We start from the raw sequence: 1,153,433 nt of genomic DNA on the forward strand, positions 1-1,153,433 counted from the left end.
AAAACTATTATTAGAGATGTCCGCTGCTCGTGGTCTCGTGGTAGCGTTCTCGCTTCCCGAGCATGGGGTCCCGGGTTCGATTCCCGGCGGGGTCAGGGATTTTTCCTGCCTCGAGATGACTGGGTGTTGTGTCGTCTTCATCATCATCATTCATCCTCATTACGGTCGGAGGAAGGCAATGGCAAACCACCTCCACCAGGACCTTGCCTAGTACGGCGGTGCGGGTCTCCCGCATCGTTCCTCTACGCTCCGTCACGGAGTATGGGACTTCATCATCATCATCATCATTATTAGAGATACTTGCCCGAAACCGAACACCCATCCCCTTTATCTTCCTGATTTAAAAATGCAAAAACTAGAAAGGAATTATATTTTAAAAGCATTTTATGTTTAATTTCCGATGTTACTTGCAATTTACATTTAGTCTTCGAACGTATAATTAAAAGTTATTGTAAAGAAATTACACTACTGGCCATTAAAATTGCTACACCACGAAGATGACGTGCTACAGACGCGAAATTTAACCGACAGGAAGAAGATGCTGTGATATGCAAACGATTAGCTTTTCAGAGCATTCACACAAGGTTGACGCCGGTGACGACACCTATAACGTGTTGATATGAGGAAAGTTTCCAGCCGATTTCTCACACACTAACCGCAGTTGACCGGCGTTGCTTGGTGAAACGTTGTTGTGATGCTTCGTGTAAGGAGGAGAAATGCGTACCATGACGTTTCCGACTTTGATAAAGGTCGGATTGTAGCCTATCGCGATTGCGGTTTATCGTATCGCGATATTGCTGCTCGCGTTGGTCGAGATCCAATGACTGTTAGCAGAATATGGAATCGGTGGGTTCAGGAGGGTAATACGGAACGCCGTGCTGGATCCCAACGGCCTCGTATCACTAGCAGTCGAGATGATAGGCATCTTATCCGTATAGCTGTTATGGATCGTGCAGCCACGTACTGCCACAACATCAGTGACAAAGGACATACTTCCCCGAGCATGAGAGGAATTTGAGTATCGATGTGATATTGTTCGAGTCGCTGATGCAGAACATATTGAACATCTGTAATCTGAACTGGAGAGGTTCGGAAATATATGTGTAAAGTTTCATATTCGTATGTTTTTAAAGCTTAATAAATATATGCATTCGAAATACGTATATTCTTTTTGATACGCCCTGTACTGTGACTCAAAGGTTTTTGCTACCTCTGTACAGATGTAGTTGTTGCTGATCGTAAATCCTATACTGTCTAAATCCAAAAATAAATAGACAAATAATTTTCTTAAGAAAAAAGTCAGTGGAAGTGTGTACGGCCGTGAGAAATGGGACACACACACACACACACACACACACACACACACACACACACACACGATTGCAGTTTCACCGCATGGAGGCTACTGGTGCCAGCCAAGACAATGGAATCCTGTATTCATCACCGTAGCTGATTTTGAGGGGCTGTTTATCTCAATTGCTTCCCCCGCTTTCCTTCTGAAGGTAATTGGATGTTTTGCTGGTACCGGTGCCTAAATTTTGCAGCAAAGATGCCTTGTCGAGATCTCTAGAACGTATGCCCGGCACAATAGTAGTGAGGAACGGAATGTGTGTGTTCGGCTACCCCTTCTTGGCCGATATGCCAGAGCGTGCCTGTCCGGAACCGTGAATGGATATTGTGGATCAGCCGACGTCACTCCAGGCTGTCGGTGAAACTGGGTCGCTGGCTTTAATGCGTCTGCAGGTCGCGGTGGGTGGCATGAGCGGCCTCTGAGGTGGCGAACAGAGGTCGGCCAGCAGCTGTGCACAGCTAAATAAGGCTGCTCTCTGTTTCTCTAGAAGTGCGGAGCTGCAGTCGACAGGCATACCGGCCGTTGCGTCGTTTCAGCTACAGAGGTGGGAGCGAGTCTGATTGTTCGGCCGAGGTCCGGTCGTTCACCAAATGTATCGTTTTGTGTTGTATTACGATTGCATCTCAGATCGCTGAGGCATAATAAGTGACTGAGAGAACATTGTGGTGGCAATAGGGGACTTTGTGTGACGTTACGTTTCGGGCGTCGCAGGAAAAGAAATTAACATGTAGTTGCAGTAGCATAGGCGACGAAAAACAAATGGAGAACAACAACATGCAACGGTATGCACAGGAGCGGATGCGACTGCGGCAGGAGGTGGGGGGGGGGGGCAGTCGAGGATGGAAAGAATTATTACTGAGGGCTTAATTATGCTCCACTTGGAGCTGTGCCGACTAAGTTAAAAAATGTTCAAATGTGTGTGAAACCTTATGGGACTTAACTGCTAAGGTCATCAGTCCCTAAGCTTACACACTACTTAACCTAGATTATCCTAAGGACAGACACACACACACCCATGCCCGAGGGAGGATTCGAACCTCCACCGGCCGACTAAGTAAAGACACATCTAATACAAAGGATGGTGCAAATTGGATTGAGTAAACGTGAATATAATGCATGAAAGCAAAATGAGGTGTATCTGTAATAGTTGCACTTACATAATTTACAAGGGCACCGCGCCAACTCGTCATCACCGATTTCGTCCAAATTTATGGTACATGCAGTTCCTCACCAGAAATTAATGTGACGGACGTGGGAGCTCTAGAGGACCTAGAATTTAGAAACGACAGCATTTTTTGCTAAGGTCCGGCGAGGCATGAGCCACTAATGTTAGCGCAGTTTCCAGGCAGCTGTTGGCTCAGCAGAAAGAATACAGAATGGTAACGCGAGGTGCGTGAGGTCGAGTCTCAGTGTTTACTCCCTTTATTTTCAGTTTTTACGTTACTTACACTGCAGGTAAACGGAAATAGAACTTAATATTAATATTGTCACAGAAGAAATTGGGGTTCCAAATAAATTTCCACGAAGGGTTTGTAAGGCTTACACAAGAACATTGTAAATAAAATTACGGCCTGCCGCGGTGGCCGAGCGGTTCTAGGCGCTTCCGTCAGGAACCGCGCGACTGCTACGGTCGCACGTTCGAATCCTGTCTCGGACATGGATGTGTGTGATGTCCTTAGGTTAGTTAGGTATAAGTAGTTCTAGGTTCTAGGGGACTGATGACCTCAAATGTTGAGTCCCATAGTGCTCAAAGCCATTTGAGCCGTATAAAATTAGGTACTTTTAGTGTCATTTTATAGTTGATGATTTACACATGTCGTAATTTTCATCGTAAAAAAGGGAGGGAGCAATAACTTCTTCGGCATCTTGCACACGCTAAAGCGCCAAATTTCCAGAGGTAAATCGTTGTTTTAAAGTTGCTATATAAAATCAAACTTTGTTTACATTCATAAAAAGTATCGTTTACTCAAATATTGGCGAGGATGGCTGATGATGTACATTGGAATCTACGCTGCCTGAATAACCACCTTTTGCAGCTTAGACCGTTGAGAGAGGTAGAGGAAGAGAGTCAGTGAGGTTCTGGAAGGCACCGGCAGGGAAGCGGAGCCACGCCGACTCTTGCGACGCGGCCATCTTCGCTAGGTTTCTCGATTGAGGATCCACGTCACGAACAGCCCGATCGAGGTCTTCCCACAGATTCTCGATTGGGGTTATATACGGGGAGTTTGGTTGTAAGGGGAATACCGTAAACCCATCCTGGTGCTCTTCAAACCACGCACGACACTGCGGGCCGTGACATGTGGCATTGTCCTGCTGGTAGACGCCTTCGTGCGAGGAAAAACAATCTGTATGTAGGGGTCGACATAGTTCCCATGGATAGGTTCATACAGGTGCTGATCCATTGTGACCTCCAGAATAACGACGTTACCCAAGAAAGGTCACGAAAACATTTCCAAGACCGTAACGTTCTCTCCTCTGCACTGGACCCTTCCGAAGGTTGTTGCAGGGTGTTTGCTTTCTGACGTTTCATGCCCTAAACGCCAAAAGATATGTGTCCTGAAAGGACCGCATATCGTCACTCAGTGGATTTCCAGTTGCATTATTACCATGCAAATTCCAGACTTCGTAGCTGTTGAACAAAAGTTAGCAGGTGCAATGAAGCAAGCGCCTGCTGCACAGGCACATACGCAGCAACCTTCGCTGAACGCTCGTTAGGAGACACAGCTGGTAGGCCCTCGGTGCATCTGGGCCGTCAGTTTCTCAACAGTTGCACGCTGATCTGCCGGTACATATCTCTGCAGCCGTCTTACACACCTGTTATCTATGGGCCGTTGTGCATAACAGTTGCTTCGGCGCCATTTTGCCAAGCGCGGTATAGTTCAACTGCAGCAGAACTCGGAACAGTTCACAAAATTAGCCATTTCGCAAATGTTTCCACCCTTGGCCCGAAATCGAATCACCATGCCATTTTGGACGGCAGATAAAAAATCACTCCGTTTCCGTATTAGGAAAACGACTACAATTTTTCTGCCCCCCCCCCCCTCCCAACAACACACACACACCACGACAATGTTTCTATACCCTCCAGTGCAAGTGCTGCCAACTACCCTCTGTAACAGGTTATTGTATTTTGCTGTCGAACGTAGGCGATGGTCACATTAATGTCATTAGACTGTGTATTCTGATGCACTCTTTTCGGGATGTGATTTATTTTTATTTCTCGACGAGGTAAGAGCAGTTTTGAAGGTTTTTGATCAAACTTTTTAGTTGGCTGTAAAATTAGACATCGCTAGGTTGCACTAGCGGAGTGCATTTGAAAGGGTGGGATAGCAATCCTTCTTCATCCTGCAAAACACTTAGTGTAACTGAGGATTTGTTTGTCCTTCCCACGTGTCAGTCAACAGAGGAAGTTTGTTCTCCTTCACATACGGTTCAATCACAGCCAATAAAATAGGCCAATATTGAACATATCGGTTAATTTGCAGTGTAAGTATTGTAAAAATTGAAAATTAATAAAGGAATCTTCGCCCACCCAGGCCAAAAATGTTATATTTTCTAAACACTTCACCGTTTTGAGCTCCCGCTTCTGTCACTTTCATTTATGACCATAAATACCGCAGATTTGTACTAATCGCTTACGGCGATTAAGAGCGGTCTTGTTAGTTAAAAGTTTGTCTGGGTCACAAATATTTTATTAATTCCCTGATGATATAGTAAGTGGAGTGTAATATCTCATCAATGATGTTGGTGCAGATCAAAAGCACAAACTACGTAATGGGGCCCCTTAGGGATATGGCGGCTAAGGAGGGGAAGAAATCCAGTGTGCACTTCATGTGCATTCCGGGAGGAGTCATTCCGGATGTGGAAAGGGTCCTTCCGGATGCCATGAAGAACACAGGGTGCAGCCAGCTGCAGGTCGTGGCACATGTCGGCACTAATGACGTGTCTCGCTTTGGATCTGAGGAAATTCTCTCTGGATTCCAGCGGCTGTCTGATTTGGTGAAGGCTGCCGGTCTTGCTTACGAGATGAAGGCAGAGCTCACCATCTGCGGCATCGTTGACAGAACCGACTGCGGACCTTTGGTGCAGAGCCGGGTGGAAGGTCTCAATCAGAGGCTCAGACGGTTTTGCGACCGTGTTGGCTGCAGATTCCTTGACTTGCGCCATAGGGTGGTGGGGTTTCGGGTTCCGCTGAATAGGTAAGGAGTTCACTACACTCAGCTGGCGGCTACACGGGTAGCGGAGGCTGTGTGGCGTGGACTGGGCGGTTTTTTAGGTTAGAAGGCCTCGGGAAAGTACGGGGTGGGCTGCAATCTCAAAGGGTGCATGGCAAATACAGGGCGTGCTTGGATAAAGGAACAGTCGGAATTGTGGTTGTAAATTGTTATAGTTGTGCTGGGAAAGTCCTTGAGCTTCAAGCGCTAATAGAAAGCACAGAAGCTGAAATCGTTATAGGTACAGAAAGCTGGCTAAAGCCTGAAATAAGTTCTGCAGAAATTTTTACGAAGTCTCAGACGGTGTTCAGGAAAGATAGATTAGGCAGAATTGGTGGTGGAGTGTTTGTATCTGTCAGTAGTGGTTTATCTTGTAGTGAAGTCGATACTCCGTGCGAATTGGTATGGGTGGAGGTTATACTTAACAGCCGAACTAAGTTAATAATTGGCTCCTTCTACCGACCTCCAGACTCCGATGATATAGTTGCTGAACAGTTCAGAGAAAATTTGAGTCTCGTAACAAATAAATACCCCACTCATACGCTTATAGTTGGTGGGGACTTCAATCTTCCCTTGATATGTTGGCAAAAATACTTGTTCAAAACCGGTGGTAGGCAGAAAACATCTTCCGAGATTGTCCTAAATGCTTTCTCCGCAAATTATTTCACGCAGTTAGTCCACGAACCCACGCGAATTGTAAATGGTTGCGAAAACACACTTGACCTCTTAGCCACAAACAATCCAGAGCTGATAGAGAGCATCATGACTGATACAGGGATTAGTGATCACAAGGTCGTTGTAGCTAGGCTCAATACCGTTTCTTCCAAATCCACCAGAAACAAACGCAAAATAATTTTATTTAAAAAAGCGGATAAAGTGTCGCTAGAAGCCTTCCTAAGAGACAATCTCCATTCCTTCCAATCTGACTATGCAAATGTAGACGAGATGTGGCTCAAATTCAAAGATATAGTAGCAACAGCAATTGAGAGATTCATACCTCATAAATTGGTAAGATATGGAACTCATCCCCCATGGTACACAAAACAGGTCCGAACGCTGTTGCAGAGGCAACGGAAAAAGCATGCGAAGTTCAGAAGAACGCGAAATCCCGAAGATTGGCTAAAATTTACAGACGTGCGAAATTTGGCACGGACTTCAATGCGAGATGCCTTTAATAGGTTCTACAGCGAAACATTGTCTCGAAATTTGGTAAGAAATCCGAAGAAATTCTGGTCGTATGTAAAGTACACAAGCGGCAAGACGCAGTTAATACCTTCGCTGCGCAGTGCCGATGGTGCTGTTACCGACGACTGTGCCGCTAAAGCGGAGTTATTGAACGCAGTTTTCCGAAATTCCTTCACCAGGGAAGGCGAATTGAATATTCCAGAATTTGAAACACGAACAGCTGCTAGCATGGGTTTCTTAGAAGTAGATACCTTAGGGGTTGCGAAGCTTGATACGGGAAAGTCTTCAGGTCCAGATTGTATACCGATTAGGTTCCTTTCAGATTACGCTGATACAATAGCTCCTTACTTAGCATTCATATACAACCGCTCGCTCACCGATAGATCTGTACCTACTGATTGGAAAATTGCGCAGGTCGCACCAGTGTTTAAGAAGGGTATTAGGAGTAATCCATCGAACTACAGACCTATATCATTGACGTCGGTTTGCAGTAGGGTTTTGGAGCATATACTGTATTCAAACATTATGAATCACCTCGAAGGGAACGATCTATTTATACGTAATCAGCATGGTTTCAGAAAACATCGTTCTTGTGCAACGCAGCTAGCTATTTATTCGTACGAAGTAATGGCCGCTATCGACAGGGGATCTCAAGTTGATTACGTATTTCTAGATTTCCGGAAGGCTTTTGACACCGTTCCTCACAAGCGACTTCTAATCAAGCTGCGCGCCTATGGGGTATCGTCTCAGTTGTGCGCCTGGATTCGTGATTTCCTGTCAGGAAGGTCGCAGTTCGTAGTAATAGACGGCAAATCATCGAGTAAAACTGAAGTGATATCAGATGTTCCCCAGGGAAGCGTCCTGGGACCTCTGCTGTTCCTGATGTATATAAATGACCTGGGTGACAATCTGAGCAGTTCTCTTAGGTTGTTCGCAGATGATGCTGTAATTTACCGTCTAGTAAGGTCGTCCGGAGACCAGTATCAGTTGCAAAGCGATTTAGAAAAGATTGCTGTATGGTTTGGCAGGTGGCAATTGACGATAAATAACGAAAAGTGTGAGGTGATCCACATGAGTTCCAAAAGAAATCCGTTAGAATTCGATTACTCGATAAATAGTACAATTCTCAAGGCTGTCAATTCAACTAAGTACCTGGGTGTTAAAATTACGAACAACTTCATTTGGAAAGACCACGTAGATAATAATGTGGGGAAGGCGAGCCAAAGGTTGCGTTTCATTGGCAGGACACTTAGAAGATGCAACAAGTCCACTAAAGAGACAGCTTACACTACACTCGTTCGTCCTCTGTTAGAATATTGCTGCGCGGTGTGGGATCCTTACTAGGTTGGACTGACGGAGGATATCGAAAGGGTGCAAAAAAGGCAGCTCGTTTTGTATTATCACGTAATAGGGGAGAGAGTGTGGCAGATATGATACGCGAGTTGGGATGGAAGTCATTAAAGCAAAGACGTTTCTCGTCGCGGCGAGATCTATTTACGAAATTTCAGTCGCCAACTTTCTCTTCCGAATGCGAAAATATTTTGTTGAGCCCAACCAACATAGGTTGGAATGATCATCAAAATAAAATAAGAGAAATCGGAGCTCGAACAGAAAGGTTTAGGTGTTAGTTTTTCCCGCGCGCTGTTTGGGAGTGGAATGGTAGAGAGATAGTATGATTGTGGTTCGATGAACCCTCTGCCAAGCACTTAAATGTGAATTGCAGAGTAGTCATGTAGATGTACGTGTGAAAAGTATAAAACTAAGCCTGTGGTTCGACTTACCACAGACTCTAGAGAAAATTGAATTTACCAAAAATGGAAACGTCGGAACATAATAATGTACTGGGTATATGTTGGAAAAAGCTATCTTGTAACTAGCAACAAACTAGTGCCCCAAAGGCATCATATCAATGTAATAAAATGGAATTAACGGTCTGCAGCTCCGTTGGGATGCAAAGCGTAGCATGTAGCCTACACTGTATGACCGGACATCAGTTGCTGCTCCATCCTAAGACACTAGTCATATTAGATGGTACATATATGTATCACATTGTTCAGTTTTCCTCTGTGAGAAAATTCTCTTTTGGAAAGATTTATGTTTATTCGTCAAGTGTTATTTCCTTCAAAATAGCATCCATTAGATATTATACACTTACACCATCGCGTTTGCCATTCCTAGAAACCCTTCTGAATCTCTATCTTTAGGACTGTTTTAGGTCTCTTGACAATCTGGTTTTTAATCTCATCTGCACTTCTAAAGTGTCAGTCCTTCAATTATTTCTTTATTTTTTGGAACTGAAAAAATTCACACTTGGCCATTTATGGTGAGTATGGAGGCTGGGATACCATTTGAGTATCTTTTTTCTCTTTTTTTCCAAAAATTCACGAAGAAGCTGTGAAGTCTGAGCAGGTGAATTATCGCGATATCAAAGCCATGCACTGTTCTGTCGCAGAATCTTGTCATCTGTTTTCGAATCACTTCACTGAGACGAAGTTGGATATATAAGAAGGAATCAGTACGCATTGAACTTGTCACTGGAACTCATGGTGTCGTGAGGATAACCTTCGTATTTGATCGCATTTTTATAGGTTTTTGGGACTTGGCGATCCGCTATCCTTCCACTAAAACGATTGCCTCTTACTTTCGTCATATCCAAAAAACCCACTTTGCGTCACTTGTTATGACAGGTTTCAGTTGTTCTGCATCGTTGTTGACTTCGTCTAACGACCACTTAACAATTCCCATTCGCCGCTCTCTTTATTCGAAACTGAACAATTTTGGAATAAATTTTGCTGTCACTCGTTTCATATTCAAAGCAACGGAGACAGTTTCACAGTATGGGGCAACCGATATACAACATCATCAGCGAGTCCGAAGAGAATGCGTTTTGGGCTCGTAAGGAAACAACAGTCATTCATCATCATCACTTCTCTGATTGCGATACGGTAACCGTTCATCATAAGTTATTTCCCTATTTCCACGATTTCATCTTGTGCTGAGGCGTCCAGTACCCTCGTCAATGGCTTCACCTGCTTCGGAACGCTTATACCCGTCGATTCACGAAACGCAATATTTAACTTCTCGATATTTTTCTGCACATTACTCTGTTCCTGTAACAAAATTTAATACAAATTTTCTGATATTTTTGTATTAAATGAATAATCACCTATACCATCAAGACATGTAATCTTTTCGAAAGCTGATTATCCGGTATCGGTAACAATGCAAAAATACTTTTCAGCCGTGTTTACCAGCGTAACAACGATATAATAGAGCGAATCAAATTCAACAAGTGAAACCACTATTCCCGTTACTTTTTGAATGCACTTAGTACTCGTGGTAACTGAAGCATTCGATATCACCTGGACTAGCTACAGCGTAAAAATGCGAGACATAAATGACGCATTCAAATATTATGTGCCTAATATACGTACCAACGGAATGGACAGTGTCTTGAAATGAAGGTATAAGATGAACATCAACAGAAGCAAAACGAGGATAGTGGAATGTAGTCGAATTAAGTCGGGTGAAGCTGAGTGAATTAGATTAGGAAATGAGACAATTAAAGTAGTAAAGGAGTTTTGCTATTTGGGGAGCAAAACAATTGATGATGGTCGAAGTAGAGAGGGTATAAAATGTAGACTGGCAATGGGAAGGAAATCGTTTCTGAAGAGGAAAAATTTGTTAACATCGAGTATAGATTTAAATGTCAGGAAGTCGTTTGTGAAACTATTTGTATGGAGTGTAGCCATGTATGGAAGTGAAACGTGGACGATAAATAGTTTAGACAAGAAGAGAATAGAAGCTTTCGAAATGTGGTGCTACAGAAGAATGCTGAAGATTAGATGGGTAGATCACATAACTAATGAGGAGGTATTGAATAGAATTCGGGAGAAGAGGAACTTGTGGCACAACTTGACTAGAAGAAGCGATCGGTTGGTAGGACATGTTCTGAGACATCGAGGGATCACCAATTTAGTATTGGAGGGCTGCGTGGAGGGTAAAAATCGTAGAGGGAGACCAAGAGATGAATACACTAAGCAGATTCAGAAGGATGTAGGCTGCAGTAGGTACTGGGAAACGAAGAAGCTTGCACAGGATAGAGTAGCATGGAGAGCTGCATCAAACCAGTCTCAGGACTGGAGACCACAACAACAACAACAACAACAATATACGTACCATAGCACGAATTTAAGTTATTCACATGGCATCGTATTAGTTAGCTTCGCCACCTCTCAACCGAATTTTCCTCTTTCAAACCTGATCTAGGCGACGGGTTACGCTCCAGATCCGACGGTCACCACTCCCCACATTTCAAAAATACGACGTAAATCGTAGTTAGTATCCTGATTTTCTTCTGTTTGCGCAAGTATGACGTCACACGCCATATGGGTCAAAGGTGAGGTCCGGTATCGGTAAGTTCAATTGACCCTTTATGTTCCTTCGACCTGTGAAGGAAGAGCAAAGTGATCATCGTGGGGATGGATAGTACCTTTGGCTTCACGACTGAGACAGTGCATCAGTACTGAGGAGCAGCAGGGCTGTATTTCCCGTCCATCAGTCCTCTTTAACGTTCTTCGTGGTTTGCTTAGATTAAATTGCCCCAGCACCAGGTTGACAACTTTACCGAGGCCAGGGCTGAATTCCTGTGCGCCCCTGTCCAGCTAGAACTCCGTACCAGCTGACCTAAAGTGGCCGCGCACTCGGTTGCTCTCCTCGCAAGTGCAGGCGTTGCGCCGGAACACGGGCTGGCTGGGTAGCGAGGCGTTCAGACCGGAGCGTCGGTGACGTAGCCGCCGCCCACGGCGCTGCCGCCGCCGTCGCCGCACCGCGCCGGTAATCAGATTCAGTTGACACGGAGGCAGCTAAGGCAGGCGGCTTGATTAACGGCTGGAGGCTGGGGGCTGCGCCACTGTGGTGGGCCGCCGAGTGCTGTCTCCTCAACGCTCGCCTGTGTGTCTGCCATTAAAGCTCTGCATTGGTTGCTCTTCTAGTTTGCTCAGCATCATTGTGGGGGACTCTCCTAAAAACACCATACAAAAAAAAAATACACAAGCCACGTGTAATATCAGCGGCTGAATCGCAGAGTGTCTTGCGTCGAAGTGGTGGGTACCCGACTTAACTTCTGCTACCTACATACTGAAAACGAGTTGCCGTTATACAATCAGCAGTAGCGTAGATTAGGTTGTTGATATTAATGTACATCTTTCCGACTAAATAAAAGACTTACTGATTTCTGTTTTGTGGTGATTTGGCTGTGTTGTGGCCTAAGAAATGTTCCGTCTACTGAAGCTGGAGACATCCTCAGATTCTATGAGCACGTAGTTAATTCAAAAAAAACTATGCTTCGAAACATGCCGTACACCGTGGCCTAACGCCCATAAAACATAAATCAACGAAGGACGTAAATGACATTGCATACATAAAAGAATGATAAAAGGCTGTTTAGTCATCAGGACAAACCGATACGCAGTAATTAGATCAGGAGATGACGTATGGCAAGGCTGAAAGCTGCTAATACGGATAAACAAAATCAAAAAAGTGAGCCTGGATATGTTTGTCCATTTTGTTACATTAGTGGTAATGGTGCAGAAGGCGCTGTGTCCCCATATTCATCTTGTGGCTGAAGCTCATTCTTTGCACGTGTTTTCTTCGTAATGTACCCCTATAATTATGGAAAGTGCGGTTCTGTCTTGAACAGACTCAAATTCTTCCTCTTTAATATCCAAAAATGTTTCGGTAGAGTTACTCCGTTGTCAGTGTGTTCATTTATTTTCTGTCAAACTACAATTAAACATATTTTGGACGATAATTTGTACAATTTAGAGATTAAGGCAATTTCATTAGCCTGTTAATAATGTCATCATGTAAATACTATAAGCTCTTAACTGCGAAAGATAATCAGGCAAAATTTATTTACACATTCCTTGATAGAAAATATGTGAACCTACTGCCAATGATGAAACTTTACTGAAACAATTTTGAGCTTTAATCAACAATAATTTGTTTTTATTTAAGGCAGAACTGCATTTTTCTTAGTTATATGTTAAGTATCCGGTTGTGAAATGATTCTTTCATTGCCACATCCGTCTGACTTGATTCACCTTCGAAGCATGGTCAGTGAGTGCTAATGCACAGTTTGCGTCTTACTACATGTGTATAAAATGTACGTGATAAAATACTTCTGAATATGTTTATTTATTGCAACTTTCGGCTCGCCCTATTAAACACTGTTGAAACGAAAAGTATAAAGTGCATGAAAATGTTAATAATAGGACGTACTAGACTAACTGGATAGCAAATTGCAGTTTCATTAAAGAACATATGATTGTGTGAAAACCATAACGGTATAAGTGACATTTTTTGCAAAACTGAGTTAAGTGCACTCTTGACCACGAACCAAGAGATACTTGTCAGTGGCATAAAGATCTAGCTGCCTACTGTTAACGTCTGCCATCTATCGACATGTAGTATAACTACATTTATCGAATCACAATGGATAGGCAGTGTCAGGACGGTACAAGCAACAACACGGAAGACTCTCCAACGAATCGTGATTTAGGCTCTCAATTACTGAGGAAATCTCGATCAGAAATGAGTAGTTCTACATTTCAAGATATTCAGTGTCATTCAGAAACAACTGATGAAGATTTATCAGATGATGATTCAATTGCAGACAAAGATTATGTTTCTGTTCAACGTAATTAAAGTTCAAGCATTTTGTGTAACATTTTAGTGACTACGTAAGGTTTGTTTGAAATTTTCAATTACTTCTGTGGCCATTAGAAGTGTCTTAAATTACTTTTAGTATATAAAGACACATCAAACTTGCATAACAACTTCTCCTTACTGTCAGTATAAATTACGTTCCACGTGAAAAATACTGTCACGAAAATATTGTACTTGGTTCAAATGGCTCTGAGCACTATGGGACTTAACATCTGTGGTCATCAGTCCCCTATAACTTAGAACTAATTAAACCTAACTAACCTAAGGACATCACACACATCCATGCCCGAGGCAGCATTCGAACCTGCGACCGTAGCAGTCACGCGGTTCCGGACTGCGCGCCTAGAACCGCTAGACCACCGCGGCCGGCTATTGTACTTGTACCGGTATGTTGCCGAAATGCTTAACATCTTTGAGGTACGTTATCATTCCTTTGACACAATTACATTCACCAAAACGACGAGATTATTCTGGGAATTTTATGTATGAAACTGATTTTTATATAGATATTTGTTTCATATCGATGTTTGAATAGTATATTGTTTTTCTGTACAGATGAATCATCTTCCGATGTAAACGAAGATCATAGCAAGCCAGAAAAAAACGCTAACAAGAAAAAACTTCATAACAGAGTTGAAAAGTCATGCGTAGAAGCCCCTCATGAAGAAATTCAAGAAAACGTTGTTTAAAAAAAGGAAAGGAACGTGGAGTCATGAAGAATGATTGAAAGAAAACGCCTAAGAAACTTGGGACAAGAATATATATCTACAGCAGGAAAAATTATGCATGCAAGGGCCATCCAGCCATTGCAACGTATTTGCAGAAATGAATGCAGGACGTTTACAGAAGAAAAATGAAGAACTATCCACGAAGAGTTTTGGAAAACTGGTTCTTGGCAATAACAAATGTCTTTCATAGTAAAATGTGTTTCAACTGCCAAACCAAGAGGCTCAAAAGTCTGTAAGAAATGAAAAACACATAGTACTGTCATTATCCTGTATGGTAATCAAGTGTGTTAGGAGTTCTTCCTGAAGACATTAACTGTAAGCAATCGCCGGTTTACCACAGCTGCATTATACAAACTAAGGGTGGAAGGCCTATCTCCGGTTCAGCAACGTGGTAAACACGTATAGTGAGAAGGGCACAACGAGAGATATGTAATATGATTAAATTGCTGTATTATTTTATAGACTTTTTTGATATTTGAATAGTTTATAAATGTGTAGTCGTACTAACGTTTGTCAAAATTGTTACAGGAATGACACAAAAGACTGGTATGAATGTTGTTCCACATATAGGTTCGTGACGACACATGTATAATTTGATTTTCAAAAGTGTACATTACTCCTAACAATATAGTGCGGTATGAACGTCATACCATATGTAGGCATTGCTATGCACCTCATGGCACAGAACCAATTACGACCTCGCTATATTTACTTTTTTTATTTCATTTTACAAGTCTAGTTCGTTAGGACCAAATTGAGAAGCAAATCTCCGTGGACAAGTTACGTGTCAGTACATGAAATTACAGTAGAAAACTAATGATAGATAAAAAAAAACCTTATGAATCCTAATAGGATGACAAGGTATCAGTTTAAATGAACGTAGTCAACACCGTAACACAGGAATCAGCTTCATTTTTCCAGGAACTCCTCGACGGAAGAAGTGACCCATGAGGAAACTCTACAGTTTAGAGTTCACAGCGGGAGTTTTACTGCAAAGATTTTTGAATTCATGTGGTAGCTTATTGAAAATGGATGCAGCAGAATACCACACGCCTTTCTGTAAAAGAGTCAAGTACGTGCGTTACAAACGCTGATTGGATTTCTGCCTAGTATTAACAGAGTGCTAATTCTTGGGAATAATCAGATATTTTTAGGAAAAAAACTACTTCTAAGAAAATATTGAGAGGCGAATGTCAGAATACCTCGACTAATGAACAGGGGTCGAAAGAGAGTCCCGTACTTACACGAATTACAGCCCGAAACGCTCGTTCCTGAGCCAAAAATATCCTTTGGGAAGTACCCAAAATATAATTCCATACGTCACAAGCGAATGAAAATAAGCCAAGTAGACACTTTTCGTGTCGACATATCACGTACTTTAGATACTGTTCCATATACTAAATATGGCTGCATTAAGTCTTCGAACAAGAACCTGAACATGGGCTTTCCACGACAGTTTACTATCTGTGAACACCTAGAAATTCTGCCGATAACTCTTCTACATGATTCAGTCGAGAGTCCACGAGGCAACACCAGTGTTAGCTGGAGTACTATAAGGAAAATACTTCACATCAGTGGTAGTCCAGCCATTGCTGATGAGGGACACTTCTTACCAACATCTGAGAATTTTCATTCTTTCCATTTGCTTACTGATTGAGGAAAATATGACACTTACTACGCCTTTGTTAGTGCCCTTGTCATATTTTAGTGATCCTTAAGTTAGATGTACAGTACAGGTAGCATAATGGCGTTACTCTCTTCTAGGAATAAGTGTTTTCTTATAATTTCCAACAAAGTTTCACGAGAATTACGACGCCTACCTTTCAAGGATTCCCATTAAAGTTAACCTAGTATTTCTGGTAGAATTTCGTATGAGCTACACCGACCAGTTATCATCCTAACATCACGTCTCTGATTTAGTCTGAAGACTGCTGTCAAAGGCTGCAAGAACAGGTTCGGAAGCACTAGCCTCTTGTATGTAGCTCTTTACCAGAACTCTTCCTACCAATATGTCTTCCATTCGCCTTCCCTGATCCTGATTTTACGTATTTGTCTCATTTCATACTACTTCCTGGAATTATCATAAAGTTGACTCGTTTTTAATAGGTCGCTTTCTTGCCTGTCTGTTCGGTACATTTTTTGCAGTTCCTTTTAAATTAACTTCCCGATGAGCTAGGAAATTGAAATTTTAAACATAGTTCAGAATGGCAGTGCAATATTAAGTCACTTTCTTTGTCGGTCTGTTCAGTGGGCGTGAGGAAGTTTGGTAGCACCTGACATCTCCGCTGTTATGCAGGATGAGCATGTGCTTCAGGTAGTTACAAAATGCATTCCAGGCTGTATACGAGCAGATGGGCATAGCTGAGCAACGAGAGGTGGGAAGTGAGACAGAGAAGGGGAGGAGGAGATGTTGTCAATGTATGTGATGTACACATACTCGAACAAAGCCGTGTTTCAAAAGCTAGTATACATATGTATATATATATATATATATATACATACTGGGAAATTTCACACATCGAAGTCTAAAAAGCAGAAAATAAGATAATTATTTCAATAAAAATAAATTTTCAACATAAATCATTTTTAAATTCGACTAAAACGTATAAAATAATTTCTCCTAGCCCCACACAGATTCCTAATTCTGTACACATAGTCCTTAAAATTCATGCTTGTGAATTTTTAATACATAATACAATAGTTGCAATATTTACAACGAAAAACATGGGATGCATCCAGTTCATAATGTATGCGTAAATAATTCCCTCCTAACTACTATCTGTTGTGGACATACCATGTGTTTAGTTATATATCTTACAAGTATTATCACAGCTATTAAAAATTCAGAAGCACAAATTTTCAGAACTGTCCTTATGGGATCAGGTATCTGTATGGGGCTAGGAGAAATTATTTTATTCGTTTTAGTTAAATTTAAACATGTGCTCCATTAAAAATTTATTTTGCTTTCAGTTATTGTAACTATATGATGTGAAGTGCTTAAGATGTCCATCACTTACTTTATGATCGGATTGTGAAGTATTAGATGTGTGACATGGCTGAGGAATTCAGGTTTCATTACTAGCCTTCTCTATTGGTGAAGGCATAAATTGTTCACATTAGTTTTATCTGAAGTGTTGTACTGCGGAGAAGAGTTTTGTTCTCTGCCTCAGTAAGCAGTACTACACATTGTGCAATAAAACTGCTGGCAGCGATTGTCAGAAGAAAAGGAATGGTGATTAATAAAGTTATCTTCATGCTCCGTAAGCCAACGAGATATTCAATCTGTCATCGAAGCTTTCTATTTCCGCTGTATTAGCTGATTCTTGGTGGTCTCATTATCAGATACGCTGGGCATCGTAATCGATGAAGCAAATTTTAATTACTTATCTTTCACAAAAATTAATCCAGATTTCCCATTCAGTGTCTCTGCATATAAATTTATTTCTATAACCCCTCTTCCTTTTAAGACAGCTGAAATTCTTTGAAGCCAGTAAGCTGTTCCAACTTGCCTATAGAACGGAAGTACGCTGGAGTTCGCCTTTCAAAATTGTTAATGAAATACCAATTCCGGAAATGAAAGTACTTTTGCTTTCTATCATGGCAGAGATCCTTCTGGAAGACATGACCGGGAAAAGAAACAGCTCCTGGGCGTATTTCATGAGGTCATATTATAAGACTTCTGCAGGAGTGTGGATGACGTTTGTAGATGAATAATACTTGAAATTTAAATCATTCTACATTGACGAAATCAGACGAATCACCACCGGCCATTACGTTATGAAGACTGTCATAACGGTCACTTATCTCAAGGTAGGTGCACAGACTGTAAGTATTGTTAGTACGGTCAAGGGTGCAAAAATAATGGGTATAGAGTCATATACATTTCATTTGTTGGCTGTTTGGCCCACCATGTTTTCTTAGTTGTTGGCATATAATCGTGTTGTTTCATATAATCGCGAACCGTGCTTTGTGTGTGTGTGTGTGTGTGTGTGTGTGTGTGTGTGTGTGTGTGCGTGTGTGTGCTTGTAAGAGGAGAGAACTTCAGTATTGTAATTACACCTAGAAAGAAAGAAATGTTGTATTTAGACTCTTGAAGCATGTATAGCAGAAGGGTGCTGTTACTGGCCAGTACTATCTCTGTCTCTGTAACAAATTTTCCCCCATACGAGCATAGGTATTACTTTCATACTTTGCCAGAGACCTACATCTATTGAAATATTGCTACGGTCGCAGGTTCGAATCCTGCCTCGGGCATGGATGTGTGTGATGTCCTTAGGTTAGTTAGGTTTAAATAGTTCTAAGTTCTAGGGGACTGATGACCACAGATGTTAAGTCCCATAGTGCTCAGAGCCATTTTTATTGAAATATACTCTGTTAAACACTGTGCAGTACATGGCGTCGGCTACTTTTCACTAATATTGTATCTCTTCTATTCCATTCTTATACTGACCATAGGGAAATGACTATACATATACATAAAATCTTCTAGGTCTAGTCACGTTGGTGGGAGTGGGTGCTTACGCCGCATCTGATGTAATTTGACGTACATCCTACCTCTGTGACCTGGCACGAGACTCATTCGCGTTTCTGCGACTGTTCGACTGACAAGGGCATCATGATTGACGCGTTTTTAGAATAAAACGACAACAAAGTAATGGCACAGCTGTTCGCCGCCTTTATGCAGATTGTTATCCACACCGTCCGACTCCATCGAATACCCATTTCGCCACAATTACGCAACGGCTTCGAGAAACGGTAACTTCACCGTCAGCAGGCGTAGTTTTGGTGCTCTAAGGAGAAAGCCCACAGCCGGATTGAAAGTGGTCGTACTGTATTACTTCAACTCTACTGTCGATTTCGGTGTCAGTGGCTTGGCGCATTCCCTCCAACTAGGCAGCTACAATACAATAATGCGTCGAATTTAGCGGAGCGTACTTCTGAGGCTCACCGGTACCTTCACACTACACCTATCCAGTGATTACTCGTGACTCTCAGGATATGCCCGATGGATATCTTGTACGTTACAGGGCAGCGCCGTATTGGTTGGGGAGTGGACAATATGATCGTGTGTTCGAGATCACAAGAATTCGTATTACTCACAAAAGACACGTGCGAGCCTGGAAGTTAGGTGAATGGTAGTCTGACTTTCGCACTAGAAGCTCTGCAAGGCGGGGTTATAATATATTTCCAAGCATAAGTAACAGGCCCAGACTTCGCGATATTGCCCCTACTCGAGATATGATGCACCTGTTAACAGGGTCACGATCCACATTCAAATGGCTCTGAGCACTATGGGACTTAACTTCTGAGGTCATCAGTCCCCTAGAATTTAGAACTACTTAAACCTAACTAACCTAATGACATCACACACATCCATGTCCGAGGCAGGATTCGAACCTGCGACTGTAGTGTTCGCGCGGTTCCAGACTGTAGCGCCTAGAACCGCTCTCCCACTCCGGCCGGCTGATCCCCTTTCCAGACACTTTCATCGAGTGGGAAGTAGTAACACATGGTCTGTGAGTGTGGAGAGGAAAGTTCCGCTGATCGTGTCGTTTTCAGTTGCAGCCTTTTTCAGGTAGAGAGAGACTGCAAACAATTCGAGTGTGATCTGCAAACAACTGTAAGTGACCAAAATTTGTATACTACAGTTAACACGATTACACACAGAATATGTAAAAAGCAAGTTCTTAACTTTCAGTCTGTGAGATCAAGAGGACGTTCTGGATATTAAAAGAAGCAAGAAGAGTTTCTTCTATTATACACATTGGCAGACTCATGTAGATTTAATTAAGACAAACTTTAATGCATATATGAAACATTTACAAGAAAGGAAAGAAAGAATGCTATGGAGTAACGTATCTAGTAATGTAAGCTGGAAGTTTCTCGCTTGGAACTTGAGTTTTCTTTTAGCACTGCATGTCACCGTGATTATTGAGTGTGCACACACGACCTGTTTAGAGTTCTGTGGCAATAAATTGAAATTGAATTGAACTGAAATTAACTGCATCACTTTGAAGAAACCCTGTCAACAAGCACACGAGCAATTGCGTGTGCAGTGACTGTTACTCCCAGCACCGTTTGGTGTGTTCTGCATGACCAACAACAACATCCATACTACCTACAAGAGATACAGTCACTAATGACAGCCGATTTTGTACCATACGTTGAGGCTGTACGCAATTCCTGCGCCACTGCATCAACGAGACCCTAATATTCCAAGGCGCATTCCCTTCACGGGTGACCGTCAGTTTTCAAGGAATTGTGATCTCAATTCTCTAAACAGCCATGTCTGGGCAGACAAAACCCACGTGACATGCACGTCAAGGGTTTCCAACACAGATGTGGTGTCAATGTGTGGGCAGATATTCTAGATGGTGTTGTGAGTGGATCGTACACGCTTCTATCAAGCTCACGGATCCCGTACACTCGACCTTGCTATAAGAAGTATTGGGCGTGTTGTTGGATGTAGTGCCACTGAACGTCCGTCAAGATATCTGGTTTCAGAATTACAGCGCACCCGCTCAATTCTCACCTCTTGTTCGGGAACATTTGGACCAGTGATTCGGACACATATGGATTGGCTGAGGGGATCCAATCGTATGGCCTTCACGATGTGATTTCGTTGCACTTTTTCCTCTGGGATCGAATGGACAGACTACTGTAGAGACAGAAGAAAATCTGGTGACACGAGCTGTGGTCGTGCAGGACAGACTGCTGACAACACCAAGTGTGATAGAGCGTGTGTACCCAAAACATCATTCGTAGCTACAATATATGCGTCGAACTTCGTAATCACCACAGCGAACCTTACTTGTAGTGGATCATAATGCTAAAGTTGCTTTGAAAAGAACAAAAGCGGTTTAAGTTTAACTGTAAACAACAGTGTTCGCGAAAGGTGATTAAACTTCATTTTTGTTTATTTGATTATTAATGAGAGGAATTTTAAAGTAAGTGGTGTACTGGGTCACGCCTAATAGATTACTTGTAAATGTGGTTTACGTTGCCAACTTATTCCCAAAAGGCTATATAGCACACAAATGTTACATTTCTTGACATGGGTTCAAGATCTTATCTACTCTGCCTCCTCCACAAGAACTAGAACGGTATTCAGAAGAGATGGTCAGTATTCAGGGATATGAAGGGAATTATTCGAAACAAAATGTAAAGTAAACATGGGCTCTGAAATGCGTGTCTTACGAGCTTTGAGTAATTCTTGATCTTCGATACCGTGAACCAAATGTTTACTGGATATTTTTATCTTGTATTTGTCCATATTATCACTTAACAAATTATGAAAAGCAAAGAGGTTGCAGTATAAGAGATTTCTTTCACAGAATAGGAGATCAAGAATTGCTCATAGCTCTTAAGGTGTGCGATTTAGAGCCCTTGTTTACTTGACTTTTTTCTTTCGAATGATCATTTCTGACATGTCCCTGAATACTGACCATCACTTCTGAAACACCCTAAATATTCTTGTGTAGTCCTGATGTCCTCTAATGCGTGTAATATCAGTGCATGTTCACAAGGATCAAGGTACCGTAATATTGCCAGAAAGTGTTTAATGAGAATTAGATCATCTTTCTGTCGAGGATTAGCGTTTATAATACCCAAATAAACCTTAGTTTGGGCTAAACCGACCTGTTAGCATCACCTCTCAGAATCCGTTCTATGTCTGCTGTGATTCTTTCTTGATATGTGAACCAAGCTCTGGAACAATACTCTAGAACTGGTCGTAATAATTTCCTACAACAAATGGGCATCCGAAGCCAGAATCCCACTGCGAGTGGAACGAGAATAGGGAGTGGTGGTGGAAGAGAAAGGCATACATGGAAGAGGAATATAATGATCTTATATTTCAACATTTACCTCTTATTGATATTTTGACTCAGAATCCGTGAGCCATTCAGAAGATTTGTCGGTGACTTTCTAGCCGGCCGCTGGGGCCATGCGGTTCTAGGCGCTTCAGTCCGGAACCGTGCGACTGATACCGTCGCAGGTTGGAATCATGCCATGGGCATGGATGTGTGTGATGTCCTTAGGCTAGTTATATTTAAGTAGTTCTAAGTTCTAGAGGACTGATGACGTCAGATGTTAAGTACCGCAGTGCTCAGAGCCATTTGAAGCATTCGGTGACTTTCTGACCGCGGTCAGAATACTAGCCTCTTTTTTCCCCCTGAAATGACACAGCTGTACTTCGAGTTCAGTAGGCACACGTAATGGATGAAATACTTGACATAAAAGCGCCAATAACAGAAAAATAACTCGCAGACAAAATGTGGGAAGTGCAGATGGTAAATGCATAACGTAGACAAACTGATAAGTCATAGACATCTTACTGCTCGTGACGCAGCAGATTCGTCATTACTATGGGCTAGATGGGATGTAAGACACGAACAAAGATTTTATTGTCACTTATTTCTTAAATTTAAATAGTTAAGTCATAGATAAACGTATGATTTCGAACTTTCTTATGATGGAAACGACTTCTATTTTCAGCGCGACCGCTACTGTCGCAGGTTCGAATCCTGCCTCGGGCATGGACGTGTGTGATGTCCTCAGGTTAGGTAGGTTTAAGTAGTTCTAAGTACTAGGGGACTGATGACCTCAGATGTTAAGTCCATAGTGCTCAGAGCCATTTGAACCATTTCGACTTCCATTTTTTCCTGAGGTCAGACGCAGCTAACTTTCTTGTACTTTTGTTCGCAGTGGAACCGGCAGCGGTGATGGGTAACGACCTGAACAGCGCCACCGAGCTGCCCTCGTTCATCACGTCCGGCAGGAACTTCCGCATCGTCACCAGCGACACCGTCGTATTACCCTGTGAGGTGACCAACCCAGGTAGGAGTTTGCAATCGAAAAAAACACCTCAAGTTCCTCTTACATCCTCAGATATGTTTTAAGATTCTATTCCGCTTGTAGCAGTACACAGAAGTTACAAAGCAACTAGTCCGTGAATAACTGCTCTCCGATAGAATGTACTGTATAATGAAGGTTTTGATATAAGAACATCGATATTTTGGATCATGAATGCTATTTTATTTCTTTTTTTTTTTTTGGATTCCGGTTCCCAAATATTTACAAATATAGTGGCATAATAGGATAGTACACTGAAGCGCCAAAGGAACTGGCATAGACGTAAGTATTGAAATACAGAGTTACGTAAACAGGCAGAATACGGAGCTGCGGTCGGCAAAGCCTATATAAGACAAAAAATGTCTGGCGCAGTTTTTAGATCGGTTACTGCTGCTACAATGACAGGTTATCAAGATTTAAGTCAGTCTGAACATGGTGTTACAGTCGGTGCACGAGCGATGAGACACAGCATCTCCGATGTAGCGATGAAGTGGGGATTTTCCCGCACGATAATTACACGAGTGTACTGTGAATATCAGGAATCCGGTAAAATATCAAATCTCCGACATCGCTGCGGCCGGAAAAAAATCCTGCAAGAACGGGACCAACGACGATTGAGGAGAATCGTTCAACGTGACAGAAGTGCAGCCCTTCCGTAAATTGCTGCATATTTCAATGCTGGGGCATCAACAAGTGTCAGCGTCCGAACCTTCAACGAAACATAATCGATATGGGGTTCCGGAGCTAAGGCCTACTCGTATACCCTTGATGATTGCACGACGCAAAGATTTACGCCTCGACTGGACCCGTCAACACCGACAATGGACTGTAGATGACTGAAAACATGTTGCCTCGTCGGACGAGTCTCGTTTCAAATTGTATCTATCGGATGGACGTGTATGGGTATGGAGACAACCTCGTAAATCCATGGACCCTGCACGTCCACAGGGGACTGTTCAAGCTGTTGGGGCGTGTGCAGTAGGAGTGACATGGGACCCCCGATACGTCCAGATACGACTGTGACAGGTGACACGTACGTCAGCATCCTGTATGATCACTTGCATCCATTCATGTCCATTGTGCGTTCCGACGGACTTGGGAAATACCAGCAGGACAATGTGCCTTTCTTTAAGCGGCATGTTACAGTCCTGTGTTGCAAGTATTTAAATGTTACCAGTACTGCAGACATGTACCGGTAAAACGTTAATTACGTAACTTTATTTTCTTCGCCTTCGGGCTAACAGCTAGTAGAAGTGAGATAGCTGCAGAGCCGTCGTTCAATAAATAATGCCCCTCAGTTTTCATCTACATCTACATCTACATTTATACTCCGCAAGCCACCCAACGGTGTGTGGCGGAGGGCACTTTACGTGCCACTGTCATTACCTCCCTTTCCTGTTCCAGTCGCGTGTGGTTCGCGGGAAGAACGACTGTCTGAAAGCCTCCGTGCGCGCTCCAATCACTCTAATTTTACATTCGTGATCTCCTCGGGAGGTATAAGTAGGGGGAAGCAATATATTCGATACCTCATCCAGAAAAGCACCCTCTCGAAACCTGGCGAGCAAGCTACACCGCGATGCAGAGCGCCTCTCTTGCAGAGTCTGCCACTTGAGTTTATTAAACATCTCCGTAACGCTATCACGGTTACCAAATAACCCTGTGACGAAACGCGCCGCTCTTCTTTGGATCTTCTCTATCTCCTCCGTCAAACCGATCTGGTACGGATCCCACACTGATGAGCAATACTCAAGTACAGGTCGAACGAGTGTTTTATAAGCCACCTCCTTTGTTGATGGACTACACTTTCTAAGCACTCTCCCAATGAATCTCAACCTGGTACCCGCCTTACCAACAATTAATTTGATATGATCATTCCACTTCAAATCGTTCCGCACGCATACTCCCAGATATTTTACAGAAGTAACTGCTACCAGTGTTTGTTCCGCTATCATATAATCATACAATAAAGGATCCTTTAAGAGGCCCAAACTATCATGTCTGTGCCAGAGGGTGGATGTCCAAACCAATTTGGCAGTGTGTTCCGGGGTTCTGGTGTGCATTTTCTCAGGATAATTTATTTCTAAGATTCAGAATTTGGTGACAATATCGGTCAACACTTCTCTCAGATGATCCACTTTCCTGAATAATCTCCATCACTGTGATCTTACGCCAGCATTGAGTAACACCATATGTTATCTGTTGATAAAAGCTCTTGTCCATGTTTTTTGATGCATGAATTACTCTCTCATCAGCTTTGAAGTGTGTCTTTCGTGCAGGGTCTTTAAGAGGCCCAAACTATCATGTCTGTGCCAGAGGGTGGATGTCCAAACCAATTTGGCAGTGTGTTCCGGGGTTCTGGTGTGCATTGTCATATTGGAGCAAGTGTTCTTTTGGATTCTCGTCAGACCAAACATATCCGCAACGCTTTTTGAGTTTATTCAGAGTCCTTAGTGTGCCCCTTATTTAGAGATTGACACTTTTGACAACACATCCAAGAGAATAGCACCTCTACCCCAATTATCACGAATTTGCCAGCAGAGGGGGCTGCTTTGATTTTCTTCTTTCTTGTGGTGGTGCCACTACTGCGATTGACTTTTCGTTTACAGTTGAAAGTGATGCATCTGAATTTCGTCACCGGTAACGATCAGAGACAGAAAGGCTTCTTCATTGACCTCAAACTGCTCCAGCAGTTCAGAAACAATGGCTTTTCTTTAAATCTTCTGATCAGTTGTGAGCATTGGTGGAAGGACGCCTTTGAATATCCAAGAGTCTCACTGAAGACGCACCTCTAGTGCTGACAGAGATAGCTTAGAGCCAATTATCGAGCTGTGGTGCGTTGATCTGCGAGAATAAAGGCATACGAGGGAATCAGCACATCGGGAGTAGTGGCTGCGACGGGATTACCGAACATGGCCGATCATGGCTCTCAGTTTCCGCACTTTCTGACACTTTAACACTCTTCGGCCATCGCCCAACACTATTCTTATCGACTACATCTCGTCTGTAAACTGCACGCAAATGTTTATGGATGACCACCAAAGTTTCTAGTTCCGCAACCAAAACTTCTATTAAGGCACGCTGCTTGTAAAGAGTGTCTTCCGTAGACAGGGAAACGACGAACTGGGGACAGGAGTTGCCAGCCAAGAAAACATCATTCTACAAAAAAAAAAAAAAAATTTTGTTTGCTCAGGCCAACAATGATTAACCAAACAAGAATCATTACACTTACACTAAAAAGAGCGTATCGTACCAAGAAGGCACCAAAATACTTTTACAAAAGTTTGAACAATCCATACAACCAAAAGCAGGCTTGAATCACCTGTACTGGACATACACTCTTCCCAATGTATTTGCTATGTTCCCGCAGTAACTGGCCGTACGATAACATTCAAAAAACAATTCATTAAAACCTAGGCAAAACAGTTTTACGCAAAATAAACAGGACGAACACCTTCAAGACTTCTTAAGCCCCACAAGTATTTAAAAACTCATTGAAATTGCTAAACTGTCAAAGTTGCACACGGGTTTGTTTTTATTTAAATGGCGACCAGGTTCCGACTTCAGTCCATTATAAAGATAATAACTTATCACATTAACTTTTTTCCATAAAATGTGATTCCCACTCTATCAATTCTTGCGTCGTTTGCTAATAGGAACGCAAACCAAAATTAATCTTTATAGTTCCTCACGGTCTTAATAGGTATGGAAAAGCGCCAACGCAGACATATGCTTTAAACGAAAAACCTTTATTCAAAAACTGACTTTTCCTTTTCATTTAGAAAATGGCATGTACGCTTTCCTTTTTGCCATAAATGACACATATTTCATCTATTTTGATCTACAGAATTCTTCTTAGGCTCCAAACCAGACACAGTTACATACATATATAAAGTATTTGCACCTTGAATATTGATAATGGACTAGAGTCGGAAACTGGTCACCTTGTACGTAAAGACGGGATCTGAGCAACTTCGACGGTTTTGTATTTTCATTTAAGCATAGTAAGCTGCTGCCTAGTGCCATCTAATATGCTTGACGTGAGTATCTAAGAATTACTAAAAAAATTACTAAACAGTAAAAAACTGCGATATCTTAATTAATATAATCCATAGGGTGATTGACTCACGTGAAACACCTCGTAGATTTAAACAGATTACAATCTTGAGCTTTGAAAAAGACGCAAAACTAATTTGACCAGCTTGTTAAAAACACACAGAAACATTAATAAAGTAACTATATACGACGGTAGTATCTGTTCCCGAAAGAACAGTTACCGTCGATGACCATGCAGGAGATCCTCGGTTCGAGTCCCGGCCGGGGCACACATTTTCAACATGTCCTCAATGAAGTACATCAACGCCTGTTTGCAGCTAGGGTGTCCATTTAATTGTAATTTCAATAAAATAACTGTTTGGAACTTAAGGAAAAGAACAGATCTCAGTTAATCCAAGTTTACAGGGTTATCCTATAACCAAAAGCCAGGCAATACCAGACACCTAATACAGTGTCTGAAGCAGTAGTTGTTGCCATTGACGACGCTTGACAGCCCGGAGAAAAATGACCAGAATGAAGAGTCAACAGGCACTGTTTGTGAAACGCAGCAGCGTCGAAAGCAGATGCACAGAAACGAGCTCATCAGTTTGAACTCCATTAGTAATACCAGCCAACGTGTGCGGCTGAGTCGGCAGTACAAGTTCCTCAGTCCGTTCAGCCTCTGCCTACCAGTGATCGGTGCCCTCGGAGTATCACACATACTCGCAGAACACAGTCCTGCCAGCACCTCCTCCGTCCGCAGCTGGTGGTGTAGTGGCTAGCGTTGCTACCTCTGGATCACAGTGTCTCGGGTTCGATTGCCGGCCGGGTTGGTGATTTTCTTTGCCCGAGAACTGGACGTTTGTGCTGTCGTCATCATTTCATCGTAATCACCACCATCCGCGCCAGTGGCTAGATTTAACTGAGTAAATTGGACTGTGAAGAAAATGGGGAGTTTGTACGGATGCTGATGAAAGTGCAGTTGAGTACGCCACAAACCAAAACATCATCAGCAGCTTCTCCTCTTCTTGCGAGCCGGCCGCGGTGGTCTAGCGGTTCTAGGCGCGCAGTCCGGAACCGCGCGGCTGCTACGGTCGCAGGTTCGAACCCTGCCTCGGGCATGGATGTGTGTGATGTCTTTAGGTTAGTTAGGTTTAAGTAGTTCTAAGTTCTAGGGGACTGATGACCACAGATGTTAAGTCCCATAGTGCTCAGAGCCATTTGAACCAGCCATTTCTTCTTGCGAGTACCAGCTCGAGACCCTCACCAAGCGCTGGCTTGCCCATCCACTCCAGTCCGAACGCCAATACAGAATGACATCAGCCTGTGCGGCGAGCCCTTAAAAGTATCACAGGCGGAGAGTTCGCGCTCTCTCGAGGGACGAGGTCGAACCCGTTGCTGATCAACTGTCACAGATAGTGCTGCACAACCACTATCGATACGAGCTGTTAGGGAATTGTTCCCAGCTTCACACATTTGCAGAAGTAACATCAAATTTGAAAACCCAATAGTTTTCCTATAAACAGTCAGTTGACGAAAGTCATATGGCAGCGACATGCACATATACATATGGCGGTGGTATCGCATACAGAAGGTATAAATGGGCAGTGCATTAGCGGATCTGTCATTCGTAGGCAGATGATTCAGCTGAATAGATGTCCGACGTAATTACCCTCTTACGACCGGAATTAACAGACTTTGGTAGTTGGACCTAGACGCATGGAACATTCCATTTCGGAAATCATTAGATGATACAGTATTACGAGCTCCACAGTGTCAACAGTGAGACGAGAATACAAAATTTCAGTTATTACCTGTCACTACGGACAACACAGTGACCGACGGCCTTCACTAAACGACAGAGCGAAGCAGTGTTTGCGTAGAGCACTCAGTGTTAACAGACCAGCAACACTGCGTGAAATAACCTCAGAAATTAATGTGGGATGTACGAGGGACGTAACCGTTAGGTCAATGCGGTGAAATTTGGTATTAATAGGCTATAGCTGCAGACAAACGATACGAGTACTTTTGCTAAAAGCACGAATTCGCCTATAGAGCCTCTCCTGCGCTCGTTAGTCCGTTGACGAATGTAAAACCTTGGCCTGGTCAGATGAGTCCCTATTTCAAATGGTAAGTGGTGATGGTAGGATCAAAATGGGGAGCAGACCCTACGAAGCCAGGGACCCAAGTTGTCAACAAGGGACCGTGCGAGCTGGTGGTGGCTCCATAACGATGTGGGCTGTGTTTACATGGAGCGGACCAACTGAACCGGTCATTGACAAGTAATGGTAATGTTCGGCTACGGCTACGTGGAGACCATTTGCAGCCATTCACAGACTTCATATACCCAACAGCTATGGAATTTTTATGGATGATAACACGCCTTGTCAGCAGGCTCAATTGTTCGCGATTTGTTTGAAAAACATTCTGGACAATTCGAGCGAATGATTTCATGAACAAAATCGCCCGACATGGTACATAATCTAGAGGTCCGCACCGGCAACACTTTTCGCAGTTATGGACAGCTATTGAAGCAGCGTGGCTCACTATTTCTACAGGGGCTTCCAACGAATTGTTGACTCCACACATCTAGTTGTACTACGCCGAGCAAAAGGAGGTCAGACACGGATTTAGGAAGTGTAGCATAACTTTTGTCAACCCAGTGTATGTTATCGGCTGTAAAAGGCATCGGGTCATTATTTATTAACGCTTATCGTATAAATACGTTCGTGGATTGCTATGAAGAACATGCAATCGGCATGAGAGATATTAGGTGCTCTACAGCTGTCGGAGAATGCATGTATAGGTTTAGACGTATGTGTCGAGTTCTGCGCAGCCATCTGCAAACCGACGAGATCACAATGATACTGGCTCTGCCCCCGTGTCAAAAGCACGCTGTTCCCGCGGCTCCCTGCGTGCAAAGTGTTTACAGGCTGCAATGCCTTCCGCAGAACGCCGTGCGCCGGCCTTCGCTTTGGCAGCGGCGCAATCAACGCGGCGGTCAGCTTGCGCCGCAGGGCAGCAATAAATCGCCGCCGCCACCGCCGCCGCTACCGCTGGTTGCTATTCAACAGGTAACGCTATTAAATTACCTGTCGCTGATTGGTCCATCGTGATTGCGTTTTCACAATCAGCCTACCGGCGAACCGTGCCTGCGACTCGACGCAGCGTTCCGCGCTGATTTCCAGAAATTTCGGTCCGTCTCCCCGTTGCGGCTAAACGTAGCTGCCGATTTCCGTCAGGCCACGAGACGAGAAGAGTCAGAGTATTGGGATTTCCGTGCCTAACTTCTTCGGTCCCGCAACCTTTTGTTTGTAGTGCGTGCGCGTACACGTACACACACACACACACACACACACACACACACACAAGCGCGCCCGCGCGCACACTCACACACACACACACCACTGCTCTACCTGTCTCTTCCGTCCACTATGATCCTCCACAGCGCACTCTTGTTTTCGAGTTAACCGGTGTTGAAACTGAATTGCATCTTTACGGTATTATTTTCAATGTCGAACAGAAAATACACTACTGGCCATTAAAATTGCTACACCACGAAGGTGACGTGCTACAGACGCGAAATTTAACCGACAGGTCGAAGATGCTGTGATATGCAATTGATTAGCTTTTCCGAGCATTCACACAAGGTTGGCGCCGGTGGCGACACCTACAACGTGCTGACATGAGGAAAGTTTCCAACCGATTTCTCATACACAAACAGCAGTTGAGCGGCATTGCCTGGTGACACGTTGTTGTGATGCCTCATGTAAGGATGAGAAATGCGTACCATCACGTTTCCGACTTTGATAAAGGTCGGATTGTAGCCTGCTGCGATTGCGGTTTATCGTATCGCGACATTGCTGCTCGCGTTGGTCGAGATCCAATGACTGTTAGCAGAATATGGAATCGGTGGGTTCAGGAGGGTAATACGGAACGCCGTGCTGGATCCCAACGGCCTCGTATCACTAGCAGTGCAGATGACAGGCATCTTATCCGCATGGCTGTAACGGATCGTGCAGCCGCGGCTCGATCCCTGAGTCAACAGATGGGGACTTTTTCAAGACAACAACTATCTCCACGAACAGTTCGACGACGTTTGCAGCAGCATGTACTATCAGCTCGGAGACCATGGCTGCGGTTACCCTTGACGCTGCATCACAGACAGGAGCGCCTGCGATGGTGTACTCAACGACGAACCTGGGTGCTCGAATGGCAAAACGTCGGTTTTTTCGGATGAATCCAGGCTCTGTTTACAGCGTCATGATGGTCGCATCCGTGTTTGGTGACATCACGGTGAAAGCACATTGGAAGCGTGTATTCGTCATTGCCATACTGACTTATCACCCGGCGCGGCGGTATGGGGTGCCATTGGTTACACGTCTCGGTCACCTCTTGTTCGCATTGACGGCACTTTGAACAGTGGACGTTACATTTCAGATATATTACGACCCGCGCCTCTAGCCTTCATTCGATCCCTGCGAAATCCTATATTTCAGCAGGAAAATGGACGACCGCATGTTGCAGGTCCTGTACGGGCCTTTCTGGATACAGCAAATGTTCGAATGCCGCCCTGGACAGCTCATTCTCCAGATCTCTCACCAATTGAAAACGTCTGGTTAATGGTGGCCGAACAACTGGATCGTCACAATACCCCAGTCTCTACTCTTGATGAACTGTGGTATCGTGTTGAAACTGCATCGGCAGCTGTACGTGTACGCGCTATTCAAGCTCTGTTTGACTCAATGCCCAGACGTATCAGGGAAGTTATTACTGCCAGAGGTGGTTGTTCTGGGTACTGATTTTTCAGGTTCTATGCACCCTAACTGTGTGAAAACGTAATCACATGTCAGTTCTCGTATAATATATTTGTCCGATGAATACCCGTTTATCATCTGCATTTCTTCTTGGTGTAGCAATTTTAATGTCCAGTAGTGTACTTAATATTTGTCAAAGACTGCGGCGATCATTCGTTACGGATAGGAATGCTGCATTTCGTCCTAATGAAATCTGGAATTTTGAGGCCTATTGTATTTTGTGTTTGTAAACTGAAGTGCGAGCAATGCTAATAGTGTCAGAAATGATGTTCCCCTCTAGTTGTGCATTTGACTTAAATTTGTGTCGGTTTCTTACGTTAGAAATATTTCGTAGGCGATTTTGAATAGCTTTAATAAGGATTACGAAATGCATCTTCCAATATATAGCTGCACATTTTTATTTTGAGAAACGAAATTAGTCAAAATCTGACGATTCTCGCACCATCTCTAGGACAGAACATCATACAGGATGCAAATGATGACAGTTTACAACGTACCGCAGTGGTGTTGGTGAAGGAGAGAGGAACAAACTGATATCGGAAACTTGGGATCTATCAAGCCCAAAAACAGTCTGGTTCTGGCCTACAGAAGACACCTACGCTAGAGCACGTGCGTGTAGTGCGAGATTTTCGTTAAAATCATCCTTGGATATTAAAACTATCTGTTCCTGTCTTTTAAATATTGTGAAATTGACATTGATGTCATTTTTTGTCTCATAATATTGTGAATTTTAAGAGCGTAAGATTAAGATTATCTGTCATGTTACGTACACAAACTGGTAATGCTGTTGTCCTTGTGCTACTCTTGTACTTAGGTTTCTGAAGGTGGAAATAATTCCCAAACACATCCTTCATACTGTGTAATCAATAAAGACGTTATTCAGCTACCCTGCGACTTTTTATGTGACATAGCCAGCTTAACTACAAATCTACCCATATTTACTAGAATTGTCGGAAGCCTCCTACATGACCTTAGGTCACACCTTGAAAAAATTATCATTCAAATAGTTTTGTTTATCTCGAGTCCTTAATACTGCTGCACTTACATAGGTGAATGTTACTTAAAATCCGTCTTGATTACAATTTTTTTTTTATTGTTCATATGACCGGTTTCGGTTCATTCAGAACCATCTTCAGATCTGATATTTCAGTTACAGAAGTAACCCGTCCAAATCCAGCAACTTTCACATGCTACGTCACATGTAGCATGTGAAAGTTGCTGGATTGGACGGGTTACTTCTGTAACTGAAATATCAGATCTGAAGATGGTTCTGAATTAACCGAAACCGGTCATATGAATAACAAAAAAAATTGCAATCAAGACGGATTTTAAGTAACATTATAAAATCACTGATTGCTGTTATCCCATAAGACAATATGTCTGTTTTTGCTTACATAGGTTAACTTGAGACTGGATTTTAAAGGTAAATGGTTTTTGCATAACATTTGCAAAAGCCTATTTTTTCTTTCATTACCGTCACGGGAAAGTTTAAATTAATAACGTTGAAATAGCCGACTGATCCCGCGGCGTGTGAGAGCGAGGCTATACTGAAAATCTCGCGCGACACGTTTGTCTGGTATTTTAGTTGTCTTTCGTAGGCCTGCCTTGATAGACCACAAGTGTGCTATTTCAAATTTATCGTCTCGACTTTCACTACACCATTGTGGTTCTTTGTGAACACTTATCGCATTTTACTGTGCGTTAGATAATTGTAATAATTAGGCAATATCTAGAAATGCTCCATTATGGTATGACTTCTGATGTATTTATTCATGTACTTGTGTAGGCACTAGGCTTGCCCCAAGAGAATTGATAGTTTGCGTTAGAACTATGTACCGACTTAAGAAAGACTTATACGTCCATTGCACGCTGAGACGTTTACACAACACGGATGGCGTACGTCATCCGTCTTCCTGCAGGCACTGTTCTGCTGCGGTACGGATAACAAGCGCTTCACAAAGTGTGACTGAAATCGTACGGCAAATGGAAACGAAATCCATACTTGAAGTACGACTCTTCGTTGGCAAAACGTCTAAATTACACACAGATTTGCAATCCTATCTACATTTACGTCTACCTACATACTTCACAAGCCACCGTCCGATTGCGCCGCTGAAGGTATCCTGTACCAACACTTGTCTTTTCCTTTCTTGATTTATTCGCAGATAAAGCGAGGGAAAAACGCCTGTCTTTATGCCATTGCATGAGCCTTAATTTCTCGTATCTTACGTACGTGGTCATTACACTAAATGTGTGTTGGCAGCAGCAGGATCGTTCTGCAGTCAGCTTCAAATGGCGGTTCTTAAAATGTTCTAAATGTTCTTCGTCTAAAAGAACGTCGACTTGCCTTCAGGGCTTCCCATTTGAGTTCCCGAAGCATGTCCATAACATTTGCCTGTTGTTCGAACTTACCGGCAATGAATCTAGCAGCCCACATCTGAATTGCTTCGATGTCTTCCTTTAATTCGACCTGGCGCAAATCCCAAGCACTCGAGCAGAACTCAAGAATAGTTTGCACTGGCGTCCTATATGCGGTCTCTGATGGACCACACTTTCCTAAAAATCTCCCAATAAACCGATGTCGACCGGTCCCCTTCCTTACCACAATCCTCAAACGCTCGTTCCATTTCATTTCGCTTCTCAAAGCTGTGCCCACATATTTAAACGATGTGGCTGTGTCAAACAGGATATTCATAATGCTGTATCTGAACATTACGGATTTGTTTTTCGCGACTCATCCGTTTTAAGTTATATTTTTCTGCATTTAGAGCCAGCTCATCACTCCAACTACATATTTTATCTAAGTCGTCTTGCACTATCGAACAGTCGTTCGCCTTCGACATTTTCCCATACACCACAGCATTATCAGCAAACAACCGCAGATTGTTGCTCGTTCTGTTCTCCATATCATTTATTTATATATAAAGTAATAACGGTCCACTCACGCTACCCAGGGGCGCATCTGACGATACACTCGTCTCTAACGAACACTTGCCGTCAAGGACAAAATACTGGTTTCTATTACCTAAGTAGTCTTCGAGCCACTCACATATATAGGAGCCTATTCTGTATGCTCGTATCTTCGTTAATAGTCTGCAGCCAGATACATTTCCCAAATCTAGAGAGATGGAGTCTGCCGGTTCCCCTTCATCCACAGTTCGCAGTACATCATGTTAGAAAATAGCAAGCTGAGTTTCACACGAACAGTACTTTGTAAATCCGTGCTGATTAGTGAACATAAGCTTTTCGGTCTCTAGAAAATACTCTGGCGGCATATCGACCAGCTGCAGCGTCGTTTCTGTTCGTAGTGAAACTGTGCCAGCAATTTGCCCACGGTCGCACAGATGTGGATAGTTCTGATCGTAAAGTCCAGTTCTTGTACCATGTGATTTCCATCCTTTTGAGAACCTGGAAGCTCGTCTAGGGTGAGTGAGATCTTCCAATGATGTTGACGGTCACACAGCAGTATTCGAATGGCTCTGTGACCAATGAGCGGATCTCTGTCGACGAGGAAGTGAATGATTGAACGTTCCTAGTTGATGACTATATTGAGAAAATAGAGTCATGCATCTCCTACTTTCAAGTGTGGTGCAGCTGTCAACAAACGTTGCTTGACCTGCCATAACAATCTGTATATTACTGTTTGATGACCTTTCGTACAAGATCAGGTATACGACAGTTATACCAAAATGGAGCTGTGACCAGCTGCACTGTTCAGTTTATGACCTTGTCTTGCTGTGGCCTAGTTCGCACTATATTATTGTTATTGTTATTATTATTATTAGTTTTTCGATAATACCTATGCTAGTTTTGTTTATATATCTTGACGATGTGAAAAAAATGGTTCAACTGTGCACTATGGGACTTAATTTCTGAGGCCATCAGTCCCCTAGAACTCAGAACTACTTAAACCTAACTACCCTAAGGACATCACACACATGCATGGCCCAGGCAGGATTAGAAGCTGCGACCGTAGCGGTTGCGCGGTTCCAGACTGTAGCGCCTAGAACCGCTAGGCCACTCAGGCGGGCTACAGACTCTATTCGAAAGGCTACGAATAGCATCGCCGCGTATCGGAACTTCACGAAAGTAAGGGCTGAAATGGGAATATTGCACGATGTGACCCAACAAATTCCACGTTTTACATCTGATACTAACCGAGACAAAAATTTTGCTGCATTATCTATTGAACGCTCCTCCTATTTCGCAATGCATATTTTGTAAAGTATATCTGATCAGTTAACCACTGACTATTTCGGTCAGATGAAAATGTATATCGAATCAGCCTCAGAACAAAACTTTTTAACACAACGAAGTAATGCAATTTTGTCATATGTTGACATGATGGAGACCGTGGCTGTCGTTTGAAGACAAATGTTGATGGAGTTGGGACAGCAACCAGCCACAAATTTACTTTCAGTTCCTTTATTCAAAGGGTACCGTTACCGGTTTCGAATAGTTGAGATTCTTCCTCAGACGGTTTACATGCTTTCTTTATGACGTGTTGTGTTTTTTTTTTTACGGATTAATTGCCGTGATACGTCGGTTTTGAGTGTTTGTTTTCATAACATTCGTCCAACAGATGTAACTGCAGTGCCACTGTATTCTTATTGTTGCACAAGTGAACACTTTCTCAGTGAGAACAATTTACGTGTGCAACAATAAGAATATAGTGGGAATGCGCCGGCCGCGGTGGCCATGCGGTTCTAAGCGCTGTAGTCCGGAACCGCGTGACTGCTACGGTCGCAGGTTCGAATCCTGCCTCGGGCATGGATGTGTGTGATGTCTTTAGGTTAGTTAGGTTTAAGTGGTTCTAAGTTCTAGGGGACTGATGACCTCAGATGTTAAGTCCCATAGTGCTCAGGGCCATTTGAACCAATTAATCTGTAAAAAAAAAACAAAAAAACCACCACATGTCATAAAGAAAGCATGTAAACCGTCTGAGGAAGAATCTCAATGTTTCGAAACCGGTAACGGTACCCTTTGAATAAAGGAACTGAAAGTAAATTTGTGGCTGGTTGCTGTCCTAACACCATCAACACCGAAGAAACTCAGTGAATTTCGGTCAAAGTGTAGGAACGTAACCTGTTAATTTCATTTCTCTTGTGATGTAGTCAAAAGAGAATTCTGTTCAGATTCTGGCCAAGTTATCTTACAATATATGTTATTCTTTGAAGACAGGTAGATGTTCAATGATTCGAGGGCAGCATTAGCTACATACTAAATCCAGTCTCGCACGCGTGATTGGAAATTTACTGTGGCGTCTATCCGAGCGTAACAGAGTGCCGGAGCGGCTCGTAGCGGCGGCGGCAGGGGAAAGCAGCGAGCCCGGAGCCCACAAAGAGCAATTCCGGCCGACAGTACAATACAGCGGGGGCGGCGGGAACAAATCACGGCCGCGGCCGGTCGGTTTTTATTTGGACGGGGGCGGCGCCGCTGCCGGCGCCAGTGGGGGTGGAAGTGCGGGGGAGGAAGTGGGCTGGCGCCGGGGGCGCGAGTTATGACCAGCTGACGCCAGGCGGCCGGGCATCCCAGCCACTGTGCGTGCGCAAGGTGCGGCCGAGGTGCCAACGCGAAATCGAAGCCGAGAGCGCCGCGCGCGGATGCCGAGGGGAGCCAGCCGGCCGTGTCCGGAGGCGGCGCAGTAAATCCCCGGGGAAGTCAGACAGCCAGCAAGTTACCGCCGGAGGAGCCACCAACTTCTCTCGCAAACACCTTCCACGCACTTGCTACCTATAACACTTTGTCTGCAGAACCACTCGCGTTAACCGCTCTATGATAAATTTTCTGCAGAAGGTGCTACACAGCTTTTAAATGGTTGTAAAAAAAAATAAAAAATAAGAGCACGACCGCTCAGGTGCTGCAGTATGACTTTATTCATTCATTTACTAGTTTCCGTAGTATTATCTTAATGAAGTCACACTGAAAAATAATTATTTAGGCCACGAAATGATAGACAACGTGCAGTACTGTTCTCACATATACAGATGCAAGGTAATTCTAAAATAGTTGGACGAACAATGGGGCTTGGACTCCAACACGCAAAACAAGGGAAAAGTGTCATGTGAACATACCGTGAGGCACCAAGTATTGTAAGAAGTTTCTGTAAGTGCCTAATGCTTCGGACGGTGGCTGCTCCCAACATGACATAAATTTAGTGCTGATGCTGACCCAACAGCTCATAAATATTTGAAAAAAAAGTCATATTCATGAAAGGTCTAGAACTTTCAATTCTTATTTACTTATTATTTTTCGCAAGGTGGATCTCCTAGTTTTAGCACTAATAATGAGACATATGTTTACGCACGCCAAAAGCTGCTGTATAAATATTACTGAACGTGCTACCACACTAGTTTCGCTCTTTGCAAATCATCTTCAGGGATTAGAAAAATCGTCGTTCGAATGTTCACGTGTTTCTTTTCAGTGCACGAAACTCTGTTCCCTTAATATTGACAGAAATGTGTAAACATCCGTCTTTTGACGACATGGAATATAAATGCTGGTGTTTGCCTGTTAAGACAGTGTTAAATGAACTGTGTTTAACATATCAGAAAGCAGTGTGCTAGAATGAATACTTGCCTAGTGGCGGAAGATGGTGTACATACACCCAAACTAGAAACACATTTCAATAAACCTTATACAGTAGCTGAGATGTGTATAACCATGTCTTCTGTAAATAATTTTATGATACCTCAAGATGATCTGATGATCGAAAGGCATTGTTAATGAAGACCTGCTTATCAATAGGTCTTGGCGGTTCTAAAATATAATGTTTTTCAGATACATGCGAATTATGAAGTACCTCGCGCATAAAATATATCAACTCATGCCATCTTGCGATGGGCAGTTACTGTTACGAAGCGCTGAGCATTTAACAACATTCGCACAATACTTCAAGCTTCATGGTGTGCCCACAGGTCACTTCCCTTGTTTAGTTCATAGGTTCACTCTTTGGCCAAGCACTTTAGAATCACGTTGCATGTGTGTGTTAAAATAGTTTCAGGTGTTTTCTACCGTTTCATATTGAAACGACTGCTTCACGCAGCTCACTGGCACCTGCGAACTCGTAACTGGCTGCAGCAGCCATCAGCAACTGTACTGAAATGGACAGGCAGTCAGCAGCTCACGATCTATCCTGGGCATCACAGTGCCATTCCTTGCAACTGTGACATGAGATTTACAGATTCCTGAAATATTAACCAGTAACTGCCTTAAAAGGTTAGTAAATTAAGCACTGCGAAAAAAAAAATTGCCATCTCCATTAGACATGGGCCAATACCGGGTAACATCGCCTGTAGCTTTTGTAATCGTCTCATTTCGGCGAGCAAGATAGCCCATACTGATTAATGGAAACTATCACAGCTGCATTATTACACGTTTATTGCGTTGCAGTTGCTTCCGTTCGTTGAACATCTTCAGGTTAGCGATATGACGAACAACGAACGGAGCCGGTCGAAGCACAACAAATGTATAATAATACAGCTGAGGCAACTTTTATTAATTGTTAACATTGTCAGCTGGGGTGCTGATCATGATGATGATAGCCATATCTTCAGATATGCCATAGCTAGTTGAAGCCACTTTGCTAATTAGATTTCGTGAGGTTACGAAGTGACGGGGATATCAATTGCTACGTCTATCTCGGTGTTCAGTACAGTCCTAAATATTTTCTGTGGGATTAAGCTCGAGTAATTTATTGGTCCAGTCGAGATTAGATTGGCTTTATACGTCTTTGTCAAACTAGGGAAGATATGAAACTTCCTGGCAGATTAAAACTGTGTGCCCGACCGAGACTCGAACTCGGGACCTTTGCCTTTCGCGGGCAAGTGCTCTACCAACTGAGCTACCGAAGCACGACTCACGCCCGGTACTCACAACTTTACTTCTGCCAGTATCTCGTCGTCAGGAAGTTTCATATCAGCGCACACTCCGCTGCAGAGTGAAAATCTCATTCTAGGGAAGGTATGCTTGCAGAACTGAGAACGCGGCTGTTGTTATTTTATAGCACATCAGAGTCTACAGTTTACGCAGCACGAAGATGTGGAAGAAAACGTAAGTCTCAGTCATCGAGAACGTTAATGTAAATATGCTTGGTCAAGTGCTACTTCATGTTTTTAAGGCTCAATGACTGCTGAATTAAGTTTAGGGTGTGCAGCCGCATAAATTCAACTTTTTCTTCTGATACTTCGGCTGTGTACCATTCAGCCATCCTCGGTGTGAGCCGAGTAACTGACGCTCCAGTACTTGCTCCGTCCTTTTAAACTCTCAGACCGCGCCACTGCACGTCCCACCACATATACAGAAAACGACAGAGACGCTTTTTGAACGTACTATCGATGTCACCAAGGGCAGCCTCTTTTCGTACTCAGTGGCCAATTTTTTATGGAGGATTTCGAGGAGAAGGCGCTGCAATCTACTGGCTTAAAGCTCACAGTATTTTGTAAGTATATTGACGACATGTTTATTGTGTGTCCCCGCGGTGAAGATAAATTACAAGAATTTTTAAACCATCAAAGCCAGTTTGTAACGGAAATCGTAAAAGAGGGATCCCTTCCATTTTTCGGATGTTTTGGTACGACGCTAACGTGATGGCATTTTGGAACATGCAGTGTGCATAAGGATTTATATTTACGTGCAAACAGCTGCCACGATCTTTCTTCCCAGATGAAAAGTGTTCTCAGAACTCCGTTACATAGAGCACACATCATTGCTGATTGGAACAGTCTGGAAGACGAGCTCCTTTACTTGAAGAAATTTTTTGAAGCCAAAGGGGTATTCTTCACTGCAGAATGTAAGGCACTACTATGATACGAACAGTGGTCATAAGGAGTGCAGACGAAGGGGCGGAGGATTTTAAATCTATGACTTTCCTGCCATATGTGGAAAGCATATCGTCAAAAACAGGACGGATCCTCAGCATACACAAAGTAAAAGTGATTTTTCGTCCTCCGCCAAAGACTGCAGGATTCCTGCGTCCCAGTAAAGGTAATTTGATGCTCCGGAAGCCTGGGTTTTTCTAGATCCTGTGGACAGGCAACACGTACAATCCATGAAAGACGCATAGAACAACACTGGTACAGCCGGCTCTTACAGTCTAACAAATCGGCGGCGACAGAGCTCTGTTTGTTACTATGCAGTCTGAGGTGAATGGAAAAGTCGAAAATTTAGCCTCGACATCATTTTTCTGGGATTCAGCAATGAAAGAAGCAATTGAAACTCTGTTGGCGATGAATTTAATTAACAGACATACCGGCTTCAGCTTGGATAAATCGAGGAATACGGCAGTTTCTGCAATCAATCTACAAAGGTGTCATCACAGTAAAGCTAGCAGTGATACATCGATATCCCATCGTGGATCGATCACGCAGCCACAGATCTCTTTGCCACCGATCAACGTCTCTGGCACCTTGTGTATTTGTGGCCGCACACACAGTGGCGCTGTCCGCGGGTTTAAAGGGAAGGAGCGAGTGATGAAGCATCAGTCAATCGATTCATTCTGAAAATGGATGAAGGGTACACAGGCTAAATATCAGAAGAAGAAGTGGAATTTATGCGGCTGGACACCCGAAATTTAATGGAACACCCTTGTTCATGTTCACCTTTACCTGAATAAATGGACCCAAGTGATGGTATGTCGTATGATATGGCTGTGAGTGGTAAACAATTACTTCAAGAAGCGTTAGGCAGTACCCATTGATAGGCCAACAAATCGGACAACTTTGTTCACTGTCTGATGATGGGCAGGTCTAAACACGATACCTCCTTTCTGCCAACATGCCACGTCTCTAGTTCAACCCATCGTATTTGGCTGATTCCCAACAACTGACCGGAACACACCACCTATTACCTGTATCCCAGGTCCTTTGTTATTTGCTGGATCTGTTCCACTTTCTGTCTTAACCTGCAGTTTTTGGCCTCTATAGCTTCCTCTAGTACCACGGACGCTATTGCATGATGTCTCAACACATGCTTTTTCAGTCCATATAATTTTCGACATTCTTCTGTAGCACTTCAAATGCTTCGATTCTCTTCTGTTCCGTGCTTCAGAGTGACCAGTGTCGTCTTTTCAAGAGGCTATATATGGAAAAATAGCACGTGACTTCACACTGCGTACACACGTTAGTTTCTGGCACAGTTCTCTCGGCTAAGGCTCAGTGGCACCAGGTGTTGTACTCCACTCCCGTCGGACGCAGCTACAGGCACGCTAACTTGGACGAAACTAGCTCGGTCAGCCGCAGGCGGCTCCGACTTAACTGCTTTCCAACTCCATTATAAACTGTGTTTACTAGTCTCGGTTACATAATAGTCTAATCTCCACCGTCCATCCCGCGACAGTGCCTCCAGTCACGCTATTCTGAGACTCGCGAATCTAACGTCACTGTACCCCATTCTCAAGATTGGCTATCCATCTCGTCACCATTTCCAACCCCAGGATCACTTATTTCTTCTGTATCAAAGAAAGTCTTGAGAAACACAAAAAAATATTTATCCCTCGAAGAGAAATTATTGAAATGCTTAATGATTCCATATGCGTCGCTAAGTAGGTTGTGAAACTGAATAACCGAAAAATATTCAGTTGTTTCATACTGTTCGACGGTCTTTGTGAATTAGTTAGTCGCAATAAGTAGAGGTACATTGAGGAGCTAAAACGTTATCACCACCGCCCAACACCAGACTGAATGCCTCGTATTGGCGTTGCAGGCACATAACGCTATGAAGGAGATATACACCGGGTTACAACACGAGACCGACAAACTTAGAAAGGTTTTAGAGAGAGTCTCGTGGAACAACCTGGGGATAGGAAGCCATCCTCGGAAACGTCATCCAACGCCGCTACAGAGCGGCGAAGTTACAGGCGCCGGCTCCAGTTGCATAAGGCAGCAAATGACTGTGCTCCTTCGGACCGAAGGTGGAACGTGTCGCAATATTTTTTTGTTATTCAGTGATTGCTACCGATTGCCGCGATCGCCAGTGGAGAAGATAGAACTTGCTGCTGCGTGTATAGGCCCTGACTGCTATGAACGTGATGCTTTGTTGCCTCAATAGATGACGGGTTTGGACATGGGTTCCCATCCACAGCTAATTTTTCTCGTGGAACCCTCTAGAATCTATAATGTTTCTCGGTAAACAGAAGAAAAATAAACTGCGGATGGAAATCTATGTCCGAAACAGTCATCAACCGATGAAGCTGAGCTTGCATTCAAGGGAGAAAAGACTTGTCTACGCAGCATCTAGCTTTATATGTACACTGGCAGTCGAAGCAATCATTCGCGATCACTGAATAAGAACAACATTGCGAGACATACAAAGTGGCGTTTTCTACCGATGGCGTGTCCTAACTGCAAGCACCGGCGCCTATACCTTCGACGCTCTGTAACGTCGTTGGATGACGTGTCCGGACACGGCTTCCTATCCTCAATTTGTTGCTCTAGACACCTTCTACAACCCCTCCAAGTTTGTAAATATTTTATTGTAACACCTTGTATTTGCGGAGCAAAGGCGAATAGACAATCATGTTAGTGACGATACGAGCAGCAAATGGGGAAACCTACTCACATAAGCTACCTTGACAACATTCAGAACGTGTACTTTTTACGCCCTGGGCGCCTCTCAAGGCCTATACAGTGTCGTGGATTCTTCAGTGTCGTGTTGCTATTACATGTACTGAAATACGTATAGCTGTGCCATTTGCGTCCTTAATTTAGTTTTCTAGTTTTCTATTATCCTCTGCATTCTCTTACCTTGCAAAATGTAGGACATTATTCTTAAGATGGTGTGTGATCACCACGGACAGCAGTTCATGTTCCACGACGTGCTCCCCTGCTGCGCACAACATACTCTTGTAATATGGCCTTCCGTTCCTCCACCATCGGGGTTAATAACTATTGGATGGCCGTTGAGGAAGTAGGATATACTTAAATACGACTCACCAACTCGTCCTGCACGTGCTCGAAGGGAGTTAAGTTGGAGGAACAGGTAGGCCAGTCCATTCGCCAAATATGCTCTACTTCCAAGAGTTCCTCCACCTGTGCTGTTCGATGCGATCGAGCGCTGTCCTCCACAAAAATGAGGTCAGGACCGGATGTACCCCTGAACAGAAGCAAACAAGAAAAATTGCATTGTAATAAAGACCTTGACCTGCGAGTGAACGGCGTTAAAAAGATTTTCAGTCAATACGCCCATGGAATATTATACCTTACATCACCATAACACCTGAACCACCAAAACGATCATCTTCGAGAATTTTCGTGGGTGCAGAACATGTCCCATCTCTCACCACATGAGGGTACTCAAGGATTGACGAAGAAAAAAATGGTTCAAATGGCTCGACGCACTCTGGGACATATGAGGTCATCAGTCCCCTAGACTTGATCTACTTAAACCTAAGGATATCACACACATCCATGCCCGAGGCAGGATTCTACATCTACATCTACATCTACATCCATACTCCGCAAGCCACCTGACGGTGTGTGGTGGAGGGTACTTTGAGTACCTCTATCAGTTCTCCCTTCTATTCCAGTCTCGTATTGTTCGTGTAAAGAAAGATTGCCGGTATGCCTTTGTGTGGGCTCTAATCTCTTGATTTTATTTTCATGGTCTCTTCGCGAGATATACGTAGGAGGGAGCAATATACTGCTTGACTCCTCGGTGAAGATATCTTCTTGAAACTTCAACGAAAGCCCGTATCGAGCTACTGAGCGTCTCTCATGCAGAGTCTTCCACTGGAGTTTATCTATCATCTCCGTAACGCTTTCGCGATTACTAAATGATCCTGTAACGAAGCTATCTGGTACGGATCCCACACTGGTGAGCAATACTCAAGCAGTGGATGAACAAGTGTACTGTAACCTACTTCCTTTGTTTTCGGATTGCATTTCCTTGGGATTCTTCGAATGAATCTCAGTCTGGCATCTGCTTTACCGATGATCAACTAGCCGGCCGAAGTGGCCGTGCGGTTAAAGGCGCTGCAGTCTGGAACCGCAAGACCGCTACGGTCGCAGGTTCGAATCCTGCCTCGGGCATGGATGTTTGTGATGTCCTTAGGTTAGTTAGGTTTAACTAGTTCTAAGTTCTAGGGGACTAATGACCCCAGCAGTTGAGTCCCATAGTGCTCAGAGCCATTTGAACCATTTGATGATCAACTTTATGTGATCATTCCATTTAAATCACTCCTAATGCTTACTCCCAGATAATTTATGGAATTAACTGCTTCCAGTTGCTGACCTGCTATATTGTAGCTAAATGATAAAGGATATTTCTTTCTATGTATTCGCAGCACTTTACACTTGTCTACATTGAGATTCAGTTGCCATTCCCTGCACCAAGCGTCAATTCGCTGCAGATCCTCCTGCATTTCAGTACAATTTTCCATTGTTATAACCTCTCATATACTACAGCATCATCCGCAAAAAACTTAAGTGAACTTCCGATGTTATCCAAAAGGTCATGTATATTGTGAATAGCAACGGTCCTACGCACTCCCCTGTGGCACACCTGAAATCACTCTTACTTCGGAAGACTTCTCTCCATTGAGAATGACATGCTGCGTTCTTTTATCTAGGAACTCTTCAATCCAATCACACAAATGGTTTGACAGTCCATATGTCGAACCTGCGACCGCAGCAGCAGTGCGGTTCCGGACTGAAGCTCCTAGAACCGCTCGGCCGTAGGGGCCGGAGATTGACGAACATGATCACCTTGTAACACAGGTGTTATCGTGTGAGGAGGTATTATGTTGCATGGGCGTACTAACCTCCAAATCTTTAACACAGTACAATCCTCGGTCAACTTCATTCTGACACTTCATTTTCGTGGATGACAATGCGCAATAGCGTCGAACAGTGATGGTGGAGTAACTCTTTGAACGAGATAATATTTGGCGAATGGGGTGGCCTGTCGTTTACCCTTCTTGAATACTGTAGAAAAAGTGCGTTCGTCGGGAAGAAGTAATGCAGCAACATCCACATGCACCAATGACCATCCAGCGGTAGTCAGCTGTCCTGGTGGAGGAATGGAACGCCTATTACAAGAACTTACCGACTTGTGGTCAGCATCGGACCGTGTCGCAGAGCATGCATTGAAGCTATGCTATCAAAAGTATCCGGACACCCCCCAAAACATACGTTTTTCATATTAGGTGCATTGTGCTGCCACCTACACAAGGTACTCTATATCAGCGACCTCAGTGGTCATTAGACATCGCGAGAGAACTGAATGGGGCGGTCCGCGGATCTGACGGACTTCGAACGTGGTCATGTGATTGGGTGTCACTTGTGTCATACGTCAGTATGCGAGATTTCCTCACTCCTAAACATCCCTACGTCCATTGTTTCCGATATGATAGTGAAGTGGAAATGTGAAGGGACACGTATAGCACAAAAGCGTACTGGCCAGCCTCGTATGTTGACTGACAGAGACGGCCGACAGTTGAAGAGGGTCGTAATGTGTAATAGGCAGACATCTATCCAGACCATCACACAGGAATTTGAAACTACTTCAGAATCCATCTACAAGTACTATGACAGTCAGGCGCGAGATGAGAAAACTTGGATTTTATGGTCGAGCTGCTGCTCATAAGCCACACATCACACCGGTAAATGCTAAATGACGCCTCGCTTGGTGTAAGAAGCGTAAACATTGTACGACTGATCAGTGGAAAAACGTTGTGTGGAGTGACGAGTCACGGTACACAGTACACAATGTGGCGATTCGATGGCAGCTTGTGGGTATGGCGAATGCCCGGTGAACGTCATCTGCAAGCGTGTGTAGTACCATCAGTAAAATTCGGAGGCGGTGGTGATATGGTGTGGTCGTGTTTTTCATAGCGGGGGCTTGCACCCCTTGTTGTTTTGCGTGGTACTACTGAAGCAGCAGGCCTACATTTATGTTTTAAGCACATTCTTACTTCCCACTGTTGAAGAGCAAGTCGGGGATGGCGATTACATCTTTCAACACGATCGAGCACCAGTTCATAATGCGCAGCCTGTGGCGGAGTGGTTACACGACAGGAAAATCCCTGTAACGGACTGTCCTGCACAGAGTCCTGACCTGAATATTATAGAACACCTTTGAGATGTTTTGGAGCGACGACTTAGTGACAGGCCCCACTGCCCACGTCGATATCTCTCCTCAGTTCAGCACTCCGTGAAGAGCGGGCTGCCATTTCCCAAGAAAGCACTCAGCACCTGATTGAACGTATGCCTGCGAGAGTGGAAGCTGTCATCAAGGCTAAGGATGGGCCAACACCGTATTGAATTCCAGCGTTTCCCACGGTGGGCGCCACGATCTTGTAAGTCGTTTTCAGCCAGGTGTCCCGATTCTTTTAATCACATGGTGTATACAGTGTCAAGAACCGTGTCCTGCCTTTAGTAAAATCCTGGGTCCATTATGGATTGCGGTGGGTTCAGTGTAATTATTGTCTTAGAATAAAAGTGTCATTTCTGTTCGCTTTATTATGTATTTGTTTCAGTCAGATGCTGCACTCAACTGCAGCATATCTTTCTAGGTATTGTCCAAGGCTTTCATCGAGCTGTGTTACTTGGCACTGACCAATGAGAAAGTTATTTTCGTCCTTATGTTTTGCACACTGGTGTATAATAAAACAATTTACAGTAGGGTCCCTTTGTTTGGCTGCACGGTCGACGCACTAAAATGTATACCCTTTTAGAAAACTGACCAAGTCGAGCAGAAATTTGCTACCGTGGTTACCGATCTTGAATATAGGCTCGGCTGTAGCATTAAAATGAGACGAACTCTCCAGCGCTTCGCATTTGTGCGTCCATCAGCTCACTGTGCCGCGTAGAAAAAAGCGAGACTTGGCGGCTCGACAGTCTTTACGGTGGGAGCGCCAATATTCGCGAGCTCGCCGCACTCGGAAGAGAGCGGCTGGTTCCGCGGCGCACGTGAAATATCGGAGCAATAACAGAGGCGAGCAGCGAGTAGCGAGCAGCGAGTAGCGGGACGGCTGTCTATTGTTTCGGCGCGCAGACATCGCGCTGAGTAACAGCTTCCGGCGCGCCGGGCTGAGTGATCACTAAATCTTGCCGGCGCGGCTCTTCCCCGCCGCCGATGAGCTTCATATCCCGGCGCCTGAGAAATGTATTGGGTTATTATGCGGAATGCGTGGGAGCGGGCTCCGGAGTTACGTACGCCTCGCTGCCAGCCTCCCGGCGGTATCCGCGCCACGCTAGCATCGCACGTGCCTTTTATTGGCCGACTCCTCGCTCGGCACGAGGAAGAGATGAGGAAAGACTGCCGCAGCGTCAGGGATACTTGTTCTGTCGCTGCTGACGCTTACCTTACAGGACAGTGTCTGAATTTCTTCTCGAGTAGTGAGGGGACAATTCCTCTCCCAGTATCTCACACTCAAGATAAAAACTATCCCCAAAGGACCATTACTATTCAGTATACGTACAGAACAAGAGACGAAGTGAAGGAATGAAAACGCATGACGAACGAAACAAAAGAAAGAGCGACTCGTCTAGCCATGTTGGCTGCAATACACCAGTGGGTAGGTTTAGGCGCGTAGTCGGAAAGAGTTTTATTCCAACGCACGCAGAGGTCTGTTTCCTATGGGATGTATGACATTGTCACGAAGTGATGCTCCACATCTCGTACACATGTAATTTTTCCTCCTATCTATGTAATTATGTAGTTACGTATTTCTCAATTCGTTCGAGCAGTCAATCATTCATAATAGGAAACACAGTCACAGCTCAGTCACTCAAAATGATTCAGAAATTTTACTTGTTAGAATGAAATCAGGCGATGATTGTTCTCCTCTGCAGGCTCGTGCTTTGCGGCAGTCTGCTAATCTGTACAAATAAAATGCCTCGTAATTTTGGGAGCGTTGTATAATCAGTCGGGAAACCTCAGATCAAGTGGATATTTGGCTTTGATGAAGTTTAACCTTCCGAAGAATATCACTAATTCTCAAATGTCAAATACACACCTTTTGTATGAAGGAGCAATGTATATATATATATATATATATATATATATATATATATATATATAATTTCCCTTTTTAATCGTAAACTTCGTATCAGTTATCTTCTGTCATAAATCTCAATAATCAGATTACAATTCTTCAAACAAAGCTCAGGCTAATCGGCACGAAGACAATCTCGGAAGCTTTTTTCTAAAAACCACCAGAGAGAGTACTACAAAGAATAATTACGCGCTCATGGCATAGCTACTGTATGAAACTACTTTGCGCATGGATTCTGCGAGTATGAAGATAGAAAATTAGTAAACGTCATTCAAGGGTAGAATTCTATCAGAATAATTCATCGAATATAAAGAGATATTGCAGACATTTGAAAAATGTCATGATTACCACCTCTAACTGCAGATAACATCTTTATTCAGACAGACAATCGACTGGCCATCATCGGGTTCATAAACTCATTTACAACATCATGTTAGGCAAGTATAAAATCATTGACGTTAGGTATTAAAAATATGAACTTGTCAGTGTGTTACATCGTAATATAAATTTCATCGCCTCACTATAACGGTTGTCCCATAAATGTTCGACAAACTTCGAGCAGTTGTAGAGTGTGTCTTGAGGAACAAACTACGAAGAGAAACCCCTACCCGGAACAGTCTTCCAACTACGCTGCAGAACGTCGAAGTTACAGTCACCAGCGTCTGTCGTTAGGCCACCCCTACGGCAGCGAACGTAACTTTGTACGCTGACGGACCGGAGACGGAAAGTCTCGTAATATGTTTCTTACTCAGTGATCACGAGTGATTGCCACGATCGCCGTTGGATACAGATATAGAAACGCCTTGTCTGCTATGAAAGTGATACTCTATTGCCCAGTGAATGACGGTTTTATACATAGGTTTCCATCCGGACTATACTTTTCTTCTGGAACCCTTTAAAATCTCCTATACTTTTCGGTATAAAGGAGGAAAAGAAACAGTGGGACGAAATCTGTGTCCGAAACCGTTGTCCACCGAGGAAATAGAGCATCATTTTCATATCACGTAAGGCCTTTGAATGCAACAGCTAGTTCCATCTTCTGCAGTGGTCATCGTGGCAGTCAATCGTGACCTCTGAATAACTAAAAGCAATGCGAAACTTCCCGCGTACGGCCCATCGGCGTACGAAGTCACGTTTAGTATTTTATTCATCTTTAGCGACAGCACTCGTTATTGTTGTTGTTGTTGTTGTTGTTGTTGTTGTTGTGATCTTCAGTCCTGAGACTGGTTTGATTCAGCTCTCCATGCTAGTCTATCCTGTGCAAGCTGCTTCATCTCCCAGTACCTATTGCAACTTACATCCTTCTGAATCTGCTTAGCGTATTCATCTCTTGGCTCCCTCTACGATTTTTACCCTCCACGCTGCCCTCCAATACTAAATTGGTGATCCCTTGATCCCTCAGAATATGTCCTACCAACCGATCCCTTCTTCTAGTCAAGTTGTGCCACAAACTTCTCTTCTCCCCAATCCTATTCAATACCTCCTCATTAGTTACGTGATCTACCCATCTAATCTTCAGCATTCTTTTGTAACACCACATTTGGGAAGCTTCTATCCTCTTCTTGTCCAAAATATTTATCGCCCACGTTTCACTTCCATACATGGCCACACTCCATACAAATACTTTCAGAAACGACTTCTGACGCTTAAATGTATACTCGATGTTAACAGATTTCTCTTCTTCACAAACGCTTTCTTTGCCATTGGCAGTCTATATTTTATATCCTCTCTACTTCGACCGTCATCAGTTATTTTGCTCTCCAAATAGCAAAACTCCTTTACTACTTTAAGCGTCTCATTTCCTAATCTAATACCCTCATCATCACCCGATTTAATTCGACTACATTCCATTATCCTCGTTTTGCTTTTGTTGATGTTCATGTTATATCCTCCTTTCAAGACACTGTCCATTCCATTCACCTGCTCTTCCCGGTCCTTTGCAGCCTCTGACAGAATTACAATGTCATCGGCGAACCTCAAAGTTTTTATTTCTTCTCCATGGATTTTAATTCCTACTCTGAATTTTTTTTGTTTCCTTTACTGCTTGCTCAATATACAGATTGAATAACATCGGGTATAGGCTACAACCCTGTCTCACTCCCTTCCCAACCACTGCTTCCCTTTCATGTCCCTCGACTCTTATAACTGCCATCTGGTTTCTGTACAAATTGTAAATAGCCTCTCGCTCCCTGTATTTTACCCCCTGCCAGCTTCAGAATTTGAGAGTATTCCAGTCAACATTGTCAAAAGCTTTCTCTAAGTCTACAAACGCTAGAAATGTAGTTTGCCTATCCTTAATCTATTTTCTAAGATAATTCGTAGGGTCAGTATTGCCTCACGCGTTCCAACGTTTCTACGGAGTCCATCACTCTCATATAACGAAATAATAAGCAGCCTGCCCAGAAAAGAAATTTAATTTCTTTACCGTTTTCCGACGGTTGGTCCCATTCTTCAGAAGGTTATACCTATATCATTATTTGCGATTGTCAATAACGATATGCATATAGCTAAATGTCACGGTCCTAAAAGATATAAAGCAGCAGTTAGTAAAACAATACTGAATCCATTAATACAATAAGAGCTCGTCACGTTTGCTGCCCAAGATGTGGCATAGTTCAAATGTTCAATTGTGTGTGAAATCTTATGGGACTTAACTGCTAAGGTCATCAGTCCCTAAGCTTACACACTACTTAACCTAAATTATCCTAAGGACAAACACACACACCCATGCCCGAGGGAGGACTCGAACCTCTGCCAGGACCAGCCGCACAGTCCGTGACTGCAGCGCCCCCGACCGCTCGGCTAACCCCCTCGCGGCTGGTGTGGCATATTGGCAGGCGATGGTGCCTATAACTTCGACGCTCTTTACGCATTGTTGGATGACGTTTCCGGACTTGTTTTCCTACCCCCGATCTGTTCCTCTAGACACACCCATAGCCGCTCGAAGTTTGTCACAACGTTTCTGAGACACCCCGTATAAAGTGTGCATTACCTAGCACTGACGACCAAATTAATCTGCAGCTCAAGGTGACAATCTTCATATATTTCAAACATGAAATTTCTTGAGTGTAAATCAGTGTAATGAATGCAAGTATTTTGTGATGTCCATATTATATGACGATGAAGAGAGCAGGGACTGTTGATAACCGTTTGCAAGTACTACGACAATTAGGCGGGCGGTGAGAATACTTGGATTTCATGTTCGAGCGGCTGCTCATAAGCCACGTTACACCGGTAAATGCTAAACGATGCCTCGCTTGGTATAAGGAGCGTAAACATTGGACGACTGAATAGTGCAAAAACGTTGTGTGGATTGACGAATCACGGTACACAATGTGTCGTCATTTTGTGTACCTCTCGGGTAACGCCAAGGGCACCCGTGGCTTAACGTTCACATCAGACCCACTAATCGCTGTCAACAGCGTCACATACCCCCTCTTCAAGAAGCGCTGCTGAGAGATACGTAATTTAAAGCAGGATATTGACGCAATGCTGGTTATAAGGAATTTTACGCTATATTGCCGGTCAAATACCGGCTGTGAAAATTTCTTTCCTCACCATATTCGAACCACCTTACTTCCCGATTCCCAGCTATTTGTTGTAAATTGACCAGTCTCCGCCTTCCCTCCTTACAACACTTCTTGTCAGTGTTTAACATACGTTTTCTTCCTGCAAAACTCCCCACCCTCTTCTCATTTCTTTTTATTCTTTATCGTTCCACGGAATTGTCAATCCTTTTACTGCTACGCTTGTCAAACTCTTCGATTTCCCTACCTTATCAAAGCTTTTTTCCTGAATTAAGGACAATGTTAGACTCTATTATAGTTCTTCTGACCAGAATTGCAAATCAGCTTTTTGCATCCTCCTTCATTTGCCGTCATAAGTTATTTTGTTTTCAAGGTCGCAGAATTCCTTCAGTCAGTCTACTCCATGGTCTAATATTTTGACATTAATGTTAAAACTAATATCGTTTCTGCTACTCTTCATTAATCTGATCTTTCTTCAGTTTACTCTGTCGCTTAGCAGATAGTTCATTTCATTCTGTATGTCCTGTATTTCCTCCTCGCTGTCACCGAGAATAACAACGTCATCAGCGAATCGTTAATAATCTTTCACCCATAATATTAATTTCATTCCTAAAAATTTTATTTCCATGATTGCTTCTTCCATATGACCTTGCCGCAGTGGTAACAACGGTTCCGGTCAGTTCACCGAAGTTAAGCGCTTGGATGGGTGACCATCCGGTCTGCCGAGCGCTGTTGGCAAGCAGGTTGCCCTCAGACCCTGTCAGGCAAACTGAGGAGCTACTTGATTGGGAAGTAGCGGCTGCGGTCTCGTAAACGGACATACGGCCGGGAGAGCGGTGTGCTGACCACTGGCTCCTCCATAACCGCATCCAGTGACGCTCGTGAGTTGAGGAAGATACGGCGGCCGGTTGGTACCGTTGGGCTTCATGGCATGTTCGGTCGGAGTTTAGCTTATTGCTTCTTCCGTGTACATACCAAACAGTTATGAGGAACGGTATTTGAGAGCAAACAGTACTTAATATATCCGTGTGTGTGTTGTTAAATGCAAGAAGAATCGAAGAGTAAAAACTTGGAGATATTTGAGAATGCACACTAGCCCAGATCCTCATTTGAGCATGGAATGGGAACAAAATAGGGGGACATCTAGATGGGATTAACAATATTAAACAATAAAGCACAAATTTAACTTCCTATCGATTCAGATAATTTGCAGAATAGTGCTGTAAGACCTTTTGCCGTAAGTCAGTTAAAACAAGTTTACTTCTAAAGATTTGCGAAGCAGAATCTTACAGCAGTACGCATGAAGTCTCAGCTAGCTGCTTTCAAAATGCCAATCTCGAAAGAGTAATGCACGGGTCATTGCTAACAATAGAAATTTTAGCGATCGGCAGAAACCCGAGGTCTAGAGGGCTGCTGAATACAAATTTATTTAAGGGAAAATATTTAAACTATGTTATCTGACGTAACAAGATGAACGGTGTCCTCTTCTGGTAGTTCCCGAGGATAGCTTCACCTGCCTCTAGGACTACGTTGGACCACTCCACGGAGCCCGTGTTCCGGAGTTGTTTGGACCGCAGCCTAAATAAGCGCTGAGCCCCCACAGGGATAGCGCCTGTGAGCACAGCAAACCACTGAGCTCCGCGGCGTTGCGGCGCAGCCGCAAGTAACTTCGAGGGGCTTGCGTCGCAATCGTGCCCATGGGCCCCGTATTGCTCGCCAACGACTCTAATTATCCCACGTGTCGCGTCCTCGGCTCCAGAGTCACCACGTGTCCTCTGGAAACAAGGATCTTGGGAGACAGGATATCTTTTTGCGATGTTGCGAAATAAAGGTACATCTGCACTTATGCTCCAGTATAGTGAGTAACGGAGACTACATCGTACACATGTTATTGATATTCCATGAACTAAGGAAAATAGTAAGTGCCCTAATGTCTCTTAACTTACTCTCACAATCCGTAAGTGGGATACAAGCCAGCATAATTGACACACACACTTCGGAGACTGAGTCCATAAATCTAACGAGAACCACGTCGTTTTTCTGTCAAGAATTTCCTCATTCCCTGATCCTTCCCATCAAGCTTTCGACCTGTTACGACGTGTTATTATCCAGATAGCGCGTCTCTGAACTCGTTCGCTGTACGTTGCCATGTAAATTTGATAAGGATCCCGAACATTGCATCGTACAACAGCGTCTTGTAAGCGACTTCCTTTGTATATGCAATGCATTTTCGCGAACACTTATAACAAACATGTCTTTCATGCCACTTCCTTAATACTGATGCGATCGTCCCATTTCGTATCGCTTCTTAATTTTTCGCTTAATTAAATACACAATATGATATTCTCAGGATGCTTGCCACTAATTTGGTAATCAGATACCATGAAGTATTTGCTGTTAATCGCAGACATTATTTTACGTTCATCTGCAATTAAAGCGAGCTTCCATTCATCACAAAGTGGAGATTTTGCCCGTCTTTCTACATTGTTGTTGTGGTCTTCAGTCCTGAGACTGGTTTGATGCATCTCTCCATGCTACTCTATCCTGTGCAAGCCTCTTCATCTCCCAGTACCTACTGCAACCTACATTCTTCTGAATCTGTTTAGTGTATCCATCTCTTGGTCTCCCTCTACGATTTTTACCCTCCACGTTGCCCTCCAATGCTAATTTTGTGATCTCTTGATGCCTCAGAACATGTCCTACCAACCGATCCCTTCTTCTAGTCAAGTTGTGCCACAAACTTCTCTTCTCCCCAATCCTATTCAATACCTCCTCATTAGTTACGTGATCTACCCACCTAATCTTCAACATTCTTCTGTAGCACCACATTTCGAAAGCTTCTATTCTCTTCTTGTCCAAACTATTAATCGTCCATTTTTCACTTCCATACGTGGCTACACTCCATACAAATACTTTCAGAAACGACTTCCTGACACTTAAATCTATATTCGATCTTAACAAATTTCTCTTATTCAGAAACGCTTTCCTTGCCATTGCCAGTCTACATTTTATATCCTCTCTACTTCGACCATCATCAGTTATTTTGCTACCCAAATAGCAAAACTCCTTTACTACTTCAAGTGTCTCATTTCCTAATCTAATACCCTCAGCATTACCCGACTTAATTCGACTACATTCCATTATCCTCGTTTTGCTTTTGTTGATGTTCATCTTATATCCTCCTTTCAAGACACTGTCCATTCCGTTCAACTGCTCCTCCAAGTCCTTTGCCGTCTCTGACAGAATTACAATGTCATCGGCGAACCTCAAAGTTTTAATTTCTTCTCCATGGATTTTAATACCTACTCCAAATTTTTCTTTTGTTTCCTTTACTGTTTGCTCAATATACAGATTGAATAACATCGGGGAGAGGCTACAACCCTGTCTCACTCCCTCCCCAACCACTGCATCCTTTTCATGCCCCTCGACTCTTATAACTGCCATTTGGTTTCTGTACAAATTGTAAATAGCCTTTCGCTCCCTGCATTTTACCCCTGCCACCTTTAAAATTTGAAAGAGGGTATTCCAGTCAACATTGTCAAAAGCTTTCTCTAAGTCTACAAATCCTAGAAACGTAGGTTTGCCTTTCCTTAATCTTTCTTCTAAGATAAGTCGTAGGGTCAGTATTGCCTTACGTGTTCCAACATTTCTACGGAATCCATACTGGTCTTCCCCGAGGTCGGCTTCTACACGTTTTTCCAGTCGTCTGTAAAGAATTCGCGTTAGTATTTTGCAGCTGTGACTTATTAAACTGATAGTTCTGTAATTTTCACATTTGTCAACACCTGCTTTCTTTGGGATTGGAATTATTATATTCTTCTTGAAGTCTGACGGTATTTTGCCTGTCTCATACATTTTGCTCACCAGATGGCAGAGTTTTGTCAGGACTGGCTCTCCCAAGGCCGTCAATAGTTCTAATGGAATGTTGTCTACTCCTGGAGCCTTATTTCGACTCAGGTCTTTCAGTGCTCTGTCAAACTCTTCACGCAGTATCTTATCTCCCATTTCATCTTCATCTACATCCTCTTCCATTTCCATAATATTGTCCTCAAGTACATCGCCCTTGTATAGACCCTCTATATACTCCTTCCACCTTTGTGCTTTCCCTTCTTTGCTTAGAACTGGGTTTCCATCTGAGCTCTTGATATTCATACAATTGGCTTTCTTTTCTCCAAAGGTCATTTTAATTTTCCTGTAGGCAGTATCTATCTTACCCCTAGTGAGATAAGCCTCTACATCCTTACATTTGTCCTCTAGCCGTGCCTGCTTAGCTATTTTGTACTTCCTGTCGATCTCATTTTTTAGACGTTTGTATTCCTTTTCGCCTGCTTCATTTACTGCATTTTTATATTTTCTCCTTTCATCAATTAAATTCAATATTTCTTCTGTTACCCAAGGAGTTCTACTAGCCCTCGTCTTTTTACCTACTTGATCCTCTGCTGCCTTCACTACTTCATCCCTCAGAGCTACACATTCTTCTTCTGCTGTATTTCTTTGCCCCATTCCTGTCAATTGTTCCCTTATGCTCTCCCTGAAATTCTGTACAACCTCTGGTTTAGTCTGATTATCCAGGTCCCATCTCCTTAAATTCCCAACTTTTTGCATTTTCTTCAGTTTTAATCTACAGTTCATGACCAATAGATTGTGGTCAGAGTCCACATCTGCCCCTGGAAATGTCTTACAATTTAAAACCTGGTTCCTAAATCTCTGTCTTACCATTATATAATCTATCTGATACCTTTTAGTATCTCCAGGATTCTTCCATGTATACAACCTTCATTTATGATTCTTGAACCAAGTGTTCGCTATGATTAAGTTGTGCTCTGTGCAAAATTCTACCAGACGGCTTCCTCTTTCATTTCTTACCCCCATCCCATATTCACCTACCATGTTTCCTTCTCTCCCTTTTCCTACGCTCGAATTCCAGTCACCCATGACTATTAAATTTTCGTCTCCCTTCACTACCTGAAATAATTTCTTTCATCTCATCATACATTTCTTCAATTTCTTCGTCATCTGCAGAGCTAGTTGGCATATAAACTTGTACTACTGTAGTAGGCATGGGCTTCGTGTCTATCTTGGCCACAATAATACGTTCACTATGCTGTTTGTAGTAGCTTACCCGCACTCCTATTTTTTTATTCATTACTAAACCTACTCCTGCATTAGCCCTATTTGATTTTGTATTTATAACCCTGTATTCACCTGACCAGAAGTCTTGTTCCTCCTGCCACCGAACTTCACTAATTCCCACTATATCTAGCTTTAACCTATCCATTTCCCTTTTTAAATTTTCTAACCTACCTGCCCGATTAAGGGATCTGACATTCCACGCTGCGATCCGTAGAACGCCAGTTTATCTTTCTCCTGATAACGACGTCATCTTGAGTAGTCCCCGCCCGGAGATCCGAATGGGGGACTATTTTACCTCCGGAATATTTTACCCAAGAGGACGCCATCATCATTTAACCATACAGTAAAGCTGCATGCCCTCGGGAAAAATTACGGCTGTAGTTTCCCCTTGCTTTCAGCCGTTCGCAGTACCAGCACAGCAAGGCCGTTTTGGTTAGTGTTACAAGGCCAGATCAGTCAATCATCCAGACTGTTGCCCAAGCAACTACTGAAAAGGCTGCTGCCCCTCTTAAGGAACCATACCTTTGTCTGGCCTCTCAACAGATACCCCTCCGTTGTGGTTGCACCTACGGTACGGCTATCTGTATCGTTGAGGCACGCAAGCCTCCTCACCAACGGCAAGGTCCATGGTTCATGGGGGGATCTTTCTACATTACCATGGTTCAATGGCGATGCTTTCCTGCGCATCATCAGCAAACCATATTAAAGCGATGCTATGTATAGTGAAAATACACACATCAAATAAAGTTTTGCATCTTCCTGGTTCCCAGAACTCCTGAAGATAGACGTTGACTGTGGATATTGTATCACAGACACAGTCCCTTTGATTGTTCAGAGATGTCGTTAAACCCGCCCAAAGATGTAAACAACCATGCATGAGGAGCGCCTATTAAACGCAGGGGGTCCGACAGCCGATCAGTTGCAGTCATACCACCAGAAAGCAAGAACACAGCTCCAACCATGCATAGACGGTCAATACCGTGGTTCGATCGCGTCCGCATTGTTACTTTGTGCCAGGAAGGGCTCTCAACAAGGGAAGTGTCCAGACGTCTTGGAATGAAGCAAAGCGATGTTGTTCGGACATGGAGGAGATACAGAGAGACAGGAACTGTCGATGACATGCCTCGCTCAGGTCGCCCAAGGGCTAATACTCAGTGTATGACCACTACTTACGGATTACGGCTCTTGACCGCCTCCTAGATCATTTTAATTCCCTGCATCCTAGCATCAAGTTTACCATGGAGGTGGAAAGTGATGGGAAGCTTCCCTTTCTGGATGTTCTGGTGTACAGAAAGGATGATGGGACACTGGGACACAGTGTTTATCGAAAGCCTACGCTCACGGACCGTTACCTGCATGCTTCTAGCTGTCATCCATCGTTCCAGCGTACGGGGGTCCTGCGGACGTTGGCGAGAAGAGCTTATGCCATTTCAGATGGAGAAAGCTTGACACAAGAATTGGACCATCTTAAGGTTGTGTTCAAGCAGAATGGCTATACAGATAAACAGATCCGTCGCGCTTTCCAGTATGGACCTTCGCCTGAACCACCAGAAGATACCTGCAAATCGGTGGCCTTTCTGCCTTTTGCTGGGAGCATTTCCTCGAAGATAGGAAGAATTCTGAAAATAAACCATATCAAAAGTATTTTTCGTCCGCCAGCCAAGATTAGAGCGCTCCTTTGCTCTGTAAAGGATGACTTGTGTTTGAGGAAGCCCGGTTTGTACAAGATCCCTTGCCACTGTGGGAAGGCTTATATTGGGCAGACAATCCGGACCATTCAGGACCGGTGTGTTGAGCATCAGCGGCACACACGGCTGCTTCAACCTGAGAAATCTGCAGTGGCGGAGCACTCACCGAAGGACACAGAATGCTCTATGACAAGACACAAATGGTTGCCCCTGCATCTCGCTATTGGGACTGTGTTTTAACAGAATCCATAGAGATTCGTTTATCTGACAATCTTCTTAATAGAGACAAGGGCTATCTTTTAAGTAAGACTTGGGACCCGGTGTTATCTGACATCAAAATACAACGGTCTGTGTTTCGATCGTCGGAATAAAAAATTTTTTTATCTCGATTTCGCCTATTTCCACCACTGGCGGCGCGGTATGTTTACTGCGCTAGAGGGCAGTTACGGCACCTTCTCGCGCACGCGTTGTGGGTCTTCTGCTGGCCTATATAGGGGCCGCAGCTTGCGCTAGGAAGTCAGTTCCGGCGAGTTCGTGCACCAGCACCCTTACCTGAAGATGGCGGCCAGATGGACCGCGGAAATATTGTGTCATGAAGACGTTATGATCCGGCTGCATACCCGAGAAGAATATTATAAATGTACTGTTAGCTGCAATGTTCATAACTTTGGTAATAAGATGTATAATCTTTCCTTTCCCCTTGGCCCCTCTTTTTCTTTATTCTCTCTGTGATAACTTTCTTTCTATCGGATTTTTGTGATGTATCTTTTTAATGTAGTTTTGTGTTCAGTATTTATGACATTAATATTTCTGGGCAGTAAATATTAATGCTAGAATGCCTTTAATAATTTCCTTTTATTCAACAATTGCGAGGATGCATTTCTGTTTTCACTCGATGGCTAGTGTACGCTTAGTACTGTAAGCAGTTTATTCTCTGCTCTGACTTGTATTCTTTGCATGCTTATGACCTCACTTAGGACCAACGAAGTTCACGTTCGGTAGGGGATTATTGATGTAAAAATAACAATTAAGCTTACGGTTCTGTTCCTCCAGTGTATTGGAATTTTTTATGTACAATTTCTTCGTTAGTAGGGAGAGTTGTGTACAGACAGACTGCATGATATGTATCATTTAACAACATCACCTATTTATATATTAACAGCTAATCTTTTAGAGGTACAAAAATGCGGCATCCTGCTCTGTGTACAAAATTGGAACTCATGTATCGTCACGCCACGTGTGTTTCGTGAAATAATGACAGATCACGTTGCGACATGAAACTTACTACAGCTGCAGAATGACATCGAATATAGTATTTTCCGAATTACAAAACTTGGACAGTTTCTGTTGTTACAGTGAATGAATCGAGATGTAAAAATTAAGATTTAAGTGGCAGGGATGAATAGATCTTTTAAGCATTTTATCTGATGAGATATCGAAGAAACTATGGTTTATTAATGTAATTTGAAGCGTCACTTCGGAAATTATGCGAATACGTACACTTAATACTTTTTGAAGTTTGTACTTTAGTAATGCTTCGTAAAAAAGACGGAAGGTGTATTACTGATGGAGGTAATGTTGCAGGTTCGGTGCAGTTTGCCCTTCGTAATACGAAGTTTACGTGGACTTTGAGAAGATTCTTTTGGCTTCCACAGTCGGAAGGTGTCTGTCCTTTTGGCGCGAAAAATGTCTTGTTGAATCTATTAATCTGAGACCGTATTCCATCGCTCCTCCAACAATCAATTTTATCTGTATCGGTTAGCTACGCTCATTTTAATATTACACCTTTGTGGCTGCCGACGATGTACTATTCACCAAAAATCAACAACTTTTTCCGCTTGTAATTATTTTGGGAGCAACGCAGGATACTTTCGAACGGTAGGATAATATGTTCTCGCTTCAACTTGTGCAGAACAATTTTCGTGTAGTTCCATCGAAATAGTTTTAAAAAGCACTTTAAACTGCATTTAAAGTCCATTTTTGTGACTAATATTTCTATAAAAATTTGGTCAATGTATATCTGCGACTCTCACATGAGATAACCAAGTTGTTAAAGCTGTTCTGCGAAAATATCAGGTGTTATTTGTCTGCAGCCGCACAACTCGTGCTTCATTACATAAAAAAAAACTGACGAAGAAACAAAATTCGGAGAATGGGTCGGAACGGGTATGAACTCTCGCATTTGTCAGTGTCAGGGCAGAAAATTAAATATCATATTTTCAACTACCCTTGCGGATGTCTCTTGCACGGGCATAGCATTTACTTTACACCGACGCCTGGACGTGTTTCGTTTTTGACGTGCAAATTAACAGGTATTATTCGAAATGTTTTGAAATTTTTCTGTCAGTAGCCGTGGAGGCGAATGTAACTGTTTGCATTATAAGCGGATAGAGGGAACAACTACACAAATTTTGCTACATCTGTTCTGTATGCCTAAAAGGAGTCGAAATAATTTATTATGATAAATCGACGTAGTATTCGCACCAAATTAATCCTAAAATGGATCGAGACGGCCTTTTGTTTGGCAGTCGACCTCACCTGATGGTCTCATCAAAAGCTACGCTTTGTTTTTAAAAATTACAAGCAAAGTTTACATGCTTATAATCAAGAAGTTTCCCCACAGTATGGAATGAAATCCGTAGTTTCCGCTGTGGTCCTCTTTTGGGACAAGAGGACACCTTCATTTCTTCACGTATCTCATTCCATGTACCCGCTGACAATGACTGATGATAGTTACTTGCCTCTGATACTGCGGAACTAATCCAAAGTGTAAGATTTATATATTGTTTGTAAAGTCATCAGACCCATCGGCGATTTGGTGCTGGGCTCCGTCCGTTCTTCTACCTGTTTCCCTCTGCATACTGATGGTCTGCTTGATGAATGAAAATCAGCGTCTGCAGCTAAACCATTCTGTTCTATTCTCTCCATTGTCAATGTAGTTATTCAGAGAAGCCTTAGCACATTATTCACTAACGCTTCGCCTGATCTAGTAATGGTAGGTCATAATCTTTTTATCTCGATAAATGGCTACGAAAGTCAGACATTTCACACCTTCTCATTCAGCATACCTTTCTTCATTCTTACAATGATTCACGTTTCATAACAGTTTCTTCTATTCCGCTTTCTCACATTGCACGTTCTGCATTTATGTTCAGACATATCAAGCCGTGCATCAGTAGGACTGCGCTTGTGGATTCCACGTTGATATTTGATACCAGCTGGACTCCTTCCTTTAACAGAGCTCTGTTTGAGTTCTTTTAGTTACCATTTTCCTACCAACTTGGGCAATCTTATTTTATAGGCGGTAGAATTCTATCTCTTTATTTTCTAGAAGAGTGTGTTCCCAAATCATTTAGCAATCGTGTTTTCACATTCCCACTTAGCAACCTAACAGTTTCTTTTTAAGTTGGCAACTTTCTTGTATTACGATTGACAGTTGCGTTATAGGGAAGCTGTTGGCATACCATGAAATCAGTTTTTCATTTCTGTTATTTGAAATTTCTGTCTCAAAACTCATTAACATTACAGTACTCCATGTGACAAACACATTCCTTCCACGTAAGTGGTAGCTTCGTCAGGTGAGACTCTCTCATTAAGGGGAATAGGCTGCCTCAGCTGTCTGCTTGTAAAAGTGTACCATAGGCCTACATGACGCCAGAAATTCGGGAGAATAATCTGGAGTCTGAATATCTACAGAGTATTGTGCATGTCACCAATTTCATGATGGCATCGTCACGTGACTTCAGTACAGCACTGTTTGTATACTTTTACACGAAGTTCTATATTGTTGCTCCTGAGCTAACGAGAGACGTTAACACGGCTCGCCTGGAAGGCAAGGCAGGTGCAATCCGGCTACGCGCTCTTTCAGGAGAGGGCTTCATGCGTTCATGCGGCCTATGCTGGCACAGTAAGAGCTGTACTTAGTGCAAGCATTTCTGCTGCTAGTCATTCTCTCTGGGCACACACTAGTGCTGAAAGCTGCTACGGCATATGTTCTGGTATGTCCTGCACTGCCAAGGAGGCCACATGGCAACTGAATTTTCATAGCTTTTTTATATTTGTGTGAAACGTCCCCTTTGAACAATTATACACAACAGTCCTTAACCTGACACACAATTTTTTAGCGCAACGCAATCTGACTTTCAAAAATCCCTGCAAAAGAATGGCCCTGACTAACATTACCCTATACCTTTCACAAATCACTTACCTCACAAAAATCTTCGCTGCTCAAGCTACTGCAATACAGCGAGCGCCACTACTGCCAGCTAAATAAAAAATTCAAACTACGGAAGGCACTAACTACTAATAGGGATAGTTAGCAAATGAAAGATATTAATAGAGAACAAACAATGTATTTACCTTGATATCATCATATATAAATATAGCAGTTCATGACAAATTTCAAAACTCCGCCATCTCTCTCCCCACATCCACCACTGCTGGCAGCTCACCTCCAACTGCGCAACGCTACGCGCTGTTCACATCCAGCTGCCGCTGCCCAACACTACAATGGCGAGTATTACAACAATGCAAAGCAGCCACAGACTGCACACAGCACAGCCAGTGATTTTCATACAGAGGTGGCGTTACCAATAAAAAAACCTAAACAGCCTACTTACATAGACCCCATGCTCCCCACAAAAAATTTTACAAATTGGATTGGGCAGTGGCCAATACAGATTTGAAAAAAATTTTTCATAATTACAATAACAAAGAAATCAGAAAGATTCCAGGTTCGGATCCTGGCAGGGTCGCCATATGAAACGTCCCCTTTGAACAATTATACACGACAGTCCTTAACCTGACACACAATTTTTTAGCGCAACGCAATCTGACTTTCAAAAATCCCTGCAATAGAATGGCCCTGACTAACATTAACCTATACCTTTCACAAATCACTTACCTCACAAAAATCTTCGCTGCTCAAGCTACTGCAATACAGCGAGCGCCACTACTGCCAGCTAAATAAAAGATTCAAACTATGGAAGGCACTAACTACTGATAGGGATAGTTAGCAAATGAAAGATATTAATAGAGAACAAACAATGTATTTACCTTGATATCATCATATATAAATATAGCAGTTCATGACAAATTTCAAAACTTCGCCATCTCTCTCCCCACATCCACCACTGCTGGCGGCTCACCTCCAACTGCGCAACGCTACGCGCTATTCACATCCAGCTGCCGCTGCCCAACACTACAATGGCGAGTATTACAACAATGCAAAGCAGCCACAGACTGCACACAGCACAGCCAGTGATTTTCATACAGAGGTGGCGTTACCAATAAAAAAACCTAAACAGCCTACTTACAGTGATACATGAACTTCAGAATGTAAATATCGTTTTCCCAAAGGAGTTCGGTGCAACTCTCAGAAATTCTTCAGAATATCGACTGAACTTTTCCGACCGTCTTTAATAGTCTACCATAAAGTCAGATCGAAATTTCTTCTACAACTAGTGTTTCTTTGTGGTAGTGTATTCACCTACCATTTGGAGGTCCCGGGTCCTAGGTAAATTTTTAAACAAAGCCGAATGTTCTACAGTTATTTTCATGAATCTTACAACATATAAAGACGCATAAAATTAGTAGCGCTCGAGACAGATGATTGATGGATCGCTGCTTTGAGTCTCTTTTCGGTCCTTACTTTCTTCTTTCTTTTTCCCACTCAGTTTGAACACCTAAGCTTGTGCAATCGAAATGCAAAATTTACTTAATAATTAGGGTGTTCCAAAACCATTTTTCACATTAACACAGGCGCAGATAAGGAACGTGTGGTTCTCTGAAGTTAAATTGTACTGTTAGGGAACATTTTGTTAGTGGTGCTCACATAACATCTGATATCACTTATCTGTATTACTTCCTCTGCTAGCATATGAAGCAATTCGTGTATGGAACAGTTATGGAAACAGAAGAAGACCTCGTCGCTAGAACTGCTGTCGCTGCTGCTACCACTGCTGATATGCCAGAAATCTTTTTTTAGGTGACCCATGGATTTTCACACAAGGAGGGTGAAATAAGACGTCAACGTGGCAGTAGATTTGTTTAATTAACTTCTTTATTCTAGCCCTCGACCGTAATCCTTCAGTAACCGCTTAGTAGAGGCGTCCAGTTGCTTCACATGTGAAAGAGCAGAAGTTCGGCATTGCTGACACCGCAAAGAGCGCGGCCGAGTGTGGGATCACTCGAGTGCTACCGTCAGCGACGTCTCTGGCTGCGACTGTACTGGGAGCGTTGCAGCGACGCTGGAGATATCACTGAGGCAGCATTGACCTCCCTCCAGCGAGAAGACGGCTGTCTGCTCCGGTGGCAGCTGGCCTCGTGACTCAGTACAGACTGACCGTCCCGTGGTCGAAGAGCGCACGCTGCACTGTATTCCAGGATGTTGCTCCATGAATCAGAGGCAACTGGCGTAGACCCGCATCTCGTGGTCGTGCGGTAGCGTTCTCGCTTCCCACGCACGGGTTCCCGGGTTCGATTCCCGGCGGGGTCAGGGATTTTCTCTGAGTCGTGATGGCTGGGTGTTGTGTGCTGTCCTTAGGTTAGTTAGGTTTAAGTAGTTCTAAGTTCTAGGGGACTGATGACCATAGATGTTAAGTCCCATAGTGCTCAGACCCATTTGAACCAACTGGCGTAGGCTGCGGTACTGAGACGAGAATACTTTAGTACACGAATGACTGAGTACTTACCGTCCAGAACATGTTCGTTCAGGGCTCAAGGCCTCTAAACACTTCCATGGTGGAAAGTGAGGAATGGCTTCCGTCCTTATGCTAGCGTGTTGCAGCTTCACCTGTTGCTATACCATGCCGAGATGGCTCTGCTTCGCAACCGCTGACGGCTGTGTTTTGCTTCGCAGTGCATAGCACTCTTGCCTACTTGCGACTGGGTCTATTGCAATTCATTTCCGCTCTAGCGCACTTTTTGACCAAATACAGTAGATATGCTACACCTCGAATGGCCTCAAGAATCAACGGTCCGATATTGAGAGAACATAGGCCAATGGACGCGCATTCGAGCAGTTCCTCTAAACGCCACTGCTATAATAACCACTCAAAGCTACATTCTGCGTAAATCTCCCTAACATCAGATATTACCGTCAGGGACCGTATGTACCATAACTAAATATATTTGTATTGATGTTTCGTACCTCCAGTATCAATTTCAACGACTAGTTTTGGAAGACTCTGTATTCTAACACCACACACACACACGCAAACAGATATGTTATTTTTATGAAAAATGCACGTTTTCTTATGTGTAATCAACACAGCAGTCAAAAACCTTGCTTTCATTGCAAATATATATTCTTAATCACCGATGTTTTAGAAAATATTGTTACTAAAGAGTGCTTAAATTTAAAAAAATTAAGCGTATGTTTTCATCCCTACGGTTTTTCCTCCTCAGAGAAATGCTCATGGAATATGAATATTTTTGTAAAAATTCGCTGTGGCCAGGAATCGAACCCATGTTAGGCGAGTAATCTACCATAACGCCATGTAGCCCATCGAAAGAACTATGTTGGTTTAGGGTATTAAAGCCACTTGGAAGAACTTCCAAGAGCCAATTTTCTCGAGAAGTTTTGAGAGATACATCGGTATGCTTTGGTAAATTGATATTTGAGTTCTGATTTCAAAATGGCTCTGAGCACTATGGGACTTAACATCTGTGGTCATCAGTCCCCTACAACTTAGAACTACTTAAACATAACTAACCATGCCCGAGGCAGGATTCGAACCTGCGACCGTAGCGGTCACGCGGTTCCAGACTGAAGCGCCTAGAATCGCACGGCCACACCGGCCAGCAGTTCTGGATATCATGTACCATAAATACATTGCGCAAAAGGATAAAAAACACCTAAGGGGTTTGAAGGAGTTGCCTGCCTTCAGATGCTAGAGCACGTGCTAAGCATCACTCAGCTGTACAGGTACTAAAGTTTCTGGCAGGTACAGTTTTAACATGGTTAACAAAGGTAGCACCGAGAATATTTCCGAACTGGAGCGGGCGGTGAGGGGGGAGGGGTGGGGAGGGGGGGGGCGGGGGGGGGGGAGCAGCGTCTGAGAGCGACCCTTTTGCCGTTTTATTCATGCACATGTCAATGTTACACCCTTCCATGATAATGCGACAAGAGAGCCCGAAGCAGGAGGGCTAAAAAAGCATAAATACACTTTTATGCTGCAGATCACGTTCACATTTCGGCGAATCAATTTCAACATTTCGTAGTGGTATCACCATACATCCCAGAGGAAAAATTGCCGTCGCACTACACTCCAAATCGAACAGATCTTTTTCAGTGCGGTTGCAGGCCCACAATGTCCTCAGAACACAGCTGGATCGTCAGGGGCGGGGGGAAGGGGCGATGGGGTGTAAGCAGTGTCGAATGTTTGTCAAGAATGTCATCCGCGAAATATTTCAGAATCAGTTCGCTAAGGAAAGCGGTGGTTTCTTTGACGCCTTTTATGCGTGAGGTCTTTTCGTGTCGATTATGAAAAACGGTGTTGCAGTCATGGACTGCGCGGTTGGTCCCGGCGGAGGTTCGAGTCCTCCCTCGGGCATGGGTCTGTGTGTTTGTCCTTAGGATAATTTAGGTTAAGTAGTGTGTAAGCTTAGGGACTGATGACCTTAGCAGTTAATTCCCATAAGATTTCACACACATTTGAACATTTTTGAAAAACGGTGTGTCTGAAGTGTTTGCCTTGGCCATCCATAAGAAAACCGCTTGATTCCAACGCTTGGTGAAGCGGTTCTCACCTCAATCGCAGAAGCGTCAAAATAAGGGATGAAGTGTGGCTAAGAGGGTACGTGACGAACTTCTGGTCCGTCAATGCGTTGAGCAAAGTTTCGGTGAAATTTGGTGCCCATGTGACACTATTTACCCACCATACACTTCATATGAACGTCTGAGCTGTGGCCTGTGTTTCGCACGGTTCAACACCTTTCTGTGTGAAGCGTCTCCATATTTCAAACTTCTGCGTCACATTGGGAGACAGTTACATGATTTCGAAAAAGTGATCCTTTAATTGTGTTGAGTCGTGTACGTTTCTAATATTCAACAGTATGTAGTATCACATTTACAAATTCGTTATGCTTTACTTGTCTGTATCGTTTATCGCCCATGTTTCACATGAAATCAAATAACGGTAATAAAAAAACCTCATCGTCGCAGCAGAGGTTTTTAGGAAGTGTCATCAAAGAACCCATCCTCATTCCCACTGCTGATAGTACTGTTAATATGAACATTGGATATCACCTCAGAAAGGCTGTCCATTCTGAGTTATTGCCCTCCTGGAATACTTTCCCGACAGTGAACATCAGTGCCTGTAGATGTGGGACAGATATTTCCTCGAAAAATACTGAGTATAGAGTCATTAACCAATGAAATATCTGGAAGTCTATCCCAAGTGCACTTAACAGAAACGTAATCGATGACAACGTAAACTCACTACGAAAGCGTGAAGTGAGGAGATCAGACTCATCTGTATCTTTGTCAGAAGCTTTTTAGCAGGGATAACTGAAATTTCTAGTCTCTTGGACATCACCTACTGATAATACATTCTCCGTTTTGATAGAAATTTCTCCAACACTTTATCTACAAACAGGCGAAGTGTCCCTAATGAAACAGAAGCATCTTCGTTCGTTAGCGAAGAGCCAGAGGCTCTAATTTGAGTTATACGGTCGGTACTTTTTCATTTTATTTTTTACTGAAATATAATCTATGTCTTTGCGCAGACGCCGAAGTTTAAATAATTAGCGGGAAACTTTTAATTACGAACCCCGGCGCGGCTGGCGACACGCTCCTTTGCTTGCAGCGCTGCGTCTTTTCTCACCAGTTTTCTGGCGAGTTCTCTCCCCTTCCCGGTCCATTATAAGACGCGGGACAGAAAAGCAGCATTAAAAGTAATAGACAGGGCCAGAGAGGAGGGGTCCGGTTCAGACTCCGCCTGAGGCATGCCGACACCCCTTCTGCTGGCTCAACCGAGAGCTAGAAAAATATTTCTTAACGCCTTGCAATATACGTCGATGACATCTGTCCCGTTGTAGTTCGCCTTGGATGAGGTCTTCCTAGAAAGCAGGACTACTAACAATACTTTACAGAGCTTGAGATTTAAGAAAGGAAAAATACAAAAGAGTTGACTCATACCTCTAACGGAAAAGAAACTGAAAGGCAATGCCGATGTAGTGTAAGAGGGATCGACAAAAAGTTTTAATTACCACCAAGAACAAAAGGAACTTTATTAATATTTCTTTTGTTACTGATATTTGTCCACAGTCGTCGTACTCACAGAAACCGTTCCATTACATTCGTCAGTGCGCCGCTGGAGGAGACAATGATAAAGATGAGTTTGGCTGCGCCATTTTGTTCTGGTGGCAAAACGACATTAGCGTCTCTTGGAATGACAATTTAGTTTTGTGTTGTCTTTATATTAGGGCCACTAGGCACACTTCACCATCAAACCCCGTGACATAAGGGCTGTCAACGTACTACTGACTAGAATATCTGCGTCTTAGTGAAATGGAGGAAGATTATCGACCTGACAAAATCAGTTCAATGAAGCATTGAAACATATTTTAAGCAGTAAAAAGGATAACTACAGCGAAGAAAAAACACGAATAGAGATTTAAGTACAAAATAACCTTTACTGCATGTCCACTTAGCAATATAAATATTTCATTTCACCAGGGTTACAAAGGCTGCCCCAGCACTAGAACATACTTTAGCTCTAGTGAGTCTATCTACTATCTAAGAGTGAAGACTATTCAGTGCTCTATTACTATAACCCTTCCCAAGTAATAATACCTCTGAATTCTCAACCTATTGTCATTCCTCTAATACACAATAATTTCAACTTTAATGTCAGTCGATTGGCTGCCCACTGCCTAAACCTGCATAACTTGTCCAGTATCCTCCGTCTCTCGTCACTGACACACACGTCAACTACCACTATTCAGACACTGTCTCTCTTCTTCCGGTACTTTCCCCCTCCACGGACAATCACTTGGTTCTCACTCCCTACCGTAAATCCATTGGATATCTCAGAACCTTTAATAATCAAAGTTTAGGTCTGGTGTACCTGTTCAATTTATCTGCAAACATATTAAACCCTGAGATCATGCTCCGATCAATCCCTAGTTTTGGCGCTTCCATCAGTGAAACTTTCAAAGTGTTGAGGAAATTCTTATCCTTTGCTCGCCAGACAAAAGAGTTGCCTGTCTCTTACCACGTTAAAGCTCGCTTGACTCTAAGCCGTTAAATAAACAGTGCCAATACGCAGAATATGACCCTACCATGCTCTTCCTGAGGATACTTTCTTCCGATTTCCCGACGCGCGATATGCTTAGTCCTTCGTATGGTTAATTTACAATTCATCATCGGAACTGGGTCACGAACCCGGTACTTTACCTTCTGTCGGCAAACCCCTTATGTATTGACGTATACAGAGACCACTCATGACCCACCCTCACAGCTTTATTTCCACCAGTATCTCTCTAGAATCCTCTCTCTCCCACATAGGAGAAAAGTAGTGGCGGGAAAAGCTTGGAGGGCTTCTAGTCATTCGTTCCTGGATAGCTCCGTTGGTTATTCTCTCGAGTAGTCCAGAATGTTCTTCAAACCAACCGTGAACATTTGTGGCCCGGTGATATGGCGCATTTTCATCCATACCATGAAGACCACGAACGGCTGCAGAGCGTCTCCAAGTAGTCGAACATAACATTTCCAGTCAACGATCGGCTCAGTTGGACCATAGGGCCCAGTTCATTCCTTGTAAACACAGCCCATGCCATTATGGTTCCAGTGCCAACTTGCGCGGTGCCTTGCTGACAACTTGGGTCTAAGGTTTCGTGGGATCTACGCAGCACTCGAACCCTACCATCAGATCTTACCAACTGATGACGCCAAAGTTTTCCGTTGTGTAGGAAGCAATCGATATGGTCACGAGCCCAGGAGAGATGCTGCAGTCGATGTCGTGCCGTTAGCGAGGGCACTCCTGTAGGCCATCTGCTGCCATGGCCCATTAACCTCAAATCAAGCCACACTGTCCTAACGGATGCATTCGTCGTACGTCCCACACTGATTTCTGCAGTTATTTTATGCAGTGTTGCTTGTCTGTTGGTGATAACAATTCTATGCAAACGCCGCTGCTCTCGGTCATTAAGTGAAAGCCGTCGGCTCTGTGTTTTCTGTGGTGATGTCCGAAATCTGGAAATCTCGGCCTACTCTTACCATTGTGGGCGTCTAGATATTTACTTCCCTAAGGATTTCCGAAATGGAACGTCCCATGCGTCTAGTTCCAACTACCATTCAGCATTCAAAGTTTGTCAATGCCCGTTATGAGGCCACAAGCCCGTCGGAAAACTTATCAAATTAATCATCTGAGTACAAATGAAATCTCTGCCAATGCACTGCCCTTTTGTACCTTGTGTACGCGGTACGCTCATCTGTATATGTGCACATCGCTGTCCCGTGACTTTTGCACTTCAGTGTAGGCAGGATGGAGAGCTACCTGCAGTAAGCCTTCGGGCTCATGACCCCAACAACAACAACAACAACAACAACCCAGTACCTCCAGAACATGGCCGCGGCTGGTGCGGTGCCCCCGCGGCCATCCGCTGTCTAATGATGTTTGGCAGCTAATTGGAGCCCGGTTCGTATACAGTTGGGATCGACGAGAGGCCCTAGGCAAAGCCTGCGTCGGTATCTGCGCAAGCCTGGCGGCGGGCGTGCTCGAGCCGTGCGTGATCACGCATGTAGCGCGTGTCGCATCCCAGGCTGGCGCTGCGTGGAGCAGCACACGCACAGCTTAGAGGAACACGCGCCGCCGTGTGTAACGTGCGGATTACACGTGTCGGCGAGCCCCCGCCGGCCGGGCGCCCACCCCTTTAAGCATGTCGGCAACTCCACGTGGCGCACCGCGCTGCGCTGACAACCAGCGGGAGGGAGGGCGAGGTACAGTGTTCTGGCGGAAAGAAACACTAATCACGAAAATGTACACCAGCTAACCTGAAAGTGAAGCGCACAGGAGGGGCAGAGGTAACGAAACTTCACGGTTAGAGAGGGTTGCTCTATGTGACGTTCATTTGGGGATTGCAATATCAGGTGAAATATATAAAAAATGGTTGAAATGGGTCTGGGCAATATGGGACAACATCTGAGGTCATCAGTCCTCTAGAACTTAGAACTACTTAAACCTAACTAACCTAAGTACATCACACACATCTATGCCCGAGGCAGGATTCGAACCTGCGACCGTAGCGGCCGCGCGGATCCAGACTGAAGTGCCTCGAATTTAGAAAGAACGTGTCAGTATGAGCCCACTTATCACTACGATTTGGCACCCTTCCGACACCCACCCCCACCTGCCCCCCCCCCCCCCCTTCTGGCCTGCATGCAAGCACTGATTCGGTTGGTAAGTGTACCACAAAGCTGTTGTATCCTCTCTTGAGTCTAGCTGGCGCACAACTGAGCTAACTGGTCGTTGATATCATGGAATCTAGCACTGGGACTTAACTGATGTCCAAGCTGGCCCCACCCATGTTCTTCGAAGAAATATCTGAGGATCTTCTGGCCAGACACTCCATAACACGAGCATTGGTCCTGTCTAAAAATGGCATCACGATAGCATCACGATACTGTTACATGGACGGTAACACACAAGGCGACAGTATGTACGTGGCGTATCGTTGTGCTCAATCACTGCCACCACTGAAGTCACACCTCATGACTCCCCGCACTATGATGTCAGCAGTAGCACCTCTGTGCCTCTCCAAAACTCTGGAACAGGCCTCTCCTTAAGTCGCCACCACCGTCGCCGTCGATGGTCATCCGAGATTGTGCAGAACTCCAGTTCATCGCTGAACGCAATGCGTAGCCGTTCATCAGCAGTCCATGACTCCCAGTGATGACAACATTCCAAACGCAGATGTTTGCGTTGTGGCATTAGCAGCAGCCTACGCATGGAACAATAATTCCCTAGTTTGGCAATTGCAAGTATTCGACCAGTGGTGGATAATGACAGAGAATGTTGCAGGGAGTCCATTACCTGTTTCCGAATAGTAGATGTGAAGAGATTACGATGTGCTTGACGCATAATACGACGATCCTTGTGGTGGTCAGGCGTCGCTTATCGGAGCTTCATATTCCCATCCGACTTCGGGTCACTGTGACACCCCAGTGCAAATTTGCAGTCTGCAATGATGTATGCGCTTTTTTGAAACCCCTTGGCAAGATAAAATTATGTGCCGAACCGAGACTCGAACCATGAACTTCCATTAACTCCTTGACTTCCTTACAGATTTGAAATCCATACACCCCAACATCAAATTCACTTCGGAGACCGAAGAGGAAGGAAGATTACCATTCCTGGACGTTATAGTCAAGGGAAGAGCTAATGACACCTTGGGTACAGCGTGTATCGGAAGAAAACGTACACCTACTTTATTTGCTTGCAGACAACTGTCATTGCCCTTCTTAGAGGAATAGGAAGTTAAAAACATTAGTATACAGACCGTGCACCATTTTACACGGAGAGAGCCTGCGGCAGCAAGTGAAACATTTCAAAACTGTATTCCGAAAAGATGGGTACCCGGAATTACAGTTCAGGCACGCTGTCCACCCCACCGCAACAGTACAACATGTAGGGACGGAAGAAATGACGGACGAAGAGGCGTCACTGCCATCGAGAAAAATCGGACTCATATTGAAGAAGCACAGAGAGAAAACTGTCTTTTGCCCGCCCAGCATTATTGGGAAGTGTCAAAGATGATCTCTGTTTGCCGAAGGCTGGCGTATACCAGATTCTATGTCAATATCGGAAGACATGCATTGTACTTACAGTGCGCACAGTCGAATATCTTTGCCAAGAACACCAGAGGCACACTCGACTCATCTATCCCGACAAGTCAGTGGTCGCAGAGCACTGTTTGTCCGAGAACCACGCGATGAAGTACGAACTTCCCAGGAGCTTGGTACAAAGCACAGACTTCCAGATACTGGAACAGCGTCGTTAGAGAGGCCACCGAAATTCGTAGACGAGATGATCTCCTCAGGCGAGATTGCGGCTATAATCTTAGCAAAGCTGAGTTTAATTAAGAAGACTCTCAGCAAACAAAACAATCTGGCGACCAGGGCGAACATCATCACAAGCACCCACTCTAGCTTCTCCTTGACCGGCGACGGGCTGGCTCGCGGCAGCAGGGAATGTTAGTCGGCCGCGCACCTTCAGCTCGGTTCATCAGCGCACCTGACGATGGCGATATGTTTGATCGCCACAATTTTGTGCCTGTTGGACACTATGAGCAAGTAGTACAGCCCTGGACTGCGCTATCGAAAAATTCGACGGGAGAAAATGGGAAAAACATCAGAAGTTCTTTTTTGTGGTGCAAAACTGTCGATCCTATAGCTCGCGTTGCACTATTTGCGCAGCATCATCCTGTTATCACATCACGGAAGCAGCGTACATGCAAGGTCCCGTATTTATGGATGTTGTTTTTGTAGTAGTTTCGCTGATGCCTTCGTCCCACAGTTGCGCAGGGTCGGCATGCTTAGAATCGGATTTGGCAACATCATTAATTGTAAGGGGTGGCTGGATGCCCTTCCTGCCCATACCCTCCCCGCCCCCCTCCCCCCGGTACCGAATTAGTGTACCCCAGCTGTCTGCGTCTTGTGTCTACTGTAATCCATGGAAGATGCGAACGTGTTCAAATGTCTGTGAGTAGTGTAACTGAGGCTGAACGTGGGGACAAGCCCAATATTCTCCTAGCAGGATGCGGAAAACCGCCTAAAAACCACATCCAGGCTGGCCGGCACACCGGCTGACGTCGGTAATCCGCCGGGCGGATTCGACCCGGGGCCGACGCGCCTGCCCGAGTCCAGGAAGCAACGCATTAGCACTCACGGCCAACCTGGCGAGTTCCTGTATTTATGGATAATTAGTTTTAATAAGTTTACCATTTCGCCCTTACCTTTATCGTACCTTCCACTGCATAGTGTATTAACCGCCTTATAATGATACACCTGTGTTTTGAAGCTCACGAATACCTTGAATGAAAGTATAAAGCAATAATTGATGCAATATGTCCGCAGATGAAACAGTGTAGCATTACATCCCTCATTATGTGCCATAATCTCCTAGAAAACACGATACTTCATCTTCAGCAATTCCGGAAATATTGAGGGCAGCATGACCAGTTAAAGTGATGAACATACATGAAGTCATCTGCGGAAGTCCATGAGTCCATACATTAAAGTAGGTTAATCTTTTTACAATATGCTTCAAATGTATTACTCTAAAGCAATGCGTTCAGGATTAGGAATTGCCATTTTTGTCCTTTTTCATAGTTTGTAGCTGTTTTAAGATTTATCGGTAGCAAGAATCAAATGTGCAGCTTGTCAGTGTTTGAAAGATCTGTGTCGACACTCAGTACGCGAATCCGTAGAACCAGCAGAAGAAATCATTTTCGAGGAAAATTCTTCAGCTTACTCTGTATAGCTGATACAATCCACTGTAAAATAATTAATTAATTTGGAAGACGTATTGTACTGGCACATATAGCTTCTGGAAACGTGGAAGGGATTAGCATCAAACGTTATTTCATGGTTAAAATTATAAACTATTCATAAGACAGCTATGTGGTTTTTTAGACGAGTAATGATGTAAAATAAATGGCAACCAATCACAGTTCGTTAACGAACTATTTTGTCGATACAGATTTGGGATAGTGTCAATTTTCCTTTCATGAGAAATACAAAGTAAATCTTCCTGTGTCGGGGAACTACAGCTCAGGTCCGAAACCAGTAAACAAGAAGCAAATTGATAATTCGACTTAATTGCGGCTCTGCAGTTGTGTTCATCACTACAAGAGATAAAAAGTTTCAAATTTGCCTGTAGAGACTGCTGTCATCATTATTTCATGTAACAACGAAGCCGTCGCAATAGCAGAACGTAGAATGCCAGAGCGTTGTCTATCGAAGATCACTGAAGGAAGGTTAATTTTTATTAATAGTAAAAAATCTCCGTAATTGTCCAATGCGAACGTAATATTTACACTCCGTGATGTGTTCCGCAGTTAATAGACTAGATTATTTTACCTTACGTAGTATTTTACTTTCTTACATTATCCTTATCTGTAAATGGTGGCTGTCTGAATCTCTTGAAAAAGCCAGTGATCATACATGTTGTTTGTGTAGACAAATGAATAACCAAAACCATCTGGTTTATATGATATACTTCTAACTTATGTGTGAAATCTGCGCAATAACCTGAAGGTTTCTGACGCCCATACCGGGAGAACTGATTTAGAACGTTGTTGATCGTAATTACTGGAAGTGCTTGTTATTCAAAATCAGCCAGGACGTGCGACAGTGTACGCTGGAACTCGTAAACATCAGCGGCTACATTATAAGTATTAATGTAGCTTAACCTAAATAGCAACGGTCGGTAAATTACTTTTTTATCAGTGAACTTCTGGAACTGGATGCTTGACGGTGACCCATACCTCCTGCATACGTCCTCTGGAAACTGAAACGGTGATGTTCCATCGACGACTGGAGGTGTCAAAACTGAATTGCCAATAAGCGAGAAAACAGAAACGGCGTATTCTTGAACTTTTTTCCAAAGAAATGCGGAAAACGTTTATTAAACATTACTCCTCTCCACGCTTCATGTGCCAGATTTTGTACTTACAGTCAGCTCCACGTAGTAGAAATATATTTGGCCCATCTGTAGCTTGCAGTTTATACAAACCACCTCAGCTACTTCTGGATATAAAGCCAGAAGCATAAACAATTCATCGCGCTTAACAGACTGAGAAAAGTGTCTATGTAATAATGAGTATTTGATTCGTGCTCTTCCACCCCTCGTCCCACCCCACCCCACCTCAACCCTAGCTAGTCTATGTGGTAGGAGGTAGTGAGAATAATATAATTCCTTCATCTCTTCCGAGAATTATTGTATCAGGTGATCAGTTTCAAAGATGTAAGTTCGACTCTCAGTTACATATGAAGCTTACTTATTATTGCCATTGAATTTTCAAAAATGTTCCAATGTTCGTGAATTCCTAAGGGACTAAAGTGATGAGGACACCGGTCCTTAGACTTACACACTACTTAAACTAACTTATGCCAAGAACAACACACACAGCCATGCCCGAGGAAAGACTCGAACTTCCGGCGGGAGGGGTCGCGCAATCCGTGAGATGGAACCTTAAACCGCGTGGCCACTCCGAGCGGCCATTGCATTCTGCCTAGTATTTATTCTTCGTTATAGAAACACATCTGACTCTAAATTACGGAATGATTTGTGGTTCATCGTGGTTTTTCTGTTCTATCCGGAGATACGTAGAAGCACAGTGATTGATTATTACCGTTTCAAGATCGTAAAATCTGCATGACTCTCATAAGAATTATTTTTTATTGTTTTTTCAGTATTACTCCCAAATATAGTTCATGGATTTCAGTTCCTTTCACTTCTACAATGCATTTAAAAATTGCTTAGGTTTCTTCACGCATACTGGTTCTTATGAATGTGAGTGCTACCTAATTTGCACAGCACAGCACGTAGAGCAGGCAGACGTTAGTGACTCAGATCAGAAATTTGATGAGAATCTGCGCACTGCCTTTTCTCCAGGGAAGGATCAGGACGCAATCAGATGTTTTGCCTGTTTATTACAATACTAAATGATTCCCTGCTGTCTTCGAACACGGCAATTTGTATATTAAAAATCATTGTTTAACTATAGCTCTCTTCTGATTTCCCCACGACTCAGTGAGTGCGTAATCAGATGATTTCAGTTCGGTGTTCAAACAAAGGACAAAGATTTATATGCAGCCTCGCAGAAACTTTATTAGTCTTTTTTGTTGGATTTATGTACGGAATATGGCTCGGTTCTGGGGACAGAGTTTTGAAAGAATTTCATTATGTTACTATCGATTCGTGCTGGTGGTGAAATTCTCTCTCAGCCCTACCTCGTTGTTCAGACTGTCGATTGTTAAGTAGTTTGTCTTCATAACGCATTTATAAAATGATGACCAATTTCAATTGCTCGAGAAATCATCTTCACGTCACTAAAATATCGTTACAGTAACTCGCCATATGTAGTACAAACTTACTAACGAAACAAATACTCTTAAAAATATTCCGGTTTTCTGTCCGCACTCTCTTTAAGAATTTCATTGTTGATAGTAGGGGCTGTTCTTTGAATTGTCTTTAAAAACTATCTTCAGATTAAACAAGTGTCAGTTTTTCAGTTTTTAACCTCTACACCTCTCTGGTACAATAAAAGTTATTCCCTGATATCTTAACACGTTTTCTCGTCTTGTACCTTCTTCTTGTCGACGTTTTCCTGGCCGTTCCATCGTGTAATGAGCAGTGGGGACAATTAATGCATCCAGGAACGTTGTCGAACGTGACCGTTTTCGTGGTCCAGGTGTTACGGTATGGGGTGGCATAAAGTCGCACGGGCGTACTGACCTCCAAATCTTTGAAACCGGTACACTCAGCCGTGAAAGTTATTCTGACACTATACACCTTCCCAATGTGCATCGTCTTAGGGGTTCATTGGGCCCTGATTTCTTTTGATGGATGTAAATGAGCGACCGCGTCGAACCGTGCAGCTGCAGGAGCTCTTGGAACAAAAGGATATTCGGCGAGTCGACTGCCCTGCCTGACAGCGTCCTCGCCGTCCCCCATACAAAAATCCCATCGAGTACCTGAGGAGTGCGTTGTGGATACGCACACCAACTGCCATCCAGCAATTGTCAGCTGTGCTGGTGGAGGACTGGAGATCGGTACCACTTAAACTCCTTACTCATCTCGTGGCCAGTTCAAACGTTCAAATGTGTGTGAATTCCTAGACTTACACACTACTTAAACTAACTTATACTAAGAACAACACACACACACCCATGCCCGAGGGAGGACTCGAACCTCCGGCGGAAGAGGCCGCGCAATCCGTTCAAAATGGTTGGTTCAAATGGCTCTGAGCACTATGGGACTTAACATCTATGGTCATCAGTCCCCTAGAACATAGAACTACTTAAACCTAACTAGCCTAAGGACATCACACACAACACCCAGCCATCACGAGGCAGAGAAAATCCCTGCCCCTGCCGGGAATCGAACCCGGGAACCCGGGCGTGGGAAGCGAGAACGCTACCGCACGACCACGAGATGCGGGCCGCAATCCGTCACATGGCGCCTCAAACCGTGCGACTTGTGGCCAGTACGGAAACAAATTGCGGAACATGCACTCCTGCCTCTGGTGATCACACACGCTATTAAGAACCGTGTCCCGCCTTCTCCAATGTCCAGCGGACAAACATGAATAGCGATGACTTCACTGTAACATTGTCTCTGAATTAAAGTTTCAGCTCTATTCATCTCAATGCGTATTTCTTCCTGTTACCTCCTGTGTGAATGAAAGCTGTTCATGTGTATCTCACCAGTGTATTATTTAATGTTAATAATATTACTGAATTAACATTAGATCCCCGCCATCTGCTGGATGAGTATCAAGTTGTGATGGAAGACGTTCATTTACATCGTGACGATGCCTGATAAATTTATACTGACTATCCGAAACCGTAGTCAGCATTCGTCCACGATCTGAATGGTTATTCTATGACAGTACCACGTCGGAAGGGAGATAATGTCTAACATCCATCAAACATGAATATTCTATAAGCCAACGCATCGGTTATGACCCCTTTCTGTTACAGACCAACATGGGTCCCTCAAACGTATCCATCATTCGTATCTTGTCTTGTTCCTGACAGAAATGCGTGCGCGTTAAGAAGATAACGGTAGATGGAATACGGATGAGGAAACTTCGGCACAAGCTGTGGTCAGAATGTCACACCTCCCTCACATGCAAACATCGCACTCAATTTCCAGCAAAGCAGACAAGAATTTACTACTTCTCTTGCTGTCCTTGCCTGAAACTTCTCTGCGCTGTTTGATATCCTTTTTTCACGAGAGGGCTTTAATAGTGATGTCTCACTGAAAAGGAAACTGGTTCCATTAGTGATGGGAGGACCCGTCATGATTCCCCCTTTCCCCGAAGACTACAAAAGTATCCCCACAAACTTGACTGTACACATTTTGAATTTTTATTGTGTATTCGTTGAGCGTCATCGTTCTCTTTATTTCACTCTAAATACCAACCTACACAATACGAAGGAAACGGTCAGTAGTGTATTTCTAATTGAAACGTCCCCTTTGAACAATTTATACATGACTGAGCTTAAACTGACATACAATATTTTTAGCGCAACGCAATCTGACTTTCAAAAATCCCCACAAAGGAATGGCCCTGACTAACATTAAACTATACCTTTCAGAAATCACTTACCTCACAAAAATCTTCATTACTCGAACTACTGCAGTACAGCAAGCGCCACTACTGCCAGCTAAATAAAAAATTCAAACTACGGAAGGCACTAACTACTGATAGGGATAGTTAGCAAATGAAAGATATTAATAGAGAACAAACAATGTGTTTACCTTGATAGTCATAATATATATATAGCAGTTCATGACAAATTACAAAACTCCGCCATCTCTCTCCCCACATCCACCACTGCTGGCGGCTCACCTCCAACTGCGCAACGCTACGCGCTGTTCACATCCAGCTGCCGCTGCCCAACACTACAATGGCAGACAACAATGCAAAACTAGACACAGACTGCACACAGCACAGCCAGTGATTTTTATACAGAGGTGGCGTTACCAATAAAAAAACCTAAACAGCCTACTTACATAATCATGCAACGATGTCTTTCAAAAATGTTCAAATGTGTGTGAAATCTAATGGGACTTAACTGCTAAGGTCGTCAGTCCCTAAGCTTACACACCACTTAAGCTAAAGTATCCTATGGACAAACACACACATCCATGCCCGAGGGAGGGCTCGAACCTCTGCCGGGACCAGCCGGACAGTCCATGACTGCAGCGCACTAGACCGCTCGGCTAGTCCCACGGGGCAACGATGTCTTTCACGAACGGATGTCATAGATAACGACCAGTCTTGGGGGCAGAATGGCCGTGGTCGAAGAAACTTTTCGATTCCTGACGTTTCGATCAGAGCTGCTCCGGGTATCTTCCGAGGTGTTCCTGTTCACTTTTATTTACATTCATATTCTTTAGTAATTTTGAGTTTTAAACTTAAGAGTGCCTGACTGAGGTAACTGAGTGAAGCAGTCACACAGCATAACCTCTCACAAAATCGATATCGTCACAACTGCAAATCTTTAATTTAATTTTTTCCTGTACTCAGTGGAACTAATTTGTCATATCCGCTTCCGTATGCACAAGTGGAAGACCCCGAAGTTCTCACAATGCTATTTTATCCCCCTCCTTCATTTAACTTTGTAGTTTTAAACCAGCAAGATCCTTTCTCAGTAGGCTTACTCCTATTCACTAACGAAAAATCATAGCACTAAGAACAGAAAATTATTTCGAACAGCCATCTTTATACAGTTATCAGCAGGCAAATCAAAATTACGCCATCGTAATATATTTGAAGACACGATGAGTGTTCAAAATAAATTTATTATATGTTGATCACAATTTTATAGCTTCACACGACCGTAATGACAGTACACAGTCAATCAGATATTCTCTCACTGCATAAAGTATAAAAATAGATTGTTGCTTATCGGCCTTCTGTAATCACCTCCATACCATTGTTAAAGGAATCGAAAGAGGCTTCCACCTACGATATTACTTCACTCACTCTCTTAGCCTCATACAAAAAGTGAAATTCATAACCGCAGTTCTCGCGAAACCGCTTATTAAACTGATATTCAGTCAGTATTGTTCCTCATTGGTGTGTATCTTTAATGAAAACGACGAATACGAAATAGCAGTGTCTGTGTTACTAAGAAGTACGATGCAATGTTAATTCGGAGATGCATACATAGCCGAAGGAACAAGCACTGCAACTACTACAGACGTCAAGAAATATAGGAAATGAATTCGCAATTGCTAGTATAAACCACATAAACCACAGTCGCCTGTGTAATGGAATGGCGCCAATGAAAATTTGTGCCAGACTCGAACCCGAATTTCCCGCTTTACGAGAAAGATAGCCTTAGGCGCTTCGGCTATCCGTACACGAATCACGGCCAGGTCCAAACTTACATACTTTGTCGTCCACGTGTCACAGCCTGCCCTCGTACGTTACGGATATTCCCATCCAGGAACGACAGATTTATTGAGAGTCACGGATCTGCTATTAGGGAATAAATACGAAATAGCAGTGCCCGTGTTATTAAGTAGTACGATGCAATGTTACTTTGGACGAGCATGCATATCACCGTCAGGCAACGCACCATTCGTAAGACGTTGACATGGAGTAACTGCTTTTTTTGTGTTAATGCTCTGTCTGTTTGGAAATTTTCTTGGAAGGGGAGGAGGTGTCTGTCTTTACTGATTCAACTGAATTAGTGGCGGACACTACACGGTTCGCACGTTTTACCAGCACATTTTTTAAAAACAACAAATAACTGGGCGTGAAATATGGATAAACATCCAAAAGAATGAAGTATCACTCACAAACTATGCAAATACATATTTTTGTGTTAGCAAAAGATAAAGAAATCTTCAAATGGAAAATTTTGTATCATTGCAGTGGAATATCTAACAAGTGTAATTGCCAAAAAATGGAGCAATGTTAAAACTTAAATATTCACAAATATATACGTTGCTATGAAGAAGTAGTCAGTAAAAGAAATTAGTTTCAGCTTTTATCTTTTGAAATTATTGAAATAATGATTTAAAATATCTGAGAGTTAAGCTACGTGAGAAGTGATAAACGTAACTTCATCAAAAAGTCTTTTTTGAAATGGATTGCTGACCCCAGAATCCTAACAGTCTTAATGTTGGACGGAGAAATGCTTACATGTGGGAAATGGTACGTCGCTACCCCCGAAGATCGTGGGCTGTAAACAACACTTATCCTTACTAACAACTGGCACTGTACTCCTAATTTACTGAGCTGATATAATTATTCTCGTTGCTACTACCAAAATGCGTGTTTCTTTTTCACCAGACGCGTTTCGCTTTATCGACGTAAAGCATCATCAGTCATCTGTAATTAAGTTATTTACACTTTGATTTACTTTAATACCGAAAACCACTCCACAATATGTTAGTTTTTACTTACGGTAATTTCCGCTTGATTTCTCGACTACATCGGGAAATGCCTTCTGCTAGCACATCGTTGCTGTTTTTCTTCCTTAAACACAGATGGTTGTAGTCTCATTTTTAGTTATTATAAAGAACTATGCTTTTTTATATTTTACACGGCAAATGTTGAATGGTTTGTGCAGTATTTAAATGCTGTGATGTGTTCTTTATATCTTGTGTCGAATGATCCGCTAGTCAATCCAGTGTACATCTTTTCACAGTCTCCGCCACTGAGCTGATAGATACCAGATAATTGGCATCTGGTTTTGATTTCAGCTTTTTAGGGGAGGGATAAGCCGTGATGAGGGGACGTACGTGTGCAGTAGTGGATGGAGTGCTAGTTGGAAGAGGAGGAGAGGAGCAAAAAGTGAAATAAAATTGGAAGGGAAGGGGGCAGTGTTTCGTGGAAGATTGGCAGAGGGCGACGGATGGAAAAGGCTCTTTTATTTTGCATGTAATTTCATCAACCATTTTATGTAGAATCTGACTGGAAAATCGTGACCTGCTCGATGAGTCCCGATTTCGGTTGGTTATAGCTTATGGTGGGGCTTGAGTGTGGCGCAGAACCCACGAAATCATGGACCCAAGCCTTCGAAAAGTCAGTGTGCAAGCTGATGGTGACTCCATAATAGTGTGGGTTGTGTTTACATGGAACGAAATGGGTTCTCTGGTGCAACTGAACCGATCATTGACTTGAAACGGTTATTTCTCGTACATGGTGACCGTTTGCAGCCGTTCATGCACTTTATGTTCCCAAATAACTATGGAATTTTTATGGATCACAATGCGCCATGTCATCGGGCCACAGTTGTTCCTGGTTGGGTTCAAGAACACTCTGAACAACTGGAGCGAATGATTTGGCCACCAAGATCGTCCAACATCAATTCGATCGAACATTTATGGGCCATAATCGAGAAGTCATTTCGTGTGCAGTATCCACCACCGGCAGCACTTGGGCTAGGCAGGTGCGGGTAGCCATGGAGGCAGCATGCCCCACTGTTTCTGCAGTGGACTTCTGACAACTTGTTGGGTCTATGAAACGTCGAGATGCTGCGCTACGGGGGTTTAAAGGAGGTCCGACACGATATTAGGAGGTATCCCGTAACTTTTGTCACCTCAGCGTGCAGCGATCAACTTCTCTAATGTTACGTACAACCGCCATATTACTCCCCAGAGGCATTCAAGTACTGAGTGTAACGCTAAGAACTTTTCTCAACACGGCTAGTGGTATCCTGTAAACGGGGATGAAGGGCAACAACGAATGTTTCGGGGGCCTAGAGAGTTAACAAATTTCGAGAGACTAGACGGTACCAGCCGAGAGGAAGTCGCCATGATGTATTTAGAAGCAGCCGTTGGGTAGCGCTGTCTGTTACGGAAAGCCGCACAGCGGCCGATCGCGTGAGTGACTGAGCACGCACTACCACATGTCGCTAAGAAATTTTCTGAACATGGCTTAAGTTTCGCTATATACGGAGACGAGGAACAAAATCGCGTTGCTGGGCTGGAGGGCTTACGAATTTCCATTTAACCGTCGAGAGTCTTGACGGCAGCGGGCGAGAGGAGGCAGCCATCTTTTGTTATTTAGAAACACCTATTAGGTAGCGCTGTCTGTTACGAAAAGCCGCGGAGCGGGCGGCGACGGTAACAATAACACTTGTTGTTGCGCGCACAATGGCGGCGGGGCCCTTTGTTTTCTTCCGCGGACGCCGTAGCCTCCGCCACTTGGCGACGCCGCCGACGCCGTCGCCGCTGCCTTCGCCGCCTTTGTTCGCCCGGGAGACTGCCGCAGGCGACTTCGTCGTCGGCTGAGAGGGTGGGCCTCGAATTTGAAGGCTACGCCCAGTCGGCGGTCCTCTCGCCCCGAAAGCTGCCCCCACCCACCCCCTCTTCCTTGTGCTCGGGCACATTGTAAACACGCAACTGATGGCCTCTCTCCGTGTCCCGGCCTGAATATCACGAGGGAAAAGGAGATAGAAGCGGCCCTCGCCGTCACCGCGACAACGGCCGTGAAGCGTTGTGCAAGAGTTCGTCACCTAATTTTCTCAAACAAGGGCGTCAAAGGCACTCCCCTCGTTAATGCCCCTTTGGAGAGATAACAAATTATCGTTGCCAGCTTCACTGACTCTTTGAAATCTATAATTAGATTAACACTTGCAGCTTTTAACGTTGTTTGTTTTCACAAATCCCCCTTCACTTTTGTAGTAGAAAAATCAAATAAGCGTCTTTTCTGTCAGTCCGTATGATTTCTCAGAAAGACTGCGAACGTCTTTAGATTAAATGTGAGTAGCCATAATCGCCACTGACTGTCGAAAACATTTATGTAATGTTCATACAATTAGTACTTTATTTAACACCAGGGATGGTCACCAAGATTTAAATATCGCCTTGAAAAAGTAAAAGCTGCGACTATGAAACTTGTTTTAATTCCTTCTCTACACGAGTAGAGAGCTTAGGGACTGATGACCTTAGCAGTTAAGTCCCAGAAGATGTCACTCACTTCCGAACATTTTTTTGGGAAAGCATGGAGAATTCACTGGTTGGTATCTCAGGAGAATGTGGGGCTGAGATAAAGTGTGGCAGCCCAAAGAAGTGACATTTGTGTCTGTGAGCTGTTCACAATGAGCCGGGGTGTTGTCGTGGAACAAATCTCACCGTGCGCAGGTTTCTCTCTAGTATGCTCCTGTGACGTTTTATCTCCCTTGAGCATAACCTGTTAGTACCACTGATTTCCCTTTTAAGGGGCTCCGGAACGCCCTATACTTGCAATGTTAAAATAACGCTTATAAATTACATCTTTCCTCACAAAGTATTTGAGGTAGGAAGTTGAACTTTTTACAGATTATTTATTGGAATATGGGCTACAACTTAACACAGGGATTTTACAAAATTTTAGTTCAGTTATTAAAGATGATTTTTTTAAATTGTAATGAAAATTCACAACATTTTTTTGCAATTTTTTATTTATATATTAAAAAATATATAGTTTTTTGGAAAAAGGCTGAGTTAAATTATGCAGAAGGTACTGTGTAACATTTACTGAAAGTTTGAAACAAATATGTTTGGAAGATCCTTAGAAAACATGTAATTAGTATGAGAAAATAAAAGTTTTGGGAATCGAGCGACAAAGATTGGATTAACTTTTTAGTGCATTCCAGGTCCATAGGATGGATTATCTTCATCCTCTGCAAACTCCTCCTCCAGCTTCCTCTTTTTCCTCCTCCTGTTTACTCTTGCTTGTATTTCTAGACTCTTTACAGCCCTGTCTGCAGCCCGAAGGCGTTCCTTGTCTAAAGCAAGCATCGCTCGTACCATGTTAGAACCTATCTTCATTCCCATATTTCTAAATACCTTGCACCTTACAATGTTGCCATCATTGAAAGTCGCAACAGCATCATACACACCAAAGCGAAGTGTTTCTATTCCAACAAATACAGTCTTGGGGATTCTTGACCATATAACACTATTTACACTTTCATTGGGGTTTTGAGTTTTTCCGTGAATACACTTTTTCAACAGTTCAGGTGCTGCTAAGTCTCTGAAAATAGGTTTTATCACCTCCATTATTGCATGAGGCAGACTATGCTTATGAGTGTATACTTCACCAGTTAGCAATCCTTTGTTATATTTACACCAACTGTCTTCTTCTTTGGGACACAAGCTATGTTGGGGATTTTCATCGGTTCAAGAAGTATGAAAAAAAAAAAGAGCCCAAACAGCCTTCTTCATTTCGTCGACACTTTGTGTATTTTGCCTAATAGCCATTCCATAATAGTTCTGTAATTTGTCAATTACACTGTCAGTTAACCTTCCCTTCCCATCCAACCCTTTACCATCACTGAGTTTTTGTTTTTTGTACGAAGCTTTCAGTCGCCGAAGTCTTGTTCCCATTCGCTTCTGTACGTGCCCAATACACTCAAATTTCTGCACTACAACATCATCACCATAGGGCTTCAGTCCTTGACCATGTTTGAAACTTCTAGAATCACCGTCACCAAGGTAATTAACATATCGCACTTTATCACACGCCTCAGAACGCTGGAATATACTGGCAACACCAGCCACTTCCATTCCTCCACTACTGCCACTATAGTTAGCTTTGCAATTATTTTCATGTGTACCTTTATATTTTTGTGGACATCTACAATACTTTGATATTACTGCTACATCTAAAACTTTCCCTGTATACATACTGGTGGCAGATACTACACCATGAAGAGATGTGTGTCCCTGTTTATGCCAGGTACCTTCGAACGCTGCAGTCAAATCTCTGTTACCATTATTTTCCATTACTGCCTCTTCCACAGCGTTCTTCATAGATTCTATACAGACATCTTCTACTTTAGACCCCATTAATTTACTATAGGTCGTAAACTTGGTTGGGGGATTTGGAAGATTCATGATGCACCTGCAGTAGCACCCTTACCAACTGAACACAAGGAATAAACAAATCTAATGTTGTGTTCGTAGATTTTGCTACCGTTTTCTTCAGTAGCAGTTACTGCAACACTGTTCCAAAAGGTGGTCATGTATGAACACTTATCACATTTCAGTTGTATTTCACTAGCAAGTCCTACGTGCTTTATTATGGAGAGTTCCAGACCAACTTCACTACAATGAATACATCTTACACAGTTTGAAAAAATTCCTTTGAGAACCGACATATCAAATATTTCATTCACATCCGATTCGCCCATAAAACATTCATAGTTTTCACTCATTGAACCAAGCTTCTTCTGTGAAGTATTTTCTTTCCCACTTTGACTGCTATGGGCAGGTGTACTTGAGAGGTTAGGTTCACTCACTTGGTTATCGTCTTTATTGTTTACAGTAATAACACATACCTTTGGCTTTCCAACATTTCTCCTTTTCTTAAAAGCCTTCAGAGGATTTCTAATAACTTTACTTTTACTCATTATTATACTTCAACAAAACAGAGACTCAAGAAACAGAATTAATTACGAATATTTTCGAGATAACGACAGAGTAAATAAACATGAAACAATCGACAATCACACCAGCGATATATATTGAACCATCACAGGTTAGCCACAACACATACTTTATCTCACATCACTAAAATGTACCTGATGAACACGGACGTTAATAATAACACCATTTGACAGCAGTTTAACAGCGCCACAGTGGGTCACGCCCATGTAGAACACATTTCAAAAAAAATTTAAAAATAGTTGTAGTCTTCGGAATTGAATAAATTATATATCTATTAAAAGATAATAGTCTGCAGATTCAGAAAACGCAAAAAAGTAAAAATCGAACTTTTCATGATTTTGAACCTTTCCGGAAAAAGTGAAACATCAAATCCGAGAGATGTGATTACAATGAAATGTATTCCACCGGATGGGGTCAGGACACTACACGACATTACAGACCCGTACACGCACTTTGACTGTGGAGATTTAGTTCGGAGAAGCGCCACCACGCACTACAATCGCAGCCGCTGTACGTCGTGGTGTGGAATCAAAAAGTGGCTGTATATACAGCTGCGGAATTACCGGGCACGCGGTTTGTAGATGCGTCCACACAGCATCAACTGTGGATGTTCGGCATCCCGAAGACCAGTCATCCTGCCCCGTTCGAACGCACTTACATGCCAATATTCCACCTTGTGATGTCGGGGAGGCATAGTAGCACTTGGTTACACTTTTCCACTTTGTATGAAGGCTCCGCACCGACTGAGCGTTGCGTAACGCCGTGCAGTCCGATGACACAAAACGAGGGCGCTACTGGGCCTACTTGTATATCAACTGTCTGCCACTTAAATCGCTTATTGTGGTTCCGCTGTTCTACACGTCTTCTAGTCGTGCGTGTTGCAGACCATCAGTTCAGAATGTTAAAATTTGAACAGTTTAAAGTAATTTACCTGAAACTAATCAATGTCCAGAGGAATGTCATAACATATTTGTTAATGTCACCGAGCACCATAACGGTTATCACTTGGAAAATAAGGAATAATAGTTTAATTTCGATGTACAATCGACTATAAACTTTGTACCCCATTCTGCCTAAAAGCTCTGTTAGGTCACAGCCGTATCTGATGAGCTACATGCTGTCGTCGTAGACGATGATTACAGAGTGTGGGTGAATAGCACTGGGCTCTAACTTAAGCGACGTTACGACGACGTCTTTCATTTGTTGCTGCGTCTGACAGAGACTCTCTTCAGCCTGTGGTGCTGTTGTGAGGTTCAACTATACCCTAGGACCACACACTTCGGATATCACAACTTCACTTTGTCGAGGTCATAATCAATTTATTATATATGTTTTGCATTGTGTCAACTGTTGTGGGCTATGTGAATCCTTATATTATTCCTAGAAAATCAGGTTCGCCACAGTCGCTTGTAAATCCTTTTATTGATTATTCGACAGATCTGTGCTGTCTTCTTCGGATCAGGAAGTTTAATAAACAAAAATTGTAAGTCAAGGTAGCTAATACATATATGATTTCATATAAATACTGTATAGTTAACTGAAGCATTAGAACGTACCTTGTAACAAATGAACAGAAGTTCATGACCTTTACAGACGTGGAAGCTACATGGTGATGTTATGTTTACGTTTATTATGAAGTGACGTAACATCACTGTGTGGCTTGCAAGTTTGTGAAGGTCAAGGCACAAAGCACGCTCTAATGCTTCTGTTACGTATACGGTGTATATATTAAATCATATATGTATTATTCACCTTAATTTGGAACAGTTATTAAACTTCAGTTCCGATGACGGCAGCTTATATCCGTCGAAACCAGTAATCAACGAATAGATATACAGGCGATCTTAGAGAACTTGATATTAGGAATGACGTAATTAATTTATTTCTACGTCTCGTGAATAGCATACACCAAATTATCCACCTCTGATTTCAATATTATCCACTAAAAGTCGTAGAAGTACTTCCTTTCTGTAATATCTTCAACACAAATACGTCAGTACCGGCAATACAGATAATATCATATTGGTACGTAATTTCTAGGTTCTATAAAAAAAAGTAAAATGCCAATCGTTTTCTTCATGTGGGTTCCACAGCCGTACGTTTCTAACGGCCATATTGAAGCCTTCCACTGCGGATGTTTTCACAAATAATTTATTCAGTTTATTACATATTGCATGATTCTCCTATTTCGGCCTTATAGAGCATTTTCAAGCGCTGTAGGTATCGATGTGATGTACCATTATTCTGTTAATAAACGGCGCCATCGCAGACCTGATCTGTAGAAACTGATTTTCTTAAACATTAGGGAATATGACGACTCTATTAAACCGACTCACCTTTTTCTGGGCGTTTTCTTATGGGGGCATACTGCTAAGATATGTCAAAAGATAGTATTACTAACTCGTTAACCATCAATAAACTTATGTCGCACATACTTAACAAATTTTTAAGTAACCAGAAGTTCCATATAACCGTATTGTTCAAACAGACTATTCACTTGTGATTTATGAGAAAGGTGAACTAAAACTACTCAGAGGTATTTATTCCAGTGCAGGAAATTCTGTGCTCATAAAATCGGAATATAAAATTATTTTTCTATCGTCAAATGAGATAAATTCTGTATTATCTCTCCGTCTGTTCTACACAACCACAGCTGCAACACATGATAGACACCCGTATATTTACTAGGAAAAATATTGGTATCATACAACTGTGCCACGTACAGACAGAGAAATCAATTAATTTTTAGTACTCATGCAGTCAGTCATTGGGTTTAGACCGTTGTATATATAGTATCCCAGAGGTTGTGTTGTAGATCCACTAGCTGTACGTGTACAAATCCACCCATAAACTACCAGTAACGATAGACATAGCTGTTGGACTCGAAATTATCAATGAATTACTAGTTTGTACTAAACAATTTCCAGTAACAGCCTACAGCTATAATCCCTTTATTTTCTGCGAAATTTTTACGCTATTACATCCATCCTATAGCCTGTACCAATAGTAGCTCAACTGGCTTCTAGCATTATATACGTAAACGTATACTCGTACACATTAGATGTATTTATAAGAAGCAGTAATATAATTTTGGTAATAGATGTTTTGTGACACAGGGCGGCGGCTGCTGTAGCTGATTGATTTTCTTCTGCCATCTACATGGTTCATCGACGATTCTCTTCTGGACTACAAATAAATGCTTGTTCTCCTTCAGGATATCGTAGTTCCATCCCGTTACGCTACACAGTATGGAGGTCCGAAATCAGAGGACCTAGGATGAAGAATCGAACTGAATGTGATAGATTACATTCACTATTACTTACCTCTATTTTATCTGAGGCAGATCGACAAACAAGTATAGCAAATCACTCATATTCACATAATATTTTTTCTTTACTTTTCTTACAGAAGATGAACATTTTTACGAGCACTGGTTCCACTCAGATAGAAACCTAAACAGCTGTAGAGCTTACAGAAATGCACTTGATATTTTACGAATGTGAAAGCATCAAGTTAATGGTGAAAAAGTAATTTGAAACTTATGTTACCGTTTGTTACGCGCGCGATGTAGCGTCTGAAGTCAATATCTGGCTGAAGAGTCATTAGCATAGCCATTACACTGCCCACGCCCAGCCCGCAGTTTCATTAAAAGAATAAATGGCCGTTCTCTCTTCACATGCTGATTTCAAATAAAAGAGCTTCGTTAAAGAACGAGTGTTCATTAAAGGAGGATTGACTGTTCTATCTCCACCCGTCTATTTTACTGCAACAACGTTGTAGCAGCAGAACGGACTTTCGAGATAATGGCTGGAGTTGGTGAATAACATTCAATTGAACTTTCTTCCATGGTGACTGTATGATGTCAAACAGGATTTAACAGATTTATTTGTCTACTTTTAACAAGACATTTAAATCGTTAAGATCTATCAATAACTTCTTTCTATTCAGCATCCAAGGTATTGATTGAAAATGCCCATATTGCCTGGTAGATTGTATGTAATCCGTTTACAAAATGCAAAACCGAGGTGCTTTGGTTATACTGCTACCACTTGCTAACAGAAGGTGGACAGAAGAAAATGAATGCGTATACGCATGCCTCCCTGTCTCATCGAGAATTATCCAGGGAGCAGCAAGGTATCGTAGATTCTCCCTTTAACTACAGTGTTGAGAAATTGAAGGTGGAATGACCTATGTGCAATAAAGGCCAGGGTAATGATAAAAGTTTACGGGTGGCCTTTGGTAGGTCGATGTGTTGTGTTTCAGAAGTTCTTACAGTTTTAAAAGCTGGTATGTTATTGGTGTTTGAACCTTTAAAACTCATTTTGGTAGATTGCAAAGTACAATCAATTTCAGCACACCAATCCCTGGGATACATCGTGGTATTTCTAGCGGGAAGATTTGTGCTCTTGAAACACTCTGCTGCACTCTCTCACCTATATACACACATTGCCATTATTAATTTTATTTCATACGTACATCCAGATCAGGATATAAATACACGTTTCTATGAATGAATGGGTAGCTATTGGGGGACAGAGAGAATTGAGCAATTGTGCTGACATTTCAAAAATTATACATAGTTTATTTTTCTGTCTCAGGTGCACTCTCAGGACACTCAATGATCATCAGATCTATGCAGTTGCGTAAGCAATCCATCGTATCTGTATCGGAACAGTATTCTGATGCCACAGTTTGTTATGTTTCATAGAGAGGTGTCCTATCAGGTACCGTTGGAATTTTGAGCCATCTTCGGCCCTGATACACCTTCCGTGTTGCTGGGGGGGGGGGGGGGGGGGGTTCTGTATTGTTTACCTTTTGTGTTATGTGGGATTAAGTTTCCTAGTGAATATGTATGCTGCGGTATCAGCTCTTCTTATATGAGATTATGCGGAGAGCGCCGGCCGGAGTGGCCGTGCGGCTCTAGGCGCTACAGTCTGGAGCTGAGCGACCGCTACGGTCGCAGGTTCGAATCCTGCCTCGGGCATGGATGTGTGTGATGTCCTTAGGTTAGTTAGGTTTAATTAGTTCTAAGTTCTAGGCGACTGATGACCTCAGAAGTTAAGTCGCATAGTCCTCAGAGCCATTATGCGGAGAGCAGATTACAAACAAGTTTATTATTGCTATTATTGTCACAGGCAACGTCTGCACCCTTCATTTAACTAATAATAACCTGTTCCAAGCGCTAAGTATGGTTTTAATCCGAAGCGGGCATGTAATTTACTAATAAATTTCGGGTGGAACCAAATAGTACTTTCTGCTGCCTCGAAAATTTGTAGACGTTCGTGACTTTGAGCAATCAGAATAGTTGATACTTCAAATGCAAGTCCGATCATTTTAGCGGTACTGGAATTAAATGAGGCAATTGCTCTTATAACTGATGACCCCAGTTTTAAGTTTCCAAACGCAGTAGTTATATGCTATGTAGGAAAGGAAAGTGAATTATGAGTCAGTCATGAAGTGTTTCAAAATGAAAAAAGCTTGTAAATACGCATGATTAATTTCAGAGTGTATCTCTTCCACAAGAATGCCAGTACAAACTGTACGTAGTGCGAGTAATCAGATCGAAGTGTTTCGCTTAAATGACACAGCCATTTGAAATTCCCTTGAGTACACAGGCAGAGCTCAAACTCTGCAAGCTGTTTGGTTTAAAATGGTTATTTAAGCCTCTGTGCATCGGTGAAAGACCTTACGAGCTCCAGTACTGCGTAAATTTTGATTTCCCATTCCCCACTGTCCGCCGGGCTCCAATTACGCTTCCCACAGCGCTTTGCACGCTCTCGTGTTTTCCGTTTGCCACTGCGCAGCATTACGACGTACATTTAAACCCATTTCTTTCAGCCCTTATTTCCTTTTCTCTACATCGCTCGTAGTTTTTCATAGAAGCTTTTGCCCCACTTCCCATGTGGGTTAACTGGAACATGACATGACGATGTACTCCATGTTAACAGAAAAGAATACAGCTATGAACCCGTATTTGGTCGCTATATTGTAGAAATTTTTTCACATGACTTTAATATTCCCAAACAATACTTCCTAATCTGTGACTATAAATAGATACAACGAACTGTTGAGAACATGACGGGCGGAACTAGGTACCATTACTTGCACATCGCCCTTTACTGTTCCAGTCGTGAATGGAGCACATTAAACGTTATTGTCCCCAGTCCTCCGTACGCCCTACAATGTTCCTCATTCTTATGGTCCTTTCGCAAGTTTTATAGTAGATGTACCGCAACTGCTTTACATTACTATTTAAACATAAAGTGTTTACAAACGTAGCTGTCCCCTGTTATAATGAACGAACAATATGCGGCAGCAAGTTGCGTATTATTTGATTGGTTTTACTTCATTGTACGGGAGCACTTGATGGTGGTGCCGAGTTTTACTTTCAGCCGCTAGTGGGTTGCTGTCAGGGTATAAATGTAATGTTCTCCCCTGGGGAGCAAAACTAATTTAATAAGTCAAATACGCGTCCTGTGGCAGGTTTAGCTCTACGTTAATAGACTCTTTAAATGGATTCAGCAGCTTTTTCCCAATGAATCCAATCACTGAAGTTTCCCATGTGCCATGCTGTGCATCTCAATAGCTCACGTTGCGGCAGCAAACTGACCGTTTACAAATCTATTAACACGCTTCCGACCCTTTACAAATCTATTAAAACGCTTCCGAATCCTTCGTTTCCAGGGATGTACAAAGCCAATGTGAAGGTGTTGGAATGCAAAGGACGATTTTGAGTAACATGAATGTTACGGAAGACGTAGTAATGAAAGTATTTCACTTCCCAGGAGGCAAGATGACCTAGGATGTTCGAACAAGGGAAAGAAGAGAAACCCCCTTGTCGTACAGTGACGTAAGAGATTGTACAGAGCCAACAGGCACGGGAAAGCAGTAACTAGCGGGAGCTGCCACACACCAAGATACCACAGTACAGTGCTACAAGTATGTATAGCGGTTTAGAGCCAGATATACTGCGTGTTTCAGGCAAATTCACGTTTTTGTGTTCTGACAATACAAATAAAAAAAAGTGTGGCTCAATGACTCGGTGTTATGGCTTTCAACTGGACACCAATTTGGTGATTTAAGTGTCTCTAGCTGAACTCAGTTATCCAAACGGGAAACGGGGACCTACAGTGGAACGTAGAATCGTAACAACGTTTCGCTGCTGGCGAATCGTTACATCGTTCAGGGATGACGATTGGCTTAAAGGTAGACTGAAAATTTTTGTAGTGCGGTCAGTATTCAATCATGAGTACTTTCTCAATTTCCAGGCTTGCATTTTACGGCGAGACCACCAGTCCAGTAACACATCGCCGATCCACATGCGGTGATGATTGTAAGGGCCCCGTGCGGTGAGCTTTTGCTAGTATCCCAACACAATACTCCTGAATCATCTGAAATACATGTATCAGTATTTCAGTAACCGTTTTAGGTAATTGGCGGATCTGAATACAAACCATATGGAGGGAGATTCTCAACAAACATATCTAAGTAGTCATCTATTCGTCTCTGACACCACTACACTTGTACATGGATGAATTCTCAAAAGTCGTCGAACCATCTGCATATATTGGTTTTCACTAATTCAGATCTCGAATCACAAAAGGCGTCACACTGAAGCACGTGGACATAAATAAAATAGTTTTCACCGACATAAAAATTTGGTTGTAAAGTACATATACAGTATTACAAATTAAATGGAGGCAAATGTAAACAAGAAAGAGGGGCTAAATCGACTAGGCGAGTAAAGAAGAAAGTGAAATGTTATTGGAAGCATAAGGGACACCTTAGTGGGACATATGCTATTGGATTCATTGCAGTTGTTTTGATGCTCACGAGAGAAGTCAAAATAATATGACGGGGGTATTCAATGATTTGAGCGCAGAAGAAAGACATATTTAACGACCACCAAGAGCAGTTCGAATCCTGCCTCGGGCATGGATGTTTGTGATGTCCTTAGGTTAGTTAGGTTTAACTAGTTCTAAGTTCTAGGGGACTAATGACCTCAGCAGTTGAGTCCCATAGTGCTCAGAGCCATTTGAACCATTTGAACCAAGAGCAGTTCAAGGAAAAAACCTTTAAGAGGTGTAGTCACAAAGTTCATTTTATAACTACAAAAATAATTTTTTTTGTAGGTATATGCCCATAGTTCTGATACACAAAGAAATACCAGCACCACAGTTTCTAGCAGGCTAAACGGGCCAAAACAAAGTGGTTTACCCTGTCGTCAAGTGGAGATTGGCTGTGACATTGTGCACTGTTGTACTACATCATTCCCCGACTTCGGACCTGAAACTACAAACAAACAGCACATTAATTACATAGCTCTATTTTTCAAGGCCATGATTAAAACTTTGTGACTGCCCTCGTATCCATTGTTAGATTCTGTCAACCTAACAGTATCTGGTAACATAAAATTATTTAGATCAGACAGTATTAGACCATTATTAGCAGAATGATGTCTGCCATTAGGCAGATGAGATCCACAGAAACAATAAACTCTTTCCCTACACATCATACACCTCTGTCACCGCTGCAGGTGATACTTCCCATGTCTATGATGTAGACCCCTTTCATTAAAACAGCAAATCAGCACTATATGAGGGTATTTCCAAGTTCTTCTGCCATTGAGTAGGCGTGATAGATCACGTCTAGGGGAACCTACTTATGTTAGTGACAAGAAGTTCGCTAACTCTTCCTTGCAGCTCTAGCCGTCTTTTATTATTGGTTATGCCACTGAAAGGTGGCAAGGCGTAGAAAATTTGCGGCGTGTGTATACAATGTGTGCTGCCTGCTATCCAGTCATCGGCTGTATGTGAAGGAAGTAGGACAATCAATGTTAAGTTTCTGGTTCGCTTCTAAACTATTTTTATCCAGTGAGAGATTTTCTTAAGGTATCCTTGTTGAAAATGAATCAGTTTGCTGAACCCTAATACCCCGGTGAAATCTCTTTGTCTTGTTGTTGTTGTTGTTGTGGTCTTCAGTCCTGAGACTGGTCTGATGCAGCTCTCCATGCTACTCTATCTTGTGCAAGCTTCTCCATCTCCCAGTACCTATCGCAATCTACATCCTTCTGAATCTGTTTGGTGTATTCATCTCTTGGTCTCCCTCTACGATTTTTACCCTCCATGCTGCCCTCCAATACTAAATTGGTGATGATGCCTCAGAACATGTCCTACCAACCGATCCCTTCTTCTAGTCAAGTTGTGCCACAAACTTCTCTTCTCCCCTATCCTATTCAACACCTCCTCATTAGTTATGTGATCTACCCATCTAATCTTCATCATTCTTCTGTAGCACCACATTTCGAAAGCTTCTATTCTCTTCTTGTCTAAACTATTTATCGTCCATGTTTCACTTCCATACATGGCTACACACCATACAAATACTTTCAGAGACGACTTCCTGACACTTAAATCTATACTCGATGTTAACAAACTTCTCTTCTTCAGAAGCGCTTTCCTTCCCATTGGCAGTCTACATTTTATATCATTTCTACTTCAACTACCATCAGTTATTTTGCTCCCCAAATAGCAAAAATCCTTTACTACTTTAAGTGTCTCATTTCCTAATCTAATACCCTCAGCACCACCCGACTTAATTCGACTAAATTTCATTATCCTCGTTTTGCTTTTGTTGATGTTCATCTCATATCCTCCTTTCAAGACACTATCCATTCCGTTCAACTGCTCTTCCAAGTCCTTTGCTGTCTCCGACAGAATTACGATGACATCCGCGAACCTCAAAGTTTTTATAACTTCTCCATGTATTTTAATACCTACTCCGACTTTTTCTTTTGTTTCCTTTACTGCTTGCTCAATATACAGATTGAATAACATCGGGGAGAGGCTACAACCCTGTCTCACTCCCTTCCAAATCACTTCTTCCCTTTCATGCCCCTCAACCGTTATAACCGCCATTTGGTTTCTATGCAAATTGTAAATAGCCTTTCGCTCCCTATATTTTACCCCTGCCACCTTCAGAATCTGAAAGAGAGTATTCCAGTGAACATTGTCAAAAGCTTTCTCTAAGTCTACAAATGCTAGAAACGTAGGTTTGCCTTTCCTTAATCTAGCTTCTAAGATAAGTCGTAGGGTCAGTATTGCCTCACTTGTTCCAATATTTCTACGGAATCCAAACTGATCTTCCCCTAGGTCGGCTTCTACTAGTTTTTCTATTCGTCTGTAAAGAATTCACATTAGTATTTTGCAGCCGTGACTTATTAAACATAGTTCGGTAATTTTCACATCTGTCAACGCCTGCTTTCTTTGGGATTGGAATTATTATATTCTTCTTGAAGTCTGAGGGTATTTCGCCTGTCTCATACATCTTGCTCACCAGATGGTAGAGTTTTGTCAGGTCTGGCTCTCCCAAGGCCGTAAGTAGTTCTTATGGAATATTGTCTACTCCGGGGGCCTTGTTTCGACTCAGGTCTTTCAGTGCTCTGTCAAACTCTTCACGCAGTATCATATCTCCCATTTCATCTTCATCTACATCCTCTTCCATTTCCATAATATTGTCCTCAAGTACATCGTCCTTGTATAGACCCTCCATATACTCCTTCCACCTTTTTGCTTTCCCTTCTTTGCTTAGAACTGGGTTTCCATCTGAGCTCTTAATATTCATACAAGTGGTTCTCTTTTCTCCAAAGGTCTCTTTAATTTTCCTGTAGGCAGTATCTATCTTACCCATAGTGAGATAAGCCTCTACATCTTTACATTTGTCCTCTAGCCATCCCTGCTTAGCCATTTTGCACTTCCTGTCGATCTCATTTTTGAGACGTTTGTATTCCTTTTTGCCTGCTTCATTTACTGCATTTTTATATTTTCTCCTTTAATCAATTAAATTCAATATTTCTTCTGTTACCCAATGATTTCTACTAACCCTCGTCTTTTTACCTACTTGATCCTCTGCTGCCTTCACTACTTCATCCCTCAAAGCTACCCATTCTTCTTCTACTGTATTTCTTTCCCCCATTCTTGTCAATTGTTCCCTTATGCTCTCCCTGAAACTCTGTACAACCTCTGGTTTAGTCAGCTTATCCAGGTCCCATCTCCTTAAATTCCCACCTTTTTGCAGTTTCTTCAGTTTTAATCTACAGTTCATAACCAATAGATTGTGGTCAGAGTCCACATCTGCCCCTGGAAATGTCTTACAATTTAAAACCTGGTTCCTAAATCTCTGCCTTACCATTATATAATCTATCTGAAATCTGTCAGTATCTCCAGGCTTCTTCCATGTATACAACATTCTTTTATGATTCTTGAACCAAGTGATAGCTATGATTAAGTTGTGCTCTGTGCAAAATTCTACCAGGCGGCTTCCTCTTTCATTTCTTAGCCCCAATCTATATTCACCTACTACGTTTCCTTCTCTCCCTTTTCTTACTACCGAATTCCAGTCACCCATGACAAATTTTCGTCTCCCTTCACTATCTGAATAATTTCTTTTATTTCGTCATACATTTCTTCAATTTCTTCGTCATCTGCAGAGCTAGTTGGCATATAAACTTGTACTACTGTAGTAGGCGTGGGCTTCGTGTCTATCTTGGCCACAATAATGCGTTCACTATTCTGTTTGTAGTAGCTTACCCGCATTTCTATTTTTTTACTCATTATTAAACCTACTCCAGCATTACTTCTATTTGACTTTGTATTTATAACCCTGTATTCGCCTGACCAAATGTCTTGTTCCTCCTGCCACCGAACTTCACTAATTCCCACTATATCTAACTTTAACCTATCCATTTCCCTTTTTAAATTTTCTAACCTACCTGCCCGATTAAAGGATCTGACATTCCACGCTCCGATCCGTAGAACCCCAGTTTTCTTTCTCCTGATAACGACGTCCTCTTGAGTAGTCCCCGCCCGGAGATCCGAATGGGGGACTATTTTACCTCCGGAATATTTTACCCAAGAGGACGCCATCATCATTAATCATACAGTAAAGCTGCATGCCCTCGGAAATAATTACGGCTGTAGTTTCCCCTTGCTTTCAACCTTTCGCAGTACAAGCACAGCAAGGCTGTTTTGGTTAGTGTTACAAGGCCAGATCAGTCAATCATCCAGACTGTTGCCCCTGCAACTACTGAAAAGGCTGCTGCCCCTCTTCAGGAACCATGCGTTTGTCTGGCCTCTCAACAGATACCCCTCCGTTGTGGTTGCACCTACGGTACGGCTATCTGTATCGCTGAAGCACGCAAGCCTTCCCCACCAACGGCAAGGTCCATGGTTCAGGGGGGGGGGGGGGGGGGCGGGGCGGCTCGTTGTCTTAGGGCCGAAAAATTTAATAAAGGAAGCCTAGAGACGCTGGGAAGCGTCACGGAACATTTTGTCTTTAAAAAAAGTGGTTCGCCATGACGTGATCAATCACCCGTAGACGTTTAATGCGAAGACTTTGAAACATCCTGTATAGTATCACAACTTCAGCCTATATCAACACTTTTTAACTTGTTGAAACGCTTGTTGCCTCAAGACGTGATTATGATAATTCTTTTCTACTTCGTAAACTCTATTAGAAATCGCGTAGGATGGAGGTCACTTTACTGTCTAGCTGCAAGAAGGTAGTATTTCGGCGCAGGTGATGCAGAAAGTCTGATTTAAGAATCCCCAAGACCAGCTGATAATGTAAATGTTTTTTTTTACTAACCACTTCGATGGTCTAGTTATTGTATGGTTACATAACACCGCCGGCCGCGGTGGTCTAGCGGTTCTAGGCGCTCAGTCCGGAACGGCGGGACTGCTACGGTCGCAGGTTCGAATCCTGCCTCGGGCATGGATGTGTGTGATGTCCTTAGGTTAGTTAGGTTTAAGTAGTTCTAAGTTCTAGGGGACTGATGACCACAGAAGTTAAGTCCCATAGCGCTCAGAGCCATTTGAACAGATTGACAGAGTGATAATTTTCAGTAACTGAATCATATCTGTGTACATGTTTGTTGTGCCAGCGGCAAGGAACAATATGAAACTTCCTGGTAGGTTAAAACTGTATTGCGGACCGTGACTCGAACTCGGGAACTTTGCCTTTCGCGGAAAAGTGCTCTTTCATCTGAACTACCGATACACAACTCATCACCCGTTCTCACACCTTACTTTCGCCAGTATTTCGTCTCCTATACATATATTTAGTTGAAAAAACATGGCATATGGTCTTTATACTAAAAGGAATAGGCTACTTTTCAAATTTTGTAAGAGATGCTGTGCTGTGAAAATAGTCTATTTTTAATGCAAGTTGATAAATTAATTTATCGAAATTCGTAAAGCAAAATATAAATATATTGGGAACTGACGACTGAATTTCATTCCGAAATACACACACCGAAAAAAGTTATGCATCACTTCGGTTCCGAGAGTTCCGAAACCTCCACAGAAAATTGGAATAGTGATCAATGCCACAAATTGCATGTTGTATCACCATAGAGCGAGATCTTCAGAGGTGGTGGTCCTGATTGCTGTACACACCGGTACCACTAATACCGAGTAGCACGACCTCTTGCATTGATGCATGCCTGTATTCGTCGTGGCATACTATCCACAAGTTCATCAAGGTAGTGTTGGTCGAGATTGCCCCACTCCTGAACAGTGATTCGGCGTAGATCAATCAGTGTAGTTGATGGGTCACGTCGTCCATAAACAGCCCTGTTCAAACTATCCCAGGCATGTCCAATATGGTTCATGTCTGGAGAAAATGCTGGTCATTCTGGTCGAGCGATGTCGTTATCCTGAAGGCAGTCATTCAAAAGATCTGCACCATGGGGGCGCGAATTGTCGTCCATGAAGACGAATGTATCGCCAATATGCTGCCGTTATGCTTGCACTATCGGTCGGAGGATGGCATTCACGTATCGTACAGCCCTTACGTCGCCTTTCATGACCACCAGCGGCGTACGTCGGCTCCACCAATGCCACCCCGAAACAGCAGGGAACCTCCACCTTGCTGCACTCGCTGGACAGGGTGTCTAAGGCGTTCATCCGGACCGGGTTACTTCCAAACATGTCTCCGACAGTTGTCTGGTTTGAAGGCATATGCGACACTCATCAGTGAAGAGAACGTGTTGCCAATCCTGAGCGGTCCATCTGTACCGCGCTGCTTGGTGCCTTGGTTATAAAGATGGACCTCACCATGGTCGTCGGGAGTGAAGTCACGCATCATGCAGCCTATTGCGCACAGTTTGAGTCATAACACGACATCCTGTGGCTGCATGGAAAGCATTATTCAACACGATGACGCTGCTGTCAGGATTCCTCCGTGCCATAATCCGTAGGTAGCGGTCATCCACTGCAGTAGTAGCCCTTGGACGGTCTGAGCGAGGCATATCATCGACAGTTCCTGTCTCTCTGTATCTCCTCCATGTCCAAACAACATCGCTTTGGTTCGCTCGGAGACGTCTGGACACTTTCCTTGTTGAGAGGCCTTTCTGGCACAAAGTAACAATTCATACGCGATTGTCCGTCTAGGCATGGGTGAACTACAGACAGCAGAAACTGTGTACCTCCTTCCTTGTGGAATGACTGAAACTGATCGGCCGACGGACCCCCCCCCCCCCCCCCCTCTAATAGGCGCTACTCATGCATGATTGTTTACGTCTTTGGCCGGATTTAGTGACATCTCTGAACATCCAAAGGGACTGTGTGATATAATATCCGCAGCCAACATATACCTTCAGTAGTTCTGGGAACTGGGACGATGCAGAACTCCCCCCGCCCCCCTCTCCCCCTTCGTCTGAATGCTGAATGGGCCTCGGAAGGCTCAGTGGTACCGATCAGAAGCTGTATCATCTTTAGCCTATAGGCATCACTAGATGCGGATATGGAGGGGGGTGTGGTCAGCACACCGCTCTCCCAGCCACTGTCAGCTTTTGTGGCCGAAACCGCTGATTCTTGATCAAATATCTCGTCAGTTGACCTCACAAGGGCTGAGTGCACTCCGAGCTCTAACAGCACCCGGCAGACCAGAACGATCGCCCAACCATCTCCTAGCCAAGCCTCACAGCAGCTGACTGAAGCATGGCAGCTGGTTGAAATAAATACTAAAGATACTGAAAAATAATATCTATGAATGAAATATCATGCTGAGTTGTCTACCATGTGTGAGTAAGTTCATATTCCTTCACTTACTTCAGGATACAATGAAGTTATTTTTAAATTTCAAGGCCTTCAGTGATGACGCAGATCCTGATAACTGTTATTTCTTACTGACAACATTCCATACAGACTTAGATGTGAGGTTAATGCATCCAGAAATCCTTCCTTGCCTTAAGCACAAGGTGGTGATGGTTCAATGCTTATTAGATGTAGGTACTGTGAAAACCGACCATGCTCGAACTTCAGTTGCGCTTTTGCAGCTTCAAATTAGCGTGAACACTTCAGACGGTGGTACCAAAGCAGTACTATTGTTATATGTGCATAGAATTTGTCGGGATATTTTATTTGTGCTTGCAATCGTGCCATTCTTTCTCCCACTCATTCCAAATCTTCTTCCTATAAATCGGTAATAGATCCTCCGCTTGTACGTGCGTATAGTCATCTGCACGTGAGGTTACCACTCCCTTAGCAAGAACACCAACGATCTCGTTACCCAACAGATTCGTATGCGCTTTAATCCAGCGCCAGCATGAGTGGCCGTGCGGTTCTAGGCGATACAGTCTGGAGCCGGGCGACCGCTACGGTCGCAGGTTCGAATCCTGCCTCGGGCATGGATGTGTTTGGTGTCCTTAGGTTAGTTAGGTTTAATTAGTTCTAAGTTCTAGGCGATGATGACCGCAGAAGTTAAGTCGCATAGTGCTCAGAGCCATTTGAGCCATTTAATCCAGCACATGATGGCCCTGCAGCCACTCCTTTCAAGCTTGTTTCCGTGCGCTATTATCTCGTGGGCGACGGGGTGGTTTTTAGGCCCTCGATGAAAATATTTAAGGAGAGTGAACACAGATTTAGTGTCCGAATAAATTACAGTATTTAAGGGCTTCATAGATCGTTATGACTGCCATTTCCTTTGGAATCCCAAAATGCGGATCCTGTTTCGTCCTAGTTCTTTGAGTCCTCTGTGGCTATTTGGTTCAGACATCGCAAAATATATGGTTCGGTACATTTGATGAAACTGTCCGAACAAATCTCACATCAGGTTCAACAACAGCTCATGAGTAACATTGACCAAACTTGTTGGTGTGCAGAGATGCTTAATCGAATGTGATCAAACGTATCCGGACACCTGGCTGAAAATGACTTACGAGTTCGTGGCGCCCTCTCGTCGGTAATGCTGGAATACAGTATGGCGTTGGCCCACCCTTAGCCTTGATGACAGCTTCCACTCTCGCAGGCATACGTTCAATCAGGTGCTGGCGGGTTTCTTGGGGAATGTCAGCCCATTCTTCACGGAGTGCTGCACTAAGGAGAGGTATCGATGTCGGGCGGTGAGGCCTGGCACTCGGTCGTGGTTCCAAAACATCCCAAAGGTGTTCTATAACATTCAGGTCAGGACTCTGTACAGGCCACTCCATTACATGTATGTTATTGTCGTGTAACTGCTCCGCCACAGTCCGTGCATAATGAACAGGTGCTCGATCGTGTTGAAAGATGCACTCGTCGTCCCCGAATAGCCCTTCAAGAGTGGGAATCAGGAAGGTGCTTAAAACATCAATGTAGGCCGATGCTGTGATAGTGCCACGCAAAACAAGGGGTGCAAGCCCCCTCCATGTAAAACACGACCACACGATAACACCACCACCTCCGAATTTTACTGTTGTCACTACACGCGCTGGCAGATGTTCACTGGGCATTCGCCATACCCGCACCCTGCCACCGGATCGCCACATTGTGTACCGTGATTCGCCACTCCACACAACGTTATTCTACTCTTCAGTCGTCCAATGTTTACGCTCCTTACACCTAGCGAGGCATCGTTTGGCATTTACCGGCTTATGAGCAGCCGCTCGACCATGAAATCCAAGTTTTCTCACCTCCCGCCTAACTCTCATGCAGTTTAGAATTCCTGTGTGATGGTCTGGATAGATGTCTGCCTATCATACATTAGACCCTTTCCAACTGTTGGCGGTCTCTGTCAGTCAACAGACGAGGTCGTCCAGTACGCTTTTGTGCTGTGCGTGTCCCTTCACGTTTCCGCTTCACTATCACATCGGAAACAGTGGACCTAGGGATGTTTAGGAGTGTGGAAATCTCGGGTACAGACGTATGACACAAGTGACACCCAATCACCTGACCACGTTAAATGTCCGAGAGTTCCGCGGAGCACGCCCCTCTGCTCTCTCACAATGTCTAATGAATACTGAGGACCCTCATATGGAGTACCTGGGAGTAGGTGGCAGCACAATGCACCTAATATGAAAAACGAATATTTTTGTGAGTGTCCGGATACTTTTGATCTCATAGTGTGTTTGTACCATAGGTGTAGAGTTGGTTCGTCGTTTCCCACAAAAAATGGATTTGTTGGGGTTGACTTCATGGTACCTAGACATTTAACTGTTTTCAGTGTGTCGTACAAATTTTTTGTGGGAGGATGTCTGCCGCTGATCTCTGTAGTCCAGACGTGACCATAGTGGTCCTCGATACGCGTTCTTGCATGTGGGGGTATATTGGCATATGTATAAATACCTAACATTGCTCAATAGCATACGTTCAGCTATGTGGTGACAAATGGAAACATTTATAAGAGCACAAGACCAGTCGAGACACATTCCACGAGAAAAAATGTAACTTCTTACTATGACTGGTAGTTACAGTCCCTTGGGTACACGATGTAGCTGCTAGCTTTTCGTGCAGTGACCTGTGCTTGCCCCAGGGGGTGCGACCATAGCCTGGGGAGGAAGACAGGTGGCTCCGCTGGTGGGGCGTAATAAACGCGAGGATCCGTGTCGCAGGCCTAATTGTGGCCGCACCGGCGTCCCCCGACGACCCTGGCCAGCGCAGTGGCGAGGCTGCAGCCACGGTATAGGTAGGACACGCGTCGCCTCTCACGCGGGCCTTGTCGCCTCGGCCGCGGTCGCCCGCCCGCGCCTTCTCCCCGTATCATACACGGCTCCTTACTTAGCGCAGACACTCTGCGCGGCGAGCTGCGCGCCGCACGACACGGGGCGACCACCTGCTGTTTCTGCTTTCAACACACAGCTCCTGCTGTCTAAAAAATTCCAACCCACTTCCTCGACAAAATTCACTTTCGGGAAAGAGCACTGCCAAACCTTCTTCTTTCAGAATGAGATTTTCACTCCGCAGCGGATATGAAACTTCCTGGCAGATTAAAGCCGTGTGCCGGACCGAGACTCGAACTCGGGAGGTCCCGAGTTCGAGTCCCAGTCCGGCTCACCGTTTTAATCTGCCAGGAAGCTTCTTCTTTCAGTGTGGTCAGAAGGAGTCTGAAAATCTTGTAAGGGTTTTTCAGTGTAGGTTGTGCTGGGAAAAGTGGCCGATCGGTTCTAGTCGCTACAGTCTGGAACCGCGCGACAGCTACGGTCGCAGGTTCGATTCCTGCCTCGGGCATGGATGTGTGTGATGTCCTTAGGTTAGTTAGGTTTAAATAGTTCTAAGTTCTAGGGGACTGATGACCTCAGAAGTTACGTCCCATAGTGCTCAGAGCCATTTGCACCATTTTTGTGCTGGGAAATAATTGTTAAGAAACAAATTCGATATATTGCTCCGTATGTAAGTTAATTACCATCGAAGTTAGCCAATCAGGTCATTATGTGCAGAAACAGAATGCCAGAGCAGGTTTTGGTAAATGTGTTCTTGGTTTGGTTTCCTAAAACAGACCAAGAGAGTGATTCAAAGACTGGACACGACACGGGTTGGTAATAAGAATCGAATCCAAGCCAAATGCTCATGTGCTACCATCTGTACTATGAGAACACTTGTAACTGGTGGGATGCCTGATTTTGAATACAAAATGGCCTGATTCGATAACTTCAATGCTAATTAACTTGGAAATATCACAATATATTGTAACATTATTTCTCAGCACAACCTACCCTGCAACACCCTTGTGTATTGTGTATTAACCGGGGACATAGAAATGACGGAGAGGCTTCGTCCGCCCGCCCCTCCTTCCCCCCCCCCCCCCCCCCCCCCGTAGCCCACAGTGGTTCACGAACCCACAATAGGCCACAGCAGCACACCCACTCCACCGCCGTCCCACACCAAACACAGGATTATTGCGCGTTGGCCTGCCGCTGTGGCCTAGCAGTTCTACGAGCTTCAGTCCGGAACACCGCTGCTGCTATGGTCACAGATTCGAATCCTGCTTTTCTCAATGATGTGTGTTTATGTCCTTAGGTTAATTAGGTTTAAGTGGTTCTAAGTCTTAGGGGACTGATGACCTCAGATGTTAAGTCCGATAGTGCTCAGAGCCATTTCTTTGTTATTGCACTTTGCGGCCTTCAGTGGATCCCCCAGGAACGTCTCATACCAAACGAGTGTAGCCCTAAATTTTTGAATGGTGAAGTAATTATGGTGTATGCGTATGTGGAAATAGTGTTTCGCCAACATAGTGCATAGTGCATAGTGTCTATGTATGGGACCTCCTCCCAGTCCCCTCAATTGATTTCAACAAAATTTGGCTCAGATACAGCAGGCCTCACGACTGTCAGCGATGTGGGGGTGGAGGGAGGCTTATACCCTCCTAGCTCCAATAGGAGCGGTCATATGGGCAAAAACGTTTTTCCAACTCTGGCCTTATAGCCCGTCCTGTGCGGGTGGCGTGTTGAATGGGAACAATATCAGCCTGCCAAATCAACTTGTTTTATAAACAAGCCTACGAGTCAGTGGCAAGAAACGGTTTCCCAGCCCCTGACATGTCGACTGCCCTGCAAAACCGGCATGTTGTGTTATAGTAGTATTGGCCTGCTTTATCGGCCTGCTTTTTACAGCAGTCCTTATGTGAGGGGAAACTGAATAATTTTCAAGCCCTGATGTATAGGCTGCCCTACAGGACAGGTACATTGTGGGAATACTATGTGGCTGCTTTATTGAACTGTATTGCAAGGCTACACGTGCTGACGACGATGGGTAGGGCAGGTGAGATTAGAGGAGAGGATGGACACAGTGAGAGGGAGGAGGAAATGGACAGAGAGAGAGCAGGATGGGCAGATACATGAGGCAAACGAGGTGGACAGAGGGAGGAATAGGTGGACACAGAGAGGAGGAGGACGAGTGTTCAATGTGTGTGTCGAACACATGAGAAGGTGGAGTCGCCGAAAAGGCTAGTGAATAATGATTCAGGCTCCAGGAGGATGTTCCCGCGGATAAGAGGAAAAGAAGAGATTGCATAAACAACCAGCCAAAAAAAAACCTTTTGATATCCAAGTTACTACCATTATATATATATATATGAAGATGGTATCATGTCCGAAAGAACAGATACCATCTTCATATATAGATATAATTAATTCTCACCTGCCATTTGACCATCTTTTTCTGTGCAGATGCACAAACAGTCCCCGAACTCTTATGGGAATCGGCAAAACCTCTCGAGTAATGAGTATAATGGGCAGGGGCACTATGAATATAGTGTGGGACAATAAGTTGGGAATGTGGGTCTCACGGGAGGCGTGCCAGAGATAAGTCCCTGCACTCGCACGATCCTCTGTGACTCAGATGGATAGAGCGTCTGCCATGTAAGCAGGAGATCCCGAGTTCAGGTCCCGGTCGGGGCACACATTTTCAACTGTCCCCGTTGACTTATATCAAAGCCTGTATGCAGCTTGTGGTATTCATTTTATTGTAACTACCATTACTTGGTTCTGAATCTCTAGCAGCATTCGTGTTTGCAGGATAAATAATGTGAATTCACGTCCCCCTATTGTGTAAACAGCTGCTGTTTGTAACTACCCGTATACGCTGTCCAATCAATAGTATCTGGATACCACCATGTAATGCGGAATTGACCACTAGATCTCACAACAGTCGGACTCTCCAGCTATAAAGGAGAGTCTTGTCAGTAGAGAAGCTGTGACAGAAGAATGGGTTTGTGATGAGAGCTCACTGTGTGGCACGTAAGTATCAAAACAATCAGAAACATTTTAACACTTCTAAAGCTCCCCAAGTTGACTGTTCGTGATTTGATTGGGAAGTGGAAAAGTGAAGGAACCTTTTGGGCTAACTCAAAACCCAGCAGACCTCATCCACTGAGGGACATTGACCGTCGAAATCTTCCGAGGTTGGTAAAAAAAAATCACATGCAATCAGCAAGAGGGATCACTCGTGAGTTCCAAAGTACTACCAGTAGCCAAGCAAGCACAGTGACTGTGCATGGGGAATTTAATCAACTACGCATTTCTGTACTCAGTTCTAAGCGACACTTCAAGTTGTGTAAAGAGAGGCGAAGGAGTTGCTTAACGATGTAGAGGTGTTTTCGATGGTAAGGGTGTGGCCTCATTATTGCACTAAAAAGCGCTAAATACAGAGGAATATGAATAGCATTGTGTACTGTGGACAGTGGATCTGTTCTGGTAAATGGGCAATGAACAATGTGTGGTAGTATTCTGAGTGAATTGGTAGTCAATCACATTCTGCTCCACTTTCTAGGAACTTTGACTGCTCCTCCGCCTTCTTGGTATTCCTCTTTAAATCTAGTGATTATGTAGGATAATGTCCAAGAGACAGTAGATGTGATGCTGTAGCTATAGCTAGCTGCGTGGGATGATGAGCTTCACACTGATGTGACAAAAGTCATGGGATGCCTCCTAGTCCCCTGTCATACCACCTTTCGCCCAGCGTAGTGTAGTAACTCGACCTGGCGTGAACTCAACAAATCTCCCCTGTATATATATTGGACCATGCTGCACCGGCCGGTGTGGCCGAGCAGTTCTAGGCGCTTTAGTCTGGAACCGCGCGACTGCTACGGTATGTTTTGTTTTTGTTCTAATAAAACCCCACGTCATTCCAAGCATGTGTGTCAATTTTTACGTCTCTATCTACATAATTCCGTGGTTTATTAAGTTTTCAAATTTATACTGACTTTTTGATCGCCCTGTATTTCCTAATAGGTAATTTTCCCTTAATTTGCGACTCTTGTGTTTCTCCAAACGTTTATGGCCCGTTCATTAACTTAATAAAAAAGAAGTGGACCGTTATTTACAGAAGCCAATCAGACACTCATCTAGAGCGTCTGTTAATGAGCAGCCATGGTACATTAGTGCCGAACAAGTAGTCAGTAACCATTCTGGAAACATCCCCCAGGCTGTGGCTAAGCCATGTCTCCGCTATATCCTTTCTTTCGGGATACTAGTTCTGCAAGGTTCGCAGGAGAGCTTCTGTAAAGTTTGGAAGGTAGGAGACTAGATACTGGCAGAAGTAAAGCTCTGAGTACCGGGCGTGAGTCGTGCTTCGGTAGCTCAGATGGTAGAGCACTTGCCCGCGAAAGGCAAAGGTCCCGAGTTCGAGTCTCGGTCGGGCACACAGTTTTAATCTGCCAGGAAGTTTCAAAAAATGGTTCAAATGGCTCTGAGCACTATGGGACTCAACTGCTGAGGTCATTAGTCCCCTAGAACTTAGAACTAGTTAAACCTAACTAACCTAAGGACATCACAAACATCCATGCCCGAGGCAGGATTCGAACCTGCGACCGTAGTGGTCTTGCGGTTCCAGACTGCAGCGCCTTTAACCGCACGGCCACTTCGGCCGGCAGGAAGTTTCAAGTAGTCAGTAAGCTGAATCTGTGGAAGGCATTACAAGACGCCGAATAACATATAAGTAATAGCACATAGTCGTAATGCGGTTATCCGTTAGTAGATATTTTTTAGGTAATGTTTCAAGTATATTTCTGAATCGCTGGGAGAACTCTTGTGGGCAAACAGTATTCAAAAATACGTGTTATTGGTATTACGGGAGTGCTGGATCGATAGAGAATTTAATGATGGCATCGTGCTCAACATTTCACAGCATAGGCACCAGTCTCCAACAAACTTGTGAAAGTCTTGCCAATTTAATTAACTTTTTATCTGAAGTGGAAGTGCTGTAAAAATTCTCCGAACTGTATTCTTTGCATTGCTTTCGAGAGGAAGGTTACATTATTATGCTAAAACTCACCGACAGCCGTTATTATTTTGAACTGCAAACTTTCTTTTATTACTCTTAGCTGTAATGCCGTTTATGGCAACTTTTTGAAATTAAACTCTATAGGCCTGAGCCTTAACAAACTTGGTGCAAAGTAAGCCACTAGGCTGAGAAATTTCAGCGACCGCAGCGACTTTTTTTATTTTTACTTTCTCCACTTTATTTCATTATCATATATCCTCTGTGGCAAAGTTTCTCAATACGAGTTGGCTGATACGAAGAGACGTAATGGGCGTCGTGGGTGAGACGTCTCATACCGTCGTCTTCTTAAATCATACGTTGCCTTGGGAAAGAAACGGATAAGGGACGAAAAGGAGGAGACAAATTTTACATCAGCCACTAACCCGGAACGATACTGGGAAGTTAGGAGTCAGTTAGAGCCGAGGGAGTAATTTGTAAGTTTCGGCGACTCGTCGCTGAAATATTCAAAGTGTTTCTCCTAGTTGTTTTTTTTTCCTTTTCTTTCTTTTTTTCCTTTTTCTCTTTTTTCGCTGGCTCTAGCGCTTCTGGTCCACGGCTACGGAGTTTATGCCCGAGATACCGACGGAGAGCCAATTAAGAGATAGCTCCCTGGCCGGTCGTGTCCAAGCCGCGATAAACCGAGCCGACGACCTGGCAAGGCCGCATACACACACACACACACACACACGCCACCTGACTCCACAGAGTGTACCTCCTCTACGCAGCGGGCCGACCTCAGAAGGTTCCACCGAACCGAGTGTACCGTACACACTCCGAGTGATTCTCATCCATTCCAGCGTCAATTTAAAGTACTCCAGGCTACGCTCATAGTGTAAACTCGTTTCCGTGGACAACAGTCTGTGCTGCCCTCATTGCATGTGTGTGTGTGTGTGTGTGTGTGTGTGTGTGTGTGTGTGTGTTTGCGAGCCGCGCAAGCGCTAGCGTTCCCTAGGAAGAGACCGTAGTATTGCCCTCATTACCCCTAAAGCTCGTTTGTCCTAAATAAGAGTGTAATCGTTGCAGAGAACGGCTATGAGGCTTCAGACGTGTTGCTGCTTATGAGCTGTGCCGGGACGGCGTATTAGCTTCAGAGATGGAGGAGCGAGGCGAAACCTGTTTATTTTTCACCCACTGCAATATTTTCGACGTGTTAAGGTTTTCATTTGTGTTTATTCCCGACAAACTTCTTTATAAGCGAGGGAGTCTAATTAGAGTTTCATTTGTCAGTCTCCCAAGGATGGTAAGAGGTTACGCCGATTTGTCGCAGTTACTGCCTACGTGAGGTGTTTTTATTCAGGGTGACACAGCTGACCCTAATTAGGGGTTTATGTAATCCACAATGCTTTCAATTACTACATGCGAGATTTCTACATGCTCTCACACGCCACGTGGAAACTGTCAGTTCTACAGAAAAATGAACAGAACCTAATTGTAGAAAATTTAATGTAGTTAAAACTTTTAGTGAAATACGTTTTTTACTAGAGGTAATATATTTCTAAGTATTCAGGTACAACTTACGAAAAAAACCTTGGAATGCGTTTTTCTTGAATAACTAGTAGACTGCGGCCCCCAGCGAAAACTTGTCCCAAAACAAAATTTCAGTACATTAAATTTCCAACAAGAAAAGTAATGTTCATTTATTCTGTAGGATTAATAGTTGGCGCGTAGAGAGGGAGAGAATTTGAAATTATTGGCACTGTTGTTTGAAGGTGTTGTGGGGTTGCATAAAGCCTATCGATAGGGGCAACTGAATCATTCTCTGTATGAAGAGTGGACATGGAAAACGTTCAAAGTGACGTTTCTTTACAAAAACCGTTTTCAGTTCGGTTATGTTCTTGGCACTCTGTCCAATGTCCACAGACTTGTCCAAGCGCCATTACAGATAGCTCTTTCCCTTTGTGCCAAAGAGTGTGTCATAGTCTACTCCATTCACGCTTTGATGGTTTGAAGAGATAAAAGGTAAAACCTCGAGCTATCGACTATCACCTCTATTGTCTTCGTCAGGAACTCCCAGTTTGGTACAACGTAAGTCGAATGGACGTTTCAGCCAATCAGTTAGCCGCAAGCACACATGTATTGATTTATATATTAGGGTCCAGGTTTTCATCATCCACCGCGGAGGAGAGCAGGTTTAAATACATTGGCACGAAGACCACCAACATTCCGAAGTTAATCATCTGAAGTACGGGTTCCGAAAGAACAGCTATGGCTCTCGTATTATGAAGTAAGCCTTTTCCAAGAAAGCGATACGTGTAAATATTGAAAACCCACATGATGAGCTACCGCCTGCATTCCGTCCTTGCTGTAGCGCTACATCCAGCAAAATAGGCAGAGTCCTGAGCAGATGAGGTATAAGATCTGTTTTTCAGACAGAACATAAAGGAGATGCTAAGTATGTGCCTCAGGATTCCTGGCATTTATAATATCCGTACTGAGTGTGGATGCAATTACTTCGGTCAGTTCATCCGTACCGATTCCGACTGCTGCGCGGAATATCAACGGCACAATAAAAAGTCGAGGACTGGAGAAATCCGCAGTTGCTAAGCACGGCCTCACAAACAAACATAAAATATTGTTTAACGAAACATAAGTTTCATCCCAGGCTGCTAAATAGGAGAATTCTGTAATTGAAATGAATGTAGAATGAGAGTGTGTGAAAAGAACTCTAACCGTGACAGCGGATATAATCTTAGCGCTGCATGGAAGCGAGTTCTCGATGCAGCGAAAAGGCAGAGATTTTCGTCGCAATGTTTGCACTACTAAGGCAGCAGTGCAACCACCAGCGCAGATGTTGACACCATCTCTGACAGCATTATGTACTACTGACCAATCAGAAGCCGCGTATGGGTCACGTATGATCACAAAAGCAATGCTTTTGACAGCCAGTTTCTCCAAACGAAGGCTGTGGAGGTACTCGCCGAGAGCTCGCGGCTTTACCCTGAACTGACCCAGCAAGAACTCCGAAAATGTTTTATACGACAGTTTTGCCGCCAAAGACTTTGTTCTCAAATACGACACAAGATTTTGGAGAGTGGGCACAGCATTTAGATATGTGACATATATTTTGCAGTCATGGCGAAACGAAGATAGATGAGCTAGGCCTTTGTACCGCATAATTAACCAAAGATTGTTGAGTCAGGTACATTTATGAAGTCCAGGTAACTCCAATCCATACAACTGACTACATCGATTTTAGAAGTGCTGCTGAAACACTGTTGTCAATGCATGCGCGTATCTCTAAATGCACTGTGATGGTGTCTCATACTCACCAGTCTCAAATACCTATTAAAAAACTCTGACGTTGAAACAGAAGAAGGGAAAAGTGTCCATCGTACCCAAAAGAGGAAAGACCATGTATGATGTTTGCCATATCGTACTTCATCCGAAAGACCACCGATTTCATCAGCTGACGATTATGCCATTTCTTTTGCGGCTGCATAGGGAGTTTTGCAGTAAACTTTAAGTCTTATCCAAAGCTAGAGCAATGTAGGAAACAAAAGTCGATATTGAGCGATTATTTTTTTCAATTTAAATTTGAGTACAATACTAAAAGTCGAAAGAAACTTTAACACTATATGCCACGGCCAGGTATCATAGTTCGACCTAACTAGGGTAATACATCACACATACAATGAACTGAAAGAAATGGATGGATAGAAATAACAATTTTATTCAAAGGCGAGAATTATAGTGACCACCGTGATTAGGCACATTACAGAAGGCAGGCCGTGGTTCTTAATACGGGATTTGATTAACAAGGACGGCAACCCGGGATCCAAAAAGTGCTTCCATGCTATCCCCAAGACTGGTAAAGAGTTCTTGTGACACGGCGTTCCATTTCCACACAGCATGGTTTACAACTACTGGATGGTCATTGGTACATGTGGGCGCTCCTGAAGTATGTATCTCCAATGCATCATACACTATTCGATTGGATTTTGTAGGAGAACGGCCAGACCAGTCTATTCACCGAATATTCTTTCGTTACAAGAACTCCTCCATCTGCGCTTTGTATGAATTCGCGCATTGTCATCCGTAAAAATAAAGTCACATATGGGAAGTAGTAATGTGTCACAATAACGTTGACTGGTGAGTCTACGGGAGGTCAGGAGGCCCACACAAATTTGTGCTTCCCCACAACGTAACAAGTAGACCACCAAAACGGTCATCTCTGACAACGCTGGATGGAGCCCCAGGATGAGAAGTGGGAACACATAGCGCACCCCGAAACATTGACAAAAATTATGGTTTTGGTGACCCGGTGATTTGATTGGTGTTACAAAAGGCAGGTCCATATGAAATTTTTTTCCCATTTTGTTAAAAAGCTGTTCGTGACAATCAATACGCACCGTCCAAGAACGGTGCATCGAACACAAGCGACACAAGCCAAGAAAATCTGCAGTGGCTGAACATTATACAAGTAACGATTAACAAGTTTCATAAATTTTTATTTGTGGGGCATCCAAAACTATTCTGCTACGTATTCATGGTAAGAAAAACATCCACCACAGTTGTAAAATACTTTTATTGTCCGAAGTGTAAAACGACAAAGTCGCTATACGCTACCACGGTTTCGGGGTCTTAACCTCATTATCAGGTGTATTTTCTGTCTAAAGTAAAACAACAAGTGTTGCTTTGTTGCACTTGTTCTTTTATTAGTCATGCTCATTTTTCTTATTTGCATGTTAAGGCGAACATGTCTCGTATTGGACTGCCGTCACTTTCGGTAATTTCCTACATTTCTCCTACATTTTTTTCGGCATTCGCACGTGCTTAGAACCTTATTTCTTCTCCATCCCTTGTTATGCGGCCTCTTCAAGCTGTTTACCACGAATACGATCCCCTGCGTTAGTGCTCAGTCCGCTTCCCACTGCCACTACGGTCACACAGAGGCTCCGTATCAGTGTTCGGTAGTTGTTAGCCCCGAATCTAAGTGTTACTCTGTGGCTGTTGCCGACATCAGGTTGAAAGCTCATCTGCGCTTTCTGCAGCGCAGGGTCGTACTTAGTTTAACTTTGGCCTAACGCGTGACTACCACCTAATATTGTATCGTAGCTGTAATGTTATCGATTTCATTGATTCCCAGAGGCAATTTTGGAACAACAGGCGTTTTGCCAGGGCGCGACTTCTTTGCTGCCACACTTTGGAATGTTATTTGACGGTTCATCTACGGCCGATGTTTGCCTACTAGTTCTTTGAGCAGAGACATGACGTCCTACTATTGCTAGGCACGCTACTTTTTAATCATTTCATCCGTTCTTATCGTTTCTAAATCTTAATCTTGAATTTATATACTTATTAATTATGTAAAGGAATACGTCGCAACTTTTGGTTTAATTCAGATTTGAGATACACCTTATGAGGGAGCTAAGACCCAAAAAGTTGTGGTAGTACACAGTGATTTCGGTCAATGAAAATATTCAAAGACATTGGCGGGTTTGTTTACCGTGACCAAAAAGTTTCCATTTGATGTTGCTGCTGCAGCGTATATGGAACCCAGCGTGACTCCGATGCAGCTATATAGGCCGACATGTACGCAAGCGATCAGTGGGGCCTTCGATCTGAAACTTTTTGATCGGCCCTTATATCTCCAATGGTTATCCCATGCATCACTGGAAAGTTAAGATACTGTTTGGATGCAGTTATCAAGAAAGCTGTGGAAATACAACTGGCAGAAAAACTGCTCGACAGATTGTGAAAACAACACATATCATGTCTGCGCTAGCGGAACTTCGCCACCTGGTATTGCAAGAAATGTCATCCAATTCCATAACTAAACACATAACTCGTAAGCTCTGTGGATTTGTTGACTGAGCACGTGCTAAGTTTTTCCTTAGACGCTTTTGTGCGGACTGTGTTAACCTTGACGCACGCGCAAGTACTCTTCAACGTATCGTTGTGCCACGTGGTTTCAATTAACTCAACGACTCGCCATAAAGGTGGCTGTACGATTTAAAGCCTAAATATCGGAAGATGAAGTATTGTTGTCCCAGATGCACTGCCTAAGGGTGGCGGAAGGTATGTTTCGGGTTATTGGCCTACTGTCTGACGAAAGGAACACAGATATAGTTGTGCATAATAAAAGCACTCCGTCTTCAGGCCGCGAGTGACCTACCGGGACCATCCGACCGCCGTGGCATCCTCAGTGGAGGATGCGGATAGGAGGGGCGTGGGGTCAGCTCACCGCTCTCCCGGCCGTTATGATGGTATTCTTGACCGAAGCCGCTACTATTCCGTCGAGTAGCTCCTCAATTGGCATCACGAGGCTGAGTGCACCCCGAAAAATGGCAGCGCTTAACTTCGGTGATCTCAGGGGAACCGGTGTGTCCACTGCGGCAAGGGCGTTTCCCTGTGCATAATAGCAGAATCATAAACTAATAATACACAATCATCGAAGACGTTTGTGTCTCTCTCGGTGGTGAAATATTTCACCAGGACATCTATCTCATCAACTGTGTATTGCGTCTATATGAATAAGATTTGCTTTACTCTTATAGCATCATAAAAACCTTCGCTATGCTCTCGAGCCTCCTTACCTCTCCCCCGACCCCATTTTACTATGGTCGTGCTTATGTAATGTTACCACCATATTGCCCAGTGGTAACACTGGTTAAGCACTGTCGGGCTTGAGTATCACTTGAATGGGTGACCGTCCAGGTCTGCCTAGCGCTGTTGGCAAACAGGGAGTTACTTAATTGAGAAGCTGAGACTCTGGTCGCGAAGATTGACAATAGCCGGAATAGCGGTGTGCTGAGCCCTGGCCCTCCATATCCACATCCAGTAAAGCCTCTGCGTTGAGGGTGACATGGCGGTCGGTCGGTCCCGTTGGCCACTCCGAGGCCTGTTCGGACGGAGTTTTGTATCTTCTCACTCGTTTTATCACACGACATAGGCTACTCGGTGTGCTCGGGTATCAGGCGCCGGTTAATACTACCATTTCAGAAGCGTCATGTGATAGTTATTATGAAAGGGAAGTACTGATTCCAATGCAGATTTGTCTTAGCATCATGTATTGAAATGCAGTCATCTTGTGCCCACTGTCTAATTATTTTATTTGAGATTGTGTCCAGAGTTAGAAAAGTTAATATGTTCGAATGTACAAACTGAAACGTTACGAAGCGTTCGCCAGGGCTTGTTAGAGTGCAGACAAACACCTGGACGAAGGCGGCACTGCGGACTGCACCATCGCACGTGGCGGCAACCGGCCGCTGTCTGTTGGCTGCTGGCTGCCACGTGAAATGTCAGCTCTCGCCGCTACAGTGTGACATTACGGCGACGACAAATGCCAGCCGCTCGCTACTCTCGCGCCACCGGCTCACCCACATCCGCTACGTTTCCCAGCAACACGCCAACAGCAGTTGGCCTTTACGCTCGCTCCTTCCTCTAGGCAAGCACAAAGATTTTGTTTTGTTTCAGGTGATGGGTATAGATGATGCTCGTTAGTCCAACCATGTTTCCAATTTTCACAGTTTCTGCAATCACACTTTAGCTTTCACAGTTCATCAAGCAGCTCTCAATTATTAATATCGCCGGATTACCCCTTACCGTTACTGTCCAGCACTTTTCTTAACAGTTTCTTAAGAGCCTTGTTTTTCTAAAATACTTGTCCAGGTTGCCTCCTCTCTCATTAATCTGTGATGTCAAGCAACAACCATTACCTATCGAGGATATTGCTGCGTTGCTCTTCTCCAGTTTCACATCTCTGCTGTTCCACTAATTCTTTCTCTGATTGTACGAAAGCGTCCAAAATTCACAGAGGCAAGTTGGAAAGCTTGAACGAAGTATTTCATCAAATGTATATACGATGACTTTTCGGTATGTATGAAATTTCAAAAAATTGATGCTGGAAGGATAAAAAGTATCAGGACACCTGCTAGTGGACATTAATACGGTGTGTTTCCACCCTTCGCCTTTATGACGGCTTGATCTCTGCTGGACACAGCATCAGTGAGTTGTCGGAACGTCTGTGGAGGACTGGTAGGCCATTCTTCCTCGAGAACCGAAATCAGAGAAGGTAGTGGTGCTGGACGCTAGTGGCTGGAGTGAGTTCGTGATTCTCATTCATCCTAAACGTGTTCCACTAGGTTCAGGCCGGGACTCTGGGCAGGCCAATCCATTTCAGGAATGTCCACAAATCACTGCCTCACTGATGCTGCTGTATGACAGTATGCGTTGTCATGTTGATTCAACCAGGCATCGTCTCTGAACTGTCCCTCCGCTGTACGCAGTAAAAATGTCTGCATTTAAGTTTTCTTAAGTGCCTTAAGGGACGACGCCGTAACTACGAAAATACGCCGTACCGTAACATCGGTACTTCACTGTTAACACTACTCATGACGGCAGGTAACGTTCTCCGGGCATTCACCAAACAGAAACCCTTCCATCGAATTGTCTCAAGGCTTAGCGTTATTCATCACTCCAGTTACCCGTTTCCATTCATTCACTGTTCAGTGGAGTCGCTCTTTACACCACTTTAAGCGCTGCTTAGCATTGACTACAAAATTATGTGGCTTACGAGTAGTTGCTCGACCCTTGCATCCCTTTCTGCTCAACCCTCCACGCACAGTGACTGTGGTAGCTGGACTGCTGGGAGCACTTTGAAACTTGCGACTGATTCCTTGCTATCATACGTAATTTTTAACAACCACCATCGCAATACTTGGAGGTCCTCCATTCTCTTCGCTTAGCAGCAGTTGTTTCGTTGCGTTTACAATTGACTATCACATCACAAATATTCGACATGAGCAGCTTTAGAAGCATGATGGTTTCTTTAGTCGGATGACAGAGCATGACTAGTCCACGCGCACAGTCACTGAGCACACTTAACCGATCCAATCTGTTGTTACTATTTCTGTGCTGACAATACAATACTCCCCAACCCGTTTTATTCTACGTGTCCGCCTCCCTGTCGTCTGGTGGTCATTCCCGCATTAAAGAGGAGTGTTCTTATACTTTTATCAGATAGTGTGCATGCCATTTTTCATGCTAAACATATTTATGAAACTATTGCGATTTATCTGTAACTCAGAAATGACATGTAACAACAACATTAAACCAGGTAATACACATGTCAAATAATACATTATGAGCCCGCATCTCGTGGTCGTGCGGTAGCGTTCTCGCTTCCCACGCCCGGGTTCCCGGGTTCGATTCCCGGCGGGGTCAGGGATTTTCTCTGCCTCGTGATGGCTGGGTGTTGTGTGCTGTCCTTAGGTTAGTTAGGTTTAAGTAGTTCTAAGTTCTAGGGGACTGATGACCATAGATGTTAAGTCCCATAGTGCTCAGAGCCATTTGAACCATTTTTTGAATACATTATGAAGATTTCATGGACATGCTCTAAAACAAATCCCTTTCAAAAATGTTCAAATGTGTGTGAAATCTTATGGGACTTAACTGCTAAGGTCATTAGTCCCTAAGCTTACACACTATTTTACCTAAATTATCCTAAGGACAAACACACACACCCATGTCCGTGGGAGGACTCAAACCTCCACCGGGACCAGCCGCACAGTCCACAAATCCCTTTGGTCACAGCACTTCCTATGTAGTAAACGAAGAGAGAGAGTATCCTAACTTCAGGAACACTGTGCTTCCTCCATGCTTGGTTGTCATAGTTATTTGGCAAGTCTCATCGAGCTAATATGGCAAAATTTTCTCTGTACGTATGCGATTTCTTGTTCTGATATACACCCTCGGTGGCAGTCAATATACACTCCTGTAAATTAAAAATGTTGTCAGAAGCCTACACCATGAAGAGGACCACTGCAAAGACAGTCGTAGCGTCGTATTTAACAATGGTTTTTTTTTTCAAAGTTACGTAGCCTAATGCACAAAAAGGTTTCATTCAAAACTTGGTATCCATGCTAAATTATTAAAGTTGCTAGGTATCCTGTGCAGTTCTCTATTGATATTAATCAAATAAATTAACCATCCAAAATTTGGTGACCACTACTAGTAGAAACGTCGTATTACTTAAGAATGTGATTAAAACATATTAGGTTGATACCTCTAACAATAATCAGTATTTACCTTATCATAAATGGTAGTTGTTCTACTTTCTTGATTTCTGCTGACAGTTTTTCTTCCTCACAATAATTGTGTACAACTCTGTGCGTATTATTTTAAGATCTCTCCCTCAGTTTTAATAACTCAGCAAGTGTATTGTCTATTCCTGTCATTTTTGCATTGTGTAGGTGTTTAAAGCAGAGTGAAATTACTGCTAATTCCTCCTCACTTCTACTGTATTTATTCGAAGAACTAAAACCAGTCAACAGTAATCTGTTACCTGCTTAATTGCTTGTTGGCCCGTCTTTGGAGCGAAATACATCACTGATTCTGCATAGCAGGGACCCGAAAGTTTGTTGGTATGTTCGTGGAGCTCCGAGGCATTAGATGTCTAATTGCAGCTCATGTAATTATCTTAAGTAACGGTCCGCTGATTTGCAAACGAGTTGATAACACCAGCTAGCGATCCAGATGGGTTCCACAGGATTTACATCAGGAAAATTTGGCCGCCGAGAAATCAACGTGAGTTCATCACTGTAGCATGGTTCTGACCTCGAGACACAGACAATTATAATGCTGAAAGATGACATCGCTGTCGGGGAAGACATCAGGGACGCAGGTGATTCACAGCTGTCTTCAATAAGTACCACAGGTTCCATACAAGCGCAGGAGAAAATCTCCCATAGTATAATACTGCCCCCACCAGCCTCCATCTGTGGCGTGCTGCGCGTTTCGAGCCGCCGTTCACCTCGACAACGGCGTTTGTGACGACGATCAGCGGCTAGTGTAGCTAAATTGTGGACCACCCGAAGAGCTGACACCTTTCCATTGGTCGACAATCGAATCTCGATGATTCTGTCCCCACTGCAGACGTATCTGGCAATGTTGTCGGGTCAGTATGTGAACACGTAGGAGTGGTGTGCTGCGGAGCTCCATGTTCCACAATGTACGACGAGCGGTGTGCTCCGAAACATTTATGCGTGCATCGGCATTGTTATCTTTCGACGGAGCAAGCAAGCCTCCGAACACCAAATTCTGTCCAACCATTTAGCGCGTAGTGGTAGTTTCTTTGTCCTTCTACCACTTAATGTAGATGTTCCCTACAGTAACTCGTGAACATTCGATTAGCTACGCTGTTTTCGAGATGCTCTTTCACAGTCTCTGCGTAACAATAATCTTCCATTTCCAGAATGAGTTTTTCACTGTGTAGCGGAGTGTGCGCTGATATGAAACTTCCTGGCAGATTAAAACTGTGTGCTGACCGAGACTCGAACTCGGGACCTTTGTCATTCGCGAGCAAAGATTGGGAGGAAGGAGACGGGGTACTGGCAGAAGTAAAGCTGTGAGGACGGGGCGTGAGTCGTGCTTGGGTAGCTCAGTTGGTACAGCACTTGCCCGCGGAAGGCAAAGGTCCCGAGTTCGAGTCTCGGTCCGGCACACAGGTTTAATCTGCCAGGAAGTTTCAATCTTCCGTTTATCGAAGTCGCTTATCTCAACGGATTTCCCGATTTGCAGCCCATGTATTCGAAAGGGTGATCCCTCGTCTGTGTCTGCACCTTTTACAAACTTTTGTTACCGCATCACTTGCCCGCAAATCTACCAGACGGCATCCAACATCACGGTGGGCAGTGGTCATCATGTTTTGGCGCATCAGCGTATACTTTTTGACATGTGGATGCAGCCTGCAGCTTCCATGGTTGTATTTGTTAAGACCAGATAATTTTGTGTTTTACGGTGATGGCCTCTTCTAATTTTCATCATACATGGATTTAAGGTGTGAGCATGACAAGCTAGCGTGCTTTGGTGTAATATTAGATTATATGATTTTCGGATCTAAGGATATGCACTTTCTGACCAACGTTAACTAATACCAATCGATTTTTTGTTACGTGGACAAGGATCAATATCGCTCAAGTCATCCGTGAATGTAGATCATGTGTCACGTTACTTATCCACTCGTTTAATATTATTACGGGGATCTGATGTTCGAAGGGGTTCGAATTGTTGTGTTTTATGATGATTCGCAGTGCTGCATTCTAAATGGTTTCTTGTACGATATACGAACATTGTTACTTAAATTTGGTGCTTCATTACTGAACAACATGTGGAAGAAATAGAATAACAATTACTTACTTTTCGTCTTGAAACCATTTATAATTCATCACATTTTTCATGATCAGTTCCATTGTAGTCACTTATCATTTATCTAAGTTCGTATTTGACTACATCCTGCTTTCAAGGGAGTCGTTATTCTGATAAACTGCCATAGGGAGACAGTATATTTATTTCTTTCAATTCGTATTACAGTGACTATAAGGTACGTCTGAACTACTAAGAACTTTGACATACGTGGTGATCCTAAATACGTTGCTTTCTGCGAACTGGTGTTATATTGTTCTACATCTCCGCAGCATACCTTTTCTCTACAAGTGAGGATGCATGACGCTTTCAGATTGTGTTAGAAGGATTGAAAGTCTGGGTCGTAATTTTACATTAATTAAATTCATGTTCGCGATCCCTTCATGTTCACCATTGTGCTCTGAAAATTCTGCTTGCTTCCGAAAATTTCATCACTTGGAGTCAGAACGCGTTATTATGCATTCACGGATCAAAAGTTTGTATGGAAAGGAACTATTTCTAGCACTAAGACTTAACTTAAATTGTACATAGGTGGTCTTAAAAAGTTATGCATGTTCCAGTGGATAGCGTTTCCTCTTTCTCTGATCCATACATCTTTTCAGGATGATGCAAAAAGTGTTCAGGTAAAGCAGAAAACACATTCTAAACAAACCGCTCTGGTATTATTATGTGGCAGCTTATCCCTAAACTCTCAAGCAACACATTTCATTATGTTATATGCCCGTCCTCATGGTCAATGTAGTCGACTCTTTTACGCTGTGACATAACTGCTGGCAGTATTCAGTACTACCAGTGACTGGCCAGCTAACTACTTCTTCTCTTCATTTCCATTTTTCGCGGCCTAACTGTCTAGGGCGACATAGCATTTTATCGAAAAGCACCACGAGGTGCTGTGAACGCGTTCACAGATAGACAGCGTGGGGCCATATCAAACCAGTCAGAAAACGGATGACTAAAAAAAAAAGTTTTGTAAACTGGTTGTGTGTGAAAAATTTGTGTTCAGTGTATATAACTGGAAAATCGCTGCCAGCTCGTCCTATGCAGCGACTTGAAGAAATTTTTCATGTGATTTTCTATATTCCTGAGTCTGACAATTTATCTTTTTAATTGGTTAACGAGTGCACTAACTTCTGTTGTAATGTTTGCTAGTTTATGAGAATTGTTTACTACGTAAGAAATTTAAACTTCGTAATTAGTTTCTTAATCTACCCATCTATTCCCTTGCGTTCTTCTGCGGTATCATATTTCAAAAGCTTTCATTTTCTTATAGCCTCAGCCCTTAATCACTGTCAATTCAGCTACAGCTCATGTAGTGACATGCCTGAGAAACCGCACCTTCCAAATCAGAACGGAAAGCTCTATTAAAACACAACAGGATGTCACCTAAACAAAAAACTACTTATACAAATTTAATATAAAATTCTGACAGAAGTCTAGGTGTTCGCCTAGGAAAACGAAGTTAATAGATGACAGGACTTAAAGACTACTCCGTCGAAGTTTCCCACTGTAAGGAAGAAGAGTGTACTTGGCAGTAGATGACCGAAATTACTTCTCTGAGGCCACGAGGGACGTGTCCGAAGTACCGTTGCAGTGGATCTAACCGGACTCTCATTTAAGGGATAGTGTTAGCCGGCACATGAGTTGCCCCGGAGCATCGGCGGAGAACTTCCGATGAGGTTTTTTTTTTTGTGTGTGTGTGTGTGTGTGTGTGTGTGTGTGTGTGTGTGTGTTGCTGAAGTCTGATCAACTTCGTTGATTTTTACTTCTGTAGGGAATGGGAGGGGTAAAAATTTTCTCTTTATTTTTTTATTCTTCTTTCAGCTTTAGTTTGGGCACACAGAAGGGTCCTTTAACTCGCTGCTTTTGGTATGTGTTTGAAAACATGTGTGTAGAAGTGCTAAAGGACGATATGTCCTTAAATTATGGAGAATTACGTAGGGATATCATTTACGGAGGCTCAAATACTATCGCCTTCGGTACTTTATATTTGTGGTTGCGTAAGGGTTCTACAGTACCTACTGTGGTGAGTTGTGGTGTACTGTCACGTATCATGTCCAACTTCCGAAATAAAGTTCGTGCCTTCTCCTTGACCTTGTCTGAGAGGTACGATTCGCTTAAGGCTCGATGAATGTCATGATTTCGGATCCACCATTGGGCTCCTGTGATCCATCGTAGGCATCTGCTTTGTACAACCTGTAACTTCTTGCAGTTAGTGGCACACGTAGTACCCAAAGAGGTCGATCCATACAAAATAGATGGTTCGACTGTGGCATGGTACAACTGGAGTTTCGTGCGTTGGCTGAGGTATGAGCTCTTCAGAAAGGGGAGGAGAGCTCCCAGCATTTTGAGGCCAGACGTCTTCTTCTCCATAATGTGATGACTATACAACAGTTTGGCGTCTAGATGCACTCCCAGGTATTTTACAGTTGTTGCCCAGGGGAGTGGCTGGTCTGATATCAGCAGGCGGTCATTGACGATGGGTCTCCGACGTGTGAAGACAATAGCTTTGGTTTTTTCCGCATTGACCGTTATTTTGTTCATGTGGGTCCAGTGGTCCACTATATCTAGTTGGCGCTGCATCCGTGTGACGAGGTGGTCCATTCTGGTGCCTGCAGTCAGGAGCGCTGTGTCGTCGGCATAGAAACTGGCAGTAACATGTGGCACCGTCGGGAGGTCGTTAATATATAAATTAAACAGCAGTGGAGAGATGACCGATCCTTGTGGAAGTCCTTCAAGGACAGGCCGTGTTGTTGAATTCTTGTCATCAATGCGAACATATAATCTGCGATCCTGAAGAAAATTGTCGAGAAGTTTTAAATAGCAGTCTTTTAGGGGAGTGGTACGTCGGAGCTAGACGATCAAGTTGCGTCGCCATACTTTATCGTAAGCCTTCTCTATATCGAGAAAGACTCCAATAGTATGTGGTTTCTTGTTGAAATTGTCTTGGATAGATTCCGTGATGCGCAGTAGTTGTAACTCAGCCGATAGCTTCGCCTGGAAGCCAAACTGCTCCGGTCGGATGATGTTGTGTGCCACAAGGATGTCCAGCATGCGTTTCAGTAGGACACGTTCCAGTACCTTTCCCAGCGTCGGCAGTAAACTTATGGGCCTGTAGCTGTCAGGGTGTGAGAGATCCTTGCCCGGTTTTGGTATTGGCACTATTCTGGCAATCTTCCATGCCTCTGGGAAGTATCCAGTCCTGAGGCAGCCGTTCACTATCCGGGTGAGAAGCACAACAGGCTTTCGCGGGAGGTGTTTCAATTCCATGTTGCTGATTCTATCTGGTCCAGGTGAGGTGTGTTTGCTATACTTGATAATCCTCCGAATTTCCTCCGGCGTTGTCAGCCGGGGCATAGTGTTAGTCGGGGCGTCCCGAATAGCTTCCCATTCCGCCGCTGTGGCCTCCTCTGCACGGTGGAGTGCATCATCTCCATCCCCCGCGGGGGGCGTAGTCATCTGTTGTTGGTATGTATCCGCATACAGCTCCGCCTGCGCCAGTGAGTCGTACAAGAGGCCATGGGGTCCTCGAATTGCCCTTTTGGGGGGCCGTTGCTGTCTGAGACTTTTAACTATTCGCCATTCATCTTTGGTGCGTAATAGAAAGTTGTCCATTTTGAGTTCCCACGTGTGTTGCTTCCAGTCCTGAACCTTCCGCCGGAGTTCTCGGGTTAGTCTGTGAGTTTCCCGTCTATCGTCCGGATGGCGGTAACGGACCCATCGTTTCCGACAGCGATTGCGCCTTGTCTTAAGCTCCTGCAGTGGTGGTGGAAACTCGTCATAATTGACTTCTGGTTGCAGGTGCTCCGGGAGTGCTCGTTGTTTCGCACTGGTAATCTTCTTCGTGAGTACTGCGACTGCCACATCAATCGCTTCTCTGGTAGTAACAACCTGGGTTGGTCGCACATTGTTGTTGAGGTACGCTTGGAACTGCTGCCAGTCGTAAGTTCTTGTCGTCGGCGTTGGGAGTTGCAAAGTAGCCCTCTCTATGAGTCCTAACACCTGTCTGTGGTCCGACGAAAGATCATCCAGCGTCCGCAGATGGAGATTCGGGTTGATGTCCTTGATTATGGCGATGTCTAGAACATCAGCGTCTTGTGTCTGGACGTAAGGTATCCTCGTCGGTTCCCGTGGTCCATGGACGGAAACATGTAAATTCTCAGCCAGTGCAAACAACATATGTCCTTTTGGGTTAGTCTTACGGGAATTCCAGGCAACATGTTTACTATTAAGATCCCCTCCAAGGAGGATCTTGTCGTAACCCTCTGTAACGGAGTAAAGATCTTCTGGATGGAGAGGCTTCTTTGGGCTAAGGTAAGCCGCAATACAGGTAATGTTTCCGAGCGTCGTGTGGATTGTTACTGCCGTGGCCTCTAAAGTCTGGAGTTGGGGTAAACGTTCTTGGTGGTGACGAATACATTTTTTGATCAGAACTGCGGTCCCTCCACCCCGTTGGTCCCGTCTGTCCGTCCGGTAGATGTGTATGTTCCTCAAGCGGAGGTCGGTTGACTCGCGGAGATGTGTTTCGGAGACAAATGCTACGTCTATCTTGTGGCGATGTAAAAAGTCCGTGAATTCTATTTTCTTCAGTTTCAGGCCGTTGGCATTCCAAATGCAGAAGTTAAGATTCCTCGCGTGATGCCGTCTATCCATTTAGGGTGTTTGAAAAGCTGTCAGTACGCTTTCTACAAGCGAGAGGATAGTCGTCAGCTTCTGCTGGAGGGAGGTGAGTAGTTGAAGAATATCTGTTAACGCTGGTGTAAAGGTGGTCGACCAGGCAGATGGCGTCTCCGCTGGTGTTGGAGTCGGCGGATGGGCATGTAGGGCTTCGGAGTACGAGCGCTGTTGTCTTGTCTGTCGTAGAGTCACTCTGGGTGCCGGCTGTGGTCGAGAGGCGATTGTTTCCACAGGGAGAGGTGCCACTTGTTGTTGGGTGGCCGGAATCGCTGCCATGGCCGAGTTCGTAAAAATTATAGGCCATTGTGGGGTCGACTTCTTTGGTGTTCTTCTAGTATATTTCCGTAGGAGTTCTTGAAATTTGGGGCAGCCACGGAAGGTCGCTGGATGTTCTTGTTCACAATTGGCGCACTTTGGGGGCGCCGTCCTAGGATGGGTACAATTCGATGATTTATGGGATCCACCGCAGCGGACGCAGCGTGCTGGCATGCTGCAGTAGTTCGCTGTATGCTCCAAACGTTGGCAATGTCGGCACTGGACTGGTCCTTCTTTATTATTATAGGTTTCGATTATCACTCGTGTGTAGAGCAGGTATTTGACATCATATATCTTGTCACTGTCTTTTCCGGATGGGAGGGTGACTCGGTACACAGGTTGCGGTATCAATTGTTTCGTCTTCTCGTCGCGTTCCTTAAATTGGTAGACTTGTAGCACTTTGAAGCCTTTTTCCTTGAGGGCATAGTAAAGTTGTTCTTCGGTAACTTCCGCCGGAAGGCGTTTGGCAACTACTTTCAGTTCCCTGTCGTCTGGTGCTTGATGTGTAAAATAGGAGAAGTTGTGGTTCGTGAAGAATTTTATTGCACGCCTTTGGTCTTCGAAGGACTCAAAGTGGTATTTGATGCGGTCCTTTTGGTATATAGCTTTAAGGTTGCCCTCTAGAAGTCCGTTGAGCGTTTCATTGAGGTGAACGTAATCCTTTGTGTAATAAATTGTGACTGGGGCACTTTGCGAAGCACATTCTTGTCTCTGTCCACGGCTTCTGCGGCATTAGAAGTTTGTGCCTGCGGCTTGTTGGTGGTTGATGGAGGCGCAGCTTGAGGTGTCAGTGGGGCGAATCGGTTCGTTGTCGGGATGGTCTCGGTTCGTCTCTTAGCCCGGTTGGCTAAGTCCTTGGCTAATGCGTTGCTTCTGCGCCGTTTGTTGTGTACGAGCGTAAAGTCCCCCTCTGCGTGTAGGGAGTCGTTGTCGTTGTCTGCTGGAAAGGCCGCTGCCATCTCCGCGTCGTTGACCGTTTGGTGGGAGTGCTGTGATTCGACATCTGAGTCCAAAGATGCGTTTCCCGTGAATAGCGGATAAGGCGTTGTATGTCCTTCAACGTTTCTTTGTCCTCCTCCCGACTTATATCGAGCCTTCTGGCGTAGTCCTGGCGGTCGTCTTCATTGCTCCGTCCGTCGTGATGTGATGTATGGCCGACGTCCGAATACGGTTTCGTCGTGTGGTGTGTAGTTTTCTGCTGTCGAATAGCGCCTGTCGATCGTCGTTCTATCCTGTCATGAACCGGTGCCGTAGCCTGGGTCGTCAACCTGGGATCCGTCCTGTGTGGAGCGGCCGCTGGAGCGTCCGGCGGGCCAGGCCCAACCGACCGACCAGCGGCCGACTCCAGCGCGTCCGAGGCGGCTGCCCCGGCCGCGCGCGCATCGTCCTCGCTCGTCGGCATCGCGAACTCAACCTGTCCTTCCGATGAGTGCAGCTGCGCCGCTATAAATAGCCAGTGCGCGGAGGTATACTTCTGGATTTCCTTCAGCACACGTGATTGGGCGGAGGGAAGTAGATTTCCAGACCGCTAATTGCGCTTGCCCCGCCATCTATCGTGGCACTCGCCGGCGCCCGAAGATCTGGGAGGTAACGCCTTGGATTTATGCATGTCTGCAGGGTTGCCGCACTGACAGGCGTATTGCTGGTGTTTGACAACTTCCATATAAGGCTACACACGCAACTAATTCCGTGAAAGCTTCCTCAGAGAAAAATTTTCATTCAACCTGGATAACAACGTAGGTTATTTATATTCGATTGTCAAGTATTTTTCGTTTTCTAGGATTTTTTTTCTGCCTTGTCTACGTTTGATATCCTGTGTACTTCTGTCGTCAGTTGTGTGGCCGTTTAATAGCAAACTCACCCACTAGTTTCAACACTCACTTCCTGATGGAATTTCATCAACGTTATCTGACTTCATTCGACTACATTCCATCGGCCTTTTTTAAGGTCCCGTGCCTCAACCTGTAAAAACAGAACCCATACAGGATCGCATTGTTGTCCGAGCGGCCGTCTGTCTTCTTGTCTGTCTGACCGACTGTTTATAACACTTTTTCTCAGGAACGAGTTGTTAAGAGTGACCTCACATATTAAAGTCTATGGTCCGTTGTCGGTACAAAAGTTTTAAGCTTCAAAGTCAGTGCAGTCAAAACATAAGATCATTTATTTCACTTGTTTTGGTCTTCGAAAACTCGCTCATCGAAACCTACAGGGTGCTTCTCGTTAACCTAGAATAACGAAATGTAGCAAGAAACAATGTTTTACAGTAAAAGTACAGGAAAAAGACGGAAAATATTTAATTTGTAATCACATAAGACGATAATTTTTTTTTTTCATTTCTTATTCGTCTATCTGTTTGTCTGTCGGTTAAGAACCTTTTTCTCGGGAACAGGTTGGCGTATCAAGTTGAAATTTATGTCACGTACCGAAGTCTACATTTTCCTGGCTGTGGGTAAATTTAACATTGTGACGTCAATGCAACGAATAGATTTGACCAATTATGTTACGTATTTTGAATCTCGCAAACACACTCATCAACACCTGTAGGATACTTCCCGTAGACCTACAATCGTGAAATTTGGCAAGAAACAATGTTTACACACTACAAATAAGGTAAAAGATTTGAAACATGTTAAATTGTAGTTACATCACATAAAGATATATTTTTGCCCTTTGAACGTACATTCATCATCCGTCAAAAGCAAAATATACCAGCATTACTGCCCAAACATAAAATGTTAGGTGTAGTTATGTTCTAGTAAGTTTTTACATGTATAAACTTAAGTCCCCTGAGGATCTACACTGGAGAATTTGATACGGCCTTGGAACTCCTGGGACCAATATCTCAATATCTTGCCTATATCGATCTCGATATCTGGCGAAAATCGTTGCGATCCTCGATTACCAGGATGGATGAACTACGTATAAATTTGTACGAAACCCTCACTGCTGAGTCCTACAAGCATTTGCCCAATTTTTATGTCTCTCTTCATTCTTTCAATTACACTATGTATTCAACTGATGGTCTAAGCCCTTTGCCGTCTCATACGGGAATGGAGTGCCATCAGCAAACTTTAAATGTTTGTTTACTGCCCCTGAGGTGAAATTATTATGGATCATCTGCGCTACTCCACAAGAGATGACACGGGATTGGCAGGGATTTGTCGGAGTTACCGCGAGCAGAGAGCGCCTGGGAGCACCTGCGCGGCTCGTGCGTCAGCAGCGGCCGCTCGGGGTCAGCGCCTAGCCGTATTTCACCTGCTGATACAAGCGGCTGATTAGGGATTAGCTCACGACAGCGCGCGCCTCCCATAAACTGTGTGACGTCTCTGGGTCATTAGCCGCGCCGGCCTATCTGACGTCAGCGAGCCTCGGTCCGCCCTGCGCGCGCACGCACCCCACACTCATACCCCCCCCCCCCCCCCCCCTTTCAACTCTTCTGCTCTCTGCACTAGCAACTTCCATCACCGACGGCGGCCTTATCGCGCCTTTTAGTTCCAGATAATGAAGTTCCTCCGACACTGAAAAATAGCGCACCCCCGCTCGCCTCCGCACGCCACCACCCAGCCAGAGAACTCACCGTGTCCGCCCCCTGCCCCTACCCCCACCACTCCACTCCCACTGCGCGGCCCTCTTTTAACAAATGCCGGCCCGTCACGTGAACATGTGTATCTGAAAGCCTGCGGCGTGTGCCTGTGCCCCGCAAACACGTAGCGCAGAACGGCCAGATAACGTTGTTTTAATAACCAGCGTGTTACTGTCGGCGCTGACGTTTCTGGTAACAGCCAAGCGGTGAACCAGCCTCCGCCCCTTCAATGCTCGTTCTAAGCCTTCAATAAGCGCCCACTTGTTGACTCCAAAGACCAGGTGCATAAGGAACAGCATCACCGGACATCGTGTTTAAGCTCCCCCAAGGAGGTAATTACGTTCTGATTGTGTGGTTATGTATTATAAGCTGTAACATAATTATTAATTAATGAAGACAAAATGGTTCAAATGGCTCTGAGCACTATGGGACTTAACTGCTGAGGTCATCAGTCCCCTAGAACTTAGAATTACTTAAACATGACTAACCTAAGGACGTCACACACATCCATGCCCGAGGCAGGATTCGAACCTGCGACCGCAGCGGTCACGCGGTTCCAGACTGTAGCGCCTAGAACCGCTCGGCCACCCCGGCCGGCTTAATGAAGACAGTTAGGTTTTTATTACTAATGTTATCAAGTTTTACTTTACGCGGGAATAAAAGTTAACGGTTAAATCGCAATTTGTCTTTTGTCTGTTGGTGCTTAGCGTCATCTGATCACAGATAGTTACCTAGATCACCTGGGAAATCAGTGCTGAGAGCTGTTGTGTTCTGCGAAAGATAGGAATATTTATGAGAGGTGCAACACATATTCCTCGCTTGACATAAGGTATTTGAGTTACTTTCGGGGAATGAGAGATATCTTTGCTTACCTGATGCTCTTCGCATTGGAAACAAAAAAAAAACAGTCGTGTGTAAATCTCATGAGTGAGACTACAATTAACAGGAATATTATGAAGTGTTTGTATGCTCTGAGGTGTCCAATGAGCTGTTAAACATACCCCTAAGATGCTATGAATCCAATCTCTGGTGCTCTACAAAGGAGGGAAGCTCCCCTTAACACCATGAAAATTCAAGAAGGAAAACAATTCCACACAATAGAAACGCCTTATTGAAGACAACTAATACGCGTTGCCCAGCATGCATGGAAAGAAAACGCACAACACATGCGCATATTAATGAAGGCGCTCATCTCTCTACAAGAGAAACAAGCGATCACTGTAACAGTTTGGTTTATTACTATGAAAGACACTGAGAAAGCATGTGAACATTTACTAAATGGGAAAGGGATTGTAATTATGAAAGCTAGCCTTGGTTTGGATGGGTGAACACAATAAACGTACAAAAATGAGAATAAATCTCTGAAATGGCCAATGACAGCAAAAGTGGTTAATGGTTTAAAGAAAGAACTCAGAAAAATAAGTACGAACACCAGTAGAATCACCTAAGTGCGTGATGGAAGCAACTACGCAAATAAACACTGATGAAAATTAACTAGCACACGGCCCTTCTAGTCGGTGTTTCCATCACCGGATACTTCTTATTACTCCTATATGTTGTGTATGTGGAAGATGGCAGCCGGAATGGTTGGAAATTCTGAATCCAGCTCACTTTTCACACTCAGTACTAATGTGGAAACAACATATTCTATGATATGTCGGCAGCAAGACTTTCCTTATTGCTCTCCCAGCAGCAAACGTCGCCTCTTCGATCATCTACCCACGAGTGTCCTCTGACTTAACTATACTGCCAGTGAAGGGATCTTGCCGGCTAATATGTTAAGCAAACTCATATTCTTGCAGATTTTGGTCCTTATTAACCAATAAAGGCCTGGTATGTGGAGGAAGGCAGATAATCTCTCCCTGGCCTGTCGAATTGGGTACATGGAGGCACTCGTGGTAAATAATGCATTCTATAGAAACAGTTATCGTAAGTCAGTCAGAGAGCCGGCTGCTAGGATTTTAAACTAATGTTCTTTCTTGCTGAGACCGCAGAGTAATGGTGGATTCCCACTCTCTTCCCGTTCTGGCGTCTGCACCTGTTTACATACGTTAATCTCTAAAAGAACTTTTTTAGGTGCTGTGCAATGGAGTTTTATGAAAGACAGGCCGGCCCTTAGGCCAACCGGTATCCAAAGATGGGCGGAAGCAAATTCTGTGCTGTCTACCTGCCCTGAAGCACCAGTCTCAGCTCTGAACGCGTTTACAGCACCTCCTGGTGCTTTTCAACAAAATGCTATGTCGCCGTAGACAGTTAGGAAACATTAAAGGCTGCGAAAACTGGAAATGAAGACAAAATCTCTTCTGTGAAGTTTGAAAGGTAGGAGACGAGGTACTGGCGGAATTGAAGTTGTGAGGACGGGTCGTGAGTTGTGCTTGGGTAGCTCAGATGATAGAGCCCTTGCCCGTAAAAGGCAAAGGTTCCGAATTCGAGTCTCGGTCCGGCACACAGTTTCAATCTGCCAGGAACTTTCATATCAGTGCACATTCTGCTGCAGAAATCTCATCCATTGCCAAAATATTTCAAAAGGAGAGCAGTCGGCATAAGCAAGTCTGTTATCACGTGTCGCTATCTATGGGGCTATTTTTCTTCCGACTTACGATTGGTCTTGAAATGGAAACCACAGCGAAAATCAAAAATGTTTTATTTGCAACATTTAGCTACACTTTTCAGCTACTTCTCTACATAGTCGCCGTTACAACTTAAAAATTTACACAACTTCCACTTTTCATTACAATAGTGTGATTTTCAGAAATTCCTTGCGATGGGGTGCACCTCGTTATGTGTGTCAAAATTCTGCCATAGCCAGCGGTTCATGTGAGCACAGAGATGAAAATCAGAGGGAGGAGTGTGGAATATATGGTGGATGATTGAACACTTCTCATAGAAAGAGGGAGACACTATTTTCTATGATGCATCTTGACGTGCGCACTGTATGCTCGGAATTGAAAAGTGCAACATGATGCAATAGACACTGCGCAGCACATATAAACAAATCTTCAGCCGATTTTCACTGTGATTTTAATTTATCGACTGATAGGTTAGGAAAAAAATAGCCCTTAGGAAAAAAATAGTCCTCATAGACTGCAGTTTAACGTACAGTGACGTTACTGCTTCTCGTGCTGTTAAGCAAATATTGTATGGATATGGATGCGTTTAGGGGAGCCAGGTTGAGCGCTGTGCAAGGTCTCAATGGTCCCACACGGCTATTGCTAAAGAGGAAAGCGATTTTGCTCACTCTATCCCCAAGGATCATATAGTCACGTCATGTGCCCTGAGTTAGGAAATGCGACATATTAGCAGCTAGACAGTTTCTCACACAGACAGTGCGATGACATCTGATGGACTGCAGATTCACAGCATGGCGACCATTATTGTTGCTTGCCTTGATGTGGCGACAGATGAAGAGAAGTGTGCTGACAGCGGAGCATCCCGTGACAGCGCTGGGCACGCAGTTGTATAACATCGTCTGTTCTGAAATTTCCCAGATCTGGGTTCACCATCACAGTGGATGTATTAGTGATCTGTGTTTGCAGGTTCTGAGGAGAATGAATGTTGCCAGATTCCACTCATCATCGTGATACAGACTCAACACCTCCAGTGTTGGCATGGGGTGCCGGTTGCTACACAAAAGGGTCACCTCTCATTCGCATAGCCGGTATTTTTTGACAGCAACCGCTATACATCTGATAAGTTACAGAGAGTGCGACTTATCTCGAAGGTCTTCATGACATTACCTTTCAACAGGATAACGCAAGACGTCCTGTGTTGGTAGGGGGTGCCGGTGGCTACACGAAAGGATCACCTCTCATTCGCATAGCCGGTATTTTCAGACAGCAACCGCTATACATCTGATAAGTTACAGAGGGTGCGACTTATCTCGAAGCCGGCCGAAGTGGCCGTGCGGTTAAAGGCGCTGCAGTCTGGAACCGCAAGGCCGCTACGGTCGCAGGTTCGCATCCTGCCTCGGGCATGGATGTTTGTGATGTCCTTAGGTTAGTTAGGTTTAACTAGTTCTAAGTTCTAGGGGACTAATGACCTCAGCGGTTGAGTCCCATAGTGCTCAGAGCCATTTGAACTTATCTCGAAGGTCTTCATGACGTTACCTTTCAACAGGATAACGCAAGACCTCCTGTGTTGTTAGGGGATGCCGGTGGCTACACAAATGGATCACCTCTCATTCGCATAGCCGGTATTTTTAGACAGCAACCGCTATACATCTGATAAGTTACAGAGGGTTCGACTTATCTTCAAGGTCTTCGTGACGTTACCTTTCAACAGGATAACGCAAGACCGCATACTATCCGTTGGTGTGCTGACGGACGTCGGTATAGAAGGTGTTTGACTACTGCCCTGGCCAGAATGTTCTCTAGATTGCAAATATCCGGTCGTAGATTGCAGAGACCGACAAGACACCTCTCACCAGCTCAAGTAGTGAACTCGTAACATACGAGCAGAGTGGAGGTAGTGTGTAACTATCATGGAAGCTCTATAGGATTCAATTCCCCAGTTGGATGGGAGGTGTATGACTTTGAACACTATGGTGAGGAGAGGTGGCGTACAGACTGATGCAGCGACTGTCGTCGTAAGAAAGGTTGACATGAGCAGAAACGATTAGTGAACAAGTTAACCAAATAAACAGAAGATTTATTTAATTTGTATTTATGAAAGCGATGAGAGACACATTGCAAATAACACAGCATGGAGTCCAGCTACTACAAAACAACAAGGATGAGGCTCTCTGAGCCAAAGCACGAACAATGATGCAGAACTTGTGACAAAGCAGCGTCTGCATTGCGTCACATAATGAGGTGGCTCCAAGTGTGCGAGGTCATCTCGCTGCTACTGGCCAGCCTCTTGGTACAAAGCAGCTGGAGGTGTGACTCAGTGGGCGAACACTATGGGGTCCGCAGGATCCCGAGCAACTGCAATCGTCGTGCGGCGGAATCTTGTATCTCCATAGCCAACTTGGAGGCCCATGGGGTGGTATGGAGACGTAATACAAGACAAACATAGTTCTTCAGATGTGTCAGCTCTGTACACCAAATTACGCATTCTTGTTTACCTGTAATTCACCTGTAAAGCTGTTCATGTATTCTTCCTACTGTGCTGGTTTCTTGGTGGCGCATTTGTGACGTAGAGCAGTGTAGATAAGCAGATAGAAAGGTAGAAGAAAATGAGAGAAAGAGCGAACAAAAAAAGGAGCGCTGATGAGGGACGCTGTTGAGCCAGAAGGGCCTTGGAAAGCAGGGATGAGCGAGGTTGGAGGGTGGCGCACAATGGGCGACAGTGGGACGCGGCTTAACGGCGGCTGCGGTTTCTCCCTGGACAGCGGCGCCACCTCTTTCATCCCACACGCACCTGCCAGGCGGCTTACACGAACGGGAAAGCCAGCGAGAGGACGGGCGCCAGAGCGTGCCACTACATACATTCGCGGCTCACTTTTAATGGCGCACCGTTGGCATCCGATGGCCATGTTCTACATCCATCAGCAGTTCCCGAGTGCTGTCAAAATTCTCCGAAAAAAATGTTAAGCTGATTGACATTTAACATAGTCAAATTAAAGCACGCGATCTATATGAAATACACACTTCGATTCACTAACGTCTTGTTTGCAGCGGATACACCTAGTACAGTTAGCGTCTCATCAGGAGGCAGCTAGTACTGTGTTGTCAGTATAGAAACAGTAACAGCAGGAGTGTGGTTGGTCAGGAGATCTCAGCGACTTCGAACGAGTGGTCTTTGGATGTCACCTGATTAAAAAATCAGTCAGGGACATTTCAGCCTTCTTACACCAGCCAAAGTCAACTGCTGCTGAAGTGATTGTGAAATGGAAACGCCAAGAAACAGCCACAGATAAACAAACACCAGGCAGACTTCGAGTACTGACGGACAGGAACCGTCCAACATTGCAAAAATTGGTTCCCAAAATTCGCATAAAATCGGTGGAAAGAATCACTCGTAATTTTTCAAAGCGCTACCAGCAGTCTAGTTAGTACAGTGACTGTGCGTATGGAGTCAAAAAGAACAGAGTACAGTTGCGGAGCATCTGCTATTAAGCCAAACGTTTCTGAAGCTTGAGATAGCGCCAAGAGCGACGCCACAGGACAGTGGAATCGAGTCATTTGGAGTGATTAAACGCGCTAGAAGCTGGAACAATGGAACGGTTTTGGTTTGGCGAATGCGTGGAGAACGTGACGGGTCCTCATGTGTAGCGTTAGCAGTGCAACACGGAGGAGGTGGCGTTGTGGTACGGGACGTTGCCTGTGGTCAGAATACGTTAATTCAGATGAATATGAACTCATCTCACAACACTGTGCACTGTGCACAGTAGGGGAACACTTCAGAGAGGGTGACTGTCATCCTGACAGTGCACTCTCTCGTAAAGCTGTGTCTGTAAGGCAATGGCTTACGGACAATAACATTTCTGAAATGGGCTGGCCTGTCCCGAATCCCACTGAACCAGTGGAAAACTTCTGGAATGTGTTAGATTGTCCACTATGATCCACACCCCAGCCTCCAATGTCAATACCTTACCGGGCTGCGCCTCTTGAGAAAAACTGGCCTGCAATTACTCCAGAGACATCCACTCACCTCAGAGTTTAATGGACGACGGGTGGACACAACCCACATTGAAGATGGTAGGGCACTTGCCCGCGAAAGGCAAAGGTCCCTAGTTCGAGTATCGGTTCGGCACACAGTTTTAATCTGCCAGGAAGTTTCATATCAGCGCACACTCCACTGCAGGGTGAAAATCTCATTCTGGAAGCAACCCACATTTTCGTCCACTAATAGATGTCAGGAGAGTTTTATGACATAGTGACCCTTCCAATCGAGATTATTTGTGAGTAACACTGTTGCATTAGGCCTGAGCTCTATACCCATAAGTCATTCTGAGACAGATGTTCATCTGTACAAGGGATCATTAGCTACAAAGTGCTTTTGGAAAGGTCATGATGAATATAATATATTGGAGTTCTTGGCATTTCGGATTAAATTCATTAACTAGATATTTTGTGAAGTTTACCGCAGTCTTTTAAAAATAGATTCTTTCGTACATGCAACAATCCTAGACAACAGTTCAATAGGTTTGACTCCTGGACAAGGTCAAGTGCAAGCTATAACTTATGTAGAATATTAGTTCAATTTCAGTGCAAAGTTTTAATACAGAATCCTTAACTTGGATGAAATCCGTGTCCATATGAGAGACGATATATATAATTCATGCAATCGCAGGGCGCGGTGATAACTGTTTATTGCAATTAACAATATTGTAATGTCACAACTGTCGTTATACATGCGCTGAACGATAGCCAAACATCACAAATGGAACACATTTCTTACTAGTGAAACTGGCTCGCTGTCGGATCTGAAGTATGATGATGCTGTTACCATAGTGGGCTACCGAGGAGTGGGGTGTCCGCAGCTCGTGGTGTAGTGACTACCGTTGCTACCTCTGGACCACGGGGCACCGGGTTCGATTACCGGCAGGGTTGGAGATTTTCTCTGCGCGGGGACCGCATGTTTGTGTTTTCCTCATTATTTCATCATCATCCTCATCATCATCAGATTGGACTGTATATAACTTGGACTGTGTAAAAACAGGAACTTTGTGCGGGTCCTGATGACTGTGCAGTTGAGCGCCGTACAAACAAAACACCTTCCTAAAGGAGTGGGGTGAGTGGAGCTGCTCTCTGATGTAGGTGAACTTCTAGCAGTGGCGGCGTACCGATCCTTGCGATGGTGTGCCGTCATTGACATCTCTCGTTCTTGGCTGCTTCTGGCAGAAACTGTCCTTAGCTTGTTGTTCCGTCGTAAGGGACCAACTGTAACATCGGACCTCACTCTTCGGACGACTCCATAGGTTTGTAAAGCAAATTTAATTCTTGTACACAGGGTTCCAACTAGATTTATTCCTTTCAAGGAACTATTTCTTCCACAAGAATAGGGAAGAAAAGTTAAGGCGACATTTAACTTACGCGTCGGATGTAAAAATTTACCTTGGCGCAATTTGTAGTTGGTATTTCACATGGTCGCCAGTTGGAATCTCCGTGGTGCAGTTAGCTGACTCACTCACTCACTCACTCAGTCACTCATATGTCGATCTGGAATGTTAATAACACAGCGACAAAAGGCGTTTTTCTTTCTCCGCTGCAACACGTGTAATTGTGTTGTAGTTATAGCTTGTGATATTTGTCAGAAATACTGCATTGGACGTCCAACAGTGTAACGGGCGTACAGATCTCACATTGGACTCGAGGGCTACGTAATCTCACGGTACGTCATTTTTTCGTGGGAATTTATGAAAAGGCTCCATCTACGTGTCACAACTTCCAATGATTTTGAGTGAACTGCGACACTCCGCATAGCTCCTACGGTGAATATACTACCTCATGACATGATGCTCGCTAAACTGTGATGAGTTTGCCACCCGTCAAGATGTTTGTCGTTTGTTGGAGAGTACACTGAACATTTGTGAAAGGTAAATGAAGACTTTTAACCTAGGCGCAATTGCAAAACCGATCATAATATTTTAGGCCTAAATATACGAGTGTGAAAGATGTACCCTGAGGATATGGTTGGTTCTTTTGAAAACAAGAGCTTTTAGGCCCTGCTTAAGTTAAGAAATCTATTTCAGTTTTCTGTCTTCATTCGGCTTGGGATATTCTATACCCTGTATATATGGTGAAAAATAGATGGTAATTGCATGAGAAAGGTCACGCTGCAGAGGGAACCATATAGATTGTCGCATATGGAATTGTGTTGCTAAGAGTAGCATAGAGGAATGATAGAATAAGGAAGTACTTCCATTATTTCTAAAATGAGGCCATTTATTTACACCTATCTCACTGAAACAATCGCAAGTACCCCAAACGTTCCAAGTTCGTTGAAGTTACTAACGACAACGTTTATATCTGTCTTCGTGCTCTGTTGTAGTATTTCACTGAAACAAAGACTGAAGTAAATCTACTTGTTAATGTCAGTTTAGAGGATTAGGCAATACGATACTTCGACTACTAAATTCTCACCGAAATCAGTACAGCCTTATGAATAAACGAGAAAATTGGTGTTAACCGTGCACGTTTTTGCCACCCGAAGCTGTATAATAGGAAAGACGCAGCATGTATAGAATGTGTTACGTTGTACGAGGCATATTAATGCTGGCGCGATGCAGAGTCCGCCACATCGATCCCGTAACCGGTGATATCGCTAGTTCACGGTGCGCGTTTTTTGCTCTATTGCCGCTAATTAGTACGTCGCACGCGTTCACTGAATTTTTGGCTGAAAATGCGGGCTGTTTTATTAGCTTCCACAGACATCTTCATCACGGTGACGCGCTGCAATTAAATAACTGCAGCTGGACTTTGAACGGATAGGTGGACGCTACAGCGGCAGACTGTGTTGTTAGTGCCGATAAAAACACGGATAAATCATTTCACGCGTAGGCCATTCACTGCACATAAAGAAAACCATTGAAATTCATCTTTATTTTAACGGCGTTGGTAACAGATTACTCCATGCAGCCGTGATACTTACGTTTTCATTTCTATTAGTCATCCAAAGAACATGATACGCAACATAGGGCGTGTTGTACTCTTTAGTTCCTTCACTCTATCCTGATTCTGTGTTCTTTATTTCTAGAATATGATACCATTTGGGAATTAAAAGTCCACATATAGCATATTTCGGCTCTGAGAGACGATTCGGCTTATATATCAATAGAGCGGTTTAGTATTCCCATTTCAATAGTTAGTGAAGCCGACCGGTGGTATAAAAAAGAACGCCTACGCATGTTACAACATATCCTAAAGAGCTCTCTATTTCTCATTGGAGAATACCACTCCATATAGCATCGATCCGTTTCGTAAGGAATTGAAGGCTGTTCAAAAATCGCAGGCTTTTCCGCGAGCAAATGTGTCTGAGGTATATGTTCAGTAGCTGACAGATGTAATGAAAGGGAGGCAGGAAAAGAAAACTCACTCCTTTCTGCATTATATGGATCACATTTTTCTTCGGTGCACAGCTTCAGAAATTCCATACAGATTTACTGATATAGCGGTGGGCACTGTATCCCCATGATACTTAATGAAACATCAAGACACTGCATCACATTTCTGACCGTCATAATATTGGGAATTGGGATGCGAGAGAGTGTTGTAGCTAGAGGATATTGTACGTAGGAACTTACGATGTTTTCCGGTCCATTCTTCAGTCTAGTGATACATTTCAGTAACACTTGAAGCAATGCGCACTAGAGACCGCCATAAGCCATTTCCGCCATTATCAACAGTTTTTGTTTGCTGTTAGACATGTGGCCGTGTTTTACTAGCATTTGTAAATATTTCACGATCTACAAATTTGCGTTCTGTACGTATTAAAGATATTTGAAATATACTACTAACTATTCAGACACAAAATTTTATGGGGAGTAATATACTCTACGTTTTTGAACTATTTGTATAAAATGTGGACAGTTAAGCCATACTCCATACTTCTTCGGTGGTGCACCATATTGTACCATGAATCAGAAGAATGTGTCTTTGCCATAGCACATATGATACTTTCCAATAAACAGAGTACAGTCTGGAACCGAGCGACCGCTACGGTCGCAGGTTCGAATCGTGCCTCTGGCATGGACGTGTGTGATGTCTTTAGGTTAGTTAGGTTTAATTAGTTCTTAATTCTAGGCGACTGATGACCTCAGAAGTCGCATAGTGCTCACAGGCATCTGAGCCAGTAAACTGAGTTTCTTAATGTCTTAACAACTTTACTTGTCTTGAAAATGGAAAAATGTGTTAGTTTCCAGTAGCTTCTGTTTCAAAAGTTATTTAACATGTAACTGGTTCTTGACAATACATTTGCTTAGTTTGATTTGACTTGATGATTCATTATTTATGTGTAGCAGAGCAACAATGTAACAAATAGACTATTAAATACAGTACTAACAAGAGTGATCTCGATTGCAGCCCTTTCTAATAGCCGTACCGTAGGTGCAACCACAACGGAGGGGTATCTGTTGAGAGGCCAGACAAACGTATGGTTCCTGAAGAGGGGCAGCAGCCCTTTCAGTAGTTGCAGGGGCAACAGTCTGGATGATTGACTGATCTGGCCTTGTAACACTAACCAAAACGGCCTTGTTGTGCTGGTACTGAGAACGGCTGAAAGCAAGGGGAAACTACAGCCGTAATTTTTCCCGTCTGCATGCAGCTTTATTGTATGGTTAAATGATGATGGCGTCCTCTTGGCTAAAATATTCCGGAGGTAAAATAGTCTCCCATTCGGATTTCCGGGCGAAGACTACTCAAGAGGACGTCGTTTTCAGCAGAAATAAATCTGGCGTTCTACGGATCGGAGCGTGGAATGTCAGATCCCTTAATCGGGCAGGTAGGTTAGAAAGTTTAAAAAGAGAAATGGACAGGTTAAAGTCAGATGTAGTGGGAATTAGCGAAGTTCGGTGGTAGCAAGAACAAGATTTTTGGTCAGGTGAATACAGGGTTATAAATACAAAATCAAATTGGGGTAATGCAGGAGTAGGTTTTATAATGAATAAAAAATAGGAGTTCGGGTAAGCTACTACAAACAACATTGTGAACGCATTATTGTGGCCAAGATAGACACAAAGCCCACGCCTACAACAGTAGTACAAGTTTATATGTCAACTAGCTCTGCAGATGACGAAGGAATTGAAGAAATGTATGATGAGATAAAAGAAATTATTCAGATAGTGAAGGGAGATGAAAATTTAATGGTCATGGGTGACTGGAATTCGATAGTAGGAAAAGGAAGAGAAGGTGAATATGGATTGGGGGTAAGACATGAAAGAGAAAGCCTCCTGGTAGAATTTTGCACAGAGCACAACTTAATCATAGCTAACACTTGGATCAAGAATCATAGAAGAAGGTTGTATACATGGAGGAAGCCTGGAGATACTGACAGGTTTCAGATAGATTATATAATGGTAAGACAGAGATTTAGGAACCAGGTTTTAAATTGTAAGACATTTACAGGGGCGGATGTGGACTCTGACCACAATCTATTGGTTATGAACTGTAGATTAAAACTGAAGAAACTGCAAAAAGGTGGAAATTTAAGGAGATGGGACCTGGATAAACTGACTAAACCAGAGGTTGTACAGAGTTTCAGGGAGAGCATAAGGGAACAATTGACAAGAATGGGGGAAAGAAATACAGTAGAAGAAGAATGGGTAGCTTTGAGGGATGAAGTAGTGAAGGCAGCAGAGGATCAAGTAGGTAAAAAGACGAGGGCTAGTAGAAATCCTTGGGTGACAGAAGAAATATTGAATTTAATTGATGAAAGGAGAAAATATAAATAAGCAGTAAATGAAGCAGGCAAAAAGGAATACAAAAGTCTCAAAAATGAGATCGCCAGGAAGTGCAAAATGGCTAAGCAGGGATGGCTAGAGGACAAATGTAAGGATGTAGAGGCTTATCTCACTATGGGTAAGATAGATACTGCCTACAGGAAAACTAATGAGACCTTTGGAGAAAAGAGAACCACTTGTATGAATATCAAGGGCTCAGATGGAAACCCAGTTCTAAGCAAAGAAGGGAAAGCAGAAAGGTAGAAGGAGTATATAGAGGGACTACACAATGGCGATGTACTTGAGGGCAATGTTATAGAAAGAGAAGAGGATGTAGATGAAGATGAAATGGGAGATATGATTCTGCGTGAAGAGTTTCATAGACCACCGAACGACCTAAGTCGAAACAAAGCCCCGGGTGTAGACAACATTCCATTACATCTACTGACAGCCTTGGGAGAGCCAGTCCTGACAAAACTCTACCACCTGGTGAGCAAGATGTATGAGACAGGCGAAATACCCTCAGACTTCAAGAAGAATATAATAATTCCAATCCCAAAGAAAGCAGGCGTTGACAGATGTGAAAATTACCGAACTATCAGTTTAATAAGTCACGGCTGCAAAATACTAACGCGAATTCTTTACAGACGAATGGAAAAACTTGTAGAAGCTGACCTCGGGGAAGATCAGTTTGGATTCCGTAGAAATATGGGAACACGTGAGGCAATACTGACCCTACGAGTTATCTTAGAAGGTAGATTAAGAAAAGGCAAACCTACGTTTCTAGCATTTGTGGACTTGGAGAAAGCTTTTGACAATGTTGACTGGAATACTCTCTTTCAAATTCTGAAGGTGGCAGGGGTAAAATACAGGGAGCGAAAGACTATTTACAATTTGTACAGAAACCAGATGGAGTTGATGAAAGGGAAGAAGTGGTTGGGAAGGGAGTGAGACAGGGTTGTAGCCTCTCCCTGATGTTATTCAATCAGTATATTGAGAAAGCAGTGAATGAAACAAAAGAAAAATTCGGTGTGGGTATTAAAATCCATAGAGAAGAAATAAGAACTTTGAGGTTCGCGGATGACATTGTAATTCTGTCAGAGACAGCAAAGGACTTGGAAGAGCAGTTGAACGGAATGGACAGTGTCTTGAAAGGGGGATATAAGATGAACATCAACAAAAGGAAAACTAGGATAATGGAATGAAGTCGAATTAAGTCGTTCGTGGCTGAGGGAATTAGATTAGGAAATGAGACACTTAAAGTAGTAAAGGAGTTTTCCTATTTGGGGAGCAAAATGACTGATGATTGTCCAAGTACAGTGGATATAAAATGTAGACTGGCAATGGCAAGGAAAGCATCTCTGAAGAAGAGAAATTTGTTAACATCGAGTACAGATTTAAGTGTCAAGAAGACGTTTCTGACAGTATTTGTATGGAGTGTAGCCATGTATGGAAGTGAAACATGGACGATAAATACTTTGGACAAGAAGAGAATAGAACCTTTTGAAGTGACGCGCTACATAGGAATGCTGAAGATTAAAAGGGGTGATCAAATAACTAATGATAAGATATTGAATAGAATTGGGGAGAAGAGGAGTTTGTGGCACAACTTGACTAGAAGAAGGGACCGGTTGGTAAGACATGTTCTGAGGCATCAAGGGATCACAAATTTAGCATTGGAGGGCAGCGTGGAGGGTAAAACTCGGAGACCAAGAGATGAATGCACTAAGCAGATTCAGAAAGGCTGTAGGTTGCGGTAAGTACTGGGAGATGAAGAAACTTGCACAGGATAGGGTAGCATGGAGAGCTGCATCAAACCAGTCTCAGGACAGAAGACCACAACAACAACAACATTTGCTCCTAGGTACATAACAGTGTTGTAACTTGGAGTAAAATTTTTGTTTTCGGAAAAAGACTGCACCACATAAAAATGGACACCATAATTTAGAACCATAATAAGAAAATACCTTAATCTTCTATCAAAGGGCAGCCTAGAGGCGAAAGTCTGAGAAGTTTATAGACGTATAACGCTCTCCAATATAGTGTGGTAATACCTCTTGTCTTCATGGCGTTCATCGTTGTGCTAGCTGAAGACAGACTATTTCGAGGTGACTTTTTATAGACTATTGAGCGCCTTTTCATCGAAGTGATATTCATAGCTATAAGAAAAGCTTCTGACAGTGCCGCAAGGGAAGAGATATGGCAAGGTAATGGAAATGAACCTAACAAAAAGTTAAATAATGAAAACGAGCAGGAAAAATGAAAAAATGAAGGATATAAGTTGTAATGGGAAAATTATTAAAGAAGAAAATGCTTTCAAGTATCTATGAAGTCAATTTATCAAGAAAGGAAACATCAGCGATAGAATTTCGGAGAGAAAGAAAACCTTTCGAAATTTTGCTGTTGTAAATCGGACATAATTAAAATTTAGAAAAATCTGTCAAAACAAAGGTCATGATACACAACTCATATTATCTGCCAGTTTTGATCTATGGATCCGAATGCTGGATTTGGACAAAGAAAGATCTGAGCAGAATACAAGCAACAGAGCTGCGCTTTCTACGAGGGATCCTGATTAAGACGATAAGGGGGAGGATAAGGAATGAAACAATTCGAATCAAACTAAAGATGAAGTCCCTAATAGAAACTAAGGAGAGAAATAGGCTCAAATGTATTGGGCACATTGAAAGAATGGGACCAGAAAGAACTCCAAGAAGAGCCCTAGAATAGAATCTGGACGAAGAGCAGTTGGAAGATCATGAAGAACATGGGGAGGCCAGATGAAGGATGTTTTGAGCTCAAGAGGCCTTCAAAGCGAGGAGCTGCTGAATGACAGACTGTGTGAGAAAACAGAAATTTGGTAGAGGCTCTGTGGACGACCTGTATGAGCAAAGACGTTTCGGGAAGAGAAGAAAAGGTATAGAGCTCTCCAGCATTCCAGAGGAAAATTTTCGTAGCACGAAAATGTTTGTCGTGAAACATAGAAGTAGATACACAAACTACAAGGACCCATAGCTTCGTGACATGAATCAAACTAGTCAGAATCATTATTGCTTGCAACAAAGTACCTCCTAAAAAGATGGAATAGTTACAGCACACCATAGCTGAGTGAGACTCAGTCCCTGTTACTGAGTATGGGCCTCATCAGGTCCACTAAACGAAGAGAAAGTATTCAAAACACAATAATTTCCTACAGCTCAGTGTTCTAGCAGTAGTGGACACTGTAATATCCTGATGAAGAGGCAGCAGAGGGATAGAAACGTCGATTATTTTAGAGGAAATGAGACGCGGCCTAATAACCGAGAAGATTTTTAGCTTCAGTTTCCTACATCTTTAAATTACTACTTTTAAATTTTATTGAAGAACTTTTACACATAGATTAATACATAAATGATAAGAATAAAGGTCGTATGTGAATTCTTCTCATAATGAGCCGTATGGTTGTGAGTGAATGGTGGTGATGAAAGAAATTTCTCACTAGTTACTGTACACTCCGTAAGGAAAACACGTACAGCTCCTGTTCGCCATATTTTGCAGCAATTTCCTGGGTTAAATTCGTAACGATTTTGGTTTTTAGGGCTCCGTACCTGAACAGGTAAACAACCGAGCCCTTATAAGATCAGTTTTTTGTCCCTATGTCTCTCTATCAGACTGACAGACAGTTAAAACCATTTTTCTCAGGAATTAGTAGACATACCCAGGCCTCCCCGTCCCATATATACATGCACCACTCCGTCCTCCTCGAAACCTCCCCACATGTAGTGGTTCTGAGAAATCTGCCATACAAGAGACCAATTTTTCCACTCCTTCCATGGTTCGTTGTTGAAGGTCATTCTGAATGCCCCGACACGCTCTTCTGCACACAATTACCACAGGTACGTACACACGTGATGTGCGAACTGTTCCTCTGAGACACACACAACAGCTCAAGCTTATTCGTTCGTGTACGTTATTTACGCCAGGGATTGTTACCCACCGTGCGTGACTGGAGATCTGCCGATCTCGACTATCGGCTAGGCCACCCCTAGTGCATGCATGTCGTCCGAACGGGCTCGTTCAATATTCAAGTGTCCGCAAAGTCCGCACCGGACAGCTAGCGCTTGCTGTGTCACAGCGAACCGGCGAATTATGTATGCGCTGATGATCAGCGTCATTGACGGCCGGACGGTACGTCCTGCACGGTTCTCATAACTGTTGCTGCTCCCTGTGGCTTCGTACAGCCGGTGGTCGAGCAGCATCGTCCAGTTTGCACAGAGGATCGAAAGGCGCCAAGATTATCGATGACTAGCCGGGCGACAGCCACTAGTGATGTGAAGAACCTCTTTCTCTTCCATTATTCCTGGACCTTGGGAGTTTTCCGAATGACGATGTTGTCATGTTTTGTCTTTAACTACTTGGGCGTACAAAAGGAAATTCCAAATTCGAAACTTGTTTTGGAGCTATGATGATTCTGTGCCTGTCGTAACTGCAGCTTTTATGGTCCATATGTTTCAGAATGGGCCGTGAACAAAATAATTTCAAAATACTGATTTTCACAGTCTGTAGAAGAAAGAAATGGAAATGTTTGACTTGTGGTACTACTGAAGAATGTTGAAAATTAAGTGGACGGAGTAGTACGACAGTGTGTGACATCTCCCGTTATGTGCATACCCTTAATTCCTAAGACATTTACACTTGTGTCGACGTATTCGCCGCCAGAGACATCTGTGACTACTACTAGTCACAAGGGAAAGTATGCGCAGTTTAGAGGGAAAAATAAACGCACTGCCAACAAAGATGCAATTTTAATCGATATCCGCAGCAACGGTTTCTATTCTTTGGCAATAGTGATGTTGGCCTCCTGACATCGTAAGATTACAATTGACGAGAGAAACTTATTGTAGGAGAAGTGCTGACAAAACCTTTGTAGGTACTGGAATAACCCAACCTGAAAAAATTTTCAATTTGTTGTATTAATGAAAGTATTTCCTCGGACCCAAATAATGTTCAACTTCTCTCCCTCCGCCCATTCCTCCCTCCGTCTCACTCTCTCTCTCTCTCTCTCTCTCTCTCTCTCTCTCTCTCTCTCTGTGTGTGTGTGTGTGTGTGTGTGTGTGTGTGTGTGTGTGTGTGTAGAGGCACAACACAAAAAGAAGCCTTTACCACAAGAAGGGACGGTGTACAGATCTGCCTCGGCATCGAGGAACGGTGAACTTGCTGCAGGAAGGAGTAGTATGCGGAAAAATGGTTAGAACGGCACAGGAATACGCAAAACAGTTTGCGAAAGCTGTTGCATATGACACTTACGTAGAAATAAATAGATTAGGGAGGATGATTAAAGTTTAGAGATTAATTTAAGGCAGGAAATTATGGTAAGCTGATTAGTTAAAAGAAAAAAATGCTTCACGGATTATTGATCGGACAAACACAGTTTGTCGTAAGTACATAAACAAAGTTTCAAAATACCGATTAATTCGGGAAGAAATTTTGTACAAAATTATTAACTTTATTCAGCTATGGTGTGTGGTGAAGGTAAAGAATGATGCCCTAAACCCGAAGTTCTTTTTCAACACCACAATGTTTTACTGAGTGCGGTATTATCGGATGTGATGTCACCTTGCCTTCTTCCGACTTTGACATGAATTCCCCAGTGTTATTGAGGCAATATGTTGGCTTAAGGTGAACGGGAAACTTGTCCGAACATTCATTCTATGATTTCCTACACGTAATACTGTGAGTGTGTGTGTGTGCGTGCATGCGTGTTTGTTTATGTGTGTGTGTGTGTGTGTGTGTGTGTGTGTGTGTGTGTGTGTGGCGTGCGCGCCGTGGACTGTTGTCGCCAATTGCTCATCGCTTGGAGCCTTGTTGGCTGCTAGATAATGCCGCTTACAAAGGCTGAGCGATGAGCATCAACAAAAGTAGAACAAGTCTAAAGGAATGTAGTCGAATTAAACCAGGTGATTCTAGTAGAATTAGACTGGGAAACCAGACGCCAGAAGTAGTCTATGAGTTTTGCTCTTTGGATAGCAAACTGCCTTACCATGGATGAATCAGAGACGATAGAAAGCAAGAAAAGCGATTGTGAGGAACAGGAAATTTTTTAATATGTAATATAAATTAAAGTTGTACCAATTTTTTTCAGAAGGTATTTTCCTGTAATGTAGCCTTGCACTGGTGTGAAACGAGGACGATAATCAGTTCAAACATAAAAAGAATAGAAGCTACTGAAATGTTGTGCTAAAAAGGACTATTGAAAATTAGACGACGTATAGAATAACTAATTGGAAGGTACTGAATCGAATTGGGAAAAAATTATCTATGGCAAAAATAAGATGTAATCGGTTGATCTCACACATAATGAGGCACCAAAGAATTGTCAGTTTACAAATGAAAAAATGCAATGATCAGTCGTGATTAATTAGAATTTATTGCTTATCGGTCTAGACGTTAGAATAACTGTCATTAGCGGATACGTCATCAAGTATAAAACGTTTCCTTGAATACATATTTATTTTAAATTTCTGTACATAGTCACACCTATAGACAAACTGCGAAGAGAAGCAGCATATCTGACGGAATACAAACATGAACAGCTCAGATTTGAAACAAGTTTGATGTGACCATATTTGGTGATGAAACTTCCTGGAAGATTAAAACTGTGTGCCGGACCGAGACTCGAACTCGGGACCTTTGCACAACAGTTTCTGTGAAGTTTGGAAGGTAGGAGACGAGGTACTGGAGGAATTGAAGCTGTGGGGACGGGTCCTGAGTCGTGCTTGGGTAGCTCAGATGGTAGACCACTTGCCCGCGAAAGGCAAAGGTCCCGAGTTCGAGTCTCTTTCCGGCACACAGTTTTAATCTGCCAGGAAGTTTCATATCAGAGCACACTCCGCTGCAGAGTGAAAATCTCATATTCGGTGATGTGTGCAATGATGATGGCTACTACGAGAGTATAGTCGAAATCGAACTGCAATAACTTCAGATTACTCCCGAAGGAACTCTGCATTCAGTAATTAAAACTTCCGGACTAAGAGGCCGTGGTCCATTAGTAGAAATGCTTCTCCCTGACGTTTCGTTGCTAGCCCGGAAGTTTTAATTACTGAAGACGCCGGCCGTGAAAGCCTACACGCTATGATTAGAACTCTGCATTCTTCAATTCTTTTATGCAACGGTCACCGCACACGGGAGTCTTGTGGAGTCCCACATAAATCGTCGGTTTGGTAAAGGGAGAAATTGGGGGAGTCCAAGGCTTGAATACAGTAAGCAGGTTGAAATGAACGGAAGCTGCAGTAGTTCGGCAGAGATGAAGAGACTTGCACACGATAATGAAATGTGGGGAGCTGCAAAAAACCAGTTTTGGAAATGGAGACAAAACAGCAACTAAAATATAGTGGCGCAGAGTGAAGGTTGCATAAGTTACTACATTCCTTCCTTGATGAGAGTCTAATTCGCTTATTTTTACTCCGAAGAGTCTCCTTTCGTTCTGTGCTGACAACGGTTTCTACGAAACAATTCGGTCGCCGAAATACATTCAGTTAGTGCAATGAATATTCGTGGTTGCTCCCCATGACGTATTATCTCTCGCTGCTACGGGTGGGGAAGGAAGGGGGGGACACAAAAACACGGGTAAACAGCATGAAATACGTTCTTGAACACAAACGCATTTGCTAGCAAAGCCTGCAAGTTGCAGTGTTGTTTCCGACCACGAACGTCATCTGTGCAATGTACTCAGTACGTTGCAAGAATCAGTTGCGAATGCACTAAGTCGGAGCTCAGTGCATTCGAACGTGGGCAAATTTTTTTCTTTTTGGGACTTTGTGGTAAGGACTATGGGACCAAACTGCTGAGGTCAACGGTCCCTAGGCTTACGCATTACTTCATCTAAGTTAAACTAAATTATGCTAAGAACAGCACTCACACCCATGCCCGAGGGAGGGAGCCGCGCAAGCCGTGACAAAACGCCCCCGACCGCACGGTTAGCCCGCGCGGCGATGGGAAATTGTTGGCGCTCTTATGATGGGTGCTTTCGTAACCAAGGTAGCCGAAGTGTTTGGTGTTTCAAGAAGCATCGTATGGAAGATTTATGCCGAATACAGGGAAAGCGGTAAAAAGTCATTCGATAATGAGGACGAGAGTGTGTGTTGAGTATGGACGATCACTCTGGAGGATTGTGACAAAAAATAAAAGGACGACAGTTACCAAAGTCATTGCAGTACTGAATGTCGCATTCGCGAACCCTGATACCGCCAAAACAACACGAAAGGAACTCCGTAAGCAGGGAATTGCAGAGAAAGTTGGAACCGCAAAGCTAGTCATCAGTGATGCAAGTGGCCATTACAGGGAAACCGGGTACTGAAGCCATAAAACCTGGACTATGGAGCAATGGAGGAAAGTAATTTGGTCGGATAGTCTTGTTTCACAATGTTTCCAATTTTTGGCCGACTTTCCATCCCAAGAGCGAAACATAGCGCAGGTGCGGTAATAATTTGGGCAGCCACATCGTGGTATTCTACCGACCTGTTTGCTACTCTGGAGGGTTCCACTAATACCAAGGATTGTGAGACCATTTTGGGTGATCGGGTAATTCCCATGGTACAGTAATCTCCAATGGTTATGCTGTGTTCCAGTACGACACGACTCCTGTCCACACACTTCCCGTCTTTTGTGAGCTCGAGGATGAGTTGTCGTGCTTCCCTTAGCCATCACAGTCACCATATTTTTGAGCCTTAGTGATCGCTCTACTATGGACAGAGGGGTGTCTGATCGCAATCCACCTCCAAAATCGTTACCTGAACTTGTCACTATTTTGCAGTAAAATGGTATAACATTCCCTTGAAAGCAGTACGGGCCTGTGTTTATCCATTCTGAGACGACTGGAAGCTGTTTTGAATCCCAATGGTCTCTCTGCACCGCATTATACGTGGTAATGTGTTTCGGGATCTTTCCCCACGCAATCTGTCTACGCGCTATGTAGCGGACCGGTGAATGTTAAGTATACTGAGCCAGTACGCTTTCTGCAGTACAACTGTACTCTCCCACTACAAGTTAACCCATAATTTGTTTTCCATTAGCCAGAGCGGCAGATCACCGTAATACTATCGGTGCTTCGATAAAAATATAACTTTCAGTATTTTCAGCAAAAAATAAATTGGTTTAGCGTTATCTGTCTGACTCGCGAATATCGTAATAAAATGTCCCATTACATCCAATAGCATTGCTCGTTTGAAGGTCCGTTCGCCTTATTTCTGTTCCAATACTGAAGCATCAATTTAAACAGCAAATATAATTTAAGAAGCAATTTTTGCTGCTTTTGACTCTCGTTCGAAATGCAGTTAACCAAGTAATTCGTGGTGCTTTGAAAAATACATTCAAAATGTTTACTCGTCGCTGGAAGTTTTTGATGAATAGCGCAGATAAACTGATGCGATTACGCTTTTAATTATAGGAAAGGCCATATGACGTAAGGGCCACGTTTGTGGCGTGACCGGCAACGTGGCGGGCGCAGGTCGTTTGTGTATTAAACCCGTGCTTAACACACTCTTACCACGCCACCGCTGTATAACAAGTGTGTTTCTACTTTTTCATCTCAGCATGTATGCGCGATTTATGGTTCATAGATGAGGCGAATATGAGTGGGATTATGCAACGATCAACGTCACTGAAGAACAGCAACGGTTCGCGAAGAAAATCTGAAGACAATGCGTCTACTATCGCGTGAGTGTTAGTTTTTTGATAAAGAATGACTCAGTACGCTGGAAGATTCCAGCTATTATTGAAGTGTGACGCCACGGAATACAGATATACATAGCAGACATACGATTGTGATAAGTTTTCAATGTTATTTTATCAATGTTGGATCTTGTTGAACTCAGTGGCTGTTATTAAGTACTGTTGATGGACAGTTATTGAGTTACGTACTGTTGACGGACAACGCAACTAGACACAAATAACGCCCATCCCCAGATGGATGTGTAACAGAGATCATAAATGTGCTGTGTGCATTTACCCATAGCACGTCAACAGGTTCTTATGACGTTATTTCCGAACATACAGTCTCCGTATGCTCAGGAGACTCGACTCACCAGATTCTGATGCCGCTCTTTTAACTGAAAAGTCACGAGTCTCTTGTGGGGTACAAGTGATATATACCAATGCAGAAATGTGAACGAGTACATGAATTCTCAGCTATAACTGCGGACTCGTGGCAATGGCGCTTCAAATGCAGCCGTTGTACAATTTTTACAATCCAATACAGTGGCTGATCGATTAGCAGTGAATACTGTTATTTATACACACACACCTATTCTTGAATTATGTACATAGGTACGTATGTACACATATATGAATGTGTTTGTATGTAAGTATATGTGTAAAACCTTTTTTGAAAACCACTGTAAATTTATTTTAATATTTAATTTCTGTCCAGTTTCATTAGAGGCCATCTTATTCCGAAAAACGGTGATACTACCGACGCAACCCACGACTAGCCTTTCACTCCTGTACGCATCAGTGAGAGAGAAGTAATCAGTTATTTGTGGGTATCTGCGTTGTCCATCAACACTACTGACTCCTTGATACCTTGATGATTTATCTTTTTAGTCATATTTACTCCAAATTTGCACATCAGTCCCCAGAAACCTGACATTTGATGCTTAAATAGAATCACGAAAACCGCTATTCTTCTAATCTCGGGATGACTCAGAGTAGCTCAATACGAACTGCCTCGGTGCCTCTGAGCTATGATCAGCAATGACTTCATACGGTGATATTCAATACTTTCAATACAGTCATCTAGGTGGAAGACAAACCTAACTGCTTTCATTGTTAAAAACCATTGTCGTGGCTTCTTAGTGCGGCTAGGTGTTAGGCTTTGAACTTTGTCCTGACTCAGTGGCAAGTTTCTCAAAAATTTATGAAGTCTACGTATCAATAGACGGGAACTTTAATGCAATGTATTGTAATGCACTCACAGTAAATGTTGTATGCGACATCTATCACAAAAGAATGCAGATTTATTTGTGTACTTAGCAAATATATTCAATCACAGGTGGTCATCTTCAACAGAGATTCATTTAAGTTTGCAATCATTTTGTCCTTAACACAGGAAATAAAAAGACTTTCACCTATCTTTTTCTTGCTCTCCAAGTCACTTTATTTCCTTCGTTATCTTAAAGCTTGTCACAGCGTAAATAGACAAATCTAGGAGGAAATGCAGTCACGTGATTATACATTACGTTGAATAAGGCGACGCTGTTCTGTGATCAGTATGGCTTTTTCTTACACCACGTATTTCACGTTAAGGAGAACAAGTCATCAAGTCATCGAAGTGTTGCTAACTTTAGAGTTTCATCGCACATTGGGCTGCTTCTGCATCAGTCTTCAAATCCACCTTTTACCCACTGCCCGCATCTGGATTTCACAGTAGCGGTTCATCGATTTCGTACAACAAATATCGGTTAATTAATTCTCAGTTTTCGTAAATACAACATACACGTCTTTATGTGCAAAACACGAGTGCTTCATTCAGCAATGGTCAGCTCGGTGTTGCTTATAGTGAAACATATTCATTTTACTCCCATTTAATGCTCTACATCCGTCGCTACACCGAGTTGCAAAAGAAGTGTGCGGCTTACGTCATACAGGAATGTCCCATAACTTCAGATGTGGTCAACAGAACGCTACAGAATACCCCCACATCGAAACTTTGTCACGTTATGAAATGAGCGCTGTCCCTTTACGTAACCTAAAGCTTGTAACAGACGAGCTTATGTAACGACGTTCGTGCAATACACGTTGCGCTCGGCCCCTGTATTCAGCGTGTAATCGATGTGGTCATCTGATGTGAGATCGTAAATCATTCAGCGGCTTGTTTCCTTTAAATTTTATGTGTTGAAATAACACATATAGGACTGGAATTGCTACCCTCAACAGGTACCTAACTTTTTTTTTTAAAAGTAATTCGTGTTTTAGTATCGGTCTTTTGCTACGCAACGAAATGGATGTTGCTGTGAAATTCTTGACAGATTAAAATTGCACGCTGAAGCTGAGCTCGAACGAGTTTTAATCTAACTTCACGGCAGCGCACACTCCTCTGTCGACTGAAGGATTTGTTCTCTAAACAATACTGCGGGTCAGACAGCTCAGTGGACAGTCACTGCAAGACTCCTTGCACAATTTCAAAAAAAGGCCAAATGGCGACCCCTAGGAATACGGTACATGCTTCCAGTCAGTTACTGTCCTGTTTGTTTGGCCCACTGAAGACGAGGAGATTCAATAGCTGTAGTGAGGAGTGGGGAATGGCCAGGTATCGACAGCATACAGAGTCCTTCGCAATGTTCGCTAGGAAATCGAAGAAGATGGAACTGCATTCACTTACCGTGCATTTCATATCGTTAAGCGTCATTTGTCCGTTTGATACCAGTTACATACAATCAGCGCTCCAAAATGATCAGAGCTCTGTTACAGTGTGCGTACAAAAAAATTATACTACGTGGTTATAATTAAAATGCGGCTATTCACAAAGGTCCTGTGTGGGCCGTAATTATCTTACGGCAGCGAAACTTCGTACATACTCTAATGAGTTAATGCGGAATAGATCTACGCTGGGAAAAGTGCGTACCTGGCGCGTGTATACAGGAATGGCATGTGGAAACGTTTCTATATGTAATGAGTTGGGAACGGAACGTGGGAAGAAAAGCTGAAACAAGTGGGAAGAACGTAATACTGTTTTTATTATAAGCTGACGCTTACACAGTTTGTTCAGTATGAGCACCCGAGACGCCGACGAGATGCAGTTTCCGTAAAACTACATGATCAACAGCTGCTCGCAGAAGTCCCTGTGGAAAATGAGCTGTATACAGCCCTTTATGTAAGGCAGAGGCCGTATGTGTCCCTGGTAACTGAGTTCTTTCCGATAAAGCTAGGGCAAAAAGTCACATGGATTCAGATCAGGTGGTCATGCAGGCTTGATCTTGAAAACCTCTTGAGATAACACGTTCGTGGAAATTCGCATTAAGCAGATCATTCACTGCGGGAGCGACGTAAGGCTTGTCCCATCTCCCATGAAAACGGTGGTTTCGACACAGTTACGCTCTTCCAAAGCAGGAAATACGTGCTACACAAAGAGGTCTCGATAACGTACAGACATTTTTGTACATCTCTCAGTCCTCTGGGTGTATTCTCTGCTAAGAAAAATCGACCGAGAATAAACATGCTTGAGAATCCATACAACACATAGGGTGAATGCAGTGGCTCTTAGTGCACAAAATGCGGTTTAATAGTACCATAAATTCGGCAGTTCTGTTTATTCATTGCATCCTGCAATATAAAATGTGACTCGTAACTCCATAGAATATGCCCGGCCACATGTCATGAACTTCGATCATTGCAAGAAACCGAAGAGCAAATTCAGAACGTTGCTCTGGATCATTAGGTTTCAGTTGTTGCACCGTCAGCATCTTGTATCAATACCAGTGTAAAATAGAAAAAAATGGTTCAAATGGCTCTGAGCACTATGGGACTTAACATCTGAGGTCATCAGTCCCCTAGAACTTAGAACTACTTAAACCTAACTAACCTAAGGATATCACACACATCCATGCCCGAGGCAGGATTCGAACCTGCGACCGTAGCGGTCACGCGGTTCCAGACTGAAGCGCCTAGAACCGCACGGATATGTAAAATAGACAAACTTTCCGTATTGTTGATGATGGGACGGACAATTCTCGTGCGCTGCACGAACACTAGCACCACCCGGGGCTCGCACTGTATGGTCAGTTACAGCAACAAGAGTCTCGTCAGTACCTTCCACTGTGATCGGACGCCTTCGTCTACCAAATGGCATTTCAAGATTACCCGTGTTTTCGGAATACATTACCATCTTCTTTAAACCATTTAATGAGTTGGCGCCTCTCTTCAGACGTATCAATCACGGATACTCTCTCAATGTAGCACTGTAGTTGCTGCTATTCACATAAAACGATTTCACCAACAGCGCACGGTCTTCCTTCTCTATAGCCACACTGTTCCCAAATCTTAAGGCTTTTTAAGTGACAGTGTGGATGTCGTACCAGTTGTCGTACCATCAGACAACCTGTTGGTTACAAACGGAACTAATTTGTTTTTCAGCGTTAGTCAGTTCCACATTAACGCTTTAGGACAACTTCCAAGTTTCGGTGTCATACGATAATATTATGGCCCGCACTGGACCTCCACGAGCACCTGAACTTTAATTATAACCACCTGGTCTTAATGATTTTTAGGCTAGCATTATGTGCTACAGTTAGGCAATTAGGCGATATTTTTTTGTCGAATGTGTCTCATCCCAAATTATAAAGGCATAATCAGATCTGTGAAATACATATTCTTCTTCATTTGCATCATAACTTTCAACTTGCATATTTTGCTATTGTACTTGTATGTTAGTCCTGACTTACGAAAGCTTTCTTCAGTATGTAGGGTGTTTCACAATTCCTAGGGATTGTAGAACGGACTTAGCAGGCAACGTTATCTTTGGACATGTACACTTCAGATATAAAATAAATTTTAGGATCAGATCCCATTTAAATTTCCCGCTTCACCGTACGCAAGCAAACTGAGAATAAGGCGCCATCGTCAGTCCCTGTTGTCATTACACCACATACGATTTTCGTGCTACTGCAAACGTTGTGACGGTGGTGCTCCGCTGACGCACTGCACTGTCCACTTAGAAGAGGGCATCCTCCGCGAGGCAGAAGAAATCCCGCCAACAAGTATTTGGAACGTTTTCCAGGCCATTGGCTTCTGTAGAGCACAACGGTCAGAGTTGTGTGCGTAGGCTTACTGTAGAGCTGGGTATTTGAAAATGATCTGATTTTCAAACTAATTTTACATCCAAGTGATCCATTTCCAGATGTGATCACCTCATCGAAACCTTATCTCTTTAGTGCCCTTTACAGTCCCTGGGAGCTTCTAATAGGAATTGAGGAGCACCTTGTATATTTTATCAACTGCTGTCGATAATGTTTGACATCTGTTGTGTAGAGATGACGAAGCTGTTTTTCTGCCTGTTGCACTAAGCACGGTTTGCAGACGAGGACACGACGCACACACACACACACACACACACACACACACACACACACACACACTCTCTCTTCCATAATGTTGACTTGTTTATATTACGAAGTGTTGTCAGTTGTGGGATATGATCAAAGGCTACACAGAGTGATTCAGCTGCCCCTACCGATTCGTTTTATGCAACCTCCTATGACAGAACAATGTCGTTGGCCAGATTGATCTGGAGATGTGAAGCACATCGTCAAAATGTTGCAGAATGAATGGTGAACTATACGAAGCTATTGTACAAATTTTCCTTATGGAACTACTTTATCTCATCAATGCCTGTCATATACAAATCTTTTCACTGGGTTATAAACTGGAAAAATTGTTACTTCCACACTTCCCATTCAGCTGTCTCAAGTTAATTTCGTTGTTTCTTACGGTGACACACACATTACAAGGCAAAGTTTCTGAATCATTTAGGAAAGATTAAGTACTAAACAGAATAAACTTACAGAGACATCACAAATTATATGACTTCACTGCTAATTACACAAAGAAAGATGGAAGATTCTTTGGTAAGTACGGCAGAAGTACGGTATATCTTGGACCACAAATACCGTGTAACTCATGGCCAACCCCGACTTCGTTTGCTAACATTTACCCAAAACACTTGAGAGGTAACTTATAACGATTACATGGCTGTCACCAGTCTGGATGCCATTCCTAACAAAGACGTAGTATGGGTTGCACAAAACGTCATCAGTGGGGCAGCTCAAACTCCCTGTGTGTGTGTGTGTGTGTGTGTGTGTGTGTGTGTGTGTGTGTGAGAGAGAGAGAGAGAGAGAGAGAGAGAGAGAGAGAGAGATCATGAGATAGAGAGAGAGAGAGAGAGAGAGTACTTCTTGTTTCTTCAGATCACTGCATGACTAGGAGAGGACGTTTAGCATTGTCCTGGGGAAACAATCAATACATAACATAGTCTAAGTGGATTTCCTTTTGTCCACAGGAAATTACGTGTTGGTATGGAAACGTGGCATCGCCGTGTTGACGGCGGGAGCAACCAAAGTGTCTCCGGACGAGCGAATCCGCCTGGTGGACGGCTACAACCTGGAGATACGCGACGTACAGACGCAGGACGCGGGGGACTACGTGTGTCAGATCGGCACGCTCGAGCCTCGCGAAATCACGCACACTGTAGAGATACTTGGTGAGTACCTCCCTAGAGCGGGATACAGCTCTCTGATCCCTTCAGTTGTCACTCTGTGCAAACAAGTGTTAGTTGATTACATTCCTTGGGCAAAGACAGATTACCCTTCTTGAGGTCATCCCGTTAATTCGATACTCTTGTTTGTCGTAGCAGTCGCAGGCATCGACTTCAGGGGACACAGCGACCGTTGTAATTAACGTTCAGGAAAACCGCCACAGTTTGTGTGTTGTTTGATTTAACTGACTAGTTTCATTCGTCAAAGGTGTGCATCATCGGGTGGCATCCCCTAGTTGTAACACGGGGATTGACTGTTGAATCAACTCGTGAAGAGCAATGTTCTGTGCGACGTATAATGGGTTGTATGTCTTCGCTCGTAAGTCACTAAGGCAGGAAGGTCATTTTTAATCGTTGACGATTATGGGATGTTTTTCTCACTTGTCTAGTACGAAAGTGTTTAAATATTTAAATGACAGACGCACATTTGTACCCACACAGGACGACGGATTAAAATTACTATAGAAGTAGCGCTTGAAAATTGCGCGTCGTCGAAACGAGCTGGTAGTGTAGTACATTGCCTGACTAAAGTGAAGCACCCAGAAGACATGGTCGTTTGTCAGCGAAGCTTCTTACGGATACACATCATCGGCGGGTACGTGAATGATGACCGTCGCAGTTCTCTGCGACAGATAGAAAGGCCGTCATAGTGCATTACTGTTGTTTGGATTTAGTTTTTTCACTGGGCTTGTTAGTGTATATACGAGGCTTGAACGTCGTCAGAAGTCGATTGACCTCTGTGAAGGACAAGGAGATGCGTACCAGTGTGAAACAGTGTTATCAACGCCTGACAGAAATTCGATTGGACCTTATTGTCGCGTTCCGGTCGACCACTTCTGACCACCGCAAGGGCGGAGCATCGTATTGAGCACGAGTTACATCCTAACCCCTTCACAAGTACGCCTACCAAATGAGTACAAATAACGGGCTCCCAATAACATTTTTTGTCATCTTGCCCCATAGGCCGGAGATTAACAGCAGCCCTACCGTCCGATGCCTAGGCTACCGTTATCAGCACAGCACTAGCGACGGTCGAGGAGTGATGCAGCGAATGGGAAGCATTGACTGTCGATTAACAGCACCGCATTCAGAGAAGAATCGCGATTTTACATTACTGCGCATGACCAGTGTCGGCGATAAGACGGCCACACTGAGAGATGTCTCATTCTTCCATTTTTGGAGAGGCGCAACGGCGTCATGGTGTGGAGAGACATCGGGTATCACTTGAGGGCACGGCGGATAGTATTGAGGGAGATCTGAAGGCAAAGCGGTACGTCACGCACATCGTGCGCTCTCATGTGTTTCCTCTTATGTGACAGTCTCGTGGTGCCACTTTTCAGCAGAACAACGCTTGTCATCACATGGCACGTGTCTCTGTGAATTGTCAGCGTGATGTCAAGGTACTCCATTAGCCAACTATATCCTCAGATCTGCCACCAATAGAGCATTTTCGGGATCAACTCAAAAGTCAACCCTGTCCTAGTACCTCTACCCAAGATACCAACGACCAGTTAAAAATGTTGATGGCTAACTGTAGCCGGCCGCGGTGGTCTAGCGGTTCTGGCGCTGCAGTCCGGAACCGCAGGACTGCTACGGTCACAGGTTCGAATCCTGCCTCGGGCATGGGTGTGTGTGATGTCCTTAGGTTAGTTAGGTTTAAGTAGTTCTAAGTTCTAGGGGACTTATGACCTAAGATGTTGAGTCCCATAGTGCTCAGAGCCATTTGAACCATTTTTTTGCCTTCGACATCTTGTCGTAAGGGTCTTAAATAATCGCACAGGGAATCCATCAAAATTTGGTGAATAATGAACTCGATTCCAGTTTATCAATAATAAGACAACCGATACCGGAATAAATAGTCTAGAACATTTCAGTACATAAATAACAGGTATTTTGTGTTACTTCTGAGTAATAATACGCTTACTGCAATCAAGAGGAAGCAGGAAGCACGATGTCTGCTACTAAACTAAATATTGAAACCCATCAGTGAACCAACGCAACTGACAGCACTTGCACATGTTTGTCGAACGATGAAAGATGTGTGTAATTGTGCTCAACTTTTAGTTTACCACGCAGATGTCCCGCTTCTTCTTTGCTGCTAGTATCTAGTAGCATGTAATGTAACATACTTATATCTAGAGGTGCTCTCAGTTGTTTCATATCAAGATATTTTGGCCAAAACGTTAGGCATGCAATGAGTAGCAACGAGGGTGGTTCCCGTTTGGTTATAGAGGAGCAATGAAAACGTCGACTAAATGTTTCCAAGTAACTCCTAGAACCCTTAGCAAAAAGACGATGACGAAATATCTGGGCAAAAGATCATCTCAGAAGACGTTGGGGTTTCAGCGACGGGGTTGAGTAAGCTTTTATCTACGTGAAGTTGAGTTGTCTATGGAACTGTTAATAAGGCAACAGCAGTGAGGAATCGTTCTTCAGTTTTATTTCTGAGACATCGGATCCAGGTCTTCAAGAGAAAATTCTCAATACAAGCACTACAGAATTGTATTAAAGATGGTCGAAGGAAACAACGGTGAACGAAATGGATGAATAAGGAGTAATGCAGGAAAAGCCGTAGGAGTACCACTAAAGAAAAAAATTAGCTTGCAAAACTGAATTATAACGGAGAAACTCTAATTAAATAGTGCGTTTGGAGCATTGAACAAAGAGAAACTGCAGTGCAGACTCTAGAGTTTCAAAATATCTGCCAATACTTCCTATCTAATTTTCGGAGTGTATGCTGTATGACATACATAATGTGAAAGAGAACCGAGGTTAAATATACTAGACCGTGTCGAATAGTTTCTCGCTCTTTTCATTTCTTCTACTGTTCATTACTTTCGTCTTCCTTAATTTTAATCTCAGTCCTTATTATGTATCCATTAGGCTGTTCATTCCATTCAGCAGATCATACAATTTTTCTTGATCTTCACTCAGGATAGCGATGTCATCAGCGGATCGTATCATTGATATTCTTTCACCTTGAATTCTAATTGCATTCTTGAACCTTTCTTTTATTTCCATCATTGCTACTTTGATGTACAGATTGAACAGTAGGGGCGAAAGACTACATCCCTGTCTTACACCGTTTTTAATCCGATCACATCGTTCATGGTCGGCCGCTCTTATTATTCTCTCTTGGCTCTTGTACATATTGAATATGATAGATCTTTCCCTATAGCTTACTCCTGTTTTCCTCAGCATCTCGAACATCTTGCACCATGTTACACTGTCGAATGCTTTTTCCAGGCCGACAAAGCCTATAAAGGTGCCTTGGTTTTTCTTTAGTCTTGCTTCCGTTATCAACCTCAACGTCAGAATTGCCTTTCTGGTGACTTTACCTTTGCTTAGCAGAATTGTAGAGCTTAATAGCAGCAGCAATATGTACCACAGATGATTAAGGATGTAAGGTAGAGCATCTATTTAAGGGGTAAAATTGGAAGAAATCGCATAGAAAGAAGTGTCAGCTAGCAGAAATAAATTGTTGTAAAGTATAACAGTAAATCATGGCATGTCCATTGCTGAACGAGGCTGGTAGCCTGATAGCTTCCTGTGCATTCCGGTCTGCGTTGTATACTGATGGAATTGCTGTGTTACCGCTAATATATCGGCAATATGGAAACGGGAAATGATTTGTATTTCCTATATCTGCAACTGATAGGTTTTATCCGCCCTTTATCATTCTCGAAAATTAGATATAAATCGAGCACCACTCCCTTGTGGAAAATAGTAATGAATTTATTATCAAGTCCCGTCACAATTTGTGGTCGTTTTCTCGTTTAACGCACTGAAGTAGTTATTGAAACATAACTGAAAACGACGGTTGGATGGGACAGATATATGAATTCGACAGACCTGCCGCCGACTACTTCAGCAGTCATTACTCTTTTCCTCCGATGCTGCGTTTAATATAAATATGATATTTCGTACTGTAAATGGGATCAATATTGTCAGGGATTCTATACACGAGATTGACTGTGGAAACATAAATTGGCGAAGATATGCGTATATATGAACCGCGACTGCGTATTAAATTCAGCTCATCTAATGACCGTACAGAAACCCTCATCAACAGTGGCTCCTAATAAAGTAAAAAAGAAAAAAATAAATGTACCACAGCTTTGTGAAATTACATTATTACATATACCACCAAAAGAAAACTGCTATAAAATGTTATTTTGCTACAACTGGTTTCGAACGTTGCATCGTAATCTGGATACAATTTTTTCTGAAGAAAAAACAGATTTTGTACTACGATCGTGTAATATCGCTAAGTACTTATTTTAAATTTCTGTGTACCGCACATTCAGAATTAAGAAATCTTAACTATATTTAATCGGTGAAACCTGGTTGTAACAATATTCAAAGGACCTTGAAAATTGTGTTGTTATAAACGAGTGTCGTTTTGATCGAGATTCGCATTTTCAGTCTATTGTGGTGGCAAACGGAAAAGAACAAATTTATTTAGCCTTGTTTTGTTTTACGTACAGTACTCACTATAAGCTTAAGTGAATGCAGTATATACAGCAGTATGTCGAGTACTCACCAGACGTCCTTACTTAGGAGTGAAGTAATCAGTCGTTTTCCTCTGCTGACTGTTTTCCCAATAGACACTTTCTAAATTGCATTCTGTGTTCATTATTTCATTTGCGATATCACTGCTCCCTCCCCCGCTTCATAGAACATGTTCACAATTCTAATAACTTCAAAAGCGTCTCTCACGCTAGCGTTAGGCACTTTATTTCTTTATTCTTCCTCTTCATCTCCCTCGCTCACATCATGATCGCTGTGGCTCTGATTCTTCACTTAATTTTCAACTTCGTCTTCACTTTTCGCTTCGGTTGTAACAAGGTCATCATCTATTGTTACATACGTTTCAAAGTCGCACTGACTGAGAATATCACAGTTGATTTCTGGAAGCAGCAGGTCATCCAGTGTCATCTTATAGATCTTCAGTTTCGGCGGTATTTATTCCTTCAACTGTTATTGATGGTTTGGGCTGTGACCCGGTTCCAAGCTTTCGTAATGTATCTGATCTCATCCATCAGTGTAATGGAATAACCCTTCTCTTTCTCTGTGAATGATATCATTTTCAGTAATATCCGCTTACGATAGTGGAATTTCAGACTCCTAATTACTCTTTGGTCTATGGGCTGCAACAGGCTTGTCGTATTTGAACAAGAAATACAAGCTTATTATTCTGCAGACCAGAGAATGTAGGATGTGCTGGACAGTTGTCAACAAGAACCACTATCTTCCTTTTCTGACGCCTAATTTCTCTTCTCCCAACGCCTTTCTTCATCTTCAAAGTGTTTGGAGGTCATCCAAACTTTTTGTTAGCATAGTAATGCACTGGTAGATTTTTTACACGCTTAAAAAACCTAGGATTTATTTATTTACCTATCGGGAGAAATTTCTTCTTCTCATTTACATCTGCTTCAGCACAAACAAGAACTATTTTCGTTCTTTAGATAACTTGCCACCAACACATTTTTCTGCATTAAAGGTGCTACGGTCTGTAGATCATTCACGAATTGTAAGGCACACCGTAGTGAGCCATTGTTAGTTTATTTAATTACTTATGCTGTTAGCTTCATCGCTCACTTTACCAAAAGTGATGCTGTGACGTTGCTGGAACCTGTCGATCCAGCCAATGCTGCACACAAATTCCACATCTTCTAAGTTCTTCACGCATTCCTCTCCTTTCACCATACGGAGAGGTCCAATAATGGGTACATTGATGCTTCTCTATTCTTTAAACAACTTAAGTAGCGCTTCATCCACGTCGCACCGTTCCGTTTTTGTAACCACTTAATTTTAGATCCATTTTACTCAAACGCAGTAACAAATTTATCCCTGTTCTACAAAGTCGTTTGGACTGTGGAATTTACTAGGCCAAATTGACGACAAATGTCATACTTTTTAGTTACATTCTGGATGTCTTAAATCGCTTTCATTTTCCCTTCCACTGTTTAAACTTCTCTTTTACTGGCATGCTGTTCCACAACATCTGCACTTCGTAACAAATTGTTTTGGAAACTGACATGACCAATATTGTTGACGAGTTCTGTGATTGTCACCACTACTGCAGTATAAATGCTGTAGTGTAACAATGAGGTGAACAGTCTGTACTACACTTATTTTTGAAGGAAAGCAGAGAAAAGAACATACTAGGTTTCCATATTACAAACAGATTTCCTTCTACAGTACATTGATTCTTGGAAAATCTTGCTGCTATCTGAGGCTAAAACTGACGTTATGTACGAGGTACACACATATACATTTGTCAAATCAAGCATGGATGAGAAGTATATACCCTACCAGGAATATGGCCGTACCACAAAGATCACAACGTTAGAGTCCGCATTGTAAACGATGTCGTTACAAGAAAGTTCAACTGTATACATAACACGTTTTGTAGTAATGAAAGTGAAGGTATTTACGATTTTAAACTTTAATGGAACGCGACAGTGATGTAACATATTTACTGCCGGCCGAAGTGGCCATGCGGTTCTAGGCGCTGCAGTCTGGAACCGCGAGACCGCTACGGTCGCATGTTAGAATCCTGCCTCGGGCATGGATGTGTGTGATGTCCTTAGGTTAGTTAGGTTTAACTAGTTCTAAGTTATAGGGGACTAATGACCTCAGAAGTTGAGTCCCATAGTGCTCAGAGCCATTTGAACCATTTGAACACATTTACTTTCTTTCACCAGGACGAATAGCAAATATTCATATTTTATTTATTCTGTGTACGCAGTATAGTAGACGACGACTTGATTAAACTTGACAGCGATTTGTGGGAAATTAGTTATTTATGTACGAAGTTCAGTAGACAGAGCTGCCATCTCATGCAGCAACCTATCGCTCCATCCTATGGGCATCGAATAGAAAGCTTGGACGCAGATATGTCATTCCATGTATGTAGTTAATTATTTTTCGTAGCAGACAGACGTGTGATGGTATGTCCATAAGGTTATATACTGGTGTGAAAAACATAAGGATGAAAGTAACTTTCGTGTGATGTGTTACTGTCAGTAATATAGTTCGATTAACCTTGGATCAACAATGTTCCTGGTTGCATTACGTGTTCCCATCATTCGCCGTATGAGCGTTCGTCCAGCACTGTCGAACATGATCGTTTCCATGGTGCCGGTGTTTTGGAGTGGAGAAGCATTACAATGCATGTGCTTACCGAACTCCAAATTTATGAACTCTGTACAGTCACACGTCAACGTTATCGTGACACTATAGTACGAGCGTCTTTTTAAGAGCGCTATCGGTACAGACTTCAGTTTTATAGATGACAAGAAAGGATGGTCTCCCGTTCCCCGCCTTAAAAGCCAATGAGAACATGTGGCATGCGTTGGGGAGACAGACTGCAGCAGATGCGCATTAATCAAAAACCATCCGACAGTTGCCAATCGCTCTGATGGAGGGCTGGAACGCTCTATCATTAGAGTTCCTTACCGAGCATGTGGTCAGCAGGAGAGCACGTTGCAGAGAACGTATTACCGCCCATGGTGAACACACGCCTTATTACGAACCACTTCCCGCCTTTCTTAATGTCCACGGAACCATCATAAATGGCAATGACTTCAGCGCAGTTATTGTCTTTCAATAATGTGCCGTTTCTCTTCATTTCATCGCGGATGTACTGTACTGTACTGCAATGCACTATACTATAACAGTTCTTTCTACGTATGGTCCACGTTTCATCCATCTACTGTGTGTTATTAGGCAGTGACACAGAATTCGAAAGTTATTTTCGTCCTTAAGTTATGCACACCAGTGTATTTTCAGCGGCTGAGATATCTGTGTTATGTGTTGGCCACGGCAACAGTCCTGCATCCTTTGTATCGAGATAGGTAAGGACAGCAAGGGTAACATGCGATGTTGCCCCATCTTGTTGAAAAGTAACGAAACAGAGACGTTAAGATAGCGCAGTGTCGCAGTCTTTAACAAGTTAGAAACGTAACGCCTGCTGTCCAAGTAATAGGCTACACGAGCTAGAGATGATCACGATGAGTACCGTATGACTGGCCATGTATAACGCCAAGTGCTGGACCAGTATCGACGAATGGTGTATGACATTCTACGTAATGCCGTATGCGGTCATAAGGCCAGTGTTGTCATTGGGGGCGCCGTTATCGGTGGACCTCTTTTTCTTTTTTGTTTGTTTCAGTGACAACAGAACCGGCAACAGTATTCTCCCTGCTGACGGTGGTCATCTAAATTTTGTCGCACCGTCCATATTGTTACTTGCAATGCGCTAAACAAGTGCATATCCTCTTTCAAGGTAGTTGAAGTGAACGTAGGATCATGCACTACGATCCGAATCAAATTTCAGTCTTCTTGGGCGCTAGTCTCGTCGGGCAGTTGATAACCTTCGTAGTGCAGAGTACGGTTACCCTGAACGCGTTGATTGCCGGCCGCTGGTGGCCGAGTGGTTCTGGCGCTACAGTCTGGAACCGCGTGACCGCTACGGTCGCAGGTTCGAATCCTGCCTCGGGCATGGATGTGTGTGTTGTCCTTAGGTTAGTTAGGTTTAAGTAGTTCTAAGTTCTAGGGGACTTATGACCTTAGCAGTTGAGTCCCATAGTGCTCAGAGCCATTTTAACCATTTGAACGCGTTGATTCCTTATTTTCTTAAGAGTTGTGGGCCGTCCAACGCGAGATGCAATATTGTGGAGTGACAAACCACAATCTAGATACTACAGGATCCTGCCAATACTGAACTACTTTACGTGCTGGTAGAAGTTTCCGCTTCTTAGACAAGACAAAACACGATCGTCTCCCGTACGATAAATATTCTGAGATGCACAATGTGTAATGCTGTGGAAACTTTTCTAAGACGTCGTTTCTCCTACGTACTTTCTGGGCGTAGCGCTAATCTGCCAATCATTTATTTATCCATGTATATAATGCAAAGGGTGTTCAGTGAGTAATGCAAAACATTTTTGTCTGGGTGGTTGGTTTTGTTCAGGATTGCAATATACCATGTTATTCCCCATCTTTTTGGCTACAAAGCCCTATTTTTCAACATAATCTCCGTTCAATGCGACGGCCTTACGCCACCTTACTAGATGGGCGTGTGGCCCACATGGTTCCACTCTACTGTTCGGAGTCGGACCAGTGGCTTGCTGCATCTGTAATCTCCCCATCATTCACGCAGTGCTTTCCGTAGAGTGCAGCCTTCATTGGCCCAAACAGGCTAGGACTGTATGGTAAACAAGGAAGAACGGTCCACCCATTGTGGGTGTCAACACGTGTGTGAGACCTTGTATTGTCATGGAGAAGGAGATGTTCGTTTGTATTTTGATGACAACGAACGCACTGAAGTCGTTTCTTCAATTTTCTGAAGGTAGCGCAGTAGACTCCAGAGCTGACTGTTGCACCGTCAGGGAGAACATCAAATAGAACAACCCCTTCGGAATCCCAGGAGCCTTCACTGTCTCAGGGTGCGGTCCTGAACGTCTTCTTCGGAGGTGATGTAGTGTGCCACCAGTCGATGCACAGCCGTGTTGTTTCCTGTTGAAAATGATGAACCCCTGTTTTATCACCTGTGACGATGCTCGACAAATAATTGTCACAATCAGCCTATTGTCGTGCAAGCAACTTTGCACAGATGGTCCTTCGTTGTCTTTATGGTCTTCTATTGGGCGCCGTGGTACGTTGTGGGCTCACACCAGCTTGTGGATGTGTGTGTCAGCGCTGTCAATGGAGCCATTCAGCAGTACAGCGTGATACGTCGATCATCTCGAATGAGAGTGTCCGCACGTTCCAATACTGCAGTTGTGTGCAGTAGGCCGGCACTCGGCAGTTGGACTAGTTGCGCGACCTTATTGCGATGATGACAGACACCCAGAGGCCTCACTTCACGACACACTATGCTTTTGTTCACAGCCAGGTCCCCTCAGATGTTCTGCAAGTGGCTATGCATAACTGCAATGCTCTGGTTTTGCGCCAATAGAAACTCAGTGACAGGTCTCTGCCCGCAACTCACCCCTGCTACAGATGACATTTTGAAGGCTACGTATAGCCCTTCCACAAATCTGAATTTCATGAAGCTATAGGCACTGAAGCGTTCCACAACGAATTCCACATTTTTTCATCCAAAATCCGCCTGAAATAGTGTTGCATTACTTATTGAACGTCCCTAGTACATTTTATGCTTATTTGAAATTTATTGCAGCAAGCTGTTGCCATGACAAGCAGCGTGTCTTGCTTTTAAGCGGTACGTTGTTCGTGCAAGATATAAATCGTAACGTTGCCATCTTCTGCCAAAACATAAAATTTTGACTACCACGTCTGAGGTAAACCAGTATTGTGCAGTTGACAATTAGTGGAAATACGTCGAAGAACAAGCGCATTGTTCAACTTTACCTATGTCTCCTGCATAAGAAGCAGAATCTGCAGCGAAGTTTCCTGTTGGTGTACCTTATTTTTTACACGTAACGTTTATGTAGCTGACATTTTCCTACGTCGCCCATGTGGCAGAGAATGCTGTACTCAGTAATCGGTCCCAGTTACCCAAGCGAGTAAATTTGGCTGAAGTTAAGCAACGTCGTGAACCTTACCACTCGTGGATCAGGGCAGTACGGATACTTGTGGGGAGGTCGCCGCTTTCATCCGCTAGGCGGCTTGCAATGACAATCAGGTGCTGCGTGCGAGCACTGCATACCGATGACGCGGCCGGCACCCACGCGCCCGGCCATTAACTATTCAATGTGCCTGCACCAGCCTTCGACCCAGATGAGGGCTCCGAACTCGCATTCATAATGCCCGACCACGCTCCCAACTGCTTCCCCAAGTTTCTTTCGCGTGGGCAGCAGTCCGAACGAAATCAATATACTTGTTACAGTTTTTCCTACCCAGTGGTTACTGGCGCCGCCCAATAATTCCACAGAGAAAATCGTTAGCTGTGTGTAACTCCGGCAAAGACAACTCTTGGTAGACTCTCATATTTTGTCCACACCGCTTTCGATGTCAGTATTTGTCCCTAGTAAAATGATACAAACCAGAATAATCGCAACGTATTTCATACAAACATACAACATGAGAAAGGGTCTATCGCTTCACTGAAAATATCTTATTCTCCTTGACCATTTGATTCCATGGGCTGAAAATGTGTTTTCACAGACTATTACACAAGTGATAAAGACATCAAGAGTATTTATTTCAAACGGAACTTTACCGTTCTCTGTGGTCAGAACAGTTGATATCAATGAGAAAGAAATTGAGAGACACAAATACGTGGTAGATGTTGTAGCAGAATCCAGTGTCACCTTGTTATATTGTTATAACTATTCAGCGTATGACCGTGTACCAAAAATAAAATTTTTCTACCTCCAGCACAGCTTTATACCCATTTTTAACCTCTTGGGGTTCTCTGTTTTTGTTGCAACACTTGTTTTATTGTATTTCTTGGTCACTATTTTAATTTTCAAACATTTTCAATTTTTATCCTAGGTGCTTTAATGTATTTTAGTTAAGGTGCTATCTTTGCCCGTAGCCGCTTCTTCCTGTAGTCTTCCGCCTACATTAGTTTAAGTCTCGCCGACACTAGCGCCTTGTTTTGGCGTATTGCTCTACTGGAGCCGGCAATACGATGTCTCCCTCCATTCTAGTTTCAATGTGGCCGTCTATTAAACTGTTTAGTCACCTTATATCCAGCTTATTCGACGTGCGTCTGGCTCTGGGCTGCGTTTCAGCCTTGCAGCTCTGACTGTTTTAAGCTATTTTCAGCTACTTTACTTGTTTGTGCTCCTTTTTCCCCTTTATGTTTTCCTTCATACATTTATCCCCGGTTTTTATCCTTTTAAGTTTATACACTTGGTTTTGTTTCATTCTATTTTGTTCGATGGTTCTTCTTTTAGTTGGTTTGTTACCGTCGTTCTGGCTAATCGCCCTACCAACCGGTGATATGTCATGCTTTGATAGCCTTTTTGGAGTTTTAATTAGTTTTTCTTTAAATTTTTAAAGATTTAGCCCATTTATAACCATGCCCCGTAACACGTAATTTTGTATAATTACATTCTTGCTTTTTCTTTTCCTGTACAGAATGTGAGGAGGCCTTAACCAGGCGGAACGTGTTATTTGTAACATAAATTACTTTCCAAAGTCTCTTTATATAACTGAACATTAAAGTCATCGTTTTTAAAACTGAAAAACCAGATACCCTACCAACGGTTTACTATAGACTTCTTTCATCCAATTATAAGTTCGGTAAAACAAACTAAGCTTTAGAAAAGGAAAATAAAATACTTTAGTTTTATATAAAACACCTCCACTTTTATGTTGAATCCTACTCACGTTACCTTAAATGCCATGGATGATCACCCGCTGACTCCAAACGTCTAATACACGAAAGTTCCATGTTTAAAAAAACAATGCCGTTTAATTCAAATATTCCGCTGTCAGTGAACGTCCAATAACAACAAACGCTGCTGCGCTTTTACTGGCTGAAGACAACCGAAATAATAAGGAACACTAACGTGTATCTTTCACACGATCGCAAAGTTGTGACACACAGATTTTGAGATAAATGATCTTATACATCCGCTACACAAAAGACCATGTCCATGAACACTAGAAATTTACATACGCGGAGAGTTGAAGACAACATTCATCGAACATTGTGTACAGTTCGAAAAAATATGAAGAAAACATATGAACTTTGTAAAACTAACAACGCGCATTGAGTATATACAGATAAATCCACATATACCATGCTTGCTAGGATACTGATTTACAGGCACAGAAAGCATTTCAATGAGACAAACACTTTTCTGCTCAGTGACACTAATGAGCACTTTAACATCTATTTAAAAGAATCACAGGTCTTAACTTAAATGTTATGATGATATAATGCGGAAGAGGAGGCTTCTAACCGTTTAAAAGGTCGTAGTCATTTAGCTGGAGCAGGTGTTTGCTAGATTCTCATAAAAAACCAAGATGTTGCTTACCCTGTATGCGGATTTAATGAACTCCGACTCTTGAAATAAGCACGTTTATCTTGACAGCTGAGTAACATACAGTATATTAATAAAGATAAACGGTAGTTTCCTCAACACTGAGGGAAGCAGAGTTTCTGTGAAAAGTTAATAGCGCGTGATACCGACTATCACTTTGCATTTGCTATATATAGCATGTGAAACTCAGAGATCATGAATCTTAATCTTTCGAAATCTCTTTGCCGTGACTGACTGAAACATCGATACCGTGAATGTTTTCATTCTCCCGTGCAAGTTAGATACCACTTTACAAGTATCTAACAGAATTTAAGAAATGAATATTTTCGAACAAAAGCACGAAAATTTAGAAAAATTAACAAAAAGTGTAATAATACAAGGAGGTCTCTCAAAATCGTACGATTTTATTGGCCAACCATAAAAGTCCAGAAACAATAATATGAACTGCATTTGTGACGGACTAATACAACGAATACCGGTTACAAACGTTATCTTTACAGTCTTCCAAGGAAATAAGTATAAAATATTAAATTTTTGTTCTTCTTATAGACTGAATGGGGCATTACACTGCTATTTATACCTCTTGTAAAATTCTCCACAGGATATAAAATTCCGCGTCCAGCGGTACAGTCTCAAAAGTGGATTTCGTCTAAGCTTTCTAGCAGCTTCTTTAATCTTATATATAACACTCGATTTAACAGCTTTGGCTTTGGAAATCACCATACATATCACTGACTGCATCCTATGTATGTCATTTCTCCAACATGGATACTATAGTTAATAATCTTATTTTAAGTTTAATTTTGCAGTGTTACCTATAGTGAGCAGACCGCAATGAATTTGAATCTATTGTTAGTTCTTGCGGAAAATTTTATTTTCCTTCCATGTAGCATGTAGCCTGTAGCATGTAGCATGAAGCATGTAGCCGTAAAATTTCTTCCGCTGCTGTCCTAGTTAATGTATGTGTTTTGTAGTTTCGATCACGGGCAGAGATTTCTGCTGAAAATACGGTGGCAACAGCGATAAGACGTGAATTACAGCATGCGTGTGTAGCACGTCAGAATTGTCCCGAGAATTAGCGGGTACGCTGCGGCCAGTAAATCAAGCCGTAGGTAGCGTTTCCTACGCCTGTTTGCTGTCAGTATGGGGATCACTGCCGGAGGACTGATCAGGCTGTGACTAATGGTGACTTCAAACACGTACTTTGTTCGTCAGGTTTCAAGACTTCATGTGTGAATAAAGTGAGCTGTGGACGGCCAAATCGAGCTAACTACACTGAGAAAATATGTCGCAACTGTTTCTTAAAAGATGCCAGTTCTTTATAGCGTTGCTTCTGTAGCGCAAAAAGAACAGCTGTTCCTGGTTTCAAACTATATAATGGGGAAAACTACCATACGTTTAAACTTTAAATAAAGAGAGGCATCATTGCGGAATACAGTTTTTAAGCTAGTGTTTGACAGTCACATTTCGTACTATGCTTTCATCATGGACCGCGACCTGCTCGTTTAATGGTAATATTAAATTTTTCTCCAGCTTTAATACTTCTCACTTGCGTATGTAATGCAAGGACCGAATTGTCTGCCATCTTGTGTGGCTGAATTCTAACGGTCAGATGCGCAGGTAAATGAAGAATACACACATTAAAACTGTAACCCCAAGAAGCATGGGAAAAACAAAAGTGTGTTTATTTTGTGTATGCACTGTAATAATAGCGTATAAGAAAGTTTGTAGGTTATTTGGGAGTATACAGAGTGCGAAATTTAGTATGCAGAGCTGTAACCTCTGATGAGAGCAGCTCTGACAATACAGAGATCGTCGGGTCGAACTGAGCTTACATAACAGACATGGGCACGTCAGTATTGTTTCCGTGCCAGAGCTCATCAACCTTAGTGGCTGATGAGTGATGGCGCGCCAGTAACTCATCAATCTATGACTAGATGTTTTGAGCGGGTGCAGAATCGGGAAAACGTGCTGGACGCCACAACAGTCCAACACCTTCGGCATTGGTGTATATCAGGACAGCATGCGAAACATGCTGTATTATTATTTTAAAAGATAATGCGAAGGAGATCTCAAAGATATGGCACAGCCACATGCCTTAACATGTCAGCAATGTAAGAGCTCCTGTCCAAACCAGTGGTTCGGTGAATAAAAGGACATCGTGTAGTTTACCTTATCACACGCCATGGCTTAACAACAGGTGCTGGGGCCGTTCTTGATGGTAAGTCCACACTTGGATGGTCTGTGCCGGAGAGAACAATATCACCGTCCTCTCAAGTGCCAGTCATGTGCAGCGGCTGACGTCCTACAACGCGTAGAGTATGGCTCAATGTAATCTCATTATACATAGGTAAGTTAATATGTTCTAGTAATCAAAGAAAGAGCTGTAGTACCTGCGACAGGGACAACTTTGCCACATTATTTCCTTCTTCCGACTACTGAGTTATCTTATGTGTAAGAAAATGCTTCAGAATCACAGTAAACCGTCAGTTCTCATCTCTACTTTCACGATATGTAAAACTTGTCAAATCAAGGAAAAATTGATACCTTCAATACTAAAACACCGTGATGGGAAAGTTAGCTTGAAAACGGGCAGAGTCAACAAAAATTGTGAGATAAAAGATTCACTTCATAAGTAATTGTAAACTCTGCCACAAAATATAGCGTAAATAGAGAAACGATGGTGACGTGTTTCAATGTTAATAACTTGGGGCTCTGGAAATCTGAATTAATGAAGTAGATCAACTCCCTGCTGCTTAGACTGAGAAAGTTCGTTAAGAAACGTGGCGACGACCGTCACGTCACCAAACCGACTACTTACGAAAGACCTAAATGGTTGAAATCGTACAAAAGAGGTTAACAGTTAGTAGAGAAGAGTACAATGATCGTACTAATAAAGAAAACTGAAAAGAAATAGCTCTAAATATCAGAGATATTGACAGAATAATATAGAACCGTCTCCTCAACACCTCCATTCGATAGAGTCAACAAGCAGGCAAGAGTTGAAACAAGTTGAACATCAGCTTTTTAAACAAATGATCCGCCAAATCGAAAGAGATAGTGATATAATCTCGGCAAAATGATTACTTCTTTGGCTTTCAGTTATGTTATAATCATGTCTTACACAATCTACCACTTCTGTTTGGCATCACACTTTCGCAGTTATCCTTCATTTGTCAATGCAGAATGGTTTTAAATTCGTGTTATACGGTTAGACAGCCTGTAGTGACAACATGGTAGTATTATTGACAACAGGTTAGGTTAATATATTTTTTCTGATTCACGTTTGCTGAGTGGAAGCGGGATAGTACCGCAATTCAAGATTACTCTTTTTATTAGTTGTTTAGTAAACACCTAAATAGTGTGGTGAGGACGCCCAATGGTAACCCCCCTTTGTTAGTGTCTAACAGAACGTCGAGTCTCAGAGAAAGAAGACATGCACTGCATATAACGTGTGGAAAACGGAAACCGCGTGTATCGTTTATCTCCTTGTTCCTGGCAGAGACCCCGCTCTAGTTAATTGCTTAAAAATATACAATAATCACAAACATATTATGAAAATTGTGTAGCTCTTTTACTTCGTAGGTATAAGATTGTTTGTTGCCAGGCTGTATTTATTTAGGAATGCATTGATAAATTTTGATTTCGAAGATTCCGTTCTATATACTTAATTTTATGGTTGAGGAACATAAAAACAAGTTTCTCCAACTACAAGTCTGCTAGGGCTTGAAGGACAGACTGCTGAAGTATAGCGTTCTGCTAGGATCCCTCCATGGAGCGGCAGGGGAAGCTACCTTGGCAGAATAATGCTGTTTTCTCAGCGCCTCCCACTTCTATCTTGTGCTGCCGAGGCGAAAGCTGTTACCTTCACCCTCGACACCACTTTGTAGAGGGTAAAGTGTATTGATTCCAGGAATATGCTTCTCTAGAACTCTCGATAGAAAAAGCACTTCTGCTCTCCTTCTAGTTGCTGTCTAAAGAGCTTCCTTACAAGAGATATGCAGGTAGACTGGAAGACAGACAAGTCCCTATATTGGATATTGCCATATTTATTTTTGTCTGCGATATGAAAAGATCAAGATTTGAAAAAATGTGTTCTAAAGTGTGTTGCCGCTCCTACGAATATAAGGTTGCATTTTTAATACTTACTCCAAGTGATACTCCTGATTGCCTAAAAGCAGTTTTTTTTAGATTGTTCGCAAACAGTGTCAGTAAGGCAACCAGGAGTCAATGTAAAACAGTCTACTAGTGTGCACTTCATGATTCTGACTGTGGCTATGGTGCAAAAGACGGGATAATTGATCACACGATGCTGTTTTTCTCCAAAATAGATCTGTTAACAGTATATTACAATAGCTTACAAAATAATTACATATTATTCCCTTCTGCGTATATTTGTATTGTTACTGGAAAAAAAAATGGTTCAAGTGGCTCTGAGCACTATGGGACTCAACATCTTAGGTCATAAGTCCCCTAGAACTTAGAACTACTTAAACCTAACTAACCTAAGGACATCACACACACCCATGCCCGAGGCAGGATTCGAACCTGCGACCGTAGCAGTCTCGCGGTTCCGGACTGCAGCGCCAGAACCGCTAGACTACCGCGGCCGGCCATGTTACTGGAAAAATTCACAGTGTATCCGTTGGGATGTCCGCACTCTTGAATGAAAATGAGAAACCGTAGCAGACTTACATCAAAGTCGCAAAATTTTCTTAGAAATTACTGCAGACATTGGAATGAAGTAGAAGGTGGTAAAAATTTTTCCTTACACCACCACACATCTCTAACTTAAAAGGTTATTTTATCACTTCCGAGTTGCCACGCACAGTTGGTAATCTCCGTCACATTCACTAAATGGAATTCACATTCTATATTTCTGTTTAATTAAAAATGGATGGGGATAATAAGAAAACGAAGCTAATTTTTTACTGTGATAATGTAGGAAAACGTATGACAAACATTTTGCTTGAAAGGTATTTATAGACCTTCGACCATCATCCTTTCATTCCACCTTCATTGATTCGTCTTTTCTCTTTTCTTAATCTCTTGACAGAAGCGTCCTGCTTGGTGTTCTCTATAATCTCCCAGATGTGTACGAAATAATGAATATGTGGGTGTAAGGAGTGCACTTTAACCTCATGCTACAACCCAAAGTTTTGAATTATAGGATGTTCTTTACGTTCTTTACACCCTAAAAAGTTTTCAGTAAAAGACCTCATGCTATTTTATGAATTTTTTTTCTTCATCATTCATTGTATCTTCAAATACTTCATACTCCATCAGTTAAGAAATTTGAGAAGCAATAAAATTTGCGGGTTTCAGTTTTTCTTCATTAAAGATGGAAAATTTCGCAGAGGGATACTTAATACAGTATCTGCCTTGTCGGAGATCCCTTTCAAAGTGCTCGGTCAATCCCAGTTTGCAAAGTGCTAGTTCGGACTGTAGTTTTGTTCTGCTCATGGGGTCTAGCGGTTCTAGGAGCGCAGTCCGGAACCGCGCGACTGCTACGGTCGCAGGTTCGAATCCTGCCTCGGGCGTGGATGTGTGGTGTCCTTAGGTTAGTTAGGTTTAAGTACTTCTAAGTTTAGGGGACTGAAGACCTCAGTTGACAAGTCCCATAGTGCTCAGAGCCATTTGAACCATTCAAGAAATTGTTTTTCGCCGGCCGGTGTGGCCGTGCGGTTCTAGGCGCTCCAGTCTGGAACCGCGTGACCGCTACGGTCGCAGGTTCGAATCCTGCCTCGGGTATGTATGTGTGTGATGTCATTAGGTTAGTTAGGTTTAAGTAGTTCTAAGTTCTAGGGGACTGATGACCACAGATTTTGAGTCCCATAGTGCCCAGAGCCATTTTTTTGAAATTGTTTTGTCATGATCCATACTGAATGGAACAGGACAAAGCTCTAATAATTACAGTGATTTGCCCGGTGTATATATAAATGTTCTAGTGGAATTTATATTTTTGTGATCTAAAAGCGTCTCATGCAACATGTTTCTTAGCTTCAGGCGCAAAAGTCTGATTTAGCCAGACCTTTAAGATAAACTTTATTCCATTGTGGTAAAACTGCACGTGAAGCAAGAAAACTAAGAACAATTTGGAAATCAGCTAAGAAAGTTATTTAAGAACCCATATTTATTTTCAGTCACCTTATACCATGCAGTCAAGACTTATTCCACTTTGACACAAATACATTACATTCACCTTATCGCTGCGTCCACTTAATGTTCTGTAGAAAAATCAGGTAAAAGGTGAGAAAGGGAAGGAATGTTGGAGTGGGTGACCTTAGCTGTTGGTGACAGCTCCTGAGACGGCGTTTTCTGCCGTCTCCACGGCGCAGGAATGCCGCTGGCGGAAACGACATTAGCCGCAACAAACAGCGAGCAGCCAAGTCGAGAGCGGAGGCGGCTGAAATATTCGTCAGCAATGAGCTGTCACGGCGCTAGATGGGAGCCAGCTGATGCGGGAGAAATACGGCCGCATGCGAGCAGCCGCGCTGTGAGACGCAGGGCTGCCTAGCCCACAGGGGCGCTCGCGAATAAATCGTCCCCCGCTGCCGGCTTGTCTCGTACATCCCGCCGCCGCCATATATCTGCGCGGCATGGCCCGCTGCTCGCACAGACCGCCGCCGCCGTCAAATTATAATAAACGGCGCCCGCATGCAGAAACGGAGAATTTGTTAAGGATCGCCAGTGCCAAAGGGGTCGGTTAATATTTGGCGGTGCTCGATGTGAATTATTTGCAGATGCTTTGTCCGTGATATACAACGTTTTATGTGTCTGACTGCTATGTTGCTGACTACCGATGCTAAAAGTCACGTCATAAGCTTAAAGAACAGTTTTCGTTCATTTCATGGATGCTGACGTTATCAAATAGGTTTTTTTGGATCATTATTCTTGTGATTTATTCGTTGCTACCCGCCATTTATCTTAAGGGTCTTCCATTTTTTGTTATATTAATTCCAAACTACGTCTTCCCCTACTGTCTTTACCTTCGACAGCATGGTAGTTGTTCTTGACGTCCTTTCGTTTCTTCTTATCGATATTTTTCACATACTCCTCTCGCCTATTATGAAGGAACCTTAAAGTTCTCCTAATTTTCAAAATTCTTCTGTAACATCACATCTCAGTCGCTTCGATTCTGGTTTTCCCACAGTCCATGAGTTCCCTCCATACAATGCTGTGATCCAAACATATATTCTCTGAATTTTTTTCCGATTTTTGATACTAGCAGATTTATTTTGGGCAGAAACGCCGTCTTTGTTGATGCTAATCTGTTTTATGTGTCTGACTTGCTTCGTTCTAGACGTGTTATTTAGCCTCGAAGGTAACTGAATTCCTTCACTTCGTCTACGTCGTGATCCCCAGTGTTGATATTAATCCTATACTTAATCTCATTTCTGCTGTTCCTATTTACTTTCGCCTAAGCTTGGTTTACTCTCAGTCCACATTATGTATTCGCGTGGACTTTTCATTCCATTCAACATGTCTTGCAGTTGTTCCTCACATTCATTGATTTTACCAGTATTGTCAGCGATTCTTACTATTTACATGTTTTAACCCTTAACAAAAGCCTACTCCTAAACCTTTCCTTTATTGCCTCTTTGATGTATAGACTGAACAGTAGAAGCGATACCATATACACCATACATAATCATTGCACTTCGGCCTTAGTCGCCCACTTTTATTTTTGTCTTCCGGTTGGTACTTGATATTTCCTATAACAGACACATATTTACCTGATAATTACGAGCCTATTTTTATGTTGATAAGTCCCGTGTACTTACTATGTTTCTAGATATATAGATTTTGACGTTGATACTTACATCAGAATATTTTGTGATCTGGAGATGCCAGTCACCGAAAGCGGTAATTGTGAACTGTCCAGTTTATATTATCAAGACGGACCTTTACAAGTAAAGTGCTACACATGATCGCGGACTCAGTTACATATCAGATATGTAACTGATAAATTCCGCGACTGTACCTTAATTTTTCTTAAATCTTGATTCCACTGCCAAGCGCAACGTCAGAACTGCGTCCCAAACGACCAAACTGATCTTCAACTAAGAGAGACTCAGTTTTCTTTCCCATTCCCTCCGTACGTTATTCCTCCATAAAGCGTTAAACTTATTGTGCGATAGTTCACAGATTTATCTTCTTTTGCTATCTTCGGGATTATGTGGTTGATGGTTTGTAGACAGTACGCATCTGGAGACTCATCATCTTCCACTGTCGTGTATGGTTTTTTTTATTCAATTTGTTTTATGGGAGTAAAATATTATAGAAAGGAAGGGTACATTATATTGGCGATAAGGAAAGAAAATATGTAATCATAAAATTGACAAGAATGTATTAGCTTTGTTACCCTTTTCTTGCTGAAAAAGGTGAGTTTTATTCTTATTAGTTTACTCCATTATCATGCCAGAATTAGCTTCAGGCCAAGCAGTCGTCGTTGGAAAGCAGACACGACACGGTGTTATTGCCAATTTTTAATGATAAGAGTTACCTTAGCACTCGGACTTGGTTTAAAACATAGACTGCAGGTTTGTTGCAATGGGAAAACGATAGCGCGCTTACTACGCGCGATGGTCCCGCCATTGAAATGTCCACTTCCAGCTAATTAATAACAGGCCAAAAGTTATACAAAATTAACTTCACTTGCACGGGAACTAAGTGTTTCGTACTTTACCACCAATAAAGAGGAAATAATTCAAACGGCATTGCTTTTTAACACAGAATGCTCGTTACAGGAATGATACAGCTTTGTATCACCGATGGCCGAAGGAGAAGAAGGATCACCAGTTCTATTAGTTCAACAAAACAGAACTGAAAAAGTTTTTCACAGATAATTCATAAACAAAGATGAAGCTTTTCTGAGACATAATTTTATCTCTGATATTGAAATGTCAAGTTCAGTCAGGGTGGTTGCTTGAAATGAAATGTGCTGGTACAGTTGCCACATACCCATAAGCAGAAAAAATTACGAGTCATAGGAGGAGAAAAAGCAGTCATTATAACCTAAAGAAAACAAATGTACGTTATTAATTTGTTTGCAAGCACATACCTATGCTCATGGTACATTCCGAAATGCCCGTGCTGTTTCGGCAGCACTGAAAATAGTGCAACTGTGTGAGACCAATCCAAATGGCTCAAGAAGTCTAATACGAGTATATTCTCCGATGTGGAGCATGACAGCACATTAAGCTTCGTTATCTGCGTGGCTTTCTAAGATATCATGTTCCTTATATTGTCCATATACGCGTGTTACAGGTACATAAGCGTTCGAAGGAAAAATAAACGCGGTATTACATTCTACGTGTGTACTGTGCTAAAGATTAAACTACATAGCCTCGTGTAAACAGACGCCAGGTTTGCATTTACGAGGAATGCAAGCTGCGCAATGAAATGAGAGCAGTTACCCGGGCCGCCGCGATCTTCACTTGGTATTCCTGGACAGCGCACAGTGGCGGTCTTGCTGTTGTGTTGTTTGTTATTCAGCACCCAGCACCACGCCGCGATAGCTGCGGTCGTGACGCCCTATCGCGCCACCGCGTCCCTCAGTAAACTATCCTCCCTGTGGTCAGCCGCCCCCAGCGACTGCTACACGGCACGCTGGCCACAGTAACCGGGTTACTTTATGAGGCCGAGAAAATTATACGCGAGGACGGAAAAGATCCGACGCTAGGCCTAGATATTCCGATGTTTTCGTGTCTATCTTACAGCAATAACTGATACGTGACTGTTCTAACAGCCCAGTTCTTCATTGTCTTATAAACTGCTTGTTATCAATCGATAGACTTTTTATGATCTTTGGACATCTCCTGGTAGCTAATACGTTTCCGATTCTCATTACACTTGTGACTAATGGTATGGTTGGTCACTAAGCAGCTGTTGTTTTATTTTCATTCAATAGAACACTTTCAGCAAGACCATGCCACAATGGAAAATGTTAGTACATAATGTTTATCTAAATTATACACAAAATAATGATAAAATGATTCTGTAATGGATGAACTTACTATTATTATTAAATGAGAAAAGTAGCAGCCATCACCTGTCATACGCATATCTAATGTTTCGTTCCAAATGGTGGGGATGGAGGGGGGGGGGGGGAATCACAGCTTTTTGTTATTCCCTTCCCCTTGGTCAGCCCCCCCCCCCCTCCCTTACCATAATCTGCCGTTACCCCCGCTTTTCACGCTCCACAGATGCTTAGGACATTAATAGCAATAACAAAAATTGTATAAAGTGATTTAATAAATAATTTAATAATTTGTTTGCCTCTTCTTCGTACGAGAACATGCTGGAAAGCAATGATCCGAATTTTTTATGTGAATTGCTTATGAGAAAACTCTTAAGGCTTTTTAAATAAAACAAACTATATGAAGTAAGTTTCCTTTAATTTACGTCTATGGCCACACACTTTTTGTTAACAGATTACCGGTTTCGGTCTTTAATGACCATCATCAGATCTGTTTTATAAAAACAAAGTCCTAATGTACCACTGTCCTAATGTCCTACTGACAACATGACTCGTGCATGTGATGTTATTTATATGTATTTGACGATGCTGGTGCTGATTCCGCATTTAACATTTGACGATGCCACTGTGGCTGCAGTACATTAGGACTTTGTTTTTATGAAACAGATCTGATGATGGTCATTAAAGACTGAAACCGGTAAAATGTTAACGAAAAGCTTGTGACCATAGACGTAAGTTAAAGGAAACTTATTACATATACGGGTCACTGTGTTTTTTCGCGACGATGTCGCAGCTTGTGAAACTGTATGAACATTCTACATCTTTATTCTTCATGTCTACATATTTAATTTCAGCGTAGGCACCCTCGTGACGAACACATTTCTCCCAACGAGAGACCAGTTAATTGATACTGTGACTGTAGAATATTTCATTTTGTTGATGGAGCCACTGCGTCAGCTCTACTTGTGCCACCTCGTCACTATTAAAGTGGAGTCATCGAAGGTTTTGGAAACAGGTGAACTTCTGAATGGGCCAAGTTGGGTTGAAGGGGGAGGGGGCGCAGCGGGTGCCCTTTTTGTCTTGCATTAATTCAACTTTCTGTAGTTTTCCGCTCTTACCTGTCACCCCCACGAACCGGTCAGTTTCGTTGTTGACAGCAGGCACAATCACCCTGTGAATTGACCCATTTACGTGGCTGGGAAATTCTCTGCAGGCAGTCAGGCCGCAAGCCCATCCAAGTATGCATACTGTTACGCAAACGACCGAAAAATATCCTCTGTTAAATACTGATTCTGTAATTCCTTGCCCTTTTCGATACTTTTTAGTTTTCGTACTACTTCACCCTAAGAATGTTAGGAGAAAAATTTGGAAATTCGCAAATGTAAAAATATACGCTTTTACGAAATGACTAGTTTTGTCTAACAGTTTAACTAACTATCCGTGATCGCCTCTGGGTCCACGCCTGTGTTCTGTTGTTTGAAATCCCCTCGCACGTTGCCTGCAATGAATTTGTAAAACAATGGAAAATCTAAATGTAGATTGTTAGAAGAGACAACAGTCCTGACTTATTACTTTTTCCTAATTTTAATTCACTTTAAAGATAATTTTCCAAGAAAAAAGCCATCAAATGTATATCACTTTGTGCGTCAGTTCCTGCGGAATTCAGTTGGCAAGGAGTGATCGTCAATCAAGAATTCTCTCTCTGGCGGAGAATTTGCTGATCAAAATAAGGGACAATATCCTTGGCAGAGCTCGAATTGGTTGGCTATCATAAATGTTTCCTCGAATAGTGCCAGTTGTAGGAATATGTTTGTAAGTGACGTAAACAGTTTTGTATTTCATGACATCGTTGCATCTCTGCATAAGAAAACTTTTCAAAGGGTTTTTTTTCACCGCACATTCTACCACATACTTTGTAACAATTTTTACTTCTGTAAATTTGCCTGCATTTCATCATTAAAACAGCACATCTGTATGTTCCACCTCATGCATTAGTATTGTTTACAATAGTCTTAGGTTCACGCTATAAGAGAGATAGCACACATTCGTACTATTAAACTTAAATTCATTTCTATACCGTACATGTAAATCTGTACAATAATTAAGTCGACCACACACATGTGTGGCTGCAGTGTGCATTTGGAATGCATTTCAAATACGAAGACATTGCTTGTTACAGCTGAGCTACAGGCGATGCAGGCAGTATTAGTTTCCCCCTGACAAGTACTATGTCCTCTTAGGCGAACTATATACTGCTTCACTCCAACATGGGATTGATTCAGTGAGATTATTGATGAGCTCACCACACCTCACAAGCACACATCCACAGTTCTGTGACAGTCGTCAGAAATTCTAGTCTGGCGGCTTACTTCATCCAAGAGGATATTGAAAATTTTATTGGGGGGAATGAATCCTTCCAATATCCTATCGCTCATGTTCTTTGAGATATATTCATACCAAAATTTACAAATTTTACTTAGTTCCGAGTGTTCCATGGTATTGTGCCATGTGTTGTGCAGGCATGAGGTGGCATATGTATATCCCTCATAGAGGACGAGCATGGTAGGGTTCCTTTATTAACACCCCCGCGTGCTCAGACCAGTCATATAATATTCATCTTTATGGAAACAGAGACATTGCATGGAGGATAACAATCCATTCGCCATCATGTTCGCCTAACTGCAAGCTAACACAATTTAGGCACTGTGTATATTCATTGTATGTTAAAGGATCTACAAACTGATTATTGGAGACAGTATATCTGAGGTTGCATTTCGAAATGAGTTCCTGTCCTGGTTGTATCATCTTGCCTAACGCACGTTCCTAGAGGATTTGTTCCGGTTTGTCAATTGTTCCACATTCACTAGTGTCCGTGGTGCACTGCGGTATTTTTAATACGTAGCTGCGACATGGACCATGTCCCGACAAATAGTCTGTAGCTTCCTTGGACGGCAGAAACTATGTCATTCTTGTTGCAAGATATATTATGCTGAAAAATAACTGTCAAGAAAAGATTTCGATATGTTGCGCAGTTTCCGAGTTAAATATCACCAAAACTAGCGAATCAAGGCGTTGGGCGCGCAAATTGAAGCGGTGCGCCACATAACAGTTAGTGTCAGTTGTTCTCATAGGGTAGCTGATAGCGCACGCGTCTGCTCAGCCTTTGGCTCGGGGTACGATCGTTATTACCGTCACAAGTCCAGTTTTCGTATCGCTCTATTGTTCGATTTTAGGAAACCAAGCGGAGAACACGTTTGGGACACCGGCTGTGGTGGCCCGCTTGAATTTGCTAGCGCGATGACCTGATTAGTTAACTTTAGTTCTAAATAGCTCGGAAACGGTACAACATCTCTAATTTTATTCTTAACAATTATTTATCAGCACAACCTACCACGCAGCACACTTACAGGGTTTCCAGACCGTTTCTGACCACCCTCTATATGGAATCGTTTCGCAGGTGCTGATACATGATTGGGTACACTGAGGTCGACACCCACAAAAGAAGCAAAGCACTGTACTACCGGCAGGTGTAAAGAAGTTATTACGCTTATACAAAAAAAATTAAGTGGGGTAGGACGGGCCGAAGTGGCCGTGCGGTTAAAGGCGCTGCAGTCTGGAACCGCAAGACCGCTACGGTCGCAGGTTCGAATCCTGCCTCGGGCATGGATGTTTGTGATGTCCTTAGGTTAGTTAGGTTTAACTAGTTCTGAGTTCTAGGGGACTAATGACCTCAGCAGTTGAGTCCCATAGTGCTCAGAGCCATTTGAACCATATTTTTTTTTTTTTTTTTTTTTTTTTTTTTTTTTTTTTTTTTTTTTTTGGGGTAGGACGTCAAACGGGCCGACTTGGAGCACGAGAGGCACCACAGGACATTTCAATTTCCACTGTCTATACTTTTACAAATAAATTTATAAAATTTTGTCAGCATGACCAGTAAGGATTCAGAATTCTCACTAGCAGTGGAAGTTGTAAAACATAACGAAATAAATTTTTTTACATGTGAAATTGCATCATTTTTTTCACTTGCTAATGGCAGCATTTGTTGCTATACGTACACTTTTCTTCATAAGTAAGATAGATTCTTCGATGAATTTTTCATAGCATACAAACCATACTTAAAGGTGTATGGAACTCTAGAATTTTCCAAATCTATTAAAAACTGTGGTAAAAATTGAGGTAATTAACTAAAAAATTTGTGTTTGTTTCTAAACACGAAGCTTAAAATACAACAGCTCATTCGTTTTTTCATAAATTAAATAATTTATAGAGTTTCATACACCTGTAAGTATTGTATGTATGCTGTGCAAAATTCATCGAAGAATCTCTCTAACTTATGAAGAAAAGTGTACCTATAGCAATAATTGCACCCTTTAGTAAGTAAAAAAATGATGAAATTTCACACGTAAAAAAATTGTATTTGGTTATGTTTTCGAACTTCCACTGCAATGAGTGTGAATCCTGAATCCTTCCTGGTAATGCTCACAAAGTTTTATGAATTTATTTGTAGAAGTACCGGGTGATCAAAAAGTCAGTATAAATTTGAAAACTTAATAAACCACGGAATAATGTAAATAGAAAGGTAAAAATTGACACGAATGCTTGGAATGACATGAGGTTTTATTAGAACAAAATAAATATAGTTCACAAAATGTCAGACAGATGCGCGTCTTTTGGTGATGATCGTATGCTCAGCCGCCACTTTCGTCATGCTTGGCCTCCCAGGTACCCATACCTCAGTCCGTGCGATTATTGGCTTTGGGGTTACCTGAAGTGACAAGTGTATCGTGATCGACCGACATCTCTAGGGATGCTGAAAGACAACATCTGACGCCAATGCCTCACCATAATTCCGGAAATGCTTTACAGTGCTGTTCACAACATTATTCCTCGACTACAGCTATTGTAGAGGAATGATGGTGGACATATTGAGCATTTCCTGTAAAGAACATCATCTTTGCTTTGTCTTACTTTGTTACGCTAATTATTGATATTCTGATCAGATGAAGTGCTATCTGTCGGACATTTTTTGAACTTTTGTATTTTTTTGGTTCTAATAAAACCCCATGTCATTCCAAGCATGTGTGTCAATTTGTACCTCGCTATCTACATTATTCCGTGATTTATTCAGTTTTCAAATTTATACTGACTTTTTGATCACCCAGTATAGACACTGGAAATTAAAATCTCCTGTGGTGCCTCTCCTGTTCCAAGTCGGCCCGTTTGACGTCCTCCCCACCTTAATGTGATTAGTTTTTATCATTATTTGTATGACTGCGACCAAGAACAGAGCTCTGGATCTGCAGTTGTCACATCGTGCCTGTTTTTATCACCACGTATAGACATTTTTAACGCTTGAGCATAAAATTGCTTCAGAGTGATGACATTCAATAATTCTCAACTAATACAGGGTCTTACAAAAAGGTACGGCCAAACTTTCAGGAAACACTCCTAACACACAAATAAAGAAAAGATGTTATGTGGACATGTGTCCGGAAACACTTAATTTCCATGTTAGAGCTCATTTTAGTTTCGTCAGTATGTACTGTACTTCCTCGATTCACCGCCAGTTGGCCCAACTGAAGGAAGGTAATGTTGACTTCGGTGCTTGTGTTGACATGCGACTCATTGCTCTACAGTACTAGCATCAAGCACATCAGTACGTCACATCAACTGGTTAGTGTTCATAATGAACGTGGTTTTGCAGTCAGTGCAATGTTTACAAATGCGGAGTTGGCAGATGCCCATTTGATGTATGGATTAGCACGGGGCAATAGCCGTGGCGCGGTACGTTTGTATCGAAACAGATTTCCAGAACGAAGGTGTCCCGACAGGAAGACGTTCGAAGCAACTGATCGGCGTCTTACGGAGCACGGAACATTCCAGCCTATGACTCGCGACTGGGGAAGACCTAGAACGACGCGGACTCCTGCAATGGACGAGGTAATTCTTCGTGTAGTTGACGATATCCCTAATGTCAGCGTCAGAGAAGTTGCTGCTGTACAAGGTAACGTTGACCACGTCACTGTATGGAGAGTGCTACGGGGGAACCAGTTGTTTCCGTACCATGTACAGCGTGTGCAGGCACTATCAGCAGCTAGCTGATTGGCCTCCACGGGTACACTTCTGCGAATTGTTCATCCAACAATGTGTCAATCCTCATTTGAGTGCAAATGTTCTCTTTACGGATGAGGCTTCATTCCAACGTGATCAGATTGTAAATTTTCACAATCAACATGTGTGGGCTGACGAGAATCCGCACGCAATTGTGCAATCACGTCATCAACACAGATTTTGTGTGAACGTTTGGGCAGGCATTGTTGGTGATGTCTTGATTGGGCCCCATGTTCTTCCACCTACGCTCAATGGAGCACGTTATCATGATTTCATACGAGATACTCTACCTGTGCTGCTAGAACATGTGCCTTTACAAGTACGACACAACATGTGGTTCATGCGCGATGGAGCTCCTGCACATTTCAGTCGAAGTGTTCGTACGCTTCTCAACAACAGATTCGGTGACCGATGGGTTGGTAGAGGCGGATCAATTCCATGGCCTCCACGCTCTCATGACCTCAACGCTTTTGACTTTCATTTATGGGGGCATTTGAAAGCTCTTGTCTACGCAACCCCGGTACCAAATGTAGAGACTCTTCGTGCTCGTATTGTGGACGGCTGTGATACAATACGCCATTCTCCAGGGCTGCATCAGCGCATCAGGGATTCCGTGCGACGGAGGGTGGACGCATGTATCCTCGCCAACGGAGGACATTTTGAACATTTCCTGTAACAAAGTGTTTGAAGTCACGCTGGTACGTTCTGTTGCTGTGTGTTTCCATTTCATGATTAATGTGATTTGAAGAGAAGTAATAAAATGAGCTCTAACATGGAAAGTAAGCGTTTCTGGACACATGTCCACATAACATATTTTCTTTCTTTGTGTGTGAGGAAGGTTTCCTGAAAGTTTGGTCGAACCTTTTTGTAACACCCTGTATAGTTTTCAGGTCTGTAACGACGTGACATTTTATCCTCCCGAATTCGTGAAGAGGAGAAGAATCTGGACAGGTCGTCATTTTTGCCGGATCCGCCGGCTTATTTTGCGCCACCGCAGACACCGGCTGGTAGCAGAGCGACAGCAGCGTTAAAGCTGCGAGCCGCCGCCGCCACCTGTCCGCACCCGACCGCAGGAAGCAATTATGGCCCCAGCGCTGTCAGTCCGCGATAGCCGCGCAATAGCGGCCGCCAGACCCCCCGCCGCGCCGCGCCGAGCCGCGATCCGGGTGCGGCCCGGCCGGAAGCGGCCTACCGACGCCGGAAAACAGTTATTTCGTATTTTTCCGCCCAAAGCTTGTAATCGCGCTGTTAGAATAGGAAAAAAGCGCTGCGACCCCTCGCCGTACCGCGGCCGTTCTTCCAGTTTTGCTGATGACGTGTTTTCCTGCATTGGCATCCGCAATTTTGCGGTCTGGTAACCACAGTGCCCACCCGGCACGCTCGTTCGTTCGTACCTTTCACGTCGCCGCCCCGTCATCCTGTCACGCTGTTGTAATGTTTACAGCTGGGAAGTTGACTGCCTACTACTAAATCACAACGACCCTGCCACTCTCAACGTGGGAACGATGGCCAGCGGTGTGGTGGCTGCAAAACCACCAAGTTTTTTCTACGTTGCTTCAGTCATACAAATATTTCCGTTGTACTGGCTGTTTGTATTAGTTATAACAACTAAATTCCGATCTGAATTCCGTCAGAATTATCAGCAATAATTGGCAGGAATATTTTGCTGATCTAAAGGATCCATGTTGTAAACAATAATCACTCCGTACTTGGTAGATGCATGACTTCACTTTGTTGTACGTGCTACATGGAATGACAATATATATAAATGACCTAGGAGATAGTGTCGGAAGTTCCATGCGGCTTTTCGCGGATGATGCTGTAGTATGCCGGCCGGTGTGGCCGAGCGGTTCTAGGCGCTTCAGTCTGAAACCGCGTGACCGCTACGGTCGCAGGTTCGAATACTGCCTCGGGCATGGATGTGTGTGATCTCCTTAGGTTTGTTAGGTTTAAGTAGTTCTAAGTTCTAGTGGACTGATGACCTCAAGTCCCATAGTGCTCAGAGCAATTTTTTGCTGTAGTATACAGAGGCAGCATTAGAAAATTGCAGCGAAGTGCTGGAACATCTGCAGCGGATAGGCACTGGGTGCAGGGAGTGGCAACTGACCCTCAACATAGACAAATGTAATGTATTGCGAATACATAGAAAGAAAGATCCTTTATTGTATGATTATATGACAGCGGAACAAACACTGGTAGCAGTTACTTCTGTAAAATATCTGGGAATGTGCGTACGGAACGATTTCAAGTGGAATGATCATATAAAATTAATTGCTGGTAAGGCGGGTGCCAGGTTGAGATTCATTGGGAGAGTCCTTAGAAAATGTAGTCCATCAACAAAGGAGTTGGCTTACAGAACACTCGTTCGCCCTATACTTGAGTATTGCTCATCAGTGTGGGATCCGTACCAGGTCGGGTTGACAGAAGAGATAGAGAAGATCCAAAGAAGAGCGGCGCGTTTAGTCTCAGGGTTATCTGGTAAGCGAGATAGCGTAACGGAGATGTTTAGCAAACTCAAGTGGCAGACTGTGCAAGAGAGGCGCTCTGCATCGCGGTGTAGCTTGCTGGATGAGGTATCGAATATATTGCTTCTCCCGAGGAGATCACGAATGTAAAATTAGAGAGATTCGAGCGCGCACGGAGGGTTTCCGGCAGTCGTTCTTCCCGTGAACCATACGCGACTGGAATAGGAAAGGGAGGTAATGACAATGGCACGTAAAGTGCCCTCCGCCACACACTGTTGGGTGACTTCCGGAGTATAAAAGTAGATGTAGATGTAGACTACGCCAACGGAATGAGGATTACTACATACCAAGCAGAATTCTATTTTATAGGCCACCTATGTGGGTCTGAGCACATTAATATGTGCTTCTGTGTAGTGTTTTGATTAAATAGAGCTAATATTTACATCGAGCATTCTAGTATTAGCAGAGACAGTAACCACTCACAGGGAGGCACTCTGATTAAATTTCGTCCTCCTAATGTTTTGGGTGACTTTCAATCTCTTTATGTAAATTGAAGGTGGAGGGGGAGAAAGGAAAGGAAATGAAAGGAACTAGTGACGTCAGGCGCACTGGGACTTTTTGCAGGATCAGCCGCGACGAGTGAAAATGTCTGGCAGACCGGGACTCGAACCCGCGATCTCCTGCTTACTAAGGCAATTGTGTTAACCGCTGCGACATCCGGACATAGTGTTTATCGCAACGCCGCCGACTATCTCGGCACGCCTCTAGGCCGACGCAAGGTCCCAACAAACGGCGCCTATCGGCAGTCCCCGTCCGTGTCCTCAATGCTCGCATCCTTGAGATTCCCACAGCAGGTCGCGTGATTGTGCATCCGCACTGAAGGTGATGGATTAATTGCCCGTCGAGGCGAATCAGTTGTATGAACGCGTGGTGTCTGTTCTTAAGGACATGTCCTCTGCACTTCTTCTCTCGTCAGCCACTGAGTGAACCGTACGTATTTTGACACCAGGGCTCGACTAGCTCACTTATACACTCATGCTCATAAATTAACGATAATGCTGATAAACGGTGAAAAAACGCTCTGGTGGGCGGTTTGCGGGTTTAAATCACCTCGGGGTATGACCATGCAGAGAATTTGACCGGTGGTCGTCGCACGGTGGCGCTGGCAGCAGTCCACATACGCAGAGGTGTGTTGGTGCATGACAGAGTACGGTGCAACGAGTAAGTGTGCAGACGTTTTCAGACGTTCTAATGGTGACTGTGTGTTGAAAATGGCTCAAAGAGCACATATTGATGACGTTATGAGGGGTGGAATACTAGGGCGACTGGAGGCTGGTCAAACACAGTAGATCGTAGCACGGGCCCTCCGTGTGCCACCAAGTGTGATCTCATAATTATGGCAACGATTCTAGCAGACAGGAAACGTGTCCAGGCGCTACAGCAGCGAACGTCCACAGCGTACAACACCACAAGGAGACCGATATCTCACCACCAGTGCCCGCAGACGGCCACGAAGTACTTCAGGTTTGCCTTGCTCGGGACCGTCCCGCAGCCACTGCAACAGTTGTTTTCAGACTTGTCTTCGTGTACTAAACGAATTATTAACTAATATTTTCTGCCACTGACAGTTCCTAACTGCTTGCATGTGGAGGATAGGCAGGAGTGACACCTCGCTAAAAATCGGGATTCTCTTGGCTGGTCGTGATAGCAATTTGTAAAATCTCCTCTCTAGACCAAGACATTAAGCATAGATATATCTGTGGCAGACTAAAACAACAACATCAGCTGCAGAGAAGATGAAAGATTCTATATCCTCGATGATGTGGGCACTTGCAGTAGTATCAATACAATGCATAAGAGAATGCGGGACAATTTCTATCGTGGTGACCATGAAAAGTAATGGCCATATAACACACCCAAAACTCCTTTTAAGTCAGAATATTTCTCTCCGTTAACAAATACAGCTGGCTTCATATTCTGCACCTTCGTATTTTGTTCATTAGGTGCTTCATAAAAGTCAGGGAAAACAACGTCAACCAGTGCACCGGTGTCTACTGCTTTCTGGGTCTCGGGGGCGGAAAGAGCGATGGTTGTTTGCCGAATACACGGTAATTCCTACAGACAAGACTCTCGGCCTCCAGGAATTTAAGTTCAAACTGAGAAAGATAAACTGTGATAATGTGTAGATTGGAAGTTCACGAGTGCACACAGTCAGTGGGGATCCCAGAAAAATGCGCCTGTGGAACAGCACTTTTAATATGTAAGTACTGTAGTCGAACTGAACGTTCATGTGTCATAATGGAAACCATGAATAATTCAGACCAACTGATATTGCGTCACAGCATTGACGCTTGTCAGAGCGGTGGCTACGTATTACGTTCTTGGGACAAGGTGGTCGCCACGAACTTCAGGTGCTGCTGCGCCTCTCAGATTGAATGCAGAAGCAGGTGTTCCGTAATTACACGCCACCTGGCGCTGGGACACCTGACGGCCGCGCGATCGATAGCACGTCAGATTTCAGATGATTGCGACCCGCTTGCACCCGTGGGGCTACAGCAGGAAACGTATTCCCCAGCAACGCACGAAGGTGTAGACAGGGGACCCGTGGAAACGAAGGCTCAACTCGAGAAAAATCCCTCTAATGAAATAAACCGCTTTCTTAGGTTTGTTTTAACGCTTTGTGTGCTCTCTTCTGTGCGCTTATTTATTTTCTTACTGAAAATTTTTATCACATTTCAACATCTTGTGGGAGTTATATCAATTTAGGCTTAGAGATATTTACGAGGGCAATTTTTTCATCGTCTGATGGGTCGTGAAATTAAAACCGCAGTGAAAATACGATTAAGCTTTATGCAGACATGTTGCGCAGCTAGTGTGCCCGTCGATCGCGTAACGTCGCGCTTTTCTCTTCTGAGCGCGCAATCAGCGTATAAAGATGTTTAGAACCCTATTCTCTCACCATTAGTAAAATGCCTGCTGAAGACTTCAGCTTGATACCATACATAACATAACTGTCATGCTTTTCCTTCTTCATGTCAATTTTCAGCCGCACACTGCGGGGCAACGACAACGCTCCTGCAGCGTTTTCCATGGGAGGTGTTTGATCACCCACCATTCAGCGTAATGCCTAGGAATTACAATTACGAACAACTTAAATGGGAAGGCACACATAGAACATGTTGCGGGGAAGGTCACTTAGAAAATGTGACAGCTCTACTACGGAGGCTACTAACACTACGCTTCTCCGTTCTCTTTCAGAATACTGCATCGCTGTGTGGGACCCTTACCAGATAGGATTGACGGAGTACACAGAAAAAGTTCAAACAAGGGCAGCACGTTTTGTATTATCGCGAAATATGGGAGAGAGTGTCACTGAAATGATACAGGATTTGGGGTGGACATCATTAAAACAAAGGCGTTTTTCGTTGCGGCGGAATTTTCTCACGAAAGACCAATCACCAGATTTCTCCTCCGAATGCGAAAATATTTTGATGTCACTGACCCACATAGGGAGAAACGATCACCATGATAAAAAAAGGGGAAATCAGAGCTCATACGGAAAGATATAGGTGTTCGTTCTTTCCGCGTGATATACGAGATTTGAACGATAGAGAATAGTGAAGGTGGTTCTATGAACTCTCTGTAAGGCACTTAAATGTCATTTGCATAGTATCCACGTAGATGTAGACACAACCCGGACTTGGCTCCTCTGACTCTCATCTGTTTGCTCACAAGAACCGTTGGATATGAGGTAAGCATTTTGGCAAAGAAAGCGAACTGCACACCAGCCTAAGTAGTTGTCGCAAGTCACAGGCGTCTTCCTTGTATGACGAGAGTCTTAAAAGGTTGGTAACTCGCTAAGACAAATGTCTAAGTCTGGCCGGGGTCTATGTAGAGAAATAGCTGGAAGGTGTAAGCAAATGTTGCAAATAAAACATTTTTGATTTACATTCTGGCTTCCATTTTGTGACCGATCGGAGGTTGAAAAGGAAATAGCTCTCCTAAATGTACAAGGGCGCGATAACTAATAGTCGAATTTCACGTTGGTTTACTTATACAGTTAAAATCACGTGTCACGATGTTGTTATAATTGTATGCGGAAATACTTAAAATTGGCCGTATGAACTGATCTGAAAATAAGATAATTATACTGTCCTCCGCATACCTCGCGTAACAAGGTCAGTTAGGTGAGTTGTGTGTTTTGCAGTTTTATAACTACCGTGGGTGCTACAGCTCGTTATTTACAAACAACGTTTAGTTTTTTTTATTGCAATCCGAAAGTATCGCGTTAGTAACACTAAAAACATCGCAATGTAATACAGTGATTTTCAATCTAAATTGGATGAAAAACAGAAATTTTCAGCATGTCCTTGTAAAACATTGGACTGATTTCAACCAACTTGGCACACATATGAATTACTATGTGGGCAGAAACACTGTGGTTGTAAGAATCAATTACCTTTCATACGAGTGGAGGTGTTTGTGGAAACTCACTCAAAAACATCTGGAGCAATTTCAACCAAATTTTGTATATACATGACTCGTTACTCACATATTTGTGTAATTACTTGTATAAAATAATGTGTAATAAAATATCCATACGACCTCTGAGGTTGAGGGTGGACATCAGGTTTGATATACGAAATTATTTAATAAAAACAGATATTAGTATCATATCCACAGTTTTCAGTGTCAAAAGTCACACTGGTGACAGTTCTGATGACGTTTCACCACTTGGTTTTGGGGGGACGAGGGTGGTATTGCAATGGCAGTAACATTCATGACGGCTGCTACAACCACGAATTTATCAATGGAAAAACTATTATTTATATGACAGACGCACATTTTTAAACATCTACAGAGGATGGCGGGTAAAATTACACAGCACGTGAAAACGATACGTCGCCAAATTCACCTGATTTATAATAAAAATGTCAGTGGATTTATGGGAACCTAGGTGGAAAATTCAATTGTCTTATACCAGACTTGGCACACGTATCGCTATCTGTACATAACTACTGTGACTATGAAGGCCTCTAGCATCCGGGAGCTGCGGGTGGGACTGAAAAAAAAACTGACATAAAAGAGTAACTCAGGAACGCATAGAGCAGTTTCAACAAATCTAATGTACACGTGGCTCATCACTTGTATAAACCACATCGGCAGTTAATTTCTCCGAATTATTATCTGAAAACTCTGAAAGATTTTTAAATAATACAAACGGTATTAACATTCTACACCTTTATTCTCCGTATTTGCAGCCCTCTATCGCTAGAGAACTGCCAATTGTAGCGTGTAATGTGTTGCTATGTAACGTAACTATGTCGCTTGAGTTAGGTGCGTGCTGTAATAAAATTTTGTATTCGTAGAGTTCGCCCACATATGGACACCCTTTCCTTCAGCATGAAAATGCCAGAACAAATACAAGCACTGCGTTTTCGTCAATAATCTTAAGCCTTGGATTCGCTGTCATCCTCCATCCAGTAACGACTGAGCCCCATCCAATTTTCATCTGTTTCCAAAACAAAGAACACGTACATAACATGGACTGTGGGAAAAGCGGGACAGAAGAGAATCGTGGACGTTTGAGATGTTGTGCTACAGAAAAATATTGAAAATTAAGTGGACTGATAAGGTAAGGAATGAGGAGGTTCTGCGCAGAATCCGAGAGGAAAGGAATATGTGGAAAACACTCACAAGGAGAAGGGATAGGATGATAGGACATTTGTTAAGACACAAGGGTATTACTTCCATGGTACTAGAGGGAGATGAAGAGAGCAAAAACTGTAGAGGAAGGCTGAGATTGGAATACAGACTGATGAGTCAAAAAAAAGAAAAAGAAAGAACACCTTCGAGGGCTTCAGTTCGATAGTGATGAAGCGGTGCAAGCAGAGATGTGGTTGTGGCTCCTTCAACAGTCTCAAACATTCTGCAGTGATGATATCAAGAAACTGGTCTCTCGTTGAGAGTAATGTGTTCATCACCAAGGCGACTATGTTGAGAAATAAATATGTAAACATGAAGAATAAAAATGTAGAGTGTTAATAACAGTCCGCAGCTCGTGGTCGTGCGGTAGCGTTCTCGCTTCCCGCACCCGGGTTCCCGGGTTTGATTCCCGGCGGGGTCAGGGATTTTCTCTGCCTCGTGATGATGGGTGTTGTGTGATGTCCTTAGGTTAGTTAGGTTTAAGTAGTTCTAAGTTCTAGGGGACTGATGACCATAGATGTTAAGTCCCATAGTGGTCAGATCCATTTGAACCATTTTTTTCTTAATAACATTTGCCTTAATCAAAGAGCGTTAAGAATTTTCACATAAAAGAATTTGGAGGCTTTACTTTTCAGCAAGGCCTCGTAGGTACCCTAACACCTCTGGCGTACACGTAAGTATGATTTATGTTAAATATATGTGACACAAAATTTAAAAAAAACTTGGAAAATCTCCAGGGAGATGAAATAAAAACTTGAGCTTTGCCTCTGCAGTTCTGTCTGAGACAGAAAAGGACTTGGAAGAGCAGTTGAAAAGAATGGACAGTGTTGGTTGGTTAATTGATTCGGGGGTGGGGGAGGGGACCAAAGAGCGAGGTCATCAGTCGCATTTGATTAGAGAAGGATGTTGAAGGAACCCAGCCCTGCCTTTTCACCATCCTGTCGTTGATCTGAAGCTATTTAGGAAAATTATGGGAACCCTAAATTGCGATAGCCGGACGAGAATTTGAACCGAATGGACAGTGTCTTGAGGGTGTAAGATAAACATCAATGAAACCAAAAGAAGAACAATGGAATGTAGTCCAACTTAATCAGGTAATGTTGAGTGAATTAGATTTGGAAACGAGAAACTTAAAGTAGGAGATAAGTTTTACTATTTGGGCACAAAATAACCTATGATGGACGAGGTAGTGAGGATGTAAAATGCAAACTGGCAATGACAAAAAATCGATGATGGATGAGGTAGAGATGACGGAAAATGGAAACTGGCAATGGCAAGAAAAGCGTTTCTGAGGAAGAGAAATTTGTTAACATTGAATATAGAAGTGTCACACTGTCTTTTCTGGAACTATTTGTACGGATTGTAGCCATGTATGGAAGTGAAACACAGACGATAAAAGGTTTAGACAAGACGAGAACACAAGCTTCTGAAATGTGATGCTGCAGATGAATGTTGAAGCTTAAATGGATACATCACTCAAGTAATGAGAAAGCACTGAATAGAAGCGGGGAGAAAAGAAATTTGTGTGGATGAACCTGACTGGAAAAAGGGGTCACCAGTTCGGTAGTGGAGGGAAGTGTGTGTTTGGGGGGATGGGTTGAAAAAATCGCTGACGGAGACCATGAGATGAATACAGTTCAGAAAGATGTAGGATGCGGTAAGTGTTCGGATATGAACACTGGATAAAGTAGCATGGAGAGCTTCACCTACCCAGTCTTAGAACCGAAGGCCACAACAACGACACATGTGAAATATAGATATGTGTGAAATATAGTCTACTGCCCATTAAAATTGCTACACCAAGTCGAAATGCAGATGAAAAACGTGTATTCATTGGACAAATGTATTACACTAGAACCGACATGTGATTACATTTTCACGCAATTTGGGTGAATAGATCCTGAGAAATTAGTACCCATAATAATGGCCTTGATACGCCTGGGCATTGAGTCAAACAGAGCTTGGATGGCGCGTACAGGTAGCCTACAGCTGCCAATACAGCTTCAAACACGATCCACAGTTCATCAAGAGTAGTGACTGGCGTATTGTGTCCACCATTGACCAGGCGTTTTCAACTGGTGAGAGATCTGGAGAATGTGCTGGCCAGGGCAGCAGTCGAACATTTTCTGTATCCAGAAAGGCCCGTACAGGACCTGCAACATGCGGTTGTGCATTATCCTGCTGAAATGTAGGGTTTCGCAGGGATCGAATGAAGGGTATAGCCACGTGTCGTAACACATCTGAAATGTAACGTCCACTGTTCAAAGTGCCGTCAATGAGAACCAGAGGTGACCGAGACGTGTAACCAATGGCACCCGATACCACCACACCGGGTGATATGCCAGTATCGCGATGACGAATACACGCTTTCAATGTGCGTTCACCGCGATATCGCCAAACACGGATGCGACCATCATGATGCTGTAAACAGAACCTGGATTTATCCGAAAAAATGACGTTTTGCCATTCGTGCACCCAGGTTCGTCGTTGAGTACATCATTGCAGGCACTCCTGTCTGTGATGCAGCGTCATGGGTAGCCGTAAGTCTCCGAGACGATAGTCCACGCTGCTGCAAACGTCGTCGAAGTGTTCGTGCAGATGGTTGTTGTCTTGCAAACGTCCCCATCTGTTGACTCAGGGATCGAGATGTGGCTGCACAATCCGTTACAGCCATGCGGATAAGATGCCTGTCATCTCGACTGCTAGTGATACGAGGCCGTTGGGATCTAGCATGGGGTTCCGTATTACCCTCCTGAACCCATCGATTCCATATTCTGCTAACAGTCATTGGATCTCGACCAATGCGAGCAGCAATGTCACGATACGATAGTCTACAATCCTACCTTTATCAAAGTCGGAAACGTGATGGTACGTATTTCTCCTCCTTACAAGAGGCATCACAACAACGTTTCACCAGGCAACGTTGGTCAGCTGCTGTTTGTGTATGAGAAATCGGTTGGGAACTTTCCTCATGTCAGCACGTTGTAGGTGTCGCCACCGGCGCCAACCTTGTGTGAATGCTCTGAAAAGCTAATCATTGGCACATCACAGCATCTTCTTCCTGTTGGTTAAATTTCGCGTCTGTAGCACGTCCGTGATGTAGCAATTTTAATGGCCAGTAGTGTACATGACAGATACTGGCGAGGGCGGAACTGCGGGAAGGAACTAATTTATTTATAAACGTTAACGTGACATTTGTAGCTGCATTGGTTCTGTATCCCGCTTGGCGTTTAGACCATGAAAGAAATTCTGCCTCTTTTTTTGAGGGAGAGAGGTGGGGAGAGAGAGAGAGAGAGAGATTGATACAGAGTCGCGAGCGCCGGATCACAGGGGAGCGACGCTGAATGGCCACCTTTAGGCGGACGGCACTTCGGAAAGAAGAAACTCCGTGCGTGGTGGAAAAGCAACTTGGGAGCGCGGTCCGCGGAGCGAACTAAGGAGGTAGTAAGGGAAGTCCAAATTGCCGTTTGGTAAACTTGAATCCGCGTGCTTTGCAATCAAATGGCGATTTAACGACGGCCGGGTATTCTGCGCGGGCAGCCGCCGGATATTTACTGCCGCAGCCCGGGCCGCCGCTCGGCCGCTCGTTCTCCTTCGATTCAGGGCAGGCGGCTGCGGTAGGCCGCCTACGGCCGGGATGCGACGCGTATTTAAAGCTGCTTCCTGCCAAGTGGCACGGCGGCGGCGAGAGATTTCCGTGCCTGCTGCCGGCAGCATGCTTCGCTCCGCTAAAGAGGCGGGGGAAGGTGGGATATCCTGTTTTCACCAAACCGTGGTTACGAATAGAAAGTTGCAGCTTAGAGAGTTTTAATGTACATAAGGCATCACACTAAATATTTGCGAGAAAAAAAAAGTATAGTGAATAAGATTTATGTGTATTTTCCTGAAGCCTTAGCTGAGTCGCCTGCGCAGCTGACTCTCAAACGGAAGCCCTAGTTTAATTCCCGATAGCGCCAGATTTTTCTCTTGGAGAGAGGAGTGAAACGGAGTGTTCTTGGCCTCGTGAGGACAGTTGAGGAGCTACTTGAACGAGCAGTGGGGTTCCCAATGTGGCGCTACTACCAGTCTTACAGAATTTTTCTCCTTGTAAAGAGAAATAATTATTAAATGACAGCGTCTAGTTTGCTTAAGTGAAATAATATTTAGTTTTACTCCGACTATCATCTGTGCGATGAATCGACGCATGAGCTATGTAACTGTTACCAAGATAAAAAATACCTCAAAATAATAACGTTAAAGTACTACACTGAAGCGCCAAAGAAACTGGTATAGGCATGTGTATTCAAATACAGAGATACGTAAACAAGCAGAATACGGCGCTGCGGTTGGTAACGTCTATATAAGACAACAAGTGTCTGGAACAGTTGCTATATCGATTACTGCAGCTACAATGGCAGGTAATCAAGCTTGAAGTGAGTTTCAACGCAGTGTTATAGCCGGCGTACGAGCATTTGCGACGTAGCGATGAAGTAGGGACTTTCCCGTATGACCATTCCAGAAGTGTACCTTCGCAGAGGCAACTCAGTATTAAGAAATTTACGTACAATAGCAGTACGTTGGTGCTCATCGTCTTTAAAATTTTTGAAGTTTTCCGCACGTTTCGGCAGTTGAAGAAAAAAATGACATCAACAAATCCAGGTAAGTGTTATTTCTGTTGATATTTCTGTCTTCAAGTATCTGTCACAAGGACCAAATAAATTTTCTTCTACAGTAACTCTTACATTGCAATAAGACCTCACTTGTTTCGAAATTTTTCCTTCTGATATTCTGTTTAACGAGTTCAGATAACAAATAAGTAATACGGCTGGCACCTGCGATATAAGCTGGGGCAAATGTTTAAGCCTTGTGTCCCAAAAGGGAGCTACCATTCAGAATATTTATGTTCTCTGACCACATATTGGCAGTTTTTTTGTTCACAATATTGAAGAAATTAATTTTTGCCGGCCGCTGTGACCGAGCACCTCTAGGCGCTTCAGTCCGGAACTGCGCTGCTTCTACGGTCGCAGGTTTGAATCCTGCCTCGGGCATGGATGAGTGTGATGTCCTTAGGTTAGTTAGGCTTAAGTAGTCCTAAGTCTGTGGGACTGATGACCACAAATGTTAAGTCCCATTGTGCTTAGAGCCGCTTCAACAATTTGAAATTAATTTTTATCAGGCTAAGCTTTTGCAGTCGTACAGTAACTTTAGATTTGAACCCTCACTTCCACTATAAATGATATATTTATCAATAGGACCAGTACATCTACTCTTGCTTATTACTCCACAACCTATTAACTCCCTGTACAGTCCATCGTGAAGTAAACATCTCACTAGTTATATCTATTTTGTTTACTGTTCCATTCACGCGTTGTGATGAAAAACATGACTGTTTGTTTCTAATCTCACTTTTTCCCACTATCCCTACACGAGATATATGATGGTAACAGGTTCTCAGTGTTTCTCGATTCCAGTTATTAGAGTTTCACGAGAACTATGGCCTCATTCTTCCATGCACTCCCTTTTAAGCTCTCTTACTATATCTGCCACACTTTCTTATAAGCTATGACCACCTGTTAAATGATAGCAGCACACCTCTGAATTTGTTCGAAGCCTGCTGACCTGCGTATTCGAAGATTTGCAATCAGTTATCTTAATTACTGGAGAAGGGTGTACAATTTTTATTGATATCACTTTTCAGTATAGTCATTCTACTATACAAGGCACCTGGTCCATCATTGCATGAGCTTTCCGACAAACTCTGAAAAAAGGGTTTTTGGAAGCATATCTGTTGATTGGGTCTGAATCAATTGTATCTTAAAGCATCTGTAAGTGGACCAAACAGAGGGTAATCCGACGGGGTGAGATCGGCACAGTACGAGGAACGCCCTCACACATCGAAGCAGATCGTCTGAAGAGTTCGAGCACTGGACGTGGCGGTACTTCTAGTCTAAAGAGTTCGAGCGGTGGGCGTGGCAGTATGTCGACGTGCATTGTCGTGGTACGTAAGAACGTCTTCCGACGAACACTCTTTGCTTTTACTGCAAATTACAGGCTTCATCTTATTTAACAGAATATCAGTGTGACGTTCGCTGTTTACTGTTGACCTCTTTCCCATGTAAAGGTCACGGATAGGCCCTTGGATGTCTAAAAGAACTGTGGGCATCAGTTTTCGTGCGGAACATTGATTCTAGAATTTCTCCTCGACTTCACATTCTGTGTGCTCTCATTTCATGCTCTGGCGTTTGTTCTCTGGTTCGAAGTGATTAGTTAGTCTATGTTTCATCTCGTTCAGAAAGGTTTCGCCTTTCTTACCATGGCTGTGTAGTGGGTGCGGAAAGATTTTCACACGGTTATGTTCGTACTCTTCATGGAGTTGATCTGGAGTCCATCTTGCACAGACTTTTTGAAACTGAAACTGTTATGTAGGATCTCATATGTAGAAATATGAATAACTTGTGTATGGGTTGCCACATCATCGAAAGTCACTCTTTTGTTATGCAGATTCAAGGCACGGGCTTGTTCATCATTCAAATCAGTTGGGGCTTTAGCTGGAAGCCCAACTCTTTTCTCAGCCTTCAAGATCGTTGGATCACTTTCGAACTGTTCAGTTCACAGGTCAGCACCTCTGTGTTCAATATCCGACGGTAATTCGAGCTCCCCGCCTAAACTGAGTATCGATGGGGAGAACACGTCAGAGATACTCAGGTTGCATACGAGACCAGCAGCTTGCGTCTACAGAAGATGCCGCAGCCGTGGAAAGCACGTCAGGTCAGTTCACGTATGTATGCCGCTAAATACCGTTACCCGACTTGCCCCAGTAAGTCTCTTGCTCATGTCTGAAGCCTTTAGTTACACGCCATTGAATATTCGAGACTGGATCTTGTTTTTTACGTTTGTGACTTGCTCTTTACTCGTTTTGGTTATCCATTCACTTCGCGATCGCCACTGTCATTGACCTCAGGAACCACCTGTTTCGATCCACCAGTCTCTACGTTACAACTAGGGTGAGTGACCATTAACTGTGTTCTACCTAAGCAGAGTAGAGTAGATAACATTTTCCATGTATTGTTCTGCCAGCCGGGGTGGCCGAGCGGTTCTAGGCGCTTCAGTCTGAAACCGCGCGACCGCTACGGTCGCAGGTTCGAATCCTGCCTTGGGCTTGGATGTGTGTGATGTCCGTACGTTAGTTAGGTCTAAGTAGTTCTAAGTTCTAGGGGACTGATGACCTCAGATGTTAAGTCCCATAGTGGTCAGAGCCATGTGAACCATTTTTTTTGTATTGTTTTGAAAGCCTTCTACGTATTATGGTTCCTAATACACCTTCAGACTGCAAAAATATTGCAGAAAGCTATTCTTCTATAGTGCTAACAGAGAGTGGCACGGCCATCATTACGTTGCAACAGCCCGAAACGGGCAAGACACATTGCCAACTAGTGCCTTGTAAGCAAACAAAGCTGTAGAGCCAGCCTTAAGTCTGTTGTATATTACTTCGTATATAATGGTAATGGGAGGTAAGGGATGGTGCGGCAACTGTTGTCATAGGGATGTTAGACAGGAGCAGAAATGATTAGCGAATAAGTTGACACTGGAAACAGACTATTTCTTAACTTGTTAGGTCAGACAGACCAGGATGAGGCTTGCCGTAGTAAGTGCATATGATGGTTTCGTAGCAAACGCTCCAAGCACAAGTGGGCTGAGTGGTTGCTGCTGCTGTCCAGTATCGCGGAGGCATTGGGTGCATCTAGTCCAAAGCTGCTGGAGGCGTTGCTCAGCGGGCACACACCAGTGGGTCTGCCAGATCCCCCACGATCGCTATCAGCGTCATTTGGAAACTTGGATTTCCGCTGACAATTGTGATACGCCGGCAGGGTAGCATCGGTGCCTCATACCGCCAAGACGGTTACAGCGAAACTGCTGATTGTTATTGACATGCCGTCGTTCAAAGGCACCAACATCACTGGCATCCATGGTTTGCAAGACGTGTTTTTCCTGCGTTATTAGCAGTCCCATTGGGTAAGAAGTCGCTTTCTCTCGAGCTTCACGCTTAACACTTAGTGCTCTCGTATTGGACAACACAGCAGCACGCTGCGCTGTAGAGAGCCTCGGGCGACGCATCTCGCACGTCTTGCCGGCTGCCTCTGCGTAACCACATTAAGAGCTCACGCGGCGGGAGGCGCGGTATTAATTTGACATCGGTGGCGGTGGCAGCCCGCCGCACCGCGCCACGCCAGCCCGCTGGCGCCAGCAACCGGCGGGTAATTGGATGGCGCGCCGCCGCATTGTCACGCGCGGCACACTCCAGCGCGCCCTGCTAATTGCAGGTGTCACGGGGAAGCCCCGTCTCGCCGCCCGCAAGTGGGCGCACTCCGCCTACCTCCGGCTTGGGCGGCTGTAAGAAGATACAGAGGTGGATCGAAAACCGACACACATGTTTTAACGGTTACACTCACGAGAATTGGCACTCAAGTAGTCCAAACATCACAGGATAAATCTCATGGCTTTAGGCAGCCGCCTTTCACTGATTTTAGTAGGGGCCGATGTCAGTTCACACTATCTGATCAAATCTCAAATTCATGTGGATTGTATCCAGTCCCCGGGAGTAGACAACATTCCATTAGAACTACTGACAGCCTTGGGATTACCAGGCCTAATAAAACTCTACCATCTGGTAAGCCATATGGGTGAGACAGGCGAAATACCCTCTGACTTCAAGAAGAATATAATAATTCCAATCCCAAAGAAAGCCAGTGTTGACAGATGTGAAAATTACCGAACTATCAGTTTAATAAGCCACGGATCCAAAATACTAACACAAATTCTTTACAGACGAATGGAAAAACTGGTAGAAGCCAACCTCTGGGATGATCAGTTTGGATTTCGTAGAAATGTTGGAACACGTGAGGCAATACTGACCCTACGACTTATCTTAGAAAATAGATTCAGGAAAGGCAAACCTACGTTTCTAGCATTTGTAGACTTAGAGAGAGCTTTTGACGATGTTGACTGGAACACCCTCTTTCAAATTCTTGGGATTACCAGGCCTAATAAAACTCTACCATCTGGTAAGCCATATGGGTGAGACAGGCGAAATACCCTCTGACTTCAAGAAGAATATAATAATTCCAATCCCAAAGAAAGCCAGTGTTGACAGATGTGAAAATTACCGAACTATCAGTTTAATAAGCCACGGATCCAAAATACTAACACAAATTCTTTACAGACGAATGGAAAAACTGGTAGAAGCCAACCTCTGGGATGATCAGTTTGGATTTCGTAGAAATGTTGGAACACGTGAGGCAATACTGACCCTACGACTTATCTTAGAAAATAGATTCAGGAAAGGCAAACCTACGTTTCTAGCATTTGTAGACTTAGAGAGAGCTTTTGACGATGTTGACTGGAACACCCTCTTTCAAATTCTGAAGGTGGCAGGGGTAAAATACAGGGAGCGAAAGGCTATTTACAATTTGTACAGAAACCAGATGGCAGTTATAAGAGTCGAGGGGCATGAAAGGGAAGCAGTGGTTGGGAAGGGAGTGAGACAGGGTTGTAGCCTCTCCCCGATGTTATTCAATCTGTATATTGAGCAAGCAGTGAAGGAAACAAAAGAAAAATTCGGTGTAGGTATTAAACTCCATGGAGGAGAAATAAGAACTTTAAGGTTCGCCGATGACATTGTAATTCTGTCAGAGACACCAAAGGACCTGGAAGAGCAGTTGAACGGAATGGACAGTGTTTTGAAAGGCGGATGTAATATGAACTTCAACAAAAGCAAAATGAGAATAATGGAATGTAGTCGAATTAATTCGGGTGATGCTGCAAGAATTAGATTAGGAAATGAGACACTTAAAGTAGTAAAGGAGTTTTGCTATTTGGGGAGCAAAATAACTGATGATGGTCGAAGTAGAGAGGGTATAAAATGTAGACTGGCAATGACAAGGAAAGCGTTTCTGAAGAAGAGAAATTTGTTAAAATCGTGTATAGAGCTAAGTGTCAGGAAGTCGTTTCTGAAAGTATTTGTGTGGAGTGTAGCCATGTATGGAAGTGAAACGTGGACGATAAATATTTTGGACAAGAAGAGAATAGAAGCTTTCGAAATATGGTGCTACAGAAGAATGCTGAAGATTAGATGGGTAGATCACATAACTAATGAGCAGGTATTGAATAGAACTGGAGAGAAGAGAAATTTATGGCACAACCTGACTAGAAGAAGGGACATATTCTGAGGGCAGCGTGGAGGGTAAAAATCGTAGAGGGAGACCAAGAGATGAATACACTAAGCAGATTCAGAAGGATGTAGGTTGCAGTAGGTACTGGGAGATGAAGAAGCTTGCACAGGATAGAGTAGCATGGAGAGCTGCATCAAAACAGTCTCTGGACTGAAGACCACAACAACGACAACTACGTATCCAGTAGCCTTTACGTCGTTTTGAACCAGTGTTCCTATCCTCTGCCATACACTATACGGTGGATAGCCTAGTATGTGTGTGGGAGAAGGTATGAACTCTGCTGGGGACATTTTCTCTGAGGTGTCTTGAATGTCTGTGGATGAATGAGAGCCCTTTCTTCTTCCAGAGATGAAACCAGAGCCGGTAGTGATGCCAGACACTGGGGTCAGAATCGAAATCGATGTCCTAACTTATCCCAAAGATGTTCCATTGGGCTCTGATCGGTCTTTGAGCAGGAGTGTTATACAACCAGGAACGCTATTGTCGAGAAACCAGTGCCTCACAGATGCTGCTTTACCATACAGTGAAGTGACAATACTCATGACATAGGGACATGCACATACACAGGTGGCGGTACTATCGGGTATACAAAGTATAAAAAGGCATTTCATTGACGGATCCGTCACTTACAGTCAGATGATTCATGTGAAAAGCTTTCCGACGGGAATTAACAGGCTTTGAGCGTTGGTTGGTAGTTGGAGCTAGAGGCATTCGAGATTCAGTCTCGGAAATTGCTAGGAAATTCGATGTTCCTAGATCCACAATGTCAACAGTATGCCGAGAGTAAAGGATTTCAGGCATTACTTCTCACCACGAACAACACTGTGGCTGATGGCTTTCAGTTAACTACGAAGAACAATGGCATTTGGGTAGAGTTGTCAGTGCAAACAGACAACCAACACTGCGTGAAATAATCGCAGAAATCAGTATAGGACGTACGGCGAACGTATCCGTTAGAACAGTGCGACGAAATTTGGCGTTAATGGGCTATGGCAGCAGACGACCCTCGCGAATGCCTTTTGCAAACAGTACGACATCGCCTGCAGCTCCTCTCCTGGGCTTATGATCAGTTCTGTTGGACCTTAGACGTCTGGAAAACCGTAACGTTGTCACATGAGTCCTAATTTCAATTGGTAAGAGCTGATTGTAGTGTTAGAGTGTGGCGCAGACCAGACTAAGCCATCGACCTAAGACGTCAACAAGGCATGGTTCATGCTGGTGGTAGCTCCATAATGATGTGAGCTATTTTACACGGTCTATACGGGGTCCTTTGGTCCAAATATACTGATCAGTGACTAGAAATGGTTATCTTAGGCTACTTCGAGACCATTTGCAGCCGTTCGTGGACTTCAAACTATGATGAAATTTTTATGGATGATAATGCGCCATGTCAGAACATTATGGAAAACTCATGCGAGTGATTTATCCATCCAGATCGCCCACCATGAATCCCATCAAACATTTAGGGACATAATTGAGGGATCAGGTCGTGCACAAAATCCTGCACTGGCAACACTTTTGCACGTATAAACAGTTATAGAGGCGGCATGGATTAACATTTCTGCTGGGGCTTCCAACGACTAGCTGGGTCCATGCCAGATGGAGTTTCTGCACTACCACGGCCAAAAGAAAGTCCGACACGATATTAGGGGGGATCCCATTACTCTTGTCGCCTTATTTTAAGATGCGCTGCCATTCCCCCAGTCATCGTCTCTGAACGGTTCCAGAGTATACAGTTCTGTAATATGTATTCATATCTTCCCTCAATCATCTGTTTTCCAATGTTATTTCTAATCCGCCTTGATTGCAAAAAATGTTTATTCACATGACCGGTTTCGGATCCTCTAGACCCATCTTCAGATCTGCAATTTCGGTTACAGGAGTAACCCGTCCAGACACAGCAACCTTCACATGCTGCGATGTGACACAGTTAAACTGATAAAAAGGCACTCAACAAGTGTCCGATATCTTCAAATCTCCAAACAGAATTTTATGTCCGAACACTGTCCTCCAAATCGTATATACAGGACGAAAATCGAAGAGGAGCAGTCTGCAACGTCCTCTCTTCAGCCTAACTTCTTTAAGTAGACAAGAGAGACAAGGTTTAATACACGCAAAAGATATGATAATTACTATTCATACATTAATTTTTCATTTTGTAACCCTATGATGCGCCTGCGTGCAATGTCACCCAACTGTTGAAACTGCAGCGTGCAGTTCTCTCGCTTCTTGTGTTTCTCTGCCAAGCCAGCCCTTCATTCACGCAGCGTTTCGAAGAAGTTTAACGATGCTCCGAAGGCATCTTGCTGTGGTGAGAGGAGGAGGAGGAGGAGGAAAGAAAGGCCCGCCGAGGAGAAATAAATGTTCCCCGAGCGGCGGAGGCAGTGGTGTGTAAGATTTGTCCCGGCCTGGCAAGGCGCGGCACTGGGGCCACAGCAGACGTACGGCCCCCAGTTGCCCCTTCCAGCCTTCCAGAGGTGGCTGTGGCAGCAGTCACTGCTCATATCGCATATCTCGTCAACCGTGAGCGCGGGCGGCTCTCTGCCTCCAAGTTAAAGGCACAGAACACAGCTCGTTCCATCCCCAAACCTCACTCCCACCGTAGCCGTGTGTGTGTGTGTGTGTGTGTGTGTGTGTGTGTGTGTGTGTGTGCGTGTGCGTGCGCACAGTACCATGGCTCTCTGCGAAGACTTAACCATAGGGTACAAGGAATGCTAATGACTTTCCTCAATTTTGATCGATTTTATGTGACCGTGTAATTTTTTCCTTTTTCTTTTTTTAATGAATATTCTTCAGAGTGGTTTAATGCGGCCCACGGCGAATTACTGTCGGAGTTGAAGAGCACTCCCCTCACCTCAGTCTAGCACTGAACATCCTCGCCTGATCTTCCATATGTTTCACTCTTTCTTCCCTCTGGTGTCGTTGAAGTTGTTCATTGGTGTCTTAACACATGAGGTGTCATCCTGTCCTTTTAATGTTTTTCACCTGTTTTTCTCCTCCCCGATTTTGTGGATGACATTCTTTCTTATCAGTCAGCCTTACTTTTAACATCCTTGTACAGCACCACATCGCAATTGGCTCGATTCTCTTTCTCTGCAGTTTTCCGCAGTTTATGATACAAATAATCTACCACACAAATAGTCATTATCAGAAATTTCTTCCTCAAATTAAGACCGATGTTTGATAACAGATATTCCTTGTTCAGGAATGCCTCCTCCACTGGGCTAATCTGCTTTTGTATTCTCCTTACTTCATCCACATGTTTTATTTTATTTCCAAAATAGCAAAACTCCTTCGTTCACATCGGGATCTCATTTCTACTGCTCTTCATTACTTTCGCCTTTCTCTAGTTGACTTCCTGTCAAAAGTATACACTACTTAGACTGTTCATTGAACAGGTACAGCAATTCTTCCTCAAATTATCGATAGCAATGTTATCATCGAACCTTATCACTCATGTCCTTACAATCTGAGCCATAAACCGAGTGTTGAACCTTTATTTTAGTCATTTCTTCTTCGATGAATAGATTGAACAGCAGGGGCGAAAGACTACGTCATAAATCCCTTCAGAGCCTCACCTCTACTTCCACAGCTTCATTGCTACTAAAAGAATATCCTCAAAGGCGTTCGTTAATTTTTGGAAACAGACGAAAATCGGATGAGGCCACGTCGGGGCTGAGTAAACTCCAGGTGTGGGATTGTTGCAAATGACTCAGCCCTCATGTATTGTACATGGAGCACCATGTACCATACGGGGAATTAATCACGGCACAGATGAGATAGCCCTTCCCAAGGCTTCTGTTGACTGAGCAATATTCTCTCCTCAACGAAGTTATTTGTTTCGATCTTCAAATTGTATAGCGGAATCATAAGATTGCACCTTCGGGATGTAAATGACGTTCTGTGTAATACAGAACCCACGCCTGGAATGCACAGTCGCTAATAGCATTCCCTATGAAAGGGAAAGTTCCAGGTTCGATTCTCGGTTGATTAACTAGTTTTAATCTGTTAGGAAATTTTAAAACAATTCATGTTTTAACAAATTAAAAATAAGTTGTCTGGTATACAAAAGTTTTATTTATGATGTCGCGCATAACACGGCAGAAGTATGAACAACAATACCTACGAACATTTTTATTTCAACCAAAGAATGCTTGTGGTGGTGATGGAGGTGGTGGTGGTAGTTGTATCACTGACTAGCTATTTTATCGGTATTATGTTTTAGCTGCTGTTTGTCCTCTAATGTTTCTCAAAACTGCGACTTACAGAAGCAATAAAATCGCTCCAGTCCATGACTTCCACAGTGACACTGGTACAGCAGGTACAGATTAAATAACCCTATGTTGTGGAATCAAGACTGGTTTTCTGTTCCACAGACGTAATAGTCTGAAACATTTCAAAATAGGTGGATCTGTGTGTTAGTGCATCCGTCACAAATAATTAAAATTGTGCAGAGATGACGTGTGCGTAGGCTCTAGAAAGTACCATATGCATTATCGGCCCAAAAGGTTCAGGATGAGCATGTGATTTCGAATGGAACAGAATGGTTGGTGTCCGGGAGATGGTACAGTCGTGCCGTAGAGGGCACGCTGCTACGACAATGATGCGTGTGGGGTAGAGGAGGGTCGCACACAGCGACGGCCGGTTGCTGGACCACAGAGTGTGACCACAGCCCGGGGTGACCATCAAATAGCCAGCATGGCCGTAACCGATAGAAGAGCATCGTCCAAAGTGACGTGTCGACATTGTAACACAGCAACGGGCGTGGACATATCTGCGTCTACGGTTTCGTCCTCTTCCGAGGCGTGGAATGATGGCATGCTTGTCACTGCGTTGACTTCCATTGATCAGAAAGCATCAACACCTCAGATAGCAATAGGCACGTTACTGGCGTGCAGATTGTTATGGACACAATCAGGCAGACTGTATTGTTGAGCGCTGTAGCTGAGAAGCATCACGTGTGATGTGCAGTGGCGATGACATCGTCAGGTATGTTTGTTGGTTTTATCTGTATGCAACAGCTCTCATTGCTACAATAACCACTGTCAGGCCTTCCTACGTCTTTGGACCTAAGGATGGTGTACTGAAACAGCTAAATCGGTTTCATATGAATAAAGCCAAAACATACAGATGTGGTGTTATAGTTGCTTCACATAACAACTGTTGCTCCAGTACCCATCAGAAGATAGTTTTAAGGACTAAGTCTGATGCTTTGGGGCGCAATTCTCTATAATCTCTCTCTCTCTCTCTCTCTCTCTCTTTCTCTGTTCCTACGTACTGGTGCAGACAGTAATCACTAACCCTCTTGGAGGCAGCCCCAGTGCCATATTTCACAAGCAAATGCACGGTCTACAAACAGAGAGAAAAGTGCAAGTCTTCAAAGAGCGACTTGTACTGCTGCTTTCCTGGCCTGCACGTTATCCTGACACGTCGCCCTAAAACACGTCTGGGGTATATTCGGTCAGTGACTTGTTCGTTTAGGCACTCCTGTAACCACTGTCGAAGCTACGCGTGCCTGCAAACCGTGTAACAGACTGCTTCTTCGCAGCATATCCGAGCCCTTTTTGTTTCTGTGCCACGACGTATAGAGCCACGAGGCAGCTTCACACCATAAAAAATGCTTAAGGTCGACGTGTGGGTTTAGTTGCGTAAGTTTGATAATTTATGTATTGTTTTTGACCCTAATCAGTGGAATAAACTTCAATGTACTCAGACGTTTCCTTTTTGCAATTTACACAAGCAGTACGATCCGTCTCTTTTGTCTTTCGTCTTCATTATTCTCCGTTGACGGATAAATCCGAACAGTGTACCTACAAACAGATATCCATCAGGAACAGCATGAGACCCAAGGTAGGAGGTACGGCGGCATAAGTCGGTAATTCCAAATATGTTTATTGCAGAATGATTTCAGTATGAGCTGTGGTGGATATACTACATCTACATTTATACTCCGCAAGCCAACCAACGGTGTGTGGCGGAGGGATGTGGAGGAGGGTATCGATCGATTGCCGTGTACGTGCTATTTTCGGTAGGTGCAATGGCATTGCTAGATGAGCATCGTGTGTATTTTGTGCAGAAATATATTTGTAATGGTGGTTCTGTGATTACTATGCAGCGAGCATTTAGTGTTCTGGTTAATCTTGGCGGACAGTTTCTGTTCGTGATAGAATAGCTATTCGAGTTTCGATATTAAACTTTAAGACATTCACGTACTGCACTGAAAAGAAAGTCTACTAGCCGATCTTGAACTACAGCAACGCTAGAAAACGTGGTGCGTGTGAGAGCGTCCCTCCATGAGACTGTCTGATAGGAGTGTAAGTAGAATCTTGCATTGAGATCTGCACATCCATCCATACAAAATGACGGTTACCTTAGAATAGTGTTAGAGAGATTTTGGAACTCCTAGGGCTGTGCGTGAGGAAATTCTTCAGGACATTCTCCCTGACGCTGTTTTGACTTCTTCCGTTGAATCCCAGTTCCACTTGTGAAGTAATGTAAATAATCAAAATTTACGCTACTCGGCAAACGGAAACCCTCAAGAACTACACCAACGAGCACTTCAAGCCATTGTGTGGCAGGGACCACGTTCCTGGCTTCAACAAGACGGAACCATAGCTCACACGTCTCGGCGTTCTCTAGAAATTTTGAGATAATTGTTGGCGAGATGTCGTCTCTTTCTGCGAGGAGACAGGTTTTGGCCTCCAAGGTCGCCCCATTTATCACCTTGTGATTGTTTTATTTCGTGACAAAGGATCAATTGTACAAATATCGCGGCGGAGACCTGGAAGCACTTGGGAGACAATCACTCAGAAAGTGGCTGCCATTCCATCGGAAATGCACGAAGAACTATGGACAACTTCCGGGAAAGGTTTTGTCGATGTGTCAACAATGGAGGATCCCATTTAGTGGACGTAAGTTTTAAAACCATCTAATGTAAAATTACGTAGTATTTGTTGTTCACAAATAAAAGTATTTTCTCCGTGTATTTCTTTGTAACTATCTTTTGAAATACGGGAGGTCTTTTTATCGGTCCCTGCGTAATAGTACATGTTACAGATAACAAACATCGGTTAACTGACGTTCGTTACCTCTTACGCCAATTGGTGCCATGTGCGATCATACACTGATAGAAAAAGAATCACAACACTAAGATGGAGTTGTGCAAGATAAACAAAGGATGGTAGGCGTGTTTCTAGGTTTATTCAGATTTCAAGGCAGTCGCTTAAGGGAGGCGCTAGTAGCACCACCATGAGGACGCTGCTCAAGTTTGCTTTAAACATGCGCTGTAACGATCGTGACCATTAGTTGCCTTTGAAATACGATGTGATGCTTTTATGTAGTCGAGAATGCCTTTAAGGCGACAAAGACGTCGTTATTAACGTCTCACTGATTTTGAACGAGATCGTGCAATAGGGCTACGAGAAACTGTATGTTCCTTCTGTGATGCTCCAGAAATGCAGGAATGTTGCCACTGTACATTATTGCTGGTAGCGGTGGTTGGGGGAAGGTACGGCCGCAAGACGACCGGGCTCCGGACAGCCGTATGACACCATTGAGAGAGAAGAACGTCACGTTGTGCGTAAGGTAGTGGCGCATTAAACTGCGTCTGCAGCAGCAATCCGAACAGCAGCTGGCGTCACAGAGACACAGCGAACTCTTATATATCGGTGACGTCACGTATAGCTTCGAGCCAGACGCCATGTAGTGTACATCCCATCGATCCCAAACCACTGCCGTATGCGACTTCAGTGGTGTCAAGATAGAGCTCTTGGAGGGCGAAGTGGCGTTCTGTTGCGTTTTCTGACGAAAGCCGGTTCTGTTTCGGTGCCAATGATGGCCGTGTGTAGATTAGTGGGAGGCCAGATGAGCACCAGCAACCAACTTGTCTGCAGCCTAGTCTCACTGGATCTACACGTGGAGCTATGGTCGGGAGTGCTGTTATAACAGCAGGAGCACTGTCGTGGTTATCCAGACACCTCGACTGCAAATTTGTAGGTTAGTGTGGTGATTCGACGTGTTGTGCTGCCATTTATGGACCGTATTCCAGGGGGTGTTTTCCAACAAGATAACGCTCTCCCACATACCGACGTTGTAACCCAACATGCTCTACAGAATGTTGCCTTTGCCAGCTCTGCCACTAGACCTGTCTCCAATCGAGCACACATGGGACACTATCAGACAACTATAGCGTCATCTACAAAGAGTGTTAACCGTACTTGCGTTCACCGACCAAGTACTACAGTCATGGAATTCCATCCTACAGACTTAAATTTGGCACCTATACAACACAATGCACTCACGTTTGCATGCTTGCATTCGACATTCTAGTGGTTACACTAGTTATTAATGTACCAGCATTTCACTCTTGCAATGGATTTTCTCATGCTTACGTTAACCTGAAAACTTGCAAACTAAATTATTTAAATATGTTATCTAGTCAAATGTATTCCCAAAATTTCATTACTAATTAACTGCCTCTTGGTGTTGCAATATTTTTTCCATAAGTGTATTTACGGTGGGTGATCGGGACATAGATATATTTGCTGTGAAGACGGCTACACAGTAGCTGAAATCGACATGCAATAGACAGATTAAAAATTTTCTGACCGATGCTACCCTTCCTCCTATATTGGTACAAATAGATGTGCTCCGTCTGAAGAGCGACCTTTGGTTCTTCGGAGGAGAGCCGTCTCTCTCAGACGGCGGGTGCGACCTGGACGCTAGCGCTTATCGGCTTGCCTTCCGCCACCCTACGGGCGGTGAGCTCCCGCTGAATGCGCCGCGCAGCATCGGCCGGCGCACGCGTCCACTGTAGCTGATGTTTAAATCAATCACTACTGTCAGGACGCAGTCGTGTGTCCGTCACGGCTGCCACGGCCAGTACGGCGCTGTTCGCTCGCAGATGCCAGTTGCGAGTTCACCGATTTTTCGAACTCCGCTCCCGTTATGAGTTCTCTACAACCCGCGTCTCCGTTGCTACTCCGTTCCATAAAAGGTACCAAATCACAGGGCGTGCACGAAAATTTTTATACAAGTTGAATCAGCTGCCCCTAGCTATTGGTTTATGCAACCCACAACGCCTTCAAATACCATCATGCAAAATTTTCATATTCTCTCACTCGCTTTGCGCCAACTACTAGGGCTTTTTTTTTTTTTTTTTTAGAAATTTTGTGTAGTAAAATATTTTTCTGGGATACGTTATCGCTAGAGGCCATAGTTTTCAAATAATTCAAGAAAAACTTACGAAAATGATCTTCAGACACAGTTTCTTGAATAACTCAAAAACCATGGCCTCCAGCGAAACCTTACCCCAGCATAAAATTTCCCAGAAGAGGTCCAGTTCATTTTCACTGTAGGCCTAATACTTTAAGCGTAGCGACCGATAGAGTATGAAAATGTGTGTTGTTTTTGAAGGCTTGCGGATTGCATGAAACCCAAAGGTAGGGGCAACTGAGGTGCCCCGTATGTGCGTAGCTTGAAGATGAGTTGGTGTTCGAAACGACTTACAGATCTGTATCGGTGTACTACTCGTCACAGATGACTAATCAGCATCACATCAGTTCTTCCCGAGTTGACGTAAATACTTCGTAGTCATACATCCTCTCTTCTTTAGCCCGGAATTATTGTTGGTATGTCTCCACGAGAGTAGAACTTGCCAAATTTTGAGGCCATGATCATTATGTGACATGAAATTGTGAGGAAATAATGAATTTCTTCACTTATCGTTGTAACTTAAGCTTTTCAATTTTCGTTAGTGAGATTTTAATTACAATTTCCTCTCTACAGTGTCGCCCACAAGAAGAGCTTCAGCATTATGTCTTGATTATAAATAGCTGGTTAAGTTCTTAATCTTGAAGGTTCTGAGATTATTCCTAAAACTACGCTGACTAGTCGTACTGGGTTACGAAAACACTGTTACCAGTATGTAATCATTGTACATTTCAGCTTCAGGTCACGAAAATGGTTTGGTAGTCTGTTTAAACTCATGTATCGTAACCTGTTTGAAAAGAGAGAGTAATAAGGTAAGAAACTAAATTGCAAATAAAATATATATACATGACAACGTCCATCAATACGTTACACAGTAATTCAAGTGAACAGGCCTGTAGGGTCGCTTACAGCGTAAACGTACCTCCACTCTAAATACTGGAACTGAGATCTACAGTTAACTACATGGTAATGCAAATCTTATGTATCGAGTACAAAATTAAAAAATGTTCACATTTCAAACTAACTATGAGGGAAAGCACTCTTAAAGTCGACCCTAGAACAGTGAAGACGGAAAATGTTACAGTGCTGCTAAACCAGCGTAAAGTTTACTACTCACCATTTTATTCAAAATAAGTCATAATTTATAGATTATGCATTACTTAATTACTGTTATTAGCTCTCCAAAGATATGTTACATACGAAATTATGTACAAAACGTCCTATTTTATACCATACGGTAGTCATAAATTTTCGGAGCGTTTACAAAGTTAAAACTAGTAAAATGTAGTTAACTGCTGTTGTAGATAAGCTAGACAGATGCTAGAAACAGGATATATGTCACCCGCCTTAAGAGGTGATACGCAGGGAGAAAATGGTTTGCCGGTTTTCGCAAGTGCACACTAAACAGACAGTGCTAACTATTGATCACTGTGTTATTATTATTATTATTATTATTATACAAATGCGAGCCCGTAGATGTGTTAAATTCTCAGAGAAATAGATATACGCTACCCAGGGAAACAACATAATATGCAATGTGTACAAGCAGCCAACAGTGACTTACAAGACTGGAAGACTAAGAGAGAATTGTTTGAGTTAGAACGATATTAAATTAAATGTTATATGGCGTTGCTGACTGGCAAGTACGTGCATCTCTCTCTTTCTCTCTCCCTCTCTCTCTCTCTCTCTCTCTCTCTCTCTCTCTCTCTTTCTCTCCGCCCCCCCCCTCCCCCCCCCCCTTCCTCGTCTCTGCCAAAAACTGGCAGTAAAACTTCCATCCACCACCAAGATTCGAACCAAATTATTTCAGAATCGAGAGTCACTACAAAGTCGTGCGTTAGCGACTTTCTTTTTTATCTTTTTTATCTCTTTTGTTTGTTATTGTTCGATCTCTTTGTTCGGTGGGGACATCCCACGGCGCTTTTTCAAGTTCATCATTGATCCATTACCTCAGATTTTTTATTACAGACCCTCTGACCGAACAAATGGTTCAATGGGACTTATCATCTGAGGTCATCAGTTCCCTAGACCTAGAACTACTTAAACTTAACTTACCTAAGGACATCACACACATCTATGTCCGAGGCAGGATTCGAACCTGCGACCGTAGCAGCAGTGCGGTTCCGGACTGAAGCGCCTGGAACCGCTCGGTCACAGCGGCCGGCTCTGACCGAACATGCTGAGCTACCGTGCCGGCGACTTCGGCTACGGAGGTGAGTATCGGATTAGAATAGGCCGTAAGAGAGCAATTGAAAGTCTGATCTTTTCATTATAGTTGCAACAGAGGAGTATCAAGTGCCATTAAAATTCTGCTTGAAAGGCCGTCAATTACAGAATTTTCTGGTATAACTATTATTGTGAGAATGAGAGAGAATTACAGAACCTGTTCGACGACGTAAACAGATTACTTAACAGAACATCTATCGAAAGCATATCATAGGCAAGAGAACATTCTTTGACGAAGAATTACATTAGCACAAAAATTTGCCTAAATTTGATACATAAATTTACTCGAATGTACGTTGGATTACAGTATTGTATGGAAGTGAATTATGAACTGTGGGGGAAACCGAAACATAAGATAATCGTAATGCTGGAAATGTGATGTTACAAAAGATTGCTGAATAGTAATATGGTTCAAATGGCTTAAATGATGAGACATCAGAAGACGGCTTTCATGGTGTTAGGAGAAGCCTTACAGTGTAGAAATAATGATTAGAATATATGGAACAGACGTTTTGAGACGCTGAGTGAAACTGCTGCTCTAAAATGTAGAGGTGGGGAAATCGTGCCAGACCGCATCAGAATACTGACAAAAAGTCTTCATCAAATGTGCTTAATACAATCACAAAATTATTTCAATCAAGGACCCTCTCTGACATGTGTGAAAAGAAACACTAAACCTGTAATTGCAGTGAGGTTGGAAATAATGCTCATACCTCTAGATATCGTCGGTATACGCCGACCCAGAACAGTGTAGATGAATCATACCCCTAAACATTAAAGCAGATCTAGATTTTTCTCATGTAGACAGTCTGTATAAGGATACTCTGCTCTTCCCGGATACGTTGTAATTCTTTTGTAAAACTCCTTTCCGTTCTATAGAATATATGGGGTCACAGCACACATTATGCCGTCTCTAGCGAATGTCACCGACTCACTGGCCGTGAGCAAAAGCCGTGAACCTCGAAAGGCGTTCGTTTCTGAAATTAGAGATCCACATTCCGAGTGTTAGACTATATTTCCGCTGTTATCCACTTTTTACGCCTCTTTCTCTCCTCGGAATGCTTTTGGCTTTTCCTACACATAGGAATGCCTCCCGACAGCCTTTGAGAGTATTGCCTCAGATCGAGACTGACTAAATCTGCCATGTGGAGGCACAATGGGCGTGCGCTAAGCGAAGGATAAAGGCCCGCATCGCGCCAGATGGGCTCCTTCAAACGATTTCTCTTTATTGCTCGTTTCTGACACTGCATGCTGGTCGCAGTATAGTGTGTTGAAAGCGGCCGCCTACTGGAACTGAAATGCCGACAGAGGTCTTTCATTCAGAGAGAACGCGTCTACATTAGGTTTCTCATTTCCCCCTTCCTCATCCTAACGTCACCATTGTCGTTTCACTTTTTAGTTTTTTCCTGTTCTCCGCGACGTGGAAACTAAATAGAAACGATTTTGTTAGGCACATTTATAAAATGACCATGTATAAGTTTAGGAAACCTGCATGAATTTCTTCACATAAAACAATAGTCGTCTTCCACCGATGAATAATATGTCAGCTTCCCTCAGTCGTCTTCCACTATAAGTAATATGTCAGCTTATTCCATTTCAAAAATCACTCTATTACTGTATTTATTTATTTTTCTTGGCAATGGGTCATACCGCCTTCTCTTACATCATACAACTCATTCTTCATATTTTACCTTACACTCATTACGAAATATTTAGTCACGGATGTTGCAACTACTTTTGAATCCACCACTTAGAAATAGTTGTGTTATAAAGAACAAAAGCGTTGCTCCCTTGGCGCATGATTGCCCATTTCGTGTAAGCGAAAACATTATTAACAACAACGGAATATAAGTTTATATTTTTGTGTGTAAGAAATACAGTAGCAAAATTAAATTATGGGACAGATTAACAGGGTGCAGTGTCTAACGAACCTCATCAGTATCATCTATACAATGATTCCTCCTCTGAAGGGAATTTTGTCACTATTCTGACAAAATTTCCAGTTACGAACATGGTCACTACACTAAAATATAGCTTTTTACATATCTTGACGTCTTGCAGTTGAAATTGTGGTCTCCTTGTCAGGAGTACGACTTCGGCCACAGGTCGTGATTATGTGAACAATGTATACTGATTAGTTGAGTACCCGGCGTTGCCCAGGTACATACTTATTCCGATTCTATCAGCGCATCTTCTCCTACCTCCGCTGTCCATATCCTCTCCCTGTACATCTGTCCATCTCCTCTCCTCTCTCTCTCTGTACATCTCCTGCTGCCCTCTGTTCATCTGTGTGCACGTTCACCCTCTTTCTGTGCGCCTCCTCCTCTTCACTCCTCATCCATCTGCTCCTATTGCTGCTATCTCTTCTTCACATTCTCTAAACACGTCATTTCCATCCTCTCTCCGTGTCTTTGTACCTCCTCTCTCACTCCCTCTCCTACCCCCCCCCCTGTCGTTTTTGATGTCTGCTCCTGTCTCTCCTCCACCACCTCTCGATGTATCACATCCTCTTTCTTTTCTCCAACTTCTCCTACTCCTCCTCATCGCCTCCACCTCCTCCTCCTACTCCTTTCTATGCCCTCCTTCCCTCTCTCTCTGTCCAGCTCCCCCTTTCACTCTCCATCTCCTCCTCTTTCTCTGTCCATATTCCCATCTTTCAGACCACCACTCCCACCCCCTCCACTTCCCTCTCTCTGTTCATATCCTCCTGTCCCTTTCTCCATCCATCTGCCTTCTCTTTCTGTCTGTTCGCTCTGTCCAGCTGCTCCTTCCCTACTTTCCATCTCCTCCCATACCCACTTTCTTTTCCTCTACCCTCCAGGTCCAACTTCTCCTTTCCCTTTCTCTGTCCATCTTCTCCCTCCTCTTTCTCTATCTATATATTGCTGTTGTTCTCTCTGTCCATCTCTCACTTTCTTTGTCCGTCTCGTCTCCCATCTGTCTGCCCAACTCCTCCTCTTCTCTCTTTGTCCATCACCTCCTTCCATTTCTCCACCTCTCTTCTTCTCCCTTCTCTCCACTTCCTCCTCTTTTTATTACAGCCCATTTCCTCTGCACACTCTATCCAGTTCCACTTTCTGTGTCCACCTTCCCCCCCTCCCTTCTCTCTTCATCTCCTGCTCTTTCCTTTATCTGTCCATCTTCTTCTGCCCTCTCTCTCGATCCCCTTCCCTTCTCTCTATCTCCTCCTCCCCCAAGATTATTTATATTCATATCCTCCCTCCTTCTCTCTGTCTCTTCGTCTCTTCCTCCTCTCAATCTCCGCATCCCAATGGTATGTTGCTGGTTTTTACCAGATATTGAGCAATATGTGTACTTCGTTTGGTTGAAGTCGATTCATGGGTTTAGATGGCCTTGCCCACATAATCGTCTGTCATATATAGTTCACAAATATTTAACACATTTCACACGTATTTGTACATAATTTACGTGTATTTATAGCGAAATTCACACTGTATTAGCCTTTTCACGCAGCTGAATGTTCATGATGTCATATCTTCCGAACTACGTGTCGTATAATGAAATAATTTTGCAGGTTCATTCAGTGGTATATGTGCACAGTGGCTGCAAAATGCATTGCGAATTGAGTTATTAGTAACATAGTAATAAATAAAAAGGTCGTCCCTGATGCGTCAGCTTTACTGCATGAACAGCGAAAAGTAGTAAGCGATAGATCTTTTCCGCTTTCATCTTTTTTTTGGGGGGGCGGGGGGGAGGGGGTCAGTGTCAGTCTATGTCAATAGTTTGTTACAGGTCAATAAGAGCTCGTGTTCTCAGTTACTGCATGAAGATAGATAGACTATATGCGCTTTGTGAGTTACGTTTGTTTTTCACCCACACTCCCACGACTTGGGTGGTAAGTGGTAGGTGGTTTTTCTTTCTAGAAAATGATTGACATGTATACGAAGTTTGGTTGAAATCGATCCTTTGGCTTGGGAAGAGACATCCACTTTTGCAGTATGTATGGATTCAAGGGCTGTCAATGTCCGAAATAAAATAAAAGGCCTATATTTTAACTCTTGTATTTACATCTCTTGAAATATCAGAGTGGACGCATTTAACGTCTATTCGCGTCCGTCAGCCACTAATCCCTGCTAAGCACGTCTGCTTTCTAGAGCATCGCGAAACGTGACTCCATTACATACCAGTTTCCCGCTAAATCCCAACAAGCAGTGCAAAGACAAAATTTCATGCAAAGAAGTTTAATTGATTACATCGTTGTCAAAAGAGATGTTGTTTCGATCAACTCATACATTACGTAGCAAAACCTAGTAATAATAAATCTACAGATTTTGATGTTAAGGCTTCAAAAATATCATTGCATAAAATATAAATGAAACGAGCTTGGGCCTTCTGCCACATTCCCACAGCGGATCACACAACTGCACATATTACCCTGGCCTGCCTTCCTCCATCTCAGTACGTTATGAAATATGACATTTTTCAAATATTTACTGTGTAAATAGATTATTGCATGCATGATCAGGGACGACGAGTCAAAATGTGTGCCAGACCAGGTTGTGAATCCGGGATCTTCTGCTTCCTAGGCAGTTACATTAACCACTGCGCCACCTGGACATAGTCTTTACCCCAAATGCGCCGACTGTAGCGGTACGTTCCCTGGCAGACTCACATTCCTACTTAGCCCCACCTACCTGCAGTCCCAATCCGTGTCCCCCATGTTCTATAATTTTAGATTCCTGCTGTAAGTCGAATGTGAATGGGCATCCTCGCTGAAGATTGTGGATACATTGCCCACCGAGACGAAACTATCAAGCACTTCTACAATTAATTCGCCTTGGAGGGTAATGCATCCTCAACTTTCATTGCAGATACAGTGGCTATATAAAATTAGCAAGCATGTAGGCCACGGACGTGGACTGCTGGTAGGTGGGACCAGGTAGGAAAGTGAGTTGGCTGCGGAACGTTTGGGATAAACAGTTGGTCCAGGTGGCGAGAGGCTAACACAACTGATTAGTAAATATGGGACCCCGGGTTCGAATCCAGTCCAGTAAGGATGTTCACCCGTCTCCCGTGATTCCACATAAAATCTCGATGAAGCTGATATCATTAATTTACATCCTTTCACTTCTTTTCGCCTCCCACCACCTTCAGTTTACACAATAAACAACACAGCTGCAGATTTAGAAAGAACAGACACCACGTACTCATATAAAGATGACAGACTGTTGGTCCAATATCGTTGGTCTTTCCCCGGTTCGGCGTGGGGTTCAGCTGGTCTCTTACTACATGGCCGCGGCACGCCACGTCACGTGGTAGAGCGGGTCCTCCATGTCTTGGGGGCAACCGCCGAGCGAACCGTGGCGTCGCGAGTGGCGCCGTAAATCAGCCGCGCACTGTCTGGGAGCGCTGCTAAACACGTTTAACAGTTGGCAACCGTGGTCGCCGGAAGGAGTCGCGACGCTCCCAGAAGATTTAGCGCCGCCACCAACGCCGCTATGACACCCGACGCCGACGCCGTCGGTGGCGACCGCGGGGATTAAACTCGGTCCGCCGTCCGGTAACTTAAGAATGGATGCTGAAACTTGGTGGCGCCGCGCCGCCCAACACATGTTCCTAGCGCTAAGCTGCGAAAACCATGTCGGCTGCTACATGCCAAAGTTCACAATGTGTCTTTACTCGCTGTTAAGTAATGGACCGTTATAAATAAATTGTAGCAGCTCACGGAAGTCCAGAGTGGGCTGTAATTATTGTTTGCAGCGAAACTTGTTAGATATGCGGAACCTATTTGCATTGTAAAAAAATAGTCCCAGTTTTGGCCACCAGGTGACAATTTGGTGCTGGTCACTGTATGACTGTATGGCATCCACGCTGTCCTTTGACGATTCATAACGTAGGTGAGCAGTGTGGCTACCGAGAAGAAGACTGTGCACTGTTGGTGAAACTGTTTTAGGTGAACGCCAGCAATTACAGTGTTGCATTGCTAGAGTATCGCCGACTTAAAGGTCTGAGGAGTGTCTCGATGCCATTAAACTGTTTAATGAAGGTGATAATGACATTCCGAATAAAAGGTGAGCTTGAATTGGCACCTGTAAGAGAAAGGCGCCCTATATAGGTGGAAGTTAGTGACGAGGTTGCTGTTGCTGTAACTGAACATGCAGCACTTCCACCGTGTAGTTATAGTCCTCGTACAGCGTCACGAGAATTGTCTTCCCCATTGCTAACTTCACAAAAAGTTTTGCAGTCTATCTTACACTGGTTTGTATGCAAGACCCAGACGATGCACCGACCGAAACCCCATGATCCGCAACAACGTCATAGATTTGCTCTCGGTTTCTGGCACACATCGAAGCTGATGAATTGTGGCTAGGCAATATTCTGCGGAGTGACGATCCACATTTTACACTACAGTGCGTCATAAGACCACAGAACTACCAAATACGAGCTACCGCTAAAATGCGTGTTGCTCACGAAGAGCTATTGCACTTCTATGTGACTGCGTGGTGTGGATTCACAAGCACCCTTATTCTCGGCCCGTTCTTCTTTTAAGACAATACACTCAGCCTTTCGGGTGTATCGTGACGTCTGCATGTTATCGAGGCCTCCTTACACAGCATCTGATTCGCGGAATGGAAGAGTGCAACTGTGTGGAACCACAATTTTTATGCAAGATAGGGCAACACCTCATGTTGGTCGCACAATAAAAGATCTACTTAATGTAACCTTCCATGTACGTGTTATCTCCTGAGGTTTTCAGGTGGCTCGTAAGATCACCTGATCCGAATCAGTGAGACTTTTGGCTCTGGGAATATCTAAAAGAACACGTTTACCAGGATGTCTACCTGATACGAAGGCCAGTATGCAGGACACGTCGCTTAAATTCCATCGCAACTGCTGCGAGCAACTTTTGATTACGTCTTTTACGGATGCAGCACACCGTTGACGTATCCGGTGCTCACATTAAACAAATTGTGTAAGCGGCGGTTAATGATAAATTCAACAATACGCCTTTCTCACTTGTTTAAACCTCTCTGCCCACACCCAGTTCCTAATCCATTACGTATAGGAACATTATACGTCTTTCTTGCATTTACAGCGCCAGATTTGCACCTGTTGGCCAACATTGAAACTAAGTTTTCTCCAGAGTTAATAGGTTTCGCATTAATGCATTGGTATAACTATTAAGTGACGCTGGCATGCAGTAATTACAGGCCATACTGGGCCTTCGTCAATAGCAGCACTTTAATTATATCTTACCCAGTACCATATCTGTCTCAGGAGCCAATGCTGCTAAAACACTCAGGTTTGCTGACAGACTCTAATTTCCAAGTTTAATGTCCATAAAGGGTGATTCGGCTTGGTTGGTCTCTTTTCATAGCTATATTGACCACAGAGACACCGGTTTCGTTTTTTCAAGAGGAAAAGTAGTAACAGCTGCTGCTAATACTGTAGGTCTAAAAGAAACAAATTCAAGGTTGTTTCACTCTTTAAATTCCAGTTAGTAGTTTTTGCGAAATTACTATATTTATAAGAGATGATTTATCTGCTTTGAACATTTCGTTATGTCATACTGAAATAAGAAAATATGTCAGGACGAATAGCGAAGTAACTGTCTGTTGTACTACAGCGATACCGGTATAAAAGGAGCACATAGTAAATGCAGCTATCAATCTGTCTGTGTCATTCAGGCGTGTGTCGAGGACTGGTTAGTTTGAATAAATAAAAGTTTTTCATGAACCAAGAGAAATTAGACTTTTTTTGTTACTCTTTCTGATGCAAAGTAAGTATGTATCTTGACATTACTCCCATGAGCTAAGTTATTATTTAAAGCTTGTACACCTCAATTACGTCTTTTAAAAATCCATTCTGTTTTTGGCTGGTCCCTTTTTCCATGGGCCTGGTAAAGTAGAACTACAGGGTGGCGCACGAAATGTATTACTATTTTGTGTTTGAATATAAACTTTAGCTTGAAGAATAAGTCTTCTGAGCTCCATTAAATTCCAAAGCTTCTTGCTACTGCCTTGCACTTCAACACGCAGTGGTTCATGCAAGATGGAGCAAGGCCACATACTGCAAACACTGTGTTGGAGTTTTTACACTAGCATTTCGACATGATGATCATTTCACTCAGGTTTCCAGGTCGCTTCGATGACGGACAAAATTGGCCTCCCAATAGTCCAGACCTCAATCCATTTGACTTTTTTTCTTTGGGGGTACCTAAAGGAAAAAACTTTCCCGAAACGTCCACGTGATTTAATGGAGCTCAGAAGACTTATTCTTCAAGCTTGCAGTGATATTACGGCAGACATGTCCCGTAGGGTAGTCACTAACTTCAGTGTTCGTTTGAAGGAAGTTAGGAAACGAAATGGTGGACATATTGAGCATGTGCTGAGTTAAAACAAATCTCCATGGACGGCTCTTCATTGTAGTATATGTTCCTTTCAGATTGTGTTGACAATAAAGTTTATATTCAAAAACAAAATGGTAACACATTTCGTGCGCCACCCTGTATTACCATAGTCAACTCGTGAATCGTATTTCGGTGCCACGTCCTTTGCCTTCCACTCGTGGCGGCACAAACACATGAAGCCAATTGTGGTTGATATTAACTATAAACTAAACTTTTCTCCGTTATTCCGCTTTTGTAAGTAATAAGTGTTAGCTGCGCCAAGCTGGAGCATCCCCCATCAGCCCGCTGAGATATTTGCCTGTAACAGTAATCGGTTTCTTGTTCGAAACAGATAAATCTTGAGTTATAAATATTGTAATTCCTCCTGAATAACGGCGTTTTGAAGAGTGAAACGCACTGAATATGTCTCTTTTAGAAGTTCGATACCATCAGTAAAATTTATTAAAATTTTTTCAATGCCAAGTTCTACATTCTACATTTATACTCCGCAAGCCACCCAACGGTGTGTGGCGGAGGGCACTTTACGTGCCACTGTCATTACTTCCCTTTCCTGTTCCAGTCGCGTATGGTTCGCGGGAAGAACGACTGTCTGAAAGCCTCCGTGCGCGCTCTAATCTCTCTAATTTTACATTCGTGATCTCCTCGGGAGGTATAAGTAGGGGGAAGCAATATATTCGATACCTCATCCAGAAACGCACCCTCTCGAAACCTGGCGAGCAAGCTACAGGTTGAGATTCATTGGGAGAGTGCTTAGAAAATGTAGTCCATTAACAAAGGAGGTGGCTTACAAAACACTTGTTCGACCTATACTTGAGTATTGCTCATCAGTGTGGGATCCGTACCAGATCGCTCTGACGGAGGAGATAGAGAAGATCCAAAGAAGAGCGGCGCGTTTCGTCACAGGGTTATTTGGTAACCGTGATAGCGTTACGGAGATGTTTAATAAACTCAAGTGCCAGACTCTGCAAGAGAGGCGCTCTGCATCGCGGTGTAGCTTGCTCGCCAGGTTTCGAGAGGGTGCGTTTCTGGATGAGGTATCGAATATAGTGCTTCCCCCTACTTATACCTCCCGAGGAGATCACGAATGTAATATTAGAGAGATTAGAGCGCGCACGGAGGCTTTCAGACAGTCGTTCTTCCCGCGAACCATACGCGACTGGAACAGGAAAGGGAGGTAATGACAGTGGCACGTAAAGTGCCCTCCGCCACACACCGTTGGGTGGCTTGCGGAGTATCAATGTAGATGTAGATGTAGATGCAGAGCGCCTCTCTTGCAGAGTCTGCCACTTGAGTTTGTTAAACATCTCCGTAACGCTATCACGGTTACCAAATAACCCTGTGACGAAACGCGCCGCTCTTCTTTGGATCTTCTCTATCTCCTCCATCAACCCGATTTGGTACGGATCCCACACTGATGAGCAGTTCTCAAGTATACCTGTAGGTCGAACGAGTGTTTTGTAAGCCACCTCCTTTGTTCATGGACTACATTTTCTAAGGACTCTCCCAATGAATCTCAACCTGGTACCCGCCTTACCAACAATTAATTTTATATGATCATTCCACTACCTGTGCTCTTTTCCAATCATTTGGAACCTCCCGTTCCTCTAGAGACTTGCGGTACACGGCTGTTAGAAGGGGGGCAAGTTCTTTCGCGTACTCTGTGTAGAATCGAATTGGTATCCCGTCAGGTCCAGTGGACTTTCCTCTGTTGAGTGATTCCAGTTGCTTTTCTATTCCTTGGGCACTTATTTCGATGTCAGCCATTTTTTCGTTTGTGCGAGGATTTAGAGAAGGAACTGCAGTGCGGTCTTCCTCTGTGAAACAGCTTTGGAAAAAGGTGTTTAGTATTTCAGCTTTACGCGTGTCATCCTCTGTTTCAATGCCATCATCATCCCGGAGTGTCTGGATATGCTGTTTCGAGCCACTTACTGATTTAACGTAAGACCAGAACTTCCTAGGATTTTCTGTCAAGTCGGTACATAGAATTTTACTTTCGAATTCACTGAACGCTTCACGCATAGCCCTCCTTACGCTAACTTTGGCATCGTTTAGCTTCTGTTTGTCTGAGAGGTTTTGGCTGCGTTTAAACTTGGAGTGAAGCTCTCTTTGCTTTCGCAGTAGTTTCCTAACTTTGTTGTTGTACCACGGCGGGTTTTTCCCGTCCCTCACAGTTTTACTCGGCACATACCTGTCTAAAACGCATTTTACGATTGCCTTGAACTTTTTCCATAAACACTCAACATTGTCAGTGTCCGAACAGAAATTTTCGTTTTGATCTGTCAGGTAGTCTGAAATCTGCCTTCTATTACTCTTGCTAAACAGATAAACCTTCCTCCCTTTTTTTATATTCCTATTAACTTCTACACTCCTGGAAATGGAAAAAAGAACACATTGACACCGGTGTGTCAGACCCACCATACTTGCTCCGGACACTGCGAGAGGGCTGTACAAGCAATGATCACACGCACGGCACAGCGGACACACCAGGAACCGCGGTGTTGGCCGTCGAATGGCGCTAGCTGCGCAGCATTTGTGCACCGCCGCCGTCAGTGTCAGCCAGTTTGCCGTGGCATACGGAGCTCCATCGCAGTCTTTAACACTGGTAGCATGCCGCGACAGCGTGGACGTGAACCGTATGTGCAGTTGACGGACTTTGAGCGAGGGCGTATAGTGGGCATGCGGGAGGCCGGGTGGACGTACCGCCGAATTGCTCGACACGTGGGGCGTGAGGACTCCACAGTACATAGATGTTGTCGCCAGTGGTCGGCGGAAGGTGCACGTGCCCGTCGACCTGGGACCGGACCGCAGCGACGCACGGATGCACGCCAAGACCGTAGGATCCTACGCAGTGCCGTAGGGGACCGCACCGCCACTTCCCAGCAAATTAGGGACACTGTTGCTCCTGGGGTATCGGCGAGGACCATTCGCAACCGTCTCCATGAAGCTGGGCTACGGTCCCGCACACCGTTAGGCCGTCTTCCGCTCACGCCCCAACATCGTGCAGCCCGCCTCCAGTGGTGTCGCGACAGGCGTGAATGGAGGGACGAATGGAGACGTGTCGTCTTCAGCGATGACAGTCGCTTCTGCCTTGTTGCCAATGATGGTCGTATGCGTGTTTGGCGCCGTGCAGGTGAGCGCCACAATCAGGACTGCATACGACCGAGGCACACAGGGCCAACACCCGGCATCATGGTGTGGGGAGCGATCTCCTACACTGGCCGTACACCACTGGTGATCGTCGAGGGGACACTGAATAGTGCACGGTACATCCAAACCGTCATCGAACCCATCGTTCTACCATTCCTAGACCGGCAAGGGAACTTGCTGTTCCAACAGGACAATGCACGTCCGCATGTATCCCGTGCCACCCAACGTGCTCTAGAAGGTGTAAGTCAACTACCCTGGCCAGCAAGATCTCCGGATCTGTCCCCCATTGAGCATGTTTGGGACTGGATGAAGCGTCGTCTCACGCGGTCTACACGTCCAGCACGAACGCTGATCCAACTGAGGCGCCAGGTGGAAATGGCATGGCAAGCCGTTCCACAGGACTACTTCCAGCATCTCTACGATCGTCTCCATGGGAGAATAGCAGCCTGCATTGCTGCGAAAGGTGGATATACACTGTACTAGTGCCGACATTGTGCATGCTCTGTTGCCTGTGTCTATGTGCCTGTGGTTCTGTCAGTGTGATCATGTGATGTATCTGACCCCATGAATGTGTCAATAAAGTTTCCCCTTCCTGGGACAATGAATTCACGGTGTTCTTATTTCAATTTCCAGGAGTGTATATTCAGGGATGCTGCAACGGCCTTATGATCACTGATTCCCTGTTCTGCACATACAGAGTCGAAAAGTTCGGGTCTGTTTGTTATCAATAGGTCCAAGATGTTATCTCCACGAGTCGGTTCTCCGTTTAATTGCTCGAGGTAATTTTCGGATAGTGCACTCAGTATAATGTCACTCGATGCTCTGTCCCTACCACCCGTCCTAAACATCTGAGTGTCCCAGTCTATATCTGGTAAATTGAAATCTCCGCCTAATACTATAACATGCTGAGAAAATTTATGTGAAATGTATTCCAAATTTTCTCTCAGTTGTTCTGCCACTAATACTGCTGAGTCGGGAGGTCGGTAAAAGGAGCAAATTATTAACCTAGCTCGGTTGTAGGGTGTAACCTCCACCCATAATAATTCACAGGAACTATCCACTTCTACTTCACTACAGGATAAACTACTACTAACAGCGACGAACACTCCACCACCGGTTGCATGCAATCTATCCTTTCTAAACACCGTCTGTACCTTTGTAAAAATTTCGGCAGAATTTATCTCTGGCTTCAGCCAGCTTTCTGTACCTATAACTATTTCAGCTTCGGTGCTTTCTATCAGCACTTGAAGTACCGGTACTTTACCAACGCAGCTTCGACAGTTTACAATTACAATACCGATTGCTGCTTGGTCCCCGCATGTCCTGACTTTGCCCCGCACCCGTTGAGGCTGTTGCCCTTTCTGTACTTGCCCAAGGCCATCTGACCTAAAAAAACCGCCCAGCCCACGCCACACAACCCCTGCTACCCGTGTAGCCTCTTGTTGCGTGTGGTGGACTCCTGACCTATCCAGCGGAACCCGAAACCCCACCACCCTATGGCGCAAGTGGAGGAATCTGCAGCCCACACGGTCGCAGAACCGTATCAGCCTCTGATTCAGACCCTCGACTCGGCTCTGTACCAAAGGTCCGCAGTCAGCCCTGTCGACGATGCTGCAGATGGTGAGCTCTGCTTTCTTCCCGCTAGCGAGACTGGCAGTCTTCACCAAATCAGATAGCCGCCGGAAGCCAGAGAGGATTTCCTCCGATCCATAGCGACACACATCATTGGTGTCAACATGAGCGACCACCTGCATATGGGTGCACCCTGTACCCTTCATGGCATCCGGAAGGACCCTTTCCACATCTGGAATGACTCCCCCCGGTATGCACACGGAGTGCACATTGGTTTTCTTCCCCTCTCTTGCTGCCATATCCCTAAGGGGCCCCATTACGCGCCTGACGTTGGAGCTCCCAACTACCAGTAAGCCCACTCTCTGCGACCGCCCGGATCTTGCAGACTAAGGGGCAACCTCTGGAACAGGACAAGCAGCCATGCCAGGCCGAAGATCAGTATCAGCCTGAGACAAGGCCTGAAACCAGTTCGTCAGACAAACTGGAGAGGCCTTCCGTTCAGCCCTCCATAATGTCTTTCGCCCCCTGCCACACCTTGAGACGACCTCCCACTCTACCACAGGTGAGGGATCAGCCTCAATGCGGGCAGTATCCCGGGCAACCACAGTCGTAGTCCGATCGGGGGATGCGTGGGACGAGCTGGCCGTCCCCGACAAACCCCCATCCGGACCCCTACAGTGATGCCCATTGGCAACAGCCTCAAGCTGTGTGACCGAAGCCAACACTGCCTGAAGTTGGGAGCGAAGGGATGCCAACTCAGCCTGCATCCGAACACAGCAGTTGCAGTCCCTATCCATGCTAAAAACTTTTGCGCAAAGAACGTCTGAACTAATCTACAGAGAGCGCAAACAAATCGACACAAAATTTAAACGGTTATTAAAATACAAGATTGCCTAGTAAACGCAGTAATGCTGCTACTTGCGCAGTGCTGACACACTGCTCGGCGGCGGAAGGAGACTACGCGATGTTACACTATTCAGGTACTAAAACGGTATACGTAAGTTGATAACGATACCTCCGTAATTGATATAGGTGTTAAAAGTGTAGTTTGTTTAGTAAAGATTTCCTTATAATTCATCTGTGCGGAAACAGAATTATGATACTCTTAACTTCAGGAAATATCTGAGGTAAATACCTTGAATCCTGCCGTGTAGCTTCCATTTCATCATCCTCATTTTAGAAATGTTTGCCCCGTTTTTTGACTTGTTAATCGTACATACGAATTTTATAAAAATTTTCCGTGTTATGTAGTGTGCTATATTACACTGATGAGCTAAAACATTATAATCACTGTCCAACGCGACGTTGGATGCCACCTGGTGTCGTTGTGGAAGCGTGACGCGGTAATAGATGTATGTAGGCGGAGCAGACACGATCGAGGGATCACCCTAGCAAAACATGGGTTGAAAAGGGGGGAAAATCCACTGTGATATGCGAATCCGGCAAAGGGCAGATTATTATTACCACAACCTGAGGAGTATCTGGAAAACGGCGAATGTGGTCGAATTTTCACTTGCTACTGCCATGAACGTATACGGAAAGAGGTAGAAGAACAGTGAAACTACCACTAGGCTCTAAATGGTTGGATGTCAACGGCTCTTCGTACAACGTGGGACTCGGAGGCTTGTCGGCTCTGAAAAGTGTGCCGAATGAGCACAATGATGGTGCACGCACACGTGTTTTGGAGTACACCTTCCGTCCTACTATGTTGAACATGGAGATCTGCAGCAGATCTCCCCAAAGTATTCACATGTTCACACAACGACACCGTCAATTCAGATTGCAGTGGGCACGAGGCCATCGGCATTCGACCATCGATCTGTACGAACGTGTCGGCTCTTCGGGTGAATCACATTTTTGCTGCACTAGGTCGATTATCGTCATCGAGATGAACGGCGGATCGAAAACTACAGCGCGCCGCAGACGCAGGCTATTTGGAGCAGTATTATTACGTGGGAGACCTGTGATAGCAATCGAAGACACGCTAACAGCTGCGAACCACCTGTACCCCTTCATGCTTGAAGTATTCTTCAACGGCGATGTCATCTTTCAGCAATATAATTGTCCATGTCTCGGAGACAGAATCGTGCTACCGTGGTTCGAATAGCATTATAAGGAACTCACATTAATGTCTAGGCGACCAAATTCACTTGTTGTAAATCCTATGGAATCCGTCTGGGTCGCTATCCGACACCATAACCACGTACACAAATCAGTGTCTTGCTATTAACGCGAATTACATGACCTATGCATAGACATTTAATGCCACATACCTCCACAGAACTACCAACAAACTGTTGGATCCCTGATACGCAGAATCAGTCATGTATTTCTTTCCAAAGACCGACAAACAAGCTGTTAAGCGGTGTTCATAATGTTTTAGTTCATTAGTGTACATTTCTCTTTAGTAATAGTTAGTCACTAAATTTTATCAACTGCTGACTGGATATTACTAAGTTTTCACTTGAAAATGGTTTCTCGTTTGCAGAAAACAGCGTGATCTGCGTAGAGAGTGATATTACAACTAACATTATTAGTTTATTATTTAAGCCCTACTTCTGCTTTTACGAGTCCAGATTTTTCAATCCAGTCCTCTTAAGCTAAAAGCCCGCATCTCGTGGTCGTGCGGTAGCGTTCTCGCTTCCCACGCCCGGGTTCCCGAGTTCGATTCCCGGCGGGGTCAGAGATTTTCTCTGCTTCGTGATGGCTGGGTGTTGTGTGCTGTCCTTAGGTTAGTTAGGTTTAAGTAGTTCTAAGTTCTAGGGGACTTATGACCACAGCAGTTGAGTCCCATAGTGCTCAGAGCCATTTGAACCATTTATTTCTTAAGCTAAAAACAAAGCCTTTTTATATTAGGCACCGATATAGCACCGAAGCAAACAAGCAAACACTTTTCGGAAGCCCACATATCCTACATTCTCTTGTTCATTCCTATCTATGGCTATTTACATGAGTTGCTTACATTTCTAATTGCTTAGTGCTGAAACAAAAATAAGTTGTGGTTATAACTCATCCTTAAGGGAAAGACTAGTTATTGAACACTTATCGCGACAAACTTTACAAACGCATACCATACCTTCCTTTGCCGTCATAAGACATGAAAATGAAGCCACATTTACATAGTAAATTAAATACACACCGGTTCATTTTCTGGTATCACCAGTGATGCTAGTATATTTATGAATAATGTTTACGTATTGTTGCTGGTTATGTATCATGTATGATATAACATTTTGCTAACACGACACAACTGCAAAACTGTTGTTAGCCTAATACAAACTTGTATTCGTAGTATAAAATCCATATGGTTGTTGAATGTTTACCATTGTTGCTTGTTATTGAGACTAAAAATGTTAACGAACATTCTAAAACTCAATAATTTAGATAAAATAACGTAATGTAACACAGATAATATTTTACGAAGTATTAAATTTGTTGGTAATTTTTTTTCTGAAACAACCCCTACGTTCAAAACATTTCATATCTGTCACACTTATTCCCATGTATATTAGTCAGCAGCCATTTCTGCCAACAAAAATAGCTTTATGTTTTTTGGCGAGTAGTAGTAGTAGCAGTAATAATATTAATAGTAGTCGTAGTAGTAGTGACTGAGTAATATGCTCTTCTTTTGTCCTCTTTTCAACACATTCTCCTTCCTACGTTTTTGGATTTACTGTAAACGCATTTCCTCTTTCAGGAGGAAAGGAAATATTGTTCAAAATACAAGTGATCAGAATGAAAAGATATCGTAGTTGTGCGAAATGTAATCACAAAGATACAGTGTTTCAAATATGTTGCATCTAAGAAACACTTTATTTTCGTACATGAAAATGCAATGAGGGAACAGTTAACATTTTAGCTCTGCTTTAGAAGGAAATAAACATAGTGAATAATACTTACCCATCTCTTAAAGCTACGTTAGAGTAATCTGAAACTATTGTTACTGTTTTCTCCTGACACCGATTAAGTTGTTCTCAGTTTGACGAAAGTATAAAACGATCAGCCTCCATATTATATCGAATAAACTATTGTCAAGATCCATTCGAAAAGCAGAACATTTAATGAATAAACTTAATTCGGGGAGATGAACCATACGTTTTACAAGGGGTCGATAGAGACTATAGTGTTAAGCATTTATTTCACAAACCGAGAAAGAACCAAGGAGAATATGTTTTTCATTTCAAAAAAAGAAGTACACAGAAGCGTATTTTCGTGAAGCCTTGCCCCTTGAGGGTATGCAGCCAGAGGCGCAACCCGAGTACCACATCTCCTGTGGGCTGGCAGCAAGCAGCAGGCAGCAGGCACTTCGCCCGCACGCTGCCACTGTCGGGTCCCAGTGGCTCGACCACGGCCTCCCTCGGGAGATCTGATAAACAAAACCTCCTGCCCGCGCAGAAGCTTGTAATGAAATAATATTTTAGCCGGGTAATGGCTTGTAATATCCGTAAGGCTGTTGCAGGGCGTCCGCTGTTCCGTCCACGGAATATATTCTTTGCGGGCCGCGGGCGTCGCAGAAAAAACTTCTTTAACCACACTCTCGTTTTTCGTGCTGCCTGTCCCTTTCCGTACTAATACACGTTTACGTAATGAACGTCTCTCATTCGTGCCCTCGCTTTCTCGAGCTCGGATTGAGGTCACATATTCACACACCTCTAATCTACCCATGTGACATTCGCAGTAGTTTGAAACAATGTAAGGCTTACCACCGCAATTCTGTTATTTTTTTACAGCTGTTTTACAGATTTGTCTGGTGATATAATGCTCCGCACACACTGTGGCTGTTGTTGTATAGCGATCTTCAATCTCCAGGATATTTTTACGAGTTGTCTTAACAAGAAGCTGCGTGAGGAAATTTTGTTGTTCATACTAAAGAACATAAAAGTAAAACCTCGCTGTCGCTAAAAATTAAATCCGAAGTTGCGTTTTTACGACCGCTGTTTTCGCCAAATTTCTCTGCTCTCTGCTACTCTACTCTTCCTCAGTAATTGAGCATTCTTACTAACACCTGCAAAGAATACTACGTTTGATTCCTTTTCATCTGTGTCAAATTGCTTTGTGCTTTTAGAATTACGTATTATCATCTTACATCTACGTACTTTGTCATAAAACGTAATCACTAAAAACACTATCTTCCTGTTCTCAGAAAATGATGCAACCTTCTACAGTTCTTTGTGCTAGACACTTACTTCTCCTTCTTCTAAAAGATTTCTTGAAATGAAAGTTTAGTACATTCACTACAGCTGAATTTTAGTAGTATGTATGTGTAAAACCTCTGCCTGTTTCTGATTTCATTTTTCTTTTCAATTTCATTCTGTTTCAGTAATTCCATGTATTACATAAAGCTTCAGTTACTGCCGTTTTTCCTACTGTAGTCGTTACTGCAATTTCACATGTTCCGTTGCCTTTGTAGAACAGTCATTCACATCTATTTCTTGTATTTAGTAATTTACCCTGATCTAATTACTGTATTTAATTTTCATTTCTTTTCGACTGCTACAATAGGCAGAAGTTGTTATATGAAGTCGAACAATACTTGTGATGAACTAATTATTCTCTCTGACGTTTTTGGATATAAAATTCCAAACAAATTTTGTTCTGTAAGTGGGACATCCTAGTGCCAGGAAACTGACATATCGGTGAATAGTGTTTCATTTATTGACACGTCACAGTGTTTGTTTAATACAGGGTGTCTCACAAGGAACGCTACAACTCCAATGTGTTACAGCACTCAAACTGATTAAGATATTCACACATTGTTTGGCTTATGTGAAAGGCAAGCCTACAAACGCTTTTTTGTGTGTATTCCAAACTATCGTGAGTGAAGCATAGTGAGAAGGTTGTGTGGAATGGTTTATTCAGAACAAATTTGACACACAATGTCTTAGAAATTTAAAACACGGTGTAGGAAGCAACTCTCTTCAGGACGTCGACACGGCTGTGAAATAGGAATGTTACGCAGACAGTACGGCTTGATGTGAAACGTCACACTGGACGAATGGAATAAGTGAAGCAGACGGAACGTATTCGGTTGGCTTTCCTATGGGAGTACTTAATGGACAAAGTCTACCAAGCGCCTGTCAACCACGTCAATGATATACAAAACTGAATCGTTGCTATCTTTGGTACAGCTCATGTGGATATTTTGCGCCTAATATGTATAGAGGTTGAATGCAGACTGGATGCTATGCGCACCACCAAAGGCGCAAATTTTGGAACTGATTGGAGTAAAAATTTTGTGGTATAGTGTGTCACATAAGCTAAACGTGGTATCAATATATTAATTAGTTTGGATGCTATAACTGTTTATAAGTTGTACTGTATCTTCCGAGACACCCTGTGTATTATATACAAACTGTGGCTTTGATATCAAATATGATTACACTTGACTCACTCTGCACATTTAATCCTCCAGGGATCATGGAAATTGTGTGTTGACCTAAGTCGTGCAAATCTAGATATTTAGTTCTTTACCTAAAAGTTAATTCAAAACCTTGCAAGCTGACTTCAGGATTGCACCCTCGGAATGCATTGAGCACAGGTTTCAATTATTATTATTGTCAGAACTTTGCACGTAGTAGGAAAGCTAGAAAATCTAAAAATGGGAAATACGAAAGCTCAATCTGAAAAAAGCAGTGAAGTGAAACAGACAGTCTGGTCGGACGAATTTAGGGTAGCACCAACAGCAGCAGAAAATTGTGTGGTGGGAGTAAGATTCGATATTAATATGAAAGTAGGGCAGAGAGTGACCTACTGCGAACAGTTCAATGATATACACTCCTGGAAATGGAAAAAAGAACACATTGACACCGGTGTGTCAGACCCACCATACTTGCTCCGGACACTGCGAGAGGGCTGTACAAGCAATGATCACACGCACGGCACAGCGGACACACCAGGAACCGCGGTGTTGGCCGTCGAATGGCGCTAGCTGCGCAGCATTTGTGCACCGCCGCCGTCAGTGTCAGCCAGTTTGCCGTGGCATACGGAGCTCCATCGCAGTCTTTAACACTGGTAGCATGCCGCGACAGCGTGGACGTGAACCGTATGTGCAGTTGACGGACTTTGAGCGAGGGCGTATAGTGGGCATGCGGGAGGCCGGGTGGACGTACCGCCGAATTGCTCAACACGTGGGGCGTGAGGTCTCCACAGTACATCGATGTTGTCGCCAGTGGTCGGCGGAAGGTGCACGTGCCCGTCGACCTGGGACCGGACCGCAGCGACGCACGGATGCACGCCAAGACCGTAGGATCCTACGCAGTGCCGTAGGGGACCGCACCGCCACTTCCCAGCAAATTAGGGACACTGTTGCTCCTGGGGTATCGGCGAGGACCATTCGCAACCGTCTCCATGAAGCTGGGCTACGGTCCCGCACACCGTTCGGCTGTCTTCCGCTCACGCCCCAACATCGTGCAGCCCGCCTCCAGTGGTGTCGCGACAGGCGTGAATGGAGGGACGAATGGAGACGTGTCGTCTTCAGCGATGAGAGTCGCTTCTGCCTTGGTGCCAATGATGGTCGTACGCGTGTTTGGCGCCGTGCAGGTGAGCGCCACAATCAGGACTGCATACGACCGAGGCACACAGGGCCAACACCCGGCATCATGGTGTGGGGAGCGATCTCCTACACTGGCCGTACACCACTGGTGATCGTCGAGGGGACGCTGAATAGTGCACGGTACATCCAAACCGTCATCGGACCCATCGTTCTACCATTCCTAGACCAGCAAGGGAACTTGCTGTTCCAACAGGACAATGCACGTCCGCATGTATCCCGTGCCACCCAACGTGCTCTAGAAGGTGTAAGTCAACTACCCTGGCCAGCAAGATCTCCGGATCTGTCCCCCATTGAGCATGTTTGGGACTGGATGAAGCGTCGTCTCACGCGGTCTGCGCGTCCAGCACGAACGCTGGTCCAACTGAGTCGCCAGGTGGAAATGGCATGGCATGCCGTTCCACAGGACTACATCCAGCATCTCTACGATCGTCTCCATGGGAGAATAGCAGCCTGCATTGCTGCGAAAGGTGGATATACACTGTACTAGTGCCGACATTGTGCATGCTCTGTTGCCTGTGTCTATGTGCCTGTGGTTCTGTCAGTGTGATCATGTGATGTATCTGACCCCAGGAATGTGTCAATAAAGTTTCCCCTTCCTGGGACAATGAATTCACGGTGTTCTTATTTCAATTTCCAGGAGTGTAGATTGTTCTCGTCGGACTCGACAGCAAAGAGATGGCGACAACGGTAGTTCACTTTATAGGAGCTAACGTCACAAGCCGAAGATAAAGGGATAGAGTAAGTGTATAAGGATACTGAACGGGTAATTAAGTATGTAAAGGGAGATGCAAATTTAATAATCATGGGGGATTGGAACATGGTTGTAGGGGAAGGAATAGAAGAAAGGGTTACAGGAGAATACTGGCTTGGCAGAAGAAATGAGAGAGGAGAAGGACTAATAAATATGAGATGGTAATAGGGATTACTGTGTTCAGGAATCACAAGAGGAGGACGTAAATTTGGAAAATATCCTAAGAAATGGGAAGATTCCAGATGAGTTACCTTGGTGCCAGATACTGGATTGTAGGACGACCCATCTGCAGATACAGACTCAGATCGCAATTTATTAATAAAGAGAAGTCGTATAATATTCAAGAGAATCGTCGGGGAGAATCATTGTGAGAGAAAATGTGATTCTGAAGAACTGAGGAAAAATGAAAGACGTTTGAAGTTGCGAAGGATGTGGATACTACGACAAAGAATATAGAGCATGCAGTTCAGTTGAAGGGGAGTGGACATAGGGAAATAGCAGATGCTGGTCACACAAACGTAGGTAAATGGACGATAAATGCGACGGAATCTTGGTAGCGGAAAAAATACATCAACTAATCGACGAAAGTAGAAAGTACAGAAACGTTCAGTACAAGACAGAATTACAGCAATATAAATCAATTATAAATTAAATAAACAGTAGGTGCAGGGCAGCCAAGGTGAAATAGTCGTGGGAAGAATCTTAAGGTGTCGAAAGTGATATGATTTTCGGTGGGATTGTCTCAGCATACAGAAAAAAAATTAAAGTAACGTTTGGTGAAATTAAAGGCAACGTTGGCAACATTGAAGTGCAATGGTAATTCCATTGTTAAACGCAGAGACGAGAGTGGAGAGTTGGAAAGAATATATTGAAAGCCACTATGATTGGGAGCACTTGTCTGATATACTTGACAGGAGAAGAAAATGTGCGGCTGGTCCCGGCGGAGGTTCGAGTCCTCCCTCGGGCATGGGTGTGTGTCTGTCCTTAGGATAATTTAGGTTAAGTAGTGTGTAAGCTTAGGGACTGATGACCTTCGGAGTTAAGTCCCATAAGATTTCACACACTTTTTTAGGAGAAGAAACTGGAGTCGATAAGGAAGAAGGTGGGGATCGAGTATTAGAGCCAGAATTCAAAAGAACTCTGGAAGACTTGAAATAAAATAAAGCAAAAATGCAGATAAACATTCCATCGAAATTTCTAATATCGTTGGCAATGGCAACCAAACGATTACTTAAGTGGGTGTGCAGAATCTACGAGACTGACGACGTACCGCCAGAGGGTAAAAACTGCAGGGGGAGATTGAGATTGTAATAGATCCAACAAGTAATTTGAGGCGCAAGGTGTAAATGCTGCTCTGGAATGAAGAAGTTAGATCAGGAAAGGAATTGGCGGCGGGCTGCATCGAACCAGCGAGAATGCTCATGACTGAAAAAACTTGCTTTTTATCTTCAAACATTTGTTTATGTATTGGCGTTCTGTGGATCAAATATCTGGCTGTCAGTTTTCCTATTATATTTATCAAATTAATGCTCATGCGTCCACATCTGTATGGTTTATCATTCCTATTCTGTACTTCACGTATATTTATTCGTCTATTAAAAATTTGTGATTAGAGAATTCTGTTGCTGGGAAACCTCACTGGAGGCGAAACATGTTAATTATTGCCCTCAGCCGGATATCTAATAATGTAACTTGGCAGGAGATTCGAAACAATATAGGCTATTTGCTTGTCATTCACTTTAACCTTTTGTATATAATCTAAAACAGATTTCAGCTATCTAAACTAATGCATTATATTTATTGACAGATTTAAGATTTACAAATTACAGTGGATAACAAACAAAATGCTTCGTTGTAACACTGACTGAATAAAAGAACTTATTTTCGAGTATATACGAAGAAACATTTCATTTCTTTCAGTTATATCTCTGCACAAAAAAAAAAAAAAAAAAAAAATCATGTCGTGATGAAAGCAGTGTCTAGGTAATAGGAAACTGTACCAATGTCTAATCACTGCAAGGCATCACAATGTTGCTATAATACATTTATAAATGTATAGAGGAAAACACTCTTTCGTAAGGAAACTCATTTCTCACGAAAGAGAGTAAAATCAGCTCCTTCGAATGAGCATTAACAATAAGACTTGCTACTTCAGAATGCAATGTCAGGTACATAGCACTTCTTTGTTACTGACATAATAAGATGGCTAACTCTTCATGGATCGTACTGTGTGATCTGTGTTCTCCTTCCTCTCGACATAATTTAACATCCCTTTGTGAATTAATCAGTTGCGTTTACTGTTTTTACAATGGTTAATCTGTTTAAACTGAAGTATTTTACCGTTTGGGACCCAGAGATTCATCTCTACTACTTTGTACATTGCTGTCTCTCACTTCCGCTGGAAATGTTTCTTCACTTTTTTTGTATTTGTCTTTTTTCGTTTTTCGTTTTCAAATAGCCTGAAGATTTCACATCTATAACTCATCATTTGCAGTCCTAACAGTGTTGTGTTTGTGAACTTATGCTGTAGTGTTTGGTATATTATAACACACAAGTAATGAAGACTCTCTTTGACACCCATTGTGCCTAGGGGGCACCAATGCTGTTCTTTGTTTTAACTAAACATTTTTATGTCAAGACATCACACCTAGTTTTGAAATGTACGAGTTGTAATTGCTTCATATACTAGAGTCAGCTGGATGAAGTTACTTTTGTAAGTGAGACTCTTATCATATTGTAAACTCAGGTGGTTTTATATTTTTCATGGTCTAATTTGCTGTCCTGTCTAACGCGCCAGCCGCTGAGGGTGCTGTGGGTGCCTGGTTTAACAGTCCACGTTACTTCGGGATAGTTGACAATTGCAAGTTGTGGTCCTAACATGAACATACCACGCATCGATTTATTTGCATATGGGGCTAGGAGCCTTGAAAAAGGTCATGTTTTAATAAAATTGAAGACGATTTAGTCACTATCTGGGGAAAATTCATTTTTATCTCAATTATTGGTATGGCTATGTTCCGAGTGTTTCTGCCGACGATGGATATTTTATACATTCACTTAATTAATTACTGTCAATAGTTCTTTCCTGTGCAACTGATGGTCGCCTTTTCAAAACACATGCGTACCCTGTTTGTCTACGTTAAACTTACTTCATACAACATAATTCTCGACCTCCACTATCGAGTGGAGAATTGTAGGGCTCCCCTTCAATTGTCAGGCGAGCACTACACGTAGGAATCGGCCACTAGGGTAGCACAGTATATATGGTGTGCACATGGTGATGTTTTACATCAGAGGAACCCGTCTTCAGATCAGAGGAAAATTTTCAAATAACTTCCGGGAATTCAGCCAGGTAATACTTACAGCGTGCGCCGATATTTCGGCGGGAGAACACCCCGCCATTTTCAAGGCAAACTGCAACGGACAGTTTGCCTTGAAAATGGCGTGGTGTTCTACCGCCGAAATATCGGCGGTCGCTGAAAGTGTTACCTGGTTGAATTCCCGGAAGTTGTTTGAAAGTTGTATACGCCAGGAGAAACTCAAGTCTCACAGAGGTAAATTGCCTGGCGAAATCGAAGATCTGTCACATTATTCTCAGGAAACGCTCGTCCCCATAGGTCGGAAACAGAAAGGGTTAAAAGGATACTGATTTGAATGTGAATTTATCTGGGTAAAGACCAACTTCGTCTGAGGCCGTAGTGGCAGCGCTTCAGAAAGAATTTGGAGAATTTCATGATTAACTTTCCTGATCATGCTGTTGTAAAAGTGAGTAATAGTTGTTTCTCTGTCTGTCGAACAGAGTGACAGGATTCAAATTGTAGAATATCTGAGTAATCAACGGCAAATATTCACTTCTGGGGACGAAGGTGTGGAGCAGAATTGGAAAAAATTCTGAAGTAGCGTTCACCATTTCTTAAACAAGCATTTTACGAGCAACGTCTTAAGGGATGGGAAAGACCGATGGTAGTTCAACAGCCGTTTTAGAAAATTGTCACGTAAACAAGAAGACATTCGTCGCAAATCCAAGAAGTCAAAACCCAGCTGACAAACAACACCTGAACGAAGCGAAAATGAGAGTAAGAGGAGCAATGAGAGATGCGTTCAATCAATCTGAAGTTAAATTTTGTCAACCGATCTGACAAGAAACCCTAGGAGGTTTTGGACTAACGTAAAATCTGTCTATGGTTCGAAATCATCTCTTCAGCTGAGTGACCATAATGGAACCGAAAAAGGAAATGAGAGGAAAATCGAAATGCTGAATTCGATCTTCCGAAATTATTTTACTGTGGATGATCGTAGTAAGGTCCCTTCCTTCAATTATAGCACGAACGTTGAAATGACACATACTGAGATAACCCATCATGGAATAGAAAAGCAACTCTAATCGCTTAGCGGTGGAAAAACATCAGGACCAGATGAGATACCTGGAAGGTTGTACACAGATTATGCTGAAGAGCTTATTCCCGTTCTAGCAGCAGATTATCGTATGTCGCCGGAGCAACGGAAGGTACGTAGCGACTGGCCACAAGAGCAGATCATTCCGTTTTCAAGAAAGATCGTAGGACAGAAGCACATAATTATAGGCTTGTATCGTTGACGTTAGTCTTGTGTAAAATTAGGGAAGATGTTTTCTGCACGTTATGACCATTTCTAAGAACTAAAATCTTCTCTATAAAAACATAATAGCTTCCGCAAATAGAAATCTTGCAAAACCCAGCTCGCTCTTTTCCTCGATTAGATCAGATCCATAGCATAGACTCGGCGCCCAGATGGATGCCATGTTCGTCGTCTTCAGGGAGCATTTGACACTGTTCCTTACTGCCGCTTAGTGAAAAAAAAAATTAGTTTATTGATTATTGGTCCAGATGTGCAACTGGATTCAAGACTTCCTTGCAGATAGAACTCATCACGTCGCTGCTAACTAAACAAAATCGCCAGTCGTTACAATGAAGATAAATGAAATAGAAGAACTTTTGCCAGCTCTTTAAGGCTGTTCGCAGATGATGCCCTAACAATAAGAAAGTAGCAACGCCAGAAGGCAGTAATGATCTGCAAACGGGCCAACAGAGGATTAACGAATGGTACTGGGCTAGCAGCCGATCTTGACCATAAATAAACGTAACACATTTCGCATACATAGGAAAATAAATCCGCTACTGTACAACTAGAAAACTGATGGCAATTTGCTGGAAACAGTAACCACGGTAGCATATCTAGGAGTAAGTATCGGAACGACCTTCAGTGAAATGACCACATAAAACAAACAGTAAGAAGAGCAGCTGCCAGACTGTGATTCATAGGAAGAATCTGAAGGAAATGTGATACAGATTTTTGTGTGTTGTTCCTCCTACGCCGCATTCGCGAATGGAAAAGGGAAGGGGCGAGCAGTTAGTAGTACTAGAAGTGCCCTCCGCAACACACAATCAGATGGCTCGCGGAGTATTAATGTAGATGTAGAAACATAGTTATAAAGGCTCTTTGAACTTACTCTATCTTTCTACACTTTAGTTCGACAGAAAACGTTACTAGCAGAGGATTATCATTTTCTGCAACCATTGAATTCACAGACAAGAAAAAGACTGAGTACAGTGTTAAGTGAGACAATACTCGATATCTGTGCTGCCTATGTTATTTGCACTCGTAACCTCGTATAGGACGCTCGAAATGCAACGCGTCATCGAATAGTGCCACCATCCGCCTCCGCTAATTTCGGGGCATCTTCTCGTTTAAGGAGCTTATACAGTGGCTCCCAGATTTCTCTCCCGTACTGAATCTCTGTTCGCTCTGATTCTCAGTTTCCCTTTCAACAAACGGCATCCCGGCGCTAGATCCCCTTTCTGCGGCGCCGATTCTGACGTCGACGCCGGTCCCGAATACTCCAAGAACACTGCCCCTTCCCTTCCCCCCTACGTCTCCACCGCTGTCGCGTCCCTCTTGTTTCTATGCCCTCCCCTCTTCCCTCCGCCAGACCCCATACCTCTATCCTTGCAGCCCCGGGCTACCCGTCCGTCCTTCTCCATGAGAAAACTTCGGATCGTTTATTTTTATCTGCGACGCTGCGGAGGAAAATAATTTACCTTCTTAAAGAAACTTCCTCTAAGCCGGGAGGAATTTTCTCTGCATTGAGCTTTCATCGCCAAGACCGCCGTGAACTGTTTTAGCCGAAAAGAGTGGTGGCCGTTTCGGGTGCACAATTGTAGCGAGTGAATTTCGAGGTGCTCCTTGCCACCAGGGACTATTAAGAGACGTCGCGAAAGCACGTTGTGATATAATACAACGCTAACAGTGATTACACTTAAAGGAAGATGGAAAGAACTTTACTTCGGCGTTTAGAGAGAGTGTTCATTGACTCGCCGTCACGTCAGGCACACTCAGTTTTTCCAAAAATATGTAGAAAAAAAATCAATGAAATTATACATTCATGTTACATGCAAAAATACCGAAGTATATATTTCCAAAATGTGTTAGTCATTTGCCTTCAAGCATTACAGAACTTGTGGGGGGGGGGGGGGGGGGGAGGCCACATGGAAATCAGTGCAAGTATTTTCCTGATGCCTGGCAGAGAAAACTGCACCCAGTTACTTGTGGATTAATTTTAATGAACCAAAAACTAAACTAAACTCCTCCTGAACATATCATGAAGGCCCAACGGTACTGACCGACCACCGTGTCATCCTCAATCACAGGCGTCACTGGATGCGGATATGGAGGGGCATGTGGTCAGCACACCGCACTCCCGGCCGTTTGTCAGTTTACTAGACCGGAGCAGCTACTTCGCAATCAAGTAGCTCCTCAGTTTGTCTCACAAGGGCTGAGTGCACCCCGCTTGCCAACAGCGCTCGGCAGACGGGACGGTCACCTATCCAAGTGCTAGCCCAGCCCGACAGCGCTTAACTTGGGTTATCTGACGGGAACCGATGTTACCACTGCGGCAACGCCGTTAGCAATTTTAATGAACAATGTTGTAATTAATAGATACCATAGCTACAATAAATGAGAGTGATTATGTCTTCTTACTCATACTATTCATTAAACCTAACTAACCTAAGGACATCACACACATCCATGCCCGAGGCAGGATTCGAACCTGCGACCATAGCGGTCACGTTCCAGACTGTAGCGCCTAGAACCGCACGGCCACACCGGCCGGCGTTCTGCTTTGTATCAACACCACTAAGACAGCAGCTCTGTTGTGAGTTACTAGTCGACTAAGAATTTCAACAATGCTCTGTAGCATGATGTTGTGCTCACCACTGGATACCTCCAGTATCGACCCCTTAAAAAAATATTGTGGCTGCATGGTAGACAACATATGGGGTGTTGAATGCCGTAAACATCATTGGCCATTTGCTACCCCACACTCAAGAACTTCGTTGTTAGTGATTTAGCGGCAAGGAAATAGGTGGTATTGACCTAGTAATTAGCAACACTTGTAACCGATTCTGTTCCTACATATTTCTACTAATGTAGAAAGACAGAGCATGGCATCCTTTCTTTCTATATAATATAGCCCTTCGTTGAAATAAGTTCGTTTCCACTAGGAAGGTATGCACTTTGTTGAAATAAAGAAGAAAGAAGGAAAACTCCGCCATTCAGGCCTCAGATGAGCGAGTCCGAACCGATCAACCACCGTGTCACCCTTTTCGCCGTCAGTTAGTGGATGTGGTATGGAGTGTCGCTGGTTCAACGTATTACTTCACAGCTGTTGTCGACTTTGTGGACTGGAGTCGCTACTTCTCATTCAGGTAGTTTCTCAGTTGTCATCATAGGGCCCAGCCCCGTTCCAGTCCTCCCACCACGGAAAAACCACTGGCAGTACCGAGAATCGAACCCAGAACCTCCACATGGCAGTAAGTGAGTGACTGTTGCTTCATGATGGTGTGGGCGAGCAGTTCTCTGTTGGCGGTGGCAGATGGTGCAGACGATGTAGGCAGCCAATCTGTTGCTAAAACTCTGCAATAATAATCAAACAACAATGTAGAGCAGTGTATCTGCTGCAGGCAGACAGTAGACGGTGGGCAGCGACAAGTCATGCGGTTGCCAGCGTTAGCCAGGCAGGCCCAGCAGAAATACCCAGGTGAACTGCAGGCTTGAGAGGGGGAGTTGGAGAGCGGAGGCGGGCGGTTGTCGTCGCGGAGCTGACTGGAACTCATTGTGGGGTCCATTCCATGCAGGAGGCGGCAGATGGCTGACGGCCAGCGCTCAAGTAGTCAGACGCTGGTCGCTGCTTCACGTCCCGGGAGCGGCAAACGTAGCTGTGTCATAAGTATAGTCTGTACGTCATAGTATGGCCCAATTATGCAGATGATGATTGGACTGGACCTAGAGGTTTAAATACCAGTGCTCAGAGATGCGTTTACGGAAGAGCAGTGTTTCTGTGTCGCTTTGAGACTCTGACACAGAGGTCGATGATTGGGATCCACATGTGCAGTCGGTGAAATTTCTGAAGCTTCCTGAAGGCCTTTCCACTCGTAGGTCGCCTGCATGCGGGAACAGTGGTACCTGTGTGGAGATGTCTGCTGAATTGTTGCACCGGCAGGAACGTTGTACAGGTGGCTGTCTTGTAGCTCTGGCTTGGTTACAGTTCTTGGCTGCAGTCCACACCACTAAAGTTCTACGCCACTACACTGTAAAATAGTCAACGCCATAATCAGCTTCATACCATTCACATCAATTTAATAACATCATCCACACTCATACTGCATAATGTAAATACATAAGTAAGCTACTGTCTAGTCAGCTATGCTGAAATATTGAAGGAAGCCCGCTGACGTTAATAACGAATGGACGAGCATCTTTGTCCAATAAAACAGTTGCCAACAAACTTACATAACATTGCCGTAATCCGGTTTTTTGAAGTTATCTCTTAAGCACACACTTCATCGATACCTCTGGCATCATCAGCAGCACCCTATCAAGAACAAGGAAATCGGTAATCATTGCCGGCCAGAGTGGCCGAGCTGTTCTAGGCGCTACAGTCTGGAACCGCACGACCGCTACGGTCGCAGGTTCGAATCCTGCCTCTGGCATGGATGTGTGTGATGTCCTTAGGTTAATTAGGTTTAAGTAGTTCTATGTTCTACGGGACTGATGACCTCAGATGTTAAGTCCCATATTGCTCAGAGCCATTTGAACCGGTAATCGTTCGCCATCACATAATCTTACCTTCTAAGTGAATCGCCGCATAAAAGCAATAATGGTTTCATTATTTAACCATGTTTTCCACCATTTTAAATTTTCTTGGCCTTTTTTTTACATTTCTCCACTATAAAGGCTTCCTTCCAAAGAACTAATGTGTTCTTAATCATCAGAGTCTCCACAAAGTTTCCTGCATGGAATCCAAAGCCTCATGAAATGACAGACCATGTTACGATCTTGGGCGGCTGTCATCTTCTGTGTGTGGAAGAGGCTTCATATTGTCTCTGCCTAGCGTTGCTTCCTCGGGCATAACAGCGTCCAGAAGAACTAATTCACAAGCATTCATCACAGTCAGACAGCAGGTACAGAAAAACAATTGACAATTCATTAACAAGCAGAAGGAAAACAATGGGAAGTTGCTAGTCACGTTGTATAGGATAAGAAATCGCTGTTCTGCCTCCGTCGCCACCGTTCGTTGAATAGAATAAGACAGTTTCTGCCTTTGAGTTTAACGGGACAGAAAATACCGTTGAAAATACTCGGATTTGCGTCCCCAGTAGATGACGTGGAGTAACCAGCCAAACTGCGAATCGCAGTAAAGAGAAGCGTAGGGCACAGAAAAAAATAAGAAGCAAACGGTGATTAACAAACAGCGCCTCGAGCTAAACCTCCGGTTTGCCTGTGTAACACGTCCGCACGATTTCGTAATGAAAAAAGTTGCAACGGCTTTGTCGTACGTGCAGTGCAGCGATTGTCTCTGTTTCAAAGGTACGCTGCGCGGGAAGTCAGGCCTCTTTCGCGATCGATAACCAATTAATGGTCCTGTACGGCGCAAGCGGATAGCAGGAGAACAAACGATCCGATCTCTGCACGCACAGCGGGCGAGCAAGGGCCATGTGAAGACGCGGGGGACGCCGTGGAACACAGATGTTGGTCGGCGTGAGAAACCTGGCCGGCGCAGTTGGTTTTCCGTCGCTTTATTCGCGAGTGCAACAGGAAAGGAAACGACTATTAGCAGTAGAAGATACCCTCCGCCAAGTACCATACAGTGGCTATCAGGGTATATATGTAGATGTAGACCTGCCAGATCAGTCACCGAGCGATCCAGAGGCAACAAAGTGTCGCTCAGTTAGTAAATGTGTAACGAATAGGGTAAACGCAAACATTCCTAAAATAAAAGATTATAAGTCTCACATTAATATGCAAAAAAGAGTGTGGTGAGGCAGTGCATTTGAAAATGAGCAAGCGGTTGCGTTGTGATGAAATAAACAAGTTTTATGTGTACAGCTTAAGGTGTCTTTCATTAAATTCATGAAGATTATTAGAGACTGATATCATGAAACCTCTGTTATATCAGGTACTTTCAGGGTCAGAGATCCAAACTTACATTTTCATATACAGGATGGTTCATCTGCCCCTACCACTCGGTTTCGAGCATCCTGCAACGCCTTCAATTACCATGCACTAGATTTTTATTTCTCTCGATTGCTATGTGCAAACTATTACTCTTGCAGAAATAATGAATGGAAGCCTTTTGTAGTAAATTTAATATATTCTCAATTTTGTTCTGGAATACGTTTTCGCTAGAGGATGTAGTTTTCTAAATATTCAAGGAAAATGTACAAAAGTGACCTTCGAACGCGTTTTTCTTGAACAGCTCAAAAACTGTGGCCACCTGTGTAAACATACTCAGCATGGAATTTAACTACATAAAGATCTTGTTCATTTTTGCTGAAGGATTAACAGCGAGCGAGAGAATAAGAAAATCTAGCACTCGGTTTTTGAAAGCACTGCATGTTGCATAAAAACGATATGAAGGGGCAGCTGAATCACTCAGTGAACTGGAAATCCCACCTGACACGGCATGGCAGAGGGTACCTCTCGGTATCAGTCAGCGATTTTTTTGTCTATTACATTAAGGCACTGAACGGGGAAAAGTGACTACCTAATCTCTCCAATAATTTTTTCATATCCTTACGAGAGATTTTACGAAGGTGGCTGCAGAACTATATTCGTCAAACACAGGACCTGAAACTTTATCTAACATGGTCTTTCAAGTAATGCATAGACTTTCTTCCAGGGATACCCATTTAAAAATGAGTTTCAATCACGTTTATTTAATATTAATGTTGATAGCACTTTCAGCCAGTAGACCATCATCAGACAATATTTAATACAATCCCGATGTAGGATTCGAGGTAATGCCGAAAGTAATCAGTTACATGTTCAGCAGTGGACTAGACCTCTCTTTTTTATTCAGCCAGACAAAGCAATAGAAGCGGTTCCATAGAACTTACGTCTAAAATTATTATTCTCATTGAAGCTACACGACTATGTCTGTTACACTTTCATATGAAGTGCAGCTCTGAATTCTTTCAGTGTCTGTGGTCACAACACGATGAGGACTCCAAAAACTTTAACATTATGGTAGGTAGATCCAGGGTCCTGTATTCCACTTTTTTATAGATGTCCTCCAGTTTCTTAAAACACTTCCTACAAACTAAGTTTTCTCGGCCGTAACAGTAATTTTATGTGTTCGTCAGTCAAACCAACATCAGGGACAACAAAACCTACATTGGAATATCCTGGGAAAGGATAATGTAAGTGAAACTACCTGGCAGATTAAAACTGTGTGCCGGACCGAGACTCGAACTCGGGACCTTTGCCTTTCGTGGGCAAGTGTTGTACCAGGCAAAGGTCTCGAGTTCGAGTCTCCGTCCGGCACACAGTTTTAATCTGCCAGGAAGTTTCATATCAGCGTACACTCCACTGCAGAGTGAAAATCTCATTCTGGATAATGTAAGTATTCGTTGCGTAAGCGCTAGCACTAGTTGTAGAAAATTCAATAGATGATAATACTGATAAGACTTTTTGTAGTAATTTTGTAATAGAAGCTTCTTTGTTTTGTACAATATAATTCACACAGAAAGAATGAATGAATAAATGAATGAATAAATCCACCACGGGCTCGGACTTTCTAAAGCAGAATTAGAGAAAAAGAAAGTGACTGGATAAACAGCTCATATTTAGAATACAAATCTCTATTAAAAATCGAACAAATTGCATGATTGCTGGTGGTAGCCATGACGGCTGTAAACATTAATTAACTGCCATCTGAAGAGGTTAGACTGACCATTCATGTAGCAGCTGAGTAAAAATGAAACGTTTGCTGATACTGAACAGCCGGCCGAAGTGGCCGCGCGGTTCTGGCGCTGCAGTCTGGAGCCGCGAGACCGCTACGGTCGCAGGTTCGAATCCTGCCTCGGGCATGGATGTGTGTGATGTCCTTAGGTTAGTTAGGTTTAACTAGTTCTAAGTTCTAGGGGACTAATGACCTCAGCAGTTGAGTCCCATAGTGCTCAGAGCCATTTGAACCATTTTTTGATACTGAACAGTTTAATTTCTTGAATTCTACAGCTCCGCAGTCAAGATCTATTAGGGTGTCATGCAGATTTTGTGGTAGTATTTACTACAGTACTGTTAGGTCAGTCAAATGTGATCATAGATGTGGAATGAAACCCCAGCCATCTTTTTAAGGTAATCATCTATGAATATTTTGAATGAACATCATACCACGGTAACAGCTGACCGCACTTTGAATGTACACTTCTGTATACAAGAATGCACATGTACAGAGATTCTGCCTGGCATGGATTCAAGAAGTCTTGCAGCTTTCCGTAGATATGTGGCACTACATCTCCATCACAAATAGCAAAATTCCTGTAAATTAGAGGGCGGTGGTTTGTGCATGCGTAGAGCTGCTGCGTAATAATGTCTAAACTGTGTTCCCTCTCGTTGATATGTGGCGAAATTTTTGACGTAGACACCAACGCAAGTTAACTGTCGTGGTCTACAAATCATAGTAGGATGATTCTTGTCTTGTGATACCAGCAGTTATCTGGCTAGCGGTAACATCGCCCTCGGGAAACACATAAAGCATGAAGACATGCTCGCAGTCAGCGGTAATGTTCATGAAATCTACAAGTATGATGATGATGATGATGATGATGATGATGGGGCTACCACTGCCCCCAGAAAACCTAGCAGAATGACTGGCCTTAGCGAAGTACGCACCTCGCCGGCCTTCGTCCGCTGGGCTGTGCAAATTTCCGGCAGCCATTAGCCTAGATGACGGCAACAAGTTTTCACTGATCCACAGGTCTCGATGTTCCCACTACAGTGGTAATCGACAATGACATTGGGTCAACACTGGAACGCTTGAGGTCGTCCACTGCAGAACACCATGTTCTACGATGTGCACTCTCCAGTGTGTTCCGAAACACCTGTGCGTACACCAGAATTGAACTCTGTCGTCATGTCTGCCACACAAAGCCGCCTACACATAGCGGGCAGAACTACGTTCTCTTATGAGGCGTGAACGTCCAGCCTACTTGTGATTTTGTTGCCCTTCAACCACTTTCGACAGATACTCAAGACAGTAGTCTCCGGGCTGTCACAATCTGCTGTTTGTCAAAGCCTCTTATGTCAGACAATATCCTCACTTGGGTCTAGGGCTGTTGAAACACATATATCTATATATTCTCCGGAAAATATTAGATGCCGATGTTTTTATTTTATATTGTACTGTTTTCGCAATTATCGGTAAATATTTGAAAATATTCTTTTGAAATTTTAGTGGAACATAATTTTACTTTCACTGTGTGAAGCTTTCATCACGTCCAGTCTTTCTCTTTGTGTGAAGCAATTATAGGTGACACAAAGAAGAAGTCCGATTACACTTGGGGGGGGGGGGGGGAGTGGGGAGGTGTAATGAAAGAAAATTAACGCAACTAGTACGCTATTTCTTCACAGCAGCATTCCTCAAAAACCGTTGCTGAAAATTATAAACAAACATCTAAATGACAATGTTGTTCTTTGCGGTGGGCGGAGACGTGTGAGGGGAAATGCTGACGTAATCGGTGCTCAGCGCTACCATCATAAACTGCAAGATTTATCTTCCCACGCTATTGTGACACTACAGCTGCTAGGCCACTGGCGTTGGCAGAAAGGGAAAAAGCAGGAAGTCGACATGAAGTTTTCCGGACAAATCCTGTACGTGACGAGACCGAACGATGGATACCTTTTGTCGTGCCACTTATATGCAGTTACCACTGTCAGCAAAGTGGTTACCGCCAAGCGTGAACGTGCACCGTTTTCCTTTCAGTTCTTGCTCGAAAGTGGATAGGCAGGCTGCTCTCTTGTTCATGTAGAGAATATCTAATAATAAATCCATACTTAAATACTGGCACTGTATTTTCAATGAGCAGACAATATTTTTATAGGCTGGTACGTCGACGTTTCCTCTGTCGATATATTGATATACCTATACTTTTCAACCTATATCGAGGACAAAAACGGTATCTTACTAAATATCGATACATGGATTCCCGATGTTTTTCAAAATATCAACAATCCTATTTGTGACCTGCATCGTCGCTAGAATTAGTCTTCAATAGTCTTTGTCCCGCTTATATACAAGGTGATTATACATAAAGTTCCAGTTTCAAAACGTTCTAAACAAAGAAACAGAGCTCAGAATGACCTCGGTTTTTTGTGTGCGCTACTTTTTACGGTTTTTACCTCCATTTTACAGTCACCCCCTTTTTGTCTATTGTCTTCCATAAAGTTCCCCCCTTTTTAATATCTTTGTACACCATATTTTCTCCTTTATGTTATTTTTAGATATCTTCTATTGTATGTTCTATGTCTTTCGGCTGAAGAGCAGTGCATATGTTGCTGCCAGCCCGCCCCGATGGGCAACTGAAATGCAACAAAGAAAAAAAAACTGCATAAAAAGCGACAACGGAATCGTTTTCTAATTGTTCTGAGGCTATAGAAAGCAACAGTAAAATCGATTTTCAACCCTCGTAAGACTTCCGCAGGACTTGTTCAATATGCTGTCCATCGAAAGTTGAAATCGAGAAACACCATGTTCCACAAAGGATCGGAATGCCTCAGGGGCCACGTTCAGAAAGCTTTGCGCAATGCTTGTCATCAATTAAGCTATCAGCTACGTTTGAAAGCATTGAACACAGCGCCTTTCAGATAAATCCACAGCCATCAGCCACACGAATTAAGATCAAGTGATCCGCGCGGTTTACGGAGTCCTGTCACGGGCTGCGTGGCCACTCCCGCCAGAGGTTCGACTCCTCCCTCGTGCATGGGTGTGTGTGGTGTTCTTAGAATAAGTTAGTTTAACTTAGGTTTAGAAGTGTGTAAGTCTAGGGACCGACGACCTATGCAGTTTGGTCCATTAGGAATTTACACACATTTGAACATAAGATCAAGTGCACACCCGAGCTATAAGAAAATGACGGCTGATAGTCCTCGCATTTCCCAAATGCTTCTGCAGTATCTGATTAACTGGCTATATAGTTCGTGGAAGAGTTCCATCTTGCATAAAAATTATCTACGCTGCTGAACGGTTGGAAGGACGCTCGTGCGCGAAACCTCTGCTAGCTTTTGCAGAATGAAGAGGTACCGGATTATGCCGCTATATTTTGCAATTCTGTGTACTGACATGCCCTTGGCGATAGAAATGGGCTACGTCTGTCCACAGAACGCACGGTGTCCATCCATTGTCCAATTCCACTAGAACAAGGTATTCTAGAGTAGACGTTTGCTTTACTGACAGGTCAGCACGAAGAGAATCCTGAACATGGGTAGTTTCGTGTACACAGCAATGTAGGATGCTTTGTCGAATTTTATGCAACGTGCTGACAGGCATACCAAAACTTTGGGCAATTACCCTTGCACTGCATTTCTGCACACTACCACTCGACCCCTCCTGCCCTCCTGCCTGCCCTCTTCAACTGACGTCGGATCAGTAGTTTTCCCCACTGTGGCACACTGTACTTCAGAAGAATCTCTCTTTTTCGAATTTCCTAGTCACTTCCTCCAGACTCTTGGTAGACATCGGACCAACATCTTTTTCATACGCTTAAACTACTGCAGAGCTAGTGGTGCACAGTTACTTTTCCTGTAAAAAAGATTTAGGAACAGCATGCGATCCTCACTGAGATAGTCATGCCGAGCAACCTGAGGAACAGCGGTGTATCTTGCGTCTTTTACCTTGCATATTCTGACGCTTAAAGCACCATCTATGTGAAATTTTAATTTTCGTAACATATCCCGCTTCTTCGATAATATTCCGTTCAAATCTGACGTCATTCTCAATAGTTGTAATAGTTGTTCCATTTTATAGCGTTTTGAAACTTTAAATATAATCACCCGGTACTTTCCTTGCTGATTCGCTTCACAAAATACCATTGGGCAGCATTCAGTATCGCGTCTGTGGTCTTAATGTTGTAGCCCATCAGAGGGAGAGAGAGAGAGAGAGAGAGAGAGAGAGAGAGGGAGGGAGATAGAGTGTGTGTTTGTGTGTGTGTGTGTGTGTGTGTGTGTGTGTGTGTGTGTGTGTGTGTGTTTGTCTCACTTACACTTTTTCCCTCTCCCTCTCTTTAATGAACTTCGGAATGTGCACTCTTGACACTGGACGTTTACTAAAGACTGCCTAGGCATTCAGTGAGAACGCTGGTGAGGAAAACAGTCTCTGAGCGGTCCGGCCAAGCAGAGTGGAGTGTCAAGGCGTACTGGGCACTTTGCAAGAACCAGGGCAGCGGCCAATAAGCACAGGCGGTACAGCGGCCCGGAGCGCCAGCCTGAGCAGCCGCTCGCCGGAGCCTGCGAGGATTTTTAATTAAGCTCCAAGACGCTGTTTCATTTAGAGCGGGCCGTCCTCTTCTCCTCCTTGTTCCTCTTCTTCTTCACCACCGCCGCCGCCGCCGCCACCGCCTACTAGCCCCGTTGCACCGCGGCAGTCTTCCTCGCTGAAAAAGCCAGCCGGTGCCTGTTCTTCTTTCACAGCCGCTTCTAAGCTCACATCATTGCATTCTTCCTCCTCCCCCGCGCAGCCCTTTCTCTGTCTTTTCGCCTTGCACCGGGTCGGAGCTCCTGGATTGCCGCTGAAGACCTGATTAATCATTTAGCCGCCGGGAATCTTGAGAACAGCGCGCGACCGCCGATTTCCCACATCCCCCTGGCTCCCGGTTTTGAATTTTCTATGAATTCTGCCCTCCGTCGAGAGTGGTTGCCGAGCAGGCTCGGAAATCCTCAGCCGACGAGACAGGGAACTTCTTAATAAGTAGCCGCTCTCCATCCACAAAGTGTGTCGCACTTTCCACTGAATATAGTGACGATGCACCAGCGCAGCGAATAATAATAGTCCACTGTATGTGCAAACTGTCTCACGTACGTCAGCTCTAACTAATACCTTATACCTTTATTGTAGCTTTATTTTCCGAAAAGGTACAGATTCGGCAAACATTACGTCTTGTTCAACTTATTCATCGAATAAGCTATCGAGAAAGTGTAACAAATTTCCGAAGAGGAGTAAAACTTCAAGGGGAAAGGTTACCCGTTACGTTCACCAAATAAGTTAGGCGCCCACCATAAAGGTGGCAGAAAGAGGATTACCTACGACAGAAATCAGCTGCTTTATTAATGTAGCGAGCTGGCACGCTGCAGCTATCTGATTACGGGGCACTAGTATAACTGTAGCATAAGTAATATTCTCTGACACCTTGGGGAAATTTCTTTGGCCACGTGGACTGCAATGTACCTCGAGCGTCATTCAAAAAAATGGTTCAAATGGCTCTGAGCACTATGGGACTTAACATCTGAGGTCATCAGTCCCCTAGAACTTAGAACTACTTAAACCTAACTAACCTAAGGACGGCACACACACCCATGCCCGAGGCAGGATTCGAACCTGCGAGCGTAGCGGTCGCGCGGTTCCAGACTGTAACGCCTAGAACCGCTCGGCCACTCCGGCGGTGACCGTCATTGCCCTCCACATCTTACTAGACGTGTGATGGAACATCTCAATCACACTTGCCTTAATCGCTGGATTGGTCGTGGTGGCACTATTAATTGGCCAACAAGATCGCTTCGGCTTACGCTACTAAATTTTTTGTCTACGAATGGAAGGTGTACGAATGGAAGGTGTTTACGCAGGATGAACTGCTTGTTCACATAATCGACGCTGCTGACCTCATTAGGGAACGTGCAGAAGCATTCAGACAAACAACAAAACTGTTCCCCCAAGAGTGCACAAATGCACTGAAGCTGACGTTTATTGTGTACTGTGCTGCAGTTGCAGTATGTCGTTTACGATGTTGCTTGGAGGTGAATGTGCTAAAAAATAAGTATTTTGCGATCAATACTTTTTAAAATGCTTCTTGCGTTATTTACTAACTAGAGTACATGTGTACATGTGTAAACCAGACAATGTAGTGAATGTTGTTGTTGTTGTGGTCTTCAGTCCTGAGACTGGTTTGGTGCAGCTCTCCATGCTACTCTATCCTGTGCAAGCTGCTTCATCTCCCAGTACGTACTGCAGCCTACATCCTTCTGAATCTGCTTATTGTATTCATCTCTTGGTCTCGCTCTACAATTTTTACCCTCCACCCTGCCCTCCAATACTAAAGTGGTGATCCTTTGATGCCTCGGAACATGTCCTACCAACCCATCCCTTCTTCTAGTCAAGTTGTGCCACAAACTCCTCCCCAATTCTATTCAATACCTCCTCATTAGTTATGTAATCTACCCATCTAATCTTCAGCATTCTTCTGTAGCACCACATTTCGAAATCTTCTATTCTCTTCTTGTCCGAACTATTTATCGTCCATGTTTCACTTCCATACATGGGTACACTCCATACAAATACTCTCAGAAACGACTTCCTGACAGTTAAATCTATACTCGATGTTAACAAATTTCTCTTCTTCAGAAACGCTTTGCTTGCCATTGACAGTCTACATTTTATATCCTCTCTACTTCGACCATCAAGAGCTATTTTGCTCCCTAAATAGCAAAACTCCTTTATTACTTTAAGTGTCTCACTCCCTGACCTAATTCCCTCACCGTCACCCGAGTTAACTCGACTACATTCCATTATCCTCGTTTTGCTTTTGTTGATGTTCATCTTATATCCTCCTTTCAGAACACTGTCCATTCCGTTCAACAGCTCTTCGAAGTCCTTTGCTGTCTCTGTAGTGAGTAGTACAGGAAATATACAACAATATACATGACATTTGTTCTGTCTGGGAAACCATTTGGAATAGGGCGTACATTCATATGAAATTTTTTGCTTAAAATTATCGTATTTGTCGTGTCCCAGACTACTGATCATTCCTCTCGGAACACTCTGTATACATGTTGCAATGAAGTCAACTTGGATAAGAGAGTTGAAATTCTGCGGAGTTTTTTTTTAAATTGTTTCGTCGTTCAGTACTACAGAATACTTCTGAAGCTGTTTATAGTGTTAAATGACGTCGTTTATAATGACTTGCTTTCATTACCAAGTGTGACATCAAAATTAGTGTTTTTGTGTCGTCGTTCCTTCCAAGGCAAACAGTATTCCTTTAAAACTCGGGACCTTTGCCTTTCACGGGCAAGTGCTCTACCAACTGAGCTACCCAAGCACGACTCACGCCCCGTCCTCACAGCTTTAATTCCGCCAGTACCTCGTCTCCTATCTTCCAAACTTCACAGAAGCTCTCCTGCGAACCTACCAGAACTAACACTCCTGGAAGAAAAGATATTACGGAGACATGGCTTAGCCACAGTTTGGGGGATGTTTATAGAATGAAATTTTCACTCTACAGCGGAGTGTGCGCTGAGAGAGCTTCTGCGAAGTTTGGAAGGTAGGAGACGAGGTACTGGCGGAATGAAAAGCTGTGAGGACGGGGCGTGAGTCGTGCTTGGGTAGCTCAGTTGGTAGAGCACTTGCCTGCGAAAGGCAAAGGTCCCGAGTTCGAGTCTCGGTCCGGCACACAGTTTTAATCTGCCAGGAAGTTTCATATCAGCGCACACTCCGCTGTAGAGTGAAAATTTTATTCTAGTATTCCTTTACTTTGTATGCTGCCTACTTCCAAGCGCTGGACTGTTCCTCGTGATACAAGTGACTTATTAGTAACACTGAGCTACTTAGTACATCGCTTCCACGCTCGCGCCGTGCCTTGCTGCAGATCGCGTAGCCTAGTTTAGTCGGGCGGCAGCAGTAGGCCAGCCGCGCCACGCGCTACTCCCGCCTACCGTCCCCCCCAGGCGGGGGCGGCCCGGCTGCCCGCGTGGCACACCTTCCAGCTCCAGTTCTAGTTCCAGCAGCGGCGCGGCTGGCGCCTGGCGGGTGATCGATACGCCCTCCTCCACGCCCTTATCCCGCCTCCGGCGCCGCCGCTGCTGTTACTGCCAGCACCGCCAGCAGCAACCTCTGCTGTTAAAGAGGATGTCGCCAGCTCCCCGCACACCACACCATACCACACCACACCTCACCACGCAAAGTCCTGCCCTGCACCGTTACTCATTCGCGTGTCTCTTTCGAAGTTCCCTGCCCAAGTGAAATCCACCTTATCGACAGTTCGTCCACATAGGTCAAATGCAGCTGTCTCAGTGAAGGCCCATATCTGAAAACATCCATAACTGAATAATGAAAATTGAAAACAACAGCTGTGGCTGGCTCTGAGCACTATGGGACTCAACTGCTGAGGTCATTAGTCCCCTAGAACTTAGAACTAGTTAAACCTAACTAACCTAAGGACATCACAAACATCCATGCCCGAGGCAGGATTCGAACCTGCGACCGTAGCGGTCTTTGCGGTTCCAGACTGCAGCGCCTTTAACCGCACGGCCACTTCGGCCGGCTACGCCTGAATCCGCAACGAAGAAAGTTGAGTGCAGCGGAACCAAAATCAACTGGATTTCGTTTCTTCCAGTAACGTGCGCAACAATAGTGAGACGACAACTGAAACTCCACGGGACATGGAGGCAAGCCAAAGATGAGAAGCAGATAGTTGTCGTCTGACCGTTGGTGGGCTACATACTGGAAGTTACGGAATCCAGTTGATTTTGCCTCCATTGCATTCGACTATGTTGGTTGCATATGCTGGGAAACATGCTTAATAAGTTGTACTGTTTTCACTGAAGACTTGGATGGTCACTGTCATTGATGGCAGATTACGCTTGGGGCCTGAAGATGACGCTTTCTTGAGTCGAAACTGGTAGCACGTTTTGAATAAACGGTGTTCGAATTAAAATACAGATGCTGGTTTCAATTTTCATTGTTCTAATACCCCACGTCCGGGTGCTGTTCCACGTCGTCCATGGATTACCAGAGTCACAGGTAAAGAGTTCAGAAAGTGCACTGCCGTGTTGCGGCCACCATCTTCATCTTTAGAAGATGCAAATTAAAATTAAACAGAGAAAGCGACGTTGTTTAGAGAATAATGAGACTGTTGTTGCTGTTCTTGTTGTTGTGCTCTTCAGTCCGAAACCTTGTTTGATGCAGCTCTCCTTGGTAGTTTATCCTGTGCATGATACGTCATGTTCGCAAAATGCAAACCACATTCACTTCAACCTTTTTGCCACAGTCAAGTCTTCCTCAAACATTTCTACCTCTCACGCTACGCTGCATTTTCATTGTGCTTTCTATATGTTCTTACACCCCGTCCCTCCTTTCAGTCAAGTTGTGGCACACATTTCTTTTTCCCATACTCCAATACAGTATCTCATTAGTTACTCGATCTACCCACCTAATCATTAACATTCTTCTGTGCCACCACATTTCAAAAGATACTGCTCTCTTCTCGTCTGAACCGTTTCGTTTGCGATCCACTTACGTACAGGACTACACTCCAGACAAACACGTTTAGAAAAGGCTGTTACTTGTTAACAAATCTCGTTTTTCCAGTGACGGCTCACTTACTATTGCAGGTCTCTACTTTGGCCATCCTCTATCAGTCTGTGGTGCTGGTAGCAAAAATCTGCTACATTTAGTGACTAATTCCCTATACCAGTTTCCTAACCATCAACTGATTTACTTCTACTACATACGTTTGTTTTAATTCTGTTCATTTTACACCATTTCTTCAAGACGCTAGCTATCCTACACAGCTGATCTTCCAAGTCCTATTTTCTCTGACAGAACTGCAGCATCTTCGGAAAACCTCAAAGCTTTTATTTCTTTCTATTGAATTTTAATTTCCTTGCTAAATTTTTCGCAGGTTTATTTCACAGCTTCTGCTACGGTCGCAGGTTCGAATCCTGCCTCGGGCATGGATGTGTGTGATGTCCTTAGGTTAGTTAGGTTTAAGTAGTTCTAAGTTATAGGGGACTAATGACCACAGCAGTTGAGTCCCATAGTGCTCAGAGCCATTTGAACCAACCATTATTTCACAGCTTGCTCAATATACGGACTGAACAACATAGAAGATAGGCTACGACCCCACCCAGTCCATTCTCAACCAGTGCTTCCCTCTCATGTCCTTCGATTCTTATAGCAGCAGTCTGGTTTCAGCACAAGTTTTAGATAAGCTTTCATTCCCTATATTTTGTCCCCACTGCCCTCTGAATATCAAAGAGAATATCGCAATCAACACTGTCAAAAACTTTCTCTGAATTATAGCACAGACATAGGTTTGCCTATCTTTTAAGATAAGCCGTGCTGCCTCATTTCTCCGGGCCCAGTGTGGTCCTACCGAGACCGGCTTCTAAAAGCTGTTCTGTTCTTCTCCAGACGATCCGTGTAATAATTTTGCAACCATGATTTATTAATATATTGTGGTTCTGTAATATTCGCACCCGTTTCCTTTTGAACTGAAACTATTACGTTCTCCTCTGTGTCTGAAGGTTTTTATGGCCACTTCGTATATTACGCTTAACCGGTGGAACAGTTTGTAGCAACAGTTTGGGCAAATAATTGGGGAATTAACTGGCGGAAGATGTTGTGATAGTATAGAATCTGAAATATGTACAAAGGGCACCACGGCAATAAATAAACTCACAAGTACGTCAGCTTTATTTTAACAGTACCTCTTTGAGAGGAGATCATCATAACATTTCTGCTTGGTTTGCAACTTCATTAAAAAATATCTAAACGTCACAATTTCTCTCTGCATCTGTATAATGAAATTATTTAGATTGTATTCTTTAGTTGAATTTTATATTACTGAAGAATGGCTAGCAATTATAGTTCACAGGAATTACACAAGTGGACGTTTATCGTACTTTCGTAGGTTTCATTTTATGTACTACTTGTGTTTCTCCCCTTTTTTAATTTATCTGGGGCCAAAATTATTCAGTCAGACGTTTTCTAGGACTATAACGTTGTAACGACCATCCCAAATAATCATCATTAAGTAAGCTACTTCCATAAAAGTATCAAACCGTCGATCAGTAGCAACATGATTACGCACTCTCCCAAGAAATCTTCACTGAAAATGATTCCGCTCGCAGAAGCCTACGCATACATATAATGACTGTTGGATGCTAGTGACTGAGAGAGAAGGGGTCTGTCTGTCAACACCATGCTGATTTACGCTCCAGTTGACGACTTTGTTTGCATAATTGAACTACGTACAACAGGCTTTGAGGTATTATCCCTATTCTGCAGTGTCTTTTATTGCATTTCAACATCACCTGTTAACATGTGCTCTACCCGAGCTGCCGTTTCGTTCACTAACCGGTGCAGTCAGTGAGGAGGAGATGTTCATAAATACTGCAATATACAGAATATGCAGTTGCTTCGTCGATTACTCTTCACGTTGTCTATATTTGAACTGTGTTATGTTGTCGTTCCTGAAAGTTAGCGATGTAGGAAGGCGACAGGATCGGATTATGTCAACAAAAGGAGAGTCTTTTGAGCAGTTAATGTAAAATATCGCCGGAATCATTGATTATACAAAGCTGGATTTTGGAAAAATAACGGATGTAAAGAAACTGGAACTGTACTGTATTATAAATGCTTCCAACATGTTTATGCATCGAGAAACTGAGGTAGTTGTCCATATTAATTCCCCGTCACGCTTTGGTTAATGAGTTTATATTTAATGTCAAACACAGGCACACTGCATCTCGTTCCAGTGACATGCGTTCATTAAAGATTATTGGGTGGCAACCGATGATAGCCTAACAAACCGAAACCAGTTCTTAATAAAGGAATCTTAGTGGAACAGAACGCAGTTTTTAAATATGCCTACCGTAAATACGAAGTAGCTGTTCTTCCTGTCTTGTATATTTCTTATGTTTTAATTGGGGATATATATATTATGAAATTTTGAGGCCGCTCCTCGTATGTATCTCAACGAAAGTTTTTGGTTGGCTCTGAGCACTATGGGACTCAACTGCTGAGGTCATTAGTCCCCTAGAACTTAGGACTAGTTAAACCTAACTAACCTAAGGACATCACAAACATCCATGCCCGAGGCAGGATTCGAACCTGCGACCGTAGCGGTCTTGCGGTTCCAGACTGCAGCGCCTTTAACCGCACGGCCACTTCGGCTGGCAACGAAAGTTTTTGATAAGACATAAACGTTCAGATCGCTGGTACAGTGAAGTTTCACTTTTTTGAGGACAACGAGATTTTTATTGAAAGGAAAAGTCTTAATTACTCAGATCCTGGATTCCAGTAAGTTGATAAAGGTGTGTGCCATCATTTATTACTGTTTGAAATTGTACGCAGGACTGGTAAGAGTACCACAGCCGTTTTAGTGGATATAAAATGGTGAATTTTGTTGTAAGCTAAAATTGTGTGTTGGACCCGAATTCGAACTAGACTTTCTACAGTTGTTGGTTGCAAAGATACAATACCGACTTGGGTAGTGAAATAATTTCAGACGTCTCATTTGCTAGTGCGTTATCTGCGAAAGTTGGTTATCAGTGTTCGATGTCTCTTTTTTGAGACTGTTATTTTAAAAATACGCAGGGTGATTCATATTCGAAATCTTCTTACGAAATTTTCTTGCTCTCTCGCTTACTACATGCGGGGGATTAGTCCTGCAGAAAGAATGAACAGGACCTTTTGTACGAAACTTGATGTAGGTCAGTTTCGTACTGGGATGGGCATCTGCTGGGTGCCGCAGTTTAACACGTTTATAGGCTACGGTTGTCTTGAATAACTCGACAACCGTAACCTCCATCGAAAACGTATCCCAGTACAAAACATAACTATATTAAATTTCCTACAAAAAGGTCTCGTTCATGTTTTCTGTAGCACTAATAGTTTTCTCATAGCAAGCGAGTGAATATGACAATCTCGCGTGTGGTTTTTGAAGACGTTCCGGGTTGGAGAAAACACATACTATGGGGCAGCTGAAAAACCCTGGATGTAATGTGTTGAATGCAGTCGTCATTGACGACCATGCCACGTATAGCCGTACATGGTATTAGATTTCTGTTTCATACGATTTGCGAGGATGCTGTGTTCGCGTCAATTACGCAGTAGAGCATGAGCACACGTTCCAAACAAGATAGTACTGTTTAATAAAGTACTAATTCTAAATAACATATTGCAGGAAACAATAGCGCAGTTCAAATTCATCTAGGATGTGGTGTCCACTCATAAGAAGTCAATCAAGCACTTTCCAAATTTTAAAAATGTTCATCGCAACGTGTACTTATCAGTAGGTTTAAGGGCTGCAGTCATCTCCTTGATGCATTTAACTTCCAGTTAAAGAACGAGGTGAATGTGCTCTAAACAAAAGAAATAAGCATGTAAACGGGGGTAATGCATACATGGGAAGTTCCAGTGCGATTTCCAGTGGAATTCATGATGATTTAGAACACATAAAAGAAGATTACTACGGCTTATACAGCAGTTAGTTGTTCTCGGATATTATCTTCTTTTGTGGCCCTGGTGATGATACGACCCACATGGGCAGCCAAGTGTTACGGAAGTTCCCTGTGAAGTATAATTCACGATAGGTGCCCAGCCATTGTCACCTCTGCTTCCAACTTGTGCTGAAGCGCTGAATTTGGAGATCATATTTCCTACAGTCCGGACGAAAGGAAAGTAATTTTTTTTTTCTGTTTCCTGCGAGAAGCGGCTATCGGCCGGTGCGGAGGACAGGCGCTCTTTTTGTCGAGGAACGAACAATTTCATAAGTCGCCGCCCCCTTTTCAGCGCTTTCGCTTCCGTTATCGCCATTTTTCGGGCAGTGCGGGAGGGGGGTGCCGATATATAAACTGCGTTCGGTTGGCTGCCTTCCGATCGGATTGCCATTTCATCTCTGGGTCCTCGCAGGCGGCGCGGCGTGCTGCGGGCGGCACAGCTTTCATAATATCACGGCCGGGTGCGCGTCAAAGGCTGCCGGCCGGTCGTGGTCGCCGGCGGCGGGGGCGGAGCGGGGGCGGGAGCGGGGTCCGGGGGTGGGACGGCCATCAGCCTCGGGGGCAGGCATCCGGCCACCGGCCGGCCGCTCGTCTTCCGCAGATTCTCCGCAGGCGAGAAGCGGCACGTGCGACGGTAAACTTCTTTATGAATATCTCGAACGCCTGTGCTCTCAGGAACGGAACTCCTTTGCTACTCTAAATTTCAACAGAGATGTGGCTAGCAACATAGCATTCTGCTAGAAGCGCGAGAGTCTGCTGTGTAACTTAGGCGTACTCGAACTGCAGCCCGATTAAAATAACTTGAGAGTTAACGTCTGTTTCTTGCCGCTACAGTGTTGTGGTGTTGTGACATCCGCTCTCGGCTACCGCCCCGTAATACACGACACATAAACACGGCAGGCTACTTTACAAATGCTATTAATGTGTAACGCAGAGCAATGTTGGAAGCGGCCGCCGTGAGGAATAGTAGAAATGTCGATAGCTGATTGTAAGTAAGGAATGACTGAACTGCTGCATATGACGCGTTTTGTAAAACTGAATTGAAACTCATGGCCGGCCGGTGTGGCCGAGTGGTTCTAGGCGCTTCAGTCTGGAACCGCGCTTCCGCTACGGTCGCAGGTTCGAATCCTGCCTCGGGCATGGATGTGTGTGATGTCCTTAGGTTAGTTAGGTTTAGGTAGTTCCAGGGGACTGATGACCTCAGATGTTCAGTCTCATAGTGCTCAGAGCCATTTGAAACATTTTTGAAACTCATGTCCTAAGCTAACCACAACCTCGTGATGTGCACTGTACCCGACAAAACGGTGATCAGCAGTCCGCAGCAGATCTAGAATCACACTACGTTTAAAGCTAACCTCTACGAGCAAATTCAAGACAGAAAAATTTCACATTCAGCGGTAAAAGCAAATTGTAATTTCTGTCTACCACTGGTTACATGGAATTGCACACACTGGCTTTACCAACCCATGAGCGGCCCTGGTTTGCACTCGGTTGCAGATTATGGGCGACATTATTAGTATCAAATGATTCAAAAAGCTCTGAGCACTATGGGACTTAACATCTGTGGTCATCAGTCCCCTAGAACATAGAACTACTTAAACCTAACTAACCTAAGGACATCACACACATCCATGCCCGAGGCAGGATTCGATCCTACGACCGTAGCGGTCACGCAGTTCCAGACTGTAGCGTCTAGAACCGCACGGCCACACCGGCATCAGTATCCAAACCAAAAATGAAGAAAACTAACATCAAATAAAAAAGTCACTACGATGTTGAAAATGATGCGGAAAAGTATTGGAAATAAAAAATTACTTTTAAATGAGTGGATAAAAATAAAAATCGAAGCATTTTGTTTAGACGTAGAAAAAAAAACTTCGCTGCAGTTGAGGAGATTCGGGCCTACAACCTTCCATACCCCAAGTTTATACGCTGTCCATTCCGCTACGCCACTACTCTTCAGATAGTTGCTATATTTGTGACCGTGGTTACCCAGTCGCAGCGATTGCTGCCTTAAAAAATTCAGCTTTATGCAATGTCACGCGAGGCTTATTTAGTATGATGCGAACTCTGTCATTACAATAGCTCTATGTGCGACGCAGATTTGTGTCCAGTAGTGTTTGGTTAGTGGTATGTACGAAACGATTGTATTTCGCTATCATCGCTTTGTGTGTGGAGGGGGTGGTGGAGATTGTTATCAAGTGTGATGAAATACCCAGCTTTCGGGATGGAAACACACCAAGAAAGAAAGCTGGACAAGCAACCGGAAGTCAACTGACTATTTCTTGTGGCAGTTTGGAAACGATGAACGATTCGTGTGTGACGTTGAGCGCTCTGATTGGAGGAAACACGCTAAAGTGCGTGAGGTATCAATTATCAAGTAATTTCAATCGGATTATAGAATGAATGCCACTTTGACTGTACATGTGCAGACGATGCACACGGCTGAAAGATTAAAACTGTGCCCCAGTCTGTGCCTCTGGGGGGTGGGGAGACACCCACCAAAGGGGTCACCAAGTTTACCAGTGGAAGCCACAAACATATGAAACTGATTCGAGAAGATCCATACAGTCTAGAGACCATTAATTAACAGAAATGAAGCAACATTTAGATGATGTAGGTAACAAATATTAGAGCTATATGCATAAAATTATTGCACATCTACAAGACCTAGTATTCGTCAAAACTACGAAGTACGTTCAATATGAAGTACAATACTTCTTTTTTTTCTCGGCGAATTTCGTTTAAAAAAGTTTACGGAATTTGTTGTGGAACATCATGGAATATTCATGCCTCAGACCTATAGTTTCATGAAGTGCCAGTAGACGTCGACGCTATATGTTGCATTCACAATGTCTATAACGGATGTGCGTTCCATGAAGTTCCCGTAGATGTCGACGCTATACACAGCATTCAAAATGTCTGTAACGGTTGTGCATTCCATTAAGTTCCGGTAGATGTCGACGCTTTATGTAGCATTCAAAATGTCTGTAAGGAATGTGCGTTCCATGAAGTTCCGGTAGATGTCGACGTTTAGTGTAGCATTCAAAATGTCTGTAACGGATTTGAGTTCCATGGAGTTCTGGTAGATGTCGACGCCATATGTAGCATTCAAGTAGCATTCAAACTGTCTGTAACGGATGTGGATTTCATAAAATTCCGGTAGACGGCGACACTATACGTAGCATTCAAAATGTCTGTAACGGACGTGCGTTTCATGAAGTGGCGGTAGACGTCGGCGCTATAGGTAGCATTCATAATGTCTGTAATGGATGTGCGTTTCATGAAGTTCCGGTCGACGTCGACGCTATACGTAGCACTCAAAATGTCTGTAACGGATGTGAGTTCCATGAAGTTCCGGAAGATGTCGACGCTATACGTAGCATTCATAATGTCTCTAACGGATGTGCGTTGCAAGCAGAGAGCTGTCACTGAGTAACGCATACAGGCGTTTCCCGAATGTCTACAGAGACTTGGCAGTGAACAAAAGCATGACGATTAGTTGGGTGACGTGTCTGTCATCATCTGAACAAGGTCGCGGGAACCTGTCCCATCTCTTGAGTGCTGGCCAGTCACAAACACTTGTGATTCCTGCAGTGGTAAAGCCTGCGGATACTCTCATTAGAGGTGATCGGCGGAACATAGACACCTCGCTGCGTAATTGGACGTTCCTGTTGGCAGTTCTGAAAGACTCGTACCCTAGCTGGGGGCTCAAAGGTGTGTGCCGGTTGGTTTCCTCACTTCCCATCAGAAGCCCAGAAAGAGCAATAAATTACCATGTGTCCATAATTGCTTCCGCAATAAGGGGCTGAGTGTCACAATTTTATGTCGCCACAGTCGATGAAGCATGGGTTCATCACTTTGAACCAGAAGCAAAACGGCAATCAATGGAGTGGCGCTACACCATTCTCCTCCGAAGAAAAAATTCGAAGCTGCTCCTGCAACCGGTAAAATCATGCCGATGGTCTTCTGGGATTTCTCCTTCTTCATGACAACACAAAATTTCACACAAGTCTGCGCATCCGAGAGGAGCTCACAAATCGTGGATGATGAAGAGGTTACTGATGCAGCAAGACGATGGCTCTTAAGTCGACCAGGAGACTGCTACCGTGAGGATATATATATGGGTCTTCCACGTAACGTGTCGTGGGGCCATCGCATTGAACGGATATTATGTTGCAGCAAAAATAGCGGAAAATAAAATTATGTATTGGAATCCTGAATAAAATGAACTTGCTTTCAGGAAAATAAATATGTAGCACTACTTACTGAATGTTGCTTGCAGAAGAAGCCAATATCTGTTGAGATACGGGCCAATTTGTCCGCTTATTCCCAACCGTCACGTAGTCTTAGACACGCATACTGACACTTCCTGGCCGGCCGAAGTGGCCCTGCGGTTAAAGGCGCTGCAGTCTGGAACCGCAAGACCGCTACGGTCGCAGGTTCGAATCCTGCCTCGGGCATGGATGTTTGTGATGTCCTTAGGTTAGTTAGGTTTAACTAGTTCTAAGTTCTAGGGGACTAATGATCTCAGCAGTTGAGTCCCAAAGTGCTCAGAGCCATTTGATTTGACACTTCCTCCAGTCATTATTTACAATGAATCACGCAGACTTTCTCCATTCCTGCATAACTTGCATTAGCCAAAGGCTCCTGTAACGACTACAAATTGCCGATGGGCTAAACGTACACCGATGCGTTCAACTGTTCTCATACGTGGATATCCAATGGCTTCAGTTCCGGTGAACGGGGAGACCATTTACCAAGCTTCCTGAACATATCCATCGCTCATTATACATTGCAGTCAGGTACTGTGGCACATCCGTAGAAAACGGGCTGGAGCCCCATCCTGCATAAAACTCATTCGTTGTCTTCCCGCAAGGGTAACGTTCTCCAGCAGCGCTTGTAAATCATCACGTAGAAATCGGTGGTAGGCAACATACGTTAATATTTTTGGTATAGTGTATGGACTCATGAGTCTGTCACCGACAACTTCAGCCCATACACCGATACTGAAGCGAATCTGATTATTCACTAAAAGGCCATACAGCACTTCTTAAATGCAAAAACCTCGAATTGTATCCTTCAATCCAACCAGGTGTAAGGGCGCTTGTACCACTTCCCAGTCGATACATATCGTACTAATATGAGAAGTGCGACTGATCTTTGATGTCTGCATACTCGTTCAAGTACTTACTCACTGCCGAATACTCACTAACATTTCCTTTACGAAACATTTTTTACGCGAAAGGACCTCTCGATTACGCCTCATAAATGTTCAATAAGATTCATGGTTGGGGGTCTGGATGGCCAAGTCATTCTCTCGAATTGTCCAGAATGTTCTGCAAACCATTCGCAAACAACTGTGACCCGGTGTCATAAAACGTAGTTTGGGAATGTGAGTTCCATGAATCGCTGCAGTTGTCTCCAATTATCCGCAAATAATCATTCCCCCTTAAGGGGCTCCGGAAAGGCTCAAAATCATGAAAAGTTCAATTTTTACTTTTTTGCGTTTTCTGAATCTGCAGACTATTACCTTTTAATAGATATATAATTTATTCAATTCCGAAGACTACAACTATTTTTAAATTTTTTTTGAAATGTGTTCTACATGTGCGTGACCCACTGTGGCGCTGTTAAACTGCTGTCAAATGGTGTTATTAACGTCCGTGTTCATCAGGTACATTTTAGTGATGTGAGATAAAGTATGTGTTGTGGCTAACCTGTGATGGATCAATATATATCGCTGGTGTGATTGTCGATTGTTTCATGTTTATTTACTCTGTCGTTATCTCGAAAATATTCGTAATTAATTCTGTTTCTTGAGTCTCTGTTCTGTTGAAGTATAATAATGAGTAAAAGTAAAGTTATTAGAAATCCTCTGAAGGCTTTTAAGAAAAGGAGAAATGTTGGAAAGCCAAAGGTATGTGTTATTACTGTAAACAATAAAGACGATAACCAAGTGAGTGAACCTAACCTCTCAAGTACACCTGCCCATAGCAGTCAAAGTGGGAAAGAAAATACTTCACAGAAGAAGCTTGGTTCAATGAGTGAAAACTATGAATGTTTTATGGGCGAATCGGATGTGAATGAAATATTTGATATGTCGGTTCTCAAAGGAATTCTTTCAAACTGTGTAAGATGTATTCATTGTAGTGAAGTTGGTCTGGAACTCTCCATAATAAAGCACGTAGGACCTGCTAGTGAAATACAACTGAAATGTGATAAGTGTTCATACATGACCACCTTTTGGAACAGTGTTGCAGTAACTGCAACTGAAGAAAATGGTAGCAAAATCTACGAATACAACAACGAGCGATGCTTGCTTTAGACAAGGAACGCCTTCGGGCTGCAGACAGGGCTGTAAAGAGTCTAGAAATACAAGCAAGAGTAAACAGGAGGAGGAACAAGAGGAAGCTGGAGGAGGAGTTTGCAGAGGATGAAGATAATCCATCCTATGGACCTCGAATGCACTAAAAAGTTAATCCAATCTTTGTCGCTCGATTCCCAAAACTTTTATTTTCTCATACTAATTACATGTTTTCTAAGGATCTTCCAAACATATTTGTTTCAAACTATCAGTAAATGTTACACAGTACCTTCTGCATAATTTAACACAGCCTTTTTCCAAAAAAAACTGTATATTTTTGAATATATAAATAAAAAATTGCAAAAAAATGTTGTGAATTTTCATTACAATTGAAAAAAAATCATCTTTAATAACTGAACTAAAATTTTGTAAAATCCCTGTGTTAAGTTGTAGCCCATATTCCAATAAATAATCTGTAAAAAGTTCAACTTCCTACCTCAAATACTTTGTGAGGAAAGATGTAATTTATAAGCGTTATTTTATCATTGCAAGTATAGGGCGTTCCGGAGCCCCTTAAGTTACACCAGAGGACCCAGTCAATTCCATGTAATCACAACCGACACACCGTTCTACAGCCACCACCAGCTTGCAAAGTGCTTTGCTGACAAGTTGGGTCAAAGACATCGTGGGGTCTGCGCCACACTCTAACCCTATCATCAGTTCTTACCAACTGAAATCGGGACTTATTAACGAAGCCACGGTTTTCCAATCGTCTACGGTCCAACAGATACGGTCACAAGGCCAGGCGTGTCGGGCTGTTAACAGAGGCATTAGGGTTGGTTGTCTGCTACCATAGCAGAGTGATGCCAGATTTCGCCGCGCTGTTCTAACGTACGTCCCACAATGATTTCTACGGTTATTTCACGCAGTTTTCTTTGTCTGATAGCACTGACAACTATACGCAAAAGCCGCCGCTCTCGTTCATTAAGCGAAGACCATCGGCTAATGCGTTGCCTGTAGTGAGAGGTAACTCATGAAATTTGACATTCTCAGCACACTCTTGATACTGTAGATCTCAGAATACAGAATTGCCCAACGATTTCTGAAAAGAAAAGTCCCATGGAACTAGATTCGTATCTGTTGACTGCCGTCGTGCCTCACGATTATCAAGTCGCAAACCCTTCCACATGAATAACTTGAGCGCCAATGACGGCTCCGCCAATACCGCCATTTTATGACTTGTGTACGCTATACTACCGCCAACCGTATATGTGCATATCTTTATCCCATGACTTTTGTCACTTCACTGTACTTATAAAATCTCACTGATAAAAAGTACTCACGCCTCTGTCATACTCCTAGTATAGGGCGTGAGTTCAACCGTTCGAGCAGTTTATTACTTTCAGTATCTAAAAGAGGGACTATTTGTGTACTTGTCTTTGTTCACTCTGTGTGTAAGTCTTTCGTTTTACTCTTTTCTCCCAAGTTAGAGCTAGTACCACTTCGATATGCCCGTGATACCATCACCGCCGTTTCATAACACCACCATTGAAAAGCTTTTACTTTCTGAATATCTTTTCAATTTCTGGCGCACATTTTACTTACACGTGTGGACACAGTCCAAACAAATACTTACGAAAATACTTTATACCAATTTTATAGTCTACATTACCAATTTCTCGTTTCCAGGAAAGCTTTCCTTGCTAAAGCATGTCTAAATTTTATAACCTACATTCTCTTGCGCTAAGTATTTTGCTCCCCACATAGTAAAACCCATGTACTTCCGCCACTCTTTCACATTCTCGTTGGCCTAAACAAAGTCTGAGATAATTTTACCACACTTTATTACATGTGTATGACCCCTCAGCCATACGCTTAAGAGGGAACTGCAGAATAGTCATGTCGATGTACATGTGGATGACATACAATTACGTTGATGTAACACTGGTGAACGCCCTTACTTCTTTCACATGCATTGGATACACGCGCGCGCGAACGAGCGTTTGTGTGTGTCTCTCTCTCTCTCTCTCTCTCTCTCTCTCTCTCTCTGTGTGTGTGTGTGTGTGTGTGTGTGTGTGTGTGTGTGTGTATTTCGAAGCGTAAATCTTCAAATCCTTATTACCGTCGCTTCGAAATACGGACGGCGTGTGTGGAATTTGTGCGGTTTCCCCCGCAGCGCGTCCCCAGTACCTAGTGGCTCGCGTCAGGCAAATAAAGTGTTGGCGTACAGTCACCCTGTGTTTTTCCTGTCACAGGGCCGTCTGCCTAATCCGGTCCGCAATTAGAGTCTCCCGCTGCGCGTGAACCGGCGTGGATTTCGTCGCCGCGGCGCCGGCGGCGTTCAATTAGAGACCACGCAATCGCAGCGGCGCGCTCGGCAGTGATCGGCAGGACTCGGGAACCTCCGCGCCTGCTCGCTCTGGGTTGGTAGCGCAACGGCCGCGCCGATGGCCAGCGATGAGGAATGCCGCTGCAGAATTACCATGTGATTAAATTCTTGTCCCTCCTTCCCTGCGCCGCCGCTGCCGGGCCGATCGCAGGCGGCCAATATTACCCGAGGGCGGAGGTGGTGGAGCCGTTCTACCGGGGAAATAGTGATACACAGGTAGCTGGCTTGCTGAAAGCTGCAGGACACCTTAGATCCTCAAAGAAGGCTGCACTGGTGTAATCTATTCGGCTACTCTTCCTTGCATAGCCAGGAAACCAGTCTTCAGCACATCGAACTACGGTTTGACTTGTTTCATACGACGGTATGATCAGCTGTAGCGTAAGCTGTGGAGTGGAAGTGGATGATTGTTGCCGCGGTCTCCACAATTAGAGTTTCAATTCCAAAATGCTGTAGACAGAGAAACACTGCTCGGAATGACATCGAATTTGAATAGCGTATTATTGACTCAGGGCGGTGGGTTGGGTTGGGGGGGAGGAGGCTCCCGAAAAAAAAAATTATAGCCAAACTTTGACCAATAGATGGAGCTGTAAGCGTCAGAACAAGCAACCAACAGATGCGCGGCACACTGCTGTTCATGAGTTTGCGTCCGAGACTCCCAACATCACTTTTTCCATGAGCTATATAGCGCGCTGTTGGTAAAACAAGAACGGTAACTGCGCGCCAGTAGCCCTGCAGAAGTTCCGCACATTCAAGGGTATGAAGAAAGGCACTGCTCCGATACCTGCTAAGAGTCTACAGCAAATGATTAAAGCTTCGAAATTACAGGTTCTTTAGAAGAACAGTGTGGCAGAGGAAGGAAAGCAGCTGATACGACGTCAGTAGAAGACGCGGTCACAATATTACAGGAGGGGTCAAGCAGTCGTGAGCAAACTAGCAGTGAACGGGAAATCGCCTGCGAGCATGGTGCATAAAATCCAACGATACATCCTACGTTGCTGTCCATACAAAATCACCTGTACTCAGGAGTTGGTTTCTGATGACGTGCCAACAATGTGGAATGTCTCGTTTGCATGGAAGATGACAATAAACTGCCATGGAACACTATGTGGACAAACGAAGTCCATATCCATCTCCAAGGACATGTCAGTACACACAGTTATACAATATGTGCAACGGAAAATCTGCGAAGATGAGGGTGATGCGTGTTAACGGCATCCTTTATCGTATGGCCTTAGTTTCGTAGGAAATGAGACCCGCGGGTCCTGTTACCTGTACCATCACTGGCAAACGCTTTGAGAGTCTTTTGCGCACCAATGTCATCCCAGCTCTCGAACAGCCTGGATGCGTGGGTAGGATCATTTTTATGCAAGACAGCGCTCCTCCCCATGTTGCACAGCCAGTGAGGCCGTCCAGACCACATAATCTTGATCCGTGCGACTTCTGGCTGTGGGGTTATCCGAAAAAGGTTGTGTTCAGTATCCAGTTACCAACGTAGCTGAACTGAAGGCTCGCACTGCTCAACGCATTCTGAACATGACCCCGCGGCAATCCGAACTCTTCTGGAATATGCGCTTTCTCGAATTCAAATCGTCGCAGAAAGTGTTGGACAGCATATTGAATAGTTAAACCATGCCTAGACGGTCAATAACTTGGTTCGATCGTGTCCGCATTGTTACTTTGTGCCAAGAAGGGCTCTCAACCAGGGAAGTGTCCAGGCGTCTCGGAGTGAACCAAATCGATGTGGTTCGGACGGAGGAGATACAGAGAGACAGGAACTGTCGATGAAATGCCTCGCTCAGGCCGCCCAAGGGCTACTACTGCAGTGAATGACCGCTACCTACGGATTATGGCTCGGAGGAACCCTGATAGCAGCACCACCATGTTGAACAATGCTTCTCGGGCAGCCACAGGACGTCGTGTAACAAATGATACTTTGCGCAATAGGCTAAATGATGAGCAACTTTACTCCCGATTCCCATGGTGAGCTCCATCTTTGCAACCACGACACTATTCAGCGCGGTACAGAGGGGCCCAGCAACGTGCCGAATGGACCGCTCAGGATTGGCGTAACATTCTCTTCACCGATGAGTGCCGGTTATGTCTTCAACCAGACAATTGTCGGAGACGTGTTTGGAGGCAACCCGGTCAGGCATATTTGCGAGGGATTTCGTCTTCATGGACTAGAATTCGCGCCGCCATCGTGCACGTCTTGTGAATCTTTCATGATAGCGACATCGCTCAACTAGAGTGGCCATCACATTCTCCATACATGAACCGTATCGAACTTACCTGGCATAGATTGAAAAGGGCTGTTTATGGACGACGTGACCCACCAACCACTCTGAGAGATCTACGCCGAATCGCCGTTGAGTAGTGGGACGATCTGGGCCAACAGTGTCTCGATGAACTTGTGGATAGTATGCCGCGACGAATACAGGCATGCATCGGTGCAAGAGGACATGCTACTGGGTATTAGAGGTACCGGTGTGTGCAGCAATCTGGACCACCACCTCTGAAGTTCTCGCTGTATGTTGGTACAACATGCAATGTGTGGTTTTCATGAGCAATAAAAAGGGCGGAAACGATATTTATTTTGATTTCTATTCAGTTTTCTGTGCAGGTACAGGAGCTCTCGGAACCGAGGTGATGCCATATCCTTTTTTTGATGTATGTATCGGAAACACTAATAATGAGGAAAGCTTTTAAAAATGGTTCAAATGGCTCTGAGCACTATGGAACTTAACATCTGAGGTCACCAGTCCCCTATAACTTAGAACTACTTAAACCTAACTAACCTAAGGACATGACACACATCCATGCCCGAGGCAGGATTCGAACCCGCGACCGTAGCAGTCGCGCGGTTCCGGACTGAAGCGCCTAGAACCGCTTGGCCACCGCGGCTGGCGAAAGCTTTTACTTCTAGTTGTGCTACAAACAATTACAACTTTCTCCGAAATAATTTGATGATTCTGTATAGATCCTGTCCATGAAGTTTCTTGTTCGTTTTATTTACATGGGCTGTCAGGTCGACAAAGCATGACTACTTTGACGGCCAGGTAGGATATGATAGCTATGGATCAGTGAGAGGAACATCTGTTTCATTTCGGAGCTCTTAAAAATGGAGAAGGACTTTACCGCAGCTGAGCTATTTCACCGCTATCTGGTAAGGCAAGAATCAGTTTCTTCAAGAACAACGGGGAACTGACGGTGATTAAGTGCATAAACCCACTTAAATGTCACACCAGAAACGACTGGTTTCAATGCAGAACAAATATCCAGGTGTTTCCCACAGAGTACTTGCTAATCTATGACGCAGTGTATGAACTGCCCTGATAACTGAACATAGGAAATTCAGGGTACATAGCAGCCAGGAAGTTTCCGCACGTTTGCTGAACTAGTATTATCAACATATTTAAATTTAAACTTCATCAGAACGTCTCATGTTCCATACGTTTTACGAAGCAAATTCAAATAGCACCGGCAGGGAGTGTGAAAGGACGTCACGGGCCTGGTCTGTACTCCTGTTTCTTAGTCAAGTTAGCTCGTTGAGTAGCACACTGAAGAAGAGAATGTGAAATGTTGACAGTTGTATCGACTGCGTTCTCTGTCGTCCGTGACAAGTGTCTCAGCTTTGTGTTGCAGGAGCCAATCGCCCTCGCCTTCTCCTCTAGCTTGGCCTGTACGCAGTCGACTATGGCAACGTCCAGGCGAGTGCAAACAGGGTGGTGCTGCAAGCGTCGACCAGCGTTATCCCCGTAAATAGGTGTGTCCGGGTCGTGAACAAGAATTAACGCGGCTCATAAACGGAATTACCAATATGTGAGAGGGGTGGGGCGGAGGGAGAGCGGGGCGGCTTTGCCGTGCGACTGACTGGCGCAGTTCAAACGCTGCGTGTCCGCTGATGTGTGAGCGCGGTGCGTCGGCCGCGCTGCAAAGCAAAGCAAACGGCTAATTGCGACGCGAGATCGGCAGCTGTAGGCACTAATGGCAGCCCCCCGCCTCTGCCACAGGCTACTGAACTTCTGCGCATTATACTGCTACTTGTTTGTCAGATCACGCAACATGGAATGCTCTTTAGAACAGGTAGAATGAAGCTATCACTAGTATGGCAGTGCAGAGGGTTTCATAGAGATATATCCGATATCAGTAAATCTCCTACATTAATGAGAATAGAAATTTGGGGTGGATTTTAAGTTACTGCGAATTCCGTCCATTGGTCCTGGCGGGCCACGGTACCGACCGACTGCCGTGTCATCCTTCGCCTATGGTGCTATGGCATGCGGTATGGAGAGGCATGCGGTTAACACTAGAGATCAGAAACGGAGCGAGGACGAGTATAAGGTTGCGAGTTGCATACTTCACAAACCAAGGCGCCACTGTTACAACAGTGGCCGTGGGCTTCCTTCGTTCTAGCTGTAGTACCTCGAATATGACGAGTCTGAAAACTGTGGCCCTACCTGCCGGGGTGGCCGAGCGGTTCTAGGCGCTACAGTCTGGAACCGCGCGACCGCTACGGTCGCGGCATCGAATCCTACCTTGGACATGCATGTGTGTGACGTCCTTAGGTTAGTTAGGTTTACGTAGTTCTAAGTTCTATGGGACTGATGACCTCAGAAGTTAAGTCCCATAGTGCTCAGAGCCATTTGAACCATTTTTGAACTGTGGTGGTCGCTTCGTACTCGTCGACTCGATCTCTCTTCCTGAAGGCTAGTCATGAAATTTTTAGTACTGTTAGGTAGCACTGACAAGGTGAAATCACCGCTGTCCGGGGTCACATGGCCTTCAATGAAGCTGTGTTCTGTGAGGCTGAACAGTGTCTAAGACAAAAATTAATAGATGCAAAGTCCACAATTACAAATGTGCTCCATTAAAGGAGGAGGCAAACTTCGAATAATTTTCAAACTATAGTCCACGCTTCAAATGAAAAACAAATTTCGTGTAACACAAACAAACTGATTGTATTCTTGTTTATTCCACCGCCACCATGAGAAAACAAATGCGCTGTATCAAACGAAAGCTTGGCACAGAGAAATGTCACTCTTATGGCTCTGCGAGAAAATGCGCGCTATTTCTGTATTCATTTGGTATGGTAACGTGCGTCATGGGCTAACAGCTGGTTGCGTAGCTTACCATTCATTTCTGTGAGTTAATAATTAATCATCATTCAGTGAATGTATTTCATCCTCACGTCATTTTTTCTGGTACTGGCAGTACAGACTCAGTAGAAGGCCTCGAAAGTGTATGTATGTCATAGACATTATCTGAACAGATGTTAGATATTAAAATAAATATACAACAATCTTCGAAAAGTTTTATCTACATAAATGTATGTATCAAAAGAAGAATATTCACTGCAAATCGATTAGTCTTCACATGGGTTAAAATAGTCCTGATGCCTAATGGTTGCTTTCGTTTCATAGGCAGGTCGGACAGTCTGTGACATCTCCACTTGTAGTTGAGAAAGCCGACAGAGCCAAAACCATGTTTATGTGAAATAAATTAATAGTTATTTACAGTTTAATAGCGAATATTTCTTTAGGAAAATGTTCAGATGCGTGTGAAATCTTATTGGACTTAACTACTAAGGTCATCAGTCCCTAAGCTTACACACTACTTAACCTAAATTATCGTAGGGACAAACACGCACACCCTTGCCCGAGGGAGGACTCGAACCTCCGCCGGGACCAGCGGCACAGCCCATGACTGCAGCGCCTTAGACCGCTCGGCTAATCCCGCGCGAATATTTCTTCCAAAACAGTTGTATATGTAGCGGGAATGCGGCGGTCACACTTGCTAACTCGGATAATCGCTCTTCTTTTTGACAGAGTCGCGTTCACTTGCATTCAACAACAGACTCAAATGGGGAATGGGCAAAGGGGGACATTCACGAGTCGAGTCTGTAGGCGCATGCAGATAGCATGGACTTGCTGGCAATCTTATAGCGGGTACACCAGTTCAAATGTTTCTCCAGTCAGTTGGCAGTTGATGGTTGGAGTGCTGACACCAAAATTTACAGTCTGCATAACCAGTTATGTTGGCCACGATGCGGTATATATAGGGATCATGTCAAACTCTTCTGCATTAACTACAGCTTGAAGATGTCGCATTGAAGTGCCGAAACTGTTAGCTACAAAATAAATAAGATCATAAGGACGGCTGTAGGTGTTTCATTTTCTTACAATAGTAAACGTCCGTGGTCTCCAAGACCTCCAGTCAAAATGATGGACAAACAAAAACTTGTGGTTAGTTTTCGTGGCCCCTTAGCGCCACGCGTTTCACTCCTCCTATCAAGGAAAACTCGCTGTCAGTACTTGGAATCGAATCCAGGACCTGTGCATGGTGGTCAGTCACGCTGATCACTCAGTGGCGGAGGCGTACGATTTAAACTTACACATCGAAACTGAATGTTCAGCTTGGCACCAGTTGCACGTTTGCAGTTATCGTGGTTGCCGCTAGGGGCGCATGAAGTCAGTTTGCCCATCGACTACCCAACTTAAGTGGAAGCGGCGATGACACAGCAAAAGAGGCATTTTGTCCTCTTCGTTTCAACAGCTACTTTTTGCTGTAGAGATAATATCACGTAACATAGTAAGCAGCTATTTTATTTTTCATTTAATGTGCGACGGTTTCTGATCAGAGAACTTTGCCTGCCACCTGTTCTACAAAAGTCATATAGACAGGAACTCTTTATGTGAATACGATGATTCAGAATTTTAGTAACAATAGAAGTAGTAGTTACAGTTTTTATTATTAACAGCAGGAGTGACATATAGGCTCCAAAAAGACGTCATAAATGTTATATTCTTAAATGATACAGTACTTAGTAGCGCAGAGGTAGATTCGTGGTGTAACAACCATCGATAACTTTCCAAAGAACACAAAACAAAAAGGCAAAGAATCCGGAGCAACCGTTAGCGTAAAATTTAGGTTACCTGTAAATGCTGTTGACTCAATCAATTGACTTCCACGACTAGTATTATGTTTGTAACAAGTTATCCCAAAAACTTCCAGTACTTGTCTTTCCTTCCAGTCAGATATGTTTGTCCAAAATAGAATTTGATTTTTTAGCACAACAAAATTCTACGAAGTCCATATGACTCTTTCTCTCTACTTTAGGTAAAATAATAACATTATATTCAGTTTTATCCGAGCTTGTTTTCTCCTGAATGCGTACCAGATGTCTACGGATTGCTTTGTTGGTGTTACAGCTGTGAAGCGTGATTTTCGTCCATAATACGGCGCTGTACCTCTTACAGTTCAAAACTTTGACTGTGGCACTATACGTTAAACGACACTGCTTATTTATAGAAGGAGAAATCAACAGGTCCTCCACGTATGTTCGTTCAATGCGTAGGCACACAGAACAGACTTTTGCAAATGGTCTACAGACCGCTACTCGCCGTGCTACCCGAGACTTGTTCCTCATTCGTCTTTTTAACGTATTGCGCAGTGACATTACAGAATTCAGTTGCTATAAGCCCGTAAAGATGGTGGTGAATAATATATAATATTTGGTTGACTCATTTTTGGCTTGGAGATAGATGATAACTTCCTTTCACGTTTAGCGCTCAATGATGAGACTACGTGAGACTATGGGGAACAGAACAGCCATGAGAATACGTGGGACACAATAGCCACATACAGCCACATATCATAGTCAGGTACGAGAGACACATTTCAAACCTTCTTAAGTTCTTACGTTCTGTGCCACATACTTGTATGTGCTCCAGATCTGGCTTTTTCCAGAATTTCGAGAATGCTTCAAAAATTTCATTCTTCAGCAGGATGAAGCACCAGCGCATTGGTATCTGCAGGTTAGAGCATTTCTGAACAATGAGCTGCCATATCGATATATCGAAAATAACAAGCGTACTGATCTCACGTCGCAACATTGTCTTCCAACGTCGCCTGATTTCACCGTCTTATTATTATTGTTGTTGTTATGGAGGGGAGGAGGGGGTTTAGAGGGAAGTTGGAGGAATCTCTGGTTGCGAGAGACTCCGTCTATGCATCTCCCCTTCCAACAACACTCGATGAAATGCAACGAAACATTGCAACAAATGTAGTAAATTCAGACACGGAAGAAGTATGGGAACAGTCTAACTATCTCCTGCATGTTTCTAGTTGCTCTGTATAAGGTAAATGAAAACTTTGACCCAAAATGTAATTCTAAAAAGTACCCAAGAGTGTATGTGCATGCGTGTCAGGTACGTACCCTCGCCAAAATCGATTTCTTAAAAATGAAATTCGTGTAGCTAACAGATTTTTGGATCAAGTTTAGACAACACTATAAGTAAACTGTTACCGTAAACGATCATTAATGCCCTGCTGAAACTAGACTTTACAAATACTTAATTGAGGAAGAATCATATATTGGTTGTGGATTTTGTCAGCTTTGTTTACATGATCGACGACTCTCCATCGCAGATTTACGTACGACGACACAGAATATCGGTATTCTTCTAACAGAATGAACAGTCATTCCCCTACATGTTTCAACAGGCTACGGAGATGTATACCTACTGCAGTCGCAATTGTACCATTTGCATTTAATTGTGCAAATTTCACGTAGCTGCTGACAAATTTCTATAGGACTGTCGAACCACTGGGATCTTTAGACTTTATGTCGCAACAGCACCGACGAGGCATCTGTTCTGTTGAGTGGAATACCGACTCACCAACACTAATAGTCCCACGTATTCTCATGGCTGTTCTGTAGCGCCACGGCCTTTTGCAAGTCTGTCACTGCATCTATGTGACAACAAAACACTTGTAAAGAGCTTTTCATAGGAGTTGTCTACAGCTGATAGATAATCCTAAAAAAGCATATTTGCTGTACAGTTGTGTGTTTGCTCTCTACTGGTTTCGGTTGATAAATCATCCTCACAGGAAAATAAACAGAGTACATCAGTGAATCAAATATACATTTGAACTAAATGTAGGAAATGTATAATTGTCATAGTAGTTTGTCTTAATAATGTCCATGTAAACGCTATATGCCTTGGCGCACTTACAGCAGTGCAGACGTGGTCGTAAAGCCACTCTTAATTATAATGACAATGTAGGTTTTCTACATGTGGTTTGCTCATATTTGACGGAAATGCGCGATAGATCCATTGACGTACACTGTTTTCCTCCGGTGAAGATGATTCTAATAACCCAAATCGATGGAGAATAAACATACATTTGTAAAGCTGATGTCACAAATATCTTTTTTTCAATTAAACAATTACAGCTATAGGATCGGGTTTACAGCCTTCTATTTTTATTCAGTCTGTTTGTAACATGTAGATTAAGAACGTCGATGTAGAACACAAAGAAAAGTGTTTGTTCTTTGTGTATTTTATTTCATTTTTGCGATTTTTATCAAATATTCCTCTGTGTAGTGACTGCTCGCAATGTTCCGGTGAACTTGTACAACGTATCACTTGCAGGGCCGGCGCTTGACTTGTTCAGATTAAATTTTCTCTTGGTGGGTTTGTCACGCGATATTTCAACTTGTCACTTTGACTGACAGTGGCAGTCGCTCTCTCTCTCTCCCTCTCTCCCTCTCTCTATCTATCTATCTTTCTCTTTCTATTTGAACGTCAAAGGGGAAACCTTACGCTTGGGGCCGTGGTAACTCCAAATATGTGCAGGCATTGGTAAGCCAACTTCTACGCTGCGTGTAATTTTCTACAAAACAGTGAAAAAAATATCTTAAAAGATCCAGTGCCGTCAAATTAACTGTGAGGTATGTTTGGAAGCATATTTTCGTTCTGTGTTAGTTCACAGAATCCCTGCAGCCACTGTGAAAAAGGAAGTGTGTGTTTACGTAAAATCCCTACACACAATACTACGTATCAGAGTAAACTGACGCTAGACAATAAAATTTTGCTATGTGAGGTTTTTGTATTCCACCTGGAAGGCGGCGCGTGGGTCTGCGCCTGAAAACTGAAAGGCTGGCCGAATGTAGAAAGCTAGGAGGAGCAGTTGAGGTAGAACACCTCGGTACTGCGTGTAAAATTATAGATGTTTACTACAGGCAAAAACCAAGTTAATAAATGGTTACATATCTTTGCAATGATGATCCTCGAGCTGCAAAATCTTAGACCCGTCGTAAGTAGTGCAAAGTCTTTATGTGAAGCGAAGCTGAAGCGAAGTCTCCCGGTCGTCTGCTCTTGAACAAATGTGGAGAATCAGCAGCGGTGCTCATAGAGCTGAAAACGTCTGCTAGATGGCGCTGTCGTCGGTGTCGGTGTCGTAGTGCCAACCTATGAACTTGCACCTACGTCGTGGCATCGTAGCTATCGATACCAAATGAGGAATCTTATAACACAAGTTTAGGAGTAAAAAATGGTAAATTCGCTCTCATACAGTAATAAAAAGTGCTCTTATCTTGTCCCGTAACGCGAGAGAAATCAAATTTCTCGTTCTGTGTGAATAATAGTCAGGTGTATCTTGTATCACCTCTATAAGTTGGGTAACTACAATAGCTGCCACAGTGACAACTTATGGAAATATTGGAAGTAGCTAGGAAACAAAGGTGTGGTCAAGTAGGACCAGCATTAACTAAATCCTTAGGTCGACCTCGTAGAAACAGCCGAATATTCAATACAATTAGGCATCATTAATAGAACTGAAAACTACTCTAAACTGAAATTTACAGACATATTTTTCAGAGGTCGCTACCAGTAATCATTTTTTTTATATTTGCTTACATTATTAAGTATTGCATGATTTTTCGAGCTGTAACCTAATCTTTGGGCAAAAATGGCAAAACAAAAAGATAATTACACTAAGATCTTGACGAATTTATGTTTTGCCTTGCCGAGTACATTGGCCTGCCTGCTGAAAAAGAGAAGTATAACCCCTAAGAGAGAGCATTTGCTTCGTTTATAGTTACCCTTATCCGCAGCCAGGTGATACAACATTCGAAGACAGAATGTAACTGATTCAGGTCCTCCAGTTGTGAGAGTGGGAGGGGAGCTACTTGTCTCATGACATGTTAGATGAATAAATTGCAGTCGATAGGGATAACATAGAGGATCTAGTATTTAAGATATAGCTTAAGAGAAGTCTAGACGACTTGAGATCAAATAAGACAAAAGAGATAGACAGCATCCATGGGAATTTTTAAAGTCACCGTGGGAAATGGCAACAACGATTATTCAACTTGATGAGGAGAATATATAAGACTGGCGAAGTACCGTCAGATTATCGGAGAAACATCATCCACACAATTCGGAAGATGGCAAGGGCAGATATATGCGAAAACTATAGCGCAGTCAGCTCGTGCATTAGAGCTACTGACAGGAATAATATACAGAGAAAGGGAAAAGAAAATTGAGACTCAGTTATATGAATATTAGTTTGGGTTTAGAAAAGGTAAAGGCATCAGAGAAGCAATTCTGACACTGCGGTTGATGATGGAAGCAAGACTGAAGAAACCTCAATACAAACCCGTATCATTTGTCGGCCTAGAAAAGCGTTCAAAGTTTAAAATGGTACGATATGTTTGAAGTTATGAGAAAAACAGGAGAAAAAGTAGGGAAAGATAGATAATCAATATATGTTGTATATGTTATACAACGTGCGTAGCGCTAAAGCAAAAGAAAGGTTCAAGACTGGGATTAAAATTCGTGTGAAAGAATTTTAACGATATACTCGATGTCGAAATTGCTATCGCAACAAAGGGACGAATAATTACAACTCTCTTCAGTGAAATGAATGATGATATTGCTACACACCGTAAACGTGAGGAAGAATAACATGAACTGCTGGATAAAATGAACAATCTAATTAGTGTAGAGTGTGGATAGAAAGCAAACCGGAGAAAGGTGAAGGTAATGAGATGTTGCAGAAATAGGGATAGTCAGAAAATTAACATCGAAATTGGTGATCACGAAGCAGACGAAGTTAAGGAATTATGCTACCTTGGAAGAAAATTTACCTATGACGGCCGAAGCAAGGAGGACAGAAAAAGCAGACTATCATGTTCAAAGAGGGAATTCTTGAATAAGAGGAGTCTATTGGTGTCAATCATTGGCCTTAATATGTGGAAAAAAATTCTGAGAAAATACATTTTGAGCACAGCATTGTATGGTTGTGAATCACTGAGAATCGGAACAGACGAAAATCGTATCGTTTTTGATGTGGTTCTATAGAAGAATGTTGAAAATCAGGTGGACTGATACGGAACGAAAGTACGGAGTACACTGACAAGAAGAAGGCGCAAGTTTATTGGACATGTGTTAAGGCATCAGGACAAAACCCCCATGGTACTAGATGGAAATGTGGAGGGTAAAACATCTAGGGGAAGACAGAGATTTTAATGCATGAACAAGTAACTGCGAACATATGGTGCAAGTACTACTCTGAGATGATGAGGTTAGTGCAGTAGAGGAATTCGTGGCGGGCCGCACCAAACCAGACAGAAGACTGGTGACTCAAAAAAATACTGTATGTACTTAAGTCAAATGTTTTGTTCCACATAATGAGCCTTAAACCTCAAAACATATTTCAATGTAAAAGTAAATGAAGCAAGTTAACAATGAATTGTGACTGCTAATTGTCTCTGAAAAACAAGTTCATAAGTTTTAACAAACTATCACGATGAAAAGAGCGCCGGTGTGGTTTCAATTACTCTACGTTTTGCGTAAGGGATAAACTTATAGACTACCGTTTATATAAATTTTGCATTTGAACATGGTCACTCAAATTACTTACGGCTATAGCCACATTGTGTTCAGTACTGCTAATGTTGTGCTATGAGTGGGCTACTGGACACACCTTTGAAATATATTCATAATATGCACCGCTGACAGTTTGTAAGCAAATTTTTTTCAAAAAAAAATGTTTTCGTAGGTTTTTAATGTTGTTCGCTCAATACAGTGGAGTAATAGTTGGAAACACTCTAGTACTGTTCAAAATATCAGCTATGTTTAAATTTGGTGTTGTTTGTTGTATCTCCACGGACGAAACGAGTATCGTTACTACTGCATACTACAGAAATTGCTTCAGACTTCGATCTACTATACGTTTCCTTGAATGCAAGGCAAAGCATCCATATTCATTAAAACATGAAGAAGTAGTTCTTAAATATCACCGTGACGCCTGTTCTGAAAAAGCATTATTTTGCTATGGATGAGAGTAATCTGTTTGTACATTCCATTCACTAACTTCCTTTTCAATACTGGCCACAACAACAGTATTTCGATTTATTTCGTAAATCAATTTACATATCTGTTTCCGAAAATCATGGATCGCCTTTTCTGGTGATGTTATTACGAAATGAGCATTGCACGCGATCGCGCGTGTGCGCGCGCGCGCACACACACACACACACACACACACACACACACACACACACACACACACACACACACACAGACACGCACCTACTCGCACACACAGCAAACACTCACCCACACGCTTCTCGATAAGCTCTATGAATAGCAAAACGCATGAAACCCAATTGCTTTTGCACGTATGAGCGTGTAATTAACATTGCTCCGACATGCAGTACGCATATCAGTTCGTCAACACATCATCACGCGGAATGATGTGTTTAACACTTTCACGCGTCACGTTTCAGGATGATAGCTGGCTGGTCTGATTAAAGAGGGGCCGACTCAAACGCTTTACGGGCTCGACTACCACGCCATTCCTTGCGGCTGCCGTCTGTAGCAAAATTGCTACTCCAATATTGGCTCGACCCAGCGGGGCGTGTAGTTTTCTTTCCCTCTTCTTTCTATCTTCTTACAGAAGTCCACGTGGAACGTGTATGATTCCGAGCAAGAGCTCAAACAAACAATGCGCTGGTCAGTGACTTGCAGGAATCTTTTTGAGAGGTTCGAAGAAATTTAAATAAAGCAAGAACAAAGAAAACGGAAGTAATATTTGAAGCGAAATGCAAAAGGAATTTTGTTTCCCCCAAACGGAAAAGGGAGCCTATCTATAGAAACAATTTTAAGGAGTACCGTGCAGGACAGGCATGGGAGTTCCTATTGGAGCCTTGTGTTTGTCCCGGCCTGAAGAATATTTCACAGAGGGCTCACATTCATCTGTGTTTGCGTTAGAGTAAAACATGGAATGTGATTTATACTGAACTGTCAAACATTTTACGTGTTAGGTAAGGTAACAATGTGTTATCTTTTGTTTTAGACTTAGTTGGCTCAAATGGCTCTGAGCACTATGGGACTTCACTGCTGTGGTCATCAGTCCCCTAGAACTACTTAAACCTAACTAACCTAAGGACATCACACTCATCCATGCCCGAGGCAGGATTCGAACCTGCGACCGGAGAGGTCACGCGGTTCCAAACTGTAGCGCCTAGAATCGCTTGGCTACTCCGGCCGGCTTTAGACTTAGTTCCTCCAATGCTAATTAGCCCTCCGGGCAACAAACTACATCCAGCGAACTCTATCAGCTGCCACGTTTTCAGCTTCCTCCCAGATCACGCTCATGCATTTTAGATCCTTTGAAAAAGCTTCTTTCCAAGGCGTAGGAGGTCTTCTTCCATTTCTGCATCCGTCCGTTGGTTTCCGCAACAGTGATAATTTGGAGATTCCATCATCTTCCAAGCGTCTAACAGACCGTGCGATCTTCAGTCTTGTTTCAGCAACGGTTTTGTGTAAGCTACTTAAGCCACTTCCTCTCAGAACATCTGAAACTCGATCGTGATAACCGATTTTCAAAATTTGCTTCAAGCATCGTTGATGAATAGCATTGAGATTTTGTGCTGATTTTACTGGCATTTTCCAGGTCTCACATGCTTATACAGCCATCGGTAGATGGTAGATTAGTAGATCCGAAGCTTTGTGGACATACTAACAGTCTAATTTTCATATGAACCGCATTCGTTGCTAAACTGGAAAAGCTTTCCCAGATCTGCTGCGAATGTCTACATCTATGTCCGCACTATTTTAGGCAAGCCTTCCGATGTATAGAAATTGGTCAACATCTCATATTACCTTCTGCTCCACCATAATTTCTGAACATACATTTCCATTTTTGGTACATTGCGTTTTTCTTATCATTATTTATTTTTAGCCCTATGGAACTGTCTCATTCGGGAGGACATGGTTCAAACACGTCTCCGGCCATCCTGATTTAGGTTTTCCGTGATTTCCCTAAATCGTTTCAGGCAAATGCCGGGATGGTTCGTTTGAAAGGGCACGGCCGATTTCCTTCCTAACCCTTCCCTACTCCGAGCTTGTGTTCCGTCTCTAATGACCTCGTTGTCGACGGGACGTTAAACACTACTCTGCTCCCTATGGAACTGACCATTCCATCCAATACTTTAGTCATCATTCGTAAACAATGCGATGTTTTTGCCAGAAGATCGATGTAATCAGCGCATCAGCACAGGTCTACTACATTTTATATTATTATTTGTGACGTTAAGTATATGTTTCTAGGTTACGAATTTCAAGCACACAACTTTATCCATTCTCTTCAACAACACTCTCTGCAGGACTTATCATCGTAGAGTTCTACGGTTTCACTTGTATCTCTTCGGCGATTTTATGTAGAATCAGATGCTTGTGTGGGCGTGCTCCCCGAGTCTCTACGTACATAAGCACGTAATGTGTCGATACGTAGTGACTGTATGTGCCACTCCGTACCTATTCCATTTAGTCTGGAGCGAGATATATTAAATAGGCCAGTGTTTGTGTGCCGGTACATCCTAACCATTATTGTGTAAAATGCATGGAGGTGACGTCACAATTGTCAGACTACAACACCGGTTCTCAGGTAAACTCGCTAAACTTGCGACAGTGATGTCACCTTCCTTTCAACGATTCTTATTCATGCACACATCTGACCTGCTTCCGTGCCAGTAGCATGCCTGTAATATTCTCTAAGACCGCAACACTGGAGCAGTACTTTGAGATACATCGTCCTACGGTCTTGCATGAGGCATGGCTAACAAGTATCCCGCAGTTTCCCATTGTCCTACCTTTGAATCTGACTCAATTTAGTTTTCCTCAGTACTCCTGTAAGTTCTCTATCATATTTCCCGTATTTAAACGACGAGACGGCAGCAAAACATTTGCCAATAATGCTGTTATAATGTACAATTCCACCTTTTTTCTTATTTATATGCGTCGTATGGAAACGACACATTTCTTTGAAGAAACGCTGCGCTAACAAACGCTTGATGATAAAAAGGAAAAAAATATATCGGGGCAATAGCTGTTTGGTAGAAATAATTACAGTAATCGAACATCGATGCTATACTGCCAATATATCGAAAATATTGATATTTTCCGCGATATATCGGTCATTCATAATTCCATTTTCTATCAAAGGTATTTAAAAAAAGTGTGTCCCTTATATGTCTTCACATTACTGAAAAAACTAGGAAAAAGCCTATGCAGTAATAAATTTTTGTTGAGATATGGGCCATTTTGCTTGCGTCAAGAATGATCACAATCCCGGTGATGTCTGTCTTCCTGTTGCAGTCCTTGTCGCTTTTTTTTTTATTGGGTGTGTTTGACTTTGATGCTGTCGCGGGAAATAGCGTAAGCCATTCCTTATAAATAATAGATCCTTTATCTTGTGCTGCAATGTTCGATCGTAAGAAATATTCCTCCAGGCGTCAATGACAGGATGTGTCCCTTGGTGATAAGTGAAACAAGTGTACCCATCATTCTGTTTCAGTAAAGTCATATTTCAGTGTTGGGATTTCTTTCCCAGGGGAGCGGTTGTTTTCATACGCTGAGTACAACATCACCGAGAAGAGAAATGTTCAGTATGGCAACGTCTTACGGAAGATTTTTTTTGTTGAACTTCAAAAACCATAGGAATCCATTCTATTTATTGTATTTAACCTGTTTGTGAAAAATAATGATACACGCAAGAAAATATATTGTTAAAGTGATTATTTTTGCAATGGAGAAAAACTGACCTTCCTTAGAAACAAGGAATAAAACTCTCTCTCCAGTTTTAAAACGGGTATCCCCATATTATACATTATATAAAATATGGCTATTTTACCATAAATACATCGTAGCAACCATATCCCAGATGATTTATCGAATGGTATTATTAGTTCAGGACTTCAGAAAACGTTGAAATCTGTATCTTCTTAACAATTCGAGAAATTTCTTATTTGTATATTAACTTATGTCCCTGGTGATGCTTCGCGTCTGTTGAATATCTGCCGTCTACCCTAACATTCAAGCTTCTACCAATCAAATAATTTTTTACACAATCATATACTTTATAACGAACTTCGTATGACTTAACTTCACTACCAGTGGGAAGTGCGCTACAGTGAATAACTACTTTCGTGAATGATCTCATCCGTGACAGAAATACATTTATTAAAAAATACATCTACCGAGAGGGGCTACGACACTGGACTCAAAGTCGAATACGGTAATTATCCCGTTTAAAAAGGTCACGTCCAATTTTCTTTCCCATTCATCTGCATCAGCTTGTCATCTACAGGATGTTGAATCGCACTATTCCCTCTTTCCTCATTTCCTCCGTGATTTTCATTGCATTAGAGCCTTGTTTGTGTAAATTATTCCCAATGTATACTGTGCACTGAAAATTGTGTGGGATGCTTAACATGTGTGAGACTCTGCACAAATAGACTATAAGAAAACTGTAAGTACAATTTCTTCCAAATTTCGCCACTAACTACAAATAAAACCTGAAAAATAATTAAAAATTGCACTTTTTTATAAATTGCAGTAAAGTAAAAAGAAAGCAGAATTTCAACATCGAAAACATTATGTAAAAATGGCAAAGTGCAAAGAAGAAACTCACTTAGAAATGGGAATCATTCCCAGAAACGCATTGTGTAAAATATGAATGAAATAAAATCGTAATTGGTTGCAGAAAAGTTATTTATGAGCAAACACATTGTTTTCGCAGACACAGGCTTAAAAAAATGTTAGAGCAAATCAGATAACAGCCTAGTTAACGCAATCTAACTGCGAAGTAACGGCGCGAGACAAAATCTTTGTTTTCTCAATTTGCTTCGTAAGCTGGTAGTCAACTTTTATTCAAGTCAGCGTGCAAACTGTGTGGGCAACGTCATGTGGTGAAGTTGGTCTACTTGCTCTGCGGGAACGTCGGCTCATTCCGTGATGTCACAATGTTCGAAGCACGTCGCTCGCCGCTGAGGCCACAACGTTCGTGACCCCATTAACGCGAGCCTTAAAATATTAAACTAAATTCCCGCCGTCGAGATAAGCCATAATGCGTGTAGCCAACTAATCTAAATTGCGCCCTTCTCGGTTATGTTATTAGGCGGCCGGACGCACTGTTGCCAAGTGGCGACATCATGCACAAAAATGCAAAGCTGCCAGTGAGTTGGGGTTGGTGGGAGGGGTGGGGGGGGGGGGGGGGAAGGAAGAAGGAAAGAGGAGGAGAAATAAGAACGAATCTACAAGTCATATTGCCGCCGACAAACTTTCCTGTCCTAGCAGTTTCCATTTTTATTGGTGGCGAACTTCCCACTCAGGGCGTACCTTTAAGTGGACGTTGAATAATGTAAACAGTTTTTCGAACGGCGGGGCGACAGAACCTCAGCGACAGACTGGCATCTTAACATGAGTCGTTGAAGCCGATAAAAATCTGGTGCTTCGTGGATTATTTTATTCCAAGTAGTGATATCCCAGTGAATGTACACGAGAGACGAATAGCAGATTTTAAGGATCATTCTGTAAATGCCTCGACAGACCTGTGCAGTGTACTGTATGGCATGGATAGTACGTCTCAGAAAAGTTGCATGAGTATCCGTCTGCTGCAACACATTACTACTTATGTCAGTTTGGTCACTTTTATGTACCATATGTCACACATTTTGTATCCATGCATTTCCTCTGTTCACATTTCATCTAATGAAGCTAAGCGGATACTATTCTATCATTGGCCTGAAGCAGTCGGATCCGATTGGAGGGCCCATAAGATCTCACAATATTTGCCACTGAAAGGCGCACAATAAGTTATCTAAATCTGTCTCATTTTTGAGTCTAGGGTCCTGCATTACAATTTCCAGCTGTTTAGCTGACTTTGAATTCAAAAAAAGAACTGATTTTGCAAGACAGGTAATATCTGAAGTGATCGCTGTCTCAAAAATCTACAGATACCAGACACTAAATGCTGGCCCCTGTTTTGTCTGGAGCGGAGGTGGAAATCTTCCCACATGTCGGTCAGGGGGCTTGTAGATGTCGGCTGTAACGTGTTTTGATTTGGCATTCTGTCCTGAATACTCAAGGTCCCGCAACCACCCGTAAAAAGACGGACATACAAAGATTTTTCATTAGGGTCAATTGGTTCGTCCTATAAATACATGACAGTACGCAGTCACGTTCGAAAAAAATAGAAAAAAAGAAGAGATGAGTATATAATAATAAAGAAGGGTTCCTGACGTTTCTTGCGTCCCTTCTTAAACCATTTTGCCGTGGGCTAGTGAGAGGAAAGCTCAATAAAAACAGAGGATTCTTACCGTTGTTAGAAAGACAATTGACTCATTCGGTTGTACAGGGTTATTAGAAATGATTGAAGCGATTTCACAGCTCTACAATAACTGTATTATTTGAGATATTTTCACAATGCTTTGCACACACATACAAAAACTCAAAAAGTATTTTTAGGCATTCACAAATGTTCGATATGTGCCCCTTCAGTGATTCGGCAGACATCAAGCCGATAATCAAGTTCCTCCCACACTCGGTGCAGCGTGTCCCCATCAATGAGTTCGAAAGCATCGTTGATGTGAGCTCTCAGTTCTGGCACGTTTCTTGGTAGAGGAGGTTTAAACACTGAATCTTTCACATAACCCCACAGAAAGAAATCGCATGGGATTAAGTCGGGAGAGCGTGGAGGCCATGACATGAATTGCTGATCATGATCTCCACCACGACCGATCCATCGGTTTTCCAATCTCCTGTTTAAGAAATGCCGAACATCATGATGGAAGTGCGGTGGAGCACCATCCTGCTGAAAGATGAAGTCGGCGCTGTCGGTCTCCAGCTGTGGCATGAGCCAATTTTCCAGCATGTCCAGATACACGTGTCCTGTAACGTTTTTTTCACAGAAGAAAAAGGAGCCGTAAACTTTAAACAGCGAGATTGCACAAAACACGTTAACTTTTGGTGAATTGCGAATTTGCTGCACGAATGCGTGAGGATTCTCTACCGCCCAGATTCGCACATTGTGTCTGTTCACTTCACCATTAAGAAAAAATGTTGCTTCATCACTGAAAACAAGTTTCACACTGAACGCATCCTCTTCCATGAGCTGTTGCAACCGCGCCGAAAATTCAAAGCGTTTGACTTTGTCATCGGGTGTCAGGGCTTGTAGCAATTGTAAACGGTAAGGCTTCTGCTTTAGCCTTTTCCGTAAGATTTTCCAAACCGTCGGCTGTGGTACGTTTAGCTCCCTGCTTGCTTTATTCGTCGACTTCCGCGGGCTACGCGTGAAACTTGCCCGCACGCGGTCAACCGTTTCTTCACTCATGCAGGCCGACTCGTTGATTTCCCCTTACAGAGGCATCCAGAAGCTTTAAACTGCGCATACCATCGCCGAAAGGAGTTAGAAGTTGGTGGATCTTTGTTGAACTTCGTCCTGAAATGTCGTTGCACTGTTATGACTGACTGATGTGAGTGCATTTCAAGTACGACATACGCTTTCTCGGCTCCTGTCGCCATTTTGTCCTACTGCGCTCTCGAGCGCTCTGGCGGCAGAAACCTGAAGTGCGGCTTCAGCCGAACAAAACTTCATGAGTTTTTCTACGTATTTGTAGTGTGTCGTGACCATATGTCAATGAATGGAGCTACAGTGAATTTATGAAATCGCTTTAATCATTTGTAATAGTCTTGTAGTTTTAGGTATCGATTGAATTATTCAGTCACACATTTGAGTGAAGCCATTATATGGGAGCCACCGAATTAAAACAATCTATTGACTCAGTTGCGGCTTTATGTAGCAGTTGGCCTATTCATTCATTTTTATGAGTGAAACCAGCCTGTAGAAGCAACAGAATGGAAACGGTCGGCGCTTTCAATACTAAGCGAAAACATTCATTCGTTGTACCAGTGTTAAATCATACTCATGACTGCACTCTGTCATCACCTGTCGTCACAGCTGTTGCCTTCCCTATATTTCCTCTTTATGAACGCCAACAAGTAGTTTTCCGTCCATGTTCAGAGTAGGAATTTTCCCAGTAGCAAACCGGATCATAATGCTTAAATACTCAGTGGTGTGGTAATAGAATAAATCATATGACAGGATAAAAAGTGATCCTCAAGATAAATTCAATGGGATAAATGGTAGCTGCAAGAATGGTTCATACTATGAATATTAATCAAATAAATTAATAGAAAGTTAAAACAAGGATGACAAATATTTCTTGCACAAAATTGCTTCCGACAAGTGACAGTATTTTCTGAGAAAGCAAGTGAGTAAGACACCAGGCAATTTAAAAAAATGTGTGCCGTCCGAGGTGGCCGAGCGGTTCTAGGCACTACAGTCTGGAACCGCGAGACCGCTACGATCCCAGGTTCGAATCCTGCCTCGGGCATGGATGTGTGTGATGTCCTTATGTTGGTGAGGTTTAAGTAGTTCTAAGTTCTAGGGGACTAATGACCTCTGAAGTTAAGTCCCATAGTGCTCAGAGCCATTTGAACCATTTATTTAAAAAAAATATATCTTATATGGTTTCTGTTCAAGTCATTTCAACATTTTTCGAAATGGAATCATCGGTGAAGGGTCTGAGATAGAGACACAGCTTCGATAAATTTAAATTACAAGTATTTGTTCATTTGTTTAGTCAAATTATTGATGTAGAACTAGTTATCAATACTTTGAAACGAACAAAAAGTCAATATTTAATGTCAGAAGTACGAAAAATTCGTATTTAAGTAAATAAATGCATTGATTTTGAAAATACTTCGTTTTATTTATTCACCTCTCCGTAAAATAAGATACGTCATTTGCCGGTAAAAGATAAGTCACTGTTCGTGTGTAACAGAAAAATTTGGCGAATTAATTAATTAAATTACTCAAACCCAGAAACTGAGCGAAAGCGGTTCATATGACTCCCGTAACTGTGGAAGACTTGGGTCAGATGTGAGTGTGTTGTCTTTCGGCATATGATCTGTATGCCGAGGTTTTAAAATTCCTCACACAGTATATACTCTCATTGCATCAGCGCCTTGAAAATCACAGGCTGTGCACCTTCCGAACTATCAGCAGCTGTCGAAGACGTCACCCGGCAGCATTTGTGTGAATTGCTGATGTGACGACTCTCGAATAGCGTGATGGTTTACGCCATATTTGAGCTTAATTAGACGGGAACTGAAGCGAGAAGCTTACATTTCAAATACATCTATACCCACGGGGACAAAATTTCATAATGAAATCTTGGGCAGGCCTTACATACATTCACAACTGTCTCGTTAAAGACTCCTTTTCATACTCGTTTTGGCCCCTGTTTACAAGAAAGTTTTTATTTCTGTTATCGTATTCTTTAGTCTGTGTTAGGTTATACACTCTGTAATACACCCTTTGTTGCGATAAAGGTATGCAGCCTGCTGCCTTCCGCTTCACGTTACTTACATAGACGTTATCTGGTGGTAAATATTGGCACATCTGATTCTTGTTGTAAACAATGCTGGCCGAATTTTTTACTTCCTTTACATGGATCGCCGTACAATAAGTACAGCAGACATAAGAAAAAATATCCCTCTTGTGAATTCCTCGCTTACCTGCCTGTCTTTAATGACCACCTCGTACACGGACAGCAGCCGCCAGCAGAATTGCCGTGAAGAGCAAGCCCTTATATTTGCCATTACGGAGAGCTTAGCGAGGTGCGACTAATGAATACAAATAGCCCGTTATGCCCTTATTTGTAACGCGGGTGGCGTCCTCTCTCTCTGAGCACAGTCCACTAACCCACGGCCACAGAGGGACCTAAAGAGACCTTCATCTACACCAGAATGAGTAAACGTAACCAGCATTTCAAGCACTCGTATTTACGTGTGCTGTCGTTGTTTGTTCTATATTGCAGAGACTGAACTTCGCCGTTAAAGTAAATAACCATTTTTCTTTCGAAATGACTACATATCCTCTCGGAAACTGTGGAGCACCAACATTGTTATTATCATAAAAAGTTGTCCCCCTGAGCGAGTTATTACGTCTGCAAAGCTGAAGTCACTTCCGCAATAATACACTGCTTTTATTCCACGACGGAGTATTGTCCGCTCCAAGCGCAGTTCACCCCGAATTATGTAAGGGAACCTGCTTGTAGACGAAAAATAAATACAACTAAACAAGTGAAAGAATAAAAGCTTCTTTACTGTTAGGCAACGTTATTCTTCAATTTTTACATATGACAACTATTTATATACTACTATGCAGTGCAGAAGAGATGAAATGGACTCACGATTCTGATACTGAAATCAAACAATTATAGGCATCAGAAAATGGGAGTATAGTCTGGAATCTGCTCAATAAACAAAGATTCTTCAAAGTTTTTGTGGCTGATTGCGTTTTCCGACAACAATCCTTAACTGAATAACTGTCACGAAGTTCAACAGGATCCAGAGTGGATAATTCTTGCTGCTTTCTAATCTTTTACATTTGTTACCTGTATTGGCTTCGTTTAACAGAACTGTCTTCTTCAGTCATGAAAGAAGATTGCTTCTGAGGAACATGTTAGCTGTAGCGTGGAGACGTTGAGCCGACGTTACAATTCAGAAAATTTTGTGTTAAATGAACTGGTAACGAGAAACAGAGTATAGGTAGTATCTCTAACGATTTAGTTCCAATGAATGGTTGGCACTTACAAGTGCGATTTATACGACGTTCAATTTTAAAACTAGTAACATTTCTCATAGTTCTAGGAAACTGTTTGTAATGACATGTTATTTCGCAATATTTTTCGACCACGGAGACCTTATGCCGTGACAAGTTTCACTCAAGTCATTGTTAAAGAATGGGCTGCGTACTACATATGTGTTACTATGGTCCAGAGGAAAACGTCGTGTACAAAGTTTCACACAAATGAAATGAGACTGATGGTGCCTCAGCCTATTATTACTATTTCTGTGCATTTAGTAGAAGGTGCAATGAAGCTACACTCCTAGGCTTTAAAAATGCAACACCAGGAAGGATGGCAAATAATAAACCATTGCTTAATGTGCTTATACAAAACCAGTAAACCCCCGAATATTTATAAAATCTAACTCTTGTTTTTAAACAACCTTAAAAATCTGATTACTTTACAAACAAGTTAATAAGTAAATATTTAGCTTTAAGCATGTAACCGAGAAAACGGTGAAGAAAAATTTGTACCTATGCTTGATGTTTGATGGATGGCGCTAAGTGCTCTTATTCTAGATTCTGAAAAACTGGACGAATAAAATATAGGTATTTGCGCGCCGATAGTTCCGCTGCCTCTAAATATAATAGTCGTCTCATTGGGTTAAACTTCCGACAAAAGATTGTACCTCATAGCGAGTAGATTAAGATAGAATTTAAAATTTTTAATTTCGGTCAATAATCACGCGAAATGTATTAAAAATCAAATTGTTATCGTGCGTGGAAGCCGTTAGATGGGCAACTTGCGACAAGTACTGGGTTCCTGGTTCATGTTGTTGTGTTCCGAGATACTCGCTTTGTAATACAGGTAAAAAAGCAGATGAGACAGGTGGCAAGACGTCATGGGAGGCAATTCTGAAGTTGAGAGTGATAATAAAAGCCAAACTAAAGAAAAGTTGACGCGGTCTTAGGATTTGTCAATCTGAAAAAAGCATCGACAGTATCAAATAGCGCAAGATGTTCGAAATTCTGAGAAAAAATAGGGATAAAATGTAGGTGCAGACGGGTAATATACAATAAGTACAACAGCCGGTTGGGAATAGTAAGAGTGGATGACTATGAACGAAGTGCTCGGATTAAAAAGGGTGTCAGACAGGGATGTAGTCTCTCTCCCCTACTGTTCAACCTGTACTTAGAAGAAGCAGTGGCGGAAATAAAAGCTCAAGAGTGGAATTAAAATTCAAGGTGAAATATATCAATGATATGATTCCCTGATGACACTGCCATTCTGAGTGGAAGTGGAGAATAATTACGGGATCTGTTTAACCGAATGAACAGTCTAATGAGTACAGAATATGGATTGAGAGATAATTGAAGAAAGAAAAAAGTAATTAAGAGTAGCAGAAATCAGAACAGCGAGAAACGTAACATCAAGACTGGTGATCACGAAGTAGATTAAGTTAAGGAAATCTACTACCTAGGCAGTAAAATAACCTATAACGGGCAGAGAAAGGAGGACATAAGAAGCAGACTAGCACTGGAAAAATGCAATTTCCTGACCTAGAGAGGTGTACTAGTGTCAAACATCGGCCTTAATTTCTAAGAATGTTCGTTTGGTCCACAGTAGTAGTGAAACATGGGCTGTGGGAAAACCAGAAGAGAAGAGAATTGAAGCATGTTAGATGTGGTGCTACAGAAAATTGTTGAAAATGAGATGGACTGATAAGGTATGGAATGAGGAATTTCTCCGGAGAATCGTCAAGGTAAGAAGTATACCGAATACAGCGACAAGAAGAACGGACTGGATGGTAGGACATCACTTAAGACGTCAGGGAATAACTGCCATGGTACTAGAGGGAGCTGTAGAGAGTATAAACTGTAGAGGATGACAGATATTGGGGTACATCCAGAAAATAATTGACGACGTCGGTTGCATTTGCTACTCTGAGATAAAGAGATTTGCACAGGACAGCAAGTTAGGGCGGGCCGCATCAAACCGGTCAGAAGAAAATGACAAAAAATATAGATAGCGGGATGAGTGTACGATTAAATTTATAGCTGCCTTGAGGTTATAAACGGTGCAACATAAGGCACCTTCACCAGCAGCAATGATTCGAACCCAACTGGCTGTCGAGTGAAACAGAGGTTAGATGACGGGTACCGGTAGTTAGGCTTATGTAGATTACCCCGTAGTAGTTAAAGTGTGGGGCCAACACACTATCTCGGCATCTATGGTCAGATTTTCAGTTATTAAGGAATCTGGAGGACGCGCTACGCAATGCAACACCCTCTGTATCTGTACATCGCCATTGGTTGTAAGCAGAATGGATGATGGCAATACTCTACGTACTTCGTGCCACTGCATTGAAATGTTAATGCTGGCCGGAGTGGCCGAACGGTTCTAGGCGCTACAGTCTGGACCACGCGACCGCTACGGTCGCAGGTTCGAATCCTGCCTCGGGCATGGATGTGTGTGATGTCCATAGGTTAGTTAGGTTTAAGTAGTTCTAAGTTCTAGGGGACTGATGACCTCAGAAGTTAAGTCCCATAGTGCTCACAGCCACTGGAACTATTTGAAATGTTAATATGTTATCGTCGTATCCCAGTATGTAATCCACTTCATGCTAATCTGACGTCAGTTGCATCCTGCTTTCATGGTCAGTGATGTACGAGCCATTTGAGTCCCCAGAAGTCTAACTTCGCTCTTTCCACTGATCGAAAAATGTTTGTTCGTTGCATTTCGAGAGGCTTCACAAGAATTGCCCTACACTAAGCTAGACTACAATAACGAGTTTGTAGTTGTTGGTTGTCGACTGTCACTGAGCAGATTTTGAGGCAGCTTGTGACAGCAGAAGGAAATACTTTGCCGTCGAAAGATTATACGATCTCTTTTCCATCTTCGATACTGTGAACCACATCTATTCTGTTACAAATTCTTTGGTTTCCATATTTTTGGTGCAGTTAGTATCGACCAAAACAATAAAAACTGTCCAGTAAGTATGAGCTCTAAAATGCATAACGAGAAAGCTATGGGCACTTATTCAGTAGGAGAAATGTGTTTCACACTAGCGAAGATAAACGAGTGACAATAGCACTTAGGTATCCAGTTTACAGCCCTAGTTTCTTGGAATTTTTTCTTGGTCTGGTACGTACTACCAGCTCTGAACGTTGTCTGCCGTGTACTCTTAGCAACAACAGTACCGGAACAATTATTCCTGTGTCAGGGTCATTAGATGGATGTTTGCTTATAATTTTCGGCTCGGTCGTTTTCGGAGCAGCATCCCTTAGCTCCGATATACTTTAACATTCTCCAACGTCTCAGAAAGTTTGTAACGTCATCGCGGAATCACCCACCAAGTTACTAAGCGCTGTGGTACAACATAGTGCGTTTATGTCAATCCCTAACAGAAATTTTGTCAAGTCCACTCATTAAAAAGCGAGGTTAACGTTATCACGGGATCATCCTCCGTATCACTAAGTGACGTGGTACAAGATGCTGTGTTTCTCTCAACACCTTCGTTAACAGGCATTTTGTCAGACCCACTCACTGAAATGAGAGGTGCCGGAATCATCCTCCACATTATTAAGTTGTACAGTACATCACGGTGTGTTCGTGTCAACCAGTTTGTTAACAGCAAATAAGTCAAGCCAACCCGTGAAATTCAGCAAGTCTCCGTTTGATTGACGGACTGTACGAAATGTAACGCGAAAAATATTTCGGACTGTGAGAGCGCGCTAGATGTTCAAACTCAATTTTTTTTCACAAATAATGCCGATTAAAGTTTTTTTTTTGTCATCAGTCTACTGACTGGTTTGATGCGGCCCGCCACGAATTCCTTTCCTCAGAGTAGCACTTGCAACCTACGTCCTCAATTATTTGCTTGACGTATTCCAATCTCTGTCTTCCTCTAAAGTTTTTGCCCTCTACAGCTCCATCTAGTACCATGGAAGTCATTCCCTCATGTCTTAGCAGATGTCCTATCATCCTGTCCCTTCTCCTTATCAGTGTTTTCCACATATTCCTTTCCTCTCCGATTCTGCGTAGAACCTCCTCATTCCTTACCTTATCAGTCCACCAAATTTTCAACATTCGTCTATAGCACCACATCTCAAATGCTTCGATTCTCTTCTGTTCCGGTTTTCCCACAGTCCATGTTTCACTACCACACAATGCTGTACTCCAGACGTACATCCTCAGAAATTTCTTCCTCAAATTAAGGCCGGTATTTGATATTAGTAGACTTCTCTTGGCCAGAAATACCTTTTTTGCCATAGCGAGTCTGCTTTTGATGTCCTCCTTGCTCCGTCCGTCGTTGGTTATTTTACTGTCTAGGTAGCAGAATTCCTTAACTTCATTGACTTCGTGACCATAAATCCCGATGTTAAGTTCTCGCTGTTCTCATTTCTACTACTTCTCATTACCTTCGTCTTTCTCCGATTTACTCTCAAACCATACTGTTTACTCATTAGACTGTTCATTCCGTTCAGCAGATCATTTATTCTTCTTCACTTTCACTCAAGACAGCAATGTCATCAGCGAATCGTACCATTGATATCCTTTCACCTTGTATTTTAATTCCACTCCTGAACCTTTCTTTTATTTCCATCATTGCTTCCTCGATGTACAGATTGAAGAGTAGGGGCGAAAGGCTACAGCCTTGTCTTACACCCTTCTTAATACGAGCACATATTGTATATGACCCGTCTCTCCCTATAGCTTATCCCTACTTTTTTCAGAATCTCGAACAGCTTGCACCATTTTATATTGTCGAACGCTTTTTCCAGGTCGACAAACCCTATGAAAGTGTCTTGATTTTTCTTTAGCCTTGCTTCCATTATTAGCCGTAACGTCAGAATTGCCTCTCTCGTCCCTTTACTTTTCCTAAACCCAAACTGATCGTCACCTAGCGCATTCTCAATTTTCTTTTCCATTCTTCTATATATTATTCTTGTAAGCAGCTTCGATGCATGAGCTGTTAAGTTGATTGTGCGATAATTCTCGCACTTGTCAGCTCTTGCCGTCTTCGGAATTGTGTGGGTGATGCTTTTCCGAAAGTCAGATGGTATATCGCCAGACTCATATATTCTACACACCAACGTGAATAGTCGTTTTGTTGCCACTTCCCTTGCCACTTCCCCCAATGATTTTAGAAATTCGGATGGAATGTTATCTACCCCTTCTGCCTTATTTGACCGTAAGTCCTCCAAAGCTCTTTTAAATTCCGTTTCTAATAATGGATCCCCTATCTCTTCTAAATCGACTCCCGTTTCTTCTTCTATCACATCAGACAAATCTTCACCCTCATAGAGGCTTTCAATGTATTCTTTCCACCTATCTGCTGTCTCCTCTGCATTTAACAGTGGAATTCCCGTTGCACTCTTAATGTTACCACCGTTGCTTTTAATGTCACCAAAGGTTGTTTTGACTTTCCTGTATGCTGAGTCCGTCCTTCCGACAATCATATCTTTTTCGATGTCTTCACATTTTTCCTGCAGCCATTTCGTCTTAGCTTCCCTGCTCTTCCTATTTATTTCATTCCTCAGCGACTTGTGTTTCTGTATTCCTGATTTTCCCGAAACATGTTTGTACTTCCTCCTTTCATCAATCAGCTGAAGTATTTCTTCTGTTACCCATGGTTTCTTCGCAGCTACCTTCTTTGTACCTATGTTTTCCTTCCCAACTTCTGTGATGGCCCTTTTTAGAGATGTCCATTCCTCTTCAACTGTACTGCCTACTGCGCTATTCCTTATTGCTGTATCTATAGCGTTAGAGAACTTCAAACGTATCTCGTCATTCCTTAGTAGTTCCGTATCCCACTTCTTTGCGTATTGATTCTTCCTGACTAATGTCTTGAACTTCAGCCTACTCTTCATCACTACTATATTGTGATCTGAGTCTATCTGCTCCTGGGTACGCCTTACAATCCAGTATCTCATTTCGGAATCTCTGTCTGACCATGATGTAATCTAATTGAAATCTTCCCGTATCTCCCGGCCTCTTCCAAGTATACCTCCTCCTCTTGTGATTCTTGAACAGGGTATTCGCTATTACTAGCTGAAACTTGTTACAGAACTCAATTAGTCTTTCTCCTCTTTCATTCCTTGTCCCAAGCCCATATTCTCCCGTAACCTTTTCTTCTACTCCTTCCCCTACAACTGCATTCCAGTCGCCCATGACTATTAGATTTTCGTCCCCCTTTACATACCGCATTACCCTTTCAAGATTCTCATACACTTTCTCTATCTGTTCATCTTCAGCTTGCGACGTCGGCATGTATACCTGAACTATCGTTGTCGGTGTTGGTCTGCTGTCTATTCTGATTAGAACAACCCGGTCACTGAACTGTTCACAGTAACACACCCTGTGCTCTACCTTCCTATTCATAACGAATACTACACCTGTTACACCATTTTCTGCTGCTGTTGATATTACCCGATACTCATCTGACCAGAAATCCTTGTCTCCCTTCCACTTCACTTTACTGACCCCTACTATATCTAGATTGAGCCTTTGCATTTCCCTTTTCAGATTTTCTAGTTTCCCTACCACGTTCAAGCTTCTGACATTACACGCCCCGACTCTTAGAACGTTATCCTTTCATTGAGTATTCAATCTTTTTCCCATGGTAACCTCCCCTTTGGCAGTCCCCTCCCGGAGATCCGAATGGAGGACTATTCCGGAATCTTTTGCCAATGGAGAGATCATCATGACACTTCTTCAAATACAGGCCACATGTCCTGTGGATACACGTTACGTGTCTTTAATGCAGTGGTTTCCATTGCCTTCTGCATCCTCATGTCTTTGATCATTGCTGAGTCTTCCGCCTTTAGGGGCAATTTCCCACCCCTAGGACAACAGAGTGCCCTGAACCTCTATCCGCTCCTCCGCCCTCTTTGACAAGGCCGTTGGCAGAATTAGGCTGACTTCTTATGCCGCCAATGCTGATTATTTATCAAAATTTAGGCACTGGCGGGGATCGAACCCGGGACCGAAGACGTTTATGATTATGAAGTAAAGACGCTACCCCTTTTTTTTTTTTTTTTTTTTTTTTTTTTTTTTTTTTTTTTAAAAATCTCATTTTGTTCGTATTTGTTCGTTGAATCTGATCGGGGCGGACGTCGTAAGACACCCTTTTAAGTTCGTTGTTGATCTATTAACCCAGTTTTTTTTGTTACAGAAGGCAGCTAACCCTCTGACCGAACACGCTGAGCTACCGTGTCGGCGCCCCTAGACCACGGGGCCTATATTAGTGTTACATCGATTTAAAGGAGTGTAACATTTTCAAAATAATTGCTCATCGAAAGTTTAATCTACATAGAATTTTTATTTATCCAAAAGTGAGTGACATGAATGTGCAATTTGAATGTTGTCATAAGATTTTCGGATATTGATTTCTGGATGTTTCCCGGCAAGTCTGCAAGCACCGTCACTTCATTGGAAGAATTAAAAACCAGAGGGTATTTTGTGGAAATTTGCGTGTCAGACTAGGGCACATGAATAAATGGTTCAAATGGCTCTGAGCACTATGCGACTTAACTTCTGAGGTCATCAGTCGCCTAGAACTTAGAACTAATTACACCTAACTAACCTAAGAACACCACACACATCCGTGCCCGAGGCAGGATTCGAACCTGCGACCGGAGCGGTCGCTCGGTTCCAGACTGTAGCGCCTAGATACGCACGGCCAATCCGGCCGGCTCATGAATAAATTAAGCACTGTAATTGCACTAGCACAGGTTCCGGAGATAGTATGTGTGAGAGTGAATAGAATATCTAGTTTCAGGTGATCGTATATTATGTAGTGGAATTGCATCTAATCGGTGAGATCTTCTCAGATCTGTGCAGCGACATCTGGAAATTCTCTGAAATTTTGCGGGATATTCAAAATCAATTGAACTCAACTCATTAGCAACTAACTGAATGAACAACATCTAAATAATAGGAGAACTAAGTAGAGAAGTGCTTGCATGTGACAAACTATTCATAATGGTGATAATAACAACTGAACAGAAGTATTTTTTTAAAAAAACTTAAAGACAACCAGTGAAGTGACGTAATTAATAATTTAAAAGCTAATTTGGAGCAAAATCCCATGCAGTCTGCCTAACAGAATCAAGGGACAACAAAAATTTGATTTACGATATTTCATACAGTTACTGCCGAGTTTAAAAATTCCAAATGCTGTCATAATCTACTCATTACGAGGTATAGTCTTATGTTGAAGGTTCAACACAGTAAGCCAAGAATTAAAGTTAGAAACTCTGTAAATGTCTCGAGGCAGCGAACCTCAAGGCGCGTAAATTGCGCAGTCTATATTCGTCCGGTATTTGAGAATGAGAGTACTTAGCGACTTCCAACAAACTTCACCCACAATTTGAAACGTTTTTGTACACTTTCCTCACTTACGTCTTTAATTTGAGATATTTAACACATTAACTCAGTTTTATAGTAATGTAATGTGTAAAGCTGTTTTATGCTTTAAACAATCTGCGGTAAGGGTTTTAATGGGAGTGTTGAATGAGGTGATTCCTTGCGGGTGTGTTGCGTACGATCTACTCAGACACTAAGGGACAACTATTTCGAGCAAAATACTGTGCAAATTGAATGAGAGGGGGACAAGCCGATTCAAACCATCTCTCAAAAGAGTCCAAACAGTTTAATATATTCGCTTTATATACAAAGTATAACAATCCTCAGAGTACAGTTATGGATCTAGTTCTGTACCTACTTCAGTTTGTAGTAATCTTCTTGGTTATTAAGACTGATATCTGAGCAAAGAAGAAACGTTTGTATTAAGTACAATGATTAATGAAAACAACCTCATCTGTATTTTTCACATTTACTGCGTTACGACCGGTGTCGTTTCTTTGAACATCTTCGTGTTGACGAGTTGTGCTGAAGTATAAAGAAAAAAAAATCCTCATCGGCACGGCTCAAAAACGTGAAGATGTTCTAAGAAACGTAACCGATCGTAACACAGTAAATGTATAAAAATACAGTTGAAGTGGTCGTCATCATTCATTAACATAAATGTTAGCTGTGAGTGCAACATATAAAAATGTTATATTACGCAGTACTGGTTTTAGAAACGTAAAGTAATTTTGGAGTATTTTAAGTTTTTGTTACAGATGGTCACTATTCTTCGATAAATTCTAACGTATCAAGTTATTGAGAAACAAAGGCCTTTATTCTTCAAAGAATGTCATTCACTATCGCAAAACTAGTGTTAAAGAAGTAAAACAAATTTGTACCACGAGTGTGTCAAAACACTGGTTCTTGTCAAATTACCTTGTTCTCTCATCGGGCAGTTTTCCTGGAGTCTATACGTGCCATCGGTATATTCAGTTTCTCAGTATCTACATCTACATCTACATCCATACTCCGCAAGCCACCTGGCGGTGTGTGGCGGGGGGTACTCTGAGTACCTCTATCGGTTCTCCCTTCTATTCCAGTCTCGTATTGTTCGTGGAAAGAAAGATTGGCGGTAGGCCTCTGTGTGGGCTCTAATCTCTCTGATTTTATCCTCGTGGTCTCTTCGCAAGATATACGTAGGAGGGAGAAATATACTGCTTGACTCCTCGGTGAAGGCATGTTCTCGAAACTTTAACAAAAGTCCGTACCGAGCTACTGAGCGTCTCTCCTGCAAAGTCATCCACTGCAGTTTATCTATCATCTCCGCAACGCTTTCGCGTTTACCAAATAATCCTGTAGCGAAGCGCGCTGCTCTCCGTTGGATCTTCTCTATCTCCTCTATCAACCCTATCTGGTACGGATCCCATACTGGTGAGCAATATTCAAGCAGTGGGCGAACAAGTGTACTGTAACCAACTTCCTTTGTTTTCGGATTGCATTTCCTTAGGACTCTTCCAATGAATCTCAGTCTGGCATCTGCTTTTACCGACGATCAACTTCATATGATCATTCCATTTTAAATCACTCCTAATGCCTACTCCCAGATAATTTATGGAATTAACTGCTTCCAGTTGCTGACCTGCTATATTGTAGCTAAATGATAAAGGATATTTCTTTCTATGTATTCGCAGCACATTACACTTGTCTACATTGAGATTCAATTGCCATTCCCTGCACCAAGCGTCAATACGTTGCAGATCCTCCTGCATTTCAGTACAATTCTCCATTGTTACAACCTCTCGATATACCACAGCATCATCCGCAAAAAGCATCAGTGAACTTCCGATGTTATCCACAAGGTCATTTATGTATATTGTGAATAGCAACGGTCCTACGACACTCCCCTGCGGCACACCTGAAATCATTCTTACTTCGGAGGACTTCTCTCCATTGAGAATGACATGCTGCGTTCTGTTATCTAGGAACTCTTCAATCCAATCACACAATTGATCTGATAGTCCATATGCTCTTACTTTGCTCATTAAACGACTGTGGGGAACTGTATCGAACGCCTTGCGGAAGTCAAGAAACACGGCATCTACTTGGGAACCCGTTTCTATGGCCCTCTGAGTCTCGTGGACGAATAGCGCGAGCTGGGTTTCACACGACCGTCTTTTTCGAAACCCATGCTGATTCCTACAGAGTAGATTTCTAGTCTCCAGAGAAGTCATTATATTCGAACATAATACGTGTTCCAAAATTCTACAACTGATCGACATTAAAGATATAGGTCTATAGTTCTGCACATCTGTTCGACGTCCCTTCTTGAAAACGGGGATGACCTGTGCCCTTTTCCAATCCATTGGAACGCTACGCTCTTCTAGAGACCTACGGTACACCGCTGCAAGAAGTGGGTCAAGTTCCTTCGCGTGCTCTGTGTAAAATCGAACTGGTATCCCATCAGGTCCAGCGGCCTTTCCTCTTTTGAGCGATTTTAATTGTTTCTCTGTCCCCTGAGGTCTATTTCGATATCTACCATTTTGTCATCTGTGCGACAATCTAGAGAGGGAACTACAGTGCAGTCTTCCTCTGTGAAATAGCTTCGGAAAAAGACATTTAGTATTTCGGCCTTCAATCTGTCATCCTCTGTTTCAGTACCATGTTGGTCACAGAGTGTCTGGACATTTTGTTTTGATCCACCTACCGCTTTGACATAAGACCAAAATTTCTTACGATTTTCTGCCAAGTCAGTACACAGAACTTTACTTTCGAATTCATTGAACGCCTCTCGCATAGTCCTCCTCACATTACATTTCGCTTCGCGTAATTTTTGTTTGTCTGCAGGGCTTTGGCTATGTTTATGTTTGCTGTGAAGTTTGCATCCGCAGCAGTTTTCTAACTCGGTTATTGTACCACGGGGGGTATTGAGGGGGTACCTAGGAATCGGTCACGACTAATTCACTGGTACTCTCGGAAATGAATAAGACCATGCAGCACAGTGCAGCGTTATTATGGTGCCCGGTTCCGACAGCCTTCCGCTTCCGACTGCGCAGGAAGAGGCTTCGAGCTCATTCGCGCCACGGCAGGCGCCTTCCCCCCCCCCCCCCCCCCCTCCCCCTCCTTCTGCCGCCGTTCCTCCTCGCCGCCCCCTTCCTTTCCTCTGAACCTCTCTCTCCAGCAGGCTCCGCCATCGCCGCCGCTGCTGCTGTGACTGTATCTCCATAATAAATGAGGCACGCCCGACAGGCGCTAATACGGGATTATTTAGCGTCGGAAGGGGTGGCTGTTCGCCGCTCGCTGGCAGCGCAGATGTGTTACTCGTCGCCTCCTGCTGACAGGGCGTGTTTTTGCAGCCAAGTGCGGGAGGCAGCTCCGCGCCAGTGGTGAAGGATACAGAGTCTGTTGGCACATCAGATATCTCTCCGTGCCTAGTCACCGAGACAGCCGGCGGGATCCCTCCCTGCCCCTTCCGCCGCACCCCACCCTGCTCTATACCTCGAGGCCTTCCCGCTGAAAAGGGTTCGTGCGGCTTGCCCTTCGTGGTCTTGGAGGAGCACCGGCGCCTTTAGACCGCACCCAGTGTGCCGGAATGGAGTGTGACGTAATCAAGTGACGGCACTAGGGCAACGACGCTAATGCCGGGCTCGCTATGATGGAAGACCTCTTCACGCGCTGTTGAGCCAACATCATGTCTTCTAGTACCCTCTCAGTGTCGCGTTAAAAGAGCTTCATACATCAGCTGGTACATGTATACTGGTGGCCATTAAAACTGCAACACGTCTGGCAGCAGTAACAGCTCTACCCACTCCGATCTTTGATGACAGACTCTGGTACGCCATTCACTGCTGCTTCTATTCCATGCCAGAGATCTTCACACCTATTGGTTAACGAATTGTGACGTGACAGTCTCTCGGCAACCCGTGACCGTGACTGAGAATCTGCAAAAGTTTCTTGCGTCGAACGCCTTCTGTACCGAGACTCGTCCGAACAGCATGGGAAACATACGATCTTGCGTTATCTTGCTGGAAGTTAACTTCCAGGAGACCTCCAACATACAACACAGTCGACTCTCCTAAAACGTCATAATTAGGGACGACGCAGGTGCCCGCTGTGGACGAGCTGTTCTAGGCGCTTCAGTCCGAAGCCGCTCTGCTGCTATGGTCGCAGGTTCGAATCCTGCCTCGGGCATGGATGTGTGTGATGCCTTTAGGTTAGTTAGATTTAAGTAGTTCTAAGTATATGGGACTGATGACCCCAGATGTTAAGTCCCATAGTGCTTGGAGCCATTTGAATTTTAGGGGACGACGCAACAATGTTCACAGTGCCGGCAGTGCCTCGTACTGCAAACGTCTTCCCAATGTTCTTGTGGATATTGATCGTGCTGCAAACAAGCACACTTGTTGACTGACATTATGAATGATTGTGAGACAAGAATACGTATGTTCTCTCGGGCGCTAGTCACCTGCAGCAGTTGAGGTCTTGCAAGGTGCTGAGTACGCCCTTCTAAACCCAACGGTTTCATGCTTGCGTAACAGTCTTGCGATCCCGACCAACTCGAGCAGCAAATCGCGGAACAATAAACTGCAGTTTCGATAGCCCTCGATTACAATACTGTCAAATTCCGCCATGTGCTGACTGACATTTCTCCTTTGCAACACAAACTTCCGTCGAGGATGCAATACTCAAATGCAATTTTTTAATTGTGAAACCAGTTGCCTAATTTAGCCTGCTCATACATAGACTGCAAATGACATTGATACTACATAGGGCAAGATCGCTATCGGTGGGACGGCTCTTTTGATGGGCTGACTCGACATCTCTGTGGATAGAATGAAATTTTCACTCTACAGCGGAGTGTGCGCTGATATGAAACTTTCTGGCAGATTAAAACTGTGTGCCATACCGAGACTCGAACTCAGGACCTTTGCCTTTCGCGGGCAAGTGCTCTACCGACTGAGCTATCCAAGCACGACTCACGCCCATTCCTCACAGCTTTAATTCCGCCAGTACCTCGTCTTCTACCTTCCAAACTTCACAGAAGCTCTCCTGCGAACCTTCCAGAACAATCACTCCTGGAAGAAAGGATGTAAACTAGCGGAATTAAAGCTGTGAGGACGGGGCGTGAGTCGTGCTTGGTTAGCTCAGTCGCTGGAGACCTTGCCCGCGAAAGGCAAAGGTCCCGAGTTCGAGTCTCTGTCCGGCACACAGTTTTAATCTACCAGGAAGTTTCATCTCTGTGGATGTTGCCAATAAGTGCATAGTACCGGTCATTATGTGTGCCTGTGTTGCCAAAGATTCGCCATCTTAGTCGTGAGCTGTTCCGCGAAGGCACAAACTGACGATGAAAAAAGATAGGATTTGCAATACCTTCTTGAAACTGACTGCTATTAACCATTAGAACGTCGTATTGATATGGTAATAGTGATCAAATTTCTGCTGCCAACATTGGAAAGTACGAGTAGTTAACACAATTTTGGCATACTCACAGTATAAAGTTACGTGCTGTGGTCGGAAACTAGGTACTGTTAAGAGATGTAGTGCAAGCTGCCTTGATGTAAACTGCCTGGCCCAGTAAAGGTAATCAGTCACCTTGATTGGGTCGATAACTCGTTTTTATGTTTTAAATGTTTCATTAACAGTTAATACTTATGAATCTCTGACTACTATAATAAAATGCAAAGATAAGGTTCAAGTTACACTGAAAACAAAATATTTATTACAGTATCTGAGGATTTTATCACACATTTTCTTTAAGCGGCCAGTTTCTGCAGTCGCACTGAAACCATAATCATTTTCATATCTAAATATAGACTTAATGCAAATTCCACAACTGTTGGATGTTGCCTTCACGATGTTGCAGTTCTTAATGTCCAGCAGTGAACATGGATATATATTTGAAATAATTTTTCGTGATTGACTCCACGTCATGAGATGCATGGTCGTCTTTGTACTAATAAAATGAAAAAGCAGCGTCAGGACCAAAATGTGTTATATTGACAGCTACCTGCTTCTATCCGTTTGTCAACAGTGGTGGGAATCGTACCACTGTTGACAAGCTGTACTTTGCGCCGCCAGACCTGAAAATGATTGCAGGTCAGATGGAAAACGGTAGTCGTCAATAAAAGACGCTGTAATCGAGACTGTGTTTTTTCGTTTGTTAACGCAATAATTTTCCTTCTGCCGCAGAATGATGACGAGAGAATAAAAGTGATATCACACAGCCGGTGAAAGAAACCCGAGACAAAACAGATTCAAGAGCTGGGCAACAACTGCTGACATTAATCGATTAATTGAAGGATTCCGCGGCTCGTGGTCTTGCGGTAACGTTCTTACTTCCCGCGCACGGGGTCCCGGGTTCGATATCCGGCGGGGTCAGGGATTATCTCTGCCTCGAGATGACTGGGTGTTGTGTGTCTTTCATCATCATTTCATCCTCATTCACCCGCAAGGCGCCGTCGTGGCGTTAAAGAACTTGTGGAGCGGCGGCCGAACCGCACCGCGATGGGTCTCCCGGCCACTAATGCCATTCGCTCAGTCTCCAACTCGGGACCTTTGCCTTTCGCGGGCAAGTGCTCTACCAACTGAGCTACCCAAGCAGGACTCACGCCCCGTCCTCACAGCTTTATTTCTGCCAGTACCTCGTCTCCTACCTCCCAAACTTTACAGAAGCTCTCCTGCGAAACTTGCAGAACTAGCACTCCTGAAAGAAAGGATATTGCGGAGACATAGCTTAGCCACAGCCTGGGGGATGTTTGCAGAATGAGATTTTCACTCTGCACCGGAATGTGCGCTGATATGAAACTTCCTGGTAGATTAAAACTGTGTGGCGGACCGAGACTCAACTCGGTACCCGTGTTCGAGTCTCGGTCCGGCACACAGTTTTAATCTGCCAGGAAGTTTCATATCAGCGCACACTCCGCTGCAGAGTGAATATCTCATTCTGGCCATACGTTCATTATCATTAACTGAAGGAGATCTGTAGGTATTTGTGGGCTAATGGGACCAGATAAGAGCATTCCATACTAGTTCAAAATGAGCTTCCGTCTTCCATAGTGACAGCAGACGGACGGCCTCGTAGTCACCAAAGAAATCGTAAGCAAGAAGTAGCCTATGCACAGCTTTGTGATATTTTTGTGTACTAAGTAAATGACAGCTATGCGATGCGTCAAGTTTTTATTCGATATGTTCAGCGTCAACGCAAAAACCGCCAAAAGAGCTTTGGGGTCTTTCAGGGATACTTATGAGTGTTTAGGTGAAGGGGACCGGTAGTCTAACACGGCTCGTTATGGAGTAATAATATGATGATATATTCGGTTCTTTATTCACTAGATTCTATGGAAATAAGTTCCCAACGGTCAAACGAGCTGTAGTATTCAAATGGTAAAATGTACACAAAAAATAGAGTAATGTTATAAACCTCGAACAAATACAGATGCTCTGCGACGTGGTTTCTGGTGCTGCGCGAAAAGCTCAGTATGGTAGCGTTGTGCCGCTCGATGCAGTGAATCCATACGCAAGATGCATATCGGATAATTCTTCATTAGTAAATCAATCCATAATGGTGTGTGTCACTCTTAACGTCCAAGTACCACTGCCAGAAAAGCAAAACCGGGACAGGACCGATCAGTACAAAAAAACTGGGCATTGCTGTTGTCAGCAGCAGGACCGTAAATGAAAGGGAAAAATTTGTTGCAAAACAAGACATACAGTTTGTACTGTCAACATTGGAAAATATTTTTAGTGTAATACAAAGACGAATGGGGCAAGAATTCAAACGAAATGCAACTACGCTGTAACGAGCCACTAAAGACCACCGTCTACTTACACCAAAACACTCTGAAAGTATCCGTGAACTGGTTAAAAAATTTCGCTGTGGAATTAGTTTCAAGCTGTATATGTTTTAATCTACTTCCTTGGGTGCATATATAAAAATGAGGACGCCTATGTCACTTAAAAACGGTTTCTAAGGCCGAAACTAGTCTAAGTAACATAACATAATTCAAAGTTTTGAAGAAACGTTACGGACTTGGTAGAAACATTATGTTATCCTCCTACAAGAACATTCTGGTTTTGATAACCAAAAATAGACGATTAAGTCAAAGTTCACTAAACAAAGGTGATACAATCGGTACTGATGACATGTACAGAAAGTCTGAATAAGAATGTCGTACAATTCCATCAGTTATTGAAACACTATTTTTAGCGATTGCAATAAGAAGAGTGATGTTTACTGTTGTCGCATATGTGCAAATACTTTGAATTCTCTAGGAAAACATTAAATACTAGAATGTTCAATATACTGCAATTTAGTTTCATCGAGTTTTAACGCCGCGCGGGACTAGCCGAGTGGTCTTGGGCTCTGCTGTCATGAACTGTGCGGCTGGTCCCGGCGGAGGTTCGAGTCCTCCCTCGGGCATGGTTGTATGTTTGCCCTTAGGATAATTTAGGTTAAGTAGTGTGTAAGATTAGGGACTGATGACCTTAGCAGTTAAGTTCCTTACGATTTCACACACACGAGTTTTAACGTCCATGGCGCTTAAGAAAACAGTTGTTATGCCTGTCGTTGTTTCAGTTTACGCCTATCGCGATTCCATAATAAAATATTAAATTTTACCACATAACTAATCGGTCCTTAAGGAAATAAACTCATTGAAATATGTTGTTGAAGTACAGAGTGATTCCTGAGTTTCTCTTGGCGTATACAACTTTCAAATAACTTCCGGGAATTCAGCCAGGTAACACTTTCAGCGACCGCCGATATTTCGGCGGGAGAACACCCCGCCATTTTCAAGGCAAACTGCAACGGACAGGCGACGTACATGCAAATTTAATACCTCGGTTCTCGGACCCAAGCAGGAAAGATAACACACGCACACTGAACACTAGTGCCACCAAAGATGGCCAAAGTCAGAGCTATCGATAGTGAGACTATGAATTCGCAGGTGAGGTAGCATTGAGTCTGTCCCTCTGTTTCTTGACAAGGGAGAGAGCCGGATTCCAAACAGAGTTTAAACAGAAACCTCCATCCCTGTTAACAAGGTTGCTCGCTAATTTAATCTCAACTGCCTCCCGAATCACACTGTCCCAATAGCTGGACGTGCATGCCAATATCTCGGTGTTATTATATAACATGGAGTGACCAGTATCGAAGCAATGTTCGGCAATAGCAGATCTATTTGGCTGCTGTAATCGTGTGTGCCGTTTATGCTCAGTACATCTGTCCTCCACGGTCCTGATAGTTTGACCAATATATGCCATGCCGCAGCTACAAGGGACACGATATACACCCGCCTTACGCAGTCCAAGATCATCCTTAACGGAACTCAAAAGTGCTCTAATTTTAGAAGGAGGTCGGAAAACACATTTCACATCGTATTTCCGTAAAATACGACCGATCTTATTGGACGTGTTTCCTACGTAAGGCAAGAAGGCAGTAGACCTAGGTGTTGACTCAGAATTATCATCAATCACCTGATGTACAGTTGGTCGATAGAGCAACGCACGTTCAATCTGTCTATCACTGTAACCATTTTGACGAAATGTAACTTCAAGATGGGACAGCTCAGCTGGCAAAGTCTCAGCGTCAGAAACGATATGTGCCCTGTGTACCAAGGTACGAAGTACCCCTTCACGCTGAGCCGAATGGTGACAACTATTAGCTTGTAAGTACAAGTCGGTGTGAGTACGTTTCCTGTAGACTGCATGTCCCAATGATCCATCATCCTTCCTCCTAACCAACACGTCGAGAAAGGGAAGGCAACCATCCTTTTCCACCTCCATCGTAAAACGAATGTCCGGGTGGATCGAGTTCAGATGTTCTAGAAAGACATTCAAATTCTCCCTACCGTGAGGCCAAACAACGAAGGTATCGTCAACGTATCTATAGAAACAGAGGGACAGACTCAATGCTACCTCACCTGCGAATTCATAGTCTCACTATCGATAGCTCTGACTTTGGCCATCTTTGGTGGCACTAGTGTTCAGTGTGTGTGTGTTATCTTTCCTGCTTGGGTCCGAGAACCGAGGTATTAAATTTGCATGTACGTCGCCTGTCCGTTGCAGTTTGCCTTGAAAATGGCGGGGTGTTCTCCCGCCGAAATATCGGCGGTCGCTGAAAGTGTTACCTGGCTGAATTCCCGGAAGTTATTTGAAAGTTGTATACGCCAGGAGAAACTCAGGTCTCACATTGTTTACCTCTACGGGGAGGAAATGTATCGGTGTTTACGTAAATTGGATAAACTTCGTAGCTGTCGAGTTAGACTGCAATGTGCTTTGTCGTTTTTATTGAGGTGTCGTGATGAAAATCACGTTCCAACATTTGCTAAGGTTGTGCACCATATTAATTCTCCTGCCGCCAACCGAATTAAGCAACGTGCTGGCTTGGCACTTGTTCGCGAAAGGATTCGTTTTACTCGTCGACGTTTGGATTCTGTTTCCAAAGAATTGTATCGTTTTCATTTAATGGTTGCATCTGAAGTGTCTGATTTCACTTGGGATTGGTTGGACGGTGCCTCATGGACCCAAGCTGACTGGGAGTACAACTCCGTTACTGCACGGCATTTAGCAAAGTTTGAACGTTTTCATCGCGCGGAGTCGGATGTTATATCTCGACGTTCTGTGATAAATCTCACAGAGAAATCTTTTGACGACGCAACCTTATCCGTGCTAGGGAAAGGATTAAATTTTGCACCCACTCCGAAGAATTTGCCGGTAGTTGATTTTATTAGTTCAATTGCACAGGCAGTTTGCAAACTACCTCCTGACGCTGCAGAGGAAGTTAGGAGGGAGGCATGCCGTGTTTTGACTAGGGCTCGTCCACCCAAGAGTAATGTAACAGCAGCAGAGAGGGCTGCTTTACGCTCTCTCAAGGTTGATCCCAGTATTGTTATTTTACCTGCTGACAAGGGCAATGCCACCGTTGTTTTAAATAAACATCATTATGTACAAAAGATGCAACGTTTACTATCTGATTCAACGTATCGCAGAATCGATGCTGACCCCACGAAAAGTGTTGAGAGAAAGACCAACAGCCTCCTGAAGAAAAGTGGTTTGTCGCAGGACACAATCAAGAGGCTTAACACCTATAGTGCGGCTCCCCCTAGGTTATATGGCCTTCCAAAGGTTCATAAGGAAGGGGTTCCTTTCCGTCCTATAGTGAGTAACATCGGCGCCCCGACATATCGTGTATCCAAGCATCTTGCATCGCTGTTGAGTCCACACGTAGGACGGTGTGAACATCATATCAGGAACTCAGCTGATTTTTTACGTCGTTTGGAGGGACTGAGGCTGAATGACTCTGATATTTTAGTGAGTTTCGATGTGGTCTCTCTCTTCACTCGTGTTCCTCTGTCTGATTCGTTGCGGTTAATTGAAGCCAGGTTTGGTGCTGATTTAACTAATCTCTTTAGGCATGTGTTGACATCCACTTACTTTTTATTTAATGACCAGTATTACGAGCAGACAGATGGAGTTGCGATGGGTAGTCCGTTGTCTCCTATGATCGCAAATTTGTTTATGGAAGACTTCGAGGAACGTGCATTGGAGTCGGCGCCTTTAAAACCCGCCTGTTTCTATAGATACGTTGACGATACCTTCGTTGTTTGGCCTCACGGTAGGGAGAATTTGAATGTCTTTCTAGAACATCTGAACTCGATCCACCCGGACATTCGTTTTACGATGGAGGTGGAAAAGGATGGTTGCCTTCCCTTTCTCGACGTGTTGGTTAGGAGGAAGGATGATGGATCATTGGGACATGCAGTCTACAGGAAACGTACTCACACCGACTTGTACTTACAAGCTAATAGTTGTCACCATTCGGCTCAGCGTGAAGGGGTACTTCGTACCTTGGTACACAGGGCACATATCGTTTCTGACGCTGAGACTTTGCCAGCTGAGCTGTCCCATCTTGAAGTTACATTTCGTCAAAATGGTTACAGTGATAGACAGATTGAACGTGCGTTGCTCTATCGACCAACTGTACATCAGGTGATTGATGATAATTCTGAGTCAACACCTAGGTCTACTGCCTTCTTGCCTTACGTAGGAAACACGTCCAATAAGATCGGTCGTATTTTACGGAAATACGATGTGAAATGTGTTTTCCGACCTCCTTCTAAAATTAGAGCACTTTTGAGTTCCGTTAAGGATGATCTTGGACTGCGTAAGGCGGGTGTATATCGTGTCCCTTGTAGCTGCGGCATGGCATATATTGGTCAAACTATCAGGACCGTGGAGGACAGATGTACTGAGCATAAACGGCACACACGATTACAGCAGCCAAATAGATCTGCTATTGCCGAACATTGCTTCGATACTGGTCACTCCATGTTATATAATAACACCGAGATATTGGCATGCACGTCCAGCTATTGGGACAGTGTGATTCGGGAGGCAGTTGAGATTAAATTAGCGAGCAACCTTGTTAACAGGGATGGAGGTTTCTGTTTAAACTCTGTTTGGAATCCGGCTCTCTCCCTTGTCAAGAAACAGAGGGACAGACTCAATGCTACCTCACCTGCGAATTCATAGTCTCACTATCGATAGCTCTGACTTTGGCCATCTTTGGTGGCACTAGTGTTCAGTGTGTGTGTGTTATCTTTCCTGCTTGGGTCCGAGAACCGAGGTATTAAATTTGCATGTACGTCGCCTGTCCGTTGCAGTTTGTCTTGAAAATGGCGGGGTGTTCTCCCGCCGAAATATCGGCGGTCGCTGAAAGTGTTACCTGGCTGAATTCCCGGAAGTTATTTGAAATACAGAGTGATTGACGGCCGCAGTGGCCGAGCGGTTCTAGACGCTACAGTCTGGAACCGCGCGACCGCTACGGTCGCAGGTTCGAATCCTGCCTCGGGCATGGGTGTGTGTGACGTCCTTAGGTTAGTTAGGTTTAAGTAGTTCTAAGTTGTAGGGGACTGATGACCTCAGAAGATAAGTCCCATAGTGCTCAGAGCCATTTGAACCATACAGCGTGATTCCTTGATGTTACAAATTCTCAGGGCTGGAGGAGAAGGGCAAATGTATCAGTGTGGGGTAAGAGACCCTGGAAACTACCAGGTAGACAGTTATAAGCGAAAATCGTTCCCATAGCTCTGACAGTGGAGTATATGTAGCAGTACTGTTGTTTCTGAATGTGTGGGACACAGAACATTCACAGTTGATAGTAAACTGTGGGCCAAAGCAAAATGATGTCTGAGAAGCATGGGTCCTAAAATGCATACATCAAGAGGTATGGGCGATCTCTCGGTAGAAGAGATGTTTCGCAGTAGCGAAGATCAGCACATGCTTATAGCTCTTTAGGTACGCATTCTAAAAGCCATGTTTACTAGCCTCCTTTTCGTGTACTATCGCCTCTGAAAGATGACTACCGTACAATCTTAGCAACAACATTACCGGCACATGCATGTGTATTCCAATGCTAGAAGTATCAGAATGATTTTCGCTTATGACTTTCGACACGGTAATTTCCGTACCGGGGTCCCTAACCAGTACTGATACATTTACCTTTTTCATTATCCCTGATAGTTTACAACATCAGCACGCTATCACCCTGATCTTTGAGGTTGATAATGATTATGGAATCACTAAGAAACGAAGAGTACACGTAATATCCCTCCTCCTTCCAGTTTATAATTTCCTTAAAATGTTATTATTAATAAGAAAATAACCGATAATCATTAAAACATTTTAATGATTTTTGGTTATAACTTTTAGTTATTGTTCAGCTTTTTAGGACTGCCATAGTTAAAGATCACTGACAGTAATTGCGACTGATTTATTTTCGTTGGGTTCGAGTCCATATACAAACCGTGTTTTTCACTAACTTGCCATAAGATTATTTCACTGTAACTTGTAATGAACTTTTGCAATTAATAATAGTTTCTGCCTTATCTAGCATAAAACAGGGACTAAGACACATCTGTCGCTAGTCCTAACACATTGCTCGTAGGCAGACGTTATAAGATAAGATTACGTGTGAAAACTCTCAGTAAGATTAGTTAACAAACAATCCTCTTTTACTTCCTCTCATACTATTTAAATGAGAAAATAATTGTAATGGCTCCTGGTTACACGTAGCCAAGCCAGCAACACAAAAAAACTATATAAAGTCCATCCACTTGGAAAAAGCAGTAAAATGTTGGCTACGCCCCGTCCGCCAAGTCCTGTGAAAGCAAGTATTAGTATCTGTGGCGCTGATATGAGCACTGCTGGAAGGAAAAACGTTTAAAAATGTTCAAATGTGTGTGAAATCTTATGGGACTTTACTGCTAAGGTCAACAGTCACTAAGCTTACACACTACTTAACCTAAATTATCCTAAGGACAAACACACACACCCATGCCCGAGGGAGGACCCGAACCTCCGCCAGAACCAGCCGCACAGTCCATGACTGCAGCGCCTAAGACCGCTCGGCTAATCCCGCGCGGCGAAAAATGTTTAAATTCAATTGTCTCTCTAAATGGTGGCGCTGTGGTCGATCAAGCACTGCTCGATTGTTTTGCCGTCGACCTGCTATGAATGCTGAAATAATGCAGATATTTCATACAGGGCACACAAACATACTGAATAATGGCACGAAATATGTTGTGCCTGCGCAATCTTGTAATGTGTTGTGGTTCCTGGCTGGCTGAGGAGAGGATGGTGTAATAGGTAAGTGGTCGGTTTCCTCTCACTACAACACAAATGCACACGTAATTAAAATACACTTTATTACGAGAACCAACTGAGTACTTAACTTCAATTATGTCCAATCTGAAATTCTTTGGTTAACAGTAATCAACTAACATGCCCTAATTGTTGAATCTTTTCCGTGTCCGTATCGCAACTATATACAACGACTAACGTGCGAGGAGACGATCATCATTGTGGAAGACCAGGCCACAATGAGACGTATTGAGGTGCTGAGATTGCGAGACAGACAGTTCGGTCGGCGGCGGCGACCTATATGCACGCTGCCCAGGGGGCTTAATCGGCGCGTGCCTGGGGGTATGTCTTGGTCTCCTCTTGTCATAAGCGCGCCTAATTCAGCGCCTGCTATACATTGTTCCCTAGAGCCGACCGGTGTGCTGGCGAAGGTGTACGCCAGCATAAAATAACCAGTTTTAAACAATTACCGATTTTAATAGTTAATTTATTGCATATACAGTTACAGACTTGATTTGGGAACGTAAGTTATTTTCACATCAGCGACTACAAGAGAAGCGAGGTGATGGGTTGGGTTGCGTTGTTTGGAGGAGAAGACCAGACAGCGAGGTCATTGGTCTCATGGGATTAGGGAAGATCGGGGAAGGAAATCGGCCGTGCTCTTTCAAAGGAAGCGTCCCGGCATTTGCCTGGAGCGATTTAGGGAAATCACGGAAAACCTAAATCGGGATGGCCTGACGCGGGATTGGACCGTCGTCCTCCCGAATGCGAGTACAGTGTGCTAGCCACTGCGCCACCGAGGTGATGAACAAGAGAAGGGAAACGTACATTGTCCCCTTTTAGAAAAATCATAGATAATAATTCTCATTAATGTAGTTACCATAATATGTCTATATGACTCATATAGATCCGGTATCTTAATAAGTTTTGCAGAATTAATTATTTTTGATAACAGGTTTCTCCATACGTCCACATGACGTGTTCTGCTAATTTCATACAGTCTCATATATCTTTCGTCGAACTGCACTTCTTGAGAACATATGAAGACGCCGTAGATCGATCGTTTTGCATCCCATAGTCCTACTGGTGACTTAATTGTAGGAAGTTTCATTTTCACTTCTGTCTAAAGGAACTTCAGGTCTTCAGTCCGTTAATTTATTTCTTCCATTACACTCTCTCCGAAATTGGCCATCTATACCTGTAATATTCTTAGTATTTTCTAAACGTGTTAACATCGTTATAATCAGAGTCTGTAATTTTATTGAGAGTGTATACAGCACTAGCAAAGTTTTCAAGGCAGCCCATTTTTAAAATTAGATTGGGCGGAGTTTTTGTCGCAATGACAAGCGGTTTGTATTTGTTCTAGCCGTCCCTATCCGTTCTCTACAGAGTGCGTGAAGGACACAGGAGATGCACGCACTACACGCATAAAAGAAAGGAACAGCAGAGACCAGAGCTTGTAACGGTTCCCAAATTAATGTCAATGTGACACCTACGTTTTCTCTCAATGACGTTTGAAATCGCGAATGGAATTTTGCATGTAGCGATAAACTTACGATTTTATTAGACTCTGATGGTCATCACTGATTTCAGGAATGCTTGATGAGACGTGAGGAAAGTATTTGTGATTCTGAGAGCGTCGTTCACTTATAATAGTGGCACTCATGTAGTGCAAAGTAATGTCATAGGATATTCAGCGTAACTGTCTTGCTACCAGGCTACCGCTCACAGCGGAATAAACACCTCGGAACACAAGGCCGGCGGCCTTCTCACGCGCAGACTGCGATGAAAGAGTGGTGACAGTTCATTTTATCTGTATGGCTTGTGTGTTTAATTGTACCCTACTGAAGCTTTAAACTAATTAAAATTACGCGATTTCCATACGGACCTGCATTGCCTTTGATGCGTTTGCGTCCGCGTTTTAAGAGCTACCGACAAAACCGCCGGAGGTCGGATTAACAAGAGAGGGCTGTGGCGAGGCTGATAATATTTCAACTGTCTTTTGCACGTCTGCCTACCCCTGTTCCAGTTTCTGAACAGAGGCTTTGTTATCGCGTGTCTCTGTCGTGCGCCAATGTTTTGCGAACGGACACGTTAAACCTTTCATGAAATATTACATTTAGTGTTTCGGTACCATTGTTCAGAAAGAACGCAACAACAGGGAAACAGCTGATGTTTGTAGCTGAATGATATTCTGAAGATAAATGAGAGGAGTTAATTCCAGGTGGTACCCGAACTGTGCCTCACTACTTTCGTAATACATAATTAAAGTAGTATTCTACGTAAAGGTAAAACTGCGACCTGTTTACAGAACTCTTATGGTCACATTTTGCGTTGTTGTTATCGGTATTTTGCACCGTTACTACCAGAAGCAACCAGGTCAGCTCAGTCCAGTTGGTGCAAAGATACACGCCGAAAGAAACGGCAGTAATTAAATCACAGATAATCACAAATACGTTGGGGTATATACACTATGTGATCAAAAGTACCCGGATACCCCCAAATAATACGTTTCTCATATCGGCATAATCCACATCAACGACCTCAGTAGCCATTAGACATCGTGAGAGAGCACATTGGGGCTCTCCGCGGGATTAACGGACTTCTAACGTGGTCTGGTGATTGGGTGTCACTTGTGCCATACGTCTGTACGCGAGATTTCTACACTCCTAAACTTCCCTACGTCCATTGTTTCCGATGTGATAGTGAAGTGGAAACGTGAAGGGACACGTACAGCACAAAAGCGCACAGGCCGACCTCGTCTGCTGACTGATAGAGACCGCCGACAGTTGAAGAGGGTCGTAATGTGTAATAGGCAGGCATCTCTATCCAGACCATCACACAGGAATTCCCAATTGCATCAGGATCCACTGCAAGTACTATGAGTTAGGCGGGAGGTGAGAAAACCGGCATTTCATGGTAGACCTGCTACTCATACGCCACACATCACACCGGTAAATGCCAAACGACGCCTCGCTTGATGTAAGGAGCGTAAACTTTGGACGATTGAACAGTAAAAAACGCTGTGTGGAGTGACGAATCACGGTACACAATGTGGCGATCCAATGGCTGGTTGTGGGTATGGCCAATGACCTGTGAACGTCATCTGCCAGCGTGTGTAGTGCCAACAGCAAACTTCGGAGGCGGTGGTGTTATGGTGTGGTCGTGTTTTTCATGGAGGTGGCTTGCACCCGTTGTAGTTCTGCGTGGCACTATCACAGCACAGGCCTACATTAATGTTTTAAGCACCTTCTTGCTTCCTACTGTTAAAGAGCAATTCGAGGATGGCGATTGCATCTCTCAACACGATTGAGCATCTGTTCACAACGTACGGCCTGTGGCGGAGCGGTTACACGACAATGCCATCCCTGTAATATACTGGCCTGCACAAATCCAGACCTGAATAAAATAGAACAGCTTTGGGATGTTTCGGAACGCCGACTTCGTGCCAGGCCTCACCAACCGACATCGATACCTCATCTCAGTGCAGTACTCCGTGAAGAATATGCCGCCGTTCCCCTAGAAACCTACCTAAACACCTGATTCAACGTATGCCTGCGAGAGTGGAAGCTGTCATCAAGGCTAAGAGTGGGCCAACACCATACTGAATTCCAGCATTACCGATCGAGGGCACCATGAAGTTGTAAGTCATTTTCAGCCAGGTGTACGGATACTTTTGATCAAATAGTGTAGATATGTTCCACAAACTTGTTTCAGTGACTCAAAAGCGAAAAATGTTCCTATGAAAATTTTTGTTCCTTGCTGTGGTGCAAGGAACCACTCGCTATAAACTGTCCAAATATTTTTAATGCGTTCTCTATAAAATGATCTACGAATGAGTCACTTTTCGTATGTTTCGCTTTTTCATGTGGCCCAAGGTTTACGCATCAAATAGTTATTTCATGATCTGACTATGTCTTCTTTTTTTTCCACTTTGTTGAGCAAGGTCCTCGGCAAATCTATGTTTCAACCCCAAGGCATGCACTATATCTCCTGCGATGGTCGTTTCTAAAACTTAGTTCCTGCTAACGAATTTAACATCACCTTAAAATATATAGTGCTCTTTCTGTAACTGTTGTATGGAACGCGTATTACCATATAGGCCTTTCACTACATTTTATAAATGATAGCTGAACCGCAAAAAACGCAGTCTGCCTCGTCGATGTCTTTAATAGAGTCTACTGTGGATGTAGACAGCAGAGACAAGCTAAAATGTTAACTGCACCACTATGCACAACATTTATTGGTGGCCTAACAGGTCTTGGCCAAAACTGTTTGATTGTCTACTAGAAGCAAAGTCAATGGCACACAAAACAAAAACAAGTTCCTCTCCAAATATTTGCATATGGTATTTGAATACTTTACAGATAAGTCATCAACCGTCCAATGTTGGTGCTGACGGAGCTAGACGAGGCGTAAAGCTGTGTGTCGTGCGGTCATCTAGGGTATACGGTGGGCCTTTGGCTCCGAAAGTCCATATTGATGAATAGTTGGCATGCTGACACTTGTTGATGGGCCAGCATTGAATTCTGCAGCAGTTTTCAGAAGGGTTGCACTTCTGTCTCGTTGAGCGATTCTCTTCAGTGGTCGTTGGTCTCTTTCCCGGCCGCAACGATGTCGGAGATTTTATGTTTTACTCGATGCCTTATATTCACGGTACACTCGTGAAATGATCGTATGGGAAAATCCCCACTTCGTCGCTACCTAGGAGACGATGTGTTCCATCGCTCGTGTGCTGACTATAAAATCATGTTCAAACTCATCTCTTCATAACCTGCCGTTGTAGCGGCAGTAACCAATGTAACAATTGCGCCAGACAGTTGTTATCTTATTTAGGCGTTGCCGACCGCAGTTCCGTATTCTGCCTATTTTCACATTTCTGTATTTGAATATCCATGCCTATACCAGTTTCTTTGGTGCTTCAGTTATAACTTATACAATTACATGCACACGGTCGCTTCCCGCACACAGCAGTCAAGAACATATAAGTGGGACAGGTAAAGAATAAAATCATTTGTGTACCCGCTGCGTCAATACTATCGCGCTCATCTGACTAAATGTATGACTGTATACATTTTATATATAGTGGCAAGCCGGCCGGTGTGGCCGAGTGGTTCTAGGCGCTTCAGTCTGGAACCGCGAGACCGCTACGGTCGCAGGTTCGAATCCTGCCTCAGGCATGGATGTGTGTGATGTCCTTAGGTTAGTTAGGTTTAAGTAGTTCTAAGTTCTAGGGGACTGATGACCTCAGATGTTAAGTCCCATAGTGCTCAGAGCCATTTGAACCATACAGTGGCAAACATTTCCTATTCCATTTAACTGAAACTCATTGTTTTGATCTGTGTTGTAGCAGAAGTTTGCAGCACTACATGCACAAAATACGCAGACGTATGTTTAATGAGAGGAACGTAAATAATCGCTAGTGGTGCAAACACGGATTTGAAATTTCCGAAGCACAGATAAAATAAACTTCAATGCAACCAATATTGTGAACAGGGTAATAGTCTAAATCTTCCTCGTGGATTAAAGCTGTGTTTAGTAATCTGAGGACAGCTATGCAAGCACGTGTTCAAAAAATGGAATCCTAGTACAACTCGTTAAAGAGTTCGACCCTGTAGAATCGTTAAACAGTTCGATGCACACTGCAAAGAAAACTCTTCTTCACCGACCACGTGCAACTGAAACAAGGGAGCTTCTCAGAAAGAGAGAGAGACAGAACGAAAGGAACGTATTCTGGAGAAAAAGCTGGGAACGGAAAAAAAATTTCGCAAACATTTAACATAGTTTTAAAATTTTAATTACCTCTGCGTGCTTCAGAAGCCACATAAATTAAGAAGCAAAACTAATTAACTCGCGGGGGAGGCATCTTATCTGCAGCTCAACAGTTGCACATCTTAGCATTAATTAGGCGCGGCCTGTACTCGCTCTGGGAGTCTAGGCCTGCCCGCCTCTTCTCTCCCCGTCCGCGCTGCTGGGCCACCGTGTGTCGCGCGGAGCGCAGCGCCTGCCGGACTGACGCCCTTCCGGGCTGTCAATGATTTAAATTACATTCCTGGCCCGTTATCTGCGGCCCGCAGCCCTACCTCACTTCCACCTCAGCTACCCCCTCCCCCCCTCCCCCTGCCGCCCCACAGCTCGCGGCCTTCCCGCTTTTCCGTCGCTCCTTCCTTCAGCCCCCGACACCGCCCGCTCGATGGCGTCACACGGAATTAAAGCCCTCCTCCCGGAATGGTGGCAGCGGCTCCTGCGGCTTATTAAAAGGATCCTCGTCATCCCCCCCCCTCTCCTACCACCCCCACCCTCACTACTACCTTCCTACCGCACCTTTCCTTCTTTCTTTTCCTTCCACCCGCTCGGAACGGATCGGCCGCAATCCCTCTGGATTCCGGTGGACTCGATTCCTGGACGAACCGCCTGCCGGCTGGGAAGAAATACCTGTGCCGACTGCGGTGCCTGCCGGCTGAAGCGTTCACTTGGCTCTTCGGCGAAGACGAACCCGCACCGGTGACAGCTGCCGAGAGAGTGGAACGGCGGGGAAGGCTAGATGAAATTCGACCCGCTGGGATTTTTCCCGTTTCAGCCATTTGGCGAACTCGGCAACATAACTCCGTGTACGAAAGGAACCGAGACAGTAAAAATGTGCCAGTGATTTATGGTTAGAGGCTCGTAGCTCATATCACAACATACTGAAAAAGTTTATGTTTTACTCTTTAGTCGCAATTCATTTGCTTTGCCTATTAGCTACAGGTTTCAGTAATAAGTATGAGGCGTATTCGGAAAGTAAGGTCCCATTAGGCGCGAAATGGAAACCACTGTTATTTGGCAATGTCTTTAATGTGCTTGTCGATCGGTTCACATCGTTCTTTCCAGTTCAGGGCGCAAAGTGATCACACAGAAATGCCTAAAACAACAGTGTCTCTCACCAAATATATGGATGTAGGGAGAGATTTCGCTGAAGCTATGCAGCCCACATAACATAAATGTCATGCATTTCTTTCTTCAAGACAATTTTCAGCCGACCCTGCAGGGCCAATGAAGACCCATCTGCAGCGTTTTCGATGGGAAGTGTTTGATCACACACAATACAGACTTTAATTGGCTCCATCCGTTATTCATCTCTGTCCACATGAGCCACCGGCTACGAAGACAATATTTTGTCACAAACAACGGAAGGCAGACCAGCGTAGAAAATTGGCGGAAAGCGCATGCGGCTGCTTTTTGTAAATGGGGTACTGGAAAGTTGCACTAAAGCAGAACCAGAAGTAGGACAGCCATAGCAGCAGGAAGTCAAGAAGAAAAAAGAATCTGAGCTCTCTTGGTTATGGCTGCTAAAACAATTAATGTAGTAATAAGATTTATTTCAACAGAACCAGAAATAAAATCAAAACAATATATATAATTTCAACCACAAAATTTTACATTCAAGCAATAGAAATTAAAATTGCAACATCACCAATCCGATTAGAAAGAGCAGTTAATACAGCAGCATTATAAGATTTTACATTTTGGTAATAAATAACTAAACAATAAGAAACCAAACCTAAACAATCGCCACGACAAACGTCTAAGTCGAAGCGGTGACTTAGAAAGGTAGCGGCAGCCGTGGCTAACATCATCATCATCATCATCATTTAAGACTGATTATGCCTTTTAGCGTTCAGTCTGGAGCATAGCCCCCTTATAAAATTCCTCTATGATCCCCTATTCAGTGCTAACATTGGTGCCTCTTCTGATGTTAAGCCTAATACTTCAAAATCATTCTTAACCGAATCCAGGTACCTTCTCCTTGGTCTGCCCCGACTCCTCTTACCCTCTACTGCTGAACCCATGAGTCTCTTGGGTAACCTTGCTTCTCCCATGCGTGTAACATGACCCCACCATCTAAGCCTGTTCGCCCTGACTGGTACATCTATAGAGTTCATTCCCAGTTTTTCTTTGATTTGCTCATTGTGGACACCCTCCTGCCATTGTTCCCATCTACTAGTACCTGCAATCATCCTAGCTACTTTCATATCCGTAACCTCAACCTTATTGATAAGGTAACCTGAATCCACCCAGCTTTCGCTCCCATACAACAAAGTTGGTCGAAAGATTGAACGGTGCACAGATAGCTTAGTGTTGGTACTGACTTCCTTCTTGCAGAAGAGAGTAGGTCGTAGCTGAGCGCTCACTGCATTCGCTTTGCTACACCTCGCTTCCAGTTCTTTCAATATGTTGCCATCCTGTGAGAATATGCATCCTAAGTACTTGAAACCGTCCACCTGTTCTAACTTTGTTCCTCCTATTTGGCACTCAATCCGTTTATATTTCTTTCCCACTGACATTACTTTCGTTTTGGAGATGCTAATCTTCATACCATAGTCCTTACATTTCTAATCTAGCTCTGAAATATTACTTTGCAAACTTTCAATCGAATCTGCCATCACAACTAAGTCATCCGCATATGCAGCCAGTCTATTGTTTTCAACAAATGATCCATAAATAATATGAACAACAGTGGAGACAGGTTGCAGCCTTGTCTTACCTCTGAAAATACTCTGAACCATGAACTCAATTTACCGTCAACTCTAACTGCTGCCTGACTATCCATGGAAAGACCTTTAATTGCTTGCAAAAGTTTGCCTCCTATTCCATAATCTCGTAGGACAATAACTTCCTCCTAGGAACCCGGTCATATGCCTATTCTAGATCTATAAAGCATAGATACAATTCCCTGTTCCACTCATAACACTTCTCCACTATTTGCCGCAAGCTAAAGATCTGGTCCTAACAACCTCTAAGAGGCCTAAACCCACACTGATTTTCTTCCAATTGGTCCTCAACTAATACTCGCACTTTCCTTTCAACAATACCTGAGAAGATTTTACCCACAACGCTGATTAAAGAGATACCTCTGTAGTTGTTACAATCTTTTCTGTTTCCATGTTTAAAGATTGGTGTGATTACTGCTTTTGTCCAGTCTGATGGAACCTGTCCCGACTCCCAGGCCATTTCAATTATCGTGTGTAGCCATTTAAGACCTGACATTCCACTGTATTTGATGAGTTCCGACTTAATTTCATCCACCCCAGCTGCTTTATTGCACTGCAATCTATTGAGCATTTTCTCCACTTCCTCAAATGTGATCCTATTTCCATCATCATTCCTATCCCATTCTACCTCGAAATCTGAAACATTACTGATCGTATTTTCACCTACATTGAGCAACTGTTCAAAATATTCCCTCCATCTGCCCAAGGCATCCACAGGATTCACCAGCAGTTTTCCTGACCTGTCCAAAATACTTGTCATTTCCTTCTTACCTCCCTTTCGAAGACTGCTAATTACACTCCAGAATGGTTTTCCAGCGGTTTGACCCATAGTCTCCGTTTCCAAAGTCTTCCCAAGATTTCTTCTTGGATGCTGCAATTATCTGTTTGGCTTTGTTTCTTTCTTCAACATAACTTTCTCTGTCTACCTGAGTTCTAGTATGTAGCCACTTTTGATACGCCTTCTTTTTCCTTTTACAGGCTCCCTTGACTGTGTCATTCCACCAAGCCTTTTGCTTCATCCTACTTTTACACACTACTGTTCCAAGACATTCTTTAACCACTTCTAGTACTGTGTCCCTGTACCTTGTCCATTCCTTTTCCAATGACTGTAATTGACTACATTCAACTAACTGGTACCTTTCTGAGATCGCTGTTATGTACTTGTGCCTGATTTCCTTATCCTGAAGTTTCTCCACTCTTATCCTCCTACATATGGACCTGACCTCCTGCACTTTTGGCCTCACAATCCCCATTTCACTGCAGATTAAATAATGATCAGAGTCATCAAAGAATCCCCTGAATACATGTGTGTCCCTCACAGCCTTCCTGAATTCCTGATCTATTATAATATAGTCAATGACAGATCTGGTTCCCCTGCCTTCCCAAGTACACCGGTGAAAGTTCTTAAGTTTAAAAAAGTAATTTGGGATTACTAATCCCATACTGGCACAGAAATCCAAGAGTTGTTTCCCGTTCCTGTTGGCATCCATATCCTCTCCAAATTTACCCATAACCTTTTCATACCCTTCTGTTCGATTTCCAATCCTTGCATTAAAATCACCCATGAGGAGAACACTGTCCTTGTCCTTTACTCTAACAACTACATCACTGAGTGCCTCATAAAACTATGCATCTTATCTTGATCTGTCCCTTCACAATGCGAATATACTGACACAATTCTAATTTTCTTGCTGGACACTGTCAAATCTATCCACCTCAGTCGTTCGTTTACATACCTTATTGCAACTACACTGGGTTCCATTTCTTTCCTGATGTAAAGCCCTACACCCCATTGTGCTATTGCTGCTTTGACTCCTGACAGGTAGACCTTGTATTCTCCCACTTCCTCTTCTTTGTCACCCCTTACCCGAATGTCACTAACAGTTAAAACGTCCAGCCCCATCTTGCTTGCAGGCTCTGCCAGCTCTACCTTCTTCCCAGAGTAGCCCCCATTGTTATTAATAGCTCCCCATCTCATTACCATTTGTTTGCCAAGTCGTATCTTAGGAGTCCCTGGTTTGTCAGTTAGAGGATGGATTCCGTCACCTCCAAAGTTCCGAGGCATTTTGCTCTGATTGTTGCCAGCATCATATTTAAAGTTCCAGGGAAGAAGGTTGCTAGCCTTACTTGACCCGAGTCCCATTGAGTTTTACCCCTAACGGTTGAGGGACTAACCGGTGGATTTGGTAGTCTTTGCCGTATGAGCACAAAGGTGACCACGACTCAGAATATGTCCGAGATGCCCAGCCTTATTCCAAAGTAACTGGTATCCCGACTGTCGGGACCACTTACTTGGCCACTCATACGTTGCCCGTGGTTCATGAACTAGGACATGACTACAGGAACGCACACCATGATCCACCGTGGCTAACTTTTCGAATAAAAAATTTTTGATTTTCACTGTGTTTTTCATTTCGCCGCCTATCGGACCTTACTTTCCGAACAGCCCTCGTACCTCCTCAGGCCATCCTATGATAAAAGAACTCGATAGCAGACCATCAATGCAAGAATACTTTACAAAATATTATCGTCTATGACGGCAAACATATGGTATACAGAGCACCTTAAAATATATAAGTAGTCTCTTATCTCTGATACGCATTCATCCAGTTCGATTCCCAACTAGGTACGTCAGATACTAAAAGAAAATGTCAATATTGAGCACTGATAAGAGTGCCGCCTATTTTAGGGTTTTCTTTTACCCCTTACAAAAGTCACAGTGTAAGATGTCTAAAAATAACATAAAATTTAAAATTAAGAAATTACGTTATAAAATAGTCTCAGTTGTACTGAAAAATTAATATGAAAATAGCAGATCGGTTTAGCCAAGTTTATAATTATACTCAGTTTATACCACTACAAAACTACCATCAGGCTGTGAATCTCTAAATTCACCGAGTGTTGCCGTCATAATAGCATTATGTATTAAAAATGGGGAATTTTATTTATTGAAAAGAAAACAATCAGAGGGAATACTGGTACAAACTTTTCATAACGATAAAATGTAAACTTGGCTGAATATATTTGCTATTTTGCTCTTAATGTTTCATTACAGTGGGGTCGATTTTGTCATGTAATTTCTTAATTTTAAATTTTATGCAATCGCGTATTTTAACATTACGATCTGTTTAAGAGCTGAAAATAAGCTCAGTAAATAGGGGGAGCCGCAATTTACATCGATTTATAGCTTAATATTGACCTTTTCTTTTAGTATCTGGCACATTTGCTTGGGAAGGGAACGTGACGACTGCGTGCCAGGGGCAAGAGGCTGTCTACATATTTTAAAGTGCGCTGTATACCAACGTTTGCTGCCACAGAGGATAATATTTTGTAACCTACACTTACATATTTTTTTAAATTTTGTATATGGCTTGAACAGAAACCGTAGGATGAAATCTTCTTGCAGAAATAGTAAACAGCAAATCATTTCCATAGTGGAAGGTTTATTAAAACCCCTTTACTCTGGTTTCAACGATTATAAAAACGTCTTATTCGGAAGAAAATATTGGCAACTGGATTACATGTTGCAGAGGTACGGCTATATTTTAACGTACCTCTGTTTGGCTGTTTTCTATTCCTAAAGAAGAAAAATCTTTCGTTTTTGTTCTAAGTTATTGAAGTTTTTGATCATAGGATGGCAATTTCATATAGGATGGCATTGTGTACCGAAACCGTTAGCCAGAAGACAAACTAAATAAACTGCGACTACAGAGTAAAACAAACCTTTTCAGTAACATCAGCATCACGCGCTGCGTGGATTATTCTCACCGAGTTGAAGTGGTGCAACTTGTTGAGTTGAACTCGCTTTCAGGAGGGTGCTGGTTCAAATCACCGTGTCGCATCGGCATTTAACGGGTGCACACATAGCTGTTTACATCGCACCACGGTCGTGTAGAGGAAGTCCACGAGCAATTTCATACAGGATACCTCTGGTCTATCCATTAGGTAAACGACCTGAAATCGGCCTAAACATCCAGCTAAGCTGCAGCACATGTGCGCCCCTTGAGATGTTGAATATTCTCTCTCTTTCTTAGGCAGCGGGCTTACTCGGTCCTATTTTTAATTTTTGTTATTTCGTTAACATCAGTAATTTCAAGTTCCCGTGCGGGAAATGAAAAACAAAAGACTCTTACAAACGTTATGCAAAAACTAATTACGTTTAAAATGCAGCCTAAACTTGAACCTTACAAGCAAGTAGCCTCGTAATAAGAATATAAGAGAAGCAAAGCAATTTATTTGGTACGTTTACGCTGTTAAAATTCACAAAAGTTAGAGGTAAAGTTTACACAAACGTCAAATTTTAATATTTTATGTCGATATACCGTGTGTGTTTAATATTAAAGGTAAGGGTTTCCTTGATAACTGGCACTCAGTAAGTTCAGAAAGCATTTTTATGGAAAATAAAACAGCAATCTTACTGGAATATTTTAAAATTAAAATTCAAACCATCTTGATAACTATAGAACATTAAATAAAACATGGCAACCGGTTTCGGTCCAACAGCGACAATCAACTGAATGTGCATCCGCGATACCACCTCCTCTCATCGCCATCGCCTCCCATCTTTATGCATGTGGTCTGAAGAAGGTCGCTTTTTCACCGAAACCGATTGCCATGTTTTAAAAAATGATCTGTTACGATCAAAACTGTTTTAATTTTAATTTTAAAACAGACATTCAAGATGTAGCATGTTTTCCCAAGCAATCAGGGACTCGCTCACATAGACGTAAGTAATTTTCTCATAGGTGATAGACGTAGAATTCCACATCAGGGGTGCCAGAAGCGTATTATTTTCTAAGCTCCAAGGTTACGCAGTGGTTAAAATCACTACGCCGCCAGGTTTTATGATAGGTGACCTACAAATGTAGTGACATGCTTTGATGGTTTAGTGGGGGCTTTGCTTTTTCATTTTATATCTAATTTGACTAGTTATTGTAAATGCTCAAATTATGTTACAGGTCAGGAGGCGAATGTTTAATTACAGTTGCATACAACTTCCTGTAGTTGTGTGGAAATACGATCTGCATTAGATTGTAGATGACGAGTGTCGAGATTGTAACGAGTCATAAATAAATAAAAATGTATAGCATATTCAAGAACGAGGTCATCAGCTTTCTTAAGAAACTAATTCGCGTTCACACTTTCACACAAAGGCACGAAATGCCTCAGACTCAGCTTTTTGTAAAATACTTTATTAAAATATACAGAACTACACAATAGTTAAAAATAACTGTGACTGGCTGAATACTGCGAAAAAACAGGATGAACCAGGCACCACAAAATAGATTAAAAATTCTGCCTAGCATTCTATGTATAAAGCTATAAGTTACACACAATCTATAAACGCGAACTACATTTACTTTTGAATACACTATGGGAGTGACAGTGATCAATGTGTTACAAATATTTACTATTAAAAACAGTCTTTATCACGATTTATTTATTAAGGTGACCGGTTTCGACCACTACCGTGGTCATCTTCAGACCATTGAGTAGGAACGTCTTTCTGCTGGAGAATCACTAGTAGACTGTTTTTAATAGTAAATATTACGAACTACATTTGTTTCATCTTATGCTAAAACAGAGAGCAGATAAGCCTTCTTCCTCGATACCAATTTTCACTCTCACCCCATCCTACTTTAAATTCCTCCTTACATCCAAACAGAATTGCCGTGGCTCTCCATGTTCTGGAATATCTCCTCATCATCGAACGTAAATGGGGGCTCAATTCTGAAGCCCAGGTGTAGATTCTTTTGACGTTTTTGATGCGATCCGCCATTAATTCCTCTCTTGCTCCATCCTCTTCATCTCAGAGTCTCACTTGCACCCAACGTCCTCCATATTAAGAAGGTAGTCCAAAACAAGTCATAAATATTTGAAGAACGTCATGATTTATAGTCAAGAACTGATGGTTAAGTTTCTTTAGTGAACAACCGATTTTGGTGCACTGATAATCATAAGTTCTTGAAAACATTTTAACCACATTACGCGATAAAATAAAAGTCGTTAAATAACAAAGTCTAAGAATTCGTCACTGTTGTTGACTAATAAATTGTCAGTCACAAAAATGTGAAAAACACTGCAACGATTCACGTTGTATTAACAGTCAGCTAACTGACGAACAGTGCATTGATACATGTTATATGAACATTCTGTTATATGAACATTCTGTTATATGAACACACTAAGAGGGAGAGGAAAAAACGACGCATCACGAAGGAATTATCAGAGTGCGATGGAAATCGGTAGATGCGGTAACCATGTACAGACCGAAAAATGATTACAATTTCAGAAAAGATGATGATTTATTCAAGAGATAGAGCTCCACAAACTAGGCAAATCATTAACCCGCTGACCCACCTCTAGCCCTTGTGTAAGCAGTTATTCGGCTTGACTCTGATTGATAGGCGTGCTAGGTGTCGTCCAGAGGGATACCGTGTCAAATTCTGTCCAACTGGCGCGTTAGATTGTCATAATCCTAAAGTGCTTGCAGGGCCCTGCCCAGAAAGCTCCAAACGTTCTCGACTGGGTAGGGATCCGGCGACCTGGGTGGGCAAGACAGGCATTGGCAAGCACGAAGAAAATCAGTAGAAACTCTCTTCGTATGCGGCCGGGCATTATCTTGCTGAAGTGTAGGCTCAGGATGGCTTACCATGAAGGGAACAAAATGTGGCGCAGGATATCGCTGATGTACCACTGTGCTGCAAGGATGCCGCAATTGACAACCAAACAAATGGCACCCCAGACCATCACTCCTGGAGGTCGGGTGTTAAGGCGGTCGGCGGTCAGGTTGGTACACTACCGCTCTGGGGGGCGTCTGCAGACACGTGTTAGCAAGTCATCGGTGGTTTGAAGTGGGACTCGTCACTGAAGACAGTTCTACGCCAATGAAAAGCATTCGAGATCGAAACCGTGTCTGGACACGCGGTGAGGTACCCACCATACCTGCCGCCCACCATACGGTCAGACAGCTTGGAGTGATGGTCTAGGCTGCTATTTCTTGTCAATGCAGGACTTCATTTGTTGTTATCCGTGACATCCTTACTGCACAGCGGTACGTCTACGATATGCTACGCCACGTTTAGTTGCCCATCACCGCCTAGCAAAGTTATGCCCGCCCGCACATGACGTGAGTTTCCACTGCTTTTCTTCGTGTTTGCCAAATCCAACCATCGCCATAATGGTTTCCGAATCTGTCCGCAACTGAGAACTCCTGTAGAATTAGTGACAGTGATTCTGACGACCGAACTCCCCAATTGGACAGAATTTGCCTCGGTATCCCTGAGGAGGGCATCCAACAACTCCGTCAATCAATGCCAAGCCGAATAACCGGTTGCGTAAGATCCAGAGCTGGACCAACAAGTTATTGACTTAGTCAGTGTGTAAAAGTCCTTCTATAGATTAAACCATCCGATTTTTCTGATATTTTAATCATTTGTTTGTCTGTAAATGTACGTCACATCTACCGATTTCCGTCCCATGCGGACAATTCCTTCGTAGAGCGTCGTTTCTCTCTCTCTCTCTCTCTCTCTCTCTCTCTCTCAGAGTGGATAAGTGTTACTGACTGCTCTGTTTTGCACGTTTTTATGATTTACAACTTAATTTTCTACCGTTTAACTACAGTGACGAATTCATGAATTTTATTATTTCACAAATTTGATTTTATCACCCAGTGCGATGTTGCAAACAAGGCTTCGAGGGAGATTAAAACTGTGTGCCGGACTGAGACTCGAAATCGTCCCCTCTGACATCTCGGCCAAGTGCTCTACCGACTGCTATCCAAGCTCGATTCACGAGCCATCTTCACAGCTTTACTTCCACCAGAACCTCGTCTCCTGCATTTCAAACTTCACAGAAGTTATGCATTGAAGCCTAATACTCCTGGAAGAAAGACTGTTGCGGAGGCGTGGCTTCAGCCCCAGCCTGTGGCCTAGTTCCAGACGGAAATTTTCACTCTGCAGCGGACACTGATCTGTATGTTCCTGAAAGATTAAAACCCTGTGTCGGACCGGGACTCGAACTCGCGATCTTTGCGTTCCGCCGGCAAATGCTCTACCGTCTAAATTATCCTAGCACGATTCACGAACTCTCCTCACAGCCGCACTTCATGAACCTGATGGTGGTCTGTGGACCGGAACTTCTTGTTCAACAAAGAAATTTTATCAGCAGCTCTTGGCTGTAGTTCAGGAAGCTCTTTCCTCAATTGTTTGCTGGATATGTCCCATTATCTGTCTTCCCCATACAGTTTTTACCCCTACAGCGCTCTTAAGTACATTGTATGTCATTCTTGGATGTCTTAACAGGCTTTTTCATTCTTTCTCATCTTCTTATGAATGTTTTTCACATTTTCTTCACCTGGTCTGTTTCAAAAGAGCCAACTCGTTTCTTATCACACCACATAGTTTTCAGTAGTCTTCTATAACACTACGTCTCAGACGATTGGATTATTTCCTTCTACGGTTTTCCACAGTTCATGATTCACTCCCAGACCTTATGAATACCATTTGTAACTGACGATATGAGGTTCAGTGTGCTCTAGTCCCGACCGGAAGAAGGTACATCGTGTCGAAACGATATTCATAAGAAGTAGGCCTGATGCAGCTATGTTTTGAAATCAGTCAGATCCGCTGGCCGAATCGACAGCTAAAGGTATTCGGGGGGTGCGCCCGCCCGCTTATTCCCGCAGAAGGGATAAACAGCTGGCAGAGGACTCCAGCGCTCATTTGTCACGGCGCTCGGCCTTTCTGCCTTCGCCACCGCCCGCCCGGTTCCCCGTGCGGCCCTCGGCTCGTTACGCTGTGTCGCTCTGACGTCATTAGCGGCGGAATTATTTCCATTCTGGCGACGCCTGGAGGAGGTAATCCGTCAACTTGTTGACGCAAGACTGCTGAAGGGCGTCCCCACCTCCTGTCGACGCCTCCTCGCCGCCACCGATAACAAGCCATGATTTACGGATCGGGATTACCGCGACACGCGACAGCTGCCCTTCCGAATCCAGCACAACATGCTTTTCTTAATCTTTTCCAGACTTGTTTCGTTCACCATGTTTACTTCGATCTCTGTCCTAAGGCCACTGTGTATTGCGAATCTACGCAGAACTGTCAGGACAAAAATAGTTTAACACCCCCTTTATTATGTAGCGCGTACGAAATTGATGAGGTCGATGAGGAGCAGAATTACATAGGACAGTTAATTATATCTATTACTACTTAGCTATCGGAATATAAAGAGAGATTTTAGCTGCAGGTCTTTTGTCTCCTCCCACGGCAGCAATGGTGGTTCTATCTACAGCAGGTGTTTCTACCAGAAAAGGGTCCTGTTCATTTTCTCTGTAGGACAAATAGTTTCAGAGTAGCGAGGGAGAAAGTATGAAAATCACGAGCATAGTTTTTTAAGGTGTCGTGGGTTGCATGAGACATATCGGTAAGGGTAGCTGAATCATACTGTATAATAATGGGCAGGGGGGAAGGCCACAAACACGTAACAGACAAGCAGTAAATCAATGGAATAATTATATGCTGACCGTTTAAAAAATGCATTTGAATGTGAGGTAACCTTGTTACAGCATGAAACCACGATCCGGATCACTCAACAGCTAGCTGGTCCTCCACTGACTTAAAAGTAACAAGAGGAAAACCATCAAATAAGAAATAAAAGTGTCTCAAGCAATTACAGAAGCGCCCCTAGTGATGTGTGATATCACGTTAAGAAACATACTGGCGATAGTGTTGTAAACCATGAGGTACAAGATACTCGTGTACAAAGGGTGTTAAACGACGGAAATCTTATATGATCAGCGTCAGTGAGTCGTGTACAGGCAGCTGCAAAGAATGTTTTAAGAACGTATAATTACAGAAGTAATTCCTACTTGTATGATTTCACACGTAGCTGATCATAAAGTAATGGAAGTTATCATAACGTGTAGGCTCTCACGCCCAGCGTCTCCACTAAAAACTTCCGGGCTGACAGGCCATGGTCGATCTATAAAACTACTTCTTCCTGACGTTTTGTTGGCAACTGCGGGCAACTTCTTTCGAGGTGAGTCAATGACTGGCTGCCAGGCCGTGGAGGTTCCGTTTATATAGATCGCATAGAAGGCACTGCCATACATCACGTGGGTCCGAGTATATGTCTATCGCTGAGTAACGTCATTATTGTCGATTGAAGGTAATCGATTCTCACATCGTTAGTGCAAAGTCGACCGTCATATCTTATCTAACTTAAATTTTAACTAATAATGGAAGTTAGTTCTAGTTAATTAAAGATAGTGGTGACTTATGCACTAACGATTTACTAATATCGATGTGAACCTGTTTCTCAGTGGGCTCCACTTGAAATCGACGACCGAAATGTTTGGAGAGCAGGCCTCAGTGGTTTTATTGTCACAGAGAAAACACAGTGGAGTACCTAATCCTAAAAAAAAAGTAGGTTTTCTTCACGTGGGGCGCCACATCCTTTTGTTGCAGAACATTTTGAAGTATTCTAGTTTGGCGTTTTTTTTTCAAAAGTATTCAATTTACTATACCTTGCACTATTGGCCAATTTAGGTCTTACAGGCCACGTTCAAGTGCAGTAGGTGTCATTGTGTTACACAATAATTGTTCCGTTAATAAACGACGAAGCAGCCAATCTGGAAGCGAATACATAACGGAATCAAAACTGGAAAGCTTACTACATGAAGAAATAGCCATCTTTATAACTAATTTCATGTTATAGGTCACTATACGTGCTGTTGTTTTTCGATAAGCCGACTTCCGAAAGGGCATCATAGTCAGCTTTCATCTGCGGAGATACCTGCGGGCGAGTAGACGCTCAGCTGTTGAGCAGCTGACAGCCCAGATTGAAGCAAGGGGCTACCACCAATGTCACCTCGACGACCTACTGCGAATATTGTTGCGTACAGATCTCCATAACAGGCCCTCTGTACTTATTCCCGTGCTGACTGTTCTGCATCGGCGACGGAGGCAGGAATTTGCACCCCAACACCGCAACAGGACCTGCAGTAAGTGGCGATAAATGGTCGTCTCAGATGAATCACGTTTTATGCTCCACCTGGCAGATGGTAGTTGCTGTGTACGGCGTGAAACGTATGAAAGTGAAAACCATGCATGCGTGCTGGCCTGGGGAATGTCTTGGTGGCATTCCCTGAGCGATCTCGTCATTCCGTGACGCACAGTGGATCAACACAAATATGCTCTTATCTTTTGGTACAACGTTCAACCCTATATGTAGCATTACTCGTGCCAAGGATCCTCAATCCAACGCAGCTGACCACGGGATGCCTCCACATCCATCTCGGTACCTTCCAGAACAGCACTGCCTCAATTGTCGCCACAGCCAGCTTTGTAAAAAGTACGCTTCTGACAAGGGGTCTCATTTATATGGATGGACAGTGTATAACGGCGTGCACAGACGCGTTTAATAAGAAATTATTACTAAGCTTCTCCAGACACGAACTTGCGTCGTATAATGACAAATAGTTTGCAGAGTACAGACGTACTTGTAAATGTGTACGCAGATGTAGATGTGAGAGTACATTTACGGCCGGCCGGAGTGGCCGAGCGGTTCTAGGCGCTACAGTCTGGAACCGCGCGACCGCTACGTTCGCAGGTTCGAATCCTGCCTCGGGCATGGATATGTGTGATGTCCTTAGGCTTAATGGCTCTGAGCACTATGGGACTCAACTGCTGAGGTCATTAGTCCCCTAGAACTTAGAACTAGTTAAACCTAACTAACCTAACGACATCACAAACATCCATGCCCGAGGCAGGATTCGAACCTGCGACCGTAGCGGTCTTGCGGTTCCAGACTGCAGCGCCTTTAACCGCACGGCCACTTCGGCCGGCCATGTCCTTAGGTTAGTTAGGTTTAAGTAGTTCTACGTTCTAGAGAACTGATGACCTCAGAAGTTAAGTCCCATAGTGCTCAGAGCCATTTTACATTTACGACAATCGTCACACTTAAAAAACGGCTACAAATCCATCCCTGTTGGTTCAACGAAACTGACAAAGATACGAAAATCGCAGGAACGGATAACAGAAAACTTTTTGGGACGCAACATAAAAGGCAGGATTTCCGGAAAGAAAGATATACAAACGCCAGAAAGTGGACCCAGGAAGGAAATGAACGACACTCTCGAAGGAGAAAGTAACTCAGGAAGCAACGGAAATTAAATACAAAGAAGGAAAACCAAGTTGATTCATCGTGCTCTCCAAAAGAGTTATTCTAATAAATAAAAATAAATAATTAACGTTGTGCCGAAGTGTCTGATCACTAACGAATTATCAACCTTTTCTATGTCGTTAGGTCACTAATGAGTACAACGCCACCTTCACATTTGTTCTTTCAAAATTCAAATGGTTCAAATGGCTCTGAGCACTATGCGACTTAACTTCTCAGGTCATCAGTCGCCTAGAACTTAGAACTAATTAAACCTATCTAACCTAAGGACATCATGCCCGAGGCAGGATTCGAAACTGCGACCGTAGTGGTCGCTCTTTGTTCTTTCAGAATTGGGCGATAAATTTCAGCCTGAAACATTTGTTCAATAATTTTTGTCACAGAACACAGAATTTAAATCGTTTTAAGTAACTTCGCTTATTATTCATGGAATTTATTAGTTAAAGCCTACTGAGAAAACTGCACAAAATCCACAAAAAGAGACGTTTTGAATGTCAGTTCTTCAAGAGGCGGTAATAAAGGATTTTCGGCCTCTCAGTGCCGACTATAGCTTCTTTCAAACTTGCAAAGTGTTTTTTGCAGCGCAGAGACTTCAATAAAAACTTTTTTCGTCCCATTCGGAGACATTACTGCCATAAAGTATGGAGACTGCGAGTTCCTGTTTAGTTTCATTGCACGGGACGTAGGAAGTGTTTCGATTTATAGCACTGTTGCAGAGGAGTGGAAGCTGTTCGAGGCAATGAATTACGAAGAGGGCTACGGAGTTTTTTTTAAGAACCATCGGAAGTACGCTGCAAGGAGTTGTAAAACGCAAAAACTCTAGCAGTGCTTTCGCTTCGGTTTATTACAATAAAAAGAGAAAGAGGTATCTTCAGTAAGGATTAGAACGAAGTAACACAGCAATGTTCGGAGCCAAACTTCCATCCTGCTCTTCTTTTGCTGATAGTAGTGCACTAGCGGAACTGCTAATCGTAATTCTCACTCTGTGGCTACGGCCGCCCCGACTGATTAATACTGAAGGTATCACAGAAGCACCCTACTACCACAATTGTCCATCTTATCAGCTAAATTCTTTATGCTGACTGGAAGCGCTTATTAGAAATTTTATCTCGACACAGTTGTCTTGATAGGTCTGCTCTTGTATTTGCAAACTCTTCTTGAGGCGCATGTTGACATATTGGCCGTGGGTCAAAGTGCAAAAGCTGGCGTGGTGCATTTAACAACTGTTGTAAACAGCGTTCTTCCTTGATCCATCAACTGCTCTCCGTTTACAGCTCAAACTTCGCATGACACAAGGAACTACACTTTGTTACTGTGGACAACGTGTAGTTCAAAATTCTTATACGACTGTTCGTAGTCCTCCCTCGAGCATGGGTGTGTGTGTGTTTGTGTGTGTGCGAAATCTTATGGGACTTAACTGCTAAGGTCATGAGTCCCTAAGCTTACACACTACTTAACCTAAATTATCCTACGGACAAACACACACACCCATGCCCGAGCGAGGACTCGAACCTCCGCTGGGACCAGCCGCACAGTCCGTAACTGCAGCGCCTAGACCGCTCGGCTAATCCCGCACGGCAAGTGTGTTTGTCCTTAGAATAATTTAGGTTAAGTAGTGTCTAAGCTTAGGGACTGATGACCTTAGCAGTTAAGTCTCATAAGATTTCACACACATTTTTTTGAACTGTTCGTACTCTACGAGAAAACTTTAACCTTCCCTGTATCTTGCCAGAGCTGTATGATTCAAATAAGGGCTTCGGTGTTTCATATGACACACCTGCGAGAGAATACCGTTATTAGTATGTTTGCTTCTAAAAGTCTTGTGCCGTATACTGGAATTCATGACATGCTCTAGAAATGACAAGTGAAGAGGGCCTGTGACTGAAACCAGGCGATATTTGGGGTTTAAAGAAAAAAAAAAGCAGCTGATGGTCAAACATGCATTTTGTACATTACTTGACGGCTGTTGATAGTCACGTTGCAAAAGGGTACAGGTTGAGGTTCTTCAGTGTCTCGTTAAACGGCAAATATTTCCTTTCTTTAAAAAAAAAAAAAAATGGTTCAAATAGCTCTGAGCACTATGCGACTTAACTTCTGAGGTCATCAGTCACCTAGTACTTAGAACTAATTAAACCTAACTAACCTAAAGACATCACACACATCCATGCCCGAGGCAGGATTAGAACCTGCGACCGTAGCGGTCGCTCGGCTCCAGACTGTAGCGCTTAGAACCGCACGGTCACTCCGGCCGGCTTTCTTAATTTTGTTAACAGTAAGACCAGGGGAATAAAAAATAGCAACGGTGCACTAGTTGTGCATAACAACATGCAATCACCGAAATACTTTCCCTAGCCGGCCGGTGTGGCCGAGCGGTTCTAGGCGCTACAGTCTGGAACTGCGCGACCGCTACGGTCGCAGGTTCGAATCCTGCCTCGGACATGGATGTGTGTGATGTCCTTAGGTTAGTTAGGTTTAAGTAGTTCTAAGTTCTAGGGGACTGATGACCTCAGAAGTTAAGTCCCATAGTCTCAGAGCCATTTGAACCATACTTTCCCTCAGTTGTGGCCCACCATGTTTGCGGCCAATTGCATTCGGCTCTTTCGTAATGGCGGGAATGCCTCCTTCGGATGGCACGGCGAATTTCTTCCCCTTCTTCCTCCACTCCGAACTTGTTCACCATCTCTTATCGCCTTGCCATCGCCGCGACGTTAAACACTGAACTTTCTTCATTTTTTATTGTTTTCAATCTCTTATTTCATGGCCGGAAATGGCTACGATGTTGCGATTCAGCAGATAACTGAAACAATATACAATGTAACACAGAAACTCATTTGGAATTAATCGACCAACGGAAAACTGGTAGTGTTAACAGAGTACATGAAGATACCTTATCAGCCGCGCGGAGTGGCCGCGCGGTTTGAGGCGTCATGTGACGGATTGCGCAGCCCCTCCAGGCGGAGGTTCAAGTCCTCCCTCGGGCAGGGTGTGTGTGTTGTTCTTATTGTAAGTTGGCTTAAGTTAGTTTAAGTAGTGTGTAAGTCTACGGACCGATGACCTCAGCAGTTTGGTTCCTTAGGAATTATCACACATTTCAACATTTTGAATATTCCTTACCAGCACTGGTCGACTCGTATTGCATGTATACATTCTATTGTTCAACAGAATTCTCCACTCAAACAAAACACAGAGAAAATGTAAAGATTTGGGGTTAGATAAAGGAGTGAAACGTAGAAAGTAAAGCAGCTCATGCTAAAGACCACTTTGGATCTAGTTAACACCATGAATAGTATTATTTTAGAAGTGAGGCACTATGTTACGTAACTGGCGAATATGATATCATTATTATCATGGGTCAACCAATATCTCGTTAGCTGTTGTGGGTTAGGTTAAGTTGTACGTTAGCGAAGTCGTCGAATGCTTCGTGACAATCTTGTTTTCATCCATACAATATCGAGAGGGGGTATAGTAAAGTTCTAGTTATTACCTTTTAGAAAACGATAGAGAGTTCATGTTGACTGTCTGATGTTAATTTTTCTGTAAGTGGTCACCATCCAGATTTATTCCCAGTGTTGCAGAACCTTCCGAAAGCTGTGGTTGTAGAAGTCTGCACGTTGTACCTTAAAATAGTCTTTCACTTCATTGATGACGTCAAATACCCAACAACGCAAAGGGTTCTTCATATCTGGGATCAAGAAAAGTCACTTGGTGGATGATTGGGAGCATAAGGCTGGTGCTGAAAGATCTAAAACCAGCAATCCTCTGTTTTGTCGACAGCGACTTGAGATAAACGAACTGTTGCAGTATTAGCCTCCGGAGAGCATACCGCGGCGTTTATTAATCAGGGATTCACCTTAAGTTATCAGAAAATGACTGTAGTACCTGCCAGTGATGATTTGATCCTTGGCTAAGTAGTATGTTAGGATGACTTGAATACAGGTACAAAAAACTGAAAGCGTTGCCTTCCCGGCTATCACATGGCTCGTCTGTCAGTTTGGAAATTCCTTTCCCACATCACAATAGTGTCACAAAATGGACATTCATTTCCAAAAACAGCACACATCACGTATTTCTCAAGCACTTTTACCCTTCAGTGCAGGAACTCACACTAAGAGCCTAAATTTTTTCCATCTTTCAGCTCAAAAAAAAAAGGGTCACAGTGAACTGGAATTTTGAACATCATGTGGTGAGAGACCAACTACAAAAAATTTCATCAATTTGGCGTAATAATTTCCAGATCGTACTTTGAACATTATGGTATCCCCTCATAAATGAAGTCCCATGCATCTTTACAGAGCGTAGGGGAACGATGCGGGAGACCCGCAACGCCATACTAGGCAAGGTCCTAATGGAGGTGGTTTGCCGTTGCTTTCCTCCGACCGTAATGGGGATGAATGATGATGATGATGGCGACACAACAACACCCAGTCATCTCGAGGCAGGTGAAAATCTCAGACCCCGCCGGGACTCCAACCCAGGACCCCGTGCTCGGGAAGCGAGAACGCTACCGCGAGACCACGAGTGTCGGACATCCCCTCATAAGTCCGTAGCAAAATGCCTTTTTCCGATGCGATTTGATATTTTCAACCTTTTTATACAGAGTGATTTAGCTCCAAAACCTATGTGTTGTGTTCAATCCACAACACCGTCCAACAGCACGAGCAAGATTTTAAAATTCTCTCTCTCAGTAGTTGCAAACTGTTAATCCTACAAAAATATTAGTACGACCTTCTTAGGTAATTTAATGTAGTTAAAATAGTACTGGAGTAGTTTTCCCAGGAGACAGTAGTCTTCGAATTATTCAAGAAACACGTACGAAAGTGACATTCAAATGTGTTTTTCTTGAATATCTCGAAACTCTTGGGCTCCAGCGGAAACGCATCCCAGTACAAGATTTAATTACACTAAATTTCCTATAAAAGGGTCCTGTCCATTTTTTCTGTAGTCTTATAAGTCTGCGTGTAGCAATATATTAAAATAAATCTCGCGTCTGGTTTTTGAAGGCGTTGCGGGTTGCGTAAAACTCATAAGTACGGGCAGCTGACTCACCCAGTAAATCTGAAGCCTTTAACATTAACAAAATTCCCATCAAGAAACCCTATTATCGTAGAAATTTCCTGAGTTCCTTGCACCTTATTTTTCTAAGGACGTTGTCTATTGATCGTTCCTTGATGCTCCTACCTCCACCGTGTTAATGGCATCATCGGTCTGTCGGCGCGATATCACGTTGTTTACTATCCCCGGCAGTTCCTCTAACTGCGGTATATTCGATATTATCCCGAGATTTCCCCAACTGCCCTCTGCTTGTTGACCGGTACGAGGATCGCTCACGGTAATCGACTAATCCGCTAGGAGAGCGGAGTACGCGCCCTGGGCGGAGCCGGCTAACTCGCCTAATGGAGCGTCTCTATGAATTGCTAGCGAGCTCTCCGCCGCTATGCAATAAGCACGGGCCGACTGCAGGCCGCATACCTAGCGAGCCACCGCCGCAGGGGCCGCATAGGTCGGACGCCTCGGCGGCGAGCAGCCGGCTCCTCTGCCCGTGACGTCTGGTTGCCGCAGAGCGTGCAAAAGGCCGGCCGCAATTCCTCTACGCGCACACCAGTTCGGCTTGCTGCGTTTTAATTAGTGGCAAAGGCTTCGAGGAAATGGCATGGGAACTTGAGGAGAAGAGCTCCACACCACAGTTCGCGCTCTATCTGAGCTATCCGCAATTCACTGATGTCTTCCGTTCACCCCTTTGTGTTAGAAAACCTCTGAAATTGCTCTGAATAGCATACCACCGTTTGAGTCTCGTACAGATCCCGTATGGAGGACATAGTGATAGACATCCCTGGGGTTGTGAAGCAGCTGAATGGGTTGAAAATAAATAAATCGCCAGGTCCTGATAGGATTCCAATGCAGTTTTACAGAGAGTACTCTATTGCATTGGCTCCTTACTTAGCTTGCATTTATCGCGTATCTATTGGCCAACGTAAAGTCCCGAGCGACTGGAAAAAAGCGCAGATGACGCCTATATATAAGAAGGGTAAAAGAGCGTATCCTCAAAATTACAGACCAATACCCTTAACATCGGTTTGTTGCAGGATTCTCGAACATATTCTCGGTTCGAATATAATGAGTTTCAATGAGACAGAGAAGTTGCTGTCCATGCATCAGCACGGTTTTAGAAAGAATCGCTCCTGCGAAACGTAACTGGCCCTTTTTTCACATAATATCTAGCGAACCACGGATGAAGGGTATCAGACGGATGCCATATTCCTTGACTTCCGGAAAGCGTTCGACTCGGCGCCCCACTGCAGACTCCTAACTAAGGTACGAGCATATGGAATTGGTTCCCAAGTATGTGAGTGGCTCGAAGACTTCTCAAGTAATAGAACCCAGTTAGTTGTCCTCGATGGTGAGTGTTCATCGAAGGTGAGAGTATCATCTGGAGTGCCCCAGGGAAGTGTGGTAGGTCTGCTGTTGTTTTCTATCTACATAAATGATCTTTTGGATAGGGTGAATAGCAATGTGCAGCTGTTTGCTGATGATGCTGTGGTGTACGGGAAGGTGTCGTCGTTCAGTGACTGTAGGAGGATACAAGATGACTTGGACAGGATTTGTGATTGGTGTAAAGAATGGCAGCTACATATAGATAAATGTAAATTAATGCAGATGAATAGGAAAATGAATTCTGTAATGTTTGAATACTCCATTAGTAGTGTAGCGCTTGAGACAGTCACATCGATTAAATATTTGGGCGTAACATTGCAGAGCGATATGAAGTGGAACAAGCAGGTAATGGCAGTTGTGGGGAAGGCGGATAGTCGTCTTCGGTTGATTGGTAGAATTTCGGGAAGATGTGGTTTATCTGTAAAGGAGAACGCTTATAAAACACTAATACGACCTATTCTTGAGTACTGCTCGAGCGTTTGGGATCCCCATCAGGTCGGATTGAGGGAGGACATAGAAGCAATTCAGAGGCGGGCTGCTAGATTTGTTACTGGTAGGTTTGATCATCACGCGAGTGTTACGGAAATGCTTCAGGAACTCGGGTGGGAGTCTCTGGAGGAAAGGAGGCGTTCTTTTCGTGAATCGCTACTGAGGAAATGTAGAGAACCAGAATTTTAGGCTGACTGCAGTACAATTTTACTGCCGCCAACTTACATTTCGTGGAAAGACCACAAAGATAAGATAAGAGAGATTAGGGCTCGTACAGAGGCATATAGGCAGTCATTTTTCCCTCGTTCTGTTTGGGAGTGGAACAGGGAGAGAAGATGCTAGTTGAGGTACGAGGTACTCTCGACCACGCACCGAATGGAGGATTGCGGAGTATGTATGTAGATGTAGATGTAGATGTGGGATAGTTTGATTGTCTACGATCGTGGTGTGCTTATCTACCATCACAATTCACTTGACACACTCTCAAAGCAGATAATCTGTTATCGTCCAGCCGATATATGTGTCCTCACTACATCAGTTCTCCATTTTCAAATAGAACGCTCTGTATAATATTAATTTGTATTCAACGTAACTATTACTTTCAGGTCGCGGTATTTTCTTTAGAATTCATCTTTTCCAGATTTTCGAGAATCCAAAATCTAGTTAAGTGTTTCTCCTGCATACGGTGTTCCAGGCCTTACCACTGTTTGGTAGTGGTTTAGTTTTGTGTTACAGGACAAAGTTCCTTGTTATATATGATTTTTGTGATTTGAAATTCCCTTTCCATTTTATTAACTCTATTTTCTACGACTATATTTTCTTTAGTGATGATTGTTATCCATTCTCCTAGGTACTTAAAACCGTTTGTTTTAGATATTGTGTTCTTATGGATTTTAAGATTTGGAGGGGCATAATTGATATTTAGCATTAAAACGTGCTTTTTTAAAATGATTTTTTTACTAATATTTTGTCGGCTTGTTTCTGTAGTTCTGTGATTTGTTATTTGCTACTATCCAGTGAGTCATTAATTAATGCCGTATCATCTTCAAAAGCTAGACAATCTATTGTCTTAGCTGAATACCCTTAGTATTGGATTTTCTCCATTCTCTCACTACTCTAACGCGCAGTTAAAAAGCAGGGGCGATAAACCATCTCCCTATCTCACACCTGATTTTATTTCAAAATATTTTGGCAGTTCACTCATAAGTTTTACTTTTGATATTGTGTTTGTTAAAGTACCATAATTATTTATGTTGTTTTATTGTCGAGTCCGAATTCCTTTATAATGCTGATTAGTGTATCTCTAGCAATTGGGGTAATTGGTTCAAATGGCTCTGAGCACTATGGGATGTAACTTATTACGTCATCAGTCCCCTAGAACTTAGAACTACCTAAGCCTAACTAACCTAAGGACATCACACACATCCATGCCCGAGGCAGGAATCGAACCTACGACGGTAGGGGTCGCGCGGTTCCAATTGAGTCACTTCCCTTTTTAAAATCTACAGCGTTAATATTATAAGGAATTATGGACAATCTATACTTGTTTCTGAGCCAAAACACTGAAAAGAGTATGTTTCTTCTCCCCAGAAACATTTCGTTCCACCTACGTTTCTGAAGCAGAAACTTGATTGCGATTGTACAGCATTGGTTGCCAATTATTTACAGTAGATGTCATCGCACACTGGGAGACAAGAAAAGAATTGTGATGTTAGTGAGTCATCAGAACTGTGTAATGTATCTGGAGTCGAACCCGAGCACCTTCATGTCGTCAGCAGCTCTCTGCAGCTGAAGCCAAATAAACATGCTACGCAGACCGACTAAATTCATTTTAACAGTCAAACTGTATTCCGGATAATACAAAATGCGCATAACCCGCGGGACAAGTGAATGCAAGTAAAGGAATAGCAGAAAGACATTGCGATGTCCAGAAAGACCGGCCGTTGATCAGTGACTGCTGCAAATACTGTGGTAGCTTGAAATGCCCTCTCTGTTTATTGATTGGATAGCCACTGAATTGCTATTTATTTATTTAATGGGATAATAATAATTATTAAAAGGTGGCAATTTTATTTAAGCACTGTTTTTACTCTTTCGATTGTTGCGAGTCAGCGATAGTGCAATGCTGCTCGCTTTGGAGAATACATATTTTATAAGAATTATTTGGTCCTGGAAACAATTTTGCGATCACGGTTGCGATTTAGACGGTATTCACGTAATTGTACTGATTAAAGGTTATCGTTTCCGAAAGACGCAGGTTCGATTAAAGCTGCGTGCACTTTTGCGCGTATAATGAAAATATTCATAACACGTCGCGTAACAAAAAGAAACATGCGAATCACAACCGTGATCAAACGAAGAAAATATATGATAACATAAATGTTCTTCGCTGTTATTCAGGACAGGCTCAGATTAGACCTTGCAATTTTTAGTTATAGGAAATGACAAAACGTTACACTTAGGAGATATTTGTTTTGAATAACTTGTATTTACCTTCTCTCTCTCTCCTTTTTACAGCCTTTATACCTTCACATCGATTAAGGAACTTTTCCTTCTCTACCGACCAGTACGAGAACAAAATTCGGACTCAACCAAATGTCTTACATCGAATTATTACATGCTTAACCCTTAACAATCATATATAGTTTCGTAGTACAAACAATGCTAATTTATTCAGTGCACTAGACAGTCTTTGATACACTGAGCACAAAAATGAAAATAATAAAATTATAATTACATTTTTAATATCATGAATACTTCTTTGAATCATGAAAATAAGGTTTGACATCGTCGTAATATTAATTTTCATCGTTGTAGCACTACAAGCTGAACTTCAGTTATCACATAAATGTCGAAACAATAGGTGTACGTCGACGAGAAGGCCCTGATATGGTTTGGTAGAGTGTCGCTATAATCAGTTACAAAAGCTGAGCTACCTAACGGTGTATATTGACAGGAATTTAAAGTGTAACAACCTTATACACTCATTTTTGGAGAAAACTAAGACTTATTGTATTAATTGTATGGAAACGTAATTTTCTTCAAGGTGAAAATAGGTAACAAAACTCATATTTCAGTGAACCTTCTTATTCGTTAATATATTTGGAACTTTTGCCGAGGTGAATTAACGTCATTGGTTTGTTTGGTTAACTTGAAGGTGCCATGGAAACGGCCAATAAACTTCAGTGGGGGATCTGTTAGGAAGATGCTGTACACCATGGCATAAGCTACCCTTAATCAGAGATTGGACATTCAGACTCATGTGTTACTTTCTTCCACATATATTGCGTGTTTACGTGGCAAATTAAGGACCTTCGAGCTTTTTCACAGAAATCTTCTACTCGCGTGTCACTCACAATTACAACAGCACAAGAAGAATATGGGACTGGTACATTATACACCCGCCGTAAGGCGTAATGCGGTAGTTTGCTGAGCTGAGTGCAGCGCGGGGTAGCCGCGCGGTCTTAGGCGTCTTGTCGTGCCCCCCCCCCCCCCCGCCCCCCCTCCCCGTTGGAGGTTTGAGTTCTCCCTCGGGCATGGGTGGGTGTGTCGTCCTTATCGTAAGTTAGTTTAAGTTAGATTAAGTAGTGCGAAAGCTTAGGGTCCGATGACCTCAGCAGTTTGGTGTGTGTGAAATCTTATGGGATTTAACTGCTAAAGTCATCAGTCCCTAAGCTTACACACTACTTAAACTAAATTATCCTAAGGACAACCCGGCCGGTGTGGCCGTGCGGTTCTAGGCGCTTCAGTCTGGAACCGAACGACCGCTACGGTCGCATGTTCTAATACTGCCTTGGGCATGGGTGTGCTGTGCTAAGGTTAGTTAGGTTTAAGTAGTTCTAAGTTCTAGGGGACTGATGACCTCATATGTTAAGTCCCATAGTGCTCAGAGTCATTTGAACCTAAGGACAAACATACACACCCATGCCCGAGGGAGGACTTGAACCTCCGCCGGGACCAGCCGCACAGTCCATGACTGCAGCACCTTAGACCGCTCGGCTAATCCCGCGCGGTTCCAATTTGCTGAGCTCAGTGGTACACACACGTCAGTTCCTTTCTTAAGTTGGTAGCTGATACGCAACAGCGTATCAAATCAGAAACTCATGGAAATCTTGAGCCTCGATTAACAACAGGTACAGAGTCACTAAGGAACCTATAGTCCCTGACAAAAATGCTCTCCGTCATAAACTCCGTTCCTTTTATCACAGTGTCATTATTTACATCACAGTATCGTCATTTAGATTAAAACTAAACTAAACTCTGCCCGAACAGGCCATGAAGGCCCAACAGGACCGTCCGACCGCCGTGTCATCCTCAGCTTATATGTGTCACTGGATGTTGATATGAAGGGGCATGTGGTCAGCATACCGCTCTTCCGGCCGTATGTCAGTTTACGAGGCAGGAAACCGCTACTTTTGAATCAAGTGGCTCCTTAGTTTGCCTCACAAGGACTGAGGACTGAGTACACCCCACTTGCTAACAGCGCTCGGCAGTGCGGACGGTTACCCACCCAAGTGCTATCCCAGATCGACCTCGCTTAACTTCGGTGATCTGATGGGAACCGGTGTTACCACTGCGGCAAAGCCTTTGGTACGTTATTTATATTGGTGAGTATAAATGTTTTTGCTGTATTTTCGCATACTACCACCGGTCAGTGAGTGCTATTAACAATAATTCACCCTTTAGTAGTAGGTACACATGTGTCCGCAAAATCGCAGTGTACAAAATAAGTCCAAGTTATAATGCAGTTAATTAATAGAGCCCAAGTGCAGTGCGGCTAAACCGTGGAACAAAGTTTTGTTTGTCATTGTGAACCGTCGTCACTCCGAAGCATACATCAGATTACGTTAACCATTTGGTTAAGTACAATTTCTTTATGCAAATGCTAAGTTTTACGCAAGTATCGGAAAGGTCTTTTCACGCGCTGTAGAATGGGAATGATTATTAACGAATAGAAATCCTATTCTACAGAAATTCTTTCACTAAACCAATTTCAGGCTGATACAGAAACCACGAATAACAAGTCCAAATCGTAACGTGTGGTATTTGAATACATTAATTTTCAAATAATCCTTTTACTGAGATTTCTTAGCATAAAACTGCTACACAATAACAGCGTTGCATATGCAAAACCAACACACACATAAATTGCTTGGTCAAGAAACAATTCCAGAACCAGCTTTACAAGAGTACATGATTTTCTCAGAACTCGTAGTCGTCACACATGAAAATCCATAAAATATATTTGCTTAATAACATTAAAAGGTGATCTGTGCGTTTACGTGACTGGATTATATCATACCTGAAGGAGGTAAAATGCTATGTCGAGTAGAAAGACGTCTGTTGTTCCCTTCATGTACCCCCTTTCCCTTAACGGTTCACTCTTGGCAAACTGAACCAATAGCACAACGCTGTCCTTAATGGTGCAGCATCTGTAATAGACCCACTAAACAGTATCACCCGATGTAATTCAGTCCACATATTTTAACAAGCTGAGTAATTTGTACCCTTACGCTGGCATGTCTAAGAACAGATTCGTTGCTAGATCCTGTCCAAGGGTGTGTGGTGGTGGCGCACACACATCTACGGAGATCATTCCCATATTTATTGGCGATTCCATAGAGTACTGTGTGCACAACGATCATATACGTGAAATTAGAAGGAGGTCAGCGTTGGCCGTCATACATCGAAGTCAACATATCCTAATCAAGCCTCAGCAATATTTATAAAGGGTTCACATATCCCAACGGGACGAATGAGATGTGTGTATCATCATCACGTCGTTAAATACGATAAAAAATTGTTAGTCTGCACCCTAAAATATTTTTATAACACGTAATGTGTTTCATGACATTTTGACCTGATATATCGTGACATGTATTAGTTTATGTTTTTCTACTTTGAGACGTAACTGCCATTCGTCTCACCAATTTAAATTTAACCTAAGTTATCTTCTATCCTCCTACAGTCACGCAACGACGAGAGTTTCCCGTACATCACAGCATCATCAGCAACCAAACGCAGATTTGCTGCCCAGACCGCCAGATAATTTCTGTACATATTGATGGTTTATTGACAGCATAATCGATTTTCAATCACATAGTGATCATCTTTAGTGCTGTAATGTACAAATTAAACTCGTAGGCACTGGTGTCAAGTTATTTTCAGTAACCAAAGCTATGAAACGATCACAAATCGGTTTTCAATCACATAGTGATCATCTTCAGTGCTGGAAGTTAAAAATTTCACATAGTGATCAGTGAATAAGAAACAAAAGACCACAAATACACCTGAGTATAAACCAACTGTTGGAAAGAACATACCTGTAGTGTACAAATAAACTCATAGGCACTGGTGTCAAGTTATTATCAGTAACCACAGCTATGAAACGATCACAATAACTGAACCCGCTGTTTACATTCACCTATACAGCAGACCTCGGTGTGACAGGGTCTTGGAACGCCCTCTATGTGACGTGTGCCACGTGAAGGCTTAACAATAGTTTATTTGGCAAGAGATTACCACAAAATACCAAAGTACACTTGCAAATCATTAATTGAGTATTTAAAATTTAAAATTGTACATCTTGCCAACATATACTGGCGTGTTATTTTCAAACAACTTAGAAAACATGCAAGAATAAAAATCAACAGGTAAAATTATATGGTGTCAGATTACAGGACTAGTAAAGAAGAAAAATATACAAATAATATGACATCAAATATAACAGAATTTGTTACAGCACAGTAACTTATGTGAGGTGTTGGACCATAAACCCCTTAGTAAGATTTAGTCTATTTATTCGGACTTGCTACTTCAAAGCTAATTGCCGGTACATATAAGAAACAAGTACAAAGCAATCACTTGTTCTTGATTAGCACTGAAATCTCTCTAAGTAATTGAGATAAAGACTGACAGCCTCTGTTTAACACTATTCCAATGAAACTCTAAAAATCCTACTTGACCTGCAGTTCCTAAGTGTCCACCAGAGTCTATCACCGTCTTATCGTAGATGAAGTCTTTATCAGCTGCATCGGCTGTTATGGGCCTACTCGGCCCTGCTGGCGTCTCGCTGCGGAATCTCCAAACTGCCGGCACTGGCTCTGAATCTGCATCTGAATCTCTGCTTATAGCTATTCCGCTGCCTGGCCTTTTATTTCGTTTCTCATGTACTTGAGTGCACACGAGTTAATTTGTTTCACATGACCCTTTCATTTCTAAGTGATCGGATTGCACAAGAATGCCTATGGTTCCACACGACACTCTCGTTTATAATTGGTCGGCTTGCGCAAGAATGCCTTCGGTTCCACACGATACTTTCGTTTCTAGCTGCACACAACTTAATTTGATTCCACATGAGTCTTTTCCGCACGTGACTAATACTCTCTCTTGCTGTATTATCGCCCTGGTGTTTGCATCTTCCATTGCACAAGTTTGATTCACGCTAATAGATAATATTCTTCTCGGGTGTGCAGCCGGATCATAACGTCTCCATGACACAATACTTCCGCGGGCCAACTGGCCGCCATCTTCAGGTGAGAGTGCTGGTACACGATCTCGCCGGAACTGACTTCTCAGCGCAAGCGGCGGCCCCTACACAGGGTGTTACAAAAAGGTACTGCCAAACTTTCAGGAAACATTCCTCACACACAAAGAACGAAAATATGTTATGTGGACATGTGTCCGGAAACGCTTACTTTCAGTGTTAGAGCTCATTTTATTACTTCTCTTCAAATCACATTAATCATGGAATAGAAACACACAGCAACACAACGTACCAGCGTGACTTCAAACACTTTGTTAAAGGAAATGTTCAAAATGTCCTCCGTTAGCGAGGATACATGCATCCACCCTCCGTCGCATGGAATCTCTGATGCGCTGATGCAGCCCTGGAGAATGGCGTATCGTATCACAGCCGTCCACAATACGACCACGAAGAGTCTCTACATTTGGTACCGGGGTTGCGTAGACAAGAGCTTTCAAGTGCCCCCATAAATGAAAGTCAAGAGGGTTGAGGTCATGAGAGCGTGGAGGCCATGGAATTGGTCCGCCTCTACCAATCCATCGGTGACCGAATCTGTTATTGAGAAGCGTACGAACACTTCGACTGAAATGTGCAGGAGCTCCATCGTGCATGAACCACATGTTGTGTCGTACTTGTAAAGGCACATGTTCTAGCAGCACAGGTAGAGTATCCCGTATGAAATCATGATAACGTACTCCATTGAGCGTAGGTGGATGAAACTAAAATGAGCTCTAACATGGAAATTGAGCGTTTCCGGACACACGTCCACATAACATCTTTTCTTTATTTGTGTATGAGGAATGTTTCCTGAAGGTTTGGCCGTACCTTTTTGTAACACCCTGTATAGGCCGCATAAGGCCCACAACGCGTGCACGAAAAGGTGCCGTAACTGCCCTCTAGCGCAAGTAAACATACCGCGCCGCCAGTGGTGGAAACAGGCGAAATCGAGATATCGCTATCAAAAATTAAAAATTTAAAAATTTTATTCCGACGATCGAAACACAGACCGTTGTTTTTTAATGTCTGATAACACCGGGTTCCAAGGCTTACTTAAAAGATAACCCTTGTCTTTTTAAATTTTTAATTTTTGATAGCGATATCTCGATTTCGCCTGTTTCCACCACTGGCGGCGCGGTATGTTTACTTCGCTAGAGGGCAGTTACGGCACCTTCTCGCGCACGCGTTGTGGGCCTTCTGCGGCCTATATAGGGGCCGCCGCTTGCGCTGAGTAGTCAGTTCCGGCGAGATCGTGTACCAGCGCTTTCACCTGAAGATGGCGGCCAGTTGGACCGCGGAAATATTGTGTCATGAAGACGTTATGATCCGGCTGCACATCCGAGAAGAATATTATCAATTATTACGCCGAGAAAGCATTCGTAGCTGATTCATGTTGCTTCCTCTGGCAGGAAGTCAAACACTAAGTTATTTGATAACGTACTCCTGGTGGACTATTTCTTAATGTCGGCTGTCTGTTTGCCTATGGAGCCTGGACTCTTAATTTGGTCACAAAAGCAAGAATAGAAATTGAAATTTTCTACGGTCAGAACACTCCCTCTAGTAGCTAAACAGTTTTTATTTCGCCGCTGAAAAAAAAAAAAATGTTATTCGAGGTGGTCAAGGTAAATGGAACACTTTCTCTTTAACTATCACTTATCACGATTTGTCGTATTTTGGACTCTGTCCCCCCCCCCTCCCCTCCAACAGTTTTTGGAATGGCTCTGAGCACTATGGGACTCAACTGCTGCGGTCATTAGTCCCCTAGAACTTAGAACTAGTTAAACCTAACTAACCTAAGGACATCACAAACATCTATGCCCGAGGCAGGATTAGAACCTGCGACCGTAGCGGTCTTGCGGTTCCAGACTGCAGCGCCTTTAACCGCACGGCCACTTCGGCCGGCCTCCAACAGTTCTTAAGGATGTATGACCAATATAACCACATGTAGAGAGGGACAGTGGTGTTCAAAATGGCAGCTTCGTTTATGACCGCATTACACTTTCTTTTTTTCTTTTTTTTTTTTTTTGTCATCAGTCTACTGACTGGTTCGATGCGGCCCGCCACGAATTCCTTTCCTGTGCTAACCTCTTCATCTCAGAGTAGCACTTGCAACCTACGTCCTCAATTACACATTACTCATGGCGAAAGGCAGGCGTTCCCGTTGGCAATGAGACGAACAGCGAGCGGAAGCGCCGTTAATGAGGCGCATGGCAATCAGGAATCGATGCGGAGGCGCCTGTTCCTAGATGGGCGGTCGTCAGCAGTTACTGTCGAACTGGGAGGCCACAAATCAGGTGCCGGCAGAGGCAGGCAGGGGCTCGTAAACTGGGAGTAATCACGGCTGCGGAGGAGTCGGGCCCGCAGCCGCCGTGCGCCAGCAGGTGAGAGCTACCAGCAGCCGTCCGTCAGAGCGCGGCGCGGCGCCGCGCCGCGGCGACGTGTGCGCCGCCCAGCGCGCCAAGGAGACGGCGTGATGCACGACCTCCGCATCTGGATGTTTGCCAAACGAGACAGGCGGCGAGCAGCTGTCCCCTCCACGGCTGATGAATGAGGCTGCAATTTGCACCCTGCTCCCTTACTGGACCACGATCCAGTTCAGCCCGCAAGAGGACTGACTAACGGAAATCCAGTCCTAGTAGCGACACTGCACGGTCGACCTCACTTCCTCTATTTCAACCTCGTTCACTCTGTACAATTGTATTTGAACTGCAATGATTATCATCAATGTAATTAAAATTCTGTAGCCATTCGCGAGCTCCAACTCATAGGCTTACTTAATACAATTTACCTTCCGTCCCTCCATTGGTAGAAAAACTTCATAATTATAAATGCAAAGCACCAAAAAGTGTAGCTCCTCTACAGTATTATTTTATTTCGTTCCCTGTTTACAACGCAATCGTCTAGCTATAACTGACTATCGTCGCTAAAAAGGATACAGTACTGTTGAATAACTTCTAAAAATGTATGTCTCATATAGAGAGAGGTGCAGACACCCATAAATAACATCTTTGACAGTGCAAGGGAGAGGGTAACATGAGCAAAGTAATATATTAAACAGTATAGACATGTATATATTGTATAACCACCTAAGAGCCATACAGCAATTTAAATTAAAGTAAAACCCTTATTAAAGTGAAATTAATGCATGAATTTCTTTATTCAGATTTTGTCCTCGGTGTCTTGTCGGAGATTGTTGGTTTAGTTTAAACGGTTTTATAAGCTATTCTGTTACGCCTAATACTTTTCTCACGTTACTAATGCTCTGTCGACGATGATATTTACTCTCATCCTGCACCTTACTCTCCATGTGTGTTATTTTTTTCAGTCTTGGCCACAAGTTCTTTAGTGATGATAGCCGATTACAGTCTGTCGATGCCCTCCTCTGCCAGAAACCAGTTAACTAAAAAAACTGATAACGTAGAATGTCCGCAGTTTTGTGGGTTTCATTAATAATTTAGCACTTTTCCTGCTGTTCTTCTTTAATTTTGTAAAGTTTGTTACAAATGTGTATTGTTACGAGTGAAGAATACCAGCTTCGACAAAAGATTTCTCCTGGCATCATGTACTAACGTAGGAAGATGAAAAAGTTCCCAAGAGTATACATATGGCAAACATCATACTGATGTGAAACCTGCACTCAGGAGAGAACGGAAAATAAGATTATCAATGCAAGTACAGTAGAAAAAGGTCAAAAATAAAAAGCGATAATTATATGAAATGTAGTGATATTAAAAAGAAAAGGTTGATTTCTTCTCTATGTGTTAACCTTAACAGAAATAGGGAGAATTTAGTTGGTATCTGCTACAAAATCTGAAACGAGTTGAAAGACAAATACGCAAGTTAGGCAAAGATTAAATAATGTAACGTCGACTGTTGATACTAAAGTAAGTAGACATGTAAAGTTTATCCCAAGTTATAAATACGTATTTTCTTTCCTTTCCGTCGGTAAATAGCAGTTAATAAAGCAACTGTCGATTACTTCGTCATTCCTCTTACAAAAATGCCTCCGTTTTATAAAAGTTACTCCACGTATTTTATCCATCAAGGCTAAATGACACGGGATAGGTACATTTTATATATCCTCTGCAGGTAACAGGTTGTTGGCAACAGTCTAAACTACAAATGAAACTGATTTTAAAGATATATCCTACTTGTGTACAATTGTTTGTAATTCAATGGGTGTTAAATTTCCCAGTAACCCTAGAGCAGAATATTTTAAAATACATTTATAACAAAAATATTCTGAAGTATTTTGATATTGGTTGCATCGTACGCATTTTCCAAATTCAGGCAGTAATTTGCATGCTCTTGTTCTACACATACTAAAAACGGTTTCTGCACTTTCTACATGTGTACTTGGCTGGATTTTTCTTTTGCTCTTCTCATACATACTCTAGCAATTATTAGAAAGGAAATTAAAGCCTTTTGGTCTGAGGTATTCTTGCAGTGCTGCTCTTGTCTCTACAGCGAGATACGGATTCTTTCAGACAGTCTCTTGATCATATCGTAAATTTTGACAACACTAAATTCGCTGCTTCAGTTCTTCAACCTTATCAACGGAAGTGCTGTAAGATTCTGTTTTGAGATGACCACAAACAATTAGATGGGGACTTAATCAAAAAGCTTACATATCAAATAAGTTAGTGTTTAATCGAAATTTTTTTCTGGTATCGTATACTTTCATGCACCTAAGTTTTCACTATTAATTATGATACATCCTGAATACATCTTACTGGAGGGAAATTCGGTACAGCTTAACAACACGATCATGGTGGAAATTCGAAAAACGCTTACAACATGATTAGAATGACAATAGTTACACTCGCGACAAAATTAGCTGCAGGGTTACTACGGATTCTTATGATAACTATCTTCCATAGGTTTCTTTCCTCGCCTGTTCATTTCCGTAATGCCCGACAGCATATTTGGATACAAAATTAGCTCATCTTATTAAAGTACTCTGACAGAAATATTCGTACTGTGACCCCGTTTCTTTTTCTGCAGTGCCACCCCGCATCCACCACGTTTCGTCTGGTGGTAACATGGAGGTGAAGAAGGGCGCATCCGTGACGTTGGAATGCCGCGCGTCTGGGAACCCCGTGCCGACGATAACCTGGACGAGAAAGGTAAGAGCAGCAGCTGCCGACCACTGTAGAGGAAAGCACACAGACTTCTAAGTCCTTTAAAATTCTTATCCAGCAAATTAAAATAACGACAAAAAACATTTCAAGAAGACGCAAAGTCTTCCTTCCAGCATATTGCTGATGATATGCCATCATTAACAATGGAAACTTATGGACTGGCTCTAGTCCATGTTCTTCTTGCTTTAGGATATTTGAAAGCAGTTACCGGACTCCAACTGTAGGACAGTACGACGCAACGCAGATCTCAATATTCATGTAAATAAAAATAAATTTTTAATATAGCACATTTTTAAAACAGACTAAAGAGTATATTATTATTTTAAATTGCAGGCAACCGCACCCAGATTCGTGCGTTTTGAATGAAACGATCCATACTGGCTCCAAAATACAGGCTGTATAGAAAAGAATCATCCTATTTGTCCCGTCTATATTCCTGAAACTAACAAAAATATAAAATGAATTTTGTTTTTTGATGAACTGGAAACTCCAAAAAAATTTTTTTCGTACCTTTTCAAAGGTGTTCAATCTGCCCCCTTTGAGGTGAACGGCGTAAATCAATGTGATATTCAAACTATTCCCACACTGTAGCGAGCATGTCTTGAGTTCAAAAATGGTTCAAATGGCTCTGAGCACTATGGGACTCAACTGCTGAGGTCATTAGTCCCCTAGAACTTAGAACTAGTTAAACCTAACTAACCTAAGGACATCACAAACATCCATGCCCGAGGCAGGATTCGAACCTGCGACCGTAGCGGTCCTGCGGTTCAAGACTGCAGCGCCTTCAACCGCACGGCCACTTCGGCCGGCTGTCTTGAGTTCAGTTTCCACGCTTGCTGTTATGCGATGTCTCCGTTCATCCATTGTTGTTAGTAACGAAGGTACATGAACAGAGCCTTTTACAAACCCACACCATAAATAATCGCATACAGTCAGGTCCGGTGACCGTGGAGGCCAGTAATGTAAGGCCGAACCATTTGGACCGGTGCGATCGATCCATCGTTCAGTATTCATTCGATTTAAAGATTCCCGCAGTTTCCGATTCCAATGTGGCGATGCCCCATTCCGTTGGTAAATGAAGTCGTTCGAATCAGTCTCCAGCTGTGGGGAAAAGAAAGTTCTCAAGCATATGGAGATACGTGCTTTCTGTAACAGCGTTCTCGCAAAGAAAAGTGGACCATAAATCTTTTCCCGTGAAACTACGCAAAACATATTAAATTTTAGACAGTCTCATGTCTTACAACTTCATTTTGTTGCTCCGTACCCCATATTCTTACATTATGACGGTTCACCTTTCCATTTAAGTGGAATGTTTCCTCATCACTAAATACTAAGCGTGGAAGAAAGCTGTCATCCTCCATGTTGCCAAGAACGAAATTACATAACTCCACACGTTGTTGTTTGTCACCTTCACGAAGAAGAGCTTGCAGTAGCTGAATTTTGCATTATTTCATGTGTAAACTTCGACCCAACACACGAATGACGGAAATCGGGGGCATATTGAGCAGTCGAGCTGCATGGCAAACGGATTTCTGCGGTCTACTTGTCTGTGTGTCACGCAGTCGGGGACGGCCCAGCAATTTGCCTTTACACAACCTGTTTCTGGGAATTGCTCATGCCATCGTCTAATTCTGTGTGCTGTAGGAGAATTCAGAGCATACCTAGTACGAAAATCACAGTGAACAGTTATTACTGACCCGCACTGCGCCAAACATAGAACATAAAACACTTTCTGTTGTCCCGACACCATTTTTACTAGAACTGAAGTGGGCGCACACTGTTGCTACCTATCGGGAACGATGTAAAGCTTCAAAATTGTCTCTTTCCAACAGTACGTTGTTGACGCACATATATCAAATAACATAATAGTTATTTTTTTTAAATCGGATGATTCTTTTTGATACATTTTGTACTTTTATTAAAAGTCACGACCAGTTTCGCGTCAGTTGTAGACGCATCTTCAGGTGACAGAGATTCTTTCAGAGTAAAAACAGTCTTTGTCGCCAAGTAATAACCGTCTTTACTCATAAATAATTCTAAAAAAATTTCTATAGCACTCTACCACAGTGGAATAGAAACATTTTTCGGTAGGCATTGTATTTAACAACTCATATCAGAATGGTAACTGCATGAGGACCTGAAGACCACTCCCCATCATCCGCGTCTATTTTCTGCACTACACAACGGTTAGTAATGCCTTTCCACCCCCCCGCCGCTCAACCATCTTCCTGCTCGCAGCACGGTTCTATGCCGTCCGCTTCATTTTAACTACGAACTACCGAGCTACCAGTTTCAGCGCACTTTTGTTTTTATAACTGGGCATGAATGATGGCGAATGGCTCTAAAGTAGTTACCATTCCAATATGAGTCATTATCCATATTCACTGTCATCTGAGGATGCGTCTTCAATTGACGCGCAACCGGTCGTAGGTTTCAATAGAAGTATTGTACAGCCATCCAGGTGCCGTCAACAGCGGTTAGCCGAGTGTTAACTGGAGCACAAGAGACAAGGGAAAACGGAGAGCAGACACGGCATGTCAGAATAACAAAGTTCAAACAATAGCCAGCCGGGGTGGCCGAGCGGTTCTAGGCGCTACAGTCTGGAACCGCGCGACCGCTACGGTCGCAGGTTCGAATCCTGCCTCGGGCATGGATGTCTGTGATGTCCTTAGGTTAGTTAGGTTTAAGTTGTTCTAAGTTCTGGGGGACTGATGACCTCAGAAGTTAAATCCCATAGTGCTCACAGCCATTTGAACCATTCAAACAATAAATCCAAGACAGAAAATCCAAGGCGTAACGAAATCTGAGACCAAACCAATGGTATGTCACGAGAACAGCACGAGAGCACAGTGAATACGCATTTGAAGGCAGAGCCACAATGCATCTAATTTTATAGTCTGCACACAAGCACTAATTGGCTGGCAAGGTGGGCGTGACCCTGCAGCATGTGAGATCACTATTGCTGCAGAAGCGATATAGTGCTTGCGAATACAACAGAGCCACGTAGCAGCCGTCATAGAGTTCCAGACATATCTCCTGAAACGCATTTTCATGCTACCTACACAGTATGTAACGTTTTGATCACTAGCCCCCAAATCTTATTAAAGCTATATAGATCAGATTCTCTGTCACCTGAGGATGCGACTTCAATTGACGCGAAACCGTGTAGTGGTATCAAGATTTTGATTCATTACCACGCAGATGTGCTAACTGAGCGAAGTCGTATATTTGTATATACTGTTTTAAAGCATTCAGTAACGTGAAAGAGGAGGATAACATGGCGTACGTTAGCCTACATTTGGCAATTATCTCCGTGCCATAGAGATACTGCAGAATGGATGGTTCTTGGGACAGAATGTGAGAGGAAGTTAATTACGGAGATTCTCTACCGACAACCGCCGTCTCTTCTACACGGCAGTGTTATGGAGGTGACGTGTCGTACAACCATCCCGAGTCGTCACCGGATTCAACGTACCGCTGAGGTCACTTTGACTACAGAAATCCTTGTTGCAGTGTATAGATAAACTACCCGAACGTACCACGGAATTTCGTGCGTTTTCTACCATTATTGATTGTGCACTGAAATCAATTACAAATATATACCTTTTCATCAGGATGTCCTTTCGCATGACGTGCCATGAATTGGATGGTGTGTTGCTGCTATCGCCACTCATCGTGCACGTTTGGAATCTATCCATGGTCTCATTATACTGTCCAACCCTACAAGCAGAATCGAACTGAAGCCCTTTGATCCACGGCACTTCTGTAACTAACGTTTCGATTAATGTGAGCAATTATTCTTTCAGGGGACTCGATAAACCTGGGGGACTGCTTTTTATTTATGAATTTTTTCTAGCCGTATGGGCATAGCCGATCCGAACAATGAATGATCGATGGACAATTAATTAATCTCAGGCGTAGGTTAACGGGAAGTAACACCGCGGTGTATATCTACAAACTATTATTTTAGCCCCGTTCACTGTATTCATTTCAGTTGTTTCAATTTCTTCCTTACCGAAGCAGTTTTCCTGACTTTTCGTTGATGGATTTAGTAGCTGAAAATGATGTAGCCTACACAGTGGGAACAATTAGAGACCGGACGTCTTCAATATAAATACGGAAATATTGCTGTCCACAACGCGACGACTTCTCTGTCGTATTTCGAAGACAGATCTCAAGGATCTGACCGACTTGTCTTCTTAAAGTCTCGGGAAAAACTGACTTACCCTTTGTTATGATCCGGAGCGTGAGATTAATTCTCCTAACAAATATCATGCTCCAAGAAGTAAGCCAATTCCCTCGTAAAGAGAGTCATCGTTATGCGTGCCTTTTCAGAGGTTTGGCTCTTCACGAACTGAATTTCGTCCCATCTTTGCTGCATTTTTTAACTTAAAAGTCGTGACGCTCAAGCTTCACCTACGTCTGTGATTGTGTTATTGAACATGTTCTTAGATATTTATGAACAGACATTACTTTTAACTTGTCTCAGACGGGATGTCTTGCTTAGTAGACAAATCTATTTTTATTTTCGTATACTTCAATGAAATTTCATTATATCTTAAAGGCTCTATTACGACAAAACTGACAATAAATGGGTTAGGTGTCTAGCATCCAAAAGCTTTCCTTTCTATTAATATAATCATCACTGAGTGCTTTCAGCTTGACATTGCATACACGAGGACACTCTTCTTTGCTGAACTGAGGCCGTGTTACACAGTATTACTGTGATGCTACCTCATTTCGACCAACGAAACTATAAGATACTATTATACTGTAAAAAGAAACCCGAACATAGGTGACTCTTCCTCAGTTATATCCGTAACCAACTATCCAACTTAGGCATAAATAACGAGAGATCTTGCTCAAAAGAATCTGCAGACACCGTCGCAGAAATATCTTGTCTTTTTCGAAATACAGTAAGGATAGGGCAGTGTGTCTCAACAATTAAAGTTATTGCTGTTTCCGTTTTGAAATGTTATAAATTTTGGCTAATAGATACTAACTATAAACTCGGTGCCTCGGGTATTATCCGTCGTATGTAATGCTCCTAAATGTAAGGTTAAAATAGCCAGAGTTGCACCAGGCTCTTCAAAGAACTTCCAAAAGATTCATTTACCACAGCCAGAAAGGGAAAACAAGAAAAGAACTGGTTATTTGCTTTGCGGTCGCCCACTGTTGATACTCCTCGTTTTGGGTCACGACACACTGATGTTTATGAAGCTTAACGAGGTGGTTTTGCGAGCAGTACAGCGTGGGTAAATTTGTTAAGGAAACCCTAATTATTTCCACGCCTGACGTGCTAGAGTGGCCCGTTATTAAGTTCAGTTCGAGCCTCAATAACTACGAATGAGGGAACCGAAATACTCTGGCCGCTAATTTTCTGGCGTTTTTTCACTTCCGCTGCTGCAGAAAAATTCAGCAGCAAGACGCCCTGTTACTTTCAGTTTGAAGCTCACAGTTTTACGGCAGATTGCAAGACTGTGATTGTCAATTTGCAGGCTTCATTAGTTCGCTTTATCTGCTGTATACTGTTCAAACAACTACAAAGGGCATGCTGTTAAAAAATAAGTAGTAAAAACTAATTGTAGCGTTTCTGTGTGCGAGGTGCCAGTAGTGCAATATTTACCACATTCTTTTAAAGGACAGAGTAGAATGAAGAATATTCACAGTGAAGACTATTGCCGAAAATTTCCTGAATGGGTTTCCGCAACATTTCTGTTCCTTTTTGTCCTCTGTCGAGAGAGCCACTCGGATAACCCTTCTCAAGAAGAATTTTTTGTTTGCGCTCAGTTTACTCTTCTATTCGTAGGGGATACGGATCCCACAATTCTTAGCTGTCTGCTCCCCAACTTTCATCCATACAATAAATCGCATCACCTACAGTTTAGCTATGCGACCGTTTCTCTCCTTATCGCCAGACGATTTTATGGCGTTGTCTCACTAGAATTGTGCCTCATTTTCCGTGCACTCAGAGAATACTAAATTTCCACAAAGTGAATCAGTCTTCGTAAAGCGCCATTCAACTCAGCCAGCAATAGTCCCATGAGCGTTAAAACTTGTGTTATAAGGATTTTCACGAACAAGAATATTTCTTAAAATCAACTTTGTTAAGTACAGGCTCTGAAAAATGCTCCCAGGAATAAACTAAGAAACATATCAAGTTATCACCAAATATTTGCAAGATGTACTGTCGAAATACTAAATTCGTTGCCAATGGGAAGAGAACACCTTTTCTCGCAGCCAGAAGTATTCTTCAGTCTTACCTGCTGCCGATGGCTACAGTGGTTAACTGATAAGAAATAGAATTCATTCAGCTATTTCTCTGGTACGTCACGTGTGTTATTTAATAACTGCCTATTTGAATCAATGAATACAGCCTGTAAGCTGTATTGAGTTAGTCAAGAGATAAAACATCTCAAATGCTTCGATTCTCTTCTGTTCCGGTTTTCCCACAGTCCATGTCTCACAACCATACAATACTGTGTTCCAAACGTAAATTCTCAGAAATTTCTTCCTCAATATAAGGCCTATGTTTAATACTAGTAGACTTGCCTTGGCCAGGAATGCCCTTGCTTTTGATGTCCTCCTTCCTCCATCCGTAACTGGTTATTTTACTGCCAAAGTTGTAGAATCCCTTAACTTCATCTACTTCGTAACAATCAGTTCTTGTGTTAAGTTTCTGGTATTGCTCATTACTTTCGTCTTTCTTTGATTTACTCTCAGTCCATATTCTTTATGCATTAGGATGTTCATTCCATTTAGCTGATCATGTCATTCTTCTTCACTTTCACTCAGATAGCAATGTCATCAGCGAATCGTATCATTGATATGCTTTCACCTTAAATTTTAATTCCACTCCTGAACCTTTCTTTTATTTCCATCATTGCTTCTTCGATATACAGATTGAACTGTAGAGGCGAAAGATTACATCCCTCTCTTGCATTCTTTTTAATCCGAGCACTTCTGTTTTGGTCTTATTATTTCCGCTAAATCACGCAGGGGTAACACGTAATTAGGGTTGTAGAAAGGGCCAAGGGAGTCGGATTCACTTCACAATTGTAATTTATTATCCTTTGGTTCACAAATACACTTTTAAAAGAATTAAATTTGCTTTGCGGCTGAAGGCCTCTAAACAGATGCAATTTTGAAAATACATGACACACAGTTAAATTTACGAATAAGATGCGGAGCGGCTGAAGGCCACCGGATTAAATCTCCCAAATTCCAAATATACTATGGTGATTACTGAAGGCAGAGGGCCACTATGTTTTAAGATGCTAAAAGGGCTGATGGCCCGCAAGGTGCACAGAAAGAGATAAAAAACGCAATAAGATGGCTGAAGGCCGCAAAGTTAAATTCTGAAAATTAAGGAAATATATATATTTCAAAAATCGGTAAAACAATACATTAACTTTACAAATGTCCTTTTGCAACACCAACGGTGGAAGGCCCACAATAACTTGTAAAATCTTTCAGAGGAAATTACAATAATATTTCAAGAGCAGAAGGCAATAATGTTTGGACTTGAAGGAAACTCTGAGAATATGTTTTCAGGGCTGAAGGTCCTCAATTAACTTTGCTCAATTGAAAATATAAAATACAGTAAAGCCCCAAAAAAACCTTTTGAAATAAATTACAAGAACATTAACACTGCCAAAGAATAATTAAGGGAACAGCACTCAGGAGCCTCCTAGGGATCTGTCTGCACCCCTTCACTTAGGCGAGACAGGCGGTGAGGCCAACTACACTAGATTCGTCCGAACCCTATCAAGGGACAGTCAGGGACCGACCGACCAACACCTTGCTTGCCAGGACGGAGTATGCGAGAATTCAAGGCCCCAAAAAGTTACCAGGACGGAGTATGCGAGAATTCAAGGCCCCAAAAAGTTACAAGTATCACTATCCCCAAACAAACGTGTATGTGGACTGAGCTGCCAAAACTACACACCGTGTTGGGCAGCAACAACCGGTGAGGAAAAGACACTGCCTAAAAATTACGTTAGCGGCCAGGGCAGCTAACCAGAACACTAACGGCCACAAGGCAGAAAATTCCACTGGTTCACTTCACTACGAAATACGGTTAACTTCACCCAAAATTAACACTGCCTGAATTTACGTTAGCGGCCAGGCCAGGTAACCATAACACTAACAGCCACAAGGCAGAAAATTCCGCTGGTGCACTTACCTATGGATAAATTAATTTAATCAATTCCATCTGACGGCGGCTATCTCGAACACTCCACTCGTTGTTGCTCACAGGAAAACCTCCACAACAGTAACGCTGGAACCAACAACGTAATGCTCAAAACCACTTAACCTTCACGTCCTGGGTCGGCGAGCGACGATGCTCGTACCGATCGGACAGCTCCAGACAGACTCCCAACACTGCGCAGAGACCGCCAGCGGCACAGTCGAGTACTCGCACACGGAGATGTCCTTGGACCAACCGACCGACCAAAAATCCACCAAAGGTCAGGCCCGACTTAAGTGATGCGTGGCGGCAACGGTCGGGCGGGCGATGTCCACGCAGGGCTCACTGCTGCTGCAAGCCGGCGAGTGGATGGCCCGGTCTGCGCTCCAGACGCGTTGCAACTCCCTGGCAGAGCCCAATTCACGACCCGAATTGCCGCCGTGAACCCTCCTACTCGCACGTTCCGACTCATTCCACGACAGATGACAACCGGGAAGTTATAGCAGCCGAGCAAAGATCCTATCACAGGGGATATATCAATGACTGTGAGGCTACTGGCTATGACATTCGAAGTTAAGAAGGAAATTGGTTGGTTGGTTGTTTGGGGAAGGAGACAAGACAGCGTGGTCATCGGTCTCATCGGTTTAGGGAAGGAAGTCGGCCGTGCCCTTTCAGAGGAACCATCCCGGCATTTGCCTGGAGTGATTTAGGAAAATCACGGAAAACCTAAATCAGGATGGCCGGACGCGGGATTGAACCGTCGTCCTCCCGAATGCGAGTCCAGTGTCTAACCACTGCGCCACCTCGCTCGGTATATATCAATACGCGCTACGGTGACGGTTAGGCAAAACAGCAACTCAGTAACGCCAGTAATTTAAATCAAAGTGGTGACATGGAAATACGCTAAAACAGGGTGTAAAATACCAAATGTGGGATGGCGAGCCATGTACGGCTCATACATGTTGTACATTACCCGTTTCTCTCTATAGCTTAGCCCTATTTTTCTTAGAATTTCGAACATCTTCCATATTTTACACTGTCGAACGCTTTTTCCGGGTCGACAAATCCTATGAATGTGTCTTGATTTTTCTTTAGTCCTGCTTCCATTATCAGCCGCCACGTCAGAATCGCCTCTCTGGTACCGTTTGCTTTCCTGAAGCCACCTAACAAAACCTCAATTTTCTTTTCCATTATCCTATATATTATTCTTGTCAGAAACTTGGATGCGTAAGCCGTTAAGCTATGCGGTAATTCATGCACTTGTCAGCTCTTGCAATCTTCGGAATTGTGTGGAGATGTTTTTCCGAAAGACAGATGCTATACCTGCAGATTCATACATTCTACACACCAACGTGAATGACAGGTAATGTATTGTTTTGTTATACAGGGTGTTACAAAAAGATACGGCCAAACTTTCAGGAAACATTCCTCACACACAAAGAAAGAAAATATGTTATGTGGACATGTGTCCGGAAACGCTTACTTTCCATGTTTGAGCTCATTTTATTACTTCTCTTCAAATCACATTAATCATGGAATGGAAACACACTGCAACAGGACGTATCAGCGTGACTTCAAACACTTTGTTGCAGGAAATGTTCAAAATGTCCTCCGTTAGCGAGGATACATGCATCCACCCTCCGTCGCATGGAATCCCTGATGCGCTGATGCAGCCCTGGAGAATGGCGTATTGTATCACAGCCGTCCACAATACGAGCACGAAGAGTCTCTACATTTGGTACCGGGGTTGCGTAGACAAGAGCTTTCAAATGCCCCCATAAATGAAAGTCAAGAGGGTTGAGGTCAGGAGAGCCTGGAGGCCGTGGGATTGGTCCGCCTCTACCAATCAATCGGTCACCGAATCTGTAGTTGAGAAGCGTACGAACACTTCGACTGAAATGTGGAGGAACTCCATCGTGCATGAACCACATGTTGTGTCGTACTTGTAAAGGCACATGTTCTAGCAGCACAGGTAGAGTATCCCGTATGAAATCATGGGGGTGGATCGAGGAAGTACAGTACATACTGATGAAACTAAAATGAGCTCTAACATGGAAATTAAACCTTTCCGGACACATGTGCACATAACATCTTTTCTTTATTTGTGTGTGAGGAATGTTTCCTGAAAGTTTGGCCGTACTTTTTTGTAACACCCTGCAGAAGTATGCGATAACGAATTCAGACCAAATGATACACACATATGTCACAGTTAAGCGTGCCCTTCCTTCCCTCCCCCCCCCCCCCCCCCCCTCTCCTCTGGCAGCGACACAGGTGCCAATGATGTCTTGCGACTGACTGCCCCAAGCGACTTTCCCCTTTTGCGGCAGTTCGCCAATGCTTCTTGCGGGCGCTGGAGAGCGACTAACTGGCCCCTAGAGAGTGGCTAAGTTCACGCTTCGTCAAAGTGATAGTCTAGTTATAGCTTCGTCTAGTTATAGTGGGAGTGACCCTTATGTCCCGTAGCCTGTGGTTTTCGTCCTTGACTTGTAACCAAAACGTCCTCGGTCCTGAGTCCGCAGGTTAGATTTCCAATAAAAATCATCAGCTGGGGCAGCCGAAGACCTCCGGCTTAAGAAGTAACCCTTCATTCAGCCAACGTCCTTGTAAAAGAGGACAGCGGAGCGGCCAGTGTTTCCGAGCACACTCTTGGCCTAGGGGTGGGAACCTGTCCCTAAAGGCGGAAGAATCAACAATCATCAACGGCATGGTGGTACAGAAGGCAATGGATTCCACTGCATTAAAGACACATGATGCTGCACCCGTGATTCATAATCAAAACGTCTTCGGTCTCGGGTTCGAATACCGCCTCCGCTTAAATTTTGATTAATAATCAGCATTGGCGGCCGAAGCCTTCCGGCATAAGAAGTCGTCCTCATTCTGCCAACGGCCTTGTAAAAGAGGGCGAAGGAGCGGACAGTGTTTCACGGAACTCTATTGTCCTAGTCGTGGGAAACTTCCCCTAAAGACGGAAGAATCAAAAGTGATCCACGGCATGAGCATGCAGAAGACAATGGAAACCACTGCATTAAAGACACGTAACGTGTATCCACAGGACATGAGCCATGATGATCTCTCCAATTTCAAAAGATTCCGAAATAGCCCCCATTCGTATGTCTGGGAGGAGACTGCCAAGGGGAGGTTACCGTGAGAAAAAGATTGAATATTAAACTAAAGGATAACATTCTACGAGTCTGGGCGTGGAATTTCAGAAGCTTGAACTTCGTGTAGAAGCTATAAAATCTGAAAAGGGAAGTGCTAAGGCTCATTCTAGTTATAGTGGGTTGTCAGTGAAGTGAAATGGAAAGATGTCAACGATTTCTCGTCAGATGAGTGTAGGGTAACTTCAAGAACAGCAGAAAATGGTATAAAAGGAATAGGGTTTGTCATGAATAGGAAGGTTGGGCAGAAAGTAAGTTACTGTAAACAGTGCAGTGATAGGATTGTCCTTATCAGAATCAACATCAAACGAATACCGGCAACGATAGTTCAGGCATACATGCCGTCGTCGCAAGCCGAGGGTGAAAAAGACATTATATGGGGAGACGGGACATAAACTGAGGTGAAAATCTAATTGTCATCAGGGACTGGAATACTGTTGTAGGGGAGGAAGTAGAAGAGAGGCTTATAGAGATTGTGGCCTTGGTACTAGGAATGTGAAAGATTAATTGAGATCTGCAATAAATTTCAGCTAATAACACCTCTGTTCAGGAATCACAGGAGATGAAGGTATCATTGGAAAACTATGCGATCTCCCAGCTGCACACGACTGTCACTCCTGGTATCTTGGAACGTATGGACACTCTCATTCGAGGTGATCGACAGACCACAGTCACACACCTCACTGCGCAAGTGGGTCACTGTGCTGGTAGTGCCGACACACTCGTCTACCAGTTGGGTACTCAAAAGTGGCTTCCCATTGGGTTCCTCGCCGCCTAACAGAAGACCATAATGAGCAAGGACCATCTGTGCGGAACTGCCTTGGCATTACGAGACTAATAGTGGCAATTTCTTGTCGAACATTGCCGCAGGCGATGAAACGATCGTCAATCAGTTCGGACCAGAAAGTAACGGCAATCCATGGAGTGGATTTCCACTGAGAAAACGGTTCAGAGCTGCACTCTCAACCGGTAAAGTCATGACGACGTTTCTCGGCCTCTCAAGCGCTGTTTGATGTCCTCGTTCGTGGTGCAACGATCAACTCTGAAGTCTATTGTGCTAGGTTCAAGAAAATGAAGAATCGATCTCAGCGTGTTCGTCGCCACAAAAATGCAAACGAACTTCTCCTTCTCCATGAGAACGCAAAGCGTCACTCAAGTCTGCACACCCGCTAGGAGCTGACAAAACAACTGCAGTTCCTCCTCATCCACCCTACAGCGCGATTCCAGTGTGTCTCGCTCAAGAAGGATGAACTTCACGGGAAGGAGTATGTGGATGATGGGGAGGTCACTGTTGCAGCAAGACGTTTGATCCGACGTCGATTAGTTGAGTGATAACATGCGGGTGTACAGGCCTTCCCAGTGAGGTGGCATAAGGCCGTAACATTGGAGATTATTCCGAAAAATAGGGTTTTGTAACCAAAAGCGTGAGAATAATATGGTATATTGGAATCCTGAAAACAACAAACCTGCATTCAGAAAAGAAATGTGTTGCATTAGCTATTGAACGCCACTCACATTCGGAGGATGGCAGCTAACTCTGAATATAGATAAATATAAATTAATGCAGATGAATAGGAAAAAGAATCCCGTAATGTTTGAATACTCCATTAGTAGTGTAGCGCTTGACACAGTCACGTCGATTAAATATTTGGGGGGGGAGGGGGGGGGGGGAACATTGCAGAGCGATATGAAGTGCGACAAGCATGTAATGGCAGTTGTGGGAAAGCGGATAGTCGTCTTCGGTTCATTGGTGGAATTTTGGGAAGATGTGGTTCATCTCTAAAGGAGACCGCTCATAAAACACTAGTACGACCTATTCTTGAGTACTGCTCCAGCGTTTGGGATCCCTATCAGGTCGGATTGAGGGAGGACATAGAAGCAATTCAGAGGCGGGCTGCTAGATTTGTTACTGGTAGGTTGAAGCAACACGCGAGTGTTACGGAAATGCTTCACGAACTCGGGTGGGAGTCTCTACAGGAAAGGAGGCGTTCTTTTCGCGAATCGCTACTGAGGAAATTTAGAGAACCAGCATTTGAGGCTGACTGCAGTACAATTTTACTGCCGCCAACTTACATTTCGCGGAAAGACCGCAAAGATAAGAGAGATTAGGGCTCGTACAGAGGCATATAGGCAGTCATTTTTCCCTCGTTCTGTTTGCTAGTGGAACAGGGAGAGAAGATGCTAGTTGTGGTACGAGGTACCCTCCGCCACGCACCGATGGTGGATTGCGGAGTATGTATGTAGATGTAGATGTAGACGTAGATGTGGATGTATATGTGGATGTAGATGTAGGGTAGAATTATATTTTGCCGTACTCGAGGTCCGTCATGTGTTATACGATGCGAGTCACAATACACACGTCTTGTTCTAGCGGAAAGGAACATCGGCAAGTTCCTCGGGCGCTGTTAACTTTCGGAACGAATTTTAGACACGGGGACTGTATTCCGAAGGCGTCGCAACATTCCCCTTCGCGCGCCGCACATATCCCTATAAATTGACTTGCCCCAGTTTGGCGGAGCCACATCCTCTCGCATCCTTTCGCTCAGTGTTTGCGAGCTCCGCGCTCTGTTTACCCTGCGGTTTGTCATCTCAGAAAAACTTTTACGCACCCCGTGTCGAGGGGAGGGCGGCGTCCAGAGGCGGCGCTGCGAGAGTTCTGCTACTCCATCTCCAGCGCCCCGTCTCTGTTTCTAGGGGCCCCTCCCTCCCTCCCTTCCATTCAGAGCTCTCCTCACGCCGCAGCCGCCACCTCCGACATTGGAATATCGATTGGGAGTTCGGCGGAGGACGGAGAACCTAAGGAAATATGGACCCACGGCTCCGGAAGTATGGATGCGGGACTGGCGGAAGGCTTAAAAGTTCAGGCGGTGCGTCGAGGTGGCGCGCGGTGTCTGTAGTCAACGCGAGGACGCCTAATGAGGCGCGAAAGAAGCACCTGATGCACGATGGAGCGCACGTGATTTACGCCCGAACCACCATGATATAAGAGTTACCTTTTTTTTAAACAGACTAGCCATTCCATTAATCTGATGCCATCTTACATTTCTCCTTAAGGTTTCCCAGCTGAAATTTTGAAAAATTTGGCTGGAATTTTTTTTTCTTTTCATATTTTCCAGCAAAGAAACAAACAACCCTGACACAAATCCAGTGGAGTATTTTTTCGATGATTCACTTAGGCATAAACGGAAGTCCACATGTGTGGACCTTATCGTAAAAACATACTACTCTTTGCTTTATATTTTCTTTCCCCTTCTTCGATAAAAATATTTTATCCAGTAATTATACAGCGCGAGTCAAAAGTCCTTGGACACCTTCATAATTTCCAATATTAAAGACAAAATTGAAATGTAATGATGGGAACATAGGTTTGATGTGGGGCCGCAACTCTTGGAGTGGATGTCATTCATGGCCGCCATCTTGAAAGCCGCCATTTTCGATTCATGTCATTTTTTTTTATGTGAAGGGGGTGTATGACACATCAAATAACACTCGTTTGAGCTATGGAATTTAGTGCTGTAATTTGTTTTTATCTATCTTGTAGAGTATGGAGGTTATTAATGTACAAAGTTGGGAAATTACCTTCATACCGACTGCAACAACACATGTTCTACGTGTTGACCATCCCGTGCAATGCACTACTCTAGTCGCCGCTACCAAATTAATAACTTCTAAACTTTACAGGATAGACAAAAACAAATTACACCACTCAATTCCAGAGCTCAAGCGAGTGTTATCTGATGTGTCATACATCCCCCTTCCGATTTAAAAAAAAAGACTTGAATCCAAAATGGTGAATTTCAAGATGGCGGCCATGAATGACATTCAATTCAAAAGTTGTGGCCCCACGTCAAACCTATGTTCCCATCATCACATTTCAATTTTCCCTTTAGTCTTCCAACTTATGAAGGTGTCCAAGGACTTTTTACTCACCCTGTATATTTAATTTTAAAGAGCAAACCACATTTCGTAATGCACACAGAGAACAGGATACGTGAAATTAATATTTTTGAAATGTGTGATCACGAATACAGATCATTGTTGATGCTCTAAGAAAATCATAAACGAAAGTAAATAATAACAATGCAATGATTTCTAGCACGTAATAATTTGCTGCTGCCAGTAAATATACTAGTCAGATAGAACACAGTGACCACCGACCCACTATCGATATAAACCGGTACAGGCGATAGCAGCGCCACCTGGTGGGGAATAACTGCTAGTCAGACACACGCATGGTGCATGCAGTATCAGTCAGAGTGCTGTCCTTGTGTAGAATGAGGAAGGAGCGCGATCTATCCGAATTTGACCTAGGGCAGATTATGATGACCCGGAAGCTCGGGACGAGCATTTCGGAAACAGCACTTCTTGGGTGTTCCAAGAGTGCTGTGATGAGTGTCTTCAATGCGTGGTGAAATCAAGGTGAAACCACGTCCAGGCGACATGGGGTTGGACGGACGCCCCTCATTACGGAACTTGGACGTCGTAGGCTAGGCAGACAGGCGAACTGTGGCGGAATTAGCATCAGACTCCTAACGATGGGCTTCCGCAGCTGACGACCAATGCATGTGCCAATATTAACACCATGAAGTCGGCAGCTACAACTGAAATGCGTTGGTGACCATCGGCATTTGACTTCGGCGCGGTGCCAATTCAAGTCTTAGTTCTGTCGGTGCCTTATTGGGTAACTTGCGGCCGATGATGAAGATGAAATGATGATGAGGACAATACAACACCCAGTCCACGAGCGGAGAAAATCTCCAACCCGGCCGGGAATCGAACCCGTATTAAACAAGGACGTATTCTTCCCCTAGCTACTACCACGACAGTCTCTAATATTCTTATTATTTACCACCAAGTTTGATCAAGCGCAGCAGACCAATCGCAGACAAAAACTAAAATTCGTTACTTTCCGAACCAGATAATTCCACATTGCTGTCACTAAGAAGAGGTTATAATCGCTCATGCATTGCTACTCAGTGTAAAAATAACAGTTATTTCAATATTCCAATATCGTAGGCCAAACTTAAATTAGCAACAACGTACGAGGACCTTCAGAAAATATTTTGGATAAAGGTAAGGAACAAAATTAGTGTACATCTGAACTAATTCTCAACATCTACAATAGTTAGCTAACGATAGGTAAACAATACAGAATTAGTGTCTAATGTTTAGCTATAATAATAATTTACTTACGTTCTCGATTTGTAGAAGAAACCGTATTCTGCGTACGACCAGCTGTTAACTAACACATGATTCTTTCCAAGCTTGTTGCTGCACTCAGGTGTTAAAACCAAGATCTAGGAGATCCACACTCGTAGACCATTGATCTGTAAGCGGAAATATATGCATGTTCACGAAGAAAAAAATAATGAATGAAGTACCACATTTATGGACCAAGGAAACGGAGAGGTTAACGTTACATGTTCTAGGGATGTAAACTGACATCACAATTTTCTAATTGTTCGTGACCAGGTTTCACGCTTATATAATAATATTGTGGTCTCAATTTCCTGTAAAAAAGCGATTTATTTATGAAATCCACTTTTGCAGTTGGATGGTTATGAAGTGTAGTACAGCGAAAATTATCCTTCATCATATACGTAAATTTTAGAAAAAATATCTAGCATGTACATTATTCTATTGTGAATAATTGCACTACAGACAGATATTTCGTGGCACCACAACTCATGAGCAGCCCTTACAGACTTACGCCCGTACCTCTCCCCTAGCTGCCAAACTTCACAGTACTTCCTCTGCATAATTTGTGGGATTTCCTTTCTTTAAACGAAGTTTAATATCAGCAAGTACTCCTCTGCAGAATGAAAACACATTCTGTAGATTAAGTTGAATATTTAACGTTGTTGCCACTTTTTGCATAAGTAACATTAAACCACAACATACGTTCACTGTATTTAATGGAAGTGGAGGCTGTAGGTGGAAAAAACGTCAGTGGTCCAATTATAGTGGCCACAGGCCCGAATCTGAAATTGGAGATTTGATAAATAAATAAGTTTCACAGCCAGAAGCCACTAAATCATACACATCCTTGTGTGTCCGTGAATCTCTCTCCTGCTCTGCCATCCTGTCCAGTTATAACTGCTCCCAGACAAGTTAGAAGATGTCTCAAATATCCCCCCCTCAACCTTTCCTAGTCATTTTTTCCGTTTTCTGTCGTTCACGGTGTATGTTCCGTCTTTGCGACTAAACAAATTCCAGTTTGTTTCTCACCATAAGCGTGTCGCTTCTTTTATTTACGAACCATCATCATATCCATACTTAGCTAGATTCAGTACTGGTGTTCGAAGGATCTGATCCCGAATGTCACGAAGTAGAAGCGACATAGAAGAAAGATGAAAAATTAATTTGTCGAAAATGAAAAGCCGTAAAAAAAGTTACACTGATCAGTCAGAACGTCATGACCATCTACCTAATAGCTGGTACGTCCACCTTTGGCACGGATAACATCGGTGACGCGTCATGGCATTGAAGCAATGAGGAATGGTAGATCGCTGTATTCCTTGGCCGTCATGGCGCCTTGCACTTGACCCATGGATGTCCACGTGAATGTCCACCGAGCGTAACGGAGCCACCGCCAGCTTGTATCCATCCCGCACAGGTGTCAAGGAACTGTTCCTCTTGAAACCGACGGATTCGTTCCCTCCCTTCGGCATGAAGAGGAAGGTACAGACCATGCAATTCTCTACAATTGCCCCAAAGTCCAATGCCCTACAATCGTAGTTGCAGATGTCGTGGCGTTAACATTGGCACATACATGAGTGGTCAGCTGCGGAAACCCATCGATAGGGTTGTTGGAGGCACAGTGGGTTCACACATTTGTAGTCTGCCCAGAATTAAAGTCTGATGTTAGTTCCGAAACTGCATTTTGAATTCGCAGCTTACGATTGATTTTTATTCGAAATATAAAATCGGTTTCCTGTGAACCAATGAGGATGACTAGTGTCAGTGACAGTAACTGTCGTTAACGTTAGACAGCCACTTCAGCCCAGGCTGTAAAAACAAAAATAATCAATCAACACGTTCACGCTATGTTGGCTACTGCGCTGGTAGCCAGTGCTGGCCGATCAGCAACTGGTATCAACACTGATATAAGATTCTCATCATAATCTGCCTGCCATAGGTAAGTTTATCTCAGAGTAACAATAACTGAAACTTAGGAACAACTATTAGGATAGATTTCTTTAATATAATTTTTTATTTTAATTTTAGTTATGGATCAATGATAATGATTAGATATCTGGGTTTTTTAAAGGTTAATTGGTTGGTCGAAGAAGGAAAAAGGTTGGAAATAAAATGAAGTAATATAATCTGTTGACGTTAGCTTCTGTTACTGAACACTCTGGCGCAGTTCCATTTCAGACCAGAAATACCGGTGCCTCCAGACGAGTTCTACTGTGACTTAACTAAAACTTTGGCTAAATTCAGTGGTGTGTAAGGCCACGCCACTATGAACATCACTTCTGTTTTTCCTGACGCGCCCAGGTGAGAGCTACGCCCCGTCCGACGGGGAGCTTTTAGCAGGCTGTGGGGTTGGGAGGGGCGCCCGCCGCCTGCAGCAACAACCGAGACGAGGGGGAGAAAAAGCCGCTACCCGCAGCACGCGAGTGGCAGGGGGGGCAGCCGGCGCTGTAGGCGTGGTAAAGCCGGGGAAACAGCAGGTGAAGAAGTCGTATACCAACAAGTGTCAGGGGGCGGCAGCTGGAGCCGCGTAAATCCTGACGCTGCGCTGTGGTGTCCGCTGCAGTGGGGAGGGGGGGGGGGGGAGGGGGGTGATTGTGGGGGTGGGGGAGGCGCGGCCGACCTTGGCTTTGTTCCAGCGCTACACGTGTCGCGGTCTGGCCACAGGGATACCGCTGGTAATGAGTCCTGCCCGCCTCCTGACTCCCCTCTTTCACCCTATGTCTTTGTCTTTTTTAACTTTGTGATACCTGCTTGTAATTTTCCTCCAACAGCCACCATCACAGGTACACCCTTAGTTCACGTGCTCTGTCCGTCAAAGCTTTCTATGTCGCTGCGCCACGACCCTCACGTTGTTTTTTCTGGTAAATCTCTCCATTTTTCTTTATTACACTCCTTTCGCACAAAAGCCTCCCTTGACTTTTCCAGCTACAGCTCTCACCAGTCCCTGGTTGAAGACGTTCCCTCATTGTTCTTATATCACTGTTACGACTTTCTACCGCCAGTTTGGAAATACATGGACAATTTGTCAGACTTCTGGACTTCGTGTAGTCCCTTAACAAACTACAAAGGGAGAAAGTGAGTCTCCACTCACCTTATCCAGCTGCGACACAATATATATAAACAGACAGCTTTACACATTCATTACAGTAGCACTCCTGCAGTACAAGTGTCACTTTTTTCGCGACGGAGACTGAGAAGTGTTTGTCCCTCATTACATGCGTTAACAGCATGTGAAATACTGTATATGTTTGACTTATTTCAAATTACGACATTTGTATGGATGCATTAATTTTGAGATGTCCAGTTAATCGTTTACTGCATTCATTAATCATAACATAATGCGATTTGAGAAAGTCACTTATTCTTGCTTTAAGAAGTAAAGGGAGTAAGCGCATCAGATGCAGGAATGTAAATAGAGTACTATACAATCGGTTCATTTGTTCTGTGTGGATTGCTAGTTAGAATTACCACTTGCAAAACAAAACTGCAAAAAAATGACATCTTTCCATTAGAACAACAAAAATAAATTAAAATTTTACATTAAGAAAGATCCTCAAGGTCGTCTGCCCTACGTGTTACTTTGAGGCAAACGCAATACTGGCAGGTGCTGTATCGCAGGACCCTCAGGTGCATCCAGTGGGCAAATTAAACTTGGTCGATGGCAGTAGAGTTTGCTGTGCCTGTCAGTCAGTAGGTAGCTCGTTTGGATGGAGGGTTTGAAAACAGTTACAGCTATTCTGTAATTATACCCAAGGCCTGATTAGATATCCAGCGTTGGTGGCAGTGAATCTGACTGAGCAATCTCATGAGCAAAAGCTTCTCTGACTTAGGAACAATATTTCAAGTCCCTTGTATCACGCTCTAGAGTCTCTGCTGAATCTTGCTATCGAAGTGCCCCAGTAGAGAAAAAAATTGAACACTAGAATGACTTCTGGCCTTATCAAGTTCACTGCAACTTAGGATATTTAAATAGAAACCCTGTAATCTTCCTTTTCATAAAACTGTCTTTTTACTCTAGGCACTACAATTTTTCGACTATTAAACTCTGTCTTAATTATGCTGTTGTCAGATTCAATAATATAACACTGGAGGTTGTCAAAACCAAGAGTTATTGACGACGGAAATGCGCACTCTACGCATTTAGCTGACAATCCAATTTGCCACTACCACAGGTGTCACAGACGCTCGTGCATAAATCTCTCCGCCCCTGGCAACTGGTTGGGCTGCTACGATCATTATTTTCACTCGTTACTGCCCTCCTCCACTTAACGACTTGTAGTCATAGCGCAGGAAACTGATTCGTCACAAAGTAAAACCTACTACATTCGTATCACTACTCCACATTAACGTGGAAATAACGCTTTGACCAACAACGCTGAAAAGCGACGTAACTTCATAGAAAAGCTGAGAACAAATTAATTTTTCTTACTAGTGTTACTACTGTGCCGTAATTAATAAAATAGTTATTAAGTATCGGTGTTCCAACAGCAGGTTGCAATAGTGACGGAGTTAATTAAGTTATTTGGGAAGTCAATTTTATTATTTCAAATCATATTGGTCGCAGTTGTAATCTACTCCTTCCTTCCTCTTCCGTCTATTGTCCACATTTAAGTCTTTTCATAAAGATCTGAGAGGAGCGAAGATTACAATAAACTTTCTAGAGTAATTAGCTCGTCATCTTGAGTTGGCTCCAGTTCTTCTTGTCTAAGCGTCTGATTCTTGAATATGAAAAATGTCACATCAGGTCCTCACGGTTGGTTTGAACTAAATAAATGTGAAGATTGTTGTTGCAACATTTTTTAAATAAATATATTATCTCACATTTTAGTATATCACACAGTATTTTGATTTTCCACATTCACAAAGCCGAAATTACATTGTTCGCCCAAATATACGTCCGATCACATCAGAGGCATTCTTATGACTCTTTCACTCTGTGGAAATAACAATATTCCAAAGGTTTTACAATTTTTGTTAACAAATCAATTTCTACTACCCTTAATTTCGATTATAATTTCATACATGAATCCCGAAATAAACATAGTAAACAGTACAGGATTGCGCAGTTAATAATAGAAATTTTAAGTGTGAAAATATTTCGTTATTTCAAACATTTCAAAAAATAATAATTTTAACTGTACATTCAGAACAAGTACTTACCGATTATAACATCGAAACTGAAATATTTTATAAAATGATTTCTTTTCATAAATTTTAGCTCGAAACATAACGTACTGTGTATAAAATTATATTAAAGTTTTCAGAAAAGCAGCTGAGATAATACTGTACTCCGTCTTCAGGCCACAAGTGGCCCATCGGGACCATCCGACCGCCGTGTCGTCCTCAGATGAGGATGCGGATAGGAGGGGCGTGTGGTCAGCACACCGCTCTCCTGGCCTTTATGATGGTTTACGTAGACCGGAGCCGCTACTATACGGTCGAGTAGCTCCTCAATTGACATCACGAGGCCGAGTGTGCACTGACCTGCCTACAATTCGAATACTGGTATCGACAACTACTGTTGAGGAAAAGTAATGCTACAGGAGGATGTCCCGTTACTCAGTTAAGTGTAGGTGGAAAGATATCTTACTCGAGACGTCATCCTAGCATTACGCTCGTCAAGATATTGCCAGGCATCTCCCTACTGGTGTAATACAGTTCGCTGTTACATTTTCCAGAAAAAAAAGTTTAAACTGGGACGAGATGAGTAATTTATTATCACTTACGTAGCTAATAACTCAAAGGTTCTAATATTGTTATGTTTCTAGCAAACATAGTGACTTACATAAATAAGTACATAAAAGAACCATCGCTACAGCACTGAAATCAGTGGATAAGGTATCCCTTCCAGCAAGTTTTTCAAGCCACAGAAATCATTTTACAAGTCCGTGATTCTGAATGGCGCCTCCACGACGGAAGCATATGCGTTGTCTGCGGTGGCAGCGTCAAATGGAACCGCGCCTATGACCCGCTGCTAGCTGCCACAATTGTTTTTTGTCCGCACGCAGTGGCGAGCTGCTCACAATAGCAAACATCTGACTGCTTCTGTGACAAAGAACTCACTGTCTGTCTGTTCTGCCACTCTGATACCGCCACCAAGAAACGTTCTCACTTGTTGTCCTTCACCCTGCTTTGTTATGTTAATACATTAAATCCTTGTGTGCTTCAGAACAGTACAGCTATTCTCCCATATAAAATAAAGTATTGAAATCTTATTTACTAACAAATACACTGCCTGACATAAATAAAAGTGAGGTACAGAGAAGGGTTAATAGAGATTTTATGTTATTTCAGTGATTACAAGATCGAGACAGGTTTGCAAAATACTTGAGAAGATGAGCCCTCATGGTACCGTGAAGTCGTTGTGTCCTCTACTGATGCAAGCTGGTCGACTACTGTTCTAAGTGGTCTTTGATGTCCTGGATACTGGTTCTGGGATGCGGTTCACATCTAAGCTGGTCCTACACACTCCAGTGGAGAACAGATCTGACGACCTTGCTGGCCACTGGAATATCTCGTCATCACGCAGACAGTTCATAGAGACTCGTATCGTGTGTAGACGAGCATTGTACTGCTAAAACATGGCTCTATGCTACTTTAACATGAGAGGTAACACATGAGCACGTAAGATGGTACCGTAATGATCCAATGAGAAAGCAGTATTCTGTAAGTTTATACTGAACGTTACTCCGACGTATCACAACAAACAACGACACGCCCTGGGCGAAGCCAAACCTGCCTTGTCATATCTTATCTGACTAAAAGGCTTTTGCAAGGAAATTAGATGTTTTTTCCGACAGAGGAATGTGCTGGAGCAAAGAGAAGGCCAGCCCCGCTACCTGCGACCGTGCGCCTGCCCAGAGTGCAAAAGTTTTATGGTAGCAAATTCCTCTTGAAAGCAATTTCATCTAGCGCATCCTACTTATGGTCTTTCAGGTCTTCGAAACGTCCACCAGATACATAAAGAAGACAGAAAAATAATAGTGAAGTGAAAGCAGTCACTGGCAATGTACACCAAGATCTGCAATTACAGAATAGTGTAATTCCTGGTCGAAGGAGTTTGCATATCTATCTCTGAAATATATTAGTGAACAGTTTCAGAGAAAAACGGTCACGTTACTGTTCTGCTGCAGGATTACTCTTTAGCCATCAGGATCAGTTCTCGCTGTTCATTTCGCCTTTTCCACTTGATTCAAAGGTAATAGAACAAGAAAACGCAGAAATATAAAAGGTTACAATATCTACACAAAGAACATGATTATTCTCAACGGTTATACTTTGACCAACATTTTATTTGAATTTTTAATAATGCTATAAATTACAATGTGTTGTATATCGACTGTGAGGAGGTATTTTAGATCTGTTCTGATGTACGAAAGGCACGGTATTTCACTACCACTGATGTTCACAAAATTGTTCTATACTTGTCTCCAGTGGATATCAGAAACCTGGCACCGCCCCACATATACTCGTACTGAAGAGTGCTTCTTTTACGACTGTTTTCCTTTCTGTATGAATCATCCTCAGATCCGATTCTGCAAGTTACAAGATTAACGCATCAAAAATTTACATGTTACGACACAGCATAAAATAGAGTATAAATTTTGTTCATAGATTGTGTGGGTTACCCATGCAACCGATGCAGATCTGAGGATCGATCATATGGAACAGAAAACTATCATTAAAAATTAAAAATAAACTTCGAGCAGTCCAGACAGAAAAAAAGGACTGTTACTCGAGTAAAAGCGAAGTTTTTGGAAAGAATATGTCATGTTCTGCGAAGATGAAATTGGTATTTTTACTCTTCTGTCACGATCTAACGAACACAGGTCAACTAAGGTCACAAATATTTGGAGTCGATCCAAGGTTATATTCACTAAAGATGGAGAAACTAATATGTTGTGATAATGTGAAGGGATCTTCAATGCATTCGTTTTATTGGGAAACCAGAGAAATCATAGCCAAGATGGCCAGATAAGTGTGTTAACCAGTGCTCCTCCCACCTTCTTACGTCACGAGACAGGAGGGAACGTAGATCTGATAGACTTGCTCTTTAACTTTCGCCAAGATCATGATAATTCTTCACAGCGTTATCACGTACATTATACTGTTTCATTCCTACACTTTCCATTCCCGTTGCTCTAAACTGGTGCTCACAGCAAACTCGTATTTATGATACAAACGGAATATTTAAAGACGCAACGTCTCGTCATTACCACATATTGAAGGATTATTTGTACATCAACGTTTTCGTGCTGAAAGCCCATAGACATGATTCTCGAGCTTCCTTAGAGTCGTAAGAAGTTTGTCTTTTGCCGCTTCGGGTGACATACGTAATCCAGAAAGACGTTATGAGCAGTATCTACATCATTCACATACATGCCAAAATCTTTACACTCCTCGTTGAACTATTGTTGATTTTCTAACGAAAATGTTTGAGTAGATACACTCCTGGAAATTGAAATAAGAACACCGTGAATTCATTGTCCCAGGAAGGGGAAACTTTATTGACACATTCCTGGGGTCAGATACATCACATGATCACACTGACAGAACCACAGGCACATAGACACAGGCAACAGAGCATGCACAATGTCGGCACTAGTACAGTGTATATCCACCTTTCGCAGCAATGCAGGCTGCTATTCTCCCATGGAGACGATCGTAGAGATGCTGGATGTAGTCCTGTGGAACGGCTTGCTATGCCATTTCCACCTGGCGCCTCAGTTGGACCAGCGATCGTGCTGGACGTGCAGACCGCGTGAGACGACGCTTCATCCAGTCCCAAACATGCTCAATGGGTGACAGATCCGGAGATCTTGCTGGCCAGGGTAGTTGACTTACACCTTCTAGAGCACGTTGGGTGGCACGGGATACATGCGGACGTGCATTGTCGTGTTGGAACAGCAAGTTCCCTTGCCGGTCTAGGAATGGTAGAACGATGGGTTCGATGACGGTTTGGATGTACCGTGCACTATTCAGTGTCCCCTCGACGATCACCAGTGGTGTACGGCCAGTGTAGGAGATCGCTCCCCACACCATGATGCCGGGTGTTGGCCCTGTGTGCCTCGGTCGTATGCAGTCCTGATTGTGGCGCTCACCTGCACGGCACCAAACACGCATACGACCATCATTGGCACCAAGGCAGAAGCGACTCTCATCGCTGAAGACGACGCGTCTCCATTCGTCCCTCCATTCACGCCTGTCGCGACACCACTGGAGGCGGGCTGCACGATGTTGGGGCGTGAGCGGAAGACGGCCTAACGGTGTGCGGGACCGTAGCCCAGCTTCATGGAGACGGTTGCGAATGGTCCTCGCCGATACCCCAGGAGCAACAGTGTCCCTAATTTGCTGGGAAGTGGCGGTGCGGTCCCCTACGGCACTGCGTAGGATCCTACGGTCTTGGCGTGCATCCGTGCGTCGCTGCGGACCGGTCCCAGGTCGACGGGCACGTGCACCTTCCGCCGACCACTGGCGACAACATCGATGTACTGTGGAGACCTCACGCCCCACGTGTTGAGCAATTCGGCGGTACGTCCACCCGGCCTCCCGCATGCCCACTATACGCCCTCGCTCAAAGTCCGTCAACTGCACATACGGTTCACGTCCACGCTGTCGCGGCATGCTACCAGTGTTAAAGACTGCGATGGAGCTCCGTATGCCACGGCAAACTGGCTGACACTGACGGCGGCGGTGCACAAATGCTGCGCAGCTAGCGCCATTCGACGGCCAACACCGCGGTTCCTGGTGTGTCCGCTGTGCCGTGCGTGTGATCATTGCTTGTACAGCCCTCTCGCAGTGTCCGGAGCAAATATGGTGGGTCTGACACACCGGTGTCAATGTGTTCTTTTTTCCATTTCCAGGAGTGTATTTGTAAATGGTGTCTTAATGATTTTCTCTGCCGCAGAACTTCATATAGACTAAATTGCCCGTCAGTTCGACAAACTATGTGTTTCTAACCTACCTCAGTAGTCCTGCAGGGAGGGCAGGACACACAGTTACACTTGGAATCAATATTACGTGTCGTTCTTGATGAATCTTCACGCCATTCACAGGTGAATGTTATGTTGAACGCGGCCTGAAATATTGTGTGGCTGACCGCATTAAATCCCTCGTCCTTTCCGTTTCCAAGAACATATTTCCAAACTAGACCATCAGGCTCAACAATATACGTGAATGATGAACTAATATGCGTGGCTGATTTCGTTGTGCCATCCTGCTATTCTTGGCATACGCTAGGGGTAATTAAACTCACTCAGATTTCGAGGGTCGTTTAGTATTTGATAATCTGAAGTCGGTTTTACACGGATTCAACATAAAAATAAATTGTAATATAGCTTAATGGGCCTGCCGGCATTATTACTAGAGTAAGTTAAATAACTACCTACAAAGGATACCCAAAAAAAAGCACATGTAATTTCTCAGTGGAGTGTTCTTCTGTTAGAAATATCTTGCCTATCCGTGAGTGACTAAATGGAAAGTTACTTGAAAACCACACACAATTTTTACAGCTTCATTTATAGTAAGTCAGGTTTCGGGTGTTTACTAGTCTTAAGTTGGTGTAATACTTTTATATCTTCATCGAAGCGATTTTATTGATGCAGACAAAAATGTATTGTGCTAATTGAAGCCGGCCGGAGTGGCCGTGCTGTTCTAGGCGCTACAGTCCGGAACCGCGCGACCGCTACGGTCGCAGGTTCGAATCCTGCCTCGGGCACGGATGTGTGTGATGTCCTTAGGTTAGTTAGGTTTAAGAGTTCTAAGTTCTAGGCGACTGATGACCTCATAAGTTATGTCCCATAGTGCTCAGAGTCATTTTTTTGCTGATTGAAGATGTGTGATAGCTGTACTCCATACGCCTAACACTCATCAAAACATGCTCCATCTTCTGACCATAAGCATGTGAACGTGTCCCCTAATGGGATATTCGTATGAAAACGACATGCAGTAACTGGTACACATAGATAGAGTGCAGCATGCATATACCAGCATACATACGGATGTAAAAATAATCGCAGCACCAAGAAGGAGTTGTGCAACATAAACGAAAGTTGGTAGTCGCTTTTCTGCATCGAAAAGATGATGTCCCAGTGGCATAGGAGTGGTGCTAGTTGCACCGCTATAAGGATGGAAATCAGGCTTGCTTTAAATACACGCTGTAGCGGTCGTTAGCGTTAGTTACCATTAAGATTGGACGTGGTGAGTTGATGCTGGCCAAAAATGTCTTTAACGCGACAAAGACGCCTTTATCAACGCTTCGCTTTGAACGAGAGAGAGTAATAAAGCTACGAGGAGCCAGATGTTACTTCTGCGATATTACAGAAAGACTTCGCAGAAATGTGGTCACTCTACCTGATTGCTGGCGGCAACGCTCGTGAGAAGGTACGGTCGCAAGAAGACCGGTCAGGTTCAGTAACTTGAGCATACTGAGAGTTTGCCACATGAAAAGTTCGGTACGGGTATCTCTCATACTGCTGCTCCTGAGATAATGCGTCAAATATACTCAAAAAAATATTTTTTGGAAACTGAGTTAAAAAGTATCCTGTTCTTGATCATCTTGCAACCCTTTATACTTCCTTCTTTTCTGGCCTCTTGCATGTTTATTATCTTCTTCTGCTGCAAGTTGGGTTTTCATGATTCTAAACCGATCCGTTCTCAGGAAGGTTTGAAGCGTGTTGGTTTCTGAAGTGCTATCAAGTTTCTCTATAGCGTTCTTACATTTTTTCGGTATGCGGTCCCAATGACGTTACTGAAAGGCTCATTCTACCATGGAGACATTTGGATAGAAGATCAGGATGAGATAACTCTCTATACAATGGTTTAATTGCCTCCATCACACCAAATGGCGAACTCTTTCTGTGCCTAAATGGTTCCTCTATACCTGCTGCTTGAGCTCTGCAGTACTTGCACTGTCAATCAACGGCCACGAGACAAAGGTCACGTATGTCATCAGTTGATGATTTGTGGAAGACTATAGCCCACACTGCCCCTTTCATTTCTCGTAGGTCATACGGGTTGTATCTGATTGTCACTCGACGTCAATGCAGGAGTTCATAAGTGTGTTCAGCTGTTAGTCTTTGTTAACTATTTAGCTTTTATTATCTTCAAATTCAACACTTTCAAAGCACTAAATGCAGTGTGGTATTCCGCTACTTCTGGTTACACAGTGCATCCAATTTCTCATCAACATGAGATCAAGGAACAATACCCGAAAGTCGCATCCTGTTAGGCTGAATACTTCCAGAAATCGAGGTAGCTATGTAAGTCAGTGCAGAACGAATAGATTTTTTTATGTTTGCGCTATTAACTTTGAAATGATAAAAAGTATACTTCTAGTCGGAGTTATTTGACAAATAATGCATCAAATTGCTTAGGAGCTACGCCAAATATTATTAAGAGGTAATAATTGGAAAATAATTTCAGACCAGTTGCACCACACTAACCCTCCTTAAGATGGATGTCCCATACGAAAAGAGCTGTCTGGCTTCATTCACTGTACTTAATCGGGATGTGGTGCAGCAGTTGAGTACCTGTATCATACAGTTCTGTGCATACGTTGTTACTTTGCTTTGTTTAAAATACTTTTGTGGGTCCTTTACAGCTTCTGAAGAAGACAATTTTAAAATTGTCGAAACCTAGGTCAAGAGTTGTAATAAAACTCTATTTTCAACTGGTTGGCTAATTCGTTTCAATAAGTTTACTGCCGTACAGTTGCTGATGTTACCGCCATGTTTACGATTTTTGCAGGCAAACTTTTTAAATGGTCAAGGTACTCTGGTAACTCAAACGGAAAGTTAAAAAAAGGACTGCAAAAATTACGGAAATAAAATGATACGCTTTAATTCAGTTTCGGGACAGAATCAGACGGTATTAATTAGTATCACTGCGTGTGGTCGGTTTTTTTTCTTTTTAAGGACACCCCTGCTGCGGCGCCATCGTACCCGATTGCACTCCATCAGAGGCCGGGCGCGCGCTCTAGCAGCGGCCAGAGATTCGCCGCGATCACCGCGGCAAGCGCAACAAACCGGTTAGATCTGACGGCGCGCACGAGCGGGGCAATTAATTCCCTTTGTTGATTCCAATTAGCGCGACCGAGCGACTCTTCTCCATATCGCGATGTGATGCGGCCCTGGGAGGGCGGTGGCGGCAGCGGAGCGCCCTGTCAAAAGTGAAACGCGCTGACCCACCGCAGCGCAGCGTTCCGGGCGTCAACCTTGTCGCAAATTGCAAATCCGGCGAGCACAAAGCGGTATCGCGCGCCACGCCCGCTCGCTGACGGGTTCGCTGACAGCGCCCTTGCCGCTGGAGTGTCTGCTGGATGGGGCCTCTTGAAAAAACTGCCCGCACCCTCTACCAACCTTTCCGAACAACATTGTATGGTGTATTTCATTTTCGTACGATGATGCAGGAGGCACAGCTTAAAACTTAATGACGAGACATATTCATAATTTTCTCTGTCGCGTTTGGTTAACTGATTTCGACTCTATCGTCTCATCGTCAAGAACCAGTATTTTCCTTTTCATTTTTACGAAAGTGACGCGACTGTTCAAAGTCATCGTCAGAACCTGTTGTTGTTACCAAAGTAACACGTGGTAATGTCAGTTAACTGGCTTCAACTCTGACTCATTCGAACAAGTACCTTGTCAGGAAAGTAACACATAGTCATAGCAGGCGACTGGTTTCGTCTCTAATTACGAGGTTAATCCCAAAATTAAGGTCTCCTATTTTTTTATGAGTACATAGACCTGTTTATTTCTACAATGGTTTACTTAAGTTGACAGCTTGAACATTTACCTATTTTTTGACATAATCACCATTTCTGTAAATGCGTTTTTGTAGACGCTGTGGCAGTTTTTTGTATGCCCATGGGCCGGCCGGCGTGGCCGAGCGGTTCTAGGCGCCTCAGTCTGGAACCGCGCGACCGCTACGGTCGCAGGTTCGAATCCTGCCTCGGGCATGGATGTGTGTGATGTCCTTAGGTTTGTTAGGTTTGAGTAGTTCTAAGTACTAGGGGACTTATGACCTTAGATGTTATGTCCCGTAGTGCTCAGAGCCATTTGAACCATTTTTTTTTGTATGCCCATGTCATACCAGCTCGCCGCCATGCTGTTCAGAAAGTTATGAATCTCTTCTTTCACCTCGTCGTCGGGGCTGAATCGCTGGGACCACAATTAACGCTGACAGGTACTGTGAGACTCTGAAAAAACTCAAACGGGAAATTCAGAACCGTAGAAGACGAATGTTGAGCAAGGGCGTACGCACTCTCCATGACAACACTCGCCCACACATCGCTCGGCAAACCGTTGCTCTCCTGCAACAGTTTCAGTGGAACATAATCACCCACCCACCCTATAGTCCTGACTTGGCCCCCGGTTCCCTAGGTTAAAAGAACATTCGGCGGAAAGCGATTCAGCTCGGACGCCGAGGTGAAAGAAGAGGTTCATAACTCTCTGAACAGTATGGCGGCGAGCTGGTATGACATGGGCATACAAAAATTGCCACAGCGTCTACAAAAATGCATCGACGGAAATGGAGATCATGTCGAAAAATAGCTAAAATGGTTCATTGGCTCAGATCACTATGGGACTTAACATCTGAGGTCATCAGTCCTCTAGAACTTAGAACTACTTAAACCTAACTAACCCAAGGACATCACACACATCCACGTCCGAGGCAGGATTCGAACCTGCGACCGCAGCGGTCGAGCGGTTCCAGACTGAAGCGCCTAGAACCGTTCGGCCACAACGGCCGGCGAAAAATGGCTAAAAGTTCAAACTGTAAACTGATGTAAACCATTGTAGGAATAAACAGATCTATGTACTTATAAAAAATAGGAAACCTTACTTTAGGGATTATACTCGTAGTTAACCTCTGAATAAGTATTTTGTTGTGAAATTAACACGTGCTCCTGATAATTAACTGACTTCTATACTAACAGGCAGCTTATTCCATCTGATTGTTAAGCGGTTTCCATTGTAATGTGTCATCATTAGAACAAGTATTTTGTTATGAAAGTATAACCAATTTTGACTCTAATGAGTCGTTGTGATAACGAATATCTGATGTCGGAAGTAACAAATGGCTTTCATCGCTAACCAGTTTCGATTCTAATGTCGTCAGAATAAGTATTCATCAGAACGAAAATATCAGATTGTCACAACAGATAACCAGTTTCACTGCACCATTGTTACTTCACCCACTCGCACACACAGACACACACACACAGACACACACACACACACACACACACACACACACACACACACACACACACACAAACACAATCTAACCCGCGCAAACACACACAATTCACCTACATCTCCACAACCTACATTATGGTGGATGATACTTTTGACACGCGAATGGTACATTCTAAAAACGAGGACCGATAAGTGACGTAGTACTTTCTGTTCCTCTGATTTTCCCTAGTCTGTTCGCAAGATGTTTGTGGTAGCAGCTAATAACTTACTCCTCTTAGGAAGTACGCTTCCGAAATTTTAACAGTAAAGCTATCCGTTATTCCAGCTATGGAAGGCAGTGTGCTCGGAAGGAAATGTCTGAACGTAAATACCTTGCAAACGATGTTTGATGGGCTAAATTCAGTGCAGTCACGTATCACAGTTACATAAATACGAACGTGACATCAAACATTATTTTGAATTTTATAGGATTATCAACTTCCCAGCAGAGATAATGAGGCACGACTATGACTGGACAGTACAAGCTTTTATTGTGATGGAGAGTCCTGTATTCATCTTTTCAAGCGGATGTGTGTTGATATTTGTGAATTAATGTACTTTCCGAGAAGTGACATTTAGGTTATCACAAGTTCAGAATGCGTAATAAAGTAAAAAACAGAAATGATGTGCGTTAAAAGTTAATCAAACTTGGTAACAGGGTGTTTTCACATTTCACGTCTCTCCGGAATTGTAGGGGCAGTACTATTCGGTGGAAACATATCCCTGGTACATTTCATGACCTTGTAATCAGAACAGTGGGAGATTTCAACTCTGTCGTCTAATGAATAAAAACTTAACGAAATATTCGACCATCATTATGATGAACTTCCTAGCAGGATGGATTTACATCTTCAAAGCGGGAGGCTTTGAGAGAAAATATCTTAGGAACTATCTCAACACTTTATACAAATTATAAGGTACATACTGTAAGAAACTTCGTAAGGCCGTTTACGAATGTTAATGATCGAAAAAAAGTTGCAAATGCAGAAAATTATACCGAAATGCAGGAAGTTCTACAGTGGATTGGCGTTTTGTGCAAGGATTGCAAGTTTATGTTTAAATGTACATGATTTAACGTATTGGACATAAGCGGGCGGAAAGACACACTACTGTCAGATTGCATAAGTGGCGACCTGTAACTGAAAATAGTAATGACCGATATCCGTCTGGAGCGACGGCAGTGAAACGATCACACAAAAGCAGTAGTAGGAACAGCATACTTTAAAAGCCTATGTACATCGTAAGAATGGTGTGGCAATACATAATTCACCGTCGGAACTAGTGGCTTCTGAAATACACGTTCCACCGACTCGTCAGTATTCCTCGTCATGTGGTAACCTTTAACTCGTGAAATAGCAGTCAAAGGCGTGTGTCTATATATATGTGTGTGTGTGTGTGTTTGAAGAAGCAGCATAGACTACTCTATAGATAGTGACAAATAACCCGCTGGCCGGAGTGGACGAGCGGTTCTAGGCGCTTCAGTCTGGAACCGCGCGACCGCTACGGTCGCAGGTTCGAATCCTGCCTCGGGCATGGATGTGTGTGATCTCCTTAGGTTACTTAGGTTTAAGTAGCTCTAAGTTCTAGGGGACTGATGACCTCAGGTGTTAAGTCCCATAGTGCTCAGAGCCATTTGAACCATTTTTGATCAAGTTCATTCCATGTAAACATAGCTCCACCACCAGCTTGCACAGTGCCTTGTTGATAACTTGGGTCCATGGTCAGACCAGCGTTAGCACTGTTGTGCATATGTGACAGATGTAAACAGGTCCACTTTTGTGTTTAAGGGGCGTCGTCTCCATACGACAATATTTTATGCTTTTGACAGAATCTCTATTTTTGAAAAGTCGCTTTTCATCTTAGCATATGAGAGTTCTCCTTTATTGGCTTGTGGTGTGTCATCATACTACTGTAAACCTTCACAAGGTACAAATTGCGACCATCGGCGTTGTTCCGCGTTTTAGTGTTATAATGCACTTGGCCCATTCTTGCCTTGATGTAATTTTATGCGTTTTAGTCCTCATGTCATGAGATGACTATTTACCCATAGTTCGATTGTCTGAAGATGCCTTTCAATGCAGACGAAACGCGTCGCAAATGAAGATCTAATAAAACGATCATACAATATAGGCTTTCACAGCCGGTGTTGTCTTCAGCTAAAACTTCCGGGCTGAGAGTCCGTGGTGGATGTATAAAATTTCCACCTCAGAAGATGTCTCCGGCAGAAGGAGACGAAACGTTAGGTGGAAATTTTATACATCGACCACGGCCTCTCACCCCGGAAGCTTTAACTGAAGAAAACGATCTTTATTGCAACCAGGACTGAATTCTCTTTACATCATCACTGCGGTTACGGTACCGGTGCCACAGAGTTTGAGAATGGATTGGAAGGACTTCTGACTTATGCTAGTGTATGTTGATGCACATGTAGGAAGGGATCGGTTGATACTGGGTTGCGGGAGTGATGCTGTCACAGACTAGCGTGGAGAACTGAATCAAATCAGTCTTTAAACTGAATACCACAGTAACAGCTTCCAGAAGACTGTTAGGTACACTGACAACGACTGCCGAAGCTGATGGTAACACAGATGGAATCTGTCGCAGCAGGTTTACGTTTGCTGCGGACCAGACCTCACGCGGCACTCCCCACCTGGCACCCAATTGGGCCGCGGTGCCGCTCACCCGTGCACGTGGCAATTACCCTTCAAGTGGCGCTTGTCAGCTGACGCCCATCAAACGCAGCCACCCGCGTCAGGCCACCCTCGCCCCCATCGCCCCCGCCCCTCCCTCGCGACCCACCAGAGGTCAGTCCGGCAGTAAACAGCGGCAGCCAACGCCCCCGCCTTCGGCACGGTGTCGGGCCACTAATTAGCGTGCAAAACGCCGGGTTTACACGGGTGCTAACGAGTAGGCCAACACCGACCAGGAGGTCAGGAGCCGACCGCCCCGGCTGAGCTCGCGTCGCCGCAGCGCAAACGGCACTGCGCACACGCCGTCAGCCGCCAGCCGCCAGCCGCCTCGCAGCCGGCGCGCAATCACTGTGCGCTCGCACGTACACACCCGCAGATTCGGACAACAGCGGTTAATTCGCCGCTCCTACGGGTGTTCGCCTGTTTGCTGTGCAAAGTGATACCAGTCACACGCCAGACAAGGCAATCAGGCGGGTGCGATTAGAGGCCTTTGAGATCGCCTGTCGAGTCTCCATCTCGTACGTCGTGGTTTTGGCTTCTGGGCATCTGACCTGACTGAGAGATTGTTACACCTCACCCTGGGTAGCCACCGAAGACAAACTCGTCACTGTATGCCACAGCGATGATGGTGGGGCCTGTCAGCATCATCATCATTGCACATGAAGTACACTACCTGATCAAAAGTGTCCGGACGCCCCTACGTAATGAAGAATTTACCAGTAGATGACACACGAGGCGGACCCGCTAGTATAAAAACAGGAGGGGAGTGTTTTGTGTTCTGAGTGGAGAAGCCGTATCAGCAGAATGGGTCGGTCAGGAGAGCTCAGTCACTTTGAATGTGGATCAGCGTTTGGATCTCACCTAACAAATCCCTTAGGAACATTTCAGACCCTCCTAAGGCTGCCCAAATCGACTGTTGGTGATGTGGTCGTGAGCAGAAGCGCGAAGGAACAGCCACAGCTAAACCAAAAACAGGCAGAGCCCATGTTCTGATAGGACCGTTAACCACTGCGGACTGTGGACTTGAGTTCCAAGGACTATCAGCACACCAGCTAATACAATGACTGTGCGTAGGAAGTTAAAAGGAATGGGATACGTAGGTTGAGCAGCTCATGAATCACACATTTCTGTAGTCGGTGGAATGCTACATTTGAGCTGATGTAAAGGGCGTAATCAGAATAATTATTTATTTTATATCATTACTAACGACAAGAGAGCTATAAGCTTATTAAAAATCTTATTCTGATAAATAATATGTAAAACGTGACTTTCTATTTACTTTATGAAGCAGTGTAGGCCAAAGCCATTATTTGAGAATAGCCATACTCAGAAGCGAAATCTCTAGTTATTTCTTATTAATAAACTGCAAATTGGCAACTGAAATCAAGTTACTCGGAGTAAGGGTTCCGCCCGTAGAAATCGTATCGTGAACGTAATTGCATCGTGTTGCTGCACTTCTAAAAAACCCTACCAGCGATGTTAATTACAAAATTGCCAAAATTAACCTTTTCTATTTGAACTACCTTAAGTTTCTATCGTAGTACTGAAAGAATAAAAGATCCAACATTTAATAGACACATTTTAAATTAATCCACCTACAGACCTTTTTACGTAATGCCCTTCGATCAGCTCAGAACAATGCCAAAGGCAGACTCGAAGTGAAAAAAAACTAAAGAACACCAAAAAATTGAAGGATGCCAAAAGGTAATTTTTATTGTGTTTTAAGATAGTCTCCATTGTTTACAAAACATTGCTTTTGCTTGCACATTTTTTCTTATAAGGTCATGGGAAACGTCTGAGTATATTTTATTTACGTAGATTCTTAAGCCATATTTACGTTACTCACGATTTCTCTTCAAACATAACGCTACAAGTGAAAGACTGGAAACGAATGATCTGGAGTGATGAATGACGCCGTATCCTGTCTCATTCCGACGAAAGGTTTGGGTTTTTTGAATGCCTAGGGAAGGTCACGCGCAGTGCCAACAGTAAAATACGTAGGAGGCGGTGTTACGGTATAAGAGTTATTCTATAGTTGTTGTGTCGTCCCCTTTTTGCGCTTAAGACAACAGTTAATGCGGAAGGATATGAACACATTTTACAGCATCGTAATCTGCGTACGCTAGAGGAACACTTCGGAGACGAAGATTGTATCAGCGAGGCAATGCATCTGTGAAGCAATGGTCTGTGGACGATAACATTCCTCAAATGGCGTAGCCTGTCGACAACCTCGACAGGAACCCAGTAGAATACCTTTGAGATGACGCAGAACGTCGATGTCGCTCTAGAATCGAGCTGGTTTCGGCTCCTGGGAAAGAATGGGCTGTCATTCCTGCATAGACATTCACAAACCTCACTGAAAGTGTCCCCAGCAGACTTCAACTCGTCGAAAAGGTGAAGAGTGGACACACCGCCTTTTAATGTTGACTAATGTGAGTCTCGATACTTCTGATCAGTTAGTGACTATTATTTTGAACACGCATTAGAGACGAAGAAGCATTTAAGTGAACCCAGGAAGTATTGTTGTGGAGTTATTTGTGAAGAAAGGCAAGTTTATCGCCAGTCACAGCCTGGGTAAGTGATACATTTGTGTAAATGTGTCTGCCACCAAAGTACGTAGTAAATTATATCTTTTATAAGCGACCATGTTTCAGTGTCATGTATCTGAAGAAGTCATGAACTGTTTTGTGTGGTCGGCCGTTGTGGCCAGCGGTTCTAGGCGCTTCAGTCCGGAAAGCGCTGCTGCTACGGTAACAGGTTCGAATCCTGCCTCAGGCATGGATGTGTGTGACGTGCTTAGGTTAGTTAGGTTTAAGTAGTTATAAGTCTAGGGGACTGATGACATCAGATGTTAAGTCCCATAGTGCTTGGAGCCATTTTTTTGTTTTGTGTGAAGTAACACAATAATTAATTTTCATAATGCGAAACTGATCTATAGGGTTTAAAGGCGAATGTGACTTGAACAGAATGTGACAATTTATTGCCCATTGCTCTACCCAGCTGAAATTAGCAGTATAGTTAATTTTGTTAATAATAACAAATAGTTCACAGGTTGGTAGAAGGCACATGGGGTTATAAGGCTGATACCTGTGTATGGTACGGTGTTACAAACGCCTTCATTTGTTCTATTGGAAAAAAAAACATAGGTACAAAGAAGGTAACTGCGCAGAAATAAGGGTAACAGAAGAAATATTTCAGTTGATCGATGAAAGAAGGAAATACAAAAATGTTCAAGGAATTTTAGGAATACAGAAACACAAGTCGCTGAGGAATGAAATAGATAGGAACCCCAGGGAAGCTAAGACGAAACGGCTGCATGAAAAATGTGAATATATCCAAAAAGGAATCATTATCGGAAGGACTGACTCAGCATGTTGGGAAGTCAAAACAACCTCCGTGAAATTAAAAGCAAGGATCGTAACTTCAAGAGTGCTACGGGAACACCACTGTTAAACGCAGAGGAGAGTACATCGAAGGCCCCTATCAGAGGCAATATTTGTCTGATGTGATAGAAGAACAAACAGGAGTCGATTTAGATGAGATAAGGGATCCAGTAATTAGAATTAGAAGTGAGCTTTGGAGGTTCTGAGCACTATGGGACTAAACTTCTGTGGTCATCAGTCCCCTAGAACTTAGAACTACTTAAACCTAACTAACCTAAGGGCATCACACGCATCCATGCCCGAGGCAGGATTCGAACCTGCGACCGTAGCAGTCGTGCGGTTCCGGACTGCGCGGACTGCGGACTGCGGCCGGCTTTGGAGGACTTAAGATCAAATTCGATAGAAGGTATGGATAACATCCCATTAGAATTTCTAAAACCTTATGGGAAGTGGCAACAAAACGATTAATCACGTTATTGTGTAGAATGTATGGGTCTAGCGATATACCATGTGACTTGGTGTAAGACATGTATATAGTCTTTCGCCACTATTGTTCAGTCTGTACATCGAAGAAGCAATGATGGAAATAAAAGAAAGTTTCAGGAGTGTAATTAAAATTCAGTGTGGAAGGATATCAATGATACGATTCGCTAATGACATTGCTATCCCTAGTGAAAGTGAAGAAGAATTAAATGATCTGCTGAATGGAATAAATAGTCTAATGAGTACAGTATATGGACTGAGAGTAAATCGACGAAAGACGAAAGTAATGAGAAGTAGCAGAAATGAGAACAGCGAGAAAGCTAACCTCAGGATTGATGGTCACGAGGTAGATGAAGTTAAAGAATTCTACTACTTAGGTAGCATAACAGCCAGTGACGGACGGAGCAAATGAGGACATCAAAAGCAGACTAGCAATGGCAAAAAGGGCGTTCCTGACCAAGAGAAGTCTACTAGTATCAAACATAGTCCTTAATTTGAGGAATAAATTTTTGAGAATGCCCATTTGGAGCACAGAATTGCATGGTATTGAAACATGGTTTGTGGAAGAACTGGAACTGAAGAGAATCGAAGCATTTGAGATATGGTGCTACGGACGGATGTTGAAAATTAGCTGCAGTGATAAGGTAAGGAATGGGGAGGTTCTTCGCAGAATCGGAGAGGAAAGGAATATGACAAGGTGTAGGGATAAGATGATAGGACGTTTTTCAAGACATCAGGGAATAACTTATATGATACTAAAGGGAGCTATAGATTGCAGAAAGATGCTGCTCTGAGATGAAGTGGTTCGCACATTCGCACAGGTGAAGAATTCGTGATGGGACGCATCAGACCACTCAAAAGACTGGTGGGGGAAAAAAAAACTCGCACCACGCGAAGAAGACGCCTTGGTTGGTCGTCGAAATATTGTACCTTTAGTGAAAACATGAAAACAATTCATGACACCTGGAAACACACTTTTAATCAATCGACCTGCGAAAACCTGAGAGATTACTTAAAGAAGTTACTCAGTACCACATTTTGAATGAATCACAGGACGTCCTTCTACCGTACGGCTACGAGGTTCTGGAGGCAGTAATTTACCACCCCAGTGGAGAGAAGCAGCCTGCAATGTGTTACTCGTACACAGGTTTTCGATATCAGTATCCATTTCCTCACAGAGTTTCTCACGGGGCCTGTGATTAGAGCACCTGTTGTCAACTGGTGCTCCTTTTGTAATTATCTGTAGGTGAACCACTTCACCGTCACTGGTCCTGTAGTTATAAAAAGGAACAGCAAGCTTGGCAGTCATTATTGTTCGACATTCTGTTTTCATTTTCATTTGTAGAATTAGAATTCTTGAGACATTTTTATCAGTTGCTGTACCTAATGCTTCCTCGACACCAAGTAACTGTGGCTCAGCCCTATTTTACACCAATAATTCGGCAAGATGATTTGAGAAATGGTTCGAAAGATCTGAAAGAAGAAAACCTAAAACGAAATATGGATAAAATTATGAGCAGTGAAGGGTTAGGGCCCTCATTATTCCTTTTTTGAGGTCACTGACTAGTCAATCAACCAGCCATCTGTGACACGAGAAGGCTGTCAAGGTGACAGACATACTGTCTACCTTGGGTAAGTAATACTTTACGAGGTTTATAGTCTTACTTTTATGGATTTTACCGATTTTGACGGTCTTGGTGCGCTCCTTTGCGTTATCCTATGCTGCTCCTTTCTACATGGAATGAAACTAAACTAGAGCGTAGCTCATTAAAAATTATAACAAATTTTAAAAAGTGCCAAAGTGTTAACAAATCTAATCGCACGTAAGCCAGATGGAGATTCATTTAAAGGATCATTATTTCCGTTGCTGAAGTAGCTTGGGCTTATGAACTTCTGCATGTTATGAGAAATCAGAGAGATTTTGAAACGACAATCTGCTTTGCGGTGCAGCTGCTGTAGCGTTACCATGCGAAACTACCAGGGGCCCGTCATATCGCTTGCAGACCTGCGGATTTGCCGTCGTCCACAGCGGTTTGCGTGCTCACGTGTCGTGCCGCACGCCCTGCGCCCACGGTGGCCCTATAATTAGCGAGCAGGCCAAACTACGGCGTTGGTGGTTAACGAGTAGCCCAGCGGGAGGTGGGCGGTACGAGGGGTGACACGGGGAGGGGGAGGGAATGGGGGAGGTTTGGGGGGGCGCAGAGTCAGCCAGCCCGCGTCTCACAAAAGACACTTTGCGCGGACGACAAGCCTCGTTTGGCCGCATTAACGACAGCTAATTAGGGAACGAACATTAGGATTTCGCTGCGTAGCAGTTTCTGCGACGGAAATTGAGCCTGGAACGAAAATAGAATTGAACCGGCGTCCAGGCACGAAACATGCTTCTGTGACAGACTACAGCTGAAAGATTAAGAGCTTCCCGTTTGATCAAAGGCAAACTGCATGAAACTGAGCGCTGTATGTAGCTCGAAGAAAGAATCTGGCGTAGCAGCAGAGGAGATCCTCACAGCGTTGCTCTCGACCGGACTGGTTTGGTAGCTCACAAGTACATTCAATGGGCTGTAAGGTTTGGTACCTTTTTGATCCTATAAAACATCATATCTGAGATAGGCAACACTAAACCTCTCATACATCTCATTCCCTAGTTAATTATTTACAATGTAAGCTTCATACATTACTAGTAAATACTACTATTGTACTAATGTTTCACAAAATTCTTACCACAAAGCTATATTTGGTTCTTTTATTGTACTACCGGTTTCAGTTACAAACCATCACCTGGTACGAAACACGAACAAAAACTTTATACAGGGTGGTCCATAGATCGTGACTGGGCCAAATATCTCACGAAATAAGCGTCAAACGAAAGAACTACAAAGAACGAAACTTGTCTAGCTTGAAGGGGGATACCAGATGGCGCTATGGTTGGCCCGCTAGATGGCGCTGCCATAGGTCAAACGGACATCAACTGCGTTTTTTTTAAATATAAACCCCCATTTTTATTACATATTCGTGTAGTACGTAAAGAAATATGAGTGTTTTAGTTGTACTACTTTCTTTCGCTTTGTGATAGATGGCTCTGTAATAGTCACAAACATATGGCTCACAATTTTAGACGAAGAGTTGGTAACAGGTACTTTTTTCAACTTAAAATATGGAACGTAGGTACGTTTCAACATTTTATTTCGGTTGTTCCAATGTGATACATGTACCTTTGTGAACTTATCATTTCTGAGAACGCATGTGTTGCAGCGTGATTACCTGTAAATACCACATCAATGCAATAAATTCTATGATGTCCGTCAACCTCAATGCATTTGGCAATACGTGTAACGACATTCCTCTCAACAGTGAGTAGTTTGCCTTCCGTAATGTTCGCACATGCGTTGACAATGCGCTGACCCATGTTGTCAGGCGTTATCGCTGGATCACGATAGCAAAGATCCTTCAACTTTCCCCACAGATAGAAAACCGGGGACGTCAGATCCAGTGAACTTGCGGGCCATGGTATGGTGCTTCGACGACCAATCCACCTGTCACGAAATATGCTATTCAATACCGCTTCAACCGCACGCGTCCGCAGCTCGTGGTCGTGCGGTAGCGTTCTCGCTTCCCACGCCCGGGTTCCCGGGTTCGATTCCCGGGGGGTCAGAGATTTTCTCTGCCTCGTGATGACTGGGTGTTGTGTGATGTCCTTAGGTTAGTTAGGTTTAAGTAGTTCTAAGTTCTAGGGGAATGATGACCATGGCTGTTAAGTCCCATAGTGCTCAGAGCCATTTGAACCATCAACCGCACGCGAGCTATGTGCCGGACATTCATCATGTTGGAAGTACATCGCCATTCTGTCATGCAGTGAAACCTCTTGTAGTAACATCGGTAGAACATTATGTAGGTAATCAGCATACATTGCACCACTTAGATTCCCATCGATAAAATGGGGGCCAATTATCCTTCCTCCCATATGCCGCACCACGCATTAACCCGCCAAGCTCGCTGATGTTCCACTTGTCGCAGTCATCGTGGATTTTCCGTTGCCCGATAGTGCATATTATGCCGGCTTACGTTACCGCTGTTGGTGAATGACGCTTCGTTGCTAAATAGAACGCGTGCAAAAAATCGGTCATCGTCCCGTAATGTCTCTTGTGCCCAGTGGCAGAAGTGTACACGACGTTCAGAGTTGTAGCCATGCAATTCCTGGTACACAAATATATGGTACGGGTGCAATCGATGTTGATGTAGCATTCTCAACACCGACGTTTTTGAGATTCCCGATTCTCGCGCAGTTTGTCTGCTACTGAATTGCGGATTAGCCGCCATAGCAGCTAAAACACCTACTTGGGCATCATCATTTGTTGCAGGTCGTGGTTGACGTTTCGCCCGCGGCTGAACGCTTCCTGTTTCCTTATACAACGTAACTATCCGGCGAACGGACCGGACACTTAGATGATGTCGTCCAGGGTACCGAGCAGCATACGTGGCACACGACCGTTGGGCATTTTGATCACAATAGCCATACATCAACAGGATACCGACCTTTTCCGCAATTGTTAAACAGTCCATTTTAACACGGGTAATGTACGAGTATCACGAAGCTAATACCGTCCGCACTGGCGGAATGTTGCGTGATACCACGTACTTACACGTTTGTGAATATTACAGCGCCATCTATCACAAAGCGAAAAAAGTGGTCCAACTAAAACAATCATATTTCTTTACGTACTACACGAATATGTAATAAAAAATGGGGGTTCCTACCTGTAAAAACGCAGTTGATTTCCGTTTGACCTACGGCAGCGCCATCTACCGGGCCAACCATAGCGCCATCTGGTTTCCCCCTTTAAGCTAGACGAGTATCGTTATTTGTAGTTTTTTCGTTTCATGCTTATTTCGTGAGATATTTGGCCCGGTCACTATCAATGGACCACCCTGTATATGAGCAAAATGGAAACATAGGAATGCAGGTATATGGGACATTTATTTCTTTGCGGTTCGTACCAGGTCATGGCTTGTAACCGAAACAGGTACGACAACAAAAGAACCAAATGCGACTTTCTGCTATGTATTTTTTTAAACACATTTGCGGTGTTGACAACTGTCTGAAAAAATTGTCCTCACGTTGAAAGCCGGACAAAGACGCAAAAACTCTATAATAACATACGCAGAGGATAACATTTCTTTGTATTATTTTGTATTAATTGGACTGATTTTGAGAGTCCTGCGACTGACAGACAGGGTTCAGGTTCGGAAAAGTACTCATTTGTTTACGCGAGTCAGAAATGTATGCGTAGGACTACGCAAATTTACAATTTTAGCAAAGGAAATAGAGGGAATTCGTACACTTACGCACAGAACTGTATGTACGTTGAAGAACTCCTCCTCGTTGGAAGAAACATGTCGACATTAACACTGACACAGATGTCTCGCTGACTTTACTTCTCCACGTCGACATGGTATTGGCCCTTGTAAGTACCCTCTTTTCATTAGGGTGTCTTTAGATTTACCATCCTCCGTTCGAAACCTGCTCACTGGTCTCCATGTGATCCAACCTACGTTGTGTCTGGCTGATAAGCATTGTGCTGGGTTTAACCCTGCAAGGAGATTATTTATTTTGGCTGCTTCCAATTTTTTTCTCTGGCTTTCTTGGCTGATGTATTTAGAGCAGATGTTGACTGTAGAAAGATATTCACAGAACTCAGGTGTTTGAGGAGTTTGTCCATGCAGTGGAATCATTTTCTTCGATTGTCTTCCTTTTGGCATTTGCGGCTACTTTCTGGCATACGTCAAGAGGAGCACAGCACGCCGTGCAGTACAGTTTACCAACGGAAGTGGTTTCAGACACCCAGCAATTAGAATTAAATTTTCGCTCTGTAGCGGAGTGTACGCTGGTATGAAACTACCTGACAGATTAAAATTGTATACCGAACCGGAACTTGAACCAGTAATTAGCCTTGCAGTTTCACTCAGAGCATCGTCTACTTTTTTGTACGGACGAATTTATGCCACACTGCAGACATACGAGTGTTGTGGTGATCATGAATTTTTATCCTAAAGTTTTTTTAAACGAGCGTCTTAGAACATGTTGCAGGATATGAACTTATACGTCTCGATGTAATTTCCGTCAAAGGAGACACAATGTGTGATGGCAAATGTTTTCGCAGCTCCCAACCTGCCTAATCTGAATATGCTTCAGGTTCGAGAGAAAGACTACCAACTCTATCGTGATATGCACAGATATAAAAAAAAAAAGCTCTGGGCGAGAACGTTGTCCACACAACAACGGTGACGAACAAAAGAATACCAGATAGGAAATCGACAGATTGCAACAACCAGCGCGCTTCCGCAGTGGATTGTTAAATGTCTTCGCAGGGTTGGTGCCCAGTCTGCTTCGACAGCAGTCGCAAGATCCAGGATACACTAGGCTCCACAAAGGACAAGCCAGATGCTACGCACACTGCAGACGTGTGCAAGTGGAATGTGGGTGTCCAAATGTATACATCAATGGGACCGGCGGCCAAATGCAACGAGCGTACGGGAGCACAAGCGCTGTGTTCTACTTGGGCGGCATAACAAATCTGCAGTGGTCGAACTCTAGAGAGACTGCAGCCGAGGATGGTGAAATGCATTATCGGAGAAGCCATAGGAACATTAAAACGACATGAGCTGAGAGGATGGACGCACGCTTCACCGATCCTGCGTGAGTCATGGGAGTCCAAGAGACCGCATCAACAAGACGTGACGCGAGCGCTACCGGTAACTGCCGCCGCGCGGCCTTCGTGCAGCAGGAGCAAAACAGGAGCCCATGCCTCATGCGCCAATGATCGCCAATCACAACAAACAATGCAAGAAGCAACAGACGACAGCTGATCCCCATTTCCTCCACTACAGTGTACGATGACAATAAGGTTCCCACTGCTTCTCTCTCGTGTGTTCAATTATATCTATTTCTTTTTAGTTATACCGTAAGGTCTTGCTGAGCGAGGAGCCGCTACAAAATATGACTGACTCTGGACATGAAAAAACTTACCAGTGGACCCAGCAGGAGGCCTCTGTCATCGTGGCCGAAACGTTGGATTAACTGATAACACATTTTTTATACAAAATGAAAAAAAAATTATATGTTTCATAGTCTTTGTTTCTTGAGATTAGAGTTTGAGCAGCACAGGCAGTTATTTATTTCTCAGATATTTGTCTTTATACTTTGGCGAACCATGCGGCAATTTTTGATTTTAAACTACCGGAATACTGGGAAAGGATATTTAGAAAGATTGCAGATTCAAATCACATTCGTGAAATACTCTGAAATTCTAAACATCGTACGTCTGCACGGGTTTTGTGACGACGGACTGTAGATCTGGGACGGCGCTAGGTTTCTCGAGCCACAGGTAAGCTTCCTCAGGCCCCTACCACTTTTTTTTAAATTTTAAACTCTTTTTCTGGATGAAAGAATATTTTGATGCAAAATATGAAAGAACGCCTTTTCAAGAAACTTTTTTAATACTCGCACATAAATTTAATACGTTACAAACTTATACTTTCTTTCTTTTAGTTCAGATACGAACTCTTTTATAGTCATGCCATAATCTAATGAAGGGGCTAACGCTGACTGTATTGCTATCATACCTAACTGAACAAGCTGCTCGTGCACCATTGTAGTTCTTAACTTTTGAAAGTACCCTGAATTAACACTCTGCGTTTGCAATAATAACATACGAAGTGCAGACAATACATTAGGCTACCATTATATTTAGATATTTGTTATTAAAATCGTACTTATGAAGAGCATTGTGAAGGCGAAGAGGGAGGCGCATGACTCTTTTCTATGGACAATGTACAAAATTTCTCCTTTCAAATCCTTCTTATTAACGTCTACGCTGTACACAGATGACTTGTTTTCTACTCGTTCTGATAGTGTAGAATCCTCTAGGCTCTACGCTTTGGTATAAGTGCCTTGTTCCCTACGCTCTCTGACAGTGTAGAATCGTCTGGGCTTAAGCAGTTTCATGAGAAACCAGATGTGTCCATCGTGTTGTCTATGGCAGCATACTTTATACACTATCTGATCAAAAGTATCCAGATACTTGGCGGAAAATGACTTACAAGTTCGTGGCACACTCTATCGGTAATTCTAGAATTCAATAAGGTGTTGGCCCACCCCTAGCGTTGATGATAGCTTGCACTCTCGCAGGCATACTTTCAGTCAGGTGCTAGAAGGTTTCTTGGGGAATGGCAGCCCAATTGTTCACGGAGTGCTGCATTGACGAGAGGTATCGATGTCAGTCGGTGAGTCCTGACACGAAGTCACCGTTCGAAAATACTCCTAAGGTCTTCGATAGGATTCAGGTCAGGACTCTGTGCAGGCCAGTCCATTACAGGGATGTTATTGTCGTGTAACGACTCTGCCAGAGGCCATGCATTATGAACAGGTGCTCGATCGTGTTAAGAGATGCTATCACCATCCCTGAATTTCTCTTGTGGGAAGCAGTAAGGTGCTTAAAACATCAATGTGGGCCTGTGCTGTGATAGTGCCACGCAAAACATCAAGGAGTGCGAGCCCCTCCATGAAAATCACGACCACACCATTAACACCACCGCCTCCGAATTTTAATATTGGCACTACACTCGCTGGCAGATGACGTTCACCGGGCATTCGTCAAACTCACATCCTGCCATCGGATCACCACATTCTGTACCGTGATTCGTCAATCCACACAACGTTTTTCCACTTTTCGTTTGTCCAATGTTTACGATCCTTACACCAAGCGAAGCGTCATTTGGCATTTATCGGCGTGATGTGTGGCTTATGAGCAGCCGTTCGACCATGAAATCCAAGTTTTCTCACCTCTCGCCTGTCATAGTACTTGCAGTGGGTCCTGATGCAGATTGGAATTCCTGTGTCATGGTCTGGATAGATGTCTGCCTATTACACATTATTACCCTATTCAACTGTCGGCTGTCTCTGTCAATCAACAGACGAGGTCGGCCTGTACACTTTTGTGTTGTACGTGTCCTTTCACATTCCCACTCCACTAACAAAGTGGATTTAGGGATGTTTCGGAGTGTGGAAATCTCGCGTACAGACGTATGACACACGTGACACCCAATCACCCGACCACGTTCGAAGTCCGTGAAATCCGCGGAGCGTCCCGTTCTACACACTCACAATGGCTAATGACTACTGAGGTCGCTGATGTATACCTGGCAGCATGTGGCAGCACAATGCACCTAATATGAAAAACATATGTTTTTGGGGTGTCCAGATACTTTTGATCACACTGCAGTTAAGTTCCCTACAACTGTACCCAGAGTAACATAGAAAATTTTTATTTTAAATTGTCCTCGGGGCTTATCTTCAAATTTCTCCTAATGTTTCATTCGAATAGCTTTTACGTTTATCTTTTTCTTAGTGCAGTAAATCGTTACATTCCAATATTTTCTGCTACGCAACTTTCTGCGTAACTAGTATCCAAACTATATCGCAGTTTATTTAATTCTTCCTTTGGACTATATAGACTAGACTTCGACATATATTCTGTCTTCCTTAGCTTGAAGCACAACATTACGTATGTTTATCGCAGTTAATAATTGGTGCCACACGAAGGCTTCGAGAGACACTAAAATGATCTCAGTTACTTCAGAATGCCACTTATTTCTGTGCGTGCATCCTGAGTCAAATTAAAATTAAAATCAAATTGAACTGCCCTTTGTAATCCTGGCAAATGCTTAGCAAATGGACGCACAGCATCTAATCACACAGACATATCGTTTCCGATAGCCTGTGACCGAACGATCCAATATTTTCTTTCAAAACTTACCATCTCGGGACTAGAATAAAAAATTATATTTTTTCCAAACAATTCCGGAAAAATTGACTACACCAACGCAGCTCTTCTAATGATCTAAAAAGCGAAAATCGTTTTGAAATGATGAAAAAAGGAAAGTATCATACATAAAATATGTAAATGTGAATTCAACTTTTTATGTGTCTATCTTTTATCTGGGGAATAAATTAGAAGCAACACTATACAAAAATAGTTTTAAGAAACTTAACTCTTTTACTGATGAATATGCTTTAAATACTTATTATTATCGTCTACAATCAAAAAAAGTTCTAAAATTCTCAAAACAAGCACCGCGACTCGTGTAGTACGCAAAATCAGAACTTGACGGGGGACGTGAACTACATGCATACCCGCAAATATTATGCTACATACATGTTCGATATGGCTAGAAATAAACTTATTTTATAATTAAAATATTGTCCTCACTTTGATTAAAATTTTTGTGTTATAGGGAAGAGGGTTGTACCTTGATTATACGTAACAGACAAACTATTAAACATAGTATTGACAAAATTTCCTCCCCTGCAACACTTTTAAACCATAGTGGAATTTTTCTCACTTCGAAAAACGTTACTTCTCTGGAGTAATTTTTATAATTTCCCAAGAAGACTGAAGCGCATAAAAAGTGAACCCCATAGTTTAAAAATGGAGTAAGAAAACATACTAAATCTCTATTACAGAGCTGGCTAGAGGCGAAAGTGGGAAACGTGTCCTAAAGTACACTTACCCCGTCTATACGTATTTCTCGGATTCTATACATTGTAGATGTAGTGTCTAGGAATCCTTCATACTTGGTTCGCTAGACAAACAATCAAACAACTCCTACCAATGAGTTTTATTACTATTAATCAAATACAATACATAACTTTGGCAATTACACAGATGTGTCGCAAGCAAAGGGCGACATACGAAATAATCAGTCTTTCCAGTGACTGCTGCTCTCTAACTGAATAAAGTCTGTCCTGAACTGCTATCGAAGTGGCTAATCTTGAAGCTGCTATCCAAGTGTTTAAACTACTCTTCAACTGGGGCGCGAGCAGTCAGTCGCGACGCTTATGTCCTCTTCACGTAGAAGCCGCTGCTGTCACGTTTTCATCCTGGAAGGGAGATTGGTCAGCGTGCGATTGGCTGACTTCTTCTCACAGCCTTGTCTTCCCTGTGGTTCCCGACTGGCGTGCCGGCGCTCGACTTTACGCCGTAACAGTAGACAAACGTCGTCGGCGATTTTCTTAAGCGCGAAATTCTCTATTCACACATTACAGTATTATTTTTGTCAATTCTGCTATACATTCAGTATAGAAAAATCGGTAATTTTAAGTGTTTTCTGGAAATTTTTCGCAACTTTTCATCACTTTATCTAATTCGTGAACAATATGTCACATCACTCTCTACAGCCTTCATTACTTTTACACCATACTGCGAAGGCTTAGTAAAAATACCCTTCAACAGAGTGTTCACGACGCCTGTGACGCTTTGCGGAGAGAGACCGGTACATGTAAAAGAGCGTGGCCATTGATGATACTACGTGTGAACGCGTGCATTGCATACCATGGGAGTCACTTTGATCATTTGTTGTGACGTGGATGCGGTTCAGCTCTGTCTTGTGTTTCGGGACGATTTATTGTCGTTGCACACGCACCGTCCATTTACGGTCATATGTTCATAAGACATTTTTTCTTCTATTTCCAGTCAGGAATCTGTCCCTGCAGTTTGTCGGTTTTATTAATGTTCAACGTGCATACTAATTTGAGGTGTGTACTTAATTATCATGTACACAATACCATTTAGACAGTTTTTGTTTTACCAACAGTGTTACTGCCTTCGCTTCACATGTCTTGTAAATGCTTGATCTCGATGGCAGCGTATTTTGGAGCTACATAGTGAGAGAAGCATTGGTTTTTACACACATATCTTGGTTACGAATCGTCTGTAAATCACGATTAACGTTGTTGGGTGTCATTCCCAAACAATTGTAATTGATTCAAAGTTGAGTTCTCGGTGGCACATTTTTTATTTGTGCCTTCTTACGGCTTAGGTTCCGGGATGCAAATGCATTTTCCAGTACACAACTGATTCCAAAGCACCAAATCAAAAATGAACCAGCGTAACTCCGTAACTACCGCTTCTCGACTAAAGCAATGGAAGTGATGTATGTTAACTATTTTAATTATGAAATAGTTACATCTGTACTGCACAGCCTTATTTATGCCATTGGTTAACATGACAGCGTTTCTTTTTTTTTTTTAGTATGTGGACCATCAAACTCCCTTTTTTACGAGTCAATCCACTCCTGCATCCAAGGGTTAAAAAGTTACAACTGATTTTGTCCACCGACGTGTAGCGATGTATGGTACAGGAATCTGTCACTATATCCCAGGAAGAAATCACCAATGACAGCAATTTAAAAATAGAAAAATGAGAGAGAGAAGTCTAGTGTTTAATGCTTAACAGACAAAGTAGGAAACAACACTGTGGTTGTAGTCAGAGTCTTTATTCAAAAGTAATCACCTTAGGCCTCAGCATGGCTAATTCGTTGTATCACGAGCCGAAGGATTCTCTCTTACCAAAATTCCTGTGGCTGTGACAGAAGCCAGCCGTCCATTGTGTTCTTCAGTTCGTCGTTCGAGTTCAAGCACTATTTTTTTCCTTTTCAAGCGGAGCTAACGTATGAAAGTCACAGGGCGACCGGTCTGTACAGGTGATACTCAAGCTTCTCCCATGGCCCCATTACGCTCTTTCTGACCTTCGAGGCGTGTGGACACGCGTTATCGTGAGCAGCCCAGGCTGTTTGTTCTTGCGGAGTAACAATTAATGGTTTTCAGCGATCGAGGAATTCGTTGAGTATCGGACCTCGGACGTCGAAAAAGACGATGAGAAGTTGCCTGCTGAGGACACAGCTTTGATTTTATTAGGGGGAGATGATGCATGCGCAAAATGACGCCGGGCAGTAGAATCGTGTCCCTACATATCTCACTACGTCATCCCAAAACGCCATACGCAGATTTGAACTGGTTCGGTTGTTACGACGTTTTATAACTTTTCATTTGAACAATTTTTGCACAATAGCCGTAGGTAATCAGAAAGAAGAGTCATGAAAATGAATATATTAGGAAAAAATCACGAAGTTCTAAACATCTGAAGACATTCTTTAATTTTCTTGGATCCGATTTGAGTTACGCCGTCTTGTGACCAGAATGTTATTTCGATTGCAGCACATTCAGAAATGAACCAATAGTGCCCCGTACTGGGCACTAGCCACCAGTCTAAATGAAATAGCTTGTTACATAGCCTACGCTGCTACCACTGTACCGTTTTGTTGAAGATGGCGTCAGTGAAACCGGTTGCCAGAAGAAAGACAATTCAAAAGCAAATGCCACTGTGTCCAGATTAGAGTTTCAGTATCAAACGCTGAAGTTACTAGAACTTGAGTCTAAAATTAAAAAGACAAAAGACCTTTGGCAACGACAAAACTGAAAGTTTTTGTGGTACAAAATTGACGCCTTTTATGGAGAAAAGTCGCATTCAGTGATTGCAACGTCCCTCTAAATTGCATATTTTTCTAAAATTGAGACCGGTTTCTATTCCGCCTGTCTGCAAATCTACGTATGTGGCTTAGAAAAAAATGGTTCAAATGGCTCTGAGCACTATGGGACTCAACATCTTAGGTCATAAGTCCCCTAGAACTTAGAACTACTTAAACCTAAGGACATCACATACACCCATGCCCGAGGCAGGATTCGAACCTGCGACCGTAGCAGTCGCTTAGAAAATCAAAAAGTTTAGAAACTGTGTTATACACTCCTGGAAATGGAAAAAAGAACACATTGACACCGGTGTGTCAGACCCACCATACTTGCTCCGGACACTGCGAGAGGGCTGTACAAGCAATGATCACACGCACGGCACAGCGGACACACCAGGAACCGCGGTGTTGGCCGTCGAATGGCGCTAGCTGCGCAGCATTTGTGCACCGCCGCCGTCAGTGTCAGCCAGTTTGCCGTGGCATACGGAGCTCCATCGCAGTCTTTAACACTGGTAGCATGCCGCGACAACGTGGACGTGAACCGTATGTGCAGTCGACGGACTTTGAGCGAGGGCGTATAGTGGGCATGCGGGAGGCCGGGTGGACGTACCGCCGAATTGCTCAACACGTGGGGCGTGAGGTCTCCACAGTACATCGATGTTGTCGCCAGTGGTCGGCGGAAGGTGCACGTGCCCGTCGACCTGTGACCGGACCGCAGCGACGCACGGATGCACGCCAAGACCGTAGGATCCTACGCAGTGCCGTAGGGGACCGCACCGCCACTTCCCAGCAAATTAGGGACACTGTTGCTCCTGGGGTATCGGCGAGGACCATTCGCAACCGTCTCCATGAAGCTGGGCTACGGTCCCGCACACCGTTAGGCCGTCTTCCGCTCACGCCCCAACATCGTGCAGCCCGCCTCCAGTGGTGTCGCGACAGGCGTGAATGGAGGGACGAATGGAGACGTGTCGTCTTCAGCGATGAGAGTCGCTTCTGCCTTGGTGCCAATGATGGTCGTATGCGTGTTTGGCGCCGTGCAGGTGAGCGTCACAATCAGGACTGCATACGACCGAGGCACACAGGGCCAACACCCGGCATCATGGTGTGGGGAGCGATCTCCTACACTGGCCGTACACCACTGGTGATCGTCGAGGGGACACTGCATAGTGCACGGTACATCCAAACCGTCATCGAACCCATCGTTCTACCATTCCTAGACCGGCAAGGGAACTTGCTGTTCCAACAGGACAATGCACGTCCGCATGTATCCCGTGCCACCCAACGTGCTGTAGAAGGTGTAAGTCAACTACCCTGGCCAGCAAGATCTCCGGATCTGTCGCCCATTGAGCATGTTTGGGACTGGATGAAGCGTCGTCTCACGCGGTCTGCACGTCCAGCACGAACGCTGGTCCAACTGAGGCGCCAGGTTGAAATGGCATGGCAAGCCGTTCCACAGGACTACATCCAGCATCTCTACGATCGTCTCCATGGGAGAATAGCAGCCTGCATTGCTGCGAAAGGTGGATATACACTGTACTAGTGCCGACATTGTGCATGCTCTGTTTCCTGTGTCTATGTGCCTGTGGTTCTGTCAGTGTGATCATGTGATGTATCTGACCCCAGGAAAGTGTCAATAAAGTTTCCCCTTCCTGGGACAATGAATTCACGGTGTTCTTATTTCAATTTCCAGGAGTGTAGAACAATATTCATCGTTATCATGCAATTTCTCTTACACAATTTGAAGATTTACCTTTCCAGTCAACTTTTACAGGTCTGAAGATGATTCTAAGAAGCCGAAACCGGTCACAGTTTTCAAAAAATTTGCGGTCTAGTTGGACAGTAAAACATTTTGAAGAAACAGAATCGGACGTCTCAGTGCCATCAAATCGCTTAGCCTATGTTAAAAAATGGCTTTAAACCATTTTGAGTAGAATGATGACATTATATTAGGTGTGGTTTGCGAGTAATTGAGTAATCCTATTTCAAGAGTTTAGACATTTATTACATTGGTTTAAAATGTGAACTACGTTACAAAGTGCACTTTTGGGCCAAAAATAACAAGTCTTTCCAACTCCCCGGGAAGGGGACCCGCGCTACTGTGACAGGCAAGAACACGGGACTTGGGCCGAGCGCGGTGTCTGGGAGGGGGGCAGGCCATCTGCAGTTAAGTGGCCCCCATAAATCGGCTCGCCGCCTCATATATGTTCAGCACAGCACAGCGCCGCGCCGGGCTGCCTCCATTACAACTTAACTGCCCTGCACAGAACGGACGCCAGGGAGCCGTGTCACGTGTCATACGCGAGGGACTCCGCTGTGCCTGTAAATGTAGTGCCCCCCACCCCTCCTGCACCTCTCACAGCACCAGCAGGTCCCCTACCCCCACCCACTCTCGCCCTCTCCCACTCCACACATGCACACTGAAGAAAACTGAGAACGGATTTATGAAGAGCTGAAACAGGTAACAAAGTAGCGGGAAGCATTATGGGAAAATGTGAACGAAAAAGTACAAAGTGACAGGTTCGGAAAGAGGCTGTGGATGGTAAATACTTTAGACAAAAAAATGGCGCATCACGAAGCAATTATCCATGGGGTCGGAAAGCGGTAGATGTGATGTAAACGTACAAGCAAACGAGTGGTTACAATTTCAGAAAAATCGGAATATTTATTCAAGATAGCTTCACAGATTTAGGAAGTCAGTACACGTTGATCCACCTCTGGCCTTTAAGGAAGCAGTTATTCACCTTGGCATTAATTGACAGAATTGCTGGATGTTTTTCTGCTCGATATCGTTCCATACTGTGTCCAATTGGCACTTTAGATCGTCAAATTCTCCAGATGTTCTCAATTGGGGATGGTCCGGTGAACTTTCTGGCCAAGGTAGGATTTGGCAAGCACGAAGACAAGCAGTATAAACTCTCGTCGTGTGTGGGCGGGCTTTATCTTGTTGATATGTAAGCGCAGGATGGCTTACTAGTAAGGGCAACAAAACGGGACGTCGAATATCATCAATGTGATACTCTGCTGTAAGGATGCTGCGGATGCCAAACAAAGACGCCCTGCAATGACATGAATTGGCACGGCAGACCTTCATTCCTGGTCGTCCGGTCGTTTGGTGGGCGACATGCGGGTTGCTATTCCACCGTTGTTCGGGGCATCTTCAGGCATGTCTTCTGCCTGGACCCTCACTGACTGGAGTAAATCTGTAGATCTTCAGCGATAAGTCCCATTTCGAACTGTGCCAGGTGACCCGCGAGTCTTGAGACTCCATACACACGAACTACATCCTTAAAATTTCAGATTCAATTATTTTACACCTTCCAATTGCGCAACCCAAACCGGTGGGATACCAACCTGACTGCCACCTGCCATAAGGCCCGACAACCAGGACTGATGATCTATGGTGTCATTGCATTTCATACTAGGACCCCTTCGTCTATCATCTGCGGTACCCTGACAGCACAGAGGAACGTCGACGACATTCTACGCTCACTTTGTTGTCATCCTGGACTTACATTTCAGCAAGATAATGCCCGCCCGCACACGACGAGAGTTTCTGCTGCTTGTCTTTGTGCTTGCCAAACCCTATCTTGTTCGGCAAGGCCGCCGAGTCACTCCCTAACTGACAATGTTTGGAGCATTTTGGGCAGGGCTCTCCAACCAACTCGGGATTTTGACGATCTAAGGTGAGAGTGGACAGAATTTGGCACGATATCCCTCAGAAGAACATCTAGCAATTCTGTGAATCAATGTAAAGCCGAACTGCTGCTTGGATAAGGGCCAGCGGTGGACCAACCCGTTACTGACTCGATCAACTTGTGAAGCTCTTTCTCTTGAATAAATCTTCCGTTTATTCTGATATTGTACTCATATGTTTGCCTGTACGTGTACATCACATTTATTGATTTTCGTCCTATTCGGATAATTGGTTCGTGGTGCGTCTTTTTTCTTGTCTTAGAGTGTTTTTTAATACAACATATTCAGTAAAATAAAATGAAATTAGTATAAGCCCATCCCCAACCAAAAAAGAAAGAAACCTAAATCCTATCTATATACTACAATATCGGTTGAACGTTTCATGGCTGTTTGTTGTCGTGCACCTAACTTAAGTCAGTTCGTTCTATCGAATCGACTCCGGCTCTACTCGAGGCTTCGTAAGTTGGTGCGTGTTACTGCCGCTGCATACTGGTAACTTTCAAGTTACCCCGTACTAGAGAAATAAAACATTATGAGCACCGCTCCCCCGCCTCTGATTGCTCCTGCTGACGTTGCTGGCACCTTAGGCTCTAAGGAAAACATATAATCGAAGCAGGAACGAAAGAGGATTCATTACAGCGACGATGTATGGTAAATGGGGAAATACAAAAAGCGACTCTTTTGTCGAAGTGTACATTGCTACAGACCGGTGCCTGGGGACGAGCATCTCGGAAACGTCAAAGGTGGTCACCTGTTCGGTGCTACTGGCGTGAGTACCTGCGGGAAGTGGTTGAAGTATGGTGAATCCACGACTGGGAGACAAGATTTTGGACATCCACGCACGACAGAAGTTGGAGATCGGAGGCTTGCTCGCTCTTTAAGGCAGGGTAAGCGCCGACCCGTGACAAAGAACACAATTCATCGCTCACTGTTGAACACGGAGGTCCGCAGTATACGACCCGAACCATTTCCCAGATTGACCCAACGATTTCGTTAGTTAAAAATTGCAATGGGCTTGTATCATCGATATTGAACGATAAATCAATGAAAAGTTATCGCCTGGTCGATGGTCGTGCTCGGATAAGCTTTTATCTGGGCGAACGGCTGCTCCAAACATGCGCTGCTCCACGGAGGGGGGGTGGTGGTGTGGCACCATTATATGGGCGACATTCATATGGGCTTCAATGGTACCTGTGGTTATAATCGAAGGCACTGTGCAAGCTGTGGACTACAAGAGCATTATTTTGAATCACGTGTATCCTTTCATGCTTGATGTCTTCTCTGATGCTCTCTTCCCGGAGGAGAACTGTCGGCGTCTAAGGGCGAATTCGTGGTACTGTGGTCTGAGGGGAATAATTGTGGACATTGAGGTATTTATGGCCAAATTCGTGTAATCTGAACGCTATGGAAGACATATGATACGCTATTGTGCGTCAGCTCTGCGCCTTCAAACCATGGATCAATAACTTATGGAAATTGAGTGACTTGTGCTTGGATGGACAGTAACACAATGTAGCACTTCAGTTCTAACACAACAGATACCGTCCTCTCTTTGAAAAGTTATTCCTTGAATATCGAAATTACTCGGCCAATTAAATGTGCTATCTGTAAATTGCCGGAGCAGCTAGTTAACCTACTGAAGCCTCCCTTACTTCTACTATCGTCATATGAGATGTGTTATCAACATAAAATTGAATTTGAGTTAAAAAAACAATAAGAACGAGAAACCTGCTTAGGGAATCTCAGGGCACCCACTTCAGCCGTTGGGCGGAGGATTACTGTACAGTCCCGATAGCATGGCACCGAGGGCCGCGCCTGTCTTCATTACTGCTTCGCCACGTTTTTCCAACTGTAAGAGACGCTCACCATTGCAGTGGACTACGGAAGAGTCAGAGAGGTCCATTCAGGTTACCCCACTTGTGTTCGTACCTGAAGCCAAGTGGTGAGGGGGATCTTGCTGAACAGAAAATTAGAGCTACGAATTTATAAAACAACCATCATCCTGTTGTTGTCTTTCACTTTTGCTCAGTTTTTCGCAATTCTTATTTGTGTTACCTGACCAACAACGGTGTGCCTCTGACGACCGTGAGGTGACATGTGAACAGCTTCCCTGAGGCGAGTCGTCCCGTCATTACTCCCCTTTGGGGCATACTGCAACATTTCCATTCGGGGTACGCCCTAGAATGACTAGTTCAGTAAAGCAGTGCTCTGTAACTAGGTTTGTTCTACAATATGTGTGTGCGCTCGCAGTTTTGGAGTTTTTCATTCAGTTTAAGAGTAACCTATGCGTACCGCTAGGTGCTAATCTAAATCTAAGGAACACGGTTCGTATAGTCCAACGATGCACTCTGTGCGAAACTCCTTAATAAACTTGGAGCACTTCTATTTTTAATACCCAGTTTACATTGTTATCCTGTACAGTAACTGAGACAGGAATGAATTACCTTATTACTTGATACGGCCGCTATCAGTGAAATTAAGGGACACTAACATCTCCTACAAATAGGAAAAGAAATCCGCATTGTCCATGCAAAAAATATGTTGTTTGATGACAGTAGTTGCGTGTGAGTCAATTTAATTTCCATGACAGCATCTTCATCGCTTACTACTACCACTTCATGGATTCCTATGCCCATCCCCCCTCTACAGCAACCGACATACGAAAGCCTACCAATGATTGTGGGATCCATGCCGTGCTGCGTCACTGCGGCACTGCGTTACAAATATGGACCAACTCTTTACTAATCCTGTGGTCGGGATATTTTGGTTCATCAGTGTATTCCACTGGAAAGAGATCAAGCATGAAAGTTAAGTAAGTACCTCTACTTTTTAAACTCTTTGTGCCGTTCTGTGCACCGATGAAAATAGATCTCCCTTAGAAGGTTATACTATCCTTCACAAGGGACGTCCTGTAGCCTTAAGGTTGCAATCGATGTCCCCTTAGCCGGCCGGGGTGGCCGAGCGGTTCTAGGCGTTACAGTCTGGAACCGCGAGACAGCTACGGTCGCAAGTTCGAATCCTGCCTCGGGCATGGATGTGTGTGATGTCTTTAGTTAGGTTTAAGTAGTTCTAAGTTCTAGGGGACTGATGACCTCAGATGTTGTCCCATAGTGCTTAGAGCCATTTGATGTCCCCTTCAGGCTTTCTTATTCAGCAGGTGGTGTAAAGATGAATTATAGGATTATGGATTTTGGTGTAAGTTCCGTACCGTAAATGATAAAACTAAAGATCATAATGTGTAAATACATGCCAAGCACACAATAAGTAACAATCGCTCTTAATAACGCTTCTTGGTAACTGGCACAAATACAGATTAATTAGCCTATTGCCGAGTTGTAGGTAAACAGTAATTTATTTCGAAGTTGTAGTTCTGTATACTCTTCTGGTCACACGATAACATCCGCTCGCCAAATATTAAACTATGCCTTGATGTAACACTGTCTTCAAGCAGTCCATGGAATGTTACAGAAGCTTTCCATGTGTGTTTGCTATCGTCGCTGTCAAAATTACGGCCGCTTATTACGCCTGTGGTTATTTTGTAAGTTGTGGCTTCTGATACTAGCCTGAAATTAGGATTTCAGTTCGATTAGTTTCCTGAAAAAAGAAAATAGCTGTTGATTATGCCACTCATACGAAAAACAATACGTGATTTAAAACAACTGCTGGCCTTTTGTTCTACCGACCATTGTGAGGATGTCGCAGTGGCTGGTTCAAATGGCTCTGAGCACTATGGGACTTAACTTCTGAGGTCATCAGTCGCCTAGAACTTAGAACTACTTAAACCTAACTAACCTAAGGACATCACACACATCCATGCCCCTAGGCAGGATTCGAACCTGCGACCGTTACAGTCGCGCACTTCCAAACAGTAGCGCCTAGAACCGCTTGGCCACTCCGGCCGGCGATGTCGCAGTGATGTGCATAAGTTTTCGCTTTATCGATATCCGGAAAGCATGTTACTGTCAGTCATTTTGCAGATCTAGTTGGCAGGTTGAATGCACTGTTATTCATTTATTTCGTAGATACACTGTCACTTTCAGTATTCAAATAATTCCATAATATGGAAGAATTTAGGATATTGGCAATTCATTTCGAAGATACTCTAATGTGAATTTAGTGTCCAAACGTATTCAATGGTAGGGAAGACATAAAACATTGTTATTTGTTTTAATTGAAAAACAGACCACCTCACCAATCTTAATTAAGTCAACGAGTGGCACTAATTTATGATCGCTATCGTCGCTGTCAAAATTACGGCCGCTTAAGACGCCTTGCGTAGTTTTAAAGGCTGTCTTTTGTATTGTTTCTTCATACAATCAATAAGTGCTGATAGTATATTGTGGAACAAAATTTAGAAACTAAAAACTCATCAATGTCTCGAATATACCACACACTTAAAAGTTAATGTTGTAATGATTCGTGGTGACGAACGAAGTCGACATTGTAAAGGATCGATTTTTCCAATCGATAAGAATTATTCGTCTTGTTCAATAACCATTCAGAAATGCAACAATAAATTTACACTAACCCCTTTCGACTAGTCTTTAGCTACACATGGACATGAAAGAACTGCTTGAAGAAAATTGTTCACGTCAGTAAGACGCTTTGCAGTCAAAGAAAAGGAAGAAGTAGGACTATAGCGGCAAGGCATTCTCACAGCAGCCGTCGTCCGCTTGCCTGTTTACAGGGCAGACAAACTAATCTCCAGCAGAGCGGTTCAAATAAAGTCTGTTTAACTGCCTCTCAACATCGATTACAAAGCATTTATTTCGGCATTTGTGGGTAAAGGCGGAGAGTGCCAACCATAAAACGCAAACGATAAGGAACGGGCAGGCAATAAAACATTAGATGACCTTTAACCTATCCCGTAAAAGTATATCTTTCCGTTTCCTTGCTGAGGGAAGCAACCCAGAAAACACGAAACGTCAGAAAATATAAAGGTTCATAATTTGTAAAAGAAAAGCAGTTACGAAAACAATATCTTACATTTTACGAGTTTTACGAAGAGACTTAGTATTTAAGAATTTTTTTCCGCAGAAAGAGTTGTAGTTATTTCACTGAATCGAGAGCCATACTACCTATGAATCAAGCGCGTCAAGGATTATTTTGCTACCAGGAGCAGCCGATAATTAATGTCGTAACTATGATGGCGCATCCTCAGTTACACAAAATGGCACACCACTAAATATGTCAAACTTCACATACTTATAAGTCGTACGCGGAAATAAGTTTTCGTTATGTGCATCATCAATATTCATACACTGTAGGTACCGCTGGACGATTTGTTAGCGGAACATCCTAGCGTGATTATCACAACAGAAATGACGAGCTACAGCAGGTATTTGTTTTTCTAAACTTCTGTCGTGCACGATTTTGCCGGCCGGGGTGGCCGAGAGGTTCTAGGCGCTACAGTCTGGAACCGCGCAACCGTTACGGTCGTAGGTTCGAATCCTGCCTCGGGCATGGATGTGTGTGATATCCTTGGGTTAGTTAGGTTTAAGTGGTTCTAAGTTCTAGGAAACTGAGGACCTCAGCAGTTAAGTCCCTTAGTGCTCAGAGCCGTTTGAACCATTTTTTTTTTTTTTTTTTTGCACGATTTTGTCTGCGACACCACCAGACGAGTTCTAGATGCGTTGCAGTGGAATTGGCAAGTTTAATTCATATCACTTCCCTCCGTCTCTATGAATATATGTTCTTAGTAACGTTTTCCCATCCTTGTTGAAAAATAAATACTTTAACTTTGTTCTTAACTTCATTCAACGAAAACAAACGTCAAAGCATCAGAATACTTTCGTGAAAAAATTTGACTGGTAAGTTTTTGGGTAACATCGGGGATAACATTATCCCAATGACATGTTCGAACATACTGCGTTGCCGTCGTTTACTGTGTTTCGGCAGTTTATGCCCCTCTCAAAGTTCGGTTGTTAAATTCCCAACAGGTTTTATCACTCTGCAATGTTTAAAATGTCACCATCAGTTATTGTGTTCGAATATTTTTCTTTTCAAGTAATAAATTTGATGGTAACTGCTACAACTCGTTTCTTTTTATTTCTACGTTGCTTGGATATTCGTAAATACTTCTTGTTTCAGGATGAAAACATTGATCATCGGCCGGCCGGAGTGGCCGAGCGGTTCTAGGCGCTACAGTCTGGAACCGCGCGACCGCTGCGGTCGCAGGTTCGAATCCTGCCTTGGGCATGGATGTGTGTGATGTCCTTAGGTTAGTTAGGTTTAAGTAGTTCCAAGTTCTAGGGGACTGATGAACTCAGAAGTTGAGTCCCATAGTGCTCAGAGCCATTTGAACCATTTGAACCTTGATCATCGGGGAGTTTTGGTAATATTATAACAACACATCTTAAGTAAGGAATGACTTATGTGTGGTCATATTACCTTGGTGGGTTTTAGGGACCGCTGTATCTCTAAGTATTCGGTTTTCAATTGATTTTTTACTTCCTTCACTGTAACTGAACTAATTTCGAGAGTTCATCAGCATCATACCATTTACCGTATAGATCGTCACCAACTGTAAAATAGATGCTATCTAGTCTTATATTTTAACAAAAACTCAAATTTATCAGAATCACCCGCGATTAACGCCAGACCGTCTGGAAACGTAAATGAGTAGAGCGACATGAGTCGTTTGTTTACAAACTCCGTGAACGCTATTTCCGTATCTAGCTCCAAAACCCTCTATGAACTGTTTCCATATTCTAAGCTTTGACCACAATTCCTCCACCATATTTGTCTATGCAGTGCCATGACCATATGTGGGATGTTAGATAAAAGTCTAAGGCGCTGTGTGGCAATACATATTTGGGTGAAATATTAAATAATGTCAGGAAAATTCCGACACTGAAGGGAATGCTAAATAAAGTTTATGGCAACATATAATTGGGTGAAACACTAAACAACGACGGGAAAATTTCTATACTGAATGGAATGCCAAGTAAATTTACATTACTTAAGCTAGGACATGTGCAAAGCTCCGACGTTAAAGTAACTCGTCATTAAAGTCACCGAGCAGAAATCGAAAAAAAGCTAATGAAAAAACATGAGGCTGCTGTGAGCCTGACCAATATTCGGATAGATATTGTATGACGCTATTCCACAGCTACAGAATACTACCTTTGCGAGCATTACTTAACATCAGAAACGTATGGATGGTGTTCACATGAACTATACTAACCTCAGAAATAGTTCGTATAAGAAAATTCCGTAGTATTTCAAATCTGAAGGCGTCACTGCAAACGATGTTAAGCAGTTGTTAGCGCAGCCGACTAGTTTTCTGGTGGCTGTTATGACAGGCAGTTGTAACAGATTCATCCGCAGACAAGGTGTGACAATGAGTTGCACCCTCGGCTGTCGGCGGCGCGTCATTACCATTGCAAATGGAGCTTCGCGGCGCCGTGGCCAGACGTCTGCCGATGCCGCTGCGGGCAGAACCAGTGTGCGGGACCCCAGCAGGGCGGGTACCGCTGCGCGGCCTACATTCAGGGGCAGTGTCGCTCGTATTGATTGAGCAATGCCTGACGACACATAGTCGTGTGGGAGCGCCTGCCGCCCTGCCCGCTCTGCGTTACGTTTTGTGCTGCAGACGCCGACGCAGGTAACGGTTGAGCAGTATAGAGCTCGAACATGACAGAAATTGAAATAAACTGATCTACCAAAGCAGTCGCAGCATGCCGAGAGTGTAGCACACGAAACGATTGATTCGCTTCACTGGCACATTCTACAATATGTACAAAATACTATTACACATTTCGAACGTAACACATCGTGGGAATATTTTGAATAACTTTGTTACACTTACACGTCGAATTTTAAGTAATATTACAATGTGTTTTCAGCTTGGTATCGCGATCTTGATATAACATGTAAAATGCTAACACTTGCTCAAACTTCCGCGGCCAGTTATCAACGGTTTATGAGACCCAGAGAAAGGCTACTGCAATCGTAGCCGAAATGTCAGTTTTATTTAATAACAGTTATCCTCGAAAATGAATTGGTACGATACCCAGAAAACTTATATGTTAATTTTTATACTGTTTCTGACAAATTTCTCATCATCACAATCCGTATTAGGGGGAACGTGTTATATGACAGATAAAAACGTACAATCTACTCAGAGAAGCAACCATCTTCAGTCGAAATCGTTAGCCTTGTACGTTGACCGCAATATCGCCACCACGCCCCTCTCTCCCACCATCCTCCAGTCCTTATTCACAATGAAATTTGTATTTTAAGTAAGACAACAGTAAACAAATGTAGTGATACCATTCTCATACCGTCGACTGTAAAATCTTTTTATTTCCATAGTGAGGGAAACTGAGGACGTTAGCTGTGAAATATTATGTTATAGGGAATAAAGGCTAGTCTATTACTAATTTTTCTCCACTTAGCTGTGTTTATTGCCTTAATTTATTCACTATCGATAGCATTTATTCTCCACAGCTAAACGTGTAACGTTCGTTGCATTAAGTGCAGTTCCAAGACACTGCGTGGAAACTGATTTTTCGAAAACAGACATTAAGACAGATGGCTACCGCTCCAGCCGGTAACTTCTTCTCTCTCCCAGAACATATGCAACGGATCTACCCCTTTTCATCGATTTCTTGAAGAGTCAAATGTTGCAGGCCCAGAATATATGCAAGGATCTACCCCTTCTCATCGATTTCTTGAAGAGTCAAATGTTGCAGGCCTAATACGTAAAAAAATTTCCTTATGACGATTCCAGCAGGTCCGTAGCGAATCAGGAAACATGGTATTCGACCTAAGGTTTATTTGAAAACGGGCTGGTAGTGAATAAACACTTTCACCCGCCAGGGTAGCTGAGCGCGCTAACGCGCTGCTTCCTGGACTCGGGTAGGCGCACCGGCCTCGGATCGAATCCGCCCGGCGGATTAACGACGAGGGCTGGTGTGCCGGCCAGCCTGGATGTGGTTTCTAGGCGGTTTTCCACATCCCGCTAGGTAAATACCGCGCTGGTCCCCACGTTCCGCCTCAGTTACACGCGTCGCAGACATTTGAAACACGTCCGTGCTATTTCCAGATTTACACTAGACGCAGACAGTTGGGGTACACTGATTCCATCCTGGGGGGTACGGGATGGCGGCAGAAAGGTCACCCGGCCATCCCTAACACTAACATGGCCAAATCCGTTGTAACCACGCCGACCCTGCGATCGCTGCGGGACTATGGTGTAAGCGAAAGAAAGAAAGAAAGAACGTGAATAAACACTTTCACAGAACTTACTTTCGGGTGGCTCCCGATTACTAGGCCGAATCGCCTCAAAATCTGTGTCACAAGGTCTGGCTTGTCCTTCTAAGATATATTCTCCATACACCGATTTGGTTTGAAAAGGAGTCTTCTTGTAGAAAGGATACAAGAGTGTGTTATCCACTGTTCAATCTGTGCATCGAAGAAGCACTGACGGAAGTAAAAGGAAGGTTCAGGAGTGGGTTTAAATTTCACTGTCGAAGGATATTAATGATAATACGCTAATGGCATTGCTATAATCAGATTCTCGCAGAATCTTCGTAAGAGAGGAGGGCATGAAAAAACACTAAGAGGAAGAAAGAGGAGATGATACGACACGAATTAAAACATCAAGGAGTAACTGCCATGGACTATAGGCAGCGGCAGAGGATAAAAACTGTAGAGGAAGACAGAGATTGGAACGTATCGAACAAATAGTTGAGGACGTTGGATGCAAGAGCTACCCTGTGATGAAGAGGCTGGCACAGGAGAGGAATTCTTGTCGGAGCGCATCAAACCAGTCAGAAGTGTGATGACCCAAACAGAAACTTCAGTGAACGTGCGGATTAATTGCAGAACCTCTTGGACTTAATTAACAGTTTAAAGAGTACATATTAGGGATTCAAAATAAAACAAAAAAAGACGAAAGTGATGGAAGCACCGTATAAATTTCATATCAAAATTGGGGACCACGAACTAGAAGAAGTGAAGGAATTCTGAAACCTTGGATGCAAAATAATAGGAGAAGTGCCGAGCAAGGAAGACAGGCAAAGAGAACATTCTTGGGAGAAGAATTCTACTAGTATAATACATCGGCCATAATTTCTAAAGGGAATTATTGATCATGTACGTTTGGAGCATAGCTTTGTGTAGTAATGATTCGTTTGAGAGAAACAGTAAATAAAAATAAATAAATAAATAATAATTCCCACAAAAGATTTCCCCTTCCCATCCCTGATTCCTTGACGGACGAGGGGGACACTGCGACCAGGCCTCGGGTTACCACCCCTGATCGCTCTGCCTTCCCCGCCCTCCCCCACCTCCTTTAAAAAAAAAAAAAAAAAAAAAAGGCACGTTGCCACGGCTCGCGCGGCTTCCCTCCTCGAAGTTTCGAGTCCACCCTCGGGCAAGGGTGCGTGTTTAGTCCTCAGCGTAAGTTAGTTTAAGTTAGATTACGTAGTGTGTAAGTCTATGGACCGATGACCTCAGCAGTTTGGTCCCATAGCAACTTACAACAAATTTCCAATTGTACCCTGCTTTTCAGCTGGTAAATACTCCAGTTGTTACTGTTCCCCTCATTTGGTTTGTCGTTTTTATTTCACACTCATCTAGTCAAAAGAAATTTTGTTCATTACATTCTACTACATTAAAGTTAGATACAGTGGGAATTAGTGAAATTCAGTGGCAGGAGGGACATGACTTATGGCCAGGTGAATACAGAGTTATAAATACAAAGAAAAGAGGCGCTGCTTTTGGATGAAAATTAGGTAGACTGATAAAACGACAAATGAGAAGGTGTCACATAGAACTGGCTAGTAGAATAACATGTGGAGATATAAAAGAAGCAACGACATGGTGATAGACCTTGAGTTAAGACATTAAGGAATAATTTCCATTGTATTTGAGGGAGCTGTAGATGGTTAAGCCCGTAGGAGAAGACAGAGGTTGGAATACGTAAATAATCTGAAGATATCTGATGCAAGTGTTACTCTGGGATAAAGACGTTGACACAGGAGAGTAATTCGTGGAAGTTTGCATCAAAGCAGTTTGCAAACTGATGAGGAAAAAAAAGGAATTCCTCTCTTTTAGCCTTTCTGTAGTCATACTGACGATGTTCTGTCTGCCATCACTTCCCCTAAATGCTCTTGATACTAATGTGTATTGCCCTCACAGATGTCACATGGTGTCAATTTACTTGGTTCCCACGGCGTACGTCAGCATCAATGTTCATGCTTAACGGAAGAACACATAAATCTCTCACCGTCTATCTTGACTGTAGGATATCACACTGAAACGATCTAGCGAGTAAGGTACTTTTGTGACATGCTACCATACTCTAGTATACCTTCAGGGAAAAATTTGAGACTTGAACAAAAAAATATAACAGCCAATCACACTCTGAGCGTCATATGGATTATTTGGGTCTCGAATCAGATCTCATTGACTTTTGAAAAAGAAGTGGACGCAGACTGTTTGATAGGATAAACTTTGGCTGGAAACGATAGTGAAAGACCTACATATATTGCCAGCAGTCGATTGTAGAAGCGCCCTGTATAGTTTCCTCTCAGAATAATGCGAGACAGTTCGACGGCGGTATGTTCTCCACGTTTCTGATATTAACGGTCTTGAAATGGTGCTACCTGCACATGCAAATTTCACACTGATCTATGTGACACATTGAACCAGAAAATGGAATCTCCTACTGCGGGGAAGACTTGCCCTGTAATACGATTCTCCATCAGAGGCTGACGCATTGCTACCTGCTTACCTGTCACTGACAGTTCTAATAATTGTATTGTTTGGTGAATCTTTACTTTTTACAGTCATCAAAGTCACAGCAGCATTCTCTTCACCTCAGTCTTTAGAGGCAGCACACCAGTCTTGTAATTTATTCAAAACTGAATATATTCGTCACTGACCATTTGATTTATTACTAGCGAATTCTGTATTTTCGTTTTATTTTCAGTACATAGGTGAGAAAGACGTGTAATATAAGCATATTTAAGAATCACGAGGTGACAATAAGGACTGGACAGAAGTACGCCGATTAAAAGAAGCCGAATGGAGGATGTAGTATTTCTCCTCTACTGTTCAACCGGTATATACAGAAATCAATGAAGAAAATAAAGCAAAGTGTGAGAAGTGAGGTTGAAATTTTCTGTAGATTAATTCAATGATTACATTCACTGATGATATTGCTACCCTTAGTCAATATTAGGAAAAATTACAGGAGCTGGGTTATTGGATGGGCTAATGAAAAAGGATTGATGATTGACGGCACGCCAGAAATGAGAACTGGAACAAATCCTACATCAAATTTTGTGACCCCGTAGTAAACAAACTGAACGAATTCTCTTCTTGGAAGCCGAATAAAGCATAACAGATGAAGAAACAGGGATATCAGAATCAGATTATCGCAGGCAAATAGAGCATTTCTAGCTACAAAAGCATAGACTATAATGTAAATCAAAAATTTCTGGGATGTACTCCTGGAGCAAAGGATTGTATGGAAATATGAATTGCACTAAAACGGCAAAAAAGTAAAAGCAAAGCTTTTGAAAGTGGTGTTACGAAGATGATTCAGAACTGAATAAGGAATGAGGAAGTTCTCTGTACACTCGGCGAGAAAATGAAAATATGGAAAACCCTAACTAGAAGAGCGTACAGGAAGATCGCACTTGCGTGAAGAAATCAGGAAACAACTTCAGTGATGCTAGAGGGAGCTATAGAGGACGGAACCAGATTATGTTGCCGGCCGGTGTGGCCGATCGGCTCTAGGCGCTACAGTCTGGAACCGCGCGACCTCTACGGTTGCAGGTTCGAATCCTGCCTCGGGCATGGATGTGTGTGATGTCCTTAGGTTGGTTAGGTTTAAGTAGTTCTAAGTTCTAGGGAACTGATGACCTCAGAAGTTAAGTCCCATAGTGCTCAGAGCCACTTGAACCATTTTAGATTATGTTACTGTGTGTACAAGGTATATGTTTCGAGTATATGTGGGTATGTGCGTTCATTCAGGAATGGGGAGGGTGGGAAAGGTGGAAGAAATCTGTAAAATACACTAAAAGCAGATATAAAACCCATTCGACCTCGCGTCCTCTCTACAAAGTATCATCGCCTTACCCAGGGGCTATAATTTTGATGTAAATGAAACAATAGGCTATTACATTCAGTGTATGTTTATATGGATTCAAAATAGATTTCTGAACTTCGTCTTTTACTTCCCGAGGCACAAACTGCATATAACAATTTTGCAAAGCTTTTAACTCTGCCCTTTATATGATGCTGGTAAAATGAATTTCAGGCTGACATATTAGCTTTAACATGATGTGCAGAAATGTAGTCGCGAGGGCTGCAATCGGCCGACAGCAATCTACACGAACTCGGAAATGGACGACACAATTCCGCTACACGCGTTCATTATTGTACGAGATATAATTGTGTCACGGCTGTACAAATGGCACGGCACTTAGGCCACGGTATCAAAGGCACGTAAGTATAATTGCAGCGACCGAAAACGCTGAAATTCTGTTCGATTGGATAGCGGCGATTGACGCAGTTTAGGCTGAGAACCGTATTTCAACCGGGCGCAGGCCACAGGGCCCATCGACGGTAGCGCGCGGGGAGCGACCAATCCCTTCCCTTCCCTCGGCCGATATACTGCAAATTGTTTCGCAGCCTCTGCGACCCGCTGTTTTAAATGCAGCCAGCACTCTGTTGACTACATCCAGGGGAGGGCGTTACTGGCTGAATGCCGTTTGGGTGGGGACAGTGGCAGAAGAGTGGGGGGGGGGGGGGGGAGGAGGATGGGGGAGAGGCTGTGTGTTTTGTAGGGGTGGGTGTCGGGGGATGGGGGAGGGGTTGGAGGTGGCTAGTTGGCGTGGTTGTTTGGTAAGAGTGGAGGAGGGAGTGGGAGGCAAAAGGTTCGAGAATGCCTGGTGCGAAACAGGATTTGCAAGGCAGCCGAGAGCAGGCGCGCAGTTTTAATCACATGCCGGCGGGACTGGCAGCGCTGGTTTCATTTTAATGGCGAGCGGCGGCTAACTAGGCAGGTCCGGCCGTGGCGCGGCCATCGAGCCGTGAGCGCACGACGTGCAGGCGCGACTCGCCTGAAATGCTAATAATAAACAACACAAACAGGGCCTCGTCCGGCCCGGGCGGACACTGCCCGCCAGAGATACTGATGCAAGCGCGCTCCCCTCTCTGGTGCACTGTCCGGCACTAATTGGTGCTTCGCTGCCACTACAACGATTAGCGTTGCCGCTGCTGCCAAATGCCACTGCAGCCTCATTGGCGTGTAAGAATAAATAACGACGAACTCGCGCCGTGAGTGTCCCCCCCACGGCTCAGTTTCCCCGCCACTTCAATTGCAGTGGCTGACGTAACGGGGTGCCACGCCCACTTCGGCGGCGGGTAGACACGGAAGTGCTTGTCGAACTGATAGAATTCTGGCTCTTCGAACACATCCCATTGTCCTTTCGATTTACAGTTGCACGACGATTCTGTTACGAGCACCACACACGACCTTTAGCGGTATTCGTATTGAGTAGGCGGAGACTATGACGTCATTAATCACGTATATCGGGTATTGTGATTTATGGAATCAGAGAGACCTGTAGAGATAACCTTGCCCCGTTCTGCTGCCATTTTGTGTGTGTGTGTGTGTGTGTGTGTGTGTGTGTGTGTGTGTGTGTGGGCGCGCGCACGCTCGTATGTGTGTGTGTTCCCTTCCTGACAGCTTACACCACCATCCCTGCCATCGACACAAACTTAAAACTGTTTAAATATGTTTTTGTGTATGAAAACTGGTTTCCTATTCCGTAACTTTAGTGTATGGCTATGTTGTAATGTGAATCTGAAAAACGCAAGTTGTGTGCTTACGTAAACGCTGTCTGATGAATCAGTTTTCAACTCCAATAGAATGGCTATAACTGTGTTGCTATTAGCTTTACGCCGGCCGGGGTGACCGAGCGATTGTAGGTGCTACAATCTGGAACCGCGCGACCGCTACGGTCGCAGGTTCGAGTCCTGCCTCGGGCATGGGTGTGTGTGATGTCCATAGGTTAGTTAGGTTTAAGTAGTTCTAAGTTCTAGGGAACTGATGACCTCAGAAGTTAAGTCCCATAGTGCTCAGAGCCATTTGAACCATTTTATTAGCTTTACCAAAAATAAGTATAAAACGTAAAGTTGTATCCTAAATAAGCTGTCCTCTGAAATTCTTTATTGCACAGTGCAGTGAACAGTGCTACAGTGTGTGGTGTCATAGTACGTGTCTTGCAATTATAACACACGAAAGTAAAAGAGTAAGAATTCTGCGCAGAATTACAGGTTGAACTTTGAGAGAATAACTGTTCAAAGTCGTTATATTCAAATGCGTTGTAAATTTACGTATACAAACTGTACAAATAAAACTTCAAACTTTAATCAACACACACATGATTGTAACATTGCACTGTGAGAATAAGAATACCTGTCAAAGAACTGAAGTTTATCTGACCTGAACCTGATAATTTTATAATCCAATGTTTAACTGTGAATTGTTTTTATGTGCCCTGAGTGTGCCATTAAACTGGCGCAGCGGCAGCGGGAACTCGGTACTGCTCGAAAGTGATGAATATGCGGCGCAACAGCAAACCTGCTAAAGAAAATAATCCCTGTCCAAGTGCAACGAGAGGAAATTCCACTATACTAATCACGTCATGCTTTGCATGACTGTGTTCCACTAAGTGCAGTACGGTGACACACGGTTACAAAACAAATTTTTGTGGAGAGATTGTGTAAGTAATTGAACTTACTGAATGAAGTAGAAGGGACTAGTATTCAAAAACTGTATTGTGAAATTCTGGCTCCTGAACAATTACAACAATTTTCACGAAATTCATTTTGTATTAAGAAAAACTCTCTTTGCCATACAATATGTTACTGAAATGGGAACGAGTGATGAAACTATAGCTCCGAGAGCAAGCCATGTTCGTAGATAATTTTGCTTAATCTCGTTTCGACATTAAAACTAACTAGCCCGATCTTCCAAAGAAAAATCATGCTAAAAATTTAGCTGTTTCAAACTCATTATAAATTACTCAAGAACAAGCAATGCAGCGACAATATTACCTGAATATCATCACACTTATCAAATCAATCTCTAAGAAACCATATTTCCAAAAAGCGACACCCTGTGCGTTTACATCTATGTGTTGTGGTAGTTACTTCCAGAACACTGAACCAAGTGACCATCTCTCCACACCGCACTGAACACTACACTGGCTACGAGAAAGCTACTGACAACCAAAGATAATGTCGCTTGTACTCAGTACCTCTGTGGTGTAACGTACTGACTGTCAAAAAATTGAAAAATATCCTGTGTACAAATATGTAATACGACACGTCGAATAAAAAGAGAACTCACATCATTTTACTGAACACTGTCCGCTCCCGGTAGCTGAGTGGTCAGCGCGACAGAATGTCAATCCTAAGGGCCCGGGTTCGATTCCCGGCTGGGTCGGAGATTTTCTCCGCTCTGGGACTGGGTATTGTGTTGTCATGATCATCATCATTTCATCCCCATCGACGCGCAAGTCGCCGAAGTGGTGTGAAATCGAAAGACTTGCACCCGGCGAACGATGTACCGAATGGGAGGCCCTAGTCACACGAGTGAATACTAAAAATAAGCTAGAAACCGTACAAACTTTCTCAGAGCGCACATTCGCTGTTAGCTTACTGTGATTTCGCTGCTAGCCACTCGTTCTCCGCCACAAAACGGAGCAATTCGAGGAGAACACACAGCTTGGCACATCCCGAGGCCTTCTCGAAATACTAAAGTATGGAGTCAATTTGAAATCTCCTTTCGATAGCACTCGTTACTTCATATGAATAAAGAGCTCGTTATGTTTAACAAGAATGATTTTTTCTGAATCCATGTTGGCTGTTTGTGAAGAAATCGTTATCATCGAGATAATTCATAGTGATCGAAAACAGCACATGTTCGAAAATCCTACTGCAAATTAACGTTAGTGATATGAGTCAGTAATTCGGCGGATTACTCTTATTTCCTTTCTTGAGTATTGGCGTGGCCTATGCAACTATGTCGTATTTTGGTAGGGATCTTCCGTTGAACGAGTGGTCGTTTACGGGTACGACTGCTGAATGTAGAGCTATTGTCTCATAATATTCTGAAAGGCACCTGACTTGTATACTATCTCGACCGGATACTTTGTCTTTACTAAGTAACTTAATCTGCTTCATTCCACTGAGGATATCTACTTCTAAGTTGCTCATGTCAGCAACCCTTCTTGATACGAATTTTGAAATATTTACTTCATCTTCGTTGGTGAAGGAATTTCGGAAAACCCTGTGAACGAAACAGCGCTGCGTCGCGTGGTAGCTGCCACAGAATGAGGAACATAAATGAGAAAGAGAGGACTGGAACTTAAGCTTGCGCTTTGCAGATTAAGTTCCCGCCTTTCTACTGTAGAACGGTAGCATTCCTTCCATCCCTAGAAAGAACAATTCTTATAAATCATACAGCTAAATGCTCTTAAACTGTTTAATCATGGAGTCATACGACGCATGTTCTGAAACTAAGTACCGTTTTCGAAAAAGCTCGTAAAACCCTTTTTAAAACCAACAGTTATTTTTGCAAGAATGAGCATTTCTTAAACTATTTTTCTACACAGTTGCCACAACTGTTCAGACATATGGAGAAACCGTCTTTTCTATGCCCTCTTCATAGAAAGATGCCGCCAACGGAAACAGCCACTACCGAACACCGTTTTTTGCGCCGTCATCGCTATCAAAGCACCTTTCTCCAAACTGAAGTTTCAAGTGCGTGACCAAGTGGTACTCAGAAAGTGCGAGGTCATGGCTCTATGGCGAGTGATCGAACCGAACTTGTTGATTAAAGTTTTGAGTGAGACCAGCCGTATGAGGAGGTCCGTTGTCATGAAGCAAAACAATGTCTTAACTGAGCATTCCACGCCTTTTGTTTTGAATTGCTCGCCGAACTTTTCTCAGGCTTTCACAGTATCGCACTGCATTGACGTTTCCGCCTCTGGGAAGAAACTCAAAAAGCAGATAACGACGCTCAAACCGGTGTTTAGCTGTTGCTGTCTTAATTGGATGCATCTGTCTATGAAGAGCTACTAGAAAAGCTAATTTCACGCCGTGGCAGATGTCTGAGCAGTGGTGGCTGCTATGTACTGAAAGAAAGACACGAAGGAATTAATATTTAGCTACTAGTGGACAATGGTTAACGTCAATGGGAAAAGTTGAAAATTTGTGCCAGACCGGGATTAGAACCCTAGTCTCCTACTCACTCCGCGGATGCTCTGACCACTACGCCGTCCGGACACAAGAGATCATCGCAGCTGCACGAACTATCCCGGCACGCCTCCCGTCAAACACAAATTCTCAACTTACCAGGCATAGTGGACTACCCATTGTCCTCATTAATCACGGCGTTCGGACAGACACAACAGACGCAACATACGTATAGAAAAATAGTTTACGTAATGCTCTTTCCTGTAAAAATAAATTTTGATTTGAAAAAACTATTTTTGTACGAGTTTTCTGACAGGTTTTATGCACGCCTCTACAAATTCCTCTCCCGTGCCAGCCTCTTCATTTCAGAGTAGGAACTTACGTCCTACATTATTTATTAGATCTACTCCATTCTCTCTCTTCCCCATTATTTAGTCTCTACTATTTTCTCAACTACTATAGAAATTATTCCTAGATGTCTTAACACAAATTCTGTCATGCAGTAGCTTGTTCCGATCACTATTTTGCGTATGTTCCTCTCTTTACCGATTCTGGAAAGAACCTCCTCATTTCTTATCTCATCAGTCCACCTGATTTTCACAATTCTTCTGTAGCACCACACCTGAAACCTATCGGTTCTCTTCTTTTCCTCTTTCCTCTCGGTACATGATACACTTCCAGACAATTGCTTCAAACGTCTCAGAAATTTCTTCCTCGACATAAGGCACATATTCTACACTAGTACGCGTCTTTTGGGCTAGAACTCACTCTATGCTTCTGCTAGTCTTATTTTTATTTTTTACGCTTCGTTCGTCATGTGTTACTTCATTACCAAGGTAGCAAATTTCTTTTACTTCGTATATTTCGTGGTCTTCAGTTACAGTGTTGAACTTGTACCACCCATACTAAGTTTCCGCCTTTCTGTCCGCCCCCGGTAGCTGAGTGGTCAGCACGACAGACTGTCAATCCAAAGGGCCCGGGTTCCATTCCCGGCTGGGGCGGAGTTTTTCTCCGCTCAGAGACTGGGTGTTGTGTTGTCCTAATCATCATCATTTCATCCCCATCGGCGCGCAAGTCGCCGAAGTGGCGTCAAACCGAAAGACTTTCACCAGGCGAGCGGTCTACCCGACGGGAGGCCGTTACACGACATTTCATTTCCGCCTTTCTACTGCCGGATGGTAGTATTCCTTCTACTTCAATTGCCAAATACTTTCGTTTTCAGGGTTCTGTACCTCAGTCAGTAAAAACGGGACCCATATAGGATCACTTTGTAGTTCGTCTTTCTGTCTCTCCGACTGTTCAGAACCCTTTTCCTCTGGAACGGGTAGACGTGTCAGGTTGAAATTTATCTCACATATTAATATCTACGGTCCGAAGGAGACGTAAAAAAATGAAGTTTCTAAAGACAATGTAAATAGAAAATATACGGTCATATAGGTCACATATTTTCATACTAGCAAACGTACTCACGAACGTACTCATTCAAACTCGTAGGTTACTTCCGTAGGATACTTAACGTAGAATCATTAAATTTGGCAAGAAGAAAATTTTCACAGTAAAGGTAAAGGGAATATATGAGAAAATCGTTAATCTGTAATTATGTCACACGATAAATATATTTCGTTTTCCATTTGTTATCCGACTTAAAACTTGAAATTAAAACATTCCCGGAGGGCTCGAAATCCCTGGGACCGATATCTTGCCAGTTTCAATGTCGATAACAAGAAAAATGTCGTCGACATCCTCGATTTCCTGAATGAATGCGCTGTCTACATACATAATGCTCTGAATAACCGGACATCACCGATTGGTATTTTTTGTGATCTCTCAAAGGCCTTTGATTGTGTACATCATGGAATTCTTTTAGATAAGCTAAATCATTATGGTTTGAGGGGGGCAGAGCACAAATGATTTAATTCAACTTAACTGGAAGAATGCAGAAAGTTGAAATAAGAGGTTCATGTAATGTTAAAACAACAGCTGATTCCTCAAACTGGGGGGCTATCAAGTACGGGGTCCCACAGGGTTCAGTCTTAGGTCCTTTACTGTTCTTGATATACATTCATGACTTACCATTCCACATTGATGAACATGCAAAGTTAGTTCTTTTTGCTGATGACACAAGTATAGTAATAACATCCAAAAACCAAGAACTTAGTGATGTAATTGTAAATGATGTTTTTCACAAAATTATTAAGTGGTTCTCAGCAAACGGACTCTCTTTAAATTTTGATAAAACATAGTATATACAGTTCCGTACAGTAAATGGCACAACTCCAACAATAAATATAGACTTTGAACAGAAGTCTGTAGCTAAGGTAGAATTTCCAAAATTTTTAGGTGTGTCCATTGATGAGAGGTTAAACTGGAAGCAACACATTGATGGTCTGCTGAAACGTCTGAGTTCAGCTACGTTTGCTATTAGGGTTATTGCAAATTTTGGTGATAAGAATCTCAGTAAATTAGCTCACTATGCCTACTTCCATTCACTGCTTTCGTATGGCATCATATTCTGGGGTAATTCATCGTTGAGTAGAAAAGTATTCATTGCTCAAAAACGTGTAATCAGAATAATTGCTGGAGCCCACACATGGTCATCCTACAGACATCTATTTAAGGAACTAGGGATCCTCACAGTAACCTCACAGTATATATATTCACTTATGAAATTTGTTGTTGATAACCCAACCCAGTTCAAAAGTAATAGCAGTGTGCATAGCTATAACACCAGGAGAAAGGATGATCTTCACTATGCGGGGTTAAATCTGGCTTTGGCACAGAAAGGGGTAAATTATGCTGCCACAAAAGTCTTTGGTCACCTACCAAAGAGCATCAAAAGCCTGACAGATAGCCAATCAACATTTAAAAATAAATTAAAAGAATTTCTAGATGACAACTCCTTCTACTCACTGGCTGAATTTTTAGATATAAATTAAGGGATGGGAGGGAAAAAAATATATTTTGTGTAATGTAATTTGTTGTACAGACATCTTTTATTAACCTGACACGTTCCACTTCATTACGAAGTGTCGTATTCATGATCTATGGAACAAGTATTAATCTAATCTAATCTAATCTAAGTTCGTACGGAGCCCCCAGCGCGAGAGTCCTACTCTCTACCAGGTCAAGTTTACTCATAGTCACACGTATCACTTAATAATTTGTAAATAATTTATAAGATTTTCACAGGTTTCAGCTTTAACTACTTGATATTGTGTTTATAAATCTTTTCGTGTATTTTGTCTTGCTGGTTACAGAAAACGGAAGTCTAAATATCGAACTGAACGTGAATGATTTTAGCAGATATTTTTCCCGCTTTGATTGACTTTGCACTGGTTCAATAAGGCGTGGTAGAGAAAAATTTCTAAGCAAATAATGTTAAAGAAACATTCTAAATATTAAAATGTCTTAGAAAGGAAATTACGTGCAAATAGCATGTCTGCACTCTTACGACGACTCTTTGAATCACAAGAGTAGACACTGATATTTTCTGAGCGGGGAGCTCTATAGCGTTCAAAGCTTGAAATGTATGCAAGGGAAGAGCACTTTTCAAAACATTCAGAGCGTCCTTGATGTCTGCTTTGTGGCAGAAGCAGGGTAGCAGTACTTTATATCTGAAGTGCATATGTGAGTAGCAGTGGCTTAATATGCGACGTCTTTGAAAACTGTCTTTATTTCCAAATGCTCCGTAAAACTTTATAAAGGGAAACAATGTTTCTTTAGATAAATGATGCATTTGTCATTATTATAACTATTATTATTGTTGTTATCATTATTTCACTGCACTCTCCATTGGACGACTGTGAATTTCTTGCACTCCTTCCGACTCGTTCGATAACTGAAATTTGTATGTCAGTATTCTTCAGACGTGTAGATAGTAGCAAAATCGTCAATGAACTACTCAAAAAAGTTTTAACCCGCCCTCATTACTTGAATAGTTTGCGTTTTTTGATCAGAAACCTGTTTCTGAATTCTGCTTCTACGTACATTTGCACGGTACGTAACAGTTAAGCAAGCTGTGTCACAAATCACGAACGAAAAAGTTCTGTTTTCGTACAGTACTGAGTCTGTAAACAAGTTTCAAAGAGTTATTTCAAGATATTTACAGGAAGAAAGGTCTTCAATACTGGAAGTCGCCTATCACGTTGGTTTATTCAAAAAATGGTTCAAATGGCTCTGAGCACTATGGTACTTAACATCTGAGGTAATCAGTCCCCTAGAACGTAGAACTACTTAAACCTAACCAACCTAATGACATCACACACATCCATGCCCTACGCAGGATTCGAACCTGCTACCGTAGCGCCTAGAACCGCTCGGCCACAGCTACCCCATTCGAACATTCAGACGTTATTCTGAGACAAAAATGTTAGGAAGTTTTCCCTTATAGTGATCATCCATGGTCAACACCAGCTGGTAACAGCTACCCACATATTATGGCTCGTAGGTGTCCCGAGGAGAATGACGCGTTGCTACGCTCCACCTTCGTGGAAAGACTGGGAGAACTGTACGCTCAGTTTGTAATCATCCCCGCACGATTGATTGAAGCTCTGGGTGCGAATTACATAGTACAGTGTCTACCTTTCCTAAAAAAAATATATATTTGAGTACAGATCGTGGAATTACTTTTTTAATGCAGAAAAATAAAATAAATATCAAATTAGAGTATATATTGAAAGTTCTCTGCGTCTTCTTGATCTATATACTCTAAATAATAATAGAATACCGATGGATATTTAAAGTTTTCTGAACGAAATTTTAAACTTGAAAAATATCCAGTCAAATCTTTTGTGAAATGACTGATGTCAAAGTGAAAAATGAAATGGATTAGAGAAACATTTGCCTTGCCTTTGAATGATTCTCGAGATCATGTACACTAAATGTGGTGCGCCAAATGTTTCTCTAATCCATTTCATTCTTAACTTTTAGACAAATCGTTTCACAATAGATTTGACTGCTTATTTTTCAATTTTCAATGTCCGTTCAGCAAACATGAAATAATTTTTTTTAATATTATACTGTTACTAATATTTTTAGTATTCTACTATTACTAAGTATATATAGATCAAGAAAAAGCAGAGAACTGTCAATTTATGCTTTAATATGAGATTTTTAACATAAAAAGTAATTCCACAGTTTCTACACTAACCTAACTTATAAAGTTGTATAACTGTAGAGACTAACTTTTTGATACACAGGATCTGTTCGTGAAATACCAGAGGCATTCAATATGTAATGCAGGTTTGACACAGGATTTCAATACACCAATGTTTTGGCTACAAAAACCCTGTTTCTCAACGTAATATCCGTTCAATGCGACGGCCTTAGGACACCTTACTGGTGCTTGCATGGTACCACTCTACTGGTTCACGACGGAGTCACCGTCATGATGCATCCGTATCCTCCAAAACGTCTACGAACTGCTTCTCGCGGAGTGCATTCTTCATTGAGCCAAACAGATGGAAGTCCGAAGGTGCGAGATCCACGACTGTGGGGTGGATGAGTAAGAACAGTCCAATGAAGTTCTGTGAACTCCTCTCGGGCGCACAGACTTGTGTGACGCCTTCCGCTCTCATGGAGAAGTAGAAGTTCGTTTGCATTTTTGTGACGACGATCACGCTGAAGTCGTTTCCTCAGTTTCCTAAGGGTAGTGCAATACATTTCAGAATTCATCGTTGCACCGTGGGGAAGGACATCAAACAGAAATACCCATTCAGTGTCCCAGAAGAACGTCTCCATGAACTTGCCTGCTCAGCATGCGGCTTTGAACCTTTACCTCGGAGGAGACGTGGTGTGGCGCCACTCCATGAACTGCCATTTTGTTTCCGGTTCGAAGTGATGAACCCACGTTTCATAGCCCGTGAAGACGTTCGGCGAAGAATTGTCACGACTAGCCTCGTAAAGCGCTAGTAATTCCGCACAGATGGTCCTTCGTTGCTCTCTATGGTCTTCTTTCAGGTGGCGCGAAATCCAGCAGGCTTTTGTTCATTGATAGGCCTCCGTAGACATTCTGCAAAGCGCCTTGAGTATCTTCACTGTCCTGGTTTTCCGACAAAAGAAACTGAAGGACAGCTCTCTGTTAGAACGCACTTCCGTTACACACGCCATTTTGAAGGCTACGTATAGCGCCATCACCTGTCGGAACTTCATGAAACTATAGGGGCTGAAGTGGGAATACTCCACGATGTCCAGCGACAAAGTCCACACTTTTTCAAATGAAATTCGCGGAGTAAAAAATGTATAGCATTACCTACTGAACTCCCCTCGAATTTGAATTTTCCCTCAAATCACTAATTATCCTGATGACATTCAAAAATTTGTCCATTTCCCACTCATCTGTTAGATATGAAAATTCTGACCAAAATTTTTACTTTTAAGATTAATAAAGTTTTTTAACTACCCTGATTACTCTCAAACAATCAGATCTTTCTTCACAAAACTAGACCTCATAATGGTCAATTTGATAACCTAGTTGTCCGTTTTCCAGCGTTTGGCTGAGAAAATTCGCACAAAAATGCATCTAGGCAGCCTTGTTTTCGCTCTACTTAAATATATTACCAACAACTACGATGGAAATTCGACACGAAAACTTATAGAATATTACTTCAGCAATTATCATTATACTGAAAAAACTGTTGGAATTTCTAGAACTGAACGTCATACTTCATGCAATCACGTTACTGAAGACTTATGAAGCATATTAAATATGATTTATGATGCAGATTAAGTAAATGTTGCCAATCTGTTTCTGCTGCTAAATCACAGAAGATATTTCAAACAACTCGAAAACTGACTACTTTCATATTAAGTTCAGATTTCCTACGGGAAATGCTTGGCACACCAGCACCAGAACGAATTACGTGGCTGGTGTACTGTCAGCGAAAAATTGCGTATCGTAACAGGTGTAGTTCGTAAACGTAGATTACTTTTACTGTGTAGATTACTTTTACTGTGGTTTCCGCATCGCAACTGGAAACTATGTAGCCGCCCAGCAGGCGTATTTATTCCCATAAATCACGACTCTTACGTATAGGGTATCCACTTTACGCTGCAGCATTAAGAAATTACTAATTCATCACTCCCCGGCGGAATATTTGCGTGATTTGAGGCCATTCACATCTGCGGTTGTCCGACATAACAAATCGATATCACTTTATCTATTGAAGAGTGGGAGGAGTTAGCACGCAAAGCCGTGGTAATCCAGCACAGGAGTCGATCCAAAGAAAAGGATGTGCATTAGACAATAGAAGATTCAGAATAATCCTTCTTGAAATTAGCATCCCGTGAGCAAGATGTGCGATAAATAATGTCTTCGGTTTGACGACGATTTCCACCGACATGAAATCAAACTGATTCTTTCATTCTAACAATTGTCGTTTCAGTAGCGTAATATGAAATGTATCTAGTGTTAGCTAGAGTTATTGTAAAACAGTACATCTGAGTACAGACCATTCTCATAAAATCGAGAAAAGGAATTGGCTGGAATAGGAAAATAACTTTCGAGATCATTTTGTGTTTTGTTATGCGTTTCAGTAGAACTGACTTCTTCAAGTATTTCCCGTCAACTGAAAGAATGTGCATGTTTCTCATATCAAACAAGGCACTAGATAATTTGATGACCTTTTTCGTCCAAAGACATATTTTTGGATGCATGTTTTCAAATATGATACAAACTCTGCATTCTGAAATAATGTCTATGCCTTTGTACCATAGTTGTATGTGATTGAAAGAAATGTTATGTACTTGAATCACATGTCATACTTAAAGCTACTTTATATGGATCTTAATTGTTAATCAGGTGCAGTTCTCCTCCTCCTCAAACAACTTTAAACATATGTAGCTTCGTAATGAAACTAAACTTATTTTCATAATGTAACCTGTACAGATCCAAAGAACTGGAGGGGAAGAGTGAAATAAGCTGTTAGGAAAATATTTACAAGATGACTTGCAGTGTGTTATAAAATTTGGCAACAATTATAAAGATTTGACGCCTCACGCTTTGACTGGTGATTGCTTATTGATGTGCCATTAAAGTTTTACATAAAATATCAACAGCTACCTGGTATCCATGTCACTTTTCACTCTTCTGACAGTTTTATTTCGACACATACTGGAATATGGTTCTCCAGCATGAAGAATGATTAAAAGTTCTTTCAAGACTGGGACAGTTATCCACCGATGGCAGTTGTGGTATAATATAGGGTGATTATACGAGGCGCGTTTTTTAAGTTAGGTCCGTTTGAACATAAGTACACATCGAAAGGTTATTTCAAAAAAGCAAATTTATTTTCAGAAAGTACCTACTTCACTCTATTTTTCGACATAGTTGCCAAGTTTGTTGAAACACGTATCATACCTCTCAACCAATTTTAAAATACCCTCTTCATAAAAACTTGAAGCCTGCTCCGACAACCAAGAGTTCACTGCCGTTTTCACGTCGTCGTCGTCATTGTAAGGGTTGCCACTGAGGTGTTATTTGAGGTGGAGGAACAGATGGTACTAATCGCTCGGCGCTAGATCAGGACTGTGGAGTGGGCGGTCTATAACTTCCCAGCCCTGTCCAATAAATCGCGGGTCTGACCTGCACTGTGCGGTCTTGCATTGTCATGGAGAAGGACAATGCCCTTTGTCAGCATGCCGTGTCTTTTGTTTTGAATCGCTCTGCGTATCTTTCTCAGGGTTTGGCAGTATGCTTTTGCATTGATAGTGGTTCCTCGTTTCATGAAGTCGACCAAGAAAACACCGCGCCTATCCCAAAACACCTACGCCACGATTTTGCGCTGGGACCGAGTCTGTTTGGCCTTCACCTTTACAGGAGAGAGAGTGTGTGTCTCCATTCCATGCTCTGTTGCTTCGATTCGGGCATGATATGCGAAAACCTTGTTTCGTTTCCAGTTACGATCTGACTCAAGAAGCCGTCACATTCTTCGTGATAACAGGTCAAGAACTTCATCACACACTCAAATCTTTGGTTTTTGTGGTCCTCGGTTAGGAGTTTCTGGACCCAACGGGAGCACAGTTTCCTAGACTTTAGGTGTTCACTGATCTCGACACATCAGGAAATTCATTTGAGAGACGTATTATTGTGAAGCGCCTGTTCTCACGAATCCTCGCTTCAACTGAAGCTACCAAATCGTCTGTAATCAAAGAAGGGCGACCGGAGCGGTCCTCATAACGGACGTTGTCACGGCCACATTTGAGTTCTCGTACACACTTAACCCACTTCGCTTTCACTCATAACAGTATCACCGTACACTTCCTAAATCTGTAGATGAATTTCTGCAGCAGACAGGTTCCTTGCTGACAAAAACAGTATCACTGAGCGAACCTCATACGCGGCAGGTGAGTTGATAGTCCTAAACATTTTGAAAGCATAGAACAGAACGGTACAGGTTAGCTACAGAGCTGAAACTGAGCACAGTTGTTCCCAAGGCATGACGGTACACGAAGCACGCGCTCGTTGCGGTATGCGCACGAACTACTAGTGACTACAACAAAACGGACCTTACTTAAAAAACACTCCTCGTAAATTAAATTTCTCTTCTTCGGTCAGTGTTGATCGGATACTATTTGCAGTATGGATCCTAACTTTTTGGGAATGATGTTGAGACTGTGTCCTTCACAATTTCCTTGTTAGTCGTGATTTGCCGTTAGGTGCTGGCACTGGTTCGAGACGTAGTGTTGAAACGCAAGCATCAGGGTATATTACAGTTGCAGACAGTCAATGTGCGTCTGGACAAGATATAGAGCAGGGCTTTACTCATCAAGCTGTTTTGCAATAGTTTTTGAATGAAGGTACACTTTAGGCTGTTAAAATATTATTTATTTCGATTGTAATTTCGACAGCTGGTCATTATCAAGCATTCTTAAACCAAACAGTCTATTACCCATTACTTTGCTGGGCATTGGGTAATAATGCTGCTGCACTTCACGGGTATCGACACATTAAAGGAATACAAAGAAGTCCTCTTTGCACATAGGGGTTGAAGAATATGATTCGGAAGTTCGAATTAATTGGCGATTTGGGAATTGCTCCTGGGAGAGGCCGGCGGTCAGTTGCACCAAAAAATTTGAAAAAGCTAGCGTTGCCATGGCTGAGAATGCTGGACGCAATGTGCCACCTTCGAGCAGTGCACGAACTGTGTCGCGTCAGCTATACATTTCATGGCCCACTGTTCTAAAAGTGCTGCCCACAATTGTTTTTCCAGGCTGTCGTGGACGCAGGTGGTCGTCACATTGCGCAACGTTTCTAACGTGGAACGTAAGCATGCTACACAGTTAACGAATATTATCCTCTCACGTGGAAATTAAAATGTAATTCTTAAATGGTTTATTCGTTATTTCTTTTCCGCATGTCACTAGAGATATTTCCAATATGTTTTATTGTCCTATGATCGCTCCTTTTCCACGGGTACCTTCTCAGATAGCGAAAGTTTAATTATAACCATCTTGTAACATATACAAGCGAACTTGATACAGAACAGACGGTGCATCAGTTCCACTTCCTATTTCTCAAGCTTGCTGTGAAATCGTCCACATGCCTTCAGAATCATGTCCCACAGATCTAAATTTAGTGGTTTTCCGTCAACTTTCTATGAACTGTAGTGCCATTATCTTCCTAAGAATTCGAAACGTTCGTACGTAGATTCATGCCGACCAACAGCTTGTTATTAAAACAACATTGCAGTTATTTCGTATAGTTTTACCTCATAAATATACAACGAGGTGACAAAAGTCATAGGATATCCCCTAATATCGTGGTCGATCTCCTTTTGCCCGGCGTAGTGCAGCAACTCCACGCGACCTGGCTTCAACAAAAATGGCTCTGAGCAAATGGTTCAAATAGCTCTGAGCACTATGCGACTCAACTTCTGAGGTCATCAGTCCCCTATAACTTAGAACTACTTAAACCTAACTAACTTAACGACATCACACACATCCATGCTCGAGGCAGGATTCGAACCTGCGACCGTAGCGGTCACGCGGTTCCAGACTGAAGCGCCTAGAACCGCGCGGCCACACCGGCCGGCTGGCTTCAACAAGTCGTTGGAAGTACCTGCGGAAATACTGAGCCAAGCTGCCTCTATAGTTTTCCATAATGCGAAAGTGGCGCCGGTGCAGCATTCTGTGCAAGAAATGACCAGTTGATAGTCCCATGTCGGGAGATCTGCATTGCCAAATCATTCGCTCGAACCGTCCAGAACGTTCTTCAAACCAATCACGGTGACATGAAATCGTTGTTTGAGAACATGTATTCCATGAATGGGCGTAAGTAATCATACGCAGTCAATGATCGGTTTAGTTGGACCAGAGGACCCTGTCCATTCCATGTAAGCACAGCCCACAACACTATGGAGCCACCACTGCCTTGCACAGTGCCTTGTTGGCAATTAGGCTCCATGGCCTCGTGGGGTCTGCATCACACTCGAACCCTACCATCATCTCTTACCAACTGAAATCGGCACTCAGCTGTCCAGACCACGGTTTTCCAGTCGTCTAGCGTCCAACCGATATGCTCACAATCCCAGGAGAGGCGCTGCAAGTGAATTTGTGCTATTAGCAAATGCGTTCTCGTCGGTCGTCTGCTGCCACAGTCAATAAATGCCAACTTTCGGCACACTGTCCTGAAGGATACTTTCATCGTGCGTCCCACATTGACTTCTGCTGTTATTCCACGCAGTGTTGCTGGTCTGTTAACACTAACAGCTCTAGGCAAACGCCGCTTCTCTCGGTTGTTCACTGAAAGCTGTCGGCCACTGCGTTGTCCGTGGTGGGAGACAATGCCTGAATTTTGCTATTCTCCGCAAGCTCTTGAAACTGTGGGTCACGGAGTATTGAATTCCCTGACGATTTCTAAAACGGAATGTCCCATGCGTCTGACCCCAATTACTATGGCCGGCCGAAGTGGCCGTGCGGTTCTAGGCGCTGCAGTCTGGAACCGCGAGACCGCTACGGTCGCATGTTCGAATCCTGCCTCGGGAATGGATGTGTGTGATGTCCTTAGGTTAGTTAGGTTTAACTAGTTCTAAGTTCTAGGGGCCTAATGACCTCAGAAGTTGAGTCCCATAGTGCTCAGAGCCATTTTTTAACCAGTTACTATTCAACGTTCAAAGTCCGTCGGGTGGTCATAACACGTCGGAAACCTTTTCACATGAATCAGTTGAGTAGAATTGGCACCTCCGTCAATGCACTGCCCTTGTATACCTTATGTACGCTTTGCTACCACAGTCTGTACATGTGCACATCGCTTGCCGATGATTTCTTGTCACCACGGTGTACGCCTTTGTTACGGATATACAAAACTAGAATCATGTGCATCATGACGAAAGTCACCTTACAAATTAAATAATTTCTTGAAAGCGCCTCAGACGAGTACGTGGACTGCTATGTTGCAAACATATTTTCGTAGAATAAGATTAGAAACAGAGTAACGTCGCTAAGCAAGATGGAGAGCTTCGTAAAACGTGGCGGAGCGGTATGGAAATAGCGGATTTTAGGTAAGGCAGACGACGTGTTCGGAATGGGTAATAGAAGCCGGCTGGCGGAAGCCACGTAGTGCCAAGCTAGCAGCAGGGCGCGCCGGTGAAATAATTTGCCCTGCGGCTGCTGCAAATTTAGCGCCCATTATCCTCACGTGTTGCCTTCCTTATATGCACGCGAGCAGCGGGCCCTCCGCGGATTTCTCGCTGCTGCCTGCGGAACTTCTTCTTCGCCTCCTTCTCAATCTCCACTTCCGTTCTCCCGGTTGCTCCTTCGGGAAATGAGGAAGTTGAGACCGCACACAGCGCAATAGGGGATTGGGGTGGTGAGGGGGGGGGGGGGGGGCAGGGAATGCAGAAAGGAACACGACGACACAGGCAACGGGAAGCTTGAAAGGTGAAGAATAAAGGCAGGGATTGTACCGAGAAGAACACACACACAATAAGACACGTCCAACAGAGAGAGGTAGGGAGGAGGAGACTTACTTCTTGGCGAACAGGCTAATACTGCAGAGGAGCTCTCGTCTTACTCGGCGTCTATTCCCACTACTATGCACTTTTCTGTCGTGCTGCACAACAGGAATTGGTCAAAAATGCGTGCATCTAATCAGATTTCACTGATGACGTTGCCAGTTACTTAGTTGTAGGCCAGCCATTGTGTGGGAACTCAGGGAAATCTCGTGCACAGCTGACTGGATTTTCGCTTCACACTTGAAATTTATGTCGTAGATAACCAAGCTATTTCCTGACGAATGTAAAATTGCAAATTTTTCAATCAGAGAAGTATTTATGGCCATTTTCATATAAATAGACTATTCGTCCTATATTTGTAGGTTTGTATTTTTGATGTAATACTTTCTTCGCACTCGGAACAATGTATATGATGGAAAAACTTTATACTCAATCTTAGGACGATGTTGTCCCTTTTGTTAGAACTTTATGTTCAGATGTTCAAATGGGTGTGAAATCTTATGGGACTTAACTGCTAAGGTCATCAGTCCCTAGGCTTATACACTACTTAACCTAAATTATCCTAAGGACAAATATACACACCCATGCCCGAGGGAGGACTCGAACCTCCGCCGGGATCAGCCGTGAACTTTATACTATAGTAATTCGAATTTATTAGTTTTCTGTCATGTTCTTTCAAGAAACATCAATTCGGCTTAAGTACCCAGTCGTTACTACAAATGAAACACTGTAATTGGGCATACCAGAGTTTAACCACTCACAAAGATTCGATTAGAGAGTTGATAACATCGCAGTCTACAATGAACGCGCAAAACTGTGCAAATAGACTCACAGATCACACAGATCTGATAAAAATTGTGACGAAAAATGACGTCTATATAGACCGAAGGTTTATTTATTTTTGCATGAACAATCTAATTATTATGTTGATGCCGATGGCATACATTTAGGGTATGTTAAAAAGAAACAACGTTGCGTGTAATAAGCCAAATAGGAATGACCACATTGCCTCTGAGCACTATGGGACTTAACTGCTAAGGTCATCAGTCCCCTAGAACTTAGAACTACTTAAACCTAACTAACCTAAGGACATCACACACATCCATGCCCAAGGCAGGATTCGAACCTGCGACCGTAGCGGTTGCGCGGTTCCAAACTGTAGCGCCTAGAACTGCTCGGTCACTCCGGCCGGCAACGTGCACATTATAATTTCAAAAATGCCAGAGTGGTCCTAAATTAAGAATAGATCTCCAGAAATTAAAATTGACGTCGCAACCTAAGAGCTGTGATATGTTCGAATAAAAATATTTAAGAGAGCAATTGTACTAGCAAAGGAGGTCACAAACCTAGCCTAATTTTATACTTCAAGTTCGTAACTTGAAAACAGTCATCATCGTCAATAAGGTACTATATTGTTTACCGTTACTACTTCGTCTTCATCCTTAAATACCATTTTGGCTCGTATGTATCGATTACAGAAAGATGTGTATAAACTACATCAGTTAGGGAAAAGAGGACTTAACCTTCGTATATTAATAACGAAATCCAAAAAGCGTGGCTCATCGTGGGAAATATCCCACTCGCTCAAAAATAACAGTAGATAATACCGCCTTTGGGCATATCTGCACCTTTAATTTTTTAGGATGTGATGTAAGCCATGATACGGATAAGGAGTCAGAAAATACGATCAACAGATATTAGTCAATATGCAGAATGATAAGACATTCCAAAACAAAAAAGGAAAGAAATGAAATTAAGATCTTACAAAACCATGGCTGCTGCTGTATTGCCACATTGCCATCCGTCAACAACCTGATAAAAGTAAACAACAAGTAGCAGAGGTGTCACCGGCGAAGATCGTGTAAGAAGTGCGGATGTTAGTAATCTACTAAATGTTTATAACATTAACGAGAAGACTGAAGAAAATAAAACATTGCGGAGACAGCACCTTAAAAGGGTGTAGAGGGAACCTCCCCTGTCAGTCCATGTTTATCAACCAAGAGGAAAAAATGACGTAGGAAGTCCCAGAACGAGGTGACAGTGAAAAATGACGGCGGAACAGGCACAAGTGCCTAACTCTCTAAATTCAGATGAAGATGTATTGATAAGTGATATCGATGAACTCTGTTACCTCTCAGGATATCCACACATGAATTGGGAATCTTTGCCCATCTCACTGAAACTTTTTGGTATTTCTGTTATGTGGAAGAGTCACTGACGTATTACGTACTTTACCGAAGGATTTCTATTGTATTTTCATACATTTCTAGCTTTAGAGGGTGACTTAAAGGTTTGGTCTCTATACTAGAGCATCATGTGGTGCGTGCAGTTGGTCTAGACGAGGCACCTTGTTTCTCCATTAATGCTGTTTGTGTTCTTTCTTACATTTTCGTCTTGTCTTCTCTGTGCTAGTCTGTATCTGTGGAGTCAAAGTCCACAGTTGTTTTTCAGTACAATTTACTCTTCCCGTGTATGACTTACCACCTGTCTTCAATTAGCCAAATTACGTCTGTTTTTATTGTTTTCCGATATTCCTCTTTACTGGGAAAGAAATGTAGCTGTGTGTCTATGTATCTATCGAAAAAACGCAGAATACCTCATTTGTAACTGAGTAATACAACCCAATACCTGAAGTGGAGCTCTGTTGTTGCATTTGTTGCATCTTAAGATGAACCGATGCTGGTATTTTAAGGAAGCTGTGCCACTTTGCTTCGTCTAATAACTTACTGAGGCTACAATGTGAATAGAGAGAGAGAGAGTGTGTGTGTGTGTGTGTGTGTGTGAGAGAGAGAGAGAGTGATGTAGCCACTATTTATTGAGGTGACAAGCTGACCAACCGCGCTGCCACGTAATTAATTTCCCACTAAACCGCATGAGTCCATCATAATTTTCGACACAATTTTTGTCGATTCCGTATTTTTAGTCCGAAACGTTCTCGGAAAGTAAACGTAATGATGTAATTAACAGAGAGTGATTAGCCAAACAAAACGGAAGTGGATAATTGGAACATATGATTAAGTCTAATTAATCGGTCCCTACTCGTGAATATTCACCCTGTTATCAGTTGCCTCGCAGGAGATCCGCCTAATGAGGCGCAGCATGCAATACGACACCGAGTGGAATTAAGTGAAGTTTGTATTCATTTAGACACTGTTGCTTTAACTTTCTTTCGACAGATTCTTGAAAAAATTGTTGACCAAAATCATTCTTTTGCATATGCAGCTGTAAATGTTAGATGAGACAATTTTTAAGAAATTTTTACACAACACACTATAGATTCCAAACTCTCTGAGTACTTAGGACTGTCATTCATGATATACCTCGCATAATGACCTGGTTAACAGCATAAAGTTGGATATGATGGTGATCAGGATTGGTAGGCAAATCATTGCTGAAGTTTTATCCTTGTTTCTGTTGTTCTGTTCACAAAAATTCTGACTTTGGTACTTAGACAAGTCATTCCCGCATTACTCGGGTTCGCTGAAGATTTCTGCAGAAACTTACATACAACAGCTTACGTCAGAAGAGCGATTTAATAAAGATTTATGCTTTCCACACTTTCTTGAAAATATCCCAATTTTTTAAAACAAAACTCACAACTAACTTAAATTTAAGGGTGTCTTATTTAAAAATATTGTAGCTAGTATAATTTCATTATATTTCACTTTTATTGAAATCAGTTTAGTACTAAACGTCTGACTTAGTACTTAATGGGAATCTGCGCTTTCACAGCTGCTGATTAACCAACTCATTAAGCGTTAGTACTTTTTGCACGAGATTAATTTCGTCTGTGTACACTGCACACACATCAGCTGCTGTAGTTGTTTGCACTGGCATGTTAGTTGTTTGTAAAACAAACATTTTGTGGATAAACGGAGACGGAGATGCGCATTTTATGTAGCTGTTGCAAATTTTCGTGACGAAGTAACACTGGCTACGCGTTTCAGGTGCTATTTTAGAACCTGCTACCCTCTGTTGATTATTTTATACGTTAGTCAGTGAGATGTTATTAAATCATATACTTGATCTAGTAATCTGCTGAGTAACTATGAAGTACAAGGTGATGCAAAAGTCCGAATGCATCCCTATAAAAGTCGAACGGTGTGAGGAATCGTAATGGCGTTTGGTATGGGGTGTGTATAGGTGCGGGCGCAACTTACAGGAGCTGTGGCGACAGTGGCGGCCATCCAGGAATCTGCCATATTGGATTTGGGTTACATGTTTCAGAAGGGAAGGGAATCATGTGGCACATGATTTCAATAAAACTGCCTATTTATCAGGAATGCATATTTGAAACCTATTTCAAGATTTCTTTATTTCTGGAGGACTTACGACCTTTTGTGTTTAGGACATATGTCACAGTCGGCACTCCAGAATATGCTCAAAATGACCTCCATATCGCTAGACAAACAATCTGAGTCTTTCTGGCCAGTCTTGCTACACCACGTCAACAGAGGCATACGCCTCCTCAAAACGCCGACAAAGAAGGGCTACATTCTTGACTTTTATCTCGTACACAATTGATTCCCCATAGATAAGAGTCAAGACGTTTAAGATCAGGGGACCGTTGTGGTCATTCGATAGGACATCTCCCACCTATTCAGTGACCTCCAAACTGTTCATCCAGAAACTGACCGCAGTAGAAATGTGGAAAAGTTCACCGTCTTGTTGGAGGAAGGTTGGGCAATCACTCTGCGGATTCAACAGCATTGGAAACATATAATCGCGGAGCGTGTTAAGATACCTCTCCCAGTTCAAGGTTCCATCAGTAAACGGTGGACCCACGATTCTTGTGTCCCAAATATCACACCAAACCATCACTTTTTCATCACCAGTACCTTTAAGGGATCCACCGACGAGGGGTTTGCATCTGACCAGTAACGATGATTTTGTTTGTTTGCTTCTCCTTGCAAATAAAAATTAGCTTCGTCGCTGAACAACACCTGTCGTATGAAGTTTTGATTCCTGTTACGCTGTTCCAGGAAACAGTCTACAAACTTTATCCCCAAATCGGGTCATCCTCCGAGTGATGATGTTGCAACTGTAGCTCGTAAAGGTGCCATTGGTGTGTGTGTGTGTGTGTGTGTGTGTGTGTGTGTGTGTGTAACAGACACAGGATTGAACGTTGATTGACACCTGTTATTGCTGCTGACTGACCCGTACTGTGATGTGGAATTGTCACAAACGATACCACTACTGCTGTTGCAGTCTCATTGTCGGTGGCTGTTCGTTTACTCCAGTGCGTGGCTTGTCCACCACAGAAAATGTTGCACGAAATTTGTCCAATAACTTGGATACGGTCATAAGTGAAATGTCATTTCTCTGAGTATGCTGGGCACTGAAATCAGCAGCAATCATTCTGGTACTTCCTCCATAATTTCAGCGCGTGCCTGCTGTGTACGATAAATGATACTGTAGATCACCTGCAACAATAAACAGAATTGATTACCTCATTGCAGTTTCCAACTATAAGAGATCACAACACAAATAAAGATATCTTCAAACAGATTTCACTTGTCTGTTGCCGAGAAAGAGGCAGTTCAAAACTATGTAACACATGACGCCCTTCCCATTTGAAACACGTAACGAAAATACAAGATGGCGAATTTCAAGACGGTCGCCACTGTCACTATAGCTTCTATAAGTTGCGCACCTACAAACACCCAATAGCAGACGCCATTCTTATTCCTCACAACGTTCGACTTTCATACAGGTGTATTCCGTCTTTCGCTTCACCGTGTGCGTTAGCAACATTGTATTGTTATCTTCGTAACAGTGTTGTTCATTATAAAAATTGCCAGTATTATGGGAACAAAAATTAATTTCATTTCCATTCATAGGCTATATTTATATTATCATCCGATAGCTCATGCCTGCTTTAATGAAAACCTTTTGTCTGTGAAGCCATGAAAAAGTACTTGAATTTCCACATGGTGTGTAACAATTGTAGTACTTTGTATATATTTTCGGGAGAATTACTAGGTTGAAGATACCACCCACAGTGATAAATGATACATGGACAAGTACACGCAGTAGCATTTACACTAGCAAGAGGTTATGGCACCATTATCCCATGCATGCACCGTTTTTCCCTTCAGGTCGAATGGAATTATACTAAAAGACATATATATTCTATGAACCGTGACAGTTACCAAGTCAGCTTCAACCATTGAAGAGTTATCATTCTTAAAGAGGCAGTAAAATCAGATTTTGTACTAGAGTCAGTTACATCAAATAATCGTAAACGTACTTTCGTTCGTGATACTGAGCTACTGCTTTACTGAATTTTTATTATCAGTCCATATAGTTCCGCTCCTCCTCATTTCAGAGAATCGAACACCACATACAACGGTAAAAAACATTCTGAGTTTGCATTTGATAACTCTTTTTGTATGGACATCGCAAGTATAAACAGACACTGACACACTCAAGCTCGTATACATCAACAAGGCAAACAGAACATAAAGTAAACAGTAATGAACAGCAATAATAATAGTAATAATAAGAATTAAGTAAGTAGTCGATGGAATATATCTCAAATAAAAGCGATGGCCATGTTTGCTACAATTAGCTTTCCATCTATTCTGTAACTAATTTCAAATGAATGTTTCATATTCCTATCGTGATCACGAAACATTGAAATGTAAGTGACTGCTGTACGATAATACAAATGTAACGAGTGTGAAGTAATGTTTGAGTAATAAGGTTTTCTTTCTCTTTAAATCTTTCATGCCACCTCTGAAGCAGATGGTAGGCTGTAGGGGGGCATAACCTTTTCAGCCAATAGCAGGAGTTTGTGATGTTGTGACATCATTTACTCAAGACGGTTGGATGCTTATGTACTAATGGTGGTTTACAATATATAAAGAACTGTACACCACCACCAACACCACCGTTAACAGCAGCAGCTGCAGCAGCAGATGATGTCACACTGGTGGGTCCCGTTCCATATACAGCGACAGAAACAGAAACAGATGACATTGGGAGGGAAATTGTGCTTGATAATCCAACAAACTGTTAAAATGAATGACTCAGAAATTTAGACTGGACATTTCTATGCTGAAGCGATACAAATGTAACAGGAAGTTAAATTGCGTGTTGTCCGAACTGCAAAGTTCTCTTGAAACTGGCTATTAGCGTTAAAATGTTCTATAGTTCACGATCTCATTTCAGTAAATTTCTTTTCTCTATTCAGCTATTTCTACAGCTTCAAAAAGTTTTCAATATTTTTTGACGTACTTGCTCGACGTAAATACTTCTAAGGCAGCTGCCATTAAAGATGTACTGTATACCAGAGATTCACCTATTTCTAGCTGGTGGCTGTCCTCTAAGAGCTGTAAGAAGTTCTCTGGGCCTAGCTGCTGTTGCTGAGGCGCTAAATGCTTATATGTCTGCGTATCTGTTTCCTATTTAACAAAAATTAGCTGAAAACTGAAACAGCAGAGTCCACTCCCACAACAGCTTGGTGTACGTTGAAGGTCACGTAGAACACACGGAAGAATCCAGGTTTGATTTCAACAAGATGTTTTTTAAAACCCAAACACCAATGGCAACCATGTACATCCTCAATATTAGGTGTGTTTGGTTGGAGGGAGACACGTTTATTCAAATACTTCTCTTTCCGTAAATCATGTACAGCGTTCCCCCTCTGTCATGCACTTCGCTGTGGTTTGCATAGTATGTAGATGTAAAATAGCCAAAGAGTTTTAAATTTTCCATCCAATATCCAAGTTCACGCGAAAGTAACTTCTTCGTAAATTCAATTCTTTGCCACAGACCGTCTGCACGACACAGGCTACGTACACATTCCACTTTGCTGAAAAATAAAATTTTACTTTTGACTCCACCCGCTGTGGACTCTTGTCACCTCTCCTGCCCACATGTCTTCAGTAAGAATCAAAACATTTAATAGTCTTCAACCTGATGTAGTTAACGTCTTCCATCAAACAACTCTTCTCTTCTCCATCACGAATCGTAATCATAAAATTAATTCCGTTTCTTCTTCGATGTCCCAGTCAGCTTCTGTTCTTTCTTGATGCCCCCACTACAGTCTTTGAATGATTTATTTCTACATACATCTATCAGCATATGGTTCGTCCATCCGTACTAACACGGTACCATTTCCGTCGTAGACAACCACATTCATCTAGTCTGAAATTTCTCAAAATGGTTTCACTTAAACTTTTTCTGGTTGCTGCACTTCTATCCTTGAGAGGCACCCACATGCTTTGCTCATACTGTGGCATCAAGCAGTCAGGCCTGCAAGATGAGTGGTCTGCCAAGCGAGTGGATTCATTCTTATTTATCGAGTAACATGAACTCTAGCACTCTCACAATTAAGTCACTAGTCAACCTCCTGTATGAATAATACGCAACGGAAACACGCATCTGACTATCAGTAATTTACAGAACTCTGACTGTACACTACGCACTGGCAATACAACATTTTCTTTTTGTCTTTTATTTAACGGCTTTTGTCAACACGTGGCCACCGCACTGAATATGAATGGCGCACACATTATAAATTCGGGACATTTTGACAACATACAATTCGATGGAAAAGTCCACCAATCATTTTCTTTTCACTATCTTATTTATTCCGATAAATTCTCTAACCCTAACACACAAATTCTACAACCTACAACAATAACACATGAGAAATTCCGCCCAGTGGGCATGGCTTTACAATGGTGAATCTCTATATTATGGTCTTGTAATTATTTTTAACGCTACAGTGCACTTTCTGGATAGGATGGTGGATCTTTTATTATACCTCACACTTCGACTCTCACAATCATCATCACTAAACTTTCCTCCAGACCGAGCGGTACTGAAGGAACAAGCATAACCCACTAATCTTTTGAAGCTACTTCACTACTCTCCCATGCAAACCACACATACCCAAATTACATGACATACACCACACTACAACATGAAATACTACACAGAGAATAGTCACAACATTATCACTTTCAGCTTTTCCACTTCAATTGATATTTATCCCAGTTTCACACGACACTGCCCCACTTCATAATTCCACTTTCCTACTGTGAACTCTGGAGATATTTGCACGTCTTCCTGTGCAATGCAAGCCAAGTGGCGTTGCTGGATAGACGGCCGACTCACCTTGCTTCTCTCTCAGAGTTTAAATCTAGCGTCACACGGAATCATATCGCGCAAAGTGACATTAAGAACATATTCATCACACACGCGAGTCCTCAACTGATACCATGGACGAGTACTTCTCTTTATCCTTTGTCTCATACACAGATTGAGACTCACATAGTACTCACCACGTGGAAGTACTCGTCTCTAATTTCAAGTCCTGCACACGCCATTTCTTAAATATTTCAACTTGTGGTACACACGCTATTTCTTAAATATTTCAGCTTATTGTACACACGCTAGTAATTCAGCTTAACTTAAGCACACGGAAGTATTTCAGCTTATTGCTACACGTGGTTTCATTGTGACCGTTGGTCACTTCTGAAGATTACTACAATCCCATTAATATTACCTGCCTGACATTTAATTCTCCCCACAAAAGTTCCTGAAATAGAGAAATTATTATTTCAAACTACTCTTAAATATTCCACATGCATACCATGTCTCCACTCTTTCATCATTACGAAGCACAACTAAAACAGGTCTTAACAGCACAAGATCCAGCGGCAGAGTGCTGAAACATGGCCGTTCTCGAGGTCCTCTCCACCTCTGCTGAAGTGGGGGGGAGCACCTTTCTACCGCATTGGTCAGCCACATTTCAGGCGCTCAAAGCTCAGGCAAATTTCATCTCTTTGGTCCCACCAAAGGTGGCCAAAGGATCGACTCAAAGATGATCATATATTCACATTCACTATCTGCGGTTAGCAGACGACCATACATTCATTCATTTCACAGATCTCACCAAACTGGATGTAGGGATTTACTTTGTGGGAGTGTACATGTGATCAATTAAATAAATAAATTGTCATTCTTTCCCACACTGGTATCCGGCTTCGCTGTATTAATTGAAATTGAGTTATTTTACAAAAAAAATGTGTTCTTCTGACAAAAATAATGAAGTATGTTGTACCTATTTTCAATGTCGGGCGGTACTGTACCCTTTCATCCTAATACACTCTTCCCGCACATCACTGCCTAAACACTGCCATTTAACGTTCACTATTTCGTAAACTATTCCTGCGCTAAGGCACGTCACTCACCTCACGCCCCTTTCCACTGTCAGCTCACTTCCAACTGTCTTTCTCCTCATTTACGTAAAAACGTAAATATGTCTCACAGATTAGGCCTGTTCCGACTGATCGATTGCTGTCTATAAGGTGGCACAAGGAGCTCCCGATGACTGTGGGGCATGTGACCAGTGTGTCACCAGTCCCTCCAGCGGCTGCTTCTTTATTGAAGAATCTCCGCATTTGGCCTCCCAAGGGCTAAGTGGACCCTGTATCATACCGCCCTACCGCAGAGATATCTGAAGAGGTATCAGGAATCGAACTTGGGTCCTTTGCACCAAAGGCACTGATACTAACCATTCGACTAACGACTTACAGAACACAGTCAATAATTATGACCAAACGGGAACATCACTTTCCTACATAGATTCGATATATTAACATTGCGCTAAAGTACAATAAAAGGAATACATTTACAAACAAAGTGTCATACATTCGAATACATTGATTCACATATGTTATTCGCATTAAATAAAAATCGGCAAATTCACCAGCAATCATTCTACAATCGAACTAAAGTCAATTAATGAACCTGAGACTACTATCGAATTACGAAATTTTCCGTCACGTCTCACTTTTATCTTTTGTTGAAGCGGGTACAGATTTGTGACCAAAGCAAGAGTATTCATGAGCCTTATTGTCCTAGCTCAACTACAAGGCGTATAAGAAAAGTAAGTACCGTATACTTGCATTTAAATGTTGGCAGCTCTGATCAGACCTGTAGGAAAGAAGCCCCTCCTTTGACTGTTTACGAAATCTTAGAAGTAATTGTTTTCCGTCAGTAGTCATTTGGCTGTGAGGTAAAAGCAAATAACAACGTCGTTTAAAATCATTGCACCCTCATTCCTAAGGCTACGTAGGAGGAGGAGGAGATTAGTGTTTAACGTCCCGTCGACAACGAGGTCATTAGAGACGGAGCGCAAGATCGGGTGAGGGAAGGATGGGGAAGGAAATCGGCCGTGCCCTTTCAAAGGAACCATCCCGGCATTTGCCTGAAGCGATTTTAGGGAAATCACAGAAAACCTAAATCAGGATGGCCGGAGACGGGATTGAACCGTCGTCCTCCCGAATGCGAGTCCAGTGTAAGGCTACGTAATGTCAGATATTGGTTGACTACTATTTTAAATTTGACTGCCTCTGTTGTAGCTGTATTCTACTGAACGAACACCATTACTTCCACTAGTCGTATCTAGTGTACCTAAAGTGTACGGTCAAAACTTTCTTGTACGTTGTAACTTTAGCCCGTAACTCACCTTCAAAAGTATAAGAAAATTTAATGATGTTTCTTTCGTTTCCTTCCCATGTGTTCTGTGAAACAATATGTGTTCTGTTTCTCTTAGTGTGCTATTCTGTATATAACTAACTTCTCCATAATCGTACGACCGAAATAGTCTTCCCATTATATTTGCTACTTTTTATACTTCTTTTCAAAAATGTTCAAATGTGTGTGAAATCTTATGGGACTTAGCTGCTAAGGTCATCAGTCCCTAAGCTTACACACTACGTAACATAAATTACCCTAAGGACAAACACACACACACATACACACACACCCATGCCCGAGGGAGGACTCGAACCTCCGCCGGGACCAGCCGCACAGTATACTTCTTTTTGTGGCAACCCATTGCACCCCCGTATTTTTCTTCCCGTTCTCTCGAGTATTGACTCGTGTCTTCAAACATTTTCAAGAAAGGAACTGGAGTAAACTATATTCTACATTTTCCTACAATCATTAATAATAAAACGGCAATAATTATCAAGCCTTATGTTTATCGCTTGGAATGATCACGGCCCATGTTTTGTGTCGCCAAGATATAAATTTGCTAAAAGTGGTGGAATGTAGTTCTGTGCTCATGTCCCTTGTTTCTTGCCTAAACTTCGTAGTTTGTAGCGTTTGGTATAAATGCGTGTCAATTCCTACAGGACCAAACTGCTAAGGTCATCGGTTCCTAGACTTACACACTACTTAAACTAGCTTATGCTAAGAACAACACTCACACTCGCACCCATGCCCGAGGGAGGACTCAAACCTCCGGCGGGCGGGACCGCGTTGGGTATAAATGTATCGTCTACGCTACATGAAGAGCGCAGAGTGTATTGTTCGGCTTCTACTTTTATGGACACGTCAGGCGAGTGAAAGTGGCACATATCCCTTGACATCCATAATATCCGGACCGTTTTGCTCTCTACGGAGCTTTACGAGTAGGCCAAGTGGACCCCAGGGAGCCATCTGCGGTTATGGATGGACGGCAAAAATTTATTTCTTCTCGCAAAATGCAGATTGCTCGCAGACGCTTTGCAGTGTTTAGTTGCTGCCTCAATTTCCGTATATCGCTACAATACCTTGGGCTTTCAGTTCATCTAGCAGCGGCACTAGTTTATTGGCCTTCTAAGAGCGCGGCATGTCCTTATTACGATAAAAAAGTTTTTAGTAGAAAGGGCACTGGCAGGCAGCATATACGCTGTAAGACTGTAATGCTGGAATAGCTCGACACACCTCTTTCAAATTCAGTAAAGTACTATTTCTCAAAGCAAGGCCGAGCGAGGTAGCGCAGAGGTTAACACACTGGACTTGCATTGGGGAGGACGGCGGTTCAAACCTGCGTCCAGCCATCCTCATTTAAGTTTTCCGTAATTTCCCTGAATCATGTTAGGCAAATACCTGGACGGTTCCTTTGATTGGGCACGGCCGATTTCCTTTCCCAGCCTTCCATAATCCGAGCTTGTCTCCGTCTCTAATGAGCTAGTAGCTGACGGGACACTAATCTCCCCTTCCTCCTCAATGCAAGGAGGAAGTATGAATAGCTGTTTATCAACCGTAAAAAGCTCGTTTATTCTACTTTGCTATGCGACGCTCTATTCCTTTATAATCTACTGATAAAATGAATCTAGTACGAGTACTTACGAATCCTTACGTTCATTTGAGCAATGTAATGCTTAACTAGATTCTTGATCAAGTGGAAATGTTACGTCGTTGGATTCTATAACAATGAGAGTAACCTCCAGCAAGTTAAACTAATACAAATCAGGGAAAAAGTAGTTACTAAGCTGTACATTTGAATAATGCTAGAATGATTTGTAAAACAAATTAAATAAAATTTTAAAAATGAAATCGTAAGGTATCAAGGGAAATTTCTCATTCGATAGATTTTATATCATTATTAAGAATAGTTTCACACTCAGGAATTTGCAACACAAAGGATAAGGGGTTGCGTACTTCTGTTGACCAAGTTCCCGACGCAGTTCTGAATTACTCAATCGTAGCAAGTGCATTGTCAAATTCCTTTTCTGGCTGCCAGAATGGTTTTTATTTTGTATAGTGTCGGTTGTGATTTTCATGTTTCACGGGGTGGTAGAACATTAACAAATTGACTTATAGTTGAGATTAATCTTGCGATCGATTTTTTTAAGTCTCCCATTGATAGTATGTATTTTTTAGAATTTCACAGATCGATAGCACACTGCTTACTGTAGAGGGAACTGAAGGAATAAGTGTCGCTATCATTTTATAGTTAAAAGAACAAGCATTAGTTGTGGATAACTTTTCCAAACGATCATTTCGTCTTCTGCTTGTGATCTAAGATAGCCAATTTTATCCTTTTTTCCATTCTATGGCACTCAAGCGGAGTGATTAACTGGGAATAAATATTATTCATGGCAATACCTGGATTATTAGACGCAGAGAAAATCGACAGTTGCCTCCGTGAATGATAAGCCCATTACTCGGATGAAGCAGTTTATGGAAATCATGAGAAGACCTAAATCATAATGGCCATACCGCAGTTTTGTTGCAGAAGTGTAATATACAGTTAAGTAACTGTCTGTCTGCGGAAATGTTAAATAATACCACAGTCGCGAGAGACGTAAAGAATAATTCAGATTCCAGCTATAATTTGAAACTTTGTCGTACAAATTTCATGAAAATTCCTTTTGGAGCTAGACCTTTCTAAAGCTGAAAAACTTATATCTATCCCACCATGCCGTCCTATGAACTTCTCGTTAGTGGGATTAAAACTTTTGTTTTTTTCTTGTAATTTTATTTCCTTCATACAATCTTGACTTAGACTGAGTTGTAGTCGTATAGGTTCCCAGTGGAAGAAAACAGCCTATGTGTCGAGTAAATCCATGGTCTCTAGGTGATATGACTGAATAAAATCTCGGGCTTCTACGAGCGTCAAGTGATTGTATATCCACGAACTTACGATCGAGTGATGTTTTGCCATTGTCAGTTACGGCTTGACAATTACCGAAGGGCATCCACTCGAAAGCTCGTGTACGCACAGAGTGCCCAAGGGAAGTAGAACATTTTCATCCGGTTATTATGAAGTTTAGCGAATAATTATTTACATGGGTAACAGAAGAAATACTTCAGTTGATCGATGAAAAAAGAAAGTACAAAAATGTTCAGCGAAGTTCAGAAATACAGAACACAAATCACTCAAGAATGAAATAAATAGGAACTTCAGGCAAGCTAAGACGAATTGGCTGCATGAAAAATTTGAAGAAATTGAAAAAGAAATTACTGTCGGAAGTACTGACTCAGTACATAAGGAAATCAAAATCATCTTCGGTGACATTAAGAGCAAGGGTGGTAACATTAAGAGTGCAACGGGAATTCCGCTGTTAAATGTCGAGAAGAGAGCTGATAGGTGGAAAGAATACACTGGAGGCCTCTAAGAGGAGGAAGACTTGTCCGATGACGTGATAGGAGAAGAAACAGATGTCGATTTAGGAGACGTAGAGGACTCAGTATTGGCATCCGAATTTAAGAGAGTTTCGGCGAACTTAAGATCAAATAAGGCAGAAGGGATAGATAACATTCCAACAGAATTTCTAAAATCGTTGGGGGAAATGACAACAAAACGACTATCCATGTTTGTGTGTAGAGTGGATGAGTCTGGCGACATGCCATCTGACTTCCGGAAAAATATCATCCACACAATTCCGGAGATGGAAATAGGAACAAGTACGACAATTATCGCACAGCTCTTGCTGACAAGAATAAAATACAGACAAATGGGAATGAAAGACGAGGATATGTTAGATGACGATCAGTTTGGCTTTAGCAGAGATAAAGGCATGACAGAGACAAGTCTCACCTTACGCTTGATATTGAAAGCAATACCACAGAAAAATCAAGACACGTTAATAGGATTTGTCGACCTGGAAAAAGCGTTCGACAATGTAAAATGGTGCAACATGTTCGAAATTCTGAGCAAAATAGGCGTCAGCTATTGACAGAGATGGGTAATATATAACATGTACAAGAGCCGAGAGGGAATAATAAGAGTGGATGAACAAGAACGAAGTGCTCGGATTAAAAATGGTGAAAGAGAGGGATGTAGTCTTTCGCCCCTACTGTTCAACCGGTACATTGAAGAAGCAATGACAGAAATAAAAGAAAAGGTCAAGACTGGGATTGAAATTCAAAGTGAAAGGAACATGACTTTGCTGTCCTGAGTGAAAGCGAAGAAGGATTACAAGATCTGCTGAATGGAACGAACAGCGTAATGAGTACATAATATGGACTGAGAGTAAATGGAAGAAAGGCGAAAGTAATGAGAAATAGTAGAGATGAGAACAGCGAGGAACTTAACATCAGGGCACGAAGCAGATAAAGGTACTCTAGGCAGGAAAATAACCTATGGTGGACGGAGCAAGGACGACTCCAAGAGCGGACTAGCACTGGAAAAAAGGCATTCCTGTCTACTAGTATGAAACATTGGCTTTAATTTGAGAAAGACATTTCTGAGAATGAACGTTGGTGTAGAGCGTTGTATGGACTCTGGGAAAACAGGAACAGAACAGAATCGAAACATTTGAGATATGGTGCTGCATATGAGTTTTGAAAATTCGGTGGACTGATAGTATAAGGAATGAGGAGGTTCTGCTCAGAATCGAAGAGGAAAGGATTATGTGGAAAACACTGACAACGAGAAGGGACAAGATGATAGGACATTTGTTCAGACATCGGGAACTGACTTTCATGGTACTAGACTGAGCTGTAGAGGGCAAAAACTGTAGAGGAAGGCAGAGATTGGAATACATCCAGCAAATAAGTGAGGACGTAGGTTGCAAGTGATACTCTGGGATGAAGAGGTTGGCACAGGAAAGTAATTCATGGCGGATGGCATCGAACCAGTCAGGGACTGACGACCGGGCCCGTTATTCTTCACACTGGTTACAGAATCCGTCTCACACCATTGGTTATTCCATTACGATATTGTCCTGTAACACATAAACTGCGGTCTCTTCCACGGGGCATTGCACGTTGGACAGCCATGAAGCTCTCCACACCTCATAACGCCGCTGCCTCATTACCCACCTGCTCTGGCCCTTGTTCCATCTTGAAATAAATGACATACAATGTGGGACCAATTAGATCAGGTATCTGGCGCGATAACATATACACCTTTACAATGTGGCCAATTGAAAGTGTGCTATCTTCCGCTTGTCGCATCTGAATTCCTATCAGCTTTTACCCTTGAAATTTTACTTCAGACTGTATGATTCAAAGGTTTTTCGTGATTTTATAGAAAACATTGATTAGTGACTTTCGTGGGTTACTTTGGGACAGAAATTTTGTAGATCGGTAGAATCATTTTGGTGTAACATCTGTGGATTTGCTGAGTAGTTGCACGTGCTCTGGATTTAATGGGGACAGTGTCATGTAAGCGCAGAATATTACCATATTTAAAGGGAGTAAACATAAGAGTGATTGCGGTCATGTTTGAAAGAAGCAGAAGAATTTACATACATTCCCATTGACTATTCTTTGCTGGATCACAGTAAAAGATAAGAAATTAGCACGTAGTGTCTAATGGTGCGCTGTGGTTTTGCAGAACAACCTGCTGCCTTCCGGCGACCAGTCGGTGGAGGGCATCAGCATCACCATCGAGAACACGAACCGCCACCACGCGGGCGTCTACCAGTGCACGGCCAGCAACGGCGTCGGCGAGCCCGTCACCCAGGAGATCGCTCTGCACGTCCTCTGTGAGTACCTTCCATCGTTATCACCAGTTTCTCGGTTCGTGGTGTACTATAAATGAGGCGTGCAGCTTTAGACTTAATCCTTAAATGTGGGGCTTGCAAATTCGTACGACATGCAACATTCGAACTTTTTATGGTTCTGCGCTTCCAACTAGCTTCAATCTTACCTTCGATGCAGAAAAAAACACAGAAGATATTTCTTTTGTTTTGAGTAAGAACTTTTCCGTCAGTACTTGATAGTGCACTTTATTAACCAGAAAACAAAAACTTCTTTTGTAAGTTCCTCAAAAAAAGTTTCAACTACAGATAAAATGAGCAGAGAATACATGTAGACTGTAAGAAGGCTGTAAACCGCCGGCTGGTGAAATAGATGCTGATATCTCTCCTGCGTTCCGTTCTGCTGAAAGTGGGAACCTGTCTCACAGCTTGCGATCCTGACCTTGACGTTATAACGATTACGAATGTTATTTAACCGTCGTCTAACACTGCTCTGAACGATAAATACTGTTGTATCATTATGAATGTATGAAGCGTGAACGGTCGGTCAGTGGTCTTAACCAAAATGTCATCCGTCTACTGGCTACAGTACCGCTGCGTACGGGAAGTATCACAATTGACATTGGTCTCACCTCTAAGTGATATTTAGAGGTGAGACCAATGTCGGTTTTGATAGTTGCCGTACCAAACAACAGATGCCAACAATTATCTCTTAAGATTTCACATTTGAGGGTTAGCCCGTCTTTCCGCGCGTGTCTTCAATTACAGGAGGGGATATTTACAACGCTTCTTCGATGACTGTCGTACGTAGGCTCCAATGAAACGGATATATCACGATCTTTAAAACTTCATTCGAATAAAGTACACTGTTTGAAAGGTACTACAACTATTGAAATAGGTGACAAAGAATGCGCAGATCAATGAATGTGAATAAATGAAAAATCTGGTAGTCATTAAGAGGATAAATTTTTAGTGAAAGCTTCAGATAATGAGGTTAGCGAGAGAGAGGAAGAGAGATCTTCAAGTAAAGATACGTCAGTAGAAATGAGCGGCAGCATGACAGATGATCTCATTACTCGACAGCAGCTTTGTGGCACTAATATGAAATCTGCCAGTGAGCTATTTTGGATCATAGAAATATTGCTCATTGAACCAGTAGTCTTCCCTAAGCTTCTGAGGCTTCAGTGCTCAGGAAAGCTTGTACGAACATTTAGATTTGGGACACACAGCCTATTTTCGTACAAATTTTTATCTCTGCGTTGTTTGTGTTTACTTTATATGCAATCGATTTCAAGGTCATCTATAGGCATTTAGACACAGTTGTGAAAATGAAATACAGCAGCAAGTATATCTTGCTTCTATACGACAACATTAAATACAACTCCAATATTCACTATTTTAAAAGACACTGTGGTACAGAAACAAGATATACTTGCAAGTGTATTTCACTTCTATAACGGCACCTAAGAGTCTGAATATGAAGATTGGAAATCTGTTGTAAACAAAGTAAAAAACAACAAGATGAGTGCAAAATTAATACAATAATAATACCCTGTGTGCTCCAAAAAAAAAAAAAAAACTTACAGCTGAAGTTTCAATTATCCAGTGTAATTGAAGCAACAAGATTCTATCGACATGGCTCACAAATAGCTGGTCGATTTGGTCTCGCGACTGACTATATCGATCGCCAAAGTCGTTTTTTCCTTCCAAGTCCAACTGTAAGGGGCAGTCAAGTGAATACGAGACAGATGAAGAAAAAGTAAGTACACCCTTTATTATCTCAAAATTTGTCGGTGTAACTGCTAATACATCTATCTCACTGTGAGACAAGTTGGTTTATGATTTCGCGGGCCGGCCGAGGTGGCCGAGCGGTTCTAGGCGCTACAGTCTGGAACCGCGCGACCGCTACGGTTCTTAGGTTAGTTAGGTTTAAGTAGTTCTAAGTTCTAGGGGACTAATGACCTCGGAAGTTAAGTCCCGTAGTGCTCAGAGCCATTTTTGATTTCGCGGGAAAATGTTTGTGGTTGCCTACGGAGTCATGATTCCAGATATGAGCGAACCTCTTCCTGCGAAGTAAATCCATGGCCACGAATGTCTTTCCAAAAATATTGGAATTGCTTTTGGAGAGATCTGGACTGTCTTGAGGATGAGTAGGAGCTTTCCAGCGCAGCCTCTTGCAGTGTAGCCGAAACAACCTGCCAGCAAAACGCCCACCCACATGTTTCCAAGACTGTTTCGAGTACGTTGCAGAAGTTTCGCTGGAAAGTCCTCACACATCCTCCATACGGTTTCGACCTCTCGCCAAGCGATTTCCGTATTTTTAGAGCTCTAGAGAAAGGGATTCGTGGCTGTAGACTTTCTTTGGACGAAGAGGTGTACGCCTAAGTACAATCGTGGATCCTAGGCAACCGCAAACATTTTTTCCATGAAGACATTCACCATCTTGTCTAACAGTGAGATATATGGAGCAACAGCTATGGCGATTACTTTTGAAATAACACAGTGTGTACTTGCTTTTTTCCGCACCTTGTAAAATGTGGGCGTGCCTTTTCTCCCTGGGTCCTATTTACAAACTCAGAAAAACAGTTGACAGGCTAGAATGGCAGTACTTTATGTGATCAACCAAACTGCCTCGTTTTGCAACATGCTTTGAAGGAATCACTCTGGGATGAGATGTTTCCATACTGTGGTGACATCTTCCGCCACTTTCACCTTCTGTGGATATGTGTGTGAAGTTGGTTTCTTACATACAGAGCTATGTTATAAAGGAAATCGCTATTGCTAACTTTCTGATGCTCTTACCCATTGCTCCTTTACCGCAAAGTCTCTTGATCTCGTTAGTGACATACTGAAAATTAATACTCAGATGGTACTTGGTAATTAATAAAGAATTTATTGCCTGCACAGTAGGTTCACCATTCGTAGAAGGTGTGGTATTACAATATCATATTGTGATAGTGTGTCTGGTAATGTGAAACAGAAAGTTTATATTGTACACAAATCAGATATAAATCGATATTTCTACAGGCGAAAATGGGAAGAGAAGCTATCGTATAGTTGTACGCTACGATTTCGCTCCGATTTACTATTCTCTGTACACGTAAGGCATCTAAAAACATCGAGGAAACAGGTTCCTACGAGTCCAATCTAAGTTTTTGCCAGTAACGAATTTTCACGTAAGACACAAATCAAGCATTTACTACTATATTATCAGGTTTCTTTGATAAAATGTGCCAGTTTTTGTTTGTATAAAACGGCATGTAAGATTCGCTATCTATTGTCTTTCTTTTGTTTGTTATAACGTGGTTACGCAAATCAACGGTCGACCGATTGTCACCCAAGCAGTTGGAATACGGTTCCTTGTGAAATAAAAATTATTTCAGAACACCAAGAAGAAATACTTTTTTCTTTAATTCATAGTAGCTCAGAAATTTAATTTACTGTGGGGCCCACGACGTCTCAGGTTCCGCGGGAGTACGTCAACATTCCTCGAACAGTAATATTGTACTGCGGCGTGCATTAAGTTTCAGGTTCCGAAAGTGTTCATCAACATTCCTCGAATAGCAATATCGTACCTGTGCTAGAGTCTTAGATAGTTGCCCCTTACCTTCAAGGATTCATCCACGTAACCTGCTCCTTGTAATACCCTAATAACGCTCGTCCAACTCAGATTCCAAGTTCCGGCAGCCGGTCGTATGCGGCCTACAACTTGTGTTTCAGCACAGGGGTTCTAAGAAAGCGTGAGTGTCGTCTGTGAAGAGTCCTCGTTGCATAGGCTCTGTAGCGAAGCGAACAGCTGTGGTTGGCCATAAAAGTCAATATTTACCTGAAGACCTAAAGTAATCTGGGATTACACCCATACACTGAGAATTGCATGGGAAAGCGTATTCCCTCATTCTGTCATACTAGATGTTCTTTGGTATTTATTTGTATAAGGAGGGCGGGAAGAACGACTGTTCGAATGCCTCGCTCTTCGTTCTAATCTGGTCTTAATGGTTCCTTAGGGAACGATATGTAGAGGCATATAATATATCCTACACTCTTCGTCTAATACTGGCTTTTCAAACTTTGCAAATAATCTTTCGCGTGATAGTTGACTTCTGTCTTGAAGCGTTTACCACTTCCGGTTTTTCAGCATTTCCGTAAAGCTCTACCGAGAGCCAATGAATCTGTTATCATTCGTGCCGCTCTTCTTTGTATGCGATTAATGTCCCCCTTGTATTCCCACACACTTTAGCAACATTCTGGAATGGATCCAATGAATGTTTTTGTAACCAATCTCCTTGGTGAACCGTCAACGAAGAGTGTAAATGGTGAAGCTGTTGACGAAAACAGAAGCAACTAGCTGATGAAGACATAACGAGAACGGCACTGATGTATTGCTTATTAAATGTTATCCTTTTTCGGATCAACCGAGATTACAAGCTTTTACCAACAATATAACTGGTTTCTTTAGCATTCAGAATCTGAATTTCATTTCGCTCTAGTTATTAAATTATATAATAGGATCAGCTCTTTGAGAGCTTATTCTGCAACTAAGACATCTTCAACAGATACTCAGTAACCAGAAACAAAGGTACTACTACTACTACTACTACTACTACTACTTCTTCTACTGCTACTACTAGTACTATTTCTTCTACTACTACTACTACTAGTAGTAGAAGTAATAATAATAATAATAATAATAATAATAATAGTAATGTATACTACTACCAACAATAATTATAATAATAATAATTATTATTATTTATATTATTATTATTATTAGTAGTAGTAGTAGTAGTAGTAGTAGTAGTAGCAGTAGCAGTAGGGCTAGCTCTGTTTCAGTTTGTTGAGTATGTACTGGAGATAACTTACGTGCAGCAGAATCGCTGAAACAGCTGCTCCTGTTATCACGTAGTATCTTGATCGAAATGAAACTCTCTAGTTACATATTATTATTGTTATTATTATTATATTATTTAGACAGTTGTGTTCGCTAAGTTATTAGTAACCAAAGAGTGTGTGGTGAACATACGAGTGCTTGTAAGAATAATGGAAGCCTACACGGACAAAGGATGTAATGAACGTAGCACTGAATGCTGTTTCCTTACACAATGATATTGCTAAGTGTATTTTTTAGTTGTATACGAAGAAGTGTTGTTATAAGTGAGGACTATGGACACAAAAAACTAGAACAAATGTTTAGGAAAACATATACAGGGTTCAGAGAGAAGAATAATCACACGATAATACAAGATATGTAACATTTGTATTTTGTATTATTTTATTCAGTTTTACAAATTATAGGCGGTATTTGTGAGCGCATTCCGCTAAAGATGTCATGAGATATTGTGTTTCTCCTGCTTGTCTTCCGTGTAGGGGATCAAATTTATAAAACCGATAAGATGAAGTCTCTACACTTCTTTATTTCATTTCTGTAATAACACTACCGCTACAAATCTGTATTCATTCTGTCCATACCTATGTGTATGGATTCTTTTCATGTTTGGTACTTGTTGTTAACTAATTTATATTTCTACGACGCACTGCGCAGAGCACATAAGAAAACGTCTTATGGTGCACTTAAACACTGCTTTTCGACGTGTACACTTCTCAACGAAATCCATTTCTCCACAGCGCCTCCAGGATTAGATTTCGCGCTAAGGGAAGGTTAGTGTCTCCATTCAGACAGCGACTTAATTTATACTCCGTATTAATGCAACGACAGTTATCGTAAAACACGTACGGTAATGGTGCTGTAATGAAATATACGATCGAGTTTTACCCTCGCAGGCTACGGAGAGCATTTATTAACAGAATTTTTGACAAGGGGAAAGGAAAAGTTAATTAATTCGACGTTCATCCTCCCCCCCCCCCCGCTTCCTCCCCCTCTCCAGCCCGTTTTTTATCTTCTCGCCGGGGATACCTTTTTTTTATAGTAAAAAAGCTATCGGATTTTCGATCGCTGAAAAAGAGGACGTCGCAGAGCAGCGGTACACGGAAGTCGTCGTGTTGTGCGTTCGTACGTACGTACGTAAAGGTCTCCCAACGAGATCGCGGCTAGGCGTGTGTTGTTTGGAATTGCCCGATATTAAAAGTTAAAAGTTGCTTTAAATTGCAGCGGTGGGAGGTAAAAACGCGGGTTATTAGGACTGCTGCCGGTACATTTGTCCGACCGCAATCCCCGAATTAATTCGCGGCAGTGTCGGCTGCGCGGGCCGTTAGGCTGCCTTCATTAACGCGGCAGGGTCGTCCGGCCGACCCCCCAGCACAGCAGGGCACAGCGCACCCCACTACACCACACCACGGCACACCTAACGGGCGTGGTCTCTCGCTTTGTTTTTCGCCGCAGCCCCGGTCCCGCCGTGTCGTGCACTGCTCGTGACCAGTAATCACACGGTGTTCGCTGGTTATCGGAGATCTCAAGCAGTACCAACACAGTCTATTATTTATTTTCTACCGGTCCCGGTCGTATTGACCATCTCGGCAGGAAGACTATATCAACAAAAACGAAAAATGTACACACAGTATAAAACAAGTAAGTTGCCAAGTTGGTCAAGGTAAACATGTGGAAGTACTTACTCACCTGTGCTCTCTTACATTAGTTAACTGAACGTGACATTCTAACCATTTCTGCACGTAAAGTTTTCTGCAGGCAGTAGTTATCAATACATGCTACTTGATTTGCTTCTACGGCTACTTCATTCTGTGCTATAGGCGAATGTTCTCTTTTGGCCTGTATCTCCGCAAGGTAATTACATTTAAGGGGTGATCTTTTGTAGACATTTTTCATTGCATCGTTTCTCGTGGCAACTAAACTCACTAAACTGAAGCGCCAGAGAATCTCGACTAGGCAAGAGTATTCAAATATAGAGATACGTAAACAGGCAGAATACGACGCTGCGGTTGGCAACGCCTATGTAAGACAACAAGTGTCTGGCGCAGTTGTTGGATGGGTTACTCCTGCTACAATGGTAGATTACCTAGATTCAAGTCAGTTTGAACGTGGTGTTATAGTCGGCGCACGAGCGATTGGACACAGCATCTCCCAGGTACCGATGAACTGGGGATTTTCCCGTACGACTATTTCACGAGTGTACCGTGAAAATCAGGAATACGGCAAAATATCGTATCTCCGAGATCAATGCGACTGGACAAAGTCCTGCAAGGACGGGACCAACGGCGACTGAAGAGAATCCTTCATCGTGACAGAAGTGCAGTCCTTCCGCAAATTGCAACAGATTTCAGTACTGCGCCATCAACAAGTGTCAGCGTGCGAACCATTCAACGAAACATCATCGATATGGGCTGTCGGAGTCGAAGGCCAACTCGTGTACCCTCGATGACTGCACGACGCAAAACTTTACGCCTCGTCTGGGCCCGTAAACACCGACATTGGACTGTTGATGACTGGAAACATGTTGCCTGGTCGGACGAGTCTCGTTTCAAATTGTATCGAGCTGATGGATGTGTACGGGTATGGAAACAAACCTCATGAATCCATGGACCCTGAATGTAAAACAGGGAACCGTTTAAGCTCGTGGAGGCTGTGTAATGGTGTGGGGCCTGTGCAATTGGAGCGATATGGGACCTCAGATACGTCTACATACGACTCTGACAGGTGACACGCACGTAAGCATCCTGTCTGATCATCTGCATCCATTCATGCCCATTGTGCATTCAGGAGGGCTTGGACAATTCCAGCAGGAATTGCTACAGAGTGGCTCCAGGAACACTCTCATGAGTTTAAACACTTCCGGTGGCCACCAAAGGCCCCAGATATGAACATTATTGAGCATATCTGGGATGCCCTGCAACGTGCTGTTCAGATCTCCACTCCCTCGTACTCTTACGGATTTATCGACAGCCCTGCAGCATTCATGGTGTCAATTCACCGCAGCACTACTTCGGATATAAGTCGAGTCCATGCCACGTCGTGTTGCGGTACTTCTGAGTGTTCGCAGGGGCCCTACACGATATTAGGCAGGGGTACCCGTTTCTTGTCTCTTCAGTGAATATGTCTCCAACTCTGTTAACAACATAGACGTAATGTAAAAATTATATTCTTTCAGAGACCTTCATAGTCTGCCTTTCGTTGATGGTTGACAATATATATGTTTGTATACATTGTTACTAAAATACTATCTTTGCATTGCGAGTTACACAGTTTTTCTCATTCATTCCTAAGATATTTGATGTGCTCGTATGAGTTCAGGTCCGTTCTTGTAATACCACCTTCATGACCATTCTTTTCAATCATAGTTTAGTCACTTTGGCGCTAGTATAGAAATCATGGCCTGTTATGTGTGTTTCTGTAGACATTTTAGGCCTCTGATGTTTTACTGTTTGTCCAATTGAAAGCTGAATAGCATATCGATCTAACGTACAGTCTTTTTGTAAGTTCTTTCATATGTTGACATATATATCGTACGGAATTCTTCTCAGTCTTGCTTTATATCATTTTTATGCCACTTGGTGTTTCTTTTGTCTCCAGTTTTATCGCAGCACCACACCTGCACGCACAGTTTATGAACTGATGCGAACATTTTATTCATTTTATTGAAATAAGTCAGAGACAGCCTAGTTGCTGTTGAGGAATCAGGATTAAGAACACATAATCCATACATCAGAATAAACAATGAAAATAGGCTTCTGTTCGTCTGAACAGGTAATATAAACAAAGCAGTGATATATATAGCTAGGAAGATAGAAAACTCTCCTAAATGAAATGATTCACAAAATTTAAAAGACATTTGGAATAACAAATATTTAGAGAAAATGTGCATTTCAAGAAATGCAAAAATTATGCATTATAACGCATTAGCCAAATCAGAACGTCAACCACTCAAATATAAAAGAGACAAAGCAGAGATATTAGAAGGAAGAACCATGAGGGAAATTTTAGGTCCCATAATCAGCACAGATGCCTGGACATTAAGGCACAGGGATGAAATAAAATGTAGAACAAGATGAATGACAGTAATCTGCAAGCATACATCTTTAAGTTTCTCTTGGAAAAGAAACTAACAACAAATTGAGCAGAGAAATTGAAAAAGATTTACAGATACACTGCACAAAAACAAAAGACGCAGCAAAGAGAGGAATTTTCAGAAGTACAGTGTTAAATTCAGAAGAATTCGAAGGCAGGAACAGAAAGAAGCAATAGATACGGTGAGAAGCTGAAACTATATTGAAGAAAAATGGAAAAGGAAACTGAAAAGGAATTGAATTTGTCACGTGTTGTATAGTTGCCCAAATGGAAGTCGGAGAAAAGAGTTGGAATGAAGACTACCTGTGGCCTTGGTGAAATGTAAGTGGTGATAGTTAGGCAAGAAAAGTAAAGCGGAATAGGACTCTTTACTGGTGACGCAAACTTCATAATGAACCCCAACAGGGGTGCAACAACAGATGGTGCAGTAAGAGAAATAATCGAAATATTATCAATTGGTCCATGGTTAATGATATATTACTTATTTTTAGAAAAAAGATATCGTTTAATTCTGTACAAGGCAGATTATATCATCATCAGTAACTAAGCAGCAACAGGGAAATAAAACACTTAATACTGATTGTTCAAGATTCATAAGTCTGCATCTAGATGCGAACTTTTAATATAAATCACATATAAGCTGAAACTCGTATTATAGATATCTCAAATGCTTGAATTAAACAACTTTTATTCTACCTGCAATTGCTGCCTTTGGTAATGGAAGCATTATAAAATTCACTAATTTCGCATGCATTTATTCATTCATGCCATATGGTATTATTTTCTTGGCCAATTTCACACATGGACACATTCGTTGGACACAGTGTTGTAACGATAATACCTGCTGGTCATCGTCGAACTTCATATAGGCAGACTTTTTGTTAAAACAAAATTGCATATAAACAAAAGCCAAGTAACACATTTATTGTCTTATGATGTTTCCTGTGAAGAAGTCACAATTTGATTATAATAGTAATTATCATTAATATAGAACTAGGAACAAAAAAGATCTCCCAGTACACACGAAGCACAGAGGAATGAAAGTAAGTGACCACATGCATCTACATCTACATCTATATCTACATCTACGTGACTACTCTACTATTCACAAGAAACGCTGAGGGTTCAACGATCCACCTTCAAGCTTTCTCTCTACCGTTCCATTCTCGAACGACGCGCGGGAAAAACGAGCACTTAAATTTTTTTGTGCGAGTCCTGATTTCTCTTATTTCATCGTGATGATCATTTCTTACTATGTAGGTGAGTACCAGCAGAATGCCTTCGCAATCGGAGGAGAAAACTAGTGATAGAAATTTCATGAGAAGATCCGGTCGCAACGAAAAACGCCTTTGCTTTAATGATTGCCACTCCAGTTCACGTATCATGTCTGTGCCACCACCTCCCCTATTTAGAGATAATACAAAACGAACTGCTCTTCTTTGAACTTTTTCGATGTCATCCGTCAGTCCCACCTGATGCGCATCCCACGCCGCACAGAAGTACTCCAGAATAGGGCGGACAAGATTGGTGTAAGCAGTCCCTTTAGTTGACCTGTCGCACTTTCTAAGAGTTCTGCCAATGAATCAGAGTCTTTGGTTTGCTCTAATCACAACATTATCTATGTGAGCGTTCCAATTTAGGTTATTTGTAATTGTAGTCCCTAAATATTTCGTTGAATTTACAGCCTTCAGATTTGTGTGACTTATCGTGTTATCGAAAGTTAGCGGATTTATTTTTGTACTCATGTGAATAACTTCACACTTTTCTTTATTCAGGATCAATTGTAACTTTTCGCAGCATAGAGATATCTTATCTAAATCATTTTGCAATTCGTTTTGGTTATCTGATGACTTTACAAGACGGTAAACGACAGCATCGTCTGCAAACAATCTAAGAGGGCTATTCAGGTTGTCTCCTATGTGGTAAATATAGATCATGAACAACAAAGCGCTTATAACATTTCCTTGGGGAACGCCGGGTATTTCTTCTGTTTTACTCGATGACTCTCCGTGTGTTACTACGAACTGTGCTTTTCTGAGAAGAAATCACACATCCAGTCGCACAACTGAGGCGATATTCCATAGGCACGCACTGTGAATTGTAAGTACTGGCCTATAATAGTAATCTGCTCGAGAAATGATTTTAATCCATGGGTGGATTTTTGGTCCAATGGTATGTGTGTGGTTGCGTTAAATTTAACAAAAATTGTTGAAGTTCCGTAAATGACCAGCACGTAGCCATGTTTTCACAGAGAAGACGTGTCTTACCTGTAAACTTACTGATAGGTTCGAAATATTTGCGAGTTATTACCAGTATGATTCACGAAACAAACAAGACTAAACTAAACGAAATGAGCACATGGTGCGGCTGTGACGATTTTGAATTACGGCGACGCAGAGACAATAATCTTCTGAGGTGTTGACGGCGGCTTGTTGGTTTAGTGCTCACACCGTCGTAGCAATCCCATCCTTGCAGTTTGATGACTGTGCGGGATATAATTCTTAATGAGCGCCTTCAGTTATGTATGAAGTAACTGAAGAATCTGGTTGGACACTCGTCCTCATCGAATTACAGCCAGTACAAAGACTAAATATCTGGAAGTGATGCCTCGTGTTGGGTGAGCTTACGATTCAGTGGATACCACAGATTATCCGCCAGCCGCAGTGGCCGAGCGGTTCTAGGCGCTACAGTCTGGAACCGCGCGACCGCTACGGTCGCATGTTCGAATCCGGCCTCGGGCATGGATGTGTGTGATGTCCTTAGGTTAGTTAGGTTTAAGTAGTTCTAAGTTCTAGGGGACTGATGCCACAGCAGTTAAGTCCCATAGTGCTCAGAGCCATTTGAAGCATTTGAACATATTATCCAATCGCTGCAATATTCATGGCGTCGAAATGACAGTCTGCAGTTCTGTACACATTGCAGACAGGATTTGAATGTTGGATGTTTCTTGGGCAATGTAAATAAAAGGCTTTATGGCCAAAGTGAAGTCACCACACGTCACCCTCCATCTATTGCTCAAGAAAGAAACGGCCTCGTCAAGATGTTGTAATGAGCCTTTCCTTAAGTGTATATTGTAATGTACACAGTCAACAACAACGAATCACCGTACATTTTGTGGTCAGACAAATGCAAAACTAGTCAAGGCAAGGATACGTTTTCAAACAGCAATGGAGCCAGAAGTTCAATCATAAAAATCCGGTACTGGCAGTAAACGTGTGGAAAAAATGCATCAGCTCGTACGTAATTGGCAACACACCATTCACTTCCAACTCACTGGCTCAGTTAATTTATTTTAAATTAATTACTCCTTTGTTTGCGTGACTGCTTTTGAATTTTCATTACAATGTGATATTTACACATACGTTTAAACCTTACAGTCAGATGTTGTTTGTTATATGAGGAACATACAAGGAACATAATTACATTATTTTTCCTGATTGTTTAAAGCGAGTGCCTATGAAGTGTCAGTTTGGAAACTAGATCAGGTGAGATGTGCCACGCTTATTTGAAATTACACTCCGCTAATTTGAAATTACACTTCGCTTTTGACCAAGAGAGACCGCTACTTTTATCAAATGTCCTGATCTTTCTCAGTACTGTAGTTAAAGCTCGCTGCCCTCAGAATGTGCAGAATTCCTTCAGGTTCATTTTTGGCCTGTAATCACGGAATCAAAATGACAAAAACCACTCAGACTGAACATTGACGGCTTGTCATGTTATCTGGGAAACAAGCTTTAGACCTAAAAATTTCAGTCACTTTCCAGAAAGTTTTGAAGATTTTGAAGATTATTTTAGAGAATTTTTGGATATTTCTTTACAGTAGAAATGATGAGAGCTGCGAGGTACAGCAATGATTGGTCCATGCACCTTAAGGGCCAGTTCTGCGCTAGCTATGGCCACTTTCAGCTAAATATCTGATACCGTCTCAATCACAGATCGTAAAGGAAGTCGACAGTAGCTCGTACCGACCTCCTGGCATTATATATATATATATATATATATATATATATATATATATATATATATATATGTGTGTGTGTGTGTGTGTGTGTGTGTGTGTGTGTGGTATCTGTTTTTTCGGAAAGTGCAGACATCTCTCTCTCTCTCTCTCTCTCTCTCTCTCTCACACACACATACACACACACACACACACACACACACTCTGAAATGGTGGACTATTGGACTATATACTCGCTGTCACGAACCCGCAGGTAGGTATGCAACAGAGTAGTCATGAAAGGGGGTGCTTCCGTCTGATCGGCTGATGTCATTTGACGTCTGTCTTACCTCTGTGACCCGGTTCTGTCCTCACTGGCGTGTCTGTGCATGTTAGAGCAGCATGGCTGAGTACACGTTAGCAGAATACACCGATCCTTGGGTATGGAGAAGACCACGGTAGTGGAAGAACTACTAGTCGCCTTTATTAAGATCGTTATCAATAACTCCACTATATACCCTATTCGCCACAACTAAGCAATGGCTTCGATAAAGGGGTACGTTCACTGTCAGCAGACGCGACTGTGGTGCTCCTTGGTGACGCCGCACGCCCGAATTGGAAGGGACTGTACTGCATCATACTAAAGAGCACATAATCATTTGTATGCATAATGTGTACACTGAACTAGGTGGTCGCCATATCGAATCTTTGTTGTAGCGGATGGGAAAGCTAACCCTCATCTCAAAAGGGTAAAAAAGGTTTAAGTCTAAATGTAAACAACAGTGATGTGTGAAACTCTACTAACTTTCCTCTTTGTTTTCTATTCATTTGGTTATTGATGAGTGTAACTGCAAAACAAGTGATGTACTGGGCCACGCCTCATAAAATACTTGTAAAAGTGGTCCCATCTAGAGGTCCTAGAAGCCTGTAAGGGGAATTTTATAGCACCCTGTACGTGTGGATGATTGTAAGCAAATCTCCATTCAGTACTAATAGGTAACTGCCTCGTTTTCACGAAATATGTATAAATTTCAGACACAAACCTTCCTCAGGAATCAGACTACCTTTTAGCAAAACCCATATTAATATTAAAATTTCTTCTGTAGTCCCTTTGATTAGGTCAAACACATAGACAAAAACATGGGGGAGGAAGTTCAACGTATACTGGCCATCCGAAACCTTTCGTTAAAATTAATCCAGGAAGTAGAGACTATCAAAACAAATATATTTAGCTATGGTACATGTCATCGCTGATGGCATTTTCTGATGCTAGGTACGATTTACACAGAAGGTGATACCTCACAACAAGGGCTGGGATAATTTTAAGCAAAAACACATGAAAAGTAGCCCAACATATTTCGCCATTTGTTGTGTCATGGAATACACTTTATTACTTAACAACAAATATTATGATTACAAATTAAAAAACCATATCAGAAAATGAGTAACAATGCTCACACTAATTTAAAGAACTTGAACAGGGTCAAATAATTAATAAAAAAGTTTAACAATTTATACCATTAAGAACAGGGCTTAAAACCAGGAATATACGCAAGTCCCCAAGTACAAGTAAGAAGTCACACCAACTGCGTGTGACAGCAAGCTGTTACAAGTGAAATGAATTACAAATGACTCCCCCAAAAAGTACTAACCATTCCCAAGCATGGATAAAACTTTAAATAGACAGACAACGCCCACCCAAAATAGAGAAAGAATGACAAGTCACGCAACAGATTGTGGCTGTTGGAAATCCCTTAACAGTTTATAAACCTTCATAAAATTCCATAAACAATAAAATACACAAAACCCCAAAATACAAGAAAAGTAGGGAAGGCATAATAATTAACGAGACTCTCAGCTGGTACACACCAGCAGAAACATTAATAACAACCCTCAGACAAATACACAATACTCCAAACTACGTGAAAAGCTGGGAAGGCATACGACTTAAATGTGAAAAACAAATGTTCTAATGTGTGTGAAATCTTATGGGACTTAACTGCTAAGGTCATCAGTCCATAAGCTTACACACTACTTAACCTAAATTATCCTAAGGGCAAACACACACACCAATGCCCGAGGAAGGACTCGAACCTCCGCCGGGACCAGTCGCACAGACCATGACTGCAGCGCCCTGGACCGCTCGGCTAATCCCGCGCGGCGATTTAAATGTGACTCCCAACTGGTACACACCAAGAGAAACAATAATGACCCTTAATTAAACGTACAGTCCCTGAAAATACAAGGAAGCCAACAAGTTACAGCAACCAGTTAGCACGGCAAACTGGCAACAACCACGCATGTTTGACAATGAAATGAGTTGGCTAATGGCTGCGGATAAAACACTCAGCGGGATGTACCACAATCAAAAGCCTTTGAAACTTAACGCGTTCCAGATCTAGCAAATACGGCCTGCAAGATTTAAGTAAGTTGTTTAAGGGCAAATACAGTCACAAGGAATTTCAGACTTGCAGAACACCCCTAAAGGCTTGTGTGCTTGCTAAACTCTCAATATTTGAATAGATCAAGTGTTTCGGAATTAACTGGGCGACACTCCACCGTGGCACGTACAAAAACGATGAAATTTACATAACTTGAACTTACATAAGGCAACTGACAGAGGCGCCTGCTGCGGGCAAACCTAAACGTTGTGAAGCGGCGGTAGTGTCGCCGCAGCAGTAAAAAAGCACTTGAATATTTGAATGTCATTACACATTCCTAGTCAACGATACCGACACAACAGTTTACGCTGCACCATTAACCAAATGTTTCCTTACATCCTCTCAGTTGTGTGACTGGATTCGTGATTTCCTCTCAAAGAGGTCACAGTTCGTGGTGATAGACGGTAAATCATCGAGCAGAGCAGAAGTGATTTCTGGCGTCCTGTAAGGTGGTGTCATAGGCCCTCTGCTTTTCCTGATTTACATAAAAGCTCTAGGTGACAATCTGAGCAGTCCCCTTAGATTGTTTGCAGATTATGCTGTAATTTACCATCTAGTAAAATCATCAGACGATCAATTCCAATTACAAAATGATGTAGAGAAAATTTCTATATGGTGTGAAAAGTGGCAACTGGCACTAAACAAAGTGGGAGGTCATCCAATGGGTACTAAAAGAAATCCGATAAATTTTGGGTATATAATAAATCGCACAAATCTAAGGGCATTCAATTCGACTTAATACCTAGGAATCACGATTACGAACAACTTAAACTGGAAAGATCACATTGATAATATTGTGGAGATGGCGAAACAAAGGCTCCGCTTTGTTGGCAGAACATTTAGGAAATGCGACGAAAACCCACTAAAGAGACAGCCTACATTACACTTGTCCGTCCTCTCCTGGGATATTGCTGTGTGGGATCCTTACCAGGTAGGATTGACGGAGGACATCGAAAAAGTGCAGAGAAGGACAGCTCGTTTCGTGTTATCGCGCAATAGGGGTGAGAGTGTCGTTGATACGACGCGCGAATTGCAGTGGCAGTCATTGAAACAAAGGCGGTTTTCTTTGCGGCGAGATCTATTTATGAAATTTTAATCACCAGCTTTCTCTTCCGAATGTGAAAATATTTTGTTGACACCTACATACATAGGAAGAAATTATCATCATAATAAAGTAAATCAGATCTCGAACGGAAAGATTTAGGTGTTCCTTTTTCCCACACGCCATCCGAGAGTGAATGGTAGAGAAGTAGTATGAAAATGGTTCGATGGAAACTTTGCTAGGCACTTAACTGTGAATTGCAGAGTAACCATGTAGATGAAGCTGTACATTACAAGTTTATTTCAGAAACCCTATGTTCCTTAACTGAATATATGTGTTTTGGTATTCTCTACCTCCGGTATTAATTTGAACGAACAGCTTCGAAACACACCGTATACAGGTTGATCCGAAATTCCCGTTACAGAGTTCTAGGACCTGTAAAGAGGAGTGAGTAGATAATATTTTGAACTAGAACCCATGTCTGGAAACGTACCGCTTCCCCGGTATAGCCATTTGAAAACATGTTGGTAACGCGGTCAGTTTTGCAAGTAACTGATCAGGATTGATCTATTACATCACTTGGTTTACAATTCCACTCATTAATAGCCAAATAAATTGCTCGTGTACTCGTTGATGTGTTCTCTTCAACGTGATACAGTACGGCCTCTTCCTATTCGGGCGTGCGGTGCCTCCTTGGAATGCCACAGTCACAACTATGTGTATCTAAAGTACCCTTTCTCGAAGCTGTTGCTTAATTGTGGCATAAAGGGCATTGGGTTGGAGTGGAACGTTTTGAAGAACGAGCTTGACAAAGGCGACGAGCAGCTCTTCCACTACCGTGGGCTTCGCCATTCAGAAGGATCACGTCAGGGTATTCTGCTAAGGTGTACTCTACCATGTTCCTCTAACGCTCACAGACACTTTAACGAGGCTCGAACCAGATCAGAGTGGTAGGATGGACGTCAAATGACATCAGTCTATCCAACGTAACTACACCCACCATGACTATCATATTGCATATCTACCTAGCAAATACGTTTTCAAATGACTATAGGGAGGAACGGTATTTTTCCTGATATAGGTTCCTGTTCAGAATATTACGTACACACTTCCCTAGTCCTTGAATTTTGTAACAGGTACTTCCGAACAACCGTTATACGTGGCAGAAAATAAATGTTAAAATGCGCGTGAAATCTTATGGGACTTAACTGCTAAGGTCATCAGCCCCTAAGCTGATACACTACTTAACCTAAACTATCCTAAGGGCAAACACACACACCCATGCCCGAGGGAGGATTCAAACCTCCGCCGGCACCAGCAGAAAATAGATGGAAGAAAAAGAAACAGGTTGGTAAATAGAAGATCAAATTAAACACTTTTCAATCGTCTAGCTTCCAAACTTATTTTATTTGGCTACCAGTTTCGGCGATTCACTACACCATCTTCAGGCCGCTAACCAGCGTGTAGGAAGATTTCACCTCTGTTCTGATTAAAACAGCGGCCACCAATACTGGTATTAGTAGAGTTACGCTTGCTACATCTACATCAACATACATACTCCGCAATCCACCATACGGTTGCGTGGCGGAGGGTACCTCGTACCACAACTAGCATCTTCTCTCCCTGTTCCACTCCGAAACAGAACGAGGGAAAAATGACTGCCTATATGTCTCTGTACGAGCCCTAATCTCTCTTATCTTATCTTTGTGGTCTTTCCGCGAAATGTAAGTTGGCGGCAGTAAAATTGTACTGCAGTCAGACTCAAATTCTGGTTCTCTAAATTTCCTCAGTAGCGATTCACGAAAAGAACGCCTCCTTTCCTCTAGAGACTCCCACCCGAGTTCCTGAAGCATTTCCGTAACACTCGCGTGATGATCGAACCTACCAGTAACAAATCTAGCAGCCCACCTCTGAATCGCTTCTATGTCCTCCCTCAATCCGACCTGATAGGGATCCCAAACGCTCGAGCAGTACTCAAGAATAGGTCGTATTAGTGTTTTATAAGCGGTCTCCTTTACAGATGAACCACATCTTCCGAAAATTCTACCAATGAACCGAAGATGACTACCCGCCTTCCCCACAACCACCATTACATACTTGTCGCACTTCATATCGCTCTGCAATGTTACGCCCAAGTATTTAATCGACGTGACTGTGTCAAGCGCTACACTACTAATGGAGTATTCAAACATTACAGGATTCTTTTTCCTATTCATCTGCATTAATTTACATTTATCTACATTTAGAGTTAGCTGCCATTCTTTACACCAGTCACAAATCCTGTCCAAGTCATCTTGTATCCTCCTACAGTCACTCAACGACGACACCTTCCCGTACACCACAGCATCATCAGCAAACAGCCGCACATTGCTATCCACCCTATCCAAAAGATCATTTATGTAGATAGAAAACAACAGCGGACCTACCACACTTCCCTGGGGCATTCCAGATGATACCCTCACCTCCGATGAACACTCACCATCGAGGACAACGTACTGGGTTCTATTACTTAAGAAGTCTTCAAGCCACTCAGATACTTGGGAACCAATCCCATATGCTCGTACCTTAGTTAGGAGTCTGCAGTGGGGCACCGAGTCAAACGCTTTCTGGAAATCAAAGAATATGGTATCCGTCTGATACCCTTCATCCATGGTTCGCAAAATATACTTAGGTAAATAGGTAGGTACTGCATGAAATCACGGTCTTTTCAACTACCATCTGAAAATGACAACAACAACAAGACAGATAGGTAAATAGGTTGGTACTGTATGAATTCACGGCCTTTTAAACTACCAGCTGAAAATGGCGTAACAGCCGAAATGAGCTAATAGCAGAAAATTATTTAAGACTACAGACGAAACCGAAAAACGTCATTTCATACGACTGTAGTACCAACAAAAGGAAAGTATTTGATTTTGAAAGCTGGGGCACGGTACTAGAGACCTATTAGACAGCGCTGAACGCGTGTAACCCGCTCTGACAGGCACTCCGGTGCGGATCCTCCGTGGAGAGGCCTGTGTGATTGAGGACGTGGATGAGGCAGGACGGGGAAGCCCCGCCCAGGACGACAGGCTGCGGCGCTGTAGCAACGCGACACCGCAGCTCAAACAATAACCTGCCGCCGCGAGAGCAAGCAGTATCGACTATCGACATCCGATCTCCTTCGCGGCGGCGGCGGCGGCGGTGCGGCGGCGAACGGCTGGGCGGGTCTCTTTGTGGCAAAGCGCTCCAAATTATGTTGATTCCGCCTCCCTCTGCACGGACCCGACTCCTGCCCCACGGAAGGCGCATAGTGCCGTGCAAACTGTTCCATCTGTAGCGTCTGCTACTCTATTGTTGTTCACAGACGAGCTGCGCTTATTTCATCTGACGCATCGAGGTTATTCATTCTGCTGATGAAACCTATTAAGGTACACCCTTGAAATATGACACTATTTCAGCTCACTGTCGTTGCACATTTGGCCAAAATGTTTCTCCACGATAGAGTTGGGGCTGTGGTATTACACTCGCCTCGAATTCGGCAGGTCGGCCCCATAAAACTCAAGTCCAGTTACCCGCAATTAATTTTTCCTGCTGCGCGGGATTAGCCGAGTGGTCTAAGGCGCTGCAGTCATGGACTGTGCGGCTGGTCCCGGCGGAGGTTCGAGTCCTCCCTCGGGCATGGGTGTGTGTGTTTGTCCTTAGGATAATTTAGGTTAAGTAGTTTGTAAGCTTAGGGACTGATGACCTTAGCAGTTAAGCCCCATAAGATTTCAGAGACATTTGAACATTTTTTTAAAAATTTTCGTAAGTTCCCAAAACTCGCTGCAGCCAGAGACCAGGATGGTTCCTCAGGCAGCCGAATAGGTCGGTTTTATTGTCCACTCGTTCCGAGTCCGTCTCTGACGTCCTAGCACACGGTGCACGAAATCGTAATTGTCCTTTTCTTAAAGAAGCTTCTCGAAATTACGAAATATCCAACAAAAGTGAAAGTAAGGAACCCTGCGTTAGTTCGCGATAGGACTAGCCTCTACAGTGTTTTCCAAAAATCTTTTCGTCTTAAATACGTTTTGGTAAAGACACTGCTGATCTCCTTAGACGACAAAGCATTTGCCTCGTTGAATATACGCTATGTCGTCGATTCCATACGGCTTTACTTTTATTTCCTTAGACCTTGACGTGTAGTCAACTCGAGTCAACAAAACAGTATAGCGATTCAACTCTGGTTTTACAAATTGGATTATGTTGTTTTTCCGTGCAGAATAACAGACTCTGATCAGGGAAATTTCCTGATACAGATATTTTATGGAGTTGAAAAAGAGTTATGAAATAAAACCGCACTTATATTAACGGTACGTTGTACACTCCGCTATGTACAGTACAATGAATTGTGGAATATATATGTAGCTTTTGAATTTGCGTACTTACGTTGCTTTTGTACTTGTTAGAAGGACGTTCCACAAAAAACGATTGTGCAATATTGCTTGTAAAATCCCCATGAAGCGACAAACAAAATAATACACAGAGTGCACCTTGTTTCTGAAAAGATGTGTTACACAGTAGTGCTTTAATGATAAAATGTCCATTTTACCTATCGAGGCTGTGATTTGAGAACTGTAAATCTAATGTTTTGACACCTGGTCAGTATTCTTCGTAAGTTCACTGCTGCACGCCATATTTCAAACTAAGTCACTCTGCTGGAATATTGTAACAGCTATACGAAATGTACAGCGTGGTTACATTTTACTGGATGTACTTTCATTTTTTATTTTTTGAGTCGTCAGTCTTATGACTAGTTTGATGCGACCGGAGATGAATCCTCCTGTGCTAAACTCTTCATCTGAGAGTAGTACTTGCAACTTGCGTCCTCACTTATTTGCTGCATGTATTCCAATCTCTGTTTTGCTCTATAGTTTTTCCTCTCTACAACTCCACCTAGTAACATGGAAATCATTCCCTGATGTCTTAACAGGTGTTCTGTCATCATGTCCCTTCTTCTTGTAAGGGTTTTTTAAATATTCCTTTGCTCTCCGATTCTGCACAGAACCTACTCGTTTCTTAGTCCTTTTATAAGTCCACCTAATTTTCAACATTCGTCTGTAGCACCACATCTGAAATGCTTCGATTATTTTCTGTTCTATTTTTCATTACCATACAATTCTGTGCGCCAGACGTACATTCTCAGAAATGTCTTCCTCAAATTAAGACCTATATTTGATTCTAGGAGACGCCTCTCGGCCAAGAATGCCCTTTTTCTAGTACTAGTCTGCTTTTGATGTCCTCTTTGCTCTGTCGGTCATTAGTTATTTTCCTGCCTAGGAAGCAGAATTTCTTAACATTATCTACTTCGTGACCATCAGTTCTGATGTTTAGTTTCACGTTATTCTCATTTCTACTACTTCTCATTACTTTCTTCTTTCTTTGATTTACTCTCAGTCCATGTCCTATACTCATTAGACCGGTCATTCGATTCAGCAGATCATGTAATTCTTTTACATTTTCACTCAGGATAGCAATGTCACCAGCGAATCGTATCATTGATATTCTTTCACTTTGAATTTTGATTCCACTCCTGGACCTTTCTTTCATTTTCATCATTGCTTTTTCGAAGTACGGATTGAACAGTAGAGGTGAAAGACCACATCCCTGCCTGACACCCTTTTCAATACCAGTACTTCGTTCTTGGGTGTCCACCCTTATTATCATGTTGTACATTACACGTCTCTGCCTTTAGCTTACCCCTACTTCCCTCAGAATTTCGAACATGTTGCACCATTTTACATTGTCGAACGCTTTTTCCAGGTCCACAAATCCTATGAACATTGCTTCCATTGTCAAGATCAAAATTGCCTCTCTGGCACCTTTACCTTTCGTAAAAGCAAGCTGATCGTCATCTAACGAATCCTCAATTTTCTTTGTAGTTATATTTTCAGTAAAACAGATCCTCAGAGCTGCTTTTACCAATGTGGTAAAAGTAAAGTAGTATGGCATGAATGGTTGGGAAACCCCAATACGGCAATTTCAGACGCCGAATTGGGAAGATTTTTCCTATCCTTTGCGCCCTCAGGCACCTTTCCTTCGATAATCTTAGACGACTGTATGTGTGTGATGTGTGTGTGTTTAGTGTAGTTTCATGTTCGTGCTAGAGATGATGAGATGAGGGGGAGTGTGTGAAACCCGGTGTGGCATATGTCCTGCTCCTCATGAACATTACCAAGTGGACCACCAGTCGACGGACGGATCGCCGTCAACAGTGTCGCTTGCCTTTACTTCACAAAACTCTGCGGAGGTTTGGAATTTAGTCGAGGGACTGGCGCAAAGAATGGTGATCATAGACCTTATGTCATCACCACTCCTACCCCCTCTGCAGCAAAGGGGAAATTGTCAACAGCACGTGGCATACCCAAGAACTGGCCCCACCCAATTGTGCTTAACCTCGGTGATCGGACGAGAGCCGGTTTACCCACCTCGGCAAGGCCCTAGATTCCTCTTTGGTAACATACTGCCTATTGTGAATGAATCCATACTTCTCCTAGAGCACTGTGAGTTGTATTGCTACCTACGTTACACCTTCTCTACATGCAGGTGTCGAATCTGATTACCTTGGCGAAGGAAGGTGGATGGAACACTCGTGGTAACGGGTGAAGATAGATTTGCGCTGCCACGGTGGCTTTCATAGGAATTTCCTTATTTACCATTCTTCCTTAAAATGTCCCTTCACTTGTAATGATATACTCTAGCCTTCATCAGTATTCATTGGTTACAAAATGTCAGCTCCTCTGACAGTATCGTTAAGCCGAGGGAATGTATCTACTCCAGAGTGTAAGCAATTCTGTGTGGATGGAAGACAACTGCTTACTACTCTTGTAGCTTAAGATGCTGCCTGGCTCGGCGCTATCATTGGGCTCTGTAGACCGTAGTTCATACGTTTTCCTCTCACGTGGATTTCCATCATTTACTGGCGATAATATGAATTTACAAAATCATCGAGTAATTTGTGATCTTCCACTAAAGTTTTTATTTTTTTTCACTCGTAAATTGCTATTCTTAGGTTTCCAGGAAATTTATGAAGAACCTGAAAACCTTCAATAACAAAATCCAAATTACAAGTATTATTAAGTGCAACCATTTTTAATTCGTAAGTGCAGTCTGACCTTTCCGTCCAGTAACAAAGAACTATAGAATGACTACTTTCGACAACGGGCCCCCTTCCCTTCGCGGTAAACTCCCGAGCCTTCACCAAGCACCCACGAAAAAATAAGCAGCGCGGAAATGCTTAACGTCTGAGGTGAGACGTGGCGTGAACGCGGAGAATATTAAAGTATGGGAGCACAAACATTGTTCTGCGTTGATTTCCAGCATTTTGGTTCCGCAGTTCTCATAACGACCAACAGGTGTTCCGGAAGAGCTCGGTGGTACGCCGCCTCCACCGCGCCTAGCCCTCGCCGCTACGTTATGCTTCTCACGTTTAATTACGAGAAAGTCGGCCCACAGTAGGCGACCTCAGCTAGCATGCGCGAAAACAAGGATTTGCGAAATTAAAATTTTCCGCCGCAAACCGTTTCTTCCCTGTGTTTTCCGCTGTTCCTCCAGCGGCGGTCCAGCACGTTGCGGAAGAACTGATTAAAATGTTTCCCAGATTGCCTTTTAATGAATAAACAATTTAATTTGGGATCTCGCAGCTGTGGTTCGAGACTGTGCTGCAGGTGAGGTCTCGGGTGTGCTGCGAGCACTAGCGAGTGGTTGGAGTGAGTGCTGCATTGAACACCGCTGGGTGTCGCGCTATACTGAGAAGGCATATGATACCCCGTGTCACGTACGTGTACAAGATAGCCAAAGTAAGAGAGACAGAGCAGCGTTGGCCAAAATATAGGTTGCACATAGAATTACAGACCAATATGGCTGACTCTGATAAAGGTTCCAAGATTACATACATGGGGTGGACAAAAATATGGAAACAAAAAAAAAGAAAACACAGAAAAAAAACATTACCGAACTATCAGTTTAATAAGTCACAGCTGCAAAATACTAACGCGAATTCTATACAGACGAATGGAAAACTGATAGAAGCCGACCTCGGGGAAGATCAGTTTGGATTCCGTAGAAATGTTGGAACACGTGAGGCAATACTGACCCTACGACTTATCTTAGAAGAAAGATTAAGGAAAGGCAAACCTACGTTTCTAGCATTTGTAGACTTAGAGAAAGCTTTTGACAATATCGATTGGAATACTCTCTTTCAAATTCTGAAGGTGGCAGGGGTAAAATACAGGGGGCGAAAGGCTATTTACAATTTGTACAGAAAGCAGATGGCAGAGTCGAGGGGTGTGAAAGCAGTGGTTGGGAAGGGAGTGAGACAGGGTTGTAGCCTATCCCCGATGTTATTCAATCTATGTATTGAGCAAGCAACAAAGGAAACAAAAGAAAAGTTCGGAGTAGGTATTAAAATCCATGGAGAAGAAATAAAAACTTTGAGGTTCGCCGTCAGAGACAGCAAAGGACTTGGAAGAGCAGTTGAACGGAATGGACAGTGTCTTGAAAGGAGGGTATACGATGAACATGAACAAAAGCAAAACGAGGATAATGGAATGTAGTCGAGTTAACTCGGGTGATGCCGAGGGAATTAGATTAGGAAATGAGACACTTAAAGTAGTAAAGGAGTTTTGCTATTTGGGGAGCAAAATAACTGATGATGGTCGAAGTAGAGAGGATATAAAATGTAGACTGGCAATGGCAAGGAAAGCGTTTCTGAAAAAGAAAAATTTGTTAACATCGAGTATAGCTTTAAATGTCAGGAAGTCGTTTCTGAAAGTATTTGTATGGAGTGTAGCCATGTATGGAAGTGAAACGTGGACGATAAATAGTTTAGACAAGAAGAGAATAGAAGCTTTCGAAATGTGGTGCTACAGAAGAATGCTGAAGATTAGATCGGTAGATCACATAACTAATGAGGAGGTATTGAATAGAATTGGGGAGATTAGGAGCTTGTGGCACCACTTGACTAGAAGAAGGGATTGGTTGGTAGGACATGTTCTGAGACATCGAGGGATCACCAATTTAGTACTGGAGGGCAGCGTGGAGGGTAAAAATCGTAGAGGGATACCAAGAGATGAATACACTAAGCAGGTTCAGAAGGATGTAGGCTGCAATAGGTACTGGGAGATGAAGAAGCTTACACAGGATAGAGTAGCATGGAGAGCTGCATCAATCCAGTCTCAGGACTGAGGACCACAACAACAACAAAATATCTAAAGTGGTGTAGGAAAATAGTTGGCGTTCATAGCAGCTTCCAGTAGTCTTGGATGGATAAATACAGGTCCTTTTCGGCTTTCAAGCGAATGTTATATCATTATTTCTGCAAAATAGTCATCAGTTAAGGTAACGATGATGGAGGTGGATAGTGATCACGTACGTTTCTCTCCAACGTAGACCACAAAGGCTCAATGCTCAGTAGTACTGAGTTCTGGTGGCAGCGGTGCTCATTAAACCAGTCCTGGACTATGCGAGCTGTATGTACAAGAGCCACCACTGCAGAATAAACATTTTACAATGGGATGGACCTTATCAACCAAAATGGGCACATATTCCTTGACAGTAATGAAACTTTGGAGAGTAAGCACGGGGTCCATGGAATGCCACAATATGGCTGGCCAAATAGTCACCGAACACGCACTGTGTACTCTTGAGACATAAATTCGACGAGAAGTCAGAAACAGTGTGAAAGAAGACTCATCTGACCACGTGGCTTTCTTCCAGCCGAACAGTGCGGTTTATACGGCTTCAGCAGCAGGTTTTCCTGTTAAGGGAATTTGCATCACTGATAGGTGGTTTTGGAAATCCAGCTCGTTCTTCAGTTCCCAGCCTCGGGTTGCTTTGGTGCTGACACTCTACACTCACTTTCGTCCGCATTGTGATTTAGCGGACGATGTTGGTCCGCTTTTCCCGCACGTGGTTTAAATCTCCGAAACACTTGAGCTACCTTGGTTACGGAAATACCCACGTACGAGTACCAACAAACTGCCCTTGTTCGAATTACCTTAACTCTGACCAAATGCACTCACAACACAAAGAACACTATTCTGACCACGACTCATACTTGGAACGTATTGAGAACACTGCACAGGTGCCGTTTTTAGTCAAATACAACTGCGCAATCTGCAACCTTAGCTAGCATCTGCATTTATGTTAGAGATGTATTTTTCACTATGTTTCCATATTTTTGTCCATCCCCTGTATGAAGCTAAACAAATGCAGTTCCTGGATGAGTGAATTAGTATGGATTCAGATGAAACGGAACTAAATAGACAAATGTAAAGGTATATACGGAGTACCACAGGGAAGTGTGATAGGACCATTCCTGTTTACAATATATATAAATGAACTAGTAGAAAGCATCGGATGCTCTTTAAGGTTGTTCGCAGATGATGCAGTTGTTTATACCAAAGTAACAACGCCATAAAATAGTAAGAATTAGCAGAACGACCCGCAGAGAACTGATGAATGATGAAGGCTCTGGCAGTTGACCCTGAACGAAAATAAACATAACATATGCCGCATACATAGGAAAAGAAATCCACTACTATAAAGCTACACTGTTAACGACAAACAGCTGAAGACAGCATCTGCTGTAAAATATTTAGGCGTAACTATCCAGAGCGACCTTAAGTGGAATGATTACATACAACAGATAGTGGGAAAAGCAGACACCAGACGCAGACTCATCGGAAGAATCTTAAGGAAATACAACTCATCTACGAAAGAAGTGGCTTATAAGGCGCTTGTTCGCCGATTCTTGAGTATTGTTCATCTATCTGGGATCCCTATCAGGTAGGACTGATAGCAGAGATAGAGAAGAACCAATGAAGAGCGGCGCCCTTCGTCACGGGATCGTTTAGCTGGCGAGAGAGCATTACGGAGATGCTAAACAAACTCCACTGGCAGACGTTACAAGAGAGACGTTGAGCATCACGGAGAGATTTACAACTGAAATTTCGGGACAGAACTTTTCAGGAGTCGGAGAACATATTACTTCCCCCCACATACATCTCGCCTTTGACCACGAGGAGAAAAATTCGAGAAATTGGAGCCAATACAGAATCCTACCGATAATCATTCTTCCCACGCACTATTCTCCAGTGGAACAGAGTTGGAGGGATCAGATAGTGGTATCGAAAGTACCTTCCGCCACACACCATTGTGGCTTGCGGAGTATGATGTAGGATGCAGATGAAACAACTCAGTTCGAACAGAGCTTCCTTTATTCAGACATCACATTTTGCAAACACACGCCAGTGAGCAGATAGATTCCTTCTTCATAGATTTCCAAAAAGCCTTTCATAGTGCGCCATACCTTCGACTACTAAGCGAAATTTGAAGTTACGCTCTTCACAGCTATGTTGTTAGTTCGAGTAATATTTGACTAACAGAATCCAGTAGCAAATGATTATAATATGGCAATGCCTTAGCATAAAAGTATGGTAGAGACATTCCACGATACGGAGCTTTTAAGAGCAAAAATTGTAATTCACAATAAACCCCTCGAACAAACAAATACTACTAAATACGTGGGATATGACGTCTCATATATTGCATCCAGTGATCAAGAATTCAAAGCGCAAAATTTCAGAAGCTAGCAGAGAGAGTAAATCGCGCTCTCTTCAAAAAAAGTTTTTAAAGAGACAACACTAAAATTTTATGTGTATTTGCAGTATTAGTTCTATCGTGTGGGACAGAGACTTGGACTCTAACCGCCAGTCGAAAGAGTGGGACTGAACCTGCAGAGATGACATTCATAAGCCCACAGGCTGGTTATAAATCCATCTGCACAACGGCACCTGGTACTGCTGAATCCATCCGCATTTACCGAAGGCCCAATGGTAGGCTGAAAAGAGGGCTCTGAACTGCAACTTACCTGGAATACGCATGGCGAGACGTTATGTGAGGATCATTACCAGAATGAAATTCTACACCTACCACCGACAACACCTTTATATGCTCCTCCACCTATCGGCACCACACTGCGACTGTGGCGATCTCCAGGACATTCGTCTTTCCTCGATACAGAAGGGCCTCCGACTGGGTGATTACGGAGCTGAATTGTATCCATAGTGGATGCTGTTGAATTCCGTGACTGCTCACTTACAGGGTGTAGAAAAATTTCCGCTACCACTCACGGAAATTTTTCTACACTCTATTACGAAGCTGGTCTACGTGCATCAACCATTTCCTTCTCATTTGTTTAATACTCCCATTCGTGGTCCGCCCCGTTAGCAGGACGGTCAGCGCGTTGGTATACCACGCACGGGGGTCCGGGTTCGATTCCCGGCTGGGGTGGAGATTTTCTCCCATCAGGGACGGGTGTTGATCTGTTCTCATCATCATCATCTCATCCCCATTGTCGACGCGCAAGTCGGCCAATGTTTAGTTGCACTCAGTAAGACTTGCTCTTGGCGGCCGGGCTTCACGTCTGGGAACTCGCGGCCACTGATACCATACGCTCATTTCCATATTTCGTATTCGTGAAGAATTTTGATCTTTATAAATTATTAGTGGCAATCGTTTTAAGATTTGGAATTAAATTGTAACTGCTAAGGATGAGGCGGTGTTGTGAGAAGACGTGCGCACTTGCGTCCGCGTGTGCGTGGGCTTGCGTAAAGGTGCTCCTTCTCACGGTTTGAAACATGTTTGTTAAGGGGCCGAAGTATTTACTTCAGTGTTGTTCTAAGAGCTTGTATGTTTGGTTTTTGTATTATTCACTACGTAACTGAAGTTGTTCTTTCCTTTAAAAAAAGCTTGTAAGGCGTTGTAAGTTTGGACTAGCTGTGTGGGTGCAACCGAAGGCCACGAAACACAAAAAACATGAAAGTTCGGGAAAAGAATAGTGAAATTAGAAACGAGCTGGGCCTAAAAACCGTATTTCAGAAAGTAGAGAGATACAGAGCGAAATGATATGAGTGCATTCAAGGCAAGTCAGGTAACGGATGCCTAAATTAATACACAGATATACACCTCAAGACATGGAAATATCAGTTGCCGTCTGTCTGAAAGTGGAACAGGCAAAGATGCCTGAACCAAACTTGGATATGGGGTTGAAGAGAATCCGGTACTTTATAGGGAACAGCGAATATTACGCAGAAACGAAAGTAATGTCGGGAGTGAATGCCAAGGAACCGTAATAGGATGTTCTAAATATGTATGAATGAGTTAATTATTAATCGTTGTAAGAAGTTGTATGGAATGGTACGATCACGTAAAATAAGAGAGAATAAGAGTCGAGGACTTAGATTTCTTGGAAGGATTCTGGCGAAAAACAGTCCAACTGTAAACGAAACCAAGTCCTCAAATAGTCACGCCAACAGGCATCGAACAAATTCAGAGGCGCACTGTTGGGATCGTAACAAAAAGGGTACAAACCTTACGAAAGTTCCTTTAAAATGCTCGACGAACTTAAATGTGAATGCTTGGAGGAAAGCATTCGCCAAACACTTTCTTGAAAAACTAGAATATCTGTATGCGAAGGAGACTGTGCGAGCATTATGCTGAGCCAACGTTTTATTTTGCGTAGCGATCTGGAGAATAACAGAGATTCTGCCATGTACAGGGCCATTTGGACAGGTATCACGAATGGAATATAAACGAAAATCTATAGTACTTGTTCGATATACCCTACAACATGCGTCGCACAGTGGCTTGCGGAGTATATACACTTGTGTCCAAAATTAAAGCAACAAACCCCTATATACCATTCCTGTGTCCAATTCACGATATAATCATACAAACTGTCAACTGATATCCGCACGGTCATGCTCTGCCCGGAAGATAGCACTCCGGTCAACGGTCAACCGCGACAACAATGATATAAGCGCACCTATCAAACGGTTTCTTGGGTAGTCCCACATCCACAATCGCTGTGTACACAGACGGTGCAGTATGGCACAGAGAAGACGCCTGTCTTCCTATGGAGGCCATAGGAAGAATGAAAGCAAGACAGTCGCAAACTGAGGTGGCCAGATGGCTTAATGTGAATCGTTGTGTTGTGTTTCGGGTGTGGCGACAGTTTATAGAGACCGAAACTGTATCGCGAAGGCCAGAGCAGGACCGATCACGTGTGACATCAGAACGAGAAGGCCATTATTTGGCTGCAGAGGCACGACGGTACCACCACAGTACTGCATCCGACCTCGCGTCATCCACGGGAAGTGTTGTATCGAGGCAAACGGTGTGCAGAAGGCTTCGGCAGAGTGGCCTTTACTATCGGAGACTTGCTGTATGGCGCCTCTAACGTGTCTTCACAGAATGGAACATCTAGAGCGGAATCGCCAACCTGCCACCTCGACGATAGGACAATGTTCTTTTCACAGATGAGCCAGAGTTTGGTCTGGAGAGAGACTCTCGATGGAATCACATCTGAAGGGAACGTGGAACACTATTTCTGGACCAAACATTGTGGAAAAAGACCAACATTGAGGAAGATCCCTAAAAGTGCTTTCGGGTATCGTGATGAGATCTTGGGACCTCATGCGTGGTTGTTGGGAGTTGATGTGGGCCAAGACTTCGTACTGATGGACGATAATGTTCGACCCCATAGACCACACGTGATTGAAGTTTTCTTGCCGGCCGCGGTGGCCGTGCGGTTCTAGGCGCTCCAGTCCGGAGCCGCGCTGCTGCTACGGTCGCAGGTTCGAATCCTGCCTTGGGCATGGGTGTGTGTGATGTCCTTAGGTTAGTTAGGTTTAAGTAGTTCTAAGTTCTAGGGGACTGATGACCACAGCAGTTGAGTCCCATAGTGCTCAGAGCCATTTTTGAAGTTTTCTTGGAGACAGAAGACATTGCACGTAAGGCGTGACCTACTGGCTCTCCCAATTTGAATCCCAAAGAAGCGGTAGAGAGACGGGTTGCATCACGTCGGCATCCACCAACCAATCTCCAAGATTTCCAAGCAACTCTGCAGGAAGATTGACATCATTCATAGCTTACCCCGTCGTTGTCAGGCCTATATTGCTGCCAGAGGTGGTTACACCTCATACTGAGCGTATTAACCAGTTGTCAGAACGCGTGTGCAAATCCGCTAAGTTGAAAGAAAAACGTACATTTTTGTCTACCCTTACGAATGTTGCAGTTGTTTGCGTTATGTATTCTTTACATTGGTTCTACTTTACCATGACTTGCTTATACTGTTTGTGGCAAAAAAAAAACGCAACCTTGCAAAGTTTTCGTTTTTTGCTTTAATTTTTGTCACAAGTATACGTGTATGTAGAAATACGCTTTGCCTAATTGACTCTACTAATGTCATCTTTTACATGGATTCGAGCAACAGTTTATAAGATTGAGTATCTGGTGAATAGCGTCTGTTAGGAATTTCAACGTGGATCACGAGAAAGTGAAGCGATCGAAGTTTTCCATAGTGACGTTAAAGAATGAGGTGGAAAGTGAAGCATGAAATGATGCAAGAAAGAATTAATGAAAGTTAATGGCATATCTTTTGTCAAGAGGATGAAAAGGCCCTTTCTTCTAAGTAGTTGCCCATATAATCCTCCATGGCTACCAAATAAATTTTATTTGTGAACTTTGATCATCTTTTTTCCTTACAATATATGGCAAATTGTTCCTGTAGCGATGCATACTCTCTCTTGATTACAAAATAGTTTAATTTCTTTCTCTTGATTACATACTGAAAAAACAAGAAACGAGCGAGATGGTGCATTGGCTAGGCACTGGACTCGTGTATTAGGGCGATAGTGGTTCAGATCGCCAGATTTAGCTTTCCAGTGATTTCCCCAAATGGGTGGATGGTACCTTTGAATGTTCAGTACCGATTTCCTTTCCCGGTATTCCCCCAGTTTCAACATGAGCTCCAACTCGTTACGGATCATGAAATAGCAATGTTCTTTCCTCTTAGTGGATCGTTAAACAGTTCCGTCTTTTGAATAAACAAGAGGCGGGCTATAAAAGGGGTCTATGTATATCTGAAACAGCTTCGAACACAGTGAAAACGAGTGTGCAGCTTGTAGGGACCACCCGCTGGCATGTCACGTTACTATCAAATGACTGTCGTAGGCGGCACTGTTGTATTACAGAGGTGTGGAATTCGGAAACAGCCGTCTTCAACCATACCATCCAGATTTAACTCAGTGGAACGAGCACCGTGGGTGAGGCGGGCTATTAAGTTATTCAGTCAAACCGTCCCCACGTTGCCCTGGTCCTACAGTAACAGTAGGAGACCTATCGGGATTATCGAACAGGGCTGGACGAGTATGCTCCTCTACGGATCTCTATTGTGGCTCTCTAATTCGGATCATACACAAGTGGTTCACATTTAGCGGATACTGACGTAACAAAGACGATGAGACTGCGATGCACGGCGACGTTCTTATTTAACCTTCACTACATTGTGGGTAATGGTTCAAATGGCTCTGAGCACTATGGGACTTAACAGCTGAGGTCGTCAGTCCCCTAGAACTTAGAGCTACTTAAACCTAACTAACCTAAGGACGTCACACACATCCATGCCCGAGGCAGGATTCGAACCTGCGACCGTAGCGGACGCGCGGTTCCAGACTGAAGCGCCTAGAACCGCTCGGCCCCATTATGGGAAACATTTCATTTTTGTTATAACGTTATAGTCGAACTATTGTCGTTTTCGTCCTCAGTCTGAAGACTGATTTGATGCAGCTTTCCATGCAGCTCTATGCTGAGCAATCCTCTTCATTTCCGACTTACTACTTCGAACTACATCCTTCTGGATCTGCTTACCGTATTCATCCCTTGTTCTCTCTTCGCGATTTTTACCCTCCACGCTTCACTCCAGTATTAAATTGGTGATCTCTTGACGTCTCAGAAGCCAGCCAGCGTGGCTGAGCGGTTCTAGGCGCTTCAGTCTGGAACCGCGCGACCGCTACGGTCGCAGATTCGAATCTTGACTCGGGCATGGATGTGTGTGATGTCCTTGGGTTAGTTATGTTTAAGTAGTTCTAAGTATAGGGGACTGATGACCTCAGATGTTGAGTCCCATAGTGCTCAGAGCCATTTGAACGTCTCAGAATGTGTCTTACCAACCGATTACAATCCAGTCAGGTTATGCCACAAATTTCTTTTCTCTCCAATTCTATTCGGTACTTCCTCATTAGTTACGTGACCTACCCATCCAATCTTCCGCATTCTTCTGTAGCACCACATTTGAAAAGATTCTATTCCTTTATTGTTCAAAAAGTTTATCATCTGTTTCACTTCCAAAAATGCCATCAATTCATACAAAAACTTTCAGAAAAGACTTCCTGACATTTAAATCTATACCCGATGTTAACAAATTTCTCTTCTTCAGAAAAGCTTCTTTTTCCATTGCCTGTCTATATTTTACATCCTCTCTACTTCGGCCATCATCAGTTACTTTGCTGCCATAATAGCAAAATTCATCTATTACTTTAAGTGTCTGATTTCCTAATGTAATTCCCTAAGCATCGCCTGATTTAATTCGACTATATTCCATTATGCTTATTTTGCTTTTGTTGATATTCATCTTATATCCTCCTTTCAAGACACTGTCCATTCTGTTCAGCTGCTCTCCCAAGACCTTTGCTGGCTCTGACAGAACAGAAGTACAATGTCATCGGTAAATCTCAAAGTTTTTACTTCTTCTGCTTCAACTTTGTTACTCCAAATTGTTCTTCCGTTTCGCTTGCTCAGTGTATAGAGCGAGTAATACCGGGGATAGACTACGAACCTGTCACATTCCCTTCTCAACCACTGCTTCCCTTTCATGCCCCTCGACTCTTACAACTGCCATCTGCTTTCCGTACAAATTGTAAATAGCCTTTCGCTCCCTGTATTTTACCCCTGCCATCTTTAGAATTTGAAAGAGAGTATTCCAGTCAACATTGTCAAAAGCTTTATCTAGGTCTACAAATGCGATAAACGTAAGTTTGCCTTTCCTTGCCTATCTTCTATGAGAAACCGTAGGATCAGTATTACCTCACGTGTTCCTACATTTCTCCGAAATCCAAATTGACCTTCACCTCGATCGGCTTCTGCCAGTTTTCCCATTCTTCTGTAAAGGATTCGTGTTAGTATTTTGCAACCGTAACTTATTAGTTCCGAAAATATCACACTTATCAGCACCTTCTTTCTTTGAAATTGGATTATTATATTCTTCTTGAGTCTGAGGGAATTTCGCCTGTCTGACACATCTTGCTCGCCAGATAGAGAAGTTTTGTCTTGGCTGGCTCTCTCAAGGCTATCAATAGCTCTAATGGAATGTGTTCTACTATTGTTGCCTTGTCTCGATTTAGATTTTTCAGTATTCTGCAAAATTCTTCACGCAGTATCTCATCCCCTAACTCATCTTCATTTCCGTCCTCTTCCATTTCTATAATATTTCCCTCAAGTATATCTCTCTTGTACAGCCTCTCTATATATTCGTTCCACCTTTCAGCTCTTCATTCTATTCTTAGAACTTGTTTTCCATCAAAGCTCTTGATATTAGTGCGGTTGGTTCTCTTTTCTACCAAGGTCTCTTTAATTTTCCTGCACGTAGTATCCATCTTCCCCCTAGTGATGTATGCTTGTAAGTCCTTACATTTGTCTTCTATCCACTCCTGCTTAGCCGTTTTGCACCTCCTGTCAATCTCAATTTTTAGACGTTTGTATTCCCATTCTCCTGCTTCATTTTCTGCGTTTTTATATATTTTTTTCTTTTCATCAATTAAATTCATTATCTCTTGTGTAACCCACGGATTTATACTATCCCTCGTCTTTTTACCTTCTTGATCCTCTGCTGCCTTCACTATTTCGTCTTTCAAAGCTACCCATCAGTCGTTCCCTAATGCTCCCTCTGAAACTCAACAACCTCTGGTTCTTTCAGTTTATCCAGCTCCTATCTCCTTAAAGCTCTACCTTTTTACAATTTATTCAGTTTTAATCCACGGTTCCTTACGAATACATTGTGGTCACGGTCCACACCTGCCGCTGGAAATGTCTCACAATCTAAAATCTGGTTTCGGAATCCCTGTCTTACCATTATATAATCAGTCTGAAACCTTCTAATGTCTGCAACCTCTTTCATGTATGCAGCCTTCTGTCATGATTCTTAAACCAAGTGTTAACGATGAATAAATTAAGTTGTGTGCAAAATTCTACCAGGTAGCTTCCTCCTTCTTCCCTTTCCTCCAGTCTATATTCATCTACTATTTTACCTTTTCTTCCTTTTCCTACTATCGAATTCCAGTTCCATATGACTATTAAATTTACGGTCCCTTAAATATCTGAATAACTTCTTTTATCTCATAATACATTTCTTCAATCTGTTTATCATCTGCGGAGTGTCATGTTCATACGGTTATAAGAAAGTTGATTGAATAGAGAAATGGGGTAATCTCATTTTCTTCGGAATAGGTAATTGCCTATTTTGCGAATCTACATTTCCCGGTATCTTTGTTCCTCCAGTTGAACATTATATATGGAGGTACTCAACCTGCACATGTTCGGAGGAGGCGGTCGTGTATTGACATCACTGGAAGAAACGCACCAAAAAATATAAATGATGGTAGTATATCGTAGTAGTTCCTTTTTCAAGACTCGCATTCGGGAGGACGACGGTTCAATCCCGCGTCCACCCATCCTGATTCAGGTTTTCCGTGGCTTCCGTAAATCGCTCCAGGCAAATGCCGGGATGGTTCCTTTGAAAGGGCAAGGCCAATATCCTTCCCCAGCCCGATGAGACCGGTGACCTCGCTGTCTGGTCTCCTTCCCCAAACAACCCAACCCAACCCTTTTTCTAGAGATCTGGTTTACTAGAAGTATCCAGAAGTAAACCATCGTAAATAAATACAGAAACAATGTACAAGCACTTCACGATTACAAATGAAGTGCGTTTCCCATTTGAAAGATTGCAGTAACTGCCTTCTTCTTTCAGTGAAACAATGAGATATAAGATGTTGCATAAAATGACAACGTTCCGTGCTGTACTACTGTTCACTAAAATTTTACTGTGCCTCAGTAAGTCTAATAGAAATTGTAATTCGAGGTTGAAGTGGTGGTATTCTTTAAATCATCGTAATTTTTCCTCTATGCTGTTCCATAATTAGTTAGCTCAGAATAACATGAGTAAGTGGGTATGAAAGCTCGTCAATATACTGTGATATCAAGATAGTATGGATTTGTAGAAACCTTCATTTCTACGTAATTAGTAAGAACTTCTTTTCCCAGCCTTCATGCGAAGGACGTGTTAATTGTGAAAATCATTGTTTGCTAAAGCCTCTTGAAAAAATCTGTTGGAACAGGAGCACTTTTCTTGACATCAACGCTCTCAGTGCGAAAACGTGAATAACTTTTGTGTAACTTTATACCTGCAAATGGAGGAGAATTTTCAGCTCTAAATCAGTTTCAGTGGTTGGAGAGAGGAGCGTTGCCTGTCGGTAGGGGAACTGTCCACAAATAAACAGAAATTTATCTAATTAGTTCGTTGTTTAGTTTGTGTTTGCGTTAAATAACAGGTGGACGCAGCGTTTATTTGACCTCATGCTGTGCAATCAGTGGCTGTTATTCTATTAAGATGTAATTATAAGTAAGCTAATTGAGTCGAATGTCTCTTCAGCAGAGCAAACATTTTGTGGATGTATCGTTGCTTTCCGACTGGGAAAAGTTAGATAACTACAGAGAAACGAAATTTAAAAAAAAAGGCGAATCAGTGGAATGAAGTTTCTCCTGCTTTTAAAATAATGTTCTCCTTTTTCCAGAACATTCCTTGACGCTCTTTCCACAGACCAAGCCGTTCTTATTTTCAGACGTTCTATGAGTTATTGACTCCTGTTTCTTTTAATGAACAGTGATATGAAATTTAGCATATTACAGCCACATGTCTCACTCTAAAACATGTTGTTACTCGGTTCGTGGGTTACGTTTTCAAGTTGACTCTAACCGCAAATAACTAGAATATTGCGTGAATAACGCTTATACAAAACATTTATTGAAACATCACACATTAAATGCTGTGGGTCTAAACAACACCTTTTTTCCATTCTTGTATTGCTCTATCACTTGCGACAGGGATTACTTCAGCAGTGCCGGCCGCGGTGGTCTAGCGGTTCACGCGCTCAGTCCGGAACCGCGCGACTGCTACGGTCGCAGGTTCGAATCCTGCCTCGGGCATGGATGTGTGTGACGTCCTTAGGTTAGTTCTAAGTTCTAGGGGACTGATGAACACAGAAGTTAAGTCCCATAGTGCTCAGAGCCAGCCACATCAGCAGAAACATCTTCATTCAAGACAAGAATTCAGTATTTAGCTACTTGTTACTCTCTAATTTACTTCGAAACTTTGTCAACTGACTGTTAGAATAAAAAGTTTCTGCCTTATAGTACAGATAAAAATATTAAAAAAATAAACATATTTGTTTCCTTTAGACAAATACAGTAACATATTTATTTAATGCCCACAAAAATAATTTGGACTCAGTCAAAGAATAATACGGATAGGTATAGCAATCGGCTCGTGGTGCTGTTAAAAATAACGGTTGATAACTTCAGGCGTGTCATATTCCAAGGATAGTGGAAAGTGGATAGGCAACGTTAGTAAAATCTGTAATCAAGACGAGAGAACTAATTATACATTGTGTTTCAGGTATGATGATACATGCTTTCACATTTACAAATGAAAAGACTGGAGACAGAAGGTTGGCCTGGATACCAACAAACGAAAGCTACGAAATCAAACGTGTTCTGACATGTTCTTGAACTGCACTGCCCCTTGAATAGGAGACACTAGAAATCATTGTTTGTAGGACGTCATGAATTGACTTATTACATACCTAGTTATTAACAAGGCAGGGCAATGAGGGCATCCCACGTTCGGGTTGAGAACAGGAAACTCCACTAGTGCACTAAATATGGTGTGACGCCTACACAGTTCATGACAAAAATTGTAGTGTTCAGTCCTAGTGAAATGGCAGATGTATTTAATCATGGAACAATCAAGCTAATACTGTAGGAAACCTGACAGGCAGCATCGGGCTATGGATTCAAGTAGGAGATGTCCGGCAAACAATATTAGTACAGGACTGCTGATGATTTTCACGGGTTTGAAGCCGGATTCCACCGTCCTGACGGACAACCCGATATTTCGACGGACCATCTGGCCGCCATCTTCAGGTGAGACTGAGTGCACAATCAAGCCGGAACTGAAGAGACCTCATTTTTTTTTTTTTTTTTCTTTATTGTAATTTGGACACCCCATACAAGGTGGGCTGGCAGCGGAACAGTGTACTCCGCTCTTCAGCCATAAGCAGTACAAGAAAAAAGAAAGGGAGACAGACAAGTAACAGAATGGAGGTTTAAAAAACAGGAGATACAATAGTTAAAAAACATGAAGCCGTTCACACTTGACGAAACAAACAAGAAAAACCGTCGGCACTGGGCACAAACACTGACGAAGTAGATGACACACGTGAACGAAGGAGCGTGGACGGCGAAAAACACTGAGGCACAGACACGACGGCACAGACACTAAACCGAGGGCGATGATCTCCGGCGCGCGAAAGTTCACGATGCGTGTGCGAGTCCGGGGACCTGCCAAGAGAGAAGGAGGAGGAGGAGGAGGAGGAGGAGGAGGGGGAGAGGGAAAGCGAGAGGGGATAGCAGGGACGCCACGGGCAGGGGAAAGAGGGGGGAGAGAGGAAGGGGGAGGGGAAGCCCGGAAGAAGAGGGGTGGAGGGAGGGGATGGGGGAAAAGGAGAGAGAAGGGAAGGGAAGAGAAAGGAGGGAGGGTGCCGAAGGGAAAGGACACCAGGAGGGAGGGGGGCAGGGTCAAAGTTGATAGGAGGGGTAGATGGAGGGGACGAGGACATCATCAGGGAGAGGGAGCTGGCGGAAACCACCTTGGGAGAGGGTAAGGAGGGTGGAGAGATGGAGACCGGGTGGGACATGGGAGTACAGGCGCGGCAGCGGGCGGGGGTGGGAGAGGATCGGGGAGACGAGCGGGTGAGGAGGATCGAGTTTACGGGAGGTGTATAGGATTCGTATCCTTTCGAGGAAGAGGAGGAGGTGGGGGAAGGGGATAAGGTCATACAGGATCCGCGTGGGGGAAGGGAGACGGATGCGATAGGCAAGGCGGAGAGCATGGCGTTCAAGGATTTGGAGGGATTTATAAAAGGAAGGGGGGGCGGAGATCCAGGCTGGATGGGGGTAACAGAGGAAAGAGACCTCAGATTCGACGGCTCCTTTATACCGCGGGTACTGGACGTTGCACGTGCGCGAGCAACGGAAGAGCTGCCCTCTGTGAGGCGAACAATTGCAGCGGCGCCAGCGGTGAAAACTGTCAACAGCGAGGAATCGCAAAATTAAAATGCAGCCGGTCGGAAACCAGACCGTTGTTGTTTTATCTGTGATAAAATAGGATTCCACGTCTTGCTTAAAGGAAAACCTTTATCTCTGTTAATCATATCATCAGACAGACGTATTTCAATTGATTCTTTCAATACACAATCCCAGTAACGGGAAGCCGAGGCACTAATATGCGTCTCTTTGAAGGACATATTGTGCCCTTCATTAAGACAGTGTTCAGCAACGGCTGATTTTTCCGGCTGCAGCAGACGTGTATGCCGTTGGTGTTCCACACATCGATCTTGAACTGTACGAATAGTCTGTCCAATGTAGGCCTTGCCGCAGTGACAGGGAATCTTGTATAACCCAGGCTTCCTCAGTCCAAGTCATCTTTAACCGATCCAAGAAGGGATCTAGTTTTGGCCAAAGGCATAAGGACGCTTTTAATATCATATTTCCTGAGGATTCTTGAAATTTTCGAAGAAATACTTCCCACGAAGGGTAAAAAAGCAACAGATTTGGAAGTGTCCACCGTTGGTTCTCGTGGGGGTCCAAATTGAAAAGCACGAGTAATGTGGTGATCAGAATACCCATTCTACCTGAAAACAACCTTAAGGTGATCCAACTCCTGTTTCAAATGGTTCAAATGCCTCTGAGCACTATGGGACTTAACATCTGTGGTCATCAGTCCCCTAGAACTTAGAACTACTTAAAACTAACCAACCTAAGGACATCACACACATCCATGCCCGAGGCAGGATTCGAACCTGCGACCGTAGCGGTCGCGCGGTTCCGGACTGAGCGCCTAGAACCACTAGACCACCGCGGCCGGCTCCTGTTTCAAGTTATCGGAATCCGAAACAGCATAAGCCCTCTTGACCAGTGTGCGTAAAACTCCCAAGCGTTGATGTTGTGGATGACAACTTGTGGCATGGAGGTAGCGGTCCGTATGCGTAGGTTTTCGGTATACACTGTGGCCCAAAGTCCCATTTTCTTTCCTATGTACTAAGACATCCAAAAAAGGTAATTTGCCATCATTTTCAATTTCAATCGTAAATTTGATTCGTGGATGAAGGCAGTTAAAATGATCTAAAAATCGATGAAGAGATTCCATTCCATGTGGCCAAACGATGAAAATATCATCCACGTATCTCAAAAAACATGTTGGTTTAAGAGAAGATGTCCTAAGTGCCATATGCTCAAAATCTTCCATAAAGAGATTGGCGACAATAGGGGAAAGATGACTCCCCATAGCCACACCGTCAGTTTGTTCAAAAATTGCTTCATTAAATAAAAAATACGTCGATGTCAATACATGGCGGCACAGCTCACTAGTTTTGTCATCCAAGAGCTGACCAATTAGCAATAAAGACTCCTCCAAAGGTATCTGAGTAAAGAGTGAAACAACATCGAAGCTCACCAGAAGGTCAGATGTTCCAGGGCGTGGAGACGTCAGGCGTTGAATAAAATTGGACGAGTTGGATATGTGGTGTTCACACTTCCCAAGTGTGGGCTCAGAACAGAAGCAAGATATTTGGCCAAATTATAAGTAGGGGCGCCCAGATTACTAACGATCGGACGAGGAGGTGCCCCAGGTTTATGTACCTTGGGTACATAGTACAGGACTGTTCCAACATTTAACGAAACATTCTCCACATCTTTTACCAGTGAAGTTTCATCCGTCTCCCTATCCCAGATAATGAACTAAGTCCCTGCAGTTACCAATGCTACCCACAATAAATCTACACCAACCATCAAGGTTCCTTTCCTTCCGATCTTTCACTACCCCTTTCCCTCCTTCGCATTATAAATTTACCAATTCTCTCCGCTAGTCCTCCCTTTCTCTCTACCCAACATCTATTCCATCTTCTTTGGTAATACCAATTAGTTTTCCATAGTCCGCAGCTCGTGGTCGTGCGGTAGCGTTCTCGCTTCCCACGCCCGGGTTCCCGGGTTCGATTCCCGGCGGGGTCAGGGATTTTCTCTGCCTCGTGATGACTGGGTGTTGTGTGCTGTCCTTGGGTTAGTTAGGTTTAAGTAGTTCTAAGTCCTAGGGGACTGATGACCATAGATGTTAGGTCCCATAGTGCTCAGAGCCAGTTTTCCATAATTATACACACAACATTCTACCCTCCTACGCACCTATCCTGTATCTCTCCAATAAACACCTTTCGTTCCAGGGCAGCTTTTTAACTTTTAGTCATAGTGCAGTACTCCATTTTTAAGATCAGTTCCTATATCATATCTTAATCATTTTAGTAATGTATTGGTCTTGTTCTCGCTTTACCTTCTAGTTTTCCTGTTTTAAATTTTAAAAATGAGGAAAATCAAGTTTCTTTTGTATAAAATCTTGATTGTATTCATCCTTACAAATTTTAAAGTGATTTGTAAATATCTCGTATTTTAATTTATTGTTCATAGTTCAAAAAAGTTCAAATGCGTGTGAATTCCTAAGGGACCCAACTGCTGAGGTCATCGGTCGCTAGACTTCTGCACCACTTAAACTAACTTAACACACACCCATGCCCGAGGGAGGACTCGAACTTCCGGCGGGAGGGGCGCGCTACCCTGACATGGCGCCTCAAACCGCGCGGCATTGCTTATAGTCTTTCTGTATGTTACACACCCTTTGGTTGAAGAGCAGGGTGATTCTACCACTGAGAGCGCAGCCCTCCTCTCCTCCCCCCTTCCGCCCCTCCCCGCCCCCTCCCCCGTCCATATGGGTTCAGGGAGACGAAATAACAATGAAAGAAATTACAGAAAAAACAGCAATATTTTCACTTTAGCTGGCGCTGTGGAGCAGTGTATTTATGAAATGAAAACATTTTCGGCAGACGACGTTCGGTGGTATGATGTTCAATTTACTCCGCTGTCGATTTCGGCTTGCAGCTATTTTAAAGTGGTGCTGAAGCATCTTAGAGCATGTCAGAGACGAATACGGAACTACCGATGTGTCAGATATTCAGTAGTGTCAATACTCATTATCTGCATTATGTTCCTGCACTATGAGTGCTGATCATGTAAAGTATTTGGCACGTTGTTTGTTCTGTTTTTATGCGCTAAAGCGTTTAAAAATACTCCAGTATGGCTGTAGGTCTAAACTGACTGTAGAATAAATTAGATATCGCACCAGAGACAACCGTGTGGCGAAATTTTCTCATTTCATGAAAACAGTGTTGTCGTACCAAAATACAACGACAGAGGAGTTCAGCGAACTGTATAAGCTACCGACGTGGAAGAAGCAGTGCTTGTCTGTTAGGATAAGACGCCTTCAAACGACGAAGATCGATTGCACGAAAACAAATTTCGCCGACACTGCTGTGTCTAAGTAATGTGGCAACAACAGACAGGCCTATACTATTCACGTAAGATGCTGACTTCGGGCCTCGCGTCATGTAGGACCAATTGGTGCTGGGGTGATGTCTGCTGATGCTTTACTTTCTTTTCTACGTGCTTTTCTAGGTTGAAGCCTGTCTCGTCAGAAGCCAAATGCTCAGTAGTCTCAATGGCTGTATAAGGGACATCGAGAATGCAACATTTGTGAAGAGCCACCAGCACTGATTTGGACAAACTGTCATAAACATGAATGTGCTGACAGCTGAGCTAACCTAAAAATTATCCTTGTAGTGTATTAAATTTTCCTCATAACTGCCCTCCGGAGAAACAAAGTGGATAATTATTAGGTGCGCGGGCTTCACCTGCAGTATACTTCCTGGGGGCCATTTACTGGACTCAGACGCACATCGTTGAGCAAACACCAGTGTCCGTCGATAGCTGAGACCGTTACGCAAAGCAAATGCAGGGTGGTTTGTGCGTCAGTCACAACATGCCCCTAATAAACAAACACGGCTGTATGCGCACGCACTAAATTTCCTTATTTGTACAGCCGCCCACAGAGTTTCGCTTATGACTAATATGTCGTTTGACGCCCATTGTTGGTTTTTCTTGAATCAGATGTTTGTTCGTACAGTTTGGTTTACACATGTGCCTAATTAGTTTGAGAGAAAGGGTACTGCCAAACTGGTATATGGCAGAACGTGCGAGACAGTGCTCTTTGACTTCCTTCGAGTGAGTGTGGCGTGTGGTCACACTCACTCACACACACACACACACACACACACACACACACACACACACACACACACACGCACGCACACGAAGACACACACACACACTAGAGAGAGAGAGAGACTATGCCGCATGGCAGGTCGATGGAACCACATAAAAAGCGCTGCTTGAAACTGGAGTCCTACAACACATATGGAGAAAGTACACCGGAAATTTAATTCGGCAGAAAGGAAGACGACAGTGAATGACTGGCAGAAATATTACAATTTCGCTAAGAAATACAAAATCCTTTAATGACAATTGGCATTGCTGTAACTGTAGGACGATAACATAACAACAAGTATTCGATATATGAATTTCTGTCTTTCATTAATACATCGTTAATACTGTTTTGCATAAGCGGTATTATCATGAAAATTTATTTCCGATAGCTTTTCCGTACAGAGGAAGCTTGTATATCAATATGTGAACAGCGATTTGCTCACACACCATACTGTGCAGAAAATGGAATACTCCACAAATAAAAAATGTTTGCCTGACCAACCAAGAGACTTAAGGAAAGAAGTCGTAAGGGCATAGAACTACGAAGCAGGAGACTCGGAAAGGAACAGCAAGCAAGATGTGACTGAAATCTTCCTGTATCTCCCCGCCTTTTCCAACGAGAACCCCTACTCTTGTGATTCTTGAACAGAGTATTCTTTGTTACCAGCTGAAAATTCCTACTATCAAATCCACATTCTCCCATACCCATTTCTCCTACGCTTTCCCCTCAACCGCATTCCAGTTCTCCATGACTATCAGGTTTTGTCTACCTTTACGTACTGACCTAATCGTTCAATTTCGTCATATACTTTCTTTGTCTCTTCATCTTCAGCTTGTGACGTTGGCATGTATACTTCAGCTATAGTTATCGGTGTTGGTTTGTCGTCGATTCTGATGAGAACAACCCTGTCTCTGAACTATTCGCAGTAATTCACTCTTTGTCCGTTCCTCCGCTCTCTTCGACAAGGCCGTTGGCTGAAACCGCCACTACTGAAAATTTTCATTCTAAATTTAAGCTTTGGGGGGGGGGGGGGGGGGTGGGTTCGAGCAGGGGACGGAAGACGGCTTCATTACTAGTCAAAAACGCCACCCCTTTACCCTGCCTGGTCACTGCGAATCCTAATTTCTCTTTTTTTATCTTCATGTTCCTGGTGCGAAATGGATGTTAGCGGTAGTAGAATCATTGTGCAGGTCAGCTTCAAAGACCAAATCATAGCAGTAGTATATCACGAAAGTGGCGTCTCCCCTCCAGAGATTCCCATTTGAATTCACGAAGCATCTCCGTAATACCAGTCGGTGTGGCCGAGCGGTTCTAGGCGCTTCAGTCTGGAACCGCGCGACCGCTACGGTAGCAGGTTCTAATCCTGCCTCGGGCATGGATGTGTGTGATGTCTTTCGGTTAGTTACGTTTAAGTAGTTCTAAGTTCTAGGGGACTGAAGACCTCAGATGTTAAGTCCCATAGTGCTCAGAGCCATTTGAACCATCTCCGTAACACTTGCGTTTTGATTGATTCTACCGGTAACAAACATAGCAGCAAGCCTCTGATTTTCTTCCATGTCTTCCTTTAATCACACCTGGTCGGGATCCTAAGAACTCGAGCAGTAGTCAAGAATGGGTCATACTAGTGTCTTTCCCGCAGTCTCCTTTACAAAAGAACCATACTTTCCTAAAATTCTCCCTATAAACACAAATGGACCTTTTGCCTTTCCTACTACAAACCTTACATGCTCGTTCCATTAAATGCCACTTTGTAACGTTACGCTTAGGTATTTAATCAACTTGCCTGTCAAGCACAAAGCCACTAATGCAGTATTCGAATGTACTAGGACTATTTTCCCACTCATCTGCATAACTGAGATTCGTCACACCCTCTAGAAAGACTCTCTAAATCATCCTGTATTCTTCTACAAACGACAGTATTTCCGCCATTACTACATCATCATAAGAAATCAGTCGCATATTAATACTCACCTTATCCCTTAGATCATTTATGTGTATGTAGAAGAAGAGCGGCCTTATCCCACTTCCCTGTGGGAACACCTGATGGTACCCTTGCCGCTGATGAACACCCACCTTCGATGACAACGTACTGGATTCTGTTACTTAAGAGTCGTCGATCCACTCACATATTTGGGGACATATTCAGTGTGATGTTAACTGATACTTCTGTCGCTTCTCGGTAGAACAACACCATTGTACATGAAAAACATAGAATTGTGTATGTTTTTCAGGATTATTTTATTAACTGGTTTTCTGCTAGTTTTTCAATACCATTATCAGCTAGCGTCGTCAAAGAAGTTACAATGTTTGTTAACAACATTGCAAAAGATGTTACTCGTGTAGACGGAAGCAGAACACAGTAAATGCCATATTTGGAAGCGCAATGGTAATGCATTTCCTGGTTTCTTTATGTACTATGCAGCTTTTTATCTTTCTAGCCGCAGTTTTGCCGCACTGTCAGAGATTGTATTTACTGCGAATTCATGCTACATTATAGACGAGTAATATCTTTACCAATATTATATACAAACATTGTAAATTCTTTGACTGCGATAGTCAGTTCAAGTCTGATGATAGCCTTGCAAACCGAAAACCGGTTAAATAAATAAATTAATCCTGTAGAACACACACACAGTAGTGTGTTTTTCAGATATAAAGTTTTATGGAAACTGCGCTATTGTATCGAACCGTCAATAACCACGGGCGAGATTTTCGTATTCTGTCGTAAGCTACGCCCCAGATATTTGCTCTACAGAAAAAAAATTGACGTTTTCGCTAGATTCCCCCCCCCCCCCCTCCCCCCTCCTCCGGCCACAACACTTCATCCCCATCGGTCACGATTATTTCTGGTATGTTGTTCATGGCATTCCCCCCTACCACTGTACAAAAACCTGCGACATCACGAATTATTTCCCACATTCGACCTTCTTTGGTCTTCTTTGACTGGCGATATTACGCCACCGGCCTAGACGAGATCTTACAAATTGTAAAACTGATGTCTGCATAAATTTTACCTAACAGTTTTGTGAATTTTAATGGCATAAAATAGATAATTACATGGTTGCATTCGTCAGACCTTCTGATAACGAAACTAAAATGGTTCAAATGGGTCTGAGCACTATGGGACTTAACTGCTGTGGTCATCAGTCCCCTAGAACCTATAACTACTTAAACCTAAATAACCTAAGGACATCACACACATCCATGCCCGAGGCAGAATTCGAACCTGCGACCGTAGCGGTCGCGCGGTTCCAGACTGTAGCGCCTAGAACCGCTCGGCCACTCCGGCCGGCATAACGAAACTACTGTGCTTGTAATGGCTAAGTTTGGAGTGAACCGTCAACTTAGGTAGTTTACAGAAGTCCTTTTTATTTCATTACACTCAGGGGCACGTTCAAATTACTAGTGTTATCGAAATAGCCGAATATGATGGTGGCGTAAAAGCCCAATCAATAGAACCCAAAAAAGATCGAATATCGGGAATATCTCTTGTAGTCAGAAATTTTTGTACAGTGGTAGGAGGGAGTGCCACGAATAACAGAAGTCCTGACTGATGGGAGGTCAGTGAGGAAATGGAAGAGCATTTCGAGGTCACTTTTATACGTTTTTCTTGAAGAATTCAAGAAGTACGGCCTCTAGCGAAAACTTATCCCAGAACAAAATTTAATTACATTAAATATCCTTTTAAAAAGGCCTGTTCATTTCTTCGGTAGGACTAATTGTTTGAGTGTAGCGAACGAGAGAATATGACAATCTCTCGCGTAGTTTTTGAGGGCCAGATATTACATTGCGTGTTGCATAAAACAACATCGTTAGGGGCAGATGAATTACCCTGTGTAATATTCTCTGTGTTTGGACCTTCTTTAATAATCTGCAGTGGGGTACCGTATCAAATGGTTTGAAGAAAATTTGGCAGTATTTATTTTGCGAAGACACTGCGTAGATTTTAGTGACTGTGACAGTGATAGCGACAGTATAAAAACGACAGTGACAATGTTATGACGTAGTGGACAGACATTACGAAGGGTCAATGAATTCAATTTTAGTACGGAGGCCCTATCTGGAGGTCTCCGTCACCGTGATCAGTGTAAGGCACGCTGAAGGCGGCTGGGTAGAGCTGCAGTGAGGTCTTTGTCGGCGACGCACGTGTGCGGGCAATTTCCTGAGCTACTACTGACCGGCCGCGCTGCGCTGTGTCCAACAGGTCTGGCGGTCGGGTGTTACCGATGGCGGCGCGGCGCCGGCGGCAGCAGGCGGCGATAACACTTTGGCCGCCCGGCGCGGCTGCAGCCCCTGCTGCTGCCGCTTTATGGCTGCGGCCATTCAGATTTCATAAGCCGCCCTCACTGCGCCCTGCACTTAACCTTATGGCGGCCAGGCACCCGGTTCCGACACATTCCGAACGCCGTTGTTTTTACGCACTGTTATATTTTTTGATGGCGGCCGGTAGGGGGTGGAACTGTTACACTGGAAAAGAGGAAAGCGCAAGAAGGAGATAGGTAGGGGACGAAAGAGAGAGAGAAAGAGAAAGGCTATTCCCGAACGTCATTAAACCTCGAGGCTGTGGTAGAAATCGAAAAGTGGGTCAGCGAAATTAGAGTTACTGTTTTGGAAGGCAGACTCTGTGCAATGTCGAACGCCACATTTATTCCTATTCCTATTATTCCCGTTACGTGCTGAAGCCAAAGGGGGGTTAATAAGAATCCATATTTCTAAACGGGTGAAATGGTCAGCCGGTCACCCAATACCATTTGCAGCTTGCCTATGTAACGACTTACAGGGGTAACAGAAATTTCACTGTCAGAATCTCATTATTGATTGAATTTAAGAAATTTAAAATCATGCTATAATTTCCTCATTAAGAGGTATAATGTTACACTAAAAGGATAACATAATAAGTATTAAAAATGTATAGTCTTGTCACAAAGGAAAAAGTAATTGACTGGATGCGAGCTGACTTTATTACTACAAATGGTTCCAATGACTCTAAGCACTATGGGACTCAACATCTGAGGACATCAGTCCCATAGACTTAGAACTACTTAAACCTAACTAACCTAAGGACATCACACACATCCATGCCCGATGCAGGATTCGAACCTGCGACCGTAGCAGCAGCGTGGTTCCAGACTGAAGCGCCTAGAACCACTCGACCACAACGGTCAGCTTTATTATTACAATATTACACGTTTTGAGTATTGGTTCAAATGGCTCTGAGCACTATGGGACTTAACATCTTAGGTCATTAGTCCCCTAGAACTTAGAACTAGTTAAACCTAACTAACCTAAGGACATCACACACATCCATGTCCGAGGCAGGATTCGAACCTGCGACCGTAGCAGTCCCGCGGTTCCGGACTGCAGCGCCTAGAACCGCACGGCCACCGCGGCCGGCGTTTCGAGTATTGCTATCATCATAAATCTGCCGCGCGTGATTAGCCGAGCGGTCTAAAGCGCTACAGTCATGGACTGTGCGGCTAGTCCTGACGGAGGTTCGAGTCCTCCCTCGGGCATGGGTGTGTGTATTTGTCCTTAGGATAATTTAGGTTAAGTAGTGTGTAAGCTTAGGGACTGATGACCTTGACAGTTAAGTCCCATAAGATTTCACACGCATTTGAACATTTCGAACATCATATGTCTGGAACATCATTGATACAAACGTAGCAGTAACGATAATAAACATAGTCTGCTTACGATCGTTACTACTAAGAGTGGTTTCAAGGGGGAGGGGGATGTGGCACGTGCCCCCACAAACCTGAGAAAAGGGAAAAGAAAGAGAGAGATAGAGGGGGGGGGGAGGGAGGGAGGGAGGGAGGGAGGAAGAGAGAGAGAGAGAGAGAGAGAGAGAGAGAGAGAGAGAGAGAGAGAGAGACAATCGCAATTTTTACTTACGGGCAGCATTGTGAGTTTAACAAACGCAGAGAGCCTGGAATTAACGGAACGTTAGAGATACTTGTGTTATGTCTTCATTTATTTGCTTCTTATTTCTTTTATTGTGAGAACTTACGATACAGGTACAATAAAACATGACGACGTTCATCGTTTCGTGATGACATAACACGTAAATGAGCTATCGTGTCTTTTTTACTCACTATGCGATTAAAATTAAATCTTTTAGTTTGTGAAAAACTTGTCAATTTAGAAGGCTGTGTTCAGTCTCACACATTCAGTTACTTTCGGTAAATATTTGATGTCTCTTGCTTCCTTTCCTGAACAGTAAGAAACAGCACTGCCAACAGTTACTATTAACAGCTATGTATGAAACAACAAGTTCCGATTTTCCACCATGGTCAGGCTTCTTACAGTCAGTACATTTGTTGTTCTCTGCGCCTTGACATTTTGCTAAAGTCCTCTTGCCGGTAGGTAGTGCCTTCTGTTCTGTTTGGTGTTTTTATCTGGAACCAGCATATTTCATTCATGAAACAGTGCTTCACGTCTTGTAGAGAGGCACAGTGAAGTAATCCATGGGTACCAATACTACAAATGTGAAAGTAACCTTGGCTGTCACTTTTTAAAAGCTGAACTAGTCAATCCAATTTGATGAAGTTTGGTCTGGAGATAGGTTGAACCCTGAGGAAGAACTACGTTACTTAACATAGTCAAATCAGTTGGAAGAGGCGATAATAGTCGATAATAGTGTATAAGGGTAGCAATAGTTTGCTGGCAATGCACTCTTTTGCAATGCTTTGTGCAGGCGATAAAGAGCTCCGTCGAACTAGAAAGTACTAAATTGCTGATTTCAAAAAGATCTACACACAATTCCACGAGAGCATATACTTATCTTTTACGATTCACCCATAATCAATATTTATGTCTTGTGATAGCGCGTGGAGCAGCGAATCCGAAAGACAAACACGGTTACTGGGGGTGAACCATGGAAGATAAATACATGTTCTCGCTCACTTTTTGTTGAAATTTTTGAGATCTATATTTCAGTATGACATCCAGTTACGTACCATATATCGATCAGGCAGTGTGTTGCTGCCCTCAACCTGTGCCTAGCTAGGCACACGTGGCAATGGTTGTAGCGTTTTATTTCACTTTTGAATTGAACATAGCTTCTTTGAATTTTGACCATTTCCTAACAGTGTAATTTTACGATATATCAAAATTTCGTTCAAATGAAGACACCCTTAGTAGGTGTCGAAACCTAGGTCAATGTGCCTAACAGTTATTTGCACCCGGCTAGCTGAGTAACAGCCATGTTCAAAACTGGAAAACATTTCTATCGATTGCTGAGGTACACAGGCAAGTGAGATTTTGTCTATTAATGGGGGATGGCGTGAATTCATGATATCTGGTGTTGTTGAAGTAGGCTTGGGCACTTCTAGTCAATTTGGGAAACAAATCTTGGTTGTGAGAGCTTCATACTGTCAACTGAGCCACCAAAGTTTCTTTCACTGACTCGATCGTTACATCCGAGTGACGATAATCGTTTCTGACATCTCTAATGTAGTAAACTCACATGTCTGTCAAATAATGATCTTTTAATGTAAATGAGTAGTTACCATTCTCAAGGGTTTTGCAATGTAGAAATAGCCATTTAATAGTTAACTACATTAATTGTTAAAAAGAAGGCGTGACTCAAATGGAAAGTTGCTACAATCACAGGTTCTACGGCAAAAGGAGACGGTCACATATACTATAACCCTCTCGAAAAGATTAAGAAGAAAGCTTCTAATTTCGTACGCCAGTCGTATCAGCTACAAAAGGAAGGACCGAGTTACTAATGATCTTGCTGTTCATCCCATTTTAAGTTCCAAACACAGTAAACGTTTTGCGTCAGGAATTTGGAAAGAGAAGGATAGCGAACTTACAGGCAGCTAATTGGCACTGCATGCCAACAGTAACAAGCGCAGATCGATGAAGGCAACGTAATAACAAAGTAGCGCAGCAACAAGGCACAAACATCTCCGTGCTAAACTCGGGAGAACCAATTTACTGTGCTGTAATCTTGTAGAGGGTGCATCTCACAGCTTTGTAATTGATTATAATCAATACAAACAATTATTTCGATTTTAGAATTCAATTACGTTTTAATTTTAATGACATGAAGTTTTCAACTAATAGCTGTGTATACGTCAAGGTACACTTTCGGTCATTACGTTGTAGGTACGTCGCGATTGCTCTAAACCAATTGCTAGGACGGACACTTCTCATCGATCACGACTAATATATTACGTGGTGTCACCGCCAGACACCACACTTGCTAGGTGGTAGCCTTTTAAATCGGCCGCGGTCCGCTAGTATACGTCGGACCCGCGTGTCGCCACTACCAGTGATTGCAGACCGAGCGCCGCCACTCGCCAGGTCTAGAGAGACTTACTAGCACTCGCCCCAGTTGTAAAGACGACTTAGCTAGCGATGCAACCCTGACGAAGCCTCGTTTATTTGCAGAGAAGATAGTTAGCCTTCAGCTAAGTCAATGGCTACGACCTAGCAAGGCGCCATAGCAATTGATAGTTATCGTATGAAGCATGTCTCATCAAGACCGATGTATACAAATGATGGATGAAAGTTAAGTATTAAAGAAGCTACGTACTTTTCTTTATAGCATTCATTACGTATCCTGTTTCAGACCTCACGCCATCCTGCGTGAGCTTATAGCGTGCATTTCGGCCTTCTCTAGCAATATAACATATTATGTCGAAGCACACCTTTCGAGGATTAGAACCTTAATTAACAGATCCAGAGCTCTCGGTGCCTGAGCTAGAGTTGCTTAAAATTCATTTGCCTCAAATCCTGCGTCCTGTTTGTGATTTATCTATAAATTAAAACTTAAATGTCCGCTTTGGGAGTTCTTTTTCTCATTCATGTTTACCAGTTTCATACCGTCGTTTTATCTAATGGTAATTTTTCTACCTACAAACACGTGTTATGCCCTACATCCTCGGCTCTACAAGAGAAATTTAATGTAAATACCTACTGAAATGTGACATCTGAATTACGCCGTGTGAGGGGACGGCGCCCTGTAATTGTGAGGCATTTCTTAAAAAGTGCTTACCAAGAAGACTGTTCCTCATTTCTGCTGGAGACTAAGTGGACTGAGCGAACTGCATTTGTAGTAAGCCGTCTTAGCAAGCTGCAGCATTGTTCGAAATCGTTTCCAATCGCTAACCTTTAGTCAGTATGTGTAACAACAGACCAAGTCATTGCGACCACAGCCCACCGTCCATCGCGAAACTGTATGACTCCTGCTGCCGTTGTGGTCACGCAACGCAGTGAGGAGAACTTATACGTGGAACACCGAACAGGTAGTTTCTCTAGTGGCGACACGGGCCACAAAAGAAGAAACCTGCCGACATTAGTGAGTTTGACAGAGGACAGACTTTTATGGACCGACGACTGGAAACATCTCAGAAACGGCAAAACATTTGGCTGTTCGCGTGCTGCTGTTCACAGCATCTATGGAAAGTGGTGGTGAAATGACAAGTAGGCGGCAAGGTGTTAGACAGTCACACCTCATCACCGAAGTAGGATAGGCGGCGATCTGTAACATCTGACAACAGAATGGCTTCAAATGGCTTTGAGCACTATGGGACTTAACTTCTGAGGTCATCAGTCCCCTAGAACTTAGAACTACTTAAACCTAACTAACCTAAGGACATGACACACAGCCATGCCCGAGGCAGGATTCGAACCTGCGACCGTAGCGGTAGCGCGGTTCCAGACTGTAGCGCCTAGAACCGCTCGGCTGACAACAGAGTGCAATGCTTGTGTAGGCACAAGTGTTTCGGAGCACTCCGCCAGCGCACATTGTCGAACATTGTACTCCACGGCAGATGACACGTTCTCATGTTGTCCCAACGATACTGTCAATAACGACTGCAGTTGGCACGGGATCACCCAGATTGCACTGTGGATCAACGGAAAATGTGTCACGTGGTCAGATGAATCGCGTTCCTTCCTACGCCAATTCGATGGTAGTGCCTGGATACGCAGTCATATAGGCGAACTGTTGCCAGAAGCATACGACATGCCGAAGGTTTAGGCTAGGGGAAGGGAGGGGGGGGGGGGGCGGCGGCGAGAGTAGGGGCGGGGGAGAGAGAGGAGCTTATTATACTATGGAGTACATTCAGCTGAGTTTCCACGGGACCTTTGGTAGTAATCGAGCGTCATGATAGCTGTGACCCTGAAACGTCCCCTTAGAAAAATTTATGAATGACTGTGCTGATAAACCTCTTACATTATTTGCTTTTCAAACAGCTGAGCAGAACTGAACGTACTCAGACATTTCGCTCTTTACTTACTCTGATCAACACTAAACTGACACCCAATATGTTTAGCGCAACGCAATCTGACTTCCAAAAATCCCTACAAAAGAATAGCCCTGGCTAACAATAACCTATACCTTCCATGAATCACTTACCTCACAAAAATCTTCGTTACTCGAACTACTGCAATACAGCGAGCGCCACTACTGCCAGCTAAATGAAAGATTCAAACTACTGAAGGCACTAACTACTGATAGGCATACTAAGCAAATGAAAGATTTTGATAGAGAACAAACAATGTATTTACCTTAATAGTGTTCAAAAATCGTAATATATATCAGTTCATGACATCCAGTCTTACAAATTTACTGTCTCTGATGGACACACGTCCAGATCATCCACTCTCAAAACTCCGCCGTCTCTCTCCCCACATCCACCACTGCTGGCGGCTCACCTCCAACTGCGCAACGCTACGCGCTGTTCACAGCCGACTGCCCAACACTACGATAGCAAATTCCAACAATGCAAACCAGCCACAGACCACACACAGCACAGCCAGTGATTTCCATACAGAGCGCTACGTGGCGTTACCAATATAAAAACCTAAACAGCCTACTTAAAACCTTTGTGAACATTATTTCGGACAACCTCGATTCCTTCATGCTTGGTGGCTTCCTTTAAGCCAATGGTGTCTTCCAGAAGGATTACTGCTAGTGTCAAAAGACCAGAATCGTGCTCCAGTGATCTGAGGTGCGTCATAGTGAACTCATGTTCATGTCTTGGCCACCAAATTCCCGTAATCTGAACCGGATGTCACACACGTGGGGCCTTCTGGAACGCCAGCTCCACATCCGCAGTCCACTTTCCTGTCGGGTGCTGCGTGCCTCTGAAAATTTATATTTCGAATTCACACCACTCAAACCGCTGCTGTATTGCTTTCCAAGTTTTAACAACACACTGTTAAGCTGGTCGTCTAAATTTTTTGGCTCATCAGTATATACAAGGTGTTAGAGATATAGATACGAAAAATGTTATAGCTCGTACATTTATATATACTCTCTTCGGTGGGTTAGTTGTTTCTTCTCTGTGTTTAACAGTCTTCCAGCAAACACATCACATAACCTACTACGTGATGTTTTCTGCACAGTCATAACTGCGGCATGAGGTGGAGTAAATCTGTTATTACAGACTTTCCAATTTGCATCCATGTGTCCACCCTTCATAACCTCACCTGCTTCCCAGCGAAAAATTCTTTTTCCGGGTTGACATATCCTATGAACGTGTCTTGATTTTTCATTAGTCTTGCTTCTATCATCAACCGCAACGTCAGAGTTGCTTCTCTGGTGCTTTTACATTTCCCACCGCCAAATGATCGTCATCTATGACATCCTGAATTTTCTTTTGCATTCTTCTGTAGGTTATTCTTGTCAGCAACTTGGATGCATGAGCTTTTAAGCTGACTGTGCGATGATTTACGCACTTGTCGGCTCTTGCAATATTCGGAATTGTGTGAAAGTTGGTTTTCCAAAAGTCAGATGATGTATCGCCAGACTCATACGTTCTACACTCGAACGTGAATGGTCGTTTTGTTGCCAATTCCCCCAACGGAATGTTATGTATGGATTTTGTCTTATTCGCTGATAAGTCTTCCAAAGAATTTTGCTTCTAATACTAGGTCCCTTATCTCTTCTACATTGACTGCTGTTCTTCTATCTTGTCTTCAGAGAAGTTTTCCACCTCATAGAGGCCCTCAATGTGCTGTTTCCACCCATCCGCTCTGTCCTTTGCGTTGAACTCTTAATGTTGCCACCCTTGCTTGTAATTTCATCGAAGATTGCATTTACTTTCCTCTGTGCTGTGGCAGTACTTCCGACAATCAGTTCTTTCTCGATGCAACTATTTTACCCTAGCTTCCCTGTACTTCCTGTTTACTTTATTCCTAAGCGATTTGTGTTTCTGTATTCCTGAATTACCCGGAACATTTTTGTACTTCTCTCTTTTGCCTATGAAGTATTTCATCTGTTTTTCATGGTTTCTTCGCAGTCTGTTTTTCTTTCCAACTTCTGTGATTGTTCTTATTAGTGATGTCCATTCTTCATTAACTGAAGTACCTACAGAGCTATTCCTTACCGCAGTAGCTACAGCCTTAGGGAATTGTAAGTGTATGTCATTATTCATTAGTATTTCGGATTCCCACTTCTTCGCGCGTTGATTCTTCCTGACTAGTTTCTTTAACAGCAGCCTGTTCTTCACTATTGCACTATTACGAAACTGAGTCTGTATATACTCGTGACTACGCCCTGCAATCGAATTTCGGAATCTCTTCCTGACAATGATGAAATCTGACATCTTCTCCGGCTAGGGCTTCACATTATTATACCCGCATGTATAGAGAACCTATAGAGATCTACAAGCACGAAAATAATTTTAATAAAAAAGAAGAAGGATTAAAAGTAGACAAGATATGGCGGTCGACTCTGCACCAACGAAGTGACTATCGATTACCTATAATCGAGAGAGATGGCACTAGCCAGAGATAGTTTTAAAGTCGAAAGCACGTGATGAGTGGTGGCGCCATCTAAGCGCTCTATATAAGCGGGACCTCCAGCGCCTAGCAGCCAGTCGCCGACTCACCTCAGAAGATGTTGCCCGCAGTAGGCAACGAAACGTCGGGAAGGAGAAGCAGTTTTATACAGGGTGTTACAAAAAGGTACGGCCAAACTTTCAGGAAACATTCCTCACACACAAATAAGGAAAAGCTGTTATGTGGACATGTGTCCGAAAACGCTTAATTTCTATCTTAGAGCTCATTTTAGTTTCTTCAGTATGTACTGTACTTCCTCGATTTACCACCAGTTGGCCCAATTGAAGGAAGGTAATGTTGACTTCGGTGCTTGTGTTGAAATGCGACTCATTGCTCTACAGTACTAGCATCAAGCACATCAGTACGTAGCATCAACACGTTGGTGTTCATCAGGAACGTGGTTTTGTAGTCAGTGCAATGTTCACAAATGCGGAGTTGGCAGATGCCCATTTGATGTATGGATTAGCACGGGGCAATAGCCTTGGCGCGGTACGTTTGTATCGAGACAGATTTCCTGAACGAAGGTGTCCCGACAGGAAGACCCTCGAAGCAATTGATCGGCGTCTTAGGGAGCACGGAACATTCCAGCCTATGACTCGCAATTGGGGAAGACCTAGAACGACGAGGACACCTGCAATGGACGAGGCAATTCTTCGTGCAGTTGACGATATCCCTTATGTCAGCGTCAGAGAAGTTGCTGCTGTACAAGGTAACGTTGACCACTTCACTGTATGGAGAGTGCTACGGGAGAACCAGTTGTTTCCGTACCATGTACAGCGTGTGCAGGCACTATCAGCAGCTGATTGGCCTCCACGGGTACACTTCTGCGAATGGTTCATCCAGAAATGTGTCAATCCTCATTTCAGTGCAAATGTTCTCATTACGGATGGGGCTTCATTCCAACGTGATCAAATTGTAAATTTTCACAATCAACATGTGTGGGCTGACGAGAATCAGCACGCAATTGTGCAATCACGACATCAACACAGATTTTCTGTGAACGTTTGGGCAGGCATTGTTGGTGATGTCTTGATTGGGCCCCATGTTCTTCCACCTACGCTCAATGGAGCACGTTATCATGATTTCGTACGGGATACTCTACCTGTGCTGCTAGAGCATGCGCCTTTACAAGTACGACACAACATGTGGTTCATGCACGGTGGAGCTCCTGGACATTTCAGTTGAAGTATTCGTACGCTTCTCAACAACAGTTTCGGTGACCGATGGATTGGTAGAGGCGGACCAATTCCATGGCCTCCACGCTCTCCTGACCTCAACCCTCTTGACTTTCATTTATGGGGGCATTTGAAACGTCTTATCTACGCAACCCCGGTACCAAATGTAGAGACTCTTCGTGCTCGTATTGTGGACGGCTGTGATACAATACGCCATTCTCCAGGGCTGCATCAGCGCGTCAGGGATTCCATGGGACGGAGGGTGGATGCATGTATCCTCGCTAACGGAGGACATTTTGAACATTTCCTGTAACAAAGTGAAGTCACGCTGGTACGTTCTGTTGCTGTGTGTTTCCATTCCATGATTAATGTGATTTGAAGAGAAGTAATAAAATGAGCTCAAACATGGAAAGTAAGCGTTTCCGGACACATGTCCACATAACATATTTTCTTTCTTTGTGTGTGAGGAATGTTTCCTGAAAGTTTGGCCGTACCTTTTTGTAACACTCTGTATATGGACCACGGCAATTTAGCCCGGAAGTTTTAATTAATGAAGACGCCGGCCGTGAAAGTTTACATGTTATGATAATATGGGTTTGTTTATTTTTATGTATTTGCATTCAGATTTCACATTCTCGAGTTTTCCCATAGTTCTGTTCGGCGCCGGCGGCGGCAGACAGTAGCCCAGGAGTGACTAGTGCACGCCCCCCGTTCCACTTCGCGTGCTGGTAGACGGTAGCGGCTCTCCGAACTCCGCCGCCTCCGGGGCGAGCGCACTCTCGGCCACGCAGATTTATTCTCCACTTAGCGGCCCGGCCGGCCACCGGCCACCGGCCAGTGCTAAGGGCCCGCTATAAATCGGCGCCGGTAACGAGCACCTGTTCGGGCCGGTCAGCCGCTCGGCGGCACTCGCCGGCCGCTACCTCACAAACGCCACGTCATCACGCCTTATTATGGGGCCGCCGCCTAAATCACTGCGCCGCCCCCACCACCGCTCATTAGCCGTTATCAAAACCTAACCCCGGCGCCGCCGTTCCCCGTGAATAGTAAAATGTGCCATATATCTCGGGATTACTGGAGTTCCGTGTGTACGTGTGGCTGGACGGGTGTGAATGTGTGTGCTTTCGGCTGTTAGCACCGGGGCGCTCCTGTGGGCGAGATTATCGCTGTTAAGCGAGTTGCCGGCCAGGGCAGATGCCACGCTGAAATTACCGTCCCCTACCACGGCTCTGTTACAACCGGCTTTGCGTCATGAGCTCTTTCATTAACGGAGCCTTATGACTTGTTCTTCCAGCTGTGTCGAGAACAGAATGAGCTCAGCCGGCTAAAGGTCTCACGCGAACAGAATGCTGTGCGTCATTGATGCTCCAACAGGCATCATTAGATTTCAACCAGTATCAAAAGTGCTCCTTCGTGTACTCACAGCGAAAGAACGACATTTTATAAGCCACTATAAGACCCTACAGTCCTCTAATACAATTCAGCTTGTGAAACATTGCTTACTGTTGTCCACTGGTTTAGTACACCTGTCCACGCTACTCTATCCTGTGCAGTGGTCTTCACCTCTACATGGCCGTTTTACACACGTACACTGCCTTCCATTAACATATTCAACCCCTGATTGTCAAGAACTGTCTACCTAGTTAACCCCTCTATCCGAACCATAAATTGTTTTCCTCCCAATTCCATTGAGCGGTCTAAGGCTCTGCAGTCATGGACTGTGCGGCTGGTCCCGGCGGAAGTTCGAGTCCTCCCTGGGCATGTCTGTGTGTGTTTGTCCTTAGGATAATTTAGGTTAAGTAGCGTGTAAGCTTAGGGACTGATGACATAAGCAGTTAAGTCCCATAAGATTTCACATACATTTGAACATTTTGAACATCTCAATTCCATTCAATAGCTCCTCATTAGTTATTCAATCTATCTAATCTTCAGCATTTTTATCTAGCGTTACATTTTAAAAGCTTCTGGTCTGAACTGTTAAAAGTACACGTTTCACTTCCATGCAAGCCTGCACTTCACAAAAAATCCCTTCAGAAAAGATCTTAATACATTTTTATGTTTGTTTCTCTTTTCCAGAAATGCATTTGTTACTGTTGTCAGTCTGCATTTTGTATCTTACTCACTTCGAGCATTGCTACTTCTTTTTCCCACTCAAACTATAATATTCAGTTACTAATTTGAGTGTATAATTTCCTAAACTAATTTTTTCATCATCGCCTTATATAATTCATTTCCATTCCATCACATTTATTTACTTTTGTTAATGTTCTTCTTAGAACCACTTTTCAAGACTTCATCCATCCGACAGAATTACAGTATGATAGGCAAGCTTCAATTTTTTTTCTTTGCCTCCCTGCATTTTCATCCCCTTTCCAAACTTCCAATTTCTTTCCTTTAATTCTTAGTCAACGTACAGAATGGATAATATCGGGTTTGGGTACAACCGTGTCTAATTCCCTTCCTAACCACTGCTCTCCTCTCATGTTATTTTATCACTGCTGCCGTCTTTATGTAAAAGCTGCATTTTAACATTGTTATCTTTGTAATTTCGAACATTGTAGTCCAGTCAACATTGATAAAACTTTTCTCTAAATCTACAAATTCTATAAACATAGCTACACATTTCTTCAACCTCTGTTATAAGATAACTCATAGGGGCAATATTGCCTCCCATGTTACTGCGTTTCTCCAGAACCCAAACTGGTCTTCCCTAAGGTCCGTTTGTACCAGTCTCTTCAATCTTCTGTAAATAATTCTGTCACTGTTTTGCGACCAAGCATTATTAGATTGACAGTTCGTATATATCTCGGACACCAAGTATAATAGTTCTCTCATTGCTCGCTCTCCCGAGGACCTCACTAAATCATGGGGAGCGTCCTCTACTCTAGGGCCTTGTTTCAACTTAGATATTTCAGTATTCTGTCAGTTTCTACTCATACTGTTGCATCTCCCATCTCATCTTCATCTACTTTTTCCATTTCTACCATATAATCTTCGTTTCCCCTGTAAACAAATAAACTTTCTGAAGTAACAGGATTTCCGACAAACCATAGCATAAAACATTGCTAGTGAGTGTTTTGCCGCTATTAACTACGAAGGGCCTTCAATAAGTAATGCAACGCAGTTCTTCTGAAATCATGTTGGTTTTACACAGTATTTCAATACACTACATTATTCCCCAATCTTCTGGCTGAAAAACTCTTTTTTTCCAACATAATCTCCGTTCAGTACGACTGCCTTACGTTATCTTACTGAGCATGCATGTACGCCCGCATGCTACCCTACCGGTCGACGTCGGAACCAGTGCTGCGTGGATATCCTCTCCATCATCCACGTATTGCATCCTGTGGAGTGATCCTTCATTTGGCCAAACAGTTGAGTCGGAAGGTGCGAGATCCGGGCTGTAGGGTTGATGAGGAAGAACAGTCTAGTGAAGTTTTGTGAGCTTCTCTGCGATGCGAAGACGTCTGTGCGGCCTCGCGCTGACACGGTAAAGGAGAAATTCATTCGAATTTCATGGTGACAAACACGCTGAAGTTGATTCTTCAGTTTCCTGAGCTAGCAGAATACACTTCAGAGTTGATCACTGTAGCATAAACAAGGGCATCAAGCAGAATAACCTCTTCAGAGTCCAAGAAGACCGTCTCCATGACCTTATAGGCTGAGGCTATGAATTTTTTCTTCGGAGGAGAGGTGCCACTCCATGGACTGCTGTTTTGTTTCCGGTTCGAATTGATGAACCCATGAAACTTCCTGATAGATTAAAACTGTGTGCCGGACCAAGACTCGAACTCGGGTCCCTGAAGCCGTGAGGACGGGTCGTGAGTCGTGCTTGGGTAGCTCAGTTAGTAGAGCACTTGCCCACGAAAGGCAAAGGTCCCGAGTTCGAATCTCGATCCGGCACACAGTTTTTATCTGTCAGGAAGTTTCATATCAGCGCACACTCCGCTGCAAAGTGAAAATCTCATTCTGATGTACCGATATTGCAGCGCCTGAACGACGTTAGAAAAGAAACTGTCGCTGGCAGCGCCAGAATACTCAATAAACTGCACACAGATAGCCCTTCGTCGCTCTTCATGGTCTTCTGTCAGGCGGCGAGGAACCCAGCGCGGGCACACACCTTTGAGTACGCCAAATGGAGGATAAGTGTGTCAGCACTACCAACAGCACAGCGAGGTGTTGACTGTGATCTGTCAATAACTTCGAAAGAGAGTGTCCGCACGTGCAAACACAGTTTTATGCCAGCTGACACGCGGGTGATCGGACCTCGCTGCGATGATGACAGACGCTTCGCCCAACGCTGATCGCCCATGCTTTTGTGCACTGTCAGGTCTTCGTAGACATTCTGCAAGCGCTTATTAGTAGCGGTGATGCTCCGTTTTTCCACCAAAAGAGACTCAAGCTCTCTGCTTGGAAATGACCTCTGTTGCAGACGCAATATTGAAGGCTACAATAGCGCCGCCACATATAGGAATTTCATGGAACCACAAGGACTGAAGTGGGAATATTCCACGATATCCTATAACAAATTCTGTATTTTTTTCAACGGAAATTGGACGAGATAAAAGTGTGTTGGGTTACTAATTGGATGATCCTAGTACAAAAAAATCGCTAATGATTACTTTGCCGCTAGTAACTATTTTATTAATTGAAATATTGAAGAATGTAGTATTTATTTCATTAAATAGTACAAAAAGGAAAGTTATAGCAATCTTAACGGCAGTCGAGAGCTGCGGCTCAGCGTTAGTTAAGACTGTCAATGAAACTTTCTAACAAAGTTGATTTAAGACAGACGGTCAAGACGTTAGTCCAGTCCTAGCTGCACGACGTTTTTCTGCTGTTAGTAGAGGTGACAGTTCCCTACAACACCTACTTCACTTCCTCTCATTCGGCATTTTTCTGCTTACTGAAAAATTATTGTTAATTAATAGGTGTTTCAACATCTTTTGGATCTCGCTGAACGAGGAACTTCGTTGCACTAAAAACAAAACCGTCTGGAAAAAGCCATATGTGCACGAGTATTTCAATATACAGTATTGGTGAAGAGGTAAACCTGTGCAGCATGTTACTGAATTCCCTTTACAAACTTTGAGGATAGGTTGATTACACCAAAATAAGAAAAAACTACTAAACATGTGCTCTAAAATGCTTACGTTAAGAGCTATGATCCCTTGCTCTTCTTCGCTACTGTAAAATACAAACAGTCTATTGAACTAGTGCTCATAGCTCTATGTGTTTTAGAGCTCATGTTTACTAGACTTTTTTTCTTGTTATGATCCATACTACTTCCTCCTGAAACATGGAAAATTAAGAGCGCACAGTAGAAGAGGTGAGTTTTATAGTATAGAAGATGAGCAAGTACTAGTCGTTGTTAAGGTACCACTTTGCAACCCGTGTTTACCTTGCATTTTTTCTTGTTTTAGCGTAAGGAACATGTTCCCAAAGTCTGTAAAGGGAATTCAGTTACACTCTGTAAGTCTTAAGGAGAGCAATATATGGAATTGAATCATGGAGTGCGAAAGTACTGAAAAGAAAGTAACGGAAAGTTTCTGAAAATTAAGCAGACTGGTAAGAAAAGAGAATGTTCTCCATAGAACTGGTTAGAAGAAGGTATGGGATGATATTAGCGTCTTAAGACGTAATGGAGTATATTCTTGGTACTGAAAGGCCCCATAGATGGAAAAAATTTACAGGGGACTACAGATGTTGGAAAATATACGTTGAGAGTAAGCGCCACTCTGAAATAAAGAGAGTGGCGTTGGCAACGAATACAGGTTACAGACATTTTGTGGAGCAGCATAGTCATAGATTAGCTACATGATGTAATAAATGTCGGTTTGCTATCAACTATTTCACTTGAATGTGGCACATCTTAGAAAGTTCATTTAAAGTAAAAATGGACACCGGCCTTCTTTCGACAAAGCACTTACTCCGGTACTCAAACGACGAGACGCTCCTTTTTGGAACACTACTGACACTCATACGATGGTAGCGCGATGTTGGCGAGAAAACATTGGACAAAATCATTGCACTCATGGATTGCTCAGTTTTTTCAAGAAGTAGTGCATTTGCTTTAAACTAATAAAGTTCTTTACCAGTCAACAAATTCGAACGAACGAACCCGGTTGTGTGGCACGCGCTTTCGTACAATTCTTTTTTCGCCATTTGGGCGGAGCTTGTATGCGTAGATGTCCTTTGGTGGTCATTGTAATTAATGTATGTGTAGAGTAGTGTTTGTTTTGCTGGCAATGAGTAAATGGAGGATCTGACGTCTTGAACCGGCACGTAGAGTTCTACTATCGATTAACTCCAAGGGGACTGTTGAGCTTAACTTCCCAATCTGAAGAACGGCATACCATCAACAGTATCACGTCCACACTCAAGAAAATACTGCGCTGAAGGTTGGAAAGCATTGGTGAAACTTTTGAAAACCGAGGACTGTACGGCATCACCTATCCTTACCGCCGAAATATTGATCTCCTCCACCACCTAGATTAGAATCGGTTACGTCTGTGAAGCGGAATGCCATGGTGAACTTGTTGTTATTTTAACTGATTTTCACCATCCTACGTATTTCTGATCTCATCGTTCAGCGCCCTGCCTGTGACATTACTGTCGCTATGCTACACTATATCATTTTCTGTGGCTATTTTACATTATACTAAAGCAGTGCCACGGTGGGTTGTGTGCCGCCGGAAGTATTTTTATAGCCTCCTTTACCAGCAGAAAGACAGCCACTGAATTTCTTTAGGTCGAGGGGACGTACTTGGGGAGAACAGATCGCGGAAGCCTTCCAATGAAGCGGTCCGCGGCTATTTAAAGCCGAGGTGGGGCCTGCACCACTGGGGTCAGTGTACCCCACGGCCGCCGCAGAGTTCCCGGAAAATAACTGAGCTCGACATCCTTGTTTTCACGTGATTTCAGAGATTCAGGTGTCGCAGTACCATCTCGCTAGCGCGTAGAGATTGTTGCGTTCTCTCTGAAAATTTGGTTCATCCAGTACTATTGCATCGCTTTGGAAAGAGTTCTTGGGGCGAAAAGTTGACCAGTCATGAAGACACCGCTTCGGCTGAGTGCCGACCTCGTGTTCAAAAATGTGTATCTCATCCGCAAAAGGAGATAAGTTACCTGCGCTTTCCCCTGCTTTTTAAGGAACTTTGTAACTATTTTCGCCTGTCGCTACGTCAAAAGCATCCCCCTCCATACAGAGTTTCTACAGCGTAGAGGGCCATATACTTGGGTTCTGGGCTTTCTGGTCTGCGTCATCATGGGGAGAGCACTCTGCTTAGGGCGATTATGGTCAGGGCGTCATCTCTAGCTCTATTTGGTGTCGGTCGGTGTACGCTAGTTGTGTAGTAGCTCAATCGCGGTAGCGTGATCCATATTCTTTGCATCTTGTTCTTGCTTGCTTTTTCACACAACTCGTGTTGCTTATTTTAGGTATTTTTGTAGCTTCTTGTTATAATGTTGACTTGATTACGTAAGCTGCCAGGATAAGCAGATCTTGTTGCGCCACCTCCAAACTGTCTTTCACAGTATTTTGTACGTCCCACTATGTTAACACCTTTTGTAATTTTATTTGAACTATAAAGAACTTTGCTCACTGTTAATCTCATTTTGATTTGTGCCGTTTATTAGATCAAATAAATAATTGTAAACCTCAGTCTTGACTTAAGATTTCAAGATTCGTCAACTTGTGCTACATCTTATCCTGGTTAGGCGAACCACCAAAACTATATATAACCGATTGTATAAATAAGTGGTTCACTTCACCATGTCAGCGTTGTCCTTGTGCAAAACGACCCACTACAAGGATAACTTACCACGTATCATTTTGTCAAAAATAGCTCGCTCTTTTCAACCTCTTTTTGCTCACATTAATATGAATACCTGCCAAAAGCCTGAATACTCATTTTTTGCAGCGCGAACCTCTACAAGGACATGCAAGAAGACAGTCGATGAGGTTCTGGAAGGTATGGAAGGCATAAGATTCTGGAAGGCATGTGGAACAACTTTGACTGCAGTGCCATTGCCAGGTGCGCTAGGTTTCTCGGTTGACGATCCATGGCGCGTACAGCCTGATCGATGATGTTTGATGATATTTGGTTTGTGAGGTGCTCAACTGCGCTGTCATCAGCGCCCGTACAAAGTCCCAATTCTTACACAGTCCATTTGTTTCACAATCTAATCTAGACGCTGTCACAATTGATGAAGGTGGTGATGATAAAGACAACACAAACACCCAGCCCCCGGCAGAGAAAATCCCCAACCCGCCCGCGAATCGAACCCGGGACCTCATGATCCAGAGGCAGCAACGCTAGCCACTAGACCACCAGCTCAGTCTGATCAAGGTTGTTCCACAGACTTGGTGGCCACGAGAATACAGTAAGGTTGTCTTGGTGCTCTTTGAACCGCGCACATACACTGCGATACGTTGTATAGTCCTGCTGGTAGATGCCACAGTGCCGAGAAAAAACAAACAGCATGTAAGGGACGACATGGTTTCGAGGATAGATGCATACTTGTATTGATCCATTCTGCCTTGCAAAATGACGAGATCGCCCAGGGAATTCGCATAAACTTTCCCCAGACCGTAATTCTGGATACTCTGACGATTGTTACAGGGTGTCTGTTTTCAGATGTTTCGCGTCTCACAGGCCAGCGGCCACCTGTCCGATGGAGCATGAAACACGATTCCTCTAAACATGACTGGTGCGGTACTGGTGTGCGAATTGGAGTCGTCGTCATCGATGAATAAAAAGAAACAAAATGTCGTGTGGATAGGGCCTCCCATCGGGTAGACCGGTCGCCTGGTGCAAGTCTTTTTTAGTTGACGCCACATCGGTGACTTGCATATCGATGAGGATGAAATGATGATTAAGACATACCCAGTCCCTGAGCAGAGAAAATCTCCGACCCACCCGGTAATAGAACCCGGGCCACTTTGCATGGCGTTACGTCGCGCTGACTATTCACTTATCAAAGCGCACACCAATGAACAGCAGTCAGCATGGGTGCATGAACCAGGCACCTGCTACGAAGATCCATATTCAGATATGTTGGCTAAATGGTTGAGGACACACTGTTATAGCCCTTTGGTTCATCTGGGTGATCAGTTGGTCTACAGTAGCACATTTATTCACCAGTACATCTTGGCTACCGTCGTTCACCCCTTTCATTTTCAGCCAATGGTGCACCACAGTTTTGCCGGCCGTGGTGGCCGATCGGTTCTAGGCGCTACAGTCTGGATCCCCGCGACCGCTACGGTCGCAGGTTCGAATCCTGCCTCGGGCATGGATGTGTGTGATGTCCTTAGGTTAGTTAGGTTTAAGTAGTTCTAAGTTCTAGGGGACTGATGACCTCAGTAGTTAAGTCCCATAGCCTCAGAGCCATTTCAACCATTTTTTGCACCACAGTTGCCTCGGTGCTGATATTGGATTGCGCCATTTTGCGAAGCACGGTATACTTTAATCACGGCGGCAAGTGAATAGTTTTAAAACGTAGCCGTTGCATGGGGGCTTAATTAAATGTTATGCAAATAATTTTTTTAAAAATTTTAGTCGCTGTATGTCCGATTACGCTGTTTCGTAAAAGGTTGGCCCTGACTAGTATTTGTACGCAATCTGACTGCATAGAATAACAACAAAGAATGAAAGAAAATTTCCGTTACACAATTAATTAATCAAGTCCCCAGCAACTATAAAACGTACGAAACCAAAGCACAAGTGTAGTTGTTCTGTGTGTGGGAGTGTGATTCAACGTACACATCTGGCACGGTTCTTCTTCAACAAGACAAGAAATTTTAAATACCATTTATACTAAAGTAATTAAAAGAAAATAGAAATACTATAATTGCGCAAGAAAACCAGAATTACACTCTAATACAAGAACACAAGCCAGATGCCTTGTTGACTGAACCTGTAATGACGCATTATTTACGACATTAAAATAATAAGAAAAAAAAGCGAGTTTTGTTACCTTCATATATATTGATGCAAAGCACTCTAATCATTACAATATCTCCATTACAACAACATCTGCTGTCTAGCCCATCAAACAACTGTATAAAACATGGAACTAGCACTCTCCATTACGACTTCTCGACAAGAACTTTTCACTACGACATTTCAGCAAGCACTCTCTACTACGAGTTCTCGACAAGCACTGCCAGTGGAGGCGGCGGAATAATACTCTTTAGCGCAATCTCTGGCGCTGTGGCTCAGTGTAGCCACCTTTCATATGCCCTTCCTCCACGGGCCAGAATTTGATAGTATTTTTGCCAGCATTGGTGGTGAAAATACCACCAAATTCGTCCACAAAAATACAGACAAAAATAAAATATAATATTAGTACGTAAATATCACATAATTAGATAAAATTTTGGCTTTGCACTTACCTTTCAATAATCTAATATATAAAATACAGTAAGCAATACAAATTCCTTCATACATATGACTTTACATAATAGTTTACACAATACACAAAAAATCAGTTTATACAAATGTTCACATAAAATGCTTTCAATGATTAGTTCCAGCAGTAGCACCCAGCAATGGTCAACAGGTGCAGACACCAACAAGTGACATCATTCAGCAGAAGCAGTTCCATTAGGGCACTCAGCAATGTTGAGCAAGTACAGACACCAACAGGTGACATCTTTTCAGTAGAAGCAGTCCATCAGTGGCACCCAGCATTGTTGAACAGGTGCAGACACCAACAAGTGACATTATCTCAGTAGAAGCAGTCCGTCAGTGGCACCCAGCAATGTTGAACAGGTGCAGACACCAACAAGTGACATTATCTCAGTAGAAGCAGTCCGTCAGTGGCACCCAGCAATGTTGAACAGGTGCAGACACCAACAAGTGACATTATTTCAGTAAAAGCAGTCCATCAGCAATGTTGAACAGGTGCAGACACCAACAAGTGATATTATCTCAGTAGAAGCAGTCCATCAGTGGCACCCAGTAATGTTGAACAAGTGCAGACACCAACAAGTGATATCATTTCAGTAGAAGCAGTTCCATTAGTGGCACCCAGCAATGTTGAACAGGTGCAGACACCAACAAGTGACATTATTTCAGTAAAAGCAGTCCATCAGTGGCACCCAGCAATGTTGAACTGGTGCAGACACCAACAAGTGACATTATCTCAGTAGAAGCAGTCCATCAGTGGCACCCAGCAATGTTGAACAGGTCCAGACAGCAGTCCATAATATTCACTATCGCTAATCACACTGTTCATCAGAGTTTATAAGCAGAAATTAAACATGTCCTAGTAGCACCAATCATGTAGAAAAAGCGCAAGTAACAGTCCATAATATTCACTATCCTAATCACACAGTTCATCAGCAGAAATTAATCATTTCTAAGTGGCACCCATTATGTTGAACAAGTGCAGGTAACAGTCCATAATATTCACTATCACTATTTAGACAGTTCATCAGCAGAAATTAAACATTTCTAAGTGTCACCCATCATTTTGAACAAGTGCAGGTAACAGTCCATAATATTCCCTATCACTAATCATACAGTTCATCAGCAGAAATTAAACATTTCTAAGTGTCACACATCAATGTTGAACAGGTGCAGGTGTGAACAACAGTTTGAATCCACACACAATTGATTTTACAAAATTATTATCAATGCTCTTACACTAAACATACAAATTATAAGAAACGCACAAATGATATCAGATAATTGTCATATTAACTATTACAAATGCACAAATATCAGTAAACCTATAATATTTATGAGTGTCAGTGCAAGCCATTACAAACAAGTAAGATAATATTTAGGAGATAGGTCGGTACCAATTTGGGATTGGGAAAGGAAAACACACAAAACACACTCACTCATCTTTCGTCCACATTAGTGCTACTATGTAATTGAACAGTGTTAACTGAGTAAATACAATTCTGTCAAAGATTTGATGTTCAACTTGTGTATCAAGTAGTAGTGGCACAGTGTATAACAGTCAATAATAGTTAGTCAACGTCATAGTCATCATGTCAAGACCAATGTTTGCCAAGCCAGATCAAAATGTACAGTTGCTGAACAACTGTCAGTGTGACAAGATATGCAAATACTTCCTCTCTCCAAAAAAAAGTATATACTGCTTAGTGATTTAACAAAGTGTGTGTAGACTATTTTCCTTCTACTTGAGTGTTCTAGTCTGCCAACTTCATCTTCCTTGTTCCATATAAACCAACAAAAAAAATATGCTCCTCACTTACTTTGCCTCTTATCCATCAAAACTCCAATAATCATCAGCATCACATAATCTCAATACTTCAATAATACCTCTTACGTCGATACATATAAATCTTATCATCAATATCATTTACCTTACCTCTTGTCCACCAAAACTCCAATAATCATCAACTTCACATAATCTCAATACCTCAATAATACCTCTTCAATACATCGATACATATAAACCTTATCGCTAATATAATTTCACTTCCATAACAACTCTTTCCTCTAGTCAGTCTCCTCGAACAAGTACAGATAAAATTCCAGTGCAAACTTCAATTCATCATCCCATACAATCCGAAGACACAATGTCCACACACAACCTCTGTGTAGTCCACCTGACCCATATCTTCTACTCATTATGAATCATAAAATACATTTTGGTTACCTTGTCCATCATTAAATAAAAGAAATGCATACATGACCTCTAACAGACTTTAGTTCGAATAACTCTCAGTAATTAAGTACGATTACGGAGTGTGAATGATCATAAAATTTCACATTGTGTACACCACTTCTAGAATCATGGCAGAAGCAAACATGTGGAGTATTTTTTGTGTCAAGTATCACTTACTATTTCAATTGCTCACGAAGAATGCAGTGTAATAACTGTCAATGGTCTAAACCTAATGTTGGTATGTCATGTCGTTAGCTTCCTTCCTAGTAACATAAATTTATACAGCTTCCATAAAACCTCCAGCTCATGTGACTTCTATCAAGTTTCTTGTATTAATGTCGTTCGTCGAATTATAGCAGTTCATTTTCTTATCTTAAAATATAAGGCACTGAGCGTAAGCAAAACATGCAATAGCGAGTAAATATACCAGTAGAGAAAAGAATGTCAACAAGTGGATGCAGCACAATTCCTACAACGAGGCTCTGCCAAGCGAACAATCTATAATTAATACCATGGTGTGACCTAAACTCCATGTTCACACACAGTATGTGAGCATTTCTATATATCTAATTAAAGAGTAATTATGACAACAAACAGAAATGTGTAAATATGCAATCCATACGCAAAGCAGCAAATATATATCTCACATAATAAACAGGCCATTAGCATCATATCAGCATAAGCAAATAAATGTTCATATGTAATCTTAATAAGTAAACATGAAGGCGCAAGCAGATAAATCACAAAGTATAACTTACACACATAACCATAGTCAGCACAATTAATCAGGTGACAATTATAATTTAAATAAATAAGCACAGCAGGCACATAAAAAAATAATGTGACGTCAGTGAAAAAGCAGTGCAGCCAAGCGATGCATAATATATACAAATAACAACCCTGTTCATTAATCAATCATTGTCAAAATCAGTTAATGTACGCAAGCACGTCGCTTCACACGTAAATTCATAGAACATAAAATTAGCACAAAGTATAAATCACGTAATCGCGAGCAGCAAATTACGTCTAAAGTACGTACCTAAGTAGAAATATGTTACCTGAAAAATAAACTCAATTAATAGTTACCCTTTTTAGTTTATTAGTTTCTTCTTCGAAATTACATTCTTCCTGAAAATTTCTCGATAGCAAGTCCTCTTAACGTAGGACACACACAGAATTTACCTGCAGGTCTTAAATATTTTATACAACCGTATCCTGAAAAATACTGAACGTTAATAACATAATTCATCAAGTCACTACAGCTTTATACTGAATTTAATCGGAGAAATTAGACTGTGTATTTGTTAACGGCTGTCAGTGCATTCGCACTGAGCGCTCGATCAGCTGTAGGCGCGTGAAGTAGGAAGTAATTGTTTGCGGTCAACGACTGCCTTGTGCGGCGCGCAGACTTGACTGTTGCTTTGAGTATGTGCCGCCGCCAAAACACAGCGCGGTATCCTTGTATTCTCTGCATGTTTACGTATAACTGTTGGTTTCTCGAAAGTATGTCATTCCACAAAAATTTTAACGTTCGATATATGATGTATTCCCTTAGAGCGTCGAGATTTAAGAGTTTCTACTTCGACAGTGTTATCATGAATAATTTTGCGAACTCTATATGGACCGTTATAAAGCAGAAAAAATTTGCGACACAAGCCTTTTCCTTTGTGAGACAAACGATGAGACTTAATTAACACCTTTTGGCCAACTGAAAAAGTTTTTAAACGACCAGGACGCTTAGCTGATTTCTCTCTTCTAGCAGCCGCAGATGCAATATTTTGTAGAGCCAGGTTGACAACTTCAGAATGCCGCAGTTTCCGTGTAGGCGGAAAGGGAACAATTTCAGAAATGCGACTTGTCGGTACTTTATTTTTTAACATCAGTATAGGCGGTAAAGAAGTTGAGTCATTAGGAAGTTCATTCAGAATGTTTTGAAAAATATGAAGATACTGATCCCAAGTTCTGTGATTCTGATGACAATAAAGACGACACAATTTATTGATCTCCTTCATCCATCTCTCTGAAGCGTTAGATTGAAGGTGAAAAAGTGAAATGAAAATTGGTTTAATTTTACGACGCCGTAGAGTACGAAGCCAAATTTTAGAGCGAAACTGTGATCCATTATCTGATATAACCTTATCAACATGACCCACTTCTTTAAGAAAATGTTTGATGAAAGCGTTAGATACTGATCGAGTTGTTGCTTTGCATAAAGGTGTAAAACACACATATTTTGATGTCAATTCCACTGCTACTAAAATGTACGCCAAACCATTAGTAGAACGAACCACTGGACCGAACAAATCGACTGCAGCCATGTCCTTTAATTTCGCTGGAATGATAGGAAACAACGGTGCTCTGTGAGAAATAGTTGGCGGCTTAGCCTTTTGACATAATTTGCATTTGGCCAGAACAGATCGAATACGTTTTTCCATATTACTGAAGTAGCAATTTTCTTGTAATTTATGAAAGCATTTTCTGGGACCAAAGTGTGCATAACTGAAATGTGTGTACCAATCAATTTATTGATCCACTCATCAGGAATACAAACTAACCAAACAGAGTTGTCGACCGATTTTCGTTAAAAAAGAACTTTCCAAATAGATCGCAAAAACGAGGTGTGGCCAAATCGTCCAATCTAACAAAGCGTCTAAGAAAATTACAGACACCAAGGAAACTACGAACATCACGTTTTGTGGTAGGAACAGCATAATTACGAATAGCGTCTAATTTCTCTGGATCAGGAAGAATACCTTCTGTAGAAATAATGTGACCGAGAAATTTCACCTGAGAACGACCAAATTCAGATTTTTCTAAGTTCACAGTAATGCCAACTCTTGCAAAGATACGTAATAATGAATCCACAATTTTGTTATGTTCACTCCAAGAACGTTTAGCAATAAGAATATCGTCAACATATGAAGTAATATTGTCACGAAGATAAACAGGTAAGATTTCGTTTAAACTACGAATGAATGCTGCAGAAGATACAGTAAGTCCAAACGGTAATTTCCGAAATCACTTTTGGGTAAAATAGTCATATCCGGTTATTCTTTAACGATTCTCTAGATAGACTGATAGTAGAAGAGTTGTTTTTGACAGATGCAAAGAATAGTAAAAGAGTAGGCAGCGGTACAGAAAACTAAAAGGGAAATAGCACCACTACAGCTCGGGGCCCTATGCACGCTACGGCACATATTCACTTAGTGTAGTGAATCCCCTGAGGACATTAATAGCCGCACATAATTTCCAGTTTGTGACTTAGTGGCCAATTTGGTGGAAGTGCGTACATAAATTGATCTAACCATGCACATGGATGTATGTCATTCTTAGAATTATGAAAGATCTTAAATTTCCGAACAGTCAAAAAGTGATTATAGACAAAGTTTTCGCCTCGTGGCGACAAAGACCTACCGCGTCTGTCCCAGTCCGAATGTCGATTATTGTCAAGTTCGCCCGCCTGGCGCTCTCTTGTTGCATCCCGTAAATGAAATAAATTATTTTCTTCAAAGCCCTCTGCTATCTGTGATTCTAAATTTCTTCTGCTTTCTTTTCCTACGATTTCGCCTTCAATTTGTTTGACTTGCTTTCGTAATGCCTCAACTTCCCTTTTAACGCGTTCATTAAATTTTCCCTGATTTTCAACATGTTTATTTATGTTCTGGTACTCTTTGGTTTCTGCAAATGGCAATGGTGCTGTATCATCTGAATCTCTGTCCCCATTTAAACTAAGACTTGTCAATTTATCTGAAATCTCCTCAACTCTTTCCGATAAGTCACCTATTTTTTCTTTCGGTTTATTTATGTCTTCCGTAAGTGCCGCGACTCGGGTTTCAGTATTAACACATTTGGTAGTTAACTGTTCATATTGTTGTGTTAGATTATTTATTCTGTCATTTGGTACGGATTCCTCGATTCTCTCAAATATTTCTTCCTTATCGTGTACATGTTGTAAATTTAACTCTGAAAATTTCTGTACTATCACGCGATCTCTTTCCTCCTGTTCTCTATCCTGTTCCCTTTGTCTAATCTCTACTGCAATTAATCTATTATTGTGAGCATTCAAAATCGGTTGTACTTCTTCTCTAATTTCTTTCTTTAATTCATCTTTCATGTTTTTGAAACATGTCCCTATTCGTGAATCTAACCGTGTTTCCATTGTTTCCATCTCTGTTTTAATTGTTCCTATTTGTGATCCCACTGAGTCTAACTGTGTTGCCAAAGTTCCCATCTCTGTTTTAAATTCAGATCCTAACCGTGTTTCCATTGTTCCCATTTGTGAGTCTAACCGAGATCCCAAATTTAATATTGCACCCATCAACTGCTCCATATTAAATGGTTCAAAATTCTTTTCGCCCCTAACATTTCCCGCAAAACTAACTTCCATCTGCATAGCCATAAAGCTATACTATTCCAGAATCTTCTGTCGTTAATCTCGGATTCTGTGAATTTTCTGGTTGAGAAAAATTTTGAAATGGTTCCGGACTATTTTCCCGACTTATTAAATTGTTTTCCACTTCATTATTCAACATACTGTGCTCCTGTGTTGGCGAGTTCGCCATGTCAACAATTTCGTCATTCTGACTATCCATCATTTTTGCCTTTTTCATCGATCGCGTAATCATTTCCAAAACATGCAAAACTCGTCACTGTACGAAAATTACACACAATGACTCTTTATCTCCAACAATACCATTTACACGAAATGTTTCCTTCAAACACGATTAACAAACAATTGAAATAATTGCACTAAATTGTCAAACCCGTAGACAAGACAACAAAAATTAAATTTTGAAAAATATCATTAGAAGAATGCCAATTACCAAATCTACACATGCAATATAGACTACAATTACTAAACTACAAATTACTACAACAATACTACTGTCTACTATTTTTACAATCAGAAGAATTCCAAGGGACGATCCGAAGCAGCGGTCGCCACGTGCATGGGGGCTTATTTATTTAAATGAAAATAATTTTTATTTTTCGTAGCTGTATGTCCGATTACGCTGTTTCGTAAACGGTTGGCCCTGACTAGTATTTGTACGCAATCTGACTGCATAGAATAACAACAAAGAATGAAAGAAAATTTCCGTTACACAATTAATTAATTAAGTCCCCAGCAACTATAAAACGTACGACACCAAAGCACAAGTGTAGTTGTTCTGTGTGTTTGGCTCTGAGCACTATGGGACTTAACATCTATGGTCATCAGTCCCCTAGAACTTAGAACTACTTAAACCTAACTAACCTAAGGACATCACACAACACCCAGTCATCACGAGGCAGAGAAAATCCCTGACCCCGCTGGGAATCGAACCCGGGAACCCGGGCGTGGGAAGCGAGAACGCTACCGCACGACCACGAGCTGCGGACTTCTGTGTGTGGGAGTGTGATTCAACGTACACATCTGGCACGGTTCTTCTTCAACAAGACAAGAAATTTTAAATACCATTTATACTGAAGTAATTAAAAGAAAATATAAATACTATAATTGCGCAAGAAAACCAGAATTACACTCTAATACAAGAACACAAACCAGATGCCTTGTTGACTGAACCTGTAATGACGCATTATTTACGACATTAAAATAATAAGAAAAAAAAGCGAGTTTTGTTTCCTTCATATATATTGATGCAAAGCACTCTAATCATTACAATATCTCCATTAGAACAACATCTGCTGTCTAGCCCATCAAACAACTACATAAAACATGGAACAAGCACTCTCCACTACGACTTCTCGACAAGAACTTTTCACTACGACATCTCAGCAAGCACTCTCTACTACGAGTTCTCGACAAGCACTGCCAGTGGAGGCGGCGGAATAACACTCTTTAGCGCAATCTCTGGCGCTGTGGGTCAGTGTAGCCACCTTTCACCGTTTCGGAAATGTTTCCATCCTTGACCCGAAAGGCGATGATCATGTCCTTTTCGACATCATATAAGACGCTTCGTCTCCTCATTACGACGAGGATCGCATTGTATTCCCTCCACTGCTAGTGTTGCCACCTGCCGTGTGTGAGTGGTTTTGCACCGTAACGTCGAACACTGGTGGTTGTCACATTAATCTGACTGGACTGTGTTCCATTAGAACATAGTATGTTCAGATAATACTGTTTCAAAGCAAGGAGCATTGTACACGTTCGTCCTTCCATCACCACACACAGGATGGAATGGTTCAAAGGCACTAATCATTTGGAAGTGATAAATAGCTACAGACGGCCTCCACACACTCACAACTATATACAGGGCGGTCAGAAAAAGTGTGAAATGCTTGTAGGGATATTACAGGGCAGGTTGTACTGAGACATAAATGTTAAGAAAAAAATTCGATACGTTGCTCCGTTTCCGAGTTATTTAGCGTAGCATTTAGCCAATCGGGGCGTCGCACGCTCACACTTAAGCGGCCTGCCAGGGGCGGTGTTGCCCACGAGTGCTTTGTCTCGTTAGCTGAAATTTAAATTTACGCGCGTGACTATCTGACTGGCTAACCTCAATGCTAAATAACCCTGAAACGGCGCTACGTACCGCATTTTTTTCTTAACATTTATGTCTCAGTACAATCTGCCCTACAACATCACGACAAGCGTTTCAGACATTTTCTGACCACCCTGTATATCACAGGGATAGGGTTCAAATGGTTCAAATGGCTCTGAGCACTATGGGGCTTAACTTCTATCAGTCCCCTAGAACTTGTTGTTGTTGTTGTGGTCTTCAGTCCTGAGATTGGTTTGATGCAGCTCTCCATGCTTCTCTACCCTGTGCAAGCTTCTTCATCTCTCAATACGTACTGCAGCCTACATCCTTCTGATTCTGTTTAGTGTATTCATCTCTTGGCCTCCCTCTACGATTTTTACCCTCCATGCTGCCCTCCAATACTAAATTGGTGATCCCTTGATGTCTCAGAACATGTCCTACCAACCGATACCTTCTTCTTGTCAAGTTGTGCCACGAACACCTCTTCTCTCCAACGCTATTCAATACTTCATCATTAGTTACGTGATCTACCCATCTAATCTTCAGCATTCTTCTGTAGCACCACATTTCAAAGGCTTCTATTCTCTTCTTGTGCAAACTATTTATCGTTCATGTTTCACTTCCATACATGGCTACACTCCATACAAATACTTTCAGAAACGACTTCCTGACATTTAAATCTATATTCGATGTTAACAAATTTCTCTTCTTCAGAAACGCTTTCCTTGCCATTGCCAGTCTACATTTTATATCCTCTCTACTTCGACCATCATCAGTTACTTTGCTCCCCAAATAGCAAAACTCCTTTACTACTTTAAGTGTCTCATTTCCTAATGTAATTCCTTCAGCATCGCCCGACATAATTCGACTACATTCCATTATTCTCGTTTTGCTTTTGTTGATGTTCATCTTATATACTCCCTTCAAGACACTGCCCATTCCGTTCAACTGCTCTTCCAAGTCCTTTGAACTACTTAAACCTAACTAACCTAAGGACATCACACACACCCATGCCCGAGGCAGGATTCGAACCTGCCACCGCAGCGGTCGCGCGGTTCCAGACTGTAGCGCCTAGAACCGCTCGGCCACCCCGGCAGGCCTGGGATAGGGAAGCGATTGTGTGATATGACAAGAGATTCAGTTCGTGTAGATAGCAGAACAATTGCCCCATTTGTTCCAGTAAGTGTATGCAGATACGTTTCCATCCTTTACCCTAAGAGAATATAATTTCTGAACCATCTTTTTTTCTGGAAGATTCTGATTTTCAGAATATGAATTTGTTTGTTGTTATGTCACTTAGTTCTCCTCAATCGACATCCAGTTTCGGAGCTGCCTTTCCACAGAAAACCTATCGACGCGGAACCAATCGGAAACTCGTTTCACCGCCGTCGGAGCGGGCCTGAGTAGGGTGGAGCCCCCGGAGAATTGCGCCTTAATATACTAATGCATGTAATTGAGTCGGGCCGGTAAGAAACGGTAAGAAGGGATGCCGGGAGGCTCGCCTGCGCGCCACGCACTGGCGTAGCCGGTGACGGGGAGCGAACGCAAACAAAATTTCCATTTGGCTGATGGGCGCGGCGCCTCCAAAGGAACTAAGTTTGCCGCTCGCTCTGCCGGTGAGCTGTGAGTGGGTCCTCCTGTTCTGTAGCCGCCGGCGGCAAACTTCAACTATCAGACGCACCTGCTGCGCCAGCCATCGTGCCCAGCAATCTGCATACCGCACGCACCACGCATCACGCACCGCACACTGCGTGTCTCGCGCCACGGCGCCCACTCACGTCTTGCCGTCACCTGACGTGTACGGCGCACTCCGTGGAAACGTCTCTTCCTGACCGTCCACAAAGATTTATTACGTGGCAGAACGTTTGTTAGGCTTCAGACAATAATTCAGTGGTGAATTTGGTCTCGGTGTTTGCTGGCGATGCTATACATACAGAGCGTCGATTATCCGAAGTAATTGGGGGACATGGGTGTTCGGAAAACTGGTTTGTTCGAATAATCGAACTGTACATGTTTATTTGCCAAAAAGAAGTACTGTACACGCCTCAACTCTAAGCTGGCGCAGCTGTTGCTGTGAACAGCTTTGATACTGCCGCTACTTCTACTGCCAGTGCCAAGCCGACAGCCGCTTGGCCGGTCAGCAGCGCCTTGTGAAGGCCCCATTAGAAGCAATGTTCCGCCAGCGATGGTCCAGTGCGGCGACTACTGTGGGAAACTTGGTTTGGGAGTTGGTTGGTTGGTTGGTTGTTTTGGGGAAGGAGACCAGACAGCGAGGTCATCGGTCTCATCGGATGAGGGAAGGACGGGGAAGGAAGTCGGCCGTGCCCTTTGAAAGGAACCATCCCGGCATTTGCCTGGAGCGATTTAGGGAAATCACGGAAAACCTAAATCAGGATGGCCGGACGCGGGAGTGAACCGTCGTCCTCCCGAATGCGAGTCCAGTGTCTAACCACTGCGCCACCTCGCTCGGTGGTTTGGGAGTGAGGGGGATGATGGACAGTAGGGTGGGAGAGTAACAGGTGCGAGCGAGTACACAGTTCGGTTAAGCGGTTGACCGACGTTCGGATAATCGACGCTCTACAGTCGTTCGGTTGACCGACGTTCGGATAATCGACGCTCTACAGTCGTTCAGTTGGCCGACGTGCGGATAATCGACGCTCTACGGTCGTTTGGTTGACTGACGTTCGGATAATCGACGCTCTACGGTCGTTCGGTTGACCGACGTTCGGATAATCGACGCTCTACGGTCGTTCGGTTGACCGACGTGCGGATAATCGACGCTCTACGGTCGTTTGGTTGACTGACGTTCGGATAATCGACGCTCTACGGTCGTTCGGTTGACAGACGTTCGGATAATCGACGCTCTACGGTCGTTTGGTTGACAGACGTTCGGATAATCGACGCTCTACGGTCGTTCGGTTGACCGACGTGCGGATAATCGACGCTCTACGGTCGTTCGGTTGACCGACGTGCGGATAATCGACGCTCTACGGTCGTTCGGTTGACCGACGTGCGGATAATCGACGCTCTACTGTATCTGGAAACGTAGAAGGGGCATGTCAAACTCATGCCACCCGTAATTGCTGTGTTTTGTTTCCTGGGTAGTGCAAAACATTAACAGATGGTCACTCCTAGGGATATGACAAGAATGATCATTCAGATCGAAAAATTTTAGTGAGTATGAGCTCCAAAGTGCGTCCCTTAAGAACTATAAACACTTTCTCATCTGTGATACTGTGAAACAAGTCTTTGGAGGAGCAAACAGTGACTTAAAGAAGAAAAAACCGTCAGTAAGCATGGGCTCTAAAATGCATATCCCTAAGTTCTACGAGCACTTGTTCAGTATAAGAGAACAGGTGCTCATAGCTGCTACGGTATGCACTTCAGAGTTCATGTCTGTTGGACATTTTTTTCTTGTTTAGCAACGAGCTAAATAATTATGCCCCCCTCCTTGCCTTAATATGTCGATCCGCCTTCGTAACGCAGTACACCATCGATTCTGCCTGGCACGCACATCCCTTGTACGAGTGCTATTCGGAAAATAAGATCCTATCGGTCGCGAAACCAACCCACAGTGAAAATAAAAACAATGTTTTATTTGCAACAGTTAGCCACATCTTCCAGCTACTTCTCTACATAGTCGTCGAGCCGACTGACATATTTTTCATAGCATTGCACCAAATTTCCGATATTCTTGTCATATGAGGCAGCTGCATGTGCTTTCTGCCAATTTTCTACGCTGATCTGCAGCTTGTTGTTTGTGCCAAAATGTTGTCGTCATAGCCAACGGTTCAAGCGATCAGAAGTGAAAATCATAGGAAGCCAAGTTCGGTCTGTATGGTGCGTGATCACTTTCCATAGAAAACGCTGCAGGAGCATCCCCAATGTTCCTGAAGTGTGTGATCGAGAATTGTCATGAAGAAGGAAAGCATGACAGTTGCATTGTGTGGGCTGCATGAACTCAGGCGAAATCTCTCACAGGCACTCATACTTGGCGGGAGACACTTTTTTCTAGGCTTTACACTAGGAAAAGAGCGATGTGCCGCGATCGACGGACGTACAAGAGACACTGCCCAACAGAACTATGCAAAGCTTCATCGGATTTTCACTGTCGTTTTTATTTCGCGATCGATCGGTCTTTACTTTCCCAACCGCCCTCTACCTCCTAGTTAAGTATTCCTTGACACCATAGGAAAGTCCAACGTTTTCACAAAAAAAGATTTCTTTCTCATCTATCCCCTTTCGTAGACGTCCATTTTCTATGTCATCCTCCCACTTGCTTTCTAACATACGTCTATGTAATCACATTTCAGATATTCTCGGCATTTCCAAAGATCCACGTTTCACTTGCTGTGCTCCAGACATTCTCTTTTAGAACCATGTCAGTATCTGACGCGAGAACAGCATGTGTTATACCTTCTTTCTTTCTCATTCATTAGTCTACTGACTCGTTTGATTTGACCCTCCACGAATTCCTCTCCTACACTAACATCATCTCAAAATAGCACTTGCACCAAACGTCCACAATTATTTGTTGGAAAAGTTCCAGTCTCTGTCTTACCGTATACAGCTCTCTCTGTTCCCGGATGTCTTAACACATGTCCCATCATCCGGCACTTCTTCTTGTAAGTGTTCGCCAATTCTGCGAATAACCTCCTCATTCCACAATTTATCGGTCCACTCTGTATTCAATGGACTTCTGTAACACCACATTTCAAATTCTTCGACTCCCTTCTTTTCAGTTTTTCCTACAGTTCGAGATTCACTTGGGTAAACTTCTATGCTCCAAATGTACATTCTCATAATTTTCTTTCTCAATTTATGGCCTATGTTTAATGCTAATAGGCTCCTTTTGGCCAAGAATGAGCTGCTTGTCAGTGATAATCTGCTTTATATGTCCTCCTTGCTTCGCTCACTTCCAGTCTAGCCGAATTCGTTGACCAGGTATACTTCCTGTCATCAAGTCTGATGTTACGTCTACTACAGCCAATCTCATTTCTGCCGCTGCTCATTACTTACGTTTTCCTGACGGTAGATCGTAAATCTCCCTAGACTAAATAGGAATGGAAAATGAAAGCAGAGATTTTATCAAACTCAGCTTGCTTGGTTCCTTCTTGAAATTGTAAATGGAGTAGATAGTAGCAAACAAGTGATTTCCGCAGAGTTACATACAGTCGGTCACTAGTGAAGGGCGTGAACAGCGACAGATGTTGAGTGACCACTGGGAAGGGCACGGAGTTACCAAGTTCTCATGTAAAGCAGCGTTATCAGCATGTCACAATTCGAAAGTGGCCTTCCTGTGGCACCCAATTTGACCAGCTGGTCGAATTGTGCAGTGCCCAGAATTGTGCGGCATTCGGATGTCACACTGGCCCGCCGGTGGACTGCACGGGAAAATCAGTGCAGGAATACTCGTCGTCAAGTTTCAAGTTTCCTGTCGACAGCGTCTGATCATTAAAACTGAGTTTCTCCGTACTGTGCGCCAAGCTCTTTCACATAGACGCCTCCGCTCGATGAACAAGTACACGACCGCCAGCATTGTTGGAAGACTGGTCACAGCACGACAGAAACAGTTGCCTTTAGAGTGATGACGTGACTGGGAACCATGGACTGCTGATGAATGGCGTCACATCGCGTTCAGCGATGAATCACGCTACTGCAGTCCCCCCCCCCCCCCTCTCTCTCTCTCTCTCTCTCTCTCTCTCTCACTCTGTATGATTATTGTCTATTGTCAGTGAGTATGGTGGCGACATGAGGAGATTTCCATTCTCTTCCGTATGACGAGTCATCGGGTATGAATTCCAACCGCAGCTACTAGTGACTGAGGAAACTCTGACAGCGAAATAGTACATCACGGACAACATGAGTCATCATGTATTACCTCACATGCGACAGTATCGCCATGCATTTTTGAGAAGGACAATGCTGCCACGGCACGTGTCTCTGTGAACTGTATGCGTGATTTGGATGTACTACTGTGGATAGTACGATCCCCAGAACTGTCACCGATAGAAATGTGCGGAACTAGCTCGGACATAAACTCCGTCGCAGTGTCTTTACCCAGGACATCAAGAATCAGTTACAAAAGTTATCGATTTCCTTGCCTTGCCTTATAAGAGCGCGGCTGCCTTATGACATCCTTCCCCGCGAAGTTTTATTTCATTTCCTCCTCCCTGCATGGGGGCTTCACTTATTTTGTGAGGCATTCAATTTGTCTACACAATTACAATATTAACTTCGTTCAAGCTGTTGTCAATGTACAGCAGGGACATTATTTAGGCAAGCTACCACGTTGCACCATCAGGCGTGCTAACGAACTGCCTGATTATGAACTTCACGTCTCTCCGACCTGGCGTTCTGTAAGCAGTCAGCACGCAGGCGTGGACGTACCTTCAGCACCCCCTCTTGCCCGGCCCCAACCCCTCTTCCCAACGTCAAGACGCTCCGCCCGAGGTTTGCGCCTTTCAGACACCTCAGGTGAAGACTGTAACGAAACTCGAGGGCCTTCCGTAGTTGTGAAGACCTCAAAGAGGCACATAGTTCTCACACGCACGTTTGTGTGTGTGCGTGTGTGTGTGTGGATGGGTGGGTGGATGTGAGAGAGAGAGAGAGAGAGGTGGTGGTTGTTACCTACGGGGCGGGAAAGGATTGAGTTTGCGTGCGTCAGTGCGCGTTCGAGTGTGTTTGTGTACACACGCACCTCCCTTCTCGCTGTCTCGCCATTTCCTCTCGTGCAGCCTTAAGAACGCATTACCTTAAGTGCTCCGGTGACGTTGTGAGCAGCCGTCATTTCCGTAATACGAGCGCCGCCGGGGTGTGGCGACAGCTTAAAGTGCGCGAAGCGCGCGACCAAAATATCCAGCCGAGCGACAACGCATCGCCGCCGCTGTACATCTCCTGATGAGCAGACGTGCTCTTGCAGAAGAATCGCCTTTCTATACTTCCTTTCCCGCTAAAACATTATGCAGCTTTGCAGAGCGAAGTGCACTTAGCCTGCAAACGCTCCGAAAGGCAGGTGAATAGCTCATCGTGCAACGTTTGCCGACACATTTTCTGATTAACATTACTCTTAAAAGAGCTCGAAAACAAGCCATTCTTCGTATCTGGGCTTTCAAGTGGTGCTTTCCGCTATAAATGCCGAGTATTCGTAATTACGACATACAGTGTTTCGTTAATACCACTGAGAGATTTAGAGTAGAAGACGAACAGATGAGGGAAAAAAGTTTTTCTGTATGTCACCTCTGAACATGCCACCTGACTTCCGTTTGGCACTGAAATTTCAGGAGAATATCAATTAACCAATTACTCATCTGACTACATTAGAACTTTTGGGCAATTACTTTTGTTCAAATTTCTTTACATATTTTTCTGTCCTGGTTAGGCTTTCCATCCCCTTATATACTGCATTGGGAATAACAGCTGGTTAATATGTTTAGATGAAACGCAGACCTCTTGCCATTCTAGAAATTGAAAATTTGTGGTATGGTCTTATGGGACCAAACTGCTGAGGTCATCGGTCCCTAAGCTTACACACTATTTAATCTAACTTAAACTAACTTACCATAAGGGCGACACACACCATGCCCGTGGGACGACTCGAACCTCCGACGGGGGGAGCCGCGAGGACTATTCCAAGATGACTACTACTTATATGGTATCACTATCAGGTAAGATTGTGGTGCAAACGGGAATCTGCATTGGTAAGAATGACTGCTGTTGTTGAGCCGGCCGAAGTGGCCGTGCGGTTAAAGGCGCTGCAGTCTGGAACCGCAAGACCTCTACGGTCGCAGGTTCGAATCCTGCCTCGGGCAGGGATGTTTGTGATGTCCTTAGGTTAGTTGGGTTTAACTAGTTCTATGTTCGAGGGGACTAATGACCTCAGCAGTTGAGTCCCATAGTGCTCAGAGCCATTTTTTGCTGTTGTTGTTGTTGTGGTCTTCAGTCCTGAGACTGGTTTGATGCAGCTCTCCATGCTACTTTATCCTGTGCAACGTTCTTCATCTCCCAGTACCTCCTGCACCCTACATCCTTCTGAATCTGCTTAGTGTATTCATCTATTGGCCTCCCTCTACGATTTTTACCCTCCACGCTGCCCTCCAATACTAAATTGGTGATCCCTTGATGCCTCAGAACATGTCCTACCAACCGATCCCTTCTTCTGGTCAAGTTGTGCCACAAACTTCTCTTGTCCCCAATCCTATTCAATACTTCCTCATTAGTTATGTGATCTACCCATCTAATCATCAGCATTCTTCTGTAGCATCACATTTCGAAAGCTTCTATTCTCTTCTTGTCCAAACTATTTATCGTCCATGTTTCACTTGCATACATGGCTACACTCCATACAAATACTTTCAGAAAAGACTTCCTGACACTTAAATCTATACTCGATGTTAACAAATTTCTCTTCTTCAGAAACGCTTTCCTTGCCATTGCCAGTCTACATTTTACATCCTCTCTACTTCGACCATCATCAGTTATTTTGCTCCACAAATAGCAAAACTCCTTTACTACTTTAAGTGTCTCATTTCCTAATCTAATTTCCTCAGCATCACCCAACTTAATTCTACTACATTCCATTATCCTCGTTTTGCTTTTGTTGATGTTCATCTTATATACTCCTCTCAAGACACTGTCCATTCCATTCAACTGCTCTTCCAAGTCCTTTGCTGTCTCTGACAGAATTACAATTTCATCGGCGAACCTCAAAGGTTTTATTTCTTCTCCAAGGATTTTAATACCTACTCCGAATTTTTTCTTTTGTTTCCTTTACTGCTTGCTCAATATACAGATTGAATAACATCGGGGAGAGGCTACAACCCTGTCTTACTCCCTTCCCAACCACTGCTTCCCTTTCTCGCCCATCGACTCTTATAACTGCCATCTGGTTTCTGTACAAACTGTAAATAGCCTTTCGCTCCCTGTATTTTACCCCTGCCACCTTTAGAATTTGAAAGAGGGTATTCCAGTCAACATTGTCAAAAGCTTTCTCTAAGTCTACAAATGCTAGAAACGTAGGTTTGCCTTTCCTTAATCTTTCTTCTAAGATAAGTCGTAAGGTCAGTATTGCCTCACGTGTTCCAGTATTTCTACGAAATTCAAACTGATCTTCCCCGAGCTCGGCTTCTCCTAGTTTTTCCATTCGTCTGTAAAGAATATTTCTTGTGTTACCCAAGGATTTCTACTAGCCCTCGTCTTTTTACCTACTTGATCCTCTGCTGCCTTCACTACTTCATCCCTCAGAGCTACCCATTCTTCTTCTACTGTATTTCTTTCCCCCATTCCTGTCAATTGTTCCCTTATGCTCTCCCTGAAACTCTGTACACCCTCTGGTTCTTTCAGTTTATCCAGGTCCCATCTCCTTAAATTCCCACCTTTTTGCAGTTTCTTCAGTTTTAATCTACAGGTCATAACCAATAGATTGTGGTCAGAGTCCACATCTGTCCCTGGAAATGTCTTACAATTTAAAACCTGGTTCCTAAATCTCTGTCTTAGCATTATATAATCTATCTGATACCCTTTAGTATCTCCAGGATTCTTCCATGTATACAACCTTCTTTCATGATTCTTAAACCAAGTGTTAGCTATGATTAAGTTGTGCTCTGTGCAAAATTCTACCAGGCGGCTTCCTCTTTCATTTCTTAGCCCCAATCCAGTTTCCCCTACTACGTTTCCTTCTCTCCCTTTTCCTACGACCGAATTCCAGTCACCCATGACTATTAAATTTTCGTCTCCCTTCACTATCTGAATAATTTCTTTTATTTCATCATACATTTCTTCAATTTCTTCGTCATCTGCAGAGCTAGTTGGCATATAAACTTGTACTACTGTGGTAGGCGTGGGCTTCGTATCTATCATGGCCACAATAATGCGTTCACTATGCTGTTTGTAGTAGCTTACCCGCATTCCTATTTTCCTATTCATTATCAAAGCTACTCCTGCATTACCCCTATTTGATTTTGTGTTTATAACCCTGTAGTCACCTGACCAGAAGTTTTGTTCCTCCTGCCACCGAACTTCACTAATTCCCACTATATCTAACTTTAACCTATCCATTTCCCTTTTTAAATTTTCTAACCTACCTGCCCGATTAAGGGATCTGACATTCCACGCTCCGATCCGTAGAAAGCCAGTTTTCATTCTCCTGATAACGACATCCTCTTGAGTAGTCCCCGCCCGGAGATCCGAATGGGGGACTATTTGTCGAAATTAATGAAAGCCTGCGTAAACTGACCATGAGATGGAAAAAAAAAAGAATTTATCACACGAGAGACATTTCATAAATAACGCACAAGTTGGTATTATAGTGGGTTGTCTGATGCAACAACAATGAAAAGTACGTTGCAAGTCGTTCGGAACTTGAGGGGGAAGCACCCGTTTTCGAAACGGGCCCTACAGGAGTCTCGGATACTGCGACTGTTGAACACCAGAGGTAGTACATCAAGATCGAAACTTAACATGGCAAAAACCTGACTGAAACCCACAGTGCATTAAGTGAAGTTTGCCGTGAGTTTACAGTGGACCACAGTGCAGTTTCACGTTGGTGCAATCGTTTTCGTGGTGATCGTATGAGCATCCAAATCCCCGAAGGATAAAAAAGTGAACAGATGAACGAAATGTGAAACTTGTGGCAGATGCTCTTGAAGAAGATCGCAGTACGACTTGTGAGGAACTCTCTGAAGCCACGGATATTCTCCTGGCATCAGTATTCCTTATTCTGACAAATCATTAGATGAAGGGAAAATTTACTACGTGATGGGTCCCATACCGTCTGACTGCTGAAGAGAAACAGAAACGACTGGCCATTGTAACCTTGCTCAAACAACGATTCGACCGTGTAGTTCAAGGATTGTCCCTATTGATAAAAAGTGGATCAGAGACTTTTAAGCGGAGTAAATCACAGTCCACTGAGTGGGGAGCTTTAGATTCTCCATGTGCAAAAAAAAAAATTCTACGCACGCAGTCACCGCTCAAGCAAAGGATGATTCTCGCATATGATCACCAAGCAATAACCAAGACAGAGTGAGTGCTATGTGCAACAGCAGGGTATGAAGTTACGACTTCATGCAAAACCTGCTCAGTGAAATGCACAAAATCTGACCCGAGTTGCTCGAGGCAGGGCCACTCATTCTCCATGACAGTGCTCACCCGCATATCGACAGTATTGTAGCCCAAAAACTGCGCGAATACGGACAGGAAATGTTGCCGCAAGCTCCCTACGGTCAGGACATGAGTCCGCCAGACTTGTTTCAGAAGTTGAAAAAAACCTATGCGTGGGCGTCGTTATCTTTCTCTGGAAGAGCTTCCCACCACCGTTTTCAAGCCATTTGGCAGATGAAGAGAAATGGTGTCCTGGATGGAATAATAGAGCTTCCTAGACGTCGGTAAACATAAAGAAACACTGGGACTCTACTGAAGGTCGGTAAAGCTATATTGAAAAAAAATTAACATGTAAGGAAAAAAATTAGTGTGCATCACTTCTGAAATGTCCCTCGTAAATCTACACTTGTGCTTTTTTACCCGAGTTAATTATACGTAAGCTGCAGGGAGGTGAACGAAGAGACGATGCCACATCTTCGCCAGCTCTGAGTTAGTGTGAACTCTTGCGTAAAAACTCCAAGCAAAATTGAGCCACCGCAATCAAGTACCGAAATTCTGAGTTGTTTTTAGATCTACAGAAGAAATATTCTATTTATTTTAGTGTCTGGAGAGATGATGATACCATTTCTTGTTAGGAAGCATGTGCCGGATTAACTGGTCACTGCAGTGCACTGCATCTGCATAGCGGACTGGTCATGGAAAAAGACCACCAAATCCAGTCTCTCAGTGTCCAGGCTGTACTGAAGGTGAACCCAAATACTAAGTCGGTTGATGCATTTTCAGTTTGACTATGGAAGACTATGAATTTTCTACTGTGGAACTTATAATCCAGATTAATATTATAAGTACGAAAATAACTCTGCGTGTTGCATTTTCAAGACTACAGCGTTGAATTAGTTTCGATGAAATTTGGTATGGCGAAGGCTTCATCGCTGAGGAAGAACATAGGCTACTTTAGAAAGTCTGTAGCACAAGTTATTTTTAATTTGAAGAGTATTATGCGAGTTAGGCAAAAATATTTACTCTTTGAAAAAGATATTTACTGTTTGATATTTCTGTGAAAATGCTTCTATTGGTTGATACGTTCTGCATAATAGGATTTAATGTGTTGAATACGATGCTTGTACAATCCTGAAAATCTGTAATCTACACTGCCACACTACTATTATTAAATGCGAAAGTAACTTTGTAACTTTTCATCGCTAAACTGCTGATCCGATCTCAGTGAAATTTGGTATGGCAATAGCTTGAAAAAGAACATAGGCAACTTAAGAGAGTAAAAAGAAAGAAAAAAACAATAAACTCTTAAGACGGTGATGTATAGAACACCTTCTGTCTTTAAATTGGTGAAAGTAAACTACGTTAAAAAAACATTAAATTTTTTGCACAGTGCAGACGTTGTACACGTACAGCTACTTCAGTACCGCGGTGCAGAATGCGACCACGATCCTCGAACCAATTGGCAGCGATATTGTTAAAGTATATCTTCGTCATGCGTTGCGGCAGATGGCGGAAGGGGCTAGGGGCCTTCCTTATACAGGTAGTTTCTCATATAGAAGACTTCAGAAGTGTCCGGCTTGACTGACTCAGTTTCGTTAAGCAATACGAGGCACTGAAACGATTGCTTTCTTACTTGGAGCTATTCAACTAAAATTCATACACAAACTCTCAAAGTTTACTTCCACACAGCGTTCCGATATTATGAGACTTCCGTATTTCAGTATTACACAGTCATAGCTTAGTAATTTTCTTACGGATTACAACAGATGTATCAAATCTGCAAAGGAGAAGTGTAGCAATAGAAATTTTCGGAATCGTCGGGTTATAAATTACACTATGGATTTCGTAGCAAATAAGGAAGAAGAAATTCTTTAGGTGTTATAAGGGACGATCGAAATGTTTCCGTTCGAAGACTATACCGTGCAGAATCGGTATGCCAATTAGACAAAATCGCACCTGGTTGAAGATAGCCGTTTCGTAGGGAACCGCGTACCGCTGCGTCAAGAAGTCCATAAAATACCTGCCGCACATTCTCGTTCGACAGGAATCTTCGACCCTTCAGCCTTTTTTAAGGAAGCGAAGGCGCGATAATCGCACGGGGAGAGAGGAGGACTGTACGGCGGGTGTTTGAGTCTCCCTTACCTGAGTTAGTGTAACTTTCTTTTAACCATGTTACTTATAATCCGTCTTCTAGAGGAACCGGTTTCGGTTCCTCTAGAACCATCTTCAGATCTGATATCTCGGTTACAGGAGTAAACCGTCCACACACATCAACCTTAACATGCTGCGTCACATATGTTTATGTGACGCAGCATGTGAAGGTTGAGGAATCGAAACCGGTCATATGAATAAACATTTTGCAATCAAGACGGATTATAAGCAACATTGAAAAACCACTGATCGCGGTTATCCCTTCAGACATTAAGTCTGTTTTTGCAAATTTCTCTTAATCTCCCAGATCGACTGGCGTCTTGTGGGCCGAATCGCGACCGGCACGGAATTTGGCGCACCATTTCACAATGGTAAAATGTCAGATCATAAACATCGTCAGCCGTCTATATTTCCAATTTTATTTTATTTTTTATAATATTTTATAATATTTCCCACCTCTTGTGCAACGCGATCACTTCATTCATCAACTGTCGAGTCTGCAATTGACGAACGAAGCCATCGTGTTATTAAATGGAAGTCTACAGATATTAGGGATTCGTCCTATATGTCGGTCAGGGGTCCTGAAACTGGCTAGTGTAGCGCCGAAACTGGTAGCAAAATCAAAATAAAATTGGAAATAATAGAACGCTCTAGCTGTTTTGATTTGACATTTTATAGTGAACGGCCGAGGTACCATGACCACCCTGTATAAAGATGAACCTAAGAGATTCCACAATGCTGGTTTCCGACAGACACGGTGCCCAACACATTTTTCAACCTCAGATGGATGTCTACCGGTGTTTGTCTTTTGTCACTGAAGAAAAGAATAACAGCACGTTGGTCCGGTTTGGACGCAACTGGTAGTCACGTCGCCACAGTGTCGTCGGAAAGACACGAACGCCACACTAATCCTTTGCTACATGTCGGTGCTTATATACCGGCATCAGAGTCGCGCTAAGCTGCACTACGCTGCAGCGCTGCCCTTAAATGGAAACTTTCTGATCTCACCTTATAAAACTGAAGTCGACACAGTGAAAAGAGGCTGGAGCTCTGGTTTGCAGATAACACTTCGACATAAAATGGCAATTTAACATTAGATACAGATTAAAAAATGAGACTGACTTGTATGAATCTGCCAGTTAAGATCACGGGGTTAATTAAAAGTGAATTAAAGAATTTCAGCGTAACTGGAGGAGTTGAAAGTGTAATCAGTATTACAACAGATTGTGGGAATCACGAAATAAAGAAATATCAAGGAGAATATGTGTAAAAAAGAATTTGTGAAAAATACTTAGTGGGATGCAAGAGAAGTGGTGCGTTATTTTCGAGAGCATTTAAGTGTATTATTTTGCAATGGCTTAAGTTACGGACGTAATATTAAGACATCACGTTAGAGAATGTGTAAACACGAAAAACACCTTCGAACGACAGAAAACCTTGTAACAAATTACGTACGGAGTAAGATGCTGATCTAGTCTACAAATTGATGACTTAATAATGTGACATTTGGCGTTCACTTGTAAGATAGGAGCTCTGGTGTTTTGTGGAACTAATATGCAATAATATGCATTCATTCCTTAGTTTCTGCCATCACATGTGTACGTCCATGTACAGTCGTAGTTAACGAACATCACGATCCTTGGGAACTCTACAAAGTTTTCAAAGTACAGTTACTGAAAATTCTACTACAATTCAGAATTTTTCAGGTCTCTCTTACATTTTAGTCGATTACTAGCCAATTAGTGTAATTTACCAATACAACCCAACCGAAAATCAGTGCAGAACTGAAACAAAATGGTTTCTTTCTGTGGTTTAACCACAACAAAACAGTAACAGAAACAGTATCGCCTACCTTCATATCAAATAGAAGAACAAGTAATTCTTCAGGAATATTGTACAACAGTGGTCTGCTTATTAGATCGAAGCTGTAGATTTTTAGTGCTGTGTCTGGCTCAATACACTATTTATTACAGATGAGTAAAGCGGTATGCAGACCTCTACAGATCGCAAAATTTACTTCAATTGCATTTAGCGATATAATTCTAAAGACGCAGAATTCCGAGCGCTCATTCGTGCCGTCCTCAACTTGCCGCTCTGTGACGGGATGAGTTGGCACTTTTCCGTCGTTTAGTTCTTGACGGCGGCCTGACCGTCGGTTTCCTTTTGTCCCAGCGACGAAAGAGTTGGTCGGAACTCGGCAGTACAAAGGCAGTGTAGCGGCCGGGCTCCTGTCCAAACGCAGATCAAAGCTCGGAGCTTTCGACACGGCCACATAGCATTACGTCTTTGAGTGATGCGCACGAAAGCGTTTTCGGGCCGCTTCTGGCGAAATTCGTGACAGAGACGGCTGTGCCACAAACGGAATATGGATTACCAGCAGAAATCGCGCGACGGAGTTTCACGATTCAGTCTTTTAAGAGAACTCTGCGAGGGAAATTGTTGGCTCATCCGCTACATGTATCTCTACTTAACGAGAAGATACAAGTCAGTTTGGAAATAATTATTTTTTCTATTGTTCGCATTAAAAACCATACATGTTTCTGTGAAGTCAACAATAAATAATGAATATATTGTGAGCTTAAAAAACGCACCAATATGCACAAAAGTTGCCACTCGACTCCCCTGCTTCCCTCTCCCCCACCTCCGCCACACGTTTTCATGTTAATCGAAAAGTCAGATCACTACTTTAAATTTTTTAGTTGCTACGGAGCCCACAACCGAAATAAATTTTTTGAATAACAATAGTCTGACAAACTGGCTGCAAACTTGGATTAGAATATTTTTTCTTTTTCCTTTTTAACGTGCACAGTTTCTACTGCGTAGCCGTTTTCGAGTGCTTGGTATAGCCTGTGAAACGGACGTATCTATGTTACAGTCAAAACATGTTGATCGTAGACTGTTTAGATGCCGTTGGGTAATGTGCTTTAATCCCCTATCTGATTCCAGTGTTAATATTTGGGATATGCCGGGACATCTGTCGCGTGGGACACCTACCCCAAGCCGACCGATGTGGCCGAGCGGTTCTAGGCGCTTCAGTCTGGCACCGCGCGACCGCTACAGTCGCAGGTTCGAATCCTGCCTCGGGCATGGATGTGTGTGATGTCCTTAGGTTAGTTAGGTTTAACTAGTTCTAAGTTCTAGGGGACTGATGACCTCAGATGTTAAGTCCCATAGTGCTCAGAGCCATTTGAACCATTTTGAACCTACCCCGATAATTGAACTCTCAGCTGGTTTGTCTTACATGCTGAGTATGTTTTTGCAATTCCAAGAGCTACTAAAGTAATCCAGCAATGCAGAATGACAGCTAAAACCCTGTAATGATATCCAAAAATTGGTTTCAATGACCTTTTTTGAAGCTGGTTCCACACTTCCCATGGATTTAACGACACCATGCGACTTCAGCAATTGAATATTAATTCATTTGTTCACTGTTGCACAATTTCTGACTCATGCCATCTACAAGTCCCACTTACTGCCTGTTTGGCCTCGAAAGTTCAGTGATGACTAATACTCTCGTACTGGTGAGATGAAGGTATTGTACTAGAAGCACGCCGCTTAGTCTAACATAGTTTAGGGTAAAAGTCGTGTAATTATGTTTAAAACACTGTCACTAGTACCATTGGTTTGGTATCATGTCATTAGGTTAAAATCACATGTATGGGAAACACTGTTTTTATGGCATGTTTTTAGAGGGACAATATCATATCAGGGTTGAATAAAACGGGTATTTTTCCTCCGACTTCTGAAGCGATTCCTAATAAATGTCTCACAACAGCTCCAAAACGTCTCATTTCCTGTGTGGGGAAGCATGTAGGTCTATTCATAATGAGACTGAACCGTGCATATCAGCATCAAATTCCCACATTGTCTACTGATATTCTTTTAACAGTGCCAAACTTAATTTTATCTGTGAAGATAACACTCGCTTGAGGCGGTAAACAGAAAAAAGACAATAAGGCCAAAAGGCATTTTCCTGCTGAGAGCGGAACATCCGTCACATAACAAGCCACATTCCTGCATGTTGCACAAGCCAGGAAATCCACTTAACATTTTACTATTGTGAACTCGATATTAGAGGAGAAGCAGAAGAACATTAAGAATGACGAAATCTGCGAAAGGAGTAACTAGAGCTATAGTTGTGGAAAGAATAAAAGTGGCTGGAATCAATGTTATTTCTTTCTGTGCGTTAAATGAACTGTACCACAGTAAAGTGATCTCAGAACTAAGCACATTATCACAAACGTAATTATATAGCTACACGGAATTAGCTATGCTTTAACGAAAGTAGATAGTGTACCCACTCCTTTCATTTCGTTTTGTAACTTCAACAGTTTTCACCACGCTCCTTGCTAGCAGTACCTCGACAATACCACATAGACAAAACTCATTACTCCAATAACAACACAAGACATTCAACAAATACTACATAACAAACACAGCACTGTTCCCGGTCACGACTGCATACTTCACAGTTATTCTCCTGCATATCTCGCGGGAAGAAACGTCATATATGCTTTGCTGTACTAGGTCGCCTTTCTTTCAGGCGTGTTAGTCTGCCAAGACTTCAACGGTTTTCCGTTTTTTGAACGTTCTGCATCAAAAACGAGAAAACCATTCTCTTACAGTACCTTATGCAATGGCATTTAACCCCACACAAGGAGAAATTCTTTCAGGCTCCTACGCTGCTGTCAGACCCCTACTGAATCAAGCAGAAGAATATGTAGGAAATGTTCCCATTTCTTCACTTGGTACTTGATTTTCTAGCGCCCACAGCTCCACTCACTATCTCCAAACAGCGAGATGACAATATGTAGACTGAAACAGCAACAGAGAACTACAACTAAAAAATGACAATCGATGAATGAACCCATAGCAATCGGAATACCAATATGCAAAGAAGCTACGAACTTATGCACCAACCTAATAGTTTCAGCAGAAGATGCAGTTTTTTTAACTACAAAATATGCAACAGACCAATACGGCTGTATTTATGTAGTCACAATTTATGAATGGCCAAAGAGCCAAAGGGTGGAAGTTGAAACAGAGCTAAGGCCGAAATTGTGCATCAGTGCGCGTGTAAAATAAAGTTCTACAACTGAAGCCATTGGAGTGTGACTTAACTTTCGTTGTAGAGTGCAACGAAAGACATTGGGTAATAACACGGTGTGCACAGACGCTGTATGATCCAAAGACTCTCCTGTCATTATTATATGTCCCGCAAACTGGTATATTCACAGTCGACGGGACTGACGCATGCCATTAGATCGTTCCTACATTTCTTACCACCGGAAACTTCTGGACTGCAAGATCCAGTCTAGATGCTAGTAATGTCAGCGACTCTCCCCCGTAGTGCCAGCTTCAGAGCATTAAGAGTAGCAACTAGTCTTATTCTCCCCGGTGTTACCTCTGCTGCAGCCGGCGGTTGGTTGCTGAGACGGCGAGCTCCGCCGCAGCTTGCAAGTTGGCAACTCTGCGAACTCGGTGGCGCAGATGCGGGCTTCACTTAGCGTTTCAGGCACGCCGGCAGTGCGTTGTTGTGTCGCCGCTAGCGAAAGAGAAGGGAACTTTGTAAATCTGTTCTACTTATCACTCTCGTTCCGTGAGTCGGACGCCGGCAGCCAAGTTTCTCCCGACTTCCCACTGCGCATCTGTGATTTCGCATGTTGAATATCTCTAGAGTTCTCTGGCGTACAGTCGGTTGGAAATATGCCTGTTCGCTACTTCGTGCGTACACTACTCTGCTTCTGACAAATTACTATAATTCCATAAATCTGAGCAGAGACCATCCGGAACATATGTTTCCTATCTGTTATGAGTATCTTAGAAGAAACAGTTGAAAATTACTTCGGCGTCTCTAACTCGGAAACCTGCAGTAACTCGTTGCGGAATCTATGGGAAAAATAAACAAAAACATGACACTAGAATTTCTGAAAGAGAAGAGGAAACACGCTGCCTACAACGGTAACTTTTGTTTATAACTCTGAACTGTTATGCAATTATTTTGTTACTTTTTACCTTCTCCGTCATAACAATTTACCCATCATCACAGAAAAATCCTAAACAAACACGATGCACATCACGAAAATCTTAGCACCGTCTTGTAGCAACACATGTGGAAAGTGCAAGGCGAGGTCAGAAAATTGAGCATTAAAACCCAGAACTCAAGGCACTTTTCTGGTGCTTCTTGATGGGTTTGAGAGATCACAGGTCTTTGTAGCAAACATCTAGTGTCTCAGGATATTTGAGAGAGACAAAGCTAGGGGTCTTTTTATTGAATTTTCTGGCCGTGGGACGACGGTATTTCACCGAACTATATCTATTAACCAGGTGCGCAGTATCAGAGGTACTGCCTACCCAAAAAATTAAAAGATGCTTGAATAAGGAATCAGCAGCATCGCCAGGATTTATCTAATAGCAACACGGCTGGAGTGATTAGTGACATGCTCGTCACACCGCACGATCATAGATCACTCCTCGAAATTGGCCTGAGCCTTATCAGCCTCGTCCCACTATTGTATCGATCTCACAGTCGATGTTTAGCAAGTCACTGTCCTCCTTCTGACTCTCATCTCCTTCGCCTTTCCGATGTTCACGCAAAGTACTGAGACTGTTCGTGGTATATTGTAACTCTCCCATACACAAGGTCAGGAGGACGTACACTTAAAAAAAGAATGTGACATCGTACCTAAGTAGCTGCTACTCAGCGTAACCGTGGATTGCATCTGCATTCCTTTAACTATTCATACAGCACACAGGTGTTAAGTGATTCACCCTCTCTGTTGACTTAGGAGAGACAGTGATTACGAAATGGTATAATGTTTGCATCGCCTTTGCAGAACGTCTTTTCTCTGTAGCCTCCTATAAATTACAGGAGCACGCGCGACAATCCAATGCTGAAATTTTGGCAGGATTTTCCAAAGTTTGTGTACTGTGTGATTTCTGACTTTCAGCAACCGTACAGTATATGTAACACTTTCAGCTGCGAAGAGTGACGCTATGCTTCACAAGCTTTTCTAGAGTGTAATAGAAATTGCTCTTATTGTTACTGTTACTGTTCAGGTTGTTTTCTATAGTGGACGACGAACGCAGCAATCTGAAATCAACCGATCTGATGTGATAACAAACAATAATTTAATTGCAATAGAGCTGCTTTAGTGTTACACGAGATGGTGCCGTGTATAAATGCACAGTAGTCTAAAATAATTTCCGTTAATTTCGGGAGAAAAGACGCCGGAAGACCGTACGGGGGTTCGAATCCAGCCGCTTCCGACCAGTAATACCGCGTCCTAAAAACAGCACTCGTCTCCATCTCTCCCATGTGTATGTCCCAGTTTACGAAACGAGTACCGTCTCTCTGTAAAAGGTGCCGCCGTTAGTGGTGCATCTCAACGACGATGAACTAGCTCAGGATGACGTATTTTGGAGGAGAGTGATTGGACCTCCGTCCATGAAACACTGTTCAAATTCTTCGTCGCTTCCGTAAACCAACGCCAGGAAAGTTGCTATGAAAATAGTGTCCTCCCAAATGCTTTGAACTTTTTCTTCCTCTTTATTCATCTCGTCGTCGATAGCATGTTAAATCTATGCCCTTCATATCCGTTTTCGTAGGTGAAAAGACCCGGTGCCGTTTGATAACTCTGTTGGTGATAAACCACTGGAAACAGGAGTCAGCGTTCGGAGAGTGCCCGCCCGGTTAGCCGAGCGGTCTAACGCACGGCTTTCCGGAGCGGGAACGAGCGCTTGGTCCCCGGCACGAATCAGCCCGGCGGACTTGTGTCGAGGTCCGGTGAGCCGGCCAATCTGTGATTGGTTTTTAGGCGGTTTTCCATCTGCCTCGGCGAATGCGGGCTGGTTCCCCTTCTCCGCCTCAGCTACACTATGTCGGCGATTGTGCGCAAACAAGTACTCTTACGCGTACACCACCATTACTCTACCACGCAAGCACAGGGGTTACATTCGTCTGGAGTGAGACGCTCCTTGGGGGGGAGGGGGGGGGGGGTTCCACCGGGGGCCGAACCGCACAATAACCCTGGGTTCGGTGTGGGGCGGCGGAGGGGTGAAGTGGACTGCGGTAGTCGTCGCGAGGTTGCGGACCACTGCGGCTGCGGCGGGGACGGAGCCTCTCCGTCGTTTCTAGGTCCCCGGTTAACATACAACAAACATACATACATACAAGAGTCCGGAGCGGCCTAAAGTGAAAAGAGAAGTAATTTCTGTAAATCATTGGAAGGATCATGATAATTTAATTCATCCGCTACAGAAGTTGCTTATCGAAGACTGATTTGTTCTCAGAATATGGGACCTCCATACAAGGAGCATTAATACAAGACATAGGCTTCCTTCTGATAAATAGTGTGGTATCATATGTCGATACCGCCACACAGCCAGCCGTCGCGAAGTTGGCTGTGAAATTGCAAGTTTCCGTCAAACGCGAACAGCGGTCTCACGGGATTTGGCAGACTCTACGGTGCGCGCCCACTTATTGTTAGTCACGCCTCCAATGGCCCTGTACTGTGGGCGTCCTCTACCGCCGCGATATAGGACTCCGCAGCAACTCGCGCACTCGCACTTGAGGCCTCTTGCCGAGAACATCGTTGCTCGTGATTATTTTAGGTAGCCTTAACCTTGTGATAGTGGGACTCTGTTTCTCTCTGCATTATTTGTAATGAGTCGTCATACGCTTGCAGAAATACAACTTAAGTAAATCTGCCGGCCGGAGTGCCCGTGTGGTTCTAGGCGCTACAGTCTGAAACCGAGCGACCGCTACGGTCGCAAGTTCGAATCCTGCCTCGGGCATGGATGTGTGTGATGTCCTTAGGTTAGTTCTAAGTTCTAGGCGACTGATGACCTCAGAAGTTAAGTCGCATAGTGCTCAGAGCCATTTGAACCAAGTAAATCTGTTTACTGTTTTAACTTGTTCGCTAATCATTTCTGCTCTAGTTCATTGCGTACGAAGTCGTACACAGCACACAGTAAGCCGTTCTCCCCATAGATATATGAAACATCACTACACCAATCCAAAAACACTTGACCTGTAATCCCGAGATATGACTCAGTACAAAATCGCGCCTTTGCGAGATGTTTTTTGGAACATGTGCATTGTCGTGAGTGGATCGATGTCACTAAGGCCCTTCAAGCCCTTGCTTTCCTTCTATTCGGCTCCCACGAACATCTCGTCTTTCGAGAACTTGGACATCACGAAATGTGCGTGTAAAGCTGTTGAACTAAGGCCAGTTCATCAAGAACTTGCCTACTGACCCAGCTCAAATCACAAAGGAGTGCCAGGGCACGCATTACGTTATAGATTTAATTCGAAGGGAAAGCTGGAGGTAGGCCGTACGCAGGGGCGGACTAAAGCGAGGTGCTGCGCAGTGGGAAGCCGGGCCATCAAATATTGAGTCAGAGTGCGGTCGACAGCGGCCATCAATGTTGCAGGCAGTCAGGCCGCCGCCACCGCCGCCGCCGCCTCCTCCTCCGGCACCGACGCAGCACGCGAGTCCACTGGGCGTGGCGACGCTGCCTGTGTGGCGGAACAAGTATTCCCAGGAACACGACTTTCCCTGCAGGGTCACCGGCCGCGCAGCAGTGGCAGCTGCCCGCAGTACAAGCTGACGTCCTTCAACTTTAGCACGCTGTTCACATTGCCCCCAAACTTACCGGTTGGTTATACCGTATTGCCCCGATAATCAGCCGCCAACGCTTATAAGCCTCACCCCTAAGTATCGAGGAAGAAATTAAAAAAAAGAAAATGTTCGAAAATTAGCCACACCCTGGCTGAAACGACAAAAATTGTGTACGTGTGCACCTACACATTCGTTCTAACTTATGTTTTAACAGATTGGCGCCTAACATACGGACACTACACATCGTCGAATCACTCTCATCATTAACAATACTGCCGACCGCGGTGGCCACGCGGTTCTAGGCGCTGCAGTCCGGAACCGCGCGACTGCTACGGTCGCAGGTTCGAATCCTGCCTCGGGCATGGATGTGTGTGATGTCCTTAGGTTAGTTAGGTTTAAGTAGTTCTGAGTTCTAGGGGACTGATGACCTCAGATGTTAAGTCCCATAGTGCTCAGAGCCATTAACAATACTGGTGTTCACTTCATCATTGTCACTTCTAACAATTTCTTCAACTCCCAACATTTTGATTAAAATTCTTCTTGGGTATTATGCCGCGTCATTGCTAAAAACTAATAACAATAATAAACTAAAACCGACGTTTCGGCCGAATTGCAACGGCCTTCCTCAGGTCACGACTGGTTTTGCATGGGGATAGTTGCTTATATTTGTTACAAACTATCGATGTCTGACGTTACTCTTGTAAAACTTGTTATTGACTCTCTAATATGATTGGCTAGTCACGGCGTAAGGTAAGATGGAAGAAGGAGGCTACTCGTGACTGTCAATGTCGTCAACGATTGGTAGCTGTCCGCCAATCAGCGTTCGGCTTCTGGTCGGCAAGTTTTCCTCCTGTGTGCGCGAAAGTGGACTGACAGTTGCTCTACAGCTATTTGTGCAGATACGTCCGTGTCCCGTGTAGCTTCTGCCCCGCGACCGCTCCCGGCCCGTTGGACTGGGATGGCCGGCAGCCAGGACGCCGGAAGTTTCTAGCCATCTTCTCTGTTGACGTTGTCAGGCTGCTTAATAATTTCGATCGCCTCCCTTATTTTGCGTTTCACGCATCCACGATTCTTTCTCCAGTACTCGGGCTTCCTGGAACCTGATAGGTTGTCCACAGTCACGATGGTGTTCCGCTATCGCCGATTTAATATGTTGTTGTAATTGTACATAGCGTTCGTGTTCTGCTACTCGTAAGCTTAGAGGTCTCCCTGTTGCTCCTATGTAGGCAGCTCCGCACTCAAAGCGTAGTTCGTACACACCTGCAGTGTTAAGATTGTTGACTACATCCTTGGTGGAACCTATCATTTCGTGGATCCTGTGACTCCTTCGAAAAATCGGTCTGAAACCTCGTCGGCGGAGGACGTTGCCTAGCCGTTCACTGACGCCTTTTACATATGGTAAGTGACCAGTGGAAGCTTCTCTTCTTTGCCTTCTTCTCGTGTTCTGCTCCCTTTGGTTTTAGCTACCTTTCTTGTGAGGTTGTCTTCATAGCCGTTGGCACGAAACGTGTATTGTAGATCCTTTAATTCTTCTTTGATGTTATTTTCATCCAGTCGTGCTCTGAGAAAGGCCATTTCAATTCGGCCGAAACGTCGGTTTTAGTTTATTATTGTTGTTAGTTTTTAGCAATGACGCGGCACAAGCCCCATAAGAATTTTAATCACTATGACATCGGCTGCTGAAGGCTATGTTCTTATATCCCAACACTTTCTCCGTTATCTTTAGTACATCATCCTCACTACCATCCATCTGATTCGGTATGCAGTAATTCTTGAAGCCCTTGATCGTGGACTCTGATAATATGGAGGACCATGAAGCAAGAATCCTATCGCATTCAATAGCGACTGGCCGCTTTTTAAACTTACCTGACGGTGTGATGGCATGGTCTTCTTCCAGGCGCCAATGTGAATGCATTTCTCGCAGGTTGTCCTTGGACGGCTTGTTTACAGCCACATCTAGCACTCGTAGATGTGATGTCATTCCTTCGGGTTTTAATAAAAGCCCTGTCTTTTGTGCAGCAGGTTTATCTTTTACTTCATCAGTTTGTTTTCCCTAAAAGCACCCAAAACTAACATGCCTCTCGTAGCAAGCAGTGCCCAAGATCTGTGATTCCAAACAGTAGACAGCCAGTTAACAACCAGCCCTTTTCTTGGCAGCGAATCTCGAAACCCGTAGTACAGTTTTCCGTTTATGGCATGAAGGACAAACTTTCCCCCATCAGCTGTAACAGTTAACATAACATTCATTTCTTTTCATGTCCGCCCCCGGTAGCTGAGTGGTCAGCACGACAGAATGTCAATCACAAGTGTCCGGGTTTTATTCCCGGTTGGGTTAGAGATTTTCCCCGTTCAGGGACTGGGTGTTGTGTTGTCCTCACCATCATCATTTCATCCCCATCGACACGCAAGTCGCCCAAATGGCGTCAAATCGAAAGACTTGCACCAGGCGAACGGTCTGCCCGATGGGAGGCCCTAGTCACAGGACATTTACATTTTTTTTATTTCTTTCCATTCCCGATTCCTGTTAATGGATCACTTTTTGCCCTTTTTCCGTCTTCTATCGTATCGCTCGGCTTGTCAAAAAGTTCTCGCGTTCCTTCAACAGTGCCAATCTGATGAAAAGTGTATGAATGACACTTTCACAACTGGATGACGCACCACCCGAGTTAACCAGTCTCTTCTCGAAATATGCTGGCATTAGCTGTGCTGGTGTAGTACTTCACAGGAGAGCACGGCCATTTCTCCATACCAACCAATGCTGGAATGGAATTCTCCGTGTCGTACGTTAAGACATGCGACTTCCACGGTCTTCGGCAGCATTATTTCCCGTGAGACAGGCATCCTATCTTTCTTCTTATCTTGCCCATAGGAAAGAATCTTACCCTGAGTTCCAGATATTTGCCAGAAACCGCCTTCTTAAGTTTTTCTTTTCAAGCAACCCAGCGTCACACATTAGATTCATCTAGTCCATACTATCTCTTAGCCTCTCTGTGTTGTAGTTTTGGCGTAAAATGCGTCGAATTCCGTCGCTTGATGCTTTTCGCTCTAAACTGTCGTCCGTGTCGGCGTAAATCAGATTCTCTTACTGCGAGTCAGCTGAAGCTGGCTTATAAGCTAACGAGACAATATTACAGACAATGTTAATGTCAAACAAGTACAAATAAAAGTTTCCATTATTGCCCAGTAAAATGCCTTGCAGCCAGTTTCGATTACATACGGTTGTTGCATTGTTGCAAATGAGCACATGTTTGTACCTCAGTGGTATGTAAGAAGACATAGTGGCGGATATAAGCCGCACCCTAACTTTTCCGAGGATGAATTTTCTGTAAAATGTGGAGCGTATTTTCCGGCCATTACGGTAAATAACTAACGGTATTATGAGTGCTGCAGTGCAGGCTGTATACATCGAAGGACGTTGAAACACCGTAGGTATGTGCATTAATCGGTGCGCTCGTGGTGTATGCTGAAAAAAATTGTAATTTCACTTGTGTTTCCATGTGAAAATCTGACGCTGTAAGCAGTCAGTGTGTGGTGTAAGTGCAGGAAAGGAGCAGAAGCAATTAAACACATTATAATGGTCGTTGTGTTACGTTAATTAGTACATGTTCACAAGTTGCTACGTGTGTTCAACATGATCTCTCGACTCGGCAACATGCTGCATCCGTAACACAGCAGATCTGCTCGCAGCAGCCGGCCGTTGTGGCCGAACTGTTCTAGGCGCTTCAGTCCGGAACCGCGCTGCTGCTGCGGTCGCAGGTTCGAATGCTGCCTCGGGCATGGATGTATGGGATGTCCTTAGGTTAGTTAGGTTTAAGTTGTTCTAAGTCTATGGGACGGTCCACTACCTTTCTCCCACTTACAACTGTTGACTAGTTTTCTGGTACGCCTTACGGGACTGTCTAGCAGGAAGAATATTCGCAGAGATAAAACTCTGAAGACTGGGCTGGACAGGCCAACATCACCAACTCTTTCTGCATGAAATTATTGCAGTAGTAGGTAATGAACTGGAAACGCAAATTTTTTTCTGTGCCAAAATAAAAGGCAGAATTTTTTTGACCTGACAACACTTCAATCATCCGGTCATGACTGTGCTTTCTCTGATTTCTCTTGCTTGATCGGAATTTTAGCATATTAAATATTAGTTCACCTTACTTCAAGAACGATACAAAGATTTACTTGACTTTATATAATCCATAGCCACTGTCTTTGAGTATTAAAGCATAACCTGATGCCCACATTTACAAAACCCATCTCTCGATAAACTAAGTTCACAAGATTCATAATGACAGTACATCACACGACATGAGGCACTCTTGTGTCGTAAGCAGTAGATGTTGTCTGCTGGATCGGCGGTCGCGAACTGGGGTGAGCAATTCCATGACGGGCTATATCTGTATATCGGCCAACGTGCGGTGGCGTTGCGGCGTTGGGAGCGAGGGTATGGCTCGTCCAGAGCCTCCCATTCGTCAGTGCGAACTGCACTGAGACATCGCAAACTGCCCTGGCATCGATGAGAGCTGCCGACTATGGTATGTCACCGCGAACTTTCGACGTTCTTACAGAAATAAAGTTATTGAAAGTCTGTTAGTAATTATTACGGTCGGCCGGAACGTTCTAGGCGTTACAGTCTGGAACCGCGCGACCGCTACGGTCACAGGTTCGAATCCTGCCTTGGGCATGGATGTGTGTGATGTCCTTAGGTTAGTTACGTTTAAGTAGTTTTAAGTTCTAGGGGACTGATGACCTCAGAAGTTAAGTCCCATAGTGCTCAGAGCCAATTATTACGATTTATTTAGACAGAGATAGGAAACCAGAATGAGATACGTTATTTATACATCTGTTCCGTGTCTTCATTGAAGCAAGTAAAGAATAGCACACTTCGAGTCTCGGTCCGGCACACAGTTTTAGTCTGCCAGGAAGTTTCATTTCAGCGCACACTCCGCTGCAGAGTGAAAATCTCGTTCTGGAAACATGTCTAAGCCATGTCTCCGCAAAATCCTTTCTTTAAGGAGTGCTAGTTCTGCAAGGTTCGCAGGAGAGCTCCTGTAAGCATGGTAGAGCACTTGCCCGCGAAAGCCAAAGGTCCCGAGTTCGAGTGTCGGTCCGGCACACAGTTTAAGTCTGCCAGGAAGTTTCATATCATCGCACACTCCGCTGCAGAATGAAAATCTCATTTTCTTTCACACTATTTCCAACTTCTGGCTGAGTTTAAGTCGCAAAAGTGAAACATGGCATGGCATTCCATAGACACAATAGTTACTCCACAATCTCACACTACTGCCGGCGATTACATGAACATTTCACCTGGTTATGCGGACCACTGTTCACAGACTTCGCATCGTGCAAGACTACTTTTCTACGCACAGCGATGTAGTGTTGCTTCTTCCCTGGTCACCAGTCACAAAATCTCAATACTACTGAGCCTTTGTGGTCTACTTTGGAGAGAAGTGTACATGATTGCTATCCGCCTTCATCATCTTCACATTAACTTCCCGCTATTTTTTAGGACCAAGGGTGTAACAATCCCTTGAAAAAACCTGTAGGACCTGTGTTTCTCAATTCCGATACGATTGGTTGCCATCTATACGACTACTGAATATCGACTTGGAGCTGAAATATTAAGAGTTCCCTCATGAGTGAGATGCTTCGAACAAAGATGCGTTTTAGTTGTACTGATATTCTGATCAGCTCGTACAGTGTTTTTAGCCAATTACTGTTGTACACGCGTTGAAAGTATTTCACATCTTCAGTAGCAAAAACGGCGGTCCGTATCTTCTTTAATTACGGTTTTTGTCAGAAGAGTAGAAATTAACACGAGTTTACGCTATTTAGAGCTGCTCCATTGATACAAATTTATCGTGATAGGAGTTATGTCGAATCACGTATAAACTACACTGAGGGAAAAATTCGCAACAACGAGGAGGAGTTGTGCGACGTAAAGTTGATAGGCGTGTTTCTACATCTGAAAGATGACGTCTGTTCAGATTTCATAAGACTGGCGCTAGTAGCGCCGTTATGAGGATGCAAACCAGGATCGCTTTAGAAACACGCTGTAACGGTCGTGAGTGTTAATTACTTTTGAAATTAGACGTGGTGAACTGCTGTTAGTCAAGAATGTCTCTAAGGCGACAAAGAAGTCATTTTGAATACCACACTGAGTTTGAACGAGGTTTTGTAATAGTGCTACGAAAAGCTGGATATTCTTTCTGCGATACTGCAGAATGAATGTATCCACCGTACGTGGCTGCTGGCAGCGGTGGTCACGAGATGTACCGTTTCAAGAAGTCTGTATTCCGGACAGCCACGTAGAGCTTTCATGAGATAAGACCATCGTGTTCGGCGTGTGGCATTGACACATCGTACTGAATACACAGCAGCAACTTGAGCATCGGTTGGCACGGCAGTGACAAATCGAAGTGTTACAAAACGGCTACTTCAAGGACAGTTCCGAGCCAGATGCCCTGTAGCGGGCATTCCAAAGATCCCAAACCACCGTCATTTGCGACTTCAGTGGTGTCAAGTGAGAGCTCACTGGAGGGCAGAGTGGAGTTCTGTTGTGTTTTCTGGTGAAAGTTGGTTCTGCATCGGTACCAGCGATGGTCGTGTTTCGCTTAGAAAGAGGCCAGTTGAGGCCTGGAACCAACCTGTCTGCGTGCTACATACAGTGGACCTATACGTGGAATTGGTATCTGAGTTTCGATTTCGTATGACGGCAGGAAGCACTCTCGAGGTGATCCCACGCATCCTGATTGCAAATATGTACGTCAGTCTGATAATTCGATCTGTTGTGCTGCCATTCATGAGCAGCATTTCAGGGGGTGTTTTCCAACAGGATAACGCTCTCCCACGCCGTTGTAGCCCGACATTCTCATATGTTGCCTTGGCCTGCGCTATCACCAGATCTGCCTCCAATCGAGCACATATGGGACATCATTCGCAAACAACATTAACCGTTCCTTTATTGACTGACCAAGTGCAACAAGCACACAACTCCTTCCCATAGAGGCAGCTGTTCAACACAATGCATGCACGTTTTGGCATGCTTGCAATCAACATTCTGACGATTACACAGGTTGTTGACGTACCACACTTCACATTTGCAATGCGTTTTCTCGCGCTTGCTTTAACCTGCGATCTCGCAAAATGTTACCTAGACAAATGTACTCCTGAAATTTCATTATTCTACAATGATTATTTTTTGGCGTTGCGATGTTTTTGTGTCAGAGTATATCAATAATTAAATGATTGTTTGTCACTGCCTTAAACTTAAGGCAGTGCCAACGACAGCAGAATCGACAGACTCGCACGCGGGTGGCGAAATTGCACCTACCTACCAGCCTTTTCCTTCCACAGAGCGAATTCCAACAGGTGTTTCGGCGCGCGGCCTCCTCTGGAAAGGGAGAGGTCACGCATCGGAATTCATGTCACACCAACCAAATTTCCTCTTCTTAACACTTTCAAACTTTTAAACAAGATGTTGGCTTTTCAATTTTCTACATCCCTCCCTCGGAGAAACGCACCCTTTCCGTTGTGCGTGCCTCTTCCTACACGACCGTTCGTCCCTTCTGCAAGGGACTGGTTCAGGCGCTTCACCACTTCCCGCAGTTTCTCCTCCACTCTTGCAGCAAACTTGTCTTCTGTGTCACTTCAATGTATAAAACACTCATATTTTCTCCTTTATTTATTTTCTCACTTACGTAGCTAAAAACATGAATGACCCTCCTGCGTCTCCTACTCTCTTGTTATTTTACACCTCATGAACACTAAAATTATTCAAGAGAAACGAGCCAGACAAATAAATGGAAACAAAGAAAGCGCTAATGAAGTATCACCGAACAATACAGTAGCTATGGAAATGCGAAGTACAGTTGTGTCATTCCACATTAACGCGTAGAATGAAACTTTATGGCCGGCCGGTGTGGCCGTGCGGTTCTAAGCGCTTCAGTTTGGAACCGTGTGACTGCTACAGTCGCAGGTTCGAATCCTGCCTCGGGCATGGATGTTTGTGATGTCCTTAGGTTAGTTAGGTTTAAGTAGTTCTAAGTTCTAGGGGACTGATGACCTCCGAAGTTAAGTCCCATAGTGCTCAGAGCCATTTGAACCATTTTTTGAAACTTTATGTTCAATATTTACAAGTAGTTAATGAATCAGGTTATGGTCAAGTATTTCTGACCGTAACCTAGATTAAGCTACTTAGTAAGTCACGAGATATAGTCTGTGAATTATTTGGAAAGTAGTACTGAAGAACTCGTCAAATAAATCTGTTGCGTATTCTTTCTGTCTGGAGTCCTCTGTTTGTTAATATTTACATGGCTACACTGACAGTTGTTACAGAATGACCATTATCATTTTTTATTAGAATGTAAGTACATTTTCCTAGTTCTTCATATGTATCTTAATTTTGCTGGTCTTACATCCGGAATGGTTTCGAAGCAGTTCTTTGTATATGACATATCCTCTCCCCTTTCTTAATTTCCATGTAGGATTTTCCATTTTTTCTAACATCCAGTCAAGTGTATTACTCCAGTATGCGATTAGAGACATTGAGCTAACTTTAATGAGTTCTGTAGCATTTATTCGGTTTCCTCAAGAGCTTTTACGTTTCGCAACACTTTCCTTGGGAACATTGTGAAACTCAGCCGGAACGCTCAATTGTGGGCTCAGAAAGTGCTATACATAGAGTCTGAGCGTGAACTGTATTTACGAGGATAAGAGTATTCTATCACACAAGCAGTGTGCAAAAGACTTGTTTGAAGTTCTCGTCAGCCGTATGGCATCTGATACGCCATCGCATCCCGCAGAAGGCGGCTGATATCATCAGTTCGTTAGAGCAGAACGTACTCAACCACGCAACAAAGGTATACTTAACCACGCAACACAGGTAAACGTCAACTTGTAAAAGATGGAGTTCATTATGCATGCACTCAGATTTCGTGTTCTCTTCCTTTCTTCGTTTTCAGCGCTTGAAAATGTCTAGTATGTACGCGTAGGTAAAGAGCCTTCAGAAGTAGCGAAAATAATAATCAAGAAAATTTCCTTTCCTTTGAGACCAAACTGGAACAAAATTCTGGCTAAAGTTTCCAGTGCTGGTTCGAAGAATCCTGCAGAACAGAATATCCTAAACTCTGTTTAGTGAAACAGAGCTGATCCTTGGGAAATGAATATGTTCTCCGCAAAAGATTATTAACATCATGGTGTTTTTTCTTCGACGTTTTGACTATAATAGCTTTTTAATTTTATCATGGTTTCTGTGTTATTAGTTATGATTTAAAATTGAATTAATAACTGAATAGATAGAGTTATTGTCACTTTTTAAAATTTTATTAACAATCGTAACAAACAATGTTTTCCATCAGTGGATCAGGAATCTCAAAGTTTTCCATCGGGAGAAAGGTTTGAGAACTTCTGCAGTAGAGTGAATAATTGGAATTTTCGAATAGGCTGCAAAATATACATACCTCCTTCACATTGCAGAGGTTGATAAGAAAAACGTCTGCTTCATAAACCAACAATTGCTCGGCTGCTGCTGTGTGAGCGAATTAAAAACCTGTCTCAATATAGCGACAGTTTCGTGGCAGAAACGGAATGAGAATCTTGAAGAGTATGATAAACAACGGTCATTGTAGTCTGTAATGGCATTTGGAAGGAATTGCTTTTCTGGGCTAAGAATGCATCTTACTGTATCTGATGGGAATGCTGTTGAAAGAAAAAAGGTACGCGTTAAACGACATGTTGACCCGACATTATTAGAATCATTACTTTCCTGTATGGTCGGATCTGGATTTGTACTCCAGTTCTCCTCGTCGAATTTTGACTAAAGCTTCTGTTAAAGTTTTTTTTTTGGAATGTTTGATCTGTTGAGTGTGTGTGCGCGCGCGCATGTGTGTGTGTGTGTGTGTGTGTGTGTGTGTGTGTGTGTGTGAGAGAGAGAGAGAGAGAGAGAGAGAGAGAGAGAGAGAGAGAGAGAGAGAGACTGTATGTGTGCGTGTGGGAGAGATAGAGAGAGAGAGAGAGAGAGAGAGAACGAAAAAGAGAGATAGAGAGAGAGAGAAAAGGGAGAGATGGGGGCGGAAGAAGGAGAGAGGCTGAATACCGGAGATAGAGAGGGACGGTGTTTGGGAGAAAACTGGTGCGAGAGTTTTAGGGGTGGCGGGGAGAGTAGGAGAGGGTTGGAGTGGCTGTCGATTCCAATTGGCTGGTCCCTGAGTGACGTGAACGGCGGCAAAACAATCAAGGTAAATTAGGTTTCATGCCCGCCAGCAAACGCTCCCTGGTTTATTGTCATTTAAACATTAATTACAAAACCAAGTTAAAAATTAATTCAAAATGCGATTATACCTGCATTACGTTCAAACAGCGGGAAATTTTTGTGGACGGCCTTGCGTCGAGGTCAGCTGTGGCGGTGAAGAGAGGTACTCAGCTAGAGATAGGGGAATACATTCGAGGTTTTTGTAGCGTCCAGTACGTAGTTAGGGAGTTACTTATTTACAAGGCTGTGTTGTACTTCTAGCTAGACAAGCTCTGGCTTCGGTTATGCACTGATGAAAAATCTGCGTACGTCTTAATCAAAAGCTTGATGAAGTAATTACGAAGGAGTTATTGAAGCAAGAACAATGGAGTGTGATCTACACATTTCGCAAATGGTACCACGTAGCGAAAATAACGTATTGACAATATGGTTATATATTTACTGCTGGCGATTTAATCACTATTAAGTAGGTGAACTAGGATCTGATGTACGACGAATATGATGCAAAGGCATTTATCGAAAATGCTCCTATTATCATTATTAATAGACAGGGAGTAGAAGAAGAAAAGTTAACCCATCACCTATTTCTTCGTCTCGTTCCTTAAAGCATAAAATTAATCATCTTGCTGTACAGAAATATGTCTGTATTTAAAATTTCATTGAAATGTCAACACAGTTAACTAATGAGGTAAAATCTAATACACAGGAAAATTATTTGTATCTCTTAGTCTGCCAATTAGTTTCGTTTTTATGTTTTAATTTTTTTTTAACAACGCCCGAAGTCACATTAGCATTCATAATTCAGAATGTGGAAACTGCAGTTGAAGGATTAAGAACTCTCTTAATCCTTTAATTGCAATTTTAAAACATTAATGCAGAGGAGAAAGATGCTGAAATTTGCAAGAAAACCATTATTAAGAACTGGGACAGTCTCCGACAAGCTTCTGTAGAATTTCTCTTTTCATACAGTTATAGCAGCGACACTTTAATAATATAAAATTCATGTATAAAACGCATGTTTGACGATCAGCTGCTTTTAAGTTAAACCCAAATATCGACCAGTTGCAGTCACGGACCATCTTCACAGATAAAGGTTAAAGTGGTTTAAGTCATACTTAAACCATACTTAAATAATGACAGAGCATTTCATGAATATCAGTATACGACACAGGACTTTTAGAAACAAAGATACTAACACGAAGTGTACACAGAGCAATACTGAAGAGAAGATCAGGACTATAAGTATTACATTATTTAAGTAATGCCAAATGATATGTTGTGGCTTAACCTATTTTAGCCCTTATCCATGAGGATGGTCCATGACTGAAACCGGTCGAAATTTGGGTTTAAAATAAAAGCAGCTGATGGTCAAACATGCATTTTATAAATTATTGACGGCTGTTGATAGTCACCTTCCAGTAATGGTTCAAATGGCTCTGTACACTATGGGACTTAACTGCTGAGGTCATCAGTCCCCTAGAACGTAGAACTACTTAAACCTAACTAACCTAAGAACACCACACACATCCATGCCCGAGGCAGGATTCTAACCTGCGACCGTAGCGGTCGCGCGGTTCCAGACTGTAGCGCCTAGAACCGCTCGGCCACTCCGGCCGGCCTTCCAGTAGTGTTTAATATAAAATTCGCTGCAGTTCTTGTGTAAACTGGCTATAACATATACAGTCATAACCTTGTACGTCTTCTCTTGGACTACTTAATTCATCGAAATCTTTCATTACGGTGCTCTTCAGGTGTTAGTGTCCGATAACTTGCTGTCCCATCAGTGTATATATCTCAGAAACAAGAGACTACTATAAATTCCAAAATTGTTCATCGAAGTCGACGAGCTATTGAACCCTAATCTCTCTTACTTTCTTCTTTTCTGTATTTCCTCCTTTCTCTGTGGAATCTGCTGAATGATACCAAAAGAGATTCTTAATAATAGGTTCACACTTGTAGTCGACAATCGTCTCTTTCAGTAATTTCATCGACATTTTGTGTTGTACCTCCTCAGTAATTCTCCTCGTGCTCTATTCAACAAGTGAAGACAACACAATACGCATTGTGAATGCTGAAATGTTATCTGAATCTAGAAAATAACTTCTGTAGTATTTCTGGACAAAGTGAATCTAAGGAGCAGTTTCTGCGTGATTTCGGAAATACAGAAAAATAGAAGGCAAAAATTTTGTTTCGCAGAATACGACTTCAAGGCTAGCAAGGTAACTCTGAGGAAAATTTGTATGTCAGGGATTGGGTAGACAGAATAAACTGTTCGCCATTTGTCCGGACAAGACGACGTAGTACCAAAAATGGCATACCAAATTAACTTTTCAGGTAATAATTAAACATCAGAATTAAGGCGGCCAATTGTTCATTCAGATGAAACGTGAATTAGTATACATTACACTGGCAATAAATGTACGAGTGCGAGGAGTATCTAAAACGAAAGAGCAGATTAATTAATGTGCTATACATGGGGCACTGGTGTACACACGTGTCGTAAGAGATAGTGCTCTCCTTGTAAAAGTACTGGAGAGTACCCCGTTACAACTTCTCCTCGCTGTTTTTCGGACGTAAGTACGACGCTGGCGCAACCCTTACCGTGTCTTCAGTTCGTTTTATCGAGTAATGCCACGAGAATTTTTTCTTTGAAACAACTATGACACGTACAATCCGGAAGCTACTACACGGCGTGTAGCGAAGGGTATTTCAGGAGCACAATGTTTGCCCCTATCCTTTTCCATTTAAGAATGAGCCATGAGAAAATGATTGAGAGAAAATCTCTGTTTGAATAATTACTCTTATTTCACGAGACGTGCGTGAGAAGAAATAATTAGTCCCCTGATTCATCTTGGAATGTGAGCTCTCGAAATTTCAGCAATAGAACTCCCCGTGACGCACAAAGCCTCTCTTGTAAGGCCTGCCACTGGAGTTCGTTGATCATCTCCGCAGCGTTCTCGCGCAAAGTAAATGATCACTTGGCAAAAGGTGTCGGTTCTCACACTGCTCTACAGGGCTATTACAAATTTTTGAAGCGATTTCATAAATTCACTGTAGCTCCATTCATTGAGATATGGTCACGACACACTACAGATACGTAGAAAAACTCATAAAGTTTTGTTCGGCTGAAGCCGCACTTCAGGTTTCTGCCGCCAGAGCGCTCGAGAGCGCAGTGAGACAAAATGGCGACAGGAGCCGAGAAAGCGTATGTCGTGCTTGAAATGCACTCATATCAGTCAGTCATAGCAGTGCAACGACACTTCAGGACGAAGTTCAACAAAGATCCACCAACTGCTAACTCCATTCGGCGATGGTATGCGCAGTTTAAAGCTTCTGGATGCCTCTGTAAGGGGAAATCAACGGGTCGGCCTGCAGTGAGCGAAGAAACGGTTGAACGCGTGCGGGCAAGTTTCACGCGTAGCACGCGGAAGTCGACGAATAAAGCAAGCAGGGAGCTAAACGTACCACAGCCGACGGTTTGGAAAATCTTACAGAAACGGCTAAAGCAGAAGCCTTACCGTTTACAATTGCTACAACCCCTGACACCCGATGACAAAGTCAAACGCTTTGAATTTTCGGCGCGGTTGCAACAGCTCATGGAAAAGGATGCGTTCAGTGCGAAACTTGTTTTCAGTGATGAAGCAACATTTTTTCTTAATAGTGAAGTGAACAGACACAATGTGCGAATCTGGGCGGTAGAGAATCCTCACGCATTCGTGCAGCAAATTCGCAATTCACCAAAAGTTAACGTGTTTTGTGCAATCTCACGGTTTAAAAATTTACGGCCCCTTTTTCTTCTGCGAAAAAAACGTTACAGGACACGTGTATCTGGACAAGCTGGAAAATTGGCTCATGCCACAACTGGAGACCGACAGCGCAGACTTCATCTTTCAACAGGATGGTGCTCCACCGCACTTTCATCATGATGTTCGGCATGTCTTAAAGAGGAGATTGGAAAACCGATGGATCGGTCGTGGTGGGGATCATGATCAGCAATTCGTGTCGTGGCCTCCACGCTCTCCCGACGTAACCCCATGCGATTTCTTTCTGTGGGGTTATGTGAAAGATTCAGTGTTTAAACCTCCTCTACCAAGAAACGTGCCAGAACTGCGAGCTCGCATCAACGATGCTTTCGAACTCATTGATGGGGACATGCTGCGCCGAGTGTGGGAGGAACTTGATTATCGGCTTGATGTCTGCCGAATCACTAAAGGGGCACATATCGAACATTTGTGAATGCCTAAAAAAACTTTTTGAGTTTTTGTATGTGTGTGCAAAGCATTGTGAAAATATCCCAAATAATAAAGTTATTGTAGAGCTGTGAAATCGCTTCAGTCATTTGTGTTAACCCTGTACTAATCTTACTCGATAAGACCCTACAATACTGAATAATAGTCAAGGGTCATCCGGACAAGTGTTCTGCAAGCTTCTTATTTCGTGGATGAATTATACTTCCTTAAGTGTCTGCCAATTAATCACTGCCTGGCATCTGCTTTTCTTTTGCGTGTAGTTATCCTATTTTATGTCGCTCCATATGGTTACATCTAGGCATGTTGCGGTACTTACTGTTGCCTTTGACTTGTCGCCAATAGTAGAAACGAACAGTTTCGGATGTCTTCGTATGTTCAAGAGCAATACGTTATACTTATTCACGTTAGGTACTAACTGCCAGTCCCTCCTCCAAATGCTATTACTTTTGCATCTTCTGTAGATATTTTCAAATTAAAACTTGACTCACCAGTTGCGACATAGTCGCTTATACGAACAGTGATCCAATACTGTCAAATGCTTTTTATTCCAGTCTTTGATCACAATGTCAATTCTTTTGACGATGACCGGTTTCAGTCCGTAATGATTATCCAAGGTGTAGAAAAGATTTGGGGATGGTCATTACGGACTGAAACCAGTCATCGTCAAAAGAATTGATATTGAGATCAAAGACTGGAATAAAAAGCATTTAACATTTTAAAACTTGACTGGTTATTATAGTCGATCGTCAGCATACATTAACGTATTTATATAATGGTCCTTAAATAGTTATATTCTCTCGTTATTTTCTTCATTTCATTTTTAATCAAATCATTTATATGGAAACTGAATGAAATTGGAGGAAGCCTGCAACCTTGTTTAGTTCCTGCGTTAGTTATAATGCCATTCTTATTTTGGTCCTTGTTTTGTTTTCTTGTAATACTGCATAAAATGAAATGCCACGTTAGTTGAGACCTTATACAACGAAACTAAATTTGAAATAAAAACAGTGAATAAAATAGGGAAGAATGACATTAGAACTAACCAAAGAGATAAACAACGTAGCAGAATTTCTCCGATTTTATTCAGTTTCGTATTTGTCATAAAAATGGACTGAAGAAATAAAAAACAACAAAGCAATAAAACTAGATAAGAACCATTATATAAAAAACTTTAAAGGTATGTTGATGGCCAGACTATTGTAGCTTCACAAGAAGAATTACAAAGAAGTATTTTTAAATTAAACCGAGCTGACCAAATTTATAATTTCAAAACATCTATAGAAAAGGCAGAAATAATGACATTCTGAGGACATCAGGTGCACTCAAAAACAGCGGTAGACAAGAAAATCATCGAATAAGTAGACTATTTTAATTACCTGGACCGCTATATTTCTCTTGATTCTGATAAAGATAGTGAATGAAAGAGCAATATTTCAAGGTGTCTATGGAACGATAAAAATGACATTAAATAAGACAACTATAGAAATGCTACTGAAATTCTGTATATCACTTGCTGTTCCCGGTGTTACTGCACGGTCTCAGGTTTGGATAACAAACAAGGCAGGCATATGTCGAAAGCTGACGTCAGAAACGAAATTTCTCGAATCATTTAAAGGATATAAACTTAATGATAGAAAATGCTGCGAAGGTGTCATAAATGAGCGTAAAATATTTAGATAACAGAAAAAAATGTACACATATAAGGAAAAATCGGAATAAGATGTAGATGGTTCAAATGGCCCTGAGCACTATGGGACTCAACTTCTGAGGTCATTAGTCCCCTAGAACTTAGAATTAGTTAAACCTAACTAACCTAAGGACATCACAAACATCCATGCCCGAGGCAGGATTCGAACCTGCGACCGTAGCGGTCTTGCGGTTCCAGACTGCAGCGCCTTTAACCGCACGGCCACTTCGGCCGGCTAAGATGTAGACAGAAGACAACAAGCCAGATATCAGTAACAGCAATTCCAATATGTTTCCAAATGAGTAAAGGATGTAATAAGCGATGGAGCTAAGACACTGAAGCCTGAACAGCTTTCTAGAACCTAATACACAAATGTAGGTGATTATGATGATGATGATGACCAACTAGCGAGTCTCTTCACCAGTCACAGATTCTTTGTAGATCTTCCTACATTTCGCTACAGTATTTTGGAGTTGCAAGCTTTCTATAGAGAGCTGCATTGACTACGAATAGCCTCACAGATCCTACGACGTCTCCGCTAGATCATCAATATAGATTTAAAGAATCATTAATATAAATTGTAAAGAATAAGGGTCCCCCATTACTCCATTTTGGTACTCCCGAGATTACCTTGAGAGCTGTCGATTTTGTGCCGCTAAGAAGGACATGCTGCAATGCCGAATTACGGAGAAACGTCGCAGGTACACCCATGTATTGTGCTTTTTGAAAGTGACGGTAGCGAGTATTACTACGAGTTGGTCGGATACCAGGATTTTCGCTGCCGCGGCTCTCGGTGGGCGACGACCCGGTCCAGTGGCAGCTGGGCGGTGCGTTGGCGTTGCCACGTGTGTTGACAACTTGCGGTCTCGCTGCGTAACGATGTTTGCCTAGCCGGTCAGAAGGGGTGGCAGACGCCTACACGCCGAGCCAACAAATTCAATCGCGGCGCCTTAGCTGCCACACCACACACCTCCCACTCCCGTCGCCATCCGGCTTCATCCCTCAGCTCAGCTGCAACTTCCTCTCGTCCCAGCCTTGGGACTGGCCACCCGCTGGTGGCTAACAAGACTGTAGTAGAATCACAAAGATCGCTTATTCACGGCCTTACCAATACTAGTACTTACTCGCTCTGCGGCCCTTTGATGCAATTAGAGAGGAGTAGCAGACTTCCATTTTGACGCAATCCCTTCATTTCATCCACAGTAATCTTATTACTAAAAGGCTAACACAGTTCATGGTTAATTTTTCGTGGCGCACTGTAACACTTGCCAGTTGCCTATCTAACGGCTTCCAGGGCCAACAAAAATTTTTATTTCTATATTTCTGACAATTGTTGACGAATTTAAAAATGCAGATTTAACACAGTAAGGCCAATACTACCGTTGGAAACTGCGTATATATTATTTAAATGGATTCACAGGCAAGTTAACTTGAGATATTAAGGTTTCTGTTTTTCATCTTAAATCAATACTTAGAGTTTTTTAACAAAATGGGGTTAAAAGAATTGAACTGGACATCTGGAAGTTGCTTAAAATATCAATTTAAAGATCTCTTGGTATGTGTCCACACACGTTTCCGCTGTTTCCACACATCGATGTCATAAGACTCCCGTTCGAGAAACATATACTATACAACTGTTTTTACCGAGCGAGGTGGCGCAGTGGTTAGCACACTGGACTCGCATTCGGGAGGACGACGGTTCAATCCCGTCTCCGGCCATCCTGATTTAGGTTTTCCGTGATTTCCCTAAATCGCTTCAGGCAAATGCCGGGATGGTTCCTTTGAAAGGGCACGGCCGATTTCCTTCCCCATCCTTCCCTCACCCGAGCTTGCGCTCCGTCTCTAATGACCTCGTTGTCGACGGGACGTTAAGCACTAATCTCCTCCTCCTCCTCCACAACTGTTTTTCAGGTTTACAGCCGTTTTCAAGATACGCTTTGCTATGCTCTTATGGTTCACTTGCATATCTTTGTTTTCCGAGCGTTGTTTTCCGCAAAAAACGTTTCTGTAGTTTGAGTTATCGCTATTTTGCCATTCTAGAAAGTTAATATGCCAGTAATATTTTTAAAATGCGGAGCGGTTATCAAGTGTGAAGTTCTAGAGTTGCTAGAAATATATGCTGGGTTTAATAAGAAGCAAACCTTATTGGCAATTGATTCCACGACAGTGGCGGAAGCTTGAAAGTGGGTCATTGAAGCAACTAAAGACTCCAGAACAACAAGGAGTAACAAGAAAAGGAAGAGAGAAGATGAGGAACATGTAGATCAAGAAGATTATGCAGATATAACTGTGAATTAGAGTTTCCCGAGAGTTAAATTTTCTGACATGTTTACTTTATGCACAAGAAATCTATTTGAACTAGAGGTCTGAAATTTTTTGGGAGGAACGTAGACTGCAGACACTAACGTGTTATTAACAGGGAAACAAGTACATACAAATTAATTCTAAAAAGTAACCGTAATTTTGATTATCAGCCGCTACGGTCGCAGGTTCGAATCATGCCTCGGCCATGGATGTGTGTGATGTCCTTAAGTTAGTTAGGTTTACGTAGTTCTAAGTTCTAGGGGACTGATGACCTCAGAAGTTAAGTCCCATAGTGTTCAGAGCCATTTGAACCACTTTTTTGTTTATCAGATGTAAATATTTCTAGGGTGCAAACTTGTCGCTGAAATGACATAATTGTAGGCTACTATTTAGATAGAAATGTTGTTAATGTGTACTTAAAATTTCAAGAATCTAAATGAGATAGTCAGTGCATTGATTACAAGTATGGATCGGCATATTAAAATGTATTTTACTGATATTTATTAAAAAAATTAAATAAGGTCAATGTGTGAACTGATGCGTTCAATTGTATATCAAAATGCTCAGCAAGTATCACTCCCATTGTGTAATAACTTTAATGCTACAAACATTTCATGTTTTTTTCTTTTTAGTTAGAGCCGTTTAAAATTTATGAAAATTGTTAGTATTTCCCCATGTATTCACCAGCAGTTTATCTTAAGGTAGTGTAACTCAAGACACGCGAATTACCCAGAGTATATTCATCCAGTATCTTAGAACAGCAACTTCTAATGTACCTTACACACAATTTCAAAACTACTACTGCAAAATTATATCGCTGCACGACACATAGCTGATGAGATAAAACGTCACGAACATTGGGTCACGCGAAAAATTAGCCTTTGCTTAGAACAAAACGCAAATTACCCGGACTGTACTCCTCCTTGTTCGATAATGTGAGCACTTATCGACATTCGACAAAATTTAAACATAATTTCTAACCTTCCCTTAAACTTTTCTGCTTAAATGCTTAACGTCACAGTTTTCACGCGTTATCTCATGTGGAAAGTAGTATAATCAGACATTTTAAAGTGTTTTATTCATGGCAATCCGATTCCTTAAAGCAGCGGTGTTTACAGGCAAAGTACTAAACAGCACCAACACATATTTCAATCACCTACATCATAGACGGTAGAGACGCACACCTGACACTTCGTAACAGCAAAGTCAAAAGCCCACTTTCTCAAGAATGGCTTCCTCGAAGACGACACTGTCAGAACACCGAACCTATTCCCACATTTGTTCATAGAACTGACTATCTTCTCGGATACCTTGCCGCTGTACGGAGTTAACAATCCGCTTATTGTTCCCATACTATGTGAACCTATGTCAACATTAATTATCCGGCAACCATATTAGTTGCAATATTGTGACAGGAAAACAAAGAAACGAAACGTGAAAGGTGGGAAGGAAACAGGAAATGAAGAAGGAAGAGGAAGAGAAAATCGAAGGAGGAAAGAGAGACGCAAGAGAGAAGATGTCACTTGCGTGAGCTAGGAATATAGTAATATATGGTGAACTTCCTATTGTACAATATGTCAACTAATCGATGAACCAGCAGTTGAAGAGAGCAATGATTAAATTGCATGTTAATACGCATGTTCCTTCTTTAGTCATATCTTTTACTAAAGCTTCTCCGTTAAGGTACGTTTATAAATTTTTCTTTGTGGTAGTAATGCCACTTGATATTGTGATTTGCCAACCGAACTGATATTTTGTGTAGCACCTTCCCATAGAATGCATCTCTATCTTCAATTTTTTCTTATCTTGTTTGCCAGTTTAATGCGTTTCAGTTCTATCTTACACATAGCCCATTTCAAAAACTCTTTCGGCTGCAGTAGTGATGGCCAAAATTTATTTACTTTTAATTAATCTTCTTCGCCTTTGTCCGTCTGGTCTTTATGCCGCCTGTCCTTCGCCTACCTATTTCAGTTAAGAATAATTCTTACATATGTTCACATTTTACTACATTTGTCATCTGATAGTCACCAGTGCATTAATCTTTCCACGTATTCCAAACTATGCAGCAAATACCCCCGTTTCTCCTTACACTCACCCAAGCAAGGCAAATTGATCTGCGAAAATTTTGCGGTTTTTCTCTTGTGAATATTTTCCTTATCTCTTTTTTTACTCTTCGGTGTGCTAGTTAAATAGTCGCAGCGTCAAGCTACAATCATGTCTTAAATTTCTGAGTAGGAAGCATCATGTTTTAACGTTCTATTTTTATTTCATCTATATAGCAATGGATAAGTTGCCAATTAGTCTATTTTTTAACCTCATTCTCCTTAGAATTCAGAAGTTCGTATTCGAATTTACACTGTAAATGACATTATTTAGCTCCGTAAATAAAACGAAAGTATCCCGAGACTCTTAGATGTTCTCTAAACTACACACATCAAAATGGTTTTGGATCACCCCGGTTCCTGCAGGTAGACGTCCACTATGGATATTGTATCACAGACACAGTCCTTTAGGCTGTTCAGTGATGTCACTAAAGCCGCCCAAAGTTGTAAACAACAATGCATGAGCAGCGCCTATTAGACGGAGGGGGTCCTACAGCCGATCAGTTCCAGTCATTCCACCAGGAAGGAGGAACACGGCTCGTGTTGTCATGCCTAGACGCTCAATACCGCGGTTCGATCACGTCCGCACTATCACTTTGTGCTAGGAAGGGCTCTCATCAAAAGGAGTATCCACGCGTCTCAGAGTGAACAAAGCGATGTTGTTCGGACATGGAGGAGACACAGAGAGATAGGAACTGTAGATAACATGCCTCGCTCAGGCCGCTCAAGGGCTACTACTGCAGTGGATGACCGCTACCTATGGATTATGGCTAGGAGGAACCCTGACAGCAACGCCAACATGTTGAATAATGCTTTTAGTGCAGCCACAGGTCGTCGTGCTACGACTCAAACTGTGCGCGATAGGCTGCATGATGAGCAACTTCACTCCCGGCGACCATGGCGAGGTCCATCTTCGCAATCACGACACCATGCAGCGCGGTATAGATGGGCCCAACAACATGCCGAATGGACTGCTCAGGATTGTCATCACGTTCTCTTCACCGATGAGTGTCGCATATGTCTTCAACCAGACAATCGTCGGAGACGTGTTTGGAGGCAACGCGGTCAGGCTGAACGCCTTAGACACACTGTCCAGCGAGTGCAGCAAGGTGGAGTTTCCCTGCTGTTTTGGGGTGGCGTTATGTGGGGCCGGCGTACGCCGCTGGTGGTCATGGAAGGCGCCGTAACGACTGTACGATACGTGAATGCCATCCTCCGACCGATAGTGCAACCATATCGGCAGCATACTGGCGAGGCATTGGTCTTCATGGATGACAATCCCGCGTCCCCATCGTGCAAACCTTGTGAATGACTTTCTTCAGGATAACGACATCGTTCGACTATTGTGGCCAGCATGTTCTCCAGACATTAACCCTATCGAACATGCCTGGGATAGATAGAAAAGGGCTGTTAAGGACGACGTGACCCACCAACCACTCTGAGGGATCTATGCCGAATCGCCGTTGAGGAGTGGAACAATCTGGTCCAACAGCGCCTTGATGAACTTGTGGATAGTATGCCACGACGAATACAGGCAGGTATAATGCAAGAGGACGGTGCTATTGGGTTGTATAGCAGTCTGGACCACCACCTCTGAAGGTCTCGCTGTATGGTGGTACAACATGCACTGTGTGGTTTTCATGAGCAATGAAAAGGTCGGAAGTGATGTTTATATTGATCTCTATTCCAATGTTCTGTACAGGTTCCGGAACTCTCGGAACCGGGTTGATGCAAAACTTTTTGATGTGTGTATTTCCATTCACAAGACTGCAGTTTCTTCATAGTAGCTCCTTAGTATTTTTGTATTCTCATGTATATTTTACAGTTTCGAAGGACAATATGGCAGATTGGGTGCATGGCTGTTTCTGTAGTCATATGCAATTCCTTTTTTCCCGTAGTATTATGATAAATTTTTCCTGGGATTCCGGTAATGAGTCTTGCTTCATAAATCTCTAAACCCTTTAGCCAGCTGTTAATCGTTACTAGGAAACGATGTTAATATCTTGTCAGAACACGGGCATAATTTTGTAAGTCTGACATTGAATCGTGCTGTTTCATGATGCTCGCAGAATAATTTACATGTTTAATTCAACGAAAATGTGATATAACATTGCTTTTAAATTCTATACGGGAATCTGGTCACACAGAGCAGTCCGCTTAAATTCGAATTGCTGCAAATTTTCGTGTCCAGTTCTGTGTACGTATTTATGAAACTCGCTTTTGATAACTGCGAAATTCGTTGCGGTCGGCTAAACGCTACGAAAGGACCAAAACAATAGCCACATTCTGCTCTGACTGCATCAGCTTCACTTTAAAATACTGAAAATAATTAATTTTTACGCCTGAATGTTGTTTTACTATAGCATCACAAAATACTACTGGTAGAAATGCCGAACAAATTACGTGATATCCATGAGAGCATGACGGGGCTGCAAATTATTGTCTGTAATGTTTCTATCGTAAAATCTTTTCCATTGACTTTCTGTACTTAGAACATTTGCGTTTGACAACTAAGATGAATTCACTGATCTATAACCAGACAGTGTCCAAAAATAAAAATAAACTTTCTGATATCATCATTCACATCACATTTCGTCTTTTTTTAGCTGTTTTTAACTAAATGAGAAGAACGTAACTTCACTCCTTTGTACGATCTTATCCTTGCCTATTCGCATGAGCTTTTGTTTCCTTCCACCAACACTACCGGAGTATGCACTAGTTCGTCTGTAGAGTTTTGAAGCCAGGAAACAAAAAGGGTATGAATTCTGGTTCCACTGTGGCTTAAAATTGTTATATGTCAATTTTAAACGCGATTCGTGAATTGATTTGTATCTCATAGTAATATACCCAATTTACGTTGCCTGCCATACGTGCTAGCATTATAATGTATAGGAAGGAGCAACCTGTTTATCTTCAACCTAAGATTTCGTAGTTAAAGACTTCCTCTACAACTACTCCTGAAATCATGATAATTTTTGCATTTTATTTGTTTACAAAACTATACATTTAGTCGACATTAACATTGTAAATAGAAAATCTAATAAAAACAGTATCAAGCTTCGTATTCAATTATTTCTGGTAACATGTAGAGTAAAATAATATGAATGACAGAGTTGGTGAAGTATGACAAACAATTAGAAGTTCCCAATCCACCAACTGTGTACCAAAAGAATAACGGTATCTTCTTCGAATACTTCAACAAAATTTCAAAGCAGCACAAACAGGGACCAAGGAAAGGAAAACTGTAATGTCACTGTAATGCAACCTTCCTCTGTCGTCAGTCCACTGCTGCACTGTAATTTCAATCATCATTTTTTTAATACGTTTCGTTCTTGTTGTGACCAGGCGAAACTAGTTTCGTCCAGCCACAACTGTTGGTTCTTTAATTTTTCTGGAATAAGATTCATCAAACCAGAACACATGAAATATCAGTCCACTTTACTATATGAATGAATAAAAAAAGATTTACTTAAGTTCGACACAATCCGTTGCCACCTAACAAAGCACTGCTTGATAGACTTTGTAACAAAATGTTCTCCTGAGGTTCAGTGATAAACATCAGTCTCTCATCTCTCAGAATCTTTAACAGTCTGTCCTATTCACTGATGTTGACTCCTTCCACTGAGGTCACAAACTGGTGAAGAGCTTTTCCTAGCTCGGTCCTATACTGACCTCAGTACGATGGCCTTCTGCGCTGCTATGCTGAGTGGAGAGACGTGGTATTCAGAAGCGCCTCCCATATGTTGCTGCGGATTGCAGCGGGCTCTCACTAACGTCTGTGGTATCGATTCGCTTTGTCACGACTGAGTGAGCCAATTGTTCCTAATCAAATATACGACGACGAGGTGATTGTAGAGCACAGGACTGCAATAGGGAATTCCTCTGAAAGGATTTCTAATTGCAGCACTTGCGTTACACCCAAAGTGTATCTTACGATAATGTTGGTCGTAATGGGTGTACAGCAGCTTCTTTTTATTTGTTTCTGGAAAAAATGTGCTTTGAGTTAATATTTATCTTGATAAGGGAGTAAAGTTGGTGACTTTGATTCACATGTGCAGTGTACCTTACCGAAATACCTTCGCTTGTATCACCTAGCATTAAACTTGAGATCAGTACCATCAAAGGACACACACACACACACACACACGCACGCACACACACACACACACACACACACACACACACACACACAAGTAGAATACTGCATTAAACTTGCATGTAGCATAGATTTGTATCAGAGTGTTTAGATATACACCTACCGTTTTGCGAAACAGTAGCTGGTATAACAACATCCAAAAACCAAAACAAAGAATCCACGTCATGTGCTGTTTAGAAATGAAGAATATGCTTCCACGAAAGAGATAACGATGCGGAAATGACGTGGAAATCCTGCACTGCTTGGACAAGAGCCATGCCACATAAGGAACCTTGAGCATGAAATGTGTTAATGCACATAGACTTTTCCCTCTCTTGTTCTTTGTGATCATGACCATTCCTAAGTAAACATATATGTAATACTGGATTGTTAGATTTAAAGAATTTTAGTGGATTGTAATTTACAATAGTTTTTCGTGTAACTGATTGGAAACAAAAATGTGCAACCGATCAGCACACTATTCTTCCTATTGCATAGCGCTCGACATCCCGGGCGATGCGGGGCACATCCAGGCCTCTGAAGCCAACGGACAATGCATTAAGCTTTCCATTTTAGCTTACGGCGAAAGCGACCGACAGAGGTGACTTAACCACTGCGTGACTGTCGCTTCAGATATTGCGTTAGCACACCAACTATCAAACTGCAACAGTCTCTGACAGGTAGAAACTCCTTGCGCTTCACTTCGTGCGTGATGACAGGACGTGTGCGATGTTGAGAGGCATGAAGATCAAATAGACTCAATTCATCCCAAATGCGTTTCAGGCTATATACAGATATGCATAGCTCAACTTGCAATGCTCTCCACATTCAAGCCACGGGAGAATCCGGAAAGAAACTATACCAAAGCGAATATCTATCAACGATTAATCCACAGCTCCTGTCGTGTGCTACGCTTTGAGTACACCTCCTCTGCTATCGTTTGCTTTAATTTTCGGACGTCTGTCGTGTCGATAATTATCAAGAGAGGTCGGTTGGTTTCATCTGCCAGTTTCTTGACTATGGGCAATGAAGCAACCGGCTCTTTGTAAAACTTCACCAGAGTTCCATGCAGAGAAAGAGTATACAACAATTTTTTTGTCAGGCACAACATTTCAGCTTTTACATTTTCCTACGACTCTTTGAAAAAGTCACTTGAAAACAACTCTTCCGTGGTTCAAGTTATGGATGATTCAATATGAAGAAAACATAATTTCGTTGATATCAGCGTGAATTTTGTACCACCCAGGCACATGTTCACCTAGCACTCTAAGTTAGAATTTAAGGAAAGGCAGGAAAAACAGCAATATCCAACATCGGCCACCCTTTGCTGTTCTTCACACCAAAGTACTAAGCCAAATTAGGACTCACAAGTAGAGTTGTACAACTACCGTAGACTGTCGCAAGTAAGCATAGATTGCGGAACTTTTCCGGGTATCTTTTCTAAGCTAAGATTGTAACCACGTTACCGAAATGTTAGGTGTTTTACATACGTACTGCGCTGTACGTAATTTCTATCATTTTGTTTGTGTAACCGATTAGTGTATTACTAAATTCCCCTACAAACCGGAAGCGGTCAACCGTCTAAAAGCTGAGGCCATATAAAATGCCCCTGCAGCTATGGAACACTTTTGTTACGCATAATTATCCTCCTACCTGTTACTTAGAAATAAACAATAACTATAGCAGTATTGAAATTGCCAGTATTTCATTCAGGTTCTTTTCGAAAATTGTTGATTTGTAACATGAAACACAGACATGTTTTAATAAAAAACATTAAATAAAAAGATGGAGATTTATCATAAAGCGCTAGAAAAAAGGAGTTCCTCAAAACAGTTAAAAAAAGGCAAAACAAAAAAAGACATCGAATATTGCTCAGATGTTCGTGGAGCTCATACAAAACAAATTTCTGTTATTCATAAACAAGTTTCGGACTTACCAATAACAACATGAAGCAATTGCCTCTCATCATGATGAAGAACGTCCTAGTGAGTAGAAAAACAGCAACAGTAGTATAGATTTTTTAATGTTTGTGCATCAAAAGTAATTCCTTTGGTTACGTAAGACTGCAGAAGTAACGTGATCGATCAATTTTTATGAATTATAAAGAGACATTCATATTTTGTAAGGATATAGAATACACAACGGACTAACACTGGACTTTGTGCGATTCTAATTATGTTCAAACCAAGCAAAAAACAAAGAAAAATCGTCGGCTCCCAGTTTCTCTCTCACACACACTCATTTACACTACTGGCCATTACAAATGCTACACCAAGAAGAAATGCAGATGATAAACCGGTATTCATTGCACAAATATATTATAAAAATAGAACTGACATGTGATTACATTTTCACGCAATTGGGTGCATAGATCCTGAGAAATCAGTACCCAGAACAACCACCTCTGGCCGTAATACCGGCCTTGATACGCATGGGCATTGAGTCAAACAGAGCTTGGATGGCATGTACAGGTACAGCTGCCCATGCAGCTTCAATACGATACCACAGTTGATCAAGTGTAGTGAGTGGCGTATTGTGACGGGCCAGTTGCTCGGCCACCATTGATCACACGTTTTCAATTGGTGAGAGATCTGGAGAATGTGCTGGCCAGGGCAGCAGTCGAACATTTTCTGTATCCAGAAAGGCCCGCACAGGACCTGTAACACGCGGTCGTGCATTATCCTGCTGAAATGTAGGATTTCCCATGGATCGAATGAAGGATAGAGCCACGGGTCGTAACGCATCTGAAATGTAACGTCCACTGTTCAAATTGCCGACAATGCGAACAAGAGGTGACCGAGACGTGTAACCAATGGCACCCTATACCATCACGCCGGGTGATGCGCTAGTATGGCGATGACGAATGCACGCTTCCAATGTGCGTTCACCGCGATGTTGCCAAACACGGATGCGACCATCATGATGCTGTAAACAGAACCTGGATTCATCCGAAAAAATGACGTTTTGCCATTCGTGCACCCGGGTTCGTCGTTGAGTACACCATCGCAGGCGCTCCTGTCTGTGACGCAGCGTCAAGGGTAACCGGTCCCATGGTATCCGAGCTGATAGTCCATGCTGCTGAAAATGTCGTCGAACTGTTCGTGCAGATGGTTGTTGTCTTGCAAACGTCCCCATTTGTTGACTCAGGGTTCGAGACGTGGCTGCACGATCCGTTACAGCCATGCGGATAAGATGCCTGTCATCTCGACTGCTAGTGATACGAGGCCGTTGGGATCCGGCACGGCGTTCCGTATTAACCTCCTGAACCCACCGATTCCATATTCTGCTAACAGTCATTGGATCTGGACCAACGCGAGCAGCAATGTCACGGAACGATAAACCGCAATCGCGATAGGCTACAATCAGACCTTTATCAAAGTCGTAAACGTGATGGTACGCATTTCTCCTCTTTAGACGAGGCATCACAACGACGTTTCACCAGGCAACGCCGGTCAACTGCTGTTTCTGTATGAGAAATCGGTTGGAAACGTTCCTCATGTCAGCACGTTGTAGGTGTCGCCACCGGCGCCAACCTTGTGTGAATGCTCTGAAAAGCTATCATTTGCGTATCACAGCATCTTCTTCCTGTGTGTTAAATTTCGCGTCCGTAGCACGTCATCTTCGTGGTGTAGCAACCTTTATGGCCAGAAGTGTATATTTCTTTCCCTACCAATACTACCAATAATCTTACCATTTACTACGTCATTTATGTATTATACCAAAACGACGGAACCGTAGTTTTGGTAGAGGGCAACTATACTCATGGTGTACGTGTCTGAGGCCGTTGCGCTAACGAGCCACGGTGCTCGAATTGCAGCCGAGTTTCTGTCGCGGACCTTGCGAAGAGTCCGGAATTCTGTGGCGGCTGCTGTCTTCCAGTCACGCAAGGCGGCCATCCCAGGCATAAAGCACCGGCCGAGCAGCGGTGCCGCTTCCGACAAACTGATTTTCTCCCCAGCACGCGCGCGCGCGCACGTTGTTTGGCGTTCCCCACGGCGTCGCGTGCTTAGAGCCCTGCGGCAGTCCGTCTACCGCTGAACAGGTAACTCGCGGGCAAATACGATTAGCCCGCCGCTGCCGCTCGCGCATACTACAATGCCTGTCGTCCCGTAATGAGCCTGCAAACAGTGGCCAGACCGCGCTCGTTTGCATGACGGCTCTACAATACACCAAGCACAGGAAAGGAAAAAAAAGCCTGGTTTCTCTCTAGGGTCTGAAGCCGGACGTGTACAAGTGGCAGCGTCTTCGTCCCACGGGGTTGGCAGACCCCCAGCCAAGGAGAGCTTCATTTATTAGTCACTCCACTGCCGGTGCGCCAGCAGCTGTACATGTTCTCCGCAGCATGAAGAAACTTTTCTCTATCCCTTGCTACACTGTGACAACAACCACAATGAGAGCAAAACCATTAATAAAAAAACTCATTCTGTACAGCATTTTTACGAACATGAATTGAAGCCTATTTTCTATAGAAGTTGCAATTATTTTAAACTGCGTGACATGTAGTTGTTCGGCTTTGATTGTAACTACCGGTACAGGCGTCATCATTTTACCTTTTATACCATGGTGATGGTGTAGCCGGCTGGAGTGGCCGAGCAGTTCTAGGCCCTTCAAACTGGAACCGCGCGACCGCTACGGTCGCAGGTTCGAATCCAGCCTCGGGCATGGATGTGTGTGATGTCATTAGGTTGGTTAGGTTTAAGTAGTTCTATGTTCTAGGGGACTGATGACCTCAGATGCTAAGTCCCACAGTGCTCAGAGCCATTTGAATCATTTGAACCTTCCATCGGATTGCCGCATTGAACCATTTTATTTGTGATGGTGTAAACCAAAACAGGTAGTTGTAATAAAAGATAATCAAAGTAATCATTTTGTGCTTTGAAATAATTCCACAGAATCGCAACGCACACACACACACACACGCACACACACACACACACACACACACACACACACACACACACACACACACACACACATGCCATTAAAAATGCCACAGCACGAAGATGACGTGCTACAGACGAGACATTTAAGCGACAGGAAGAAGATGCTGTGATATGCAAATAATTAGCTTTTCAGAGCATTCTCACAAGGTTGGTGCCGGTGGTGTCACCTACAACGTGCTGACATGAGGGAAGTTTCCAACCGATGCACAAACAGCAGTTGACCGGCGTTGCCTGGTGAAACGTTGTTGTGATGCCTCGTTTAAGGAGGAGAAATGCGTACTATCACGTTTCTGACTTTGATAAAGCTTATCGCGATTGCTGTTTATCGTATCGCGACATTGCTGATCGCGATGGTCGAGATCCAATGACTGTTAGCAGAATAGGGAATTGGTGGTTTCAGGTGGGTAATACGGAACGCCGTTTTGGATCCCAACGGCCTCGTATCACTTGCAGTCGAGATGACAGGCATCTTATCCGCATGGCTGTAACGGATCGTGCAGCCACGTCTCGATCCCGGAGTCAACAGAAGGGGACGTTTTCAAGACAACAACCATCTGCACGAACAGTTCGACGACGTTTGCAGCAGCATGGACTATTGGCTCAGAGGCCATGGCTGCGGTTACCCTTGACGCTGCATCACAGACAGGAGCGCCTTTGATGGTGTACTCAACGACGAAACTCAGTGCACGAATGGCAAAACGTCATTTTCTCGGATGAATCCAGGTTCTGTTTATAGCATCATGATAGCCGCATCCGTGTTTGGCGACATCGCGGTGAACGCACATTGGAAGCGTGTATTCGTCATCGCCATACTGGCGTATCACACGGCGTGATGGGATGGGATGCCATTGTTTACATGTCTCGGTCACCTCTTGTTCGCATTGACCGCACTTTGAACAGTGGGCGTTACAGTTCAGATGTGTTACGACATGTGGCTCTACCCTTCATTCTATCCCTGCGAAACCATACATTTCAGCAGGATAATGCACGACCGCATGTTGCAGGTCCTGCATACAGAATGTGTTCGACTGCTGCCCTGGCCAGCACATTCTCCAGATCTCTCACCAACTGAAAACGTCTGGTCAATGGTGGCCGAGCAACTGGCCCGTCACAATACTCGAGTCACTACTCTTGATGAACTGTGGTATCGTGTTGAACCTGCATGGGCAGCTGTACCTGTACATTCCATCCAAGCTCTGTTGGACTCAATGCCCAGATGTATCAAGTCCGTTATTACGGCCAGAGGTGGTTGTTCTGTGTACTGATTTCTCAGGATCTATGCACCCAAATTGCGTGAAAATGTAATCACATGTCAGTTCTAGTATAATATATTCGTCCAATGAATACCCGTTTATCATCTGCATTTCTTCTTGGTGTAGCAATTTTAATGGTCAGCAGTGTATATAGTTAAGTACTTTTTCAAACTGTGTGAATAAGAAGCACTGTAAATTATCGATCGTAGACGGAAAATGTGAGTGAAAATTATCTGTGAGTGCTTTGGAACAGGTCCAAAGGAATTCACTTTTCATTTCACGAAAATCGTTTCATATTCGCCCATTTTCCACAAATGTGCTATGAGGAGAAAATACGCGATAACTTTTGGTGTGGAGGTGGGAAATATACGTTAAAAACCATTTAGCGCTTGGAAACATTTCGATAATATCCCATCTATTGCTTTTTCCTTTCATGTACATCGATTAATATTCATCCGTTCTGGAACAGTCAGACTCGAGAAATGGAACGATAAACTTTCGTGTGTTGTTGGAAAATACATGTTCAAATAACGATGTGTTAAATATTCTTCAATTCTGACACATACTATGTAAAGGAAATGCACTATAAATCATCATGTTTACATAAAAAGACGCATTTAAGGAAAATAATGATTGATGTTGTGAAGAAAATTTATGTTCTCTTTGTTCGCGGTTAATTTTCCTTTATGAAAGGAAAATAAGGCACCAGGGAAGTTACTCTGACTTTTCTAATGGAGGTAGATGATTTATGAGACCTTTATAGGATTTCTAGACCTAGCAAAAGCATTTGATAACGTTAAACGGTTCAAAATCTTTGAAATTCTCAGGAAGGTAGTTATAAGCTATAGAGTAAGACGGGTAATATACCGTAGGTACGAGAGAACGTAGGAGGGAAGAATTAAAATAGAAGACAAGAGGGGAGTGTTCAGAAAAAAAAGGGATAAAGCAGTCTTTCTCCTGTCTGTTCAACATTTGCATCTAAGAACAATGACAGGAGAGAAGGCATCAGCAGTTGGATTAAAACTGAGAGTGAAAAGATTTCAAAAGCATGTAATTATTACGGGAAGTACAGAATTAGAGGACCGGTACACTAGTATGAACTGTTTAACGAGCACAGAATATGGACTGAAATGAAACAAAGACGAAAGGAGTGAGCAGCAGCAGAAAGATAAACTTATCATTAAATATGGGGCCACATAGCAGATGAAGTGAAAGAATTTTATCCTTGAGGCAAAGTAAAGCATGACAGATGAAACATGGATGATAAAAGCAACAGACTAGCACAGGCGAGAGGGGGCATTCATCACTTTTTAAGTCAACTAGCATCACTGAGTGTAATTTGAGGAAGAGATTTCTGAGTATGTACGTACGGAGTACAAAAATGATGAAGTGAATCATATTCAGTGAGGAAATCGGAGATAAAGAGGTTAGAAGCATTTGAGGTGCTGAAGACTAAGTGAACTGGTAACAGCATAAATGAAAGGTTTACGTGGAAAACACTGGTTAGGAGAAAGGGCATGATGGTAGAGTATGTGTTAAGACGTCATGTAATAATTACCGTGTCACAGTCGTGGAAGGGAAATTGACTAATGACCCAAATAAAAAACAATAAATAAATAAATACCACGCAAGAACCTGACTGTTCGGAACTGCAACGTATTCTGGAAGCGTGTACCTATTTGGTAACTTAGTCTGTAGTATTGTCTGTGAAATACTCATTTGTGACGACAGTTTTAAAAGTGTGATATGTGATAATTTCTGCCTCGCTGTGGTTACTAATAAATTAGGAAGACAGTGAAAACTTGTTATTTTCCTGAGTTCTGCATTCAAGCTTTGGTCACGTAATGCGCCTGCCTGGCGATGCTGTTCTTACCCAGTTGGTGTAGCTTTCTGAGGGAAATGCCCAGCGACTCCTGACCACGTTTGCGTGAACACCTCCCAAGAGCCCGATTTCTGCTGGGCAGTCGCTCCCAAATGCATAACCCATATCGGTTTCCGCTTAAAGTGGACCGTTTTATGGCCAGCAGACGATCTGCTGCCGTGTGCTGGTCAGATGCTGACACGGTTAAAGAGAGAGAGGCTGTCGGACAGATAGCTCCTACCAAGAAAACCCATTATTGTCTACCCAACCGGCAGTGAACACCTTCTTGCACAAGACACAAAAGAATTACTTATGATTAGGACTATCAGGAACCTATTCGGCGCTATATACGATATTGCAGTACCTGTGTATTCCGAATTGCAGTTCCTTTGGACATATATGTCCAGAGGGAAGAGGCACTGCGGCAACTACAGTCGTTATGTAATACATGAAATATATTCCCAGTTTTATATGGTCAACCATCACCTGTATAATGGAATGATGACAACGAAACTGGTATATGTAAGTGCAGGCTTTCTCGGCGAATTTCATATATCTTCAGGCGACGATGATGGAGACGCATTCCATCGAAACGTTACTATGAGACGACGACGCTACTCGGCTGATAACCCGTGAAGACTTCATAATCGAAAACTGGTGCTTGACCGGGATTCGAACCCGAGTTTCCCGCTTATCGCGAGCAGTTGCCTTAGCGCTAGGCTGTTCGAGTACGACGCACGACGCATATGTCGTCAACCATGTGTCCACAACATGTACTCGTACATTCATTATGTACATTCCCGTGAAGGCAAGACATTTTACTTGAAAGTCGATTGCTCGGTATCGGCGGATAAATACGATATTGAAGTGCCTGTGTTATTCCGAATTACGATGCAATGTTCCTGGTCCGAGTCCCGGGCCGACACAAATTTTCGTTGTCGTTATTCCGTTATACAGCTGATGGTTGTCCACATTCGCAAGTGCAAATACATATCACGTATTCGGTGCTAGACAGCCTAACCTTATAGTTTTCAGCGATACCAATGGAAGAGATTTCGCCATGTTTGAGACACTGAACTCTTACGGACAAGGTTTCAAATTCCCGCCGGACATTCAGTATTACTTTATTGTGTTTTACCTTTAACACGTATGGCAAGTGGAGAAAACCAATGATATGGACATAGTCAACTTCAGGTCCCATTACCTCTCTTTACAAGATGTTGCTCTCTGTTTAATGACTTCTTCGATGATATGATGTAACGGCCACAGCGATACTAACGCGGGCTTCACAGTAAGAACTGTGACTATTAATTGTTTATTACAGTCATTTACACTTATCAAATAAAACCATATATACTGCACATGTGGTGGCAACTGCTTTTAACACAACCGCGTCCTTAAAACCACTGTTTCCTTAAGAGGAGGAAGGTATTAACAACGTAATTTTCAATGCTTAGTAAAGATTTCACCCATATTATTGTTAAATTCCGTTTAGGACTAAGAAGACCACGTAGTTCTTAATTCTGGTGAGCTTTCCTATTAGCCCAGTACTCTGTCGTTCTGACGATATGTGTGTTTTACCGCCTCTATCTCCATTTCACTACAGTTCCCGAATGAACTTCTGCTGCTGTTAGTAACAAGAGAGAATGTGATGTTCCGATAAACATTCTGTACTGAGCTCTGTCGTGAATTTCATGTGGTTAATTTCTAGTAACTTAAAGACATACCTAACTAATTTCGTCCACTCGCTCTAGAGACTGTCCTTTAGAGCGTAGAATTGTCCCCCCTATCAGATGACCGTAGATGGTCCTCCTCTTTCACATTCCTCTTGTAACGCGCACTGGATGTTGGTAGAGCTGTTTGCTATTTGGTGTGTGTGTACGCCATCATCTTACACAGGGTCCATGATTTTCCTCAGTCTTACTGTTCATTGCTTATAACAACGGCATTATTGAAAAGTGAAAAACTGGAAAAAGTCTCGAATTAATCTACGCTCGGATAATTTATATAAGCTACAACTGATTACAATCACAGACGCTTGGTGTACATACGTCTCCTGCGGACTCTTCTGTAGCTAGAAACTGGTACGCTAGCCTAACTTAAGAGCTGATAGAGCGCCAAAGAGGTACTAGTATGTGTGAGTTAATTCAGCGTTTCTCGTTTTGTTTTGTCTCGCGTAGTGTATGAAGTGTGTGTGTGTGTGTGTGTGTGTGTGTGTGTGTGTGTGTGTGTGTGTGTGTGTGCGTTCTTCGTTGCTGGCTGCAGCGATGGTAAACGCGTCATTGCATTCATTTCAATTTTATAGGAACTGCTAAGGCCTCAGACGTAAGATAAATTGTGAACGCTGTCACTGGAGTTATGAAGTGCGAATGGTTGGTGGGTTACATACAGTTCTCAAACAGATTCGCAGGGAAGCTTCAGCTAGGCCAGACTCGATAACTTTTTAATCATTAATTTACATGTTCAGTGATTTTTATTTCTCCACTTGTGAGTCCCCAAGACTTTTACCTCTTCTTTAATTTTCTTCCTAAGGTAACAAGAAAACTGGTTAGCCAGAACCAGTGAGTGAAAGGAGTACGTAATGATCATGTTTTGTATCGGCCAGAACTTTCTTGATATAGCTGTTAGGAGAGTAGTGCAGATAATGAGAAGCAAGCACTCGTAATTTATTACCAGGTGGACCGTATTTTCCGATCTGATGCAGTCGCTTTATCACTTGAAACGGGACACAGTTCAGTCGCATCAGTAGATGTATTATCACTGTTGAATAACATTAACTAAAACAGGCACACTGAGTACAAGGACGCTTCCGCACGTTTAACTGTTGTCAACTGATTCTCCAGTCCAGTAGCAACAAAGAAATTCTTGTTAAATACGTCATCCCTTCGTACATGAAGTGCGAATACTACAACGGCGTTAATCGTTGTGTAAATATTGCTATGCAGAGGGTAATATGTAGTGATGTTTCGTTCCTCGCGGGACTCCGATATCAAGAGCGAGATGGACGTACCTGCGTTGGCCATCTGGAGTTGAATTGTTCGCTTTTGCGTCCGCTTAGCGGACTCCATGCACGTCACGTCATTTGGCAAGGCCATGTGGTGGAATAAACTTGGAAAAATGTGTGGGCGTGGTCTTCGTGCAGTTGTATTGATGTTTCAGAAGCTTTCCGATCACCGAACTTGCTATCGCAACAGTTACTCCACTGCTCTTGGATTTTCTCTCAGCGAATTTATTTGTACGCTGTTGATGATTCTTGGCTTTCACGGTCTGGAATAGTTCCGTTTTGTCCTGTCGAATTTGTCTACCGTTTTCGCCGTCGGTTGCTTGGTCCTTCCGGCCACTTGCCATTTCCTCGGTGTGCGACACGTTGCCCTCTCACGCCTGTATTGTGCGTCGCAAAATGATGCATAAAAGATCTGGACTGTATCATTGTACAAGGTGGAGTGGAACTCCATCATTTCGAAGATTGTACAGATATATTTTGCAAGTATTTTGGTGCAAATGACCCGTGATCTAGCGGTTGATAGTTACAGAGTAATAATGCACTTACGATATACTCGGTTTGGTACCCCAATTTTTTTATCTTTGAAAAAATTTTCACAACAGTCAAAAAGTCTACAGTGTACAATCGCCAAAACAAGCAACACTAACGGCACAGAGATGCAACACCTCTCAGATACACAAGTACTGTGATGTGACTGCCGTCACTGCGAGATCAGCTGAGCGTTGCATTGCATCCAGCGAACTCACACGTGGGGTTCATACCGGCTACCTCTGTGTATCACCCCTAATGCATAACTAACGCTACCGCAAAAACAAAACCGATCAGAACTAAATGCAGACATGAGAGAGAAGAGTAAATTGGGCATAATTTTCTTCAGCAGCAAGTCGCATGGATGAACAGAACACAAATCAAACCGTCGACATTCGCTCTATTAACAGTAATTTCTGTATGATACTCAGATCAACATGTGAAGAAATATAGAATCTAAACAGAAATTTATCTGTTGTTCAGACAGTTACCGAAATGGAAGCAACCTTCTATAAAGATATATGTCATGTATGTATCCATATATAATGTGAGCAGAAATTCATCTTTTCCTTCGTGGGGGACCACAGTCATACAGAATTTCTTGAAAGAAATTTCCGCCATTTGACTGTTATTTGTTCATTTATTCTACATAACCGTAATTTCAGCTTTATAGCCGCTTTCATGTACATGTTGAACTGAAAATTAATAAACTGTACATACCATGCAATGCACGGCATGGAAACAAGAAGTTATTTCGTATCTGGAAACATTACTTACATGCTACAATTCGTCTGATCTGTCTGCGACATGCCATCGTCGAAAAAAATATATCTGGTCTTATAAACCAGTTGTCGTATTACAGGATATAAGTACGTATTGTAAATACACTCCTGGAAATTGAAATAAGAACACCGTGAATTCATTGTCCCAGGAAGGGGAAACTTTATTGACACATTCCTGGGGTCAGATACATCACATGATCGCACTGACAGAACCACAGGCACATAGACACAGGCAACAGAGCATGCACAATGTCGGCACTAGTACAGTGTATCTCCCATGGAGACGATCGTAGAGATGCTGGATGTAGTCCTGTGGAACGGCTTGCCATGCCATTTCCACCTGGCGCCTCAGTTGGACCAGCGTTCGTGCTGGACGTGCAGACCGCGTGAGACGACGCTTCATCCAGTCCCAAACATGCTCAATGGGGGACAGATCCGGAGATCTTGCTGGCCAGGGTAGTTGACTTACACCTTCTAGAGCACGTTTGGTGGCACGGGATACATGCGGACGTGCATTGTCCTGTTGGAACAGCAAGTTCCCTTGCCGGTCTAGGAATGGTAGAACGATGGGTTCGATGACGGTTTGGATGTACCGTGAACTATTGAGTGTCCCCTCGACGATCACCAGTGGTGTACGGCCAGTGTGGGAGATCGCTCCCCACACCATGATGCCGGGTGTTGGCCCTGTGTGCCTCGGTCGTATGCAGTCCTGATTGTGCCGCTCACCTGCACGGCGCCAAACACGCATACGACCATCATTGGCACCAAGGCAGAAGCGACTCTCATCGCTGAAGACGACACGTCTCCATTCGTCCCTCCATTCACGCCTGTCGCGACACCACTGGAGGCGGGCTGCACGATGTTGGGGCGTGAGCGGAAGACGGCCTAACGGTGTGCGGGACCGTAGCCCAGCTTCATGGAGACGGCTGCGAATGGTCCTCGCCGATACCCCAGGAGCAACAGTGTCCCTAATTTGCTGGGAAGTGGCGGTGCGGTCCTCTACGGCACTGCGTAGGATCCTACGGTCTTGGCGTGCATCCGTGCGTCGCTGCGGTCCGGTCCCAGGTCGACGGGCACGTGCACCTTCCGCCGACCACTGGCGACAACATCGATGTACTGTGGAGACCTCACGCCCCACGTGTTGAGCAATTCGGCGGTACGTCCACCCGGCCTCCCGCATGCCCACTATACGCCCTCGCTCAAAGTCCGTCAACTGCACATACGGTTCACGTCCACGCTGTCGCGGCATGCTACCAGTGTTAAAGACTGCGATGGAGCTCCGTATGCCACGGCAAACTGGCTGACACTGACGGCGGCGGTGCACAAATGCTGCGCAGCTAGCGCCATTCGACGGCCAACACCGCGGTTCCTGGTGTGTCCGCTGTGCCGTGCGTGTGATCATTGCTTGTACAGCCCTCTCGCAGTGTCCGGAGCAAGTATGGTGGGTCTGACACACCGGTGTCACTGTGTTCTTTTTTCTATTTCCAGGAGTGTAGATAAAATGGCTGACATTGAGTACAGGGAAAAAACCGTTAACACACAGTATGGCGTATTTAACAGCCTATATACCCTGTGACCTGCATTCATAGCATCTGTTCATCAACTGACATTAACATACGTCGAAACAGTGGCAGGAATCATAACAGAGTGGCATCACTGTGTAAGCCACGTGATCCTTGCATTACCAGATTACCAGAGGTATTACCGGGGAAGTAGAAGGTGGATATTTGTTTAGCTAAATACTTAACACGTCTTTGTAATACACGTTAGCAAAAGTCTCTTGCAGGAATACATTGTAGTAGTCCAACCCAGATGTAAATTTAACCGTTGTAGATGCACAATAAAATTCTGATCTCAAAACGAGCGCGTGACTCACACAGTGGTGCTGCTTTGTTACGATCTCTGCCATTATTTTGACATGTCTGAAATCCGTTGATGATCAGAAGTGAGTAATGCACTCCAAAGGAATATCATGACTGCTACATACGCCGTACCTTGTGTTAATGACTTTTACCTGTGCACAGTGTCAGCCATATTTCGTATCTCCGATATGTACTCATGTCCTGTAATATGACAATTGTTCTACAAGACCAGATATGTGTTTTATCGACGATGACGTGTCACAGCCAGGCCAGAGATATTTTAACATGCAAGTAATGTTTCTAGGCACGTAATAACTTCTTCTTCCTGTGCTATGCACTGTATGGCACGCACGCTTTGTTAATTTTCAGTTCAACTTGCACTTGAGAATAGCTATAAAGCCGAAATCATGACTGTGTAAAATAAACAAACAATTGTCAAATGGCGCAAATTTCTTTGAAGATATTATCCATTGTTTAGACAGTTACCGAAATAGAAACATCCTGCCACAAAGATATGTGTCATGTATGTCATAATCTTGATCATACTGAGCTTCACATCAAATTAATACTGTATGATGTAAATGCAAATAGAAACCACCAGGACTGCATTTCAGGTACATTTACTACGCCACAATTGGATTCGTACTAAATAAATATCTTCTGGTTACACAGTAAGTTCTTCAACAATCTTCGTGACCAACTTTCACGAACGTCAGAAATGTGACGGTGTCATAACTCAAAAATGTCTAATATGCCTTTTCTTAGCGTTATTCATGGCGACTGGAAATTATTCAGTTACAACACCGGAACATATCTGCCAATTTGTGAGAACTAGTCGCGAAGCCTGTTGGTGAATTCTTTGTGCCCCCTTTAATGGTACTTGCCCGCATCTCGTGGTCGTGCGGTAGCGTTCTCGCTTCCCACGCCCGGGTTCCCGGGTTCGATTCCCGGCGGGGTCAGGGATTTTCTCTGCCTCGTGATGGCTGGGTGTTGTGTGCTGTCCTTAGGTTAGTTAGGTTTAAGTAGTTCTAAGTTCTAGGGGACTGATGACCATAGCTGTTAAGTCCCATAGTGCTCAGAGCCATTTGAACCATTTTTTAATGGTACTTGAATTACGTAACCATTACGACACCTCACCTCAACCTCTCGATACCAGCAATATTCTACTGTGTTTCTGTAAAATAGTTTACATATTTCTGTGACAACATTCAGATTTGATTTCATTAATGTAGAGGTACTTTGATACATCGATATGTTTATATTGCAATGATATTATTCTTATGTGTATTCTTTCTTTTGTCACTATGATCTTTGACGTACTTGTAACTCTGAATTTTGGGCGCGTAAGCGGTTATTAGAGAGTCAAGTCTTGGTCGTCTTGTTGAAAAGACGCAAATTGTTATCAGTTTATGAGCTGTGAACATTAACAGTGAGGAAGATATTTTCAAGTATGTTTTATATTGTGAAGTGATGTTGCAACAAAAGTAATAAAAAAGAAGTGGAACTTAAATTCGGAGTGCTGATTACTTTTTTACATTACCATTGTGCTAACTTGCAAAAGTTTAATCTTCAAGAATGGTTTATGAAACACGTCTATAAAACTTTTGAATATCGCAGAATAACACATAGGCCTCTTTGCATCCGAGCTTGGAATCATCACTACCTAGATTTTCGACGATTGAGCCATGAGTTCACAACGAGACCAGCGTGGGAAACACGGAAAGATGAGTGCCAGTTTATCCATTATTTCATGAAATGACTTTATTAACTGTGCTCCAATGACACCTGCCACATAATATAACTTTGTTGTTGCCCGAAAATGCAATATTTAGCAGCGTGGGCAACACTACAATCATAATTAGTTTTTGACCTTTGTTGTGGTAGGGTTTTAGAACCTGAAGTAGTTCATTTAGATTGAAACCGATTGTCGAGTAATAACCGCACTTGAAGAAAAGCTTAGTGGCTTTCTATTTATACTTTCATACATGTCATTTGCAGTTAATTAAAAGTAATTTAAAGAAAAACACGAAATTATTGTTTCACTCGAAACGGAGTTACAGCAACATGAAATTTTCTGGTTAGCATACTAACATAGAGCATTACCAACTGTCTCGTACATAGTTTCTTTAATTTGTTTCAACTGAATACATCCGCAACAACGAAAACACTTTGAATTTTAAATCAGTGCACTTGCGGCGTCAAATTAACGACTATGGCCCTGCTTTACGGTCTCGATGGAGGAAACATAAAACATTGCGGACGTAACTACCGCAACAGAATGGACGTAGTACAGTGGCGATTTGGGTCCGATGAAAGCGTAGATAAGTGTAATGCGCAAAACGAGAATACTTTTCGTTATGCGGTGCCGTAAATGTCAGCTGCCAGTCGGGCGCAGCAGAATAAAGCGAATAGGGTCGACAACTCTTACGTAACTCTGGCTCTCTGGAAAAGCTTGCATATGGACGGCGCGTATTTTGGAAATGAAATTCACCTCCGTAATTCTCCTTCTTCTCCCATCATTCCTGCCTCCCCCCCCCCCCTCCCCATCCCCCCTGCACCTACCAATCCTGAGGTCACAGCACCCAACCTCCTTGTCTGTTATATAAATTACATTTTTCCTGCTTTGTGTTTTCGTGTCGCAGTGAAGGGTCGTGTTTACCGGTGAGTAATACCTGTTGATCACGAACAGGGGCCCCGCCAGCGAGGTGAGGGGCGGGTTCCGTTAAATATGGGCAACCTGTGCCGCATTACCCCAGGGAGATGTCGGCCGGATAGCTGCCACGCGACTGCGCATTAGCATCGGGTCTGAGAGCGGATGCAAGCACGTGCCCTGCGCCGACGTCTTTGCAATGCGGCTGTGGTATCCAACCACGAATGATTCCTCGTTTATTCTAGAGCCCCATTCATAAAAATTACGGTCTTCACTCCACCATCATCCAAACATGTACGAGTCATAGGAGTAAAATACAATGAACGTTCAATAAGTAATGCAACACATTTTTCCCCTGAAAGCAGATTGGTTTAATTCACTGCTCCTATTCACCGTATTATTGCCCATACTTTTGGCTACAAAACACTACTTCTCCACATAATCTTCATTCAATTCGATGGCGTTACGCCACCTTACTGTGACGGCCTGTATGCCCGCATGGTGTCACTCTCCTGCATTTATAACCTCCTCATCACTCACGTACTGTTCCCCGCGGAACGCGTTGTTCATTGGTCCAAACAGATGGAAGTCGGAAGATGCGAGATTCGGGCTGTAGGGTGGATGAGAAAGAATGGTTCAGTGAAGTTTTGTGAGCTCCTCTCGGGTGCGCAGACGTGTGTGAGGCCTTGCATTGTCATAGAGAAGAAGTTCGTTTCCATCAGTCCATCACCTCGAACGAGAGTGTCCACACGTTCCTAGACGTCGCAGTAGTCACAGTTGTGTGCGGCTGACCGGCATGCTGGAGATCAAATTTGCGTGACCTTGTTGTGAGGACTGCAGACGTCTCGTCCACCGACTTGCCACGCATTTGTTCACCGACAGACCTCCGCAAAATTCTTGCAAGCGCTTGTGAATATCCGTGACGCTCTGGTTTCCTTCTAAAGAAACTAAGTGACAGTTCTTTGCTTAGAACGCACCTCCGTTACAGGCGCCATTTTGAATCCCATGTATAGCACTGCCATCTGTCGTAACTTTGTGAAACTATAGAGGCTGATGCGGAAATATTCCATGATGTCCCACAAGAACCGAAATTGGTTCAGAAAAAAATATTGAACGCCCCTCGCATCTTCTTTTTCTTATGCCTTCGTCCCGCATCTGCGCGTGGATGAGATGGTTATTAACAATTTGGTATGGTTAGTTTAAGGGGTGGCAGATGCCTGTCGCCACCCCGTTACCACTCGGGACGAAATGTGTGTACCTAGCGTGACCAACTTCTTTAAAAGAAAATAAGGGACATACTTATATCTTTGACAAAAAATAAGGGAGATTAGGAGAACGGTGGAATTTCACCAAAAATAAAAGCAGTATTTCTAAAATATTTCTATTTAATTGAAAATACTTACACATATTTTGCTAAAGATTTTGCTTCAGTCAGTAGTTTTATATGATTGTTAGCAAATTCTGTGTGAATAACGAAAATTCATGGCAACTAGCAGCTCAGATTTAAGTAGGTTTGTACTACTTCTATTCCTTACATGTGTTCAATTATTATTCACAAGGGAAAATACTCTCTCTGTGTGATCATTACTTCCTGGTATACTCATAATCTACCAGCTTACCCAAGTTTTCAAAATTTTTGATTTCAAAGTTTTTAAAACTTTTATCCGTTTCTGGCTAACGCTAGCCTCTAAAGAGACAGCACATTTAATTGCGTCATTATAACTACAAAATTCCTCATATAATTCATTTTCATTCACACAATCCAGCTTGATGCATTCCACAATTTCATGCATGTCACTGAATGTTATTTCCCTTTCTAGACATAGCAAAAACTTTAAGCTAACATAAAGTTTGTTAACTACGTAAGAATGTAAGGGCTTACGATTTATGAACACCAATACCAAAAAGTCTATCTTCCTTTCACCTTTTAACATTATTAATTAGTAACTATACAGCTTCATGAGATTCGATAATGCTAAGATCGGAATTCTCGAAATACTTTGCTTCTTGAATAAAAAAAATTCCAATACTCACAAGGTAGCACATATAAGGTAACAGAATCCTGACCAGTTGTGTCCACTTCTGTATTTTCATTGCAAAAATACTTTTTCAAAACTTTAGGACAGTCGGAAGTATACACCCTTTTCAAATAGCTTTTTATAGGCTCCCCGTTTTTTAAAACCCTTTCTACAGCAGGTTTGAGGGATAACGATCTAGTAGACACATGTCAGAGGATTTCAGCCTATTCAACATCAGCAAATTCACAAGATGATTTCAACGTTTCTCTTCGTTTGGCAGAACAGGAAAAGTGACTACATATTTTAATACTAGCACTTCAACATCTACATATCGTAAACAATTGCATGCACGTTTCATGGCATTATGAAGCATATGGTTAGAACAGCTGGCTTTGAGGATTTTTTCATTCTCGTTACTTAATAGTTTTGTGATGAATGGTGCTTCCCATAATTTATACTGGCACCATCGGCTCAGTATTGTGATACATTCCTGACTTTCAAATTATTTGTCTTGAGTGAATTTTTTAACAACCTATGGACATCCTTTGCAGTTTTACCTGCCTGTTCTATGAAATCCAACAATTTGTTTTGAACTCCACTAAAGGAGTCAAAATATCGTATTACAACTCGAAACATTTTCCTGTTTATGTAACTGGAAGCATCTGTTGCTACAGAAAATAACTTTTTGGGGTCATTTAAAACTTCCAAAAAATCTTTCACACTTCATGGGGCCAATACGTGCATTACGATCACTTCAGCTTTAGTTCGCTCGCAAGATATTTTCTTAGACATATTAGATTCACTAAAAACGTTTTTTGAAAGTTTGGTCGCACAGACCAATTTCCTGTAGTTTAGACTATGTTGTACTGTGTGGTAGACTAATGAAAATTTACTAGCATTGGTCATCATTGTTCATATGAAATGGCTGTCTTCTTGTGGACTGTTAAGCCTGAAGGTGAAGTTTATACCTCGAAGCAATTTGCATTATTAAATAATTAAAGTAAGTCAACAAATAAAGTGAGTTGAAGCGGGCTCTGTACCATTTTCTTATTTTGGAAACAAAAAAAAAAAAAAACCAAGCAAAGTTTGTATAAATGAACAAGCTTTCGTAACGAATGTCAAAGTAACCATCAACATTTTTTTAAAAATATGTGGACCACCAAAACATTCATTTAAATAAATATCACATCACCTATCAAGCTTCACAGCTCATAGTAGTAGACACTGATTCTCCAAGCCGACCGAAGTGGCCGTGCGGTTAAAGGCGCTGCAGTCTGGAACCGCAAGACCGCTACGGTCGCAGGTTCGAATCCTGCCTCGGGCATGGATGTTTGTGATGTCCTTAGGTTAGTTAGGTTTAACTAGTACTAAGTTCTAGGGGACTGATGACCTCAGGAGTTGAGTCCCATAGTGCTCAGAGCCATTTGAACCATTTTTGATTCTCCAAAATAAACAGCCCAGTCACATTAATATGACCACCATCTGTGACCGACGTCAACGTGCAGTAACTACTCACAGACGGCAGGCGGTGGCGCTAGCAGTAGCTATATAAAGTGTGCCGGAGGGGCGCGGAGAACAATGTAGTCGCTGTCATAATGCGGAAAAGGAGAGATATATGACGTCCAAAAGTGCATGACCACTGGATTTCGGGGCAAAGGGTGGACGCATTTCCTAAACAGCTAAGTCCGATGCTGTTCGTGCGCCACCGTTGTTAAAGCACATAGTGCATGACAAAATGGCACCATCCAAAACAGGCGTCGGTGCAACTGTGGAGCACCACGAACTAGTGGTGAACGATGGCTGCAGGGATGTGTGCGGGTGAATAGACGTGCACATGATGAGCAACCCAAGTATGCAGCTGTCCTTGGGGCCCATGTCCACCCTTACATGCAGTTTGTTTTTCCTCGGCACGATGGCATCTATCAGCAAAGCAATCCAACGTATCACACAGCTCGCAGTTTACGAGCGTAATTCTAAGAGCACCGGAGTGACTTTACCCTTATCCGACGGCCACCAAAACTCCCCGATGTAAACCCAGTCATGAAACTGTGGGTCCACCACGATACGGCTGTCGTGCCTTGGGTCCTCACGAGAGAAACCTGGCGCAGCGGGCCATGGCACCCGAGTCCCTGTCCGTACTTTCCAGAATCTCATTGACTCTCTTCCTGCATGACCAAGTGTGTTTCATCTCGAATCACAAGTATGAGCACTACATTTAATTGAACAACACAGCAGAATTACATATTTTACGTTATTACATCAGAGGTGCTAAATGGTAGTTTACCAGTGTTGGGAAACAAAAAGACTCCATGTTGTGACGATTTAATTTTTGATGTGTATAATGCCAGTATTAAGTGAGGCGTGGCGTATTACATTGTCAGTAGAGAAACAATACCGGAAGGTTCGACAGAGGAGCTGACTGGCTTCGAACGTGGACTAAACATTGGATGTCAGCTGAGTAGCAACCCCACGAGTAGCATTTCAGTCCCTCTAAGGCTACTCGCGCCGACTATCGGTGATATGATTCTGAACTGAAAACATGAAGAAGCAACTACAGAGGAAACAATACCAGGAAGACGTCATGCACTGACGAACAGGATCCGTCGAGTAATGCGGAAGGCGATGTAAAAAGTAGCATGAAATCAGAATAAGGAATCAGTAACGATTTCCAGAGAGCTCGCAGGTATAGTGGTCGAGCTGCCCTTATAAGACACACATTTCTGTAGTCAACTTTAATGTTCGATTGTGGTGGTACAAGGATCGACGCCACTCGTCGCTGGATGACTGGGAGGGAGTGATTCGGAGCAATGAATCACGCTATACCGCGTGGCAATCCGATGACTGGGCTTGGCGAATGCTTGGAGGACGTTACCTACAGTCAGTCGTGATGCCAACAGTGAACTATGGAGGAGGTTGTCTTAGGATATGGCATTGTTTTTCGTGGTCAGGTTGTGCTCCCCTAACTGCGCTTAAGAAAACGCTAAACGCAGAGGTGAACGAACACATTATACAACATTGTGTACTGCTTACAGTAGAAGAACAGTTCGGGGATGATTGCTTGTAACTCCACGACAGTACACTCTGTCTTACAGCAACATTTGTGAGAGCCATGGTTTTTGGACAACAACAGTCCTGAAATCGACTGGCCTACCCAGAATCCCGGCCTTTGGGATGAGTCAAACCGTCTACTTCACCCCAGATCACAACTTCCAATATCACTACTTACTCTGGTTTGGGTTCTTCACGAAGAATGGGCTGCCATTCCTTCTCAGGCATTCAGACTATTCATTGAAAGCGTCCCCAGCAGAGTTGGGACACACCGCATACCATTGTCCACAAATAGGTGTCCTGATACTTGCGAGCAGATAGTGAACTCGAGATTTCTGCAATGGAACATTCTGTCAGATTAAAAGTATGCCGGACTGCGACTTGAACGTGGTACAATGTGTGGACAGAATTTCTGTGCAGTGTGCAAAGTAGAAGAGAGCTGACGGCAGAAGTGAAGCTGTGAATCGACCGTGCATACGTCAGTCGGGAAGAATACCGAAATCTGAATACTCTCCAAGCAAGCAGTTCACTCCCGAGTGAAACGGCCGTTCGTTCTCCCATCACTCTCAGTGTCCTGCCGGCATCACTGTATCCTGTCTGAAAGAGCTCAAAGTTCTACAACATACATGAAGTTTTTCAACGTCGATTCCGGGTTATGTAGAAGCTTTCAGTATTGATGCACTGGCCACTTGGTGACTGTGTGTCTGACGCGATCAAATAAACAGATCGCCACCACCATCAATCCGTTCTACTACTGTCACTTCTTAAGATAGCAGGTAGCGGTTTGAAGCATTATCCACAATACTAGCTAGTATAATCTAATTAAAAAACTGACGCTACAGTTTCTCCTCCTCTTGCTAACGAAATCAGAGTGATAGTGCTGTTTCTACCATGCTTCGAAGAAAGATCTTTGTAGTAAAAACCCTTTAGTGATGGAATTCTTGCTTTCATCGAACATGCATACTCCTCCCGCTCAGTTACTCATGAGCGTACAAATACAATTCATTAGGGTCTGAATACGTTACGATGCGAACCAATGAATCAACAACAAAAACGTTTTCTATTAAGTACCAATATTGCGCTTCAAATTGCAATTGCCGAACGTTCTGTTCTTTAAAACAAACATTCCACATGAGTATTCAGATTACCGTAGGAAGTGGATCATCTATACTAAACAGAAAATGAAAGTTTAAACAGAAGTTTTATCACCAAATGGTGATGAGAGAAAAACAGTACCGATAAAATGTCGGCATTGTTTATTTGCTTAACAGTAATCGAAAACGAATGACGTGTTTCGCACTAGAAGGAACGGTTTTGAAACTTGTAATTTTGTCTTTGATCTTACGATGAAATTTAATTCGGTTCAGAATTATTTCGACAGCGGCATAATGTAGCCAATGAAGCAGATTACTGTGTCATTAAATGCGCGAGAAACTGAAAAATGTGGATACGATGAACTGGTATTGCGTCTTAGAAAAGCGTACGTTGAGACTGACATTATTCATCCACGGCACGTCTGTAGCCAAAACCAGATATTTTTGAGAAGTGTAATATGTATCATCTAGTGGTGGCATTATCTTTGTTGAAATTATGAAATATATGATGTTCAACTTCATGAGTAATTTCGTAGGTAGTTTATTTTGAATAAAAATAAGATTTCTTATATTTGTGTTGGGTGCCAAAGAGACCTCTTCAATCAGCCAATAACGTCGTCTTCCAGGTCCATATTTCTTAAATTTTTCGTGGTAGTTGTGTTATGAATGCTCTTTTACTAGCGCACGTATGTTACCATCTCACAAAGCACCTCACGCAGAGTTCCTGTCAGATTACAACTGTGTGCCGGACCGGAACTCAAACCTGGAACGTTTGCACACTCCCCTGCAGACTGAAAGTTTGTTCTGGAAACAGCTCGCGCCCAGTTACAGAAGTAAAAAATTTCCGTGCTATTTGTTAAATTAAAAGAGCTTCAATTACTGAATACAACGCTGTCAGGTTGGTTTCTTATGAATCTACACAGCACACGAAATGTACAAGAAGAAGATTTTTGTGGCAGAGTAAAGCAAACTGACAAGTGCACGTTTTCTTCAAAGAAAAGTTCATCCACCGGAACCTTCCAGTCATAAGCATTCCTTCTTCGTCCTTTTCCCACTCCGTTTGATAACTTCTTACCTGATCATTATCCAGCCAGCGAGCTAGTTTCCTGTCTCCAGACAATTTATTCACACCCGAGGATGTGATCCGCAATGACTGGTTGCGATGCGATGTCTGACATCGTTTCATTGTCGACTCATCGTTGTTTTTCTCCTAAAATAATTTTGAATAGTCAGTGGAGTCAGTTGGTGAAACGTTACTAACTAATGTACCTGGTGCAATCAGTACTTCACCTCTAACACCGGCAGTTAGAAAATTAGCTGCAGTACTTGACTTTCAATTACTTACTTTAAATACAGAACATTTATTGGTATCGTAAAACAGGAAATGGAGAAGGAGATAAATTTTAATATTCAGTAAATGCTGCGAAAGGGAGAAAGTAACTCAAATTTTCTTTAAATTTTTGTCAATGGCCAGAAACTTAAAGTAAAGCTTAATGTAATAGCTCCATACCTTTAGAGTTAAATTTCTGAGCAATGCTGTAGATTCTTTTTGGCTGTTTCTTGTTGTGTTAAATGAATAACGAGCAACGTGAATAGTTTATGAGTGGATCGTGTAAATTACAGTGTAAGTAACCGTCCACCTGTTTGTAATACTTGTTGCAAGAAGATTTCCAATATTGGCAAATTTACTCAGTTTCCATAATTACGGTGAAGCCAGTAAGGCATGCCCCCAGCGGATATAGCAGTTTAATCGAAGCCAGTTTTACAGCTGAAATTTTGTAGAACAACAAATAAACATTCATGAGACATACAGTTTTAAATTACGTTTCTGTTTTGCAAGAAAACCATACATTTTGCATAGACAGAATACAACAAAACATTCATAAAATTTTTCGTCTCACTATGCTGTTCAGGAAATGAATCGTGGAAACCCTTGCTGAGGAAAATAGCGTAGAACTGCGGAACAGTTGTAACGGAAAAGGATGTCTTTTAATCGAGAATTACACTCCAGATCGATCAGTTCCATGTGCACGCGCAAACAGGGAATTTAAACTAAATCGACAAATGGTGTCAAAAATAACTAAAAAAAAAAACAGATGGAAAATTGTCAGTGTTCTCAAACCGCGGTGTTTGGAAAGCTATCCATGTCATTGTTTCAACGCCACAACGAATTCATTATAATTCAGTTTTTCATTAACACCAGTGAGCTTCCGGAAATGGACAGTGTTTTTGTCAGAGTTTGTCCCTTCCACCGTACGATGTCAGAAACAAGTTGTATCTCACGTTGCAGCATCTTAATATGTGCTGTATGCAGACAAGTCGACTTACAACGAGAATTCTGCAATCCATTTTTGTTATAATTATCGTTGCTGCTTTTTATCCTTCACAAATTTAAAAATACCAGCTTTCAGTTCGAAAAATCGTTCCACGTATGCCCCTTGGCTTAACTAACGTGCTTTGCAGTAATATATTCGTCCAGTTTCACCAAAAACTGACGCAACTGACAGGGTGGCAATGCTTGGTTCGCATGCGTGCACCACATCATGCACGCATATAGTTTTGAGCACAGTGGCCGATCCTGGTTCAGAATGTGCATTAAGTTGTGCATTCGAGACCATGGGAGCTCGTTCGAAATTCTAACTTAAATGAACATTCCGCTCTCAGAACATCCAGCGGACCACAGTCTGTTACACTAATGAGCCAAAGCATTATGACCACTGCCCACCGCAGGTTGAATGCCTCCTGGGGCGGCCGCTGTGGCCGAGTGGTTCTGGCACTTCAGTCTGGAACCGCGCGTCCGCTACGGTCGCAGGTTCGAATCCTGCCCCGGGCATGGATGTGTGTGATGTCCTTAGGTTAGTTAGGTTTAAGTAGTTCTAGGAGACTGATGACCTCAGATGTTAAGTCCCCAAGTGCTCAGAGCCGTTCGAACCATTTGAATGTCTCCTGGTTGTGTTGCCGGCACCTGACGCAGTAAGGAAAGAATGTAAGCGGAAGAGAGACAATAGGAAGTGCTTATAGCGAACGTACGGGACGCAAATCCGCAAATCCACTGATATAAGCGGTTTTGCCAAAGGGCACAACGTTGAGGCGCTGCGGCTGTAAACGGGAATCACCGAAACGGCGAAGATGGTGGCCCGTTGGTGTACTACTGTAGTGAGCACCCATGGAAAGCGGTTAAACGCTGGCGAAGTAGCGAGCAGGCTGTATGGTATTGGACGACCACGTCTCATCACAAAACGTAGAGCTCGGAGGATACCCCAGTGTGTAGTCCAGGAAAGGCACCGATGTCTGGGAGATCTGACAACAGAGTACAATGTTTGTGCTGGGAGTGGTGTTGCGGAGCACACCCTTCAAAGGCCATTGCTGAACGTGAAGCTCCACATCACAGAGCCCTACGTGTTCATGTGTTGACCCAACAACATCGTCAGCTATGATTGCAGTGGGCACAGCACTCCTGAGTTTTCACCATCGATAGAAAATTGTCGTCTTTCGAATAAATCTCATTTCTTGTTGCACCAGGTCGATGTCTGGGTCTTTACACGCTGTCATCCAGGTGAATGGCAGCACGAAACATGAACTGCGCCACAGATGCGCGTGAGTAAAGACAGAACTACGCTACGAGGTACATTGAGCTGGGCTTCCTTGGGAACTGTGGTGGTAACTGATGGCATCACGACAGCAGTAAAGTAGGTGAACATTATTGCGGACCCCAAGCATCCCTTCATCCCTGAAGTGTCCCACTACGGGGATGACATCTTCCAGCAGGATAATTGTCCGTGTTGCAACGTCAGAATGGCGCTACCGTGGTTTGAGGGGCATTGCAGAGAACTCACAATGAGGTTTTGGTCGGCAAATGCGCCTTATCTGTATCCATTGGGAAACATATATGGCACCAGCCGCGTACCCATATACCACCACCCCGTAATTTGCGAGAATTGTTTGACCTGTGCTTAGACATCTGGTGCCACATATTTCTGGTATCCTGTCAAAGACTTGTAGAATCCATACCAAGCAGAATCTCTCTTGTAAGTGGAAGGACACACAATTGAATAGGTGGTCATAATGTTTTGGCTCATCGGTATATGTACAGGAAGTTGTATTCTCTCTTAGAACTATGACTATTTCTAGCTCTCTCATTAAAACATATATAAACTGGATTTAAATTAATTAGTACAGCCTTGGTTTAAGTGCATTAGCTATGTGACAGAAACATATATTCAAAGAAATAAAATACCTTACTGCAACTCTATGGAAACTAACTAAATAAAGGATGCTCGTAACTCCACAGTCTAAACGCATATTCCATTCCCTTATTATTTTATAAGCTGCAGAGATAGACGCCTTACCTATATCATTACAGAGAAAGATGCCTTACCTATAACACTATGTGCATAATATTGTATCTAATGTTCTGTTTCTCAGTAGTTAAGCGGGCAGTTCTATACTGCCTTCCATTTCATCAGATTAATGGGTTAACCACACAACAGTCTAGGTAAATATGCTCCTCTATGCGATCGCTTGCCGCTTAGAAAAAAGACCAAGGGTTAGCATTATTCTTGAACAAGAAAAACTTGCAAATACTGGTATAAAACTGTTTGGTATTCATACATATAAAAACAATATGATTAGACAAGAATGAATCACTCACTCTACAAGAGAGTGTGTGCTTATCCTTAATCTCCTGGAGGATTAAAATATTCTGCCTGACCGGGACTCGAACCCGGAACGCTACCGTTCGAGGGAAATGATCTTACCAATGGAGATAACTAAGTACATGTAACGACCCACCCCCACCTATACACTTCCGCCAATACATCTCTCACACTTTTCAAGTTTCACTGAGAACCGTTCACTCTGAAGCGGGTTGTGCACTTTTCCGAAGTCTCCCGACTGATTGCAACCCGGTAGCTGAAGAACTGCTTCCAGGAAAATCGAGATACAGTCACGGTACAGATCTACATGTTGCTTTTGCTCAAAACGTATGGAAAACCAAATGCAGGGATGTATGTGGGTACTGCAGATTAGACGCTAGCGGGGCGAACAACGGTTGCACATGTACACACGGGCGTTAACAATGCGAGCATCCGCGCGTCGCTCGCTGCACGCCCAGTTTTGTTTGATCCCCGTATTTTCTGCGTGTAATTAACTGGCTGTTAAATATTTGCCCTCAGTAGTAAACGACCAGGTGAGTCAACAACGACTGCTTCTCTGCCGGATATAAAGCAGTCTATTTGTTTACGTGTCAATAAGCACGGAATTCTGACATTGTCCGGTAGAAAGAACGTCTGCTCAATAATTTCAAATTACTCATATATAATGTTACAGGAGATATTAAAACGCGGCTGTGTGGCAGCTTAATAGCGCATCTCATTTAATTTATCCAACTTGCGTGTAATAACGTTTTTTGCCTTTTTCGTCGAACTGAAATCTGTATTCATAGTGTAGACATGCTATTCGCTGCACTTATACACGTTCGCGATATTAATTTGGGCAAACATTCGAAACGATCTTTACGGCATATTTGTTAACTACGATTTCATTAAAACAAAACTAAACATGAAATGTCCTGATGCTAATTTTGGTTTCAGGCATTACTATTCAGATACAACGTTGCAGGGATACATACACCATTGTCGATGCGACTCAGTTTTCTTTTCAATAAATATCATGACGTATTCCTAATAAATAACATTGGAGTACAAAAAATTAATAAACGTAGAAATTATTCGCATGGGATGGAAATCAGTATACAGACAAAGACATAATTACAATTTCATAAAAATTTTACATTTGTTCAAGAGAAAGAGTTTCACAAAATGAGCAAGTGTTGGTCCACCGCTGTTCCTTATGCAAACAGTTATTCGGCTTGGCATTGATTGATAGAATTGTTGGATATCCTCCCGAGCAAAATCATGCCAAATTCTGCCCTACTCGTGCATTTGGTCGTCAAAATTCCGAGACGAAAGCAGGTCCATGCCCACAATGCTTAAAACGTTCTCGTTCTCAGTTCGTGGGAGACGCGGCGATCTTACTGGTCAAGGTAGGATTTGGCAAGCACGAAGACAGGCAGTAGTAACTCTTACCATGTACGGACGGGCATTATCTTGCTTATTATGAAGGGCAACAAAACGGGACGTACGATATCATCGACGTATCGCTGTGCTGTAAGTGTGCCGCAGCTGAAAATCAAACGGAGTTTTGCTCCCAAAAGATATGGCAGGCCAGACCTTCTCTCCTGGTTGTGGTGCTCAGTTGTACTGCATTCAATGAGATTCCAGGACAAGACGTATCTAGAGACGCCCCGGACAGTGGTGTGATACCAAATACCAACCTGACTGTCCCCACCATATGGCCCGACAGCCAGGAGTGGTGGTCTAGGGTCCCATTTCTTTTCACAGCAGGAACCCACATGTTGTGATCCGCGGCACCCTAACAGTTCAGCGGTACGTGGACGACGCTCTTGTGCCTAGTTTTGCTGCCCTTCATGGCAAGCCATCGTGGGCTTATATTTCAGTAGACAATGTCCGCCCGCAAACAGCGACAGTTTCTACTGCTTGTCTTCGTTCTTACCAAACCCTGCCTTGGCCAGCAAGATCGCCGAATCTTTAGCTAACTGAAAACTTTTGGAGCATTATGGGCAGGCTTCTCCTACCAACTTTGGAGTTTAACAGTCTAACGTGGCAATTGGACAGAATTGGCACTATATCCCTCAGCAGAACATCCAACAACTCTATCAATCAGTGCGGAGTTGAATAACTGCTTACAAAAGGCCCATAAAAGGACCAACAACTTATTGACTTGCTCAATTTGTGAAGCTCTTTCTCTTGAATAATTCATCCAATTTTCCTGAAACTGTAATAATGTGTTTGTCAGTGCATGTATCTCACATCTACACATTCCCGTCCCATTTGGAAAATTCTTTCGTGGTGTGTCGTTTTTTTTTATTTTTTGTCTTGGGATGTATATCACTTTTAGTATAACTGAACTCTCCCTGTAGGTTGCAGTTTCACATATGTCTGTTACGTACGAAAGAAATGTTAGTCTACCCCTTAAGAAAGACTCGCAGATTACTTTAGAACGCTGTGGATTGTTCATAACTGGTACTAGGTGACCATGTGACCCTCTGCCACTGACGTAAGTCATGGCAATAAAGAGGTGTGTATGTACCAGACGAACGTATGGAATCACCGCAGTAATTTGGGTAACAGAATGACAGAGAGGAGCTATCGTGTTTGAACGTACCAACGACCACACCGTGAATGAAATCGCCCGATGGTGTAGCAATACAGACTGTGCAACCTTCTACAAGGAATGGTGCGCCACACGTTTCCAAGTATACACATTAAGAATAGTGGTCGTAAATAGATTATAAACGATCGGCACCGGAGCCGCTGCTCGTCGGTGGCAATCGCATTCAAACCTGACAGGAGATATTCCTGTCAGAGATTGCAGTTCCGTCTCTACAAGTGTCTGAACGTACACTGCGAAGGGAACTGCATGCAATGGACATTTACTGTTGGTACCCCGCTAAACGTCATGTCCATCCATGAGGTGCATATGGGGCCTGAATATACTGAATTGCCGAAACTAGTCGTCCAAAGAAAATAAAGTATCTTTTCAAATCGCACGGCTGTTTGGCGATTTTCCTCGTTAAACGTAACGAATCGTTCAGTCTCGTCCGATGTCTTGTGGCTTCTGTAGCGTCTGGCGAAGTCCACTTAAGGCCGTAGGTAGAGTCCACAAATTCTTAGCACCCTGCAGTTGCGCAAGACAATTCAAGAGATGTATTGCTCCGTAGACTCCCTCCGAAACGTTTGTTTGCGAGCCTGGATGATTCTTAGGCCCTGAACCATCAAGCTAAATCAGGCTCGTCACCCTCACTTACACATGGGAGACAAGGCTAAATTAGTCTGCACCACTAAACCACTACTCCATGCCCTGCAACAATCTCACTACTCTCAAAAGACTACCGAGTTCGGCCAGTGGACTGGACAACAAAGACAGCAATCAGTCTCTGCACCATCACCGGCCGGTTCCTACAATCTCGTTTGTAACCCGCACAGGATCATAGTCTAGAGAGGATAATGACATACACGAGAGCTCCATAGTTCCAATTTCCATTGAATCAAAGCGTAGTTTATTCTCTTCTAATACTCCTCGCCAAGCACGCCTCCAGCTAGCCCGTTGCTCCACTTTGTCATTCTGGCTCTTCCTAAACATTCCGTTTAATCTAAAGAGCAATATCCACCTCGAAAACTAGCAAGAGAAATTTTTAAGAAATCAATCAATTGCATAAAAAAATGACCAAAACCCTTTTGATAAAGATTTAAAAATTAAAAAATTTTGAAGCATCTGATAAGATTGGACCTACAACCTTCTCCATGCCATCCTCATATTCTAACCACTACTCTACAACGCCTCTGTTTTAAGGCTCTAAAAAATCACTCAAAATCACGAAACTTCTTTCCATCTGTTATTTGCAAACGAGGGCTCACTAGGTTGAATGGCTGCACGGTCAGAGATACCTGTGACCCTACCACATATTACTGTACAGATGGTTTCAAAATCTCGATCCTACTACTTGCGAGCTCTCTTTGTCTGAGAAGATTGGAGCTATGTTGAGCAGCGGTTGAAATATAGCGACTAACATCCCAGCAAGTTGGAAGTTCTACGTGATCTGATCATCGTAAGTGGCTTCAACTGAATATCGTATATCTGTAGAAGTATGTGGTCTCCTTTCCTTACCGTGCTGAAGCCATTGTCAAGGCCAGACGCGCTGGTATACGGTATTATCGTGTCGTCATCTGGGAGTGACTAATTTTTCGTCTTTGTTTATGTAATGAGTCAATGGTAATGTCACATGTGTCGCTTAAGACAGGGGAAAGTGTTGTACCTTGAGGATAGTGTAGCTAGGAAAACATGATGTTTCCGGGACGCTTTTCAATCTGGTGACTGGATTTAGAATCATAAGAAGAAATCTGCACTAGACTGTAGTTTCCGGGCAGTTTCGGGCGTTTTCTACTGTTTTTGTTGTTGTGAGACAGAGGCTGTGTTTCGTGCATTATATGTGAATATTTAGAGTTCTGCACATTAACTGCTGCATAATATATTAAAGCTATTTGGAAGACATTTTTAATTGTAGCGTTACAGCATTTTATGTTGGGTAAAATTCTGCATATTTTAAAACCAGTTATAAGACCTGTGGACTGTTACGTCATACTTCGTCGGTCTTCTACAATGGAACATGTGATAATTGCAATTAAACTGAGAGTCTTCAATGTCTTAATAAATTTACTAGTCTTCAAAATGGAAATTTGTGATGGTTTGCAGTGGCTTCTCTTGTTTAATATTTGCCACCTGTGAGTGATATTTGATTATACTAATCCTTAATGTGGTTTCCCTTGCCGAGTATTGGCGTGTAGCAGAGTAATCGTATAACTGAATACAGTATTTACAAAATTTTCTCGACTGCGACACGCTTAAATTTCAGAAGAATACACATTGTATTACAGGTATATGTGCAGATATTTCTACTGATGACTGAGGGCAGTGTACTGAACAAAATTACGTCCGTATTAGCCCATCTGCAGACTAATAATTACAGCTTTTGTGAGTAGCATGCTTTTAGGTTGCTTAGTACCTCCAAGTACAATTGGTACGAGCAAGCCATCAATGGTTTTCTTCTGGGCAACTGGTTAGGTATAGAAGTGTGGACACGCGGGAGCAAAACAGTTAGTTTATACCGACAGGCGTAATCCACAGTTACGACCGTGCAGGAAACGTCAGGTAGTAAATTACGTGATGCGTTTGAGGGACGAGCGTTAGACACAGAAAAAAAAACAACTGACACACAGAAGTAGGTACATATTAAGCTCCCAATCAACACAATATCTGTCTCTTTACTCCTGACACCTCGTATATTCCCATGCACATGAGCATGATTCACCGTGAAACATTGCTTTACATTTGCTAAAAACTACACGTTTACTGAATAATATTTGTAGTGTCAGAAAACGAATGCAGCACACAGAATGTGAAAGCTATGATTCAATAACATACTCAGAATGTGTATTAAACCTCCATTATTGAGGTAGCTAGAGATGAAAGTCTGGAAAGTGATCCACAGTACAACATTCTGTTGAGTATTAAATTAAGCAGCAGCATATGTTGCGATATAAATTAATGTAAACTGGACTGTTTCAGATATGAAAACCATTACGTGGAAACGAATAATAGGTAATATTCCACGACAGCTTTGGAGGGTGTCTTTTTAAAAAGCCGTAACGCGTCTAGTTGTATAAATATCAATTCATGTGCTACACGCGAAAATTGTTTTTCTTGCTAACTTCTATAACTTGCAACCGCTGCAAAAAATGACCATCGCAAAATTCTTGACGTAGATTTTCTTTGAAATACTGTTTGTCACAAAACGAAGTGGAAATGTTGATCTTTATGTGTTTGATACGTAAACCCAACGTTCAATCAGAAACATTAGTTGTGTAGCGACCACTCTCTGCTGACTAGAAATCCTCCAGTTCGTCAAGTTGCAATTCGAGGACCTGTCTGGTGTCGTAAGACGTAGTAAATCAACTTCCGAAATTATTATATTTATTGCTGAAAGTGCAAAGTTGCTGCTTCTTCTGTTCCTACTGACGGCAATGCAATCCTGACAATAATCCACGGAATCCAATGGAGGCCTCACTGCAGCCGAGGACACTGTGTCAGCTTAGAGTGGAAACTGAAGACTTCCGGATGCGGCGGTTGTGACGTCCGCTGGCGAGAAAAGCACCCTCCTTCGGTAGCTCTGCTTTCGGAGCTTTCTGAGATGGCGGTGAACAAGAAGTGTGGGTTCTGATCCACATGTCGTTTTGGAGAGTTCTCGATCCCTCCCAGATCACTGTCCACTCAGATGGACATGTCAGATGCTGCATAGTCGTGCTAAATGCAGAGCCTGGCCCACCAGTACGTTAGGCCTCTAGATCTGTGCGACACTGGACATCTTGAACTTTGCACCCTCAACCTATGCATCAGCGCTGGCAGTTGTGCTTCATCAGTAATGGATGTAAGTCGCGGCCTCGGTTCGCTTATCGTCTCGTAGGGCAGAAAGTGCAAGATCGACACTAGAGCAATCTCACACGAAATGTTACCATACCACAATCAGAGAATCGAGGCCGAACGACGTGAACGCCATCGATCCTACAGATTGAGCCGGCCGTTGTGACCGAGCGGTTCTAGGCGCTTCAGTCCCGAGCCGCGCTGCTGCTACGGTCGAAAGTTCGAATCCTGCATCGGGCATGAATGTGTGTGTCAAGTCCTTAGGTTAGTTAGGTTTAGGTAGTTCTAAGTCTAGGGGACTGATGACCTCACATGTTGTAAGTCCCATAGTGCTTAGAGCTATTTCAGCCTACAGATTGAGAGCCAAAAGCTGGTGGGTGGGAAAGGGGGGGGGGGGGGAGCGGGTGCAGTGATAATGTCGCCGGGAAGAGGCTTTGTTCTACAACCTCATTCATGATGATCAAACACATTCTGTTCTTCCCGAGTCGTCAGCGGCCTTCAGATCCATGACATTTTCTTAATGAATTTGTTGCATGGTCTTTACTGCTTGGTAAACCCGTGTTAGTCGTTTTTGAGTCCTACCTAGTGTCTCTTGTGTAACATTACGGAAGTAACGAAGCGGCTTTGTCTGCACTGTTCTAACCATTTTCCGCTGATTTGCTCGCAGTCTAAGTTTGGCTAGGTGATTGTCCTGCCTGACCCAGTAACAGTGCTGAAATGTTGATGTTATTCGGTTGGCAGCTGGTGACACTTCGGCGTGGTTGAGTAACACTGGTTGTTTTGAACTAATAAGAATTTTTACTCAATCCCTTACTGCTTATGTCGCCTAACAGTTGTCCTTTTTTTGCTGTAACTGGACAGAGTTACGGTGCTCGTAACATTTGATGCAGAAATCCTAACACATCCTGCTGTACCGCGAGTACGTCTTCTGACACCAGCGTCCGCCTGGAGCACATACAACCAGTGCGGCGGCGTCGTCTTTGACAGCAGCAGCAGTAGGAGCAGCAGCAGTAGGAGCGGTGTCGCATCTATTAATGCAGGAATTATACGGCCGCCCCCGGCGGCGGTCCGTGCCGACAAGGGCTCACGCCGCGTGCCGGCCCATTGTTCCGGCGGACAATGGGAAGTATTGCCGCTGCTCGCGCGCTCCATTTGCCGCTGTACCAAACTTCGTAAATCAGTCGCCGCCCGCTGGCAGCCGACCAGGTTCCCGTCTGGGGCCAGGCCGCCGCGCGACGGCGCTGTGTCGCAGCGCCGCCCCTGGCGAGACACCACCCGCTGGTGCCGTGTGTGTGTGTAATACGGCGAGTCTGTCCGCCCCTGCCCCATGCCACCTCCTACTTCATCCGCGCAGCTGAAAATTTAATAGCGCCCACAGGCAGTCTGCACTCCTAGTAGAGAAAGTTGTAAGACCAAACTGCCTTTTTTCAAAAAAGAAAAAGTCATATTTTTCACGCCTTGACATAATTATAATTTCGCTATCTACAGTGATTTACACACGTTTCTCAAGAACCGCCCCCCCCCCCCCCGCTCCCCGTCGTGCTAAACCTCCAGAAACGTCTCAGTTTAGCTGGTGAGTCCGTAGATGGCAGAATGAGCGTGGTACAGTATCAATGACCATGCTTTCCCACCCGAGATCTGCGATAATTAAGCCAGTCTGCCCTTGAACTGACTTACTTAGATAACACCTGCATAGGAATTATTCCTCTCTGTCATTTGTGGATGCTCACGTAGTTTTACACCCCCTTGCCGAACCGTACCAACACCCTTAGATTCTGAAAGTGCAGTACTACTGTCTACGTTTTGGGTAAACAAACGGATTCAAAATGGCTCTGAGCACTATAGGACTTAACGTCTGAGGTCACCAGTCCCGTAGAACGTAGACCAACTTAAACCTAACTAACCTAAGGACATGACACACATCCATGCCCGAGGCAGGATACGAACCTGCGACCGTAGCGGTCACGCGGTTCCAGACTGAAGCGCCTAGAACCGCTCTAAACAACCGAGAATAAGCTTTCTGTGCAAGTAATTTTCCCATGGGATACCATCATGGTGCGTTAATTTAAGAAACACCATAAAATTGACTTATTCACGCTGATTATAATGGTACGAGAGCATGGTCTTCCACACGAGTAGCCGGCCGGGTGTGGCTGTGCGGTTCTAAGGCGCTTCAGTCTGGAACCGCTTGACCGCTACGGTCGCAGGTTCGAATCCTGCCTCGGGCATGGATGTATGTGATGTCCTTACTTAGGTTTAAGTAGTTCTAAGTTCTAGGTGACTGATGACCACAGATGTTAAGTCCCATAGTGCTCAAAGCCATTTGAACCACATGAGTAAATCGAAAGACATCCTATCGACGACTGCCGACTATGGCGTAACGTGAGTGACAATCGAAATAGTTCACTTAAGATCGCACATAGTGTTTAAAATTCTTCTGGGTATTATGCCGCGTCATTGCTAAAAACCAATAACAATAATAAACTAAAACCGACGTTACGGCAGAATTGCAACGGCATTCCTCTGGGCACGACTGGTTTTGCGTGGGGATAGGTGCTTCAATTTATTACAGACTATCGATGTCTGACGTCACTGTTGTAAAACTTTAAATTGGCCCTCTAATATAACTGGATAGTCATGACGTAAGAGATGATGGGAAGAAAGAAGCTATTCGTGGATGTCCAAGTCGTCAACGATTGGTAGCTATCCGCCAATCAGCGTTCGGTTTCTGATCGGCAAGTTTTCCTCCTGGTGTGCGCGGAAGTCGACTGACAGTTGCTCTACAGCTGTTTGTGCAGATACGACCGTGTCCCGTGTAGCTTCTGCCCCGCGACCGCTCGCGGCCCGTTGGACTGGGATGGCCGGCAGCCACGACGCCGGAAGTTTGTAGCCATCTTCTCTGTTGATGTTGTAAGGCTAATTTCGATCGCCTCCCGTATTCTGCGTTCTCGCATCCACGATTCTTTCGCCAGTACTCGGGCTTCCTGGAACCTGATAGGTTGTCCACAGTCATGGTGGTGTTCCGCTATCGCCGATTTATAATGTTATTGTAATCGTACATAGCGTTCGTGTTCTGCTACTCGTAAGCTGACAGGTCTCCCTATTTCTCTTATGTAGGCAGCTCCGCATTCACACCGTAGTTCGTAAACACCTGCAGTGTTAAAAATGGCTCTGCGCACTTAACATCTGAGGTCATCAGTCCCCTAGAACTTTGAACTACTTAAACCTAACTAACCTATGGACATCACACACATCCATGCCCGAGGCAGGATTCGAACCTGCGACCGTAGCAGTCTCGCGGTTCCGGACGGAAGCGCCTAGAACCGCACGGCCACCTCGGCCGGCTGCAGTGTAAAGATTAATGACTACATCCTTGGTGGAACCTGTCATTTCGTGGATCCTGTGACTGCTTCGAAAAATCCACGGTTTTCGTTTATTATTGTATTTAGTTTTTAGCAATGACGCGATATAGTGCGCAGAAGAATTTTAATGACTATGGTTCAAATGGCTCTGAGCACTATGCGACTTAACTTCTGAGGTCATCAGTCGCCTAGAACTTAGAACTAATTAAACCTAACTAACCTAAGGACATCACACACATCCTTGCTCGAGGCAGGATTCGAACCTGCGACCGTAGCGGTCGTTCGGTTCCAGACTGTAGCGCCTAGAACCGCACGGCCACTCCGGCCTACGTTCTTAAGATCGCACATCTTTGGCTATGCCAGAGTCAAACCTCTATTTATTAATATCAACGCCTTCTGGTATTCTAAAATTACTGAAAGATAGTATTTATGACCTTTAGACTCCTCCTAATGTCTGAGTGGCAAACGGCAACTTTTGTTAGTGAACATTTATTGATAACAATTACTTGATTCACGCCAGAATAAATGTACTACTCCCTACTTATCTCTTTGCTGACGTCATGAGCAATTTCTGCGTCAACACCTCATTCCAGTTGCTCTGAAAGCGTCAAATGGCCAACCGCCTCTGTTGCCCAGCGTGGTAACCTACCGCTCGCTCCTCACGCCGCACATACTGCAGCTCTGATACGCTCACTACACGTACGTGAAATAGGAAACTGAGAGTAAAGTAAAATGCGCTCTTACCTGCAAATAAGTGGTACCTTACAGTTTGAGTGTCAAGAAGTGCCGTAGTCAAGCTTTCTTTCTACGTGTTACAGCCCGTGTTCTTTTCTCTGAAGTGAGTGTCGAAAGGTGCCTGTTTCGGTGACCTTGGTCTCTTTTAACTCTCAACCGTCGGTAACACTGCAAATTTTGAACATACGTGAACATATAAGCTCACTTCCTGTGTGCAAAACGTACTTTGCATCTCATATAAACTTCGCGTACTTATCATCTGAATTGTCCATCAAAAATGTATAACTTGTATAAAGTAAAATATCTTGCTACAAATACAAAGTACAAATTTTTAAACACAGATTTAAAACAAAATTTTAACCTAAAGATCGGAACTCCACAAATGCCATCTGTTACTTTTGTGAAGATAAGAAGGTTCAGATATGCACTCCTCATTTACAGGATACTGCAAAAAGATTGGCGACTGCACAATTAAAGGGACACATGAGGTTAGCTAAATACCTCACAGCTGCTCTTAATGAAACAACTAAAATGGGTAAACAAAATGAAAACATCTTAGGCCCTGTATTTCATTATACCTTAAATGTAAGTTTACCGGAGATTCCTATCCAGGAAATGTAATACTTAAGAGAACTCACAGTGAACATTTTTTGCATTTTCAGCACTAAGGTAGATTTAGCCCGTTACTACATCTACCATGAAGGTCAGACCCGCGAAGGACCCGATGAAGCTGAAACATCCCCTTTGAAAAATTAATGAATTACTGTGCTGATCAACCTCTTACGTTATTTGATTTTCAAACACCTGAGCAAAACTGAACGTACTCAGGCATTTCTCTCTTTACTTATTCTGACCATCACTAAACTGGCACACAATATTTTTAGCGCAATGCAATCTGACTTTCAAAAATCCCTACAAAAGAATGGCCCTGATTAACAATAACCTATACCTTTCACGAATCACTTACCTCACAAAAATCTTCGTTACTCGAACTACTGCAATACAGCGAGCGCCACTACTGCCAGCTAAATAAAAGATTCTAACTACTGAAGGCACTAACTACAGATAGGCATAGTCAAAAAATGAAAGATTTTGATAGAGAACTAACAATGTATTTACCTAAATAATGTTCAAAAGTCATAATATATATATATCAGTTCATGATATCCAGTATTACAAATTTACTGTGTCTGGCGGACACACGTCCAGATCGTCCGCTCTAAAAAATTCTGCCATCTCTCTCCCCACATCCACCACTGCTGGCGTCTCACCTCCAACTGCGCAACTCTACGCGCTGTTCACATCCAACTGCCCAACACTACAATAGCGAATTCCAACAATGCAAACCAGCCACAGACTGCACACAGCACAGTCAGTGATTTTCATACAGAGCGCTACGTGGCGTTACCAACATAAAAACCTAAGCAGCCTCCTTACAAAGCTACTGTATTCCTGTTTGACTATAGTAAAAACCATGTACCCGAGAAAGTTACTAAATTACACTTGTTTTTAGATAATAGCCCCTGGCAAGACAAGAACCATTCATTGTCAAATGAAGATTTAAAACAATTAACAATTTTTTTTACATGTACATTCATATAATCCATGTGACCGAAAATTCAGTGTAATAATAAGGCCTATTAGGAAATGTGACCATATCAAGACTCCATGTGAAGGGACAATCATGCCGGTCGAGACCGATATGACATTGGGTGTTTTAATTGGTACCCAACTTACTATAATAAGTCGTCAGTCTCACTTGAAATTAGACACCTTCCAAGAAATGAAAGACCGCATTTTATTATTTCCAGATATCGTCATTCTGAGTAGTCTCATGAACACGAAGTTTTTGTAAAAACAATTGAGTACATATGATCAGGTGGTTTTCAGAGCCCGAATACTTTTATCGTCAAGAACACCAATGAAGTATCTTTATCTAGCCAAAAAGCTTATCCACTGTGAAAGATATCTATCAAAAATTGCAGAACGGAAGGCTTGAAGAAAGTTATGCCGTCTATTGCAGAAAAACACAATTGCCTTTACTATTAACTTTCACCGTGGGTAGTAGCTTCTGTTTCTATCATTGACAATGGATAAGGTTGAGAAAAACGAGTCTTTCTAGTGGAATAATATTCATCAACTATTAAAGCTGTATTTCCGATATGAGCTAACAGATATTATTCATTATTTAATAAAAGCCTGCATTATTTGAAGTAAGGCCATACTATACATTTTATTGAGTATTGCAAGGTATGTAAGTCAACAAGATAAACTAATGTTTTTCTTGTTTCCTATTAGGTTCAAAATGTACATAATTGTAGGTCTATGTACATATTTAACATGTAATTTTACCAATGCACTACTTAGTAACACACACAAGAAAAAATAACTATGAAAAAGTGACTTAGGTGCTTTTTAACAATAATCGATTCAAGTTATTTTCTTCGTTAATCCAGCGACATGAAACAGTCATACACTGTGATACTTTTTTATTCTAAATTACTTATTCTCATTAAGACACTTACTAACTTCACTGTCAGTGTTCATCATTTGGACTTGCTACTCTTGTATTTCTCACGTTTATAATTAAAATTGTCGGATAAAGATCCACCTGTTACGAAAAACACTGTCTTTCCATGTGACCCAAATATGTTTCAGCACCACTGTGCAATCATCAGTGGATTTTGTTTATTGAGTTCTGTGAAATGTGAACTAACTGATGTAATAGCTAATCTACGAACATTAGACTTACACAACAGTTTTTGTTTTGTCAGTACCTGAATTTTAAATTAGATGCTTATTTAGGACTATTTCTACATTATCATTTACTGGTAGCTTGTCAGGTGCACCCAAACGACGTTAATGTGAATTTGGTTTGCGTGTTAACACATGACTTTACGTTTAAATGTAATTTTGTTGTGTCAGGATATTTCGTACATATATTTGCTATTACTTACGTTTTGGTTTGACAGATTCCTTTCCTTTCGCGCTCTTATGAGTTACTGAGAGGCATGCACAAATACTACAATATTTTGTAGATTTTTGTTCGTAAGAAACACTTTTCATTTCACAAAAACACGGTGTAAACGTTGTCATTGTGTGTCCTAACCCCAAGTCTGCCTTCACTTGTTCTCTGCTTAGTCCACAATGATCTCACAATTACAGTTTGAACAGATTTAAAAATACTATAATCCACCCACAGCGTATGTTATAAATTTACGACCGAGGTAAACTTCCAGATTCAGAAAGCCAGAAAGCAATAGCAGAAGGAAAACCGGTGAAATGAATGCACTGCAGAGAGACAAAGAGAGAGAGAGAGAGAGAGAGAGAGAGAGAGAGAGAGAGAGAGAGGTGGGAAGGAGTGAGGGAGACAGAATAAACAAAATTCGAATATGACGCCAAACTTATTGGATGACAACTGAATGCCGTATTGATATAGGACACACAGTAACAAAGTTTACACTGTGTTAATTTGGTGAAGAGAATTGTGTCCTTTATAAATAAAATTCTACTGCATACGTGCAGTGTTATTGTGTGCCTCTCAATAAATCGTAAGAAAGGAAAAGGAAAAATATTTGCCAAAATAAAACAATATATATATATATGCCGAAGTATACCGACACGACAAAATTACTCTTAAATGTAAAGTGATGTGTTAACTCACAAATCAAATTCATATTAGCATCATCTGGTTGCCGATGACAAGCTACCAGTGCATGATCCAGTGCATGATAATGTACTATAGGTCCTACATAAGCGTGTAATGTAAAATTAAGATACTGACAGATACAAATAATGACAAACACAAACAAAAACTGCTGCTTGGGCCTAATTATGGTGATCATATAGCACTTAAAATATTTTACAGTTCACAGATTTCAATAAAGAAAATCCACTGATGATTTCTCAGAGATGCTTAAAACGTGTTTGGGTCACATGAAAAACCTGTTTCACAAAACAAGCGATCTTATATCCAATAATTGCCACAGTCATTGTTGGCGCTCCTACTACCGACATTGTTTCTGGGAAACATATTTTCAGTTTACCAGGTTCCACAGCAGTTACATATTGTTTGAATAATATTATAATTTTTTGCATAGTGTAGCTTTACAAGGTTGTTCAATATTAGGTCGACTGATATAATAAGAAACGAAGTTTTCCGCAGAATCAGCGGAGAAAGGAATTTTGGAAAATATTGAAATGGAGGACAGGATAGTAGGACATACGTTAAGACATCAAGAAATAGTTCGCGTGGTAATGGGAGTAGCTGAAGAGCATAAAAACTGTGGGAGAGACAGAGAATGTTATACAGGGTGCCCATAAACTGCGCTACCATTCCGAAGAGTCCTACCTTGGAAACTGTTAGTGGTAGGGAACTGCGGTTTGTTTTACAACGTTTGATAGCGCTCTAAGTATTTTTTTGCTGTGTCCTCTGTTGCAGATATGACTTGGTGTGCCTCTAAATAGCAAGGGATCAGGAGAAAGTGCATAGTGTTATCCGGTTTCAAAATTTCTGACTATACTGGTGCCCATAAATTGCGCTACCATTTCAAAGTGGTAATGGGAGTAGCTGAAGAGCATAAAAACTGTGGGGGAGACAGAGAATGTTATACAGGGTGCCCATAAACTGCGCTACCATTCCGAAGAGTCCTACCTTGGAAACTGTTAGAGGTAGAGAACTGCGGTTTGTTGTACAACGTTTGATAGCTCTCAAAGTATTTTTTTGCTATGTCCTCTGTTGCAGACTTGGTGTGCCTCTAAATGGCAAGGGATCAGGAGAAGGTGCAGTGTGTCATCCGGTATCAACATTTCTGACAATGGTACTACGTAATTCTTGCCGCCAGTATGGGAGGGCACCAACGGCAAAAACGGGCATAATGAGGTAGTTCAAAATCGTTAAACAGACAGACATTGCCAAATATGTTCCTCCAAGTTGCGATGAAAAAGTGTTTGCGCACTGTCAACACATCACAGTATGATTGTCCACAACGGCATCCAACTTTGAACGTGCGGAATGTGCTGAATGACATTTTTCCTGAGAGGTGGATGGGTCGTGGTGGTTCCATCTCATGGTCCCTGCGCTTTCCCGACGTCAAAGTACCAGACTTCTTTTTGTCGGATTACAAGGAACGTATATGCACAAAAACACTCAATAACATTGACACCCTGTAAGCACGAGTCATTGAAGCAATAATAACAGTGACGCTGCAACACTGACCCGTACATGGACAGAATTCGAATATTTCCTTGATGTTCTACTGGCATAACAGAAACAAACTTCGAAATCTGTCAAACGTTTTACGAGAAAGTATGACGTTCTGTCTCAAGTTCATAAGTTCTGATTTCCTGAAACGGTAGTGGAGCCTTATGGACACCCTTTATATGCAACAATTAACTGAGCGCGTTGGATGCAACAGCCATTCTGTGATGGACAGTTTGGCATAGGAGAGCAGTTCGTGGCCGCACCGCATCAAACTAGTCAGAAGACTGACCTTCCTATTACTTTATATGCTCGCAACAAAAAATTGAAGAAATATTTCCACTTATGTAAGACACAGTAGGTTTATTTTTGCTTTACCTTCACATGTATCATCATGTGCATGTATCAGCACTTTTTTACAGGTGTTTCTGTACATGTCTTAGAAGTAGGGCTCTAAATTCCGAATATGATGTGACATAATATCCAACAACAAAAGATCGCATTTACCCTTTCTTCGCGATCTATTTCCCCCACTCGTCCCAATACGGGGTTCCCGAATATCAGTTAGTTTACATAAATGCATGTCGGGCCGGCCGTTGTGGCCGAGTGGCCGCGCAGTTGCGATAAACACTATGTCTGGATGACGCAGGGGTTCACGCAGCTGCCCAGTAAGCAGGAGATCCCGGATTCGAGTCACGGTCCGGCACGCATTTTCAGTCGTTGCCGCTGATTCCGAGTAAAGTTCTGATGCAGCTGCTATCGTTTTCCTTCTCTTTCGTTTTCTTTCTTCACCGCCGTGTCTTCGTGTAGCAGGTGCTGAATCTTTAGCAACACGGGGTACACTTAATTACTGCTAGAATGCGCCTAGGTGTCAGTATCCACAGAGAAATCGAGGCGGCCCATTTATGGAGCCAACCCATCGATAGCAATATTCCCCTATTTAGAAAAATGTTTTCGAGATCGGTACTCATTTTGTTTTATGAATTAGAGTACTGATATCATCGGGATTATCGAAAAGCGTAACGGCGTTTTCCGGCTGTATTTGCTTTTCGTAAGCTATCTGCCTGTTTCCATACACCCTTATGGTACTGATTCGTCAGACCCGTGTTCTGTGATAGTGCTGCATGTCCCCCTATTCGCCACCCAGAAATGGGCACCGTACTGTTATCAAATATGGAATCGTAGGGTGCGAGCATCAGATTCGCGCCGGCGCAGCTGACGCCGACACCGGAGGCCGCATTTTGTGCAGTGGCGAACGGCGGCCTCACCTTTATCACATTACACCGCTTCCATTTCAGTCGCCAGGAGCGTGCGGGCTTTTATGATTCGCGCACGGCCCCACCCCACGTCCCCGCGCCGCCCCCACACACGTACACTCACACACGCACACACACACAGAGGGGCGCGGCCGGCGGATCAATGGCCCAGGGACAGCCAGCGGCCGGCCGGCCGCCTCTATACGAAATGTATCGACCCCGTCTGACATTTCCCATTCGGGAAAGAGCGATCGAGACAGAGAGGGTCCTGCCGGAGCCAGCCAGTACACTGAGTGCTTTCCTGGCGGGCCTGCGCGCACAAAGCAATTATTTCCTTGACTTTCTTCCTGTGCTATTCCGGCACTGAAAACTTCTTTTTTTACTTTTTTTCGCTCTTTTTTGACGAATGCATTTAAATTACATTCAGGGGAATCCGTATTTGGAGTGTTATCCGTGATGAGCTCTAACTTCATAACTCTAAATCGGCTTTCCCGTGACGCGGTGCGGCGCAGGCATTTGCATAGCCAGCTAGCAATTAAAACAGGATTCGTGCAGCAGCGGCGGGCGAGCGGCCCTCTGGCGCCCATTTGAATGCTGATACGTGAGATCCCAATCTGACGCTGGCCGGCGCAACCTCTTATCGCTGTCCGATATGCATAAGACAGCCAGCAGCGCCAGATACGCTCTGATTTACTTTCGTCGATCTTTGTTGTTGTTGCTGTTGCTTCGTTCGTGATGCGGTTTTCCATTCCTGTTGCGGGGATACTTCTATGGTTTGCTTACTTAATCTGATAAATAGAATCGAATGTTTGTCTGCTTGGTTGGTTGGTGGCTCGTCTTCTATGCGTCCCTGTACCGTTCATCTGATTGAGATGAAACTTTGGAGAATTTTGTGCGTCCAGCGGAAGGTCTTTGTGGGGGTAAGAACCTCCTACCGCGAATACGGATGGGGATGAAAAGAAAGCTGCTCAGAGAGTTCACCCAGGAACGAAACAAGCGATTTCAATCGTATATACACTACTGGCCGTTAAAATTGCTACACCAAGAAGAAATGCAGATGATAAATGGGTATTCCTTAGACAAATATACTCTACTAGAACTGACATGTGATTACATTTTCACGCAATTTGGGTCCATAGATCCTGAGAAATCAGTACCTAGAACAACCACCTCTGGCCGTAATACCGGCATTGAGTCAAACAGAGCTTGGATGGCGTGTACAGGTACACCTGCCCAAGCAGCTTCAACACGATACCACAGTTCATCAAGAGTAGTGACTGGCGTATTGTGACGAGCCAGTTGCTCGGCCACCATAGACCAGACGTTTTCAATTGGTGAGAAATCTGGATAATGTGCTGGCCAGGGCAGCAGTCGAACACATTCTGTACGCAGGAAAGCCCGTACAGGACCTGCAACATGTGGTCGTGCATTATCCTGCTGAAATGTAGGGTTTTGCAGGCATCGAACAAAGGGTAGAGCAACGGGTTGTAGCACATCTGAAATGTAACGTCCACTGTTCAAAGTTCCGTCAATGGGAACAAGAAGTGAGCGAGACGTGTAACCAATGGCACCCCATACCATCACGCCGGGTGATACGCCAGTATGGCAATGACGAGTATACGCTTCTAATGTGCGTTCACCGCGATGTCGCCAAACACGGATGCGACCATCACGATGCAGTAAACAGAACCTGGATTCATCCGAAAAAATGACGTTTTGCCATTCGTGCACCCAGGTTGGTCGTTGAGTACACCATCGCAGGCGCTCCTGTCTGTGACGCAGCGTCAAGGGTAACCGCTCCCATGGTATCCGAGTTGATAGTCCATGCTGCTGCAAACGTCGTCGAACTGCTCGTGCAGATGGTTGTTGTCTTGCATACGTCCCCATCTGTTTACTCAGGAATCGAGACGTGGCTGCATGATCCATTACAGCCATGCGGATAAGATGACTGTCATCTCGACTGCTAGTGATACGAGGCCGTTGGGATCCAGCACGGCGTTCCATATAACCATCCTGAACCCACCGATTCCATATTCTGCTAACAGTCATTGGATCCCGACAAACGCGAGCAGCAATGTCGCGAAACGATAAACCGCAATCGCGATAGGCTAGAATCCGACCTTTTTCAAAGTCGGAAAGGTGATGGTACACATTTCTCCTCGTTAGACGAGGCATCACATCAACGTTTCACCAGGCAACGCAGGTCAAGTGCTGTTTGTGTGTGAGAAATCGGTTGGAAACTTTTCTCGTGTCAGCACGTTGTAGGTGTCGCCACCGGCGCCAACCTTGTCTGAATGCTCTGAAAACCTAATCATTTACATATCACAGCATCTTCTTCCTGTCGGTTAAATTTTGCGTCTGTAGATTGATTGGTTCTTTGCTACGAATTATATTCGCGAGACATTCTACTGCCACTACCCACAAATGTATCTAAATGCACCTACAAAATTACATTCTGTTACCACATACTGTTAAAGAGATATGAAATCACAAGCACTGAGGTGCGTGAAAAAGATGCCGCAACATTCATAGAGTTTTAATACATTTGTTCCTTCCTACTAAGACACTGCCTACATTCCAGTCAACTTAAGGAAATCCCTGATACCCGGCAACGATTTTCAGAAATATCAAATGCGAAGCGCAAACAGCTGTAGGCGAAAACAATAGTCATCTATTGAGATGAGAAGAGATGTTGCCTTGGAGATGTTCACAAAATCGCGGTGTAGACACGCGAAGCAGTTGCGCCCAGCATACAGAAACTGTTCGGCATATTATACTACAAACACCATCTTTTGTTTTCTTTCTTAATGTAAAACAGGCGAAGTGAACACCCGGGCAATGCCGTGTTTGTCACCTGGTTTCTTTTTAGAAAAATATTGTAGATCTAATACACCCCAACCACCCCTAGGGTTTGTAGTGGCTATGAGAAGATTTCAGATGTAAAGATATTCGATAATGACCAATATCAGTATCAAATCTTAGGTTTCGGTGTGATTACTTATTGCTAACAGTCTCAATGACGTTTCATCTCTGGATTGGCGGTTACCAGGGGGATTGGGGACGGGGGTGCAAAGCCAGTGACCTACCAGCGCACCCCCGTAATGCGTGAAGGAATTTCTACCAAACTGGACACGGCATCAGTTGTTATCTGGAAAAAAAATGTACTGTGACTGTTAAACAATCTCTAGCAACCGGGATTTGAGGTGAAAAGGTAGCAATGCTCATTAAACCCGGGAGCAATTGGAACTAAATTTGGTGTGTACATGACTCATTATTCGTACAAATGTGCTATTGCAATAAGATTCCTTACTACCGTTAGGGGTACGGTTGCCAATGAAAGGGTTTTAATGTAGAAACGTCCGGTAACGACATGTTCGTATTTTTTCCTCTAATTAGCGGTCTTGGAATGCATTAAAAATATGAAGCGCAGTCTGTCTCTCGTTTATTACGCCAACCACGACGTGGGAATGAGTATTGCATCCAGGCAATAATGCTGCCACGGTGTTTGGGGGCCAAAGATGATAATGACACCTCGCTCAGTGCCACAGAATCATGTGTTGTATAACAGCGTAGATTCAGTGCCCATGACTCTCCTTTTCCTCGAAACTACAGTGAGTTACTGGCAAAATTACAAGTTTCCTCAGAATTGCGACAAAATTACCAGACGACATTCGCTAGATACACGAATGAAACATGTGTACAGATTTGTGTGATACATGTTAAATGTATGAAAGATGTATATTTATGTGAAATATATGTGACATACGCGTACACGGGCAATTTCCAAGGGCGAAAAAGCTAGTTTATTATAATCTGTATCTTGAAATCTCTTAGTTTGTTTACAACTTCCCGTAAACGTGCGATGTATGCTGCATAGCTTATGACAAGGGCATAGGAAGAAACGACGAAACACTCATAGTTCCATATCTGCAGTGAACTTCTTGAACGTGATGTGGATAATAAAGTAGGACTGTTGTGGGAAACGTGGTTTATGTATTCTTGTAGAAAATGCACAAATTCTTACTCGGAATAGCGCAAAACAAAATCTAAGAAGAAAAACCGGGAACATCGAATCAGCTGAATGGGAAACAATTAAAGTTCATAAGAAAAATGTTTCAAGTCAATATGACTACTGAAAATCAAAGTCCAACACATCCTTAAAAGTTGGTCGGCACTGTTAGTGCCGTAAAATTTCTCTATAGTCTCCTCGATGCAACTTTCCGGAAACAGAGTCCGTAACTCAGCCTCGTAACAAACACTCAAAGGGCAATTTTGTCACCTTCCCCTCCCCGACTCGTTCTCGTGGTCTCGATCCTGTACCTTACGTACAGCACGTAACTGAAGCGGACAGCCTTCAAAACACGTGTTGATTTTCAGACTAACTCGGGCCTTGTGATGGCTGAGCCTGATGAAGCATTATTCGCTTCCCACTACCCAGTGCTGAGATCTATAAACTTACAAAATTTTGCCTTAAGCAAAGAACTTGCTTTCTCCTTGGTGCAAAGCATGTCTCACTACCTATAAAACTGTGCCCGTACGAATTTTACTGACAAAATTAGTTTTTTGCGACTTCATGAGGTGTCAGCTGTCCGGACACCCACAAACTTGGCACAAATTACTCATTTGAACACTCTTACACAATATCTTTAATAATATTGACTCCATACCAAAACTGGTACTACATAATCTACAACCACACAATCAAAATCTGCTTCCACCAGAGATTATGTTGGTGCCAACGATGAAACGTCGTTTGTAGCGTCTTCTTTTCATCACGACTTCTTTTCATTCGGACATACTGAAATGCATTTAGAATAAGAATGAAAAGTGCAGTAATAACAACCACAATAATAATAATAATAATAATAGTAATAATATGCAGTAACTGACCTCTGTTCGGCTTTATTCTGTACATTGATAAATAAATAGTTTCACTTACACGAAGTTATCATTTTTGTGTGTGACGTATCGCCACAGAATTAAACGTACGCGGTCAGTCTAAAATTTTATGAGACTTGGTTAATGAAAAACAGAGAAAATTTAAGATGGTGGTTGTTACGCTTCAGACGTTGTCTCCACTCACCTGAGTACAACACTCAGGACGTTCGTACAATCACGTGAAACTGTCCTGCTGTTGCGCTTTGCTTGAATGTCGGTTAGCGCATCAAAGCGTTGATTCTTCATGTGAATTTCCGTACTTTACTGTTTTCTGGTAGGTTCTTACTGGTAACACCAAGTCTCGTCACCAGTAATGAGTTTTCGCAGGAAACAATTGTCTGCGTTTTCAATTTCAAACCAGTTGAGACAAGTGTCCACGAGGTATGATGTGAAAACGTGCAGGACAAGCTCTGCACGTATTTTTCACTTCTTCAAAACATTCCGGACAGTGTCTTGAATACTTGATTTAGAGATGTGGCTCCATTACAATATACAGATATGGCGCGTTAACACACTACGGCCGCATGTCCACTAGTTGACACTGCCTGCTCACAACTGACTGGACGAATACACATCTCTTATTGGCACTGATTAGTCCAAGCTGCCACCCTTTTTACTATGCTGCTGTCACTTAGACGCCAGGAACGAAATCAGTCTCAGAAATTTTTTACAGACGGTGTAGTTCCCGTCGCCCGGTTCTGACAAAAATTTTCGGGAGTTTTCTCTGAGTGGAAAAGCAGATGTCAAAAGTGTACATCCCGTCCCAAACTTTCACGGTTGGGACTCTCTCTGGGCCATTAACTGTTCTCGTGGTATTTGGCTGGAAAGTCTACAATTTCATATTGGTCTTTACTCGAACTGTCTGGTCTTAATAGAAAATGTTCAAATGTGTGTGAATTCCTAAGGGACCAAACTCCTAAGGTCATCGGTCCTTATACTTACACACTAAAACTAACTTACGGTAAGAACAGCACACACACCCCATGCCCGAGGGAGGACTCGAATCTCCGGCGGGAGGGGCCGCGCAATCCTTGAAATGGTGCCCTAAACAGCGCTGCCACACCGCTCGGCTCTTGATAGAGAATTAACGTTATTAAATAACGAAAAAGTACAGTCTTCCGACGTGAAGTCCCAGCTTCAACACGCTGGTTAGCGCAGTCACAAATCATGGTGTCTGCTGTCGATAGCTCAAATTTTCATTAGGAATTAACTAGAGGACACCAGTATCAGTTTATACACTGTAGTCAGAATGAAGCTGGCCCGAAAAAGTTTCATTGTCCTTCAGACAGGCAATCCAAATTAGATGATCAGCACCTAAGTGATTATGGAAGTCGAGTTGCCTATATTAAGATGCATGATATATTTTCTGGGCCAGTTTTATGTTTCCCACACTGTACAACTAACTCAAATGTTGTTGTTGTTGTTGTTGTCTTCAGTCCAGAGACTGGTTTGAAGGAGCTATCCGTGCTACTCTATCCTGTGCAAGCTTCTTCATTTCCAAGTACCTACCGCAACCTACATCCTTCTGAATCTGCTTAGTGTATTCATCTCCTGGTCTGCCTCTACAATTTTTACCCTCCAGCTGCCCTCCAATACTAAATTAGTGATCCCTTGATACCTCAGGACGTATCGTACCTATCGGTCCCTTCTTCTAGTCAAGTTGTTCCACAAATTTTTCTTCTCACAAATTCTGTTCAGTACCTCCTCATTAGTTACGTGATGCACCCATCTAATCCTCAGCATTTTTCTGTAACACCACATTTCGGAAGCTTCTATTCTCTTCTTGTCTAAACTATTTATCGTCCCTGTTTCACTTGCATACATGGCTACACTCCATACAAATACTTTCAGAAATGACTTCCTGACACTTAAATCTACACCCAATGTTAACAAATTTCCTTTCTTCAGAAACACTTTCCTTGCCATTGCCAGTCTACATTTTATATCTTCTCTACTTCGACCATCTTCAGTGTTTTTGCTCCTCATATAGCAAAACTCATCTACTAATTTAAGTGTCTCGTTTCCTAATCTAATTCCCTCAGCATCACCCGATTTAATTCGATTACATTCCATTATCCTCGTTTTGCTTTTGTTGATGTTAATCTTATATCCTCCTTTCAAGACTTTGTCCATTCCGTTCAACTGTTCTTCCAGGTCCAATGCTGTACCTGACAGTATTACAATGCCATCGACAAACCTCAAAGTTTTTATTCCTACTCCGAATTTTTCTTTTGTTTCCTTTACTGCTTGCTCAATATACAGATTGAATAACATCGGGGGCAGGCTTCAAACCTGTCTCACTCCCTTCCAAACCACTGTTTCCCCTCGACTCTTATAATTGCCATTTGGTTTTTATACAAACTGTAAACAGCCTTTCGCTCCCTGTATTTGAGCCCTGCCACCTTCAGAATGTGAGAGTATTGTTGTCAACATTGTCAAAAGCTTTCTCTAAGTCTACAAAAGCTAGAAACGTAGGTTTGCCAACCTTGTGATTACTGTGGCTTACAAAATGATGCCATTCACCAACTTTTGGGTTATGTAATTGGATTGATAACTTTATTTTGGCTGGAGCCACACTCACTGTAAATTTTATGAACGGTGCTGCTTTACTTTGACTGTAATAACTTTTATTTTATTGTTATACTATCCAATGCCAGCCTTAGACCATTTAGATGTCAAAAGACATTAGATTGGTACGAAATACAAGTCCTTGTCAAGAAAGCGTATCTGGTCATACAGGCCAGATGCGTCATTAGCAAAAGTGAAAACATCTCTAAAACCCTTAAAGATATTGCAGACTCATTTCTGGACCCTGTAGCACAGCTGTTATATGAAACCGTTAACCACTATTGTGTGTGAACAACAACCGATGTGGACTCAATCCTTTTATACAACAGCTGTGCTATAGCGTGCAGAAATGAAAGTCTGCAGTAAGTTATTTTAGGCATTTTAGAGATGTTCTCACTTTCACTAATGACAAAAATGGTTCAAATGGCTCTGAGCACTATGCGACTTAACTTCTGAGGTCATCAGTAGCCTAGAACTTAGAACTAATTAAACCTAACTAACCTAAGGACATCACACACATCCATGCCCGGGGCAGGATTCGAACCTGCGACCGTAGCGGTCGCTCGGTTCCAGACTGTAGCGCCTAGAACCGCACGGCCACTCCGGCCGGCTTCACTAATGACAGATCTGACAAGGACTCGTATTTCATTCGAATTTGATGTCTTTTGGTATATAAATAAGTTTTTGTACTTTAAAATGGCCTAAGGGTGAAATGTGAATCGTATAACATTAAAATAAAAATTATTACAGTCAAATGGCGGCAGCATCATTCAAAAAAGTATTTGGTTGATTCTACTTATGATACTGTTTCAGTTGCCACGAAATAACCTTTTGGTTTTATGAGACGACCTTTCACTCTGTGTCTAAACTAGATAAATGATTTTATGTGGCAGTAAAATTGTTATTTCGAAATTGAGGCGATACCAGCTGGTTAATGATTTTAAAGTACTTACAGGTGTTTCTTAATGAACAAAGAAACAGGAGACAACTGTCATAGGGAAGTGTGGTGCGGCTGAAAAATTAAATGTGACACACGCGTGTTATGAGGTTCCTTACGGCGCAACAGTTACGTGAAGAGGACTGTAGATTTGAGCTGAAACCAGTAATTGTACTAGCAAACCAGCGATTTTCGTCCTCCAAATAATAGAATAAAGGTTCTTTCTCTTCAGTCATTTATGTCTTGCTTTCGTGACGGCAAGCGTGCTTTGAGCTTGCATTCCTGCACCACTTGTTTCTGATTAGGGACTTGTCGAACAGCGGTTTGTCTTTAAGAATGGAACAGTTTTTCTCTTCCCACAAGACAGATAGGTCGATAAACGTCAGAAGTGGTGCGCGGCGGAAGGAATTGTTCAGTAGTTCTGCGAACACAATCCGACAGGCGCGTAATATTGCGCGAACAATAGCGGCTTTGCTTCGTGTATTATGTTCGGAAAGCGTGGGTCGACAACACTGCAATTATTTCCATTTCCGATAATTTCTCACAATACATTCATTCAGACCCGTAATGCGAAATCGTTTCTCTGTCTGTCGACAATGGGGGACGCAGGTGGATCGACGGGAATGACATTCTCTCTCTCTCTCTCCCTCTCTCCTCTCTCCTCTCTCTCTCTCTCTCTCTCTCTCTCTCTCTCTCTCCTCTACGTGGACTTTCTCTTTCTATGGTTGCCATTCTCCTTTCGATCTTGGTGACGCAGCCTACCTCAGTAGCAGGTAGCAGGTGGTAGGGGGCAGGAACGTGTGAAAGGAAGCGTGCTCGCGGAAGACGAGGCAAGCCGGGCAGCTCGCCGGGCGAAGCACTCGCGCCGGATCTGCAACGGTGCGCGCTAGAGCCGTACATCTGGAAGCGGCTTACTGGCAGAGCGCGGGAAAAGGCCTGGCGCTGGCAGGCGGCTCTTCAGAGCGGAGCGGGCCCGCCCGCGCACTAATTACATTCTGAGCGTAATGAAGTGCCGCCAGCAGATAAGAGCATCCGCCCGGCTGGGCACTGCCGACCATTGATTAATTTTCGCTTGACTCCTCGGGCCTAGTGTGAAAGCACCTTCTAGTATGAGCGAGTGTGCGTGTGCCTGCCTCCGTGTGTGTGTGTGTGTGTGTGTGTGTGTGTGTGTGTGTGTGTGTGTGTGTGTGTAGGGGGGATGTAGCGGCGGGAGTGTGAGTAGAAGAGAGTGAGGCAGGCGAAGGATCAGGGTACAGGATAAAAGGAGGGGGGGGGGGTGAGAAGGTGGGCGAATGGAACGAGATAGGGCTCCATGTGACAGACGGATGCATGCTGCCATGGCAACCTCTGATGTCGTATCCGCCCCTTTGGGAGCTGTATGTTGAGTGCTTGAACCTTGCGACAGGGTTGGACTTGGTGTCGATAGCGTATACGAAGGCTAGAGCACTGCAGTAATATTGCCAAATGAATGAGAAGCAAATTATGCTGAAGAATTAAAATTTTCAGGAAGGAGCTGTTCGTCTGTTGAACTGGGATAGTGCATGCAGCGTTGAAAAGGAAAATAATTGGTGGCAGTGAGATTGGTAACTCAGTTTTCCTCTCCCTCCACCCCCACGATCTCCTCACATACCTCTCAGCCCTTCTGCTGTAAAAATGAAACAATTTTTGGAAAATCAGTCATATGTCGTAAAATTAGACATGTGGGCCAGTCTGGTTCTCATACAAAGATACTGGTTTTTGCAACTGTGCGCTGCTGATTATCCTTTCTCAATGTAGCAACTGATGTGTAGATGATGAGTGACATGAATTAACTAGGGATATCACTCCCTGTCTGCGGTTATATATCAGGCCTGGCTGGCCAGAGTGGCCGAGCGGTTCTAGGCACTACAGTCTGGAACCGCGCGACCGCTACGGTCCTAGGTTCGAATCCTACCTCGGGCATGGATGTGTGTGATGCCCTTAGGTTAGTTAGGTTTAAGTAGTTCTAAGTTCTAGGGGACTGATGACCTCAGATGTTAAGTCCCATAGTGCTCAGAGCCATTTGAACCATTTTATCAGGCCTGGAGTAGCACTAGCCCGCTAACCTGCTGTCCCCAGACTGTGGAGACTTCTTCACTTGGCAGGTAATTCATCGGCTAATTGCTTAGTTTAAAGAAAAAGGGCCAAGGGGAAAACTTCAGAACAGTAATAGCCACTAAAAGAGATTAAATTTGAACATATACATTCCAGGAAGACAGACATATGTGTGGTAGCTTGTCACAGTGTTTTAAAGAATGTATCCAAGATGTCGCCTTCTGTAGGACAAGGAATAAGAGAGCAAAAACACATCAAATACAGCGACATTCTAAACGTGAATAGGCCTTGTCCAGAGATGGCTGAGTATGTTTAACTGAAACAAGACGACGAGTGTCGTTAGCAGTGAGTTACATACTACGAGTACAGAGCAAGAGGCAGGAAAAAAAAATGTGTGTGATAGCTTATGGGACTTAACTGCTAAGGTCATCAGTCCCTAAGCTTACACACTACTTAACCTAAATTATCCTAAGGACAAACACACACACCTATGCCCGAGGGAGGACTCGAACCGCCGCGACCAACCACACAGTCCATCACTGCAGCGCCCTAGACTGCTCGGGGCAGGGGCAGAACAACACAACTTAACCACACTGCTATCAGTGCAGTCGCGTTGCAGAGTTATCGTGGGGGAAAACGGTGTGATCGCACGAAAGCAACCACCATAACAGGTGCTTGTTTGCTAACGATAAATAAGCCGACCAAAGAGAACCATCTTACACAAGGCTGCTCCCTGAGTGGTGGAAGGCAACAGTTGTGTACCAAAACGGCAGTAAGTGCCGCATGCGTATTGTCTGCGATGTATACTTGTCCAAGATCTGCAACCGAAGGACCTCTCCGTGCTAGTTTTACATCTGGACGCCGTAGAGTGTGTCCGAAGTTAACATGTAGGTGCGCACAGCCAATGTGAGAGGGGAAGCAAGCGAAACGTTGGTACAGCCTCGCCGCGCCGTGTGTCTCGTTCTCTTTGACTCATTTGACTCACAGTTTGGGACTCCAGTTTGGGCGCGAATTGGAGCGAATTCCCGGAATGAGGGAGAAACCGGTACACCTCTGCGTCGCTTCATGTTAAATTCAAATGCAAAGGGTACAAAGGGATCTCGACCATTTTCTACATTAACGAAATGGTGACTACGAAAACTACTTTGCCCTCCATTCCATGTAGGCCATCTAACGGTGGCACTCATTGGCTGGGTAAATTAATTCAACTCCATAAAGTTTTACGACATTTTCAGTTAATGATACACACAGCCTGAGATTATTATCAAAAAGCTCGAAATTTTGTATACAACCTGAATCTGTGTTTGGAATTATCAAAATAATTTTATTTGGCTCTCTTTCTTTTTGATAATGTCTGGCTTGCTCAGCCGTTATGGCAGCGCCATGCATGTTTGAAGCGCGCAAAAAGTCCCCACATCATGGCCTTCATCACGCAGTAGGAAGCATAAAAATATGTCTGTGAGGAGCGGAAAGCAGTCCTTTCCAACCCGCGGTTGCCCACGGTCTGTGTTATTGAACATCTGAAACATCTCGTCGTACTACTGGATTTCACTGACAGCCTCGTTTTGTTTCATTTTTCCCAGTTTATTAAAAAAAAATGGGTCAAATGGCTCTGAGCACTATGGGACTTAACATCTGAGGTCATCAGTCCCCTAGAATTTAGAACTACTTAAACCTAACTAACCTAAGGACATCACACACATCCATGCCCGAGGCAGGATTCGAACCTGCGACCGTAGCAGGTGCGCGGCTCCGGACTGAGCGCCTAGAACCGCGAGACCACCGCGGCCGGCCCCAGTTTATTACTTTTTCTGTTTATATACAATGTGCAGCATCTGTGAGAAAGGGGAAAGCCTAGCGAAACGTGCATACTGATATCACAATCACATAGAAACAAGAAACAGACGAGAAAGCCCTACCATTGATGGTGTTTTAACTTAATAAAGCAAAACTTGTTTCATGACGACAAATTCCCATTTCAGTCGTTGTATGCACAGTATCTACTGGCATCAATAGCTGACTGGTACAGCGGTTACTGATGCCATGATACGTAGATGGAGATATCAATCGCTTATTTCGGAACTATTAGTATACTGAAGAAGTGAGACAGTTTAATATATTTACGTTCCGCGGATCTCTTGATTTCTCACAGATTGTTAACGTAACAGCATTCATTAAAATGGTTTTAGAATTGCACGTAGTATTGTCTCTACAGCACATAACCCGACTATTAGCCGCTTTCCTGACGAGCGCTTTCTTTTCAACTGTGAACAGGACACTCTCGCAGCCATTCCTTCCACAAGCGTAACATGTAATCAACTTCATGTTTATTCCTCCAACAAGTAAAGGAAATAGATCACGTTATTGTGATTGTCAGAGACGGTTCGTTACTAATTACGTTAGCCAAGCATTTCTGACAGACCGAAACTAACGTAAGTTTCATTTTTATACATCCTTGTAGCTATTCATTCCAGAGCTGTCAAATACGATCAAGGCAGCATATACTCCTCAAAAAAGGAGAAATAATGTGTCCCAATAACCCCCACAATCAGCCATAACTTTTCTCTCTGCATTAGCTAGAATAAAACTCATCTCTTCCTCACCGTGCCAAATATTTGTCGTAAGCTTTATTATTTCTTCGTTTCCATTTCACATTGTTTTACTCTGGCCCCAAGATTTCCCTGATTATTTTCCTTTCAATCTTTCCTACTTTACCTAACCGTTTAGCCGTGTTTCACGACCGGTATTCTGTAGCGTAAAGTCATCCTGACCTAATGACACTGTCGAGTGCGGGAGTTTATGGAGAACGATTTCTTGTTATCCAGGTTTTGTGTTAATTAACACATTAATTGCCCTTGCTAAATACTCTTCTTTGTCCATAGCATTTGCTTGTATTATTTCACCCACGTATTTAATTCTTTTAGTCTTTCCAAACAACTTATGGGCATTCAGCCAGGTATTTTCAGCGACCGCCGATATTTCGGCGGGATTACACCCTGCCATTTTCATGGCAAACTGCAACGCACAAGCTATGTGCTGGGAAATTTAAAACCTCGGTTCTCAGACTGATGCAGAAAGGATAACACACATTGAACACTAAAGATGACCAAAGTCAGAGATCGGTAGTGAGACTACGAACTAATAGCTGAGGTAAGATTCACTCTATCCCTCTGTTTTTTGACAAGGGAGAGAGCAGAATTCCAAATAGAGTTTAAACAAAAACCTCCATCCCGGTTTACAAGGTTGCTCGTAAATTTAATCTCAACTGCCTCCTTAATAACACTGTCCCAATATCCGGACGTGCATGCCAATATTTCGGTGCTATATAGCATGGGGTGACCAGTATCCAAGCAATGTTGGGCAATAGCAGATCTGCTTTGCTGCTGTAACCGTGTGTGCCGTTCATGCTAAGTACATCGGTCCTCCACGGTCCTGATAGTTTGACCAATACATGCCATGCCGCAGATACAAGGAATGCGATATACACATCTCCGAAATATCCTTTCTTCCAGGACTGCTGGTCACGCAAGTTTGGGAGGTGAACTTCTGCGGTGTTTGGAAGGTAGGAGACGAGGTAATGCGGAAGTAAAGGTGTGGGGAAGGTTCAAATGGTTCAAATGGCTCTGAGCACTATGGAACTTAACTGCTGAGGTCATCAGTCCCCTAGAACTTAGAACTACTTAAACCTAACTAACCTAAGGACATCACACACATCCATGCCCGAGGCAGGATTCGAACCTGCGACCGTAGCGGTCGCGCGGTTCCAGACTGTAGCGCCTAGAACCGCTCGGCCACTCCGGCCGGCGGTGTGGGGAAGAATTGTGTGTCGTGCTCGGGTAGTTCAGTTGGTAGAACACTTTTCCGCTAAAGGTAAATGTCCCAGGTTCCCGTCCCTTGTCTATTGCCGGCCGGTGTGGCCAAACGGTTCTAGGCGCTTCAGTCTGGAACAGCGGGACCGCTACGGTCGCAGGTTCGAATCCTGCCTCGGGCATGGATGTGTGTGATGTCCTTAGGTCAGTTCGGTTTAAGTAGGTCTATGGATCAAAAAATGGATCAAATGGCTCTCAGCACTATGGGACTCAACTTCTGAGGTCATTAGTCCCCTAGAACTTAGAACTAGTTGAACCTAACTAACCTAAGGACATCACAAACATGTGATGTCCTTAGGTCAGTTCGGTTTAAGTAGGTCTATGGATCAAAAAATGGATCAAATGGCTCTCAGCACTATGGGACTCAACTTCTGAGGTCATTAGTCCCCTAGAACTTAGAACTAGTTGAACCTAACTAACCTAAGGACATCACAAACATCCATGCCCGAGGCAGGATTCGAACCTGCGACCGTAGCGGTCTTGCGGTTCCAGACTGCAGCGCCTTTAACCGCACGGCCACTTCGGCCGGCTAAGTAGGTCTATGTTCTAGGGGACTGATGATCTCAGATGTTAAGTCCCATAGTGCTCAGAGCCATTTGAACCAACCCGTCCTTGTCCCGCACACACATTTAATATGCCAGATACTTTAATATCAACGCACACATCGCTGCAGAAGGAAAATTCATTTTGTAATTTCCAGATTATCCGCTTTTCTCCCAACTACAATTTTTTTGAATTTCTTCTTCTTCTGTTCTTTGTCTGAATCCCCTGATAACTTTTCTAGTGCACAAACGAGCAGACCAGTTATGATCTCCTTGGGGATTTCAGCTAAAAATTTAATTCGGCATTTATTTGTTTTAATGATGCCGAGTGCATCGACGGCCCACTGAGGGGTTTAACACGCATTGTGTGGATCTGGTGCTTTTGTGTTTTAGAGGTTCTTTTTCTGCTGTCAGCTAGGCCCATTCTTTCTGGTTACCATGAAAACGACTCATTTGCTTATTTCTACACTATCGGTGGCAAAGGGTCACCGTTTCTTAAACATCTTCATGGTGAGTATGTTGTAGACACCCTCATCTTCCAAGATGACCAGATGACTGACTGCATGCTCAAGTCCCCGGTTTGACCAACAATCAGGCAATTCGACCGACCCGTTACATCACCCGATTCTAATTCCATAAAAAATGTCTAGGATTATGTGAAAGCCTACCGTTGTGGCCAAGCGGTTCTAGGGGCTTCAGTCTGGAACCGCGAGACCGCTACGGCCGCGGGGCGCGAATCCTGCCTCGGGCATGGATGTGTGTGATGTCCTTAGGTTAGTTAGTTTTAATTAGTTCTAATTTCTTTGGGAATGATGACCTGAGATGTTAAGTCCCACAGTGCTCAGAGCCATTTAAACCACTTTGATTATGTAAATCTGCAGCTTTCGTGGCCGTTGTCATTGAAGATAAAATCTTCTGGGTTATTAGGCCGCGTTGATTCTTCTAAAATGATGCTAGCAATAGTGAACACCAGAAGATCCTGAGGAAGATCCCAGCAGAGGAATCGAAACGTCGATCATTTTAGAAGAAACATGACGCGGCCTAATGACCCAGAAGATTTTAACTTCAATGTCTAGGATTATTTGGAATAACGTTCCAGAGTGGGTAACTAATATTTAGTCTTGTTAGCTTAGTTATGCAAAAGTCTTTAAGCATGTCAGTGAGGATGTCTTTAAGCTGAGGCACGCAGCGTTGCAGGCCGAAGACAACAACACGGAGGCTGGGGGCTAGCAACCGGCGTTCGCCATCGCCATCGGCAGTGAGTCGGCATTGACACGGCTCCCGGCGCGGACCAAAGCCTGCCCCTATCGCCGACAGAGGCCCTTGTGCTAGTGGCAGTGGGCGGGGCGGTTCCGGTCACACAGAGGCCGACAGCCACCGGCGCCCTCCAGTGCGCGAGCGATTTAACTAATGAAACTGCAGCGGTCATGCCGGCGCCGGCCCAGCAGCGCACAAAGGCCCATTGTTTGTGACGTATGGCGCCGCTCAAGTGCACCGCTGTCCACGTGAATTGAGAGAGCGTCAGCAGGTATTCGCGCTCTCCCTCCCCCCCCCCCCCCCCTTCTCACTCATCGCATAGATCCAAGGCTATCGCTCGCGCTCTCTGAGCGACCTGTGAGGTGCGCGACAAAGTACGGTACAGACGAAAGCGATACAGCGGGAAAGGCCTACCAGGGGTTTGGACGTTGGCGTGTTAATAGCAGCTGACTTACTCATACGCCGGACTCCATACATCTTTCTCTGTAAAGGTCATAAATTATGGAGTCCGGCAACAGGCCGGAAGGTGAGGTGCTGAAACAGTCCTATACGCCAACGACGGTTTTGATCGCTATCAGGCCATAACCTTGCCCCAACTGCGTTCACTGCGCTGGTCTCATTTGTATTGGAGCTGCATTCGGAAAAGGGGGGGGGGGGAGGGGGGTCGCAGTTGGATGTTAACGCATTCGAAAGCATTTCAAAGTTTTGCAAATTGTTCTGACCTGGCGTCTTTGCGCAGCAGAAGGCGAGGCGTCGAATCTCGGCTGTAATGGATTGCTGCTATGTCTGTCGGATATTAGAGCTAAGACACACTGTTGAGTGGTAAACTGAACTTAAATAAAACAGAAGACAGCTGTTAATTGATTAGTTATTGCTGCTTTAAACTAGCATCTTCAGGTAGTAAGCAGTGTCACTTAGATTAGCATACGGAGACGCCCGAAACGTTTCGAACCAGACTCCAACCCCATGAATAGGGAAAGCAGTCAACAAATAACAACCGGCAGTGCCTTGGGACGGATAGTTCTACATCCACACCTACATGGATACTCTGCAAATCACATTTAAGTGCCTGGCAGAGGGTTCATCGAAACACCTTCACAATTCTCTATTATTCCAACCTCGTATAGCGCGCGGAAAGAACGAACACCTACATCTTTCCGTACGAGCTCTGATTTCCCTTATTTTATCGTGGTGATCGTTTCTCCCTATGTAGGTCGGTGTCAACAAAATATTTTCGCATTCTGAGGAGAAAGTTGGTGATTGGAATTTCGTGAGAAGATTCCGTCGCAACGAAAACCGCCTTTTTTTAATGATGTCCAGCCCATATCCTGTATCATTTCTGTGACACTCTCTCCCATATTTCGCGATTATACAAAGCGTGCTGACCTTCTTTGAACTTTTTCGATGTACTCCGTCAGTCCTATCTGGTAAGGATCCCACACCGCGCAGCAGCATTCTAAAAGAGGACGGACAAGCGTAGTGCAGGCAGTCTTCTTAGTAGATCTGTTACATTTTCTAAGTGCCCTGCCAATAAAACGCAGTCTTTGGTTAGCCTTCCCCACAACATTTTCTATGTGTTCATTCCAATTTAAGTGGTTCGTAATTGTAATGCCTACCTATTTACCTGTATTTACGGCATTTAGATTAGACTGATTTTTCATGTAACCGAAGTTTAAAGAATTCCTTTTAGGACTCATGTGGATGACCTCAAACGTTTCATTATTTAGGGTCAACTGCCAATTTTCGCACCATTCAGATATCTTTTCTAAATCGTTTTGCAGTTTGTTTTCATCTTCTGATGACTTTATTAGTCGATAAACGACAGCGTCATCTGCAAACAACCGAAGACTGCTGCTCAGATTGTCTCCCAAATCGTTTATATAGATAAGGAACAGCAAAGGGCCTATAACACTACCTTGGGGAACGCCAAAAATCACTTCTGTTTTACTCGATGACTTTCCGTCAATTAGTGCGAACGGTGACCTCTCTGACAGGAAATCACAAATCCAGTCACATAACTGAGACTATATTACATAAGCACGCAATTTCACTTCGACCCGCTTGTGTGGTACAGTGTCAAAAGCCTTCCGGAAATGCAGAAATACGGAATCGGTCTGAAATCCCTTGTCAATAGCACTCAACACTGCATGTGAATAAAGAACTCATTGTGTTTCACGGGAACGATGTTTTCTAAACCCATGTTGACTGTGTGTCAATAGACCGTGTTCTTCGAGGTAATTCATGTTCAGGGGATGAGGCAAAATAACAAATCTAGTGGGAGCGCAGAATAAACATATCAGATTGTAGGAGACCCCCCCCCCCCCCCTCTTATAAGGGCAAATCCTATAGTTGATTGTCGCGAGAGTGCTCCAGGAATGCTAAGTGCTTTATCCTCGTGACAACCAACTACAGGGTTTGACCTTATAAATGGAATCTCCTACAATCTGATATGTTGATTCTCGGTTCTCAATAGTTTGTTAATTTCCCTCGTTCCCTGCACTATTCGTCGCTTTGCACTCCCAGCTATTATTTGTTGACAACTTCCCTGTTCATGAGGCTGGATTCTGTGAGTACCAGCGTTAGTGGCGTCTCCTTTCGCTAACCTATATGAGTCTACTTATCACGAGGCGATGTTACTTTAAAGCAGCGAAACCGGTCATGTAAATATGTAATCAGTTAATAGTTGTTTGCAATTTTACTCGAGTTCAGTTTAGCATGAATTTCAATGGCTGTGGCTCCCCATTTTATAAAGTTGTGCGAGACTGTTAAGTGAGTAGTCGAAATTTCAAAAGGGGGCCATGTTGTTTTGTTAACGATGTTAGTGGCGGTTAAAATAAAAAAAAAAAAAGCGCAGCCGATAAGCGATCTTCAAATCCACACGCTAAAAACCGACAGATGTAATGAAAAGAATTTTCGCGGATAAATGCACAATAAATACAACTTTCCTAATTTGTAACTAGTCTACAGTGTTCACAGTCCCGCGGCACGAAATACACAGCCTGACGAAAATAGTGACACACCCAGAAGGGAAGGAGGAAGCGAAATGATACTTCAGCCGTTTATAAAATTTCAATGATTAAAAAATCCAGTTAAATTTACAAACAAAAAAAAACTTGGCAATATGTGCTCAATTATGAGTATGACATTACACTCTCTCTGGCCATTATGCATACACTTATTTGCGTGGGAAGCGTGTCCTAAAGCCATTCCTGAGGTAAGCTGGCCAACAACTGTTGTAACTGGCCCTTGATGCCACACACGTTCTGTTGGGAACAAATCTGGGGATGTTGTTGGTCACGCACACCCTACTTCCGCAATAATGCCAGATGGAACAGCAACCAACACAATCATAAAAAAGTATTTCTTTTCGTTTATAGTCGCAGATTTCTTAGAGCCACTGCCATGTGTGCACAGGCATTGTCTTGTTGAAAAATAGTAAAACGTCTCGCGTCCGTCGGCAGTCGTAATTTAATATATTATTATTGTTATTATTATTTTTTGATTGTTGCCGACTTACGTGGTGGGCCTTAATAAAAATGATATTTCATTTAATTTTTATTTACGATTAAATGCTGTCCTGAAGTTCTCCTTTTTAATAATATTAATCTCAAATTATTTATTACGTTAATGAATGTTAGACTCGCTGAATTTTAAAACATGAGTATATAAGCTGAACAATGTAATAAACTTTTCATATTAATTTCCTCGGCTAGTCAGCTCACTTTAAAGCAAAAGATCTTTAGCTATTAATTACAACTGCGGCCCACACACGCGCGAGAGTATTTTTTCTTACCTCTGTTAACCATTGCCACGTAATCGGAATCCTGGCTCTGGCTGTCGGCTATGCTACTGAAAATTAGAATCTTAAAGCTACGTATTTCTGCAACTTCGTGCGGCTGTGAAGAAAAATTAATATTATGTTAATAGCGGGCGAGTATTTCGCTTCCGCTAATTTTTCATAAGTTAATATCGCCACGTAATGGCGTCGTTGGCTGCATCGGCCGCTGCGATTGTTGAACTGTAAATTACTTGAATGCAGGTTAATTCAAGGAAGGCGGACATGAAATCGGGATCACCTCTTACAAATTAAAAGTCCACAATAATATTAAATCAATATATTATCTGTTTAACTCATACAAATATGCTTACATTTGCCAGCACTCGCAAGATGTCCGCCTACACGCAATCAAGACAAGAGAAGAAGTGAAGACGACTAAAAAATTGACAAAAGAGCGTATCTTGTCACCTCTTTAGATCATTTTGTCATAAATTATTTCTTTGCAATCGAAACTTACATAGAGAAATTATTATTTTACGGCTACATGATAAAAATATATTGTTCAATTTTTAAATGTCTCTTCTTTATAAATACTATTTTTTAAGTCTTCTCGTAATATAACACTGGGGACGCTATAAACGCTATGTGTTGATAGGCATTATCTTGCTGAAAAATGGTACAGCGTTGCTGTTGCATGATAACACACAATGACGCAGGACATCCGTAATGTACCGTTGTGCCGTTAGAGTACCCTCAGTCACTGCCAGACATTTCAAGTAATACCTGATGCCTCCTCACTCCATAACACCAGGGATAATACGACTGTCTCTCTCCAAAACATTGTGAGGATGGGACCTCTCGCCAGGTCGACGCTGAACTCGCAGACGATGGTCATCTACATCTACAACTGTCCATGCTTTGTAGTCACGGTACCACCCTAAATGCAGCCGTTTGTGGTGTAGTGTTAACTGCATCCTACCTATAGGACTGTGATTACTTCGACTGCTGCTAGTTTTTGAGCGACGGTGCGGGATGACACAGAATGTGGCAGAAGTCCTTTACATGTTCTCGGATGGCAGATGCAGATGCGAAGGGATTACGGTGAGCTTGCTGCGCAAAACGGTGATTTTTACTTCTGGTGCTCAGAGTGCTCGACTGGGACCTGGACCCCGAGAATGCCTGCCCTTACGATCGCATGTAGTCCAACATCGGGCCACTGTCACAAGCCATCCAAATGGAGACCCACAATGAGTTTTATTTGCTGCTAACGCTGTCTCACACGATTAAGCAGTATCTCCCTGGTAGTCGACATTAAAGTTTTCTGAATATGGTACCGCGTCATAATGTATAAAACTACTAGGAAAAAAAACAGACGAAGGCCGCTGCAACCGTGGCCGAAACGTTGGTTTTTCTCCAGCAGCAGTAGTTTTATACATTGTGACGCGGTACCATGCCCAGAAAACTTTTATGTCGACTGACTCTGACCGCGGAAGCCTACGCAATTATATCTGCATGGTATTCCTGTTGCCACGCCGTTCATGTCTTTTATCCACCCCAGTAGGCCTGGTAACAACGCAAAACACGAAATGCTCTTACTCTCTGGTGGTCGCTGTACCTGTTATAGAGGATTACAACTTCAGGCACTTACATACCCACCAATGGTGACTGCGTTTACGAAATAGTATTGACATCCGACCACGTCTTCTGCGTGCATAACAATTTTTGAACACGGTAGTTTGAAAGTGCCCATGTCGGCGTAACCGACTAAAATAACAACCTCTGCAGCACATCAACTCCCCTTAACACATTGCTCAATGTACAAGTTGGCTACATATTGGAATCTATAGTTTCAGTGTTGTTAAGGTATAACTTTGATCATGTTTGGGCATATGTCCTACAATTATTTTCCATGCCTTAGGATTTTTTTTTAACACAGAAACTGGTAGTCTTAGTAGAGCGCTGTATGGCTATACAGTTGTTCGTGCAAAGTCATGATTTTTGAAACATATTGTAGGCTGAACAATACCACCTCCTTAAACTAAGCAAACACCTTACTCGAGTGTCAGTGGATTCCTTACAATTCGTTGTCTTATAAGGGGCGGAGGCCGGACAGTCTGGAAACGGTACGCCAATCAGGCAAAATCGCAGTGAACACTGAAGCAATCATCCTATCCACGCAACGGGCTGAAGATACCCGTTGGGTAAAACGGCGTGTCCTGCTGCGTGAGCAAGTTCGTAACTGCCTTCTGCACGGGCAGTGGCTGGAATGTCTGCAACTTGTCCGTAATGGATGAGACTTGCATCCCAGATTGAACGGCGCCTTGTGTCGAACCGCGACCAGCGCGGAACTTCATGTACAATTAGACAACAGTGATTTCGAGATACAAGTTGCCCCATATACCTTATTCATTCTCTGATGGATGTCTACCGGTGTCCTTCAGTAGCCAAGAAAACAATAACAGCGCGTTGATCCCGTTTGAATGCGTTTTGTAACATCATCGTCATAGTTCATGTGTTCACATTCATTGCACCCATGTCGGAAGGACACAAATGCAGAGCTGACCCGTTGCCTACTGGTCGGTGCTTATATATCCGCATCGGAGTCATGCTGCGTTGCGTATACGCTACAGCAACGGCCTCAAACGGAAACTTTTAGATCATCCTTGTAGTTTAGCCGTTTTAATGAAGCTTTTATTAACCACAAAATGCAGGCTTTCGAAGCAAGAGTATGTAATATACTTTGCAGATGCGGTCAAGTATACATGGGAACTATAAAAAGAAGGGTTAACACAAGAGCAAGTGTCGTCTGGAAAACACAGGTCGGGAGTAGCAGGGACCCACTACAGTAGTTTCTCCGATAGTTTGGCTTCATCAAGGTCCAGTCGTTACTACTCTAGGATGTACAGAGAAGCGATAGAAATCCACAAGCACAAAAACAACTTTGCCAGAAGAGCAGAAGGATTGAAATTATGTTGCAGAACTTGGCGTTAAATGCACTGAAGTGTCAGAGGTCGTGGGACACCTCCTGACACCGTATCGGACTTCCTTGTGCCCGGCATAGTGAAGCAACTCAACGCGGCAAGGACTCAACAAGTTTTTGGAAATCATCTGTAGAAATATAGAGTAACGCTGCCTCTATAGCCGTTCATAGTTGCGAAAGTGTTGCCGGCGTAGTATTTTGTAAACGGACCGGCCTCTCGATTACCTCTCATAAATGTTCGATAGGATTTACGTCGGGTAATCTGGGTGACCAGATCATTCCCTCGAATTGTCCAGAATGTTCTTCAAACCAGTCACGAACCACTTGTGTGACTCGATGACATGGCGCATTGTCATCCATGGAAGGCTGCACATGGTCTCCAAGTAGCAGAATTTCCAGCCAATGATCGGTTCGGTTGGACCAGAGGGCCCAGTCCATTCAATGTACACACAGCCCACACGATTATGGAGCCACAGGCAGCTTTGTACTGTGACTTGTTGACAGCTTGCGTCCATGCATTCGTGGGGTGTGCGCCTCAATTGAAACCTACCATCGGCTCTTCCCAACTGATGTTTGGACTCATCTGACCAGGCCACTGTTTTCCAGTCTTATAGGGTCCAACCGATAAGATCAGGAGCACAGCAGAGGCGATGCAGGCGATGTCTTGCTGTTAGCAGAGGCACTCATGTCGGTCGTCTGCTTCCAAAACCCATTAACGCCAAATTTAGCTGCTCTGTCTTAACGGATATGTTCGTCGTGCACCCCACATTGATTCTGCAATTATTTCACGCAACGTAGTGCTGCTTTCGATTGTTAAGCGAAGGCCGTTGGCCATTGAGTTGTACGTGGTGAGATGTAACGCCTGAAATGTGGTACTGTCGGCACACTCTTGACCCTGTGGATATCGGAATATTGATTTCCGAAATAGAATGTTCCATGCCTCTAGCTCCAACCACCATTCAGCGTTCAAAATCTGTTAATTCCCATCACGCGGTAACAATCACGTCGAAAACCATTTTGCATGAATCACCTGAGTACAAATGACATCTCCGCCAATACATTTCGCTTTTATACCTTGTGTACACTTATTACTCGTGGAAGACATTCTTGCCAAGTACGGTAAGAATTCGGGGAATATGTGTGTATTCGCACAGAAGAAGAAGGTCATGGCCGGTGTTGCCAGAACTATATATTTATATGGATATGGTGTCTGTTCTTTCGGACAAATAAGGATTGGATCTTGATAAAATCAAACTATCGGAGAAACTAATGTAGCCGGTCGTGGTGGCCAAGCGGTTAAAGGCGCTACAGTCTGGAACCGCGCGGCCGCTACGGTCGCAGGTTCGAATCCTGCCTCGGGCATGGATGTGTGTGATGTCCTTAGGTTAGTTAGGTTTAAGTAGTTCTAAGTTCTAGGGGACTGATGACCTTAGAAGTTAAGTCCCATAGTGCTCAGAGCCATTTGAACCATTTGAAACTGATGTAGCGGGTCCCTGCTACTCCCGACCTGTGCTTTCCAGACGACACTTGCTCTTGTGTTAACTCTTCTTTTTATAGTTCCCATGTACACTTGACAGCATGTGCAAAGTATATTACAAACTCTTCCTTCAAAAGCCTGCATTTTGTGGTTAATAAAAGCTTCATTAAAACGGCTAAACTACAAGGATGATCTAAAAGTTTCCGTTTGAGGGCGTTGCTGTAGCGTATACGCAACGCAGCGCGACTCCGATGCGGATATATAAGCATCGACCAGTAGGCAACGGGTCAGCTCGGCATTTTTGTCTTTCCGACATAGGTGTAATGAATGTGAACACGTGAGCTATGACGATGATGTTACAAAACGCACCCAAACGGGATCAACGCTCTGTTATATGGGGCAACTTGTCACTCGAAACCACCGGTGTCTAATCGTGCATCAAGTTCCGCGCTGGTTCGACACAAGGCGTCGTTCAATCGGGGGTGTACGTTTCATCCATTACGGACAAGTTGCAAACATTCCAGCCACTGCCCGTGCAGCAGTCAGTTACGGACTTGTTCACGCAGCAGGACACTTTGTTTTACCCAACGGGTGTCAAGACCGCTACGGTCGCAGGTTCGAATCCTGCCTCGGGCATGGATGTTTGTGATGTCCTTAGGTTAGTTAGGTTTAACTAGTTCTAAGTTCTAGGGGACTAATGACCTCAGCAGTTGAGTCCCATAGTGCTCAGAGCCATTTGAACCATTTGAACCAACGGGTGTCTTCAGCCCGGTGAGTGGGTAGGATGATTGCCTCAGTGCTCACGGCGATTTTGCCCGATTGGCGTACCGCTTCCAGACTGTACGGCCTCCGCCCCTTATACCACAACGAAGTTGCTAGGAATCCACTGACACTCGAGTAACGTGTCAAAAAAGGTGGGTTTGCTTAGTTTAAGGAGGTGGTATTGTTCAACCTACAATATGTTTCAAAAATCTCTCTGTGTGTATATCGCTGTCCTACTGTTTTTGTCATCTCAAAGTAAGACCAAACGCGAACTCTTTCCCACTATACACTTCATAACACACTGGGAGCGACTCCGCCATCTTATGGGCAGCCGTATAATAACGCCACGGATCTACTTGCAGAATTTGTTTGAGATTGCAACTGCTTTCGTAGTTGTTCTAACATCTGATGTCTCCAGCTTTGGGAGACAAAACGCTGGGCAGAGAAATAAGCCTAAGGCCACGACCCATAAAACAGAAATTACCATGGACGCTTTTATTAAAGTTGTTACTCAAATTCCTTATCATGCAGAGGTCTACGTCAGGTGCGGAGTGCGTTATTTCCGCCCAGTTTCAGATCTCAAGCAGGTGTGCAAATCTGTCGCCTGCCCCATGTCGAAACAGTGCCGTGCAGCTGACACAGCTCGTAATACAGCCTACTGACGGCTTTCCACGGGGCGTGGCGGTGCCAGGCAGACAGCGAGCGGTGTGTGGGGGAGGGCAGGGCGCAGCGGCTGTCACGCGGCCGTCACTCGACACGTGTCCGGCTCAGATGCGTTTCAGCGCGCGGATCGCTGTCGTTTAATGCCGCTTGATTGGTTTCCCAGCACGATAATCGCAGCCAGCTTGGCCGAGAGTGTATGTCCGTCGATCCTGCTCGATTACGCCACAACACAGGCCGAGCCATTATTCCCCGTTGGCTCCTACGACAGTTCTGTCGATAAATGTGTCCGTCCCGAAAGCGGTGCGACATCTGTCACTGTTACTTGCTTTATGTAAAATCGGAAACTATCGATTCTTCTACGGCAACTGACACATCAGTACCACGAGGAAACTGCACTTTTTAGAAGTTCCGTAATTTTCCGCCACTGCGACGCGGAAGGGTGATATTTGGCTCAAAGATGCCTAAAACCTCGGTTTGCAATGGTGGAGAAGAGTGGGGTGCTGAGACGTCACGGTGGGGCTCCGCTGCCCTTCAGACAGCAAAAAAAAGGGATAGCTCAGAGGTGAGCCATTGGCAACAAATTCTTCCTATCGCCACTGTGGGCGCATCACACGTTGGGAAGGTCGTCCGCGCTTCCCCCGCCGCTTATCCATATCTCCCCCCTCCTCTCGACGCCTCTGCGATGGGGTTAGAACCGCGGCGAGCAGTGTTAAAATCACGCGGTTTTCTTACAGGTGGCCGGGGAAAATATTTCAGACACACTGCCGCTTAGAATCGACCAGAAAAGGCATCAGTAAGTGGCGTAAATGCGCGAATTAAAGCATTCCTTCTCTTGGAGCATTGATCTACAGTGCGATGTGCAACACATCTACGACATTGACACTCCAGTCACTTCCTCTAGCCCCCCCCCCCCCCTTTTCCCTGCGTCCTCGGACGACACAAACACTCTCTAAGGACATTGTGGGACTGCCACCCACTTAGATCGTAGCGTGACCGTAATTTTTCTCCGATGTACAGCGCGGAACTACTAGGGACCATTCAAAACTTTTCTAACACACAAATATGGCTGTATGTCACGTTTACGTTTTGACATACAACAGCATTATTGTGTTGGTGCTACATGAGGTACGTAACGCATGACCTATGTACATGGATGATTTTGATAATACATTAGCCTCCCGAAACTAGTCATCAGTGAATAAACAAACTCACTAAACTTAGGACGGTTTCTTTAACATTTATCGTGACTACACAAATAGTTGTACACCTGTTCAATCCCAGCATTTTGGAGATACAGATTGAGGCAATAGTACTCTGTGAGACCCAGAGGGGCTGCATTTATCTTTGGACTGTATTGCTTCCGCGTCAGCAGGTGCTTTTGGTTTCACTTTTCGGTTTCTCCAACGTTAACACTAGCTGATGTCGTAGACTACAACATTAGTAAGTACATTAAATTGCGAGTATTACAATAATTAAAATATAGTACGAGGATTCTACGGCTCCTGCTGCATCCTGCATTCAGCCTATATAATAGCCTATTTTGTGTGTGTTCAACGGTCAGATTTCTATACGTCAAACTCTCTTATGTCCCTTGAATCTATCTCAGTAGCGGTCTTCCTCCGCGCCTTCCGTCAGTTCTGGGTATTCTTTCTCGTCCCATTCTCATTAAGTGTCCAAACACAAAAAATTTGTGTTCTTTCTATTTCATACATTATATTATCTTTCTTGTGTGTACATGCCTATTTGTTCTATGCTCCAATCGGGAAGTCCCTAATATCGTCTTAGAAAGTAGAACGTCAACTTGTGCCGCTTAGATCTTCTTGCTTTCTTCACCGAAATCATCCAGCATTCCGAACAAAGATGGGAATTGGCTTCGTAGTGGATATATATGTGTGTTTTTGTTGTCAATCCGATATTTATGTACTACAAAAGGCAGTTCGCATTGCTCTCCTTCCTTAGCTCAATCTGTTTCTCAGGTGACAGGTCATCTTCACATGTTCTGTCATAATTATACTCCCAAAATACTTACATCTCTCAGTTACCAATCGTTACATTGTCCGATATTACAAGATCAACCAATTGCTTTCGCGTGTTTAAGTATTGTGTCCTCTTGATGTTCAACTTCAGTCTCCATTTGCTGTATTCTTCTATCAATTTTTTCAGCATATAAAGATGTCTTCTTCGACGGTCGCAATTACCACCTGGTCATCTGCAAATAAACAAAATATTTTATTGATTCTAGAGATTAAATAGTACTACTGATCAATATATTTTTTCATTAAAAATAAGGCTTCAAACATTTCTGTGTCAAATGGATATTTATATGTCCATTATTAAACTAAAAACGTAACATTTTAATTAAAAAATATTGGCCAGAACTTGTTAATTAGCAATACCATTCGTTAACAAATATTGAATGCAAAAAAATAATAAAAATGTTGCCATTGCTGAGATTCGAGCCATCTATTTCGCGATTTGAAGACTTTTGCGCAACACGTTCACCTACAGATAACTATTTTAATATAGAACTAGCGTTCAGTCCTTAGAACTGCCAGGAAATATAATCTTCAAATGCGATTTTTTTGACTGGTGAAAGAGCACTCTTCTGCATGCCAACTTTGGTCTCTTTTCAGCCAAAGCAAGTTTCGGACGACGTAACAGTGAAGCATAAAAGGGCCCAGTTATGACTCTTGCTTTTCCCATGTAATCTATGAAGATTATTCCTTTGGAATTCCAAAAAACAGTGGCCATCAGCTGACAAAATGGTCTCTATCTTCTTCGGTGGATTTTGATGAGCTTTTTGTTCATTGTTTTGACTGCTAATTTGACTCTAGTGTGTAATGATGGATCCAGGTTTCACCAACTCTCACAAATCTGCGCATAAAGTCTTGCGGATTGCCATTAAATATCGCCAGACATTTTGCTGAAATATTATGCTGGATGCCTTTTGGTCGACTAAGAGCAATAGCGGCACCCACCTCGCATACAGCTTCTCCGTAACCAATTCTCCCTGCGTTCGCTCAGCTGAAATGCCTCAAGTCTCAGCAGCCTCAGGAAATTTTATTCGGTGGTCTTGCATTACCATATCACGAATTTTGTCAGTGGTTTCACGTTTTGTGACCTCAGCCGGACGGCCAGATCGCGTTTCGTCTTCTGTGCTTCTCCAACAGCATTTTAATTCACTACTCCAAAATTAAATGGTCATCGGTGATGGTGCAGAGTCCGCGTGGACTTCATCCAGTTCTGTTTTGATTTGTGTGGCAGACAAACCCTTCAAATTAAAATGTTTAATAACAGCACGAAACTCTGTTTTCTCCATTTTTCAATCGCAGTCGATACACAGACTATTTCAGACGGCTGTCAACAGTAAACTGAACGCTGTACGTTGTTGAAATGCTTTACATGGTCCTTGGAATAATCAAGCATACCAACCGTGAGGACGCAACAAAAATGTCAATTTCTTTCATGGAGACTTCCTAGACTTATCAAACCACTCTGGTATGCGCACTATAGATAAACTTTTCTCATTTGCTATCATGCCAACCGGTTAGACGAATACTGGTTTCTCAGAAATTCCCGTTACAAACTTCTAGGACTTCTAGAGGGGAGTCACTACATAACATTCTGAATAGGAACCAATGTCCGGAAACGTACTGTTTCCGTTCTACGCCGGTTTCATTTCGAATGTGTAGCGCGTCCGCGTCTGATGAGGGAAAGAGAAAAGCCTCAGAGCTGTTTGTCCTGGTATGCAATAGGGCACACAGGATGACGTGTACTACGTCAGACGGTCACCTGTTGTCACTTAGAACCGCAAGACCGCTACGGTCGCAGGTTCGAATCCTGCCTCGAGCATGGATGTTTGTGATGTCCTTAGGTTAGTTAGGTTTAACTAGTTCTAAGTTCTAGGGGACTAATGACCTCAGCAGTTGAGTCCCATAGTGCTCAGAGCCATTTGAACCATTTGTTGTCACTTAACGTGTGACTTGTTGCGAGACCTCTTCAGTGCCTGTGCGTCTCCGATACGGTAAATATCGTTCGGTACACGTTTTCGGAATACATAGGCATGCTCCTTGTGTATGGCGAGGCCCGTGGTAACCGAAGAGCTGCTTGCCGGCTGTATCATGAATGTCTTCCGCAGCGTAGCACGCCATCGCACAAACTTGTTGCCCAGATTAAGCAGTGACTCCCAGTACCTTCACCGTGAGGAGGCAGTGTTGTGGTGCTCCACTGCAACACCGCATGCCCTTAATTGAAGAAGACGTATGGCATCGTGTTGAAGAGAATTCGTCAACGAGTACTCGAATAATTGCGCGTGCGATGGGTGTTAGTCACAGTATTGCCTGGGACGTTTTAGTTAAGCAGATGTTACATCCGTAACACATACAAACGGTATACGCTATGAGTCCAGCCGATTTTCCACAACGCGTTGCGACCTGCACGTGGTTCCTGCACCCCTATATTGACAAACCCATGTTTCCAGGTCAAGTTCTGTTCACAAATGAATGTAAGTTCACTAAGAACTGTGTTCTAATTTCGGCCATGTCAGGGCAGACGAAAACCCTCGCGCCATGATGGGCATTTCGGCACCAGTTTGGTATTAACGTTTAGGCCGGTATTCTTCTTCTCAAAAAAATGGCTCTGAGCACTATGGGACTTAACTTCTGAGGTCATCAGGCTTTTAGAACTAGAACTAACCTAACGACATCACACACATCCACGCCCGAGGCAGGATTCGAACCTGCGACCGTAGCGGTCGCGCGGTTCCAGACTGTAGCGCCCAGAACCGCTCGACCACCCTGGCCGGCCTTCCTCTCAAGGTGACTAGTCTTGCATACTTCATCTTCTTACTAAACGTTTAGGACTCGTTGTTGGAAATTGTGCCAGTGTCTGTCAAGAAATGTGGTTTCAGCATGAGGCTGCACCAGCTCGCTTCTCACGTTCGGTTTGGAGACAAGCAGACGTTATGGTGGATGTTTACGCCGAGATTGTCCAACCGCGAGGCCACCGCGATCGCCGCATTTCACACCTACAGACTTCTTCTTGTGGGGTGGTACGCAAAGTTTAATTTACGAAACTCTTGTAAAGAAGTAGGAAGATCTGCTGGCGCAGTTCTGGGTGATACACTAGAAATTGTAGAGACACCAGGTGGGGTGAAGAGTGAATACCAGAACGTGATTAGAAGGTACAGAGCCGACCGGGGTGACCGATCGGTTCTAAGCGCTACAATCCCGACCCGCGCAACCGCTACGGTCGCAGGTTCGAATCCTGCCTCGGGCATGGGTGTGTGTGATGTCCTTAGGTTAGTTTGGTTTAAGCAGTTCTAAGTTCTAGGGGACTGATGACCTCAGCAGTTAAGTCCCATAGTGCTCAGAGCCATTTTTAGAAGGTACAGTGTCTGTAAAAAAAGTTGGTTGTCACCACACCGAGTCGCTGTTATAATGCATCAGTACTGTTCAAAAAAAAATGGCTCTGAGCACTATGGGACTCAACTGCTGAGGTCATTAGTCAACTTCGAACTAGTTAAAACTAACGACATCACAAACATCCATGCCCGAGGCAGGATTCGAAACTGCGACCGTAGCGGTCTTGCGGTAACAGACTGCAGCGCCTTTAACCGCACGGCCACTTCGGCCGGCATCAGTACTGTCTTATACGTTCAATACCCTGGGTTCCATTTTTTTGGGATAATGCAAACACGCTATGTTTACGTGTTAACACAAACAAATTTGTTTAAGTGATAAATGGATGTTTCCTTTCGAATTTTTACCTAATAGCTGCACACCGTCACGCCCAATTCAATTCCTCAAGGAGAAGTGACTGAGTTAACCGTTTCCGGAGACGGATTCCTACTCAAAATTTTATGTACTCACTCCCCTATACAAGTCCTCGAAGTCTGTGACGGGAATTTCCGAACACCCAGTATATAGATGCCAGACTAAGGAATACTTGTTTACTGTACAGGAAGACAGAGTACCAAGACAATCAATAGCGAGTAATCACGGCGAGTCCGGTGCTCGTAACAAGCAGCTACTGTCCCTCCGCTAGTACCGGCAGAGGAGATGAGTTTACACGCGGAGTTCCGCAGCAGTAGTGTTGCGGCAGCAGTAGTGTTGCCAGGCTGTCATTAAGCCGCGCTCAGCTCAGCCCATTCGCCGACCGCAATCGGATACCCGGGACCCTGCTGGCAAGTGGCGTCGCGACTGCACGAGCTCTCGATTGGCCGCAGTAGCCGCTGTTCCCTCCTCTTGTTTACCACTGCATTTAATTACCTCCCCGCTCCGTGAGCAGTTGGGTAACGCGCCCCCTTCCGCTGGGTACTCTGCACCAAGAGGCTCGACATGCGCGGACTTACACCCGTACAGTGACGCTAACATGCGAGGTGAGACGTACACTGACGGAAAAAAAAATCGCAAAACCAAAAAATAATCAATGAAGAGCAATGATATTTCGGGAATGCATTTGTCTAAGTACCTATGTAAGTGACTAATATTGCAAGATGACAAGTTCAAGTAGGCGCGAGACAGGCCATTGCAAATGGAAATGCTGGTACGTTAATAACCAGATTGAACGTCAGAATATTGAATACAAGCATGTAAACGTGCATGAATTATGTTGTACAGGTGTTAGATGCCAGTTTGTGGGATGGTGATCCATGCCTGTTGCTCTTGGTCGGTCAATACAGAGACAGTTAATGCTGTTAATCGATGATGCTGGAGCAGTCGACTGGTGATGTCCCATATTTGCTTAACTGGAGAAATATCTGGTGATTAATCAGGCTAAGGCAACAAGCAGGCACTCTGTAGTGCATGTTGGCTCACAACAGCGGTATATGAGCGAGCGTTATCCTGTTGAAAAACATCCTCTCGAATGCTGTTCATGAATGTCAGTACAACAGATTGAATCTCCAGACTGACGTACATATTTGCTGCCAGGGGCATGGGATAACAAACAGTGCGCTGCTGCTGTCTTACAAACCTCCAGAGGTGTTAATAAAGGCGTCTTCGTAGCCTTAAAGGCATTCTTGTCTAACATTAACTCACCACTTCCAATATCATAGGTAACTAACGCTACGACCGTTACAGTGTGTAGTTAAAGCAAACCTCATTTGCATCATCATAATGGAACTACTATAGGACTGGTGCGAAATTAGAATAGACATCATCTATCAGTTGTAGAAACACACCTACCAAATTTCGCTTATGTCGCAGAACTCCTTTTTGGTGCTGAAACTTTTTTTTCCTGTCAGCGTATGCTAATCCACTGTGAGCTGCATTTCCGACGAAAAAGTAATTGCTCAATCCATTTCACATATGCCTAGAAGCGAGTAACACGCTAGGCCCTCGAGTGTGTTTCAAAAAGATCCATCCAATTTCACCCAAAGCTGTATCTTCCAGATGCATGCATATAGAAGCATGAGGAAAGTTTTAACTTGCACATTGCACTACAAGGTTCTTATTTTCGAGGCAACCATCCCGGTTTAGCAAGGTGTATCTTTTACATTTTTGTAAACGCTACGCTGGGGTACTTTCTGTCATTTTGACAATGTTAAAAGTTTTCAGTTACCCTCACAAATTGTTAGTTTATTGCCAATAAAGCGAACGGGGAACAGCTAGACGATAGTCAAATTCATCACATGTTTTGTGAACATGTGTGGAGCCACTGCATTCACTATTGTTGCTATACGGCATTGCAGTTGACCCACAGGTTTTGGAAGACAGCACTTTGGTGGCACACGGGCGGAAGAGTAGGCACGCGAGTGCAAGCACACAGATGGCACAGAGATGGCACACAGAGGGAAGAAGAGGCACAAAAACGGTACACAGACGGAACAAGAGGCATACAGACGGTACATAAAGAGAAGACGAGGCAAACAGACGAAGTCTTTCGAAAGCACCCCATTACAAATGGCATACCGTAAGATAGGTGATTTTGTAGAAAAATGGTGCAAAGTGATGACTGTACGGCCCTTATGCTATAGGAGATGCAGTGCTGTACAGTGGACAAAAATCAAGTCGTGCACTTGTAGAAACGGAGAACGCCGTTTATGACCATCTCGACTCGACGCATCAAGGACACACCTGCCAGTAATGGCATAAAGCGACAACTTCATCAGTCTTAATGAATTTTCCGCCTTTACACTACAAGTCTCCTAGTTCTTGTTAATAAGAAGAATTTTCTAAACTTGTTTCCCAACGATTTTTATTGATATATTTCGACTAGTAGATACGCACCCATTGTCGTACAAGTAACGTTACTGATTTTGTGCCTGGCTTAAAAAAGACATCAGTGCGATATGTACGGTGGCAGGTTGAGCTACCAAGTGTAGACAACATACGTTCATTCGACCACTCCGTTGTGCGCAGGCGGTGCCGAGTAGTGGATGTGCGGCTGTAGTGCGTCACTGGTGTAACAAATCGCACTGGGCCAACATCTCTAAATCAACTGTTCAAGACATTCTCCAGAATGATTTGAGGAAGAGAAAATTGTGTGCAAAATTTGCCACGCTCATCTTTATTCCAGATCAATAACAACGGCGGGTGGGCGCCTATAGCAGTTTGACCGAAGTGCAAGACATGGACAATTCTTTTCTGAAAAAAATTCATCACATGTGACGAGACTTGGTGTTGTCAGTGTGAAACAAACACAAAATTACAAGACGCAGACATTCACATGAAGGGTCAACGTTTATACGACGTCACTACATTCAAGCCAATGTGACGTGCGAGTTGAACAACATTTGCAAATATGAGCTTTTCTGACAGTTCTATATGGTCGAATGAACACTCTACGCATTGTACTCAAGTGGGGGGCGGGGGGGAGAGGGGGGGCGCAGAGAGTATGTATGACACGTGTAGCATTTAAACCATTATCTTAACTTTTCTTTATTTTTTTGTTGATACATTGTTGGAAATTTTTGGTATAATGGGGTATAACTTTGTTTTCTGAATGTAAGTTCAAATGGTTCAAATGGCTCTGAGTACTATGGGACTTAACATCTAAGGTCATCAGTCCCCTAGAACTTAGAACTACTTAAACCTAACTAACCTAAGGACATCACACAAATCCATGCCCAAGGCAGGATGCGAACCTGCGACCGTAGCGGTCGCGCGGTTCCAGACTGAAGCGCCTTTAACCGCTTGGCCACACCGGCCGGCTGAATGTAAGTGTTAGGAGAATGAGCTTGCAGACCAGCATTTTTTTGAAGTTCCGTAATTTTCCGCCACTGCGGCGTGCAAGTGTGATATTTGGCTCTAAGATGTCTAAAACCCTGGTTTGCAATGGTGCAGAAGAGTGGGGCGCTGAGACGTCACGGTGGGGCTCGGCTGCACTTCAGACAGCAAGGTCTGAATACACGCAAAAAAGGGATAGCTCAGACGTGAGCCATTGGCAACAAATATCACTATATTCTTCCCACCGCCACCGTAGACGCATCACACGATGGGAAGATAGTCCGCGCCTCCCCCGCCCCTTATCCGTATCTTCCCCCTCCTCTCGACGCCTCTGCGACGAGGTTAGAACGGCGGCGAGCAGTGTTAAAATCACGCGGTTTTCTTACGGCTGGCCGGGGAAAATATTTCAGACACACTGTCGCTTAGAATCGACACGAAAAGGCATCAGTAAGTGGCGTAAAGGCGCGAATGAAAGCATTCCTTCGCTTGGGGCGTTGATTTACAGTGCGATGTGCAACAGAGCTACGATATTGACACTCCAATCACACCTCTACCCCCCCTTCCCCCCGCCCTCCCTACCCCCCCTTCCCCCCCCCCCCCACCCCGTGTCCTCGGACGACACAAACATTCCCTAAGGACACTGTGGGGCTGCCACCCACTTAGAGCGTAGCGTGACCGTGATTTTTCTCCGATGTACAGCGCGGAACTACTAGGGACCATTTAGAACTATTCTAACACGCAGACATTGCTGTATGTCAAAACGCAGATGTTTACGTTTTGACAAACAGCAGCATTCTTGTGTTGATGCTACATGAACCATGTAACGCATGTCTGGTTATAACGCATGACCTATGTACATGAATGATTTTGATAATGAATGAGCCGCCCGAAACTAGTCATCAGTCAATAAACAAAAAAAAATGGTTCAAATGGCTCTGGGTACTATGGGACTTAACATCTGAGGTCATCAGTCCCTTAGAACTCAGAACTACTTAATCCTACCTAACCTAAGCTCATCACACACATCCAAGCCCGAGGCAGGATTCGAAACTGCGACCGTAGCAACAGCGCGGTTCCGGACTGAAGCGCCTAGAACCACTCGGCCACGGCGGCCACCGTAGATGTGTCAGCATTGTGTTCCAAAATGATAAAGGAGATGACAATATAGCGGCATGATATCATCGAGGTATTTAGCATGTTATCAAAAATGTAATAGACGGTTGGGGATGGAATAGGAAGGTCTTATTGAAACAAATTACATTTTTATTCACTTGTACCGATTTCACTGGAACGTCAAAACCTTAAATATGTATTTGAGGACCCGAAATTGAACCCATTTTTTCGTTAATGACAATCAACATGCGTACAGATTTAATAATACAATCAAACAATAATGATTAGAAACAAATTTCAAAGCAGTGTTTTTTCATGTAGTAATTTTTCTCTACAGAAATTATGGCGGTTGCTCCATAATTATTACGTTACATTATGCCAGCCTAATAGTAGCAACCATTGACGGTGGACAGCGGTTGAAAATGCCAGCCTCTACCGCCTGTATTTAGGGAGGTAACTGGAGGACATCCCCGACGCAAAATCGATTATATGTCGCCTTAACAGCCTTGGCGATGGCTCCTTAAATATTTCGTAGGGTTCTTTACCACCTGAATTTTAATCGCTGTATTGTTTATTCATCGTGTGCACCGTAGCTTCTGTGTCCTTTATTATCTATATATATGCAGTTAGACGTCACGGCAGCGCGAAGAGGAATCAACATTTATCCAGTGAAAGATCATAAACTATGTTTTCAGTTACTCTTTTTGCAAGCGATTTCATTCTGTGTTTTGTTTCTTACAGGTACGTTTGACAACAAAGTTAGCTACATTTCCTCAGTGCTCATTACTTTTAATTACTAATTCCGTTTGGATCACATAAATGTATTACATATTATCTGTTACGTATACTGCTAGCAGTGTACAAGAATAATGGAAAATCCCGAAACAAAGTTACGTGTCATAATATAGGCCTGTAGGGGAATTATATAATACCACAACATAATGCCTTATACTTTTACACATTCTGGAACTCATATATTATGAGAAAATCTCTGACATCGGTTGCATCGCAGCTGCTCTTTAGACATAGTTCCTTGCGTAGTATGATCATAGCGCAGGCACATCATCAACTTCACTCTCTTTAATAGACTTGCAAACTTTCTTGGTAGTTGTGAATATAAGAAGGGAGATAAGTACTAGATACTTAAACAGCTGATACTTGAAGAGCCCTTCACGTTGTGTAAATTCGTAACATGAATATTTCATTGAGAACTGAATTGGAAATAACGGGTGAAAAAAGTAGTACTACGAAAATGTAAGGGAAGATTACGGTTTGCTGGGAGACGCTATGTACGGTACTCGAGCAGAGAACAGCACCACTGTTTGCATTCATATTAAGTCGAGCTGATAATAGGGTCCAAGATACTTATATACGCTTTACTAGAATGTTACCAACTATTTATAGTTCGCATGGAAGTGTAACACCAATACTCTAGGAATTTTGAGTGTCGATGAAGCAAAGTAAAGTTGATCTCGCAAAACTTGGTAAAATCGATACCCGAGGAACAGTGTGCAATATTCTACTTTTTCTTCAATGTAGCTGTTATCACTGTAGTGATACGAAAGCAGGTTCGGTCTCTTACGGACATCAGCCTACTTTTCCTCACTCCACACGCGCTCAGGTAGGGATTAACACTGATGCAACATACCTTTAACCAGAAACGTGCACAGTATATACGTAAATGCAAATGTCAAAAAAGTTCTGTTTCTTAGAGTGCAGTAAGTAACACGTGCCACGAAGTTTCAATCTCACTACTGACTGTTTTCGTAGGAGCCGTTGTTCTTTATATAGGTTAAAGGCTCTTGAGAAAGAAAGCACAAGTGAGACTCAAATGTTAAGTGTTGATAAATAACAAAGCGTGACATACATTCTGATCGACCAGTGGCCATCACCAGTCACTCGAAATGAAGTATGGGGCTGTATATCCTTCACTTACGAGCCGCTGGCCTAGTTGATGTTACCGATGCACCTAGGACTTTTATGACTATATTTAACTTTCGAGTTGTTGTCTTCAGTTGTATTATATCGTGTCTGATGATATGTTCTGGAAGAGTTGTTTCTTACGTGACTCTCTTATCTAAGTAACGTAAAATTATTAGTTTTCTATGTTTGACGTATGTGCTTGTACTGAAAATTGGCAAGCCGAGGACGGGCATGCATCATGTACACACACAGATATATATATATATATATATATATATATATATATATATATATATATATATGTGTGTGTGTGTGTGTGTGTGTGTGTGCGTGACTGTGTGTGTGCGCGCGAGCGTGCGTGCGCGTATGTGCGCACGTTTCCTTCAAATTCTTGCTAACGGAAATAAAGTTACGAGTCATCAATGATATTATTAAATGACAGTAGTGATCGTAACTGCTACTCCCCAGTATACAAATAAATTCCACACTGGGTCTAGATTAAATTACCGTGAGAACACAGAATAAAAACAGTAATTAGATACTCCGACGAAATACTGCGATATTATATTACACCGCTCCCCAGGAACTCATGTATTACGCATGGAAAGCATTCAACATGACAATAACTGTTACACCGACGGACTAGGAGTTCAACAAATAACTTGTAACAAGAAGTACACAGAATTTATTGACCGTTATTGCGTCATTCGCTGATGCAGTTTTCCTGATCTTGTTTCTCCGGAGTACGGTGATATTCCACTCGGAGCTCAGCGCTACGAAACAAGACGCTGACGGATTTATAATGAGATTATTGAGCGATGTAGTAGGATAGAATACAGGTAAAGTCAGGTCAGATTTCCGTCCGTCACTAATGACCTCATTATCGACAGAATGTCAGTTCGAAAAGGGTAGACCGTCACTTGACCTTTTTTGCTACGCCGGCGAAGAATACGTAAGCTAGTGTTATTGTATAGAGTGTTTTGAGCTCACCCTGGGTCGATCGCTACTCTCAATTCGGTTTGATCATACATACAAAGATACACTAAAAAAGTATGGATAAAAATCTCAGGTCAAGATCGTTAAAATTCCTTGACCTAGGACTTTTATCCACACACTTTAACATAAATTGCCTGTCTCTCTGTCTGAGAATATCAAATAACAACCAAAGATACACTGCTGTGTCTGCTGATAGGTGTGACTTAGAGTCCAGCTGTGATTTCCGTAACGATGTCTGTGATACAGTTCGATGAGGCACCAGTCTTCACCAAGAACGCCGTCTTTTCCGGAGATTCTAGAAGTGTGTGTTCATACGTCCAGAATAAATCTGTCACAGAGCCCAGAAAGTTTCTCTGGCAACGTGTTGCCTTTAATCTAGTCTGTATTCTTCGATAATTCATTCCTACTCTCCACCCTGTACTCTTCAATAATCCATTCCTACTCTCCACTCTCTGTAATCAGCAAGTAGTGTAAAGCGGTAGTAGCCATTTATTTCCTTGCACACATTGTCTGACTAAAAGCAACCAATCCCTCCTATGTAAAGCGGCTTTGACAGCTAGATGTCACGATAGGTGGACCCACCAGTTTTAAAGGTAGGCAGGATTCTGTTGCCACAAAGAAGCAGGAAAAGCAGTATGGGTCGCACTGGTGAGCTCTGTGATTTCGAGCGTGGACTAGTGATTGGATGTCGTCTAAGTAGTAAACCCCACCATTAGAGTCACTTAAACCATTGTAAAGCTATCCATTTCGGCTGTTGGTGAAGTGATTCGGAAGTGGAAATACTAAGGAACATCAACAGGTGAACCGGCGGGGTCAGGGATTTTCTCTGCCTCGTGATGACTGGGTGTTGTGTGATGTCCTTAGATTAGTTAGGTTTAAGCCCGCATCTCGTGGTCGAGCGGTAGCGTTCTCGCTTCCCACGCCCGGGTTCCCGGGTTCGATTCCCGGCGGGGTCAGGGATTTTCTCTGCCTCGTGACGGCTGGGTGTTGTGTGATGTCCTTAGGTTAGTTAGGTTTAAGCCCGCATCTCGTGGTCGTGCGGTAGCGTTCTCGCTTCCCACGCCCGGGTTCCCGGGTTCGATTCCCGGCGGGGTCAGGGATTTTCTCTGCCTCGTGACGGCTGGGTGTTGTGTGATGTCCTTAGGTTAGTTAGGTTTAAGTAGTTCTAAGTTCTAGGGGACTGATGACCATAGATGTTAAGTCCCATAGTGCTCAGAGCCATTTGAACCATTTTTAAAAAAACCGAGCGAGGTGGCGCAGTGGTTGGACACTGGACTCGCATTCGGAAGGACGACGGTTCAATCCCGCGTCCGGCCGTCCTGATTTAGGTTTTCCGTGATTTCCCTAAATCACTCCAGGAAAATGCCGGGATGGTTTCTCTGAAAAGGCACGGCCGACTTCCTTCCCCATCCTCCCTAATGCGATGAGACCGATGACCACGCTGTCTGGTCTTCCCCAAACCAACCAACAGGTGAACCAAGACCAGGCTGACTAGTGTACAGACAGATGGCGCCCGTCAAATCACGTGAAATCAGCGGAAGGAATCATTCGTGATTTCTAAAGTGCTACCAGCAGTCCAGCGAACACAATGACTGTGGAAGAATGAGATTTTCACTCTGCAGCGGAGTGTACGCTGATATGAAACTTCCTGGCAGATTAAAACTGTGTGCCGGACCGAGACTCGAAATCGTGACCTTCGCCTTTCGCGGGCAAGTGCTCTACCAACCGAGCTACCCAAGCACGACTCACGGCCAATCCTCACAGCCTTACTTTTGCCAGTACCTCGTCCCGAGTTCGAGTCTCGGTCCGGCACACAGTTTGAATCTGCCAGGAAGTTTCATATCAGCGCACATTCCGCTGCAGAGTGAAAATCTCATTCTGGAAACATCCCCCAGGCTGTGGCTAAGCCATGTCTCCACAATATCCTTTCTTTCAGGAGTGCTAGTTCTGCAAGGTTTGCAGGAGAGCTTCTGTAAAGTCTGGAAGGTAGGAGACGAGGTACCGGCGTAAGTAAAGCTGTGAGGACGGGACATGAGTCGTGCTTGGGTAGCTCAGTTGGTAGAGCACTTGCCCGCGAAAGGCGAAGGTCCTGAGTTCGAGGTGACTGTGCTCATACACTTAAAAAGAATGGCGTACAGTGGTGGAGCAGCACCTCATAAGTCACTCATTTCTGTAGTCAGTGCTGATATAAATTATACGTTGTCGTGTTGGAAGTCAGATAGGAAGCTAGACAGATCTGTAGAGATTGAATAAGAGTCCCTAACCGTTCTTTCCACCAACCTGTCGTCTTCTAAAGTTGTGTCCGCAGCGCAGAAGACAGCTCGTCTGTCGTGGGATCTTTTTCGGCGGAGGCTGCTATGCTGTCATCTCGAACTTGGACCTGTGTTGGTGCTTTTTTTTGTGGGATGCCACTTGCCCAGGTTAGTCTCTGTATCTCCAGAGGGCAAGATCTGTAGTACTGACAATGATGTAGGCGACACCTCTCATTAATGTCTCCTGTTTGTTTATATTTCAAAATATCACTTTTTACACTCTCTTCTACAACACTCGTTATAGCTTTCTTAATAGTACGGCAACTTTTCTGACAACTTCCAATATACAGTACGACATATCCGGCTCTGAAGAACACCCGAATCGGAGATACACGTTCAGCTCTGACGAACACCCGAAACAGAGTGATTGGCGTAGCTGGAGTACTTCGCCACCTAGGCGCGCCAAAGCGACCCGAAGGTGTCCGAAACACTTCAGTTGTAATATCATTCCTCTTATATTTCTCAAAACTAGTGAAATTTATTAAACAAACATGATAGACTGATAGGATAACCATGAGAGATTGTCATACGGAAAACTGGGTTAAATACAATGAAAAATACATAAATAATTAATAAGAGAAGTAAGACGTTTCGGAACCTAACACCCGAATGTGCCGGCCAATCAGAAGCTAGTTCAGTACAATTGACGGACTCTCCCACTGGAAATGGTACATACTGTACCATCTACTGCTCTTACCTCACTCCACTTTTGAACCATATGCTACTTCACGTGTATCAAGCTGCATCAAAGCGAGCTTCTAGCATGATAAAATACTGGCGGCCACAGCCGGGAATATCACATTAAGCGACATTTGGCGTGGTGTTTAGAGAGGCGCCACTGGACGGTAATCAGTGATTTAGTGCAGTGCCTTGTGAGGCAGTCCGATGGCAGGATTTGGATTTGGCGAATTCCTGGAGAACGTTGCCTGCCATCATGCGTAGTGCGAACAGTGAAGTACAGGAGAGGTGGTATTACAGGATGGAGGTGTTTTTCATGATCAGTATGTGATGCTCTTATTGCGCTGAAGGAAACACTAATGCGGAAAGATATTAACACATTTTATAGCATTGTCTTCCAATCAATGGTTGTATCAGCATGACATTGCACCCTGTCTTAAAGCAGCGTATGTGAGGCGATGGTTCGTGGGTGTAACATTCCTCAAAGGGACTCGCTGCGCCACTTTCTCCGTTTTCGACTCTTGGGGAACAACGGTCTGCCGTTGCGCCACAGACACTCAGGCAGCTCATTTAACTGTCCCCAGCAGAGTTCAAGCCTCAAGAAAGGCGAAGGGTGGGGAATATCAGCTATTAGTGTCCGCCAATAAGTGTCCACATACACTATGTGATCAGAAGTCCATTTTTTCCTTCTCTCCGAATCCTCTGGGAAACGAACCAATCTAAATCCACTTCTAGAATGGTTAGAACAGTTTATGGCAGCACAACCACCCATAATTTCGTGACGAAGTGCCGTGACGCAAATCCCGTAGCACTGCAGAACTTCTACACTTCAGAGCTATGAGAAACAAAATGGCAGATGCGCCAGCTCCTCCTTATAGGAGCCTTAGTATCTACTATCCGAACTCAATTGGAATCGATAGGTAGCCATATTAGAGCCACCGCTACTGCCGTAAATAACAGCCCTGTCCTCTAAATTTCACCTACAAATTTAATCCTGTATTCTTGCCACTGCACCGTATACACAGTCGGCAACTCGTAGTCCAGTGATTAACTTCAATGACTCTGGATCCCGGACTCCCAGGTTCGAGAGGTCGGAGAGTTTCTTCGGTCGGAAAATGGGTGCTTGTGTTATCCTCATCATTTCATCTCATCTTGATCGACGCACAAGCCGCCGAAATGGCGTTAAATAGAAAGACTTGCACCTTGCGGCCGAACTACCCCAGACGGGATCTGTTCGATAACGCCACACGGTCATTTACTGTATACGCACAGTAATTAAATCTTCGTTGTCTGCTATCTTTACAGATGTTGGAATTTACTGACCAGCAGTGTGTAAAAGGAAAGGAAACGTTTCCTTGTGATGATGGATTATACGTAACTAGCTTGCTCAGTGTTTTGTGACACTTCTTATCGTACACAGGACTATTCAAAAAGAAAGAATACATCTCATATATTTATTGCTTCCAAAGTACAAAAGATAGAAACAAAATTCCAACGTTCCTGTAAAGAGAAAAGTTCAAATTTTTATGCATTCAGTGTGAGCACCATGTGTTACACGGCAAATACCAAAACGGTGTCTCATTCCCTGCCACACACGAAGTAGCTGGTCCCTCATTATCAAATTCACAACTTCAACAATGCGATGTCGCCGACTTTCAAGAGAAATTCTCTAAGCACATCCGGCATCACCGGAACGACACCATTCCATGACGGTTGACTGGAAGGGGAGGGGCGGAAGATGTACTTCATCGCCGGTGGCCTCCCACGTCTCCAGTGTTCATACCTTGTGACTATTGGCTGTTGGGTTACGTAAAAGACCGAGTTTTTATCCCCACTGACGCTCTTGAAAGTCTGCGATATCGCATTGTTAAAGCCATGAACTCGATAACCAGAGACCACCTGCTTTGTGTATGGCCGTAAATGGGCCACCATTTTGATATTTGTCGTGCAACACATGGTGCTCCCAGTGAATGCATAAAACTTTGAACTTTTCTCTTCCGAGAAACGCTGGAATTGTGTTTCTATACAGGGTGAAAAGTATTTAAACCGACAAATTCTGGGAGGTTGTAGGGGACATCAAAACAAATATTTTTCCCTAATGTCATTTTTTCCTATGAGGATTATTTAAATCGATAGAGGCCGTATTACGCTCCTCAGTTGTTATAGGCCGTATTACGATCTTCAGTTATTAGAGGGCGTATTACGCTCTTCAATTGTAGGCAACTACTCTCCACCAGTGTAGTAGAGCACTGTCTCTGTTTACTAATGGAGCGATACACCTGGAGTGAGTACACTGATATGGTTGGTGCGTACTACGTAGCGCACCACAACGGACGAGTTGCACAGCGCGTTTATCAACAACAATATCCTAATCGCCGTATCCCGCATCATACGACCTTTGCTGCTGTGTACCAGCGTCTGCTTGAGACCGGGTCATTTTGCAGATTACCTGGTCAGGGACACCGTCGCACGGTAAGAACGCTGCAATTTGAGGAAGCTGTCTTGCAACATGTAGAGCGGGTTTCTTCAATCAGCACTCGCGCAATTGCACGTAATATGGGGACGAATCAGACGAAGGTAAGAACAGTCTTTCGAGAGCAATTGTTACGTCCATTTCACATACAACCTGGAACCAGTTGGTTATCCACCCAGAGCACAGTTTTCGCAGTGGTACCTATAACAGTGTGAAATGCATCCTACAATTCCATCCTCTGTGTTGTTTAGCGATGAAGCAACGTTCTGGCATGATGGAGTCTTCAACATGCAAAATTCGCATGTTTGGGGTGAGGATAACCCACATGCCACAGTTACTAGCGCTCATCAAGTGCGGTTCTTCGTTAATGTGTGGGTCGGTGCTGTTGGGGACTGTTTAACTGGGCCGTATCTGCTACTTAGGCCATCAAATGGCAGGCACTATTACAATTTTCTCGCCAGAGCATCGCCAGAATTGCTGGAAGACGTCCCGCTCCATACAGGACAACGCATGTTGTTCCAACATGACGGGGCGCCGGCACATTTCAGTCGTCGTGTGCGTCGATTCCTGGACCGACGGTTCCCTGAAACGTGGATTAGCAGAGGTGGTCCTGTACCATGGCCTGTTCGATCCCCAGACGTGTCCCCTTTGCCTTTTTGTGTGGGGAGAGATGCGCAACCTTGTTTACGCAACTCCTGTTGCATCAGAAGAGGATCTGGTTGCCTGGATAGTAGCAGCAGCAGTAACGATTCAGGGTACTCCTGGGGTTTTTGCCCGTGTCAGACATAAGATGATCCTACGATGTAACCTTTGTTTACATGTCAATGGAGGCATTTTTGAAAATCTACTTTAATTGAAATTGGGTTTTGTTAATGTGTTGTCTCTTGGTCATAAAAAAATGGAAAAGTGGTTGTTGGTTCCTCGTAGGGAAAAATAACATTAAGGAAAAATATTTGTCCCCTGCAACCTCCCAGAGTTTGTCGGTTTAAATACTTTTCACCCTGTATTTTGTAGTTTGGAAGCAGTAAATGTTTGTTCCTTCATTTTGACTACCCCTGTATTTGAACGCTGCTCGTTCTATGTACTGTCACTGAGAGCGAAAAGCAGTCAGCCAAGTGGAAATGCCGAGACCTCCTGCATCGCTTCGCCCACCAGTGGCAAACACGCGCAGAATTGGACGGTAAACGTCGCCTGCCAGCAGTCGCCGGCGCACGTCTACGAGTAGTTTACGGCCGCGCGCGCAAGCCGCAGCTGGGCAAGCGCTGATGATCCGTCGCGGTCGGCTGCACGTGCGGTCCAAGAGTGACCGCAGCGGGGGATTCCCCGCACACCGACTCTCTGACGGCCGGCCACACCGCAGTAGTTATTAGCGGTGGACGGCCACTTAATATCCAACCGGCCATCAGCAGTGGCTAATTGAGCGCGGCCCCCTGCCGGCAGCGCGACACAGACCGTACGTAGAGCGACGACACCACCAACAGGCCGGTGGTTTTCCTCCCAGAGCGGGAAAAGACTGCCCGCACGTATCAGCAAGCCCTCGGCTCCTACGAGCCTGGTTCGATATGTGGGTTAGCAAGAGCTGTCATGGGTATAGAGATGCCCTTTGTGAATTGCGTCCCAACCCCGCCTGCAGAGCTGTGTCGCCCTCCGAAATCCATACTAATACACTACTGGCCATTAAAATTGCTACACCAAGAAGAAATGAAGATGATCAACGGGTATTCATTGGACAAATATATTATACTAGAACTGACATGTGATCACATTTTCACGCACTTTGGGTGCATAGATCCTTAGAAATCAGTACCCAGAACAACCACCTCTGGCAGTAATAACAGCCTTGATACGCCTGGAGATTGAGTCAGAGCTTGGATGGCGTGTACAGATAGAGCTGACCTTGCAGCTTCAACACGATACCACAGTTCATCAAGAGTAGTGAACTGAGTATTGTGACGAGCCAGTTGCTCGGCCACCATTGACCAGACGTTTTCAATTGGTGAGAGATCTGGAGAATGTGCTGGCCAGGGCAACATTTTCTGTATCCGGAAAGGCCCGAACAGGACCTGCAACATGCGGTCGTGCATCATCTTGCTGAAATGTAGGGTTTCGCAGGGATCGAATGAAGGGTAGAGCCACGGGTCGTAACACATCTGAAATGTAAAGTCCACTGTTCAAAGTGCCGTCAATGCGAACAAGAGGTGACCCAGACTTGTAACCAATGGCACCCCATACCATCATGCCGGGCGATACGCCAGTATGGCGATGACGAATACACGCTTGCAATGTGCGTTCACCGCGATGTCGCCAAACACGGATGTGACCATCATGATGCTGTAAACACAACCCGGATTCATCCGAAAAAATGACGTTTTGCCTTTCGTGCCCCCATGATCGTCGTTGAGTACACCATCGCAGACGCTCCTGTGTGTGATGCCGCGTCAAGGGTAACCGCAGCCATGGTCTCCGAGCTGATAGTCTATGCTGCTGCAAACGTCGTCGAACTGTTATTGCGGATGGTTGTTTTCTTGCAAACGTCCCCATCTGTTTACTCAGGAATCGAGACGTGGCTGCATGATCCGTTACAGCCATGCGGATAAGATGACTGTCATCTCGACTGCAAGTGATACGAGGCCGTTGGGATCCAGCACGGCGTTCCGCATTACCCTCCTTAACCAACCGATTCCATATTCTGCTAGCAGTCATTGGATCTCGACCAACGCGAGCAGCAATGTCGCGATACGATAAACCGCAATCGCGATAGGCTACAATCCAATCTTTATCAAAATTGTATAATATTTGGGAAATGCTTCTGTTGTTTTACATGTTCTACAAAACACGATTCAACCAAATGAATACAACGCCTAGACAATTCTCTACGTGTTTTCGTATCAACATCACTCAAAAGCCTATTGAATTTTAGCCACTGAACGTCATGCGTCGCTTATAATTTCTTTGTTGCGCTCAAATCTCCGTGAACAGCCCGTAATCTTGGGGTTAGCGTTACTGGCACCCGACTGTGGGGTCAAGGGTTCGATTCATTTATAAGAGGCGGCCGGTGTGGCCGAGCGATTCTAGGCGCTACAGTCTGGAACCGCGCGACCGCTACGGTCACAGGTTCGAATCCTGCCTCGGGCATGGATGTGTGTGATGTCCTTAGGTTAGTTAGGTTTAAGTAGTACTAAGTTCTAGGGGACTGATGACCTCAGAAGTTAAGTCCCATAGTGCTCAGAGCCATTTGAACCATTTGAACCTTTATACGCTCGCGTCTGCTTGTTTGTGTTTTCCCCATTTTATAGTGACGCCAAAGCTGCCGAAGTGGCGTCAAGTAAAAAGATTTCTACCAAGCAGATGTGAGCGCAGCTGCGGATAACAGCTAGGATACAATGCTTATACAATCCTTAACATGTTTAATCCATACTTCCATACTAATATTATAAATGCAAAGTACCTCTATCTGTTACGTTCCACGAGTCTACCACTGAACCGATTACCATGAAATTTGGTACGAAGATAACTTGAATACTGAGGAAGATCATACGCTAATTTAGTAAGTTGTATCATTTTGAGTATTACTAATGTTTCCCTTAAGGTATACGTGAGTGCGATGCAGACATCGTTGGCGTGACGGCGCAAATCCAATGTTAAATGTGCGCGCGGTTTATGATACTGAGGTGCTATGCTATCTGGCGTAGCTGCAGAGCTTTTGTGGAGATACAACAATGCAAACTGACGGTAAGCCCAAGAGCTTTATTACGTTAAACCTTGCTAAAGTAAGTCTGATTTAGCTCATAGTTCTAAGAGAGGTCGAGCTGCGAAAGTTACTCAGATGCAACAAATCTCGAAGCAATCTTAGGTCCGCCGGAATTTGGATGAAGTTCGTCGGGCGGCCATAAGACTTACAGAGACAGTAGAACAGTAACAAGCTCGCCGGCCGCGGTGGTCTAGCGGTTCAGGCGCTCAGTCCGGAACCGCGCGACTGCTACGGTCGCAGGTTCGAGTCCTGCCTCGGGCATGGATGTGTGTGATGTCCTTAGGTTAGTTAGGTTTAAGTAGTTCTAAGTTCTAGGGGACTGATGACCACAGATGTTAAGTCCCATAGTGCTCAGAGCCATTTGAACCATTTTTGAAGTAACAAGCTCGCCGCATGTTAAGCGCGAGGGTTATGCGTCTGTTATAGCTCTCGAGACACCTTTAGACTCTCAACGAAGGCGTCATTTAAGGACTGTATGACGCACAGAAAGATGTCGTCTTACACGTGGTACGCGAGAGGCTTTTGCATTTGATTATGTTTTATTAATTGGCTCTGTTAATCACAAATTAGTCGTCTTAGGTTCAAATGGTTCAAATGGCTCTGAGCACTAGGGGACTCAACATCTGTGGTCATCAGTCCCCTATAACTTAGAACTACTTAAACCTAACTAACCTAAGGACATCACACACATCCATGACCGAGGCAGGATTCGAACCTGCGATCGTAGCAGCCGCGCGGTTCCGGACTGCGCGCCTAAAACTGCTAGACCACCGCGGCCGGCAGTCGTCTTAAGGAGACTGATCAAAAATGTAGGCACTATGGTGCAGTGAAATGGAAGAAACTGTTGTTATGTGTTGCTCTGGTGGCAAAGTTTCACATCCAGGACTAGGGAAGCCACAGGAATCCCTAAAAACTCTACTTCAGTACGAGGCATTTTTTTAAATATAATGAGAAAACATAACGCATTTTTTCAAATTCGACATGCAGCAAAATAATACACACACTATCGTTACGCATCGAAACATTGCCAATGCATACCTTTTTTCAAATACGTCTCAACAAAACTATATACACAGACATTTATAAATTAGTAGCTTATTTACTAACCATCACTTATTATAACAAAACTAATGATATCGCAGCGCAGGCGCAGGCAGCAGCTAATATAGTTATAAGTGCTTCATTTAAGTGCGAAATGTACAGAGGCGTCCGCATCGTGGGGTTGGGGGGGGGGGGGGGGCGGGGGCAGGGAGAGGGAGCAAGGGGTGGCACTTGTTCTCTTTTGGAATCAAGGGGTATAGATTTTATACATGTTAGAAAAATTTAAGGCGTTTTTAGCAATGATTGTCTGTGATTCTACTTAACGCAGGCTTTCCACTGCATTTGAAAACTCTTTTATTAAAGCTTACTTCTGTTCCTCCTCTGATTATTTTTGTACAAGAAAAAGAATATATTTTTGACAATGAATACTTTACGTGAACGGTCGCTTTAACAATCCCGCCCTTCCGAGTGCCAACTTCCGTAGTCACCGTGTGTCTACGTATTGTACTCGCACAACTGCTACTATTCCGGCACCCAGAGACTTAAGGTTACTGTCGCGGCCTTGCCTTGGCACGAAATACTATTTTTCAGTGCCTGTGTTTTTATGATGGACTCTGCAATGTCCTTCGGACTGCTGCGATCGACAGCCGAATGAAATACAAGAAATGTATTCGCGATTGCAAATATGGTCAGACACCAGCTGCACAACGTATTAGTGCATACATGCATTTCTGAAGGACATTGTAGCGTACATCGTAAAAGCACGGGCACTGCAGTATAGTATGTCGTGCCAAGACAAGGCCGCAACAATAATCATAAGTCTCTCCTTGTGTTCCTCCAGTACACATAAGGAGACATGGGCAAATGGTATATTTTTTGAACGATAATGTACAGGTTTTTTGTTGTTACGGATTGCGAAAAATAAAATGCCATGCTGTGCTGTCCTGTGAAAATGTTTGGTTCGTTTTCTTTCTCGATCCGCTTTAACTATGTTAGCAGGGCATTTAAATCTTAGAAAACAAGAAAGTTTACATATTTGCGGTATATCGGCTTAGTGTTAAAACACCACTACGGAATTTGAATCATCCGAAACATTGTAGTCCTACCCGTTCACATTTTAGGACTGTGCGAAATACTGTCATTGAAGTAAATATTCTCGCAGAGCCAACAGCCGGAAAGGTTTCTCTCACACTCTGTGTACCAATGATCCCAACCGACGTGTCCATTCGTTTTAAGAGACTTCCTTGCCAATCAATATTTCGCCTGCAGTTCTAATAAACAGGGCTCAAGATCAGAGATAGGGATGACAATTCTGCAGAGGGAGGAGAAGAGGTGGGAGGTTGGAGGTAATGGATGTGATGGACAAAGAGAGAAAGATGGGAAAAGGACCTAGAGAGATGGAAGGAGGAAATGGATAGAGAGAGGGGAGAAAGGTGATAGAGAGGAGAGCGGATGGTGAGAGAGACGGGGAAGGAGTAGATGGGCAAAGAGAGTGAGGATGATGTGTTGGAGAGAGAGAGAGAGATAGTGAATCGGTCAATAACTTTTCGAGCTCCTTGCAAAAATTGTTTCCTCTTTATACATATAATACAGGGTGTTTGATTTGACTTGAGATAACTAAGTGCTCCGAAAATGGGACGTCTGTGTGTGCCACGTATTTCCAGTTCCTGTATATATTTATCAACTACAAAGCATTGCCGGGTTCGCTTATACATATCAACTGATTTACATTTTTAAATTAATTGTGTATCTATTATGCGAGCATTAATAAACTAAATGATTGATAGTTTACAATTCAATTGTAATTCTTGGAATCAGAATGGAGTCCACATAATACTAGTACGCTGCAGTTCCAGCCCTGCAATTACGAGTGCTGTCGTGTACCACTTCCTATTATACGCTGATCGTAGCATGTGGTATCTATCACCCGACTTTAACTTCCGCACGTTGCATCAACGCAGACTTTTCAAACGGAAACCACTTCTGTGACTGTACGTTTTCATAAAATGTTCAATCTTATTACAATTCAGGTTATTTCCAGTTATATGGACAACACTGACAGATCACCTTTGGCAATACGGATGACCAGTCATGGAACAGAATCCCACACCTTCCGAAAGCCAGCAAGTGAAATAGTCACAGCGTGTTTCGTTGGGACATATACATTGAATAGCGAGAGAAAATGGCACATCTGCCTAACACCGTGTAGGGCCGCAATGAGCACGCAGAAGTGCCGCAACACATGACATGGACTCGACTAATGTCTGATGTACTGCTGGAAGTAACTGACACCATGAATCCTGCAGGGCTGTCTATAAATCCATAAGAGTACGAGGGGGTGGAGATCTCTTCTCAACGGCACGTTGCAAGGCATCCTAGATATGCTCAATGATGTTCATGCCTGGGGAGTTTGGTGGCCAGCGGAAGTGTTTAAACTCAGAATAGTGCTCCTGGAGCCACTCTGTAGCAATTCTGGACATGTTAACTGTCGCATTGTCCTGCTGGAATTGCCCAAGTCAGTCGGGATGCATAATGGACATGAATGGATGCAGGTGATCAGGCATGATACTTACGTACGTGTTACCGGTCAGAGTCGTATCTGAACAGCACACGCCAAAAACCATTACAGAGCCTCCACCAGCTTGAATAGTCTCCCGCTGACATGCAGGACCCATGGATTCATGAGGTTGTTTCCATATCCGTACCCATCCATCCGCTGGATACAATTTGAAACGAGACTCGTCCGACCAGGCAACATGTTCCCAGTCATAAACAGTCTAATGTCGGTGTTGACGGGCCCAGGCGAGGCGTAAAGTTTTGTATCGTGCAGTCATCAAGGGTACACGAGTGAACCTTCGGCTCCGAAAGCCCATATCGATGATGTTTCGTTTAATGGTTCGTACGCTGACACTTACTGATGGCCCAGCAGTTTAACGTGCAGCAGTTTGTGGAAAGTGTTGTGTCTAGGCAAGACAGCCTAGACACAATGAGAGGAAGCCGAAAGGCACGCGCTGAAACTCACGCAGGCTGGCGTGAGGTCTGAAACAGGATACGTAATGAATGCTATTAAGAAAAGTACGTAGCTTCTGGAATACTTAACTTTAATCCACATTTTTAGAACATCGCTCTTGATGATACATTAATAGAATCTCAATATCAATTGAATACGGCGCCTTGCTAGGTCGTAGCAATTGTAGCTGAAGGCTATGCTAACTATCGTCTCGGCAAATCAGAGCGTATTTGTCAGTGAACCGTTCCTTGCAAAGTCGGCTGTACAACTGGGGCGAGTGCCAGGACGTCTCTCTAGACCTGCCGTGTGGTGGCGCTCGGTCTGCTATCACTGACAGTAGCGACACGCGGGTCCGGCGTATACTAATGGACCGCGGCCGATTTAAAGGCTACCACCTAGCAAGTGTGGTGTCTGGCGGTGACACCACAGAAAGGTTTCACTTCTGTCACTTGAACGATTCTCTTCAATCGTCGTTGGTCCCGTTCTCACCGGATCTTTTTCGGTCGCAGTGATGTCGGAGATTTGATGTTTTACCGAGTTCCTGATATTCACAGTACACTCATGGATTAGTCGTACGGGAAAATCCCCAATTCATCGCTGCCTCGGAGATGCTGTGTTCCATCGCTCTTCAACTATAACACCATATTCACAGTCACTTAAATTTTGGCAACCTGCCATTGTAGCAGCAGTAAGCGATCTAAAAACCGCGCCAGACACTTGCCTTATACAGGCGTTGCCGACCGCAGCGCCGTATTCTGCCTGTTTGCATATCTCCATATTTGAATACGCATGGCTATACCTGTTTTTTTTTTTTTTTTTTTTTTTTTTTTTGCCACTTCAGTGTATTACACATCATTATGGCGTTATACTCCAAACATGACCTGTAGGAAAAGTACATGTGTTTGTTGGAATAGAAATGGTATACGTAACACTTGTAGGTCAGAGGGGTTGATAGCGGGTGCACACCATTTGGAAAGGTTATTGACCTTTGTCGCACATGATAGTGAAAATCGTTTGCTTAGCAGTATCCAACTGACAACAAACTAGTCGTAAATTCCACAGTAGACTGTAATGGTATACTAATAAAAAACGATAGTGATCCGCTTTGCCGACCTGTGCGAAGTGTACAAGGATTTGACTGCTGCTTTCGCTACTTCTCCCTCACTTCCACTTTACTCCCATGCACTGCTAACGCCTTTAGCTCCAAAAGTCACCAGGCGAGCTGTACAGTCAGGCAGCAACAAACAGCACCGATGCTATCATCAGTAACCAGCCTCGGATCAGGTATCTGATCGGCGTGTCTTGGTCCGAGACAGTATCGACTTGTCAGCAGCCAGCGGTTTGTCCAGCACGTCAATTACGGACACGGTGGAGGTGCGGAGACGCGGGCAGCGCTGGTGTCGGGCGGATCCGCAGAGCGGAGCAGACTATACAGCGAGCTGCGAGGCGTCGCGCCAGGCCTGGCTTTATTAACTGCCACACATTAGGCCTCATGAAAATTCATGGCGTAATACAATACCAGCCGATTTCGATGTATCCCGCTCCCTCACACGGCAATTAGCAGTATTACGCCACCCGTACCTCACTGCAATGGGCTGCCTGCTATTTTCACAGCGCTCGAGCTTCAATCAGCCGTATCGCACACGGCGAATTACCCACTGGCAATAAAACCAAGCACAACTTCTTATTAGTTAAATAGTTAAATTATTATACGGAGAGATTGTAAGCTCCCATGTAATCCGTAGAATATTAACCATAAAAAAATAAAATTTTAATATTAATTTCAGGAGGTGGTGCTCCGCAGTCAGTAGGTGCTTGAAAACGTCACGGTTCCCCTCTCCAGCTGCTAATACAGCCCTTTATCTAACAACCAGTTTCAATCGTCAGACCATCATCGGGTTATTAAAAAGCATTTGCAGCATCATATTACGCGAATATAAAACTAAAGACGTCAGACAATAAGACACTGAAATTGCCACTGCTGTCACATCGAAGTATAAATTATATCATCAATTTATCTGTCTAGCATAGTTTTTACAGGGTGATTCCGCGATGGTGTCACAAACTTTCAGGGATGACGCAGTAGGTTAAATGTCTCAGTATGACGTAAGTAATCCTGGTCCGGAAACAAGTGACTCGAAATTTATAAGCGAAAATCGTTCTGATATCTCTTAACTGGATTACATGTACCGGTACTGTTGTTGCTAAGATTGTAAGGAATGCGTATCTTAAGAGCTGTGCCCACTCGATCATTAGAAAAAATGTGTTTCACAGTATCGAAGATGAACAAGTCCTTATAGTCTTAAGGTATGAGCTTTAGAGCCCATGTTTACTGGGCATTATTTTCTCTTTCTGGTCCGTACTACCTCCTCCAAAAATATGAAAACTGGAGAGCTTGCAGTAGACGACATGTGTTTCCATTGTCGAAGTTGCACAGATGCTCATAATCCTTAACGTACATATTCTAGAGCTCGCATTAACTACATACTTTTTTCTTGTTTTGGTATATACTACCACCTCTGAAGGTTGTCTACCCTACTGTCGTATCAACAGCAGGATACATGTATTCCATTGTCAGAGGTATCAGAATGATATCCCTTGTGCCAGCCGGTGTGGCCGTGCGGTTCTAAGCGCTTCAGTTCGGAACCGTGTGCCCGCTACGGTCGCAGGTTCGAATCCTGCCTCGGGCATGGATGTGTGTGATGTCCTTAGGTTAGTTAGGTTTAAGTAGTTCTAAGTTCTAGGGGACTGATATCCTCTGAAGTTAAGTCCCATAGTGCTCAGAGCCATTTTTTTGATATCCCTTGTAATTTTGTAGTCGGCTGTTTGCGAACCGGCATCCTTTACTTCAAATGGGTCATTCACCCTTCTCCATCACCCCTGAACGTAGCGACATAAAGGAATCACCCTGTATATTGACGTTGTAATTTGAAAGTTTCAATAGTAGATTAAAATTCAAGGTGAAAGGACATCTATGTTAAGATTCGCTGATGACATTGCTATCCTCAGTGAAAGTGAAGAAGAATTACAGGATCTGCTGAATGTAATGAACAGTCTGAGTACCAAAATTAGACCGAGAGTAAATCGAATAAAGACGAAAATTATGAGAAGTAGCAGAAATGAGAACAGCGAGAAACTTAACATCATGATTTGTTCAAAAATGTGTGTGAAATCTTATGGGATTTAACTTCTAAGATCATCAGTCCCTAAGCTTACACACTACTTAACCTAAATTATCCTAAGGACAAGCACACACATCCATGCCCGAAGGAGGACTCGAATCTTCGTCGGGACTGCGCGTCCATGACTGCAGCGCCTCAGACCGTTCGGCTAATCCCACGCGGCACCATGATTTGTGATCACGAAGCAGACGCAGTTAAGGAATTCTGCTACCTAGGCAGCAAAATAACCCTTGACGGATGGAGCAAGGACGACATAAAAAGCAGGATAGCACTGAAAGAAAAGGCATTCGTGGCCAAGAGAAGTCTACTAGTATTGAACATAGGCCTTAATTCGATGAAGGAATTTCTGAGAAACACGTTTGGAGCATAGCAATGTATGGCTATGAGACATGGACTGTGACAAACAGAACAGAAGATAATAGATGCATTTGTGATGCGCTGCTATGGAAGAATGTTGAAAATTAGGTGGACTGATAAGGAATGAGCAGGTTCTCTGCAGAATCGTCGAGCGAAGGAAAATATGAAAAATGACAAGAAGAAGAGAAAGGACTGGATGACAGGATATCTGTTTAGACATCAGGGAATAACTTCCACGGTACTAGAGCGAGCTGTAGAGGGTAAAAACTATAGAGGAAGACAGATATTCCGACATATCCAGCAAATAATTGAGGATGTTCGTTGCAAGTGTGACTCTGAGATGAAAAGGTTGGTGCAGAAGACGAATTCGTGGCGGGCCACATCAAACCAGTCAGAAGACTGACGATTCAAATATACACTGGGTATTGAAACAAAGTGTCGAATTCATTGAGAGGTGATAGTACTCATTGAAACAAGAAAAATAAGTCCAGTAAACATGGGTCCGGAAACGCATACTTTCCGAGATAGATACGTTTTTATAGGAAGGGTTGCGCGACGCCCTAGTTGCGGGTACTAGCACGGTCGTTGCATTGGCGCTCCTTCAAATGTGTCGGCAGGGTATTATGATGTCTTATTCACAGTACTCTATCTAGCATTAGGTGGTCTGCAGGCAGTTGTGTGGTTCGAGTCGGGCTGTAAGCTGCGTCAGTTTTCGTCGTGTTTGTGTGCCTTATGGTACTGTTCTGCCAGCCCTGGGTACGTATCATGGTGCTTTATTTCTTCCAAACGCGGATTCACATATGTGTTTACTGTTATTGCGTTGTTTGTGTACAAATGATATAGTACATTTACATTTTCTCTCTTCCACCACTTGTTAGAAATGGAAGCCTATAACCGACAAATGAAATGGCAGATATGATATTCTGCTATAGTTTAGCAAATGGACGTACCCTCTGAGCTCGTGCCATCTATGCTGAAAAATATCCATAGTGCAGAGTGCCCTCTTATAAGCTTTTCGGCAGACTTATCAAAATGGTTCAAATGGCTCTGAGCACTATGGGACTCAACATCTCAGGTCATAAGTCCCCTAGATCTTAGAACTACTTAAACCTAACTAACCTAAGGACATCACACACACACATGCCCGAGGCAGGATTCGAACCTGCGACCGTAGCAGTCCCGCGGTTCCGGACTGCAGCGCCAGAACCGCTAGACCACCGCGGCCGGCGCATACTTATCCAGCGTCTGAGAGACACAGGTACCCTTGCACCTTGGAAGACTGTGAGAGGCCCCACACTGTTCGCACGCCTGACGTTGAGGGACGTGTGCTACATTCGGAGGAAGAAACTCCTGCAACTAGTGTGCGACGATTAGCAGCAGTAGAAGGCGTGCCTCACTCTCGTATCGTGGGGGTACTTCATGAACAATTGCTGTAACCGTATCATCTACAATGTGTTCAGGCCATAAGGCCACAGGATCTTCATTGCAGACGGCGGTTCTGTCAATGGCTGTTGTGGAAGTGTGCCGCACACCAACTGTTCACATCCAACATTTTATATACCGATGAGGCAGGATTCACAAGAGACGGTCTGGAGAATTTCCGTAACCAGCATGTAAGGACAAATGTAAATCCCCAAGCAATTCAGGAAGGAGAGCATCAACACCGATCCTCAACCAAAGTATGGGCAAGCGTACTTGGCGATAGGTTAACACCGCCATACGTGCTACCACTTGAAGGAATTGGTCTACATCACACCAATCAACGACGTCGCGTCTTCAATGTGTGACAGCTGTTACAACAACAACCGGGTATACTTCGAAGAGTGTGTCATTCCTTACGCTGGAGGGCACAGGGGTGCATTGTTATGAATGGACGCCACGTTGAACACCTCCTGTAAATACGTGTTTATCGCAGGAAGTATGCATTTCCGGATCATGTTTATTGGACTTATTTTTCTGGTTTCTATGAGTACTACCATCTCTTAAAGTATTCGGAGTGAAGTATGTGGAGCGACAAGTTCATAGTTTTATTATATTACGCCAATATGCTCCTGGAAATGCTTTCAAGTACTTGCTGATATTCTGATGACTGAAGCTGATTGTTGAATAATCTTATCAGCAGTTAGAGGCAGTAATCATGGCATTTGTCAAATTCTTTAAAAAAATTTATTGTCGAAATTACCAAATAGAGCGACTGGTTAGTGATTTACTTGATTTTATAATTAACGAAGCAATATACAGGATGATATAAGAAACAGGGCACACACGGTTGACGTGGTTTCTTACTGGATGAGACTTACCTAGTAATTCTGTCACTTGATGCCTGCCATGTTCAATAAGCGATCGATAAGTTCCACGTCAAACAAAATCTTGTTTTGGAATGAGGCGACAGCCACCAGAGGCATAACTAGTACGGATTGATAACTGCTACTACTTGTTTGATTTCAACCTGAGTGCGTAACTCTTACGACTCCGATCTTAACGCCCTAAAAATGTTCCCTTTCTTGTACAAAATTTTGACAGGTGAATGAACAATAACGCAACCTGACATACACGAAATACATGTGATAAAGGAACACAAAATTATAACAAAGATATTCAGTCAGTCTAACACAATTTGTGGAAGTTCTCTGCAGCTTAAGCACCTTACATCGCCTAAAATTTGCGTGGAAAGGAGAACGCAGTTTATGATACTTTTAATTTCTGAGTAGGCAGATTGTTTTCAGTGAGCTGTACTCCATCATCTGCGAACGTGGACGAAGGATAAAAAAGCCCACGTGGACTGAGCAGAAAGAACGTAGTTTTGAACTCATTACAGCTCGTAACATAATAAAGAATAAGCCTGAGACTAAATCCCATTTTTATGCAATAAGTAAGCACGTAAGTTCTCAAGCAATAGATACATATGAAGAATAGAAATGGAAAACGATTTAAGCACACTTTTTCACAAAACCCGTTTTCAATGCTACTGTGTTGCTGGGGCTCTGTTGCATGTCCCTGGAGTTGATACAGGTGCCAAACCACGGAGAAAGCCTCCCAGTTATGCGATTTTTGATGGGGCATTGCCTTCGCCCTTCGTGACAAACAGAGCTTTCCTCTGGAACTTCAAAATTTCAAAGATATCTCAACTTTTATTTTTGCTAGCGTTCTACGAGTTAAAAACCTAATACTGTATTTCTGTATTTGTATTATCAGAAATAACACGCAGTGCGTCAGTGTTAATGGCACTTGAACAAAAGCCTTCTTCCTGTTAACTTGTCGAAAACTAGCACTTTTGAGACCGTGGCTGTGCACAAAATTACAAGCGCATTCTTGCACAAAAGGAAAAAGCAATCAGCCACTGTTAATAATGCTATTTACTTACACATATAGTGCCGTTCCCCGTTTCAGACTGCAAGTCCATCTTCTCTTGTTCACGTTTATTTAACATTTATTGTTGTTTACGCTAACTGTTGACTGTTTTTTCTTCAACAACTAGTGTAAACAACAGCAAATGTAATACAAACGTAAACAGCAGTCTGAAACTAACTCTGTCGGTTGAAAAACGGTAACAGAGCTGTTTGAGCAAATGAACGCAATTAATATCAGTGGCTGCTTGCTATTTCCTTCTTTGCAAGAATACATTTCTAAAAACTTTCTTATTGGCACGTAGAACCATTGAATTCCCTGGTGTGGCACTTAACATCATTGTTAATAAAGTATTTAATTTCTACTTTGTCTTATCTTTGCGCTTATGGTATCAGAATAGCTCCTCAATTTTCTTCTGTCGTGATCAATTATGTACGTGCTGAGAATCGTTGTTTTTACATTCTTATGATAGGTTTCAGATTTGGCATTTAGAACTTTTCCATTTCTACTCTTCGTGTGTCCTCCAAACATCCACGTGAAAATACAATCTCGCGCATTCTCAAAAACAGAAAAGGCTCCATATCCACTCAAAATCCCGAAATAGTCCTGAGTGACACAGCAATGTGAAACTCGACCCACAATAGCAGATGAGTTAGTGAAAGAGCGATACTAATCCCTATATATTTGACAAATAACTAACTTCACGTACAATGAGAACGTTTCTGCAATGGTAAACAGTCATGCAATGTAGAACTAACAAGGGAATGGTCGAAACATGGAAACTTACCATGAAATTTTTCACACAGGAAGAATACACCGAAAAAAATGCACTGTCAAAATCTTAGCTGCTAAGGCTTACTCCAGGTACTTTTTCTTTATACAATATCGAAGTTACTTTAGGTTTGCCGCACATAAAAGCTGTTCGTACACCCCATTCTGCCTAGCGCGCGCGGTGGCTGATAAGCAGACGCAGAAGTGACAAGAGGTCATGCTTTTTTATTTTTTAAGTCAACAGTGCTAACCTCGTCATTTCGGAGTAGCGCTTGCAACAGGTCCTCATTTATTTGGTGGATGTATTCCAGTCGGTCTTCTTCTGCAGTTTTCACCCTCTATAGCTCCCTTTAATACTATGGAAGTTACTCCTTGATGTCTTAACGTATGTCATATCGTCCTCTTCCTTCTTCTTAGTGTTTTCCACATATTCTTGTCTTCTCCAGTTCTGCCCAGATACTCCTCACCCTTACGTTATCAATCCACCTATTTTTTAACATTCGTCTGTAGCGTCACATCTCAGATGCATCGATGTCCTTCCGCTCCAGTTTTCCTACAGTCCATGTCTAACTACCATACAATGCTGTGCTCCAAAAGTCCGTTCTCAGAGATTTTTTCCTCAAATTAAGGCCCATGTTTGATACTAGTAGACTTCTCTTGGCCACGAACGCTCTTCTTGCAGGTGCTAATCTGCTTTTTATGTCCTCCTTCCATCGTCCATCATTGTCTATTTTGCTGATTAGGTAAAAGAATTCCTTAACTTCATTTACCTCGTGACCATCAATCCTAATGCTAAGTTCCTCGCTGTTATCATTTCTCTACTTCTCTTCGTTTTTCTTCGATTTTCTCTCGGTCCATATTCCGTGCTCATTAGACCGCTCATTCTGTTCAGCAGATCCTGAAATTCCTCTTCAAGTTCACTGAGGATAGCAATGTCATCAGCGAATCTTATCATTGATACCCTTTCACCTTGATTTTTCATACCACTCTTGAACCTTTCCTTTATTTCCATCTTTGCTTTTTCGATATATGCATTGAACAGTAGGGTCAAATGACTACATCCCCGTCTAACATCATTTTTAATTCGAGTACTCGTTCTTGGTCTTCCACCCTTGTTATTCCTTCTTGGCTCTTGCACATGTTGTATATAATCTCTCTCTCTATATATATCTTGCCCCTGTTTTCCTCAGAATTACCTTGCACCATTTTACACTTTTGAACGCTTTTTCCAGGTCAAAAAACCCTGTGGACCTGTCTTGATTTTTCTTCAGTCGTGCTTCCATTATCGACCGCAACGTGAGAATAGCCTCTCTGGAGTCTTTACCTTTCCTAAAACCAAACTGATCGTCATCCAACACAACCTCAATTTTCTTTTCCGTTAGTCTGCACATTATTTTTATCAGTAATTTGGATGCATGAGCTGTTGAGCTGGTTGTGCGATAATTCTCCCACTTGTCAGCTCTTGCCGTTTTCGGCATTGTGTGGATGATATTTTTCCGAAAGTAAGACAGCATATCGTCAGACTCACACATTCTAACGTCGTTTTGTTGCCACTCTTCCCAAAGATTATAACAATTCTGGTAAAATTTTATCAATCCTTTCTGCCTTGTTCGATTTTAAGTCTGCCAAAGCACTTTTAAAGTCTCATCCTAATACTGGATCCCCTTTCTCTTCTATATCGACTACTGTTTCTTCTTCTATCACGTCATCACCAAGTTCTTCCCCTCTTAGAGGCCTTCAGAGTACTCTTTCCGCCTATCGGCTGTTTCCTCTGCATTTAACAGTGGAATTCCCATTGCACTCTTAATGCTACAACCGTTGATTTTAAATTCACGTAAGGTTGTTTTGATTTTTCTACATGTTGAATCAGTCCTTCCGACAGTCATTTCTTTTTCGATCTTCACATATTTTGTGCAACCATTTCGCCTTAGCTTCCCTGCATCTCATTATTCATTTCACTCCTAAGTGATTTGTATTTCTGTGTTTCTAAATTTTCCTTATCTTTGTACTTCCTTCTTTCATCGATCAGCTGCAGTATTTGTACTGTTACCCATCGTGGCTTTGCAGGTAACTTCTTTGTACCTATGGTTTTCTTACCAACTTCTGTGATAGCCGTTTCCAAAAATGTCCATACTTCTTCAACTGAACTGCCTAGTGAACTATTAATTATTGCGGTATCTGTAGCCTCAGAGTACTCAAGTGTACCTCTTCATTCCTTAGTCGATCCGTATCCCACAATTTTGCACGTTGTTTCTTCCTGTCTAGTCTCTTAAACTTTAGCCTACTCTTCATAACTACTAAACTGTGATCTGGGTCTATATATGCTCCTGGATACGCCTTACAAACCCAGTATCTGATTTCGGAATCTCTGCCAGACTATGGTGTATTCTAACAGAAATCTTCCCGTATCGCCCGGCTTTTTACAAGTATACCTCCTCCCCTTGTGATTCTTGAACAGAGTATTCGCTGTCTGCCGGCCGAAGTGGCCGTGCGGTTAAAGGCGCTGCAGTCTGGAACCGCAAGACCGCTACGGTCGCAGGTTCGAATCCTGCCTCGGGCATGGATGTTTGTGATGTCCTTAGGTTAGTTAGGTTTATCTAGTTCTAAGTTCTAGGGGACTAATGACCTCAGCAGTTGAGTCCCATAGTGCTCAGAGCCATTTGAACCATATTCGCTGTCAATAGCTGAAATTTACTGCAGAGCTCAGTTAGTCTTTCTCCTCTCTCATTCCAAGTAGCAATCCCTTTTTCTCCTTTTCTGCTACTTCTTCACCTACAACGGCATATCAATCCCCCGTGACTATTTGATCCTCATGTCCATTTTACGTACTGAATGAGCCGTTCGATATCCTCATATACTTTCTCTGTGTGTTCGTCTTCTGCTTACGGCGTCGGCAAGTATATTTGAACCATCATTGTCGGTGTGGCTTGTTGTCGACTCTGATGAGGACAATCCTATCACTGAAATGTTCACAGTAACTCAGTCTCTGACCATCTTTCCGATTCATAACGAACCTATTCACGGTATTCGATTTTCTGCTGCTGTTCGTATTACTCCATTCCTACTTGACAAGAAGTGTTTGTCTTCTTTACATCTCACTTCACTTACTCCACCTATATCTAGATTGAGTTTTAGCATTTTCCTTTTCAGATTTCCTAGCTTCCCTAACACGTTGAAACTACTGACATTCCACGCCCCGACTTGTAGGACGACACCCTTCCGTTGGTTATAAAATCTTTTTTCATAGTCGCCTTTCCCTCGGCAGCTCGCTCACGGAAATCCGAATGGGTGACTAGTCCGGAATCTTTTGCCAATGGAGAGATCATCATGACAGTTTTTCAATAACAGATCACATGGCCTGTGGATACACGTCATGTGTCTTTAATCCAGTGGTTTCCATGCCGTTGATCATTGCTGATTCTTCCACCTATAGCACAAAGAGTGCCCTGAACCTCTGTCTGCTCATCCGCCATCTATGACAATGCCGTCGGAAGAATTGAATAGGACTACGAGAAGCTGGATGTTCCTCCCGTGATACTGCAGAGAGACTTGGTAGGAATGTAAACACTATACTTGATTGCTGGCAGCGGTGGTCGCGGGAATGTACGGTCGCCAGAAGACCTGGCTCTAGACGGGCACGTGGCACTAATGAGAGGGAAGACCATCATGTTTGGCATATGGCTCTGGCGCATCGTACTGCATCTGCAGCAGCAATTTGAGCAGCAATTTGAGAGCACCAAATCTGTTGTTTGAAGAACAGCTGTGAGACAGACGTCCTGTAGCGTGCCTTCCACTGACAGCAAAGCACTGCCGTTTGCTACCTCAGTGATGTCAAGCGAGAGCTCATTGGAGGGCAGAGTGAGGTCTGTCGTGTTTTCAGATGAAAGCAGGTTCTACCTCATGCCAGTGATGGCTGTGTGTTGAGTAGGAGGAGACCAGTTAAGGGCAAGGAACCAACCTGTCTGCCAGCTAAATACACGGGACCTACACCAGGAGTTACGGTCTGGGGTGCGATTTCGTGTTGCAGTGTTAATTTCTTAAACATGTTACCCAAACAAATGCATTCCCGAAATTTCTTCACTTTACACTAATTATTTTTTGGTGTTGCCATTTTTTTTTACATCACTGCGTAGACTATTCGTCTCGTATACAAGTATCCCTGAGCTCTGAACATTGGCAGTAGCACAAAACTTAATTTCGGCGTCTTATAATAACCAAATCTTTTCCACTTCCAGACAGGTATGAACTGTCATATACTACGCCTGATGGTCTTCTTGAAACAGATCTCTTAGGATCTAAGTTGCACCTCATCTAGTTTAATTTTCACTGTAGAAAGACGTATAAAATCGGCCTTAATTTCATGAAGAAATTTATGAAAGTGCACAACATTCTGTGTAGTGAATGACGGACGCCGGCCGAAGTGGCCGCGCGGTTCTGGCGCTGCAGTCTGGCACCGCGAGACCGCTACGGTCGCAGGTTCGAATCCTGCCTCGGGCATGGATGTGTGTGATGTCCTTAGGTTAGTTAGGTTTCACTAGTTCTAAGTTCTAGGGGACTAATGACCTCAGCAGTTGAGTCCCATAGTGCTCAGAGCCATTTGAACCATTTGAATGACGGACGGGGACATAACCGGTAAAGAAGACAATGACAGCCCTTCAGAAGTGGTTCTATGGAATGATGTTGGAACTTCGGCTGACTGATAAAGAATTAAAATGTTCTCCGGAAAATCGGCGAGGGAAATAGTATATGGAAAACACTGGCAGGGAGAAGGGACATGATGACACGACATGTGATAAGACATCAGGAAGTAACTTCCATGTACCAGAGGTAGTTGTAGAGAATGGGAACTGTAAGGGAAGACAAAAACTGGAATTTATATATAAAATGAAAATTTGGAGTGGATACTCTAGATCAAGAGGTTGGCACAAGAGAACAATGGCGTGCTGTATCAAACCAGTTGGAAGCCTGATGATTCAACAGAAAGTAAAATTAATAATAGGTTCTTAATATAGTCAGCGGTAAGACAAAATTAAAGGACCAGTAGTATGTGGTGGAAGTGGAGCAAAAACAACAATACAAGCTTAATAACTACAGAGGCATTTCGCTTCAAATTATTAGCTACAAAATCTTATCAAAGGGATTATCAGCTAGAGCGGAACAAGAACTCGACTCTCAGACTGCTGAATGTCAACGTGATTTTAGAAAGAATAGATGATGTTCAAAGCAGATTCTTAACTTAAAGTCACTAGTAATGAATGTGAACAGAAAATATAAAAATCTCGTTGTTGACCTGAGTTGATAGGAAGTCAGTGTTTGAAATACTCAGTGAAGAGAGCTTATACAGTAAAACTACAGCTCTGATCAAACGAACGCCAACAAACACCAACTCTAAAGTGAAATTTAGAGGAGAAATTTCTGGAAGTTTTGCGATCAATATTGGAGTGAGGCAGGGAGATGGTCTCTTCCAGCTGCAGCCGACCAGAATGGCCGAGCGGTTCTAGGCGCTACAGTCTGGAACCGCGCGATCGCTACGGTCATAAGTTCGAATCCTGCCCCGGGCATGGATGTGTGTGATGTCCTTAGGTTAGTCAGGTTTAAGTAGTTCCAAGTTCTAGGGGACTAATTACCTAATAAGTTAAGTCCCATAGTGCTCAGAGCCATTTGAACCATTTTCTTCCAGCTGCTCTTCAGTTGTGTTCTAGAAAAAGTCATAAGGGAATGGATAATGTCGCTAGGCGAAAGCCTGATCGATGGGGGAGTGAGATTAGGTTATAAAAGAGGCGTTTGCTAATGACCTAGCTATTTTTTCAGTTTCAGTGGGAACAGTCACTCTACAAATATGAATGCTTAGAGAACAATCTGAAAGAGCAGAGTTGCAAACCTCCTATGAGAAAATCAAATTTATAACAAACATTAAGGCAGCCCCAAAAGTAATAAACTTAATATTGAAAAATTGAGAGAAGTAACGAGTGAAAGCTTCTAGGAGAAAGAGACCATTAAAGAAAGAGTTAATAAGATGAAAACAGCATACTACTTCACCAAGGACATATACAATGAAACATCAATCTGTCGATACTAAACCTACACATTACTTTACAATAATTCGCCCAGAAGCACTTCATGCGCAATTTTTGACCCTGAACTAAAAGGCAATAACGAAAGAACTGAAAAACACAGTAACAAAAATACTAAGGAAAATTTTGGGACCAGTTAAGAACCAAAAACACAATACTGACGACGTCATAACAGTGAACTTTATAAACGATCAAGAAAAGTTACCTAGACGATTACGAAAAGAAGAATAACTTTATATGGTCACCTCCAAAAGATTAATCCCTACAGACTGACAAAAGGACTACTTACTTTGGTAAAGTAAGAGTGGATAACACATGGAGCACAAAAGTTGTATAGGACATGGGTGAACCCCTAACCACTCCATAACATAACTTCTTCTCAGCTGGGTCCGCAGTTTGCATAATGTCATAACATGACACCTTCTTTATACTTTCACAACATTAGCTGCAAATAGTTTATTTCTTGTTGCTCCTACACAGTTTCACGATAAGCGTATTTCGGCTTTTGAGGAACCATTTCACTTTAGAAAGAAATTAGAAGACTCCAAAGGTTTCCAAGAAAAAAAAGAAAGAACATTGGATCTGCTTGGACAAAAGAAGGAAGAGAGAAACGTCGAGAAATTACGAGAAGAATGTGGAAGAAAAGAAAGGAGGAACACTCCATAGCGGCTCATACGTAAATTTTTCGTAACGGAAGTTGTCGGATGTCTTTGTACTTTATAACCCTAAAGACAAAATTATTGAAGGCCTACACGAAATTTACTGTGGCGCTACTCAGCGCTGTTCACCGGCAGGAGTGTCTGCTGTATGGCGGCACTTTCTCTGTCGAAGCGATGCGTCAAATTCTGCTTCGCTTTCACGGGCGACATTTATCATTCAAAGCAATAACTCACTTCCCCGCGGTATGTATATTGTCATTCTTTTGCCTCTCTCGATGCCTTTGACAAATTCCCATCTAACATGTGCAAACATTGGCTGACGAACTGCCGAAGCTGAATTTATCTCTGGAGAGAAAATTATACTTTGGAACATTCATCTGAGTATTCACGCACCATTTTATTTACTTTTCTGTCCATCCTTTAACGTTTAAATATTGGAAAAAAAGCTCGTTATTTATAGCGCACGATAAAGCCGCCCCTTCTGAAAGAATTGCTGGGCTGTAAATCACAAAGAAAGAACAAACGGTGCAAATTTCCTTGCCGAAGGCGAAACATATGACTGCGTAGTTCAACGAACAGTTCTAAACGCCGTTCCAAGATTGTACAAGCAGATCACGTTGACCCCTGACTTTTCAATGACATTTTTATATAAAATGTAAAGGCCGTTTATCTATATCTTTTAAGCCATCATATTAGGCAACTTGGCCCTAATGACACAGGAAATATTGTCCAGTTCAATTAGTTGATAATTTTCCAAGGCACGCTGGTTCCTTAGTTTAGTCAAGTATGACGCGTCTGGGACATATTGCATACACTGTGCCTTTTACGTCGTTCTGAACAAATCATGGCAATCTAGAGATGGTTCTAGCACTTTCCTCTGGATGCAGTCTTCTAAGTACCTCTCACAGCGATCTCATTTGTTAAATCAGACTTTATCAGTAAAAAAAGGTTCAAGTTCTGTGTGTCCCTTTCTTTATAGAATGCTGATGGCCGTGAGCTGAAAGATTCAGGGTTCGAATCCCGGTCCAGTAAACAGTTTCAGTGTGTGAGGAAGTTCCAGAAAAACTCACACTCTCGTATAGAGTAAGAGATTCTTCCTGTAAGTATTTCAATACGTATCCATGCGCGGCGATCTGGTATACGCGCACAAACGCGCCATCTTTTTAAAGTCTGTGGACTTGAGAAGGGAAATACACCATTTTCTAGGCCTTGATCATGAACTTGTTGCGTCTGTACGTTATAAACTGAAGAGTCTACGAGACATTGTTCTACAGGGGGCAAGAATATATTATTGAATTTACAAAAATGGTTCATATGGCTCTAAGCACTACGGGACTTAAAATATGAGGTCATCGTCCCCTAGACTTAGAAAATGGTTGAAATGGCTCTGAGCACTATGGGACTTAACTTCTGAGGTCATCAGTCCCCTAGAACTTAGAACTAATTAAACCTAACTAACCTAAGGACATCACACACATCCATGCCCGAGGCAGGATTCGAACCCGCGACCGTAGCAGTCGCGCGGTTCCGGACTGAAGCGCCTAGAACCGCTCGGCCACAGCGGCCGGCATTGAATTTACAACTGTTAAGGAGAACCTAGGCGACGTTTAGCAATACAGGCAATCAAGAAAAGCGGCTGCACATGCAGATGCTGGGTGGTGTAAGGTGTAATGCTGAACATTATGGAGACTGTAAGTACACTGGTGTCCAGAACGTAAGGACGAAACTAACTTCCGCATGACGTGTCGCTGCCAAGCAACATACCTCGATGAAATTTCGACCAAATGTAAAAAAGACTGTTCTAGTATAGCGCGATAGAGAACAGTATTGTACAGAAGGCAACTCAAATACGCAATGAGATGAACAGAAATGATACTTTTATTCAGAGCCAATAATTACACTGAATTCACCGCGATTCTTGATGACATGGTTCTTAACCGGATGTGTGATCACCAGGGACGACAGTGCGTGCTCTACAACGTGCTCCCACGCTAGTCACATGGCTGGTAAATAATTTTCGAGCTAGGGCATTCCATTCGTACACTGGTGTGGTTGACAACAGCTGGAATGTCGGTGGCGCATGTAAACGTGATGCGGTACACCTCCCCAATGCATCCCACACATGCTCGATGGACGTCGGGCGGGCCAGTCCATTCTCCGAATATTCAGTTGTTTCAAGAGCCCCTTCTCCGCTGTTGGACGCGGTCACACATTGTCATCCATAAAAATGCACCCCAGAAATGAAGCGCATGTGGAAGAAGTACAGTGTCACAATCATATCGACTAGTGAATGTACCTTGTTCCAAGATTTGGAGCTAAGTATGCCCATGCAACTTTATCCCTCCTCGCACCATAACACTTGTGCCACGAAAACGATCATGTTCGACAATACTGGACGTACTCTCATGTGGTGAGAAGAGGAAACACGTAATGCACACAGGAACATTATCGACAATGGCGGTCGATGTTTCATTTGATGAGACTCAAAGTACAACAAGTCGTGTAGTGCCTTGCTTCACAGAAAACAAGAAGAAAGAAATCTGGTAAGAGGCTGTTTGTAGCATCAGTCTCCATTCCCTGAAAAAATTGTGAAATTCAGTAGGCCCCGTATCAGCTTTTCAGAAAGGACACGAATTTACAGTGCGATCATACAGCGACAAATATTTTTTGTTGAGAAGGTTTTATCGTGTGGCTGGCAGCATTATAGATACCTGTGACAGTACTACCATATATGCCTGCTGAGGCAACCCGATGTCGCATATGTATCATGATAGATTTCTAAGTACGTGGACTTCTGTTACCCAATAAAATGTAGACCTTCCTCTGTTTCCTACGTCGCAGTATCGTGAGCGTAATTTTTCCTAACGCCATGTAAATCAATGAAGGATTATTGTATGTATTGATGCTGTATTAAAGCTGATTTATTTCAGCAGAAGAAGTTATGGAGAAATGTGCATCAATGGATGTTGTGCACGCACTCTCCCTATTCCTAAGAGTCAAGAGAAGTTTCCCATACATTTTTATCCATGTCAGTGATCTATCTCCTAACCTCCTGACTGTCTTCAAATCATTTGAGTTACTTCATAGAGAGAGATCAATTGGGTTATACGGTAAATTCTATTTAAGTGCTTTAACCGCTTCTTCGGTATATAACTGTTCCGTCTATGAGCATAATAATTTCGGAATTCTTTCACGGAAACGCTTCACTTTTCTTGTGATTAAATGTTCTTCTCCGTACTCAGGAATCTTAGTGGGTGAGTACACTACCTCACCACAATACATTCAGTATCATTACTCTCTGTAAGTCCATTTGTTTTTACTGCTCAAATCTGGAACATAATGTCACTTTAAGACACTGTGAAATGCGAGTGTCTTTCTGCAGATTCATTTATAGAATTTAATTGTGCCTCGTCAGCGAAGCAGCTCTCTCGTGTTCAGAAAACCTCCGTTTGATGTTCCGCCTTCATCACCGTAGTTAATTACCGTCGTTTACAGCGTTTTCTTGACTTGTTGCTGTGACATTGTACTTTTGGTCCAGTGCGAATGGAGTTCTGTAACGGTAAAAGGAGAGGTTGTGTGTGTGGAGTGAATGGACGTCACTTTTGATCTTAACTCCAACACTTTATGGTCACGGGGTCCCACATGAAGGTTACTCTTCCTTAACAGATGAACAAGATCCAAATTAATAAGATGCGGCCTAGGTGCTCTCAGTTATGATTCTCCAGACACCCACATTTCTCTAGAGCAATGACATGTTTCGTTTAAATACCTGTAATACTTTAGTACTGCCTGTTTATTAGCCTTTTTTGTGCATCCAACTTTAATCCTCCTAATAATATTTAATACTTGCCTAAAAAGCAACACAGAAACCCACATTTACGCTCTCATGTATAAAGTTGTCTTATTCTGTAGAAACGACCTTGCAACACCACGGTATCGCAAGGTCACTAAATAAAATATCGACTATCCGCCATCTCGAAGCTCTCAAGGTAACTTACCTTTTATGATCTGAAAATTATTTACCAGCCCAAAGAGTGGTTTATTGTGAACGTCTTCTACGAGCACAAACGGTTTTGACTGAAAAAGTTGATTTGGATTAGGCACGAGAATATTTAGTTCAGTTACCTCCATGCAGGTATTATGTTACATCTCACGGGTACTCGCTTCTACTATCTGATAAAATCATTACTTCAGTGAATTAAATCTATAATGAATGCGAATCTGAAATAAAGTTACGAGATTTGCATTGACTTTAGAATTATTGTTGCGTTACATAAAAGAAACCGGTTAAGGAGGAGGAGCAGATTAGTGTTTAACATGCCGTCGACAACGAGGTCATTAGAGACGGAGCACAAGCTCGGATTAGGGAAGGTTGGAGAAGGAAAGCGGCCGTGCCCTTTCAAAGAACCATCCCGGAATTGGCATGAAACGACTTAGGGAAATAACGGAAACCTAAAGAAGGATGGCCGGAGACGAGTTTGAACCGTCGTCCTCCCGAATGCGAGTCCAGTGTGCTAACCACTGCGCCATCCCGCTCGGTATAAAACCGATTAAGGTTACTCAGAATTACCAATCTCACTGCAGTCATACAAAGACCAGTCACTTAATGTATGTCTGAAAAGATCTGTTCATTCAGTCTAAACCTGATGTCGAATCAGAAACAACAAGCAAGAAAAAAGGGATCTGGGCCACACTTATCGAAATCGCAACGCCACTGTGTTACTCATTCGATGAGATTTCGCATGCAACCACAATGTTCCTTTATAACACATCAGGTCGTAAAGTAACTCATTACCTTGTGTTGCAGAAAAATCGCAAGACGGAAGCTATATGCTTGTTATAATCACTTCCATCAGTAGACGTTCACTGCTGTTTTCACGTTCGGCTCCCACATCCGTTACCATTACATATCACTCACGGGCAAAGAACACATCCCCTCCAGAGTAGACTAAACGGAATGTGCTCAAACACAACGCCAGATCTTCCTTCAAAACAAACAAGATGCGTGTGGCGACCACGGCCTCCCAAGACGTTAGCCAAAGCCGCACACGCCTCAAAGACCTCAGTTAAATATACGGGGTAGCCGAGGCAGCCGTGAATATGTGGAAATCGATCAATGTGCCACAGGCAAACCAGGCCGTGCTGAAAAGTAATCCCTCCGAATTTTTAATGTGAGCACTCTTAAGGCTTTTTAAATAAAACAAACTTTTTTAACATTCTGCAGCTTTATTTTTCAACTCTGCATATTTATTTCTCAACATTGTCACCTTGGCGACGAACACATTTTTTCGCAACTAGAGAAAAGTTGGCTTATACGGTCACTGTTGATTATTTGACGTTGCTGACAGAGCCATAACCTAACTTCTGCTTTTATCCCTTCATTACTATCAAACTGAAGTCGTCGAAGGCGTCCTTTAAGTTTTGTAAACAGATGAAATTTGGATGGGGCCAGGCCGGACTTGTATGGAGGATGATCGGTGACAGTCGACCCAAGGCATCGAATTGTTGCAGATGTCGCAGCGCTCGTGTTTGGTTTTACCTTATCATGCGGAAGGAGAGGGTATTTCATATGTGGATGAGCTCTTCGAATTCGTGCTTTCAGTCTTCTGAAGATCTCTCACACACCGATATAGCTACGTTACACAGCGCTATTTTACACACTACGATTCGGAGCCCACTGGCGGCAGAGGTTTATACGACATACATCGGCGAAGCTGGAAAATCGGTAGAGTAATATGCGTGACACGTAGTACCTCAACCGACATTGAGATCAACAAAAATTCAGAGGTACTGCTTTACAGCGGGCTCTCGTAATGGCAGAAAAAGGCTCACGAGACGAAGCCACATGTAAATAAACATAAGAAAGATGGCTGCTAATTATAATGAAAACTTTTCAAAGCGATGACCATTTGTCTTCCTTATTATTAGAGATTTTGTACAAAATATGATGAAAATAGCGGAAAGTTCAGCGAAAAGGGAACAAATGCTTTTTATTTTTTTATTTTATTTTTTTATTTTTTACGCAGCAATGCAAAGTTTGAAAACTAGTTTTCATCTGAGAAAGATAGACTATTAAAGGAATCTGTTCTACATACGAGACATGTGTTGCCCAACTACGTGAACCTTTCGTTTTTTGAGTCATCCGTCTTATGACTGGTTTGATGCGGCCCTTCACGAATTCCTCTCCTACGCCCACCTTTTCAGCTCAGAATAGCAATCATTTGCTGGATTTACTCCAGTCTCTGTCTTCCTCTACATCTCTAATTGGTACCATGGAAATTATTCATTGATGTCTTAAGGTATGTCCTATCATCCTGTGCTTTCGTCTTGTCAATATTTCCATATGTTCCTTTCCTCGCTGATTCTGTGAAGAACCTCCTTCTTCGTTATCTTGTCAACCCATCTAATTTTCAACATTCGTCAGTAGCACCAAGTCTCAAATGCTCTGTTCCGGTTTTCCCACAGTCCACGCTTCAGTACCATACAGTGCTGTGCTCCAAACGTACAATATTCTCAGAAATTTCTTCTTCATATTAAGGCCTATTTTTTATACTAGCACCCTTCTCTCTCTTTCAATTTACAGTATTCCCGGTTGGTGTGTTTCAGATCCGCCTGAGATCGAAGTGGAGCGCAGCTGGGTTCACTCCGGTGAGGGCTACGAGGCCCAGCTGGTCTGCATCGTGCACGCAGAACCGCAAGCGGATGTAAGTACAGCATGCTTTGTTCCAACTAACAGTTCTTCAGGGACATGGCAGAACAGCCGATTCTGTCGGTGCAGAACCGGTGCATTGAGTACGATATAAGACGTCTGACGCTGATGTTACAAAACATTTGAAATTAAAATATTGTCGTAAATAGTTAATACCTAACTGAGAAGTATTCAGTGACAAATTTATAGATGGTAGTTTCCAACAGTGGAAAGAAGTTAGTAACTCAGGAGAATGTAAAAGTAATTGAATAGTGTAATTAACGCATTCGCCGAGCGAGTTGGAAAACCGCCTGAAAAACCATCCACAAGCTGGCCGGCACACCAGACCTCAACACGAATCTACCGGGCAGATTCGTGTCGGGGACCGGCACGCCTCCCCGCACGGGAAGCAGCGCGTTATACTGCGCGGCTAGCCGGACGGGCCTTCTGAATGCTTACTAGCACTAAATTTCGTACTCATTGAAGTGCTACAGGAAATAATTTCGAGGAGTCATAGTGATAGACTCAGCACCCACCCAAAGCAGTTAAAGAAGTGAAAGCAGTAGTCTTGATTGGTGCTCAAAATTTACCTCTTGAAGTTAGCTGTTACTGCAGCGGAAACTGCTATACTCAAAAAAATGGTTCTGAGCACTATGGAACTTAACTGCTGAGGTCATCAATCCTCTATAACTTAGAACTACTTAAACCATACTAACCTAACGACCATCACACACATCCATGCCCGAGGCAGGATTCGAACCTGCGACCGCAGCGGTCGCTCGGTTCCAGACTGTAGTGCCTAGAACCGCTTGGCCACTCCGGCATGCTATGCTCCAACCGACCTTAATTAACAGCAACGACGAACGGTTCCGCCAACATGCAATGATTGGAGCCCTTTTACTGACTGGCCAGACTACACGTTTAATGTTAAAATAATTTCATACACCTGAAGATGGGATTTTAAAATCCCGAAACTGGTTGTGGTTTGTGTACATATTAAAGCAATTGAAGCGGATCTCTCTAAATTAACTGTCATGCCTCTCAATTGTAGATGTCCTACGTACCAAATCTTGTGTAAAGAAGTGACCTAGATTAGTATGAGGCAGATGCAACATTCCCGGAGTTGCCGCGATCCGGCAGACTTTTTCAGAGACGGTGAACAGTAGCAGAACCCAACGGGAGGCAAACTCTCTCCTATTCTAAATACAAAACGTCAGGCAATGTACTGAAAACTGGTCCATGACTGATTTTTCACTTTTTTCCACTATCACCTCGACTGCGATCTTCCAGTCTTCCAGCTGAGGTGCCCCCTCACGGAGATGGTCTGTTGCATCGTCCTTGTTGCTTCACATTTGTTTGACCATATTGCAGCGTGTGCGCCACTTAACCCCAGTTTCATATGATACTCACTCATCACTGCCATTTCAGTCAACTTCGCATTGATTGTTGCACCGTTGTTTCCTTCAAGTGCAGAACACGAATTATCGCACGATATTCCACTTTGGCAACGGACTGAGCGATTATATTTTTATTCATCTAGGTCCATACTACGGTACTGTGGAAGGGATTTGAGTGTGTACCATTGCTGCAGACATGTAATGCAAGATAACGAAAAAAATTTCATTACTTTTATTTTTATGATTGATAATTAAAATTTTATGAATACCTCTCGTATTTCTTTGACATTTCTGTCCACAATTTCTAGCCACAAATGAGTCTGAAAATGAGAATACAGTCATGTGAAGCTTGTCAAACTCTACGGCATGAAATTACAGATTCGCAAACTAAGGCTGGCAATGTCCTTTATCGGAAGACTAGCAAAAAGTACATTTTTCACCTCCTCACCTGGTTACCTGTGGACGCAGGTTGCTTACAAATGGATAAAAGTATTACGAGCAATGACCACGTAGACAAAGCCTCACATCTTTGTAAACATTCACCTGTCATAAACTTTATTTTCATATCTCACTGATATATTGTGGGTATCTACATCTGTACAGCAAAGGTTACAGTATTATAGGTTGTTGTACGTGGACTTTCCTCCCACCTCTCTGTTTTCGTTAAAACCTCAATGATGTGAAGAAATTCCCGGGAAAAATTTTCGGCATCAGAAAGGGAAGAATAGTTGAATATGAGGTGGTGTAATAGCCCAAGAAGTGTTAATTTACAAGACGGTCGTGTTAGCTAATTAAGATTCTGTTGCTTGAAGTTCTGTATAACGTTACTGTTTATTCTCTGAATTTCAGACAGACTTGGTACATACATCACCTACTGTCTGGAAAACATCCATGTGGGGATAAGGACCATCTGCCTCTCAAAAGGGTGGCAGTGAGAGTGAAAAAGCATTGCAGCCCACGGCGGCCTAAAACCTATATTTCATCCATCCAGTGTATCAGAATGAGAGCACTTAGTAACTTGCAACGAACTTTACACATAATTACAAACACTTACGTGACTTTCTCTCACTGATAACTCTCACAAAATGGTGAAAAGAAAAAAGTTTACCTCTTACTACATTTTCACTGTTTATGCCGTAAAACTGCCGCATAAAGCATGACGTTTTGATTTATTAATTCTTTACTACTAGCTATATTCACGTCACTTATTCTAGACAGTATTCACATATATCACTTAAGGTACAAGTTAAATTATAACATGGTACAAAAAATGGCTCTGAGCACTATGGGACTTAACATCTATGGTCATCAGTCCCCTAGAACTTAGAATTACTTAAACCTAACTAACCTAAGGACAGCACACAACACCCAGCCATCACGAGGCAGAGAAAATCCCTGACCCCGCCGGGAATCGAACCCGGGAACCCGGGCGTGGGAAGCGAGAACGCTACCGCACGACCACGAGATGCGGGCTAACATGGTACAAATCACAGTTCAGGAGATAGCATTAACACTGAGATGTGTGAAAAACTGCCGTGTGATGCATGAGGTTAAAATTTGTTACGTCTTCACCACTAACTAAGTTCGCAAGACATTTCGCAGACAGTACCCACATATGCCGCTGAATATACGTAGAAAAATATGTCATTCTTGGACCCGTAGTTCAGGAGATATGACGGCATTAACACTTAGATGCGTGAAAAACTACCGCATCATGCGTGACGTTTTAGTTCATTACTTATTTACTATTAACTCCATTCGCAATAACTTTCGCAAACACTAGCCTTGTGTGCCACTGTATGTAAATGCAACATTGTATCATTGTACGACACATAGTTCAAGATACACGACATTATAAACATTGAGCAGCGTGAAAATGAAACTACAGGACATAATTCGCAAGAGATACAAGTGACATGTTTACAAATACGTATGAAATACGTTAAATATAGGTGCAGTATATTTGACATATGCGTACACGGGAAAAGCCACAAGTAAAAAGCTCATCCTAAACCCTCTGAAGAATTTCAACCAAATTAGATACATATATTAACAACGATCTGGGAAGATACACTATGGGGGTAAGAAACACCAGCCTCTTATTGGGGTGGAGGATAACGTGAAGAGAGAAGGGGAGGAAGAAAAGATGGGCATACAGAGAGGGGAAGGGCTCAGATAGGAGAGGGGAGGAACGAGAGATTGGAGGAGGTAATGGACAGAGAAAGGGAAGCGGTGAGGATGTGCAGGGAAGGGGGAGAAGAATTTTTTTTTGGAAATTTGTGGTAAGTTCCTATGGGACCAAACTGCTGAGGTCATCGGTCCCTAGGCTTACACACTACTTAATCTAACTCACACTAATTTAAGCTAAGAACAATACGCACACCCTTGCCCGAGGGAGGACTCGAATCTCCGACGGGGGGAACCGTGCGAACCGTGGCAAGGCGCCCCAGACTATGCGGCTAACCGGCACGGCTTAAAGGGGAGAGGAGGAGATGGACAAAGAACGGGGAAGAGTAGATGGACAAGGAGAGGAGGGAGGAAGATATGGAATTGGAGTGACGGAGGAGGAGGTGGACAGAGGGGTAAAAGAACAGGTGGGCAGAGAGACGACGAAGGGGCAGTTGGACAGAGGGGGAAAAGAACGGACATACGGATGGAGGATGGTGGAGGGAGGAGCAGATGGATAAAGAGAGAGGAAGGAAGAGGTGGACAGAGTGTGGGGGATGGAGGAGTGGGCAGAGAGATAGGGTGGATGAAACAGACAGAGAGATGGAGTGATAGAAGACTGGAATAATTACTACTCGGACGTTGCCGGGTACTCAGTATCTCAGTATAGGAATAACTGTACATTTCTTACATGGAGAAGACGCAACGTTGCATGTTATTTACCTTCCAACAGACGGCCTGCGGAAATTCATGCCCGCGCTGCTGCAGGGTTCAAAGTAGCGTGACAGGATAAGCCGTAGTCGCCATCCGTCCAAGCGTATTATAACAACAATAACAAGAGCGGAGCAGTGGCGCATTAACTGATACCTCCTGCCGTAGGCTTAATTGGCGCTCAAAGTTTACCTTGTGAAGCTAGCCGCTACTGCAGCGGAAACTACTGTGCCTCCGACCGACCTTAATTGGGTAATTGCTGGCAGTGCACTCGCGTAAAGCGGTGAAGAAGGCCAGACGTGGCATCAGCTAGGGCTCTGCCCGCCCGCAATTATCTCGATATTACGGCGTCTGTGTCTGCAGCGGCCGGACGACCGCCGACATCGCGAGCCATGAATGGAATTAGCTGCGCACCGGACTCATGACGGAACTTTAATTTCCGTAATAGCGTACGGGGTCGGAGGTGACTGAAGATAAGGGGAGCCCCAAGACGAGCAGGGGAGACCCGGCAGCCTGTTGCGGCCTGGAAAGCCATTGTGTGTTGAGATCCGGTGGATCCGCTTATTACATGACGTTAGATGTCGGTCATGCCATTCCGTCGCGCGTACCGTAGGCTGTATGTTGGGCACGAGAAAGTTACTAGAGTAATTTGTATAACGGTGTATAACGGTGCAAGGTTCACAACTAGTATTTTTACCGATGAAGGTTATTTCTGACAAAAACAATATTTTAAATCCTCCAGACTGTGGCTAAGCCATGTCTCCATAATATCCTTTATTCCAGGAGTGCGTCTTTCATGTTTAGCAGGAGAACTCCTGTGAAGATTGAGAGGTAGGATATGAAATACTCGCGAAAATACAGCTGTGAGGGCAGGTCGTCAGTCGTGTTTGGGTAGCTCAGTTGGTAGAGCATTTTTCCGCAAAAGGCAAGGATCTCAAGTGTCGGTCCGGAATACAGTTTTAATCTGCCAGGAAGTTTCATATCACCGCTCACTCCGCTGCTTCATCTGCAAATCATATGCAGGGTAATGCCGCTAAGGAGCTATTAAGGTCAAGTGGACGCGATGGCCAGAAATTCACGGTTCAGTGCTACAGGGTATTTATTAATTCATCACGCCTGTACAGTAAAATGCAGTGAACGACGTGCTGTGATGAGATTAGCGTTAGATATGGTGCTCGAAGTGCTGCCCCCCCCCCTCCCTCCCGTAACAGGCATCTAAACATGCATGAACCTGACACAGCACCGACTGGCGCGAACTTTCAAATGATCTATTGTGCAGCCGAATGGCAGAATGCATTCATTGTTGCAGTGTCTGCACGTCCGCGATGGCCTCTGCATACACAATTTCTTTCAGGTGTCGCTTCAGGTAGAAATGTAACGAGTTGAGGTTCGGCGTCTGGGCGAACCATGCGACAGATCCAGCTCGACCGCTCCGTTGGCCGGGGTAGATGATGCCTGCACACGGAAATGTGGAAGTCAGCCGGAGTGACACCATTTAGTAGCCACATTATCCTTCGTACCATCGAAGGCACGTTGTCCAGTGAGGGAGGCAGCAATGTTAACACTGTTCTACGAACCACAAATATTGTCACAGCTGTGCGTCTCGTATATGCAAGCACAAACAATCATCCGACATCATGTGGAAAGTTATATCGTAGTTAAGCTCTAGAGATAGATGGCATGGAATTTGTTTCAACCACCACCAGTAACTATATAGTTTATAAATATCTCCAACATTTCGCTGCCCTGCCAGCAACCGTGTAAACATTAATTTTAATTTTAATAATTAACAGCCTCAGTTGCACCGTTTGCGTAGAATTTACCTAGGTTTCGGTCGCGACAACTCAACCTTCTTCAGAATAACAGTAACCACCGTCTTTCCATAGTGGACATCGTCAAGCTAAAACTACAAATCCACAAATTATCGTCAGACTATAAAACTTATCTGGAACTGCCTCGGCCCCACTTCGCGACCGCGATGCGGCCACTATGGAAAGACGGTAGTTACTGTTATTCTGAAGAAGGTTGGGTTATCCCGACCGAAACCTAGGTAAATTCTAGGCAAGTGGTGCAACTGAGGCTGTTAATGATTAAAAATAGTTTATGGCTGACCATCTGTAAGCATTATATGGATTATTACGTTTCACATGATATCGAATAACTGCTTGCACTTTCATACGCCAAGTCGTGACACTGTGTTTACTTTGTTACCTGCGAGCCACAACATACAAAGTCGGATCAGTTTGCAGGAAAATGCCTCTTTGTCTACATCCCAAAAGTTGTGCATAAGATGTTATGAGAAGAGACTACACAGTTCATGCATTTTGATACCCGGAGCTCTAGCCGCAGATTATGTGCTACAATGCCCGAAACTGGTCCCACAGAAACATTTGAATGAATGGATTAAAATTAAAACAAGTAGCTTTTGTCGACAATTACGATATAAACCCATCTTGCACAGCAAAACTGTACAGCGTTTATGTTTCGAAGTCTTTAGCATTTTTAAAACGATGACTGTTTCATGTGTACGTCTGCACGCAAGCAAACCTTTTCTCTAGGAACTGGGTAAATGCAATCTGTAAAGAACGACTGCCAACTGAGTATCCTGTACTGAACTCAATAAGTGACGTATTAACATCAGTGAACAAGAAATCATCACCGGTGGGAAAATTTTGTTACTTGATTAAGGGTTTTGAATGTGCGAATCACGACGTGCATGCAAAAAGTTGTGAAATGATAGGTACAGTGGATCTTTTCGCACCTAGAGACAGAAAGTTTGGTGTACCGGTTCCATGTTGGTCTTATAGCAAAGAGGCACTGACGCTCAAATCAGTTAGACGTGGCATATCACAGGGAACTATTCCACATCGTATGCTGTGTCTGTTTCACATACAGGGAGTGGACGGAAACATGAGAACACTAAAAACACAACACATTGACAACCTTAATAAAGTGTAGAAAGCCGGACAGCTTCCAGTAGTCTCTAAATGAATAAAATAGGCCGTGTAGGGTTTTCAACGAAATCTTACCCCATTTTCCCTGCAAAATAGTGACAAGTTCACTTAACAGTGATGGAGATGGATATCGATCACGCGCCCTTCTCTGCGAAGGCCGTAGAATATTGAGATCTGACAACCATGATGGCCAGGGGAGATGCGACTATTCATTCTCGTGCTCATGAAACTAGTCCTGGGGCCCTGTCGCCTTGGAACACAGTATCACCATCGATGAACAAACAGTGTACCAGGGGATGGACTTGATCAACCAAAATGGTCACGTAATCTTAGGCAGTATGGCGACGTTGCAGATACAGTCTGGAACAGCGGGACTACTACGGTCGCAAGTTCGAATCCTGCCTCGGGCATGGATGTGTGTGATGTCCTTAGGTTAGTTAGGTTTAAGTAGTTCTAAGGTCTAGGGGACTGATGACCCGATAAGTTAAGTCCCATAGTGCTCACAGCCATTTTTTGACGTTGCAGAGTAATTATTAGCCCCATGGATTAAAAAGATACGGCTGCCGAAATCATCACTGAACCACGACATGTATCATTATTGGGATATTAACTCTGACAGGAGTTGGAAATAGTGTGAAAGAAGACTCATCCGACCAAATGACATTCTTTCGTTGCTCCACAGTCCAGGTTTCATGGCTTCCAGCCCTCGCCTTCCTGTTACGAACGTTTGCATCATTAATAAGTGGTTTTGGAGTTCCTTCAATTCCCTGCTTCTGGTACTCCTTTCTTGTTGTTTTGGATCAAAAATAGTTCAAATGGCTCTGAGCACTATGGGACATAACATCTATGGTCATCAATCCCCTATAACTTAGAACTACTTAAACCTAACTAACCTAATGACATGACACATATCCATGCTCGAGGCAGGATTCGAACCTGCGACCGTAGCAGTCGCGCGGCTCCGGACTGAGCGCCTGTTGTTTTGGTGCTGACAGACCTCGCGAGTCCGGCATTCAGTTCTGCAGTGACTTTTGCAACTGTCGTCCTCTTATTTTTCGCCACAGTTGTCTTCAATGACCATCGTCAAGGCCGCTCAGCACACACTTTCGTCCGTATTGTGAATTATTGGATGATGTTTTTCCTCTTTCCCTACAAGCGGTACAAATATTCGATACGGTGGCTCTTAAAAAACCAATCACTCCAGCTGCCTTGGTTAGGGAAGCACCCACTACACTAGCACCTACAAGTTGCCCACTTTCCGACTTAAGGGGCTCCGGAACGCCCTATACTTGCAATGTTAAAATAACGCTTATAAATTACATCTTTCCTCACAAAGTATTTGAGGTAGGAAGTTGAACTTTTTACAGAGTATTTATTGGAATATGGGCTACAACTTAACACAGGGATTTTACAAAATTTTAGTTCAGTTATTAAAGATGATTTTTTTTCAATTGTAATGAAAATTCACAACATTTTTTTGCAATTTTTTATTTATATATTCAAAAATATACCGTTTTTTGGAAAAAGGCTGTGTTAAATTATGCAGAAGGTACTGTGTAACATGTACTGAAAGTTTGAAACAAATATGTTTGGAAGATCCTTAGAAAACATGTAATTAGTATGAGAAAATAAAAGTTTTGGGAATCGAGCGACAAAGATTGGATTAACTTTTTAGTGCATTCCAGGTCCATAGGATGGATTATCTTCATCCTCTGCAAACTCCTCCTCCAGCTTCCTCTTGTTCCTCCTCTTGTTTACTCTTGCTTGTATTTCTAGACTCTTTACAGCCCTGTCTGCAGCCCGAAGGCGTTCCTTGTCTAAAGCAAGCATCGCTCGTACCATGTTAGAACCTATCTTCATTCCCAAATTTCTAAATACCTTGCACCTTACAATGGTCTCCTTTTCTTAAAAGCCTTCAGAGGATTTCTAATAACTTTACTTTTACTCATTATTATACTTCAACAAAACAGAGACTCAAGAAACAGAATTAATTACGAATATTTTCGAGATAACGACAGAGTAAATAAACATGAAACAATCAACAATCACACCAGCGATATATATTGAACCATCACAGGTCAGCCACAACACATACTTTATCTCAAATCACTAAAATGTACCTGATGAACACGGACGTTAATAATAAACCATTTGACAGCAGTTTAACAGCGCCACAGTGGGTCACGCCCATGTAGAACACATTTCAAAAAAAATTTAAAAATAGTTGTAGTCTTCGGAATTGAATAAATTATATATCTATTAAAAGGTAATAGTCTGCAGATTCAGAAAACGCAAAAAAGTAAAAATTGAACTTTTCATGATTTTGAGCCTTTCCGGAGCCCCTTAATGCACTTACAAATACAAGAAACACTGATCTGGCCTGTTCAGGACATTTTCCGCGCGTGCTGTTCGTGCTCAAATACAACAGCGCACATTGCTATGCTGGCATCTGCTTTTATGTTCGAGCACGCATTTCTTGCGCTGTTTCCATATTTTGGTCCAACCCTTGAGTGTGATGCCATTTCATTATCGGAAGGTCTTTCTCCTTTTTGTGATACAATTAATAAAGAGTAGTACATTTTGTAGTTCAGATGTTCAAATGTGTGTGAAAATCTTATGGGACTTAACTGCTAAAGTCGTAAGTCCCTAAGCTTACACACTATGTAGCACATTGTCCTAAGGACAAACACACACACCCATGCCCGAGGGAGGACTCGAACCTCCTCCGGGATCAGCCGCACAATCCATGACTGCAGCGCCCTAGACCGGCTAAACATTTTGTAGTATCCTCGTCGCCACTGTAGAGTCTTGTACCGCAAGGAAGCAAGGGAGAGGATGCTGTTATTGGTGGCCGGTAGCCTCTTTCTACAACACAAATGCACACGTGGACTAAAATGGTTCTTTATTTACATGAATTGGATACTTAACTTGAATAGAGTCCATGTGTTGTGGTAAAAGCTCATCAGCAATAGTCCTCTTGCAAACAAATCGATAATCTTGCTAATACAAACTTTAGTCCCACTGCTAGTGTCGCTTAGGGCACTGATCTGGTCGCAATGAACTGTCGTATCCTGTGACGTGAACTGAGCCCGCACTGCAGCTTACAGACGCCCCACTGGAAAGTGAATCAGTCAGGTCCTCAGGTCAGCGGCGGCGGCCTGCATACTTGCTGTTGAGAGGGAGCTGGCGGCGTGCTGTTTGTCTGGGTGTTCAAAATATTCAAGTGTGTGTGAAATCTTACAGGACTTGACTGCTAAGGTCATCAGTCCCTAAGCTTACACATTATGTAACTTACATTATCCTAAGGACAAACACACACACCCATGCCTGAGGGAGGACTCGAACCTCCGCCGGGACCAGCCGCACAGTCCATGACTGCAGCGCATTAAACCTCTCGGCTAATCCCGCGCGGCTGTCTGGGTGTCTCTGGCCACTCTCGTGATAGGTGCGCTTGCTCCAGCGCCTACTATCTATGTTCGCGCTACATCTTTGCCGACCGCTTACGCCAGCACACATTAACTTTTTCTGAAAATGAGTTAACGGTGACCACACGTCACTCATGCCAAATTAATCGGAAATTATCGCTGAAAATGACCGTAGTTTTGCCAGTAGAGTTCGGGTTCACCATATATGTACCTCGACAAGTTTAATAAAATGAAAAAAAAGGATTAAAGAAACAGGCATAGCTCCTGTCAGTATTTTGCAAGTTGGTTAAGAGTTTACACTGTGCGAATTTAGATATTCATGGGAAAGTTAAAATATCACGGAATACTAGACACAGCAAATTCTGCTAAAAAGAAAGCAGAGCATAACTTTCACGTTCGTCTCTTAGGAGTGGGAAAAGAATTTTAAGCAATCAGGCATAACACGGGTTTCTATTTTAGATCCCCTTTTGTTTCTGACTCACAAAAAAAAAAAAATGAACTTGCACTGCTCAGAAAATGCTTTTTTCAGGTAATAGAAGTATAGGAATGAAAATAAATACCAACACTCTTTGTGCAATGGCAGCTAGAAAAATATTTGAAGACAGTCTAAAGTGAAAGATTCATTCTAGAAATAACACCTTACACTGTGCCTAATCGATTTTCCCGTAATGTTCTTTGTGCCAGGACTTTTAGTTTACCCAGGTATGCTGGACAACTTCGTGTAAAGCTCAGAAAGCAGACAGAAGTGAAGCTGTAAAGAACCTGGATAGCTCAGTAGGTAAGAGTATTGCCTGGGAAAGGCAAGGTTCTGGGTTCGAGCAACAGTACACCACACAGTATGCCACGACGGTTTTGTATTTATTTGCCGGTTGGTGGGAGCCCATGTACATCCGATAAAAACGATGTACTTAGCTGACGACTGAGTATGCAAGCTATTTAAGAAATTTTCCTCGCCATGCCGTTGGGTCACAGATGGAAATGTAATGTTGATCGTACTCAGATGTAGCTACAAATAAGTTTATGATGAATGGTTTGCATCTGTACAATATTCTTGCATTTATCCTCCTCCTGCCGTTCTGTCTCTCTTTTACAATTTGCTTCCTCCCCTTTTTCCATCTAAAGTCTTTTTTCAAGTTTTATAGTTCGAAAATGAGATAATTAAAATGATTCACACAGATCGGTGAGATCTAACAGCAACGAAGCGTCCGTAACAACTTTAGCCTCACCCAGATTCGGAACTGACCCCGGCAATGCAGTGTTGTGAAACAGCGGCGTTGCGTCAGAAACCATTAGCGCGAAATTGGGACCAGTGCAGCCAGCAGACGCTAAGGGAGTTACGCCGTTACGGACGGCTGATCTGCTTCGTTAGGGGGATTCTGTTACGAAACTACTCTGTACTTAATTATGCAGTACCAGAAAAATTTCTACTGCTATGCGCTACTGATTTTACTTGGAAATTCATAGATACTTTTGCTGTTCATAATTAGAGGCTATATAACGCGGGGTGTCTCGTGCTATTCAACTTCATGAAACAAACTTATGCTCAAGCGCCTGTGTAAAACAAATATATAACGAGCAGGAGACCGGACAAATTGCGAAGTGTACCAAAAGCGTAGATATTTGCAAAACCCAGGAGATGCCATGATTAGACGTAGGTAGGTAAAGTGATAATATACAAGCAGTAAGCAACTTTGAATATTTATTCAACAGTAAGATTTAGCTTCCTGTACTGTCTGTGTTTGACAAAGCACAATCGAACGGAATACTATAGCAAAGCGTAGCACTAAATTATACAGGAGATTTCACAAGCTGGATGACGCCGTGTTGCAGCGCTAAAAGAGTCACTCTTAGGGAGTGGAGTGGTATATTTGTGAATCCCAATGTAGTGCACAACGAAACTGTACGGGATAAAAGTGAACAGCTTCCAACAAACATTGAACGAAACAAAATTTTTAACGAACATATGACCATTTCTCTGAATGTTTGCGAGTGACAGCGCTACTTTTTGTCACATGCTGTGACAAGCAATTAAAAGCTGTCGCTAGCAGCGACTGCCTTTAGCTGCTTAGGTAATTACGTATCTATTTGAAACGCGAAATTTGAGTCAGAATGACTTTTTTTGGTCGTACCAAAATCAAATAACAAAATCTCTAATAGCTGTAACGATTCTAACTATGAACCGTGTGTCACGTTTCGTCGCTACGGTAGCAAAAGCTTATGAACTGAAGAAGAAGAAAAAATCTGCGCCAGTCAGAATCCCTCTCGACAGATGCCGAATATTGCAGGCGCAGATTTCACGACCAAGACCAAAGTGGATAAATTTATTATTGCGATAAATCTCTCATCAACTATGCCGTAGTAATACTAATCGAGAAATAGTCACTTCTACGGTCCTAATGGCTTTGTAACTTATCGCCATCCTAGTTAATACGTAACTTGTCCCTAGTTCCATCCGATAAATGGAGGAAAGAAGGTTCTACGACATGTGACCGGAAATGCTTGCCATGGTAGATGAAGCTGACGAATGGAAGTTCCTCTGACCACGGGCCGCTTGTTCCTTGTGCTTTGCAGGCTGTGTAATTGATGCAGCATACTGCAAACAGCAGAATGCTCCGATATTCGTGTCGGCAACAAGCCGAGATGGTGTCCTTGTACACCTAAGCAGAAGGAAACGGTTGAGAGGTAGCACGGCTATGCCAAAACGAGTATCCTCACAGCCACCAACCGCATCACACACTATTTCAAGTCCTTTTGGGCGTTTGTGTAATCAAGGGTCCTTTCAGAAAGGCGAACGTGGAGGGAGCGGCCGGACAGTGCGTACACCAGATTTGGAGGACCAGGTTCTAAAGGATGTTTAGACGAACCCTAGTACAAGCTTCCGGCAAGTGACCCCCCAACATGGTGTAAGACCAGGGACGATTATGTGTATCCTGCATGAAAACCGCTGCTATCCGTATCAACTGCAACGACTGAATTAACCAGAGGCTCAGACGGTTCTGCTACGGTATTGGATGCGAATATCTCGACCTCCGCTATTGGGTGCAGAATTGTCGGGTTCCCCTTAGTAGGTCAGGCGTACACTATACGCAGGAAGCGGCTACAAGGGTAGCGTGCACATGCGACTCTTTTGATTAGAATCCCTTCGGAGCAAACACGATTGGTCTGTTAAATCAGTCACAGCGACCTCAGATAATTTTGGTCCTCGCAGATTAGAGATAAAGATTAATATGATTTTAGTAAACTGCAGGAGTATCCAAGGAAAGGTCCCAGAATTAGTACCGCTTATTGAGGGTTATAGTGCACAGGTAGTATGGGGAACAGAAACCTGGTTTGAAGCCAGACGTCAATGACAATGAAATCCTAAGTTCAGTCTGGAATCTTTATCGTAAGGATAGGTTAGTCGCCAATGGAGGCGGCGTGTTTATTGCAGTAAAAATTCGGTAAAATCTAGTGAGGTTGTTACGGATTCCGAATGTGAATTAATCTGGGTGAAATTGAGTATCAAAGAACGGTCAAAAATGGTGGTCGGATGCTTTTATAGACCACCCGGGTCAGGATCTGTAGTTGTAGAGCGCCTGAGACAGAACTTGTAGAACATCATTAGTAATATTCCTGATCACGCCTTTCTAATAGGGCGTGACTTCAACTTGCCAGGTATAGATTGGGAGTGTTATGCCATCAAAACTGGTGACAGAGACAGGAAATCGTGTGGCATCGTTCTGGATGTTTTGTCCAAAAATTACCTTGAGCAGTTAGTTACAGAACCAACTCGTGAGGGTAACGTTTTAGACCTCCTGGCAACAAACAGACCTGAAGTTATCGAGTCAGTTAGCGTAGAGGAAGGTATCATCGATCATAAGTCTGTGGCCGCATCTATGACGAAGGGTCCTACAAAGAATTTTAAGAAAGGTAGGAAGATATATTTGGTCAACAAGGGTGACAGTATTCAAATTTCAGAATATCTCAGAGGTCAACATCAAATATTCGGTGATGAGGACAAAGATGTGGAGAAAAAATGGAAAAAATTCGAAAGCATCGTTCAATATGCCCTACACAAGTATGTTCCGAGTAAATCCCGGCGGAGGTTCGAGTCCTCCCTCGGGCATGGGTGTGTGTGTGTGTGTGTGTGTGTGTGTGTGTGTGTGTGTCCTTAGGGTAATTTGGGTTAAGTAGTGTGTAAGCTTAGGGACTGACGACCTTAGCAGTTAAGTCCCACAAAATTTCACACACATTTTAACATTTTATGTTCCGAGTAAGGTTTTAAGGGATTGGAAAGATCCACCATGGTTTAATAGCCGTGTCAGAAAAGCGCTACGTAAACAAAGAGCACTTCATCTCATATTCAATAGAAGAAAATACCTAGCTGACAAACAAAAACTGAGCGAAGCGAAAATGAGCGTAAGGAGAGCAATGAGAGAAGCGTTCAATGATTTAGAAAGTAAGACGTTGTCAACCGACCTGAATAAAAACCCTAATAGATTTTGGTCGAATGTAAAATCAGTAAGTGGGTCAAAATCATCTATTCATTCTCTTAGCGACCATACCGGCACCGAAACTGGAAGAAACAGAGAGAAGGCTGAAATACTGAATTCGGTCTTCCGAAGTTGTTTCACCGCGGAAGATCGTAACACTGTCCCTCCTTTCAATCGTCGTGCGAACGTCGAAATGGCAGGTATTGAGATAGCCGATCGCGGAATTGAAAAGCAGCTACAGTCGCTTAGTAGTGGAAAGGCTTCAGGACGAGATGAGATACCGATAAGATTCTATAAAGATTATGCGAAAGAACTTGCTCCCCTTCTAGCAGGAATTTATCGTAGATCTCTTGAGCTACGAAAGGTATCTAACGATTGGAAAAAAGCGCAGGTCATTCCCGTTTTTAAGAAAGACCGTAAGACAGATCCACACAATTATAGACCTATGTCGTTGACGTCAAATTGTTGTAGAATTATGGAACATGTTTTATGCTCAAGAATTATGACGCTCTCTCTATAAAAATCAACATGGATTCCGCAAACAGAGATATTGCGAAACTCAGCTCCCTCTGTTCTTCCTCGAATCCACAGCGTATTGGACAACGGCGCTCAGGCTGATGCCGTGTTCCTTGATTTCAGTAAGGAATTTGACACCGTCCCGCATTGCCGTTTAATGAAAAAAAAACGAGCTTACAGAGTATCGGAGCAGACCTGCGATTGGATTCAAAACATTCTTGCAGATAGAACTCAATACGTCGCTCTTAACGGAACTAAATCGACAGATGTAAAAGTAATATTCAGAGTACCACAGGACTGTTAATAATATGTATAAATGATCTTGTAGAAAGCGTCGGATGCTCTTTAAGGCTATTCGCTGACGATGAAGTTGTTTATGCCAAAGTAGCAACGCCAGAAGATAGTAAGAATTTGCAGAACGGCCTGCAGAGAATTGATGGAAAAGAATTGGAAATTTGTGGTAAGTTCCTATGGGACCAAACTGCTAAGGTCATCGGTCCCTAGGCTTACATACTACTTAATCTAACTTAAACTAACTTACGCTAACGACAACACACACCCATGCCCGAGGGAGGACTCGAACCTCCGACGAGTGTAGAGAATTGATGAATGGTGCAGACTCTGGCAGTTGACCATGAACGTAAATAAATGTAACATATTGCGCATACATAGGAACAGAAGTCCACTTCCGTACAGCTACACTATTGATGACAAACAGCTGGAGACAGCCTCTGCCGTAAAATATCAAGGCGTACTATGCAGAGCGACCTTAACTGGAATGACCATATAGATCAGATAGTGAGAAAAGCAGACACAAGACCCAGATTCATCGGAAGAATGTTAAGGAAATGTATCCACGAAAGAAGTGGCTTATAATGCGCTTGTTCGCCCGATTCCTGAGTAGTGTTCATCTATATTGGATCCCTATCAGGAAGGACTGATAGAGGAGATAGAGAAGATCCAACGAAGAGCGGCGCGTTTCGTCACGGGATCGTTTAGCTGGCGAGAGAGCTTTAGGGAGATGTTAAACAAACTCCACTGGCAGACGTTACAAGAGGAACGTTGTGCATCACGGAGAGATATTCTGTCAAAATTTCGGGACAGCACATTTCAGGAGGAGTCAGAGAACAGATTATTTCTCCCCCAAATACATCTCGCGTATTGACCACGCGGACAAAATTCGAGAAATCAGAGCCAATACAGAGGCTTACGGACAATAATTTTTCCCACGCACTATTCGCGAGTCGAACAGGGTTCGAGGGATCAGACAGTGGTATCGAAAGTACCCTCCACTACACACCACTAGGTGGCTTGCGGAGTATGATGTCGATGTAGATATAGACTGCAAAGCATTACCAGCAGCGGATTTCCTTCTACGGGAAGAGTTTGTAGATGGTTTTTGCACCAGGCCATGACAATTACGGTAGACAGGAGATTCTGGGCTTGAGTCCCGGTCGGGGCACCCATTTTTAGCAAGTCCCCAATGATGTATATCAACGCCTGTTTGCAGCTAGGGTCTCGATTTAATTATCATTTCATTCTAGAGAGAAGCTGCACTGTCATCAATGGTATCTGTTCCTTCGGGAACAAATACTACCTTAATATATAGTCACAATTATGGTAATTCTGTTATCAATCCTCTTTACCAACGAAGCAACCTTTACCAGAACTGGCATCATCAGTGTGCATAATAGTCGCCTTTGGGCTGTAGACAATCCTCGGGGTATGGTTGAGGCGTTCATCAGCATCGGGTCTGTGTCAATGTGTGGCCAGGGATTCTCATGGACCACATACTTCGAGGCGCGCAGGGTAGCCGCGCTGTCTAAGGCCGCCTTGCCACGGTTCGCACGGTTTCCCTCCGTCGGAGGTTCAGGTCCTCCCTCGGGCATGGGTGTGTGCGTTGTCCGTAGCGTAAGTTAGTTTAAGTTAGATTAACTAGTGTTTAAGCCTCGGGACCGATGACCTTAGCAGTTTGGTCCTACAAATTTCCAATTCACATATTTGGACTAATTATTTCATAAGGCCTCGATGGAAGAACGTATCTAGACTTCCTGCAGATTACTCTGCTTGGGTATGTGCCTCTGGCGATACGAAAAGTTATGTGATTTCTGCAAGACGGAGAATCAATCCACTTCTTCCCCGCGGATTGGATAAGACTCGGAGGCCTGTATCAGCGGACTGAAACCACGTGCGTTCTCGCTTCCCACGCCCGGGTTCCCGGGTTCGATTCCCGGCGGGGTCAGGGATTTTCTCTGCCTCGTGATGACTGGGCGTTGTGTGATGTCCTTAGGTTAGTTAGGCTTAAGTAGATCTAAGTTCTAGGGGACTGATGACCATTGCTGTTAAGTCCCATAGTGCTCAGAGCCATTTGAACCATTTTTTTGAAACCCCGTGCATTTTTAGCTCTGAGGGCATTTGAAAAGAGTTGTGTATGCTACACCAGCTCCTGACGTGCAGGCCCTTCAACGGCGTGTTCACGATGCCTGTGATGCTATTCGGAGAGGGGCCAGAACGTGCGAAAGAGTGCGGCAGTCCATAATTTGATGTGTGAATGGGTGCACTGGATCCCATGGAGGCCACTTTGAACATCTGCTGTGACGTGGATGCGATGCAGGTCATGTTTATAGCAGACTTTTTCCTCCATATGGAGTCAGGAACCAGTCCCTGCAGTCTGTAAGTTTTATTTATATATACAGGGTGGTCCATTGATAGTGAGCGGGCCAAATATCTACCGAATTAAGCATCGAACGAAAAAACTACAAAGAACGAAACTCGTCTAGCTTGAAGGGGGAAACCAGATGGCGCTTTCGTTGGCCCGCTAGATGGCGCTGCCATAGGTCAATCGGATATCAACTGCGTTTTTTAAAATAGTAACCCCTATTTTTTTATTACATATTCGTGTAGTAAGTAAAGAAATATGAATGTTATAGTTGGACCACTTTCTTCGCTTTGCAATAGATGACGCTGAAATAGTCACAAACATATGGCTCGCAATTTTAGACGAACAGTTGGTAACAGGTAGGTTTTTCAAATTAAAATACAGAACGTAGGTACGTTTAAACATTTTATTTCGGTTGTTCCAATGTGATACATTTACCTTTGTGATTTCATCATTTCTGAGAACGCATGCTGTTACAGCGTGATTACCTGTAAATACCACATTATATATGAGTAAGAAATTTCCCTTCTGGAGCACAGCGTTATATGGCAGTGAGAGACTGACAGTGGGAAACTGGAACAGAAGGGACAGAATGATATGGCATCCGTTAAGACATCAGGGAATAACTTCCGTGATACTACAGGAATATACAGAGGGGAAAAACTGTAGAGGAAGACAGAGACTGGAATACATCCGTGTATAACCTTCGTAAAAATCCTGGGCTATGGAAAACTAATGGCGCCAGACAACACTTCAGATTACACATACTGCTGAACGTTTAACATCTGTTAATGGGAAAATATGTTGGCTAAGAACAGCAGCACAGTATCGGTTCAACATATTGTATTCATTTTGTTCAACAGCGAAGATTACCAACCGATTCAAAACTGAGTTGGAAATAACCTGAGCTTCACTTTCACATTCCTGTCGCAGTATGTGATAAAAGGCAGAGTGACCGTCTTTAAGCTCTCCAAATACCACTCGTTTATTTTGAGACTGCTGATCTGTTATTGCAGATTTAACGGATTGTGTGTGTTTTTTTGCCGCGAAACATTTCCTCGACCGTTTCGCCTATGTAGCACAAGCTGCGAAGAGAGCTACCTGGACTTTTTCCATTGTTGCAAAAAGTAGCACAACGTAGCAACATGTTTAAAGCGTCCCAACAGGCGCGCTTTATACTCACATTCACTTTGGTTCCCCTTTCTCTCACATCCTAGCTGCTTATTAACATTATACATACAAGTCGCTCATAATGTACAATGATAATAAACATATTTAAACAACTTAGTTTGATTTTAACCGCATGAGGTTGCTGATTAACAATAGTTTCTCTTAAACACTTGCCAGAGCCTCTGCCACCCCCAATATTTCCTTAACTTCAAAAACGTGATTACTGTTAAGAAGAGATGGGCCTTAAATTAGTTATTTTACTTAACTGCGAGAAAATGGATTAATATAAGTGTGGAACTACTACCATGAAACACAACATCAAAGTTATTAATAAAATCTGTTTCAGTGGTCAAACTTCGAATGCTTCTAAGATTTCTTGTCTTAACTGTGCACGAAGCCTAGTCTTTATAGCTTTAAAACAGAAAATATCCTTTCATAAGTGACTTGTGCTAATGCAACCGTCATCAAAGTTCAATATGGAGCATAGAGATTGCAGTATGCACTAATTTGTGAACGCTACTGAAACAACAGGATGCTAGCACAAGGCACACAATTTCTACAATTACGTCCCGTCGATAAAAGGTCATGATACACTCTTCATGGTTATTATTTGCGTATATGTCAAATTTTAAGAAAATGACAGCTAATTTGTTTGAGAAAAAAACAGTGTACTTATTTTCTCCTGCTGCGAGTCTCGGATATTCAGAGACAGACTTACGGACAAACACTAACAGGTTTTTGTTTATGTGCATGATGAACTGTATTTACATTTTACCCCTTTAAGGTATGTTGAAAGAGAAGTACCAAACTTGGCTTGTAATCGATTATCAACAGGAATATCTTTTTTCTTTTTTTTTTTTTGAGTTATCAGTCTTCTGACTGGATTGATTCGGCCCGCCACGAATTCCTCTCCTGTGCTACCCTCTTCATCTGAGAGTAGCACTTGCAACTTCGTTCTCAATTACTTGCTGGATGTATTCCAATTTCTGTCTACCTTTACAGTTTTTGCCCTGTACAGCACCCTCTAGTATTATGGAAGTGATTCCCTGACGTCTTATCAATGTCCTGTCATCCTGTCCCTTCTCCTTGTCAGTGTTTACCGCGTATTCCTCTCCTCTCCGATTCTGCGCAGAACCTCTTCATTCATTACTTTATCAGTCCACATTGTTTTGAACATTCTTCTGTAGCACATCTCAAATGCTTAAATAAATAACAGGAAATAAATAATAATAGGAAATAATAGCAGAACTAAAAACAGCAGTACAACCAGTCAGTGCAGCTGACGCTTGACAAATGACCTGCAGAGACAAAAACAAAAAGAGGGACTGAGTGAGGTATCACATCAAGTCGCAACATGATCGTAGGCAAACGCACATACCACGAAAAATTGTTCAAATGGCTCTGAGCACTATGGGACTCAACTGCTGAGGTCATTAGTCCCCTAGAACTTATAACTAGTTAAACCTAACTAACCTAAGGACATCACAAACATCCATGCCCGAGGCAGGATTCGAACCCGCGACCGTAGCGGTCTTGCGGTTCCATACTGCAGCGCCTTTAACCGCACGGCCACTTCGGCCGGCGCACATACCACGCTCCAGCGTTCACCAGACATGAATCAAGGTCATGTTTGTTTCCCTTTCGTAATTAGTAGCGGCTGCTTTAGTTTTGAGGCGCGTAAAGGCAATTTGTTCACTTTCATCAAAGTAACAAAGTAAGTAAAGACTTATTAAGTAGCTCTTTCGTATGGTTCTGAAAACAATGAGGTGTTTTAATTTTACCTCTTTTTCATTTTGCTCCTCATTTGCTAAATTTTTCCACTGTTTAATTTGAAATGAATTTCTTCCGCCCTTTGCCGCTCCTGAATTTTCGCCGACCCAGGCGTCCGACTGGTCTTCAAGCGTAGAAACGAGCCTGAGCAACGTAAGCCTTTCTATTAAGGGGCATAAACGCTACACCGCTCTTCAGCCTTGATTTTCCTTTGCGACTGACTGTGTGTTACACCACACTTATCTGTTTATTGTACTGTCCATCAGCACATATCTGTTTCAAACTGATCAGTTTTTGGTTAAGGGCTAGTAGTTGCTGCCACTGCGATGCTTCACGTTTGCTGATCCCCTGGTCCGGCTTGTGCGCCCTCATAATCATGACTTTCCTTTTATCACGTCCGGCAGTGTGGCTCCTCTCGGGCCGGAGAAGGAGTAGTGTGCGATGCGCCGGGCGGCCGCCCAGTCGGTCAACAAGAGGGAGTCCTGAGGGAAATCTGGCCGGCGGCCGGGACGAGCATCTGCGCCCCAGGTGATACACTGTGTCCGCCGCCGGCTGGCTATCGGGCCGGACCCAGCTGGGCTGCGGCTCGCCACAGCGCGAGAATGCCGCCGAGCCGCGCCGGGCACAACGTCCCCTTATCCGCGCTTACGACCTCCGGGGTTCCCCCAGGCGAGGATACGACAGGAGCGCTCCTGGCCTACATTTTGCTCTTCTGCTGTGTCGTGACTGCGCATCTAACAAGACTTGCTCCGGTCCTATGCTCAGCAGCGCTCTTAGACTGTTAGTTGACGATGCTGTTGCCTACGGGACGGGATAGTCCTACATGACTGAAAGGAACTCAGAAGTAACGCTAATCGTATGAAAATGCAAGGTTTCTAGGCGAACTGGAATATTGTCGAGGTAGCAGCCTTACTTATCCGACGTTTCGAGTCTGAAGATGACCACTTTGAAACTTTTTGAAACGCTACTTCGTTACGGCGCTGCCACTCGGGCGCTGAGTTCATCACTAAACTTCTCGAAGGATAGCCTTTTCTTACACGTAACCTGAATTTAAATGAAGAGAGAGAGTGAGAGAGAGAGAGAGAGAGAGAGAGAGAGAGAGAGAGAGAGAAAGTTTACTAATTCCTTGAATTCTTCTTATTACTACGATGACTAGTTTGGGAAATTTCTGATACGTACAAATCTGGTGTTTGGCTTCCTTACAGTTCCTGACGGCTAAAAAAAGAAATTGCTCCTCGGGTTATCCCTCGAGTGCCGACATCGTCTTGTACCATGGTTTCGACAAGTTTCGTAAACCGCTTCGCCTGGAGACGCTTTGTAATTTGTTATGGTAACTACAACTTACTGCATATTACACACTTCCTCCAGTTTAGGCAAATGGAGCAAATCGTTTGGTTTTTTTTTTTTTTTTTTTTTTTTTTTTTTTTTTTTTTTGCATTAGACGGGTTCCACGGTGCGGCTCAAGAAGCTTATGGAGACACCATTTGGTTGATGGGCCGTTTCTGAGAAAATCCGAGAAAAGAGGAGAAAGTGGAATTGAGAGAGAGCCGGTGACAATGACAAACAGAGACTACGGCAGTGATAATGAGCAAAAGAGGGAGAGCATCATTGGGAAGGAATGAAAGTAGCAGTAAGAGAGAGCGAGAGGCAGACACTGAGAGTGAGAGGAGACAGTGGTAGTAGGGCAGAAGGAAGGAGACTGTGGCTTTGAATTGGGAAGAACTAGTGGAAGTTAGGCGATCTTGTGGGAGTGAGGGGTGAGTTGCATGTTAAGAAGGGCACGAATATGTTCACATGACAAAATTTTTGCGAAAATTTTTGAAGGTATTTAAAGGAGAGCATAGAGCATATTCGCCCTCTTTGTGCTCTCATAGTGGAACTCGTCAATTGGTTTGCTCTTCTTCTTACTTTAAAAACTGTATACGGCTGACATACCATAGGCAGTAGTTTATTTACATGTATTTTGGCACTCAAAGTTTTACTGATTAATTTTCATCTTCTGAATACAATGGCATCATACTGTTTTGTTTTGTGTAGGATTGCGCTACGAGGAGTGTGTTCTAGAACACGTGGCTACTGAGAGTATTGCTGTTTTCCATAGATCTACGAACTACTCTAACTGATCCCTTATCTGACGACTATTTTCTATGAACATTGCCCGAAACTATATGGCCAGCAATAAACAAATAACACGCAAAGTTTTAACTGAGCTGCACAGTATGCGAAATCTGCCCAACACCAGGTTAACAAGATTCACGGGCTGCGACATAATCGCAGCATAATTTTCCCACTGAGCCAGGAATATATTTACACAGAGTGGCCAGAAACAGTTTGTAAAGCTTGTAAGGGTGCTGCGCTGTTTCCGACTTAATTAGCGTTGACGTTAGCCAATCAGGCCGGTGCGCGTGCATATTCAAGCAGCCCGTCTGATGCAATTAATGTCAGTTGTTCACATAGCGTAGATGACTGCGCACGCTGCTGGTCAGCCTTTGGCTCGGGTTCGATCTTTTCTACTGTTCTATGTCCCATTATTGCATCGTCCTCATGTTCGGTTTTAGAGAAGCAAACGAAGAACACGTTTGGCGACACTTTCTCTTGAATTCGCTCACGCATCGGTCTGATTGGCTAACTTCAACGCTAATTAACGAGGAAACGGAGAAACGTATCGATTTTTTCCTTAACAATTGTCTCTCAGCAGAGCCTACTCTGCAACACGCCTACAAACTTTTCAGAATGTTTCTGACTACCGTGTTTGTCTCTTATTTCAGTTATGCATCACAGTGTTTTTTATGTATCAAGCTATTAATTTCGGTTTGAAAGGACCGTCTTCAGACCTACATGAATAGGAAACTGTATCTACTCAGATCCCAAGATGTTCTTGGTTGCTTTTGTAGTCTTCGTTCCGAAGACTGGTATGATGCAGCTTCCCACGGTGTTCTACCCTGTGCAAACCTCTTCACCTCCGAATAACTACTATAATCCCGGATCTCTTGGAATCTGCTTACTCTATTCTTTCTTCGATTCCCTTTGTAATTTTTTCCCATCCCCCACCCCCCACGTTCCAATTAAAACATTTTATAAGAAAAAAGGACTTTTTCAAACCTTACAGTTTCGTGTCTTACATAACCGCCGAAAAATTTAGAAGACCAAAATGTAAAGAGTGTAAAAATATAAGAAAATCAACGAACGTATATTATTGTGACACTGAGTTTTAGAATTCTGTAAAGTAACGTGTCATAGCATTATGCAACTTCAAGAGTGTTCCAGTGAGAGCTTCAGAAAAAAATCCCAATTTCGAAAAAACGAACGTTTATTCGTCAACATGCACCCTTCTCGATATAAGCTCTAGGGAATATGGTGCCCATATTTCTTTTTATAAATTTCAGCCTCTGGACATTTAAATACCTAATAAGATTTTTTACATGAAGGTCCCTGTGTTTACAAAAGGCAGCTTGCCCGGTCAGCATGTGGTACTCATTCAAACCTCAGAAAAGTTTTCACTTAGTTTACATCATTTCCACGAAATGAGGATCACCTGCATCTTAGTTCTCAAAACGTACGAGGTGCGGCTAGAAAAAAACCGGACTGATGCTGGAAAAAACATTTATTTACAATTATTTACAATTTCATGTTATCTCCTTCAATGTACTCTCCTCCTCGGTCTCTACACCGCTCCATACGAATTTTCCACTGTTCATAGCAATGCTGCAGATCATTTTCGGTAAGTCCATACATTACTTCCGTCGCTTTTTCTTTTACGCTTCAACAGTCTCAAATCTAGTTCCTTTCAAAGCTGACTTGACTTTAGGGAAAAGAAAAAAGTCACAGGGGGCCAAATCAGGTGAGTAGGGTGGATGATCTAAGATGGGAATGTTGTGTTTTGCCAAAAACGTCTTCACTGACAACGCACTGTGAGCTGGGGCATTGTCTTGGTGAAGGATCCATGACTTTTTTCTCCACAAATCGTTCCGTTTTCTCCGTACTCGCTCACGTAGGGTAGCCAGGACGCTAATGTAGTAATGCTGATTCACTGTTTGTCCCTCTGGTACCCAATCAATGTGCACAATCCCTTTGATGTCAAAAAAAACAATCATCATTGCCTTGAATTTCGATTTTGACATTCGTGCTTTTTTTTGTCGTGGAGAACCAGGAGTTTTCCAATGCATCGATTTTGTAAGAAGGTGGGATCACTTTCAATGTTTTCCAGGATGTCAGAACAAATCATTCTTCGGCGTTCCTTCAGTTCAATTGTGAGACACTTTGGAACCATTTTTGAACACACTTTGTTCATGTTGAAACTTTCATGAAGAATCTGCCTAACACTTTCCTTGTCAACTCCTGTTAACTCAGACACTGCTCTGATTGTTAAACGGCGATCTTGTCGAACAAGTTTACCGATTTTTTCAATGTTTGCATCAGTTTTTGCTGACAATGGTCTGCCAGTGCGAGTGTCATCACTGGTGTCTTCGCGGCCATCTTTGAATCGTTTAAACCACTCAAACACTTGTGTTCGCGATAAACAATCGTCGCCGTACACTTGTTGTAACATTACAAACGTTTCACTTGCAGATTTTCGTTGTTTGAAACAAAATTTGATGTTAACACGCTGTTCTTTCTGTACGCTCAACATTTTCCGACGCACAGACAAAACGTCAACTACTTAAAACAGACGCCACGGGCAGACTGAGTGCAGGAGGCAGATGAAACTCGAGCAGTAGGCGGAGCGAGAGTCACGTGACAGGCCACGCGACTTTCAGCCTTATTGCATTCGTTTTATTGTTTCACCAGTACTAGTCCGGTTTTTTTCTAGCCACACCTCGTATGTACTGAACGACGGAAAGGAGTGCTTATGATTACCGTATATCTTTTTATGCTCATTCTCGGGTAGATCCTACCAAATGTCGCAACTGAATTCCTTATTCATGTTTCAGTATAAGTATTTCCGGCCCCGCTCTCTTTAACTCGCTGGCGAAGACCGTTCAACTATACTTTCATCTGAATGGCAGGCGTCCGTCCGATGAGACAAATGTACAGCCGGGCTCTGTAGTTTTGTAAGAGAAGCTCTGCGAGACCACAGGGCGTATAAAAACTCGAACTGCCATATCTTGAGAGGCAGTGCTGTTTAATGAGAGAGCGGGCTGCTGAGTTTCGAAGTTGCATAATATGTTTTGTAAAATGTGCGTGTTAAATCTTATGGGACTTCACTGCTAAGGTCATCAGTCCCTAAGCTTACACACTACTTAACCTAAATTATCCTAAGGACAAACACACACGCCCATGCCCGAGGGAGGACTTGAACCTCCGCCGGGACCAGCCGCCCAGTTCATGACTGCAGCGCCTTAGACCGCTCGGCTAATCCCACGCGGTTATGTTTTGTACAAATGCATTGAAGAAAAGAAGATAGACTCGGCCATAGCGGACTGACGATGAGGAATTCGTTAGAGCTGCAATATAAGCTTGGGTAGGGCAGGCATAGGCAAGGAAATGAACCATGCTGTTTTCAAAGGAACCACCGCCTGAATTGATTCTGCGACAACATGGGAAACCCAGATCATCATGGCCTCACGGTGAACTGAACTTTGCTCGTTCCAGGTTTTGTCCCCTGAGGAACAATATTTTCCGTTTGTGAAACAAGGGTCAGAGATGTTTATCGTGGAGTGAAAAATTGTACCAGTGGGTAAAAAAGGTACTGACGAGATAACGAAAGTTTTGGAAAAATGTGTCATAAATATTTAATCATAGGAATCATAAACTCCCTCTAAAAAAACTATATTTCATAGTTACTCCGTCTCAGCAATTACTTTAGAAAGAGAATATTCAAGATCAAGTAATCAGTCGTAACTATGAAGTTCTAACACGGCATATTTATCTTCAATGTTTCAAAAGATTAAAGGTTTTCAAACAAAATAAAGACATTGTGTAGCGTCTAAACTGCAGAATACGTCCACCAAAATCTAAAAATAAGAGAGAGACGGAACAGGTTCGTCTTTCTTTGAGCAGAGCCTAACTCCTCGACGACGGGAGTGTTATTTAATAAATCCCGGTTCGACAGAAGCCTAAATTTAAGGCCCTTAATTATTACCCGCCGAAGGCGTCTTCCAGCATTTCTCCCCAAGAACATTTTTCCCACTTTCGTTGTGCTTAATGAAACGTTCCTTAATTTAACTGTGTCCTGTTAGAGGCCGCTTTTCTGACGGTGGAAAGAGAGATAGAGAAAGAGAGAGAGAGAGAGAGAGAGAGTGGGAGAGAGAGAGAGACACAGAAAAAAGTAAATTAGGACCCTAGCTCGTACATTTACGATTTAGAAATTTCCGGAGGAGAAATGACAGTAAGTAATCTGGAAAGTTCCACGACCTTGTCGCCGGCGTTGCCAAAGAGCAAACAGACGGAGGGCAAACACATCCTAATTAAGCTCGTTGTGCGCGGTCTGCGTGCGTGCTCGGCTCCAATTATTTTGCAAACAGCGTCGCCGTGAGGAAGCTGTCCGGCGAAACGAGACTTTAGCGACGCCCTCCCTCTCGCCGCCTGGCTCCTTATTTCTTATTCCATTCCAGCGTGTCTCCGCGCTTCTTAGACCACCGCCACCTCGCGGCTAAACTGCTAGTACTTCCACCCTCCCTGGCTTCGTGCAGCTTTCCGAAATTATGGCCGGCTTTTAGCCACGCTCGCTCGCTTGAATATGTGTGTGTGTGTGTCTGTGTGTGTGTGTGTGTGTGTGTGTGTGTGTGTGTGTAACTAGGGCTGTATGTGCCCCTAGAGAGCGTGCTTTGGAAAACTGTGTAACATGAAGCCGTAGCTCAGGAGCCCAAGGACGCGTGTCTACTCTGCGGAGTACTGCCATTATACTCACACGAGAGCAAGACCGTAGTACAAGCATTACACTCGCACAGAAAATTCCGTTTATTTCGTGTGAAAAAAGAGCAGTTACTTTCCAAGATATTTTCCTTCACTTCCGCAAAGCGTTCCCCACTGCCGCCAAATAAACAAAACACGAGCGAACGGGATATCAGTCCAACTCTGTCATTGATTAATTCTTAGCAAATAGGAAATAAGACTATCCCAATAAAAGGGACTTGCATGAATATGAAGAGCTCAGATGGAAACCCAGTTCTAGGCAAAGAAGGGAAAGTAGAGCGGTGGAAGGAGGAGTATTGAGAAGGTCTATACAAGAGAGCCAGCCCTGACAAAACTCTACCATCTGGTGAGCAAGATGTATGAGACAGAGATGCAGCCTATCCCCGATGTTATTCAATCTGTATATTGAGCAAGCAGTAGAGGAAACAAAAGAAAAATTCGGAGTAGGTATTAAAATTCATGGAGAAGAAATAAAAACTTTGAGGTTCGCAGATGACATTGTAATTCCGTCAGATACAGCCGAAAAACCCTCAGACTTCAAGAAGAATATAATAATTCCAATCCCAAAGAAAGCAGGGGTTGACAGATGTGAAAATTACCGAACTATCAGTTTAATAAGCCAAGCGTGCAAAATACTAACACGAATTCTTTACAGACGAATAGAAAAACTGGTAGAAGCCGACCTCGGGGAAGATCAGTTTGGATTCCGTATAAACGTTGCAGCACGTGAGGCAATACTGACCCTACGATTTATCTTAGAAAATAGATTAAGGAAAGGCAAACCTACGTTTCTAGCATTTGTAGACTTAGAGAAAGCTTTTGACGATGTTGACTGGAACACTCTCTTTCAAATTCTAAAGGTGGCAGGGGTAAAATACAAGAAGCGAAAGGCTATTTACAATCTGTACAGAAACCAGATCGCAGTTACAAAAGTCGAGGGGCATGAAAGGGAAGCTGTGGTTGGGAAGGGAGTGAGACAGAGATGTAGCCTATCCCCGATGTTAATCTGTATATTGAGCAAAGAGCAGAGGAAACAAAAGAAAAATTCGGGGTAGGTATTAAAATCCAAGGTGAAGAAATAAAAATTTTGAGGTTCGCAGATGACATTGTAATCCCGTCAGATACAGGAAAGGACCTGGAAGAGCAGCTGAACGGAATGGTCAGTGTCTTGAAAGGAGGATATAAGATGAACATCAACAAAAGCAAAACGAGGATAATGGAATGTAGTCGAATTAAATGGGGTGATGCTGAGGGTACTACATTAGGAAATGATACACTTAAAGTAGTAAATGAGTTTTGCAATTTGGGGAGCAAAATAACTGATGATGGTCGAAGTAGAGAGGATATAAAATGTGGCAATGGAAGGGAAAGCGTTTCTGAAGAAGAGGAATTTGTTAACAGCGAGTATAGATATAAATGTCAGGAAGTCGTATTTGTATAGAATGTAGCCATGTATGGAAGCGAAACGTGGACGATAAATAGTTTAGACAAAAGAAGAACAGAAGCTTTCGAAATGTGGTGCTACAGAAGAATGCTGGAGATTAGTGGGGTAGATCACATAACTAATGAGGAGGTATTGAATAGAATGTGGAGAAGAGAAGTTTGTGACACATCTTGACTAGAAGAAGGGATCGGTTGGTAGGACATGTTCTGAGGCATCAAGGGATTACCAATTTAGTATTGGAGGGCAGAGTGGAGGGTAAAAATCGGTAGAGGGAGTCCAAGAGATGAATACACTAAACAGATTCAGGAAGATGTAGGTTGCAGTAGGTACTGGGAGATAAAGAAGCTTGCACAGGATAGAGTAGCGTGGAGAGCTGCATCAAACCAGTCTCTGGACTGAAGACCACAACAACAACAACTATAAAAGGGCAAGATGAAAAGCAGTCCACAGCAATAGGCTATTAATTTTGTATTTAAGAAGGACTTGTTTACAGAAGTAATTGCATGATTTCCGAAAGGTGGTCCTTACAGGTCTACATGTCGTCTAGTGGACAAAATAAGAAAATAAAAGAGTACTTGATATCAAACAACTTTGTCACTAAAAAGATCCTATCAAACAGAACAGGGGGGAAGCTTTAGACGTAAAAGCTACGCTGGACATTCTACAAGGCTGTGTTGTATGACTACTAATACTCACAATAGCCTGTCGATGTGGCCGAGTGGTTCTAGGCGCTTCAGTCCGGTACCGCGCTGCTGCTACGGTCGCAGGTTTGAATTCTGCCTCGCGCATGGATGTGTGTGATGTCCTTGGTTAGTTAGGTTTAAGTAGTTCTAAGTCTACGGGACTGATGACCTCAGATGTTAAGTCTCATAGTGGTTAGAGGCATTTGAACCATTTTGAACCTACAATATACAGGGTGTCCATTCTGTGTCTCTTAAATACCTCGAAAACGTCGCATCGTACGAAAAAGATGTTCTCGGTGAAAAGTTAATATTAATAAAGGGGGCATTTGTTTATGCTATAACTGACCACCTCCTTACCATCCCTGTTGTGTGTACGCTGCTAACTTCACATTTTCAAATGATAACCCCCGTTTTTACTGTATTTTCGCATTCTACCCCAAAAAATACGTACCGTATACCCAAAGCATTGTTTCCAGTTTGTGGCGGATGGCCGTGTAATAAAAAATTATCAAGTGGGCTTCTTTTTGGAATTAATAAACGATGTATTTGATTCTACATTTCATTACGATGTAAGTGGGCTTCTTTTTGGAATTAATAAACGATGTATTTGATTCTACATTTCATTACGATGTAAGCGTAAACCTTTATGTTCTGACTGTAGATATTGATATTCAGACGTTACTTGAGTGTTGCAAACGTGATTGTACAGTACAGATAATACGGCTAGACGGCGACATTTCTGTCAGGTAAGCTACATGTATGGTAACAAAGCAATCTGTTCCCTGCGGGCTTTATTGTGAGAATCCCTAAACCATCGGAATGCTTGATTTCGGTGACCGCCCTCGAAGCTCCGCCATCAGGGTGACTGATTTCGTTGCGTGTTTCCATCCAGTCCCCGTAAATGTCGCGCAGGCCGCTACGTGGCTACCGGCGGAGTGCAAACCACAACTATTGTAATAAGGTGAAAGGTTCTTGAAGCGATGGCGACAGGCGCACCTGGCATAAATACTCACCGTAATCAAGCACTCCAATTCTGAAGTAACGGTTTCGGTAAATTGTACGTATTTTTTGCCGTAGAATCCGAATATGCAATAAAAATTTGGGATTCCCACTTGAAAAAAGAAAGTGGACACCGTCCACTCAGGAGCGGTGGTTATAAGGAGGCCAGTTGTAGCACAGACAAATGTCCCCTTTACTAATACCAACTTTTCACCTAGACCATTTGTTTCGTACGATGGCTAGTTTTAGAGATATTTAGCTGATTCAAATTAAAACAAGCGTCCTGTATATAAAAGGTCTAGTTCATAAAGTGGAAAGTTCCAAGAGGTTGTTCGCGGATGACATCTTTGTATGTACAGAAGTCGCAACGCTGAAAATTGTAGCAAAATGTAGAAAACCCGCAGACGCTCGACGTTTCCTGCGTGAGTTGTCAGTTGACCCCAACATAAATGTAACTAATTGTGCTTAAATAGCCCGAAAGAAACAACATTATATGATTTCACGTTTGCTGAGCAGTGACTAGAAGTAACTGCTTACGATACATAATTATGTTGGAATGTGCATACAGAACGACTTAAACTGGAACAACCCAAAAGCAGATCATAGGAAAAGGAAATACGAGACTGAAATTCAATGGAAGAATCCTTACGAAGTCTAGTACACCAACGAAGTTAGTAGCTTATAAAACCATCGTTGTGATCGATACTAGTCTTCCTCGTCAGTCAGGGATTGACAGACTAACATGAGAGGTTCCAAAGAAAAGCAGCGTCCTCGTCACTAATTCGTTTAGTAAACGTAAAAGCTTCTTAGGTATTCTCAATCAACTCCAGTGGCAGACAATACAAGTTTGGCGTTGTGCATGACGTTCTCGTTTAGCAGAAAATTTTCGAGTGCATACGTTGCTAGAAGAGTGAACTAATATACTGCTTCTTCCCATTAAGATCTCGTGAAAGGACCGTCAAGATAAAATCAGAGCGATTCAAGCTCACAACCATCGTCCCTCCACTGCACCACTCGCGACTACAATAAGAAAAGGGAACTGACACATGTAGTCACAGGTACACAAAGTACCCTCCGCCACACACACTAAAGTGTCTGATGGACTATAGGATCAGATGTAGAGTTTCAGGTCAATGCTGTCACCTTTGTTAGCAAGCGTGTTGTAGTTAACGAGGATGGACGTTTTTATGTACAACAAAAGCTGCTAATGTATTTCATAAGCAGCAACTAGTATCGACAATTTTTGTGATTGTGTAGCAGAAAGTAAGCTTCAGAATGGTGATACAGTCGTACAACAAAATATCGGTACACTGCTTCCGCCACTTTCATTTTTGACACCACTGTATGTTTCCATAGTCATTCCATCTTCATTTTCAGATATACTTAGATACTTTACATCAGTAAATTTGTTTGTGACATGCTCACGTGTTTTCCCGTTGGCAACGCTGTGTCAGAGAGGTTACATGTCACACTGGTGGAGAAGCGTTAGCATTATTTACAGCACTGAAAGGATTTGCACACTTTACTACATATATGTGGAAGCTATACTTGTAACATATCTGGGCACATAACATCCCTGTCACACTGCTAGCTGAGAAATATACGACACAAGTGAAATGGTTCAAATGGCTCTGAGCACTTTTAGACTTAACCTCTGAGGTCATCAGTCACCTAGAACGTAGGACTACTTAAACTTAACTAACCTAAGGACATCACACGCATCCATGCCCGAGGCAGGATTCGAACCTGCGACTGTAGCGGTCGTGCGGTTCCAGACTGAAGCGCCTAGAACCGCTCGGCCACAGCGACCGGCGACACAAGTGAATGTCAGAAGTATTTTAATCCAGGTGATGACGGCATGACCATCGAAAGGCGTAATGGTGTTAAAAATATGACTGAAGCTGTGTACCGGTAATTTTTTGTATATTTTCTAATCAGTCGCAGCCCTTAACAAGCTGTCTTGTATGTACAACACATTCGGTTGGAATGGTGAGTATCATCTTTCGAGTATTGTAAATATGTAACATATAGCATTAACTGTATGTGAAACATTTTGATAGTAATGTACTCCCCGTCTTAAAATCTGTACTAGCTGTAGCAAAATAATGATTTTGATAGTACACACAAAAATGAAGAATTTTACAGCAGGGATCGCTTCTGACATATTGTTTTCATCCAAATTCAGCGGATAAAATTCTGTTGCATTTTCCAGCTTTTGTGACACCTTTTTCGCAGTAATTATTAGGAATAATTCTTTTGTTTGTTCTACAAACACGTGGCCCCACATCCCACCCTCAGTAACAGATGGTCGCACAGTATCTAATGGACTCATTTTTAAAACGGCCCAAATATTGCTGAGTAAACCGTTTTCACACTTGAACTTTTTCAGTATTACACAAACGAGACACTATACTTGCACGAAGAAATCTCATAAGAAACCCTCGTGTAAAATATACCAAACTGTTTCTAGTGATCGTCTTAGGAATTTTACACAGTTTTAATCACCGATCCCGTTATCCTGTATAGTGCACTTTCGCTACATTTCCATCTGTGGATGAAGCTTCACGATGTTCTTGACAAGAACCATTTTCAAGAAAGATTCTGACTAGAATGTACCTGACCACCCATTTTTATTGTAAATTGAACGGTATTCTTGGCCGAGTGAATTCTTTTAAAGAAAGTGACCAAATTTTATATTTGTTTTCTAACTGCGTGTAATAACCCTTAGCTCTAACAAAAAAAATGGTTTAAATGGCTCTGAGCACTATGGGACTTAACTTCTGAGGTCATCAGTCCCCTAGAACTTAGAACTAGTTAAACCTAACTAACCTAAGGACATCACACACATCCATGCCCGAGGCAGGATTCGAATCTGCGACCGTAGCGGTCGCGCGGTTCCAGACAGCAGCGCCTAGAACCGCTCGGCCACTCCAACAGGCTTAGCTCTAACAACTGACATGTACGGCATTACAGATGTGGCCGCCAGTACATCGGAAAAACGCAACGATTTATCTCGCAGAGGTGTGCAGAACATGCGAGAAAGAGAACTACCAGAAATTTGTTTGCTACGTAGCGAAGTACTAACATTCACGTTGTGGATGCAATAATTTAAACGGAGCAGTGCGAAATTGCAGAAATGATTTACGAGCTACATGAAAACATCTCATGGCGCATAATGTCGTTTGATTCCAGAATAAAGAAAAGTAAATGAGTAGATTAACTACATGTAGCACCAAAATCTTGCGTAGTTAGAAGAAATGACATAGAAGAAACTGAGAAATCCCTGTAGGGCTGAGGAACGTTTTTAAGTCAGACTTTGTCTTCGACTTAGCGACGAAATCTGCTATCGTATATTTTAATAATTAACATCCTGAGATTAACCTACCAATTAGAAACCAATTTGGCTGGGCGACCGCTTGGTAATTCTCTTACCAGGAGGCTGCACTGCTAGTCAGGACGGGGCCAATCATCTTTCCAATCTGCCGTAATTACAGGAAATGGGCTGTGCCTAACGCTCTCTCTCTCTCTCCCTCCATCTAAACATTTAATGATATACTAATTATAATAATGTTACGGCTGCGGGCAAGATTGCAGGGCTAGTTGAGTTTAAGGTGTCTTAACTACTTCGTAATTGACGATAAACGCAGCTCGAGTGATAGGGAGAACCGCCTAACGCAGTAGCTAGTATCGAAGGTACTTCGTAGTAACTAGGACAGCCTTCCAGAAACCACCATCACACTACCTCATTTGACCCGTTCTTGATTATTATATAGTCGATTAAACTTTGTTTACTAGGGCGCTGAGGATTCTTTGATCGTAACGACAGTATAGAAAGAACAAACAAGGCGAAAAATCAAAGAAAGCTGCGGGGTTACTTGAGAGAGCTGTGCACGCTTCCTCATAATTTCGATGATTTTAAATTTAATTTTTACGTCTGATTAAATTCATACTTAACATGTTCGAGATTATATTACGGTTAGTGAAAAGTTTTCGGTCTTAGGGCGTTGCTGCAGTAAGTATACAACCCAGCGCGATTCGGGCGCGAGCATATAAGCACCGACATGTAGGTGAGGGGTTTTTGTCGCCTCCGAAAGGAAACGTTTGATCCCCGCTTGTAACATGATGACCTGTCTCTACATAAAACACATTATTCTTCTACATCAGCGCTGCTAGGGCTAAGTATGTCTACCAGCCGAGTGCTTCAGTATTTGTCGTCTAAGACTGCAGGAAGTGTTACGCCTTGGACATGCAGTACTACCATAAGGTTTTATTAAGTATCTTATTTTATGAAACTACTATACACCAAGAACAGTTTTAATAAAGAATGATGCAACGCAGTTGTTCGCTCACCCGAAGCTACGCCAAATTTGTAAGACCAGACTGTCCCAAGAAAAATGTTGAGCAGCTCATGGACTGTATAATGTACGTCCCACTGTAGGGTACACACTGTTGAATGTATATCGAAATTCGCAGAATTCGTGCCTCGTTGTATTGGTGTGGCATCATATGTTTCACCGCGGCATGATTCTAAAAGGTACGCTATGCGATCAACACATACGTTTTTCATATTAAGTGCCTTGTGCTGCCACCTACTGCCAGGTACTCCATATCAGCGACCTCAGTAGCCATTAGAAATCGTGAGACGACTGGACTGGGCGACCCGCGGAACTCACGGAGTTCCAACGTGTTCGGGTGATTGGGTGTCACTTGTGTCATATGTCTGTACGCGAGATTTCCACACTCCTAAACATCCCTAGGTCTACTGTTTCCGATGTGATAGGGAAGTGGAAACGTGAAGGGCACGTACAGCACAAAACTGTACAGGTCGATCTCGTCTGCTGACTGATAGAGACCGCCGACAGTTGAAGAGGGTCGCAATGTGTAATAGGCAGACGTCTATCCAGACCATCACACAGGAACACCAAGCTGCATCAGGATCCACTGCAAATACTATGACAGTTAGGCGGGAGGTGAGAAAACTTGGATTTCATGGCCGATCGGCTCTTCATAAGCAACACATGATGCCGGTAAATGACAAACGGCGCGTCGCTTGGTGTAAGGAGCATAAACATTGGAAAATTGAACAATGGAAAAACGTTGTGTGGCGACCCGATCGCAGCGTGTGGGTATGGCTAATGCCGGGTGAACGTCATCTGCCAGCGTGTGTAGTGCCAACAATAAAATTCGGAGGCGATGGTGTTATGGTGTAGTCGTGTTTTTCATGAAGGGGTTTTTGCACCCCTTGTAGTTTTGCATGGCACTATCACGGCACAGGCCTACATTGACGTTTTAAGCAACTTTTTGCTTCCCACTGTTCAAGAGCAATTCGGGGATGTTGATTGCATCTTTTAATACAATCGAGCACCTGTTCATAATGCACGGCCTCTGGCAGAGTGGTTACACGAAAATAACATCCCTGTAGTGGACTGGCCTTCACAGAGTCCTGATCTGAATCCTATAGAACACCTTAGAGGTACTTTCGAACGGCGACTTCGTGTCAGGCCTCACCGACCGACATCGATACCTCTCTTCAATGCAGCACTCCGTGAAGAATGGGCTGCCTTTCCCCAAGAAACCTTCCAGAACCTGATTGAATGTATGCCTGCGAGAGTGGAAGCTGTCATCAAGGCTAAGGGTGGGTCAACACCATATTGAATTCCAGCATTACAGATGGAGGGCGCCACGAACTTGTAAGTTATTTTTAGCCAGGTATCTGGATACTTTTGATCACATAGTGTACCAACCGTTGTTGTCTTACGCTTGCCTTTATCGCTTCAGATTCTGATGGAATTCGCGCTAATGAGCTGCCGTAATATCAGCAGCAACGGACTTGAATATTAAACGCAAAAAGCTACAAGCATTTACGATCAGTGGCCTTCTAACTACCGGCTGTAAAGCTGTATTAACCAAGGTGTCAAGGTGTTTGTGGCACTGGACATGTGTACGAAGCCCTGTGCAGCCACATATTTTCTGTCGATTTCCTAGTTCGCTTGCGAAGACCTACTGTGATCTGTATCGTAAATTTCAAGCTTGTGCTTCTTCTAGCAGCCATGATGTAAATTAAGCTCATAACTTTCTTCTCTTCGTGCAGGCATCAATTTATATGAAAAATCATGTTTCTTTTGCCTCTTAACGATGATCAACCGATCGAAATGTAGTAGAACTGTTGTGTTTGAGAAAATTTCTGATTTGTTCGAAGAATGACAGATTGTTTTGAATTTAGATAAAAGTAACTTAATGTGACTTGGAAGGAGAAACATTACTGTTATTTTCGTACATATTATTAATTACGTTTTGCATGACAACATGAAAATGGAACGTGCTTGTGAGATCAGTTGGATGGTAGGAAAGCGTAGTGTCTCTCTATGGAAGACAACCTCCAGATCAGCTGTGTGACCTGCTTAAAAGTGTGCTACTGGATTACTGGTAAGTTCGATTAGTAAAGGAGTGTTAAGAAAATACTCCGTGAATTCAAATAGGAATCTTCTGATGGAGGACGTTCTTTCCGCTGAGTGATGTCGAGGTAGCTTATAGAAGTAGCATAAGCGACAGACGTATCTCATGTAAGCATCGAAAGGAAGAAGAAAGACTGGTTAGGGCCCATATTGCCGCATACAGACTCTGATTTGTCCCTCGTTGAATAAGAAAGGGAATGAAAGGCAATGGTACATTTTTTAACGAGTCTTCTGACTGGTTTGCTGCAGGCCGTTTGGCTCACCACTGCTGCCCATCCTGAACGATTCTTAGGATGTATTCGATTCTCTCTGACGTTTCCTAAAGATATTGTCTTCTGCAGCTCCATTTATAACAGTGAACGTTACTCCCTAATGTCGTAACACATGTTCTTCCATCCTATCTGTACCTCTCTAGTCATTGTCTTCCACATATGGCTTTAATCACTGATGTTTCAGAACCCCTATACTTCTTACCTCTTCACTTAATTTTCAACATCCTTCTGAAGCAACGCAAGTGCTTCAGCACTCTTCTTCCCGATTATCTCATAAAGCATGCCTTATTTCAATGCATTGTTGTTTTCCAGTAGTACATTCGCAGAAATTTCTTCTTCAGATTAATATCTGTGTTTTGACTAGTACATTTCTTTTAGCGAGAAATGTCTGCTTTGCCTTTGCTAGACTGATTCTTATGCCATCCTTGCTCCGTCGTCCTTGGGTAATTTTGCTTCGAAGGCAGCAGATTTCTTTCGCTTCACACTCTAAATGTTCCCCAGTTTTCGTGTTAAATACATCGCTCAGAACATTTACATTTCTACTACCACCATTATTTTCGGCGTTCTTTGCTACAATGAATCCTTACTCCGTGATCACTGCAGTGTTCATTTAGTTTAGTATGTTCTTTAACTCTTCCTCGCTTTCAAAAAGGATAGCAAGGCCAGCAGCAAATCTTATAATTTATATGCTTTCACCCTTAATTCTAATCATGCTTCGTTTCACAGCAGAGTGTCCCATCGAATCTTTTACTATTGAGTTGCTGAACCCTGACTGTGGTTCCTCTTAGAATCCTAAGACAATTTCCCACGGCTAGACCAACCTTTGTACTTGTTTACCTCTCCTTTATCCCCGTTCTCAGAAAACACACACACAAACAAAAACGCACGCTCGCGATCGCGAGCGCGTCGCTGGAATATGTGACCGAAGCTATTTGAAATATAAGTCACAGTGTGCCCTTCCCTCTGGCCATCTACTGGAACACTGTCGGGACAAACAACCTGACAAAGAGTGTGGTATCCCGTTGACCGGATACCTTCTTTCTATAACGGGGTAGTAACAGCCTGGCAGTATCTATCTGCAGTCCGTTGCGGGATATTGAAAATTAGGCGAACTGATTGGATAATAAATGAGGTTTACACAGAACCGGCGTAGAGAGAAAAATGTGGGAATCGTCAGAGGTGTACACATTTCCCTGTTAAGCAGCCCAGGCTTGCCCGTTAGCCAGGCAAGCAAGCTATCGCTGTATGCCAGCCGAACAGGCAGGATGCTTTACCACCATCCAAGCAAAGCTGTGTCCAACAAAAACGACCTAAAGCAGTCCTGTTTGCCTGCTCGTCTTTCCACAGGGCTCCACTTTGTAACAGTTTATTCTGTACCCTTCCATTGTAGAGTTACGAGTAAGATCCGAAGCCGGCCGGAGTGGCCGAGTGGTTCTAGGCGCTACAGTCTGGAACCGCGTGACCGCTACGGTCGCAGGTTCGAATCCTGCCTCGGACATGGATGTGTGTAATGTCCTTAGGTTAGTTAGGTTTAAGACGTTCTAAATTCTAGGGGACTGATGACCTCAGAAGTTAAGTCCCATAGTGCTCAGAGCCATTTGAATAAGATTCGAAAGTTGGAAGTTGAAAACTCTTGTTTTACATGGGTATCACACGACGAGGTCCAGTATAATATATACTCATTGTGGGTCTCTGCAGGCCAGAAAATAGAAGATTTTATTTGTCCTTTTTTATTTTCGGCGTATTTCGGGCTTATTTATTTATTTCCGTATGGACGGTGTTCCGTCATCTTCACCGTCTTCCTACTAGTACTGGCTATTTTCAGTTCGAGCCATCATCAGATCACCTCTAACGCACGTTTCCACCAACTAAAGTAAGGTTTTGGAAGTCTGGTTCCTGTAACCTTAGTCTGTTTCAGCCAAATATAACCCAGTTATATAAATTTTAGTTACTCTGCCTAAGATGTGTGTTGTAGGTTCGCTGAACACCTTCTAAGTAGCGAAAATAATTCATTCTAAATTAACCAAATGAGTTTTAGAAACACGAAGTTTGTTTTTCATATTATGTTAATCTAAAATGTACATGTCTGGAAGAAAAAGCTTTTCTTTCACACTAAGCTTTCTTTGCACTACATTGCATTTCACGAGAATGTGGTTTTTAATATCTACTGAGCCATATTTTTTACCTATTTCATTCAATAATTGTCCTAAATTTGGAAAGCTTATGTACTACTTAAATGGCCTCAAGTTCTTGGCACACGTTTCCACGCACTTGCCAACCACTTTGTCCTCTCCCAAAATATTTATAGAGTGAGGAAACTGCTGCTGAAATTTACAAACATGTAACATACTCGAGGTTCCCAAACGATGATTTAGTAACTTTTTAAACAATTTGCATTACGAGACACCTATCATTTAATTTGAAACTGCCTCATGAAGACACAAACACTTTCCCTCTGCTAGATTTAAGCTGTTTCGTGAATGGTATATACTCCCCAATTATTAATTTATCCTCAGTCTCTTTAAGTTTGGTTTGTTCATTTAGCGTTTTCTAGCGTTATGACAAATGAAGTGCATTGAAAGTACCTACGCAAATATATACCTGTTAGTCACGTCGGACTGATATCGCAAACTGTCATCAGGTGCGGCAGGCTGGCTGAGTCCCCTGAAGCTTGTCAGATTTGCGGATATACAAGCTGGCCTGATCTAACCACTGTGCTTCAATACACGTGTAATCGTTTGTTTCCGTTGCGGTAGGTTAAGCTACTTTAATGGCTTAAGCGGAAATAGAACTGGGTGGCTGGCTCTGAGCACTATGGGACTTAACATCTGTGGTCATCAGTCCCCTAGAACTTAGAACTACTCAAACCTAACTAACCTAACGACATCAAACACATCCATGCCCGAGGCAGGATTAGAACCTGCGACCGTAGCAGTCGCGCGGTTCCGGAATGAGCGCCTCAACCGCGAGACCACCGCGGCCGGCAACTGGGTGGCTGAAAGGAGAATTTGTACACCTCTGGAAAACAAGAACAGAAAGAGACGAAAGGTGTGTTCAGATGTGTGTGAAATCTTTTGGGACTTAACTGCTAAGGTCATCAGTCCCTAAGCTTACACACTACTTAACCTAAATTATCCTAAGGACAAACACACACACCCATGCCCGAGGGAGGAGTCGAACCTCCGCCAGGACCGGCCGCACAGTCCACGACTGCAGCGCCTGCGACCGCTCGGCAAATCCCGCGCGGCTGAGACGAAAGAATAACTTCTGTGACACTTTAGGGATCTAGAAAAGGCAAGAAATACAAAACAATTGGCAGATATCCGACAAATAATTAAGGACTTTAGCTGAATCAAAACAATGAAGAAGTAATGACAAAAGAAATGGGTAACACGGCACCTTTTGTGATTAGTCTGTGCCGTAATGATTTCGTAGCAGTAGCCGTTTTCTAACCACTACCTGAACGTTCCAATCAAACTGCGTTTGCCCTCTCTTGTCCTCTTCGTCCCCACCCCTCCAGTTTCAGAAAAAAAATACGCAGCAGATCGCGCCACATTACTTTTCGCGTTAAAACCTGCAACCAGAGTTACGTGCGGTACTACACAAATTACAGAACAGAGTGCTTGCTACCTGCAGCGCCAGGAATCGCGCGCTCAACGGGCATACATCACGCCGCTATCTGTGCGTTCTCCCTCTCCCTCATACCGTACGCAGCACGCACGGACACAAACGCCGGCCGTAAATCTAATTACGCTGCGCCGGGTCGGCCGGCTGCCATTACGTTCAGCAGCTGCTAATGCGGCCGGCGCGTCGCAGTCCCCGGGAATAAAACCGGCGGCTACCGTCAGGCGGCCGCGCCGCTGACACTGACATCGACGCCTCCCCTCGCCTTCCGCTCCGCCGTGCCCCGCCCGCGCAGGGGCTGCACAGGGTTGAGCCCTCTGAGAACGGTACGGGCTGCGGCTGCGCTCCGCCGGCATATGGCGTACGGCGACAGCGATTGAATTTACGCGGCCGCGATAAATTTTACGTATGGCGCGGCGCTCGCGCGCGACTGCGCTCATTCATCCAAGTTTCCAGCGGTGCACCGAAACGTACGGTCCGAGGCCGCGGTCTGGTCACAAGCGGTTATGTGTGCGAGAGTGCGTGTTCATGTGTTAGGCCTCGCCGCCGCACGCTCGCTCGCGCGCCTCAACCACTTGTGTTTGCTCGTACCTCGGACTGACACGCGTAAAGTCCGCCCCGCCGACACAACAGCTCATTGGCGGAAGTGGCAGTGACTGGACCACCGCTCGTCCCGCACTTCCCCCGTTTCAGTATTTCGCGGAATTCCCCAAGTTATTTATTTAAATGGAGAATCGATGTGTAGAGGGGGGGGGGGGGGGGAGGGGGAGGGGGGTGGTACGCAGAATGGCACCGGTCGTCGCCCGTGGCTCGTAAAATAACAGCAGAGAATTTTTGCGACTCTCCGAATAGCTCTATGGCGGCAACGGTTCGTTAGTTTACAAAAGCAGCTACACGAGTGCCGTAAAAGGGACGCTACTGAATGGCGGGCTGCGTGTAAATATTCTCGCAAACGGAAGGCCCTCGCTGAAGTACAACGGCATGTAATACGTTGATGGTCACTCGTTTCCATACAAGAATGACTTGAGTCTCTAAAAAGGATTGTAGACACTCTCTAGAACAGTGGCACTCGTCTGGAAGTAGCTGTGTTGATACCAAATTCGTGGAATAGGGAGCTATGTTTGTTGCCCACAAACCAGAACAGGCAAAGAGGACAATCCTCGATACGAGAATGAGTTGATTCAACAGAAAGGATTATATACGCTCTCTAGAACAGTGGCACTCGTCTCGGAGGTATCTGTCTCGATTCCAAATTCGTGGAATAGGAAGCTATGTTTGTCGCTCGCCAACCAGCTACTACTATAATGCTACTACTATCCAACACGAGCCTTAATTTATGTAAGATATTTCTGAACACGTACGACTGGAGTACAGCACCACGCGGAAGCGAATCATAGAAAAACGTTCGTAAAAAGTACAGCACGCAGTACACTAACGAGTAATGCTACCATTTATCTGGTGCTGCCAGTCATGAATTCCTCTCTTCACCTTAGAGTACCATCCACACCGTCACTAATTATTTGTACTTCTAATGTAATTTGAAAGTAATATTGAATGTCAAACAATGGTAGTGCCGTGCGGTTAAAGGCGCTGCAGTCTGGAACCGCAAGACCGCTACGGTCGCAGGTTCGAATCCTGCCTCGGGCATGGATGTTTGTGATGTCCTTAGGTTAGTTATGTAGCAGCAGCAGCGGATAAAGCTTATTGTTACTAAGAATGAATTTAATAAAAAGGAATTTGCTTGGGTCCTGTTAACTACTAAATAACTTTTCAGAAGGGGTTTCATTAATTAAGTCTATTTAAAACTTCAGAATCATCAGGAACAAATATTAAAAATGACAATGACAAATGACATGTGTCAATAATTGCTGAGTGTCATATTAACAAATTATTTCAATTTTGAAGTTACATTAGGATTTAGTAACCACAGCATATTATTTAGATGTGGAGACTCATTATTATTATTCGATGGATAAGGAGGCTTCTTTCACTGACAAGCATAACATGGGATTATTGCAAACTCTAACAATCACGAGCTTAACACTGCAATTGCGCTTCGCGCTATGCTTGCGAATTTTACCTCGAATTCCATCTTCAAGCGTAGTTAAGCCATCTAGATATATCCTGGCTATATGAGTGAAATGAGGCCTTGAGTGTGGTAGATCTGCCATCACCGACGCGAGGGCAGCATGACACGTCTTCTGTCTCCGAGCTCTCGACCGACACTACTACTGCTTCTCTCGCAGACAGACCTCATCTCACAACAATGCTTAGAACAGCGCTCCCATGTTTCGCCCTCAGATTGTTACTATCGATGTCTGAGTGCTTACACAATGCAAAGAATAGCGTTGGCTATATTGTTTTATGCAATGGTGAGTTCTGACACACCTCTTACAGTAGTCATAGATGAACATGAGAAAAATAAGCCACCAAATGAATCGATGAAGAAAAGAAAGTTCAAATTTTGTATGTATCTTACGAGAACGAATGGAAGAAGCCGCTGCAAGTGGGTTTTCTAACACGTCAAAATGATAGAGTACTGTGTTACGCAGTTATGTAGAATAAATTAGAAGTAAGTTGAAGGAAAATATAATCATCATTTGGAGTGTGCTAGACAAATAATTATTTAGGAAGAACGTTCTCAAATCCGATTTCTAGAGGAGAACAAAGAAGAAAACTAAAGTAGACATATATGAAACACAAAAACACCATTTTATCGGATTAGGGAAAACTACTATAATATGACTACAATATCAATAATTCACTGCCTTAATCGACTCATACTGATACCAGACTGTATTAATATCGAGTGATATGTAATTGAATAATAATTTAGGCACAGTGCTAATGAAAAGCAAGTGGCAGGACAATGGGACAATGTCATCAGCAAACAAAGGAAATTGCTTACAAAATCCTCCTGCGACCCATCCTACAATATTGCCCAAATGTGTAAGGACAATATTCGATAGGATTACTGAGGGACGTTAAACGTGTACGAAATGGGTCAGGACGAATAGCCACAGATTTAATTTGATTGATGGGAGAGCTTCATGGATATAACGAAAAAACTTAATTAGCAGACGCTAACTATTGTACGAAAGCCCACTAACAAAGTTTAAACTACCAGAATTGAGGACTCCAGGAATATGCGCTACTGGCCCACTACGTACACTTCCAGTATGGACTGTGAAGGTAAGGTTATGCTCTAGAATATTGCACTCTGCAGTAGAGTGTATACTGTTTTCCAACTTCCTGACAGATTAAATATGTGTGCTGCACAGAGACTATGACTGGGAACCTTCACATGCGGGCAATACGCTTACCGACTGAGACGAGACCCAATTCTCGACCCACCTTCACAGCTTTATGGTTGCAAGTCCTTCTCTCCTGTTTTCTAAACTTTACTGTTCAAGAAAAAGACGAAGGAAGACTAGATTTTAAAGTCCCGTCGACAGCGATGTCCTTAGGGACTGGATTACGGAAGGATAGGGAAGGACATCGGCCGAGCCCATTCAGACGAACCATCCCAGCATTTATCTCAGGCAGTTTACGGAAATCGTGGAAAACTAATTTGGATGGCCGTCTGTTAACCACTACGATACCTCGTGTGGTTTCGCGGTGCAGTACACAGTACTGATTTGCCAAGAAGATTGAAAACACCTCACACAGCGCTGCAGAGTGGGAGAGTCATTCTGGAAGCAACCGCCAAGGCTTAAGTTTAACCATTCCCTAGAGTGTTATTTCTTCCAGGAATTAAACTCCCGCAAGATATGCGGGAAGCTGTAGGAAACCTTCTGTGAAGCTTAGAAAATAACAGAGAAGTTCAAATGGTTCAAATGGCTCTGAGCACTATGGGACTTAACATCTCAGGTCATCAGTCCCCTAGAACTTAGAACTACTTAAACCTAACTAACCTAAGGACATCACACACATCCATGCCCGAGGCAGGATTCGAACCTGCGACCGTAGCGGTCGCGCGGTTCCAGACTGAAGCGCCTAGAACCGCTCGGCCACCGGCGGCCGGCAACAGAGAAGTGCTGGCAGAAGTAAACAAGTGAAAGTGGGTCGTAAATCGAGCCTGGATAACTCAGTTGTTGAGGACATTGCCCACAATAGGCAAAGCATCGGTTTCGAAACTGTCTGGCAAACACTTTTAATCTGTCACGAAGTTTCAAGAGTAGACTAATCAAGCTTGTACGAAGGCATTAAATAAATCGTACATCAGTCTTTACAAACTTTCCAAATGGGTGAACAAAAATGAAAGTTTCCTTCGAGATACTTGTTGACTTTCACAGGACTGCTGGCGCCATGTTATTTAGGCGACAAATGAGGTCCACCTGGGCTCTACTTTTTGTCTCGGAAGCGGGCGCCAGACCGTGTGATCAACATCTGTCCTCAATTTTTCACCAAAGCCGCGTAATGTATGTTGTTGTCACGGACGGCGATACGAGTCCTCCAGCTGGTAATGTTCGTGCAAGGTATACTTTCGCGCAAAAAATAGGCTATGCATAAATCAGGACAGCGAAGCGCAGCAGCGTGTTTATGACGCCCGGCACACGCGCGGCGCGTCGCGGCTGTGATATATGGGCAGGCAGGCCCCGGCGATAAGGCCCACGGGAGGTCCCACCCACTGCGAAACCCCTCCCCTCTTCCTCTCCCCTCCCCCACACCACTCCCTCTCCCCGCCCCGCCCACCACAGGACTCCTTGTTGACGCCGCCGCCGCGTTTCCCGTCGCCTCAAACAGCCGCCACCTTGATGGCCACCTCGCCGCTGCCTCATAACCCTCCACTTTTCACTCTTTATGCTGGACAAACGTCACTGCTGAGTAAAATGACTTTGGCAGAACGTCACTAACGCTTCTCCCCCAACTGCATGAACTGTAGGCACATACGAGGAGCAGTCACAAAATATTAATTACACTCTTAATAAAAAAGAAAAGAAAAACGATACATTACGAAGGAATTATGCAAACCGGTCACAAACGCAAAACTGTTAACTTTGGAGGCCGATGGGTGAATGTGTGACGTTGCAGCGCATTTCGCCTTTTAACTGGCAAGGAAACTAATCACAGGACATGTCGATACCAAGGAATAAAGCCTTTGCGAATCTCATTCTGTGCCCTCAGTTGGACAGGGACTATGCCTCGCACACAGACGCTTGAGCAACATACAGATGTCACCATAGGAGAAACGACGCGTAGTTGGGCTGAAAGGCCGCGCGGAGCGGCCGCACGGTTAGAGGCATCATTTCGCTAATCGTGCGGCTCCTCCCCCCGGACGTTCGAGTTCTGCCTCGGGCATGGCCGTAAGTGTTGTCCTTAGAGTTAAGTTAGTTTCAGTAGCGTGTAGGACTAGGGACCGATGACCTCAGCAGTTTGATCCCTTAGGAATTCACACATATTTGAACATTTTTTGTGCTGAAAAACGCCGATATATGGATAGGAGCGATGTCACTATTCGACGATGTTGACTGGAATCGTTGAACCATGGCCGAACGAACACAGCTCCAAGAAATCAAGAATGAAGCGTTTGATCTACAGAGACGACAGAACGTGTGCACAGAGCAAACACCAGAGAGACACTCAGAGATCCGGATTCATTAAAATATTGATCTGACGTGCAAATGGTGCTTCATTGATCATAAGGACCACTTTTAGGTGTCACACGGAAAGGGGGCTGAGCTCAATGTGCCCCTTGCGCTGACTTCCATTGATCTCTGCACATCAACAAGCCTTTTAGCACTGATATCAGGCACATTCATCCTGGAATCTCACTGACTGGAGTAGTATTGTATTCAGTGACAAGTTCCGCTTCGAAATGAGCACTGATGAGTAGCGAAGACGTGTCTGGAGACATCCCGGACAGCGCAGGTATCCAAGTCATCTATATGACCCGAAACCAAAAGTGATGGTCTAGGATGATGTTTCATTTCATATAAGGACCCTGTCGGTTGTCATCAGCAGCTGCTTCACAGCACTGCGATCTGTGGACGACATTCTACGACCGAGTTTTTCCCCTTCATGGCAAGCCATCCTGGGCTTACATTTCAGCAAAATAAGGCCCACCCGCATACGGCGAGAGTTTCTACCGCTTGTCTTCGTGTCTGCCAAAACCTAAAATGAGAATGTTTGGAGCTTTATGAGCAGGGCCCTCAAACCAACAGGAGATTTCGACAATCTAACACGTCAATTGAACAGAAGGATATCGAACAACTCTATCAATCAACTATATCAATCAATGCCAAGCCGAATAACTGCTTAAACAAAGATCTGAGGTGGACCATCGCGTTATTGACTTGCTCAATTTGTGGAACTCTTTCTCTTTTTTCAAAGTGTGTTACAACGAAGGAATCGGGAAGCGACCATTAAATAAATGTGCTGATGGTGTTAGTCATATTCCATTTATTCGCCTTTCAGTGCGATACATTTGCCGCAATGATGGATAACTTTGCGGAGAACTTGTTTGTAGAAGTCTGGACTTTTGCTATTCAGAAAACAATCCACTTCGAAAATCACTTGCACGTCATTTTGTAAATGGTTGACACTCAGTAGTTTTTTCATCTGAGAGAAGGGAAAGACATCTTCGGGTGCTTCGTTAACGGACTCTGACTGTATATTCATTGTCCAAACCGTCTAAATATTTGTGTTCGATTTTTTGATAGGACATCTTTTGCACTGCAACAGCGATTATTCGTAGCTTAGAGCTTCCCTTTAAACAAAAATGTATTGGGGTATTAATTACGAAAAAATTAGCAATATATTAGCTCTCGGTACAGATCAGTAATTAGCTTACGGATGGACAGCACGCACAGATTTCGGTGCCCTCCCTACAGCTGTCGGCCGGATGCAGCGTGCTGGCAACCCTCCCTAGAAGTAAATGATGCATTTTCTGTAATCTTTGCAGTACAAACTTTTACAGTTCTTTTGTCTAGATTTTGTATTACTGTTTTATTTTGTACTACAACAAGAACTAAATAAGTTGCAGTAGTTCTGTAGAGTAATGCACAGGCAAACGTTCAGGTACTTAAATCACATACTTTAACGTAAAGTCACTCGCGACTAGGCCTACATTATTACACGAAGAGCCCAACAGCAATAGCAATTACGATGAGCGGTAAACATCTGGACAGCAAAAATGGTTCAAATGGCTCTGAGCACTATGGGACTTAACATCTGAGGTCATAAGTCCCCTAGAACTTAGAACTACTTAAACCTAACTAACCTAAGGACATCACACACATCCATGCCCGAGGCAGCATTCGAACCTGCGACCGTAGCGGTTGCGCGGTTCCGGACTGAAGCGCCTTGAACCGCTCGACCACACCGGTCGGCATCTGGACAGCATCACGACGTGTGCGTAGGCCGTAATTCCAAACAGCAATATAGCAGACTGTTTGGAAAGTAAGGTCCGACAGGTAGCGAAAAGGAAATGACGGTGAAAATCCGATGAAGCTTTGCTCAGATTTGTTGGGTATTGTCTGTAGCATGCCTATCGATTGCGTGACGCCGCTCTTTCCAATTCTGAGCACACAGCGAGCACATTAAGTTGCCTAGAACAATAGGGTTCCCGCCAAATATGGGTGCCCGCTACGAAGTTTCGCCTGATTTCATGCACCCCCAGATAACGTACCTATCACGCATTTCCTTCTTCACGACAATTCTCGGTCGCTCACTGCAGGGGAAATGAGGACGACCCTGCAGTGGTTTAGGTTGGAAGAGTTCGACCATCTACCATACAGCCCGTACTTGGCTTCCTCTGATGTTCATCTTTGCTCATATGAACCACTGGCTATGAAGACAACATTTTGGGACAGAGAACAAACAGCAGACCAGCATAGAAAGTGGTGGAACGCACAAGAGGTTGCCTTCTATGACGAGAGTATTGGTATGTTGGTAGAACGCTACGACAAATGTCTTAAGACGGAGCGCCGACTTCATAAGTAGCTGGAAGGTGTAGCAAATTGTTGCCAATAAAACGTTTTCGGTTTTCATTGTGGTTTCAAGCATCCCTTGTAAGACACGATGAACAGGTAAGAGATGCTACAGATTAGGTAAATTGAAGACTTAAGATTCGTTGTAAGGATTGTGGGAAGCTATAGTGTGTTCATAAAGGGAATCGCATACAGAAATATAGCTCGGCGAGTTCTGGAACAGTTCTCGAGCCTTTGGAGTCCTTGCCAAGCCAGTGTGACAGTCGACATCAAATGAATTCAGAGACGCTCTACTGAGACTAAATCAGTTCATGCAGCCAACACAAAAGTGGAAGGAGATACTCGGAGAACTTAGGCAGATGAAAGGCGTTTTTGTTCTCTTTAAATGTGATATCGTAACGTTAGAGAACCAATCTTCGAGAAAACTTGGGTATCACTGCTTTCGCGAGCGCCATACACCTCGCACAGGAAAACGATAAGAGAGGTAACGAATCGCATTGAAGGTTGCAATCGATTTTCCTCGCTTAACACGCGAGTGCAACTGGACAGATAATCGTTAATATTGGTAGCAGATGCGCTCGGCCATGCACTGCTTGCGTAGTGTGTACATTGGTTGTACAAAAATAAAATGCATCTTTGATCATAAATGGAGATGCTAGCCAGGCTTGCAAGTTGCGTTGTTGTATTTGACCACGAATGGCACCTGTGAGAAAAGTGTTTTGTGTTGTTGTGAGTTCAGTATGTCAGAGATGAGTGAATTCGAAGGTACGCAAATTGTTGGTGCTCTTAAGATGGGTGCTTCTGTAACCAAGGAAACCGAAGCGTTTGGTGTTCCAATAGACATTGCATCGAAGATTGACAATTAGGTGACAAAAGTCACGGGATACCTCCTAATACAGTGTCGGACCTCCTTTTGTCTGGCGTATTGCAGGAACTCGACATGGAAATGACTCAACAAATCGTTGGAAATCCCCTGCAGAAATACTGGGCCATGCTGCCTCTATAGCCGTCCATATTTGCCGCAGTGTTACTGATACTGAATTTTGTCCACTAACTGATTTTTCGATTATGTCCCATAAATGTTCCATGGGATACATGTTGCCCTAATCTGGGTGGCATTTTCTCGAATTGTCCAGAATATTCTTGAAACCAATAACGAACAATTGTGGACTGGTGACATAGTGCATTGTCATTCATAAAAAATCCATTTTTGTTTGGGAAAACGAAGTCCATAAATGGCTCCAGTGGTCTGGACCACAGGAACCAGTCCATTCATTGTGAACGCAGCCCATACCATTACGGAGCCACCACCAGCTTGCACAGCGGTTTGTTGGCAACCTGGGTGGGTGGCGTCTTAGCGTCTGCGTTACGCTCGAGCTCTACCATCAGCTCTTACCAACTAAAATTGGGACTCATCTGACCAGGTCACGGTGTTCCAGTCGTCTAAAATCCAACAGATATGGTCACGAGCCTAGGAGAGGTGCTGTTGGCGATGTCGTGCTGTTATCAAAGGCACTCGCATCGGTCGTCTGCACTCATAACACATTAACGCCAGATTTAGCCGCGTCCTAACAGATACGCTCGTCGTACGTCCAACATTGGTTTCTGCGGATATTTCACGCAGTGTTGCTTACCTTGTTAGCACTGACAACTCACACAAACGCCGCTGCTGTCGGTTGTTAAGTGAAGGCCGTCGTGCACCGCGTTCCCCTTGCTGAGACGTAATGCCAGAAATTTGGCATTCTCGGCACACTGTTGACACTGTGGTTCTCGGAATACTGAATTCCCAAACGATTTTCGAAATAGAATGTCCCATGCGTCTAGCTCCAACTACCATTCCGCTTTCAAAATGTGTCAGTTGCCATCGTGTGGCCGTAATATCCTCGGAAACGTTTCCATATGAATCATTGAGTTCAAATGACAGATCCGTCAACGCACTGCCTTTTATACCTTGTGTACGCGATCCTACTGCCGTCTGTATATGTGCATATCGCTATTCCATGACATCTGTTACCTAAGTGTATCTCGTATACAGTGAAAGTGGATAAAAGTCATCCGCTGTCACAACGCTGAGAAAATTGTACATTGACTGATGGTGGCAGAGGACTGTGACGAAAAAGAATAAGACAACAGCTGCAAAAGTCACTGCACAACTGAATGCTGCACTTGTGAACCCTGCCAGCACCAAAACAACACTGTGCTAGCTCCACAAGGGACTTCAGTGGAGTTGGAATTCCAAAACCACTCATCACTGACGTAACAGGAAAATGTAGTGCAGGAGACATAGTACCTGGACTATGGAACAATGGAAGAAAGTCATTTTGGTCTGTCGGGTCTTGTTTCACACTGTTTCCAACTTCTGGCTGAGTGTGCGTCCCATTAGTGAAACATGATGGGGCTTTGGTGATGATGAGGCAGCAGTATCGTGATATTCAACGGGTCGCATTGTTCCTCATCAAGATCGCATTAACGCCGAGGATTATGTGGCCGTTTTGATCAGGTCCATCCCAGGGGATAACTTGTGTTTCCCAGTAATGATGTTGTGTTCCAAGGGTCTGTGTTCTCACAGCTCGCATACTCCAAGGCTGGTTTTGTGCACACTAAGATGAATTTCCGCATCTATGCTGGCCGCCGCAGTCACCAGGTCTCTGTACTATTGGGTATTTGTTTGCTTTGGAGAGGAGGATCCATGATGGCTATCCACCTCCTCATCGTTACGTGAACTTGCTACTGTTTTGCTCGAAGAATTGTACAATATTGCCTTGAAAAATAATATTCCATTCAAAACTATAGAGAATCAGTCCTTTCCAAGAAGAGTACCAATGGGTTTTCTTGCGACGTACTGGGCATAGTAATGTGGTGTGTTTTTGCTGTTTCCATGTTTTTCACCGACTCCCGTACATCTATACCGTCATCAACCCTACAGTAAAAATCTGCAGCTACACCACGAAGATGAAGTGTACAGACGCGAAATTCAACCGACAGGCAGAAGATGCTGTGATATGCAAATGATTAGCTTTTCAGAGCATTCACACAAGGTTAGCGCCGGTGGCGACACCTGCAACGTGCTACAGGAGAAAAGTTTCCAACCGATTTCTCATACACAAATAGCAGTTGACAAGCGTTGCCTGGTGAAACGTTGTTCTGATGCCTCGTGTAAGGAGGAGAAATGCGTACCATCACGTTTCCGACTTTGATAAAGGTCGGATTGTAGCCTATCGCGATTGCGGTTTACCGTATCGCGACATTGCTGCTCGCGTTTGTCGAGATCCAATGACTGTTAGCAGAATATGGAATCGGTGGGTTCAGGAGGGTAATACGGAACGCCGTGCTGGATCCCAAAGACCTCGTATCACTAGCAGTTGAGATGACAGGCATCTTATCCGCATGGCTGTAACGGATCGTGCAGCCACGTCTCGATCCCTGAGTCAACAGATGGGGACGTTTGCAAGACAACAACCATCTACACGAACAGTTCGACGACGTTTGCAGCAATATGGACTATCAGCTCGGAGACCATGGCTGCGGTTACCCTTGACGCTGCATCACAGACAGGAGCGCCTGCGATGGTGTACTCAACGACGAACCTGGGTGCACGAAAGGCAAAGCGTCATTTTTTCGGATGAATCAAGACTCTGTTTACAGCATCATGATGGTCGCATCCGTGTTTGGCGACATCGCTGTGAACGCCCATTGGAAGCGTGTATTCGTCATCGCCATACAGGCGTATCACCCGGCGTGATGGTATGGTATTCCATTGGTTACACGTCTCGGTCACCCCTTGTTCGAATTGACGTCACTTTGAACAGTGGACGTTACATTTCAGATGTGTTACGACCCGTGGCTCTATCCTGCATTCGATCCCTGTGAAACCCTACATTTCAGCTGGAAAATGCACGACGGCATGTTGCAGGTCCTGTACGGGCCTTTCTGGATACAGAAAATGTTCGACTGCTGCCCTGGCCAGCTCATTCTCCAGATCTCTCACCAATTGAAAACGTCTGGTCCATGGTTGCCGAGCAACTGGCTCGTCACAATACGCCAGTCACTACTCTTGATGAACTGTGGTATCGTGTTGAAACTGCATGGGCAGCTGTACCTGTACACGCCATCCAAGTTCTGTTTGACTCAATGCCCAGGCGTATCAAGGCCGTTATTACGGCCAGAGGTGGTTGATCTGGGTACTGATTTCTCAGGATCTGTGCACCCAAATTGCGTGAAAATGTAATCACATATCAGTTGTAGTATAACATATTTGTCCAATGAAGACCCGTTTATAATCTGCATTTCTCTTGGTGTAGCAATGTTAATGGCCAGTAGCGTATGTTATGAAATACCACTGTCTTGCACAACTATTTCGAGCTTCCTCCCATTCTTGTTCATGAGGCAGTCTGTTTCCGTAGTGTCTTCTTACAATCATAGTTAATTTTTATATTTTCGTATCAGGGCGTGGACCCTTGAAGTCAGATTTACCAGTATTATCTAGTGGATACTACCAAGTTGTTTACTTGCTGCCGGCTCATTATTAACTCTGTAATGACCTGTAATGCACTAAAATATAGATTCAATTAAAGTAAATCAGGAAATACTTTCACATTTGTTTGTCGTACTTGACGAACAGTGCTGAACAACGGGTCGTTGTTCACATTTTCTCTCTAAAGCGTAGTTATTAAGGTAACATTTTGAAATGTCCACAAAAATGCATTTGCAGTCTTTTTAGCCCTTAGAGAACATGCAGATTGACTCACATTGTTGTACAACGCCTAGCATGTCGTAAAATTGAGATGCTTTTGTGGTTCAGTGTTACAGACGTATACTCACCCATTGGTCTGCCTAGCTATGCAGAAAGAATCTTTGGGAATCTCGGCTCACTGTTGACACAGTGGTTCTCGGGCTTGTTGAATTCCCTAACGATTTTCGAAATAGAATATCCAATGCGTCTATCTCCAACTATCAACTTTAAGAAAAGTGAATGCATATAATGTATATAGAGATCCCGCTACTGCAGTAACAAAACTACAGAAAGAGGCAAAGAAAGGAACTTCGGTTACGTCTACGTCACTCTGATGGTGAGGCGACGTCATTTACAATATATACAAAAGTCTACAACATTACGACAGCAGTGAGATCAGCAGAGCTCCGTTTACAATACCGATACCAGTGCCATTACTCAGTGATGCTCTCTGGAATAGCAGTCCTCTACAAAGGAATTCCACTTCCAGGTTGGAGTGGAATTCCTGGAAAGCCTCCACCATTACGTCCCTCTCTGTTCTCCTCCCAGCCTCTGCTCCACTTATCTGCTCTTTTACCTCGTCTACATGCAGCTACAGCCCTTTCCATTGCACGGTCTACCGCCTTCCTAATACTATCGAAAATTTGGTCAGTAAGGTGAGCAAAACATTGTTGCCATACAAATAACAAAACCATAGCACATACTAACTACCTTGACTGAATTTGCAGGCTATAAATGCAGATTTTTTTTTACGAATATGCATATTTTACTGTGGTCCAAGCAGGTACTGTATCTCAAGCGGTCTTCTGTTGTGGTTCGATTGAAATACAAAGCGTAGTACATGATACTGACACAACTCTTTCAGAATTTGTTATTAAAACTGTTGGCAGTAAAATTTGATAATGTTTAGTGAACGAAATAGGCCGTATACATCACTACAGCTCTTGTGTTTCTTCTTGATATCAATGTAAACTAAACTATCTGATGGTAGTATTCGCAAATAGTCTGCTTAGCTGAGTGGTAACGTGCTTGCCTCCCATGCAGCGGGCCCGGGTTCGATCCCCGTCTCGCTTGGAGATTTTCTCCGCTTCTGGACTGTATGTTCTGTTGACCTCATCATCATTTCATCCTCATCATCGACACGCAAGTCGCCCAATATAGCGTCGACTGAAATAAGACTTGCTCTTGGCGGCCGAACCCGAATGGGACCTCCCGGCCAACAATGCCGTACTATCATTTCATTCATGAATGAATCAGCTCTTTAAGATAATCCAAAAATGAATTTGATATTTGGAAAGAAAATTATATTTAGAAGTACAAGTTCGATGTTACGAAAGAAAATGAGTGGCCAGACTACGTCAAAGTTGAACTGGGTACATATATGATGTCGTATGCCCTGTGTCGAATGTTATCTCGCTAGCTAGAACAGCTTACGCTGTAACTCTACGTAAGCAGTGCTATTATTCAGTAGATTACAAGAATGACACTCTGAAACGTCCCCGTTGGAAAATTAGATATTGCTGTCCTGGTAAACTACTACGTTATTTGATTTTCAAACAGCTGAGCAAAACTGAACGTACTCAGACATTTCTCTCTTTACTTATTCTGATCATCACTAAACTGACACACAATATTTTTAGCACAACGCAATCTGACTTTCAATAATCCCCACAAAAGAATGGCCCTGACTAACAATAACCTATAACTTACATGAATCAATTACCTCACAAAAATCTTCGTTACCTAAACTACTGCAAAACAGAGGGCGCCAATACTGCTAGCTAAATAAAAGAATTTAACTACTGAAGGCACTAACTACTGATAGGCATAGTTAGCAAATGAAAGATTTTAATAGAGAACAAACAATGTATTTACCTCAGTAGTGTTCAAAAGTCATAATATATATATATATATATATATATATATATATATATATATATATATATATATATATATATATATATCAGTTCATGACATCCAGTCTTACAAATTTCCTTTTTCGGACGGATACACGTCCAGATAGTCCGCTTTCAAAACTCTGCCATCTCTCTCCCCACATCCACCACTGCTGGCGGCTCACCTCCAACTGCGCAACGCTACGCGCTGTTCACATCCAATTGCCCAACAGTACAATAGCAAATATTCCAACAATGCAAACCAGCCACAGACTGCGCACAGCACAGTCAGTGATTATCATACAGAGCTCTACGTTGCGTCACCAACATAAAAACCTAAACAGCCTATTTACAACTCGTCGCGCTTTTATTTGGCATACATAACCCAGCAAAATTAAAATAATTTCCATACCTTATGCGCAATCGCTTCCAACCACTTTCATAGTGTCCAGTACGTAGTAAAAAGTCAACCGTTCTGAGATTAGTTCGACTGATTTTAACGCCGTTAGACTCTGGCGATTGACAATGACTTGAATAACCAGTAACACCAAATAACACCTTTGGTTTACATGTCAACACAAGATACCAGTATTAGCACTTTCAAACCTACACACAACGTATACGTAACAGCTTCAAATGCGCAAAAAACTACTGTCAAGGTATCCAGGAACCATGTCACAAACAAAATGGAACGATTTTTTGACTTCACAATAATGTTCGCACCTTAGAAAATAGTTCTCGCGGTGTCGTATAGCGGCCAGATACCTGCGATGTGGACTATCTCTGAACTCCGCCATCACCGTTGCTTTGCTGCACGGTTGATGGATTTGTACCCGCTTGTCGATCTGGGTACCTACAACATATATACAAAAATGCTTAGGCAACTGTTACAACATGATTACATTAAAACCTTTCGTATTTCTTCTCTACAACTCACTTGACATAGCACATATGTGGAGGCGAACAACGTGTTTTAATGTACGTCAAATTTGACACAGTATATGGTCTTATACTGATTTAATGACTGAATCCATCAGACGAAATTAGAATGCGTCTCCCACTGTAAGATCGACATGATTCCTATCATGACCTGGCTTTTCAGTTATTGCAAATCATAAATTAATGGTTTCATCTTTAATGTGAATAAGTGGGTTGTATACAATTATGTATCCTGACACAATTAAGTTCATGTAAACTTCATGTATTCATACATAAACGATACAGTCACAGAGTCTTCAATATGATGTTGTTTGCATGAGCGATAGGGACAGAGCGAGCGTTTTGGTATGCTAATACCATTTCATTTTTCCTTAATTGTTATAGCGATTAGCAAATAACAGCACAAGGGACCGTAAACCCTCCCATGTACACTATCAAAGCTGTGCAAAGTACGCGCTCGTAACTTATTCCATTATAACATCTCCGTCAATAATTTATATATATTTGTTCTAAAAAGGTCATTTACCGGGTGATCAAAAAGTCAGTTTAAATTTGAAAACTGAATAAATCACAGAACAATGTAGATAGAGAGGTACAAACTGACACACATACTTGGAATGACATGGGGTTTCATTAGAACCAAAACAATACAAACGTTCAAAAAATGTCCGACAGATGGCGCTTCATCTGATCAGAGTAGCAATAATTAGCACAACAAAGTAAGACAAAGCAAAGATGATGTTCTTTACAGTAAATGCTCAATATGTCCACCATCATTCCTCAACAATAGCTGTAGTCGAGGAATAATGTTGTGAACTGCACTGTAAAGCATGTCCGGAGTTATGGTGAGGCATTGGCATCGGATGTTGTCTTTCAGCATCCCTAGAGATGTCGGTCGATCACGGTACACTTGCGACTTCAGGTAACCCCAAAACCAATAATAATCGCACGGACTGAGGTCTGGGGATCTGGGTGGCCAATCATGACGAAAGTGGCGGCTGAGCACACGATCATCACCATCGACGCGCGCAAGAGTTCTTTCACGAGTCTAGCAATACTTTTTTTTTGTTCTAATAAAAACCCATGTCATTCCAAGCATGTGTGTCAATTTTTACCACTCTATCTACATTGTTCCGTGGTTTATTAAGTTTTCAAATTTATACTGACTTTTTGATCACCCGGTATATCGAGAGCCGTATGACCAGAATCTTGTAGATTTCGCCAACTAAAAATTTTCACCTGATAGTGTGCCGCTACTGCTGAGTACTTCCAACCTGTTCAGTTCCTCAATTGCTACGATTATCTCTTGCTTATGTACTCTTACTGTAGTGTTCCACAAATCATATACCGTTTATAGTTACATGGCTTGCGTAAGATTTCCGCTTGGGTTCAGTTATTCAGCTGTTTCTGGCTGACGTGTAGCAGTAGATGCTATAATTGTTTACAAACAGTGCACGAGAAACATCACAAAAATCAGAGCATTGTTTTACGAGTAAATCTAGAATACTGCGCTTTACGTTCCGGATGAACACATCCTGAAATTAAAGAACGCCCGATAATTAAATTTAACATAAAGTTTTAATACTTCTCCCCGCTTAATTATAAAAAAAAAGTTTGCATCAGACGTCTTTCTTTCTCTCTAGCCCTCAAAAAAGGAATTAATAGTAAGAGAGCAAGGGCTAATTATTTCGGAGCCATAATAAACCAAAGTTTCATTTTTACCGGGAGTTCCCGTCCCGGCAGTCCTCACAAAGCTGTAATGAAACAGAAACATCTTCGTTAATTTGGCGGGTGCTGTGTGGACGCGCGACTGCCAACAGGGGCGACATCGCATCTCCGACCGCCGCTACTGCCATCTGTTGCGCTCCGGTGGAAAGAATAGGCGACGACCGCTTCTTTTATCTGCGGTCCTCTGTTAGCAGTTGCAGAAATCTGCCTTCCTGATCCGATATTAAAATCGCTCGCGGGATCTGGCTATAGCGCAGAGCCGATTAGGGGAAGCCATTCTTGCACCAACCCCGCAGCAATACAATGGCTAACTGGAACTTGCGCGCAGAAGGCGTGCTCTATTCAGTAGCGACAAAATTAGCTCTCTAAATTAATTAATATGCCCCTACATGCTTCACTACAATGTTATCGAAGGACAGTAAAATGGATCTAATCTGAATGAAGGGAAAAGCTTGTCCGCATCTACTCTAATGAACAAATAAAATGAATTAATTCCTCTACTGGAGGGAATATAATGGATGCCGAAAAAACGGAACAGATTTTTTTTCTTTCTTCCGACAGATTCTGTCTGTAGTATCTCTTGCTGTTCTGAACAAATATTTTCATTTCTGCTTGCCTCATACTCTCAACTTTCTCCACAAACTGTTTGACATATTTATGCTTTTGTCTGCCCTTAAATATTATACCATATTACTGGAGTCCCTAACAACCCCTTCTCTTGTTCCATTCAGATACAAGGCTTTCCATAGGTATTTTCCACTGAGCGAAGTGGCTGAACTCGTATTTAGGAGGAGTGGAGTTTCAATTACCTTCTTACTCTTTATATTTTTATTTTCTTTAGTTTTTCAAAATCACATTAGCCAAATATTAGAGAGATTTCTTTAATAAAACCATTTCCATACTGTCTCTTCTATAATTGTAATTTTGCTTTAGACTTAGGCCTAATGACGTCTTTCTATTTTGATCTTAACACACAGTTTTCAGCCTTGGTTTCTCTTTTCTTTTCGTATTAGCATTGCACATTCCGTGTGTAAGCAGACGAAATCAAGGTTGTGACTTTAACCAAAGCAGCAAAATGTTAAAAATCCCATATCAGTACCAATATTATACATGCGAAAGTAACTCTGTCTGTTACACTTTCACGACTAAACCGCTGATCTCATTTTCGAAGAAATTTGGCATGGACACACGTCGAACGCTGCGGACGAACATAGACTACTTTTGAAAAGTTTGTAGCACAACATATAATTGATTTGAAAAATATAATGCCAAATATGAAATAATAATTACCCTTTGAAAAAGCTATTTACACTTTGACTTTTGAAGTTTGTCGTATTTGTGAAAATTCTTTTATTGTTTGAAATGTTCTACATAATACGATTCATTGTGTATAATATTTACAAACTCCTCTACGTGTTTAATCTGTGCTTCGATACTAACATCAGGCAGAAGCCGGTCGCGTTTTTGCAGCTCCGCATCACACATATCTAATTAGCTTCTGAAACGCGTATGATTTGCATGAACAGCCCGTGGTCTTGTGATCAGCGTTTCTCGCTCTGATCATGGGATTCTGGGTTCGATTTCCGGCCATGTCAGATATTTTTTGCGCTCGCGACTGGGTGTCCTCATCATTTTATCACCATCGACTCACAAGTCGTCGAAGTGGTGTCAAATACACTGGAGCGCCAAAGAAACTGGTGTAGGTATGCATATTCAAATACAGAGATATGTAAACAGGCAGAATACTGCGCTGCGGTCGGCAACGCCTATATAAGACAGCAAGGGTCTGGCGCAGTTGTTAGAACGGTTACTGCTGCTAAAATGGCAGGGTATCAAGATTTAAGTGATTTTTAACGTGGTGTTATAGTCGACGGACGAGCGGTGAGACACAGCATCTTTCAGGTAGCTATGAAGTGGGGATTTTCCAGTACAACCACTTCGAGAGTGTATCGTGAATATAAGGAATCCGATAAAACATCAAATCTCCGACATGGTTTTTAATAAGGTGTGTGGTCATCACGGATGTCAGTGCTTGCTCTGCAGCGGGTTGCCATGCTCACCATTAGGTCGGTAGGGAGTTCTTGTGGTAGGGCGTTCCGTTACTCCAAAAGCGCGGTTGACGACTGCTGGATGGTCACTGGTGTACGTGAAAGTGCAGCAGTTCGTCTCCTCAACGCATTCCACACGTTCTCGATGGAATTTAAGTCGGGTGGACGGCAGGCCGGCCCATTCATCGGCTATACTGTTGTTTCAGGGACCGGCCGCGGTGGTCTAGCGGTTCTAGGCGCTCAGTCCCGAACCGCGCGACTGCTACGGTCGCAGGTTCGAATCCTGTCTCGGGCGTGGATGTGTGTGATGTCCTTAGGTTAGTTAGGTATAAGTAGTTATAAGTTCTAGGGGACTGATGACCACAGATGTTAAGTCCCATAGAGCTCAGAGCCATTTGAACCATTTTTTGTTGTTATTCCAGGAGCTCCTTCACATGCGCTCTGTTATGCGATCGCTCATTGTCATCCGTAGATATGACGCTAGACCTAACGTATTCCTGAAAACGCGCGCATGGTGATGAACTACACTGTCGCAATAACGCTGAATGATGAGTGTACCGTGTTGAAAGTTGTGGAGGTCTGTAAGCCCATGCAACAATATGTCTCACCAAGCCATAATACCTAGAACACAGCAAGATGACCATATTCGACAATGTTCCTGGGTTCACTACGTGGTCTCACCTCTCGCTTTTTGAGGGTACATCTAGGGTGACCAGACGTCCGGATTAATCCGGACATGTCCTCCTTTTTAGCTCCTTGTCCGGGGTCCGGGCGGATTTTGTACAGTGTCCGGCTTTTTCGCAAAGTTGAGCGTAATACAGTTAAATTCACAATTCGCCCCTTTCTATTGCTCTTTTCTAAAATACTTTAACTATTGGCACAACCTTCGTGATAAACAAGCACGAAGATGGTGTTAGTAGGTGGCACCAGGATCGTCGATGTTATCGTTGATCAACCTATAAGCGAATGCAAATATCAATTATTTAAAATTTTCGTAAAAAAATGTTGTTCTGGGAATCACCAACTGACCACCACTAACAATTAACTACTAGTTTTACCGGTAATTCCCGGCAGTCACGTGACTTGTCCAAAGCTGACGGGTGGTATCCTCATCTGCAGTTGACCGGTTTGATGTGTCCTCTTTTTTTCTTTCTTTGTCCTCCTTTTTGAAGCAGTTTGTCATTTTTAAACAATTGCATCTGATCCCCTAGGTACATCCCAAGTCACTGCTCTGCTTCCAGCCGATCACAAGACGCCACTCGTTGTTGATCCAATTCCCATGATCTTGGTAGCGTTGCAAACGGTACCATCGACAAGCGAGTGTCAACGGAACAAAACGTACTAGTCATCGGGCAAACTGATCTGCCCTCATACAGTCGTCGTGCCACTGTCAAGCGTAAGATTGCGAGTATTGTAATCTTGTTAAATGTGGTTGCAATCGCCCCCACTCTGACGTGGGCCCTTTCTTGGCTGTCATCTGCTGCTGTAGTTGACCACGTCCTCTCCTTCGGGACGCTCCATATGAACGGTAAAGAATACTTTGAGGGATACCAAACACCCGGGTTTCACCAGGGACGGCGATTGTCGCTGAAAGAACCAGTTTTCGTCTGCCACGTTTTTTCTTTCAACCCCAGTTTAACCTGAAATAATAATGAGCGTATGGCATTGGTGGCCGGGAGACCCCTCGCGGGGCGGTTCGGCTGCCGCTCCACAAGTTCTTTAACGCCACTACGGTGACTTGCGAGTGAATGAGGATGAAATGATAATGAAAGACACACACAACACCCAGTCATCTCGAGGCAGAGAAAATCCCTGACCCGCCGGGAATGGAACCCGGGACCCCGCACGCGGGAAGCGAGAACGCTACCGCAAGACCACGAGCCGCGGACATATCTGAAATGGCCGTTTATCAGTTTTTTCCTGTAATAAACGCAGAAGTCGAAAAAAAAAGATTGATTAATTTTGTTGACATTCTTCGGAAAAATCAAGTTGTAATCGAGGATCATAGTCCTATTTGTGTATTACGAATTGTCAGTGCTAAACGGTGAAAACTAAGATTCTTAATTTGTGTTTTCAAAAGCGACAATCAGATACACGATTATTATGTAGACAAAGGCAACAGATTAGCTACTTCTCATTTTTATTGTAACGTGTGAATGTGTTTCTCCTTATATGATGTCCTATCTGCGGTGTCACGTTCTGCGACGTACGCGCCACGGCCTTGCTCGTGAGCCTCGTTTCACTCGATGTGACGTCCAACTTTCTGTGCGCGTCTGGGCAACTTATGGCAACGTGGCAACATTACCATTCGTTTGCACCGTGTAGTTAATACGTTACGTTAGTTCACCTGCCTCGTCCTCAAGTATTGCCATCAGTGTAGTAACAGAAGGAAGGGACTGCTATGTATCTAGCAATTAATCGAAGACGTTGGGTGTAAATGCTATTCTAAAAGAAAGAAGTTGGCACATGAAGGAAGAGCTATAAGACAGGGTAAAAAAATAAAGGTAAACTCCGTCCACAGGCCCTGGCGGACCCAGCGGTTAGCCCACAGGTCTCACCGGATGTGAATCGGAGGGGCATGTGGTGAGCACACCGCTCTCCCGGCCGTATGTCAGTTTCCGAGACCGGAGCCGCTATTTCTCAATCAAGCAGCTCTTCAGTTTGCATTACAAGCGTTCCGCTTCGTAACAGCGCTCGGCAGACCGGATGGTCACCCATTCCAGTTAAGCGTTTAACTTGGATCTGACGGTAACCGGTGTTACGACTGCGGCAAGGCCGTTTGCTCATCAGACCGGGTAGAAGACTGGAAATTTGAGATATGAGTTGTAAAGGCGTTAGTGAGAGGTGCATGAGTATCGTGGTTCTGTCGATAAGTTAATAGGAGTTTGTCCATACTTTCCCTTAAACCGTCCTCCCATGGAATGTGGTGACATCTTTGCGTGGAATTACACTGGCGAGCATGAAATAAAGTTTGTGACAAGTGTAATTGTTGCCTCGTGAAGATTGCCAGTGAGATGCGGCATTATTTTACTTCAGAAGCAGAACATAGAAGTCACCAATATTGTATGACAAACATCGTATTTGGTGGATTTTCTTTCTCATCGAGTACGTGGTTTCAAAAGATCACGAAATCGAGAATCTCTTGAAAAGGCGTCGAGGCGGTTTATTGGTACAACTTGGCTGTTAAATATCAAGTAAAGACAATTTTCGATACAAATTTTAGACAGTGCACACCTGTATATCACGTATGGAGGTGCAGTTGTTTTTCAAAAGCTGTAGTGCAGTGGACATCGTCGTGGGCTTGTAAATTGTGTAAAGGGAGTTGGCAGATTCGTGTTCTCTTCCCTCCGAATATTTTTTCACCTTTCGTTTTCTAAAGGTTTCTGGGTCTTTCTTACTCATTTAATAGAAGAATTATCTCAAAAGTCGATGTTATTTATTATAATTAATGTATCTGCTGCAATTCTTGTTGCAAAGGGCAAGGACTGCAATGTTTCTCTAGTGCCTGGAAATCTTAACGTGACGGCCAGTCTATGTCTGAAAGTAAAAGCAAGTTACAAACTGGACGTTTCTGCTATAATAAAACTTTCTGTAAAATATACGTACCTGTTTCTGGGTTTATGGTAAATATCTTCGTCATTAGTGGTGAGCCGGCCGGTGTGGCCGTGAGGTTCTAGGCGCTATAGTCTGGAACCGCGAGACCGCTACGGCCGCAGGTTCGAATCCTGCCTCGGGCATGGATGTGTGTGATGTCCTTAGGTTAGTTAGGTTTAAGTAGTTCTAAGTTCTAGGGGACTGATGACCACAGATGTTGAGTCCCATAGTGCTCAGAGCCATTTGAACAATTAGTGATGAGCAGCTTCGAAAACAACTCCTCTTTCATTCGAATGTAACTACGAAATGAATGAAACGAAAGTCGGTCCTGAAGTTTATCGGATAGAGTACGTTATTTCACAGTGTCGCTAGTCAACAAAGCATCGCAAATTGATATTTGACACTATAACGTAACTACATTCAATTTAAAACTGAAAATGGGATGAAAATGCAACTGAGTTAATGGATACTAATAGTTTGTATCTCGTATCACTGTACTTCACTGTATAGTGTATCTCGACCAATTCGTTGTCGAAGCCAACGACGAGTACAGAATCTTCGTGACTTTCTCCGTTCTTCGACAGTCGCTAACAGGGTTAGTTCCGTAAAGAAACGGTATGTTTAGCGAGCCAAGTAAAGCCGAAAAATGCCGCTGTAGATCGCTGACAGCGCAAGTCGCATTGATCAGCACGTCCCCTTTGCCGACGGCGATGTGTCTGGTGAGGTCGGATATCCAGTCGGCGTCCAAGTCAGCGTTAACTGCCTCGTCCAGTGTGAGGACGGCATTAGGCGTTTTAACTACGTATTAGAATGTAACAACACTGAAGTTTGTGTCGGAAGTGGTTTTTCGGAGATGCAGGTATAAGCACACTGCAGTATTCGCCGGCGTTCACGCGGACGGCCGCCCCCGCACTCCGCGGACCGCCCCCAGCTGGTGGGCGGAAGCTGCGCGCCGCGCATGTTTGCCGAAGGCTTCCACACAAGCCGGGGACGCCCCGTGTTTGTGGATGACCGCGTTTCGCTACAGCACCCATTCTTTACTTTCCGCTCGGTACACACAAAACGCTCCAGTCCGCTGCCGCCGATTCGCTCCCTCGCGGTGCAACCCTCTGGCCCCTTTATGCTACCGACGGTCCGATAAAACCTTCAAGATTATACCCGGTCGCAGTATGTAATCGCAGAGCCGTAAAGTACACTTCGTTTGTACGCGGTACGGTTCCAGTGCTGCCATGTCTGAAATTTACTTCTCCAAAGCACCTACTGCTATAAGCGTTTATATGTCCTAGGGGATCTGATGCTATGGACTCCAAAGTGTTTCTTTTTTTTTCCTTTGATATCTTCTAATTTTATTTATAGGAGTAACGTGTAAGGTTCAAATGTCTGTGAAATCTTTTGGAACTATGGAACTTAACTGCTATGGTCATCAGTCCCTAAGCTTACACACTACTTAACCTAAATTATCCTAAGGACAAACACACACACCCATGCCCGAGGGAGGACTCGAATCACCGTCGGGACCAGCCGCACTAACGTGTAAGGAATTTTCACTACTTCTCAGTTTGAAACTATACCGTGATTGTTGAACTAACGAATATGTTACAATACCTGGTATCATTCAGTCTCTTGACACTGCCTGAATTTAATTTCGGCGACATGTTTCGAGTCATAAATCTATCGCCATACAATCATTAAACGGTTTGTATACGAGTAATGTTGCTAGTATGGCTTGTCCTTTACAAACTCGGGGAAAATTAGAATTACAATATGTTTGAGATATGTATTGATTAAATACTCCAATTAAACATCAGTATTCAAAACAGTTACCATGTGAAATACGTTATGTACCTGGCTTAAATATTTTCGTAACCATTCGAGATAATATATACTTCGAAATATCTCTCTTCTGAGATCGTATCCCTAACTATAGTCCGGTTAAAATTACTTGATAGTTGACACTTCAAGCGTTGTAGCTGGTTTCCTCCAATCAGAACTGTCAGCGTTACGCCCGAACCGTTTTCCGGTTTACAACAATTACTTCGTTTCCAATTCCTTGCCCGGCTTTCTTTCTTGATGTGTTTTGATGCTGAATCAAGGGTCAGACCCTTTTATTTTGCGTTTCATCAAATATGATAACCACACCGAAAACACACACACACACACACACAAAAAGCGATGTTAACGAAATACCACGTTTCATAACAGCACTATCCATACTGTATTGGATCCTTCAAAATAAGACACGATTCAGCATCGTTTATACAGATATTACAGTCCCAGAGTTCGGCTTGCATTAGATGAGCTTCGCCCGACATTGGGTGAAGCCGAATTTTTGAATCGCTGCGACTGGGACACCACAGTTTTGCGGTATAATGGCATAGCGTGGTGCATAGCCTGTAATGCCTCTACACCTCACGTGAGGAAAGTCGCACGTTTGAACCTCGTCTAATTTATGAAATTTTTTTATTCCTTTAAATCTAATTATCAGTTTTATTTAATTAGTTCATTTAAACACAATTTTTCTAATATTTTCACACGTCATTTTCATTATCGTATTGTCTGTTTTACTTGCTCAAATTTTTTTCTGATCATTCCGTTTTAGTTTGGAATCTGCTTGTGTTACCTGTAATGTGCAATCAGGTACCAACCAGAACTGCTCATGACATCGAGAAATTACAGTTTGCTTTTACCGCTAAAACTGAAATTTTGCTGCAGAAGATGGCTATGTAAAGAAGTATATTATGAGATTTTTCTGGCTTCAGTTTGCTGCTAGAGGTTAGCCTCAAACGCCGTTAACAAAGCAATCGTGATTTTAGTTCTGCCGCAGATTACTGATCGCCGTTTCCTCGGATACGTTGCACATCACGAGGTTGTGGTTAGGTTAGGACATGAGTTTAAATACGGAGCTACAAAACGCTTTGCTGACGCAGTTCAGTCAATGGTCACTTAAAATCCGCTGTCGACAGGGCATCTCCCATTTCCGTCATACCCCACGGCGGCCGCTTCCGACATTGCTCTGCGTTAAATATTACCAGCACAATGTGAAGCAACCCGTCGTGTATGTGAGTCTCCTATAACCGAGCGGTAACCGGCAGCGGATGTGGCAACACCGCAGTGGCAAATGCAGATGTCAACTAGAAAGTTCCTTTAACCTGACTATAAAAAAACTTGTGATTCTTGAGTTTCTCCCGGCGTATTTGATAATCAAAATATCCACGGGTGTGCTGCCGGTCTATAGTGTCCAACGGGCACAATATTTCGGCCGCCGCCGCGACCGAACCCAGTTCCCTCTGAGCAGCCATAGCGTACGGATCTCCCTGCCGGCACGTTCACAGGAGCTCAGTCCGTCAGTTCACCTGATGATGGCGACATGTATGATCGCCGAAATATTGTGCCCGTTGGACATCATAGACCGGCAGCAAACCCGTGGATATTTTGATTATAAAAAAACTTGTATGTATGTGTGTGAAACTATTTGCTGTAGTAGATTGAATGGAACGACTCTATCAGTTTTTTTTTCCACAAGTTCCGATATTTATTTACGAACTTGAAACTACGGCCAAATCGTTGAAAAGTTTTCTCATGTAATTAAGTCTACAAGGTCAACCTGAACTTCCCCGACAATCTTTTATAAACAGTAGTATGGACGAAAACAAGACAAAAATGTCAAGTAAATAAGAGTTCGAAAATGCGTACCTTAAAAACCATGAACATTTGTCCAGTAAAAAGAGATGTGTTTCACTGTAACGAAGACAAACAAGTGCTCATAGCCCTTAAGATGTGCACTTTGGAGCCGATGTTTTGCTGGATTTTTTTTCTTATTTTGATCCACACTGCCCTCCACTTCAGAAAATTTTCGGTGGAACTCATATTCACTTTCGATATTGCTACACCAAGAACTATACCTGAAATTAAACTAAATATTTTACGTCAGATAAAGTACATTACAATATTTAGTGCAAGACATATTTCTTTACACCATCAGCTACCTATAAACTTTGAGATGCGCTTCTAGTTTCTATCTACACGAACCATCTTCTCAAACTGGACAAAAGTTGTTTTATCTTCTTGATTCCGGGTTTATTAGACGTACTTGCCTTAATACTAACTTAAATAGGCAACTTTGCTTAATACACTCCTGGAAATGGAAAAAAGAACACATTGACACCGGTGTGTCAGACCCACCATACTTGCTCCGGACACTGCGAGAGGGCTGTACAAGCAATGATCACACGCACGGCACAGCGGACACACCAGGAACCGCGGTGTTGGCCATCGAATGGCGCTAGCTGCGCAGCATTTGTGCACCGCCGCCGTCAGTGTCAGCCAGTTTGCCGTGGCATACGGAGCTCCATCGCAGTCTTTAACATTGGTAGCATGCCGCGACAGCGTGGACGTGAACCGTATGTGCAGTTGACGGACTTTGAGCGAGGGCGTATAGTGGGCATGCGGGAGGCCGGGTGGACGTACCGCCGAATTGCTCAACACGTGGGGCGTGAGGTCTCCACAGTACATCGATGTTGTCGCCAGTGGTCGGCGGAACGTGCACGTGCCCGTCGACCTGGGACCGGACCGCAGCGACCCACGGATGCACGCCAAGACCGTAGGATCCTACGCAGTGCCGTAGGGGACCGCACCGCCACTTCCCAGCAAATTAGGGACACTGTTGCTCCTGGGGTATCGGCGAGGTCCATTCGCAACCGTCTCCATGAAGCTGGGCTACGGTCCCGCACACCGTTAGGCCGTCTTCCGCTCACGCCCCAACATCGTGCAGCCCGCCTCCAGTGGTGTCGCGACAGGCGTGAATGGAGGAACGAATGGAGCCGTGTCGTCTTCAGCGATGAGAGTCGCTTCTGCCTTGGTGCCAATGATGGTCGTATGCGTGTTTGGCGCCGTGCAGGTGAGCGCCACAATCAGGACTGCATACGACCGAGGCACACAGGGCCAACACCCGGCATCATGGTGTGGGGAGCGATCTCCTACACTGGCCCTACACCACTGGTGATCGTCGAGGGGACACTGAATAGTGCACGGTACATCCAAACCGTCATCGAACCCATCGTTCTACCATTCGTAGACCGGCAAGGGAACTTGCTGTTCCAACAGGACAATGCACGTCCGCATGTATCCCGTGCCACCCAACGTGCTCTAGAAGGTGTAAGTCAACTACCCTGGCCAGCAAGATCTCCGGATCTGTCCCCCATTGAGCATGTTTGGGACTGGATGAAGCGTCGTCTCACGCGGTCTGCACGTCCAGCACGAACGCTGGTCCAACTGAGGCGCCAGGTGGAAATGGCATGGCAAGCCGTTCCACAGGACTACATCCAGCATCTCTACGATCGTCTCCATGGGAGAATAGCAGCCTGCATTGCTGCGAAAGGTGGATATACACTGTACTAGTGCCGACATTGTGCATGCTCTGTTGCCTGTGTCTATGTGCCTGTGGTTCTGTCAGTGTGATCATGTGATGTATCTGACCCCAGGAATGTGTCAATAAAGTTTCCCCTTCCTGGGACAATGAATTCACGGTGTTCTTATTTCAATTTCCAGGAGTGTATATCAGAAGAAGATGACAAAATAATTACTCTTTGTCTAGTGCCAGAAGATGGTCGACGTAGATAAAAACTAGCAACACATCTCAATAAAGTTTACACAGTAATTGAAGGCGAACATGTTTTCCATTAAACGTATGAAAGATGTGGGTCACCACCTTACGCAAATAGTACATTGCAATTACGGTTTCAAACATGGCTATTTCTCAGCAGCCTTTTATAATTTTCAAACATAGGAATGGGTTGCTAATAACTGTTTGGTACAATGACCTACGTTTCGACACCTGGCAAGTGTGTCTTCATCAGAATGAAATTTTGAGAAACTGTAAAATTACATTGTGAGAAGGCAATGACTAGAATTTAGAGCAACTATGTTCAAGTCAAAAATAAAATAAAACACATTCCAGCCTTTGGCACTTATCCCTAGATAGAAACAACATCTCACGAAGACACCCTAGTAGGTGCCGAAAACAAGGTCAATGTACCAAACAATTAGTTGCAACCCGTTGGCTGTATAATTCCTATGTTTAACACTGTAATTAATAAATGCATTGTATTACGGAAGTTTACACGATCTCCGATTTTGTGTATTCATTGTGGAGTGAAGCCAACACACGTCAGAAGTCAAAGCACTTAAGTCATGGGATGCAATCACAGAAGATCTGGGTTCATTCCAGAGCCCTCTCCTACCCATGGATTGCGTGCGAGTTCACGAACCATCGACAGTACTTTCTGAATGGTCGTGACGAACAGGTTTCCTATCAAAGACATTCCAGCAGTTTTCAGTGAGTAACATGTTTGGCACTTATTATTGAACGAAGGAGTGTAAGTGCATTTAGCACTAGAACCTCTCTGATGTGGAGGTTGATGTTGGTTGTTCATCGCATTTACGAGGTGTCACGTAAACAGCGCTGCCAAAGGTCGTCATATGCGCGGCCAGTAAGTATTATTCAACTTTCCTCAGTCAGAATGAGAGCAGGGGAGCATATGCAGGAATCCTGCACCGCCGTTCTAGGCAAGGTCTTGGTGGAAGCGGTTTGCCTTTACTTACTCCGACTTGTTATGAAGTGTCTACTGTGTATCTGTGTCATGTGGACAACTCTGATGAGTGTTTGATGAAAGGAAGCAAGAGGGTGAAACAATGTGCCGGAAGATACACTACTGGCCATTAAAATTGGTACACCAAGAAGAAATGCAGATGATAAACAGGTATTCATTGGACAAATATATCATACTAGAACTGACATGTGATTACATTTTCACGCAATTTGGGTGCATAGATCCTGAGAAATCAGTACCCAGAACAATAACGGCCTTGATACGCCTGGGCATTGAGTCAAACAGAGCTTGGATGGCGTGTACAGGTACAGCTGCCCACGCAGCTTCAACACGATACCACAGTTCATCAAGAGTAGTGACTGGCGTATTGTGACGAGCCAATTGCTAGGCCACCATTGACCAGACGTTTTCAATTGGTGAGAGATTCTGTACCCAGAAAGGCCTGTACAGGACCTGCAACATGCATTATCCTGCTGAAATGTAGGGTTTCGCAGGGGTCGAAAAAAGGGTAGAGCCACGGGTCGTAACACATCTGAAGTGTAACGTCCACTGTTCGAAGTGCCGTCAGTGCTAACAAGAGGTGACCTAGACGTGTAACCAATGACACCCCATACCATCACGCTAGGTGATACGCAGGTATGGCGATGGCGAATACACGCTTCCAACGTGCGCCACCGCGATGTCGCCAAACACGGATGCGACCATCACGATGCAGTAAACAGAACCTGGATTCATCCGAAAAAATGACGTTTTGCCATTCGTGCACCCAGGTTGGTCGTTGAGTACACCATCGCAGGCGCTCCTGTCTGTGGTGCAGCGTCAAGGGTAACCGCAGCCATGGTCTCCGAGCTGATAGTCCATGCTGTTGCAAACGTCGTCGAACTGTTCGTGCACATGGTTGTTGTCTTGCAAACGTCCCCATCTGTTGACTCAGTGATCGAGACGTGGCTGCACGATCCGTTACAGCCATGCGGATAAGATGCCTGTCATCTCGACCGCTAGTGATACGAGGTCTTTGGGATCCAGCACGGCGTTCCGTATTACCCTCCTGAACCCACCGATTCCATATTCTGCTAACAGTCATTGAATCTCGACCAACGCGAGCAGCAATGTCGCGATACGCTACAATCCGACCTTTATCAAAGTCGGAAACGTGATGGTACGCATGTTTCTCCTTACACGAGGCATCACAACAACGTTTCACCAGGCAACGCCGGTCAACTGCTGTTTTTGTATGAGAAATCGGTTGGAAACTTTCCTCATGTCAGCACGTCGTAGGTGTCGCCACCGGCGTCCTGAAAAGCTAATAATTTGCATATCACAGCATCTTCTTCCTGTCGGTTAAATCTCGCTTCTGTAGCACGTCATCTTCGTGGTGTAGCAATTTTAATGGCCAGTAGTGTGGGGCCACCTAGCTTGATGTCCCCACCCGGCGGACGATATCAAACACCGTCACTTCATGGGACGCTGCAGAGAGGTTGGCACAAATATTGGTGATCAGAAACTCTACGCTACCATCTCGTAGTGACGAAATACTACACCCAGCAGCGAAAATTATGCACCAACTGGATTCTAACAGGCTTACCTTTAAATCGAGCACTTCCACACAGGTTGCGCTAGCGCCCTCGCTACAGAGACGGGTCTCATACATTCCTACACATTGTTAAATTCACCACATCATCATATAAGTGGACTCGGTGCTGCTATACTGTTTGGAGTAAATCGGTTGTGATCAAGAACACTGGCAGATTGAGGTTGCAAAAATCAGTATACGTCTTAGAAACACGTAACTGCCTGTAGCTGAATTTCAGTGTTGAACCTCCATTAAAAGAGGGATTTTACGCGACTAGAGGGCAGCTCCCGGGTAGGGAGTGAAGCGCGGGTAATGCGGTAAGCCACTCAGTCGGGTGGAAAATGAAAATTCTTTTTGTCGAGGAGTCCGACTGCAATGGCGGTTATTCGATTGCGGTCGCTTCCACAGAGGCAGAAATTCCGCCAGCGCTGCAGGTATTATCACTCAAACGTTTCGAAGGCGGCATTTAGCCGTTGCCACACTTCCCTAATCATGTCCGGTTACCGCTACGGTATCTGGTCGCTGTTCGGATCACAGAATCAAAATAAAAATTTAACAATATAATATTTGTTTGTTAGCTTTGGTCAACTCTTAAACAAAACAGAACCACCATAAAGCTTAATCTATTGCTCTCTGAGCATTGGTGCCTCTTCAGAAATCTAGACATCTTCACAGTTGCTAGGGAAATTGTAATATAGTCTCTGGTAATACAAAATAGAGATACAGAACGAAATCGAAAAGAGTAATTTATCTTCAATTCGAAATTCCACTTTTCCCCCTTTATACAAAGTGGGTTGCTTGTGTGTTGGCAGCGCTGGGCAGTTGGATATTAGTCGCCAGCAGTGATGGAAGTACTGTTGGGCGGTTGGAATTGAACGGCCAGCAGTGATGGATGTTAGATGTGAGAAGTTAGCATTGATGGAGGGTAGAGGTCTGAAGTGATAGCGTAGGGTAACGATCTGTACATGTTCGACTTGGAGATTGAATATTATTCAGGATTATATACCTTTGTACTAGATGTAAATGACGATTTATGTTTGTGTCTCAACTGGATGTCACATTATTAAGGTGAAAAATACGTTATTTAGTTTGCAACAAAACCTTTCCTTTGCTAACCACATGCCTATTAGTAGTTAGAGGCTTTAGTAGTTAGAATATTTTATTTAGCGGGCAGTATTGACGCTCGCTGTATTGCAGTAGTTCGCGTAATGAAGATTTTTGTGAGGTAAGTGCTTAATGAAATGTATAGGTTATTGTTAAGATTTCTTTTTAGACAGGGCCATTCTCTTGAATTCAGGTTATCCCCTTTCTGAGCAGTGAGACTGCGTTGCGTTAGAATATTGTGGATCAGCGTTGACATGATATGAACAAGTAAAGAGAAAGTAGGTTCACATGCATTCCAATTCACTCAGCAGCTTAAGTAAAATATTTAATAAAGAAGTTTCACAGTGTAACGCTCTTTAAGGGATGTTAGTGTCCGGTAGCCAATGTGGATACTGGTGACGAATTACTGGTTACAATTTGTCGGGTAAGAAAGAATAACGTGTCTGACTGCCAAACAGAGGATCAAGGTTTGATTAACGGCCCAATCAGAGGTTTTTTAATTGGTGGGTCAACCTAGCCTCTTGATGCATACGGGGGGCTACTCGAAAGAAAAGTAACGGCTCCAAGGTTTGAAAAGCCAGCAACGCTCGAGAGAACGGTGTTCTTGACCCCGTGTCCCCCCATAACGCGTCAGAGAGGCGCCATTGGCAGAGGCGTTGTCACATGGTCCTTATTCAGTTCACCTCTAGGTAGAAGGATGTGAGCGCAGTTTTCTTAATAGTAATTACATCGTTATTCACCGGTAGCGAGTTAGCGAAACCACGGATAACCTACGTCGAGAAGATAAAGCGTGGGTTTAAATGCATTCGTCCCGAAAGAGGCCAGTTTCTCAAATACTGTGCCAATTCACTTGTTACTTGAACATATAGTGAACGTAGGCGGTAGGGTGCAAGTGATGCTCTGAGATGAAGAGACTGACACAGGAGCCCCGTCAGTCCAGTCACGAGTGTGATGACTCAAAAAGGAAATGGAGAGAAAGCAGTTTCTCGAGAAACATCTCTGGTTGTTGTTGGAAGTGAGTTACGGAAATCATGGGGAACGGAAGTCAGGAAGAATGGACGACGAACTGAACTCCATTCTCCAAAAAGTGAGAGTCCAGTACCTTAACCTGTTTGCCATCTCGTGTGACCATTATTTTCCTCAACGAGAAAGACCTGAAAATAGGTCTGTGTACAGGCTTGGAGTCATAAGCAGATATAAAATTGGAAGTTTTAGTCTTTTTCGTTACTAACGTGCCTGTTAATAATTTCCGATTTGCAGTTACTGTGTAATACAGAAGGAAGTTGCCACGTGAGCAATACAGGTTTGTGGCCTATGAAATGTGCTGCCATGTCAGAGATCTTGAACTAGAAATTATACATCCCACACACATATGAAAAACTTTTTTGTGTTATTTCTTCTGTGATTGGTCTTTCAAAGAGCTCGAGGTTATTCACAATCATTTCCTATCTTTACCTTGGCGTAGTTATTACAGCTAGTTCCCTCGTCCAGGATATTCCTCGTCTAACTTATGTGTTTAATGTTTGTTTTTCTTCCTTTGCCGCTAAAAAGCTCTTAAATTCCTCCTAGTCATCTTTCATAATGTTTCGTTCCTTCTCAAGTCCAAGTAGCACTGTAGTTTTCAGTATAGATTTTCACTTTGCATCTGATTTGCGCTGATTTGAAACTTCTTGCCAGTTTAAAACTGCGCAGCGGACGGGAGTCGAATTTGTGATCTTTCCCTTTCGCGGGCAGGTGCTCTAGCGACAAAGCAATTCAGCCACGACGCAGGATCCCACTCACAACTTTACTGCCACCGGTACCTTTCTCCTAGAAGTTCTCGCTTACCTACTGTGAAGATGGAAGTCAAGAGACATGTGCTTTAGTTATAGTATCACTTACACCGTAATGAGCCCCATTTTGCGAAATTTCCTATCTAGCACTTCTGAGGAAGCACTTTTTAAATATCACGTATTCATGGACATGGAACAACAAACCTCCCAACCAAATGAACGCAGCACGATTGAGTATGTCACACAAATGCGCAGTAGTCTCTGATAGCATTGTCTACAATTAATACATTGTGCATCACGTACCACAAAAATTCTGAGAGCGAGCTTCTTAAACCGTGTTCTTTCCTGCCACATCCATCCACGTAGTAATCATAATTATGAGTAACAGAATTCAGGCTTCCATGTACTCACACCCACAGTCCATCATTCATCGTGAATGGAATAGCTGGGGGACTACATTATGATGTTATTTCACACTCATGTTCAGAAAAAAAGAGAACACTTTGAACGACCAAACACCCCCCCCCCCCCCCTCCGAATAGGCCATGAAGGCCCAACGGTATGACATGACCGGCCGCCGTGTCATCCTCAGCCCGCAGGCGTTACTGGATGGGGATATCGAGGGACAAGTGGTTGTTAGCACACCGCTCTCCCGGCGACCAAAGCCGGTACTTCTCAGTCAAGTAGCTCCTCAGTTTGCCTCAAAAGGGCTTAGTGCACCCCACTTGTGAACAGCGCCCGGCAGACCAAATGGTCACCCATCCAAGTGCTAGAGCAGCCAGACAGCGCTTGACTTCGGTGATCCGACGGGAACCTATGTTATCACTGAGGCAAGGCCGTTGGGTGAACGGCTAGAGACAGGACGTTCGTATTCACAGTATATGTACTTTAGTATGTTCTGCAGAAATGATTAGCATTTCAGTCACCTTGGTTCACGTTGTGTCCTGTTGCCTAGAAGGCACAGGTTACTCCATGGGCCCTGTTACCTTGTTCCATGTGTGATGACATCGAGGGGCATAAGGAGCGAGTGGCATCCTCTGGTACAACCGTCTATGCTGCATGATGCATTCTAAAGTTCATCTGCGGTGGATGGCATTGGGTCACAGCGCTTCACCCGTCCTTTCACTATATCCCACAGATTTTCGATTGACAACAAGTCTGGTGATCTCACGAGCCGGGGCAAAAGGCTGACATCCTGTCACACGTGCATGTGGACCTGCTTTGTAGCTCACATTGTTCACAGTGCCCAGGACACGCACCAACTGTGATTGTTGGTTGTACCCAGTAGCACCCCAGACCATAAGGCCTTGAACTGGCGCTGTATGCCTTGGGCGAATGCAGTTACTATGGAGCCGCTCCCCCTGTCCACGACGAACCAAAACGCCGCCATCATTTTCAAACAAACAGAACCTGGATTCGTCCGAAAATACTACCTGATGCCAGTCCTGTCCCCATTGACATCGTTCCATACACCACACGCGCACGTAATCCATGTCGTATAAACAGCAACAGACTGTCACCCCAGATAATGCGAGATGTTGCGCCAGAGCAGAGGTGGACGCAGATCTGATCTGCAATTTCATTCGCATGATATGTCGATCTTCTCGGGGAATGGGCTGGGTGGTGTGACCTGGCACATCTCATCGCGTTCTGTGGCCTTCCGTGAACCATTCTGCACACACCCGCCCGTTGCACTTCGTCCAAACTAGTAGTAATTTCTCGTATGGATGCATCACCTTTTCTCATGCCAACAATGCGAGCCCTTTTTTTTTTCTTTTAATGGACTTGTAGTCCGGGGTGATATGTTACAATACAGCATCACCGGCCTATTGTGGTCTAACTGTGTTGGTGAGGCAGTAAATTTCCACAGGACAGTGACTGCGTCACTGCAATTCACTTTGGAGGTGTAGCGGTGGGACTCGTGGTCCCGTGCCACCCTCTGACGGTGATAGTACTACGTAAGTCATGCAGGAAAATTTTGCCTAACATGGGTGGGTGAGGGTGTGGCGGTGGGACTTGTAGTCCCGTACCGTGGATGCTGTTGACAATGCGAGCCTTTAGAGCTCACTGATTTGACGGTACGGTTCGCACATACGTCTGCGAGATATGCTGCACGCATGTTCCCAAGTTACTCTGATCCCGCGGGCCGACACGGTTCAGGTGCTAATGATTTCTGCAAAAGATACTAATTTACATGTCTTGGGAGTATGAACGTCCCACGCTGGTCGTTCGAGGTGTCCTCTTTTCGCTGGTCGTTCGAGGTGTCCTGTCCTCTTTTTTGCCGCGCGGAGTGGCCGCGCGGTTTAGGGCCCCATGTCACGCATTGCGCCTCCGCTCCAGCCGGAGGTTCAAGTTCTCCCTTTGGCATGGGTCTGTGTGTGTTGTTCTTAGCATAAGTTAGTTTACGTAGTGTGTAAGGCTAGGGACCTATGGCGTCAGCAGTTTGGTTCGTTCTCAATTCACACACATTTCAACATTTTTTGCTCTCTTTTTTCTGATCATGAGTGAATAATGGAGAAGAAAGGACATTCTTCCGCTAGTTCCCTGCAACTCGTCTGTGTTTTTGTTTTTTAATTCACTTGACACTGATTCCGAAAAAAAAAATTATGTTCAAGTGCTGTTATCGATGCACTGTACATCGCAAATATACATTGCCAATTTCCTCCAACATCCTATAGTGTGGAAACTATAGGTAAGTCTTACAGACAATGAGTTACAGTTTCCACACTGGAGGTATCGAGGTACTTCGATAACAGCGATCGAGTGCTTGAAAATGAAGCCGTAGTTTATTCGGAATCGATTGCAAATAAATTAAAACAATAAACACCGCTGACTGGAAGAAAAGTAGTAATGTAGTAGTCTTTACTGTCCATACCATTTCACAGTTAACGTTCCACATTTCTAGCTACACGAATGCATCTCAACGATTATATACGTTGTACACTTCCCGCCACCCTTTGTACATCAGCGTTCGAGCGTAATAACGTAGATGTATATGAGAAAGAAAAGAGACACATATTGCCGTTAATTTAACTAATTTTCTATAAAGCAAACTCTGCAAAAATAAAGTTTTAGATTTATCACAAAATGCTCATTCAAAACATTACAAACGAAGTTTGCATGCAAACAGAACCGGTGACTGTGAGGGAGTCCGTAAGTCATTTGGTTGCATCCGTGTTCTTAGCCACCAGTACACTTTATATATACGCAAGACTTAATATGAATCATGCGATATCTAATTCGCACGTAAGGCTTGTCTAATATCATGGGAATGACATCACTAGTCCATAGAATAAAAGCAGCCTCAGCTGAAAGGAAGGAAGGGGTGGGGCTTTATGACAGTAGCATTTGCGTGGGCGGTAACTGAGGTGAGAGTCTTAGCATACGTCCTATGTTTAAAAGAAGAACTTGATTTTTTTAGTATAAGGTGAAGGTGGCAACATGAACTCACTGAAGCAGCAGTATAAGTCAGCCGTTCCGTACATCGTTCTCTTATTCTTTACGTTCAGAACAGTAAAAAACTAAGATTCGTCGAAGTTTTTGTTGTTCATTTATAAAGCTTAATCACCACTTGAAGGACATGTATGAAGCTGTGGACATGCTTCTAGAGTCTAGGCAACGAAAGAGTACAAGCTAAGTATTCTTAGTGGGGGCTCGAGATAATGCCAGTTAAAATAAACAGTATGTAGATCTCAGATGGTAACCCACTCCAGCGAGATGCGAATCCACTGTCTTGGCCACTTCACCACTTTTCTTAGAATGTCATTTCTGTAGAAGTGTATTTCAGGAGGAACAGTGAACGTTTTAGTAGATGGTAATATAGACTAACGAAAATAAAGCGTCACATATAACATATGTGAGACTTTTAATGGTTACAGATATACATCTTCAGAATGTTCCTCAAACAACTATTCATAGAAGGTAGAAAGCCAAAGGTAAACCGTTAAGTTCAATGCTGATTTTAATAAATTCCACCAACTTCAACGCACTTTTCTTGACAACGTCATCTGTATCTCTTCCGAAGTCGTTCTAGCGTGCCTTTTATCCGAACAATCAGACTGTAATGATCTGACTGAACTACAATCTTTCGGTCATAAAAATGGGGCCTTTGATTGCTATGGGAGAGGGGTGATTAGAACTAGAACATATAAAACATTAGTTACCTTTTCTACAAGAATGGTAAAAATATTTACTTAACTGTATAGAATCCACTGTCACATGACAGTGTCGAATATTTACGACTGTCGTTGGACAATAAAAAATCATTTGATTCACGCAATTACAGACTCGTCTCACTACTTCTGCGGCAAAGCGAGACCATGCTTGGCTCTATATTGACCTCTGTGCAATGGTGCTGCGTTGCTGAGAGAGAGGGTGTGTCTTCAGGAATGTCTACCAATCGTTGATGCGAGATGCAATGAGACATCGATGATGTCCGTGGTATCGATACGCTTTGCTGACCGCTATTTTTTGACGGTACAACACAATCCGTCTCTCGTAAAAATTATTTCTATGTAGTCTTTACCTTTCAGCCATCACCACGTGCAAAAATCTAAGGCCTGGAAAGTTTGGTGGCCAAGGAAAGTTATCATTTCTGTTGGTCCAGTTCTGGTGAATGTTAGATTTAGATGATGTGTCACCTGATGACTAGAATGTACAGTGATCCTGTTTAACTGGAAGAACACACCCGTGTAGCCAAAGGTATCTCTTCCAATAACGCTGGAAGTTCGTTTTCAAGGAGGTCACACAATGGGGCCCTACGAGACGATGTGGTAACACAATGGGCCTAATCAACTTACTGTTTATCACACCACTACACACATTCATCGAGAAGCGTTCTCAAACATGTCTTCACAAAGGTCTTCGTCGGACCACTGATGTAAGTTACAAGTGTTACTGATACCGTCAAGAGCAGTGGTATCAGCCTGGTCCCTACAGCCGACTAGTGCGTGTTACTACTTTGATGTCGGACAGTAAGGGTTTTAAAAACATATTCATTAGGTCTTAATAAAATTTTGTTGGAGTGTTTCATAAGTACTTACTATTATTTGCTTTATCTTGCTGTAACTCTGCTTTGTAAAATCTTATTTCCCTACTTCATAAATTACCATCACTGGGGAACTGGTGAGCGGTCAGAAAATTTTATAACAAACAGAGATACAAAAGCGGTCCGTACGTCAAAAAAGTTCACTACAACTGGTGTAGAGTGAAAGTTGGCTTACCAGTAAAGAGTGTCAACGGGATTACTTGGCAAGTGGCAGTTTGCCAACGACAAAATTTCAGTCGTCTACGTTCATCTCCTTCTAGATGGTGCTGAGTCTACTGTAAATGATAAGGACAGAGGAAGTACATACGTAGTGACGTCCGTAATATTCTTGTATATAGCACACCAAAACGTGTAGAAATTCTGTCATGTGCTTGTTGAAGGGCTATGCACTACCAAAAGAATATCTTGACTTTATCCATGCTGTCTTCATCTGTATGAGGCGTTTTCCAAAGTAAGTGTAATGTCACCATAAAGGGCTGCGTTTTTTGTTTTTTTTTTTTTGGTTTTAGAGAATTGGCAACACTGAGCCTCCAGAACTCTCTTGTATGAGAGACTCGCAGAAATGCTTGGATTCGGAAACTGTGATCAAGATGAGTCCAGATATAGATGACAGAACAACGCAAGAAATATTTGGCCAGTAGCGCTCTCGATTTTCTTGAGCAACGTGAGTTGGAAGGTGAGAATTTCCTGAGCTCCATTGTGACGTGGGTGGCTCATTACATGTATGAGATAATAAGACATTCGTCGCAGTGACGTCAGACCAATTCCCCGTGTGCCAAAAAATTAAAAACCACAATTTCGGGCAAAAAAATCATGGCATCAACGTTCTGGGACAGAAAAGGCATCATTTTGTCGAATTTCTGTGCCAGGGATAGATCATCAATGCACAACGACATTGTGAGATTCTAAAAATACTCAAAAGGAGCATTCAAAACTAAAGGAGTTTGATGAGAGGAGTTTGCCTGTTGCACGACTACACCCATCCCCCACAGAACCTTAGCCGCCAAGGTCTCTCGGACTCATTTGGTTGGGATGCTTCGAACCTCCAACCAGTATTCCCCTGACTTCCCATCTCCATATTATCATCTTTTCACTTTCCTGAGGACACACATGAGTGTATCTAAATTTTTAACCGACGGGAAGGAGCAGAAAGAGGTTCCGAAGTGAGGGAAGAAGTTGACGTATTAGTACTCCAAGGAGAGCATACAGAACCTTGTGCCACAGCTCATTATAAAACTGTTACACAAATACCGTACTGGCGTATTGATCATTTGTAAATAAGTGTGGCGTGCATAAACGATGCGGTAGAATCATCCAGGAAATACAACTACAGTAGAAGTTTAAAATTGTAAAGCGCAAGTTCACTACTTGAACTCTAAAACAAAAAGACAATCGATAAATAAACCTTTAGCAGTTGGAGTTTCGGAACTCGAAAAGAAAACTTAACTCTGCAACGAGTTGTCTCTCTGCAAAGAAAAAAAATTGGACACAATCATATTGTGTTGGATATTTTATTCCTATTGGTCTTAACTAGCTCTTCATTAACTACTTACTAACGCCCCTGAAACATCTTGTACATCAGCCCCACTACAAAATTAATTACCGATGTACTGATCAGGTGGCTCACCACAAAAGCCAGCAAACCAATGACATCGCTGTGTATTTCCCCCTTAACAGAGAAGAAGTGTCACGGAACACGTATATGGTCGTCTCTGGATTAAAACTGCAATTACAACTCGTGTAGAACAACGACAGAGAGAATTTAGAAAAATAAAAAACTGAAAAACACCTCAGCAAAGTGAGTAAACACACAAAGCAGCAACGACGCAACACCTACCAGACGGAAATGTAACTGTGCAACCGCTGACGCACACTGCTCCACCCGAGATATATACGTATATAAAAAAATAAAATCTCGTCTGACGACCCACGACCACCACGACGAACAACATGGGCGGCTGCGCGTACGAGAGTTATGCGTGTGTTTTTACGTGCGCACGCTGAAGCAACACACAATAGCGGGCCTCTGTGTTATTGTTTTGTTTAGAAATCGGCCACCCGGCTGGGTATCGGTTTGTTTTAGCGTTTCGGCGTCCAGGAACCTTCTCGGCGGCAGTGTAGACAGTTACTTTTTCCCACGATCAAATGAAGCGCGCCGGACGCAGCTTGCAGGAGCGGACGCACTCTGAAACAAAACAGCATCGCCCACTGAAGACTGCAGGCACTTGGCCAACGCCGAAACGTTATTTCTCGTCTGTATGTATCTAGCGCATAGCGTTTTTCGTATGTTTTCCGTAATTCTTTTGAATTTCAAACACCGCCGATACGTCATATAACTTCATGTTCAACGTAAAAGAGGAAAGAAACAGTGATATTAAAATAATAAGATTTTTAGGGCGGCCATATTGCGCAGCAAGTATACAAAATTTGATTTTATAAAACAAGATAGTGAACATTTTAAAGAACTTAGCTCTTATTATAGGAAACAGCGATCTATAATTATCATAAATAAACTGGAAGCAGTCTTGAACGCATAAATTTTTTAATGTGGTGACCGGTTTAGATGTTATTATCAGATCATCTTCAGACCATAATTGTCTGCCGGAGGCGGTGACGCATGGCAACCCTCTTGCTTGCGGCTGGTGGTGTACACCACCAGCCAATTTTTAGTACGTCAACTACACATAAAGTCACTGAAATGAAAAACGATAAGATCGGATTGCCATACAGGAATGAAATGAGTCAAAAATTGTTAATGAAGTAAAATTACGTGAATCTCGATCTTAGAAAATCACGAATAAAGCTACAGTGAAGAGCCAAAGAAACTGGTACACTTGCCTAATATTGTCTAGGGCTCCTGCAAGTACGCCCAAGTGCCACGTCACGATGTGGCACGGACTCGACTACTATCTGAAGTAGTGCAGGAGGGAATTGATACCGTGAATCCTGCAGACTGTCCATAAATCCGCAAGAGTACGACGGGGTGGAGATCTCTTCTGACCAGCACGTTGCAAGGCATCTCAGATATCTCAATAATGTTCATGTCTGGGGAGTTTCGTGGCCAGCGGAAGTGTTCCTGGAGCCACTATGTAGCAATTCTGGACGTGTGGGGTGTCGCATTGTGCTGCTGGAATTACAAAAATCCGTCGGAATGCCCAATGGACATGAATGGATGCAGGTGATCAGACAGGATGCTCTCGTACCTGTCACCTGTCAGAGTCGTACTAGACATATCAAGGGTCCCACATTACTCCAACTGTACACGTCTGACACCATTACGAGCCTCCAACAGCTTAAACAGTCCCCTGTTGACATGCAGGGTCCATGGATTCATGAGGTTGTCTTCATACCCGTACACGTCCATCAGCTCGATCTTGATATAATTTGAAAAGAGACTCGTCCGACCACGTAACATGTTTCCAGTTATCAGCAGTCGAACGTCAGTGTTGACGGGCCCAGGCGAGACGTAAAACTTCGTATCGTGCAGTCATCAAGGGTAGACGAGTGGCCTTCGGCTCCGAAAGCCCATGTCGATGATGTTTCTTTGAATGTTCCGCACGCCGACACTTGTTGATGGCCCAGCATTCGAATCTGCAGCAATTAGCACTTCTGTCACGTTGAACGATTCTCTTCAGTCGTCTTATGTCGCGTTGGGGCTTGCAGGATCTTCTTTTGGCAGCAGCTTATGTCAGAAATTTGCAACTGCGCCAGATACGTGTCTTATACAGGCATGGTCGACCGCAGCGCCGCATTCTGCTTGTTTACATATCTCTGTATTTGAATGTGCATGTCTATACTAATTTCTTGGGTGCTTCAGTGCATATTTCGTTGATGAGTTGTGGATGGACATCTGTGTAGATGTAGACACAAGAGAGCTTAACTGCGTTGAACAATTGATCCTTGCTGTTGCAAATTGTGTAACTGATTAAGTAGTTCCCCGGAAAAATTCCTTTTTACGGGTGTTCTGCGCTCACAGCAGCCGCTTCGAAAACCAGTGTTAAAAGTAAATTCATCCTCCGAATTGATTGAGCAGGAAGAGACAAATAATTTTTGTACATCATATCGTGCGACAATGTGCTGTCTTGAATTATAGACGTCGCGGTTTCTGATTGATCGAGTCAACTGTATCAGCCGCTGGTGATTTCTCCCTTCGTTTGGCTGAGGGCGATGTAGCGTTGACGGTCCCTCCAGTCACGAAATACGCAGGTGCTGTTTCCTACACAACTTCTGAGGAGGTTTTCAGTTATTAATGCAGCTGCGACGACCGATCAATGACCGTCGTCAGGGACACCATGAAATTGCTTGTGTCTATGTCTCTGGATTTTGCACGATCTCTGAAAGTAATATTTAAGAGATAAATTGCGCTATGTTTTACCGTTTTTATACGCATTCCTATATTTTTTTAACTTTATTGAAAATGAATACCGTTTCATTTGTAATGGCCACGTCTCATCGTCTGGGTCGTGCAGCAGTTCGTGTTATTTCCATTAATCCAAATAGAAGGGGCAAATACTAAATGACCTGAAATTGTGAAGTAGTTGAAATTTCACTAACAACATGTACTATGATATTTGGGGGATAGGTGGGGGAGGGGGGATTTTATATCAATTATATGCTCAAAATTCAGAAACATTCCACTAAACAGGATAATGATATTTTGTTTAGCAGGTAGGCCATAATTTAATAAGTACCTAAAATCCATCAAACGGTCTTTCTATGTCTTTCTGAGACGGTGGGGGGCGAGATACAGTAATATTATTTGTTATGTACTTAAGCAATTGGCGGCATTTTGATTAAGTGCTTTCAGCTGAGAATTATTAATTCTCACCAAGATAGTAAGGCTCTTCCGTATGGAATACCAACCAAACCATAATGAGAATAGCTGGCCGGTGTGGCCAAGCGGTTCTAGGCGCGTCAGTCTGGAACCGCGATACCGCTACGGTCGCAGGTTCGAATCCTGCCTCGGGCATGGATGTGTGTGATGTCCTTAGGTTAGTTAGGTTTAAGTAGTTCTAAGTTGTAGGGGACTGATGACCTCAGATGTTAAGTCCCATAGTGCTCAGAACCATTTGAACCATAATGAGAATAACACTGCTGATGACCGGTGTGTAGTGACAAGCAAACAGATGCATAGACTCCCGTCAGAAATCGCTTTTGGAGTGACTTTGCTTTTTAGAAACGTTAAGGTAGGTTAGCAGTAGCAAAAATTGTCTACTAAGATAGTATACTGCTACTTTCCTAGGACGGAGGATTTAAAGAAGATCAATCAGTCTCATGTTAAGTCTCTGGAAATCCCAACAAGGAACTTCCGCGACGGGTTACTCAGTTTCCACCATAATGGACCTCATACTAAGCGCCGTGGTCACCAACGTATTGCACTGAGATCTCACCTTATCAGAGGAGTAGTAACGACGTCTATTACAGATCTCGACATTTACTGTTTGCAAGGCGTAAGGTACGTTCAGAACTTACTCAGTCGTGAGATTGGAAGCGATGCTTAACAATTCACTAGGAAAAACCTTTAAAATTAAACAATATGATTGCTCCTCTCACATTATCGGTTTAAAGCTGGCTCACACACTCCAGCATCTCGTGTATCGTTGGAGATCTTCAGGGGCAGCCGCATCGGCGCGCAGCGGTCAGCCGTTCACATACGACCCCCTTCCCGTTCAGGGAGCGACGGAGGAGGGGGGGGGGGTTCTGAACCATAACTGAGGTGGCACTGGATGTCGGTATCTCCAGTTACAACTCTCGAGTCCTCGGGATGTGAAGGCTGTTCAGCCCACGTCAACATTGGGTGTTCTCGGAAGATGAGGCTAGGTGCCTCATCTTCACAGCACTCTGCTTCCACTGAATACTGTACGAAAATTAATCCAAGGCCCATTTCATACCGACTTTTGAATGCCATTTTGCATTTAACTACGTATTCACTTTAGAGAATTGCGTTGATATATGGGACAAGGCCTTATAGTCCAGAATAGGTATGCCAGTCAGGCAAAATGGCCGTGCCGGCCTTGTGGCCGAGCGGTTCCAGGCGCTTCAGTCCGGAACCGCTCTGCTGCTACGGTCGCCGGTTCAAATCCTGCTTCGGGCATGGATGTGTGTGATGTCCTTAGGTTAGTTAGGTTTAGGTAATTCTAAGTCTAGAGGGCTGATGACCTCAGATATTAAGTCCCACACTCCTTAGAGCCATTTGAACCATTTTTGAAAATGGCCGTGATAACTGAACCAATCATTCCTTCGTCACACCAGGTTGAACATACTCGTTTGGTAAAACACCGTGACTGGCTCCGTGTAGAAGTCTATAACTGCATGCTGCACATACTCGTCCGACAGGAATCGTCGACCCTTCGAGGCCTTGTGTAAGGAATTATAAGCGTGAGAATCGCACGGGTAGAGATCAGAACTATAGGCCATGTGCTTGACTGTTTCCCACTTGAGTTGCTGTAACTCCTGCTTCGTGACATTTACAATATGAACAAGTGCATTATTATGAAGCAGCAACACCCCTTGTCGCAATTTTCCCTGTCGTTTCTCCTTAGCTGCACTCTGTAATTTCATCAGCTTCGCGCATTATCATTTTTCAGTTACGGAGACACGAGGTTCCTTGAGGCTGGCTTCCGAGATCGCCCTACGTCTTGCTTCAAATTGCGACTAGCATGGAACTTGGCACACTATTCCAACAATGATGGTGCCCCATAGATATTGTTCATTCTCCGACTGATGTCCACCGGTGTCTGTCCTTCGACAGTCAAGAAAAGTATAACAGCACGTTGGTTCTGTTTGGACGCATTTGGTAATAACTTCGCCATAGTTCACAGTTCCGCATTTACCGCATGCGCGTCGGAAAGGCGAATGCCACACTTGTATGACTATATGATAGCGGAACAAACACTGGTAGCAGTTACTTCTGTAAAATATCTGGGAGTATGCGTACGGAACGATTTGAAGTGAAATGACCATATAAAATTAATTGTTAGTAAGGCGGGTGCCAGGTTGAGATTCATTGGGAGACTCCTTAGAAAATGTAGTCCATCAACAAAGGAGTTGGCTTACAAAACACTCGTTCGACCTATACTTGAGTATTGCTCAACAGTGTGGGATCCGTACCAGGTCGGGTTGGCAGAGGAGATAGAGAAGATCCAAAGAAGAGCGGCGCGTTTCGTCACAGGGTTATTTGGTAAGCGTGATAGCGTTACGGAGATGTTTAGCAAACTCAAGTGGCAGACTGTGCAAGAAAGGCGCTCTGCATCGCGGTGTAGCTTGCTGTCCAGGTTTCGAGAGGGTGCGTTTCTGGATGAGGTATCGAATATATTGCTTCCCCCTACTTATACCTCCCGAGGAGATCACGAATGTAAAATTAGAGAGATTCGAGCGCGCACGGAGGCTTTCCGGCAGTCGTTCTTCCCACGAACCATAACGCGTCTGGAACAGAAAAGGCAGGCAATAACAGTGGCACGTAAAGTGCCCTACGCCACACACCATTGGGTAGCTTGCGGAGTATAAATGTAAATGTAAATCCCTTGCCTACATATCGGTGCTCTTATATACGCATCGGATTCGCGGTGCGAAGCATTAACGTGCAGCAATGTCTCCGCATCGGATTCGCGGTACGAGGCATTAACGTGCCGCAATGTCTCAAACGAAACATTCTAATCGCCCCTTATAAACCAACGAATGCGAAAAGCAAGTTGGCCAAACCGATTGACAGTCAGCTGTCCAAGCATAAAAAGTGTCAATACTGCCGAAAATTAGACTGATGCCTACTTCTGCAATAGCCCATCCTCCGAACAGGAGACTGGCCGACTGCTGTTAGAACGCAGTTTTAATCCGATGTAAAACTACCATTTTAATTCCGTCTAAAGACTCCGCAACCGGTGGAACTTTGTGTCTGAGCGAAAGCCATTTCATTCGATCGAGGATTTTCATTTGTCTTTGCGGTCCACGCTGTATTGCCTAAAAACAAAAAAATCTCAGTTGCCTCTGGCACATTCGGCACGTTGCCCGCTCCACCACTTTGTCCCAGCATGCACGCGGCCCGCGCAATACTTGGAGACAGGCGGGTCCGTGTCCCACCCCTCGGTCCCCTGTTGCGGTGGCGGAAGCCGTCACCAGCGCTGCTTGCATGCGGCGGCTTCCGCGGGCGGCTCGGCAGCGCGGTTATAATTGCCCGACGTATTGTCTGTCCAAACATGACGCGGCGCTAGCTCGCGCGAAATTGGCGCCTCTCACACTCCATCCCCGCCGCCCCCCAGACCGCCGGTTTCGCTCTCGGGGCCGCCTACGCCACACCCTCAGCAACCGCCGCCGCGCACTCAGATCTCGCCGCGTGTTTGCGTGCTGCCGACGCGCCGTCGCTGGAACAAAGAATTTGTGACGCCTAGCGTTTGCAATTCAGATTTAAATCACGGAGGTAAGCCAGAAAAGGGAAAGGGGGAAAAAAACGAAAAGGGAGATTTGGGTTGGAAGGAGGTCTGATTCAAAAGCATCTACAACGTGTGTCACTTGACTTCTCATCTCTTTTGTCGCCACTTTCACACTGTTCGCCATCGGTGCAGATTAAATCAAATGACGTTTGTCACATATTTACCAACGTATGTTTTTCGTATTTACAGTACAAGGAAAGTATTTTCGGCTCGGCACAGTAATGGCGTTGATATCAATGGTATTTTGTTTTTGTTAGCTTCTCATTTGCTTGTGCAAGACGTCATTCGACAATGTAGTTCATGAACAGAACATTACTCGTAAGAGAAACAACCGAGACTGCTAAGGAACTGTCTGCCGTGAGATATTAGTGCACAACTGTTGTGTGACATTCAGCTCAAGAGCGGTAAGTGAAAAGGTTATAAATGCTACATCTGACCCATTTGCCACGAGAATGAAAATAAAAAATAGTGCATCTGATTTGTACCAAAAAAGCTGGGAAGGTATTCTGTTACCGCAGAATTATCGTGGCCCCAGCAACACCACAAAAAATGAGACAAATTACAGAATAAGTAATTTGTTTACAAAGTTGTGTAATACCACTAAACTGAATGGTTTTAGGTGCCAGTACGGAAGTTTTCACAACCTGATCGTGCAAGGAAGGAAAGAGCGAACGGCCCCCGTTAATAATGTAACTTATTTACACACATAGTGTTGCTACCGGTTTCGAGCTGAAAGGTTCCTCTTCAGACAGCTGTTCACGTCTTTGTTACATTTGTTGTTATTTACATTAATTGTTAGCCATTTTCTCCCAACAACAAATGCAAGCAACAATTGCAATATAAACGTAAACAGCCGTCTGTCGGTTCGAAAAGGGGAAAGGCGCTGTTGTTTCTTAACAAAGAGCAATGTTAATAATTATGGTTGCTCTTTTTACTTAATTCGAAAAATAAATCTTTGTACACACACATATTTTAGACACAACAGCCGTAGTTTCTACTACATTTTATTCTCAGGTGCTTCATATGGCGACTTTCTAAGAAGTCGAATCCGGTTATAATACCACTTGTGCCACCCGAAGCTGAAAAATAAAATAAAAGAGTTTTGTTTACGAGACAGTCACTGTTTTCCCCTTAGGCCTCCCCAGTATTCTCAGCTCTCCCCCAATCATCCTCCACGCTCACCGACTCTTATACTCCAGATTCTTGCAGAACAGAACTCTCATGTAAAATATAGTTAGCAATCCACGATGTGCTAGAAGAAGAAACAGGAGTCGATACAGAAAAGATAGGGGATACAGTATTAGAATCTAAAAGAGCTTTGGAAGATTTACGGTCGAAAAAGGCAGAAGGGGCGGATAACATACAATCAGAATTTCTAAAATCATTGGGGAGCTGGCAACGAAACGACTATTCACGTTCGTGTGCGGAATGAGTGAGTCCGGCGATAGACCGCCTAACTTTCGGAAAAACATCATCCACAAAATTCCGAAGATTGCAAGAGCGGACAACAGAGAGGATTATCACACCGTCAACTTAACAACTCATGCACCCAAGTTGCTGACTAGAGTAATAGACCAGAGAAGGGAAAAGTAAATTGTGGATGTGTTAAATAATGATCAGTTTGGAAAGGTAAAGGCAAAAGAGAGGCAATTTTGACGTTGACTTCAATAATGGAATCAAGACTAAAAGTAAAATGAGGCCCCTTTATAGGATTTGTTGACCTGATAAAAGCGTTCATCAGTGTCAAATGATGCAAGATGTCAGAAATTCTGAGACAAATAGCAGTAAGAAGAAGTGTAATGTACAATACATACACCAGGCAAGAGGGAACAATAATAATGGAAAACCAACAACAAAGCGCTCAGATTAAAAAGGATGTAAGACAGGGATGTAGTCTTTCGCCCCTATTCAGTCTGTACGCCAAGGAAGCAAAGAAGGAACTAAAAGAAAGGGTCAAGAGTGGAATTAAAATTCAAGGTGAAAGGATATTAATGATAAGATTCGCTGATGATTTTGATATCCTCAGCGAAAGTTAGGATCTGCTGAATGGAGTGAACAGTGTAATGAGTACAAGATATGGACTGAGAGTAAATCAAAGGAAGACGAAAGTAATGTGAACTAGAGGAAATGAGAACAGCGAGAGACTTTTTACGTCAAAACTGGGGATCGTGAAGCGGATTAAGTTAAGGAATATTGATAGCTAAGCAGCAATATAACCCATGACGGACAGAGCAAGGAAGGGGAAAAAAAAGAGTGGACTAGCACTGGCGAAATGGGCATTCCCGGCAAAGAGAAGTCTTCTAGTATCAAACAGAGGTCTTAACTTGAGGAAGAAATGTCTGGGAATGTACCTTTGGAGTACGGCATTCTATGGTAGCGAACATGGACTGTGGGAAATCCAGAACAGAAGAGAACCAAAGCATTTGAGATGTGGTGCTGCAGAAAAATGTCAAAAATTAGATGGACTGATAAGGTTAGGAATGGAAAGGTTCTTCGTAGAACGAGTTGAGAAAGGAATACTTGGTAAACAGTGACAAGAAGAAGGGAAAGGATGAGAAGACATCTGTTAAGAGAACACAGAATAACTTATGTGATACTAGAGGGAGCTACAGAGAGTAAAAACTGTGGGGAAAGACAGAGATTGGAATACACCCAGCAAATAATTGAGGTCGTATGTTACAAATGCTACGTTGAGATATAATTGTTGGCTCAGGAGAGGAATTCATGGCGGGCTGCATCAAACGAGTCAGAAGAATGATGACAAAAAAGACATTCAGGGGACTGCAAAATATGTTGCAAATAGGGTTAGTAGGAAAGAAGTAATAATTTAAAACGGTCTGTACGATGCTGAGGTTTTATTACACGAACAGCGAAAATATAGTAAACGTTTTTCCTCTCATTATTCTGTGTGGGCTGTAAGCAAGAAAAAAATTCTCAATGGTTTGAAACTAAGTGCAAAGTTGGTTGGGAGTCGCTGTGTGATCTCAATCCCAGATACTGAATGAATATAGTCTGGGTCACTTGCGCGCTGTGAGTTGGCGCTTCGCCAAGATATACACACATTTTTAACTTTTGTATTTGACTTAGTGGGTTAAACCTTTAATGTAAGATTTTACCTTTTACTGAGTGGGTTACGAAAGTATTCTACATTCTTCAAATCGGTCAATAATAATAGTAAATATTGGAAATCATACTTTTGTTGCTCTGGACGCCGTTACGTAGGCAACCTGCAACGATTTCCAGTGGCTGTACCCGTTAACAAGGCAGATGCTTAGTCCACGAAAAAATTACAATCTGGTCGTTCAAACAAACCCTCTAGATCTCGAAGAACTAATGACAAACAACGTTACTTTACTGCAAAATATTTTTCAAGCCAATATCCGATGATGCCACAATTCTATTGAAATCAGCACTACACATTTCCAGGTCAGTCACTGTTGGAAACCCAAGAACGTCACGGTACTCGAATAAAGTAGTCTAACGTAGACGATTTAACTCGCAAAAATGCTACAAAATACGTTCTTAATCCAATCATCGAGGTGTAGATGATAGACGGAGGATAATACAAAAAAATTAGACTAGGTTACGCAACCGTCTAATGCATCTAGCTTCGCGTCTGTGACACGTGTGCGCGAGAAGGGGACATGGGCGTTGAGTAGCTGAGTTGCAGGCGGTGCAGGGGCTTGTACGGGGGAGGGGAGGGGGAGGGGTGAGTGCGTTGACGGGGAGGGAGGGGGCCACCTTTGAAGTGGGCTGCGGCCGCGCCTAACAATCGTAATGCCGGCGTGGTCAGCGGCTGGCCCGGCAGGCCGCCCTTGCCTGTAAACTCGCGTCAGAGGGGCCAACTGCGGGCCAACTTCCACGGCTCGTGGGCGTCGCCTGACACAGGGGCACACGCCCGGTAAGTTCTCTCCCACGGGGCTGGCGTACACCCAACGGCCCTTCTTTGCGTACGATTGTACGTCATTCTGAAGGTAAAGAAAATCTGCGACGTTCAGGGCGCAATGTATGCAAGTCACAATAAGAAATTTCCGAGAGAAATAACCTTAAAGTATTTCCTCGATAGTTGACTCAGGAAGAAGTTTACACTATTATAAAATGTTTTAATGGTAGGAGGTATTGTGTATAATGTGTTCACATACTAAGAAAGGATAAATTGAAGTGCTATTACATGCTACCTTGAAGAGAAGTGTAAAATTTTGGAACTGATTCTTTCCTGCACCGGATGTTGTGGCGTTTTATTTGTGTCGGCTCGATGGTGCTGGTTGTCCCAGTCTGGTTGACATGGAACAGTGTCCGTCGATCGTGACGACTCAGATCTGCAACTGTTAAAAACAAACTCCTCGCTTGGTTGATTAGTTTCAGACACTATCTCCCATAAACTGCTATCAGCTATCGATATAGCAGCATGCCGGAATGTGTAAGCAGCCCTTGTTTAAAATTGAAGCACTGGTGTTCTAAGTGTGTCGGTCTTCTTTACTTCGAACCCAAAGCGACTGCACCACTCGGTACCGCAATAACTCCCTTGATCTGAAACAATTAACCAAATACGCTTCGCGTTTTCGTGACAGGCTGATAACCTTACGGGAACTTGATAACTGTAGTTCTTATGCACGGTTTGCGAATGAGTGTTCAGACGCAGATAATAGGATGTCTTGAATTACAAAGCCCATCACTCAAGCCGACGACACATCATAGTTTTGCGAGGATGTCGATTTATTACTTAATATAGCGTCGTCAAGGCGTCGCTGCGGTGTTAAATCAACAACTAATACTACGTAATTCCAGAGATTAAATACTCTTCTGACAACGTACAGAAAGCGTCGTATTTCGGTGTAAACTTGCTGTTCACTGTTAATAAAATCACTGAATCACTAACTCACTTTAACTTTTGCGTTCTCTCAAGAAATAGTTAATTTCACAATTACACAGTAAATTTCCATTAAATGACGTAGCCGACACGAAGCATTAAGGTTATATTGAAGTTTATTGAACTTCGTAATTATTTAAACCTGCACTGAAAACTCACCGATCTGTCATTCAGGGTCTTGAATCTATTTGCATCAGCGATTCTGACATTGACTGCAGCTTCTGACAACACGGCATAACTGTAAGTTCTTCGTGATCGCGTGTAGCTGTTTCCTACTCAAGGCTAATTATAGAGTTTATGTCGGCGGTTGGTATATTGCTGTATACTTTGATGTTCGTGACAATCACAGATCACGAAGGCTAAGTCCCAGCGTTGATCAGGTATCACGCGATTTATTTTTCTTTCACATGTAATAACTGACCCATTGTGTGGCTAAACCGTAAATGTTATTTTACTTCTGTACGAAATTCTGACTAGTACGGCAAGTCGATACTGGAAAACTTTTAAACTTCAGATCGGTTTGAAACAATCTAGTAGCGTTCAGCAGGCTTATATAGCGTTCAGTAGGCTTACTACTATTGCGATGTCTACAAGAGAGACTGAATTAACATCTCCATTGCAGTGTCACATTGTAGTCGCAGCGAACTTACAACTCGATGTGGCTACAACTCTCTTCTTGGATAAATGTTATCTCTGATCTATTCATGGTCTGGGCTTTAACCTTCGTAAAGAATATATTTTGAATTATTTATTTAAAGTTTCAGGCTTCGTATCATCTGACCGTCTTTTATTTAGTCTTTTCTTTATGATAAACGTTATTAGTTACATAGAATTCCTGTTAGTCAAACTTGCAATATCGGTAATGTTAATTTTGTTCTCAGTAGCTTCCGTCAATGTCAGGATAACTAATTTTGCTATTTCTTTTACTACCAAGGGGCTTTCATTAGCGGTTCCATATTTGGGGTGTTACAATGTATTGTACTTGTATCTTCCTCTTTATTCTAGTCTTCAGGTTTTATTTAGAAAACTGCACAGAAAATAAATTTCCTGAATGCATAAGTATGATTATATTCTCTGTGCCTGCTTGTAACAAATAATTCCAGACAGGAGGTTATACAGTTTAGATTCAGACAAAAATTTACTCACTTTCATCTGTCTCCTCTTGGGAAGCTGAGGAAGCTGTTGCGGCAGTGTCACACGGTATGTTCTTGAAAAAATTGTGACGCGTAGGCGGAATATATAGCAGTAAATATTCCATGTCTTTTTCTAAGGCTTTTGTTTGTTTTGTATAAAGAGGGCTCTATTGGAGATGTTACAAACGTGTGCTGACGTTTTTTGTTAAGCCATCTTCGTAAGATAACACATGAAGGCTCACCGTGTGCTTAAACATAAGGATAAAAGCAGATTGCAGTTCACTATGTAATTGTCTCCCAGTCAGCAGTTGTCGCCGTAATCGTCAAACATTTTTTTCTGTTCATTAATGAATTCCCCGAGTTTCTGGTGGATATGAAGTCTGAGGAGTTTACTTCAATTGCCTCAAATCTGGGGGACATTTTCTTTGCTTGTCTAACGATATTTTCTATTGGTTTTCACCATTAAACCAAAATCCCTAGTGTTAAATTAGTAAGTATGTCCTGATAATTTATGATCAGTGGCTGAGACTTTACGCTCCGATCTTGACATAATATCATGAGACACAATGGCACTTTAATGTTAATGTTTTCGTGCGTACAACAGTCTGACTAAAATATTATTTCATTATGTGTAGAGGTTACACACCCTTACAGGCCTGACTCCTGTCCTTAAGACATATTTGAAGCTAACGTATTTAGGATTTCTGGAACCAACTCTTACCCGAGACCTCATACTTGGACCTGACTGAACAACTCGCTGAAGGAACACTTCCTGCCGACAGCAATCACTGATTTTCTGGAAGGAATGAAATATGTTCTCTCTTCTCTTACAGTCATCAGTCCGCTTCAATTAGAGATCACACACGGACAGAACAAAGATTGTAGTCTCTGTCAGACGCTCAGCAGTCCTATAGCAGATATTTAAAATATCTGAAAGCTTCCAATTTAAAAGTGGAATAAGTCCTAAATGAGCAAAAATGGACTTGATTCTCTTGTGCTCTTAACGCCTCACGTGTGCCTCCCAACATTTTCATTAAAGATCACGAAAAAAGATTTTTGCAACGTATTTTCGTGTCATAGCTATTCTTGTAAGTAGTTGTCGTTCAAATTTAAATGTTTGTCATAACGCTCCACAAGCTTTCCTATGCCTTCTGCATACTCAGTCGTCGCTAAGTTGTTGTACCAGTCACTAGCACCCTACTCCAGTTCGTTCTCATTCCCAGAGTACTTTCCGTCCTAAATATCCTTCCAGTTGGGAAAAAGATGGTTATGACTCGAGGCCAAGCCCGAGCAACAAGGCTGATTCAAAAACTTACCCTTAAACTACCGAAGTAAACCTTTCGTCAACGCAGCGGTATCAATGCTGTTAGGTTTTAATGGCGGGACCTTCTCATGCTTTTATGGCCTCTCCTCTTGAGCGTTAAGTCACTAAGTTGGACACCTTTTCGAACCGAAAACACCGTGGCTAAAACCTATAACCCTTTTGGTACTCAGAAACTGTTTGGCTTTCGTTTTATTTTGTTAGGCATCACGAACAATTCCGTACCATTAGTGCATTGTTTTTGGACTGTTATCGAAATCCAGGTGTCATCACCACTAACAATATGGTTCAAAAAGTCGTCACCATCCTTGTCGTAACGAGAGAGAAAAGTAGTGCAACTCTCAACTCTCATTCACTGTTATGTGTATTCCTCTGTTAAAGGTCGACGGATACGGCACACACTTTTCTGTTGCTCAAATAAACACTAATAATTTAATGAACTGAATCTGAAATGTCTTTACCTTACATGCTCAATTCTCTGTAGGCTGTTTACCAATTTTGTCTTACGCAACAGTTTTTACTCTTTACAGTTCTCTCTAATACCATGGAAGATATTCCCCTATGACTAGGGTTCATATGTAGCTGGGACCTCGTCGGGACACTCTGGGAGTGGTGTGTAGAAATGAAGAAAAAATTTGTTTAATATAATAACTTTTTATTTACAACAAGATTACGAGGAACTTGTTACGGCAGAAGTAGTTGGTACACCATTTTCTGGGAGATTTCACCTTTTCCAGCAAGTCCTTTTTCCCTTTTACGCGTTCATAAAGAAACCATTCAAGTCAACTGGCACTGTAAGAGGGATTCCCTGGCGGCAGTCGATTTCTTTCGTCAATCCACTGGGCCGACGTCAGAGAAAATTCTCTTGCCGTAGTGGCGTTGTGACTGGGAATGGAAAAAAAATACTAGCATAATTTCAGCAGTTTGCATTTGTGTTCAGGATTTTCGGTTTCTTTAAGAAAGTAAATCCTCCTTTCTTCAAGTGTTTACACTTCCATTATTCCGGGGCATGCTTGGTTTCAAAAATGCTCTTCAAATTCATGTATTCCTGAAAGCAATTGTCGCATGAAATCTTCACACCTTTTTAGCCAAGAATGTAATACTGTTTTCAATTGTCACCCAATCTGAGATTTCACATAGCGTCATCCTATCAAATTCTTGATACTCGCTCATTTTTCTAAGTAATCAAATACTGTGCTATAGAAACCATTGTGCCTTCCTCAGATTTCAAAATCAAGTTATTTATTTCTTGGTTAACGTCGTCATTCTTTAATTTGTTCAAATTCATCATGGTTTGCATACCAATGAAATTAACTGTCATCCTTTCATTCGGACATCTTTGAATGTCGATTAATATATTTCCTATATCAATTATCGATACTTCATTCTTCTCCATACTTTTTATTTTTTAAAAAACAACATAGATAGGGTCGACTGCACAGACATGAAGTACAGATCACTGCTGGGACTGCTGAAAAAAATCTGAAATTATTTTAGGTGGCCTGTCTTCGGCGTCATAAAATTGTTTTAGTGCAATCCGAAGCTTAAGAGTTCTCTCTACTGCGAGCATTAACGTCAGCCAGCTTGTTTTTGAGTGAGATAGAAAACTCTGACAATTCCTTCTACATTTCTTCCTCTTTCTTCTTTAATTTGGTGAAACACATTCCGCTGGCTGCATCGATGAAGCACTCCGAAGTTGGTATTTCTACTGTCAGCGCAAAAAAGCGATTAATTTATGTAATGGATTTTGCAGTTGCCTTAAGGTGTCTCGACAAAACTTTGCAGTTATATCCCATGTTTCGCTATTCAGCTTCTGCTGGAATCCAGCAGCTTCAGTAAAGTAATGAACAACAGGAGGAAACATCTTTTCAGCTCTATGGTTCGATGCGTCAGTGCTTATGCCGGAAGATAAAACTTCTTGCAATTGTTTTATGAATTCGTATACGGATTATGGTGCAAGAATATTTATAACAATGGCTGTAGCTTTGGTCCTGGTTGTAGACTGCTTTGCGTTTGAAATCAGGATACGTTGTGGTACCCAGTTTTACGATACGATCAGGAGAAAGATTAATTGATTGCTTCACAACTTTATGAGCTGTTGTTAGTTCTGCAGTAGTGACGAGCAAATTTTTCCTGGGTATCTTCTTTAATCATGAATGTAGAAACAGGTTTTGTTGTCGGTGCTACCGTGAGTCTATTTGTATAAGTCTTCGTAAAACTGTGATGCCTCACATCTGTCTTATGTCCTTGAGTTACCGAGATGAAACAGCTACAGATCTCACATAACGCTTCAGATCAGTACGTCAATTGTTGATAAAAGACAAATCTTCTGTGAAATCATCCGAAAAGTGAGACTTTCTAGTTTCATGCTTAAGCATTACTTTATCAGACGGTAAACAGTCGACAATAACACTTTAGTCATCGATGCACACGTCATTATTCACTTCACGCCATTTATAGCCGAAGTAAACACTTCAAACATGACTAAATTGCCCTTGTTGTTCGTATTACGTGTAGAAATAATCGTCTTGCGAGATCGGTATTCAAATGGGAAATGCCCAATTCTTCAGCGTGGCGCTGCTTAATAGTTCCACCCCAGTACTACTGGAGAAGCCTTGTACTTTCCAGAATGATGGCGATACATCTAGAAGGTGCTTGCATCGTCGATACAGGATACACAGTTTGCAACACCATTGTGAGACGACCTTGTCAACATAAATTTGTTGACATAAATAGAACTAATGAGGTTGCATTTACATGTTGCGCTAACAAAAATGGTTCAAATGGCTCTGAGCACTATGGGACTTAACATCTGAGGTCATCAGTTCCCTAGAACTTAGAACTACTTAAACCTAACTAACCTAAGGACATCATACACATCCATGACCGTAGCGGTCGCGCGGTTCCAGACTGAAGCGCCTGGTACCGCTTGGCTACACCGGCCGGCGTTGCGCTAACAGTTGGCGTTAGTTCAGTACTTGAGTCAAGGTCGTAACAGTATTTTGCAAAATCGGAACGAAATTGGGTCTTGTCGAGATGTCGGGACAAGAAGGTCCATAACAGTGGTTGTCACGATATACAGATGGTAGTCATTTGGCCTATGTCTTAAAACGTGTTGTACCGCCCTTTCTTTTCTTGTTGTCTGTGTTTGCCATATATTACCCTCTTTGCTAATACTGTGGAAAACCGCTTGCTTCTTAAGTTATCAATCCACTTAATTTTCAAAATCGATAGCACCACGTCTATAATGCTTCGATTCTCCTCTTTTCAGGTTTTACCACAGCCCATGACTCTCTTCCACACAGTGCTGGTGCCTAGCATATATTATCATGAATTTCTTCCTTTAAGGCCTTTGTTTGATACTAAACGACTCTTTTAGGCTAGACTTCTTTGCCTACGCTGATCTGCTTCATCCTCCTCGCTCATCCGACGTGTGTTATTTTGCTCCCCAAGGGAGCAACGTTCCGCAACTTCGTGTCAGCAGTTTTGATGTTAATTTTGTCACTAACAGCATTTAATCTCCTCGTCATTACCTTGGGCAATGCTTCTTTGGAGTATACGGGGTGATCAGAAACAGTCTCAAGGGCTTTGAAGAATATTTTAGGGTAGGCTGTGTTGAGAAATAATTTAAGAAAAAAAAATTCGGTACGTTTCACAGTTTGCAATTTGATTGGGATTGAAGATAGCCAAACAGGCCGTTGCGCACGCAAATTCAAGCCGCCCGCCAAATGCAATTAGTATCAGTTGTTCTCTTAGTGTAGATGTTAGCGCACAAGACTGTTAAGCCTTTGACTCGGGTTCGATCTTTACTACCGTCCCACGTACAGTTTTTGTGCAACCGAAGAATACGTCTGGCGACACCGTCCCTGGTGGCCACTTGAATTTCGGTGAGCAGCGGCCTGATTGTGTAACTTCAGTGCTAATAACTTCGGAAACGGTGCAGCATACCGATCTTTTTTCTCAGCAATTGTCCCTCAGCACTACATACCCTGCAACGCTCTTGAAAGCTATCTAGACTGTTCTGATCAGCCTGTACACTGAAGAGTAAAGGCCGTAGACTTTATTCCAGTCTTACACAATTTTTAGTCCGAGATTTTCGATCTTGCTCTTCCATTCTTATGGCTCACTCTTCGTACTTGCACCTATTGTGTATTACTCAACTTTTCGATAGTTTACTCCTGTTTTTCTCAGATCTTAGCACAGTTTCTACCACATTGCGCTGAGAAGCTACCCCTAGACCACGGGCACGCATCCGCCTACTATCGAACCATTAGCTGATTGGTTCTGAGATGGCTAATGAACCAACATTTATGCATTTTCAGCTGTTCACAATTGTTCAGCTTCGAATATTATGTGTCGTTAAAGTAAGTAACCACTGTGCTTAATGTTAAGACTGTTTAAAATATGGACTTCTCTGAACAACAATATATATGAAGTTATGAAACAACGATAACAAATAATACATTGAAGGTTTTCATGGCCAGTGTTTACCTCCATTAAAATCAGGCCTTAGTTGATATACGAAACTGTTAACAAATGGCCGGCCGGTGTGGCCGTGCGGTTAAAGGCGCTTCAGTCTGGAACCGCGTGACCGCTACGGTCGCAGGTTCGAATCCTGCCTCGGGCATGGATGTGTGTGATGTCCTTAGGTTAGTTAGGTTTAATTAGTTCTAAGTTCTAGGCGACTGATGTCCTCAGAAGTTAAGTCGCATAGTGCTCAGAGCCATTTGAACCATTTTGTTAACAAATGTTTCATCCAGTGCATGAGAGTCGTTTTGAGACAGACATTTTGACACTGCGTCGAAAGCACCCGACGAAGTGTTGTGACCTCTATGCAGCTCATAATGTGCTTATAAAATGGAATTCCCTTGAGCTTTCGAAATCAGTTGCTATTCGTCTCGGTGGATGGGCAGCGAACGTTCGCAAGTAGTCCATCACTGCCATTCCGGCCGGAAACTGTAACAGAAGCTGTAACAAATTCTTGAGGCGATTGATGGAAGTCCAATAGAATAATCAACTCTCCTCTACAACGGTGGGTCACATGCGGCCCAGTTCAAAGTTATGTTTAGCGCAAGGCTAACCTAGAGGGCAGTCCATGCTGTCTTACAAGTGCACCTCGTCAGTCGTGGGGAAGCCGTTCCGATCACATCGATAAGGTACGTACACTTCTTCACTTATGCCTCTTTGCTCGGATCCGACCCAACAGTAGTATATGTGCGATCTGAAACCACCGCAGTAGGGGACGGTTAAAGAAAATTTATTGTGTTTAGCGGCTAGAGTTGACAAAAATAGTGCTGGTGTGCGGAGCTGAACAGCTTGATGAATTGTGCAACGTGAGAAGTATGTGGAAGGGCAATGCCCAGGTCGATAAGAACTATCTACAAACGGGAATGTACAGGCTGTTCTGGACTAACTGTCCAACGCTGAGATTGAACCTGTTGCTACCAGTAAACAGAGCTTTTTGCAAGTCATACGAGCAGATAATCTCTTCCTTTGTGTCAAAAGAGAAAGAGCTAACTGCGATGAGGGGTGAAAAGAAGCTTGGCGTCGGCATTTTTCCTCGCCCTAGCTCATCAAAAGCGTGTGAAGACCTAAGGGACCTGGTCCCGGCGGAGGTTCGAGTCCTCCCTCGGGCATGGGTGTGTGGGGAACCTCCCCATCGCACCCCCCTCAGATTTATTTATAAGTTGGCACAGTGGATAGGCCTTGAAAAACTGAACACAGATCAATTGAGAAAACAGGAAGAAGTTGTGTGGAACTGTGAAAAAATAAGCAAAATATACAAACTGAGTAGTTCATGGGAACATATGTAACATCAAGGACACTGGTGACGCATGAGCGCTGTGGTCTCGTGGTAACGTGAGCAGCTGCGGAACGAAAGGTCCTTGGTTTAATTCTTCCATCGAGGGAAAAAGTTTAATTTTTTATTTTCAGTTTATGTGACAAACTCTTATGTTTTCATCACTTTTTTGGGAGTGATTATCATATCCACGTAAATTAAAGAACGCCTCGCTGTGAAAATAAACTGGTTACAATTAAAAATAATCACTTTGAAGAACGTGAAGCAGAATGTCCATGTAAGTACAGGACACTGATTGAGAGCAATGAGTTTGTCGGCGCAAGGTAGAAGAATCTTTTTACCCATTCGCCAAGTGTACAAGTTAGGTAGGTCGACAACATATTCCTGTCATGTGACGCACATGCCGTCACCAGTGTCGTATAGAATATATTAGATGTGTTTTCCTGTGGAGGAATCGGTTGACCTATGACCTTGCGATCAAATGTTTTCGGTTCCCATTGAAGAGGCACGTCCTTTCGTCTACTAATCGCACGGTTTTGCGATGCGGTCGCAAAACACAGACACTAAACTTATTACAGTGAACAGAGACGTCAATGAACGAACGGACAGATAATAACTATGCAAAAATAAAGAAAGTAAAATTTTCACTCGAGAGAAGACTTGAACCAAGGACCTCTCGTTCAGCAGCTGCTCACTCTACCGCGGGACCACGGCGCTCAGGAGCTGACGTTCTCCATGATGTTGCCTATGTGGCCCATGGACTACTCAGTTTGTATATTTTGCTTATTTTTTCACAGTTACCACGCGGCCACTCATCGCGACACGGGTATGTCAGTGACCTCCATTTGTGCTGTTCGTACTGTGATTGTTATTAGGTCGGCAGCAGTCCTAGGCTGCGATTATCATCTAGAATCTTCCCTGCACATCCTGTCGCAAAGAAATGAGCCACCATGTCGACCGTGTTGAGCAAAGCTGCTGGTCAGCCTCAGGGCAACAATATCTTTGTGGAAACAATGCACATTGCTGCCTCACTAGCCTGATTTAACGATCTAAACACTGAGTCTTACAGTAAGTCAAATACATTTTTATGCTTTCAGTTTTTCGAGGCTCAGTACACGACTTTTACGCCACCCACAACATCGCGATTAGCGCCGACAAACTCATTGCTCTCAATCAGTGTCCTGTGCTTACATGGAGATTCTGCTTCATGTTCTTCAAAGTGATTATTTTTAATTGTAACCAGTTTATTTTCACAGCGAGGCGTTCTTTAATTTACGCATGACCTTTCTAGTACCTAGGCTCTCTAACTGGTTTTATTTGCGAGAAATTCTTTATTGGGCACAGTTATCTTTTTCTGCATTATTCCTCAAATAGCCGCACGAAAAACAAATTGAGCAGATGTGTGGTGCAGAAGGCGCGGATTCGTGCCCGCGCGCATTAGCGGACGGCGTAACGCGGACAAAACGCCGGTAGCCCGTGACGGCGTAATAAAGCAGCGAGGCGAGGCGAGGCGAGGCGAGGAGGCGGGCAGCCTAGTGCGGCCCCGGTGCGCCGTGCTCGGCGGCACGCGCCGCGGTAGGCCGCTTTGATCACTGGACCTGGCCTAGGCGGCATTAGCTGCGGCAGCTACGCGCTGCTGCCGGCTGCCGACACGGAAGAGCTAGCCAGCTAGGTGGCCGCCTAGCCGTCTTTGACAGCCGTCTAGTAAATTTCAGAGCGCAGCATTTGCATCGGCGCCCGGTAGTGCCCCCTCACTTACGTACGAAATTTGTGAACCGCGTCGGGTGCTCCAGTCGACAAAGGAAAAGCAGGGGAAAAATTCGCTCTAGTCGCAATTTTTTGTACAGTGATAGGGGACAATATCGTGAACAAGATACTAAAAATGCTGACAGGAGTGTGTGAGAGTCGGGTGAGTCGGTGGGTGTGGGGAGCGTTTAAATGTCAATTTGTTAGGCTTTTCATTACCGACGCAAGTAGCAAAAATATTTCCCAGTAAAATATTATACTGCATATACAGGGTGTTACAAAAAGGTACGGCCAAACTTTCAGGAAACATTCCTCACACACAAATAAAGAAAAGATGTTACGTGGACATGCGTCCGGAAACGCTTAATTTCCATGTTAGAGCTCATTTTAGTTTCGTCAGTATGTTCTTCCACCTACGCTCAGTGGAGCACGTTATCATGATTTCTTACGAGATACTCTACCTGTGCTGCTAGAACATGTGCCTTTACAAGTACGACACACCATGTGGTTCAGGCACGATGGAGCTCCTGCACATTTCAGTCGAAGTGGTCGTACGCATCTCAACAACAGATTCGGTGTACCGAGCGAGGTGGCGCAGTGGTTAGACACTGGACTCGCATTCGGGAGGACGACGGTTAATCCCGCGTCCGGCCATCCTGATTTAGGTTTTCCGTGATTTCCCTAAATCGTTCCAGGCAAATGGCGGGATGGTTCCTTTCAAAGGGCACGGCCGACTTCCTTCCCTAATACGATCAGACCGATGACGTCGCTGTCTGGTCTCCTTCCCCGAAAAAACCAACCAACAGATTCGGTGACCGATGGATTGGTAGAGGCGGACCAATTCCATGCCCTCCACGCTCTGCTGACCTCAACCCTCTTGACTTTCATTTATGGGGGCATTTGAAACCTCTTGTCTACGTAACCCCGGTACCAAATGTAGAGACTCTTCGTGCTCGTATTGTGGACGGCTGTGATACAATACGCCATTCTCCAGGACTGTATCAGCGCTTCAGGGATTCCATGCGACGGAGGGTGGATGCACGTATCCTCGCTAACGGAGGACATTTTGAACATTTCCTGTAACAAAGTGTTTGAAGTCACGCTGGTACGTTCTGTTGCTGTGTGTTTCCATTCCACGATTAGTGGGATTTGAAGAGAAGTAATAAAATGAGCTCTAACATGGAAAGTAAGCGTTTCCGGTCACATGTCCACATGACATATTTTCTTTCTTTGTGTGTGAGGAATGTTTCCTGAAAGTTTGGCCGTACCTTTTTGTAACACCCTATATACTAAGATGGTATTTGTTCTTTCCGAACTCTAACGGGAATCGGCTACGCGCCGCGAGTAATGAGTATAATGGGCGGGGGCGCTACGAATGTAGTGCGAGACAATGCGTTGAGAATGTGGGTTTCGCGGGAGGCGTGCCAGTAATAAATCCCTGCAGTCGCGCTATCCTCAGTCTCCTCGGTCGCTCAGATGGAAAATAGCTGGCACGGTAACTCAGCGTGTTCGGTCAGAGGGTTAGCTGCCCTCTGTAATAAAAAAAACTGAGTTGATGGATCAACGACGAGCCGAAATGGGTGTCTTGCGACGTTCGCCCCGAGCAGATACAACGAACGAAAACGAATAAAATGAGATTTAAAAAAAAAATCCCGGGTTCGAGTCCCGGTCGGGGCACACATTTTCATCTGTCACGATTGACGTATGTCAACGCTTATAAGCAGCTGAGGGTGTTCATTTCATTGTAATATTATACAGCATTATATTTCCTACAAAAAATGTCCTATTAATTTTTCTCTCTACGACTAGTAATTTCCGTGTGACAGGGGATGGAAAAATCTCAGTTTTTTTACTATTATTGTTTCAATAGCATAAAATTGACAACATTCCATTAGAACTACTGACAGCCTTGGGAGAGCCAGTCCTGACAAACTCTACCATCTGGTGAGCAAGATCTATGAGACAGGAGAAATACACTCAGACTTCAAGAAGAATATAATAATTCCAATCCCAAAGAAAGCAGGTGTTGACAGATGTGTAAATACCGAACTATCAGTTTAATAAGTCACGGCGGCAAAATACTAACGCGAATTCTTTACAGACGAATGGAAAGACCGGAACAATCTGACCTCGGGGAATATCAATTTCGATTCCATAGAAATATCGGAACACGTGAGGCAATACTGACCCTAAGACTTATCATAGAAGATAGATTAAGGAAAGGCAAACCTACATTTCTAGCATTTGTAGACTTAGAGAAAGCTTTTGACAATGTTGACTGTAACAGTCTCTTTCAAATTCTGAAGGTGGCAGAGGTAAAATACAGGGAGCGAATGGCTATTTACAATTTGTAGAGAAACCGGATGGCAGTTATCAGAGTCGAGGGGCATGAAAGGGAAGCAGTTGTTGGGAAGGGATGTGAGACAGGATTGTAGCCTATCCCCGATGTTACTCAATCTGTATATTGAGCAAGCAGTAGAGGAAACAAAAGAAAAATTGGGAGTAGGTATTAAATTCCATGGAGAAGAAATAAGAACTTTAAGGTTCGCCGATGACATTGTAATTCTGTCAGAGACAGCAAAGGACTTGGAAGGGCAGTTGAACGGAATGGACAGTGTCTTGAAAGGAGGATATAAGATGAACATCAACAAAAGCAAAACGAGGATAATGGAATGTAGTCGAATTAAGTCGGCTAATGGTGAGGGAATTAGATTAGGAAATGACACACTTAAAGTAGTAAAGGAGTTTCGCTATTTGGGGAGCAAAATAACTGATGATGGGCGAAGTAGAGAGGATATAAAATGTAGACTGGCAATGGCAAGGAAAGCGTTTCTGAAGAAAAGAAATTTGTTAACATCAAGTATAGATTTAAGCGCCAGGAAGTCGTTTCTGAAAGTATTTGTATGGAGTGTAGCCATGTATGGAAGTGAAACATGGACGATAAATACTTTGGACAAGAGGAGAATAGAAGCTTTCGAAATGTCGTGCTACAGAAAAATGCTGAAGATTAGACGGGTAGATCACACAACTAATAAGGTGGTATTGAACAGAATTGGGGAGAAAGGAGTTTGTGGCACAACTTGACTAGAAGACGGGATCGGTTGGTCGGACATGTTCTGAGGTATCAAGGGATCACCAATTTAGTACTGGAGGGCAGCGTGGAGGGTAAAAATCGTAGAGGGAGACCAAGAGATGAATACACTAAGCAGATTCAGGAGGATGTAGGTTGCAGTAGGTACTGGGAGATGAAGAAGCTTGCACAGGATAGAGTAGTATGGAGAGTTGCCTCAAACCAGTCTCAGGACTGAAGACCACAACAACAACAACAACGACAACGACAAACAACACCATAAAAGTAATGCAAGAGGGGCGCTCAGTAACGGAATAATTTTTTTTTTATGTAAGCGGATTGCTTGTATTCGGGATTCCGGTATGCCACTGCGAAGTCTTTACACCACCTCACTGGGAGGGTTTGCATGCGCACGTGGTACCACCCTAATGGTCGACTTCGGAGCCAACGTCTTGGTGCATCAATAACCTCTGGCCTCCCGCGGAATGCGTCCTTCATTGGGCCAAACAGATTGAAGTTGGAACGTGCGAGATTCTAGCCGTTGGCTGGATGAGGAATAACAGTCCACTAGACTTCTGTGAGCTCCTCTCGGGTGCGCAGAGTGAGGCCTTGCGTTGTCATGTAGAAGGAGAAGTGCGTTTGCATTTTTGTGGCGATGAACACGCTGAAGTTGCTTATTCTATTTCCTGACGGTAGCACAATACACGTCAGAGTTGATCGTTGCACCATGACGGAGGACGTCAAACGGAATAACCCCTTCAGTGTCCCAGAAAACCGTCGCCATGTCTTTACCTGCTGAGGCTGCGGCTTTGAACCTTTTCTTCGGTGAAGAGGTCGTATAGCACCATTGGATTGCTGTTTTGTTTCCGGTTCGAACTGATGAATCCTTATTTCATAGCCTGTGATGATGTTCAACAAAAAATTGTCATGATCAGACTCGTAACGCGCAAGCAACTCCGCACAGATGGTCTTCCGTTGCTCTTTACGGTCTTCTGTTATTTGGCGAGGAAAGCAACGGGCATATACCTTTGAGTATCCCACGTGGTGGACCAATGCGTCAACACTATCAAAACAGACGTGCAGTTGTGCAGCGAGACGTCTGACTGTGATCCGTCCATTACCTCAAATGAGAATGTCCGCACGTTCAAAAAAAGCTGAGTGTCGCCGTCCGATACGCGCAAGGTCGGACAGGTTTGTGCGAATTTGTTGCCGTGATGAAATATGCCTCGCCCGAAATTGACTGTAATTTTGTTCACTGCCATGTCTCCGTAGACATTCGGCAATCGCCTATGAATATCTGCGATGCTCTGGTTTTTCCGCCAAAAGAAAGTCAATGACAGGTCTCTGTTTCGAACGCAAGTCAGTTACAGACGCAGTTTGATGGTTACGTATAGCGTTGCCACCTATCGAAACTTCATGAAACTACAGGGGCTGAGGCGCACATATTCCACGATATCCGTCCGCATGCGTAGCTGAGTGGTACCATGTTTGCCTACCATGCAACGCGCTGGGATTCGATTCCTGACCAGGTTGGAGATTTTCTCCACTCGTGAACTGTGTGTCGTGTTATTATCCTCCTCCTCATTATCATCATCGAAGTGCAAGTGCCCGCGTAGAGGCCGCGCGGTTTGAGGCGTCACGTCACGGCCTGCGCGGCCCCTCCCGCCGGAGGTTCGAGTCCTCCCTCGGGCATGAGTGTGTGTGTTGTTCTTAGCATAAGTTAATTTAAGTAGTAAGTAAGTCTAGGGACCGATGACCTAAGCAGTTTGGTCCCTTAGGAATTCACACACATTTGAACAACCGAAGCGCAGGTAGCCCATTGTGGCGTCACCTGTTCTCAACTTGCAGCCCAGCGGCCGAAATTCCCGGATGGGGCCTCCGGGCCATCAATGCCGCACGATCATTTCATTTCCATTTCCATGATTTCCCAAAAAATAACGAATTTTCCGCCGAAAAAAACGTGTTAAATTACTTATTGAATGCCCCTCGTATATTGATAAATAATGTTCCTATTAAACAGGGTTAAGAAATAAATTGTGCTGTACCAGGGTGCAAAGCCGGCAGTGGATGTTTGAAGTGTGAAGGAAGGTAGGTCACCCGAATGTCGTTATGCACCACCTTCCTTCACAGGTCCTCAAAACGAAGAGCGAGCGGACAATTCTCCATTCTCTCTACCGCACTACGGCAAAAAAAAAAAAAAAAAAAAAAAAAAAAAAAAAAAAAAAAAAAAAAAAAAAAAAAAAAAACTGGGTGTTTCACAATGTTGTAACGATCCTACCGCAGCTTACGTTATGAATCATTGGTGACGCAGTGTGCAGAAATTCCCAGGCGTGTTTATTTGCAACCACTTGTGGTAACACGACATCAGTTACGAATAATACTAACGCAATAAACGCATATGGACATAATCTACGTAAATCACCGCACTCTGTTTTAAAGTGCTAAAGGAGAAATTGATTCTTAGTCATCCTGTTGGGCTGCTAAGGCGATTTCCCCCACCGTGAGTGCTGTTCGCTTTTCAAGTTTACAGACAGGCTATACCTTTCCAGCGTTTCCTGCCCAGTTCTCTCACGTGAGTAGACAAAATAACTTCGCTGAGTTCATGTTGCTGTCGTGAAGTCTTTTTCAGTTTATTACGTATTTATTTGCTATTGCTTAATGAGCTATTGCGTAACAAAATTCAACAGTAGGAACTGTCAGCTGTCTACCATACCTAAGAGCCTGCAGTAAGTGTAACATGCCGTCAGTATATATTCCGCTCGGGTATTAATTCATCACCAAGTGACGACAATACCGTTCCACAGATTTACAATACGCTGCCAACGAAAAGTAGCAGCACGATGCCACGTTTACCTCTTCAAGACCCCTTTATCACCAACACTACAGAGGTCGCTGACGACACCAGAAAATTAAGCAATTCTCAACCATTGTTTTAGGACCATATTACATAAAATCACACTCAGCAAATGCGTATAAGAACTCAATAACCTGAAAATTGCTTTGGTGTATAAACACGAGCAGTGAAGTTACTTAGTCTGTTTATAAAAGAAAACGGGAAAGGGAATGCTTGGGACATATTGTCGGTCAACTGAGCAGTGAGCAGTGCTAACTGTGGTAGAAGTCCCCTTTCCCAAAAGAAAGTTACTAGTGACGTACCCTCTGATTGAGAATCAATTTCCCCTGTAGCATTATAGAACAGCATACCGAGATTTATGTAGAATCTGTCCACAGGCTTTCCTTGGGCTAGTATTAATAGTAAATCTTACCAGTATTTTTGTCTTTTTTATTTAATGAGTACAACCTTTGTCGAAGAAGCTACTCTTTCTGCGAATACAGACATGTGAATAGACAATCAGAGTAATTCTGCCTATAAAAGCTCGACCTCTACGTACTGTGGCCTTAAGTATTGTTAGCAACCCATATCGGTACATCGTCGGTAGATATAATTTTGTTATTTTTTGGCATTACTTGTGTACTTGGCAGATTTTAGTGATACTGTAATGATTTATTATCTCTGATTGAAGATGACCACTGGTGTTCGAAAATCCATTCATTATAAAATTAAAAGAACATGAATTTGCCTTCCTGCAGATAAATTAACTTTGTCACTGTGGTCGCATGTGACCGTAACAGTAACACGGGAACGGCAGCGATCCAGGCAGCATTTTGGTTTTGTGTTGCATCTATATAATTCGATGAACAATATCATAAGCTGCCATAAAACATAAGGTCTTCATTCAATTTCAGATTTTTTTCCGTTGGCTAGACGAAAAAACATACATTGATTACTTTATTGGCAATAAATCACTGGAAACACAGTCATAAAATATGTAAGATCTACCTCCGAAGCGACCTAAAATGGAATGACCGTATGAAACTAATTATAGGGGAACCAGATGTCAGATTAATCCTTTGTAGGTCATGGTACAGTAGTTTACAACAAATTATATCTGTCAGCCGTTTTCGGTACAGTAGAGTTGTAAACAGAAGTCAGGTAACAAGCGGGAAGCTGCTAATGTATTATGCCTTATAAAGGACTAAGATTCATTGCAAGAATCTTAAGAAAATGTTAATTATCCATGAAGGAAGTGGTTTATAAAATACTTGATCAACCCACTCAGGGAAGATTAAGACACGAGATAGACAGTTCTTAAGTTTCGCTAAGGAATTGAAGGAAGACGTAAGAAAACGTAAGACTTGTTCAAAGAATTTGTTGTGGAAAAAAAGTTCGACAATGTAAAATGGTGCAATTTGTTTGAAATTCTCAGAAAAGTAGCTGTAAGGTATAGGGTGAGATGGGTAATGTACGACGCATACAGTACGAAGGAGGAAGAATATGAATGAAGATCAAGAACGAAGTGCTAGGATCAGAAGGGGTAGTGAGGCAGGGATGTAGTCTCTCGCACCTACTGTTCAATCTATATAACGAAACATCGATGTAGTAAATAAAATAAAGGTTCAGGAGTAGGACTAAAAGTGAAGCACAAAGGATAACACTGATAAGATTCGCTGATAACATCGCTTATCCTCAGTGAAAGTGGAGAAGAATTGCAGGGCCTATTGAACGGAATGAATAGTCTAGATTGAGAGTAAACCGAAGAGAGACGATATTAATGTGGATTATTAGAAATGAGATTAGTGATAACTTTCCATCAAAATTGGCCAACGTATAGTAAAAAAGCTCAAGGAATTCTGCTACCTTACAGGCTAAATGACACGTGACGGCCGGCCGCTGTGGACGAGTTGTTCTAGGCGCTTCAGTCTGGAACCGCGCTGCAGCTACGGTCACAGTTTCGAATCCTGCCTCGGGCATGGATGTGTGTGACGTCCTTAGGTTAGTTAGGTTTAAGCAGTTCTAAGTTCTAGGGAATTGATGACCTCAGATGTTAAGTCCCATAGAGGTTAGAGCCATTTGAACCAGCCATATTACGGCCGCAAGAGGAATTGACACACTTTGAACGCGGAATGGTAGTTGGAGGTAGACGCATGGGACATTCTATTTCGAAAATCGTTAGGGAATTCAATATTCCGAGAAGCAAAGTGTCAACAGTGTGCCGAGAATGCCAAATTTCCGGCATAATCTCTCACCAAGGACAACGCAGTGGACGATGGCTTTCACTTAACAACCAACAGCAGCGGCGTTTGCGTGAGTTGTCAGTGCTAACGGGGTAAACTACACTGCGTGAAATATCCGCAGAAATCAATGTTGGACGTACGACAAGCGTATCAGTTATGACGCGGCAAAATCTGACGTTAATGGGTTATGAGTGCAGACGACCGATGCGAGTGCCTTTGCTAACAGCCGACATCGCCTACAGCACCTCTCCTGGGTTCGTGACCATATCTGTTGCATTTTAGACGACTGGAAGACCGTGACCTGGTCAGATGAGCCCCAGCTTTTTGAAACGTGACGCAGGAAGCAAGGAGATCATTAAAGGCAAAGTAGCAGAGACAAAGAGGGCATTCATGGTCAAGAGATGTACTAGCATCAAATGTTGTTCATTTGACGACGAAATTTCTGAGAATATATGTACGTTTAGAAAACAGCATTGCATCAGAGCGAGTCAAGGACTGTGGGAGAACCAGGAAAGACGATAATCGAAACGTTTGAGACGTAGTCCAATAGAAGGATGTTGAAAATTGGGTAGTCTGATAAGGAACGATTTCCTCCAGAATCGGTGAAGAGAGGACCTTATGCCATCCAAATATTGGCAGTGATAAGGGATAGGACGATGTGAAATTTTGTGGTGATTATGTTCCTATCAGACCAATCTGCTGAGGTCATCGGTCCCTAGGCTTGCACACTATTTAATTTAACTTAAACTACCTTACGCCAAGGACAAAACACACACCGTGCCAGAGGGAGGACTCGAACCTCCGACGGTGGGAGCCGCGTGAACTGTGGCAAGGAGCCGTTGACTGCGCGGCTACCCCACGCGGCACAGGATTATATGACATGTATTAAGACATGAAGAATAATTTCCATGGTACTTGAAGGAGCTTAGAGAGTAAAAACTACAGGGTAAGACAGAAACTGGAATATATCCAACAAACAGGACAGTTGAGGACGTTGGTTGAAAGTGCTATATACATAGGTGAAAAGTTTGACACAGAACAGAAATTCGTAGCAGGTAGCATCAAACCAATCTGAAGACTGAGGGAAGATGACAGTGTCGGACTGAACACAGTTTATCTTCCTGTAGAATATGACGGCGTTAGTAATCGAGCAGAAACGAGCACTGAAAACGGTGTGATAAGAACCGGAAAACGAAGCAGTGTAACATTCGCCACAAGTGTGTTACAGAAACATCTGGGATGTAAATTTGGATGGCTGGAGGGACATTTAAGCCCAGCTATTACCACACAGTAATGAGTCAGTGCAGCAGAAGGGTTTTATTAACAGAAGAGTGGGAAACATCCGAAGAGGCGGGCGGAAAAGTTTGGAGATAGATTTGTCTAATTTCTAGAATCACTTTCAGCTATGGCAATCTCGTTAGGTTTGAAAAACACCCTTTCAGCTGCCCAGTATTAATGGTGTGTGTGAATGTGTGTGTGTGTGTGTGTGTGTGTGTGTGTGTGTGTGTGTGTGTGTGTGTGCGCGTGCGCGCACACGAAGTCTGTTCTAGCGAGGGTCAACTCCCGCGCACGTACGGCTCAAGAGATAGAGGGATCTAATTGCGCCCCAGCTCCTAGTTAGGTCTTCCGCCGGCCAGACTTTACCTGATCCTCTAATTGAGGGGTGAAACGCGCTAACTGGGGACCAGCAAATATACGGTGTTTCTCTCTCTCACCCACATGACTCCGTTTCAAAATCTACTCATTCAGCAGACTACGTAACGTGTGTGTGAGCACTGCACCGATACTGCTAGGTCGTTGAGCATTTACTGCTGCCTCAGTTCCGCAACCAACATTTAAGGGGACAACAGGTAAAGCCGCGCTTTAACCTTCTGACTTTTCGCGAACTAAGAGCTCCTGATATTAAGACGCATTATTTTTAGATTTCATTCTCAACGTTGCCGATCTACATTGTTCTTGTGCTAACTTGAAAGACGAGCAGGTGAGTCAGACCAGATTAACATTTGTTGGTTTGGTATGGTGGCTAGACTGAGTCATGTTTACAGTTGTTTCTCCACGCCTGTTTAGGGTTATCACTGGCTGGTGCCTGATCTGTGTTTCAGCAGATGCGATATGGTGGCAGTTAAAATACGGCAATACACAGAACAAAGAACAACGCAGAAGAAAATGCAACAATTTCTACCTCCAGATGGGTAAATTTGAACGTACAAAAACCATTATGTGGTGATCTACATATATTTAAAAGTTGTGCAGCAGAATTGTTATTTATTACGTTATCTGTGTATGTGATTCCTCCTATTTGCAAAAATAAGATTTGTACTGACAGCTTGTCCTGCTGCCTATCAGGGGACCAATTTATTTTCCGGCGGCAGAGAGATGTGGGTTGTCGCCATAATGCAAGCAACGTTCGGTTATTCTACTGGCAGTGTAACGCAGCAGCATTACCACGAGTTATGCCGCACTATAAATCAGTCACGTTTGGTCTTGCATCCCCTCCATCAGTCGACCTTGCGCTACTACAAGGCTGACGAAACACGGATAGCACATTAATCTTCGGTCTGTCCGCTGCTCCGACCATAACAATGATGGCAGTAGATCCAAATCTGTGTACCGAACATCCACAGCCGTGTTGCCTCTTGGCGTCTACGAGGGCTTTCCTGCTATTTGAGACAGGACACCTTGTTTTAGACCATGCGCTGCACTTCAAAAGTATATGCCAGAACCCTATTCGAGCATATAGCCCATCATCAGGGGTGTAAGATACAGAGGCCAAGAAAACAAACATATGCATATCGATGTGGATAACACAAGAAATTTTGTATACACTGACGTGGAAACAAAAAAATCACTTTCATACTGTGCTCGTGTACATCAAGCAACATGTCTATTGCGGTCTAGAAGAAATAAAATTATGTGCGAATGTTTGACATAACATTACGTAACCATGCCTACATGACCACGACATGGTTCTCCGACACACAGTTCGTCGTATGCAGGCCTGCACGTTATCAGCGTGAAACGACAACGACCACATTTCCTGGACGTATCGGATACCATGGTATGGTCACAGTAACAGATCTGGGAACTGGCGGATACGATAGCTTTCTTGTTACCTCTGAGCACTATGTAATTATTGCGTTTGGACAAATAGTATGTAAGTGCAAAATGTATAAAGACAAAAAAATTGAAGTCATTTGTTACGAATAATACGCTGACAAGATGGTAAATTTAATAAAATCTGTGTGTACGATATTAAGAGGTTGCTAGCCCTAACCTGAATCTAAGGACACACAAAGAGTTAGGGAGATGTTTCGTGAACTTAAATGGGTATCCCTGCAGGAGAGACGTTTCTTTTTGCAGGACAGTGCGGAGGAAATTTAGAGAACCGCCGTTTGACGCCGACTACAGAACGAGTATTCTGCCACCAACGTACATTTCGTGTAGGGATCAGAAAAACATGATGTGGCAAATTGGGTTTCTACGGAGGCACATAGATAGCCGTTTTCTCTCGCTCCGTTTAAGAGTGGTGTACTCAAGGAGATGAGTGTTAGTGGTACGTGGTACCCTCCGCCACGCACTGTACGGTGGTTTGAGGAGTATGTAAATGTACGTGTAGAATACGTTGAATTAATCAGGTTGTGCCGTAGCACCTACAGTACTGAGATGAGAGGAAATTTTGAGGAAACTAGAGTAGCACACAATGAAGAAGCACGGACTTTGGTGTCTTGGTGTCAAATTTTTCTTTTAGTAGAAACACTGGATTACAGGACAATCTGAATACCTTTATTGGAACTAACACTTAATCGTCACTGAATTGCAAATCAATAACTACCCAAAGAACCCCGTTGTTTTTAGATTCAAGTGACCTTCGTCCGATGCTATACCTGAACATGTATACAGAACAAATTAGCGTAGATTGGTTAGACAGCTAGGCAAAGTCTGCATTTGACGCGTATCTAACTGACACAAGCACCTCATTCTTAAGTGAACCATAGACGTAGTGAAGATCGTAAGATTAATTTTGTTATTTGCACCGATACTGCTAAGGATAAGAAAGAGACGATAAATGTAAAATTTTAGAAGGATTACACATTTGTAAAATTTTTCTACTTCTCACTTCCTGAATGAGTTCTGCACTGTCAGTTAATACAACCTAATACAATTAAAGAACGACACCTTGGAACCAACAAAACTTGCTGGTCTCAATACAGACATCCGGTTTCTGTCAAGCGAGCCATTTTCAAGTCACTGATTAACACTGCATCAAGGCTGAGGAACGTTCCTTGGCGTTAAATGCGTAATTGTTTTAGTTGCAGCATCTGCATCTAACAGATACTGCAAGTACGACAATTGTGTATGTGACGCCAAGGAGCACTTCTTAAAGTTTCATGTAGAGTTAATTCTTGACCCTCGCTAGTTGTCTGTGACTAAATTGCTGATTACAACAGCTTCAGTAATCCGTGATGTCCTCCTGTAATTGTCTAATGATGTATTAACTAACTGTGCAGAACAATTATGATGTACTTGAAGCGACATTTTTGCTTTTCACTAACGTGCAGTTCGGCTTTTATGCCACTATCATATGGCAGCTGCAACAAACGGACCCTATTTTCGTACAACGTTGACAAAAATGACCAAATTACTAATGGTGATTGATTAACAGTACACTAAGTGCAAAGATTCACCTTTTGCAATTTTATCATTTTTTGTCAACATTATACGTACGACGGGAGTTGACCAACACTTTTATTTCTGAAAGCAGGCTGGTTTCATGCAGGATTCCAGTGCACCATCTTATTCCCCACTCTAATGGTTGCAAAGCTCTGTTTTTCAACATCATCTGTGTTCAATGTGATGGCTTCACACTACCTCACAGGGAGCGCATGTATGCCTGTATATTACTCTTTTGGGCTGGGGGCGTCCATTTTGATCAAAATGTCTCTTCTCCTGAAAGTAAGACTAATAAAGGTGTCCTGGTGGGACGGAAGCGTGGTTTCTGGGGCGGTACACACACACACACACACACACACACACACACACACACACACACACACAACCAAAGAAACACAGAATAGAGAATAGCGAAATATATTTCTAGTTACAGCAAATATAGAAAGCAGGTTTAAGCTATCTATCCTGCGTTGAATACAGCTTCATGAAAACGAACTAAATGTTCTTTGAACTAAAATCGGAAGGAAACTGACTTTCTGTCTTTCTGTACTCACTCACGAGAATATCGCCATCACGAAAAACAAAGCTGACATTCAGTGAGTAGTAGTGCGCAATGTTACGTCCCTTAATATGAAAGGAAGACTAGAGAATTTAAAAATAGAAATGCGTAGGTTGAAGTTAGATCTAGAGGCTTATTTGAAGTGCGTTCACAGGAGGAACAGGATTTCACTCCGGTAAGTACAAGCTCATAAATAAGAAATCAAATAGGGGCACTACTGAAGAAGGTCCACTAATGAATAAGAAAACAGAAATGCGGGTTAGCTACTTTGAACAGCATGTTGTTGTTGTTGCCGTGGTCTTCAGTCCTGAGACTGGTTTGATGCAGCTCTCCATGCTACTCTATCCTGTGCAAGCTTCTTAATCTCCCAGTACCTACTGCAACCTACATCCTTCTGAATCTGCTTAGTGTATTCGTCTCTTGGTCTCCCTCTATGATTTTTACCGTCCACGCTGCCCTCCAATATTAAATTGATGATCCCTTGATGCCTCAGAACATGTCCTACCAACCGATCCCTTCTTCTGGTCAAGTTGTGCCACAAACTTCTCTTCTCCCCAATCCTATTCAATACTTCCTCATTAGTTATGTGATCTACCCATCTAATCTTCAGCATTCTTCTGTAGCACCACATTTCGAAAGCGTCTATTCTCTTCTTGTCCAAACTATTTATCGTCCATGTTTCACTCCCATACATGGCTACACTCCATACAAATACTTTCAGAAACGACTTTCTGACACTTAAAAAAATGGTTCAAATGGCTCTGAGCACTATGGGACTCAACTGCTGAGGTCATTAGTCCCCTAGAACTTAGAACTAGTTAAACCTAACTAACCTAAGGACATCACAAACATCCATGCCCGAGGCAGGACTCGAACCTGCGACCGTAGCGGTCTTGCGGTTCCAGACTGCAGCGCCTTTAACCGCACGGCCACTTCGGCCGGCTTTCTGACGCTTAAATCTATACTCAATGTTAACAAATTTCTCTTCTTCAGAAACGCTTTCCTTGCCATTGCCAGTCTACATTTTATATCCTCTGTACTTCGACCATCATCAGCTATTTTGCTCCCCAAATAGCAAAACTCCTCTACTACTTTAAGTGTCTCATTCCCTAATCTAATTCCCTCAGCATCACCCGACTTAATTCGACTACATTCCATTACCCTCGTTTTGCTTTTGTTTATTTTCATCTTATATCCTCCTTTCAAGACACTGTCCATTCCATTCAACTGTTCTTCCAAGTCCTTTGCTGTCTCTGACAGAATTACAATGTCATCGGCGAACCTCAAAGTTTTTCTTTCTTCTCCATGGATTTTAACACCTACTCCGAATTTTTCTTTTGTTTCCTTTACTGCTTGCTCAATATACAGATTGAATAACATCAGGGAGAGGCTACAACCCTGTCTTACTCCCTTCCCAACCACTGCTTCCCTTTCATGTCCCTCGACTCTTATAACTGCCGTCTGGTTTCTGTACAAATTGTAAATAGCCTTTCGCTCCCTGTATTTTACCCCTGCCACATTTAGAATTTGAAAGAGAGTATTCCAGTCAACATTGTCAAACGCTTTCTCTAAGTCTACAAATGCTAGAAACGTAGGTTTGCCTTTCCTTAATCTTTCTTCTAAGCTAAGTCGTAAGGTCAGTATTGCCTCACGTGTTCCAGTATTTCTACGAAATCCAAACTGATCTTCCCCGATGTCGGCTTCTACTAGTTTTTCCATTCGTCTGTAAAGAATTCGTGTTAGTATTTTGCAGCGCTGGCTGATTAAACTGATTGTTCGGTAATTTTCACATCTGTCAACAACACCTGCTTTCTTTGGGATTGGAATTATTATATTTTTCTTGAAGTCTGAGGGTATTTCGCCTGTTTCATACATCTTGCTCACCAGATGGTAGAGTTTTGTCAGGACTGGCTCTCCCAAGGCTGTCAGTAGTTCCAATGGAATGTTGTCTACTCCGGGGGCCTTGTTTCGACTCAGGTCTTTCAGTGCTCTGTCAAACTCTTCACGCAGTATCGTATCTCCCATTTTATCTTCATCTACATCCTCTTCCATTTCCATAATATTCTCCTGAAATACATCGCCCTTGTGTAGACCCTCTATATACTCCTTCCACCTGTCTGGTTTTCCTTCTTTGCTTAGAACTGGCTTTCTATCTGAGCTCTTGATGTTCATACAAGTGGTTCTCTTATCTCCAAAGGTCTCTTTAATTTTCCTGTAGGCAGTATCTATCTTACCCCTAGTGAGGTAAGCCTCTACATCCTTACATTTGTCCTCTAGCCATCCCAGCTTAGCCATTTTGCACTTCCTGTCGATCTCATTTTTGAGACGTTGCTATTCCTTTTTGCCTGCTTCATTTACCGCATTTTTATATTTTCTCCTTTCATCAATTAAATTCAGTATTTCTTCTGTTACCCAAGGATTTCTACTAGCCCTTGTCTTTTTAGCTACTTGATCCTCTGCTGCCTTCACTACTTCATCCCTCAAAGCTACCCATTCTTCTTCTACTGTATTTCTTTCCCCCATTCCTGTCAATTGTTCCCTTATGCTCTCCCTGAAATTCTGTACAACCTCTGGTTCTTTCAGTTTATCCGGGTCCCATCTCCTTAAATTCCCACCTTTTTGTACTTTCTTCAGTTTTAATCTACAGTTCATAACCGATAGATTGTGGTCAGAGTCCACATCTGCCCCTGGAAATGTCTTACAATTTAAAACCTGGTTCCTAAATCTCTGTCTTACCATTATATAATCTATCTGATACCTTTTAGTATCTCCAGGGTTCTTCCATGTATACAGCCTTCTTTCATGATTCTTAAACCAAGTGTTAGCTATGATTAAGTTGTGCTCTGTGCAAAATTCTACCAGGCGGCTTACTCTTTCATTTCTTAGCCCCAATCCATATTCACCTACTACGTTTCCTTCTCTCCCTTTTCCTATACTCGAATCCCAGTCACCAATGACTATTAAATTTTCGTCTCCCTTCACTATCTGAATAATTTCTTTTATTTCATCACACATTTCTTCAATTTCTTCGTCATCTGTAGAGCTAGTTGGCATATAAACTTGTACTACTGTAGTAGGTGTGGGCTTCGTATCTATCTTGGCCACAGTAATGCATTCACTATGCTGTTTGTAGTAGCTTACCCGCATTCAAAATGGTTCAAATGGCTCTGAGCACTATGGGACTTAACATCTATGGTCATCAGTCCCCTAGAACTTAGAACTAATAAACCTAACTAACCTAAGGACAGCACACAACACCCAGCCATCACGAGGCAGAGAAAATCCCTGACCCCGCCGGGAATCAAACCCGGGAACCCGTGCGTGGGAAGTGAGAACGCTACCGCACGACCACGAGATGCGGGCTTACCCGCATTCCTATTTTCCTATTCATTATTAAACCTACTCTTGCATTACCCCTATTTGATTTTGTATTTATAACCGTGTATTCGCCTGACCAAAAAGTCTTGTTCCTCCTGCCAGCGAACTTCACTAATTCCCACTATATCTAATTTTAACCTATTCATTTCCCTTTTTAAATTTTCTAACCTACCTTCCCGATTAAGGGATCTGACATTCCACGCTCCGATCCGTAGGACGCCAGTTTTCTTTCTCCTGATAACGACATCCTCTTGAGTATTCCCCGCCCGGAGATCCGAATGGGGGACTATTTTACCTCCGGAATATTTTACCCAAGAGGACGCCATCATCATTTAATCATACAGTAAAGCTGCATGCCCTCGGGAAAAATTACGGCCGTAGTTTCCCCTTGCTTTCAGCCGTTCGCAGTACCAGCACAGCAAGGCCGTTTTGTTTATTGTTACAAGGCCAGATCAGTCAATCATCCAGACTGTTGCCCTTGCAACCACTGAAAAGCCTGCTGCCCCTCTTCAGGAACCACACGTTTGTCTGGCCTCTCAACAGGTACCCCTCCGTTGTGGTTGTACCTACGTTACGGCTATCTGTATCGCTGAGGCACGCAAGCCTCCCCACCAACGGCAAGGTACATGGTTCATGGGGATAGTGATCGCATTATCATATCCAATATAGAGACGAAACTAACAATCACTACAGTCATATGTATGCCAACTAACTCTCCAAACATTGAAGAGACTAAAAGAACCTACGATGAGGTAAAAGAAATTATGGGAGAGGAAAAATGTAATTGTGTGGGAATTCAACCGTACGAAAAGAAAGAGAAGAAAAAAATAGAGAATATGGGGTGGGGGAGAGGAGAGAAAGAGGAACTCTCCTCGTAGAATCCTACAAAAAGCATAATTTAATCACTACTCCCACTTGGTATAAGAATCATGTAAGAACGCTGTATACCTAGAAGAGATCTGGAGACACCGGAACATTTCACGCTGATTATGTAATGGCGTGGAAGGAATTGTGGAACCAGGTTTTACGCTGTAAGATTTTTCCAGTAAATTTTTTGATTTTGAACTGTAAATTAAAACTTAAAAGCTCGCGAAAATGTAAGAAATTTAGGTTAATGGAACGTGGATAATTTGAAAGAAGCAAAGGGTATTAAGAGGCTCAGAGGGAGCATGAGGCAACGTTTAACTGAAACAGGGGAACGGAATATAGTAGAAGACGACTGGGTAACTTTGAGAAATGAAATAGCGAATGCAGCAGAGAACAAAATTGGTAAAAAGACAAGACTTAGTATAAATGCTTGGATAAAACAGGATATATTTGTTTTAATTGACGAAAGCAGAAAATATAAAACGCAGCATGCACACCAGGTGAAAGAGGGTACACATTATGAAAGATTATATTGTCAGAAAATGCAAAATGGCAAAACGGGAATGACTAGAGCACAAATTCAAGGAGGTAGAAACCTGTATAACTAGGGGAAAGATGGCTACTGTCTGTAGGAAGATTAAGGAGAAATTTGGCGAAAAGAGATACAACTGCACGAATATCAAGATCTGAAGTGGTTAGTCAGAGCTACCGCAAAGAAGGGAAAGCTGAAACGTAGAAGGAATATGTAGAGGGGCTCTACAACGGAAATTAACTTGAAGACAATATTACAGAAATGGAAGAAGAACTACTTAAATATGACATGGGGGATATGTTACTGCGCGAAGAATTTAATTGGGTATTCAAAGAAACAAGGCCTCTTGAGTGACAGGCATGTGAAAACTATTCCAACTGGCGTGCAAGTTATGACGAAAAACGTCCAGATTTCAGGAAGAATGTGACACTAAAGAAAGTACATGCTGAAAGGTGTGACTGTTACCGGGCCACCAGTTACATAAGCCAAAATACTGACGCAAATTACACTGACGAAATGTAGAGTAATGAAATTTCAGGAATACATTTTGCTAGGTGATATATTTAATTGATTAACACTGCAACACTGCGTCCATTGTGGAGACGGACGCAATAACGGTTGGAGAGCTCGTATATGGGACGTGAATTTTCGATCGATGCGCGATGTGGGCGACGGCTCCAGGAACTATTATTGTTTCCAACTCACAACTTCAGCTCGCGCACGGTTACTTAAGCGCAAGTCTGTCTTCCTGGTGGAGCTGCCGCCCCAAGGGGCGTGACTCTCATGGTCAGCGTGATTGGATTGTGTGCAGCGATGTTCCTGCTGCGGACGGACGACCACGGTACTTTTGGTACTAACTGTCAAATGGTTCAAATGGCTCTGAGCACTATGGGACTCAACTGCTGAGGTCGTTAGTCCCCTAGAACTTAGAACTAGTTAAACCTAACTAACCTAAGGACATCACAAACATCCATGCCCGAGGCAGGATTCGAACCTGCGACCGTAGCGGTCTTGCGGTTCCAGACTGCAGCGCCTTTAACCGCACGGTCACTTCGGCCGGCTACTAACTGTCGCAAGATCTTTTTGTGTGTGGTATCTCAGTCCACCACAATTACCTTTCTACTAGTCGACGTAAGAGCCAACGGCCTGCTGCGTCAATAACCTTCCCATCGTCCACGGACTGCTTCCCGCGGAGGGAATCCTTCATTGGGCCAAACTGTTGGGAGTCGGGAGATGCAATATGCGGACTGTAGTGTGGATGAGACAAGCGGGCTGGTGGACCGGTTTGCGCGACGTGGTTGCGATGATGACAGACCGTGCTTTTGGTCACTGCAGATGTCCTTAGACGCCGGCCCCTGTGGCCTGTAGGTTCTAGGCGCTTCAGTTCAAAATGGTTCAAATGGCTCTGAGCACTATGGGACTTAACAGCTGTGGTCATCAGTCCCCTAGAACTTAGAACTACTTAAACCTAACTAACCTAAGGACATCACACACATCCATGCCCGAGGCAGGATTCGAACCCGCGACCGTAGCGGCGCTTCAGTCCGGAACCGCGCTGCGTTGCTGCTACGGTAGCAGGTTCGAATCCTGACTCGGGCATGGATGTGTGTGATGTTCTTAGGTTAGTTAGGTTTAAGCAGTTCCAAGTCCTGGGGACTGATGACCTCAGATATTAAGTCCCATAGTGCTTAGAGCCATTTCTCCTTAGACATTATGTAGGCGCATAATGAATATGTCTGATTTTTCGCTAAAAGAATCTCAAAGACAGCTCTCTGCTTGGAATGCACCTCCGTTACAGACGCCATCATTTTAAGACTGCGTACAGCGCTGCTGCCTGTCGGAACAACGTGAAAATATAGGGGCTGAAGCGGGAATATTCCATGTTGGCTCACAAGTTCCACATTTTTTCAACCTAAACTGGTCTAGAAAAAAATATGTTGCAATACTAATTGAAGACACATCGTAAATCTGATACGACATTTGCAGTTACTATATGAAAATGCCGTATCATCCGAAAGTGGGCAATAAATGTAGTCGATGGCGGAGCTGTTATTTCAGAACTTTAGCGCGAGTCTCTTATCTGCCGAAGGATATTAATTTTGATTTATGTGAGAGGAATCTTAAAAAACTAAAATCCTTGAGGTGTTCTTTACTTTCTTTTCTCACAGCGCTACATGCCGTAGCCGCATCGTTCTTTTCTGCTGCCCGGCTCTGCAGGGAGTGGTACACGGTTTGTTGCAGAGAAGCTAAAGCGAACGAAATGCTCGGTCTGCGCTGTTGGTTACCACTGGAGGCCGGTGCGCAGGATTTGAGCGGTTTTTCACGCCCCCCTCCCCCCCCGGGCACCCTGTGATTTACACTTGGCCCTAGCAGGCGCTCCCACAGCTACCCCTCTCTCCCCCCCCCCCCCCCTATTCCGCACCCTCACCCCCACCCCCACTCCCTCTCTTTCTAAACATCCGGTGCCGGTTCGCTGTACAGAGCACTCTGCCCATAATTTGCAGCACGCTAGCACCGCCCGCAGATTCACACAATACCCATCCACTTATTCAACTAAAAACTCAACAACGAGTGCCAAAAAAGCAAGGGGATACTGTCAACTTATATAATCCAATATTATCCTAAAATCGTAATTCAGATATGAGTCACGTGATTTAAAAACTAATCAAGACCATTTCTCGTTCTATACATTCTCTTTCATAACGGGGCCCCATTCTCGCAACAATTCTTTATTAATTTCTTTTGTCGTATTCTGTCTCCTTCCTGTGCTACCTACATCACATCCTCTCCCAGAATACGGCCACGGACATAAAAAAAAACGTAAAAAATACTTCTTAAAATTCCACCTATTCGTAGGTTGAAGACGACAAACACCCTTAGGATGATAATATGTGTTTCTGTAACGAATGAGGAGAGGATTCATCATCAACCACTGAGAATCCGTCTCCTAGTCAACGCTTTTCCATTATTGCGACGTTGACATTTTGGGCTTGTTTCTAATGTTGTGCGATGAATGTCTCGGCTTTGTAATGTGTTTGAATGCAGCAGATAATTCGTTCGCCTACCAGCAATTCACCTGGTTAAAGCTTTTATTTTTCTTGCACTCTTAATACAGTTTCCTTCTCCAGCGTTTTTCCTAATCGATCTGTTTATGATCCAGTCAATTTAGTAAAACCCGTCACGTATTCTCCCATTTCTCGCTGTGCAAATTTTCGAATGTTTCTCGCAGCTGAGCACCATTTCCTAACACTATAAATTTGAAAATGTAGTTTCGAAACTTCAATATCAATTTTTGCCATCTTCGTTAGGATATGCTGCCCATAAATTAAATATAGCTCGCACTCAGGCTACTTTCAACTTGCTCTATCGAACCCTTCCGTTCATCTTAAAGTTTATGTGAACTTAAGGCGAACTGTAAAGTGGCATCAATAAAAGGAAGAGGCATCGGGGGTAATTATCATTTCTTCTTCGTTTCACAATTTAAAGACCTGAAATTTTTTTTCTGGGAAACATTACCGGTACCACGCTGAAATATGATTGCCGATGTGAAGTCTTCTTACTCGACTTCTTTCTCAATTTTTAATTTTTCTCTGTATTAATGTAGGTACTATGGAAGTCAGATGTAGTTGTAGCACTGACGCGTATATTCGTCTAGACAGTAACAAAAATTATTTCCTATATTGTTTCAGAAGGGCTGGTAATACTGTTTCTCTTGAAACAAATATTTTCTGTAAATCTGAGTAACAAACGGATATTCAGTGACACGCTAAGTTGTGTAACTTCCTTCATGTGCTATGTCCACATGAAAGGTCCGCTGGCTTCCTTGTTTGCTTAAAACAGATTGCTTTTGATGATAATTTTACTAAGTATCTTGTGCACTACAGTAAGAAAGCCGACAGGTCTATTGGTTTTTTTTTTCGTTTCATTCTTCTAAAGTAGAATAGCTCCATCATTGTGCCACGTTTAGACAACTGTGTTGCGACGCAGACTTAACATAAATGATTTTTCAAGTTCATTTTGTATTACTTCCCCTCCAGCTGAAACACCAAAATTTCAAACGAAGTCCATGTGCTGGATCCACTTCTTGTATCTACTCCAAAGAGTTTGTGTCATATGACTGCATTGATGTGACTCATTAATTGGGTTATCACAGATTATAACATTTTTTTCTGTACATTGAGATCCAAGTGTCAATGTTTACACACGGCTAATATGTTGTCAGAATGGTAGTTATAGAATGTCAGAATGATAGTTATAACTTCCTCGTAGACAATCCTGCATCCTATATAACATCCGAGGTTGCAACTAATGTTATTTCATAAGTCGTTAATACATAGCGTGAGTTACGATAAACCTTCCACTTGCAGAGAACACTGGAAAATATTTTCGTGTCTATGGATGGAATCGCGATAGGCCATTGGGTTTTGCCTGTCGATTAACTTCAAAGCATTCTGTACTTAGAAACGTCGACATACGAGGGTTGCCCAGAAAGTAATGCACCGCATTTTTTTCTTCTTCGACAATTCTTAATTGAACGTAGGGAGAATTACAAACACGGAAGAATGGTGTTCTATCTAGACACCCAATTTTTTCATGTAATCTCCATCCCATTCTATGGCCTTCCTCCAGTATGAAAGGAGGGCGTGTATGCCCTGTAGATACCAGTCCTTGTCCTGGTGGCGAAGCCAGTGCTTCACTGTGTTAATCACCTCCCTATCATCCTCAAAATGTCTTCCATGAATGGCATGCTTAATGGCTAAAAGGAGTGGAAGTACGAGGGGGCTAGGTCAGGGGTGTCAGGTGTGATAGTCGTGGATGGTCTCCCTGACCTCTGCAAATCGTGGAGCTCCGCCGAACCGCTTTCTGATGACCTCATCCTCCATCCCCAGCGACTAACTGTTGTAAGATGCCATGGTATCCTGACCTTCATTGCTTACATATTCCACCCTCACAATCATATTCCGCACATCAAGTCGCTTCTTTCTAACCGAAACTAGATAAGATACAGTCAATGTTGTATGATATCATGTAAGCGATATGCAAATAACTAGTAAATTGCAAGTGCGCACCGAGATTGAAATACTCTAGGCTGGCGTGCACACGCATTCAAGACACGATGGTCACAGGGGCTTTTAATTCGGGAGAGGCAAACCGCATGCCAGGGGGCCGATCCCTTCAGAGGACGAATCAACCTATCTACGTCAGCTGGCGACCGCCCGTAGAGCAGACAGCATTTGCCTGAGTGAAAGGCAGAACGACCCTGTGTTCAGCTTAAAAGCAAATTCCGCTACATTGTGTGGGACCCCTCCAGCCTACGCATTCTTTACAAAGATAGCATGCAGTTTCGGAGGTTTTCACAGGGAGACAGCGAACGCCAAACGCCGATGCTACGGATTTCCGGATTGGTCGCCTTAAACGAAACGTAATTCTCCCGTTTTAGAAGAGCAATGCTGATTGGCAGACAATATTCTGACACCTTGAGCTGAAGGAGTAATGGAAGAGACCGAAAGATATACCCCTTCACGTCTGGCGTGGAGAGGGGCCGTTCAGTTGTCGCTCTTGGTGCGAGAATACGTAACAAGAGCGTGTGTGCTCGTACGTGTACTCAAAGAGCGAGGAACAAGTCTCTCCTCAGTACTTCACTGGGAGGGCACCTCTGCCGAGAGCGAATTGGCGTGTGACTCTATAATGAGTCCTTGTGATTAAGCATTGTTCACTGTGTTGGCCGCCACACTTATTGTGCAGTGTGAGCGGGCAGAGTTATAGTTAAACGCCTGCCAGCGAATTTTTGAGTGGCATCGCGGTGGACTGGTTATCTGACCAGTGTACCATGCCACAGACTAGGGGCGAATATGAGTCCTTGACTTCATCAAGGCGTAGGGAGAGTTTGATAGGTGAAAGTAAATCCAGATAGAACGAGAGTTATCTTATTTGTCAGCAGCGAGCGGCGCAGACAGCAGTCATCGCAGCTTACGGTATTGTGCGCTACAGCTCTTGCGAGCCCCATATTTCCTCCACAACAGTACACATCACTGCATTGCACACACGACAGCCTCGACCATACCTAGTAACATTCTAACGGATAATTATTCAAGTTGAGTAAGTGCGGCTCTCAGCCATTCTGCCATGTCAATAACAATCTTAAACTTTGTATAGAAATTTCATTAGCGTAACATCACATTCCGAAAAGAACCCGGAAATAACTTGTTCAGTTCATAACTAAAAGTGGCATTGTGATTTCTCAGAATTTTTGCAAAATAAATAATAATTTTAGTTAGTTTCATGTTTTTCTTACACTAACAAGCACTACTCCACTACCCAAGTATCCCACTAGTTACGTAAGAAATTTTGTGAATTTTTGTGTCATTTCCTTACAGTGGACGATTCCAGAAGATATTTGTTGCTGAAAGTTTTTCAGGCATTTCCCTTTAGAACGTTAGGAGCGTCTGTCTGACTTCTGTAGTAGTGTGGGGGTGGAAATTGCGTTTTGCAGGAGCCACAGGGTAAAGGGTACATCTCATATTAATCTGTTGCGCAGAATGACAGAATAGTAGACACACGCTCACAGACTGTACTTCTGTCGACAGCTGATGCTCCATAAACTTTACACAAGTGTTTGTGAATATTCTGCACAGTTTCTTTCTCTGCAGTGAGAAATTCAATGACGGCACGATGCTTATACCGTACATCACCTACAGACGCCATTTTGAAACTGTCCTGCAACTACGCTATCTGTCGGAAGTGATGGAAACTTGGCGCACTTACTCAGGAGATCGCATTCGTAGCATTTTGTCTTGCTGAGAAAAAAAATGCGGTGCATTACTTTCTGGGCAACCCTCGTACCACTAATTGGAAAACCATTTCTGTCATGAATAATATGATTTCCACAAACACAATGGTTTCCTTTGTTCTGCTTTGTCGAAAATGTTGTACAATAAGTCAATGACTTTTTGCAGAACCGTTTTCCAAGACACAACTTATTTTTCTTTTTATTAAAGCCTAAATTTCCTTAGTTAGTGTTTCAACGCTTTCAGTTAGCGTTTTGTGTTATCACAAAACCACAATGAAAATTTTGATACCTCAAACTGGATCCTGTGGAAAGTACACAGTGTCATGTTGCAGGCCGAAGAAGCACTCATTCGCGCCGTTCCACTAGTATTCCGAGATAAAATTGCTGCATCCACAGGCTGTCACTTCAAATAAATACTGCTGCATTACAATTACGAATAACGTAAATTGGAACGATTATGTAGATAGTGGGGAGTGAACGAAAAACTGCGTTTTGTTGACAGAACACTCAGAAGATGCAACAAGACTACTCAAGATTCTGTTGTACGTCCTCCTCTAGAGTACTGCTGCGCGGTATGGAATTGTTACCGATGGGATTGTCGGAGGGCAATGAGAAACATCAAAGAAGGGCAGATAGTTCTGTCTTATCGCAGAATAGGGTAGTGTGTGTCACGAGTATGATACATGAGTTGGGGCGGCATTCATTAGACCAAAGCCAGTTTTCGTTGCAGCGAGATGTTTCCACGAAATTTCAATCACCAATATTCTTCTCCGAATGCTGCTCTCCTACATAAGGAGAAATGGCTATCGTAATAAAATAGCAGAAATAAGAGCTCAGACGGAAAGATGTAAGTGTTCATTTTTCCCGCACCCAGAAAATGGAAATCGTGTGGAAGCGTTTCAATGAATCGTCTGCCAGGCACTTAAGTGTGATTACTAGAGTAGTAATGCAGATACAGATGTAGATCTAGATCTATAAGACCTCCTAATTTTTTTTCAACTGAAAGCTAGCAGACCGCTCTAATGTAGACTCCTACTTACCATTGTCGAAACATTTCTTTCCTTAATGCGGAGAATTTCATTTGTTTTCTTATCTTAAATTTAATTTTCAACATCCTGCTGTAATATCAAATTTCAAACGCTTCGTTTCTTGCATTTTCCGGATGACCCACAGTTCATGATTCACCATTGAACAGTGCTATGTTCCAGGCTAACATTCTCGGAAATTTCATTCTCACATTTTCGCTTGTGCTTGATAGCTGCAAACCTCTTTCGGCGAAGAATGATCTCTTTGCATGTATTCCTTCACTTCTGCTGCCTCTAGAACGTGATTTCCCATATTATAATTTTAATATTAATACCATTTGTTTGCTCCTCAAGGTTCAAAAATGGCTCTGAGCACTATGGGTCTTAACTGCTGAGGTCATCAGTCTCCTAGAACTTAGAACTACTTAAATCTAACTAACCTAAGGACATCACACACATCCATGCCCGAGGCAGGATTCGAACCTGCTACCGTAGCGGTCGCGCGGTTCCAGACTGTAGCGCCTAGAACCGCTCGGTCACGACGGCCGGCTTGCTCCTCAAGGCTTTCGTCTCTCGATCCATATTCTATGCTCGGAGACTGTTCCTTCCAGCCGAGAAATGTTATACCCCCGTTTCACACAGTGAAGCAGCGTGCACAGCGAATGCTATCGTTGAAATCTTTTTATTGTGAAACTTAATCTCACTTCTTTTTTCTCCAATAGATACATTGAACAATAGACGAGAGAGATTGCATCCTTGCCTTTTAAACAATTTGAACACTTTACGCCACCGTACGTCATTGAATGTTTTTGTAGGTTGACAATTCCCATTATAGTAAGCACAGAAAACATAAATTTCGTTTGAGAAAACCAATCTGTGGAATGATTCAGAAACGCGTATGTAAAATGACGCTGATATCTCTGTTTCGCGCTTGCGGACTCCTACAAAAACATGGAAGCACGTGCAGAATACCGTGCCGCGAAATATTATTCCGAACTGTAAAAGGGAGAATAAATTTAGACACGAGCACATATTCCATTGTGGAGGCGGACGCAATAACGGTCGGGAGCTCGTATATGGCACACATGCGGACGCGAATTTCCGATCGGCGCGCGCCATAGGCGGCCGCTGCAGGAACTCGCGCAGATGTCTGTAACGACGTACAAAGTGCCGGCTGCCTCTGTCTCGTTAAAATTCGTCACGCACCCGCTGCAGTCCGTGTGTCTCCCTGGGCGCTAGTTGGAAGAGGTGGCGCATCAGGTCCCGGCTATTACGAATTAAAATTACATGGATCTGTTGGCTTCAATATAGAGACACACCGCTGGTTTCTAAATACATGGACCGCATGAAAAAGGGTAATATGTCGGAAATAACATCTCTTAGACACGCTCCGGCATAGTGCACAGCTGTGTAAGGTGGGAACAGCCGTCTAAAATGTATCCGGACATGCTTGCTCTTCACATGAATATTTCCATAGTCTACGTCAAGACGTGTTATCACCTTTTTAACGAATGATCAGGCAAGTCATCAAGTCATGAATTTTAGTAGTAGTAATAGTAGTTGTTGTTATCTTGGTGACCTGTCTGAAGGCTAGTTTTATGCAAATATTTAGGCTAGCGTGTCCGGCGCAAGTCTCTTCAGCCTTTATAATTATGCGACCATCATCAATTTGAACCTGCTGAATATTCTTGGTTTCCCTCCCCTCCCAAATACACTTCCTTCCATACCATAATTATTATTCCTTGATGCCTCAGGATGTGTCCTGTCAATCTATTTCTTCTCGTAGTCAAGTTGTGCCTCAAACTTCTTTTCTCCTAAATATGGTCTGTCTATGCAATCTTCAGTATTCTTCGGTAGCAGCACAATTCATAAAACTATTCTGTTATTTCCTGAACTGTTTTCGTTTACATTTCACTTCCCTACGAGACTACACTCCGGACAAATACCATCAGAAAAGGCTTCAGTTAAATTTACATTCACTGTGAGCAAATTTCTCTCTGTTAGAAAGGCATTCTCACTATTACGGTGGTGGTGGTGGTTAGTGTTTAACGTCCCGTCGACAACGAGGTCATTAGAGACGGAGCGCAAGCTCGGGTTAGGGAAGGATTGGGAAGGAAATCGGCCGTGAACTTTCGAAGGAACCATCCCGGCATTTTCCTGAAACGATGCAGACAAATCACGGAAAACCTAAATCAGGATGGCCGGAGACGGGATTGAACCGTCGTCCTCCCGAATGCGAGTCCAGTGTGCTAACCACTGCGCCACCTCGCTCGGTCACTATTACGATGTACTTCACTATCGTCACTTATTTTGCTGCTGAAATAACAAGCGTTGTCTTCTATTTTATATCTAATTTCATAACATAACTCCCTCAGTATCACCTGATTTAACTGAATTATCATTGTTTTAGTTTTTATATTCATTGCATAGCGTCTTTTCAAGATACTATCAATTCCGCTCGACTGATCTTCCGAGTCTTTTGAAGTCTCTGGCAGAAAATAAAATATCATCGGAAAACGCCACATTTTTTTAATTTCTCATGAAATTCGTAAGTAAGTAAAGTTACTCTACGTCGGAACCGTTATGTGTGATGAAATGAAATTCACATTCCCTTTTTCCATTCCTGTAATTTCCTTAAGACCGACTATCAGAATGTCTTCTGTCGTTAGTGTCAGGTCTGCTGTACAGTTTTTTGCAAATAGTAATAGCACTGCTCGAGATAGCAATTATATATCATTGGAACAAAGCTTTAGATTTTGATTACAGGGTGTGTCTCTTTTAATAAAACTTAACCGAAGCTAATACCGTAGTCACGTAATGAAGGAATATGAACGGAATAACTATCCATTAACATATGGTCGTCTCTCAGTGTATTCACTCAGGAAGCTTGCGATATATACATTACCCCATTTCGCTAATTTCAGTCAACGATGACCATCTTCAGACCGGAGTAAACACAGTATTACTACAGAGTTCGTGTCATTACGTATATAGATGGCACAACACATTAGTTAGCCACACAAGCTTCAGATGGCTAATTAATGTGACTGTAACATCTACATACGCAATGACACCAATAGTGTAGTGTGCTGAATTTACTCAGATGTGAAGATGGTGGTCGTTGACCGAAGTTAAAACCTGAAATAGGGGCAGAAATCCATTCCAGTACGATTATGCCATAGGTGGTAAATCATTGGAAGCGGTAACGACCGTAAAATACTTAGGAGTTACTATCCGGAGCGATCTGAAGTGGAATGATCACATAAAACAAATAGTGGGAAAAGCAGGCGCCAGGTTGAGATTCATAGGAAGAATTCTAAGAAAATGTGACTCATCGACGAAAGAAGTAGCTTACAAAACGCTTGTTCGTCCGATTCTTGAGTATTGCTCATCAGTATGGGACCCTTACCAGGTTGGATTAATAGAAGAGATAGACATGATCCAGCGAAAAGCAGCGCGATTCGTCATGGGGACATTTAGTCAGCGCGAGAGCGTTACGGAGATGCTGAACAAGCTCCAGTGGCGGACACTTCAAGAAAGGCGTTACGCAATACGGAGAGGTTTATTATCGAAATTACGAGAGAGCACATTCCGGGAAGAGATGGGCAACATATTACTACCGCCCACATATATCTCGCGTAATGATCACAACGAAAAGATCCGAGAAATTAGAGCAAATACGGAGACTTACAAGCAGTCGTTCTTCCCACGCACAATTCTTGAATGGAACAGGGAAGGGGGGATCAGATAGTGGTACAATAAGTACCCTCCGCCACACACCGTAAGGTGGCTCGCGGAGTATAGATGTAGATGTAGATGATTAATAAACATTTGTGATCCATGACTGGATTTACAATGAAATAAATAATTTCCAGATCGCTGAAAAATCTTCCTGCAACTACATCGCAACTCTTCAGAAAATAGTTAATTTCCGCTAATGTATCAGCTTTGTTTTGTATGTAATTTTTTTTTATAAATCGGTATGTAAGCTTAACTGTTCTATTTGTCTGTTTCGTAAGGTCTGCAAATTTGTATAATATTAGATCTACAGGTAGTAATGCCATATGTCGCATGTCAACGACCTGAAAGTTAGAAAAATAACTTCGAGAACCTACGAAAATTATTATTATTTATGTATGATTCAGTAATTAAATTCAGTGTGATATCATAGCACCTCATGGTATTCATCACGAAATCAACCTACTGAAAATAATATTTATGAATATCTACAAGTGGGTGGTAAACAGCGCGTAATACATGCACAAAAATCAATGATATTGAGTGAAAACATACAGAAAATAAACTATTAAATCCTAATTTAATGTCAGTGTGACACTGCATATTTCTCAAAATCCCAGCGAATTCCACTTTTCACCGAATGCGAAATTAACATATGAAGACACCATAATTTGTTTTAAAAGAAGACACAAGCATCACTAATGAAATTTTGAAGCTTTTGTGGCAATTATAAAAGTTTCCAGTTACACGCAACGTAAAAGAATCCTGTTTCCACATCGCTACAACTTGTAGAACATGCAAAAAGCATTCAAGTAATGCACGCAATTCTCTCTCGTCATACATATTGAAATATTCCTTCTCAAAACGACCCTGAATGTTTTAGCAGGGATTCAACCAAAACGGCATCACTTCACTACCAGTTACGGACTATGCAGAGGCTTTGGAGGACTTTACTTTTATTTCAGCGCAGCCACCTCTGTGCGGGAATTATTATAATCGGACACCTTTTTGTACGGACCAAAAAAACAGTTCACCAGGGCGGGCCTTTCGTGAACGACTGGGGCGTAAAAACGTGTTTCATTGCGTCGCTTTACATTTCATGCTAGCGGACGTTTAAAAACGGAGAATAAGCGATGAACGAGCGCTAGCGTTAATTTTCCAGGTAGATTTTCCTTTTTTATGCGTCAGCAATGGAGAAAACCTCAATTGTGTAGGTCTTTCGGAACGTCTGTGTATAAAAACACTGGCACTCGACTAATTAATCAACCAAAAGTACAGTATTCAGAAGATAGCTTTGTAGCAGAACAGGATGTTGATCTTTGCTTTTCTTTCACCTTATCATAAATGTGACACCAGCAGTAATTATGAAATTTCTCTAATATGCTTCACATTTACCTGACAGTTTTACAGTTACGCTTGAATCAAAACTGATTCGAAGCCCCATCGTACAGTCATATGTCCACGACACAATCTGACGATGGTGGCACTCGTATACTCGTATGCTCTTGTATGCGAGACTGACCCCTGGAAGAAAGATCGCCTTGTGGGAATGCAAATAGAAACACCCACAGTAATTCTTATTTCAGACAAATTTTTAAATCTGTAGATGCTGACATTTAATGGCACGTGTCCTTGTTCCATATAGTGATCTGATTTCATACACCTTCCGTTTGGTACCAAAATATTAAGTCATAGAAAGTGAAGATTGTCTTTGAACTAACGATGCACTTCGGAACTAAGTAAGAGAGAAACTTTCTCAAGGAGTTATTGTGCAGTAGGCCTGTTACTTATACGAAGAGAATATATACTGCTTATTGATAAAGGCTTTTCAGTCTTGTTTTTCTCTTCATTTGCACTGAATTCACAAACAGTCGTCAGTCATCTGCCTGGTTTGATGTGGCCCGCCATTAATTCCTCTGTTGTTCATCTCAGAGCAGAACTCGCCCACTATGTCCTCAGTTGTCTGTTAGATATGTTACAGTCTCTGTCCGCCACTACAGTTTTCACCGTGTACGCCGGCCGGTGTGGCCAAGCGGTTAAAGGCGCTACAGTCTGGAACCGCGTGACCGCTACGGTCGCAGGTTCGAATCCTACCTCGGGCATGGATGTGTGTGATGTCCTTAGGTTAGTTAGGTTTAAGTAGTTCTAAGTTCTAGACGACTGATGACCTTAGAAGTTAAGTCCCATAGTGCTCAGAGCCATTTGAACCATTTTTTGAACCATTCACCGTGTACAGCTATCTCTCGTACCATGGATCTTATTCTCTGATGTCTTAACATATGAGCCATCAGTATTTTCCATGTGTTCCTTTCTACCTGATTCTGCCGAGAAATTCCTTAGTCTTTATTTTTCCAGTCCGCCTACTTTTCAATACCACCCTATAGCATGACATTTAAAACGCTTGGATTCTCTTCTTTTCCTATCTTCCCTCTGTTCATTGTTCACTTTCATACAATACTATGCACCTAGCGGGCATTCTCAAAATATTCTTCCTAAAAATAAGGTCTATGTTTGACACTAGCAGACTTCTTTTGGTCATAAATGGCCCCTTTGCCTGTTTTTTATGTTTTGTTCGTTCGTCCGTCAGATGCTATTTTGTTTTCAAGGTAAGTGTTCATCTTCTTCATGGTCACCAATTTTGATGTAAAATTTCTCAGTATTTTCATTGTTGCTGCTCCTCAATACTTTCGTCATTCTTCATTCTAGTTTCAGACCATATTCTGTACTCATTACACCGCTCATTTCATTCAACAAGCCCTGAAGTTGTTCTTCGTTCTCACTGGCAACAGCAATGTCATCACCTAATCTTAGCATTGATATCGTTTCACTTTGAACTTTAACCCCTCTCTAGAGCCTTACTTTTATTTCTGCCATTGTTTCTCCGATGTATAGAGTGAGCAGTAGGGACGAAAGACTACATCGCTGTATTACACCTCTATGCTGTAGAGATATTTCTTCTTCTTCATCTTTCTGCCTCAGACGTTTGCACTTCAGGTAATTTGTGACTGTGTGTCTCTTCTTCAATTTGCTTTTTAATATGATCACCTTACATAGCTGACGTCGACAATATACCATTTAATATTGAGAGAATTTTTGTGTCTCCTTAATAGACTGCATCACTTCATTATCTTAAACCAATTCCAGCCTCTTCGTTCTTCCATCACTGTGTTGTCGTTCATAACTTTAGTAAGATGTCATTTCTGGCCAAGTCTTTTAGTAAATAGTGGAGTCGCCATGCAGATATCAAAATCTTGAAGATTGGTATAACATAGTTTTTAGTAAACTGGGTCCAGTCATACAAGCTAAAACGTGTGACTTGGTCCTTCTATTGCAGTCGTTACATATGATAGTTGTTTGTCATTTTTAACCCACGCCATTTGAATATTGAATACTGAATTTGGTTGATGCAGTTCCACTTTTACAAATAATAATTACTTAAACAGAAAAAGCAAGTTTTATGTATAGTTATTGTGAATATAATAACCTATCTTGAATCTATCGTCGTTTGAGGATAAAGTCTGTAGAAATCTAAATGAACCTTATTTTACACGTTAATTAGATCTCAGTCCCACTGGCCTGACTCTGCATTGGAGTGGTTGGACTCTGTTAACACTTCAAACAGTTCCAGTAATGTGGGGACAGGCCATTCGGGATCTGCCAGTCGCACGTTTAGGGGTGATATGGTAGTTCTTATCAGAATCGATAGCAAACCAACACCGACAACGATAGTTCAGGTATACATGCCGACGTCGCAAGCTGAAGACGAAGAGATAGAGAAAGTATATGAAGATATTGAAAGAGTAATACAGAACGTAAAGGGAAATAAAAATCTGATAGTCATGGGGGACTGGAATGCAGTTGAAGGGGAAGGAGAAGTGAGATGGTTACATGGGGATATGGGCTTGGGACAAGGAATGAAAGAGGAGGGAGACTTTCAGCTAGTAACAGCGAATACTCTGTTCATGAACAACAACAGGATGAGATATACTTGGAAAAATCAGCGTGATACAAAAAGATGTAAGTTATGTTACGTCATGGTCAGACAGAGATTCCGAAATCAGATTGTAACTCGTACCCAGGAGCAGATATAGAGTCAGATCACAATATAGTAGTGATGAAGACTAGGATGAGGTTTAAGAAATTAGTCAGGAAGGATCAGTACCCAAAGAAGTTGGATACAGAAGTACTAAGGAATGACGAGACACGCTTGAAGTTCCCAAAGGCTATAGGAATAGCTCGGAAGGCAGTACAGTTAAAGAGGAATGTGCATCTCTAAAAATGGCAGTCACAGAAATTGGAAAGAAAAAAATAGGTATGAAGAAGGTAACTGTGAAGAAACCATGGGTAACAGAAGAAATACTTGAGCTGAACGATGAAGGAAGGAAGTATAAAAATGTTCAGGGACATTCAGGAATACAGAAATACAAGTCGCTGAGGAATGAAATAAATAGGTAGTGCAGGGAAGCTAAGACGAAATGACTGCGTGAAAAATGTGAAGAAGTCGAAAAAGAAATGGTTGTCGGAAGGTCTGACACAGCATATAGGAAAGTCAAAACAATCTTCAGTGACATTAAAAGCAAGGGTGATACCATTAAGAGTGCAACGGGAATTTCCTGTTACATGCGGAGGAAAGAGAGGATAGGTGGAAACAGTACATTGAAGGCCTCAGTGAAGGGGAAGATTTGTCTGATGTGATAGAAGAAGAAACAGTAGTTGATTTAGAAGAGATCGGGGATCTAGTATCAGAATTAGAATTTAAGAGAGCATTGCGTGACTTAAGAGCAAATAAGGCAGAAGTGATAGATAAAATTCCGTCAGAATTTCTAAAATCATTGGGAAAGTAGCAACAAAGTGACTATTCACATTAGCGTCTAAAATGTATGAGTCTGCCGACATACCATCTGACTTTAGGAAATATATCATCCACACAATTCCAAAGACTGCAAGAACATACAAGTGCGAAAATTATCGCACAATCAGCTTAGCAGCTCATGCATCCAAGTCGCTGACAAGAACAATATACAGAAGAACGGAAAAGAAAACTGAAGATGTGTTAGATGACGACCAGTTTGGCTTTAGGAAAGGTAAAGTCACCAGAGAGGCTATTCTGACGTTGAGGTTGATAATGGAGGCAAGCCTGAGGAAAATTCAAGACAAATTCATAGGATCTGTCGACCTGGAAAAATCGTTCGACAATGTAAAATGTTGCAAGAATTGGGTGAACTATAGAGGGGGACGGATAATATACAACTTGTACAGGAGCCAAGAGGGAATAATAACGGTGGTCGACCAAAAACTAAGTGCTCGGATTAAAAAGGGTGTACGACAAGTATGTAGTCTTTCACTCCCACTGTTCAATCTGTACATCGAAGAATCAATGATGGAAATAAGAGAAAGATTCAGTAGTGGAATTAAAACTCAAGGTGAAAGGATATAAATGATATGATTTTCTGATGACATTGCTATCCTGAGTGAAAGTGAGGAACAAATACATGATATTATGGATGCGATGAACAGTCTAATGGGTATAGAATATGGACTGATAGTAAATCGACGAAAGATGGAAGTAGTGAGAAGTAGTATAAATGAGAACAGCAAGAAACTTAACAACAGGACTGATGGTCACGAAGTAGGTGAAATTAATGAATTCTGATAGGATATCTGTTAAGAAATCAGGGAATTACTTCCATAGTACTTGAGGGGGCTGCAGAGGGCAACACCTGTATGGGAAAACAGAGATTGTAATATATCCAGAAAATAATTGAGTACGTAGGTTGGAAATGCTATTCCGAATTGAAGAATTTGGCGCAGGAGTTGAATTCATGGCGGGTCTCATCAGACTAATCAGAAGACTAATGACTCAAAAAAAAAAAAAAATCCCTTTCTTCCGATATGAGGTTTTTTTACCTCTACAGTTCTCTCTGCTAGAGAACGTCCTCATTTCTTATCAGTCCACGTGATCATCAACATTTTTCTATAGCACTACATCTCAGACGCTTCGATTATCTGTAGAAAGTACCAAATTTTTCTAATCTTAAAAACGATAATTACCTTTATTCATGAAGTAATAATTAAACATTAATTTTTTCCGAGTTTAGTAATGGGTGCGTATTTCACTACTGCATGTACTGAACATTTTAATTTCTTCAGTATATTGATTATTTCACAGGTTTAAGAAGTCAAAAATGAAATGAACGGAAATAATCTTTGAGTCATTATCTGTTAAGACGTCAGAGAAATCATGGAAACAGAAAATTCGAAAAGGGAATTTTTGACATGACGTCTGTCTAATATAAAATTCGTGATGATCTGTGTAAAGCATTACACCTTCTGGAAACTTTGGCCAAGAAATTTCCTGTAAGAAGTAGCTACATACACTTAACTTAGGACCTATTTGACTCAATTAGCCAGTAAAAAAATGTGAAGAAGTTGATAAATGTGAAAATCGTAGATTTTCGTGATATTCTGTAAGTCACTGCATAGGTCAATGAAAATATGAAGGCAGAGAAATCTCGCTAATTGATCAAAGATACACATAATAAAAGTTCCTCCTATTAGGCAGTGAAATAGTTTAGTGAAAGCAATAAGTCATTATGCTGCATAACGAATGTTTTCAGACACATAAGGAAAATTGAAAGTGCAGAAAAGTAAGAAAAAATTTAATTGACGTTTTGGGGACAGCGAGAGGAGAGAGAAAGTGCTTGAGTTACACTGAATAGTAGTCCTCCAGAAGAACCAAGAATACCAAACACGTCAGAAATTAGACTACGGCGAGAGGGTTTCTTAGCCCACATATAGACGATTTTAATTTTTGTAATTACAGAAATGAAAATGTCAAGCAGTGCCTTGAAGAAATAAATTCAATTACTACACATTTGTCTAACACAAGGCATTTCAAAATACCGCAATTGATCTATTTTCAAGGATTTCCATGGGAAGCGAGCGAAAAGAATAACCTCTAGACGAAGAAAAGATAGATTATAATATATAAGAATGAAGTAATGGTGAAGAATGAGAAGGAAAGCGCGAATAAGATGGAAATTACGAAGAGGAGAGTAGGGAAATGGGACACAATTACTGCACATAGCAGAAGGGTAGAAAATAAAATGAATTGCCATGTGCCGAAAAGAGTGAAGGTCCTATTAAAATAGCTGTATAAGATTATCCGCAGGCAGTGGTGGAGGAGGACGCTGTGCAATTAATCGAACCAAAAGATCCTGAGAAAGGAAGTAACAGACCACAAAAGGTCGAGGCAACAATAATCTATCCGGAAGACAACATACCAATAGTGCTGGTGGTGAAAGAGGGAAAGTAAATTCGAAGAAGGATTAGGGTGCGAATTACAACTCATTTAGTTGGTGTCGTACACTTATTCACAGTGAAGTTTTACGAATAATGCTAGAGATCTTTTCTTCCGATTTCACTGAAATCTCGCCTGATGCGGCTTGTGAAAGAGAGAAGTCGCAAACTCTTTCACAGAGGGACACAAACGAGAAACCTCATATCGCAATATCGGGGACTCGTGATAGGTGGCTTGCGATAATATTGGTGTAGCACGGCGCACTAGTGAATGCGGGGCCTATCAATTAACCAGCATTCCTCTAACGTATCGCACGCAGTGATTGCCCGGCCACTATCGTGGAATGTCGGTGCCGGGCAGCGGCACTTTGCAGCGGGACAGCTATTTATCACCGTACGTCACAGGGCTAATAATTCTCTGGGCTGTCCCGCATGCACGCCGCGCCTGTCAATCTTGGGCAGCGCACGACGCGAAGTATGCAAGCCCGATATGGCCCGTTCCACAGTCATTAAAGAGCCGCAATGCTGTCGCCTGGAGAGTATGCAACTCAGCGGCGCACGGCCAGCTTGCGGTCGCACTTGTCAGCAAACGCGCCCGACAACTGTGACGTTATTGTCCCGATGAGTCGCGACGCAGCGTATTCATCTGTAGCTGCTCTTCCGAGTGACATCCACATGTACGTGGAATTTAATCAAGGCCTGTCGCGACGCATATCGTGCTCGATTCATATGACACAGCTACTTTGGAGAAGAAATTTCGGGGTTGCACCAATGACATGTGTCGGCACTACTGCCGTTTGAGTTGTGTATTAATCACCTTGCACGCGATATTAATACTAAGGTCAGAATTTTCGCAGAGGATGCAGTTAGTTATCTGTAATGAACTAAAAAGTTGAAGGAAGTCATTGTTTCACAGAGGCTATATTCCGATACTATATTATCACAAAAAAAAGGGATACATTAAGAAGACATGGGATATCGATGTAACTTCGTTAAGGCACACAGTCGGTTGGCCTGCTATGACATCACGCAATAACCAGACTTTCGGGGCATTCAGCTGTTACAGCTGCCCCATATTGGACTGCATTGGAACGCGAGAGCAGGCACACTCAACGAACTTCTAGCTGACCACAATGATCATCATATTCTGCATCAAGCACACTGTAACCCTTTGACATGTATGCTTGACATCCGAGAACAAGTAATGTACTCCAACAATGTATGGTGTCTGGCGCACTTGTTACATCGGTGACTGCTGTTACAATGGCAGGTTATCAAGATTTAAGTGAGTTCCAGCGCGGTGTTATAATCGGCACACGAACGATGGGACACAGCATCTTCGAGGTAGCGATGCCGTGGGAATTTTCCCGTACAACCGTTTCATGAGTGTACCGTGAATATGAGGAATCCGGCAAAACATCAAATCTCCGACATCGCTACGGCCGGAAAAAAATCCTGCAAGAACGGGGCCAACGGCGACTGAAGAGAATCGTTCAGCGTGACAGAAATGCAACCTTTCCGCAATTTGCTGCAGATGTCAGTGCTGGGTCATCAACAAGTGTCAGCAAGCGAACCATTCAACGAAACATAATCGATATGAGCTTTCGGAGCCGAAGGCTCATCGTGTATCCTTGACGACAGCTTGACCCAAAGCTTTACGCCTCGCCTGGACCCGTCAACACCGACATTCTACTGTTGATGACTGGAAACATGTTGCATGGTCGGATGATCCTCGTTTCAGATTGTATCTATTATGTACGTAGTATGGAGCAACATCATGAGTCCATGGACCCTTCATGTCAGCAGGGAACTGTTCAAACCGGTGGAGGCTCTATAATGGTGTGGGACGTGTGCAGTTGGAGTGATATGGGACCCCTCATATGTCTGGATACGACTCTGACAGGTGACAACTAAGTAAGCATCCTATCTGATCACCTGCATCCATTCATGTCCATTTTTCATGCCGACGGACTTGGGAAATTCCAGTAGAACAATGCAACACCCCACATGTCCAAAATTGCTACAGAGTGGCTTAAGGAACACTCTTCTGGGTTAAAAGAGCACATTATTGAGCATATCTGGGGTGCCTTGCAATATGCTGTTCAGAAGTGATCTCCATCCCCTCGTACCCTTACGGATTTATGGACAGCCCTGCAGGATTCATGGTCTCAATTCCCTCCAGCACTACTTCAGACATTAGTCGAATCCATGCCATGTCGTGTTGCGGCACTTCTCCGTGCTCGCAGGGGGCCTACACGATGTTAGGGAGGTGTACCAGTTTCTTTGGCTCTTCAGTGTATAATAGCTTCAGAATTGCACTTTGGTCAAAATTGAGCAATGTTACAAAATAAAATATGTCACAGAAATACAGCCACCAACAGATCAATGACTTCGTTGAACATGTTTATAAGGTCTGTAGATTCTAACGCAAGGAAAACTATGTAATGAGGTTTTACGTGAGAGACGCATCACAGATATCGAAGCAGAACTTGATAAGCTTTCTGTGTACGGCTTTAAATCTAAAGAAATGCAACACCGGCCGCTTCATAAAACGAGACCAATTAATCCCGAATAGTCAACTCATAAAAATATCTAGGTGTATCAAGGTGTGTAGATACAAATTCTAACGACCACATAGGCTCAGCAGTAGGTAATTTAGAAGGCAGATTTCGTTGGAAGCATACTCGGAAAATGCGTTCTCTCAACGAGGGAGAGACGTGTGACTTTCATTTTACAACTGTAGTGTGGAACTCAGAGCAGATAGGACTCGCTTGATGTATTGAACGCAGTCAAAGAATGGCAGCACGATTGATCACGCGTTTGTGTGACTCACGCAGAGCCTCACGGAAATTCCGAAAACCGGCAATTGACGGACGCTTGAAGATAGCCATCAGTTATCCCGTGAAAGACTAAGTACAGAGATCCCACAACAAGTATTAACCGAAAAATTGGGCCACATACTTCAGCAACTACGAAACGGATCCGTAGAGACAGCAAACATACGCTAAGGCTAACAACAGCGGGTACTGAGACATCTAAGCAATCTCGCAAGCTGAGACATTGTCGCGAACAGAACAGTTATCCAGAAAGTGTACAATAATTTTTTTTTATTTCCGTCTGTTATCACCTTTTTGGTTTTCAGACTATCGATTTAAGTTAGTGGTGACCATCTTAAGATCTACAGTGAAACATGGCAAAACTAAATACGACTAGTGGGAATTGTACATCTTTTAAACATGAAATCTGCCATAATAAAAAGGTATTACGTAGAAAACATTTCCTTTAAACCAGATATGCCTCATCATATTTTAAGGCAGTTTTTTCACCATTTTAACTTATTTTTTTATTAATCCAGTCTCAAAACTCTTTCGACGGACGGGATAGACGTACATGTGTCCCTCGACGCTGCTGCGTTCTGTTGCTCACTACGAGTCTAGTAAGAAAAGTGAACGATATGAAGTGCACCAGTGTCTTCCTGCTCTATCAACACGCTCGTGGGCGTGCAAGCTGCGGAAAATACGGCTTTGTCTGGTGGAGCACCAAGCTGTTCCCCCAGTTTTCGGAGCTTTGAAGACAGCTGAGGTCTGAATTAACATAAACATCGCAACAACTCGTGCGTTCCTGTGTGTTCGAGGCCGCGGAACCAGAGGGTGACGGGAGGGGGGAGAGAGGGAGTGGGCCGAAGAGGGGTTGGGGAGGGGCAGTAATGCCGCACATCTTTTTGCTCTGAAAAATAACAGTCGTGGTTTTCCACTTCTCTGAGCATTCATAAGTGCCAGCTTCTTCCGCGTCGGTTTGTCTTCCTCTCGCCAACGCTGAAAAACGTCCCGTATATTGTGCACACTGTTAAATTCTTAAATTATTTACAACGATTTTTAGGATGACATTTGTAGAGCCCGTATGCGGAGCACATAATTTTTGCACTGTGAACTTTCATTATTCATCCAGATGTGATTGCTTATCCGCCTAGCATGTTTGAGAGTAATTGAAAGATAATACCCTGTAACTCATGTTTACGTGATCATCGCTGCTCGAGGCCCACCGAAATCACCTTGCGAAATGGAAACTGTATGGCACAACAAAGCTGTGAGATGTGGTAGTAATTGTCGATTGGAAGACTGATAAATAAGAGAGTACATGGATGCACACATACAAAAACACACACACACACACACACACACACACACACACAACATATTAATGAGCTCTCTCTTATGTTCATGAGAGAAAGGACACTAAAATACTGTGCGTAGTGTTCCCTGACAGTAAAATCAGAAGAGACGAATCGTTAGTGAAGAATTTTCGCGAATACAGTGTCACTCATTCAGCTTCAGATGGTTCTGAGTTTCGCCGTGTTATCCCAGAATAATCTCCCTGTAGGAAGAAAACTGCGATGGCGACAGTTTTATGACATGACCTAGAAATTCGTTTCTTATTGTCCTCCTCATCACTGCTTACGTTAATTCAGACGTCGCTGTGTATCAAAAACCTTGTACTTCATAATTTTGGCCAAATGAACTTTCGAGGCCAGTGTTTGTACACTACTACTCCTTTCGACGTCCATGTTTGTACAATGAACACATTTTTTCATTTCGAACTCTTACCGCAGTCGCATTAATAAAATAATTTCATAGCACAACATTCATGCACATAAAGCTGTCCTGAACTGTTCCCGTTTGATGACTGAATATGAACTTTTGCGCACAGCCCAAAATGCAATAGATTTTGTCTTCGATGCTACTCAAGCATGAAGGCTTCAAAATATCTAAATCTGAAGTATTTAGCACAGCTCTAAATGGAGAAACGTGCTACTATGAAATTATTTCCTTAATCACACGAGAATGACTCATGTGTTCCTTCTTTTTATTGTTTAAAAAATGAAGAAATTTGCTGGAAAGTAGTCACCATTATCCGAAGTGCGAGCACAACAAAGTCAGGTAATTAAAGAAATGTTAATTAACTAACGTTGTTGGCCCTTCGGCCAACACAGTGTTGGAATTCCATTATTTTTCACTGTCACACGTATATGTCTGTGGTTCTACAGGGTGAAAAGTATTTAAACCGACAAACTCTGGGAGGTTTTAGGGGACATGAAAACCAATATTTTTCCCTAAAGTCATTTTTTCCTATGGGGAGTATTTAAACCGGTAGAGAAAGATTTCTCTGGCGGCAAATTAATTAAACCAACAAACATTTGTCCAAGTTTTATGACCAAGACACACCAACTAGGTAGCAGATACGGCCAAATTAAACAGTCCCCAACAACACCGACCCACACATTAACGAAGAACCGCACTTGATGAGCGCTAGTAACGGTGGCATGTGAGTTATCCTCACTCCAAACATGCGAATTGTGCATGTTGAAGACTCCATCACCCCCGAACGTTGCTTCATCGGTAAACAACACAGGATGGAAATGTAGGATGTAATTCACGCTGTTCCAGGTACCACTGCGAAAACTGTGCTCTGGGTGGATAATCAACTCGTTCCAGGTTGTGGGCACGCTGTAAGTGAAATGGACGTAACGACTGCTCTCGAAGGACTGTTCTTACATTCGTCTGATTCGTCCCCATGTTACGTGCAATTGCACGAGTGCTGATTGAAGGATCCCGCTCCACAAGCTGCAAGACAACTTCCTCAAATTGCAGCGTTCTTACCGTCCGACGGTGTCCATGTCCAGGTAATCTGCTAAATGACCAGGGGTCTCACGCAGACATTGGTACACAGAAGAGAAAGGTCGTATGATGCGGGATTCGCCGATTAAGATATTGCTGTTGATAAACCCGCTGTACAGCTCGTCCGTTGTGGTGCGCTACGTAGTACGCACCAACCACATCAGTGTGCTCACTCCAGGTGTATCGCTCCATTAGTAAACAGAGACAATGCACTACTGCCCTGGTGGACAGCAGTTGCCTACAACTGAAGAGCATAACACGCCCTCTAACAACTGCAGATCGTAACACGGCCTCTAACAACTGAAGAGCGTAATACGGCCTCCACCGGTTTAAATAATCCTCATAGGAAAAAATGACATTAGTGACAAATATTTGTTTTGATGTCCCCTACAATCTCCCAGAGTTTGTCGGTTTAAATACTTTTCACCCTGTACATCTACATCCCTACCATGCATTGAAATTCCCTCATCATAGGAGTGTAGCAAGCGCCTAGAGGAATCAAACAAACAACAACAAAAAAAGCAAACAATACAGCACAATCCATTGGTGAAGTGGAGGATAGTGCGGTAATTCCTTTTGAGCATTCGAAGGGGAACAACACTACAACAAACCATTCTGTATTGCTGGAAGCGTACGGCAAGAATTCGCCTTCATTTGACACATTGGTTAGGCGACACTGGCACGTCCCGTGTTGTCGGACTTCTCTGAATGACTAACCACGAAGGAGGAGACCATCTCTCTGTGAAGACTTGAGAACTGTAATAGAAATGATGAGGGAAGCCCTGGTACTCGAAGAGCTTCTTGTCACAATCGAGGCTACTGTGGAAATTGAGCTATGGATCAGTTGTCAACTACGTGAATGAATTTTTGAACATGATAAATGCCGCCGACTGGGGGTTCTGCTACCTGTCGGGTTCCGTCACTGCCCACATACATTCAAAATGCCAGCTGTACCGGGGGCAGAAGCATAAATGTTGTTGAAGTATCCTCGTTCTCAGGAGTGATCAAAGACAATTTTAAAAGAATAGCTTTATTAGCAAAACGAAACTATCACAATGGCCTTGGGTGAATATCCACACAACTACATACAGCACAAATGTGCCATCTGCGACGTTGTCTATGATTTGTCTGCCGGACGAACCCTGGAGTTGTGATGGGCGACGGCTTCAAGATATGAGACGTTACTGGGCCGGTGCGTTTGACGGCTGACGTGCTTCTGGTGAAGACCCCCACGAACTGGGCCAGGTCTGCCGGCGTGGAGCGCCGAGAGGCAACTGTTGGCATTGCCAATTGTTAGGGTTGGGACTGAACTGCTGATGCTGCCGGACAGAGCTGCTGGTACAGCTGACTTGAGACGTAGGGCGTAACTGACTTCGCACGGTCCGACGGTGGCCTAAATAGTCGAGAGCGGATGGATGTCCGAGGGTTCGTGTCCTGCCGTAGCAAAATAGTGCTCTAAGCTTTCGGCTCGTCGAGCTTGGCGCCCCAGACGGTGTGGAGGCGACGTTTAACTCCGTGGTAAACGGCTAGGACCATACAAGGAAATCAAGGTATTTCTTTGTATGGCCCTAGCTGTTTACCACGGAGTTGATGAAAGCCGTTTACCCACGTCCACCTGTCCGCTCGGCTTGCTTGGTCTGCGGAGGAAACTACTACCAGGCAGATTTAAAAGTTGCAAATGTGTCAAACCAGTCCAGATGACTTCTATAGCTGCCTATTCATCGCGGACGAGTGCTGGGTTTATGACCACGAGAAAAGGGACGAAAGGAGCATTGGAGACTTTTGGATTCACCAATGCCGAAAATATCGACGACCCAACAATCATTCAGCAAGGTGAAGTTGAGTGCTTTTTGAGATTGAAATTGTGTGGTGCTAATAGAGGAGAAGATTAATGTTTAACTTGCCGCCGACAACGAGGTCATTAGAGACGACGCGCAAGCACGGATTAGGGAAGGATGGGGAAGGAAATGGGCCGTGCACTTTCAAAGAAATCATTCCGGCATTGGCCTAAAGCGATTTAGGAAAATCACGGGAAACCTAAATCCGGATGGCCGGACGCGGGTTTCAACCGTCTTCCTCCTAAATGCGAGTCCAGTGTGCTAATAACGGCGCCATTTCGCTCGGTTAGGGGCTAACAAATTACGTAAGTAATGTAATGGACAGACCATCTTAGGATATTCCTACCGACATCTCCAGACTAGGTGCACGGGAGGCTGATAAGACCCTTCATCACGGAAAATAGTCTCAGAGGTGTCTTTGCTCCAAGACGGGACACAGTCGCATATGCTGCTTCCCTAGGCTATAAAATGTTGTCTCATTCCTTTAAGTTCGTAAAATGGCACCCAGTGAGTTTTGCCTCACAAAAAGACGACATGTTTTCTTCCGAGTTGCAACGTCTCCTCATTTAGCACTGACAATAGTGTGTCACATTGGAAGGTGAACATGCAGAGACGTCTATAACCAAGCCACGGCTTGTTCTCTCGAGCTGATGGATAAAAGTTTATGGCTTCTCAAACGCAAATAACGTTAGTACAGTAGCAAACAAGGAAGACGTAAATCGAATACCGATCTCAGAAATGAAATCCCTCAGGTGTTGAAGGACATAAACTGTTGTTGTTGTTGTTGTCTTCAGTCCTGAGACTGCTTTGATGCACCTCTCCGTGCTACTCTGTCCTCTGCAAGCTTCTTCATCTCCCAGTACCTACTGCAACCTACATCCTTCTGAATCTGCTTAGTGTATTCATCTCTTGGTCTCCCTCTACGATTTTTACCCTCCAAGCTGCCCTCCAGTACTAAATTGGTGATCCCTTGATGCCTCAGAAAATGTCCTACCAACCGATCCCTTCTTCTAGTCGTTGTTCCACAAACTTCTCTCCAATCCTATTCAATACCTCCTCATTAGTTATGTGATCTACCCATCTAATCTTCAGCATGCTTCTGTAGCACCACATTTCGAAAGCTTCTATTCGCTTCTAGTCCAAACTAGTTATCGTCTTGTTTCACTTCCATACATGGCTACGCTCCATACAAATACATTCAGAAACGACTTCCTGGCACTTAAATCTGTACTCGATGTTAACAAATTTCTCTTCTTCAGAAACGCATTCATTGCCATTGCCAGTCTACATTTTATATCCTCTCTACTTCGACCATCATCAGTTATTTTGCTCCCCAAATAGCAAAACTCCTTTACTACTTTAAGTGTCTCATTTCCTAATCTCATTCCCTCAGCATCATCCGACTTAATTCGACTACATTCCATTATCCTAATTTTGCTTTTGTTGATATTCATCTTATATTTTTCTTTCAAGACACTATCGATTCCGTTCAACAGCTCTTCTAAGTCCTTTGCTGTCTCTGACAGAATTACAGTGTCATCGGCAAACCTCAAAGTTTTTATTCCTTCTCCTGGGATTTTAATACCTACTCCGAATTTTTCTTTTGTTTCCTTCACTGCTTGCTCAATATACATATTGAATAACATCGAGGAGAGGCTACAACCCTGTCTCACTCCCTTCCCAACCACTGCTTCCCTTTCATGTCCCTCGACTCTTATAACTGCCGTCTGGTTTCTGTACAAATTGTAAATAGCCTTTCGCTCCCTGTATTTTACCCCTGCCACCTTCAGATTTTGAAAGAGAGTATTCCAGTCAACATTGTCAAACGCTTTCTCTAAGTCTACAAATGCTAGAAACGTAGGTTTGCCTTTCCTTAATCTTTCTTCTACGATAAGTCGTAGGGTCAGTAATGCCTCACGTGTTCCAACATTTCTACGGAATCCAAACTGATCTTCCCCGAGTTCGGCATCTAGCAGCTTTTCCATTCGTCTGTAAAGAATTCGCGTTAGTATTTTGCATCCGTGACTTATTAAACTGATTGTTCGGTAATTTTCACACGTGTCTGCACCTGCTTTCTTTGGGGTTGGAATTATTATATCCTTCATGAAGTCTGAGGATATTTCACCTGTCTCATACATCTTGCTCACCAGATGGTAGACTTTTGACAGGACTGGCTCTCCCAAGGCTGTCAGTAGTTCTAATGGAATGTTGTCTACTCACGAAGCCTTGTTGCGACACAGGTCTTTCAGTGCTCTGTCAAACTCTTCACGCATTATCGTATCTCCCATTTCATCTTCATCTACATCCTCTTCCATTTCCATAATATTGTCCTCAAGTACATCGCCCTTGTATAGACCCTGTATATACTCCTTCCACCTTTCTGCTTTCCCTTCTTTGCTTAGAACTGGGTTTCCATCTGATCTCTTGATATTCATACAAGTGGTTCTCCTTTCTCCAAAGGTCTCTTTAATTTTCCTGTAGGCAGTATCTATCTTACCCTAGTGAGATAAGCCTCTACGTCCTTACATTTATCCTCTAGCCATCCCTGCTTAGCCATTTTTATATTTTATCCTTTCGTCTATTAAATTCAATAATTCTTCTGTTACCCAAGGATTTCTACTAGCCCTCGTCTCTTTACCTACTTGATCCTCTGCTGCCTTCACTACTTCATCCCTCAAAGCTACCCATTCTTCTTCTACTGTATTTCTTTCCCCCATTCCTACCAGTTGTTCCCTCACGCTCTCCCTGAAATTCTGTACAACCTCTGGTTTAGTCAGTTTATCCATGTCCCATCTCCTTAAATTCCCACCTTTTTGCAGTTTCTTCAGTTTTAATCTACAGTTCATAACCAATAGATTGTGGTCAGAGTCCACATCTGCCCCTGGAAATGTCTTACAATTTAAAATCTGGATCCTAAATCTCTGTCTGACCATTATGTAATCTATCTGAAACCTGTCAGTATCTCCAGGCTTCTTCCATGTAAGCAACCTTCTATTATGATTCTTGAACCAAGTGTTAGCTATGATTAAGTTGTGCTCTGAGCAAAATTCTACCAGGCGGCTTCCTCTTTCATTTCTTAGCCCCAATCCATTTTAACCTACTCCGTTTCCTTCTCTCCCTTTTCCTACGACCGAATTCCAGTCACCCATGACTATTAAATTTTCGTCTCCCTTCACTATCTGAATAATTTCTTTTATTTCATCATAAATTTCTTCAATTTCTTCGTCATCTGCAGAGCTAGTTGGCATATACACTTGTATTGCTGTAGTAGGCGTGGGCTTCGTGTCTATCTTGGCCAAAATAATGCGTTCACTGTGCTGTTTGTAGTAGCTTACCCGCACTCCTATTTTTTTATTCATTATTAAACCGACTCCTGCATTACCTCTATTTGATTCTGTATTTATAACCATGTATTCGCCTGACCAAAAGTCTTGTTCCTCCTGCCAGCGAACTTCACTAATTCCTACTATATCTAACTTTAACCTATCCATTTCCCTTTTTAAATTTTCTAACCTACCTACTCGATTAAGGTATCTGACATTCCACGCTCCGATCCGTAGAAAGCCAGTTTTCATTCTCCTGATAACGACGTCCTCTTGAGTAGTCCCCGCCCGGAGATCCGAATGGGGGGACTATTTTACCTCCGGAATATTTTACCCAAGAGGATGCAATCATGATTTAACCATACAGTAAAGCTGCATGCCCTCGGGAAAAATTACGGCTGTAGTTTCCCCTTGCTTTCAGCCGTTGGACATAAACTAGAAAATAGAATAAGAAACGAAGATATTTGAAATGCGCTTCCGATGTCCACAATAAATGGATAAATTGGCACATAAAAGCAGAAACGGAAGTAACAAGTAGACAGAATGCACAAAGCAGATGTCCTAAACAAGTATTGCAATATCCAAGCAAAGGGCTAAGGAACGTAGGCCGGCCTAGAAAGCGATGGAACTAAGTAGCTGAAGCCGGAACAGGTTTCTCGAACCTAATAGATGAATGTAAATGATGATGATAACGGTACTTAAGGTTTCATGCTCCTCTTTGTAGTGGACTCCGCCCTATATTAATAGTCTAACCGACAAATCTCGAATTTCCAGGATATTCATTTTGCCAATATTCTTCTACAAACGAGAACTAAACATAAACTGTGTTTATAATGAAGTTGAAATGTCAGTCGACACCCCAGGATAAAGGAACAACTAAACGAACATGCGAAAGGTGCAGGCCATTTATCACAAGTCATTTGTTACTTCACAATAGTCCAACAATGTTTTATTGCATAGATACCAAAAATACTAATAAAATACAAATGATAATAGTTGCTTGCAGTGAACTTTATTGAGAAGGCCCAGCTAATGAGTGACAATATTTGGCGCCAGCGACACATTTAAAATGTTAACAGCAGCTCAAATTTCAGCAGAAAATTAGATAAAATAATTAATGAAATGTATTGAGGCAGTTACTCCAAAATTTCTTCTGTTAAACCAAATGGTGATTAATTTGTTAATTTAAACGAGTGAGGTTCACCAACGTAGGAAAGACTAATAAGCAAGTGACACAATCAAATGTAACTCAAATACGCGCTTAGCGCTTGGGCAAACAATGACAACAGTGATGCTAAAGATTACAATTCCACCATTTGGTTGGTCAATGGGGGAGGGTGCTTGACATTAATGAATATAACTTGCAAGAAGTGTGGTAACATGAAATTTCACAGGTCTGGTATTTGACGAGCTGAGGCCCGTTAAGTACTAATATTTTACGCAACGAGTATAGGAACAGTTCTCAACGCAGGTATCCAATATATTTATCAATCAGAGAAGCCTCTTGGGCATAATCAAGATACTGTTTGAGTAATTACGCATCAAACCAATATTAAAACTATTACGTTAAAACCAAACTTCGAATACGGAAATCATGGAAGGACCAGGTACGGCCGGCCAGGTCTGAGTGATATGGTTTAGAATAAAGTGGACTTGAGGTTAAATTAGCACCCGATTGCTACGAGTTAGAAACTCAACTTATGAAGGATGCCGTAACAAGCCAGGAGGCCGCACGCAGCCGGCGCGAACAGGTTACGCCGGTGAGCCGCTGGGTGACAGATAAGACCCCGGGGCAGCGCCTCCAAACGCTAAAAACAGGTCGGAAATTCGAGAGTGAACGAGCATACGTATAATTCATCGATATTAATCATAGAACAAATGAAAATGTTCAAACCAAGACAAGAAACTCAATGTGGGCGTGGTCCCAAGCCGCAACCACATCGTACATATTACAACAACAGTACTATAATAAGAATTACGAAAATGATTAACTGTTTAATCTTAAAATAAAATATAACATCAAGTTAATGTAATAACGAAGAAATCAGACGGCTACTTAAACACATTAACTTAAGTGAATTAAAAGGTAACCTGCAAATCTTGAGGGCTAACACTGAGTCATCTACATTAGTACTTGTATTCAGAACAATAAATATTAATTTTTTTAAAAGGGCCAAAATTTCTCCAGGGTTATGGGACTTAATTACCCAAATGATCCAAGATTCACTGGCCCACTAGCGTTTGCTTACCACTGTTGTAGGCAATTTGATTGTCGTTACATCAGTCAGGAAAGCATCAACTTCCAATACAAATAAGACGTCAGTGGTCACCAGTACACGCGGCGGCCTATAGCATATGGCACAATTAATTCCAGGCTCTAATGACAAAAAAATGGTTCAAATGGCTCTGAGCACTATGGGACTCAACATCTATGGTCATCAGTCCCCTAGAACTTAGAACTACTTGAACCTAACTAACCTAAGGACATCACACACATCCATATCCGAGGCAGGATTCGAACCTGCGACCGTAGCAGTCGCGCGGCTCCGGACTGAGCGCCTAGAACCGCTAGACCACCGCGGCCGGCTCTGATGACAAGATAAGCAGACATAAAACAAGTAGCAACTAAAAGAAATTCTAAAACACATAAAATATTGCACTCAGATAATTTCAAACAGAGGCACACGAAAGTAAATTTAATACTGAGGTAGGGAGACGGAGAACCACAGGCAGTCCAACGTAGTGAGAACGACTTCGGGAGCTCATACGTCAACCATGTAACGAGTGCTATACCCACAAAGGGCAGAACAGACGGCACCAGGAAACAAGCAGCACTGCAACACCCACATTAGCAACTATGTCTCCTGAATCCAGAGTAAACCGGACGCTTCGACATTAGGCCCAAATATTGCTGAGCAACACAACTCTACCGCTTAGACAATCGAGCGCCCGTAAGCTACGTGGACAGATCACCGTACAAGCCACTCTGAGAAACTACAACCAAAGAGTCAACTAACAGGCGACCGAACCGTGACCCGTTGACTAGACAGGGACGGATCGCGCCAGTGTGCAAAGATGTAAGAACGTAGAACGTAGAACGTAGTACTGAAAAGAACTCATTTCCATGATTTCACGGAAACACGTTTGAAATCAACACCTATACAAAGTAATATGGGCAAATCTAAAGAAGAGCATCCGGATTAAGAAACATAATCTCGGATAGTTCTCAGCGGGTCTACATCACGATTTTGTAAACGCCTCTGTGGCAACGCCTCTTCATAGTTCTATGGGCGGTTACTGTTTTCGCCCATAACCGTTTGTGCATCGTAGTTGGAAACTGTCAAAAGCACTGCGAGGTGTCGGAGAGTTCCTTAATTTGACTTGACTATACGAGTGTTTAGCAGTAAAGAATAAACGTATTAAAACTTCATGCATATTGCTGCAATTTTTTACGCATCTCATTGTTTATGAAGTCAAACTGTAGAGTACAGAATATGGATTGAGAGGAAATCGAAGAAAGACGGAAGTAATGAGAAGTAGCAGAAAGCCGGCCGTAGTGGCCATGCGGTTAAAGCCGCTGCAGTGTGGAACCGCAAGACCGCTACGGTTGCAGGTTCGAATCCTGCCTCGGGCATGGATGTTTGTGATGTCCTTAGGTTAGTTAGGCTTAACTGGTTCTAAGTTCTAGGGGACTAATGACTTCAGCAGTTGAGTCCCATAGTGCTCAGAGCCATTTGAACCATATTTTGAAGTAGCAGAAATGAGAAGTAGCAGAAATGAGAACGGCGAGAAACTTAGCATAAGAAAGGGTGATCACGAAGAAGATGAAGTTAAGCAATTCTGCTACCTCGGCAGCAAAATAAACCATGACGGACGGAGCAATGAGGACATAAAAAGCAGATTATCATTAGCAATAAGGGCATAACTGGCCAAGAGAAGTCCACTAGTATCAAACATTGGCCGGAATTTCAAGAAGAAATTTCTGAGAATGTATTTTTGGAGCACAGCATTGTATGGTAGTGAAACATGGGCTGTGAGGAAACCGGAACAGAAGAGAAACGAAGCATTTGAGATGTGGTACTGCAGAAGAATGTTAAAAATTAGGTGGACTGATAAGGTAAGAAATGAGGAGGTTCTGCGCAGAATCAGTGAGGAAAGGAACAGATGGAAAATACTGACAAGAAGAAGAAGAAGAGAATTAAAGGACATCTATTAAGACCTTACATAACAACTTCTATCGTACTAGTGGAATCTGTAGAGGATAAGAACTGTAGAGGAAGACAGAGATCAGAATACACCCAGCAAATAATTGAGGCCTTAGGTTGCAAGTTGTACTCTGTTATTGTCACAGGAGCGGAATTTACCAGCCAGAAGACTGAGGATTAAAAAAAAAATACTGTGGAACTATGTGTCGTACAATGGTGTTTTTGTGTAGGTAAGTTCAGCGGCATATGTGGAGGCTGTGTGCGAAACATGTTGCGAATAGAGTTCTAAGAAAAGAAGTAATAAATTCAAAAGTCATGCACAACGTGACATTATCTCCTGAATAATGGTAGGTAGGGGGTTGTTACCCCGACAGTCCACTAGTATCAAACATTGGCCGGAATTTCAAGAAGAAATTTCTGAGAATGTACTTTTGGAGCACAGCATTGTATGGTAGTGAAACATGGGCTGTGAGGAAACCGGAACAGAAGAGAAACGAAGCATTTGAGATGTGGTGCTGCAGAAGAATGTTAAAAATTAGGTGGACTGATAAGGTAAGAAATGAGGAGGTTCTGCGCAGAATCAGTGAGGAAAGGAACAGATGGAAAATACTGACAAGAAGAAGAAGAAGAGAATTAAAGGACATCTATTAAGACCTTACATAACAACTTCTATCGTACTATTGGAGTCTGTAGAGGATAAGAACTGTAGAGGAAGACAGAGATCAGAATACACCCAGCAAATAACTGAGGCCTTAGGTTGCAAGTTGTACTCTATTATTGTCACAGGAGCGGAATTTACCAGGATGTGTGTACCAGTGTAGGCTGTGTGTACCAAATCGCTCCAGTGGTTTAGAAACCCACGCACACGCACACGCACTCACACACACAGACAGACACACACACACACACACACACACACACATGAACAAAGATCCATTTTTAAAATATGTTTGGATTTTACGGCTGACTGTATCAATGTCGTCTGCTATTTAAATCAGTTTCACTGACGTGGCACTTTTTGCACTTTTTGACGCCAGAGAAAGACCAATACCATCCAGTTTGACGTAAATATTTTTGTTATACCTCATGAGGACTGGTGTATCGAAACTGGTATTTAATAGTTTCCTTCATCAACGACTTTTGGTCGTTGATAGGTACGAAACTTTCAAGTGATTAATTCTTTCGTGTATCCCGAAAAGACAAATTAACAAGTTCCTTTCTAAGAATACTGTATGCCACTACCGTTAGAAACTCGAAGTATTGGCCACAACTGTTACACAACTTTGGAAAGTCGTGCTGCAAAGTTCGCCGCACTTTCACTTCCCCGGTGCTGTCGAGAGAAACTCAGCAACGCCCCAGTAAAGGGTGGCTCTTGGCGCTTAAATGCTAGCACCGCTTTCTAACTGTGCACGTGTGGCATAAAGCAGAATTGCCTTACCGGTTGGGGCCGTAGGCTCTACCGACTCAACATTCGGCCGACTGTGTGTGGCGAGGAAGGAAGAAATCCGGCGACTATGTAAATTCGGGAGAGCTCACGGCCACGTAAGGGAACGGGGAGTCCGTAGGTAAGCGAGGGCAGTTGTTATTCAGAGGCGTCTGAGCGCGATTCTTTTTAAGAGTCACGGTCTCCTAGAAGATCAGCTACGTCGTGTTTATTGACTGAAGCTGTATTACCCTCGGGAAACGGATATCGCTTCTATTCAATAGGAGTAGGCTGGTATTTGCGTTAAAACGAACGGTCAGGGCGGGTTATCTGCAGGCAGAGGAGGTTTGAGGGTCTGAGCCGTGCGAGGGTCTGCCGACGCGAAGGGACCTCTCGCTGCACGAGCGGGCGCCGGCTTAATGCCAGGTAATTCGGAGGGACCGAGCGGTCGCCGGCTACGCCCACGCCCACTCCAGGGGCCGCCAGAACGGGTCAGCCGAAGTGAGGGCCGCTCCAGAAGCTGCGCTGCCCTCGCCGTCCTTAACGAGCCCTGCCGGAATTGCGCCGCCACCTGTATCGCGATATTATCGAGATCGCTGCCGTCCGCGGTCGCCGTTTCCTGTGCCGGGGACCTGAATTAAGAACACCAGAGGGTCCGATACTGCTGGAGCGTAGCAGACGAGACTCGTCTGAACTCCGTCCCGCTGTAGTGTCGCCTACCATTCGGGATTACATCAAGAGCCGTAGACCCGTAGGCAGTGACTGTGCCTCTCGCACTGCAGTGGACTTCTGCTGCTCTGCTTACCTGTGTCCACTACAGAGCTCGCCGTGTAATCAGTTCCAGTCTACTTAGCGTATCGATTGACAAAACCATTCCAACTGGACCTCCATCAAAAGTTCCAGCGCATTAATCCAGCTCGTGCAAATATCCATTGCCATACATTATTCGATTACTCTAACACTTACGCATCTCCCACAATGAAATCCAGATTTCTCAACTACAAGGATTGTTCAATAAGTAATGCGAAACATTTTTTTCTCAACCAATTACAGTTGAAAAAAATTAGGAAATTCCTGTGGGACATCGTGTAATATTTCCGGCTCAGTCTTTATAGCTTCATGAAGTTCCGATAGGTGGCGGCGCTATACGTTGCCTTCATAACAACGTCTGTAACGGCGGCACGCTCCAAGCAGAGGGTTGTGATTGACTTTCTTTGAGAGGAAAACCAGAGTATCGCAGATATTCTTAGGCGCTTGCAGAATGTCTACCGAGACCTGGAAGTGAACAAAAGCATGGCGGGGCATCAGTCATCACCGCAACAAGGCCAAACCAGCCTATCCGACCTCCCACGTGTTTGCCGGCCTCACACACCTGTGACTCTTACAATGGTGGAACGTGCGGACACTCTCATTCCAAGTGATAGATGGATCACAATACAAAGTCCTCGCTGCTGAACTTGACATATCTGTTGGTAGTGCTGACATTTGGTGTCCTCAAAGATGAGGGCGCGCTGGGTTCCTCGCCACCGAACAGCTTCCGACTTCCACTTGTTTGGCCCAATGAAGGCCACATTCCGGAAACAATGCATGGATGATGGGGAGTTTACTGATGGAATAAGAGGTTGGCTCCTATGTCAACCAGCACAGGGCATACAGGCTCTCCCAGTAAACTGGCGTAAGGCCGTCGCGTTGAACGAAGATTATGTTGAGAGGCAGAGTTCTGTAGCCAAAAGAATGGGCAATCATCTGGTATATGGGAATTGTGAACACGACCTGCCAGCTTTCAGAAAAACGTGTTACATTACTTGCTGAACGCCCCTCGTATGTTAAAAGATATAGGACAAATGGTTCAAATGGCTCTAAGAACTATGGGACTTAACATCCGAGGTCATCAGTCACCTAGAACTTAGAACTACTTAAACCTATCTAACCTAAGGACAAACCTATCTAACCTAAGGACATCACACACAGCCATGACCGAGGCAGGATTCGAACCTGCGACCGTAGCAGCAGCGCGGTTCCGGACTGAAGCGCCTAGAGCCGCTCGGCCACAGCGGCCGGCTGGGAAAAATAAGAACATTCCAGAGATTCAGAAATTATACAGTTTTTTCAAGCGACTTCCAACAGCAGTCATATACTTCAGACAGGTCAGTTATAATGATCAGCAATGAATTGCTGTTTATGTGACGTAGCTTATCCTACGTTAGAACATTCTCTACCTGGCTAAAGATGCGCAATTACGAAGAGTTTATAACTGAAATGCAGTTTTTCAAGTCATTACTTGTACGTATGAGTAAATTTAGTATTTTCATACCGAGAACACAATATATTACCTAAAACGTTAGTAGTAATAATGATCGATTAATAATGCTGTGTCGAACATTTTCTAAAGTACAGGAAACTAATTACAATAAAACGTATTTACATGAAAGGAAACACAAGTAATTGGGAAAGCTGTAGAGACATTTCTCTGCCAAACATATACTTATTATAAAAAGATGTGTGTGTGTGTGTGTGTGTGTGTGTGTGTGTGTGTGTGTGTGTGTGTGTGTGCGTGCGTGCTATATGTGGGTGGGCGTGTTTTTGTGTGTGTGCATGTTCCATATCCACTCCTAAACAACTGGACCGATTTCAACCGAACTTACTATACATATCCCTTACTATAAAGCAATAATTGCTGTGGGGTAACAGCCACATACCTCACATAGTTCAGGAGATATGACGTTATAAGCCTGGGATACATGAAAAACTGCAGCATTGTGCATGACGTTTGAATTTATTACTTATTTGTTATGCCGAAATTGTTGCCTTTGTAAAGAAACGTTTGATTTCCTTCCCAAACTCGAGGTTGTGTCTAAACGACCTCCTTAACGAGAGGTAAAAGCCATAGCTCTATTCTTTCCATTCTTCAAAGGAGTGCACTTTATTACCTTGCAGTGCAAGTGCAGAAAGCGACCGGCGAAGATCTCTTGTAATCAAGTGCAACGGCGTGCCATTGAGAACATTTATTGAAAATTAGAAGTAGAGCAAACTGACTTTGCCGTCATGGACGTTGACGGAAGGGCAATTCGGAATGTAATGATTATGAAAGCGATGATGTGTAAATTGCGGGACGGAAAGTCCACCTTTACACTTTTTCATCAATTAAGATCATCAGCTATACGCATAAATGTCGTCCCTGTATGTTTTCTTATGTTATTCATCGACCTGCCATTCCGCCATCGACTCCATACTTTCTTACAGAACTAAATTATGTACCGAGAAAGGACACTCTCCAGAAATCAGAAATTCTAAAGATAATTATAGTGTTTGGAGAATTCTATAGATGTCAAGTTGGGTCCACTCTTAAAACGCGGAACGAAATACATAGGCAGCTGAATTGAATTTCTAATCAGAATGTAAGATTTACTCTATTACACAGGCAAAAAGAAAAAAAGAAGAATGAGGCCATAATGAAAGAACTGTGCGTATAGACCTAAATTGATAAAATACGCCAATGTAGACAAAATACGAAAGTAACAGATTTTGTAGCTAAGAAATATCGCAGATTACCGAAAAAAATAATGCAATATCATTCAGTAGGAAAGAGTAATACAGTAAGACGACATACAGTATCACAAGAATTGGTTCAAATGGCTCTAAGCACTATGGGACTTAACATCTGAGGTCATCAATCCCCTAGAACTTAGAACTACTTAAACCTAACTAACTTAAGGACATCACACACATCCATGCCCGAGGCAGGATTCGAACCTGCGACAGAAGCGGTCGCGCGGTTCCAGATTGTAGCGCCTAGAACCGCTCGGCCACCCCGCCAAGCTAGAAAATATAAATTGAAGCTTCATGCAGGTACTTCAAGCTTTTTTTCATTATATAATCTCCCAAACGTCATATAAATTAAATAATACTACCAGTGATGAAAAAAATGGATTATTAATTACGGTTGACCAGGAGTCGAACGGTCGCCTCATACACATTCACCGTATGAACCTCGAACGCTAATCAAACTTTTTGCTCTCTTCATGTTGTTCGGTGTTGTTCGTTCTGTTTGGAAAGGGCGCACGATACATGACATCCATTCAAGTTGATAGTTAATTCCTTTACTCAGCTTTCATTACAGAAGGCAACCAGCCCTCTAACCGAACAAGATGTATGCCGGCGCCACTTGACCACCAGGCACTCCAACGTCCGACATTCACGCGCAGATACACAACCAACATAATAGATGCGTAATACTTCTCTTGCAATTTTCACGGAATTGCCAGAGTAGTCCACCTCGCTACTTTCACATTAAGTTGTTTTAATGAGCTACTGAACCCTTACGAAGTTTGAAGTAAATTTTGATCCCAACGTCATGGCCTCACCTTGTAAGGTTCTGTAACGAAAAAGTTTCGATGCCAAAAAACGTGTTCTTAACAAAGTAACTCGTGCTCTGCTAGTGTAATAGTCTTCTACATTCTGCTAAAACTCGACTCAGTCTTGGAGAAGGGTGGATTGCAGCTCTTCGCTACGTAGAAGCGCAGAAATTACAGGCCCAAGTCGGTTCGACAGGAAAGATTACTGTGTCCGGCGGAGCTCAGGAGCAATAAACACAAGTTGGCAGCAGTTCCGCCTGCGGACGTCGGCGCTGCCGTCCCAGATAAGTTCTTTCCTCCGCTCCCTGGGGAGCAATTGCCTACCGATAAGAGCCGCGCGATTTACAGCGTCCTGACCGGAATGCGAACCCACGACGGGGAGCTGCGCCGACCGGCAAGTAGCTTATCTTTAATGGACCTACAACGCCCTCCTAGCACCCCTTCTACGAGGGAAAAAAATCTGGTACGCCCCCAGGCATCTCGTGGATGAATATACCAAGGAGAAAATCGTAGCTACGGGATATTTCACGTCTCATTTATTCTGTTTAGTCTTCGCCTTCAGTAACAATACTTCATTAAAAGTGAAAACGGTTTAAATTTAGCTTCAGTACCTCCCATCTTCAATTAAATGACAGTCACAACGATTGCCTCCTGTTACACTTATACAAAGAAATTTTACAATTTTTCGCGACAAGTTTCCATTGAAATAATGGAATATATGTTGGATGTCAATCAAGATGAAAATTTCACTGTCTGAAAGTGAAATTACGATCTTTTAGGTTCATAAATAATTCAATTTTATTCAGATTATCCAGTTGGTCAACTACTTTAGTCAACCACTTTTCCAGTGTATCGATTCCAATCACAAATTTCTTTAGCCGCACATATCTGGGTGTTAGCGGGTGTCAGAGCTTATGGATAGGATGGATATTCAGCCGCTCATAGTTAACAGCACTCAATTATCTGATTTGTCGAAGCTTTTCCTTTTGCTAATATTGGCCTACATTTTGGCATTTTTTCATTTGTTGATACACATTCCTTGTACCCACATGTTACTGTTTTATCCTTTGTCAGACACAATGTTGCAAGTTATAAAATACCAACCATACTATTTCTGTCAGATGGTATCATCATTGCCATAAATTGGTCCATGAACCCACTGTTTCCGGTGGCGTTATTTTCTGGCGTAATATGCAGGAAAGAGACTAGCAATTTGCCATAAGAAATGAGATTAGTTCTGGAACTGAGAAATTCATTTTTGCTTTTGTGGTAGGTTAGAACCCATTAAATGTGGCAACAATTTTACGCAATGTTTTCTCATAGTTCGTGCACCTTACCATTTCTTCCAAAATGCCTACTGTGTCAACTACTCGTATTTCATACATGTCGTTCAGTAACACATGAATTTTATCAGTATTTTCAAAGTGCTTGCCTTTTATAACAGAGAATAATTTTAAAGGGAATTACAGTATTTTTGAATCCACTTATCCGTTTCTTAGGAGATGCATAAGAAACAATAAGACTGGGAGACCAAGAACGAAGTGCTCGGATTAAAAATGGTACAAGACAGGGACGTAGTCTTTCGCCCCTAATATTCAACTTATACATGGAAGAAGCAACGACGGAAATAAAAGAAACGTACAGAAGTGGGATTAAAAGTCAAGGTGAATCGATATCATTGATAGATTCGCTGATTACACTGTTATCCTCAGCGAAAGTGAAAAAGAATTACAGGATCTGTTGAATGAAATTAACAATCTAATGAGTGAAGAATATGGACTGAGAGTAAACACAAAAAGACGGAAGTAATGAGAATTAGCAGAAATAAGAACATCGAGAAATTTTACATCAGAATTGGTGATCACAAAGTATATGAAGTTAAGGAATTCTGTTATTTTGGCAGGAAAAAACTAATGGCAGTCGGAGCAAAAAGGACATATAAAAGCAGGCCAGCTCAGGCAAAAAGGGCACCCCAGGCCAAGGGATGTCTACTAGTATCAGACATAGGCCTTAATTTCAGGAAGAAATTTCTGAGAATGTGCGTTTTGAGCACAGGATTGTACAGAAGTGAAACATGGACTGTACAAAACCGGAAAAAAGAGAATCGAAGTATTTGACATGAGTGAAAATTATGGAGACTGGTAAGGAATGAGGAGGTTCTCTGCAGTATCAGCGAGGAAAGGAATATGCGAAAAACACTGACAAGAAAAAGGGATAGGATGATAGGGCATCTGTTAAGGGAATGAGGAGTAACTTCTATGGTACTAGAGGGAACTGCAGATGGTAAAAACTGTAGAGGAAGACTGAGATTGGAATACACACAGAAAATAATTGGGGACGTAGGTTGCAAGTGCTACTCTGAGATGAAAAGGTCGGCACAGGAGAGGAATTTGAGGAGGGTCGCATCAAACCAGTCAGAAGACTGATGACTCAGAGGAAAAAAAAGACACTCATTAAGTTTAGGTGGATCTTTGGCGATAAATCGTCGACAACTAAGAATGCAATGAAGCTACGGGATTCTAATTCGTTCATTTTAACCCAAAACCACACAAAATTTCTGCTTGAAAATCTCATAGAAAAAACGTGGGCAAATTTTCTGATTGTTATACGATATATACCATAATGAGAAAAACGAAATTTTATCGATATCAGTACCACCTCTGTGCCAAACGAGTTTTTTTTAACATTGCTGCCGTTGTTGTTGTTGTTGTTGTTGTTGTTGTTGTTGTGGTCTTCTGTACAAAAAACAGCGTTGACACAGTCCTTCACGCTACACTCTCCTGAGTGAGCTTCTTCATATTTGAGTAACTGCTCCAGCCTACTTCAATTTGAACCTGGTTATTCTATTCAATTCCAGATCTCTCTCTACAGATTTTAATCACACACACACACACACACACACACACACATACATACATACATACATACATACATTCTTTCTTTCTTTACAAAACTGATGCCTCAGGATGCGTCCTTTCTTTTAGTCAAATGTCATAAATTTAATTTTTCCCGAGACAGATTCAGTACCACCTTATTAGTTACTTCATCTATCCAATTAACATCCAATATTCATCTGCAGCATCACATTTCAAAAGATTCTGCACTCTCCTTCTCTGAACTGCTTATCGTCTACATTTCACTTCCGCACAAGGCTACACTCCAGGCAAATATCTTCACGAAGCTTTCCTAACGCTTACATCTGTGTTATATGTTTATAAATTTTTGGGAACTCATTTCCTTGATACTGCCAGTCTGCATTTTCCATCCTACCTTCTTCGAACACCATCATTTATTTTTCTGCCATAATGGCTAAATTTGTCTACTGTTTCCGTTCAATAGCTCTTCGAAGCACTTTGTCGTATCTAACAGAGTCACATAATCATCATCAAACATCAAGGTTTCTATTTTCTTCTCCCTGAATTTTAATTCCCTCTACAAATTTATCCATGGTTCTCTTTAATTCTTGCTCAACGTAGAGACCGAATGACACTGTTGATAGGCTGTAGTACTGTCTCACTCTCTCCCAATCACTGCTTACCTTCAATGTAAGTCGATTCTTATAATTACAGTCTGGTTTCTGTGCAATTTGTGAATAAGCTTATGGTCTCTGTATTTTGTCTTTGCTACCTTCAAGACTTCAAAGAATGTATTTCAGTTAACATTGTCAAATACAAAAGTTTATTTAAAGGACACCAACAAGTAAAATACTTTATGTTGAATTAAAACACTTCTGCAGTTGTACGACTACTTTATTTGGAAAGCACGATCGGTTATATCGTCAGGTGAAGTCAAGTACGACATGTTGCTGGAGTACATTCGATGTTAAGCTTTTCCCGCGATTCCTACAATTTCACACTCTCTTAACATGTGACAAGACTTTTAGACTGGAGTAAAATTCCAGGAACCGAGGGAAACCTTTTACACCAAATTCACTCCAGTGTCATACTGTAACTGAATTCACCTAGTGATGTAAGTGTCGTTACGAAACCGGTCGTTTTTTTAAAAAATAAAGTCACCATACAGCTGCAGCGGTGTTTTTATTTAGCATGAACATTGTCAAAAGCTTTCTCTGAATCTAGAAACGGCACAAATGGATTAGATAACCCAATGCCTAGCAAACAGATCGTTGTAACCAGCCGAAACTCAACTGCCCGACCTCAACTGTGGATTCTTTGAGTGCTCTGGGAGATGTTTCATTTTAACTACAACTGATGAAATATTAGTTCACTTTATCCCAATAAATTATTAAATTGACTTCCTTATTGTTGACACACTTCTTTGCTCCAAGACATTTACAACAGTACAGATTCATCAGTAACTTTAACAACTCGTCGGTCCTATACTAAGATGCTGACTGCTGTAATTGATGTCACGAAGTCGGCCGAGCTCTTGTTTACTCGCACTATATTGACCTCAGTGTGAGAGTGCTGGTATACTGAGAGAGAGGGCGTGAATTCTAGAGTGTCTCACACAGGTTGTTGTGGATCGCAGCGAGCCCTCGCAAACGTCTGTGGTAATGATATGCGTTATCGACTTTGGTGTGGCACCGCGATCTCTGGACAATACCACACACATTATTTTTCCATCCCTTAGCCTTCTTGAAGTCACTTATTAGAGGATTATGACACAACTAGTTCTGTTTTGTCACTCTTGAGATTTTGAACTGACTCGAAGGGATGATTACTCTCTGTCTTCTCTCGAATGAATATTTGTACCTGTTACCGACTGAGGTAGAGCAATGGTATTGCACTGGACTCGTATTCCAAACGAATCTGGTTCATATCCCAGTTGAGCCGTCGAGACTCAAGTTTCCCTAAACGGCTTTACTCTGATGCCGGGATGTGTCCTTTGCATGGGGACAATAGATAGCCTTCCCTAATCCACGCTTAAGTTCCATAGAAAATGATCTCGTCGGCGGCGGGACGTCAAACCCTAATCTTGATTCTGGTTTCTCAAGATTAGTTTTATGAACTTTTACACCTCTTTCTGCTGATGACACAGGTACATTTAGTGTGTGGACAAAACCATTTTTTCCTTTTATGTTTCGATATACTTTTTTTAAACGATTTGCAAGACCCTCCAAATTGTGAAAAACCTAGTACTCTTAAAAGCTGTCGCGTACAACAAAAATCAATCCCAACGTCCAGCCTGGCTAAGAACTAATTAACAGTTGAGTGTGTGATGGCACGCTGGAGAGATCATATAGTTGACACTGTCGACACCTTCTCTGGGTCTGTTGGTTGGCGTCACTGCTTCCAGTTCGCGGCGGCCCTGGTTTCGATTCCCGGACGTGTCGGAGATTTTCTTCGCTTGGGGACAGAGTAATCGTATTTTCCTGATAATGTCATCTCATCTTCATTACGAAAACGGGCCAGAGCCCGAAGTAGTATCAAATTGAGTAGCATCACTCGGTCCAACAACACAGAGGGTGTCTCCCAGCCAATAGAGCCATGCGATCACTCTAGTCAGGGATGCATCAGCAAGCACATTCTGACACTCGTATCTCGCCATTTCGCCAGATTCAATGCCAGATGAGAGGGAAATTACACGCATACTAGACGGCAGATCACAACGAAAGTAACTTCCGGATCATTTTAGATGCTACTAACAGGTCACTCGATGTTCGAAAGTTGTCAGCAGGATGACGTGCGGCCTGAAATTATCGTTAGTATTTATTTGTGACGCTGCAATCGCTGGTCCAATATTAAACAAAACGCAGCATAAGCAAAAAACGGCACCAGAAATTACCTTTTGCCAGAGCAATCTCGCGGCATTGTTCTCGCCAGAAGTAACATAAATGTCGCGTAAAAGTAAATAAAGCATTAAAAAAATGGATTTTTAACGTTTAGAGCTCCTCGCCATCTGTTCCGCGTGGCGAAATGCTTAACTCCGGTCTTAATACGCGATAAAAACTCATTTGTATCGCGCGGGCGGCGTTCCATTTGCAGTTATGCTGCTCCGGGAGGCGCCGGGCGGGTCGTTAGCAAGCGAGTAACGACTCCGGCCGAGTTGGACTGCGCGCATGCGCCGGGGCTCCGGCCTTAACGTCTTATCTCGCCGGCGGGCCTCCTCGGCGGATGTCGCAGCAAACTATTAAATCCGCACACAATTGGCCCGGCCGGCTGTGTGCAGATTGGATTCGTCTGCCGGGAGTCTCTGGAGACGAGGCCATTACTTAAAACAAACGTCACCTCTACCCACCCCCTTCCGAGAGCGTCAACCTTACCTTGGATTTCATGGGATTGAAGGGACGGAGGGTGGAGGGCCGCACTGGGCGGCGTAAAGGGACTGACGAGCAGATCCGGGAGCAAGGGAAGTCTCGGTAGCGCTATTATCAGAAGCGCAAGGACGATGTTATGGACTACTTTATGAACTACAAAACGCGACAGAAGCAGGCGACTGCAGTCTGTACCCGCACGCGCCGCGCACGAGCAGTGGGATACGGGATAATCCAGAAGGGGAAGCAGTAAACATTTGCGGGGCCTCAAACGCCAGCGGTGCCTCTGGGCGCGCGTCTCGGTATGGAGATGAAGCGAGGCCGCCATTACGCATTCTGCAGCCGGGCAGCCTGCCAATGGGACGCTGTTCGGCGCAGCCGCCAGCCAGGAAGTCGGAGGGAACGAGCATACTGCACTGATCACGTGGTCTCCTCTCCTTTCTTTCGCTTGCTTCTACCCTTTACTGTTTTTTTTCTGTTTTTTTTTTTACACCCTTCGCCCAGACCACAACACCCCTCAAACTGCCACTTCTCTCCCACACACACACACACACACACACACACACACACACACACACACAAACACACACACACACGCACACTCACGCGCGCGCGCACGCACTTCGATGGAGAGACGCAACGACTGAGAAGAGTTAGATTTAAAGAGCTGCTGCAAAGAAAGATTAGTGTTCGTTTCCCCGTCGACAGCAACATTATTAGATCAGTAGAGTCAAATCCCAAACTCTAATTGGAGAAAAATGAGAAAGAAAATTGCCCTCGTTCGTTTGGGAGGAACCATCTCAGTATATTACTTAATGGCAGCATAAATGGCCACTTAGTTGATTTTTTTTTAATTTTGGATTTTTAAGCAGATACATTATCTGGAATTTGCTGATTAATTTGGTGTATAATTTATAAAATTTTGTTAACTAGAAGCATACCTATTTCATTTAATGTAGCGTAGTTTGTTATGTAAGACTTTTTAAGATTTCGTAAGCAATTGCTCAGGTAGAAATTAATACCTCAAGAAACATAATTTCTAGAAGGCTGTGGTATAATTTAAATTCTGGTGGAAACCTTGCTACATAAGTTGGCCTGACACAACAGTTGTGATTCTTGTCTACGTTGTTCAAGCGAATTTCTTGGTATCATGGGGAAGTATAGCTCTTGTAGACACGGCGATGTGATGGCAAGACTTCCAGAGTACTATGGTTAAGCCATAAGAAGCAACGAAATTAACCTATACGGTATGATAAGGGCAGTGTAGGCAACATTTTTCCATAAAATATCAAACTTTAGATAAGTTTACCTCCAAGAACGCTTTACCGGAGGCTACTAGGGTTTATAGATATTTGACAGAGTCAGATCTATTTAAGATATGTCTGACAGGCAAAACAAAAATTGTGAATGAGTCATTCAGCAACGTAGTTTGGACAGAACTACCTAATAGTGCATTCATGGTGTTTCATATAAGGAGTCTTAGCGCATATGAGGCTCTCTCATCACATTTAACGACGATAATACTGGTACACTGAAAGTCTTGAAAGAGTTGAAGGTTGAAATACGCGAACCTTACTTGGGAAACTGGATAAGAAGCTAGTCGACGAAGCTGAGTTACAAGCCTAGAAAATGTCCAAGCAGGCAAGATCTTTGAAGAGGAGGAAGAGGGTGCATTCAGATGATGTAGAAGATGACGAAAACTACAATTGCTGCAGCCTTTTAATTGTTGATTCTAAAATGTCTTCTTTTGTTTAAATTAATTTTTAATTGCAATTTCTGGAAAACCAAATTTTCGCAGACAAAGGACCCGTCTTCCCAGATAGTTATCTTATAATACTCTTCTCGTACTACACCCTTAGAATGGTAGAGATCACCATCATATTTCAAGAAAACTGCACAAAAATTAAGAAAAATGTAACTTAAAAGATGCAAAGGAAAAAATCTCTGTCATAACTCGTAAAATATATACGTCAGCCAAAGCTGAGGAATAAATATGCGAAGAGTGTATAAGAAGCATGCCAAAGTTTTATTAAGTTGCATGGAGTAGTTCGTAAGAAAATGAGTCGTGAAAGTAGTATATTTCACGTTAGCGGGATAAACCAATAACACTCTGTTTAAGCAAGAAGTTGGGTGGAAACAACAAGAAAACTAAATCCTGGTGTTGTTAGTTCCACGCTGCTTTCTAGATGATACTGCCAGTCTAGTTAACATAATAGAAGACGATGTTTTACATTATCCGGATATAAATGCAATGGTGTAGCACATCCATCACAAAACTATAATGCCTGAAGATGAAGGTGTAGTTTCTTCTAAATCGTTAGCATATGGAAAAGAACACCGATAAAGCAGTTCAGAAGAAATAGTATGAGAACGGACATTATTTTCCTTAATGAAAAGTTAAAGTGGGATGCCTGATCTGAGAAAAGAACCCCGGTACTCCCTAACTACTGCGAGTCCATTGCACTCGATTGGGAGTGCTGGGCGAGACGACGAAACAAATTGGGGGGGGGGGGGGGGGAGGAATGGAGGAATACTGCCAATAGTGCAGCCACAGCAAAAATGCTGTTCAGTAGTTCAAACTGATATTCTCCAGCAACGACACCCATTTCCAGTGGCAGGGGTTATGTGTAATCATTCTGAGCGGCTGTGTAAACAACAGCTTAATGCCAAAAATAAATAAATATCCATTTAGGGTGTACGATACATATCCTAGGCTTACAATTATACGCATCTTCCATTCCAAGAAAGTGTTCGTCTGCACAGCGGTCTGGACCCTGTCTGTGGTCCGATACAAGAGGCCTATTTTACATACATACTGCCATAACACTCTAATGAGGAAGAGCAGAAATAAGGTAAGTATAAACTCTTATGTTGAGTTGGAGACCGCAAAGCAGACGAAGCAAAATCATACGTGACGGGCGAACGCGGGAGAATACAAGAAGCAGATTAGCACAAAAAGAGAGGACATTTCTTGCTATGGAAAATCTACAAATATCAGAGAAAGGCCTTCATGTTAAAGAATAAATTTTTGAGAGTGTACTTCTGTAGCGCAACAGTGTGTGTAAGTGAATCACGGACTGTACAGAAACGAAACAAAAGAGAATTATATGTTTACTAGGCCACAACAAGTTTCGTGGTACCTTCAGGCGATTCATTCTCACAAAGTGGCAGAAATCTGCCGACATCATGACCTAAAAGTAACTAATACGCTTTCATAATGGTAACATTTTTTATTCATGGCTTCGGCACATTTCTGCAACATAGTGACAATTAATAACCTGAAGACGCTCATCTACAACGAAAGCGGATTTTGCGTAATAAAAGTAACTGAAACGCGCTTGTTGCGGTTTTTGTTACCTTTTACTTTATTTAGCTACGAAGGCTCAAAATGATCAAACTCGCGTCGTTCCTAGACTGTTAACACGTTTACTAAACCGTGTTACATGTGGCACCTGACTAATTGCGGAATCAAAAGAACACGGGTTACACAGATTATCAAATTCTGGTATGTAGAACAGAAAACTGATATAACCGCAAATCCGTCAGTGCCTGTGTGTAAGGTACACAGCTTTGTGGTGACCTGAGACAAATGGATTTGCTGTCCGGCTACACTAAGCAGACTGATTGATCCTCCTTTCAGGAATCGTCAGCAGATATTTCAAATGGCAAAAGGTGAAGGCGAATACCAAGCAAAGGGCAGAGAGGCATCATATATTAATGCACCATTTCAGATGATTGGTATGGCGTGCACGCAATGGTAATCAGAAAACCATTTATTAAACATCCTTTTTTGAAGGCACTAATTTGCTGCTCTAAACGAGTATTTTGCATGTGAAAGCGTTTTTTATGATGATCAAACTGGAACTGCGTCATTTGAGCTTCCTATAATTTTAAGCGGGCATTATCATTTACCTTCAGAGAGAACGATATGGATAGTGTTAATGGGCAACATTTCCTGGCTCGCGAGGATACTGAGATATTAAGTGACGCTGCTGTACGATTATTTCGCAGTAAATCGGTGACGCTTCTGAAAAAGTCGTGCAGGTGAACAAATCATTAGACGTAGCAGAGATTCATGTATACATGATGTGTAAAAATTACGTTGGCTGTGTTTGTGAATATCGTGAACGGCAGAGACTGATACATAGGTTGAAGACCAATAACTGATCTAGAGTCACATGACGATTTGAGGAACTTCATTTACTCACCAGTAATTATTCTTTTCACACTCACGGTTGTTCTAACTCAGAGGATTGTGTCGTTGTCTTAAAATTGTACAAAAAAGCGTGGGAGAGTGGGTTTCGTTAATCGAGCCTATTCCAGGTTATATTTGTTCATGAAAAATAGAAAACTGAAATATGTTGCGCTACATTAGGATAGAGTTCGTTAGACCAAGATTTGTTTCACTTTTTGATGTTAAGTGTAAGTATACTACTGTTTCTGAAAACTGGATTACAGTGAAATTTGTTCCACGATTAGGGACGTAACAATACACAAATTTTACACTCTACAGTGTGGATCCGCCACACATTGCCATCAGAGCCTGTAGACGTCAAAGCAAGGAATCAAAGAGGGTCCGAATATGTTGTGGCAAACACACTCCCATGTTTATGGTGTTAGGACAGCAATCAGCCACAAATTTACTTTCAGTTCCTTTATTCAAAGAGTACCGTTACCGGTTTGGAATCGTTGTGATTTATCCTCAGACGGTTTACACGCTTCCTTTATGGTATGTGGTGTGTTTTTTTACAGATTAATTGTCCTAAAATATACATGATACATAATTATAAAGACGCCACACACAGATGGTTGCGTTACATATTTTCGTTACATGTGACTTACGTCAGACGTGGCTTAGAGTGTTTGTTTTCATAACATTCGTCCAACGGATGGAATACATTCCCACTGCATTCTTACTGTTGCACACGTAAATTTTTCTCACTGAACAATTTAGGTTTGTCACTGAGAAGATTTCTACCACGCACCACATGTTTTGATACATACAAAGAACTTACAAAAATATAAGTATCAAAGATGCTATGATACATCGTAACATTTGACGATGATGTCCTATGTTTGGAAAGGATCATATATTCATTTACGCAACTGTAATGCCTTTTACACTAGTACAGAGACATTGAATTTTTGAGTTGATATTGTTACATTAATTATAAAGGTGTTTTTTTGTATGTATCAAAACATGTGGTGCGTGGCAGAAATCTTCTCAGTGACAAATCTAAAGTGTTCAGTGAGAAACATTTACGTGTGCAACAATAAGAATGCTGTGGGAATGTATTCACATCTATTGGACGAATGTTATGAAAACAAACACTCCATTATTTATATTTTAGGACAATTAATCTGTAAAACAACGTACCACATATCATGAAGAAAGCGTGTAAACCGTCTGAGGATGAATCACAACGATTCGAAACCGGTAACGGTACCCTTTGAATAAAGGAACTGAAAGTAAATTTGTGGTTGGTTGCTGTCCTAACGCCATCAATATTTGTCTTCAAACAACAGCCACGGTCTCCATCATGTCATCATATGACAAAATTACACCTCCATGTTATTTCTGGCCACTTCCGATAATCATCGACAGTGGTCGCAGAAAAACCAGAACGAACAACTTGCTGGCTGACCATATCCCAGGCGTCTTCGATGGGCGACATGACATATTAACGAGGCCCAAACTATAACACTTCATATTTATCATTTCCATCATTCAACAGTGAAGTCTCCCCGATTGCGTTCACCGTGGCAGTGTCCAACACGTACGTGGCCACGCTGTAGGGCAAGCTGAAACGGGACTCGTTTGAAAAAACTAAATTTTGCCACACAGAACGCCAGTGGTGGTTTTCATGCACCCATTACTGTCTGAGGCGGTGTTAGTTTCTGTGGTGGAGGGAAGATGATGCGATAGCATGCATGCCACTAGTCCAGTCCCCGGCAGACAGCGTCGAACCAGTAGATCTCCCCCCCCCCACCCCCCCACCCCTGTTGCAGTACTCCAACGTCGATCCAATACTGTGGACGTAGTTATTACGTCACATATGGCCATGTGGGCAAGATGGTGGCATTTCAACGCTGTGGTCACATTGTGTCGTCCAGCACCCACTGGTCTCGGTGTACAACCGTATAGCAGTTCGACACAGGCATCACTGTAGAACCATGCCCTGTACGACAAACAGAGTCACGGTACGTCAAACCCATTTCCCGAAGGCCAATCATTCTACCCCTTTCGACTTCACTCACATGCTGGTATTGAGCCCTTTAACATAGACGAAGCACACCAGCACCTGAGTGCATGTTTCCACTATGTCTGAAGGCTTTAAATAGACTGAGCGTGGCGTAACACTGAACTGTCTGGAATACAAACCAAGGCTCTGCTAGGCCTACGTGCACGCCACTGTTATGCAAATCCTCCGGGTTTGAAGTGATTCCGAACATTGCTTGTGGACGTTCTAATTTCCCAATCAGTATTGTAATGGGGGTCCATAACACAATACTTCTGCTTACGTAGGCTATGAATGCACTCACTGTTTGGAGTCATGCTACAGATTTGACGATATGATGCTTTGCCATTGTACTCGTTGATAATACCCTGCTCTGCAGTTGAGGCCGCTGACGCATGATTGTTCGATGACGCTAGACTTCCATTCTATTTGCATCCTGTCAGTATTTGACTAGATGGGAAAGGAAAGATGGGGGGGGGGGGGGGGGAGGTGTTGTTAAGTTGATGAACATCAAACTTTGTGCCCATTTCCTGATTGAGTTCCAAATCTCTCCACGGTGTCGCATGAGTCGGGGCTTGTTGTAGTGTCGCTGGTGGCTCTGAGTACTAAGGGACTTAACTTCTGAGGTCATCAGTCCCCTAGAACTTAGAACTACTTAAACCTAACTAACCTAAAGACATCACACACATCCATGCCCGTGGCAGGATTCGAACCTGCGATCGTAGCGGTCGCGCGGTTCCCGACTGTAGCGCCTAGAACCGCTCGGCCACCCCGGCCGACCCTCGGTAACCCGTTGGTTCCACTCGAGAGAAGCATGCTATGTGCCGACTATGGATTCAACCATCTCCCCTCTATCTACACAACACAAACATTGTATTAAAATTATACACGCGCTTTTCTCATTCAAATGCAGTGAACAAATAAGCTCAATGCAGCTCTCATATTTCCGTGAGATAGGGTACCACTGTGGAAGAAGAAAGGAAACGTTTCTATAAGTTGGCTGTATCTTCCCGTTGGACGTTCCCCAGCCTGCAGTTCAATGCCATTTCATTATTGATACACACAATCGCTGTTCTTGTCGGTGTTAAAACTTAACTGCGAGAGACCATCTAACTCCGAAGTAGTGTGCACGAATCACATAGCACACATATCTAACTATTGCAGATTCCTCGCACTGTTCCTCCGGTGAAACTGATAGCGACACCGCGCTTAATGACCTCACTTTTAGGCCTACTAGAGCGTCTCTTGTAAGTAAGCGAAGCGCTGTAAGAAATATGTCTGAAAGGTCAAGCGCAGAATCGCGGTTTGGAAGGGTCTTAATGCTCGGTTCCTGTTTGAGTTTGGAACGTGACATAAACAGTTTTTGGTTCAGCCCGGAACAGCTGCCTTTGTATAGCTATTCTAATATCTGTCTCGCTGTAGCTGTGTTATAGCATATTAAACAAGCTTTCAATGACGAACTGGCCTGGCGCCCAGGCAAATTGTGCGAATCGATTAATTCCTTTTGCAAAAGATTTCAATTGGGCTGAAATTAATGCTTAGCTAATGGCACCATTTGTATGTGCACCGTCCGGATTTTACTTGCAACAACAATCACCCTCGGTCGTATTTTACGTACGAAAACAGTCACCCTTAAATAGTTCTAGACTGGAGTGAGATTAATGATTCAAATTTGGTCCTCTGGTATATCAGACCTTGGTATAAGATAAGTCTTAACCGTTTGAAAACATTTTACACCGTTTGGATTTTTGTCGGATGCTTTTGAAGTGCGCCACTTCTATACTTTTAAACTTGGACGAATCAGTCCAAACCTTGCACGAACATAGCGAAATGGATAAGTCAAAACGAAATTGTACTATCAAATAATCTTTATCCGTTGTCGAGATCCGATGGTGTAAAATTGAATTAAATAAAATACGTAAAAGTCGTTCTTATGTGAATGGAATTCGCGGAAGGTTTAAAGTCAATCAAATAAATAAATATTGCATTCTTACGATAAAATCGAAAATTCTCTTTAAAAAATTTACCTTCATCCAGATTTTACGTGCAAAAGCGCTTTTTTGGGCGTTTTATAAGCACGTCACGCCTGCGTTCAAGGTGGGAACGGATTCAAATTTTTTAAGAAAATAGACAAATACGGGTAATTAATAGTCGTCCTGTTGTTTTGTGAAAGCTTTATCCGTTGCCACGATATAATCAATATGTTTCGACAGACAGTGAGAAACCTGCACTCAACAAAAAACTACACTGGCTGCCAAGCTACGGGGTTTTAATGTCAAAATGGTAGAGTCAAAGATAGGAACCAGAATGAAAAATGCTCCTATCGTAGCACACAAAAAGGTGAATATGTCGTTGCGATTTATCTGGCAGTTTCAGAGACGTTTAAATCAAAACACCTTGACATATTCGTACTTTTCTACTCCCTTAGATCCATCCCAGCCGGCCGCTGTGGTCGAGCGGTTCTAGGTGCTTCAGTCCGGAACCGCGCACCTGCTACGGTCGCAGGTTCGAATCCTGCCTCCGGCATGGTTGAGTGTGTTGTCCTTAGGTTAGTTGGGTTTAAGTAGTTCTAAGTCTAGGGGACTGATGACCTCAGATGTTAAGTCCCACAGTGCTTAGAGCCATTTTTGAGACCCATCCCTTGTTACATGTATGGTGAGGAGGATAAGAACAAATACACACAAATTTCTGTTCTTCTAGAGAGTGGGATGCATCTACAATAGGAAATAATCTAGAGTGTTGCATCAATAATAGGAAGTATCCAAAAGTGGGTACGCATGCATCCTAAATATTAATGATACGTTGTCTCATATTGCACAACATGACAAATGCTATGTTGGATGGCATGATAGCACGTGTCATGCTACTTATCATGTTACTTAACTTGACACGATACATTGTATTACATGACATGGTTACTAATATTAAGAAGTAAAAAGCGCGAATGTGTCAAGATGTTATGATTTAAATGTCTTTGAAGCTGCCAGGTAAATCGAAAAGCTAGCGCGCTTTCTTTACATCCCGAACTCTGCTGAGGACAAATTGGCCTTTTCTATACTGCGATAGTCTGGTTTTAAATAATTTTCTTAAAAGTGTTTTGTGTAGGTTTCTACACATGATCCCACTCTAAGTTTAAACATAAACAAAATACTATGTTCTGTACATCTAGAGGTATTAAAATAATGGTTAATATAATATAATGTGAGGAAATAATTAGTAGGGTGGAAAACTTAAAAAAAAAATAGGTGTCTTTGATGCGAATTTAAAAACCATTTTCGAGTCCTAAAACTCAGGTAACCCACATTTGCGCTTCGAATCATTGCAAATATTGAGGAGCGACAAATCAGTAAGTTAATATATTTAGCGCATTTTCATTCAATAATTTCGTATTGAACAGTGATAAGACAACTCATCTTTAATAAAGAAAATTGCAAGTGTAAAGGTTATACTTCGTGTTCATTCCCGATCATCTTGTAGACATGTGTTTCAGGATTGTTAGGCTACTGACTGTCTATTCCCTAATGAAATCTGTCGTAAATAACCCGCTACTGTTCCAAAAAACAACTGTGTACATAGTTATAATAACAGAAAAAAATGACATTCATTATTCCACATTAAGATTGTCTTTAGCACAAAAAAGGGTGCACAAATCTGCACAAAAATATTTGATCAATTGCCTAATGATATGAAAGGCCTGACAGACGAAAACTTAATTTCAAAACAATTTGGCAATTTCCTCTATTACACAGGAGAATTACCATTTATATAATAATATGCCAAAATGTGCTGGGTAGGATTTACGAAAAGGAGCACTTCTATACGGTCAGCATATAGCCACGTTTATGTACATGAATGAAATTCAAAACTGGACTGTGACTCAAGAGAACAAGGTTTTATGTAGTTAAGAGTGAGGATGCACGCTGTGTCTCTCCAATGGACATGCGTCGACATAGCGGTAGACAAGCGATTTATCTATTGAAGGGACATTAAGTTTTGTAGATGTGATGATATGATCAGGAAGGGCTTTTCTTTATTTGGGCTCAAGCAGTACTGGTCGATGTCTAAATGAGCGCAGGTACAACAATTCTAGACCATATAATGAAACACTATGACAACAGCTACGTATCGGACCGTTTCATTATCACAATTGTAAGGATTGTGTCCACAATCTTTAAGCATAATGGTTCTAAGAAAAACACCTGGACTGTGATGAACAGGTGCACTCAGCGTCCCAACTTGCATCAGAACATACGTCTTCGAGATCACCTAGAGCGTCACGGCTGACAACATCAAACGACTAAGATATTAACAAGAATCATTCGGTATGCCTTACGAAGAATCAAAACAAATTTTTCCCTATTTTATCATAACGTAATTGAGAACCTTCTCCGATGATGCGACTCCATAACTATACGCAAAATAGAGGAGAGGAAGTGCTCTATTTGTTACACAGATTCGAAACGTTCGAGCGAACAGAAATGACCTTGCGGAGACCTTTGGGCAAACAGTATTGGCCATGGTTCCGTATCGACTGAGTGAACTAGATTGCTTTTACAGCTTAGTAGTGCAGCGATTGTGTGTAGTCATTCTCTTCACTGGCGGCGTACGTTAGTGGCGCCGTTGGAAGCAAATTACTTTTCAAGCTGAATTCACTTACTCATTTGAAGTTAATCAGGAATGTCGTCACTAGAACCATTCATTTCATTTACGGAAATTCAATTCTGTTTGCAATGAAGAGCTCGTTTCCATTACATTTTCCGTTAGTAGGGCAGCACTGCTTTAATATTATTGCGTCCTAACTTTAGGTGTTTTTTTTTCGACGCTGTTCCTCTATTTCTGAACATAGGTTTCCGATAAACTGATTTTCATTATATGATGTGTGCCCTTTGAACCGAAGAGGCATTTGTATTAATTGTAGCGCGCTAAACACAATACAGTTTTATCCGATTACGCAAATGAGTCTAACTTTTTTCAATCTGTCAGTCCCATCTTTCCACGATTGTTGCTCACATACCTGACTTATTTAAACGTACCTACGTTGGTCAACTTTTTGTAAGTCTAGTATCATATTTCTTAACCTCTCTATTTTCTGAAACGTAGTAGATTCATCCCATAACATATTTGTGAAATTATACAGAATAAGTGAGAAGGACATTTTATACACGATTCGATACCTATTTTTAAAGACATATGATGATCTGCATATAGTCGTAAACAAATATTAAATGGTTCAAATGGCTCTGAGCACTATGCGACTTAACTTCTGAGGTCATCAGTCGCCTAGAACTTAGAACTAATTAAACCTAACTAACCTAAGGACATCACACACATCCATGCCCGAGGCAGGATTCGAACCCGCGACCGCAGCGGTCGCCCGGCTCCAGACTGTAGCGCCTAGAACCGCACGGCCACTCCGGCCGGCAAACAAATATTAATTTCATTTAAAGTGGGACATATAGTCACGTAAGACGCCTGCGACCATTTTATGAAATTATGAATTTTAAACACAGGTATTATGGTAACTGGAGAAAAAAATTTTTGGCACTTCATGTTCAGCAACTCAATTTTATTCGCGCGTTTCGAATAAACTCATCTTCAGAATATTTGTAGAAAGGATACAAAAATCATGAGGAACCATAGTTTATTTAAAACAAATGATAATAAAACAGACAAAAGTTAAAAACCTACATTAAAATGAACGTACCAAAGGACGTAATGCATTTTCTACACCAGGGGTGGCGTCATGTGTAAGTCACCAACTTCAAAAATGGTTCAAATGGCTCTGAGCACTATGGGACTTAACATCTGTGGTCATCAGTTCCCTAGAACTTAAACCTAACTAACCTAAGGACATCACACACACCCATGCCCGAGGCAGGAGTCGAACCTGCGACCGTAGCGGTCACGCGGTTCCAGACTGAAGCGCCTAGAACCGCATGGCCACATCGGCCGGCCACCAACTTCATATTACAACTGAATAACAGATGTTGACGTTACATAAAAAGTGACAAACATGGCCTCCAGGTTTGGCTAACAGTAGCGCAACGTGGCGCTGGGCGCTTATGAAAAGCCAGATGAAGATGCAAAAATGTTTAACAACAGTGCATGTTAAACAGAAAGCTATACAGCAAAAACCGTAAATACGTCATTACAAAATTCCGAATCAAGAAAATAATGATGCGTAAAAACCATATCTAAGGTAAACATTAAGGGATAAAACAGATTAAGGCTATTATTTGTCGTTTTACATGGAAAATGACTAGTAACCATATGTAATATATTTGTAGGAGGAGGAATCCAGTACGAAATCAAGTACGTATGGCTAAAATGAAAATGGGGAAATGGAAGGAACCAAGGTACACATTGACACCTTCATTTCATTACAAAATACGTACAAAATGAGCAAAACGCCGTAATGCATAAATAAGCATAATACAATTTTCAAAATAAAGAGCAAAATAAAATCATGAAAATGCGGTACTTTACCGTGTACATTAACAATTACGTAGTGCCAATATTGAGAAAAGACGAAAATATTGACATAGTGTTGGTAGAAATATAGCATATAATGTGCACAGCCTGTGTAATTCCACTCTACTCTACATCTGTTTTTACGTGTTACTGTAGTGGCTTTTTGTAATACTATTTTTATACCAGCATTGTGTTAACAAGTTTAGGACTGCATATTGCGAATGTATATGGTTAAGTTCCGCGTTGTAGTTGCGGTCACTCAGTGGCTTATTTTTATCTGTATTTCTCTTTGACATAATCTCCGTTTGTTTCTGAGCTACACAGCTTATATACGCTATTCTAGTCTACATTGCCTACATTTGTGTGCTACTGTATTTGCTGTTTCTAAAGCTATTTTATTTACCAAGACTGTGTCAAGATTTTAGTCTTTTCTCAAAGTTTGGCACTACATGGTTGCTAATATAAAAGGTGAAATTCTCTTTGGAGTTGCGGTTATTCGATTTTGATATTTTTATTTTTTTGTTTATTTCGAAAATTGAATTCATTTTTATTATTTGCTACAGTATTTTGATCACTACTTACGCATTTTGTAATGAAATAAAGGTGTTAAAGCTTACCTAGGTTATCTCCATTTCCCTACTTTGATTTTAGTCATCGTATTTTATTTCAGTAGATTAATCCAAAATGAACTATTAAATAATACATTGAATCAAGATACTGTATATTGCTGCTAGTGTCTGCTGTTAACGTCAGTGTTGCAGCTTGTAACTAACAACAGAAGTGTTTCTTCTTGCTTCAAGACATTTTATTTATGTTAATAAGTATTTTCACACCGTAGTAACGAGGATAAAATACCGCAGGAGGCAGGAAGATGAAATATTCAGGTATGTTACTGGCACTATTGCGTTTCTCTACTACGAGGGCCAAGTAAAATTAATGTCTCCTACTTTTGTGTTGACTCTGAGTACTCGAGCAAGATTATATTCCTTTTTTATCTTCATGTTATTGATCTTTTAGCTTTGTTGTCCTGCGACATTCCAAAATCGCTTCTGACGTCGAGGTGTGTATAAAACTTATATGCGCCGTTGGATTCCTGGCTCCTGAATGAATCTTGCCAAATGTAAATCCATCGACGCTTACTACAAGTGTGTGGCGTTGGATATTACGTTGCAGTAGTGGTGAAAAGTACGCTCAATTGCCGAGAATTCTTCCGGGTTGTATGGCCGTGGTCCATGGAACTCTTCCGTCCTTGATGTTTCGTCTAAAGCTACGTTGGACATCTTCGGAGGCGCTCCTGGTTGTGCTGAGTCATGCCGACTCACGCAACCGGAAAGAATTCTCGGCAGCTGAACATCCGGTCGTGAAACCCTTCATTGTATGAATTGTACGCTCAGCTGCCATACGTCATAATGAACAGCGTCTCGATCAACTCATCCGGGATGAACAGTTTAATGTCGACTGAAAAATTTTGTTTTATTATTTAACTCTGTGATCGGAGGTTCTTCTTGATGCCACAAGGGAGAGAAGCTATGTGCACCATCTGTCTGTCAACTGCGTAAACTTTGTACTGTGTGTTATCGCGTTTTGGCTGTTTGTGTGTCGTATACTCTGAGGCGTTCGAAGGCAGCCACCTAAAAGGTTGGCCAGTGTACCAGTTCATGGTCGTTGATCACCGGCACGGACTCTATAAGGATCTGATTCATCTCCCTGGCTCGCAATTTAGCGCACTGTGCGGTTACGCTGTACGACCAGGTTATGAAGTGCGTCAACGTATGTTGTTCGTTTAATAATACGCTGTCCTCTTTGGAATCATGTTAATACATTTCGTGTAGAAAATGAGACAGCAATCATCCTCATTTATGCAGTATAAAAGAACGCAAGAACACTGCACTTCGTCTAATAACTGCTATTGAATTCATGTCATATACGCAGGTAATTTCCACTATGTTCCTATCAGGTGTGACATTTTACATTTGAAGAGTGGAAATGGAAAACATTCTAAACGCAATTTTTTTTCAAAATTGCATTATCAGTGCTCTTGTGTTCTCGATGCTCTGTCGCATGTCCCTAGAGGTGTTCCATGTGTCAAATCATGGAGAAAATGTTTCAGACATTCATTACTAGAACGTGCATGCTCTTTACTCCAAGCAGCACTCGGAGATTCAAGTGCCGTTCCTATTTACAAAATTAACTTCTTCGCCTTTAAAAATGCTGCTGCACCATTATTCTCAGTGCAGGCGTTTGAGGTCTCACTTTTATCCATCTCAAATAACAGTAAAAAAAATCTTACTCTGAATAATGGAAAAGTGTTAATTTATTCAAAAGATAGAAGACCATCGCAGATATATAACTGTAAAATTGTAATTTGTAATAAAATATTTTTTGCCATTAGAAACTTACATGGAATTCGTCAGCTGTAAAAAATCTCAGGAACTGCTGTAAGAATTTTGATCTGGTTTTCAGTAATGGGTAGACTGATTTGTGTGTTTAATCTACAAATATTTGGTGTTAAATGACTGAGCTACGATGAAAGGAAGTCCCTTGCCGCTGTGAAAACGATGCTTCTGGCACCAGCTGTAACAGGGAGAAGGCCACCCTACTATGGCGCTGACAGTCTATGGCTATGACACGTTCATCTGTAATGTTTCAGAGCAAAGTAGTACTGGTAATTGATACAGGTTTGCATTTCTGTTGTTTAGGATAAGGTTATGATATCCAATAAAATATCCACAGAACAATATCAGACATTTGCGTAACAACAATTACCCTATGGCTGGCTGTACCGTTGTCTTCTCTCGAGATTTCCATCCAATCTTACCCGTAATCACAACATGGAGGAGAGCAGATGAAGTCAAATTATCTGCAATTGACCGTTAGCTTAGCATATTGATATTGCTCATAAATTAATAAAATAAATGAAAATCGGAATGGGAAATACGAAGTTATGCAAGATATCGAAAATTAAAACAGAATTAAAACATCCTTGAGCCTTGGAATTCTTGGAACTGATACTTCTCCAGTATTGATATTAATAACAGGCAAAAATCGTCGGGATTCTCGACTCCCGGGCTGAATGAAGTATCTATACATGGTGTAACGTGTATGTGTGCATATATTTTTATTGAGGTACCTTACTATGTACGCAATTCAGGGTGTTGGTTTTTTTCTCTGCGTCGAGCAGTCTTCCAACATGCACGTCACAAACATGACGACCTGACTTTTCCTGAGTAGTCGTACCTACACCACTAAGTAGACGACGACTATCAATATAGACCAAACATTTTGCGTCCATGCGTGCACTCTACAACACCTGAGCTGCTGCAGAAAGGAAAATAATGGCTTGCTCTTGCCACAGGTACGTGGAAGTACTACCCAGCATATAAACATACAACTTGTGATAGCTATTAGTCTGCAAATGACGTAAATACCGATTTAATGTTGCTCAGTACCTCGTTCTTAGTCATCAATAGAAATACGCTGACCAAAAGTAGCCGAACACCTAGCTAAAAATGACTTACAAGTTCGTAACGCCCTCCATCGGAAATACTAGAATTCAGTATGGTGTTGGCCCACGCTTAGCTGCTTCCACTCTCGCAGTTATACGTTCAATCAGGTGATGGAAGGTTTCCTGGGGAATGGCAGCCCATTCTTCACGGTGTGCTGCACTGAGGAGAGGTAAGCGTCGGTCCATGAGGCCTGGCACGAAGTCGGCATTCCAAAACATCCCAAAGAGGATTCAGGTCAGGTTTCTGTGCCGGCCAGTCCATTACAGGGATGTTACTGTCGTGTAACCACTCCGCCACAGGCCATGCATTATGAACTGGTGCTCGATCGTTTTGAAAATTGCAATCGCCATCCCCGAATTGCTCTTCAGCAGCTGAAGCAAGAAGATGCTCAAAACATCAGTGTAGGCCAGTGCTGTGATAGTGCCACTCAAAACAACAAGGGGTGCAAGCGCCTTTCAGGAAAAACACGACCACACCATCGCCTCCGAATTTTACTGTTGGCACTACACACGCTGGCAGATGACGCTCACCGGGCATTCGCCATACCCACACCCTGCCATCGGGTCGCCATATTATGTACCGTGATTCGTCACTCCACACAATGTTTTTCCGCTGTTCAATCCTCCCATGTTTACGCTCCTAACACCAAGTGAGGCGTCGTTTGGAATTTACCGGCGTGATGAGTGGCTTATGAGCAGCCGCTCGACCATGAAATCTAAGTTTTCTCACATCCCACTTAAGTGTCTTAGTAGTTTCAGTGGATCTTCATGCAGTTTGGAATTCCTGTGTGATGGTCTGGATAGATGTCTGCCTATTACACATTACGACCCTCTTCAACTGTCGGCGGTCTCAGTCAGTTAACAGACGAGGTCGGCCTGTACGGGTTTGTGCTGTACGTGTCCCTTCGCGTATCACATCGGAAACAGTGGACCTAGGGATGTTAAGGAGTGTGGAAATCTCGCGTACAGACGGATGACACAAGTGATACCCAGTCACCTGACCTCGTTCCAAGTCCGTGAGTTCCGCGGAACGCCCCATTCTGCTCTCTCACGATCTGTAATGACTACGGAGGTCGCTGATTTGGAGTACCTGGCAGTACGTGGAAGCACAATGTACCTAATATGAAAAAAGTAAGTTTTTGGGGGTGTTCAAATGGTTCAAATGGCTCCGAGCACTATGGGACTTAACTTCTGAGGTCATCAGTCCCCTATAACTTAGAACTACTTAAACCTAACTAACTTAAGGACATCACATACCTCCATGCCCGAGGCAGGATTCGAACGTGCGACCGTAGCGGTCGCGTGGTTCCAGACTGAAGCGCCTAGAACCGCTCGGCCACTCCGACCGGCTTTTGGGGGTGTCCGGATACTTTTGATCACATAGTGTATCTGAACCTGTACGTACAAATTATTAAGTGATTCTTGAGTTTCTCCCGGCGTATTTGATAGTCAAAATATCCACGGGTGTGCTGCCGGCCTATAGTGTCCAACGGGCACAATATTTCGGCGATCATACATGTCGCCATCATCAGGTGAACTGACGGACTGAGCTCAGTCCGTCAGTTCACCTGATGATGGCGACATGTATGATCTCAGTCCGTCAGTTCACCTGATGATGGCGACATGTATGATCGCCGAAATATTGTGCCCGTTGGACACTATAGACCGGCAGCACACCCGTGGATATTTTGACTACAAATTATTAAGTTTGCACGGACATCTTGGTGGAGTAGTCTTACTCACACTTATCCGGATTTTTGAGGATACAAATAAGTTATGTGGCGAAATAGGTACACTGTTTTTTGATTCTCCCGCAAATTTTAGATTTGGCACTTGTCACGTCTTCCGCTTCCACTCTTCATTTGACTGTCTATTGATAGTAGGACAACGGCCGAAATTGCGACCGTGAAAAAACGCATGTAATTACAGACCAGGAGGAAGAAAAGGGTGTTTACACCATTACGCTGTCGCACACACAGAGAAATTTTGTAGAAAGCTGTTCCTGTTAATTCGAGTTAGACGGGTGACGGAAGATCAGGATTTGTGACTTCTCACGTGTGTGACTGCTGCTGCAGCCCGGTGCCCGCCTACGAGGAGACGCAGTCGCGCCACCACCTCCGCCTCCGCCTGAGCCCTGGTTTCTTTCCCTCCTGCTGCCACTCGCAGACCGGACTACCAGATGGCGCCCGAGCTGCGAGTAATTGCCGCCGCCGGTTTTGGCGGAGGTCGCCGCATAAGCGCGGCGCAGACCTGGCGCCAGAGTCCCGTGCCGCCGCTCGGACGAAGACAAATTGATTTCTGCTCGGCTGCTCTCTGCCGGCTAGAGCCGGCCCGCGGCGCTCCTAATTGTATTAGACAGCCCGCCGGATACTATTGTTCCACCAATATGCCGCGGCAGCCTCGGGCCCCGCGCTGCCGCGTCCAATTCAATAACTTCCGACGCTCTGCGCCGCCGCTATCGAATACAATAACATTTCCCAACTTCTATTTTTCCTCTTCCCTTTCCACGTTTTCGCCCCCCCCCCTCTCTCTCTCTCTCTCTCTCTCTCTCTCCTTACCACAATCAAACGGCTCTCTCTCTTCCTCTCCCTCTCAGTGTGCGTGTCATTTTCACCTTCACACTTATACTAATTCTCAACATCACTCTCCTCTCCCTTTCTTCGCCACTCTCATCATCTGTCTCATGCTCTCTCTCTGTCTCTCTTTCCGTCTCTCTTTCCGTCTCTAGCTCGGTTCCTCCTTATTGTCTCACGCTATCATTCAATCACTACTCACAACGGTCTTGGGTTCGTTTCAACATACAAGTGAAGTCACTATTGTTAATTTGTCATTGAATTCATCTATGACTTTACTGTCAACGCCTTTTATATGTGTATAACCCACTACAGCGATAATTTCGTGGCCATATTTTGGGACTCACCAAACCAGTTATAACGGCACCTACAGGTTTACGTGAATTCCTAACCAAGGTACTACTTAACATTTTTCACGTCAACGAACATTGCCAGGGGCGAAAGGAGTGATAAAAGACAGAAATCCTAAGATTCACTGGGAATGGAACCCAAGATCTTTGAATTTAGTGTGGAACCTTATAACTGATTCACCAGGCCACATGAAATTAAAAAAGACGATGTAATATGTAAAGTATTTTAGTTATTTTGAACGTAAAATATCCTATGAATATGAAGCAGATATGCAGATTAAGTTGAATGTATTTGGAAGTACGAGTATCTGTGGAAGAATTAAGAGGACTTTAAGGAATAGCAAACGGAAAGAAAAGCGACAGAAATTTTTTAAAACAGTCGCTGTGCCAGCGATGTTACATGGAAGTGAAGCGTGGCTATTGAATAAAGGCAAGAAAAACAAATACAAGCTGAAAATGGGATTTCTTGGAATAATAAAGGGTGTAAAAGGATAGATCAAATAGGAAGTCAAGATATCAGAAAGAAGTTGAAAATTTGGCGTGTGTAACAAGAACTGAATGAAAACGAGAAGAAATGGAATGAAAAATCTGCAAATAATATATCCAGAGAGACTGTCATGTCAGACAAATAATTATATCAAAAAGGGATAAGAGCTCCTGGCAGACGGATCCAAAGATGGAAACGGTAACATACTACAATTGGCCTAGTACGGAAAGTGTAGAAGAAGAAGAAGAGAAGATTTTGGGGATTCCACAGTCATTATTCTCTTATCTATTTTCTACCAACTCTTTTACGCTTCTTATGGATGGCAATTATAATCCATCTCTTGGCTCATGCCTCCTTTTTAACGACAATGTAAAAATGAATGTAATATGCTATATTTTAATTTCCCATCCCCCTGACCTTTCACACAGACATCTACGTGCAACCTCCCTAGTTCCTGGAATACTTCTATATTCTTTGCTTCAAGACCCTGCAAATTCTACGTGGTTATAAACGTAGCCCTATTCTACAGCCATTTTCCTCTCCGTGGTGATCAAATCCTGTAGCTTTCCGCGGCTTGCGGCTGAGATAGCGAGCCAAGAAAATATCTTTTTACAAATTCATGAGAGCTGGACCAACAATTCAACCCCCACAATGGGGGATCGGGGAGTGTTTCGGATTTCCATCCCCTATGCAGACCTCCTTCCCAGGGCTTCGAGCTCCGTCCACCCAACAAATGAGGAAAGGAAATACAAGGACCGGATGAAGGAAGGACGAACGCTCTTCGGCTGTTTCCTATGCAGGGGCGTGGTCGGCTACGGAGACCCTGTCAGCAGCTTAAATGTTGCTGGTATAGCCCTCCACTTCTTTGAAACACGTAATCCCTCTCGTCCGCGTGGACATTACTATAGGTATGGTACATCGAAGTTCCCAAGAGGAGACCGAGTACCTATGTGTTAAGCCCGTATGGCTAATCCCGCGGTCTAACGCGCTGCTTCCCGATCGGGAAGGTGTGCTGGTCTCCAGCACGAATTCTCCTTGCGGATTGGTGTCGAGGTCCGGTGTGCCGGCCAGTCTGCGGATGTTTTTTTAAGGTGGTTTTCCATCTGCCTCGGTGAACGCGGGCTGGTTCCCCTTAATCCGCCTCCAATACACTATATCGGCGATTGCTGCACAAACACTGTTTCCACTTACGCGTACACCATCAGTACTCTACTAAGCAAACGTTTGGGACTACACTCGTCTGGTATGAGACGTTCCCGGGAGGCGGGTCTTCTGGGGACCGAACCGCACAGTAACCCTGAGTTCGGTGTGGGGTGGCGGTGGGGTGCGTGGACTGCTGTGGTCTGTTGTGGGGTTGTGAACCACTGAGGGCTACGTTGGGACGAAGCCTCTCCGTCGTTTCTAGGTCCCCAGTTTAATACACACAATACACCTGTGTTTTGAAGAAGAGCGAAGTATCTTGGACATGACAGGACATGCAGTTAAATTATGTAAAGAGTTCAAATACCTCTATGCGGCTGGTCCTGGTGGAGGTTCGATTCCTCCCTCGGGCATGGGCGTGTATGTTTGTCCTTAGGATAATTTAGGTTAAGTAGTGTGTAAGCTTAGGGACTGATGACCTTAGCAGTTAAGTCCCATAAGATTCAACAAACATTTGAACATTTTTTTAAATACCTGGGTAGTATCATATCACGTGATGAAAGATGTGACAGAGATACCCAAAATGGATCAGGCAGGGAAGGGTGGCTATACAGAAATTAAATCCTTTAATTTGGTATTCAAAATTACTTTAATTGTTAAAATGCGACCATACAGATCCATCATGGAGCCAATAGAAACTGATGGGAGCGAGTGTTGGAAACTCACAGACAGAAATTAAAAGAAATTTAGAGTTTTAGAATTGGACCACTTGAGAAGAACATGTGGAATTTTACGACTTGAGTGCGTAAGAAATGAAATAAGAGAAAAAAAAACCGCTGATCCTTTACAGAAGTACGGGTAGAATGTGAAAAGCGTGTCAAAAGAATGGAAGAAGATTAGTGGCGAAAACGAGCACTTACATGGCAAACTCCTGGAAGGAGGAGGGGAAGACTATGAAGGGGTGGCTAAGGAGGTATCGAAGAAGCGATGGAGAGGAGAGGAACGGAAGTGTGTGAGGAAGAACAGGGAGGTCGAGGCGTTAGGTGACAAAGGTGTGGGGACAGCTGTAGGACCCCCCTCCCCTCCCCCCCCCCCCCCCCCACAACACGACGTAAATTACCACCCTACCTGCTGTTCAGAAGTAGTTATCGTTAACGGTACCGTTAGTTGAACAAGTATCTGGAACTTATCTGCCGATTTATATGGTAGACATAGTCTCATTAGCACGACGAGCGATGAGCGGTATTTTGACTAGTCACCTGTCATACACACGAATGTGCACATGCTCGTTGCAGAAGTATTTCACACGGAAACAGAGTCAGTGGATACACTGTACGTCATGATACCTTCTATTTTTTACTGCAGTTTACTGTCACAATTTTCTTAATAATAATTACCGGTTTGGTTCAAAATTCGAATACGTACAGATCAATTGCAATTTCAGAGCAACTCATCAGTGCTATGTGCTATGTACAGCTTTCTAAGTCTCATTCTCTCTCTCTCTTTCTCCCTCTCTCCATCCCGTTAGTTACTGCGGGAAACTGCGCACAACAAATAGAACTGACGGGATGCTGTGCAACTGTAACTGTTCTGAAGATATTTAAAGTCTGAAGGAAACCAATAATCAGCGTGAAGACAAATGTGACAATAGGTTGACAATAGAGAATGAATTGCCTCTCTCTCTCTCTCTCTCTCTCTCTCTCTCTCTCTCTCCTCTCTCTCCAGCTCGTTAGTTACTATGGGAAGCTGCGCACAACAAAGAGAACTGACAGGGTGCTCTGCAACTGTAACTATTCTGAAGATATTTAAAGTCTCAAGGAAACCAATAATCAGCATGAAGAGAAATGTGACAATAAATTTCCATAAAATATATTATATCAATCAGCTCTCATGGATTTATACCTCATTACATCTTATTCTTTATATTTTGTCTGAACTATAGGGAAATGCCTGATATACGACAGGTTTAAAATGCTTAATAAACTACTTTTGGGACACTGAGAACTGCAAATTTCGGTGAAGCTAGATGCCCACAAATGTGTAAATTAACGTATTTTGTCAATTTGGATGGATAATGGATCATGCGACCTTAATAATGTTGCACTTGCTTAATCATATTCCCTAGATTGTCAAGGAGGGTGTTCATCAAAGCAAAATAGGTCAGAAATGAGTGTTTCACCTACTACAGTAGAATCAAATAACTTAAGAACAAAATAGTGTTACATACAAGTGCTGACATGAATTAAGTAATATTAAAAATTAAGTAGACAACAGTCACTGAGAAGATATTCCAACCATACAAGATTTACCATAATAAATCTGATATGTTTGGGCATGGTATTGAATCTATTACTCGTTACATTAAACATTCAAAGTATTTGTTTGGTTCGGTTTTTATTCTTTATATTATAACATTTATGTTTAGTAATTGATTGAAACAAGGGGATATTCTGATAAACATGTATGTTGTGAATGAGGAAGAAGTTATGTTAAAGTGGTATCCACAGGACATTGGAGAAACACCTCATACTTCTGTGTTTTAAAAATACTGTCTCTCCCCCAATCGAATTTCCACAAGGAAGTGATTCTGTACTCTGTTAATGAACTTAGATGCCTTTCGCAATTTTTTATGCATCTTCTGTCAGCCCTAAATCCAACATTACAGTTTTTCAGGATGTACATTCCGGTAGTATATTTATGAGGTAGATATGTAATGAATTTTCTTCTACAGTGCAGTCTTTTGGCTATTTTTATATTAAAAACAACTTCTTGGTGCGTATTTTACTCTACCTTTCTAAGAGATTTTGTTGTTGTCATTTACAAATATTATTCGCATGTAACTCCATTTAGTTGTCTTGTGCAGTAAGATTTATGCTATTTGTTGGTGTACACATTTCACAATTGTACATTGAAACATTTTAAAATCACATAGCCGGCAGGAGTGGCCGTGCGGTTCTAGGCGCTACAGTCTGGAACCGCAAGACCGCTACGTCGCAGGTTCGAATTCTGCCTCGGGCATGGATGTGTGTGATGTCCTTAGGTTAGTTAAGGTTAAGTAGTTCTAAGTTCTAGGGGACTGATGACCTCAGAAGTTGAATCCCATAGTGCTCAGAGCCATTTGAACCATTTTAGAATCACATATTTAGTGTTTGTGTTTGTTATTTGTAATGCTGCCCGCCGGCCGCGATGGCCGAGCGGTTCTAGGCGCTTCAGTCCGGAACCGCGCGACTGCTGCGGTCGCAGGTTCGAATCCTGCCTCGGGCATGGATGTGTGTGATGTCCTTAGGTTAGTTAGGTTTAAGTAATTCAAAGTTCTAGGGGACTGATGACCTGAGATGTTAAGTCCCATAGTGCTCAGAGCCATTTTTTTTGTAATGCTGCCATCTTACGCGATGTGCTTTTCTGTCGTCTCGTGTGTGTTATGGTGGCTGTATGCAGTTCAGTTTGTCGTTTGTTTGTTGTTGACGGTGTTGTGAGTATCTCTAGTCAGTTTGTTGTCTTGTGTGTGTGTGTGTGTGTGTGTGTGTGTGTGTGTGTACTTGCGCGAGTGTTTTATAGTTTCGTATGGAACTGCTCTGTTTTACTGTGTGTTACCGTTACTGTTTTCTTGGCTATCATGACCAGAACATAAGTAATAACTTACCACGTCGCTGAATTTTCTGCATTCATGTATAAAAATGAATTACAATTCTCGTTTCTGGACAGCACGACACACGCAATTTTTTTCGAACGTTTCACTACAAAGGGATTTCGTTTTAGCAATATGATACGAACCCTACCTTCCTTTTAGGAATTGACAACAGCCGCGATTATACAGTGAGAAGGGAGGTATTTTCGATCGATTTAATATGGCACTGGTGTTCCCGGATGCTGCACTATGAAGGTGCGACGGAGAGATTATCATTAGCACTGCACAGCACAGCGCTGGTGGATTTCGTAAAAAAAGTAACAGCGGAATATTTGCTGAGTATATGTGCTGGGAAACATTTCACGCACTATAATACCGGCGAGCATGGGTTGGACGTGTCCGATGCAGGAATTCCCGCAGGAAAGAGACGGAGCAAAGTGTTTATCCAGGGGGCGGCCGCTGTTGGCTGCAGTGTTTCTCCTGCTCATTAGGATGCGGAGCTGCGCTGGCAGGGGAGCACCGGCCGACGTTCCTGGCGCTGCCTGTGCTGGCGCCAGCGTCCGCTGGCCGGCCAAGTGTTCCGTAGAAAAATAAAATTACGCGCCACTAGGAGCGCGCAAATGGAAGCCGTCCGGCCGAATGAGCGCCTCGTTGTCGTTTGTAGCGATGCCAGCGCCATGCCCGGCACGTATTCTCAGCGTGGTCCCTAGCGTTCTGCCCTCCGTATCCACCTGCAGTCCTCTGGCGATTTGCAGAGCTCTGCGTTGCACTGTCCTGTAGTCTCCACGAAAACAGGCAACATCGCTTCCGTTAACGAATGGTAATTGATTCCCCGCGAAGCAGCGAGACCATACCGTTTGTTTTAACACATCAAGTGATAGATTGTACATAGCTACAGTTCTGTGTTTTGGATCAGGGTTGGGGATTGGAGGTAGATTGGTTTCCATAAGTCACGAAAACAAAGCAATAAGAAAATTTGTAAGACGCGATGGGTAAGGGAGACATAGCGACCTGTGTTATTTATTACAAATTTTAATGGTCTTGTTCACAATAAACTCTAAATACGATTTGATGATTTACAATTTAGGTTGACTAGCAACAATACCCAACTGATACATATACTGAAACTGGAAACTAAGTACGGTGTTGGCCACAAGGCTTGGAAAAGATTATAACTTATCTGTCTTTAGCTTCACTTATTTGCCTGTAAACCAGGCGCGCCGCGCGGGATAACCCGAGCGGTCTTAGGCGCTGCAGTCATGAACTGCGTGGTTAGTCGCGGTGGAGGTTCGAGTCCTCCCTTGGCCACGGGTGTGTGTGTTTGTCCTTAGGATATTTTAGGTTATGTAGTGTATAAGCTTAGGGACTGATGACCTTAGCAGTTAAGTCCCATGAGATTTCACACACATTTGAACATTTTGAACATAAACCAGGCTCCAACAAAGACAACGAAAGTGTCACATTAAAGGTGGAGAAACATATTTCTCTCAATTCAGGACGTCATTCTCCACAGTACAGACAAATATACATATTGCCGAATTACGATAGGTTCCCACGACTAATGTTATTCGACAGCACTTCAGAGAAAGAAATAATGTATCAAACAGACTTAAACCCCTCCGCTTTACAGAAATTATCCCTTTTAAATGCAGTTAACATGTTGACTGTATCCAAGAGAAAACTGGAAATGGAAGAGGTAGAAACAAAAATAGAAACAACCAAATAGGAACTGGTGCATTTGGTGAATACAACTACTGTAAACGAAAAATGGACAGTTAAAGCATAGCCATATTCGTTTTTGCCTGTGTGGATGTGTATCAAATTCAAATGTTATAATGATTGTTCAGTATGTTATCTCATCAAAGTGTCATGTACTTTCCACAGTCCTTGTGTGCAGTGCAGTAGGACAGCATATGTCAGTCATTGACGAGTATATCTTAACTGGTAAATTGTATTAGTGGTGCCAATAAGCAAGCCATGTGCGTTTTGTACTGCTGGAGAAGAAATCTTTACGTATTGTGATAAATAACACGGACGATTTCTTCAAAGTGCTGTTTTACTTGGGTGCTTAATCAGAGATCGAACTTTCCTCTGATTGGAATTTTGTCCAAAGACATTACTAGTTCTAAGTTTTACTCCTTTCAAACAAACTGAGCAGCCGCTATGTTGATCTAAAAGCTTACGAAACTGACATGTCGCATTTGGTGCTTTTCGTAGTCATACCTGTGTATTACGAAAATATACAGTTGAAGTTATTCACTGAATTAAAGAAAGATATCGCTGAAACGCGTCATTTTTAGCACGGTTTATGTTGCTAAAGAGTTGGAAAAAGTGACATTTGTGGCCAAACATCCTACAGATCTTGGTATTATTTAGTAGCTCATTATGAATGCCAATAGGCCAGTTTTGATAAATATACATACAATTTACACCTGGAAGTAACTTTATGGCACTTAATTCGAGGGCCTTTAGAAATGCTTTAGTCGTAAATTGTACCTTAACCGCTTAGTTACATGAATATTATTGCAGAACGATAATACAGACGTCTTTTAATATTAAATTTGAGGCTCCATTGTGTCTTGCATCAAGTAATTGTATCGAAGTATTGTCGCATTTTAGCACCTGCTGGGGTGCACATAACAAGATGGCCAACTCCAGGGTACATACATTTTGGCTGTTTCGTCTGAATGACCAGCTGTGACTGGGAGAGCCAAATGTGTGTGTGTGTGTGTGTGTGTGTGTGTGTGTGTGTGTGTGTGTGTGTGTGTGTGCGCGTGCGTGGGTGTGTGTGTTCCGCTGACTAAGATTTAAGGGGTCTGCAAGCGATGACAATATGGCGGCTCTGTGGTGCGTAATGATTGTCTGCTTCGTTTTTAATAGCCAGTAATATACTGGGTTGTGACTGGAAGTTCTAAATGTGTCGTTATGTGTGTGTTTTGGCTTAGAAGTTCTCTAAGTGGCCTATTTCCAAAAAAAGTAGTGTTGCTTACGAAGGAGATAAAAATGTGATCTGATGGTAAAACAGTGGATCTAAATACGTATGCGTTGACTTATTTCAACAGTTGGCCTATTTACACTATAGGGACTTGGCTTAAGAGAGGCTGAGAAGGGAATGGGCGAAGGCTGGAGTGTGATGACGTCATCCCGTCACCCATCGCAACTCTGCTCTCGCAACCACCTTTCAACATCTGAGGAATGGCTAGTGTGTATATATTTGGCTAGAAAAAGCGTTCGACAATGTAAAATTGTACAAAATGTGCGAAATTCCGAAAGACGTAGGAGTAAGGTGAAAGCGTACAAAATGTTCGAAATTCTGAGAAAAGTGGGAGTAAACTATATGGAAAGATGGGTAATACACAATATGTACTAGAACCAAGAGGGAAGCATGGTAATGAAGGAATTAAATGAAATGCTCAGATTAAAAAGGGAGTTTGATAAGGATACAGTATTTGGTCGCTACTGTTCAGTCTATACATCGAGGAAACAATAATGGATATAATCCAAAGTGGGTTTAGAATTCAGGTCAAAAAGGATATCAATGGTAAAATTCTCTGATGACATTGCTATCCTCAATGAACATGCAGAAGAATTACAGCACCTGTTGAATGGAATGACCATTCTAATGTGAATACAATATGGATCTGAAGTAAACCGGAGAGAGGCAAAAACGTTGTAGAGTGGTAGAAATGAAAATAGCGGTAAATTTAATGTTAAAATAGAGCACCACGAAGTAGAGGAGGTTAATAAATTCTGCTGCCTACGAAGCAATACAAGAAATTTCGATTCTCTTCCTTTCTGGTTCCCACACAGTACGCCACTGACGGATCCACAGCCGCACCCCTCACTTGCACTGTAACCGTGGTCCACGCATTCTTCAGGTCACCAAAGATGTGAAAATCACACAGTGAAAGATCAGGGCTATATGGAGGATGTTGGAGTGTTTGCCAACTAGATCAATGAAGTACAGCCATCACTTCGTTTTTAATACCTAGTAATATACCTCGTTGAAACTGGAAGGTCTAAAAGTGTGTGTGTGCTGTGGCAGTGTCGGCGCGGGCGTTATCGTGCGACAGCCTGAGGGCAAACGGCGAAGCCAGCAGTGGAAACAACCCACATCTCCTCCGCCAAAGATATTCAAGGAGGATAGAGGGGGAGGAGGAGATTAATGTTTAACGTCCCTTTGACAACGAGGTCATTAGAGACGGAGTTCAAATTCGAATTACGGAAGGATGGAGAAGCAAATCGGCCGTGCCCTTTCAAAGGAGCCATCCCAAAATTTCCCTTATGCGATTTAGGAAAATCAGTATGGTCAGACGCGGGTTTGAACTGTCGTCCTCCCAAGTGCGAGTCCAGTGTGCTACATTGCGCGGTCAGAAATTCGAAGCTGTTCACGGAAGTTCTGGCAAGGTCATGGTGACGGTCTTCTTCGACTGCGGGCGCCCTCTGCTCTTCGAGTTCCTCGTGCGTGGAACCGTAATCAATGTGCAGCCCAATCAAGATATTTTACAGAAACAGCGATGTACCAGGAAAATGGCCAGGAATGTTGTCATCCGGAATCATCCTGTTGCACGATAGCTCACGCCCATACACAGCCAATCGTACGAAGGCCACGCTTCAGCCGTTTGGTTCGGAAACACTGTAAAATCCTTCGTACAGCCCAGATTTTCTACCGTATGGTTTTCGCATCTTTGCTGACTACAAGAAAGACACTCGGTGCAAGGAACAACAAGCGTGAGTGCAGCAGTTGTGGATCCGTAAGCGGCCAATTGCGTTCTTCCAAACAGGAAGCGATCGTCTCGTCCGCCATTGGGATAAACGTCTTCTGATCCATTGTCCCGTTGTGGCAAGTGATCGGTTTCGATTCGACTGCCCCTTATAATTAGTCGTACCGTAGTTTTCACCAGCAAATCCCACTTTAGATCCGTATCTCATACAGATAATTCAGAATAAAATACAATTACGACTCAAAGGCCGATCCTATATGTAGCCTTCTCGTGGCCCGATTGTAAGAAGAGGCAAATAGATTTGAATCGTTACAATGGGAAACTCCAAAAACTAATTTTGTCCAGAAAGTCGTGAGTAGGTTCTCCGATAAGCGTGCCAGATGCGTTGTGTGGAAGATGGCAGAGGCCGCGGCCGAATTTGAGAACGCAGTTGGAGGCTCTGGGCGCTTTCTGAGGGGCGGTACGGCAATATCGAGCCTGCTCTTTGTCTCCTGTCGCCGAACCGCTTTGTCTGTACCCCAAGACCCCCCCCCCCCCCCCCCTGCTCCTCTTACCGCCCTCCTCCTCTCTGCTCCCCCCCCCCCCCCCTTCCCACCCCGACACTCTCCCTTGTCGCGAACTACTTATTGGATTTCACTTAGCACGGGATGCCACCCGACCCTACTATAAATAACTGAAAAGTCCTTTAACTTTAATCAGGGTAAATAAAACTACTGGCTCCGTTCTGCAAGCCTCGTGCTCAAGAGCACACGCGACAGATGTCTCTTTGACGTGAGAACAGGACGGCCACGGCAGCGAACACGAGCAGGCGAGACAGTAATTCACAAAGGTGCATCAAACCATTTGTAAACAAACTCTGCAAAGCGATCGCTAACGACATAAGTGAAACACTCATCAAGTCGAATGGCCTTTGCACGTGTATATGAGGTGCTGTAATTAAGTGACCGGAGCTGAAGGGAAGAAAGCAGGTCAAACTAATATCAAACGTGCTTGTTTGTTAGTTTTCCTGTTTTTCTTTCGGAGTGTTCATTCGTCTGTGACAGACTACGCAGCAAAACTTACCAAGTTTTGTATCCTATATTTGATGTGTGCTAAGTACAAGCGCTGGAGAAAGGTTAAAACAGTGTAGGATTCCTAAATGACTGAACCGTATCAGCTGCCACGACTCAGAGATCTTCTCTGTCATTAACTACCTCTGGTAGCTTTTCTATTCTTGTCCTGGTCTGATGTACTACTACGCTTGCTAAAAGAAGAAAGTCTCAATAAAAAAAGACGATAGCATTTCTGGACCTAGAGACGGCTCTCTTTTGCAGTCAGGTCAGTGATTCCACAACGTATAAATAACGCGCCAAGACCAAGTGGAAAGTAAAAGAGTGGTAGATCACGTTCCTATTTAGAATGGTTGCAAATTATATGTTGAAGAAGAACGCAGCAATAATTTCTAAGCTTTGTTTTAGTACGTTCATGAAAACGTTTTTCTTCAATTTGCCATCAATTTTTCAACTCTTCTTCGAAATGGAAGTTGTTCATTAGTGCTGAAAAGCTACAAACATTCCTCACCCTCCCAATACGTGAATTTCTTCTATGGTTTCCCTATTTTATTACTCTGCCTTGGTTTCTGCATAATGTTAGATTTCGCGTCTATATCTTCATCCGTCTCAGAATTTCTACAATCCAGTTGTATCTAACGTTACAGAAGGTTTAGTAAGGGCCACAAATGAATGTATCCCAATTTTTTTACCTTCCATTAGCGCAACCCAAAACTGAGTGTTCTGTACAGGGTGTTATTTTAACTGAAGACATTGAAACATCTCGAAAACCACACATCGGATCAAAAAAAGTTATAATTCCATTTCGTTTGTCTCGGAGGCGGACATCCTATTAAATTACATTGCCCTGCCCCCTCCTCCCACCCCACCACGTGTATGGTTGGTGGAGGGTGTCATTGAAATCGTCAGTGGGAACCCTTGTTTTTTATTGTAGATTACGATTCTACGGCAAAACCTACGTACTTATTGTCTGAAGGATTTTCTTCGTTTCGCCACAGTTGGCACTGTAATTGGAGGAATACAAATGGTTAGACAGTCGTAATTTACGACATGCTACTCAACAGACCTTGAGAACCCAAGGACACTTGGGACCCGACCAACATGCTGCAAGGGTACGACAGGTCAGTATTTCATTACTTCTTATTAGAAACCCCATTTGCAACGTTGTTTTCCTCCACATTATCGAACAGGGGACTCAGCTCGACGCTCCACCAAGGCCGTGTAGCGAACTACGACGTATGGTAACAGGTAGTACACTGCGACCGAAACGAAGCAAACGTGTTACAGGAGAAACTAATGAAGTAGCCGTACTAACGGCAGTGCACCACAATCCACGGATAAACGCGCGTCAATTACACCACTATTCCTGTATAGTCGTAGGTAATATTGTCACAATACTGCATCGTCATCAGTATCAACCATACCACTTGTCACAGAATCAAGAAGTTCATGGTGCCGATTTCCATAACTGGGTAGTGTTTTGTGAATGGAGTCGTCCACAAATGTAAGCCACCCACACTTTCTTTGCCGAGGTACTATTGTTCGAAGATTCTGCAACCACAGACAATGCTAGCAGCCTCCACTGGTTTCAGCAATTTGACCATCAACGTCCTTGGTCTGTTACCATGTGGTGTGCCACCATGGAGAACAAACTCATTGGTCCGTATTTTATCGACGGCACGTTGAATGGACGCAAATATCGAACGTTTTTGGAACTGGAGCTACCGGTACTACTACAGGATGTTGCCCTGATGTTCGACAACGTATATGGTTTCTGCATGGCGATTGCCCAGCGCTTTGCGCTATAGAAGCAGGGGAGTATTGTACCGTGTTTGCACTGGTCGGTGGATCGTCAGAAGCGGCTCTGTTAATTGGCCCACTAGGTCACCGGATTTAACATCGCCGGATTTCTTTCTTTGGGGATATTTAAAAGGTAGGGTGTACCTGCAAGTAGCAAGAGGCCGTGAAGACATGGTTGACCGCATCAGGAACGCCTGTGTTAACGTTCCCGCAGATATACTTTTGTCCTGTGTATGGCTATTTTAAAAGAGGATCACTAAGTGCATTGAAGTTGGCGGCACTGCGTTTGAACTGGAAAAGTAAAGTAGCGTTCGCCTCGAGCCACGGGCAGAGTGGAACGTCGGGTACTACACTGTCTGATATGTCGGAGAAATACACCGTTGCGAATGCGCTTTACAATTACAAATTATGATATACTGACCTGTCCTACCCTTGCAGCATGGAGGTTTTCCAGGTGCCACTAGATATTCAAGTACCATCGTAAATTACGATTGTGTACCCATTTCTATACCTTCGATTACAGCACCGTCTGTGGCTAAACGAAGATGATGCTTCAGACTAAACGTATGTGGATTTTGACGTAGAATCGTAATCTGCAATAAAAAAACGGGCTTCCTACTCTACCGCGAAGATTTCAGAGTTGCCCCCGCCACCAACGCACGGGGTTGGGTGGGGGGTCGAGTGAGGTATCGTTGGATGTACCCCTCCGAGGCAAACAAATTGAAATTATAACTTTTTTTATCCAATGTCTAGGTTTCGAGATATTTCAAAGTCTTCAGTTAAAATCTGTACAACTGCAGTAAAAATATTTCTCGTCAAACCTTGCGCTTCCTTCGTTGAAACAGTCCTCGTGTGTGACAACCAACACTGACGTCGAATCTGGATAAAGTTGACCTCCGGAACCGTATTGTGATTAACACACAAAAAATGAACAAATATGGACGCGCAACTAAATATAACACATAGCAAACGTTTGCTTTGTGCGGACGGCTGAAACACTTGCGAAACGAGGTGCGTTGAGTGCTAATCTCGCCACCAAGTACCTCGTTATCAGCCTTTGCGCTGTACTTAGCTCAAGCGCGTGGGCAAATAATTAAACGCAATGTACCACCAGGGAAGCAGTATTTCGCAACGTATATTACGTTTCCACAGTGGATTCTCATCAATGCTACTGAAGAATTATGTGGGGTGGTAGCGCTGCTAGTTTTGGTTGTATGCACAGTGGAAATTAACAGCTCCTTTCACAAGCTGTTTTACCCTTATTTCGTCCATGTAGGATACTTTCATGCAATCTGCTACTGTATATGATACAAAAAAAATTGCAATATGTCTTAAATGGCAATACAGTTCTGTTGCTAGCAGGCATTTAATCATTGATCATAGTTTTCTTCTTTTATTGGTATCCATATGAAAAAAAGTTTGCAGAGTGAGCATGCCCTTTTTTTCTCTTTACTGATAATTTCTCAAGGATAGCCGTCTACGTTACTATTTGATAATCGCGCAGCTTTTCCTGTGTTACATGTTCTTCAGTTCCTATCAATAGATAGAGGCATTGGATAACTTCATTCACGTACCATGAATAACGTTCATACCTTGAAGCGCGAAAGAAACCAGTATAGGCATGCGTATTCAGATACTGAGTTACGTAAACAGGTAGAATACGGCGCTGCGGTCGGCATCGCCTATATAAGACAAAAAGTGTCTGGCGCTGTTGTTAGATATGTTACTGCTGCTACAATGGCAGGTTACCAAGATTTAATTGAGTTTTAATGTGGTGGTATAGTCGGCGCACGAGCGATGGGACGCAGCATCTGCGAGGAAGCGATGAAGTGGGATTTTCCCGTACGACCTTTTCACGAGTGTACCGTAAATATCAGGAATCCGGATAACATCAAAACTCCGACATCGCTGCGGCCGGAAAAAGATCCTGCACGAATGGGGACAACAACGACAGAAGAGAATCGCTTAGTGTGACGGAAGCATAACGACCCCGCAAATTGCTACAGAGTTCAATGCTAGGCCTTCAACAAGTACCGAGCGAGGTGGCGCAGTGGTTAGCCCACTGGACTCCATTCGGGAAGGATGGGGAAGTAAATCTGCGGTGCCCTTTCAAAGGAACCATCCCGACAATTGTCTGAAGCGATTTGGGCAAAACACGGAAAGCCTAAATCAGGATGGCCGGATTCGGATTTGAACCGTCGTCCTCGTGGATGCGAGTTCAGTGTGCTAAGCACTGCGTCACCTCGTTCGGTGTCTTACATATGTTAGCCATTATGACATTAAGTTACGAAATAATAAAAAGTTTAGCCATTATTTTCTGTTTGTCTCTTTTTCATTTTACTATCGCATACAATTGCAGTTACAAGGAAAGATCAATACGCTGTGCACCATTGATGGCCACTTACAAGTTCTGCTGCGTGTAAGGTGAGTAGACTGACTACTGGCCCCCAGATTTAAGTGCAGCTGCAGGGCAGTGTCAGTAGATCGTGTAGCAGTGATGGCCACTTACAAGTAATCTACATCTCCATCTACATTTATACTCCGCAAGCCACCCAACGGTGTGTGGCGGAGGGCACTTTATGTGCTGCTGTCATTACCTCCCTTTTCTGTTCCAGTCGCGTATGGTTCGCGGGAAGAACGACTGTCTAAAAGCCTCCGGGCGCGCAAGAATCTCTCTAATTTTACATTCGTGATCTCCCCGGGAGGTATAAGTAGGGGGAAGCAATATATTCGATACCTCATCCAGAAACGCACCCTCTCGAAACCTGGCGAGCAAGCTACACCGCGATGCAGAGCGCCTCTCTTGCAGAGTCTGCCACTTGAGTTTGCTAAACATCTCCGTTACGCTATCACGGTTACCAAATGACTCTGTGACGAAACGCGCCGCTCTTCTTTGGATCTTCTCTATCTCCTCCATCAACCCGATCTGGTACGGATCCCACACTGATGAGCAATACTCAAGTATAGGTCGAACGAGTGTTTTGTAAGCCACCTCCTTTGTTGATGGACTACATTTTCTAAGGACTCTCCCAATGAATCTCAACCCGGTACCCACCTTACCAACAATTAATTTTATGTGATCATTCCACTTCAAATCGTTCCGCGCGCATACTCCCAGATATTTTACAGAAGAGACTGCTACCAGTGTTTGTTCCGCTATCATGTAATCATACAATAAAGGATCCATCTTTCTATGTATTCGCAATACATTACATTTATCTATGTTAAGGGTCAGTTGCCACTCCCTGCACCAAGTGCCTATCCGCTGCAGATCTTCCTGCATTTCGCTACAATTTTCTAATGCTGCAACTTCTCTGTATACTACAGCATCATCCGCGAAAAGCCGCATGGAACTTCCGACGCTATCTACTAGGTCATTTTGCTGGTGAGGTCAGTATATTGTCTACCGCTGACCAATACGTATATGTGCAGTGTGCAGGGTAAGGACAGTAGGCAGCGGCGATAATGACTTACTAATATAGCTGTGGGTAGGGCCACTTACAAGTAAAATGCAGTAGACTGTGCAGCACTGGTTATCTCATATAGGTGCAGTTGTAGGTTAAAACCGGTAGGCTGTGCTAACTTACAAGTAAAGCTGCGGGTAAGGCTACCACATATAGGCTTTGTTGTAGGATCACTAGATGGTGTAGTAGCGAGGTCCCGTTTATTGTCCACAGGTGCTGTGGTACCGCGACACCCTCCGGCTGGATACTACGGAGCGGCGCATCATGGAGGTCCGTGGCAGCCGGCATACACTCATCCTGCGCAAGGTGCAGGCCTCCGACTTCGGCAACTACAGCTGCGTCGCCGACAACGTGCTGGGCAAGACGCGCCAGTATCTCGAACTATCAGGTAAGTACTGAACTTAAGCTCTCGTACACAGTCCACATATCCCTCAACGTAATTCCGTTGAAACGCACCATATGAGCAAATGTCTCTTGAATCCAGCTGGTAGAGCTATGAATTGGAGGCTACATATGTGCAGGTCCTGCTAAGTAACACAGCTGGATGAAACGTGGGACATTTGTTGCAAGTTTTTTTCTTTTTTCCTTTATTGAATTTCGATTCCCCCCTAAGGGGCGGGCTGGTAGCAGCTTAGAACGCTGCTCTGCGTTTTTAAAACGTAAGAAGAAGATAAGAAACAATAAAAGCAGGCGATAAAACGGTGACTTAAATTGTAAAACGGCGGAAAATTGTGGAAAGTTAAAACATAAAGCAAAGGGTTGGCTATGCTAATAAAATACACAGGAAGCAGACAGGTAACACGCAGACTGACAGTTAAAAAACATGGCGACAGCCTGGTTTCTGTTCCCAAGAGATATAAAAATCACACCCAGTGATACTTCGGAAAAGACACACAACGCTGAACACTGACTGTAAACACTGCACTAAAATGTCGGCACAAAGATGACACACCATAGCCACGGCCGGTTGAGGGGGGGGGGGGGGGGGGGACCTGGACAGATGAGGGGGAAAACAAGGAGGGAGGAGAGGAAAAACGAAAGGGGGGGACCAAAGGAGGTAGAGGACTCATAAGGGGGGGGGGAGGAGGGGCAGGGCAGATGCGAGAGGGAATGGGAAAAGGCAGAGGAGGGAAATGCAAAAGGACTTGGGGGAGAGAAGGGCAGAGAGAGGGTAGGTGGGGAAAAAAGAGGATGGAAGGGGGGGGAGAGGGAGCCCAGGAAAAGGACAGAAAGGAGGGGGGTGAGGATCGGAGTTGATAGGAGGTATAAATTTAGGGAGGGAGGGCATCATCCGGGAGGGGGAGTTGATGGAAGCCACCTTGGGAAAGGAGATGAAGGGTGTAGAGATCGAGGGTAGGGGGGGGGCACAACAGTGAAGATGTGGCAGGGGGCAGGGGTGGGAGAGGAGCAACCAGGTAGTGAGCGGGATGAAGGTGGCAGGAGGTGTAGAGTATGCGGATACGTTCGAGGAATAGATGTAGATGGGGGAAAGGAATGAGGTCATAGAGGATCCGTGTGGGGGACGGGAGGCGTATACGGAAGGCTATGTTGCAAGAAATGCTACAGTATAATATAGAAGGTAACTGAAAGAAATCCCCACCGAGAGGAATAGAAACGACGCTTTTATATAAGGGCAATAATTTCACAAAGTCGCCGTTAATTATGATGGTCTCTTGGACAATACACTCACTAGTATTTAAAGGAATTCAACACAGTATCTTCAGCTCACAGATTTATTTACAATGCCCATTACAGTTTCAGTCACAATTATGTACACACGTTGGAGAGGGCGGTATAGTCTAAGTTTTGTAAACAACACCAACAGATGGCGTAAGATTCTTTAATCTCCCGACAGCCTCCCCATCATGGTCTGTCTCGAAGGCAATAACCAACTGCACCAATCGACAGATCTTCGTGCCATCCGACGGCCGGGCCGCACCTCTTCAACCACTGCTTTCTTCCATAACTGCCGAGAACTGATGTTCTCCTGCAGTAGAACTTCTCTTGATCTTCTTCTTGACGGGTACACCTTCAACTCGCGTTAAGTTATTAGCAGCAGGAGGTATTCATTTTTTTCCATGTACAGCAAATTTCCTCGCTGACCTCGTATATTAGTTCGAAATTCTTGCCAAAATTCCTTTTAGTTGCTGGTTCTGGCCCACATGGAATGGTTTCTAGTTTGTCACCATTTAGAAAATGAGCTGACGTCAATGCCGTATCATTCTCTCCTTGAGCGATGGGTCTTGAGTCTACTGCGGCTTTTATTCCTATCAAAATGGTGTTTAGACTCTCTTCATCTACCTGAGGACGTCCAAGCACCATGCTCAAGCAACACTTGATGGAGACTATTATGCGTTCCAACCAGCCTCCCTACCAAGCTGCCTATGGTAGCATGTACTTCCACGTTATTCAATGTGGGGCATAGTAACACTGTATATCAGTATGCTGGATGATTTTGAAGAGTGCAGATAGTTCTGTATTGGCTGCGTGGAGCGTTGAGGCATAGAGAGTGGTAGGCCTCTATATCCTACAAAGCGTTGCATGACAAGTTCAATGTGAATTACACGGTTTGTGGCTTATTGAATCGTGCCGTGTTGGTGCATGTGTACGATGAGAAGTTCCGTGAAATGTTGACTTTCGTCCTGTATAATTGGGTTCTTCTCTGAATTGGATACTGCAGTGCATTGGAACCTACTACTGAGCCGAATCACGCCACCCAATAGAAAAGGATTGCATCGAGCTATCTTTGATACTTCGGTTACTGATTCTCCTTTATGCAATGCAGAAAGTTCGGGAATGAATAGGTCCTCTTGAACTCTTCTGGTTCAGTATTTTCGGGCGTTGCTTAACTTCAAAGCACTCTATCTACCAGTGTTTCTAACCTTGTTTTTCGTACTCTCAACAAATCTAACTACGAGGACTGTTATATGAAACATTCGCCGGTAGGAACTAAATTTTGCAGTGTTAGAAAGGGGTTCGGTGATGGCGATCAAAGTTAGATTTGTCCGGAGTTTGGCTTGTGGCATTAATTTAGATGGAGCTTGGATGTCCAGTGGTGAAGACTATGGTGTACCACACCACCAGATTTGTTACCAGCAGGTCTGCCTCCAGCCACAGAGTGAGATGCTCTGCAAGATATTGACCTTCTGGACAGTGCCTCCACTGACTGGGTGTAGTGCAAGTCAGTATTTCTGTCACCTGATTGCAAATGAAGGCATTTGCTTTCACTATTTCGTATCCGCTCCAAGGTGACTGTTGATTCGCTCGACAAAGTAGCCTTGTTGCCATAAAACCCAGTTTCCTGGCAAAAGTAATGACGGAGTCGTGAGCCAATCAGTGCAGCAATCACTTCAAACCTAAGTATCGTAGCTTTCTTCATTGGTGCCGACCTGTTCTTGCTGCAAAAGTATGTGCTGTGTAGCAGACTTCAGTATTTGTCTCTACATACAGAGCAGCACCGTAGGCTGTTCTGATGCATCGCAGATCACATGCACTTCTGCAGAATCATCTGCGTCTGACATACTTATCTATGCTGCAGAGGGTAGCACAGTCTACAGTTTGGTATACAACATTAGCAGGTGGCGAAAGGGTGTCTGATTGCCCAACATGTGAGACACGGTTCTTAATGGGATGTGTCATTACCACAGGTGGCAATGCATGTTCGGCAAGATGCTCCCATACTTGCCTCAAGAATGGAAAGAAGTTCATGTGTTCTTTCTCCACCAGAGCAATGGGTTTTAAGGCGGGGGAAAGGGCAGGCCAGTCCATTTGCCCAATATCCTCTCGTTACAAGAGTTCATCCAACTGCACTGTTCGATGAGGTCGTGTATTATCATCCATAAAAAATGAAGTCTTGCAGAATGCACCGCTGAGGGCACACACGGGGAAGGAGCATAGTATCACAATAACATTGACAGATTTGGAGGTCAGTACACCTATGAAACCTTATGCTTTTCCACACCACAACACCATCAAAACGATCATGTCCCACAATGCTTCTGGGTGTATTACGTGTTCCCACTTCCCGGCATAAGAGGAGAGAATCGTTACTCAGATTAATTCAGCTCTTCGTCGGAAAATAGCATGTGAACCCACCCCCTGTTGGTCCACTCCCTGTACTTTTGGCTCCATCGCAAATGTGCCACGGGACGCAACGAACTGGTTGTTGTGCAAAGAGACATCCTCCACGCTGCCGCCGTGCCATTGTGAAGTGTGATATTGCGTGCCTTCTGGGTTCTGTTAAGTACTGTTGCAACTGCACTCGCTGTTTGAGGTGAGTCTCTTCCTGCCTTGCACAGTGACGCGATCATCTCCTGCTATGGTTTACCGTGCCCAACCATCACCTATTCTTCTTGCAGCTGTACATGAGGCTCGGAATGCTCTTCATGCACGTGAAACAATGCGGTGAGCAACATCAATCTCCTGGGCTACGATCGTCACACTTTGCCATTTTTCCAATTTCCCAGTCATTGTTTCCCGTTTGAATTCATTCAGCTGTCTCCAGCCACGTTGTAGCAAAGAACGCTACAGTGCACCGTAACTGCTCTCTGATTCACATATACACAATCTTTTCACATTCCTTGAACTGCCTCATGTTGCTGGGCCAGCCCATTTGACACCATAGTCACTTTGACCTCAAGCCATGTCAAGTCCCGTTTTCTGCCCTCACATGGAGACCTCAGCCAACATGTTCCCGCTCTTTCATTCGTTTCCATTGTTAATATGTTATGTTACTTTATCTATCTCGTCGTTAAGTTTTGAAGACCATTGTAATTAGTCAGTTGTCACTTTTTGCACCATGCAGATACCTTGGCTAAATAATTTTGCAATTTGTTTTGATCTTCTGATGAACTTATTAAATGGTAACCAATATCATCAACTGCAGACATTCTAAGACCGCTGCTCAGATTGTCTCCTAAATCTTTCATGTAAATTGGGAACTGCAGAGGACTGTTCTTGGGGAACGAATGATATCGTTACTATTTTACTCGATAATTTACCGTCAGTTACAACGAACTGTGACCTTCTAACAGTAAATCATGAATCTAGTCCCACACGTGTGAGTATATCCTACAGACACACAACTCGAGTAGAAGTCTCTTTTCAGAGACGGTATCAAAAGCCTTCTCGAAATTTATAAATAACAGTCAATCTTAAATCCCTTGTCGATAGCACTCATTATTCAGTGTGAATTAAGACCTAGTTCTTTTTCGGAATAACGGCATTCTCTGCATCTGTGCCGGCCGCTGTGGCTGAGCGGTTCTAGGCCCTTCAGTCTGGAACCGTGCGGCCGCTACGGTCGCAGGTCCGAATCCTGCCTCGGGCATGGATGTGTGTGATGTCCTTAGGTTGGTTGGGTTTAAGTAGTTCTTATAAGTTATAGGGGACTGATGACCTCAGATGTTAAGTCCCATAGTGCTCAGAGCCATTTTAACCATCTCTGCATCCGTACTGACTGCACTCAGGTGACCAAAGTCATGGGGTACCTCCTAATACTGCGTCGGGCCTCGTTTTTCCAGGCGCAGTACCGATACTCGGCGTGGTATGGCCTCAAGTCACTGGAAGTCCGCTGTAGAAACATTGCCTCTATAGCCGTCCGTAACTGCGAAAGTGTTACCGATACAGGATTTTGTGCATGAACTCGATTATGCCTCATAAACATTCGGTGGGGTTCGTATCGCTCGATATGGGTGGCCAAATCACTTGCTCGAACTGTCCGGAATCTTCTTCAAACCAGTCGCGGACAATTGTGGCCCGGTGACATGGCACATTGTCATCCATAGAAACTCCATAGTTTTTGGGGAACATGACGTCCGTGAGTGGCTTCAAATGAAGTAGCCGAATATCCAGAGGACCCAGTCCATTCCATGCAAACACAGCCCACATCGTTATCGAGACAACACCAGCTTGCACAATGCCTTTTTGACCACTTGGGCCCATGGCTTCGTGTGATCTGCGCCACACTCGAAACCTACCAGCAGCCCTTACCAACTCAAATCTGGACTCATGTGACCAGGTCACGCCTTTCCAGTCGTACAGGGTCCAACCGATATGGTCACGAGTCCAGGAGAGGCGATGCAGGCGATGCCGTGCTGTTAGCAAAGGCACTTACTGGTGCCTAGATCGTCAAACCTACCAGCAGCCCTTACCAACTCAAATCTGGGCTCATGTGACCAGGTCACGGCTTTCCAGTCGTATAGAGTCCAACCGATATGGTCACGAGTTCAGGAGAGGCGCTGCAAGCGATGTTGTGCTGTTAGCAAAGGCACTTACGTCGGTCGTCTGCTGCCAAACTTCACCAGACTGTCCTAAGAGATACGTTCGTCGTACGTCCCAAATTGGTTTCTGCGGTCATTTCACGCAGTGTTGTTTGTCTGTTAGCACAGATTACTGTACGCAAACGCCGCTGCTCTTGGTGGTCAGTCAAGTCGTCGCAACTGCGTTGCCCGTGGTCAGAGGCAACGCCTGTAACTTGGTGTTCTTACCACACTGTTCACATTGTGCGTCTCAGAATAGTGAGTTCCCTAATGACTTCCGAAATGGGATGTTCTAAGCGTCTAGCTCCAACTACCACTCCGGGTTCAAAGCCTGTTAATTCCCGTCGTACGGCCAATATGCACCTGAATGCAAGTTAGAACTCTGCCAATGCACTGCCCTTTCATGCCTTTTGTATGCGATATTAATGCCATCTGTATGTATGCATTTCGCTATACCATGGCTTACGTCACGCAAGTGTATGTGTTAATAGATTGTTTCCTTTGAGGCAATTCATAATGTTCAAAAAAAATGGTTCAAATGGCTCTGAGCACTATGGGACTTAACATCTATGGGCATCAGTCCCCTAGAACTTAGAACTACTGAAACTTAACTAACCTAAGGACATCACACAACACCCAGTCATCACGAGGCAGAGAAAATCCCCGACCCCGCCGGGAATCGAACCCGAGAACCCGGGCGTGGGAAGCGAGAACGCTACCGCACGACCACGAGCTGCGGACTCATAATGTTCGAACGTAGTATTCTACTGCAACTCTGCGTCAGTGGTATGAGTCTGCAATTCGGCGGAGTACTTCAATTTCCATTCCTGTATTTTGTCATGGCGAGTGCAATTTCCCGGTCTTTAGGTACAGGTCTTCGGTCGAGGGAGCGGTTGTGTATGATTGCATTACTGTATCTGTACATAGTCTGGGCCGGAAGAGCTGCCTATGTTAAAGTATTTAAGGTGCTTCGCAAGACCTAGGGTATCTACTCTAAGACGACCTTGTAGTCATTAATCCCTGAATCCGTCAAGATGCTTCTTATTTGCATAAGATTATTTGACGCTAAGAGGTCAATTACGTTATTGTGATCATTTATACTTCGAGTGCGTTCTTGAAAAAGAAAACATTTATTACAATTGCGCACGATGTTCATGCCCACCATCATCTTTCAATGCGTATTTTGGCCAACAAATCAATGGTAAATTGGACATCACCAACTGTAATTATATGACTTGTGCACCTTTTTGAAATGAGTCTCAAGTTTAGTTTGTATCTTTTGTCAGTAATTATATCATCTGAGTCGGAGGGCTGTGGGGGCGGTAAAGGGAACCAATTGTTGATTTCTACTGCCTTGTAGTAACTACTCGAATGTAATTACAAGGTAAAGCACTTTTAACAGCAACAAACACGCCATAACCGAATGTGTTTAACCTATCCTTTTTGAACACTATTAGGTCCTGTGTAAAAATGTCGGCTCAACTTATCACTGGCTTTAGACAGGTTTCAGTACGTATAATAACTTGAGATTTAGTGCTTCCTTTTACCTTGTGGTACTCTGGTTCTTTCCCAACATATATACGACAGTTTACAGCAATGATAGCAGTGGTTCCTAGGCCTATCCTCGTCATGTGTTTGACCTGCCTCCTCTCGTCCCTTTTTATACTATCTCGAGACTCTATGGCCTACAAACATCTTAAGTGTTGAATAGGAAGAAGGAGGTATAACGATCGATTTTTGAATTAGTTTGTTTGGCGGTAAACCCCAAGAACCAAGTACTCCATGGTGCCCTATCCCCATAGCACTCAGAATATGACTAAAGAGACCTGTGAAACATATTAAGCGAAACAAGTTAAAGCTTGGTTGAGATATTTCAGGGAATGTGATACCAAAAAAAAAAAAAAAATCGTCAACGACATTGCTATTTCTGTGGCAGTGCGATAAATTTTCCTTTCGCAGTCAGACGCTATGAACTGTAGTTGAAGTCATTTCGTTCAGCTCTAAATCAGTCGTTGCGGCAGTAATTGTACGGTATAAGTTCAGCAGGTCTCGGAAGGTGGCTGTAGTAAGCGGCTTACAAGGAAGCCGGCAGTGGGTCTTCTCGAATCAAAACACTGCAGCAACAAGTGCGGCCAGGCCACCAATTACGGCGAGTGCCTCCAGCCACCGCTGTGGTCGCTTGCGTCTAACCGACGTCCCCCCTCCCTCCCCCCTCAAATCTCACTCCCTACCGTACCTCACAGTGGAATACAACGTTATCCGAAACTACGAAGTAGGTGTATGTAACAACGGACGTAGCGTATATGACTTAATGTTTCATTCACATTATGATAATTGTTAAACTTGGAATACGCGTGTGACAGCCGGTTTCTACACTCTGAGACTGGTGTCGAGTGATCTAGCAGACAGGTAGTAGACAAGGGAACTGTATCTGGAATAAGCAACACTCACAGCTACGCCTATAGCCCATAAACTGCTGGTAGACCTTCAAATTGCTGTAGTCCACTTGAAAACTATGCCCGCGCGACTGCTACGGTCACAGGTTCGAATCCTGCCTCGGGCATGGATGTGTGTGATGTCTTTAGGTTAGTTAGGTTTAAGTAATTCTAAGTTCTAGGGGACTGATGACCACAGATGTTAAGTCCCATAGTGCTCAGAGCCATTTGAACAATTTTTTTGAAAACTATGCCAGGGAAAGGAACTGTTTCTGCATACGTCGTATGCATGTGTAACATATTTCTTTGACCACCATTATAAATAATTCATATTAACAAGTGATACTCCACTAGAAACGTCACCAGCATAAATTTGCTCGTAGTCATCTGTACAGACACAGTTTAGGACTTTTCGTTATCTACATAAATCAGTTATCACGAACTTTGCTTCTACCACAATTAAACTTAAGCTGCCAGAGTAGCTTTCGTGCCGAATGATTTGTTTATTTCTGCATCTAAATGTACATCATACTCTGCAGTTCACAATTTAGTGTTTGGCAGAGGTTCATCGATTCACTTCGAAGATATTTCTCAACAGTTCCACATTCGAACAGCACGCTGGAAAAATGAAGTCATTCTGTGCCAGTTCTGATTTCTGTCATTTTATTACCGTTTCTCACCATGTGCGTGGGTACCAACAAAATATTTTCACATTCGGAGGAGAAATTTGGTAATCCAGGTTTTGTGAAAGACCCTGCCGCAACGAAAAACGGGTTAACTCGCGAATCACATCCGTGGCCTCCTCTCCCCCATATCGGGATAATAGAAATCGAGCTACCCTTCATTTAACTTTTCCGTTGTCCTTTCTCAGTCCTATCTCATGCGGATTCCACATCAAACAGCAGTGCTCTAGAAGAGGACGGACGAGATTAGTATAGGCACCCTGTTTAGTAGACCTGTTGCATCTTGTAAGTAATCCGCCTATAAATCGCAGTCTTTGTATAGCTTTCCCATAGCTTTATCTATATCATCGTTCCAGTTTAAGTTATTCGTAGCTATAATGCCTACGTATTTAGCTGAATTCAATATCATTAGATCTGAGTGATTTTTCGTGTAACCGACTTTCAGCGGATCCTTCTTATTCAAGTGGATGAACTCACACTTTTCATTATTTGCAGTCGATTGCCACTTTATGAGGATGCAGAAAGCAATGGAAACCACTGCATTAAAGACACATAACGGATACCCACAGGACATGGGGCCTGTAATTCAAAAAGTTATCATCATGGTCTCTCCTTTGGTAAAATATTCCGGAATAGTCCCCCATTCGGACCTCCGGAAAGGGACTGCAATGGGGAGGTGACCATGATAAAAAGCATGAATAACCAACGAGAGGATAACGTCCTACAAGTCGTGGCATGGAATTTCAGAAGCTTGAACGTGGTAGGGAAGCCAGGCAACCTGAAAAGGGAAATCCAAAGGCCCAATCTTGATATAGTAGGTATCAGTGAAGTGAAATGGAAAGAAGATAAGGATTTCTGTCCAGATGGGTATAGTCTTATATCAACAGCAACAGAAAATGGTATAACGGGAGTAGAGCTCGTTATGATTAGGAAGATGGGGCAGAGGTGTGATACTATGAACGGTTCGGTGACAGAGTTGTTCTTATCAGAATCGACAGCAAACCAACACCGACAACAGTGGTTCAGGTATACATGCACACGTCGCAAGCTGAAGATGAAGAGATAGAGAAAGTATATGAAGATATTGAAAGGGTAATACAGTACGTAAAGGAAGATGAAAATCTAATATTCATGGAGGACCGGAATGCAGTTGTAGGGGAAGGAGCAGAAGAAATGGTTACAGGAGAATATGGGCTTGGGACAAGGAATGAAAGAGGAGAAAGACTAATTGAGTTCTGTAATAAATTTCAGCTAGTAACAGCGAATTCTCTGTTCATGAACCACAATAGGATGACGTTTACTAGGAAAAGGCCGGGTGAAACGTCGTGATCTCAGTTAGAGTACATCATTGTCAGACAGATATTCCGAAATCAGATACTGGATTGTAAGGCGTACCCACGAGCAGATATAAACTCACATCACAATGTAGTAGTGATGAAGAGTAGGCTGAAATTTAAGAGATTAGTCAGAAAGAATCAATATGCTAAGATGTGGGATATGGAAGATCTAAGGAATGACGGGAGGTGCTTTAAGTTCTCGAAGGACATACATACAGCAATAAGGAATAGGTCAGTTGGCAGTACAGTTGAAGACGAACGGATGTCTCTAAAAAGGGCAATCACAAAAGTTTAAAAGAGAAGCGTAGGTGCGAAAAAACCATGGGTAACACAAGAAATAAGTCAGCTGATCGATGAAAGAAGGAAGTACAAAAATGTTGAGGGAACTTCAGGAATACAAGACTACAAGTCGCTGAGGAATGAAATAAATGGGAAGGCAGGAAAGCTAAGACGGAATGGCTGCACGAAAAATGTGAATAAATCAAAAGAGAAATGACTATCGGAAGGACTGACACAGCATGTAGGAAACTCAAAATAACCACCCGTGAAATTAAAAGCACTTTATGAGTGCAACGGGAATTCAACTGTCAAATGCAGAGGAGAGGCCGGATATGTGGAAAGAGTATAATGAAGACCTCTATGACAGGGAAGATTTGTCTGATGTGATGGAAAAAGAAACAGGAATCGATTTAGAAGAGATCGGGGAACCAGTATTAGGATCAGAATTTAAGAGAGCTTTTGAGGGCTTAAAATCAAATAATGCAGTAGGGATAGATACATTCCATCGGAATTTCTAAAATCTTGGGGTAAGTGGCAACAAAACGACTATTTACGCCGATGTCTCGAATGTGTGAGTCTGGCGACATACCATCTGACTTTTGGAAAAATATCATCTATACAATTCCAAAGACAGCAAGAGTTAACAAGTGCGAGAATTATCGCTCAATCACCTTAGAAGCTCACACATCGAAGTTGCTGACAAGAATAATATACATAAGAAAGGAAAGGAAAATTGAGGATGTGTTAGATGACGATCAGCTTGGCTTTAAGAAAGTTAATGGCACCGTAGAGGCAATTCTGACGTTACAGTTGATAATGGAGGCAAGACTAAAGAGAAATCGATACACGTTCATAGGATCTGTCGACCTGGAAAAAGCTTTCGACAACGTAAAATGGTGCAAGATGCCCGAAACTCTGAGAAAATTTGGGGTAAGCTGTAGATAGAGACGGGTAGTACAATATGCCCAAGAGCCCAGAGGGAACTATGAGAATGGAATTCCATCACAGAAGTGCTCGGATTAAAAAGGGTGTAAGACAAGGAGGCAGTTTTCACTATTACTGTTCAGTATATACCTCGAAGAAGCAATTACGGAAATAAAAGAAAGGTTCATGAAAAGTGAAGAAGAATTACAGGTCCTGCCGAATGGAATGAACAGTTTAACGAGTACGGGACATGGATTGAGAGTAGTTCGAAGAAAGACGAAAGAAATTAGAAGAAGCAAAAGCGAGAACAGCGAGAATCTCAACATCAAGGTTGATGGTCACGAAGTAGATGAAGTTAAGGAATTCTGCTACTTGGGCCGCAATATATTCAGTGACGGACGGAACAAGGAGGACATCAAAAGCAGAAGGAAAAGGGAAATCCTGCCCAACGAAAAGCTACTAGTATCAAACATAGGCCTTAATTTGAGGAAGAAATGTACGTTTCGAGCACATAATTGTGCTGTAGCGAAACATGGATTGTGTGGAAGACGGAACAGAAGAGAATCGACGCGTTGAAAATTAGGTGCGCTGGTAAGGTAAGGAATCAGTAGGTTCTGCGCAGAATCGGAGATGAAAGGAATATGTGGAAAACACTGATAAGGAGAAGGGACAGGATGATAGGACATCTGTTAAGACATGAGGGACTGACTTCCATGTTACTAGAGGGAGCCGTAGAGGGTAAAAACTGTAGAGGTAGGTAGAGATTGGAATACATCCAGCAAATAATTCAGGACGTAAGTTGCAAGTGCTGCTCTGAGATGAAGACATTGGCACAGGAGAAGAGTTCGTGACCGGCCGCATCAAGCCAGTCAGAAGACTGATGGCTCAAGAAAAGGAAAATATAAAGGACTAAGAAATGGCTAGTATCAGTGGTAATGTAATGGCTTATCTTCTGTTAGGAGCTCGCGTATGCTTGGTCGCTAAATCCCTGAATAGAACTACCCTTCACTGGCATTGTGAACGGTTTCCTAGCCGCTACCGGCATTGCTTGAGATGACACGATGAGATAGCGATACGGATATGTATAGATGGCGGTAGTATCATGTGCACAAGTATAAAAGGACGGTTGATTGGCGGAGCTGTCATTTGCACTCAGCTGCTTGTCGCTACACGAAGGAAATTAGCAGACTATGAGCGCGGAGTGGTTGTCATAGCTAGACGTTCCATTTCCGAAATAGTTAGGGAATTCAGTATACGGAGGTCCATAGTGTATAGCGAGAATATCAAATTTCTGTCATTACATCCCATCACGGAGAACTGAATGGTCGACAGCGGCGTTGGTGTTGAGTTGTCAGTGCTAACAGACAACCAGCACCGCGTGAAGTAAGCGAAACAAAAAGGACGTACGATGAACGTATACGTCTTTGCTGAGCACACGACATGGCCTGCAGCACTTCTCCTGGGCTGGTGACCATGTCGATTGGACCCTAGATAACTGGGAAACCGTGGGTTGGAGTCCCAATTTCACTTGGTAATAGCTGATGGCTGGGTTCGAGTGCGGCGTAGACCCCACGAACTCATGGACCTAAGTTTTCAAAAAGGCAGCTGGCGATAGCTCCAAAATGGTGTGGGCTGTGTTTACATGGAATGGATTGAATCCTCTGGTCCAATTGAACCGATCATTAACTGGAAATGGATACGATAGGCTACTTGGAGATCATTTTCAACCATTCATTTAATTGGTGTTCCGAAAGAACGATGGAATTTTTGTGGATGACGTGCGCCATGGCAACGAGTTGGTTTGAAGAACATTCTGGACAATTCGAACGAATGATTTGGCCAGCCAGATCGCCCGACATGAATTCCATCGAACATTTATGGGACGTCAGCGAGAGGTCGGTTCGTGCCCAAAATTCTACACCGGCAAAACTTTCGCAGTTATGGGCGGCTGTAGAGGCAGCATGTTTTAAAATTTCAGCAAGGGTCTTCCACCGACTTTTTGAGTGCATGCCACGTCAAGGTGATGCACTACCCGGGCAAAGAACGTCCGACACGAAATTTGGAGGTGTCCATGGCCTTTGTCACCTCAGTGTAAAATGAGAACCTGTGTGGCAGGCAGTTTATACAATCTTGAATTAAAAAGGATAGTAATGATACAGTAAAATAACAGCGTTCTCAATGTATATAATGGATTTCATGATTTTTAAACTGCTACGTAAAGTCGCGCAGGAGGCCGGCGACCATTATGGGAATGCTGAGCACTTCCGTTTTGACCACGATAACAAGTCTACCTGTTGTTGAAACTTTATGGATTTGGGCGTAGTCCATCATCAGAGCATCAGAGAAACTGACGTATGATTTCATTCATAAAATTTGGTTAGTAGCAATGTTAAGATTGAAATCATGGATACAATACCCTGTTTTAATCTTTTGATCTGGTGTTCTAATGATGTGCTATTCCCGAAACACATAAGCAATTAAAGTTTTATAAAGCCATATTGATACTAGCGAGAAAAAAAGCGGTGGAAAGCTACGCGTCAGAACCAAGACATAGGTCTAACATGAAGGAAACATATTTAGCGAATGAACAATAACAGGATTCAAAAGTATTGCTAGTATGTCATTCAAAAGGAAAACGAAGTTAATGAAGACAAAAGATAATGATGATGAAGATGAGGAAAATGGTATCTAGGGAAACGGCGTAAAACGTAAATCAGAAAGAACTGCTGACTCCAATTCTCCCGTATGCAAGTCAGCTGCCTTAAATTTGGTTATGTAAAAACAAACGCCACCAACTTCGTCCTTCGTTGGCATGCCTTTCTCTTTATTATCAATAACTTGCGTATAGCAGTATAACACTCTTTCCGATGATATTTAAGTTCAGTTTAACAGCAGAGCCGATCGTATGGTGCTAAAACGACTATTTCTCCTGCTGCACCGAAAGCAGAGCCGTACCGAAAGTAGATTTCGATACATTCCAGTGATGTACGTAAATGTTTCAACTCCGCTTCGTTCCATCTACGTCCATTACACATTGAATACCAGTGAAGTTACATGCTTATTCGGACTGTCGAATGCCCACATTCATATTCCATGGATTTTTTTAAGGAAATCGAGGTAGATTTTAGTTTGTAATGTATAAGTTCTTTATTTAAATCGTGCATTAACGGATTTCGATCATAAGTCATTTTCAAGCACATGTGTGATCTTACGTATTAAATATTGTAATTACTGGATTCTTTTACTTTTACACAAAAAAACCAGACGTCGTGTATGTGAAAAGTAAAGGAATCGAATAACTACAATACGTAATACGTAACATCTCTCATGTCCTTGGAAATAACTCATGGTCGACTTTAGCTAATGGCACGATTTAAATAAAGAACGGTTATGTTCAGCCTACTACGAACATGATTTATAAAGTGTTTCGAGACCGCGTATCCTCACAGAAAGAAGACATTAAAATGGTTTCCTTAGTGAAACTTCGAAGGAAATGTATAATTTTTCCAGTTCAGGATTAGTGATCAGGGATAAGGTTTAATTTTTAAGCAACGGTCTACATATTCTCTCGTCCTTAAACCTTTTGTGCAAATGTCATCTTTGTTTTTACATTTGTTCAGATATTTACTGACGCATTGTCTAGAAAGAGAAATATTGCGGTAGTAGCTTGTAACCAGAGTTGGTTTGTTACCTCAATAAAGATTTTACAGCAAGAAACAAATTTTTCTCGCGGATTTTTCTTCGTGCAAAGTGCGTCTGCCATTCATGCATTCACTGTAGTTCCTCCTCAGTTTTACGGGTTATGGAAACCGAAACAAAAACGTGAAATTTTTTGTACTCGTGTTACAGACCCATTGACTTAAGCTCCCGGGAATTAAAAATGGAGAGATAAAATTCGACTATAGAAATGAATATTTTACAGACGAAAGCACAGCGTAAGCGCCATTAAGTCCTTTCCAACGTATTTACGAAGAAGAGCGACTCACTTTAGAACGATTTTTTTAAATTATGAAAAACCAACATCGTCAGCTTTCCTGAAACACTCGAGGAGTAAGACTGTGAATTCAACTTTTTAAAAAGATTAACTCACGACTGAAACTTGCTGTCAGGGAAAACGTCGCATGACGAAGTTGCCAGATATTATCTATCATACTGGTATAAAATACGTGTTACATTTTACATCATTTCAATTTTCTGTATTACGATTTCGTATGCACCGGTCAAAAAATCATTGTTACATTATTCTTTGGTGGTTACAATGCGTATTAAAAACAAATACAGACGAGTAGAAATCTCTCCACTGATATAATGAGCTCACTAATACATTTTTAACGATTTTTAGTCCCGATAGATGAGGAACTCTGGATGTTTTCGGCCTGTTTGCCTACAGTGTGATGCAAAGTCAAAACATGGATGGCGCCTTCAATTCTGAGTACTTAACTGTTAGGTAAATAAAAATTATTTAATTTTATTTCATTAAAATTCTCGGGTCGATGAAGGAACTTATGAATCTACAAGAGCAGATTTCTTCTGATGTTATGGAATTAATGGGTCTACATAGATTCAAATGAGATCCCAAAATCCCATATATTTATTCTACAGACAAACCGATCAGAACGAGAACTGAAGCGTGTATTGTCTTCTGTCTCACTTTGAACAATGTGCTACGTGTAATCGAAAAACTATGGGGTGTTCGTGATATATGACTACAACAATGATATAGCGATAAAGAATCATACAGTGGTGTTCGACAGCGACACGTAGTTGTTTATCACAATAATCAGCAAATAATAATTGTTTGCCTTTACTATTGAACTTGTGCGTAATAGCTCTATAAAAAGATATTACACTGTTTCTAATACTTCCGCACAGTATAGAATACGTTTTATAACATACTTAGTATGTTATTGCCCGTGCTTCAGGAAAAGCAGCAATTTGTTTCCAGAATGAAACTTTCACTCTGCAGCGGAGTGTGCGCTGATATGAAACTTCCTGGCAGATCAAAACTGTGTCCCAGACCGAGACTCGAACTCGAGACTTTTGCCTTTCGCGGCCAAGTGCTCTACCAACTTCTTTTTTTCCCTTTATCTCATTTTGTTCATAATTGTTCGGGACGGAACGTACCATGACGCTTGTTCAAGTTCATCAAAAAAATGTTCAAATGTGTATGAAATCTTACTTAACCTAAATTATCCTAAGGACAAACACACACACCCATGCCCGAGGGAGGACTCGAACCTCCGCCGGGATCAGCCGCACAATCCATGACTGCAGCACTCAGACCGCTCGGCTAATCCCGCGCGGCTCAAGTTCATCGTCGTTCCATTAACTCAGTTGTTTATACAGAGGGCGGCTAAATTGGGATGGCTCAAATGGCTCTGAGCACTATGGCACTTAACATCTGAAGTCATCAGTCCCCTAGAACTACTTAAAGCTAACTAAGCTAAGAGCATCACACACATCCATGCCCGAGGTAGGATTCGAACCTGCGACCGTAGCAGTCGCGCGCTTTCAGACTGAAGCGCCTAGAACCGCCATCGCGGCCGGCAGCTAAATTGGAAATTGGAAATTTGTGGTAAGGGCTTATGGGACAAAACTGCTGAGGCCGCGCAGTGTAGGCTGAGCTACCGCGCCGGGATCCAACTGAGATACCCAAGCACGACTCACCACCCACCCACAAGCTCCATGCACACTGTCACACAATTTTCGTTTGGTTATGATGCTTTAGCAGTCACTGAGATTTGGGTCGTTCATCTACTATGCAAACAGGACATATGGTTGGTAACTGGAACTGTATCATGTTGGTCTCTCCATTGTCAAAACGTTCCGGAATAGTCCCTCATTCTGGTCTCCGGGAGGAGACTGCCAATGGGGAGGCGACCATGATAAAAAGCATGACTAACCAACGAAAGGATAACATTTTACGGGTCGGGTCGTGGAATGTCAGAAGCCTGAACGTGCTATGGAAGCTAGAAAATCTGAAAAGGAAAATTCAAAAGCTCAATCTGGATATAGTTGGACTCAGTGAAGTGAAGTGGAAACAAGCCAGACATCTCTGGTCAGATGAGTATAGGGTAATATCAATAGCAGCAGCAAATGATATAACGATACTAGGATTCGTTATGAAGGAAAGCAGTGAGTGTGTTACCGTGAACAGTTCAGTGACAGAGTTGTTCTTGTCAGAATCGACAGCAAACCGACAACGATAGTTCAGGTATACGTCAGAAGCTGAAGATGAAGAGATAGAGAAAGTATATGAGGATATTGAAAGGGTAATACAGAACGTAAAGGAAGATGAAAATGTAGTGTTCATGAGGGACAGGAATGCAACTTTATGGGCAGGAGTGGAAGAAAGGGTTACAGCAGTATATAGGGCTGGGACAAGTAATGAGAGAGGAGAAAGACTAATTGAGTTCTGTTATAAATTTCAGCTAGTAATAGTGAATACTCAGTTCAATGAGGAGAAGAGAAACTTTGAACAGGCCGAGTGATACGTTACGTTACATCATCGTCAGACAGAGATTTTCAAATAAGATAGTGGACTGTAAGGTGTACTCAGGAGCAGATATAGACTTAGATAACAATATATCAGTGATGAAGAGTAGGCTGTAGTTAAAGACATTAGTCACGAATAATCAATACGCAAAGAAGTGGGATACAGAAGTGCTAATGAACAACGAGATGCGCTTGAAGTTCTCTAAGGCTGTAGATACAGCAATAAGGAATAGCCCAGTAGGCAGTTCAGTTGAAGTGGAATGGACATCACAGAAGTTGGAGGGAAAAACATAGGTACAAAGAAGGTAACTGCGAAGAAGCTACGGGTAACAGAAGAAATACTTCAGTTGATCGATGGAAGGAGAAAGTACAAAAATGTTGAGGGAAATTCAGGAATACAGAAATACAACTTGCTGAGGAATGAAATAAATAGAAAGTGCAGAGAAGCTAAGATGAAATGACTGCATGAAAAATGCGAAGAAATCGAAAAAGAAATGGTCGTTGGAAGGATTGACTCAGGATATAGGAAAGTCAAAACAACCTTCGGTGAATTTAAAAACAAGAATCGTAACATTAAGAGTGCAACGGGAAGTCCACTGTTAAATCTATAGGAGAGAGCGGATTTTGGAAAGAGTAAATTGAAGGCCTCTCCAGTATTATAATCATCATTTAAGAGACCTTTGGAGAAACTTAAGATCAAATAAGGCAGAAACGATAGATAATATTCCATCAGAATTTCTAAAATCATTGGGGGAAGTGGCAACAAAACGACTATTCGCGTTGGTGTGTATAATGTATGAGTCTAGCGATATACCATTTGACTTTCGGAAAAATATCGCCCACAGAATTCCGAAGACTGCAAGAGTCGACAAGGGCGGGAATTATCCGACAATCGGCTTAACAGCTCCTGCTTCCAAGTTGCTTACAAGTATAATACAGAAGAATGGGAAAAAATTGAGGATGTGTTAGATGATGGTCAGTTTGGGATTAGGAATGGTAAAGGCCCCAGAGAGGCTATTCTGATTTAGCAGTTGATAATGGAAGCAAGACTAAAGAAACATCAAGATACGTTCATAGGATATGTTGACCTGAAAAAAGCGTTCGACAGCATGAAATTGCTGAAATTCTTAGAAAAATCGTGATAAGCTGTAGGGAGAGACGGATGATATACAATATGTACGAGAGCCAAGATCGATGTGCTGAAATTAAAAAGATTGTAAGACAGGTACATAGACATTCGCCACTGCTGTTCAGCGTGTATATCGTCTGGCCCTGGTAGCTGAGTGATCAGCGCGACGAAATGTCATACCTAATGGCCCGGGTTCGATTCCCGGCTGGGTCGGAGATTTTCTCCGCTCAGGGACTGGGCGTTGTGTTGTCCTTATCATCATCATTTCATCCCCATCGACAAGCAAGTCGCCCAAGTGGCCCACACGGCATTCATTCATTCATTCATTCATTCAGCGTGTATATCGAAGAAGCAGTGATGGAAATAAAGAAAAGGTTCAGGACTGGAATTAAAATTCAAGGTGAAAGGATATCAATTATATGATTCGCTGAGGACATTGCTATCCTGAGTGAAAGTGAAGAAGAATTACATGATCTATTGAATGGAATTAGCAGTCTAATGAGTGCGGAATATGGATTGAGAGTAAATCGGGGAAAGGCGAAAGTAATGAGAAGTGGCAGAAATGAGAACAGCTTGACTGGTTGTCACGAAGTAGATGAAGTTAAGGAATTCTGCTACCTAGGCAGCAAAATAACCAGTGACAGATGGACCAATGGGGACATCAAAAGCAGCACTGGCAATAAGGGCATGGTATTCACTCCAAGATAAGTCTAGTAGTATCAAATATGGCCCTTAATTTGAGGAAGAAATTTCTGAGAATATGCGTTTGGAGCACAGTGAACCATGAACTGTGAGAAAACCGGAGCAGATGAGAATCGAAGCAATTTATTTATTTATTTTATTTATGCATTTATTTTACCTGGCAAGATTAGGGCCTTCAGGCCCTCTCTTACACCTAACCAGGCATACTCAGATTCAACAAATTTCAGTGTCTACAGAAAATTAGGACATATAACATGTTATACAGTATTAATGTTAAAGAAAAAAAAATAGAGATTATAAAAGTAGTACAATGATAATTATAACAATCAAAAAATAATTATAACAATCAAGAATAATAAAAATAATAATAATAATGATAATAATAATAATAATAATGACTATGTATATGAAAGTAAACATATTTTTCTTTTATGAGTGTCAGTCCTATTGCTAGTTGGGAATTTTCTCGTTATATTCTTGCAGCTTGTGAGTTATTCTCATCAAGCAGAGACATAAGACGATGGAATGGGGTGAAAGAGATATAGAAGAGGTAGATAGGTTAGAGGAAGAGAAATAGAATGGTAAAATTCGAAGCTGTGATGGAGAGGAGAAAGAAAAAGATGAGGGGGGGGGGGGGGGGCACAACAATGGTGGCTATACCGTCCCTAATATGTAAGTCTTAAGTTCCCTCTTGAATGTTGAGTGGTTTTGGATAAGACGCAGATCACAGGGGAGCGCGTTCCATAGTCGTATGGCTGAGATGGAGAATGACACGGAGAAAGATTTTGTGTTATGTAAAGGTACAGCCAAGATGCTAGACGTATCCGATCTGGTATTGCGGTTGTGGAATGATGATAGGTGTTTAATGTGAGAAGATAAGTATTGGGGGCACCAGTGGCTAAGAAATCGATGAAGTAAGCACATCGTGTGGAGATCGCGTGCCTTATGTGGGCGTATCCAACCTAGCTGGGAGTATGAAGGACTGATATGATCATACAACCGTATGTTGCATACGTATCTAACACAAGCATTCATCACTAGCTCTAGGCATCTCGAATTTTCATTATTTGTGCCATGTTGAACTACATCACAGTAGTAAAGATTAGGCAAGACTAGTGTTTGGACTAATTTTTGTTTAACATGGGTTGGAAATATTTTTCTAAATTTTTGAATTGCATGTAGGGAGGAGAGCGATTTCCGGCAAGCTGTGACTGTTTGTTCTTCCCAGTTTAGGTGTTCATCCAAGATTATTCCAAGGTCTTTTACTGTTTTTTGGTATGGTATTTGGGTACCATTTAGATGTGATGCTATAGATGAATGTTGAAAATTAGATGGATGATAAGGTGAGGTTCAAATGGCTCTAACAAGGGAACCTCCCCATCGTACCCCCCTCAGATTTAGTTATAAGTTGGCACAGTGGATAGGCCTTGAAAAACTGAACACACATCAATCGAGAAAACGGGAAGAAGTTGTGTGGAACTATGAAAAAATGAGCAAAATATATAAACTGAGTAGTCCATGTGGAAGATATGCAACAACAAGGATAACACAAGGAAGGGAGCGTCGTGGTCTCGTGGTTACCGTGAGCAGCTACGGAACGAGAGGTCCTTGGTTCAAATCTTCCCCCGAGTGGAAAGTTTAATTTTTATTTTCAGTTTATGTGACAAACTATTATGTTTTCATCAGTTTTTTGGGAGTGATTATCACATCCACAAGAAAACCAAAATCGGGCAAGGTAGAAGAATCTTTTTACCCATTCGCCAAGTGTACAAGTTAGGTGGGTCGACAACAAATTCCTGTCATGTGGCGCACATGCCGTCACCAGTGTCGTATAGAATATATCAGACGTGTTTTTCTGTGGAGGAATCGGTTGACCTATGACCTTGCGATCAAATGTTTTCGATTCCCATTGGAGAGGCACGTCCTTTCGTCTACTAATCGCACGGTTTTTCGGTGCGGTCGCAAAACACAGACACTAAACTTATTACAGTGAACAGTGACGTCATTGAACGAACGGACAGATCATAGCTTTGCGAAAAATAAAGAATGTAACTTTTTACTCCAGGGAAGATTTGAACCAAGGATCTCTCGCTCCGTAGATGCTCACGTTAACCACCAGACCACGGCGCTACTGAGCCTGCGCTCTCCTTGATGTTGCCTATGTTGCACATGGGCTATTCAGTTTGCATATTTTGCTTATTTTTTCATAGTTCCACACAACTTCTTCCTGTTTTCTCGATTGATCTTTGTTCAGTTTTTCAAGGTCTATCCACTGTGGCAACTTATAACTAAATCTGAGGGGGGTGCGATGGGGAGGTTCCCTTGTAAGCACTATGGGACTTAACACCTGAGGTAATCAGTCCCCTAGACTTAGAACTACTTAAACCTAACTAACCTAAGGACATCACACACATACATGCCCGAGGCAGGATTCGAACTTGCGACTGTAGCAGCAGCGCGGTTCCGGACTGAAGCGCCTAGAACCGTTCAGTCATAGCAGCCGGCGATAAGGTGAGGAATGAGGAGATCCTGCGCAGAATCGGAGAGGAAAGGAGTATGTGGAAAACACTGACAAGGAGTAGGGACAGGACGACAGATCATCTGTTAAGACATCAGGGAATGAATCCTTGGTACTAGAGAGAGCTGTAGAAGGCAGAAAACGGTAGAGGAAGACAGAGATTGGAATGCAATAATCAAATAGTGGAGAACGTAGGTTGCAAGTGCCACTCTGGAATGAAGAGGTTGGCACAGGACAGGAAATCGTTGTGCGTCGCATCAGATCAGTCTGAAGACTGATGACTGTAAAAAAAAAAATAAAAAAAAAAAAATAAATAAATAAATAAAATAAAAATATTAAAGCTAAGCGAAGATGCCCGGACACAGAAACGAATAATAAGACTAAAAAGTTAATATTGAAAACAATTAGGTATTGTTGTTGCTATGGTCTTTTCTTCGCAGTCTGGTTTAATGCAGCACAAAAGTAACTAATCGTTGATGACAGAGAATGTGTGCTATCCATCCTTTTAGAAAAGTTGGGCCATAAATTTCATTTCACGCTCAATTCGATCGACTATGTCTTCATGTCCTATCTCCACATGTGATCGTCAGATTTAGTCTGAAGCATTACAGAGCGTTAAATTGTCTCGAGAACTGAATTTTGCGAAGGAAACGGAAGGGTTCAAATGGCTCTGAGCACTATGGGACTTAATTTCTGAGGTCATCAGTCCCCTAGAACTTAGAACTACTTAAACCTAACTAACCTAAGGACAGCACACACATCCATGCCCGAGGCAGGATTCGAACCTGCGACCGCAGCGGTCGCGCAGTTCCAGACTGTAGCGCCTAGAACCTCTCGGCCAATCCGGCCGGCAAAACGGAAGGGAAAAACAAAGTGAAGACATTGCAGAGACCAAGTTTTTAACGTCGCACACACACTTTTTGTCGCGAATTATGCTCAGTGGCTCCAGAGTGGCGACGCACACCCTTGTGTTGGTTTGGCGGTGGGTGGAAGCTACGGCTAACACCAGTGGGGCTAGCCTGCCTCTTGTACGGCTCATTTGGCTGAAACGGCCAGCCTGCCACCACTGACGAAGTACACCCGCGTGCTATGGACAAGGAGGATTAAGGCGCCCCCACCAGCCTGAGGCACCAGGCGGCGTTCCGATACACGACCAGGTGTCAGCAGGGCAGCGACAGTATTCTAATCACTCTATGAAAACTAGTTTGTCTTCCCTGTATAGGTGAGAACATAAAAAGAGAGATACACTTGCAACAGTTACTAAATAAATATATGTTGCATAAACGCTCTATGAGATATACCCACCATTTAGTTGCATTGTAATAACACAATTTGTCTTGATCGCAGTATTTTACTGACTTTATTACACCTTGCGCGTTTCGGCGTTACGCCAATACCAAAGGATCCAATAATACACTGTCCAGTAACATTAATATGACATCTATCACAAACCTGAAGAGAGTCCGTGAGGTTGTGGAAGCTACTGACAGATATGGAGAGCTATTCAGACTCCAGTGACGTGTCCGTTTGCGCTAGGTTCCATGTTGCGAACAGCCCAATTTAGGTGCTCCGGTAGATTCTCTATAGGGTTCAAGTGCGAGGAGTTTGGTAGGCATGGGAATGCGGTACACTCATCCTGGCGCTTTTCGAACCACGCGCGTCCACTGCGAGGTGTTTAATGCGCTGCATTGTCCTGCTGGTAGACGCCATCGTGCCGAGAGAGAACATACTGCGTGTAGGAACGAACACGGTCCCCAAGGATAGATGCATGCTTATGCTGATCCACTGTGCTTTCCATAATGACGAGATCACCCATGGAATCCCATGAAAACATTTCCCAGAAAATAACGCTCCTCCTGCGTCTTGAACCCTTCCAATGATTGTTTCACGGTGTTTGCTTTCTGACGTTTCACGCTGTGCACGCCACCGTCTACCTGTCCGACGAAGCATAAAACGTGATTCATTTATAAAGTCCACCTGTCGCCACTCAGTAGACGTCGCCGATGAACATCAGTCAGCACGGGTGCGTGAGCCAGGCGCCTGCTGTGGAGGTCCATACGCAGCAATTTTCGCTGAACGGTCGTTGAAGAGACAGCATTGGTAGCCCCTTGTCGACAGGGCGGTCAGTTTCTCAACTGTTGCATGTCTATCCGTCCGTAAATATCCCCGCAGCCGTCATATATCCCTATCACTTCGGTTGGCTCTGAGCACTAGGGGACTTAACATCTTAGTTCATCAGTCCCCTAGAACTTAGAACTACTTAAACCTAACTAACCTAAGGACATCACACACATCCATACCCGGGGCACGATTCGAGCCTGCGACCGTAGCAGTCGCGCGGTTCTGGACTGCAATGCCTAGAACTGCACGGCCACACCGTCCGGCCCTATCACTTTGGCCCATGGTGCACTACAATAGACTCGGTGCAGGTTTTGGATAGCACCTTTATGCCAGGCAGGATATAGGCCTACTTTAATCACAGCTGCATGTGAACAGTTTACAAATTTAACCCTTTAGGAAATGTTTCCACCCTTGGCCCGAAAGGCAATGATCGCTGCAGTCTGGAACCGAGCGACCGCTACGGTCGCAGGTTCGAATCCGGCCTCGGCCATGGATGTGTGTGATGTCCTTAGGTTAGTTAGGTTTAATTAGTTCTAAGTTCTAGGCGTTTGATGACCTCAGAAGTTAAGTCGCATAGTGCTCAGAGCCACCAAACGCAATGATCCTGTCCCTTAGATGTCAGACAAATCTCTCCGTTTCCGCATTATGACCACGACTTCGCTGTTTTCCGCGACCCCGGACACGTTTTATATTCACGGCTTTGCTAATATTGCCGCTGCCACCTGCCGTCTGCCGTCCGCGAGTGGTTATTGCGCGTTGACATCGAACATACACTGGTCGGCCAAAACGTTATTATGGCCGTAGCCCACCGCGTCGTTGGATTCCACCTCGTGGTGTTGTGGGCACGTGATGTGGTAGCTAAAGTATGTAAGTGTGGCACACGTGGGTGGGGGATTACCCTAGAGAAGATATGGACTGTAAATCGGGAAATCCGTTGAGGTAAGCGACTTTGACAAAGGGCATTTTATTATTACACAAACCCTATGAACGAGTATCTCGAAAACGGCGAAACTGGTCGAATGTTTACGTGCTACTGTCGTGAGCATCTACGAAAACTACCACTAGGTGCTAAATGGTTGGCCGTTCACGACTCTTTACCGAACGTGGGTTCGGAGGCTTGTCTGTTCTGTAACGTAGAACAGATGGTGATATGTGGCATCTTTGCCAAAAGAGCACAATGCTAGTGCACGTCCAAGTACTTTGGAGCACATTATTCATCGTATATTGTTGAACATGTAGCTCTGCAGCAGGCCACCCCTGCGTGTTCACAAGTTGACCCAACGACGTCGTCAACTGCGATTTTAGCGGACACGGGACCATCGGGATTCGACCGTCGATCAATGGAAACGTGTCATCTCTTTGGGTGAATCAGATTTTTGCTACACTAGGTCGATGGTCGTCTCCACAAACGCCGTCATCGAAGTGAACGGTGCCTCAAAACACGCAGCGCGCCACTAACGTACGTTGGCGGGAGCAGTAGTACGCCGAGCGGTTCTAGGCGCTTCAGTCTGGAACCGTGCGACCGCTACGGTCGCAGGTTCGAATCCTGCCTCGGGTATGGGTGTGTGGGATGTTCTTAGGTTAGTTAGGTTTAATTAGTTCTAAGTTCTAGGGGACTGATGACCACAGATGTTGAGTCCCCTAATGGTCAGAGCCATTTGAACCATTTTTTTCAGCAATATAATTGACGCTGTCTTGAAGCCAGAACTGTGCTACAGTGGTTTGAGGAAAGTTATAGTGTACTTAAGTTGATGTCTAGGCGACCAAATTCGTCCGATCTAGATCCTATGGAACCCATGTCGATCACTTTCAGGCGCCATCACTGCATACGTAGATCAGCTGCCCGTTATTTACGCGAATTACATGACTTTTGCGTGGACATTTAATTCCACGTATCTCCACAAGCCTACCAACCAACTGTCGGATCCCTGATGTGCGGAACTGGAGATGAATTTCGTTATAAAGATGGACAAACCATCCATTAAGCAAGTGGTCATAATGTGTTCGTTCATCATTGTACGCGGTGGTCACATTTATGTGACTGGACCGTGTGTAACAAACTGTTTTGTGTTTAACCAAAATGATAATTAATCTGTCTAATACAGACACACTCTATTTTATTTCTTCACCCTTCATATCGTGATATGCAAGAGCAAACTCAGTTGTCCCTCGAGCTGAATGCTTCAAACATACATGAGGAAACTGCTTACTTGAAAGTGGGCGAAACAATATCTGTAACTATGACCTCCGACTTTTGGAGACCTATTCATCAGCCAGCTGACATTATTGCTTGATTCCCCTAGCACTATCCATTACAGTGACTCCCACGCGTTTCCTGATATCACCCACCTGTGTTCCATTACGGCGTCATGTTTACTCTTCATTGGAATTCGTCTACCGTCTATTCCACTGGCTACCTGCCCGCCCACCAGAATTTCATTTTCGTTACATAATTACAGCATACACTCTGCTCTGTTCTCTCAAACATTTCTTTCGTTCCCGTCTCTTCTAGTAATGACTGTCATGCACTTCTCTATTTACTGCTGAATAACTATCATATTGTTAAACATTTATATATTATAATTGCATCTGAAGAGTATTTACATAAAGTAGCAACTGCATGTATTTCTGACACAAGTCAAAACAGGAAGAAAAAGTTACTATAAGCTTGTCGTTCCAAACTGATGGGAATCCTCATTATGATAACCCTTTGTAGTTTACCAAACGCATTTCATGTCCGTTTTACCCTTCTGTTTAATCCTTTTCTGTCAATCCAATCGTTTTCTTCAAATATCCTAAATATAAATAAATGTGCCAACTCACTCTAAAACTTCTTGTTATGTTGTAGCGTTATCTTGCGAATATGTTCACTGCACATTATTTCAGTCTTCTTTTAATATATTTCCAGTCTTACTTCAAACTGGTTCGATCAAGTTTATGCATTCGTTTTTGAAGTTCATCTGTATCAGATGCAACAGCACAAAATTATCAGCAAAATGAAGGTGGTTCAAATAATTTCCATTGACATTTACTTCCTCTTCATTTCGTACTGCTTAAGGTTATCCAAACTTCCTTCAGGCCTGTAGGAAATATTTTTGATGATACCAGATCTTCTAGTGTTTTTTCGACTGTACATTTTTCACTTTTCTGATGAGATTCCACGAAAGATGTAGCACTGATATATGTATTCATGAGCGTTATGAGATATGTTTAATTAATGCTTTGTTTCTCAAGAGCTGTTAGCAAAGAGCGAAAGGCTTCTAAAAATAATTGACACCTACACGAAGTGGTAATATAGACTTATTTCTCGAGTCTGTTGTGTCATACTGACTTTTGATGCCTGCTTGTTCGTTCCTCATTAAAACACTAGTTTTCTCCTAAGCAGTTGATGATAATTTTATTGAATATATAACGAAGAAGAGATTGAGAATTTTATAGCTTCTTTTGTATCTTGATTGTCTCCTTTCTTGTAAAGTAGCAAAAGCATAGCATAATTTTAATCTTTAGGAATTGTCTTCCTTCGATTATATTTTATGTAAAACTTCCAAGTTCCTTTTGCATTATTTTACTTACACCATTAATTATTTCTACTATAACATACCTCGAATGGCTCTGTACATCTCGTCGAGCATTACTTTTGGCATGTCAATAATTTAAGTATTTAGTAACTGCGTTTCTAATTGATCTATTGCGCAATACAGACAATCTCTCTGTGCTATTCTTGATTCGGAATCATACCATATATATGTTGCAGGCAAGCCAAACCCGGTGACGTTCGTGAGCAAGCCGGTGAGTCGGTTTCGGGACCGCTACAACATCTCGTGGGCAGTTAACAGCTACACGCCCATCGAGGAGTACAAGCTGTCCTTCCGCAAGCTACCCATCCCGGGCCCTCAGGGACAGCAGCTGCTGATGCAGCAACAGCAACACCAGCATCAGCAGCAACAGCACAACGGAAGGCGGCCGGCGAGGCGGGTAAGTCTGAAACATGTGTTGAGGTTTACCGTGAAATCAGGGTTGGTTTACAGTTATGTATCCGGGAACTTGGTTTTTAACCGTCTGTATTAGCACAGTATGCTAATGACGAATGTCTCCAGTAAATAGCACTGTAGGGGATATTGATCGTATCGGTTTTGTTTACTTGTTGAGAGAAAGAAATTTCATGTTTTCTTTTAATATATTTTCCTTTTTTATTTTATTATTATTAATATTTTGAGTGATTCAGTGGAAGACGTCTATACAAACGGCTTTATCAGCGTCACAAATTCCTTAGGCCATTAAAGGGGCTGTTGTTCGAGTGAATACAGGATAATGGCGCCCATTCCCTGCCGTTCTTTGACCGCCCATATCAAGCGCTGAAGGTTTCAGCTAGCATCAAATTCTTACGCAGATGTCTGTGGACCGCGTAGATGTGCACGGCCAATGCCGAACATTGCCAAAGTGCAGCCGTTCTCTTCATTTGATTGACACACTCACACGATGTGATAGGGCGCTATTCCATGAACTTGATTTAAGAGTAGCTATTCCAGCATTTCCTGAGAGTCAAGTAGTTCCACATTTACAAAATTAACATCCGCATATATTAAGATTTTTTACATACACATTTCAGTTTTCTTGTGTTGCCATTGGGTACATGTTTTACAGAAGTAGAGTACGTCAAGATCATGTTTAATTCATATATTGTATGTTGTACTATCTAGTAGACACTGATTAAGTGACTTCCTTTGCTAATCAGTGACCTTGATCATTCTAAAAGACATTTACATCTGAGGATTTGCAAACCGACAAAATAAACCATTGGAAATTTTGATTTGCGTATTTGGAGTCATCCGACAGTATTAGCATGAAAATCTGAACTCTTTCTGCCTCTTTTAATCCTAGCCGGTTTTCTTCATCTTAGCCTTTTCCCTGCTGTAATATGTCCAGTTGTTTTGGCCATGGTATAATATTGATGGACAATAGAAGCTTCTACATAAAACTCAGAAAAAAAGTACTACTTACAGAGTACATATACAGGGTGTAACTGAATTCCCTTAACAGACGCGTTGGTAACTTGTCGTGGGGACCAAGACAGTTACCCGGCCGGAGTGCCCGAGCGGTTCTAAGCACTAGAGTCTGGAACCGCGCGACCGCTACGATCGCAGGTTCGAACCCTGCCTCGGGCATGGATGTGTGTGATGTCCTTAGGTTAGTTAGGTTTAAGTAGTTCTAAGTTCTAGGGGACTGATGACCTCAGATGTTAAGTCCTATAATGCTCAGAACCATTTGAACGAAGACAGTTAAGCATAGGAACTCATGTTTTCTTGCTCGCGCAAAATACCACAACATACGCTGCTCTCTGACTCCTGCTGTTTGTCACCTGAGACCGTTTATGGTACATGTAGTACTCGATGTGACGACCATCGACGTCAACGCCTACAATGCATCTCCATACCACGTTCCGGTACACACGAACACGAATGCCTTGTGCTCCAGCATACGCCGCAGCCGTAACCGCGTCACTAGATCCTCCTAGATGCCACAGGAGTGTTGTAAATCAAGAATTTGATGTGACCCTACAGCTATTAGTCTAGAGGGTTCAAGTCGGGAGAACGTACAGATCAAGTAGCTGGGCCACCACTACCTCTCCACTGTTGCGCAAATCGTTGATCCAGATTACCACGGACCGCACGTGGAAAATGAGATGCTGAGCCATTGTGCTGGAACTCGATGTTTTGATGTACTTGTAGTGACACACTTCCAAGATCCCACGTAGTGCCCCGTCAAGGAATCTCAAAATGCGGCTCCCGTGAGATGCGTGAAAGAAAGTAATGCCCAGTCACGCGCCCTTTCAGGACGATCGCTCTGGCAACCTATTGCAGTCCGACTGGGTCACTAAATCACTCAATCTCAGTCCTACAGAAAATGTCTGGAAGGCTAAAATGCAGCAATCAACCTCTTCCACAATTTAGCAACTCTGCGGGGTTTAATATACCTAATAATACTTTTGGACTCCTTTCATCTACTAATTGATGCCAGGTCCAAGCATGATATCTTTTGAGGGTGAGGGGGGGGGGGGGACTAATTTTTTTCTTCAGTTCGCTTAGGTCAGTATTCCTTACTACGAGCTCACAACGTCCTGAGTACACGTGGATATATTCGACGCACTTTTGTTTTAAAAATCTTCCCCCCCCCCACCCCCCTTAATTAGTAAGCTAAAATTGACGGGTGGGAGCTTAGTGGTCAAAAAGGTCGTAATTCTACAGCAATCTAGCGACGGATCTAAAGATATCTGCTGGTGACAGTTTACACGGCAGAAATCTGCATGCAATTCGCTACGGAAATGACATCCGATTAAACGACAGGCAAAATTCACTGTTGGAACGACCACACGCACACGCACGCATGCACACACACACACACACACACACACACACACACACACAGTACGGTGCGGCTAGGTGTAGTTAGCTAAACAGAGTTAATCTAAACTGCCGTTCATCATGCAAATAACATTACGCTCATACATAGAGAGTGGACGGTGAGTGATAGCGTGGCCGAGCCGCGACAGATAAGAAAGCCAAACAGCGCTGCCTGCTCACGGGCGCACGCCCGGGCCGCGACGGGCAGCCAGGGACCGACCCCACCACGAGCGTGCCGCGGTACCGGCAGGGGAGGGGGGAGGGGGAGGATCAGCCGCTCCCTGGCGCTGCCATAAATTAAGCTATTTTAAAAATGGGTTCAAATAAAAAGAAATTGAAAACAGTGCTCTCGTTGCCGTGGTTAAAGGGTCAGCCGGCAACCGACGAGCAGCACGCGAACCACTGCCGCACAATGGCAGATAAGTCCTCGTGCGTGTCTAGACCCGGACTGGGCATCCGTCACGTCGCGGCTCACAAAGAAAGGCTAAAAAAAGCCGCACATCGACGGCCTGCGTAATTACAGTCGCTTCTTTCTTCATTTCTCGAAATAAAAAGAAAAGTCGCTGTTAGTAAGTGAATATGACCATCGTGTGCAGAAACGTTATGTACAAAACAGCTCAGCGACCATCGTATCATGCTACTATTTAAATCACTAGGCATTTTAGCAGTTCTACAGCATGACCAAAAAATAAGTTAACATTTGAAAATTAAGTACTTCACGAAATAACGCAAGTAGAAAGACAAAAATTGGCTCACATGCTTGAGATAACAAGGGGTTTTGGCGAAACCGAAAATGTGCACAAAAAGATCAGCAGGTGGTGCTTCATACGACACCAATGCAATAATTAGCAGAACAGTTGATTTTAGTGAAGACGGTGTTCCTTATAACAAATGTTCGACGTATCGATAGTCGAGGGACAATGTGAAATTGACTGTGCCTCAGATCAGTGGGCATGTTGAGAAATTGCCGTCAGATGATGTATTTTAGCATCCCTGTTGAGGTCGGACGATCGCGGTAGATTTGCGACTTTAGGAAACCTCGCAACAAATAATCACGCGGATTGTTGTCTGGGGACGTGGGAGGCCAAGCATGACGAACGTGGCGGCTCAGCACGCGATTCTTAGCCCAAACGATGTGAGCAAGGGGTCTTTCACACGTGTAGCAACGTGGGATGGAGCATTTTGTACACGATTCTCATGTGGCATCACTGACGTGTTGCTGTCTACCACCATCTGTTGGGCAATTTTTGAACTTGTTTTTGGTGTCAGTAAAATCCCATATCTTTTCAGGCAAGTGTGCCAGTTTTTACCTCTCTATCTGCACTATTCCGTGAATAACGTGTTTTCAAATGTTGAAGGACTTTTGAGTCACCCTTTACGTAATTACATATGTGTACAGATCACCTCTGTGGCAGAAGACAGCACGGTAGCTCTTTGTACTCGATCGTGGCTACCCTCAGGAATAATAAAGCAAAAACAAAACCAAAAAAAACCTGAGAGAATTCCCCCCCCCCCTCGAGACCCTACACCCTATCTTCGCCTCTTTCCCTCCCACATCCCTCCCTACCTGGCCCCCTGCCCATCTGCCCCCCTCTCTTCCCCTCTCTCCCTTCTTCCCTTCTCCCTCATCTCCTTGAGCGTGGCAGATTGTCCGTTTTTCTCATCGTCAGTGTGCCACGTCAGTGTTGTGTTTAGTGCTGTTCTCCTGTGCGTCGAGAGCTGTGATTTTAATTGTGTGCTGGCCTTGTACTTAGTGTTACTGTCAGTGACTGTTATGTGCTACACCAGGGCTTCCCAACGTGTGGTCTGCGGACCCCTTAGGGGTCCGCCGGCTCTTTCTAGGGGCTCCGCGGCCACCCTTCACCAAATCGTGTAAAATAATGAGTAAAATTGTCGAATAAAAATGTGAAAATCAAATTCATCACTATTTTTTTCGTGTGAAACACATGTGTACTTTTACTTCAGGTCGTATTCCCAAGCAGCCTTTGTGGTTCCAAAGTGAGATCGCATGCGTGCCGGATAATGCGGCTTCTCTGATCGACTGTTTCGCAACAATATGGGGGTCGTTTGTGCGCCGGCTCACGGCGGTAGATGCACTGAAACGTTTTACGCATGCGCGGAGCGAGCTTTGTCGAACAATCACAACGCTCGCTGGCACGTATGTGGCCCCAGGCGTCATTAAATGTTAAACTTGCTTTGTCAGTGCACTACCTATTCCATAAGTCGATTTTTGACCTTCAAGTTGTTTTCATTCATCACTAAACCAAAGACTATTGATACTTTGGGGGGGGGGGGGCGGGCGGGGGGGGGGGGCAGGTGAGGGGTCATTGGGAACATGGAACTTGCATTAAGAAGCTTTCAGTTCCCATGGGTTTCTCTCTGAAATTTAAAGTTATTGTGCTCTTGACTGACTAGGGGTCCGCTATGGATTTTCGACTGAAGAAGGGGGTCCACCTGCTGAAAAGGTTGGGAAGCCCTGTGCTACACCATTCGTCGATACTTCTATGCTCCGGTCATACTGCGCCTTGTGTTCTTTTAATTGTCCCAGTGAGTTGGTTTTTGTGTGCGCTACTTTTTTACGGTTTTTATCTCCATTTTAGAGTCACCTCTTTTTTGTCTATTGTCGTCCATAATGTTTCCCCTTTTTTTATATCTATGTACACCATGCTTCCTCCTTTATGTTATTTTTGAATGTTTTCTATTGTTTGTTCTATGTCTTTCGGCTGAAGAGCAGCGCATATGCTGCTGCCAGCCTGCCCCAATGGGGAATTGAAATACAACTAAAAAAACAACAAAAAAACTGAGTGAATTTCTCAGCGATGAAATTAAGATTACATGCGACAACCACAACGTATTAGTGACTAAAAACTGAGGAAGAGAAAGATCGAAAGAAAAAAGACGAAAAAAATGGGTAGCGCCGCTGCCTTCCGTGCGAAACGACCGGGTTTGTTTCCTGGTACCACCTCAGAATTTTTTCTGTGGTGGTGAGATCTGGAACGGGATTAGTTCAGCCTCCTGAGGTCAAAGGAGGAGCTGCTTGAATAAAAGAACAGCAGGACCATCAAGATTCATCTACCGAGAATAATGATTGGATTGACTGGCAACATGCTGATCACATGTCCCACAATCATACTAACCTCGCTCTTCGTACTACCCTGTCGGCAGCAAGTGGAACAGGACTATGGGCTAATTCCTGAGTGGTGTTAAGCTTTACGTTTTCACTTATGTACACGACATTTGCTTCAGAAACATGTGAAACTTAGACGTATCCGATAGTACGTAGTTGCTGAATGCAAGCTTGCAATCTCCTGAAAATGGAAGATCGGTGCAGAAATATGTAGCAACGTTAACAGAAAAAAATTTCAAAGAGAGCTGCACTTTCACCGTTAGTAATACGGTATAATAGTATTAGATGTGCTACCATGAATATAAAAGAAGCAATGTAGCGTCAAAGAAGTTTCTGGATATAGTGCCACGTCATGCTTTGAAATACACAATTCCGAATGTTGTACAGTATTAGTTTATTTAGTTGACCGGTTTTCGGCTTCAGCGTCTTATAATGGCCTTACATAATGAAAAATTTCTGGCAAATTAAATGATGTATTTAATGTCATCAATTGGCTCTTGAACTACACCGACCATTCCTATCATGTATCGTTACTGCTGACGGTAAATGTCAGCAGTGATGGTTACACCCCTGGGAAGCAATTCGTGGTACACCACACCGTCGATGTTCCACCGTATGCATAACATTCTGCTTTGTATGGACTCAGTCATTCTTCAATCGTCCAACGCTGCCAGCCGCATTGCAACAGAGACATGGATACATCAAAAGAAGAGCAAATAGGTGTCGTTCGTTTTCTGATAGCGGAAGGAGTAGGAGGAACGGACATTCATCAACGAATGTTACAAGTGTTTATCGAACACTGCATGCCCCTTGCAAGGGTTAAGGCGAGGCGCAAGCGCTTCAGGGAAGGACGGGTGTCGTTAGCCGATGATGCACGGTCTGGAGCACCGCACTGCATTACCGATGACATCGTCCAGCTGGTGGATGCATTCATTACTCACGACCGCCGAGTGACAGTGTAGGCCATAACCGCTGTGGTCGGATTGAGCATCGGAAGTGTTCACACCATCATGAAGGAACGACTGCACATGCGCAATCTGAGCAGTTCTATTAGGTTGTTCGCAGATGATGCTGTAATTTTCCGTTTAGTAAGGTCATCCGAAGACCAGTATCAGTTGCAAAGCGATTTAGAAAAGATTGCTGTATGGTGTGGCAGGTGGCAGTTGACGCTAAATAACGAAAAGTGTGAGGTGATCCACATGAGTTCCAAAAGAAATCCGTTGGAATTCGATTACTCGATAAATAGTACAATTCTCAAGGCTGTCAATTCAACTAAGTACCTGGGTGTAAAAATTAGGAACAACTTCACTTGGAAAGACCACATAGATAATATTGTAGGGAAGGCGTGCCAAAGGTTGCGTTTCATTGACAGGACACTTAGAAGATGCAACAAGTCCACTAAAGAGACAGCTTACACTACACTCGTTCGCCTGCTGTTAGAATATTGCTGCGCGGTGTGGGATCCTTACCAGGTGGGATTGACGGAGGACATCGAAAGGGTGCAAAAAAAGGGCAGCTCGTTTTGTATTATCACGTAATAGAGGAGAGAGTGTGGCAGATATGATACGCGAGTTGGGATGGAAGTCATTAAAGCAAAGACGTTTTTGGTCGAGGCGAGATCTATTTACGAAATTTCAGTCACCAACTTTCTCTTCCGAATGCGAAAATATTTTGTTGAGCCCAACCTACATAGGTAAGAATGAACATCAAAATAAAATAAGAGAAATCAGAGCTCGAACAGAAAGATTTAGGTGTTCATTTTTCCCGCGTGCTTTTCGGGAGTGGTATGGTACGGAGATAGTGTGATTGTGGTTCGATTAACCCTCTGCCAAGCACTTAAATGTGAATTGCAGAGAAATCATGTAGATGTAGATGTGGATGAAAAAGACCAGGCAATCTTACCCGTGGGGTCATTCTGCTCCACGACAATGCAAAGCCTCAAACGGCCAACACAGTCGCGGCACTCCTGCAGAAATACAAATGGGTGGTTCTCGGCCACCCTCCATACCGTCCGCAACTCTCTCCCTGTGATTACGCCACTTTTGGTCCCTTAAAAAGGCTCTGAGGGGCAAACGATTCGCCTCGGACGACGACGTCCAGCTGTACGTGCGGGACTAGTTAACATCGCAGCGCCGGGAATTTTATGAGACAGCCATTCACTGCCTTATGTCACAGTGGAACACGCGTCTCAACAGCCAGGTACTGGTTTCTGTAATCATGCCTCCGGCTCGTTTCTTTTTGAACGCCCCTTGTATTAACCAAATAGTCGACCCATCAGAGACAGAACTATAAAGAAACAATTTTAACAAATGGTGCTTTATCTAACTATCGTAATTCAACAGTTAGCATTTATGCGCTATTTTAATTGGGTAGTTAATATTTCAGCTATCGGAGTGGGTCTGCTGTTGATTTTTGTCCGAAATTTGTAGATAGCACAAGCCCCTGGCAGCGCTGGAAACTTGTAGGACTGTGCGCGTAACGCACGTGGGGAAATTCACATGAATATTTACGCAACTTTACACCCGTTCGCTGGCATGTTAACATTTTACTCAGCTGCGCATATTTCAGCTTGTTTGCATATGCCAAATACATATGCAACACGCCGACGCGTTACTGCTACATCAGTTTGACGTTTACATTTTGAGGTGACCCATTGCGAGAATGGCTATGTCACTAATGACCTGGTTAAGTAATTGCTTCAGTTCGTGGAGGAATTACTTGGCTCATAATGATTATTACCTGTAAACGTGATACTATGATGGGACTCACTATTGTTTTAGTGTATTTCCGGATGGTTTCAGGAATTTGGAGTCCGTGCTGGTCGACTGAATATGTGTTACTGAGGAGCAAACAGGTATCCTTACTGCGTGTTTTTGTGAATGAAGGTTATGTCAGCAATATTCTTTCATCCCTTAGGGAAGTGAAGATTTATTTGTTTATTTATTTATTTATTGTTCCGTGGGAGCACATTAAGGAGAGGTCTCCATGGTCATGGAACGAGTCAATACATGAAATTACAACACGATTGTAGAAACAGATAAAATGAAATATAAGAAACATATTCAGTTGTAGATTGTAGAAACAGATAAAATGAAATATAAGAAACATATTCAGGCGACACGTCGTTAGTTTAAATAAAGAAAATCAAGAATGTAACACTGGAATTTGCTTAATTTTTTAGCTCTTCCAGGAGCTCCTCGACAGAGTAGAAGGAGTGAGCCATGAGAAAACTCTTCAGTTTAGACTTAAAAGCGTTTGGGCTACTGCTAAGATTTTTGAGTTCTTGTGGTAGCTTATTGAAAATGGATGCAGCAGAATACTGCACTCCTTTCTGCACAAGAGTCAAGGAAGTGCATTCCACATGCAGATTTGATTTCTGCCTAGTATTAACTGAGTGAAAGCTGCTAACTCTTGGGAATAAGCTAATATTGCTAACAACAAACGACATTAAAGAAAATATATACTGTGAGGGCAATGTCAAAATTCCCAGACTATTGAATAGGGGTCCACAAGAGGTTTTCGAACTTACACCACACATAGCTCGAACAGCCCGTTTTTGAGCCAAAAATACCCTTTTTGAATCAGAAGAATTACCCCAAAAAATAATACCATATGACATAAGCGTATGAAAATATGCGAAGTAGACTACTTTTCGTGTTGAAATGTCACTTATTTCAGATACTGTTCTAATGGTAAATAAAGCGGCATTTGGTTTCTGAACAAGATCCTGAACATGGGCTTTCCACAACAGCTTACTATCTATCCGTACGCCTAGGAACTTGAACTGTTCCGTCTCGCTTATAACAGGCCCATTCTGTCTGATTAAAATATCAGTTCTTGTTGAATTGTGAGTTAGAAACTGTAAAAACTGAGTCTTACTGTGATTTAGCATCAAATTATTTTCCACAAGCCACAAAATTATTTCATTAACTACATTATTTGATAATGTTTCAATATTACACACAAGATCCTTCACTACCAAGCTGGTGTCATCAGCAAACAGAAATATTTTTGAATCACCTGTAATACTAGAAGGCATTTCATTTATATAAATAAGAAACAGCAGTGGCCCCAGCACCGATCCTTGGGGAACGCCCCATTTAACAGTGCCCCATTGGGACTCTCAATATTGCGGAGAATTACCTTCTACTTTCTGTTCTTAAAGTAAGAGGCGAACCAATTGTAAGCTACTCCCCTTACTCCATAATGTTCCAACTTCTGCAGTAATATTTTGTGGTCAACACAGTCAAAAGCCTTCGTTAAATCAAAGAAAACACCTAACGTTCGCAACCTTTTATTTAATCCGTCCAAAAACTCACAGAGAAAAGAGACTATAGCATTTTCAGTTGCTAAGCCATTTCTAAAACCAAACTGTACATTTGACAGCAAATTATGTGAATTTAAATGCTGCAGTAACCTTGTGTATACAACCCTCTCGATAACTTTAGCAAATACCGATGGCATAGAAACAGGTCTATAACTATCAACATTATCCCTGTCTCCCTTTTTATAAAGTGGCTTCACTACCGAGTACTTTAATCAGTCAGGAAACCGACCACTCCTAAAGGAAAAGTTACAGATATGGCTAAGTACTGGGCTAACATACATGGAACAATACTTCAGTATTCTGCTAGATACCCAGTCATATCCATGAGAGTTCTTGGTCTTTAGTGATTTAATTATTAACTCAATCTCCCTCTTGTCAGTATCATGGAGGAGCATTTCAGGTAACAGTCTCGGAACACTTTTTTCTACGAGCGCTATATGATTCCCTGTTGGGACTAAGTTTCTATTTAGTTCACCTGCTATATTCAGAAAGTGATTATTAAATACTGTACATATATGCGACTTATCAGTAACACGGACATTCCCACTACGCACTGATTCTATATCCTCGACCTGTCTCTGCAGACCAGCCACTTCCTTTACGACTGACCATATGGTTTTAATTTTATCCTGAGACTTAGCTATTCTATCTGCATACCACATACTTTTTGCCTTCCTAATAACTTTTTTAAGCACCTTACAATACTGTTTGTAATGGGCTATTGCATTTAGATTGTGACTGTTTCTAACGTTTTGATATAATTGCCACTTTGTTCTACAATATATTATTGTACCTTTAGTCAGCCACCCAGGCTGCCTGTTTGTGCTAGTACCCTGTTTTGAACGATCTAACGGAAAGCAACTTTCAAAGAGCACGAGAAAAGTCTTGAGGAAAGCATTATATTTATCGTCTACTGTATCAGCACTATAAACATCTTGCCGCTCTTGTTCCTTGATAAAGTTTACATAAGTCTCTACAGCAACTGGATCAGCTTTCCTAAAAAGTTGGTAACTATATTTAACATGTGTTGCAGCACAAAAATCTTTTAGACTTAAAATTTGTTCATCATGATCTGAAAGGCCATTCACCAATTTGCTAACAGAATGCCCTTCTACTAATGACGAATGAACAAAAATATTGTCTATGGTTGTTCTACTGTTCCCTTGCACTCTCGTTGGAAAGAATACGGTTTGCATAAGATTATATGAATTAAGGAGGTCTACCAGCATCCTTTTCCTTGCACAATCACTTATACAATTTATATTGAAGTCACCACATATCACTAACTTTTTGTATTTCCTATAAAGTGAACCAAGAACCTCCTCTAGCTTTAGCAAAAATGTTGTGAAATCGGAGTCTGGGGATCTATAAATAACAACAGTAAGAAGTTTAGCTCCACTAAATTTAACCACACCTGCACAACATTCAAACACCTTTTCAGTGCAGTACTTTGAAACATCGATTGACTCAAATGGGATACCGTTTTTCACATACATGGCTACTCCCCCACACCGCAAAGAGCTCCTAGAAAAACTGCCAGCCAACCTGTATCCTGGTAAACGAAGCCTCTGAATTATCTCCTTATTTAAGAATTGTTCAGATATACCAATAATTTCACAGTCAACATCTATAAGCAGTTCACTAACTTTATCTCTAATGCCTTGTATGTTTTGATGAAATATACTAATTCCATCAAATGTTTTGATGAAATATACTAATTCCCTCATTAATCGGATACCTAAGCTTTGTCGAAAGTGGTTTCTTTGTTAGAGAGACTTCCCTTAAGCAGGAATACCTGTCAGCTGACTTCAGTCTAAAAAAGGTACAGCTCTAACACCCACAACTACCGGAATTTTCCCATGAGTGATCCCACCACCCCCACCTATGCTGTCACCTATAAGCTTTGCCAACCTCCCCTATCCATACCTATTGAGGTGCAGGCCATGTCTAGTGAAACCCGTCCTGCTGATAGACTCCACCGACACCACTGAAATGTGACTCATGCCTTCTGTCATTAGCGCACCCCCAAGTCTCACGTTATTACGCCTGACGGCTGTATTAAGATGAGGCCGATCGTGACGCTGAAACAGTTCCACGAAATGCACATTCGTGTTGCCAGTCTGAGTGGCTATCTTTTCCAGGTCACCATCTATGTCATACTCCCCATCCCTATCAATACTATTACCAGCCCCACCCACAATCACTACCTGATCCTCTTTTGTAAAATCCCTACATAACCCCCATATGTTAAAAGTCACCTGAGCCAATCCTTCATTAGGCTTCACAATGCTGGTGACCTGGTACTCACTCCCCAAAACTTCCTGCAACTGCTGGCCTACACCTCTATGTATTAGTTAATTAGCGCAGAAATGCTCCGATAGGGGGAATATGCTCCTGTTTAAAAGACTCTGACTGAAAAATAGGATACCAGCTGCCTCATCCTAGTTTCCAAAAATTTTAGCTTGCGAACATATTAACGCTCATTATAACATTCAACTCGCCCCCCACTCCCACGATCTCCCGTAACTGTAACTCTCTCATACCCACTAGTCCATCAATGTAATTAGCTCATACTCATCCGCTTTTGCTTGCTCATTCTCACTCAGTCATTTACCTCAACTGATTGTCACTATCACTTGTTGTCTCTCTGACTGTCAATGACTATTATCTCACAGCTACAGTCTCCTTCGTTCTCTCCTACTACTACTATCTTCACTCACTGTCACTGCCTCCCTCTTACTCTCTCTTACTGCTATTATCTCACTCATTCCGTCCCCCCGCTTTCTCTCTTCTCATTATCATTCTCTCTCTCTTCCTCGTGGTTACTGTCATAGACACCCTCATTATCACTGGCTCTCACCAATTTCCACTTTCTTTTTATTCATCTCCCACTCGCACTGTCTTCGTCACTCTTTCGCTAGAACTGTTCTGTCACTGGCAACTATGTTCCGGGGCCACTGTGTCCCTCTCTTCTCTCATGCTGAAATTGTCTCCTTCGCAATTTCTATGCCTCTGTCTACCAACTTCCAGTAACGTCAGCCGAAGACCCCAAGACAGAAGCTGAAAAGCAGTTTCTCGCAGTGATTCACTTCGCCGACCGTATGGCACAAACACAGCCCTCAGAGCATGCTGGGAACACAATAACGTGCTGTGTGACTTGTCCTTACGTTCCCTGCACATTTCTGCCGCCTTGTCACAATTAAATTACAAAGACGGCCGCTGAATTGTTGATGTCTCCCTAAGACGTTCATTTAGAAAGAAATCCACGGTGACGAAATGAACGCATCTGGAAAACAACTCTGTCGCTTTTTATCAACATTGAAAAGCTGTTTCAGTTGCCTAAGTTTCCGCTGCTAGATTCACTTAACATAAAAGATTTCTAAATACAATACCGCGCCAACTGTAAGACGACTATCAACAAATAAAATCGACTCTACAGCTACGGCTTTAGCGGCCTTCTTACGGCTTTTCCAACCCATAGAAATGTCACTTGACCATGCCCGAAACGTTCGTTTTATTCACTGATAGTTACATTACAATAAACTTACATGCAGAATTGTTTCCTTATCACCGCATTTACTACGGCCCTGGTGTCTTAGGTTTAACTCCCGGTGCTTTCAATGTTTATGTTTGTCACTAGAGCTTTCCACTGCAAGTGTGAACAGAGAAACGTGGGTGTATTTCTGCAGGACAACGACACATACTGGGTGGACGTCGTATTGCCGACCAAGCCAAGCGAGCAGTTCCACCAGGAGATGTGGTATTTCATCTCCAACCTGGAGCCGGGGGCGGAATATGAGGCTAAGGTCCGCGCCAAGAACCGATTCGGATGGAACCGCGATTCCGAAAGCTTCAAGTTTACAACGAGAGGAGTCGGTGAGTACCTACTCTTTGCCTAAATATATGGTATTCCTGGTTGATGAATTCAAGTATTTGAATAAATATTCATTATTCATATGTTTATTTTGTCTAATCACAAACAGAAACAGTTAAGATATTTTAATTCTGAAGTCAGAAAATTTCCAGAGCACTTATCACCATTACATTCTCTCATATCTACAAAAAACAAAAAAAGGTCCCGACTTCGAGTCTCGGTCCGGCACACAGTTTTAATCTGCGAGGAAGTTTCATATCAGCGCACACTCCGCTGCAGAGTGAAAATCTCATTCTGAAAAAAAGAGTTTTCTTTAGTTGGCATCTTTTGCATTTTCAGGGGATCCCACACAGTTGGTAATTAATTTTATGCTACATGAACTTCAGGTGACGATGAAAAATACCGTGTACATATACGGGAAAAGTTTGTCATTTCATTTTTGCTTGTAACACGTATCGAAGCATGGTCACAAACGTTTAAGTGGTTTGATGACTGAATACCTCACATATGTTACTGAGTCAAGGCGCCAATCAAAAATAAGTATACGTATAATTTTAAATACCTGCGTTAATTTACGTTAACACAGACGAGAACATGCGACTAGTATCTTTTTAAGCGACACAAATTTAGTCAAGCGTGGTAGTCATCGTTTCTAATGATCACTGTTTTGCAGAACAGAGGAATTAAATTTCAGATGAAGTACATCTGTTACAGAAGTTGATAACCTTCATACTCATGCTATACTGCTTTTTATTGTCATTACGGTTGTCTTCACTCCGAAGGCTGATTCGATTAAGCTCTCCACGATACTTCGTCCAGTGCACGAGTATTTCTTTCCCAAATAACTACAGTGACATACATGCATTTTAACGTGTTTATTGTACTCATTCCCTGGTCCCTTTCTACAATTTTTATCACCCACACGTCTCTCTTACCACACTGTCTTTTCTTTGATACCTAAGTATGTGGCCGGCCTAAGTGGCCGTGCGGTTAAAGGCGCTGCAGTATGGAACCGCAAGACCGCTACGGTCGCAGGTTCGAATCCTGCCTCGGGCATGGATGTTTGTGATGTCCTTAGGTTAGTTAGGTTTAACTAGTTCTAAGTTATAGGGGACTAATGACCTCAGCAGTTGAGTCCCATAGTGCTCAGAGCCATTTTTGAACCTAAGTATGTGTCCTATCAAGCGATCACTTCTTATATTCAAGTTGTTCCATAAGTTTGACTTTTCCCCAGTTTGGTTCAGTACCACCTCATTATTTAATCGGTCTACAAATCAGATTACCTGCATTCTTCTACAGCGCCAAATTTCAAAAACTCCTAGTCTGATCTTCTCTGAAGTGTCTACTCGTCCACATGACACTAGTGTACAAATGCGCACTACATACATAAACCTACAGGAAAGACGTCCTAATACTTGAGTATATATTAGATTTTTGCAAATTCCTCTTTTACATAAGTGGTTTTCATGACATTGACAGTGTGTATTTTATATCCTTCCTAGTTTGCACTCTCTGACAGTGTTACAACGGCGTGGAAAAAACCTCAAAGTTCTCGTTTCTTCTCCATGAATGTTAATTCCTACTTCAAATTTCTCGTTGGTTTTCTTAAGTGCTTCCTCACTGTACAGACTAAATGACATCGGAGAGAGTCTACAGGCTTCTCTCACTCTCAAACACAATTTCCCTTTCATGTCATTCTATTGCTATAATTGCAGTCTGGTTACTGCTCAAGTTGGGAATAAACTTTCGCTCCCCGTATTTTATCCTTGCTGTTTTTAGAATTTCCAGTCAACACTTTCAGAAATCTATCCCTAAACCTACAAATTCCATAAACTTATTCGTATTTGTACAGTTGCTTCTCATTCCTTCAGCATCCTCTTTCATTTTTCTCAAGACGGAATCCATCCTTCCTGTACCTATTTTCTAAGATATGTCGTAGGGTCAGTATTGTGGCGTATGTTCCTACATTTCTCTGGAATCAAAACTTATCTTCCTGGAAATCCGGCTCTACAAGTTTTTCCATTCTTTTGTAAATAATTCCTGGCAGCACGTTGCTACCATGATTTTAACTTAGCGTTCCGTACTATTCACTCCTGTCAGTACCTAGACAGCATTAGAAATATTAAAGTATTCTTGAAGTCTGAGGGTATTTCGCTAATATCAAGTAACTTGTGCACCAGGTGAAATTGTTTTTTCATGATTGGAGCTCTTCAAGGGTATCAATAATTCTAATGTAATCTCGTTACTCTAAGACTCAATTTTTACATTGATCTTCCAAATTTTTCTCCTAGTCTCATATCTACCGTCTTATATTCACGTACTTCTTGATCTCTTTCCTTATTGAAGTTCATTTTCCTTGGAGAGTCCTTCTGTATAGTCCTTTCACATTTCCTCTGTCCCTTCTTTGCTTAGTACTGGCTTAACATCGTATTCTATTCATCCATTCAAAAGCTTCTATGATTATTCTGTAGGCGGAATCCATCTTCCTCTACATGTGCACGCTTCTACAGCCATGCGTTTGTCCTCTCGCTATTCCTGCGTAACCACTTATCTCTTTGTGCCAATATCATTTTGATTCGTCTGTATTCGCTTTCGACTGTTTCATTTGCTGCCTTTCGTCATTTTAGTTCAGTATCTCCTGTATTGTCCAAGGAGCTTGTCATTCTTTCCTATTTCGTCCTATGTTTCCTTCACCATTTCATCTATCAAAGTTCCTCTTTCATCTTCTATTGTATTCCCTTTTAGACTACTTTAGTAAGTCGTTGCCTAATGCTCCCTCTGGAGTCCTCTGAAATCTACATTTCTTTTAATTCATCCAGATCCAGTCTCCTTAATTTCTTACATTTTTGTAATTTATTCAGTTTTAATCTGCTACTAATAAGTACTGAGTTATCGTCAGACTCTAGATTTTCCTCTGGATATTTCTTACAGCTTGAATTATTGTTTAGAAATCTCTGTCTTACCTTTACTTAACCACTCTGAAACCTTCAGTGTCTCAGGGCCTCTCGTATGCGTTCAACATTCTTACATGTTTCTTGAACTAAGCTTTGACAGTCATTAAATTCTGTTCATTATTCAACAGGGCGTTTACACTTTTCATTTCCTTTCCCCTCTCGAGTTTTCTCTTTCTATTTTTGCTTGTCTTCCTTTTTCTTCTATCGAATTGCCGTTCCCAGTTGTAAACGAATATTCGTCTCCGTTGACTATCAGAATCATTTCTTTTCTCTCATTATATGATCTTTCAGTCTCTTCATTATGTACGGAGCTACTTGGAAGCTTGAGTTGTTGTAGTCATTGTTGGTTCAATGTCATCTTGCTAGGATAATGTGTTATTTGTATTAGGTTACCTGCATTTCTGTTTTCTTATTCATTGTTAGACACTGTCCTACATTACCCCTATTTGATTTAGTGTTGTAACCCGGAACTCACCTGATCAGGAGTCCGGTTTTTCCTGTCAGATCATACAACTAATTCCCATGATGTACATTTCCGTTTTTATATTTTCTAAACTATCTACTCGATTAAGAGATATAAAATTCCACGCTACAACCCGAAGAAGGCGAGATATGTTTACCTCGAGGACGACATCCTACTGAGTAGTTCCTTTCCGGCCATCCTGATGGGGGACTGTTTTACCCCCGGAATATTTTTTCCACATTAATGGTATTATTTAGCCATACGGTAACACTGCATGCCCTCGGGGAAAGTAACGGCGGTAGTTCCTCAACGCTATCAGCTGTTCACAGTGCCATCACAGCACGGCCATGTTAGCTAATGTTACAGGACCAGATAAATAAATGATCCAGACTCTCATATCAGCAACTTCTTGGAATTCTGCTGCCACCGTGCACAGTTATCTCGCCTCTCTACAGATACCCCTCTGCTGGCTATTAGTATCTTTGAGGCATTCAAGCCACCCCACCTCGGCACGGTGCATGTTTCGTGGGGGAGGGCACCACCGTGCTGTATTGTATTTATTCATTCACTGTGTTCATCAGGAAAATTACGGGCGATCATTTGAAGCGGGCATTAGATTTATATTCACCCTTTGAGAATACTCTGTGTTAGTCGAAGAACAAGGGATCATGGATTACTGTTTTTCCTCTTGTTCTAAGTTCAAGGTATAATTATGATTGTTGGCGCATGTTTACTGCACAACTCTTTGGGCAGCACGTAAACAGCAGTGAGAAATAAGTGCTTGTGATAGTATTCGAAGAGAAACAAATGCTGTACGTCCCGTTAAATTTTCCGAGTTCATAATACACTATTGAGAACTTTATACAAATTGCAATCTGTGTAACAATAAACGCGTTCGGATACTTCAGAGTAAAAAGAACTAAAACCACCTGTCAAAATACAGAAAAAGTAGATGCTCGTGAGATATCTATTTACATTCAGTTTTAATGTGAAGATTAGTCCGAAGTCTACAGTTTAACAAGACCTCATTTGGCGTAAACGAAAGTAGCATTTTCCGACGGTCGTAAGCTTTCTCACATGATTTCTAACCTGACACCTACCTTCCTGACCAATCAAACTTCTGAACGTTCTATGCAGTCTTTTCACGTAAGAGTGCGTGCGTGAACTTCTTGTCACTGAAGGCCAGGGAGAACTATTTTCGCAACGCCACGATGATATGCATTTTCATCAGTTCCGTTTTTAACTGTTACTGACTGCGAAAAAGGGAATGTAACTTAAGTTTTCACATTTATGTAATCACGTTGTTTTGATTTTACGGTTATTCTTCTACATTATTTTGGTATGCATAACGAACAATTCAATGTGGCAGTGAAATATCGATGTTAATCGTGAACAGTGCACTAACCTGGAAGTGTCACTGTTTTGCTGTGCTGTCTCCTGCTTCAGAGGCAGGAATCAATAGTCTAATCAGTAGAACACATCCATTCTAAGTACAGCTGAATTACTTTAAACCTATTTGAGACGGCAAAGAATCATGAAAAGGTTTTCAAATACATATTGAAAGGTTTGAGGATGGTAGTAAAGTTAACTCATACGGTTCTAACAAGTAACTGACTTGCAGGTAAAAGAATCTGTATCTATACTTGCGTATTTCTCGCTGTGATACGTAGACACCGATGTTTGTGTGATTCTTTAAGTCAGTATTTGTACAAATGAGTGAACTCTGTACTATGTAGACCATATTAATCACACAAAAGATGAGGTCATTTTAATTAGCAGCTATGAATGGTTGTTCTTCTTTTTGTGAATAATTTCCATAACCGCAATAAATTAAACCTCAGCCTTCTTATGTAACCTACTGACACTTTGTTATTTTGCACTCTTTATCTGTCGTATCACTTAACTCCTCCGTTTATCTTTTACGTCACTTAACCATGAGCAGTTTTTAAAATCATGGGAGTCATACCACGAAAGTACAGTTTCTGCCGTAAATGTTGTGCTTCTGCACAGTAACTAACGAATTATAAATCAGAACAGAACTAACGGAAACGGCAATGTATTCCTATATGATTGCTTTTGACAGTTTAGTGGATCTCCAATACTTTCTTAGTGCCTTCTTAACGGCTTAAATTTGGTTTGTGTCGCACCAGATGGTAATGAGTGGTGCTAATAAAGAGTAAGTGTCACAAACCAGCAAACAACGATACGCAAGATACGGTGAACAGTTTTGATATCAATAATCTTCATTCCTGGAACGTTACAGCAGCAGTAACCACCTCGATCAAAAAAATTACACAGTCATTAGGTTAATTACTGTACACTATGCTTCCAGCTGTTTATTGTAGAGGCTAACTGTACTCTCCTGCTGTGCTTACATTAGCAGTATCTTTGCATCGCCCTTTATGTACTGAAATTTTTTTTTTCTGTTCCCTGCAAACGCAAAATAATATGTTTATCGTTACAATACGTGTACTACTATGTGTAGTCCGATTTGATAACAGATGTAATTTAAAATTTCTCTAGAGAGATAAAATAAACTACCTTAGTAAAGTGATTTTGCAGCCATCTTTTAAACTATAAATGATTAATACGTCCTTAAATTGTGGGAATATTTATGAATCTTCGCCTTCGCGCAGATTCTGAAATAATTTATTAATAAATCTAGAATTATTTATTTTCTATAATCCATATCAGAATTAATGGGCAATTTCTCAAATTATGCTTACTAATTTGTACTATATTTCACTTTATAAACTTTTGTTTCTGTAAATGATAATCAGGTTATCGATGTAAATATTATAATTGCAATTAATTACAACAGGTTTGCCAGGTTTACGAAGGCGCAGTTTCAAAATTTTACGCTTTTATGAGCGTAGAGAGCAGTGTTATTACTGAATTGGCCGTAACGAAACCCATTGGTAGTATCACCCTTGCCTATGCACTCACCTGCAATATTAATAAGCATGATAATAGAAAAAACTTATTTCCAACGATATTCTCTGACAAGGAAGTACTCTTCCTTAACAGACGTAAAGCCACCTCTGTGATCTGGCAGCCCTGGAGTATGTGTTGTTGCAGCCAGCATTTGCTTGTGTGAACTCTTGCTTGCAGATTTTCATTTTTGTTTTTTCTGTCTGTCTGTCTGTCCTCGCACACGGCAGAGATGCCCTTGTATGAGCCCTCACCCGAACCCGCAGTTTTCGCAGGTCAGTCGACTTTCACTCTTTTAAGCTTCTGTCGTCCTATGCTTCGTGATGGTAAACGTCCCTTGCATGTACAACGCGGCTCCATTGTATCTGGCAGTAAGTCACTTACACTTAACGTAACTCGTTGAAACCAGTTAACTGAACTTCACGTCGGTGCTCGGAAAACACTCAGCAGTTATGATGAGCATACTATAATTAAGCACTATATGTAGGTTTGGTGGCAAAAGTGACTGCTTTGGTCAGGAGAAGCTCGAGTACGTACCTGTGAACGTTTGCCATCACTTTAAGACTACTTTATCTTGCTTTAGAAGAATATAATGAATGTGTTTTTACTTATTATTTGCCTCAAATATTTTCTTTGATTAATGTGCTTCTTATTATATTGCATGAACTCTGTACGCTTGTTACTACTTATGCACATACTTCTAGATAATCCCTGCTAAGAAACAGAAATTGCAATAAATGCTTTCTTTGTATTTTTTGTAAGGAAGGGCGTTTGTAAACTAAGCAAAATGGTGTCGGGGCCAAGTTTAGAACACCGCATCTGTGTACGGACATTTGTTTTTCAGTAAGCCACTAGTTCTGAGGATGAATACACGATGTGCTAAACCGAGATTTAAAGAAAGTACGGTTAGTGCGAGTCATTTTATGTTATGCTGGTTATTCCGCCGTATAGTACCACATCTTACATTTCTGTTCTATTCAGCGCAATTATTTCTTTACCGCAAATTTTTTTTAGTTTTTAATATTATCAGTAACAGCGAAATACAGTGATCTCTCTCTCTCTCTCTCCCTTACAAAGAATAATTGTGTTACTTCATACTATTTCCTCATTTATATTTCCTTTCCATGTCTCTTCTCAGTCCAAGCCTTTGTGAGAAGTTTTTCTGTCAACTGGAGTGATTTAATAGGAGAAATATGTAATTATGTTTGCACAAAACTTCATTACGTTTGTGTGAGAGGAGATTCTGCTGTCACCATTTCTGAATAACCAAATTCTGTCATAATTTAACATTCAGAACTAAAAACAAAATTGTAAATTAAAAGTGATGTTTAAAGCCATTAACTACAGTGACGGAAAAAAGCAACGCCAAGAAATAATTAATTTGGAGTAATGAAATTTCGGGAAGCCATTTGTGTAATTAACATATTTTAGTGATTAACATAGCAAGATCATAGGCCAATGACATAACCCACTGCAAACGTGAAACGCTGATACATTAAGAAACGGTGTAACCGCCAGAATATTAAGTGTAAGCACGCAAACGTACATGCATTGTGTTGCACAGGTGCCAGAAGTTGATTTTTTCGATGGAGTTCCATGTCTGTTGTATTTGATTATTCAATACCGGGACGATTAATGCTGGTTGTGGATGAAGCTGCAGCTGTCGGCCGATGACGTCCCATATGTCCCCGATTGGAGACATATCTTATGATCAACAGGCCAAGGCTACCAACACTATAGAGCATGTTGGTTTACAACAGCGGTATGTGTGTCCTATTGGAAAACACCGTCTGGAATGCTGTTCATGAATGGCTGCACAATAGGTCAAACCACCAGACTGATGTGCAAGTTTTCAGTCAGGGTGTGTAGGATAGCCACTGTAGTGCTCATGCTGTCATGAGAAATCGCACTCCAGGTCATAACTCAGTTGTAGGTACAGCGTGTCCAGCACGCAGGCAGGTTGGTTGCAGGCCCTCAGCTGACCTCCTTTTAATCAGCACATGGTCCTCACTGGCACTGACGACGGGCCATATGGGAGGTGCATCGAGTTACGAGCTCCCACTGCCTGCTTATAGTGTGGATAGGCACCTATCATACCCTAAAATTCTAGGAGCCCATGCGGCCTCGTTTTTGAAATATTGCCTGTTAAAGCTTGGACAGCTCTTTATATACAGAAAAGTTTCACTGTTGTGGGAAGTGAGCCAGTAACCGAGTGGCTAGATGGGCATTTATCTCGACTCCATATATTCAGACTAGCACATATTTCACTGACTTCATGCGAGAAGACGCTTCTCGGTAGATTTGGGAATTAGTCTCATCTACCATGAGTATGGTAGCCACATGAGATAATCAAAATAATGTTAACCCAAATCTCTACTACTTCAAATCTATGACTGGGCAAGGTAAACAATCAAGACCATAAGACGACAGAAGTATATGTACTTACAAACATCAGAATAATCTCAATCATGTTTGAAAATTGGACCTGTGTAATCCACTTGCCGTATCCAAGGACGTATTTCATTTGATTTTAATTACTATCTAAAAAACTATGTATAAACAACTGCATTCAATGAATGGAGAATATAGATTAAATGAACTAATTGTTGGCCCATAGTTTGATTTGTAAGAGAATAGAGAAAACGGTATCCAAAAATATACTTCTTTTCAGTATTAAAAAAAAAAAAAGTGGGAAGCGAGCGAGACTCCTGTCCAGGCGACTCCGGTTCGAAACCTGTCTATGCTACTTTTGTTTCCTTTTTTTCAAATGCCTGCTTTAATCTATAATTAATCATGAGAATTCTGCAAAGAATTGATTTAATAGAATTACAAGCCTCTGTAAATCAAAATTACACATTGAATGTCAAATCTTGTTTCAATCTTTTGTGTTTTTTTTATTTTAACAGGAAATTTACCGTAATGTAATTTCTTGAAATATTTTATTAGTGTACAATTTTTTTCGCTGTATTTTTAATTTTGTTCCGTTGAGATAGAGAATATAAAAAAGTACCAACGAATGAGGGATTAAAAATATGTTTCATTTAATGGAAAGTTAATCGGTTTTTCCTATATTTTGACGAGCACGTTCCGACGGATGATACTTTTTATAAAAACAATCAAAACATTTGTACTTTTGACTCCATGAACATTGTGCGAATGCACATTCGTTTTCGTCGCAATCGCATCCGTATTTTCTCAAGTTTGCAGGAAACACCACCGCATTGACGTTATGAAATACTGTGAAAATAAAAAAAAACCCAAAAGATTGAAACAAAATTTGACATTCAATGTGTAATTTTGATTTATAGAGGCTTGTAATTCTCTTAAATCAATTCTTTGCGGAATTTTCATGATTAATTATAAATTAAAACATGCATTTGTAAAAGGAAACAAAAGTAGCATGGACGGGAGTCTCGCTCGCTTGCCACTCGGCTACTGGCTCGCTTCCCACAACAGTGAAACTTTTCTGTATATAAAGAGCTGCCCAAGCTTTAACAGGCAATTTTTCAAAAACGAGGCCTCATGGGCACCTAGAATTTTAGGGTATGATAGGTGCCTATCCACACTACAAGCAGGCAGTGGGAGCTCATAACTCGATGCACCTCCGATAAGGTCCCCTCGTGAGGCAGAACTAGCTTCATCAGAAAACATAACAAAGCTCTAGACTGACCTTCAATTAGCTCTCGCTTGACACCACTGAAGTCGCAAATGGCGGTCGTTTGGGGTCAGTGGAACGTACGGTACAGTGCGTCTGTGTCGGTGCTGTCCTTTAACTAACCGATTTGTAACACCTCGTCGCGTCACTGTAGTACCAACCGCTGCTTAAATAGCTGCTGTAGATCCAGATGATGCGCCAGAGTCACAAGGTGAACACGATGGCCGTCCCTCTCGGTAATGCCACGTGGCCGTCTGGAGTCAGGTCATCTTGCTACCGTATGTTCTCGTGACCAGCGCTGCCAGCCATCATGTGCAGTGGTTACATTCCTGCCAAGTTTTTCTGTAATATCGCAGAAGGAGCATCCAGCTTCTCGTAGTCTTGTTACATGACAGTGAGTTGCTGATCTTTGTCACCTTAAACGCATTCCTGACTAACACCAACTCACCACGCCCAGTCTCAAAGACAACTAATCTTCGTGGCCGTTACAGTGTTATTAAAAGCAAGTACTGGCTTGCATTCACTTAGTGGCGCTACTAACTGCACTCTTATGCGGCTGGTCCGAAATTTGAATAGACATCGTCTCTCTAATTCAGAAACGTAAGTACCAACTTTCCTTTATGCCGCGCAACTGCTTCTTGGTGTTGCGATTTTTCCCGTCAGTATATTTCAGATTTGAGCAACTTTCCGTGTTGGGTACTAGGGGAAACTCTTTCGACTCTGTACAGTTAAGTTTTAATTGTAATAACACAGAAGAGACGTTATGTCTCTAATAATACTCTGTCTTGTGTTACATGCGAGCAGAACCTGAGGTCCGTGACATGGGCATCATGGCTTACGGACCAGCGGCGGAAGCGGGCGACGTGGCTATGTCGCCACTGATCATGGCGATGTGCGTGGTCGCCAGCGCAGCACTCAGCTCCTAGGTGAGTTTCTGTTTTCTGCCACTTCAAGTAACACATGGGTAACATGTTCCCAGAAACGAAACGCTGAGAACTTCCAATGTCCGATATAATCCGCTCAAAAAGTTCCGAGACTGATTTTATTGCTGACGTACAAGCGACGTCAGCGCAGTAATTACGGTAGAATCGTAAGCTAACAACTCTAAACAACAGACGCGCATTCGACGTGAGCTGGCAGTTATAACTAGTGGATATGGAGCCATACTGTGTCAACATTGTCATAAATCACAAACGTGGAGCATCATCTAGAAATCAAATTTTTAAGACATTCTCCAGAGGGTTTTCAAGATGGGGAAGAAGGGAGAAGTTTTTACCGCACAGGTTGACTTGCAATCAAAAACAATGAAGCTTGGAGAGCTACCGCGAATTGATTGAAAGGCTAAATGCGTACAATTTTTTTTCCTGAAAAAATCAATGCCTGTAATGATACTTGCTGTTGTCAATAAGATCCTACCACAAATGACAGGGAGTAGAAATTCACATGAGCGGTCACGCTTTGACGCCGTAACTGAAGTTCAAGCTAGTGTGGCTTTCTTGTTGAACAGCATCCCAAAGAAGGACTTTTCTTACAGTTTCGCAATGTTGTATGAATGTTCCATGCATTGTGGAGGCAGACTATGTCGAACACCCGAAGCATTAACACCACCATCTTTACTTTTCTCTAATTTTCTTATTAATACAGCCTCCATATTTTCTGGAAAAAAATTGGAAATTTGTGGTAAGGTGTTATGGGACCAAACTGCTGAGGTCGTCGGTCCCTAAGCTTCACTATTCAATCTAACTTAAACTAACTTACGCTAAGGACAACACACACACCCTTGCTCGAGGGAGGACTCGACCCTCCGACGGGGGGAGTCGCGTAGGCCGTGACAAGACGCCTCAAACCGCGCGGCTATTTTTTTGGTTGGCAGGGTCCTTAGTGCCAGAGTATGGACCAGAAAATCACAAATAATAATTGGGTACTGCGCAGAAATATCTTTAAAGGAATGAAAAATAACAGTATAATAAGGACTACAAAGAAACAGAACACACGTTTCACTTAGCGAAAAATGTATTAAACGAAAAATGCCTTTCCTGGAACTGTAAAATACGTCGTTATACAACAATAATCGAACCAGAAGCACTCCACGCAACGCAGATACCCTCCAATACAAAGCATTAAAACAGAAATTAGAAGTAAAGTGATGTAGAACTATGACAAAAACCTTAGGACAAAAAAAAAAAAAAAAAAAAAAACACTTTATGACGAAATATTCAGCCATATACCCAAACTACAGCAGTCACAACATGCCACGGAATAATAGTGCGTTGTGTGAAAATAAAGAACCTGTTAATGACGATCCTTTGCTATATTTTTTATTATAAAGTAAATTTAAGAAATTTATGTGATATAAAAGATCGTCTCATATGCTCACAATGAGCGGAGAAATCTCACAGGCAAATTGTAATGAAGAGGATATACAGTGGTATTGTGTTAGATGTGAAGGCACAGTTACAAGTGGTCGTCAGATAAATCAAAGAGTATCAGATCAGACAACTGTGGTATGTATGTTAAACATATGTCAATGCTGTTAACTCTGATCAGCTTCAAATCGTCATTGTTAAAAGTTAACGAATCATTTATGAAGGTTACCAAAGAGATTTATTATCTAAATTTACTATCACTAGAAAACCTGTTTTTTAATGTTTATAGTAAAGTTTTGCATACAAACAAAAGTAATCTACGTTACTAAAGAGACGACTCTACACATAGAAATGAGATATTTAGATGACATATCAGTATTACAAATGTATGATTCAAAACAAAAATCTAGAAAGTTTGAAAACGTAACATTATATATTGGCAAATAGAGATAGTAAACTTAGGGATGGAATGAGCAGTAACATTACAGGATGATACCGTACCTATATTGCTATATGTATAAAGATATATGTATAGGTAGAAATCATATTTACTTTTAATATCATACAGGCAGCTTCGCACGTCGTCCATAATTTTATTACCTCTACTCATGTGCTAATATGTGTAATTAAATGTTCACTTTTCTACAGTTTTGTTTTTGATATGTTACCATTTTATATTCCAGAAGTGGGCCCTATGTAATTAAATGTTAATGTGATGTTAATGCTATTTAACTAGATTTGTCTGACGAGCAGTTGTAACTATCCCTTCACTTGTAATACACAGCCATTGCACTTCCTTTGGATTTAGATTGCCTGTTAGATATCCTCGTTTTTATGAGTGTGCTAGATGATCTGTAATAAGGTATGAATACTTCATAAGTACTGTGTAAATTTAAATCGTAGTAATTGGTTTGTCAGTTTTATTTTCAGTAGTTGTCATGACATAAATTTGTGAATGAATAAAATCACTATGCCGGAGAAAGTGGGAAGATACAGGAGACGGAAAGATTAGGAGGACCCCAATGTTACCCAAAGAATAATAAAAAACAAAAATTGTTGTTGTCTGTTGCGTTTTCTTGTATTGCTGTTTTGTGTATTACATTCTGTCTGCAGTTATAGAAGGGAATCCATGTCCTGTACTAAACTGTTCTTACATCTACTCAAACTGTCGTTAAATTCCTTCTAAATGAAACTTAAGTCGTGTTTTTGTCCTCTACAGATGGAGTGCGCGCGACTGGGTGTTGCAGGTCATCCCCGGTGACGAAGCTGGAGTCATACCAGGATAACAAGACATATGAGCAAAGAGAATTCAAACTCTTTCAGACCCAAAGACTGCTTTCTTTTGTAACGTATCAGGAAGTCCTGTATTACCGACATGTATGACGTGTATTTAACCATGGAATAGCTCTAAGCGCTTTTCTGTAACGGTCCTCCCCAAGACAACAGATTTTTTGTGTATAAACATGTACAATGCACGTTATTTTATTGTAGCATTGTTTACGGAAGGTATCATTTTTTTAGTTTAGAAAGAAAGACAATCCGAGCACCTGTCTCAAGGCGAAGCACCACCCGTCTGCGGCTACTCCAAGAGGCCGACGGGAGCTGTGACGTCACACGGGAGAGGCGCGGGAAGCTGCGGTTCTCCCGCTGAAGTTGGTCGGAGCCTGTTTCGTGACGTGGCGTGAGGTTGCCGCACGAGTCAGTGTCGGCTTTGTGCACTATACGGGAAGTGAGTTACCTGCCGCCTGGATAAACTGACGGCGTGGCGTCTGTGAAATGGCGCGAGATCCAAATCCATGGGGCCAAAGTGAGTCGTTTTAAAAAGAAAAGGGGGAACTTTTGAGTATCGTGTGGGATTTGGAGATACAATATTAATGCCTCCGTGGCGAGGACATCGTTTTGTAAATCCACTGATGTTTCGCTACAATTTCTGATTTTCGTACGGTGTATGTTAATAGACGATGCAGTATCAATAACAAGTTATCTCATAATGAACAAATATAATGTATTCAATCAATGTGCTGTTCCCAAAATAAATTTAAAAAATGCTTAGTGATGTCGTAGCCTAACTTATCGTTTTGATTCCAGTTGGTGTATCTACAAGATGTATTATTTTGCAGTATATTATTATCAAAATGGACGAATATAAATCGCAAAGCTACTTCATGAATGTGTGACATTTAATATACTCCATCAAGATTACAAATAAATCCATCCGTAGGATTATCAGTAACGCGTTTGAACCATAGTTCTAAAATGTACTTTGCCCTTTCAATGACTGTCGTTCATTCGGTCATCACTTTAAAAAAAAAAAAAAACGAATGTACTGCCATTGTTCTAAATTAACATCATGAATATGGCTCAATAATTTCAATGATACACGTAGTTGAAGGATGTAGCAACACTATCACATCATGATAAAGTAAAATAACGGTTCTAGAATGAAAGCTTTAGCCACTGTATTTGTTGACGATAGTCAAACTCTGTAAATAAATGGGCAAAATACATTTTATAATTATTAAGCAAGTAATTTGTTTAAAGCTATTGATGTTACGTAGGATAGTAATTTGTCTAATACAATGTATGTGACTGTCGCTATATATCTAAAGACTTTTATTTTTTTGAACAAAAATATAAGAAATGTATCTTTGTAAGTGAGCCAGAAGTTCATTTGAACGAGAAATAAGAAAACAGTCTAAATAATTTTCGAATATTCTAATGTGATATAAGACGAAAACAGTTCCAAACATGGAATATCAGTTTCTCACAAGCGTTCTTCTTTTTGGAAGAAATGAAGGAAAGCTGCCACCCTCCAGTCTTACTAATTTGCCCATACTCTTTTATTAATTAGTACTGATGTCTAAATGTTCAATTCATTTTTACCTCACAAACAATAGATTTCATACAAACCTAAAGGGAAGAGACTCTGTCAGATCTTTGACATGTTTTTGTAAAATGACTAGCAAGCAATACATCTTTGCCCAACACAGTGAAGTGTTCTTACTCTCTTGTTCCCAAGGACAAATCTTGTGAAAAAGGAATGAAGCAGTAATATCTTCTCTCACTTGTAGCACCCATTTGTAAAGGTGCAGATACCTATAAATGTCGTGATATTAATTAAAATATTTTCTTGTGTCATTGTCATGATAATTATTGTTCAGATGAATTCTGTTGCAAACTCATGTACTTCTCTTTTTAGCAGACCTAGGACACTTAAAATGTGACAGGATGACTGAAATAAAACATTGAGTACATGAGTTTGTATTGCATAAATGAAGCCATTAATTCTCCTCTCCCACTGTTATTTCGTTGTGAGTAAGTGTCTCGTCTGTTCAATGGTATCACATGTGTGTATTTTGAGACAAGGAATTGCTGGTCATTTAGTAATTGGCAGGAGGAAAACAAATACTTTGTCTCAAGTACGAAAGGTGTTGCATACTTCACCTATGAAGTTTGCAGTACATGCTAGAAAGGTGCATGTATGTTGCAATCACATTAATTTTATTCTGAGCTCCACTTCGTTTTCTCTTTCCCTGGAGGTAATTTCTTTTGATGTAACAAGAATATGAGAGATCCTAGAAGTAGCAGTAATATATACATTTTAATTTTTTTTAAGTTGTGCAGAATATAATAATAATATGGAGGCTACAAAGAAGTCTGCAGATACCTGTTTTCACAAAACGTACCCCCTTCGTATCCTACAGCTGACCAGCAATTTCTTGCGCCCTGTGTTTTAGTACCAGTGCTAAAACTTAGGACTGTAAGCATCAGATAATTATTTTGCTTAAAAATGCAACTATTTTTATCACATTACATCTACACAACTTCATAAACGCTATAATACTATAATAATTGAGTGTGTACATTTATAAGTATCGGATAGTTATTGTGTACAACTAGCATGTATAATACCTAATATTTTGTTTGTTCTTTGTATTTGACAACTATGAAATACAAACTACGTTGTGAATATTGTTGCAGGTGTTGATATATAGCTTTCCACACCATCTCAAGATCAATCTTCTATTACATATGTTACAGTGTACATTATAAGAGCAAATCTGCCTCTATTTAAAAATAAAAACGAATGAACCTATCATTTTTACAACATGTACTTTGCTGATCTACAGCAAAACCATTGTTTTTATGTTGCATGAAATGTTACTTATTTTTACCTATAATGTGTTTAATATTTCTGTATCATAAAGAGCACATCAGTTCCATCATGATGGAGAAACAGCCTCTCACTTTAACTATTTGTGTATAAAAACAATCCATGTACTGAAAGAATATTATCACTGAACTCCCAATAATCCCGTCATGTGTTAGATATCAATTACAGGCATACACAGCTGAAAACTTTCAGATAGTCAGTCATTTGATTCCTGGTTATAAAATATAAATCCAAGGTTGACGTAATATTATGTGTGCTTCTTACAGTGTGAGCTCACCAAATGTAATTTGTATACTAAATGTGCAGCCAGTTTCAAACTTTTAAATGGAATTGAGACGTAATGTGACCATAAATTGTTTATATTGTATTTAAAAAGTGTTTCATTTCAATCAAACATCCAGTAAGTCTGTATATCCTGAGGAAGAAAAATTAATAATAATGTTATCTAACATGATAGTGATGCACACCCTACATATGAAAGGGAACAGACATCCTTTAGCACAAAGGAAACTTTTTACGGGTTTTTATTTACTTGTTCGTATTCTTCAGTATCACAATGTCTACAGAGGTCATAATACACAGAATGTACTTCGAAATGCAATAATAAGACATTGTAACAAAATTTCCCACTAAAAATAACATTGAGACGATAACAGTGAACATGAAAACTGACAGAAAGATAAAGTGGTTTTTTGATGTCCATGGTCTGACTGGTCTAGCTGAGAATCTGCTCTGATGTTAATGCTTTTATACAAATGAGGTCAAATCTCTATCTTGAGGAAAGATGTAATATTCCTGTTATGTAGCAGCCCATAATCCATTTAGGCATCTTCAAGAAGAGACTCTCGTTACTTCTCAAAACATTTCCTTATAAGCCTCATGTAGCTGGCACAGTCACTCCAATATAGTCTATGTTTGTCTCAGATAGTCTTCTGATTTAACTGCCACATAGTGTTTTAAACACAGTCCCAATCTGCTGTTATTTTCATCTAAGAGGGTAATTTGATATGGAAATATTAGAAAAACACATTTAAAGCGTAATTACAGGCCAACAGCTGAATGTTCTTTTGGAATGATGTTCTTTATATCCCTACGTCGACATGAGTAACAAAACATTTGTCTTTGCAAGTTGCATTAAGACTTAGAAAAAGTGCAGGACCAAGAAAGATACCTGTGAGTGAAAGGAACTTTGCAGTCCATTGGGGCTACATTACATGGTCGAGATTTCAGAGTTGCACAAGATTTCCAACTTTAAGAAGTCATTATGGTATTCCAGAAAAATGGAAAAGAACTATATCCGATCGTTTGAGATATGATGTAACAGAAAAATGCTTATAATCAAGTGAACTGAAAAGATGGAAAATGGCCATAATAACCACAATGTTTATCTAAATCTCAGTTATTTTATCCAGTAAAACGGAAATGTAGCTTTAGAGAGGTATACAATGCCACAAACTAGAGTTTCCAACAGAAAGAATTTTTTATATGCATTATGTACAAAAGTAACAAAAATATTATATTCTAATATGTACCTCATCACATCTACAGTCATATATTAACATAAAACCATGACACTGTTCTACTCACATCACTTCAAACACATAATTTCACTCACACATTTTTTGTTCACTATCAAACTCTATTCAACATACCTCTGAATACCAGAAAACAAGATCATCAACCAAAACGGTGACTTGTCTCCGCAAAATAGGCGAGGGAAGATAGTTTGGACAAGTGTTAACAAATCAGGTAATAACGTATGGGAGACTCTTGTAGCTTGAAACACTTTTCAAACTTTTACCTCTCGTCAGTCCAATAACAGAGGCGTAATATATTCTAGAATTCCATTTTTAAATGATAGAATTTACATATCCTGTGATGTAAACCTTTTATGACGTTACAAAAATTACCCTGAAAAATAATGATTTTTCCCAATGTGGAAAAGTGCTCCATGGTAGAATATGGTCTTGCTCCTAGGAACAAATCTTATGTTGAAATTTAAAAGTGTTGCAGTCAAGAAAATCTTGTCAGCACTGTATTTAATAGCCTATTTATTACTTTAATAATCTAATACACAACATTAATCAGTAAGTTAAATCAAATTAAGTAGAAGTATTATCAAAAGCAAGTTAAAAGTTACATACATTTTTAAATTTCCGTTTCCAAGACTTCTAAAGTTGTTAAAATAGTAAAGAACCTCATTTTATTTCAAATAACACGTTCCATAATGGAAGATCGCTCTCTGAGAACTATGGGACTTAACTTCTGCTTAACTTCTGAGCTCATCAGTCCCCTAGGACTTAGAACTACTTAAACCTAACTGACCTAAGGACATCACACACATCCATGCCCAAGGCAGGATTCGATTCTGCGGCCGTAGCGGTCGCGCGGTTCCAGACTGTAGCGCCTAGAACCGCTCGGACACCCCAGCCGGCAATAGAAGATATTCTTCCATTTCAGTGTACGAGATGGTGCATGACCAACGATGTGTGGCATAGTCACCCACTCATTAAGTAACTAGTTTCAAAAATTAACAGAATTTTACTCTTCATGATATTCTGTAACTGAAGAATGTTATACAGCACTTAAATGTTCGGATTTCGAAATATTTACAGATGCTGCATGAAACACAACCTTATGTTTTACACTAACAAAAACGGCGGAAAATGCAGGTAACTGTTTATCGTAGTCTCTAGTATACATTCTATCACGTGATTGTGAGATTGGTCGCCGGCCGGTGTGGCCGAGCGGTTCTAGGCGCTACAGTCTGGAACCGCGAGACCGCTACGGTCGCAGGTTCGAATCCTGCCTCGGGCATGGATGTGTGTGATGTCCTTAGGTTAGTTAGGTTTACGTAGTTCTAAGTTGTAGGGGACTGATGACCTCAGGTGTTAAGTCCCATAGCGCTGAGAGCCATTTGAACCATTTTTTGAGATTGGTCGCTAGACTGGAACATCGACTAGGAAACGTCATGTGTTCCTATGTAAACCACCCAAAGAGACAATACTGTCCCCCAATTTTTTTTAATATAGTTTAGCATCCGCGTACTACAACCGTCTTCTTACCGTTATCGACATATTAACAAATCATCGTAGGCTAATCTGTAAATAAAAGTCGGGGATTGCGAAATTCTAGAAAGGACTCTCCTGGACAGAAGTGCTCATTAGCGCAATGCTTCTGGGAATCGAGGAAGCGTGACGGCACCGGATCGAATGCGCCTAGCGGATTAACGGCCCAACCGGTATTGTGGCCAGCCTGGTTGTGGTTTTTAGACGGTTTCACGCATCCGACCAGGTGAGTACCGGGCTGCTACACAAGTCCCACCAGTTACACGAAGCACAATCATTTTGAAAAACAATCACACTCTTTCACATGGGATACCACCAGACGCGTGTAGATGCGGTACACCCATTGTGACACGGGGCGGGACAGGGGCGGCGACAAGATGGGCGTCCGGCCGTCTTCTACCACTAACACCGCCAGATCCAAAATAACATGTAGATCCCGTGAAGAAACGGGATGGAGACCAGGAAAAAGAAGAGGAGCAGAGTTATGGAATGTGAAATGGTTAATGAATCTTACATCTATACCTGACTATATGATTTTAGATACGTTACGCAATAGCTCGTTAACCGAGCCCCACGAGAAAGACAGGCCGTGGCGTGTACGTCACGGAGGGGGCCTGAGCTCGCTCCCTCGCTCAACTCGGAAGACAAAATGCGTTTCTAAACCTGTTTACTCGCAACTGGGTGTGTACATACTAGGGTTGCATCTTCTACTGGAATCTGGTAGTAGAAACTCTTAGTGATTACTATTCGTACAACAAAATTTAAAACCTATTCTCGGCATAAATCGTATAACAGCTTGTTTGTAGCATTTAGCCTCTTCTGCGTAACAGTTCTAATTTCCTACAAGATGTGGTGCTTTATGCAACTGACAATCATTTTGACATGATTTTTATGTACGCTAGTACAGCCGTAACAAATTTTTAGTGAGCCTATGCACTTTCTATCATTGTAGGGTTCTAGGCACTCAGTCCGGAACCGCGCGACTGCTACGGTCGCAGGTTCGAATCCTGCTTCGGGCATGGATGTGTGTGATGTCCTTAGGTTAGTTAGGTTTAAGCAGTTCTAAGTTCTAGGGGACTGATGACGACAGATGTTAAGTCCCATAGTGCTCAGAGCCGTTATCATTGTAGGACTAATAACAGTAAGAGATCGTACTAGTAGATTCCAGCAGAAGCAATCCTCATCGTACATACACACCCAGTTACGAGTTGACAGGTGTAGAATCGCAGATTTTCTGCTGAGATGAGAGAACAAGCAAGCGAGCGAGCTCGGCCTACCTTCGTGACGTACGCGGCGAGGCCTGTCTTTCTCGTAGGCCTCGTCGTTAAATGAACAGGCCTAGAGAGGTGCTTACGACGTCTACGTATCTCTACAATGACTGTTAGAATTGAAAACTACACTAAAACTCGTTACTCTAAAACTTCAAATACACTGGTGTGCGGAACTTGAGGACGATAGTGACTTTAGCGTGATATATCATCAACAGACCTCGATGAAACTTGAAACATACATAGAAAGAACTGCTGCAGCAAAGAACTGAAAGAAATGTGCAACGACAGGAGAAACAATTTTACTCAAAAACAATTATTACACTGAAGTCATCGCGATTTATGATTGTCCCCTGGACATTACAGAATACGGGACACGGTTATTAACATGGTGTGTGACCACGGTGGAGAGCAATACATGCTCTGCAACGTGCTGCCACGCTGGCCACAAGGTTTGTAGATGGCAACCAGTTGATGGCCGCTGGTGCATTGGAGGTGGTGCAATACGTCTCTCCAACGTATCCCACATGTGCTCGATGGAATTAAGTCAGAGGGATGAGCACGCTAGTCCATTCGGCGAATATCCTCTCGTTTCAAGAGATACTCCGCCTGCGCTATTTCATGTGGTTGCATATTGTCATCCATGAAAATTAAACCAGCCCTGTGAAAGATGCACATGCAGAAAGAGTAGAGTGTCACAACAAGTGAGTGATACACGTTTAAGGATTTGCAAGTCAGTACAACAGTGCCTGCCCTTCCACCCCCCCCCCCCCCCTCTTCCCTATAAATCAATACCACTGTCCAATAAAAACGATATGTGTTTAAGGATTTGGAGGTTGGTACAACAGTGAATGTACCCACCCTTTACCCTGGACTATACATCAAAACAACTGTCCGAAAAAACTGTATGTGTTTAAGGATTTGGAGGTCAGTACAGCACTGCCTCCCCCCCTCCCCTGCTCCCCTTTACATCAAAACAACTGTCCAACAAAAAAAAAAAAAAAAAAAAAAACACGATTTCATGGATTTGGAGGACAGTAAAACATTATCTGGCATCCCCACCCCCCATAAATCAAAACAACTGTCGAACAAAAACGATAGGAGTTTAAGGATTTGAAGGTCAGTACAAGAGTTCCTGCCCCCCCCCCCCCCCCCGCCCCCGCCTGTAGATCAAAACAACTGCCCAACAGAAACAGGACTTGTTTAAGGATATGGAGGTCAGTACAAAAGTGTCTGCCCTCCCCTTCCCCCACCCCCTATGCATCAAAACAATAGTTCAACGAAAACGATAAGTAAGGATTTGGAGGTCAGTACAAAAGTACTCTGCCTCACCACATCCCCAGTCCCTACATCAAAACAACTGCCCAAAAAAACAGATTTGGAGGTCATTACAACAGTGACTGCCCTCCCACCCCCTTCCCAGATTATACATCAAAACAACTGTCCAAAAGAACGATATGTGTTTAAGGATTTGTAAATCAGTACAACAGTGCCTGCCCTCCCCTCCACCCCCACCTACTATACATCAAAACAACTGTCCAACAAACGTTTCGTGTTTAAGGATATGGAGGTCAGTACAACAGTGCCTGCCTTCCTCTCTTCCCCCCCCCCCCCCCTCCGCCCCCACTGTCCCCTATACATCAAGGCAGCTCTTCCACCAAAAAGGATACGTGTTTAAGGATTTGGATGTTGGTACAACAGTGCCTACCATCATTCCCCCTTGCTTGAAATAAATACACGACCTTTGGCGACTTATCTGTAATTAGAAAGCTCATAACAATGCAAAACCAATATCGGGCCACACAGGAAGATCAAACGCTTTCAACCCTATTATATTCAGGGTGTTAAAAAAGTGTTCCCTATTTTGGACGGTAGTATGGAACAAAACAAAACAAAAACATCCAGTAAACATGGGCTCTAAAATACATACCTTAAGAGCATTGAGTACTTGCACGTTATCGCTACTATGAAACGCATCTCTTATACTGCAAGCCCTTTGCAGTTTCGAACGGCCTACAGAGTGCCGTAAACAAATGTGGGCATGCTCCTCTTTATTGTTCGTGGATTCCGTATTCAGTAAACATTTGTTAGTGTCGTTACAGTTCTGGGTAAATCCTGCAGATGTATTAGTTCTAATGCCACCAGTTTTTCTGTTGGAAAGCTGGTGAAATTATTTTACATTGCAGTATTCTATTGAGGCTTAACAAATGTAATGGAAGCCGTATTATTCGATGTGGGATATCGCAGACATGATCTTCTGTTATGATGGGGCAAATGGAAGCAACCGTCAAGACCGTGCCTTGTACATTGAAAAATATTCATAGTGCAGGATACCATCTGCATCATTATTCAGAGAGTGCGCGATTCCGTTAAGACGTCAGACGGAAGTAAGCCGTACTATGAATGGACACCATATTGAGCACTTTGTATCGTGATGGCTCACAAGTGCAGATCGTATGTAACATCAAGAACATTGCGTTAGAATCTCTGCTGTTTTGCAGTAAGAAAACAATTTGTCCTGATTTGTTTACTGCATTTTGTGGTTGGTTGGTAATAGTGAAGGACCAGCTGTAGGAGAGGTGTGTTTCAGAGAAGCGAAGACGAACAAGTGCTCATAGCTCTTCAGGAACGCACTTTACAGGCCATGCTTACTGGAGTTTGCCGCTTTTTTCTATTCCAACCAAATGTTCCTAGAGCACTTCATTACGTGTTACACGGCATTACGGCAGACCACATCACTGTCGTTTGAGGGTACACTACATTTACAAACCACATAGATACAAGACAAAATTTTTCAGCACACACATAAAATCTCTGTAAGCAACAGTCGGAACGTGGTACCAAGTCGTGCAATTTCTCGATGACAGAGATCAGATACTTGGCCACGGAGCCATACGAAAACTGTTATGTGAATATCCCCTTCGATGGAAAATCTCTTTCCTCCCCAGGCGATCTTCCTCTGCCGCCTGGTTACTGTCGTCGGTGGTCGACGCCGTTGGCTTTCCTTCTTCATTAGCACCACCCACATCTGTGTAGCCTTGATTAAATTAAATGCATGTCTGAAAGAACAGACACTGTTAACGATGCACAACTATACGAAATAACTAATTCTCTAAATGCGATTTCCTTGACTCCAGGAGTATTAGGTATAAATCTACTACCCAATAGAGAAACATGAAAATTTGTGCCGAAGCGGGACTTGAACCCGCGTTTCCCGCTTATCGCAAGCAGTCGCCACTTCAACCATCTGTGCACGCTTCCCAGACTGCCCCAAACTACCATACGTCATACCGTCTACAGCCTGATATTGCAGTCCCCTGAATTCATCACTGTTTGGATTACTTAGGGGGAATTCAAACAATGTTGCGAGCATTAGTTGATGAATGCAGTGGGCTAAGATATATGCATGCGGGTAGTATGACACATGGTAGTTTGGGCACGTCCAGGAAGCGTGCACGGGTAGCCGAAGTGGTGACCGCTCGCGATAAGCGGGAAATTGGGGTTCGAGTCCCGCTTTGGGACAGATTTCATGTCTCATTGTTGGGTAGTAGATCTATACCTGATTCGGTTGATATCAAGGAATTCGCACTATACCAATCAGTTTCGAATTACCTGAACAAATTGTTACCAACGTTTCACTAGGGCTGGATGTGACATCGCGTTTGGTCGATTCAACCACCAGAATCTGAGTGGAAATTAGACCTTCGGATTACTAGAGTTTTGTGGTCCCACGTATTTCAACTTTGGAGTATATTTCCAATTGTCATGCCACAACGTTCCCATATTGCGATGCACCTGTCATCTGTACCGCAACAGAAGTGTATTTGCAAGAAACTCGGAAAAAGTACTCTCTTTTGACAATGTGCTCTTGGTACGCAATGGTCTTGGCGTGGTACGACATGCGTCAACTTACTTTCTGAAGATTTTTCTCTACAAATCCTCCGAATTCCCATAAAGTAACATTTTCTCCTACAACATGTTCATCTTTTACCAGGTAATTATGCTCCCAATTCTAGTCAAATTCCTTTAGAACTTAAGGACACCCTGATCAGCAAAATCCGAACGTATCCGCAACCCTCTCCACCCGTGGCCATTTCTACACCTGTTTCAACACACATAACATTTGCTACATCTTTACACACTCCACGTCCAATCCTAAGGTAACTTAAACCAACTCACATTTCTCGTTTCTATTAGTTATAGTCCTTAGTCCTTCCATTCCGCCCTCTCCATCAATCAAGGCATTGCTCTCTACCCCATCAGTCCAACCAACACATTTCACATCTTCGACTCCTATTTCACACCTCAAGCTCCTTCTCCAGAATTAACGTCAATAACACTCTCAGAAAACTCTCTTTCAAGCCTCCCTCGAAACTCATGCCTAGCTCCTGTCACTTGTTACCACAATTTCAACTCATTCATCAACTTACAGTTCCTAGGAACAGGTACTCGCTCACATGCATTCGCGGACAACAAGCTGTATCCACAGAACTCATCAACAAATTTATATATATCTTTAGTGCAACTGTATCCTTTTTCAAAATGATCCTGCAACTTTTAAAAGGTATGTACGTTGAAAAGCACCTCAGAGGTGTCTGGCAGGATGTGAGAACAAAGTAGCCGTTGAAGACAATGACTAGTTGGTTTCTAAGAGTTATTCTAAACACAGCAGAAAAAGAGACCAAAGAAATTTTCATGAACTGGATATGGAAAAGTCTAGAGAGAGAGCTAAAGTTCAGTCAAAAAAATTTGACAGTCGAAAGAGACCAAAGTACGGCAGTAGAAACGAGCTGAAAATGAAGATATGTATTTCAAAACGTCAAAGAAAATGGCCGAATATCCCGAAAATGCATTGCACATCAATAAAATAACAGGGAACTCTTACATGCAAGTGCCACGCGTTATAACATGTTGCTCAGAGTTCTGTCTCATATTTGACTTGCCGTTTCTGAGAAATAGCGATACGAAAGTGTAGCAGAGTCCTTGATGACAAATGAAGGGTGGTAGTTCATTTCCCTAGGGAACCCATATAAGTTCTATGGGTATGTTAAACAAGATTTTCATTGCCGGTGTTTCTACGAATTACATTCTTCCATATTCTGAACTGCGTCATATCAGTGGACGTAAACGACGTTTATGTCATTGTTAAAAAAATCATTGAGGATCTGATAACTGAGGCTCGAAGAAAAAAGAATCCACCGAATCTAACGTACGTCTGTGGCACCTCAACTCTTTCTGCACTTCTCTCAGTTACAGTATAGAAGGAAATTCACTTCTTTGCAGCCATGGTAGTCTACCTGGATAGCTTCTCGTCGTGGTGCGGTTTGGTTAGAGGAAATGTGACGGAAGATGCACACGAAATGCCGAACACCAGGTACATGAAACACTGGAGCAGCAAGTCAGTATACGATTCCTGAGTAATTTCAAGAATTAAACGACACATAGCTAGACAATATCTGCATACTATCAAAACAACCACAATAGTGAAATGGAAAATTCGAGAATGAAAATCGAGGAGTAGGCTAATAAAATGAGTAGAGGAGACAGATGGCGACACTCACGTTCGTGACTATTGGCATTAACGACTAATCTTTCACACACCAACCATCAAACGAGCAAACAAGTCGTGAAATGATTATATGTAACCTTCATTAAGTGACCACTCAAAAAATAACATCCAATAAGCCCCTATACACACTCGCACCGTAGCTCTTTTAATTAACTGTAAGAAAACTGCACGGTTTAAAAAATGTGTAAGACAGGGATGTAGTCTTCCGCCTAACCTCTAGTTAGTTCAGTCTAGACGTCGAAGAAGCAATGACGGAAATAAAAGGGCGGTTCAAAAGTGGGATTAAAATTCAAGGTGAAAGTATACCAACGTTAGCTTTCGCTGATGAAATTGCGATGCTGAGTGAAGAAGTAGGTTCACAAGTGTGTGAAAAGCCTTTCTTCTGCAGCTCAGAGTGTTAACATTATTCTTTCGTCCACCAATGAACACGTTAAGTGTCTTACGTGCATACATCATGATTCCTGACAACAGAAGCATTCCACTAACGTCTGTTTGAGTGTACAATATGAATGACACTATTCACTGTGGCTCTCCTTTCTTTCATGCCCTAAACGTAATATTTTATTACCTGTGCTTTGCTCAGCCAAAAACACAATGAGTCATAGTATTCACTCTTGAAATTGTAAACTTTGGGAATTAAAATTTTCCTGGGCAAGTTGTATTACCCAGTACAGTGAAAGCAAGGTTTCAGCACTGTTGTGGATCAATTATTTTGTCTGATCTGTAACTAGCATTTATTTTGTTTCAATACCTAGCTAATAAATTCTCTGGCCTATCTCAAGGCACTCTGCATTTCTCTTACCCTGCAAGATGGTTCAAAATGGTGTCTTTGTGGCACCAGGGAAACCTTTACCCGGACGCTCTGCTCACGACTAAAGCTCTAACACAATGGATACTTTATACATATAGTGTCACGCTCTTCGACAATCCAGAATAAGAATCAGTATAATTTCTAGAAGTTCCAGCAGAACACCCATTTGTATGGATCCCTCTATGGCAACTCTGAGTGGCTTATTAACATTCTCATAACCATTTTTTTTTTTTAGCAACTGCTCTAAGCTTATGGACTGTGGTTCAGTAATAGGACCACACTTAGTCTTTCATTTCGTGAAGCATAGTTTTCGCTTGCTACGTTTGAAATGAGCGCAGAATGACGATCTTCCTTCTGTCCGTGGTAGGAAATGTATTCGTCAGCTTCGCTTGCACACTAATCTGTCAAACGTTTCGCTGATCGATCAAATTCGTGACTAAACGAGACGGAACGAAAACCGTGCTTAATCACCAGCCACGACATCAGTTTCGACAGTGGTCCAGTTCGGTCCATTCAATCCCTTTTCAGTCGATATTTTCGTCATGCAGACGAACGACATATTACTCTCGTTATGAACCTGTTATAACATCAAAAACCTTAACCTGCATATGTAATTTGCATCATTTTTATTATGATTGCTACCAACAACAAAAAGTAATTACTTCTAAATTTGCAGTATTTCAGGGTGATAGCACAAAACAGTATTCAATGATTTTGCAATTTTGCTTACTACAACTCGTATTTACAGCATTTATTTCACTTCAAGAGTTTCAGGTAGATAGCTTATAGTGGTTTGCTTAAAGCATTCCATCACACATTTTTTTTAAAGTCACTGAACGTAATCACGTGAGTCATCAAATTTTCAAAAACGATGATAAAATTTTTCAAGAATATTACACGTTTTGCTGTATGAAAGTACTATTTTCTTTCAAGTATCTGAATTTTACTGTTGCACATAAACTGCCGTTCAGGTGTGCTTAATACGACTTCACTTCTGCTTTTGCTCAACTCACTGGTGTGCTTGAAAGATGGCAAAGGGTGACTGTTGTCTCCAGTTATGAAAGAATGCTAGTGATGCATCTTTATAGGTCAGCAGTCGTAATTATAGCAACAGTTGCGTAGCTCAAATTCCTATAGCAATATACCAGTAGGTTGAACTGCGCCCTCCAGACGACTCGACATAAATGCTGTCCTCTGATACTCTGGTGATTACAACTTAGAGTTTTTTTCTGATTATAATCTTTATGTTCCGATGTTAAGAAATGCTCCTGATTACTTGTCATACCTCAACTGCTGAGATACAGTACTCAGTTTTATAATCTTATCAGTACTAGGCCTTGCTCTGCTTGGTGAAGATATACGAATCGAATATCACACGACATCGCATTATTCAATATCCTGCCACCTACATTAACCACAGTGTTAAAGAAACAATGACTATGTAATTTGATGTCTATAGCAGCTCTACCAAATAAGAGTGCAATACTGGAATACAGAGTTTACCACACAGTATACACAAATTAGCATATACATATAAATTGTGACACAAATTTAATAAGAATAAATTATACTACTGTACGAAAAATTTGAATTTAACTGTATTGAGAATAATCGTGTTTATTTTGCTCGCCAAATGCAGTAATTTGATGTGCTTATGTAAATTACTCAATATGAAATTTACAATTTACCTAGGTTTGAAAATTATTACTTCCTATACACTACCTGATCAAAAGTGTCCGAACACCCTCATGTAATGCTTATTGATCAATAAATAGGGAGAAAATTTAATAAAATAATTAGCAAGAAAGGATAATTATGCTGAGTAATGAATGTAATTAATTTTTATTGCAAAAACATCGAACGCTGCTACATAGCGACCTATATTAATGTCACTAATTTAAGAAATCTTCGATATACAGGGTGTTACAGAAAGGTACGGCGAAACTTTCAGGAAACATTCCTCACACACAAAGAAAGAAAATATATTATGTGGACATGTATCTGGAAACGCTTACTTTCCATGTTAGAGCTCATTTTAGTACTTCTCTTCAAATCACATTAATCATGGAATGGAAACACACAGCAACAGAACGTACCAGTGTGACTTCAAACACAAAATGTCCTCCGTTAGCGAGGATACATGCATCCACCCTCCGTTGCATGGAATCCCTGATGCGCTGATGCAGCCCTGGAAAATTGCGTATTGTATCACAGCCGTCCACAATACGAGCACGAAGAGTCTCTACATTTGGTACCGGGGTTGCCTAGACAAGAGCTTTCAAATGCCCCCATAAATGAAAGTCAAGAGGGTTGAGATGAGGAGAGCGTGGAGGCCGTGGAATTGTTCCGCCTCTACCAATCCATCGGTCACCGAATCTGTTGTTGAGAAGCGTACGAACACTTCGACTGAAATGTGCAGGAGATCCATCGTGCATGAACCACATGTTGTGTCGTACTTGTAAAGGCACATGTTCTAGCAGCACAGGTAGAGTATCCCGTATGAAATCATGATAACGTGCTCCATTGAGCGTAGGTGGAAGAACATGGGGCCCAATCAAGACATCACCAACAATGCCTGCCCAAACGTTCACAGAAAATCTGTGTTGATGCCGTGATTGCACAATTGCGTGCGGATTCTCGTCAGCCCACACATGTTGATTGTGAAAATTTACAATTTGATCACGTTGGAATGAAGCCTCATCCGTAAAGAGAACATTTGCACTGAAATGAGGAATGACACATTGTTGGATGAACCATTCGCAGAAGTGTACCCGTGGAGGCCAATCAGCTGCTGATAGTGCCTGCACACGCTGTACATGGTACGGGAACAACTGGTTCTCCCGTAGCACTCTCCATGCAGTGACGTGGTCAACGTTACCTTGTACAGCAGCAACTTCTCTGACGCTGACATAAGGATTATCGTCAACTGCACGAAGAATTGCCTCGTCCATTGCACGTGTCCTCGTCGTTCTAGGCCTTCCCCAGTCGCGAGTCATAGGCTGGAATGTTCCGTGCTCCCTAAGACGCCTGTCGGGACACCTTCGCTCTGGAAATTTGTCTCGATACATACGTACCGCGCCACGGCTATTGCCCCGTGCTAATCCATACATCAAATGGGCATCTTCCAACTCCACATTTGTAAACATTGCACTGACTGCAAAACCACGTTCGTGATGAACACTAACCTGTTGATGCTACGTATTGATGTGCTTGATGCTAGTACTGTAGAGCAGTGAGTCGCATGTCAACACAAGCACCGAAGTCAACATTACCTTCCTTCAATTGGGCCAACTGGTGGTGAATCGAGGAAGCACCGTACATACTGACGAAACTAAAATGAGCTCTAACATGGAAATTAAGCGTTTCCGGACACATGTCCACATAACATCTTTTCTTTATTTGTGTGTGAGGAATGTTTCCCGAAAGTTTGGCCGTACCTTTTTGTAACACCCTGTATATGAAAAAAGCATTACGCTTGAAGACAACACAGAACTACACCATGAAGAGATAACACGGAAACAGGTAAAATTTATGAAATACTGGTAAGCAGTGACTTAGGGTGCCTGAAACGGTCTGTGTCGGCAGAAAAGTTGAATATATTGTGGCAGCAGTTTGTGTGCATTTTGCTCACAGTATTCGCGTCGTAGGAATACTTAGTAACAGCCAGTTGAAGTTGCGCTTAGCCAGATGGTATCCTAATACAAAATTAAAAATCCTGTAAAATGCCTCAACAGTTGATTTCCACGTAATTGCTAAATATTGGATATCTAACTACACCGGAGTGGTTGAAAGGTGGGATATGTGATATTCAGTCTGACAATAGTTCAGAACTCAGCCACGTCTGCTGTGTATCAAAATCCGGTCTATGTGCTAAGACTGATTTTGTGGAAACCTGAACATCATGGAGTTTATTATGAACTGCTTTTTGGGTGTTTCCAGTGTTTTAATTGTGTTGTGGAGCTTTAACAAGCGTTGTACCTCAAAAATGTTTACCAATTTAAGAAGAAGCACAGACCGAAGGGGAAGTATTATTATGGACATAACAAACGGTTCCCCCAAAAAGAAACCTCGTCTAATGAGTAAGCCTAGAATGTCAACGGTAACCATATAAGAGCTCATCGCCAGGCCCTGAAGGACTGAGGAAGGATGTCTACACCTACATCTACATAGATACTCTGCAAGCCACTGCACGGTGCGTGGCGGAGGGTAACCTGTACCATTATTTGTCGTTTCCTTTCCTGTTCCATTCGCAAATAGGGCTAAGGAAAAACGACTACCTATGCCTTCGTATGAGCCCAAATTTCTCGTTATCTTACCTTCGTGGTCTTTACGCCCAGTGTATGTTGGCGGTAGTAGAATCGTTTGACAGTCAGCTTCAAATACCTATTCTCTACATTTTCTCTCTAGTGTTTCTCGAAAAGAAAGTCGCCTTCCCTCAAAGGACTACCATGTGAGCTCCCAAAGCACCTCCTTAACATTTACGTTTTTCGAACCTACCATTAACAATCTAGCAGGCTGCCTCTGAGTTGCCACGATGTCCTCAGCCAATTCCGCCTGGTACAGATTCCAAAAATTCAAGCAGTGCTCAAGAATAGCTCGAACCAGCGTCCTATATACGGTCTCCTTCACAGTGAACCACTATTTCCTAAAATTCCCCCAATAAACCGAAGTACCGAAGTAGACAATTCGCCTTCTCTACTAAAGTTTTCACATGCTCGCTTCATTCCATATCGCCTTCACCGTTACGCCCAGTTATTTAAACGACATCACTGTATCAAGCAGGACACTAGAAATACTGTACGATCACTACAGGTTTGTTCCTCTTGTTCATCCACATTAACTTACATTTTTCCACATTTAGAGATAGCTGCCATTCATCACACCAACTACACTACTGGCCATTAAAATTGTTACACCAAGAAGAAATGGAGATGATAAACGGGTGAGAGGTGGCATGAGCCCCCTCTCATATTTCTATCTTACGATTCTCCTCTCTAATTGCATGCGGTGGAAAGTTGCTATTCCTTCACACGCAGACTTCCCATGCAGCGTCTCTCGTCACCCGTGTGGTCCGGTGACAGGCGGGCTCTGCTGATCTGGAGAGGGTTAAGCCGACGGGTGTGAGGAAGTCGAGTGAATGCTTTGCAGACGCCGACATTGTCAAAAGACACGCCCGGAGGGGTCTGAAGTAGTGGCTGGGCTAGAGGTTCCGTTACTTCGCAGAATCTTAGCGAAAACACTTTCTGGCAGGCTACCAGCGAGGCGTGGGAATGACTTGTGTACCCAGGCAGTTGTGGCGGGAAAATTCCCGCGCTTTCTGCAAAATAGTAACTGTGATTGGCTTGCTCAGGGCATAGCTCCGTGACGTAGCAAAATCAGCGCAGAAATTGGCGCCAAGGATCTCCATTGGTGGAATGGTAGTGCTCTGGCAATGGAGTGGAATTTTCCCCCGGTTTTCGAGTTGCTGATTGGAACGTTTAACCACGGCCACTGTTGTGGGGGCAGGAATGTTGGTGTTCGGCCTGTACGGGTGCTCTAGGTAGTCGGCTCTCGCCTTTCGGTCGAGGACGTCGAAACAACTAGCCATCGCCTCCGGTACGCCAGATCGTGTTCAGGCAGTTAAGAAGACAGTTTGGTAATGTATGTCCGCAGCACCGGCAGATAGGGATTTTCCTAGGTGATAATCAGAGCTCAGCAGAGCGCGCCTGTTCGTCTTTTTCTAACTTTGTTCTGTATTGAGTAGCAGCAATTAATGTTGGGTTAGCTGTGTGTCTCTCTTAAGATTTGAGTGGCAAGGAATTGGCTCCACATACCACTACGTCATAAACCTCACAATCTAGTTTAGGGACAACTTCACCTTCACAGCGTCTGTTTGAGTATCCAATTTGAGCCAATTTGATGTATTACAAATGTTTCATGTGTTTTTGTTTATTATTTTGTGTTTAGTCTTAATAAATCATATTGTTATTTTGGACAGAACTTTCATTCTGTTAATCGGTAGAGCAACCCATCATTTCTCACTACGTTAATGAAACCTTCCTTTATTTAACTTATTTATCAAATTAAATTATTGCAGGTGCCAAACTCTTTTCTACTCCACTTGCAGGGTTGATTACAGTCAGTTCGCGTATATTTTTTAATCCTTGTGCAACAGCAAAAGTCGGAGTTAGAATAGGGGGGGGGGGGGGGGGCTTAGAGCATCATTTACATATGTAGATTCTAGAATTTAGTGCAAAAATACACTGCTAGCCCCGGCACCTCGCATAAAATGGCGACCCTTAGCCTCGGATCTTTCCTGTGAATCGCTGATAAGCAAGTATTATTAGTAGTACGGACACTCAGAATTTTTTTTGCTTAATTTTTTTATTGATTAATACCCAAGTTTTTTTCTGGTAGTTCCGCGTTTAGTTTTAAGTAGCGGCGCATGATTACAGTTTTTGTTTTCAGTGTATATATTCTTTTGTTATTTGTTTTTGTGTTCCTTTGATGGTGTGTCCGTATCACATCACACTTTGTCGGGTTTGTGTGCGGTTTCTGTACCACAACAAATCGTGCGTATAATTACAGCGTTGGAGAGGCGTTGTTGAAATTTTATGTCTATGTGTAAAAATACAGGGAGTAGATTATTTTTATTGTGTATTTCATATTGTGTATTTTAGATAAATTTTGTTTCTCATGAATGATCACGAGAAGTAAGGCACGACTATTAGTGAGCGAAGCTAAAACAAAAGTGGATACTATAATGGATAAGAGGCACGTTACTGACGGGGATAGGTTCGGAGGTGAGATGGGCACATTTTTAGCAGGACAGGACGACAGGGTCATTGATGAGGACGGTGATTTGGATGCGATCTTAGAGCAACGTCGCGACCGTGATTATGATAGCGAGGTAGAGGATGAAACAGACACAGGCACACAGGTCGAGACGGCAGCAGAAGTTTATAAGCAAACGAACGAGAGCAGACAGGGGCCAGCTCGGTCACGTCAGAGCTCTAGCGCCCAGGTGTCCAGAGTTACATCGTCCAAGTGTGACGAGGATCAAAAAGATGACATTAACCCAATACTGAGCTTCCTACGATCAATGAAAGAAGAATATGAGAAACAGCGTAAGAAGGACACTCAGACTATAATTTCGCATATAGGGGAAATTCGTGGGGAATTACTAACAATAAAGAAAGAATGTGGAGAAGCAAAACAATTGTCAATGGTAGCACAAAAAGTAGCAGGCCTAGCCCAAACGGCAGCAACAGGGGCAATGAAAATCGCAAAAGTAACTTCTCAACTTGTAGGTCGCTTGCGACGTGCGACACAAGCCCACTCAAAATCCCTAGCGTTCTTAAAAACCCAAGGTAATATTGCGGTTACGAACATCACGAAACGAATGAAAGAAGTAGAGAGTCGGATAGCGAAACTAGAGCGAAACGGGCACACGAGCACTGCGCGTTCGGATACCAATGATGGAGTACACAGAATTGTGTCTCCGAGGAAAAGCCCGCCGTGCTCTAGCCCAGTGACACAGTGCGGAACTAACAATGTACACGCAGAAACACCTAGTAATAGCTCCAATAATTGTAGCCCACTAAGGAGAGTGAATTCTAGGAGCCACTGCCACTGTGATGTAGAGGTAGCACATCACAGTTATCAGCAAGGTAGATCAGGACACTCAGCAGATGTGCAAGTATCGGAAACGAGTGACAATACCCGTGCGAGGATCGGACAGGATTTTGATCACAATCACTTCCTGTCGATACTAAAATTCCAAAAGTTCAGAGATAATGGAGGGTCGATGCATCCCAAGAGCTGGGTGATGCAGTTTACAAACTCATTACCGTCATCATGGCCAACCCTGGCAAAATTAGAATTCATGTGTGGAAACATCGAAGGCCGAGCCGCGGAAAAGATGCGGGATGTGGCAGCGACGTGTCAGACTTATCAGGAATTTGTTGATGCGTTCCTGGGGATCTACTTCTCACAGGAAACGCAAGACAGCATTAAAGAGGAAATAATATTTTGTCCTGAACTGGAAGTGTCCGGGCAAAGGAGCGCAACCAAATTTTTTGATGATTTACTCAAGAAGAATCAATTTTTAGGTAGTCCATTTAGCAAGGGAGAAATCATCAAATTTTGTTTTTCCAAATTGCCTGTTAGGTATCAACAGACACTTGTCGGCAAGTGTGGATCTGACATAGAAGCATTCAAGAGTCTATTGCGCGAACTCGAAGTAGTCTTCGATAAACAGGACGCAAAGGACAGGAAGAAGGCGCAAAATAATAAATACCACGGGCCAGCAAGGGCAGACGACAAGAGATCGCATAATCGCGGTCGTCAGTTAGGAAATCAGGGTTACGGAAATCAAGGTTACGCAGTTCAAGATTATGGAAACCAGAGACACGGAAACGAGAACGTCAGGGAACAGGATCAATCTAGACAAGGAATCTGGGACAGGAGGAATAACGAACGACAAAGCGACCGTAACTGGAGAGAGCGTAATCAAGGACCACAGGAGAACCAGGAGATTGAAATTAGACCTGCAAATCCTAATGCACGTCAGAGGAGGGGGAGTCTGACAAGGGATTGGCGCTAGTCCATAGGACTCCACCACATCTCTCACACAAAGAAGTTCGTGGAATAAGTAGTAGTGTAAGTGGTGTACATAGTAGAATGGGCAAATAAATGAACCTTGCTATAGTAGTAGTGTAAGTGGTGTGCATAGTAGAATAGGCAAATATATGAACCTTTCTTCGGGGAACAATGATCGTTGCATTAATAGATTAAGATTGCTAAAGTATTAACACGCTGCGTTGTCTCGCATAAGAATTTATTGCTGCTATCTTTTTTTTTTTTTTTTTGTTTATGTTCGCGACTTCCAATGTCGATGGAGTAGGAGACACTACCTTTTCATGAGCAATGTTTTTGTCCATTCCTGTCTGGTGTCCATGTTGAGGGATAATGATGAGTGAGGAGATGTCGCACAAACGGGCGCATACAAGAACGTGCTTTTAGAAGCGTTCTGAGAAGTCGTGATACGCTCTATAGCGGCCACAACCAGTTCGTGAAACGTTCACACCAATGGTTGCAGGCACGCAACAGTGCACTGCAAGATTGTGGTATATTCCGTGATTTCGAGGATGAATATGGGCAGTATAGTTTTTACAGTGATGCGCCAGCATCGTTGTCTTGCAAGTCGGGGTGAACCTGTGAGCGTTTGACTCCAATGGTGCCCTAGACGGTAGAAATGCGGGCATAAAGCCTACCATGCCAATGTGCTGGTTGGGGATTCAGCGTGCTGCTTGTGACTGTCACAGATGAATAACCAAGGAATTATACTTGGAGATTGGTGACATACTGTGTAGCTGGTGTGTGGTGGGCGACTGAATCCTCAACAGGAACCAGACTTGGCTTGGTCAAATTACATTGCCTCTGGAAAGGGGCGCTTTCATTGCTAAAACTGCATCACATACAAAATTAAGTTCAACTATAAATTTATTGTCTCGTATAGCCATGGCTAACCCAGTCTCCGGAGTTTCAGTGAGGCGTAATGAAAACTCGGAGGTCATGTCGTACGGCGCGCACATCACTGTCGTCAATAGCGGCGAGCAGCGAGACATCTCAACGTAACAGGAATTATGTAAGAGTGTTGTATAAGGTAAACAAAAAAACTAAATAAAATAAATAAATAAATAAACAAATAAAAGGGAAAGTACGATATACTAGGATAAGTTAAACTGTAGGATTTAACAATAACTAGATTAATATTGTGGGGGTTTTCTACCACAAGTGTTTGGCGCGCGCCTGTTGGGATGCTATTTTTCAGGTCATCAAATCACAGACCCGAGATGGAGGGACGACCGGCGAGCGAAGTTGCATGTTCTTTACAGCTCAGTAAAACTTCAGCCTGCATAATAACATAATTTATTCAGAAGACATAGAATGTAGATCGTTGGCATATGGTAGTTAATTCTTGAGCGTGTCTACTGTCGATCTATATAAGTAATAGTAATATTGGTGCGGGCCCGCACATTTAGTTGTTCATCCATTACATAGCATCAGTTATCACACACCATGTACAATACTGAGATCGGTCTCTACACAAATGTCAAAATAAATTATTTCCATGTCTAGATTAGATACACCTAGATTTTGTTATGATAGCTACAGATAAATAACTATAAAATTAAAATTAGAGTGTCTGGAATGACAGACCATCAATGTATCGTTATGTAAATTTATTATAACATAGAAGGTCATGGGGAAAAGTTAGGCATAAGATTTTTTGTAAGAATTGTGCAGATGACGGGTATCGTGGCAATGCAGAGGCCAGCCGGAGCAAAAGCAAGAGGTCATCGGCTACCTGCAAGAAGAGAGCGTCAGCGCGCCACCTGACGTGAAGGGCGCGAGAGCATCCGGTCCTACAAGCTGACAGTCACCAGGCCGTATACCTGAGGGATTAGGCGGCAGACAATCCTCGCCGGGCCACAAGCGAAAGTGAGGCTGGCCGTTGACACTGACACGTGACCCACACGCGACAGCCTGCTAGCTCTCCGGACGCGGCAGCCGTTTGGAGGGATTCCCTGCGGCAGACCACGTTGTCGTGAGTACACGAAGAAGATCACATATCGTGTCAGAACCTGCGCCTCATGTGCCTCAGGACAGAAAGGGACGCTATATACTCACCTGTTTGGGTTTTTACAACTCACAAGCATTGGCCGATCTGCATACACAAAGCAGTATCGTGCCACACACTCTAACAAATGAATGGTCTCATTTCTAACTTCTCCTCTCTATTAGAGAGCAGTTGTAGCAATCGTCGCTCCTAGTTCGATCCTGTATGGATGACCTCACACACTTGTGGAGTCACTCCACATGCCATCATCTCTCGTCGGACTGCAATATTGGGAAACGTAAAAGTACTGTCCAGCGAGAGAAGAGACCTAGACTAGTGATGTATCCCAACAAGTAGACCTCAGAGACAATTAATCGACGTGAGGGGAGCCTATCACTGTGTCTTCCTACCGTACTGCCGTGATCATGTGCGTGGGTCTTGGTGCAATCTCAACAGAGTACTGTAGATGCTCCAGCACACCCTATTGCCATTGCAACAACGTAGCAACAACACCCGACGTTTAGCCCTATGTGGTGTCAGTACTGTGTAATTTGTGAAGTGCTTCGAATATTTCTAACGATGTGATTTAGTGCCTCATTCTCAGCACAGTCATGAACATTGTGCAATGTGCATGCACAACTTGATGCCCCATGAACCTTGTTTTTTTTTCTTAAATTTCTTTCTCTAGTGTTGTTTTTGTAATGTATGTTATACCTTGTATGTGTTTGTGTTTTACACTGTAATTTCTTATTACAAATTACTGTATTGTTCTCCACACCATGCTTTTTTTTGTATTTTGTATTTATTGTTGTGTGTATGCAAACAGTGTGCCTGAAGTCCCCATAAACTGAAGCAGATACCACCACTGTCATTGAGAATGGACCATCAGTTCAGGGAACATTTTGTAAAGGTTATTCTTGCTGCAGGGAGACAGAATGAATCGGAGGTTGTAATTAGATTCTGAAAGCTCACAAAGAGATTGTTAACTTAAATAGTATCATGTGTGAGTAAGTTCAGGTTAGTTTAATGATACAAATTGTTGTAACATCTTGGGCATTTAATTGCGGAGCACTCCAACTCTGATTGTAAAGAATAAACTGCTCCATATTTGGCTCAGATGCCCGGGCCATATTTAGAGCGTGAATGTCTGTGTGACTCGGTGTTTGGAAGGGGCTCCCTGGGTATGGATGTGTGATGTGAGTGTTAGTGTTCCATATTAAGAAGGTGAAGTTGGCTACATCATAAATAATCCTCCCTCTATGAGCTGCATTTTTCAGTTGCAGTGATTTTCTTTATAGAGTGCGGCATGTGGAGTCAGTTTGCGAGATTGTTCTTGGGCGATTGACTCACTAACTTGCTCCTAAGTGAGCCAACCGCTCACCAATTACAATCTAAAATGGTGTAGGGGCAATGAGAGGTGGCATGAGCCCCCTCTCATATTTCTATCTTACGATTCTCCTCTCTAATTGCATGCGGTGGAAAGTTGCTATTCTTTCACACGCGGACTTCCCACGCAGCGTCTCTCGTCACCCGGGTGGTCCGGTGACAGGCGGGCTCTGCTGGTCTGGAGAGGGTTAAGCCGACGGGTGTGAGGAAGTCGAGTGAATGCTTTGCAGACGCCGACATTGTCAAAAGACACGCCCGGAGGGGTCTGAAGTAGTGGCTGGGCTAGAGGTTCCGTTACTTCGCAGAATCTTAGCGAAAACACTTTCTGGCAGGCTACCAGCGAGGCGTGGGAATGACTTGTGTACCCAGGCAGTTGTGGCGGAAAAATTACCGCGCTTTCTGCAAAATAGTAACTGTGATTGGCTTGCTCAGGGCATAGCTCCGTGACGTAACAAAATCAGCGCAGAAATTGGCGCCAAGAATCTCCATTGGTGGAATGGTAGTGCTCTGGCAATGGAGTGGAATTTTCCGCCGGTTTTCGAGTTGCTGATTGGAACGTTTAACCACGGCCACTGTCGTGGGGGCGGGAATGTTGTGTGTTCAGCCTGTACGGGTGCTCTAGGTAGTCGGCTCTCGCCTTTCGGTCGAGGACGTCGAAACAACCAGCCATCGCCTCCGGTACGCCAGATCGTGTTCAGGCAGTTAAGAAGACAGTTTGGTAATGTATGTCCGCAGCACCGACAGATAGGGATTTTCCTAGGTGATAATCAGAGCTCAGCAGAGCGCGCCTGTTCGTCTTTTTCTAACTTTGTTCTGTATTGAGTAGCAGCAATTAATGTTGGGTTAGCTGTGTGTCTCTCTTAAGATTTGAGTGGCAAGGAATTGGCTCCACATACCACTACGTCGTAAACCTCCTGTCTGTCGTGCAGCGTCAGGGGTAACCGCAGCCATGCTCGCCGAGCTGATAGTCCATGCTGCTGCAAACGTCGTCGAACTGTTCGTGCAGATGGTTGTCGTCGTGCAAATGCCCCTATCTGTTGACTCAGGGATCGAGACGTGGCTGCACGATCCGTTACAGCCATGCGGATAAGATGCCTGTCATCTCGACTGCTAGTGATACGAGGCCGTTGGGATACAGCACGGCGTTCCGTATTACCCTCCTGAACCCACCGATTCCATATTCTGCTAACAGTCATTGTATCTCGACCAACGCGAGCAGCAATGTCGCGATACGATAAACCGCACCGCGATAGGCTACAATCCGACCTTTATCAAAGTCGGAAACGTGATGGTAAGCATTTCTCCTCCTTACACGAGGCATCACAACAACGTTTCACCAGGCAACGCCGGTCAACTGCTGTTTGTGTATGAGAAATCGGTTGGAAACTTTCCTCATGTCAGCACGTTGTAGGTGTCGCCACCGGAGCCAACCTTGTGTGAATGGTCTGAAAAGCTTATCATTTTCACATCACAGCATCTTCTTCCTGTCGGTTAAATTTCACGTCTGTAGCACGTCATCTTCGTGGTGTAACAATTTTAATGGCCAGAAGTGTAGAATTTTTGTCTGAGTCGTCTTGTATCTTCCTTAAGTCACTCAACTTTGGCACCTTACCGTTCGCAACAGCATCATTAGTGAACAACTACAGAATGCTGTCCATCCTCCCCGCCAAATCATTTATGAATGCAGAGAACAACGGCGGTCCTGTCACACTTACCTGGGGCACTCCTGACCGTACCTTTGTTGCTCTCGCCGTCAAGCATAACACACTGGGCTATGCTACTTATGATGTCTTCGAGCCACACACATATTAATGAAGTTATTCCGTATGCTCGTACCTTCGCAAACAGCCTGCAGTGGGGCTCCGTGTCCAACGCTTTCCGGAACTCTTAGAAATATGTAATTTGCCTATTGCTCTTCATCCATAGTTCTCTGTATATCATATGAGGAAAGGGCAAGCTGAGTTTCGCACGAGCGATGGTTTCTAAAACCATGGTGATTCGTGGACATACGCTTCTCAGTCTCATGATAGTTTAGTATATTCTAACTGAGAGTATGTTCAGGAATTCTGCAGCAAACCGAAGTCAAGCATATTGATCTGTAATTTTGTGAGTCCGTTCTTTTACCCTTTTTGTATTCGAGTCACCTCCGCTTTTTTTCCAGTCACTTGGGATTTCGTGCTGAGCGAGAGATTCACGATTGACGCAAGGAGGTAAGGAGTCTATGCCATAGAGTGTTCTTTGTAAAATCGGTCTTGAATTGCATCCGAACCTGGCGATTTATTTACTTTCAAATGTTTCAGCTGTTGCTCTACGCCAGGGTTGCTTATTACTGTGTGGTCGATGTGGGAGTCCATCCGTTGGTTGAATGACGATATGTTTGTACGATTCTCCTCTATGAAGGATTTATTGAACGTGAAATATAAAGCTTCAGCTTTCGTTTTGCTGTTTTCTATTGTCACACCGGACTGGTCAACAAGGGAGTGAATGGAAGCCTTAGATTCGCTTATCAATTTTGCTAAGACCAGAATTTTCTGAGGTCTCTGCCAGATCTTATCATAAGATGCTGTAGTTGCATGCTTCGCACATAGATCTCTTCACAGACGCACGAACCTATACTATCTTCGCTTGTCATGATTTGTGCGTTCCTTTTTGAACCGAGAATGCAACATTCTCTGCTTCCCCAGCATCCTTCAGATTTCGTTATTAAGCCATGGTGGGTCTCTTCCAACCTTTACCCACTTGCTAAGCACATAACTCTTCGGACCACGATTTAGAATCTGCTTCAACATTGCCCATAATTTCTCTACATCCCTCTAACTGGAACTAACTGATGTCAGTTCACTGCCTAAGCGAGATGCTAACAACGGCTTATCTGCTATGTCTAGCAGCAACAATCCCCTTGACGTCTTGACTGATTTATTAACTTTCGTAATCATAGTTGCTATAATGACATCATGATCGCTAATCCCCGTTTCTGTACTGACATCGTCGATAAGGTCCGGCCAGTTTGTAGCTACAAGGTCTAAGATATTTCCATGTCAACCAACAGCCTCTGCGTTGCGGCATCATGCGGATACGATATGAAGGGGTGTGTAGTCAGTACGCCGCTCTCACAGCCGTTTTGCAGACTTTCCAGACAGCGGAGTCGCTACTACTAGGTCAACTAGCTCCTCAATTGGCATCACGATGCCCTGTGCACCGCATACCAGTCCTCCCACCAAGGAAAAAATCTTTGGCAGTACCCGGAATCGAATCCGGGTGCTCCACACGGCAGTCACCTACGCTCACCGCATTTCTTATCTTTTTTCCATTGATCAGATTTTGTTCGTTATTGCTCACTGCATTTGTTCGGGGCGGACGTTCACGTTCGTCGTTTCTTCATTCACTAAATTTTTTATTATTACAGAGAAAACCTAACCCTCTGACTAAACACGCTGAGGTACTATGCCGACACCACTCAGCTTCGGACCTTTCCTTTTTCCAAGATAGCGTGAGCAGGCCTAAGAATGGTTTAAGACTTTAGTTTTTCAGTTGTCTAGTCGTGCAGAGTAAAATACAAGCAGTTTATTGTTGGCAATAATACTAATGCCTCTAATGCTTTGTTGGTTTGCTTTCAAGTTGTATGCTGGGGGGGCATTATAAGAGTAAGAATATTGGCTCTAAGTAAAAGATCAATATAGTAAATCAATTTTGTGGCCTGACTGGCAACGAGAAGAAAAATTCATATTTAGTGGGATTATTAGGTGTCAGCGATGGTAGATGTAGGCGACATGGTGCGTACGCAGTGCCAAAACAGTTTCCTGAGATGGAAGGGAAAAGTTCACTGGTGTGTAAAAAAACCTTCCTCGAATTACACATAGCGAAGAATGTGAAACAAAACAGTAGGGTGCTGTTACCTAAATTGAACGTAGGGTTAAAAAAAGTAAAGACAGAAAATCCACAGCTGAAGATCTAATATAAGAGCGTAAGGTGGCAGAATAAATGAAGATCAGATTTGCTCCTTACATGAGAGCTTTATACATCTCAACGGGAAGGTGAACATGACACCTAACTTAAATTCATGGTTATGAGCAGATTTGCCTGTCAGTATGTAATGCAAAAAGGGATGACACCCAATCGACGGTAATTAACACACTGTTCCTATATAATGCATGTCTATGAGCAGAAAGTGCAACAAGCAACGAGAGGTGTTTTAGTTTGGAATTCAGAGGGGTGAGAGCAGAGGCAAGGCCGCGCCACAGGAGATACAACAGAAATCACTTAAAGGGGCGTCCCAAGTCAGGTCAACGACCGACCAGGTGACTCAGAAGGGGAGAGTGAGTTCACGGGCCATCTGAGGGAGGACAGGAAAAAGGCTTTACAAAATGGTGTTTCGGAATTCCAAATGGATACAAACAGAAACAAGTTACGCATTTCGATCACGTGTCGAGCAAGTAGCACACACGTTAGAGACAATGTACGCATTTAGGCGTCTGGAGTGGGCACAAAAAGGCAGACTGGAGGAAACGCACTAGGAAGGAGTAAAGAGCTGAAGTTATGACACAGTTTAATGGTAGGGCCCTTGTGATTGGTTGAGAGGCTTCCCACAAAATAAGAGGAATGCTCCTATTGGTCGAAAAAAGCTGTGACGTGAAGAACGAAAGAACCCAGGTGGGGAAAAAGTTCGGCTATGAGAAAGACAAGACGGAAATTTTGAGGGGACTACTCTCTGAACTGGCGTCTAGTGCAGAATGGAGCGCATAATGCTCTGTATGACGCAGAGAAGAAATTTGGGTGAACACTGCGTGCGTTCACAGTGGCTGACTTCCAGCTAGAAATTAGCTGTAGCATCATTTAGCTCCAACTGTGGAGAAACGAACCAGCCAACTAGTTAATTCTTCTTGCGAGAACTGAGAGAGCATTATAATATGCATGTTGCTCCAGCCATGCGAGTGTATACAACCATATTCTAAGACTAGGGATGGGTACATGTTTTCTCGCATAACTAGAAAAATAGGGAGAGTTTCTGCTCTAAAATTCAGCAAAGGTTTTTAATAAGTTTCTTAGAAATCTCAGAGGGAGAGAGTGTCCTAGCAGACGACAGCTCATCGCAGCTTAAGGTAAATACCGCACAGAAGTGTAAACTTGTTGGTTCACAAACCTGCGTCTACTGTAAATTCGAGCGACCTTGGGTAATCTTTTGCTCAATTTGTCACATAACTAACCATCCACCATAGACATGATTGTCATCCAAAAAAATAGTACCGAACTTTGAACCGGAATGGATGATTTATCGTAGTACTGACCAATATCATAACGAAATCGTAAGAATAATTTTTAAGGAAACATCTAGTTAAACTTTAGTATTAACATTTATAGGGTAATTTAACTTTCTGAGAGTTAATATTTGATATTGTTGTGCTCAGGATTATTTAACTTTTGATGTCGATGAGATGAAATGATTGCACACACACTTTACTTAACTTCATGATGAAACTACCTTTCAGTATCAATTTTATATGCAACTCTAAGATTTCGGAAAATGAGGAATGACCTGGTTTATACGTGTGATTTGTTACAAAACAAAATACAAAATAACCAGAGGAACAAATAACTACACCGAAAGTCACTTAAAATTCACCAGAGCAAAATAGAGCGAGTCAGGCAAATTATGAAACAATATCACGAAATATAGCAGGTTCTGTAATGTATACCTCTGGACTGTCAGTCGACTTGCGACAATTGTTTTCTTTATAATATTATTCCACTGCAAATTTACTATTTACTTCCGTGGTTTTGCTCCGAATTTCCATATGGCTGACAAAGATAAGCGATTTGTGTTTGTGTGGCATGAATGTTTGAGTGGCTGGGGAGTCGTCCAGTTCGTCAGCTGGATATTCAGAGGTTTTAAAAACCAAACCACCAAACAAGAAAAAAATAATCATATGCAGTGATAAATGTGGTGGAAAAAATAAGAATAAGATCTTTTGCTGTTGTTGCTTTCGATGTATTTGGTTTCTAACAACATAAGTACGTTGTCTCAGACGACTCCTACTTAAGTTCAACTGCGACCATAACTTTGACCTCATAGAAAAAGAGCGAGAAATGTGAGGTTCCCTTGGATGTTGTCAGACCTCTCTGTACCACTTGCACAAAAATGCCATTTCTAACAACTGTGATGGATGATGAAGACTTTTACGACTTCAGTGCTTCAGCTAAATGTTTCCTTACTACCGCAGCTTTGGAAATCTGTAAGGCTGTTTTGGTCAAAGCCATCAAAGAAAAGCCAAGAAGGACGTATACATTAAAGATCTTTCAGTGACACTAAGCCATGGGTGAAAACAGAATTGTTTACAAAATATGTAACGAATGGAAATACAAAAACTTTGCATTGCCTCAGGTGGAAATCACATCAAGATGAAACCTGAAAAAAATTATCCCCTACCTAAAGGAAGAAAATCAATCTTTTTACACTGAACTAACACAGTAGCCATGATCTGAAGAATAGCACAAACAAAAATTACTGTACCCTACATTTTTTAATTAATTATTTCCACAACCAATTTTCAAGAAGACTATGCTTTTCACTTAGGATATACTATTTCAGACATAAAATTTTTTTATGTTTAAGAGTAAGATCTATAAAGGAAACTATTTTTTTCTCCTGTCGTTACCAAATTTTTACGCTTAACTTTTAGTTTGCGCTTCTCAAAAAAATGGTTCAAATGGCTCTGAGCACTATGGGACTTAACTTCTGAGGTCATCAGTCCCCTAGAACTTAGAACTACTTAAACCTAACTAACCTAAGGACACGACACACATTCATGCCCGAGGCAGGATTCGAACCTGCGACCGCAGCGGTCTCGCGGTTCCAGACTGTAGCGACTAGAACCACTCGGCCACCCCTGCCCGCTGCATTTCTCCATTTTGCCTTTCATTATATGATACTGAATGCACTTAGACCAGTTAAATTAAATTAAAAATTCTTGTCACCCTATGGGCCTTGCCCAGCTTTTCGGGAGGCTTCACTTCGTTGTAAGGCAAAAGCCAGAAGTGCAAAACGTCTCCCAGATGAGTAACCCAGATGCAAAAGCCGCTAACTGCATGATAAGCGAAACTGAGATAATCGCGAAAACTCGTCCCAACCAAAATTGTAATTGTTAACGACTTCATTTATTTAAAAAATAACTAAAAAGTAATTAATTATCGTTATTAATGGCTGAACTATGTGATTATGTTTTGTATGTTAAAATCTTAAGCGATGTTTTTGCACCAGATTTATGCAGTTAGCCGGTTTCTTCAGGCGTATCGATCAAACGACGAAACAAACATTCGGTTGCAAAACCCGTTCGTCAGTGATGTGTTACGAATGACAGAAGGCTGGAATTTAATTATTGTGAATATAAACAGAGTACGTTTTATTTCAAAGGGGAGTCTGAAAATTCTACGAAATTGGCGTATAAAAATATGAAAGTGACAGTATTTTACCAGGAAAAACGGTTGCATTTAATGTCAAAAAGAAAATAGGAATGAATGTTCAACACTAGGTTCTTTTTTAAGAAAATACTCCATCCTGCTTTCGTCATCACAAGACATTATAGAAAATAAAATGAGGTCCAAATCGCATCTTAGTAAAACAACGACCAAATTTTAGAAAATGAAAAAATTGGCCGAAAGTTGCATCTTACTCAAAAAAGCGACAAGAAATTCGAGAAAATGTAATTAGCTGAAAATTGCTTTTAAGTTACATCGACCTCAGCACTGTCCATAAACTCAAAACCGCTTCCGGCTTCTTCCTCGTTCTGAGGGTTGGCAGAGGCAGCAGCGACTCTAGGAGTCTCTTCCTGCTCGTCGAATACCTCGGCGCAGAATTTGAGTTTGTCGTTGGTCCCCCACTCTTCACCAAAGAAGAGCTCCAAAAGCGTTTTGACGTCTTCGAGTTCGGGTTCTGAAAGTTCTACACCTGTTTGATTAGTGTCGGGCCGTTTGCTTTGCTGAAATTTTTGCCCTCTTCAGGATGCCCTTTTCCTCTACAGCTTCAAAATTGTGGAAGGACTCTCTACGAATCTGACAAATCTTCTGAACTTTTCTTTTCGTGAACACGATTTTTTTTTGCTTTTTGAATCTGGAAATGCCAGTTACCAGTAACATTCACTGGTCCATCCCCGTATTCTTTCCAATCTTGATCGGGACGTTCATTTTGTCCTAGACGTATTACAGTTGTAAATTTCTAAATGTGCTGGATGTATACCGTGGTCATTCGATGTTACAGTAGTTTTTCGATGTTACCAAGAACACTGTCTGGTAGAATGAATGAGTGGTTCACTATTGGTAACCATAGTTCTGTTTCTTATAAACTGCACGAAGCTTCGAGAAGAAATCAATGTCATGGCATCGTCCTATCTTTATTCTGACCCGTACATCCGTTGAAAAACAACAGATGTTTTTTGGCTCCTTCGAAGTTTAGGTGACTTAGTCTGTGGTGGACCATCGACGCTATCTGATGTGATCGTTTGCCATATACATGTTCCAGCCAAATGCGCGAAAACAGTGTGTCGGTGTTCTGAGGGGACTCCGAGGAGTTCTGGCAAACTGTAAAGTTTTAAAGGTACATTTTACGAGAATAATTCCCATCTGGGTCTTGCACCATTGGTAGTACTACATTCTCTTAACATTCGTAGCTGAGTGTTATTTTATCCTCGTTATTTTCTTTTAGTTTTGTGCATAACACGTTAGTTCTCATTTTGTGGATTTTGAACTGAGTTTTCAGGCTCTCCTTTCCGACGCTTCGTTTTTCCGCTTCAATACGTCGAGCATTTACAACATATGGGGCACCAAACCCAATACTGAAATCTTCGCAAAAACTGCCCCTATAATAATCATATTTGACAATGTTTTCAGTGTTCTCTTCAAAATACACGGCCCACATCTTCGTTATGCTCGGTTCGCTATTTAAATAGGCTCTTTGGGTGTTGATTTCTCACGAGTAGTGACGTTCTAAGAGGATGAACTTCTTAATGTGATTTTTCACAGACTCCTTTCTCGATACACACAACTTGGTTCTTCTTTCGCCTCCTCGCGTCTCAGTGAGAACTGCGTCATGGTCATGACACAATCCGGTAATCTTAATATTTCTTAATTTGTAAAACTGAAAAAAGGGCCGCATTGAAAATAGCAACATTATCGATCACCTCTTCCCTCTTTTTTCGGTGAAGAAAAATGAATGCTACTGGCTCGTTTCTTTTAGGGGACGTAGTAGAGACATTTTGAGCAATGTAGTTGCTCTGCCACTCTCGGATACTTTTTTGGTACAACGTGTGGTGAATATTTCTAACGTCTTGCGTGATAAGTTCATTACGTATTAGTTTCCCGAAGGGATGTTTACAATCAGGCATCGTCGGGAGGGCCATGGGTTTGTAGCTGAAACAAAATCCCATGTTTAAGCAGACAGAAACAGTAAACGGTGGGAAGCACATCACGGGCCTTAAAAAGTGGGCAGAAGTCTGTACACGAATGTAAAATAAAGGGAATAATAAGCACAATGAGATAAGTTAAAAATATCAGTAGCATATATAAAAAGACGTGATTAAACCACACGATTGGTAGAAATTTCATTTTTTACAACAAACAGCCCTTCTCCCAGTGGTTGCTTAGAATCTTCTCCAGTGGATAATTCCTCGGAAACTAAAATTCTGAACAATCTGGTAACAGTTTAAGCGTAGTGCGTAGTTTTCCCTGCGAGGTCTGTTGCATTCAACACAAATTTTCTTAGTTTTGCTATACACTACACTCTTACGTTATTCCTAGGTAGCTACCAGTTTCAGCTTTGTAGCAATTGTCCATCACAATAGTCGGACTACGCCACTGTATAGTGGAGAGCTCAGATAGTACCACGAATTTGTTGAGGTTGTGGCATAACAATTAGTGTCAACACAGTTTCTGTTGGATAACATTGTTTTGATAATACTTTTCGTGTCCTTACCCTTCTGTTTTGGAGGCATTTCTCTTTCACTGATCAGGACGTCTCTTGCTTCTCCAGGAGGGGCCGTCGCCGTCGGTCCCGTTCTGATCATATGCAAATGCTACGACGGGTTCGGCTTCTTGCAGAATTCCTACGATTTCAGTCACTCCCACTTTATATTTACCATCGTCTGCATTTAAGCCGTCTACAAAATTAGTAATTTTCTTCAAAACACGTCAAAAACAGCCTGTTGATCAGCTGAACTGTGCCTACCGGCGTATAGTTCGACAGCGCATTGGCAACGAGAGGTTCATTGTTGTGTACGTGTTCACTGCAGCGAACAAATATATCCCTTGTACTCGTAACAAACTGAACTATAGCTTTGAATGACTATATGGGTAAGCCGGTCACGGTGGTCTCGCGGTTCTAGGCGCGCAGACCGGAACCGCGCGACTGCTACGGTCGCAGGTTCGAATCCTGCCTCGGGCATGGATGTGTGTGATGTCCTTAGGTTAGTTAGGTTTAAGTAGTTCTGAGTTCTAGGGGACAGATGACCACAGCTGTTAAGTCCCATAGTGCTCAGAGCCATTTGAACCATTTTGAACTATATGTGTAAGTCTGATGTCAGTTGCCGCACTTTGCATCCGTACAACGCATGTCTGTTGAACTTCCGGGGGAAGGGGGGGGGGGGGGGGTGTTGGAAACCTTGGACATCTAGCGCGTGCAGTTAGCGGCTTTCGCAACCGAACACGGATTTCTACAGCCATTTTCAATGTTTATAGCCGGTTTTGCAGCTTGATATCTATTCGATCTTGTAGACGCTCAAAAAATCTATACGACAGTATGCCCAACTCAAAATTGACAAGAAATGAATTTAGTGCCTTTTGCATCTGGGCTACTCAAATGTTAGCAGTTGGTTTTCTCTTTGCCCCACTATCAGCTCGTCCAGTTTTCTGCTGAAAAGTCTGTTACTCTTCAGTGGGTCATTCTTCGAACAGGTTAGGGAACGAAAAGTCTAAAAGGAAATTCAATACAGTAACACTATCTTTATATTTCCTCTGGATGCCACAGAGGTAGGGGCAGTGTGACACTGCCAAGTTGCCATGGTAAAGATCTGGCTGGACGTTTTGAGCCAACATCTCACTTCAGACCGTGAGTCGTTGGCTTTGAAAGGTTTCGGCATATGCGTTGCTTGTCACGAAGAGGCACCACGTGACCCGGTAAATGTGTGCCTCGTCCACCATGAGTTGACCATTTGGATAGTAATCCTTTCATAATTGACTCACAGTTTAACCGAAATGGTAATTCCCGTCGTTTATCATTTACAACCACACTCGTCTCATAAATGAATTTCGTATAGTTTTTAAAAATTTTGCAGTTTTGCGCCAAAACCAGGATGTCACCATCATCAACTTCTTAGTGAGAGATGTTCTAAATGTTGAACATATTCATGATTCTAAAACGCAATGTAGAATGTGTACTGCGTCCGTCTGTATCAACAGGACTAAAGGTAGTGTCAGCTATGTGTCGCTTTATTTCCACCGTTGTTACACACTGCTGTTCAATTTTATAGTTTCGAAGAAAGTTACCAATACTGATAGCCTAGGACGATGCGTGAGCGTATTTCTTACTGCATGGAATATTGTATTAATGTTTGCCTATATGTTGTCTGTGTGATATAAGAGCGCTGCCTACGAACGTAAGTAAAATATCCAAACGTTCGTCAAAGAAGAAAGCTATTTTAAAATTGTAATCCATGGAGTTAGTGACGTACTGACGACCTGAATATTTAACTTTTGAATCCTTGTGGTCCCGAAAGGCAAACTGAACGTATAGTAGAGCGAAAATGGTATGTACAATCTCTGTAATTATGGAATAATCAGTCATTGAAACGAGTGGAATAATTTAATTAGCTCGATGGATCCAGTATTCGTGCTTTTAATTTATGTCAGCCAATTCAGACTGGTGAAATATTCGCTGTGGCTGTGAACACATTTTATCGTATACATTTAATGCAGTCTACATAATGTCGGACTACAGGATTACGTGGTTTGCTTTCTTCAGTGTTATTCCCTCGCCTTGTCAAAATTTATGAGAGTAGCACAAGTCAATAGAATGTTTGGCGCTTTTTCCCATTATACTGCTTCTTTGTTAGAGTTTGTAGAAGACGAAAACTACTTTAAAATTGTAATCCATAATCTCCTTGCACAACATCCTGCGATAAAAGTCTCACTGTCTGCAACAAAGGTAATTTTCGCAAAGACCTCCCTCTGACAATCCACGAGACTAGAACCGCGTGGGGATGTAAACTGTTGAAGTGTAAAAGTACAGTTACAACCATGTGTGCCGTTCAGAAAAATTACAATTTTTAGACATAGAAGTAAATAATCTACGAAAACAAAAGAAGTTCTACAAAATTCTCACAACTGAGATTCGATGAGAATTTTGTAAAAGTATATACTCACACCCACTACAGAGAAACGGAGTCGGGAGTAAATTGAGTTGTGGGACTCATTGGAAAAACGAAAACTGTTAACCATATTACAGACAGGAAAGGAATCTCAGACACTTAACAAGATTTTTGAAGAAACCAGCGAAAGACACTCTATGCAAAAGCGTTCACGTCTAAGCAACAACTTCCTCATCTTCTGTAAGACACATAAATTATAAATATGATAACAGAAATGACAGTGGTCGTATGTTAGTAGAATCAACAGAGAAAACAAGTTTGTCATTTAGAAGTTTTTACAGAAGAAATCAAATTGAAAACAAGCATCGCAAGGATTAATAGAATTAAAAATTAAATTGACTATAAATAGCCAAAGAAAATTAAGCAAATCGTTCAGCAGCTTAGGTAATGAAAGTCATGCACACATAGACGGAAACAGCAAGTCACTGACAATGGTACTTATGCAAAGGTGGAAGATGAGTCACATACGAAAAGAGCACAAGAAAAGGAAATCTAAAACAGAATGAGGTTGCTTCGAAAGAAATGGCGAACGTTTCAAGTAAAGGATAGCTTTATACAATACTCCTAGTTAAACAAACTTATTTACACACATTTTCAATAGGATGTGCGAAGATACAATGGAAATATAAGAAGCAATCGAAAACAAAAAAAATTCTGAAGGAGAAAAAGCCAAAACTTGCGTTGGGTAGAAACCACATTTCAGGCAGCACAATATCCAACAGCAGAGAGAATATGGTGCAAGAATTTCAGCCTTTTTCTATGTGTCTACATAATCTGGATCTGAATCCCATATAGAAAGTAACCAAAGTAATGACAATCCGGAAGAAGTGCCAAATGAGGTGCATAAAACAACCAATAATAGTAATAAAGGCGATATGCCAGAAGATAGCCGCATTCCAATAGAAGGAAAATAAATAATACAAAAGGAGCTTGCAAAGTTGCCTACGATGTATCTGCGGAGGAAGACAGTTCCCCAAACTCAGCAACGCCGCTGCTGTAATTATTATACTTCACGACAAAGGAGACAGTCAAAATACAGAGCAATTAGCCGCGTCTCCATAGTAAACAACATATTAGCTCAAATGATCACAAACATCATAGCAAAAAAATTAGATTTTAATCAAGTAAATCAGAAACCTAACTATGGAAATGGATATAGGACTAACAAGTCCTGATCGAAATTAACGGAGTAACGTGTATGAATTACTACTGTGAGATGAATAGATTTTGAGGAATTAGTTGGCGGTTTCAAGGGAATCCATACTAGCAGCCTTAGAAAAATAAGACTGTCACTCAAGGTAGCTCTTTAATACTTTCTAAGACATGAGGACAGATGCACTCGAAAATACATTGAAGACTTAATATATGACCATAGCGAAAGTATATGGGAAATGAATGTGTTTGATGAAAACTATGACTCTCAGAAAAATCTAGAATGGCCTTTATTCATCAGGGTAAATTACGTGCCTATTGAGAATGATCATTATGATGATTTATTCGGGTAAATAATTTTGTTAAATCAATATCCAGTGGTCATGGCGTATGTTACGCGATCTACGCTGGTGAAGTAGTTGTGGGATGGAACACACGAGCTTTACGCCAACATTTGACCCGCGCGGACTAGGGCGCTGCAGTCATGGACTGTGCGGCTGGTCCCGGTGGAGGTTCGAGTCCTCCCTCGGCCATGGGTGTGTGTGTGTTTGTCCTTCGGATAATTTAGGTTAAGTAGTGTGGAAGCTTAGGGTCTGATGACCTTAGCAGTTAATTCCCATAAGATTTCACACACATTTGAACATTTTTTGACCCCACCACTGCAGCTGAATTAGTGAAGCTGAACTCCAAGGATGCTGAACACCCGCCAAATTTCTGGATTGCTGGAGTATCTCTGGGAAAAGTGTACCGTGAGTGAACTAATGGAATAGCTGTAAGTAATGGTTGTGAAAACATGGACCGGATAAAAGCATAATATGGCATTACTTGAAGACCAGACCTCTTTTTGCAGCGAAAAACTTCACTAACCAGATATAAACTGGCACATAACCCCAGTCATACATAATAATTTGCAGATGACTGGTACTTATCGGGCCGTGTTAACATTAACATCTGTAACATACGGCGCCTAATTGCATGTTAACAACCGCGCATCGAAGGGGAAGACTTGAATTTTCACAACTGTATTGAAGATAGACTGATGCTGGTCGATAACAAATGCTTTCTTCAACGGGGTCTGCTTCATATATAAAGGTGATGGGCGGGGGGGGGGGGGGGGGGGGGGGAGGTTCGTCGTGGAGGAGGAATGTTATACGCAGAAACACTTTCCAGGTTTTCACCTCTAGCCAGCCCTGTCTTGTCCCCTGATAGGACTCTTTATGAGTGACATCGATTTCACCTCACTCAGTAGGGTGCGCTGTAGGGTGATGGTACATTTGGGCCAATGACAGACTGGTGCTCCAACGAATACTCGCCAGTCGATATGCAGCAAGGGAAGTCAAACGGCGTTCAGAATAAAGACACTTCGACTGTCATAATTTTATCAGTAAAGTAAGTATTCGCAATAAAATTCCCGAGTTTACTGCCCTCAAGGAAAGTTGTCGTCCTCAGTTTATTCTTGGGACTCAAATTGCTGAAACCTGAACTGGAAACATCTGAGTCGCGGAACGTACATTGGAAAGACAGATTAGAAGGTATAGGAGGGGGAGTGTTCATTGGAGTTGTCAAAAATATTGTCTCTAATAAGGTCGAAGGTGACTGTGGCAGTGAAGTTATCTGACGCGTATAACAGGTGTAGGTGAAACTAGGTTAATTGTTGGTTATTTTTACCGGCCGCCCTATTCTGCTGTAGCAGTTATAGAGTCATTCAAAGAACATCTACGGTCAATAGCACGTAAATACCCAGATCATGCAGTACTAGTTGGAAACGACTTTAACCTACCGAGTATATACTGCGATGTCTATGGATTCATTGCGGAGGTTACAGACAGACAGTCGTGCGAAATACTTTTGAACAAGTTTTCTGAACGCTGTTTTGAGCAGCTAGCTCAGCAACCCACACGCAACGGAAATATTTTACACTCTGTAGCTACACACAGGCCAGGCCTGATCGACAATGCCAGTATAGAAACGGGGATTAGCAATCATGATGTCATTATTGCAACTATGATTGCTAAAGGTAACAGATCAGTCAAGAAGGCTAGCAGAGTGTTTTTACTAGACAGAGCAGATAAGCAGTTGTCAGCGATGGAAAAAATCCACCATGGCTTAATGACGAAATTCGGAGGATGCTGAGGAAACAGAGAACGTTGCACTCTCGTAAGGTAAATGCACAAATGACGACAAGCGAAGGTTAGTACAGATAAGTGCGTCTTTGAAAAGACCCATTCGCGAAGCATACAACTACTACCAGCGTCACGTCTTAGCAAAAGAAGCCGGGAAAATTCTGGCTTACGTAAAATCACTAAGCGAGTCTACGGCTTCCATTCAGTCCCTCGTTGTCTAGTCTGGTGTGGCAGTCGAAGACAACAAATTGAAAAACCCAAGTCTTGAATTTCACATTCAAGAAATCGATCACACGGGAGAATGGTCCAAACATAGTCATTTAACCTCGGACAGACTTCCGTAAGGACGACGTAGTAATAATCATCCCTGGAGTACAGAAAGGTGGTTCAAATGGTTCAAATGGCTCTGGGCACTATGGGACTCAACTGCTGTGGTCATAAGTCCCCTAGAACTTAGAACTACTTAAACCTAACTAACCTAAGGACATCACACACATCCATGCCCGAGGCAGGATTCGAACCTGCGACCGTAGCGGTCGTGCGGTTCCAGACTGTAGCGCCTTTAACCGCTCGGCCACTTCGGCCGGCTACAGAAAGGAATAAAAGATTTGAAAGCAAACAAATCACCAGATCCGTATGAAATCCTAGTTCGATTTTATAAAGAATTCTCGACGGCGTTAGCCCCTTACCTGTCTACCGTATCTTCCTCCGCCGTCGGCGTTGTCGTTGTTACCGTGAGACACCGTTATACCAAGAGGAAAGGCGCGTCGATCTTAGAGCATGAGATATGATGACCTTAAGCCATTGACAACACACAACGGTCACGGTAGCACCTGATTCCAGAATAGCTGCAGTAGTTAAGATCTACGAACTATCCCCTGTTGACCAGGTCCCCAAAACTTAACTCGTAACGAGATCCCTTCAAAGCAAATTGTCATAACGATCGTCTATAAAGGCTTCGTACAACGAGAAGAAATGTTACGGTTGATGGAATAATAACAGATACGACGAAACTGTCTTGTCTCTTCTGCTTTATTTAACATAACTTCGTTCACAGTTTCATTTCGCATTCACCACTCCTTCACCGAAACCCTTTGATGAACAGTTTTGGTTGCTTAACACCAACAGTCAATGATAATGATACAACTTTCTCTCCTTTTTATAAATTGAAGCCCGCTCTCCGTGATATAACAAAAAAAAAAAAAAAAAAACCGGTTTCAATACCGCGTCCCTCGTGAGATGCGAATAGACTTATCCCGGAATTGACCGCCCTGTAGGTGTACTCAATTTAATGACTACACTTCGCTGTCCGCTATTTCGCGTAACTGAATGTCCATTTGTTAGTCTGATTATACACTGTAGCTATTTAAAATTCGCTCCTATATTTTTCACAACGCACAATTAGCGCTCCATTACTGGTTTTTTTTTTTTCTAACAGTAAACGGAAAAAAAGACGCCGTATCATCGGCTTAGTCGACATAAAGCAAAACACCTTAATATGCCCAATTTCACCTCTTCTTATAGGATCGGCTACCTTACTCATTAATTTACTACATATTATTTCCAATAACACTAAACAGGTATCGCCGTTATATTTTAATTGTATTCAAAAGCATGTTACTACTATTATGACCAACCAAATCCTCACAAATCGCGCGGCGTGCGTTTTTAATGATAACTTTACGCTATTCAATTAAATCGCGCGGCGTGCGTTTTTAATGATAACTTTACGCTATTCAATTTCCGTTACAGCTATCTTGACTTGTAATGTTACACGGCCCCCCAGACTGTGATGTCTTGAAGAGGGTTCCAGACAGAAGAGGCCTTTTTTTTTTTTTTTTTTTTTTTTTTTTTTTTTTTTTGTACAGTGACAGGAGAGGGTATTTGTTTCGGCGAATACACTCACTCTCAGATTCACTCAACAAGTCAGTACATACATTCTACAATATTTAAGTTGAGTTAATGGGCCTAGACAAAATGCCCTTAACTAAATTCCACATTTGTTTATAGGTTGTCTTAGAAACACTTCGCACTAATCACTTCATTTTCACACCACATTTTTTTTCTTGGATGAAGCCCTCAGTTCTTCAACCGACTGTGCAAGGCAGGGATCACAGCCGGGTTCGACGATTGGCATCCTAGGCCAAAACCCTTATTAGACCACTTGTTTAACCAGAGAGGATTTGGTCCTTTTCATTTCCTGTTAATTCCACTTTTAAATCATCCATCCTCGCTGTTCAGTGAGAGGATAAATCGCATTTCAGCGTCGACATTGTTGCTGATACCAAGAAGGTATCTCACGGAAATCATTGATACATTGTTTAATTTTCTTTGTAAGTTAGTATAAGTGCGTATTTATCCACTGGTGCTTTTATTTAGTCCACCGAGTGTAGTCTTGGTATCATTCAGTGTTTCTTGAATCTATATTTTGCTCCTTATTGATAATACTTCTTGAGGTCTATGTGAGGGAACAAGCCTTTAATTACATCAGTATCACAATCTGCCAGGAGGTAGCTCCCTTCATGAGGTATTTTCATTATTTTGTATGGACCTCTATATAAATATTGCCATTTCTTATTCAGTCTTTTCCTGGTTGATGCTTTTGGGTGATTTCTCAATAAAATTTCTTCCCCTACATCATATGTGACTACTTTCTTCACATTTTTATCAAAACGGGTTTTTCTCAATTGTGCTTGATGCTTCAGGTTTTCGTAGACCTTCTTCACCATATCTTCTTTCTTGGTAATCTTTTGTTCTATCGCAGGTAATTTCTTCATCCATTCTGGCACAATACTTTCACCAAATACTATTTGGTTAGGTGAATAACCTGTCGATAAGCGTGGTAAGCCATTATACACTTTCTCAAATTCATAAATCCAATCGATCCATTTATAATGATGTTTGGGTATGTACGTCCATAAAAATCGGTTCAACTCTCGGAAGATTCTCTCAACCGGATTTCCACAAGGGTAAAATCTTGAGATGTAAATGTGCTGGATTCCTTGTTCTTTCATAGTGTCTCTCCATACTTTGCTTGTATAATAAGCAGCGTTGTCTGTCAAGACCATTATAGGTTTGCCAAGCTCAGTTATACAGTTGTTGATAAATTTGCGTAACATGGGTCGAACATGGAGATATTTCAAAGGATATAATTTCACATATTTTGAAAAGAGATCATAGACAGCCAATACATATTTGAACTGTCCACGTGTCATGGGACATGGCCCACAGACATCACATGACACCAACATTAAAGGTTGTTGTGGGATGATAGGATGTAACTCTATCTTCCGACAATAGTTTATGGGTTTCGCCTTCTGACATATTTTGCACTTCTTAAGAATATTTGTAGCTATACGTCCCAAATTTGGATGATAGCAGTATTGTGCTATTTTGGCTGTACATTTAGCGGCACCAAAATGACCCCAATTCAAGTGAGTGTACCATACTAGTGATTCTAAATATTTATTTGGAACACAAACTTTCCAGACATCTTCTTCATCCTTCTTTCGATACAATATTCCGGATTTTAATTGATACTGTTCTTGAGAGTGACTTAGCGTTTTGCTTTCAACAGCATGCCTAATGGCTTTCCACAACTTATCATCCTCTTGCAGTTGTGGAAGACTTCGACATAGCTGTGAAATCTGCCTCTCACAATATTGCCTTGATAAATTCATGACTTTAAAGTCAATAGTCCGTTCTTCACACTCGTCGTCATTCTTTCTTTTCGGTAGTCTTGAAAGAGCATCGGCTATGATGTTGTCTTTCCCTCTGATGTATTTGAGCGTAATATCATATTCTTGCAGTAGCAAGGCCCACCGGGTTAAACGTGAATGGAACATCCTTCCTGTTAAAATAAAAGATAAAGCTTTGTGGTCACAGAATACAACGATCTTCTTTCCATATACAAAATAGCGAAACTTTCTAAGGGACCAGACCACGGCCAGTACTTCCAATTTAGTAGTACAATATGCACGTTCACAGCTAGAGAGTGTTCTGCTGGCAAACCCAATTATTTTGATGGTACTGATATCCTCTGGATTGTCCATCTGGAAAATAGTGGCACCCAATCCTGTTTCAGAAGCATCCGCAGCAATATAAAAATCTTGATCAAGTCTCGGATGATGTAACAGTGGAGCATTAGTCAAAGCATTGCGGATGTTATCAAAAGCTTGCGTGCATTCGGAGTTCCACTCCCACATGACATTTTTTCTTAACAGCCGTAACAAACAGTCTTGGCTTCCTAACTGATTGGGTAAAAATCGTCGAAAAAATGGAACTAAGCCGATAAATGACTTTAATTCCGTCCTATTTTTTGGATAAGCACATCTGTTAATCGCATCCATCTTTTTAGGATTTGGTTTTATCCCTTCAGGAGTGATTATATGTCCAAGAAATTTCAATTGGTTATGAGCAAAATTGGATTTGCTCAAATTTACAGTAACTCCGTATTCCAAAAATTTCGCAAAAACTCTTCTTAATAAGTCCAAATGTTCCTGCCAAGTTTCAGAAGCAATTAGCAAATCATCCACATATAAAGTAACTTCATTCAAAAGGTCTCTGCCCAGTACGGTATCTAATGCCGATATGAAAACACCACCACTTATTTTCAACCCAAATGGCATGACGGTAAACTGGTAACTTCGGCCCAGAAAAACGAATGCCGTATATTTTCTAGATTCTTTTGATATTCTAGTTTGCCAATATGAACTACGCATATCCAAAGAAGTTAAGAAGCGGGCACCATAAAACTTTTGTACTAACTCTTCTAGGTTCTCCAGTCGCGTTTGTACAGGTATAATGATCTTATTGATCTCTCTGGCATCCAACACCAATCTGATGTCACCATTGGGCTTAATTACCGCCACAAGAGGGTTACAATATTCGGAATCCGAGGGCTCAATAATACCCCATTCTAACATTTTATTGATTTCCTTTCTGACTACTTCTTTCTTTGTTCATGGGATAGAATAGGAAGTATGTCAAAAGGGTTTATGTGCATACGTCTTTATATGGAATTCAAAGTCTTTTATTATACCCGGACGTTTACTAAAAATCGACTGATATGCTTCCAACAAGTAGTACAATTCGTCCCTTTGGATAACAGATAAATATTCTGATTCTAACACCTTTTCCTGCAATTACATTTTATCAATCATTTCTTCAGAACATTCAATAAGGCATATATCATACACATTTTCATCATCAATACTGACATATTTTACCATTAGATTCATACACAACTGATTTTGAATTACTCGGCCCTTTCTCAGGGTGGCTGTCAAAACATTACCATTGGAATTAAATATACATTCACCTTCCTCTAAATTAATGATTGCACCGGTCTCACATAAAAAATCCAAACCCCAGATACTTGGTACTGTCATTTTAGGAACAACCAGGAATGTACTTTCTACACTCCTGGAAATTGAAATAAGAACACCGTGAATTCATTGTCCCAGGAAGGGGAAACTTCATTGACACATTCCTGGGGTCAGATACATCACATGATCACACTGACAGAACCACAGGCACATAGACACAGGCAACAGAGCATGCACAATGTCGGCACTAGTACAGTGTATATCCACCTTTCGCAGCAATGCAGGCTGCTATTCTCCCATGGAGACGATCGTAGAGATGCTGGATGTAGTCCTGTGGAACGGCTTGCCATGCCATTTCCACCTGGCGCCTCAGTTGGACCAGCGTTCGTGCTGGACGTGCAGACCGCGTGAGACGACGCTTCATCCAGTCCCAAACATGCTCAATGGGGGACAGATCCGGAGATCTTGCTGGCCAGGGTAGTTGACTTACACCTTCTAGAGCACGTTGGGTGGCACGGGATACATGCGGACGTGCATTGTCCTGTTGGAACAGCAAGTTCCCTTGCCGGTCTAGGAATGGTAGAACGATGGGTTCGATGACGGTTTGGATGTACCGTGCACTATTCAGTGTCCCCTCGACGATCACCAGTGGTGTACGGCCAGTGTAGGAGATCGCTCCCCACACCATGATGCCGGGTGTTGGCCCTGTGTGCCTCGGTCGTATGCAGTCCTGATTGTGGCGCTCACCTGCACGGCGCCAAACACGCATACGACCATCATTGGCACCAAGGCAGAAGCGACTCTCATCGCTGAAGGCGGCACGTCTCCATTCGTCCCTCCATTCATGCCTGTCGCGATACCACTGGAGGCGGGCTGCACGATGTTGGGGCGTGAGCGGAAGACGGCCTAACGGTGTGCGGGACCGTAACCCAACTTCATGGAGACGGTTGCGAATGGTCCTCGCCGATACCCCAGGAGCAACAGTGTCCCTAATTTGCTGGGAAGTGGCGGTGCGGTCCCCTACGGCACTGCGTAGGATCCTACGGTCTTGGCGTGCATCCGTGCGTCGCTGCGGTCCGGTCCCAGGTCGACGGGCACGTGCACCTTCCGCCGACCACTGGCGACAACAACGATGTACTGTGGAGACCTCACGCCCCACGTATTGAGCAATTCGGCGGTACGTCCACCCGGCCTCCCGCATGCCCACTATACGCCCTCGCTCAAAGTCCGTCAACTGCACATACGGTTCACGTCCACGCTGTCGCAGCATGCTATCAGTGTTAAAGACTGCGATGGAGCTCCGTATGCCACGGCAAACTGGCTGACACTGACGGCGGCGGTGCACAAATGCTGCGCTGCTAGCGCCATTCGACGGCCAACACCGCGGTTCCTGGTGTGTCCGCTGTGCCGTGCGTGTGATCATTGCTTGTACAGCCCTCTCGCAGTGTCCGGAGCAAGTATGGTGGGTCTGACACACCGGTGTCTATGTGTTCTTTTTTCCATTTCCAGGAGTGTATTTGAGCCCCCCGTATTGTAACGTCGACACGTACCTGTTTCACAACTTTTTGCATTTTTGCGCTGAACGCGCCAGACACGGTACATTCTGTGATAGGAAAAGTGGGCATTTTTACCCCTCGGCTTATCTGTTTTAAACAGTCCAGCGTCATGACACTAATAGTTGCTCCAGTATCAATTAATATTTCAACATCAACATTATTTATACTTGTTGGAATTATTGCCTGTAAGATTTGTCCACATTTATTAGAAACTTCAGGTTTTTCTTCAGTTAATTCATTCCTTATATCCTGATCATTATTGTACCTTAATACTCTCAGTTCAAATTGATGCCTGCCTTCCTTCTCCTTTCCAGTCATCCTAGGAAGGCATTTGGTGACTGGTATTAGTTTAATGTATCACGTTGAGTCATCGGTGGGGGTTCATGAACTTCCACAATCCGTACAGTATGATCCGAGTTATGGTATTCACCCCGTCGCACATTGGAGGCTCCTTCGCCCATTGGTATAGCTCCTTGTGCTGGATGAGGACTCGAGGCATTTGTTCCATCCTGCCGATGAACATTATGCTTCGAATTATCTTCCCAAGGTCGAATACAATTGGGTTCATCACTTGGGTATCTGTTACTCTTATTAATGTCACTACTATGCACATTCGCGTCACCATATCGAGGTTTACCTCTAGCACAGTAAGTATCTCTTCTATATTTATTATAATCATTGTTTTTATTGCAACCGTAGGATGAAGATTGTCCACGCTCCTGTGATGCGGGTTTGACCTGGTTTTCTGTATTCATATTATCATACGTTAAATTATTATTATTATTATTATAATTATTCGTATTACTATGAGTGTGAGTCGACATTTGATTACTACTCATTTGTCTTGCGTCTTCCACAATCATATCTATAGAGTCAATCACCGACAAGAACTGTTCTACATCGTGGTCAGGAACATTTATTAACTTTTCATGTATATTTATGGGCAACCTTCCCTTCAAAATTCTGATCACTTCCTTGTGAGAAATTGAGTCACTCCAATAACGTGTCTTACTTATGTACTTTTCAAAATATTGCCTTAAAGTACACCTTTTACTGTTAAAATACTCAGGTTGGTAAACCTCTTTTCTTAATTTCACTTGTTTACTCGACGACCAATATTTAGCCAAAAGAAGTTGTTCAAACTCAGCGCAAGTATGGCAACTTTCACTTACTTCGGTGGCCCATAACGCGGCTTCTCCGGTAATTTTGGATACTATAAATTAAAGTCGGTCGTGTTCTGACCAGCTACGTGAAAATATTCTTTTGAAATTATTGATAAAGATTTTCGGATGCAGGTTGTTCTTTTCAGTGGAGAATGTTCGGAATTGTCTACTTTTAAAAATGCTGTTCTCCACCTTTAAAGAAGACAAATATCCTCGCTGACCAAAAGAATCATCATCTTTACCAACCGAATCATCAACTTCCCAATGCAAATTTTCACCACAATTGTACTTCGCATTTTTACATGTTCGGTTGTTTTTCGACCTATTCTCCGAACGTTCGTCCTCTGTCAACAAATTTTGTGATGACTTTCGTTCTAACTCCGCCAATTTATGATTGGTTTCCTTCTGCCATTTAGGTAACTTATCAACTATTTTCTCTTTTATTTTCTGAATTTCGCTAGTGAAGAGCTTAATTAATTCATCATTTCTACTTAGGTGCTCATTGATATTTTCATTTGGCTGGGATCCAATAGTAGTCTTAACCTTGTCTACAATTTCATTTCCTTTTATTTCTATCCATTCAGATAGATCTTCGTCAAGTCTTTTAGTTTGATCTACTAAATACTTGTCAATCCCCTTACGAGCATCGGATTCAAAGTCGACTATTTGTTTCGAAAGCTCTTCTATCTGTGCGCTAGCATTGAAACAGCTGCTTTCATACTTAACCATCCTATTGGACAGACCATCATAACTCTTCGAAACTACCTCATATTTCTTTTCTACGTCATGAAGTTTCCCCATTAAATTATTATATTGCCTTTCTAAGGTGTTAGAAAACACTACATCTAGTTCTCCAAATTTCGCATTTAATTGAGTCTCCCAGTCCGCCTTTAATTCTTTCTTAGTGTTTTGCAGTTTATAATCAAAGGTGTTTAGTTTGCTTTCCAAAGAATCCATTTTAACTTCTAATGAACCAAATTTAGCCTCAAATTTTTCATTTAACTTTTGATTGTCCTCTTTTAACTGCTTATTATCTTTTTCTAGTGAACCAAGTCTTCCATTCATTACACCCATTTTTGATTAATATTTCCATTTTGAGGATCAACTTGCTGATCTACTTCCGAAACCTCAAGATCTTTATGTTCTCCCACGCTGCTTACCTTACTTATCATTGTATTTGAATCTCCTAACGGCTCTAAATCAATAACTGTATTATTATCTGTACATGTCTCCTGTCCCACATTGAGCTCATGGGATGCATCATCCCTATCCTCTTCACTTTCCTCTCTCTCTCTACTCATTACTCTACTCAACTGCACATTATCATGTATTCTTTTCGTTCGTTTTGACATGATTATTCACTACCAAGACATACACTTATTTTCACTATGTATTTATATATATTTATCTACCGATATCACAAGTCTCAACTTCCTTTTTTTATAATTATACAGTTATTTTAATCATACCTGGTAGTATCGCTCACTTTTAGCGATTATTGAAGAATACCTCTTTCATTGGACAGACTCACTGGCTGCTACAATATTTTCCAACTCTAGGGTTCGTGAATCCGGATGACATTCGACTCGATGTAGCAATCCTCCTCGATCGAGCCCCACGTTAGGCGCCACTTCTACCGTATCTTCCTTCGCCGTCGGCGTTGTCGTTGTTACCGTGAGACACCGTTATACCAAGAGGAAAGGCGCGTCGATCTTAGAGCATGAGATATGGTGACCATAAGCCATTGACAACACACAACGGTCACGGTAGCACCTGATTCCAGAATAGCTGCAGTAGTTAAGATCTACGAACTATCCCCTGTTGACCAGGTCCCCAAAACTTAACTCGTAACGAGATCCCTTCAAAGCAAATTGTCATAACGATCGTCTATAAAGGCTTCGTACAACGAGAAGAAATGTTACGATTGATGGAATAATAACAGATACGACGAAACTGTCTTGTCTCTTCTGCTTTATTTAACATAACTTCGTTCACAGTTTCATTTCGCATTCACCACTCATTCACCGAAACCCTTTGATGAACAGTTTTGGTTGCTTAACACCAACAGTCAATGATAATGATACAACTTTCTCTCCTTTTTATAAATTGAAGCCCGCTCTCCGTGATATAACAAAAAAAAGAAAAACCGGTCTCAATACCGCGTCCCTCGTGAGATGCGAATAGACTTATCCCGGAATTGACCGCCCTGTAGGTGTACTCAATTTAATGACTACACTTCGCTGTCCGCTATTTCGCGTAACTGAATGTCCATTTGTTAGTCTGATTATACACTGTAGCTATTTAAAATTCGCTCCTATATTTTTCACAACGCACAATTAGCGCTCCATTACTGGTTTTTTTTTTCTAACAGTAAACGGAAAAAAAGACGCCGTATCATCGGCTTAGTCGACATAAAGCAAAACACCTTAATATGCCCAATTTCACCTCTTCTTATAGGATCGGCTACCTTACTCATTAATTTACTACATATTATTTCCAATAACACTAAACAGGTATCGCCGTTATATTTTAATTGTATTCAAAAGCATGTTACTACTATTATGACCAACCAAATCGTCACAAATCGCGCGGCGTGCGTTTTTAATGATAACTTTACGCTATTCAATTAAATCGCGCGGCGTGCGTTTTTAATGATAACTTTACGCTATTCAATTTCCGTTACAGCTATCTTTACTCGTAATGTTACACCTGGCTTGAACTTATTGCGAATCTCTCGCTCAGTACATAGTCCCAAGCGACTGGAAAAAAGCGCCGGTGACTACAGTATATAAGAAGAGTAAAATAACAGACCTGCAGAACTACAGACCAATATCCCTAACTTCGGTTTGCTGCAGAATCCTTGAACATATTCTCAGTTCGAATATAATAAACTTCTTTGAGACTCAGAAGCTTGTGTCCACGAATTACCATGATTTCAGTAGTCATCGCTCTTGCGAAACTCAGCTTGCCCTTTCCTCACATGATATACTGAGAACTATGGATGAAGGGCAACAAGCAGATTCCATATTTCTAGATTTCCAGAAAGCTTTTGAGTCGGTGCCGCACTCCAGGCTGTTAACGAAGGTACAGATATATGAGTGGCTCGAAGACTTGTTAAGTAGCAGAATCCACTATGTTGAGTTTTAGAAGCGTGTCGACGGGATTGCCCCAGTGAAGTGTTAATAGGACCGCTATACACATAAATGATTTGGCGGACAGGGCCAGCAATCTGCGGTTGCTTCCTGATGATGCCGTGGTGTACGGTAAGGTGTCGAAGTTGAGTGACTGCAGGAAGATACAGGACGACTAAGACAGAATTTCCAGTGATAAATGGCAGCTAGCTCTAAATGTGGAAAAACGTATGTTAATGAGGATGAGTAAGAAGAACAAACTTGTAATATTTGGATACAGTTTTACTAGTGTCCTGCTTGAGACAGTCAAGGCATTTAAGTACTTGGGAATAACGTTGCAAAGCGATATGAGATGAAGCAGAATGTGACAACTGTGATAGGGAAGACGAATGGTCGACTTCGGTTTATATGGAAAATTTTAGGAAACAGTAGCTCACCTGTAAATCAGACACCACATAGGACGCCTGTACGACTTTTTCTTGAGTACTGCTTGAGTGTTTCGGACATGTACTAGGTCGGCTTGAAGGGAGAACCAATTCTGAGGTGGATTTGCTACCTTTAGGTTTAAACAACACATAAGTGTTATGCAGATGCTTCGGGAACTCAAATGGGAATTCCTGGAGGGAAACACTGTTGAGAAAATTTAGAGAACCGGCATTTGAAGCTAACTCCCGAATGATTCTACCAACGCCGACATACATTTGACGTAAGGACCACGAAGATAAAATACGAGAAATTAGTGCAGTGCCCTGAAATGCTGATGTCATGCCGGCAGCAATGCAGATGCCCGATAATGTCCGAGGTCCTGACGTCACCACTGCTCTCCATCATGTGCAGTGACTATGTTCTGCTGCGGAACATCCATGCCCAGCCGACTCAAGCACGATTAACGTCCACCGCGGTGAAGAGGAATAACTTGCCTGAGTGGGACGCAGCCCACTGCCCCTGCCAGGAGCCGCCGCGGCAAGCGTAGAAGGAAGGTCTAGGAACTGTGGTATCGAATCCCACTGGGTGGACTTAGAGGTCTCGAGTCCACAGCTACAGGTGGCTCTTCCCAGCCGTCTCATCGTCTAGTGTAGACCTGGCTTTTTCCTGGTATACCCAGACTCCGAATGAATCAGCCTCAAAATTCACAATATTTATACGGCTTGCAGGCGCATTTCTTGCGGTATCACCCAGCCCCCAGTTACGTAGTTCATAACATGGTCCTTGTCCTGTAGTGGTGACACCGACATGCTGAATGGAGATAGTCGGGTTGTCTAGTCTGAACGTATTCTAATTGGCCCAGTTATCTGGTACGAATTAATTAGACACACTCCAAAATAAAGAATTAGGAGTTCAGTGAGTACTAAATGAAACAGAAATCACAATTCGGTTTACTACGCTAAAGTGACTAAAAAATCACCTGACAAACAGTAACTAATCTAAAGTAAAACCGTAGCACATTTGACTTAAGGGTCTGGGGTAAGATTCTAATAATCATGCACAAAAATGAAACAATTACAGTTGCAAAATTGTATTCTGATTGTCGTGATGCTAGTGTAAATGACAAATAATGCAAGAAAAGGGAAAGCGTTGCATCTATGGCTGGAGTTGGAAGCAAATTAGTCATAAACGTCTGAAAGCTAGTCTTCAGTTATTGAAGTTCTTCAAAAATGACTTCACTGTCTCCACAGGTCATCTCCCTTTGGCCGCTCTATCCCACCCTGTCTGTAGGCGAAGGCTGAAGCAGCTGCAGAGGCAGTCATTGGCGGCCCACCAACGACCTGTGCTTGACGCTAATCTGAGTCGGCCCAAAATTTTTCCGAAACCCTTAACTCATCTGCTTGGGGATGGTTCCCGTGTGATGAAGGCAGTGCAGCAGATGGCTCTTGGAGGCCAAGTGAAGAAGCAATCGAAGTGTCGAAAGCTAGATGTCGAATGAATTTTTACCAACTGATCCTTAAAAGGAAAACTCACATTTCTACGTTTTGCTTCCTTTACTTTGCTGGGACTGGTTGGGCTACATTATTTCAAGTGCAAACCAGCAAATTCACAATATTTATACGGCTTGCAGGCCTTTCTTCTAGCTGTTTATTAGTAACGCACTTCCTACCACATAGCGCTAAAAAACAGCATCTCACTTTCTCTGTATCTCTTTCTCTAGCGAATGAAATGGGATCTCAGCAGCAGAGTCGAGTTTCTCCCTTTACCTTCGAGTTCATTTACACTAGCCAAACCCGCCATTGTGTAAACAATTCATTTTTGTGGACCTACCTTTTGGCAGTGTCCATCGCTTACGAAGAGGACTCAAACTGCGAATTATCGTTACATTATCTAGATCTTTGGGTTCCTATACATCGCAAAGAAACACAGATTTCTAAATTTAACTCACAATAATGCATTCCTGGACTCTGCTAAAACTAGCATTTGCCTTCATGCAATAAAACAGTTGCTGCTGGAGCACTTAAGCCACAGGAGATTATGTCTATGTTGCCTCGAGGGTACCCAGAGTTGCGGCAAATTAGAAGGGAAGTCTGGTCAAGCAAGTGGCACTGACCTGCCGCCTGTCTGTTGAGTCCCTCTGAGAATTCCTGCGAGAGTGGTCCCCCTAACCAGCTACGGAGCCTCGCTGCTCGCCCCAGAGCTGCTAGCTGGTCCCAATGTACTTGCAGAGCCTGCACACCTACGTACACCAGGAAAACATGAACAAAAATGTAAACTGAAGTAATTAATTATCAACAATTACTAGTACTAATATTCATTTCATTTCTAAGTGTTGATTAATTACTCCAATCTAATAGGTCTTTATATTTGATTTTGTATTAGTTACAGGACAGTTTTGGGAAAAAAGGGCGAAGTAATATCAGTAATTCCTGCTGTTTTTAAATGTATGCTGATACAGTGGTGCTCAGTACTTGTTGAAGCAGAAATACATCGCAGAAATTTAGGCCCAGCATGACTTTGGGATTATGTGCTCATTTGAAACACTGTTAGGATTTGGGTACTGTCAATGTAACACATGTTATACTTTACTGTTAAATTTCTGTTTAATTTACCAAGACATCAACATTTGTTCTTCTACTTTGCTGGCATAAATATAACTTTTCATTTTCAAACATGAGAGGTCAATTACTGTCTCAGCTTACACTCATTCACTCTTCTTTAACTGTCTTATGTTAACACGCTTTGACATTGAAAGATTTTTATAAAAGTATGAAATTACGTTACTTAATGAGTCACATTTCAAAGGCTTGAAAACATTCGTCTGTTCCACCTTTCAAACATCTATTGATTCTCATTGTTATCACAAACAAGTTTTGATACTGAAGTCACTCACATACTTAAAAAACATAAAAGATATAGCATCATTACAAAACTCTAAAATTTTTCATCCTCTCATAATAAGATCGATAGTATACAATACACAAAGTCAGTGTGTATAGAGCAATATAAAAAAAAATCAAAATTCAGATACATGATTTACATAAAGCAGAACGCATAGAATAAGAAGCTCACATCGAATTTTAACAATTCAGCTTAGCTATCCAATTCATATTTCTATACACAAAATACGCTTGTGTCACTGTGTTTGAAATGAAGTACAAGCTTATAAATAAGATCACTACTGGTGTGTACACTGTGAAACTATTGTATTGTGGGTTTTAACATTTCTGCAAGTAGGTTTGCTACAAAAGAACGGGATTACATAAGACAAAAACTAATAAAATTTTACAATATAGCCATTGATAATGTTCATTTGTAAGACCTACAATCAGTGTCCTTTCCACAAAAAAAACTAAAAATTCCCAAACGACAACAGTATCGCCCCTGAAAGAAAACCACGCAAAAACTGATATCAGTATGAGACATAATGAAGTACTCACCCAAAAATTACGGTGTCACAGACGTGATGCGAGAGGTACATTGTTAATGTCGATGATCATTTTTAGTAGAGGTGTGTTTATTTCGTTGTAGCAGATTGGCTCCAACTCAACGACTCAACGAAAGAGAAACTGATTGTAATGCAAGATTTTACCTACAGTCTTCGTTAGACACAGACATATGAAATTTGAAGTTCAGTTGTTCACAGTGTTGGTGACCTTAATCTATGTAAGTTCAAGTCTATGACCAGATAACCACTGTGGACTATAAATTTTTAAGCACAGATTTGGAATAATTTTAAACAGTATCTCTTAAAACTGAGGGGTTGTTGTGCTTCTACGTTCAATATTGTGGGTTATGACCATTGTCAGTGTAAGGAAGTGGTCAGACATCTGCTCTCACTCAACAGCAGTTTATATGTTCATTTGTAATGAAATCAGAATTCCATTTCCCCCCTTAACCATGGAAACAGTTCATTTCATTCTACATGTAAAGAAAAATTCATAGATGGCTAATGAGTTGAATCCACAAATGTAGATGGTGTGAGAATTAACAAGAAGTAGTTTCATTAGGTAGTTTTGTAATCTTCTAAGTAGGAGTTGTAGATACATTTAAACTTTGCATAGCAGTAACAGGCTATACATAGTTGGGAAAATAACAATAATCCATTCATTGATCCATGACTAATCAATTGTAAAATGAATTATATTCATTTTTATGTTCATACCTGTGTATGATTTAACTACATATCTTATTTATTTTTTGGTTATAATAGTAGGATATTATTGTATACTGTAGCTCATATCATTCTAAGGAAAAATCACTGCAAGTCACAAAATCCCCGATTCCACAAGAATTTTGTGATTTATGTGGTTTTTTTGTATAGAATATACAGGATGAAACCTATAAAAGTACCCTACATTCTGTCAACTCGTTCATCTCATTCACCTCAGTCCTAAGAGAAATAAATGAGCAGAGAAATGATCAGTTTTAGGTATAATAGATATTTTATTTTATTTATATTTGCACTCATTTAATTTTAGATATTTTTATCTTTTTTATTTTTTACTTCATTTATTTACATATTTATGTTTATTTTTTTCGTTTATATTTTACTATTTTTCAATATCTTTCAATAGTTTCTGGAGGTATGCCTGCCCAGTCTGATATTCCATATATATTTTTCTCTTCAAATAAAGCAAGTAAGATAATATCTTAATAGAATTAACACTAAAATATCCATATCATGAAATTTATATTTTTATTTTTAAATTTGGTCATTCCATTGTATCTCAGCTTAGCATCATATTTAGTATTTACATATTTACAGCCAGTAAGGTAATACAAAACATTTAGCATTTAGCTAACTAATTTCTTAAACAAATCAGAATTGTTTGTATTATTGGTCATCTCGAGTAGGGGCTCTATTTATATAGTAAAAGTCTTACTAGTAAATGTCAGTAGAGGCATTGGCCCCATGAAGGAAACTCTAGAGGTATTTTCAACTTCCTTCTCTCTTCTATTTCTCATCTCTTATTCCTCTGGGTTTCTTTCGATGTCCAAGCGCAAGTCCACTACCAGTCGATGGTAGTTGCTCTCTTGCGTCTGTTACCTGTCATCTTTAACTGAAATGTACAGCTTAGACAGCAGTAACTTTATGTGGTGATGATGATGATTTGCACAATTCCCAGTCTGGATGCATCACCAGTAGCAACTGAAGCCACTTGCATCTGCTTACATAGCAACTAAGAACTACAAAACACATTCTAAAATGTACTACTTTCTTCAGTTTATTTAGGGTACAAATACATTATTTTCTTTGCATTATTGTTTTTTTTTAAAAAAGAGATGAATTGTAAGCAACATTTAAATGTGAATGTGAAAACTCAAATTAAGATTAAAGTAGAATATTTTACGCCAAAAACGAAATATATTCCTGTACTGTTTTGAATGGAGATTACTCTATCGTTTTCTGTGGATGAAGTTATCAACTGTTTAGCCATGATGTGCAAACAGTACAGACAGACAATGCACGTGAGATGGAGCAAACTGGAAATAGCAGTCCTTACGTCTAGCCTCAGCATGCAGCACTCTATCAGTTGCACACAGTTCCTGAATCGGGCAGTCGAGTCAGTGCTCTCATACAGGTGAGTCGTATACATTGCAGTACAGCTTCTGAGCTCCAGAACAGATCGATTTTTGTTTATGTCAGCCAAACACTAAGATTAAAAAGAATAGCATAACCTTCATGAAAAGGGCTCTCCAGAGATAAAATAATAAATAAAATCGGTTATCATCTTCTAACTGATATTGTAAATTTTTCAGTTTTTATCTCTGCTATCTTGCTTAAAATACTTGGAAAGGAAATGCAAAAATGAAGTTAAAAACTCTATAATTTTTTCTAATTCATTTATTTATATAATAAAAAAATTTTAGTTAATGTTTTTTGTTGTGTATCATCTATTAAACTTTTCTTTCCTTACATGATAACATATGCTACAATAATTGCAAAAATTTTATCATTAAAGGTTGCACAAAATTTCTTCATCGTCATTTGTGTGACAGCTAGTTGCACAAAATTTCATCATCGTTTTATGTGTGACAGCTACATTCTTTCTGTGAGTAATGTTTATGGTATAAACTGGATAATTATTTATGATATTATATGGATTTATATCGACATCACCTTTCAGTTGTGAAACCCATTTCAAATCTAGAAAAGAATTGTAAGCCTTCAGATACTTATTTGGTGAATCGAATTTCCACATTTATTGTGAAAAATAAACTTCATTTCCTACATACTTCAGATACAGAGTGCATAGCTTAACATGATCAAATAATGATGAATCAAACAACTGATCATTCTTTTCGCATTTGTCTGAAATGTAACGAGAATGAAGTAACACACATCAAATTCTGTTGAGTCATTGAAACTCATAAAATCTATCTAAAAATCTTTCTTCCCATTTAATACAGTAACTTCAACAGTTTGTAGTTCACAAAAATGTATTGGAGTACTTGGATTTTTCAAAACACTGTCTAGTGGTTCAAGCTCATAACTAGGTTCATATTTACCTATAGGTACACGAATTCCTGTAGGTGCTTTATAATTCTATCTTCATTTAGCTGAATGTCTTTTACGACAAATCCAGCATCACTTTAATCAGGCCAGCTAAGAATATCAACACTTGATGACTGTAAAAATTACAGTTACATCACCCTTCCATATGACCTATTTATAATTTCTGAAAAATTCACCAAGCATTCCAAGTGGATACAGAACCTCATTTTTCTTGCTCTTTATTTTTCCATTGTTAAGTATATGACCTTCCATGTTTATTTTATTAGCAAAAGGTAATGTCAAGTTTAGCAGAACTGACGATGAAATAAAAGGATGTTCAGTACTAGATAAAACATCATTTCCTTTCTTAATGGTTATGAAATCAAATAGCTTTTCCACGTAACTATCAACGAACTTTTTACTGGATTTTCCATCATATGTTGCGTAATCTGATCCACAGTGTTAACAGTCCTAAAGCACATGTACAGTTGAGTATGTTTAGCATGAACCCAACCAAGACTTTCACGAACAGCAGGCTGAAAGGCAATGGCCTCCTTCTTCTGGGATTAGTGTGGTGTATTTTTCAATGACTTTTTGGAACCTGGCTCTACAAATAACCAGGTCTATTATTGTTTGTCATTCGACAAGCTATAATGTAGCATTAAGACCAAAAAACCACAGCTTCAAGGTCAGCTCTTCAGACTATATCATGACAATGCCAAACCCCATATAGCCCTTACGAGGCAGGAGAAAATCACGAAAATGTGTTCGAAAATTGTTCCTCATCCTCCCAACAGTCCGGACTTGGTTCCATCTGATTTTTACCTCACTGGTCGTCTGAAGCCCCACCTGTGTGTTAAAGCATTTGATAGTAAGAAAGACCTTATTTCCTGTGTCAAGCGATTGTGTAAAAGTTAATCCCCAGAATTTTACCAAAGTGCATTTATATCACGGAAAAAACGTTGGACCAGATGTGTCACAGCTGATGGAGGCTACATCGAGTAGGCTGAATGTATAGCTAAATGTTTCAAGTATGTTCACAAAAAATTTCATTCTCCTCCTGCAAAAAATAAAAGAAATTGTAGACGAATGGGCAGAACTTTGTGAACACCCTTTGTATATCAACAAAACGAAGTTTATTTGCATATTTTAAAAGAGAATTTGAAAATAAAATGAATTGGGGTGCAATAAAACAACACAAATTGACTAAAAATTTCGTAAAAGCATTTCAAGATAAATTAGACTGGGCATATATATATATATATATAACTACTCGCGTGACATCCTTCGTGCTGTCAGCGATTACTTTTCTTCTTAGAGGGACAGGCGGCTTCTAGCCGCACGAGATTGAGCAATAACAGGTCTGTGATGCCCTTAGATGTTCTGGGCCGCACGCGCGCTACACTGAAGGAATCAGCGTGTCTTCCTAGGCCGAAAGGTCGGGGTAACCCGCTGAACCTCCTTCGTGCTAGGGATTGGGGCTTGCAATTGTTCCCCATGAACGAGGAATTCCCAGTAAGCGCGAGTCATAAGCTCGCGTTGATTACGTCCCTGCCCTTTGTACACACCGCCCGTCGCTACTACCGATCCGGAATACTTGAAGATAAACAGGGATAAAATCGTTGAAGAAATTAATAGGCACTCAATAGACACATGGACAGATCTGGCGAAGGCAGTTCAGAAGACTACGTGCTGAGGACAACCACCTAGAAAACGCAAACATAGGTGGTGGAACGCAAAGTGTGATGAAGCCATTGAGAGAAGAAAGCAAGCATGAGACAAGTTCAGTAGCTACAGAAATTCAGAAACATGGAAAGAATTTCACGAAGTTCAGAAACTAGCATCGAAGGAAATCAGAAGGGAAAAACGAGCATATGACAATAACAGACTAAAAGAAATTGAGGAAGATTTCAAAAGAAATAACACAAGAAATTTTTACAGAACTTTCAAAGAAAATATTAAGGGCTATCAACCCCCTAGCCTCTGCTTCCGAAGAACAGATGGATCCCTGGAAACAAACACAAAAGAAAACTGTAAAATTCTCAAACATTACTTTGATAAACTTCTTAATTGCAAAAAACCTACAGGAAAATTAACATTCCAAAAGACCACATCTAATGCCGATTCTGATCCACCCACAATAGAAGAGATAGAGGAAATCATAAAACAAATGAAAAATAACAGAGCTGCCGGAGAAGATGGTATTATCACCGAGATCTGGAAACTCGAAGATGAAAACATCACCAAAAAAATCCATAAGATTATCTCCGAAATTTGGATCACAGAGAAAGTGCCAGAGGAATGGAAATGTGCATTGATCCATCCGTTACATAAAAAGGGTGATAAGTCAGATCCAAACAATTACAGAGGCATTTCGCTAGTACCAGTTACATACAAAATTTTCTCTAAGGTGCTATTAAACAGACTAAAACCACAAGCAGATCTGCAAATTGGGGAATACCAGGCACGCTTCAGAAAAGGGAGATCATGCATCGAACAGATCTGGAACTTGAGAACACTTTTGAAAGTCAGACAGGCAAGAAACACTGTAGTTACCTTTGTGGACTTTAAAAAAGCATATGACTCCATAGACAGACAGACACTCTTTGACGTACTGGAAGAATATGGTATCGACAGAAAAACCAGGGCACTTATACAACAGACGCTTACAGACACTACCTCCAAGATTAAGTTCATGGGAGAAATTTCGGAACCCTTCCACATACACACAGGTGTCCGACAAGGAGACGGGCTCTCACCAATCCTGTTCAACATGGTGTTAGACAAAATTATCAAGCAGTGGGAGGAACAAGTTAAAGGAGTACAGCTGGGAAGAACACGTGAAACCAAAAGAATCATAAAATGTCTGCCATTTGCAGATGGTATAGCCATACTCAGCAATAATACACAGGAGGCAAAGGAAGCACTGGAATGCTTGCATGAAATAGCTGCCAAAACAGGTCTGCAGGTATCTTACGAGAAGACACAATATGTGGAACGACAGACCAACAATGTACACACCATGCATACGGTATATGGATCCGTAGAAAGAGTCGAAAAATTTAAGTATTTAGGGGAGTACATACAAATGGGAGGATCAAACAAGGCGGCTAACATGGAACGAACGAGGAAACTCCAGAAGGCATACAAACTCACATGGTCACATTATAATAAGAAAAGCATATCGAGGCAGGCCAAACTTAGTTGTATTACCAGAAGCATTGTACACATCAGAAACAACCACAATTGGAGCATCAGGCATCATAGACACAGAAAAAATAGAACGCAAAATTCTCAGAAAAATATTTGGACCAATTCACAGAGATGGCATATGGATGAAGCGACCTACCAAAGAGTTGTACCAGCACACTGACAGACTAACAGACGCAATCAGAAAACGCAGATTAACTTTCTATGGGCACATACAGAGAATGGACGACAACCGACTTACAAAGAAAATTTTTGATGTAGTAAACAGCTCAAGCAAGAAAACAAATTGGTATCATGAAATAGACGAAGACTTAAGGCAGATAGGGATCAACAAGCAAATGATAGGAGACAGGAAATACTTCAGAAACAAAGTTAGGAGTGCAAAATTTATTGTAAAGGAGAGAAAGAAGAAAGGAACATTATGGACAGAGCAAAGGAAACAGGAGCACAGCCAAAGGATGAAGAGATTTTGGGAAGAGAAGAGGAAGAAAGGAAAGAAGTGAAAATTGTGTCATCATGTGATTTTCGAGTTCAAACACTGTCCATAAGGGCAACAATGAAATGAATGAATGAAATATATATATATATATATATATATATATATATATATATATATATATATATATATAATAAAAAATTCGAAAAACTTGGCAGAGAATTTCAGAACTGTATTGAAAAAATATCGTTTAAACAAATATTATCTGAAGATTTTACTAGAGAATTTCTAGACAAATTGTATTAGCATGAAATATCGAGTGAACAACAATTATCAGATGATTTTATGAGCGATTTCAAGTTCGAATTAAATGAATTACTATATCAGTAATGCATAATTTACCTGAACATTTCATGAAAGAATTTCAAGACAAATTAATCTGGGAGGATATATCAAGTGATCAAGTATTATCTAAAAATTTTAGAATAGAATTAAAGACAAAGTTGATTGGGATACCATTTTGAAATGTCAAATTTTATCAGCAACATGCTTTCAAAAAATATAGCGCTTTATGTAATAATGGAACAGCTTGAAAGTAGCGACTGTTCTACGTGTTTAAACGATCAAAATCATCAATTTGTGGAAACAAATGTATTCGTCTATTTCGTAAGGAATGTGCTGATAAACAGCTACCAGATCTTTCGTAAGGATAGTGGTTAGTAATGTTATTAAAAGAAGGAGACAAATATTTGGCCCCTGGCATTTCATAAACAATGTAAATTTCCCAGGTTCCAGCTTCCCAGAATACCCTGATGACTTAAAAATGTAAAATATATTAATGATTTCACTTAACTGAAAACATTTTATTACAATTTTTTTAGATCCTTCAACTATTTTAAGTGTATATAAATGTAGGTACTTCTACTGTTGTAATTTGTTAAATTAGTAGTACCAGCACCAGAACAGAAGAGTAAAGCAAACATTTGAATTATATTATTTATTTGGATACTCCATCAACAGCTGAAAACCACTGAAGTGAGTGATGATGTTTTCAGAGAAAATTTGTGTTATTTCAATTAACACTTGACCTAGGGATAAATGGTGGATTAAAGAGACTTTAAATCATATTAATTGGCATATGTGTAGTATACAAGATACATTTCTAACTATAGGACCAGTATGTATAAATGGAATAAAATGACGTAAAATTGCACAGCAAAGGAGCAAATAAAAAGGTATTAGAATTAGAAGTAACAGAAGCAGCATTTCATTAACGGCAATAATAGTTTGATATTAAGTTTCTTCATGATAACAATGATCCTTACATTTTAATTACAAGTAAAAGACGAGTACATACAAATGAGATACACGGAAACTGATGTCCAGAAGAACTAGTATGAAAAGGTAGTGTGTTAAGCCAAGCATTTTTTTCAAATGTGAATAATGATCCAGTAGCGGAACATATGAATAAAGGTATGGTACTTGGAGGCTGATTGGAATACGCCAAACAACAGTTATGTTCTTTTTAAAATGGATTTGTCTTTGTTGTTTCCAATGAATATGCAGTGTGTAATGTTTGTGTTATGCAAATTTACTATGTGATATTTTGTAGATCAGATGGTGTGCATAATCATTTTTACAGTAATCCCAAAACAATTAAATAACTTAATCTCGAAAACCAGTATGCAATGTCTATAATGAAACCAATCTGTCTGAAATTTACTGAGTCTCATGAGCACCAAGTTCCGGGGCCCTGCGCAATAAACTGATGAAATTCCCTATGAAAATAAACAATAGATTTTCCTTAGCTCTTGAATCACAATGGATGTGATCTTGTTATTGTGTTCTCTCCAAAGTAGGCATAGAAAATATTCAGTCTTGGCACAGCGAAGTGGAATGCGAGCTGTAAATTAGCTTTGTAGAAATAATATCAGAGGATTGCCTGAAAAATAAATAACCTTTTGGATACTGGCTGAGTGCTGTGCAATGCTGCTCGCAATGAAGCTGTTGGAAACATTAAGGGGATGTGGACGTGAATGGCCTGTATTTTTATGCTTCACTTTTGGTGTGCATTACCCGTGACCTGCAATGTAGAGGAACTTTCGGTTTTGTACTATCACTGAATGACATTAACTGCCGCTGTACAAAGAAATTTATTAAATTGTCAGTTACAGTTTAAGAATTTTGACGTTTTGTCTAATAGATGATTTTATAACACTCGTTTCATTTCTGGTACTACTTTCTGGTGCATCATCAGTCTAACGGCATTCATACTGTGTCAGGCTGCTGTCAACATTCAGAGGAACACATTATGCCTCTCGTTTTGTAGTTTTTAGTGCACCTGGGGAAACAGAAAAATTTTTATTGTACCGCATAATTATTTTGCTCAGAAATTAAAGTTAAAATTATATGCAGAATGACAAACATCGACATTTTCTACAATGTATTAGGCATAATACAATGAGACTATTCTACTCCTCACTTGGGAGAAAGTTGGTGAACACAGCTCAGACCATAGTGAAGATATATGTACATAAAGTTCGGAAAATGTAGTTTCGAGAAAATGAGGGAAGACTGTTCATAGTGCTTTTGACTCATCGAATGCCTCTTTCAGAACATTCCAGCAGCATATTCTTGCTGACCAGCTGTTCCTTTATACTGTACACGTTTTCAGTAGTCCTTTCTTTACTCTGAATTCTTCATTTGTGTTCTCCACAGCCTTTCAGCTACAGCTACTCGCCGACGATCTATGGCAGTCGGAGGAAATATCATATAATTTCATGGTTAGATGATCAATTTGTCCGCTATTTTTGTCCTGCTAATTGCACCATAATTGAAACAGATGACAGCTTGCATACACCTAGTTTGAGTACCGTCCATTAAACAAACACTGTTTTTGGTACTTGTTGCCACACACAACTGTTGAAACTATGTTCTGTGTGTGGCCATGTAGACATCTGCTAAATAATTTTGTATCTGCAAAGTCCCCCCTGTATATTGACTTTATTGTTTGTATGACTGTGACAGTGTCACAGTGAACTGAAAGGAGATGTGGCTGGTGTACAGACATTTGTTCAAAGAGTGTTTAAGAACAAATAAACAATCTGAAGTTGATAATACACACATTTTGGGAAACTGGAGAAATATGTCTTCCAAAAGGAGATTATTTTTTTTTTATTTTTGAGTGATTTTCACGTGCAGGTCCCCATGATACTTTTCTGATTCTAGCACACTAATATTTTTCTGTCTCTCATTGAAGAATGATTTCTTTAAATAATATCCATTGAACTTAATAAACATGACATGGACGAAGATGAGGCACTGTTAAGGGGATATGCTAAGACAGAATGCTTCAGTTTGAGAATTGTATTCAAAATAAGGTTTAACCTTCACGAAATCTGATATGGAACATTTTACACTAACTTAAAATCAGTGAACTTCTCAACTGTTCTGCTATTATCACTTACTGTCATAATTAAAAACACTTGGACTGTTACACGACAAAAGGTCTGACATAGTTTGACGAAACAGATTCCAAAACTTAATTTCACTGCATCAGGTTTACAAAATAAAGAAAATCGTACAAATCGGGTATACCTGATCAACCTACACATTAAATCTGATGGAAGATACTTGGCTCCTTCATTCAGGGGACGGTACTGTTAGAATTAGCAAAATCCACATTGTGTTGCTGCATACTTAAAACTAAATATACGAAATTTCATCAGCTTACAAATATGTCCCAGTTGCTTTACCTCTGAATTACAGTAGCATTAATCATTTCATTTTATAAAAACTGTTTTACGCTGCGTCCATAGACCAACAACTAAATTCTCACAGCTTGCCACTAGCTTTAAGTCTTACATCCTACCTACGACAAAGTGCAACGGCACCTGCTACTGGCTCTGAGTTCCCCCACTTACAATCGATTCTGCCACTCAGCCAACATCTTTGGTTTATTGGTGTCAAAAATAAAATCTCTTTCACATGTGACAATCGTTTGAGGTCATTTCTCAAGAATTATATCACAAAATCGGGCTCCACGTACAAACGGAGCCCTCACACTACTAAAGAAATCTATCTGAAGTTTTAGTTCATGAAATTGTGAGTGTATTAGTTTTGCTACATTCAGATGTTTACGGAGGAATAATGTATCCTTACTATAAAAGTTCAAATTTAGCACTATCTCAAGATTATAACGATGCTATTCAATGCTTGTATGGTAAAAATCGATTCAGTGTCACTCAGTACCAACAACACAGCTGTCTAGATCAAAAATATTGCCAGTTGTTTCATTATGTCAAATTAAGAAGTACGATCACTTATTAATTGTGAATGGAATTTTATATATTTCTTTTGATAAATGAGTGTGGATAGGTAATGACATGCAATCACAATTAATAACTAATTCTACAGCGTTTTTATTAGTATATTTGGAAGAAACAGATGGAGTATAACAAAGATCAACTGGCAAAATTGTGTTTATTTGTTGATTATATGAGAAGTCAACAGGTAATTTTAGTTCACAGTAATGCACAAAAGATAGTTGCAGGACAATGTCTCAACAATGTACATATGAATATCATACAAGAATATATAATCGACATCTACACCTACTTCTACATAGATACTCAGCAAGCCACCTATGGTGCGTGGCGGAGGGTACCCTGTACTACTACTAGTCATTTTCCCTCCTGTTCCACTCGCAAATACAGCGATGGAGAACGACTGTCTGTACACCACCGTATGATACCTAATTTCTCGTATCTTATCTCCATGGTCCATGTGCTCGATGTATGTTGGCGGCAGTAGAATCATTCGGCCGTCAGTTTCAAATGCCGGTTCTTTAATTTTTCTCAATAATTTGTCTCAAACAGAACGTCGCTTACCCTCCAGGTATCCCCATTTGAGTTCCTGAAGCATCTCTATAGCACGTATGTGTGGTTCGAACTTACCAGTAACAAATCTAGCAGCCCAAACCTGAATTGCTTGGGAAGTTTTCCTTCAAATCGATCTGGTATGGATCCCAAACACTCGAGAAGTACTCAAGAATAGGTAGCACTGGCGTCCTATATACAATCTCCTATACAGGTGAACCACTCTTTCCTAAAATTCTCCTATCAGAAGCCTATCATTTACTTTCCCTACCACAGTTTTGACATGCTCATTCACCTCATATCTCTTTGCAACGTTACGCTCAGATATTTTAACGACTTAACTGTGTCGTGCAGGACGCTAGTAATAACGTATCCGAACATTAAAGGTTTGATCTTAATACTCAACCGCGCTAACTTACACTTTTCCGCATTTTTGGCTAGCTGCCATTCATCACACTGATTGAAAATAGTGTCTAAGTCGTCTTGTATCTTCCTACAGCCACTCAACTTCGACACCTTATTGTGCACTACGGCATCATCAGCTAACGACCGCAGATTACTGCCCACACTGTTCAACCGATTATTTACATTTATAGAGAACAAGAGCGGTCATATCACACTTCCCTGGGGCACTTCTGACGATACCCTTGCCACTCGCCTTCAAAGACAGCTTCCTGGATTATACCGTATTATATAAGAAGTCTTCGAGCCACTCACATATAGGTGGACTTATTCCATATGCTCGTACCTTCGTTAACAGCCTGTACTGAGGCACCATGTCAAATGCTTTCCGGAAATCTAGAAATATGGAGTCTGTCTGTTCTCTTCATCCACAGGTCTCAGTATATCATGTGACAAAACGGCGAACTGAGTTTCGCACGATCGGTGCTTTCTAAAATCATGCTTATTCGTGGCCATACTGGTCAGTAATTATGTGGGTCAATTATTTTACCTTTCTTACGTACTGGAGTCTACTGCGCTTTTTTCTAGTCGTTTGGGACTCTGTCCTGCGCGAGAGATTCACGATAAATGCAAGCTATTTAAGGGCCAATGCTTTCGGGTACTCTTTGTAAAATCTAACTGGGATACCAGCCAGGCCTGGCGATTTATTTGTTTTCAAATCTTTAAGTTCCATATCTGTACCAGGTATGCTTATTTCTATGTCGCCCATATGGGAGTCTGTACGATTGTCAAATGGCAGTATGTTTGAACAATGCTCCTGTGTGAACTATAATGTGTACAATATTCCACAAGTAGACAATGAAGTCTTAGGAGAAGTGAATGATGAATGTAATGGAAAAATAATGAAGGAGTTTTGTGATTTGAGAGAAAAAATTATGCTTTTAAAGTTGGTGACAAGGAGGACGAAAAATTGAAAGGGGCCAAAGTATGTGCTGTTAAAAAAAATAAGCATAAAAGATTTTCAATGTTATTTGTTAACTATATTGAACAGTGCAGAACTGCGAATTAAATACAAATTTTAAACAAGAAGTTTATTCAGACAAGGCAAATAAAACAGTAATGAGTCCTCATAATGATAAAAGAAATCTTTTGGAAAATAAAATAGATATATTGCCAAATGAAGATTACAAAGTCAGCAGACTGCTTCAGCAGTCACATTATCAGAAGCTGCTGTTGTCTTCTTCATTAGCGTTTCTGAAGAAGAGAGATTTGTTAACATCAAGTATAGATTTAAGTGTCAGGAAGTCTTTTCTGAAAGTATTTGTGTGGAGTGTAGCCACGTATGAAAGCAAAACATGGACGATAAATAGTTCAGACGTGAAAAGAATAGAAGCTTTCGAAATGTGATGCTACAGAAGAATGCTGCAGATTGGATGGGCAAGTCATGAAGCTAATGACGATGTACTGAATAGAATTATGGAGAAGAGGAATTTGTGGCACAATTTGACTAAAAGAAGTGATCGGTTGGTTGGACATGTTCTGAGGCATCAAGGGAGGGAAGTGTGGAGGGTAAAATTGTATAGGGAGACCAAGAGATGAAGACACTAAGCAGATTCAGAAGGATGTATGGTGCAGTAGTTACTCGAAGATGAAGAAGCTTGTGTGGGATAGAGTAGAATGGAGAGCTGCATCAAACCCATCTCTGGACTGAAGACCACAACAGCAATAAATAAAATAAAAAATGAAAACATTACTCTTTATCTCTCTCTCTCTCTCTCTCTCTCTCTCATGCAAGAGAGAACAAAAAAGTAAAATGTATATCATACCTAAATTAGCATTTCCCTGCATGTTTACTTATTTATTTTTCTTAGGATTGAGGCGAATGAGGTGAAAGAGTTGGAAGAATGGAGAATATTCATGTGTGTTCTGGGTTGTATTTTCTTTAGAAAAAGACATAAATCACGAAATTCTGAGGGAATCTGAGTGATTTTGTAACTTATGGAGAGGTTTTCTTAGAATCAAAAATTCCAAAATTGCCTCTTACAGTACCCATCATTGCCATAACCATCCTCTATCTCTTCTTCCTCGGCGTTTCTAATTTCTAGCCTTTAAGGGGAGTCTTTCACACTCTATTCTTTCTAGGTATTCATTCCATTTTCTTCTAAAGTATTTTATCCTTGCGTCTAAAGAAGTAGTTCTTCTCTCTTATCTTGATTCCTTAGCCTGTCTTCTGTTGTGTAACTTTTAACTCATCTCAGGATTTTCATTTGTTGTGCCTGAATACGGCTTTCTTGCTTTCTGCCAATCACCCAGTCTGCGCCTCTGTGGAGCAGTGTGGGGATTTCAACATTTCTATAGAATTTGAGTGTGCTTCCTATTTTTGTTTTTAAGACTTTTGTCAATTATTTAACATAACTTGCTGAATTAACTAAGCTTAATTACTATGTCCTTGCTCCGTGCATATGTCATCTCATATAGGTAACTGAAGTAGCTTACTTGTTATAAAATCCCCTGCTTTATCACAGTTTTGATCTGAATTTGGTTTTTCATCGCAAAGGCGACGGTCTTAGATTTTTCTGTTGATTTCCCCATTCCAAAATTCTTCCTTATTGTTTTTATTTTTGATTGTGCTTCTGCTCATATGAAAGGATCACTACATTCTCAACAAGTAGTAAGTCATTTAAAACGATTTTCCTGTGCAGATAAATACGATTTGGAAATTGTGTTTTCTGTGTATGTACTACTTCATGTATGTAAATGTTGAACAAATCTGGGAAGATGCAGCAACATTGTTGCACTACTCAGCTAGTTGGTATCATGTTAATTATTTTTCGGGTGATATCTAGAGTGATAGTCGTGTTCCGATACAAACATTTTACCGCATTTTGTAAATGTTTCGGATCTTCGACATTCGTCATTGCCAGCCGCTGTGGCCGAGCGGTTCTAAGCGCTTCAGTTCCGAACCGCGCTGCTGCTACGATTGCAGGTTCGAATCCCGCCTCGGTTATGGATTCGTGTGATGTCCTTAGGTTAGTTAGGTTTAAATAGTTCTAAGTCTAGGAGACTGATGACCTCAGATATTAAGTCCCATAGTGCTCAGAGCCATTTGAATCATTTTGAACCATTCGTCATTAACTTCCAGAGTTCTGTCTCTTGACGGTCTCAAAAGACTTTTAAAAGCAATAAATGCAGTGTGCGTCACTTTATTACACTTTCTGTGTTTCTGTTTTATTTACTGTTAAGTAAAAACTGCATCTATTATGGTGTGTTCATTATTAAAACCCATCTGTTACTCTTTCAGTACAGTATGGATTATGTTTCTAAGTTTTATGTCTAAAACCATAGCATGAGCTGACGGAAAAAAGTAAAAACTGCATCTATTATGGTGTGTTCATTATTAAAACCCATCTGTTACTCTTTCAGTACAGTATGGATTATGTTTCTAAGTTTTATGTCTAAAACCATAGCATGAGCTGACGGAAAAAAGCAACACCGAAAATTAATGAATGTAGAGCAATGAAATTTCAGGAATACATTTATCTAAGTATCATATTTAAGTGATTAACATCGCGAGTCCAAAGGTTAATGTAAAAGCGAGTGAAGTCATTGTAAAAGTGAAATGCTCGTACATTAATAACGCTGTAAACGCCAGGCAATTCAAACAGGGCAAGCATGCAAACCTGCTACCATTGTGTTGTACGGATGGCGGATGTCAGTTTGTAGGATGGAATTCCAAGCCAGTTGCATGTGTTCCATCAATACAGGGACGGTTAATGCTGGTTGGGGATGACGCTGGAGTTGTTGTCCGATGATAACCCATAAGAGGTCAATTGGAGACAAATTTGGTGATTGAGCAGGCTCCTGTAGAGCGTGTTGGGTTACAATAGCGTTGTGAACGAGCGGTATCCTGTTGGAGAATAGCCTCTTGAGTGCTGTTGATAAATAGCAGCAGAACAGGTCGAATAACCAGATTGAATTTGCAGTCAGGGTGTGTGGGATAACCGCGAGAGTGCTCCTGATGTTGTATAGAATCGAACACCATATCATAACTCCCAAATGTAGATCCATTGTGTGTAGGTCGCATACAGGTCGGGTGCAGGTCCTCAGCTGGCCTCTTCCTAACCAACACATGGCCATCACTGTTCCGAAATAGAAGTAGCTTCCGTCAGTAAACACAAGAGACCTCCACCCAGCCCTCCAAGAAGCTCTGACACCACTGAACTCGGAAATTATGTCAAATTAAACACCTATCAGCCGTCAGTTTTCAACCTTATTAGGCGACCAGTTTTGGCGCTTTATGATGCCATCTTGAGGCCCCTGACCGACGTGTAGGAATAATCTACCTCATTTTGATGGAATCAGGGGACAGAAATACTGGTATTAGTAGATACCTATTTGCTACATTGACCACTTTCAACATCATCCGCCGACTGTAGCAAGTAGATATATATTAATACCAGTATTGCTGGCCCCTGCTTCGATCACAAGTCGGGTTGATTATTCCTACCCGCCAGTCTCGGGCCTAAAGCTGGCTTAATAAAGTTCCGAAATTGGTAACGTAATAAAATGTGGTTGAAAATTGACGGCTGAAAGGTGTTTAATTTGGCATCATCAATCGAACAGCTGAGTCCGGCGACCATCGCTACAAAGATGGACATACGAAGTCGGAAATGGCGGTGGTTTCGGATCAGCGGGAAGCACGTAACAGGGCGTCTTGCTCGGAGCTGTCTTTGAATTCACCGATTTGTAGCAGTTGAATGTGTCACTGTGGTGACAACTGCTGCTGAAAAAGCATTGCTATTCACCAAACACGACGCCCTTTCCTCTCAGAAGCGTCATTGGGCGTCCAGAGCCGGTCTTCCTGCAACCGTTTATTCCCGTGACCACCGCTGTCAGCAGTCGTGTACAGTGGTTACTCTCCTGCCAAGTCTTTGTGCCGTATCGCGAAAGGAACATCCAGTTCTCTTGGCCTCGTTACACTACATCGTTCAAACACAGTGAGGTGTTGATAATGGCATCTTGGGTCGCTGTAAAGGCATTCTTGACTAACACCAACTCACTACGTCTAATATGAAAGGTAACTAACGCTCACGACAGTTACAGCATGCATGTAAAGCAAACCTGATGTACGGCCTCGTAGTGGTGCTACTAGTACCACACTTACATGAAGGGGCGAAATCATCTTTCAAATGTAGAAACACGCCTACCAACTTTTGTTTACGTCGCACAGCTTCTTCTAGGTGTTACGACCTTCTTCCCGTCACTGTACGTATTTTCTGGCGACTCAGTAAACTTATTCCTCTGCAGCTACCGCATAGTCTTTCACCTCCTTTTCTTAAAACTGATATCGATCTAGCGGTCGTCCCATTTTTGGGAATATGCTGGCTCATCTGGCAATTCAGCATTAATACCACCTCTTCCTGGCGCTTTCCGTTTCCTAACTGATGTTCACGCAGATGTTACTTCTTCAGACTCTATTTCACATAATCTAATCTCACCAACAGATTCAATTTCAGTTTCTTGTCCTGTGAAATTACACTACAATCCTATTCGATAATTTGCGCACTGTCCTTCTTCAGTACAGTTTATTTGTGGAAATGAGCTCTTTGCTGCCCATTGTGATACGCCTTGTGTGCCAGTGTTTGCACTAGGAGCGACTTTGGCGTCAGTTGCACCCTGTCCCACTTTACTCCTCCCCCCCCCCCCCCCTCAAAGATGTCACTTATATCGCTTATGCCTTATACCGTCCCCGGGCTCTAATAATTCGGAAAATTCTGAGGAAGCAAAGGAGCGCGCAAATGAGCCGGCAAAGGTTAACAGAGATTCATGCTCCTGTAAAAAAGATCTTCACGCGAATCATGAAACAGGTACCACTGCCATACCCTAGCAAAAGACCTGACCGGAAACCCACTAAAGTTCAGGTCCTAAGTTAAATCGCTAAGCGGGTATAAGGCTCCCATACAGTCACTCGTAAAAGATAGCAAAAAGAAATCCAAAGTTTTAAAACTCGCGTTTAACAGATCGTTCACAAAGGAGAATCGTACAAACATACCGTCGTTTGATCATAGCACAGACTCCCGTGTGGACGACATAGTGACATGTATACTTGGCGGTGAGAAAAGTGAAAGATGTGAAAAGAAATCAGTCACCCGATCCGGACTGTATCTCAGCTCAGTTTTACGAAGGTTACCTTAAGGCTCTGACCCACCGCCCCCCTACTTACCTTGCATTTATAGCGAATCTCTTGCCCAACACAAAGTACCGAGCAACTGAAAAAAAGTGCAGATGACTTCTGTATACAAGAAGGGTAAAAGAACGGACCTTCAAAATTACAGACCAATGTCCTTAGCATCGGTTTCCTGCAGAATTTTTGAAAGTATTCTTAGTTCAAATATAATAAATTTTCTTAAGAGAATTATTATTTATTGTTCCGTCTCAGTTGCACGTTTTTCATTAGAGTACATGTTTCGATCACTCTACATCATCTTCATAACATATCAATGTACTGAAGTAAACAAGACGGGTTGCTGACGCAACTACTTATATCTGAAGATGATGCAGAGTGATCGAAACATGTAATCTAATTAAAACTGTGCTGTTAACAGGGAAGACAAAATATGAATTATCTTCATTACATGAACAGTCGCTGAATTTCTCAAGATGTTTATATCGACTTTAGTGTAATTTTCTTGAGACCGGAAAGCTTTTTTCATGAATCAGCACGGTCTGAGAAAGCTTCACTCGTTCGAAACTCAGTTTTCTCTCTTCTCAGATATTACACTGCGAACTATGCATGAACGGCAAAGAGCAGATACCATATTTCTAGATTTTCGAACAGCATTTGACATGGTGCCACATTGCGGACAATTAACAAAGGTACGAGCATATCGAACAGATAAGGGAGTGGCTTGCAGACTAATGATGTTATAGAAAGCAGTACGTTGATCTCGTCTGCGGATGTTCATCAGAGACAAAGGCCTCGTCAGGAGTGTCCCACTTAAGTGTGATAGCATCAATATGATTTTCTCTATACTTAAATTATTTCGCAGACGGGTCGGGCATCAATCTGCGGTTGTTTGCTGATGATGTTGCACCGTACGGGAAGATGTCATCGTTGAGTGACTCTAAAAGGGTACAATATGACTTAGACAAAATTTCTAGTTGCTGTAATGAATTACAGGTAGCTCCAAGTGTAGAAAAATATAAGTTAATGCAGCTAAGTAGGAAAAACGAGCACGTACTGTTCGAATACAGCATTAGGAGCGTCTTGTTTGACAGAGTCATATCGTTTAAATAAGTGGGCGTGATGTTGCACAGTGGAATGAAAAGGAACGAGTATGTGATGATTGAGGCAGGGAAAGCGAGTAGTGAACTACGGTGTAGTGGGAGAATTTTGGGACACTGTGGCTGATCTGCAAAGGAGTCTGCGTGTAGAACACAACACAGATCTATTGTTGAGTATACTCGAGTGTTTGGAATCCGCACCGGGTCAGCTTAAAGGAAGTCGAGGAAGAAATGTAAAGGCGGGCTGTTAGATTTGTTACAGCTAGGTTCTAGCATCAAGCAGTTATTACTTCCGTAACTCAAATGGGAATCCCTGAAGGAAAGGCGACGTTATTTTCGAGAATCACTACTGAGAAAATTTAGAGAAGTGGCATTTCAAGCTGACTGCCGAACTATTCTACTGCCACTGACATGTATTTCGCTCAAGGACCACGCAGGTATGAGAAATTAGAGCTCATATGAAGGTGTGTAGACAGTCGTTTCTCTCTCTTTGCAATTGGGACAGAGTACCTTCTGCCACACACCGTATGGTGGGTTTGAAGCATTTATGTAGATGTAGATGCATTACGAGCACGGAAGGATCCCGGCGCACTTTCCTGGGGCAGTCCTGAAGTTACTACTACATCTGTCGAGACGCCGTTTACGGCTCACTGTTTCGTACTTCACACGAACGGGGAATCAACGATGGTTCCGCCTCTTTCGTGCACCCAAGCACTCTGATTCTCGAGACCCAGCCCAACTGCTGTGAGGGGGCGGCGACCGCGCTATCAGACCAGAGGACGGACAGTCGCAGGCAGAAGTGCTGCGTCCGGTGGCCCGCCTCCTGCAGAATTAAGCGGAGGAATAGGTGTGGGAAAGGAGGGTGGGGGGTGGGGGAGGGTTATGGGAGAGCGGCCAGGGCACCGGCCTCACCTGTTGGAGGCCGCAAGGCGCCAGGGTCCGCCAGATTAGGCCCGGAATTGGCGGCGGCGCGCTAACAGCGCAATCAGCCGCCGGCATTACGCCTGCTCGGCGCAGCGGCCGGACGCGTTTTAATTGCAGTATTCTCTGCGCGCGCCACGGGCCGAACTAATCACGGCTGGAGGAACAGGCCACTTCGGCCGAACTCTAACGTATATCGGCACACGGCGCTTTTTGTGTCTGGCTGCAAATGCGTTTGTTCTGCGAATTACACACGGAACGTCTAAAAAGGTTTGTAAATGGTGCCATTACACAAAGGAAACAGAAAAAGCATACAAGAAAAATAGTCAAGGCAAATTTATCTTCCCGTCGTGTATTAAAAAGCCTGGCGGAAGCACATATTTACCTTTACTATTTTTCTTGTACATGACAAATTCAATTTATTTTTGCTGATGTTTCATCATGGATATCCGTAGCTTGCTTGTATTTATCGACCAGTTCCAAGATGCCCTGAATTCCAAAACGACGCGCCTCATCGATGAATAAATAAACGGTAATTTCAACATCGCGACCAAGACTGTTTTCTTATCGTCATTCTACACACTGGTAGTTGTAGCACGATTCCATACAGTGGTAAACACTTCCGTGTAATTGAGTTCTTTTTAGTAGACTATTTGTTACACACAAAATTTGTAATTAATGTATAATTATTCTGCGTTTCGTAAGACAGCCTCAAGACGGCGGATATACACAATTAATCGTGCACAGTTGGCAGTAGTGATGCGTAATTCGTCTTCGTTTACATTAATATGATTATGATCAAAAGTCAGCTTAATATGATGGATTCGTTAAATGCAGAAATTTTATCAGATCAACTACCTGGGGGCGAATTCGCTAGTGAAAATGTAGATGACTTTTCCGCTTTGGCAAGTCAGGAAATGTCATCTACTGTGGTCGGAGATATTCCCTAGTCAGTTGTCACGACACCCGGTCGTGTTATGTAGATTTATAAAATTGTAAACTGCAGTACGTATTATGAATTGGAGGTAATAGAGTATGGCTAACGATTTTACTACTACGAACCAAGAAGACAGTTTGACCAGTCAAGGCGCACAAATTAGTGAACAGATCTAAAACAAAACGAGCAATGAGTCAGAGTCAAGAAACTAATGACAATTTGACTACTCAAATTGGACAAATTGGTGAACAGATCAAAAACTAACTGATTAACTGAAAACCCAGATTGCCCGTTACGTAACTAAAATGTTACGGATCGACTTAGATAGCATAACAACTAATATTTCAGGACTGCTAAAAGCTATTAAGGGCCACCCTGACTGGATAAAAGAATTAACTAAGAACTTTAACACTCTACAATTAGAAAAAATACTTTAAAATCAACACTTCAGCAAGTAGTAACAGAAGTAGAGGCTGTTTCTGCCAAACAAAATAAAAAGGTTGATGAATTTTTAAGAGCTAAGACTGAACAGATAACAGAGAGATTAGAGCTAGAATCAAAGGGGCGAAGCAGCAAACTATTACTGAAGTATACGAGCATACAAAATGATTTAGCACATACACAGGAAACACTAACAGAAGAGTTGCCTTAGTGGAAGGACGGTGTATAATCCTAGTTTAGTACTCAAATTCATAATATAGAAGAAGAATGGAATGTTCGCTAATAAACAAGTAGGAAGTGGTATACTCCATGTAGTAAGGACTAGTGATGTCTGTCATAGCCCACTGTCTACTGAAAACATGTATACTGAGGAAGTACACAATAGTAAGCAGTTACTACAAAATCATGCAACTAGGACTATGAGGGTAGAACCCACTCTTCGTTCCGATTTGTCAGACAAGAGTCTAGTAAAACACAGGTAGTTTGTGTTATTGACATCTACAACAAATAATAAGAAATCCAAAAATTGCAATAACAGTTGTGAGGAGGATCATTTATTTCAGCTGCACGTGAAGTTTTGTTGTCACGATATGTAACAATATGTCATGTGATTTGATGTAAGGGTAGAAATATTTATAATGGCTCTGAGCACTTTGGGACTTAAAATCGGAGGTCATCAGTCCCCTAGAACTCAGAACTACTTAAACCTAACTAACCTAAGGACATCACACACATCCGTGCCCGAGGCAGGATGTGAACCTGCGACCGTAGCGATGGCGCTGTTCCGGACTGTAGCTCCTAGAACCTCTCGGCCGCTCCGGCCGGCAATATTTATAATGAGCAGTGACTAAAATTATATGAGTATTTTATTATTTACCTTGTGCATCCATTAGTATCATTAGCTAGGTTGACAATATACTTACCATCACTTCTGAAGCCAACCTCGGAGAAGATTAGTTTGGTTTCCGGAGAAATAAAGGTACACGAGAGGCAACACTGATGCTACGCCATAGCCTAGAAGATAAGTTGTAAAAAACTACGTTTAAAGGATTTTTGGATGTAGAACTATATTCTCCGATATTTTGAAGGTAGTAATGACAAAGTAAAGGTGCGACAGTCTTCTTAAAACTTGTACAGAATCAAGAGGGATATGAGAGTCGAAGGACATGAAATATATACGATGTTTCAGAAGTGCCGGTTAATATTCAGTGATATGACAGGAATGATTATTCGAAACATAAACGTCAAATAAACATGGCCTCTAAAACGTACATCTTAAGAGCTACTAGCATTTCTTCATCTTCCGTACTGTGAAACAAATGTCTTTTACTGCAAGCTCTTTGCTTTCCATAGTTTGGGAAGTGATAGTGTCGACCAAAACAAGAAAAAGTGTGGAGTAAACGTGTGCTCTAAAATGCATAGCCAAGGGCTATGAGCACTTGTTCATCTTCGCTACTTTGAAACACAACTCTTCTGATGAACCACCGCTCGTATGCAGCGCACAGCTCTTGGTCTTGCGGTAGCGCTCTCGCTTCCGGTACACAATGTCCCAGGTTCGATTCCCTGCGGGGTCGGAGATTTTTCTCTGCCACGTGATGACTGGATGTTGGGTGTTCTTCATCATCATTGACTTACAAGTCTCCGAAGTGGCGTCAACTAGAAAGGACTTACAATACGGCGGCCGAACTTCCCCGCATGGGGCCTCCCGGCCAAAAATACCTTACGATCATTTAGTTTCAGTGCCTGAAATGCCTATTACTTATATGTTGTTGGACTCTTCAGTCCGAAGATTGGTCTGATTCATCTCTCCAGAGTAGTCTAACCTGTGCAAGCCTCTTCTTCTCAGCGCAACTGCCACTACCTACATCCACTCGAACCTGCTTCCTATATACGGACATACTATATTCTACAATATTTATCCCCTACAACTTCCTTCCATTACCAAACTGACCATAATCAATTACATTCAGTAGCTTTTCATTTACTGTCCGATCATTAATCTTCAGCATTCTTATCTAACACCTTGTCTTAATTGCTTGTTACCCACGTTTCACTTCCATACAAGGCTATGCTCCATACCGATACATTCAGTAAAGATTTCCGTACACTTGTACTGACATTACACATTAATAAATACCTCTTTTTCAGAAATGTTTTTCTTGTATTACCAGTCTGCATTCAATAGCCTTCCTATTTCTGCCATCAACAGTTGTTTTGCAAGACCTGTGTACTTTCAGTGTCTTTTTCGCAATAATTCCATTACAACCACCTGATTTCATTCACTTCATTCCATTATCACCATTTTAACTTCATCTTAAAATCCCATTTCAAGGTACTATCTATCCGTTCTGCTACTCTCCAAATGTCTGCTTGATATTCTTCCCAGCTTGCTCAATAAACAGATGGAATAACATCGCGAATAGGCTAAAACTGTGTCTCACTGGCATCTCAATCACTGCTTCCATTTCATGTCCTTCGACGCTCATATATATCTGGTTTCTGCTCAAGTTCTAAGAAAACTTTCGCTCCTTTACTTTGTCATTAGTACCTTCAAAACTTCAGAGAATGTAGTTCTATCGCCACAAACGAGTTTTATTTTTTCAATGTATCTTCTAGGATAAGGTTTAGGATCAGTATAGTCTCATGTGTTCGTATATTTCTCCGGAACCCAAACTGATCTTCAGTGAGGTCGGCTTCTACTTTTACATTCTTCTGCACATATCTCATGTTAATATTTTGCAACCATATCTTATTAAAAGCATGGTTTGGAAGTTTCCGCACGTGTCATCAACTGTGGATTATTTATGAGTCATTATTAATGAATGTGGAAGAAAGATATTTAGACTCTATACCAATGTGCAGTCTGATTCTCCCAAACGCATGCGATGAGGCTTGCCGTCAATACGTTTGGATGAATCTTCATGTTACCATTAGGACAAGCGGGTCTGGCGCAAGAAACTCGTGTGAGATAGTGAGAAAGAATTATTCAGAAAATTTAATGTCACCAGTTTCTTCAAAACAGTAATTATTAAAAGACTCCTTAGGAGATATCAATATTTAATACTAACTATACGTAGCAGTGCCAAATAACGGTTGAAAAGAAAAATCTTTTGAATTAACCATAAGGCTACTGTTATTAGATATCGTAGGTTTTAATATCCTACGGTGAACAAAGACTATGTTCAGATGATGAGGGCTATTTTTCTTTTGCACTTCTGCCGAATGTCAAATCTGCAGTTTTTTTTAATGCGAAATTGAGCGAAATCCAGTAAATGATGGTGGTCCAGGTTGTATATGTTGTTGTGGTCTTCAGAGACTGGTTTGATGCAGCTCTCCATGGTACTCTATCCTGTGCAAGCTTCTTCAGTTCCCAGTACCTACTGCAACCTACATCCTTCTGAGTCTGCTTAGTGGATTCATCTCTTGGTCTCCCTCTACGATTTTTACCCTTCACGCTGCCCTCCAACACTAAATTGGTGATCCCTTGATGGCTCAGAACATGCCCTACCAATCGATCCCTTCTTCTAGTCAAGTTGTGCCACAAATTTCTCTCCTCTTTAGTTATGTGATCTACCCATCTAATCTTCTGCATTCTTCTGTAGCGTCACATTTCGAGAGTTTCTATTCTTTTCACGTCTGAACTATTTATCGTCCACGTTTCACTTCCATACATGGCTACACACCATACAAAAACTTTCAGAAATGACTTCCTGACACTTAAATCTATACTCGATGTTAACAAATGTCCCTTCTTCCGGTTGTATATACTGGGTGTAATTCTAGTGACGACTTGGGCCATCCTCTGGTCAATCAGTTAGTGAAGGTACTTTTTTATACCTGAACCTGCACTCTAAAAGAAAGCGACGTAATCACTAAGGAGTAATGGAAATTGGTCTGAATTACTGGACATCGACGGAAAACGCAAAATTTTAAACTTTGGTGGTTGATGGGTGAATACGTGATGCTGCAGTGCAGATTCACCGCTCAGCTGGCATGGATAGTGAACAGGGGCCATTTCGAAATCAAGGCATAAAGACTTAAAGAATTTCATTCCATGTACTGAGATGCCACGCAGACAGGCATATAAAAAAAGATTTGCAGATGTCAGCTTCTGAGACAGGACGTGTAGTTTGGCTCAAAGTACCCGGTTGGAGTTACCGACGGATCACGCGACATTTGAATATGAGCGATGGCACTATTCTACGATATTCACAGAAGTAGGTGAACCATGGCCCAACGCAGCGTCAAGAACGAAGCAGTAGACTTAGAGAGACGACAGAAACTGATTGGCGAGCATCGTCAGAGAGGCACTCATAGGCACAGATGCATCATTATCCGTCGTGTAACTGACGCTTCAGTGACCACAAGGGTCATTAATAGGCGGCCCACAGAAAGGGGCTGAGCTGACGGCATCCCTTACGCATTTCACCTCTGCACACGAACAATCCCGTTTGCAGTGGTGTCGGACACATTCACCCTGGAATCTCGTTGACTGGAGTACCACTGTCGTGACTGACACTTCGAATTAGGCCCCGATGACCAGCAGATACGTGTCTGGAGACGACCCGAACGGCAGTGGGATACCACCCTGACTGTCGCCAACCAAATGACCCGACAACCAGGAGCGATGGTCTCGGCTGCCATTCCATTTCATAGCAGGATCCCTTTGGTTGTCATCTACAGTACCGTTACAGCCAAATTTTACGCCCTGTTTTGTTGCCTTCATGGCAAACCAACCCGCTGAGATGATAAGATAATGCCCACTCGCAGACGGCAAGAGTTTTTACCGCTTGTATTCGTGCTTGCCAAACCCTAACTTGACCAGCAATGTCACCAGATCACTCCCCAACTGAGAGCGTTTGGAGTATTATAGGCGGGGACCTCCAACCATCTCAGGATTCTGACGGTCTAACGCGCCAGTTTGGAAAAATTTGGCATAGTTTCCCTCAGTAGAACATACAAAAACTCTTTTACTCAACGACAAGCCTAATACCTGCTTCCATAAGGACCAGAGATCGGCCAACGCACAGTTTATTTGTTCAATTTGTGAATCTCTGCCGGCCGCGGTGGTCTAGCGGTTCTAGGCGCTCAATCCGGAACCGCGCGACTGCTACGGTCGCAGGTTCCAATCCTGCCTCGGGCATGGATGTGTGTAATGTAGTTAGGTTTAAGTAGTTCTAAGTTCTAGGGGACTGATGACCACAGATGGTAACTCCCATAGTGCTCAGAGCCATTTGAACCATTTTGTGAATATCTTCCTCTTGAATAAATCATCCAATTGTTGTAAAATTGTTATCATTTGTTTGTCTGTCGTTTACATTATATTTACCGATTTACGTTCCATCTGGATTATTTCTTCTTGGTGCGTTTTTTTTTTTTTTTTTTTTTTTTTTTTTTTTGCACGTGAACTTGGATAAAAAATGTGTCAAATATTTTCTAGTCTCATACAAGTGTATGACACGTTGAGTGTCAACTTGGTTTGCACGACGGTGTGCTCTGGTACCGGCTAGGGAGGAAAGTGAAAATTATGTAACGGTATGCACACCCCTCTATAGAGATCATACGTGATTGTTGAACATCCGAGAACGACAGTGGCGTCAGGAATGTAGTTGATTTACTTTAGCCACCGTTATGTGCCCAGTTGCACTAATTCCAACCACATTAACAGCAAGCTAAAATACAACTAACACATTAATGATACACGGGAAATTCAGAAAATAACCAAGAAACCTAAATAAATTCAATGTAGTGGAAATGGAACGTGTAAGCCCTTTAGCTCTACAGTTTAAGATCAGTTTTAAAAAATAGGAAAAATGTTGATGAATACATTGTAGCTTGAATGAACACAGCATAAATTAAGATGCTGCTTAAGTACGCACGCACATGCACCCCCCGCCACACACACACAAAATGCCCAATGATGATGTGAAACACAATCAAATGTGTTTCACTTACGGAAAAGGGGACTGAGCTTAACATTTCCCTGAATCTCAGGTATCTCAGCAAAAAACTACATATGAACAGAAAGATCAAAGCGCTTGAATCAATGCTTTTCTTAATTCCTCCACTCATCATGAGTTTTAAAAGAATTTTGCAAGTGATACTCAGTATGCTGGAGATTCAAGTAATAAAGAAATATCAGTAGATCAGGGGTAATCTTCAAAACAGTGTTTCAAGAATTCTTAATGGCACATAACGTATTCCTTAATTAATGAAGCATGACTGCTGAGTGGTTAACATCTTTTTGGAATTTGCTGAATGCCATTTACTACCCTAAATATCCTAACTGCCTATTATTTTGTGGCACAATTTTAGAGCCGAATACCTCCAAGTATACAATTCGTAGGTGTTCGGTCTGGAATATGACCCTCCAATTTTTTCAATGGATATATTATCATTTCTTCTTTTTTAATTCAATCATTGCAGTCTTGGGAGGGATCCTTCCAATATGTGGCTTCTTCTTTGTGCAAATTACTACAGACTATGTAAACGACACCCAAACAACAGCACCAAATTCTAATTGAAAATATATGGCATCCGTGACGCCAAGTGTAAGTATTGACGAAATTCAGCGCAGCATATTTGCAGAGCAAATAGAGCAGTTACGGTATTGAATGTTTCGTGTCCTTACAACACTACAGAATTTAAAGATAGCATTACCTTTTTTTCTTTCACGGTGATCTGAATGCGGAAGCATCATATTATTTTCTAACATACATTCATGATCCGAATTTCTGACGCACCTACATCAAATATTAACTTCGATACAGTTATACCAATATTTCAGATCGCTGCAAGTTTGAAGGGAAGTTTTAATTGTATACAGGCTATAAGTTTTACAGAACTCGAAACAGTTGTCTAGGTGCTTGTAATAATATTTACATATCAATGAAGCTCGAAGATATATACACAGGTGTACAAAACCTAAGGAAGTAAGGAACTTCGCTTGACGTATTCCTGAGAAGTAACATGGCTCGATGAAACTTGGAGCGCGCATGGAAAGAACTGCTGCAGTATATTACGGAAGGTGAATTAATACGCAATGAGACAAAATGAAAATACACTTTTCCCTAAAATACAATAAGTAGAGTGAAGTAACAGCGACTCATGACGCTCCCCTGAACAATAAAAAAAGAGGGGAAATTGTTCTTAAGAAGGTGTGTGATCAAAACGGACTGCAATGCATGTAGTGCAGCTCGCTGCCATTCTAACCACAAGTTTCGTAAGGAGCTCTTCTGGAAACTCGTTCGATTTCGCCAGCAACGCGGTTGACAACTGCCAGATGGTCGTCCGTACACGTGGACGTGGACGTGCTGCGAAACGTCGCCCCAAAGCGTGGGATTTAAATCGGGGCTATGGACAGCCTAGTCCATCCTCTCCTTCCAAGAACTTCTCCACCTCTACTTTTCGCTGCCCAGGGTACTATCATAAATCACATAATTATTGTTTTTGAATAAAAGTGTCATTTCTGTTCGTCTCGTTGCATATTTTTTTACAGTTACCTGCTGTACTATACCGTAGCAGTTCTTTTTTTTTTTTGTCAAGTCCAAGTCCAAGTTTCATGAAGCTATGTTTCCTGTTATTAACTATACTGCGAAAGTTACTTTCATCCTTATGTCGGACTAAATTCGAGCTCTATTGGATTAGCCCGAAGTACTTTGGCTTTTTGCACCCTCACTGTTTAACATTTGGTGTGAAAAAAATCTATGCCTACATATGTTTCACTCTTGTATGTACAAAAATAATGTATACCTCATAACTTACGTTGCTTACTGCAAAAATTGTTATGTAGAAATACAACTAACACTCTGACGTAACGATAAATATGATGTGATGACGTACTAAATTCTTGACTGTATTAAGTAGAATTATTTCGTAGTAAGATAACGTTAAGGAAAAATATATGAGACACTGTTTTACTTCACTTGTTTATACAGGAACGATCTGTGTGGTCTGTTATGTCCTTGTGATTACGATGGTCTAGAATGCATACGTACATCCTTCCACGTAATGAATAAAGGCAGTAAGTGAGAGAAAATTATCGAACCCTGATAATCCAGTACTTGCAATACAGAACGACTTAGGGTAAATACTTTGGTATTAGGAGGGAATAACATTAATATAGAATGTTATGATCATGATGCTTTTGAATCTAATCTAATACTTGCAATACAGAACGAATTAGGGTAACTGCTTTTGGTACGAGGAGGTAATGAACGTAAATTAGGAGGTAAGGATCGTGTTGCTAGTGTGTTTCGTTGTTGTAAGGGTGTATTTGTGGACATATACTTGGGGATATGTGAGTCGTTGATGCGTACCAGATCGGGACTACCATTGATTTATCTCTACAGTAGTGAGTTTGTTCTCACAGAGGAATTCATGATTTTGTGATATTTGTCTGAAACTTGCTGTTGGATGTCAAAACTTGAGGTGACGCTTGGGGATAGTTTTCGTTCAAAAGCTGTACAGTCCAGAATCGGTATGCCAGTAAGCAAAAGAGTCATCAAAATTGAAGCAGTCATCCCAGTGATGCACCAGGTTGAAAATACCGCTTTGGTGAAGCGCCGTGTCCTGCTGCTGAAGAAGTCCATAACTGTGTGCTGCACGTCTTCTAGCAACCGTGGACCCTTCAGGGTCTTTTTAAGAGGCCGAAGGCGCGATATTCACATGGGGAGAGATCAGGGCTATAGGGCAAGAGCTCACGTGTCTTCCACTTCACTCTCCCAGTTGAGACTGGTATCCCAGATAGATTGGTAGTAATTTAGAATGGCGACCGGCACGGAAATTGGTGAGTCTTTCCACAACGGTGGTTTTTGATGGACATGCACATTCTTCATTCTGTGATAGATGTCTGCCGGTGTTTGTCCTTCGGTAGTCAAGAAAAGAATAAAGACATGAAATGGTAATACCGGTTCTCGTCAGATCACCAAAGTTAACTGCTGTCGGGGTGGGCTAATACTTGGATGGGTGACCATCCAGTCTGCCGAGTGCTGTTGCTAAGAGGGCTGCACTCAGCCCTTGTGAGGCAAACTGAGGAGCTACTTGATTGAGAAGTACTGTAAACTGACATACGTCAGGGAGCACGGTGTGCTGACCACATAGCCCTCCATATCGGCATCCAGTGACGCCTGTGGGCTGAGGATGCCACGGCGACCGGTGGGCACCATTGGGTACAAATGATTCAAATGGCTCTCAGCACTATGCGACTTAACTTCTAAGGTCATCAGTCCCCTAGAACTTAGAACTACTTAAACCTAACTAACCTAAGGATATCACGCACATCAATGTTCGAGGCAGGATTCGAACCTGCAACCGTAGCGGTCGCGCGGTTCCAGACTGTAGCGCCTAGAACCGCTCGGCCACCCCGGCCGGCAGGCACCATTGGGCCTTCCAAGGCCTGTTCGGACGGAGTTAAGAGTTTTTACATCTCTCTGTACTTGAATAAGCATGCCTGTATTAGTTTCTTTCGCGATTCAATGTATATACCTGTATGTGCATCGGAGATGTACTAATTTCCATACACACTGTGGCAGCGTTCTCAAATGGAAACCTTTTGATATCCTTTCATATACAGTGGCACACAGATACTTTGTGTCGTGTCTAGTTCAAGTACTCATTCGGAATTAAAACAAGGTCCCTGGCTTACGAGGTTAATGTTGTTTGCATCTTATTTAATCTCATAAATGAAGTGTTAAATTTCACTTTGAAAGAAAGAAAAATTGAAGCTACGATCATGAAATCCTCTACAGGTTCAAATTTCCTTATGACAAATTAGTCACAACAATGGATGATTTGATGAGGTCTTTGATTGTACAACTTTGCCTTTTGGCTGTTCAGCGAACATTGTACCTCGATAATATCCTCGCCGTAATTCTGGGAACGACTATAGCGCAACACGTTCTACATCTGAAGAAAGAGAAAGTATATTCATCATTTGGAATTGCAGCTCCTTTTGTTGACTGTGTTTGCAGTTAAAATTGTAGTATGTGAGGTCCACCAGTTATGCAAAACAACGTTTTTTCTCAGTACTCAAACATGTTTCAGCACCACTGTGCCATCATCAGTGCGTTTCCGTTTCATTTATTCTTTACACTTGTTATGCATGATTTTTCCGGATCACTTGTGTATTATTTACTACATGTAGCTCGTAATGTTTTCTTGTGGCAAGCCCTTTTATTATCCGCATCATGGTGAGGTGTTGTTATGCACATGTAAATATAAGACGTATTTTCCACAAATAAGAGCGTATAAACACTTTTCACTTCACCAAAACACAGTGTGATTCAATCTTATTTGTGGAAAATACATCTTATATTTACATGTGCATCACGACGCCTCACCATGATGCAAAGAAAACAAGACAAGCCACACGAAAACAAGACAAGCTACCTGTAGTAAATGATACACAAGTGATCCGGAAAAATCATGCACACCAGGTGTAAAGAATAAATAAAATAGAAACACACTGGTGATGGTACAGTGGTGCTGTTTAGATACTGAGGAAAAAATGGTGTTTTGCATAACTGGAGGACCTCACATCCTACAAAGAGAAAGCAGCTCTTGTTCGCGATGCAGGCGCGGCTCCTGCGTATGTTTGCAGGTTTTCATTGGCCCCGAAAATAATTTTGTTCAGCTGCGTTCCATTTCTGAGATATCTACACAAGTGGAGTAACAGTGCTCCATTTCTCTCTCTAGAAATAATCTAATATCAGTGCACCACAGTAATTAAAAATAAAAAAACACCGAGCATCACCTTCCCCGATGAAGTTTGGGTCTTCGCCTGTTTCGGCTGTGGTGAATCCACTGTTTTTACTGCTTGCTTTGCTTCTATGTCTTAGGGTCATAGTGATTCACTCAATACTCGCCTTAGGCGGCTAAGGATGGCAGCTGGATTGAGTTGACACAGCTGAAACATTATCGCTGCTCCTCCTGTAAAGCGAGTTCATTGAATGGGTGTGCACAGTCTCGTGGAGATCTTTAAAATGTTCAAAAGGTAGTGTAAAATGCCGAAAACTAATCGAAGATTGAAGTACATTTCTTCGCCATCGCAACAACAGTGGTACGTCGTTGTTACAGTTTTCGGGCCTCCATATCTCTTGAATTTCCCAATTCTTCAGAGTAAGATGGCCTGCCATTTTGTTCTTCGTCATCCAGACTTGTCTAATCAGATTGGAAGTGTGCGCGCCACCTGACTAGGGTGTCCTAAGGTGACGAATTGCTGCTGCACACGTCCACCAACTCAGAATGCTTTCTTGCAGCGGTATTCCTCTTCAAATGCAGAAAACTAATTACCACACGATATTCCAACATTATCAATGAGCTGCTCCATTTTGTTTTTGCTCCTGAAGGTATTTATATGCTGTCGTGGTGCAGGAATTTCCGTGTGTACCAGAACAGCAGACGTACCTACAAAAAAATAAAAAAATTCATTGCAGCCTTTGGTTCTATATTATAATGACGACAATGAAAATTTCTGCCGGACCAGGACTAGAACCCAGATTTCCCGCTTTCCGACAGCGGCCGTCTTAAATGTTTCGGCTATCGGTGAACAAATCACTGCCACACCCAAATTTCCACATATTGTCGTTCTTGTGTAGCAACTGCATTCGTACGTTCCATATATTTTCGTCTAGGAAGGACATTTGTTGAAAGTTGAGCACCTGGTATTGGCAAATAATGGATGAATGTACAAAGGAACATTGAATCGTTCATCTTCATAACAAAGGGACTGCAATTTCGTCGTTATATTTTCTGGTTCGGTACATCAACATAGTGAAAACGAGTTACAGTAGTTCACAATGAAAACACCTTTTGCATGCTATACATTAATTTTTCATTTAATTATGCATCCAGACGTGTTTCGCCTCTTAATGAAGAACCTTCAGTGTGTGTCGTGAAACATTACATGATTTTTTTGTTTATATATTTAAGAACAGTTCCACTTTTTCGTGTAGTGATTGTGGTTGGGTAAAGTAACACTTCAGCTGTCATTTCCGGTGTCTATAGTGCTATTCGTTGTTTTTTTACTGTTTCAGCTTTCTCCGTTTTTGCATTCACTTGTTTCTTTGTCTGACTGCATAAGTGATGGTGTAAGTCTGTATGTGCAGGAACATGTGTGTGTGTGTGTGTGTGTGTGTGTGTGTGTGTGTGTGTGTGTGTGTAAATGTTTTATACTTCTTACATAGGAGTATAATGGGATTTGTAATAATCTGTTGTGATGTATGTGTATTACACAGGACGTAACGGGTATAAGTGCAAATATTTTTATATGTGGTACCTCAATATGTTCACTTATCAATGTGTTGGTCATTTTTTCTCTGTGTCGAACAGTCTTCCCACAAAGACGTCACAAATTTTACGACCTCATGTTTTCAGCAGAGTCGCACTGCACCACTAAGTGGGTTACATGTGTCACTACATCCTAAGCCTTTTGCGTCCACGTGTCCACACTTCAAAGTCTAAGCTGTTGCCCAGTGAAAAATAAGCACCAATGCTTTACTTTTGCCACAGATACTTGGAGGTATTAACCAGCGTAGACACATGCTATTCCTAATGTAAATGAAGTAAATATTGATGCAATATTGTTCAGTATCCCGTTCTCAGTCACGAATAGGAGTACATGCAGTTATACCCATTACACCCCGCATAATCAAAATGGTTCAAATGGCTCTGAGCACTATGGGACTTAACATCTATGGTCATCAGTCCCTAGAACTTAGAACTACTTAAACCTAACTAACCTAAGGACAGCACACAACACCCAGTCATCACGAGGCAGAGAAAATCCCTGACCCCGCCGGGAACGCTACCGCACGACCACGAGATGCGGACCCCCCCCCCCCCCCCCCCACCGCCGCATAATCAATGAGTGTATGCAATGCGTGGTTAGTCACATTTATTTTGTCTTTTACCAGTAGTTTATTCCCTGCCAAAGTTCTGTACATATGATAATTTACTTGTAAAGTTAGCAGATTTCTTGTAAACATTTTCATAACTTGCTGTCTTTGAAAATAGCTGGTCCTTCACGTCTTTTAAATTTTCTGCAGAAGTTGAGTGACTTGTAAGATACCTTGCGGCTGTGATATGTTCCCTGTATCGAGTGTCGAAAATTAAGGATGTTAGATGACTATGAATTTGGCTTTAGGAAATGTAAAGGCACCAGAGAGCAAGTCCCGACTTGGTGCTTGATAATGGAAATCAAGAACGTAGAAAAATCAAGACATGTTGACAGGATTTGTCACCTGAAAAAAGCGTCCGAAAATGCGAAATGGTGCGTGGTGTTCCAAATACTGAGAAGAACAAGGATGAGCTGTAAGGATAGACAGGTAAAACACAATACGTACAAGAACCGAATCGGAAAAACAACACTGGAGACTAAGAACAAAAAACTCGGATTAAAAAGAGTGTTAGACAGGGATGCATTTTTTCGCCTCTACTGTTCAGTCTATACATCGAAAAAGCAATGGCGGAAGTAAAAGAAACGTTCAACAGCAGCGTTCAAATTCAGGGTGCAAAAATATCAATGATATGATTTTCTGAGGACAATGCAATCCTCAGTGAAAGTGAAGAAGATTTACAGGGCGTCTTGAATGGAATGAACATTCTAATGAGTAGAGAATATCGTCTGATAGTCAACTGGAAAAAAAGAAAACAGAAGTAATCGGAAGTAGCAGAAATGCGAAAAGTAGGAAACTTACCATCAAAACTGGTGATCACGAGGAAGTTTAGAAATTATGTTACCTTGGATTCAAAATAACCCGTAATGGAAGAATCAAGGAGGATGTAAAAGCAGACTATCACAGACAAAGAGGACATTTATTATCACAAGAAGTTTCCTTGCATCAAGCATAAGCTTTAGCTTGGAGAATAAATTTCTGAAAATGCACAAATAGAGGACAGTATCGCAGAGAAGCAAGGATTGTGACAAAAGAGAAACAGAAGAGAAGTTGGTGCTACAGAACAATGTTGAAAAATTAGGAGGATTCGAAAGTAAGGAATGAGGAGGTTGTCCGCAGAATTGGCGAAATAAAGGGACATATGGAAAACACTGAAAAGTGACAACTGTAGAGTGTAAAAACTGAAGAGGAAGTCAGAGATTCGAATACATGCAACAAATAACTGAGGATGTAGCCTGGAGGTGCTACACTGTGATGGAGATCTGAGATCTTAGCGCGGGAGAGGTATAAGTGACAGGCCGCATCACAGCGATCAGCTGTCTGCTGGAAAAAAAAAGAGAATCGACTGCCGAATGTTTTGCCGTTTTCTTCTTCACGACAAGAAATTTGTTATAGTGAAACTAGTGGGCTTTCAAGGCAAAAGAAGACATTTAGAGGGAAATTAGAGAAATAACACAGCTTTATGCAAATTTCGCCGTAAACACGTGGGCTGCTAACGAGAGTGGTGGAAAACCAATCACTAATTTCCCCCCAGTTCCAAGTGCTCCGTTATCGGGTAAGCGTTGCTGCTGAATGGCCAGCTCCGGCCAAGACGGTGGCGGCAGCCAGGGACTTCCTGGTGCCTCGCCCACCCTCAACCCCCAACCCCCACTGTCAACCCCTTCCCCCCCCTCTCCCCCGCCACCACCCGGGAGGCTACCACCTCCAAGCCATCTCAGGCCTGGCGATTGCCAATCCCCGAGCCGCCGGAAATTATCCACTTTCCATGCGCCGCGTCCCGCTAAATAACGCCTGCTCCAGATTCGCCGATTAATTTCGCTGGGGCGGCCGAACCGAAATGAAAGCGAGCGCCGCTTCCGCATCGGCCCCCTGGGCCGCGACGCCGTCCAGAGCGGGCTCGGCTATGGCGTTTGTACAGGCTCAGGTTACACGAGAGCCCGTAACACGGTGTTGTAACTAACACGACGCTTCCAGTTCATTCACAAAACGGCATATTCGCGATCTACACATGACCAGCGAATGTGAGTGCCATAAATTCATAGTGATACGTCACTTGGACACAATTTAAGGGGGTATACATTACTGATTCAGTTTACTGACTCTGATTGCCAACTGTTAAATTATTTACAGCTTCCGTAGTTTTGAGGTACCGAGTTGCTTCAGGGGTCACGAGTTTAGAATCGATCTTCTTATGGGTTTTAAAATTGACTTTTCTTTTTGTATCTTGCAGTTTCATTGTACATACAGGGTGTTACAAAAAGGTACGGCCAAACTTTCAGGAAACATTCCTCACACACAAAGAAAGAAAATATGTTATGTGGACATGTGTCCGGAAACGCTTACTTTCCATGTTAGAGCTCATTTTATTACTTCTCTTCAAATCACATAAATCATGGATGGAAACACACAGCAACAGAACGTACCAGCGTTACTTCCAACACTTTGTTACAGGAAATGTTCAAAATGTCCTCCGTTAGCGAGGATACATGCATCCACCCTCCGTCGCATGGAATCCCTGATGCGCTGATGCAGCCCTGGAGAATGGCGTATTGTATCACAGCCGTCCACAATACGAGCACGAAGAGTCTCTGCATTTGGTACCGGGGTTGCGTAGACAGGAGCTTTCAAATGCCCCCATAAATGAAAGTCAAGAGGGTTGAGGTCAGGAGAGCGTGGAGGCCATGGAATTGGTCCGCCTCTACCAATCCATCGGTCACCGAATCTGTTGTTGAGAAGCGTACGAACACTTCGACTGAAATGTGAACCACATGTTGTGTCGTACTTCTAAAGGCACATGTTCTAGCAGCACACGTAGAGTATCCCGTATGAAATCATGGCAGTGAATCGAGGAAGTACAGTACATACTGACGAAACTAAAATGATCTCTAACATGGAAATTAAGAGTTTCCGGACACATGTCCACATAACATCTTTTCTTTATTTGTGTGTGAGGAATGTTTCCTGCCGGCCGCGGTGGTCTAGCGGTTCTAGGCGCTCAGTCCGGAGCCGTGCGACTGCTACGGCCGCAGGTTCGAATCCTGCCTCGGGCATGGATGTGTGTGATGTCCTTAGGTTAGTTAGGTTTAAGTAGTTCTAAGTTCTAGGGGACTGATGATCACAGATGTTATGTCCCATAGTGCTCAGAGCGATTTGAACCATTTTTGAATGTTTCCTGAAAGTTTGGCCGTACCTTTTTGTAACACCCTGTATATCAAATGACATCATGAAAATCAATCTTAATATACAAGGTGCTAGTGGTATAAGTGCAAATATTTTCATTGGTGACTAATGACACTGTACTGAACAAGATTATTTTAGTATTTACTTCATTTGCAGGCTAATAATTATAGCTGTTAGACGTAGTATGTTTTTACGTTGGTCAGTATGTCCAAGAACATGTGGCAAAAGTAAGCACTAGTGCTTATTTTCCCCTAGACAGTAGCTCAGGTGCTGAAGCGTGGACGCGTGGATGCGAAACGTTGTATCTATATTGACAGGGGTAGTCCATTAAGGGGGGGGGGGGGGGGGGATATAATGGATTTTGGTCAAAAAAACCGATTTTTCAAAAATATTATTTCTTGATCTATACAGTTTACTCTATGTTGTGTGTGAATTTTATCGTGATAGCAGCTTTATAAATGCTTTTAAATTATTAAACACTGGCGGCCACTCCCACCTCTTCCGACATTTATGAAACTGCTTGCTTCAGCGGAATTTTTGTCAGTGTGAAGGCTATTTTCTTTCGATATCTTTGGCTGACATCTATATCTCTGGCTGATATCTATATCTTTGCTTGAAAACTTTCTTGCATGTGGTTTATTTTCGTTTCGCCAATACTAACACGTATTCGTTGGTGGAAGGCTGAATTCGCAAATCTTTACGTGTAAGTCAAGATTTATGTATAATGGGTGGTGGAAAAACAGTGCTTAGGAAAAGGAGGTTTCATGGAAATCGGTTTACCAACAAAAAAGAGGAAGCAGCTCGAAATGAAGAACATAAGCTCTCAGCCTCAGCATCGAAACCTGGGACACGAGAATTGTACAGGTGCGTGAATGATGTTGATATGGATTCCACTGGATTCAGACTTATTGATTAAGAACTTCTCTGCCAGGCGATAAAATTTTCATGTTCACGTGTTAGCTTTAAAAAACGAAATGCCTGATTGTTGTTGAAGAAAGAAGACTGGCAGTAGCTTGTGATTTTAAATCAATTTCTAATATGTGTGGCTACGAATTTTCATTTTCCTCCTCCAAAAGAAGTGACACTGGTACCTATGAAAGCAATTTTAGGTTAACATATGCTCTGAGATGCCTTGGACAGGGCAGTGAAGGAGGTAATTTATTGAGTGGTTTTCTGAACATGCCTCCACCTTGTGCAAGCTTTGAAAAAATAAATAAAGAAATGTCTGATGCTGTATGCGATACTGCCAAAGTTTCTATGAAGAAAGCAGTGGAGGAACTGGTGGAAATAAACCAAAAAGAAATAGATTCGGGTGTAGATATTCATGACAGTGAATCTCCTACAAATGTTGCTGACCTGTGTGTGTCTGTAGATGGGACCTGGATGAAAAGGGATAACACATCTCTGTACAGAGTTGCATCTATTATTGGTATTGACTCAGGTAAAGTCTTAGATGTAGAAATTATGTCTAAATACTGCCACCAGTGTGCAACAAGGAAAATGTCTAACAATGAGGACAGTGAGAAACTGTGGCAAGAAAAGCATGCCGCAGTATGCTCTAAAAATTATAGTGGCTTAAGCGGGGCATGGAGGCTGCTGCAGTTGTGAGGATGATCCCCAGATCTGAGGACCAGTATGGTGTTAATACCTTGGCGATGGGGACTCCTGTTCGTTCAAAGCTGTAACAGATAAAAATCCGTACAATACAACAACAGAAAAGTTGGAATGTTTTGGCCACTTCCAAAAGAGGCCTCGTGGTACGCTTCGTCGCTTGCTGGAGGAGAAGAAAGGTGAAGTACTTGAGGATGGAAAACCACTAGAAGGAAAAGGCAAGCTTACTCTGAAAGAAATTGATTCTCTTCAGTTATTTTATGGGAGATCTATCAGGAGAAACACACATAATGTAGAGGCAATGAGGCGTGCTGTGTGGACCACTTTTTTTCCACAAATTACACAAAGACCAGACACCAGTGCACAATCTGTGACCGATAGACGATTGGTGTAAGTTCAACAACAGAAATAAGACGTATTCACATAAACACTCGTTACCAGAACCTGTTATGAATGTATTAAGCCCACATTCAGGTTTCTTGCAAACCCTGATCTACTGTCTTCATGGAAAGATACAAAATGCGAATGAAAGTCTCAATAATTTAATTTGGATTAGGTGCAGAGCAGGATGAGGAGTACCAGTATGGAGGATTTCAAAATTGAGGTATGCCTATTATATGTACTCGTAGAAGTACGACAAAAAAATCTTTGAACCTAATTTTCTCTGTTTTACATTTTGACATTATTAGAAGCCTTTTCTCAAAACGTATATGCGTTAATGCTATGAAATTTTCAGGGACTGTTCGCAACAAGTTGCTGTATCCCTGGAACTAAAAAATACGAGATCCTGCAATTGCATTCTGAGTTTTAGATGATTGTATGTAGAAAAAAGTTAATTTTGGATGTGCAAAGTTAAAAACTCTGTTATTGATACAATTTGTACCATAAATTAATAACTATAGTTCAGTGGTCGTATAACCTTGTCAGGACACTACGATAAAATTTTCAGATTAATTGCATGATTAGAATTTGAGTTGTGACTTCTTATAAAAAAAAGACAATAAAACAATTAAAAATTCAAATTTTTGGCAAAATATTCATTCCGCATATTTTATTATATTTTCCGTTAAACACAGTTCTTTTGCTTTACATATGCAAAATTTTAGATTTGACATTAATAAATATGGTTGTAATGATTTTTTAAATAAATGTTTAGATTTTCCATGAAATCCCCCCTCAAGTGGTGTAGCTACGACCACGCAGGAAACATCATGAAGTAAATTATGTGATGTGTTTGCGGGAAGAATGTCAGGTGCAGAGAAAAAACAACTAACACACTGAAGTGGATACGTTCTGTGTTAAGGTACCAATGACAACAATGTCTGCACTTATATCCGTAACACCTTATATGTTAAGGAAGACAAATTTAATACAATGGCTTAGTTTTGGTAGCCAATATTCTTCACGAATGTTGGCTAATTATTTTGATATGCGAAGGAGCTTGTTTCCGATGACTCAGTCGTTAGAAGCAGCTCACAGTGTGAGAATATCGGCCACTAAATCATTTTTAATTTGATCCTTGCGTACGTTGCACTTTCTAGTCAGCATTATGGAATCTGTTGCAGAAAACCTCGGTGAAAATGAAATGGTGATGATAGTTCTGTCCGTTTAGCGACTGAATAATTGTTGTAATCTCAACTGACGTCTGCAACTGTGATATTAGTAGGATGATTGCTTAGAAGATTTAGTCCACACATACATCAGTACTTCTTTTGCAATCGTCTTAGATACTGAATGTCTTTGTCAACAATTACGTTTCGATGGTATTTTAACGAAAAAGTCAAAATGCTATGGAACATCCCGATAGTGATTATTCTTGACTAAGAGAGTTAAACAAACAGAAAAGTTAATAAAACCCATCTACTGTCTTAATGTGGTTTTAAATATGCCAAGGGCTTTCTGTAGCGTACGTAATTTCGTATATGTAGACAAGTTTATCTCGTGGTGGAGAAGCAGCTGCCGACTCCGACGGATGCCTGTAAAATTCTTGAGGTGTATGGGAAAGAAAACTTCTATATGTGAGTTCATCAGAGAAACCTAAATACGCGCAGTTACCTTTGAAATGCAACAGACTGTATTATGACTGTTACTAAACTCCACATTAACATCACATATCTCTTGTGAATTTCAAAAAAACACTAATTATACAATATGGCGGCTAACAATGACTGTTTAATTGCACACACTTCCTACACGTCCTCTCGCTATCCCGTCTCGTAAGAAAGTCCAGTCACATTCCGATTTTCTCACTTTTCTTCGCTCGCCATGGAGCAACGCTAAGTCAAGAAATAAATATTAAGCTCGCGCAGGCGAAACGCCTCACATCACCATCATCAGCCAATTCAATCAAAAAATGATGTGGCCTTTTCGAGTCGTGGATTCAGGTAGGCTTTCAGCAGTCTTCTCCAAGTGGGACGGTCTTGGGCAGTTCTCTGCCAGGTGTTACCAGCGATCTTCTTGATGTCTTTGTCCCATCTGTCTGGTGGTCTTCCTCTAGGCCTCCGGTGCTTTCTCGGACTCCACTCCAGTACCAGCTTCGTCCATCTGTTGTCTTTTCTTCTTGCTACGTGGCCAGCCCACTGCCATTTCAAGGAACCTATTGTCTCTAAGATGTCATTAACCTTCGTCACAGAACGGATGACATCTGCCCTTTTCCTGTCCTTTCTTGTATAGCCCAGCATTGATCTCTCCATGGCTCTCTGTGCTGTCCTAAGTTTCCCTTTTGTAAATGAGTTCAGTGTCCCTGTCTCGCAGCCATACGTCATCACAGGAAGAATGCATTGATCAAATACTGCTTTCTTCAAATTTACTGGCATTTTTGATCTGAATACTTTTGAATTCTTCCCAAATGCTTGCCAGCCAAGCTTGATGCGTCGATAGATTTCTGGCCTTATGTCTCCCTTCATATTTATAATCTGGCCAAGGTAGACATATTCACTTACCTCTTCTAGTAGACTGTCCTTGACTTTCACATCTCCAGCTGGGACCCATTTGTTGGACATTACTTTTGTTTTAGAAAAGTTCATGTTCAAGCCAACCAGCAGACATTCCGATGCCAGATCTGTAACTAAGTTTTGGAGCTCTGCGAAGTCTTTGGCCAGTAAGGCAATATCATCAGCAAATCTCAGGTTGGTAAGCCTTCTTCCATTAACTCTAATTTCCTTACCTTCTCAGCTCAGCTTTGACATAGCCATTTCCAGTCCAGCAGAGAACAGTTTTGGAGAGATGGGATCGCCTTGCTTGACACCCCTCATGATGCGGAATTCTTATAACCAATAACAACATGAATATGGTTCACTTGATTAGGTAATCGATCCACAGTGTCTACCGGCTAGCACGGGGCAAGGGATATTATATCTGCTGTTGCTTGAGAACCATCATAAAGATATTATCACGCTAGAAACGCCAAACTGAGTTACAAGACATTCTGAATGGCAATTTATGTAACTGTATAAACTTTAAAATGGAACAATGCTTATTGACATAAAAAAACTAAAAGTAGGGTAAATTAGAATGTCATTGGCGTTTGTTACAGGAGTCTAGTGCGAGTCGTTTACGAGATACTGTACTGCGAAAAGTTTCTACGCCCACAGCTGTTTGTGCCATTCAACCCGCGTAACGCCCACAGCTGTTCGTGCCATTCAACCCGCGTAACGCCCACAGCCGTTTGTGCCATTCAACCCGCGTATTGCTACGTACGTGTTGTTATGTTTACTTACAGCGTGCTTGTGTGTTCTTTCATTGCATTGCGACTTGCTAGCCAGTTAGTGTGTGACGGTCCAAGCAGGATGTCGTGAGTGGATGATGGGATTTACGAAGTAGTTAGTTCTTCTACGGTGTATGTGGCAAGGTTTTCCTATAGACGTCAACCACCTCGGCAGTTGTTATCAACAGTTACGTGAAAGTAGCAGTATAACACCTAGACAATGTAACAGAATGAAACAAGTGACGTCAGAATAAGGGAAAATAATGTTCCTACTGCTGCCGCAGTTGATCCGCACGCTAGCTCTCGCGTAATAGCACGAGGAACTGGCATGACTCAGGCAAAGTTTCTTACGTATTCTCCATAGACATACGTAGGATGCATCCGTGTTACATCTCTCTACATGGACATTCGGGCAGGATACTCCAGATGTGTATCATGTATCTTGTTTAGTGATGAAACCACATTTACCAATAATCACCAGATAAACCGCCGAAACATGCAGTACTTTTCCGTTGTTGATTCCCACTGGCTTCGTCAGTTGGAACGACAGCGTCCATGGAGTGTAAACGTGTGGTGTGGGACAGTGAACCATCAGCTTATAGGCCCGTTTTTCATAGACGGAAGATTGAACGCGCACAAGTATCGCAGCGTCTAACAGGATGCCAGAAGACGTTCGTCTACAGACTAGGAGGAACCTGTTGTATCAACTTGATGGCTATCTAGCCCATAGTGCACAAAATACTACAGCATGTCTTCACAAACTGTTTCCAAAGCGTTGGACTGGACGCAGCCGACCTGTACCTTGGCCGGCCCGTTCTCCGGATTTGAAGGCTGTAGACATTTTTCTGACGTAAATCTGTCTACAACGACATACCAACTATAGCCGATGATATGCAAAAGACGTATTACTGCAACCTGCTTAGACATCTCCGCTGAAATACTAGCATCTGTACAACATATGTGCCATTCTAGACTGGAAGCGGGTATTGTGGCTGAGAGTGGTCATTCTGAACACAACCTGTCATGGTCAATAGTCTCGCGACTGTTCAAAATCCACACAACTAGTTTATACAATTGTGTTGTTCTTTAATTTGTGCTACCACTGGTATTGTACAAGTGTCGATGTGGAAACGTTAGAAAATACGAAATCTCGTAGAAGAAACACGACTGACGTTCTAATTTACCCTACTTTTACTTTGTTAATATCAATAGGCATTGTTCCGTTTAAAAAAGTATGTGTTTGCACAAGAAATACCCGTTGTAAGTATTAATACAATCTGTTGATTGGCTGACAATAGGAGCCCCTGATTACCTACCCATTCTGTGAAAACCGCACATCTACACCACATTCCATTTCCACAACATATGCTTTGAAAGTCTTATGTGATTCACCCTATTTGCCTAATTACAGAACGATGTATGGATGGTTGAGAAAGGAGGAGGGGGAGGTGTAACACCTCGATGAAAATCACTGAATCATCTGACCCCAGTGATAGTACCATGTGAGGGTCCATTGTGAAAATTGCGATGGAGTCTTCAACGACAGTGAACAGAGAAGCAATCATCGGTATGGGGAAATGGCGGAGGCGGCAGCCCAGATCTCGGGATCTAAACAGAGCTAAGCACACCTCAACCCCCTATCGTCCGTTCTTGAATTCAACGGTTATTCGTCAGCGTCTGTGCGCTTAGCTGGTTCAATTGCTACATGCCTTATCGCTCTTAACAATCTAATTGCAAACATGTGATGTTGCACCAAAGGTTACCACAAAACTCATTTCAGCCTGTAAAGCATGAAAAACAACAGGAAATAATTACATTACTTCAGATATCAATGTCTAGACTAATTTTCCGGCTCGTTGGGTTCTGGGGGTCCAGGAGCAGAGGATTCGACGTTCTCAAAATATTTACGAGCATAACAGAGGAACTAGATAGGAACTCTCAAAAAAACACTCTCTTCAATGTAGGTTAACTAATTACTGACAACCACTATGGAAAAGTTCGACATATAAATCCTTGCGATCCAAGAAAAGCGATTTCCCAAAAGAATCTTTTTGATTCAGAAAATTTCAGAATTGATTAACATAGTCTCATGTACTGTTGGTTCATTTCAGCCTGTTCATATTTTGATGTTCTTTAAATACTGTAATAATTATCGGAAGCATTTCTTCCCTTAAACTTGTGTAAAGTATTCTCGATGTAGGATTTGTTCTGTGACACAGGTGTAAGGTTTTAAATATAAATTATATACGAAACTGTGCTTTAAAAGGAATTTATTTTTTCAGTTTGTACTACATGAGACGACAATTTTTTAATATGAAGGAGAAATTTGAGGGGAAAACCCCGTTAAAAATAAAAATTTACGTGACACTGGAAGACGTGACACTGTAGGCACCGAAAATTTATATATATAAAATTATACGTCACAAGGAGAAATAAAAACGATGAGAGACAATTAAACTTCTACGGGTATTTTTATCTTAAAATCACGTGCAACCAATTCCTTAAATCCGTAAACAAACTTAGAACAAGGAAATCAGCAAACTCCATTTTAGGCGACTTTCAGATGGATAACGTTGCTTATCCAATAAAAATATCAGACATGTACTCAATGTACGAACAGAGAAACTTTTTTTTTTAATTCTGATGAAAATGTCATGGAAATAACGATTAGACTTCAACCAAGCAGAGAAAGCAGCAGATGAATAAAACACACAGAACTCAACGAGAATAGGCTTAACTCCCAATAAAGAGAAATCGCAAGTGGTGCATCATTGCCAGTGATCAGGTTCAACGTCGCCTGTGATGAAGCAACAGAAGAAAAATACTAGCACGTAAAACTTTCAGTAGCAACAAAGCCCCAGAAAAATGACAGGAATTTTTAAAGGAGATCGTTCGTGGCTATACGGCGATAAGTATAGAAACGGATTTAAGGAAACTGAACAAGCCTTTATCAAGAAAAACACCAGGAACTCTTATAAATTTTTTAGAGGAGACAGTAGGGATATGTTCCAATCTTGGGAGAAAAAGTAGGTCAAAATTTTGAAACAGTGTGTAATAAGACTCACCCGACCAAATTTTCTTGCACTGCTCCATAGTTCAGGTTTTATAGCTTCGGCACCATGATTCTTGTTACAGGCATTTACATCACTGACGAGTGGTTTTGGAATATCAGCTCCTCCTGAAATTTCCTCCTTATGGAGCTCTGTTCCTGCTGTTTTGGTGCTGACAGCGTTCCCGAATGCGACCTTCAGTTCTGTAGTGACCTTTGCTGTTGTCGTCCTTTTATTTTTCGTCACAGTCCTGTTTAGGGACAGTTTGTCATGACCACTCAACACACACATTCATCAGCTTTGTGATTTAGCGGATGTTCTTCCCCTTTCCCCATATGAATCCTCGATATGATGTTTCTTGGAGCACCAAACTCTTTGGCTCCCTTGGTTACGGAAGCATCCACAATACGAGTACCAATAACTTGCCTCCGTTTGAATTTACTGAGATCCGATATAATGCACTCACTACTACACAGAACACCGTTCTGACCACAACAGACACCTGCAAGGCATTCAGGACATTGCGCAGGTGCTATTTGTAGTCAAATACAAGATCACAACCTGCAGGTATTTGTGTAAACGAATGGAACCGGTTTTTAATTATGTTAAGAGCACACATATAAATGACACCAGGTATTACGCTACCGACTTCAACACGACCTCTCCAAATGGAGTTGCTAAGGAAAAGCAACATTGTTTGTTGTTGACAGAACGTGCTTTGTTTCTACCTCAACCAATTTAGGAACATTACAATATAATAGCACGCTGCTTCCAGGATTCTGGGAGGCATGCCAACCCGAATCGAGTTCGTCCGGCGGATTAACGATGAATATATGCGTGCAGGACAGCCTGGACGTGGTTTTCAGGTGGTTTCTCGCATCTGACTAGGTGAAAAATGGCTCAACAGAGGAAAGGTCATTGAGCCTGATGGGATACCAATACGATTCTACAGAGAGTACACGAAAGACTTACCCTTTTCTAGAGAAGTGTTCCTGATGATCGGAACAAAGCACGGGTCAGCCGCGCGGGATTAGCCGAGCGGTCTTAGGCGCTGCAGTCATGGACTGTACTGCTGTTCCCGGCAGAGGTTCGAGTCCTCCCTCGGGCATGGGTGTGTGTGTTTGTCCTTAGGATAATTTAGGTTAAGTAGTGTGTAAGCTTAGGGACTGATGACCTTAGCAGGTAAGTCCCATAAGATTTCACGCACATTTGAACATTTTGAAGCACGGGTCATTTCCATTTTCAAGAAGGGTCATGGAACATATTCACAAAACTGTAGGTCTCTATCTCTGATGTCAGTCAGCTGTAGAGCATTAGCACACTTTTTATGTTCGAGTATTACGACATTCCTGGAGGCTAATCACCTCCTCTGTAAGAACCAAAATGGGTTCGGAAACGATCGTGCGAAACCAGTTCGCTCTCTCTGTCCTCGCCACACAGAAACTGCGCCCAGGAATATGCCGTGTTCCTTGACTTCCGGAAGGCATTCGGTACCTAATTTGTGCTTCTGCCTTCCCAACGGATCACTCGAAATCAACACGAAAATAACTGTCAAATTTTAGCTAAGTAAGTCCTAGTTTCACTCGACTGTAAGCCGCCGGTAAAATAACTAAATTTTGAAAAACTCTCTTTTATTCCTGATGCAAACCACTATCTCTCGAAGAACTAAATGGAGTAATCAATTATTTTAAAAATGACAAATGTCTCAGAGAAGATGGAATCTTAGCAGAAATAAAGAAATTAAATGACAGTAATCCCACATTCGGCTCAAAAATGGCTCTGAGCACTATGAGACTTAACTTCTCAGATCATCAGTCCCCTAGAACTTAGAACTACTTACCTAACTAACCCAAGGACATCACACACATACATGCCCGAGGCAGGATTCGAACCTGCGATCGTAGCGGTTCCGCGGTTCCAGACTGTGGCGCCTAGAACCACTGCCACCCCGGCCAGCCCCATATTCGGGAAACTGAATACTTCCAGATTTGAAAAGTTCATTAATTCAACCTCTTTACAAACAAGGAGACTGACCTTCCGTCCGAATAATTATAAGGGAATTTGACTGACCCCTGTTACACACAATATTGTTTCAAAAGCCTTACTAAATCGACTGGATGAATGGGTAGACCCATTAATGGGAGAGCATGAGGCAGGATTTCGCAAAGGGCGGTCTTACACAGATCAGTTATGGAACCTAAAGACAATATTGCAGATGAAGAAACATTGTAATAACTTTGTCAGACTGAAAAAGGCTTACTATTCAGTAGATAAGCAGACATGGATACTTTAGAGGAATTCAAAATCGAAAAGAAAAGACACTAACGGATACAATCTACAAAATTAAATCCATGGGAGAAATTTAAGAACAGTATAAAGTCCACGCCGGGGTTCGCCAAGGAGATGTATTCTCCCGCCTACTATTTAATATAATTCTGCAAAAAATTTTGAATACGTTGGAAAAGGAAATAAGGATAATACAGGTCGGGATTGAAAAAGAGCAGCGAATCGACATGAAGTGTCTGGCTTTCGCTGACGATCCTGCTATCCTAAAAATAGAGGAACAGTCATACCTGCCTCGGGTATGTTTCACGAAATCTCTCGTTAAAGTGGCTTACAGATCTTTTACGAGATAACTCGATACAAGGAAACGAAGCCTTCAGATAATCTCCCCATTGTAACTCGGAACACGGAAGTGTCAAAAGTTACTTACTTTCAATATGTAGACGAGATCAGGCAGCCATCAGGAGTGAACACAATAGCCAACCAACTGCTACCTGGCACACACGGTATCGAGTGGCTCATTACAGAGTAGCAATGTAATTACGATTTATTCGAACTGTCATCGCAGTCACCACTATTTCTAAGAAAACACCTCCACAAAAGTGAAAGCAGCCCTTAATATGTACTCAGTAAAGTGTACAACACAAGACTCAAAGCTTTGCTCCAGCCATCAGACGAAACACGTACACTGATTGTAAGTGGTTGCCGTCCTGCCGGAACAGATCAACATAGCGCTGCTATTCCGCTCTTCCATTGAATTTAGTGAATCCATACTCTAAGCAAATTTCGCTGAACTGTTAATTAGTGAAACTAATCATACATCTGAGTATTACTGTTAACCGTACAGGTAAGCCTACCGAAAAACGATTCCAAGAGAAGAGTGGGTAGTACTGAACAAGAGCTTGATAAGGAAAATTGGAGTTGGTTTTACTGTTGTTAACTGTGCAATACGGATACGAAGCTAAGTCAGGCAAGAAACAAAACGAAATGCATTAACGAGCCGCCGGAGATCGTAGGTCTTTCACACCAAAATATTCAGGAGGCATCCTTGAACAACTTCCGAGATTTTGTTGGTGGAGTTTTCATTCAACGTGTCTACATATCTACACACCTATGTAGACATATTTTTCTGTAATTCTGTGTATATTCCTCTACAATTTGGCAGACTACAATTAGGAATGCACCGTAATTCACATATATACGAGTTTCTGGCATTACGATATCAGCAGAGGTCTATGTATAACAACAGAAAATACTGATAATGAAGCTGTGACTTAGGAATGTTTATTAGCATGATAAAATTGTTATTAAGGCAAGAGAGAAAGTTAATTATTACATTTTTCTACTAAAGAATAGCTGATACAGGAAACTTACTGTTTTCATCCTATTTTGTTTCTTTATTGCTATTTTTATAGCTTTACATTAAGTTAGGCCGGCAGCGGCCCATCTACGCCGGTCTCTGGCTATAGAGAATACATACAGTAAACGGAAAGACAGAAAAACAAACAAACATGGCGGATAAAAACCGGAGACATAGTAAAATAAATGAAGCTGTTCACGGGTGCACTGTTTCGATAAAAACGTTCATCACTGTAAACAACGGAGAATGCAGAGTTTACACACTTGAACGGAAGAGCACGAACGGAGAAACACTGAAGCACCGAGGCGGAGACAAACAGGAGCACTGGCGACGATCTCCAGCCCACGTAGATGCACAGTTCACACGAAAGAGCCAGGGGCCTGCCTCTGGCAAGAGTTGAGGATAGGAGGGAGAGGGGGATGGGGTTGATGCCAGTGGGAAAGAAGAAGAGAGGGGGAGGGGAGAGGGTAGGGAGGTGTGGAAGCCTGGGTAGGGGGTGAGAGAGGAAGAGAGGAGGGAGAGAAGGGAAAGAGGGTGCCCTGGTGGAAAAACACAGGGGTGGGAAGGGGAGGAACAAAGTTGGTAGGAGGGGCAGATAGAGGGGATGATGGCATCATTATGGAGGGGGAGTTGGTGGAAGCCACCTTGGGCAAGGGTATGGAGGGTGGAGAGATGGAGAGGGAGGGATGCGGGAATACAGGGGCGGCAGTGGATGGGGGTGGGAAAGGATGGGAGAGACAAGTGGGTGAGGGAGGTCAAGTTTGCAGGAGCTGTAAAGGATCTGTATCCATTCAAGGAAAAGGAGGATGTGGGAAAGGAATTAAGTCATAGATGATCTGCATGGGGGAGGGGAGCAGATGCGATAAGCGAGGCGGAGCACACGGCATTCCAGGATTTGAAGGGATTTGTAAAAGGTAGGAGGGGCGGCGATCCAGGTGGGATGGGCATAACAGAGGATAGGGAAGATGAGAGATTTATAGGTGTGGAGGACGGTGGAGGGTTCCAGACCCCATGTGCAGCCAGAAAGGAGCCTGAGGAGGCGGAGTCGGGAGTGTGTCTTGGCTTGGATCGTCCAGAGATGGGGGGTCCAGGAGAGGTGACAGTCAAGGGTGACGCCAAGGTACTTGAGGGTGGGGGTGAGGTTGATAGGTCGGCCGTAGATAGTGAGACAGAAATGAAGGAGATGGAAGGAAGGGGTGGTTTTGCCTACAATGTTCGCCTGGGTCTTGAAAGGATTGACCTTGAGCAGCCACCGGTTACACCAAGTGGTGAACTGGTCAACATGGGATTGGAGAAGGTGACAGGAGCATTGCAGGGTGGGGGCGAGGGCAAGAAAGCAGTGTCATCGGCGTACTGGAGAAGGTGTAAGAAGGGTGAAGGCAGTGGCATGTCCGCCGTGTAAAGAAGATAGAGAAGAGGGGAGAGGACGGAGCCTTAGGGCATACCGGAGGAGGGTTAGAAGGTGTAGGAATCCATGTTATGCCTGGTGACATAGGAATGACGGTGGGAAAGAAAGGAGGCGATCAGATGGACGTAGTTAATAGGAAGGGCGAAGGTTTGGAGCTTGAAGAGGAGACTAGAATGCCATACACGGTCGTAGGCACGTTCAAGGTCGAGGGAGCGACAGGAGTTGAGTTGCTCAGAGAGGTGGTAATTGAGGTGAAGGTCATCGGCAGAGAAGGACGGCCGAAAGCCACATTGGGTAAAGGGAAGGAGGCGGTGCTGGTGGAGATGCTGGTGGATGCGTTGGGTAAGGATGGATTCCAGGACCTTGCTGAAGACCAAGGTAAGGCTGATGGGACGGTAGAAGGCAACAGCGGATGGCGATTTGTCGGGTTTGAGGAACATCAGGATCTGGGAGGTTTTCCACAGGTCGGGTTGGAAGCCGATGGACAAGACCACTTTATAGAGACTGGCCATACACTGGATGTACCTGCAACACTGCATCACTGCCCTCTGTCAGGCTCTTCAGTGTGATTTTCAGAGTATCCACGCCGACTTTTTGTAGGTTGTACAGTACGTAGTTCAGGAGATAAGATGTCGTAAATATGGAGCTGCGTGAAAATGAAACTACAGGCCTAAGTTCGCTAGAAATACAGGTGAAATATGTGCACAAATACGTGTGAAACGTATTGCTCATGTGCAAACCCGGAAAAAGACATGGGTGGAAAGCTGATTTTAAACCCCTGGAGTGATTTCAGTCAAATTTGGTTCATATATTACTTCCGATGTGGAAATAAATACTGTGGTGGCATGAAACACCAGCCTCGTCTTGGGGTGAGCGTGAAAACGTGGAAAGAGAAGAGCGATGGAGGAGGCAGAGGGGGAAGGAGCAGATGGATAGAGGGGGAGAAGTAAATAGAGAGAAAGTGTGGGGAGGAAAAGGACAAAAAGAGGGCCAGAAGGAAATGGAGAGACAGTAGGTGGGGTGGAAAGTGGATAGGTAGAGGATGAAGTAGAAGATGGACTTAAGGAGGGTGAAGTAGTAAACGGACAGAGAGAGTGGAAAGAAGATAGGGAATAATAGAGGTTTATAATAAGTACATACCTGTGCAACACCAGTTATTCAGCAAGTTAATAGGCAAAGATAAATACAGACTAAATAATTGTTCGGAATATGGAAGAGTTTTAATCGAACTGTAACATTTCTAAATGGTATTTATTCTGATAAACAGGATAAACGTGCGAGGTGAGTTACTGGCAGATTCGGAACAACACGTGAACTCTCACTCGAAGAGAGCGCGGCACGGGAGTGAAGGCCGTGGAACAGAGCGCCGGCCCCCCGTCGTACTGAATCAGAAGCGGCGGCTATGAATGATGCATCGCGCAGGGGGCGGGCCGAGCCTGATTGTCCATCTTCCGATGCGATCGCCGCCCCCGCCTCCCCGGCGCCCTTATTGGCCGACGCTTGTTAGTCCGGAATTGGATGAGGCTTCCGGCGGCCGGACGAGCGGATTTAACAACATCATTCTATTGACCGGCGCACCTGCCTGCGACACACCACTCGTCTATTTGTGACGCGAAAAAGAGAAAGCGAAATACATCTGCACCGAGGAAATTTGCAGTACAGCAGTCCACCTCAATCTCAAGGGGTCCGGTTTGATCAAATATCAGTGGTGTATTAGTTGTAGCGAGCCTTGTCTATCAATACAGAATAACTCGTGAATGACGAAAAGTGGAATAATAGTTGTGTAACAACAAGCGAAAAGATCGTTGCACGGAGAGAATTTACGAAACGCAAGAACGCTTAATATAATTATCAAAAAGTAATAATGACATACGCTTGAGTTGAATTTTTGAAATTCTGAAGGTAGAAGGATAAAATACAATCTAATTCCAAAGAAGTAGGAAAAACCGGTGCACCACGAAAGAATTATCCGAGTGGGACGGAAATTGGTAAATGTGGTGTGCATATACAAACACATGGTTACAGTTTCAGAAAATTTCGTCGATTTATTCTAGAGAAAGAGCTTCACAAATTGAATGTCAATGGTGCGTTGGTACACATCTGCTCCTTATGCAAGACGTTATCCGGCTTGACATTGCTTTAAGAGTTGTTGGAGAGAATCTTGAGACTGATGACCACAGCAGTGAAGTTCCATAGTGCTCCGAGCCATCTGAACCAGAGCCTCCTGAGGGATATGGTGCCATATTCTTTCCAATGGCGCGTTAGATCCCGAACTGGTAGGAGGGACTTGCCCATAATATACCAGATGTTTTCAGTTGGGGAGAGTTCTGCCGATCTTCCTGTCAAGGGATTTCACAAGTACGAAGGCAAGCAGTAGAAACTCTAGCTTGTGCGGGTAGACATTATCTTGCTCAAATCTAAGGCCAGCATGACTTGCCATGAAGGGCAATAAGACGGGGCGTAGAATATCGTCAACTTGCCGCTGTGATGTAATGGTGCCGCTAATGACAATCAAAGGGACTTTGCTATGAAAAGGAACGGCACTCCAGACCGTCACTGCCTGTTGTCGGGCGAAAGTCAGGTTGGTATCCCACTGCTGTTCGGGACGTCTACAGACACGGCTTCGGCCTGGAATATCATTGGCTGCAGCTTAATTGTCTTCAGTGATGAGTCCTCCTTAGATCTGAGTCCCGATCACCAGCGAACTAAAACAAGGGTAATGGAATGTAGACGAGTGAACTGGAAACCAAAGAAAGTGGCGATGCTGACAAAATTGGATTAGTAGATGACAAACTAAAGGATCGATAGATTTTGCTGTCTGGGCAGCAAAACAACTGGATGAGGTAGGGAGGATATTTGATGAAGACTGGCAGTAGCGAGGAAAGCTTATCTGAAAATGGAATCTGTTAACATTGAAAAAGCGTTAAGAAGTCTTTTATCAATATATTTACATGTAGTATAGTCTACTACAGAACTACAAAGTGGAATACCAGTTCATACAAGAATAGAAGCTTTTGAAAAGTGGAGCAACAGAAGAATGTTAAAAATTGGATGAGTAGATTAAATAAATAATGAGGAGCGTCTCAATCACTTGTGAAAAAAAAAATATGACAAAACTTAAGTAGAAGACGGGATCAGTTAAAATGATATATCCGGAAACATGAAAGAACTATTTGGTAATAGAGGGCATTGTAGGAGGTAGGAGTTGTGGGTGACTAAGTCTTGAATACAATAAGGAGATTCAAATGGATGTTGGTTGCAGTAGCTATGGAGAGATGAGTAGGTATGCACAGGATGGACTCGCTTTGAGAGGTGCATCAAACCAGTCATCGGACTGTATACATAGCAACCATGGTGTGTATTACTCTTTAGCAAAACGTGGTTTCAGTTTAATCGTTTGGTAAGTCATCTGCCTACCACACACTCGTTTGCTGCACGGGACGAGGAAATGGAAGCAAAATGCATTTGTCCGGAAGAAACTTGCAATATAAAGTTCGATTCAGTTTGAAGTTTCCTGGTTTCGATAATACCTTATTTGGTTAGATATCCATGTCCATTAGTCGTAGCGAGTCTCGCCTGCCAGTACTAAACGATCGAGAAAGTGTGGAAAACTAATATTATTAGAAGAAACAATAAGGGAGATTACGCAGAGCATTTGACGAAGTGTAAGAACCCTTCATAAAATCATGGAGAATCGATGATACTTACTCTCGAATAAAACTTATTCGTTTAGGATTCAACCTAAAGTTTTGGTGGGGGATTAATGAACTAGGCATTTAATGAATTATTTGTTAGTGTTTATGCTCTGACTGATTTTACTGGACCTCTTCTCTCGCAAGGCTCAGAATTTGGGACACTTTCCTCTAAACGGTCTGATTAAACCAAGTGACGAGCCGGCCAAGACAACGGAGCTGCGTCGTCAGTGAACTAAAGACACATAGGTGGAATGTCATTCTGCTGTTCCCTTGCCACCGTTCTGAACCTAACAAGCAACGTAGCAAGACAGCCAGATACTGTAGCACGAGAAAGAATGTATCAGCAATGGAAGCAGTGTGGCATTGCAGCACTCAAACACCTTGAGTTTCCCAAATATCTTGATCGCCCAAAAAATAGTATTTCTTTAATATAGTATTTTTTTCACTGGTCCACTCGCTCCCACTTTCTACAGAAATTACCGGTTACTGCCGTCTTCAGATCATGCACGAGAAGCAACAGTTTACTCATGAAAAGCACTTAGAAAAACATAGAGTCACATCTTCTGAAATTTAGTGCAATTTTACCGATGAATAAATAAATAAATTAAGAAAAACAGTTGTGTCAAAAACAGACTTGCCTCCCTCAAGACAGATAACTTATATTGTTCCTTGCAATGGTGCTTGTATTTGTTGTTTATACCCGTCCCCCTCCCCTCTTTCCCTCCTCCATGTGGAACGCAGTCACGTATCTAAGAGAAGTCAAATGAGTTTTCTCACTCAACAAACGGTTACAAATATATTCCTACGAAGTTAGACCTGAGTTTCTCCCTGCGTATACAATGTTGAAATATCTTACGAGAATGCACCTTGCGACGTCGTCAACAACTGCCAGCACTTTGACAGGTAACCACTCCATCACTTTCAAGGCAAAACTACAGCACGTAAGCACTGTGCAAGTGAATTTCTAACCTCGGTTTGCTGATCAAACTAGAAAGGTAGACACACACACAAACACACACACACACACATAGACGTGTAAACAGTAGCGCCTCCACAAAATCAAAGATGACCGAAATTATCGATAGTGAAAATTACTAAACAGCGACTGAGGTAGCTTTAACTCGATCCCTCTGTCTTTTCACAAGGGAGAGAGTAGGATTATACGCGGAATTTTCACAAAAAGCTCCATCTCTATTTACAAGGTTACTTGCTAATTTAATTTCTACTCCTTTCTTAAAAACGGTATCCCAATAGCGAACCAGCTATTCCAGAATATTGCCTTGGCACCTGTCATTCTATGGAATGTAACAACACGGAGGTTCTGGCATGTGCTTGCAGCTATTGTGATGGTATTATTAAGGAGCAGTTGAGATTAAATTACCATGTAACGTTGTACCTAGAGGCGGAAGTTTTTGCTTACACTTGCATAGCGCAGGATTGTCAAGCGTCAAAATATCTGCATTTGTCACTCAGCTGCATTTCCGTAAGTAGTTTGGATGTTTCTACAAAATTTACCCCGCTGTCGCACTTCCCTGAGCCACATTCCTGGACCCAGTTCTTGAGAGACTGATGTTGCTTCGAATGGTGCGAATCAGTTTAAGAAGCAGATCCTGCACCAATATGGGACACACTAGGAAAAGAGAAGATGGAAACCAGCAAGACCACTGATGCGACGACTTCAGTGCACTCTTCTTAAGGAATCACATGAAAGATAACCTATAGCCATGGCCGATGTAATAATTTTATAAGTTTAATAATTGCAAGTGCTATACACTTCTCCTTCACTATCCATTTTTATGGCCTGCCATGGAAGTTATTTCTCGAGGTCTCAACACATATGCCATCATTCTGTGACTGCTCCTATTCGATTTTTCCGCACTTTCCTTTTCTCGCCGTTCTATGGCGACGAACGTCATCTTTTCTTTTTATTTTATCAACGCACTTGAATTTCAGCATATCTCACAGCATACGCTTTTTGCTTTTCTTTTCCGGCTTTTCCACGGTCTCTGTTCAATTCCCAAGACTTCAGTGCACTAGACGTACATTATCCGAAATTTCTTTCTCAAATTTAGGCCTGTGTTTAGTACTGATATGCTTCTTTTGGCGAGAAATGATTTCTTTGCCTTTACTAACATGCTCTCATACTACATTTTCATCTGCCAAGCGTTCTTTGATTCCAAGCCACCAGACATGCGCTCCATTCCCTACGTAGGTCACAATAATGATGTCGAATTTGCTGCAAATTTCATTTCTGCTGTTTCCTTAATACTTTAACCTTTCTCTGCAGTACTCTGAAGCCATATTCAGCAGCTGGTCCTTTAACGTTTCATAGCTTTCCCAGTAAATATAGTCTTGGTTCGAGGATACTTGACTCGTGTCGTCCCGTGATAAAAATGGATTCAAATGGATCTGAGCACTATGGGACTTAACATCTATGGTCATCAGTCCCCTAGAACTTAGAACTACTTAAACGTAACTAACCTAAGGACAGCACACAACACCCAGTCATCACGAGGCAGAGAAAATCCCTGACCCCGCCGGGAATCGAACCCGGGAACCCGGGCGTAGGAAGCGAGAACGCTACCGCACGACCACAAGCTGCGGACTCGTCCCGTGATGCGCAATAAGAGTGGCCCTTTCTCATATGAGAGTGAGTTTCGGTTTCCTGCAGACAGGTCTTCTGCGGTACGGATGACAGGAGGATCACAGTGTGGAGGAGAAATGACAAGGCAACCGAAAGGTACTCCGAAGGTGAGGGGTACGCTAGATAGTACGATTCTAAGGATGAAAACGTGTAAATTCTTGCATTATATGGACCGATACAATGTCGCGACTAGGCGCAGATAAATAGCTCAAACAGTGTGACCTAGGATGCATGAAACTGGGTGTTGTTGACCGGGAAGGATAGTCATCGACAAGGATCACGGATGGCATTCTCCAGGGGATCGAGGAAGTAATTCGCAGTAACCGCAGATTTTCCAACGATGAGGACGTGCGCAAGGAGCGAATTTCTGTCGTCGAGGAATTGCACGATTCGTATGATGTTCCGATCCTTGCTAAAAGTTTTGGAATGATGAAAAATAGTATCATGTTTCTGTGTCACTTTGAAGTGTAATGGAGCATTCTGTAAAAGTTATTTGGCCTTCCGCAACAAAGTGTAACTTACTTTTTTAAGTCCCCTCGTATACTTCCGCACCGAATTCTGGTCACATTTCTGAAGCATTTTTTTTTTTTTTTTAATTTCGTGTGTTTCATCTTTGACACACATACTGAACAGTATTCCGTTTCTAATCCGAGAACTCTTCTGTCCTTCCATTGCTGTAGTTCCCTCTTGGTTCTTGCGTATGTTGTATATGATCCATTCTTAATTGTAGCAAATACTTATTGAAATTTTAGAGGAATCATTCAATACTTCTAGTAACCAATACGGGCTCAAGTCCCAGCCGTGGCACAAATTTTCCTTTCTTCAGCTTCTGTCATTATCGTAGATAAAGTTGAGACTCAAAAGTCTCAAGGAAAACTGAATTATATCAGACATTTAAAGTAACAAAAAAGCAGTGAAATAAAATACAAAATAAAATATGAGAAACGCTGGGTTTCTGGATGTGTCAATGTGGACTCCGGTGCCTCTCCAGGGACTGATGTATAATTCGCAGCCATATAACATAGCGTAGGACAATCCAGAGACCACAGACGAATGTTACATCTTTCAAATGAGAGCAGATTTTAAACCTGACAGGAATAGCTGCTGTCAGTGAATGGAGGTCCATCCCCATACGTTTCTGAGAGAGTTGCGTGCTCTGGTTATTTGGAGTCGAGTGTCTCGTACAATTTATCGCTCTCAGCAGCACATACTGTTGCACAGCTTCAACTGGCAGAACATCATAGAAACTGGAGGTTAGCTGATTGCAATCGAATATTGTGGTCTTACGAGTTGCGATTTTGCCTCTTTTCAAATTATGCAACTCGTAGAGTGTAGCGAAGGTCCTATGAGACATTGAAGCCTCAGTGTATGGGGGATATAGCTCAGACTATAGTTTTTTTCGCACAATGACTTGTCCCACACATTCACGTTGTCGTGACATGGACCACAGTGTTTATTTCAATATTATCGGCCACCAGGTGTTCAAAAACGTTCAAATGTGTGTGAAATCTTATGCTAAGCTTACACACTACTTAACCTAAACTATCCTAAGGATAAACACACCCACCCATGCCCGAGGGAGGACTCGAACCTCCGCCGGGATCTGCCGCACAACCTCGCCCACCAGGTATTGCCCTTTCATCTTCGTAATTAGTATGCCGTGGACTCTCGTGTCTTGCAAGATGATGACATCCGTTTTCACAGGGCTGCACGTACACGTTCCTAGCTTGACGAACACTTAGGTACACTACGTGACCTCGATTGGGACACTAAAGCATCCGATATTAGTCCGTTATAAAATGTCTGGGACTACTTGGAACAGCATGTGAAACGTAGCAACCCACAGCCTCACAACTGGTAGCTATGCGATTTTTGGTAATCCATGAGTGGCTTCATCTGGACATGGCATACGTGTAAAAGAATTGTTGACTCTCTTCCTCCAAGTACTGAGGCCATTATCAAGACTAGAGGCCGTCTTAAACACACTGCGCTACACAATTACAGGATCGCTTTTTTAAACCCCGTAATTGTCCCCCAGTGTGACGTAGGTTTGAAATTTGGCCCAAACACGGGTCTAGCCTTCCTCTGCAGCGGTGCAAATATGTGGCGTCCTGTGACGTCACCCTCGGGCTGAACGAAGTTTCAAACAGCAAGGTGCGTACACGTGAGAAGAAAAGGCCATGTGCCGTGTAAGGTGGATTAATAAGGCACAAAATTTCACTGCAGTTCTGCCCAGCTCCAATGTTGAAGTTTCACTCGATGGCGAGGTCGCAGCAACGCCTCTTACCCACATTTATCCCTTTTTTTGTCGCATGTGCAAAGGTGGTTAGAACGGTGATGCTAAGCGTTGAAATCACGCGTTTTTCTTATGTGTCACCAAGGAAAACACATCTCTCAGAATCGACACGAAGAGACCTCAGAGGGTGGCATAAAGGGTGTCAAAGAAACCACCCCTTCCCCTGAGGCGTTGATTCCAACACATTTTGCAGTCGAAAGCTACGGTTCGTCGTGAAATGAGCGACAGGACAACGTTCTTGTCAATCTTTGAAACTGCTGGCACCCCACGGACGCTCCAGCCGAACACGATCGGAAACAACAAAAGGTGCTTCTCTCTGCTGATCCATCATGGACAGGGTACATCAACTGGTTAAGTAATTGTCAATATCAATTAAATTCGTCAAAATCCGTGTAATTGAGATGTTGTTTTATTTTGACTACCAGTTTCGGCATTCCACTATGCCATCTTCATGCCCCATATGGATCCCTCAAATTAAACGATACTGTCATACAGTGCTATACACGTATTCTTGGATGTCGTGAATTCAGACCGTTTCACAAGTGCTTCATTCGAAGATTTACTACCAAGTCTTCGAATGAGGCACTTGTGGAATGGTTTGAATTCACAATATCCAGGAATAAATGGCACTGTATGACAATATCGTTTAATATTGCATATGGGGCCTGAAGATGGCTTTGTGGAATGCCGAAACCGGTAGTCAAAATAAAATAACAACTCAGTTACTTGTCTGTTGGCGAATTTCGTTGATATCGACAAAGGGTGTTATTAGTTTTCAGCCCAACTGCTTCGCATTTTCCTGTGGCACGATGAGGAAGGAGGGGGGGAGGGGGGGGCGGGTGCGACACTAACACATGCGTGAATAAAACAGCAAAAGGTCCATCTAAGAATATTCCAGTTCGGAAGAACCCTCAGTGGCACCCGCCCTTAGGATTACGTACAGCCGCGCGGGATTAGCCGAGCTGTCCGAGGCGCTGCACTCACGGACTGTGCAGCTGATCCCGGCGGAGGTTCGATTCCTCCCTCGGGCATGGGTGTGTGCGTTTGTCCTTAGGATATTTAGGTTAAGTAGTGTGTAAGCTTTGGGACTGATGACCTTAACAGTAAAGTCCCATAAGATTTCACACACATTTGAACATTTTGATTACGTACAAATTTCACAGAATGGTTTTGAATGGTCACTAGTGGCGCCTACTTGTACAGAGAGTAAAATTTGTTGTTGTGCTGCACTCAAAACGGGTGCGATCACGTACGTTAGGAAGGCCGCCCCACAGCGTCCTTAGAGGAGAGCTAACACGTGTTGAGGTATCAGCAGTATCAATAGTTGTCAACAACATCATCCTGTTGATATTCACCCTGCAAACTGTGGTATCCCACAGCGAAATGTGTAACCCTGAAAGCTCCAGGGAAAGGTGGGTTTAATTAGGGCTCAAATGGCTCTGAGCACTATGGGACTTAATATCTGAGGTCATCAGTCCCCTCAACTTAGAACCACTTAAACCCAACTAAGGACATCACACACATTGATGCCCATGGAAGGATTCGAACCTGCGACCGTACCAGCAGCACGGTTGCTGACAGAAGAGCCTAGAACCGCTCGGTCACAACGGCCGGCTTCCATTAGGACTCTTTGCGGGAGCACCTGAAGCCTTTTCATGTCTATTGTGGGCGGCGGTGTATCTGAACTTTTCCTTCTGCGACTCGTTAAAAACAGCCATATTTCCACGCTTGGTGTCGCGGTTCTGACCTCCTTCGCATAGGGTTCAAGAGAAGGGTTGAAATTTGTGTAAGGAGGGGTGTGACGGCCAAGCCATCATGTCACACATGCACACTGGCGTTGGGCAGAATTGTGGAGAAATTTTGTGCCAATGGGTCGTAATTAATCAACCTTACACGTCACATGGACTTCTGAGCCCTGGCCCTTAGTTCGCATGGGTCGATGAAGGTACGTCGAGCCCGATGGTGACGTTACAGGTCTCTACACTTTTGCAGTATTACAGAGGAAGATCGCAGGCACCTTTAAGCGTTGCAACGGGAGACAATTACGGCGTTCCGAAAAAGTAATCATTTACTTGTGTTGCACAATTTAGTTACAGCGTGATTTCTGGGGGTGACCAACTTTTTGTGTGGGGTGCATTTGTTGCAGAAAAACAATATTAAATATTTACCATCAGAATCAGAAGCAGCTAGTAAATGGACACAGTTCAGTGCTTCAGCAATCACTTCCGGTATTTCCTACACAGGCCAGCCGCTGTGACCGAGCGGTTGTAGACGCTTCAGTCCGGAACCGCGTTGCTGCTACAGTCGCAGGTTAGAATCCTGCCCCGGGAGTGGACGCGTGTGATGTCCTTGGTTAGTTAGGTTTAAGTAGTTCTAAGTCTAGGGGACTGATGACCTCAGATTAAGTCCCATAGTGCTCAGAGCCATCTGAACAATTTTTTTCCTACATATACGACAGCAGCGTATAAAAAGTTGGAAAATACGTTGCTATATTGCTTCAGTCGTGTTCTTGTGCGATTTCGCTGTCCCTTCTGTGTCCATTAGAGATAATGAAATGTAAGGTGCTGAATGTCACAAATATTTGTTGAGAGGAAATGCAGACTTACTCTCCGAACGAGGTTTCTTGGTTATACACACTAAAATAGTAAATTATACTGGTCATAAGTATTCGAGGCGTGCAACATGAATAACTGGAGGAATGAAGTTGCAAATATAAAGACCTCGAATGATCTCTGAGTGCAGATGGAATCTGAGAATTAGGGGACGAATAGGCCGGGAACCGTGTTTGCAAATATCACTGGCGAACCCAGCTGAATTATTTGGTGGTGAACAACGGACAGGGAAAAGCACTCGTGGTCGCTCTTCACTGATTCAGGACACCCGTGGCACGACAGTCTATGAGCTGCGAGTCGACAGGCGTCCCGCGCTGTAGCAGAAACTCAGCGCGTTTGAAACTGCACTCTACACATTAGGGGGAGCCGTGCGCGCTCAGCGACCGAAGTTCCGACAATCCGTAACTAGGCGTAGTCCGGCAACTATGTGACCATTTAACGCAGAGACATGTTAGTCGACCAAGCGCAATTGTGGGTTTATTCTGGATACATGTGAAAACATACTGAAACGTGGCACATGAATAACTTCCGTCATCCGAATGCTGTGAGTTTGTTTACAACGATATCCTCTCGTGCAGCTCTTAAAAATAAATTAAAGATGCTAGGTACAGGAAACCTGTTCTTTGGGTCTTGCACGTTGGCTAGGGCGCGTGTCACCAGCATCTAGCGGTACAGCTAGCAGGTCAAAGACACAGCTTAGTGGTGGACGAGAGCACTCAGAACACCAGATGGGCAGCCGAGAACAGCGAGGAATTTTCAAAAGGTGGAGCCCCACAGTTTGTAAACGTCTCAAGACCGTCATGATTTACCGCCCTGAGCTGCTGATAAAATTTGTTTATTGAACAAGCAGTTTGGGTCCACAGACCATCATCATGTTTATAAAAGCCTTTATATATCATACTATGCGATATAAAATCAATTGCGTCACATAACAACATCCATTAATTCATAAGATTTATTGGAGGGCATCCACAGCCAAACTTGTGCATGGTGAATAAAAACCGCTGCAGATGTTGTGAATTCTTTATTAGAGGCACAACCGGTTTCGTAATTTTAAATTACGTCAGCAGGTGTAAATCAGAATGAATCGATGAAAGAGATCGTAAAGGCTACATCTAATTGATAAAAATTGTTCAGAGGACTGAATACTTACAATAAGCGGTCAAGCCACTTTAACAGTTCAATCCCAGATCTGTCTGTAAAATTTTTGGTGGAGTTCGCAAAAAGCGATAGTCATAGATTAAAACGCAGCAATGGAAATGGAACGTGTGAAGAAATGGGACGAGAGATAACATTATAAAAATAACCATAAGGAGGCGGAGGGGGGAAAAAGACAGTGTAGAGTGAACAATACCTCAGCTGGAACCGCGCCTGAATGGAACGCTACGCTACGACTGCCATACACGCACTGACAGGAAATCGAATCATAGTCATCGGGCACTGGTGCGTGTGTGTGGGGGGTGGGGGGCAGTCACATGCGCTGAAGCATAAATAATATCTGATAAACTTCAAGGAAATGGTTGGGAACTGGACGTACAAGTCGTCCCTTTTCTCACATAGTAATACAAAGTAGATCATCGGTCATAAAATGTGCCACACAGCCCACTCTTTCTGGATGTAACAAATGTCATCATTAATGGTACGAACAGAGGCATTTTATTATCTCACGCCATTGCTTTTATATAGGCTAGTATGATGCTGTAAATGTTTTATTAACCTGATGACGGTCCGTGGAGAGAAACTGGTTGTTGAAGAAAGAAATTTTATCTATAGGTCTTGGCGGTAAATCATGACTTTACAAAGACAATGGAAAGTTAACTGTCTTCTCGGGAGGCAAAGAGCAAAGACTGCGCGACAAATACGTCTTGCCAAATCATGAAGCAGTAATAATTAGGGTAATACAGTAATATGAAAAACTGTCGTTTAAAAGAGAGAAATAGTAGACTAAGATTGAGACACGAATGGTGCAAGCAAGTAGAGATTTCATATAAGCAAATTCTAAAAGCTAACAGCAAAAACCGGCAGCATGAGTGGACGGTCATATAAAGCAAATTGGAATGACTGCCCAACACATCATATGTTCCTACATAGGCTTGTCCTGCGTACCGATTATAGTTAAAAACCTAATAATAGCGAATGATGAGGCACTTCGAGATGGGCAGAGAAATTACATTTAAGTAGCAGAAATCTCTGGCCAGAAAAATGAGAGCTGCTGAGAGAGCACGTAATGTGCGGCACAATTTAAAAATAAATTATTGTAGAGATGCAGCTACTCAGATGGATGAAAATCATTCACGACCGAGCCGTAAAAAAGTTGTGTAATTTAATAACACTTACCAGATATGGAAATATGTATGGCACGGTGAAAGAGGGTACAGTATGGTGCCAAAATTCAGTACAGTAAGCAGTGTAGTACCACAAAGCACTATACCTGTGCATCCAAGTACTGGTAAAGGAGCAGCATCACCCATAAACACAAATACCAGTTTAACTGAAGAGATATCGGCGCACCTTAAAGTAGTGAGTCACCACAATCAGAAGAAAGGCAAACATTGAGACGGGATACATACCGATATACAACTTGAAGATTAAAACGAACACTGAAAAACTGGAGGAGAGAAACATTTTTTTTTTTTCCTTTGAGTCATCAGTCTTTTGACTGCTTTGATGTGGCCCGTCACGAATTCCTCTCTTGTATCAACCTCTTCATCGGAGAGTAGCACTTCCAACAAACGTCCTCAGTTATTTTCTGGATGTATTCCGACCTCTATTTTCTTCTACAGTTTTTAGCCTGCACAGCTTTCTCTATTAGCATGGAAGTTATTTCTTCATGTCTTAACAGATGTCCTATCATTCTGTTCCTTCTTCTTCTCAGTCTTTCCCATATACTTCTTTCCCCAATGATTCTCCGGAAAACTTCCTCGTTCCTTACTTTATCAGACCCCTACATTTCAACATTCTCGTACAGCATCACAACTCAAATGCTTCGATTTTCTTCTGTTCCAGTTTTCTAACAGGTCGTGTTTCACTGTACTCCAAACGTGCATTCTCAGAAATCCGTTTTTCAAAATAAGGCCTATGTTTGTTATTAGTAGACTTCTCTTGACCAGGAATGTCCTTTTTACTAGTACTAGGATGCTTTTTTTAATCCTCCTTGCTCTCTCCATCATGGGTTATTTTGCTTCCAACGTAGCAGAATTCCTTAACTCCGTCAACTTCGTGATCCCTAATTCTAGTGTTAAGTTTCTCGTTGTTATTATTTCTGGTATTTCCAGATAGTGTTGACTTTCGTCGACTGACTCGGAATCCATATTCTGAATCCATATTCAATTCAACAGATCCTGTAATTCAATCTCCGTTGTTCCATTATGGGCAGGAGACATGGGCTTGTAAGTAATTGTCAATGTCAATAAAATTCACCGACAGCCGTATACTTATTTTGAAAGCAACCAGTTTCGTCATTTCATTGTGCCATCTTCAGGCCCCCTACGCTTCTATCCAAATAAACGATCTTGTCATATAGCGCAATAAATCACTGGATATTGTGAATTCCAATCGTTATACAAATCTAATGGAGACGTGGTAGCAATCACTGTCGAGGTAGGCTTGATGGATTGAGGATAAGGGGTGAAGCTGTATGCCATGTTAGTAGCTGGCAGTGGTATTTAAGCTTACGAGACTTTTATATTCCTCTTACAGTTGTGAGATGTATTTGCATAGACTTGCTATGACACTCACTGATGAGCCAAAGCATAATGGTCATCTGCTTGGTAGCGATTTGACCACTTTCTGAACGACGTACGGCAGCGATTTTGTGTGGCATGGATTGGTAGATTTTCGGAAATGGTTGGCACTAGATGTCTACGAACAGATCGGCAGCGACCGCAGCGCCACCAGATGGCAATAAACCTCGTTTTTTTCACCGGTCATAGTGTTATCGCCCATCTGTGTGTATGTTGTTACCAGCAACGTGGTAACCGTACTGACATGTACAATGCTGCACGCCGGCCGGAGTGGCCGTGCGGTTCTGGGCGCTACAGTCTGGAGCCGAGCGACCTCAACGGTCGCAGGTTCGAATCCTGCCTCGGGCATGGATGTGTGTGATGTCCTTAGGTTAGTTAGGTTTAATTAGTTCTAAGTTCTAGGCGACTGATGACCTTAGAAGTTAAGTCGCATAGTGCTCAGAGCCATTTGAACCCAACGCTGCACGTACGCATTTCTAAAAGTGTTAGTAACGTTATCAAAATTAACCCAGACATACTTAATTATATGTTTGATACGGTTTTCACACTCCTGGCAAACCTGTCGTAACAAATGTATATTTATGTAATTGCCAAATTTTCAGGCCACGTCCATACGTTGCGAGTCAGCGGTTTAGTACGGGGCAAACACAAATGTAAGTACTGAGGCATCAGAGTTTCCTTATCGATATAACCTTCAATTATAGGTTGCAACAATCTGACAAAGCTAACGGTCCACTTTAACCACATTTTCAATGTTGAGACCCTATGTCACGCATGTACTGGCAGACTGTACCGTTCAGTCTGCTGAACGTGGCCTGGTCGACAACTAACGTTATATTTGGCTCCACTTGCAATTGCTTCTTTCCAGACCTGGCTTATAACGCATTTTATTGGGTATAAATCGTGTGATATATTAAACATTACTTCAACAAGTGTAATATGCATTTCTGTCAGTTATTTATTTCTGGACTCCATGACACTTCTAGAGTAAATCCGCCTGCTGTGTAAACTTTCATGGAAATGCTAACAGAGCAACAACCTCGTAGCCTGTTGGAACGAATTATGAAATGGAGCTCTTGCCTGTAATACCTTTCCAACGCATGAGCTCCAAGCCAGCTTTCGCAACCAGCCGAGAGATTTGTGGGCCAGCCATCGACGTACAGTATGTAAATCTGAAACGGTTGGGCGCTGCTATATTGTTACTGCAGCACCCTGCAATGTCGCGCTTTTCCGTCACTAGGGTACTGGGTTGCTGCATGGAACAGCCCTACATGGCGTTTCCACTGCCGACTACGTGGCAGGAGCCTGCCTCCTGTCATTATGCACCAAGCTGGAAGGAGCAAGAATAATCCTAGCTCGCCTTTGACATCTTTCCTTTGCGGATGTGTATTCCACAGATGCAGTCCCCACCCGAGTGACTGGTCAAAAGTACGACGAAGCCTCACTGAGTAGCGCCAACGACTAAACGAAGCCACTCATCTAGGAGCCGTCAGCTAGACTTGATGGTTCTGGGCTTGGAAACGAATCCTCCGATGCGAGACCGCCATGGTGAACCACTGCCTGAATTCCAGCTAAGCTCACGGGGTCCTGGGCTCGAGCTGGGACCTGCGCATTTCTCACCAGTGCCACAGAGCACTGGCTGTAGTCCGCCACCTGGCTTGGCCTTGTGGCAGTCAGCTGACCAGGAGACCTGCATCAGTAAGGTTACTATCTGCCGCCAGCAGCCACTTTGTTAACGTATCGCTGGGGTTATCACGGACTGACTAAAAGCCCTGACTACATCGAGGGTCACTGACATCGACGTACTGTTCAGAAAGGATAAAGTAATGGAGAATATTCCCCTAAGTAAGCATTGTCAGCCCCACACACACAACTCTGCAGTCAGACGTTACCATCCCCTAACATAGGAGCCAGAACTGTTTGTGCTGCTACAATAGGAATATCACTTCACATGACAGGCACATTACTAATTGCTATCTAGCTTCCAAGTACACATCTGTTCGCAATAAATCCAAAAAACGTAATGTTTGAGTTGAAAGCGAGCAGTAGCAACCGTTTATTATGGCTTTTGCGTACTGCTTAATATGTGTAAAATTGCTTCAAATCCAAGTTTACAAGGATCTGAGTAATATCAGCGAGTGAACGACTGTTCATGGCGAAAAACGCTTAAGTGTCTGTAACGCTGCGTTTTGAGATGTGTCATACAATGTTTACTAATTATGCCGTTACCTTTGATGCTCCATTCCAAGCGATTTCCGAGTTATTATCACAAGGCACCAACTTTCTGGGCCCTAGTTCTCCTACCCTATTTAAAACCTATGATGGATAAGTATACATCAATGAAAGACCTTGCATGATGTATAATGTACTTTAGTACAAAATATGGATACATTTTGAGAGTGTGTCAAGGAGTTTTTCTATTGTGGTGTCTTACAACTGCTGATCTTCTTTACTATTTCTTACAAAAGATCCTGCTGCAATAATACATGGATTTTGAAGTGTTTTCCTCAATCAAAAAACCCACGTAAGAATTAAATAATCTAGAAGTAAGAACGTGGTTTCTGTGGCAATGATGATTGCTGAGGTGGCTGTGTAGTAGCAGGGAAACGAAGGTAAGCGTAAGTGGAGTAAAACCAATCCACTACTTGGAAAAATATACAGGGCGACTTTTGTTAAGGTTTAAAAACCCTCAAAGCGACATTGCTGACGCAATAATAAGTAATTTAATATAAGAAAGATGGAACCGCAAATGTCGGGAAATACCTCAAAAGTGGATGACAAACGTTGAATGTGTGACGTCACCAGATGACGTACCTAGACGCAAGTGCAGCGGTGCAGCGCTACCTGCGCTTGGGGCTCAGTGTTCGAGTCCTGCATCTTGCAGATTGTACTTTTTTGTACTGCGCCAGACAGTTATGTGTTTACATTGAGGTAAAGTTTATTCTCATTTACCGATCCGTATCGCTCAATTATCCCTTCAAGCACGCACTCGAAAACACCCTCCCATTTTGGATCTGCGCTGCACCTCCGGCGAGTTACGCCATCTAGTGATGTCACATGTTCTTTTCTCTTCGACTTTTGTGGTATTTCCTGGTATTTGTGGTCCCACGTATCACTTGTCTCAGCGTCGTCGACATCACTACGAGGTTTTTTAGACGTCAGTAAGAGTCACTCTATACATGGTAGAGAGTAAAAACTTCTGATTTGAGAAACGATAGGGTAACGTAAGTTAAATGTAAGAGGGAAAAATCTACATCTACATTTATACTCCGCAAGCCACCCAACGGTGTGTGGTGGAGGGCACTTTACGTGCCACTGTCATTACCTCCCTTTCCTGTTCCAGTCGCGTATGATTCGCGGGAAGAACGACCGCCGGAAAGCCTCCATCCGCGCTCGAATCTCTCTGATTTTACATTCGTGATCTCCACGGGAGGTATAAGTAGGGGGAAGCAATATATTCGATACCTCATCCAGAAACGCAGCCTCTCGAAACCTGGACAGCAAGCTACACCGCGATGCACGCTATCACGGTTACCAAATAACCCTGTGACGAAACGCGCCACTCTTCTTTGGATCTTCTCTATTTCCTCAGTCAACCCGACCTGGTACGGATCCCACACTGATGAGCAATACTCAAGTATAGGTCGAAAAAGTGTTTTGTAAGCCACCTCCTTTGTTGATGGACACACCTTACCAACAATTAATTTTATATGTTCATTCCACTTCAAGTCGTTCCGCACGCATACTCCCAGATATTTTACAGAAGTAACTGCTACCAGTGTCTTCTGCTATCATATAGTCACACAATAAAGGATCCTTCTTGCTATGTATTCGCAATACATTACATTTGTCTATGTTAAGGGTCAGTTGCCACTCCCTGCACCAAGTGCCTATCCGCTACAGATCTTCCTGCATTTCGCTGCAATTTTCTAATGCTGTAACATCTCTGTATACTACAGCATCATCCGCGAAAATCCGCATGGAATATATGAGCAGTCGTCATAATATGGGAGTAGATGTCTGCTGAAATAAAATTGTAAGATAATATGCAATTCTCGTTGGTTTAGATGGCCAGGTATGGATATTAGGGAGGTGAGGGTGATTTGAGGGGGAGGACGAAATTCTTGTTGTTTTGTGTGCCAGATGTATACCACATACGCAAGTGCTCAAGAATTTGAAGAGCTGTTAAAGAACTATTGCTGCAAAGCACAAGGGGATGTGGAAAGAATCGAGGCATGCATGGCGTTGAAGGATTTGAAAAGAGATTGCGAAACACCAGAAGGCACACTGCGGAAGATAGACAAATTTAAATAATGTAAAAATGGAAGTAGTGATGGAGTAATATAGATAATGAAAAAATCTGAAGTCAGAATACCACTAGTTCTGTGTACAATAAGATTGTCTATGAACAAAAACGTGGTCACTAAGCAACGTCTATAAGAAATTTCGTTATACGGGGTGTTACAAAAAGGTACGGCCAAACTTTCAGGCAACATTCCTCACACACAAAGAAAGAAAATATGTTATGTGGACATGTGTCCGGAAACGCTTATATTCCATGTTAGAGCTCATTTTACTACTTCTCTTCAAATCACATTAATTATGGAATGGAAACACACAGCAACAGAACGTACCAGCGTGACTTCAAACACTTTGTTACAGGAAATGTCCAAAATGTCTTCCGTTAGCGAGGGAGGATACAGGCATCCACCCTCCGTCGCATGGAATCCCTGATGCGCTGATGCAGCCCTGGAGAATGGCATATTGTATCACTGCCTTCCACAATACGAGCACGAAGAGTCTCTACATTTGGTACCGGGCTTGCGTAAACAAGAGCTTTCAAATGCCCCCATAAATGAAAGTCAAGAGGGTTGAGGTCAGGAGAGCGTGGAGACCATAGAATTGGTCCGCCTCTACCAATCCATCGGTCACCGAATCTGTTGTTGAGAAGCGTATGAACACTTCGACTGAAATGTGCAGGAGCTCCATCGTGCATGAACCACATGTTGTGTCGTACTTGTAAAGGCACATGTTCTAGCAGCACAGGCAGACTATCCCGTATGAAATCATGATAACGTGCTCCATTGAGCGTAGGTGGAAGAACATGGGGCCCAATCAAGACATCACCAACAATGCCTGCCCAAACGTTCACAGATAATCTGTGTAGATGACGTGATTGCACAATTGCGTACGGATTCTCATCAGCCCACACATGTTGATTGTGAAAATTTACAATTTGATCACGTTGGAATGAAGCCTCATCCGTAAAGAGAACATTTGCACTGAAATGAGGATTGACACATTGTTGGATGAACCATTCGCAGAAGTGTACCCGTGGAGGCCAATCAGCTGCTGATAGTGCCTGCACACGCTGCACATGGTACGGAAACAACTGGTTCTCCAGTAGCACTCTCCATGTGGTCAACGTTACCTTGTACAGCAGCAACTTCTCTGACGCTGACATTAGGGTTATCGTCAACTGCACGAAGAATTGCCTCGTCCATTGCAGGTGTCCTCGTCGTTCTAGGTCTTCCCCAGTCGCGAGTCATAGGCTAGAATGTTCCGTGCTCCCTAAGACGCCGATCAATTGCTTCGAACGTCTTCCTGACGGGACACCTTCGTTCTGAAAGTCTGTCTCGATACAAACGTACCACACCACGGCTATTGCCCCGTGCTAATCCATACATCAAATGGGCATCTGCCAACTCCGCAATTGTAAACATTTCAGTGACTGCAAAACCACGTTCGCGATGAACACTAACCTGTTGATGCTACGTACTGATGTGCTTGATGCTAGTACTGTAGAGCAATGAGTCGCATGTCAACACAAGCACCGAAGTCAACATTACCTTCCTTCAAATGGGCCAACTGGCGGTGAATCGTGGAAGTACAGTACATACTGACGAAACTAAAATGAGCTCTAACATGGAAATTAAGCGTTTCTGGACACATGTCCACATAACACCTTTTCTTTATTTGTGTGTGAGGAATGTTTCCCGACAGTTTGGCCGTACCTTTTTGGAACACCCTGTATAAGCATCTGAGGAGATAGGCCTTACTACAAGGAGTTGCTACAAATTTAAAGTCTTTATCGCATTAAAACTAAAGTAACTAATCAGTTTTGGTTGACCAGTGGCCATTAAGGCTATTAAGAATTAAAATAAATGAAAATAATGGGAAACATACTTAGTTTCTGTGTGTCGATCGCTCTTTTTCTTTATTTCAAAATGACCGGTTTCGGGCCAAGTCACCCATCTTCAGATTTTTGTCGTAGTTAAAGAGTAACCTCTTCTAAGGAACAATCAGTTTACTGTAATTTTTAGAACGTAACAGTAAACTGACAGTTCCATATACACAGGTTACTGTTTAATTACGACATATGATCTGAAGATGGATGGCACTGCCCGAAACCAGTCATTTTACAATAAACAATAGCGATCGAAAGACACACTAGACTGTTTTGTATAAATAAGGATCGCAGATTGAGTTTTTCACTCTGCAGCGGAGTGTGCGCTGATATGAAACTTCCTGGCAGATTAAAACTGTGTGTCCGACCGAGACTCGAACTCGGGACCTTTGCCTTTCGCGGGCAAGTGCTCTACCAACTGAGCTACCGAAGCACGACTCACGCCCGGTACTCACAGCTTTACTTCTGCCAGTACCTCGTCTCCTACCTTCCAAACTTTACAGAAGCTCTCCTGCGAAACTTGCAGAACTAGCACTCCTGAAAGACTATTAGGGCTGACAGCATCGCACATTGGGTAGATTTTTTAAGGATCGCAGATAACTCCCTGTGGCAAATCAGTTTTGATAAAGTAATTGACACCTCTGTGCATACTCTGGCAAGACGAGACGCAGAACAACTGAAAAATTAAGAGAGAATTACTGAAAAAACTACTGTGTCGAAAACGATGCAAAAGATGGGTGCCAAGGTCTAGTAAAGGATATTACCTTTTCAGCAATACTACATTAGGAGAGATATGACTGAAAACGTCACGATTGTTGCGAAGTGTGCTCAGCAAGAGCACAGACAGAACGACTAACAGAGGAGACTAAGTGGGTTGTTGAACTGAAGAAGGACTTGAAGAGGGAAAAAAACCTGGAGAAGCCGGTACACGCCGACCAATAAGACAGATGAAAGAAAGATAGGGGTACAGAAAAGGATAGTTACCATTGCAACAGACAAGAGAAGAAGGTGCTACAGACCTCTGGAGGATAGGAGAAAGGTAGAGGAGGTTCTAGTAGGAGAAGATGAAAACATAATGAAGGAGCTACCTGTGATCCTACAGAGAAGGGCGATGCCGCTACCAAGGAAAGACATGAATGGAGATTTTCGTCTTTTCAGTAGTTTTAGTCAACTATTCCCTTTTTGCCTAGGGTGCACGATTGTTCTCCAGTGGAACTCGAAAATAATGGCAAGCGGTCGCGGAAACTCGAACGTCTTTTTGTCGCAGGTCTCTGTGGTGCCTCTCCTACAAATTTCTAGATTTGGGAGGAGGTGCCGGCTTGTCCAAGACTATTAGGGCTGACAGCATCGCACATTGGGTAGATTTACTTTTCGGTCTACCTCTAAGACCTTGAGTTTGCTCGGAGCGGTCTGAAACCGGACCGAACTCGTGGGCCTTTATCGCTTCCTGCGCGCCACAGAGATCAGATAGCGCGTCGTAGAGGTGACCGGGACACAAGCAATAACGCTGTAGGAGCGGGCCCGGCAATTGCCTATCGCAGCGGGATCACAGGCGGGCAACACGGCCGATCTCCGGCACTCACGCCTTACGACCGCCGCAGCGATCTTTCGTCGCCACAGCCACCGCGGGTTGCGCTTGTAAAACTTAAGGGCGCAGGCGCTCCTCTCCAAAACTTCCGCTTGTCCTGTATGTGGGCAACACAACAGTACTCTGATTTTACTAAGAGTTTTGAAGCCTTTGAGGCGGTCACTCTTTCCTCTTGGTGCTTCCTATGCTTGGGTGGATAATATTTAACCGACCTGGTGGACCACTGGAACCCAGGTGCACCGTGTACGAGTTATCGGCCTTGGCAGATGTCACACAATAAAGTGACCCGGACAGATCCCTGTATGTATCACCTAATAACAGCAAGAGAAATCTATTAGTATCAAATATAGGTCTCAATCTGGGGAAGAAATTTCTGAAAATGTATGTTTGGAGCACAGCTTGTACGGCAGTGAAACGTGGACTGTGGAAAACGGGAACAGAAGGGAATCTAAGAACAGACGAATGTTGAAAATTAGGCGGACTGATGTGAGGAATATTGAGTTCTGCGCAGAATCGGAGAGGAAAGGAATATGTAGAAAACACTGACAAGAAGGGGCATGATGATAGGACGTCTGTTAAGACATCAGGGAATTCCATGGTAGTAGAGGGAGCTGTAAAGGGCAAAAACTGTAGAGGAAGACAGAGATTGGAAAACATTCAGCAAATAATTGACGTCAGAATTGACGGGCGATGGCATCTACGAGCGGTTCTAGGCGCTACAGTCTGGAACCGCGCGACCGCTACGGTCGTAGGTTCGAGTCCTGCCTCGGGCATGGATGTGTGTGATGTCCATAGGTTAGTTAGGTTTAAGTAGTTCTAAGTTCTAGGGGACTGATGACCTCAGAAGTTAAGTCCCATAGTGCTCAGAGCCATTTGAACCATTTTTGATGGCTCTACAGCTGTTTCTGTCAAAAAAAATCAAAACCGCCGCATAAGCCTACCACGAAAATTTAGCTTTTCAACTCTGTATTAAAAAGCTTTCAGAGCAGTTCTGCACCCATCAGTTCATCTAAACACTTCTCTATTCAATACGAATCCCATCAGAATTAGCCGGCCGCTGTGGCCGATAGCCCCTATGGGCAAAGCTGAATAGCTATAGGATTGGTCTGGCCAGCCAATACTATTGTTATTTCTGACTATTTTTGACTACGCTGAGATGGTTAAAGATCAGTTTATACTCTTAACTTGTCGCCGGAGTGGCCGTGCGGTTCTAGGCGCTACAGTCTGGAACCGAGCGACCGCTACGGTCGCAGGTTCGAATCCTGCCTCGGGCATGGATGTGTGTGATGTCCTTAGGTTAGTTAGGTTTAAGCTGTTCTAAGTTCTAGGGGACTGATGACCACAGATTTTAAGTCCCATAGTGCTCAGAGCCATTTTTGAACCTTGTGTACATTAATATATTAGAAACTATCACACCAATTTGCTGATATCCTTCATAAAGAGCTATTTATGCTCCTGTAAAGATTGGAGCACATATAATTCAAAGTACAGATTTTATTTCTTCACGTTCGAAGTTTGAATCTCTTAAAAAAAAGGATTCTTGATGATTAACTAAATTCTTTCTGGTAATTTAGTCAGTAACACAATCTTCTGTTGTATTTCTCTAACATCAGCGTAACTACAATGATCAAACTTTCTTCCAGGACTGCTAGTTCTGCAAGGTTCGCAGGAGTGCTTCCGTGAAGTTTGGAAGGTAGGAGACGAGATACTGGCAGAAGTAAAGCTGTGAGGACGGGGCGTGTGTCGTGCTTGGGTAGCTCAGATGGTAGAACACTTTCCCGCGAGAGGCAAAGGTTCCGAGTTCGAGTCTCGGTCCGGCACACAGCTTTAATCTGCCAGGAAGTTTCATATCAGCACACACTCCGCTGCAGAGTGAAAATTCTCATTCTGTTTTTGTTTAAATAATTTCATGTATAATAAGTGTACACGGTTAGTATATGTACTCAGTATGTATTTGGAACATGTAACATTGTTGCTTTAATAAATGTTTTTATAAAAAAGCCGTTTTAGGCGCTTCAATCCGGAACCGCACTGCTACTACGGTCGTAGGTTCGAATCCTGCTTCGGGCATTGATATGTGTGATATCCTTAGGTTAGTTAGGTTTAAGTAGTTCTAAGTCTAGGGGACTGATGCCCTCAGATGTTAAGTCCCATAGTGCTTAGAGCCATTTTAACCATTTTTGGAACCCATCAGAATTGGTTTAATTACATATTATTATATTCTCTCGTGTTTACATTATAGTGCACCGTTACTATTCCTTAACTGTAATTGTCTCACCAATTACAATTATTTCCATTAGAAGTAATTTCGAGCTTGGCGTGTATCTCTTTACAAGTGCTACACACCACACTTTCTTCATTTTATAATATTTCAATCAAACTCCATCTAACAGCCGATTTTCTTCCCCATCCGTGAGAAACCCAACGTCGTGTTCCGTCTCTAATGACGTAGATATCGACCGGACGTTAAACTATAAACTTGTTTCCTTCTTCTAGTGCAATTTTTGCAATTCTTTGAAATCAGCTATCCATGGCTTCATAGGATTTGTCGACCTGTAAAAAGAATGCAAAATTTATAAGTGTGAACTATACAGAAGCCAGGAAGGAAAAACAGGTGTAAGAGGCCACGAACGAACTGCTAGGACTAAAAGGTGTCGGAATAACAAGTCATAATCTTTAGCAGTCTTTCGCCCCTACTCTTTAACCTACACATCGAAGAACCGATAACGGAACAACAGAAAGTTTCAAGAGTAGAGCTAAAACTTAATAAGAAAGGATAAGATTCAGTAATGACAGCGCTCTCCTCAGTGAAAGTGAAGGACATATTGAACGGAATGTGCAATCTAATGAGTACAGATAATGAGTTGAGAAAGGCGAAAATAATATGAAGTAGCAGAAACGAGGTTAGCCATAAACCTAACATTAAAACTCATGACCATTAATTTAGAAAAACCTAAGGAATGCTGCTACTTTGAAAGCTAAATAATACGTAATGGACAAAGTAAGGAAGAAATAAAAACTAGGCTAACACTGGCTAAGAGGGCACTCCTGGGCAAAATAACCTTACTAGTATCAAACACTGGCCTTCATTTGAAGAAATTTCTGAGTATGTACATTTTGAGCTCAGCACTGTATGGCAGCGAGTCATGGCTGTGGGAAAATCGGAAAAGAATTGAAGCGGTTGATATGTGGTGCTAACTGGAAGGATCTTCAAAATTAGGTGGACTGATTACATAAGAAATCAGGAGGCTTCCGCAGAATTGCCTAGGAGAGAAATCTGTGGAAAATGTTGAGACGATGGAGCTTCAGAATTAAAGTCCTTGCGTTGGCAAGAAATAAAATCCATAGAAGTAGAGTAAGTTGTAGATAGAAGGTAAAATCTTTATGGGAAGACAGATGTTGGAATATATCATCACTGGGTGACAGTGGTGCTCTGAATTAAAGAGTTTGGTTCATAAGCGGAATTCAAACCAGTTAGAAGATTGATGAATAAAAAAAAACTAGTTTTTTTTTAAATTTCTGTCCAGGGTCTAGGGGATTTAGTTGTAAATAATGCACAGACATCTATTACCGCTATTTTCGTTTGCTTATACTAGATACGTACATGACCTACGAAGATGGCTGGTCAATTATCTAAAGCACTATCAGTCCAATCACCTCCACACATACCTCCATGCTATTATGATGCAAAATCTGGACGCCTGTGCGGCGTCGGTCAAATTGTTTGCACCATTTACACGCCAGAATTTCGCGGTGGGACAGTATGAATTTAGTCTTTTGATCACAAAAGTAGTTCTGTTCCGCGTCCTTCAATTGTCAGGTATGTTTTCGGTTGTCGCGCCAATTTGGCCTCACAATGTGATGCACGTGTTATCCTCAAGACTGCAGAACTGTGTCTGAAGGAAACCGGTATCATGTACTCTCTCCTGATAATGCATCATTCTTGTTGAGGAACAGACTTAGCGTGGAGTGACATGTGTAGCTTACTTTCTGAAGTCTCTACACATTTAAAACAGTTTACATCAACACATTACCGACTTGCAGTTTACGACAAAAGGAATAGCGCAGCATGTTATAGACATATATGGAAAGCTGAAAATGCCCTTTTCTGGCATCTGCATGCTTAAGAAATTACAGAATCTGTCACTACCTTGGAAGATCAATATCACGAACTTGCAAGACACATAGAGAAAGCGTCTGTTGACTTGAAGTATTCAATATACTGACAGTTAACTAAGATAGGGCATATACCTGTGTCCTTCACTATCTACCGATCTCTCTCGATGAAGCTAGTCCCGCACAGCTCGGAGTATACCACGGCAAATGTGCTTAAAGCCCAGTGATGTAAACAGCACGATTTTTTACTGTCTCTTGCACATTATGAACAAGGCATGTAAAACTGATGATGAATTTCAGTTCGTTATGAAACTTTCAAAACAAAAGTCGGTAGTTTAGTTGTTTTTAGTACTTCATAATGACGCATTCTAATGTCAAAAATGATTTTATTCAAATTGAGTTTGTCCGTGGAAGTCTACGAACTAATACCTTTGTTGATGGAGCTCCTATAAATCACAGATCGGTCTTGTAATGTTTCTATGATATCCATAACAGTGCAAACTTACCCTTCTTGTAGTATGAAGATGGCGTCTGCTCATTCGGACATGTCCGAAAGAACAAATGCCATTGGTAACCGGGCAGCTCTCTAGAATGAAATTATAATTAAATCAATACCATTAGCTGCTGACGGGCGTTGATATACATCAACGGGGACAGTTGAAAATCTGTGCCCCGCCCGGGACTCGAAACCGGGATCTCCTGCTTACATGGCAGACGCTCTATCCATCTGAGCCACCGAGGGCACAGAGGATAGTGCGACTGCAGGGATTTATTCCTTGCACGCTCCCCGTGAGATCCACATTCTCAGCTTATAGTCCACACACCACATTCGTAGTGCCCCTGCTATTATACCCATTACTCGTGGCAGACAATCCATCAAGTCTCGTGAGAGTTCAGGTAAATCGTGTGCATCCGCACTAAAGGAGGTCATTAGTAGGTTAGCCTTAACTATATGAAGATGGCAGCTGTTCTTTCGGACATGTCTTAGACTTCTGTCTCTATGCTGTTCATTTTTGAAACACGCCTTACGACCAGCGTAGAGACAGAAGTGATGACACTTTCTGCAGGACCTGACCATTATTTTGCAGGACAATGGTCAATCACGTACAGTGCAAGCTGTTTCTGATTTGTTTGACTGATGGGGCTGCTAAGTGCTAGTGGCCGAGCGGTTCTAGGCGCTTCAGGCTGGAACCGCGCGACCGTTACGGTCGCAGGTTCAAATCCTGCCTCGGGCATGGATGTGTGTGATCTCCTTAGGTTTAAGTAGTTCTAAGTTCTAGGGGACTGATGACCTCAGATGTTAAGTCCCATAGTGCTCAGAGCCATTCTAACCATTTTGCTAAGTGCTATACCACATACTGCACTCCCCTGACTTAAGCCCTCGTGAATTCAAATCGATTTCTAAATTGAAGGAAACACTTCACGGCATTCGCTTCAGAGCTGCTACAGAATCGTCGGGCAATAGACTGCGCCGCTCCAACTGTCAACGCAATTGGCACTTCTAAGCGTATCGTACGACTTCCAAATCGCTGGCTACGGGTTATACACAATGCTGGTGATTACTGTGAGGGTCGGTAAAACTTTGAAACCCGTATCTATTTTGTACGAGTTGTAAATAAGTAGTTGCCACTATTAAATCTCCAACAAAGAAATAGTGTGTGAAATCTTATGGGACTTAACTGCTAAGGTCATCAGTCCCTAAGCTTACACACTACTTAACTTAAATTATCCTAAGGACAAACACACACATCCATGCCCTAGGGAGGACTCGAACCTCCGCCGGGACCAGCCGCACAGTCCATGACTGTAGCGCCTAAGACCGCTCGGCTAATCCCGCGCGGCAATGCTCCAACACTTGCACATCATCAAAGTATAACAGCCAGCGATCTACGTATTTCTAAAACCTCGAGCATAGTGCATAACTTACGATCTGTCTCTATACGGATGGGAGCCACAGGACAGTCTTGCTGTTTTAGGATAAAGTTAGTGACTGAAAGACCCCATCGCACTGTCTTTGACCTACCCGCCCTGCAGCGCCGTTACCGATTTAATCTGCAGCTGACGAGTAGTATCGGAAATACAGATTAGACATCGTAGGAGGTGGTGTCTTCATTGCAGTTGACAAAAGTATTGTGTCTACTGAGGTCAAAGTAGAGTGTGATTGTGAAGTTATCTGGACACGCTTAAAAGGGCTAGGGGAAATGAAGTTAATTGTGGGGTGTTATTACCGGCCACCAGGTTCAACCGTGGCAGTTCTAGAATCATTCAAAGGGAGTCTACATTCTGTATCGCAGAAGTACCCGGATCATGCTATATTAGTCAGAGGCGACTTCAACCTACCTAGTATTGACTGGGATGTCTATGGGTTCATTACAGGTGGTGCAGACAAGCCGTCGTGTGAATTACTTTTGAACAAATTGTCCGAAAACTGTCTTGAGAAGCTAAATCGACAGCCAACGCGTAATGGAAATATTTTGGATCTGGTAGCCACGAACAGAACAGACCTCATCGACGGTGTCAGTGTTGAGACAGGGATTAGTGACCATGATGTTGTCATTACGACTATGGTTACGAAAGTTAAAAAGTCGGTCAAGAAGGCTAGGAGAGTATTCTTACTAGAAAGAGGAGATAAGCAGTTGTTAGCATCCCACTTAGTAAATGAATCGACTTCATTTACTTCCGGTACGATGGACGTGGAAGAATTATGGGCAAATTTTAAACACATTGTAAATCACGCATTGGACAAGTATGTGCCGAAAAAGTGGGTTACGGACGGAAAAGACCCACCGTGGTTTAACAGCGCAATTCGGAGAATGCTCAGGAAGCAAAGGCAGTTGCACTCGCGGTACAAGAAAGATCGAGAGTATGAGGACAGGCAAAAGTTAGTAGAGATTCGTGCTGCTGTAAAAAGAGCGATGCGCGAAGCATTCAACCACTACCACCGTCATACCTTAGCAAAAGTTCTTGCTGAAAACCTAAGGAAATTCTGGTCTTACGTAAAATCGGTAAGCGGGTCAAAGGCTTCCATCCAGTCACTCACTGATCAGTCAAGCCTGGCAAAGGAAGACAGCAAAACGAAAGCTGAAATTTTAAATTTAGCATTTGAGAAATCTTTCACGCAGGAGGATGGTACAAACATACCGCCGTTTGAGGCTCGTACAGATTCCCGTATGGAGGACATAGTGATAGACATCCCTGAGGTTGTGAAGCAGCTGAATGGGTTGAAAATAAATAAATCGCCAGGTCCTGATGGGATTCCAATTCGGTTTTACAGAGAGTACTCTACTGCATTGGCTCCTTACTTAGCTTCCATTTATAGCGAATCTCTTGCCCAATGTAAAGCCCCGAGTGACTGGAAAAAAGCGCAGGTGACGCCTGTATATAAGGAGGGTAGAAGGACAGACCCTCAAAATTACAGACCAATATTCTTAACATCTGTTCGTTGCACGATTCTCGAAGATATTCTCAGTTGCAATATAATGAACTTCCTTGAGACAGAGAAGTTGCTGTCCATGCATCAACACGGCTTACGAAAGCATCGCTCCTGCGAAACGCAACTCGCCCTTTTTTCATATGATATCTTGCGAACCATGGATGAAGGGTATCAGACGGATGCCATATTCCTTGACTTCCGGAAAGCGTTTGACTCGGTGCCCCACTGCAGACTCCTAACTGAGGTAGGAGCATATGGGATTGGTTCCCAAGTATGTGAGTTGCTCGAAGACTTCTTAAGTAATAGAACCCAGTACGGTGTCCTCTATGGTGAGTGTTCATCGGAGGTGAGGGTATCATCTGGAGTGCCCCAGGGAAGTGTGGTAGGAAACTTCCTGGCAGATTAAAACTGTGAACCCGACCGAGACTCGAACTCGGGACCTTTGCCTTTCGCGGGCAAGTGCAGGAGAACTTCTATAAAGTTTGGAAGGTAGGAGACGAGATACTGGCAGAAGTAGAGCTGTGAGGACCGGGCGTGAGTCGTGCTTCGGTAGCTCAGATGGCAGAGCACTTGCCCGCGAAAGGCAAAGGTCCCGAGTTCGAGTCTCGGTCGGGCACACAGTTTTAATCAGCCAGGAAGTTTCATATCAGCGCACACTCCGCTGCAGAGTGAAAATCTCATTCTAGAAGGGTGGTAGGTCCGTAGTTGTTTACTATCTACATAAATGATCTTTTGGATAGGGTGGATAGCAATGTGCGACTGTTTGCTGATGATACTGTGGTTTACGGGAAGGTGTCGTCGTTGAGTGACTGTAGGAGGATACAAGATGACTTGGACAGGATTTGTGATTGGTGTAAAGAATGGCAGCTAACTCTAAATGTAGATAGATGTAAATTAATACAGATGAATAGGAAAAAGAATCCCGTAATGTTTGAATACTCCATTCGTAGTCTAGCACTTGACACAGTCACGTCGATTAAATATTTGGGCATAACATTGCAGAGCGATATGAAGTGGGACAAGCATGTAATGGCAGTTGTGGGGAAGGCGGATAGTCGTCTTCGGTTCATTGGTAGAATTTTGGGAAGATGTGGTTCATCTGTAAATAAGACCGCTTATAAAACACTAATACGACCTATTCTCGAGTACTGCTCGAGCGTTTGGGATCCCTATCAGGTCGGATTGAGGGACGACATAGAAGCAATTCAGAGGCGGGCTGCTAGATATGTTACTGGTGGGTTTGATCATCACGCGAGTGTTACGGAAATGCTTCAGGAACTCGGGTGGGAGTCTCTAGACGAAAGGAGACGTTCTTTTCGTGAATCGCTACTGAGGAAATTTAGAGAACGAGCATTTGAGGCTGACTGCAGTACAACTTATATTTCGCGGGAAGACCACAAAGGTAAGATAAGAGAGATTAGGGCTCGTACAGAGGCATATAGGCAGTCATTTTTCCCTCGTTCTGTTTGGGAGTGGAACAGGGAGAGAAGATGCTAGCTGTGGTAAGAGATACCTTGCGCCACGCACGGTATGGTGGGTTGCGGAGTATGTATATAGATGTAGATGTAGTAGACCGCTACATTCCGAGTCTCCTAAATGAATGGGACTTGCCGAGTACGCACCTACCCAAGTACGCAAGATTTCTCCAGATCCGCGCATATTGAGGAGATTAGCACGTTTTATCGGTGTATAGTTGTAGATTTGAAAGTGTTGTGATGTAATAGCAGACGGATAACAAGAACAAGAAACCGGTGGTTTTTATGCATGATGGAGCTCCAGACGGATGGAGCTCGAAGCATTTTACATAAATCAACTACACTATCAATTATAAAGTATTGTACTAGTGTCTGGGGTCAGTACGAGGAGGGTATTGGTAAAAGAGAACATAAACACATGCATTCCTATGGCTACACACTTCTGCACTGAAAACAGGCTATAATGTTAGATCGCTTCAGTTGCCGACCTATTAGTCGCGTGGAATGCAGTGCTGTTAATATTGCAATGTAAGTTATATATTTCCACAAAATGGCAGATCTCCTTTTTGCAGGTTTCTCTACGATAAACTATGGTCACAAAATGTAAAATGAAAAAACTGCTTCCTTAAAACATGCAAAATATAGCTTTTCAGAGGTGTGTAGCGTCCACTGTTCACATCCGATCACAGTTCAGTAATTACACTATGCCATCATCAGTCCTACATACAATGATTGTTAGTAACGGAGACTACCTCTTACAAGGAAACAGATAAACGCATAGCAGCGGCGTCTGTGTGAAATTACACGTCATGCATCCACTAACTCTGTAAACAGGCCATCTGCAAGCAGATTTATACACGGGGATTGCAGTGCCTCATAAACACCTAACTTAGAATCATCTTAGTTATGAGACTGAAGTCTCGATTTTATACCCAAGATGCGACATGGGAGTGTGGAGTAAATCTTCGTTCGTGCAGAGGAAATAAATCTTCGTACGTTTAGAGCATGGTTGGTTGGTTGTTTTGGGGGAAGGAGACCAGACAGCGAGGTCATCGGTCTCGTCGGATTAGGGAAGGACGGGGAAGGAAGTCGGCTGTGCCCTTTGAAAGGAACCATCCCGGCATTTGCCTGAAGCGATTTAGGGAAATCACGGAAAATCTAAATCAGGATGGTCGGACGCGGGATTGAACTGTCGTCCTCCCGAATGCGAGTCCATTGTCTAACCACTGCGCCACCTCGCTCGGTTTGAGGATGGTCATGTTTCATCACTCATGAGAGGGAAGTACTCTGATGACCGAGAGGTCTGCTGTTAACGATCGCAAGTAGATAGTGCTCTAAGTCACATACAGAACACGTGGTCGTATACGAGTCGAATGCAGGCTATGCCACGACTGACGCATCCTGCCAGAACAGCGGAAGAAAATGGCCAAATGATCTGCAGCAACATCTCCCTCCCTCTCTAGAAAGCATCATCAGTCTGCCATTAAATCGTACCTCGTTATAGCTCCATCTCAGCCGAACAGACGTCCGTATCACGGAAACGCTCTGTGTAACGAAGAATACACATTCTAACATACACAAAAAGGTCCATGGCTAAGTTTGGATGTGTTATGTAGCTTTATACAGGAGACTGTGTCAGTACACTAAAACTTTCGTAATTCATATCTTTCTTCTGCGCCCACATACAAGGACAGATTTTGAAATTGCAATGCTTTCACTGGGAAGAGGGCAGCCGTAGCATTAGTGGCAGCCTCAATTCGTACCGCCACTGAATACGTCACACACACGCACACAATCACACTCGCTTATTCCGGATCCCCAGGCCGTCCACTGGAAATTTCCAACTGGTCCCCGTTGCTAGTGAGGGCGCAGAACGGACGATCGCCGACAACAAACCTTACAGCAGAAGCGGCAGCGGCAGCGGCAGCAATCGGTATTGAAGAGCCGCCGGCTGGCCGGAGATAGTACAAATTGGATGGAGGCGGCACCGGCCGCCGCTGCTACCACTCCTGGCTAAACGCGGAGATTCGGCCGCTCCAAGATTGCAACCGCCGCGGTCCCCCTACAGATCATAAAAGTTGTTCGGCTTTAGGAGGAACGATGACCTACCCGAGCCTCTGCGTGCCCCCTCCCCGCCCCCGCCACCCGCCGCCACCCCCGTCCGCCCCTTTCGGCCTCCACCCACTGCCATCCACTCTGCCGGGGGCTTACGTCGCCGCGAAAGCTGCCTCTTTCAGCGCGTGACTCGGGGCAGGGCGACGGCGCTGCTCCTCGTGGGATCTCGAGGCCTGGAGCTGCCTTTTATTGCACGGCTACAGCAGATGAATGTCTCAGGTGTCGACTACGTAGAATGATAAGTACGTTCTCATCCACGTCTTTCTCTACGCAGTATTCTTTCTTGGGTGTCTGTATTAATTTCAGACAGCTAGATGTTTCCAAACCGACGCATGCTACGAAAACGATGTTCTAAATGAATAGTTAGTAATAGCGAAGGAGATACCCGTCTTGCTGCAACTGGCCACCTCCTAACCATCCCCCCTACGTGGATGGGGTCAACTTTGTATTTTCGAATAGGAACTTCCCGTTCTCATTCCATGCATGGATTCCACACCAAAAACTACTTACGGTCTTCAAAGCATTGTTTCCCATTCGTGGTAGAAGCGCTGTACTCGACAAATATCAAATGTACCTGTTTTTGCAATTAAGAAGTGACGCATTTAAGTCTACATTTTACTCACGATGTAAACGTAGACCTCAGTGTTAACCATCCCTCCTGCGTGTATGGGGTCAACTTTGTATTTTCGAATAGGAACTTCCCGTTCTTATTCCATGCATGGATTCCACACCAAAAACTACTTACGGTCTTCAAAGCATTGTTTCCCATTCGTGGTAGAAGCGCTGTAATCGACAAATATCAAATGTACCTGTTTTTGAAATTGAGAAGTGACGCATTTAAGTCTACATTTTATTCACGATGTAAACGTAGACCTCAGTGCTCTAGCGGTTGATATTTACCTTAGACACTTTGATTGTTATTGCAAATTTAATTATTCAGTACGATATCGTTAGCCGGTTCAATGTCTGGTTTACCGTGGTTCAGGAACAACGACGTGGATGTAACAGATTTTTGTTCGAGTTGGGATGCGTGATTTCGGTGAATCCCCTTGCCTCTCACCGCTTTGGTGCCTGACTTCGGTGAGTCACCTTGCCTCATACCATTGGGGAGCTAATTTTCCGCGGGTGTCCGTGGCAGGCGCACCTGTCACTATCACTTCATGGACACTTTATCTCATTAGAATGTTTGTGGTTCGTATCCCGCCAGTGGCTACATTAGCGGCCAGCGCTATAGGAAGAAACACACACCGAAATCTGAGGAAGGCCAACGAAATCAAACATTCCGATGGTCCGGGGTAGCCGGCCGGTGTGACCGAGCGGTTCTAGGCGCTTCAGTCTGGAACCGCGCGACCGCTACGGTCGCAGGCTCGAATCCTTCCTCGGGCATGAATATGTGTGATGTCCTTAGGTTAGTTAGGTTTAAGTAGTTCTAGGTTCCAGGGGACTGATGACCTTAGATGTTAAGTCCCGTAGTGCTCAGAGCCATTTGAACCTTTTTTTTTTTTCGTCCGGGGTCTAACCACAACCAACTCCGTAGCGAACAGAAAACTACGTTAGCATACAAGCAGCTTATCTGCCACAAATGTCGATGTCTCGCCACATTGTTTGTATTGTACGGTAACATTTTCAAGTCTCAAGTAATGTTTGAACATCAGTATCAACCATTATAACACACTGGTTTACATCTACATTGTATATGAAATGTAGAATCAAATGCGTCGTTTCTTAATTGCGAGAAAAGGCATACGTGTTATTTGTGGATTACAGGGCCATCTGACACGAATAGTAGTAAACCACCCGTATTTTTTGGCGTAGAACCCGCATACCCCATAAAATGACAGATTTCCTTTTCAAAATTCGAAGCTGAGCACGCCAACGCTGGAGGGGTTATTGGTAAGTGACCAGTTGTAACATAGACAGGTGTCCACTTTGCTAACATTAACTTTTCACCTGGATATTTTTTTCGTGCAGTGTTTCGTTTTCGACATACTTTGTTGTCCGAAGAAAAACAAACATCCAATAAAATACAACGTATTTGTTTTTAATTATCAATTTCCGATTCTCTTGCTTCTTTTGCCATGGGATTATCCTTCACTTTCTGGTTACCTGGTTGCTCGGCAAGTTTACTTTTCGTAACCCAGAATGTCTGTTACGACAGCAGAAGTCCCTTTCATTGCCACATTTTATGAGTACTTACTGGAAACTGATATCTCCGAACTTTTTATTTGAGAACTCTGAAAGCTTTCTAAATAAAAAATGTTATTAACATTCCACGTCTTTATTATTCACGTGTACGTATTTCTTTCTCAAGAGAGTTACTCTGACGATGAACGTATCTCTCCCAACAGGAGACCAGTTCGCTGTTACCGCCATTGTGGATCGTTTGACTTCATTGATGGGGCCTGACCGGAGACTGCTTCAGCACTCCAGTTCCGTTCGCCGCCAGGCCCATTCGCCGGAATGTCAACACCGTGCGTCCTCGCAGTACACCACGATGCTCCGTGCGATGTCTTCCCTCTGTCACTGCCGCCGCCCGAGTCTCCGTCACCGCCCCGATCGAGTGTCACCTCGTGAGCCGCGGCCGTCCTAAACAGAGGACGCTAGCCGACCAGGACGCCCCAAAGCGCGTAACTTCGACAGAGAGACTGTCCAGCCAAGAGCATCGCAGGAAGTCACAGCTCAGGGCCACATACTCGCCACTGCTTGTACCTCTTCATCAGGATCAAAAGTGAAGCTCTCGAAAGTGTTAAGATCTGGGAACAGATGAATACCGGATAGGGTCACGTCGGGACTGTATGGAAGATAGTCAATGACAATGTAACCAAATCATCGGATTGTTGCACATGTCGCAGCGCTCGTATGTCGTCTAGTATTGCCATGCTGAAGGAGAGGTCGTTCCCTGTGCACACGAACTCTCTACTTTCGAAGCTCCGTTATAGCAAGGTGATTCTCATGCAATGACATAGTTACGTTACGAACTTCTGTGTTACATACTACTATGAGGAGCCCTCTACGAGCAGAGTTTTGCAATTTCTGTCAACTAAACGGGGATGTCGACCGAGTGATATAACAAGTAATTCCGCAACCGATATTGAGAACAGAATAACGAAATTCGTAGGCATTACTTTTCAGCACACCCTCGCACATGTAGTTGTAATACAAAGACGTGTTATGAGACGAGACTTTCTCATATAATCAGTACGTAACTGAAGACTTACATTTGTTGTAAATGCAGTGCATCTATAAAGGAAATCACATACCAATTACACATACGAAGTGTGACAAATTTCTCGATTAGCCATGACAACATAAATGGAACGAATTCAAATTCACGCTACCACGATATTAACAGGTTGATGTACAGAGATTGACAAAAACGTGGAAACACCAGAAACACGACACACTGACATGCCTAATACGCCTGTAGTATAGGAAGCTTGCTGGCATTAAAACATCAAGTAATGGATAAATACAGGTCCTGCATGGTTTTCGAGGGAATCTTGTACCATACTTCCTGCAAAATTGTGGCAGGTTCAGGTAAGTAGACCACAAAGACCGAATAATATTCAGATCTGGTGACTGTGGGGGGCCATGGAAGATGAAACAGTCGGCCGCGGTGGCCGAGCGGTTCTAGGCGCTTCAGTCCGGAACCGCGCGACTTCTAGGTCGCAGGTTGGAATCCAGCCTCGGGTATGGATGTGTGTGATGTCCTTAGGTTAGTTAGGTTTAAGTATTTCTAAGTTCTAGGGGACTGATGATCTCAGATGTTAAGTCCCGTAGCGCTCAGAGCCATTTGAATCAATTTGAAGACGAAAGTATTCGTCCTTGTGCTCACACAGCATCACCATTGGGGAACAAACATTGTACCATCGGATGGACCTGATCAGCCAAAATTTTCGTTTAGTCCTTGGCAGTAACGCGACCTTGAAGAATGCCCCTGGGATCCATGGAATGTGTATAGGCAGACCGAACGGACGGATGAAAATTTGAGCCACGGCTGGGATTGGAAACCAGGCTTCTGTTCACTAGGTAGATGCGCTAACCAATACGCCACCCTGGCACAGCGGCCTGCCACGATTATCCTAGCACGCCTCTCTCCTCACTCCAAATTCCCATGCATGCCCCAGCCGTCTTTGGTATTCCTCCAAAACCAGAAAAACATTGCAGAGGCTCTCCAACTGTACTGAAACACCAAGATATGGCTGCCGCTAATATCGCTGAACTCCTGTTATGTTTCACTCTTGGGACTTAAACTCGGCCAGAAGTTGGAAACAGTGTGAAACAAGACTCATCCGACAGACTGACATTCTTCCACTGGACCACAGTCCACGGTTTATGACTTTTCCTGATACAGACATCTATATTACTGATGATTGGTTTTCGAATTGCCGGTCACCCAACAATCCGTTCGTTTTGTTTCGGTGTTGACAGGCTCCGCGACTGCACTCAGTTCTGCAGAGACATTTGCACCTGTCGTCCTCTTATTTTTGGTTACAATCCTCTTTAATGACCGCCTTTCACGGTCAAACAACACACACTTGTTACTTAGCGGATGACGTCTTTATGCTTTCCCAGTACGCGGTTTAAAATCTTCGACATGGTGCGTCTTGAAACACCAATCGTTTCGGCTCCCCTGGTTACGGAACCACTCACTATAAGAGCACCAACAATCTGCTCAAGTTTGAATTCACTTAGTACTGACGTAATTAACTCACAAGTACATAGACGACTATTGCGACCCGACTGACACATGCACCTTACTGAGGAAATTGTGCAGGTGTCGCTCATCGTAAAATACACCAGCGCAGCCTCCACGCTTGCCTACATCTGCTTGTATGCTCTAGCACGCATTTCTCGCCGTGTTTTTGTCCACCACCTGTGGACCTCACGAAAGGGTAACAGAAATGCTTGGAGAACTTGAATGAAAATCCCTCGAACAAAGACGACATAATTCTCGTGACAACTTTTTTTCTATTTATTAATTTTTTTTAAAGAAAGAAATTGAGAGCCTTTATTCTAAGAACACTGTACAACCCTTTTGCTGCCGCCGTCTTATATCTCGCATAGGTGTAGTGAGTGGAAGATAAGAGACATGATGGCGCTTACTATCATACAGAAATTCGTTATGTGAGTGGAATAATACAGAAAGTCCTTACTATTGATACAATGTACAGTCCGCTTTGTCATGTATTGTGGATTATGTAGTGCATATGCAGACACATACATGATATAAGTAGCTCGGTTGCAAAAGATTATTGAAGCCCAACTAAGCGGACTAATGTGTGCACTTCACCATCCAGCCTAGAAAAGATCTGTACTTAATACTTTAATCATACTGGCCCATCCGATTGTTCACAGTGGCCCATCCGATTGATGACTGAAAATTTTTTAACCGAGATACATAGCATATGTGGCCACTTTTGCACACATATTGTTGCACTGCAATTGTCGCAATGCGACTCAACACGTTACACATGTGACGAATTCCGAGCACAGATTTGTAGTGAATATCTGAGTAAGAGTAATCAATGTCCGAATGCATTTACGACCATCTTAACTGCGCCAGCATGCGCTGTATTTCTTGGGGGACATACGGTCTATGTCATTGTAATATACTTTCTCTTCAGGTATGTACGAGTTAGTGGTTCCATTCCATTATGATGGAATCCTATCTCACATTGCACATTCTGGTCGTGTGCACATATATCAGTGGTTCTCTGAAAGGCTGATGGGAAGAGATCGTAGTTCATCTGATTCAGCTATTATGACGCTATATGATACCGGCTAGTCGAGACCTGCGGAATGTCTCGAGTGGAAAGTCATGAGTAATTGATAAATGTCGAGATTGAAAAGGATGCATTATCTTGCAATGAACGAATGGGGGTGCAAGAATTCTAGGATTACACAACTACAACCATTCCCTCAGAGAACTCTCACAACAATTACATATTGTCAGTATTCATGTTAAGGATGTTGATTTGGTACGAAAAGATTTGTACAGCACTAAAGCTAATCATTTCGAAAGATAGGAAGTAACTAAGTGATACAAATCGACGAGAATGTCACGAGATGGTCGTCAGAAGTCCCTGTCGATTGTGGCATAGGACTCCTATTTCAACTGAGTTACAGATATCAAAAAAGGTCCAATGCGATTGGCCTGTAATTTCGCACTTTGGGTGAAAGGATTGGCCAAAATCCGATTACTTGAAAGAATCGGTTTGTTTCCGACTTTGGCCAGTCATTTCGCGAATTAGCCGGAGATTCCTCGACGACACGCGATTTGATTGCACATATGTCGGCAAACCCCTGGCTAAACTGCACCGCGTACTGTGATGACGCAAAAAAGTGCGATAGGCACCACTTCTCTCAATTCCAGTGTTAACTGTGCCGTGCACGTGGTAGCTGCTGCATCTCGGAGAAGGTCCTGCCTCTGTGCCTCGTTTTCTTTCCTGACAAATTGGATTAACTGTGACTACTGTACGTTTCCTGGTATTTTTGCTTGTGGTATTTGTTCATCTTTCAGATGTAGTGAGGAAGATCTGTTAATTACCTGAACTGGTTTGTTTTGTTTTGGTTTTGTTTCTTTTCTTTTATTTGCTCCCACTTTGCCCATTCGTGAAGTTTCATGAGATGTGATATACCACCACCTCCCTTGACGTCTACTCTTGCCATTTAAATACAAAATGTATTTTCAGAACATACTCAGATCTTGTCTTCACGATTACATTTCTTCTGTGAAAGCTTAAGAGAGAAAGATGACTACATTATTTTGAAGTTCATTGTAACGAATGTAATGAAATTGATTGTATTGACAGCTGCAAATGGCTCTCTACGATCCCGGTTTTTTGAAAATACTTTCCTGAAATAAGTAAATACAAACTACGCGGCGATACGACCTTCCTAACTCCTCACTAACGTCATCAGCAATCACGTGCTTCCTCTACTGTAATCTGTATAAGACACTCTACTTACAAATAAACTGAAAAGCTTTTTATTTGTTTCAAACATTGATTAAAATCTCTTTAATGAAAACATGTTTATATAGAGAAACTCATCTAAACACTTTTTTAAGACGTGAAAACACCTTGCTTTGAACACACCGACCCTGAGTAGACCCTAGTATTCATGTTTATAATCGTTGGACAGACCGACAAAATGTTTCCTGGAAATAGTAGGCCTAACTGTATTAACAGATCTCTAAAAAACTGACATTTTACTGATACAGACTAACAGACTAATGTCAGTTTATATGAAAGACAACGTTTTGTATCGTTTTCCGAGCCTTATCGACGCGTACTTTCTCAATTTCTAAATTTATGTGAAAACTAGGAGAATTCTTGTCAGTGAACTTGAGCTTAGCTTCCATTCACAAAAAATTTACCTCTCTCTGGGACGTTTGTTTCCTGTAAACAACACACAAGTTATAAAAGTTCTGCTACAAATTCTTATTAAACGTAATAGCACTCATTTGTGAGTTGAGGATTATCACGAGTCTTTCTCAACAGACATGCATGAATTTGGCCGCCCTCAGAGTGAACTTGACAAAAGAAATCTGGCACCCGGACGGCACGCCTTTCAGATCGGGGAATCCTGGGCATACGCACTTATAGTGCATTCAGTTCAAATTAGAGTCTACATAAAGTTTGGTGCGTACTTTAATGTTGTCTATGCTAGGGATTAATTTTATAAAACAAGATGTTATCTTTTATAATAACGTTGGTTTTCAAAATGAAGAAGTTAACGTGAGATTTTAATGATCTCCCCGTTTAAATGAGGGTTTTCCGGACTAATTTCCTCCTTTTAGAACTCATGTAATTAATGGACATGCCGGTACTAATTATTTGGTAGTAGGACTTGCCTAATTACATGTAATGGCATTCGATTTCAATCTTCGTACGATTCTTCCGCTGGCTAACTCATGGCTACTTCACACGACAACGATATTCACGATGAAGGTGGGATACATGCAAATGATATGAAAAGCAGGTTACTAGATATTTTGAACACTCTGCTGCAAGAAAAAGCGAATAATAGCGGAATAATCACAAGAGATAGATATTGTTCTTTTATAGAGGATGTTAAACAAGCCAAAGGAAAGCAGGGTAAAGAGAGTGTTGACTGTCATCGACTAAGAAAATATGACGTTGCTGATGTTGACGGAGATGAAAAACTTATTGCACTAGTAACAGGAGATAACAGTGCTATTTTGTAATATGTCCATATTGTTCGAAACACTGACGATACTCACTTGAAAATAGGGCATGGAGGTCGCACACAAATAGAAAAGATTCTGTAGTTTAAATACAAAAAGCCACAGGGCATTACTTAGTATCTTCGCTTATGCAAGCTTTGTCAGATTGGATTGTCTAATCCAAAGAATGATTTAGCTTCCAAACCTCTAATATTTAAAGAAGTTAATTCCAGGTGCTAGGTAGATCTGATAGACATGCCAGTTAGCTCTCACTCGGAGTACAACTTCCTACTCATTTACCAAAATTACTTAACCAAGTTTGTATTATTGCGACCCCTGAAAAGCAAAAGAGCAGAAGAAGCTACATACTGTTTGCTTGACATATTTACCACTAGAGTTTCTCCAAGTGTGCTGCAGTCAGATAATGGTAGAGAGTTTTCGAACAAAGTTATATATGAGCTAAATAAAATGTGGCCTGAACTCAAATTGGTACATGGAAAACTCAGACAAAGCCAAGGTTCCATCGAACGGGCCAACCAGGACATACATAATATGGTAACGACATGGATGCAGACAAATAACTTAGCACATCAGGCTGAGAGTCTTCGATTCATCCAGTTCGTGAAAAACCGTTCTTTTTTTTTATTAAGGAAATCAGCAGTCGCCATACGAGGCAATGTTTGGCTGTAGGGCAAAAGTGCAACTGAATATTTCAAATCTGATTATTCATAAGACAGTGACAGAGGGAGACTTCGAGAAAGTCGAACAAGGAATGTGGGTTGCTGTAAATGGTGTGTCTACTCCCAACAATAAAACTGCCGCCGTGGACGTCAGCCACCGAAAAGTCGAGACCCGTTACCTGACAATAACAAGATGAAAATATTCTGTGTTGTTTGTGAAGAAGAGTGTAATGCAGCTCTTTGTTGTTTATCCTGCGGCAAAGATGTGCACGCAATTTGTGGAAGAATTGATGAAGCAGACGTAGTATATGGAGGGAAAATTATTTGCAAACTGTCTTATAACAAACAAGAAATCAGGAGGAAGAGGGCAGAAACTCAGGACAATTTGCAAGCATAAGGTGCAAAGATGGTTAAAAGTTTAGACGCAGAATTCCCATCTTCAGAAGGTGGAGACAGTGTTCGCTTTCGTATACCAGATGTTGACAGAGATCGCGGAGATCCCGGAAGCACCTTCTACAATCTGGGAATAGAACATGGTGTTCTCAAACAACTATATTCCAGAAAAGATTTGTCTATTTGTCTATACTGCACTAGCACTGCTCACTCTGGGATCCAAGCCCAAAGAAGAAAACTCATTACGAACCACATTGTCTTTATAATCACTGACCAGTGGCCAAGGATACAGTCGATGCAACTGCTCTACTAAATGCGCCACATATCGCTCAAAATGTAGAAATAAAAAAAAAACTGTTGTAATAAGTGAAGACGAGATGTATTAAAAATTATAAAGTGAATAGATTTTATAAAGTTTATATTTTTTATAATTGAGACTGATAAAATAAAGATTGCATACAGCTTGAAATTACACATATTCATCAACTCTTTATTTGTCTTCAGATTCCGGACGATCAGTCTACGCCACTTCGCAAACTGACCGGCCAGGTCCCGAACTCAAGAAAAGATCGGACATTGACCGGTCAATTTCCAGCGATGTTGGCCATTTCCTGACTTAAACAATTTGAAATTGCTGAATCAAATCTGCTTTTCTTCTTTATTCAGATTTTGGGCGATCGGTTCCAGCCACTTTGCCAACATCCCGGTCGAATCCCGAAATCAAGGGAACATCGGACATTGGCCGGCCAATTGAAAGCGACATAGGCCACTTCGCGGCTTGGCAAGCAAGTTCCCACTCTGGCCCATTTTGGGATTTGTCCGTAACATATATACGAGGGTAAATCAATTATTATCCGAAATTTAGTTGTATTTTTGTTTAGTTTGGTAGTACTATCGTTTTACGTTGGTGATCCATGCTTTGTTAATTTTTTGTTATATCTTTGCAATTTTCAAGCTGCTAGGTTAGTTTCGTTATCGCTGCTGTGCTGTTAAGCATGGCTGCTCCGCTGTCTATTTGCACCAAAGAAGAGCAGCGTTAAGTGATCCATTTTTTGGGGTCGGAAGGCGTATCAGGGGCTGAAATTCATCGAAGACTTTCGGTACAGTACGGGAACAGTGTTTTGCACAACGGAGTGTCTAAGAATGAATTGAATAATTCCGAAATGGTCGCACAAGTGATGCGCATGATGAAGGAGCCGAACGATCGTTTACCGCCACAAATGAAGAAACCATTATGCGTTCACGTGAAATGATTCTCTTAGACAGACGATTAACTATTGACGAAGTGGCACATCGTCTGCAAATTAGTCACAGTTCTGCCTACAAAATCATCCACAACAGACTTGGGTTTCATAAAATTTGTGCAAGATGGTTCCCAAAACAATTCACGCTGTTGCATAAACAAACGCGCGTGGACATCTGCAAACAACATTGGGATCGCTATGGTAACGAAGGGGACAACTTCTTAGACAGGATCATTACTGGTGACGAAACATGGATCGATCATTACGAGCCAGAGAGTAAACAGTAGAGTATAGAGTGGAAACATCCAAATTCGCCGTGCAAGAAAAATTTCAAGACTCAACCGTCCGCAGGAAAATTGATGCTTACGGTTTTTTGGGACGCACAAGGACCAGTACTGGAACATTATGGGGAAAGGGGAACAACAATAAACAGTGTACGTTACAGTGAGATGCTTACTGCCAGGCTAAAGCCTTCAATTCGAAGCAAAGGCCGAGGATTTCTGTCGAAAGGTGTTGTGTTGTTGCACGACAATGACCGCCCGCATATTGCTGCCCACACTGCTGAAACGTTCCAGAAACTCAAATTTGAAGTACTGAATCATCCTCCATATAGCCCCGGCCTTGCTCCTTCTGACTATCATTAGTTTGGTCCACTCAAACAGGTATTAAGGGGCCGTCGATCTTCCTCGGACGAAGTAGTGAAAGAAGCGGAGCATTCCTGGCTCGCAGCTCAACCGAGAACCTTCTTTTATGAGGGCACGAGGAAGCTAGTACAACGATGGACGAAGTGCATTGAAACGCAAGGAGACTATGTCGAAAAATGATGTTCTTGTAAGTTTCTTATTTGATTACAATAAAATTTTAACTACTTTGCGGATAATAATTGACTTACCCTCGTACGTATTCTTTCGGTTAGTGTAAGTGCTTGTTGCCTTAAAAGACATGCTTGTGTAGTAGATAAGGGCCTCCATGTAATATTCTGTACGAAGGGGGCAGGCCCGGGAGTACGGAGTATTTTTAATGTTTTGGAAGTCAAGTACCGTCTTGTAGGTAACAGTAAAGGTTTCAGATTCGATCCTGTCAACCTTCATAACACCGACTTTTAAATCATTTTCTTGAAAGAAAAACACCTTTCGCTGAGACACAGGTGGGGACGCGTGAGAAAGGTGGGGGAGATGGGCCCTTTTGCTCCCGGGTGTGGGCGCGCTTTCTGGGAACGTTGACAAGCACGTGCCCATCAGCGTCGTCTGCCAGTGCGTGTGCTAGGGTAGGGCACGAATACACTTTGCAGATGTAGGTGGAAGTTGTCGAAGATGACCGATGCTGCCTCGTCCAATAAGACAAGCGATTAGACGTTTGTCAAAGGAGGATTTTACGTGATTGTCTATGACCATCAGAGCAACTCGCGCGCATACACTTGCATATGCTGGGTGATTTTTTCCACCGTGTACAAACTCTGATCGATGGGAGGACACAAAACAGAAAAAGTCTAATAAACTTATGTCCGAAAATGCATTGTTTCCATGCTAGAGACCACTTATTCAGTCATACTTTGTCACTGAGGCTGCGGTCTAATAAGGGCTGTACCTTGCAGCCACAGTTACAGTATGCATGTGGTACAGTTTTTCATACTTCATGTCCTAGCGCCCTCTTCTGCCATTGTAATTGGTACTGATGTGTCCGAGTAACTTCTCTTGCTGACTCATCTTGTAGTGGATGTGATACAGTGTTGTATACAATGGTTCCGTATTCGAACCGAGAATTTGCCGAAAAGTTGTTTACTTACGGAAAGGCAAATGGCAACAGGCGGCGGGCAGCAAGATTCTATCAGGAGACCTATCACCGCCGATAACAACTACAGCATTCATTGTCTGCAACAGTGTCTCGTGTATCAGAGTCATCTCAGGAAGCTGGAAATCATGAAGGACGTATTCGAAATGTTCGTACAGCAGACTTGGAGGAAAATGTAACATTGTGGAAGGCGTCCGCCGTGTCAGTACCACACAGATAGCCAGCCAGTACAGGATAAGCCAGATTACCGTGTGGGACCGTGTGGAACAATTTCCAAGACAACTGGTACTATCCTTCTCGCTTACAACGTGACTTTCCACATCGGGAGCAGTTTTGTCACTGGTTTCTTCACCAGGCAACCACGATAGCGGGATTTGTGTCATCCATCCTCTTGACAGATGAGGCCACCTTTACGCGGAGTGGTATCTTCAGATTTTATAAAGTCATCTGTGAGATAGAATGCAGAACCCCTATGCTATGGTGACAGCGAATCATCGTCAGAATCGGTGTGGCCAAAATGTGTAGGTCGGGGTAACTGGCGACCGTACTTTGGGACCAGTCTTCCTTCCATGTCGCGTAACAAGCCAGAACCCTTGGTGTTTCTTGCGGGTGATTTTGTCTCCCCTACTGGAAGAAGTGCCATTGGTATTTCGAAGGATTACGTGGCTGCTACATGATGACGCTCCAGCCCACTTCGCCGTTAACGTACGGACGCATCTGAATCGTATCTTCCCTGGTCGATGGATCGGACGAGAGGATCCAGTTGCATGGCCCGCTCGTTCACCGGATCTCAATCCGTGCGATTTCTGGTTATGGGGCGATCTCTATTGTGTATGCAGAGCCCATTCCAGGAGGGCTTGAGGCAGCGTATTCATGCTGCCTTTGACACTGTTCGGATGCAACTTGGCCGGTGTGAACGTGTGAGACACAACATACTACAGCGCGCAAACGTATGCGTCGGGGTACATGGAAACCATTTTCAAAACATACTGTAACTGTGGCTGCGTGGTACAGTGCGTATTAGACAGCAGTCTCTGTAGCAATGTGCGACCGAATAAATGTTCTCTAGTATGGAAACCACGCTTTTCCGTACATAAGTTCATTAGACATTTTTTGTTTTTGGAAAAAAGTACCCTGTATACTGCGACTTTGCAGATTGAATATGCGTAGCGTGCTTCCCTTAAAGCCAGAGTTTGGATAAATTTATTTCAATGGCGAATAACGAATACAGATAAAAATTATTATTCAATATTCGTGAATAACAGATAAAAATATTTGAGGAACATCGTTTCAGATCATACAAAGGTCACAGATCATAATTTTACAGGAAGCGAAAAAAAAGTTTCTCTTCATACCCAAACGAAATAATCAACAATCTTGGTGGCAGTATTTAAATTAGGTTACAGAATCAGTCATCATTCACTTCCCTTTGTATGAAGGCGCCGTGTTAATTTTAAACTGCACTTAACACATTTTGAACCACTAGATGTAACAAAACACTTCTTGATCGAATCATGTTTTCGCATAATACTATTTGAAACATTTCAGTATTTTATTGGTTTTATTGTTTGACACAGCCCATGATGTAAGAAAAGACAATTATTTATATATTGTTGAGGGAAGATCACTGTCTTACAGCTTTGCACTTAGTCCTTCTTGCTCCTGCAAACAGGCACATTCATCGTTCTCATGAGTCAGCCTACCAGTTTCAGCTGATGTCATAATGACGTTTAGGCCAAGACATGAAACTGAACTATCAACCACTTTACAGTTGTCTCCAAATCTTGTTTTTAACAGTTTTTTGACATCCAGTTTCTTGGCGTCATGTAATTCTCTGTTATCAACGGCATTTCGGCTGTACTTTCCTGCGTAATACTTTCCAGTTCTTTGTGGTGTTGGAGAAGTAACTTTCATTATATAACTGAGTCTATGATCTTCTTCCAATTTTTTCGGTACGCTGTAAACTCTATTTTTTGCTTTGGCCAAGTAGGATGCTGGAATACTTCAAAAATGGTTGAAATGGCTCTCAGCACCATGGGATTTAACATAGGAGGTCATCAGTCCCCTAGAACTTAGAACTACTTTAACCTAAGTAACCTGAGGACATCACACACATCATGCCCGAGGCAGGATTCGAACCTGCGACTGTAGCGATCGCGCGGTTCCAGACTGAAGTGCCTAGAACCGCACGGTCACAGAGACCGGCTGCTGGGATATTTCTTCACTTGAATCTGTCTTCTTTCAGATTACAAGGCGGCTCAGAATTACTTAAGTGCGGTTCTTGGGTGAAATACCTAAGACTAAATACGTCTCGTCACGACATAACTACAGATATCAGAACGCAATCAAAGTTTCAAAACACGCATTTATAAAATTTTCCCACTCGAATAACACATCAATCCACCGACATTAAAAAGTTCACTGAAAATGATCATTCATAAAATACGTCAAGTGTTTTTACTTACGAAGCTTCCGTTTGAGGCTGTCTTCTAGTTTTCGCAGAACTAGCTCTCATTCTACTTCCTCTCGATCGCTCTCCCAAGGGAAAATAACCCTCCATGGTGATCGAAAGTTCACAGTTATATAATCAACACCACACTGTGAATTTTAAGATGAAAGTAGCGGAAACAGCTAGCAAAAGAGCGGGCTGGCAATGAAGGATGAGAAGCTTGTTGTGAACATAAAACATTTTGAACCGTTCGGTGCGGTGTACATAACATGATTTGATCCGATTCCTTGTTTTCAGCACTAAATTACTTTGGGAAAGAATACAAAACACCCGATTTGTCTCAACAGTGTTAAAGGGCATACCACAGTTGCGGTAAAAACACATCAAACTGTATTTTGACCTCGGCGGGATTTCATATGTTTTGAAACGATGTTCCTCATTTATTCGAAACATTATTCATTTAAGCGATTAAAACATTTATTTGTCATCTGTGAATAAAAGCTGTTACAAATAATATATAAATTTGAAATCCAGTGACTTTTATTGCTCCAGTTCTTAGTCAGTTAAACAAATGTACGTGTAGTACTTTTAAATTAGTTTTCGGAACAACTTTTTTTAAACATTTCATCAGAAAGTTTATTTGATTTTCGAAGATTTACTATTGTGGCACACTAAATCAAATACGTTCTACATCCTCCAAGAAGACGTCGGTAAGTTATACCTCCTGAAATCTTCTTTATTTCAGGATAATCACAGTATTCTATGGCTGCAAATGTCACTGTAATATTCTGTGGCAAAAACCGAGAAATTATAAATTCCGCTTTATTTTTGGAAAGTAACTTCATTGTGATTCCACATTAGTTTCAACTTCCAGATCATGCTTAAAATAAATTTTATTTTCAAGTTTTCTTCCACATTTCTTTGGCTATTATAAGTGTATAGTTTATCGTAAGCCTCCATTGGTCAAGGGCAGTAATAGTGGTGAACTATTTGTTTTTAAATCGTTTTTAAGATGTTGCTGCAATAGCTGCACTTGGTACAGAAAGACGGAAAAAGTTTTCCAATCTTCTTTTGAGAATTTCTCGAGAAGAACGTTGCCAGTGGGTTGCAATATTATGTATTCTTTTTGTACTCGAACCCAGTGTGAATTTCGTGGTTGCAGGTGTTCGGTATTTCAACACTGTGTTCAGTCTTCGGTACCGAAGTTGGAGTGGTTCGGTACTTTTAGAATCCCAATCATAACACTAATTTATTTATTAATATGCAAAATTATCAAAAGGAGAATGGCGATTCCACGCAGCAATGTGTGTGTGGAAAGAATCTTCAGTCACATGAATCATTTAGGGTCTGAAGAAAAAAACGAATTGAATGTCGATAAGGTAAAAGCAGAATTATTCATTCGTTGTTATCTGGATTTTGCAGCATACCATGACTTTTACGAAAAAAATTAGAGATAATAAGAATTAGTTGAAAGCTGTAACTAGCAACTGTAAATAATTATAATTTTTTTATGTTTATTGTTTTATTGTGTTCGCTCTCTACTATAGCTCTATGCTGTCCGTAGTTCGAGGGTGGTGGTATGTATAAAGACAAGAAAAAAGTTTCCAGTAAACGAGGGCTTCAAAGTGCATACCTTAAGACGTAAACGCACTTGTTCAGCAGAAGAAATGTACTTCTTAAAGCTCTTCTAGTACGCATTATAGAGTTCGTGTTTGCTAGACCTTTTTGTGAAGCGACGAGTAATCAGGACACGGGCTGGTGGAATGGAAGGACTGAACCTAAGTCGTGCACACACGTAAAATATATTTTTTGCATTTTCCAAGACACTTGGATCAGTATACGCTGGTAGCAGACATAGGACAAATTGCAAAATATGGTTTTACAGACAAGCTCGCCGGCCGGAGTGGCCGAGCGGTTCTAGGCGCTTCAGTCTGGAACTGCGCTACAGCTACGGTCGCAGGTTCGAATCCTGCCTCGGGCATGGATGTGTGAGATGTCCTTAGTTTAGTTAGGTTTAAGTAATTCTAAGTTATAGTGGACTGATGACCTAAGATGTTAAGTCCCATAGTGCTCAGAGCCATTTGAACCATTTTTGGTAATACGAATCGTAAACCGGAGACTCAGAACAAATGAATAGACAGACTTCAATTAAAGTAAAATGTCACATGGCTTGATATCCAAAAATACTTATTTTTTCAATATCATAAAACTGAGAAAATTCAGATACTTGAAAATTACGTATACACAATATCCATAACATTACTTAGGGTTTAACAAAACATGGTAGTATGCAACACGTTTAAAATACCAGTATTACGCGACTCAGCTTGCCGCAGAATAAGATTTTGCTGTCCATCAACTATTTGCTCAATGGAAGGAAATGTACTCGCAATGTTAATAACAATGTAGGACATGGTGATAACGCGCTGGTTCCCTGAATTGGCTCTGGCGCAGGGCTATGCGTGGAATAACTTCAGCAATATTACACTAATCGATTGAGTTCACCTAAACACAGCAAACAGTAACTATTACATCATACTCTTATTTCTGCTGATCAACAATTTAGTGTGAACCAAACAATTAAGACTCAAACTTAACAAAACCAGTAACTAGAGCATAAAAGAAAACGTTAAAGTTTGGTTTAAAAGACTGCTTACAAAAGGGAACGGTTCAACTGAAAAACCTTAAAAGGGTGGTTTAGAGTATTTTCAAAACTTTCAGCATATGTTCAACTAGGTTAAAACTGCGACTTTAGAGATGAAATTTTTAAAAAAAGCTATTCAAAGGCCTAAGCAAATATTCACAGTAGTAAAGTACACTGAACCTTACATTCTAGAGGAAATTAAGTCTCTGAAACTTTAAACAAATGTTCACAATGTGACGATAGCAGCGCTTCACTTAGCTGCGTATAGAGGGAAGTTAAGACTTTTCAAACTGTAAACACAGTTCTTAATAGTAATATTACTCTGAGCATCTTTAGAAGGTGAACACACACAACCTTCCACATCGCCTTCAGTTCAGCTGCAGAAGTTACAGAAATACAATTTCGAGCAATTAATTAGCAACAAAACCAACCCAAATCAAATTGGAAGGCACCTTACAAACGCAGGAGACTGACATTGTCACGTACACCTGGTAAATAATTGCTAACGCTTGTTGCATGAAAGGTGACAGAGAGTCTTTATTATCATACTAGGAGGAATTGGAACGAGAGTGAGAATGAAATGGCGGGCGGAACTCAGGCCCTGGGTGGAAGGCCCACACAGGTGTGTTGGTCCTGCTTAAACACAGGAAGTAGCAAGACGAAAGTTGGGACTCCTGAGTGCTGGGCACAATAGAGTCGTGTCCGGCCAGTGTTGTAGCTGGACGGTAAGTACACTATTGGCCATTAAAATTGCTACGCCAAGAAGAAATGCAGATGATAAACGGGTATTCATTGGACAAATATATTATACTAGAACTGACATGTGATTACATTTTCACGCAATTTGGGTGCATAGATCCTGAGAAATCAGTACCCAGAACAACCGCCTCTGGCAGTAATAACGGCCTTGATACGCCTGGGCATTGAGTCAAACAGAGCTTGGATGGCGTGTACAGGTATAGCTGCCCATGCAGCTTCAACACGATACCACAGTTCATCAAGAGTAGTGACTGGCTATTGTGACGAGCCAGTTGCTCGGCCACCATTGACCAGACGTTTTCAATTGGTGAGAGATCTGGAGAGTGTGCTGGCCAGGGCAGCAGTCGAACATTTTCTGTATCCAGAAAGGCCCGTACAGGACCTGCAACATGCGGTTGTGCATTATCCTGCTGAAATGTTGGATTTCGCAGCGATCGAATGAAGGGTAGAGCCACGGGTCGTAACACATCTGAAATGTAACGTCCACTGTTCAAGGTGCCGTCAATGCGAACAAGAGGTGACCGAAACGTGTAACCAATGGCACCCCATATCATCACGCCGGGTGATACGCCAGTATGGCGATGAATACACGCTTCCTATGTGCGATGTCGTCAAATACAGATGCGACCATCATGATGCTGTGAACAGAACCTGGATTCATCCGAAAAAATGACGTTTTACCATTCTTGCACCCAGGTTCGTCGTTGAGTACACAATCGCAGGCGCCCATCTGTTGACTCAGGGATCGAGACGTGGCTGCACGATCCGTTACAGCCATGCGGATAAGATGCCTGCTAGTGATACGAGGCCGTTGGGATCACGCACGGCGTTCCGTATTACCCTCCTGAACCCACCGATTCTATATTCTGCTAACAGTCATTGGATCTCGACCAACGCGAACAGCAATGTCGCGACACGACAAACCGCAATCTCGATAGGCTGCAATCCGACCTGTATCAAACTCGGAAACGTGGTGGTACGCATTTCTCCTCCTTACACGAGGCATCACTACAACGTTTCATCAGGCAACTCCGGTCAACTGCTGTTTGTGTATGAGAAATCGGTTGGAACGTTTCCTCATGTCAGCATGTTGTAGGTGTCGCCACCGGCGTCAACCTTGTGTCAATGCTCTGAAAAGCTAATCATTTGCATGTCACAGCATCTTCTTCCTGTTGGTTAAATTTCGCGTCTGTAGCACGTCATCTTCGTGGTGTAGCAATTTTAATGGCCAGTAGTGTATTATACTTCGGAAACTACGAAGTCTTGGATGCAGCTGAGAGGAACGAGGAAGCTTCACCTCGGAAACCATGCAGGCTGAGTTATTTCCAAGTATTTTTACTCAGAAGCGTACCATTGTACGAGTATAGGTTTTTCTCGCAAAATTTCAGCGCTGGACGACAAAAGACCAAAATATGGTTGGTCGGCATTCGGAATAATCTGTAGAGAGGGAGAATATTCCGTGGTTTCGGGAATATGATTCGTTTTCGGAATTACGAGGGTGGGGAGCCGAGCCTTGCTGGGCGGCCAGCGGTGGAGAGACGTGGTCTTCCATTGTGTGCTCCCGTGTGTGACGGTCGCTTGATATCAGCTTTTTTGGGACAGACGGACTTGCTGTCTTTGTTCTCAGGAGAGTTTATAGTTAGAACAGTTAGGCGCTGTACTGTTGCGAACCTATACGATTGTGGACTTCACCTCCGGGTTGGCAATCGTCGTTGAGTACGCAGCGTTCAGTAATTGAGAGCAGTTCCTCTGCCTATACTTACGTTGAGACGTTATCTGAACTCCGTCCTTGTGGCTGGGAGCTCGCGTTTCTCGTCTGTAGAACAGAGTGAGGAGGAGACAGTATTATAGAATATTAGTCAGAGGACAGCCTTTTGCCGTCCTAGTATTTGAAAGAGTTTATTTGTGGCTGGAGTTCTTCCATCGTCGCAGACGAGTACGAGAACCATCACTTCGACGCATCGGACGCAGTACATATGGTGATATCGCAAACTGCTTCGGCTTATTAGGGCTTTAAAAGCTAAACAGCTGTGCTCACGTTAGTTCATTTCCACTGGGGTTCCACACCACCGTAGATCATCTTTGAAAGTAGTGTCTTCTAGTGTTTGGTATGTATACGATGTCAGTCATTTCGCGTTATTGATATTAGACCGCGCAGTCATAATAAGGGGTAGAGTTCGGCAATTGATTAGTAATTTTACTTAGGAAATATAAACTTTTTAATCGAAAGGATTTTTAATAAAAAAAATGGTTCAAATGGCTCTGAGAACTATGGGACTTAACTTCTAAGGTCATCAGTCCCCTAGAACTTAGAACTACTTAAACCTAACTAACCTAAGGACATGAAACACATCCATGCCCGAGGCAGGATTCGAATCTGCGACCGTAGCGGTCGCGCGGTTCCAGACTGTAGCGCCTAGAACCGCTCGGCCACCCAAGCCGGCATTTAATCTACAATAAATATATAAACAGGAACAACGTTTATCATTTAGTAGGATTAGTTGCCTTCATTATTCATTTATGTTTAAATTGTAATTTATAGAATTTAGAGATTCTAAGATCTGCTTCAGGGGGTAGTCAAACAGGGCCAAATCTTCATTCAGCGTTTATTATTTTCCGTTGCGCACATTCATTTTTACACCCACCTGGAGTAGCATCTTGGAAAATAACAACTATGGCGCCGTTGTGTAGGCAAATACAGTATACTGTGGGCAGGGGAGCTTTAGCAATAACCTCTGATGGTGATAACCGAAGAACAGCTTCTATACCATTAACGTTCAAGTAAAATGTCTCGTCAGTGAGGGTAGCAGCTCACATGGACGCAATACTGCAAGCTATTCCGTGAGACGCCACACATTGTCCCTACGAAAGCCAGTTCCGCCTGCTGCTTCTATGTAGAGTACCGACAGCAAGTGGCCTCTCCAAGGTCATCACTGCATCCCGGGCGCACTCGTTGCCAACGACGCGCCGCCAAGACTCCCACTGCCGCTTCACACACGAGGACGTACCGCCGGCAGCCAGCCAGCCCTTCCCTCTGTGTGTGGTTCATGAACACCGACTGTCCAACCCCCTCTCTAGTCTCCCCTCACTCCGCTACGGCTCCCACTGAAAACCCAGTCATAGCAAAGGGCCCACTGAAAGATGTGTACCCGCGAGATAAACTCTCCGGGCAACAATACGGCCGCTATGTACCCAGAATCCACGTATCATTTCTTTTAGTATCGTCTACTTTCAATTGTATGCGCACACGTCATTAATTATGATGATCCATGTATGTGGTTGTTGTGGTCTCCAGTTCGGAAATTTGTTTGATGCAGCTCTCCATGCTACTCTATCCTGTGCAAGCCTCGTCATCTCTACATAACCACTGCAACCTACATCCTTCTGAAGCTGCTCACTGTGTACATCTCTTTCTCTCCTTATACGAATTTTACCCCTCCAGCCCCCACACCCCTACAGTACTAAACTGGTTATCACTTGATATCACGGAATGCGTCCTATCAGTCGATCCCTTCTTTCACTCGTCTCACAGTCTTCTTTTCTCCCCAGTTTTGTGAAATATCTTCTTATTGGTTCCACGATCTACCCCTTTAATCTTCAGCGTTCTTCCGTAGCACCACATTTCGAAAGCTTCTATTCTCTTCTTATCTAAACTGTTTATCGTCCACGTTTCAGTTCCATACGTATCTGCACTCCAGCTAAATATCTTCAGAAAAGACTTTCTAGCACTTAAATCTATATTTGATGTCAAGAAATTCCACTCCATTAGCAATGCTTTTCTTGCTATTGCCAGTCTACATTTTACATCCTCTCGACTTCGGCTATCATCAGTTGTTTTGCGGTCTAAATAGCAAAACTCGTCTGCTATTCTAGGTGTCTCGTTTCCTAATCTACAGGTTTTTTTTTCGAGTTAAGTCTTTCAGTGCTCTTTTCGCAGAATCCTATTTCCCATCTCATCTTCGTCAAACCTTCCTTTTCTGTATTACCGCCTTAAAGTTCATCTCCCTTGTACAGCACCCCCCCCCCCCTCCTCCCCCCCCTCCCCGTATGCCATTCCACCTCTTAGCTTTTCCTTTTTTGCTTAACGCTGGTTTTCCTTCTGAGCTCTTGCTATGCGCAAACAACTGCTTCTCTTTTCTCCACAGGTCTCTTTAATTTTCTTATAGACATTCTCCATTTTTCCCCTAGTGATATATATTTCTATATCATTACATTTGTCCTCTAGCTATTTCCGCTTAGCCATTTTGAACTTCACGACCGTCTAATTTCTCAGGTGTTTGTGACTCCTTTCGCAGCTTCATTTGCTGTATTTTTAAAATTTCTTCTTTCATCAATTACATTCAGTATCTACATCTACATGATTACTCTGCAATTCAGTCTTTAAGTGCTTGGCAGAGGATTCATCGAACCACAATCATACTATCTCCCTACCATTACACTCCCGAACAGCGCGCGGGAAAAACGAACACCTAAACCTTTCTGTTCGAGCTCTGATTTTTATTTTATTTTTATGATCATTCCTACCTATGTAGGTTGGGTTCAACAAAATATTTTCGCTTTCGGAAGAGAAAGTTGGTGACTGAAATTTCGTAAATAGATCTCGCCGCGACGAAAAACGTCTTTGCTTTCATGACTTCAATCCCAGCTCGCGTGTCATACCTGCCACACTCTCTCCCCTATTACGTGATAATACAAAACGAGCTGCCCTTTTTTTGCACCCTTTCGATGTCCTCCGTCAATCCCACCTGGTAAGGATCCCACACCGCGCAGCAATATTCTAACAGAGGACGAACGAGTGTAGTGTAAGCTGTCTCTTTAGTGGACTTGTTGCATCTTCTAAGTGTCCTGCCAATGAAACGCAACCGTTGGCTCGCGTTCCCCACAATATTATGTATGTGGTCCTTCCAACTGAAGTTGTTCGTAATTTTAACACCCAGGTACTTAGTTGAATTGACAGCCTTGAGAATTGTACTATTTATCGAGTAATCGAATTCCAACGGATTTCTTTTGGAACTCATGTGGATCACCTCACACTTTTCGTTATTTAGCGACAACTACCACCTGCCACACCATACAGCAATCTTTTCTAAATCGCTTTGCAACTGATACTGGTCTTCAGATGACCTTACTAGACGGTAAATCACAGCATCATCTGCGAACAATCTAAGAGAACTGCTCAGATTGTCACCCAGGTCATTTCTATTGATCAGGAACAGCAGAGGTCCCAGGACGCTTCCATGGGGAACACCTGATATCACTTCAGTTTTACTCGATGATTTGCCGTCTATTACTACCAACTGCGATCTTCCTGACAGGAAATCACGAATCCAGTCGCACAACTGAGACGATACCCCATAGGCCCGCTGCTTGATTAGTAGTCGCTTGTGAGGAACGGTGTCAAAAGCTTCCCGGAAATCTAGAAATACGGAATCAACTTGAGATCCCCTGTCGATAGCGGCCATTACTTCGTGCGAATAAAGAGCTAGCTGCGTTGCACAAGAACGATGTTTGCTGAAACCATGCTGATTACGTATCAATAGATCGTTCCCTTCGAGGTGATTCATAATGTTTGAATACAATATATGCTCCAAACCCCTACTGCAAACCGACGTCAATGATATAGGTCTGTAGTGCGATGGATTACTCCTACTACCCTTCTTCTATGTTATCCTAGGATTTCTACTAGGTATTTCCTTTTTACCTATTTGATCCTCTGCTGACTTCACTATTTCATCTCTCAAAACTACCCATTCGTCTTCTACTGTATATCCTTCCCCTGTTTCAGTAATTCGTTGTCTAATACTCCCTCTAAACCATCTCTTGTTCTTTCAACATATCCACCTCCCATCTGATGAATTTAGCACTTTGGTTGCAATTTATTCCGTTTTAATCTACAGCTCACAGACAACAAATTGTGGTCACAGTTAGTATATGCCTCTGGAAATATCTTACAGTTAAAAATCTCGTTCCTAAAGGATTATAAAATCAATCCGAAATCTTCCAGTATCTCCACGTCTCTTCCACGTATACAACATATATTCATGATTATTACACCAAGTACTGGCGATTATTAAATTATGCTCTGCGTAAAATTCTAACAGATGGCTTTCTCCTTCATTCTCGTCACTCGACAGGCAAAGGTAGAATAATCTTTTTGAAAGAAATATTACCGCGATGAAATTCCGAATTTCTCCATAAGAGGGGATAGGGGCACGACTGTGGCTGTCTTATTTTGATATATGGATTGTTGATATTTCCAAGAAGAAATGTGCTTGACGGATCTGTGTCTTAGCTGGACAACAGTGAGTGTAGTGCTAAAGATTTTCGTTTCTTTTTTAATTCTTTCATCTTCTGTAGCGACATTAGGACCCCAAGCTAGGATTTATGTTTTCAGTGTCATCCCAGAATCTCCCCAGGCAAATGTCAGGGAGTTTCCTTCGAAAGAGTACGGCCGATATCCTCCCCCATCCTTGTAACAGTCCGAACTTGTGCTCCATCTCTGATGACCTCGGTCTCGACGGGACCTTTAACCCTAATTTTCCTTCCTTCCTTACTTTCAGGATTACTCTCTACAGTTACTGCCTTACCCACGTGTTGTTTCTTGATAGATTGTCGTATATTAAAATAGTAAATTGTCGCTACTAAGAATTTGCAAAAGTTGTATTACTAAATTTCACAAAAATCCTTACATGTGCTGGAAGCGACAAAATACTTATTTCAGTCCGATCACATGTCGGTCGGAAACCGTTCTCATGGTTCAGGAACAGTTACGGAAAAAAAACAAACGTTGTCACTAACATCTCCACTGGGAAAATACCGTATTTGAGATATATCGATGGTAAGACTTGCTGATTACACGACTATCGTGTGTGAACGTGGGGATGGATTGCAGGCTATGTTGATTGGAATTAACAGTCAACTGAATGCAAATACATGATTATGGAGGAGTGATAGAAATGAAATTAGTGTCAAATATGTAAATTGTTGCACAAAATAAGCCAATCGTGGAGGTACCGCTATTTTGTAAGCAACGCATCGAAATAGGGACGAACTGAGATAATATTCCTCGTTAAAAGGAGTCTACTATTATGAAACGTTGGCTTTAATTTGAAAAAAATATTCTGGATTTGTACGTGTGGAACACAGAGATGCCTGTCTGTCAGTCGTGAATTATAGAAACTGCTGAAAAGAAGGACCTAGAAGGGTGTGGATGTAGTGTTGAAGATCAATGGTGCTATATAAGTGAGTTGGTTCATTTTTTTGTGGTTTTAGGGCGCACAACTACAGTGGTCATTAGCGCCCAGACTAAATAAGTGAGCTGGTGAGATAAGGATATTAAAGTTAGCTGCAAAATTAGCGAAGAAAGAAGAATATTGGAAGCACTATGTAAATTGTCGGCCACATAATAAACCAGTTGTGAATGTCCTGCTATTTTGGAAGCTATGTATAATCAGGCGGAACAAGAACGACAGGAGAGAGCATTCTTCGGCAAAAAGCTTCTTCTTTTACCGAATGGTGGCTTTAATTCGAGAAAAAATTGTGGGTGTGTACGTGTTGAACTCAGAGCTGTGTGGTAGTCAGTCATGGACTGTTGGAACATCTGAAAAGAAAGATTACGAAGCGTATGCGTTTAAAGATCAGTGTTCAGATATAAGTGAACTGGTAAGTTAAGGATATGAAGGTTGTCTGCATAATCAGCGAAGAAAGAAATATGTTGGAAACAGTGCCTGTAACATGAGACACGATGGTAAAATGACACCAGAGAAGGGTAGTACAGGGAGCCACAAACAGCAAAATTGTTAGAGGAAAATAGACACTAGAATATATTCAACCAATAACTGACAACGGTGGGTGCAGGTACTATTCCGATATGAAGAAGTCATTGCAGACAACCTCTAACCCAGCCAGAAAATCGTTCACTCAGAAACAAAATAAGTGACGTAGTAACAATGGCCAGTACTAAGGTGCTCACATGACAGGTAATAATTTCTTGGAGATGTCTTCATCCCAGACTTATTTATTGTGACGTGTTTCGAAGCACGATCTTCAGCAAAATGCGGCAATAAAGGATAATACGAACGTCGTAAATAGAACATGCTACGATATACGTAGTATATTCCCTAGAACTTTGGCCTTCAGTACAGAGTACACTACGATATTTGACTGTAGGACTACGATGTCATTCTTACAGTATTGTTACACGTTACGGAGTCTGCATGCCATTATAAACTTTATTCATGACGTATGTTATGATGTTCGTAAGAAATTGATGCAAAGTTTAAAAGGATTTTTACGATTATATTTCACATACCGTAAACTTTATTGTTTTAATATGTCATGTTTACTGTCTTTGATATTAACGCCGTCTGGCGCCCTCTTGAGTTTACCACGTTCACCACGTTCTTGCAAACGGCAGTTCGGCGCTCGACGTCTAGGAGTTAACAGCTATTGAAATTGCAGTTAACGTGAACACCCCTCATGGAAGTTTATACAGGGTGATTTTTACCACCGTGTACAAAAAATTGGTCGATGAGAGGATACAGAAGAAAAAGGGTCTAATGAACTTATGTCCTGAAATACAAGGTTTCCATGCTAGCCGGCCGCGGTGCCCGAGTGGTTCTAGGTGCTTCAGTCCAGAACCGCGCGACAGCTACGGTCGCAGGTTCGAATCCTGCCTCGGGCATGGATGTGTGTGATGTCCTTAGGTTAGTTAGGTTTAAGTATTCTAAGGTCTAGAGGACTGATGATCTCAGATGTTAAGTCCCACAGTACTGAGAGCCATTTGAATCATTTCCATGCTAGAGACTAATTATTCAGTCATACTTTGTTACAGAGACTGCGGTCTAATACGCGCTGTACCTTGCAACCATATTTAAAGTATGCATATTTTCCCCTAGAGGGTGGCACAGTTCCTCATATGTCACGACCTAGCGCCGTCCCCTGTCGTAGTAATTTGTAATGCTGTGGCCGATTCACTTGTTTTGATGATTCACCTTGTACTGTATGCGATACAGTGTTGTACACAATGGTTCAGTATTCGAATCGAGAGCTGGGGGACGTGGTGTTTACTTACGGAAACGAAAATGGCAACGGGCGGCGCCACAGCGGTCAATGTCTGCAACAGTGTTGCGCCGTATGTCTGAGGCAGGGTCCTTTCAGGACGCAGGAAATCATGAAGGACGTACCAGAAATGTTCGAACACCAGACTTGGAGGAAAACGTACCACTGTGGAGAGCGACCGCCGTGTCAGTACCAGGCAGTTGGCCCCACAGTACAGGATAAGCCAGACTACCCTGTGGAATATTCTCCATAACGACCGTTACTACCCTTATCACTTACAGTGTGTGCAGGGCTCACTAGCGACAGACTTTCCACATCGGGAGCAGTTTTATCACTGGTTTGTTCATCAGGCAACCGATAATCCTGGATTTGTGTCATGCATCCTATTCATAGATGAGGCCACTTTTATGCGAAGTGGTTTCTTCAACTTGCATAACTTTATGCAAAGCCCCATGGCATAATGACAGCGAACCATCAGCATCGGTGCAGCCGGAATGTGTGTGCCAGAATAAGTGGCAACCGTATTTCGGGACCAGTCTTCTTTCCACGTCGCCTAACAGGCAGGGGAAGTGTCGGTATTTCTTGTGGGTGACTTTGCCTCCTCCGCTGAAAGAAATTCTATTGATGATTTGAAGGGTTATGTGGTCGCTACATGACAGTGCTCCAGCCACTTCGCCATTAACATCCGGAGTGTCGGATAGACCGTCAGTGACAGAGCACCTGCTGCACCTCGTGTTCCTGCTGCTAAGAAGGCGAGTTCATCGTTCGTTTGGTGTACAGGGTGTCGGAAAAGACTTTCCCTGATTACATAAATTGATAACTCAGGCTAGAAGAAAGATACAAATATGAAACTTGTGTCGAATTGTTCACAACTATCAAAGTTTTTTTTTGTTTTAGGTTCGCAGTACGTAACTAGTGGATGAGGTGCAGTGCCCAAGAAGCCATGTTAACCAATCAGGAGAAGGCACAGTGTGTCCTGTGGTACAATGAGACATGATCACCAACCACAGTGCAGAGGCACTTCCAGACAACATTCGTAAGGAATCCACCTGATGTCAAGAGCATTAAAGCCTGGTATGAGAAGTTCAAGAACACAGGATCAGTTGCTGACCTTCTGAGGTCTGGTCGACCAAGAACCTCAGCAGACATGGCGGAAGCTGTAAGGCAGTCTTTTCTGCGAAATCCGGAGAAATCGGTGCGCAGGGCCTCACGTGAATTACAGATGCCAAAAAGCTCTCTCCGTGACATTTTACACAAACGTTTATTGTTTCGTGCATACAAAGTGCAAATCGTTCAGGCCTTGTTGCCCAATGACAGTAGACGTCGATATGACTTTGCAGTCGAAATGCTATCATGTATTGAGGACGATGATGGTAATGTCAGACGAATTGCCTTTTCCGACGAAGCGACCTTTTTTTTTCAGTGGAGTAGTGAATCGCCATAATGTGCGCATTTGGGGTTCACCACCCCCTGGCGAGGTCATGGAGTGCACCACAGGCAGTCCAAAGGTGAATGTTTGGTGCGCCCTATTGCACGATCGAATTATCGGGCCATTCTTCTTCGCTGAGGCTACCATCAAATCTGCAGTGTATCTGGACATGTTGCAACTGTATGCTGTTCCTCTGCTGCTTCAGTATCACCCCGATGTCTTGTTTCAGCAAGACAGTGCCACGCCACATTGGGGTTTGGACGTCTGTGCCTATCTCGATATGACCTTTCCTGGGGGATGGATTGGTCGTGATGGGCCAACGGTTTGGCCTCCACGCTCTCCTGACATAACTCCATTAGACTTCTTTTTATGGGGTTATGTCAAGGACAAGGTCTACCGAATACGTGTACCAGATCTCGAAACCCTGTGGCAACGGATAACCACAGTCGTTGAATCGATCCCTCCAGTGATGTTGCCTAATGTGTGGACGGAAATTGAATATCGCCTAGATGTGCTACGTGCTACCAAGGGTGCTCATGTGGAAGTTTACTGATGTGTGAAAAAAACTTTGATACTTTGTAAACAATTAGACACCAGTTTCATATTTGTATCTTTCTTCTAGTCTGAGTTATCAATTTATGTAATCAGGGAAAGACTTTTCGGACACTCTGTACATTTTTACGAGCTTCAAACTGGAGCGACTGCAGTATTGGATAGCAACTGTGATTGCTGTGTACGGATGTGAGCAGAGCTGGCGACCCTTCGTTCACATCTCCAGGCTGCGTTGGCTTCCGTCACACAGCTTAAAGCTGCTGCAAAGGAGCATCACTGTGGAAAGGGGGGGGGGGGGGTCGGACGTGGGGATGCGAGCACGTCCGACGTGTCCCACGTTCGGTCCGCTGCTGTGGCCCCGCCCCAGGGACTGCCTGCACTAAGGTTGACCGCTCACCCCTTGGCCGAGTGGGAGATCTTTCCAAAGTCTGGCAAGCAGCGGAAAACTTTCCGAGGGGGCGATCGTAGGGCCTCCCCGGTTGGTTTGACGAACAGGTTTCGGGCGTTATCTGTGGCCGATGTTGAGCCGGATGCAGTCGTTCACCCTGTTTCAGAGGAAGCTTCTCAGCCCTCAAGGTCTGGGCGTTCACAGCGGGTTGGTTTGGTGGTAGTTGGGAGCTCCATCGTTAGGTGCGTAATGGGGCCCTTTAGGAATATGCCTGCGAAGGAGGGGAAGGAAATCAGTGTGCACTCCGTGTGCATAACGGGGAGAGTTATTTCGGACGTGGAAAGGCTGCTTCCGGATGCCATGTAGAGTACAGGGTGCAGCCAACTACAGGTGGTGGCTCATGTCGGTACCAACGACGTATGTCACTTCGGATCGGAGAAGATTCTCTCTGGTTTTGAGCGGCTAGCGGAAATGGTAAAGCCTGCCAGTCTTGCTTGAGAGATTAAAGCGGAGCTCACCGTCTGCAGCATCGTCGACAGACTATGGTCCTTTGGTGCAGAGCCGAGTGTAGGGTCTGAATCAGAGGCTCAGGCGGTTCTGTGACGGTGTAGGCTGCAGATTCCTTGATTTGCGCCATCGGGTGATGAAAAAATGGTTCAAATGGCTCTGAGCACTATGGGACTTAACATCTACGGTCATCAGTCCCCTAGAACTTAGAACTACTTAAACCTAACTAACCTAAGGACAGCACACAACACCCAGTCATCACGAGGCACAGAAAATCGGGTGATGAGGTTTCCGGGTTCCGCTCAATAGGTCAGGTGTCCACTGCACACAGGAAGCGGCTACACTGGTAGCGGGGGCTGTGTAGAAGGGACTGGAAGGTTTTTTAGGTTAAAGGGCCTCAGGGAATCAAGGAGAGGGTGCCCATCTAAAAGGGGGCAGGTAAAACACAATAAGGTAGTTGTAGAAACGATCGGTATTGTACAGGGCTATTACAAATTATTGAAGCGATTTCATAAATTCACTGTAGCTCCATTCATTGACATATGGCCACGACACACTACAGATACGTAGAAAAACTCATAAAGTTTTGTTCGGCTGAAGCCGCGCTTCAGGTTTCTGCCGCCAGAGCGCTCGAGAGCGCAGTGAGACAAAATGGCGACAGGAGCCGAGAAAGCGTATGTCGTGCTTGAAATGCCCTCACATCAGTCAGTCATAACAGTGCAACGACACTTCAGGACGAAGTTCAACAAAGATCCACCAACTGCTAACTCCATTCGGCGATGGTATGCTCAGTTTAAAGCTTCTGGATGCCTCTGTAAGGGGAAATCAACGGGTCAGCCTGCAGTGAGCGAAGAAACGGTTGAACGCGCGCGGGCAAGTTTCACGCGTAACCCGTGGAAGTCGACGAATAAAGCAAGCAGGGAGCTAAACGTACCACAGCCGACGGTTTGGAAAATTTTACGGAAAAGGCTAAAGCAGAAACCTTACCGTTTACAATTGCTACAAGCCCCGACACCCGATGACAAAGTCAAACGCTTTGAATTTCGGCGCGGTTGCAACAGCTCATGGAAGAGGATGCGTTCAGTGCGAAACTTGTTTTCAGTGATGAAGCAACATTTTTTTCTTAATGGTGAAGTGAACAGACACAATGTGCGACTCTGGGCGGTAGAGAATCCTCACGCATTCGTGCAGCAAATTCGCAATTCACCAAAAGTTAACGCGTTTTGTGCAATCTCACGGTTTGAAGTTTACGGCCCCTTTTTCTTCTGCGAAAAAAAAAACGTTACAGGACACTTGTATCTGGACATGCTGGAAAATTGGCTCATGCCACAACTGGAGACCGACAGCGCCGACTTCATCTTTCAACAGGATGGTGCTCCACCGCACTTCCATCATGATGTTCGGCATTTCTTAAACAGGAAATTGGAAAACCGATGAATCGGTCGTGGTTGAGATCATGACCAGCAATTCATGTCATGGCCTCCACGCTCTCCCGACTTAACCCCATGCGATTTCTTTCTGTGGGGCTATGTGAAAGATTCAATGTTTAAACCTCCTCTACCAAGAAACGTGCCAGAACTGCGAGCTCGCATCAACGATGCTTTCGAACTCATTGATGGGGACATGCTGCGCCGAGTGTGGGAGTAACTTGATTATCGGCTTGATTTCTACCGAATCACTAAAGGGGCACATATCGAACATTTGTGAATGCCTAAAAAAACTTTGAGTTTTTGTATGTGTGTGCAAAGCATTGTGAAAATATCTCAAATAATAAAGTTATTGTAGAGCTGTGAAATCGCTTCAATCATTTGTAATAACCCTGTAGTTGTAGATTGTCGTAGCTGTGTTGGGGAAGAAACAGAGCTCCAAGCCCTAACAGCAAGCACTGGAGCTCAAATAGTTATTAGTACAGAAAGCTGGCTAAAGCTGGAAATAAGTTCATCAAAATTTTTTTCAAACGATTGAACAGTGTTCAGAAAGGGTAGATTAAATACATTTGGTGATTGAGTATTTACTGCTGTCAGAAGTAGTTTGCCTTGTAGTGAAATTGAAGTAGATAGTTCTTGCGAAATATTATGGGTAGAAGCTATACTTGACAATCGGACTAAATTATTAATTGGGTCGTTTTACCGACCCCCAGACTCAGAAGATATAGTTCCTGAACAGTTCAAAGGAAAATTGAGTCTCATTTCAAATAGGTACCCCACTCATACAATTATAGTCGGTGGTGCCTTTAATCTACCCTCGATATGTTGGAAAAATTATACGTTTAAGGCCGGTGGCAGGCATAAAACGTCATCCGAAATTATTCTAAATGCTTCTCAGAGAATTACTTCGAGCAGTTAGTTCATGAGCCCACTCAAAGCGTAAATTGTTGCGAAAGCATACTTGACCTCTTAGCAACAAATAATCCTGGACAAATACTGAGTATCGTTGCGAATACAGGGATTAGCGACTACAAGGCAGTTGCTGCTGGGCTGAATATCTTAACACCCACAACAATAAAAAAGAATCGCAAAGTACATCTACGTAAAAAATCTGATAAAAATGATCTTAACGTCTTTTTAAGAGACAGTCTGCACGCCTTCCGATCTGTTCATGTAAGCGCAGAAAAGTTGTGGAATGATTTCAAGGACATAGTATCGACAGCAATTGAGAGACATATACCATACAAATTAATAAGTGATGGTACTGATTCCCCATGATACACAAAACGGGTCATATCGCTGTTGCAGAAGCAGCGAAAAAAGCATACCAAATTTAAAAGAACGCAAAATCGCCATGGCTGGCAAAGTTTTGCAGAAGTTCGAAATATAGTGCGTACTTCAATGCAAGATGCTTTCAATAATTTTCACAACGAAACTCTGTCTCGAACCCTTGCAGAAAAACCCAAAGAGTTTTTGGTCATACATAAAGCACAACAGTGCAAGACGCAATCAATACCTTCACTGCACGATAACAGCGGTAGAGTCACTGATGACAGTGCCACTAAAGCAGAGTTTTTAAACACGATTTTCCGAAACTCCTTCACCAAAGAAGACGAAGTAAATGCTCCTGAATTCCAATCAAGAACAACTTCCAAGATAAGAAACATAGAAATAGATATCCTCGGTGTCGCAAAGCAGCTTAAATCATTTAATAAAAGCAAGGCTTCCGGTTCAGATTGTATACCGATCAGGTTCCTCCCAGAGTATGCTGATGCTTTAGCTTCATATTTAGCAGTTATGTACAACCGGTCGCTCACAGAAAGATCCGTACCTAAAGACTGGAAAATTGCTCAAGTCACACCAATACCCTAAAAGGGAAGTAGGAGTAATCCGTTGAATTACAGGCCCCTTTCACTAACGTCGATTTGCAATAGGGTTTTGGACCGTACACTGTATTCGAACATTATGAAGTACTTCGCAGAAAACGATTGACACGTAGTCAGCACGGACTCAGAAAATATCGTTCTTGCGAAACACAACTAGCCCGTTACACTCATGAAATAAAGAGTGCTATCGGCAGAGGATGTCAAATTGATTCCATATTTTTACATTTTCAGAAGGCTTTCGTCACGGTTCCTCATAAGCGTCTTCTAACCAAACTGCGTGCCTATGGAATATCGCCTCAGCTGTGCGACTTGATTCGTAATTCCCTGTCATAAAGGTCATATTTTGTAGTAATAGACGGAAAGTCATCGAGTAAAACATAATATCCGGCGTTCCCCAAGGAACTGTTATAGGCCCTCTATTGTTTCTGATCTATATTAACGACATAGAAGACAATGTCATTAGCCGTCTTAGATTGTTTGCAGATGATTCTGTCATGTAAATCTTGTAAAGTCTTGTAAAGTCATCAGTTGACCAAAACGAATTGCAAAATAATTTAGATAAGATATCTGTACGGTGCTAAAAGTGCAAATGGACCCTGAATAAAGAAAAGGGTGAAGTTATTCACATGAGTACTAAATGAAATCCACTAAATTTCGATTACGTGATAAGTCACACAAATTTGAAGGCTAAATTCAACTAAATACTTCGGGATTACAATTACAAATACCCTAAAAATGGTTCAAATGGCTCTGAGCACTATGGGACTTAGAACTACTTAAACCTAACAAACCTAAGGACATCACACACATCCATGCCCGAGGCAGGATTCGAACCTGCGGCCGTAGCGGTCGCGCGGTTCCAGACTGTAGCGCCTGGGCCACTCCGGCCGGCCCAAATACCCTAAATTGGAACGATCACATAGATAATGTTGTGGGTAGAGCCAACCAAAGATTGCGATTCATTGGCAGAAGGTTCAACATGTCTACTAAGGATACTGCTGACACCACGCTTGTCCGCCCTGTTCTGGAGTATTGCTGTGCGGTGTGGGATCTGCAGCAGATGCGACTGACGGATGACATCGAAAAAGTACAATGAAGGGCAGCTCGTTTTGTATTATCGCGAAACAGGGGAGATAGTGTCACAGACATTATACGTGAATTGAAGTGGCTTCTATTAAAAAAAAAAAAAAAAAAAAAAAAAAAAAAAAAAGCGTTTTTCGTTGTGACGGGATCTTCTTATGAAATTTCAGTCAGCAAATTGCTCCTCCGATTGCGAAAACATTCTGTTGACACCCACCTACATAGGGAGAAATGATGATTACGATAAAATAAGAGAAATCAGGGTTCGCACAGAAAAATTTAAGGGCTCGATTTACCCGCGTGCCTTTCGAGAGTGGAACGGCAGAGAGACAGTTTGAAGGTGGTTCGTTGAACCCTCTGCCAGGCACTTTATTGTGAATAGCAGAGTAATCACGTAGATGTAGATGTAGACACATCTCCATTGTATCTTCCTTGCTCGATGGATCGGTGGAGTGGGTCCAGCTGCATGGCCTGCTTGTTCACCGGATCTCAACCCATGTGATTTCTGGTTATGTGGCCATCTCAAAAGCATCGTGTATGCAGAGTTCTTTCCAGGTGACGATACAATGGAGCGGCGTATTCATGATGCCTTTGACACTGTTCGGTTGCAGCCTGGCCGATGTCGACGTGTGAAACAGAACATGTTACGTCGCGTAATCGCATGCGTTGAGGCCAGTGATCTCTATGCTACCTGGATGTTGAACTTCAGCCATTCTATCGTGCCAGCCATAGATGCTCATATTTCGTTTCTTGCCAAACTACAACATGGCTGCTAGGTAATGTCACTATAACACAAAAAGAAATACTTTTCAATTCCTCTCCCTCATAAGCCTATTACTTTATATGTTGACATAAAGTTCAGAGCAAGAAATCAGTCTGCAATTCTTTGTCACATGCACACCGATGGAAATTTGTTTGCCAACTACAATATGGCGGACAATGCAAATCACGTGTATTTGCAGACACGCTGCAGTTCTATATCCTGAGACCAGAGTTCTACATCCAGGTTGTATAGAGATCACTGGTTGAGGCACATGGAAACCATTTTCAACACGTACTGCAATTGTGGCTGCACGGTAGAGTGTGTATTAGACTGCAGTCTCTCTAACAATGTATGACTGAATAAATGGTCTCTAGCAGGGAAATAACGCATTTCCGGCCGTAAGTTCATTAGATCTTTTTTGTTCGTTTCATCGCCCAATCCCTTGAGTTTTCAGATGTTGAAAAAAATCACCCTGTATTTTACTTGCACTGGTTGCTATTGTGAGGACATTTGACCTACTTATAAGTACTTATTTTTCAGCGCGAGTTTCGTTCTTGCTGCTACTTGATATTTCTTTGTCATCATTCTTGCTGCTGCTTGATGATTCTTTGTCCTAGCATGTTCTATTTATGACTTTTGTACAGTCTTTTATTGCGACAGGTTTCTGTAGATGCTGTATCGAAACGGGTCAAAATAATTAAATTTTTTCTGTGACAGAGCCTTCTCCAAGAACTAATTACATGCCAGATCTGAATATTCGAGTACCTTAAAGATGAATTCGTCAGTGAAATGAAACCAAGAGGGCAGACATGAATCATGAGTGTCGCATAAAACAATAGGTGTTTCTTCTTCCACTGACCACATGTCGCTTTACTTCTTAAAAGCTAAGATTATTGGACGTAATGACATTAATTAGTTTGTTGAAAATGTAATTACAGCAAAGTACTCTACCTCCTTTAGGCAGAAGACGCTGTCGAGTGAAACATTGAATGTATGAATATGTTCCAGTAGTACGGAAACGGTATCCCTCTTGTCCTAGACTAGTTCGCCCACTGCTTGAATACTGATCACCAGTGAGGGATCCGTACCAGATAGGGTTGATAGAAGAGATAGAGAAGATCCAATGGAGGGCAGCGCGCTTCGTTACAGGATCATCGCGAAAGCGTTACGGAGATGATAGATAAACTCCAGTGGAAGACTCTGCAGGAGAGACGCTCGGTACGGGCTTTTGTTGAAGTTTCGAGAACATACCTTCACCGAAGAGTCAAGCAATATATTGCTTCTTCCTACGTATATCTCGCGAAGAGACCATGAGGATAAAATCCGAGAGATTAGAGCCCACATATAGGCATACTGACGATCCTTCTTTCCGCGAACAATACGAGACTGGAATAGAAGAGAGAACCGATAGAGGTACTCAAGGTACCATCCGCCACACACCGTCAGGTGGCTTGCGGAGTATGCATGTAGATGTAGATGTAGATGTATTCACATCGGCCAGTGCTCATACGCCCTACACGACCAAGGAATTCGTAGAAGGAATTTACAAATATATTCTGATGTCAGTATAGTAATGAATTCAGCAATACCGTCTGCTTACTTCATGATAGCAACAGAAAAATAGAAAATCTAAGTCTTTGGAGCCCCTGTACGTCTGTGGCGCGACTGTCGTTGGAAGATACGTTGTCGCGCAGTGCAGTGTGAAATACGAGCGGAGCGTGTCGTGACAGCGGGCTGGCTGAGAGACCGTTAAAAATGCACGCGACACGACTATACTCTCCCGCAGCGGAGACCTCTATCGCTCGCCGCCTCTGTGCGATATTCCCTCATGCCGCGCCCCTTCAGAAATGGCATTCTGGGAAAAAAAGCTGGCCAGACGGAGCGGGGGTGTCGATGGGTCGCCAAAGCTCTTCCGCAGCTGCAAGGAAAGCGTCAATGCGGAACGGGGAGGCCGCCAAGCCGCCCCTGGTGGCGGGCAACCCGCAACTTGGCACGGTCGTGTGGGCCACATGCCGTTGGGAGCAGGACCCAACCGCTCTAGCCTCTGGAATTAATTCTCCACCGGGAATGCTTTGCATGTACTTCACCTAACCCTCTCTTCCGGTCTCAACTGGTCCTCAAGTCGTCCTGCAAAGTAGGACAAACTCTCCTCCACTCACATCAGACTTCCCTCCAAGCTGTTCAACAACTGCTGGTAAACAACCAGAGGTAGCACTTATTCTGTAAGATTTTATGTATAATGATGTGTAACCCTTATGTATGTAATTTGATGTATAATCCTCAAGTTTATCTATGGTGGTTTAAGAATAAGTCACGTCAGATTTTATAGAAGACTTCATAATTGTGCAACGAGGACATCCTCTTTGCTTCCTAGAACAGTCGTTAGACTGCAATGGCGCTTCACACATAGTAAAACAATATCTGTAATCCGTTTACGCGCCAAAACGGTTATTAGTAGACTGCAAACAGTAGTCTGCAGCTGTGGTCTAATGCCTGTGTGACTAGTGATAGGCTAATGAACATGTGCATTTACAGATCGTGTTGTTTTACGATGTTTGTATACGTGTGGTCGTACTGTGTAACAACGACACGAATGTATTCAACAGGATTGACAACAACACACAAATGTGTCATCTTACATTAAGCTGACATGGGTTAAAGCCATAATATGTAAGTAACATGGCTACATAGTGAAAATGTTTTGTGTAATCAGCGTAACGTCGAGATACATAATGAATCTGTAAACAGTCTATTTTTTCAGTAGCACCTGATAATGGCCTTTACGCCGAAATTGCAATAGTGTAATAAAAACGTATAACAGTCACTGGCGTAAAGATGATGTCCTTCAAAAAAAATTTTTATGACTGTGAATCCCAGCTACAACAAGTGTATTCATTCTTAGGTCGATGTACTGATAGGAAGCTGCCGTACATCTTTACAAAAATAAATGGATTGTTAAGATAAAAAATGACGTCGTTTGCAGAGTAATCGAGGATCGGAATATATGATCAGAATATGAGGAAAACACTGACTAGACGAAGGCGCAGGATGGTTGAACAACCGTTGTGGAATAATTTCCATGGTACCTGAAGGATTTCGATAGGATTAAGGACTTGCACGAAAGACAGAATAGATTATGCAGCATAAGAAATAATTGAGAACTGCAGTAGACAGAAAAAAAAACATGTGCAACAAATTTGGAAACACATTTAATTTTCGTATATCTCTAAAAATCATATGATAACGTCCTTATAACCTGAATCTTAGATTTAGTGGAGTTACATGCCACTGACCCGTCATGTACAAGCTGGCCGGAGTGGCCGAGCGGTTCTAGGCGCTACAGCCTGGAACCGTGCGACCGCTACGGTAGCAGGTTCGAATCATGCCTCGGGCATGGACGTGTGTGATGTCCTTAGGTTGGTTAGGTATAAGTAGTTCTAAGTTCTAGGGGACTGATGACTTGGGTCCCATAGTGCTCAGAGCAATTTGAATCATTTTCAACCGTCATGTACACTGTTCAGTCACGTTAATGTGACTACCCGTCGAAAGCCCGAATAACCACCTTTTGCAGCACGGACCACTGCGAGAGGTGCAAAAAGAGAGTCGATGATGTGCCCTGAGGTACCGAGAGGGATATGGAGTTGGTCAGTTTCGCTGGGTTTCTCGGTTGAAGACCTATGGCGCGAAGAGTTCGATCATGTGGTCCTTCACAATCTCGATTGAGTTTAAATTCGGGGTGTTCGGTAGCCAGGGCAGTACGGCAGCCTCAACCTGGTTGTTCTTCGAACCACTCAAAAACATTGAGAGACGTGTGACATTTTGCATTGTCTTGCTGGTAGATGCCATCGTGCGAAGGAGAAACAAACTCTATGTAGGAGTATACATGGCTCACAAGGATAAATGCAGACTTCTGTTGATCCACTGTGTTCTAAATCATCCAGGAAATGCCCTGGGGCCTGGACCCTTCCGACGACTGTTGAAGGGTGCTTGCTTTCAGATTTTCACGGCGTACACGGCAACGGTCATCGGTCCGATGGAACATAAAACTTGAATCATCAGGAAAGGGTACTGTTACCACTCAGTGGAAGTCCAGTTGCTGCAATGGCGTACAATCTGCAGTCTTCGTCGTCTATGAACAGCAGTCAGCAAGGGTGTATGAACCAACCAACCGCTGCGGAAACCCAAACACAGCAACGTTCGCTGAACGGTCGTTGAGGACACACTGTTGGTAGCCCCTCGTTCCATCTCTGCGATCGTTGCTCAGCAGTTGCATTTGCCTGTGCACAGCTCCGCAGCCGTCGTTCACCCCTCTCATCTATGTCCACAAATACACCATAGTTGCCCCAACGCCGGTTTTTGATAGCATGATCCAGGTATACCGGGTGATCAAAATGTCAGTATAAATTTGAAATCTGAATAAATCACGGAATAATGTAGATAGAGAGGTACAAATTGACACAAATGCTTGGAATGAGATGCGGTTTTATTTGAACCAAAAAAATACAAAAGTTAAAAATGTCCGACAGATGGCGCTTCATCTGATCAGAATAGCAATAATTAGCATAACAAAGTAAGACAGAGCAAAGATGATCTTCTTTACAGGGAATAGCCAATATGTCCACTATCATTCCTCAACAATAGCTGTAGTCGAGGAATAATGTTGTGAACAGCACTGTAAAGCATGTCCGGAGTTTTGGCGAGGCATTGGCGTCGGATGTTGTCTTTCAGCATCCCTAGAGATGTGGGTCGATCACGATACACTTGCGACTTCAGGTTACCCCAAAGCCAATAATCGCAGGGACTGAGGTCTGGGGACCTGAGAGGCCAAGCGAGACGAAAGTGGCCGCTGAGCACACGATCATGACCAAACGACGCGCGCAAGAGATCTTTCACGCGTCTAGCAATATGGGGTGGAGCGCCATCCTGCATAAACATCGCACGTTCCAGCAGGTGTTTGTCAGCCAGGCTGGGGATGATACGATTCTGTAACATATCGGCGTACCTCTCACCCGTCACGGTAGCAGTTACAAAACCAGAATCACGCATTTTCTCGAAGAAAAAAAGGCTCGATAACGGTAGATGTGGTAAATCCAACCCATACCGTGACTTTCACGTCGTGCAGTGGAGTTTCCACGACAGTTCTAGGATTTCTGGTAGCCCAAATTCTGCAGTTGTGGGCGTTGACAGACCCTCGGAGCGTGAAATGAGCTTCGTCGGTCCACAACACGTTATTCAACCAATCGTCATCTTCCGCCATCTTTTGGAACGCCCACACCACAAATGGCCTCCGCTTCACTAAATCGCCAGGTAACAGTTCATGATGCCGATGGATTTTGTACGCCTAAGTGCCAACCAAACAGTAGTGTATGGAATGCCGGTGCGACGTGCGACTGCACGTGCATAGACGAACCCGCTACAGTCTCCATTTTTTCCTTAACTGTCTCAGCAGCATTACGCCTTGTGCTCGGTCGGCCACTGCGGCGTCTATCGTCTAAACAACCCGTGGCTTCGAACTTCGAAATCATTCTCGCCACAGCTGCATTTGTCAACGGACATTTACCCATTCGAATCCTCTTCCTGTGGAGATAGGATCGTAACGCTGAACTAGCACATTCTCCTTTCTGATAATATAGCTTCACTAAAAGCGCCTTTTCAGGTAACGTCAACATGCTGCGACTGCTGGCGCATATGATTCTCTCTCTCATTACAGCTGCTTTTATACACGATTGTCATGCGCAGTCACTGACGTTCTGCTGTCCAGCGCCATCTGTCGGACATTTTGTGAACTTTGGTTTTTTTTTTGTTCTAATAAAACCCCAAGTCATTCCAAGCATGTGTGTCAACTTTTACCTCTCTATCTACATTATTCCGTGGTTTATTAAGTTTTCAAATTTATACTGACTTTTTGATCACCTGGTACTTTAACAACGGCGGCACGCGAACAGTTTACAAACTTAGCCATTTTGGAAATGCTGTTTGACATAAGTCGCTTCGTTTCCACGTTATGACAATGACTGCGCTACTATCCCCCCCCCTCCCCCACCCCCTCCTGCCCCGTCCGACACTTTTTAACTTTTTATATACCATCTGCTGTTAGCGATTCCAGCTACCATATGTTTAGTGGCTATTGCTCACTGACGTCGAACGTAAGTGGTGGCCACACTGATGTAACGAGGCCTCGCGCAAGGGACAGTCAAATGAAAACGAGACAACTGGAAAAAAGCAAGTAAACTGTTCATTATTTCAAAAGTGATCACCATCACCGTTAACACACATATCGCACTGCGAGACAAGACGATCAGTGACTTCATGGAAAAATGATTACACTCACGAGCTCACCGCTTCGTCCCATTAATTCGACGGCCACGAATGTCTTTCTTCAGATCTCCAAAAATATGGAAATCGCATGGCAAAACTTATGCAGCTTAGTCGGAACAACGTTAGCAACATGTGGGCCCGAACATTTAAACAATTTTGGAGCCCTGAAGAATGACTTTCGTGGATGTCGGATTGTACGCTATAATCATGATTCCTTAGGCAAACGCAAACATTTTTCCATGAAGCCACCTTCTCTCACAGTGGGACAAATGTATTAACAGTTATGGTGTGCATTTACGTTTTTGCAACTGTCTCGTTTTCTTTATACTGTCCCTTATATTAGAAATGTATATAACATATACAGAAAGGTGTGCACGGAAGAGGAAGGGTAGGATTTATCATCTCTAAACCGTTTGATTAAAAAATTGATATAAACGTAGATGTTGTTTATCTCTAAGCTTATTCAAAATTTATCTATAAATACTGCAGTACTGATAAATTAATGCAGTAGAATGCCAATTCAGCCGTAAGACGACAGTGTATACTCTTTCACTGGTAGATGACCAGGTGGCGCTTGCGACTGACGAAGAAGATTTTTCCTACAAGTGCAAAAATTAATAGAAGAATACAGGAAAACGGGAACTGAAGTTTGATATCAAGAAAAAAAAAAAACTTAACCAAGGGAATGCAATCGGTAGATCTTGAAATATCAGATGACGTAGCCAGCAATAGCTTTGAAAGCTGTAGGTACGTAGAGAGTATAATTAATCAAGGCGGAACTTGTGAAGATGACTTGAGAAAGAGAATGCACTCAGGAAGGTGGGAAATATCAAAATTTAACACCCTTGTTGTCCCAAAAAATCAGTTTAACAACGAAATAATATGTATGTAAAAACTTTATTGAGCCAGTTAGCATACACGGTTCGGAGTGTTGGGCAATTATGGACAAGAGCTGCAAGAGAATCGAAGCTATAGAAATAGACTTTCTAAGACGAGCATCAAGAATCTCCCGTTGGTTCATAAACCAAGTGAGGATCAAAAATGGCTCTGAGCACTATGGGACTTAACATCTTAGGTCATCAGTCCCCTAGAACTTAGAACTACTTAAACCTAACTAACCTAAGGACAGCACACAACACCCAGCCATCACGAGGCAGAGAAAATCCCTGACCCCGCCGGGAATCGAACCCGGGAACCCGGGCGTGGGAAGCGAGAACGCTACCGCACGACCACGAGATGCGGGCCCAAGTGAGGATGTTAAGAAACTTCTCCTTAGCATGTAAAGAATGACAGTGTTAGAAAAACTCTTACGTTATTTGATTTTCAAACAGCTGAGCAAAACTCAACGTACGCAGACAGTTTTCTCTTTACTTATTCCGATCATCACTAAACTGTGACACATGATATTTTAGCGCAACGCAATCTGACTTTCAATAATCCCTACAAAAGATTGGCCCTGACTAACGATAACTTATAACTTTCATGAATCACTTACATCACAAAAATCTTAGGGACTGCAACTACAGCGCGCCAATACTGCCAGCTAAATAAAAGTTTTAACTACTGAAGGCACTAACTACTGATAGGCATAGTTAGCCAATGAAATATTTTGATAGAGAATGAACAATGTATTTACCTTAATAGCGTTCAAAAGTCATTATATATATATATATATATATATATATATATATATAATTTTGTGGCCTCCAATTAAACTAAATTCCTTTTTCTGACGTCCGCTCACAGTAACCTCTCAAAACCCCGGCATCTTTCTCCCCACATACACCACTGCTGGCGGCTCACCACCAACTGCCCAACACTACACTAGCGAATATTCCAACAATGAGTCCAACCAGCCACAGACTGCACACAGCGCAGTCAGCGATTTTCATATAGAGCGCTACGTGGCGTCACCAACATAAAAACCTAAACAGCCTACGTACAATGTAAGGGAAATAACACAAGAGGATGATATCATACCGCATGCAAGAGTACGCAGAAAACTTTTTTGGCTTGGACACTTATTGAGTACGGGATAAGAAAGAATAGCCAAGAATATATTTGAACACAGACCTACAGTCAGAAGGTCAAAGGGACTGGCAATTAAACGGATTCAAGAGACAGAAAGGAGTACAACCAATA

At 42.9% G+C, this 1,153,433-nt stretch overlaps 1 protein-coding gene across 2 annotated transcripts; it reads left to right on the plus strand.

Annotated features, from left to right (window-relative positions):
• Window positions 1-22,929: 22,929 nt before the first annotated feature.
• Window positions 22,930-971,699, plus strand: LOC124615686 (limbic system-associated membrane protein). 2 transcript variants are annotated; one of them, XM_047143716.1, is made up of 11 exons: window positions 22,930-23,045; window positions 160,460-160,660; window positions 362,400-362,521; window positions 466,187-466,337; window positions 708,789-708,886; window positions 912,394-912,568; window positions 940,815-941,035; window positions 954,605-954,791; window positions 961,368-961,412; window positions 965,597-965,718; window positions 968,378-971,699. In XM_047143716.1, exons 1-10 carry the CDS (start codon window positions 22,931-22,933, stop codon window positions 965,716-965,718), a joined length of 1,437 nt encoding a protein of 478 aa, XP_046999672.1. In that variant the 5' UTR covers window position 22,930; the 3' UTR covers window positions 968,378-971,699. The 2 variants fall into 2 exon arrangements, with proteins under 2 accessions (XP_046999672.1, XP_046999673.1); XM_047143717.1 differs by lacking the exon at window positions 961,368-961,412.
• The last annotated feature ends 181,734 nt before the right edge of the window (window positions 971,700-1,153,433 follow it).

Source organism: Schistocerca americana, chromosome 5 (genome assembly GCF_021461395.2).
Source record: "Schistocerca americana isolate TAMUIC-IGC-003095 chromosome 5, iqSchAmer2.1, whole genome shotgun sequence".
Lineage (NCBI taxonomy): Eukaryota > Metazoa > Arthropoda > Insecta > Orthoptera > Acrididae > Schistocerca > Schistocerca americana.

Coding starts and splice junctions, on each gene's coding strand:
- LOC124615686 (XM_047143716.1), top strand. CDS start 22,931: ATGGGTAACGACCTGAACAGCGCCACCGAGCTGCCCTCGTTCATCACG. Junction 23,046..160,459: donor CTGTGAGGTGACCAACCCAG/GTAGGAGTTTGC, acceptor TTTTGTCCACAG/GAAATTACGTGTTGGTATGG. Junction 941,036..954,604: donor GAAGGCGGCCGGCGAGGCGG/GTAAGTCTGAAA, acceptor GTATTTCTGCAG/GACAACGACACATACTGGGT.